This window comes from Oncorhynchus masou, chromosome 19, assembly GCF_036934945.1.
Source record: "Oncorhynchus masou masou isolate Uvic2021 chromosome 19, UVic_Omas_1.1, whole genome shotgun sequence".
NCBI classification, from domain to species: Eukaryota; Metazoa; Chordata; class Actinopteri; order Salmoniformes; family Salmonidae; genus Oncorhynchus; species Oncorhynchus masou.
This window is the reverse complement of record NC_088230.1, coordinates 21,099,626-22,253,058: the sequence shown is the minus strand read 5'-3', so window position 1 is coordinate 22,253,058 and position 1,153,433 is coordinate 21,099,626. Positions and strand designations below refer to the sequence as shown.

At 43.6% G+C, this 1,153,433-nt stretch overlaps 18 protein-coding genes, 1 long non-coding RNA gene, 1 other non-coding gene and 3 pseudogenes across 32 annotated transcripts in view; 8 read left to right on the top strand and 15 right to left on the bottom strand.

The window, feature by feature from the left end:
* The window catches only part of LOC135506008 (uncharacterized), a 4,543-nt gene extending 3,815 nt beyond the window's left edge, over nt 1–728 (top strand). Inside the window, exons 1-2 of one of the 2 annotated variants that reach the window (XR_010450328.1) lie at nt 1–276; nt 497–728. The exon at nt 1–276 is cut by the window's left edge and continues 1,604 nt beyond it. This is a non-coding gene — a long non-coding RNA (uncharacterized LOC135506008). The remainder of the gene's footprint in view (nt 277–496) is intronic. The other variant, XR_010450327.1, reaches the window with a different exon arrangement.
* Nucleotides 729–51,972: 51,244 nt separating this feature from the next.
* LOC135506007 (gap junction alpha-1 protein) lies at nt 51,973–57,647 on the bottom strand. Its single transcript, XM_064925334.1, has 2 exons — nt 57,514–57,647; nt 51,973–55,070 (listed from the first exon to the last, which is right to left on the bottom strand). Exon 2 carries the CDS (start codon nt 55,052–55,054, stop codon nt 53,903–53,905), a length of 1,152 nt encoding a protein of 383 aa, XP_064781406.1. The 5' UTR covers nt 55,055–55,070; nt 57,514–57,647; the 3' UTR covers nt 51,973–53,902.
* A 642-nt stretch (nt 57,648–58,289) lies between these two features.
* LOC135505567 (gap junction Cx32.2 protein-like) lies at nt 58,290–59,676 on the bottom strand. Its single transcript, XM_064924634.1, has 2 exons — nt 59,600–59,676; nt 58,290–59,380 (listed from the first exon to the last, which is right to left on the bottom strand). Exon 2 carries the CDS (start codon nt 59,360–59,362, stop codon nt 58,517–58,519), a length of 846 nt encoding a protein of 281 aa, XP_064780706.1. The 5' UTR covers nt 59,363–59,380; nt 59,600–59,676; the 3' UTR covers nt 58,290–58,516.
* A 662-nt stretch (nt 59,677–60,338) lies between these two features.
* LOC135506006 (gap junction Cx32.2 protein-like) lies at nt 60,339–62,715 on the top strand. The gene is made up of 2 exons (XM_064925333.1): nt 60,339–60,470; nt 60,947–62,715. Exon 2 carries the CDS (start codon nt 60,960–60,962, stop codon nt 61,713–61,715), a length of 756 nt encoding a protein of 251 aa, XP_064781405.1. The 5' UTR covers nt 60,339–60,470; nt 60,947–60,959; the 3' UTR covers nt 61,716–62,715.
* A 72-nt stretch (nt 62,716–62,787) lies between these two features.
* On the bottom strand, nt 62,788–65,822 carry LOC135506005 (gap junction Cx32.2 protein-like). Its single transcript, XM_064925332.1, has 2 exons — nt 65,700–65,822; nt 62,788–64,312 (listed from the first exon to the last, which is right to left on the bottom strand). Exon 2 carries the CDS (start codon nt 64,296–64,298, stop codon nt 63,510–63,512), a length of 789 nt encoding a protein of 262 aa, XP_064781404.1. The 5' UTR covers nt 64,299–64,312; nt 65,700–65,822; the 3' UTR covers nt 62,788–63,509.
* Nucleotides 65,823–66,757: 935 nt separating this feature from the next.
* LOC135506004 (gap junction Cx32.2 protein-like) lies at nt 66,758–68,608 on the bottom strand. Its single transcript, XM_064925331.1, has 2 exons — nt 68,519–68,608; nt 66,758–67,936 (listed from the first exon to the last, which is right to left on the bottom strand). The coding sequence occupies exon 2, from the start codon at nt 67,911–67,913 to the stop codon at nt 67,068–67,070; it is 846 nt and encodes a 281-aa protein (XP_064781403.1). The 5' UTR covers nt 67,914–67,936; nt 68,519–68,608; the 3' UTR covers nt 66,758–67,067.
* A 20,100-nt stretch (nt 68,609–88,708) lies between these two features.
* On the bottom strand, nt 88,709–91,674 carry LOC135506003 (inactive hydroxysteroid dehydrogenase-like protein 1; annotated as a pseudogene).
* Nucleotides 91,675–92,378: 704 nt separating this feature from the next.
* LOC135505627 (protein broad-minded-like) lies at nt 92,379–117,655 on the top strand (annotated as a pseudogene).
* A 146,524-nt stretch (nt 117,656–264,179) lies between these two features.
* LOC135506002 (mannosyl-oligosaccharide 1,2-alpha-mannosidase IA-like) lies at nt 264,180–433,924 on the top strand. Its single transcript, XM_064925330.1, has 12 exons — nt 264,180–264,909; nt 301,677–301,773; nt 327,348–327,463; nt 341,722–341,802; nt 382,990–383,084; nt 405,554–405,677; nt 405,994–406,087; nt 417,698–417,813; nt 419,636–419,855; nt 421,254–421,426; nt 424,520–424,635; nt 430,821–433,924. Exons 1-12 carry the CDS (start codon nt 264,406–264,408, stop codon nt 430,945–430,947), a joined length of 1,863 nt encoding a protein of 620 aa, XP_064781402.1. The 5' UTR covers nt 264,180–264,405; the 3' UTR covers nt 430,948–433,924.
* Nucleotides 433,925–451,364: 17,440 nt separating this feature from the next.
* Nucleotides 451,365–568,282, top strand: LOC135505999 (protein FAM184A-like). Of its 6 annotated transcripts, XM_064925323.1 has the most exons (20): nt 451,365–451,484; nt 451,884–452,070; nt 499,672–500,526; nt 503,979–504,114; nt 511,590–511,771; nt 515,628–515,813; nt 519,975–520,097; nt 520,608–520,769; nt 521,730–521,851; nt 530,175–530,325; nt 533,926–534,138; nt 537,733–537,886; nt 538,290–538,417; nt 554,193–554,377; nt 555,865–556,011; nt 558,571–558,694; nt 559,098–559,202; nt 560,052–560,263; nt 561,540–561,652; nt 567,755–568,282. In XM_064925323.1, the coding sequence occupies exons 2-20, from the start codon at nt 451,909–451,911 to the stop codon at nt 567,781–567,783; spliced, it is 3,489 nt and encodes a 1,162-aa protein (XP_064781395.1). In that variant the 5' UTR covers nt 451,365–451,484; nt 451,884–451,908; the 3' UTR covers nt 567,784–568,282. The 6 variants fall into 6 exon arrangements, with proteins under 6 accessions (XP_064781395.1, XP_064781396.1, XP_064781394.1 ...); XM_064925324.1 differs by having other exon boundaries at nt 451,365–452,070; nt 558,571–558,688; XM_064925322.1 differs by having other exon boundaries at nt 451,365–452,070.
* Nucleotides 568,283–569,568: 1,286 nt separating this feature from the next.
* LOC135505998 (DNA helicase MCM9-like) lies at nt 569,569–679,319 on the top strand. 4 transcript variants are annotated; one of them, XM_064925320.1, is made up of 24 exons: nt 569,569–569,643; nt 570,450–570,766; nt 578,508–578,821; nt 578,972–579,053; nt 579,461–579,661; nt 579,821–579,946; nt 580,057–580,176; nt 580,284–580,458; nt 580,591–580,793; nt 583,716–583,922; nt 584,097–584,179; nt 585,077–585,243; nt 589,944–590,010; nt 605,288–605,446; nt 662,762–662,847; nt 666,870–666,987; nt 667,497–667,694; nt 667,858–668,010; nt 668,842–668,996; nt 669,136–669,253; nt 669,582–669,632; nt 672,605–672,706; nt 674,308–674,491; nt 676,767–679,319. In XM_064925320.1, exons 2-24 carry the CDS (start codon nt 570,457–570,459, stop codon nt 676,928–676,930), a joined length of 3,543 nt encoding a protein of 1,180 aa, XP_064781392.1. In that variant the 5' UTR covers nt 569,569–569,643; nt 570,450–570,456; the 3' UTR covers nt 676,931–679,319. The 4 variants fall into 4 exon arrangements, with proteins under 4 accessions (XP_064781392.1, XP_064781391.1, XP_064781390.1 ...); XM_064925319.1 differs by lacking the exons at nt 589,944–590,010; nt 605,288–605,446; nt 662,762–662,847; ... (7 more) ...; nt 674,308–674,491; nt 676,767–679,319 and adding an exon at nt 585,486–587,269 and having other exon boundaries at nt 585,098–585,243; XM_064925318.1 differs by lacking the exons at nt 589,944–590,010; nt 605,288–605,446; nt 662,762–662,847; ... (7 more) ...; nt 674,308–674,491; nt 676,767–679,319 and adding an exon at nt 585,486–587,269.
* LOC135506001 (cardiac phospholamban-like) lies at nt 637,548–647,941 on the bottom strand. Of its 2 annotated transcripts, XM_064925328.1 has the most exons (3): nt 647,438–647,941; nt 639,796–640,146; nt 637,548–638,945 (listed from the first exon to the last, which is right to left on the bottom strand). In XM_064925328.1, exons 2-3 carry the CDS (start codon nt 639,951–639,953, stop codon nt 638,936–638,938), a joined length of 168 nt encoding a protein of 55 aa, XP_064781400.1. In that variant the 5' UTR covers nt 639,954–640,146; nt 647,438–647,941; the 3' UTR covers nt 637,548–638,935. The 2 variants fall into 2 exon arrangements, 1 of the variants encoding a protein (XP_064781400.1); XR_010450326.1 differs by lacking the exon at nt 639,796–640,146.
* A 1,165-nt stretch (nt 679,320–680,484) lies between the features above and the next one.
* Nucleotides 680,485–690,154, bottom strand: LOC135505566 (uncharacterized). Its single transcript, XM_064924632.1, has 8 exons — nt 689,895–690,154; nt 688,155–688,434; nt 687,639–687,761; nt 686,432–686,689; nt 685,929–686,020; nt 684,043–684,224; nt 682,718–682,887; nt 680,485–681,063 (listed from the first exon to the last, which is right to left on the bottom strand). Exons 1-8 carry the CDS (start codon nt 690,150–690,152, stop codon nt 680,882–680,884), a joined length of 1,545 nt encoding a protein of 514 aa, XP_064780704.1. The 5' UTR covers nt 690,153–690,154; the 3' UTR covers nt 680,485–680,881.
* A 2,336-nt stretch (nt 690,155–692,490) lies between these two features.
* LOC135505997 (solute carrier family 35 member F1-like) lies at nt 692,491–847,568 on the bottom strand. The gene is made up of 8 exons (XM_064925317.1): nt 847,390–847,568; nt 791,436–791,611; nt 760,989–761,116; nt 736,437–736,596; nt 735,182–735,338; nt 733,705–733,757; nt 726,238–726,392; nt 692,491–694,206 (listed from the first exon to the last, which is right to left on the bottom strand). Exons 1-8 carry the CDS (start codon nt 847,512–847,514, stop codon nt 693,982–693,984), a joined length of 1,179 nt encoding a protein of 392 aa, XP_064781389.1. The 5' UTR covers nt 847,515–847,568; the 3' UTR covers nt 692,491–693,981.
* A 6,830-nt stretch (nt 847,569–854,398) lies between these two features.
* Nucleotides 854,399–865,998, bottom strand: LOC135505996 (dehydrodolichyl diphosphate synthase complex subunit nus1-like). The gene is made up of 5 exons (XM_064925315.1): nt 865,438–865,998; nt 863,636–863,770; nt 858,365–858,517; nt 857,353–857,452; nt 854,399–855,552 (listed from the first exon to the last, which is right to left on the bottom strand). The coding sequence occupies exons 1-5, from the start codon at nt 865,802–865,804 to the stop codon at nt 855,462–855,464; spliced, it is 846 nt and encodes a 281-aa protein (XP_064781387.1). The 5' UTR covers nt 865,805–865,998; the 3' UTR covers nt 854,399–855,461.
* Nucleotides 865,999–867,136: 1,138 nt separating this feature from the next.
* LOC135505994 (nephrocan-like) lies at nt 867,137–870,868 on the bottom strand. The gene is made up of 3 exons (XM_064925313.1): nt 870,174–870,868; nt 869,046–869,947; nt 867,137–868,721 (listed from the first exon to the last, which is right to left on the bottom strand). Exons 1-3 carry the CDS (start codon nt 870,372–870,374, stop codon nt 868,316–868,318), a joined length of 1,509 nt encoding a protein of 502 aa, XP_064781385.1. The 5' UTR covers nt 870,375–870,868; the 3' UTR covers nt 867,137–868,315.
* A 434-nt stretch (nt 870,869–871,302) lies between these two features.
* LOC135505995 (Golgi-associated PDZ and coiled-coil motif-containing protein-like) lies at nt 871,303–891,370 on the top strand. Its single transcript, XM_064925314.1, is given in 10 exon segments — nt 871,303–871,841; nt 884,042–884,206; nt 884,410–884,433; nt 885,678–885,853; nt 885,936–886,101; nt 886,206–886,301; nt 886,439–886,511; nt 886,514–886,602; nt 887,255–887,429; nt 889,542–891,370. Coding segments are annotated over 10 exon segments (1,353 nt in total). The 5' UTR covers nt 871,303–871,571; the 3' UTR covers nt 889,661–891,370.
* Nucleotides 891,371–892,479: 1,109 nt separating this feature from the next.
* On the bottom strand, nt 892,480–934,995 carry LOC135505992 (discoidin, CUB and LCCL domain-containing protein 1-like). 2 transcript variants are annotated; one of them, XM_064925311.1, is made up of 15 exons: nt 934,719–934,995; nt 931,132–931,350; nt 924,881–925,024; nt 922,974–923,025; nt 921,124–921,196; nt 917,746–917,879; nt 915,548–915,588; nt 913,510–913,707; nt 906,424–906,545; nt 906,059–906,206; nt 904,158–904,253; nt 903,969–904,053; nt 896,553–896,602; nt 895,744–895,863; nt 892,480–895,011 (listed from the first exon to the last, which is right to left on the bottom strand). In XM_064925311.1, the coding sequence occupies exons 1-15, from the start codon at nt 934,789–934,791 to the stop codon at nt 894,443–894,445; spliced, it is 2,124 nt and encodes a 707-aa protein (XP_064781383.1). In that variant the 5' UTR covers nt 934,792–934,995; the 3' UTR covers nt 892,480–894,442. The 2 variants fall into 2 exon arrangements, with proteins under 2 accessions (XP_064781383.1, XP_064781384.1); XM_064925312.1 differs by lacking the exon at nt 924,881–925,024.
* A 27,844-nt stretch (nt 934,996–962,839) lies between these two features.
* LOC135505565 (transcription cofactor vestigial-like protein 2) lies at nt 962,840–966,628 on the bottom strand. 2 transcript variants are annotated; one of them, XM_064924630.1, is made up of 4 exons: nt 966,456–966,628; nt 964,765–965,062; nt 963,491–963,976; nt 962,840–962,880 (listed from the first exon to the last, which is right to left on the bottom strand). In XM_064924630.1, the coding sequence occupies exons 1-4, from the start codon at nt 966,540–966,542 to the stop codon at nt 962,840–962,842; spliced, it is 912 nt and encodes a 303-aa protein (XP_064780702.1). In that variant the 5' UTR covers nt 966,543–966,628. The 2 variants fall into 2 exon arrangements, with proteins under 2 accessions (XP_064780702.1, XP_064780703.1); XM_064924631.1 differs by lacking the exon at nt 963,491–963,976.
* A 34,040-nt stretch (nt 966,629–1,000,668) lies between these two features.
* Nucleotides 1,000,669–1,007,157, bottom strand: LOC135505563 (DNA-binding protein RFX6-like). The gene is made up of 19 exons (XM_064924629.1): nt 1,006,962–1,007,157; nt 1,006,201–1,006,354; nt 1,005,922–1,006,045; nt 1,005,751–1,005,812; nt 1,005,571–1,005,648; nt 1,005,373–1,005,400; nt 1,005,091–1,005,198; nt 1,004,647–1,004,724; nt 1,004,444–1,004,557; nt 1,004,301–1,004,350; nt 1,003,990–1,004,149; nt 1,003,679–1,003,820; nt 1,003,458–1,003,567; nt 1,003,257–1,003,374; nt 1,002,456–1,002,578; nt 1,002,043–1,002,240; nt 1,001,335–1,001,853; nt 1,001,012–1,001,218; nt 1,000,669–1,000,841 (listed from the first exon to the last, which is right to left on the bottom strand). Exons 1-19 carry the CDS (start codon nt 1,007,155–1,007,157, stop codon nt 1,000,669–1,000,671), a joined length of 2,742 nt encoding a protein of 913 aa, XP_064780701.1.
* Nucleotides 1,007,158–1,010,957: 3,800 nt separating this feature from the next.
* LOC135505626 (tudor domain-containing protein 15-like) lies at nt 1,010,958–1,013,225 on the top strand (annotated as a pseudogene).
* A 1,301-nt stretch (nt 1,013,226–1,014,526) lies between these two features.
* On the bottom strand, nt 1,014,527–1,014,609 carry trnal-cag (transfer RNA leucine (anticodon CAG)). The gene has a single exon. It is a non-coding gene; the product is annotated as a tRNA-Leu (tRNA).
* A 3,889-nt stretch (nt 1,014,610–1,018,498) lies between these two features.
* On the bottom strand, nt 1,018,499–1,153,091 carry LOC135505991 (afadin-like). Its single transcript, XM_064925310.1, is given in 35 exon segments — nt 1,018,499–1,020,124; nt 1,020,301–1,020,385; nt 1,023,976–1,024,285; nt 1,026,406–1,026,540; nt 1,029,303–1,030,121; nt 1,030,124–1,030,471; nt 1,030,668–1,030,856; nt 1,031,473–1,031,564; nt 1,032,246–1,032,446; nt 1,032,905–1,033,023; nt 1,033,911–1,033,984; nt 1,034,423–1,034,488; nt 1,051,932–1,052,012; nt 1,053,610–1,053,713; nt 1,054,017–1,054,215; nt 1,054,910–1,055,053; nt 1,055,318–1,055,583; nt 1,057,348–1,057,442; nt 1,058,610–1,058,755; nt 1,060,073–1,060,093; nt 1,061,329–1,061,534; nt 1,062,948–1,063,009; nt 1,063,637–1,063,728; nt 1,063,925–1,063,994; nt 1,070,154–1,070,407; nt 1,070,535–1,070,629; nt 1,071,434–1,071,478; nt 1,075,712–1,075,870; nt 1,078,524–1,078,611; nt 1,081,467–1,081,624; nt 1,083,321–1,083,481; nt 1,083,657–1,083,811; nt 1,086,428–1,086,537; nt 1,087,138–1,087,333; nt 1,152,765–1,153,091. Coding segments are annotated over 35 exon segments (5,607 nt in total). The 5' UTR covers nt 1,152,867–1,153,091; the 3' UTR covers nt 1,018,499–1,019,964.
* Between the last annotated feature and the right edge of the window lie 342 nt (nt 1,153,092–1,153,433).

Genomic DNA, 1,153,433 nt, shown 5'->3' with positions numbered 1-1,153,433 from the left:
CCTCCGGCGTATAGGAGAATTCATCCTACCTTTCATGTGTCTAAAATAAAACCTGTGTTTCAGGCACGCATTAACCCGCCGGTCCCGGTTCCCCCGCCGCCACGACTTGTTGATGGGGAACCCACCTTTTCTGTCAATCGTATTTTGGACTCTAGAAGGAGGGGACGCGGATTCCAGTACCTGGTGGACTGGGAGGGTTACGGCCCAGAGGAGAGAAGTTGGGTGCCTGCTAGGGACATTCTGGATCACTCCCTTATCGATGATTTCAATCGACAGGTAAATTCGCCTGGGAACACCAAGAGGCGTTCCTAGGGGGGGGGGGGTTGTCACGGTTCATGAATCCACTGCCTCCCTCTCTCTTTCTCTCTCTCTCTCTCTCTCTCTCTCTCCCGTGTTTGTGTGGGCGTGGTTCCCAATCTCGGCCTGATTGTCTGCGCCAGCTGGAACCACTTATCTTCCATTTATATGTTCTGTAACCAGTGTTTCTTGTTGTCAGATCGTTGTTTCTTCCCTGAGGTTGTGTCGTGTGTCCGTGCTCTTCTCTCGCCGCCCTTGTGTGGATTATCTGCTGTGCTCCTTCCTACCCATCCGGACACACTCCCCTGGATTTCTCAGCACGCTATCATCGGAAGATGCGCCCGAGTCCCTGGGTCGGATTCCGTCTGAGTACAGTCTGTCTGTCCTGTTGCTGCTGTAAACTGTATTCATTAAACCATCGTTGCTTGCATCTTGCATCCGCCTCTGTATAGTCACACTGTGAGCTGTTCTGACAGCTGATGCTTAAAGTTAGTGAGGGAGAAATTAGTCTCCAGCTTCAGTGATTTTTGCAGTTCGTTCCAGTCATTGGCAGCAGAGAACTGTAAGGAAAGACGGCCGAAGGAGGAATTGACTTTGGGGGTGACCAGTGAAATATACCTGCTGGAGTGCGTGCTGCGGGTGGGTGCTGCTATGGTGACCAGTGAGCTGAGATAAGGCTTTACCTAGCAACGACTTATAGATAACCTGGAGCCAGTGGGTTTGGCGGCGGATATGAAGAGAGGGCCAGCCAACGAGAGCATACAGGTCGCAGTGGTAGGTAGTATATTGGGCTTTGGTTACAAAACAGATGGCACTGTGATAGACTGCATCCAATTCGCTGAGTAGAGTGTTGGAGGCTATTTTGTAAATGAAATTGACAAAGTCAAGGATCGGTACTATAGTTAGTTTTACGGGGGTATGTTTGGCAGCATGAGTTATGGATGCTTTGTTGCGAAATAGGAAGCTGATTCTAGATTTAATTTTGGATTGGAGATGCTTAATGAGTCTGGAAGGAGCGTTTACAGTCTAACCAGACACCTAGGTATTTGTAGTTGTCCACATATTCTAAGTCAGAACCGTACAGAGTAGTGATGCTGGACGGGTGGGTAGGTGTGGGCAGTGATCGGCTGAAGAGCATACATTTAGTTTTGCTTGCATTTAAGGGCAGTTGGAGGCCACGGAAAGAGAGTTGTATGGCATTGAAGCTTGTCTGGAAGTTTGTTAACACAGTGTCCAAAGAAGGGCCAGAAGTATACAGAACAGTATCATCTGCGTAGAGGTGGATCAGAGAATCACCAGCAGCAAGAGCGACATCATTGATGTATACAGAGAAAAGAGTCGGCCTGAGGATTGAACCCTGTGGCACCCCCATAGAGACTGCCAGAAGTCCGGACAACAGGCCCCCCGATTTGACACACTGAACTCTGTTTGAGATGTAGTTGGTGAACCAGGCGAGGCAGTCATTTGAGAAACCAAGGCTGTTGAGTCTGCCAATAAGAATGTGGTGATTAACAGAGTCAAAAGATTTGGCCAGGTCGATGAATACAGCTGCACAGTACTGTCTCTTATTGATGGCGGTTATGATATCGTTTAGGATCTTGAGCGTGGCTGATGTTTTGTCTATTTCCCGGTTTGTCATGGGGATGTCCCTGAGAGCGTTTGTAGAATGTTCATGGGACGTTGTGTCATAGTCTCCTGAAGATCCCCTTAACTTTATTGGGACATTGTGTCATGGTCCCTTGGAGGTTTTATCTCGTTCCCAGTTTGCCCCGAGGACGTTCTTGGGACATTGTGTCATAGTCCCCTGAAGGTCTCCTGAACATTCTTGGGATGTTGTGTCATGGTCCCTGGACATTTTTGTCCCGTGATGTTCCCAGGTGTCCCAAACCATTATAAGTAAAGTAATGAAATGGTATGGGGGGTTTAAGGTAAGTGTTATGCTGTTCAGCTAAAGTAGTATAAATATATTTAATCCTAGTACTGATTTGAACTCCTAACCTCTGGATTTGGAGTATGCTGATCTTTCTGCTGAACTATAAAGTCTGTAGAATTTCCCTTACACATTCATTACCCATCTGCACTCAGCAAAATAGTACCACCTGCACAGCTATTTTAGTTATCAGATAATCTGATTATTATTCATTGATTTCATGTACTTATTTGAGCAACTTGAGTTTGGATTTTCAGTATACTGTAGTTGTCTAATGTTGGTGGGGCATAATATTCTGTTTTAACGTTGCTCCTGAATCACTATGATAAATATAATAGTTTTTCTTGAATGTATTTTTAACAGAGTTGAGATTTACTTTGAAGTGCAAAGAGTAGGAATAGGCCTACAGGTGAAATCAGTCATTGATACAGACATGGTGGTGTAGCAGGACGTTTGGAATGCCGTGAACTGAGAGATTGTGAGTTCAAATCCCAGGTGAGGACTGTAATCGTATATCAAAGTAAGTAAAAATATGTACGTTGAAAACACTATGTGTAAAGCACTGCTTGTGTGTGCCTAGCATTGCTAAAAGACAAAGAGCTGTGTGAATGGCTCAGTGGTTCACCAATCATGGCCTTGATGGGGTTGGCAACAGTTACAAGGGATGATGTGTAATGAAGTTTGTTTGCGACCATCAGGTGATGTCCATGGGACAACCTGGGAACTACACAAAAACTTCCAGGGGAATATGACACAATGTCCCAAGAACATCCTAAAAATGTCCTCGGAGATGTTCCGGGGGAGTCCTAATGACTCATTTTGGTTTTCAGGGTAGGTGCCATAATTCCTACTTTTTCCTGTAAATTGTCACAACACAAGGTACTGAAAATGGCCTTTCAGAAGGGTGTTGAAAGTTCTTGGTGACATGTCCCATGCTCAGGGTGTGTTTAAGCTGAGCTCTGTGTCTGTGTTTGTGTCTGGTAGCTGTCAGTAATAACACAGTTAAATCAGTTATGGGTGGCCGTGATACTCTCCAGAGAGCTAGTTTGATATGAATTACCTTCCTCAGACTCAAACCGACAATTACCACAATACCTGCACATGCCAAGTCATTTGAAATGTTAGTACAAAACACTTATTACTGTCATGAGTGTCACAATGATTATCATTATTCTCTGGCCCTCTAAGTGAGGTCTGAGAGTCAGAAAGGCTAAGACTATGGTATTTACCAAATCACTGAGACAAAACCCAGCTCCAAAATTGTATAAATAGCAAATCTAAAGCATGTGGACAATTTTGGACTTAAAAGAATAAATAAAGCTTTGCAAAGTCACCCATATCATGAGATGCAATTATCCTGCGGAAGATAGAAATGCCACAAATAACAGATCGGGAGACATTAAGAGGAGGGTGTGACAGATGCGGAGGCTTCATGTTCTCATTTGATGGGAGAGAAACGTGATTATGAAGTGGACAGCGCTTCTAAAAGAAGCAAACCATAAACCACGCAGATAAACAACAACAAAACAAGACCAACAGCAACTAGAAAATAACACAATAACACATTCATCCACGTTCAGCCAATGCCACTAATTGTCACTTTATAGTATCCAGAACTGAAAGAGTTCTTCCTGACCATGTGAGCTGACCAGAATGGGCATTAGCTATTGGCTGCACTCTTCGACAAAAAGGGTTCCAAAAGGGTTGTTCAACTGCCCTCATAGCAGAACCCTTTTAGGTTCCAGGTAGAACTCTTTTTGGTTCCAGGTAGAACCCTTTTGGGAAAGGGTTCTACATGTGTGCCAGCTGAAGAACCCTTTTAGGTTCTAGATAGCAGCTTGTTTTCGAAGTGCGTATGTCCTCAGGTTACATGTTACGTGGACAGCAAAACTCCTGGCCCTACTCATGACTGAACAATGGATGGTGTTCTAAAAGAAATATGTGGTTGAATAATATTGTTTCATATTTCTGGGCATGGCAGATCTGTCCCTCAGTATCCCTGCCCACTGGTGCTGCAGCCAACAGGCATCAGGGATATGAAATAACAGGGAGAAATGTGAATCAACATGATAACACTAACCCCAGTCATCCTGGTACGGCCTAAGAGAGGGTGGGATCCACCCGTCTGCTGTTAAATCACTGTGAAAACAGTTATCCTACAGCAGGGTAGTCTGTTTCATAAACATAGAATGATATTGCACATTTTTCTCTGCGTGTTGGGTGTCTTTGTTACAACGACTCTCCTTCGGTCTCTACCAGTCCAAAGCAGATCAGAATGAGATTCATCCCCTCATTTGGGCTGTAAATAATCAGATAAATTCAAATCATATGTGTTTACTGTGCCTGTAAAACTACTTTTGGCAGCCGGCGATGTGTTTTGTAGCAATTTTCTGTCATTTTATGATTGTAAAAACAATATACCACACTATGGGTATTAGAATTGAATTGTTATTATGTGTAATGGTGTTTACTAGTGACAACATCGTGCTTTTAATTAATTGCATTAATATCTAGCACAATACATGCCCCCACCATTGCAATTACTCTATGAGGGTTGAGACATTTTGTGCATTACCAAATTGGACAATGACATATTTCTGTTGAAAGTATACACTATTGATAACTAATTTCCATGAGATCTTATTAGGAGGGGAGAGCACCTTCTCACCCTTACTCTGTCTCGGCCATAACTCTCCCAACATTCCTGGCTTGCATAGTTCCCTGGGAGGCCATTCACAATGATACCTCTATGGAATAGAAGCATTATTACAGCAAAATGTAATATTAATGGGATTTGGGATGTTTCATGGCTTCACTGTGGCTCAACATATTCCAGCGCTGCTGCATATGTCACCGAAACGGTTACAATAGCACGCAGAGAGGATTGCTTTCTGATACACCAACTGTGGATGTACTTATACAATATACAGTGCCTTGCGAAAGTATTTGGCCCCCTTGAACTTTGCGACCTTTTGCCACATTTCAGGCTTCAAACATAAAGATATAAAACTGTATTTTTTTGTGAAGAATCAACAACAAGGGGGACACAATCATGAAGTGGAATGACATTTATTGGATATTTCAAACTTTTTTAACAAATCAAAAACTGAAAAATTGGGCGTGCAGAATTATTCAGCCCCCTTAAGTTAATACTTTGTAGCGCCACCTTTTGCTGAGATTACAGCTGTAAGTCGCTTGGGGTATGTCTCTATCAGTTTTGCACATCGAGAGACTGAATTTTTTTCCCATTCCTCCTTGCAAAACAGCTCGAGCTCAGAGGTTGGATGGAGAGCATTTGTGAACAGCAGTTTTCAGTTCTTTCCACAGATTCTCGATTGGATTCAGGTCTGGACTTTGACTTGGCCATTCTAACACCTGGATATGTTTATTTTTGAACCATTCCATTGTAGATTTTGCTTTATGTTTTGGATCATTGTCTTTATGGAAGACAAATCTCCGTCCCAGTCTCAGGTCTTTTGCAGACTCCATCAGGTTTTCTTACAGAATGGTCCTGTATTTGGCTCCATCCATCTTCCCATCAATTTTAACCATCTTCCCTGTCCCTGCTGAAGAAAAGCAGGCCCAAACCAGGATGCTGCCACCACCATGTTTGACAGTGGGGATGGTGTGGTCAGGGTGATGAGCTGTGTTGCTTTTACGCCAAACATAACGTTTTGCATTGTTGCCAAAAAGTTCAATTTTGGTTTCATCTGACCAGAGCACCTTCTTCCACATGTTTGGTGTGTCTCCCAGGTGGCTTGTGGCAAACTTTAAACAACACTTTTTATGGATATCTTTAAGAAATGGCTTTCTTCTTGCCACTCTTCCATAAAGGCCAGATTTGTGCAATTTACGACTGCTTGTTGTCCTATGGACAGAGTCTCCCACCTCAGCTGTAGATCTCTGCAGTTCATCCAGAGTGATCATGGGCCTCTTGGCTGCATCTCTGATCCGTCTTCTCCTTGTATGAGCTGAAAGTTTAGAGGGACAGCCAGGTCTTGGTAGATTTGCAGTGGTCTGATACTCCTTCCATTTCAATATTATCGCTTGCACAGTGCTCCTTGGGATGTTTAAACTTGAGAAATCTTTTTGTATCCAAATCCGGCTTTAAACTTCTTCACAACAGTATCTCGGATCTGCCTGGTGTGTTCCTTGTTCTTCATGATGCTCTCTGCGCTTTTAACGGACCTCTGAGACTATCACAGTGCAGGTGCATTTATACGGAGACTTGATTACACACAGGTGGATTGTATTTATCATCATTAGTCATTTAGGTCAACATTGGATCATTTAGAGATCCTCACTGAATTTCTGGAGAGAGTTTGCTGCACTGAAAGTAAAGGGGCTGAATAATTTTGCACGCCCAATTTTTCAGTTTTTGATTTGTTAAAAAAGTTTGAAATATCCAATAAATTTCGTTCCACTTCATGATTGTGTCCCACTTGTTGTTGATTCTTCACAAAAAAAATACTGTTTTATATCTTTATGTTTGAAGCCTGAAATGTGGCAAAAGGTCGCAAAGTTCAAGGGGGCCGAATACTTTCGCAAGGCACTGTATCATCTTGTGGGTTTTTTTCGTCTGTGAGATGCAAAGAAAAGAGAAAAGTGATGTGATATTTCAGAAAAGAGAAAAGTGAGGTGGTGTCACGAATATCACCGAAGGTGGCTCCCCTTCCTGTTCGGGTGGCGCTCGGCGGTCGTTGTCACCTGTCTACTAGCTGCTACCGATCCCTTTTTCCCCTTTTCGTTTTGTTTTGTCTATTTGGTTTCACCTGTTCCTTGTTGGGTTTTTGGGTTGGGGTTATTTAAGTTCTATTAGCCCGCCTGTGTTCGTGCGGGCTTGTTTGCTGTTTTATCAAAGAGTTTCCTGTTTTTGTTGGGATTATCGCTGTCCAGCGTATGTACCAGTTTTGTCTTGATTAGGTTGTTTTACGCCTGTGTTTCGGCGTTACCTGTTTGTGCCTGTTACTATACAGACAATAAAGCGTTTTCCCGAATCCTCTGCTCTCTGCTCCTGACTCCACACCCATCACTCTTCGAGCGTTACAGGTGGTATCTTTGCAGCCTGTGAACACACCAGACATGGCAATCATGTGTCTGATTTCCTGCGTCTCTGGTTGTGACTGAGTGCTGACGTACATAACGTGTCTGTGAAAGCCTTTGGGGAGTGTGCACTGTCCATCAGCAGTTCCTCAGCTGTGCGCTTCAGCACTGTCTTCTGGAGCTACTCCAGACAAGTTTCAATTGCAAGGTGGACGTTTGGGATCATAATTATCCGTCTGCTTCTTAGAGCCTTGTGTAGTAAGACAGAGATTAGCTCTGTGTCTGTGCTGTGCTGTGCTGTGCGTGTGTGTGTGTGTGTGTGTGTGTGTGTGTCAGTGGAGGCTCCTCGGAGAAGGAAGGGGAGGACCATCCTCCTCGGTTAAATTTCATAAAAATAAAAGCATTAGAAACATTAAAAAAGTTATCATTTTTCGATTAAACTATACTAAATATATTTGTTTGTCACCAAATAACTGATTGTTTTGCAATGAAGGTCTACAGTAACTTCTGGGGTAGCACCATGGTGTAGCAGGAGGACAGATAGCTTCCGTCCTCCTCCGGCTACATTGACTTCAATACAATACCTAAGAGGCTTGTAGGCCTCACCCCCTTCCATAGACATACATGGTAATTATGAACACTTCCAGAGGATGTCGTCCAATGAATCAAAGCTTTTGCAGTATGAACTAACATGTTGTTCATCTTTATTTCCTTTGTTTTGTCATTACTTAGTATGGTCAGGGCGTGAGTTGGGGTGGGCAGTCTGTTTGTTTTTCTATGATTTGGGGATTTCTATGTTTAGGCCTAGTATGGTTCTCAATCAGAGGCAGGTGTCATTACTTGTCTCTGATTGAGAATCATACTTAGGTAGCCTGGGTTTCACTGCGTGTTTGTGGGTGTTTGTTTCCGTGTCTGTGTTTTTCCATCACACGGTACTGTTTTGGGTTTCGTTCATTCCACGTTTATTGTTTTTGTATTCAGTTGTTCATGTGTACTATTTCTTATTAAAAGAACCATGGACACTTACCACGCCGCATATTGGTCCTCTTATCCTTTTCGCCTCTCCTCTTCGGAAGAAGAGGAGGAAATCCCTTACAGGATCAGAGAACGATCCTAGTGTGTTGTATTGGGACTGTGCCACAGAGCATTATGGGGGTTCTATCTGTTCGAGAAGATTGATGACATTGTTGGATTAAGAGTGAAGAGTGATAGTTGAGCATTTTTGGGATATTATTAAATTCAAATTTGTTTTTTCAAATTACAGGAGACGAAGTAGGTATATACCCTGGTTTTAGAATTACATGTTTGTATCCAGTAAGGGCAATTTATTTAAAATAAAAAAAGCCTTGCTGACTTTAGTAGCTAGCTAGCTACCAGCGTGAGTATGCAGTTTTCTCCTCCAGAATGGTTAGAACGGCCAATGCTGACAAATGTTGAGGACTTTTTGTTGAGGAACCACTTTCATTCTCTGAGGTACACGGAAAAGGTGCGACCTTGGCCTGACATCAGTTTCATGTAGAAGGATGAAAAGGCGAGGACGTTCAATACCAACTGATATTAAAAAAAGCATAGCTGGTTAACCTGTTGCGTCGCGCAATCCCGGATCCGGGATTCTATTTATAGCCTCAAGCTCATTAGCATAACGCAACGTTAACTATTCATGAAAATCGCAAATGAAATGAAATAAATATATTTGCTCTCAAGCTTAGACTTTTGTTAACAACACTGTCATCTCAGATTTTCAAAATATGCTTTTGAACCATCGCTATTCACTAATTTGTGTAAGAGTATGCTAAGCTAAATAAAATCATTTACCTTTGCTTAGCATTTTTAGATAGCAAATAGTTTTTCATTTATTTGTGTAGGACAAATCGCAACATTTTCCTCACAAAAATGTAACCAGATAACCAAATAAATAAAATCATTTACCTTTGAAGAGCATTTTCGGATGTTTTCAATGAGGAGACTCTCAGTTACATAGCAAATGTTCAGTTTTTCCTGAAAGCATCTTTGTGTAGGAGAAATCGCTCCGTTTTGTACATCACATTTGGCTACCGAAATGAACCGAAAATTCAGTCACCAACAACGTCAAACTTTTTCCGAATTAACTCCATAATATCGACCGAAACATGGCAAACGTTGTTTGGAATCAATCCTCAAGGTGTTTTTTCACATATCTCTTTATTGATATATCGTTCGTGGAAGCCTGCTTTCTTCTCTGAATTCCATGGAAAAATACTTGCAGCTGAGTTTTGCGCACCAATTTCGGCGCAGGACACCTGGTGGACACCTGGTAAATGTGGTCTCTTATGGTCAATCTTCCAATGATATGCCTACAAATACGTCACAATGCTGCAGACACCTTGGGGAAACGACAGAAAGGGCAGACTCATTCCTCTCGCATTCACAGCCATATAAGGAGACAATGGACAACGGAGCCTCAAAAATCCTGCTCATTTCCTGGATGCCGTTTCATCTTGGTTTTGCCTGTAGCTCACGTTCTAGGGCACGCACAGAAAATATATTTGCAGTTCTGGAAACGTCAGAGTTTTCTTTCCAAAGCTACCAATTATATGCATAGTCGAGCATCTTTTTGTGACAAAATATTGCGCTTAAAATGGGCACGTCTTTTTATCCAAAAATGATATAGCGCCCCTAGAGTTTCATTAACAGAGAGCCTTTCATCAAGCCGCCTGTATTGCTGGCCATGCCTGCCTTTTGGAAAGTCTGAGCCTTGGTGGGTACAGTGACCTGAAGAACATTGATCGTTCAGATAAACGGCAAAACAAAAGAAGGGAGCATATAAATGCCCACATCAGATTCAAGATTCTGGGAAAAAGCTGCATTGGTAGGACAAGTTGGTTTGGTAGGGAAAGTTCCGCCAACAAGGGCAACTGCAAGGAGCTTGCAGAGGTTATTGCACGTTACTATGCTTTACTTACTGAACATATCGAACTTTCAAATGTATTTTCTAGGATGTAGAAAACAATTCCGGATGATTTGATAACTTCCATCGCATCATCCATTAAATGTTTTATTAAAAGGAGAGGTTGACACAGCGCATTTCCTCCAGTATTTATTTAGCAATGATGACACAGTTACTCCAGACAGACACAAGCAACAACTCATTACATAAATGTTGTAGTAGCCTAGGTTACACCTAAACATTAGAAATCTGACATGCTGTGTGGGATGAAAATGAGACAATTTTTCTGTCTGATCAACTGAAGACTACTAACAAGAGCAGCTGCATACAGCCTATGTGCTCTGTCCATCTGGTCAGGGTAACTAATTGGTAATGTTATGTATTTATAGTCCATTTGTGTGTCAGGAGAGAATATGAACGTGATAAAATGTTGTTTATATTCAAGATTGGGCTGGCTAGGCTGCGTATATGTTTTTAATCCAAAATTATGAGCTGGAATTAATCAGTCAACATAATAGTGAGGACAGATGTGAGTACATTTTTATAAGGCCTACAGTTGCAAACATGCAAAAAACAAGCTCAGCCCTGTGAGCTCTATTGTCTATCAGTTGTTGTCTATGTGGCTGGGTAGAGGAAATCCCCTTACGATTCTAGTCTAAATATAATGAATATGAACAAATATAAGGTAGCTGCAGTTTGACAAGGTTTTCATCCCTCCAGGGCCAGGAGTTTTTTTAAACCATGTGACCTGATTAGGAAAAACTGGTCCCATCATAGCCCATATAAACCATTTTAACAACTGATCAATCACTGTCATACCTTATAGGGTCCAGAGTTTCCTGGTCAGGTTAACAGATAAGGGAAAACTCCAGGCACCTGGAGGTAAAAAATTCCCCACCACTTTGGGATCTATTATGCCACCAGACTGCTTGCATTGCAGGTGTTAGTTATCATCAGGTGTGTGGATGATCAGGGCTTTATTCAGGAATGTTCCTTGAGCTACTTTGATGTGTCAAGTGGGCGAGATGCGCAGTCTGTGTTTGACTTCATGAATTTTGAGATGTCTGAGTTTAACATCATGTTCAAACCTACAATGGTTCAGCTGTAATGGAATGTATCTGCTATCCTGTTCCCTGATTAAGAGGTGATGATCACTCCAATCCACTACCATTGTCAACTCTCTCCTGACATGAACTGAAGCCATGTCTCATGTGTCCTCTCATCCACTGGCACGTTGCATGTTTCAAATCAAATCAAATTTATTTGTCACATACACATGGTTAGCAGATGTTAATGCGAGTGTAGCGAAATGCTTGTGCTTCTAGTTCCGACAATGCAGTAATAACCAACAAGTAATCTAACTAACAATTCCTAAACTACTGTCTTATACACAGTGTAAGGGGATAAAGAATATGTACATAAGGATATATGAATGAGTGATGGTACAGAGCAGCATAGGCAAGATACAGTAGATGGTATCAAGTACAGTATATACATATGAGATGAGTATGTAAACAAAGTGGCATAGTTAAAGTGGCTAGTGATACATGTATTGCATAAGGATGCAGTCGATGATATAGAGTACAGTATATACGTATGCATATGAGATGAATAATGTAGGGTAAGTAACATTATATAAGGTAGCATTGTTTAAAGTGGCTAGTGATATATTTACATCATTTCCCATCAATTCCCATTATTAAAGTGGCTGGAGTTGAGTCAGTGTCAGTGTGTTGGCAGCAGCCACTCAATGTTAGTGGTGGCTGTTTAAGGCCTTGAGATAGAAGCTGTTTTTCAGTCTCTCGGTCCCAGCTTTGATGCACCTGTACTGACCTCGCCTTCTGGATGATAGCGGGGTGAATAGGCAGTGGCTCGGGTGGTTGATGTCCTTGATGATCTTTATGGCCTTCCTGTAACATCGGGTGGTGTAGGTGTCCTGGAGGGCAGGTAGTTTGCCCCAGGGATGCTGATTGTGCATCTGTAGAAGTTTGTGTCAGACCTCACCTGGGTCTCCGGAGTGAGAAACAGTCACTCTGGCAGAACCCAGAGATGAGGCCACAGCAGTTACGGTTGAAATCCAAAAGGTGGGGAAAAACGGAAACTCACCAAAAATAAACAAAAACAAAAAACAGAATACAGAACTTCACCGTACCACACAGAACACTAGCGGTGATACAAACACAGCACAGAACTGAGGGAAACAAAGGAAATGCAATCTGCAAATAATAATGGGGATCAAGGGAAAAACATAGTGGGGACATCTGTAAATCCTGAAGTTTGTGAGTGCTTTTGGTGACAAGCCGAATTTCTTCAGCCTCCTGAGGTTGAAGAGGCGCTGCTGCGCCTTCTTCACGATGCTGTCTGTGTGAGTGGACCAATTCAGTTTGTCTGTGATGTGTATGCCGAGGAACTTAAAACTTGCTACTCTCTCCACTACTGTTCCATCGATGTGGATAGGGGGTGTTCCCTCTGCTGTTTCCTGAAGTCCACAATCATCTCCTTAGTTTTGTTGACGTTGAGTGTGAGGTTATTTTCCTGACACCACACTCCGAGGGCCCTCACCTCCTCCCTGTAGGCCGTCTCGTCGTTGTTGGTAATCAAGCCTACCACTGTTGTGTCGTCCGCAAACTTGATGATTGAGTTGGAGGCGTGCGTGGCCACGCAGTCGTGGGTGAACAGGGAGTACAGGAGAGGGCTCAGAACGCACCCTTGTGGGGCCCCAGTGTTGAGGATCAGCGGGGAGGAGATGTTGTTACCTACCCTCACCACCTGGGGGCGGCCCGTCAGGAAGTCCAGTACCCAGTTGCACAGGACAGGGTCGAGACCCAGGGTCTCGAGCTTGATGACGATCTTGGAGGGTACTATGGTGTTGAATGCCGAGCTGTAGTCGATGAACAGCATTCTCACATAGGTATTCCTCTTGTCCAGATGGGTTAGGGCAGTGTGCAGTGTGGTTGAGATTGCATCGTCTGTGGACCTATTTGGGCGGTAAGCAAATTGGAGTGTGTCTAAGGTGTCAAGTAGGGTGGAGGTGATATGGTCCTTGACTTGTCTCTCAAAGCACTTCATGATGACGGAAGTGAGTGCTACGGGGCGGTAGTCGTTTAGCTCAGTTACCTTAGCTTTCTTGGGAACAGGAACAATGGTGGTCTCTTGGAGCATGTGGGAACAGCAGACTGATATAGGGATTGATTGAATATGTCCGTAAACACACCAGCCAGCTGGTCTGCGCATGCTCTGAGGGCGCGGCTGGGGATGCCGTCTGGGCCTGCAGCCTTGCGAGGGTTAACACGTTTAAATGTTTTACTCACTTCGGCTGCAGTGAAGGAGAGACCGCATTTTTCCGTTGCAGGCAGTGTCAGTGGCACCGTATTGTCCTCAAAGCGGGCAAAAAAGTTATTTAGTCTGCCTGGGAGCAAGACATCCTGGTCCGTGACTGGGCTGGATTTCTTCCTGTAGTCCGTGATTGACTGTAGACCCTGCCACATGCCTCTTGTGTCTGAGCCGTTGAATTGGGATTCTACTTTGTCTCTGTACTGATGCTTAGCTTGTTTGATAGCCTTACGGAGGGAATAGCTGCATTGTTTGTATTCAGTCATGTTACCAGACACCTTGCCCTGATTGAAAGCAGTGGTTCGCTGCCATCAATCCAAGGTTTCTGGTTAGGGAATGTTTTAATCGTTGCTATGGGAACGACATCTTCAACGCACGTTCTAATGAACTCGCACACCGAATCAGCGTATTCGTCAATGTTGTTATTTGACGCAATACGAAACATGTCCCAGTCCACGTGATGGAAGCAGTCTTGGAGTGTGGAGTCAGCTTGGTCGGACCAGCGTTGGACAGACCTCAGCGTGGGAGCTTCTTTTTTTAGCTTTTGTCTGTAGGCAGGTATCAGCAAAATGGAGTCGTGGTCAGCTTTTCCGAAAGGGGGGCGGGGCAGGGCCTTATATGCGTTGAGGAAGTTAGAGTAACAGTGATCCAAGGTTTTTCCGCCCCTGGTTGCGCAATCGATATGCTGATAAAATTTAGGGAGTCTTTTTTTCAGATTAGCCTTGTTAAAATCCCCAACAACGATGAATGCAGCCTCCGGATAAATGGTTTCCAGTTTGCAAAGAGTTAAATAAAGTTCGTTCAGAGCCATCGATGTGTCTGCTTGGGGGGGGATATATACGGCTGTGATTATAATCGAAGAGAATTCTCTTGGTAGATAATGCCTTCTACATTTGATTGTGAGGAATTCTAAATCAGGTGAACAGAAGGATTTGAGTTCCTGTATGTTTCTTTCATCGCACCATGCCTCGTTAGCCATAAGGCATACACCCCCACCCCTCTTCTTACCAGAAAGGTGTTTGTTTCTGTCGGCGCGATGTGTGGAGAAACCCGCTGGCTGCACCACATCCGAGAGCGTCTCTCCAGTGAGCCATGTTTCCGTGAAGCACAGAACGTTACAGTCTCTGATGTCCATCTGGAATGCTACCCTTGCTCGGATTTCATCAACCTTGTTGTCAAGAGACTGGACATTGGCAAGAAGAATGCTAGGAAGTGGGGCACGATGTGCCCGTCTCCGTAGCCTGACCAGAAGACCGCCACGTTTCCCTCTTTTTAGGAGTCGTTTTTTTGGGTCGCTGCATGCGATCCATTCCGTTGTCGTTTGCAAGGCAGAACACAGGATCCGCGTCGCGAAAAACATATTCTTGGTCGTACTGATGGTGAGTTGATGCTGATCTTATATACAGTAGTTCTTCTCGGCTGTATGTAATGAAACCTAAGATGACCTGGGGTACTAATGTAAGAAATAACACGTAAAAAAAACAAAAAACTGCATAGTTTCCTAGGAACGCGAAGCGAGGCGGCCATCTCTGTCGGCGCCGGAAGTTTCCTCTCCAAGCACTGTGAGTACCCCTATCAATTTTCTCTCATTACTGTATGTAGAGTCAATCACATACACAAAAACAATCATGTTATTATACATCATGATTGTTTTTTGTATTCTCAGTAAAAATCCTGTCCTCCACTGGTCAAGCCTCTGAACACCTCAACTCATGCCTCATACCCTCGTTCAATTACTGCTATGATCCCTTTCCTACACTGTTAGTAGCCCACTCATTCCGATTCGCCATACTATTGTACTATAAATGTCTTTATTAAATGCTTTAGGTTAAAATTATTTTTGACGATTTTTGAAACACACTTTGTCGTCTCCATGCGTTCTACGCCTATACCGCGGGTCTCCCATCCTCCTCAATTTTTCAAGTCACCAGTCTCCACTGGTGTGTGTGTGTTCATATTTCTTATTTCTCACGTGTTTTTTTCTAGTATTACATTATTGATTATTGCATTGTTGGGTTTTGGGTTTGCAAGAAAGGCATTTCCCTGTACTTGTGCATGTGACATTACAACGTGAACCATGAAATTGAAACTGTGTGTCTGTGTGCCTGTGTGTGAGTGACCGTGCATGTCCCCCTGTGTGTCTGTGTGCCTGTGTGTGAGTGACCGTGCATGTCCCCCTGTGTGTCTGTGTGCCTGTGTGTGAGTGACCGTGCATGTCCCCCTGTGTGTCTGTGTGCCTGTGTGTGAGTGACCGTGCATGTCCCCCTGTGTGTCTGTGTGCCTGTGTGTGAGTGACCGTGCATGTCCCCCTGTGTGTCTGTGTGCCTGTGTGTGAGTGACCGTGCATGTCCCCCTGTGTGTCTGTGTGCCTGTGTGTGAGTGACCGTGCATGTCCCCCTGTGTGTCTGTGTGCCTGTGTGTGAGTGACCGTGCATGTCCCCCTGTGTGTCTGTGTGCCTGTGTGTGAGTGACCGTGCATGTCCCCCTGTGTGTCTGTGTGCCTGTGTGTGAGTGACCGTGCATGTCCCCCTGTGTGTCTGTGTGCCTGTGTGTGAGTGACCGTGCATGTCCCACTGTGTGTCTGTGTGCCTGTGTGTGAGTGACCGTGCATGTCCCCCTGTGTGTCTGTGTGCCTGTGTGTGAGTGACCGTGCATGTCCCCCTGTGTGTCTGTGTGCCTGTGTGTGAGTGACCGTGCATGTCCCCCTGTGTGTCTGTGTGCCTGTGTGTGAGTGACCGTGCATGTCCCCCTGTGTGTCTGTGTGCCTGTGTGTGAGTGACCGTGCATGTCCCCCTGTGTGTCTGTGTGCCTGTGTGTGAGTGACCGTGCATGTCCCCCTGTGTGTCTGTGTGCCTGTGTGTGAGTGACCGTGCATGTCCCCCTGTGTGTCTGCGACATCTCCTTGAATCCCTGCATGTTGCTCCTTTGTCCCCAATGTCCTCAAATGGCTCCACTTCCATCAGTGGCATGGCTATGGGAAGAAAAATAGCTCTGGGCTGATCAAAGGCCATGGGAGAAGCTCCCTAACATTGAGGAATTAGAGGTCAGACCAGACTTTCTGGAGAAAAAAAATGTGTGTTTACTGTTTTACAGCCATCAAGGCCAAGCAAAGCGCATTCTAAACATTATGTTTCCCCACCAAAAAGTATTGTCTCTGTATTTGCCTTCTTTTACAAGCGATGGAACTGTAATTAAAATATTTGTTTGGCCGCTCCAGATTTAAATGAAAGTGACCAGTGCTTTTTATGACAACTTTTTCTCACCATAAAGTTTGGGAATCATAACTATTGCTTGTTGAGTGCTTGAAAACAAAAATACAGGCCAAATGTGCATGTCCTATGCAGTCTCTGTTTTCTTCTGTGTCACACAGATTAGTTACCAAAGTAACAGAGTACTTTTTCATATATTTTACTATTTAGATCACGTGAAGAAAGGCAGAATTTCACAGTGTAAGAACATGACATCCTGTAGGGCCCATAACAACTCAGTCATACTGTAGAATTGCACTACATGTGAATAGGGTGAGTCAGTTTATGAACAAGAACTTTAACTGTGTGGGTGAATGGGCAGTTCAGCACAAAATATTTCATGACTGGCTTTCTGCAACGTAAGCAAATGGAAAACACATTGAATGGATCCAGAAAAAAACTAAACATGCTTGGGAGTGGGGAACATCTCTTTTCAGACAGAAATGACAACATGCAGTCATTGCCTTTATATTCATCACAGTCTCGGTTATTAAATCAATGGTAAATACTGTACTTCAAAGTGCCAACGTATCAGTTCTGCCCACTAATTGCTGCAGTTTTCACACTCCTACCCCTCAGTAACTGTTGTCAACACTGTATTGCAAACCATGTGTTTTCCCTATGATCTTACTAGAGGTGGCTGCTGCTATGCTCAAAGACGTCACAATGGGAATGTCACACGCTGAAGCCAAGCAAGTCGTGGCAGGGGAGAGGCCAGCACTTTAAGCCGGCAGTCAAGTGTTAATGCATTGAAGGGATGTGTATAGGAGTCCCCCTTCCAGTGCCTGGCTGACTTTTATACTGGATGTGAAATGGGGTCCTACGTACGTGTTGACAAGCTGTAAACTGAGATCCAAATGAAATTATTCCCCCTATTCAGTTCCAGTCGCACTCAACTCTGTCTCAGTGTGGCTGTGGCTTTATTAACGTTCCACTCCAATTCTGTGACTGCGGTTTTATTAACAGCCACCCATTACTGCCGGAGGTGGGAGCCAAGCAGTTTGAGCAATAGAGTCAGTCACTCACTACGCATGCAACACAGCTAAGCATTTAACACAGGGCCGTATTTTGGGGTATTTCATTACTTTAACAGAACGTTTCCTAAAAGTTCAAACGGCTACATTGAATTTTACATGTTGGTAATGTTTTACGAACGTTCTCCAACTGATTTGACATTGGGAATAGACAACTTTTACTTGTATTGTCTTTTTTATTCTTGAATTAAATGGTATCAGTCAATATGGGGAGGGAGAAACCCTTTGTATCCTGCACCAGGATCAGGGAACTCCTGTTGTATATGGGACACCATAAAGGAAGGTATGACCACTCTGACATGTTTTCCAAGTTAGCCCCATTACCACCTGACAAAATTCCAATTTGTAGGAATGACAATGAAAATGAAAAGATGCACATTGTTATACTAGCAGAACACATCTTCTATGGTATTATGTAACATTTTTTTTATTCTACGTGGACCTGTTACTACATTTAAAAGTTATCAAAACGGCCTCCCGGGTGGCGCAGTGGTCTAAGGCACTGCATCGCAGTGCTAGCTGTGCCACCAGAGGCTCTGGGTTTGAGCCCAGGCTCTGTCGCAGCCGGCCGCGACCGGGAGGTCAATGGGGCGATGCACAATCAGCCTAGTGTCGTCCGAGTTAGGGAGGGTTTGGCCGGTAGGGATATCCTTGTCTGATCTCACACTAGCGACTCCTGTTGCGGGCCAGGCACAGTCCACGCTGACCAGGTTGCTAGGTGCACAGTGTTTCCTCTGACACATTGGTGCAGCTGGCTTCTGGGTTGGATGCGTGCTGTGTTAAGAAGCAGTGTGGCCTGGTTGGGTTGTGTTTCGGAGGACGCATGGCTCTCAACCTTTAGTTTAGAATATCTACATGAATTCAGCAATTGTATTCTCATATTACTCTGTAGGCTACTGACCTATTCAAAGCTTCCTCCAGCATCTCACCATACATCTGCATGTACAGTAGTGATTAAACTCAACCTGCAGGAGGTTTATTTGTTGTGATTGAGTGGGGGGAAGGTTCTGACAGATGGTGTCTCCGTTCACAGCATCAACAAAACTCTCTCTATCCTCTATCTTGTAAAGTGTATTCAGGTACCTTGGTCGCATCCACTAATTGGCCACACCTGATCTTATTGAGTGCTTGTTTCCATTGAAATGGGCTCTGTTTGAATAGACTGAAATTAACAGCTTCACAACCTACAAATAAATGTTCCCAGAACAGGCAAAAGGTTCACTTCTGTTCTCAGAATTTAAAAAAAAAACGGTCGAAAAATGTATGGCTTTGTTCACACAACCAATGTGAAACCAAGAACACACAATCCCACAACTTCCAATGAACCAAATGCACTAGCTGGGTGGTGTCCAGTGGGAACAAACGGGGACAGTATATGCTGCTACAATATGAGGTCACAGCCACACATAAGGGTGAACCCTGACCTCGCCTCCTCTTCTTGTTGATATGCCGCTGCACTCGACGAACCATCCGCTTCCCACAATGGCACAAATACACGTGACCCACATGGACGAAAGTGGAGTCTGCTGAGGGGAGGACCGCTTATAATAACAGCTGGAACGAAGCGAATGGAAACCATGTTTGATGTCTTTGATACAACTCCACCTATTCCGCTCCAGCCGTTTCCACGAGTCCTCCCCAATTAAGGTGCCAATAACCTCCGGTGACGGACACGTACTTCAACACATGGGAACGTGTGTCCAAGAACACGGTGCACTGGTGGTACACTTCTGACATCACTGGCCAGGTTTACTATCTAATACTGTAGCTCTATGCATTATATGGAGAGTTATTTCAGACCGGGGTGTGGAATCTGGATGTATATAATCACACAACTTCAGCTCATAAACAAATGCATGAACTCTAAGAGCTGAATTGTAAAGCGGTTTATACACTATGACTAAATTGAATGGCTCAATGAATAGTATTGTATGTGTGCCATATTTTAGCATCCTAATCAATACATGGCACCATTGGAGCTATTTTCAGGCCTCCATGAAATGCATCCTAGAGTAGATTATGTAACATTGTTTGGGAAAATGGCTGGGTCTGCTACGTCATGGTTATCATAAACCCCCTTAGAGCTGGTTACTGCATTGCGCAATCATCCAACAGTGTTTTCAATAACAGTGTTGAGCCTGAACAGTTATGGTTCGGCAGACATTAGTCTTTCTCCTAAGTAATTAACTATTTCTCCTAGACTTGCCAAGATAAGCAGGCTTATACTTGATTTGTTTATAGCGTTGGCTGACTTTTTTCTCTCTCAACTCTGCAGATTAAATGTCTTGGCAGGTCCTATGAAACTCTTAATGGTGTGGATGATTATCTTAAGGCAGGAACTAACTCGTGCGACCATTGACGTGAGGCAGTTTTATATGATTTCAGTCCTGCTACTAGCTGTTACTGGAACTCTGTTCAGATAAAAATTCACAATTTATTCAATTCAATTTCCCTTTCTTACTGTATGGGTTTTTTTTTCCAGCAGGGTGGGGATACTCTGGAGAGCATTCTGAAATACCCCTTTTCTGCATTTTATGTGGACTCTTCAAAATGTGTTTCTCCTACCTTTTTGATTAAAAAATGCATTACTTGTTAAACAAAATCACTTTCTCTGCGCAATTGTGGAGAATACAATATAGCTCAGTATTTGAGTTATTTTATACAGTCTTTATTGCTCATCTTTATCAAGGGTGTCAATCATTTCAGACCCCACAGTATGTTGTTGGAAATAAAGATTAGTCTGTTAGCACTGCTGAAACGTTAATGCACTTCCGCAAGGTCAAATCTGCAAAGCATTCATGCACACTTTACACACTTGCCTACTGACTTGCCTACTGACTTGCCTACTGACTTGCCTACTGACTTGCCTACTGACTTGCCTACTGACTTGCCTACTTAAAAAATGTTACAAAAAAGAAAAAGAAATGAAAAAACATGAAGTCGCTGAGCACTGCTATTTTTACGTTGGAGTTGTCAGATAATCTGACAATTATTGACTTGATTCTTAATCAACTTTTTCCATAGTGCAGAAATGTATTCTTGCCATTAAATCTGTGCCAATCTCTGTCATGCCCACAGACCTGGTGGTATAGCAGGACATTCAGGTCATTAGGTTGTGAGTCAAACCCCAAGTGAGGTACAGTCTCAAGTACCAGCATTCATCAGCATACTGTTCTTTTACAGCAATAATACCTTAATTCAGGAGTATAAATTAAGTCACTTGTTGTTGCGTACCATAAAATTACAGGAACTTTTTAACAGTGTAGCATTTCATGGCATAAAAGGAAAACATGGTGGAGAGGGAAATAACTATCACACCAGTAAATAACCTTTCCTGATGGCTGGTTACACATATCACCCTCACCTTCAGTGTATGCTGGTCCAGCTGGTCTGCAAAACCATGCTCATCATTATCATATTTCCCAGCATGCTCTATTGCAGTCTGATTTGTAGAGTTGTTTCAATATCTATATATTTGCATGTACATTGATTGATTAATTCATCACAAAGATAAATAACATACATTTTTCTAAACTAATCCAATCTGTTAGTTGGACTTATTGCTCCCGTTACTGAAATGGTTGTTCCAGTTGAGATGGTTTAGTCAGTTTTGTTCATTTTTCTTTTTAACCCTGGCAGTCATTCTGAATTTTGTGGCTGAATAAAAGTTCAAATTGTTGGATATCCCTAATTCCAATAGAAATTAGACATCACTTTGTAAACCAGCATAATGTGACTTATTGCTGGTTTTGCAGGTGACCAACATATGCTGGCAAAGTACGTTGCTGGTCACCAGTGCCCAAAACACAGCGAAGGCTGGTCCCCAGCGAAAACACAAGCTCATGGTTATTGATGGAGGTTTAGCACATGTGCAGAAAATGTTGTCTGCAACTGTTTACATTTATAAATTCCATGACATTTGTCAAAAACAAAAAATAAACTTTGGACTGACACGCTGCGTCCCATTCAGCATCCTGTTTGTTTACAGGCAGAGACATGCTTCTCCTTGTGTGAGTGACCGCGTTGCATACTAATTGTGCTAAATACCATATGTGACACATACTCTCTAACTGAATGTGTGTTGTTTTCCTAATTAAGGTCACAGTTAAGGTAACATGGATAGGGGATGGTGGGTAGTTGGAGGGGGCGCGGGTGGGGGTTTGGATGCTTTACCTCCTTTCCTCTGATTGGCCAAAAAGGGGGACTATACAGCTACTGTCTGTGGCCGGCCCAGTTTCTCCTTCACTGCACTGGGTCAGCACTTAGCATCTGTAACCATACATTCCCTCCAAATTAGACAAGACGCCACCAGTATGGGAACAATGCGCCCAAGCCATCAGCAGAATGGCCTTTGTGGAAATAATTGTTTAAGGCCACAATCCAGCAAGAAGCGTGGTTATGAGAGGGCTTAGCCCTGAGATCCCTATGGAAAAAACAGCTGTTCCCTCTCTTCTCTTTCTCCTCTCCATCTATTCTTCCCTCTATTCTCTATCAGACCAGTCAGCTGCTGCTTCTGCATGGTGTGACCACAGAATGTCAAAAGAGCCAACTTTGTCCAGAGGAATTCCAATTCAAACACACCAAGATAGTATGCTTATAGAGATGGAGCTGTTTGTTTGAATTTCTCCAAGTTTTAAACTTTCTATCATTCTATTGTTCGCTCTAGGTTTCCTTAAACATTCCTATATTTATGAGATTGATATATAGTTACAAACAGTACCTCAGTACCTCAGTACCTCATTATGCTCAGCATCAACATTTAGATTACAAATAAACAAACATCCTAGATTATTGACCTGCACCACAGTTCTATGTCTATCTTGTCTTTCTTCGTTTCTACCATCAAATAGTTTTCCAAATGACGGAACTACTTTGTCTGCCTGACGCTCCCTCACTGGCGAATCACGTGTTAATTAGAGGGGATTAGTTCAAAAACGGAGCGGCAGGCATTGACTTGTCTGACGGGAACTCTTTTCTCCAATTAAAATGGATGGGACAGTTTTTGGTGTGAAGTCGACCATTTCTCCTGTTTACAAAGGAGCTTTTAAAAATAAATGAATACAGTGAACAGTTCATGAAGTGTCCATTATAGCACGGGAGAGTTATTGCCAGTTTGTTTTAAAGAAGGATAAAGCTCTTTCGCCATCACTACCCACATCTCCCCTCCCCCTCCCCTCCTCCTCCCACCACTTGCTTTCATAATTGCTTAGTGTCTACCGTTTCTTTTAAGAGGGCGGCAGAGGCCTCTTCTGTTTTCATGAAAAACTTCAACATAACTGGGCCATTTATTGTGTAAAACTAATACAGTTTTATGGGAGTGAAATAACAATGTGTAATCTCAGTCGTGTGAGTTATATCCTTTGCTTAATAATGCAGTCACTGAGCTGTATTGTGTTCTGTTGTTCATTTGTTGACTCCTGGTAGCATTTTGGAATACTGTACATTTTCTCAAACATAACTGAATCAGTGGCTTGTGCTGAGCCACTGCCTGCTTCACATCACATCTTATCTACCAGCTCTCATAGCAGTTTTGCAAATTATATTTTCAGGGATGACACTTTTTACTTGTCCTTTTGGTGACAAAGAATGAATTGTTTATTCATGCGATAAATGTATTCTTATTGAAAACCTCATTCTCCAGTGTGTGTGTGTGTGTGTGTGTGTGTGTGTGTGTGTGCGTGTGTGTGCGTGTGTGTGCGTGTGTGTGTGCGTGTGTGTGCGTGTGTGTGTGTGTGTGTGTGTGTGTGTGTGTGTGTGTGTGTGTGTGTGTGTGTGTGTGTGTGTGTGTGTGTGTGTGTGCGTGCGTGCGTGCGTGCGTGCCTGTATGTGTGTATGTGTGTCTGTCTGCTGTCCACCTCAGCTGCTAGCAGAGGGGTGGGTGAGTGTAGTCTGCAGCTCTCCAAATCTCTCTGTATGAACCACAGCCTCCTTCTACAGAGGAGCACTAACACCATGCTTTCTGTACCCAGGCTAGCAGCCTTTTATGAGTTCCTCTCTTCACGCCGCCAGCTTGGCTCTGCTTGTGAGGAGCAAACGAACAAACACCACACTATGCTACACTATAAAAGCTGCACTATTGGAGGATGCTTCTAAGCAATGAAAAGAACAAAGCACTTTGCTTTCTGAAATCCTACACATCTTCTGAAGTCCATGCCAAATGAGAACAATGTAATGTGGGGTTCAAGAACACCTTAACTGCTGCAGCAGGACACTTATGAAGTAAAGACATGAACCAAACTCTCTTGAGCTATACTTGTTCTCTCAGAGAGCTAAAACTATAGTTGTGCTTATCATCTCAAAGACATGAATCCTTCCTTTCTCTGTCATGGATGACAAGGTCTTCATTTGGCATGTCAGGGTAAGCCTATGGTGTCTCTCTATTCTCTCTCAGTGGGTTAGCTGCATGATGTTTAACAACTACATACTGTTCACGGTATCAAGCTTTCTGCAGAGTCACTTTTTGTCTCCAGCACGTTATTGATTGTCCTGCAGCCGCGCAAGCCAAAGGCAGTTAAAAATACCCTAGTGAACCAAATGAGGTGCAATTTGTTTGTTTCTCCTCAAGCTTGTAAAGTGGAACCATGTGAAGCAGACGTATATCTCAAAAGAGTTTGCAAATAATTGGAAATCCCGATTTCTAGTTACCGCATTTCAAACATAATTACAAGTTGCAGGCATAGTTTGTTGTGTCTGATGTGGTCTCTGCCTTTTCTTTCCTCTGTTTAAGGCTTTGAAACCAGTATCAATAACTTTTTATTTTTATTTAGGCCAAACAATGCCCTGATATAAAATGAAGCCAGAGAAAGCTCCCCCCAACATCCACAGCTAAAATAATGTTTTGAAATATACCAATGTTTTCTGATTAATCTATTGCAACATTTAGTTACCTGTTCAGGTATTCTACACAAATCTTCAGTAAGCACGATAGGTAGGTGATAATAACATATTTTGAATTTAAACCATTTACTTTCTCAGAGGTCTGATGTTAACTTAGCTGAAATAGCACGGGAGTGTGGTCAGGTGGTCAGCTGTGGAGAGTGAAAGCCCAGTTCCATGCTATACTTACACGTTGGAGGGATGGAGGGGTGAATTATCTCCCCTGACATACTTCTCCTTCTGGCTCAGCTTCTTTCTTTCCTCCACAAGGGAGACCTAACAGAATTAGGATAACACCTTCAAGTTAAAGCTTTTTTAATGGCTGCGACAGAACACTTTACAAGACCCTGAGACGACTTGTTTATGGTCTGTGGGTGATAGAGTGCACTAGGTGGGGCTCTCTTGGAGCCATACACAGCCACAATTATGTCACATGGGCTTTCTGCCCCTGACCTGAAAGAAAGGCTGCTTTTCTGAGCTTATGTAAAACACTGTGACCATTCCTCAACTCATGAAGTTCGGCAAAATATAGTCATACGTTCTCCTCAAATCTTAATTTTCATGTAATTCAGTAACGCTTCTGAGGGGAACACTATCCAAATAGGACCTGTTTGAGCTTTTGTGTCGTTCACTGAGGAGAGCTGTCTGTGTAGTTTAGCTTTCAAAGTCTTTCCAGCATCAATTACAAAAGGTTCCGTAATGCCTGTGGTCTGTTCCCAAATGCTCTTTGAACTATTTATAAAATATCTATTTGCACTGGCAAGTTCAATGCAAGTCTAAATATTACTATTAAAGATGTAAAACAATCTAGGTCATCCTTGAAAGTATACTTTTTGACTTAATGGTAGATTAAATGTTAGAGAGTGCTTTCCTTCAGTAGGAATTAAGGTGGTGTGGTGGAGGTCTATGTACCAACCAAGAATGGGAGATGGAAGTTTCACACTGTCCCTTACTCCTCCAGCCTCCAGGTGAAGGCAAATATGTTAGTGCCATGCTAGAGATATTTCAGTGCTCCCATACTTAAAACAGTTCAGAAACTGCAATAAGCATCCATTTACAGTGTCTTCAACACTTGATTTCCCTTCACAAGACTTGTATGTCCCTCTATTCTGAGCAGTATGTGCAGAGCAACCATGCTAATGTAGCACCCTTCAGATAAGTGTCCTTCCTTAGGTGTGAAGATAAACCCTTCTGACAGAGTGATGGATGGTTTGTATGTCTTTAGAGGCAGCTCTTTGAAAACCAGTAACATTGGGAGAAAGCTTTATGGACACAACAGCCAAGAGCACTTAGTGTTAAAGGGATACTTTTTTTGTTTCAGCTTCATGCTGACTGCACTCAGTGGAAACAAAAAAACAAATATTTAAACATAATTCAGACTTCATCAGAGAGACCCAAGATGTGAACTGCACATAACCAGAGAGCATGAAGCATTCTGGGACATAGATGGGATTCACCCCAGTGAAAGTAACAAACTCAGTCGCAGACACTGTCTCGATAAGTGAAGTTGAGTCTGATTTCTCAGAAGCATTTACATTTTTTGAGGATTCAATTAGCTCAAATATAACAGATGACTTATGACGATAATCTGTTTTGTGTAGATCTGATATAAGCACTTGGCGAACCAGCATTGTAGTGTGGCGTAGTGCGTGTGAATGGGCCTTTACCATCACCCTCCTTAATGCCAGGTTGGAAAGGACAAAATGAAGACGTCAGATCTCTTGGTTGTCTGCAACATTACCAAAAGATTGCACATAATAAGAGCTCGGATGGCTTAGGCAATCAGGGCCTGATTGCTTTGGCCACTCATGAGAGTTACTGTGCTGTTTGATGTGCTAACCAAAAAGCCCATCTCCTCTGTGTGACCGCCTGCTTTCTCATGATAGTGGTATTAAACAATGCTAAACTGATGCAGCAGTCCCAAAACCAGCTGATGCATAAGTGGCTCGGACAAATGCTATGCAAGAACAGAAGACAAAGATCTCACAAGGCATACAGGGTGAATTTCAGAGCCACAGTATATAGGACCCCACAGTGCATTGTGACTTTTTTTACATCTTCAGTCACCAAATAATATAGCATTTGTTATGAACACAGGCTTTAGTTTTTGTGGTTTCATTTTTTTTTACATCAACAGGCTTTAATGACCATATAATTAACTATTCAATTCAAGGTATAAATCATTTATTGTGAAGTAAGCTTATACTTTATAAGGATTACATGGTAGTTGCAATCACTAAATTTACCCGTTGACATCACTAACTAAAAGGAACAGTGAAAAGCTAACATCTGCCCTTCATTGATGACCTGCCTACGAATGAGGAGGAAATAATATCTCTGGTTTCCTGGAAACATGTCCAAGGACCGAATAACAGATCTGTTCTTCTGTCTCAGAGAAAGACGTACTGGATACAAAATATAAAAAGATGCCTTCAGAGTACCAACTTTCTATTATAAAGTTTGTCAAATATACTTACAGTGAAGAATAGTTACTTAGTTAGCAGTATGCAGGGATGTTTAAATGTCACCTTTAGCTCTCTATGTATCTGTATATTGATGATGCAATCACAGATACACCTGCTAGGGTTTTCTTCCTTTCACAGAGACTTGATAACTCACTACATGAGGAGCAAACATGCATATACTGTAGGTTGAGCCCTAATTTAAAGCCATGTAAACTTTACACCAAAGACTATTTTAGTAAACTGAGCTCACTGACACACTCCTCTATAAGAGGCAGGAAGTGAACAAGTCCAACAGCTCTACAGTATATCACCCTTCTACAGCAGCTGAGTCATGTCATACAGGCATATTTTGGATGTGAGCTCTTTTTTGTATGGTGAAAATGGCTTAAACGTTACATTGTAGAGTAGAATGTCATTCAGAAGGAGTTCTGAGAGAGTAATCGTTGTGTCTGTTTGGTCAACCAAGAGACTGCAGAAGGAAAGGAATAGCCCAAATGTCAATCCCCTTTTTGTTCAATCAGAGATACTCCCCCTTAGGGGACACATCACTAAAAGTATTCAGGTAGCCAATACAACCCTCCTAAAATGAAGACTAACTTGAAAAAGCAAAACGGTTACTGGTGCTTACTCTACCTTATAAGCCATTTTGAATGGGAGGGACACAGTGCAAAGCACGCCTACTGTATTTTTAGTACATCCGTTTTACACAAAGTTCATAGTTTTCCACTAAATCTACTTCTAAATCATCACATCTTTCTTTCAAGTTGTTAATAATGGGTTATTAATACATTTGAGATTTTATTACAACTTTACAACCAGTCCATTTTGAAGAAAGTGACGCCTGCTGAGCCATAAACAATGTACCATCACCCAGGCGTATTGGTCCAATAAAAAGGTTGAAATGTGAGACTCATCTAGGGCCTGTGGTGATGGTGACGGGGGGTTGGAGGGGACCCACAGGGAGCTCCCCTTGTGGCGTAGCCACACTGCCCCTGGCTGGCCCCACTGTCCACGGGCCAAACACACCCAGCAGGTGATACTGGTAGCTACTGTTAATGAAGCTGTTTTGTGGGCAGTAAAACCCAAGAAGAGGGTTATTAGGCCCTGTCTATGTCTGAGAGACCCAGTCCAAACAGTTCAGCACGCCTAATTACAGCATATAAATGCTGAGCTGCTTTAATTTTCATTACTTCTCGCTGAGCCCAGCAAAAACGACAGATTGTTGGACAAACATATCTAGTATGCAAATTACTGTATGGTTGTCCTCCATCTTGCTCGACTCAACTGACTGTCTGATACAGCTCCAATGTTGGTGACAAGGATGCTAGAGGTTCAAAAAGGTTTTCCAAACCAATAATGTATAATACTGAACCAGGATACTGTGACTGGGTGACATTATTTCCCCCCAAAACATGACAGAATGTGTTTACAAGAGACTTGGCCAAGCCCACCTGACTGACTTCATCTGAAACACCATGGGAACATAATGGTGGGAACATTCAAACTGAAAAGGTGTAAATAATAATTTCCTCAATAATTATGTTTAGACAAAACAGACCGTAACCATACATAGAAACACATGATGTATTGGCAGCATAACGTATGATTTCATAATCATGGAGTAAACTCTTTGTCTGGGTAGCAAGTTCATGAACATAACATCATAGTTTAATGCCATACTCTTTTCATTAGAAACAAATGTTGTGGGCAAAAAAAATGGGCGTAGTCTCCTTGAAAAACAAAAGATCAGCAAATCTCAAGAATCCCTGAGGTTTCATGTGGGATTTGAATTTCAGATAATTACGCAAAGTGTGAGGAGAGTAATCCTATTTTCCAAGATAGTGTTTATTTTCTGATTAAGACCAGATCATATCATATTGCAATCCATTCTCATAATACTCTCTTATAAATGTATTATATTTGCTAAATATAAGCTATATCCTATTCTCACCCTCTGTGCACTTTCTTATTCACCAGTCTAACGAGAAATTGTATTTTTATGATCTGAAGTAAATCAGAAAAAGATGGACAGGAATTTCTCTAGGCTAAACCTAGAGGCTATCAGAACATTGGGAAGAGTGCTTGTACAGACAGGAAGGAAGGACATAACGTTTGGTGAAAGGGACAGAGAGCCAAATTAAACACTTGTCTGTTGCTGCTCAGCTTTGCTATGGTTACCATTCTTCACACTTTTCTATTGCATGTGGACTATATTGGTACAAAGAGGTGCAGACATCAGGAGCGTATTGCACTCCAGTATGTGGGGGAGATGAACCCACCCAGTCACCTGGGGTGAACTTTCAGTCCATTACCTGTTAGTTAAATAGTACTTAATCTCAGTGGTGTAAAGTACTTAAGTAAAAATACTTTAAAGTACTACTTAAGTAGTTTTTAGGGGTAACTGTACTTTACTATTTACATTTTTGACTATTTTTGACTTTTACTTCGCTACATTCCTTACGAAAATATTGTACTTTTTACTCCATACATTTTCCTTGACACCCAAAAGTACTTGTTACATTTTGAACGTGTAGCAGGACAGCAAAGAAGTCAAATTTACACACTTATCAACCGGACATCCCTATCCCTATCCTTATCCCGAAAACTCTGATCTGGCAGACTCACTAAACACACATGCTTCATTTGTAAATGATGTCTGACTGTTGGAATGTGCCAGTGGCTTTTTGTAAATAAAAAATAAAAAATGGTGCCGTCTAGTTTGCATAATATACAGAATTTTTGATGATTTATACTTTTACTTTTGATAAGTATATTTTAAACCAAAATGTTTAGACTTTTACTCAAGTAGAATTTTACTGGGTGACTTTTACTTTTACTTGAGGCATCTTCTATTAAGGTATCTTTACATTTACTCAAGGATGACAGTTGGGTACTTTTTCCACCACTGCTTAATCTTACTCTCACATAACCATATCCTAAATGATTTTTCCTTCTGAGAAAGTATTTGAAACTATACACTCTTAAAAAAAGGTGCTATCTAAAACCTTAAAGGGTTCTTCAGCTGTCCCCATAGAAAAAAGCTTTGAAGAAATCATTTTGGTTCCATGTAAAACCCCTTCCCCAGAGGGTTCTACATGGAACCAAAAATAGTTCTAACTGGAACCAAAAAGGGTTCTCCTATGGGGACAGACGAATAACCCGTTTGGAACCCTTTTTTCTAAGAGTGTATGTAATACTACAGCTGACGTAATTGTTGACCATAACAATGACTGAAGCATAAAGATATGGTCATGCTCTAATTATATCCACTTCTCTAGATGAGGTGAGATCATTGCTTCTGATGTGCATATCTTAAATCAACCCACAGAAATAGTAATTGCTGTACAAATAGGCAACACTGATTAAATACGTTCAGTACTTTTTTTTAAAGCTTCCAGAGCATGGCACTGCATTTAAGTATGTGTCGTAACTCTTTGTTGCCAATATCACCAAGACCGACAGCCAAGCACTCGGAGACGTGTGAAGCAGAGGCGGGGTTGCGTAGGACCTACATTCCTTAATTGGGCTCATGCAGTGAAATTAAAAAAAAGCCAAACACATTTAGTTGCATGTGTGGGAGGGTGTCTTTGCAGTTGTGTTTCTGTCAAAAACATTGAGACTAACTACTTGCATTTATATTATAAATTAGGTCTGTCACTTTACATGCTACTGTCAAAGGGCAATGAGAGCTCATGTAAGTGAGGTATAAATCCTGAGTGTGTGCCTGGATAAACAGTTAGTAAATAGACTTTGAATGGACCACCCCTTCACTAAGGACTTGGTTTTATTTGTCAGCATAATTTAGAATCTGTCAGCATTTTCAGTTGATTAGCTCTGGCAGTGGGATTGAGGTGGAACATAGAAATGTGCCAATACTCTTTGGATGAGAAAGTATCTCTCTCTGGCTGTACTCAAGTCTAAGTGAAGGATTTGAGGTCTCCGCTGAATCCTGTAATAGGAGTTAGGTGCATTGCTTCACATGAAGTAAAACGTCCAGTTTTCAAACAATAAAGAAACAGGAACAATTTATCGATGCTAATGATAGCCTAACCGTCTTCTGGTAGATGGAAAGTCTTCCCCAAACCATCTCTATTAAATGTTAACTAGCTACAAGTAGCCCATGCCTACCTGTCAGAACTATATCATGGTGATTATTTGCATCAGTCCAGTTATTTTACAAACTCCATCTCATGTGCTCAGAAACACTGCTAATCAAACAGTAGTACTAGGTGCCTGCACACTTGAATTAAAAGGTAACTACTCTCAAAAGTCAAGGTCTTATGTTTTTCCCAGGCCTCAAAAGTGGTCTTCTGATGTGGTTTAAGCATTGTTATGGACATAGAATATATATATATATATATATATATATATATATATATACGTATATATATAAAAAAGTGTGACTGAACTAGAACCTGAAAAGAAATCTCGAACATTTCTAACCCAGTTTTTCTGTTTCAATAGCAGACCTACTATTAACCTGCAGCTCGGGTTGGCCTGACTGTGAAGATGTCATTTTAGGTCATTCATTGTGTATGTCACTGTTTCTCATAGAATATTTCACATAAGGCACCTTTCTTTCTGCGGGCGGGCCATTTAGATTATTGTTTTGCAAAATTAAAGTATGCCTACTTCTTCAGGCACCAATACACCACTGAGGCAGGGTTAGGGCTGGTTATTCTCATGGAAAATACTGTCAGTCCAATGGAAATAGACCATTAAGTAACATAAGCATGTTTAGTGTCTCTAGGCCTCCACACATACAGGCCTCATACAAGCCTCATGCTCTGCTAATGCGCGCCTTTGGAACATCTAGCATACATTTAAAATAAGTCTAGCCTAATAAATCCATTTAATATACACCATCACAATAAATCCATTATTTATTTTATGAAGATATTTTCTTGAGCAGATGGTTGGGGGGCCAGATCATAATTACAAATAATTTGTAGACCGCAAATTGACCACAAGAAGCTCGACATTTATAATATTTGACAAAAAAAATAATAATTTCAAACCTATTATGCATGGAAATACTTGGGAACAGATTTTCAAAAGGAAAATCACTTGGAGCTGATTTCCTGGTGTTGTCTTTTGTGTCCAACAATGGGAGGGCGGGATACCTAGTCAGTTGTACAACTGAATGCCTTCAACTGAAATGTGTCTCCTGCATTTAACCCAACCCCTCTGAATCAGAGTGCGGGGGCTGCCTTACAGTTTTTCTCAGTCGCTTTGATGCATTTCTTAGATCAAAAGTGCAATTCTTGATACTACTTGTACAAATTCCAAATCATCTAGTCACTTGTGCACATCATTAAAGCAATTTCTTATTACTTTGACCAAATTGCAATTGATAATGTACAAGTGTCCACTTTTTTCCACATTATCAATTGCTCATGTCATGTTGATCAAAATATAGTAGATGGTTCTCTGTTGAAGTCTTACCCCTCAAAACATCTAGGCATTAGTTCCTTGCATAAGCCATTACATGCAAAATTGTTAAACTATTTGTCATAAACTGTCAAGCATAGTTTTACACATTTCTATTAGACCTTTTGTACAAAAACGTGAATTGATGAATCGTGCAGGTGAAATTGACCCTCACTCATGAAGGACTGTAAAGTGTTAGTTCAACCAACAATCAACCAGTTGTCTAAATTGCTCAAAGGTGCATCTCATGAATCAATTGGCAAGCATATATAGACAGACCACAATACAGAGTTGCAATGTTTTACAGTAAAATGTGTGTTCGCATAGTTTTTGTCTGTGAAAGTGTGCGATGCATCACTGCATTTTTCCCCACATAGGACTGCAAGATTACCTCAAACCGGTGGCAGAGGACGCCTTTTCACACCTCAACAGGAGGAGGCTATTTGCACCATGGTCCTAGCAAACAATGCCATGAGACTCAGGGAAATACAAAGGACCATTATAGAAGACAACGATGTCTTTGAAAACATCCATACGGTTAGCATCTCAACCATCGACAGGGTGCTGCATAGAAACCAGATGAGTATGAAACAGCTGTATCGTGTACCATTCCAAAGGAATGAGGACAGAGTTAAGGAGCTACGGTACCAGTATATACAGGTAAAACATATATCTATGTTACAGCGCTACTTTACAGCAACATTTTATAGTGATACATAGTACAGTAAGCATAAACTGCACACATTTCCATTGCTGTGGAAGGAACATGCAATATATGTGCATTTTATGCCACTCTTCCTTACCAAAACAAATTCAACTGTGTGTTCTGGGATATGCAGTGCCTTGCGAAAGTATTCGGCCCCCTTGAACTTTGCGACCTTTTGCCACATTTCAGGCTTCAAACATAAAGATATAAAACTGTATTTTTTTGTGAAGAATCAACAACAAGTGGGACACAATCATGAAGTGGAACGACATTTATTGGATATTTCAAACTTTTTTAACAAATCAAAAACTGAAAAATTGGGCGTGCAAAATTATTCAGCCCCCTTAAGTTAATACTTTGTGGCGCCACCTTTTGCTGAGATTACAGCTGTAAGTCGCTTGGGGTATGTCTCTATCAGTTTTGCACATCGAGAGACTGAATTTTTTTCCCATTCCTCCTTGCAAAACAGCTCGAGCTCAGTGAGGTTGAATGGAGAGCATTTGTGAACAGCAGTTTTCAGTTCTTTCCACAGATTCTCAATTGGATTCAGGTCTGGACTTTGACTTGGCCATTCTAACACCTGGATATGTTTATTTTTGAACTATTCCATTGTAGATTTTGCTTTATGTTTTGGATCATTGTCTTGTTGGAAGACAAATCTCCGTCCCAGTCTCAGGTCTTTTGCAGACTCCATCAGGTTTTCTTCCAGAATGGTCCTGTATTTGGCTCCATCCATCTTCCCATCAATTTTAACCATCTTCTCTGTCCCTGCTGAAGAAAAGCAGGCCCAAACCATGATGCTGCCATCACCATGTTTGACAGTGGGGATGGTGTGGTCAGGGTGATGAGCTGTGTTGCTTTTACGCCAAACATAACATTTTGCATTGTTGCCAAAAAGTTCAATTTTGGTTTCATCTGACCAGAGCACCTTCTTCCACATGTTTGGTGTGTCTCCCAGGTGGCTTGTGGCAAACTTTAAACAACACTTTTTATGGATATCTTTATGAAATGTCTTTCTTCTTGCCACTCTTCCATAAAGGCCAGATTTGTGCAATATACGACTGATTGTTGTCCTATGGACAGAGTCTCCCACCTCAGCTGTAGATCTCTGCAGTGATCATGGGCCTCTTGGCTGCATCTCTGATCAGTCTTCTCCTTGTATGAGCTAAAAGTTTAGGGGGACGGCCAGGTCTTGGTAGATTTGCAGTGGTCTGATACTCCTTCCATTTCAATATTATCGCTTGCACAGTGCTCCTTGGGATGTTTAAAGCTTGGGAAATCTTTTTGTATCCAAATCCGGCTTTAAACTTCTTCACAACAGTATCTCGGACCTGCCTGGTGTGTTCCTTGTTCTTCATGATGCTCTCTGCGTTTCTTACGGACCTCTGAGACTATCACAGTGCAGGTGCATTTATACGGAGACTTAATTACACACAGGTGGATTGTATTTATCATCATTATTCATTTAGGTCAACATTGGATCATTCAGAGATCCTCCACGAACTTCTGGAGAGAGTTTGCTGCACTGAAAGTAAAGAGGCTGAATAATTTTGCACGCCCAATTTTTCAGTTTTTGATTTGTTAAAAAAGTTTGAAATATCCAATAAATGTCGTTCCACTTCATGATTGTGTCCCACTTGTTGTTGATTCTTCACAAAAAAATACAGTTTTATATCTTTAAGTTTGAAGCCTGAAATGTGGCAAAAGGTCGCAAAGTTCAAGGGGGCCGAATACTTTCGCAAGGCACTGTAGCATTTAATGGAGTTGGAATCAAGTGAACCCTCTCAAAACTTTGTATATGTGGATGAGGCTGGCTTCAACCTGACCAAATGCAGAAGGAATATTGGAATATATCGGAATATCATCGGTCACAGAGCTACTGTGGATTTGCCAGGCCAACGGGGAGGAAATATCACCATGTGTGCTGCTATTTCGGAGCATGGTGTCCTAACCCATATCCCCCTTATAGGGCCATACAACACCCAGCATCTACTCAACTTTTTAGAGACTCTACAGGGCTCTCATCCCTGATGATGAGAGGGGTCTGTTTAGTGAGGATTTGCCAAAGTATGTGGTCATTTGTGATAATGTGAGTTTCCATCGATCAAACATCATAAGGCAATGGTTTGTGACCCACCCGAGGATGCTCATAGAATTCCTCCCACCTTATTCACCATTCCTTAACCCAATTGAGGAGTTCTTTTCAGCATGGAGGTGAAAGGTGTACGATCGTCAGCCACACACACAGATGACCCTGCTGGCTGCAATGGATGCAGCATGTGAGGACATCACAGTAGACGCCTGCAGAGGATGGATAAGGCATTCCAAAAGATTCTTTCCACATTGCATTGGAAGAGAAAATATCCGGTGTGATATGGATGAGAATATGTGGGCCGACAGACAGGAACGTCTGGATGTGTAGAGACAGCACAACAGTGCTGCGGGCAAAGTTGTGCCTTAGGGGTGGTTTCCTGTGTTTCTTTCTAATTTCCTTATTTTTCCTTTGTGCCCCTTGGGTTGTCCAGTCTCTTTCAATCAATAACCCACATACAGTAATATGTAAATAGTACTGTTGAAATTGATATATGCCATAGAAGTGCAGCCTTGTGCATTTGCAATACAGTAACTGTCATCCAAACTGTAGCCTAAGTTTACATCAGGTAATACTGTCAAAGTACACAGTTACATTGACAACATGCCTAAACATTTTGACGACCTTGTTCATGAACAATGACTCAATGACTTGTCATTCTGATGACACTGACATGATCATTGGCATGAATATTTACTTTTGAGAGATGTTCTAAGGATTTTTAGTGACTGACTAGCTTTAGAAACATATCTATTGTATATTGCAGATTGTACAAATTGTTCTGAGAAATGCACTTATTATTTTGCACATGTTAGGGATGATGTGAAAAATGCACCAAAGTGACTGAGAAAAACTGTAATTGACATCCACGGAACAGTGGGTTAATTGCCTTGCACAGAACAACATACTTTTACCTTGTCAGCTCAAGGATTCGATCCAGCAAGCTTTTGGTTACTGGCCCAACACTCTAACCACTAGGATACCTGCCGCCCCAATGAATTCTTCTTATTTTTTTTACATGTATTTATTTATGCTCAGTAAACTTGGGAGGCCAAATAAAACCACCCTTCGGTCTCCAGTTGGGAAACCTGCCATAGACTGTAGGTTTGTTCATTTAGCAGCCAATATGAGAATGTTTTAGAAATGATAACGTATATGGGCTGCATGATGCGACTATAGGCTATTGATGATTTGAGTATGCTACTCCAGCTCTTTCACTCCAAGCATCAACCATTGTTTGAGGAGCATGCAGCCTCTCTCTGCATGACAGGTGATATTCCACCAAAACTCTGTATGCCATGGGCTCTCCAACCCTTTTCCTGCAGCTACCCAGTACTCTGTATGCCATGGGCTCTCCAACCCTTTTCCTGCAGATACCCAGTACTCTGTATGCCATGGTCTCTCCAACCCTTTTCCTGCAGCTACCCAGTACTCTGTATGCCATGGGCTCTCCAACCCTTTTCCTGAAGCTACCCAGTACTCTGTATGCCATGGGCTCTCCAACCCTTTTCCTGCAGCTACCCAGTACTCTGTATGCCATGGGCTCTCCAACCCTTTTCCTGCAGCTACCCAGTACTCTTATTCCAACCATTTTCCTGCAGCTACCCAGTACTCTGTATGCCATGGGCTCTCCAACCATTTTCCTGCAGCTACCCAGTACTCTGTATGCCATGGGCTCTCCAACCCTTTTCCTGCAGCTACCAAGTGTTTCATTTGCAAAACCAGGAGAGATCTGTTCGAGAACATCAACGTTTTCACAACTAAACATATTTCATTAAACTGTTGACAGCCCCTCTCTCTGCGGGCTTGAAAGAAATGAAGGAGAGAGGGGAGGAGACGGAAACGCATCGTGGTGAGATATTCTGTAGCTAAAGAAATGAAGGAGAGAGGGGAGGAGACGGAAACGAGAAATGAAGGAGAGAGGGGAGGAGACGGAAACGAGAAATGAAGGAGAGAGGGGAGGAGACGGAAACGAGAAATGAAGGAGAGAGGGGAGGAGACGGAAACGAGAAATGAAGGAGAGAGGGGAGGAGACGGAAACGCATGGTGGTGTAGCTAAAGGTGATGTGTTATTACTAGGCTATTCAACATAATGTACAAATTCACTATAATTGTAAACTACTCTGTGCGCCACCCAGCACAGTCAGTGAACCAACACCATCGCCTAGGCCTATATGTTCTTTCCCAGACTCATGGATAGAACGTTTGGAGCATAGCATAAGGTAACCAGTCCGTCCAGTATGCATAATAATACAGTCCACAGTCAAAGGTGATTACTAGAAATAGTTTCATTTTGGAGTACAGACTAGACCAATTATGTACCAAAGACATTTTAAATCTGTTTTTTTGTCATGGTTTTCTGCCATGCGTAATATGCGGTAGGCTACATATTGTTTAAAGGCACAATCAATATTTTAATTTGTGGGTTTTTTCGGACTTGGTCTCATATATAGGCCTATGTGTATGCATAAAGTCTAGTATGAGTATGGGTGTTTTGAATTAATCATCACCTTAGAAAGCACTGTCCATTTTGTTGTGTTAGGGTTTGAAACAGCATCCTATTGTTGAATTTATTTCTTCAAAATGAGCAATCACAGTGAGGTGAGTTTAAAAATCAGACTGGTTTGATGTGATGTTCAACAGCATTTGCATTGATGTCAGAATGGTTAGAGGGACAATAGAGCCCTGAGTACCAGGCCATTAGTGACCTGATGATCATTAGCGTGTTTGCTACCACCAGCGCATGTCTAAAGTACATACTAAGTGTAGATTACCATGCACATGGAATTTTACTGCGGTCATGACACATGACTGCCGGTGTGGCGGTAATATGGTCACCGCAAAAACCCTAGGCATGGTACTGGGTGGAGGCCAGCTAGTGGTGATCTATTTAACAGCCTGATGGCCTGGAGATAGAAGCTGTTTTTCAGTCTCTCAGTCCCAGGTTTAATGCACCTGTAATGTATCTATCTTCTAGATATTAGCGGATGAACAGTCCGTTGCTCAAGTGTCTGAGGTCCTTGATGATTTGCATGGCTTTTCTGTGACACTGGGTGCTTTAGATGTTCTGGGGGGCAGGCAGTGTGCCCCCGGTAACATGTTGGGCTGAACGCACAATCCTCTGGAGAGCCCTGCGGTTGCTGTGGACATCTTGAAGCAACACCCACGTTCCAACTTAAGTTGCAGAACCACTTCTCTGCTCTCGCCCACAATATCCCTGCCAATCCAGAAGAGATCTGGACTGCCTTTAAGAACAACATCACTGAAGCAGCTGAAAAGACACAAAGAAGAAGGACTTCATCTCAGAGGCAACCTTTAATATAATCGGGGCCAGAAGAGCGGCCAGACTCAAAGGACTCAGGAGCAAGTTATGAAGGTTGAACTCCACAAGGACAAGCAGAAGTGGCATGACACCATTGCTGATAAAGCCAAGGCTACTTCTAAGGTAGGAACCATGGAGCCTTTTACAAAACCATCAGGACTCTCACTGTGAAGAATACACCCCGCACAGTGTCAGTATATGGCACTCAATCGGTCTGAGTAAGAGACCTCAGAACAGCAACTTGAGTGCTGGAGTAAACACTTGTCCAAACTCCTTAACCTCCCTCCTCTTCCTCCCTCTCTATTCCCAGATGAGCTGGCATCCTCCTCAGTGGAAGACTACCATCTTGTCAGAACCTCCCTCGGAGTCAGAGGTTGACGAGGCCATAGGGAAACTGAAGCTAGGCCGAACAACAGGTTCTGACTATAACCCTCCAAAGCTTCTGGGGAAAGGGGAGCCCCCCGTAGTCACCTGGCTGCACTGCTTTATCAACTCTATCTGGCAGACCATACCAATTCCCAAAGACTGGCTCCTGGGAGTCATTCTACCTTCCTGAAAGAAGGGTCCCAAGAACCAGTGGAACAACAACAGAGGCATCGCATTCCTCAGCGTCGCAGGAAAAGCACTCACCCACATACTCCTCAAATGCATATGCCCCCTACTTCTGCAAAAACAGAGCTGTGAACAAAGCGGATTCACCCCTAGTCTTTCCACCAGCGACCAGGTCTTCTCCCACAGACTTCTTGCAGAAAAGAGAGTTCAGGAAGCCACTATACGTTGTCTAAGTTGACCTAAAGCAGGCTTTTGGCAGGATGCACAGGGAAGCCCTCTGGAAATTTCTAAGGATCCTAGGAGTTTCAGGGAAGCTGACCGGTCTGCTTTCCTTGCTGTACAGGAACACCATCTCTTGAGTTCGGGTCAGCGGGCAAACCTCCCCCACCTTTAATAACAGTGGAGTTAGACTGCGCTGTGTTCTGGCACCTACCACCTGTAACACAACCATCAACTTCGTAATGGGAAGGACTGTTACCCGAAGCATGTGTGGTACCAGTTATAGCAGCCTCAGCTTCTCTGACCTGGAATATGCGGACGATGTGGCAATCCTTGCCGAGCTCTTGGACATCATACACCTTGCTGTTGAATGAGGAGACCCAGCCACTTGGCCTCATGATCAGCTGGGACAAAACTAAGATCCAGTCCTTCTGTCAAACCCTGATCTGTTTCACCTGTCTTTGTGATTGTCTCCACCCCCCATCCAGGTGTTGCCCATCTTCCCCATCCCCTCTGCATTTATACCTGTGTTCTCCGTTTGTCTGTTGCCAGTTCGTCTTGTTTGTTTGAGTCAACCAGCGTTTTGTGTCTAAGCTCCTGCTTTTTCCAGTCTCTCTTTTCTCACCCTCCTGGTTTTGACCCTTGCCTGTCCTGACTCCGAGCCCGCCTGCCTGACCACTCTGCCTGCCCCTGACCCTGAGCCTGCCTGCCGACCTGTACCTTTGCCCCCCTCTAGATTGGACCCTCACCCTGGACCTTACATGTCATCTGGACGCCTTTGACTCCCCGATACGGACCAACCTCCTGTCTCCTCCCTGGTCAAAGCCTCCTGACTCCAACTGTTTGGTTACCTGGTTAGATCAAACCCACCTTTGGAGCCTGCCCTTATCCTCAAGGAGCCATCCCCCAACTGGGCATGCACAGGAGGAGGTCTGAGAGCCAAATGGTCCAACCAGGCAGAGGACGACCTACACAACCTAGGTCTCAACACCGTGGAGATCCATTTGTTGAGGCGCTATGCTACAAGGATTGAGCGAAGATGCGTGAGAGTGATTTAGTACTTCCACCTCAAGATGCTGTGGAAAAGATTACAAATTATCTATTGAAACATTTGGTATTTGTATCTGTTTTAGTACACAAAACATGTGCAGTATATTGGAAAATGGCTTAGAGTTCGTTTAACTTCTTGAAACTCCCCATCCCGGATCCGGGTTTGTGACTAAAGCCTCAGGCTCATTAGCATAACGCAACGTTAACGATTTCTGAAAATCGCAAATAAAATGAAAATAATGCGTCTGCTCTCAAGCTTAGCCTTTTCTTAACAACACTGTCATCTCAGATTTTCAAAATATGCTTTTGAACCATAGAAATTGACTAATTTGTGTAAGAGTATGCAAAGCTAGCATAGCATTTTGAGTAGCATTTAGCACGCAACATTTTCACAAAAACCAGATAACCAAATAAATAAAATCATTTACCTTTGAAGAGCTTCTGATGTTTTCAATGAGGAGACTCTCAGTTACATACCAAATGCGCAGTTTTTCCTGAAAGCGTCTGTGTGTAGGAGAAATCGTTCCGTTTTCTACATTGCGTCTGGCTTCCGAAACTAACCGAAAATTCAGTCACCTACAACGTAAAACTTTTTCCGGATTAACTACATAATATCGACCGAAACATGGCAAACGTTGTTTGGAATCAATCCTCAAGGTGTTTTTTCACATATCTCTTCATTGATATGCAGTTCGTGGAAGCTTGCTTTCCTCTCTGTATCGCATGGAAAAATACTGGCAGGTGACTTTTGCGCACCAATTTCGGCGCAGGACACCGGGCGGACACCTGGTAAATGTGGTCTCTTATGGTCAATCTTCCAATGATCTGCCTACAAATACGTCACAATGCTGCAGACACCTTGGGGAAACGACAGAAAGGGCAGGCTCATTCCTCTCGCATTCACAGCCATATAAGGAGACAATGGAAAACAGAGCCTCAAAAATCCTTGTCATTTCCTGGATGCCATCTCATCTTGGTTTTGCCTGAAGCTCGCGTTCTAGGGCACGCACAGAGAATATCTTGGTATTTCTTTCGAATGCTATCAATTATATGCATAGTCGAGCATCTTTTTGTGACAAAATATCTTGTTTAAAACGGGAACGTTTTTCATCCAAAAATGAAATAGCGCCCCCATAGATGTAAGAGGTTAAGGACATAAACCAAATGGATTATGACATTAGTCCTGAGTTCAATTACCATTTGTCTGGGACAATGGAGAGGAAATATGTCAGTATCTCTGATGTTTGGATATCTCATCACCACCACTGGCCCAAAGTAGTGGCAACAGCACATTACCTTTTGTCCTTTATTATAAATGTCATTCAATCCTAGTCATTTGTGCAGCTACGTCCTTCCCTCCTTCCCTACCTCTTGAACATAATAGTTTGTTCCACACTGGGTATTTTTGTTCTGTCCAAAGAAACTTGTGATTGTCTCCTTTCTATCACAATGTGAACATTTTGAGAATGCCTTTTTACTGAACAAAGGGGGAAATTAATGTTGAGGGTCTGGATGGTATCCAGGAACAAGCAGGATCAACATCCTCAGTCTTCTTTCATGTTGCTTTGCAAAAACCTGTCCAGTACCTATTGTTGGTAAGCACACATACCTCCACTTCCTGTTCAATTTCCTCCGTGGCCTGTCTCCTTTTCTACATGAGCTGCATATGCTACTTTTCATTCTGCTTCATTCTGCTTTATCCAGCGAAACGCCCAAGCTCCCACTGCGCAGGTTTGTACACTAATGAGAAAAGCAGTACCCTCTAAGCATGCTAGACTCATTACCAGTAACCGTGACACTGCCCCCGATAAATCTACTACAACTCACAATATCTCTCTATGATCTCAAATGTCTCTTGAGAAGTATTCATCAGGCTAAGACAGTAGCCCTTCATCGTTACATTTCAATCTACCTATTCAGAGAGAAGAAGAAGTAGAGACTGCATCCCTCGTGTGTGTTTCAGATGCCCAGTAAGAGACGGGAGCCTAAAATTTTGAGGCAAAGTAATGAAACTTTAAGTATTTTTAACTTTAAACCAACCATTTGTTAGACAATGTTACTGTATATGTTTCGACATACGGAATAGTTTATATTGCGAAAATAGCTCACCAATGAAAACAGGCTATATTTTGACATTGGTGGATGTGTTCTTCAACTTGTTTGTTGAATAAGTCCACAGCTGTTAAAGGGGGTGCTATGTTATACCCAGAGTGTTGTAATGGCCTCTGAAAGTAATTTGTAGCCTACATTTCACACTAATCTACTGGATCTAGTAACTAACAACATGTTCTCTAAAATATTCAAAGCGTAATATGAAAACAAACATGTCAAGGGTTTAAGGGTTTGCATTCTGGTTGGCCCATATTGGTGTAATTTCTTGTGAATTGTATCTTGTGATCAAATCAAATCAAACTTTATTTGTCACATGCATTGAATACACCAGGTGTAGACCTTACTGTGAAATGCTTACAAGCCCTTAACCAACAGTGCAGTTCAAGAAGTGTTAAGAAAATATTTACCAAATAAACTCAAGTAAAAAACAATAAAATTAACACAATAACATAACAATAACGAGGCTATATACAGGGGGTACCGGTACTGAGTTAGCATGCGGGGTTACAGGTTAGTTGAGGTCATTTGTACATATAGGTAGGGCTGAAATGACTATGCATAGGTAATAAACAGTGAGTTGCAGCAGTGTACAAACAAATGGAAGGGGAGGGTTGTCAATGTAAATAGTCCAGTGTCCATTTGATTAATTGTTCAGCAGATATAGGCTACTGTGGTGATGGATACTGGGGCAAACTGAGGACTGTAGTCATTATGGTCAGGTAAGCTTTAGCTATTGCTACGAGTACAAATCCAGATCTAGCTTAAACACCAGATTTAACTGGTTCTGATCATCAATCACAACATACCCACTCGGCACAGAGGGTCAACTCAACATGTTTCTCACATTGGTTCAACGTAAATTAATTGAAATGACATGGAAACAACGTTGATTCAACTAGTGTGTGCCAAGTGGGTAATGATAATCAGAAGCCATTTTTTTCCTAAAGTAGATTTGAATCAGTTACCAGTGAGTAACAGTTTCCACTTGGCAGTCTGTTCTGCTCTGTCCTCCTCCTGTCTACACTACAGCCATCCAACTTATCACTTGCTTTGGGAATACACATAATATGTTATTATGATTTGGGGGGTCTTGTTTCTTTTCATTTGCACAAGAAGCCAGGTGGTGTATGTACAGGTGGATCTTGAACCAAATGGCTACATTCATTTTGTTACGCAAGAGAGAGGTTGACTTTGGGCCTTACCCAGTGACTGTCTGAGCCATTCATCACACATTACCTCTGGTTATTTCTCTCTGTTCCCTCTGCAAGAGCAAGTGTAGCTGCGTACAGACCTTTCCCGATGAAATTACTGCTATGGCAAATATGTACAGCATTGCTAAAATAATCTTGCGCAAGTGATTCAATCGCAAGCATATTAGGTATCTGAAAAATAATGTAGGACTCGCCATTCTTAGAACACTCCTGGCTTGATTTTCGAGATTTGGATCTTGTCATGGTAAACCAGGACCCAACTGGCCAAATAGAGACTAAACGGCATTGCCAACGCACCGACCAGGCTGCATTGTTAGTGGATGCTGATGTGGAAGAAGATACACAGAACATTATTTAGCCAGATGTGGAAATAATTAGTGTGCCAGTACAATTAGCTATTACATTTCTATGCCTGCTACGTAGTTTCTCTATTATGACCTTTCAGAGAATAAAAAGCTGTCAAACATTTTAGCCTCACCAGTTTTGTGACAACAGTTCCAGTCCCATCCATGTAAATCCAAGTGTCTTGTTTCATAGGCAGTGGCTTGAACTGTCTTATAATACTTAAATGAACTTGGACACCTTTCATATTGCAGAAACCACTGTACTGTAGTTACCTGCCCCTGCACTTTACCATAATCTGTTCTGAGACCCTGTTTTTCTGCTCAGTACTTCCTTCTCTGTGTCTCTCCCTGCCTCAGGCTCCAGTTGTTTGGGACAAGGAAGCTCATGAACCATATGCCTAATGTGCTGCTCACAGACTTCAAAAGCAAAAATGTCTGGGACACAGCTTTTTGCAATCAGTGGTTTATGTGCCTTGAAATAAAGGCACGTACAAATATGAATTGACTCTCTTTGTGTGAGTGTGTGTGTGTGTGTGTGTGTGTGTGTGTGTGTGTGTGTGTGTGTGTGTGTGTGTGTGTGTGTGTGTGTGTGTGTGTGTGTGTGTGTGTGTGTGTGTGTGTGTGTGTTTACGTGTGTGTGTGTGTGTGTGTGTGTGTGTGTGTGTGTGTGTGTGTGTGTGTGTGTGTGTGTGTGTGTGTGTGTGTGTGTGTGTGTGTATGTGTAATGAAAAGATAAAAAAAGTATGAGTTTAAGGACCAATTCAGTCATTTGAAAATGGTCAAAAGAAACTAAAATATCTTCTTAGCAAAGAGAAATTTCTCAAGCAAGAATTTAGCTAGGAGTGGTCTGAGTGGGGATGGGAATACTGAAAGCAAGCTGTTATTGGCAGAGAGGTTTGGTCTGTAATTATTATTGGTCTCTAATTTAATTTACCAACTGGTGATGTCACCAAGCAGGCCCAAGCATCCCACCAACACAGGCTGAAATTTCAGGCGCTCTTTTTTGAAAGCTCTTACACTAAAAGGGTATTATCATCATTTTCACAATTTCACAGTATTATTCCAACCTCATAGTGTGGAAATATATATATAAATATATAAAACACAGAAAAATCATGTTTTTTACTGCACTGGGCCTTTAAGTTTAATTAAGTGATGTTTTATGGCTGATACTATGGTAAGAACTCCCCAAGAATGCTTTTAGCTTTAAGTGATTGGAAATCTGGTTAAAAGTTTCAACAATAATTGAACTTTTCTTATTATGTCAGTTCATTAAACAATTTACCAATATTAACACATAGTTCAGATACATTTCTGTTTACCTTGTGTTTTTGTGTCCTTTTCCATGGGAGGAAACCCTGGGGTCATATGCTCCCATGCTCTGGCACCCCACATTTCAGCACAGACATCCTGCTATGGCTTCAGTTATGGTGGACACTTCCAGGGCACTTCCCTAATAGATTGGGCATAGTGCTGTGTGCTTGTCTAACTGACAGTAAAAGTACATTAGCACAAACCTACTATGACTCAGCGCAAGTCCTCATGTTCATTACACATGCTAAGAGGCACTTTCCCGTGTTTAATATAACCACAGTTCGACGGCCTCTGTCCAGCAGTGGCAAAATTAAAAGAAAATGGATTGGGTAGGAATCTAATTGTAACCGCAAAGAAAGCTGAGACACCTTTTGAAATCTTCTACTCTTTTTTTTAAAGATCTGCTACTCTTGCCATTTAAAATTGGAAGTATCCAATTGTTTTCCTTTACTTCTGCTTATATACACAGTTGGGAGCAGGTAGACAGCTCAGGAAACAAGACTGAGCATGATATCTGCACTCACTGTGGAGCTGCACGTTAAATAACAACTGTGGATACAATTCACATGTAGCACACATACTGACTTTAGTTTCCACTGAATCATATGAGATCTCCCACATGTTTTCCCACACACATGTGGAATGGCTGGGTTTACCCTTACTCTCTATGCTCTATTTGAGTCTGATCTGTTTGAAGGGATGAAATATGATGTTCTGTTTCACCAATAATCCTGGCCGCTGCCAGCTAGCAACAGGTGGGATATTTCCATGCAGTGATTTTGCCAGAACTGCTTGTCAAAGTTGGTTAGCTGCAGCAGCGATTTTAGCAGGTAAATCTTGGTGGGGCAAAGCCCAACATTTTTGGAGGGAATCATGCCAGCATAGCCACTGCACAACACAACACTAAACAATACATTAATTGTACTAAACAAATGGTGACAAATGGTTCCCATAAACTGTTAGGGCCTACATAAAGCTGTCCCAACACCTTACTACTGCTACACCTGGCTATCAGCGGAGCCTTGTCTGGCAGTGAAACAGTTCACTCAACCTCATTTACTGCCTTTAAAAAAACATAGCTGATATGGCTGACTTGCTTAAACAAATGTGGTTTCTACTGACAATTGAGATGTACAAACTATGGCATAAAGGGACGACAAGCGGATAAGAGACAATCCGTAATTTTGATTAAGACATTAATGAGCGAGCTCGGACGGATGTAGTCAATATAACTATTTGTTCAGCACTGTACAGCGGCAGAATTCAGAACATGGGCCAGAACATCTTACAGTATTCTCCCTGTGCATCAAGTCAGAACTGTAGGATTATTTAAAGGGGACATACAGTGCCTTGCGAAAGTATTCGGCCCCCTTGAACTTTGCGACCTTTTGCCACATTTCAGGCTTCAAACATAAAGATATAAAACTGTATTTTTTTGTGAAGAATCAACAAGTTGGACACAATCATGAAGTGGAACGACATTTATTGGATATTTCAAACTTTTTTAACAAATCAAAAACTGAAAAATTGGGCGTGCAGAATTATTCAGCCCCCTTAAGTTAATACTTTGTAGCGCCACCTTTTGCTGAGATTACAGCTGTAAGTCGCTTGGGGTATGTCTCTATCAGTTTTGCACATCGAGAGACTGAAATTTTTCCCATTCCTCCTTGCAAAACAGCTCGAGCTCAGTGAGGTTGGATGGAGAGCATTTGTGAACAGCAATTTTCAGTTCTTTCCACAGATTCTTGATTGGATTCAGGTCTGGACTTTGACTTGGCCTTCTAACACCTGGATATGTTTATTTTTGAACCATTCCATTGTAGATTTTGCTTTATGTTTTGGATCATTGTCTTGTTGGAAGACAAATCTCCGTCCCAGTCTCAGGTCTTTTGCAGACTCCATCAGGTTTTCTTCCAGAATGGTCCTGTATTTGGCTCCATCCATCTTCCCAACAATTTTAACCATCTTCCCTGTCCCTGCTGAAGAAAAGCAGGCCCAAACCATGATGCTGCCACCACCATGTTTGACAGTGAGGATAGTGTGTTCAGGGTGATGAGCTGTGTTGCTTTTACGCCAAACATAACGTTTTGCATTGTTGCCAAAAATTTCAATTTTGGTTTCATCTGACCAGAGCACCTTCTTCCACATGTTTGGTGTGTCTCCCAGGTGGCTTGTGGCAAACTTTAAACAACACTTTTTATGGATATCTTTAAGAAATGGCTTTCTTCTTGCCACTTCCATAAAGGCCAGATTTGTGCAATATACAACTGATTGTTGTCCTATGGACAGAGTCTCCCACCTCAGCTGTAGATCTCTGCAGTTCATCCAGAGTGATCATGGGCCTCTTGGCTGCATCTCTGATCAGTCTTCTCCTTGTATGAGCTGAAAGTTTAGAGGGACGGCCAGGTCTTGGTAGATTTGCAGTGGTCTGATACTCCTTCCATTTCAATATTATCGCTTGCACAGTGCTCCTTGGGATGTTTAAAGCTTGGGAAATCTTTTTGTATCCAAATCCGGCTTTAAACTTCTTCACAACAGTATCTCGGACCTGCCTGGTGTGTTCCTTGTTCTTCATGATGCTCTCTGCGTTTTTAACGGACCTCTGAGACTATCACAGTGCCGGTTTATACGGAGACTTGATTACACACAGGTGGATTGTATTTATCATCATTAGTCATTTAGGTCAACATTGGATCATTCAGAGATCCTCACTGAACTTCTGGAGAGAGTTTGCTGCACTGAAAGTAAAGGGGCTGAATAATTTTGCACGCCCAATTTTTCAGTTTTTGATTTGTTAAAAACGTTTGAAATATCCAATAAATGTCGTTCCACTTCATGATTGTGTCCCACTTGTTGATTATTCACAAAAAAATACAGTTTTATATCTTTATGTTTGAAGCCTGAAATGTGGCAAAAGGACGCAAAGTTCAAGGGGGCCGAATACTTTCGCAAGGCACTGTATAAGCAGACAATGAAAGCGCTTTCCATATTCAATGATTACATTTCTCTAAAACAGGTTATAGGCTACATGTGCACCACCAAGTCAGAACAGTAGGTGAAATGAAGAGGGGAAAATAGATCAAATTATTAGGGTTAGGCACATGGGCTTCTAACAGCTTAATACACAACATACAATTAGTATTACTTGCTTAGCTACAGTATACATATCTCCCTGGCATATTAAATAATTTATGCAGCAGCATACAAGACATTCTTGGACTCACCTTGTTGTTCTGTGCTCACTTGAACAGGAAGGTGGCCCGGCGGTCCTTCGTGGGCAAATTTTGTCATCAATCTTTCTCATCAAAGTCTGACATTCTCTGGATTTATGGTGCTTTCAAGACAACTGGGATCTCGGGAAAAAAACAAGATTGAATCATGATGACGTTAGTGATCTTCAAGTCAGAGCTCTAGAAAGAGGCTTGAGATCCCGACTTAGTTGGATGACCGTTCAAAATGTATTTTCCCAGTCGGTAAGGGTGAAGTGACTATGCATAGATAATAAACAGTGAGTAGCAGCAGTGTACCAAACAAATGGAGGGGGGGGGTTGTCAATGTAAATATTCCGGTGGCCATTTGATTAATTGTTCAGCAGATATAGGCTACTTCCGAGTTCCCAGTTGTGTTGAACTCAGTTGTTTTGAGCGTGGCAGAAATTATGCTGGATTGACAGCACGACCAATGTTGAATGTTTATCATTTTAAGCTTGGAAAAGAGACCCTTAAAACCAGACTTGGGACCACAGAGCCACTCCACTGAATATCAGACTAGTGCCTGCTTTGCAATGCTTGCAGTTAGCCACTGATTCCTTCCTGACCAATCATTGTTGAATTTGCAATTTCCAACTTGTTCTGTAATGTTTATGTCCGATGGCCGATGAGCACCGATACGTTTTATCTATAATTTCTCTTAATTATTTATCTACATATGACAAGGGTTTAAAATGATTTGCCAGTAGATTGTTGACTTGATTCATGATGATGACTGCTAGCTATTTTGGAAGTATGATGTTGACATGATCAGTCCAATCAAAGCTACAGTAGATATAACGTGATTTAACGTAATTTTATCTGTGGCCAATGACCTTGAGCCTTCTTGGATTGACACTTCTAATGTAACTCTATGGCAGCACCCAAGGGGCTTGAATTTCCTAGCTCTACCCTTAGATTTGGCGGTGACGTAGTGTCCCCATGAGTGACAGAACACTGAACCAATCACGGCGCAAATACATTACCAACCCCTACGCTCCGTATTTTCCGCTGGCTGCCCCACCACCACAGAGAGCACTGAGCTAGACTGAAATATCTGCAATTTGGAGCTGCCTTATTCAAGAAAGAAAAAAAGAGACCCTGTTTATATGCAGCTTCATTTATTTATTTTATTTAACTAGGCAGGTCACTTAGAAACAAATTCTTATTTCCAATGACAGGCTACAAGTGGGTTATCTGCCTTGTTCAGGGGCAGAATTACAGTTTATTTACCCTGTCAGCTGAGGGATTTGATCTAGCAACTTTTTGGTTACTGGCCCAACTCTCTAACCACTAGGCTACCTGCCATACATAGGATTTTTCATATATTTTTTACATTGTTTGCAAACTGATATGTGACATGTATTCATGCCAAAATAACATGCAAAACAGGCAACCCAGAATTTAAAAAAATATTTTTATTTAAAAAAATATAGCTAAAAATGTGCGTCTCTAAACAGTCAGGGCTCTGCCCTGAATGACGGGTCACCACTGGTTAGCTGCCCTGAATGACGGGTCACCACTGGTTAGCTGCCCTGAATGACGGGTCACCACTGGTTAGCTGACCTGAATGACGGGTCACCACTGGTTAGCTGACCCAGTAATGGTGACCACAAGGTAAATAGGGTCAAGTCTGTCTTATGAATCCACAGGTTTGCCCTAACAAGAGGTGGGAAACTGAAGAGCATAAAAAAATAAACATCAATTAGGTCCAAGTCAGTGACGCTAATGGTCTCGCTATAGACTCCATAGGACATTTCAGTTACTAATAAACTCTGCAGAGAGAGGTGAATGATATATCTACCATGTACAGTCGATAGTTTAATTCACTTTTGATGTGTTGTGCTACTCATTTATCTGTAGTTTTGCAAGCTGTCTTTCCTTTAGAGGACAGGGAATGGCTAATCTGCCAAAGATGCCTAATTAAACTATTTCCCACCCCACTGACATGATAAAAGGAATAAATAACTTAAAAGCTTATTCTGTGATGAGAAGTCTACTCCAAGCACCAGCTGTTTCTGTTAACTCTGTGTTGACGTCATGATGAAAAGATCATCTAGGATTTGTAGTTAGATTTACCAGATTTACCATGCATTGGTAGCACCACCCTGGCCTTGTGGTCTGAGTGGTTGTACAGACAGCGGAAATGTAACTCAGACATTGAGGTTTCCAGTAGTCTTCGGGAGAAATTAAAGCTGTACTCATTTGAATCCTCGTTGTCTAAAAATAAGGATGCACAAACACAGTAAAACTCTAACCTAACCACTGCACCAAGTACAGTTCCTTTATTTGACATTTATCAAGTATTCATGTGGTTAGCATCTGCACTAGAAAGACAGAAGTTGTAGTATCACATTTTGTTTTCCGTCACCTTCTGAATGCTTTAAAATGTACTAGGACTACCATTTTAAATTGGACAATTCTGTGATATAGTTTATAATTTCTACCATTTAGTATTCCACAGTATCAGGGGGTCATGTCTTTGATTCACTCACACAGAGAATCAACATTTAAAACATATTTAAGAAAACTTTATCTTAATTAGGTGAACTGCTGTGCTGTTAGTTTTCACACTCAGCACAGTTCTTAATTGTTATGATATCTTCTGTTATGTAAATACATTATGTAATACAGATTTTTTCGTAGAAATGGTATGTGTTTCAACCATTTTTGTGTTGACAGTTGTACTTACAGTAACGTCTTGTTTAAAAGTCCTGATAAAAACTCATCGTTAAATTAAAAATCTAGATGAATTAGCATTGGAACAAAGTATCGCTTTTTTCCATTCTGCTTCAGCCACATGTGGTCTAAAGATTGAGTCCAAACATGTGGTTTTATTTAGCTTTGTGGAAAGGTTAAATAGGAAACTTGGATAAGAGAAAAGCGCTGAGTCTTTTCATATTATGACATTTTCAAAGCCTCCGAGGCATTTTCAGTACATAATACTGAATAACTATTGTCATTCTGTCAATATCCCCAAGCTGACTTTAACATAAATGATTCATTGTTTAGGGTTCGTTTCCTATAAAAGAGGAAAGTGTGAGCTACTGTAGTCTCAAAACATGACAAATGTATCTTTTAACCATAACATTGATGGATTTGATACCTATTAAACAGTAGGTCCTTCACTGAGGAGGCTGGACTAGACACATAGCCTGCATCAAGACGGACAAAGGCAAAATGAGGTGCAAATGATAACAGACTTGTAAAGAAAACAATCTTAAGAAAGAAAAAAATCTTTATTGGGTTAAAATAGCTTTTCACAGATATGATTAATGAGGTTTTTTGCTATCATGCACTTACACACTGTACAACAGTGGATTTCCATGGAATGGCGTTATTTGATCACGTTATCAAACAAATGTACACCCAAGTTTGTCTTGTACTCTGTATGGAGGCCCTTTGCTTTAGCCTTGCAAGATCATTGAAACCAGTGGTCAAACAAAAGCACTGTCTGAATGTATGTACTGAAGTGATTTCTGCCTGGTGTTGTAAAATAAATTAGTAACATGCATATCCGAAAACACTTGCCACTTTTTTAATCCTATTAAACCCTAGTCAAGATCTCAGTGCAAACACCATCGTAGCTGAAAAACCCATGAAACTCTCTGTTTGAGTACCGAAATACTATAAATGCAAAATTGGAGAAAAAACCCGGAAAGAAAACATGAACATTTCCAATTGAAAATCCATTTACAAGTGTATGGTAGGTGTGGAGCTACATTGGCATATACCTTTTAATATATTTGACTAAATATTAGTCCGGCTCTATAAGCAGTCTTCTAAAAACTCACATTTGTGACACAGTTAGCTTGATTTACAGTACTAAATATCTATCTCTCAAGCAGCAATGATTACATTGAGTTTGGAAAAAAAAAATCATTCACTCAAAAGGCAAAACAAAAAAAAATATTCTATTGCCCTCCTCTACCATCCAACAGGAAACAACATTAAAAAACAAACACACACTTTAAAATGAGAAAAATATAAAGCCTTTCGTTCAAAGATGCTTCCGAGACACATTGCAATACAAAACTGTTGCTCTGTATTTCTCTTCCAGCAGCTTGAGTCCACCATCTGACAACAACCTCTTCCCCCCCAAAAAAAACAACAAACATAAAATAAATCAACTGACACCACATAAATTCAAAGTTTATCAGGAAATGACAGTCCACAATAATAAAAATCAACCTCTTATTTGTTGAACAAATTGTACTGCTGTAATTTGGATTATTATCAATAAATATGCAGTTGGGTGTATGGACATGACCTTGGATAGTAGTCAATCTTTTTCTAGTGGTGGATGTCCTGCATACTAATAAATAAATGTTTATTCATGAATTTGAGCATCCTTCTCACAACCCAGTTTGACAAGACATACTTGGAAGTCATACAGACAATGAGTGTGACGGAGACTTAAAAGCCAAGTGTTTTTCAAACTACTTCCAAGGCATGGAAAAAGACACATTGCTATTATATTGAAGAGTCATCTTTCTAGATGTAATGTCATTGTGTGTGGCCATATGGTGGAAGCAGGTTGAAGTTTATTGTCATAAATCTTGCACTGGAGGCAGAACTGAGCAATTTCTGCTAGATGGGCCAGCAGCTGCAAAGTTAAAATTGGTTATATCATAAAAATAAAAAATGTAAAAGTGCTTTTTGGTCTTAATGTAAGGTTAGGGTTAGACATTAGGGTTAGCAGGTAAGGTATGGTAAGAAGTTCAAAATTAAATTGTATGACTTTGTGGCTATACCAGCTAGTGACCACTCAGCAGAGCTGCCTCCAGGGCAAGATTCATGACAATAAATGCCATCCTGCGTAATGAAACCGACAGGTAAAAACATGATAACTAAACCAAACACATCACCAAGGCATATTCTTCTAAAGTGAAATGAGGGACTGTTGGGCACAGTTATCGGAACGCGGTCACATGTTCTTCACCAACTAGTTGTTTTCTTTTTAAAGCTTGTTAGCTCCACTAGTTTGAAAGTCATCAATAAATGTATAGTACCTCCAACAATGTAAGTATTTGAATGTCTCTTTATTGACTAGATTCTCTGGTGGGGACAGTGAATGGGCTATGCCCAGCCCACTTCAGCACTTTGAGAATACTTCCTGTTCTCTGTTCTCTGACACCAATGGTGGGGTGCTAGACATCTAGATCATCTGGCCTCGGCCGACTGCTCATGCGACTGCTGGCCCGACTGCAGGGCCTGGGGTCCATCAAGGCCAACGGCTGCAGCTCGTGCCCTGGGGTCAGTTTCTTACTCTCCTGGGTGTCATCAGGAAAGTCAAAGGCCTGTGCATGGGAGTTGGAGATGGTGCTGCCATTCTGGCCCAGGCGGTTCTGCTCCGTGCTATAGTTGGCCCAGTTTTGCTCATTGGCTTGCTTATTGTAGTTGCGAACGGAGTTGGTTCTCTCACCAGTGGCCAGCTTGTACCCCGGGGGTGACATGGGTGACAGGGGGGCAGTGGGAGAGGAACAGCCATTATAGTAGGCATACTTAGTGGTGGACAGATCCTTGGGAGTGGGGCTTAACGTCCCAGTGCCAGGGTAGTGGATGGGAGGTTGTTTCCCCTTCACGCGGTCCTTGATCCTCTTGAACATCACGTAGAAGAGCTCAATGACGTTCAGAAGCAGGGAGACCAGAGAGACCACCAGCATGAAGATGATGAAGACGGTTTTCTCCGTAGGTCGGGAGAGGAAACAGTCTACTCTGTGGGGGCAGGGGGACCTCTCACAGGTGTAGACAGCAGCCAAGCTGAAGCCGTAAATATACCACTGTATGACCAGGAAGCCCACCTCAAAAATGGACTTGAAAAAAATGCTGAATATGTAGGTTCTCAAGAGGGCTCCCTTCATCTTAACCTTCCCATGCTCCTCCAGCCCATGCTTGAGCTTTTTTAACTCAATCTTCTTCAGAGGTACGTCCACGTCGCCTCCGTCGTTCTGGATGGTTTTCAGCCCTTCCTCTTTGCGGTTAATCTTCTGCTCTATTCGCAACAGGTAGAACACATGGGCAAGGTAGAGAAGAGTCGGCGTCGAGACAAAGATAATCTGTAGCACCCAGAACCGTACATGTGATATAGGAAAAGATTTGTCATAACACACATTCTCACAACCAGGTTGCTGGGTGTTGCACTTGAAGGCGGACTGCTCGTCCCCCCAGGCAGACTCCACAGCCGTTCCCAACACCAGGATCCTGAAGATGAAGAGGACAGAGAGCCACACCTTCCCTCCAGCCGTGGAGTAAGCCTGTACCTTGTCCAGGAGCCTCCCCAATGCACTCCAGTCACCCATGATGAAGGAGCTTTAGCTGCAATAAGACAGAAAATAATTGAATGCAATATATAAATCAACACTCCTATATACAGTAAACATGCTTATATATCACTTTCTCAAGTAACATTTTTGATTATAGTCAAACACATCTCAAGGTTCTATGAAAAAGTGGAATGACCACAAGTCTTGTGATAGCTCTTTCATGGCTCTGGAGTGAAATCCACTTCCTGTATGGACTAGACCAATGTCTTATTGACCACAATATGTCAATCCCTTATGTTATGCTTAATGAATCTTCAATCCAGAAAGTGAATTTGATTGCTGTTGTCTTCCTATTGGAAGTGATGAGAGGAACGTCACTTTGTGTGGTCCTACAAGTGTTGATGGTACTTCTTAAAAAACTGAGTAAGTGAATAGTGTAATGGTAGATGATAGAGCCCAGGTTTTTGAAACACAAGCACAAACATTTGTTTCCCCTTCATCGGCAGGCTATAAAAACCTGTTTCTCATCAAACCATTGTTTGTTAATTTGGTCCGCATGCCTTATTTCTACTTTGTTTCATGTTTATTAGGGTTGTTAAAAATATGTTAAAAAGATGTCAAGTAGGGTGTGTGTGAGCATTTCTCAATGTTAACTTGTGTTGTACAGTGTAATTGAAGGATTGTTATGCAAATACCCACAAGTCTCAAATAAATGTCACACACAGTTTCAGACAAAGTTACTGTTCTTCACAAAATACATAAATTTACTAGTCAGCTGAGAATATAACTATAAGATCTTCAGAATGCAAGATCTATTTGCATTCTGACTATCCTGGATATATAATGTTATTCTTTTTAAGTATCATCTTCTGTAAATATTGTTCCTAAAAGCTGGAGATGGAATTGAACCAACTTCCACAACCAGATACAAACTTTACTTTACTAAGGCCTAATAGCTCTCAGAGCATGCCTCAGATTGGGGAACAATGGCTCTCCTGCTGGGGCCAATAGCAAGAGTGTCTGGAGCGCACTCAGACAGTCCGTCTGCGCTCTGAGACTACAGCACAGGGCCCGTTCATTGTGCGCTTATTAGTGACCTGCCTACTGTAGCTCCGCTACAGAGACCCAACTCTCACAGATACTAAACTCACACTGCATGTCATATTCAAGATTCAAGTTTGTAAACAGGAATACCATTTGAATAAAGGTTCTGAACGATGCCAGTACGCAAATAAAGTCCCGAGAATGACTGCACAATGAACAAACATGGATAAGTAGAAGCCATCTGTTAGGAGGGTGTACCGAAAGCATGTGTCTTCAATTAGCTAATAATGTACTGCATATACTGTAGACATACTGTACTAGAGTCTGCAACTTCACATCACAAACAACCTTTCACATGCAGGTTTCACATGCATGAGCCCTAATGCCTAACCCCAACCTTGAGGAGCATCAACATTGTCATTCAATATGTAATTGTCATTCAATTTTGATGTTTAGCATAAAGGAACATTTCTAAACTCCCGCCAAACCTCAAAATTATTCTCACTTGTGGACCCACTTCTCAAAGCACGGCAGTAAAGTGAAAAATAACACATCAATCTAAGGACTGCTTCTTACTCAACAATGATGGTACCAAGATAAAAGCCTTTTCAAATAAATAATTTGTAATCCAAGAAAAATTGGTTAATCAATTTCACTGGAAAATGTTTAGGCCTATTTAATATAACAGAATCATTTCGTGATTTGAGGAAAAAGAAAAACGTCCACAGGGACAATTCTGATCTAGAGTAAGAAACTCATTAAAGCTTCTCTGATCTTGTAATGATGTTATTACATCAATTAAATTAAACGTTGAGCGAATATCACAATGTATGAGATTGTAATAAGTACATCAGTTCAACCTCAATGTTTCCTTACAGGGGAAGCGTATTTTAAACTGCGCTTCCCAGATGTTAGGAAAAACTTCACAAATCTGAGGAGCAAAATTCGACAATATTTAATTTAAAAAAAGTATAAATAAGCATGTCAATATGCCTGGTTAGGATTAAGTTTAGAAAACAAATATATCTCCAGTCTACAGCTTATAAGCAGTTCCGTTGCAATTCTCTATAAGCTTGACATCACATGCTGCTTTTAGAGTAATTGGTCCCAGGTTACTCGTGTATCTCATAAGCAATGGTCACACCAAATTATAAAATGAAAACATCAAAAGTACAAAAGTAACAGAATGTCTCAATCTTTCCTGGAGGATCATTTACACTTCTCCGTGTTAAACACATGTATATTTTTTAAAGTATATATTATGGATCATACTATAGCGGATAGATAGCCTATATTAATACAATGCGTCTGTATTGGCACAGTGCATCTGGATTCTGAGCAAATTAGTTTCTCGGCAAATATATATATATATATCCATATATATCCAGATGCAGTGAATCCAGATACTTCTTCAGATCAATATTGGCACTGGAATTTAACGCAACGCTTACCTGGAAAGTTACTCAGAAGTAAGAAGAGAGCCCTTAGGGACTTTCCCTGTCACTTCTTGAAAATCCAAGTTTGGGACCAGGGAGAAACTTAGACTGACTTGTCAAACTTTGCTTGCCTTATAACAGTCCACATACAGGCTGGGGGGAGAGGGAAAAAAACGACGGAGAGAAAAGTTTGGAGTCACCTGACCCCTACGTCAAGCCTTAGACCTCCTTACGCTCGGTTTCTGTACTTTTTTTTTTTTTTACTTTTTCTTTAAATAACAAGATTAACCGCAACTTTTTCAGATCAATGTGAATTCAAAGCTTCACCGAGACCAAGTCTACACCATATGATAGGTTAGACCGTTCCGTTGATAGGTCCTGTGCGCCAATCCGTAATTGTTTAAGATAATATCCATTGTATGTAGATCAAAGCCCACAGATAGTTGCTTAACATGTGTGACAGTCACCTTTTCTTGTTAGTTGTAATGACAGACCAAAAGTGTCAAGCATTAATCATGATGAGAATAACTCATCAAGACAACTAACGATTTAATGTTGCACTGATAATATGAAGCTTTGACATAAAAGGTAACTTGTGTTGCATGTGTTAATAAGCATAGAGCGAGACATTTAGATAAAACTACAGCCTATTCTGCAGAACAAAGTCGGACCACTGGTGCTGGTAAAATGTGATTTCAATCACCAAGTTTATGCTGCCATCTAGTGTAAGCCCTGGGAATGTGCGGCCGTGAGTTATTTTTCACGTTTCTTTTTCCAGTACTTTTATTTTGAACAAAGATATGCATATCCTACAAAACATTAGTCATCACAGTGTCAGCATAGAAACAAACTGTAATATTTACAACATTCAGTAACAAGGTAGTCTATTTGACAAAAAAAACTCAATACACTCTGGAATGTTGTGTTTCCCTAATTTACTGGAAGTGTAGTCAACTAATTGGATATGATTACATCAATTCACATGTCAGAATATCATCACATGAAATCTATTGCAAACCTACGGAGTGTTTTTCTTTTCCTCCATTAGTTCAGCTTCTCTTTGGATGTTGTGAAGGGGTGAGCAATCTTCATGTCCATCCAGGTTACCTTTCCATTCTGATGCAGGAGAGTAAAGTGTGGTTGGGTTTTCAGTTGAGATGATATGCAGTGGGTATTGTTTCTTGTTTCCACATTTTACTCTGGTGCAAATCAAATAAAACACCTCGATCACATTCAAAAGCAGGGAAACACAGCCCACCACCAGCATGAAGATGATAAAGATGGTCTTCTCTGTGGGACGGGACATGAAGCACTCAGCACCCAGTCTGGAACAGGGCTGTTGTTGACAGAGGAACATGGGTTTCATGACAAACCCATATAAGTAGTACTGTCCCACAATAAAAGTGAGCTCCAACACTATCTTAAAGAACAACTGGGTCATGTAGCTACGTAGCAGAATTCCCTTGATTTTGATTTTCCCCCGGTCATCTGTGTATTTGGGCCTCTTCAACATGCCATTGTCAACCTGGCTCTGCAGTGCCTCCCTCATTTTATCCTCCTGTTGGATGACATGCATGGCATGGCCCAGATATAGAAGAGTTGGGGTGGAGACAAAGATGATCTGCATGACCCAGAAACGGATGTGTGAGATGGGGAAGGCCCAGTCATAGCACACGTTCTCACACCCAGGTTCTTTGTTGTTGCAGTAGAAATCAGACTGTTCGTCTCCCCACACGCTATCTGCTGCTGCACCCAAAACCAGGATTCTGAAGATAAACAGGACACTCATCCATGTCTTTCCGATGGCCGTTGAGTGGGACTGCACCTTGTCCAGTAACTTGGAAAGATATGACCAGTCCCCCATTGTCACTGATTATTATCTCTGTTGAAAACATAGGTCAGATTTCATTCATGAATACCATTTTAGATAAAAAATGACAACATACTGAGATAATTAATTGCCTTTGATAGTAGTGAGCTGTGAAAAGACTGGGAAAGTAAATTGGCTTCACGGCACTATTTCAAAATGAAATACTAGTTATTTCTACATATCCATGAGATATTATCTTCAGTTTGTACAAAAATAAACACATTCACTCACTTGTTATGTTGCTCAGATCAGAATTAGTTTTCATCAATAAGCCAGAGGCAAGGAATAGCGTTCGTGAACATGGGATTAGGATATTGAAATACTCAAAGAGTAGCCCATTCTTATAAACCTGATGGGTTTGGTCAGCCTGACTCACTGTTATACAAAGTGCTTGTAGTAACACTTATACACCAATCAGACTTCCATGCAACAATTTCATAATTTCACTTCATCTCTCTCTTCCTCTAAAGTGGGTTGACCTTTTGACATCCCACCCCCTCCTCCCGTTATTGTCAGCACAAAAGACGTGCTTGATCTCCCAATCTAAAACTGTGAACTATCACAAACACATTTTGCAGAGTCATTCAACCCTCTCTGACATATTTTCTGCAGAAAGTTTGTTTCTTACTGGATTTTTGTGTCCGTACTTTAAATGATTGTACACAGCTGAGATTCTCCATGAGCAAACTCATCTGTTAAAGTAAAGCATCTTTGGAAAGTCTCAAAGGAGACATCAACACAAACATAGAGATGAATAGTAGCCTACCCCTCTAGGTAGGGTCCAAATGCCATGGATGGTGTTTGATAACATCCCTGAATCCACCATGACCTTTTACAGTCATTTGATTGCTTCACAAGGATGAGGCATTGGGTGGTGACTGACCAATGATGACATATTGGGGGGGGGGGGGGGCAGTCATGAGTTTCTGCCTTCCTTGGTTTAAACATTTGTAAAGAGGAATGAACGACGTGCAAGTTGTCAGAGAGTATGGGGCTGGATGGGGTTGACCGGATGATTTAAGAGGGGAGAGTTCAATTCATTAAGAGAGAATTCCCCACAGTAGAGAAGAACTGGTGTGGGGAGATTGTGCTCACCTCTGAGGTAAGAAAGCTGCTTTATATACTCAACATTTCAGAAAACTACCATGTAATTTAGTTTACGCTGCAGCAAAACGTGTTACATGGAACATTGGCTGACTACTGTATCTTCATAGAGTATACAGATGTATGATCTTAATTTGACCTATGTTTTCAAAGCAAAACAATCCTGCAGCAAAGGGATTTTAACGTTTTGTCCATAACGTTGCTTGATCAGTGGTTAGGCTATTAGCTGTCCAAAAGTAGGCTATATGAAAAGCTGTGTTAATAATATAAAATAATGTGTTAGCATGGTTAGTTACTGCACCGTGTATCAGTGGATTTATGTCAATCACAAAGCTTATCTGCATATCCTTCGGTGCAGAATAATTCTCAGCAACAACAGAGTGATCAAACTAAGATTCATATGTAGTAGATACAGTACTAACAACACTAATCGTGTTGTATCTCCTATTATCCTATCTATCTTTGAACATCTAGCCGTACCTGAAAAATGGGGGACTGGTCCTTTCTTGCTTCCCTGTTGGACAAAGTACAATCCCACTCTACAGTTGTTGGGAAGGTTTGGCTGACAGTCCTGTTTGTGTTCAGACTGCTGGTTCTGGTGGCAGGGATAGAAAAAGTATGGGGGGATGAGCAATCACGTCTGGTCTGCAACACACTGTCACCAGGTTGTAAGAATCTGTGCTACGACCGGGCTTTCCCCATCTCCCACATCCGCTTCTGGGTCCTTCAGATCATCTTCGTCTCCGTCCCAACTCTGGTTTACCTGGCACACGTCATGCACGTCATCCACAAGGAGAACAAACTGAGAAGACAACAATCAAAAGGAAAGAATGGAATCGTGAAAGTGCCCAAATACACTGATGACAATGGCAAAGTTCACATAAAGGGGACCTTGCTTGTCAGTTACATGTCCAATGTGTTTTTTAAGATTCTATTTGAGGTTGGATTCATAGTGGGCCAGTATTACCTGTATGGCTTTGTGTTGCCCAGTAAGATTAAATGCAGTGGATACCCATGTAAGGGAGACCATGTAGAGTGCTTCATATCACGGCCCACTGAGAAGACTATCTTTATCATCTTCATGCTGGTGATGGCCTGTGTGTCTCTGCTGCTCAATGTGGTGGAGATGTTCCACCTGATTGGATCAAAGGTTAGGCAGGGGTGTAACAGACAACCTCCTGCAGCTGAGAGGTACGCACTCCATGATAAACACAAGCAGTTCGATAAAGAGTCATTCTGCTGAATATTCAGTTGAATCACTGTCTATCTTAATTTGTTTTCTCATGTACAGTGTGACGAGAGCCATTGACCTCACAATTACAACAAAAAATCCCCAATACAATATGTTGTTGTTTTTACTGCTGCTCTCTGACTCTGTTGTGTAAAATTGATTGAATGTACTGCCTATATGTTTAATGTGCAGTAAAAACTGGGATGTTCTAACCAATTCTAAGGCATTGCTGAGTTGTGACTAAAATATCTCTCAAGTCTGACGAATACTAGAGGAGACTAGATGCATAGGCACTACTGACAACCGAATTTGTTCTTTTTGTGCATTTTTTGTTTGGGATATGAATCATGAAATAGTGCTGTGCATTTGATAAGGACGTGCCTTTTCAACAAATACAACAAATCAAATCAAAGTCTATTTGTTGCATACACAGATTAGCTTGTCTGGATCCATGCAGTCATATATCAAGCATCAAATTTGAGTTCACTGAGTTTTATAATGTTACATCATTTCTCTTCACATATGCAGCTGTATACTAACACATTTTTTCATGATGTAGTAAAAGCAAACTTTCACTGATTGGTACATAGGTGATTAACCTTTGAAAATGCCACCTCATCGAAATCTAACTGATGAAATACTTATAATTGCATCTCCTACAATTCAACCATAATTGACTCAATATTATAGTACATTCCTGCAGATATAAATACAGTGTGTAGACTACAGCCACTGGGCACAGACATCAATTCAACGTAATTTAATTGAAACAATGTGGAAACAATGTTGATTCAACCAGTGTATGCCAAGTGGACAGCCTCATTGTACACATATTTGTTATGGTCAATTACCATGACAAGTTTGTTTGACCTCTTGACTCATGATGACTATGCTGTGTATATGTTTTATGTTTTGGTCTGAGTCAAATAAATCACTGATATAATATACAGTACACATAAAGTCCTGTTTTGCTGCACAATTTACTTTTTTATATATGATGTACATAGAGAAAAAACATCTCACCAGTCCCCTGTTTATATTATTTATCATCTTTCCTAATCTTATAACATAAAATACACACAAGTCAATGCTCACATTTATTTTATTTTATAAAAACATAAATAAATTACAAAATCAAATTGACATATTCACATGATGAAATTGACAAATATTTTCTGAAACCATTTTTTTGTGTCACTTTAGGACAGTGTGGGTTCAAATAACCAAAACAATGTATACAATTATAAAAATAATCTTAAAGGTCCAATGCATTTGTTTTTATCTAATTATTTATTTATATCAATAATTTCAATGAGGTACCTTACTGTGATTGTTTTCAATGTAAATGGTCAAAAATAAACAAAAATAACTTCTTAGCAAAGAACAATTTCTCAAGCAATAATTTTGCTAGGACTGTCTGGGTGTGGTCTGAGTAGGGAGGGAAAAACTGAAAATTAGCTGTTAGCGACATTTGGAACTCTCTTTCTTATTGGTCTATTTAACTAATTACCGCATGGTGATGTCACTGTGGAAGGTCAAAACTCCATCCGAACTCCAATTTCAGGCAGCCATTTCAAACAGCTCTTACACTGAAAGGGCATATCATTATTCTCACAAGTTCACTGCATTAGTCAAACCTCATAGTGTGAAAATACATATAAAACACAGGAAATTCACATTTTTTACTTTACTGGGCCTTTAAGACCCTGCATTATTGTAGGGCTGACAGTTTTAGTGGCATTCTTCCTCTGTATATCAACAGAAATGTCAATAGTGTTTACAATAGTTGATTGGTGATCAGTGACTTCAGGCTGTGCTGTGACCAGTTGCATGAAGACTCATCTTCTCGTTCTGCATCATACTGCCTCCATCCAGACAGCTGTGGACTGCGATGGCTGGAACTGCTTTGGCTCGTCTTCTTGAGCCAGAACCACACTTGGAGCAGATCAGATAGAATATCTCCACCACATTCAACAGCAGAGATGCGCACGCCACCACCAGCATGAAGATGATGAAGATGGTCTTCTCTGTTGGTCGTGACATGAAGCATTCTACAGTGAACGGACAGGGAGCTCTGCTGCATTCAATCTTGGGGTCCAGCACAAACCCATACAAGTAATACTGACCCACTATAAATGCTATCTCCAGCAAAATCCTGAAGAAGATATTGACCATGTAACTGGCCAACAAGTCACCTTTGATTTTGACATGACCCTTCTCATCAGAATACTTAGGCATTTTCCCCATCTCATTGCCTGCCTGACTTAGCCGTTGCCTCAGTTTGTTCTCCTTGTGGATGACGTGCATGACATGTCCCAGATACACCAAAGTTGGGGTGGAGACAAAGATGATCTGAAGGACCCAGAAGCGGATGTGGGAGATGGGGAAGGCGTGGTCGTAGCACACGGTCTTACAGCCGGGCTGTTTGGTATTGCATTTCATATTAGACTGCTCATCGCTCCACACCTTCTCTGCCCCGGCACCCAGGACCATGATCCTAAAGATAAACAGGACGGTCATCCAAACTTTACCCACGACCGTGGAGTGTGACTGCACCTTGTCCAGCAGTGATGACAGGAATCCCCACTCTCCCATGTTTGCGGATTTTTCTGGTTGGAAAGAAATACGAACATAGGAATGACAAATGTGATGCTGATGTTTGGGAAAACAAATGTACAAGTTGAGTACAAGTTGAAAAATCTATGATAACATTAAATGATGAAATATCAAATGACTAAAGCAGAATCACACACAGTAAGTAGCTCAACAGAGAACAGTCTGTGTTGTGGAGATAAGAACACAAGCTGTGTATGGGATAGTAACGTTATTTCCTAGAGCCAAGTGAGCTATAAAACATATCGCATAACAGGAGAGATATCCCATGCTGTCTCTTAACAACCAGATTATGTTTCTTCTTAGTCAAAATCTAATGTGTCATCTTCAGCATCTAACATTGGAATTCAGTATTTCGGGAGCAAAATACACCGAGTGTACAAAACATTAGGAACACCTTCCTATTGAGTTGCACCCCCATTTGCCCCTAGAACAGTCTCAATTCGTTGGGGCATGGACTCTACAAGGTGTTAAAAGCATTCCACAGGAATGCTGACCCATGTTGTGTCAAGTTGGCTGGATGTCCTTTGGGTGGTGGACCATTCTTAATACACACGGGAAACTTTTGAATGTGAAAAACCCAGCAGCGCTGCAGTTCTTGACACACTCAAACTGGTGAGCCTGGCACCTACTACTATGCCCCATTCAAAGGCACTCACATATTTTGTTTTTCCATTAACTCTCTGAACGGCACACATACACAATCCATGTCTCAATTGGTCAAGGCTTAAAAACCCTTCTTTAAACTGACTCCTCCCCTTCATCTACACTGATTGAAGTGCATTTAACAAGTGACGTCAATAAGGGATCATAGCTTCCACCTGGATTCACCTGGTCAGTCTATGTCATGGAAAGAGGTGTTCCTAATGTTTTTTTACACTCAGTGTATATCACTTATATATACCTACAGTATGTATTCTATTTCGATGTGATAACATTTTGTTACAAATTCTATTAATTTAGTTTTATGATATGCCCAAAAACATTGTGAAAGTGAGTAAATGTGATATTTTTTCCATGCTGTAAGCCTCACGCGGCTCGTATGAGGTCAGTATACCAGTATAGGTGGTCTGTGTGTTTAGACTGCATCAATGATTTACTTGCTTCAAGTAATGGACACAGACGGCACGAGGCTATCAAAGTAAAATGTCCCAAATACCACAAAATCAATATCTAAATAAAAACTATTACACTTGTTTCAGATAATAATTTGTAGGTTATGTTTCACTTAGGTTGTCCATCTTAGAATGGTTGAAGCTTATCAATGAATCATTTTTTGATGATATTAGATTTTCATTCTCATATCTATTCATGACATACAATTATTCATAATTATAGGCAACATAAAAAGAAGTAGAAAGATAAGTTTGAAAAATGCTTTACCTTTAAAGAGACTGTTTCTGGCCAGAACACAACAGCCACCAGCTGTAGAGACAAATTATACAATTCTGCGTAGGAGCCTACAACCGTCTACCTTGAAGTTGCACAATTAGCCTGTTGTGCAAGGTGGCACGTTGTGCATGACATCTTGAAATGAGAAGTCTGCTGATTAGAATTTGGCTGTACCTGGGGTGATTGTGAAGGTTAATAATTGGCAACACAATGATAAAGTTAATTATGTATCAGTATTTCCAATTGAATCAGTAATAACCATGAAAGAGCATTGTAGTCTAAGCCATGTTCTGTGCTAAGGATTTCTAATTGAAAAAGTGGGTGGTCCAGGTAGGTAGAAGGTAATATGAGATCTTGAAATCTGAAATATATATTTTTTAATACAATATACTCTTTCAGAATATGTGCCTGGGTTGGTACTGTAGGTAATCCAGTTCTGGCAAAACAATAAGGATATTTCTGTTATATTATACCTGTAAGCCTCTTTATTGTGAGGGGTTGGGAGACATACCACTCTTCTATGCCTCTTTATTGTGAGGGGTTTGGAGACATACCACTCTTCTATGCCTCTTTATTGTGAGGGGTTTGGAGACATACCACTCTTCTATGCCTCTTTATTGTGAGGGGTTGGGAGACATACCACTCTTCTATGCCTCTTTATTGTGAGGGGTTGGGAGACATACCACTCTTCTATGCCTCTTTATTGGGAGGGGTTGGAGGAACGGGGCGATCCTTATTTTCAAATGACGCTATAGACATATTTTCATACTCTCACTTCTAGAACATTTGTCTTGATTGGTAGTTTGACAAAGTTTTGGTAAAAAAAATGAGAGTTTATTTTCAAGCCCCTTTATTTTAGCATTTGGAGACCAGATGTCTTATGTTCAGTGATGTTAATTTGATAGACATATTTCCATAAATGGTGGCCTAAGATAATCAACTATTTCCTAATGTGTGTTATTTTGTTATGTTTCAGTGATTTTATTTATAAGGTTTTCAGTCTCTCATTTTCATTCAGGTACCATCGATACAAATAAAATACTACTAACTTTGGATTATTCTTTTTTTAATACACTTGTATGTCTTGACACATTTATTGTATCGCATGACAGAAAATATCTCAACTGTAGGCATTGAAGTGTGAGTTTACAACTCAATTCAAGACCCCAGCTGGTAGTTGCCATAACTTAAGGACAATTTTAGAAACGTAATACACACTACCAGTGCCTAAAACAAATACAAATAAAAAGATACAAAAGGTTCATTCACATTTTCAACAATACAAAAGATTAAGATACATTCAAGGAAAATGAACTTTCAAGTGTTTTAGTGGTTGTCACCCAGCAAATGTTTCTCTTCCTAAGCTCGATCCAGACTACCCCCTAAACTCTGGCCACTCTCAAACTCCAGATTCATCTTGTTCTGTCTCAGGGCGTCCATTTCAGTATCTTTGCGACCAGACCACCCAGGAGTCGGGAGGATGGCTGGGTTCGCTGTTGAGGTAGTGTGGTAATTGCGGCCTTTGGAGCCACCGCATCTTAATCTTGTGCAAAGCAGATAGAACACCTCAATCACATTCAGAGCCAGAGACACACAGGCCACCACCAGCATGAAGATGATGAAGATGGTCTTCTCTGTAGGACGGGACATGTAGCATTCGACAGTGAAGGGGCAGGGAGATCTTGAGCAGGGGATCATGGGGACCATGACAAACCCATACAGGTAGTACTGACCCACGATGAAAGTGATCTCTATAATGATCTTAAAGAACAGCTGGGTCATGTAACTACCTAGCAAATTCCCCTTAATTTTGATCTTCCCTGCCTCGTTGCTGTATTTGGGCTTCTTCAATGTGCCATTGTCAACTTGGCTCTGCAGTATGGCTCTCAGTTTGTTCTCCTGGCTGATGACATGCATGGCATGGCCCAGATATAGAAGAGTTGGGGTGGAGACAAAGACGATCTGCATGACCCAGAAGCGGATGTGTGAGATGGGGAAGATATGGTCGTAGCACACATTCTCACAACCAGGTTGTTGCGTATTGCATATGAAACCAGACTGTTCATCGCCCCACACGTTCTCTGCTCCGGCACCCAAGACCATGATTCTGAACAGGAACAAGACGCTCATCCATATCTTTCCGATGACTGTTGAGTGAGACTGCACCTTGTCCAGTAACTTGGAAAGAAAACCCCAGTCCCCCATGTTTGCTGAAGTTCAATGGCTATCTAGAGTAAAGAAGAAGACATGAAACAAGTTACTGTCGATGAATATGAGGGCAGAATGGGCACGAGGGGCTCAGTACACAAGGGCCATCTTATCAATGAGTCAGGTTTTCAATGTTTTTCACCCAGTTTTCAGCCTTAATCATTAATCTGACTATTGGGAAATGCACACAATCGCCTCAAGCCAAGTGCCTAAAACTGATATCCCTTCAATCGCTTTAATTTACCTTTAATAAGAAAATGATTGTTACAAAACATTGTCTTCTAATTCCGTGTGTATCCAAAAACTATTAAAACCAAAAATAAATCAAATGTAAGCAGTTTGTCAAATGTAGAGAAACCACTGATTGACAGTTTATTTGATAGTAAATGTATAGTATTAAATGTAAACGTAATTATTTTGAGATAAAATTTTGGTATAACTTTGGAATCATTTATATTTAAACATTTGATGATAATGCCTGTTATTCAGTAAACTTCAAAGACAATATCTACAGTGGAATCCTTATATCAAACATTATTACAAATTGAACTGCTGTTCTGTTCATTTTTCGTTAAATTTAAAAAGAAAATGTTGCCTCTTACCTTGTCCTGACCCTATGGAGACTGTGGCCAACTGATGTTAACATAAGTTGAACCTTGAGATTTTAGGGCTGGTGGTAAGAATTGCGTAACCCATCTGCAGGTTCACAGTCACAGTCATCATAGGGAAATGGGATTTTAAAAGTTAACCCTTGGGATTGACTGGAAGGTTCCGCGTAATGATTGACAGATAGATGCCAACAACAGATTAAACAGGAACACATCTACATTTACATTACATTTAAGTCATTTAGCAGACGCTCTTATCCAGAGCGACTTACAAATTGGTGAATTCACCTTCTGACATCCAGTGGAACAGCCACTTTACAATAGTGCATCTAAATCATTAAGGGGGGGTGGTGAGAAGGATTACTTATCCTATCCTAGGTATTCCTTGAAGAGGTGGGGTTTCAGGTGTCTCCGGAAGGTGGTGATTGACTCCGCTGTCCTGGCGTCGTGAGGGAGTTTGTTCCACCATTGGGGGCCAGAGCAGCGAATAGTTTTGACTGGGCTGAGCGGGAACTGTACTTCCTCAATGGTAGGGAGGCGAGCAGGCCAGAGGTGGATGAACGCAGTGCCCTTGCTTGGGTGTAGGGCCTGATCAGAGCCTGGAGGTACTGCGGTGCCGTTCCCCTCACAGCTCCGTAGGCAAGCACCATGGTCTTGTAGCGGATGCGAGCTTCAACTGGAAGCCAGTGGAGAGAGCGGAGGAGCGGGGTGACGTGAGAGAACTTGGGAAGGTTGAACACCAGACGGGCTGCGGCGTTCTGGATGAGTTGTAGGGGTTTAATGGCACAGGCAGGGAGCCCAGCCAACAGCGAGTTGCAGTATTCCAGACGGGAGATGACAAGTGCCTGGATTAGGACCTGCGCCGCTTCCTGTGTGAGGCAGGGTCGTACTCTGCGGATGTTGTAGAGCATGAACCTACAGGAACGGGCCACCGCCATGATGTTGGTTGAGAACGACAGGGTGTTGTCCAGGATCACGCCAAGGTTCTTAGCGCTCTGGGAGGAGGACACAATGGAGTTGTCAACCGTGATGGCGAGATCATGGAACGGGCAGTCCTTCCCCGGGAGGAAGAGCAGCTCCGTCTTGCCGAGGTTCAGCTTGAGGTGGTGATCCGTCATCCACACTGATATGTCTGCCAGACATGCAGAGATGCGATTCGCCACCTGGTCATCAGAAGGGGGAAAGGAGAAGATTAATTGTGTGTCGTCTGCATAGCAATGATAGGAGAGACCATGTGAGGTTATGACAGAGCCAAGTGACTTGGTGTATAGCGAGAATAGGAGAGGGCCTAGAACAGAGCCCTGGGGGACACCAGTGGTGAGAGCGCATCTACATAAATGATTTTATATTGCATTGAATTAATAACACAGAGCTCAGTGTTGTTCATGAAATAGGCATCATGGAGGCAGACATTCTGAGACTAATTTATAATAACAAAAGAGGAATCAAACCAAACACAATGATAACAGCCAGAAAAGATTCTTATAAAAGAGTCATTTATTAAATCCAGATTATGGTGATATATGAATTACATTACATCAACTCATACAAGCAATGGCACAACCAATAATACAAATCCCAAAGAAATACACACATTTATATTCTTTATCTGTGGGACAAGCTCAAAGAAATCCTCTATTCGATGAAAACATTTTTAAAAATGCAGTTAATATTTATAGAAATAGACTTCCTCCATATTAGCAATGTTGTCCTCAGAAGACAGACTTTTCGTCACCCCACTGCCCAGCTTCCTCCCATGCAGCTCCAACTCCAGATTTTTTACAGTTCTGGATCATCTGGTCCCTGTTCTCAAAGGCCTTTCTCTCCAGGACAGGGGTAACCAGGGTCACCGTGTAGTCCTGCTTCCTGTCCTCACTCTTTGACCGATTTGACCAACAAGTAGAAGAGCTCGATGAACATTAACTGGATGAAGACAGTCTCTTCTCTGTGGGTCTAGACAGAAAGCAGTTCACCTGGTGAGGCCAGGGGAAGCAGCTGCAGACAAAGCGAGCCTGGAGGGTGAATCCATACAGGTGGTATTGACCCACAAAGAACTCCAGCTCTAACCGGATCTTCACCAATATGTGCACAATATAACAGAAGGCCATGCAGGTTAATCATCTCATTGATGTTTGCACTTGGGGACTGTGTAGCCCTTCTTCAGGAAGTGAATGGCCTTCTCATACTGTACTTGTTAATTCTTCTCGCACTTTGTCCAGCAGCTGGCCCAGCAAGTCCCATTCACCCATTTCAATTGTCCAGTTGGACAGTTTACTGTGAAAAAATAATATATAGAGTTAAAGTCAGAAGTTAACATACACCTTAGCCAAATACATTTAAACTCAGTTTTTCACAATTCCTGACATTAAATCCAAGGAAAAATTCCCTGTTTTAGGTCAGTAAGGATCACCATTTTATTTTAAGAATGTGAAATGTCAGAATAATAGTAGACAGATGTCACGCCCTGTGTCACGCGCTGGCCATAGTTTACTTGTATGTTTCTATATTTTGGTTGGTCAGGGTGTGATCTGAGTGGGCATTCTATGTTGGATGTCTTGTTTGTCTATTTCTGTGTTTGGCCTGATATGGTTCTCAATCAGGGGCAGGTGTTAGTCATTGTCTCTGATTGGGAACCATATTTAGGAAGCCTGTGTTTCACTGTGTGTTTGTGGTTGATTGTTCCTGTCTCTGTGTTTTGCGCCAGATAGTGCTGGTTTCGGTTTTCGCACATTTGTTATTTTGTTAGGTTAATCGTGTATAGTCTCCTTATTAAAATAAAATGAATAACAATCACGCTGCATTTTGGTTCGCTCCTCCTTCACCAGACGAAAGCCGTGACAGAATCACCCACCACAACAGGACCAAGCGGCGTGGTAACAGGCAAAAGCAACAGCAGGAGCAACAAAAAAAGGAATGGACATGGGAGGACAAATTAGACGGAGAAGGGCCCTGGGCTCAGCCTGGAGAATATCGCCGCCACAAGGAAGAACTGGAGGCGAAGAAAGCGGAGAGGCGACGGTATGAGGAGGCAGCACGGCGAAGCGGATGGAAGCCCGAAAGTCAGCACCAAAAATTTCTTGGGGGGGGGGCTCAGGGAGAGTGTGGCAGAGTCAGGAGTCAGACCTGAGCCCACTCTCCCTGTTATCGTGAGGAGCCAAGGAGGAGACCAGAACCAGAGCCAGTGTTGGAGGTGAGCAAAACGGAGACTGTGAAGGAGTTAATGGGGAAATTGGAGGAGAGAGTAATGAGGGAGTTGCTATGTTGTTTCTATAAGTATGGAATTCGCCCGACGGAGCGTGTCGGGGATTTGATGGCACCTGGGTCAGCGCTCCATACTCGTCCTGAGGTGCGTGTTAGTCGGCTGGTGAAGTTGGTGCCAGCCTCCTGTGCACCTCCCCAGCCTTGCATGTCCTGTGCCAGCACTGCTCTCAAGATCTCCAGTACGCCTTCACGGTCTAGCCCATCCTGTGCCACCTCCACACACCTGCCCTCCGATGGCAGCTCCCCGCACCAGGCTTCCTGTGTGTGTCCTCGGCCCAGTACCACCAGTGCCAGCACCACGCATCAGGCCTACAGTGCGCCTCGCCTCTCCAGCGCTGCCAGAGCCTTTCACCTCTCCTGCGCTGCCGGAGTCTCCCGCCTGTTCAGCGCTGCCCGAGCCTTTCTCCTCTCCTGCGCTGCCGGAGTCTTCCGCCTGTTCAGCGCAGCCAGAGCCTTCCTCCTCTCCTGCGCTGCTGGAGTCTCCCGCCTGTTTAGCGCTGCCAGAGCCTTCTGCCTCTACAGCATTGCCGGAGTCTCCTGCCTGCATGGAGCAGCCAGAGCTGCCAGCCTGCATAGAGCTGCCAGCCTGCATGGAGCAGCCAGAGCTGCCAGCCTGCATGGAGCAGCCAGAGCTGCCAGCCTGCATGGAGCAGCCAGCCTGCATGGAGCAGCCAGAGCTGCCAGCCTGCATGGAGCAGCCAGAGCTGCCAGCCTGCATGGAGCAGCCAGCCTGCATGGAGCAGCCAGAGCTGTCAGTCTGCATGGAGCAGCCGGAGCTGCCAGTCTGCAAGGAGCTGCCAGTCTGCAAGGAGCTGCCAGTCTGCATGGAGCAGCCAGAGCTGTCAGTCTGCATGGAGCAGCCGGAGCTGCCAGTCTGCAAGGAGCTGCCAGTCTGCAAGGAGCTGCCAGTCTGCAAGGAGCCGCCAGAGCTGCCAGTCTGCAAGGAGCCGCCAGAGCTGCCAGTCAGCATGGAGCAGCCAGAGCCGCCAGTCAGCATGGAGCAGCCAGAGCCGTCAGTCTGCCAGGATCTGCCAGTCAGCCAGACTCTTCCAGATCTGCCAGATCCGCCAGACTCTTCCAGATCCGCCAGTCAGCCAGATTCTTCCAGATCCGCCAGTCAGCCAGGATCTGCCAGAGCCTTCCTCTCCTGTGCTGCCGGAGTCTCCCGCCTGTCCGGCGCTGCTGCCGGAGTCTCCCGCCTGTCCGGCGCTGCTGCCGGAGTCTCCCGCCTGTCCGGCGCTGCTGCCGGAGTCTGAAGAGCCCCTCTGTCCCGAGCTGCCCCTCTGTCCCAAGCTGCCCCTCTGTCCCGTGTTGTTAAGTAGGGTTGCCGTGGCTGGGAGGTCACGGAAGCGGACAAGGTGGGGGAAGACTGCGGTGAAGTGGGGGCCACGTCCAGCACCAGAGCCGCAACCGCGGACAGTTGCCCACCCAGACCCTCCCCGGAGTCCGCAGGGTGTGATCTGAGTGGGCATTCTATGTTGGATTCTATGTTGGATGTCTTGTTTGTCTATTTCTGTGTTTGGCCTGATATGGTTCTCAATCAGGGGCAGGTGTTAGTCATTGACTCTGATTGGGAACCATATTTAGGGAGCCTGGGTTTCACTGTGTGTTTGTGGTTGATTGTTCCTGTCTCTGTGTTTTGCACCAGATAGGGCTGATTTCGGTTTTCGCACGTTTTGTTATTTTGTTAGTTTAATCGTGTATAGTCTCCTTATTAACCTCTTACACCTATGGTGGCGCTATTTCATTTTTGGAAGAAAAACGTTCCCGTTTTAAACAAGATATTTTGTCACAAAAAGATGCTCGACTATGCATATAATTGCTACTGTTCGAAAGAAAACACTCTGACGTGTCCAGAAATACAAATATCTTCTCTGTGCGTGCCCTTTAACGTGAGCTTCAGGCAAAACCAAGATGACTTGGCATCCAGGAAATGACAAGGATTTTTGAGGCTCTGTCTTTCATGATCTCCTTATATGGCTGTGAACGCAAGAGGAATGAGTCTGCCCTTTCTGTCGTTTCCCCAAGGTGTCTGCAGCATTGTGACGTATTTGTAGGCAGATCATTGGAAGATTGACCATAAGAGACCACATTTACCACGTGTCCGCCCGGTGTCCTGCGCCGAAATTGGTGCGCAAAAGTCACCTGCCAGTATTTTTCCATGGGGCACAGAGAGAGAAGCAAGCTTCCACGAACTGCATGTCAATGAAGAGATATGTGAAAAAACACCTTGAGGATTGATTCCAAACAACGTTTGCCATGTTTCGGTCAATATTATGTAGTTAATCCGGAAAAAGTTTCACGTTGTAGGTGACTGCATTTTCGGTTCGTTTCGGTAGCCAGGCGCAATGTAGAAAACGGAACGATTTCTCCTACACACAGACGCTTTCAGGAAACACTGCGCATCTGGTATGTGGCTGGGAGTCTCCTCATTGAAAACATCAGAAGCTCTTCAAAGGTAAATGATTTTATTTATTTGGTTATCTGGCTTTTGTGAAAATGTTGCGTGCTACATGCTACACAAAATGCTATGCTAGCTTTGCATACTCTTACACAAATTAGTCCATTTCTATGGTTCAAAAGCATATTTTGAAAATCTGAGATGACAGTGTTGTTAAGAAAAGGCTAAGCTTGAGAGCAAACGCATTATTTTAATTTTATTTGCGATTTTCAGAAATCGTTAATGTTGCGTTATGCTAATGAGCCTGAGGCTTAGTCACAATCCCGGATCCGGGATGGGGAGTTTCAAGAGGTTAAAATAAAATGAATAACAATCACGCTGCATTTTGGTCCGCTCCTCCTTCACCAGATGAAAGCCGTGACACCCTGACCTTAGTCATCTTTGTTTTCTTTATTATTTTGGTTAGGTCAGGGTGTGACGAGGGTGGTATGTGTGTTTCACTTGTCTTGGGTTTTTTGTACATCTATGGGGTTTTGTCACGCCTTGGTCTTAGTATTTTTGTGTTTTAGTTTATTAGTTGGTCAGGCCAGGGTGTGACATGGGTTTATGTTGTATTTCGTATTGGGGTTTTGTTGGTATTGGGATTTGCAGCTGAGTAGGGGTGTTGCATAGGTTTGGCTGCCTGAGGCAGTTCTCAATCAGAGTCAGGTGATTCTCGTTGTCTCTGATTAGGAACCGTATTTAGGTAGCCTGGGTTTCACTTTGTATTTCATGGGTGATTGTTCCTGTCTCTGTGCAGTTTCACCAGATAGGCTGTAAATAGATTTCACGTTCCGTTTGTTATTTTGTATTAGTTATTTCATGTATCGCAATCCTTCATTAAAGATCATGAGTAACCACCACGCTGCATTTCGGTCCGACTTTCTACAAACGAAGAACGTCGTTACAGGTTTTGGTTTGTCTAGGTATATATTGGTTTATGGTGGCCTGAATTGGTTCCCAATCAGAGGCAGCTGTTTGTCGTCTCTGATTGGGGATCCTATTTAGGTTGCCATTTTCCATGTTGGTTTTGTGGGTTATTGTCTAAGTGTAGTTGCCTGTCAGCACTTGTGTTATTAGTGTCACGGTTGTTTTGGATAGTTTGTTCTGTTTATATTCTTCATTGAAAAGTATGTATTGTTATCACACTGTGCATTGATCTCCTTGTTATGATGAACGTGACAACAGAATTATTTATTTCAGCTTTTATTTCTTTAATCACATTCCCAGTGGGTCAGAAGTTTACATACACTCAATTAGTATTTGGTAGCATTGCCTTTAAATTGTTTAACTTGGGTCAAACGTTTCGGGTAGCCTTCCACACGCTTCCCACAATAAGTTGGGTGAATTTTGGCACATTCCTCTTGGCAGAGTTGGTGCAACTGAGTCAGGTTTGTAGGCTTCCTTGCTCTTGCGCCTCCTTTTTCAGTTCTGCCCACACAATCTGTCTGATTGACGTCAGGGCGTTGTGACGGCCACTCCAATACCTGGACTTTGTTGTCCTTGAGGCCATTTTGCCACAACTTTGGAAGTATGCTTGGGGTCATTGTCCATTTGGAAGACCCATTTGCGACTAAGCTTCTACTTCCTGACTTATGTCTTGATGTTGCTTCAATATACTCCTACCCTGGTCAACGGCACTGCACCCCCCCCCCCCACAGCAACTCGCCCAAGCCTTCCCCATTTCTCCTTCTCCCAAATCCAGTCAGCTGATGTTCTGAAAGAGCTGTAAAATCTGGACCCCTACAAATCAGCCGGGCTAGACAATCTGGACCCTTTCTTTCTAAAATTCTGCCGAAATTGTTGCCACCCCTTTTACTAGCCTGTTCAACCTCTCTTTTGTGTCGTCTGAGATTGCCAAAGATTGGAAAGCAACTGCGGTCATCCCCCTCTTCAAAGGGGGGACACTCTTGACCCAAACTGCTACAGACCTTTATCTGTCCTACCCTGCCTTTCTAAGGTCTTCGAAAGCCAAGTCAACAAACAGATTACCGACAATTTAGAATCTCACCATACCCTCTCACCATACCCTCATGCTATGCAATCTGGTTTCAGAGCTGGTCATGGGTCACCTCAGCCACGCTCAAGGTCCTAAAGGATATCTTAACCGCCATCAATAAGAAACATTACTGTGCAGCTGTATTCATTGATCTGGCCAAGGCTTTCGACTCTGTCAATCACTACATCCTCATCGGCAGACTCGACAGCCTTGGTTTCTCAAATGATTGCCTCGCCTGGTTCACCAACTACTTCTCTGATAGAGTTCAGTGTGTCAAATCGGAGGGTCTGTTGTCCGGACCTCTGGCAGTCTCTATGGGGGTGCCACAGGGTTCAATTCTTGGACCTACTCTCTTCTCTGTATACATCAATGATGTCGCTCTTGCTGCTGGTGAGCCTCTGATCCATCTCTACGCAGACGACACCATTCTGTATACTTCTGGCCCTTCTTTGGACACTGTGTTAACAACCCTCAAGGCAAGCTTCAATGCTATACAACTCTCCTTCCGTCGCCTCCAATTGCTCTTAAATACAAGTAAAACTAAATGCATACTCTACAACCGATCGCTGCCTGCACCTGCCCGCCTGTCCAACATCACTACTCTGGATGGCTCTGACTTAGAATACGTGGACAACTACAAATACCTAGGTGTCTGGTTAGACTGTAAACTCTCCTTCCAGACCCACATCAAACATCTCCAATCCAAAGTTAAATCTAGAATTGGCTTCCTATTTCGCAACAAAGCATCCTTCCCTCATGCTGCCAAACATACCCTTGTAAAACTGACCATCCTACCAATCCTCGACTTCGGCGATGTCATTTACAAAATAGCCTCCAATACCCTACTCAACAAATTGGATGCAGTCTATCACAGTGCCATCCGTTTTGTCACCAAAGCCCTATATACTACCCACCATTGCGGCCTGTACACTCTCGTTGGCTGGCCAACGCTTCATTCTCGTCGCCAAACCCACTGTCTCCATGTCATCTACGAGACCCTGCTAGGTAAAGTCCCCACTTATCTCAGCTCGCTGGTCACCATAGCATCACCCACCTGTAGCATGCGCTCCAGCAGGTATATCTCTCTGGTCAACCCCAAAACCAATTCTTTCTTTGGCCGCCTCTCCTTCCAGTTCTCTGCTGCCAATGACTGGAACAAACTACAAAAATCTCTGAAACTGGAAACACTTATGTCCCTCACTAGCTTTAAGCACCAGCTGTAAGAGCAGCTCACAGATTACTGCACCTGTACATAGCCAATTTGTAATTTAGCTCAAACAACTACCTCTTTCCCTACTTTCCCTACTATTTTGCTCCTTTGCACCCCATTATTTTTATTTCTACTTTGCACATTCTTCCACTGCAAATCTACCATTCCAGTGTTTTACTTGCTGTATTGTATTTACTTTGCCACCATGGTCTTTTTTTGCCTTTACCTCCCTTATCTCACATTGTATATAGTTTTACTCCATGTGTAACTCTGTGTTGTTCTATGTGTCGAACTGCTTTGCTTTATCTTGGCCAGGTCGCAATTGTAAATGAGAACTTGTTCTCAACTTGCCTACCTTGTTAAATAAAGGTGAAATAAAAACTAAACAAATATCCACATAATTTTCCTGCCACATGATGCCATCTATTTTGTGAAGTGCACCAGACCCTCCTGAAGAAATTAAAGGCTGACATTGTGTTTTTACAAGAAACACATCTTACAGCCAGTGAACACAAGAAATTGAAGAGGGAATGGGTAGGACAAGTTTTTGCATCCTCTTTTAACTCCAAAGCAAGAGGAACAGCAATTTTGATAAGTAGACACATCCCCTTCTGCGTCAACAACACCATCTCTGATCCCTCTGGCAGGTTTGTTTTGGTGCAGGGGCATATGTTTTCAGAGTCTTGGACCCTATTGAATATTTATGCTCCTAACTTTGATGACCATATGTTTATTCAGAATGTCTTCCTTCAGGTTGCTCAAGCACCACCAGGATGGCTACTGGTTGGAGGAGATTTTAATTTTTGCTTAGATACAGTTCTTGATAGGTCTTCTGATAAACCCTCACTTCTTACCAAGCTCACCATGCCATTCATGAAATATCTCAATTTACTAGACATCTGGAGACAGTTGCACCCACAGGATAGGGACTACTCTTTCTATTCACACCCACACAAGACACACACATGCATAGATAACTTTTTACTTTCGACACAACTGTTTCATAGAGTGTTAGATGTCGAGTATCTCCCCAGATTGCTTAGCGACCATTCTCCTCTGGTATTATCAATCTCCATTCCTTCCAAGGTAAATGGAGCATATAGATGGAGACTAAATCCTACACTTCTAAAGCAACCTGAATTTTGTGCATTCATCAAAGAGCAGATCAATATTTTTACTTTGACAAACAAACCCTCTGCTCCTGACAGCTTCATTCTTTGGGACACATTGAAGGCCTATATGAGGGGACAGATTGTTTCCTATACTAAAGGGCTGAAGAAAAAACACGGTGAGGAACTGAGTGCCCTTGAATCTGAAATCTCCGAGCTAGAGAAAACCTACCAAAGAGGCCCGACTAAAGATCTATACAGGCTTTTGGTAAATAAAAAACTTAAATATAATGTTCTGAACACATATCAAGCTGAGAGGGCCATCACTAAATGAAAACAGCGTTATTATGAGCTTGGAGAGAAAGCTCAAAGTATTGGCATGGCAACTGAAAGCAGAGGAAAGTAAGAGGACAATTAATGCCATAGAAACTCTTACTAAAGAGATATCCTTCGACCCTACTGAAATGAATAATACTTTTAAGAAATACTATGAAGACCTCTACACTTCCCAATGAAGCGATGATCTATCAGAGATAGACTCCTTTCTCTCCTCTCTCAACCTCTCATGCCTGACAGGGGAAGACAGCGAGCGCCTGAGTGAACACTTCTCAGTTCCTGAATTGTTGGGGGCCATTAAATCCCTACCTTCTAATAAATCTCCTGGGGAGGATGGCTTCCCTCCAGAGTTCTATAAAGAATTTAGGGAGCTGTTGGACCCCTACCTTATGGAGGTACTTAAAAAAGCCAGAGAAGACAACTGCTTTCCAGAGTCCTTCTCTCAAGCAGTGATTACTGTAATCCACAAGAAAGGGAAAAACCCACTAAAGTGCGCCTCCTATAGACCAATCTCTCTCCTTAACACAGATTGTAAACTGTTCACCAAGATGCTATCTAAGAGACTGGAGTCATGTCTTCCCCTGTTGGTCAACCCAGATCAGACTGGCTTCATAATTAATAGATTGTCCTCCAACAATCTCAGAAGGTTCTTTGATATAATTCACCTTGCTAACAAAAACAAAATACCTAGTGTCGCAGTCTCCCTCGATGCTGAAAAGGCCTTTGATAGGGTTGAATGGCCATACCTCTTTCGCGTCTTGGAAAAGTTTGGTTTAGGTACCGTGTTTGTAAATTTGATAAAATCACTCTACAAATCTCCTAAAGCTAGGATTGCTACCAATGGGATTACTTCCTCCTCTTTCCCTCTTTATAGGGGGAACAGACAAGGTTGCCCAATTAGCCCCCACCTCTTTGCCCTCGCCATCAAACCGTTGGCTGAGGCTATTAGAACGTGCCCTGACATACATGGCTTTGAGGTGGGCCCCCATACCCATAAATTATCACTCTTTGTGGACGACCTTGTCTTATTTCTAACAAACCCAGAACACTCCCTCTCTCACTTGCAGATCCTACTACAGTGTTATAGTTCTTTCTCTGGATATAAGGTCAATCTTGATAAAAGCGAAATCTTACCGTTGTCTGTCTTTGACCATCATACCATCAAGCACAAGTTTCCTTTCAGATGGTCGCCTATGGGCTTCACATATTTGGGCATAATGGTGGATGGTAATCTGAACAACCTCTATAAACTCAATCTGGCCAGTTTGTTGCAAAAGGTGGAGGTTGACCTTTGTAAATGGATGGACTTACCTCTCACTCTACTGGGTAGAATCAATGTAATTATAATGAATGTCCTGCCCAGGTTTCTATATCTGTTTCAATCTCTCCCTATCCCTGTTCCCGCAGCATTTTTTTCCTCTCTCGACAAGCTGACCAGACGGTTTATCTGGCACGGCAAAACCCCTAGGGTTGGCCTGGATAAACTGACCCTTGATTACAGTCAAGGGGTCTTAAACCTCCCCAATTTTAAAATGTACTACTGGGCTGCACAGTCTAGGTTTCTGGCTCAGAGGTTTGACAAGGGTCCCTCTCCCTCATGGTTGAACATTGAAAAGCTTGAGGTAAATGATGACACTGGGGCAGATTTGTTTTACAAATGGGACAGAAAATCTATAAAAACCATCACAGACAACCCTTTAATCATACATTCTGTCCTGGCATGGTGCAAACTGCATGAGCTGTTCGGACGAGGGGGATTCCTTTCCCCTAAAACCCCTTTATGGAACAATAGATTGATCCCTATGTTTTTCCAGAATAGTAACTTTAGACCATGGTCTGATAAGGGGATCACTCTTCTGGAACATTGTTACGAGGAGGGAGTTCTTATGTCTTTTGATCAGCTGAAACAGAAATTCCACTTGCCTAACAGGGACTTCTTTAGCTACCTACAACTACGAAACTTTATTAGGGTGACTCTCAAGGGACAATGGAACCTACCTAAGATGTCACCTATTGAACAACTCTGCCACGCATACCAACCACTGTTCAAGACCATTTCCCGTGTTTACAAATGCTCTTATGTCAGGACTAACACTGCCTGGGCTAGATAAACCCTGACTTAGATGGGAGAAAGATCTGGGTATTGATCTTGATGAGGATCTATGGAGTGACCTATGCAGGGATGGGGTTACATCCACATTGAACTCCAGATACAGACTGATCCAGTTTAATTTCCTCCATCAGCTCTATATCACCCCATCTAGACTGCACAAGTTCAACCCAGATATCTCCTCCCTATGTTTTAGATGTGGCTCAGATGAAGGAATATTCCTCCATTCCACTTGGCAGTGTTCAAAACAACACGGTTTCTGGCAGGGGGTATGCGATACCATATCCTCAATTCACGGGGTTGCATTCCCTTTAGACCCGGAGGTCTGTCTACTGGGTAACTTTACTAACACCAATCTTAGGCAAAGCCATACTATAAAGCTAACAGAAATATTGCTAGTGATTGCCAATAAATGTATTGCCTTTGTCAGGACCCGGTTTTGAACCTGGGTCTCCGGAGTGAGAAACAGTCACTTAACCAACTGAGCCACGAATAGACAGCAGAACCCAGAAGATGAGGCAGACACAGCAGTACTTAAGACGGTGTATTTAATAAAGAAAAAATCCTAAAATAAAAAATGGCAAATCCAAAAGGTGGAAGGAAAAAACACAAAAAGACCTAAAAAGAAACTCACCAAAACTAAACAAAAACAAAAAACAGAATACCACAAGAACGTTACCCGGAATCGACAAGAGCACACAGAACACTAGGGCAGGGTGCTAACATACAAACACAGAGCACAGAACTGAGGGAAACAAAGGGTTTAAATACAATCAGGGGAAACGAGACACAGGTGCAAACAATAATGGGGGTCAAGGGAAAAACACAGGGACAAAAAGCACAATGGGGACATCTACTGACAAACAACTGGAACAACCCTGGCCAAATCCTGACAGAATCCCCCCCCTAGGAACGGCTCCTGACGTTCCTACCAGCTCTCTCAGGGTGGAGGACCCTGAACTGACGAATGAGGTCAGGGTCCAGGATGTCTTTGGCAGGAACCCAGGAGCGCTCCTCAGGACCGTAGCCTTCCCAGTCCACCAGATACTGCCAGGACCGCTGCACCCGGCGGGAATCCAGTATCCGGTGGACGGTATAAGCCGGCTGGCCTCCAATGACACGAGGCGGAGGGGGAGGTCTGTCTGCCGGGACAAGGGGAGAAAAAACAGGTTTTAACAAAGACACATGAAATGTGGGATTAATCTTAAGGGATCTGGGTAAGTGTAGGCGATAAGAAACTGGGTTAACTCTCCTGGCAACCTTGAAGGGACCGATGTATTTTTGGGACAGCTTGCGAGACTCCACCCGTAGAGGTAAGTCTCTTGTGGAGAGCCAGACTCTCTGGCCGGGGCGCAGGGTAGGCCCGGGACGGCGACGTCTGTTGGCTTGTTGTTGATACCTCTGTGAGGAACGCATCAGATTAAGACGGGTCTTCCTCCACATAAGCCGACAGCGTCTGACGAATCTCAAGGCTGAAGGCACTCTGACTTCTGCCTCCTGGTCCGGGAACAATGGAGGAGCATAGCCAAACTGACACTCGTGCGGGGACATACCAGTGGAGGAGGAGCGCAAGGTGTTGTGCGCGTATTCGGCCCAAACAATAAAGGATGACCATGTGGACGGGTTGTCACGAGTCATACATCGGAGGGTGGTTTCCAGCTCTTGATTCATCCTCTCTGTTTGGCCGTTGGACTCCGGATGGTACCCTGAAGATAGACTGGCAGAAGCCCCCATGAGTTGGCAGAAGGCCTTCCAAAACCTTGAGGCGAACTGGGGACCTCTGTCAGAAACCACATCTTGAGGAATGCCGAAGACTCGGAACACATGATTAATTACCAACTCAGCCGTTTCCTTGGCAGAAGGTAACTTAGTCAGAGGGACGAACCTGGCCGCCTTTGAAAACCTGTCGATTATGACTAGGATAGTAGTATTGCCATGGGATGGAGGAAGTCCAGTAATAAAGTCCAATGAGATATGGGACCAGGGTCTGTGGGGAACAGGTAAAGGGTGAAGGAGTCCTTGAGGGCGGAGGTGAGAAGATTTGCCCTGGCAGCACACGGGGCAGGCATTGACGAAAGTGGCAACGTCTTCTCTTATGGTAGGCCACCAGAACTTACGCTGGATGAACTCCAAGGTGCGACCTACGCCCGGATGACAGGTGAGGCGAGAGGAGTGCCCCCACAGAAGGACCTGAGTCCTCACTGCCTTGGGGACAAACAACCGATTGGCAGGGCCTCCTTTAGGGTCCGGTTCGCTAGCTTGAGCACGTCTCACGGTATCCTCAACTTGCCACGAGATCGGAGCCACAATCTTAGCAGCAGGAAGGACAGGCATGTCCGTGTCATCTCGAATGGCAGGAGCGTAGACTCGGGACAGGGCATCCGGTTTGAGATTCTTCGACCCGGGTCGATAGGTGAGGATAAACTGGAATCGATTGAAGAAAAGAGACCATCTAGCTTGTCTAGAGTTCAATCGCTTCGCCTGCTGGATATACTCCAGATTTTTGTGGTCCGTAAGCACTTGAAACGGGTGAGAAGCCCCCTCGAGCCAGTGTCTCCATTCCTTCAATGCCATCTTAACCGCTAGGAGTTCACGATCCCCCACATCGTAGTTCCTCTCAGTCGGGGTAAGCCGGTGTGAGAAGAAAGCGCACGGATGAAGCTTCTTGTCTTCACCCCTCTGAGACAGGACAGCTCCAACACCAACCTCTGATGCGTCTACCTCCACCACAAATGGTTCATCCGTAGTCGGTAGTATCAGGATGGGAGCAGAGAGGATGCGCTGCTTGAGTCCTTGGAAGGCCGTCTCAGCTTCTCTTCCCCAAAAAACCTTGCATTGCCACCTTTGGTTAAAGCTGAGAGAGGAGCTGCCACCAAACTGAAGTTCTTGATGAACTTGCGGTAAAAGTTTGTGAAGCCCAGGAAACGCTGAACATCCTTAACGGATTTGGGGGTGGGCCAATCCGCTACCGCCCCTACCTTCCTAGGGTCCATTTGGATTCGACCGGGTTCCACTACAAATCCCAGGAATTGTACTCGGGATGAATGGAATTCACATTTTTCCGGCTTAACGTACAGATGGCTGTCCAGGAGGCGTTTGAGTACTTGTCTGACATGCTTAGTGTGTTCTTGAAGGGAGCTCGAAAAGATGAGGATGTCATCCAAGTAAACGAACACAAATATGTTAAGCATATCCCTAAGCACATCGTTTATGAGCGCTTGGAACACCGCTGGGGCGTTGGTCAGGCCGAAGGGCATCACCAAGTATTCATAGTGACCAGTAGGCGTGTTGAAAGCGGTCTTCCACTCGTCACCAGGTCTGATCCGCACAAGATGGTATGCGTTCCGCAGGTCAAGCTTAGTGAAAACAACTGCTTCCTGGAGCAGCTCGAAGGCTGTGGCCATAAGGGGTAGCGGGTAACGGTTACGGACGGTTATGTCATTGAGTCCCCGGTAGTCGATGCAAGGACGTAACCCACCGTCTTTCTTGGCCACAAAGAAAAACCCTGTTCCCGCCGGGGAGGTGGATGGACGCATGAGGCCTGCTTCCAGAGAGTCCTTGATGTAGGTATCCATAGCAGCTCGTTCGGGTGGAGATAGGGAAAAGATCCGACCCCTGGGGGGCAAGTGCCCGGAAACAGGTCGATGGGGCAATCGTAAGATCTATGGGGTGGTAGCATGGTGGCCCTCTGTTTGCTAAACACCAGTTTGAGGTCATGGTAACACTCGGGAACTCGGGTCAGGTCGATGGATTCTAAAGACTCGGGAGTAGAACTCGGGGAATTCTGGAAAATACAAGTAGCTTGGCACGTAGGACCCCACTGCTTGATAGTGCCCACAGACCAGTCGATGTGAGGGTTATGGCTGTGAAGCCAGGGGTATCCAAGGACGAGAGGGAACTCGGAACAGGAGATCAAATGAAAGTTCATCAATTCCTGGTGTTGTGAAACTGAAAGTCTCAAGGAGGTAGTGACATGAGTGACAAGTCCAGATCCCAAAGGGCTTCCATCCAATGTAGTAACCCTCATGGGGTCACTTAGAAGTTCAGAAGGAACGCCATTCTCCTTCGCCCAGACACCATCCATGAAGTTACCTGCGGCTCCAGAGTCTACCAAGGCTTGAAGGTGAAGCTTGTGGTTGTCCCAGGAGAGGGTGACTGGAATGAGCAGACGGGAGTTGGACGGATGGGAGGAGGTTATGTTTCCCGTTACAGTTCCCCCGGTCTGTACGGGACAGAGCGTTTCCCTGGAGCCCGGGACACGTGGAACGGAAATGGCCCGGTTTGCCGCAATATAGACAGCGTCGCTCCTCATCCGGCGGTCTCTCTCAGCCTGGGAGATGCGTCCAATCTGCATGGGTTCCGGTGGAGCCAGTGATGATAAAGGTGGGGACTCGGAGCTGGGACTGATAGGGGCTAGAGGTCTACGGTTGAGTTCTCTCTCTCTCAGACGCTGGTCAATGCGTGAGGCCAACTTGATCAGGGACTCGAGATTGTCCGGTGGTTCCCGAGTGGCCAGTTCATCTTGGATAGTGTCGGAAAGGCCTTTCAGAAAGCACACCGTGAGCGCCTCGTTGTTCCAGCCACTCGCTGCTGCCACCGTGCGGAACTGGATGGCATAGTCCGTCACGCTGCGCCAACCTTGATGGAGAGTCAGGAGCTGTTTGGCTGAGTCAGAACCACTGCTTGGGCCTTGAAACACTCGTTTGAATTCCTCAGCAAAGGCAGAGTAGCTGGCACAGCAGGAACTATGGGCATCCCACACAGCAGTAGCCCAGGCCAGGGCTTTTTCCGACAGCAGGGTGATGATATATGCGATCTTAGACCGGTCGGTGGGAAACGACGAGGTTTGCAGCTCAAAGGAGAGAGAACATTGAGTGAGAAACCCTTTACAAGCACTTGGATCACCTGAGAACCGTTGGGGAGGTGGAAGACGAGGTTCAGCCAGGGGGTTAACTGCCATGGGTACGTGAACTTGAGGTACTGGGACGGGAACTGTTGCCGGGGTAAGTCGATCAGATATTTGCTTAATGGAAGTCAGCATCTCCGACAGAAGATGAGAATGTCTAGCCATTAAGGCCTCTTGCTGAACCAGGGCGGCTTCGTGGCGTTGGACAGTCTCCTGGTGGTGGGACAGCGTGGCAAAAAGGTCCTGGGAACTGGCTGCCTCTGGGTTCATTTTTGGCTCTGTGTTTCTGTCAGGACCCGGTTTTGAACCTGGGTCTCCGGAGTGAGAAACAGTCACTTAACCAACTGAGCCACGAATAGACAGCAGAACCCAGAAGATGAGGCAGACACAGCAGTACTTAAGACGGTGTATTTAATAAAGAAAAAATCCTAAAATAAAAAATGGCAAATCCAAAAGGTGGAAGGAAAAAACACAAAAAGACCTAAAAAGAAACTCACCAAAACTAAACAAAAACAAAAAACAGAATACCACAAGAACGTTACCCGGAATCGACAAGAGCACACAGAACACTAGGGCAGGGTGCTAACATACAAACACAGAGCACAGAACTGAGGGAAACAAAGGGTTTAAATACAATCAGGGGAAACGAGACACAGGTGCAAACAATAATGGGGGTCAAGGGAAAAACACAGGGACAAAAAGCACAATGGGGACATCTACTGACAAACAACTGGAACAACCCTGGCCAAATCCTGACAGCCTTGAAATGGAAATTGGATTCCTCCCTGCCAGTTGCAATGTGGCTTTCGGAAGTTAATAGTTGTATCCCTTTGGAGAAAATCACTTACTGCTTGAGGAATAAGTTAAAGACATTTTACAGAAATTGGCAACCTTTTATTGACTATATGGAGAATCTCCCCCCACATCTCATTGATTGAATCTATATATAATCCTCACATAATGTTTCACACGTAATGTATAGTATGTAGCCTATGGCAGGTGATCCAATGTCTCGTTATTTTTTTTATTTTTTTATTTTTTATTATTGTATGTTTGTTTATATAATTATAATTATAATTTATTTTTGTTACGTTCGTCTGTTACTGTCACTTTGTCCTATCGTTGTCTATCTTTTCACTTTTGTTTTGAATGTTCTTAATTGGATAATGCAAAAATAAAATATTTTAAAAAAAATACAGATGAACATGGTACCTTCAGGCATTTGGAAATTGCTCCTACGGATGATCCAAACTTGTGGAGGTCTACACGTTTTTTTTTCTGAGGTCTTGGCAGATTTCTTTTGATTTTCCCATGATGTCAAGCAAAGAGGCACTGAGTTTGAAGAGAGGCCTTGAAATAGATCCACACATACACCTCCAATTGACTCAAATGATGTCAATTAGCCTATCAGAAGCTTCTAAAGCCATGACATCCTTTTCTGGACTTTTCCAAGCTGTTTAAAGGCACAGTCAACTTAGTGTATGTAAACTTCTGACCCACTGGAATTGTGATACGGTGAATTATAAGTGAAATAATCTGTAAACAATTGTTGGAAAAATTACTTGTGTCATGCACAAAGTAGAAGTCCTAACCGACATGCCAAAACTATAGTTTGTTTACAAGAAATTTGTGGAGTGGTTGAAAAACTAGTTTTAATGACTTCAACCTAAGTGTATGTAAACTTCTGACTTCAACGGTATATATTTATCACCTGGGGGATTATCACTTATGACAAGAACTGTATAAGATATTGCATTCTTTAAGCAAGCAAGGTTTTAGAGAATGAATAGATCTCATAACAGCATTATTAATATGTACTAATTGAAATGTACCAATGAGCGCTCAGTCAAAGACCCTCTTTATCTGTTCATTTGGACCAGTGAGTACATTGATACGTGAAGGCCCATGAGGCCCAGATATCAATAGCCATTCCAATAACAGACCTTTCCAATCTGGTGGGAACCAAGGAACTGACCTTGTTCAATCCCTAAACATTGATTGTTTTATTCAGAAGGCACATGAAGACATGAAGATTGTTTTCCTACCTTTTCATTACATTCAGTTTACTGTGCCACTATTTCATTCAGAAACATTTATTGAATACATACTCAAAATTAAATCTTTGCCTATCACAGTTTTCTTTAGGAAAAACCTCCCACTGCAGATAGTAGTCTACTTTTCATCAAGGCTGTATGCGTAGTCTATTGGTAAACTGGTATGGTCACATAATGTTATAATTATCTGCCATTACTTTTTGTCAACGTCAGCAATCCCATCCATCCTTACAAAGCAGGTGATATATCTCTAATGTAAAGCTCATTTGATTAACCTCACTGTTTATGCATTATGACTGTCTAATACCAACAACAAACCAGAGGCAATTAACGATTACATCTCACTTTCTAATGTCATGAATGCAATTTTCACAAATCTGGTATCTGATCATGTAATTATCATAAGTGAATTGTTTGCTTTTTCAACTTACCAAGGGACAGGCCTGAAGAAAGGTCCGAGCTCAGTCTCGCTGGATGTTGATGTCAGGGTGAAGATGAGAACCTTCTCAACCTTCCCCTCTTATGGACGAGGCACCATCCAAACCACAACAAAGACTACATATCCCACCTCTTAGGCATGACACCATTCAATGACCTGTGGTAGTGCTGTGGCCCAAGATGAAACCTTAAAGTGATCATTTAGGTTCCTATGATACCTAGTGTACAGCTATATCAAACATAGAGGCAGGGTATGTCAATATTCAAGAAATTCAAGAAGTTTGACAAATGATTTAAAAGTCAGAGACACTGCCAACCTGCAACATGATTTAATTGTCTATAGAGTATTGATTTTCATACACAACATGCATTTTATGTTACAGCAGACTTTGCTTCACATGTTTGCAATCTTCACAATAACAATGCCTGACCTAACTTTTCCAAAAGAATATGTCAAAAGTGTTGGTCCTTCTAAGTGTAAATGATTTACTAAACTAATCTTGTCTTTGTTGATTTAAAAACAGATTTTTGTTCAAAAATGAAATCCTCAAAGTACATCACCAAATAATTATTTAGTAAGGATTATCTTTATTGAGCTCCATTTTGTTTTGTGCTATGCATAACATATGTATATTCACCAAGCATAAACCAGATGAAATGTCATTCACAAGCACACAACTTATTTCTGCAATCATATAACCAATAATTAGAATCCCAGCACCATCAGTAAATAAAAAATAACTCATTTCAAAATGTATTCTCAAGTACACTGCAAATTGTTGTCAAAACAACTGGCTTTACATAGGATCGCCAGTTAAACAAATCAAAGACCACAGTTCCTCAAATAAACATCTCAAACCACTGCAAAAAAAGATCTCCATCACCTCACATATCTGTGCATTTCAAAGACGCCATAAACATAATTTGGGAGCAACACTCCTGGAGATTATTTAGTATTACATTCACTGAATAAATATAGATTTTTAAGATACAATTATTACACACACTCATTCACTCATCATCTGTTTGATGCCTGTATTAGCTAGGCATAACTTTGTTGTCATGAGTTTAGTGACTGGAGTTCAGTTTTCTGTATGAAGGAGACCTTTTAGCATGAGATTGTGAGCATACATGACTGAAAAACACAAATCCATTCTGGCATTGACTGCACAAGTCCAAACTAGAAAAGATAACACAAACAATGGTCATGGTTGGCCTAAAGTTTAAAATGGACTATGGACTACTCAATGTCTACCCGTCACCCCTTCCGTCACCCCATTTTAATCAGCACTGATCTGTGTACCTGCAGTTTATGGGGACAATAGCCTGTGGTCCTGTGTGAGATGCCCAGGGTGGAAATGGCATGACAGGCATAAACAACTGACTGTGGTACTAGCGAGCCACCTGCTGATGCTCCATGGGCGCCCCCTCAAAAGGTACCAGTCTTTGCACAAAGATTCCCTGATGACCATATTCATGGTGCAGAGTACAGGAAAAGTTATCAAGGTAAGCCTGAGAAAAAAAGAAAAAAAAGAATCACAGGCATTTATTACAACGAATCAGTAGGATGACAAGATCACAATGCATTTAACAACATGCACATCAAGGATGATCCGTGTGTGTTTGTATGTGAGTGACCGTAGAACATGAGAGAGGAGCTTTGCTTGGAGAAGGTCTATAACATACCCCAGAAGAGATGTTTACCACTGCTCCCCGTCTCCTCCCTACCATGCCAAGTAGAACCAGGCGCGTCATCAGTGTGGTGGCAGCAATGTGTGTTGGAGTACGTCCCACAACTGGTCTTCAGGCAGGCCAGTCAAGTTTGGTGAGTTGCCAAGGCAGTCACTCACAGTTAACCAGAAAGCCTATATTTTTGTCCCCTCAAGGTGTCTTTGACAGGCTTGCAACCTGTGTCGCTCTGACTGAAGTTAGCCACAAGCACCATTGTATCCACTCCAGGAGTCTCAGAGATGGCCTTGGCTGTGTCACTGACATTGTACCTTACTATAAATGACACCCCCTTCATCAAAACGGTGACCAAGGCGAGTGCTTTGCGTCAGTCGAGGAAGGAAATGCACCGTGACCAAGCTGTAGCAGTCACACACATTTGCTGGCTGTACACAGAGCACCCACAACGGCTAGGGTTTCCACAAATTAAGTGCATGACTGCGCAATTTCTCTGTACATCAGCTCAAAACTGTCAACACCAGCCATAGCAGTCACAGGTTGGTAATTAGCTAAACTGAAGCAAGCTACAAACAATGTTTCCTAATCTTAGCCAATCTGTACTACTTGGATACCTCAATAAAGGAGCTAACGGTTTTCCAATTATATACTTTACTTGATACTTAAAGCTTAAAGTTAAATTGTGCATAGTATTTTGTAATCTTGCTACACAGCAGTTCTGACAGGTGCAATATTGAGTTTGGTTGCCAAAGATGGTCGTTTACCATGCTTAATGGGGTGGCTCTCCCATAGACACCAATGCAATAGCAGTTGGGTCTAGTGTACTTAATTCATTGACTTTCATTGTACCAGAAAAAAACTGTGAGTTTTGTGTCTCGCTTCCTCTTCTGTCTCTGGATTGGCCACAGAGTTTCTAAACCCAGAGGCGCAACATCGCAAGCTTTCCAGGAATACTGAATACTTGTGATATAGACCAACAGACCCGGCTTGGGCTTCGGGTTTGAGAAGTCAATTTTATTTATTTAACTATTTAAGAATTTACAATGAAGGCCTACCATGACCAACCCCAGACAACGCTGGGCCAATTGTGCGCCGCCCTATGTGACCCATAATCATAAATCCAGTTGTGATACAGGGCCACCACCTCTAGCACACAGATGCACCACTCTGGAGCCCAAATTAGAGTCTAACAGAATTCCATAGTTGTTCATTTTCTCGAAATCAAAAATTTGTGCCAATGTCTTAAGTAGTTAAACGTTATTACAACAACCTCATAAAAGTGACAAACAGATACGTTGTCATTTTCGTCACCAACAACTTTATATCGAAGGAGCGCCTTTGATTTGACGGCTTACACATGGGCAGTTCGGCGCCAGATGACCGTTAGACCCGATGACGTGTTTGTACGTATGAGCTTAGCTAGCCAACGCCTTCATGGCCTCGCCTAGACGTATGGTAGGAGATTTCGATTAGAGAAGCTGTTTAAGACTGGCCTTTTTTTTTTGCCTGTCTTCATACTGTTCTATTTTTGATTTGGCTTTTGACAGACGTTCCTTTCCCGGAAGAGAGTGTAAACATGGGGGACCACGTGACATCTAACGGTCAGGGATTTAAAGGCACAGGAAAAAGCATAGTGCATGAACACTTTGGTTTAAAATAACAGGAGTAGCTGGAATTTATTGTATATCATAATTGTCAGTGTTAACAAACAAAAAAATATGGTGTTTGTTTGCAGCCCTTTTCCAAAGTACTGTTACATTTTTCCATGTTTCTGCAGGAGGTTGGAAATTGTTGCTAACTGCACAACTATATTGACGAAATGAGCAGTACGGTATGGAAGTCGTACACTGTTTATTACAATGTGATACATTTGCAATGGTTTTGCGAAAATGTTTAACCAAGGTCTGTCATTCAAATGACTTTATCTCCTTACCTTCGTTGCTAGCAAGCTAACGTTAGCTACCATGTCAACAAACATAACGTCAACTAGCTGCAGTAACGTTACATGGCAAGATAATGCATGCCCACGTTTTAATACAATGGCATCGTTGTCTAGCTATATTTGTTATATTTCTATTTGTTTTCTTCTTCAAACTGCACTGTTGGTTAAGGGCTTGTAAGTAAGCATTTCACTGTAAGGTCTACCTCCACCTGTTGTATTCGGCGCATGTGAGAAATACCATTTGATTTGATTTTAGTTGTTACATTAAAGTAGCACTGTAGCTAGCGAGCAAACTGAGTTGCCACTGGATAATCTCCATTCTGTGGATATTTCTGCAGAGAAGAGTGAATCCACATTAGGACCATGTCTCAGATCTCAGCTGAGGAGGAGTCTGAACTTCAGTCTGTTGAGGCAACTGCTAAAAAGCATCAAGACAGAATCTCAGGCGCATCTACCAATTTAATGTGCAGAGGAAATATTGCTTAATCTGGAGGAGATTGACAAGAACTTCCATAAATAAGCAGACTTTAATACCTTCTCATTTGCTACAATCAAATCTGTAGTAAATTATATCCATTATTATCTAACGCTTGTTGAATATCCGTCTCTTTGTCAGTTATGAATTTGTTAAGTACCTGCGACAGTATGTGGAAAGCTCTCTGAGAGCCGTTATCGAGGAGGTGACAGAGAGATGTAACAGGAGAGGGACATGCTGTTGGGTCCGGTCAGGACACCTTGGTTCATGCTGTTACAAGGAGGACTAGAGAATCTGGAGAGTATGTATGGTGTCTCTATAAAGCATTCTCAGTGAAAAGTTGTCACAAGTGACTTCTGATGAACTTCATCCTTTACTGTATTCCCAACATGGCTCGTCACTTACTTCACAGAATATGCCATTGCTTACAGGGAGTCTAAAGCCTATGTGCTTGTGTGCCTCAAAATGAATACGATCTTGAAGCAATAGCGGCAAGGTAAAGATCTGTCGTTCTGCCCTTGAGCAAGGCAGTTAACCCACTGTTCATGGCACCAAAGACGTGGAAGTGGATTATGATTCAGAGGGTTGGGTTAAATGCAGAAGACACATTTCAGTTGAATGCATTCAGTTGTACAACTAACAAGGTATCCCCCTTTCCCTTAGTGTAGACTAGATTTGTCATTGTATTTACCTGTCTCATTTACTTTGTGTAAAAGTTCATCAGGTAACAATAATGTAAAGAACATTTGTAATATGTGATGTAAATTATTGTGTCATTGTGGAATGACACTTAAATACATTTCTAACCTCTACTTTGTCATTTATAGATACAATAATCAGAAACACTGAAGAACACGATGATGGTAGTTGTTGAACCATTGATGAATACATTTGAAGAGGACCAACTGAGAAAGAAGGAGATGCACAGGGAGAGCCAACATCATCAGTTAAACAGCCATTACACTGACAACTGCTCCGACAGTCATTCTTCCTTCAATCAGGTAATACCATGTTAAAGAAATAGCCTACAAGTCACACTTGCAAAGTGAGGATCCACCTAACGATCCATTGAATGGCTTTTTATACACTTCCAGACCAGTATCATTATACCGTATAAACATATATTTTGTTGATCTGGATAAGTAATACTAATATACTTGTAAATCATTACATTATAGGCTTAAGTTGTTTGTGTTGCCTCTGAGTTGAGTTGGCAATCAGTGTCATTTATGCTGTCTAATTATAACTCACGAGCACAAAAAGTGAATGTACAGTAATTACACATTAACTACAGTTGCAAATGTTTCCTTAGGGTTATGTATTTATCAAACAATAGCAGCTGCAAGTACTTGCTGAAAGGTTGGACCCTAGTAGGCCTAAAGAATTAAAAGGATTTCAATATGATTTCTATTCTGCATAATTTGCTCGATTATTACTAGATTGGTAAATGTGTTATTAATTGCATCCAATGTTGTGTGGTCTCTGAGAGTGACAGTGATGTGGTGTGCAAGTGCACTGGGAGGCCATGCAGGGTCTGTGTGGTGCATAGACCTCGGATGTGCTGAGCTGTGGGAGTTGGAGCAGCCTGCATAGGAACCTCTCAGCTGCACTGGCTGACCCAGACCCTGACCTCAGTGTAAGTCACTGAAAAATGCTCACACAAAAGTTGGCACTTATGAGTGGAGATAACATGCTCTCAGCAAAATGCCTTTATTCTGTAACTTAGAAAGTAATATTAATGTACTACTCAAAGTCCTGGTTTTGCTTATACAACAAAATGTTAAAAGGTAAAGAGCTGGACAGCTTAGTTTGGCAACTGAAGATGTCTGACAGATTAACTCAAAGTAAAGTAGGCCATCTTCATACGCTATTAAACATTGACAACAACGCTTGTAGGCATTCTTAGAGTAGACATTTAAAATCTCTGTCTTTATACTAGGTCTTTAAAACCCCTTAGAGTCGATTTCCACACCCCGCGGAAATCGAATAAAAAAATTACCATAAAAATCTGTCTATTTAAGCTAAAGATATCTGTTTTTTGCGTTGGATTTACCGCATTTGCTGATGTCACACTTCCGCATCTGCGGTGAAAGGTTACAGAGCTAGGACGGTGTTGTCAGACAATGAGACATCCTGAAAATCAGTCTTCTCACAAAATCGTCTGTAGCATCCGAACAGTTTGGTTTACACAATAATATGGAAAGGTGAGACTCTCACGAACAAATACATGTCGGTTGTTTTGCTCTAGGATGCCCACAGGCTTCACAAGACTTGTCTGAAGGTCCCCTGGTACCATTTGAAAAAATGAATGGAAGTATGTATGGAGACTGTTAAGTGCCAAAAACAAGGGTTTAAATACACGTAAAAAATGTTTCCTGATCTTTCTTATATCTCTCAGATATTGGTCAGACACTTCAGAACAAACTTCCTTTTTTATTTAATTTTTGGGACTATCTGTTATTCCATGTAGTGAATCTGTTATTCAATGCGTTTGTATGGGCAAATAGTAGTAAGGCCAAATAAAATGTTAATTAAATACTTTTTAAATATTTTTTTTGATACTTCAAGGGGTCTTAAAATTGTAAATCAAATAGCAAAATTATTTTACGTATGGCCTTCTTAAACAATTCCATAAACCTTAGTAAAACCCCTTACCCCAGCTTAGACAGGGCTTAGAATGTAATGGACTAAATAGAATAGGATACTCTAATATGGGAATTCACCCCCTAGGGATTTTATGTTCTCTGTTTTGTAAACAACTTTCGTTTTTTTTTGGTCTGATGAACATTTGTCACACCTGCATGAGTCTTATAGTTTTGTTCATCCTTTATTCAGGATAAGGTCCGGGGCTTTTTTATCAAAAACATTCTCTTCTCCACTTGAATGTAATAAGAGAGATCTACAACAGTTTAGGTAATTCATTAGTTTTCTCCTATATGTTTCTGAAATGTCTTGTTTCTTTTTCTATTCAAAGTCTGATGGGAATAATGTATATTTTGCCTTCTGACAAATAGCTAAAAGTCTGGAGTCTGACTTCATGTACCTTAAACTGGGGCTCCTGAGTGGCGCAGCGGTCTAAGGCATTGGATCTGTGCTTGAGGCGTAAACAAACATTTGTTCTTAACTCACTTGCCTAGTTAAATAAAGGTAAAAAAAATCAAATAAACTGAGCCTTCTGACTGGATCGGTTGGGATTGATGTAAACAGACCGGACATTACCCTTCTTCTAAAACAAGAATGCACTCTGTAATGTGATACTTGCATGGCAGTTATACCCATATGAATATGATATAGTTTTTATTGACATTTATTCTTCCACCAGATGAGACTAATGAATGATTTTCAGAAGGAAGTGACAATATTTTGGATTCACCGCCCAGAAAAGTGAGATGTTCTATTTTACAGTATATTCAGTGATCAGCACTTGCAAAGTAATAGTTTGTAGTCTAAAGTGTAATTTGATATCTTATTTGACTCACTAGGTACATGGAGGAGATAATAGAGTACTTTCTCCCTCCTGTCCTTACACCCTGAACACGGGTTAGAGACACAAGGGTCAGAGAAAGCTTTGCACCTCATTACCTTACTGGATATCAAAGCCACCTGGTTTAATAGGTGGATGGTGAGCACAATATTAACCTAGCTTCTATTAACACTACAAGAAACCAACCCCCCCCCCGCACCCATAAGTAGGCTAACCAATTGTCAGTGCTGAGTGAAGATGATGTCAGTCCTGTCTCTTCCAGCATGGTTACTACAGCAGGACCATGGTCTACAGGCTTCTGGAGATGAAGTACAAGTCTCTGGTGAGTGAGTGATGACTAATCTTAATGGTTCTGTTCTGTGGTAGTGAGATTGGACTGGAAATGAGGGTGGTGGTGAGATTGATGATGAGCTGATGATTGACCACTCCAGGAATCTCAAGGGTCTGTCTCTGATTCTCCTCCTTCGTTATTAGAAATGAGTTCCCAGTTTGATTGATATTAAATTCCTTACCTTTATAGCTATTAAAACCTTGCCACATATGTAATGCTTGCCTTACAGTATGACATTGATGGATGATGAAGACATTACACTTGCTATTCATAGTTATATTCTGAGGTAGAGTTCTGGAAAATATATTAACTTAAAATGAATTAACTTAAAACAAAGTAATTTCCTGGTCTTCAGTTGTCTTTTTTTCAGTGTTTAAAACATCCCTTTGATTATTGTAATGAGTGCTGTTCTATCCCAGATTGTAGCAGCTCTTCAGCGGTGTATCTATTGAGTCCTGTGACCCATTCATAGACGAGACGGATGAGGTCATCCATTCTATCGAGAACCAGTACATCAGTGAGTTCAACTTTAATCTACACAAGTATTTCTCTATTCTATTTCAGTTACATTAAAACCAAGATTTACTGTAGCACAACACCAACAATTGACATGTAGGCCAATTTCATATCTAGATGTTGGAGGTGAAAATGTCTATTTATTTAACCTGTTCTATATCCATTGAGAACTCGATGCAGGCGCCAGAAGCCACCCCTCACAGCTTGCCTCCATCTCTCCCTATTGACCTAGTTCACACACCTCCTTATCCCACTCTGTGGTGGAGGGTGTTTAGATGCTGAATAGGTCAAGTCTTGTTTAGGCGGACCGTATCAGGAGTTATCAGGCTGGTTTGTTTTCCTCTGTGGTCTTGGTCTGTCCTCCTCCTCTCCAGGCCCAATGGCTCTGCTACTATCTATCGCCAGAGTCGAGGAGTGCACACATACACTGATAGAGATGCCCACTGTGTATACTGTATAGTCTGGGGAGGAGCTGCGTAGTGTTGGTGGGGATGGAGGGAATCACTGACTGGTCAAGCTCAGGTAGTACAGGGCTCATGAAAAGTCTTGAAAAGGCCAGATTGTCAATGACCATGCAATATGTATACATAATTTAGTCCACGATAAAACGAATGGCTTATGTGTGGACGAGAGCTCACTCTAATTTTGTTAAATAACTTGTGGTAGGCTATATCATTCTACGGGGTAATTAAGTAAAGGAGACTCTTGGTTATGGAAATGCAGAAAGTATTTAAGAATCCATTAGGTGTTTTGTCATTTGGTTAGGACGGAACATATTACCTATCCTACGCCTGTATTCTAATTCAGACTAGCTTCTCTATTCTCTCTCATGCTAAATCCATTGAGACACTATTTTTCTCCATACATTGTTTCTCCTGAATACAGTACAAATGTCCACAGCCTCATGTATGATATGGAAGGCCTAGTGAAAAAGAGATGCTTAATGCCTCACTATGCTGTATAGTTCTCCTTTAAACATAGGTGTTATTCCCTCCCTGCCTGTCTCCTGAGCCCAGATAGCTGTGTTATCGTCACAGAGGAGGGAGTATTTCTCCGAAACGTGCCTTGTGTTATCTGGCGTAGAGTGAGGTTGCGGTCTTGACCTTGCATTGGATGAGCACAGATAAACTGAACCCATTGTCAGTGATTGTACAAAGGCTTTTTGTCCCTTAAACATTCGTAACATATTGTACAAATTGTAACATCAAACACATTTTTTTGTTTTGCAGGACGAAAGATATATACAAAATAATTGATGTACACAACTGTACACAATTCTGAGCACCAGTTTTGGCCCGTGAGTGCTACTTTCAAAATTACTGGCTGAAATTATACAAAACCGTTGTCGTGTCAGAACTGCCCGTTGTGTGTTTTAATTGTTTTAGCATACACTAAAAGATAGGTTTGTGAAGAAATTGTATGAAATTACATCAGTATGCTATTTGTTATACATCAGTTTTACCTGATCAGATGTTAATTGGGTCTAGACAGCATTTTATATATTATGTTCCCTTTCCCACTGTTGAATTATAATCTTGTTTCTGTTCAGGCATTGCTAAAAGTACTCTACACTGCCAAAAAGCTGGAATACACTTATTTTGTTCACTCATTATGTGTGCTAGGAAGGGAGAATGGGAGAAAGCTCTTTCCCATCAAAGTGGGGGAAAGCGAAGGTATGAGCAGAAAAAAAAAAAAATGTTTTAAAGTCTTATCGTTTTAGATAGTTTGACAGTTATTTCACAGAAGTTACGTAGACCCCATCCTTGAGGTACAGCAGCTGCAATCCATTATTCTAGGTTGCCACCCTAACTGTCTGATCAATTTGTAATTTTCCTGTCTAACAGATCCAGTCAGTCTGACAGACCTGGTTGTCATTCTGATTAGCATCATGTACCAACACCCCAAGCCTCTGCACAGTGACTCGTTGCATGCAGGTGTGGTTCACGTTGCCTCTCCCATCCCTTGACTCACTACAAAGCCGTCATTTACACATGCTGCCCAGCTTCCGATTAAAATGATTAATTAACTATGAAAGAAGGTGTAATGGATACTGTTGTATGTGTCTTAGTTTTTATGACAGCCCTTTATCTCGATATAGTGTTCTAGAGTACACCCACTTTAATTCTGTCTGACCTTTTGTCTCGACTCTAGAGAACACTGTGATACTCACCGAGATGAGACGTAACAAAATCACTGAGATTCACTGGCGTGCCATAACCTTGTATTGAGCCATTAAACAATGTCTCAGTTGGTGACAGCAACACCTCTTTTATTTCCCCTTCACTTTCTTGACCAACACTACACTATCTTTATTCCAGTCAAAAGATCAATAATAATGTACCTTCCCTGTCCCACAGGATATCCTTTGTTTGTGCTTTGTCACTAACTAGTTTATAGCTAAAAACAGCCATATCGTTTGTTATCTATGTTCAGATAATGATAACTGTTACTTAGGAATTTACGCTGTAGAATTTATGCTGCAATTCTACACTGCAGAACCTGAACTGACCCCTGTGGATGTGTGTCTAATCTGTTGATGGTATGTCAAGAGTTACATATGCACTGTATGAGTTGTCTGTGTCATTTTGTATTCATTCCGCAATGTGCCCAAAGCCATTTCAATTCGTTTTGTGTGTCACAGGCCAGATTAAACTCCCCAGAAACTGCACTCATATAGCAGACACTCTCACAAAAATTGCCACCACGGAATGAGGATTGTCGCTTTTCTTATATGAAAGAAATCTAGTTTCTGCCGAGAGTGAAGGGTAAGTTAAAACTGACTTTATTCAGTACACGAGGTGCTTATTTATTATTGTGAATATTACATTTTCAGCATACTAAGTATACTAAGAAAGTATGTAGAAGTCCTTTCTCGTGTACTTACAGAGCACAAATAGGAAATTGGCTTGTTTAAGGTCAACTGCAGCTGGGTTTTTTTTATCTCAATACCAAATCATTTCTGGGTAACAATTAAGTACCTTACTGTGATTCTTAGCAAGAGCAATTTCTCAAGCAAGTGTTTTGATAGGACTGTCTGGGAGTGAGTGTGGAGTAGACAACTGAAATCTGGCTGTTATTGAAATGGATCACTAGCCACTTTAATAATGTTCCGTATCTAACATTACTCATCTCATATGTATAAACCGCACTCCACACTATTCTACGTTATCTTTGTCACTTTTAAATTGTGTTGACATATTGCATCTCCCATTTCATATGTATATACTGTATTGTATTCTAGACTACACCACTGACTGTTAAACAGCCATCTCCAGCACATCAGAGGCTGCTGCCTATAGAGATAGATTAGGAATCACTGGCCACTTTAAGGGAATGGACACACTAGCCACTTTAATAATATCTCTGTATCTTGCATTACTGTATGTGTAAACTGTACTCTATACTATTCTAAGGTATTCTAGGTATCTTAGTCATTTTAATTGTTTGTAAATATTGCATCACCCATCTCATATGTATATACTGTATTCTATACTCTGCCACTGTATCTTATTCCAATGCTGCTCTGATATATATGTATATATATTACAACCTGTTGATGTCTTCTAATTGTCTCACGTCAGATGATGTTACTCCTACGCAACGCTCGTCCCTTAACCGATTGGTCTTGTAGGATATGGAACTCCTCTCTAAAAATCGAGATTTTGCTCATCCATTTAACATTAGTTCCTTGTTTATTTAACTAGGCAAGTGTGATACAGCCCGGGATCGAACCCGAGTCTGTAGTGACTCCTCTAGCACTGATGCAGTGCCTTAGAATTTTGGGATCCAATCAGGATCCAGTTCAGAAAATCACACAAAAACATTTACAAATATTCTGAAAATCTGTGAAAATCCCTCCGCTCTTGGAAGCTATGATGTACTGGCTACTTGGAAAACCATGCTCGATCAGCTGAGCAAATTTGCTCCAGCTAGCAAGCTAGTGCAAGTTGGTTTGAATGGCCATACGGTAGCTAGTTTGCCAGCTTGTTGATGAAGTTGTACAGCACCAAAATTATGTGACTCAGAAATCAGCAAGTATTGTATCTGACCTTGACAGTGGGCACTGTGCCTCGCTATTTTGTAACATTTGGCCAACATGATAATGTCGCGGAGAGAAATCAGCTATGCTGTAGAACTCGGCGCACTAATCACGGCAGAACAGATATCATGAAAACTGATATGTGCATTAGCTAGAACTTCACTTAGCTAGCAAATTGTCTTGCCAATTTTTGATTTTCATCAATACCACCACAAAATACCTTACTAGCTAGATGTAGAAATAGGTAGTGAAGACTTGCTCATGAAAAAAAGAGTCAATATTAGCTACAGGTTTATAGTTTTTGGTAAGATTAACTCTGCATTTTTTTGAGGATGAACGGGGGTTCAGTGGCTGACATTTTCTAACGAAGGGACAGCATTTTGTAGCCAAACTTATTTTTCGCTATCCCATGAGGGTTTGCAAGTTATCAGTGCAGACGTCCGTTGATGTGAGTCAATGCAGCTTTTACACTAAAAGGGCATTGTCATAATTTTCACAGTATTATTTCAACCTCATAGTGTGGAAATATACACAGTACATTTGGAAATGATTCTGATTTGTTATTCTGATTTTCCACATTCCTTATTCTAAAATGCATCAAATAGTTTTTTTGCACCCTCATCAATCTACACACAATACCCAATAATGACAAAGCAAAAACAAGGTTTTAGAAATGTTTGCAAATAAAATAAACGGAAATATTTCATTTACATAAGTATTCAGACCCTTTACTCAGTACTTTGTTGAAGCACCTTTGGCAGCGATTACAGCCTTGAGTCTTCTTGCGTATGACGCTACAAGCTTGGCACACCTGTATTTGGGGAGTTTCTCCCATTCTTCTCTGCAGATCCTCTCGATCAGGTTAGATGGGAGCGTCGCTGCACAGCTATTTTCAGGTCTCTCTAGAGATGTTAGATTGGGTTGAAGTGCGGGCTCCGGCTGGGCCACTCAAGGACATTCAGAGACTTGTTCCGAAGCCACTCCTGCATTGTCTTGGCTGTATGCTTAGGGTCATTGTCCTGTTGGAAGGTGAGCTCTGGAGCAGGTTTTCATCAAGTATCTCTCTGTACTTTGCTCCGTTCATCTTTCCCTCTATCCTGACTAGTCTCTGAGTCCCTTCCACTGAAAAGCATCCCCACAGCATGATGCTGCCACCACCATGCTTCACTGTAGGGATGTGCCTTTTGGCAAACTCTGAAAGGGCGTTCGTGCCTTTTACTGGGGAGTGGCTCCCGTCTGGCAACTCTACTATAAAGGCCTGATTGGTGGAGTGTTGCAAAGATGGTTGTCCTTCTGGAAGGTTCTCCGTTCTGCACAGAGGAACTCTTGGGTTTTTGGTCACTTCCCTGACCAAGGCCATTTTCCACCGATTGCTTAGTTTGAGTCTTGGTGGTTCCAAACTTCTTCCATTTAAGAATGATAGAGGCCACTGTGTTCTTGAGGACCTTTAATGCTGCAGAAAAATGTTGGTACCCTTTCCCAGATCTGTGCCTCGACACAATCCTGTCTCGGAGCTCTACGGGCAATTCCTTCAACCTCATGGCTTGGTTTTTGCTCTGACATGCACTGTCAACTGTGGGACCTTATGTAGACAGGTGTGTGCCATCTCAAGCATAATCAAGGGAAACAGGATGCACCTGAGCTCAATTTTGAGTCTCATAACAAAGTGTCTAAATACTTATGTAAATAAGGTATTTCAGTTATTTTCTTTTTAATAAATTCAAAAAACCTGTTTTCGCTTTGTCATTATGGGGTATTGTGTGCAAATTGATGAGGGGAAAATGTATTTAATACATTTTTGTATAATGTTGTAACGTAACAAAATGTGGAAAAGTGAAGGGGTCTGAATACTCTCCAAATGCAATGTATAAAAAACAGTGAAATCATGTTTTTGACTGCACTGGGACTTTTAATTCTTGATTGTTGATACCAAAACATCATAGCTTGTTACTTAAAAGTAAACATTTGAGGTGGATCAGGTAATCATTCAGGCTATTTGATCTGTGATCTTCCAGTTCACCCAGAGGTTCCTGGCTAAAGAGCTGCCATTGTTACAGGAGGCAGAGACATCCCCTGGTGTGAACGGGGCCTTCATCTTTGTGTGTTGGCAGATGTACAATACATCTGAAGGACTGCAGGTGCTCAGGCCCTATGGCCTGCATGAGTGCATCGCTGCAGCCTTGAAAAAGGTAGTGTCTTCACTCTACCAAAAAGGGAGCAATATTTCCATCATATTACAGTTAAACTAAAGTACTTTGTTTTGTTGTGAGTATGGCAATACAAATTGCAGTTGTGGGCAGTTCTTTTAGCTAAATCAGACCCAGTAACTCAAAGCATCTGTTCATTGGCTTTGTCGTCAGTAAAAAAACAAATATATGCTACCAGTGGTGGAAAAAGTATCACATTTTCATACTTGAGTAAAAGTAATGATACCTTAATAGAAAATGACTCAAGTACAAGTTAAAGTCACCTAGTACAGTCTTAAGTAAAAGTAAAACAAGTATTTAGTTTTATTCAAAAGTATATGTAGTTGCTAAAATATACTTAAGTATCAAAAGTAGAAGCATAAATAATTTCAAATTCCTCATATTAAGCAAACCAAACGGCACAATTTTCTTGTCTTTTAAATTTACAGATAGCCAGGGGAACACTCCAACAAAACATTTGTGTTTAGTGAGTCCTTCAGATCAGATGCAGTAGGGATGACCAGGAATTTTATATTTTAAGTGTGTGAATTAGACCATTTTCCTGTCCTGCTAAGCATTTAAAATGTAATGAGTACTTTTGGGTGTCAGGGAAAATGTATGGAGTAGAAAGTACATTATTTTCTTTAGGAATGTAGTGGAGTAAAAGTAAAAGTTGCCAAAAATAGAAATATTGAAGTACAGATACCCTAAAAAACTACTTAAGTAGTACTTTAAAGTATTTTTTACTTAAGTACTTTACACCACTGTATACTACTATATCAAGTTATCAACCAATAAAAGGTTACATTAGCAAAACATGTTGGAAAGGAATATTTTAGGGTACGTTTATTAGCAGTTTTACTTTTTTGATTACTCTTTGCCAGCTAGCACTTATGATATGCTGTTGGCTGTCATGAATCATCGTCTATGCCTTTATCAATATTTACTTTTTATTTCACCTTTATTTAACCAGGGAGGCTAGTTGAGAACAAGTTCTCATTTACAACTGCGACCTGGCCAAGATAAAGCAAAGCAGTTCGACACATACAACACATAGTTACACATGGAATAAACAAACATACATTCAATACTACAGTAGAAAAAGTCTATATACAGTGTGTGCAAGTGAGATAAGATAAGGGAGTTAAGGCAATAAATAGGCCATGGTGGCAAGGTAATTACAATATACCAATTATACACTGGAGTGAAAGATGTGCAGAAGATGAATGTGCAAGTAGAGATACTGGGGTGCAAAGGAGCAAGATAAATAAATAAATACAGTATGGGGATGAGGTAGTTGGATGGGCTATTTACAGGTACAGTGATGTGAGCTGCTCTGACAGCTGGTGCTTAAAGCTAGTGAGGGAGATATGAGTTTCCAGCTTCAGTGATTTTTGCAGTTCGTTCCAGTCATTGGCAGCAGAGAACTGATATGAATTCAACGTAATCCTTAACCTAAGTTCACATATCAACCTCCACCTTACTAGTCTTCTCTCAAACATGTGAATGAAACATTAACTATTTCATTGGGTGTAGAAAAACATCTGAGCAATCCACTTCCTTTTACCTGAGTCGCCCTTCTAAAATATTCGGAATCATTTTTTGAGAGTTTACCAAAAACCGCTGGTAGGCTTGACAAGACAAACTGGCAACAGACAAGCAGAGAACACCGGTATAAATACACAGGAGATGGGGCAGATGGGCGACACCTGGAGGGGGGTGGAGACGAGCACAAAGACAGGTGAAACAGATCAGGGTGTGACATCAATGAGATGAAAACCTATATTCAATTTCTCCCACTCAAAATGAGGAAAAAGTTAGTTGAATTCGTAATGTGTTATCACGATGCTTTCAAACATCTAAAGCACAACCAAATTCCAATGTAACAACAATGTCAGATGTTTGGATTAGTTACCTAAAAGTCACCTAAAAGCGTTATCACTGTGATTTCAGCCATTTAGAAGGACAGCAAGGTTCAAATGGGAATACAAAGATATTTTGTATATTTATACAACAGATGAATGTGTTATCACTGTTGTTCATCTAATAGCAGAACCAAATGACCTGGATTGCAGTTGAACTTACATTAAAAGTACATGGTGCAAGTAATCAATGCTGTTCGTGATTCTGCACAGATTATTACAGCAATTGTGAAGATCTCCACAGACCCGCAACGACCTATGTATTCTGTCTTCAACATGCACGCTTTGTATGATTACATAAGAAGTGTATATTTACGGTAACCTCACAATATGGTCATGGATGTTTACCTCATGTTAAGGTTGAATTGAATGTTACATTAGTTTGTAAAATGGCCTTATCTGTAGGCTGTTTACTGGATTACAAAGGAATATTGATTTGTGTTTGGTTGTCAACGCAACCAAATATCAGAATTTGAAGGAGATTTATCTTCAATCTGTGCCACTGGTTGAGATGGAGGCGTGATTCCAACATATACGTTATTAATAATTAAAGCCAGATGGAACTATCCAAGCAGAAGATATCTCCTTCAAATGGTGATATTTGGTTGCATTGACAACGGAATACACTTTAATATTACTAAATATTACATTTTAATTCAACCAGAGCTTGAAACCCTAGGTCTATTGTATTGTCTATTCTTTGTTGAACCCTGTGTTGAATTGAAATAGTAGCTGTTGATGACTTTAGTATAATTTATGATACATGTGTGATAAGGTATGGATACGTTTGAGCTGCTCTGTTAAACTTACCCTTTGGAGTTTGATAGCAACATTGAATATATTTAGTTATGAAGAGCTCTCTCAATGTCATTTTCATAATAGCACATTGGTAATAGTCAGTGGCAATTATAAAAGCTAAACAGGGCTTGGTTAAAATCCTGGATGGGAGACCAAATAGATTCTCCAGTAGGAGGTGCTGCCAAGGCTATTTTTTTCTTCTTCTGATAGTGGATATAACATTTAAGATCTGACATGTTCAAGGTACAAATTCAAAATATTTTATACAAGGTTTGTCTGTTAAAAGTTGGTTACCATGATGACATAATCCTGTGGTTGAAATTTCACCCTCAAAACGACAGTTAATTACTTTTCTAAAATGTATTTTCCATGTAGATTCCAAATCACAATACGTTTACAAATTACTTTAAAACAACATTGATTTAACTTGTTTGTGCCCAGTGGGATATTGTCCAAGTTCATTATTGTGTGAGGGATGTAGTGTGTCAGGCAGGCAATGGAGGAGAACAGAAGAGAACTTTCTCCACTCTGCTAATAACTAATCCCTGTGAGCCCTGTGCTCCTATGGAGGAAGGTAAAAAGGCTGGAGGAGTGAGATTCAGAGCCCCTAATATCACTGCTGAACTCCTCATTATTGCTGTTCAGGTTACGGGTTCAGGGGAGAATTACAAAGGCTCTCTCTGAAGTTCTTTTCCCCCTATCATAGATGAGCTCCCTGTCAGAAAGGGATCCCACCCCGGTTCCCAGAGCCATCCTTGGCACATCCTCTCAGGAGCTGCAGAATATGTTCCTTTTGTTAGTGTCTCCCTCTGCAGCCAAAGGGTGCTTGTGGATCTATGATAATGATGTTGTGGTTTTATTTTCAGTCACCCTTCTGGCATGTTGTTAAGAAGGATAAATAAGATGGGGAAATCATGAGGATTCCCGTTATACTTTCGTTCTGCTGTCAATCCACACAGAGTGGTTTGGGAGGAGACTTTCCTGAACCTGAACCTTCTGAACTTTTCTGCCACTCTGCTCCTCCAGCATACTCCAGTTTCACCAAGAAACTACAGGTATTTTTATCATGTTATAGTCAACTCTTATTGCTTACTGGTGATGTGCATTGAGAATCAACACCATGGTAGGGATGAATAGGAAAAATTAAGTCTACTTCTGTACTTAGTATTTATGATGCCCAGCTATATACTGTATGTATATCATATGCTGGTACTATTACACTGAATGAGATGTATTAGTCTCTCATTAAGTACCCTTACTTCCCAGTGTATGCATCTTATACTGAAAACCTGGGCAGAAATCCCTGCTGCTTTAAATGACTAGAATTGTTTACATGCGCTTTTAATTACCCCCCTTGTTTTGCATACATTTTCCTCCGTATTCTAATTAAACTAATCTATTTTTAAATCACACCCTTGTTTTGTAATTAATTAAGGATCTTTACACATTAAATCAATCACTGTTTACATTTCTAAATGTTTTAAATCTTCCATTTCAGCTTGTAGTCCTATTTTTTTGTAAATTCCCATTACTTTGATTAATCCACAATAGTGGTGAAAATGTGCTTTGAATATTGTTTTACTTTTATCTTCATTTTCTATCAATTGTTTGAGCTAGAGATTTACATAAAGTCAATTAACATAAATATATGTATACACTTGAGTGCCATTTCAATATCCCAGAGTATAGAATAATGCCTCTGGCCTAACTAATGTGTTCCCATTTTAATAATAAACAAATATACTGCACACAAAGAATGAGGAATCACACACACACACACACACACTTTTGATTATGCAAGATAGTAAATTGCTTTTGGCTAATAACAATCATGGCCTACTTTTAATCTGTTATCACACTTTCCTCCAGGCAAGACCATGTGACAAGTTTGGCTACGGTGTGATGGTGACACAGGTAGCAGCAACAACCCCTGGTGTGGTGGCATTACACAGCTCAGGTACTAGCTACTACATGACAGTACTGATAGCAGTTTGAAAATACAATCATTGCACATTACACATGAATTACAGCTCAGTATGTTCTGGCAGGTTTCGTGCAGGCCTTAGTGGTGGAGCTGTGGTCGGTTCTGGAGTGTGGGAGAGAGGATGTGAGGGTCATCACCCCAAGTCCACCCGCATGGACTTCATTGACAGCAGCTGTGTGAATGTAAAATATCTTCTCAGTTTTTTACAGTTCTGTGTGCTTCCACACTCATGGTTTCCTTATGATTCCTCCTGAGGACAATCAGCAGGACAACTCAGCCTTGACATACACAATCAGCCTTCCTTATGAGGTCAGAGAGGACTTACTACAGAGACCAATAGAGTGCTCAAAACTGCATGAATGGCTGATCTGAGTTGGCAGATGTCAGTGAGCAGTGCTCTGATTGAAGTTGGCGTTATGAGTATTGCCCTTGTTGTGTTAGCTCTGCATGGTGGATGGTTAAAGGCTGTGTGTGAATGGTAGGTCTATACCAAGAATGGGCAACATACTGCCAATTCAATCTGGTTTGGGAAATTATTATTTGGGGATAAAAAACACCTCAGGCCACTCTTGAACGTCTAAAACTAGATACAAAAAGTATATAGAAATTCTAATGGACCTGCAGTATACGTTTTCAAATAACTGTCCTTTTTCTGGACCGCAAATATATTTGGGCTAACAAATCCGTCTGTGAAATTGTGAAATCCCGATGTGGCCCTCGAGATAAAATGATTGCCTAGCCCTGGTCTATACCATATTCAGACAAGATAGGAACCAGCCCAGCCATAGATAAAAACTACAGACACCAAACCTGCAAGAATGACAATGTGGGTTTTTAGATCTGCTTTGGTATGATTTATTCCCTAAATTAAATAATGGTGTCTGCCAGATAAATATCCTAGCTCTTCTTTTCTCATGTTTTATTTAAATCCAGTCTTTTGTATTCACTAATCTACAGGAAGTAATCTACTCATGTATTCACAGTTTGTATTTGTTTTTATTATGGATCCCCATTAGCTGCTGCCAAAGTAGCAGCTACTCTTCCTGGGTTCCATCAAAACTAAGGCAGTTTATACAATTTTAAAAACATTACAATACATTCACAGATGTCACAATATACTGTGTGCCCTCAGGCCCCTACTCCACCACTACCACATATCTACAGTACTAAATCCATGTGTATGTATAGTAGAGATTGACATGCATATTATTAATATTAGCTCTCTGTGTACATCCAAGGGCCAGCCGTGCTGCACTGTTCTGAGCGAATTGCAATTTTCCTAAGTCCTTACAGGCCCAATTTTCCTAGGGCCTATAGGACCTGTCTTGTTGATAGTGTTGTTAAGGCGGCAGAGGATCGCTTTATTATAGACAGACTTCTCCCCATCTTAGCTATTACTGCATCAATATGTTTTGACTATGACTGTTTACAATCTAGGGTTACTCCAACAGTTTAGTCATCTCAACTTGCTCAATTTCCACAAGATTTATTACAAGATTTAGTTGAGGTTTAGGGTTTAGTGAGTGTTTTGTTCCAAATACAATGTTTTTAGTTTTAGAAATATTTAGGGCTAACTTATTCCTTGCCACCCACTCTGAAACTAACTGCAGCTCTTTGTTGAGTGTTGCAATCATTTCAGTCACGGTAGTAGCTGATGTGTATAGTGTTGAGTCATCCACATACAAAAACACTGGCTTTACTCAAAGTCAGTGGCATGTTGTTAGTAAAAATGTTTTTTTTAAAGTAAGGGGCCTAAACAGCTACTAACTGATTCTAACTGGATTATATTTGAGAGAATTCCATTAAAAGGACACCCTCTGTGTTCTGTTAGACAAGTAACTCTTTATCCACATTATAGCAGGGGGGGTAAAGCCAGAACACATATGTTTTTCCAGCAGCAGACTATGATCGATAATGTCAAAAGCTGCACTGAAGTCTAACAGTTGGTGTTCTGTGCATCACTTTGAGTGTGATCTATCAATATGTCAGTCCTCTGATACCCCTACAGCAATACACACTGTCTGTAGCAGATGTGAATGTAATTGTCATCCTTTTGTTGAGAAGAAGTAGGTTATTTGCATGCAGAATAAATCTCTAGAGACTGATTGAGTAAATGTCTATAGTCCGAATTCCTTATTCCCACACTCAAAATTATTTTTAAGCCATTTGAATTGATAGAATGTGTTTCAGACATAAGGAAATGGATGGCTGCAAACTTTCTACTTTTAAACTCGGACAAAACAGAGATGCTTGTTCTAGGTCCCAAGAAACAAAGAGATCTTCTGTTGAATCTGACAATTAATCTTGATGGTTGTACAGTCGTCTCAAATAAAACTGTGAAGGACCTCAGCGTTACTCTGGACCCTGATCTCTCTTTTGACAAACATATCAAGACTGTTTCAAGGACAGCTTTTTTCCATTTACGTAACATTGCACAAATCTGACATTTTCTGTCCAAAAATGATGCAGAAAAATGTATGTAAAATGTATTCATGCTTTTGTCACTTCTAGGTTAGACTACTGCAATACTCTACTTTCCGGATACCCGGATAAAGCACTAAATAAGGTTCAGTTAGTGCTTAATACGACTGCTAGAATCCTGACTAGAACCTCAAAAATTGATCATATTATTCCAGTGCTAGCCTCCCTACACTGGCTTCCTGTTAAGGCAAGGGCTGATTTCAAGGTTTTACTGCTAACCTACAAAGCATTACATGGGCTTGCTCCTACCTATCTTTCCGATTTGGTCCTGCCGTGCATACCTACACGTACGCTACAGTCACAAGACGCAGGCCTCCTAATTGTCCCTAGAATTTCTAAGCAAACAGCTGGAGGCAGGGCTTTCTCCTATAGAGCTCCATTTTTATGGAATGGTCTGCCTACCCATGTGAGAGACGGAGACTCGGTCTCAACCTTTAAGTCTTTATTGAAGACTCATCTCTTCAGTAGGTCCTATGATTGAGTGTAGTCTGGCCCAGGAGTGTGAAGGTGAACGGAAAGGCACTGGAGCAACGAACTGCCCTTGCTGTCTCTGCCTGGACAGTTCCCCTCTCTCCACTGGGATTCTCTGCCTCTAACCCTATTACAGAGGCTGAGTCACTGGCTTACTGGTGCTCTTCCATGCCGTCCCTAGGAGGGGTGCGTTACTTGAGTGGGTTGAGTCACTGACGTGGTCTTCCTGTCTGGGTTGGCGCCCCCCCTTGGGTTGTGCCGTGGCGGAGAACTTTGTGGGCTATACTCGGCCTTGTCTCAGGGTGGTAAGTTGGTGGTTGAAGATATCCCTCTAGTGGTGTGGGGGCTGTGCTTTGGCAAAGTGGGTAGGGTTATATCCTGCCTGTTTGGCCCTGTCCGGGGGTATCATCAGATGGGGCCACAGTGTCTCCTGACCCCTCCTGTCTCAGCCTCCAGTATTTATGCTGCAGTAGTTTGTGTTGGGGGGCTAGGGTCAGTCTGTTATATCTGGAGTATTTCTCCTGTCTTATCCGGTGTCCTTTGTGAATTTAAGTATGCTCTCTCTAATTCTCTCTTTCTCTCTCTTTCTTTCTTTCTTTCTCTCTCTCGGAGGACCTGAGCCCTCGGACCATGCCTCAGGACTACCTGGCATGATGACTCTTTGTTGTCCCCAGTCCACCTGGCCGTGCTGCTGCTCCAGTTTCAACTGTTCTGCCTGCGGCTATGGAACCCTGACTTGTTCACTGTGATTACTATTATTTGAACATGCTGGTCATTTATGAACTTTTGAACATCTCGGCCATGTTCTGTTATAATCTCCACCCGGCACAGCCAGAAGAGGACTGGCCACCCCTCATAGCCTGGTTCCTCTCTAGGTTTCATCCTAGGTTTTGGCCTTTCTAAGGGAGTTTTTCCTAGCCAACGTGCTTCTACACCTGCATTGCTTGCTGTTTAGGGTTTTAGGCTGGGTTTCTGTACAGCACTTTGACATATCAGCTGATGTACGAAGGGCTATATAAATACATTTGATTTGATAGAATGTAGGAAAGAAACAAAAACAATTGCTGCACACAGACCTTGTCATAAAACCAAACTAACGTAATCTTGACCTTCGCTTTTCAGAACAATAAAATTATGTCTGACTGATTTGCCCTGACCCCTCCTGCTCCCCAGTCGTTCCTGTCCATGGTCAACCTGCTGTCCTCCCCCTATGCTGTGTGGGAGCTCTTGGGACAGCAGCCTCTGCCCAGTAAGGCTGAGTACAACCTAAGGGAGATGCCCATCTCCCCCACAGTGAGTCTTGACCTCAACACTGACCCTCACACACTATGAGGAGAATGCTTGACTTGTCATACACTTGTATGACTTCTAGGTTGGATACGGTTTCACATCAGTTTGTTCAGAGGATGCTCCCCATAAATAACATGGGTTGTTTAAAACTTTTAAAAATGTGAAAAAGAAGAATGTTTAGTTGAGATTATGCAGCCAATATGAAAGATAAGGTGTGGTTGCAGTCCCAGGTTCTACCATAGGAGGGCATACTTACACTGTGTGCAAAAAGGACGTGTGCTTCTTCAGACAGCCAAATCAATAACTACTGCACGTTATCAGTATTTAGGTAAGAATTCATTATCTACCTTTCACATCATCACAATCTTCCCATCCTTTTCACTCTGTTTTGTTCCTCTTTGCCACAGGATTTGATTGATAGGCTGATTGCCGTGAATTCAATGTGAAAATTCATTCACTGTTCAACTATGAGCAATCTCACACATTTGGCCTGAGTTAAGATGAATTCTGTTCTCCGATCTTCCTTTCAGAATGAATGGGGAGCAGGAGCACAAAGGCACAGCAGCGCATACATTGTGTGGTTTACCATCTGATTAGCCTGTTGTGTCGCATCCATACATCCTTCACCCATTGATCAATATGAGATTGACTCTTTGCTTTATGCTATGTTTAAACCACATGGACTGCCTGATATAATAATTCCGCTATATGAAAAGAGCTATTCTCAGAATTGAGTCATGTCTATTTTATTTTTCTTTGAAAAGCATTCTTAGTTGAATTAAGTATTGCTGTACTGAGTCCCTCTTTTAGACACAGAGAAGACTCATTAATATAACACTAATGCATTTACAACAGATAAGACCCCACCATGGCTATTTAAGCTACCACAAAGGGTGTTCTTATTTTTTTGTAATTTCTTCATTCTTAACATGATTTGATGTGAACATTTATTTTGCTTATATTGCTCACTTATTTTTTGTTCACTAAACCTCTTCGGAGAATACTTTTGGAAAGGGCAATGTATTCCACACACACTCCAAACAAACGCTAACTTTCCTCAGTGTAAACACAGCTCGTGCTTTCACTTTAACTAAACCACACTTCCAGTGGTTATAGACATGTCACTGGATGGCCTCTGCCTCTCTCTTGTCTCTCTGGGGAGAGGTCATCATTACTGAGCCACTGTCCTTTCTCACGTCCTCATTTCACCCAAAAACTGTCAAAGCTGTCAGTGTGTCGCTGGAGTGGCTGGCGGGACATCACAGGGAGAAGGACCGGCTTGAGTGGGTGTTAGTTCACAGTTTGTTAGGGTTTCTCTGCACTGATCTCCCGAAGTGAACACAACAGCTACATCTTCAAAAGGACTGTAGAATCTAGAGACAGTTCATTCCGGCTGAAACTAGTTGAAACCATAAAAGGTTAGATTTTGATCTGAATGGTTAACAGTGAAGGATGAGGTGGAAAATGGACAGCCTACAGAACTCACAAAGCCATTCTGTCTTCCAGTGGACATCAAATTGAATGACTGAAGGTGCCCATGACAATGGGGGCGTGATGACAGTTCACAGCATCACAGAAATGAATAATTTTGCTTTGACAGGATGCTCCATCACGGCAACAACTCGCACCTCTCCTTGCTTAACCAGATCACATTTCCATCTTCATGTCAAAGTCAAAGGGAATCCTTAGCGATGGCCGCCTCAGTCAAATGGAGCGCAAGTCAGTGTTGGTGTCTCGCGGAGGTTGGAGCGGTGGCGGAGACTGCAGATGAAAGAGCCTGAGCTACACTCTTGGGAGATACCTGCTCAGCTCCACCATATATGCTAAATAGATCAATTAAGAGACTGTTGTTTTGGAAGTGGAAGGTTTCCTGTTGACAAAACCATGCGGCTGTGTAATTTTCTTGAGCGGTTTTATTCAGTGTTCATTTCAGCAGCACGTTGGCTCCCAGTTGTCATGCTTAAAGTAATGATAATGAATTGCCCTCATGCTGCACTCCTAATCAGAGCCTTCTAATGGTATGAACAAATATGGAGCTCCTCACTCCCTGAATGCAGGACGAACATGTGTAATGTTTACTGGCTCCTGACTGGCTTCTACGGAATCTTTCACTTATAGTTAATGATTAGAATAGTTGAATTCTTTCTGTTCTAGGACTGGTATTTTTTCCTGTTTACAATAACTTGCATTCCTGCAGTTTGGTGTCTGTGTTGAAACAATGCTATCTTGAATTGCTTCCAGGTGTCCCAAGATTGCTTTGGTCCCAGCTGTGCAAATTTTGGTTGATTACAGCTTCAGTATGTTGTGTTGCTGCCCAAACCCTATAAAATGGGCTTGTGTTACTGTCACAGCAAAGAGACAAAGCTGATATGAACAGACTGCTCGGTAGTAAATCCCATCATTATTAGCCATTAGGGAGGGAAATATCTGTCACTTAACAATGACACGCAGGGTTGTCCTGTTTTACTGCTCACTTCCACCTGCCTGTTTTATGTCACCGTTGTTATGTCCCCGTCACATCCCGCCTGCATCCGCTTTCATGATGTATTACTCTCAACTGCTGCGTTAATGTTGAAATCTATTTCCACAATTCAGTTAGAGATTCTTTCTCCCTATTATGCAAAGCACTCTGGCTTGGCCCTCTGTGGAGTCTGCTGATATACAAGGCAATAAGGCAGGCGAGCGGAAACGAATAATAACTTTTATAAGACCTGGGAAAAAATACAACATACTGTCCATTACAGGTCTGAAGGCAGTAGGCAGCTAGACCCAATGGGTTTTCAGAGGAAGCACTCTAAATCAAATGGTTAACTAATTTTATACGTCTGTACGATCTGTAATTGTATGTCCTTGAGAAGTGACATTTGTTTATCTATGTATTTTCATGTACTTTCAGATTACTAAGTGTGTGATGCTGCAACCTAGACTCCCTCCTGTATCTTAAGTCACAGTACATCATTTACGACATGTTGTTGCAATGTCAGAAGGACAACATCACCGATACATTGTCTGGTGAAGTGTATTTGAAAAGCTGTTTGTTTTCCTGTGCCTCATAATGTTATGACAGGCTGTGGTTCCACCGGTAGTCTAATCACGACAAAATGAGAAATTGATAATTTGCCTTGTCACAGTAAAATGAAATATAGCGTAAACAAAAGGCCATTTCCAAAAGTGTCTTTTGAATGCCTCCATAATGGATATTGTGACTGGTCATGAATTGAAATTCTGTGAATTGTCTGGTCACGAAAAAATGTGCCTGCAATGCACGGCAGTTTTGTTTATGAATTAGAGATCACCTAATTTCTCCTCCCATTTTTGTATCCCCTCCCCCATCTTCATCATTGATGGTCTGTCTGTTGAGAGGAACCACATCCTGGTGCGTATGAGTGCAATTGGAGGACTATCGGAGAGGAGACTTCCCCCTAGGGCCCTCCAGAAGGTCAGTGATCTTCTACTCGCACCCCTTGGCTTAACATAAAGAAGAGGAAGTCCTGAAACTAGTTGCAGGTGTATAAAATCGAGCACACAGCCATGCGATCTTCATAGACAAACATTAGGAGTAGAATGGCCCATACTGAAGAGCTCAGTGACTTTCAACGTGGCACCGTCATAGGATGCCACCTTTCCTACAAGTCAGTTCATCAAATTTATGCCCTGCTAGAGCTTCCCCGGTCAACTGTATGTGCTGTTATTGTGAAGTGGAAATGTCTAGGAGCAACAACGACTCAGCCATGAAGTAGATCACACAAGCTCACAATGGTAAAAAGCGATTGTCCTCGGTTGCAACACTCACTACTGAGTTCCAAACTGCCTCTGAAAGCCACTTCAGCAATATAACTGTCAGGAGCTTTATGAATTGGGATTCTACGGCCGTGCAGCCGCACACAAGCCTAAGATCACCATGTGCAATGTCAAGTGTCGGCTGACTGCGAGCCAGGCCTAATCGCCTAACATCAGTGCCCGACCTCACTAATGCTCTTGTGGCTGAATGGAAGCAAGTCCCCTCAACAATGTTCCAACATCTACTGGAAAGCCTTCCCAGAAGAGTGGAGGCTGTTATAGCAGCAAAGGGGGGACCAACTCCTTATTAATGCCCATGATTTTGGAATGAGATGTTTGACAAGCAGGTGTCCACATACCTTTGGTTATGTAGTGTATTTCTGCCTGACTATGGTAAGGGTATTAGTTATGCAGCAATAATTTTCCGATAGGTGAATCAAGATTTTGTTGTTTGAAGTTCTCATATGAAGGGTTTGGGTGAGCATGACTGTCATTAGCTGTGGAGTTGGGGGCAAGGACAGGGTCTCTTGAACAATGCTGTTCATTCAGCCACAAGATCTCCACCTGGTGCCAAGGATCCTCCCCTGGTTAATTAATGCTTTAAAACCTTTCCTTTCATTACAGTTCTGCTTTGCCTGTCGTGTAAATATATAAACGTGGGCTATTCAAAGCACTCAATACAAACAATACCCCCTTAATCAGTAGAGGCCTTGAAAAAAAAGACATTTATAAATGTAATGCCTGAATGGGAACATCAAGCATTAGTTGACATTAGAGATTAAGGCTAGAGAGGCTAATTGAAATTCTAAACAAATGTCTGTGAGGTGAGGTGGTACTTTAGATTCAGACACAATGTCAATGTTGTTTAAAAGGTCAGGGCTTCTGAAATAAAAGATGGCTCTGATTGCATAATAGAGGCTATAGGCTCTCCTGAAAGTAAAGTAGGATATGAATGATTGCATTTGGTAGTCAGTGAGTGAGTGATGTCTTTTGGTTTTGTCTGTAGACTCTGAGATAAATGCCTTCCTGGCCTCCACTAAGGACACAGAGAAGGATGGGAGCTGGATGGATATCTGCAGGAGACAATACTGTAAAGTCATGACCACCAAGTCCAACATTGTCTCAGCAAATGGGGGTGATATATTATGATGTTATGTATATAAAACATTTTTAAAGATATTACTGGTCAGGTCACATGGTCAGAGCGAGATTTTTTGTGGATTTTGAATAGTTTATCAATAAAACCTGGGAATCCATATTTCAAATGTTCTTGCCATTCCAATATGCCACAATCCACACTGTATTTGAAAATTATAGCGCTGTTGGGTTATAACTCAGCTGTTTTATATTCAAACTACAGACAGGGACCAGAGTTTGTTAACATTTGATAGTCCATTACATTCCCATGAATAAATGGATGATAAATTTGTCAGTGGATGAAATGATAGGCCCATATTGGGTGTGCTGCTAGACTACTAGATAATGAAGAACCAATATCTCTCTGCCTACAACTGCAAATGTATAGATGATCACTTTACCGTTATTTACTGTTACTCAGGCAAAGATGACTAATTTACCCACGTAAGATTTTCATTTACTGTAACATGTACTGTACTGTTGCACTCTCTGAGGGTGTTTATGTCATTGATTGGTTGCTATTCATGTCATTGTGTGTTCAATTGCTTCCTCTGAATGTCACTTCAAAGAGTTCCATTCTGAGTTATTGGTTGTGAAGGGATTGCGGTGTACAGAGTAAGAGACTTCCTGATTGCTTATTTCATTCAGAGACAAATAACCACCCAGGACGAAGGCTTTTGATGTATCTTAGAAATAAGAAAAAATGTCTACACAGAGCTTCCTTTCTTTATATAATAGATAAACAAGATGCTTGATTACCTTACTATATTCCCTGCTGTGTGTATAATAAAGGCAGCACAATTTGTACTTGCCTGATGTAGCATTGAAGATAAATGGCTTTTCCAAGGCCTCTGTGATGTTCCTAAAACCCACTGTGTGTTTCCTGTCTCCGCCTCAGTCCTGGCTGATCCACTGTGTGTTTCCTGTCTCCGCCCCAGTCCTGGCTGATTTACTGTGTGTTTCCTGTCTCCGCCTCAGTCCTGGCTGATCCACTGTGTGTTTCCTGTCTCCACCTCAGTCCTGGCTGATCCACTGTGTGTTTCCTGTCTCCACCTCAGTCCTGGCTGATCCACTGTGTGTTTCCTGTCTCCGCCCCAGTCCTGGCTGATTTACTGTGTGTTTCCTGTCTCCGCCCCAGTCCTGGCTGATTTACTGTGTGTTTCCTGTCTCCGCCCCAGTCCTGGCGGATTTACTGTGTGTTTCCTGTCTCTGCCCCAGTCCTGGCTGATCTACTGTGTGTTTCCTGTCTCCTCACCAGTCCTGGCTGATTTACTGTGTGTTTCCTGTCTCCGCCCCAGTCCTGGCGGATTTACTGTGTGTTTCCTGTCTCTGCCCTAGTCCTGACTGATCCACTGTGTGTTTCCTGTCTCCGCCCCAGTCCTGGCGGATTTACTGTGTGTTTCCTGTCTCTGCCCCAGTCCTGGTTGATCCACTGTGTGTTTCCTGTCTCGTCCCCAGTCCTGGTTGATCCACTGTGTGTTTCCTGTCTCTGCCCCAGTCCTGGTTGATCCACTGTGTGTTTCCTGTCTCGTCCCCAGTCCTGGTTAATCCACTGTGTGTTTCCTGTCTCGTCCCCAGTCCTGGCTGATCTACTGGAGAAGGCTGTGTTGAACCTCTCTGCTTTGCTGTCAGAGCATTTCTTCCCCCTGCACAATACAAAGGATAGGGTGAGCTGAGGAGCTTACTGTCTCCCTCCCAGCCCCTCAGGGTCTACCTGGGTCTAGTGGGCAAGAGAGAGAGAGAGAGAGACTGTCTGCCATGGGGCATGTCTGTGGAACATAGAGGAAAGACAGGCCTGGCAGGAACATGCTGCAGCCCTATGACGTCGACATGCTTCCATACCATGTCAGAAAACGATCTCCCTCTGACCTTTACATTTAATTGATATGGAAAGGTGTGTGTCCTGCGCCGGGCCCTTTTATCTTGTAAAGGAATGACAATGGAGATATTACCCTGACAGCCACTCCCAGTCTCCCACCCAAAGTGCCTTACTGAAATGTCGGTAGACCTCCCAGTCCTTCATGCAGACTTCTTGTTCATTATTCATAAACTGCTTAAAAATTCATCACATCTTAAATTTGTATGAATTTTGTCTTGAAGTTATTCCAGTGGCGACACTTTTATTAATTACAAGTAAAGAGAAAATGATAGAACAAACGCTCCCATCCCCGTCACTTTCACAGCTTTGTTATCTATAATTAACTGTGTTTTAATTAGTGATGAGTCACTCATCTGTGTGGACATCTAATGACAGGACAAATCAGCATCCACCACTTAAATAGAACCAAACCTTTTAAATGCAACTCAAATATTGTTATTTTCCCCAGTGTTATAATCATTTTGCATGTATTATTTATCTTGTACAAAGTGCTCCATCATGACATCTGGCTCTTTGTCCAGAAATCCAAAGACAGGTTATTTACTGTTCAGTGGAGGCCTCACTCTGAAAAATTGTAAGCGCATTCTCTCCATCTCATCACTAGTTACAGTATTTAACTTTCCCTTGAAGCTCAAAGGATCCTCAGTGCCTTGGTGCTCTTTCATCCAAACTGGCCTCATAATGCTATCAACACACACTAATGTTTCCAGGGTCCACCGAGACCTCAATGTTGCCCATTATTTATTGATGGGAGCGAGCTTCAGTAACTTCAGTCCAGTCAATGATGGCCTGGCATTTCTAAGGCATTGGTGTTGATTTTTAAATCTTTGTTTTCATGTTTTTGTGGAGCTTAGTTTTATGGTTTCCCGGAAACCTAGAGGCTAATAGCATACCTTTATAACCTGTGAGACCCCTTCCCTTATGTGTGTTCCTTTATGTGTTCCTGTACAATTCTGTTAGTCAATGAGAAATAATACATGGTTGACTTGGTAACATACTGTAGGTGTAGAGGTCAGTCCGTGTTTAATTGAGACCTGTAGGTGTTTTAGTCCTGACGTCTGGATCAATACCATATATGTTCAGAATGTATTCTTTCCCCGCTTCGCTTGCTTAACTCAGGCCAAACGAACACTGGAGTCTCTGTGTGAGATATGCTCATCAGAACGGAGCTGTACTCTTGGGCTGTAGCTCACAATGGACGGTGAATCATAGAGAAAGGGAAAAAAACTCTCCATCTCCCCCTCAGTCACACACTCTCCCATGCCCTGTTTTCTCCTTTCCTCTGTCAAGTTATTCCTCTCACAAAATGGTCCATCAGGGGAGCAGCTGTCATAGCCAGTGTGGTTTGACACTCTTTCCCTCTCTTGTCATGGCTTGTGATTGACATCAACAATAGGCTCAGAGATTTGCTCAAGTTCAGGGGCTGCCATTGTGCAGAGCAGAGCCATTTTCTGGAGCCTTAACCCTGTGAGCTCCTCCACATCTCTCCCAGGCATTTCTCACAGGCTCATCTATCAAGAGGCAACAATGGCAGACAGAAGAGAGAAGTCATTCATCTCCATTAGATTGTAATTGCAATCAGGAAGTGGGGTTCGCTGACATTAATACGGAGGGGAGAGTAGTTTCCACAGAACTGCAGCAGTCAGTCTGGGTTTACTTCACTCTTATCAAGGTCATTTTCTCAATTAAAGCATGCATTGGTTTCTATGATGAATACAGATCGCTCGTCTGATCGTTTCTGCAGTGTATCACATAGAGGTGTGATTAGGGTTCGTGTCATTTCGCCAGATGAGCGAGCTTTGGCAAAGCCACGTTCTCTTTGCTTTGCCGCAGTCATTGAATTTAAATTTTTATTCATGGCTGGGGAGCACGATTGTGTAAACCCCTGGTAATTTCCCGTCCCTTTATTGCCTGTTTTATAGCATCGGAGAGCGGCGTAAAGGCTGGCAGCCTGTCATCTGTGGACCAGCTGGGGATTCAGGCCTCTCTCAGGTACGCCGTCTGCATCCTCAAAGTCTAACTGAACCTTGCAGCTTTGTTTCAATCCCCTCAGTAAGCACCAGCCATTTTCTCAGAGAGGGTACTCAGCGACCAATAAACATAACTAAAATGATTACAGAATTATACTGTGATCAGCGGTATTACAGAGACATTCTAGAACAATAGGTAAACTTTCTATGAACTCCTTTAAGATATGTCATACTGTCTTTGGGCAATATGCTAATGAACAGAAGAGCATTAAAACAAGGCTCATTTGTGCTAATTATATCCTTCCATTTTCCCTAATTGTTCTGATTGCACACCTCATAATTTGTTGAATAAATGAGTCAAAGTGTGATCTAGAACCCTGAATATTTTCTAACGTACTTTGTGATGTCTTTGTGACATCGGCCACCATAAGATCAGTAGAGCCCTGTTGAATTTGTGTCAGTTTGTGTTTGTTTGTAGGTATGGGAGATATCTGAAGTTATTGAGCAATGAATTCGAGCAGGAACTTGGTCTTTTGGTGAAGCTTTGCCAAGAGCTCCTCTCTCAACAGAGAGCTAAACTCACATCGGAGCTTTGTATCCTTATCAGCTATCTATGTTTGACACCCGCACGAATCACAAAGGGACTGACTTAGCCTCCACAGACAATTCCAGGGTCAGTAAAGTGATAACTCTATTATTCTCCCTCAGAGGTAGAAGAGATATGTCTTTTTTCAAGGACTCATCATGAACACTCAGGCTTTTAGAAACTGACCTTTTCCATAACAGAGTGACACCTGTAGTTCTGCCGAGACTCCTCACTTTATTCCCTGGTAAGAACCTCTCATGGTTATGCTCTGTTTTAAATTCTGATTCATACTTCTCTGTTTAGCATCATGACATGACTGGCCGCTTCCACTCCCCTGCAGTACGTGCCTGTCAATCACATTGAGAAGGCCCACTGGGTCCAGCCTCAGCCCCCTCAATCTGTAACCCCTCTCTCCTGCTGCCTACTGAGACTGACCTGTGGTGCGCTAGGTAAGATGCTGTGATTGTTGTAGTGGACCTCTCCCTAACATTAGAGGGGGGGGGGCAGTCAGACAGGCCCAGAAGTTGCACTTTGTTAGAGCTTCTCCTTGACACCCCCCACCAGACACTCTGCAGGGAGCCTAAACCTGCCACGACTGGTTTGACTCATGGCTGGAGAAATGGAAAGAGAGAGACACAATTTTCTGCATGTTTTTTCAAAAAGATAGATTTAGATGCAGGATACTACCCTCCACAACATAACCTTCACTCCAAATCAAAACTCCAAACCTACAACCTGATTTGACAAAATTACCTGGAAAGATTCCTACTACCAAAGATTCCTATTTCCAAGCTATACAGCATATACTCTGGCAAACAAGCAACATAAACCTGAAACACCATCCAACCTGGAACTGAGTGAGTAATGTTTAGTCTGAAGCTATTTTGAGAGCCAAGAAGAAAAATGCATTACAATGATATATTTTACTTTATAAGGACTGAATGCTAAGTTAAGGCTACCAAGCTTGCTACGACAGAACAGATACAACTTCAATTAGCACTGAGGTCTGAAGTGAGAGGTGTCAAATCCTTTGAGCCCAAAAATGTCAGGAGATTTTCACAGCCTACCCCACCTAAATCCAGAGGCCTTTGAAGCCCCCTCCTGCTGTTCAGAGACCATCCCCTGGCATTTTCTGCTTGTTGCCATCTAATGCACATTCAAATGTCATAAATCAACACTGCAGAGCTCTCCTTGTCCTCTGCCGTGCCCTGATTGTATTACTGCTGATGGTATCTGGAAATGTGCATGTGCACCCTGGCCCATCTACTGTTGCTAACCCCAATTTTGACTTGTCCTCTGATATCAGCTTCACTGATTTCTGCTCTCGTAAAAGCCTGATGTCTGGACATTAATACTAGAAGTTTATCACCTAAAATGGATCAGTTCAGATGTGTTGGTCATTACTGAGACATGGTTGAGGAAGAGTGTTTTTGAACCCTGATGTTAACCTTTCTGGTTATAACCTTTTTCTGCAAAACAGATCTTTCAAAGTTGGTGGATATTGCAATCTTTACCAAGGAAAACCTTCCGTGCTCGATTGTCTTCACCAAGTCTGTCCCCAAACAATTTGATTTGCTGGTTTTACGCATTAAACTTTCAAATAGCTCTTTTTTGACTGTTGCTGGGTGTTATCGTCCTCCATCTGCACCGGCCTGTACCGTACCTGCCCCAAGCTCTCTCCTGGCCCCTTACACTAAGTCTGAATTTGTCCTGCTAGGTGACCTAAACAGGGACATGCTTAAACCTCCTGACCAAGTCCTAAAGCAAGGGGACTCCCTAAATCTTTCTCAGATTATTACCTTTCCCACAAGGTATGACTCCAAACACCCACCAAAGGCTACTTGATGTCTCCTTGATGTTATTCTCACAAATAATCCTGATATGTTTCAGTCTGAGGTTTTCTGTAACGACCTTAGTGATCACTGTTAGTGATCACAGCCTGTGTTCGTAATGGCTGCTCAGTGAAATTACCTGTCCTGATTTGTAAGGGTGCTCTCGAGCGGCTAGATGTTCTTTACCATTCGGCCATCAGATTTGCTACCAATGCTCCTTATAGGACACATCACTGCACTCTATGCTCCTCTGTAAACTGTAAATCTGTATACCCGTCGCAAGACCCACCGGTTGATGCTTATTTATAAAACCCTCTTAGGCCTCACTCACCCCCTATCTGAGATATCTACTGCAGCCCTCATCCTCCACATCCAACACCGGTTCTGCCAGTCACATTCTGTTAAAGGTCCCCAAAGCGCACACATCCCTGGGTCGCTCCTCTTTTCAGTTCGCTGCAGCTAGCGACTGGAGCGAGCTGCAATAAACACTCAAACTGGACAGTTTCTCTCATTCAAAGACTCAATCATGGACACTCTTACAGACAGTTGTGGCTGCTTCACGTGATGTATTGTCGTCTCTACCTTCTTGCCCTTTGTGCTGTTGCCCAATAATGTTTGTACAATGATTTGTGCTGCTACCATGTTGTGCTACTGCCATGTTGTGTTGCTACCATGTTGTTGTCATGTTGTGTTGCTACCATGCTGCACTGTCATGTGTTGCTGCCATGCTATGTTGTCTTAGGTCTCTCTTTTTGTTTTGTCCTATATTTTTATTTCATTTAAATGTTTTATTCCCAGCCCCCGTCCCCGCAGGAGGCCTTTTGCCTTTTGGTAGACCGTCATTGTAAATAAGAATTTGTTCTTAACTGACTTGCCTAGTTGAATAAAAAATTATAACCCTGCTCACATCGGCCTTCCTCTGGCCCGCTAGGCTCCATGGATCGATGAGTCCAGCAGCTCACCCCTCGCTCTCCCAGGAAGGGACTGAATACCAAGAGGCCTCCAGTCTGACGAATAGAACTTAGTTGTCTCTGCTGTCTCTCCTCTGTCTCTCTCTGCCTTCCATTTGCATGCAGCTTAAGGAGTAATCAAGAAAGAGGATGTGAAAAGTATGTAAGGAGATAAACATTTCTTTTATTTGGTGGGACCTTCTACTGAATCCTGCTGCAATTGGATTATTATGAAATACTGTCGTTTGTATGGCTGTGCATTGGTAAGATGAGTTGCATTTTAATACTAAATATTCTCGCCCCAATTTATGCAACACGAGCCAAATCATACACGTTTTGAGTTATGTTATCGTTTCTATCTTTGCAGACTAGGGATTCTTAATGCCTCATGTTTTCTTGATGGAAATGGTGAATATGATGAGATTATGGTAGCATAGTCATTACCATTGTCCCAATAAAATGTGGAAACGGCAATCTCTCTCTCTGCAGATGCTGGTGAATACTCTGAAGTTAATAGAGTTTCAGGGGTAAGAATATGTCTTGAAAATGGTAATGCTACCGTGGACGAGTTTGCACAAATGATTATAGTTCTTCATAGCTCTGCCATCCGAGCAGCAGTGCATGCAAATCAGGATGTATGCAGACAGATGGGAGTATGCACACCATGTTGCCAATGAAGGAGAATTTCTAAACAGCGGTGGAATAAATCCTCTGTACATTTGATGCGATTGATCCTGTCAATACCTCAGAAAACAGGGACAAGTAATTAAGTAGTAGTAGCAAATTGACTGTGTTCCCAGTGAACATACACACACACACACACACACATACTGCATTCCTCGAAAGCATTCAGGCTCTGACAATTCTGTTGTTTTGAGGAAAATGAGGAGTGAAAATCAGACAAAGCAGCTGTCTGTCTGAATTTTCACACGTTTACCTATTAACCAACAGAGCTGGGCTTTTGGAGTTAAAGTTCTCTGCGCTGTACATTTTTTATTTAATTTGCCTTTTAGGTTCACCTCTACATGGAGATTGCTCAGTCTGGCATCTATCCAGTCTACTTATAACACACTATGTAGAGATGCTGCTGAAGCCTGAAATGCCACTGGTCTTCTCTACCTTCAGGATATCCGGTTTTAGCCCCTCCCAGGTACAATATCACCCTATGTCCTTTCACTTTCCACTGTTTTCACAGGATTATATTATAATCAAATGGATACCCTTAATTACTATTTTGACCTTGGTTTCAACCATTGAAATGGAATAGAAATGATTTTTCATGAAACTGTGTAATACGTTTTCTACAAGGTCACAGCCACACATATTCTCTATAAAGAAGCTCAGAACTGAGGTTGCAGAATCCCTCTGCTGTTCGGCTTGCCACACTTGATTCCCTTGACGTAAACGTTCATGTCCGAACAAAGAGTTCACCTTGAAAGTCTTGTTTTTGATCTCATCTTCTTTTGGCTCAGTCTTCCAGGCCGACTGTCATCTCGTATGTGTCAACAGGGACTGAGTATCTTAAGCTAAAGAGTTTACAGTATAGATTTAAAGTCCTTGGGTGCAAACTATTGCATCCACCTTCCCAATCACACCTCTATATATCAATCCAGTATGTTCTTGCCATGAATGAAATTATGACATAATACGTTTTGATAACATGACAAAGCAGGAATCACTAATGAAACTGACCTTCAGATGAGGTCACCTCCATCAAGAATGGCAATATATTATTGTGCACCTGCAGCTATGCCACATCATCTGGGGTTGCTAGGAGAGATATTCAGAGACTGTAAACATCACAGGCAGCTGGTGGCACCTTAATTCAGGAGGACAGGCTCATAGTAATGGCTGTAATGAAATAAATTGAATGGTCTCGACACATCAAACACATGGTTTCCTTGATTCAATTCACTTAATTCCAGTCATTACTATGAGCCATCCTCCCTTCACCAGCCTCCTGTGGTAAACATACAGAGTAAATTGCAGTGTGGAGTGAGTGGGTGGAGGAGCTAGCAGAACAGTCTGGGACTGGCCTTAGCTCTGTCTGACTGAATAGTTCAAGTTGAATGTCACTTCTTTCCCCTCAAAATACTGTTATTGAGAAGACCGTTAGACAGTTAGAAAGACCTATAAAGGGTGTCAAGTGTACTGTTGATTTTAAGGATGAATCTGTTCTTACAAAAACAACTTAGAAGTTGTCATTGTTTTAATTTAGGCAAGATAGGAGCTTGATTACAATACATTATGCATTGAAAATAATGATTGTCCTCTGTGTGGTTCAGTATCTTGGGTAGAGAAACAAGACAGTTAATTATGGTTAGAGTCAAGCTCTCCAGTTAATTTTGTAGCGTCAGTAGGTAAAGCACATGATAGACGCCATACAACCACTCAGCATGCTCCACAACACCACTGTCTCAAAGCCTCAGTACTTATTTATCCAAGTCATGTGGATTAGATTAAAACATTCATAACCCTTAATATCATCCCTTCATCTGTGTCATTTTCTGGTTTACATTCTTAGTGTGGGTAGGTGTTTTTCCAGATGTGTCTGCACTGGCTGTGCCAGTGTTTCTCAGACCAGTCCAGGTAGTTCCAGATCTGCCACTATGTGTCCACCTGTGTGATGATGCGGCTGAACTACCAGACCCAGGACCTTCGGGTCTTCCTTAAGGTGAGTCTGGCTGGCTGTCAGTCACACTACCTGCGGCACCGCAAAGCCCTGAAACACTGAGACACTCTCCATAGAGTACAGTCATATTCATGCAGCTAGAGCTAGTGAATTTGTCCACAAGAGATAACAACTGAGTCACAGCTCCATCAACAGATTATTAGTAGTTTGACTAAAATATTATATCATGGTCTTATCTGGAGATATTCTTGTGATGAATTGTAGCTTGCATTTTGCCTCAAATACAGCTAGACAGAAACATGCTTACGCAATTTCCTCATTGTCCTTGGTTCAAGTTGGACAGTGTGAAACATGCTACTTTGTAAATGTTCATTGAGGTTCACACTTTGAAAAATAGGGGATCCGTTTTAGACAGACAGTCAGATGGGTTTGTTGGGTTTTGGAAGTATCCGCAGCTGCTTAGTACATCTATATTTCATCTCAATTAAACATTTAAATGGAAATGATATGTTACAATTGTTCTGGATGTCAGTCTGCAGCTCGATGCGGTGGAAGACAGAGTGTAAAAAAAGCATTGCCGGTGACTCAAATGCTACCTGAATCAAATGGCAAGTAAAGCCTCTCTTTGTTACTCAAAATTCAAAAGACATTGCCTGTCACTACACAATGCTGCCATAGGTTCTCAGCAAACTATCTGCTCTGAGATATTTTTTAAAGTGCATTCCTAAATGTTTTCTCTCGTCCTGCTTCTCTCTATCAGTAACAATGGGAGCAAGGCTACAGTACAGTTGGTATACCTAACTTGTTGTATGAATTCTTATCTGTTCACTCTTCACTTTTTGCACATTTGATGGTGTTTACAGCTCTTTTCTGGGTGACAAGTGATGAAGACTCAGGAAAAATGACATTGGTCATTTGGGTGGCTTTTCATACAAAGATTGCCATTATCAACTTGGAACAGGAAGGAGCAGGAAGAAATGTCACTGCATTAAGTAGAATGTTATTCATGCTAATCCCACATTTATCACCACAGCACTCCCTTGTTTTGACAGGGCAAGTAAGTGAATGTGCTCGTGAGCATAGATAACAGGTCTGCCTTAGAGCAGGGTGCTGGGGGCGCTGGTTTGGAGATGACCTAACCCATTACAGATAGAAGCATGTCTGGTCTATGGAATTCCAAAATAAATGTATTCTCAAATATTTTATTTTCTCTTTTACGCTGTATGCACTGAACTGACATGCATGAGGGTTTCTGACACTCCGATGTTCAAATTAAAGGAATTAAATAGTCTATAATGCGCCGCAGCACTCAATTCAGACAGTGGTGTATTGCCTTTCGTAGCTGCTGGTAAAGTAATTCAAAGCATTTACTTCATCCCTCGGGACGTAACTTTCCAGAACTACTATTTTTTCCATGTAATGTTGTTATTAAAACAAACAACACCATGTTATAATGGTTTACCTATTTACCTAGTCGACTTGTTGTGTGTTCTGGTGGAGTCAAGTCTCAACTCTTTTAGGGCCAAGTCTCAAATCGCTTTTGGCAATGGCTTTCTGCCTGCTGTGGGTTAGGTCTATAAACCCTGTAAATTATTTGAAAAGACTCCCTTGTTCATTAGTCTATACTTGTATGAAAGAAAGCACATCAGGCACTATTTAAATCAAAATACATTTCCTTTAAAAATGTAGACAGTTTACGTTAATAAAAGTAATTGTACCGGACATGGAAAAAAGCAAACATAACATTTTAAAGTGCATGGTAGTTTGTGGCAGACAGTCTATATTTCACGTCATTCTGTCACACAAACAAAAAATCTGTAGGTGAGGGAAGATAAATGACAAGTATGAATGTAAACCAAAATGACTGACAACTGTTCAGTAATTGCACTACTAAAGTATACATTGAACATGAAAAAAAATATATTATTTGAATGCAAGTGACATAGAAAACATTGCATGTTGCAATGCATTGTACCTATCAACCTATCAATCAGAATCAATTGAGCTTTATCTTCATGTGGTACGAGGACATCATGATCAAGCCAGAACAGGCAGAGTGAAGAGTCCAGCAGTGCAGCCATTATGTATACATTCTTACCAAATGGAGGTTTTGTTGCCTGTTCATCCAAGTGCTCCATTCTGACATTCACAAACACCCCCTGGAATCAGCATTTGAGTGACTCCTGCAGTGCTTTTACTAGACTGACTAGGTGACGACTTGTGCTCAGTATACTTTGCAGATGATAGTTGAGTGACAGTACACAAGGAAGGGCAGCACTGAGTCACCACTTTCTCCCTCTAAGGGCAGTGGCCCGGACAAAAGGGTCCAAAATGTCCACTAGCTCCAATAGCTGTCTCCATTCCCCTGGTGATAAGCAGAGCTCCTTGTGTCCTTGGGCCTCAAGTAGAGTATTGAGGCTTTGTTGATTAAAATTGGTGACTGCTTTAACAAGCTGGAGGATGGAATTCCATCTGTTAGACACAGCAGCAGGGATACTACGATTGGCTCCGAACTCAGCTTCACATGCTTCTTTCAGACCACAGGTAGTATGTAGTAAGCTGCAAAGTTTAGTTACCTTAGCAATCACACTGTTTATGTTTTTGGTTTTATTTAGTCCATCTCTAATCACCAGTTGTAATGAATGGGCAAAGCACTGTAAGAGCTGTTGCCTAAAGTTGGCTTAGATAGACAGTTGCAACAGAACTTTTAAAGGGGCATTGTTGTTTTTAAAGGGCAATGACATACTTTGTAATGGAAAATGCAGATGGCCAAACCCCTGCTTCAGCCTAGGTATATTTTATAGCCACTATACTGCTTATTGCTAATAGCACATCTGATAATATAGACCACGCATAGGCTATAAACATGGTTCACAGTGATGTAGCGCTACCTCACTTTTTCAATTTGAGAATACACCTAGCTGCATGGTAAAATTATTTCTGGAAAATATATTCTGATGAATTGTAAATAAATTATATTTAATTGACCACTTTGAGCAGGCCAAATCCGATGAAACAAGAACAGCCACAGACCGAAAACTCTACCAGGGGTTGCTAAAACTTTTGTCCTCAAAACGGTCTTATACGACCCACTTGAACTCGCCCTACTGTCCGAGTGCTTAGCTTACAGAAACGTACCACCTCTATTGCATATGAAGACAAGCTGATCCACGCATGAACCTTATCATCACACCAATGAGATCTAGCATCCAAATTCACCCGGTGTCTGCCTTGATGTTCATAAAACTCCACGGACACCCTGCAGTGGAGCCCAGAACAATACGTGACCACTGCCGTCCTTTTAGCACCGCGATACGAAGGGCTCTCAAAACGCTTATAATCACCCTCATCAAGATGTTGCCTACGCCTAATAGTCCTACTCATCACTTATTATTATTATTATTATTATATTACAAATGTCACTTCTCACAATGGTGCTAGTTTAGTAAAGTTAGATAAAGCTGAGTAAATGTCTCGCAAGATCACATAATGATTCATTAGTATTTTACATAACAGATTGTAATATAATACCATATAAGTCTACTGTAGCATAGTAGACCTGTAATATGTTACACCAAAAACACCTCCTCAGTCATTTCTTATCTGAAGCTGAATAGTCCAAAAAAAATCCTCATGCGGCCAAAACTCAACGGCGCGCACCGCATGCTTTGGTTGAAACAAAATGGGCCTACAAGAACTGCTAATAGTTTGTTAACACCAGTTTTTATTCGCCCATGAAACAGTTATTCAAGAAGATCTAAATGCATGTTCCCATGAAACTGATTGAGATCAAATAATGGGGACGCAGTTTGGACATTTCACTGGTAAAACGTGAAGAATTATCATTCATTATTGACAGTGATAATGGCCTATTTTGAAATTAGGTATGCCTAACTTGGTGTTTGGGGGTATTAAAAATATGAATAATTCTTAAGACTAGCTGTGTGGGCATATAGGCAGACGTTGCAATTGGAGGATGCATTTTATGCACCTATTTTTTTATGATATTCAATCTGTCGGTACAAACCTTTAGTAGTTATGAAGTCAAAAAAATAAGATCCCTCACCTATAAAACATAGCACTACACTACTGATGGTCCAATCATTTTCACCAATATGTTATTGCGACCATTTCTGGAGGTGGAAATTATATTTTAGATGGCGTCAGCATAATTTGATTTTCATTATGTTTTTTTAGACTGTCCTTTTAAAAAGTAAACAACCTCCCGAGTGGCGCAGCGGTCTAAGGTATAGCATCGCATTGCTAGAGGCGACACTACAGATCCGGGTTTGATCCCTGTGTCGCAGCCTGCCGCGACCGGGAGACCCATGAGGTGGTGCACAATTGGCCCAGCGTCATCCGGGTTAGGGAAGGGTTTGGCCGGCTGGGATGTCCTTGTCCCATCACGCTCGAGTGAGTCCTTGTGGTGGGCCGGACACATGGACACTGACTTCGGTTGCCAGTTGTACAGTGTTTCCTCCGACACATTGGTACACCTGGCTTCCGAGTTAAGCAAGCAGTGTGTCAAGAAGCAGTGCAGCCTGGCAGAGTCATGTTTCAGAGGACGCATAGCTCTCGACCTTCGCCTCTCCCGAGTCCGTACGGGAGTTGTAGCGATGGGACAAGACTGTAACTACCAATTGAATACCACAAAATTGGGGAGAAAAAAAAGAACAGAAAAAAAAGAATGTACAAAGTCACCAGAACTCAGCCTTTCAGTCCTTCTACATAAAACTGATCCCAGGGAGGACCCGGACCCCCTAAGCAAGGGGACTGGAATTGGTCAAACTCACAGTTTAATACATGTACACAACTATCCTCTTTCCCTAAAAGCATGATGGTCATGACTTTCTTACATAAAAAGGAGGTTTACTTGGCCCCAGATAATTGATCTGAGATCGACTTAAGTTTCAATCATGTAATTTTTGGGGGCTTTAACCCCTGCCACTACATAATTTAAAGTGGGAATATAAGGGCATTTGCATTGCACTTGTTTGCTCAGGGTTGTTCTGTGTCATTGGCTAAGATATCGCCCCTTTGGGTGCTGTGTACTGTAGGTAGCAAACAGAATACGCTTGCACTGCACACATCGACTTTCCAATGAACCCATAAAAGTTTATTTCCTCTGTTTTTCATTTTGTATTGTCTGTGTACTTGAGAATCACCATAAAATATGTATCACTCCGAGAGTAATTATATCGCCTTAAATGAAATTGCTGACTGTACAAATTGCCCAAATTAAATTGTATTTTGTCCTTGCAATTTGGCCTCGATCCAATTGAAGTTGTTAAAATGTCATTGCACATTACGCCATCCCACACACTGGCTGTACTATTACAGGTTGTTAAAGTCCACGTTGTTGTTGGTTGTATATTGCTATGTCAACCCCCTCACCAAACACACACAACATGCCCATAGAGGGCTGGACTGGAAGACTAACCAGAGTTGTTGTGTTCTCTCCTCTCCTTTCTACAGAGTGAGTCATTACCTGGAGTACATGGAGGGTCTGGAGCACAGTTACAGAACAATGGTACTGACAGACATGAAAAATATCTCTTAGAGAATCAGCTAGCAGTGCTGACACACCACAGCCATCACTCCCCAGGCTGCACTGGGACTGGGACTGGTAATAACAAGGTAAATGCTTCTCGTGACAGGATTAACCCATGTGTGTACCTGGGGAGTCTCATACTACCTGTTGTTTGGATTGAGGAAAGGTTTGATACTGTGTATGCTCTCTGGAAATGTTGTTTATACCTCTAAGATCTGTCAGTATAGTTCTACATATTTAAAGATGTACAGTGGTAGAGATGTATGAAATATTAAATAGCAGATATGAATAATGTTATGAAATATACTGAACAAAAATATTAACACAACATACAAACATTTCAAAGATTTACATTTCATCTAAGGTAATCCGGCAATTGAAATAAATAAATTAGGCCCTAATCTATGGATTTCACGACTGAGAATGACTGTTGGTCACAGATACCTTTAAAAAAAGTTAGGGGTGTGGATCAGAAAACCAGTCAGTATCTGGTGTGACAATCATTTGCCTCATGCAGCGTGACACATCTTCTTCGCATAGAGTTGATCAGATTTTTGACTGTGGAATGTTGTCCCACTCCTCTTCAATGGCTGTGCGAAGTTGCTGCATATTGGTGGGAACTGGAACACGCTGTCATACACGTCGACCCAGAGCATCCCAAACATGCTCAATGGGTGACATGTCTGGTAAGTATGTGGACCATGGAAGAACTGGGACATTTTTAAGATTCCAGGAATTGTGTACAGATCCTTGTGACATGGGGCTGTGCATTATCATGCTGAAACATGAGGTGATGGAGGCGGATGAATGGCACGACAATGGGCCTCAGGACCTCGTCACCGTATCCCTGTGCATTCAAATTGCCATCGATAAGATGTAATTGTGTTCTTTGTCCGTAGCTTATGCCTACCCATACCATCACCCAACCGCCACCATGGGGCACTCTGTTTACAACGTTGACATCAGTAAACCGCTCGCCACAGGACACCATACACGTAGTCTGCAGTTAGGAGGCTGGTTGGACATACTGCCAAATCTTTAAAACAACATTGGAGTTGGCTTATGGTAGAGAAATTAACATTCACATTTCTGGCACCAGCTCTGATGGACATTCCTGCAGTCAGCATGCCAATTCCACAACCCCTCAAAGCATGAGACATATGTGGCATTGGGTTGTGTGACAAAACTGCACATTTTATCAGTTTCCTTTTATTGTCCCCAGCACAAGGTGCACCTGCGTAATGATCATGCTGTTTAATCAGCTTCTTGATATGCCACACGTCAGGTGGATGCATTTTTTTGGCAAAGGAGAAATGTTCACTAAGAGATGTAAACACAATTTGAGAGAAATAAGCTTTTTGTGTGTACAGTATGTAACAATTCTGGGATCTTTTATTTCAGCTCATAATACGTGGGTCCAACACTTTACATGTTGCGTTTATATTTTTGTTCAGTGTATATAATAATGAACTTGATGTACTGTCTTTTAAATCTTCATGGATCTTCTGTAGGGTTATGAGGATGCATTATAGTTATACAACTCTAAGGGCATATAATATTTACTTGTAAACCTACTGACCTCTCCTATCCGATACGACCACTACTAATACGTACACTAGACAATATGATGATTGTTTGGTAATGCCCTTTTAATTACAATTCTACTCAGCAATGTATTACACATCCTCTTCTTGAGATCAATGCTAAGCTCTAAATCGTTATGAGCAGTATAGGGTCTGTGTATGTGCCACCAGTGGAGCTTACCAAGTAGCTCTATCTTGCAGGACCACTCTCCTCATAGAGAGGGTTGATGATGACCATGGAGAGGCGGCTTTGTTGTTGTGAAAAACCTTCATTAATAAACATCCCCCTCTCTCCTTCAGCTGAACCATCTGATATGAAAACCTCTGAATAATTAATGAGATCATTAAAGCCTTTGGTTTCTCCAACACAACAGCTGTTAAATATTATATACTGTTTACCATCTACATAGGATGTGAGAGGTGGATAGAAATGATAGAAATCAGTGCCGCAAAATGTTTACCTGGTAAGCACTTCGAGCAAGGTTTAAAAGTCATTAGACTTGTATTTCTTTATCTTTGATCTCCATGTGTTAAATAAAATTGAACCTTCTCAGTTTGATTGTCTGACATTCCATTTTCTTTATTGGTATGACTCATGCAGTCATTGTACTAAACCATTACATTTTTGTCTAATGAGCTGTTTATTTCAATTACGTAAAAAATTGCATTATCAGCCAACACTGCTGCGTCTTCTGGAGATTGCTGTTAGATTGCATTTTAGAAATGACAACAGCAACCTTTACAGTAATGATCAATCTAATATTTCATATGAATGATAGACTTTAAATGACAGGAAGGAATTTCAATTGGCTAATCACTTATAATTACACTGATTATGTGGTAATAAAGCTACTGTGCAACGCTACATGATCCTTGCCAAGCGAGCAGATTCCCTATACTGTAGACGGTGTAGGCTTTCTATTATAAATATACAAAAAATATACACACTATATACAAAAGTATGTGGACACCCCTTAAAATTAGTGGATTTGGCTCTTTCAGCCACACCCATTGCTGACAGGTGTGTAAAATCGTCCACACAGCCATGCAATCGCCATAGACAAACATTTCAATGTGGTACCGATCCCACCTTTCCAGCAAGTCAGTTCGTCAAATATCTGCCTTACTAGAGCTGCCCTGGTCAACTGTAAGTGCTGTTATTGTAAAGTGGATATGTCTAGGAGCAACAATGGCTCAGCCACGAAGTGGTAGGCCACACAAGCTCACAGAACGGGACCACCGAGTGCTGAAGCGCATAGCACGTAAAAAAAAAAATGCTTGTCCTCAGTTGCAACACTCACTACCGAGTTCCAAGCAACTTCAGCACAAGAGCTGTTCACCAGGAGCTTTATGAAATGGGTTTCCATGACCGAGCAGCCACGCACAAGCTTAAGATCACCATGCACAATGCCAAACGTTGGCTGGAGTGGTGTAAAGCTTGCCGCCATTGGACTCTGGAGAACGATACCTGCCCCAATGCATAGTGCTAACTGTACAGTTTGGGGAAGGACCCTTACTATGTCAGCATGACAATGCCCCTGTGCACAATGCAAGGTCCATACAGAAATTGTTTGTCGAGATCGGTGTGAAGGAACTTGACTGGCCTGAACAGAGCCCTGACCTCAACCCCTTCGAACATCTTTGGGATGAATTGGAATGCCAACTGTGAGCCAGGCCTAATCGCCCAACATCAGTGCCCAACCTCACTAATTCTCTTGTGGCTGAATTGATGTCTTGTGGCTGAACTAATTCTCTTGTGGCTGAATTTCCTCCCGAGCATGTCAGTGGTCACTAATGTCCCTTTGGTGCTGTATAATGTTCACTTTGCATGCGTATGGAGCAGTGTGGTTTTGGAATAACGGCTCAATACCTCACACCAATACATCAATAAATATTGATGGCCAGCCAACTCACAGTATAGTCATTGGATACATCTCAGATGAAGAAGCGATCTGAACTTAGCATTTTACAACCACCTCTTTGCTGACTATAGAAATGACTATAGAAATGACTATGGACATGCCAAATTGTTTAATGATCCAAAAGCGCATCAAGCAGCAGTAGAAACTTCATAGCATGTCTCTCCATTCCATTGCTGCTTCTCCTTTAATTTGAAGTGGACTGATGTTGATTAAAATGCAAGAGGTAGACTCCCACAGTCACTCTGCCTAAACCCTGCTTGCTTTAACCCCTAGCTTGGCAGTTTTTTCTTCTGTCAGAGAATAGAATGATGGAGAGAATAATACAATCCATTCCCTTCGTTGGACAGAGGTGGAAGAAGGAATAGGATGTAAAGGACAATATAATAGGGAGATCAATTAGGTGGAAGGGAGGAAGTATTGAAGAAAGATTTTACGTTTCTAGATAGAGCTCTTTACATTCTTTTTCATGGGCACAGGCTCTGAATTGGTAGATACTCATGAGGCAACATTTTGCTTGGCCTTTTAAGATTGTAATGACATTGCTGTCCCCAACTTAGTGGCTAAATGGTTGGCTCTGGATGCTCTATGCTTTTCTCCACGTCTAATCTAATGCCTCCATGATCTAACCTTTCATGATTGTATTAGTCCACAGCCACTTCGATTTCATTACTGTTAATCCACATTTTTGTTTGTTGCCATTTGAAAGGCAGCTGTAGACATTTGTACAGAGATTTGCACAGAGAGCTCATGGGAGAGGAGAATGGTTTAAGAATAGAAGCTGATGACTGAACGTTAAATGAGAACCCAACCGAACACACCCCCTCTAAGTGTCTGTCAGAGTTGTAACCGATGCACGCTCCCACAGCGCTGGACCTATTCCACTCACAATTCCCAGGTCAGTGGAGGAGGACTGAAATAGATAGGACCAGAGGCGCAACTGTGGCCCCTGGCTGGCAGAGAAATAAGCTTTGCAAGGGGGTTTTCGTTCTGTGTGCAGCATGGCGTGTCATCCAAGCCGGTGCACTCTGAACCTTTGGGAGACCTTGTGGAGGAGAACTGTAAATTGACCTGTAGATTGCTTAGAGACTCCTTGCCTTTGGGCGGAGAGGTGAGTGGATCGATAGCACATTAATCGCCCATGCTACCTTGCTTTTATTACTCCCCTTCCACACACAAAACATGCTGCCACAGAACCTGCAATTTTTTAAAACTCTTAACGCACGATCCCAGATTCCACACCACCTTGTGTTGCACTCTGTTGTATCTGGAAGCATAGCCGCAGGAAGTAGGGGTGCTGAGGGTAAAAAATAAAATAAAAATCTTATTTGTAAAAAATATACTGTATATATACACTGGAACATTGCTGGGGGACTTGCTTCCATTCAGCCACAAGAGCCTTAATCAGTTTGGGAACTGATGTTGGGCGACTAGTCTTGGCTCGCAGTCGTTCCAATTCATCCCAAAGGTGTTCGATGGGGTTGAGGTCAGGGCTATGTGCAGGCCAGTCATGTTCTTCCACACCGATCTTGACAAACCATTACTGTACGGGCCTCGCTTTGTGCACGGGGGCATTGTCATGCTGACACAGGAAAGGGCCTGAGCTCTTCAGTAAGGCCATTCTACTTCCAATGTTTGTCTATGGAAATGACATGGCTGTGTGCTCGATTTTATACACCTGTCAGCAATGGGTGGGGCTAAAATAGCCGAATCCACTCAATTGAAGGGTGTCCACATACTTTTGTATATACAGTGTATACAGTATATACTGTATTTCCCACAAAAGTAGTGGACTGGGCCTTGACTAATCTTGTATTAGCGGACCGATATAGCCATCTGCAGCGCACGCAAAAACATTCTCAGTACCTATGGTTATATCCCCTGGAATACAACTCCTGCAGTTGAAGCACATCTTTTCAAAGAACACACAATGCGCACTGGTGTGTTGTCTGTCTGTGTGTCCTGTTAGAATACTGAACAAGAGCCCTGAGAGAATGGATGAGGAATGGCAAAGAAACACAGACCTGACTGCAATACAGAGAGGAACTCTCACTAATAAGAGCGCACACACATTCTCACTCTACTGCACGCACACACACACTCGCAAACACTAGGTCTCCAGTACACACTCAAGGAGCACTGATCCATACAAAACAATGAAACAGGAAATCAAGCTCCAAATCAGCCACACAAAGAGGGTGGCAGAGTTAGAGAAGCTAGAAAGGGTGTATTGTGCCAGGGGCATCCGTTAAATGAAGGGGCAGCACTTGACTATCTGGCACTGTGTTACATGAGTGAAGGGTAATAAGTCAGAGCAGCTCCCCACCATACATCACAGCAGCATGATAGCAGACGTCTCAGACATGCTTCCTGACGTCTCAAAGAGAAAGGTCACTTGAGACACATCATTAGAAGGGCCTTACAGCAGGCTGTTCCGCATATTGTGTGCATGGACTGGACTATAAGGATTAGATGCTCTCATTTTGACATGAGCTCTCAACACCTCATCCTTAATTTTAATGGTCAGTATTGAAGCCTGGTAAACTTCTACGGGATCGGTGTCCCTCCACCGGGACGGTTGAGCTAATGTGTGCTAATGTGATTAGCATGCCGTTGTAAGTAACAAGAGCAATTCCCCGGACACAGACATGTCTTATATGGACAGAAAGCTTCAATTCTTGTTGTAAGTAATGGTACTGTCCAATCTACAGTAGCTATTACGGTGAAAAAATACCATGCTATTGTTTGAGGAGAGTGCACAACAACAACACACCTTTCTCACGGCTACTGGTTTGATACATTCACCTCTGAAGGCAAATAATGTACTTACATTCAGTAATCTTGTTCTGATTTGTCATCCTGACAGTCCTGGAGATAAAATGTAGCATAGTTGTCTTTGATAAAATAAATGTTTATATTAAAATGTAGGAACTGGGTTCTAAAGTTTGAACCCCTGCTGTTTCGGGGCTTCTTCTATAGAAATAGATCATGTAGGGCCTCCTGAATGGTGAAGGCACTGCATCGCAGTGCTGGAGGCGTTACTACAGACCCGGGTTCATTCCCGAGCGGTGCCACAACCAGCCCTGGCCGGGTCTCCCATAGGACGGCGCACAATTGGTCCAACGTTGTCCCGATTAGGGGAGGGTTTGGCCGGTGGGGCTTTACTTGGCTCATTGCGCTCTAATGACTCCTTGTGGTGGGCGGGCCGATGTTGGTCTCCAGTTGAACGGTGTTTCCTCTGACACATTGTTGCGGCTGAGTTCCGAGTTAAGCTGGCGGGTGTTAAGGTGCGTGGCTAGGTGGGTCATGTTTTGGAGGACGCATGACTCCACCTTCACCTCTCCTGAGCCTGTTGGAGAGTTGCAGCGATGAGACGAGATAAAAAAAATGTATGTCATGCCTCTAGCTTAATAGTAGGAAGCAGATCAATACACGTCACTACACTCTGTATCAGAAAGAAGGTTGGCCCTTTGAAGTCTCGTAGATTGATGCATTGCTCTCTTTTTGTTTATAAAGCTATTTTACAAAAACTTCTGCTGTACCTAGCATCAAAATAACTTTTAGATGTACAAGGGATGTACAAGGGTCTCAGGGATGGATAACTCTGGAAATTCCTTCAGTGTACAGAGTTAAGTAAATCAGCTTTTATTCTTTTTGCACCTTTTTGCACCTTATACTCTAAAATTCGATGAATTGGTGCCTCTAGGACATTTCAGATAGCAGATTGAAGACCTTTTAAATGAAGAATGTGTTTGTTTTCTATGACTGTGTTTTGCACAGTATCTTTGTTTTGCTTTTCATATTGTATTGATGTGTATATTTTGGTAATTACAGGGCTTATCTGTAAAAAAAAAAGATCTAAGCATGACTCCCTGTTAAAATAAAGGTTAACTAACTCTGCAGAAAGCATAGTCTTAACTCTCTGTATTATGGACCTGTTGCTCCAGTGGTTTGAGTTCAAATGAGTGTACAGCTGAAAGCCCTGTCTCTGACAGCTTGTGCTGACGAGAGGAAATGTCATGCTAGTGTCAGAGTGTTCACAACAGTGATGTCTGCTCTGTGCTGTTGAATGTCACAACTCCAGAGACGCTGTTTGGAACGGAGCACTCTAGAACCAGTCAACGCCTGCTGTTAGGGGAGATGGCTAACAATGGCTCCACGTGTGCGTCCTTTAAAGGTCAGGGCCAGATGTCACTCATTGTTTAATAAAAACCAAACCTTTGTGTACACTGAACATTGTGTTATCCTCCAACAGGTGTGTCCATACAATAGCATTGTGATCACAGATAAACGTTTGCTTACTGGTCCCCATGACTCATGATTTATTCCAGTGAAATAAGGCAGTAGAAATAAACACAAGGTTTGATGGGGATGTAACAAACAACATCGGGTGAAAGAAATGAGACAAATTAAATGGCATACAACTCTGTTGTATAGACTTGACTGAGCAGATTAAACAAGCTGAATTTAGTGCTCTCCATTTATCAATACAGGCCCCTCAGGGCGTTGGAGACAATATACCAGTGGACAGTTCCAGTCAAATATTAATCATAATATGTCACGGGAGTGCACTCTGCAAGCTCCCAGTCAAAAGTGGTCCACTCTGCAAGTCATGCAAAGAGATTAGATTGATAATGACAAGCCTTTGCAGATTCACTAAAAATCTGAATTGAAAGCTCTTCGCCAGGCGATCTCTAAAGCTAAAGAAAAGCAGATAATTATGTAATCATATTAACAGCTATGAAGGCTAATCCATGGCGTTTTCCCATGGCATCTTGTACACTGGCTTGATAATTCACCTTTGGATATGAGCAGCGGCGAGGTTTGGCAGTTACTTTGAGTGTGTGGGTGTGATGAAACTACAGCAGTAAATTAGTTTGGCCTGGGGATGTGCAGAAGTTCTCCTTGTGGCAGAGAAGATGACAGGTTAGTGAGCGAGATGGGAGTCATCACATCAGCCGGGCTGGTGTGAGCCAGACAGCGATGCAATTAACATGAGTTTTATTAGCTAGACCTTACACCACAGACGGACGGCCAACAGCATCTCATCTGCTGATTACAAAAGAGATAACTCTATACCTGTAAAAGGAAGTCCTGCAATTACCCCTGGCACCATCCAGCAGACAATGCATTTGAACTAATATACAGCTCTGGAAAAAAATAAAGAGACCACTGCAAAATGATCAGTTTCTCTGGATTGACTATTTCTAGATATGTGTTTGGGTAATATTAACATGTTTGTTATATTCTATAAACTACTGACCACATTTCTCCCAAATTCCAACTAAAAATATTGTCATTTAGAGCATTTATTTGCAGAAAATGACAACTGCCGCAAAAATTTAAGGAGCTCGGCTTTGTTTTATGGCTTGTGACCATCCATCTTCCTCTTGATCCTCCACCAAATTTCACAGTGGTTGTGAGACACTGTGGCTTGTAGGCCTCTCCAGGTCTCGCACCCACTGTGGTGGAGGATCTGTGATGATCTGGATGCATGAATCAAGCCACGTACAAGGTTGTCCTGGAAGAAAACTTGCTTCCTTCTGCTCTGACAATGTTCCCCAACTCTGAGGATTGCTTTTTCCAGCAGGGCAATGCTCAATGCCACACAGCCAGGTCAATCAATGTGTGGATGGAGGAACACCAGACCCTGTCATGGCCAGCCCAATCTCCAGAACCCCATTGAAAACCTCTGGAATGTGATCAAGAGGAAGATAGATGGTCACAAGCCATCAAACAAAGCCGAGCTGCTTGAATTTTTGTGCCAAGAGTGGCATAAAGTCACCCAACATCAATGTGAAAGACTGGTGGAGAGTGTGCCAAGACGCATGAAAGCTGTGATTGAAAATCAGGGTTATTCCACCAAATATTGATTTCTGAACTCTTCCTAAGTTAAAACTTTAGCATTGTGTTGTTAAAAATGAATATTAACTTATTTTCTTTGCATTATTCAAGGTCTGACAGCACAGCATTATTTTTTGTTATTTTGACCAGTTGTTATTTTCTGCAAATAAATGCTCTAAATTACAATATTTTTATTTGGAATTTGGGAGAAATGTTGTCAGTAGTTTATAGAATAAAACAAACATTTTCATTTTACCCAAACACATACCTAGACATAGTAAAACCAGAGAAACGGATAATTCTGCAGTGGTCTCTTAATTTTTTCCAGAGCTGTATATTATAACATACTTTACCTAAATCATCCAATAATGTTGTGTGCAGAGGTCTCCTGGTCAGTCAGTCAGGATGACACGTGGGTTTGGAGTGAAAGAAGAGATAGAGGCGAGGAGATGGAGGGATTCATTATTTAGTGGAGATGCTGACATGCATGGTAATTGCAGCCTGTCCATTTCCTCATAATTAACTAGGCCCTGGAAAGTTCACACTCGTCCTGCCGCTATTGATCTCATCGGCATGACCAGCATTAACGAGACAGAAGAGGGGAGGTGTTGCCCTCACACAACACACAGAGGAGCTAGCTAGCATAAAGCTACATTTCCTCGACGGATTCATTAGCAGTAGGTAGACTTGTAACCCATCTGTTGTCATAGTAAAAGTATGTCCTTGTTTTTATACTGTATCAAATCAATAACCATAACCATATTCGTATGATGCTAAATCTATGCCTTGTGTACAGTGTGTTTCTACTTATGTAGTTACAAAGTATTTACATAGTTGTGCTATTGGTTACCCAATCAGTGTTGCTTTACTTCTTGAATAACCGTGAAATGAGCATGAGAGCCACTGCCATCTGTCAGAGCACTAGAAAAATAGAAGACCCTGTTTACATCCAAAGACTTTGACATTCATTTGGTGGCAGCTGCACTTGCCCTGGAATCCCTGCAAAGTTCAGAGTGGAGCACAGATTATACCAGCTCTAATTAATGATGTGTGTCACGACTTCTGCCGAAGTTGGTCCCTCTCCTTGTATGGGCGGCTTTCGGTGGTCGATGTCACTGGCTTTCTAGTCACCACCAATCCATGTTTCATTTTCGTTTTGTTTTGTCTTATTCATACACACCTGGTTTCCATTCTATTAATTGATGTTCCTTATTTAACCCTCTGGCTTCCCTCTCTTTTTTGTGCGTTATTGTTTGTCATGTGGATTTGTTCTTTTGTGCTCTGGAATATTGTGTTTTTTCTTTGTTGAAACATTACTTACATTTTGAGTAAATTCAGATTATTACTCATATCTGTGTCCTGCGCCTGACTCTGTTTATCCATTCACCAACAACCTCACAATGTGGACCTGGATCCTCCACAACCACTGAGCTCACATATCTACAGACAGAGCGCACATACAAGCACGCACACACACTGTATGTACACACACACACACACACTGTATGTACACACACACACACACACACCCTGTATGCACACACACACACACACACACACACACACACACACACACACACACACACACGCCTTCATTACCCCCATATAAACTTGGATAAGTGAAGCGGAATTCATGTTCATTATTGAGTGCAATCACACAAACGTAATGATTTTATATATCCTACCACCTGAGCTTTTTGTAGATAATAATTTGCATAACCTCAGCCACTACAATTTGAATATGATTCCTACCTTCCAGACAGATCACAGTAAATAGATACTGGAGAAGAATATAACAAAAGTGGCCTTTCAAGAGGGTTCGTCACCAAACTATGGATTGATTGCAACACATTATCATCGCAGAAAAAGACAGAAGGCCTCAACAAGCATCCTGTTGAGAACTGTGCAATTCATCTGACTTAAAGTCCATATTCATCACCCAAAATTTGCATCTGCACAATATCAGTAATTACAGAGAGAGCGAGTACGGCAAGCCAGTAATAATTTCAGCCTTTTCCATGCGGAATGACACATACAGTCAGAGATTCAGACTTCAAACCGAGCATCCTTTCAGCACATTCACAGAACCACTGTGTTTCTCTTTAGAAATATACAAGAGCAGAGATTAAATCCAAGCACACGTAGATTGAAAGTTTGATGAAACCCTGTAGAGCTAGTGAATTTCCCTGAGTCATGCTACTGTAGACATCTGTTTATGGTTAACAGTAGCTGTATTGTTAACAGAAATGAACTATATTATTTATTTATATTTAATTAGGCAAGTAATTTAAGAACAAGTTCTTATTTACAATGATGGCCTACCCCGGCCAAACCCTAACGACGCTGGGCCAATTGTGCACCGTCCAATGGGACTCTCATTTACAGCCAGCTGTGATACAGCCTGGAATCAAACCATGGTCTGTAGGTGACGCCTCTAGCACTGAGATGCTTTGCCTTAGACCACTGCGCCACTCGGGAGCCCATTAACAGCCAAGGATACTGTGTCTATTTATCTCATCCATTTACCTTCAGCTTTTCATCAACGCATCCTGTTCTTGAACTTTCATTGTCACTTCAGAAAGCCTTGTGCCCAAATGTAGAAAAAGCAGACAGGCACAGATGGTCTCCATGGTCTCGGAGCAATTAAACACGGTACCATGCTCATGATGACAATATGGTCGTCCTGAGAGAGGACAGTTGCTTTGTGTTTGTGGTTTATGGGCACAGTAAAGATCAGGAAGTTATGTTTTTTTCACACCCACAATTGATCTGCCTTGACTCCATCACTTGGGGTCATCATGAACAGCTCAGATGATGATATCCTCCCTCTCTCCTCTCTGTCTATCTCTCTCCTCTCTGTCTATCTTTCTCCTCTCTGTCTATCTTTCTCCTCTGGAGGTTCTGGAGGAGATAGATCACCTCAACACCTAATCTGACAGTGGTACTTGTCTTTGTAGATGGAGAGGCGATCTTGTGCACTCATGCCTGTCCATTGGATTAGATGGGCAGTTTGTGAAGGCTGAGCTGCTTCTGACCACCGCATGTATATCACCTTGAGGCTTTAATTTAGCTTACTGTGCCTATGGTCCTTCTGCGCAGCAGTAGAACAGTCATATCTGCCAAAGGATGTGTTTTTATTTCTGAACAATGGGTGTCATTTGAAAGGGTATCATTTAATGCGGTTAGAGCAAGAGTCAACTACCTTTGTTTCTGACATAGCTGTTGTCACACAAACCTCTATTTGGAAAGTTTTCCCCTCTCCCAATAAATGTGTATATAGCTGGGCGAAATAGAACAACTTTTTGATTGTCTGGGGCTTTCTGGACACCATATATATTCCTAGTGACAGTTATGGGGACACAGTGGTCCCTGTTCCTTGGTTATTGTGGCGGAGTAGAATATCTCCATTACTCCCATTTATCTGGGTGACAGTAATGGACCAATAAATGTGCCTGAGACCAGAGTCCAGTTACAGGCGGAAGACAGGGTCCCAGCCAGCCCAGGCTAAAACAGTCATTGAAGGGCCTCGGGCCCCTAGCACCACCACTCTGTCTCCTCTGATGTGTCTGGTACTCTGAGAGGGAAGGTGTGCGTGTGTGTGCGCGCGCGTCGGGCATTTGCACTGGCATAATTCCGACAGCTTTTGTCTTCGGCTGACAGCCCCGCTTGAACTTGTCTCATCACCGGTCTGAAATAGAGACCAATAATCACAAACACAACAGCTATTTCAGTATCCACAGAAAGCATAACAAACGCCATTATTTCCATTGGTGTGAGTCTTTTCACACAGAGTTCTCTGTAATACAAAAATGGCAGCTCAGAGCAGAGATTTGTGTATTCAGCTTAATAGGTTGTGGATTTGTTAGCTAACGATGGCCATCTAGACATAAAAATCCCTTCTCAACTACAAAAGCCCCTTCATACTGGAAGTGTGGCATGATTAAATTGTATGGCGTAAATGATAGATCATCAGGCGATTTTTGAAAATGTACCAGTAGACTGATTAGTCAACAAGCCTAGACATGGTTTATGTTTAAAAAATAGATATAATCCTCTGAAACAGAATTGAAGAGAGACATTATGTAATAATGAGAGGCCAGGTGTTTTACTATTCAAGCTTCCTGTCTTGAGCAGTTAATTATTCTTCTGTTCTCTTGTTGCTCGCCAGGTAAAGCAGAAAACATGAGGATTTGTAGGCTCAATCAGCCTCATAAGTCATATAAATGTCCTTCAAATCATTAGATGGAAGCAATCTCTGCCTCATTATTGTCAGAGAAATCTGAAATAGCACCTCCATAAAGACTTCAGTGTTTTCAAACGTCAACTGTCAAAGTGAGTGGATTAATTCACTGTTCAGGAAAAGGTTCATATTTAATTCACTCTATCAAGAATTAACAGGAAAGAAATGTGGCAGTAAACTGACTGTTGCTTGCTGTTTTTCCACTCTCCCCTCTTTTTCGTATTCCAGATACAGTCACACATAGCCAAGGTCCCCGCAAACCATATTCAGCATGAAAAGTGACACCCCAATTATTATACAATGGTCCTATTTGACTGATCAATAATAATGGTTCTAAATAAATCAGACCTTTCCAACGAGAGAGGCCATTTGAAAAAAGGTGTATCCATTTTGTTTGTCTGTTGTCTCTTTCATTTCTTTATGTCAGAGCGAGAGAGTGATGGCGGAAGGCTGTTGAAACAGTACACTCCCAGGAGGAATGTCTGTCCTGTTTTAATGGATTCCTTCAAACAGTCTGATAGGCTGGTGCCCACTGTTCGTTCAGCTCGTGCAGCCTATATCCACAGCTTAATCAACCAGATGAAATTCTGACACCACAGACTACCATGCCATTAAAAATATCAACAGTGGACAGCAGCATAATTGCCGCCTTCATTTACTGCTAGAGTCCCTTTGATTGTTTTCTTAACGTTTTCATTTAAAATACAAAGATTAGGACGAGAGGACAGGAAGCAGACAGCCCTAATAAAATGATAACGACGTGTTATAACCATCAGTTAAACTGCAGGATTTTGACTTTCAATGGAGTGCTGGAATCTGTCAAATAATCCTGTTCACAAAGGAGGATATGCCATTTTAGAAATCCTAACTTTAGAAACTTTGAGAAGCTACGTTTTAGGTGAGCATTGTTTTTCTACCAGTGAAGCTCATTAAAGAGGAGATTTTTCTACTCTCACAGTAGGGACCCATCTTAGTCAACACTTTCCCTTCAGTCAGGGGAACAAGGAAGTTCTAGATAAGCAGTGGAGTCCACAGTCACTGGTATGACATCAAGTATGATCAAGCAGTACTAAAATAATTTACAAAATAGTTTTTTAGGCATTTAAATTGCCTATTGAAGCATACAGCTTGTATGTATGTACTGAAACAGAATGCACAGGTATTATAAAAAGACTATGCTAAATAAATCTGGAAAATACCACCAATACTGCAATACTCTGTAATACTCATGATATGTGCAATATCATGATCCAAAAGTAGTAAACACTGGAGGGTAACTATTAAAGAATGTAGTAGTTTGTGGCATAGCAACAGTCTTATGAAGAAACCCTAGTTAACACAAAGCACAGAGTACCTTCCCGGCCTGAACGCATCACAAAGCATACTAAGGCCACCAGCTCATGTAAATCCCAGTGATCTACATCCTCAAGGGACAGAGAGAGAGGGAGGAGAGAGATATGGAGGGAGAGAGGGGGGGGGGCGAAGAGAGAGAGAGTTTTACTGAAGCCATCCTCTGACTCTTGGCTCTCCATGGGGAAATCCCACCCTCTGCATACTATAAACTGTAGAGGTATGCAATATAAACTAATGTAAAAGACACATAGCTACGTACATCAAATACTCACCTATACATGCTGACCCCAATCTAACCAACTTGCTCAAAGGACACTGACCCAATTTGTAATCTAAATATAGACATGGATTTCTTGTAACAGACATTCTAGAAAGTATGAGAATTCTCCAGAGGTCTATAAGATGACCAATACTAGGGAAACAACGTCTAAGGTAGATTTTCCCCAAAGGCTGTTTATGTAGGCATCAAAGGTACTGTTTAAAGGCAACAACAAAAAGTAATTGCAGCCCAATAGGTTTTAATGTCAAGATGTATATATGAAGTTGTGGGAATTGTTCAAATACAACATAAATGATTCATGTCTTATGATACAGATGTTTATGAGTAAGATTGTTGTCAATATTCTACTTTCAGTTAATATAATATCCCAATGCCTTTATAACAATCCCTTTGTGATGTCCTGCACTGATTTAGATTATGTGTATTATTGCACTTGTAGTGGCAAAGCGTATTCCTTGTAGCTACATTGTGTAACCTTAAGTCATTCATCCTCATGTCTAGCAAATTAATGTAATGCAGTATCAATAGGACTATTGCAGAGTTTTATTTCTTGCATCTCCTGTGAATTTGCCCACATTTTTTTTTTTTTTATCATTTACAAAAAATACAGGTAACAGACAAAATTATGGAAACACTTGAGTAAATGAGGGATACAAAGTATACTAAAAGCAGGTTAGTTAATTAAGCAATTCACATCCTCATCATGCTTAGGGTCATGTATAAAATGCCCAGTTGCCCATTATTTTGGCTACCACAGCTAGAAGAAGAGATCTCAGTGACTTTGAAAGGGTGGTCTCAAATGAGTATAATGGGGTTTTAAGAGTGTGTGTGTGTGTATGTGTGTGTGTCACCAGATCTCAACCCAATTAAACACTTATGTGAGATTCTGGAGCGGCGCCTGAGACAGCGTTTTCCACCACCATCGACAACCAAATAATTACATTTATTGTGGAAGAATGATGTCGCATCACTCCAATAAAGTTCCAGACACTTGTCAAATCTTTGCCAAGGCGCATTGAAGCTGTTCTGGCAGCTCATGGTGGCCCAATGCCATTTACTCTTTATGTTGGTGTTTCCTTCATTTTGTCAGTTACCTGTATTTACTTTGCCGTGGTTTCACCAGGTAAGTGTAGATATTCATCGGCAAGTTTATGTTTTATGAGTTCCATCAGTGAATCTGACAACATTCAAAAAGTGGTTACTGTGTGTCTATAAAAAATGTATCAAAACATTCCCAACTCATTTAAAATCATAGTAAGTAAAATAACCATGGGACATTCAGAATATGTTAAAGTGCCCTGATAACTAAGATCAAGCTCTCAAAACACAGCCTGCATCTTGGCAGCCCTCATCACCTGCAACAACACATTCGGGGAATGTAAAATTGTCCATCTCATATATCCAGTAATGTATGGTTCTGCAGTCAGGATGCAGGACAAGGAATATATTATGGACAGGCAAAGGATAGGAGAGTGAAGATGTGGCTGTCGGTTCCCCTTCCCTGGGTTCCATTGGATCATTTTCACAATGGTGTGTCTGATTTAAGAAGAGCTCTCCAGGGAAGAGTTAGAGGAGAGAGACAAACTTCAGGCCAGATTAAGTCAAAGCCACGGCCATAGAAGAAGTCTCATCCACTTCAACACTAGACTCCTGAGTGCACTCACCCTCGCCCAGTCACTAACTCATCTCTAACTCACTGAGGTAATGGAGACCTTACTGTCAGTCACAGAGATATGGACTACAGCACAGAATAACAAGGCCCAAGACCCACTGCAGCCTGCCCACTCTGCTCACTCCTCACTCCTACAAGTATAAGATCTGAGATCTTTCTGGATTCTGGACTTTTGGAAGCAATGAACACAAATACTCTACAAACTCTGTATGAACTTTGCTTGGGACATTGGAGAAAATTACCCGACAAAAAAAATAATACAAAAGAGATGAGGAGAAACATAGCATAAATCGTCAACGGGGGTTCTACCTGTGATCTTCACCACACTGACGCAGAGTAACCCTGCTGTGACCCACAGAGACTATAGAAGCATCCTAAGGGTTGGCATTTCTGATCCCAGACCAGTGGAGAAGGGCACCCTGTTGGAGCAGATACATTGTGGGATTCCTTTGAAAGTCATCCCAGGGGTACGCAGTCTAATCTGTTTTCCCCCTTTGAAGCATCTGCTCACAAATTAAATATTAATCCACGATGGCTCAAGTCATTGGACTATATGCTCAAGAGCAACATCGGATCTGATCGGTTGCCAAGAGCAGCAGAGTATTCATATTTTTATTGTGAAAATTAACTGGTTGTCGAGCAAAACACACAAAAGAGGCTGTCAACCTCTTGATTAATTCATCCTTATTGAGATGGAAAATTATGATAATTTCTATTACATGTCCATATCAGCTCTGAGAGCAGCTCTCAACTTTGGACAATCATTCTCGAAATATATATGCCACAATAACACTGTGTTATATAGTCCATAAGGGACAAAACAGTTATGAAAGACAGAAGAATGGTCAAAGGGTTTGAAATGTTTCTCAAATATATGTATTTAACTTCGCTAGGGTAGTGGGCAGCATTCAGAATTTTGGATGAAAAGCGTGCCCAAATTAAACTGCCTGCTACTCAGGCCCAGAAGATAGGATATACATATAATTAGTAGATTTGGATGGGAAACACTCTAAAGTTTCCAACTGTTAAAATAATGTCTGTGAGTATAACAGAACTGATATGGCAGGCGAAAACCCAAGGAAATGTCAACCAGGGGGTACTATTATTTTGAAAGGCTGCCTATCCACCATACAAAGACTTAGGACCCAGTTCACGAGCTCTATGGCTTCCTCTACATGTGGTCGTTAGGCATTGTTTCAGGCTTTTACTCTGAAAAATTAGGGAGATACAGCACTTTCAATCAGAGGACAGTGGAAATTTCAGCCATGCGCCTGATCGGGAAAGCGCCTTTCTTGTTTCTCCTTTCCTATTGACGAAGCTTTTGTCCGGTTGAAATATTATTTATTGTTTATGACAAAAACAACCAGAGGATTGATTTTAAACATCGTTTGACATGTTTCTACTAAATTGTATTGTACTTTTTAAAAACTTTTCATCTGGATTTAGTGCACGCGCCTTGTGCATTCAGATTACTGGACAAAACGCGTGAACAAAAAGGAGGTTTTTGGTCATAAAGAGGGACATTATCGAACAAATCAAACATTTATTGTCTAACATGGAGACCTGGGAATGCCACCAGATGAAGATCATCAAAGGTAAGTGATTAATTTTAATGCTATTTCTGACTTTTGTGACATCTCTACTTGTTTGGAAAATGTCTGTATAGGTTTCTGTGGCTAGGAGCTAACCTAACATAATCGCAAAGTGTGCTTTCGCCATAAAGGAAACTTTTTGAAACACAGTGGTTCCATTAAGGAGAAGTTTATCTTTATTCGTATGTTTAACACTTATCTTTTATCAATGTTTATGAAGAGTATTAATGTTAATTGATGTGGCTTTCTGCACTTTCACCGGATATTTGTTTGAGACAATGCATTTCTGAACATAACGCGCCAATGTAAACTGAGAATTTTGAATATAAATATGAACTTTATCGAACGAAACATACATGTATAGTGTAACATGAAGTCCTATGAGTGGCATCTGATGAAGATCATCAAAGGTTAGTGATTCATTTAATTGCTATTTCTGACTTTTGTGAGCCCTCTCCTTGGCTGGAAAATGGCTGTATTGTTTTCTGTGACTATGCACTGACCTAACATAATCGCATGGTGTGCTTTCGCAGTAAAGCCTTTTTGAAATTGGACACTGTGGTTGGATTTACAAGAAGTTTATCTTTAAAATGGTGTATAAATCTTGTATGTTTGAGGGATTTCTGTCGTTTTAAATTTGGCACCCTGCAATTTCGCTGGCTGTTGTCGAAGTGGGACGCTACCGTCCCACTTGTACCAGATAGAAGGTTCTACTTTTTTTCCTTAACCTATCTATTTAATCTCGTAAACATATTTAGGAAAAACAAATAAAAACCTCCTCAAAGCAGTTTATACACTTTGTTCCCGCCATTCCATGGGTTGTGCTTAATTTCCAGCACCCGGTGTGGGGATATGGATAGATCGGTACATGCTGCTGTTAACATTATCCTCACACCGGATGCACCAATCTAAATTAATCATAAAAAAATAAGGTACTCTTCATAGCTGGTACCCAATGTGAGGATACTTTTCTTACATAACGGGTGCCCCCTGTGAGGATACCTTTCTTACGTAACTGGTGCCCCCTGTGAGGATACTTTTCTTACATAACTGGTGCAGGGGGATAGAGGATAATCTTCTTACATATCTCGTGCCCGCTGTGAGTATACTTTTCATTAGACATCCATGAGGCTACTGCTGAGAAGAGGAATATGTACAAGAAATCCCGCTATGACCTCCGCAGAGTAATCAAATGAGCAAAAGGACAATATAGGAACAAGGGGGAATCATACTACACAGGCACCGCTGCCTGCCGCATTTGGCAGGGGCTACAGTCAATTACAGATTACAAAGGAAGACCCAGCCATGATCTGCTCAACGATGCCTCTTTACCAGATGAACTCAATTCATTTTGTGGACACTTTGACAATAACAACATCGCACCGGGTGTTAGGGCTGTCACCAACCCCGAGGATTGAGTGATCACGCTCTCCGAGGCTGACGTCAGAAAGGTCTTTAATCAGGTCAACACACGCAAAGCTGCGTGTTTACGACGGTATTCCTGGGCGCATTCTCAGAGAATGCGCAGAACAGCTGGCAGGCATATTCAAAGTAATTTTCAACCTGTCATTGTCCCCGTCTGTAATCCCCACTTGTTTTAAAATGACCACCATCATTCCTGTCCCGAAGAACTCTAAGGCTTCATGCCACAATGACTACCGCACTGTAGCACTCACTTCTGTAATCATGAAGTGCTTTGAGAGGCTGGCTATAGCACACATTAACTCCATCATCCCATATACCATAGACCTACTCCAATTTGCATACTGCCTCAACAGATCCATAGATGATGCAATCTCAATTGCTCTCCACACTGCCCTCCCCCATCTAGATAAGAAGAATACCTATGTGAATGCCTGTTCATTGACTACAGCTTAGCATTCAACATCATTGTTCCAACCAAGCTCATCACCAAGCTTAGGATTCTGGGTCTGAACAACTCCCTCTGCAACTTGGACTTCCTGATGGGCCAACTCCAGGTGGTGAGGGTAGTCAACATCACCTACGCCACACTGACCTTCAACACAGGGGCCCCACAGGGTTGTGTGCTTAGTCCCCTCCTGTACTCCGCATGACTCCAACACCATCATGAAGTTTGTTGACGACACAACATGATCATTGATGACAGTGAGTCAGCCTACATTGAGGAGGTCAGTGACCTGGTAGTGGGGTGCTAGAACAAGAACCTCTCCCTCAACGTCAGTAAGACCAAGGAGCTGATCATGGATTACAGGAAATGGGGGGGCACGCCCCAATCCACATCTCCACGGTTGCAGTGGAGCAGGTTGAGAGATGCAAATTCCTCTGTGTCCAAATCAGAAGACTTGAAATTGTCCAAACACAGGCGCACAGTCGTGAAGAAGGCGCTACATTGCCTCTTCATCCTCATGAGGTTGAAAAAGTTTGGTATGGGCCGTCAAATCCTCAAAAAGGTATACAGCTGTACCATTAAGAGCATTTTGACTGGCTGCATCACTGCCTGCTATGGCAACATAACCGCCCTCGATCGTATGGCGCTACAGAGGGTGATGCGGACAAACCAGTACATCACTGGGGCCGAGCTCCCTGCCATACAGGACATCTATATCAGGTGGTGTGTTGGGAAGGCCTAGACAATCAACTCCAACCACCCAAGCCATAGACTATTATCTCTGCTTCCGCACGGCAAGTGATACCGGTGCATCAAGTCTGGCACCAACAGGCTCTTGAACAGCTTCCATCCCCAAGCAATACGTGATAAATAGCTAACAAAATAGCTACACGGACTAGCTGAGTTAACCGGATATCTTTATTGACCTTTCATTTTTTGGCTCTATGCACACTCACTGGGTCCTACACACTCATACACAAAACACTCACTGGGTCCTACAGACTTATACACAAACACTCACTGGGTCCTAAACACTCATACACAAACATGCACTCTGCTCTCTCACAGATAATATGCACATACATTAATACTGAATCTACACACACGCACGCCCACTCACATACAAGCTGCTGCTTCTCTGTTTATCATACATCCTAATGCCTTGTCACCTAACCCCTATACATATCTACCTCCATCACTCCAGTATCTCTGCACATTGTAAATATGGTATTGGAACTAACCCTGTATATAGTATGCTTACTTACTTATGGTGTTCTTCATATTATTTCTGGTATTACATCATTATTGATTATTTAATTGTTTGGTTTGAGTTTGCAAGAACGGAATTTCACTGTACTTGTGCATGCGACATTAAACCTTTAGACTTGAAACTATCGACCATGAATCTTCTCAATCATTGGAACCTGGTGGTAGTACAAAATGAGTGAAGTGACTAATTATTTGCCATTGAGAACACAGTAGAGGGAGGTGATGGAGGAGGAGTGTATTTGATTCATTATTCTGTTTATTTCCTGCCAAGATAACTCTTCTGGCATGGGAGAGAGTCTTTAGATTCACCTCCAAAAGTTGAAGGTTCATGTTAGTTATAATATATGGAGATTATTTTATTTCTGTCTGAGTCTGCTACTAATTGGCCAGCCAGTATGAGTTTGTTAATGTGGCTAAAGAGACTGACAGGTAGCTATAGACCCCTGTTGTGCCTCATGATCACAGAGTTATCGTGGTGTCAGTCTGCATCTGGGTGAACTGAGCTGCTGCTTGTTAAATGGGCTCCACTTCATTCACTTACCTATTTTTCAAGGTCATTTACATGCACCTCCAGGAAAAACTAATCGACAGTAGCGGCCATCATGATGTGTTTAGTTACTTTGAACAAAATATCCCTATGAATGATGCAATCTCTGTTAAATGTGTTCATACATGAATTTATTTACATCAACTTCAGCAAATCCTACAGCACGGCATGCTTTGAAAACCTGTGCCTGTTGGCTGTAGCATTATTCTGCCTGCAGTGAGATGTGAGGAGCAAACATATTGCTGTTGTCAGGTAAAACGACATGTCCATGTCAGCCAGCTAGTTCTCCTTCATTACTGAGGCTAGCTCTCAGAGTGATAACCCAGCTCATTGGGTATTCATGTCCAGTCTCCTGCTTTGCTCCCACTTAACTCAGACCCACTTCCTGTACATTGGATCAGTGTCCCCAATCACTCATTAATTATTGAAGTAAACATGGGCCTCAACCCTGGCATATCCAGGGAGAGGGGGAGGAGAGGGGGGCATTGTGAAATTAAAAGCATGTTTCTTTTCCAAGCTAATGAGGTGTGTTTTTCAAGTAAAACATATCACAAACGCTGACCAAAACAATATAATACATCTATATACGCTCCTGGAGAGCTACAGTAATGGCCATGTTTAAATAGGAAGCGTAGCTTTGATGATTAAAGAATCGCATTCCACTTGTTGCATGTTACTTGATTAAAGTACATTTGAATCAACATGCAGTGGTGTAAAAAGTTAACACACAAATACATAATCACTATAAGCCTGGATTCAACGGTTTATATTGGTTCCTTTTTAAACCTCAGAAATATTTAATTAATTACTTCACCAATCAGTGTGGATAGAGCAGCTTGCTATGGAGCGGGCAAGGTATAGTTGTTTACATGCATTGGACAGACAAGTGTAGGGCGCGAGATGCAACTGAAATTTTGCAGGTAGGGAGAGAGCAAGAGAGAGTGAAGGAGGGGGCATGGCTTGAAGCACTGGGCATCTTGTTATGACATACATTATCTGAATTAGGCCCACAGGATTAAACCTATGGAGGAGCGGCTTCTATGAAGGAACTTTTAACCTGTTGCGACGAGCAATCCCGTATCCGGGAGCGTAATTATAGCCTCAAGCTCATTAGCATAACGCAACGTTAACTATTCATGAAAATCGCAAATTAAATGAAATAAATATAGTGCCTCACAAGCTTAGCCTTTTGTTAACAACACTGTCATCTCAGATTTTCAAAAAATGCTTTTCAACCATAGCTACACACGCATTTGTGTGGGAGTATTGATAGCTAGCATAGCATTAAGCCTAGCATTCAGCAGGCAACAAGAAAAGCATTCAAATAAAATCATTTACCTTTGAAGAACTTTGGATGTTTTCAATGAGGAGACTCTCAGTTAGATGGCAAATGTTCAGTTTTTCCAAAAATATTATTTGTGCTAAGAAAAACCCTTGAAAATTCAGTCATGACAACGGCAAACTTTTTTCCAAATTAACTCCATAATATTGACAGAAACATGGCAAACGTTGTTTAGAATCAATCCTCAAGGTGTTTTTCACATATCTATTAGATGATAAATCACTCGTGGCAGTTTGGTTTCTCCTCTGAACAAAATGGAAAAATGCACGCAACTGGAGATTACGCAATAGTTTCAACGGAGGACACCGAGCGGACACCTGGTAAATGTAGTCTCTTATGGTCAATTTTCCAATGATATGCCTACAAATACGTCACAATGCTGCAGACACCTTGGGGAAACGACAGAAAGTGTAGGCTCATTCCTTGTGCATTCACAGCCATATAAGGAGACATTGGAACACAGCGCATTCCAAATCTGGCTCACTTCCTGTATGAAATTTCATCTTGGTTTCGCCTGTAGCATTAGTTCTGTGGCACTCACAGACAATATCTTTGCAGTTTTGGAAACGTCAGAGTGTTTTCTTTCCAAAGCTGTCAATTATATGCATAGTCAAGCATCTTTTCATGACAAAACATCTTGTTTAAAACGGGAACGTTTTTCATCCAAAAATGAAATGCTGCCCCCAGAGGTTCAAGAGGTTAATATCTTTCAACTTCCCAAGAGTTGGCTTAACGTTGGACCAGAGCTATCTAGCTAGCTAACAAGCTTGTGTGTGCAGAGTGGCACCAGAATTCAAATAAAACATGTCTTACCTTTTTGTAGTTAATAAATCCAATGTGAAACATGATGACTATAGTATTATCCATTCGCATTGAAAAAGTGAATCCATTATTCTCTGATAAAAAAATCTCTCCCTAATTTCTGAATCACGCTTGTAACGTCAGTAAACTACAGTAGCCTATGCTTCAAAGGGGAGGGGCAGATAGTCTACACACGCACATACACTGGCAAAGATTTCCAGCTGTCGGACAGACACATTTCTAGGTGACAGAGTGAGGGCCTTTCATCGGCTCTTTGTTGCATTTTTTTGTGGGACCGGAAAAAAATGCCTGAAGTAAAAGAACGTTATTAACCTCTTCCCATGCATTTTAAATAACGGTTCTGTTCCAGAACAGTATAGATCCCTTTCGTTCCTGGTTCTGATTCTGTTTGGTTTTCGGTTCTGTTCACTGAAAACGGTTGCAACCCCTGGTGTAAAATCATTTATCCTGTAATTCGGGAACATTATTTATAGATGTTTCTACGAAAAAAATCTTAGAGGGAAAGCGAACCTTCCAGTCCTTGTTTACAGTATGTATTCAATTTTCCTCATTATATTGTCAATTAATAATTCAGCAATTGAGGCGGTGAGACTGATGATTTCAACCCACTGATGGAGTCATTGCAATAATCAGCCATGCACTGGGGATGTGCTGTCATCTGAATTCATTTTTTAATTTAATGGTTTTCAGTTGGGCTCCATGTTACTGTGTGCTCTGCTGCTTTCTATCAGTAAGCCCAGAGAATCTTTCACGCTTCCTCTGAGGCGGATGTAAGCCGTGAGCCATATACCAGCAGTCTCTCATCAGGGTGGGCCTGCTTGGGATCTCTCCCCACCGGGCTGCATCACTTAGAGGCTCAGGCTCAGCAAAGCAACATGGCCACAGTTAGATTTGCAAGGGATTCAGGCTCTGTTCAGGGTTCCCAGGCATGCTTGATATACAGGCTGTGCCGTGTCTGAATTAATCTGAGGGAAAATCTCCAAGGTAACTGCTGTAAGGCCTCATAACCTCTAACATAATTATCTGAAATGATCTGAAATGTGACTGTGGTGAAATGTGTAGCTATGTTAGCAGTGATGTGAAACAACAGTGAGACGTTAGCCTTACATATATAATGATTAGGATATTTTTTAAGTCAGCAGGTGTCAGGCAGGTATCAGAGCTCCAGATATGTACAGCTCTCATCATCCAGTGATTGTAAGGTGGCCCGTGTTACAGCATCCCTCAGGGTATCACTGACATCCAGAGACAGAGGGAGGAAGTCACACTCCAACAGTTCCTTTTGCAAGCACCTTTCAAATCTGAGCATTCCTATCATTTAGCTATTCATCAATACGTGGCTGCCAGAATGGCTGAATCGTAGAGAGAGAGGGAGAGGGGACGATGTGTCATTCTCCTGGGGAAAGGAGAGCACATGTTGTGATGTATCTTCATATAGAGAAATATTTTTCAGGTTCATGACTCCTAAGAGGACACTTATTTGGGAGCCATGTAGATCCGCTTTCCCTGGTCACATAGTTGAACACTGACATTCACAATACAGAGCCATATTGTCACCTTTACAGGTCACTGAGAGGACGCTGTTATGTGGGCTGTGTTTACATTTTAGATGTGCCACACTCTGAATTTCAAACCGGGTGTGCTCACTTAGCTATTGCTGTAGATGTACAGTGTATGTCTCAGACAAATGGGAACATCCCTGTGCCACAGTGGCTGACTCGCCCTTTGCCTCTGTGGATTATGGACTATTTAGCAAAACAACCAGTGACTGAAACTGGTGATGTTTTTCAGATGTTTCCTGATTTGCAGTTTATCACATATACTAATATACAGTACGTACAAAATTAATAGCTGTTTGATTGAAAGGGTACTTCTCCATAAAATCCCATTGCCGGTAATACTCTAAATCTGTGTGGAGCTGCAGCGTGAAATCACAATGGTGGGGAGTGGATTAGTTACAGTACCCCTCAATGAAAGAGAGAGAGAGGAGATCTGCTTGTCAATCATGATGTGTTGTTCAGCTAGCTAACCACTCTTTAGCCCACAATTAAAGCTAACCAGCACAGCAACCCTGTATAAATGTTGGAGAGAGAATAATGAAAGAATGAATGTGAGACCTGACTGATAATTAACACTCCTGGCTAGAAGTTTGATTATACACTGATGTTTATGTCTGAAATGTATCGTTTTTTATTGTAAAAAAAAATGATATACATATTATAGTTAGAAATAATTAGGACAGGTTGTCATCATGTCTGGCATTCAATATTACAGGCAATTTTCTCCACAAATAATAAGTACTGTATGTAAACAAAACATACATATATTGGAGGCTGCTGAGACAATTGTAGCAGTATTGCTGTTGGTTGGTTGTGCTTGTTTATTTGTTTGTTTGTACCAGCTCTGTATGGTGAAGTCACAGACTTGACTTGTTCTTAATTAGGAAGTGAGAGGTGATGAAAATGAGGGAAAAAATTAGCTGTCTCCTGGAAGAAGTGATTACATATTTAATGACAATACTGTCAATGTTGGAAAGAGAATGATTGGCAAGCCTGTTATTAAAAATATGTAAACACTTTCCTGAGACACCCATGGTGGCTGTATTCACACCAGTGTAATTAAATATTGTTGTCATTGACTTTAAATGTGAAATGTACCATTCTCTCATTCATGACTTCACTTAGAAACAAACTTTACTTAACCCCCTGGCTGGGGTAAACAACATCAGAAAGCTCAGTTTCCATAGTCACAGCAATTTTTAGCACATGTAATATGATGTATGAGGTGCTAGCCCACTAGCTTGCATAAAGAGATTCATTATAGATGGGATGGACATCATTTAACTTTGAAGAACTTTGGACGTTTTCAATGAGGAGACTCTCAGTTAGATGGCAAATGTTCAGTTTTTCCAAAAATATTATTTGTGCTAAGAAAAACCCTTGAAAATTCAGTCATGACAACGGCAAACTTTTTTCCAAATTAACTCCATAATATTGACAGAAACATGGCAAACGTTGTTTAGAATCAATCCTCAAGGTGTTTTTCACATATCTATTAGATGATAAATCACTCGTGGCAGTTTGGTTTCTCCTCTGAACAAAATGGAAAAATGCACGCACCTGGAGATTACGCAATAGTTTCAACGGAGGACACCGAGCGGACACCTGGTAAATGTAGTCTCTTATGGTCAATTTTCCAATGATATGCCTACAAATACGTCACAATGCTGCAGACACCTTGGGGAAATGACAGAAAGTGTAGGCTCATTCCTTGTGCATTCACAGCCATTCCTTGTGCATTCACAGCCAAGAAGTGATTACATATTTAATGACAATACTGTCAATGTTGTAAAGAGAATGATTGGCAAGCCTGTTATTAAAAATATGTAAACACTTTCCTGAGACACTGGTGTGAATACAGCCACCATGGGTGTAATTAAATATTGTTATTGACTTTAAAGGTGAAATGTACCGTTCTCTCATTCATGACTTCACTTAGAAACAAACTTTACTTAACCCCCTACCTGGGGTAAACAACATCAGAAAGCTCAGTTTCCATAGTCACAGCAATTTTTAGCACATGTAATATGATGTATGAGGCGCTAGCCCACTAGCTTGCATAAAGAGATTCATTATAGATGGGATGGACAGGGCTGGGGGCAGAATTAATCAGTTGGACAGGCATTTGATTTCCATAGAGGGGCACATTTGTTGTCACGGGACCTCCTAAATCAAATCAAATCCTATGTATGCGCCCGGTGTTATAGTAAAGACCATAGGCGGCATGTGAGTTTCAAGTTTGGAGAAGCTTACAATTTATCCTACCATTTCTACTGATCTGCGTGCCAGCTGTGATTTTCATATGCGCATTTTTGTTTCTCAAAATCATTTTCACACGGTTAAACATAATTAGAATAAAAATAATAAAAATGAATATTCAACTAATATGAGAGCAGCAGCCTCTGCCATATGGACACATTGTTACACCGTGATCCAATGGCGGCTAAAGAAATGAGAGCATAGCCTATAGGCTAATACAGCTGTAGGCCTATAAGTTCCATTGTCAACTAAGTAATATACACAAATTGAAAACAATAGAAAATAACCAGATGAAAATTCAGGTTCTTTCAATCACATTCATCTCTCTACTCCGCCTGTCTGACTGCCTTTCTATCGGTCTTGACTTGAGCTATCGCTAGTTAAGTGCAACGTATCAAATCAATCAACTGGGTCTGGCCTCAAGCTGTCTAGCGAGCTTGTAATGTATCAAGTAGCCTATTTCCTGCCCTCAGTTTGCCACACCAGTGAGCTTGGGACAGACAGCTGTTTTTGCACAAGGGAAAATGGTTCAGGTATTTGATGACGTGTCCACTGAATATATGGGATGATCAGATCATGATATTTAGCTCTTTCACACCGAGGCCGGTAGAATGTTGGAAAGATTTTTCAAATACTGTTAGGAACTATTATCATTCGCAATCAGATGTTTAAAAAAAACTGACCTTGTTGACTTACTGTGTGAGGTGAAGAAGAAATGACTGAGAAGCTCAGCCTATTAGTGGTGGACGTGCTTTGTTAAGACAATCAGAAATCGGACATCCCCAAATGGGCACTTTCCTACATATGCACGCAGCAGGCCAGGTTGTTCTATGTGTGCTCCCCCAACTTTATCAGTACAGAGAGACCAGACACATGCTCATTAGTCGCATGGAGCGCTCCAAGCAAAAGACAATGACAAAATTGACAAAACTCGTAAATGATGGTTATGAAATAAACCAAAACTTGATTCTCACAAGTGTAGCAGGTTGTGAACTCCGAGAATGAGAACTGTAAATGACTGGAAATAATACATGGCCCCCAAGTGGTGCAGCGGTCTAAGACACTGCATCTCAATGCTAGAGGCGTCACTACAGACACGCTGGTTTGAATCCAGGCTGTATCACAAAGTCTAAAGCACTGCATCTCAGTGCTAGAGGCGTCACAACAGACACCCTGGTTTGAATCCAGGCTGTATCATAACCGGCTGTGATTGGGCGGCGCACAATTGGCCCACCGTCGTCCGGGTTTGGCCGGTGTAGGTCGTCATTGTAAATAAGATTTTTTTTCTTAATGACTTGCTTAGTTAAATAAAGGTTCGATTTTAAAACAGAAATGAATGTAACCACATGACTGGATTAAGGGTATGTTTACTATTTTTTACATATGTAATGGAGAATTGATAAAAATGAACAATCAAATGGCAAATAATTCACAAAATGAAACAACAAATGTGTAAGAATTGGCAGGAGACAGCTGGTCGCATGGAGAGGCGAGTGCATGCATTCTGGAGAGTTACGCCCAATATCATGCAATACTCTTTTTGTCCAAACAGCATCAGATACAGTACATGGTCTACACGTACTGAGACTGTTATTTCACTCAGATACTTTCCCTGAGATTGATGAGTCTTTCTGTCTGCTAGCATCTGTCAAATAAATGATCAATATTTCTATATTTTATTTGGATGGTCAAGGAGGTACAGTAGGGTGGGCCAGACCCGCTAAGGCCCGCCAATAATGCCAGCCCTGTGGATGGAGGAGCATATTTTCCATGCAGTATACCCAAACAGGGAACAAGGAAGTCATTAATATGCTCACTAATCTCTCAAACACTGGTATTGCTTCAAGCTACAAAACAGCAAAATCAGTGGTGGAAAATGTACCCAATTGTTATACTTGAGTAAAAGTAAAGATACCTTAAACCCCCTAGAATCGATGTCTGTGCCCCTAAAAAAATCCCCATAAAAATCTGTCACTTTAAGCTAGAGATATCTGTTTGCATTTCGATCTACCGCATTTGCTGATGTCACACTTCTGCATCTGCGGTGAAAGGTTACAGAGCTAGGACGGTGTTTGTCAGACAATGAGACATCCCGAAAATCAGTCTTCTCACAAAATCGTCTGTAGTGTCCGAACAGTTTGGATACACACTAATATGACCCCTCTGTCGAAAGGTGAGACTCTCACAAACACGCACATGTTTTGCTCTAGGATACCCACAGTCTTCACAAGATTCCTCTGAAGGTCCCCCGGTACCAGTTGAAAACATTTATGGAAGTACTGTATATATGGAGACAGTTTAGTGCCAAAAATATGGGGCTAAATTCAAGTTAAAATATATGTATATAAAAACAAAAATCCTGATCTTTCTTATATCTCTCAGCTATTGGACAGACACTTCAAAACCTCATTTCTTTTTTGGTGGGGGAGGCACTCTATGTTGTTCCATGTTGTGAATCTGTTATTCAATGCATTTGTATGGGCTAATAGCAGTTAAAATGATTTTATCGTATTTTGTGGGGGATTCAAGGGGTTTTCAAATTCAAATATCTAAATTATCTTTGGTATGACCTTCTTAAAGGTCTTCTTAAAGACCTTTGGTATGACCTTCTTAAAACAATTCCATATAGCTAAGTAGAATCCCGCCTTCACGCCTTAGACATGGCTTTTTGGGTTAATAGAAAATTAAAAAGTAAAAAAGTGAAAGTCACCCAGTAAAGTAGTGCTTGAGTTAAAGTCAGAAGTATTTGGTTTTAAATATACTTTAGTATCAAAAGAAAAAGTACAAATATCATGTCAGATTGCTTACAGTGCATTCAGAAATTATTCAGACTCCTTCACTTTTTCTACATTTTGTTACGTTACAGCCTTATTTGAAAATGGATCAAATAAAATACAAATCCTCATTAACACCCCATAATGACAAAGCAAAAACAGGTTTTTAGAAATGTTTGCAAATGTATAAATTTTTTGGGGAAAAATCACATTTACATAAGTATTCAGAGCCTTTACTCAGTACTTTGTTGAAGCACTTTTGGCAGCGATTACAGCCTCGAATCTTCAAGGGTATGATTCTACAAGCTTGGCAGATCTGTATTTGGGGAGTTTCTCCCATTCTTCTCTGCAGATCCTCTCAAGCTCTGCCAGATTGAATGGGGAGAGTCGCTGCACAGCTATTTTCAGGTCTCTCCAGAGATGTTAGATCAGGTTCAAGTCTGGACTACCTGGGCCACTCTAGAACATTCAGAGACTTGTCCCAAAGTAACTCCTGCGTTGTCTTGGCTGTGTTCTTAGGGTCATTGTTCTATTGGAAGGTAAATCTATCAGTCTGAACCCCGGTCTGAGGTCCTGAATGCTCTGGAGCAGGTTTTCATTGAGGATCTCTCTGTACTTAACGCTGTTCATCTTTGCCTTGATCCTGACTTGTCGCCCAGTTTCTGCCGTTGAGAAACATCCTCACAACGTGATGCTGCCACTACCATGCTTCACTGTAGGGATGGTGCCAGGTTTCCTCCAGACGTGAAGCTTGGCATTCAGGCCAAAGGGTTCAATCTTGGTTTCATCAGACCAGAGAATTTTCTCCCGTCTCACAGAGGAACTCTGGAGCTCTGTCAGAGTGGCCATTGGATTCTTGGTCACTTCCCTGACCAAGACCATTCTCCCCTGACTGCTCAGTTTTTCCAGGTGGCCAGCTCTAGGAAGAGTCCTGGTGGTTCCAGACTTCTTTCGTATAAGAATGATGGAGGCCACTGTGTTCTTGAGGACCTACAATGCTGCAGAAATGATTGGTACCCTTCCCCTGATCTGTGCCTCGTTACCATCCTGTCTCGTAGCTCTACAGACAATTCCTTCGACCTCATGGCCTGGTTTTGGCTGTTACGTAACAAAATGTAGGAAAAGTGAAGAGGTCTGAATACTTTCTGAAAGCAAACCAGGGGGCACAATTTTTTAAATTGTTTTATTTACACTTCAACACGCAGACATCATTTACAAATGAAGCATTTGTGTCTAGTGAGTCCACCAGATCAAAGGCAGTAGGCAGTTCTCTTGATAAGTGCGTGAATTGGACAATTTTCCTCTCCTGCTAAGCATTCAAAATGTAACGAGTACTTTTGGGTGTATGGGAAAATGTATGGAGTAAAAAGTACATAATTGTCTTTAGGAATGTTGTGAAGTAAAAGTAAAAGTTGTCAAAAATAGAAATAGTACAGATACCACAAAAAAAACTTTAAAGTATTTTTACTTAAGTACATTACACCACTGAGCAAAAGTATAAAGGGTGCGTGTTGGTGGCAGGGAAGTCAGGCGCAGGAGAATGAACTTGGTAAAAACGAAGTTGAACAAAACCCCCGGATAAACCTCCGGTAGAAGTTGGAAAACCCTAAGAATCGCTGCACCTCCGGCTAAAATGCGGTCACTCTCCATCCCTGATGTGGAAATGCATATCCTAGGAAGGAGACAGATTTTTGGAATAACAGGCATTTCTCAGCCTTGACGTACAGGTCATGCTCCAACAGGCGACCAAGCACCCTGAGCACCAGGGACACATGCTCGGCGCGTGTAGCGGAGTATATCCAAATGTCATCAATATACACCACCACACCCTGCCCGTGCAGGTCCCTGAAAATCTAATTTACAAAGGCTTGGAAGACTGATGGTGCATTCATCAACCCGTACGGCATGACTAGGTACTCATAGTGCCCAGAGGTGGTACTGAAATGCGTTATCCACTCGTCTCCCTCTCAGAAAAGCACCAGATTGTAAGAGCTCCTGAGATCTAGTTTGGTGAAGAAGCGCGCCTCGTGCATAGACTCTATTGCTGTGGCTATGCGCTGTAGCCGGTAACTATACCTCACAGTGATCTGATTCAGACCCCTATAGTCAATACACATGCGCAAACCTCCATCCTTCTTCTTCACAAAAAAGAAACTTGAGGAGGCGGGTGAAGTGGAGGACCGAATGTACCCTGACTGCAGGGATTCAGAGACATATGTTTCCATAGCCTCCGTCTCCACCTGTGAGAGGGGATACACGTGACTCCTGGGAAGTGCAGCGTCTACCAAGAGATCTATCGCACAATCGCTCCGTCGATGAAGTAGTAATTGAGTCGCCTTCTTTTTGGAGAAGGGCGAGAACCAAATTGGCATATTCAGGGGGAATGTGCACGGTGGAGACCTGGTCTGGAATCTCCACCGTAGTAGCACCAACGGCAACCCCTAAACACCTACCTGAGCACTCTCGCGACCACCCCGTGAGAGTCCTATGTGGCCAAGAAACAGTGGGGTTATGACAAGCTAACCAGGGTAGGCCCAGCACAATGAGAAACACAGGACATTCAATATGGAAAATACTACTTTTCTCTGTGTGACCCCCCTGCGTCACCATGCCCAAAGGAGTGGTAGGAGTGGCAGGAACGGGGAAGGGCACATCCACGGGAACAATGGGGGTCCCTAAACTATGAGCTAATGCTCTATCAATAAAATTCCCAGCCACGCCTGAATCTACAAGCACCTTATGCTGGGAATGCGGGAAAACTCAGAAAGAGTGACAGACACAAGCATGTGCAACAGAGGACTCTGGGAATGGTGCCAGCTCACCTGGGGGGATGCCAGAGCGCCCTGCCTGCTGCCTTGATTCCCATAGGAACAAACCCGGCACTGACCAGCAGTGTGACCTCTGCGGCCACAGATGGTGCACAAGCGGAAACCCCCTCCGTTCTCCCTGCGTACCGCCCCTCCCAGCTCCATGGGTATCGGAGAGGGGGTGTGGGAGGATGGAACCACCAGACCCCGATCTGGACGTCCGCGAGTAGCCAGCAGGTTGTCCAGCTTGATCCACAGGTCCACCAGCTGGTCGATAGTGAGGGTGGTGTCTCTGCAGGCGAGCTCCCGACGCGCACACTGCAGCGGTAGTGGTCGATCAGGGCCCTGTTGTTCCATCCCGCGCAGGCAGCCAGGGCTCTAAACTCCAGGGCAAACTCCTGGGCGCTCATTTTGTAGGTGAACTCCACAAAATGGTCCAAAGCCGCATGTCCCTCTCTCCACACGGCGTTGGCCCACTCCAGGGCTTTCCCGGTGAGGCACGAGACAAGGGCGGACACCCTCTCATGGTCCGATGGAGCTGGGTGGACTGTGGCCAGATAGAGGTTAAGTTTAAGGAGGAACCACTGGCGGTTGGCAGCACTCCCGTCATACTCCTATAGCAAGGAGAGACGGATCCCACTGGGCTCAGGCGGGAAAGGGGCACTCAGGAGAGACGCCGGTTGTGCTGGTGGAGGCGCTGGAAGAACTCTCTGTCTCTCCCAGCGGTCCATTGTCTGGACAACGCGATCATCTGGACAGCGGCGCCCAGATGGTGAAGCATAACCGCATGCTCCCGGACATGCTCCTCCACCTCCATGGCCGGGGTACCTTCTCCTGCTGATTCCATAGGTGGTTGGAGATTCTGTAATGTGTGCGTGTTGGTGGCAGGGAAGTCAGGCGCAGGAGAACGAACTTGGTAAAAACGGAGTTGTTTAATAAATGCTTATAAACTCCAAAAACCAAAATGTACAAAATAACAAAAGTGGGTAAAAAGAAAAACGTCGCACACCAACATAATACATGCAGATCACATACAAGCAAACAAATTGGAACCAGGTGTGAAGGAAGACAAAACCAATGGACAAATGGACAAAACCCCCCCCCCCCCCCCTTGGGTTGTGCCGTGGCGGAGATCTTTGCGGGCTATACTCAGCTTTGTCTCAGGATGGTAAGTTGGTGGTTGAAGATATCCCTCCAGTGGTGTGGGGGCTGTGCTTTGGCATAGTGGGTGGGGTTATATCCTTCCTGTTTGGCCCTGTCCGGGGTGTCCTCGGGTGGGGCCACAGTGTCTCCTGACCCCTCCTGTCTCAGCCTTCAGTATTTATGCTGCAGTAGTTTATGTGTCGGGGGCTGGGGTCAGTTTGTTATATCTGGAGTACTTCTCCTGTCCAATTCGGTGTCCTGTGTGAATCTAAGTGTGCGTTCTCTAATTCTCTCCTTCTCTCTCTCGGAGGACCTGAGCCCTAGGACCATGCCCCAGGACTACCTGACATGATGACTCCTTGCTGTCCCCAGTCCACCTGGCCGTGCTGCTGCTCCAGTTTCAACTGAACCGCGGCCCTAGGACCATGCCCCAGGACTACTTGACATGATGACTCCTTGCTGTCCCCAGTCCACCTGGCCGTGCTGCTGCTCCAGTTTCAACTGTTCTGCCTTATTATTATTCGACCATGCTGGTCATTTATGAACATTTGAACATCTTGGCCATGTTCTGTTATAATCTCTACCCGGCACAGCCAGAAGAGGACTGGCCACCCCACATAGCCTGGTTCCTCTCTAGGTTTCTTCCTAGGTTTTGGCTTTTCTAGGGAGTTTTTCCTAGCCACCGTGCTTCTACACCTGCATTGCTTGCTGTTTGGGGTTTTAGGCTGGGTTTCTGTACAGCACTTTGAGATATCAGCTGATGTACGAAGGGCTATATAAATAAATTTGATTTGATTTTGATTTGATTTGAAAATGGATCAGTGATGGCTAGAAGGTCGGTGACGTCGACGGCCGAACACCGCCCGAACAAGGAGAGGGACCGACTTCGGCGGAAGTCGTGACAAAAAGGGCATGGGGAAGTCAGACTTCAGCTCCATACCAACACTTAAGCCACTTGAAACAAGCCATTCGGCAAGGAGGGAGAGAAAAAAAATACAGTCAGCCAATTATTACAGATAGTCCTCATTCATTTAGGGCAACCTCCTGCAAATCGCTCAGGGAACATACTTAGTGCAAAATCCCAACGTGCCCTTGTGCAAAATGAGGTGGAAAAGTGTTTTGCATCCTTGTAATCACAACATTGCTGCATCTCCTGGTGATTTATTCTCAAGGTTCCTGTTTGTGTGTGTTCTAAATCAGACTGCTTCTGGCTGCTGCTGATCGCTGGCTTTACAGCCTGCAGGCCCATAAGGAGACAGATTTATTGTATGTTTGCCTGCTTCTTTGAAATTAGAACCAGGCTAGCATTATTGTTCTGTTATTAGCACAGGCTGCGAAACAAGCTTTTTATATTTTACAGACACTGAAAAAGTCAGTCTCCCTCAGAGTGTTGTGCCTCAGTCTTAACAGGTGCTTGCACAACAGCTCTTGCTAGACCTTGAGTTTTAAGTTTAACCAAACAGTGTTTAACCAACCAAAATGTATTCAGCCTCATGTCAAATCAGAGTTGTTTTCTTTCTATCTACTTCCTAACTTATTTCCTCTAGTTGGGTGATGACTGACAAGTGAAGGAAGGCAGTGCTCAGAGCTTGAGATAATTGTATGTGCCACCGCTGGGTGGCAGGAATCCGATGGGGGTTGTGGTGTCATAGGAGTTGCTACACAAATCAGTCAGAAGTAATTACTGCAAGCAGCCACAGCACTGAGGAGAAATGCCACAAGGTAAGCAGGTCCCCAACACCCCACTTACTTCCTCAGTAGCGCCACACATCCCAACCTAATCTGACATAACACTACCACACTCACTACCGCAAACGTAGTGTCCTCTGTTCCTGATCAACTCACCCCACACCAGTGCCTCTCCACCCCACAGTCCATTAATCCACGGTAACATTCACATTAAAGTAGAAGAGTTTAGAAACATAAATTCTTATTTACAAGAAAATTGACTACAAAATGACACAATACATTATTTACCATTCATTTTTACTGGTCACAAAATAATCTGAAACACAACCAAAACAAAGCAAATGCATCCAACAAGTTAATTATCATTGCGTGCTAGGAATATGGGCCCAAATATTAAAACGTTTGACTACTTTAATACACATTTAAGTGAATTTGTGAGTTTTGGTCCCCAAAAATGTGGGGAATATGCACAAAAAGTGCTGTAATGTCTTAAACGGTTCACCAGATATGGATGAAAATGCTCTCAAAATAAAGCTGACAGTCTGCACTTTAACCTCATAGTCATTGTATCATTTCAAATCCAAAGTGCTGGAGTACAGAGGCAAAACAAACAAAGCATGGTCACGATCCCAATACTTTTTGAGCTCACTATTGTCTGATGTTCATTACAGAGATAGTCTAATGTTTATTAGAGAGATAGTCTAATGTTCATTAGAGAGATAGTCTGATGCTCATTAGAGAGGGGAAGTAGTGGCCTGTGATGTTAGTAAAGGTTTTGTGGACAGATTATGCAAACCTAAATAGTACTGCTGTAACGGATTTCCTCCTCTTCGTCTGAGGAGGTGTAGCAAGGATCTGACCAATACGCAGCATGTTTTAATTGAAAAGACTGAACATGACACAAATATACAATAACAAAGTGAAATGGAACCAAACCAGTGCCATGTGGCACTGACACAGGAAACAATCACCCACAAAATACCAAAGAATATGGCTGCCTAAATATGGTTCCCAATCAGAGACAACAATAAACACCTGCCTCTAATTGAGAACCAATCTAGGCAACCATAGACCTACAAAAACACGTAGATGGAAAGAACCCCATAAATCTACAAAAACCCCTAGATGAAACAAAAACACACATAATCACTCATGTCACACCCTGACCTAACCAAAATAAAGAAAACAAAGAAAACTAAGGTCTGGGCATGACAACTGTAGACCTGTCATGATGCAATGGGATGCATTAGTTCCTGTGCTTTAGACAAAAAAACAATTTTGCAGGTGTTGGCATCTTTCGAATTTCGGAATGGGAGGGGACATTTGGTCCATAGACTTGCCTGTAACTTGCAAAGAGAGTGGGTAGAGTTCTTCGTTCTCTTCTCTTAACACGTATGCAGTGGTGTAAAGTACTCAGGTAGAAACACTGTAATGTACTACTTAAGTCATTTTTGGGGGTATCTGTACTTTACTATTCATATTTTTTGACAACTTTTACTTCACTACATTCCTAAAGACAATTATGTACTTTTTACTCCCAAAAGTACTCGTTACATTTTGAATGCTTAGCAGGACAGGGAAATGGTCCAAATCACGCAATTCTTATGCCTACTGCCTCTGATTTGAAGGACTCACTAGACACAAATTCTTAGTTTGTAACTGATGTCTGTGTGTTGTAGTTCCCCTGGCTATCCATAAATTAAAAAACAAGAACATTGTTCTGTCTGGTTTGCTTAATATAAGCAATCGCAATGATTTCTATGATTTGATTTCATACTTAAGTATATTTCAAACCGAACTTTTACTCAAGTAGTATTTTACTGGGTGACTTTCACTTTTATTTGAGTCCTTTTCTATTAAGTTAGAAAGTATGACAATTGGGCACTTTTTCCACCACTGCAGGTATGGACCCAGAACTTAATTGAGCATTTGACTAATTACGCAATACTTTAGTTCTGGATTAGTAGTGATGTTGTTATTCCCCCTGATTCATTTTAAGTGTTGAGTATATACAAACTTGCTCTCTTACTATAGCCTTGATTAAAGGATCTTGTTTGCAGGAACTAATAGTCAAGTAAACCTACTGGTCAGCAAACAAATTAAGACTTCACATGAATGAGTCAGAGATTTGGCGGAGAGCTCTCTTTTCAGATTTCGTCTGTAGAATAGCTAGAAAGTACTGTATCTGTCAGGACCCGGTTTCGAACCTGGGTCTCCGGAGTGAGAAACAGTCACTTAACCAACTGAGCCACGAATAGTCAGCAGAACCCAGAAGATGAGGCAGACACAGCAGTACTTAAGACGGTGTATTTAATAAAGAAAAAATCCTTAAATACAAAAAATGGCAAATCCAAAAGGTGGTAGGAAAAGCACATAAAGGCCTCAAAAGAAACTCACAAAAAATAAACAAAAACAAAAAAACAGAATACCACAAGAGCGTCACCCGGAATCGACAAGAGTACACAGAACACTAGGGCAGGGTGCTAACATACAAACACAGAGCACAGAACTGAGGGAAACTAAGGGTTTAAATACAATTAGAGGAAACGAGGCACAGGTGCAAATAATTAATGGGGATCAAGGGAAAAACATAAGGACAAAAAGCACAATGGGGGCATCTACTGACCAAAACCCGGAACAACCCTGGCCAAATCCTGACAGTATCGAGAAAATGATTTCTGTCACGCTGCTTCGACTGACTACCTTTCTTGAAGTCATTAGCACCGTAAACTGGTTTCAGAGCTCTGAGAACCTAAAAGTGCATTTGGAGCAATTTCCTCAATCTGCTCAGATTTATAGCAATGCTTTGACCAATACGGGGTGAGATGCATGCGAGCACTCCTCCAGTCTCCATCTGCTGCAGCCTGTGCATGTCCTTGTTTTAAGACATTATAAGCCTTTCATTTCAAGCCCGTGAAAAGGTTTCACTTCAGGCATGAATGAAGGATGACTGAATGATGACCAAATGATGACTGAATGATGACTGAAAGATGACTGAATGAAGACTGAATTGGTACTTTTGAAAGGGGATCCAATCAAAACATTTCCCACATGATCACAGTGAGTATGGTTACATGCACACAATCGTGTGATTGTTATGGATAATCAGATTCATATAATAGTTTGATTAAAATGTTTACATGATTTGCAAGAAGAACGATTTCACTCATAATCCTGTTTACATGGACATCTGAAATCAGGCCACCTGCCACTGAAAAACGCAGAAAGTCGCCAGTCAAAATAAACATTCTACCACAGCGAACATATTATTTTTGGGAAGCATATTTGACTCTGAGTTCGGACATATAAAGTTTGTATGTGAAAACTACTTCTAAGAAGCATACATTCAGCTGCTCAGAAAGATTACTCAGAAAACCAAGTGTTTTAATCGCCGTATGCTTACTTCGATTTTTACCTTTCGCTGATTTAAAATAAACAGATGAAAGTGTTTACAAGATTATTGCATAATCTGCCTACTGCCATAATCAGTTTAAAATCAAATTATTAGTGTGCATGTAATGGTACTCACAGAAGTGGTTTCATGCACCAAAGGGCTGAATACCGCAGCATGGATGTAAGGTGTTGAATTCAGATTCACTGCTCGACTGAGAGACCTTACAGATAAGGGGGTACAGAGATGAGGTAGTCATTCAAAAATCATGTTAAACACTATTATTGCACACAGTGAGTCCCTACAACTTATTATGTGGCTTGTTAAGCAAATGTTTACTCTTGAACTGAGTTTGGCTTGCCATTAAAAAGGGGTTGAATACTTATTGACTCAAGACTCTAATGTGTCACCAAGATGGCATAGCAGTCAGACGTCTTTTGTCCTCGTCTTGTCCCGTATATATATATACACACACACACACACACAACATTCTTCGCATACCTATTTTTTCTTTTCCATAAACTCAACTTCAAAACACTCTCCTGCAACCCGCCTCACCAATTTATATATATATAAAAAGAAAGTATTATTTACCTCAAATCTGTAATCCTCCATAGAAGCTAACCAGAAGCTAGCCAGAAGCTAGCCAGAAGCTAGGCTGAAGCTAACCTGAAGCTAGTTATCTTCTTTACTGGCTAATTGTTAGTAATCACCAAACCACGGTTTGTGGTCATCAGCTATCCTTTAGCTCGAAAATCTATCGCCAGTTTTGTACGGCGCGGCTCGGACCGGAACATACCGGACCTATTTTTCTCTCCATGTCCCCGGATTTCAACCGCAAGCTCTGGACATTTATAACTGGATCTCGCAGCTCACTAGCTGCTATCCGTGTGACTATCGACTTACGTCGATCCCAGAGCAAACATCAATTATTCCGGAGTTAGCCAGCTGAAGAGTTCCATCAGCCACTTCTGGGCTACAATCACCTATCCGGACCCGTTTTACTGCCAACGCGGAGCCCCACCGGACCTTCACAACTGGACTACCGACGTTATCTGCCGAGGGAGTTATCCAGCTGGCTCCTCCGTCGTGACGTTACCTGAACGCCCATCTGCGGTCTGCTAATCGTTAGCTGTCTTATCGGATGCTATCTGAATAGATCTAACATTTTTTTTCTTTTTTTCTTTCTTTTTTCTGTTTCTTGGGCCTCTTTCACTATATCTATTTTTGGATTGGATTGATCCCCTCTACCACACGGAACCGACGGAAATTAAAAACAGACCTCCATCCTATGCTAGCTTGCTACAGATGGCCCGGCTAGCTGTCTGAATCGCAGTGATCCCAACCAACCTCACTACTCACTGGACCCGTTTGATCAATCGACTAAGCATGCCTCTCCTTAATGTCAATATGCCTTGTCCATTGCTGTTCTGGTTAGTGTTGATTGGCTTATTTCACTGTAGAGCCTCTAGTCCTGCTCACTATACCTTATCCAACCTATTAGTTCCACCACCCACACATGCGATGACATCTCCTGGTTTCAATGATGTTTCTAGAGACAATATCTCTATCATCATCACTCAATAACGAGGTTTACCTCCACTGTATTCACATCCTAACATACCTTTGTCTGTACATTATACCTTGAAGCTATTTCATTGCCCCCAGAAACCTCTTTTAACTCTCTGTTCCAGACGTTCTAGACAACCAATTCTCATTGCTTTTAGCCGTACCCTTATCCTACTCCTCCTCTTTTCCTCTGGTGATGTAGAGGTGAATCCAGGCCCTGCAGTGCCTAGCTCCATTCCTATTCCCCAGGCGCTCTCTTTTGATGACTTCTGTAACTGTAATAGCCTTGGTTTCATGCATGTTAACATTAGAAGCCTCCTCCCTAAGTTTGTTTTATTCACTGCTTTAGCACACTCTGCCTACCCGGATGTTTGAGCTGTGTCTGAATCCTGGCTTAGGAAGAAGACCACCAAAAATTCTGACATTTTCATCCCTAACTATAACATTTTCAGACAAGATAGAACTGCCAAAGGGGGCGGTGTTGCAATCTACTGCAAAGACAGCTTGCAGAGTTCTGTCCTACTATCCAGGTCTGTACCCAAACAATTTGAACTTCTACTTTTAAAAATCCACATCTCTAAAAACAAGTCTCTCACCGTTGCCGCCTGCTATAGACCACCCTCTGCCCCCAGCTGTGCTCTGGACACCATATGTGAACTGATTGCCCCCCATCTATCTTCAGAGCTTGTGCTGCTAGGCGACCTAAACTGGAACCTGCTTAACACCCCAGCCATCCTACAATCTAAGCTTGATGCCCTCAATCTCACACAAATGATCAATGAACCTACCAGGTACTTCCCCAAAGCCGTAAACATGGGCACCCTCATAGATATCATCCTAACCAACTTGCCCTCTAAATACACCTCTGCTGTCTTCAACCAAGATCTCAGCAATCACTGCCTCACTGTCTGCATCCGTAATGGGTCAGCGGTCAAACGACCCCCACTCATCACTGTAAAACGCTGCCTGAAACACTTCAGCGAGCAGGCCTTTCTAATCGACCTGGCCGGGTATCCTGGAAGGATATTGATCTCATCCTGTTAGTAGAGGATGCCTGTTTTTTTAAATGCCTTCCTAACCATCTTAAATAAGCATGCCCCATTCAAGAAATTTAGAACCAGGAACAGATATAGCCCTTGGTTCTCCCCAGACCTGACTGCCCTTATCCAACACAAAAACATCCTATGGCGTTCTGCATTAGCATCGAACAGCCCCCGTGATATGCAGCTGTTCAGGGAAGCTAGAAACCATTATACACAGGCAGTTAGAAAAGCCAAGGCTAGCTTTTTCAAGCAGAAATTTGCTTCCTGCAACACTAACTCAAAAAAGTTCTGGGACACTGTAAAATCCATGGAGAATAAGAACACCTCCTCCCAGCTGCCCACTGCACTGAAGATAGGAAACACTGTCACCACTGATAAATCAACTATAATTGAGAATTTCAATAAGAATTTTTCTACGGCTGGCCATGCTTTCCACCTGGCAACCCCTACCCCGGTAAACAGCACTGCACCCCCGACAGCCACACGCCCAAGCCTTCCCCGTTTCTCCTTCTCCCAAATCCAGTCAGCTGATGTTCTGAAAGAGCTGCAAAATCTGGACCCCTACAAATCAGCCAGGCTAGACAATCTGGACCCTTTCTTTCTAAAATTTCTTTGGACACTGTGTTAACAACCCTCCAGGCAAGCTTCAATGCCATACAACTCTCCTTCCGTGGCCTCCAATTGCTCTTAAATACAAGTAAAACTAAATGCATGTTCTTCAACCGATTGCTGCCTGCACCTGCCCGCCTGTGCAACATCACTACTACTCTGGACGGCTCTGACTTGGAATAAGTGGACAACTACTAATACCTAGCTGTCTAGTTAGACGGTAAACTCTCCTTCCAGACCCACATCAAACATCTCCAATCCAAAGTTAAATCTAGAATTGGCTTCGCAACAAAGCATCCTTCACTCATGCTGCCAAACATACCCTTGTAAAACTGACCATCATACCAATCCTCGACTTCGGCGATGTCATTTACAAAATAGCCTCCAATATCCTACTCAACAAATTGGATGCAGTCTATCACAGTGCCACCCGTTTTGTCACCAAAGCCCCATATACTACCCACCATTGCGACCTGTACGCTCTCGTTGGCTGGCCCTCGCTTCATACTCGTCGCCAAACCCACTGGCGCCATGTCATCTACAAGACCCTGCTAGGTAAAGTCCCCCCTTATCTCAGCTCGCTGGTCACCATAGCATCACCCACCTGTAGCTCACGCTCTAGCAGGTATATCTCTCTGGTCACCCCCAAAACCAATTCTTTCTTTGGCCGCCTCTCCTTCCAGTTGTCTGCTGCCAATGGCTGGAACGAACTACAAAACCTCTGAAGCTGGAAACACTTATCTCCCTCACTAGCTTTAAGCACCAGCTGTCAGAGCAGCTCACAGATTACGGCACCTGTACATAGCCAATTTGTAATTTAGCCCAAACAACTACCTCTTTCCCTACTGAATTTATTTGATTTATTTTGCTCCTTTGCACTCCATTATTTTTATTTCCACTTTGCACATTCTTCCACTGAAAATCTACCATTCCAGTGTTTTACTTGCTATATTGTATTTACTTTGCCACCATGGCCTTTTTTTGCCTTTACCTACCTTATCTCACCTCATTTGCTCACATCGTATATAGACATGTTTCTACTGTATTATTGACTGTATGTTTGTTTTATTCAATGTGTAACTCTGTGTCGTTGTATGTGTCGAACTGCTTTGCTTTATCTTGGCCAGGTCGCAATTGTAAATGAGAACTTGTTCTCAACTTGCCTACCTGGTTAAATAGAGGTAAAATAAAAAATAAATTAATAAAAAGACATTTCAGCTTTTAATTTGTAATTAATTTGTAAAAATTTTGAAAAACATAATTGCACTTTGACATTATGGGATATTGTGACAAAAAATCTTAATTTAATCAATTATAAATTCAGGCTGTGGCACAACAAAATATGGAAAAGGTCAAGGAGTGTATATACTTTCTGAGGGTCCTGTAGGTATAAACAATCTATGGAACATGATGTTGGATCTAGACCCAAATGTCCAAATGTCCTACTGTAGGTTATAGTTATAGAATAGTTATACCGATCATCTTAGATTAATTTCCATGGGGGGAAAAAGATATATTGGATGAGCCAATCAAAGGTCATGCTAAACTTATTTAGATATGTCATGCCCTGGTCTTGGTATTTTGTGTTTTCTTTATCTATTTGGTCAGGCCAGGGTGTGACATGGGTTTTTGTATGTGGTGTGTTTTGTCTTGGGTTTTTTTCACAGGTATTGGGATTGTAGCTTAGTGGGGTGTTCTAGTTAAGTCTATGGCTGTCTGAAGTGGTTCTCAATCAGAGGCAGGTGTTTATCGTTGTCTCTGATTGGGAACCATATTTAGGCAGCCATATTCTTTGAGTTTTTCGTGGGTGATATTCCTGTTTTGTGTTAGTTTGCACCAGTTTAGGCTGTTTCGGTTTTCACAGTACGTTTATTGTTTTTTTGTATTGATTCGTGTTTCCTTTGTTTCATTAAACATGAATCTCAATAGTCACGCTGCATTTTGGTCCAATTCTCTTTCACATAAAGAAAACGGTTACAAGATAGGAGCACATGATATAGGTTAGAGAAATAGGTTTTCTCCACTTAGCACATCCACACTCACTCGAACCCGTACACACACACACACACACACACACACACACACACACACACACACACACACACACACACACACACACACACACACACACACACACACACACACACAAACATTGTGCAGTGGCTAACAAACTGGAGCACTTTTGATACTGGGTACAGTGTGTATGGCTCCCTGACAGACCTGCATCATTCTCCCAGTGTGACTCTCTCTGTGGTCCCACTAATTCGGAGGAACAGCATGGTGATGACAGATGCCAGACAAGTTCGAGGAGCCTCAGCTTCAAATAAGCCCCCACATTAACATCACAGCCATTCTCCATGGGCTCCTTCACCACTCAATCTTACTTTGAGCTATGGGATAGGCACTACAGCTATATACATGAATGAGATCCCATATACTCTGGCCAATGATGGTGGACATCTGGAGACACATTCATGTTCTACAACACCAATTTAGATTCCATTGTTGCAGTCAGCAGACAGTAGCTATTTTCCTTCTTGTTTTCCATTGCTAAGTCCTGGCTAGTAGCTGCAGGGTGTTATGGAGTTAGTGTCTCTGTGGCCAGCTGTATTGATCGACCTGGAGTTTGGATGGATGGAGCCAGAGGGTCCAGTGAGCAGACATAACTGTCTATGCCTGAAAATCAGACTTGTTCTTCTCTCCTATCACACAGACAAATAACATCAAACCCCTGTCACCCTCCCTCACCGAGCAGCTTTGAACCGGCTGTCCAAAAATCTATTTTGTCTCGACAACTTGCTTGAATAATGCTGCTTGTACAAATGCTACACAAAAACGACATTGTTCTATAATCACAGCAGAAAATAAAGCATTCCTGGCAAATGCTATCCAGCCTTGGCCAAGAAGCACAAACATTCAAAAGACTTATTACAATCGGAGAGAGAGACAGAGAGAGAGAGCGAGAGAGAGGCAGAGAGGCAGAGAGAGAGAGAGAGCGAGAGAAGCAGAGAGAGAGACAGAGAGAGAGGTAGAGAGAGAGAGAGGCAGAGAGAGAGAGAGGGAGAGAGAGAGAGAGAGACAGAGAGAGACAGAGAGAGACAGAGAGAGAGAGAGAGAGAGAGAGAGAGACAGAGAGAGAGAGAGCAGAGAGAGAGAGAGAGCAGAGGGAGAGAGAGAGAGAGAGAGACTGGAGGACTGGAAAGTAAATACATGAACCATAGCACTTTCAAATATGGGGACAAAATCAACAAATGAATCTCACTGTGTAATCAATTTGGTGTTATCGGTTACAATGCATTAGCTGACATTAGTTAGAGAAAGGATGTCAATATCGAGGTACTCTTTCTCTCACGCTCACTCTCTTTTCTCCCTCTCCATCTGCCCCTCCCATACTCAAATTCTGTATTACTTAGGGATTGTAACACGTATACAGGTGTACAAGAGAAGCCACATCCCTGATTGGCAGATGACTGACAACCCTGATGAGAAGCACCTGCTCACCAGATGCTCACCTGGGTTTCCCTATAAATGCTGTTTCTGATAACTCTGTTACGCACTGAAGAAGCATGTTAAGCTGAAACTTCTGTGTATGCGATCCTGATGCAGTGAAAATAATAACAAGTTAAAAAAAGAAGATAAGCTTTATGCAACTCTATTTGATTGCAGACCCATCACACTTTTTAGTCTCTCCTCTCTCTCGGTAATAAAAGTGACTGAAAATAACAGCTGAGAGAAGGCCAGTGCAGGCATACTGTAGACGGTCTTGTGTAACATTCACATGGAGAGATGAGGAGAGGAGCCATACTGCCCCTGGGATCCATGCAAACTAATTCATCTCTATGCAAGCTTATCACCTTAGGCTACCCACTGCATGAAAGAAGACTGGAGAAAAGGTGCTACACTCCAGAGGAAGAAATGCACTAATTCTTGAGAATGCTGTTTTACCATGAACAATTTGTGGATTGCTCTCTGTGCATGATTTAATTCATGGCTGCGCCCACTGAGAATACCCATCTTGGGTAAATACAGGGACAGCATACATAATCAAGCTTGAGAGGCACTGTGAAAACTTTATCTTAAGAGTAATGCCATTCAGTAAACTGTGGCAGATGAGATTAGTGTCTTAAATAAGATTATTCCGTATTTTGACATTGATTTAAAGACGCTGTGATGATGTCTTGATGCCATTGGCAGGCTATGCACAATCCGTCAGTTTAGACTAATCACAGTCATTCATCAGGATTCATCATGCCAGGGCTTCAATCACAGTCCGTGATCATGGAGCGACGCAAAGGGATCAGTGTGATCTACACAACTTCAATCTAATTAGTGGTCTCATCCTTGGGGCTAGTCCTTCAGGATGCTGCTTTGAAGTTGCCTTTCCACCCATAACCTGGGACCACTCAACTGGTTGAAATGGTTTTGGAGATTGGTATGCAATTCATGAGAAAGGTGCAAGAGTGCATTGTCGGAGTGCTGAAGTCACTGAACAGGCTCTCCCTCTCAGCTTCCTCATTGTAGGAGAGATTCAACCTCAGTGGTACAAGAGCTGTCCATGTGCTGAGGATGAAAGCATTCTGGACAGGCCCGAATCATATATAATGTCAAGTTCTTTGGTGAGTCAATCACAATGTTTTGTAGTTCATTACTTTAAATCAGAGATCCGAGATGCTCTTTTCTGTGTTCTCTGGTTCGCTTGAAAGCCATATCCTAATTGGAGATGTTTGCCTTGATGTCAAATGCAATTTCCCGTGCACTTCCCCTGTCTTCTCACATGTAGAGGCTCCCAAATGCCTGTTCATTAGCATGTAGAGCACAGATACTCCCATATTATACATACTATACTGTGTCTAGTGAGACAGGGGGTCATGTGATATGTTTAGGAGTGATGGAGCAGCATAAACCATCTTCTTTAAACCCCTGACTTTGAGGAAGCCTATATTTGAAAGCATGCAGGACATAATCACAAAGTCGCAACACACTCACTCAGGTCCCTGACAGTCTCCTGAGATGGCATCTGTATTCTAATTGGGATATCTTCTTCCTTCCATCCCATTTCTAGGGGGGGGGGGTTGAGAACGGGGCCAGGCTGTCTGCGTTACTGGCCCTGCCTGTATGCAACGCAGGCTGTTTCTATATCAGCTCACATGGAGACAGAAGCCAGCTGTCAGACAGACCAAGAAGGAGATCAACTGTTCATGCTAAGTTGCTCAGCTCCTGTGCGAGGAGTTTGCAAATGGAGAAAATAATGAATTCCATTAGAATTTTGTAAATGGCTTTTCAACAGCAGTGTGTTCGTTGATGCAGATTCTCAGCTTTTAATTAAAGTCTGCGATTATGTTGTGGAAACGTGCAAAAGTTGAAACATTTAGACCCTATTTGGTATAAATAATGGTTTTAATGGAAATGGGGTTGCTCTAGGATAGAGTCAAGAGCTCTGATTAAATTCGGTCACACTTAGCTGACTCCAGCAGAGAACCTCTTTAAAAGAGAACCAGGCATTTCAATGAAGATGCTTTACATGCTCCAAATTGGCCCCAAGGCTCACTCTGCCCCTTCTCTCACATTGTGAAGGACACTTTTAGGGGATAAACAAAATGATTTTTTCAGGTCTATGCGAGGTTACAGGACAAAGCAGGGGACATATTGTAGTGAGGTGCGTACTGGCGGCAGAGAAGTCAGGCGCGGGAGAACAAAACTGATTTACAATGGTGTCGTTTAATATCCATAAACCACCGTCAACAGAACAATGCAATAAATGGGTCAAACAAAACGCGGTAAATACCAGCATACCGTTGCATGAGCACTACGAGAAACAACGAGAAACAATTACAGACAAGGACATGGGGGGGGGAACAAAGGGCAAAAGGAGGAGACGACAGGACTTAGAGGAATGACCCACAACGACCAGGATCGCGGTGTTACCCTGTGAGAGTGGAAGATCAGTCAGAAAATCCACCGACAGGTGCAACCAAGGCCACTGTGGAATAGGTAAGGGGTGTAGCTTACCTCTGGGCAGGTGCCTAGGAGCCTTACACTGGGCGCACACCGAGCAAGAGGAAGCATAAACCCTCACGTCCTTAGCCAAGTTGGCCACAAGTACCTCCCGCTCAAACAGTGCTCTGTCCGCCCGATCCCAGGATGACCAGAGGAGGGTGACGTGTGGGCCTAATAGATCAACCGGTCACGAACAGCAGACGGGACGTACAGACGCCCAGCGGGACACTGGACGGGAGCGGGCTCTGCACGTAACGCCTGCTCAATGTCCGTGTCCAGTTCCCACACTACCGGCACCAAAAGGAAGGAGGCGGGGAGTATGAGAGTGGGATCCATGGGCCGCTCCTCTGTGTCATACAGCCGGGACAATGCATCCGCCTTCACGTTCTGGGAGCCTGGTCTGTAGGAAAGGGTAAACACAAAACGGGTGAAAAACATGGCCCACCTGGCCTGGCGAGTGTTCAGTCTCCTCGCTGCCCGGATGTACTCCAGATTGCGGTGGTCAGTCCAGATGAGAAAAGGGTGTCTAGCCCCCTCAAGCCAATGTCTCCATGCCTTCAAGGCCTTGACGACAGCCAACAGCTCCCGGTCCCCACATCATAGATTTGCTCCGCTGGGCTGAGCTTCTTCGAGAAAAAGGCACAGGGGCGGAGCTTCGGTGGCGTACCCAAGCGCTGAGAGAGCACAGCTCCTATTCCAGCCTCGGACACGTCCACCTGACAAAGAGGGATCCAGATGGGCCAGCACGGGAGCCGAGGTAAACAGAGACCTCAGGTGACTAAAAGCCCTGTCCGCCTTGCAAAAGTACCGGGCCCCCCTTCAGCAGTGAGGAAATGGGAGCTGCTACCTGACCAAAACCCTGGATAAACCTCCGGTAGTAGTTGGCAAACCCTAAGAACCTCTGCACCTCCTTTACCGTGGTGGGAATCGGCCAATTACGCATGGCTGAAATGCGGTCACTCTCCATCTCCACCCCTGAGGTGGAAATGCGATACCCTAGGAAGGAGACGGACTGTTGAAAGAACAGGCATTTCTCAGCCTTGTCGTACAGGTCATGCTCCAACAGGCGACCAAGCACCATGCGCACCACTCAATATACACCACTACACCCTTCCCGTGCAGGTCCCTGAAAATCTTGTCTACAAAAGGCTTGGAAGACTGATGGATCATTCATCAACCCGTACGGCATTACGAGGTACTCATAGTGCCCAGAGGTGGTACTGAAAGCCTCTTCTCCCTCCCGGATACGCACCTGGTTGTAAGCGCTTCTGAGAACTAATGAATTGACGAGCGCCTTATTCTGGGAATGCGGGGAAAACTCAGGGAAAGTGACAGACACAAACATATGTGTAACAGAGGGCTCTGGGTGAGAATGGTGCCGGCTCACCTGTGTTGACATCTCTGGGAAACCTACAGTACCGAGAGGAACCAACCCGGCACTAACCGGCAGTGTGACCTCTGCGGCCACAGATGGTGCACGAGCTGGAACCCCCTCCGGTCTCCCTGCACACCGCCCCTCCCAACTCCATGGGTATTGGAGAGAGGGTTCGGGAGGATGGAACCACCAGACCCCGATCTGAACATCCGCGGGTAGCCAGCAGGTTGTCCAGCCGGATGGATAGGTTCACCAGCTGGTCGAAAGTGAAGGTGGTGTCTCTACAGGCCTTCTCCCGACGGACGTCCTCGCACAGACTGCAGCGGTAGTGGTCGATCAGGGCCCTGTTGTTCTATCCCGCGCCGGCAGCCAGGATCCTAAACTCCAGGATGAACTCCTGGGCGCTCCTCGCTCCTGCCTCAGATGGTAGAGGCGTTCACCCGCCGCTCTAACCTCGGGCTGGTGGTCAAACACTGCCCGGAAACGGCAGGTGAACTCCTCAAACTGGTCCAATGCCGCATCTCTCTCCACACGCCGTTGGCCCACTCCAGGGCTTTCCCAGTGAGGCACGAGACGAGGGCGGACACCCTCTCACGGCCCAATGGAGCTGGGTGGACGGTGTCCAGGTATAGGTCCAGTTGTAAAAGGAACCCCTGGCAGTTAGCAGCCTTTCCGTTGTATTCCTGGGGCAGGGAGAGACGAATCCCACTGGGACCAGGAGGAAGAGGGGCATTCAGGGGAGACCCCGGTTGTGCTGGTGGAGGCGCTGGAAGAACTCCCCGTCTCTCCCAGCGGTCCATTGTCTGGTGCCAAGACGCGCTCTTCCACCCTTATACCCGCGGTACCTGCTGACTCCATAGTTTTGGTCGTTAATTCTGTAGTGAGGTGCGTACTGGCGGCAGAAAAGTCAGGCGCAGGAGAACGAAAACGGATTTACAAAGGTGTCGTTTAATATCCATAAACCACCGTCAACAGAACAATGCAATAAATGGGACAAAGAAAACCTGGTAGTTACCAGCATACGGTGCATGAGCACTACAAGAAACAATTACTGACAAGGACATGGGGGGAACAAAGGGTTAAGTACACAACATGTATTTGATGGAATAGGAACCAGGTGTGATGGAAGACAAAACCAATGGAAAATGAAAAGTGGATCGGTGATGGCTAGAAAGTCGGGGGCTTCGACCGCCGAACGCCGCCCGAACAAGGAGAGGGACCAACTTTGGCAGAAGTCGTGACACACATACTCATTGTGAATCGAACACTTACTGTGTTGACATCTCTGGGAAACCTACAGTCGCATAATATCTTGTCACGCCGATTCAGTGTATCTGGTCTGTCCCTGTAGCAGCAAAAATGACGTAATGGCTCGGCCATAGCCATTATGGCTCACTAGGCACAGGTCTCAGTGGGGCTCCATACCTGCATGGCAGAAAAGGGGATTAAGTTGTTATACAAACTTACACAGCATCTCCCATTGAGGATCCTAAAAGCAGTGGGGAAGCAAAGGAACATTGTTTTCTATCTCTACTAAGCAGTGCTGAAGCAAAAGGAACATTGTTTTCTATCTCTGCTAAGCAGTGCTGAAGCAAAAGGAACATTGTTTTCTATCTCTGCTTAGCAGTGGTGAAGCAAAAGGAACATTGTTTTCTATCTCTGCTGAGCAGTGGTGAAGCAAAAGGAACATTGTTTTCTATCTCTGCTAAGCAGTGGTGAAGCAAAAGGAACATTGTTTTCTATCTCTGCTTAGCAGTGGTGAAGCAAAAGGAACATTGTTTTCTATCTCTGCTGAGCAGTGGTGAAGCAAAAGGAACATTGTTTTCTATCTCTGCTAAGCAGTGGTGAAGCAAAAGGAACATTGTTTTCTATCTCTGCTTAGCAGTGGTGAAGCAAAATGAACATTGTTTTCTATCTCTGCTAAGCAGTGGTGAAGCAAAGGAATAATTGAGGGAGCCATGTTAATATAATGTTTCTATCCATTACAGGGCTGAGAAGATGAGTCTTTTTGTATCCTCTTGTATTGGAGACATTGGACTGATATCAGTGTCAATACTCAAAGGACAATGTTGTTTGGGAGGGAGAGGGTTAGGCACATTTCATTTTCGTGCATCTTTATCTTCTACAGTCTGTCTCCCCACTGAATGAAGAGTGACTTAGAAATCAGTCGGCTGGAAACCAAAATATATATTACCTGGTTACCTTCCCTTGTGCAGATCTCTGGAGGAAAATGTTTCATAAAGTACAATGAGATTACTGAACTGGGAAGAAAATAGCCCTTTATGAAAGCAATTCATTAGATCGAGATTTACACTCTGTTGTGGTTGCCAGTTTTCCCCCCAAAGTACAAGTATAAATGCATTGTATAAATCTTGCCATTTAACATAATGTACTCTCTTTTCAGTTCCCAGTTGTTTGGGGTTATGAATCCACTCTGTTACAGAATTCCTCTCACTCTGAGGTGTGAAAGTAAGTGTCTTCCCTCCAATTTTCCACAGAAACCGTCTCTTCACACACGAACAGAGAGACATTGGTCTGCTCTAGATGCAATCAGCGTGTGCATTACAGTGGTGGTGATTGTTGAGGCCGTAAGAGGGAGATGCCGGCAGAAATGACATGTAAAACGGAGACTCGTTCCCATCTTCAGATCGAAATCAGAGGTGGAGGTTGGGAGCAGAGAGCTTCCTCTACAGTAGCTGTCAGGCTGACCTTGGTCACTCTGGCTGTGTACTCTTAGGACATGATATGTTGTTGAGATTTACTCTCTTTCCAGCTCTCGTATTTTCATTTACAGCCCCTCTGCAACGCGCAGTTGTTTGCTTCCTGTTTGATTGACCCTTCACAGCCCAACGTATATGATTGGTGAGAGATTGATTTATGTGCTTGTGCAAGATGACAATATCTAGTTTCTTACTCATAGCCATGCTGAATAACACACTCTCTAGTGTCTCTGACAATGTGTGATTTTTCCATTTTCTCTTCTTTGGCATCTGGCTTTGGGGAGATCTAGGGGGAAAAGAAAAGAGAGGGGTGAAACTAAGACAATCCCTAAATTTGTGGAGATGCGAATGACAATGGAGAACAGTTTTCTTTTTCATTTTATAGCCTTTGAGCAGTGTTTTTTCCAGAGGGAAATTAGCAGTGTCTTTATTGAATTCAGATACACAGACAAGGCAGGGCCACAGCTCTTCTTTTGTATTTTCATCAACATTTACAGAGTTGCATTATTATTCTTTGATTTTAGGCTTCATCCAACATAAGGTTCACTCTGTTCAGACAGTGGTATATTGGTACAACTGAATCAATAGGGAACTGATACCCTCTCACTTAGACATGAAGGCTGGAGAGAATAATAGAATTCAACAAGAGAAAAATAGGTCTGAGTTGTTAAAATGGTCACTAGGGAAATATTATGATTAATATTCCTGCTTATAAGAATGATTTGATATTCATATAATGCAGTAAAACCTACCAAAAACCTTTCCATATAGATTTCTCCCCTCATGAGCTCACAAATGGCTGCTCTTTGACCCGCTGTGTCAATGACATTTGGATTGGAAGGTGATTTTAGGCTGTCGTATGATAATTATTGAAATCTATTAAAAGCATTAAATGTCTCTGTAGCAGCTAATAACAGCCTGTCAGGTCCTGTAACATGGCTGCTATTATTCCTCTCCCTCACCATGTGCTCTACCAGAATCCCTCCACAGCACAACTAGAGCCATGGAACACCATGATGACAATAACCCAATAGCTCTTGACCCTTACTGGGGTAAAGCAATCAGATTTTACATCTGGAGTCACACTGTCACAAATAGGAGGATTTTCTTTCAATGTAATAGAATCATTTGAACTATTTCTCCTGTCTGTTTCTCTCAACATTGAAAGGAAGTTGGCAGTGACCCATTACTGTATTAAGGATGTATTTATTATACTTAATGTCCTATGTGATTGAATCACTTCATAGTAAACAACACTGTGTGATGGATAGATTTCACACTGGCTTAATTCTGCATCACGCCTGGGATAACTTGTCGCCATCCTCAAGGAATATTTGAAGGTCTATGTCTTTTGGGCTAATGAGGTGAAGAATACAGCAATCACTATGAGAGCCTGCCACTTCAACTAACATCACATTATTTCATATAATCACTGAACTGAATGCGTCTAAGATAGAATTAACTAGGTTGTTCGTAAGTGTGGCACAGTAGTCATCAAGGAATATACTGTACCACACAATTTATATTGAATGAGGACAATGCATGGCATGACCTCGTGAACTTGAGAAATGATAGATCTAGATATAGTAAATGACAGGATTGATCCAAAGTTTAAATCAGATGTAAAGCATCACTTTTAATATTGATTGAGTTCTGCTTCATTTGATCCTCATTCAAGAAGACTAATCAAAAAAGAAGTTTGGTGTCAACATAAACATGGATCATTATTAGTTTGAAGCAAATACTGCAGCAAACAGATATTCAACTGTCATCTACTAACATCACAAGCCTAAAGCTAAATTATCCAATCCATAGCCACCCCAGACTTCTCATAACTATTTAATGTCTATGTCGGGAAGGGAGGGGTGTCGTAAACCACTTAGCTCACTTACGTCTTCACACAAGACTAGAGTCAAACAGGAAAGAAGAGAATTAAACCGATTAAAATGATGAGATTCACCTAAAGTGCTTTGGTTCAATAGAGAAGAGCATGACAGGATATCATAACCATAGTCTAGGGAGTTATCTTTGCAAAAGTAATCTTTGTAAAAAACCTCCTATTGTTTCCTAACAGGCAGGGAAAGTTGTGTTGATGGGAAGTGGATGTAAACAGACTGAAGGAGGGTCGATCCATCCTTGAGGTGAGAAGAGCGCCTGGAGCGAAATTCACACCAGGGATATGAAGTGTACGGTCTCTGTCTGCTGAGTTGTGTTTGTTGGAATCTTGTGTTCCCTAAAGCAGGAAACAACTGAACATCCATCCCCATGGATGAAGGAGAAGATCTGTATTTAATGAAGACCTCAATCATTTATGACACATATAGTACCTCGCTATGATGATGTGGAATTCAACTACTCTCTCAGTAGGGTTACAACTGCTTAGGGAATGGCAAAACTTGTACATTTTCTTCAGAGCATTTATATTGACTTTCTGAAATGAGTTCCATGACGTCCTAATAATCTAGGTTTTTGCAGACAGGCCTAACCAAATGTAATTTGCCATTTGCTTCATAAAATGTTTCGTCTTTCAGTATAAATGTTAATTACCCCTTCAGCACACTGAAACTGTAATGCTGGAATTCAGAGCTATTTTTTGAATGTTGGTCTTCCAAGTTTAAATTTGATTCTGTAAATAGAAGTGAAATTTAAAAAACAATTGTTTATTGACGCACCTGTAATGCTGTATCTGATTCAATGCTGAGATTATTCCAATCTTCCACCATTTTATCAGCTTTCTCCATTCTAGCATACAGCTTCCTCTCCAACTGATTCCATGTCTATTCTCTCGCCTAACCACAGTGACAGGCAGTCTGTGTCATCCCCAGCCTGTCTCTTCCTGCCTGCCTGCCTCCCAGTAAATATGCAGGCTATCTCCCTTCTCATTCCCCATTCGTCAAAGTCACTAACTCTCCTTGTAACGGCTGAGTAAAAGGAGATACTGGGCCTGCGACAAAGCGATTAATTAATTCCCTCTGATTTAAATGCTGTCAGTCCATTAAAAATGTATGCAAGTTTACATTATCTCCTGCGCTCCGAATGTTTAAGCGCCATTTGAATTAAGTAAAAACGATAGTGAATGTATCAATGCCTCATTTGTACAATTCAGTATGTCTGCAGCCCCCCCCCCCCCCCCGCCGTGCCCCCAAATGAAGATAAGGCCTGCCTCTTATTTCTGCCCTTCAGTCATAATTCAATCATAAAATGACATTCACTGCTCACTCTGGTAGCTTATTTCTGACTGCACAGCGGTGCCATCAGTGTGCTGTCACAAAATGTGCAGATACAAAAAATGAATTGCGTATACAAAGCATGAAGTGCTTTCAAAATGTCTTCTCCTTTTTTAAGCAATATGATAAACGAGGATGTCAAGTGTTCTTAGATCTCCCGTGGCAATTTGTACATACTGTACGTGAATCTCTCTCTCTACGCCTGAAATTAATGGTACTCCCTTTTAATATCTCACATTTAGACTATTGCATCTGATTCTTCTCTCTCTAGTTCTGCATTCATTCAAATTGGATTCAGATTCAGATACATTCCGATTGTACCAATAATGTGATATACAGTATATTGTAGATACTGTATATATGATGTGTATGGATCTCAGATATTGCAAGTACAACATGTCACGGCTCCTCCTCTGCATTGCAGGGGCGGTTCCTCCTGCAGGCAGAGGAGGGTCGTTAGTGATTGGAGTCACCTGGGATCAGTTTTTAAACTGTTACTAATCACCTCTCTCTCTCTCTCTCCTCTCTCTCCTCTCTCTCTCCGCTCCTCCAGGTATGAACCTGTTTTGTTTGTAGTTTTTACTCAGTCATTCCCACACACAGATTCACGCATCCATGCACTTTACATACACCTTACATTATGATACTTCCACACCTCATTCCTTTTTCTTAGTTTAAAGTTAACAGTTTTGGTTACAATAAAGAACATCTTTTAATTGGCCTATACCTGTTGTTCGCGTCCCCTCATTTTTGCCACAGGCTATGACCCGGCCTGTGACAAACAGATCAAGTAATGTATGCCAGCACTAAACATTAAAGGCCACTGATATCTGTTGCTTTGTTTCCCTATTCTTGTTCAGCCCTAGTTTCAATGTAAACTCTGGATAAAATGGCCTCCAGAAGTGCAATTAGCTACAGGAACAAAGCAGCATTCTGTACTCCAGACATGAAACATATGCTAATGTTTTTAGCTTTTTGACAGTTTCCTTTTCACCACAAACACAGAACCAGATGGCTGAACGGGTGGTGAGGTTAATGTTGAGCATCTGTGTGTTTACACACTGCTGATTCATACATATGAATCAACTTGTTCAGCCTTACAATGGGTACATTTCCATAATCCATATGTTTGGCTAATGAAGAAAGCAAAAGGTAACAGTGTGTGTCAAAAGCAAAATGGATGGCACTGTAAGGGTGACTGATGAGATTGGGTTGCCCCGTGGGCACCTGTACTCCACCATGGAAATCAACAGGTTATTCTCAGAGTCCCAAACTTCATGGTTCTATCAACCTTCCATATCGCTCTTCTTAACCCTGACTTAACAGAGTAGAGAGCAACAAAACCCACTATTTTAGTAGGCCATCAGTATCTCACTGCTCTTCAATACCAGAGATACATTGAACTCTGTATGTCTGTGTGGTCGTCTCTAAGCAATGCATCGGTATTCTAACATGACATTCATGTTGCTATTCATGTTTCATTTATAGGGGCACCTTCAGGTTACAAAGGATAGTTTGTGTTTGTGTAGATTGAATTGCACACTTTCACAGGAGCATGTTGGTTTAACGGGGAAGACTGATGGCAAGTGGAAATGTAATTACTCTGTAGTTCAAGGACACTGCTTGGGGTCCAAAATCACTGACAGAAACACCACAAACTGAATAGCAAGGTTTTCCAGTGACCACTGTTCATGCTGTAGGATTCAATTAGAGATTTCTACCAAGGATAAGGAAAGCCAAGAGTACATCGCGCTGCATGACTGCTCTCTGGGTTTAAACCAATGTCCTTAGCATGATGACCAGTGATGATTATACTGTATGAGAATGTCAGGGTCAGAGAAGCCCAGAGCACAACATCCATTGGTATCCCCCATTAAAATGGGAGGGAGAGAGGAGCAATACAGAGGAATCTAGAGCTCCCAGCTCGTCTCCACATGTAAACAACCCTGGGGCCTCATTCTAACAATGGAGCTCCTCTATTCCTACAACACCTGCTCCAAACCTTTCTCTTGTTTGATCTGCTTAACAATACTCCATTCATATCGAAACAACAGTGTCTACTGTATGCTGTTTTTGCCCATTAATTAAGATGTCTAGGGTCCTCCTTACAGCCCACTGGGAACACACTGGTTGAATCAACATTGTTTCCATGTCATTTCAATGAAATTGCATTGAACCAACATGGAATAGACATTGAATTGAAGTCTGTGCCCAGTGGGAGAGTCTGTTCATACTGTGGCACCTCGTCTCAGGATGGGATGGAATTGAATCTGACAGCGATTTGACTTATTAATTGATAAACAAAACCATGGACCTGCCTGGAGGCTGGGTGCTTGGTCTTAGGGCCGACTTGTTCCCTCTCGGAGTGTGACCATCATGGGACTGAACCACCAGTGGGCAAGGCAGGGCCTGGAGGAAAACCTCCTCTGGGTTTGTAATTGATTTCACAGGGCTGTATAAAAAAATGTATAATGTTGGTGAATCATTCCATTAGGGGCACATATGCTGGGTGGATAATGGCACCATATGTTTTCCTGAGCAACACAAGACAACACAGTGGCAACATATTGTGCAAGTGGGGTTGTTTGATATCAATGTTGTTCTTTCTCGTTCTCTCTCTCTCTCTCTCTGTTTGTGTGACTGCATCATCACAGAGCTATAGATTTCAAAACAAGAAAAGCTAAGATTTTCGCAAAAATATAAAAAACTGAATATGAAGTTGGGTTCTCTGATACCAGCATGTTCTAACAATTCTAAGAGAAAGACAGTCACACACAGCAGCCTCTGTGTGAGCCTCCAGTCACTTCCTAAGATGGTGATCTTTATTCTGACAAACCTCTATCCAGTTCTTCCACGTCTGTGTTCTCATGAAAGCCTGTCTCTTGTCAGTGCCACAGACAGAGCCAATCAGAAACTCTCATCTCCCTGTGACAGGCCAAGTGTACACTCTGTGCTTAGCCAACTTTTCCTAAATTAAGAAGTATCTGCCTTGAAACAAACTTCAAGGAGCAACAGAAGTTAGTGAAACTGACAGACAGACCACACATCTCCACACTGTGCCACAGGGGAATGCTTGACAGGCCATCAGACATAGCTTGAATGGATGACACAACAACAAAAAGGTGCTTCCTAAAATGGAGGAATGCTATGACGAACACAGTTAATAAAGGATGCTTCAAACATTTTCAAATAGTCCTAGTTTGAATTAGCATGACTTAAACAGCTTGTTATGTTTGGACGCTGTCATCTCCAAAGAAAACATGCGGTGGGGTATTACTTGTTTCACAGCTGAAAGCTCTGTCCCAGATGGAATGACATTTCTCTGGCCTGGAAGCACTATAAATGTGCATAGCAACATGCTGGATCATATCCATGAGAGATTTAGGGTCCCTCCCTTCACCGATTTTACAGAGGGCTGGAGAGGTGAAGAAAACATAACTAGCTATTGCTTACAACCACCCAGTCATCTTAGATCTGCGGAGGGGTGTCAATGGGTGATAACTTTTTGGAAAGAAACACAGTCGAGTGAGTTGAGCCCACACAGAACACGGCTAGAGTGACGTCATCCTCGACACCATAAACAAGGCATGACTGTGTTGAAGAATTGAAGCTAGAGTGTTGAAACAGAGTGAAAACAAAACTGTAGGGGGCAGGGGTAAGTTGAGTCAAAGGGTTAGTTTAGCCACCTGTTGTTTCTAGGAAACCATACACAACTGTGTCATTTTAACAAATATTTAGGAAGAGGCCATCATTTAACGGAGTCTGTGAAGGACGAAACCACATGGAAAAGGGGTTAAGCAAATTAATGTATTGTGTTAAAGGTTTAATGATGCTTGTATCTAAACCAATGTAGATTGTTTTAAGATAGTTTCAAACATCAGTTCGGGTCACTATAAGCTACAATATGAGGTCCTAAACATAGCATGAAAGTGCATCCTTGTATCTGTGTGGGCTAATATAGTCAAAATGTTTGCCTTGGGGTAAGTTGTACAATATACCATGTGGTAAATTGAGCCCGTGGCCACCATACCCCATACAAATGATGACATTTTGTCAATTTTTCTGCAATTTTTCATGTCTGTGGACTGAAGATGTGCATTTTTTTGTGTGTATACAAACGTTAAACAAGCAGGGCTCCAGCCCACTTTGAGGTTCTTGAAAGAGCAGCCAATGAAGTGAGAGAAGGAAAGAAGTCCATTCGAGCTAATCATTTGTTTGTTCAACATGGTGGGATCTTTTAGGTTTATTGGATTAACAGAAAATGTGCAATATGCATCAAAATAAAATTAGACAGGTGCATAAATTTGGGCACCCCAATAGAAAAATCACATCAATATTTAGTAGAGCCTCCTTTTGCTAAAATAACAGACTCTTGACGCTTCCCATAGCCTCTAATGAGTATCTGGATTTTGGATGAAGGTATTTTGGACCATTCCTCCTTACAAAACATCTCCAGTTCAGTTAGGTTTGATGGTTGCCGAGCATGGACAGCCCGCTCAAATCATCCCACAGATTCTCAATGATATTCAGGTCTGGGGACTGGGATGGCCATTCCAGAACATTGTATTTGTTCCTCTGCATAAATGCCCGGGTAGATTTTGAGCAGTGTTTTGGGTCGTTGTCTTGTTAAAATATCCAGCCCAGGCGTAACTTCAATTTTGTGACTGATTCTTCAACATTATTCCCAAGAATCTGCTGATATTGAGTGGAATCCATGCAACCCTCAACTTTAACAAGATTCCCAGTACCGGCACTGGCCACACAGCCCCACAGCATGATGGAACCCCCACCAAATTTTACTGTGGGTAGCAAGTGTTTTTCTTGGAACGCTGTGTTCTTTTGCCGCCATGCATAATGTCCCTTGTTATGACCAAATAACTCAATCATTGTTTTGTCAGTCCACAGCACCTTATTCCAAAATTAAGCTGGCTTGTCCAACTGTGCGTTTGATTACCTCAAGCGACTCTGTTTGTGGCGTGTGTGCAGAAAAGGTTTCTTCCGCATCACTCTACCATACAGCTTCTCCTTGTGCAAAGTGCGCTGAATTGTTGAACGATGCACAGTGACACCATCTGCAGCAAGATGATGTTGTAGGTCTTTGGAGGTGGTCTGTGGGCTGTTTTTGACCGTTCTCACCATCCTTCGCCTTTGCCTCTCCAATATTTTACTTGGCCTGCCACTTCTGGCATTAACAAGAACTGTGCCTGTGGTCTTCTATTTCCTCACTATGTTCCTCACAGTGGACACTGACAGCTTAAATCTCTGCGATAGCTTTTTGTAGCCTTCCTCTAAACCATAATGTTGAACAATCTTTGTTTTCAGGTCATTTGAGAGTTGTTTTGAGGTCCCCATGTTGCCACTCTTCAGAGGAGAGTCAAAGAGAACAACAACTTGCTATTGGCCACCTTAAATACCTTTTCTCATGATTGGATGCACTTGTCTATAAAGTTCAAGGCTTAATGAGCTCACCAAACCAATTGTGTGTTCCAATTAATCAGCGCTAAGTAGTTACAGGTATTCAAATCAACAGAATGACAAGGGTGGCCACATTTTTGCATAGCCTATTTTTCACATCTGATTTAATTTCATACAACTTAATATTGCTACACTAAAATCTTTGTCTCGACAATACCCCAGTACTCAGCTTTTATTAGAAAATGAATGGCATGCCACTGTGATCATTTTCTGTGACGACAGAGTAAATTATTATGCAGCCTCAGAGGGATGCTCAAACTTGTTCATACGACTGTATATACACTGCTGAAAAAATAAAGGGAACACATAAAAAACACAATGTAACTCCAAGTCAATCACAATTCTGTGAAATCAAACTGTCCACTTAGGAAGCAACACTGATTGACAATAAATTTCACATGCTGTTGTGCAAATGGAATAGACAACAGGTGGAAATTATAGGCAATTAGCAAGACACCTCCAATAAAGGAGTGGTTCTGCAGGTGGTGACCACAGACCACTTCTCAGTTCCTATGCTTCCTGGCTGATGTTTTGGTCACTTTTGAATGCTGGCGGTGCTTTCACTCTAGTGGTAGCATGAGACGGAGTCTACAACATACACAAGTGGTTCAGGTAGTGCAGCTCATCCAGGATGGCACATCAATGCGAGCTGTGGCAAGAAGGTTTGCTGTGTCTGTCAGTGTAGTGTTTAGGGCATGGAGGCTCTACCAGGAGACAGGCCAGTACATCAGGAGACGTGGAGGAGGCCGTAGGAGGGCAACAACCCAGCAGCAGGACCGCTACCTCCGCCTTTGTGCAAGGAGGAGCAGGAGGAGCACTGCCAGAGCCCTGCAAAATGACCTCCAGCAGGCCACAAATGTGCATGTGTCTGCTCAAACGGTCAGAAACAGACTCCATGAGGGTGGTATGAGGGCCCGACGTCCACAGGTGGGGCCCAACACCGTGCAGGACGTTTGGCATTTGGCAGAGAACACCAAGATTGGCTAATTCGCCACTGGCGCCCTGTGCTCTTCACAGGTGAAAGCAGGTTCACACTGAGCACATGTGACAGACGTGACAGAGTCTGGAGATGCCATGGAGAACGTTCTGCTGTCTGCAACATCCTCCAGCATGACCAGTTTGGCGGTGGGTCAGTCATGGTGTGGGGTGGCCTTTCTTTGGGGGGCCGCACAGCCCTCCATGTGCTCGCCAGAGGTAGCCTGACTGCCATTAGGTACCGAGATGAGATCCTCAGACCCCTTGTGAGACCATATGCTGGTGCATATGCTGGGTTCCTCCCAATGCAAGACAATGCTAGACCTCATGTGGCTGGAGTGTGTCAGCAGTTCCTGCAAGAGTAAGGTATTGATGCTATGGACTGGCCCACCCGTTCCCCAGACCTGAATCCAATTGAGCACATCTTGGACATCATGTCTCGCTCCATCCATCAACGCCACGTTGCACCACAGACTGTCCAGGAGTTGGCGGATGCTTTAGTCCAGGTCTGGGAAGAGATCCCTCAGGAGACCATCCGCCACCTCATCAGGAGCATGCCCAGGCATTGTAGGGAGGTCATACAGGCACGTGGAGGCCACACACACTACTGAGCCTCATTTTGACTTGTTTTAAGGACATTACATCAAAGTTGGATCAGCCTGTAGTGTGGTTTTCCACTTTAATTTTGAGTGTGACTCCAAATCCAGACCTCTATGGGTTGATAAATTTGATTTCCATTGATAATTTGTGTGATTTTGTTGTCAGCACATTCAACTATGTAAAGAAAAAAGTATAATAAGAATATTTCATTCATTCAGATCTAGGATGTGTTATTTTAGTGTTCCCTTTATTTTTTTGAGCAGTGTATCTATATATATATTTTTTTTTAACTTGAAGTCACATGATGAAATGGTGTGTGGTCCTCCCACTAAGACTCAGGAAACCATGCAGTTTATTAGGCTACAGATGAAATAAGTTCTGAACTTCACAGGGTGGTGAAAGTGCACGGTGAGTAAGCTTGATGCCGCTTTCCAGTACATATTCTAGGGTCTTACTCTGTGTAATGGTTTTCTTCTGTGAACGAAGGATCGGACCAAAGCGCAGCGTAGTTAGAGTTCAACATGTTTAATAAAGACCATAAACGTGAACACTACAAAATACCAAAACAACACATTTGGAAAAAAAAAAAAAACTAAACAGTCCTATCTGGTGCATAGACAGGAAACAACCACCCACAAACCCCAACACAAAACAGGCTACCTAAATATGGTTCCCAATCAGAGACAATGACAAACACCTGCCTCTGATTGAGAACCATGTCAGGCCAAACATAGAAATGGGAAAACTAGACACACAACATAGAATGCCCACTCAGCTCATGTCCTGACCAACACTAAAACAAAGAAAACACAAAATAATTATGGTCAGAATGTGACACTCTGGTGACATGAATATCGATGCTTGACTGCCGTTTGACAAATAAAAATATTCTCGCTCTTATCCATAATAATCTCATATAGACTAGTGTCATGACGTTGGCCTCTTTGGGTAAAGCAAGCCCATCCCCCTCTTCCTGCCTCCCCCTTTCCTCCTTCAACTAGGCTGTTGTGGTCAGAGGTCGTAAATTCCTCGTGGACCTCAATGGACACACAGATATAGAGAGTAGTTTTTCATTGAGACAAAAGAAATCCTTCCAACTCACAGAACTTGAGGTACGAACACATTTCATGTTCCGGAGAAAGTGTAAAAGATCGGTGAACAATCCAGCTACAAACTGGTCCGTTTGTCACAACTTGGGAAGCTCATGGGAGATGGTGTGGCCACATTACCATAACGCTGTTTATATAATAGCCCCAGATATAAGGTTTATATCTAATTGTTGTATAAGATGAATGAGTGAGTATGATACTGTTTACACAATTTTACAATGTGATTTTGGACTGTTTAAGGAAGGAAAACCCAAAAAGGGAATTGGATTTGAACTTAATCAGAGGACTGCCCCTGAACCCAGTTAGGGTCAGACATCCTGGGACAGCCCTTTCCTGCCATTCTGAATAAAACCCAACTTTGAGAAATTATCACCAGACCATGTTTTTCTCCATTAGGAGGGGGACAAAGGTTGTAGACCGAGCTTACCTCAATTACGAGATGGCTAAAGGTTGCAGAATCTTTTAATCATACCACGTGGTTAAACTCTTAGATTATCGATACCGACAGAATGAGAACAAGTCTTTGATATTAATTACTAGTCTGCAGCTAGGAATTCGGTATCATTGAACGCGAAGATCGACAACCACTGAAACATCGAATGTCACTCTGAACAATCCCCTCTAACCACAACCGAGAGAGAGAGAGGAGAGAGACAGACAATTCTACAAAATAAATTAACTTTTCACCAGCGATCAAGACGACACACTGAGCGTAAATATATATATTGATTGTAATTGTTCCCGACTGAGTGAGCGTTCATCTGTAAGGATTAGCATTTCAATTGTTATAGTTATCACTTTGTAGTGACTTCTTAGTCAGCCCCGCTCCCCCTCTTGTCTAACAAGCCACCATGCCGGTTCAGCCCACGAGGGCACATTTTCCTATCATTTCATGTTACCACATTTACCATGTTCGTTTGTTTGTTTATGCATTTCTGTGAATTACTTAGTTAGTCATAAATAAATGATTTAAGACAATTGATGTATGGATGACTCGTAGTAAGACTGGGTTCGTACAGATAACCAACAATTTACGACGTTTGGAATGAGACTAACGTGAGGGAAAATAAATATTCCCATGAGAATCAGTTGCCAATTGGAAAGAAACCTAGCTTATGACACTGACAAAAATGAAACAAGCATATTTCTGTGTGAAAGAGAGGCTGTGACAGAGTAGCAGAGACACACAAGGTCTTATCTGATGACATGGAGTCTGAGCTGTATAAAGAGAGGCTGTGATAGAGTAGCAGAGACACACAAGGTCTTACCTGATGACATGGAGTCTGAGCTGTATAAAGAGAGGCTGTGACAGAGTAGCAGAGACACACAAGGTCTTATCTGATGACATGGAGTCTGAGCTGTATAAAGAGAGGCTGTGACAGAGTAGCAGAGACACAATGTCTTATCTGATGACATGGAGTCTGAGCTGTATAAAGAGAGGCTGTGATAGAGTAGCAGAGACACACAAGGTCTTATCTGATGACATGGAGTCTGAGCTCTATAAAGAGAGGTTGTGATAGAGTAGCAGAGACACACAAGGTCATATCTGATGACGTGGAGTCTGAACTTGCTAAACATATCAAGAATCTCACAGACCAGTTTCATGGGCTTAGCAGCCTCAAATGCAGAGAACTTGCCTACGAATTGCCACATCAAAACAACATCACTGTCCCAGACAACTGGTCAAGAAATGGAAGCGTAAGTGATATTGAACAGCGATATCTACAGTCGGAAGTTTACATACACCTCAGACAAATACATTTACACTCAGTTTTTCACAATTCTTGACATTTAATCCAACTAAAAAGTCCCTGTCTTAGGATCACCACTTTATTTTAAGAATGTGAAATGTCAGAATAATAGTTGAGAGAATGATTTATTTCAGGTTTAATTTCTTTCATCACATTCCCAGTGGGTCAGAAGTTACATGTACTCAATTAGTATTTGGTAGCATTGCCTTTAAATTGTTTAACTTGGGACAAACGTTTCGGGTAGCCTTCCACAAGCTTCCCACAATAAGTTGGGTGAATTTTGGCCCATTCCTCCTGACAGAGCTGGTGTAACTGAATCAGGTTTTCTGCCCACACATTTTCTATGGGATTGAGGTCATGCTTTGTGATGGCCACTCCAATACATTGACTTTGTTGTCCTTAAGCAATTCTGCCACAAATTATGGAAGTATGCTTGGGGTCATTGTCCATTTGGAAGACCCATTAGCGACCAAACTTTAACTTGCTGATTGATGTCTTGAGATATTGCTTCAATATATTCACAAAATGTTCCTCCCTCATGATGCCATTTATGTTGTGAAGTGCACCAGTCCCCCAAGCACGGTTGGGATGGTGTTCTTTGGCTTGCAAGCCTCCCCCTTTTTCCTCCAAAACATAACGATGGTCATTATGGCCAAACAGTTCTATTTTTGTTTCATCAGACCAGAGGCCAGTGGAGCAGTGGAGCAGTGGCTTCCTCCTTGCTGAGCTGCCTTTCAGGTTATGTCAATATAGGACTCGTTTTACTGTGGATATAGATACTTTTGTACCTGTTTCCTCCAGCATCTTCACAAGGTCATTTGCTGTTGTTCTGGGAATGATTTGCACTTTTCACACCAAAGTACGTTCATCTCTAGGAGACAGAATGCGTCTCCTTCCTGAGCGGTATGATGGCTCCATGGTCCCATGGTGTTTATACTTGCGTACTATTGTTTGGACAGATGAAGGTGGCACCTTCAGGCATTTGGAAATTGCTCCCAAGGATGAACCAGACTTGTGGAGGTCTACAATTTTTTTTCTGAGGTCTTGGCTGATTTCTTTTGATTTTCCCATGATGTCAAGCAAAGAGGCACTGAGTTTGAAGGTACGCCTTGAAATACATCCACAGATACACCTCCAATTGACTCAAAATATGTCAATTAGCCTATCCGAAGCTTCTAAAGCCATGACATCAGTTTATGTAAACTTCTGACCCACTGGAATTGTGATGCAATAAATTATAGGTTAAATAATGTCTGTAAACAATTGTTGGAAAAATGACATGTGTCATGCTCAAAGTAGATGTCCTAACTGACTTGTCAAAACTGTAGTTTGTTAACAAGATATGTGTGTAGTGGTTGAAAAATTTGTTTTAATGACTCCAACCTTAGTGTATGTAAACTTCCGATTTCAACTGTATATCTGAATGTAGGCAGACATTTAAGAAATGCAATATACCACAACCCCATTCCATGAATTAAACTTTGACCTATCAGCACCACTTCCACTTACCCCAAGGTGGCTCAACTTACCCTGCCCCTATACTGTTATGTGTACATACATTCTGATTATTTCCATGCATACACAAAATCCTGAAGTATATGTAGATATCTTTGTCAGAAATAATACTCTATTTCCACTATATTTCCCTTGAGGTAGTGATGCTGAATGTCAAAAATGGCTCATCTTACCCCACTCTCCCCTACAGGGAAAAATCCTGAAATATGCATTGGAGTGTCTACTTACTTTTACCTTGGTTGACTTGCTGGCTGAAGCTGCAGATAACATCTGGCAGGGTGAGAAAACCACCCAGAGCCCAGTGGAGGGAGGCAGAGTGGAAATATGACCTGATGTCAAGAGAGTACTGAGCTCCAGCCAAACCCCTTCACTGTGCCCCTGGCCTACCCTGCTTCTGGTACAGACATGGGTCTGTATGAGAGGTCGGAGTGGGTAGGTAGATGTTAGTGGTGGTGTAGTCCAGCTCCTTAGCATGGGGGAATGTTTGGGATGTTTTATGATTTTTAGGATATCACATAGCACAATGTTTGGCTATCTTCTGTCTGTATCTCCAAGGAGTGAACTAGAGAGGTGTTGATTTGGTAGAATAATATTACGCCTCTTTCTGTTCATAATGGCTTCACTTGAGAGAGGATGCTGGCAGTTAGAGGTAGTGGCAAGAGCTGAAAGGACCTATTTTCCAGACTCTTTGCATGTCTCCGTTTGTAAGAATAAACCCTCAATGTCAGATGATAATCACGATGTTCCATCAACAACAACAAAAATAGCCCAGAAGAGAATATCTTATGATTTCCAAGGACCTTTCAGAGGACCCTTTCCCATCTCATGAAAGGAAGGCCTCTCTCAATATAGTCATTTGCTGAACTACTGCAATAGGTGCAAAGTCATATTCTAAAGCCGCCACTTTGTCAGTTTTATTTCTGTTTTCCCAGCACAGGTAGATGTTGATCTGTACCTGAGCTCCACACCATTTGATACATGCACCAAGTGTGCATACTGTGGGATGCTATTTATATGGATTAATCCTCCAGCACTTTTTGAAAAGTTCAGAGTAGGTGCTTTTTTCCCGAGCTGTCAAACTCTTTTCATAATTTGTGTGTTGAAAGAAATAAAATCCCTAGTAATATCATGTTTTCTCACAGTTTTTCTATAGAGACAGTTTATTTAACAGTACCAGTCAAACTCACATAAAGATGCAGCAACACTTAGACAGTGACAGAACAAGACTAAGGTTGCCGCAAGAAGAGAAATGCCACTTCCAGCACGTTTCAGTGCCTCCATGACAAAGTCTCATTTCATGTCATTAACACATCATAGTGCAAGCCTTCCAATGCTCAACACCATGTGAAATAAATGAATACAAGTCATCTAAACCAGATTAGAACTACAAAGGGGAATATAGTTGGTAGTGAAGCAAGTGTCATCAAGATGTATCCTAACATTAACCATACTGCGAGCTTTGCCATATTTACCAGGACATTTGGGTGTTTTATTACCCCTTGTTCATGTTTTATCATTGCCCTGATACTGCAGAACGAGCCTCAGGCAGTCTATCTTTGGTGGCAACACAATTTCACACTCAATTCGTGCAAATACAGTACCGGTGAAAAGTCTGGGCACACCTACTCATTCAGGGGTTTTCTTTATTTTGGCAATTTTCTACTTTGTAGAATAATAGTGAAGACATCAAAACTATGAAATAACACATATGGAATCAGTAGTAAGCAAAAAAGTGTTAAACAAATCAAAATAGATTTTAGATTTTAGATTCTTCAAAGTAGTCACTCTTTGCCTTGATGACATCTTTGCACACTCTTGGAGAGTCTGACATACAGTGCCTTGCGAAAGTATTCGGCCCCCTTGAACTTTGCGACCTTTTGCCACATTTCAGGCTTCAAACATAAAGATATAAAACTGAATTTTTTTGTGAAGAATCAACAACAAGTGGGACACAATCATGAAGTGGAACAACATTTATTGGATATTTCAAACTTTTTTAACAAATCAAAAACTGAAAGATTGGGCGTGCAAAATTATTCAGCCCCTTTACTTTCAGTGCAGCAAACTCTCTCCAGAAGTTCAGTGAGGATCTCTGAATGATCCAATGTTGACCTAAATGACTAATGATGATAAATACAATCCATATGTGTGTAATCAAGTCTCCGTATAAATGCACCTGCACAATGATAGTCTCAGGGGTTCGTTAAAAGCGCAGAGAGCATCATGAAGAACAAGGAACACACCAGGCAGGTCCGAGATACTGTTGTGAAGAAGTTTAAAGCCGGATTTGGATACAAAAAGATTTCCCAAGCTTTAAACATCCCAAGGAGCACTATTGAAATGGAAAGAGTATCAGACCACTGCAAATCTACCAAGACCTGGCCGTCCCTCTAAACTTTCAGCTCATACAAGGAGAAGACTGATCAGAGATGCAGCCAAGAGGCCCATGATCACTCTGGATGAACTGCAGAGATCTACAGCTGAGGTGGGAGACTCTGTCCATAGGACAACAATCAGTCGTATATTGCACAAATCTGGCATTTATGGAAGAGTGGCAAGAAGAAAGCCATTTCTTAAAGATATCCATAAAAAGTGTTGTTTAAAGTTTGCCACAAGCCACCTGGGAGACACACCAAACATGTGGAAGAAGGTGCTCTGGTCAGATAAAACCAAAATTGAACTTTTCGGCAACAATGCAAAACGTTATGTTTGGCGTAAAAGCAACACAGCTCATCACCCTGAACACATCATCCCCACTGTCAAACATGGTGGTGGCAGCATCATGGTTTGGGCCTGCTTTTCTTCAGCAGGGACAGGGAAGATGGTTAAAATTGATGGGAAGATGGATGGAGCCAAATACAGGACCATTCTGGAAGAAAACCTGATGGAGTCTGCAAAAGACCTGAGACTGGGACGGAGATTTGTCTTCCAACAAGACAATGATCCAAAACATAAAGCAAAATCTACAATGGAATGGTTCAAAAATAAACATATCCAGGTGTTAGAATGGCCAAGTCAAAGTCCAGACCTGAATCCAATCGAGAATCTGTGGAAAGAACTGAAAACTGCTGCTCACAAATGCTCTCCATCCAACCTCACTGAGCTTGAGCTGTTTTGCAAGGAGGAATGGGAAAAAAATTCAGTCTCTCGATGTGCAAAACTGATAGAGACATACCCCAAGCGACTTACAGCTGTAATCGCAGCAAAAGGTGGTGCTACAAAGTATTAACTTAAGGGGGCTGAATAATTTTGCACGCCCAATTTTTCAGTTTTTGATTTGTTAACAAAGTTTGAAATGTCCAATAAATGTCGTTCCACTTCATGATTGTGTCCCACTTGTTGTTGATTCTTCACAAAAAATACAGTTTTATATCTTTATGTTTGAAGCCTGAAATGTGGCAAAAGGTCGAAAAGTTCAAGGGGGCCGAATACTTTCACAGGGCACTGTATAACCCTTAACTTGAGATCAGTCTTTACCAACGAGAACCAAGAGGGGCCTAGCTTCATCCTTCATGACTGAGAAAGGCCTCAATTTTAGGCCGTAGAAAATCCTACATCCATCTCATTAGATCAGAGCAGGATGGATCAACAGTGATTTATATTACTGGTTTGCATCCTAAAAAAAGGATAGTTGTGTTTTGCTTCATAACACACTGAGCTTATTAGTGTAGCCATATGATGTGGATCACAAAAGAACACCAACGGCTATAATAACCCTTCAAACAGGGAGTTTGTAAATAGGTAGAATGTGTTTTCTTGGGGGGTCCACACTGGTAAATTAACTTACGTAAATTAGACAGTCGCAGATGATTTTCTTCTGAATAACTGGTCAGGGCATAGCACTTTTCATTCAGCTTCTGTCAACATTGATATAAAGCTTGCTCACACCTGTAGTGGCTACTTCCATTTGTCACAGCCACTGCTGCTTATCCATTGTTCACTAGTTATATCAATGTAATTACACCCCAACACAATGTTGAAAAACAGAACGCTTCCCACCACTAGATCACATAACTAGATGTAGACTATGTAGATGTAGATGTAGATCTAGACTTGACCCCAACGCTGCCACCAATGTAGCGGAAGAAAGTTAAAGCTGAAACAGGGACACTAACCAGGGCTCATACGTGGCACAGTGTGCTCTAACAGCCGTTGCCATAGTAGGCCTTTGGGTAGAGGCAGTAGGCCTACAATGCTGGCATTTGGCTTGTTACAATAGTCTAAATATGCTTTTAACCATCTAAAGCACAACCAAATTCCAAGAGAAAAACAATGTCAGAGTTGTGGTTTAGTTGTCATCTAAACCAAATCTTTGAACCATTTAAAAGCACAACAAAGTTAAAATAGGAGTACAATGTCAGCTATTTTGTATTTATACAATTTAATGTGTTATCACTGTTGTTCATCTAATAGCACAACCAAATGATCTGAATTGCAGTTGAGATTATATTTAAAGTACATAGTGCAAGTGATCAATGCTATTCAAGAGTCTGCGCAGATTATTACAGCAATTGTGAAGAACTCCACAGAGCTGTGACCCTTGCATGCTATCTTGATTACTCATTGTTACTAATTTTAAGGTTGAATAAATACTGTTACATTAGTTTGTAAGACAGCCTTAAAGCTATTTACAGTATTACATAAAGATTATTGAATTTGGTTGACAATGCAACCAAATATCAACATGTAAAGGATATCTAATGCTTGGATAGTTTCATCTGAGCCCCTGGCTTAATCATAATCTTTAAATTGTATTTTTGCTTGAGTTGGAGATGTGAATCCAACATATCATTTGTTAACTCATTGACAAGTTAATAGGCTATTTACTGTATTGAAAAAAGTGATTTTGAATTGTGTTTGGTTGTCAACAAATTCCAGTTTGTATATTATATGTTGGATTTGCGTCTCCATCTCAACCAAGAATTAAAGTTGAATAATAGGACTAAATCAAATCAAACTTGATTTAAATTAATATAAATGATTCATTTGTAGACAAACTGGAATTAAAGCCAAACTAAGTCAGTGGCACAGATGGAACTATCCAAGCAGAGGATACATCTCCTTCAAATGTTGATATTTGGTTGTGTTGACATTTAAACATAACTCAATATCCAGTTTGTCTACAAATAATAATTTATATGTTGTATTCAAGTCTTTCTCTCTCAACCCAAAATGTAAGTTAAGAATAGGACTAAATCTATTCAAATCAAACTTTAAATACACTTTAAATAAAGTTCTATTTGATTAATATAGTCCTATTCTTTAAGTTAGATTTGTGGTTAAGATGGAGACGTGATTCCAACATATTAATGATTAACTTGAAGATAAATATGGAATCAACCAAAGCTTTAAAACCCTAGGCCTATTGTATTGTCAAGTTTTAGTTGAATCCTGGGTTGAATTGAAACAATAGCTGTTGATGGGTTTGTAAATCCTATATGGGCCTAAATCAGGCCTTTAAAAATGACTTTAAAAACATAAGCCTATGCAACATTAACCAATTAAAAACAGTTATGTAGTGATAAGGTTTGTACAGTAATAGACCCAATAGATTATCACTGCATGTTGGCTATGCTTGAATTGCCCTGCCAATGATGTTGTTCTCAGACCATTTTGAAATGATATTGAAAAGAAATTGGTATATGATCACACTAGTAATATATCATTTGTTGTGTTACTTGTGAGACACAGATGAGTGAGCATAATCATAATTTTTTTTAATGGCATCTGTTAGTCAGTCTGAGGGGAGGGAGGGAGCAGTGGTGAGGCTGCCTCTCACCTGACTCACCGTCCCTCCTCTCTCCCTTCCTCTGCTGAGAAAAGGGGACACAGTCTTCCAGCAGAAGGCGAAACTCAGGTCGCACTGCATTATTTCTGCCTCATATGCACCAATTCATGTTGTTCCTCCTACGCCCATAGAAAGTGAAGTATTCCTCGATATTAAAAGACATAATAATAACAATAGCACTTTGCTATACTCATTCATCACAGCTGCAGTGCTGGTTATAGCGTGAGTGGAAGTAGGAAGAACACATTTTTTTGTGGCTTATTAAAGTATTGAATAAAGTGTTGACAGTGCTGAATAACTTAAAGATGAACTTACTCGTAAAAACAGCAGTTCTCTCGCTAGTCCTGTTTTTAAACGTTTTGACAGTATCAACTTTGCTGTGCATTGGAGGCATCTTTTTATAGTCTATGGCTCTAGGAAACTGTGCATACATGGTGATCTGAGCTATCTGATTAGCCAGAGGTAGGCCTATAGGTGCACTTGATTTGCTTTCTGGGGCTGCCGGGTAGGCAGCGTTCTACTGTACCTTCAGACACATGAAATTGTTCAAAATGGGAAAATGTTGCCTTCCCAGCACTAGGGCTACTGCTAAAAGCGCAAAATGAAAGAAAAAAAATAGAAACGGAAGGCTTTCTCATTTGGTGATCAACTAGGAAAACCTTAGAGATCGACCGGTTGGTGACCACTGGCCTAAATAGTATAATTGATGATACATGAGTGATAAAGTATGGTTACATTTGATCTGCTCTGTTAAACCTACCCTTTGGCATGAGTTTGATAGCAACATTGAATATATTTAGTTATTAAGAGATCTTTCTATATAATTTTCATAATAGCACATTGGTAATAGTCAGTGGCAATTATAAAAGCAAAGCAGGGCTTGGTTAAAACCCTGGATGGGAAACCAAATGAATAGCAGTAGATCAACTATCCAGTACAAGGTGCTAACCAGACTACCTTTTTAATATAGGAGACATAACGTTGAAGATCTGACATGGTTTCAAAGGCACAAATTCAAGCATATTTTATAGGTTTGCCTATCTTGAAAACGTGTTACAATGATGACATAATCCTGTGGTTGAAATGTCACCCTCAAATGCATTTTCTATGTCGATTCCATGTCACAATGTCACAATCCAATAACGTTGATTCAACTAGTTTCTGCCCAGTGGGTTACTTAACTGCATTATGGTAGGGCTACTGTATGTCTGACCTCCATAGAAGGATTGCATTTAATAGCACTAAAACATGAGCCATAAAACACACAGAAACCATGACATCAGGGTTAGAAGCTATGTCAGAGATCAGAGATCATTGTCTGTCAATCACCCAGACACAATAACAACCTCCTAGATTACAAAAGCATCACATCAGACTGGAAATGGAATTCCAACAGTGAATTTGCAGATCAATAAGGAAATTATCGTATTATCCTATGGGCTCCATGGAGAGATAGGAAGCCACAGAGTTTAACTCTACACTCTCAAGTGAATATTGATATCTAACACTGCCGGAAAGCTAATTGGGCGCGTGGGGATTTGTTCACTGATTAATCGTGAAAACTAAGCCTCTATGCTAATGGCCTACCTAATGTGTGGGCAAGTTGTACTTGGCCGTCATTTACTGCTCTGTGTCTCATCCTCTACCAAATCCTCTCTCTTGGTTGCGTCCCTGCAGATTTCTTTACCAGAATCAGAATCTATTAAAAGACTTACAGCTTCATTAGCTTTATTGAAATTCCGCGGTGCCCCTCTACGACAGGTTTGTGGGGACTGGATTGCACATTGATGTCAATACTCTGAACCGTTCCAGATCCAGCGATAGCTCCCATTTAGACATGCGACACGACTGACTGCAGGTGGTGAATACATTCCAGTGCCTCTTGCTTTCCTGCTCCAGCTATGCAGAACAACTGCATTAGTGCGATTGCACTAAAAGGAGATATGGGTTAAAGAATGAAATGAATCATTCTTTTTTTGAGTTGTAATTACTAAAGTGTTTATCTACTGCCTGTCACTCCTGATTCCCTTGGGGTTGGAACTAGTATGCATTGCACCGATAAAAATGAAAATAGATAGTTTTAAAGATAGTCATTAATGTGCATATGTCACCAAGCAGACAAAGAGTACTCTAATGCTGGCTTTTGGAGAACAAATGGTAAGCATTTCTTTACATGGTCAATGGTAACCCTTCGTAACAATGTAAACTAACCATTAAAAACCATACTAATGAACTTGTTTTGTCTGATAAAAACTCTACATACGCATTGACGTTGAGGGTCATCATGGCTTCCTGTAGTGTCCCTCAGTGGAGCTGTCCTTACAGTAGCTGCCCAGGCCTGTTTTGAAGGAGCGGCTTTTGTCCCTCAATGAATATGGATGAGCCACTGCTGTTGGACTGGCTGGGAACTATTTAATCAATGCATATCAAAGCTGTCTTAGCTTGTTCGTCCAGCTAATTAGAGGAAAGCTGGGAACATATGGTGCACACGTGCATTGTTGAATGGGCTGAGTAATGACTTTGGCTACGTTTTGTGACGCCTGCAGAATGTATTTTTCATCCAACTATTTAGGCATGCAGCATAATGTGAGTTGTCTTGCCTTATGAGCCTTTTGGGTCTTGCACGACTTACAGTTGTTTGCAAATCGTTGTGGTGTATAAAGTTGACATCTGGTTAGAGAACTTAAGGATAAAGTGTGACAACATTGGCAGTGCTAATAGTTATGGTCATGAATGGAGGTGTGTTTCTGTCTGAAACACATTTATGGGACAAACTACTGTATACTACATAGCATATATTTGCTATTACAGGGGATACAATTGAAGTCGGATGCTTACATACACCTCACCATATATTTTAAAATTCAGTTTTTCTTAATTCCTAACATTTATTCTAAGTAAAAATTCCCTGTCTTAGGTCAGTTAGGATCACCACTTTATTTAAGAATGTGAAATGTTAGAATAATAGTAGAGAGAATGATTTAATTCAGATTTAATTTCTTTCATCACATTCCCAGTAGGTCAGAAGTTTACAAACACTCAATTAGTATTTGGTAACATTGCCTTTAAATTGATTAACTTGGGTCAAACGTTTCGGGTAGCCTTCCACAAGCTTCCCACAATAAGTTGGGTGAATTTTGGTCCATTCCTCCTGACAGAGCTGGTATAACTGAGTCAGATTTGTAGACCTCCTTGCTCGCACATGCTTTTTCAGTTCTGCCCACAAATTGTCTATGGGATTGAGGTCAGGGCTTTGTGATGGCCACTCCAATACCTTGACTTTGTTGTCCTTAAGCCATTTTGCAACAACTTTGGAAGTATGCTTGAGGTCATTGTCCATATGGAAGACCCATTTGAGACCAAGTTTTAACTTCCTGACTGATGAGATGTTGCTTCAATCCTCCCTCATCTCATGATGCCATCTATTTTGTGAAGTGCACCAGTCCCTCCTGCAGCAAAGCAGCCTCACAACATGATGCTGCCACCCCCGTGCTTCACGGTTGGGATGGTGTTCTTTGGCTTGCAAGCCTCCCCCTTTTTCCTCCAAACATAATGATGGTCATTATGGCCAAAAAGGAGGATATTTCTCCAAAAAGTACGATCTTTGTCCCCATGTGCAGTTGCAAACCGTTGCTTTTTTTATGGCGGTTTTGGAGCAGTGGTTTCTTCCAGGCTGAGCGGCCTTTCAGGTTATGTCGATATAGGACTCGTTTTACTGTGCGAAATTACGGCTGTGTGGTCTCATGGTGTTTATACTTGCGTACTATTGTTTGTCCAGATGAACATGATACCTTCAGGCATTTGGAAATTGCTCCCAAGGATAAACCAAACTTGTGGAGGTTGAAAACAAATCTGAGGTCTTGGCTGATTTCTTTTGATTTTCCCATGATGTCAACCAAAGAGGCACTGAGTTTGAATATAGGCCTTGAAATACATCCACAGATACACCTCCAATTGACTCAAATGATGTCAATTATTCTTTCAGAAGCTTCTAAAGCCATGACATCCTTTTCTGGACTTTTCAAGCTGTTTAAAGGCACAGTCAACTTAGTGTATATAAACTTCTGACCCACTGGAATTGAAATACAGTGAATTATAAGTGAAATAATCTGTCTTTAAACAATTGTTGGAAAAATTACTTGTGTCATACACAAAGTAGATGTTCTAACTGACTTGCCAAAACTATAGTTTGTTAACAAGAAATTTGTGGAGTGGTTGAAAAAATAGTTTTAATGATTACCAACCTAAGTGTATGTCAACTTCTGATTTCAACTGTAGTTTCCCTCCCATGTTAATTTTGGAAATTGGAAATTAAAGATGAAATGCTGAGGTACAGGAATACTTATTCTATAAATTAATGTGCATTGACACAGTCTATATGAAATACAGTCTGTTTACTATAGTAGGCTTACATTCCACACCCATCTGTTAGGGGAGCATCACAGTGATGAGACTTCCCCTGTGGTAAAGTGTAATTTTAGCAAACTTAGTTCAATGGTAAATCTAAGTGCTGGTGGTTGTGCTTTCGATTCTAGGTTCAGATGTGTCAGAATTTTTGTTGCTATTTTCTCTACCTGAATTATGGGTGCAGTAGCTGACTGTGGTGTGAAATGGCTGGGTTTTAATGAATAAACAAGTTGAAAGTGTGTCGAGGCTTGGCCCCTCACTGGCCAATCAGAACATGCTCCATGGCTTCAGAAAGTATTAATAACCACCAAAAAGTTGAATTATGTTTTTCAAATGTTTTTTTAAACAAATTAATTCAAAATTAAAAGCTGAAATGTCTTGAGTCATGGTCCCTCAGTCGAGTAAATTTTAAACACAGATTAAACCACAAAGACCAGGGAGGCTTTCCAATGCACCTGATGGTTGATGGGTAAAAGAATAAAGCAAACATTGAATATCCCTTTGAGCATGTTGAAGTCATTATTTACACGGCAGGGTAGCCTAGTGGTTAGAGCGTTGGACTGATAACCAAAACGTTGCAAGTTTGAATCCCTGAGCTGACAAGGTACAAATCTGTCGTTCTGCCACTGAACAGGCAGTTAACCCACTGTTCCTAGGCCGTCATTGAAAATAAGAATTTGTTCTTAACTGACTTGCCTAGTAAAATAAAGGTAAAATAAAAAAAAAAATAAAAAAAACTTTGAATAGTGTATCAATACACCCAGTCACTACTGAGAACAGGTGTCCTTCCTAACTCAGTTGCCAGAGAAGAAGGGAACCGCTCAGGGATTTCACCATGAGGACAATGGTGATTTGAAAACAGTTAGAGAGTTTAATGGCTGTGATAGGAGAAAACTGAAGATGGCTCAACAACATTGTAGTTACTCCACAGTTACTAACCTTAATGACAGAGTGAAAAGATTGAAGCCTGTACAGAATAAAAAATATTCCAAAGCCTGTGTCCTGTTTGCAACCTAAAGTAATAGTGCAAGAAATGTGGCAATGCAATTAACTTTTTGTCCTGAATACAAGGTGTTATGCTTGGGGCAAATCCAATAAAACACATTACTGAGAACCACTCTCCATATTTTCAAGCATTGTGGTGGCTGCATCATGTTATGGGTATGCTTGTAATAGTTAAGGACTGGGAGTTTTTCGGGATAAATTAAGAAATGGAATCTAGCTAAGCACAGGCAAAATCCTAGAAAACTTGGTTCAGGCTGATTTCCACCAGACACTGGGAGATTAATTTACCAAAAACACAAGGTCAAATCTACACTGAGTTGCGTTCCGAGAAGACAGTTAATGTTCCTGAGTGGCCGTTAGGGTTTTGACTTAAATGTCATGAAAATCTATGGCTGTCTAGCAATGATCAACAACCGATTTGACAGGGCTTGAATCATTTTGAAAATAACAATGGGCAAATGTTTCAAAATCCAGGTGAGTGTAACGGCTTTCGTCTGGTGGAAGAGAAGCGGACCAAAATGCAGCGTGGTATTTTTGAGACATGTTTAATGAAGATGAAAACAAACAATACAAAAACAACAAACGGAACGTGAAAACCTATACAGTCTATCTGGTGACAACAAACACAGAAACAGGAACAATCACCCACGAAATACTCAAAGAATATGGCTGCCTAAATATGGTTCCCAATCAGAGACAACGATAAACACCTGCCTCTGATTGAGAACCACTCCAGACAGCCATAGACTATGCTAGATACCCCCACTAAACCACACACCCAATACCTAACAAAACCCCAAGACAAAACACACCACAATAAACCGATGTCACACCCTGACCTGACCAAATAAATAAAGACAAACACAATATATTTCGACCAGGGCGTGACAGTGAGAGCTCTTAGAATCTGTGCCAAAGATACTTCTACAAAGTTTTGACTCAGGGGGGTGAATATTTATGTAAATTAAATATTTATGTACTTTCAATACATTTGCAAAAATGTCTAAAAACATGTTTTCACTGTCATCTGGGTGATTGTGTGTAGATGGATGAGAAAATGTGGGCTGTAACACAACAAAATGTGGAATAAGTCAAGGGGTATGAATACTTTCTGAAGCCGCTGTAAGTGGTTGCTTCAAGTTCTGTATTTAGGTATTTTATGTATTGAGTTGTAATCAACTTCTATTCAAATGATAGCATTTTTTGCTTTGTTATAACATTGTTAGCCTTGTCCATTATAGCTGAACCCTACATAACCTTTACCTTAACCATGCTACATTTAAATTGAAATGGTGGTAAAGACGTCCAAGGATACCAGATAGCAAGGACCTTTGTTAAATAGCCTACAGAAACAAAATAACAACATGTAGGCCTATCCCATATTTGCTAAATATGTTGGACAGTAACAGTAATTGCATGGCTTCAATAAAGAAATATATTGTTAACATAACATTCGCACTGATATTGGGCTAGTGTAAAAATGCATTATTTCTCAGTCATGGACAGACCTAAAAAGACAGTGAATAATTCGAATCAAATTCTAATAATTTATTTTTTATTTCACCTTTATTTAACCAGGTAGGCTAGTTGAGAACAAGTTCTCATTTACAACTGCGACCTGGCCAAGATAAAGCATAGCAGTGTGAACAGACAACACAGAGTTACACATGGAGTAAACAATTAACAAGTCAATAACACAGTAGAAAAAAAGGGAGTCTATATACAATGTGTGCAAAAGGCATGAGGAGGTAGGCGAATAATTACAATATTGCAGATTAACACTGGATTGATAAATTATCATGTACAGGTAGAGATATTGGTGTGCAAAAGAGCAGAAAAGTAAATAAATAAAATCTATGGGGATGAGGTAGGTGAAAATGGGTGGGCTATTTACCAATAGATTATGTACAGCTGCAGCGATCGGTTAGCTGCTCAGATAGCTGATGTTTGAAGTTGGTGAGGGAGATAAAGGTCTCCAACTTCAGCGATTTTTGCAATTCGTTCCAGTCACAGGCAGCAGAGTACTGGAACGAAAGGCGGCCGAATGAGGTGTTGGCTTTAGGGATGATCAGTGAGATACACCTGCTGGAGCGCGTGCTACGGATGGGTGTTGCCATCGTGACCAGTGAACTGAGATAAGGCGGAGCTTTACCTAGCATGGCCTTGTAGACAACCTGGAGCCAGTGGGTCTTGTGACGAATATGTAGCGAGGGCCAGTCGACTAGAGCATACAAGTCGCAGTGGTGGGTAGTATAAGGTGCTTTAGTGACAAAACGGATGGCACTGTGATAAACTGCATCCAGTTTGCTGAGAAGAGTGTTGGAAGCAATTTTGTAGATGACATCACCGAAGTCGAGGATCGGTAGGATAGTCAGTTTTACTAGGGTAAGCTTGGCAGCGTGAGTGAAGGAGGCTTTGTTACGGAATAGAAAGCCGACTCTTGATTTGATTTTCGATTGGAGATGTTTGATATGGGTCTGGAAGGAGAGTTTGCAGTCTAGCCAGACACCTAGGTACTTATAGGTGTCCACATATTCAAGGTCGGAACCATCCAGTGTGGTGATGCTAGTCGGGCATGCGGGTGCAGGCAGCGAAACAACAGTTACAGGCCACGTAATTGCTTCCTCTGGGCATATAATATTAGGCCTAAAATAATTTAAGATTATGGGGGGTTTTATGCACATTCAAACTTTTCACAGAAGCTGGAATAATAGACAATATTAAAAGAAACGGGGAATGTACACTCACCGTTACTGCTCCTGAATATATATAGCTATAGTCTACCATGGCCCTGATATGGACAGTAATGGTAAACAAACATACACATATAGCCTATGTTATGTTCCCCAGTTTGTGTTGTAGTTTGTGTATTTGCATGTGTTTATTTCAGGAAATGGCTTCCTGAAATCCCTCAAGCAGCTGATTGGTCGACTCCATGGTTAATTGGAGAGCTGACCCCGCCCCCTCGTCAAGACGCAGCTGTCTCCAATTACCCATTCATTCTGAAGTTATATAAATGCCAGTGTTCTGTTCAGGAGAGAGAGATTTTTGCTGGGAGGTCATTGCAGAGATTTTTGCTGGAAGGTCATTGCAGAGATTTTTGCTGGGAGGTCATTGCAGAGATTTTGCTTGAGAGATTTGCTGGGAGGTCATTGCAGAGATTTTGCTAGAGAGATTTTGCTAGAGATTTTGCTGGGCTGAGAGTTGGTATGTTTTGTGAGTTTGTTGCTCAGATAGAGCTTATTTGATGTCCTTTGTTTCTTAGTTTGTTTGTGAAATTGTTTAATATTCTGTTTCATTTGTTCCCGGGGGGAAGGGGAAGGCACCTAGGGAGTGCTTAGGCAAGAGGCCCGCGGGCATACATATACCCGTAGCATATTCGCTGTCTAGGCACACTAGGTAAGACCTGGGCGGACCACCCCCTTGTATTTTGGTTAGGGCACCAGGTGGTGCTAAATTAGGTAAGTAGTGGGTAGGCAGGTAAAATAGGAGAGGGGGGGCTTTCTTACTTTCTTTGCTTTGGTTCCATCCAGCCCCTTTTCCCCATATTACCGTGTGAAGGAATAAAGTTCTGGTAAACAGTACCACATTCTGCCTGTTGTCATTCTTTCTTGCACCTACAGTCCATACCTTTTTCACTTCACGGAGAGTTTAGTTGTAGCAGGGTGTTGCGTTCCCTCTTCATAGAGGCGTGCGTAACAGCCTACAAGCGGATTCAGCACCACGGACAGCAATAGGAATTCCCGCTGTTTGACAGTTGGGTCCAACAGAGGAAAGTAGCAGAAAACAAAAAGTCTTTTGAAATAACTTTGTTCCTAAACATGCTTCCTACAGTCACTGACACATTTTATGCAATGGGCATCACATATAACGAGTCCAAACATTTCACAGAAGCTGGACAAAAATAATGTCCAGTATAAATATAAAAAGGGGAATGTCTATTTTTCTGCTCGTGATATTTTAGTGAAGCATTGGTGATGTACAATAAAGCTCATGATTGCGCCTCCGCTGGCAAAATCAGTGCCACAACCAATTAAGTTACCGCTAAAACCAGCTTAAGGTTGGTCTTAAATATCCCTAGTTGCTCTCAATGAAATTGGCATATTTCCACCCCTCCCACCTCAGCGCAAGTGAGCTGATGTCAGACAGGTAAATTGCCGAACCTGGCGTAAGGGCTGGGCAATGCCAGTGCACCAGTTTGTACATGACGAAATTGCAAACTAACGTGCGTTTGACACTTGCGTCTCCTTACCGCCAGCCGAAAATAGAGCCCACCATCTCACTATGGCCACCTTAGGTTCAATCCCCAGGCTCATTGAGACCGGTTATAACAGAGCACATCTGGCTCCGATCTGTTGGACGAGACAGGCTTTACCCCCAGCCACCCCGTGGCTCTGCAGGTGCCCACCCCAGGTCCAGAGACACCACCTGGGAAAATACATTTCTCTGCTCCCCTAATTGGAGAGTTGACAGGGCCATTAGCGTGCTAGCGCTCCCCTCGGCTAAAGGTCAGTGCCTTTTTAAGAGGACCAGCACCAGACTGATGAGGAAGGTGGGCTAACCTCTGCCCTGCTTGTCTGGAGTGGCAGCTCCACTGTGCCACCTGCTCAATTTCTGCCCTGCTCTGTGGTATGACCTTTCCTTAAAAAAATGGCATAGTTTTCAAATGTGATAATGAAGGTACTGTTAATGTTCCCTCAACTTGTTATTATATATATATATTTATATATTTGACTTCTGACTCATTACAATATAGTGATGTTACAATCTATGTCCAGAGTTTCAGACTTCAGCAATTATATGGGTGAATTCAATTATACTGGGATAATTGGGTGGCTAGACTGCTAATGATAAGAAATGGATGCATATCACTACAAGGTGATTTAAGGATAATCAAACAATACATACATGAAAGGACAAGTTCGCTTTTTTTGAACCAAATCTTTTTTTTAAAAAATATGTAAATTGCATGTTATAGAAGTGTCCAGACATTTTTATTTTTTTGCAATTTCCCTTGGTTTTGAGAAATTTACCCAACCAGCAACACAATCTCACACTCAATTTGTGCAAATATGAACAAAACGTATTTCCGCAGATTTCCAGCTTCTTTGTGCGTTTTAGTCTGGCTTAATTAATGTGAAAATGCATTATTTGGTGACTTCATTCGTAGGAAAAAGTAAGTTAAGTAAGTTATCTCGTCAATATCTAACGGTAACAGGCAAACTAGCTAAATGAAATAATTGGGCTGGCTAATAAGATAGATAACAAGCAGCTCTTCCAAGTCAGCTTGGATTTCCGTTTTTTTAGCTAGCTATCTAAAGCTGAAGTCATCTGAGTTATTTTCCTGACGTTGTTATAGATTTTAATACCACTTCTCTTCTTTAGGTATAGGTATTCACGTATTCAGACGTTCCTGAGTACTGGACATACCATATTTTCCAGACTACATTGACAAGGTATGTCAATATTTTAAAATGTCTGTGTTTTCATTGTAACTCAAATAAGGGCTTGTAGGGCCCCACGATTTCCGCAATGCGAAATTTAATCATAATACAGGTACCCCTCAGGCAAGATACACAGGATGTTTTTATTACAGTAACACAACATTAGTGTGAATAATAGGTATTAGATATATACTGTAGTTTTAAATCAACCAAATGGATTGAGCATGTTAGACAACAAAAACACGGAATTCTGGAAAATAAAACAGCATTTGGGGGAAAAAATAACAATAATTTCATAGGGCCCTATTAGTGTTTTAATCAATGCATTGTTGCCCAGGCAGGTATTGACAATGTGTGTCTTCCTTATTTTAGAATGAGAATGCATACAGGTAGCCTAGTGGTTAGAGCATTGGGCCAGGAACCAAAAGGATGCTGGATTGAATCCCTGAGCTGACAAGGTAAAAATCTGTTGTGATGGGGCAACAAGGTGGTGAACCCACTGTTCCCCCATAGGCTGTCATTGTAAATAAGAATTTGTTCTTAACTGACTTGCCTAGTTAAATAAAGGTCAGTAGTAATATGTTAAAGCTACTGTATACACAAAAAATGAATAGATTTTTATCTTAATTCCATAGGGATCAGGCAGCACATGCAATGTAAGAACTCCAGTCTTGCTCCATTCAAGTATAAATACGTGACAACCACAACATTGTGAGTGCCAAAATGGCAAAAACCTTCTCATATCGAACACAAGATGTTGTTCAGGCCCTTCCTGTGAAGGACTTCAAATAAAGATGGCCAGCTCTGTTTGAGCCCTCTCAGGTACAAAATACAGCTGAATGAAAATAGTCAATGTAGGTCAAAAAAACTATATTCATTTAACTATTTTGTGTTGTCTTGACCTAATATTCTAATCTACAATTATATATGCATTAAAGATTAGTCTGAACATTCTCACTCTGCACATGCTTTGGGAGGGGTTCCCCAATAGCATTCTGGCTCCCAGATCATCTTTTGTCCTTATCTGTTCTGAAGATGTTTCCTCCCCCTTCTCTCTCGTTCTCTCAGATTAAAAACTTCTTAGGGATAGTGGGGCAGTATTTCAAAGTTTGGACGACTGAGGTGCCCAAAGTAAACTGCCTGTTACTCAGGACCAGAAGCTAGGATATGCATATAATTGGTAGTATTGGATATAAACACTCTAAAGTTTCCAAAACTGTTAAAATAATGTCTGTGAGTATAACAGAACTGATATGGCAGGCAAAAACCTGAGGAGAATCCATCCGGAAATAATTTTTTTTGAGCTCAGCATTCATTGAAATGGCTGTCTATGGGAAAATCAATGGAATGCATCCCATATTGCAGTTCATAGGGCTTCCAGTAGATGTCAACAGTCATTAGAAAGAGTTTCGGGCTTGTTTTTTGAAAAATTAGCTAGAATTTAGCGTTTTTCTAGGTGGCTCCCATTTTGGCTGTAGTATTGTGGTGCGCGTGGATGAGGGCGCACACTTCGTTATTTATCTCTGGTAATGAACATACTATTCTCTGTCTTATTTTATCATTTATTTACATATTAGGGTACATGAGGATTGATTAGAAATGTTGTTTGAGTTGTTTGGACAAAGTTTATTGGTAACTTTTGGGATTCATTTGTATGCATTTTGAACGAGGGAAACTGGTGGATTACTGAATCAAGCGCGCCAACTAAACTAACTTTTTTGGGATATAAAAAAGGACTTTATCGAACAAAACAACCTTTTGTTATGTAGCTGGGACCCTTGGGATTGCAAACAGAGGAAGATCTTCAACGGTAAGGGATTTATTTGATCACTTTCTGACTTTCGTGACACCTCTGCTTGTTTGGAAAATGTTTGTAATGCTTTTGTATGCGGGGCGCTGTCCTCAGATAATCGCATGGTATGCTTTAGGGCGAAAGCATACCCTTTTTGAAATCTGACAAAGCGGCTGGATTAACAAGAAGTTAAGCATTTAAAAAATGTAAGACACTTGTATTTTCATGAATGTTTAATATTACGAATTTTGTATTTTGAATTTCGCGCTCAGCAATTTCACCGGATGTTGGCTAGGTGGGACGCTAGAGTCCCAAAATAAGTTTTAAGGAAGAGTTCAGAAGAATTGTTGCTCTTGAGTCCACCTTTATCCAGAAGCTGGACGAATATACACCAAAACTTTTGGACTTGTTTAAGTAAAAAGGATGTGCTGTAATGGTGGGAATGCAGAAAATGTTGAAGTTCTGTACAGGGTATGCACAGTAACACTTTCACAATAGTATATAAGTTATACTGTATGTATTTAGTTGCCTTGTATTAAATGCAATTATTTGTAAAACATAATTTTACAGTGCAACACCATCCAGGAAAGAAGAGACAGTGTGATCCGTGGCCTGATCATATACCTTGGCGAGAGGGTTGAAGACCTTATTACAGAATACAAGTTAAAGGTTTTTATTTTGTATTTTTATCTCTAAAGTATCCTTATTTATCTCTAAAATTTTTTCACTCAGGATGCTGACAACACCATATCTTCATTTGTCATTCCCTCTTATCCTCCAAATCAACCTTCTGACATCAGTGGAACACCACTTTACAATAGTTAATCATTTAAGTAATTGCTTTATCCTATCCTAGTATTCTGTTATTTCTTGATTGACTTTTTTTTGTTCCACATTGGGGGCTTTTGACAGGATGCTTCCTCAGTGGTAGGGAGGCGAAGGCACCATGCCCTTGTTTGGGTGTATCCGAGCCTGGAGGACCGGTGCGTTCAGCATGTAATGAAGGTGGAGAGAGCGGAGGAGCGGGGTTCAACAAGGTTAACTAATGCAGGGGATGGGTCTGCTCCAGAAAAATATAGATGGGGGTTGCATGAAGGATCTGCTCCAGAATTATGGCACTTCCGGTTGGCACAGGAAGCATGGGATCTGAATCACCCAGAATTTATTGAATGCACTATGTCTATCAAACTGCAGGATCTTTTAGCACCAGAATATAGAGCATGGGATCTGCACAGGTTCATACAGAATATAGAGCATGGGATCTGCACCAGAATATAGAGCATGGGATCTGCACCAGAATATAGAGCATGGGATCTGCATCAGAATATAGAGCATGGGATTTGTACCATAATATAGAGCATGGGATCTGCACCAGAATATAGAGCATGGGATTTGCGCCATAATATAGAGCATGGGATCTGTATCGAAGGAGCAGAGGTCCTGGCTGGTATTCCCAGTGTTACAGTCATGTACCTTGCTTTTGGGCTTCATCTATGGCTTAAATCTAAGGTACCTCAAAGAACCGAAATATAACTTTGAGGTGTTCCAAAAAGTATTCTTGGAACTTGATGATCTCAGGACCTCCCCACTGGTCCAAGCTCTAAAGATGAGCTCACTGAGCTCGAGCTGTTTTGCAAGGTGGAATGGGAAAAAAAATTCAGTCTCTCAATGTGCAAAACTGATAGAGACATACCCCAAGCGACTTACAGCTGTAATCGCAGCAAAAGGTGGTGCTACAAAGTATTTACTTAAGGGGGCGGAAAAATTTAGCACGCCCAATTTTTCAGTTTTTGATTTGTTAAAAAAGTTTGAAATATCCAATAAATGTCGTTCCACTTCATGATTGTGTCCCACTTGTTGTTGATTCTTCACAAAAAAATACACTTTTATATCTTTATGTTTGAAGCCTGAAATGTGACAAAAGGTCGCAAAGTTCAAGGGGGCCGAATACTTTCGCAAGGCACTGTATCTATGAGAACTCTCAAAGGGCCACTCACAAACGGTGGTCTAAACCCTACTCAGTAAGCTGAAAAGCTATTTGGTTGGTGGTAAAGGAGCTACAGTTTACATTATGCTATTTTTCAGGTCATAAGAGACATGGTCAATTCCTGGTTCAAAAACAGCTTTGTTTTAAAACTGACTTTATATGCACTAGTGGATTTCTGAAATTATTTGTAGTCAGGTGCAACCTAAGGAGGAAAGCTGGAGTTATACCCAGAATGCTTACACCTGTCAAAATAATATGTCCATATGGGCTTCACTAGTACAAATGGAGTCAGGTTTAAGGGACAATTTGGCATATATTTTGTAAGTGCAACGTATGTTTTGAAAACCCATGTTTTGATTAATCTAAAACAGTTTGAATGACGTTGTATTTGAGCTAAAGTTCATATGGTGCTTTGTGTAAAGTCTATTAAGATAAATCGTTCGTTTAGGTTTCTGTTAAAATATTGCTTTGACTTTAAGGGGCACACAGACCACCAGAGAATTCTTGCCAAACTGCACAAGATGTGAGGTCAAAGTGCTAATCCCAAACTATCACCTAAACTTGATGCAGTTGTGAAGATCTGAAATTATTTGTAGTCCGATGCACGCTATCTGAATGTAACTTTACCTAAGGAGGTAATGTGGAGTTCTACCCAGAATGCTTACAGATTACAAAATAATGAGCTCTCTACAAATGCTTAAGGAGTAGGTTTTAAGGGACAAATTGAGACTGAAGTTTGAAAAAAACCTTTAATCAAAATAAAGGTGTTGAAGTTTGAAGTTGAACACTGTTTCTTTTTGCATATTCCCTTGTATAGAAATAGTATTTTTTTGTAAATTATCCCAAGTATATTGAGGTAACTATTTGCATCAGCTTTTTAAGTATAGTTGTGAGTTTATATTTGAGTAGTAGGAAGTGGAACCCAATTTAAATACATTTTACTAACCTGAGTATCATAAGTAACTGAGCAAAACACAGTTGTAGATTAAACATAGAATATCAATTACGATACTGAGTAAGTTCAGCAAATTAAATTTACAACATTAGTTCTGTAACTGATTACATGAAGTATATCAAACTTATAACATTAGTTCTGGGACTTGAAGGACTTAAGCAGGTCAAAGGAAACAAAACTGTTCTGAACCTGATAAAATTAAGTTGAATGAAAGGAATTTTTGAGATCCAGTTAGTTGTTTGCACTTAATATATTTGAGTTTGTAACGCACCAAAAGTGAAGTATATTGTACTTAAATGATCCTCCTTGTTGGATTTACTTAAAAGGTTGATGCAAATAGTACCTAGATTTTTTTGTAAGTAAAAGGGGCACAATATTATTTTACAGTGTGACTTCCTTCACAGGAACATTTATTTGGGGGGGATTTTGGAACAATCTTTTGAAAGTTATTGGAGCAATGGTGTTGTACACTGCCTTTTTTGTGTTCCACATGTATTTATATAAAAAACAAACGTTAACAACCCAATATTGTTAATAAACCAGGTTGTCACTGAAATACTTGTAATACAATAGTAGCCGTAAGGTTTTTATAATATTTTTTTATCAATGTCAATGCTGTTTTATTTGCTTGTTTTCATGTAATACTTTGGGATACTCTGTCGGATTTTATGAGGTTTGTCAGATTGGAGTAAAAAACTGTATTTGTCAGTTTATTTTGTGGAATCGATGAAAGTATTTGATTAGGGAATAGAGATACATTTTCATGATGGGAAATTAATGAATCAATAAATGTGAGGTAACGGAAGACCTGCAAATCAAATCTGTTTGATTAAATTCCCCTGGTCCAACTGCATGGTATTTGCAACTATAACGAGTCTGGGCTAGGATCAATTAAGGCATATCAATGCAGTTAAACAGGTTAATGTAAAATAATGAATTATTTTGGCTTGAAGTTGAAGTCGGAAGTTTACATACACCTCAGCCAAATACATTTAAACTCAGTTTTTCACAATTCCTGACATTTAATCCGAATAAAAATTCCCTATCTGAGGTCAGTTAGGTTCACCAGTTTGTTTTAAGAATGTGAAATGGCAGAATAATAGAGAGAATGATTGATTTATTTCAGCTTTTATTTCTTTTATCACATTCCCAGCGGTTCTGAAGTTTACATACACTCAATTAGTATTTGGCAGCATTGCCTTTAAATTGTTTAACTTGGGTCAAACATTTCAGGTAGCCTTCCACAAGCTTCCCACAATAAGTTGGGTGAATTTTGGCCCGTTACTCCTGACAGAACTGGTGTAACTGAGTCAGGATTGTAGGCCTCCTTGCTCGCACACGCTTTTTCAGTTCTGCCCCCAAATCCTCTATGGGATTGAGGTCAGGGCTTTGTGATGGCCACTCCAATACCTTGACGTTGTTGTCACAACTTTTTTGCCACAACTTTGGAAGTATGCTTGGGGTCATTGTCCATTTGGAAGAGCCATTTGCGACCAAGCTTTAACTTCCTGACTGATGTCTTGAGATGTTGCTTCAATATATCCACATCATTTTCCAACCCCATGATGTCATCTATTTTGTGAAGTGCACCAGTCTCTCCAGCAGCAAAACACCCCCACAACATGATATTGCCACCCCCGTGTTTCACGGTTGGGATGGTGCTCTTTGGCTTGCAAGCCTCCCCCTTTTTCCTCCAAACATAACGATGGCCAAACAGTTCTATTTTTGTTTCATCAGACCAGAGGACATTTCTCCAAAAAGTACGATCTTTGTCCCCATGTGCAGTTGCAAACCGTAGCCTGGCTTTTTTATGGCGGTTTTGGAGCAGTGGCTTCTTCCTTGCTGAGCGGCCTTTCAGGTTACTTCGATATAGGACGTGTTTTACTGTAGCTATAGATACTTTTGTACCTGTTTCCTCCAGCATCTTCACGAGGTCCTTTGCTGTTGTTCTGGGGGATTGATTTGCACTTTTCGCACCAAAGTAGGTGCATCTCTAGGAGACAGAATGCTTCTCCTTCCTGAGTGGTATGACGGCTGCGTGGTCCCATGGTGTTTATACTTGCGTACTATTGTTTGTACAGATGAACGTGGTACCTTCAGGCATTTGTAAATTACTCCCAAGGATGAACCAGACTTGTGGTGGTGGTTTTCTGAGTTCTTGGATGCCTTCTTTTGATTTTTCCCATGATGTCAACCAAAGAGGCACTAGGTTTGAAGGTAGGCCTTGAAATACATCCATAGGTACACCTCCAATTGACTCAAATGATGTCAATTAGCCTATCAGAAGCTTCTAAAGCCATGACATTTTCTGGAATTTTCCAAACTGTTTAAAGGCACAGTCAACTTAGTGTATGTAAACAATTGTTGGAAAAATTACTTGTGTCATGCATGAAGTAGATGTCCTAACTGACTTGCCAAAACTATAGTTTGTTAACAAGAAAAATTAGTTTTAATGACTACCGTATGTGAACTGTACACTTTATCAAGAAAAGGATCCTGAATGATCCTTTAGGAGTTAATCAAAATGAAACTGTGGGGGAACCAGTATAAGTTCGTCAAAGAATGCCTTTTAATGGATCCTCAAATAACCTTTTGGGGTTAATTTTTTAACTACCACCCCCCCCCCTCCCCTATTATTATTAATAATAATAATATGCATAACAATAACACCATATTTTAGTTGTCAGTTGATCATGATTTTAGTGGCAAAGCAGAATTAATAAAAATCCAAATTAGGTAAATTCCCAGTAGAGCCCCAAGTCCAATGGGCGTGTTGATGTTCATGTGTGTTTCACCGTATCCATAGCCAGAATGATTTTACAGTGCATGTTGGATCAAACGGGTTTCCTGTTGAATATCAGAGGTGTAAGGCGGGTGAAGTCTGTGAATCCACATTTCTTTCAATTATACAGATGTTTAATCAAATCACATTTTATTAGTCACATACACGTGTTTAGCAGATGTTATTGTGGGTGTAGCAAAATGCTTGTGTTTCTAGCTCCGACACTGCAGTAATATCTAACAATTAATATTTAACAGTTTCACAACATATACCCAATATACACAAATTTAAGTAAAGGAATTAAGAATATAGAAATATATGAATGAGCAATGTCAGAGCGACATAGACGAAGATACAGTAGACTAGAACAGAATACAGTATATACATATGAGATGAGTAATGAAAAATATGTAAACATTATTAAAGTGACTAGAGTTCCATTTATTAAAGTGGCCAGTGATTTAAAGTTGATGTACAGTATATAGGCAGCAGCCTCTAATGTGCTAGTGACGGCTATTTAACAGTCTGATAGCATCGAGATAGAAGCTGTTTTTCAGTCTCTCGGTCCCAGCTTTGATGTACCTGTACGGTACTGACCTCGCCTTCTGGATGATAGCGGGATGAACAGGCAGTGGCTCGGGTGGTTGTTGTTCTTGATTATCATTTTGGTCTTCCTGTGACATCGGGTGCTGTAGGTGTCCTGGAGGGCAGGTAGTTTGCCCCTGGTGATGCGTTGGGCAGACTGTACCACCCTCTGGAGAACTCTGCGGGTGCGGGCGGTGCAGTTGCTGTACCAGGCGGTGATACAGCCCGACAGGATGCTCTCAATTGTGCATCTGTAAATGTTTGTGAGGGTTTTGGGTGCCAAGCCTCCTGAAGTTGAAGAGGTGCTGTTGCGCCTTCAGTGATGTGTACGCTGAGAAACTTGAAGCTTTCCACCTTCTCCACTGCGGTCCTGTCGATGTGGATAGGGGTGTGCTCCCTCTGCTGTTTCCTGAAGTCTATGATCATCTCCTTTGTTTTGTTGACATTGAGTGAGAGGTTATTTTCCTGGCACCACACTCCCAGAGCCCTCCTCTCTGCTCCCTCGTCATTGTTGGTAATCAAGCCTACTCCTGTTGTGTGCAAACCTGATGATTGAATTGGAGGCGTGCATGGCCACGCAGTCATGGGTGAACAGGGTGTACAGGACAGGGACGCACACGCACCCTTGTGGGGCACCAGTGTTGAGGATCAGCGAAGTGGAGGTTTTGTTCCTACCTTCACCACCTGCGGACGGCCCTTCAGAAAGTCTAGGAACCAGTTGCACAGGGCGGGGTTCAGATCCAGGGTCAAAAGCTTAATAATGAGCTTGGAGGGTACTATGCTGTTGAATGCTGAGCTATAGTCAATGAACATCATTCTTACATAGGTATTCCTCTTGTCCAGATGGGATAGGGCAGTGTGCAGTGCAATGGCGATTGCATCGTCTGTGGATCTATTGGGGCCAGTGGCGGTTTGAGCTTGTATGACTCCCTGGGTGAACCCACCCTACAGCCCCCTGCCAAAAAAGCACCATTCCCTCACTGTCTGTAATTTTTATTCAGACATTTGGAATAAAACAAATAATTATAACATTAAAAACTATATGAATATAAAGATATATACGAAAATAATACTCAAACGCCTCCCGGGTGGCCCAGTGGTTAAGGGTGCTGTACTGCAGCGCCAGCTGTGCCATCAGAGACTCTAGGTTTGCGCCCAGGCTCTGTCGTTACCGGCCTCGACCCGGGAGGTCCGTGGGGCAATGCACAATTGGCCTAGCGTTGTCTGGATTAGGGAGGGCTTGGCCGGTAGGGATGTCCTTGTCTCATCGCGCACTAGCGACTCCTGTGGCGGCCTGGGCGCAGTGCACGCTAACCAAGGTCGCCAGGTGCACGCAAGGTGCACATTGGTGTGGCTGGCTTCCAGGTTGGATGTGTGCTGTGTTAAGAAGCAGTGCGGCTTGGTTGGGTTGTGTTTTGGAGGACGCTTGGCTTCCGACCTTCGTCTCTCCCGAGCCCGTACGGGAGTTGTAGCGATGAGACAAGATAGTAATTACTAACAATTGGGGAGAAAAAGGGGGTACATTTTTAAATAAATAAATAAAAAGTGCCTGCACCTGCTGTCCTTTCAAATTCAAATCTTAATGTATCAGTTGGGCAGTTAGGTTCCTGCAAGAACTCTCACCAACTAAAGAGGTTGCTCGTTGAACCACATCTCCTATGGGGTTCTTGGAAAAAACCTTTTGGGGGCCATTTTCAGTGCCAAGAGCCCGAAGGTTCTTTGAAGAACTTTTAGGATCTTAGGAGAACCTACATTTTTTTTAGAGTGTAGTGATAACCTATTAGAAATTCAACAAACTTTTTGAGTGGACGAATGGTTAAAATGTCCTTGATCAATGTTTCAACAAAAATAATACCCCATTTCCACATTGAAATGATGTGGTGTGCCCTGTGGGAAGGTACAGTAGCACACAGCAGTCATTCTGTGAATCTTTACAGTAAGAAATTCCTTATACAGCTATGTAGGCTACATTTTCAAATGTTATTTGTTTTTCTATTCCTTTAAAATGTGTTTTTGTTGTTTGCGGTTGTTTAAGAGATCATTTGTAACCTGATGTTTATGTTTTTCTCCTTTTACGCTAAGATGTCCTCAGCTTCACTCTGATTACCCTTTATGTGTTCCCAAAGGTACTAAAATTCATAAAGAATGCAACAGCACAAAGATGTTGTCGTCTTTACCACTTCTACACGACAAAGGAGATGCACTGAATATGAATACTATACACAGGGAGCAAGTGAGCGGAAACCTAAACTAGCATGTATGAATAAAAAGCTTCTCCCCACAGACAAAAGTAAATATCTTACTGTTGTTTGATTTTTAACACACAAAATGAGGTTGCCCAAAAAACATTTTCAAGTGTTTCCCTTAGCAGTGGCACAGCATTGATTTCTACTAAAACGTAAACATCAACTCAAATGAGTTGGTGCTTGTTATGCGTGATAAAGTTGCAAACACAGTATTTGTTTTAGTAATGAGCTGTTGTCTTCACGGCTTCTGTTCCAGGTTTAAAGTTCGGCACCAATACAAGTGCCTATTTGAACATTGATTTGTTCCATATTCCAAAAGCGGAGTTCTTCTCAACTGAAACTCACAAATACAGTAGGCCTAGTCTACAGTAGGCATTCTACAGTAGGCCTAGCCTACATTCGAATATATGTGTTGGAATGGGTTGATATGTTTATGAAGTAAATACTTGATCCAGCTGCTGAATAAACACCATATTGGCCTAATCCCTCTTTCTATTTCTCAGTAATAAACTCGACAGTCATGTTATCCCTAAACACTTTCGATGTCTTCTGTTTGTTCCTGTTCATTCCTCTCAAATGCAAAACTGTGCACGCCAGTGTGTGTATATTTCATAACAAGAATGATCCGTGGCTTTTTGTATTTATTCTGAACATCTGCCACATCACATGTTAGAAGACACAGGTTGGCGGCCATTTTGGTACATGTGACAGAATAGGAGATCCATCCCACAAAGAAACTGAGCCAAACAAGGGCTTTAAAAATGTATCATACAGTTAACACCTCTCTACTGAACCGAACACCGTGTAGACTTCCCCTCACGGCAAGCAGCATGTTGTTTGTCTCAGACAGTGGAGATGCTGTTTCATCTAAATGTTTCTCAAGGTTACAAGCAGACCATATAACTCCATGGCACTGCATTCCAGAAAGGAGCCAGGGGAGGCAATAACAGTAATGCAGCCCAGAGGAGTAGCTGGAAATGCCAGAGTAATCCAAAGAAATAAAAAGGGACCGGTGGGGTGCATAAAAATGACTGATGTGTGTAGCAGATGGGTGTATTTTACGACCTGTACCAGCCCTCGATTAAGTGCACATAAAATGTATAGGTGGATATAATTGACCCCTGTAACAACCACAGTATTCAAAGCCGTTCATCCACATTGCGGAGAGGAGGTTTATGAGAAAGAGAGAATACAGACGATGACTGTTTGATTTACACCTGTGGAAACTGGAGCGCTGTTCAAAAAGTTTGAACCCTTCCCTCTGATGGAATCCTGAGGGTTGTTGACGATGATGGATCTGACATTCTAGAAAGACAATATCTCTCATGGTTCCATCTTATACAATATGTATCAGGTATCCCCATACAGCCAGCAGGCCTCCATTCCTCAACACTATCCTCTACTTTTCCTCAGTTGGGTGAATAATAATCACCACATTTGTTCCATTATGCGCCAGAGATAAAGACATGTGCTCCTCCAGGCCTGATGCTCCTCCGGTGACAGTTCATGATGTTTGTGAATTATATTTTTTTATTTAGCAGACGCTATTATCCAGAGCAATTTAAAGTTAGTGCATTCATCTTAAGATATGTTTTTGTCCCACCAAGCTATCACAGGCATAGAAAGTACATTTTTCCTCAATGTAGCTATCAGTAGAGTCAGAGCTAGAAGGGGGTTGGAGGGGGTCAAGTGCAAGTGCTGGTTAAGTTACAAATCAAAAAAAGTTGAAGTGAGGAGGAGGATTATTTAAGATAATGTTTCAGATATTTTTCAGAAGATGGGCAGGGTCTCTGCTGTCCTAACTTCAGGGGGAAGCTAATTCCACCATTGGGGTGCCAGGACAGAGAAGAGCTTGGACTGGGCTGAGCAGGAGCTGCCATCCTGTGGGGGTGGGAGGGCCAAGAGAGCTGGTGTGGCAGAACGGAGTCCCCTTGATGGGGTGTAAGGTTTGAGCATAGCTTGAAGGTAGGGAGGGGCAGTTCCTCTTGCTGCTCTGTAGGCAAGCACCATGATCTTGTAGTGGATGCAAGCTTCAACTGGAAGCCAGTGGAGTGTGTTGTGGAGCAGGGTGATATGAGAACTTGGGAAGGTCAAAACAAGACGGGCTGCAACATTCTGGATAATTTGCAGGGGTTTGATGGCACAAACGGGGAGCCCAGCCAACAACGAGTTGCAGTAGTCCAGACGGGAGGGGACAAGTGCCTAGATTGGGACCTGCACCACTTCCTGTGTGAGTTAAGGTCGTACTCTATGGATGAGGTAGAGCATGAACCTGCAGGAGCGGGTCACTGCTTTGATGTTTGCAGAGAACGACAGCGTTCTTTGCACTCTAGGAAGGAGGCACTGTGGAGTTGTCAACCATGATGGAGAGGTATTTTAGAGGACAGGCCTTCCCCAGGAAGAAGAGCAGGTCGGTCGTGTCGAGGTTGGGCTTCAGGTGGTGGGCCGGCATCCAAGTTGAGATATCTGCCAGGCACCCAGAGATGCGTGTCACCACCTGGGTGTCAGAAGGAGGGGGAGGAGAAAAGTAGTTAAATGTCATCCATGTAGCAATGATAGGAGAGACCATGTGAGGATATAACAGCAGAGTGACTGGGTGTATAGAGAGAAGAGGAGAGGGCCAAGAACTGAGCCCTGGGGGACAGCAGTAGTGCGAGTACATGGTGCGGACACAGATCCTCTCCATGTCACCTGGTAGGAGAGGCCTGCCAGGTAGGATACAATCCAAGAGTATGCAGTGCCTGAGATGCCCAGCCCTGAGAGGGTGGAGAGGAGGATCTGATGGTTCATGGTGTTGAAGGCAACGGAGAGCTTTAGGAGGATGAGAACAGAGGAGAGAGAGTCAGCTTTGTGAGTGTGGAGAGCCTCCATGACACAGAAGAGCAGTCTCGATTGAGTGACCCGTCTTGAAGCCTGACTGGTTAGGGTCAAAAAGATTGTTCTGAGAGAAATAACCAGAAAGTTGATCATATACAGCACGCTCAAGTGTTTTCTTGAGGAGTGAGCAACTCGGGCCATTATGAAGTCAGAGGGGATGCAGCCAGTGGTCAGGGATGAGTTGATGAGGGAAGTGAGAAAAGTGACAGAAAAGGAAACAAAGTAGTGATCAGAGACCTGGAGGGGGGTTGCAGTGAGATTGGTAGGCATGGAATTTAAATGAGGACATAGACAGGTGAGAGAGGGAGAAAACCTCCACTTAGGAGAGGTGAGTAGACCTGTGACACCAACACAATGAGACAATGAGAGAAAACATAGTCAGATGAAGAAAGAGTAGCAGTGTTCTCTGGGATGATCCATGTCTACGTCAGGGCCAAAAGGTCAAGGGACTGAAGGGCAGCATAGGCTGAGATGAACTCGGCGTTCTTGACCGCAGAGCAGCAGTTCCAAACGCTGCAGGGACCTGGAATTCTACATGGGTTGCGAGCACAGGGTACACTAAATTAGAAGGGTTGCAGCCAAAAGGAGTGGGGAGCAGATAAGTATAGAAAACACACACACATACAGTTGAAGTCAGAAGTTTACATACACTTAGGTTGGAGTCATTAAAACTCATTTTTCAACTACTCCACAAATTTCTTGTTAACAAAATATAGTTTTGGCAAGTCGGTTAAGACATCCACTTTGTGCATGACACAAGTAATTTTTCCAACAATTGTTTACAGACAGATTATTTCACTTATAATTGACTGTATCTCAATTCCTGTGGGTCAGTAGTTTACATATGCTAAGTTGACTGTGCTTTTAAACAGCTTGGAAAATTCCAGAAAATTATGTCATGGCTTCGGAAGCTTCTGATAGGCTAATTGACATAATTTGAGTCAATTGGAGGTGTACCTGTGGATGTATTTCAAGGCCATACCTTCAAACTCAGTGCCTCTTTGCTTGACATCATGGGAAAATCAAAAGAAATCAGCCAAGACCTCTGAAAAAAGTCTTGGTTCATCCTTGGGAGCAATTTCCAAACATCTGAAGGTACCACGTTCATCTGTACAAACAATAGTACGCAAGTATAAACACCATGGGACTACGCAGCCGTCATACCGCTCAGGAAGGAGACGCGTTCCAAAACCACTTCCCCAAAACCATAAAAAATCCAGACTACTGTTTGCAACTGCACATTGGGATAAAGATTGTACTTTTTGGAGAAATGTCCTCTGGTCTGATGAAACAAAAATACAACTGTTTGGCCATAATGACTATCGTTATGTTTGGAGGAAAAAGGGGAACGCTTGCAAGCTGAAGAACACCATCCCAACCGTGAAGCACGGGGGTGGCAGCATCATGTTGTTGGGGTGCTTTGCTGCAGGAGGGACTGGTGCACTTCACAAAATAGATGGCAACATGAGGTAGGAAATTGATGTGGATATATTGCAGCAACATCTCAAGACATCAGTCAGGAATTTAAAGCTTGGCTGCAAATGGCTCTTCAAAATGCACAATGACCCCAAGCATACTTCCAAAGTTGTGGCAAATGGCTTAAGGACAACAAAGTAAAGGTATTGGAGTGACCATCACAAAGCCCTGACCTCAATCCCATAGAGGATTTGTGGACAGAACTGAAAAAGCTTGTGCGAGCAAGGAGGCCTACAAACCTGATTCAGTTACACCAGCTCTGTCAGGAGGAATGGGCCAAAATTCACCCAACTTATTGTGGGAAGCTTGTGGAAGGCTACCCAAAATGTTTGACCCAAGTTAAACAATTTAAAGGCACTGCTACCAAATACTTATTGAGTGTATGTAAACTTCTGACCCACTGGGAATGTGATGAAAGAAATACAAATCTGAAATAATCACTCTACTATTATTCTGACATTTCACATTCTTGAAATAAAGTGGTGATCCTAACTGACCTCAGACAGGGAATTGTTACTTGGATTAAATGTCAGGAATTGTGAAAAACTGAGTTTAAATGTATTTGGCTTCAACTGTAGCTGACAAAGCTACAAAAGAGCAAAATGAGAATCTGTAATTAACTAGGTAAGATACTGTGAGAGAGGGGTGTGGAGCTTTCCCCTCTTTCGTTCCTCGAACATCTTGGCGGAACAGTCTTTGTTTCGGGCGACTGTCTTAGTTTTGTGACAAAACCGCCTACAGCTCCCGCTGGTAACCCAAGGGAGACTGAAGAACTAACACTAATTGGTAATTACCTAACAGAGGTTGAGAGCGCACCTTCCGGTACTAATTTCTGATTGCATAGGAGAGGTGAAACCACTCCCCATCCAACACAGCCACTGATTACCAAAACAAGTCACAAATTGCCCTGCCCCTTGATCCTGGTTGATGTGTCAACAGCTATCTGCAAATTATGAGCAGTCACCAGTTCACACACCAAGAAGTCCACTGGGAAGACAGGACATCACTTAGTAGTAGTACTAGACCTCCAAAATTATACTTCTCACTCCTGCAGATATCAGGGGTCCTCTAGCTATAGAATGAAGGCGTGTGATTCCCTGTGCTTGTCTGTGAGCTGTGTTTAACACAGCCTCATTAATAAAATATCAGGGCAGATGCATTACTGCACGGTGACAGCACCGCATGTATCTATTGATCTATGTTTAGGTTGACTGATATTTCTCCAGGATTCCTGTCTCTGCCTTCCTGCGACATGAAAAGCCTGGGCCATATTTGCTGCGTGCCAACTAACGCTCTGTCTCTATCACTCTTCTCTCTCTCACTATCTTGCGCTACTCCTGCTCTCTCATCCGCTTGATCAGCGCGCTGTAATTAGCCGCCAATGGAAGGGCAGGGGTGAGCGGTGGAAAATAGATCCCTCTCTGAAGCACATTACTTTTTCTTGAGAGGAAAAAAACACTGAGTGGAGTTTTAATGAGGGCGTTGGTTTGCAGTGGAGGCTGCAGTATACTTATCATGGTGACTCCACTGCATCCTATAATACTGAATCCTGTCCCCTCGACAGAGTTACCCCTGGGAATGTACATGATATTCTGAAAATAAGTGTATGAAATCTGAATATTGTGAATATAATTATATAATATATAATTATATGTCACAAAATGTACAACAGTTTCAAGGTATCTCATTATATTGTTTCCAACGTTGTCTAACTATTGTGTGTGACCTGTGATGTTTGTGTCACCTGTGTTTTATGACGCACACAGGTGACATGTGGGTGATAACGTTATTTCCAGCAGAGGGCAATGTTGCCGGAGAACATGAGGATTTCACTGTATGAAGAACTACTAGACACTAGAAGAGTGTCAAGGTGTATGATCTATCATGTCTATCTTGTCTATGTTCTCCCCTTTGCTTTGCCTTAACACAAAACAAGTCAACTAGAAATGGTGAGAGAGATATACAACTGCTTCTTGTCTGACTCACTGCTGATTTTGTAACATTTTCTGAAGACACTATGTTACAGTCACAAAATGACAATGGAATTAAGCTCGCAGGTGTTTTTATTTGCCCGCTCAAGTTTTTAAAAAGCCTTTTGAGAAAATTATGAAACACAGAGGAAGGAAAGATAAATTATTTTGTGTTTTTTTCCTTGGTCAATGAAAGGAAGTTAGGCTCGTAAGCAAGCATTTTTAGCCAGGTAGCCTAGGACAACAAAAACAAAAATTGTCTACTCTATGACAGAGTCAAATACCGTTTAGGCAACATGAAAAAGGAGGTTTGGCCGGCTGGGATATCCCATCACACTCTAGCGACTCCTTGTGGCGGCCTGGCGCATGGACACTAACTTCGGTGGCCAGCTGTACGGTGTTTCCTTCCGGGTTAAGCATGCAGTGTGTCAACAAGCAGTGCGGGTTGGCTGTCGTGTTTCAGACGACGCATGGCTCTCGACCTTTGCCTCTTCTGAGTCTGTTCGGGAGTTGCAGCGATGGGACAAGAATGTAACTACCAATTGAATATCAAGTAAATGGGGAGATAAAAATAGGGCGAGTCTACATGTTTTTTCTACTTGCACACACACTACACATAAACAGGAATCAGTACCATGGACAGGCATATCATATTTAGCTTACGTTGATTGGACTAAATTGTTTTGGTATCTCTTAGATGTCACTGTATTAGACTAAGCAGAGGCGATTAGATGAATGTTGAAATGTTAAAGTCTAAATCTATTGTTGTTTAGTAGTCCGGTAATGTCGGCAACATTACCTTGCTTGACCATGATGTTGGTCATGTAACGAACTGTTTGTTACATGCAATATGTTTTGTGAACATCCATCTGCACAGCCCTGACTGCAACTGTGCAGATGGTTGTTTAGTGGACAGATGTTTGCTCTCCGGTTATGTGATGAAAGAAATGTATATTTGAAAATTATTCTGCCACTGTGTCTTCTTATTGTCTCGGCTTTAAGCCTATATATCACGGTGGCAAAGCATATAATCTAACAGGTTATAGAGAAAATAATGCAATTATCACAACACATAGGTTGTGTCTTTTTTGGGGGGGGCTTGGCTTCCCCAGTGATTTTACCCACGCACTACTACTGGTCTTCAGTGTATGCTCCATAGATGATGATTCATGGTTTGCTGTATGGACTTTTAGTTGAGAATCATAACTCAGAGACAATGTTTCATTTTCTTGCTCTCTGGGTGGTTGTAAATGGAGAGCATTCATTTAGCCACCGATGGACGGCTCAGTTCGATCATCACGATGGTACAGCTTCACAAAGAGACCATCTCTTCTGCAAGCTCAGCCCTACGTTGATTCGTTGACTCTTCAATTGATAATATCAATGTCATGTTCATTGACAAAGACTTATGAATCACTTTCAGTTATACAGAGATATGTTGACAATGTTTGCCGGTCACAAACCCACCTGACCTAAAATCTAACTGGATTTCTGTCACAAAAACAAACCAGTTCAATTTGGTCTGATGTGTTGGGCAGGCGGGTTAGACTTTGAGATGAAATGCCAAGTCATTCTTCTCCTATTTGTTCTCTGTTTAATTCCTCTGTACTTTTCCTAATTATCCTGCTGAGAAAAATGCAAATGCCTTTCCCAGCTCAATCTAATAGCAGTCCACAATGTCCTAAATGAGAGTTTAATCAGAGCCATCGCGGGTTAAATCAGCATTGGTCATCACACATCCAATTTCTCCATTCCATTCCAATACATGGACAAATTGTATGTTTTTTTGTTTGTTTGGAACTTGCCTGCCAACACAATCCGTCAGCTGCTGCCATCATCAAGGCAGTGAGCTGGCCAGAGATGGGCTACTTCAGTGCCCGGCTGGAGAGAGCAATCATGCTGAATAACGTGGCATTTACCCAGGTCAGGACTGGACTACACACCCAGCTGGGGGGAGGGGGAGGAGAGAGGCCAGGAGGAGGAAGGTAGAGGGGGAGGGTCGAGGAGGGAAAAGGAGAGTGGCTAGGAGGAGGGTAAAGGACCAGATACTGAGTGACCAGACAGCCAACATCAGTTCACCAGGCATGGAACAGACTGACTGCAGCCCTGACTGTGCAGCTGTGCAGATGGAATAGAACCCTCTGGACTGGACAGCAGTCTGATCCAGCCAACTCTCCACTGGTCGCTAGTTGGCTACACCATCTGGTCCTGTGGTAATGTGGGACACCTTAACCCTGCTTCCAAACACATCATCGACCTGGCTAGTTAGGGGGTAGGGTAGGGTGGAGTGGGCAGTTGACTTTGTCCTCCCTGGCTCTGATCGCACCCATTTGGATCCCCCAGATCCAACCACAACCAAATAACCAACCCGGACAGAGGCTTCTGCCTCCTCCCTGGGCAGCCAAACCTGAGCTGATGTGTTCTATTGAACCTGTCCTGCCAATTGATTTATGCTTCAATTCACTTAAGCCTTTCTCAGTTCATCAGCCAATAACTCCTCCTGAGATCCAAAACCACTGTCATTCAGCTGCCTCCCTCTCAGGATTGACACTGTCATTTCAGTGAAAAGTACTCCCAAGTCTGGCCATGTTTCAGCACCTGTCTCAGTCTCAATACACATCAGAGATATAAAAACCTCTCCACTCCATGAAGTCACTAATGAATAAAGAAAAAAAGCCCCCAAAAATCTACCAATCAATGAGGAGCTTTGCTTTAAAATGCCTATACTCTTCCCTACTGCATACTCCTTGTGTGTAACACAATACCATCAATCTACATGTTTGTTAACTCAAAGAATGTCGGTGACAAGGACAAACAACACAGTGAAGCCTGGTGTGTCTGGCTGGGTGACAGTGATGTATGACCCTGCTGGAGCCAGCTGTCCCCAGTCCAACCTCATGATGAAGGGAGGGCTGAGTTAATGATAACCTGGTTCTATCCGACTCTATGGGCCTTGAGACCTAGGGCTCATCTCCTGCTCCCCCAGGATGGGACAGATCCCCCTGTGATGATCTGAGCAGGGGAGACCTCTTCATCAATCCCTGATAAATCAGCTGTGACTGACAGACGGGGAGCAGACAGACTACTCTTTCAGGCCCCAGTCTTCCCAGATACCAGCCAATCACCTGATTGCTGGGTGTGTTTGTTCCCTCTGAGAGCTAGACTTCTGGGAGAGCTATACTTCCCTGTAAAATGTGGACCAAACACAGGGAATGGAGATTATTCTTATGCAGGGCACATGGTGTTTATTCTTTGACTTCCCATTTCTCTGAATATTACTTTTTCATCAACCTTGAAAGAAAAATAACCTGGGTCCTAATCTATGTCTACCAGCCATTTTAGGCAGTGTTAACATTCACTATCCTGGAAATGGAGACTGCACTGTTTAGTATTCGACTTCATTTTCAAGCTATTATAAAGTTTTCCACATTGTTCTGTCTGTTACATGACGGAAATAAATATATCCAACAAGATAATGTATCTGCAGTACATTGGGGGTCCAAATCCAGCATAGATGCTCCTACCTTTTTAATGGAAAAAAAACCCTGTTTTGTACTGGAGAGAGGGATTGAGACTGTGATTACTCACCTTTTAAAACTCCATTAACAAAAACAGACGTGTGAAGCAATAAGAAAATCAAATGAACGCGGGATAGAAGGGGCTTTTCTTCAGAGGAACCATAACCCTGTATGAAGGAAAATAGACTATGCTGGTCATCCAGAAAATCGAAACTGAAAGATGTGTTAAAGAAGGACAAGATAAAAGGGGATCCTTTTATGAAACCCCCAGTTGCTCGCGGTGCTGAAATAGCAAGTTGAGTGGTGAGTTAGGAATATTAGAGCAACAGCACACAAAGCAGGCAATGTTGGACAAAGTCCACAGCAAAAAAAATCTAATTTAATTCACTTTCAATGAAGCCTGACCGCTGTCTAAACTACCTATTCGGTCCCCTTTTTTCAGTGCTGCTGTCCATGGTGCTGAATAAACTATTTTACATATCAGGGGGGAGTATTAACTATTCATCACTGCAGATGATCAGTATGAGAGGTAGTAGGTGCATGGTTCTCATTCATAAGCCCATAGATGTTTCCTCACCTTTCTAATTTGTATTACTGTATGATAAAGTGGGGCAAAAAAGTATTTAGTCAGCCACCAATTGTGCAAGTTCTCCCACTTAAAAAGATGAGAGAGGCCTGTAATTTTCATCATAGGTACACTTCAACTATGACAGTCAAAATGAGAAAAAAAATCCAGAAAATCACATTGTAGGATTTTTAATGAATTTATTTGCAAATTATGGTGGAAAATAAGTATTTGGTCACCTACAAACAAGCAAGATTTCTGGCTCTCACAGACCTGTAACTTCTTCTTTAAGAGGCTCCTCTGTCCTCCACTCCACTCCTACCTGTATTAATGGCACCTGTTTGAACTTGTTATTAGTATAAAAGACACCTGTCCACAACCTCAAACAGTCACACTCCAAACTCCACTATGGACAAGACCAAAGAGCTGTCAAAGGACACAAGAAACCACATTTGTGGGCAGAACTGAAAAAGTGTGCGATCAAGGAGGCCTACAAACCTGACTCAGTTACACCAGCTCTGTCAGGAGGAATGGGCCAAAATTCACCCAAATTATCGTGGAAGGCTACCCAAAACATTTGACCCAGGTTAAAGGCAATGCTACCAAATACTAATTGAGTGTATGTAAACTTTTGACCCACTGGGAATGTGATCTGAAATAAATCATTCTCTACTATTATTCTGACATTTCACATTTTTTTTGTTTTGTTTTTTTGAATTTTACCCCTTTTTTCTCCCCAATTTTGTGGTATCCAATTGTTGTAGTAGCTACTATCTTGTCTCATCGCTACAACTCCCATACGGGCTCCGGAGAGACGAAGGTTGAAAGTCATGCGTCTTCCAATACACAACCCAGCCAGCCGTACTGCTTCTTAACACAGAGCACATCCAACCCAGAAGCCAGCCGCACCAATGTGTCGGAGGGTACACCGTGCACCCGGCAACCTTGGTTAGCGCGCACTGCGCCCAACCCACCACAGGAGTCGCTGGTGCGCGATGAGACAAGGACATCCCTACTGAACAAGCCCTCCCTAACCCGGATGACGCTAGGCCAATTGTGCGTCGCCCCACGGACCTCCCGGTCGCGGCCGGTTACGACAGAGCCTGGGCACGAACCCAGGGACTCTGATGGCACAGCTGGCGCTGCAGTACAGCACCCTTAAACACTGCGCCACCCGGGAGGCTCATTTCACATTCTTAAATAAAGTGGTGATCCTAACTGACCTAAGACAGGACATTTTTACTAGGATTAAATGTCAGGAACCCATCTGGACAAGAGGAATACCTATGTGAGAATGCTGTTCATCGACTACAGCTCAGCATTTAACACCATAATACCCTCCAAACTCATCATTAAGCTTGAGACCCTGGGTAATTTTGCACGCCCAATTTTTCAGTTTTTGATTTGTTAAAAAAGTTTGAAATATCCAATAAATGTTGTTCCACTTCATGATTGTGTCCCACTTGTTGTTGATTCTTCACAAAAAAATACAGTTTTATATCTTTATGTTTGAAGCCTGAAATGTGGCAAAAGGTCGCAAAGTTCAAGGGGGGGCGAATACTTTCGCAAGGCACTGTATATATAGTAATGATATACTGATATATAAAATATTACTCGACTACAATGTCATACCACTATGTTCTCACTCAAGGTAACACAAAAGCAACACAGTACATTGGATGGGTGAGTGATTATGTGAAAGCATTCTTTATATTATGTTCCTTTTGATTGTAATTGTGTTGTTTCTGTTCTGGTGGCATTAGAAGAAGCCGACTGAGAAGATGTACATCAAGAGATTAAAAACAGACACCACACTGAGCAGATTGGAAAGTGATATAAACTATGGATTATAATATCTGTGATAACAAACCACCGGACCTTCAGAAGTACTCCCATCAAATCCTAATGATCTAGGTCATAAACATAAAACCGGATAACAACCCTGCAAAGTCAGGATTAGTCTACTAAGGATCCACACTATATAAGCAACACACCTATGGTTTTTTCTATTCCTTCTTGAAACAAAAAGTAAATCAGTTAGTTAAAATAACTTTTCATTCAAATCTGATTTGAATGAAACACGTCCAATTTTATGATGAAATAAGCCATAAACTTTGGAAAGCAGCCACCATGACTTAGGGAAATTGAAAGGGAGCAAAAGTGTCTACAGGGGGATTGAAATAATAAAAGCATTATTTCGGTACTTGATGTCATTAAAAGAAATGGATATCTGCTATGTTCGTGATGTAAGGGCATATTAGGTTGTGTTATTATGTGAATTCGCATGGCTTTACATTAGTGATTGCATATGGGTCTGTTGCAACTGTACAGAATATATTTCATCAGAACAGAACGTCTTTAAGCTTAGATTTAATAATGAATTATTAACAGTAATGTATATCCCTTGGAGATGATTCATCAACACAGGAACAGCTGTGGATTATAGCTGTAGGGATAAATGGAGGCATAATACTGTACAAATTCACCTCTGAAGCACCCAGAGTTGCTATTCAAAAACATGTACTGTGCCTCTATTATCCCCCTTTTGTGTTCATTTGACTACAAAGAACTGTATAATGACAATGAGAAGGTTTTAAACACCAGGGCTGCACATCTGCAAATGAATCCTGCCGATATCGAGATTAAGCAGACCTCATGTTTCCACACACCACTGGACCTCATGTGGAAGCAATAACAGCTGCAAGATCACTTTCCTCTGATTGCAAACCAGAAAAGGTGTATTCCAAGTCCCACCCCACTAGACTGCGGCTCACACACACACACAGAGTGTTTGAAAAGGTGGATAAAGAGCACATAGAAGGGGCCAGATAGAACAGATTAGGCTCCACTGTAAACCCAGATACAAACACTGCAATCTATTTAATGGACTTCCTATTATTCTAAACCCCAGCCAATCTACTTTTTACTTGGTCAATAGTAAACAAATACACAATGAGATAACATGAGGAAGGGGTCGATGCTGTACTTCATAACATGATGTTGCAGTATGACTTTTGAGGAGAGGGGATGATATGACAGTCCTATCTGTACAGCGTCAAGTGTCATCAGTTTCCAGTGTTCCTCCATGGCCACCCTTCCACTGCACAGGAGAGCTGTTTTCCAGCTGAAGACGTCCGGTTCTCCCCTTATCCTGATGTGACAGTCATGACAGAGAATATTGCACCAGCCCAACACTGTAATCGAATTGAGCACAGGGAAGGGTGCTCTCTCCCGCCCTCTCATGTTAAATGCATTTGTATACGATAGGCTGTGTAGACTCAGCTGGATGTGTCTAGATCATGCAGAGCCCTATTTTCTTCTGGGATGACAACCACTGGCAGGGTACAAGAAGAAGGGTTTATGGACTTGTCTGGTCACATACATACAGTACAGTAGACAGCTGCTGATCTGCCATGCTATAGAGGGCTATATGGCTGTGCATGTGTATAATACACCAAGAGACAAGTGCAGTATATCACCTGTACTGATTGCCTTCCCTGCATAGCTTCACTGGGACCAAATGACACATTCACACAGCATCACTAAAAGCCCAAACCATTCATCAATTTATTGTGCATCCTTCATTAAAGGTGTATACACAGTATATATTGAGTTATGTGATGAGCATGTACACCTTTGAAAATTCAAAAATAGTTTGTGATCGTGATGTAGCTCGTGATTTTTTTACAAGCAGACAAGTAATGAGTTGTAACCCACTGAGAGACAGGTTACAGGAGAGATGAGACAAATTATTATAATTATGATACAAATAGGTACAGGGAGTTCTCTCTCCTACATGGAAGTGTCAAGTTGGCTGAACATAACATTAGTGAGTACTGTTACATGCACACAATAATGCGGTTATTGTGGATAGGCAGATTAATATAAAAGTTCGATTAAAGCGTTTACATGCTTAGCCAGAACGATTTCCCTAATAAACCTGTTACATGTACACATCAGAAATCAGACTCCCTAATAGTAGCCAATCAGAATAAACATTCTACCACAGCGACCATATTCATTTTGGGAAGCATATTTTATTTTGAGTTCAGACATGTAAATTTGTACTGGTATGTGAAAACTACTTATTCATTCAGTTGTTCCGAACTCACTTCACCTGCGCTAAAGAGGGAGGCTTGCTCCGCTGGTGCTAGCACATGCGGAGATCAAAATAACAGTACTGGAAACGCAGATTAAGGTGTTTACATGTCATAGTAATTCGAAAGATTACTCAGAAAACCAGTTGTTTTAATCGGGGTATGCTTACTTAGATGTTGACCTTACGTCGATTAAGATAAGCATCGTAAAGTGCTTACATGACTATTGCATAATCGGCCTACTGCCAAAATCAGTTTAATATCGAATTATTAGTGTGCATGTAAACGTACTCTGATTTAAGAGTGAAACGCAGGAATCATAACTCATAATCCCTATTTAATACCACACATGGTTGTTATGTAGGCCCTAAAACTAAGATTAAATTACCTCAGATGAGGCGCATCCAAAGCCCCATCTATCTGCATGTTCCTCTCCAAATTAATCCTGAAAGCAGTGTCCTAACTGAATATGCTTGTTGGCATATCACTTCAGGCATTTCAAACATTTATTAATCGAGGTGTCAAATTAGATTCATGATTTACTGAGATTCTGAATGCAAGTAGATGCGGGGCATCGAACTGAAAAAGCAGTCTATGCTAAAATACCCTCTTAAATTATTTAGTTTGATATCATATTTACTCAACATTCCCATCAGGGGAGGCTGTGGCTTTCTAGAGTAAACACAGTTCTGAATACTCTAGATACCAAATGCAGCTCAGGAGTTTAGGCCTGCATTATGTTCTCTATCATTGAAATGGGATGTTCTGGTGCGGCTCGGGCCATTTAGGGTATTGATTGAAAACCTGGTAGCTGAGAGATATAGATTTTATATTTGATTGTATATTTTGTGTATTTTAACTGTTGCTTGTATTTTATAAAGTGTGTAAATTGTAAGATGCAGGGTCTCCCTGTTGAAATAAAGGTACAATCAAAATAGCAAGAATGGCATACAGAACCAATCCTACTATACAGTTTCCAAAATATCAAATCAAATTTTATTTGTCACATACACATGGTTAGCAGATGTTAATGCGAGAGGAGCGAAATACTTGTGCTTCTTGTTCCGACAATGCAGTAATAACCAACAAGTAATCTAACTAACAATTCCAAAACTACTGTCTTATACACACAAGTGTAAGGGGATAAAGAATATGTACATAAAAATATATGAATGAGTGATGGTACAGAGCAGCATAGGCATATGAGATGAGTATGTAAACAAAGTGGCATAGTTAAAGTGGCTAGTGATACATGTATTACATAAAGATGCAGTAGATGATATAGAGTACAGTATATACGTATACATATGAGATGAATAATGTAGGGTATGTAAACATTATATTTGGTAGCATTGTTTAAAGTGGCTAGTGATATATTTTACATCATTAAAGTGGCTGGAGTTGAGTCAGTGTGTTGACAGCAGCCACTCAATGTTAGTGGTTGCTGTTTAACAGTCTGATGGCCTTGAGATAGAAGCTGTTTTTCAGTCTCTCGGTCCCAGCTTTGATGCACCTGTACTGACCTCGCCTTCTGGATGATAGCGGGGTGAACAGGCAGTGGCTCGGGTGGTTGTTGTCCTTGATGATCTTTATGGCCTTGCTGTAACAGCGGGTAGTGTAGGTGTCCTGGAGGGCAGGTAGTTTGCCCCCGGTGATGCGTTGTGCAGACCTCACTACCCTCTAGAGAGCCTTACGGTTGTGGGCGGAGCAGTTGCCGTACCAGGCGGTGATACGGCCCGCCCGGATGCTCTCGATTGTGCAACTATAGAAGTTTGTGAGTGCTTTTGGTGACAAGCCAAACTTCTTCAGCCTCCTGAGGTTGAAGAGGCGCTGCTGCGCATCTTTACGATGCTGTCTCTGTGTGTGGGCCAATTCAGTTTGTCTGTGATGTGTATGCCGAGGGACTTAAAACTTACTACCCTCTCCACTACTGTTCCATCGATGTGGATAGGGGGGTGTTCCCTCTGCTGTTTCCTGAAGTCCACAATCATCTCCTTAGTTTTGTTGACGTTGAGTGTGAGGTTATTTTCCTGACACCACACTCCAAGGGCCCTCACCTTCTCCCTGTAGGCCGTCTCGTCGTTGTTGGTAATCAAGCCTACCACTGATGTGTCGTCCGCAAACTTGATGATTGAGTTGGAGGCGTGCGTGGCCACGCAGTCGTGGGTGAACAGGGAGTACAGGAGAGGGCTCAGAATGCACCCTTGTGGGGCCCCAGTGTTGAGGATCAGCGTGGTGGAGATGTTGTTGACTACCCTCACCACCTGGGGGCGGCCCGTCAGGAAGTCCAGTACCCAGTTGCACAGGGCGGGGTCGAGACCCAGGGTCTCGAGCTTGATGACGAGCTTGGAGGGTACTATGGTGTTAAATGCCGAGCTGTAGTCGATGAACAGCATTCTCACATAGGTATTCCTCTTGTCCAGATGGGTTAGGGCAGTGTGCAGTGTGGTTGAGATTGCATCGTCTGTGGACCTATTTGGGCGGTAAGCAAATTGGAGTGGGTCTAAGGTGTCAAGTAGGGTGGAGGTGATATGGTCCTTGACTTGTCTCTCAAAGCACTTCATGATGACGGAAGTGAGTGCTACGGGGCGGTAGTCGTTTAGCTCAGTTACCTTAGCTTTCTTGGGAACAGGAACAATGGTGGTCTCTTGAAGCATGTGGGAACAGCAGACTGAGATAGGGATTGATTGAATATGTCCGTAAACACACCAGCCAGCTGGTCTGCGCATGCTCTTGAGGGCGTGGCTGGGGATGCCGTCTGGGCCTGCAGCCTTGCGAGGGTTAACACGTTTAAATGTTTTACTCACCTCGGCTGCAGTGAAGGAGAGTCTGCATGTATATGAATTGACGTGGCCCAAACACATCTCACATCAAATCACATCAAATCTTTCAAGAACACTTAATATAATATTCCATCAAAACCAAACGTTGGCAAGTCTCCAAGTCTTGGTGTAAATTATTCCTCGAGAATGAAAACAAAAATATAAATGTTTCTTAATCATATAACAAAAACTACTTCAAAAAGGGTCAGTCACATTCCTTCTAAAGATGTACAACAGTGGAGGCTGGTGGGAGGAGGTATAGGAGGATGGGCTCATTGTAATGGCTGGAATGGAATGAATGGCACGGTAGCAAACACAAAGTGTATGGAAACCACATTTGACTCCGTTCCATTGATTCCATTCCAGCGATTACAATGAGCGCATCCTCCTAAAGCTCCTCCCATCCAGCCTCCTCAGATGTACAACATATGGTCCCATAACCGATTCATGCTGTCGAAATGGTCAGTGAGGGCTTGAAACTGATGTCCGTGAATAGGATCTCGGGCAATAAATCCAGATTGGTCTTGAGTCGACGTTTCCTCTGCCAAGCCGTGGATGTGTGGCATATGTAAATAGCCTGCCACTATGCTATCTATCAAGGTCTAGCTCACAGGTCAGAGGCTTAGTCACATGCCAAGTCCCCTCAGGCCTGGAGGAAGGGGAACTAGGGGGATCTCAAGGGAACACTTAGTAGACACTACACAAAATAAATATCTTGGTCCCAAGCCATCACATATCACTTTGTGTATAATTTAATGTTTTTAATGTTCTGGGCAGTCCTTTCAACCCAAAGAATGCTCAGACAGAATTTTTTAACATAATTGACTCATTCATCAGTTATGGTAAGGCATGTCAGCCAATTGTTCTAAATAAAACCAAACTGAGTTCAAGGTTGCAGTGTTTAAATTGATGTGTGGGTGGTATTCTATCATTATACACATGAGATAAATGTACCATTTATACTTATGTTAGATTTTTGGGGCCTGGTTTAACCAGGAAACAACAAATTATTAACTCACGAATCAGGCTCACCTGTTGGCACATTCAGCAGTCTATGGCCATCAAAACACATTTTTGTCGTCTTTGTTTCTCCCGGACATTCCATAACTGGTTTGGTCAAGTTCCATAGTCAACACAAACATACTCAGAAACAGTTTATCCCATGGCCTCTTCCTCATACTGTATACATATTTCACCCTCTGCATTGTTGCTGTTGACAACCAATGTTAGCAGTCAAAACAGGCAAAACTCTTCCCGGAAACGATTCAGAGGCACAACACGTCACGGAAACGATTCAGAGGCACACCACGTCACGGAAACGATTCAGAGGCACAACACGTCACAGTTGCACTCGAGACATAATAAGAGCTGACTGCACATTTATGATCTTCCCAAGAGTTTAATGCAGCAGTAAAATTATTGTGATTGCCACATTAACTTTGCGGAGCCGCAATGGAGGTCTTGTAATATTTCACTCAAAGAAAAACCAAAATGGCTGAACTTGATGTTAAGATGACAGGTAATTGATGGCAATGTGTGTTAAGCTTTGTCTTACATGGATGTCCTCTATAAACCCCCATTCATCACATTATATTAATGCAGCCATCAAGATATGATGGTTTGATATGATGGGTGAGATATGGAGCAGGTTTTTACTGTTACAGTTTACTGGACACCCTCATAAAGAATGCATTGACATGTCATCTATCGCACAGCTAGTGTAAATAGCTGCATACGCATAGCTATACAACATTTCTGGTACAGGGAGAACGGTACAGTTGTGAGACAGAGCAGTGCAGAGTGTGTGTGATACAAACGTATGGAGGATAAGTGAACCATCCTTGATTAATACTGCACCAAAACACTGACCTGCTAATGAATGCTTAGAGACACTCCCACACTGGACTCTTTCAGTCACTTTCTAATCCAGTCCTGGGAAGGTACTGTAGGCCCAGTGTAATGAGCACTGTAGTTTTATTCACCAAGTATCCCAACACAGACAATTGTTAATCCCCCAAATTCATCAATGAGATTTGCTTTTCAGAGTAGATCCGAGAGCTTAGAATGGGTCATTTCATAGCTAGATCCCAGCATGATGTAAAGGGCCTCAATTTGACCTTGAGAAAAGTGGGTTGAAAACCACCAAGTACACTGCTGGTCTGTATTGGCTGTTTAATTTGTCAGCATCTTGTCCATATTCTGAAATATCAAACAGTCCTGTTGTCTTGTCCTTATCTGGGATCATGGTGTGGAATGTCAATGCGCACTCTGCTAAACCCAACAAATTCTGATGAGCTGAGCAGAATCTATTACGCTGGCTAATATGACTTAAAATGTCAGAGTCCATCTAAACCTGACTATACTATTTGGCTTTGGAAAGCACTGATAGGCCAATGTGCTGGTAAGTGATTTGATTTGGATTAATATAGTCATCTAATAATCTCATTGGAATAATATAACAAAGGATGTCAGGATTGGTTAGAATTTCCAGTGGGAAAGTGTACTGCTGTCATGTCTACCTCTGATGCAATGGGAAATTGTTAAAAATTAACCCTCAATTCATTTTTAAAGTTGTTTTATAAACAGGTATAATATTTGGTTCTGTACAAAATATTACAAATGTCACTCTGGCCAAAATTGGTGCACAATATGGGGAATGGGGTGTTATTTAAGAATTGTCCAGAAATCATAAATGTGAAAACATTAAACTTACATAGGCTGCCTGCAGGGTGTGATTTTGTCCTTGGTGTTAGAAGTTATAAATGAAACAATACTTTTCAGGGAAACTTTACCACAGCTGTTAAAAACATGCAAAGGTAACGTTCACGGTGAAAGCCTGCCTAAGAAGAATCTCATTAAAGAAGGTAATGAAAATGTGATGGAAGCATTTTGTTTTTCCCTGCAGCTTTGGGGTTGTGAACTGTCACAATATGGCCATATCATATTCATTAATTCTTCCGAAAAGTCATATAAAACTGATGCACTGCATCAGCCTGACAATTACACCTCCCGGCTTTCTATTCATTCCCTCTCATATTGAATGTTTATTTTCTAGAAACTAGAGCGCAGTCGGAATAACAAAGTACCTATGACCTCCGATGAAGTGGAATCTCTCACTCGGATTGAAGAGTATATTCATTTCAGATGTGACAGGGACTAAAAACTCCAGCTAAATCATTTGTATATTGACAGGTCACAGTTATCAGCCCACGTATATGGTAACGCTGGTAGTGCCGCTTATTCATCATCACACAGCGCTGCTGAGAACATTTGACATGTTACATGAAGTGAGAGAATCAAATGGTATGTGCAGCGGGAGAGCACATGCTTATGGCAATCTTGTGCGAGCATAATTACACTTTCCTCTCTCAACTTCTGAACACTGGCTGCTGCTAAGTGCTGCTTGTGGTGATACTAATTCATATTAATTATCACTTCAGGCATGTTTCAATGCCAAAGTCCCTCAGGTGGCCTGACTCTGTCACCCCTCTGTCTGCACCATCCTAAGAGAGAAGCCCAGAGTTTCAGTGGAAGGGAGGGGAGAGGTCAGTGGTTTGTCCCACACCATGGAATTCTCCAGGCTGCCTGGGTTGAGGGGCGTCCCAGTCACCTGCGGGGGAAGAGGGCAATGTAATCTCAAAGTCACGAGAGAGCCCCAGAGTGAATTGGTTATTGGTTATTATTGCATTGGTTATTATTACATCATGTGACACAGTTTACTGACCCCGCTGGTCAAGTAGAGATGTTTCTCTCATCCCCTTGACAACACAGTAACTTCAAGAGAAGCAGCATGCCTGAAAACCCCAGTGTTTCATTATGGATAATCAAAGTCTTTCAAAATAAATATAGTGGTTTACTTGCAGTCAGTGAGACTGTTATAGTGGTACTAAGCAGGAATCCAGATGTAATAATAAAGTCAGCCAGTTTCCTTGTGTTGTAGGCTATCCTCCCGCCCACAGAAATCGATGATAAGGCCAATGGAGAAATAAGGAAGGGTTATGTTTTCATCTCCAAACTGCGGCAAATGGTGATATTGATATTTTCCTCTTATCAATTGCGAGGACAGAGATCTATTGAAGCCAAGCGTTTAGTTCAATTTGTTTGGTTTTGTCTGCAACAGGGAGAGTAGAGGGGGAGGAAGAGTGTGTTCAGTTTGTCTGCAACAGGGAGAGTAGAGGGGGAGGAAGAGTGTGTTCAGTTTGTTTGGTTTTGTCTGCAACAGGGAGAGTAGAGGGGGAGGAAGAGTGTGTTCAGTTTGCCTGCAACAGGGAGAGTAGAGGGGGAGGAAGAGTTTGGGATAAATTAATATTCAAGGATGATGAGCAACACACTGGCAAAAAGGTGGAAAGGTACTTACAGCAAGGTAGTAGATGAGATCAATAACAACATAAAACATAATACATTACTTTGTAGGACATAGGCTTATTTTCAGAGGAAGCCTGAATATGTAGCCAGCCTTTAAGCATAGGCTTAGTTGATTGGTGATTACATAGTAGGATCCCTCACAGTGAGCAGAGGACCATGACCTCAAAATCTCATGGTGGCATAATCTCTGACTCCTTATTGTGGTGCAAAGTTATGTAATTCCTAAATTCATTCAAACTCCACATAAATACATTGTTACTGTCTCCAAACGCTTCAAGGATTATGCTTACACTTTTTAGGGTAGTGGATGTGAACACTGGAATAGTAATCTTGGTTGCCCAAATTGCTTTTCACCATTACATCCTTATATGAAACATTGTGTTTTTACTCCTGGAAAGGCAGGATATACACTTTTATAGATTGCCATATTTGAGGTATTGTCTTTCTCTCTTGCTGGTTAAAAAAACACAACAAATTCAATCTCCTCCCTGATCAATATTTTGCATATGGAAATACCTTCCCATATGAAAATCACCCAATGTCTCAGGGGCCGCACAGAGACGAGGAGGGCTGGGCCTCCTGGATAAAACAGTGACACCTCCACAGAAGGGAAAGAGCCACAACATCAGCCGCTGCACTGAGTCTCTCAGGAGGGTGGCAACATGCCACTATGGCGTCCCAGCTCCAACGAGTCTATAATGCAGTCCTCAAAGTCAAAGAGGGTGCAGGAAAGGACTTGGTTGTTTAGGTTGGCAAAGAATGACTGAGCAAAAGGTAGGGCTAGGATTTGGCTTAGTTTCAGGCAATGACTTGGGTTAACACCATGACCGTTGATACACCTCAATCATCAGGCAAACAAACAACCAGTGGTAAACCAAAAGCTCTTTGAGTGGAAACATTTCACTCCCTGAAGGATTTCACTCTGCTCCCTGAAGGATTTCACTCTGCTCCCTGAAGGATTTCACTCTGCTCCCTGAAGGATTTCACTCTGCTCCCCGAGGTTTCTTGAAGGTTACAATAACAAACAAAACACTTCAGACCTGCGAAATTAGAACTCAAAACACTTGTCTGGGGCTTCATGACCTTTTGGTTACAAAGGCTGTTCCAGAGGGTACCAACATGCTGCTCTACATGGGAATCAGCATACATTATGCTATTAATAGGGGACTGTCCTCTGAGGAGAAAATGCACTAATAGGATTTCAGATGATCTTCCCTGTAAAACCAGAATATGTTACATTGGAAATATCTGGTTCTCTCTAGCTAACATAAAAATAATCATAATTAAAAGAGCTTGCACAATTTTGGCTCCAGTCAACCTACATGGGTCAATGTAAGTCAATAGGTAGAAAGAAACAGAGACATTTGTGGTAAAGGTGCCGTCTAAGATGCTTCTGGGTATTTTTTACTGGGTGAATATTGAGTAAACCCCTGCGCCTGAGTCTGCGTTATTGAGCAATATTGCAATGGAAGCACACACATGAAAACAGACCGCAATTAAAATAGCTTACATAAACTGATAGGATCAGCCAACAATCGTATCACCACAGCTTACACACAAAACCGGGGTAGAGTAATGATTGATTCCGTCACTGGAGCACATACAGAGATGGAGAAATACTGCCATTGTGCAACTGGTTGCTATGGAAAAACACTTGCTTGCATGTTAAATTCCCTTAACTTTGAAGTTCACACTTAAACACCAGAGTATAAAAGCAATGGGTAATTAATATTTAATGTACATCAGTTAGGAATTATACAGCGGCCTTCTCACAGAGCCTTCGATTCTGCCACATGAATGGTCAAGCCTCCAGCGAGAGGAGCTTGGATGCGTAATGCATGGGGCTAAAAGTGATGGAGCAAAAATCCACTTGAGTCAACATGGCCAATTCCTTGAAGCTGGTAGCTACTGTATCCTAATTTACAAAGGTAGTAGGATTTGTTTTAGCTCACACAAAAATGGTCCTGTGTTCAAATAATCAGGACAAAATAACAGTATGTACCATTTCTTTTGCATTCTAATTCATTCAGGTAACATTTGTCTTTCTTGGAACTTCCTGTCCAGTTATAGGAAGTCTAGATTACCGTAAAGGTTGTGTAAATTTTATTTAATCGAGGGCCTGAGCCTGCCAGCCTTCTGAAAGAAGTAATTATTACTGAATTATTCTTAAGGAAACAAACAATAAGGAAACAAACAATCAGAATTGCATCCTCAAACCCATCAAAAGGCAAGCCAAGCATGTTGTTCAATTTACCTCATGTGCCTCCTGTTCCAAGTAGAACCTTTGTATGCAATTTCCTATTACAGTAACAATTTACATTTCAATGTTTACATTTTAGTCATTTAAAAGATGCTCTTCAACTCAACTGTGTTTTCTGGGCTGCACTCCCTACAAGCCCTCATAATGATGTGTGAAAGGAAAATGGAATATGATCACAGTGTATTATCCATGATGAATTACCTGTAGCAGAGCTCTGAACTCGGCAGGTGGGTTGTTGCTGCAGGTGTTGAGTGGGTGGCGCATGTTTCCCTGCATGAAGCTCCCGACTGAAAGGCTGCTGCTGACAATCCAGCAGTGTGTGTAGAGAAGACACACGGATTCTTCTGGGACTGGTGCAGTGCTAACAGGATAGTAAACAAGGAAGAGATTGGAGACAGGGTCAACAAGTTCAGTCAAGTCTTTTGCTATGTCATTTCAAACACGTAGTCTAATCAAATATTGTTTAATCGTTTTTCACACGAGGCATTGGTTAGGTATATACAGGGAATACAGAGTGAGAGTGTGCAACACAGCAATAAAGGGTATGCTGTATGAAAGATACCGTCATATTCAAACATTGCTTTATGAATGTGTAGTTCTACAGTAGTCATCATTGATGGATGTAATCATGTCAAACCTCTTACATCATAGTCTGTACAATGTCTCCCATTCAACTCCATAGTATTCAGACGGATTCAAATGGATTAAATTGTCCCCCCCCTCCTCAATTTACACACAATACCTCATAATGACAAAGTAAAAATAGTTTCGAAAATTTCACAAATGTATAACCGTCAGGTTCTTGGTCACCTCCCTGACCAAGGCCCTTCTCCCCCGATTGCTCAGTTTGGCTGGGCTGCCAGCTCTAGGAAAAGTTATGGTGGTTCAAAACTTCTTCCATTTAAGAATGATGGAGGCCACTGTGTTCTTGGGGACCTTCAAAGCTGCAGGCATTTTTTGGTACCCTTCCCTAGATTTGTGCCACGACACAATCCTGTCTGGGTGCTCTACGTGCAATTCCTTCAACTTCATGGCTAGTTTTTTGCTCTGACATGCAATGTCAACTGTGGGACCTTATATAGACAGGTGTGTTCCTTTCCAAATCATGTCCAATCTATTTAATTTACCACAGGTGGACTTCAAACAAGTTGTAGAAATATCTCTATGATGATCAATGGAAACAGGATGCACCTGAGCTCAATTTCGCATCTCATAGCAAAGGGTCTGTAAACTTATGTAAATAAGGTATTTCTGTTTTTAATTTGTAAATAACAAAAATAGCTAAAATGTTTAAATACCTGTTTTCGCCTTGTCATTATGGTGTGTTGTGTGTAGATTGATGAGGAATTGTATTTATTTAATGCATTTCAGAATAAGTCTGGAAAATGTGGAAAATGTCATGCGGTCTGAATACTTTCCGAATGGCACTGTATATACTTCCTTTCAGGAAAAGACTTCACAGCCTCCATTTCTCCTCAACAGGAAGCCCCGTTAACTCCATTGAGGGGAAATAACAATGATAAGTTAATGCTTGCTAGTGCAGAGAAAAAGATGCATGGAAGCCTCTGGTGTAGAATTAGATAATACAGACCTCACATGCCTTAGTGTGCTTTGATATGATCATTTCTGCTCTGCTTTTTATTTTACAATGAATGCCCCCTTCCTCCAAAAACTCGGCTGGCACATTCTTTGTTTGAGCCTCACTGCATGCAAAGCAAACAGTCCAGTAGGCCTACAAATTAGAATATGTTCTAGTCTTATTAAAACATTTCAAAATAATTTGTTTGATTTCTGTCAGGGAGGAACAAAATGGAATGTGAGGGAGTTTAAACTCCCACTCCAATTAGTGACCCTTTTCACTGAATATTTCCAGCCTCTCTCTTCAGCTACACAAATGAGTCCATCTTGCCTGGGGGACAAGGTGGCGATGGTGGTTGAATCCGTGGTTATATTTGGACTATATCGCTAAAGAGGGAGCAAGGAGAAATTACACAGCTGGGTGACATGGCCTACTTAACATCTGATTGGATGCAAAGCTTAACTGGGTACACAACCAACACTAGTAACTGATTCTGCCTCTCAAAACTCTCTGGAAGTGTCAATCAAACACAGGATCTTTTCAGGAAATATTGATATTGACGTTAGATTGCATTGAAAGGAAACAGAAAATAATATCCAGGATGATTGGTTGTCAGCAGATTGCTGCAACAAGCATCTAACGTCAGAGCAACCATGTTTTGTCATTTCAATTTTCTTTTGAATTCCTGCATAGACAAATAGTATTGTGAATGTGTCAATGTCATCATATTGCAGCAGTACTGTAAAGATGAAATGACTTGTAAGCAACCAATCTGGACAAAAGTACAAGTTAGAGCAACGTTTCCCAAACTCTGTCCTTGGGACCCAAGGGGTGGATGTAATGGTTTTTGCTTGATGATTAGGCGATAATATGAATCAGTGCAAGGGCAAAAACCAAAATGTGCACCACTTGGGGTCCCGAGGACTGAGTTGAGTAAATCCTGGCTTAGGGCAATCCCCTGAATGTGAGTGAAAAACATGTCAAAGCAGGGCTACTCTTTTCTAGGGAATGTTGCTTGTTCCAATACAAATCATCACATAACAGAATCATGAGATGAAGGACTATTGTAAGTGATTGGCATGTGGTGGGATAAGGCGGGCCTCATTTTACATAAGGGTCGTTCTTGAATTTCCGTGCCATTTGGGCATGGCATTTGGGGAGGGGGGGATTACTTCCTTTTTCTAGGTTATTTATTTAAATGATTTGGGTATTTTACCATTCTAAATCAACTACTATGACAGCTTAATTACTTAATGTACCATTGCGACAACATTGTGCCACCAGTAAGAGTAGTAACACCAATGACAGTAACACAAATGACAAATTTTAAGTAATTGGGGATTTTCCTCTCAAAATAATTAACTGAAGTGAATTGATTAATCGTTTTGCACACAATGTCATTTCCCTTAATTGAAATTGAGTAACACCAATGACCCTTTTAAATCAAATCAAATCAAATTTTATTTGTCACATACACATGGTTAGCAGATGTTAATGTGAGTGTAGCGAAATGCTTGTGCTTCTAGTTCCGACAATGCAGTAATAACCAACAAGTAATCTAACTAACAATTCCTAAACTACTGTCTTATACACCGTGTAAGGGGATAAAGAATATGTACATAAGGATATATGAATGAGTGATGGTACAGAGCAGCATAGGCAAGATACAGTAGATGGTATCGAGTACAGTATATACATATGAGATGAGTATGTAAACAAAGTGGCATAGTTAAAGTGGCTAGTGATACATGTATTACATAAGGATGCAGTCGATGATATAGAGTACAGTATATACGTATGCATATGAGATGAATAATGTAGGGTAAGTAACATTATTTAAGGTAGCATTGTTTAAAGTGGCTAGTGATATATATACATAATTTCCCATCAATTCCCATTATTAAAGTGGCTGGAGTTGAGTCAGTGTCAGTGTGTTGGCAGCAGCCACTCAATGTTAGTGGTGGCTGTTTAACAGTCTGATGGCCTTGAGATAGAAGCTGTTTTTCAGTCTCTCGGTCCCAGCTTTGATGCACCTGTACTGACCTCGCCTTCTGGATGATAGCGGGGTGAACAGGCAGTGGCTCGGGTGGTTGATGTCCTTGATGATCTTTATGGCCTTCCTGTAACATCGGGTGGTGTAGGTGTCCTGGAGGGCAGGTAGTTTGTCCCCGGTGATGCGTTGTGCAGACCTCACTACCCTCTGGAGAGCCTTACGGTTGAGGGCGGAGCAGTTGTGAGGTTATTTTCCTGACACCACACTCCAAGGGCCCTCACCTTCTCCCTGTAGGCCGTCTCGTCGTTGTTGGTAATCAAGCCTACCACTGATGTGTCGTCCGCAAACTTGATGATTGAGTTGCAGGCGTGCGTGGCCACGCAGTCGTGGGTGAACAGGGAGTACAGGAGAGGGCTCAAAATGCACCCTTGTGGGGCCCCAGTGTTGAGGATCAGCGGGGAGGAGATGTTGTTACCTACCCTCACCACCTGGGGGCGGCCCGTCAGGAAGTCCAGTACCCAGTTGCACAGGACGGGGTCGAGACCCAGGGTCTCGAGCTTGATGACGAGCTTGGAGGGTACTATGGTGTTGAATGCCGAGCTGTAGTCGATGAACAGCATTCTCACATAGGTATTCCTCTTGTCCAGATGGGTTAGGGCAGTGTGCAGTGTGTTTGAGATTGCATCGTCTGTGGACCTATTTGGGTGGTAAGCAAATTGGAGTGGGTCTAGGGTGTCAGGTAGGGTGGAGGTGATATGGTCCTTGAATAGTCTGTCAAAGCACTTCATGATGACGGAAGTGAGTGCTACGGGGCGGTAGTCGTTTAGCTCAGTTACCTTAGCTTTCTTGGGAACAGGAACAATGGTGGCCCTCTTGAAGTATGTGGGAACAGCAGACTGGTATAGGGATTGATTGAATATGTCCGTAAACACACCAGCCAGCTGGTCTGCGCATGCTCTGAGGGCGCGGCTGGGGATGCCGTCTGGGCCTGCAGCCTTGCGAGGGTTAACACGTTTAAATGTTTTTACTCACCTCGGCTGCAGTGAAGGTGAGACCGCATGTTTCCGTTGCAGGCCGTGTCAGTGGCACTGTATTGTCCTCAAAGCGGGCAAAAAAGTTATTTAGTCTGCCTGGGAGCAAGACATCCTGGTCCGTGACTGGGCTGGATTTCTTCCTGTAGTCCGTGATTGACTGTAGACCCTGCCACATGCCTCTTGTGTCTGAGCCATACTTTTTCTCTGTACTAACGCTTAGCTTGTTTGATAGCCTTACGGAGGGAATAGCTGCACTGTTTGTATTCAGTCATGTTACCAGACACCTTGCCCTGATTGAAAGCAGTGGTTCTCACTTTCAGTTTCATGCGAATGCTGCCATCAATCCACGGTTTCTGGTTAGGGAATGTTTTAATTGTTGCTATGGGAACGACATCTTCAACGCACGTTCTAATGAACTCGCACACCGAATCAGCGTATTCGTCAATGTTGTTATCTGACGCAATACGAAACATGTCCCAGTCCACGTGATGGAAGCAGTCTTGGAGTGTGGAGTCAGCTTGGTCGGACCAGCGTTGGACAGACCTCAGCGTGGAAGTTAGAGTAACAGTGATCCAAGGTTTTTCCGCCCCTGGTTGCGCAATCGATATGCTGATAAAATTCAGGGAGTCTTGTTTTCAGATTAGCCTTGTTAAAATCCCCAGCAACAATGAATGCAGCCTCCGGATAAATGGTTTCCAGTTTGCAAAGAGTTAAATAAAGTTCGTTCAGAGCCATCGATGTGTCTCTGCTTGGGGGGATATATACGGCTGTGATTATAATCGAAGAGAATTCTCTTGGTAGATAATGCGGTCTACATTTGATTGTGAGGAATTCTAAATCAGGTGAACAGAAGGATTTGAGTTCCTGTATGTTTCTTTCATCGCAACATGCCTCGTTAGCCATAAGGCATACACCCCCACCCCTCTTCTTACCAGAAAGGTGTTTGTTTCTGTCGGCGCGATGCGTGGAGAAACCCGTTGGCTGCACCGCTTCGGATAGCGTCTCTCGAGTGAGCCATGTTTCCGTGAAGCACAGAACATTACAGTCTCTGATGTCCCTCTGGAATGCTACCCTTGCTCGGATTTCATCAACCTTGTTGTCAAGAGACTGGACATTGGCAAGAAGAATGCTAGGAAGTGGGGCACGATGTGCCCGTCTCCGTAGTCTGACCAGAAGACCAGTAAACCGGCACCGACAGAATTTATACACACCAAATTATCAATTGAATCGTAAAATGTATACTAAAGGAGTCTGATTAGCTAATTATTACATTTTATAAACTGGGTGGTTCGACCCCTGAATGCTGATTGGCTGACAGCCGTGGTATCAGACAGCATACCACAGGTATGACAAAACATTTATTTTTTCTGCTCTAATTACATTGGTAATCAGTTTCTAACAGCAATAAGGCATGTCGAGGTTGTTCCTAAGAACATCCCTTAGCTGTGGTATATTGGCCATATACAGTACCACATCTCCTCGTGCCTTATTGCTTAATTATATAGACCTCTCCCTCAATAACAGTTTGCCACTAGAGGGAATGTTTAAAGAGATTGCTAAACGCTACATGGGATTTGTGCCACAAATGCATTTGGAAACAGTGCCCGGGAAATAAAACCAAAACATGGATTGCTGTCATACCTTGTCCATAGACTGCTTATAGGGTAAGGAACCAAATGTGTCATTTTGTAATTTGAATTATCCCTTTAAGTTCCTAGTATCTCTTCCAACATAACTAAGGGAAAACTATTATATTTGTAAAAAATATATATATTTAAGAGCATTCTTTGGGTTTTATCTAGTGGTTAGGCATTGGACTTGTAATCGGAAGGTTGCAAGATCGAATCCCTGAGCTGACAAGGAAAAAAACTGTCGATCTGCCCCTGAACAAGGCAGTTAACCCACTGTTAGCCTTAGGCCGTCATTGAAAATAAGAATTTGTTCTTAACTGACTTGCCTAGTTAAATAAAGGTAAAATAAAAATATATTAAATACTTCACTTCACTTTCTAGCATTCAACATTTATTTATTTATTTATTTCACCTTTATTTAACCAGGTAGGCAAGTTGAGAACAAGTTCTCATTTACAATTGCGACCTGGCCAAGATAAAGCAAAGCAGTTCGACACATACAACGACACAGTGTTACACATGGAGCAAAACAAACATACAGTCAATAATACAGTATAAACAAGTCTATATACGATGTGAGCAAATGAGGTGAGATAAGGGAGGTAAAGGCAAAAAAAGGCCATGGTGGCAAAGTAAATACAATATAGCAAGTAAAACACTGGAATGGTAGATTTGCAATGGAAGAATGTGCAAAGTAGAAATAAAAATAATGGGGTGCAAAGGAGCAAAATAAATAAATTAAATACAGTAGGGAAAGAGGTAGTTGTTTGGGCTAAAATATAGGTGGGCTATGTACAGGTGCAGTAATCTGTGAGCTGCTCTGACAGTTGGTGCTTAAAGGTAGTGAGGGAGATAAGTGTTTCCAGTTTCAGTGCTTTTTGTAGTTCGTTCCAGTCATTGGCAGCAGAGAACTGGAAGGAGAGGCGGCCAAAGAAAGAATTGGTTTTGGGGGTGACTAGAGAGATATACCTGCTGGAGCGTGTGCTACAGGTGGGAGATGCTATGGTGACCAGCGAGCTGAGATAAGGGGGGACTTTACCTAGCAGGGTCTTGTAGATGACATGGAGCCAGTGGGTTTGGCGACGAGTATGAAGCGAGGGCCAGCCAATGAGAGCGTACAGGCCGCAATGGTGGGTAGTATATGGGGCTTTGGTGACAAAACGGATTGCACTATGATAGACTGCATCCAATTTGTTGAGTAGGGTATTGGAGGCTATTTTGTAAATGACATTGCCAAAGTCGAGGATTGGTAGGATGGTCAGTTTTACAAGGGTATGTTTGGCAGCATGAGTGAAGGATGCTTTGTTGCGAAATAGGAAGCCAATTCTAGATTTAACTTTGGATTGGAGATATTTGATATGGGTCTGGAAGGAGAGTTTATAGTCTAACCAGACACCTAAGTATTTGTAGTTGTCCACGTGTTCTAAATCAGAGCCGTCCAGAGTAGTGATGTTGGACAGGCGGGTAGGAGCAGGTAGCGATCGGTTGAAGAGCATGCATTTAGTTTTACTTGTATTTAAGAGCAATTGGAGGCCACAGAAGGAGAGTTGTATGGCATTGAAGCTTGCCTGGAGGGTTGTTAACACAGTGTCCAAAGAAGGGCCAGAAGTATACAGAATGGTGTCGTCTGCGTAGAGGTGGATCAGAGACTCACCAGCAGCAAGAGCGACCTCATTGATGTATACAGAGAAGAGAGTCGGTCCAAGAATTGAACCTTGTGGCACCCCCATAGAGACTGCCAGAGGTCCGGACAGCAGACCCTCCGATTTGACACACTGAACTCTATCAGAGAAGTAGTTGGTGAACCAGGCGAGGCAATCATTTGAGGAACCAAGGCTGTCGAGTCTGCCGATGAGGATGTGGTGATTGACAGAGTCGAAAGCCTTGGCCAGATCAATGAACACGGCTGCACAGTAATGTTTCTTAACGATGGCGGTTAAGATATCGTTTAGGACCTTGAGTGTGGCTGAGGTGCACCCATGACCAGCTCTGAAACCAGATTGCATAGCAGAGAAGGTATGGTGAGATTCGAAATGGTCGGTAACCTGTTTGTTGACTTGGCTTTCGAAGACCTTAGAAAGTTATGGTAGGATAGATATAGGTCTGTAGCAGTTTGGGTCAAGAGTGTCCCCCCCTTTGAAGAGGGGGATGACCGCAGCTGCTTTCCAATCTTTGGGGATCTCAGACGACACGAAAGAGAGGTTGAACAGCCTAGTAATAGGGGTGGCAACAATTTTGGCAGATAATTTTAGAAAGAAAGGGTCCAGATTGTCTAGCCCGGCTGATTTGTAGGGGTCCAGATTTTGCAGCTCTTTCAGAACATCAGCTGAACGGATTTGGGAGAAGGAGAAATGGGGAAGGCTTGGGCGAGTTGCTGTGGGGGGTGCAGTGCAGTTGACCGGGGTAGGAGTAGCCAGGTGGAAAGCATGGCCAGCCGTAGAAAAATGCTTATTGAAATTCTCAATTATGGTGGATTTATCAGTGGTGACAGTGTTTCCTATCTTCAGTCCAGTGGGCAGCTGGGAGGAGGTGTTCTTATTCTCCATGGACTTTACAGTGTCCCAGAACTTTTTTGAGTTAGTGTTGCAGGAAGCAAATTTCTGCTTGAAAAAGCAAGCCTTGGCTTTTCTAACTGCCTGTGTATAATGGTTTCTTGCTTCCCTGAACAGCTGCATATCACGGGGGCTGTTCGATGCTAATGCAGAACGCCATAGGATGTTTTTGTGTTGGTTAAGGGCAGTCAGGTCTGGGGAGAACCAAGAGCTATATCTGTTCCTGGTTCTAAATTTCTTGAATGGAGCATTTTTATTTAAGATGGTTAGGAAGGCACTTAAAAAACATATCTAGGCATCCTCTACTGACGGGATGATATCAATATCCTTCCAGGATACCCCAGCCAGGCCGATTAGAAAGGCCTGCTCGCTGAAGTGTTTCAGGCAGCGTTTTACAGTGATGAGTGGGGGTCGTTTGACTGCTGACCCATTACGGATGCAGGCAATGAGGCAGTGATCGCTGAGATCTTGGTTGAAGACAGCAGAGGTGTATTTAGAGGGCAAGTTGGTTAGGATGATATCTATGAGGGTGCCCGTGTTTAAGGCTTTGGGGAGGTACCTGGTAGGTTCATTGATAATTTGTGTGAGATTGAGGGCATCAAGTTTAGATTGTAGGATGGCTGGGGTGTTAAGCATGTTCCAGTTTAGGTCGCCTAGCAGCACGAGCTCTGAAGATAAATGGGGGGCAATCAGTTCACATATGGTGTCCAGAGCACAACTGGGGGCAGAGGGTGGTCTATAGCAGACTGCAACGGTGAGAGACTTGTTTTTAGAGAGGTGGATTTTTAAAAGTAGAATTTCAAATTGTTTGGGTACAGACCTGGATAGTAGGACAGGACTGGACTGGATAGTAGGACTCCCTTTGGCAGTTCTATCTTGTCTGAAAAGGTTTGGAATTAAAATTTCAGAATTTTTGGTAGTCTTCCTAAGCCAGGATTCAGACACAGCTAGAACATCCGGGTTGGCAGAGTGTGCTAAAGCAGTGAATAGAACAAACTTAGGGAGGAGGCTTCTAATGTTAACATGCATGAAACCAAGGCTATTACGGTTACAGAAGTCATCAAAAGAGAGCGCCTGGGGAATAGGAGTGGAGCAAGGCACTGTAGGGCCTGGATTCACCTCTACATCGCCAGAGGAACAGAGGAGGAGTAGAATAAGGGTGCGGCTGAAAGCAATAAGAATTGGTCGTCTCGAACTTCTGGAACAGAGTAAAAGAAGGTTTCTGGGGGCGATAAAATAGCATCAAGGTATAATGTACAGACAAAGGTATGGTAGGATGTGAATACAGTGGAGGTAAACCTAGGTATTGAGTGATGAAGAGAGATATTGTCTCTAGAAACATCATTGAAACCAGGAGATGTCATTGCATGTGTGGGTGGTGGAACTAATAGGTTGGATAAGGTATGGTGAGCAGGACTAGAGGCTCTACAGTGAAATAAGCCAATAAACACTAACCAGAACAGCAATGGACAAGGCATATTGACATTAAGGAGAGGCATGCTTAGTCGAGTGATCAAAAGGGTCCAGAGTGGAGAGGTTGGTTGGGGGTCACGGCGATCCAGACAGCCAGCCAGGCCATCGATAGCAAGCTAGCATAGGATGGACGTCTGTTATTAGCCACCTCTTGCGCTCCGTCAGTAGATTAGTGGGGTTCCGTGTGGTAGAGGGGACCAATCCAAATCACACAACAACAACAAAAATAAAAACAATAGATTTTGCTAGAGGCCCAGAAGAAGAAAAAAATAACAATAACAATAAAAATAAATAAATAAATTGTCAGATTATCTATTCAGATAGCAGCCGATATGACAGCTTATGGGACGGCAGGGTAGCCTGTTCTTAACTGACTTGCCTGGTTAAATAAAGGTTAAAAAAATGGCTAGCAGGCCGCAGATGGGCGCCCAGGCAACGTCGCGACGGAGGAACCAGACGGATAACTCCCTCGGGTAGACAACGTCGGCAGTTCAGCCGTGAAGGCCCGGCGGGGCTCCGCGCAGGCAGCAAAACGGGTCCGTACAGGTGACCGCAGCCCAGGAGCGATTGATGGAACTCCTCAGCTGGCTAGCTCCGGAACAACCGATGCTCGCTCCGGAATCGACGAAAACTCCAACTAGCTTCCGATTAGCTTCTGGGTTAGCTTCTGGCTAGCTCTTGGCTAGCTCCTGGCTAGCTTCTGGCCAGTTTCCGGCCAGCTCCTGACCCAGCTTGTGATTAGCTTCTGGATTAGCTCCTGGCTAGCTTCTGGCTAGCTCCTGGCTTGCTTCTGACTAGTTTCTGGCTAGCTTCTTGGATGATTTCAGACTTGAGGTAAATAATACTTTTTTATACTTTTTTATAAATATAAATTGGTGAGGCGGGTTGTAGGAGAGTGTTTTGAGGATGAGTTTATGGAAAATTTAAATAAAAAAATGTATGAAAAAAGTTGTAAATATATATATATATACGGGACACGACAAGACGAGGACAAATGACGTCTGAACTGCTATGCCATCTTGGTAAGAATGGATAATAACATAATGAATAGATATCGCTAAATCCCCCAAACATCTCACTACAACTCCATTGTATTGATTATTTTTATTTCATTATACTGTATATACAGTGCATTCAGAAAGTATTCAGACCCCCCCACATTTTATTACATCACAGCCTAATTATAAAATGGATTAAATAGTCCCCCCCCCCAATCTACACAAAAATAAAGGTAGAACAAATAAAATACCCCATAATGACAAAGCAAAAACGTTTTGAAATATTTGCAAAGGTATTCAAAATAAAAACAACTGAAATATTACATTTACATAAGCATTCAGACCCTTTACTCAGTACTTTGTTGTTGTCCTGTTGGTCCTGAGCACTCTGGAGCAGGTTTTCATCAAGGATCTCTCTGTACTTTGGCTCCGTTCATCTTTCCCTCGATCCTGACTAGTCTTCCAGTCCCTGCCACTGAAAAACATCCCCACAGTTTCCTCCAGACGTGACTGGAAGGTTCTCCCATCTCCACAGAGGAAGTCTAGAGCTCTGTCAGAGTGAACATTGGGTTCTTGGTCACCTCCCTGACCAAGGTCCTTCTCCCCGATTGCTCAGTTTGGTCGGGCGGTCATCTCTAGGAAGTGTGTTGGTGGTTCTTCTTCCATTTAACAATGATGGTGGCCACTGTGTTCTTGGGGACCTTTGAAGCTGCAGACGTTTGTTGGTACCATTCCCCAGGTCTGGGTGCTCTACGGACAATTCCTTTAACCTCATGGCTTGGATTTTGCTCTGACATGCCATGTCACCTGCGGGACCTTATATAGACAGGTGTGTGCCTTTCCAAATCATATCCAATCAATTTAATTTACCACAAGTGGTTTCCAAAAGTTGTGGAAACACCTCAAGGATGATCAATGGAAACAGGATGTACCTGAGCTCAATTTCGAGTCTCATAGCAAAGGGTCTCTATACTTATGTAAATAAGGTATCTGTTTTTTTATTTTTAATACATTTAAAATGTCTAAAAACCTGTTCTCGTTTTGTCATTATCGGGTATTGTGTGTAGAATGACCAGGAAAAACATTTATTTAATCAATTTTAGAATAAGGTTGTAACGTTACAAAATGTGGAAAAAGTTAAGGGGTTTGAATACTTTCTGAGTGCACTGTAAGTCCAACCAATGCAAAATCTTGGCTTACTAAAGTAGCCTCGGGAGTGGACACAAGGTTTTTGGTTCGAATCGGACACCCCCCCTCTTTCACAAATCACCCAGAATATGTCCTCTGACAATCCTCAGCCAATCGCAGCCACAAAGTCAAAATTGGCTATATTTCAAAAATATATATTTCAAGGTTAGGGTTAGGCATATGGTTAATATTGTGGTTAAGGTTAAGTTTAAAATCAGAATTTAGAGTAATTGTAGAAATAGGCGGGGTTTATTACTTTGTGGCTGTGGTATCTAGTGACGAATCCCGCAAAGGCACATAATAAATTCAAGAGACGATGTGGAATGTCAAAGCTCTACTGACTGACGGAAGACATACATCTAGAAACGTTTTATATTACCACTTTATTTTATCGTTTTGATCACTACATGTGTCTTTATTTGTGAGTGAACAATTCCGTTTGTACAAGACATTAAAACAAGTGTGTCACCTTCGGATCCGGAAAACACGCCCACAATTGCTAACTGTACGCGCAGAGAAGAGCCATTGGACAATTAGGGCTGTCAATAGCGCATAGCTGCCATTCTTTCCGTTCTGTTCTGAGCTTGGCGAAGAGTTTGCAGATGTGTTTCAGCATGGGCAGTTGAAACAGCAGGACACTGCTCAATAGTGTAACTTTTACAGAATACTAAATTATTAATTTCTTATATACATATGGGAAATTGATATCTAATATTGTTGTACGGAATCTAAGACTGTGCCGATTTTAGAATTTAATTCATTTGTTTTGTCTTGAACGACAAGGAAAATGCCAGTAGCAACTCTATTGCCTTTTACAGCTACCCCGAGTAGGAAGTCTGCCAGCCCGACCTCCTTTAGATTGACAGAGAAATTCATTTTGCTATTAGTTTTTAGCGCTTTTATTACGCTTTGTTTCGGGGCAATTTTTTTCCTGCCGGATTCATCGAAGCTACTGAGCGGAGTTTTCTTCCACTCGTCTGCGGTAGAAACCAACACGCGAACAGGTACGGATAGTGATTCAAACGTTGCAGTTGGGACGGAAGAAAAGATATTAACCAAGATTAGAAAGGACCACGAAAAGGCTTTGGTTGAAGCAAAAGACACTCTCCAGAAACGACCAGACGAGATAAAGCAAGATATACAAGACGAGAAGGACAAAGTTTTGAAGGAAGGTAAAGGTGGGAAAGATTACAATAACCTGCCAATCATTGAATATGTTCGGCCACCCGGAGCAACAGGGCACGAGCCCTCCGATCCGGAAACCAAAGAGAGACGAGCAAAAATTAAAGAGGTGAGTGATAAAAAAAACAATAAAAATATATAAAGACAACCAGAATGGCAACATTTGGTGTGTGTGGTTAGCTAGTTTCGCTTCCAATACTGCCTGCGTTTGCTATACTGTGTAGCCTAATCGGCAAGTTCCTTGTAGACAACACACATAAATACAGTTTTACGACTCTAGTCTGTACACAGCACAGGCATAATGTTGTCAGCTGAAACTTTGAACTAATGAATTTACTCTGTATCCAGATACACTGTAGAAATCCATCCTGTATTGATATGTTCTCAATATCATGCTTTTCATTCTCACCAGATTGACCAGAGTACATCCTGTGTATTCCTTGTCCTGTAGACAAACCACAACATAGTCCATTTTATATAATTTGGGGCAACACTTTTACAGTGTACTGTGTAGCTCAGGGCAATGTATTGTTTCAAAATATATGCTAAGCCATTTTTTTTTCTAAGTATATAATGCCTGTGGTGTACCCTATTTAAGTGGTACACTATTAGACTATACTCACAGCAGTGTCCCTAACCCTAAGGACAGTGTAACAATAAGCAGGCTTGCGCATTGCTTATTACACTTATGGTAATACACAATATCAACACTGAAGTAAAATGTAACCTAGCTCGGTGAGTCTAACAACTGAGATTTGTGGAAACGAACAGTCTATTGTATTGTACATAAGTTAGGCCTAGTTATTTGCCAATGTGCAATGTCAGGATACAGACACTACAATGTAGTAGGAGACATAAATCACACTACCTTTATATCTGGTGAGATGGGGCAAGCAGGTCGAAGGGCTCAGACACACCAGTAATGTTTGCTGGCCCAGACTACTTAGCACCTCTGAATTTGCGAACAGTGTGCACTGATTTTACTTGAAAAATCAACCGTGTGTGTGGTCCCTAAAACACAATCAGCAGACGAACGTTAGATCCACATTCAGTGCAATGTGTGTGAACCTTTATCCTCCTGACAGACCTGTTTTTAAACAATGAATGAGCCAACCATTTCAGAGACACTCCCATTAGAACTGTGTATTGCCAGGGACCTCACAATACAATATTATCACGATACTTGGGTGCCGATACGATATCTATTGGAATTCAATATCATATCTCTACAGTGCCTTCGGAAAGTATTAATATCCCTTGACCTTTTCCATATTTTGTTACGTTACAGCCGTATTCTAAAATTGATTAAATTGTTATTTTTCCTCATCAATCTACATACAATACCCCATAATGACAAAGCAAAAAGAGGTTTTTAGAAATGTTAGCAAATTTATTGCAAATAAAAAAAACTTAAATATAACATTTCATAAGTATTCAGACCCTTTACTCAGTACTTTCTGGAAGTTCCCCCATTTCCACAGAGGAACTCTAGAGCTTTGTCAGAGTGACCATTGGGCTCTTGGTCATCTCCCTGACCAAGGCCCTTCTCCTCCGATTGCTCAGTTTGTCTGGGCGACCAGCTCTAGGAAGAGTCTTGGTGGTTTTAAACTAATTCCATTTAAGAATTATGGAGGTCACTGTGTTCTTGGGGACCTTCAATGCTGCACACATTTGTTGGTACCCTTCTCAGAATCTGTGCCTCGACACAATCCTGTCTCGTTGCGCTATGGACAATTCTTTCGACCTCATGGCTTGGTTTTTGCTCTGACATGCAATGTCAACTGTGGGACCTTATATAGACCGGTGTGTGCCTTTCCAAATCATGTCCATTCAATTGGATTTACCACAGGTGGAATCCAATAAAGTTGTAGAAACAGCTCAAAGAAGATCAATGGAAACAGGATGCACCTGAGCTCAATTTTGAGTCTCATAGTAAAGGGTCTGAATACTTATGTAAATAAGATATTTCTGTTTATTTTTAATACATTTGCTAAAATAAAAAATGGTTTTCGCTTTATCATTATAGAGTATTGTGTGACGATTGCTGAGGATTTTTAATTTGTTTTTGTTTATTTACGTAAAAAACGTAAAAAATATATTGCTGTTTGTTGTTCCAAATATATTGCTCACTATATTATATGTCTGCAGTACAGGGACAAGAGAGCCATAAGAATGCAAGTTTTAATCAGTTATGAAAGTGCTGAAAACATGTGGACTCACTATCTAAGAGAAGATTGATGTCAAGCTATAGGAGGAGAAAAACAAAAGTTTTGACGCAGGTACAGCCGACAAGTGCTAGCTAAGTTCCCAGCAAAAAAGGTCATATAATCAATCAAATATAGTCAAAAATAATATTGCGATGCTCTAATGTATTAATCCCCCCCACCCCTAACCCCCATACTTTGATAGAAGTGTAAATAATGTATGAGTAGTGAAGGGGTCAGAATCACTCCAATTCAGTGGGCAAATGTCTGTTTTTGTACATCACCATACTTGATCCAAAAATATTTTGAATGCAGAACAACTCACCACTTGTAAGAAACTTTGCTGATTTGTCACTCCAGCATAGGGTTGGGTGATATGGCCTAAATATTGTGTGTGTGTGTGTGTATATATGTGTGTGTGTGTATATACAGTGCCTTGCGAAAGTATTCGGCCCCCTTGAACTTTGCGACCTTTTGCCACATTTCAGGCTTCAAACACAAAGATATAAAACTGTATTTTTTTGTGAAGAATCAACAACAAGTGGGACACAATCATGAAGTGGAACGACATTTATTGGATATTTCAAACTTTTTTAACAAATCAAAACTGAAAAATTGGGCGTGCAAAAGTATTCAGCCCCTTTACTTTCAGTGCAGCAAACTCTCTCCAGAAGTTCAGTGAGGATCTCTGAATGATCCAATGTTGACCTAAATGACTAATGCCTACCTTCAAACTCAGTGCCTCTTTGCTTGACATCGTGGGAAAATCAAAAGAAATCAGCCAAGACTTCATAAAATAAATTGTAGACCTCCACAAGTCTGTTCATCCTTGGGAGCAATTTCCAAACGCTTGAAGGACCACGTTCATCTGTATAAAGAATAGTATGCAAGTATAAACACCATGGGACCACGCAGCCATCATAACGCTCAGAAAGGATACGCGTTCTGTTTCCTAGAGATGAACGTACTTTTGGTGCGAAAAGTGCAAATCAATCCAAGAACAACAGCAAAGGACCTTGTGAAGATGCTGGAGTAAACAGGTATAAAAGTATCTATATCCATAGTAAAACGAGTCCTATATTGACATAACCTGAAAGGTGGGTAAACCCCACTCCCCCAAAAAGAGCAGGTAAAGATAAAACCCAAAATGGTCCATGCATCACCACCAGTATATCGTAAAATATGGTACACCGTCCAGCCCGACTTCAGCATGACATATCTCTGGCTTCTGTGCATTTGGTTTTGGCTTCTCGTGTCAACTATCAACTTACTTTGATAGTTGATACAGCTCTTCTGCTGAGTTGATACAGCCCTTCTGCTGACAAAATACACATCTCGAAGAGATCAAATTTATTCAGGAGGCATAAGGTGATTTAGAGGAAACTGCAGTGGTGGCAAATTTTTCAGCAGTCAATCAACATTTGTCATGTTTATGGGTGCAAAGCTGCCTGTGAGACTGAGTCCTCGGCTCAGGTCCCAGCATCGGGCTTAGAATCGCATCATTTATCTCCTCGTTTGTATAGGGGTAGGGATATGCTGATTTAGGCCTGCTATGGAAACATTGCTCAACCAAATAACCAGCAGTGATGTTTTGTGTGGTTTGTTTTAGACAAGCTGGGTTATTTTTATTTTTTAATAGTACTGAAATATATTCCCATTCTTTTGAAAGGAGTTTTGTAGTTGAGATGGGCCTAGTTCCCTTGCACAACCACCTGCCTGTCCTGCTTTCAAGGTTCCACTGTAAATTATTGTACAAATTAGAAAAAGGAACTGCATTGGCCATCTTTCTCTGTATGGGTATATCAGAGATGGTAGATGAACCATAAAATTGAATGATTAGAACAGGCATTCCAATAGATGTGTTAGAGGTCAATGGAACTCAACCCAAACAATGGAAATGCATGGAAACGTGTGGGGGAAAGATGCCATGGGGTTAAGATCCCGAATCTTCTCGTTGCCCCCCCCCCATTAAAATGTGTCTATATTTAGGCTATTGTTTATGTGTATTTCACACTATGTTGAGGTAAAAATCTGAATATAATTCTTGTAAACTTAGCAAAAAAAGATACGTCCTCTCACTGTCAACTGCGTTTATTTTCAGCAATCTTAACATGTGTAAATATTTGTATGAACATAAGATTTAACAACTGAGGCAAACTGAACAAGTTCCACAGACATGTGACTAACAGAAATGGAATAATGTGTCTCTGAACAAAGGGGGGGGGGGGGTCAAAATTAAAAGTAATAGTCAGTATCTGGTGTGGCCACTAGCTGCATTAAGTACTGCAGTGCATCTCCTCCTCATGAACTGCACCAGATTTGCACACTCTTCTACCAAGGCACCTGCAAGTTCCCAGACATTTCAGGGGGGAATGGCTTTAGCCCTCACCCTCTGATCCAACAGATACCAGATGTGCGGGATTGAGATCCGAGCTCTTCACTGGCCTTGGCAGAACACTGACATTCCTGTCTTGCAGAAAATCACGCACAGAACGAGCAGTATGGCTGGTGGCATTGTCATGCTGGAGGGTCATATCAGGATGAGCCTGCAGGAAGGGTCCCACATGAGGGAGGAGGATGTCTTCCCTGTAATGCACAGCATTGGGATTGCCTGCAATGACAACAAGCTCAGTCCGATGATGCTGTGACACACCGCCCCAGACCATGACGGACCCTCTACCTCCAAATCGCCCCCGCTCCAGAGTACCGGCCTCGGTGTAACGCTCATTCCTTCGACGATAAACACAAATCCGACCATCACCCCTGGTGAGACAACCACAACTCGTCAGTGAAGAACACTTTTTGCCAGTCCTGTCTGGTCCAGCAACGGTGGGCTTGTGCCCATAGGCGACGCTGTTTCTGCCTTACAACAGGCCTACAAGCCCTCAGCCTCTCTGCGCCTATTGTGGACAGCCTGAGCACTGATAGAGGGATTGTGCGTTCCTGGTGTAACTTGGGCAGTTGTTGCCATCCTGTACCTGTACCGCAGGTGTGATGATCAGATGTACCGATCCTGTGCAGGTGTTGTTACACGTGGTCTGCCACTGTGAGGACGATCAGCTGTCTGTCCTGTCTCCCTGTAGCGCTGTCTTAGGCGTCTCACAGTATGGACACTGCAATTTATTGCCCTGGCCACATCTGCAGACCTGCCTCCTTGCAGCATGCCTAAGGCAAGTTCATGCAGATGAGCAAGGACCCTGGGCATCTTTCTTTTGGGGTTTTTCAGAGTCAGTGGAAAGCCCTCTTTAGTGTCCTAAGTTATCATTACTGTGACCTTAATTGCCTACCGTCTGTAAGCTGTTAGTGTCTTAACGACCGTTCCTCAGGTTCATGTTCATTAAGTGTTTAAACCCTTTACAATGAAGATCTGTGTGAAGTTATTTTGATTTTTACAAATTATCTTTGAAAGACAGGGTCCTGAAAAAGGGACGTTTCTTTTTTGTTGTTGCTGAGTTTATGTTCATGTCATCGTCATTTTAACTGCAGTTAAAAACTAGCAGAAACTCCTAAACGTGAAAAGGAAGAACTTATAAATGTTATGCAGTGAAAACTTCCAAATATATACTTTAGTAACCACATTGTGGGCCTTTTACAATACATCAATCATGACGAATATCCAGATATTTTATTTTTAATTTTTTAATTTTTAACCCCTTTTTCTCCCCAATTTCGTGGTATCCAATTGTTGTAGTAGCTACTATCTTATCTCATTGCTACAACTCCCGTACGTGCACGGGAGAGACGAAGGTTGAAAGTCATGCATCCTCTGATACACAACCCAACCAAGCCGCACTGCTTCTTAACACAGCGTGCATCCAACCCGGAAGCCAGCCGCACCAATGCGCTGGAGGAAACACCAAGCCCGCCACAGGAGTCGCTGGTGCGCGATGAGACAAGGACACCCCTACCGACCAAGCCCTCACTAACCCGGGCGACCCACGGACCTCCCGGTCACGGCCGGTTACGACAGAGCCTGGGCGCAAACCCAGGGACTCTGATGGCACAGCTGGCGCTGCAGTACAGCACCATTAACCACTGCGCCACCCGGGAGGCCGAATATCCAGATTTTTAGGTCAGCTTTGAATGTGCACCAATCTTGCGTCCTTCTTCTATCCCCCAACATCTGTGTTCCATTGACCTCTTTACCGGATCTATTCAAGTCAATGATGGCATAATGGGTTCACTGGCGGCCATTGCGAGGAGCAAAGCAGGAAGTGTACCCATCAATATGTGCTCTGATTTGTTGATTGAACTCAACTGACATTACAAAAAATACATTCCATTGCATGAGCCACATCAGTTAAGATCATTTGAATGAACATTCTACATAACCATGGAAATTTTTGCATCACAATACCAGGCAGCCATTGCAAGGTACCCATGATTTTACCAGTCAATTTGACAGGGTTCAAGGTTAACATTCTCTGTTTATTTTCCCGGTCTTTACTGTAGTTCAGTAGTAGCCTACACACATCCCATCTAACAAACCTCCACAGGTACAGGGTAGAAACAAAACATTGCCATAGGAAAAAGCCTGTTTGTCAAAGACCCTTACTGGGTAAACGATTTACCCGTATCTTTGCCGTTGCAACCATTGGCTAATTACAACACAGTACATAGGCACCACACGCAACATACTATTGTTGATGATTCGCTGCCTGATGTTTCCCCAGGCTACCGGGCAAGTTTTATATGTCACGTGCACATGTCAGCGAAATGCTTTTCTTGCAAACTTAAAACCCAACAATGCAATAATCAATAACAATGTACAGTATTACTAGAAAAAAACGTCAGCTCTCTGGAAAAATAAGAATAGGAAATATCCAAGTAAGTAAGCATACTATATACAGGAAATATTTAAAATGTCAGTAATACCATATTTAAATATGCAGGGATACTGGAGTGATGGAGGTGGATATGTATAGGGGTAAGGTGACTAGGCAACAGGATATAAGAAACAGAGTAGCTGCAGTAGGTTGTATGCATGTGAGTGGGTGTGCGGGTGTGTAGAGTCAGTATAAATGTATCTGCATATTATGTCTTAGTGAGCAAGTGTGTGTGTGTGTGTGTGTGTTGGAGTGACTGCGTGTGAGTGTGTAGGGCCCAGTGAGTGTGCATAGAGATAATGCAAAAATTGAAATTAAAGGTAAATAAAGATAGTCTGTGTAGCTATTTTGTTAGATATTTATCAGTCGTATTTCTTGGGGATAGAAGCTGTTCAAGAGCCTGTTGGTGTCAGCCTTGATGCACTGGTACCTCTTGCTGTGCGGCAGCAGAGAAAATAGTCTATGGCTTGGGTGGTTGGAGTCTGGCGATTTTCGTGCCTTCTTTTTATTCCGCCTGATATCAGAGGTCCTGGATGGCAGGGAGATCGGCCCCAGTGATGTACTGGGCTGTCCGCACAACCCTCTGTAGCGCCATGCGATCGAGGGTAGTGCTCTCGCCATACCAAGCAGTATTGCAGCCAGTTTATACGCTCTCAATGGTACAGTTGTAGAACCTTTTGAGGGTTTGAGGGCCCATGACACTTTTTAAACCTCCTGAGGGGGAAGGGGTGCTGTCGTGCATTTTTCACAACTGTGCTTGTGTATTTATACAATTTTAAGTCTAGTGATTTGGAAATCGAGGACCCCCCCCTCCGTTTCCTGTAGTACACGATCAGCTCATTGGTCTTTCTGACTTTGGTGGGGACAATGGTGATGATAGCTGAGCTGTAGTCAATGAACAGCATTCTCAACATGGTGTTTAGAAATAAGATGCAAATGATTGCCTGGGCTGCAGCTCTGTAGGGTTGACCTGTTTTATCAGTATGCATTCTGTATCTTAAAGGACAAACGGTTAATACCCTGTCAGGCTTTCCGCCACTCTGCAGGCGGAGAGGACAGCGCCAGCCGGCTCAGCAGCCAAGGATTAGAAGCTGTGGGTTTGTTAAAGGTCTAGAGTCACCTTGGCTGTCTAGAAAGGAAGGAAGATGCGTTCCTCTCTCTCTTTCCACTTCACTTAAGATCCAGTTGAGTTATTTTTGCTCACTCAAGACAATGGATTGTTTTTTTGTAACCATGGACGACAGCCAAATGGCATTCCCCTTCCTGACCTACCCATGGAGCATTCTGATAAACCCACTAGTAGCCTCTATTCCTCACTTTGACAACTTCCTCACTACGTTGTCTACTGCCTCAATAGCTTTTCAATCAGATAACTGCCTGGCTTACAGTACATTATGTCATTAACTAATTGTAACGTATTGTTCTATACTGTGCTACTAGCCTGTCTTTTGTTAATTTACCTCTTTAAATGGATTCCAGGTGCCCAGTCTAAATATCTAATGGCTTTAATATAGCGGTCCCTTTCAGCCTGCCAATCCTGCTGCATCTCACAGAGGGGCACGGTGGTGTTTGTCGGTGGATAAAGTCTATTGTACACTGATGAAGCCTGATGCCTCTTTACAGGAGCATACTATATTAGTGGCCACTTGAGTATCGCAGTTGTATGCTAGTGCTATTTTATGCTGTGTTGCCTTACTGAGGAAGAATGTAGGCTTGTCCTCTAACTAGTCAATAGTAATTGTAGTTAGACCACTGCGCCACTCGGGAGGCCTAAGGCACCGCATCCAGTGCTTGAGGCGTCACTACAGACCCGGGTTGCAGCTGGCTGCGACCGGGAGACCCATGAGGCAGTGCACAATTGGTCCAGCGTCCTCTGGGTTAGGGGATGGTTTGGCCCTGCCCGGGATGTCCTTGTCCCATTGCGCCCTAGCGACTCCTTGTGGCTGGCTGAGCACATGCATGCTGACTTCGGTCGCCAGCTGTATGGTGTTTCCTCCGACACATTGGTGCTGCTGGCTTCCGTTTTAAGCGAGCAATGTGTTAAGAAGCATTGGCAGGGTCGTGTTTCGGAGGACGCGTGGCTCTCGACCTTCGCCTCTCCCGAGTCCGTACTGGAGTTGCAGCAATGGGACAAGACTGTAACTACAATTGGAGATCACAAAATTGGGGCAATGGGGTCAAAAGTACCAAAAAAAGTAACTGTAATTATTTTGTGTTTCATAATAAGTGAGAGTTAGGCCACCTGATCATCATCTTGTCATCTTATATCTTAGCCCCAGGAACAAGCCTTCCTAGAGCTAGGATATAGGCCTATTTTTCTCTAAGAGGAAAAAGCTATCGAAAAGGCAGTATTGGCAGCCATTATGCTTTTTGGGGGGTTTTATCGGGCCCTCATGTACTGTCTGTACTCTAGAACTATGTGCAGAGGACTGTGTCACTCAGGGTAATCATATACTGTGAACCCATCGCCCTCCCTGTGTGTGTTTGTGTGTGCGTGTGTGTACAATATGTTCCTATACTTCAGTGAACACGGGCCTTAGGAGCCCCGGGCGCTCCGTCCTGTCGCTGACCACCAGTCCAGTAGCCCAGTGATCCCATGCCTCTGAGTGATTGAAGGACTGATTTATAATGAGGCCAGGGCTGGTGGGCCACTGTGGCTCCACAACACACTACTACGTCTCAGAGTTCCAGGCAAACTCCAAGCTACCAGCCCCCTCCACCTGACTGACTGACACACACTAATAATCACTTGGACTCTGGTACGTAAAGTAGAACAGGCCTAATCCAATTGATCAGCGCCAAGGGAGAGACAAACAGTCCCAGTGGGGAAGTATTGGGAACCACTTTCTGAGGGGCCCTTCCTTTTGAATGGGCTTTGTGTGAGGCATCCTGACCTTCAGTCTTAATTTCTTTTTAAAAGGGAAATTGATGTCTCCTAGCTGGTGTACGTCTGGAGGTAAAGGTTTCTTTGTACAGTAGCTTTCATTTATTGAATGCCAATAAACACCTACTGCGACACTGACTCAGTGCCCTCTTGAAAATAATCTTGATTCACAGTATACAGGTGCAGTCTTGATAACAGACAGGTTTTTCTTCTTCCCTGCTGTAGGTCATATTGAGTGATACCGTTGGATCCACTTGAGTGCTGTGATGTTTATTCGTTTTTTTAAAGCCAATATAGGCGTGCACCTTCAATTCTAGGTAAGCTAATTTGTAGTCTGAAGTTCATAATGTTTGCTTTCTTGCATCTTCCCTTTGTATACCCTTTCATATTGCCTCAGGTAAACCATAATTTATGGGTCCAATGACCAGTTAGTATGAATTACTTTTCTAATTTCCCCCTGTTCGGAGGGCCCCACTCTGTTTCGCTCACACCTAGAGAGGCAGGGCTAAGGATCAGTGATGAGATTCAGCTCCAATTAATCTTCTAGTGTCCTGTTTCCTTTCTTCAACATACCTGCCTTCCTGCCTGTGTGATTAGAATTCTGTGCGATTGTCTTTGCTTCACAGCAATTCATCAGCAGAATCACGGCTGTTTGTTTGCTTTAAATAACTCTAGACTAGACTACAATAAATAGCTTAATATTTAATTATTACGAGCTAGATATAATACTGTGTTATAGGTAGAGGTCGACCGATTATGATTTTTCAACGGCGATACCGATTATTGGAGGACCAAAAAAGTCGATACCGATTTAAGTCGCCGGTTTTTGTCTTTTTTTAACACAAAAAAACAACGTATTTTAACTTAATGTCAATAAAAATACATTTAGCCTCAAATAAATAATGAAACATGTTCAATTTGGTTTAAATAATGCATTAACAAAGTGTTGGAGAAGAAAGTAAAAGTGCAATATGTGCCATGTAAGAAAGCTAACGTTTAAGTTCCTTGCTCAGAACATATGAAAGCTGGTGGTTTCTTTTAAAATAAGTCTTTAATATTCTCAGGTAAGAAGTTTTAGGTTGTAGTTATTATAGGAATTATAGGACTATTTATCTATACGATTTGTATTTCATTAACCTTTGACTATTGGATGTTCTTATAGTCACTTTAGTTTAGCCAGTATAACAGTATAGCTTCCGTCCCTCTCCTCGCTCCTACCTGGGCTCAAACCAGGAACACATCGACAACAGCCACCCACGAAGCAGCGTTACCCATGCAGAGCAAGGGGAACAACCACTCCAAGTCTCAGAGCGAGTGACGTTTGTAACGCTATTAGCGCGCACCTCGCTAACTAGCTAGCCATTTCACATCGGTTAAACCAGCCTAATATCGGGAGTTGATGGGCTTGAAGTCATAAACAGCGCAATGCTTGAAGCATTGCGAAGAGCTGCTGGCAAACGCACAAAAGTAACCTTCAATGTTATGTCATAATTACATAAAATTCTGGAAAATTAGTTCGCAATGAGCCAAGCTGCCAAAACTGTTGCATATACCCTGACTCCGCGTGCAATGTACGCAAGAGAAGTGACACAATTTCACCTGGTTAATATTGCCTGCTAACCTGGATTTCTTTTAGCTAAATATGCAGGTTTAAAAATATGTACTTCTGTGTATAGATTTTAAGAAAGGCATTGATGTTTATGGTTAGGTACATTCGTGCAACGATTGTGCTTTTTTCGCAAATGCGCTTTTGTTAAATCATCCCCCGTTTGGCGAAGTTGACTGTCTTTGTTAGGAAGAAATAGTCTTCACACAGTTCTCAACGAGCCAGGCAGCCCAAACTGCTGCATATACCCTGACTCTGTTAAAATAAATTAATGTTAACTAAATATGCAGGTTTAAAAATATATACTTGTGTATTGATTTAAAAAAAGGCATGGATGTTTATGGTTAGGTACACGTTGGAGCACCGACAGTCCTTTATCGCGAATGCCCACCGCATCGATTATATGGAACGCAGAACACGCTAGATAAACTAGTAATATCATCAACCATGTGTAGTTAACTAGTAATTATGATTGATTGATTGTTTTTTATAAGATAAGTTTAATGCTAGCTAGCAACTTACCTTGGCTTCTTACTGCATTCGCGTAACAGGCAGGCTCCTCGTGGAGTGCAATGTAAGGCAGGTGGTTAGAGCATTGGACTAGTTAACTGTAAGGTTGCAAGATTGAATCCCGAGCTGACAAGGTAAAAATCTGTCGTTCTTCCCCTGAACAAGTCAATTAACTCACCGTTCCTGGGCCGTCATTGAAAATAAGAATGTATTCTTAACTGACTTGCCTAAATAAAGGTGTTAAATGTTTTTTTTGTTGTTGCCAAATTAGGTGTCTAAAAATACCTATTTCTGATTTGTTTTTTCCCGAAACTTGAAATCGGCCCTAATTAATGGGCCATTCCGATTAATCGGTCGACCTCTAGTTATAGGACAACAAATCTCTGACTTCAGACCCTCTAGGGTTCAGTATCATAGCTGGCAGCCTGGTACTCAGATTCTCAATCACACAGATCATTTATTTTCAATTTGCACAAAGGTTTGGGATTTCACAAAAATATATTTAATTTTGCATTACTTCTGAAAAGATAGATGGAGTACTGACCCGCAGGTCAATCCAGGAGCATATCCTCTCATGCACTGCCTGTCAGTGGGATTAAAAATTGAATTGTTTTTGAGGCGGAGGATTGCTCACAGGATGGTCAATACTGTCAAGCCAAAGCACAGATGGAAGATGGAAGAGAAAGTCATTTTCACGGTACAAATGTCACCTGATTGAATATATCTCTCCAGCAGCCTTCATATATCTCACTTCCCATGCATAAGGGCAGACCAGTCTGACTGACTGCTGTATGTCTGCATGAAGATTGCATTGGGCCGCCAGACAGACAAACTGGCTGAAAAAGTGCACCCCTCTGACCGTACCACTCATTCATTATATGTTTTATTTTCAGACACCATCCCACTCACCATTAATTTTGCAGCACTAAATGAGGAAATGCATTTCAATAAGGACCTGTGGTTAACATATTAGTCCTTCCAGCCTGGCAGTGTGGTAGACTCTCCACTACCCCATCCACTGCTGCACTGAATCCTATTATGATGACCAACTTTGCCCAATGTGAATGCGATCAATCGGCCCTGCTGAAGCAGGAGCCATCAATCCTCTGCTTTTGGCCACAGGCTGGGTTTTTCACTCTGTCAGCTATACTTTTGAATACAGACTAGAGCAGAGGCAGAGTACAAGGGGCTGGAGTACCCGGGCAGCTCTAACCCTTCTATCTGCCAGACTGCCACCATGTGATTACTACCATTAAACCCTGTTTATTGTAAGGCCTGTCCTTTTTTAACACCGTTATGGTAAAGGACAAGCTCACAGCGTTTTTCCTCTTCCAGACTGTTTATCTTTGGGGATTTCAGTAACCAGGCATATCTGAATTATGGCTGTTTCATTTTGAGAGGTCCCGTTTTGTGAAATTATGTCTTAAATCCAGTGTGCCAAGCAATGGGCAGTTCTGCCTCTGGGCCATTTAGTGTTGCTTTGGACGACACCGCTTACAGCTGAGAATGTTGTTAGGGGTTTGGATTGATGCTCTTTGTAAAGTCAAGTGGACAACAAATGTGTTATTGACAGAGCGGGCCCATGCTGTCCAGCTGTTGGCTCTTTACAGAGTTGCTTCTATTTCGCAGTATCCACTCTTTTGTGTCTCAGATTGAATAGTGTTTTTTTGTGTGTTTTTAAGGACCTTTATGGGCCCTGCCCAGGTTGGTTTTGGCAGTGTACGTGGCACAACACACCAGATTTAATTTACTGGAAAAGGAAAGCAGAGGCTACAAACTAAATAATTCAGCCAGCATCCTCTTATTTTCTACTTGTAAATAAGGGAGGTAGGTAGCACAGAGGAGAGAAGAGATAGAAGAGAGGGCAGGTCTCCGATGAGGTTCTCTCTCTGCCTGGCCCTAACCCTCTAGGTGCCTGCTTTATCTATAAAAGCTCTTCCTTCGTTCCTGTCCCCCTAACCCCATACAATCTCACCTTCTCATGTCAGACCACAGCCCGGCCCAGAGTCAAGCCCTGGCCTCATTCAAACTCAGCTGGACTGGACTGGGCTGACCTGAGCCAGGCCTATGCCAAAGGCCCCCTGTTGACCCGCGGCACCATAAAGGCAGTAATTGAAGCCCTCGAGCATCTGCAGGCACCTGCCTAGTTTTATTTTTCATCACCCCCCCTGCTAACTTTTTATGCTCAGAATGAACATTTAATTTTTATTCTTGCTATAAAAGAGTGGAGAGGGGTATACAGCAGGAGGCTGGCAGCACTCTCACGTGGACAGAGGAGAACCAAAAGCCTCGTGGATGGAATCTCAAAGACTGGCTGAGGAAACAAGCAGCCAAAAGGAGGGGAGAGTACTGTGTTCTGAAGGAAAAAGGACTGAGCTACTGCACACTAATGGTTACAAATTAAAACTTTTAACTATTTACGTGGTTAAGGAAGATCCATGGCACTGTCTCTCTTCTGTTAGAGAGTGAGCCAACATCCTGGTCTAATGTCCATAGTTACCGCCAGTGCTAAGGTACAATCCTAGATCCTCGACATCCATGCATTAACCCCTCTGTTTGGGAGTCATAATGTCGGCCTAGTGAGGTCATCAAGCAGGCAAATCAATGCTGACACCTACAGTATGTGCTGTAGAGCATGGACCCTATTGATTACTTGCCAATCCCCTGTGTGAGGCACTGATTGGACACATCAATATTAAACAAACCCTAGAATCATATGATTAATGGTCCCTAGGAGCTGTTCCAGGTTGACCTCTGCACCTAAACCGTTACACCGGAGAGCTAAAGGTGGAATATGGCAGAGCGGCCAGTCATAGTGCCCGAGAAATGTTATATGGCGCGTGGAAGAAGTTGTCCATGTGAGCAAGACCTAGGCTATATAGCTTATGTGAGGGTTCGCTGAAGCAAAACTCAAACACCACATTTGTGTTCTTTGAAGACCTTGCAGTAAGACTTTTGGATCGATCCCATCCGATCTGACAGTGCAGAATGGATCACCTTCGCAGACAGTGCTGTGCTGTGGCTATTCCTCCAACAAACCTCTCTTACGTGCCAACAGATTTGAATAGTTGGGCCTCTGCTCTTTAATTGTGATCTCCAGCCTGTTAAACAAATGATTGATGGCTTGGCTTAACTGAGGGAAGAAAATCAATTTGCCTATCACAAGGTCTTCATTAGTTTGCCTTGAGCCTTTTTCCAATAATGAATAAAAAGGTCAAGCCAACAAATAAATGTGTCTGCTGAGTTTGAACAGAACACTCCCTCTTCAATTATAGTGCTTTCCGGACCTCATTCTAAAGATGCGTGTAAGTAACACCTTTCAATTCAAATTTCTCTGCCACATTACTAGTGGTTTTTGCCAGGACACTCAGATAATAATTTTAGTTCGATAGCATGTTTATGTTGCCAATATCTATACTCCAGCGGCTGTTTGACCCAATTAAGAACAGGCGCTTACTGAGGTGCGAGTTTATGGATTTTCCTTTTCAATTTCATCTTTCCCTGTACACAATTAGTTTCTATTGATTGGTTTAATATGGTGTTCCTCTGTAGCCTAGTTAACTGTGTTAAACAACCCTATCTACCTATCACACTGTTGGTGGTCTAATGGATTTACCCCTGTGATTCTTTACCCTCGATTTTGTAGTGATCACAGGATGTGTGAGATAAGCAAGATAGATTTTCATCTTCATAGCAAATGCTTTAAGCCTACACACGACATTGTTGCTGCTCTGCTTTGAGGGTGACAAGACAACATATTGCAGTGATATCCACACCCTCAGGTCACTGGCTACAGCTGCATGAGGTAATGGGTGTAATGAGTCAAACTATTAAGAGAAAGGAATTATTCGCTACGACAATGTAGTCTACTATGCTCTGCAGATGAGAAAAATCTCCATGACCCTCTGAAAGCTGTGGCCACAGTTTAATAGCTACTGAGGGCAGACAATCATCAGTGTGGTTTACCTGTTGTGGAATAATGGTCGGAGAAGGTGAATACTTGATCTGTCAGTCAATCATAGTGGCCCAATGATTCCTCTTCGCCTACCTCGTCTCAAGCATCTCTCAGGCCACACTTCACAGAGATAGATCACACTTAAAGGAACAATGGCTCATTGATTTCCTGACCAATTTGTCTCATGTAAAGCCGGTTGGGAGAAGCCTGAGATTTACTGAAAAGCCATTGAGATGCCAGGGAGGAGAAGCTCACAGATTTGCACCACGTTTGGTCACGCCAACAATGGTGCCACTTTACGGAAGTGGGACTTAATGGCGCATAAACAGAAGCAACAATGAATTCACCTTAATGCCTTAAAAATTAGTTATTGTAATATCATAGTTGCTTGAATATTGCAAAATATCGTTTGGGTCTTTGCATAACCGGCCGTCATTGGGAGTCGCATAGGGCGTCGCACAATTGGCCCAGTGTCGTCCGGATTAGGGGAGTGTTTAGCTGGGGGGGTCTTTTCTTGGCTCACTGTGCTCTAGCAACTCCTTGTGGCGGGCTGGACGCCTGCAGGCTGGTCATCAGGTGAACGGTGTTTCCTCCGACCCATTGGTGCGGCTGGCTTCTGGTTTAAGAGAGTGGTTGCCACCACTGTGCACTGTCAAAGCTGTTAAATTAAAGGTCTGCAAACAAGCACACACACACACGGCCGCAATGTGTTTACAATAGCACATTGTTAATAAGCCATTATTTGTTAGGCCGACTGGAAAAACGTCTGTGGGAGCATTTGAAATAAGATCGGGATCAAACAAGCAGGATCCAACATTCTCCTCGACATGCATCCATCCCAGAGGCAGGGAAGAAAGGATGATAACCCTGCTGCTTCTGTCTGCCAACTAGCCACATCGAAGAGTTTGCTCCTGATTCATTGTAGCTAGTCAAAATACAAAATAATAATCAAGCATTTTGTCTACATTAATGCCAGTTTGGAAACTGGAAGAAGGCTGTCTCCCTACTACATTAACTTCGGTTTGCGTCTTTGATACACATGTTATTAGAAACTTCTGGGGTAGCTAGCTAGCTAGCTTTAGCTTGGTACCAAGCTGGCACCATTGCAAACAGCCTGAAAACAATAACAAGAAACTGCAATTATTTTCAATGATTTAGGAATCCGTGTGACTATATTAGCTAGGCAGCCACTTGTTTTCTTCCTATTGAAATCGAACCTCAGTTCGTGGAAATAACTAGCTAGATAGATAACAAGCTAGCCAGCTACCTAGCCCTGTTGCCCAAAGCTAACATTATAAGCAGCTAGCTAGCTTCATCTGGGGTGGCAGGTAGCTTTGGGCCAGTAACCGAAAGGTTGCTGGATCGAATCTCCGAGCTGACAAGGTAAAAATCTGTTGTCCTGCCGCTGAACAAGGCCCCTGAACAACAAGACTGTTCCCCTGTAGGCCATCATTATAAATAAGAATTTGACTTATCTAGTTAAATTAAAGAAAATAAAAAATGTAATCTTGCTAGTGAGCTTGAACAAGGCCCCTGAACAACAAGACTGTTCCCCTGTAGGCCATCATTATAAATAAGAATTTGACTTACCTAGTTAAATTTAAAGAAAATAAAAAATGTAATCTAGCTAGTGAGCTTGACTGGGTCCAACCAAATACGAAAACTGTTTTTATAAATTAGGGGTATTTTAGATGATGACACCTAGCTAGATAGGTCGCTAGCTAATATAGATACTGAAACAGATTGTCGTTTTGCTATGTTTTGGGGGAGAACATTGTTCGCGTCCATCAGCAAGTCCCTGAGCTTGGGAAAGTGTGTGTCTGCCTCATGTGGCAGCGGCAGGTGCGCGAGACAACTTCACCAGCATCATTGCATACGTATCATCATTGCATACACCATCATTTTTTCATTATGTTTCGTGGGTTAATGCGCACACTGTTTTGCGAATCTTATTAGACTTTGGAGTAAAAACATATTTCCTCATTACAGGAAACCAGTGTTTTTTAAGTGTCTTGTTTTGCAGGATCGATCATCGTATATGTTAACTGTATTATTTTCCTGTGATACTTTTGAGAAATGAGAGCTACAGTAATTTGGAGTAGGGGAATCAGAGATATTAGTTGGCCCTTACATTTATGCACATGCAGTTTTGTATCTTATTTGGGGATTGCTCAATATCACAACATTGAAAATAATTGTTTTGGAGGAGTAAAAATACCCAATATTTTGGATTGTATTAGAATAAAGGCTTAGACGGGAGCTTAATTACCACTGTTAAGTGCATTATGCAAATAGAGATATGTTTATTTATGATGATGAGAGAAAACCAAATTATGGTTTTAGTGTGCAGATAGCATCTGACTAGGCGTGCACCTGAGTAACTCAATACAGCCAGTCCAGGACTTTACCATGTGTGAAAGATGCCATCATCGACCACAGCCAATTTACCCCACTGGCATGCAGCCACCCCTCTGCTTTCTTTCAGACCGCACGGCAAACATCCGTAACCCAACTCTGCCTCCCACTTTCAGCTGTGTGCCCATGATGTCCCAAGGGAGGCCACATTGGCAGCAGATGTGCAGTGTGTGTGTGTGTACGTGTTTGCGTGTGCCGGTTGGCCGTCTTGTGCCAAAGACCCACTTTAACTCCAGTACCAAGTGTTCCACCCACCCTTCACCCATCAATACCCCCGCTGAGCTGCACCTGTTAGTTTCCCCGGAGACCCACCAGGGAGGATTTCTTTTCAGCTTCTGTTTCACTACTGGATTTGTTGTCCTGTAATTTCCCAGTTCTCCCTGGGGACTTCGGCACTACATGCCTCCAGTTACAAATTACTCAATAGGATGCAAACAGGGTAATTAACTCGCAGATCTTTACACAGCAGTCAATGATTTGCCATCATCTGTATGTGGAAGGAAGGAAGGGGGACTCATTGCTTGCCTCTCCAGTGAACACGTTGGCGTAATGACAAGCCGCTGTAACAGTGGCTACGTCCGTGGGGAATGCTGAAATGGATACAGTGGCTCATTGTGCTGCGTTGGGTCTACGCCACTGCCATTGATGTCAGCCATTGATAAGCTTGTATGCCACTTCAATCATTTCACAATATATTGCAGTGAAACCCTAGACAACTTCTCTTTAGCTTTGTGTCCATGTCTACCTTCGATTATGGAAAACAATAAAAATGTCCTATTCACCCCGAAATCTAACTAAAACACAGACTCTGAGTTCGAGTCTGGTTCCCCATCTCTTTGTCAGTCAGATGAGACAGCCTATTTGATCAGTGCTGGGGATAATCTAGGACAGGTATTTGATCTGTGCTGGGAGATGATGTAGGTTACTGCCCCCCTCTGTTCTCATTTTAATGTAATGGAACATTTTAAGGGTGGCAAAGGTAGTAATCATGTTAGATAAAGGATATCATCCTCCCCCTGTCCTCTGCATTGATTTCTGATAGTGGTTTAGTGAGAGAGCTATAATAATGATAAGACTGAGCTTGCTGTGATGTCACACCTCATTGTAAGGAGGAGGACATCCAATAGGCCCTTACTGTACATATTGTGGAGGTTTTCTCAGTTTCTCAGTATTATGTATGACACACAGACAGACACCTGTGTAGACAGAGTGATGCATCTCTTTGTGTAATGTGCGAAATGGGTGGACTAGCCTACATTCTTGTAAATACCTGGCTATGAATAGCCTCTGACTTTTTGAACGGAGTTGTTACAGTAGCATTCCTCTGCAGAGTTGGACCTGGGATGGACTGTGTGTATGAGACCGTCTGCTCAGAGCTCATGGAGCGATCTGAGCAGCACACCAAAGAGGAAGGCTGAGAGAGAGAGATAATTAGAGCTCCTTACAGAGCCCCCTGCCAGCCAGTCCCTTTGGAGATCCCTCCGGTTTTCATTTGCACAAAACGAGGAGCTGATTTAAAAAATATATTTGTGTTCTAATTAGTTCTCTCCCATTGTACAAACCTCTCATTTCGTCCCACATCGAAGATAAAAGAAAAAATGTGGGATGAAACAATACGGAGCATTTTAGTCTCTGTGTTGGACACTGAATTGTCCTGATGGGCTGATGCCAGATTGCGTCATTGGTTGGAGCTTATTTAAAATGGTAATCTGGTTGACAGTGGAGAGCAGATCAAAGAGAGGTCTCTCCAGTGACTGCTGTTACCCTCGCATAACATTTTCTAATTGATTTGCTTCATGGTTAGGCCTCTAGCCCTTTTATGGACTAGATGCATAGTCTCTAATTTAAGATACTCTTTGAAGAGGTAGGCTTTCGGATGTTTTCGGGAGATGGGCAGGTCCTAGTTTCAGGGAGAAGCTGGTTCCACCATTGGGGTGCAGGGCAGAGAGGAGCTTTGACTGGGCTGAGCGGGAGTTGCCCTCCCATCGGGGTGGGAGGGCCAAGAGACCAGAGGTGGAAGAACGGAGTCCTCGGGTTGGGGTATAGGGTTTGAGCCATAGCTTAATGGTAGGGAGGGGCACTCCCTGTTGGTGTACTCTGTAGGCAAGTACCATGGTCTTGTAGTAAATGCGAGCTTCGACTGGAAGCCAGAGGGAAGAAAAGTAGTTGAGTGTCATCCGCATAGCAATGATAGGAGAGGATGTGAGGATATGACAGAGCCAAGTGACTTGGTGTATAGAGAGATGAGGAGAGGGCCTAGAACCAAACCCTGAGGGACACCAGTAGTGATGTGGTGCAGACACAGATCCTCTCCACATCTTCTGGTAGGAGCGACCTGTCAGGTAGGATGCAACCCAAGAGTGTGTAGACCCTGAGAGGGTGGAGAGGAGGATCTGATCGTGTCAAAGGCAGCAGATGGATCTAAGAGGATGAGTGCACACACAGACACAGTCACTGAAAACACACAGACATGCATACTCAACACTGAGCTGATGTACAGGTGGGTGAGGTGTGTTGGTTTTCTGCAGGTCAGATTTGTTGATGTCCTACACCTGTATGGCTTTGTTCACTACCTCCTTAAATTAGAGTAGGCGTTACTGTTAGTTATAGTGGACGGGTTGTTTTCCCATCTTTCAGTGTTCCGCTCTCTCTGAACGTTCTTGAATTTACTGTAAACACAGCGGAAACTCTTTCAGCACAATTGATCTTCCTCTAGTTTCCAGGTACAGTCGTTCAACCATTGTGTTTTTTTCCGCAAATGCGCTTTTGTTAAATCATCCCCCAGTGTTGCATCAATTATATGCAACGCTAGATAAACTAGTAATATCATCAACCATGTGTAGTTATAACTAGTGATTTATGATTGATTGATTGTTTTTTATAAGATAAGTTTGGCTTACTGCATTCACGTAACAGGCAGGCTCCTCGTGGAGTGCAATGAGAGGCAGGTGATTAGAGCATTGGACTAGTTAACTGTAAGGTTGCAAGATTGGATCCCCCGAGCTGACAAGGTGAAAATCTGTCGTTCGGCCCCTGAACAAGGTAGTTAACCCACCGTTCCTAGGCCGTCATTGAAAATAAGAATGTGTTCTTAACTGACTTGCCGAGTTAAATAAAGGTATAAAAAATAATATACCCCCATAAATAAAAAATATTTTTTTCTTCCCCGATTGTTATGAAAACTTGAAATCGGCCCTAATTAATCGGCCATTCCAATTAATGGGTCAACCTCTATTGTCCAGTCATGTGATCCAGTGCTGCAAGGAAAGACCTAGTTAAGCTGCAGTTTTGCTCTTCATTGTAATCAGAGGGCTGAAATAAATACTATGCTGCCAGTCTCTCTTGGCTAAGATTTGAGGAGAGACTGACTGCATCACTTCTTCTTTTTATAAGAAACAATGTGTTGAAAATCCCAAATTGTTTGCATAGTCAACTTACACACAGCTCTGACATACACACACTTATCCAACCAGACATGCCATCAGGGGTCTTTTCATAGTCCCCAAATCCAGAACAAATTCAAGAAAACCTATAGTATTATATAGAGCCCTTATTACATGGAACTTCCTTCCATCTCATATTGCTCAAATAAACATCAAACCTGTTTTGTTTTTTAAACAACTCGCGGCACAACGCCTCTCCCCTATTTGACCTAGATAGTTTGTGTGTATGCATTGATATGTAGGCTACGTGTGCCTTTTTAAAAATGTATGTATTTCTGTCCTTGAGCTGTTCTTGCCTAATGATGTTCTGTATTATGTCATTCTGTATGTTCCATGGTTTGTGTGGACCCCAGGAAGAGGAGCTGCTGCTTTTGCAACAGCTATTGGGGATCCTAATAAAAATTATGTTTTCCGTGCTGTGCTTTTCTTTCCCACCAACACTAGGCCTCAGTGTCTTATTTGCTTGTCGATGTGGGTGCATCAGGGAGTCGCCACCTTGACCAGTGTGACAGGCGATGCATGAGGGATAACTGCAATATGTCGTGTACACATCCCTCCACGTCCCTCTTTTTTGTGTTTGTTTTTCTCCAGTGGCCAGTAGAGAGAGTTTGTGCTACTCTGCAGAATAATAAACGGATGTGTGGCGTATTTGTGTGCTGTATCTGTATTTATCATTTGTCATGTTCTACAAAGGGCTTTTTTTGTTTGTTTTTCCTGTTTATTCCTTCAGTGCATTCTGCTGTCTTGCTGTGGGTCAGTAGTGTTGACGGGCTATAAAGAGATCATGGCAGAGAGATGATGGATGTAGAACAGAGAGAGAACAGGTCATTTCCGTGTAAAAGGACCAATGAGCACCAACGTGAATTTCATAGGAGCATATCAAATTGGGAGTGAAATGTATATATTTGTTTAATTAAGGCATGTATACATTTGAACCATTTCTACTCAAAAAAATTGGAATAATCAAAGGCTTTGATTTCTTGTCAAACAGATGGAAACATTAGAAAACATCTACCAGAAAGTCTTAAATGTTATTAAAAATACATCAAAAAACAAGGATGTTGAAGTAAAGCCCCCTGCCAACTAATATCAATACTTCTATTTATAGTAGTTTTGGAGAGAAAAGTTTAAGAAACAATGCCTTGTGCTTTAATTTCTCTCCCCCGTGAGGAGGGAGGACAATGAAAGTTCACAGAAGTAAAGGTAGACCTATCAATTGGTTATAAGGTTTTTACTGATATCATTTTTTAAAATGAATTATTTAGTGATTTAAAACTCAATTCCGTTACCAAATCGTCTACAAAGAGAAATCATAGTAGTCTCACCACTGTTGGGTTCACAAGTTTGGACATCACTCCACAGTAAAGAAAGTAGAGTATAGTTCAGTACTGTACAGTAGGGTTTAGTACAGCAGTGTACAGTGACATTTTTGCCAAACAAGCTCTAGTTTGGTGGACTCTGGTACATTCTAATGCTAGATAGTATTTTCAACCAGCAACTATCAGGAAATATCACTGATCAAATTTTCACACTTTCATCAGCTGTTGTACAATATGATATAAAACACAGACAAAACTTAATTTTGATTGGACTGAGCCTTTAAAGAATACTTTGAGTCTTCTGACTTCCACGTGCTTCAAACTTTCTTTTAAGAGGCATTTTCTCAGCTATCTGCAATACAGGTATGATTGAAGAATGAAGCAGGTGTTAAACATGTACTTTGCTACACAAAAAGCAACAGTTGATTACTCCATTGGCTACACTTTGATTAAATCAGTAGACCTATAGGAATATATTTGAAAATACCACATACTTATCATTAGCTTTTAAAACAATTCAATCTGTTTTCTTTTATCTTATTTTGGACAAGAGTGAGGCTCTCTCTCCACTAGTCAACCCGTTCCTTCTGTGAGGGGGATTCACCATCTTCGTTGAATGTTTATATCATTTATCTGCTGACATTCACTGAAAGCCTACCATTGTGCAAGTAAGGAAGCCAAATGAACAACTCTTAATGATGCAATTCAGTAGGCTCCTGACATATCACTCACTTTAACATCACTCTCTGGCATATCCTGATGGACTTCATATCGAAAATACAAATGAGATCTTTAGCTTACTTGTCCCGATGCGATACCATGGACATATAACTACATTGTATGATTTATGAATGGCAAGGATATATGAGATACATTATTCAGTCAGTTCGACACCTTTTTTAAACTAGTCAAGCTTTTGTACCTAAAGGGTTCATAAAATGCTAAATAATCATTGGTATGACCATCTTAAAACAATGCCCGTGTTATATAATTTAGCAATGCAAATCATTTTCTATTCTATATTTTGCTTGTAACATTTGCATTCATTTTATGTCGTTTTTTGAGAAGATTAGAAAATAGGACGCTGCCCCTTTAAGACAGACGTTCCCAAAGAGATATCGACATGGCTACAGTAGACTGGCCAAGATGAACTCTAGATGTCTTTTTGTAGCTTTCTTTGTGTTGACTATAAACCATAGCCAGCATATTGCTAGCATGTTCACTATTGAACGTTTACATTTGCAAATCACTTTACCTAAAATAAATAAGCTCAGCGAGTAGATTGATGGGTGATGATTGATGCCAGCTTGCGTGTGATGTGTGACGGCATCAGCTCATGTAATGCTCGAGAAGAGAGTGGCCAATCATATTGCTCAAATACAAATAGCATGAAATGTGCACGTTTAGTCTTCATTGATTTTCAATGGTAGACTGCGACAGAGCAGGTAAATCTGGAACTGGAATGCAAAAATGGGGTGAAAGTTACGAGATCCACAGGCCGGACTGACATGTTTTTACTGGCCCCTTAATGTCAGACCCTGCATGCCAAAGAAAATAAATGAACACAATAGATGGATTTCAACTCATCATTACCAGATTATATGGGACATATGCACATTCATTCTCTCTCCCTCAGCGCAAGTACATTTGACACAAGATACCACACCCAGGCACCAAGAGACGGGACAGACGGCAGTGTTTCCCTGTCATCGCTCACTCTGTGACTGACAGGCGACTGTCCTATCAATAGATGCTAGAAGATGCATAGCATTCATTTTAGCGGAAGAGGGCTCAGCAGACTCTTTTCTGACGGGCAAATTGAAAAGTAGCCTAGTTAATTTAAGTGGAAAACATACCCAGCTGAAAATGAGTCTTACAGCCGGCGCTAGTGGAAAACACTGATACAGTAAAGGATAGTAGAGTACAGTACACAATAGAGCACACTAGAGTTGAGTACTCTATAATGTACTCTACTGTACCTAAATATATTGAATCGAACTCTATTGTACTGAGCTCTACTGTGCTCTACTTTGAGATTCAAACTTGTGAAACACAGATGTCTATGATTGGTTCAGATTTGGTCTGGACCAACCAAATTTGGTCTTGTTTGAAGGCAGAGCTCATTTAAAATAATAGCCAGTGTGTAGAATAATTCTCAAATATGCAAATGTATACCTTTTTGTGTACCCATTTAGGATACATCACCATGAAGAGAATGACATTCATATCCTTAATTATGCATTTCTGTGTAGTACAGATCAGGGACAAGAGGTCGACCGATTAACCGGAATGGCCGATTAATTGGGGACGATTTCAAGTTTCAAGTTAACAATCGGAAATTGGTATTTTTGGACAACGATTTGGCCCCCCAAAATGTTTTGTTTTATTTTTTTCAACACATTTATTTAATTAGGCAAGTCAGTTAAGAACACATTCTTATATTCAATGATGGCCTAGGAACGGTGGGTTAACTGCCTTGTTCAGGGGCAGATGACAGAATTTTACCTTGTCAGTTCGGGATTCAATTTTGCAACCTTACAGTTAACTAGTCCAACGCTCTAACTATATTGCACTCCACGAGGAGCCTGCCTGTTACGCGAATGCAGTAAGAAGCCAAGGTAAGTTGCTAGCTAGCATTAAACTTATCTTATAAAAAAACAATCAATTGATCAATCATAATCACTAGTTAACTACACATGGTTGATGATATTACTAGTTTATCTAGCGTGTCCTGCGTTGCATATAATCGATGCGGTGGGCATTCACGCTAAAGGATTGTCGTTGCTCCAACGTGTACCTAACCATAAATATCCAAGCCTTTCTTAAAAGCAATACACTGAAGTATATATTTTTAAACCTGCATATTTAGCTAAAATAAAACCAGGTTAGCAGGCAATATTAACCAGGTGAAATTGTGTCACTTCTCTTGCATTCATTGCACGCAGAGTCAGGGTATATGCAACAGTTTGGGCCGCCTGGCTCGTTGCTGTCACGGCCTGGTCTAAGTATTTTGTGTCTTCTTTATCTATTTAGTCAGGCCAGGGTGTGACATGGTTTTTGTATGTGGTGTGTTTTGTCTTGGGGTTTTTTCATGTGTATTGGGATGGTAGTTTAGTGGGGTGTTCTAGGTGAATCTATGGCTGTCTGAAGTGGTTCTCAATCAGAGGCAGGTGTTGATCGTTTGTCTCTGATTGGGAACCATATTTAGGCAGCCATATTCTTTGAATGTTTGGTGGGTGATTGTCCTTATTGTCCTTATGTCCTTTTGTCCTTGTTCTGTGTTAGTTTACACCAGTATAGGCTGTTTCGGTTTTCGTTACGTTTTGTTGTTTTTGTAATTGATTCGTGTTTACTTTTGTTTATTAAACATGGATCGCAATCTACACGTCGCATTTTGGTCCGACTCTCCTTTGCACATAGAAAACCCTAACAGAATCACCCACCACAACAGGACCAAGCGGCGTGGTGACAGGCAGCGGCAGCAGGAGCAACAAAGTTTGGAGTATACGACTTGGGAGGAAATAGACAGGTGGGCGGTCGATCCAGGGAGAGTGCCGGAGCCCGCCTGGGATTCGCTGGAGCAGTGCGAAAAGGGTTATAGGAGAATGGAGTTGGAGAGACAAGCACGGCGGCGCGGAAGGAAGCCGGAGAGTCAGCCCAAAAATTTCTTGGGGGGGGGGGGCTCAGGGAGAGTGTGGCAGAGTCAGGAATCAGACATGAACTCCCCCTGTTTATCGTGAGGAGCCAAGGAGGAGACCAGAACCAGAGCCGGTGTTGGAGGTGAGCGAAGCAGAGACTGTGAAGGAGTTAATGGGGAAATTGGAGGAGAGAGTTATGAGGGAGTTGCTGTGTTGGTGCTTTAAGCATGGAATTCGCCCGACGGAGCGTGTTGGGGATTTGATGGCACCTGGGTCAGCGCTCCATACTCGTCCTGAGGTGCGTGTTAGTCGGCTGGTGAAGATGGTGCCAGCCTCACGCACCAGGCCTCCTGTGCACCTCCCTAGCATTGCACGTCCTGTGCCAGCCCTGCTCTCAAGATCTCCAGTACGCCTTCACGGTCTAGCCCATCCTGTGCCACCTCCACACACCAGCCCTCCGGTGGCAGCTCCCCGCACCAGGCTTCCTGTGCGTGTCCTCGGCCCAGTACCACCAGTGCCAGCACCACGCACCAGGCCTTCAGTGCACTTCGCCTCTTCAGCGCTATCAGAGCCTTCCTCCTCTCCTGCGCTGCCGGCGTCTCCCGCCTGTTTAGCGCTGCCAGAGCCTTCCTCCTCTCCAGCGCTGCCGGAGTCCCTCGCCCCCCCAGCGCTGCCGGAGTCCCTCGCCCCCCAGCACTGCCAGAGCCTTCCTCCTCTCCTGCGCTGCTGGAGTCTCCTGCCTCTTCAGCGCAGCCAGAGCTGCCAGCCTGCATGGAGCAGCCAGAGCTGCCAGTCTGCAAGAAGCCGCCAGAGCTGCCAGTCTGCAAGAAGCCGCCAGAGCTGCCAGTCTGCAAGCATCTGAGCAGCCAGAGCCGCCAGTCTGCATGGAGCAGCCAGAGCCGCCAGTCAGCATGGAGCAGCCAGAGCCGCCAGTCAGCATGGAGCAGCCAGAGCCGCCAGTCAGCATGGAGCAGCCAGAGCCGCCAGTCAGCATGGAGCAGCCAGAGCCGCCAGTCAGCATGGAGCAGCCAGAGCCGCCAGTCAGCATGGAGCAGCCAGAGCCGCCAGTCAGCATGGAGCAGCCAGAGCCGCCAGTCAGCATGGAGCAGCCAGAGCCGCCAGTCAGCATGGAGCAGCCAGATCCGCCAGTCAGCATGGAGCAGCCAGAGCCGCTCTTCAGCATGGAGCAGCCAGAGCCGCCAGTCAGCATGGAGCAGCCAGAGCCGCTAGTCAGCATGCAGCCAGAGCCGCTCAGTCAGCATGGAGCAGCCAGAGCCGCCAGTCAGCATGGAGCAGCCAGAGCCGCCAGTCAGCATGGAGCAGCCAGAGCCGCCAGTCAGCATGGAGCAGCCAGAGCCGCTCAGTCAGCATGGAGCAGCCAGAGCCGCCAGTCAGCATGGAGCAGCCAGTGGAGCAGCCAGAGCCGCCAGTCAGCATGGAGCAGCCAGAGCCGCCAGTCTGCCAGGATCCGCCAGTCAGCCAGACTCTTCCAGATCCGCCAGTCAGCCAGACTCTTCCAGATAAGCCAGTCAGCCAGACACTTCCAGATCCGCCAGTCAGCCAGGATCTTCCAGATCCGCCAGTCAGCCAGGATCTTCCAGATCCGCCAGTCAGCCAGTCTCTTCCAGATCCGCCAGTCTGCCAGGATCTGCCAGAGTCTAACTACCTGCCTGAGCTTTCTTTCAGTGCTAGCTTCCCCTCAGTCCCGAGCTGTCCCATCAGTCCCGAGCTTCCCCTTTGTCCCGGGCTTCCCCTCAGTCCCGAGCTTCCCCTTGTTTAGCTTCCCATCAGTCCCGAGCTTCCCCTTTTGTCCCGAGCTTCCCCTCAGTCCAGTGGGGTCCTGGGTGAGGACTACTTTGCCAGAATTTTATGTAAGGGTGACATATCTAAGGACGAGAGGAAAATGGACAAAGACTTATAGTGGGGTCTATGATTTGATATTTGATAGAGCCGCCACCGTGGACAGACGCACCCGGACCCTCCCCTATGGGTTTTGGTTGCGGCTGGGAACGCACCTTGGGGGGGGGGGTGATTCTGTCACGCCCTGGTCTAAGTATTTTGTGTTTTCTTTATCTATTTAGTCAGGCCAGGGTGTGACATGAGTTTTTGTATGTGGTGTGTTTTGTCTTGGGGTTTTTTCACATTTTACTTTTGTTTATTTAACATGGATCGCAATCTACACGCCGCATTTTGGTCCGACTCTCCTTTGCACATAGAAAACCGTAACAGTTGCAAACTAATTTGCCAGAATTTTACGTAAGTATGACATAACATTGAAGGTTGTACAATGTAACAACAATATTTAGACTTATAATTAAGTCTATGATTTGATATTTGATAGAGCAGTCTGACTGAGCGATGGTAGGCAGCATCAGGCTCGTAAGCATTCATTCAAACAGCACTTTCGTGCATTTTGCCTGCAGCTCTTCACAATGTTAGTGTGTGATGTCATAGCTGACACCCTATTCTTTCTGCAGACGTAGTTGAATCTTCATTGGGAGCAGATATTTTAGAGTTTTGGGAAAACGTGGACGCATAACTGAGGGAGATTTGACCAAAATGGTGTTGCCAAACTTTGCATCTGCACAGTTCTTCCAGTGTTTTTGTAACGTTTTCAGTGTAAATTGTTAAAAGTGGACCTTGTGCATAGAGTTGTATGGTTTATTAAACTTTGAAATCAGTCTTTTGTTTGGCACACATTTTAAGTGAAAAATCTGAGTCTCAGTGCCATTCCTTTATCGTGCAATTGCCCAGCACACACAGCAATGAAACACGGAATGCAATAAAATAGAGGGGAATAGCAGGTATAATTACATCAAAAGGATACCTGTACCATTCTGATCCACCACACTGGTGTGAATCCATCTCCATTGGGACACCATGCTTCATCTGAGGGCTTCTCTGAGACTCTCCTACAGGACACTTTCTGTTCTGTGTTTGATCAATTCTTCCACAATTAGATTATGTTTCCTTCAATTAGCCCGCATCTGTTGTTCCATAACAGCCTTGAATCAGTGTGTGCTTGAATGTGTGTCAAGGGAAAAACATGTTCATGCAGGGACTCTCTCACATTACAGCTTGCATAATGTAGCATATACAACACACACACAGAGCAGTGAAAGTGCCTACTCTTCATGATGTGAACAGATTGTGTGGTCTGTGTGTGGAGCAGGTGGGAGGCAGCAGAAGCAGTGCCATGCTGGGAATTGATTGAGGAATGGGATGAACAGCTTACTGCCTTCTAATCTGGTGAAGACTCTGGAAGGCTGTACAACCTGGCTAACTGGGATACATGATGATCCTGACAAGAGGCTGCAGTCTTGTTTACTAGACCCCAGAGTGAAAACAATGACACAGATATTGTTATTGTCTGTTGCTGAAGACTTGTGCTCCTGCAGACTGGTTTTAACTACACTAAGAGCATAGCTGACTATCAGGAGCTGTTGCTTCTTGGGCTAGTGAGTGAGAGAGACAAGCACAATGTTACGGCCAAGATGGCTGTCTTTGACTGCTATTTGTTCACTTAGTCTTATTACAGATGATAAGGACATTGATGGAAATGTGGCATTTTGTTTTAAAGGTGTTTATCTACCTGTGCAAGGTGCGCAAACAAAGAATGGATTTAATGGGGAGTGGTGCTAGGCTATGCTAATGCTATTCTCTACAACAATTCAGTTCCCAGCAGCCCCTAACATCATACACTGTGTAGTTGGGACTCCTTGTAGTTGTGGGCCACATTCTGCATGGCTCCCTGTGGTTGTGGGCCACATACTGCATGGCTCCCTGTGGTTGTGGGCCACATTCTGCATGGCTCCGTGTGGTTGTGGGCCACATACTGCATGGCTCCGTGTGGTTGTGGGCCACATTCTGCATGGCTCCGTGTGGTTGTGGGCCACATTCTGCATGGCTCCGTGTGGTTGTGGGCCACATACTGCATTGCTCCGTGTGGTTGTGGGCCACATTCTGCATGGCTCCCTGTGGTTGTGGGCCACATACGGCGTGGCTCCCTGTGGTTGTGGGCCACATTCTGCATGGCTCCCTGTGGTTGTGGGCCACATACTGCATGGCTCCCTGTGGTTGTGGGCCACATTCTGCATGGCTCCCTGTGGATGTGGGCCACATACGGCGTGGCTCCCTGTGGTTGTGGGCCACATTCTGCATGGCTCCCTGTGGTTGTGGGCCACATTCTGCATGGCTCCCTGTGGTTGTGGGCCACATTCTGCATGGCTCCCTGTGGTTGTGGGCCACATTCTGCATGGCTCCCTGTGGTTGTGGGCCACATACGGCATGGCTCCCTGTGAAGTTGTCAGGGGCTGGTGGGAATATTATGAATTAGTGATGCTGAGCGTAGTTGGTCCTGTGAGGCTCCTTGTGGGAATAGGTGATTCGTGCCAGGCTGATAGGATAAGGTACTGAATGTGCATGAGACGCTTGATATGAGGAAAATAGATTTTAGGGTGTGCTGCAGAAGTGCAGATCCATCATGAAACAGCAGTGAGACTTCCCTCCCTTTTAAAGTTTCACTAACCTGATCCTCCAGAGAAAATAGCCAGCTACAGTCATGTTGCCGATGATTTAGATTTCTATGCTTTGCTGCATTTACATAATGATGGCAGTGATTTCATCATATGCACGTTTAATGTTCAAAGAATAGGCTACACGTCCAGTGCTCTCAAGCAAGCAGTTCTTTGTGCTGTACTCCCATTAGCTATATCGCCTATCAGCAGCGCTCTCTGGACTGACTATATTGGCTTCCAAGTTGTATTCAAGTAGTCAAAGAAACAAAGGTCTACATTTGTCAACTCCAATAGTTCATATTAGCTTCAGCCAGGCAAAAAAAAGTTCTGCTAAGAGGATCTTCTCCAACTCGCCTGTCCTACAGCTGCTTGTCCTGAGCCCTGTGTTCTGTGCCTGCTGCCGGCACTGTCTGTCTCTGTCTATCTGGCTCTCGTCTCCTTCAGAAACATCCAAGGCACTGAGCCCCTACACTATAGAAATAGAATGAATAGAGTGGCTGTAGATTATTTTCAAAACGTCTAAATGAATAGAATGACAGTAAAGCAGTTATGCTATGTGTTCACTGAATAGTTATCTGAAATTCACTACAATTGTGTTTGATTTTTCACTTTGATGGCAAACTTTCTGTGCTGCTACCATTCACTCCCAGTCATTCCAACTGCAGAAGCTGGTCACTTGTTGAATAATGGCGGAAAGAGATATAGGATATTAGAATCCTGTATATTTTTAACCTGAACTCATGCCAGGAAGTAAAAGCAGGAAGTGTACCCTTCAATTTTTTGCTCTGATTTGTTGATTGAACTCAACTAACATTACAAAACATACATTCCATTGCATGAGCCACATCATTTGAATGAACATTCTACATTACCATGGCAATCCAGCATACCCCGACTTGATATTCACATAATAATAACACATTTCCCTCGACCTCTTTCCTATTGACCCCCATTGTAAAAGCTAGCTAGCACTCGCTTACTCACATGGCTGCTAGCACCATCATGAAAAGTGGCATGAGCCCTACAATGTTAAGCGTTTCTAAGTAGTGAGAACACTCAGGTGCAGGCAATGTTGAAAAGAAATGTTTAGACGTTGTACTTTTTTTAATGTAGTTTTGTCATTTACTAAAGCAAGCAGACAACAAGAAAATAGTGTTTGAAAAAGGCCAAGTATTTGCTGTAAGCCAATGGGGTAACCACAGGTTGTTTTCCCCACAGGCCTTGGCCGTGACGTTCTATCTAATACCGACTGGGACTATCAGTTGATAGAACACTCCAGAATACAATGGAAATTATTGCATCACAATACCAGGCAACTATTGTGAGTGTACCCGTGAGTTTACTAGTCAAATTGCCAGAGTTAGAGCTTCCAAGCCTGTTTTTAATTAATTATATTTGTTCGTTCTCCACATCATAGTTCTGCTTTCCTTCACACACTGCTCTGAGAGTCCTCAATATGGGATGAGGGGGGTGGTCTGACAGCAGGGAATAAGGGAAATGGAAATTTGGCAAACAGATGATTATTTCCCAGGTTCCCCAAACTAGCTGAATGTTCCAGGCTGGTCAGCAGAGAGAATAGAGCAGGGAAACGATGAGAGGAATGAGAGGAACATGATGATGAGAGGAACATGGAGGCTGCTAGGGGATGGAAACGGACATGAGGGCAGGAATAGTTTTTAATGATTAGGCTGAGCCCTTTGATTCCTTTGCCTTTTTGAATAGCCAGTTATGAGTCATGTGATTCACAGACTTTGTGGTTCTGTTGGTAGTTTCACTCTGCCCCATCCCTGTTTTGTCCTCACATGACCCCCTTGACTCTCCAACCAACCCTACAGTATGTAGGCCTATAGAAAATAAAGCACTCCCTTGGGGCTGTTTATGAATCAATAGACATCTGCCCTTGATCTGCTCTGCCCCCTCCCTACCGTCTTAGAAGGACAACACACTGAGGGAGGTTAATCCTCTTAACACACAGAAAAGCACACTATTCCCAGCTCCACTTTCAGGTCCCTTCTGACGGACTCTCCTGCATAGATCTAGCCTGGCTCAGTAGGTCAAAGAGTTGTCTCTGCTGCGTAAACACCCTCTGATCTGTGAGACCAAACACAGTCATTCAGAAGTCTCTCTGTCTCTTATCTCCTCAGAGCCCTGTATTTGAGCACAGGCATGTGTTACCTGACGACAAAGCTCTGCAATAGGGGTGGGCATTTGAAATGATTTCACTATTCCAATAATGTCATGCCATTTTTTTGGGATATCAGGTGAGTCGAAATTCAAAAGAATATAACAAATTGCTCTCGACTCTCTTGACCAATCAGATTGACGCAAATGCCGAGGGCAGTACAACAGCGGGCAGGCTGCTTTTCCCCGGGAGTTTTTGGCTAACGGCAACAGTGAAGCAGAATTTTGATTTAAGTTACAAAAACTTTTTCTGGTCAGAGTTTGGCATTGATCTGTGTCAGGTCCTCCTCTTGGTATGTGCCTGTAATAGCTATTTGAAGGGGGGGAAATGGCATACTGTTTGTTGGCAGGACTGACTGGAGGGCTAAATACTCAGCAGTAGCTCAACACACCTTTCATGTAACTATGTCACAAGGATCATTTAATTTAATTAAGACCAATGCTTTTTCATTGATAAAATAGGCCAAGAAAGAATACACTCACACACGTGTTTGAATACTAACGTCCGTTTGGATATTCAAATATTTTAATAACCGTGCCCATCCCCTACTCTGCACCCCCAGGGCACCTGTAGATGCCATATAGGAGAGCCCTAGTGATATGCCAGCATGATCTCTGCTGCACTGAGTTTGTTTGTTTCTCACTGCAAAAGATACATGTTCTCCCTCAACTCCAACACCCCCCCCTGAACACCCGCTGTCGCTGCGGTAATCACATCTGGGCTGTCACCTCATTCCAGTATTGCCGTGACGTCTTTGGACTAGACAATGCCGGCAGTAAACAATGGGAGAGCTTCTGCCACTGATCCGCCCGCCAACAGACAGCATGCAGAGAGCACGAGAGAGCCACGAATGACGAGATTACATTTTGACTCAAACGCTTGCATTAAACCCTGACTGGAAAAGCAATTACAGCCTTGTAAATCAGGGAGGCTGGCGCTCCTTCTGAGCAGGAGCAGAACTCTCTTGGCTGTGCCGGTTCCTGTGCCTCCAGTCAGACCACGCTGCGGGAAGACGAGGCTTTGTGCAGGAGGCTGAAAATAGAGCTGTCTGGATGGAGACAGGTAACCCACAGTGAACAAAACCTTTCCCATTAGGGAATAGTCCACCAGAACAGCCTGCTGCTTTCTATTGCAAACAAATCCTAGCACTACTGAATGAGAATCAATACAGCCCTGTGTTCAATGCCTCCCATCTCTCCACAGCTTCTAATTCAGTGGCTCTGACAAATGGCTCCGGCTCCCAGTCGCCTAGCTACTAGCTACACCAACCAACAGAACCGCTGGCTTGTTGCTGGCGTCCCCTCAGCAGGACCACTGTTGTCTAAGAGTAAGGTGCGAGCGCCGAGAGGCTACGAGGTAGTGGAGCCCAGAGTTTCGGGGTAAACTAAACCCCGGACTCATTGAGCCAAGATCTCTCTCTCTTCCTCTCTATGTGGGAGTCGATAAACTAATCTAATTTCCGAAGGAGACTGCTGGCTGGTATGGGGAGTCCACGCTGTGCTGTAAATTACTTCCTACCAGCATTCTCTACAGGCGGGCCCTTTGACAGAGGGATGAGAAGTTGTTCTGGGGCTGTTTGTTTAGGCCCAGGCGTAGTGGAGCTGGGTACATTTTATCAAGGGGAAAAAGGGTGAGAGGTGCCTTTCCATAAACAACACTATGAGCCCCTCAAAGTTTCTCCCACAATCTTAAGCCTATACAGTGGACTTTCCATGATGGACTGAGCCAAACACAGACTCACACTTAGGCTAAACTATTCTGACTGTGAAGGGTAGGTCCTCCTAATTCATGTCTTCTATCTGGCACGAACAATTTACTTTTTAACACTCAATTTCATTCCAATCTTTCCATCTTGGAGACTATAGCTTGTGCATTATCATCTCATCATTAGAAATGCCGGAGGTAACTGAGAGAGAACGCAGTGGTTGCTATGGTGTTCACATTGCAGGAAGAGCAGACATCATTAATAAACACTTCTGCCGTTGTGTTTGGTGTTCTTGTTATTCTTCGCTTGATTAAGTATCGCAGAAAGAAGTGTCAATCTCACAAAACTCTCCAGAAAATACTCATCTGTAGACCAATGAGTAATATCTCACGGCCCACTGCTCCGCTTACAAGGGACTGTATTGTTTCTGTCCCTTGCTTCTCTAAAGATTTGTCTCATAGGATATGGGGATAACAGGGATATCGTGGCTACCCTCATCCACTTAGATGGTTTTGCTAGTGATTTTCAATAGACAGCGTGCAGTTGATCCCATCTCCCTATGTGGATCTGAGCGGCTGAGATTCCTGGAGAAAACATTATTTTAATCTCTGTCTGGTCTCATCTTTTGCTCGAGGGGGATTTCCGCTTCAATCTGTCTCTCTGTATCAACTGGAGAGAATGGCAGCATATTTCTCTTTTTCTCCCTTCCAGCCTAATCCTCCCAACAACAAACTAGAGGACACACTGGTAGTCGCTACCATGCAGAGGAGAACTGAGATATGACTGTGCAGAGAGAGAATTAGGCACTAGCACTGTGTTGGGATGCATTGTTAGTGCAGCCGGGAAGCCCATTCCCTTCCAATTTATCACTTCAATAGCCCTAATTATTTCTGGCCTGTTATTTTCCCATATGCTATGCTAACTTCAAAAACTTAGTTGGACTGTGCTATAGCCAAATGCAGTAGTGTTGCGATTTAAAATGGTAAGCGTAATCTCAGACACTCAACAAAGTCAACTTTTATAGATTTAAGTGAGTAATATACCTTTTCATTCAGATTTGAAAACTTTGAAAAGCTGTCCTTGTTTTTAACAGCTTATCTGACTCCATCTGGGTTGAGTCACCAGGGAGAGAGAAGGAAAGGATTTATCCTGTAATCTCCAGGGTTTCTCGGCTATGATTCCATTGATTTTTAAGGAGGATTCGGCTTCTGTTATAGTGTCTGGGACCAAAATAGAAACTGTCAAAGTCACTGATTTGAAGAACAGCCTTGTGACGCATAAAGCTTGGCGTCATTATTCGTTTTGGAAATGTCAGAATTAATGTTGGATGCGCTATCTCTCGGGTTACACCAGGGTCACTGAAGACATCAAACTGAGACGTCTTATAGATGTTTCCTGTTTTAATGTCAAGGTTTATTAAATGATTGACAGACTTCGCTGCACAGTTAATATCTGTAGGCTAATCAACATGTTGTCCAACATAAAATAGCCTAAAGTCTCTTTAATCTCACAAATTGGCCTACACTCTTTATTTAACAAAACTGTCATACTTTGCTGGAAACCTGCCCACAATGACCAAAACACCCATAGGAAGTGAATCACCCTTCACAGATCTGCTTAGACCTCAACCTATTTCTCACCCTTGTCCCCCTTCCTCTCCCTTTGCCCACAGATGATGACATTTGCCTGGGACAGTTACAAGCGCTACGCCTGGGGATCTAATGAGCTGAGGCCTGTTTCCAAGCAAGGCCACTCCAGCAATCTGTTTGGTGAGTATCTGTCCCCAGGTCCCCTTCAATCCCCCAGAAGGCTGATTCATGCCCAACCCCACTGCCATTGACCTTGCCCCACAGATTAGGACCAAACTGGCAATTAGTCAAAGCTATCAATCAATAATCCTGTGGTGCCAGCCAGGCCAGGGAGAGGAGAGGGTACCTGGAGCATCGCTGAGTCTGTCTGGAGTCTTTACCAGTAGGGCTGGGAGGCTCCGATAAATAGATGATTTGTATTGTCTTCTCAAATTGTAATCTTGTTTTGTTAGTGGATGGTATCGCTGCTGCTGTAGACTTCTATTGAAGGTGTATCGCTGCTGCTGTAGACTTCTATTGAAGGTGTATCGCTGCTGCTGTAGACTTCTATTGAAGGTGTATCGCTGCTGCTGTAGACTTCTATTGAAGGTGTATCGCTGCTGCTGTAGACTTCTATTGAAGGTGTATCGCTGCTGCTGTAGACTTCTATTGAAGGTGTATCGCTGCTGCTGTAGACTTCTATTGAAGGTGTATCGCTGCTGCTGTAGACTTCTATTGAAGGTGTATCGCTGCTGCTGTAGACTTCTATTGAAGGTGTATCGCTGCTGCTGTAGACTTCTATTGAAGATGTATCGCTGCTGCTGTAGACTTCTATTGAAGATGTATCGTTGCTGCTGTAGACTTCTATTGAAGATGTATCGCTGCTGCTGTAGACTTCTATTGAAGATGTATCGCTGCTGCTGTAGACTTCTATTGAAGATGTGTTGCTGTAGACTTCTATTGAAGATGTATGGTTGATGGAAGAATTTCTCTCTACTTTTTCTGGCTGGTACAGAGGATTTCATCCTAAACACTTTGAGTAATAAACCCTTTGCTTTTACACATGAGAAACTTTTAGTAAACACCATCCTCTGTACTGGAGAAAGCTCTTAATACTCCCTATGCTTTGATATGTTTGCTAGAAGTATCTCTTGACTGATAGATCCAGATAGATGCACATTGTTCGGTAGTCTCTCTGTAGTCTCTGAGATTTGGTGTAGACAAAGGGGTGTGTGGGTGTGTGTGTTAATAAGTGTTGCTGCTTCCTGTCCCATGTGGGACATACTAGACTGTATCCCTCTGCATGACTCCTGGGGAAATGGAACGGTTGCAGTGTTCTTGTTTCTACACAAACATAAATAAACAACCCCCTCCTGTGTGGTTGGTATTACACTGCTTGGCTTGGACTACATAACGACCCCCCCCCCATATTGGGTTTTGTTAAAATGCTGTATTTGCTGAATGGAAGTAGAACAATGACAGGTATTTTTCCAAACCACTCAGCACAGCTGGTTCCTCTTACAGGTATTACAACCCCTTTGTTATAGCCATCACTATCGTTGATTTTCATTTGTGGAGTTAAATGAATACTCCATGTTCAAATGACCTCGCTTCCATTTTCAGTTTAAGGATAAATTATGCTTATCGTTCCACCACCCAGGTCTGTATGCAGTTGGTTGAGGTGGCCCATTCTGGATGGTATTTAACACCATTTCTGTTTAATTCACAAAGGTTAAACATAGTTAAACTTCAGCTTTAATATTTGACTTGAATTAAACGTGATCCATATCTAGTGTGTGCATTATGAACATTGATTTTTCCAGAAGAATTCAAAAAGTCAATAGGAAGGGAAAATGCACTTTAAGACCTATACTATCATTGCACTTTCTCTCCCCTCCCTCTCTTTGTGTGGTTTAATTCAACTTGAACAATGAGGATATTTGGTTGGGCTGTTGATAAAACGTCTTCACGGCTGTAAATGAGCTCTGGTGTGTGATTGGCTGTATGTGGGTGAGCTGTGCTGTGACAGTTGGGAGTAGAGTGATTACAGGATTTCAGATGGGCCAGAAAACCAGGCTGTCTCACAGAGGTGCTAAATAAGGTGTGGAGTCTGGTGTGGTGGAGAAGGAGAGCTCTCTGTCTCTCTGTCTGTCTCTGTGTTTGTGATGAACAGCTCTCCTCTCCCCCATCGATAACACCAGTCATTTCAGACACGGGCTACAATCTCACACAGAGTTTGCATTCTAATTAAAATGTCTCCCTAATACGCCATGAATGTTCTCCTTCCTCACTCATAACTTTCCATTAGGGACAGGAGTGTCATATAACCTTTTGCAAGCACTCACTTCTGGAAGTATGGTACCTCATTTAAAGGCCTAATACAAATTCCTCCTACTTCATCTTTTACTCTCTTGAAATATCTTTCAAACACTTTCATATTTAACTTAGAATTTCAATCACCCTTGTATAAATTCTATTTCATTATCAGGGATTTAAGATATGCAAATGCCTGTATGAGCGAAAGCTCTCTGAATCCAGAATGGCAGATTGCTTTCTCTGTTTTGGAGTATTTTTCAGGCCTTTCTCTTGCTAATCTAAAGCAAATATGTTTTACCTGAATGTTAGTTTATGTCTATCACGTTCTACAGGAGTACTGTACATTGCTTGCTCTCAAGAACCTGTCATTGGTATATTTTGATGCTAATGTATGATTTACGCACATTCAACATAGCATACCGCATGGAATTTAAAATGGAGTATGTCACACACTGAGTTTTGACGGCGATGTAAAGTCATTGCCATGGCATAATGCTTTTTCTGTACTCTATCATTGTATTTTGGGTCATCAGATCCATTGCTCTCTGCTTTTCAGAAAAGTAAACTTATTTGCAAGATTTCAGCTGAGAATGCTAATTTGTTTAGAAGGAAGCCTCATTAGCTTACTTCCACAGAACTGGAGTAGACGAAGGCAATTAGGTTGTGTTTTCAACCTCGCTTGCCAAGCCTATTGGTTTTTTCTTGGATATAAAGGAGAAGGCTACAACCCCTTTAAGGTGCCATTGATTGCCGCACCTTGAGCCCCAAAGCTTGACAACAGTACTCTTCTTCAAGCTGTTTATCACTAGGAAGAAAAAAGGTTTCCAACTATGGTCAAAGGTGACTGGAGAACCTGTGCCTGATGAAACATTCATGGCTTTGCAGCAATAAACTCTGCTTTCCCGTCATCACTTCTCTCCTCCTGCTGCCACTACAAGGCTTCAGGACAGGCAGAGAATTTATGTACCACGTTTGATTAACGCCCTTAATTTAGCCAGGGAAGCTGGAGTAATATATACTGACACTGGCATTTATTCCTGTCACCCACTCTCATAACGGTACACAGACGCTAGCGAAGGGGCGTCCCATGGTTCATAGCACAACACGGCCCAGCGGTGTTCCTTCTCTCCCCTGTCTGCTGCACTGCAGTCCTCTTGGCATCTGCAGCAGTGTGAGAGATCACACACGACAATCGTCGACCCTGACAGCCACCCAGCGCAAAGGCTATTATATCCAGGGGCCACGGTGAGAGGGAGCCATTTGTGACCCACAACCTTGGATTCGGTCCTATGTAGCAAAATGTGAAATGGTGTTTTTCATATTTGGATGAAAGTAGAGACTCGCTAGAAAATGGTATATGATACACTGCAGTTGAGGAACAGTGGAAATTCTGCTTTGAAAGTTGATAAACTAACCCCACTTTTGAGAAAATGACCTGTGAATGTTTTGGTATACCTACTGGTCAGCTCGTCTTTGTCCACACCCATGCAGTATCGTTCACACCCTCTTAAGCCTTCGCCTCAAATCAAATATCATTTTTCACAAAAGCCAAATACAACAGTAGACCTTACAGTGAAATGCTTACTTACAAGCCCTAACCAACAATGCAGTTAAAAAAAAAAAATGCCACAAAATAAGAATAGGAAATAAAAGTAGCAAATAATTAAAGAGCAGCAGTAAAATAACAATAGCTAGGCTATATACGGGGGGTACCGGTACAGAGTCAATGTGTGGGGGTACCGGTTAGTCGAGGTAATTGAGTAAATATGTACATGTAGGTAGGAGTTATTAAAGTCACTATACATCGATAATAACCGAGAGTAGCAGCAGCCATTCGATTAGATGTTCAGGAGTCTTATGGCTTGGGGGTAGAAGTTGTTTAAAAGCCTCTTGGAGTTAGACTTTGCGCTCCCGTACCACTTGCCATGCAGTAGCAGAGAGAACATGGCTCGGGTGGCTGGAGTCTTCGACAATTTTTAGGGCCTTCCTCTGACACCACCTGGTATAGAGGTCCTGGATGGCAGGAAGCTTGGCCCCAGTGATGTACTGAGCCGTACGCATTACCCTTTGTAGTGCCATGCGGTCAGAGGCCGAGCAGTTGCCATACCAGGTGGTGATGCAACCGGTATGTAATCAATGGTGCAGCCATAGAACCTTTTGTTGTTCTGAGTACCCATGCCAAATCTTTTCAGTCTCCTGAGGGGGAATAGGTTTTGTTGTGGCTGCTTCACGGCTGCCTTGGTGTGCTTAGACCATGTTAGTTTGTTGGTGATGTGGACACCAAGGAACGTGAAGCTCTCCACCTGCTCCACTACAGCCCCGTTGATGAGAATGGGGACGTGCTCGGTTCTCCTTTCCCTGTAGTCCACAATCATCTCATTTGTCTTTATCACGTTGAGGGAGAAGTTGTTGTCCTGGTACCACACAGCCAGGTCTCTGACCTCCATATAGGCTGTCTCGTTGTTGTTGGTGATTAGGCTTACCGCTATTGTCATTGGCACACTTAATGATGGTGTTGGAGTCGTGCCTGGCCGTGCAGTCATGAATGAACAGTGAGTATAGGAGGGGACAGAGCACACACCCCTGTGGGGCCCCTGTGTTGAGCATCAGCATGGCGGATGTGTTGTTACCTACCCTTACCACCTGGGGGGGGTGGTCCATCAGGAAGTCCAGGATCCAGTTGCAGAGGGAGGTGTTTAGTCCAAGGGTCCTTAGCTTATTGATGAGCTTTGAGGGCACTATGATGTTGAACCCTGAGCTGTAGTCAAATGAATAGCATTCTCACATAGGTGTTCCTTTTGTCCAGGTGGGAAAGGGCTGTGTGGAGTGCAATAGAGATTGCATCATCTGTGGATCTGTTTGGGCGGTATGCAAATTGGAGTGGGTCTAGGGTTTCTGGGATAATGGTGTGGATGTGAGCCATGACCAGCCTTTCAAAGCTTCATGGCTACAGACGTGAGTGCTACGGGTCGGTAATCATGTAGGAAGGTTACCTTAGTGTTCTTGGGCACAGGAACTATGGTGGTCTGCTTGAAACATGTTGGTTTTACAGACTCAGACAGGGAGAGGTTGAAAATGTCAGTGAAGACACTTGTCAGTTGGTCAGCACATGCTCGGGAGACACGTCCTGGTAATCCGTCTGCGGCCTTGTGAATGTTGACCTGTTTAAAGGTCTTACTCACAGCGGCTGCGGAGAGCCCACACATCTCTTTAAGGATTCACATGTGAGGTCATGTGCTCAACAGAGTGAATAAGGTAGTGTAGAAAACAATCAAAGATTTCAAGACTAAAAGTGGTGACCGTAGTAGTTGGCCTATATCCTAATCTGACTTTGGTGCAGGTCATGTTGTTCTTCACATTACTGTCTCTTGTAAACACACACTATATCAAATAAAATATTTTTTTTATTTGTCACATGCACAGGATGCAGAAGGTGTAAACGGTACTGTGAAATGGATACTTGCGTAGTTGAGTCTTTTTGTTTAGCCATGTAGCTATATAGCTCGCTAGCTAGCTAAACAATGAACCAAAATCCCAACTTTAATGCCACGTTCAAAACAACTGGGAAATCTCCTACTAGGGAAAATGGATTTGTATGGTCATCCAACTCTTTCTAGAGCTCCAACTTTCCGACCTGAAGATCAACTAGGTTCAATGTTAGCTAGTTAGCAATGCAAATGGTTTCTGAGATACAAATAATATTACTACACAGATCATACACGTAATGTTACCTAGTGAGCCAGCCAGTTAACGTTAGCTTGCTTTAACTCACAATGAGAATGACTTTCTGACATAGGGCCTCCAGAGTGGCGCAGCAGTCTACGGCACTGCATCGCAGTGTTTGAGGCATCAGTACGGCCCTGGGTTTATGTTTCCCCCAACACATTGATGCTTCTGGGTTAAGCAAGCAGTGTGTCAAGAAGCAGTGCGGCTTGGCAGGGTCGTGTTTCAGAGGATGCATGGCTCTCGACCTTCACCTCTCCCGAGTCCGTAGGAGAGTTGCAGCAATGGGACAAGACTGTAACTACCAATTTGATATCACGATAAAGGGGTAAAAGTACAAAAACTATATAATATCGGAAAATATAGCTAGGCTCTTACCCATATACATGGATGAACGCTTCTCCCTCTGTCATGGATGCTATATAATATATAATAAATAATTCATTGCTGCACAGTATAGGTACCGTTGTCAAAAACTGACTGCACATGCGAGCGGTTTCATGTGACAGAGATGAAAATATCTGTAAAAAATGTTTGAAGGAGAGGAGATCTAAAGATGCAACAACTAGCATGGGTTGCTAATATGACTAGGATGCTGCCTTTGGCTACTGGACAATGAAAGAAAGTTGATTTGAAAACCAATAGAACATGAGAGAAATAGGCTACTGGTTTCAATGGCATATGGAAGTCTATATAAAAGAATTGCCTCTACGTTTCAGATAGTCATACTTTACTTTAAAGCGAGGTAAGACATGCCTCATAATAAGAAGTAAAATTTCAGGTTTCAAACAAGTATATTTTCAAAATTAATACAGTCTCCAGCTCATTGCAAAGTGGTATATGACCCGCTGTAGCTTGCTTACCATTGCCTGTATGTTCTTGAATGGAGAATGGGAAGCACGCTTCAATTTTCCAGGACATCAACACTTTTTAACACACAATTGTATTTAGAATCGTTATGCAATGATTGGGTTTCTAAAAGCACGTTTCACTCACAGGAGGTTAGTGGCACCTTAATTGGGATAACAGGCTCCTGGTAATGGCCTGAGTGTAATGGGTGGAATGCTATCAAATACATCAAACACATGGTTTGCATCTGTTTGATGTCATTCCATTTCCTCGGTTCCAGACATTATTGTGAGCCGTTTTCCCCTCAGCAGCCTCCACTGATTTCACTCCAGCAGAAATGAAGGAGCAGTTTGAGAAGCTGTAGCAGCAGCTCTCGTGCTGCCTGACAGATTTCCCTCTTATATTCGTTGTATCTGTATGCTGTGCACGTGTGATAAACATAACGACTAACAAAAATACACACGCGCCAATTTAATTCCACTAAATTACACAAATGGACCTATTGACTGATAATCATCAGCAGTCAAATGTATTTCTAAAAACCATTATTTTGCAATGGGATTTTATTTCTTATCCCGGACAATTGGCCACGGCAGTTTTATCGGCTTTAAAAATGAATATCGGGCAAAAGTCAGCTATTTCCGGTTAACAGAAGCCCTGACACACAAAAATACATGCACACAGATACTACCAACACCATCCCGAGCCAAGGATAAATTCAGTCGGCCTCCTATTAATCAAGAAATGACAGAGCTTTGCATTATTAATCTATGGGAGTGCTTGGTTAATGGAACCTGAGGTATGCATAAGACATGGCCAGACATCTGCTCTGTGTCTGGCTCTGTTACTGGGGAAGATGGAGACAAGGCCGCGGCATTGATCAGTCCGATGCATGGCTTATGGCTGCTCCGCCAGCTGGAGACGGGGACAGGAACCAGGTGAGCAGACACACCCCCTGCCCCGACCTGCAGGATGTCAGCCTGGTCACAGAGGAAGCCAACCCACCCTAGCTCAGTAAGTAGGCCTAGACTCTGGGCTGTGGGATGCCACTTATCTATTGAGATGCTGCTTGGAAAGCAACGCTTTTTAGAGACCCTTCCTAGCAATTAGAAGCTTCAGAATGTTCCAGACGTTTGGCACACTTAGCTAATGTATTTCACTTGATATTTTTTCTTCCGTTTTTGAGTTTTCTGTCCAACCTTCTAGTTCATCCTCAACTGTAATCATACTTGCTGCCTGACTCTGTGTTTTGACGGGTTTTTAGTCGAGGTCTCCTGTCTCCCAGAGTTGGGAAATGAATATCAGAGTCAGGAAATGTTGTCCTAATTTGATTGCCGTTATTTGGTCTGATCAATTAATTCAGCATAGTCCTGCTGATGTCTCTGTTCCCTCATGGCTAGACTTATTAATACCTACCCTTCGCATGTCTGTTGATGAGTAAAGTCAATCAAATGGGTTATTTATCTTGTATCTTGTGGAGTGAATACAGGGATTCATCCACAGTTTAGAATTGATTTGTAAGTCATTTCTCCCTCACAACATCAGCATTAAGCCTCTACCAAGATACAGCCAGAAAAAAAGAGCTACGGTTGATTGTTTAAACAAAATCTAATTATATCTAGAATTGACATGGATGAGAGAACCAATCATGGTTTTGTATCTCAGTTTTGTGTGGAAATGGGACTCCTGTTGATGTTCTATTGTAAACTTTAGGAACACCATGACAGACTGACCAGGTGAATCTAGGCAAAAGCCATGATCCCTTACATCCCTTTTTAAGCCTTAAGACAATTGAGACATGGATTGCGTATTTGTGCCATTCAGAGGGTGAGTGGGCAAGACAAAATATTTAAGTGCATTTGAACGGGCTATGGTAGTAGGTGTCAGGTTCACCAGTTTGAGTGTGTTATGAACTGCAACGCTGCTGGATTTTTCACGCTCAACAGTTTCCTGTGTGTATTAAGAATGGTCCACCACCCAAAGGACACTTGACACAACTTTGCGACGCATTAGAGTCAACATGGGCCAGCATCCCTGTGGAACGCATTCAACACCTTGTAGAGTCCATGCCCCGATGAATTGAGGCTGTTCTGAGGGCAAACGGGGGTGCAACTCAATATTAGGAAGGTGTGTCAGTCTATATGCACGTCAATTAGTGTTTTTATTAGTTGTTAGCTAAAATGTGATCCATAATATTGAGTAATTTGACTTGTCTGTGAGTAGTTTCAGTACCCATGTAGTTTGGCAGGAAAATAAAAGGAGATTTAGCTATATTTCCTCGGGCTAGTCATAAACTATATTCGGAAGTCTCTCCTCTCCTACTGCTTCTATGTGAATGGCCAGATGTAATAAGGGACCTCCCTGTGTTTTTATGTTACCCCTTCACCCCCCCTACAGGGGTTGGTAGGTCCGTCAGTAGGCAAGTCAGTGTGCGGCTGGCTCTGATAGTGTGTGATATCAATGCTGTGATGTCACAATGCAATTGATATCTCAGTCATGAGGATGAGTCCATGGCTTTAGCAGTGACAGACACACGTTTAGGATTAAAAGGTCTCATTGCCCTGAACCAGATACCAGATCCAATACACCTGTAGTCATAGGGGCTAAAAGCATCGCTGCCTCTGTGGTTTGATACATAATTCATTATACAACTCCTCACACGTGTGCTTGCCAAAGAAGGTGTAACACTGGGGGCACTCTAGTTACTTTCAATGTGAGTTTTTTTTAAAGCATAGTGGTGGCACGCCCAGGTGGGAGCAGAGATGCCTCAACAGTATCATGGCTAATAAACCCACAAGGACACAGCATGTGTGGACAATGCTCCATCCATTAACATCAAGCGCAGTAGAAACACAATGGGGAAAACCAAATATTCTCATTATCTCCGTCTTGCAGTATGATGGGGGAGTTCAAAGTTGTCAAACCGCTCTGGCTGATTATGATGTTACGCTTTCGTCCAGGTTCTTAGTTGCTGAAAGTTACAAATTCATCAGGCCTCTGAAAGGAGAAGAACAGTGGAGCTGAGCAAGCCTTAGGAGAGTGCATTTCAGCTCTGTGCCCCTGTGAGCTAATTTACCGCGATGACTACCGAACCGTGACGCGCCGTCCGGATCTGGGGCTGCGCTCACATTAATTACCCAACAAAACAAGTGGAGCGCTGTGCTGTGAGTGTGTGAGCATTATCGTTTTGCAGGGCCTCCCGTGTGTGGCTTGGCTTGGTGGTGATTAAGTGTCTGCTCCCCACAGAGCTCAGGCCTATTTCTTGAATAGAAATTTCCAAAGTCTTTGCCAATGAAGGAAGAGGCAGCGATAGCAGCTAGATGCGAGTTTTTTTCTTTCTATTTGTCTTTGAGACTGTTTGTCTTTTGAGTTTCTGCAGAGGCGTGTTTGATGAAGCGAGCCTGACCATTTGAAGCGATTGTTCATGAATGAGAGCTAACACCATCTCAATGTTTGTCAGTTTGATTTGTTTTCTCTGATCTGCTCATTTTTCTCTGAGCTGATGGATGAGTTGTTACAGCTTACAAACAGATCCATTAGGCGCTGCACGGAATAAGAAGCCATTGCTTCTCAGCCAGAATTGCTCATCAAGCTTGTTTTGACATGGCTATTGGTTAGCTTCCTGTTCTGCTTTTGGGGATGGCATGGTGAAAACACTCACACACACTTACAGTCCCTGGAGGGTTGCCAGTGTGTCTGATGGGACTGGAGGGCTCTCTTGTCTCCCAGCAGAGGACCCTCGTCATCCCTCCGCCTGGCTGATCTGAGATGCCTTTACCAGCAGCTTCTCGCTGAGCAAGACAAGGGTATCTGCTTCAGCTGTAATCACCAGTGTAATCTCCTCTGATGGAAGCTGCACTCGTTTCCTGAAGAAAAGGCCGCAGTGAGAGGACACCGCTAGTAGGAAGAAGGGAGAATAAGGTGAGGAAAAGGTGAACAAGTCTCTGCATTAATCGGGATGATAAGAGCTCCAGTGTGATTATGACGTGGAGCAACATTGAGGATGACATATCTTCGATATGCTCGATTGTGCTGCCATGTTTTATCCTTCCCCATTTACTGTCCGATGTAGATGTACAGTTAATGATGAAGACGATGATGATGGGTAGGATTTACAAGATAATGCCTTTCTCCAAATGCTCAAAGCACATCACTTTGCATTGCATTGCTAGTGACAAACACTCCTGAGAGTATGTCAAGACTCCTGAGTGGCCAGGGTTTTCCTTTCAGATGACTGGTCTCGGATGGAAGCAGACAGACGGACCCAGAGCACTGTGGTGTGAGCTGTAGTACGCTCCACCCTCTGGTTACACTACCTTTCTCTCTCTCTCTCTCTCTCTCTCTCTCTCTCTATCACATCCATCAATGCGTCATTCCCACTGGCCCAGAGGCTGGAGAAGAAGCTCCCAGGAGACTTGACTTCCTGCTGATTTACACATGGCTGTCATCACAAAGGAAGTGATAAGGCACTCTGTCTGTCAGTGGCTGTGAAGAGAGCATATCCGCGGGAAGTAAGGGTGCTGGAAAAATATATATATATTTTTACTTCACCAAAGTTGTGCGCTGGGCCTTTATTAGTCCTGTATTAGCTGTTTGATATAGCCTTCTGTAGCGTGCCCCCCCCCCCCAAAATACAGCTCCACGTCCATCCTCCCCAACAGCGGCATCATATGGATAGGCAACAACAACAAAAAAGTAGACTAAAATCATTCCAATCCCAATTAAAATGCAATGGCTGTTTACCTTATGGCTGGCTTTAGGACCATGCAGCTCATTGCTCGGAGAACAGCTGCCAGCCTGTTTGCCTTTTATGTCACTTCTAGAAAACAGGGCCATTTGCTTTGCCAGTCAGCTGTTTAGGCAGTGCGCCGATAGCTTTAATTTGATGTCGGCATTTGAACTTTACATTGTAAGCCTTGTTGTAATCTAATAGCCAGGGGTTATTTTAATTGGGAGGTGGGGGCCCCCTTTTTGGTGATCATTCAAAACCAAAAGCTGTTTTATTGCTATTAAAATATAGGTTGTCATAGTTGTAAGACTAATTGTCATTTTTATTTATTCGCCCACTAGGCTAGTGCAATTTTTGTTTCATGTACAGTGATTCATCCTTTAAAAGTTGCAGCATACTGCGGCGCTGATTGCCTGGAGCCGCAGAATTCATTGGACATTATATGTGTGAAAACTGGTGCCATTTAATGCTAGTGAGTGCTAGTTTGAGAAGCATTCGATAGCCTTCAATAGTGGCTGTACTAGAGAATTTAAAACCTATTTTTGTAAGAACATAGTATATGGGACTAATTTTAAGAAATGTTGCTTAATTAATTTGATATTATGGTGTTTCTATTCCAAGAAACTAAAAACCCTCTGGGGAGGTCTAACCAATACACAAACAGAGATACAGTGACAATAAAAATCTCAATGATTTATCAAGACCAGACCATGTTTGTCTCAGCGCAGTGCAAAACAGTGCTAAAATAGTTGTAGACTATTGCTTCAAATCCTTTTGTTTCTAACTTCAATATGCTTTTTAAATAAATAAGACCTACGCCACTTTTAACAGCACATTACTCAACACTAGCGACTTATTTAACCTTTATTTAATTAGCGATTTTATTACACAGTATGCCTACACATTGATAGGCTATATACAAAAAATGAAAGAAAATGCACTGAAACCAAAATACCTTTTTAGTTTTGGTGATCCTCTCAGCTCCTGCTCATTTTCAAGTCCTCTCATGGTTATGGTCCTATCTCTGGAACGGGTAGCACCATAGAAAGAAGCTGGCTTGATGAAAACGATGTCCATTCCATCTGTTCTCTTTGGTCACAATGTCATTTTTTGCAGGTAAGGGGTTGTTCACACCTACAGTATCCAGACTATTAAGAGTCTATTGTCCTTACTAATCGGGCTACAAGTGTTTGAAAACCTGTTTTCAAAATGCCACCAGCTGTCCATCACTACTGTAAATAAAAACACAGCATCTTGTTTACATTCTTTATTGAAACCACAATGTCACAAATAATTTGTATCTACCTTTCCAATTACTTTTAGAGTTTGGGATTTACAAATGTGTGCTTTTCATGTCATTTTTCGTTAAATCCAGTTCAAATTTAAGTATAACTTTTGAGTGACGCCTTTAGTGAGAGGTCTAATGCTTTAATATTTAATAATAACTGCCCTCTGAATTCATATCTAAGGGGCATTTTTCACAACATTATTAATTACATTTGTTTAGGTTTGAACGTGCAGACGGGCACTAAGACCAGCAGGAACGTTTCCCTAGTCAGCGCAATTATTAGTGCAATGCCCCTGAAAGTGTTGCTCTGTGCTACCCAGTGGGGCGGGGTCCACCGCTGTTTCAGTGGATACAGCTGGGGAACTGCAAGGCAATCCCATTGCGCGCCACTCGGGAGCCATGAGCGATATATATTGTCCCCTGCTAATAACAGGGTTAATAATATATCTGTGAGAATATCCAAGGGGCTTTTGTATAATTCTAAATAATAATGGGGCGGCAGCGTAGCCTAGTGGTTAGAGCATTGGACTAGTAACCGGAAGGTTGCGAGTTCAAACCCCCGAGCTGACAAGGTACAAATCTGTCGTTCTGCCCCTGAACAGGCAGTTAACCCACTGTTCCCAGGCCGTCATTGAAAATAAGAATTTGTTCTTAACTGACTTGCCTGGTTAAATAAAGGTAAAAAAAAAAATATATATATATAATCCCTTTGTTTAAAAAATAACAATATTTTGGAGATTTAGTTTTCAAATAATGTAAAATGAGCGAGGAAAAAGGCTGTAGTTTGTAAATAAAGCCAGTTTGTTATTTAGAATAATTTATTTCTGTTTTTAGAGGGAGCGAAACCAAAAACGTACAGTCTAAATTAAAACCAAAAGCCGGGTCTCCCAGTCAAGGTCAGCACAGGTATTGAACCAGCATCTATATCAACACAGCTTGCACTGCTATGAAGTGTCTTAAACGGTTGAGCCACTCAGGCACTGTACAACGGGATCGGTTGGGAGTGGCCTATAGTACTACAGTAAGATCCAAATAATCCTAATAAAAAAATAATAATCTTAGTGTAACAGTTTTAGTAAGTAATACTGAAGTCGTGCACAATTATCCTTTTATATTTAGGTTTAGCATTGGCTACTGTGTTGCAATATTAACATTCCCAGAGCAGTCTTGTTGATTTAAAAAAAAAAAAAAGAATATTCTTTTGCCTTGTTCGTTGATACAATGCTTCAATATTCTCAGAAACACCTTGTCGATTCAATGCTTCAATATTCGCAGAATGTTTCCCTTCCCTGGCGAATAATGCAGACAGGCAAATACAAACAATTAGTTGGGCGCACACATTATAAGGAACATCTCCTGAATTCAGAGCAACAATTTTGGTGGGAAGCGCATGAGATGATGACAGTGTCTTAGTACACTGTATGTGCCATTCCGCACGGGTGACTTCATATAGCCTACAGCAGGTGGTCTGCAACCTTTTTCATGTGAGTGACAATTTACCATCTCTAAAGATCTGCGTGCCAGTTATGATTTTCATATAAGCATTGAATGCTACTCAACTGCCCACAAACTGAATAGCCTCATTCTAGCAGGCTACTAGACAGAGACATTATTCAGCCACACCCCACGGCGCTCCACTATGTATACCGAGGTGCTGTCCACTCAGCAGTGCTGAATTACAGGTGTGGCCTTAATGTGTAGATTTGTCTTCATTCCTTCCTTGAGTTTTTGTCTTTATGCATCCTTGTCTTTTGTAGGCCTAAGTAATTCCCTTTGATGTATTTATTTATTTTTATTTAACCTTTATTTAACTAGGCAAGTCAGATAAGAACAAATTCTTATTTACAATGACGGCCTACCAAAAGGCCTCCTGCGGGGACTGGGGCCTGGGATTTAAACAATTATTAAATAAATACAATATAAATATAGGACAAAACACACTTCACAACAAGAGAGACACAACACTACATAAAGAGAGACCTAAGACGACAACATAACAAGGCAGAAACACATGACAACACAACGTGGTAGCAGCAAAACATGGTAGCAGCACAGAAACATGTTACAAACATTATTGGGCAAAGTCAACAACACAAATGTCAAGACGATAGAGACAACAATACATCACACAAAGCAGCCACAATCGCCAGTAGGAGTGTCCATGATTGAGTCTTTGAATGATGAGATTGAGAACTGTCCAGTTTGAGTGTTTGTTGCAGCTCGTTCCAGTCGCTGAAAAGAGGAGCGACCCAGAATGTGACTGGCAGAACGGGTGTTGAATGGGGAGGATGAGGGCTGCAGGAGGTATCTCAGATAGGGGGGAGTGAGGCCTAAGAGGGTTTATAAATAAGCATCAACCAGTGGGTCTTACGATGGGTATACAAAGATGACCAGTTTACAGAGGAGTATAGAATGCAGTGTTGTGTCCTATAAGGAGCATTGGTAGCAAATCTGATGGACGAATGGTAAAGAACATCTAGCTGCTCGAGAGCGCCCTTACCTGCCGATCTAAATTATGTCTCTGTAATCTAGCATGGGTAGAATGGGCATCTGAATCAGGGTAAGTTTGGCATCTGGGGTGAAAGAGGAGCGATTACGATAGAGAAAACCAAGTCTAGATTTAACTTTAGCCTGCAGCGTTGATATGTGCTGAGAGAAGGACAGTGTACCATCTAGCCATACTCCCAAGTACTTGTATACATACGGTGACTACCTCAAGCTCTAACCCCTCAGAGGTAGTAATAACCCCTGTGCGAAGAGGGGCATTCTTCTTACCAAACCACATGACCTTTGTTTTGGAGGTGTTCAGAACTAGCTTAAGGGTAGAGAAAGCTTGTTGGACACTAAGAAAGCTTTGTTGTAGAGCATTTAACACAAAATCCGGGGAGGGGCCAGCTGAGGATAAGACTGTATCATCTGCATATAAATGGATGAGAGAGCTTCCAACTGCCTGAGCTATGTTGTTGATGTAAATTGAGAAGAGTGTGGGGGTTAGGATCGAGCTTTGTTGTACACCCTTGGTGACAGGCAGTGGCTGAGACAGCAGATGTTCTGACTTTATACACTTCACTCTTTGAGAGAGGTAGTTAGGTAGTTAGTTGTTGTTGTTGTAATTTATCTGGCATAGTCTGCATTCGCAGTCAAATGTTTTATGCTCCGGTTACTTTCACATTGATGTCGGCATTTGAAGTCGGCCTTGATAGTGTATTATGCATCTATACAACATTGTCAAAATTATCTGGACAGCTGCTCGTCGAACATCTCATTCCAAAATCATGGGCATTAATATAGAGGACAGACAATTTTTATACGCTACACACTTCAGCACATGGCAGTCCCGATCTGTGAGTTTGTGTGGCCTACCACTTCACAGCTCAGCAGTTGTTGGTCCTAGATGTTTCCACTTCACAATAACAGCACTTACAGTTGACCGGGGCAGGGCAGAAATGTGACAAACTGACTTGTTGGAAAGCTGGCATCCTGTGACGGTGCTGCATTTAAAGTCACTGAGCTCTTAAGTACTGGCCATTCTACTGCAATGTCTGTCTATGGAGATTGCATGGCTGTGTGCTCGATTTTTATACAACTGTCAGCAAGAGGTGTGGCTGAAATGGCTGCATCCACTCATTTGAAGGAGGGTGTCCACATACTTTTTGTGTTTTTCATGTTACACTGTTCCACATGTAGGCTAAATGAGTCAATGTAGCCTATGTATGATTATGTTGTACATTGTACACACTATTTCACAGACCAGATGATAATGTCTGGGGGATATCTTTATTATTATGTTATTTATTATTTAAAACATTTCTCCCAAATTTTGTGAGATCCTAACCCGAACGACGCTGGGCCAATTGTGCGCCACCTCATGGGTGTCCCGGTCACAGCCGAATGTGACACAGCCTTACTGCAGCACATCGCTATGTGAATTATGGATAAGGCCACTTGTATTGCCAGCCATAACCTCATTGGTATCTATAATTCCTCACCTTTTCTCTTTCTGAAGGCCCACTTCAACACAATCACAGAATGTATTCCTTGAAGAGGTGGGGTTTCAGGTGTCTCCGGAAGGTGGTGATTGACTCCGCTGTCCTGGCGTCGTGAGGGAGTTTGTTCCACCATTGGGGGGCCAGAGCAGCGAACAGTTTTGACTGGGCTGAGCGGGAACTGTACTTCCTCAGTGGTAGGGAGGCGAGCAGGCCAGAGGTGGATGAACGCAGTGCCCTTGCTTGCCTACGGAGCTGTGAGGGGAACGGCACCGCAGTACCTCCAGGCTCTGATCAGGCCCTACACCCAAACAAGGGCACTGCGTTCATCCACCTCTGGCCTGCTCGCCTCCCTACCACTGAGGAAGTACAGTTCCCGCTCAGCCCAGTCAAAACTGTTCGCTGCTCTGGCCCCCCAATGGTGGAACAAACTCCCTCACGACGCCAGGACAGCGGAGTCAATCACCACCTTCCGGAGACACCTGAAACCCCACCTCTTCAAGGAATACCTAGGATAGGATAAAGCAATCCTTCTCACCCCCCCCCTTAAATGATTTAGATGCACTATTGTAAAGTGGCTGTTCCACTGATGTCAGAAGGTGAATTCACCAATTTGTAAGTCGCTCTGGATAAGAGCGTCTGCTAAATGACTTAAATGTAAATGTAAATGTAATGTGACATGGTGTTAAAATGGAAAATGACAAGAACTTGACAGAACGACATTGTTTTCACTGGGTGGTGAGTGTGAGGACTTGTAGGCACATTGACCTGGAAAATCCTTGCAGGCGTAAGTCAGCCTGCATCTGACAAAAAATAAACGCGCTGAACTGGGCCACTGCGGTGACATTGCCAATGACATTTTCTTGCCAAATGGATTTGAAGGTTGACTTGCTTATTGAGTGTTGTAAATTCCAGAAGGTTCTCTGTTCGTGGCAGCTAGCCCTCCGAGCTGAAATCATCTACCATCTGTCACATTGGCCTTGCTGTCCCCGTGGAGAAGGGCTCCATATTACACAGAGGCCACCTTCAAACACCACCTTGTCCATTCAGACAACTTTTTCTTAAAGAGAAAATGCACCAGTATTAAGCATTAAAGTTTCATCCAAGCTGAACCTGACCCTGGCATCACCGCACGCAAACACCTGGCTATAAGACTTACCACCTTTATCTGTTTTTCTGGGATCAAATTTCAAACGTTAAGGTCAACCCTTTTCATTCTGTTGATCAATAATCTTGAACATCCTCTCCCAGGGCACTTCAATTTTATCCATTACTTTACTGCTGCATCTTTACAAGAACAGCATATTCTCCTCATTTGATCAACTCAATGTTACTTCAGTGTTAGCATTGTGTAACGTCATAGGTGGAAGACGGAGAGGACCAAGGTGCAGCGTGGTACGCGGTCATGATATTTTAATTACACTGAACACAAGAACAAAAAATAACAAAATGGAACAAACGAAACAGTCCTGTCTAGGACAGAGACAGAAAACAACTACCCACATCTCAAGGTCGAAAACAGGCTGCCTAAGTATGGTTCTCAGAGACAACGATTGACAGCTGCCTCTGATTGGGAACCATACCCGGCCAAAAGCAGAAATACAAAACATAGAACAAAAACATAGAATGCCCACCCCAACTCACGACCTGACCAAACTAAAATAGAGACATAATAAAGGAACTATGGTCAGAATGTGACACATTGTAAGGTTTGTCACCTTTCACGGAAAGAGGTTGTCCTTTTTGTATTCCTTTTGTTGTGACATACTCATAGGATTACAAGCATATTACTGATGTACACGGGTTTGTCCAAGGTACACTATGTTGGGGAGACTCCATTATGCCTTCTTTCCAAATCCATTCCGTGTGCGCATCAGGTATTCCATCTCCGTAATTGGAATGGCTGGTGTAATTCAGCCTGGGCCTCCCCTGGGCCTCCCCTGGGCTTCACCGTGTGTGTGTGTGTGTGTGTGTGTGTGTGTGTGTGTGTGTGGTCCCCACAGTGACTGGGCCGATGCAGATTATGCTGCAACAGAGCGGGGGAATTCATCTTCCACAGAGGTGGGATCTGGGGACCTGCATGTCCCTGCGTCAGACCCCCTGTCACAACCAGGCCTTCGTAAGAGCACTATGGAGCACTGTGTATCCTAACAGGCTGATTTATGATCTGCTCTGTCCTCACCTGGGCTTTCAGCCACAGACCCAGGAAAAAACACTTTAATAGTAGATAGTTTACGTAGCCTCAGTTTACCATTAGTTTTCTCAGACACACCCACCCACAGTCTGATTTCTTGCAGTTCCACCCTCCCACCTCCCATGCCCGAGTAAACAAAACAATCAAATATGTGTTATGTCTTGCCCCTTGTTTTCGCTGCTTGTATTTTTGGACATAGTATTGTCTTAATATGGAAACACAACACTAGAGCTTACATTAACATAAAACACTGGTGTCAGGCTGGTGTCAGTGCTGGTGTCAGTGCTGGTCATTGGAACAGCACCATTTGTTTTCTAAAATGGGCCTCAATGAAGTGACAAGATAATGTCCTCCCTCAGTACACTGAGTAGTGTCACTGTCTGTATGGGTTTGATATTCTGAGCACACCTTTGTTTTGAGAGGCAATGTGCTGCGCTTCTCTGTTTCTCCGGGAAATTACAGCGTGACTTTGTCACCTTTTACGTGAAGGTTGTTTTTGTCCGAACATTGCATAATTCTCTGTCAAGCCTCAAAGGCTCTCAGCCCAGTGAAATTCAGTTGTCCACCATTTTCCACCGGTAACGATGTGAGAACTCTTATTGGCAAGTGTCATCTGTCAATAAAATGCGCAGGAGTCTCTGCTCCTCTAAAGTATGAGATATGAAGGGAGAGAGCAGGTGATGAATGAAGGCTCTGACACACAAGAGCTGCCGTCCCATGAATGCTGCTCGCACATCCATCACCAGGCTCTTTTGAACTGGGGAAATATATTTTGCCTGTTCATGGGATGGCCATCGGACTTAATTGATTTCCCCCAGAGAAATTAAAAGTGATGTCCTCCTTCAGAAGTCAATTCAAGATGTCTTAATGGGAACTTGATAAAGGTCTGCTCCATTGTTCTTATCATTAAAACACTGGGATTCTATATAAGAACTTATCCAGGTCATATTCTTATTTCCACAAATCTGTCATCTTACATTCACAATTGACCAAGCTTTCAAGATCTCTTTGTCATGACCATAAAGGTGGTACATGCCGTGCCATAGGAATGCATTTTAATTGGAATCTCAGAGATCAGAGAAATGTGGCTTTGTATTCAAGTCACTCCATGGCTTGTGTACATTTATGCATTTATCGCATGCAAATACAAACGCACACATGAGCACTCACGCAAACACACACCTTTTCACACAGCGTGCTCTCTGCTGTGCGGTCCTGGAGGCTTGTCCCAGTAATGGGATGAGGATGACCCTTCTCCACTCCTCCTTTCAACTGTGTTTTATAATTGGGCAGGCACGCTTTGCAGGAGCCAAGCCTGCCGGGCTGGTAGACAATAGGTGGAAGGCACGAAATGTCACCCCCCTCATCTCTCACAGAGCCCAGGCTGCCTATTGTTAAGCATTGGGGGTGTTCAATCTATCTGTAAATAAAATCAATAATAAATCAAAACAACTTCAGTGTACCACCACATTGTATTTAATCTATTGAAGAAACCTGTATAGGTGTAAGTGAATGGGAACGTGCCATAGACACATTATTGAGTTTACTTTAGATAATTCTGTGGACTAAAAGCTTTGTTGAGCATTAGTCTCTTCGTCTACCTGCCTGATTGGTGCCTGTCCTTTCATCCTCCTCTCCGTGTGGCATAAAAGAGAAGAAATATCGGCCCGCCAAACGAGTGTTATAGAGTTGGCAGTAGGGCTGGGCGATATGGCCAAAATATAATATCATATATGGTGGTTAAAAAATAAAATTAGACAGTATGACTATTTGACAGTATTTTGTTTTTGAATAATACAAGTTCAAAGTTTGCTTTTTGACTAGTGCATGACCCTGGGGTGGCAACACATACAGTTAAAGTCAGAAGTTTACATACACCTTAGCCAAATACATTTAAACTCAGTTTTTCACAATTCCAGACATTTAATCAGGATTTGTTTTTTAGGTCAGTTAGGATCACCACTTAATAATGTTAATAATGTTAAATGTCAGAATAATAGTAGAGAGTGATTTATTTCAGCTTTTATTTCTTTCATCACATTCCCAGTGGGTCAGAAGTTTACATACACTCAATTAGTATTTGGTAGCATTGCCTTTAAATTGTTTAACTTGGGTCAAATGTTTCAGGTAGCCTTCCACAAACTTCCCACAATAAGTTGGGGGAATTTTGGCCCATTCCTCCTGGCAGAGCTGGTGTAACTGAGTCAGGTTTATAGGCCTCCTTGCTCACACGATTTTTCAGTTCTGCCCACAATTTTTCTATAGAATTGAGGTCAGGGCTTTGTGATGGCCACTCCAATACCTTGACTTTGTTGTCGTTAAGAAATTTTGCCACAACTTTGGAAGTATATTTGGGATTATTGTCCATTTGGAAGACTCATTTGCGACCAAGCTTTAACTTCCTGACTGATGTCTTGAGATGTTGCTTCAATATATCCACATCATTTTCCTCCCTTATGAAGCCATCTATTTTGTGAATTGCACCAGTCCCTCCTGCAGCAGAGCACCCCCACAACTTGATGCTGCCACCCCCGTGCTTCACGCTTGGGATGGTGTTCTTCAGCTTGCAAGCCTCCCCCTTTTTCCTCCAAACATAACGATGGTCATCATTACAGTTCTATTTTTGTTTCATCAGACCAGAGGACATTTCTCCAAAAAGTACGATCTTTGTCCCCATGTGCAGTTGCAAACTGTAGTCTGGCTTTTTTATGGCGGTTTTGAAGCAGTGGCTTCTTCCTTGCTGAGTGACCTTTCAGGTTATGTCAATATAGGACCCATTTTACTGTGGATATTGTACCTGTCTCCTCCAGCATCTTCACAAGGTCCTGCTGTTGTTCTGGGATTGATTTCCACTTTTCGACACCAAAGTATGTTCATCTCTAAGAGACAGATTGTATGTCCTTCCTGAGCAGTATGACTGCTGCGTGGTCCCATGGTGTTTATACTTCCGTACTATTGTTTTGTACAGATGAACTTGGTGCCTTCAGGCATTTTGGAAATTGCTCCCAAGTATGAACCGGACTTGTGGAGGTCTACAATTTTTTTCCGAGGTCGTAGATGATTTCTTTTGATTTTTCCCATGATGTCAATCAATGAGGCACTGAGTTTGAAGGTAGGCCTTGAAATACATCCACAGGTACACCTCCAATTGACTCAAATGATGTCAATTAGCCTATCAGAAGTTTCTAAAGCCATGACATCATTTTCTGGAATTATCCAAGCTTTTTAAAGGCACAGTCAACTTAGTGTATGTAAACTTCTGACCCACTGGAATTGTGATACAGTGAATTATAAGTGAAATAATCTGTCTGTCAACAATTTTTGGAAAAATGACTTGTCATGCACAAAGTAGATGTCATAAATGACTTGCCAAACTACAGTTTGTTAACAAAAAGTTTGCGGAGTGGTTGAAAAACGAGATTTAATGACTCCAACGTATGTTAACTTCCGACTTCAACTGTATGTGATTTCAATGGGTCTTTCTCCATTCTGATTTTGTTTTTTACTGTTCAATTCAACTTCAACCAAAAATTATTTTCTGCATTTTCATTATTTTCTGCATTAACTGCACTCATTTGAGATCATTTCCACACTGTCACGTAGGGCTGCACGATATGGACAAACAATATAGGCCTTATTTCTACCCAAATTTTGAAATTGTGATTTGACTTGCAATTTAGAGCAAAACACTTGGGTGAACTGTTGGAATCATGGAAATGGAATGAGTATTCTAATTCTATAGTTAGAATATAATAGTGGGCACTTTTATACAGTGTTAGACATGAAAATTCCAGGGAGGAGTTATTGTGACACGGTAGGAACCAAGGTGTTGATAAGTGTTTCCTAGGGGAACTTTGGCTATATTTATTGCAGCTAACAACTTCATGTAGCTATCATAGTCTTACTTCACATATTCCTTTTTGATTTACAAGATATTGTTGCACAAAAAAACATGCAGATTTAGGTCTCCACCATCACTGGTATAATCAGTCTGTATAGCTAATTAAGTTTGCTCTGACTCAGTTGTTAAATGTACTAGCTAGTGATTAGCATTAGCGACTAACCAGATTTAGGCCCAACTTGCTAAGAAAAGACGAACCTGCTGTTTGCAGATGTTAGAAGAACAAACTAATAGTGTAATTATAAAATGCTAGTAGATTTATATTGAGCAAAGTAAAAACAGCATTGTTGCCATCAACATTGTTGCATGTGCTGCATTGACCATGCAGAGACTGAACGCAGTCCTTGATTGACGGGGCGGGGCTAGGTCTGTGTGAAATGCAGCATCGAGAGAGAGAGAGAGAGAGAGAGCGGAGAGAGATGACTCAAGTAGCAAAGTAATCTATAAAAATGGACATTACAAACGGCGTATCACATGTAACAAAACCCAAACCAGTCTGTGTATCAGTACTGGTACATCATAAAATACGGTATACCGCCCAGCCCTAGACGGCAGGGGATGGGTTCTATGCTAAGCGCTTGGCAAGCCGAGCAGGGTTTGATAATTAAAGCCAAGCAGGATTTTATAATTAAAGCATAAAAAGGACCTAAGCCCTCCTGCTGTCAGTCCTCACTGTACTCCTCTCTCTTTATTGTGGCTAATAAATGTTTCCTCTGTCACCATCTGTTGAATGAAAGGTTTACCCCCGAACACAGCACACAACATCTGCACTTCCATTAGCTGCTCTTGTGTTACTAGAAGTGATTCTGACACCTGCTATTGTGCGTATTGGATGTTGTTTAGCTGGGATCCAACACTGGGAGGTTGTATGGGTCTGATTAGCCAAGTAAAACGTAACTCCAAGATGTCTCCGCTCAACTCCGTTGATGTGAAGTAGTACGAGAGTGGGCGGACTGGAGCCCTGACGTCACATATATATTGGAGTTGAGTTTTAGTTGACTTAACCAGACAACGTCAGTATAGGCTTAGTGTCTTCGGTCACTGCCATAAAGCTGAATACAAGGCTTTAACCCTCCAGAGATTTGTTTGATGTATGAATTGGTTTATGGATCTAACAAACACAGCAACAATATAACTTGTCATGCAATACGTGATCACCACATGTTTGGATGGAATAACCATCCGTACCCCACCACCACTTAGCCCAATAAAGTGAGGTGGAAAACAGAACCTTCAATGGAGAATACATTGCATACAGGCTCCTTGTATTTACAGCACAGTCATTCCATTTAGCTTGTTGCTCTTATCTTAATGAAGCAGAAGCAGTTTTAGCTGCACAATACCAGATGAATGAACACGGTGCTCTGTCAGGATGGTATAATGTCATCTAGTTAGTGAAGTAAGGTCTGGTGGCCAAGAGCCTTCCCAAAGCATCAGCCCAGTGTGAAAAGACTTAGAAACCCTTGCTAATGTACTCTCTCGCTCTGTTTCCACTCTCTCTGCCACAGACATCCTCCTCGACCAGGTAAAAACCTGACAGAATAGCCAAAGGTGCTCTGTGAGACTTGCATTTGTTCATATGCCTGACGTTGCACAGAGATAAACAGAGGTTGCCTGAAGCGATATTCCAACGCAGCAGGAGATATGCTCCGCTCTTTGAATAAAACAGCACACTTCCAGTTCCAACACCCGGCTGCCCTGGACCTTTCAAATAACATTTTATTTGTCACATGCTTCGTAAACAACAGGTGAAATGCTTACTTACTACGGCCCTTTCCAACTATACAGAGCGAAAGAAAAAAAAAATGATAGAAAAGTAAAACTCTTAATAAGATACACGATGAGTAATGATAACTTTGCTATATACAAGGGTTACCAGGACCGACTCCATGTGCAGGGGAACGAGGTCATTGAGGTAGATGTGTACATTTAACTAGGAATAAGATGACTGATAGTAAACAGTAGCAGCAGCGTATGTGATGAGTCAAAAAAGTTAGTGCAAAAAGGGTCAATGCAGATAGTCCGGGTAGCTATTTGGTTGACTATTTAACTAGCTATTTAGCAGTCTTATGGCTTGGGGGTAGAAGCTGTTCAGAGTCCTGTCGGTTCCAAACTTGGTGCATCGGTACCGCTTGCCGTGCGATAGCAGAGAGAACTGTCTATGACTTGGGTGGCTGGGGTCTTGGAAAATTTTTAGAGCCTTCCTTTGACACCGCCTGGTATAAAGGTCCTGGATGACAGGGAGCTCAGCCCCGGTAATGTACTTGGCCGTACGCACTACCCTCTGTAGCGCCTTGTGGTCGGATGCTAAGCAGTTGCCAAATCAAGAGCTGATGCAGCAAGTCAAGATGCTCTCAATGGTGCAGCTGTAGAACTTTTTGCGGATCAGAGGACCCGTGCCAAATCTGTTCAGCCTCCTGGGGAGGAAGAGGTGTTCTAGTGCCCTCTTCACAAATGTGTTGGTGTGTTTGGACTGTGATAGATCCTTAGTGATGTGGACACCGAGGAACTTGAATCTCTCGACCCATTCCACTTCAGTGAATGGGGGAGCCTAGACCCTCTGTTTCCTGTAGTCCACGACCAGCTCCTTTGTCTTGCTGACGTTGAGGGAGAGGTTGTTGTCCTGGCACCACACTGCCAGATCTGACCTCCTCCCTATAGGCTTTACCTCTGGTCTTAATCACAGAACCATGACTTTGACTGTGCTGTTGTTCCACCAATACAATATGTTGCTATGAGAGGAAAATATGATGTTAGTCCTTAAAGCTTTGTTTTGTTTGCCTTCCCAGGGAGCATAAAGGGAGCCACCATCGTGGATGCTCTGGATACCCTGTACATCATGGAGATGTTTGAGGACTTTGACATGGCCACAGAGTGGGTGGAGAAGAACCTAGACTTCAACGTGGTGAGTATAACCATTATACATAAAACACCCATTGTCTGCAAGCTAGTAGGACCATAGAACACCCATTGTCTGCTAGCTAATAGGATCATAGAACACCCATTGTCTGCTAGCTAGTAGGACCATAGAACACCCATTGTCTGCTAGCTAATAGGATCATAGAACACCCATTGTCTGCTAGCTAGTAGGACCATAGAACACCCATTGTCTGCTAGCTAGTAGGACCATAGAACACCCATTGTCTGCTAGCTAGTAGGACCATAGAACACCCATTGTCTGCTAGCTAGTAGGACCATAGAACACCCATTGTCTGCTAGCTAGTAGGACCATAGAACACCCATTGTCTGCTTGCTAGTAGGACCATAGAACACCCATTGTCTGCTAGCTAGTAGGACCATAGAACACCCATTGTCTGCTAGCTAGTAGGACCATAGAACACCCATTGTCTGCTAGCTAGTAGGACCATAGAACACCCATTGTCTGCTAGCTAGTAGGACCATAGAACACCCATTGTCTGCTAGCTAGTAGGACCATAGAACACCCATTGTCTGCTAGCTAGTAGGACCATAGAACACCCATTGTCTGCTAGCTAGTAGGACCATAGAACACCCATTGTCTTTTTACTTTGATTAATTGATCCTTTATTTAACCAAGGAGGTCACATTGAGTTGTACATCTCTTTTCCAGGTGAGCCCTGGCCAAGCAGCATTCATACAGTTCCATATGAGACAGAACACAACATAAAACACAACAATGAATGGAAGTTAAAACAAAGAGCTTAAAAGAGCAGGATTATAAACGTGCAATTTGTGATCAGCAGCCCTCCGATCTGTGATTTTAAAATGTATCAATCGGAATATAATGATTTAGTTCCAGGTCCTTCTGCAAAATTTCCAAAATTATGGGCCAGCAAAACTGAAAGCACTCTTACCAAACTCTGCTAGTAAGTCACCCACTGACATTCACAAGGACAGGAGATCTACAATCTGATTGGTTAGGCGGACCCCACTGTAATCAGCATGGAGAGAATACAGGGACACTCAAGGTGACTCCAGGTAATTGGGCCTTGATGAAGTGCTCTGTTTCAGACAGAACAGTTAAAGTACTCGCCTGGAAGAAACCACTGTTTAGAGTGGCATATGTCTGTAGAAGTGGACTGAATGCAGTAACCTTGATTCCACTGTGTGGGAGAAGGAGAGAGCACTTAACTCTGATACCTTCTAATCAGTCAATATAGACCTGACTCATCAGTCTGAAGGTAATGTGCTTTAGGAGCTAAGACTTTGTGGGTCTGTCAGGTAGAACACATTGCCTTTCTCAAGCCATTCGCTGTATCTTCCTGTCTCTAATATTCAAGAATACTGTTTTCCCTTCAGACAACTCCCACACATGGAAATGAAAGAGATGTCTAAAACTATTTGAAAAGTCTGTCTCTGACATTGACACACTAATTAGAAAAACTTTGCAATCCACCATTATTTATATACCTATGAAATGATGATATTGACAATGGTGCTCACTTGTGCTTCTGGACCAAAAGGTTTCAATAATGCCCAAATAACCCTGTAAATCAACTCCCTAGTCTATTGGAATGCAATCATTTGTATTTGCATTATGCCTTGCACCACTCTCAATTGCATTTGATCAACTCTAATGCAACTCTAATCTAGTGTAAACTCAGCATGTTCCAACCCATTGGTCATGCCTCAACAATTTGTGATTTCTTAGCAAGTTATTTTCTTGGTTTATTTTACATCAATAAAAGGAATGGCCCCACTTGAGATATGTCAAACTGCAATTTGTGCAATTTTAGTATGTGAACAACTGAACCACCCCATATCCCTATAATGCAATGTTGCGATAAATTGAATACCAGAGATTATAGGGAAGGTTATAGCACAAGGAAATGTGATGACTCATCAAATTAAAAGTTGTTGACAAACTTTTCCACTTTTACCGTTATTAAGCCTAGTCTCTGTGTGAAATGAATGTTCAATACTAGCATGGATTAAGGAGGGGTGGTGATGGCGCTGCAGAACTTGAGGTTAAAAAAAAACACCTTCAGTCCTTTTACTTTGATGTCTCCTCAGCCTTCTTAGATCTTGCCCATGTTGGGGAACCAGATTCATTATTTATTCCCCTTGGAGAACCCTTTCGTTAAGAAGCACTAAATTCTTGTCCACCCTTATGCTTTTCTAACGGAGGGAGAGAGAGAAAATAGCATAAGTGATCAGAAGCTTTCATAAAGAGTGTTAACAAACTTTTAATTGAAAGGCTTTGGCTTCACTGCCCTCCAGCAATTCCAACAATAAAGGAGCCTACAAAAGCCCTGGTGGACCAGGCATTAATATTCACTTTGTCTCCTGAATACAGAATCATCTAAATCAAAGATTGATACAACCCCCTCCTCTCCAGCTCCTCCCCTTGCAATATTGTCTTAACATGGATGGAGTGGTCTGGTTTTCCATTTGGCCCTCCATCCCGCCTGACTGTGGTATTAGTGAGGAGCCATGACTGGAATACTGAAAGACAGGAGCTAACCACTGCATCTCCTGATGCCTCTGTTCAATACAGATTCACTGGAACAGGGGAGATGTCTCAGAGTTTAATGTTCAGGTTTCAAGACAGGGTCGTGGGGATCCCTGAATGACACTTGTCTTGATTATCTAGCCAATTGACATTGACAAGCAAGGCATTGGTAATTCAAGTATTGCTGAGCTCCCCCAGTCTTTGATTCATGTCATGCCCTGTAAATTGATTTTTAAAAGTATTTTATTAAACGAAAAGCCCATCCGTTGTAGGCTAGCCACTGCCTTGCCCTCTGAACCAGGGTCCCTCTCCTGCCATCGCTCCTCTTTGTGTGTTACACTTTAATAGGCTCTGCCCCAGCGCACCCACTCACTCTGACTCTGACAGACGAGCACGACGGATAGACAGACACACAAGGTCAGAATATAAAGCGGGTCTGGTCAAACACAACACGCTAACCAGCTCAGACTATAATGGCCAGGGACGACTTTTCTTTTACTCTCCCATCAGTCCTGCGGGGAAGAGATGAAGAGCGAGAAAGCAAGCAAGCTCCTGGTGCCCATCTTTATTTGCCTCTGCCTTGTGCCTAGATGCTTTGTGTTGTGGGCTGCTGTGAAAGGCTAGGCCAGTGCAGGAACAAAGGCAGACGTTATGTATTATGGAAGGGCCCTGGCACCACTTTCAGCCTGAAGGCAGGAGCTGTGTAATGACTGCACAGCTTTGCTGGACATTGGCCTGCATGCTAACAAAAGGGAGACATTTGCTAGCCAGAGGTTTGAGGTAGATGCAGCGCAGGTAGATCCTGTAGCTCTCACACACACGCACACAGGCACAGCATCAGAGGATGAGTATTACTAAGAGTCTTCTGACAGCTGATCCACAGACCTGGCAGCATGTTATTTGTGTAGCAGTGTTGCCAGGCTTAGTAAGTGCATTTGTGCATCATCTCTAGTAGTCGGTTTTCACTGCTGCTCTTTGTGACCTCGCAAGGGCTTCCTTGAGGGGATTTTACTGTCAGAGTATTACTGTTGTTATCATTCTTCAATGCCATACAACACTCCTTCCGTGGCCTCCAACTGCTCTTAAACGTTAGTAAAACCAAATGCATGCTTTTCAACCGATCGCTGCCTGCACCCGCATGCCCAACGAGCATCACCACCCTGGATGGTTCCGACCTTGAATATGTGGACACCTATAAGTACCTAGGTGTCTGGCTAGACTGTAAACTCTCCTTCCAGACTCATATCAAACATCTCCAATCGAAAATCAAATCAAGAGTCGGCTTTCTATTCCGCAACAAAGCCTCCTTCACTCACGCCGCCAAACTTAGCCTAGTAAAACCGACTATCCTACCGATCCTTGACTTCGGCGATGTCATCTACAAAATTGCCTCCAACACTCTACTCAGCAAACTGGATGCAGTTTATCACAGTGCCATCCGTTTTGTCACTAAAGCACCTTATACCACCCACCACTGCGACTTGTATGCTCTAGTCGGCTGGCCCTCGCTACATATTCGTCGCCAGACCCACTGGCTCCAGGTCATCTACAAGTCCATGCTAGGTAAAGCTCTGCCTTATCTCAGTTCACTGGTCACGATGGCACACACTGGTCACGATGTAGCACGCGCTCCAGCAGGTGTATCTCACTGATCATCCCTAAAGCCAACACCTCATTTGGCCACCTTTCGTTCCAGTACTCTGCTGCCTGTGACTGGAACGAATTGCAAAAATCCCTGAAGTTGGAGACTTTTATCTCCCTCACCAACTTCAAACATGTGCTATCTGAGCAGCTAACCGATCGCTGCAGCTGTACATAGTCTATTGGTAAATAGCCCACCCATTTTCACCTACCTCATCCCCATACTGTTTTTATTTATTTACTTTTCTGCTCTTTTGCACACCAATATCTCTACCTGTACATGACCATCTGATCATTTATCACTCCAGTGCTAATCTGCAAAATTGTAATTATTCGCCTACCTCCTCATGCCTTTTGCACACAATGTATATAGACTCCCCTTTTTTGTACTGTGTTATTGACTTGTTAACTGTTTACTCCATGTGTAACTCTGTGTTGTCTGTTCACACTGCTAAGCTTTATCTTGGCCAGGTCGCAGTTGCAAATGAAAACTTGTTCTCAACTAGCCTACCTGGTTAAATAAAGGTGAAATAAAAAAATAAAAAATAAAAAAAATTCACTGCCATTGCTCTCAGCATTGTGATAAGAAGGAGCTCAGCTATACAGTACCTCAGCTCTAGAACCTCTTCACTAGGTTCTATCAGAGAGTAAGATGTTGCCTACAGCTCTGCTTCTAGCTCCTAAGCAACTTTGCAGTATTTTGATTTTGTGTTATTTCTTACATTATTAGTCCAGAATTGTTTTTGTGTTATTACATACTGTAATACAGCAGGATATAAGAGTGGCGGTAACTCACCAGCATTGCCGACTTTCCAGAATTGGATCCTTTTGTTTGTACCCCCCAGGGCAATTTAACTTAATCCAGAAGCTGCTCCAAAACACTACCGGTGGAGAAGAAGCATTCGGAGTGAACTTCTAGTCCAACTCAGGAGGAGTGCACACCATCCACAGTTTCTGAGCATATTTCTCACTAATGTTCATTCTCTGGATAATAAAGTAGACGAGCTCAGGCTGAGGATCTCCTTCCCGAGAGACATCAGGGATTGTAACATACTCTTGTTTCATAGAAACATGGCTCTCTCTGGATATACTGTCCCCATCCATACAGCCAGCTGGATTCTCAGTACATCACGCAGACAGGAATAAAGAACTCTATGGGAAGAGGAAAGGCGGGGGTGTATGTTTCATGATTAACTACTCATGGTGTGATTGTGATAACATACATAAACTCAAGTCCTTTTGTTCACCCGACCTAGAATACCTCACAATCAAATGCTGACCGTATTACCTCCCAAGAAAATTATCTTTGGTTATAGTCACAGATGTGTATATCCCCCCTCAAGCAGATACCATGACAGCCCTCAAAGAACTACACTGGACTTTATGCGAACTGGAAATCACATATCCTGAGGCCGCATTTATTGTAGCTGGAGATTTTAACAAAGCACATTTGAGGAAAACGCTACCGAAGTTCTAGCAACACATTGACTGTAGTACTCACGCTGGTAAAACATTGGACCACTGCTACTCAACTTTTCGAAATACCTACAAGGCCCTCCCCCGCCCACCCTTTGGCAAATCTGATCACGACTCCATTTTGCGCCTCCCTTTCTATAGTCAAAAACTCAAACAGGAAATACATGTGTTAATGTCTATTCAATGCTGGTCTGACCTATCGGAATCCATGCTTCAGGATTGTTTTGATCAAGCAGACTGGGATATGTTCCAGGTAGCTTCTGAGAATAACACTGACAAATACACGGATACGGTGACTGAGTTCATCAGGAAGTGTATAGGAATTGTTGTAGCCACTGTGACTATTTAAACCTACCAAAACCAGAAACCGTAGGGGGCAGCCTTCGCGCAAAACTGAAAGCGCAAACAACTACATTTAACCATGGCAAAGTGACTGGGAATATGGCTGAATACAAACAGTGTAGTTATTCCTTCCGTAAGGCAATCAAACAGGCAAAATGACTGTACAGAGACAAAATGGAGTCGCAATTCAACGGCTCAGACACGATACGTACACTGCCGTTCAAAAGTTTGGGGTCACTTAGAAACGTCCATGTTTTTGAAAGAAAAGCAAAAATATTTGTCCATTTTAAAATAACATCATATTGATCAGAAATACAGTGTAGACATTGTTAATGTTGTAAATGGCTATTGTAGCTGGAAACTGTTGATTTTTTTATGGAATATCAACATAGGAGGCCTATTATCAGCAACAATTACTCCTGTGTTCCAATGGCATGTTGTGTTAGCTGATCCAAATGTATTATTGATCATTAGAAAACCCTTTTGCCTTTATGTTAGCACAGCTGTCAACTGTTCTGATTAAGGAAGCAATAAAACTGGCCTGCTTTAGACTAGTTGAGTATCTGGAGCATCAGCATTTGTGGGTTTGATTACAGGCTCAAAATGTCCAGAAACAAAGGACTTTCTTATGAAACTTGTCAGTCTATTCTTGTTTTGAGAAATGAAGGCTATTCCATGCAAGAAATTGCCAAGAAACTGAAGATCTGGTACGATGCTGTGTACTACTCCCTTCACAGAACAGCTCAAACTGGCTCTAACCAGAATAGCAAGAGTAGTGGGAGGCCCTAGTGCACAACTGAGCAAGAGGACAATAACATTAGTGTCTAGTTTGAGAAACAGACGGCTCATAAGTCCTCAACTGCCAGCTTCATTAAATAGTGCTCGCAAAACACCAGTCTCAACGTCAACAGTGAAGAGGCAACTCCGGGATGCTGGCCTTCTAGGCAGAGTTGCAAAGAAAAAGCCATATATCAGACTGGCCAATAAAAAGAAAATATTAATATGGGCAAAAGAACACAGACACTGGACAGAGGAAGATTGGAAAAAAGTGTTATAGACAGACAAATCTAAGTTAGAGGTGTTCGAATCACAAAGAAGAATATTCGTGAGATGCAGAAAAAATAAAAAGATGCTCGAGGAGTGCTTGATGCCATCTGGGGACTGCATTTAGAGGGAGAAAATGCCTGAGTCAGTCTGAGCCCAGGCTGACATGGCAGTCAAATTCCACACGGTCGTTCCACATGACCGCTCTGATGCTGCTGTTGGTCATTACTAGCCTACCAAACTTGCTAACTGCCTGGTACTCAGCACTCCATTGTCCATCTAATCACTCTGACATCAATGCAAATGTGATCAAAAAAGTAATCAAACACTTCATGAGAGCTCATGTTGATCTTGTTGTCTTTAGACTCATTTTGTAACACCATGACATTATTATTTCAATTAAAAACCATTATTTATAACCTTGTCAATGTCTTGAAAATATTTCCTATTCATTTTGCAACTAATTTCATGTTTGTTTTCATGAAAAACAAGGACATTTCTAAGTGACCCCAAACTTTTGAACGGTAGTGTATATGGCAGGGTCTACAGACAATCACGGACTACGAAGGGAAAACCATCCACGTCCACTAAACACCTATGCTCGCTTTGAGGATAACACAGTGCCGCCTACGCGGCCCGCTACCAAGGACTGTGGGCTCTCCTTCTCCTTGGCCGGGGAAGACGCGAGTAAGATATTTAAGTGTGTTTACGGAAATATTCGATCTCTCCCTATCCCAGTCTGCTATCTCCACTTGCTTCAAGATGTTCACCATTGTTCCTGTACCCAAGAAAGCAAAGGTAACTTAAGTAAATGACTTAACGCCCCATAGCACTCACTTCTGTCATCATGAAATGCTTTTAGAGGCTATTTAAGGATCATATCACCTCTACCTTACACCCTAGACCCACTTCAATTTGCTTTACGCCCCAATATTTACACAGATAATCGCACTGCACACTGCCCTATCCCATCTGGACAAGAGGAATACCTATGTAAGAATGCTGTTCATTGACTATAGCTCAGCATTCAACAGCATAGTACCCTCCAAGCTCATCATTAAGCTCGGGGCCATGGGTCTGAACCCCGCCCTGTGCAACTGGGTCCTGAACTTCCTGAACACAGGGATCCCACAAGGGTGCGTGTTCATTCCCCTCCTGTACTCTCTCTTCACCCATGACTGCGTGGCCACGCACGCCTCCAACTCAATCATCAAGTTTGCAGACAACGCGACAGTAGTAGGCCTGATTACCAACAATGACGAGACAGCCAACAGGGAGGAGATGAGGGCCCTGGGAGAGTGGTGCCAGGAAAGTAACCTCTCACTCAACGTCAACAAAAAACAGGAGCTGATCGTGGACTTCAGGAAACAGCAGGGGGAGCACTCCCCTATCCACATCGATGGTACCGCAATGGAGAAGGTGGAAGGTTTCAAGTTCCTCGGCGTACACATCACTAACTGTCCACCCACACAGACAGTGTAGTGAAGACACCTAAAACCCTCACAAACTTTTACAGATGCACAATTGAGAGCATCCTGTCAGGCTGTATCACTGCCTGGTATGGCAACTGTACCACCCGCAATAGCAGGGCTCTCCAGAGGGTGGTGCGGTCAAACCAACGCATCACCTGGGTCAAACTACCTGCCCTCCAGGACACCTACAGCACCCGATGTCATCATGGACATCAACCACCCGAGCCATGGCCTGTTCACCCCACTACCATCCAGAAGGTGAGGTCAGTACAGGTGCATCAAAGCTGGGACAGAGAAACTGAAAAACAGCTTCTATCTCAAGGCCATTAGACTGTATAGGCTGCTGCCCTATATACATAAACTTGAAATCACTGGCCACAATAATAATGGAACACTAGTCAGTTTAAGAATGTTTAAATAATGTTTACACACTGCTTTAATCATCTCATATGTGTCACGAATATTACCGAAGTTGACTCCCCTTCTTGTTCGGGTGGCGCTCGGCGGTCGTCGTCGCCGGTCTACTAGCTATCACCGATCTGTTGTTCTGTGTTCCTTTGGTTTTGTCTGACTGGTATCAGCTATTTCTTGTTTGGTTGTTAGGGTAGGGTTATATATAGTTTGTTCAGCCCGCTTCTGTTTCGTGCGGGCTTGTTCGTCTGTTCGATGTTTGAGTGTATTTTGTTTGTATTTTGGGTTTCACGCTGTCCGTTAATATTTCTGATCATTTGTTTTCCTACTTTTGTTCATGTTATTTTTCCGGGACATTAAAGCGTGTTTTTCCCCACATCTTTTGCTCTCTGCGCCTGACTCCACACCTCCTCACTCATTTGCCGTAACAATATGTATATACAGTATTCTATTCTAATGTATTTTAGTCAATGCCACTCCAACATTGCTCAATCTAATATTTCTGTATTTCTTAATTCCATTATTTTACTTTTAGATTTGTGTGTATTGTTGTGAATTGTTTTTAGATACTTCTGCACTGTTAGATACTACTGCACTGTTGGAGCTAGGAACACAAGCATTTCGCTACACCTGCGATAACATCTGCTAGATATGTGTATGGGACCAAAACAATTGATTTGATTTCATCATTCCATCCTTCCATTCCCTCAACCCATCTCAGTTATTTTCCCTCGTGTCTTTTGTAATTTTTCAGTGGAAGAGGAGCTCATTCATTTAACATAGACAGGGAGTATAATTGATAAGATTATAACATCACATCTGATTCAGGTTGAAGTTAGGCCTGACTAGAGTTTTCAGTAGATGGTCATGATACGGAGGGATGTGGGTTGTCACACGGCTGAAGAATGAATGGTGTTCAGTCAGACACTCAACCTACTTTACCACCCTATTAACAGTGAGGTTTTAATGAACCACGGTTCAGTACAGCCGAGTTTGGCCCCAGTGTTTATGAAGTCTTCCATGAAGACATTGCATATTTACACAAACAGCAGCAGGACCTCTTCAGACATTGGAGAATTCAACAATGACTCGTGCCAAGATACCGTGTGTGAGACTGCTTTGGTTTCACTGTAATAGATGTAAATGCAAATTGTGCAACCCGTAACATCTGGTCTGAATACGTTGAGGTTGTCAGTTTAAGTTATTTTGGTGGTCTAGATTTTATCCCTTTTTACGGAGTTCACACGTTTTGTACAATACAGTACAATCACATTTTGATGTTCTTCATGTATTATTTTTTTTACCTCATCAGTATCCTTAACTTTCCATTTTGTGGAATTGAACCCTGGGTGCAGTGCAGCAGACTGTCATGAAATCCTTTTGATTCTTTGGCCTCACTGAAGTCCTTGACTGAGGGCCAGAATAGCTCTCTAAGGTCTCTTAGAGTGGAAAGCACCCCAGCTACATAGAGCAGTGTCCTCAGGAGAGTTCAACCCCTCCTCAACAGTTCTTATTTCCACTGAGGTGTGCCAAGTCATTCGGTCCATAGTCAGGGGAAAAAACACTTAATTCCAGCAATGAAAAATGCCTTCTCCATTTAAACAACTGCCACCTGTCAAAATGTTAAGTCATTAACACACCATTGATAATGCGAACAGAAATATGACGAATTTGGGTTTCACAGTCCACAGGTTTGGACTAAACACATTAAATGTAATTATAAGGTTGTCTGCTGGCCTGCTGTTAAACTAACTGCCTGCCTGTCACACGTTCTCTACTATTGAAGAACATAAGTTACAGAATCTCTCCGGACCAGATTAGTTTACTCATGTAAAAACTGTAATTGAAATACAGAGTCATGCTACGCAGAAGCCTTTGTATGGGAAAATCTAAGAGATAAAGCTTTACAATTCAACATAAAAAAAGACATGTTTACAAATGTTCTGTTGTTTGTCCCAAAACAAATAGTCTGCAGGAAACAAATAACCCATGGTAAAATGAGGACAAAAAGTCTTAGCTACTGATATTTAGTTGTTATTTGGTATAATTACCATGCGTGGTCACTGAGCCCCCCCCCCATTAGGAACGCAAGTTTCTCATATTGTGGAAAGATAAAGTTTAGTCCAATGTAAAAAAGCACCATTTTTATTGAAAAATGTTTTATGTGGTACACTCAAAGTGGAGGCAATAACATGAACATTTCCTCTCAGTAAAACCTCAAGGAATAAGCACATAATAATATGATTAACTTAAGTATTTGATGGCCACTCTACATGATCTATCATATGAAGCAAAGGGCTGGAAGTTAGAATGAGGTTATGAAAACCATCATTTCTCAGTATTAAAAGAATAGCAATTTATCCTGGATAGACAGGCTCCACATGCTTCTTTTCAGAGTAATGACAATCTACATGAGGAATGGGTAATAAGCCTGCCTATTCCAATGGAGAAAACCAAGCCTTGGGCCCTTCGAAGGGAAATGGGCTGAGTGCATGTCTGTGTTTGGGCAAGACGGTGTTCCATACCAGGAAGGCATCTCATCACCTCTTCATATTGCTTAAATTTGTTGGTGGCAACTCATGCTTCCCAGCTTGACCTTGAGATGAAATAACACACATAAATTCAACCCAGTGTGGGTAGTTTCTGAATTATAGAGAACTTTTCCCAGTGTTGTTTAGCCTGTGCTCAGTGTGAGCTCTGTGGAAGTCTGTTCTCTGACAGACACTCCTCTTTGTGTTCTATTTTAACTATGGGCATAGTGGACCACACTATTGTATCGATACAGTTGGTTAAATGTTTGTTGTTGTAACATTAGGTAGTTGACTCTAAAATGACACTTTTTGATCACTTCTCTGATGTACTGTACAGAGTCCTCTGTAAAGTCATGGTATAAGGATGTTGATACCTCAGTGTGTCCTCAGCTATGGCCCACATCTATATACATTTTATTATTTAAAAAATTGGTGGGACCCAATCATTCTGCTGGTGCCACCAACTGAAAGAGTTAGTGTATGTCTGCAGTGTTTACATTCAGTGTGTGTGATGCGAGGATATTCCTACTAGAGGTCGACCGATTATAATTTTTCAACGCCGATACAGATTTATTGGAGGACCAAAAAAAGCTGTGAAATGTATTTTTATTTTTATATATATTTTTTATATTTATTTATTTGTAATAATGACAATTACAACAATACTGAATGAACATTTATTTTAACTTAATATAATACATTAATAAAATCAATTTAGCCTCAAATAAATAATGAAACATGTTCAATTTGGTTTAAATAATGCAAAAACAACGTGTTGGAGAAGAAAGTAAAAGTGCAATATGTGCCATGTAAGAAAGTTAACGTTTAAGTTCCTTGTTCAGAACATGAGAACATATGGTGGTTCCTTTTAACATGAGTCTTCAATTTTCCCAGGTAAGAAGTTTTAGGTTGTAGTTATTATAGGAATTATAGGACTATTTCTCTCTATACCATTTGTATTTCATATACCTTTGACTATTGGATGTTCTTATAGGCACTTTAGTATTGCCAGTGTAACAGTATAGCTTCCGTCCCTCTCCTCACCCCTACTTGGGCTCGAACCAGGAACACATCGACAACAGCCACCCTCGAAGCAGGGTTACCCATGTAGAGCAAGGGGAATAACTACTCCAAGTCTCAGAGCGAGTGACGTTTGAAACACTATTAGCGTGCACCCCGCTAACTAGCTAGCCATTTCACATCGGTTACACCAGCCTAATCTCAGGAGGTGATAGGCTTGAAGCACAGCAACGAACTGCTGGCAAACGCACAAAAGTGCTGTTTGAATGAATGTTTACGAGCCTGCTGGTGCCTACCATCGCTCAGTCAGACTGCTCTATCAAATCATAGACTTAGTTATAACATGATAACACACAGAAATACGAGCCTTAGGTCATTAATATGGTCGAATCTGGAAACTATCATCTCGAAAACAAGATGTTTATTCTTTCAGTGAAATACGGAACCGTTCCGTATTTTATCTAATGGGTGGCATCCATAAGTCTAAATATTCCTGTTACATTGCACAACCTTCAGTGTTATGTCATAATTACGTAAAATTCTGGCAAATTAGGCGGCCCAAACTGTTGCATATACCCTGACTCTGCGTGCAATGAACGCAAGAGAAGTGACACAATTTCACCTGGTTAATATTGCCTGCTAACCTGGATTTCTTTTAGCTGAATATGCATGTACATAATATTACGAACTCTAGCAGCCAAGTAGATTGGTCACGAAAGTCAGAAAAGCAATAGATTAAATCGCTTAGCTTTGATGATCTTCGGATGTTTGCACTCATGAGACTCCCAGTTACACAATAAATGTTCCTTTTGTTCCATAAAGATTATTTTTATATCCAAAATACCTCCATTTGTTTGGTGCGTTATGTTCAGAAATCCACAGGCTCGAGCGGTCACGACATCTCAGACGAAAATTTCAAATAGTATCCGTAATGTCCACAGAAACATGTCAAACGTTTTTTATAATCAACCCTCAGGGTGTTTTTAAAATATATCATCGATAATATATCAAACGGGACTGTCACATTTTCAATAGGAGAGGGAGAGACAATGGCTGCCCCACTCTGTTGCGCAAGCAAAACTCTGCGAACACCCAGCTATCCACTGACGCGATGTTATCTTTAATTTTTCCTGAAACTATGTCTAAAGGCTGACACCTTGAGGAAGCCATAGGAAAAGGAATCTGGTTGATATCCCTTTAAATGGAGGCAAGGCATCCAATGGAACAGAGAGCTTTCAGGAAAAACAGCACTTCCTGACTTGATTTTCCTCAGGTTTGTTCCTACAATATCAGTTCTGTTATACTCACAGACAATATTTTGACAGTTTTGGAAACTTTAGAGTGTTTCCTATCCTAATCTGACAATATGCATATGCATATGCATATTCTAGTTTCTGGGCTTGAGAAATAGGCAGTTTCAAATGGGTACGTTTTTTTTTTTTTTGCCAAAAACTAAAATCCTGCCTCCTACACTCAAGAAGTTAACTGACTTGCCGAGTTTAATAAAGATTAATTAAAGGTGTAAAAAAAAAAATTGCCAAATTGGTGTCCAAAAATACCGATTTCCGATTGTTATGAAAACTTTAAATCGGCCCTAATTAATCGGCCATTCAGTTTAATCGGTCGACCTCTAATTCATACCCTGTGTACCGCCTGCCAGCTGCTGCCTGGTGACTCAGCAGGTTGAATACTCCTAATCATGTAACCTTTGTCTCTCTCCTCCCCCCCTGTCTCTCTCTCCATTCCTCTGTATCTCTATCTCTCCATCTCTCTCCTTTGTTTGTTCTCTCTGCAGAATGCTGAGGTCTCTGTCTTTGAAGTGAACATCCGGTTTGTCGGAGGCCTGCTCTCTGCCTATTACCTTTCTGGCAAAGAGGTATGTACCTAACTGTGAAAACTGCTGGTGCTGCCCAGAACTACTGCTGTAACTCAATGAGATCTGATACATGTCACATGGAAAAGAGGACATCATTTATTCCATCTGCCACAGTTTGATAGACACCATGTTAGTGGAGACAATTACATAGAGATAGCTGCCAATAGTTGAACAACCATTGCCCCTAGAAAAGAGTGACGTGAGGCTTCAGAGAATTGTATTGAAGCAATGTTGGAACAGTGTTATTCCAAAGTTTCTGTACCGTCAAAGAGAGGTGAGAGCTTTGCTGCCTGCCAATCTCTTGAGTGCAGGACAGTCCTTCAACGAGATGTAAAGCTGTGAAATATATCAGGGGTTTAGCCAATCTCGTCTGAGAGGAGATCTGCTAACTCTGGGATTTGTGTGGGGACTGCAGTTCACTCACATGGTCAGGAAACAATCTCTTAGGAACCATACACCTTTTTCCATTCAGCTGTTGTGACTCATTATCAAATCTCTATTTGTCTTCATGCAGTCAGAGTTTTTTAAATTACTTTCTCTAATGTATGGTTGGAAAATAAGGTCAAGTCATAGATCCCACCAAATAGACTCCTCCAGTTGAATTCCAGCAGACATGAGGACTTTTCCAACCAGAAAATCTATGCTTTTTCTCTCCCCATTTCAAAAGGTTTTTAGGGAGCTACTGAACCTTGGTTCCAAGCTAAGTGGCTCTCATAAACAGAACAGCAGTCGCAACACCAGAGTGGGAGAAAGACACTTAGAAGTTGAATGAGCTCAGCAAAAGTATATGAAGAGGCCCAATCTAAAGAGAAGCATAAAAAGAAGCTGATCTTTGTATCCCCTCTTTTTGTATTCTGTGGATGCTCACTGTGGATGCTCACTGTGGATGCTCACTGTGGATGACTTATTATCAAATATTTATAGAATTACCAAGGCTGGAAACTCATGAGTTCTGAACGGAAATAATTTCTGTCTTTTACACATTTTTGTCTGCAAGAGGTTTTTAATAAAATGGAGAGCATACTGCAATTATTCCCCCCCCCCCCCACACGCCGCATAACAGCGTTTTAGGTTATGAAGCCATGCATCATTCTGAAGGATGCTGTTTATCAAATATTGCCAATTATTTCAGAGCAATTATCTAATTTAATATAATTTCCCTCCAATTAAGGTAAAATGGTATGAAATAGGTCCCTCTTGAGGGTTTATGCAAGTCATACTACTGGAGAGTGAGGTTGACAGTAATTCTTTACCTTTTAACACCAGGCTTCTCCAAATAGCCCTCTGTTGACAGACACCAGAAGCAGCCAGGGTTTTGAGTGTATTAGTTCCCTACAGGAATTCTCAAGAGTTCATTGTGCTTCCCATCATTTTGTTCTGACTGATAGACATTGGGGGAATGTTTCATCAGTTTACAGCATGCACTGTAAAACAGCTTGCATATTGGCTTGCTATTGAAATTCCCTGTACTAATGAATATACAAAGAACATGGCAATGTGTTATGTCCAGGACTTGCACACAAAGCTGCATTGTAATTCATTGTAATGAGACCTCGTATTTTCGCTTCCATTCATATTAATGTGATTTCTGAACTGTAAAATGTAGATGAGAGGAGCATGAGGAGAGGCAAGTCACACCGTTAAGCACAAGCAGCAATGGCAGTAACAACGAAGCGTGCTTCACAGAAGCAACTACAATGAACCACCTTTGCTGGTTCTTTTTTTTTACTCTTTGGAGAGTGGGGAATAAGTATTTCTGTACCTGGTGTATGTATTATGTTAAAGTCCTCTCTGTAAGAGCGACTATATCCTGAGACAGAAATCCACAGGACTAAAAGGGCTTACAGTAGGTAGATGTACCAGCTAGTTCATTGCATATTGTTTTCAGATGAGTGATTGCCAGGGGAATACTAGTACAGTAGTAACGCATTATGCGGTAAGACTATAGGTTCTAGAGGTTTGTGGTTAAAAGCAATGCTTTTTTTTGTTCTGCTTGGATTGGCAAGCCTGTCCCACACAGTTTTTCATCATAACAACGTGATAAGCGTGTCGTAATGCTGCTTTCTAGTGCTCTGCAGCTTAACCTGGGCAGAACCTAGTCTTGATTTACACAGGGAATAGGGTGTTTACCACCATAGAAAATAATGTCCTGGTATGCAGAGCTTGGAAATAGTGTTATTGACAGACATAACAAGTGTACCAGGTGTGTTTATAGTATTCTCCTTTGTTGTATTCCAACACCTGTACAGTGAGGCTGTGCCACCTCCCAGCAGATTGGATCCATTTCCTCCTCTCTAAAACTGAGTGTACTGAGCTCTGCTCACCCTTTCATCCTCTATGAGAGGCGGACCCATTGATGTGAGACTTAGAACCTGAGTCCAGGGAGCTCCTCAGAGTCCTGCAGGAGAAAGGAGAGGGAGTTCTGTACGCCCAACCTGCTTTAAGCTGCTTTGAGCAAGACAATGGAGGCTGAGACACGTGCAGGAAGCCGGGGGCAGGTGGTAGGGGAGATGGGGCCTGGTAGGCAGCCTCTGAGATCTCTCCCTGGCTTCAGTGACGGCCCCTGCCCCTTTCGCTTGGGTGGAAGTCAAAGTGGGCCGGACCCTTTGATAAAGAATGAATCAGTGAAAATAAACAGATGCTTGGCAGTATAGCCACAGCCCTGCATACTGGTCAGGCCCGTCCCTGTCGGTCAGCCAGCCCTGAGACGACGGATTGGAGAGCTGAACAGACACTTGTTCATCATCATGCATCATGACGAAGGGATGAGGGAGGAGCCATAAAGAGGCTCCCCTCCTGATGTGCTCATTGCGGCCGTTGTCCGCACCGCATACCGCTTAATGTACTGCGAGATCAGTTATACCAGGACCTTCTGGAAAAAAAAGCTATTGATGCAGGGAAGTTGTTTACCATTCGTAAGTTGTACTGAAGTGAAGGCCACCTGGCCCCCGGTCACCTCTGATTTAGACCATGGCTGTTTTTCTTCCTATGAGTAATGGATGGGGATTAATACAGGGCTGACTTAGACCTGCTGTTATTTACAGCTGTACAGTTTTCCATCACCTGACGTGTTGCTGAATGGGATTGGCTGATCTGTCAGAGCAAAGCACTTAACTCCTCAATGGATCAGATATTGATTTCTGGAGCCATAGGTAATTTTACATAACCGACCGAAGCTATTTGGGAATCAGAAATGAATGGCCTGGATGGACCCCAGAGTTTTAAAAATCCATTCAGAGATTAGGGACAGCACAAACACTCATACACGCTCATACCTGATTACTGTGACAATCTTACGCTGGGGACATTTCATTATCTGGGATCTTACGTCAATCAGAGTCAGGAGAAGGTTATTGAGGTGTAATCCTCTTCTCTCCCTCCCTCTTACTAGTGAAGCTTACATATACCTCTATACACCATGGGTATTCAGGCTCTAATGGCTGAAGTGAGCACTGAGTACCCCACAATGTGAACATTTGACCATGTCAGAAGGAGGAAGAAATATAATGTAAGACTAAATATTTCAGAGATCTGGGGGAACCAAGTTAAATACCTCTGCGAAACCCGCCTACATTTTTGGGCCTGTCATTAATGGCGGGCGGTGCGTTTGGCTGTGCTCTGTCTGAGGCTTTAGAATGATCTTGTTTGGAGATGTGTTGTAGTGCCAGCAGTGCTATTTAAACAGTGTGATTCTCAGTGGGGTGAGAGAGTGGAGGAGCTGCTGTTGAAATAGGCTCATGTCTGTCTGTCTGCCGGTCAATGATACGATCAGGGCCTGGTCTGCAGGGAGTCTGGCTGGGCTTGCCTGGAACACAGACAGCCTTGGCAGTGGAGTCTCTCCCAGGCACATGGAAGCTGCTTGTTAGATCTCTCCCTCTCCATTATCGATGCAGTTTAACCTGGATCTAATATGCTGCCTACCTTTACGATTAAGAAACCTGGAACCAGTTAACAAACCTGCCTCTTTTCTCGCCTTAGCCAAGGATTTAGCTCGTAAGCCGGGCTTCTGCAGTCTTTTTGATCTGTTCTCCGTTCAGTTACATTGTGTGACTGGCAGTAGTCCTGTTTTGACTCTCTGTAATGAGTCATTTTTTACAGCCAATGGTGTATCCAGGGCCCAATGGCACAAGCTCCACAGGCACTGTGTAAAAAAACACTGTTGGTGGAGTTTGGAAAATTGTATTTCCCCATCAAACACACACGTCAAGGTTTTGAGGAATTGAACCTCTCCTTTTCTCATGTTTTGTTATTAGGTTATTACACCGTTTAGGGTCGGGTCCAGCTGAAGATAACAGCCTCCGCTTTGCTGTGTGTGGAAATGATTCATATAAATGGTGGGGTGGGGGGGATACTTCAAAGTGTATAGCCTAGTCTTCAGAGAGTGTTGCATTGTCAAAGGGATAAGCACACAGAGACGGACTCGGTTAGTCACTCCTACTCAGCCACTGAGTAAAATGTACTCTGTCGCTGCTGCACCCTCTCATTCCAGACAGACAGGCTTTTATTTTTTGACATAAGTTGGAAAATAAAATCCATTGATTTAATTTCTTTCCAGCTCTTGGTTATACTCTTGTCTGTGTGTCTCCTGGGTTTGTGTGAGTGACATCAGTCCGGAAGAACAAAGCTTCCCAGCAGCTCGAACCCAAGGTCACCTTTGGAGTTGGCCTTTTCCCTCCGTCCGAACACAAGGTCTTAGGTTTTCCGCGGGTGACGAGGCCCGCTCCTATTTTTAGCCTCCTCCAACGGGCTGTAGGCGAACGCAAGCAAGCGTGGCCAGGAACACAGCTAGCTACCATTTAGAGCTGGCATGAAACCGCACCGCACGCCTGTAGACTCCACTCCACTCTTCTTAAGCCTGTTTCCTCTGTCATCAAGTAGCTAATCCTGTTTATGGTTGTGAAACAAGAAAACATGCATTTTTCACTGCACCTGCCACATCCTGTATTCTCTCTTGTCAGTGTTGGGGTTAGTCAAACTGAAAACACAGTCAGCCATTGTGATTTTGTTATACAACTGTGATCTTTACTTCATTCACTGTATACAGATGTTTCTATTGTGTTATTGGTTGTACGTTTGTTTATTCCATGTGTAACTCTGTTGTTGTTTTTGTCGCACTGCTTTGCTTTATCTTGGCCATCTTCGCAGTTGTAAATGAGAACTTGTTCTCAACTGGCCTACCTGGTTAAATATAGGTGAAATCAAAAAAACTATAGGATCGAAACATAGTGTTGCCAACTCTTTGAGCACAGTCAGGGAAACTAGATGAGTACTCAAAGGCCATCTTTTGGCTAGGACGTACAAAGTCATGAACATTTCAGTCGAGGCAATATCTTTCCCTCTGTATGTTGTTAGGACTACTTCTCTCCCCACTGAAATGCGAATGCAGTCTGAATGCAATCTCTGTTTCTCAGAATGTCCTGAAAGTTTTAGTAACAGACAGGTTGTGCGTGTACATTTTTTTTCTAGAGCCCATCTGACGAGATGAGAGAAGCCCTCCTTATTACGAGCGAACAAATCAGTGAATCATTTCACACTAGCAATTTTCAAGTGACTGACTATCACAAGATCACAAGGATTGTTTGCTCTGTCTACATTCCTGTATTTACAGGTAAATCACGACTCATTTAGCAAACAGTGGGCTGAAGGCTCGTTACCACTGTTTATTGCTATTTTGGCTGGTATGATTATAAAGTGCATCTTTCCTGTTTACGGCAGGCAGAGGGTCGCGACATGGAGGATATTAATCATAGCCCAGGGCCCACAGCCGCTTTTATCTGTTACAGGACACCCGCTTTTACAGTGAACAATCTGTTTACCCTCATCCCTAATTAAGCCACAACATTCATGAGAGAGCGCGCTAATAATGATCTGCTTAGTGATGGATGGGTTTTAGAGTGCCATCTTGGATAGGATATTTGTTTAGCCTTTTGGAGTTGGTGACTGACAACGTTTTGAACCAAAATAAAGTCGTAGCTTGGAGGGTAAGCACTGCACTGTCACTCAGTCCTCTCCTCTGGCTTCTTGCCTCAGAGAAGTGTGTCTGTTTGCCTTTGTTTTCCTCCACTTTCCTTTCTTTCTGCTCTGTTATCCAGAGCTCCTCTTTACTCTGAAGTGAGAGTTGATTTCTAGCATTGTTTATAGATCTTCTCTCTGACCTGAAGGACTTTGTTACTGTAGAACACACTGCACACTAATCTTTCGAGAGACAACACAAGCCTACATGGGGAACATGTTGTGTGATATGCTTCTAATATGCCAAGTTAGGAGCAGCTGTATATAAAATAGTATGATTAAACACTATTAAAAGACATGAGTAATGGATGATGTGTTCTTTGCGGTAATGAAGATTGCTTGTTTGATACTTGTTTGCACTAATGAGAATAGCTCTGTTGCAGCTTGTCCTGTGGGGCGCAATGCCCCTTTCTACCCCTACGAACATGACAGTCAAACTTACATTTGCCATATGTGACTATGCATCTCAATGAACGTACATCCCCTGCTGGGATGCCTGGAGGTTCCTTGCAATCTGTTGGAACGGCATTCAAGGTGGCACTAATGAATATCTTCATTGGAACCAATGAAACTTTCCACTGGGAAGGTTTTTTACCGTGAGGCATCACACAACAGAACAACCACCATATGGACATGACATCATTTAGAACCCACCACACTATGAAGGTGGGTTTTGCGTTATGTTCTGTGCTTACCTGACAATAACTCCTGGAATGGTGTGTCCCATTTGTGTAGTAATCTCACACCTGGTAGATCTCGGCAGACTTAGTTGAACACTCAGGGATCATAAGTTGTGCTGTATCGGAGTGAGAGAGTAGAAGCACTACATTTGTCTACCGTTGATAACCATAACCATAACCCCCCATATGTTCCTGTCCATTGGAGTGTGAGCATACCTGGGAGTTGAATCAAGATGCACTCATTACTCCTGCTCACATTTTACCTCCATGCTTAACATGACATTTTTATATGCTATGGGGTATGATGACCCTGCAAGAAATGGCTGCATCATTGCCATTTGAATAGGACAGTTTTGCCCTCGGTGTGTGGAGTCATTTGGCTTTGCTGCCTGCTGTGCTGGCAGTGACACTGCCTGGCCTTAAAACCGTTTTAACTTCCTGGCCTTTTCTCTCCGATACTCTATTCCTCCTGTCTGCCTACTCTGGCTCCCTCTTCTCTCCCTAGGAGATGTGCTGCCTGCCTGGTGCCCACCTGCGTGGTCTGCCAGTCAGGGAGATTGGATTGGAGATTGGATCTAGACTGCGGTCGCAGCATTCATCTTTCCACTAGAAAGAGTTTTACACAAGCCTCATTAGATGAGGTCTTTTTAGTTTACAGTTGCTCTGGGTCCTGTGGTTCAACGCCCACCCCCTACACCTACGTGTCTCTCAAACTGATCTCTCTACACACACACACACACACACACACACACACACACACACACACACACACACACACACACACACACACACACACACACACACACACACACACACACACACACACACACACACACACACACACACACACACACACACACTCGGAATGCCTGACTGCTGTCCTCCTGAATGTCAAAAAGAAAAACAGTCTAAGTGAATCTTGCTGTCACCAAATTCCTTCAGCATGTCACCCTCCGTGTGCAGTGAGCTCGCTGTAGCCAAACATTGCGCCCCAGCCTGCACCTCCTCATGTGTATGAAATGGTACAATGACATCCCCCATTTACACATTCTGTTATGCATTCAGAGCCATAGACTGTCCCTGGCCCCTGAGGCTTCCCTGTGTCCCTTTTACTGGGTTTTATGAAATATGCCATCAGGATAACAGTCAAGAGGCTGAGACAGATAAGTGAGGGCCTCTCTAGAAGCCAGTCTCTCCCTCATGTTCTCTAAAGAGACTCATCCATCTGAGCACGTACCTTGCACCCCCCCTTTAAGTGCTGTCAGTTCTGTCCTGTCTGGACAGGGCACAGAGCTGAGGAGAATAGCAGAGCAGTGAGGCTGTGTCTGAACTGTGAAGTGATCGACTTAACCAGTAACCTTGTCCAGGACAGGGAATGTAGGAGCTCTGGGTTTCAACCAGAACTCGATAGCAGGTCCATGTGTTAACTCGGCCAGCCAGCTGTGGCAGTCTCTAATGAGGCGATTTGAAGCATCGTGGCTCCCTTCTGGAGAAAGTCGAAATAGAGAGGCTTAGAGTGTCAGAGCCTTTACTCAAATCCATAGACTAGTCAAACGTATTTTCTCATTGTTAGAAGTGAGAGGGGACCCAATGGAGTGGTTTTTCATCCAACATTTTCTTGACATGACTGTTATCTGCCTTTATAGCCCCGCTGTTTCACAAGCTCAATTCACCACAAGTCCCATAAACACTCTAAATCCGGATGAGTCCTGTATGCTGATGTGCTGTGTTCAAGCGCATAGCCTTAAGTCGCCTTGCTGTGCATTTAATCACAGATAACTTTTACTGCCTGTAGTTCACTGAGCTCAGATCATATCCGGTTTCCACTGAACATTTTACAAAAACACATTTACTTGAAGAACTTTGCATCTGCGCTGGTCTTGAAGTAAATGTGTTTTTCAAAAATGTTCAGTGGAAACCGGATATGATCTGAGCTGAGAGACTACAGGTTGTCCTTGTGCTTAGAGTTGTATGGTTTGCTTAAATTTGCGATCGTTGGTTTTTGTTTGGCATACATTATTATTTTTCAAATTTGACCTTTTCTCCCCAATTTCATGGTATCCAATTGTTAGTAGTTACTATCTTGTCTCATCGCTACAACTCCCGTACAGGCTCGGGAGAGATGAAGGTCGAAAGCCTTGCGTTCATCGAAACACAACCCAATCAAGCTGCACTGCTTCTTAACACAGCACGCATCCAACCAGGAAGCCAGCCGCACCAATGTGTTGGAGGAAACACTGTGGACCTGGCAACCTGGTTAGCGTGCACTGCGCCCGGCCCGCCACAGGAGTCGCTAGTGCGTGATGAGACGAGGATATCCCTACCGGCCAAACCCTCCCTAACCCGGACGACACTAGGCTGATTGTGCGCTGCACCATGGACCTCCCGGTCGCGGCCAGCTGCGACAGAGCCTGGGCTCGAACCCAGAGTCTCTGAAGGCACAGCTATGGCATACATTTTAAATTGAAAATGTTTCAGCATCATTCTGTTCACGTGGAATTGCCCATAAGTTTGACCTTGTGAAGGCAATTGTCCTACTGACAGTTTCTCTTTAATACCTCCGATACATGAATATTTCTCTATAATTAAAGACTTTTCCAGATCATATGATGGAATGAATTAATAGGAATTGCCCATATTCAAAGTGGCTTCTTGCGAGCTGTTGTTGAAGGTTAAGTGACAGTGAAGAGGTTTGACGTGGAGAGCACAGGGCAGATGAAGAGGTTTGACGTGGAGAGCACAGGGCAGATTAAGTGGTTTGACGTGGAGAGCACAGGGCAGATGAAGATGTTTGACGTGGAGAGCACAGGGCAGATTAAAGTAGTTTGACGTGGAGAGCACAGGGCAGATTAAGTGGTTTGACGTGGAGAGCACAGGGCAGATTGTAGATCATGTTTGATGAGACGAGCACGTTACAGCCACAGCCTCTTGTTACAGCAAGGGAGAGGATGAAAAAACAAAACTGTCAGGACGGAGCTTAGCGCTCGATAATGGCTTTCCATTGAAGTCGAGCAGGTAATAATGAACACGGTTGCGACATGTGGAAGACAGCTTGACTCCAACCCCAAATATTGATCTCACCATCGCCTCTCCTGGGCTTATTAGGCTGTGTCTGTCTGAGTGGCTCCAACTGAAACCTCCCTCTTTAGGAGATGAAACAGGTGCTTATGAAGTGTTCATTACTCCACACTACCAAGTAATTAGAGAAAGGGAAAGAGATGGCTCCGCTTCATTGAGCATCGGATATTATTACATGAGCTGCTGTTAGTCAGGAGACGTCATCTGTTATTATGACCAATGATATGCCAAAGTTCTCTGAGGAGAAATTATAATGGCTATAATCATTATTGTGGGATAACACTTTCTATGAGCCGCTGGTGATTAAAGCATTATTCATTTATTACGTCTTGTCACCACATGATGCATGGGATGATATGATAACTATTCATAACAGCTCAACGTTCCTTGGGATAGGTCTAGCCTATACCTAGATGCATGCTTTAATCAAGGAGTCTGCCCAAGTGCTAGATATGAAGGAAGTATTGTCTCTGGTTCTCATTCCAAGTTGTTTTATTAAACACCTCTAAGAGGTCTCTCCCCTCCTCTCCCTGGAGGACCGTCCATCAAGCCCATTGACCTCTGTAGAACATTAATGAGTTCTCATCATGATAAGGGCAACATTTACATTAGCAGATTATACTGTACATTTACATGTGGCTTCTATTTGACTGTAATGAGACATTTTGGGACACAGCCAAATTCTACAAGCTATATGAATGACCCAGTTACTGTATGTGTGTCTGCTGACGTGGACCCCTCATATTCGAGAGTGTAACATGTTTTCTGACACCGGTGCTGTATACCGTCGTCTTTGGGCTGTGCCACACTGTATTGTTATGGTGCTCCAGCAGTGTGTTAACGGTAATGCCAGGCAACAGGGTCAGGTCCTGGAGCCAGGGAGGAGATGAGGGAGGACAGAAACTCATTTCAGGCTGTCGCCTCGCGCCTCGATGGGTTTCAGGACACCCAGGATCCACTTCACATATCACAGGCACCAGCAACACTTTCCACTGAGCCGATTAGTTTGGGGAAAGGGGATTAAGAAGGATATCTTCAAGTTTAGCAGTATGTTTAGTAATATGCTTTATTGGTAGGTAAAAAGAGAGGGATAAAAGTTTGTTTTCTTGCTCCCCCTGCAAACCCAATTTTCTCCCTTAACAAAATGTTATTTACCTCACATGCTGGAATAAGCCTCTCCAGAGTGTTATTCCCAAGCTATAACCTGTAAGCCAGTGACATCGTTTCTCCTCACCAGTGTATGTGTGGAGGTATGGTATGTACATAAGTCTGCCACTGCTGTTTCTGGTCAGTGTAAATGTTATGATGACCTTTGCTTTGAGGAGTCACGGTGGGATTACTCAGATGTTATTGTAGGTTTCTCCAGTGCATTTGTCAATTCACATGGAGGCTTTGCACCATGTTATCTCCTAAGTGTCAGAAATACTATTATTATTACATTTTCCGCAGATGGTTTAAGGGTTTAAACATGTTCCACGGTCGGGGTGCCTCCTCCACCCTCCTGTCTCTCTGGTTTTGTTTGCTGTGGTTGGATCGGTGAAGTCTACAGCCCACACCCACTCAGAACACAAGCCCTCCATGGTGTTGATGGCTAAAGGAACATTTGAGTGAGGCTGAGCTCCTTGACCAGAGGCTGCACACTGAAGTGGAAGTGGAGTTAAACAAGGATGGGGGTGTGAGGCCCGACACGCTCAGCGGGTGTCTGATTAGATATCTGCGTTTACGGATGCGGCCAACCACAGATTCACATCACTCCCAGCTTGGGGCATTTCATCCAGACTGCAAGCGACCATTTTCAATTCACACAGGCGATCCCGGGTCGCTATTTGTTTTTCCCCCTTCTGAGTATATTCGTCTAGCATTGGGCATTTTTTAAGATTGTCTCGCCACACTTTACATCGCTGTGTCAGGAATGGAATTAAAGTGTTTGTTTTGTTGTCTTTAAGTGAAGTGTTTTGCTCAGGCCCATTTCCATAGCAACTTGTTCAGCTTCAGAGGTAAGTGCGCACTAGACCACCCATTCTAAACCCGTGTGGGAGGGTAAGTGCGCACTAGACCACCCGTTCTAAACCAGTGTGGGAGGGTAAGTGCATGCCTCGTGAAAATACCTTTCATTAGGTATATTAATGTGAAACTCCACACTGGTCTCTGTATTCTGCTTTTCCGGATTGTTTCAAAGCGATTTCTCTCCTCTATTTCTCTCTCCTCTATAGTATGGTATGTAGTTATAACAATATTGTCGATGTTGCTTCCAGAGATCAGCAGACCTCTTCAGAGGGACCTTGGTGTTTGAGGGGTTATTGAATCTGTTTTATAATGTGGTGGTGACTGGCTGGTGGAAGATTTCTAGTGGCTCAGACTAGGCCTGTGGCGGTCACAAAATCTCGTCAGCCGGTGATTGTCAAGCAAATAACTGTCGGACTCAAGGTAATTGACCGTTAATGAACATAAACACATTTAGCATCTCCTGGCTTCCACACATAGTCTACAAGCCATTTTTAAAAGTCTAATAAATCCATGTAATATAGCCTACACATTCACAATAAATCTATTAATGATTTTAGACTGGTCTAAAGAAGCATGATATGACGAAAATGTATAACAGAATAGCATACTCTGAGTTGTCCTTATGTTAAGTTGTCCTTATGGCTGTGGTCTACACTAGTTCATTTAACAGACAAGATTTGTTTATAATTCCGCGGGCATTGTTTTATATTATTTTATAGAATGAAAAATACAATTGAAAAAAGCTGAATAAAATATTAATATTTTCTCCAAACGATTTGAGTGCTCACATGCGCTATTCTGTTTTGAACAGTTAACCAAGAAATGAGTACTCCTAAATGCTTAATTTAGAGTTATTTATGTAACTTTAGTTGTTTGACAAACATGGGCTATATGTTTTGATTTTTAATACATTGTAAGGCTGCATGATGAGACTAGTGATGATTTGGAAAAAGTCTCTTGACTGTACACACTCCAATAGTCTATCATTCACATTTTGACAAGCACTTGATAATGCCTCAAATTTCAAGGCAGCATCCCCTTTGTGCACCCTAAAAAAATCCATGCTTTTTGTTGCCTTGAGTTCAGAGTTGTGCCCTTCTCCCTGAGTGTGCTGCGAAATCCGAAGTGTCTCTCACTCACACGGCTCTTCATCAGGTGATCGATCGGGTCTTTTCACAGGCTACAAGTGAAGACAGACACATCAGGGACACAACTGCGTGCGTCCCAATTCCAAGGTGCGTATTGAAGATACTGGAAGAACATTCCACATTTACTTTTCATCAGCCAACAAGATGAGAAGGCTTAAAACCTCTACCAATCCCGGATCCGGTATATTTGTCATCAGCAATGCTGAATAGCAGGACAAAAATTCCAAATTATATCCATAATGTCGACAGAAACATGGCAAACGTTTTTTATAATCAATCCTCAAGGTGTTTTTCAAATATCTATTCGATAATATATCAACCGGGACAGTTGGCTTTTCACTAGGGCCGGGAGGAACAATGGCTGACTCTCTTTTGCGCAAAAATCACTCTGAGAGCCCACACCTGACCACTTACGTAATGTGGTCGTTCACGCTCATTCTTCAAAATAAAGGCCTGAAACTATGTCTAAAGGCTTTAGACACCTTAGGGAAGCCATAGAAAAAGGAATATGGTTGATATCCCTTTCAATGGTCAATAGGGATGCATAGGAACACAGAGCTTTCAAAATAAGAGTCACTTCCTGATTGGATTTTTCTCAGGCTTTCGCCTGCAATATCAGTTCTGTTATACTCACAGTTCTGTTATACTTTACAGTTTTGGAAACTTTAGAGTGTTTTCTATCCTAAGCTGTCAATTATATGCATATTATAGCATCTGGTCCTGAGAAATCGGCCGTTTACATTGGGAACGTTATTTTCCCCCCCAAAAAAATATTGCCCCCTAGCTTCAAGAGGTTTTAACGAACAGCAAAAGCACTAGCCTATGTCAATCTACTATCCCCCATAGTACAAAAGTTGAACTATTCTATGCAAGAAATAAATACTCCAAACAGTCTGAAGTGATACATCCAAAATTAATACAACCACTAGCATCAAAAAAACTTTGGCTGACGCAACAGGTCAAAACGTTTAGCTTAAAATGTTAAGAAACTGTTAGGCTATTTCTTCATTATAAGCACAGAAATGTGCACATGGTAGTAAGCTATAAGCGCAAATATTCCATTCGCGGAAAACACCATTATCAAAAGTGACCGCAAATGCAATTATGATTGTAATGCTTTTATTATAAATGATCTTCCTCAAACTTGATTGCGCTGCTTATAAACTCAGCAACAAAAGAAACATCCTTTCACTGTCAACTGCGTTTATTTTCAGAAAACTTAACATGTGTAAATATTTGTATGAACATAGCAAGATTCAACAACTGAGATATAAACTGAAGAAGTTCCACAAGCATGTGACTAACAGAAATAATGGAATAATGTGTCCCTGAAATAGTGGGGGTCAAAATCAAAAGTAACAGTCAGTATCTGGTGTGGCCACCAGCTGCATTAAGTACTGCAGTGCATCTCCTCCTTATGGACTGCACCACATTTGCCAGTTCTTGCTTTGAGATGTTACCCCACTCTTCCACCAAGGCACCTGCAAGTTCTGAGGGGAATGGCCGTAGGGAATGGCCATCAGGTCTCAGACGTGCTCAATGGGATGGAAATCCGGGCTCTTCGCTGGCCTTGGCAGAACACTGACATTCCTGACTTGCAGGCAATCACATACAGAACGAGCAGTATGGCTGGTGGCATTGTCATGCTGGAGGGTCATGTCAGGATGAGCCTGCAGGATGGGTACCACATGAGTGGAGGAGGATGTCTTCCCTGTAATGCACAGCGTTGAGATTGTCTGCAATGACAACAAGCTCAGTCCAATGATTCTGTGGCACACCGCCCCTGACGTTCACGCAGATGAGCAGGGACCCTGAGCATCTTTCTTTTGGTGTTTTTCTGAGTCAGTAGAAAGGACTCTTTACTGTCCTAAGTTTTCATAACTGTGACCTTAATTGCCTACCGTCTGTAAGCTGTTAGTGTCTTAACGACCGTTCCTCAGGTGCATGTTCATTAATTGTTTATGGTTTATTGAGCAAGCATGGGAAACAGTGTTTAAACCCTTTACAATGAAGATCTGTGAAGTTATTTGGATTTTTATGAATTATCATTGAAAGACACGGTCCTAAAAAAGGGACCTTTTTTGCTGTGTTTATATGCCAGTTAGGCTCTAAACCCCTTGAAAAGCAGATTCATGTGCTTCATTTAAAAAGTCATTTGGCCAATTTAGTTATGATACAAACCTTATTAAAACATATACTCTACCGTTAAAAAGTTTGGGGTCACTTAGAAATGTTTTTTGAAAGAAAGGCACATTTTTTTGTCCATTAAAATGACATCAAATTGATCAGAAATACAGTTGTTAATGTTCTAAATGACTATTGTTTTTTATGGAATATCTACAGTTGAAGTTAGAAGTTTACATACACTTAGGTTGGAGTCATTAAACTTGTTTTTCAACCACTCGACAAATTTCTTGTTAACAAACTATAGTTTTGGCAAGTTGGTTAGGACATCTACTTTTTGCATGACACAAGTAATTTTTCCAACAATTGTTTACAGACAGATTATTTAACTTATAATTCATTGTATCTATAATTCCAGTGGGTCAGAAGTTTACATACGCTACATTGACTGTGCCTTTAAACAGCTTGGTAAATTCTAGAAAATGATGTCATGACTTTAGAAGCTTCTGATAGACTAATTGACATAATTTGAGTCAATTGGAGGTGTTCCTGTGGGTGTATTTCAAGGCCTCCCTTCAAACTCAGTGCCTCTTTGATTGTCATCATGGGAAAATCAAAAGAAATCAGCCACAACCTCAGAAAAAATATTGTAGACCTCCACAAGTCTGGTTCATCCCTGGGAGCAATTTCCAAATATCTGAAGGTACCACGTTCATCTGTACAAACAATAGCACGCAAGTATAAACACCATGGGACCACACAGCCGTCATACCGCTAAGAAAGGAGACACGTTCTGTCTCCTAGAGGTGAACATACTTTGGTGTGAAAAGTAGAAATCAATCCCAGATCAACAGCAAAGGACCTTGTGAAGATGCTGGAGGAAACGGGTACAAAAGTATCTATATCCACGGTAAAACGAGTCCTATATCAACATAACCTGAAAGGCCGCTCAGCAAGGAAGAAGCCACTTCTCCAAAACCGCCATAAAAAAGCCAGACTAGGGTTTGCAACTGCACATGGGTGCAAAGATCGTACTTTTTGGAGAAATGTTCTCTGGTCTGATGAAACATAAATAGAACTGTTTGGCCATAATGACCATTGTTATGTTTGGAGGGAAAAGGGGGAGGCTTGCAAGCCAAAGAACACCATCCCAACCGTGAAGCATGGGGGTGGCAGCATCATGTTGTGTGGTGCTTTGCTGCAGGAGGGACTGGTGCACTTCACAAAATAGATGGCATCATGAAGGTGGAAAAGTACGTGGATATATTGAAGCAACATCAAGACATCAGTCAGGAAGTTAAAGCTTGGTCGCAAATGGGTCTTCCAAATGGACAATGACCCCAAGCATACTTCCAAAGTTGTGGCAAAATGGTTTAAGGACAACAATGTCAAGGTATTGGAGTGGCCATCACAAAGCCCTGACCCCAGTCCTATAGAAAATTTGTGAGCAATCTGAAAAAGCGTGTGCGAGCAAGGAGGCCGACAAACCTGACTCAGTTACACCAGCTCTATCAGGAGAAATGGGCCAATATTCACCCAACTTATTATGGGAAGCTTGTGGAAGGCTACCCGAAACGTTTGACCCAAGTTAAACATTTTAAAGGCAATGTTGCCAAATACTAATTGGGTGTATGAAAACTTCAGAATCGCTGAGAATGTCACGAAATAAATAAATGCTGAAATAAGTCATTCTCTCTACTATTATTATGACATTTCACGTTCTTAAAATGAGATGGTGATCCTGACTGACCTAAGACAGGGAATTCTTCCTAGGATTAAATGTCAGGAATTGTGAAAAACTGAGTTTAAATGTATTTTGATAAGGTGTATGTAATCTTCCGGCATACAGAGGCCCATTATCAGCAACCATCACTTCTGTGTTCCAATGGCACGTTGTTACCTAATACAAATGTATCATTTGAAATGGCTAATTGATCATTAGAAAACCCCTTTGCAAGTATGCTAGCACAGCTGAAAACTGGTGTGCTGATTTAAAGAAGCATTAAAACTGGCCTTCTTTAGAATAGTTGAGTATCTGGAGCATCAGTATTTGTGGGTTCGATTACAGGCTCATAATGGCCAGAAACAACAGACTTTCTTCTGAAACTCGTCAGTCTATTGTTGTTTTGGGAAATGAAGGCTATTCCATGCGAGAAATTGCCAAGAAACTGAAGGTCTTGTATAACAATGTGTACTACTCCCTTCACAGAACAGCACAAACTGGTTCCAACCAGAATAGAAAGAGGAGTGGGAGGCCCCGGTGCACAACTGAGCAAGAGGACAAGTACATTAGTGTCTCGTTTGAGAAACGGACGCCTCACAAGTCCTCAACTGGCAGCTTCATTAAATAGTACCCGCAAAACACCAGTCTCAATGTCAACAGTGAAGAGGCGACTCCGGGATGCTGGCCTTCTTGGCAGAGTATGGGTATGGCGTTACAAAATGGAGTGATAGCCTTCCTTCCTTCAAGATCCCTTTTACCCTGTACCAGTCTCCCACTTTATCACCAAAGCACCCCCAGACCATCACATTGCCTCCACCGTGCTTGACTAGGCCATTCTAAGACATGTAAATGTATTCCCACCACCACCAAAGCACCCCCAGACCATCACATTGCCTCCACCATGCTTGAGAAATGGTGTCAAGCACTCCTCCAGCATCTTTTCATTTTTTTCTGCGTCTCACAAATGTTCTTCTTTGTGATTCAAACACCTCAAACTTAGATTTGTCTGTCCATAACACTTTTTTCCAATCTTCCTCTGTCCAGTGTCTGTGTTCTTTTGCCCATATAACATGTTATTTTTATTGGCCAGTCTGAGATATGGCTTTTTCTTTGCAACTCTGCCTAGAAGGCCAGCATCCCGGAGTTGCCTCTTCACTGTTGACATTGAGACTGATGTTTTGCGAGCACTATTTAATGAAGCTGGCAGTTGAGGACTGTTTCTCAAACTAGATACTCTAATGTACTTGTCCATGTGGAATTTGATTGCCTTCCTGACTCGCGACCGCCGGTGTGGTCACCGCAACAGCCCTAGTTCAGACTGACTCAGGCATTTTCTCTAAAAATTCTCTAAATGCAGTCCCCAGAAACAGGAGTCTTGATTCTATCTCCTCCAGCTTAGGGATTTAGAGCTGAGTTTTGTCTAGCGAAGGATCCCTCCATTTTTTAAACGACACAGCCATGCAGGAAGAATAATTTCTGTGAGCGACTACTCTTTCTGTTCCCCCACAATAACATCATCAAGTCTACGAGACCTTCTACAGTATATTAAGTGTGAACTGTTCAGCCTCCTTCCGTCTGGATCATCTCTGTCTCTGAACAAACTGTCCTAATTGGATTACTATGGCAGAGCAATGACAAGCCACACCCATAACCGTCAGGGCTATCAGGCTCTCTCTAGTCCTCAGCAACAGTGGCACTCTCCCTCCCTCTACAGTATTTAGGTTAAGCACAATTAGCAATCTGTGTAATCCAAACCCCAGAGAGCCAGTGACGGAAAGAAAGTGTCTCGTATCTACTAGCTGTCGGCTGTGTTCTCATCGTTCTCATCATTCAACTTCTCCCAAACTTGATATAATAACCCTGTCCCCCACCCCCACTACCATAAGAAGAGGATGAACCAACTGCCTGCGTTCTAGCCTACATTTCAGCATATGTTACTGAACACACACACCACCACAGTGGTTTGGCAAGGGGAAAATTGGTTTTGGCGACAAGGTCACACATTGGATTACGACGGCTTGATCAACGAAGAAACTGAGATGCTTTTTAGTGTGTGTACAAGCCCTTGGCTACACTGGTTTTGTTTACTACCCCTCCACCCAGTTTAAAAGGGAAACAAGTGTTACTTCTTGCCCATAGTGTTCCTGACAGAGGATATAATTGCAACACACTCACTACGGTTTATTTTTCTCCACCCCATCTCCTCTGTGCTCTATACTGTATATACCTACTATATTCCTCTACAGCTCATTCATGCTGTGCAACAAATCAATCGCGTCTCGTACAAAACTGTGCACAGCATTTATTTGAAGACGTGCTGAGACCCCCCGCCTATCATTTCTAACCCTCGGTCTCTCCCGTTTGTCTTCTCAGTTTGAAGAGCCTATTCCCATTCTCCTCCCTCTCCCTCCAGCCATAGCATATGGATATAAGCTATCTGGCAGACAGCCAAAGGGCCTGCCGGTTTCAGGACCCCCTACAGTGCTCCCCCAGTCAGTACTGTTGCCTAACTGCCCTGTACAGTTCATTGTAAGTTAAACATACCTCCACTGCCAGACAGTTTCAGTGGGTCTCTGACACACAGACGCTGCTGTGCCTTCCGGAAGGTTAAGCGTGTTGTCAATGTCTCTTATCTCTCCATTTGGGGAGGCTGATAAGGCTAATAAGCCATCTGCAATGTTAATATGTGTCGCTCCACACAGGAAGCTACAGAGGGAGGAATTAAACAACGAAGGGTTCCCTCGACGTCGTCACCATATTGTGAGAGATGCTATCTTATCTGGGCTGAAAGGGATCCTATTACACTGCCCCGTTGTTCTCTACTCTATTATACGCTCAAGTGTATGAGTGTTGCCTTGTTTTACACTGTATCAACTGATGACAGCAAGCAAATTAGCCCAGGGGAGTTACACACAGTTAGAGCCAGGATCCCTTGGGCAGTTCAAAGTCTCACTGTTTTACCACTCCCTGCGTGCTTAGTAGAGCCCTACCGATATGGGATTTTTGAATACGATTCCGATTTTAGAGTGGAAATATTCACCCATAACCGATATATGTATATGCCAATATTTTTATTATTATAGCTGGGATAAAATAAAATAAATTGTGAGGATTGTGCTTAAAACAGCCCTACAAAGATACTCAGAGTCCTCCTGTTTAGCAGGAGAAAAAACAATATATATATAAATATATATCGTTTTGTATGTTATTTTGGCATTAATATGGGTCACATATAAGTTTCCAAACAATTAAAAAATAAATAATAATAACCCTTGATTAATTAATTAACCACATACAAACATGGTCTCTTTTTTGTTTTCTTGAGTAAGACAGCTCCAAAATGCAAGGTGACATTATGTCACCTCAAAATGTAAGTGCATAGCTCCGAAATTCAAGCTCCCTGTGTGCTGCCATAGACTTACAGTGCCTTGCGAAAGTATTCGGCCCCCTTGAACTTTGCGACCTTTTGCCACATTTCAGGCTTCAAACATGAAGATATAAAACTGTATTTTTTGTGAAGAATCAACAACAAGTGAGACACAATCATGAAGTGGAACAACATTTATTGGATATTTCAAACTTTTTTAACAAATCAAAAACTGAAAAATTGGGCGTGCAAAATTATTCAGCCCCCTTAAGTTAATACTTTGTAGCGCCACCTTTTGCTGCGATTACAGCTGTAAGTCGCTTGGGGTATGTCTCTATCAGTTTTGCACATCGAGAGACTGAAATTTTTTCCCATTCCTCCTTGCAGAACAGCTCGAGCTCAGTGAGGTTGGATGGAGAGCATTTGTGAACAGCAGTTTTCAGTTCTTTCCAGAGTGATCATGGGCCTCTTGGCTGCATCTCTGATCAGTCTTCTCCTTGTATGAGCTGAAAGTTTAGAGGGACAGCCAGGTCTTGGTAGATTTGTAGTGGTGGGATACTCCTTCCATTTCAATATTATCGCTTGCACAGTGCTCCTTGGGATGTTTAAAGCTTGGGAAATCTTTTTGTATCCAAATCCGGCTTTAAACTTCTTCACAACAGTATCTCGGACCTGTCTGGTGTGTTCCTTGTTCTTCATGATGCTCTCTGCGCTTTTATCGGACCTCTGAGACTATCACAGTGCAGGTGCATTTATACGGAGACTTGATTACACACAGGTGGATTGTATTTATCATCATTAGTCATTTAGGTCAACATTGGATCATTCAGAGATCCTCACTGAACTTCTGGAGAGAGTTTGCTGCACTGAAAGTAAAGGGGCTGAATAATTTTGCACGCCCAATTTTTCAGTTTTTGATTTGTTAAAAAAGTTTGAAATATCCAATAAATGTCGTTCCACTTCATGATTGTGTCCCACTTGTTGTTGATTCTTCACAAAAAAAGACAGTTTTATATCTTTATGTTTGAAGCCTGAAATGTGGCAAAAGGTTGCAAAGTTCAAGGGGGGCGAATACTTTCGCAAGGCACTGTACATTAGAAGTTCCCATCCAAGAAGGCTCAAGGTCATTGGCCACAGATAAAAATTATGTTAAATCACGGTATATCTGCCTTAGCTTTGATTGGACTGATGTCAACATCATACTTTCAAAATCTTAGCTAGCAAGCTAGACAAGCAGTCATTTTGCATCAAGTCGGCAATATACTTGCAAATCCTTTTCAATCCTTGTCATATGAAGAGAAAGTATAGATAAAAACGTATAGGTGCTCATTGGCCATTGGACATTAACATTACACAACAAGTGGGAAATTGTAAATTCAACAATGAGTGCTGTTTTACAGCCGGCTGTGACCGGGAGACCCATGGCACCAGCGCACAATTGTTCCAGCATCGCCTGGGTTAGGGGACAGTTTGGCCAGCCGGATGTCCCTGTCTCATCGTGCTCTAGCGACTCCTAATGGCGTGCTGGTCGGTCAACCAGTGTTTCCTCCGACATATTGGTGAGGCTGGCTTCCAGGTTAAGCGAGCAGTGTTTCAAGAAGCAGTGCGGCTTGGCTCTCAACCTTCGCCGAGTCCGTAGAGGAATTGCAGCGATGAGACAAGATCGTAACTACCAATTGGATATCACTTAAAAGGGGGTAACGCCATGGGCCAGAAAATCTTCAGTGAGTTCAAGACAACTGGAAATAAAACTAGCTCCAACTGGGGAGAATACTGAAAAGAAAATGTGAACTGTCATCCAACTCTGAATTCCAAGTCTGGATTTTGGGCCTCTTTCTAGAGCCCACAATAAGGACCAACACCTTCCTGTTCAAGTGAGCACAGCACAGGATGGTGAGTCCAAACATGTATTGTATGCTGCTACATAAATAATGGAATATGCCAGAGAGATACTGTATGTATACTGTAGCTAAGGAAGTAATACTAAGCTTATTTTGTGTAGTAAGCTCTTTATTAGCCCATGTGCCTCACCCTAATAATTGCGTCTATTTCCCCCTCATAACTTAGCCTACTCCTCTGACTTGGTGGTGAACATGTAGCCTGTTTTAGAGAAATATCATTATTGAAAATTGTAAGAGTCTTCTTATATGCCCCCTTTATTTATCCTACAGTTCTGAGTTGGTGTACAGGGAGAATACTGTAAGAACGGCCCATGTTCTGATTTCTGTAGCCATACATTTCAAAAGTGATGAACAAATAGTTATTGACGACGTCCGTCTTAGCTCGGTCATTAATGTTTTCATCTAAATTACGGATTGCCTCTTATCCGCTCGTTGTCCCCTTATGCCATAGTTTGTACATCTCAATTGTCAGTAGAAACCACATTTGTTTAAGTAAGTCAGCAATATCAGCTATGTTTTTTTAAAAGGCAGTAAATGAGGCTGAATGAACTGTTTCACTGCCAGACAAGGATCCACTGATAGCCAGCTGTAGCAGTGGTAAAGTGTTGGGACAGCTTTATGTAGGCCCTAGCAGTTTGTCAGCTCTGCTTGTCACCATTATAATGCAATTAATGTATTGTTTAGTGCTGTGTAGTGGCTTTTCTGGCATTCATCCAACATTTTGGGGGGGGGGTTGCTCCACCAAGATTTACATGCTAAAATCGCTACTGCAACCCATGCATCAAAATGTAGCTACGAAGCGCTGTTTTGTAACCTACTAGGTTTTTTTGTGTGCATCTGAAAACATTTGAATGAAAGAACTTGAGGAATAATATACTTCGCAAAGAGCAAATATAACACACCAGATTTCACAGGCTTCACTAAAGGTTAACGTTACCACAGAGTTGAACATTCTTAGCAGGGCACTTGCTTTACATTTGGGCATAGCATCCATTGTTTTTCACGACACCCAACACCCTACCATGACACTCTTTGTAACAGTATGTGGCCAGTGCGCGTTATTGAGCTGACAAACTTCTATCTACTCTGCACTCACCATAGAACCATAAGCAGTTAGTTCAAAGTATTTCACTCTCCTCTCCGTCTGATGTAGTTGCGTTGGGTGATAGTGTCCAGTCTTGCTGTAGCGCGCCAAGGCAAGATAGGCTTGTAAAGAGCGCCCTCTTTTCACACTATAAAACACTGATACAAATACATCCATAAAAGGCTAATATCGGATTTTTCTTCTATATTTTACTATACCTGGTTGAGTACCACCAGTACAGTGCATTCGGAAATTATTCAGACCCCTTGACTTGATCCACATTTTGTTACATTACAGCCTTATTCTAAAATGGATGAAACTTTTTTTAAATCATCAATCTACACACAATACCCCATATTGACAAAGCGAAACTAGGTTTTTAGACATTTTTGCAAATTACCAGATTGCATCGAGGCACAGATCTGCGGAAGGGTAGCAAAAATGTCTGCAGCGTTGAAGGTCCACAAGAACACAGTGGCCTCCATCATTCTTAAATGGAAGAAGTTATGAACCACCAAGACTCTTCCTAGAGCTGGCCGCCCGGCCAAACTGAGCAATTGGGGGAGAAGTGCCTTGGTCAGGGAAGTGACCAAACACCTGATGGTCACTCTGACAGAGCTCCATCTGTGGAGATGGGAGAAACTCTGCAGCATTCCACCAATCAGGTCTTTATGGTAGAGTGGCCACTCCTCAGTAAAGGGCACATGGCAGCCTGCTTGGAGTTTGCCAAAAAGCACCTAAAGGACTTTCAGACCATGAGAAACAAGATTCTCTGGCCTGATGAAACCAAGATTGAACACTTTGGCCTCTGAATGCCAAGCGCCACGTCTGGAGGAAACCTGGCACCATCCATATGGTCAAGCATGGTGGTGGCAGCATCATAATGTGGGGGAGGTTTTTCAGTGGCAGGAACTGGGATACTAGGATCGAGGGAAGATGAAAGGAGCAGGGTACAGAGATCTTTTGAAACCTGTTCCAGAGCGTTCAGGACCTCAGACTGGGGCGAAGGTTCACCTTCCAACAGGACAACGACCCTAACCGCACAGCCAAGACAACGTGGCCAGCCAGATTGCACGCTTGAACCCAATAAAACATCTCTGGAGAGACCTGAAAATAGCTGTGCAGCGATGCTCCCCATTCAACCTGATAGAGCTTGAGAGAATCTGCAGAGAAGAATGGGAGAAACTCCCCAAATACAAGTGTGCCAAGCTTGTAGCGTTATACCCAAGAAGACTCGAGACTGTAAGGTGCTTCAACAAAGTACTGAGTAAAGGGTCTGAATACCTTTGTAAATGGGATATTTCAGCAAACATTTATAAATCTGATTTTACTTTGCCATTATGTAGTATTGTGTGTCGATTTGATTAGGGGGAAAAACAACTTAAACCATTTTAGAATAAGGCTGTAACGTAACAAAATGAGGATTTAGTCAAGGGGTCTGAATATTTTCCGACTGTATTGTATACCAAAACATCAGCGCAAATCCCCAGTTGTCCTTTGGATGTGATGAGATTTTTATTTTGAAAGGTTATACCATCTCTTTGAGGATCTTGAAAAGAAAAGCTTGGGCCATGGAGATCTGAGGGATGGCGGGCTGGCTGCGTTGTTTTGCACTCCGCTCATTTATGGGCCCTGCCTGAAGAAGAAATCCATCAGCCTTTGTTCTGTGTCAGCCTGTTGCAAAGATCACACTGGATAATCATCAAAGCTAAAAACACTACTCACTGCTCTATTGTCTCTGGTCTGACCCATCATTGCATGCTAATGTAGGCTAAGGGGCAAGCACACAACAAAACCCGGTAACCAGCCTTGTTTTTCTGCATGCTGCAAATTCACTCCCTGAAGCTGGTGGGGTGACTGGTCTTTGTTTGCAAACAACTGTAAAAACAATAGCATTTTTTTGCAAAGATCCCACCTTGCTGTTATGGATACCTCTGATTATGGGGATGCCCACAGGGAACCTTGAGAATGAATGTCCTTAGGCTATTCATCACATGTCATTCACTTGACTTGTGCCTTCAGTTGTGTTGTTCTAGTATGCAAAGTATTTGCATCTGGTGGATAGTTTAGATATTTCTACATTGTGTGTTTGAATGGAACTCTGCTACTGACTGGGCATTTACAATCTCCCTACATACTACTGTTGTGTCTTTGGCTATGCCGGATTAAGTGAAATGATATGCTATAAAAAAAATATATATTACCTGATTGATCTAATCATGTAAATGTAATTAACTAGAGTCGGGGCACCACAAAAATAATATTTATAGAGCTGTTATCTTCCGAATAAACTCTTAAAGACCTAGTAATATTTTACATCAATAGCAGTCAATATTAATATTCACCTTAATTCAGTCTCATCTGAAAGTTGTAAATTCCTGGTTATCTGCACGAACCCTGGCTAACAAGTTGAACTAGCAATACAAAATTGGGTTTAATTATGTATTTGCTAAACACCTAACTAATCACACAGAATTACACACACACATAATTAAATCATAACTTGATTACAAATTACGTCATAAAGGAAAACATCCCTAGCAGGCGGAACAGATATGACAGCTTGTTACACAAAAGAAAAGGGATGGGTTTGAGTGAAAGAGCGGGAAGACTGAGGAACAAAGGGAAGAAGCTGTGCTATCATAAATACAGTATCTTATGCATTATAAATTACCGCCCATTTGGAAAAGGAAAATGCAATAAATATTTACTCTGAGCTACGCTTCGGTAGGTTGGTCGTAGATGGAAGGCCATGTTGCCAAACCGAGTCCTTTGTCATTTGAAGAATGTCTCTGGTTGTCAATTGGATACGTTGTAGTAACGTTGTTGTGTGGTAGACGGGATACTCTGTCTGTTCCTTCCTAACCTGCGTTTGCAGCTGCTGTTGCTAACTCAACGGCTAGGAGGTAACACTTCTGTAGTAAATAAGAGTTCAAAGTTCATACCATTCGCAACCAAAGCTCACGCTGATGTTGGCTTCATTCTGTAGTTATTATCTGAACCAGTCTGACATCGGACTGTCGTCCTCACATCCTCGGAACAGGAGGTTATATTGTCGTCAAGGCTTTATATAGGAAGGGAGAAAAGGGGTGTGTTTCATAGTTTACAACCTATGTATCTTCACGTGGGCGGGCCACTGAGTCGGGCCTGATTCACTCATGAAAACCCAATTCTCACATTTTAGAAGCTAAAATCACATTTTATTCCATCACAAATAATTTCATATTCAAACATTTAAATTGAACAACAATTCCATGTGAATCCGATAACTCTGATGTGTAGACTTTACACTGTCGAGTTTATGTCATCTTATCATTGATGAGAATGTCTCAGATGACAACCGAACTGACATCATATTCATTAAGTACCACTGCATATGTTCAATTGGTCGGATTACCAGAATATAGTTCATTTCCCCCCACCTTCTGAAATTCCCAGAATCTCTATGTTAACCAAGGGTTTTGCAAATGTAACATCAGTAGGGTAGAGAGAGAGGAAAAGGGGGGAAAGAGGTATTTATGACTGTTATAAACCTACCCCCAGGGCAACGTCATGACACTACGTAACCTACATTCCAAACAGTGATGATGCACGAAGAAGGGTTGTCACTTGATGGGTTTAGAGGAGTACTATTGAGTCCAGGAACCACATACTACATCAGACTTCTATTGTGGTCGTCCACTCTAGTGCATTTAATTTATGAACATGGTAATCAATCTCAACCAACATTTCCCTCAATTGAGTTGCATTACAAAGAGAGAACAGGCAGGAATGTATGCTATTTCATTGGAAGTACATGGACTATAAAACTATTTCAAGGTCATGTACTGTACAGTATGATCCTAGTGTTGACTTTAAATTATGGTACATCTGTGCTTGAGTTGAGCCTGACTAGCCAATATTGTGCTCTACTATGCTGTGCATGTGTGCTCCCCTCTCCCCACTGACAGCAGGTAATGAATGTGTGCACTCTCAGAGCAGGGAGCTGTGCTGTGTTCATTAGATGTTTCATCTGTTTGAGGGTGGGTGAGGCAGGGGAAGTGAGTGCCCTGTAAATTAAGTGTAAGAGCTGACAGTTGTCCACCCACTGCCGTGTCTCTCTGGGGGCATTTCTCTAAATGCATACTACGGTTCTCCGAGCACAGGAGGGTCGGTGTAGGAGTCCAAATCAAAATATGCAAAACGGAGGAAGGTGGGCCTTTCTCAAATGCGTACTCCGTTTGTACATATTTTGAAGCAAGCTTGAACGGCAAATATACAAAGAAATATGACCCAACCACAAAAAATACGACGCAACATTTCTTGAAATCAATGGCGGCCATTATTTGAGCGAAAAAGAAAATACACTCCGACTTCAGAATGAAATGTTGCCTTTTCATATGTAATATGTTGCCTGACTACAACATTTGATCTTGATACGTTAATAAATACATGCTGTGTTAATTTTGGCATGTTTACCTGATCACAAGCCCATAATAAGTCAATAGGGCTAACTGGATGACCACAAATAATTGCTATCTACCTTGCATAATATTCGTTTTAGGTCATTTTTGCCTGTTTAACCTATCTGGTTAGCTACATTATTATGATTCACATATAGCTAGCTGATAGTTATGAAGTAAAATGTTTGCTTTGTATATCTTGTTTGGCCTATTGTTGCTTTTGTCCTGGCGGAAAGACAGTGCAGTGCATGGGTAGCTAAGTCCATAGTAAGTCAATCGGGCTAGCTAGCCAAGAAAAATGTGTAGCTACCCAAGAATAATTGACATCTACCTTGCATAACATTAGTTTTAGGTCATTTTTGCCTGTTTAACTCGCTGGCTAATGAGATTATTAAGATTCACATCTATCTGATAATTCTAAATTAAAATGTTTTCTTTGTATGTCTTGTTTTGTCTATTGTTGTCATTGTCCTGGCTGGAAGAAGGTTCAGTGAATGGGGAGGTGCAGTGTGAGGTAATAGAGTAGGGGGAGTGCAAGTGCTTCTCAAATGTAATGTTTTATGCATTCTCTACACTCTTGTCCTCACAAGAACATACTCAGGAGAACATCGTTGGAGAATGCACTTGGAGCATGAGTGTGGAGCACGGTAGTATGCATATTGAGAAACAACCTGGGTGTCTGAGCGCTAGCGAGCGGTGGTGTGGTGACCTCCCAGACTAGCGTCTCTGCTGTAACCTAGCACAGTCTGCAGCATCGCAATCCCCCAGCCTGCCATTTGTGCTCGCTCCGTAAGCTGCTGCGTTGACACCCATCTTCTCATCTCCACTAAGGGTATTGGAGGAAGGTTTTATCCCGTCCGTTTTGTCGTGGTGCTGGTGTTGTAAGTCTCTTTGTATGAGGTCCTGTATGTTGTGAGGATGCTGTAAGACAAGCTTACAGGAGGGAAGGATTGAAGGCTATTTGTTTTATTTTCTCTCCTAGAGCCTATCTAGCTGAGAGAGAGGCTGGCTGGCTGACATATCCTCTGGGAGTGTAGTGATCAGCGAGGGAGAGTACCAGGGCCAGAGCCCTCGTGTCCATGTGGTGGAGAGGGCTTTCAGCAGCACATGTGCGTCTGATCCCCAACACAATGCCATAATCAAGGTTCCAAGGCTGGTAGTGAGAGGGGCCAACAGGAGCTGTCCCACTGGCTCCTCTGCCTGCCTGCCTGCCTGCCTGCCTGACGCCCACATGCTGGTTTGGTGGAGCCCCGCCAAGATGGCCAAACAACAGCCAGCCATGATGCTGCCCCTCCCCTCTTCTCCTCTTCATCTTTCTCCCCCATCTAGCTCTCTTACTCTTTCTTTCTATCTCTTTCCCCTCTTCCTCTCCTCCTCTCCCTCTCCTCTCCTCCCATCTGCAGGAACTGTGTGTCTGTCTGTCTGCCCAGTTCCTCTGATCCAACCTGCTTTATCGCTCCTGACAGGTGCTCCCTGGTGGGACACAGAACATTCACGCCACAAGAGCTAAGAGGTCTATCTCTTGTTCTCTATCTGGCTCTCTAGCTCCCTTTCTCTCGCTCTCTTTCTGTCTCTGTATCTCCCTCCATCAGGCAGTGTGCCCTCTCTGTCACTCATTTCCATCTGAATAGCAGCACAGGCAGACATGACCCAGCTCATGTTGAGGTACTCCCTACATACAGACACACACAATATACTCATTTTCATTAGGGCTGGGAATTAACAGGGACCTCGCGATATGATATTATCACGGTACTTAGGTGCCGATACAATGTTTTGCAATTCTCATGATTCAAATGTTGCGATTTGATACTGTGATTTTATTGTGATTCAGTGTTCCAAACATATTGCTCACCATATGTCGACTGCAGAGGGACAAGAGAGAGCCATGAGAAAAGTTTTTGATCAGTCAAGGAAATAAAAGTTCTGAAAACAAATTGGCTCCCAAGTTAAAAAAAATAGAATGGAGAACAAGCTATGCTATATTGTCAAAATGATACGATACTATATATTGTCAAAAATAATATTGATCCCCCTCCCCCATCACTTATTTTCATTTCATTTTCAATAATGTTTAGTGTGGTCAATGGTGCAGTGAAAGCCATGATGGACGACTAGATCAGTTTTTATAGCTTACCCTACAATCTCTTCCTCTCATTTTCTATTTCTTCCCTCAGTTTATCATGTGTGTGCCTTTGTACTGTATCTGTCAGGTGTGTGTGTGGATGCCTGAGTTAATGCCCGAGTTAATGCAGCAGCTCTCGTGCCCCAGCAAGAGTTGTTCAATGGGATCATGCACAGATAAAATCACCTAGCATCTGCTCACTCATCTCACATCACCACCGCCGCCTTAGCCAACACAATGGAGCCAGCCTATCTGGGACAATAAAGACATCCGCTAGCTCGGCTCCTGAATAAATCTCTTATTTCCGGGCTGCATGCCATGTTATATTGCGTGCCTCTCAGAGTCACCCCGCCATTAACAGAGAGAATGAATGAATTAAAGAAAACGCACTGACGACTGAAACATAATTATCTTGGAAAGTCACGGCAGCACTTTGCCAGGCACAAACTCCAATCAATACAAGCTAGCAATTCACGGACGGTAATGAGCTTGGTGTTTTCTCCCCCGTTCTCTTGCCTATTTTGTGACTGAGGTGTAATTGATAAGGAACACACAGGGAAGGGATATGTGTCGTGACTGGTGTAACAGACCCTGTGTCCGACTCTCTCGTATAGGGCAGATCTCCCCAGCACATGCCTTTCATTAGCTGGAGAGCCAGGGCCCGGGGAATATCAGTGTCCTCTCCTCCATGGATCGGTATCAATCCAGGCTTTTAGAGGATCTCTCCTCACTGCTGTTTTCAATTTATGGACTATGTTCTTGTGTGCGAGTGATGCCTCGCATTGAGCAGATTTGAGCCAGTTCCACCCCTGAAGGATTAGGCTCCAGAAAACACCAGGGCTTTTTTCTCCTCTTCTCTTCCGTTTGGTTGTTTACCATCATCTACCCCCTCAGGGAGAGCCTTCTGTTTGTTTTTTACAAGAGAGAAGATCTTAGTACTGTGGCTAGTTTGTTCAGGCATATAGACACAACTATTTCTCTCCTTCCTCTCAGACATCAGGAAGATCCCAGCTCATCCCTGCCTTACGTAGGCCTAAATTACTTTGGGAATGGGGCTGCTGGGAGCAGCTTATCACTCTAGTCGGCCACAACCCTCCTCCTCTTCTTCCTCCATCTCCTCCTCCCAGCTCAGTGGGTTCAGCTCTGAGGCTCTCAGGCACAATAATCCGTATTGAAGAGGACTGCTGAGGAGCTGATGAGAAACCGTTGTTTAAAGCAGTCCAGGGTTCCCAAGTGTGAGCTGAAAGAGGCAGCCAGGCAGAGCCCGTCAGCTCAGCCTTTCCCTCCTGTCTGTCCGGTCCTGATTGCTCTCAGCACTAAGCCCTCCTGCTCCTGTGTGAATGGACGTCCTTGTCTGCCTCTACGCGCTTTTCGTCCATTCTCAGCGGAGGTCCCTCTTCATCTAAGGCCTCTTTCAACACATATCACATCCCTCCCTCCTTTCCTCTATCTCTATCTCTCTCTCTCGCTCCTCTCGCTCTCTCTCTCAAACTGCTTGAAGTGTGCTTATAGACCAGAGTGTGAAAACCAAGTCGGATGGCACTGAGCTTAAGCCACACATCTGGGCCCTGGTCAGTTGATAGGCTGTGTCAGAGCTTGATGTGCCCTCTTGGTCTTTAGAGTAGATTGGGGAAATGGTTGCTCCTCGGCTAAGTAGGCCATGGCTATCCGCTCCAGTACCAGATAGTCCCATTCCACTGCCTATATGTTAGCTCTGCCAAAGAATCTTGCTTGTGGCAGAGAAGTCAGTTTTCCTGCACCTGGTCTGGCCTCTGAGGCTATTCTCATTGACAAACGTTTGAGAGGCAGCACGAAGAGGTTTTGAATTTGATTAATATGTAAATAAACATTTAAATGTACATGCCATCCTTGCCTTACCTTTCTTTCTGGTTGGCAATGTGGCATTCTTGCTCTGCAGCTAAAAATGTACCTTAAATATCAGTATTAAAGTAGCCACTGACTAGCCAGTAGGATTGTAAGCTATTCAACAATGTAAGCAACTTTTCTTCTAAAACATATTAGCTAGCTACACTCTTGAATAATGCAAGCCAACCATATTTCACTCTTGAATAATGCAACGATTCACAAGCATGTGCAGGCAATTAAAGGGTTTATTTTGTTGTTCGTACACACATTAGCTAAATGTAGCTTGCAAGACAATATTGATAGCTGGTAATGTTAGCATATCAGACATACTGTAACGTTTTACCCATCTCATTTGAATATAAAAGTACAGTTTCATCATATTAAAGCTACCTTTGAACGAACCAGGCTTCATTTAATCAATGTCATGGATGTCATTATTTGAGTTAAATGCAACAAATGTTTTTCAGTAGATCGACAGAAGGACACAAGATCTCGGTCACCTCATTTACTGCTGCCCCTCAGAATCTCTCTCTACTTTTCTAATGTCGCCTCTCCCTCTCACTCACTCCCTCTCCCTAGGGCATTTTCTCTTTCTCAAACTTTCCCTCCCACAAAATACCCTTCTCTCACTAACCCACTCTCCCTCTTTCCCTCAGCCTCTCTCTCTGCTGTGTATTCTTAGTTGTAATGAGTAGCTAGGGGAGAAGTAGAGGGGCCTTACAGCCCCTCATATAGCAGGCACACAGTGCTGACTTAAGATAAATCCCTACAAATGAGTGTGGTAATTGCCTTGAAGTGTCCTTTCAAAAATGTCTCCCCCTGCACCCGGGGCGTGATCTGCTGTGGTTAGCCTCATTAATGGTGGCATAACAGAGAGGCACAAACTACAAATGGCACCTAGTAATCTTAAAGCATAGGAACGCCATTCCTCAAAGAAATACTTATTGGGGTGAAATAGGGAATGGGGTTCTATCTAGCTGCTTAATCGTTCGCTAAGGAGAGGAGAAAGGACTGAGACGTCATTTAAGATGTGAGGTGAGTGATGCCCAGTGGGCAGTTTGAAGCCCCTCCCGAGAGGCCAGAGGAGCCCCTCAAGTCACACCTCAGGCTCTTTGCTGAATTAAAAAGCTGCACCTCAGCAGTACAGTAAAGCAAGGATGCCCAACCCTTGATCTTAAAGACTTCAGTCTTGTTACTTTCAATCAGGTGGATCATTCATGTCAGGGGACACCAGGTGAGTTCTTTCACTGACACTGCCCAATCGATGGCTGAATCAATCTTTTCAGTGCTTAGGCTCAGCAAAAAGTGCCAGAGGACTCCTTTTTGACTTTCTGAATTTTGCCATTTTTGAAAGCCCCAGTTCTGTCCAGAGACCTGTTTTGAATGTTGTTCCCCTCAGTCCTTAGGGAGGACAGCACTGCTATGAGTCACTCCATCAGGGGGAAGTTAACTGGCAGTGCACTCTGGTTAACAGCCTGCTGGGTTTCATTTCGTAATGCAATTTGACCTCCTCTTTCCTGTGTGTGCAGCTTACCACAATTAGATCGGACAAAGCTGCTCTTTCCCAGCAATTAGTTTTTCAGGCCCTGTTTGAGGCTTTAGCCTGCTGAGCACAAGATGGCATCTTAAGACGGACAGACCACTCTGTCTGATAAAAGATCCAGTCTGGAAACATTGCTATTGTCTAGGCATCGACATCCTTAGCTCTGATATCATGGGCAGAAAACTCATTCCTCTCCATCGTTCATTGAAATTGATGGGTCATTTATAACAAAACCTTTCGATATTGGCAATCATTTCAATATTTCACAAGTAAAGTGGAAAAACTTAAGTGAAATGACAGCATTGTACCATTTTTTTTGTATAAAATATCTAATAGTTAAAGACAAGTATTGTTGTTTTGAATTTGGTCAAATTGTTGTGGAAGAGGTGGGGAAAACTCTTGAGTGTCTGGTCTGTTTTCCCTGTCCTGATGATGTTGAGGGATAATGTTGAGGGAGGGTGTGTGCCTGAGCATGTGTCTGTTTCCCCTGTCCTGATAATGTTGAGGGAGGGTGTGTGCCTGAGCATGTGTCTGTTTCCCCTGTCCTGATGATGTTGAGGGAGGGTGTGTGCCTGAGCATGTATAGAAGTACCTGGCCTGCTGCGTGAACACTTAGGGAAGTGTTTTTTTAACATCCTTTGTGAATTATAAAATATTGAAGCTATAGTTGCTTACAGTAAGCTATTTAAAAAATCTTTCCAACAATCTCAATAATACCTAATACTCGGTGTGAAATAGCAGGGAAGTTATAGGCCTTCTGCTGCATAGGCCTATAGGCTATGAGCTTCCCCAAACTGGAAACTCACGCGCCGCTTATGAAGTCTTTATAAAATAATTGCCTCTACGTTTCCATAGTCAGATTTTTCCTATTAAGTATGTTTTCAAAATGCATTCTATGTCCAGCTCACATTGTTATGTGATGGGTGACACACTGATAGCCTTTTGCCTGCACTTGAATGGTGAATGGGAGGCGCGCTTTCAATTACCAGTTGAGAAATACAAATATTATCTCGTTTTAATCGTGCACCAAAACTGTTTTACACACACGACTGCATTTAGAATTGTTGCACAATGAATGGGATAATAGAGGCACATGTTTTATTCCAGCAGCAACCAGCTGAGGAGCTGCAGGCGACGTTCTCAAAATAGGCTCTGTATGCTGGGTGTGTGATAGTTGTGTTGGATAAATATGACACAAGACTAGCAACACACAAAAGGCCAATTTAATTTCACTAAATCATGCAAATTAACCCATAGACAAATAAGCATGACGGTCAAAAGTATTTACGTCGACTGATATTTCCATAAATGAATGAAAACCATTATTTTGCAATGGGATTTTTTTTCACCCAGTCATTTTGTCGGCAACAATTTTAGTTATCTGCTTTAAAAATATATATTTTGTGGCCAACAGCCAGCAGTTACCGGCTAATGGAAACCTTGAGCCAGATGATTCCACACTCTACTTGTCAGAACCCAAAGCCAGTGAGCTTCCAGTCAGTATCAGAATGAGTGCTTAATAATATACTGGTAATATACTGCTTAAATACATCTAAAACTGAAACATTGTGTTTGGTTCAAAACATTCTCTAAGACCTAAACCTTGACTTGAGTTGTACATAAATGGTGTAAGCAAGTTGAGGAAGCTAAACTCCTAGGTATAACATTGGATGATCAATTATCATGGTCAAGTCATATTGTAAAAGTTATGAAGATGGGGAGGGGTATGTCTATTATAAAAATGTATATTTTATTTTTCAACTTTACTATTTTTTCAGGTTGTGGTCTTGTCCCATCTTGATTACTGTCCAGTGGCCCTACATACAGTAGGGCCATGTCTACATGGAACTCTATTCCACATCAGGCAACTAATGCAAGGAGTAGATTCAGATTAAAAAAATCAGATATAAAAATACACCTTATGGCGCAGTGGGGACTGGGAAGAAACACAAACATAGACACAGACACACACATGATAACATACTCACTATACACACACTATAGCGTACTGTGGATTTTGTGTTGTAGATAAATGTACTAAATATTTCAAAAACTAAAAGCATTGTATTTGGTTTAAATCATTCAATAAACCCAAAACCTCACCTAAATCGTGTAATAAATAATGTCTAAATTGAGCAAGTTGAGGTGACTAAACTGTCATGGTCAAAACATATTAAAAAAACAGTAAGATGGGGAGAAGTTGTCCATAAATCTGTTATCAACAAGGCAGGTCCTACAGTATTATAATGTTACTGAAAAACTGTCATAAATGCTTTAATTTTGTTTAAACCCACAGGAAGAGTAGCAAAGACAGCAGCCACCAGAGGTCTGTCCCCAAGTCAGAACAGACTAATGGAGATCCATACTAAATACAAATACTATTCAAAACAGCCTAAAAAATGATCTTTAAAAATGGATTAAACAACAACTCATGGATTTTGTGTTGTAGATATGTGGTAGGGGACTGAGGGCACACACTTAGTGTGTTGTGAAATCTGTTACGAATGTATTATAATGTTAGAAAAATGTCATAAATGCTTTAATTTTGCCGGACCCCAGGAAGAGTAGCAAGAGCCTTGGCAGCAGCTAATGGAGATCCATAATAAATACAAATACTCAAACAGCCTAAATGATCTTTAAAAATGGATTAAACAACAACTCATGGAACGGTGGGAACTGTGAGGGGACGCGTGCGCACACACATTTTTGCTGTTGTATTGTTTGTATTTATTTTTATTTTTTGTAAATCGTTGCTTCCTGCCATCCAGTACCACTACACCAGGCGGTGTCAGATGAAGGCCCTAATATTTGTCAGACTCCAGCCACCCCAGTCATAGACTCTTCTCTCTGCTACCGCACGGCAAGCGGTACCGGCGCGCCAAGTCCAGGTTCAAAAGGCTTCTTTTAACAGCTTCTACCCTGAACCATAAGACTCCTGAACATCTAATTAAATGGCTACCGGGATAATTTGCATTGTCGTCAATGTCCCCCTCTTTTACGCTGCTGCTACTGTCTGTTTATTATCCATGCATAGTTACTACCTCTACCTACATGTACATATTACCTCAATTACCTCGACTAACCTGTGCCACCGCACATTGACTCTGTACTGGTGCCCCCTGTATGTAGTCTCGTTACTTTTATTTTACTGCTGCTCTTTAATAATAGATTTTTCTTCACTTATTTTTCTTAAAACTGCATTGTTGGTTAAGGACTTAACGACTTGTAAGTAAGCATTTCACTAATGTCTACACCTGTTGTATTCAGTGCATGTGACAAATAACATTAGATTTGTATTTAACATTTGTGTGACTGTACTTGTCTATCAGTGTTTTGTTACTTGTCATGTTTTTGGTGGACCCCAGAAAAAGTAGCTGCTCCTTCTGAGGAAGCTGATGGGTTCCAAATAAACAAACAGCTAAACCCTGTGCTTACATCTGCAGGACTGAGCTCATACCAATGGAGATTGGAGATCTCATGGGGGTTTAAAAGCCATCCTAATATCACCACATTCTTCGGAATATCTATCGGTATTCCATATTGTATTATACAGTGCATTCGGAAAGTGTTCAGACCCCTTGACTTTTTCCACATTTTGTTACGTTGCAGCCTTAGCCTAAAATTGATTAAATATATACAGTATTATAACAATCTACACACAATACCCCATAATGTCAAAGCGTAAACAGATTTTTTTCTATTTAGATCCTTTCTTATGAAACTCAAAATTGTGCTCCGGTGCATCCTGTTTCCATTGATCATCCTTGATGTTTCTACAACTTGAATGGAGTCCACCTGTGGTCAATTCAATTGATTGGACATGATTGGGAAAGGCACCGCACCTGTCTATATAAGGTGCCACAGTTGACAATGCATGTCAGAGCAAAAACCAAGCCATGAGGTCGAAGGAATTGTCCGTAGAGCTCTGAGACAGGATTGTGTCGAGGCACAGATCTGAGGAAGAGTACCAAAAAAAATGTGTGCAGCATTGAAGGTCCCCAAGAACACAGTGGCCTCCATCATTCTTAAATGGAAGAAGTTTGGAACCACCAAGACTCTTCCTAGAGCTGGCCGCCCGACCAAACTCAGCATTCGGGGGAGAAAGGCCTTGGTCAGGGAGGTGACCAAGAACCCAATGGTCACTCTGACAGAGCCCCAGAATTCCTCTGTGGAGATGGAATAACCTTCCAGAAGGACAGCCATCTCTGCAGCACTCCACCAATCAGGCCTTTCTGGTAGAGTGGTCAGACAGAAGGTTAAAAGGCACATGACAGCCTGCTTGGAGTTTGCCAAAAGGCACCTAAAGGACTCTCAGACCATGAGAAACAAGTTTCTCTGGTCTGATGAAAACAAGATTGAACTCTTTGGCCTGAATGCCAAGCGTCACGTCTGGAGTGCACCTGGCCAATACCACCCTTACGGTGAAGCATGGTGGTGGCAGCATCATGCTGTTGGGATGTTTTTCAGCGGCAGGGGCTGAGAGACTAGTCAGAATCGAGGAAAGATGAAAGGAGGTCTCGGACCTCAGACTGGGGCGAAGGTTCACCTTCCAACAGGACAACGACCCTAAGCACACATCCAAGACAATGACAGTGGTTTCTGGACAAGTCTCTGAATGTCCTTGACTGGCCCAGCCAGAGTCCGGACTTGTACCGGACCTGAAAATAGCTGTTCAGCGACACTCCCTATCCAACCTGACAGAGCTTGAAAGGATTTTCAGAGAAGAATGGGATAAACTCCCCAAGTACAGCTGTGCCAAGCTTGTAGCGTCATACCCAAGAAGACTCGAGACCATAATCGCTGCCAAAGGTGCTTCAACAAAGTACTGAGTAAATGGTCTGAAAACTTATGTGCTATTTCAGTTTTTTTATATACATTTGGGAAAACAATCTAAAAAAAACAGTTTTTGTCAGTCATTATGGGAAATTGTGTGTACATTGATGGGGGGGACAATTGAAACAATTTTAGAATAAGGCTGAAACGTGGAAAAAGGTGAAGGGGTCTGAATACTTTTCAAATACAATGTATATGAATCCACAATGACTACAGTAGAAAGCACGTACAGCAAGTTCTCAGATTTAACCTAAATATTATGGTATGGTAGCCAGGGTGAAGTGAATTTTCATAGTGCCATTTTCCATCCTGTTGGTGACCTGTGATATGTGTTCCCTGGAGCTTCATGTCAAGGGATTGGAGTTCCAACTACTGGGCCTATATCCCCCAGTCCCTCCCTGCCAGGCTTCATCCAGGGACAGCTAGGCCATGGGGGAACGCTGGGTGTGGGTTGATCTATTGGAGGAGCCAGAGCCCTGTCTTGTTCTTCCCCACAGACGCATGGAGTAATTTGGGCTGTGTCCCGCAAGGCGGCCCAGTCACCCCCGGCCCAGCAAAGTAATTCATCTTATTTAGTGGCATGTCCAGCCCTCTTCCCCACAGCCACAAAGCACAGGAGCCGTTAGCCTGGCTCCCAGTGACGGGCACATAGTCCTGTAGTACAAACTACACCCTCTCTGTCTTTGTGTCACTGTCTCTGTCTTGCTTTGTCCTTATTGCCTAAATGACTTTGTAGAGGACAAATATGGCCCCTATTGCACTAATATGGTGTGTGCAAGTTGTATTTTTACTACTTTCATCTCCCATCTTCAGAACTGCATCCTTCTTTGTTTCCTTTGACCTGAATTGTCCAAATGAGTGTTTACCTTATTCCTACTCAGTGTCAGGAAACCTGCAAAAATAACTGTTGCTGTATTTGTCTTCTGTATAACATCTGTTCTACTTCAAAGCTGATTTTCTCATATCAGTGATAAGTCATTCTTCAAACTCACTGGAGTGAGGAATATGATTATCATGATCAATATTTACTAATATTATCTGCCACCCAGCCTGGCCCGGTTGTTTGGGGTTGCAGATCATTTGATTGCTTATTAGACCTTGTTGACAGTTTGCTTGATGACTCTAGGTGGGGCTCTGGTTTATTTATTCTCCAGCGTCCTGGCGTCATTAAAAGCATTAATCACACAAATTGGATGAGATGTAGGTACACAGGATATCTCCAGTCTCGGCCTGTCTGTATGTGCTAACCCTGGTGGGATGGGATGATTTGTGGATGTCCTCTACTTACGGCATGGGAGCTCCAGATTACTTTCATAACCTCCTCAGAATTGAGCCATAAAATTCCAATGTAATAAAGGACAGAGTGGCGAGAGAGAGGTAGACAGACAACCAACACCTCATCACAAAGCAGAGGGAGGAGTGGCGGGCAGAAGGAACAGCGCTGTGAATTTTGTAGAACAGGTTAACTGGTGACCTTGTCCAGAGGCTTCAAGGACACAGCGGGAGACATTGTGATGATTAGTAGAACAGGTTAACAGGTGACCTTGTCCAGAGGCTTCAAGGACACAGCGGGAGACATTGTGATTATTAGTAGAGCAGGTTAACAGGTGACCTTGTCCAGAGACTCCAAGGACACAGCGGGAGACATTGTGATTATTAGTAGAGCAGGGTAACTGGTGACCTTGTCCAGAGACTCCAAGGGCACAGCAGGAGATTATTTGGTGGCCGACGCACACTGCCCTCGCCGTGTTTTTTTGAGTAGGGCACTAGTCTCAGCGGGTGTCCAGTGAATGAAACGATGGGTGAAAGCACCGCCCTGTACCTACGCAGCTCCTGAATGCCTCTTTTGAAAGGCCACCAGCTCCTGCCTTTGAGATTGTACTCCTTATACATCATCTACATCTGCTTTTTGAAAAGACCCCATTAAATGACTTTCAACAGACCGACTCTGTTGCTGTTTTACCTTATTCATTCGTGCCCTCTCTTCTTTGTGCAGGCGTTTTGGTACTAGTGAGACATTCCCCACTATTGAGAGGCTGGACATACGCCATTTTAATACTTCATAGAGGAGAGAATATCTTTTCACAACAATTGGATTAGCATGAAGCCATTTGGCACAAGTCCCTCGGAAGGCAGCGACACACCGGATTGTTGCTGCTTGGAGACGTCTCCGCGCATATCCAAGACCAACACTCCCTGTTCTTCACAGCGTCTTACGGCCTCCTCTGACAGCTCCATGTCACTTCAGAACTAGTACAGGAACGTGATGATGGAACACACAGATGCGATCATGTGTACAGCTTTGTTATCTCAGTTAGTTACAGTAGATCCCAATAATCAGAATTTCATTCAGACACTCATACGCTGCATTTAGCTGCACACAGAGCACTTTTCCTGAGAGCCAAAATGTCTGAATGAAATTCAGATTATTGACTGGGGCATCTCCCCGAGAGTGAGTGCATTCACAAACTTCTGGATACTTCATAGGGAATGTATTTATTCTGCATGAGTATTCCTATTTCCTACAGTACAGAATCCTCTCAGGACTCAACATAGACGGGAAGATGCACAAGTGCCTTTGATGCCTTACCTGTCATTGTATATTGGTGTCATTGTATATGAGTTAATGTAAAGCTCTCGTGACATGGTGACATTTTCCTGTCCCTGATCTGAAGTGGTTGATAGCTGTATATCCAGGGCTGTGATGGTGGGAAGAAAGGAGGCATAGAGAGGGAGGTGGTGTGAGGCAGCTCAGCGTTGAAGAGCAGAGTGCAGTGCAGTGCAGGATGGGAAGGAAGGCCTCAGAGCCTCCACGCTCTGCTCTGCTCTTATCTGATTAGTTCTTATCAGCCTGGTGCAGGAAGCGGGCCTAAACACTCTCTCTCTGTTTCACTCTTCCGGTCTCTGTCTCTTTCCCTGTCTGTCTTTTCCTCTCACTCTCTCTGTTCCTCTCTGCCTTGCGCTCTCACTCTCTCCGTCTCTCTCTCTCTCTCACACACACACACACACACACACACACACACACACACACACACACACACACACACACACACACACACACCAGGAAACAGCCTCTTCTTTCCCTACTCTCTAACAGGAAGCAGGGCCATGCTGCATGTGAGAATAAAGGCCCATGTGACAGGAAGAGCTTTATGGCCATTGTCCAAGGATCCCTGTCACCACCTCTTAGACATTGACGGAATGACATGAAGAGATTGTTTTTGCTGATGAGTCTCTCTCTGTTTTTTTGGCAGGTGTTCAGGAGGAAGGCCATAGAACTGGGAGAGAAGCTGTTGCCTGCATTCAAAACCCCCACAGGCATCCCCTGGGCCCTCCTAAACCTGAAGAGGTGAGTCCTCATACATGTCTGTCTGTTTATATACACACTGTACAGTCTGCCCACTCTACTACAAGTAAATCACTATTCCCAATAGTGGAACATCACTCATTATACATTTAGAAGAGGACAATACCTAGAACCTGTACCTCTATAGACATGACACACACCCACTGAGCAGCTTGAAACAGCTCACTCTTCCCTTGCATCACTCGTCCTTGTACTCCATTCACAGGAGTAAAGACCAAAAGCCTTCAATTAGGGCTGGGCAATCATATCTGGTTCATTTTTTTTCCTAAATTATGGCCACTTCACGACATATCTCTAAATATGCTTTGTTGCACAATTAAAGGTCAACACACTGCATTTCAAACAGTCAGGAATAATATACTGAATTCGGGGACTTGTGAAGTTATACCTAGGCTAAATATAAGCCTTCCACAACCATAAGACGCACTAATAATTTAAATATTTGATCATAGTTTAACCTGCTTTTTTTGTTGTTGCAATAATCACTGATCTAGCTTTCAAGTATGTTTATGAAAATGCCCTTTTTGTTACAAAAAACTAGAACCATGCAAATCCACTAATAATGAACAACCTCTTCTTGTAGCAGGCATTCTATATAATGAACACAGGTCTCATAAACAATCTCTCAAGCACAAATGCACGTGCTAGTAAGTAGCAAGCTAAAGTCTATTCAACTTGGATCTATTTGCTTGCTAACAAGGTGGAACAGTTGAACTGTTAAGCATACACCATCCTGTCTGTCTCTAATTGTTTGAACAACACCGCCTGTTCACTTTGTTTAGATAATAAAATCTACTGGCCTATCTGGATAAGACGATGCTCATTTCTCAGAATGAGAACGAGTTGCCAGTTCTTTATTTAAATGCGTCTTTTAATGCTCATTGCACATTTATAAAACTCAGACTAGACAGCTAGTACAAAACAGTCTGTGGCTAAAATGCTTCTAGCAGTGTGTGGTACTGCAATGCCGTGCATAACAGTAACTGAGCATGAATTTTTCCACAATCATTAATACTCTTGTTTTAGTAGGGTCTGCTCTGTTTATATTTTGGTAGTTGAGACATAAAGGGTATGGTTGGAAAGGTTAAGTTGTCTATTACTGTAAAATAATGTCTTGAAGCGTTTTGGTGTCCATATGACCCATGCTGTAGCGTGTTTAAACTGCTTGTTGTCAGAGAGGAAGAAGTTATCTTTCTCCTTCTGTTGTTGTGAGTGGCAGGGGGAGGGGCTTGGTGTCTGTGGGAAGGTGCACACTCTACACAGCACAGAAGCAGCAAAGAAGACTAGACCAAAAAGACAGAACGTTAATACATTTTTATTTTTTTCATGATTCTAGCGATACAGGCATGTGGAACATTAATTTAATATAGCACCCTACCATCAATAGTTTCACTCTCCCTCCCTCTGTTTCCCTCGGTTACATTAACTGCACAGACTATTGCAAATACTTGTCTTTCTCCCCGGCTTTAAAGTATTCTCCACTCTGGTTTGATAGCATAGTGTTTGGCACATAAAAGCACAGTTGTTTTGCGAAGTGCGGTCTCTGCTTCCTTTATTCCATCCCCCAAACCACAGAAGTGAGGAATGTTGTCTGTGTATCGATGTTCTGGGCTCTGCCATTGATAAGTCAGTGTTTTGACTACACCTTGTCTGGACCAAGTTTTTTGTTATGATGCTCTCTTGTAAATGGAGCCTGCCTCTAGATTGTTATCCTGCCTGCACCTTACTCTGAATGGCCCCCGCTCAGCGTCTCGACTACAGTGTCCATAGCTGCCATGGCTCCCTCTCTCCTGCTCTACACAGAAACCGCTTCAAAACAATGCAGCCCTGTCAAGGTCATGTGTTGTCCCGGCTAACAAATCCATAGACTGCCCTCCCTGGACCTCCTTGTTCCCCTCCCTCCATCACTACCCTCGCTCTTACCGTATCCCCCTGAAGGGACCAACCTATCCGCCCACCTCCCTCAGAAAAGAGAGAGGGAGACGGGATGGAGTCTGGAGGATAGAGGGTCAGCTGCAAGTCTCCAGGGGCAAACCTGTTGGAGGATTTTTATTGGGTTTGGAAATAGTTTTTCCAGAGATGCTGCCTGGTGGGTAAAAGGGGGATGAAGCAGGGAGGGAGAGGAAGAACAGGGGGGCGTGTGACGCCAGCGGCTAGTCTCAGCTATGAGAATAAACATCCTCTCTGTTATGTCCCATCTGTCCTGTCTGCTCCAGTCCTGCAGCTAGTGTAGCGTGCTCAACCCCGGCAGTCCAATGGCTGAGAGAGGCCTTATATGCATACCATACGCACTCTTAACAATTCCTGCTCACTACACAACCCTCAGCACAGCAAAGAACAGGGAGGGGATTTTATCAATATCACAGCAACTGAACATGTGTGTGGTTTGTCACTGCTACTGCACTGAATTAAATAAATGTCTTCAGCTTAATATGTTGTATGTTATTGTTATATTTTCTCAGATACCTACACACTGTCTGTTGGCTGTTTTTATTAGCCAGGAGGGAGGAGAAAACCTGTCTCAAAGCTCTCCCCCTGTAATCGCAGGATTCATCTGAATGCATTCTTTTCATTTTTCTCGCCAGTGAGTGCTCGGCCCAGTTCGTCAGATATGAATTAAAACCCAGGTCGTCTTGGAGATGGCCATGCGGGTCGGTGTAACAAATTAATTTCCCCCGCTTATGGCGAATGAAGGGCTTTCTTCACGTATCATCACCTGGTGGTTGAAGCTACTAGTCTACTGGAGTTAGATCTGAGGCCCCAGAGGACTGCCGCCCGCCCAGGCATGGTCCTCACCCCACCACAGGCCCCCAACAGATAGGTGGTAATGATGCATTTACCCACGTCACTGAACCATAACTGGGTTAGCTTATATGGAGCCCACCAGACCTCAACCACAGATGTAATTTCTGATATGGAGATGCTAAGGCATATGAGTGAATAAACTGGATATGGGAAAGGGGAATAGGTTTCACAAAGTATATACACGTTAATGCAGAGCTGGCATATGTCTACTTGCTGTCTAGAAACAGATGTGTATCAGTAGGCAGAACCTACATTCACTTACAGTGAGCTGTGTTATGTTTGTTAGGAAACACAGCAGCTCTCATACTCATTCTCTCTCGTTAACGTGAGGACGAACGAGGCAAACTCTGTGGCTGTCAAAAGCCTCTTTGTGTGCAACTAATTTTCTTGTTGGAGGTTATGCCTGGCCAGCCCTCTTCCCTGTGTTTTTCATTTTGTGGATGCTTGTTGCTATAAAATCTCAGTGGTCCCTTTGGGGAATTCTGAGTCTGAACTCAAAGAGAGGATTGAAATGTATCAACAACTTGTATTTTTTGTTGCATCTTTGTGTGTGTGCGGATGGTTCTGTATATTCGGGGTTGTGTTTTTACAGATGATGGTTCTTCACCTTTTAAAGTACAAAGGCTCCTAACCTGGCTACTGCTGTAACCTGGTAAATAATGTATTTGACTCGCTAAATGTTGACAGCAACACCGTAACCCAATTTAAAAGATGACACTTACCCTGTAATAGAAGGAGGAACGTTTGGGCTATTTTGGCGTTTGTACTTTGTCCCACTTTAAATTGAGGGACATGTTCTCAGATGTGTTAGAACCAGTAACCCAATTGCAGACAGCCACGGGCAGTTTTCCCTCTCTTTTTCCACACTCCTCAGAAAACAGTTAAGTGAAGCCAAGTGATTTTTAATGTTGTAGAAGACCATTCCCAACATTTTCAACACTGAAAGTACAGTTATAGTCGATAATATGTATTCAACATGTAGACAGTTTTGTAGAGTATCTGCAGAGGGAAATTCCTACACCTACAGTATAAACCTGTCCAGCCCTCCAGCCCTTTCTAACGAGGATGACAGCTACAGTACCTTCGGAAAGTATTCTTGACTTATTCCGCATTTTGTTGTGTTACAGCCTGAATTCAAAATTGATTGAATGTTTTTTTCTCACCCATCTACCCACAATGCCCCATAATGACAAAGTAAACACTTTTTTAAAATATATTTTTGCAAATGTGTTGAAAATTAATTATCTAATTTACACATGTATTCACACCTTTAAGTCAAACCTTTCTAGAAGCACCTTTGGCGCCGATTACAGTTGTGAGTCTTTTGGGTAAGCTTTGCGCACCTGGATTGTACAATATTTGCCCATTATTCTTTAAAGAATTATTCAACCATATCAACCATTCTCATATCAAAACCATGAAACTCTAACTGTTTTAAAATCACCTTTGGCCTCATGGTGAAATCCCTTAGCAATTTTCTTCCTCTCCGGCAACTGAGTTAGGAAGGACACCTGTATCTTTGTAGTGACTGGATGTATTGATACACCACCCAAAGCCTAACTAACAACTTCACCAAAGGGATAATTGCTTTTTTTACACATCTACGAATCGGTGACCTTCTTTGCGAGTCATTGAAAAACCTGAACAAGGAATGAGACCATGCAAGAATGGGAGAAACTCCCCAAATACAAGTGTGCCAAGCTTGTAGCGTCATACCCAAGAAGACTCAAGGCTGAAATCGCTGCAAAATGTGCTTCAAATCAAATCAAATGTATTTGTCACATACACATGGTTAGCAAGTGTTAATGCGAGTGTAGCTAAATGCTTGTGCTTCTAGTTCCGACAATGCAGTATTAACCAATGAGTAATCTAACCTAACAATTCCAAAACGACTACCTTATACACACAGGGATAAAGAATATGTACATAAAGATATATGAATGAGTGATGGTACAGAACGGCATAGGCAAGATGCAGTAGATGGTATTGAGTACAGTATATACATATGAGATGAGTAATGTAGGGTATGTAAACAAAGTGGCATAGTTTAAAGTGGCTAGTGATACATGTATTATATAAAGATGCAGTAGATGATATAGAGTACAGTAAACAAAGTGGCATAGTGATACATATTATATAAAGATGCATATACATATGAGATGGATAATGTAGGGTATGTAAACATTATATTAAGTAGCATTGTTTAAAGTGACTAGTGATATATTTTACATCAATTTCCATCAATTCCCATTATTAAAGTGGCTGGAGTTGAGTCAGTGTGTTGGCAGCAGCCACTCAATGTTAGTGGTGGCTGTTTAACAGTCTGATGGCCTTGAGATAGAAGCTGTTTTTCAGTCTCTCGGTCCCTGCTTTGATGCACCTGTACTGACCTCGCCTTCTGGATGATAGCGGGGTGAACAGGCAGTGGCTCAGGTGGTTGTTGTCCTTGATGATCTTTATGGCCTTCCTGTGACATCGGGTGGTGTAGGTGTCCTGGAGGGCAGGTAGTTTGCCCCCGGTGATGCGTTGTGCAGACCTCACTACCCTCTGGAGAGCCTTACGGTTGTGGGCGGAGCAGTTTCCGTACCAAGTGGTGATATAGCCCGACAGGATGCTCTCAATTGTGCATCTGTAGAAGTTTGTGAGTGCTTTTGGTGACAAGCCGAATTTCTTCAGCCTCCTGAGGTTGAAGAGGGCTGCTGCGCCTTCTTCACGATGCTGTCTGTGTGGGTGGACCAATTCAGTTTGTCCGTGATGTGTACGCCGACAAACTTAAAACTTACTACCCTCTCCACTACTGTCCCATCGATGTGGATAGGGGGGTGCTCCCTCTGCTGTTTCCTGAAGTCCACAATAATCTCCCTAGTTTTGTTGACGTTGAGTGTGAGGTTATTTTCCTGACACCACACGAGGGCCCTCACCTCCTCCCTGTAGGCCGTCTAGTCGTTGTTGGTAAGCAAGCCTACCACTGTAGTGTCGTCCGCAAACTTGATGATTGAGTTGTAGGTGTGCATGGCCACGCAGTCGTGGGTGAACAGGGAGTACAGGAGAGGGCTCAGAACGCACCCTTGTGGGGCCCCAGTGTTGAGGATCTGCGGGGTGGAGATGTTGTTACCTACCCTCACCACCTGGGGGCGGCCTGTCAGGAAGTCCAGTACCCAGTTGCACAGGATGGGGTCGAGACCCAGGGTCTTGAGCTTGATGACGAGTTTGGAGGGTACTACGGTGTTAAATGCTGAGCTGTAGTCGATGAACAGCATTCTCACATAGGTATTCCTCTTGTCCAGATGGGTTAGGGCAGTGTGGTTGAGATTGCATCGTCTGTGGAACTATTTGGGCGGTAAGCAAATTGGAGTGGGTCTAGGGTGTCAGGTAGGGTGGAGGTGATATGGTCCTTGACTAGTCTCTCAAAGCACTTCATGATGACGGAAGTGAGTGCTACGGGGCGGTAGTCGTTTAGCTCAGTTACCTTAGCTTTCTTGGGAACAGGGACAGTGGTGGCCCTCTTGAAGCATGTGGGAACAGCAGACTGGGATAACGGTTGATTGAATATGTTCGTAAACACACCAGCCAGCTGGTCTGCGCACTATGAGGGCGCGGCTGGGGATGCCGTCTGGGCCTGCAGCCTTGCGAGGGTTAACACGTTTAAATGTTTTACTCACGTCGGCTGCAGTGAAGGAGAGTCCGCATGTTTTGGTTGCGGGCCGTGTCAGTGGCACTGTATTGTCCTCAAAGCGGGCAAAAAAGTTATTTAGTCTGCCTGGGAGCAAGACATCCTGGTCCGTGACTGGGCTGGTTTTCTTTTTGTCATCCGCGATTGACTGTAGACCCTGCCACATACCTCTTGTGTCTGAGCCGTTGAATTACGACTCTACTTTGTCTCTATACAGACGCTTAGCTTGTTTGATTGCCTTGCGGAGGGAATAGCTGTTTGTATTAGGTCATGTTTCGGTCACCTTCCCCTGGTTAAAAGCAGTGGTTCTCGCTTTTAGTTTCATGCAAATGCTGCCATCAATCCACGGTTTTTGGTTTGGGAATGTTTTAATCGTTGCTATGGGAATGACATCTTCAATGCACTTTCTAATGAACTCGCTCACCGAATCAGCGTATTCGTCAACGTTGTTGTTGGACGCAGTGCGGAGCATATCCCAGTCCACGTGATGGAAGCAGTCTTGGAGCGTGGAATCAGATTGGTCAAGACCAGCGTTGAACAGACCTGAGTGCGGGAGCTTCTTGTTTTAGCTTCTGTCTGTAGGCAGGGAGCAACAAAATGGAGTCGTGGTCAGCTTTTCCCGAAAGGAGGGTGGGGGAGGGCCTTATATGCGTCACGGAAGTTAGAATAGCAATGATCCAAGGTTTTACCAGCCCTGGTTACGCAATTGATATGCTGATACAATTTAGGGAGTCTTGTTTTCAGATAAGCCTTGTTATAATCCCCAGCTACAATGAATGCAGCCTCAGGATATGTGGTTTCCTGTTTACATAGAGTCAAATAAAGTTCGTTCAGAGCCATCAATGTGTCTGCTTGGGGGGGAATATATACGGCTGTGATTATAACCGAAGAGAATTCCCTTGGTAGATAATGCGGTCGACATTTGATTGTGAGGAATTCTAAATCAGGTGAACAGAAGGACTTGAGTTCCTGCATGTTGTTGTGACCACACCACGTCTCGTTAACCATAAGGCATACGCCCCCGCCCCTCTTCTTACCAGAAAGATGTTTGTTTCTGTCGGCGCGATGCGTGAAGAAACCAGCTGGCTGCACCGATTCCGTTAGCGTCTCTCGAGTGAGCCATGTTTCCGTGAAGCAAAGAACGTTAGTGTCTCTGATGTCCATCTGGAATGCTACCCTTGCTCGGATTTCATCAACCTTGTTGTCAAGAGACTGGACATTGGCGAGTAGAATGCTAGGGAGTGGTGCGTGTTGTGCCCGTCTCCGGAGCCTGACCAGAAGACCGCTTCTTTTGCCTCTTTTACGACGTCGTTGTTTTGGGTCGCAGGCTGGGATCCATTCCGTTGTCCTGGGTGAAAGGCTGAACACAGGATCCGCTTCGGGAAAGTCATATTCCTGGTCGTACTGATGGTGAGTTGATGTTGCTCTTATATTCAGTAGTTCTTCCCGACTGTGTGTAATGAAACCTAAGATGACCTGGGGTACCAATGTAAGAAATAACACGTAAAAAAAAACAAAAAACTGCATAGTTTCCCAGGAACGCGAAGCGAGGCGGCCATCTCTGTCGGCGCCGGAAGTAAAGTACTGAAAGTACTTCAACCAAGTACTTCAACAAAGTAATGAGTAAAGGGTCTGGATAATTATGTAAATGTCATATTTCCGTTTTGTTTTTAATACATTTGAAAAGATGACAACCTGTTTTTGCTTTGTCATTAAAACAACTATTTAATCAATTTTAGAATAAGGCTGTTAAGTACCAAAATGTTGAAAAAGTCGAGTGATCTGAATATTTTCCGAATGCACTGTATATAGTGTAATGGTTGTTTATTGATGTGTTCATGCAGGGCTCATCTGGGAAATATACATGGGTCTCAGCATGACTCCCTGCTTAAATAAAGGTGAAATAAAAAAATAAACATAAGAGAGAGAACTTCACCTCCACTAACAGTCATTAACTGCTGGAAGCTGCTAGTAGATTGACACATCAGGTGGGTTGCATACAGAGGCTTTTAAAGGCTACTTCTTCCAGTACATGCACATCCAGCATAGAAGGAAGGATGGAAAGAACCAGGGCTGGGTGAACAAGAAAACTATTGATTTTACTCTTAGCGCCGTGCCACAACCTTGACCCAGATTGAGCTAGAACGTCCTGTGGCATTGGGTGTACCCGAAGGGAGCGTGGTCAAATCACGCCCCCTCTTTCACTCTCACTCTCTCTCTGGGTCCATAGTCCCTTACCTCTATCCTTTCCTCCTCATCCTCCCTTCTATGGACTTCCAGATGATCCTAGCCTTGCAAATCACTGTGAGCATGGACTGGGCCAGAGCGCATTCATTGAGGCCATTGATGGTTGGTAATTGAGCAGAAAAGGCAATGTGATTCTGCTTCATCCTAGTGTGTCTTCATCGCTATCCAGGTGAGAGAGGTCCTCTCAGGTCACAGATGGATGGTTCTCCTATGAACACCGAGGTAGAGAGTTCCTGGCATACAGGCTTGCTACCGCTAGGCTTGCTAGGCTTGCTACCGCTAGGCTTGCTACCACTAATTGTTGTTCCTGGGTCACGTAATCAATCTGACTGGCTTCATCTCTTTTGTTCTCTGCTTGTTTGTTTGTCCCCCTTTTCATCCTCCCATGGAGTGGAGGTGATGTCTTTGTTCTTGAACAAATTATTTTCATCTCGTGGTTTACATTAAACAACAAGAATCATACCTCTAGAATAATCAAGCAAATCTACACCAGAGGGATTGGATTATTTAATTAGCTGATTCTGTTTTAACGTAAATATTAATTCAACCTTTCATCAAAGAGGCAATGGTAAAATATTTGTGCTAGCTACATGACTAGATTCCTTTATGTGAAATCAAACACTATCACAATTCTTCCCTTAACTTTTGTGTTTGCTATTTTCTCCTTTCTGAAAGTCAAATGGAACAGACATTACTTTCATGATACATGATACAGTTTCAAAACCACTGAAGCAGTTTGTTTGAAACGCGGGAGCAATTACAAATGTATTCAAGCCGCGGTAATAATTGCCTATATTTAGGTGGGTGGGTTTGTTCTAGGGGAAAAAATACTGTACTCTGTGACAGCCAGCTAATGTTTAGGGAGATGAGGATAAGTAATGGAGCGAAAGGACATTTCCAGTCCTATTGAGGAGTTGACAGTTATGTGAGTGTCTGCTGCAGGTGTACCAGACATACACAGACACCATCTCAGCTTGTCTGAATATGGTCAGAAGAAGCCTTGCGATATACTGAGACAGTAGCAGCCCCTCACAGTAGCCCCCTCTCACCCTCAGCAGCTCTCCAATAGACTCTAAGCTTCATCCCTCCAAATTCCCAAAACCCTTTGGACTGTCCATTTCTTTAACCTCACATAAAAGTGTCATAGTGTGACCCTATCAGGAGTCTCTGAAGTGAGCTTACAAATTCAAAAGCGTTCTACGGACGACTTTCTTCAGAGGTTATAGAAAGTATCTCTAGTCAAAATTTCTACAGAAGAAATGCTTTTCATTAACAAACATCCAACCATTTCTTTGTTAATGCTAGCCCTCAGATGGGACGGAAGTGTGTGCTCTTAAAGGGATCATTTGGGATTTTGGCAATGAGGCCCTTTATCTACTTTCCCAGGGTCAGATGAACTTGTGTTAGAGGTAGCATTGGTTCACAAAACTAACTACCATTGCATACTAGCTGGTCCCATAGACATCCAGTCATTACGCTAATGCTAGTTGGAAACTTCCCCCTGGACTGTCAAAGTGTGCTGGCCAATGAACCCTCCCCCTCTGTTCAACACACACAAATATTTTCTTTGACCCCATTACCTTGGGTTTATCTATGTTCCACACCTTCTCCCATTTACTTTTATTAGGACCATAAGCAAGATAAAGGATTCTCAAATCAAATTTCCCTGCCGCCAAAGCCTGACATCAGTTTAACTTGACTTAACCTGCCTAAATTCCATTAAATGGGAAATTATTAGAGGGTGCTTGGTCAGGGGCACACGGCGATGCGTGTGTGTGAGTGTATGCGAGTGCGTGTGTGGGTCTGCATTCTCACACATGGCACGGTGTCAACTATATGATTTTCTTGTTTGTTTTTTTTAATCTTTAATAATAATAATATATGTAATTTAAACACCCCCAAAAAAGGACACTGTACAGCAAAGAATATAAAAAAAATAAGAACCAAGTTCTATTTTAGCGCCTGGCTACGCAGATGCTCGCAAGCAGTGTGGTCAGCTAAGCTGAGAGGAATGCCAGACTGAATAGGTGTTTTTAATTGTATTGTTTTTGAAGGTGGTGAGTCAGAGTTGCGGGTGGCTGGGACGAGAGTGTTCCAGAGTTTTAGGGGCAGCTGTGCTGATCTTTCCTTTGGCCAGAGGCAAACCAGGCCTATATTTTATTCTAGATAAGCCATTGCAAGATCACATGTGTATATATATAGCATGTATAAGAAGCTAGTGGAACAATGCCAAGAAAACCATAGCAATGTCACACAAAAATGTAGTAATTATTTATTTGATTGACAAATGATAGTATGGTGACATAACGACAAGTACTAAGACTCCAGTGACAAATGTCCACGTTGTGTCGTGAGAAACTAGCATTCTTGCTGTTATTATTGCTTTCCCCGGTTAGGAAAATAATTAAAGGCCACTGCTGTGAGTAATCTTTTTATCCATTCAAGCCAGTGGGGGTGGTGAAAACCAGCACAGCAAGGGTAACAGCCTACCACCTCCTTACCCCACTGCTTATGAAGCTAATTGCTGCAATGTTATTTTTGTATATTGACTGTATCTTGCTGTGCAGTGTGGAATTGAAGCATACACTAGCATTCAGAACAGGTTGCTTTTGTTTTACTCAAAGACTAATCATGATTGAATATCTGGCTTTAAATTGCAGTCATTATTTAATGTGGTCAAATAACCTCATGGGTAATATTTCTGTCTTTGGCAGTGGTGTAAAATACTTTAAGTAACAAATACATTAAAGTATTACTTAAATTGTTTTTTGGGTTATCTTTACTTTACTATTTATATTTTGGACTACTTTGACTTTTACGCCACTACATTCCTAAAGAAAATGATGTACTTTTTACTCCCATACATGTTCCCTGACCCAAAAGTACTCGTTACATTTTGAATGCTGAACAGGACAGGAAAATGGTTGAGTTCACACACTTACCAAGAGAACATCCCTGGTCATCCCTACTGCCTCTGATCTGGCGGACTCACTAAACAGAGAACATCCCTGGTCATCCCTACTGCCTCTGATCTGGCGGACTCACTAAACAGAGAAACATCCCTGGTCATCCCTACTGCCTCTGATCTGGCGGACTCACTAAACAGAGAACATCCCTGGTCATCCCTACTGCCATCTAATTCTGATGGCGGACTCACTAAACAGAGAACATCCCTGGTCATCCCTACTGCCTCTGATCTGGCGGACTCACTAAACAGAGAACATCCCTGGTCATCCCTACTGCCTCTGATCTGGCGGACTCACTAAACAGAGAACATCCCTGGTCATCCCTACTGCCTCTGATCTGGCGGACTCACTAAACAGAGAACATCCCTGGTCATCCCTACTGCCTCTGACCTGGCGGACTCGCTAAACAGAGAACATTCCTGGTCATCCCTACTGCCTCTGATCTGGCGGACTCACTAAACAGAGAACATCCCTGGTCATCCCTACTGCCTCTGATCTGGCTGACTCACTAAACAAAGAACATCCCTGGTCATCCCTACTGCCTCTGATCTGGCGGACTCACTAAACAGAGAACATCCCAGGTCATCCTCTGCCTCTGATCTGGAGGACTCACTAAACAGAGAACATCCCTGGTCAGACCTACTGCCTCTGATCTGGCGGACTCACTAAACAAGAGAACATCCCTGGTCATCCCTACTGCCTCTGATCTGGCGGACTCACTAAACAGAGAACATCCCAGGTCATCCCTACTGCCTCTGATCTGGAGGACTCACTAAACAGAGAACATCCCTGGTCATCCCTACTGCCTCTGATCTGGCGGACTCACTAAACAGAGAACATCCCTGGTCATCCCTACTGCCTCTGATCTGGCGGACTCACTAAACAGAGAACAACCCAGGTCATCCCTACTGCCTCTGATCTGGCGGACTCACTAAACACACATGCTGCATCTGTCTCCAGTGTTGGAGTGTGCCCCTGGCTATCCGTAAATTAAAATGACAATCATGCCGTCTGGTTTGCATAATATAAGGAATTTGAGATTATTTAAACTATTACTTTTGATACTTAAGTATATTTTTGCAATTACATGTACTTTTGATACTTAAGTATATTTAAAACCAAATACCTTTTGACTTCTACTTAACTAGTATTTCACTGGGTGACTGACTTTTACTTGAGTCATTTTTTATAAGGTATCTTTACATTTACTCAAGTATGACAATTGGGTACTTTTTCCACCACTGGTCTTTGGAGCCTAGGTAATTGTTCATTATAAACTGGGTCGTGCCTAAGAACAGCCCTTAGCCATTGTATATTGGCCATATACCACACCTCCGCATGCCTTATTGGTTAAATACGCTCCAGGAGCATAGCGATCTGATCTGGTGGTGTTCACATTTGACATGAATATAAGCTAATTTTACATGTCCAAGAAAATTTTTGTTTCAAACAGAAGTACTCTTTGTACCATATCCTATTTCAGAAGAAAACTGTCTCCTCACTAGTCCCATTTACCCATCAAGCCCTTCCATTCTCCAGGTCCTGAGCAGAGAGCAGTGGACGGCGTGGCAATATCACCCAGCAATGAAGGGCTTTACCCCTGGTACTTACTGATGCTAGCAACAACCTGAAAAATGGCACTCTTAGAAAGAGGACAAAAGAATAATAGAGAGCAACAAAAAACATTCACCGACGCCATAACAACAGTGCTGTCAGCAGCATCCATGCTTATGCTTGGCAAATTGTATATTTATTTCACCAAACAACATGTTGGACAGGTGAAGATAAGTTATCATGCAAAGTATGAAATCAAGTATCAGTAATTGCAAGTGGAGAAAATAAAAGCCATGAGTAGGTTTAACGTATTGAAGGCTTCTTGATTTCTAACATGCGAGGAGACGTTGATTTCTGTTGAACCGGTTAAACTGAAGTGTCTGCCTCCCGTAAATGTAATACACTGTCAACAGTTCACAATGCCTTGGTGTAGATTTGCTCTCCTCAGTAGGTGGTGATTCAATAAAACAGGTTCTATATTCGTACCTCGGTGTAGACGCAATGTCGTTAGCCACACTGCGCCGTTTTTTAATGGAGCGTTTGTTCTGGGGACAGAGAGCAAGGCCAGGAAGGCCAGACTCCAGGCCTGATGTATTAGCGCTCCTAATTAAACATTAGTCTCCCTCCTCAGGGAACAATGGCTCCATTTTGATGTATGTCTTTCTGAATTCCCCTTTTTCCCCCCTGATAAAATGTCAAGCAGGAAATTACTCTCCAATCTAATTGACTTTAAGGTGGATGTCATCACACACAAAGTTAAAGCTAACTCTCTTTTTTTTCCTCCGTGTTGGCATGAAATACGCCAGCATCACACAAAGTTAACGCTAACTCTCTTTTTTTCCCTCCGTGTTGGCATGAAATACGCCAGCTGTAGCAGATTTCCTCATTGCGGTTCACTCTCAGGCTGTGCAATCAATCCCGGGAATCTGGGGAAAGTGGTTTGATTAATAAGCCTGGATTCCGAGTGGCTCAATTAGAAAAGCCCTTGAGGTTTTCCACACTGTGACACAGGGGCACCGCTTCATCTGCTGTTATTCAAATATGAATTACATCAGCCGTTTTTAGCTCTGGCCTGGTGAAACCAGGTTAGCCTGAAGTTGATAGTTGATGGTGAGAGGATTGGTTGAGAATTACCGGAATCTTCTGTCGTTTTGGTAATCAAGAGGTCATCAATGGCAATCTATGTTAACTTTCGTAATTTATAATTGAATAACTTTTTAAAAAATGATTCATATAAATAGTATAATTTTTTTTTATATCTGTGTCATGTTGTCTGAGTTTCTAGTAGATAGACCATATTGTTCAAGAGAAAATAGCCTAATTGATGTAAATAACATTAATCAACAATGGCATTATTTTAAATTAACTCTGCAACTCTTCCAACTATTGACTTTTCACAACTGATACCAGTTTGGCGACTAAACATTTACAACAAAGACATATTGACATAGTAAAATAAATGAAAGTGTGTAAAAAAAAATATATATATATATATAAAGGATATTTCATGCTGAAACCCTCACATTAAACACCAATGGTATTCACTAAGTTGATGGTTTATATTTAGGATAATGTTTTACAGCAATGATATATTTCATTTATATTTTAAAATATTATTTGATATTTTACATGAGATAAGGCAACACAGAGGGCCAGATATGATTACAGACACCTGTGATTTTCTGAAGTATACAAAAAGGCCAATAGTGTTACACCTGCTGGAGGTAGTCTCCCACTAGGATCCCCAAATACTCCACCCAGCCTCCTTAGCACCCACAAATATGGCTGGTGTGATTTAAAGAATGAATCCCTTAATTAAGCCCTTAACTCTGGATCTATAGCTCCCCTTTCGCCCGGAGGGAGGAAGAGATATGGAGGAGAGATCCAGTTTGGATCTAAGAGCTAACATCAGGAAGCAGTGAGCCAAAGCTTCAGTATCCATTCTGTATAGACGCTACCCAGACATAAAAACATTGGCACCTGACTGGAGTGAAGTGGACTTTACCACAGTGCCACTGTTAGTTCATTGTCCAGCAGGCTGTTTGTGTTCTCTCAAGGTCCTGTCAGCCACTCCATTATGTACTCAGAGCTGCAGATTTGTCAGTGCCAGCCTGCATCTCTCTTTCTTTCCCTTAAGAGGAATGGCTAAATACCACCGAACTTGGACTGAAGCCTACCCAGTGCCCACACACTTCAGACCTTAGGCAGTCATTAGCATTCTGTATTAAACAGAGATAGGGAGGAGAGGAAGAGGGATAGTTTCAAGTTGATTCAAGTTTCAACTTGGAGAGTGAGCAGTAAGGTGAGGTAGAGGGAGAGAGGACATCCAGCTTAAACGGTATGTTTCAGTAGGGGTCCCTCCCTGTACTACACTGTACTGTAAATGTGCCATTTCAACCCCACTCCTCCCCCTCCCTCAGCCCTGTCCCTTTAGGTTTAGCCATGTGCTGGTTTTAGGCTCCCTCTTGTTATTCCTCCTGGAGATTTAGCTCTCATCAGAGATTTAGCTCTCATCAGATGGATGGTGATATCTCCAGGTGTCTTCCGTGAGGGGAAGTAGGGAGACAGTCAGAGAGACAGCGATATAGAAGGAGGGAAAAAGACTCAGAGAAGGAGATATAGAGAGGGAGAGAGTGAAAGGGATGGAGGCTCAATTGCAGGGACTCCGTGGGAGAGCACAGAGCAGTCCACATGATTGTTCAGGTTTAATGCAGCTCTTCGAGTCTGGAAAGAGAGGACATGGCAGTGCTGTGCCACAATACAGGCAAGAGCCCCACTGTTTTGTAATGGAGCATTATGGAGATGAAGGAGAGATGGCAGGTCTACCTGTATCCAGCTCCCTCGGCCTCTTGGCCGGCTGCTGCACCAGGTGCACAATTGTCGTCTGATCCTCCTCGGAGCACATACGCTTTTGACAAATAAACACACATGCACGACTCACCATCATTAACATGCTTATCAACTCCATCCCAGGCTGTGGCAATCTGATTAAGTCTCAATCATAAACACCAATTAGGTTTTCTGACCCAAGAACAGGCGCTTTCTCTCCATTTTCTTTCCTCTCTGATACAGTATTTGTGTGATTTTCCAGTAACATTATTTAATCAGCTGTGTAATGAAAAACAAATAGTTTTGGCACAGCATGTGGGTGAGGGGGTAATTACTATGCACAGCCATGCTACTGTCCTTAACACTAGAACCGCTGGGCCTCGACGGGCCCCTTCAAGCTCATGAGCAGTCATTCTGACTGCAGCATTCTAACTGTGGAATTAATACATTTCATATATGCTATCATGATTTGGTTGTGTTTATGAAGGCCTTGGGTAACATTAGAATATATATATAAGATATATTTATACACTGCTCAAAAAAATAAAGGGAACACTTAAACAACACAATGTAACTCCAAGTCAATCACACTTCTGTGAAATCAATCTGTCCACTTAGGAAGCAACACTGATTGACAATACATTTCACATGCTGTTGTGCAAATAGAATAGACAACAGTTGGAAATTATAGGCAATTAGCAAGACACCCCCAATAAAGGAGTGGTTCTGCAGGTGGGGACCACAGACCACTTCTCAGTTCCTATGCTTCCTGGCTGATGTTTTGGTCACTTTTGAATGCTGGCGGTGCTTTCACTCTAGTGGTAGCATGAGACGGAGTCTACAACCCACACAATTGGCTCAGGTAGTGCAGCTCATCCAGGATGGCACATCAATGCGAGCTGTGGCAAGAAGGTTTGCTGTGTCTGTCCGCGTAGTGTCCAGAGCATGGAGGCGCTACCAGGAGACAGGCCAGTACATCAGGAGACGTGGAGGAGGCCGTAGGAGGGCAACAACCCAGTAGCAGGACAGCTACCTCCGCCTTTGTGCAAGGAGGAGCAGGAGGAGCACTGCCAGAGCCCTGCAAAATGACCTCCAGCAAGCCACAAATGTGCATGTGTCTGCTCAAACGGTCAGAAACAGACTCCATGAGGGTGGTGTGAATGCCCGACGTCCACAGGTGGGAGTTGTGCTTACAGACCAACACCGTGCAGGACGTTTTTCATTTGCCAGAGAACACCAAGATTGGCAAATTCGCCACTGGTGCCCTGTGTTCATCACAGATGAAAGCAGGTTCACACTGAGCACATGTGACAGACGTGACAGTCTGGAGACGCCGTGGAGAACTTTCTGCTGCCTGCAACATCCTCCAGCATGACCGGTTTAGTGGTTGGTCAGTCATGGTGTGGGGTGGCATTTCTTTGGGGGGCCGCACAGCTCTCCATGTGCTCGCCAGAGTTAGCCTGACTGCCATTTGGTACCGAGATGAGATCCTCAGACCCCTTGTGAGACCATATGCTGGTGTGGTTGGCCCTGGGTTTCTCCTAATGAAAGACAATGCTAGACCTCATGTGGCTGGAGTGTGTCAGCAGTTCCTGCAAGAGGAAGGCATTGATGCTATGGACTGGCCCGCCCGTTCCCCAGACCTGAATCCAATTGAGCACATCTGGGACATCATGTCTCGCTCCCTCCACCAACGCCACGTTGCTCCACAGACTGTCCAGGAGTTGGCAGATGCTTTAGTCCAGGTCTGGGAGGAGATCCCTCAGGAGACCGCCCGCCACCTCATCAGGAGCATGCCCAGGCGTTGTAGGGAGGTAATACAGGAACGTGGAGGCCACACACACTACTGAGCCTCATTTTGACTTGTTTTAAGGACATTACATCAAAGTTGGATCAGCCTGTAGTGTGGTTTTCCACTTTAATTTTGAGTGTGACTCCAAATCCAGACCTCCATGGGTTGATAAATTTGATTTCCATTTATCATTTTTGTGTGAGTTTCTTGTCAGCACATTCAACTATGTAAAGAAAAAAGTATTTAATAAGAATATTTCATTCATTCAGATCTAGGATGTGTTATTTTAGTGTTGCCTTTATTTTTTTGAATAGTGTATATACAGTGGGGCAAAAAAGTATTTAGTCAGCCACCAATTGTGCAAGTTCTCCCACTTAAAAAAATGAGAGAGGCCTGTAACTTTCATCATAGGTACACTTCAACTATGACAGACAAAATGAGAAACAAAATCCAGAAAATCACATTGTAGGATTTTTAATGAATTTATTTGCAAATTATGGTGGAAAATAAGTATTTGGTCACCTACAAACAAGCAAGATTTCTGGCTCTCACAGACCTGTAACTTCTTCTTTAAGAGGCTCCTCTGTCCTCTACTCGTTACCTGTATTAAAATGGCACCTGTTTGAACTTGTTATCAGTATAAAAGACACCTGTCCACAACCTCAAACAGTCACACACATCCACTATGGCCAAGACCAAAGAGCTGTCAAAGGACACCAGAAACAAAATTGTAGACCTGCACCAGGCTGGGAAGACTGAATCTACAATAGGTAAGCAGCTTGGTTTGAAGAAATCAACTGTGGGAGCAATTATTAGGAAATGGAAGACATACACGACCACTGATAATCTCCCTTGATCTGGAGCTCTACGCAAGATCTCACCCCGTGGGGTCAAAATTATCACAAGAACCCAGAACCGCACGGGGGGACCTAGTGAATGACCTGCAGAGAGCTGGGACCAAAGTAACAAAGCCTACCATCAGTAAAACACTACGCCGCCAGGGACTCAAATCCTGCAGTGCCAGACGTGTCCCCCTATTTATGCCAGTATATGTCCAGGCCCGTCTGTAGTTTGTTAGAGAGCATTTGGATGATCCAGAAGAAGATTAGGAGAATGTCATATGGTCAGATGAAACCAAAATAGAACTTTTTGGTAAAAACTCAACTCGTCGTGTTTGGAGGACAAAGAATGCTGAGTTGCATCTAAAGAACACCATACCTACTGTGATGCATGGTGGTGGAAACATCATGCTTTGGGGATGTTGTTCTGCAAAGGTGCCGAGGACGACTGATCCGTGTAAAGGAAAGAATGAATGGGGCCATGTATCGTGAGATTTTGAGTGAAAACCTCCTTCCATCAGCAAGGGCATTGAAGATGAAACGTGGCTGGGTCTTTCAGTATGACGATGATTCCAAACACACCGCCCGGGCAACGAAGGAGTGGCTTCGTAAGAAGCATTTCAAGGTCCTGGAGTGGCCTAGGCAGTCTCCAGATCTCAACCCCATAGAAAATCTCTGGAGGGAGTTGAAAGTCTGTGTTGCCTAGCAACAGCCCCAAAACATCACTGCTCTAGAGGAGATCTGCATGGAGGAATGGGCCAAAATACCAGCAACAGTGTGTGAAAACCTTGTGAAGACTTACAGAAAATGTTTGACCTTTGTCATTGCCAACAAAGGGTATATAACAAAGTATTGAGATAAGCCTTTGTTATTGACCAAATACTTATTTTCCACCGTAATTTGCAAATAAATTCATTAAAAATCCTACAATCCTGTTATTTTCTGGAATTTTTTTTTACTAATTCTGTCTGATGTTGTTGAAGTGTACCTATGATGAAAATTACAGGCCTCTCTTATATTTTTAAGTTGGAGAACTTGCACAATTGGTGGCTGACTAAATACTTTTTTGCCCCACTGTATATATATATAGATCATATTTTTATTTATTGACATTTTTTATATATAACACAATAGCCTATGAAAGAGAATACACGTGTTAGAACATGGTAACAGATTGTACACAGCCTAAACACCATTAGAAGCACCAGTGAGAGTGAGGGAGCTCCCGACTCACTATGTTCATGGTGCCGGCCAGACTTGTTTTCTTTGCAAACAACTTGACAGTGAAGTGAAGAAATTGTCTTTGATTCCACAAGCCTCATCACCACATTCACTCACCTGCTGCCCGATGTGGATATTCTTTTTTACTGAAAGTTGTTCAGCATACATTTTGTACTGGTCCTCTGTGGGAATCAAACCTACAACCTTGGCGTTGCAAGCACCATGCTGTACCAGCTGAGCTACACGGGACTCATACAGTTACGCACGCGCGCACTGTGTAGGCTACTCCAAGTAGGTCAGAGTGGACTGAAGACTGCTTTGATTCAGTGGACTGATATAGGGTACATACCATTTTAAGATTAGAATTAGAATGGATGAATACAATAGAATGGCCTGCCCTGTTCTTTATTCACAATTGGTGATGACATAATTCTGCATTGTTTGCTTCTCCTCGCTCATCAGCTCACCCATTCTCCCCATCATACTTTACTTCATTTTTCTAAATCTGTTTTATGTGCAAAATTAGTTTCGGTACCGGTTCGGTTTCGAGACAGTTACCAGATAGGGCACTGCACTTTCAACTGTTGGAAGAAGGAGCGAGCAGGCTGTCCTGTTGGGAGGAGGAGGGGCAACGGGGGAAACTCAATTTCTGTTTGTGATATTAAGATTCTAATACCAGTGTGTTTATTTGTTTTTATATATATATATAAAAACAAATAAAGTCTAAATGACTGCTTTAAGGGTTGTAGTGTTCGAGGCTGAGCAGCATGCTCCTGGCTGCTTCTACTTCTCTCCCCCTCTCCCTTTCCCTATGGCCCATACCACAGGAACTGATGGATGAAAGCTCACGTTCCAAGGCCCTGTGTGTGTGTGTGTACATATGTGCTTGAGGGTGTGTGTGTGTGTGTGTGTAGAGAGATGTACCTGTGTGTGAGGGTACCTGTGTTTGTGAGCCAAGAGCAAGATCATTAGCAATAGTGGCAGATCATTTCAGCATTAGGAATGATGACATTGTGGCAATACTAAGACCTTATTAATACACATTGCCAATGACTGGAGGCTTCTGCATTGCCTGCCTGCCTGTAACGGATTTCCTCCTCTTCGTCTGAGGAGGAGTAAGGACCAAAGCGCAGCCTGGTAGGTGTTCATGATGATATTTAATTGAAAGGAACTGAACACTGAAATACAAAACAATAAAAGATGTGAACAAAATGAAAACCGAAACAGTACAGTGTGGCCCAAACACTCACACGGAAACAAACTCCCACAAACCAACAGTGAAACCCAGGCTACCTAAGTATGATTCTCAATCAGAGACAACTAACGACACCTGCCTCTGATTGAGAACCATACTCGGCCGAACACAAAAACCAACAGAAAAACAAACACAGAATGCCCACCCCAACTCACTGACCATAATAAAACAAATAATAAAATAACAGAACTATGGTCAGAATGTGACAGCCTGTATTTTTTCTTGAAATAATTCAGAGCTGTAGGCTGTTGGGATTTATCAGCCCTTTTCTAAAATACAGAAAACAGCTTCAGCTCGATTCTTGGCACGGAGGAAGGTCAAATTAGTTATACTAATGTTTACAAACAAGTCTGATTTCATAATGAAGTCATTGGGATGCCAGTTCAATTTCGGTGTCTGATGAAAGTACACTTTCCGCAACACACACACACACACACACACACAAACACACACACACAGGGGATGTGTTTTTGGCTCTTACACTCTGATCCCTCCAGCCCCCTGTAATAGCCAGCCTGACTAATGTGGTGTTAATGACAGAAATCTGCCTGTGCTCTAATAACAATAGTGACACTCGCCATTATTTGTGGAGTCAATGATTATGCACCATTAGCAAGCTGACACGTAGCTATTAGTCCTGTTAGTGGTCACTGACATGCGGGTATGATCAGGGTGACTCAGGAGAGATATAGAAAGAAGTCAGGGCAGCTCTGACCAGGGCCTGCTGTTTAGAACGTTATCAGACACCTACAGACACACACTGTGGACAGATAGTACAGGATGTTGTAAAGACACACACACACACACACTGTCAATTTAGTATGATGTTAAACAGATGTATTGTATGTGACATTCATAAGAGGAGAGGAAGGTTTGACCCCATGAATCAGTGGTTTACTTGTGGAGGAGGGAGCTCTCTTGGGAATGTTTGTGTGTGTGGGGTGGGGGGTGGTTGACTGAGTAAATTTGCAATATCCTGTTCCTCTGCAGTGATGTTTGGAGTACCTGAGATTTCGTAGAGCTCTGTTTTGTGTTCTATATTTTACATTTAAGTAATTTATCAGATGCTCTTATCCAGAGCGACTTACAGAAGAAATTAGAGTTACGTGCCTTGCTCAAGGGCACATCATTTTTCACCTGATGGATGTCGGCTCTGGGATTCGGCCCAGCAACCTTTTTGCTCTAAACCGCTAGGCTACCTGCCTCCCCTATGCTGCAACGGGGTTGTTTGGAGTACCTGAGTTAACTGTGTTGTCTTCTGTGTCTACAGTGGCATCGGGAGGAACTGGCCTTGGGCGTCTGGAGGCAGCAGCATCCTGGCGGAGTACGGCACCCTGCACCTGGAGTTCATGCACCTCTCCAAGCTGTCAGGGAACCCAGCCTTTGCAGAGAAGGTGAGAGCTAGGGAGCCACAGCACCGTCGTTTCCATTCCAGTGCATTAACACCAGTCTAAACTGAGCACTCAGCCAGCCTGACAATGTTATTCATAGCCGCAACCTTCATTACTATTCTTGTTAACGCCTGTTTTGCAGATAAATGCCTTCTTTCTGCTATGATTCAGAGGCGTCTCTCTCTTATACCTCCCTTAACTGCCGTCCCTGCAGCAAGGCCATTTAAAGTGCATTACTGTGCCCTGCTGCTGGAAGATGAGGAGGCAATGAGGTTGCAGGAAGAAAGTAGAAACTCATTTCTCTGGTTCCGCCTCCTAGGTCATGAACATCCGGAAGGTTCTGAATCGCCTTGATAAGCCCCAGGGACTGTACCCCAACTACCTGAACCCTAACAGCGGACAGTGGGGACAACGTAAGTCCCCCTATCTCTCATCTGACCCTTCTCTCTCTCATCTCACCCCTCTCCTGTCTCATTCCTTTCTCCCTCTCACCATCTCTCACCCTTCTCATGTCTCATTCCTATCTCCCTCTCACCATCTCTCACCCCTCTCCTGTCTCATTCCTTTCTCCCTCTCACCATCTCTCACCCTTCTCATGTCTCATTCCTATCTCCCTCTCACCATCTCTCACCCTTCTCATGTCTCATTCCTTTCTCCCTCTCACCATCTCTCACCCTTCTCATGTCTCATGTCTCATTCCTATCTCCCTCTCACCATCTCTCACCCTCTCCTGTCTCATTCCTTTCTCCCTCTCACCATCGCTTCTCATGTCTCATTCCTATCTCCCTCTCACCATCTCTCACCCCTCTCCTGTCTCATTCCTTTCTCCCTCTCACCATCTCTCACCCTTCTCATGTCTCATTCCTATCTCCCTCTCACCATCTCTCACCCCTCTCCTGTCTCATTCCTTTCTCCCTCTCACCCTTCTCATGTCTCATTCCTATCTCCCTCTCACCATCTCTCACCCCTCCTGTCTCATTCCTTTCTCCCTCTCACCATCTCTCACCCTTCTCATGTCTCATTCCTTTCTCCCTCTCACCATCTCTCACCCTTCTCATGTCTCATTCCTATCTCCCTCTCACCATCTCTCACCCTTCTCATGTCTCATTCCTATCTCCCTCTCACCATCTCTCACCCCTCTCCTGTCTCATTCCTTTCTCCCTCTCACCATCTCTCACCCTTCTCATGTCTCATTCCTATCTCCCTCTCATCTCCCCTTCTCATGTCTCATTCCATCTCCCTCTCACCATCCCACCCCTCTCCTGTCTCATTCCTTTCTCCCTCTCACCATCTCTCACCCTTCTCATGTCTCATTCCTATCTCCCTCTCACCATCTCTCACCCTCTCCTGTCTCATTCCTTTCTCCCTCTCACCATCTCTCACCCTTCTCATGTCTCATTCCTATCTCCCTCTCACCATCTCTCACCCTTCTCATGTCTCATTCCTCTCTCCCTCTCACCATCTCACCCTTCTCATGTCTCATTCCTATCTCCCTCTCACCATCTCTCACCCCTCTCTGTCTCATTCCTTTCTCCCTCTCTCCTCCCTCTACATCACTCATTAACTGTCTCACTTCTATCTTCCATATGGCCCGTTCTTCTCTCTTTTCACCACTATCGTCCCTCTCTCCCATCTCACCACATTCCATTTCCATTAGTGGTACACCAGTGGCTGTCAACTGCGGTTCCGCAGCCTGTAATTATCAAGCCATTTACAGCCAGGAAAGCCACGTCAGTCCAGTGGTACACATGACCTCTGGTGGCGTGGGCTGTGCATTAGAATATTATGTAACTTAATGTCACACAGTGACATCAGGGAGAAAGAAGTGCCTGTGGCTAATGACAGTGGTTAAAAATGACTGTGGCATTCAGGTGTCTGAATGCTGCCAGTAAAGTAGTTAGTCCTCCAAAGCTACAGTTAATTCCTGATACCTCCACACAACACTACACTCTCACTCAAACACCTGCTCCTTTGACTTGGTAAATGAGTGTCATGCCACTCAGGCACCACAACAGTTCAGTACCCCTATCCCTGACTGGTATGGAGCCCCACTGCCACTGTGGTATTACCCAGCTCCAGCCAGGCCTACTCTTGACAAAACAAGCTTCAGCCCCAAGGATGGCCTGATCTATGCCAAAGTGAGGTGGCTAGGGAGAGGCGGAGGTGGTGGTGGGGGTGACAATGGAGGAACCCTGAAGTGTGTCCGTGCTCAGACAGCCCTGTGCCCAGCAGTTGCCATGGATCCCCTTATTAATGAGTGTGTTTGTCTCTGAGCCCCTCAAAAGGTCAATGAGATGCATAGTACAGATCAGACCTGACCAGTCACTAACTCAGACATACACTTCTGGCTGTAGCATAATGATGGACCCACTGCACCTCTCTCTCACACACACACCACACACACTCATTTGAATGCATATCTTAGCCTTGTTGTTTGTTTTGCTATTCTATGTGGTACTACCTCCCCTCCCCAGCCCCGTAGACAGACAGACAGACACACACATACTCTCACACAGTCATTGTTCCTTCCCCTGATCAGTTTGGCCAGTCTCTCCCCAGTCTCCATGAACCAGCAGTCTATCTTTGTGTGTCTAATAACTCTGTCATGCTAATGATCTATGATCATCCCAGTGTGAGGTCTGTGTGTGTGTGGTTGTGACTCCTATGATTGAATGCCCCGCCCCCTCTACGCCCTTGCTGAAATGTCATGTCTGATGAATACGTGTACAGAGGGGCCTTGTTCACCCCTAATGACTGACTGCTGTGTGTCCAGCCTATCTCCTGTCACTGGGTGGATCTGTAGAAGGGGAGGAAGAGGAGGGCAGCCGTCCTGCTTGTCTCTCATTCTCTCTGACATCTTGATTCATCCCATCTACAGAGTGATTTTCTTTATTTATATATTTTTCTCCCCATTTTTGTGGTATCCAATTGGTAGTTAGTCTTGTTCCATCGCAGCAACTCCCGTATTGGACTCGGGAGAGGCGTAGGTTGGGAGCCGTGCGTCCTCTGAAACACAACCGAGCCAAGCCACGCTGCTTCTTGACACAATGCCCGATTAACCCGGAAGCCAGCCGCACAAATGTGTCGGAGGAAACACCATACACCTGGCAATCGTGTCAGCGTGCACTGCGTCCAACCCACCACAGGAATCGCTAGTGTGCGATGGGCCAAGAACATCCCTGTCGGCCAAACTCTCCCCTAACCTGGACGACTTTGGGCCAATTGTGCGCTGCCCCATGGGTCTCTCGGTCGTGGCAGGCGGCGACCGAGCCTGGACTTGAACCAGGATCTCTAGTGGCACAGCTAGCACTGTGATGCAGTGTCTTAACACTGTACAACTCGAGAGGCACTCAGAGGGATTTTCTGCATGGATTAATCTGGGTGTTGTTTGCAACTCCGTAATATAATGGACAACTGAGTCTCTCTGGATGACTCTACATATTTGGGTCTTTGAAATGTAGTATTATTATTGTAATTACATGTAGCTAGCCAGGTTAGGAGGAAAGTGGCTCTGTGATTTGCTGACTGCTTAGGGGAAGGTAGATGTACTACGCCAGTAATGCGGCAGGTAGCTTAGTGGTTAGAGTGTTGAACTAGTAACCGAAAGGTTGCAAGATCAAATACCCGAACTGACAAGGTAAAAATCTGTCGTTCTGCCCTTGAACAAGGCAGTTAACCCACTTTCCTAGGCGGTCATTGAAAATAAGAATTTGTTCTGAACTGATTTGCCGAGTTAAAAAAGGTCAAACAAAAAACAATAATGCCAAACCAAGCTTTTCTCAAACATAGAGAAAGTTCCAAGACAAACATTGCATAAACCACCTCTAAAAGTTTGTATTTTTCAACGTATTAATGTGGTCTATATGGTCAGTGTTAGCTGGAAGAAGAATTTCCATGTAAAGAAAAACAACTAAAGTGACAAATATCTAGAGGGTATAGGGATGGTAATGTTGGATGTGATTTCCAAAAATAGAAAGGTTCACAGCGGACCATTTGCCACCTGAGGATATTTTACATATAGGTCACTTGTGATCGGTGTTTACTTGTACATTAGACAGGAACCACCTGAGGGTGATCTCATAGAAATGGTCTTGCCGTTTCTCAGTGTCTCTGCGTTTTGCAGTCACTGTACAGTATAGAAAGTCTATCAAAGCTTTGGTGTTGCTGTTGTTGTTATTGATGGGATGTTTGAATTTAGTCAGTGTAGTACAGTTTCTCTCTGAGCCAAGTAGCTGCTTGACTTTCATATCTTCCTATGTGGAGCTGCCAATAACATGGCCCACAGTCATGACGGACATTCTATCACACCAATAACATGGCCCACAGTCATGACGGACATTCTATCACACCAATAACATGGCCCACAGTCATGACGGACATTCTATCACACCAATGACATGGCCCACAGACACATCGGACGTCTTATCACACCAATAACATGGCCCACAGTCATGAAGGACATTCTATCACACCAATAACATGGCCCACAGTCATGACGGACATTCTATCACACCAATGACATGTCCCACAGTCATGAAAGACATTATATCACACCAATGACATGGCCCACAGACATCCTATCACACCAATGACATGTCCCATTCATCACACCAATAACATGGCCCACAGTCATGACGGACATTCTATCACACCAATAACATGGCCCACAGACATCCTATCACACCAATGACTTGGCCCACAGTCATGACGGACATTCTATCACACCAATAACATGGCCCACAGTCATGACGGACATTCTATCACACCAATAACATGGCCCACAGTCATGACGGACATTCTATCACACCAATGACATGGCCCACAGACACATCGGACGTCTTATCACACCAATGACATGTCCCACAGTCGTGAAGGACATTATATCACACCAATGACATGGCCCACAGTCATGATGGAGACAGTACTGGTGATTCAAAGACTAGGAGACAAAAAAATAGTTTATATTACCAGGCCATCAGACTGTTGAACAGCTTCTATTACCAATCAGACTGTTGAACAGCTTCTATTACGATCAGACTGTTGAACAGCTTCTATTACGATCAGACTGTTGAACAGCTTCTATTACCATCAGACTGTTGAACAGCTTCTATTACGATCAGACTGTTGAACAGCTTCTATTACGATCAGACTGTTGAACAGCTTCTATTACGATCAGACTGTTGAACAGCTTCTATTACCATCAGACTGTTGAACAGCTTCTATTACGATCAGACTGTTGAACAGCTTCTATTACCTTCAGACTGTTGAACAGCTTCTATTACCTTCAGACTGTTGAACAGCTTCTATTACCTTCAGACTGTTGAACAGCTTCTATTACCACCAGACTGTTGAACAGCTTGTATTACCTTCAGACTGTTGAACAGCTTCTATTACCTTCAGACTGTTGAACAGCTTGTATTACCATCAGACTGTTGAACAGATTCTATTACCATCGGACTGTTGAACAGCTTCTATTACCATCGGACTGTTGAACAGCTTCTATTACCATCAGACTGTTGAACAGTATCTATTACCATCGGACTGTTGAACAGCTTGTATTACCATCGGACTGTTGAACAGCTTCTATTACCATCGGACTGTTGAACAGCTTCTATTACCATCGGACTGTTGAACAGCTTCTATTACGATCAGACTGTTGAACAGCTTCTATTACGATCAGACTGTTGAACAGCTTCTATTACGATCAGACTGTTGAACAGCTTCTATTACGATCAGACTGTTGAACAGCTTCTATTACCTTCAGACTGTTGAACAGCTTGTATTACCTTCAGACTGTTGAACAGCTTCTATTACCTTCAGACTGTTGAACAGCTTGTATTACCATCAGACTGTTGAACAGATTCTATTACCATCGGACTGTTGAACAGCTTCTATTACCATCGGACTGTTGAACAGCTTCTATTACCATCGGACTGTTGAACAGTATCTATTACCATCGGACTGTTGAACAGCTTGTATTACCATCGGACTGTTGAACAGCTTCTATTACCATCGGACTGTTGAACAGCTTCTATTACCATCGGACTGTTGAACAGCTTCTATTACCATCGGACTGTTGAACAGATTCTATTACCATCAGACTGTTGAACAGCTTCTATTACCATCGGACAGTTGAACAGCTTCTATTACCATCGGACTGTTGAACAGCTTCATTACCATCGGACAGTTGAACAGCTTCATTACCATCGGACAGTTGAACAGCCATTACCATCGACTGTTGAACAGTCGGACTGTTGAACTGACTGTTGAACACTTCATTACCATCGGACTGTTGAACAGCTTCATTACCATCGGACTGTTGAACAGCTTCTATTACCATCGGACTGTTGAACAGATTCTATTACCATCAGACTGTTGAACAGCTTCCATTACCATCAGACTGTTGAACAGATTCTATTACCATCAGACTGTTGAACAGCTTCTATTACCATCAGACTGTTGAACAGCTTCTATTATCAGACCATCAGACTGTTGAACCCATCAGACTGTTGAACATTATATTACCATCAGACTTCATTACCATCAGACTGAACAGCTTCTATTACCATCAGACTGTTGAACAGATTACCATCAGACTGTTGAACCATTACCATCAGACTGTCAGCTTCTATTACCATCAGACTGTTGAACAGCTTCTATTACCATCAGACTGTTGAACAGCTTCATTACCATCAGACTGTTGAACAGCTTCTATCAGACCATCAGACTGTTGAACAGCTTCTATCCACAGACTGTTGAACAGCTTCATTACCATCAGACTGTTGAACAGCTTATATTACCATCAGACTGTTGAACAGCTTCTATTACCATCAGACCATGACTGTGAACAGTTGAACAGACTGTTGAACAGATTCTATTACCATCAGACCATCAGACTGTTGAACAGATTATTACCATCAGACTGTTGAACAGATTCTATTACCATCAGACTGTTGAACAGCTTCTATTACCAGACCATCAGACTGTTGAACAGCTTCTATCACCATCAGACTGTTGAACAGATTCTATTACCATCAGACTGTTGAACAGATTCTATTACCATCAGACTGTTGAACAGCTTCTATTACCATCAGACTGTTGAACAGATTATATTACCATCAGACTGTTGAACAGATTCTATTACCATCAGACTGTTGAACAGCTTCTATTACCAGACCATCAGACTGTTGAACAGCTTCTATCACCATCAGACTGTTGAACAGATTCTATTACCATCAGACTCAGATTCTATTATCAACAGATTCTATTACCATCAGACTGTTGAACAGATTCTATTACCATCAGACTGTTGAACAGCTTCTATTACCATCAGACTGTTGAACAGCTTTTATTACCAGACCATCAGACTGTTGAACAGCTTCTATTACCATCAGACTGTTGAACAGCTTCTATTACCATCAGACTTTTGAACAGCTTCTATTATCATCGGACTGTTGAACAGATTCTATCACCATCAGACTGTTGAACAGCTTCTATCCACCAGACCATCAGACTGTTGAACATCATCAGACTGTTGAACATCACCAGACCATCAGACTGTTGAACAGCTTCTATCACCATCAGACTGTTGAACAGCTTCTATTACCATCAGACTGTTGAACATCAGACTGTTGGACAGCTTCTATTACCATCAGACTGTTGAACAGCTTCTATTACCAGACTTCATCAGACTGTTGAACAGCTTCTATCACCAGACCATCAGACTGTTGAACACACTTCTATCACCAGACCATCAGACTGTTGACAGCTTACAACAGCTTCTATCACCAGACCATCAGACTGTTGAACAGCTTCTATCACCAGACCATCAGACTTTGAACAGCTTCTATCACCAGACCATCAGACTGTTGAACAGCTTCTATCACCAGACCATCAGACTGTTGAACAGCTTCTATCACCAGACCATCAGACTGTTGAACAGATTCTATTACCATCAGACTGTTGAACAGATTCTATTACCTTCAGACTGTTGAACAGCTTCTATTACCATCAGACTGTTGAACAGCTTCTATTACCATCAGACTCTTGAACAGCTTCTATTACCTTCAGACTGTTGAACAGCTTCTATTACCAGACCATCAGACTGTTGAACGGCTTCTATTACCATCAGACTGTTGAACAGCTTCTATTACCATCAGACTCTTGAACAGCTTCTATTACCTTCAGACTTTTGAACAGCTTCTATTACCATCAGACTGTTGAACAGCTTCTATTATGATCAGACTGTTGAACAGCTTCTAGACTGACTGTTGAACACAGCCATCAGACTGTTACAGCATTACCATCAGACTGTTAAACAGCTTCTATTACCATCAGACTGTTGAACAGCTTCCATTACCATCAGACTGTTGAACAGCTTCTATCACCAGACCATCAGACTGATGAACAGCTTCTATCACCAGACCATCAGACTGTTGAACAGCTTCTATCACCAGACCATCAGACTGTTGAACAGAATCAGACTGTTGAACAGCTTCTATCACCATACCATCAGACTGTTGAACAGCTTCTATCACCAGACCATCAGACTGTTGAACAGCTTCTATTACCATCAGACTGTTGAACAGATTCTATTATCAGACTGTTGAACAGATTCCCATCAGACTGTTGAACAGATTCTATTACCATCAGACTGTTGAACAGCTTGACCACAGACTGTTGAACAGCTTCTATTACCAGACCATCAGACTGTTGAACAGCTTCTATCACCATCAGACTGTTGAACAGCTTCTATCACCATCACCATCAGACTGTTGAACAGCTTCTATTACCAGACCATCCTGTTGAACAGCAGACTGTTGAACAGATTCTATTACCATCAGACTGTTGAACTTCTATTACCATCAGACTGTTGAACCGCTTCTATTACCATCAGACTGTTGAACAGCTTCTATTACCATCAGACTGTTGAAAAGCTTCTATTACCTGACCGCCAGACTGTTGAACAGCTTCTATCACCAGACCATCAGACTGCTGAACAGCTTCTATTACCATCAGACTATTGAACAGCTTCTATTACCATCAGACTGTTGAACAGATTCTATTACCATCAGACTGTTGGACAGCTTCTATTACCATCAGACTGTTGAACAGCTTCTATCACCAGATCATCAGACTGTTGAACAGCTTCTATCACCAGACCATCAGACTGTTGAACAGCTTCTATCACCAGACCATCAGACTGTTGAACAACTTCTATCACCAGACCATCAGACTGTTGAACAGCTTCTATCACCAGACCATCAGACTGTTGAACAGCTTCTATCACCAGACCATCAGACTGTTGAACAGCTTCTATTACCAGACCATCAGACTGTTGAACAGCTTCTATCACCAGACCATCAGACTGTTGGACAGCTTATATTACCATCAGACTGTTGAACAGCTTCTATTACCAGACCATCAGACTGTTGAACAGCTTCTATCACCAGACCATCAGACTGTTGAACAGCTTCTATCACCAGACCATCAGACTGTTGGACAGCTTATATTACCATCAGACTGTTGAACAGCTTCTATCACCAGACCATCAGACTGTTGAACAGCTTCTATCACCAGACCATCAGACTGTTGAACAACTTCTATCACCAGACCATCAGACTGTTGAACAACTTCTATCACCAGACCATCAGACTGTTGAACAGCTTCTATCACCAGACCATCAGACTGTTGAACAGCTTCTATCACCAGACCATCAGACTGTTGAACAGATTCTATTACCATCAGACTGTTGAACAGATTCTATTACCTTCAGACTGTTGAACAGCTTCTATTACCATCAGACTGTTGAACAGCTTCTATTACCATCAGACTGTTGAACAGCTTCTATTACCTTCAGACTCTTGAACAGCTTCTATTACCTTCAGACTGTTGAACAGCTTCTATTACCAGACCATCAGACTGTTGAACGGCTTCTATTACCATCAGACTGTTGAACAGCTTCTATTACCATCAGACTGTTGAACAGATTCTATTACCATCAGACTGTTGAACAGATTCTATTACCATCAGACTGTTGAACAGCTTCTATTACCATCAGACTGTTGAACAGCTTCTATTACCATCAGACTGTTGAACAGCTTCTATTACCATCAGACTATTGAACAGCTTCTATTACCATCAGACTGTTGAACAGCTTCTATAACCATCAGACTGTTGAACAGCTTCTATTACCATCAGACTGTTGAACAGCTTCTATTACCATCAGACTGTTGAACAGCTTCTATCACCATCAGATTGTTGAACAGCTTCTATCACCATCAGACTGTTGAACAGCTTCTATCACCATCAGACTGTTGAACAGCTTCTATTACCATCAGACTGTTGAGCAGTTTCTATCAACAGACCATCAGACTATTGAACAGCTTCTATTACCATCAGACTGTTGAACAGCTTCTATTACCATCAGACTATTGAACAGCTTCTATTACCATCAGACTGTTGAACAGCTTCTATAACCATCAGACTGTTGAACAGTTTCTATCAACAGACCATCAGACTATTGAACAGCTTCTATTACCATCAGACTGTTGAAGAGCTTCTGTCACCATCAGACTGTTGAACAGCTTCTATTACCATCGGACTGTTGAACAGCTTCTATTACCATCGGACTGTTGAACAGCTTCTATTACCATCGGACTGTTGAACAGCTTCTATTACCATCGGACTGTTGAACAGCCATCACTAGCCATCTACCAGGTGATGCACACTTACTCACATCACACACACACACACACAAGCTATCACACACACCTCATACTCATGATGTGATAACGTCCCCAAGTCACCTACACAGGGGTGTCAGTCTGCAGCCTGGAGAGGACCTGCCACCACCATGTCTCTCCCAGCAATCTCAGTCAGACACACACAATCAACCTGTTATCCAGGTCCACAGCCTCTCCCGCTCATATGTTTTATGTTAGTGTGTGTTGTCATCAGATAGGGCCATGATCAGATCCTTGACCTTGTGTTCCCTCTCTGACCTGTTTACCCTTATGGCAGGGAGTCACAGACCCAAAACGACCCCAGTCAGCCAGAAAGTACAGCCCCTTTAAGGCCTACGGCAACCTTCTATACCCCTACCTCTGGTGCTCTGTCCTGTCGCCTTTATTCCTGCTGGAGTCGAATCTCCATCTCCCAAACAACTCTGTGGCTGTTAATGACATATACATATGTATGAGGGGCATGACAATCACTATGACAAACAGAGTGGCTTGGCTGGGGCTCTCTCCCAGACCCAGGAGACTCATTCCTCAGATAGTGAAGTGGTGAAGTGGACAGGAGAGTACAACCCCATCACCGGGCGCAGCACAAAGCACAGCCCCTCACCGCACTGAATGTCTCTGTGTGCACAGACCCTCGGTCTTTTTATCATGTTGTGGTATTGCTCGATACACACACACACACACACACATTATCTGTCATATAAATGCACAGACTATATCAGTCACAGACAGATGTGCACACATTCACGTTCTCCCTCGTTTACACACGCTCACAGGTGTACACACACACACACACACACACACACACACACACACACACACACACACACACACACACACACACACACACAGTGACAGGGACATGCCTGGGGGAGCTGATAAACTCATCAGAAGGACAATCTCTCCTCTGCATACATCTTCAATACATCAGCCATCAAAGGAGTCTAATCACATTACTGTTGTAGCTTTGTTGGGTTTTGTCCCCATTCCCGTCCCCTCGACCTGGCCTATGCCAGACACGTCCCTCTATCGTTGAGGCTGAGCAGGCATTTAGGGGTCACCTTCCTGTGTAATCAGCCTCGAGGGTGGTGAGATTATGGCCAGCATCATTGGGCCATACATCATCCTGAGGTGAAGCAGGCCACAGGAGGAAGAAGGAAGGAAGGAGGGAGGGAAGGGAAGGAAGGAGGTGGGGGGGGTGCTAACTGGATGAGAGTAGATCTATTAGCCAGACCCCAGCGTGATCCTCTACTCTTTTGTTTTGTGTCTGTCCTGTAGATCATGTGTCAGTGGGCGGCCTGGGAGACAGCTTCTATGAGTACCTCCTCAAGGCCTGGCTGATGTCGGACAAGACAGACGAGGAGGGCAAGAAGCTCTACTACGAAGCTCTGCAGGTAAACCCCTCCAGAAACCTAGCCTACACTCTTTTTTTCTCTCCTCTCCCCCCTACTTTCTACTCCCCCTCCGCTCCTCCCAACTTGTCTTCTCTACTCAGCTTTTCTCCTTTCTTACTGAGATTAATGGCTACAGTACCAGCACTATCTGAAGCACTGACTATACCTTGTCAAGAGGCTCTTTCGACCTCGATTGAAAGCGCTTGTCTGTGTGTCAACAACAGTTACATTTCTTCCATTACTGTGAACAGTCAGAGTCAGAAATCAATAAAAGTATGGGTTGGAGTCTGAATTCGAAGCATGCTATGCCAGGTAGGAGTTGTCTATTTCTGAGTGTGGAGTACAAACTGCACTCCACAGGAGATAGTTCAAGTAGGGTTGAAGGCTGTCAGTGGATGGGGGGCAGCCAGACTCAGAGCTCTGTCTGGTGAGATGGGCTCTGACTGCTGCTCGCCCAATTCTATGTTTCATTAGAGCCAAGCAGCCTGTCCTGTGGGAGATAAAGATGTTTCTCTCTGTGCAGAGGTCCACAAGGACCCGGACTGCTCCAGGATATTACCCTCCCTCCTCAAGTCCCCTCCCAGACAGCCTCGTTTCCCCACCACACCTGTGTATCTACCCGCCCGCCCGTCCGCCTGCCTGCCATCACCACAAGCAGGTCACCCACAGCGAGAGGGTCCCCATGGCCACGCCATGCCATCCTCTATTTGGGTCAGGCAGACTGTGAGGCATGTTGAGAGGCAGGCGATTACGACAGACTCTGTTCTCTTATTAATGGCTCCTTGGCATCCTCGCCTCAGTGCCGGCCTGGCCTACATTCTCTCTCTGTCTCTTTGTCTCTCTGTCTCTTTGTCCCCCCCCCCAATGAGAAGAGAAGCTGAACAAGATGCACTGCTGTCTGCCTCTGTCTATCTGCTCCTGTTCTGGCCCAGCCCAGGTCTATTTGTCTGTCAGGCTTGCTGTTGCTAAACAGAATATAGGCTGCCTTTAAAGAGACCAAAGGAAATGAAATAGCCAGTTTAGAGGAATATTAATCAGCTGGTTTTCTGAGGCGTATCGCGGCGTATAAAGCCCAGCCGCCTATATACACGGCCCATTGATGTGTCACTGCAAAAGCCCAGATCTGAATCATCTTTTGAAAATGTCATTACTTTCAGGAGAGTTGCCATATTTATTTTTCTTAGGTCTTCCCCTAGCAGGAGAAAAGCAAACCCAATGAATATGAAAAGAAATATGCCAAATGACGTGATGATCAATTAGGAGTATCAGAGAATGCACCTGTAATAGTGTAGCGTTTCAGCATGCCGTCGACTCGTCTTAGCTGCGGTTATTTATTCCCTATGTTAAAAAATAGGTTTATATCTCTTTCTACATCAATAATGGCCCATTATTTCTGTAATAACTATGTTTTGTCTGTCAGTCATGGGATGGTACCATATTGGACACCTGCTGTGTGGCTAGTGGGGGAGAGGGGCCACCCTTTGTTCTGAATGACACCTGGTGTCATGTCTCGCTGTGGGTGGGACACGCCCGCCATTTGAGAATATATCTGGGTAAAGTGGCCCTTGTGTGTATGTGTAAATGTCAGGGACAAATAGGAACTTCGAGTCCACGCCGCCCCAGAAAATAGATAACAGTGGCTGGTGACCAGGACCCCTAGTTTTCCTGCAAAAGCAGCTTCATCAAGCTTAACGATGCTATTTTGGCAGTAGTTATTCATGTTCCGGAAGGTTCTACTCCATTTGCAGGGGAATGGCTCTTGTCTGGGACTGGGAGTGGATAGAGTGCTCATCTGTCTTCCGTTCTTGTCATTGTCATCCAGGCCATTGAGACCAGTTTGATAAGAAAGTCCAGCGGGGGACTGACGTATATCGCTGAGTGGAAGGGCGGCCTGCTGGAGCACAAGATGGGTCACCTGACGTGCTTCGCCGGGGGCATGATCGCCCTGGGGGCGGACGGAGCGCCCGAGGACAAGACGGGTCACCAGATGGAGCAGGCCTCAGAGATTGCCCGCACCTGCCACGAGTCCTACGCCCGCACAAGTGAGTCTGACTGACTGACCCCGTCGTCTGGGGAACATCAGTCTCTGTGTCTCCCTCTACACAGCAGTGGTAGGCAACGGGGGCCAAGTGTGTACAGGCTTTTGTTTTGTATTCTGCTTGAACACACCTGATTCAACTAGTCCAGCTAATCTTCAGATTAGGCTGTGATTAGTTGAATCAGGTGAGTTAATGCTGAATCAGGTGAGTTAACCGCAGCACACTCACTGTCTCTCACTCACCCTCTCTCACTCTCTCACTCACTCACTCTCTCACTCACTGACTTTCCAGGACACTATTGATGTTTTCCGACAGATGAATGAGACTTTTAAGTCAACGTCTAAAGAACCCACCCTCCCACCCACTCTCACTCACTCACTCACTCACTCACTCACTCACTCACTCCTCTTCAGGAGCTGTTGAGCCTGGTTTCTCTCTGAGGCCAGAAGGGCTGCTGGGTAGACAGAGCATAGTGCCAGCCAGGTTAGTCTGAGTCAGAGGGTCTCTCCTCTCTCACTTCCTCTGGTCCGGATTGACCATCAGGAAATCTATTAGGGCTGGGAATTGCCAGGGACCTCACAATACAATAATATCACGATACTTACGTACCGATACTATATGTATTGTGATTTGATGTTGCTCACATATTGCTCACCATGTGTTTGATGCAGAAGACAAGAGAGCTATGAGAAAGTGAATTTTGATCAGTCATAAATTTAAGTTCTGAAAATGAATTGGCTCCTTATTTCAAAAGAAGATGGAGAACAAGCTATGAAGGGAAATACTGGGGGTTTTGGTGCAGTTACAGCCAACTAGTGCAAAAATAATATTGCAATATTGTCAAAACGATACGCTATATCGTAAAAGAGTATATGCCGATATGCAACTATCAATTTTTTTTCCTCCATCACTACAAACTATCTATCCATCTAACTATCTATATATTTACTATCAACAGAACTGGCTGAGGACATCACTAGATTAGATTAAAATACCGTTCTATGAAGCAGCGTAATCCCCTGGCCCTCCCTAACTCCACAGCACCCCTGTGCCCCCATTCAACCTCCAACCCACCTCCATCCTCTCCCCCTACCCCCGCTGAGTCACTGCCTGCTGTGTGCATAGTTGCTAGTTCTCATCAAACAGGGATTACAGGAAATAACAATATTGCTAAACCCTTAATTCACACAAAATCACGTGACAAACTCCCTTTACCTTTTGAACTTTGCTTTACTCATAATCTGGTTTCTTGGCTCTGAAATGTCGTCATATGGGTTCATGCTCCATCCAGGAACTGAAGTTGATTTTTTTTGTTCTCTTGACATTCTGTGTCCTTTACTTTCCCCTAGAGCTGGGTTTTTTGTTGACATGTTGTCTTCTTCCTTTGTTCCCATGTCATAGCCCTGAAGCTGGGCCCAGAGGCGTTCAGGTTTGACGGAGGCGTGGAGGCCATCGCCACGCGGCAGAACGAGAAGTACTTCATCCTGAGGCCAGAGGTCATAGAGACCTACATGTACATGTGGAGGTTCACCCACGACCCTAAGTACAGGGAGTGGGGCTGGGAGGCCGTGCAGGTGAGAACTACAGTAGGGTTGGGCAGTATCCTGATTTTCATATCCTCATACCGTCCTTCTCTCACCCCGGGACTTACTATATTATCGGCTTAGTACACAAGGGGTCGCCAAAAAAAGCAACAAAAAAAAGCCCTTTGGCCGTCTATTACCAAAATGCTAACAAAATTAGCACTGGTAATAGTGAATTTGCATAGCGGCTTCTAGCTAAATATGCAACCAAAAATAAACAAATTGCAAAGATAGTCCATCCAGATCATAAAGTTATACACTACCGTTTAAAAGTTTGGGGTCACTTTTTTTTTGTCCGTTAAAATAACATCAAATTGATCAGAAATACAGTGTAGACATTGTTAATATTGTAACTGACTAATGTAGCTGGAAACGGCAGCTTTTTTTATGGAATATCGACATAGGCGTACAGGGGCCCATTATCAGCAACCATCACTCCTGTGTTCCAATGGAACGTTGTGTTAGCTAATCCAAGTTTATCATTTTAAAAGTCTAATTGATAATTAGAAAACTCTTTTGCAATTAGGTTAGCACAGCTGAAAGCTTTTGTTCTGATTAAAGAAGCAATAAAACTGTCCTTCTTTAGACTAGTTGAGTATCTGGAGCATCAGCATTTGTGGGTTCGATTACGTGCTCAAAATGTCCAGAAACAAAGGACTTTCTTCCGAAACTCGTCAGTCTATTCTTGATCTGAGAAATTAAGGAAATGAAGGCCATAAGAGAAATTGCCAAGAAACTGAAAATCTCGTACAACGCTGTGTATTACTCCCTTCACAGAGCAGCTCAAACTGGCTCTAACCAGAATAGAAAGAGGAGTGGGAGGCCCCGGTGCACAACTGAGCAAGAGGACAAGTACTTTAGAGTGTCTAGTTTGAGAAGCAGATGCCTCACAAGTCCTCAACTGGCAGCTTCATTAAATAGTACCCGCAAAGGGCCTCCCGGGTGGCGCAGTGGTCTAGGGCAGGTTAGGGAGGGTTTGGCCGGTAGGGATATCCTTGTCTCATCGCGCACTAGCGACTCCTGTGGCGGGCCGGGCGCAGTGCACGCTAACCAGGTTGCCAGGTGCACGGTGTTTCCTCAGACACATTGGTGCGGCTGGCTTCCGGGTTGGATGCGCGCTGTGTTAAGAAGCAGTGCGGCTTGGTTGGGTTGTGTTTCGGAGGACGCTTGGCTTTCGACCTTCGTCTCTCCTGAGCCCCGTACGGGAGTTGTAGCGATGAGACAAGATAGTAACTACTAACAATTGGATACCACAAAATTGGGGAGAAAAGGGGGTAGAAAAAGAATTGTACCCGCAAAACACCAGTCTCCACGTCAACAGTGAAGAGGCGACTCCGGGATGCTGGCCTTCAAAGGCAGAGTTGCAAAGAATAAGCCATATCTCACACTGGCCAATAAAAAGAGAAGATTAAGATGGGCAAAAGAACAGACACTGGACAGAGGAACTCATCCAAAAGACTGACTTCTCAAACACGTCAGAAAGCTGACTTAGATGCCAAGTTAAACTAGGCTTTGTGTGAACACACAATTCTGCGTTTTTCACTCAGGAAAAAATAAATAAAACGTATATAAGAAATATCTTGCTGCGTTTTGTAAACACATATCTAAAAGGCTTCTCATTGTAATTTCTGCTCGGTTTCAGACTCATTTGTGCTTCAGTTGCACTTCTGAACTCGGATGAGAATTCACTAAAGGGCATTTTATCAGCAGACAGCGCTCCCACTGACGTGGAGCTTCTTTTCTCCAGTACTTTTCTCAGTGTAGCCAGCCTATTTTTCTTTGTTGAAATGCAGGATTACCTTAAGCAAAACATTATGAAATGTATCTGGCTACATTCTTTCTGTGATAGGCCTGAACAGTTGAATATGATGCCCATGCATTGTTTTTTCTACAATGACCTTGCTTTGTCATTGTAAGCCTATTTTCCTGTGTGGCTTCGAGCCAAATAGTGTTGCGCTTCTATTGTCATCTGATGAAAATGAAGTTATTTTCTATCAAATGTGTTGCTCTAATGTAATTCCTGTGTAGGAAAACTATAGTTGCACGTCCTTGATCACTCTATTGAAGCAAAAAAACCACTGTTTAATTTAAAACAATGCACAGCTGGACTCACCTTCTCCCGCTTTCTCCTGTTGTGCTGTTTACAAACAAACACGCGACTGACTCGACGGTGTTGGGGAACAAAGTAATAACGCGATCTGTTTTATCTCCTAACGCATTGCATGAGTTGACTGCATTTATTTCAAATGTATTGAAAATTGCCTGGTATTAAAAAAATCATGCCATGGTTATATACAAATAACCCGATATACGGTATACCACCCAAGCCTAAACTACAGTACCCATCATCCATCATAACTATCCCACCACAGTCCTTCCTGTCATGTTTGTGCCACTCTGTCCCTTCTTAACCTCCACTGAGAAGAGACTTCCCCTGAAATCACAGTGATAAGGCATTCCAATAGACCCCTGTTCACTGTGATCTGTAGACTCATTCAGGTCTACGCATGGCTAGTTCTGAGTGCAGGAGTCTCCAAAACCTCTTAGACTCTTCCTTTCTCTCTCTCGTGCTTTCTTTTGCTCTCCCTCTCTCTCTCACTCTCTCTCTCTCTCTCTCACTCTCCCCTGTCTGCTGTATCATTGCCATGCTGCAACAGAACAGTGACAATGCTGATTGCCCAGATCCCAGAGCTGTGTAATTGTATCCACTAATGACATGAGATTACCTATGATGGGCCTTGTGTTAGCCATAAATCAGCCTGCCTCTCTACCTGCCTGCAGATATTGTACCTCAACCTTGTTCAGCCAGACTGGATGTGTGAGCGCTACAGCAGCCCCTTCCTCATCAGCCCTGTTTTCTCCCTGAGTCATTGAGCCTAAGGCAGCCTCCCCTCCTCTCCTCTCCTCTTCCCCCCCTACCCCCAGGCAGAGCAGCCACACTGAATTGAAATGTGCCTACTCAGCAACTAGCTAGCACCGTGCATACATCTCCAACACACTGACATAAGAGTCAGCTCAACACTTCTCCCTCCTCTCTCACATTCTTGTCCCCCGTCTACTGTCTGTTCTCTCTGTGTCTCTCAGGCTCTGGAGAAGCACTGTCGTGTGGAGGGGGGCTACAGTGGAGTGCGGGACGTCTACGCCTCCAGCCCCAACCATGATGACGTCCAGCAGAGCTTCTACCTGGCCGAGACACTCAAGTAAGACCCTCTAGTCACACACTGTCATTCTGCATAGAGGCATCTGGATACCGAGCATTACAACTTTCACCTTGCCTTTACATTTGAGTCATTTAGCAGATGCTCTTATCCAGAGTGACTTACAGTTAGTGCATTCATCTTAAGATGGCTGGGTGGAAGACCCACATATCACAGCGGTACCGGAGCGCCAAGTCCAGGTCCAAAAGGCTTCTTAACTACCAGCTTCTATCCCCATAAGACTCCTGAACAGCTAATCAAATGGCTACCCAGACTATTTGCAGCGTCTTCCCCCCCAACCCAAATCTTTTAGCTGCTACTACTCTCTTTTTATTAGCTATGCGTAGTCACTACCTTTACCTACATGTACATATTACCTCAATTACCTCGACTAACCTGTACCCCCGCATATTGACTCTGTACCAGTAACCCCTGTATATAGCCTCGTTACTGTTATTTTACTGCAGCACTTTAATTATTTGTTACTTTTCTATTTTCTTCTTTTTTTACTATTTCAGTTTATTTTAGTAAATACTTTCATGACTTATTTTTCTAAAACTGTATTGTTGGTTAAGGGCTTGTAAGTAAGAATTTCACTGTAAGGTCTACACCTGTTGTATTTGGCACATGTGACAAATAAACTTTGATTTGATTTGAAGTAGGTACAGTTTTCCTCAATAAAGTAGCTTGAGGGGGAAAAAGTCAAGTGCGATTGTAAGTCTATTCGATAAAAATACATCAGGTTTGTTGGCATGATTTTGTTATCCTACATCCTCCCCCAGAACATACCCTTGAATAACTACAGTATTCGATTTTCTTAAATATAATGGGACAGTTGGGGTCATGAATATTCCTCCCCATCATGCCAACTAGACGGTTATCTTCATCTTATCGTGTGTGGATGAGTTTGACACCCACACCGTTTCATGACATCTAAGATCTGCTCTAGAATTTCATCACACCCTGAAAAACAGACGTCTCTTTATGTTGTATTCCTGACATTCAGTTTGTTTGAACACTTCAAAACAGATCAGAAGTAGAATAATGTCCTTCCCCCACTGTGTACTCTACCTCTGTCTGTGCTGTGCCTGCGGGCCTCTGAGGAGAAACTACTGACGTCCTGGGTGTATTGTATTGTCACGGCCGGCTCAGACAGGCAGGCAGGCAGTCTGCTGTGGTCTACAGGGACCTCAGCAGTCTTCTCAGAGATAGCAGCAGTCACACACAGAGATAGATAAGAGGAGGCGGCGGCAGGCAGGCAGGCAGTGTGCTGTGGACTACAGGGACCTCAGCAGTCTTCTCGGAGATAGCAGCAGTCACACACAGAGATAGATAAGAGGAGGCGGCGGCAGGCAGGCAGGCAGTGTGCTGTGGACTACAGGGACCTCAGCAGTCTTCTCGGAGATAGCAGCAGTCACACACAGAGATAGATAAGAGGAGGCGGCGGCAGTCAGGCAGGCAGTGTGCTGTGGACTACAGGGACCTCAGCAGTCTTCTCAGAGATAGCAGCAGTCACACACAGAGATAGATAAGAGGAAGCGGCGGCAGGTAGGCAGGCAGTGTGCTGTGGACTACAGGGACCTCAGCAGTCTTCTCGGAGATAGCAGCAGTCACACACAGAGATAGATAAGAGGAGGCGGCGGCAGGCAGGCAGGCAGTGTGCTGTGGACTACAGGGACCTCAGCAGTCTTCTCGGAGATAGCAGCAGTCACACACAGAGATAGATAAGAGGAGGCGGCGGCAGGTAGGCAGGCAGTGTGCTGTGGACTACAGGGATCTCAGCAGTCTTCTCAGAGATAGCAGCAGTCACACACAGAGATAGATAAGAGGAGGCGGCGGCAGACAGGCAGGCAGTGTGCTGTGGACTACAGGGACCTAAGCAGTCTTCTCAGAGATAGCAGCAGTCACACACAGAGATAGATAAGAGGAGGCGGTGGCAGGCAGACAGACAGAGCGCTTTTACTGAGCCCATTATACCCCCACCCTCTCAATTCAATTTCTCTCTGTCTCCTCTCCACTTTCACCATTGATAAGAGCAGAATGCCTGAGGTGTAGATGGACTATAGAATGGTGTATAGATGGATCTCTGTCTTTTTTACAGTCTAATCCTGGTCTGAGAGAGCATTAACCCCCCTCTCTATGGGTTCTGTTAAGTGTCATTGGTGTTGTTTTGTTTTGTTTCTATTGAGGGTCAGTGGTGTTGTTTTGTTTCTATTGAGGATCAGTGGTGTTGTTTTGTTTCTATTGCGGGTCAGTGGTGGTGTTTTGTTTCTATTGAGGGTCAGTGGTGTTTTCTTTCTGTTGCGGGTCAGTGGTGTTGTTTTGTTTCTATTGAGGGTCAGTGGTGTTGTTTTGTTTCTATTGAGGGTCAGTGGTGTTGTTTTGTTTCTATTGAGGGTCAGTGGTGTTGTTTTGTTTCTATTGAGGATCAGTGGTGTTTTGTTTCTGTTTTGTTTTTGTTTCTATTGAGGGTCAGTGGTGTTGTTTTGTTTCTATTGAGGGTCAGTGGTGTTGTTTTGTTTCTATTGAGGGTCAGTGGTGTTTTGTTTCTATTGAGGATCAGTGGTGTTGTTTTGTTTCTATTGAGGATGTTTTGTTTCTATTGAGGGTCAGTTGTGTGTTTTGTTTCTATTGAGGGTCAGTGGTGTTGTTTTTTTGTTTCTATTGAGGGTCAGTGGTGTTGTTTTGTTTCTATTGAGGGTCAGTGGTGTTGTTTTGTTTCTATTGAGGGTCAGTGGTGTTGTTTTGTTTCTATTGAGGGTCAGTGGTGTTTTGTTTCTATTGAGGGTCAGTGGTGTTGTTTTGTTTCTATTGAGGGTCAGTGGTGTTTTGTTTCTATTGAGGGTCAGTGGTGTTGTTTTGTTTCTATTGAGGATCAGTGGTGTTTTGTTTCTATTGAGGGTCAGTTGTGTTGTTTTGTTTCTATTGAGGGTCAGTGGTGTTGTTTTGTTTCTATTGAGGGTCAGTGGTGTTGTTTTGTTTCTATTGAGGGTCAGTGGTGTTGTTTTGTTTCTATTGAGGGTCAGTGGTGTTGTTTTGATTCTATTGAGGGTCAGTGGTGTTGTTTTGTTTCTATTGAGAGTCAGTGGTGTTGTTTTGCTCCCCTCTTGTTGGAACCTTGTCACAGCACTCTGGTGTGACCTTATAGAGAGGTCATGGGCTCTGTGTCCCTGCTCTTCTTTGTGTCCCCGCTCTGCTCTGTGTCCCTCCCCTGCTTGGCACTGCTCTGCCCCGGGGCTAGGTACGGTAGCCACAGCCACATCACCATGACTCAGTGAGATAACAACAAGCTCCATGCAGGAGAGAGGGAGAGAAAGAAAGGGAAAGAGGGGTAGGAAGATGAAGAGAGAGATGGAAAGGGGGGGCCCGGGGAGAGAGGAAAAGTAGATAGGTTCAAGGTTGGGCTAGAGTAAGGATAAGAGGCTAAGTGAGGGAGGGAGACTTGCTTGACAGAAAAGTTAAATAAGTTTTCACCCTCCTGTGCATTTAATAACTGTGCAGCACTTTGATGTTGGTGTTTATTTTCCTTTTGTGGTCAAACCCTTGGGCTAATCTGCCTCTCTGACTGATGCTGCTATGAAACGCTGTGTGAGTCCCACCGCTTAATAGAGCCGTTCAAACGTCTGTAGTATTTAATGGTGGTGGAAAGTGATGCAATTTGGCGAATAAGGTCTCCAGATCCCAGGCCTCCCCAAATGTCTCTTTTACTGATGCTTGCAAAATCCATCTATTAGACACTGGCTCTCCCTCACTCCCTACTTTCTTCCACTCCATCTTTTTCTGCTTCTCTTTCTCCTCTCACCCTCTCTTCCTGTCTCCCCTCTCCTTTCTCCTCTCTCTCCTCCCTTTCTCCATTTCTTTCTGCTTCTCTTTCCCTCTCTCACCCTCTCTTCCTGTCTCCCCTCTCCTTTCTCCTCTCTCACCCTCTCTTCCTGTCTCCCCTCTCCTTTCTCCTCTCTCTCCTCCCTTTCTCCATTTCTTTCTGCCTCTTTCCCTCTCTCACCCTCTCTTCCTGTCTCCCCTCTCTTTTCTCCTCTCTCACCCTCTCTTCCTGTCTCCCCTCTCCTTTCTCCTCTCTCACCCTCTCTTCCTGTCTCCCCTCTCCTTTCTCCTCTCTCTCCTTCCTTTCTCCATTTCTTTCTGCCTCTCTTTCCCTCTCTCACCCTCTCTTCCTGTCTCCCCTCTCCTTTCTCCTCTCTCTCCTCCCTTTCTCCATTTCTTTCTGCCTCATAGCCAGGGTCCTCCTCCTTCCTCTCTTAGAGTGAGGTCACATTAGTAATGATGACTCTGAAAACAGTGTATATCTGGCTGTTTGCTTTGCTGTCTCCTCCCGTTCCTTCCCAGGGAGATGGACTGTGCTGTGGGCTTGTTGCTGTGGTCTACTGCATTAACATGTTCCCCCAGATCAAAAGCTAAGCACTTGTCAACATGAAGGGGCCCAAAAGCCCTCCCGATGTTCACTTTGTTCCCAGTATTAGGACACGAGACACTGTTAAAGAGGGATGCTATGCTGTGACTTAATGAGTTATTTTACTTTTATTCATCATTCCTAGTGTAGTGCAATGGGGCTTTGAGTTTTGAGTAATCACTTGAGTTCTGAGAACACTGGGGGCTCACTGACTGTGATGGACTCAATGTTCCTGCCCCTAGCTGTTTCTTGATCTGGTAGGTCAGGTGTGGTTTAACTGTTGGGAGGGGTGCCTGGACTCTCCCACCCATGGCCTTTAATCATCCCTCTCTGTAACAGCTGGAGCCACCTCTCCTTTCGCTCTCACTCTGTCTCATTCTCCATCTTTATTTATTGTGATTTCATCTTTATTTAACCAGGCAAGTCAGTTAAGAACAAATTCTTATTTACAATGACGGCCCACCAAAAGGCAAAAGGCCTCAATTAATTAAATAAATAAATATAGGACAAAACACACATCACGACAAGAGACACCACAACACTACATAAAGAGAGACTTAAAACAACAACATAGCATGGTAGCAATGCATGACAACATAGCATGGTAGCAATGCATGACAACACAGCATGGTAGCAGCGCATGACAACACAGCATGGTAGCAGCGCATGACAACACAGCATGGTAGCAGCGCATGACAACACAGCATGGTAGCAGCGCATGACAACACAGCATGGTAGCAGCGCATGACAACACAGCATGGTAGCAGCGCATGACAACACAGCATGGTAGCATGACAACACAGCATGGTAGCAGCGCATGACAACACAGCATGGTAGCAGCGCATGACAACACAGCATGGTACAATGACAACACAGCATGGTAGCAACGCATGACAACACAGCATGGTAGCAACGCATGACAACACAGCATGGTAGCAACGCATGACAACACAGCATGGTAGCAACGCATGACAACACAGCATGGTAGCAACGCATGACAACACAGCATGGTAGCGACACAACATGGCAGCAGCACAAAACATGGTACAACATTATTGGCACAGACAACAGCATGAAGGCAAGAAGGTAGAGACAACAAACATCATGTGAAGCAGACACAACTGTCACGAGTGTCCATGATTGAGTCTTTGAATCTCTCTCTCTGAACATGGAGTGGTGTCCGCAAGGTCACTGCGGGGACTCGGGGTGGGCATGGCGTCCAACAGGTGTCACCTCTGTATCTGATTAAGGACGTGTAGGGTATAGATCCACCTCCACTCGTCCCCCAACCGTTGGTTCTGGAATCAACTTTTGATTTGCGACCGGTTCACTCGCAAAAACTTACTGCCGAGTGCGATAGCTTTTGGCATGCGGTGTCCAAGCTGCTGTTTTCTGCCAAAGGAAACAGAAATTGTTTAGTCTTTTGTCATTTTTATTTATTCATTGATTTGCATTGTTGGCTTGGCTCTCCCCAAGCTTGGCAGGGAAATATTGGCATGGGAGAGCTCCTGAACTGGTTGTTCCCTGAGTTGGTTTTGGGACGTGTCTTTGTGAGACCACCCCCGGCCCACCACCGTCTCTGACACTCAGACATCTAGTAGATGTTGTCCATGATTGCATCAGTCAGAACTCAACTAGGACTTGAGGTTGTTGGTTTAAATAAGTGGTCGGTCTGAGGTCCTCATGTTTTGTTGATCACATATGAGTGTTTGAGCTAAGTTGAGTCTCTCCCTCTCTCTCTCTCTCTCTCTCTCTCTCTCTCTCTCTCTCTCTCTCTCAGATACCTGTACCTGCTCTTCTCTGATGATGACCATCTTCCCTTGGAGCACTGGGTGTTCAACACCGAGGCCCACCCCCTCCCTGTCATTAGGAAGGAGATGACAGACAAGCCCAGCCAGCTGGAGTAGAGTGGTCCTCCTGGATCACCCCCTGACCCTCCCACCACCAAACTCCTCTACCCCCTCCCCTTCTGAGCAGTGGGCGGAGCTGTCTCTTACTCCTCCCCCACCATGGGTGGAGCTCACCCAGGCAGGCCGCTTCCCTGGCAGACTGGACTCTCCTGTTTTGGAGTCCCTGACCAGAACAGATGGAACCGGACCGGCTGCCTGCCTCTCCAGATCCAGACTGCCCCCTACTGGGGACTGGGAGGAACCACCTCATCCAAGAGTTCTCCTCTTGTCATCTTGTAAAGATAGTCTGCATGCTCCCCCCTCCCAGTGCTGTAAATCTACCCTCCTCTGTGAGGAGAACAGGACACTGCGCTGTAAGATTTGCCGCCACTCCAAAAAAAGCCATACTGATTTGAAGAAAGCTTTGTCATTTATTTTCTTTCGTTCTTTCCACCATTTGAGGTATGTGTTTGTGGGTGTGACTGACAATAGATCAATGTCAATCAACATATCACATTTGTGTCGTTCTTATCGTAAGTATGATTTTAGTCAGACTTTAACAATGGACCATTTAGGTGGATTTCTGTTTAAGACCCAGAGCTTGGTTCTCACCTGCTTGATAGTCAAATCTTAACTAGTGCCTTTCAGTCTAATATGGTCTATCAAATAAGCAGTTCAGGCAAATGGCAAGGTTTTTAATTTAAACCGGTAGGTAGGTCATCATTGTTCAGATGGCATGGTTGATTGAGAGCTTTGTCTCCTCCTCTACCACACTGACATCTGGTGTTGAACACCAGTAATACACCAGTCCAGTCAGATGAGTGTAGCAGGTCAACATAGAGTATTAAAGGAGACGAAGTACCTTGATGGGAAAAGACCTGCACTGAGAATAACCTCTGTTTTTAAACAAGTAGAAATGTTGACTATCTATCTGTTCCATCAATTCATTCAGCCTAGTCACCCACCCCCATCATCATGTTCCTTTATTTTTTAATTGACAAAGTTGACATGTGCTTTGTTTGTTTGTTTGTTCCTTTATTACAGGTGGTAGAGACATTAATCCATGTGATGTAAAATAGTTGCTTTGCTGTTAATTTATTCCATAGTACATAGTTAGGACGGTTTGGCATCAGGCACATTGGTGGCACTGTGGAGAGAATGGGCCCTGTGTTGTTGTTTAGGTGCATTATTTGGGAGATGGGAGGGAGACCGTGTTGGGGAGACAAGGGCAGAATCAGACCAAGAATTTGGGAGTCAATCATATGTAACGAATGCATCGTATGAATGTACCATCAAATGTGAACTGAAGATTGTTTTACCTTTTGTTGTTCTAAATGTGTTTGTTGAGATTTATTTTTTGTTCCTTTCTTCTGGACAGCACACAATGCTGAAACAATGTGTCGTGGTACCCAGAGCAATCTATTTAAAGAGGTGGGACATTGAGGTTCCTGCATTATGAGGCATTTACATGACACCTCAACATTCTATGGCAGCCATGTTAGTTCCCCATTTATGTTACATAGGGAATATTTATACATTTAATAATGATGATAAGAGCGTCTGCTAAATGACTTAAATGTAAATGTAAATGTAAACGGAATGTCTAGGATAAGAAATATTCCAAATTCGTAGTTTGCCCAACTCTCTAAAATATATGGCTCTGTTGGTACCGATTAGAGGAAGCTGTTAGTCAGTTCAGAAGAAGAGGAAGCACTAAGAAGAGTTGTTTAGTTGTGTTGAAATGCAATGAGAAGATGCAAGGAAGGCTGTATACATATGAACATACATACATACATACATACATGCTGAATACTGTATAAAGACAAGATGATGAATACATCGAAGTGGTCACACTGTACATGCATATCGTATTCAGAAGTACACACTACACACTCACACCCTCCAACACACTTATTGACATGGAAGTTTATGGACACTCAGAAATGGATTTTCAGGTGACCACAGGACCCATCAAACCACTCTGTTGTCTCATCATAAAGGCAAAGTTAAAGGGGAGCGGATTTGGTCTCGTGGTCCTGTTCTTCTGTAGTGTACATCTTTCACAGTCAGGGGCCACTGATGTCCACATACAGTACATCTTATTGGGAAATAAACGGGGTAGGATCAAGAGGTCTTGAAGAAGGGCCTTCGTCATGGTTGAAGTCATTTTCTTACATTAGAGGATAGACCAGACAAGAGGTTTGAGAAGCTGATATCAGCCCACTACTGGAGCCTAACTCTGCTTTCTACAGCATTCTTTAAGACATAATAATAATACCTGTTTACCTTACTGGAGGAAGCAATGTTAATGAGAGAAACTGTGATGTCCATGTAGGCTGACATCCCTACTACCTAGTTCAGTTCGGTAGCCATTCCGGCTCCAGGGAAGAGCGTCACTATACACTGTGATACACTGTAGATATGAAATTGCTGCATTCACCATCTCTGCACTGCCGGAGAGCCTAAGTGGTTCTCCTGACTGTTGCAGCTTTAGGGAGCAGCAGAGATTACTCGTAGTGATACTGAGAAACTTCAAGTCGCTGTAAAATGCTAACACATGACATATGAACCATTTCCTTTCATCTTTGTTTCAGATATGCAGACTAGAAGACGTGCTGTTCATTTCAAATTGACTTTGTGGTTGAATATTGTGTTGATGATCTCTCACATTACAATGCCTTTATTTGTGAATCTCTTGTTAATGGTTTTGTGAAACAACCTCAAATGTAAATGGTACAATAATGCTGATAATCATTCCATTGCACATAGTTTATTTTGGTTTATATGCAAGTTTAATTTTGTGAGGAATTGTTCTGTTCTGTTTTTTTGTGTGTGGTTTGTTATTGAAATGTAAATATTCCATTCTGGCAAATATGCCATTATACATTTATATAAATCTTATGAGCTTAAATCATATTAAATGAGCAGCAAAATGTTTCATAAACTATATTTGTTACACTTCTATTGTGAATAAAACAATCTTTAATATCAAGCATTTTTGGTGTTTTCATTCTGAAATGACCTCGACATCATTTATATTAGTGCTTCCAGACCAGGTCAAATGTGTCTGACGGTCATTATGTGATTATCAGAGGAAATTCAGAACTCTCTCACACTCAGAATTCATTGAAAATCTTAGATTTGACTGCCTCCCTGGCTTCATTTTCTATCTGTAATTTTGTAATGATTGGGATCCAAACCTCTTCCAAGTGAAACTGTGTGTATAGCTATTATCCACTAGGTGGCAGAAGAGTATCAAAACCCTTTCAGTGTTTTTTTTTTTGTGCCAACAAAAGCTATCTGTTTGGATAGTTCCATCTGTGCCACTGACTTAGTCGGGCTTTAATTCCAGTTTGTCTACAAATTAATAATTGATATGTTGGCTTCACATCTCCATCTCAATCAAAAAGATCAGTTAAAGAATAGGACTAAATCAAATCAAACTTTAAATTACGTTTGATTTGATTTTTGGTTGAGATTGAGATGTGAATAAACATAAATTATTAATTTGTAATCAATCAGAGCTTGAAACCCTAGAACTAGGTATTGTCTATTTTAGTTGAATTAAAACAATAGCTGTTGATGACTTTACAAATCCTATATAGGCCTAAATAGCATTATTGGCGATATATGGGTGATCTGTATGATCACGTTTCACTTGCTCTGTTAAACCTACCTGTTGGAATAGAGCCCCGCAGTGGAGGTGTCATAACACCCATAAAACCTAGTGGTCAAAAAGAGAAATGGTTCCAGTATTTTTCCACCACAAATTTTTCCCATTGGGAATTTTATAAACACTTAAAATAAGGGCTGTGTTTTGTGTAGGCTTACCCTGGCGTGAGGTTTTAAAAATCTCTCTCAGACAAGGTGACTTTTATCAATATAGTCCAAATGTAAGTTGTGAGCATTGTTCTTAGGAGGCTAATGAATGTTAATTGTTCAGGGACATGTAGACCAATAATAGAAATGGTCGCTATTTCTCAAATAATCACTTAATAAACTGAATTGAGGTCCATCTAAAGCTAGGTAATGTACTGTATACAGTTGTGAACTAAGGACACAGGGTGGCAGCACAACCAAGAAATACACAGTAATAGCTATGAGGGACTTTGTCTATCTCTACACTGAACAAAAATATTAAACATGCCATATAAAGTGTTGGTCCCATGTTTCATGAGCTGAAATAAAACATCACAGAAATGTTCCATACACACAAAAAGCTTATTTCTCTCAAATTTTGTGCACAAATGTGTTTACATCCATGTAAGTGAGCATTTCTCTTTTGCCAAGATAATCCATCCACCTGACAGGTGTGGCATATCAAGAAGCTGATTAAACAGCATGGCCATTACACAGGTGCACTTTGTGCTGGGGACAATAAAAGGCCACTCTAAAATGTGCAGAGTTTTGTCACACAACACAATGCCACAGATGTCTCAAGTTTTGAGGGAGCGTGCAATTGGCATGCTGACTGCAGGAATGTCCACCAGAGCTAGAATATTGAATGTTCATTTCTCTACCATAAGCTGCATCCAACTTCATTTTAGATAATTTGGCAGTATGTCCAACTGCCCTCACAACCACAGATCACGTGTATGCCGTCTTGTGGGCGAGCAGTTTGCTGATGTCAACGTTGTGAAAATAGTGGCCCATGGGGGCGGTGGGGTTATGGTATAAGCTACAGACAATGAACATAATTGCATTTTATCAATGGCAACTTGTCATGGTGTCTCTGTGCATTCGAGTTCCTGAGGCCCATTGTCGTGCCATTCATCCACCGCCATCATCTCATGTTTCAGAATGACAATGCACAGCCCCATGTTGCAAGGATCTGTACACAAATACTGGAAGCTGCATACTCACCTGCATACTCTGCATACTCACCTGCATACTCTGCATACTCACCAGACATGTCACCCATTGAGCATGTTTGGGATGCTCTGGATCGACGTGTACAACATCGTGTTCCAGTTCCCGTCAATATCCAGCAACTTCACACAGCCATTGAAGAGGAGGGGGACAACATTCCACAGACCACAATCTGATCAACTCTATGCGAAGGAGATGTCACACCAGATACTGAATGGTTTTCTGATTCATTTGATCCACTTTTTTTTAAGGTATCTATATTCCCAGTCATGTGAAATCCATAGATTAACGCCTAATTTATTTATTTCTCGTGACTGATTTCCTGATATGAACTGTAACTCAGTAAAACCTTTGAAATTGTTGCATGTTGCATTTATATTTTTCACTAAAGTTAACTATTTCCAACCTAGACCAACTAAATGTCTCTTTGGCCATATACTTGATATTTATAGCTGATTATGTATGTATATTAGTCCTTAGTCATTGTTTAATACTCATCCTCTGTACCGTACCTCTAAAGACTTGTCTACCTCGATGTCTGTTGTTCTACACATTTTCTATTATTTGTTGTTTGTTTTTGTGTGTTTTCTGGAGAGGTGAACCTCTGAATTGAAATACTCATTAAACATTCGCCCAGGAGGGAAAAATATGTTTATGCAGTATCACTGACACCGCGGGGCTGCTATGAACTGTGCTCCAGCAGGGGCTGCTATGCATCAGTGTGCTGCTGCTCCATGGGTAGTGCTCTAATCTGGCAGCCACAGTCACACAGCTGTTGGAGCTACGGGGATTGACCGGGATTGCAGGCATTAGAGAGGATTAACCAGCATCCAGCAAAACTACTACTGATACAGTATATTGGAAATGAATTATTTTAGGCCTGATGTGAGCAATCAAAAGGTTATGAAAACAAACTAAGACACGTCAGACATTCACGCCTGTGCTTGACTAGACAATTCATTTGTATTGTTTATTTTTACGAATTGATGTTAAGTGAATACCTAAAAGTGAATTTTGAGACTTTCTTCAGTTTATTGATGATGTCCAGTTCTCCTTTTTCAGATACCCATTCTCCTTTCTCTCCTCTGCAGTCTAAATGTTGACTTGATTTATAACTGTCTAACTGTTCTACAGATCAGAGCTACCAGGGAAGCCACTCTCTTTAATGTTCTCCATGTTCTGAATATTGGTTAAAAAAAAAATTATTCAAGACACTGCTGGTAATGAAATAGCTACGCGGAGAGACATTCAGTATATCATCTGCTGAATGTGTATCTTATTTGCAAATTGCTTTTTGAAGAAGTCAATTTAATGTGTTTTTCCTTTATGCAAATCAGCATGGAGCTTATTCTGTGCTTGCTGTCAGGTTACAGCATGTGTCCCACTGAGTCTGGGATGAAGCCGAGGATGCTTTCCTGTGGCGTTCCCATTGGATGAGGCTCCGAGAAGGAGTGGGGAGGAACAGGGAGGGAGGTTGCTTTTTGAGGGAGGAGTGTGTACTGTGTGGTATCTAGACCAGAGTGGCTAAGGCTCAGTTCACACCATGACACAGTAGCGATCTGAGAGAGCTAATAGAGTTCAGCAGATTATTGGGACGACTTGGGGGAAATGAAAAGATTATGCACATTGAGATGACTCATGCTGCCTGGCAGGCAGCTCTCATGTAGGTAGGGGATTTGTGTGTTGGGACTTGGGGATACGTGTGAAGTAACTGTCAGTGTTTTATTAGAGGTCTGTGCTTTACTGTCTCTGTTGTTGTCTATGAATATTACAGTTTTCATCTTTGTCCTGTGTTCTGAGCGCCTAATATAATCCGTCACAGCCTTCCAGTCTCTGCAGGACACACACACATGCATGCACACACACGCACGCCCTCCAGGGCACACGATCCATCCTAAACAGCATCCTGGGTACTAAAACACCCCAGGGCTCTCTCCATCTGTTTTAGCTTCAGTGCTTTTTTGAACCTCTGCCCTGTGCTCTAGAGGACAGCATACTAAGATTATCGAAGGGACCAGGAAGAGAAAAGATAAATAAACAGGGAACAGTGACATTTGATGAGACCTTGGTGCCTGACAGATTAATTAAATGCCTATTAATGTCTTAATATTTGATGACTGTTCTGCTATAATGTGCTGAGAAATGAGAGGCAGGGAGACCTTATGTTTTATTAGGACCAAAGCAGAAAATTCTGCTGGAAGATGTTCTGAGCACAACTTTCATTGGACCATGTCCGCCCAAGGGCTGTTTCAGCCCAATCCATTATTGGAGTGATGTGTTAATTGGATGAGTTGAGTCTGCAGCTCTATCATGGCATCAATTAGCAATGACCTCATCTATGTCGACAAGGGGCCATAGACAGGGTGCGTCGCAATGTACATTCAAAATGAGTGGAGTCACGAGCTCAGATCACAACTCACAATCAGTCCTCCTCTGACTGCCAATGAGAACAGGGTACTGAGAGACAGACAGAAGTATGTTTCCTTACAATACCACCTTAACCAATATTAAAAGTTCCACTCTAACTCTTAAGGTTGGGGACAAACCACCAGCTGAGTAATGGACACAGTTCTCCAGTTAAGGAGATAGATGGTGGTGCCAGTAGTAATTAGATGATCACCAGATTCACCAGACTTCAGCTAATTGTCCCCCCTGAATGTGATGAGTGGGGAGAGAGCTGTGTGTCAGGGCACCGTGTGAGCTGTTCTGTCCATGGAAGAGATGGAGGAATGAGACCGGCACACTTGTCTTGCTGACAGACCCCAGATAGTGTGCCAGCTATAAGGGTGGGCTATGCCTGTGGTTGTGTGTCCTAGATACTGAAGCATTATTGTGGCATTCTGCTCTGACCATAGTGTTGGAATGGCATGCATCATGGGCCAACGGCACTGCTGTCTGTCTGTCTGTCTCTCTCTCTCTCTCTCTCTCTCTCTCCCTCTCTCCCCTCTCTCTCTCTCTCTATCTATATAAACTCAGCAGAAAAAGAAATGTCCCTTTTCAAGGCAGTGTCTTTCGATGATAATTCATAATAATTCAAATAACTTCACAGATCTTCATTGTAAATGGTTTAAAACACTGTTTCCCATGCTTGTTCAATGAACCATAAACAATTAATGAACATGTTCCTGTGGAACGGTCGTTAAGACACGAACAGCTTACAGACGGTAGTCAATTAAAGTCACAGTTATGAAAACTTAGGACACCAAAGAGGTCTTTCTACTGACTCAGAAAAACACCAAAAGAAAGATGCCCAGGGTCCCTGCTCATCTGCGTGAACGTGCCTTAGGCATGATGCAAGGAGTCATGAGGACTGCAGATGTGGCCAGGGCAATAAATGGCAATGTCCATACTGTGAGACACCTAAGACAGCGCTACAGGAAGACAGGACAGGAAGATCGTCCTCGCAGTGGCAGACTACGTGTAACAACACCTGCACAGAATCGGTACATTCGAACATCACACCCGCGGGACAGGTACAGGATGGCAACATCTGCCCGAGTTACACCAGGAATGCACAATCCCTCCATCAGTGCTCAGACTGTCCGCAATAGGCTGAGAGAGGCAGGACTGAGGGCTTGTAGGCCTGTGGTAAGGCAGGTCCTCACCAAACATCACCGGCAACAACGTTGCCTATGGGCACAAACCCACCATCGCTGGACCAGATACAAAAAGTGTCCTTCACTGACGAGTCGCGGTTTTGTCTCATCAGGGGTGATGGTCGGATTCGCCTTTATCATCAAAGGAATGAACGTTACATAGAGGCCTGTACTCTGGAGCGGGATCCAATTTGGAGGTGGAGGGTCCATCTTGGTCTGGGGCGGTGTGTCACAGCATCATCAAACTGAGCTTGTTGTCATTGCAGACAATCTCAACGCTGTGCGTTACAGGGAAGACATCTTCCTCCCTCATGTGGGACCCTTCCTGCAGGCTCATCCGACATAACCCTCCAGCATGACAATGCAACCAGACATACTGCTCATTCTGTGTGTGATTTCCTGCAAGACAGGAATGTCAGTGTTCTGCCATGGCCAGCGAAGAGCACGGATCTCAATCCCATTGAGCACATCTAGGACCTGTTGGATCAGAGGGTGAGGGCTCGGGCCATTCCCCCTAGAAATGCCCGGGAACTTGCAGGTGCCTTGGTTGAAGAGTGGGGTAACATCTCACAGCAAGAACTGGCAAATCTGGTGCAGTCCATGAGGAGGAGATGCACTGCAGTACTTAATGCAGCTGGTGGCCACACCAGATACTGACTGTTACTTTTGATTTTGACCCCCCCCCCCCCCTTTGTTCAGGGACACATTATTCCATTTCTGTTAGTCCCATGTCTGTGGAACTTGTTCAGTTTATATCTCAGTTGTTGAATCTTGTTATGTTCATACAAACATTTACACATGTTAAGTTTGCTAAAAATAAACGCAGTTGACAGTGAGAGGATGTTTCTTTTTTGTTTATATGTGATTATATATCCTTTTATTTTGCTCTCTCTCTCTCTCTCTCTCTCTCTCTCTCTCTCTGCATGTTTCATGTCATCCCCTAAGGAGACCCAGTGACAGACTCTCAGAGAACATAGAGTGGAAGAGGAGAATTAATATGCATGCAGTTGTCCATAGAGGGTGTGTGTTTGTTTGCAGTGGTTAAATTGAGCAGGAGCTACCTGGAAGCAGGTTCCTGCACCATGAGTCAAATATTTCTCCAATATTCCCTTATATAATCCTAACCCTACTTTCATGTCCACATCCATGCTCAACCCTCACCCTAACCATAACCTAACCCAGGCGTGTTTGTGTGTGTTAGTGTTAGTGTGTGCGTGAGCGTATGTGCGTCCATCTGCTTCATAATGTAGCAGATTTGGTGAAAGCTAAGAATGGCAATGTTTTACACCAGGGACCTGACACTGGAACAGAGCATCCTGACCTGTTGGCAGCGTCACACAGTGCTGAGTAATGCTACATGGTCCCATCATCTTGACATTTGCCCAAAGTGCAGAGAGCTGTACACATGCATTATTCATCGCTGTGTAAGTGTCCCTTGTAGCACAGGAGGCTGGTGAGCGGAGGACGGCTCATAATAATGACTGTAATGGAGTATTATTTGATGCGTTTGATACCATTCAATTAATTCCATTTCAGCCATTTACTATTAAGGTGCCACCTGTGCCTAATGGTGACATGACATACGACCAAATATTTCAGCGAGGTGTGAGCACACTGCCATATTATCATGAAAATATATTTTTGGCACTTAATTCTTAATTAATATGATGCTCCCTTCATATTTAAGTGTGCATTTTAAATGAAAAAATGTGGTAGTCATACTGAGGGTGTCTCCTCATCCCCGTCAGGAGACCATGATATGGGGAGTTGGACCCTGTGACGGTTGCTTTGAAGTTTGACGTCGTCCCCTGGTGTGTCACAGGAGAGCCTCCTCTGCTCACACAGACCTACAACAGCTTTAGTGCTGAGAGGACTGGGGCTGTGTAAGGAAGTACCACAGACAACAGTTTGGGACTGCTCTAGCTACTATTTTGATTATATTTATTCTGTAATTAGGTGGGGGAATCCCCCATGTTCCACTCCCAGCAACATAGATATTGTTAACCTGTACGTACACATGTAGGAATGCATTGGCTGTGTTATGGTGAATCTTCATTAGAGGAGTAGTGTGTTTCATTGCAAGTACATTTTCCCCCAAAATAATTGTATCTCCCAAGATGATTTTCATGACTAGACAATCTATTGTTATTATGGGGACATGTGTCATATTGTACGTTAGGCCAGAAGAAACGCTTAATTCCATTTATGGCCAAAAATGCTGCGATCATAAAAACTATTTTGTCAATGCACTGTATGCCCTCTCTATCATTCCATAGATAAAAGCAATCAAACTGCATCTATATAAATCTCTAAGAGTTCCCAGGAGCCTTGTAATCGGGCAGGGTGTGCATTATATTGAGTATGCCCTTCTCTTCAGAAAGCCCCAACTCGCTCTTCCATAGAATTTCCTTTTTCAGCAATCCTCTAATTAACCGTACAATACCCTCTCCAGGCAGGCACCATTAGTAATGGAATAGGAGATTCCATCTCTCTGGTACTGGCCATGGACAATTCCTCCCCCATGGATAGTATAATCAATCCGACGTAGTTTGCTGTTGCATTGTAGTTTTGTACCACCCTTGAATAAATTCACTGCAGATCACAATCCTGATGTGATGGGATGCTTATTAACTGAGTGATGTTAGGAAACACATTTTCTTCATGCTTTCCTGCTATTACATAACGGTTAGTGCTATCCGGGATGTTTGGGACTTCCCTACCCTTAACTCTATCCCTAACCGTAACCCCTACCTTTAATCATAACCCTTTCCTAACCCTTACCTTAACCTTTTACATTTCAACTTCAATGACGTGACGTCAGAGTAAGGACGTCCCAAGGATGCCATTTAGGCTGTTCCATCACATAACCTCTCCCTTGCAAATGAATGTCACAGAGCCATCTGGAGAAAATCAAAGGCAACCTGCCCAGACATGACCAGTGGAATCCTGATTACCTCTGTGTTCAGGCCTGGCCCGAGAGAAATGAGCTCTCTCCATCACTGGAGTGGCTGTGCTGCTGACCAAGGTGAGGTGAGATGATTGCTCAGTTCGATGAGTATCACTGGTTCATGCAGGCAGATGAGGAAGGTGGATAAGTAGCATTGATGCAACTCTCTAAAGGCTCATAGCAGCAGCTGTACAGCAGCAGTATATCATCTTCAGTACAGGGCCTTTTCAGTCAGGCACTGGGAGAGCAGCCATCGTCTTGGCAATCCTTCCACACCCTCTGTGTGCTGCCTCACCCAAGAGGTTGATCACTTGCATTTAACCAGAGGGCAGTGGGGTCAGTTGTTGGAGTATGCTGAGGTTGGTCTGTGGGTGCTGTAAATGTCAGCACCGGGACAATGATGACAGATGTCACACCTGTCTGGTGAAAACCACTAGAACACACATCCGGAGGGAACTATCACAGCACACAGCACACAGCACAGACTAACTGATGAGTCCACAAGGTTGAAGCAGGGACACCATGAATCGTCTAGAGGTCCTGGAGAAAATGTACAGTGTACAAGACTGGAAAGGCTGGAAAAATGTCTGCCACTTACTTGTTATGTTAACACCGTGACCTTTCAGGGCCAGCTGTCACATGAGTTGACGCTGGAGAGACGAAGCAGGTACAGGGAGTCAAACATTTAATGAGGAAGGGACATGGAACCAGACAGGAACAGCGTCAGCAAACTAGTAATACAGACAAAAAACAATTCATGCAGAAACGGGGAACAGAGCTGGGGAACTGACAAATATAGGGGAGGCAATAACAGATGATGAGTGAGTCCAGGTGAGTCCAATATTGCTGATGCGTGTGACAAGGGAAGGCAGGTGTGCGTAATGGAGGAAAGGAGATGATAGGCAGTCTGGCACCCTCAAGCGCCCGGGGGGGGGGCAGACATGACACCAGCTGCAGTACATTCACAAGCTATTGGCTACCAACGGATCAGTGCAGTACCAATCAGACTGTCCTATTATCCAAGGACAGAGCCAGGTTCCTCCTATAGAGAGAAATCTTGTAGTAATGGTGTCTTTTTGTAGGCACTAACTTCACCATGGCTCGTCGGTCAAAGCCTATTTGTTTTTGGAGGGTTTTTGGATATATGCAGAAAATAAGGTCTGCGGTAAACAAAGACTTAGGAGATCTCATACGTTACATTCTATGAGATTATCAGCTAATGTCACTTTTTGTGAATTTTGAAGCATTTACATAGTCACATTAAGAAAATAAAGGCTTCATAATTCATAAAGGCCATGTTAACTGTGATATTATCTCATAAGCTTGTAGTCTATTAACCTCAGACCTTATTTTCAGTGTTTATCCCAAATACCATTCATTCCCCCAAAGGAATGGCTGAACGAACCAGAACTAACTAATTTCCTTTTTAAGGACTACAAGCTGGTGAGCTCTATGGGGAAATAAATGCAGAAAATAAGGCCTGTGGTTAACACAGGCTTAAGAGATCTTATACGTTATGTTCTGTGAGATAATCTTTATCAGCTAAGATCACTTTTTGTGAATTTTGATGAATTTTTGTAATCAAAATAAGCACATAAAGGCTTCATATTTCATTAAAGTCATGTTAAATGACTTATATTATCTCAATGAACAATTGTATAAGCTCTCCTAAGCCTGTGTTAACCTCAGACCTTATTTCAGCATTTATCATAGAAATCACATTTCTGTTTTTTAGGACTACAAGCTAGCAAACTCTAACTCTGTCCCATTGTAACAACAACACTGGCTAGGGTGCATGACTGTTTCTACAATTGGGAACGCTAACATGACAGAAGGCAATGAATCATTATGTCTGAATAGTTGCATTATTCCTTATTTCTGGCAAATCCTACTGCTAGTGAAGACTCCCTGATGTTTCTGCTCTAATGTGATGAATAAGACTGAATCATTGTGACTACTGAATGGGCAGTGAGTGATGTCTGACATGCACGGGATGCATGTCCCAGAGGCAACGCGTTCTCTATGGAAACCATCACTACACTTCCATCAGTTGATTGAAGCCCCTTATCTCCCACAGTTTTCTTATAGATATACTGTAGATTAAAGTGGTTGGCCATAATGCAGTATATTCAGCCCAATATCATGTATACTGTACTGTGTTGCTGTATCAAAGCTTAGTGGGCCTAGTGTTTCGCGGTTATGGCCTTCATTATGTTTGATTGCCAATCCACACATTAAATGAATATGAAAGGAAGAGTCTTTGAAAGTAATCTAGTTCATCACGAGGAAGCAGCAAGTTAACCCATGACTAGCTTTAAATCCATCTAAATCATAGGGCTACATGGATAGAGCACTGCACTGTCTATCTGTGTGTGTGTGTGTGTGTGTGTGTGTGTGTGTGTGTGTGTGTGTGTGTGTGTGTGTGTGTGTGTGTGTGTGTGTGTGTGTGTGTGGAACCCTCCTTTTAGAGAATAACAATGAAGTGCAGTTCATCATTCCCTTTTCTGCTCTAGACAGAATCCATACTCCCCGGTACGTCTCTCTACTGCACCAGAATCCATACTCCCCAGTGTGTCTCTCTACTGCACCAGAATCCATACTCCCCGGTGTCTCTCTACTGCACCAGAATCCATACTCCCCAGTGTGTCTCTCTACTGCACCAGAATCCATACTCACCCGGTGCATCTCTCTACTGCACCAGAATCCATACTCCCCAGTGTGTCTCTCTACTGCACCAGAATGCATACTTCCCGGTGTGTCTCTCTACTGCACCAGAATCCTTACTCCCCAGTGCCACTGACACAGCCCGCTACAAAATCCTGTGGGCTCTCCTTCTCCGTGGCCAACGTGAGTAAAACACTTAAACATGTTAACCCTCGCAAGGCTGCCGGCCCAGACGGCATCCCCAGCCGCGCCCTCAGAGCATGAGCAGACCAGCTGGCTGGTGTGTTTACAGACATATTCAACCAATCCCTATCCCAGTCCGTTGTCCCCACATGCTTCAAGATGGTCACCATTGTTCCTGTTCCCAAGAAAGCTAAGGTAACCGAACTAAATGACCATCGCCCCATTGCACTCACTTCCATTATCATGAAGTGCTTTAAGAGACTAATCAAGGATCATATCACCTCCACCCTACCTGAAACCCAAGACCCACTCCAATTTTCTTACCGCCCCAATAGGTCAACTGACAATGCAAACGCCATCACACTGCACACTGCCCTATCCCATCTGGAGAAGAGGAAACCTATGTAAGAAAGCTGTTCATTGACTACAGCTCAACATTTAACCCCATAGTACCTTCCAAACCCTCCCTGGGTATCGACCCCGCCCTGTGCAACTGGGTCTTGGACATTCTGATGGGCCACCCCAGGTGGTGAAGTTAGGAAACAACATCTCCATCCCGCTGATCCTCAACACTGGGGTCCCACAAGGGTGTGTTCTCAGCCCTCTCCTGTACTCCCTGTTCACCCATGAGTGCATCTCTCTACTGCACCAGAATCCAAAATCCCGGTGCATCTCTCTCCTGCACCAGAATCCATACTGCCCGGTGCATCTCTCTACTGCACCAGAATCCAAAATCCCTACTGCACCAGAATCCATCATCCCTGGTGCATCTCTCTCCTGCTCCAGAATCCATACTGCCCGGTGCATCTCTCTCCTGCTCCAGAATCCATAATCCCTGGTGCATCTCTCTACTGCACCAGAATCCATAATCCCTGGTGCATCTCTCTACTGCACCAGAATCCATAATCCCTGGTGCATCTCTCTACTGCACCAGAATCCATAATCCCTGGTGCATCTCTCTACTGCACCAGAATCCATACTGCCCGGTGCATCTCTCTACTGCACCAGAATCCATACTGCCCGGTGCATCTCTCTCCTGCTCCAGAATCCATAATCCCTGGTGCATCTCTCTCCTGCTCCAGAATCCATAATCCCTGGTGCATCTCTCTCCTGCTCCAGAATCCATACTGCCCGGTGTATCTCTCTCCTGCTCCAGAATCCATAATCCCTGGTGCATCTCTCTCCTGCTCCAGAATCCATAATCCCTGGTGCATCTCTCTCCTGCTCCAGAATCCATACTGCCCGGTGCATCTCTCTCCTGCACCAGATTTCTCATCTGTCTTCACAGTGCCAGTGATTTTGGTCGGCCCACATTTTTAGCAGTCCCCATGCCTCTCCTAATGTGCCAACAAAACAGCACAACTCTGAAAAAAATTCCACAAGAGATGCCTCAGTCAGAGCAGACTGTTAAATTATGAATCAACAGAAAGTTAAATGAGAATGTGGCCTATTTACAAATCACCAGAATCAACACGGCTCCAAGTGGCTGCTCGGGGCTCCAAACCACAAGGCCTACAGTATGTCTGATTCCTATTCCAAGATCACGAAGTAACAAGCCATCCGAACCCTGGATCAAATGCTTTCATCTCACATTGTACTCTAAAAGACCGTTTCATTCTCTACAACTAGAGTATTCATGTTTTTCCATGTCATGGTTTTTGTGCCAGCCATGTCTCTATGCCTCTTAAGGACAATCTACCCGATTCCCCCATGATGTTTCTCCCAGTTCTTTTAGCTGTTTCACTCCACAGACAGGAGGCACAGAGACAGTGGATAAAGAGCCAGGGAGAATTCCACTGTGAGCTTTTAGGCTGTATTGATTTGAAGGAACCTACCCAGGTGTCTCAAATATCCTAGGGCTGTGCTGTTAACCTTTATGACATAACATGATAATGTTGTAGTAAAGCAGCAAAGTGACTTTTAAAACCTCTTCGATGTAAAGTCCCCTCTTTTGGAGACCTGCGTGGTCTTGATATCGGTTTTACCTATAAATCGATATGTGGACACCGTAGATCAAAATGGATTGCATTGAGTGGTAGCCCTGATTCTCACGGACACAGGAAGATGTCTCTTCTGCCTGTGTGAAATATGATTTGGAATCTGACTCCACTTGAAGCTGGGATGTCCTTCCGACTGTCCATCAACCCCTTGCTGAACCCTATGTCACAGCCACGAACAATTCATATGCCTGGAATCCTTCTCATAGTGCAGCAGGAGAGAGTGGGTTCGTCGCTGTAGCACATTCAGGAGATCGATTTACAGCCAGTAATCAAACATATTTAATTGATTTTAAACAGAAAACACTTTCTGTTTGTCATAGATGGACAATATTAATATGAGATGAAAGGCTGGTTCCTAATGAGGAGGAGGAGGCCAAGCTAGAGCTCTGTGAGACATTCACAGGAATGGGGTCAGACGTTTTGATCAACAGAGACCTTAAGAAAATATACACGTTTTCTCTAACACTAAATATATAAATATGTATTTTACAGTTATAAGCAGAGGTGAAAGTAGATTTGATTTCTTATCAATACTTAACACCCAACGCACAAGCATTTCTTTTCATACTACAAAAATGACAGGGTAGCCTACTCTGCTGACACTGACAAACAAACATATCAATAAAAACAATATTTTCTGATCCATTTAATCGGCCTACGAAAAGGGGAGACACAAATACAATATGAAGTCCATCTAACCTGGAGGAGGAAATTACTGTCCAAAAACAAACAAATTGGGACTGACCCAATGAAGAAGAAAGTGAATATGCACCTCACCTTGGCCAATGGTCTCTGCTGGTGACAATTAAGTTAATAATGTTGATGACTAAAAGTATTTTCATTGTCATCTCTTTACAGCAATAGCCATTTGCTTTTCAAACAGTTTTTCCTTGATTGTATTTAAAATAATTGCAATATGCCTGGCTGGGTCTCTCTTTTTTCACTGACAGTTGCAATTTAACAATCTTATTTGGTATGATTGCCCTTCTGACTGTAGGCTATGTGACTGTAGGTTTAGTGATTTAAAACAATCAACATATATTTTTTTAAGAAGCTAATGAACCTCTCTGACCAAACCATGCTTTCTGGCATAGTAAACCAATGATGTTTTATTTATTTCTGTAGTCTATAGAAAGGAGAACGCTGATTTGGGTATATAATTTTGGCAATTTAATAAAATGTACTTTATGGAAAGCTTAGCTTCCCCTATCCTTATGGACACGCCGTCTAAGGCTTTTAATGTGGAATAAACACAACCAGTCATGATGTTTTAATGTTATTGTTAAGCAATCACTTAACAAAGGCGCTCCTGTAGGCTACCCGCGAACATTCGTTCACTCACAAAATAATTTCAGCATCCAAACCCCAACAATGAACTGTGCACCCGCAATTTGATGACTGCAAAGAGACATCGGTTACAAAACACCTACGTGTAGTGTAATGAAGTTCTGCGATTGTCATTAATTCTACACTTGTAGCCTGAATTGATGCCTCCGCTGTTTTCCACGCGCGCCTCGGTCTCGGCCACTCATCTCTGCCTTGACAAAATGTAAGTGTTCTCCTCAAACCACAACTTAATTTGGAGCGTTTACCACCTGGTTTCCAGTCAATTCACTGTTTCATGCGGCTGACATGCAGTAATAGCCTATAGTTTTTGGTCATGTTGTATTAACTGTGATAGGCTAAATCTTATTGTTAGTCGTTTTATTGTACTATATATATAATCATTTCAAGACTTATTCATGCAGTTTTGATCAATAGGAAATACATAATATACAATATTTCATATTTTCATATTTTTATCAAATTTGTACTGTGTACTTGAGCTTGCGTCCTCAAAAGTCACTACAACTCAGCAATGTATAGCTATTTGTAAGGTGAGATTTGAACCTTTCTTGGAGTATGCAGCATTACTAGTTAGCCTATTGTATAAGGCCCTCTCATGATAAGGACCTTACTGGGGGTTACATAGATTACATTTTTTGATTACATTTAATTACATTTAAGAGGTTGTAGCCCTTTCCTGTAGTAAAATGACCAAATCACCCTTTTGTGGCCTCAAGGGTGGAACTGTATTCATATTTTTCATAATCAACAATATTTCACAAAATCTGCAGAAAATCCGGTGTTTATGTCAAACGGTTTTGTTATATTTCAAACTTCTGTGATGTATATAAAGTCTAATATTGGGATGCAAACTCAACATTTTACATTTCAACTCTATATCTGACAAGGTGTCTTGTTTTTTTAAAGCCCATAACCATGGGTGTGAGTTGTATACTTTTAGTTCAAAGTAGATTTGTTAAAGACTACCAAGACAACACACTCTATGTGACCCACTGCAGTAAAAGGTTAAATGACAATTTAGGGAATGCTAACATGTGTCTTCTCCCTGTTTTCATCCCAAGCATAAGTGAAATGGGAAACTAAAACTGTGTGCCAAATAGGCAGCCACTGTGAGAGTGAATGAAATCAGACAGAATAATCAGAATAAGAGGAAGGACTATGAATTGGAATATGGTTTGAGTGGGATATTCTGTTTTAGGATTCTCTTCCTATATGGGGTTACTAGTAGAGGTTGACCGATTATGATTTTTCAACACCGATATCGATTATTGGAGGCCCAAAAAAAGCCGATATGATTAATCATCCATTTTTTGTTGTTGTAATAATGACAATTACAACAATACTGAATTAACACTTATTTTAACTTAATATAATACCCCAATAAAATCAATTTAGCCTCAAATAAATAATGAAACATGTTCAATTTGGTTTAAATAATGCAAAAACAAAGTGCTAGAGGAGAAAGTAAACGTGCAATATGTGCCATGTAAGAAAGCTAACGTTTAAGTTGCTTGCTCAAACATGAGAACATATGAAAGCTGGTGGTTCCTTTTAACATGAGTCTTCCATATTCCCAGGTAATAAGTTTTAGGTTGTAGTTATTATAGGAATTATAGGACTATTTCTCTCTATACCATTTGTATTTCATTAACCTTTGACTATTGGATGTTCTTATAGGCACTTTAGTATTGCCAGTGTAACAGTATAGCTTCCGTCCCTCTCCTCTCTCCTCCCTGGGCTCAAACCAGGAACACAACGACAACAGCCACACTCGAAGCATCGTTACCCATGCAGAGCAAGGGGAACAACCACTCCAAGTCTCAGAGCGAGTGACGTTTGAAACGCTATTAGCACGCACCCCGCTAACTAGCTAGCCATTTCACATCGGTTACACACCTCATCGATTATATGCAAAGTAGGACACGCTAGATAAACTAGTATCAACCATGTGTAGTTAACTAGTGATTTCGATTGATTGTTTTTTATAAGATAAGTTTAATGCTAGCTAGCAACTTACCTTGGCTTACTGCAATCGCGTAACAGGCAGGCTCCTTGTGGAGTGCAATGAGAGGCAGGTGGTTAGAGCTTTGGACTAGTTGACTGTAAGGTTGCAAGATTGAATCCCCGAGCTGACAAGGTGAAAATCTGTTGTTCTGCCCCTGAACGAGGCAGTTAACCCACTGTTCCTAAGCCGTCATTGAAAATAAGAATGTGTTCTTAACTGACTTGACAAGTTAAATATTTTAAAAAGGTGTAAAAAAATAAAAAATAATAAAACCAGCCAATTAATCAGCCATTCCGATTAATCGGTTGACCGCTAGTTACTAGCCTACTATATTCAGCAGCGATTTAAGACTAGCTCCGTGGAAATGTTCCTATGTATAGGTGCTCCAGGCATGCAGGCAGCAAGTTTGATCAATGAACAGCTTTGTCTTCCTCACACATCTCCTAAAATGTGTGATCTGGCCACACACACACGCACGAGCACACCCGCCATGAACCATATCCCCAAAATATGCAGCTTTGTCCTTCTCACACACCTCCTAAAATGTGTGATCTGGCTACACAGACACAGACACACGCGCGCGCGCGCACACACACACACACACACACACACACACACACACACACTCTCTCGCTCCTTGAACCATATCACCAAAATATGCAAAAATTACAATGTTTTGATTAATACTATTGAAATGTGGTGAAGGTTTCCGCTGACTCTGATCCCCATCGTAGCAGTACCAATAGTATTTAATCGTATCAATGAAACTGAGTGGAGAGCGTGAAAACGAACGGAACTGACGTCAGTCATGTAAACTGTTGAAGTGATCCATGGTAACCGAGTCCTTAGCAGTGCAGCAACCACTCAGCCTGTCAAAGCTAGTTATGCATTGAAGAAACCACTCTTCGGACCGGCTCTCTCCGGTGCAAAATATCGGGTTCAACGTGAGTAACATCAATTCACCAAGCTCTTTCATTCGTGCAAATACAAATCGACGAATTTCCGGAATTTGAGTATGGTCAAACCAATGCTGTTGCTACACCTAACGATAGCTATCTAACGTTAGCTAATGCTGAAGACCTCTTCATGAAACTGCAACATTTATGTGATGTTGATGGTAGGCAGTGTTAATTGGTTCAGCAAATAAGGGCAAATATTACAACGTTATGCTATCAGCTATTGCATTAGTTTTTTTCCTGCGCAAAATGAGAGATTGATATCCAGCAGTTGAAAGATTGATGTCTTGATGTTGTTTTATTTTACGGTTTCGAGGAGAAAGATCCCGTTGCAGGAGAACCTGCTTTGACCATTGTGCCATTGATCGCTACATCACATTCTTATAGTAACAACATTTGAAGGATCGTGAAGATGGCGACTGGAGCGGGTTGGCAGCAGTACTACAGTCCTGCTGTTGGCAATCCATCGACCGGAGCAGGGAAATATAATTCTGGCTCATCATCAACAATCACCATGGAATATACCCAAGATCTGCACCTCAAAATGAGCAAGAAAATAGCACAGCTGACAAAGGTAAGGATTGTAACTGTTATATTTAGATATTCGGGTATCAAGGGTCCTTGTATCAGGTGCTGTGACCCTGCTACTGCACCTGTCAAGGCTCGGGTGCTGAGGAGGTAACTGACCCCGATCCTATAGTCCATCAGCGAATCGATGCTCTGACTGTACAGAACGCCAATGTAACAATTATGTTGGTAGCTAATGTAGTCATTAAGTTTGTAGAAAATGAAATGCCTAGTGTGGTCATGGGTATTATTCAATCATACAATTGAACACGAGACGCCATTACTGTATTACTCAGTGTCTTATACTGCTCAATAATAATAACTTTTAACCCGAGGTGCTAACAGCTGTTTATACCACCAGCTGGAATGAAATGATTTTGTGTGTGTGTGTGTGTGTGTGTGTGTGTGTGTGTGTGTGTGTGTGTGTGTGTGTGTGTGTGTGTGTGTGTGTGTGTGTGTGTGTGTGTGTGTGTGCGCTGATCACAACCTAAAGCCATTTTCAAATTGAGAACATGTAATTGTTACCCCTTTTAATAAAACCTATGTTTTGCTACAAGGTAATTTCGGAGGCAAGTATCCCATCCACACTAGGAGCAAGATCCATTGAAGTAAAGAAGAGATAGTGGTTCCACATGATCCTAGAACCTGACCTTGTATGGGCTATTAACCCTTTAAAGTGGGCACAGCTTTTGCTCATGGCAAGGTTTCACATTTCAGTACATTTTATATGTGAGTTGGCTAAAGTACAAGACAGACTAGGACACCAGACTAGTATTTTACCTACTCTAGCCTTGCGGTTTTCCATTTGATAACCAATCCAAAAGGATGGTCCTGCGAACTAACCCAAAGTGTGTGTGACCATGTTGTTTGTACACCCCAGCAGCCCCTCTCCTCTGTCTGTGCTTCATCTTTTAAGACATTTCTTTTTCTTTTTCCGCCCTGTCAAACAGACACAGACAGACTTCAACTGATTTAAAGACTAGTGGCAAGTGTCCTCTTGTCCAGGTCATAACTCAGTCAAAACATTGCAGTAGTGGACATGTGTCTGAAAGGGGATACATGTAACCTGCCCTAAAGAAGCATTAGAAGGCAGCTCCATTGTCTGTTTCTGAAGCTCGAGTTTGGTCAAACCACTGTCTCCTACTCACTGCAGTAAGGTCCTGATTCATAACGTTTGCAGTGTCATTCCGAGTAGGTTGACACTACAGTATTTTGAAGCTCATTGGGATGCAATACTTTCATATTTCTCAGCTTTACAGCACAGCATTAGATGTTTGTTTCAATCTCATAGTCACCTGAATGAGTGATGCAGAAAAAAAAAGTTTGGATGTAAAGGCATTTCAAACTGATGGGCCATATTTTAGCCTACTGTAATCATCTTTTTGAACGGAAGCCTAATATCAATGTGATTTATATTTCCTTTATTGGTCTTTTTAAATCAGATCTTGTGTCACACCATTTGCACAAAATCCTTTCTGTAAAATGTTTATTTTTCTTGTACCACTGCCTGCGCGAGAGCAGTATTTTATTGTCCGTTGAATTTTATATAGGTTGGCTGTGAAGACTGTAAGTTGGCCATAGCAACCAGCTCCATATAGTTCAAGGCAATATCATGCCGATATTAAGATGCATGTTTTTCTGAAGCAACTGGCCTTGACCAGTCTTTTGTCCTTAGCTTCGGCTATGAGTAAGGTTATGGGTTTCTAGATAAAAGCACCTAAAAACAGAATATTATGCACCCTTAATATTGTTCCAAGGACAAACAGGTGCAAGGCAGTCTAATTTTATAGCCTATTTTAAGTACAGAGCTGGATCTAGCTGTAGGCTTTAAAAGCTTTCCACCTGAATAGTCAAACTACAACACTATTATACACAACAGGGCTACAGACTTTGACCATTTTAGTCACATTTTTGCGACCCTTTGATATGGCTGTGTGAGTTATATTTTTAATTGGTAGCATCTGTGCGAGTTGCACATTCTACCTGGACAACGCAATCAAAACTGCCTATTTCTTGCCTGGATAAGACCATGATATGGTCGAACAGTAAAGTGCATTATCCTCATTATTCCTGAAATGATCGTGTCTGCCCTGCAGCTGTGCCTGTTTCGTTAGGGACGGCTGCTGTGATGAGCGAGCTCACTCCCTTTCCCCTTATGTGGGCACTGAAACATGCATTCTCTATGTATAAAATGCAATTTGGAAGCAACTACTGTTGTACTTGTTGAAAAGCCCATCTCCACTTTCTGTACTGTAGGTATACTTTTTATTTTTCAACTCTCAATATTGAGCTAGAACCCCACTGTTTTATAATACTTAATTTCACAAAACAACAAACCTTTGAATGTAGTTTTTATAGCCGTGTGTTGAGCTACTTCTGCACACATTTAGCCCTTCAGTCATCCCTGACGTCAGTATACTATTCTTCATTGACAATTACAGGCTCTCATTGAACAGTTTCCACAAGACCCAAAAGAGATCAATGCAAAACACTCAGTTCTATCATGGTGAAAATCCTGTGTTCCAACGGCACGTTGTCTTAGCTAATCCAAGTTTATCATTTTAAAAGGCTGATTGATCATTAGAAAACCCTTTTGCAATTATGTTAGCACAGCTGAAAACTGTTGTTCTGATTTTAAAGACACAATAAAACTGTCCTTCTTTAGATTAGTTGAGTATCTGGAGAATTAGCATGTGTGGGTTCGATTACAGGCTCAAAATGGCCAGAAACAAAGATATTTCTCCTGAAACTCGTCAGTCTATTCTTGTTCTGAGAAATTAAGGCTATTCCATGCAAGAAATTGCCAAGAAACTGAAGATCTCGTACAACGCTGTGTACCACTCCCTTCACAGAACAGTGCAAACTGTCTCTAACCAGAATAGAAAGAGGAGTGGGAGGCCCCGGTGCACAACTAAGCAAGAGGACATGTACATTAGAGTGTCTAGTTTGAGAAACAAATGTCTCACAAGTCCTCAACTGGCAACATCATTAAATAGTACCCGCAAAACACCAGTCTCAACGTCAACAGTGAAGAGGCAACTCCGGGATGCTTTTATTCTAGGCAGAGTTGCAAAGAAAAAGCCATATCTCAGACTGGCCAATAAAAAGAAAAGATTAAGATGGGCAAAAGAACAGACACTGGACAAATTTAAGTTTTTGAGGTGTTAGGATCATAAAGAAGAACATTCGTGAGATGCAGAAAAAAATGAAAAGATGCTGGAGGAGTGCTTGACACCATATGTCAAGCATGGTGGAGGCAATGTGATGATTTGGGGGTGCTTTGGTGGTGGTGGGAATACATTTACATGTCTAAGAATGGCCTAGTCAAAGCCCAGACCTCAATCCAATTAAGAATCTGTGGTATGACTTAAAGATTGCTGTACATCAGCGGAACCCATCCAACTTGATGGAGCTGGAGGAGTTTTGCCATGAAGAATGGAGCTGGAGGAGTTTTGCCATGAAGAATGGGCAAAACTCCCAGTGGCTAGATGTGCCAAGCTTATGGAGACACCCCAAGAGACTTGCAGCTGTAATTGCTGCAAAAGATGGCTCTTCAAAGTATTGACTTTGGGGGGGTGAATAGTTACGCACGCTCAAGTTAATTTTTTGTGTGTCTTATTTCTTGTTTGTTTCACAATAGAAACTATTTAGCATCTTCAAAGTGGTAGGCATGTGTAAATCAAATGACACAAACATCCCAAAAATGTAATTAAATTCCAGGTTGTAAGGCAACAAAATAGGAAAATGCCAAGGGGGGTGAAGACTTTACAAGCCACTGTGTGTGTATATGTGTGTGTACAGTTGAAGTTTACCTACACTTTGGGGTCATTAAATCTCATTTTCCAACAACTCCACAAGTTTCCTATTAACAAACTATAGTTTTGGCAAGTTGGTTAGCACATCTACTTTGTGCATGACACAGTAATTTTTCCAACTATTGTTTACAGACAGATTATTTCACTTATAATTCACTGTATCACAATTCCAGTGGGTCAGAAGTTTACATACACTAAGTTGACTGTGCCTTTAAACAGCTTGGAAAATTCCAGAAAATAATGTAATGGCTTTAGAAGCTTCTGATAGGCCAATTGACATCATTTTAGTCAATTGGAGGTGTACCTGTGGATGTATTTCAAGGCCTACCTTCAAACTCAGTGCCTCTTTGCATGAAAATCAAAACGAAATCAGCCAAGACCTCAGAAACAAAATGGTAGACCTCCACAAGTCTGGTTCATCCTTTGGAGCAATTTCCAAATGCCTGAAGGTACCACGTTCATCTGTACAAACAATAGCACGCAAGTATAAACACCATGTGACCACGCAGCCGTCATACCGCTCAGGAAGGAGACGCGTTCTGTCTCCTAGAGATGAACGTACTTTGGTGCGAAAAGTGCAAATCAATCCCAGAACAACAGCAACGGACCTTGTGAAGATGCTGGAGGAAACCGGTACAAAAGTATCTATATCTACAGTAAAACGAGTCCTATATCGACAACCTGAAAGGCCGTTGAGCAAGGAAGAAGCCACTGCTCCAGAACCGCCATAAAAAAGCCAGACTACGGTTTGCAACTGCACATGGGGACAAAGACCGTACTTTTTGTCCTCTGGTCTGATGAAACAAAAATAGAACTGTTTGGCCATAATGACCATCTTTATGTTTGGAGGAAAAAGGGGGAGACTTGCAAGCCGAAAAACACCATCCCAACCGTGAAGCACGGGGGTGGCAGCATCATGTTGTGGGGATGCTTTGCTGCAGGAGGGACTGGTGCACTTCACAAAATGGATGGCGTCATGAGGGAGGAAAATTATGTAGATATATTGAAGCAACATCTCAAGACCTCAGTCAGGAAGTTAAAGCTTGGTCGGAAATGGGCCTTCCAAATGGACAATGACCCCAAGCATACTTCCAAAGTTGTGGCAAAATGGTTTAAGGACAACAAAGTCAAGGTATTTGAGTGGCCATCACAAAGCCCTGACCTCAATCCTATAGAAAATTTGTGGGCAAAACTGAAAAAGCGTGTGTGAGCAAGGAGGCCTACAAACCTGACTCAGTTACACCAGCTCTGTCAGGAGGAATGGGCCAAAATTCACCCAACTAAATGTGGGAAGCTTATGGAGGGCTACCCAAAAGGTTTGACCCAAGTTGGGGCGGCAGGGTAGCCTAGTGGTTAGAGCGTTGGACTAGTAACCGAAAGGTTGCAAGTTCGAATCCCCGAGCTGACAAGGTTCTGCCCCTGAACAGGCAGTTAACCCACTGTTCCTAGGCCGTCATTGAAAATAAGAATTTGTTCTTAACTGACTTGCCTAGTAAAATAAAGGTTAAAAAAAAAAAGTTAAACCAATTTAAAGGCAATTCTACCAAATACTAATTGAGTGTATGTAAACTTCTGACCCACTGGGAATGTGATGAAAGAAATAAAAGCTGAAATAAATATATCATTCTCTCTACTATTATTCTGACATTTCACATTCTTAAATAAAGTGGTGATCCTAACTGACCTAAGACAGGAATTGTGGAATTGTGAAAAACGGAGTTTAAATGTATTTGGCTATGGTGTATGTAAACTTCAACTGTGTGTGTGTGATATCAATTTGATCAGAAATACAGTGTAGACATTGTTAATGTTGTAAATGACTATTGTAGCTGGAAACGGCTAATTTTTAATGGAATATGTACATAGGCGTACGGAGACCCATTATCAGCAACCATCACTTTCAATGGCAGATTGTGTTCTATACACTGCTCAAAAAAAATAAAGGGAACACTAAAATAACACATCCTAGATCTGAATGAATGAAATATTCTTATTAAATACTTTTTTCTTTACGTAGTTGAATGTGCTGACAACAAAATCACACAAAAATTATCAATGGACGGAGGTCTGAACCGGAGGTCAATGGACGGAGGTCTGAACACACGGAGGTCTGGATTTGGAGTCACACTCAAAATTATTGTGGAAAACCACACTACAGGCTGATCCAAGTTTTATGTAATGTCCTTAAAACAAGTCAAAATGAGGCTCAGTAGTGTGTGTGTGGCCTCCACGTGCCTGTATGACCTCCCTACAACACCTGGGCATGTTCCTGATGAGGTGGTAGATGGTCTCGTGAGGGATCTCCTTCCAGACCTGGACTAAAGCATCCGCCAACTCCTGGACAGTCTGTGGTACAACGTGGCGTTGGTGGATGGAGCGAGACATGATGTCCCAGATGTGCTCAACTGGATTCAGGTCTGGGGAACGGGCGGACCAGTCCATAGCATCAATGCCTTCCTCTTGCAGGAACTGCTGACACACTCCAGCCACATGAGGTCTAGCATTGTCTTGCATTAGGAGGAACCCAGGGCCAACCGCACCAGCATATGGTCTCACAAGGGGTCTGAGGATCTCCTCTCGGTACCTAACGGCAGTCAGGCTACCTCTGGCGAACACATGGAGGGCTGTGCGGCCCCTCAAAGAAATGCCACCCCACACCATGACTGACCCACCGCCAAACCGGTCATGTTGGAGGATGTTGCAGGCAGCAGAACGTTTTCCACGGCGTCTCCAGACTCTATCACGTTTGTCACATGTGCTCAGTGTGAACCTTCTTTCATCTGTGAAGAGCACAGGGCGCCAGTGGCGAATTTGCCAATCTTGGTGTTCTCTGGCAAATGCCAAAGTCCTGCACGGTGTTGGGCTGTAAGCACAACCCCCCCACCTGTGGACGTCGGTCCCTCATACCACCCTCATGGAGTCTGTTTCTGACCATTTGAGCAGACACATGCACATTTGTGGCCTGCTGGAGGTCATTTTGCAGGCCTCTGGCAGTGCTCCTCCTGCTCCTCCTTGCACAAAGGTGGAGGTAGAGGTCCTGCTGCTGGGTTGTTGCCCACCTACGGCCTCCTCCACGTCTCCTGATGTACTGGCCTGTCTCCTGGTAGCGCCTCCATGCTCTGGACACTACACTGACAGACACCGCAAAACTTCTTGCCACAGCTCGCATTGATGTGCCATCCTGGGTGAGCTGCACTACCTGAGCCACTTGTGTGGGTTGAAGACTCCATCTCATGCTACCACTAGAGTGAAAGCACCACCAGCATTCAAAAGTGACCAAAACATCAGCCAGGAAGCATAGAAACTGAGAAGTGGTCCCCACCTGCAGAACCACTCCTTTATTGGGGGTGTCTTGCTAATTGCTTATAATTTCCACCTGTTGTCTATTCCATTTGCACAACAGCATGTGACATTTATAGTCAATCACTGTTGCTTCCTAAGTGGACAGTTTGATTTCACAGAAGTGTGATTGACTTGGAGTTACATTGTGTTGTTTAAGTGTTCCCATTTATGTTTTTGAGCAGTGTATAACAGTGTATAATGTGTATTGTGTGTGTGTGTGTGTGTGTGTGTGTGTGTGTGTGTGCACACTTGGCCTCTGACGTCACGGTATTTCTGTCCAATCAAATTGCCATCGATAAAATTCAATTGTTGTTCATTGTCCGTAGCTTTTTCCTGCCCACAACATAACTCCACCGCCACCATGGTGCACTCTGTTCACAACGCTGACATCAGTAAACCGCTCACCCACACAATGGCATACACATGGTCTGCGATTGTGGGGCCGGTTGGACATACTGCCAAATTCTCTAAAACAATGTTGGAGGCGGCTTATGGAAGTGAAATTAGCATTAGAATATATGGCAACAGCTCTGGTGGAGATTCCTGCAGTCAGCATGGCAATTGCACGCTCCCTCAAAACTTGACCTTTGTGACATTGTGTTGTGTGACGATACTGCACATTTTAGTGGCATTATATTGTCCCCAGCACAAGGGGCACCTGTGTAAAAATCATGCTGTTTAATCAGCTTCTTGATATGCCACACCTGTCAGGTGGATGGGTTATCTTGGCAAAGGAGAAATGCTCACTAACAGGGATGTAAACAAATTTGTGAACGCAATTTGAGACAGACAAGCTTTTGTGCGTATGGAATTTCTGGGCACTTTTTATTTCAACTCACGAAACCATGGGACCAACACTTTACATGTTGTGTTTAATATTTTAGTTTAGTATGTATACATTTTTGGGGACAATTTGGATATCTGAAAAAATGTCATGCCTCGCCTACGAGATATCTCATATGGTTTTGAGATACAGATTGTGCAAAATGCGCATCGGCCATTGCGAGTGTTTACATAGACCTCATTGGTGAAAAGTATTTTAGGACATTGCATTAAAAATACATGGCTTCTAGAGTGGGTTTTATATTTAGAGTTAGCGATCAGGCTCATGTTATTAGTTCCCACTTCCTCAGGTCAATTAGCCCCAAATCATGAATCAGGCCTGTGTGATATTAGTGCACATAAAGATGTAGGGAAATTCATCTCTGTTGGAACAATTCTGGAACCCTATTTTGACAGTAAAATATAACAACAATAGCCTAATGTCATGCATTTTGGTTTGACAAATCACTGGATTAGGTTGCACATCAAATTATCTTGTATCATGCATTCCTGCTTGGACATGTTAGATAAAAAAAACTTACAGTATTTATTGAATTCCATCTCAGTAGTCTATGACACTTCTGAATAAAGAACTGTGAAGGACTTTAAAGACTGTATAAGATGGTTACATTTTGTTTTATTGCGTGGCGCTGCAGAATGTTTTTGTGCTACCAAATCATGGGCTGGTGTCACCAACTGCAAAAGTTACAGTAGTGGAAAAATTAGTCGCAAGCCTTGCAGCACAGTTAAAACATGTTTCCTCATTTACATAGAATAAACCCATTAGTTACATAGTTATATTATCTTAATGATGCTTATTCCCATTGGTAATGGAATATTGCCTTTAAAGAGTGAGTTGGAGCCAGAGAGTCAACCTTCTCAGCGCTCCTGTTCTCCAAGCACTGCCCTGTTAACCTTTCTTGTGGAGCATGTTTCACATAGAATGAAACCAATCTAGCTCCAGCTAGCTCCCAGCACCCTGTATTTACTTCTGAAATGGAGAGGATTGCTCTCTGTAAAGTGATGACAACCACACTTGAAGGAATGTGTTTCTCCCTTTTAGCCCAGCCGTGCCAAGTGGTCCCGTCCATCCCATCTCCCCAGTGGATTTCTCTCTGTAGTGAGATCACACAAGAGGGTGGGCTCAGGCTGCGTTAATACCTCTGCCAGAGAGAGGAATGTAGTGCAATGCACTGTCTGCATGTGTCGTGACATAATCCCAGGGGTTAAAAGTGATTTGATTTCTTTGTCTTATCAGGTGGCAGGATTGCCTGGGCTGTGCTACAGAGCAGATGGCTGTGGCCCAGGGCTTAGTTCCAATAGGTATTGCTGGGAGGAACTGTAACAATATGTTATTTTAGGAAACAGCTTCAGCGTTATCCGGTTGACCTCAGAATGAAATGGCACTGCAGGCTTAACAGAAAACGCTTATTCTGCGTAAGCATGTTAACGCTACAGTACCTATGAGTGGGTAGGAAATGTACTGCAAGATTGCAACCAAAGATGTGCTCCAGAGGGATGGCAAGAAAGAAAGTCTGACAACTCAATCTTTCTCAGGAAATATGCCATTTATGGAGAGAGAAAAAATTGCACATTTTATAGTCAATAGTATTTTGTGGTGAAGAAAAAAGCTTGCTATTTGAAAACACATTGTCCATGACTTTACCTGCAGGCACTGGGGATATTGAACATTATTTCAATTACTCTCTGGAAGGATTCAGAGAGGGGTCAAAATCAAATGAGAACTGTCAAAATCAAACCCTCCTGTAGATAAGGCAGGGTTGTTATTCACCTTGGCAGGATGCTTTGGGATGAATCCCATGTCAGATTTCATTAAGATACGCTCTCATACCCCATGGCTACCTTGTCACAGGATACATGTGGAAACTTGTCTCCGATTTACCACCGACTGTCAAATCAAACTTTATTTGTCACATGCAACGAATACAACAAGTGTAGACCTTACTGTGAAATGCTTACAAGCCCTTAACCAACAGTGCAGTTCAAGAAGAGTTAAGAAAATATTTACCAAATAAACTAAAGTAAAAAATAATTAACAGTAACACAATAACACGGCTATATACAGGGGGTACAGGTTAGAGGTAAGTTGTACATGTAGGTAGGGTGAAGTGACTATGCATAGATAATGAACAGTGAGTAGCAGCAGTGTACAAAACAAATGGATAGGGGGAGGGGGGGGGTTGTCAATGCAATGGTCCAGTGACCATTTGATTAATTGTTCAGCAGTCTTATGGCTTGGGGGAGAAGCTGTTATTGAGCCTTTTGGTCCTAGAGTTGTCGCTCTGGTACTGCTTGCCGTGCGGTAGCAGAGAGAACAGTCCATGACTTGGGTGATTGGAGTCTCTGACAATTTTTTGGGGTTTCCTCTGACATCGCCTATTATATAGGTCCTGAATTGCAGGAAGCTTGGCCCCAGTGATGTACTGGGCCGTACGCACTACCCTCTGTAGCGCCTTCCGGTCGAATGCAGAGCAGTTGCCATACCAGGCGGTGACGCAACCGGTCAGGATGCTCTCGATGGTGCAGCTGTAGAACTTTTTGAGGATCTGGGGACCCATGTCAAATCAAGTCTCCTGAAGGGGAAAAAGTTTTGTCTTGCCCTTTTCACGACTATCTTGATGTGTTTGGACCATGATAGATTGTTGGTGATGTGGACACCAAGGAACTTGAAACTCTTCACTCGCTCCACTACAGCCCCCTTGATGTTAATGGGAGCCTGTTTGGCCCGCCCTTTCCTGTAGTCCACGATCAGCTCCTTTGTCTTGCTCACATTGAGGGAGAGGTTGTTGTCCTGGCACCACACTGCCAGTTCTCTGACCACCTCCCTATAGGCTGTCTCATCGTTGTTGGTGATCAGGCCTACCACTTGTGTTTTCAGCAAACTTAATGATGGTGTTGGATTCGTGTTTGGCCACGCAGTCGTGGGTGAACAGGGAGTACAGAAGGGGACTAAGTACACACCCCTGATGGGCCCCAGTGTTGAGGATCAGCGTGGCAGACGTGTTGTTGCCTACCCTTACCACCTGGGGGCGGTTGCAGAGTGAGGTGTTTAGTCCCAGGGTCCTTCGCTTAGTGATGAGCTTTGAGGGTACTATGATGTTGAACGCTGAACTGTAGTCAATGAACAGCATTCTCACATAGGTGTTCCTTTTGTCCAAGTGGGAAAGGGCAGTGTGGAGTGCGTTTGAGATTGCATCATCAGTGGATCTGTTGGGGCGGTATGCGAATTGGAGTGGGTCTATGGTATCCGGGAGGATGCTGATGATGTGAGCAAAGAACAGCCTTTCAAAGCACTTCATGGCTACCGACATGAGTGCTACTGAACAGTAATCATTTAGGCAGGTTATCTTTGCTTCCTTGGGAACCGGGACTATGGTGATCTTCTTGAAACATGTAGGTATTACAGACTCCTTCAGGGAGAGATTGAATATGTCAGTGAAGACATTTGCCAGTTGGTCCACGCATGATTTTTTTTGGGGTGTTTTTGTGTGTGAATTTTACCCCTTTTTCTCCCCAATTTTGTGGTATCCAATTGTTTAGTAGTGATGAGACAAGATAGTAGCTACAACTCCCGTACGGGCTCGGGAGAGACAAAGGTTGAAAGTCATGCGTCCTCCGATGCACAACCCAACCAAGCCGCACTGCTTCTTTGTTTCAAATATTTTTTATTAAACACACACAAGAATGGTGTATAGGTATACAAGACAGGTATACAATTCTTATCTAAACATAAAAGAGCATACAGGAACAACAAGACCCAGAGTTCTGGGTGCAAAACAAATAATACAAAACACGACATACAAAACAAGGACATGTAGAAAAGCCGCACTGCTTCTTAACACAGCGCGCATCCAACCCGGAAGCCAGCCGCACCAATGTGTCGGAGGAAACACTGTGCACCTGGCAACCTTGGTTAGCGCGCACTGCGCCCAGTCCGCCACAGGAGTCGCTGGTGCGCGATGAGACAATGATTTCCCTACCGGCCAAACCCTCCCTAACCCGGACGACGCTAGGCCAATTGTGCGTCACCCCATGGACCTCCCGGTCGCGGTTTAAAGGTCTACCGAGAGCGTTATCACACAGTCATCCAGAACAGCTGGTGCTCTCGTGCATGCCTCAGTGTTGCTTGCCTCGAAGCGAGCATAAAAGGCATTTAGCTCGTCTGGTAGGCACGCGTCACTGGGCAGCTCGCGTCTGGGTTTCCCTTTGTAGTCCATAATAGTTTTAAAGCCCTACCACAACTGACGAGCATCAGAGCCGGTGTAATATGGAGTTGGTCCCCCCTTTGCTGCTATAAGGCTTTCCACTAGATGTTGGAATATTGCTGAGGGTACTTGCTTCCATTCAGCCACGAGCTGTGTGATGCAACCCGTGGTAAACAGTCATTGCCATACTTACTGCTCATCTGTCATCTGCTAGAACACAGCACTGTGGTGACAATAATGCAGGATTTAGCCTGTAAAGTTCTGGAAAGTGGCTTTGAAGGTGAATATATAGCTCTAATTATTTCACCAAGTGTCTATGACAGACTCCAGGCAGCAATGGATCCTGGGAAACAGTACCCTGACCAATGAGTTTGAAAGTAACCCATAAATTTCTAATGTGATAGGCCCAAGCATTTACCAAGGCTATTTGAGTCGGCTGGCTGTTTGTTGTTAGGGGGACCATATTGTACTGCAGTGGTTCCCAATCAGGATTACTAGGACCCCTGAGGGTACTTGGCCTATCCACAGGGGTACTTGAGAAGACTTGTGACCATATGCTTACTGGTAAAATGCTAATTGGGGGGGTACTTCAGGCGTACTCTGGGCAGAGTAATTCAGTTGGTGGTGCAGTAACCAAACAAAGTTGGGAACCACTGCTGTCCTGTACTGAGTTTCAACAGGGCTGTGAGGAATTGAGGAGCCCCAGAACAATAACAGGTGAAGAAGATTAGAGAGTGCAGGTTGGAGGTGTCAGGTGGGGAACTGATGACAAATCAGGTAGGACACGATCCTGAATGTCAGCACAGGTCAGAACACGAACACACGGACTGACTGTTGGACTAAATAATAACTGTTATTTACATCCGTTTGGAATCTTGCGTCATTCTTATAATGTTTTGAAATTGAAATGCATCCACTGTCATAATCAATGTCAACCCTCGTCATTTACATTATATGGCCGAAAGTCTGTGGACACATGCTTGTCAAACATCTCATTCCAAAATCATGGGCATTAATATGGAGTTGGTCCCCCCTTTGCTGCTATAACAGCCTCCACTCTTCTTGGAAGACTTTTCACTAGATGTTGGAACATTGCTGCGGGTACTTGCTTCCATTCAGCCACGAGCGCATTAGTGAGGTCAGGAGCTGATTTTGGGCAATTTGGCCTGGTTCGCAGTCGGCGTTCAAATTCATCGCAATGGTGTTTGAGGTTGAGGTCAGGGCTCTGTTCAGGCCAGTCAAGTTCTTCCACACCGATCTTGACAAATAATTTCTGTATGTACCTCACTTTGTGCACGGGGGCTTTGTCAAGCTGAAACAGGAAAGGACCTTCCCCAAACTGTTGCCACAAAGTTGGAAGCACAGAATCGTCTAGAATGTCATTGTATGCTGTAGCGTTAAGATTTTTCTTCACTGGAACTAAGGGGCCTAGCCCCTACCATGAAAAACAGCCCCAGACCATTATTCATCCACCAAACATTACAGTTGGCACTATGCATCCGGGCAGGTAGCGTTCTCCTGGCATCCGTCAAACTCGGATTAGTCCGTTGGACTGCCAGGTTGTGAAGCGTGATTCATCACTCCAGAGAACATGTTTCTACTGCCCTAGAGTCCAATGGCGGCGAGCTTTACACCACTCTAGCCGACACTTGGTATTGCGCATGGTGATCTTAGGCTTGTGTGCGGCTGCTCGGAAATTGAAACACGTTTCATGAAGCTCCCGATGAACAGTTCTTGTGCAGATGTTGCTTCCAGAGGGAGTTTAGAACTCGGGAGTGAGTGTTGCAACTGAAGCACACTCGAAGGTTCTGTTCTTTGAGCTTGTGTGGCCTACCACTTTGCGGCCTAGCCGCTGTTCCTCCAAGTAGTTTAGACTTCACAATAACAGCATTTATAGTTGACCGGGGCAGCTCTAGCCAGGCAGAAATTTGACAAATTGACTTGTTGGAAAGGTGTCATCCTATGACGGTGCTACGTTGAAAGTCACTGAGCTCTTCAGTAAGGCCATTCTACTGCCAATGTTTCTCTATGTAGATTGCATGGCTGTGTGCTCGATTTTATACACCTGTCAGCGACTAGTGTGGCTGAAATAGCCGAATCCACAAATATAAAGGGGTGTCCACATATTTTTGTATATACAGTGTATGAAACATAGCTAGCTAGTAAAATTATTTACAGTTGCCGATGTTACACGTTTTCTAACAAGTTGTGAACGCGAGGCGTGGTGCATTGCAAATTAGGAAGCACCAGGCTAACTAGCTAGCCAACTGAAGTCATGTGCTAACGTTTGCTGTTAGGTGGCTGTAGGCGTCTGGTTGTAACGTTAATGCTTGCTGTTTAATGTCCATATCTATATAAAATATATCCCTGATTTGTAAAACTATCTTTTTAGTCGTAGATATGGCTACAGATAGTTTTTCAGCTAACTTAGCCCAAAACATATTTTCCCCCCACTGTATGTTTGCCAACAATACCAATAGGGGTTTCATTATATAAACTAAGCTAGCCACCGTATTTGCCACCTGCCCTCTTGGTTCTGTCATCGGCAATAGCTGAGCTTCTGTTCTAGCTAAATCCAACTCTTTGTTTCAAAATCTGTTCGCTATATTCAGGTTGAAACATGTATGGTTGAATGTCACCATGTACTGTCGCTAATAGAAAATCAAAAAATGCTCCATAGTCGTGCAAGTGAGAGGAATCTCTTGAAGCCATTGCATTCTGGTCAGTGCTTTCAGTTGTGCCCAAACAGTATTTCCAATTTTTCAGTGAGATCCCTATTGGCTCCTTGATTTGTCGATAGAAGTTGCTAGATAACGTTTTGCTACGATGACGTCACAGCACCAATTTGCCTTGCTGCGGCAAGGTTTTCATCAAGGATCTCTCTGTACTTTGCTCTGTTCATCTTTCCCTCAATCCTGACTAGTCTCCCAGTCCCTGCCTCTGAAACGCTTCACCATAAGGATGGTTTCATGTTTCCTCCAGACATGTCACTTGGCATTCAGGCATTCAGACCAAAGAGGTCAAACTTGGTTTCATCAGACCAGAGAATCTTATGTCTCATGGTCTGAGTGTCCTTTAGGTGCCTTTTGGCAAACTCCAAGCGGGCTGTCGTACCTTTTACTGAGGAGTGTCTTCCGTCCGACCACTCTACCATAAAGGCCTAATTGGTGGAGTGTTGCAGAGATGGGATAATCTTCCAAAAGGACAACCATCTCCACAGAGGAACTCTGGAGCACTGTCAGTGTGACCATCGGGTTCTTGGTCACCTCCCTGACCAAGGCCCTTCCCTTCCTCCCGGCGGACAACTCTAGGAAGAATTGTGGTGGTTCCAAACTTCTTCCATTTAAGAATGATGGAGGCCATTGGGTTTTTGAGGATCTTCAATGCTAGACATTTTTTGGTATCCTTCCCCAGATCTTTGCCTCAACACAATCCTGTTTCGGAACAATTCCTTCAAATGGCTTGGTTTTTGCTCTGACATGCACTGTCAACTGTGAGACCTTATATAGACTGGTGTGTGCTTTTCCAAATCATGTCCAATCAATTGAATTTACCACAGGTGGAATAAAATTGTATAAATTATTCAAGGATGATCAATGGAAATAGGATGCACTTGAGCTCAATTTCAAGTCTCATAGCAAAGGTCTTATGTAGCATGTATTGTGTACATTGTATAAAAGTAAAGACTCACAGCTAGACAATGGTAGATCATACATTGCAGTTGAGGAGCAATGGGAAAGTCATTCTGCTTCGAAAGTTGATAAATGGCCCTTGAATATTTTGGTACACCTACTGGAGTGCTCTCCTTTCAGCATCGTTCACACCCTCTTAAAACTTAGTCCCACCCATCTCTAAGGATTCACATGTGAGGCCATGTGGTAAACACACACTATTTGTCACATGCACAGGATACAGAAGGTGTAAACACTAGAGTGATAGTACTTGCATAGTAGCAATATTATTATTATTATTAGATTATGTTTACCCAACACACTTGTCTAAACGGATGGGTCATGTGAAGGAAATGCTATAACCACCCCCCAGCCACATTTAGCTAAGTGGACCGGTCACTATGGTCTAGACATGTACTCATGTTCATTAAATACTATTGATGGCTCTAATCACCCCCAGACACACCTGCTAATTTCATGAGTCATGTAATAATCTGCCTGAAGTGGTGTTTTTTTATTTAGACATGTAGCTAGCTAACTAGCTAACTAAACAATGAACCAGAATAACCCCAACTCATACTACCAATACAAACATTGTCATAGCTGTAGTATGAATCTACAGGTAGCTCAAGCTAACAAACTAGGTCCAATGTTAGCTAGCTAACATTAGGCTATAATTAGCAATGCAAATTGATTTCTGATTAGAATAATATTACTACACAGATCATACATGTAATGTTAGCTAGCAAGCCAGCCAGCTAACCTTTGCTAGATAACTAACAGTAACGTAAACTCACCCCATTCCATACAAATGTGCGCAACCGCGACATTCAAACGAGGCTACAAAGAAAATTAATGGGACTGTAGCGACTGTGTTGACTTCAAAATCTGGGGAGTGAACTACGTTTCTATTCAAGCGTTGGTCGACATGGTACTGGCTCTATAGTATTGGAGAAAAGTTAAAAAAACGGACCCTCCGTTACATCTTGACGTGTCATGCCGTAACGTACAGCAGGCATAAAGCAACTATTTCTGTCTTACAATCTCCACCAGGTGTAGCACTTCTCTCATCTTTTAAAAACAAGAAATTGACAGTGACTGGATTAAGGGGGGGATACCTAGTCATATTTTGTGTCGTCACCGCAAGTGATCACGACTCTCAAAAAAACTGACTTCTGAAGATCACTTTAGCACCGTCCTAAAAACCAGATTCAAATTCGACACAAACCTTCAAATATTTATGTAATCACACATTATATAAACTCTTTATAGCGTTTTATTTACATTTTAGAGGCGATAAGGTGATAAGTTGGACAGATCGAGTGAAAAAAAAGCACTTTTCCCACACGACATCTCCTTCTCACTATCACGAATTAGTTTCGCTTCCTCACCCGCCAATTTTAAAAAGACCCGACGGGGCTCATTGCCTGCTTGAATTATGCAGAAACGGGCAGCGTTTAGGTCATGTCATTTATTTTGTTGGCAAGGGGAGAAATTGTGCTTTACAATGGTATTGACATTACAGTTGATCTGGAAGTATTACGTTTTTGGGGGTGATAAAATAAGGTACGGACCAAGGCGATGTCCAAAAGTGAGTGAGTTTACATTATGCTTTAACTTGTAATAAAAACTACTTTATGACAAAATTAGAAACTTTTTTTTTTATCAGAAAATGTAGCTAGACTCTTACCTGTATATGTGAATGAATGCTTCACGGCAGACTAGAACCTTTTAACTACGTTTTCCTTGTTTGGCCAGCTTTGTGTCAAGTCACTCCGGTTCACACTGACGGTGGTGTGTACAGAAAGTAGCCCATCACTTTTTCCTACTGATCCGTCGATGGCGCCTGCTAAATTCAGGGCATCAATGTTGAGAAAGTAGCAAAACGTTTGTAGTTCTCAATGGCTAACATTATATCTTTCAAAAATGGCACGGTAACAAGGACTGTCAACACATATTGAACAGCTCACGTTATAGACAGGAGCGTGCTACATGGCAGACCAATCCAAACTCATCTCCCTGCATGTCCAGGCCATACATTTTCTGCATGGCTAAACCAACTAGGCTCATTATGGGGTATTGTGTATAGTTTTAGGGATTTGTTTTATTTAATCAATTTTAGAATAAGGCTGTAACCTAACAATGTGGAAAAAGTCCATGGTCTGAATACTGAATGCACTGTACATTGTGAGTTCAGACTGATGGCCTCTCCAACACTGAAGTGCCATTTTCTTCTATTGTAAGATGATACATTTTGTGGTAATTTGCATCCTTGCAGCATGTTGTGAATTCTCAATGTGGCCTAGTTCATATTTAATTCTGCACTTCATGCCTGTCTGTCCTTCTGGGTTGGGAGGGACTTAGAGAAACGTGACACCCTATCCTCTCACAAAACAATGCTCATTGTTTTTGTATCGGCCTCACACGTTGTACCATATGATGGAGTCATTTGGTTTATTGTCTCTCGCACATTGTCTCCCCACGGTATTGTCAGCTATTCCGCTGCATGTTGGCTTCTCCAGCGCTCTGCTTTTGTGTTCTCTCTTCTCTCTGACACACATATTGGTGTCAAGCTTCTCGGATGGTTTCGACACATTGGTCTCTGGCTCATGCACACACACTCGCATACACACAGATTATAACACCACATGCAACCAGAAACATCCTGCTCCTACAGGGAGGGTAGGGAGAGCACGAGCGTGTGAAACAAGATAACATAAACAAATCAATATTCTAACTGGCTGAGGGGCTACAGGTGAGAGTGTACAGCTCCTGCTGTGTCATGGTTACAGAGAGATGATGGAAGGGGACAGGGGCTTTCCCCAGGGACATCCGGAAGGCCCTCTGCTACTACAGCCCAGTCGCCCCCTCTCTCTGCTGCCTCACCCCCCTCCATCAACCCCCAATTAAGATTAGAGGGAGCCGATATGACTTGGCCTTTCTCATCAGACGGCGGAAAGTTAATAGATGTTGACTCAAGAACCCCTCCACCTGCGGCCTGTAAGCGGGAGGCGTGGGGTGATGAAAGAGGCTAAGTAAGTCGAGGACTGCTCGCTCTGGCTGGCTTTGAGGCAGCCATTTACCGCCTGGTAAATGGCTGCCACATCAACATGCCGAGTCGGTGTAGTCTGGGGGACCGGGCTGCCGAGGTGTCTGCCGAGGTGGCCGGCTCAGTCATCCAGGCGCTGTAAAACGACTCGTATCAGTGAAAACGGACTGGCTTGGGTCAGGAGCTGTCCTACCACGCGTACTGGAAGACACTGCTGCAGGCGCTGCGTCTGAGTGTAGCTGTCTCGTACTCTGTCTCCGACTTGTCAGTTTCTCTGTTCTGCAAGCTTAGCTCTCCCCCTCCTGCTCTTTTTCTCTCTGCTTCTTACTATCACACATCATCCTAGCCTCCAAGGTAAATACACAATGAATGGTAAAATGCTTCCACCTCAACCACCCCTCCCATTCCTCGCTCACGGAGCCACGGAGGGATGCATCGCGCTGCCGTCAGCTCTGTTTAACACTGAAGTAAAGTCAGTGGTATTAAACTAGCTTTGAGTTGCGGACCTCCCCAAGACCTTTGAAGTTGAATGGTTATACATCTCTTGGCTTGGTGTTGGGCTTGTTTGTGTGCCCGACAACAGGTGTGATTGTGAGTGTGTAGTGTGTAGAGTGCTACTCTCTCCTCCCCCCTTATAATCACAGCTCCGCCACAAATCTGTTTTACTGGCCTCGTTGACATCGTACTTGGTTTTTAACACCCAACGTGGTGCTGACAACTCTACATAAACGCTCACCATACTACAGACGATAGATCAGATTGGAATTAGCTCACAGTAAAACCCTCAATGGGAATAACTTAGCAGAGGAGTCAAACCCCAGAAAGTTGATTTAAATACGTGGCCTAATTGTAGTGTTTCGTTGTCTTACTGTATTACTGTTCCAGTGTCAAATCTCAGGATTTTATGGTGCATGTGCTAGTTGTGCTAGTTGTGGTCACTTGGCTTTTAGGGCCTATCTCTGTGTGAGACATTTAAACAGGTGAGCTGTGTCAGCCCACTACCTCTCCTCCTTTACTCTACTATAAAGCCAGTTTTAGAGAAGTCTGATCTAGAATTCTCCCCCAGGACTGACTGACTGGCCTCTCCCACAGCCTTCATCACCCTTTCATGATGCTCCTCTCACCTCATGATGTGCCTCTCAGACAGGCCTAATGAGGGAGAGTGGTGGCACAGGCTCTCTCTCTCTCTCTCTCTCTCACACACACAGACACCAGACTAATGTGCAACACGGTGGCAGCGGCGCTTTTAAATAAACATCCATTGTTTCTTGAAGTAGAGATGAGAGGGATATACATGTTTTTGAAATGCTGGGGGCCAGCTGTGCAGATCCTAATGCTGCTTTGATCTATCGCCATGCTAATAGCGGTGTGTGTGTGTGTGTGTGTGTGTGTGTGTGTGTGTGTGTGTGTGTGTGTGTGTACAGCTGCCCTCTGTGTGATGTGTGTTCTTTAAGTCTACATCTGACTCTTTGCTGTGGTAAATGGCAACCCTTGGCTTGGGGATGATTTTCATTGCACGGAGTCTGATGGAGAACGTATTGTTATGTGACCTTGCAGTGAGGGAACCAAGGTCATGGCTGTCATTTTCTGCAAATATTAAAGGGCTCCAATTTGATCAGCTCTGTATATTCACCTCATTGTGAGTCATGAGTGACGTATGCTCACTAGTCGGATTGTGCTTCAGCTATAGCTGGGCAATTCCAATGTTAGAGTGATGCTGAGACACTGAAGATGCCAAGTTTCTTAACAGAATGGCAAACTTTGCGTCTGCACTGGTCTTTAAGGAAACTTGTTTTTGTCAAATGTTCAGGGGAAAGAAAGTCGTCCTTGTGCATAGAGTTGCATGGTTTGTTTGACATACATTCTCTGCATCACAGCTTCACTGCCCAGCTTCTGTCTCTTTTTTTCTTTATGCCGTTTTAAAAGGCGAGGCCTTTCTTACCTGAAGAATGCCCCTGAATACAGGAACCTGTCCAGTCTGCTCGATCCAGCCTATCCTTCTCTCTGGTAAATAGCCACACCGGCTCTGGGCTCGACAATAGACGATAAAATCCAATGAAGCCAATCTGTCCACATGTCTTTGTGTCTGTGCCTATAGCAGCTCTATTGATTAGACTCTTTTGTAAGACAGAAGTGAATGGGGTAAGCGATATAGTTCCACCACAGAGGTGATGGCGTGTGTGAGCGAGCCAAAGCATTGGACGTGCATGGACTCGAGAGCACTGTGCACTGTGTGTCTGGACAGGAGAGGAGGGCAGAGTTAAAAGGCCTAGCACACTGGTGTTTCTGGGGGCAGTTTCTGTTCTGTGCCACTGCCCATGAGAGGCTTTCAGGATGCTCTTCTCTCTTCTGTTTTGACCAGCTCCAAGAGGAGACTCGGCAGTAATCTCCAAAGCTTTGATTCTCTGGCTTCAAGCATCACTCCGCAGGATACAATTCTACTAGAATGAATGTGGTCTATTGAGCTGTCGATGCTGGTGCCTAGTACTGGAATGGGATGCAAGGGAAAGAGGGAGTTACTGGGTCTCAGCTTAGCTGGGTCTTGTTCTCTCTCTCTCTCTCTCTCACCCTCTTTCGCTCTCTTATTATATTAGTTTCCTCTCCTGCCAACTGACTCAACGAATCGCTCAGGTGTCCATGAATACACAGGTTCACTGGAATGTTCTTTGTCATAGACTGAAGTACCCACAGTGATGGAAACCTATGTTCCAAAGCATGAAAAGAAACAACTTTACAAGAAATATGTTTACTGTTTTTATTTTTGTTTTTGCTTTGGGGCTAGAAAAAAGAGAAGGTATTCCCCACACCTCAGTGGGGGACTTTGAAACATTACTTTTGATGTGCTCGAGCACACTTCTATTGCAGAGACAAAGCACCCTGAAGGGGTAGGAAACAATCAGCTTCGTATTCACGCAGTAGTGCTTTTGCGATAGCGAGGGAGGCTGAGGGAGGATGCTGTGCGTTAGGCAGCCTAGCCACAGAACACTGGCAGGACGTGGGCTTTCGGTGTGTGTGTGTGTGTGCCCATCCATCTTCCTCTGTCAGAAAGCAGCTCCCAAATCCTCCTCTTCCCCCATCCTTCTCCTCATCTTCCTACTCCGACATGTCACTGGATGTTTCATTATGTCCTCCTGTGTGTAATCTTACGGCGTATTCTCTCTCTCTTCTGTCTGTCTGTCCCTTAGAATGCATCCCCTGTGTGAAGACTTCTCTCTCTGTCTCTGTGTCTGTGTGTGTGTGACCCTGTAGGGTGTACATCCTGTTATGGGCAGGAGGTCTGTCTCTGCATCCAACCTGGACCATAGCTGATACACCATTTCACAGCTGGCCTATCCATCAGCCACGCAGGGCCACGCAGTCAGGGCACTGGGCCGCCTCAGGGCGCGACCTCACCTAGTGGGCAGACAGACTCCCTGGGCTCAGTTGTGTGTGTCTACCAGACAAGACCAGGTCGGGTCTGTTTAGGTGGCATATGGTGAAGGGGACAGCTAGAAGAAAGGGATGGTTAAATGGACAAGTAGCTAGGCTTTACAGATGAATATGAAGTCAGAAAGGACCCAACATTTATTCATGGACTTAGGTTGAATTGCTGTTGCATAAGCATGTTGGCACTTTTCTCTCCCTCTATGTGTCTGCCTCTGTCATAATTAAAGCTGAATTTCACATTTGGATGGCAGTACATTCCCTGGTTGGACAAGTGCAGAGCATTCCTAGTGTGCATACTCTGGCTACAGGTGTGTGAGGCTGTGAGTGTGGCTGTGTGTTTGTGACAGTGTAGACAGACAGGCTGGATGAAAATGATGTGGAGGTATTAAAACAGCAGCTGTGGAATACAACCAGCAAGTCAACAGAAACAAGTAAGACTGTGTGGTAAACAGCTAATCAAAATGATAGCACAGATTGTAGTCAAGTAGAGGGTTTACAAGTTAAAGACCTGCCTTAAAAGCTTACAGGCAATTGATTTTGTGTTTTTTTTTTTTTTTGGCGTGCAGTGGGTGTTCATTTAGTGTGCTGTTATGCTGGATGCTAAGGTGAAACAGAATGTTAATGATTTAGAATTGAAGGTTGGTGCTCCTGAAGTGTGGGTAGCGTGAGAGCCGGACTAGATGCTCCTCTCGAACATCAAGGCACTGCTATGGACTGGTGACTCATCCAGCTTGATTCTCTCTCTGCTGCAGAACATCAGCAGCTAGCTACCTTTATCTCTCTGGCACTGGCTCTGTAGAATCTATAACACACACACACGTATCAAAAGTAAAAGTATAAATAATTTCAAATGTCTTATTAAGCAAACCAGATGGCACAATTTTTTATTTGTTTTAAATGTACGAATAGCCAGGGCATTCTCCAACACTCAAACTTAATTTACAAACAAAGCATTTGTGTTTTGTGAGTCTGCCAGATAAGAGGTAGTAGGGATAACCAGGGTTGTTTTCTTGATTAGCGTGTGAATTGGGCCATTTTCCTGTCATGCTAAGCATTCAAAATGTAAGTACTTTTGGGTGTCAAGGAAAATGTATGGAGTAAAAAGTACATTTCTTTCAGAATGTAGTGAAGTAAAAGTTGTCAAATATAAATAGTAAAGTACATACCCCAAAAAAACGACTTAAGTAGTACTTACACCACTGTGTACAGTATATAGTTATATTACATAAGAACAATGGTGCAACCCTAATAAAAATACTACTATTTTATAACAAATGCGCTTTTTCCCGCTTTGGATAGTGGTCGCGGTTCATGTTGCTATATGCATAATAGCAAAGTTAACCAGCATATTGGTGTTGAGAGCAATGTGGTGGAGGCAGCAGCAGAATGAGGAGACGAGAAAACAGCCCGAGCCTTATTGTCTAAGAAAAGTGAGGAGAGAGGAAACCCCAACTAAATGATGTTTAGAATCAATATCCTAACTGTTAAATGTGCCTGGCTTTATAAATCATCAATATATCTAGAGAAATAAGACAGATCCTACTTTTGTTGCCTGTTTGAGTGTTTAACAGTTTACTGATTCCGTGAGCACCAAGCCTGTCAAGTAAAGAATTTCACAAATTTGTCTTTTCATCTTTGCTTTGCTGTGACAAAGAGCTTAGCACTATACCAAAGATGGTTTGGTACGGTTTACAAACTTGGGAACCAAACTCGAGTTATCAGTGGTCATCACCTGGACATTGAAATACTGTATTATCACACCTAGAATAAAAAAACTCCAGGCTTCCATCATAATTGTCCATTTCTAAAAATAAAAAACTAATCCCGTCTGAATTGGCCTCTTGAATAAAGGACATTCTGGAGTAATTGTTACATAACCAACATTTTCTAGTAATATTAGTCCCGTGCGACTAGATCTTTCATGAATGCGTGTCACGTAAAGAGAGCAAGGGTTGAGGAATAGGGAATGTTTTTCCTAAATAAATGAGGGGTTTTTGCAACAACTTTTCAGTGGCTGTAAACATGTTGCAGCTTTAGCAACATGGACAGCGAGCTTAAACACGTTGATGTTCTGTGGTGGTCGCTACTGCAGGGAGGAGGGATAGACGACGAGTGCTAGTCACACAGTCACTTGCTGTCTTTTTTTTTAACACCGCAGGAAGTCTGGTTGGACACCCTCTAATCATTAAGTGTGTCTTAATTATTTAATCAAACTGTGTGCTTAAAGCATCAGACAAGCTCAGTAAATATAGTTTATTAATATCCAGAAGGGGCCAGTTCACGGGCCTACGGTTGAATGGCCCTGATGTAGCTAGACATGGCATTTATAAATTAACACGTGCAAAATGTTGATGGTAATGATTCCACTGTAGCCTATGGCCTGTCTGACTTTGCTGGTCTGACCAACAAACACGTCTTTTTTTGTCCTTGATACACTTCTCACATAGGATTCACGGTATGTTGCCTGTAAAAATAATTGGGCAATGTTTTTATATGATCCCCTTTCAAATAGACCCATTTTTACCTCTTTCTTGTCAGCATTCACCTTTTTATATAGCCGTTGCTTAGCCGGCAAGGAGCAAGAGACATTCAACTCTGACCCTGTTGTTGTGATCGTTGTCCTGGTAACCTGATGTGACAACAGCAAGGTCTAAATTCCTCCTACAGAATGCACTGCATTCATTTCTTTGCATTCACAACAGTAAGTTAGCAGCTACTCGTGCTTGTAAATAATTACCTTGTAATGTGTTAATTTTCCTGTTAGGGTGAATAAAAAGTTGTCAAACTCCAAAAGTTAGTTAGATATGTTCTGGTAATTATATGAGCTGGCTAGCCAGCTAACGTAAACTCACCCCATTCCGTACAAATGTCCGCAACCGCAACATTCAAACGAGGCTATAAAGGAAACTAACGGGACAGTAGCGACTGTGTTCACTTAAATCGGGGGTGTGAACTCTGTTTCTATTCAAGCGTTGATCGACATGGTAATGGCTCTATAGTATTGGAGAAAAGTTGAAAAAAACGGACCCTCCGTTACATCTTGACGTGTCATGTCGTAACATACGGCACGCATAAAGCAACAATTTCTGTCTTACAATCTCTCTCCACCAGGTGTAGCACTAAGAGGGGATACGATCATCATTGCATGCGATCCTCATTCTCAAAGCCGCTGTTTACTTCTAAGATCACTTTAGCACCGCCCTAAAAATCCGATTCAAATTCGACACAAACCTTCAAATAGGTATGTAATGACACATTATATAAACTCTTTATAGTGTTTTATTTACATTTTAGAGGCGTTAAGTTGGACAAATCGAGTGAAAAAAAGCACTTTTCCCACACATTTCCCTCCTTCTCACTATCACGCATTAGTTTCGCTTCCCCACCCGCCAATTTTAAAAAGACCCTACGGGCTCATTGCCTGCTTGAATTATGTAGAAACGGGCAGAGTTTAGGTCATGTAATTGATTCTGTTGGAAAGGGGAGAAATTGTGCTTTACAATGGTATTGACATTACAGTTGATCTGGAAGGATTACGTTTTGGGAGCGCTAAAATAAGGGCAATTGTACAGACCAAGGCGATGTACGAGTTTATGTGAGTTTACATTAGATAGCTAGCTCACATCGAACCAAAAGATTGTCTAGAAAGTTGCCTGGCTTGTTAGATTCACCTATCCTAAATACATTTTTAAACGCATAGTTTTTTTTTTGTGTAAAAATAGAACAGGGAACGTTGCTATTTGGACAAGGCTGCTGCGATGTCATGCCGTTTGTGTTTATACTTTTTCATAATGACAAGGACAAGTTTGATTTTGGACAACAATAGAATGTTCATGATTTAATGGCGTTAAAGACGCTAAGATGAAAGGGGACGTTTATACTAAGGGGTTGGCAGGACTTTTTCAACATATTACTAAATCATAACTACCACGGTTGGCGGAATAAAAGTGTGAGCTTTTTTTTACAGGCATTACCTTTCAGATATAAAGAAAAGGTGGAAAAAGGTTGGCAGCTTTTCGTCTTGTTTTGAAGGGGTTTTTAGAGACAGAAGCATGCGATTTGTCTTTTTTTTAATCAGCCTGGAACTTAATGGCCTTGATAACAGCAGTTAGTCCAATCAACTGATTTCTGCATAATGTCTAAATATTGCATGTACGTATGAATATCTTAACTCAATCACATCTTTATGTTTAGTGCGTCAACCGCTAAAGTAAATTACAGCGAGGAAAATGACCCGACGGCTCGGCTCTCGCCTCCACCTCTCTCTGCGGAGGCAGCTGTTGCCACGGCAACTCTCTTTCTTTATGTTAGATTTGCTGTGTCAATCAGGAAGGCAACAATGTGCTTCAATTCCCTGATTCTCTGCCGTGGTGTGCAATTATAGTCCTCCCACACAATGCTAACTATAGCACACCACCATATAAGGCTTAATATTAACTTTCTGCATGAAACTGCTCTTTGTTCTGCTCTCAATACCATTAAAATGCTGTAGGCATCTAGTCACTTTTTTATGCATAATGTTACATTGTGGATTTATGAGTCATTAAAACATTATAAACAATCAACGTAAAGTTGCTCAGCATGGGATATGAGGCAAAAGTAAAACTCATGACTGATGCAAGCTTTTCATTGTGCCTCAATCCCATTGCCTTTACTATGCTAATTAAAACTGGGCTGATTTATTTTTTCATTTGGTTTCTCTGGGTTCCATTTAGGGCCTTTGTTAAACACCGTGAACTGTAACAAGTGGTGTAATTAGGAGAGGGACCCTCTCATTATAGTTCTGGTGATGGTCAACCTGCCGCAGGGTACAGATAACACAGGCACCAGTTCAGAGGTAACTATGTTACGATAGTTCCCCACTGTGTGGTCTTGAAACTGACTGCCATGACCCTTAACCTTCACTGTGAGTTATCGGCGAGCCTACTTCCGCTCCTAATCATCTTGTTCTCTGGGAGTCTTTGGCCAGGGACACATTTGTTTGTGCAGGTCACCTCTGCTATAACAAAGATAGACATTCTGGAACAATCCCAACTGACAAAGCAGTGATTTGTGAAGTTCCTTATACAAATTGTCCCTCTGATTGGCTGCTGGCCAGCTCTCCTGTTCAGATCTCTAACCCTCATATCAGAGAGAAAGATTAGCGACCCCCCCCATTGTTTTTACCTGGGCTTTCAAATGGCACCTGCAATGTCTCATAGTGAGGATATAATTTGACACTCCCAGCCAGCCATACTGTAGTAAGGTCTTTCTAAAAAGCTATCTGCTTCATCTCTATTTTCCGTATCTAGGCTACATCATTAATGTGGTAATGTGTGTCTTTGCTTGATCAGAGAATTGAAAATAATAATTAGTAATTGATTGAAGAAGTCAAATAGCTTTCAATCCATGAAGGAAATATGCCTGGCCTGAAGGAATAGAGCTGTCTCTTCCCAATCCTCTGGCCTAAAGCCTGAAACCTGTGTCGTCAGCACTGTATAACATCATTACCAGATGTTGATATCAGTCAGAGATCATTTTTGAAACAATTATTTAGTTGGACTTCAACCACACAGGAAAAACTATTTGAAGAGTGAAACAGAGGAAGGAAAGGTTGTCTTTTGTACAGGTTTTCTTTATACAGTGCATTTGGAAAGTATTCAAACACCTGGACTTTTTACAGCCTTATTCTAAAATTGATTAAAATGTTTTTTATTTTTAATCTGCACACAATAGCCTATAATGAAAAGCAACAATCTTTGCAATTTGTTTTACAAATCAAAAACTGAAATATAAAATTGACATAAGTATTCAGACCCTTTACTCAGTACTTTGTTAAAGCACCTTTGGCAGTGATTACAGCCTCAAGTCTTCTTGGGTATGATGCTACAAGCTTGGCACACCTGTATTTGGGGAGTTTGTTCCTTTCTTCTCTGCAGCTCCTCTCAAGCCCTGTCAGGTTGGATGGGGAGCATTGCTGCACAGCCATTTTCAGGTCTCTCCATGTGTGGTTAGGGTTGTTGTCCTGTTGGAAGGTGAACCTTCGACCCAGTCTGAGGTCCTGAGCGCCATGGTTTTCATCAAGGATCTCTCTGTACTTTGCTCCATTTATCTTTGCCTTGATCCTGACTAGTCTCCCAGTCCCTGCCGCTGATAAACATCCCCACAGCATGATGCTGCCACCACCATGCTTCACCATAGGGATGGTGCCAGGTTTCCTCCAGACGTGACATTGGCATTCAGGCTAAAGAGTTAATTATTGGTTTCATCAGACCAGAGAATCTTGTTTCTCATAGTCTTTAGCCTGAATGAGTCTTTAGATGCCTTTTGACAAACTCCAAGTGGGCTGTCAAGTGCCTTTTACTGAGGAGTGGCTTCCGTCTGGCCACTCTAACATAAAGGCCTGATTGGTGGAGCGCTGCAGAGATGGTTGTCCTTCTGGAAGATTCTCCCATCTCTACAGAGGAACTCTAGAGCTCTGTCAGTGTGACCATCTGGTTCTTAGTCACCTCCCTGACCAAGGCCCTTCTCCCCCGATTGCTCAGTTTGGCCGGGTGGCCAGCTATAGGAGAGTCTTGGTGGTTCCATACTTATTCCATTTAAGAATGATGGCGGCCTCTGTGTTTTTGGGGACCTTCAATGCTGCAGAAATGTTTTGGTACCCTTCCCCAGGTCTGTGCCTCGACACAATCCTGTCTCTGAGTTCCACAAATAATTCCTTTGACCTAATGCATTGACTTTTGCTCTCACATAACACTGTCATCTGTGGGACCTTTTGTGTAGACAGGTGTGTGCCTTTCCAAATCATGTCCAATGATGACGTAGAAACATCTCAAGGATAATCAATTGAAACAGCTCAATTCCGAATCTCATAGCAAAGGGTCTGTTTTCACTTTGTCATTATGGGGTATTGTGTGTAGATTGCTGAGGATTAATCCATTTTAGAATACGGCTGTAATGTAACAAAATGTGGAAAAGGTCAAGGGGTCTGAATACTTTCCGAAGGCACTGTATGGATTCAAAGACACCCCTCGCAGACAGCATACAAAGCTTCGTGGACTGAAGGTTGTTCATCATAGAGATCCAGTGCCCACGTCTGATGTAGGAAGAGTAGAATGGGACTGTGTGGGATAGATGCTGCTGATGTGGGGTGGTTAGGTGCTGCTGGTATCTACAGTCTTTAGTGATAATTGTAAGTCCAAGCGTCATTCCTGCGTCACCTCAGTGGGTTGGAGGAGAGATGAAATAGACAAAAGAGGTATGCATTGGAGGGATGAGCCAGCATATGTGTGTGTGTGTGTGTGTGTGTGTGTGTGTGTGTGTGTGTGTGTCTCTCCACAGGGACTCTCAAGCTGTCCGTGTCAACAGACAGGTGGGAGACCAGGTTGTGGTTTGTATTAAACTACATAGATAGTCTTTCTAGTGTTGAGTCAACAACACCAATGTCAGCATCTGATGGTCGACACTGCGGGAGGGACCGTAGTCTCAGATAAAACATTTAGCACAGTGACCTGACAGTGGCATCACTGCTGAATGTTGATCTCTGGGTGTCATAGATTTTACAATAATGTTGCCTGTTCGCAAAGTGAAAGGAGCTAATCAATTTTCCAGCTCGGCATGTTTTCTGTCACATCGTCTTTAAACAGTGCAGACAGATGAGCGAATAAACTGTCAAGCGAAGCAACGTGGTTTCTAAATGACATCGTTGAATCCATTCACACCATTTTGCACTCCGAAGCATGATTTTTGTCAGAGTCCTGTGAAGTTTGGGAGACTGTTTTAGCCTCAGATTAGCCAGGACAAACATATTTTCCCAATGTCACTAATATAATCAAAATCAGTAAAATCATAGCATGTTATTGGGCTCATTAAATAGTTTTTACCATATAATTGTGTTAATTTATATTCCTAAAACATGCATTAAATGATACTGTTGCTGCTTCCTGTTGTAATCGCTTTTTGATTCATGGCAGAGTGTTTAAAACACTGGTTTTAGATTCATAATCAATATGCTGAAATAAGTTGTGATATTTTGAAGACCAATACACAAAAGTGACTCCCTACACACACGTGTCACACTTGTCTTCAGCTTTTTTGTATTTTGCTAAACTATAACCTGATAAACTGCACACGGAAACATTATTGACCAAGCGGTCACTCTAGACTGGAATTGATTAGCTTGTTCTACTGTAATCAATAGTGTGTACAAATGAATCACTTGCACCAATATTGTATTGAAATCATTGGAACTGGGACAATAACCATGGCGATGTACTTTCTGCGCTCTTCTAACAGACAAACCTCAGTGAACTTGGATATGCTGCATATATCTGTTGATAGATGAAACCTGTCATAGCAATTTATCAATGTATTTTTCTGAGAATCTGATTTTGGGAGATGGCCAATGCGAAAAGGAAACGCAGCACTTTTTTGATTGGATTTATTCAACGAATAACCACCTCACATTGGTTTCTAAATAGCAACAGGAGTTGGGTTTCATTGAAATGATAGATTAACCCTCAAATCCATGAATTGTGAGGCCAGAAATGTTGATGGGAGGAGCGCCCAATTTTCTGGCCATCGTGGTCTGAAAATGACAGTTACAGTTGAAGTCGGGAAGTTTACATACACCTTAGCCAAATACATTTAAACTTTTTTTATTTAATCCTTGTAAAAATTCCCTGTTTTAGGTCAGTTAGGATCACCACTTTATTTTAAGAATGTGAAATGTCAGAATAATAGTAGACCGAATGATTTATTTATTTCAGCTTTTATTTATTTCATCACATTCCAAGTGGGTCAGAAGTTTACATACACTCAATTAGTATTTCTTAGCATTGCCTTTAAATTGTTTAACTTAGGTCAAACATTTTGGGTAGCCTTCCACAAGCTTCCCACAATAAGTTGGGTGAATTTTGGCCCATTCCTCATGACAGCTGGTGTAACTGAGTCAGGTTTGTAGGCCTCCTTGGTTGCACACGCTTTTTCAGTTCTGCCCACATATTTTCTATAGGATTGAGGTCAGGGCTTTGTGATGGAAACTCCAATACCTTAACTTTTTGTTGTCCTTAAGACATTTTGCCACAACTTTGGAAGTATGCTTGGGGTCATTGTCCATTTGGAAGACCCATTTGCAATCAAGCTTTAACCTCCTGACTGAGGTCTTGTGGATATATTGAAGCAACATCTCATCATTTTACTCCCTCATGATGCCATCTATTTTGTGAAGTGCACCAGTCCCTCCTGCAGCAAAGAACCCCAACAACAGGATGCTGCCACCCCCGTGCTTCACGGTTGGGTTGGTGTTCTTTGGCTGGCAAGCCTCCCCCTTTTTCCTCCAAACATAAAGATGGTTTTGGAGCAGTGGCATCTTCCTTGATGAGCGGCCTTTCAGGTTATGTCAATATAGGACTCGTTTTACTGTGGATATAGATACTTTTGTACCTGTTTCCTCCAGCATCTTCACAAGGTCCTTTGCTGTTGTTCTTGGATTGATTTGCACTTTTAGCACCAAAGTACATGCATCTCTAGGAGACAGAACGTGTTTCCTTCCTGAGCGGTATGACGGCTGCATGGTCCCATGGCGTTTATACGGGGTCCCATGGTGTTTATACTTGTGTACTATTGTTCATACAGATGAATGTGGTACCTTCCAGCGTTTGGAAATTGCTCCCAAGGATGAACCAAGACCTTTTTCTGAGATCTTGGCTGATTTCTTTTGATTTTCCCATGACGTCAATCAAAGAGGCACTGAGTTTGAAGGTATGGCCTTGAAATACATCCACAGGTACACCTCCAATTGACTCAAATTATGTCAATTAGCGTATCAGAAGCTTCTATAGCCATGACATAATTTTCTGGAATTTTCCTAGCTGTATAAAGGCACAGTCGACTTAGTGTATGTAAACTTCTGACCCACTGAACATGTGATACAGTGAATTATAAGTGAAATAATCTGTCTGTAAACAATTGTTGGAAAAATAACTTGTCATGCACGAAGTAGATGTCCTATCCAACTTGCCAAAACTATAGTTTGTTAACAAGAAATTTGTGGAGTGGTTGAAAAACGAGTTTTAAAGACTCCAACCTAAGTGTATTTACATTTCCGACTTCAACTGTATGTCCCACTATGGACTGGCGAGTATGACAAAAATACCAGTACTAAACCAAAGATATTGATCTGTTTTAAGCAATTGATTTTGTGAGATCTTGATGACAAACTTTAAGCATCACAAATATAAGGTAAAAGGATGTGCCTTTCATGTCTTCAAATCACATTTATTTATATAGCCCTTCGTACATCAGCTGATATCTCCAAGTGCTGTACAGAAACCCAGCCTAAAACCCCAAACGGCAAGCAATGCAGGTGTTGAAGCACATTGGCTAGGAAAAAGTCCCTAGAAAGGCCAAAACCTAGGAAGAAACCTAGAGAGGAACCAGGCTATGAGGGGTGGCAGTCCTCTTCTGGCTGTGCCGGGTGGCGATTATAACAGAACATGGCCAAGATGTTCAAATGTTCATAAATTACCAGCATGGTCAAATAATAGTTCTTGGACAGGTAGCACGTCCGGTGAACAGACGCAGACAAATGTTCTGCCTCCATAGTCGCAGGCAGAACAGTTGAAACTGGAGCAGCAGCCAAGTGGACTGGGGACAGCAAGGAGTCATCATGTCAGGTAGTCCTGAGGCATGGTCCTAGGGCTCAGGTCCTCCGAGAGAGAGAAAGAAAGAGAGAATTAGAGAGAGCATACTTAAATTCACACAGGACACCGGATAAGACAGGAGAAGATCTCCAGATATAACAAACTGACCCTAGCCCCCCCGACACACAAACTACTGCAGCATAAATACTGGAGGCTGAGACAGGAGGGGTCAGGAGACACTGTGGCCCCATCCGATGATACCCCCAGACAGGGCCAAACAGGAAGGATATAACCCCACCCACTTTTCCAAAGCACAGCCCCTACACCACTAGAGGAATATCTTCAACCACCAACTTACCATCCTGAGACAAGGCTGAGTATAGCCTACAAAGATCTCCGCCACGGCACAACCCAAGGGGGGGCGCCAACCCGGACAGGAAGATCACATCAGTGACTCAACCCACTCAAGTGAAGCATCCCTCCTAGGGACGGCATGGAAGAGCACCAGTAAGCCAGTGACTCCGCCTCTGTAATAGTGTTAGAGGCAGAGAATCCCAGTGGAAAGAGGGGAACCAGCCAGGCAGAGACAGCAAGGGCGGTTTGTTGCTCCAGATCCTCTCTGTTCACCTTCACACTCCTGGGCCAGACTACACTCAATCATATGACCCACTGAAGAGATGAGTCTTCAGTAAAGACTTGAGGCCGAGTTTGCGTCTCTCACATGGGTAGGCAGACCATTCCATAAAAATGGAGCTCTATAGGAGAAAGCCCTGCCTCCAGCTGTTTGCTTAGAAATTCTAGGGACAATTAGGAGACCTACGTCTTGTGACCGTAGTGTACGTGTAGTTTATGTACGGCAGGACCAAATCAGAGAGATAGGTAGGAGCAAGCCCATGTAATGCTTTGTAGGTTAGCAGTAAAACCTTGAAATCAGCCCTTACCTTGACAGGAAGCCAGTGTAGGGAGGCTAGCAGTGGAGTAAAAAAAAATATTTTGGTTCTAGTCAGGATTCTAGCAGCCATATTTAACACTAACTGAAGTTTATTCAGTGCTTTATCCGGGTAGCCGGAAAGTAGAGCATTGCCGTAGTCTAACCTAGAAGTAACAAAAGCATGGATTAATTTTTCTGCATCATTTTTGGACAAAGTTTCTGATTTTTGCAATGTTACGTAGATGGAAAAAAGCTGTCCTTGAAACAGTCTTGATATGTTCGTCAAAAGAGAGATCAGGTTCCAGAGTAACGCCGAGCTCCTTCGCAGTTTTATTTTAGACGACTGTACAACCATTAAGATTAATTGTCAGATTCAACAGAAGATCTCTTTGTTTCTTGGGACCTAGAACAAGCATCTCTGTTTTGTCCGAGTTTAAAAGTAGAAAGTCAGCAGCCATCCACTTCCTTATGTCTAAAACACAGGCTTCTAGCGAGGGCTATTTTGGGGCTTCACCATGTTTCATTGAAATGTACAGCTGTGTGTCATCTGCATAGCAGTGAAAGTTAACATTGTGTTTTCGAATGACATCCCCAAGAGGTAAAATATATAGTAAAAACAATAGTGGTCCTAAAACGGAACCTTGAGGAACACCGAAATTGACAGTTTATTTGTCAGAGGACAAACCATTCACAGAGACAAACTGATATCTTTCCAACAGATAAGATCTAAACCAGGCCAGAACTTGTCCGTGTAGACCAATTTGGGTTTCCAATCCCTCCAAAAGAATGTGGTGATCGACGGTATCAAAAGCAGCACTAAGGTCTAGGAGCACGAGGACATATGCAGAGCCTCGGTCTGATGCCATTTAAAGGTAATTTACCACCTTCACAAGTGCAGTCTCAGTGCTATGATGGAGTCTAAAACCAGACTGAAGCATTTTGCATACATTGTTTGTCTTCAGGAAGGCAGGGAGTTGCTGCACAACAGCCTTTTCTAAAAATGTTGAGAGGAATGGAAGATTCGAAATAGGCCGATTTAGTTTTTTATATTTAATGGGTCAAGGTTTGGCTTTCTCAAGAGAGGCTTTAATTCTGCCACTTTTAGTGAGTTTGGTACATATCCGGTGGACAGAGAGACGTTTACTATGTTCAACATAGGAGGGCCAAGCACAGGAAGCAGCTCTTTCAGTAGTTTAGTTGGAATAGGGTCCAGTATGCAGCTTGAAGGTTTAGATCCTAGGTCCTGGCAGAGTTGTGCAGACTCAGGACAACTGAGCTGTGGAGGAATATGCAGATTTAAAGAGTAGTCCGTAATTTGCTTTCTTTTTTTGTAACAGTATTTTTATTGGAATTTCACAATTTTCACCCATATTAAGAGATACCAACAACAGAGACAAAGCACACAGAAAAAAAAACAAGAAAAACAGCACCCACTTACACATATCTATGCGCACATATACACACATACATATACCCATGCATATACACACACATACGCATACATACGCGCACGCACACACACACACACATACACACACATACATACATATACCATTTTCCTCTTCCCGCTCGGTGCTTCTCTCACCCCATCACCATCATTGCGTCTCTCAATACATACATTTTAAACAAACTTACAAACAGAAATTAAACAAAAAAGCTCAGTTTAAATCAAGAGGTTAGGTTCCACACATGGAACGTACAGTGTAGTTCTGAAATACATAGATCCCCGCCATTCTAAGAGAATCCTTGCAGCATAATAGCTGATACCTAAGGTTCTCTGTAATTTAGATAAGGTTCCCATACTTTGTAGAACTGGTCTGTTTTAGAATGCAATGTACATGTCAGATATTCCAGAGGCACCCATTCAAATAGTATCTTATGCAAATCTTTAATAGAAGGAACCTTATCACTAATCCAATGTAAAAGGATGTTTTTCCTCGCTGCGAAGGTAAGGATGTTGTAAAGCCTCCTTTTACCCACAGAAGTAACATGCCTACTAGGGAGACCTAACAGTAAAGAAACTGGGTCCAATTCTAGATCAACCCCTAGGATCTTTTCAATTTCTTGCAGAACACCCGACCAGTATCTTTGTATTTTGGTACATGACCATAAACAATGTGTTAGGGTGCTTGTATCAGTTTTGCATTTAAGACACTGAGGGGAAGAGGAAGTGGGGCTAAAAGCATGTCTGCAATTTGGGGATACAGTGCCTTGCGAAAGTATTCGGCCCCCTTGAACTTTGCGACCTTTTGCCACATTTCAGGCTTCAAACATGAAGATATAAAACTGTATTTTTTTGTGAAGAATCAACAACAAGTGGGACACAATCATGAAGTGGAACGACATTTATTGGATATTTCAAACTTTTTTAACAAATCAAAAACTGAAAAATTGGGCGTGCAAAATTATTCAGCCCCCTTAAGTTAATACTTTGTAGCGCCACCTTTTGCTGCGATTACAGCTGTAAGTCGCTTGGGGTATGTCTCTATCAGTTTTGCACATCGAGAGACTGAAATTTTTTCCCATTCCTCCTTGCAAAACAGCTCGAGCTCAGTGAGGTTGGATGGAGAGCATTTGTGAGCAGCAGTTTTCAGTTCTTTCCACAAATTCTCGATTGGATTCAGGTCTGGACTTTGACTTGGCCATTCTAACACCTGGATATGTTTATTTTTGAACCATTCCATTGTAGATTTTGCTTTATGTTTTGGATCATTGTCTTGTTGGAAGACAAATCTCTGTCCCAGTCTCAGGTCTTTTGCAGACTCCATCAGGTTTTCTTCCAGAATGGTCCTGTATTTGGCTCCATCCATATTCCCATCAATTTTAACCATCTTCCCTGTCCCTGCTGAAGAAAAGCAGGCCCAAACCATGATGCTGCCACCACCATGTTTGACAGTGGGTATGGTGTGTACAGGGTGATGAGCTGTGTTGCTTTTACGCCAAACATAACGTTTTGCATTGTTGCCAAAAAGTTCAATTTTGGTTTCATCTGACCAGAGCACCTAATTCCACATGTTTGGTGTGTCTCCCAGGTGGCTTGTGGCAAACTTTAAACAACACTTTTTATGGATATCTTTAAGAAATGGCTTTCTTCTTGCCACTCTTCCATAAAGGCCAGATTTGTGCAATATACGACTGATTGTTGTCCTATGGACAGAGTCTCCCACCTCAGCTGTAGATCTCTGCAGTTCATCCAGAGTGATCATGGACCTCTTGGCTGCATCTCTGATCAGTCTTCTCCTTGTATGAGCTGAAAGTTTAGAGGGACGGCCAGGTCTTGGTAGATTTGCAGTGGTCTGATACTCCTTCCATTTCAATATTATCGCTTGCACAGTGCTCCTTGGGATGTTTAAAGCTTGGGAAATCTTTTTGTATCCAAATCCGGCTTTAAACTTCTTCACAACCGTATCTCGGACCTGCCTGGTGTGTTCCTTGTTCTTCATGATGCTCTCTGAGCTTTTAACGGACCTCTGAGACTATCACAGTGCAGGTGCATTTATACGGAGACTTGATTACACACAGGTGGATTGTATTTATCATCATTAGTCATTTAGGTCAACATTGGATCATTCAGAGATTCCACTGAACTTCTGGAGAGAGTTTGCTGCACTGAAAGTAAAGGGGCTGAATAATTTTGCACGCCCAATTTTTCAGTTTTTGATTTGTTAAAAAAGTTTGAAATATCCAATAAATGTCGTTCCACTTCATGATTGTGCCCCACTTGTTGTTGATTCTTCACAAAAAAATCAATTTTTATATCTTTATGTTTGATGCCTGAAATGTGGCAAAAGGTCGCAAAGTTCAAGGGGGCCGAATACTTTTGCAAGGCACTGTATCTCAGCCTGAGCTATAGCGGCTATTTCTTAAGCAAGAAAAATAATAAAGATATGAATATTACTGAGCCTAGGTACGTGAGGACTCACACCACTGTTTCATGATCAGATTCAACCAAAAATAAACAAAGTTATCCAATGCTGTGGAGGTACAGCTTAAAGTTATTTACCCGGGAGAGTCAATAAACGCAGCAGCCTCTTCAGGTGTGTAGAGCTTTTTAGGTGATCCGTTGACCATAATCTTCAATGTGGCCGGATAGAACAGTGCGTAGTCCATCTTCATTCTCCTGATTCGAGCCTTCGCCTCATCAAACACTTTGCGTCTTCGTACAACCGCAGTGGAATAATCATTGAAGAATGAGACCTTTAGACCTTTACGTTGACTACCATCAGAGCCGATGTTTCTAGCCGCGTCCATGACGCGCTGCTTGTCGTTGAAGTTGTGGAACTTTATAACCACCGGCCTTGGGCGCTGATTGGGACCGGGTATCGGTGCTTGAGAGCGATGGGCTCTGTCCAGCTTCACACGACCAGCCTTAGTGTCCATTTGTAGGTAGCCAGGGATCCATTCCTCAAAGAATTTTACTGAATGTGTCCCTTCAGAATTTTCCGGGACTCCCACAACACATCTGCGTCCTCGATTATCCAAGTCGTCAATGTGCTCCGCCATTTCGCGCACTTTTATCTTAGCGTCCATAGATGTAGTTGAAGTTTCCACTGCAGCAATTCTTCCTTCCGCCTCAACAACACGTTTCACAAACCTCTGTAGTTCAGCTGAATGGCCTGCTATTGCTTCCAAGACCGTTCTTATCTTAGCATCGATCATTTTAGTAATGTTATCAGTCATCTTTTGAATCACCAGGTCCATTGTGCCTGCATCCGCAATGGTAACATTAGCTCGCTCCTCATGCACATCCACAGGGGTGGTGGTTTTGGTCGACTTCTTAGTAGTTCTATTGGGCATGTTGTCGGAGATTTTTGCGAAATAGCCATCAAGACTCATTATATGGTAACTTATTTAGCCAATTATACCACATTTTCAAGCTAGGAGATTAATGTAAAAATATAAATTTACGAATGCCACGAGAGCTCGCTAAAAACACTGTGTTCTCTCTACGGTGCCATTTTGTCCCCTCCGTAATTTGCTTTCTAATAATCATGATCTTTTCCTGAAAGAAGTTCATGAATTTATTACTGCTGAAGTGAAAGCCATCCTCACTTGGGGAATGCTGCTTTTTAGTTAGCTCTGCGACAGTATCAAAAATACATTTCGGATTGTTCTTATTTTCCTCAATTAAGTTGGAAAAATAGGATGATCGAGCAGCTTTAAGGGCTCTTCGATACTGCACTTCCAAGCTAGTTGGAAGACTTCCAGTTTGGTGTGGCACCATATCCGTTCCAATTTTCTGGAAGTAATTATTGTGCACATTACATAATTATTGTATGTCATGAAGTAACGGGTTCTGTCCAATATGGGGAAATGTACTTATAATACAGTAATTTATCATGTAAAAATAATTTGTAGTAAATGAAAGATACTCACAGATTTTTACAATAAATTCATCTTTCTCACTACTTTTACCATGGAGAATAAAAATAGCTCTTAAACACAATTTCGCCATGTGTTTTAGACCTAGAGCTTCCTTACTGACTGCAGCAGCCTGAACATTTTGACATCCCTACTCAGATTCCTTGGGAGTCTAGCCAGGCGAGGTCAACAGTAGACAGTTGAGCTCTGAAAGGTCTGGAGTCACACCTGTAGCTCCTCAGTGGAGCTGACCTATACGCTCCCCACATCCCATATTTGTTTGGGCCACAGATGGCACCAGAGCAAATGTTTTCCAACATTTTGTCTCATCTGTATGCAAAGTTCAGAGTAAAAAGTTATGTACAAAGTTATCACGGACACTGTGTTGAGTAAGAGGCTATGATTTTGACTCCAGATATTGTATTGTACATCTTCTGCTTGCTATATTCGTGCATTTCTTATTGGTCAATAAAATGTCTCGCTCACTGTCGTTTCACTGCCGAAAGGCACAGTAAAGTCTTCTTTAATCAATACTGGAGCTAACGTGGTCAGCTGTACAAAAGGCAAAAGTGTTGTGGTCCCAGTAAATCTAGATATGTCTATTGATCAGACCCAGTTCTAACATCCAGTTAAAGGCTCTATTCAGGTGTAGCCAAACGCTTTCCTCTGTTCAACTCTTTTAATCAGCTCTGAGAACCACATTCAGTACCGTTTCATTTTACAGGCTCATCCAAGCCAAGCATTGGTCAGATTCGTAAAACATGTCTGTAAAGTGGTTATTGCTGTGTGGTAAACAAGTGTGGCTTGTAACAGACTCCTTATTTGAGTTGATTAGACCAGGTGGTGCTTAGCCAGTTTAGTGAGGTTACAGGAATCCCTCTGAGAATTCTTTAAGGGATTCTTTACGACACGGATGTAGTGAGTGGGTTTATGAATGGGAATGCAGCGGTGAGTAGTATGTGAGGGCTTTGATCTCATCAGGACGGAATTGAATAAATGAGATGTGGGAAGACTGTGCAGCTATGTGAAACAGACCGGCGGTCTCCAATGAGTAGGAAACATTCCCTCATCCCCACGTCTTTCCAGCCAAATAACCTTCTGTAAGAAGCCATAAATTACACCTAAATGGATAGCTAGCAGTTTGAATAGTAGGGATTTCTGCTTCTTTTCTCCTAATTTCTCATCAAATCGTAGTGTTCTTTGGATTTTCCATGCTGCTCAAGGGTAGAGCTGATATTTAATTAACTTGGCCCACATCCTGAAACTCGAAGCCTGTCTGCGACTACCTTCCCAGAGGCTGCTTTGAGTTACCATCAGATAGTAGCTGGGTATTGAGCTGAAATTACAGCACACTCTCTTAAATACACATCACTTTGTCCAATTTCTTCCCATTCGCCACAGGTAAAGGTGAGAATGGATGGATTCAGCTGATTTAGGTTTAATTTTAGGTGTAATTTATTTGCACCAAGGAAAGTAAGTGATAAAGAACAATACAGATCAAATAAAAGAAATGATGTGTGGTTGGTAGTCCATGGGATTCTATAAAAAAACACACCATTAAAAAAAAACAATATACAATATATAGGTACAAAAATAAATAAGGTTTGTAAAAGCCTGGTGCTATTGGCTGCTGACCTACTTAATGCAACTTTGTTCTTTGTGCAAAATCGCCTAGCCTGAACTTAAAATCACTCTCCTATACCTTTTATGGTCAGAAAGCTACAGATATCTGTTAAGTGTCTTTTGCCCAGAGGAGAAAAGTAGAGTCCAGAGAATCTAGAAAGGGGACAATGGGGCTGTGGACCAAAAAACACCTCACTGAACCAGCTGATAGAAACGGCAGTCGTGCTGTTAAGGCCGTTTCTGCGGTAAACATGGGCTCTTAACAACATGATGAAACTTTGTTGCACCTTGCTGAAAAAGCAAGGGGTGGGTCAAATGAGTCTTCGGTTGCCAAGGAAATGCCCCCCTCCCTGCAAAAGCAGCACACATAGAAATAGAATGAATGAACATGCTTAGAACCTCTAACCCTGGCAATTTCTATTTTATTTTTTACAATATATTTGTCAACCCTGGCAATTTGACTGGTACTCTTGCAATAACTGCCTGCAATTGTGATGCAATAATTTCCATGGTAATGTAGAATGTTCATTGAAATGATCTTAACTGATGTGGCTCATGCAATGGAATGTTTGAAAAAAAAAAATATATATATATATATGTAATTTCAGTTGCGTTGACAAATCACAGCCCATATTGATGGATGCAGTACACTTCCTGTGTTGCTCCTATTGGTACACTTGCAGTGGCCGCCAGTCCACCCATTATGTCATGACTTAAATGGGGACGCCCGTTCTAGTCATTCTATTTCTATGGAAGCACATGCGGTCAGGAGAAGAGGAGAAGATGTGCGTCTCTGAACGGTTATTACTTTGACTGTGGTCATTTGGCTGGCACATTACCGTCATCTAAAATTCACTGCCCTATCTGTAAGTGCACTGAAGAATGTGCATAGTGTGAGATCAGAAGAACCAGTTATTGTAGGGAACAGCCCCTACCCAGCTTCCTCTCTTCGATCACTAGAACTCCAACTCAACAATGGCACTGTGAGCTTTCAAAGACTGAGCTTTCTCCTGGCTTACACTTCTCCAGTGGAGTTATGCATTCACGATGTGACAAGCCCTGTTGACAGGTCTGAGATCAAGGTGGTGATTTGGGAGGGGCCCATGGGCCATGGTTGCGACGATAATAGGCTGCGGGATGGAGGCTGACAGGGATTGAACCCCCCGCCCCCTGCACCCCCCGTGCTTACTCTCACATGGGTTTTTCTCCAGACAGCAGAAGGCCTAAAGTCTTGCGTCAGATGCTCGATTTAAGTTCTGGGTCCATACAGTGCTAAGAGAAGAGGGAGAACGAAGATCAGAACCGGAAACAAAGAGCTCCACCCTCTCTCTTTGCAAATTACGGGCAAGTCTATGGCTAAATGTCCCCTCCCATTTCGAAATTCGAAAGATGCTAACACCTGCACAATTGTGATTTGCCCAAATAATCAGTGAGGAAAAACCCAAGCGATGCTGCTTTATCTCACTCATCTTGTTGTGTCATGACAGCTCTACAAAATAATTTTATGTCTACATTACCCAGTCCTGTTGGGCTCTGGAGATGGTGAGGAGAGACAGCCAAGAGACAAGCAGACCGACTGACCCCCCCCCCCCAGACAGACTGTCATATCAGGGTCACTGACACCGTGGGATCTCATAGTCTGGCCCATATCCCTCCCTGTTTCAGCCCCCCAACAGAGATGCCCACTGAACCCAAGTAACTGAGGAGTGGAAGAACACTTACCTCCTTGGCAGACAATCTGATTCCATATTGCCTCGCAAGGAGCATCATGTAACCTGGACAGCTCTTTTGAAGTAAACATAAAACACTGTTGAGATGATGGCGTGACTATTAGAATTGGGATTGAGCATATCAGACTTGGCAGCGTGTGGAATGTATCTCTGTAATACCCCCCTCAACTCCACCACCGTCCAGGGCCTGGTTTCCAAGGCGGTGCTTTAGAAAGTTGTTCTTTGCTGTGCTGATGGAGCTCTATGTACACGGCCAGTCAAAGTCCTCTAGTACTCCACTCCCTCTGCCTCATTTCTCCAGCTAGTCCCTGGGATGAGGGGGAGAAAGGAGGCCAACAGAAGTGCTTTTTCTTCCCCGGCTGATCAGCCTTTTCCCCCTAAGGGCGATGGATCACATAACAAATTCTCCACAGCAGCGTTGCCTGCGATGCGCTCTGAAAAGGATGCTCCGAACCCCACTAGGAGATGCCTTGTCTGTCGCCTCACTCAAAAAATAGGCTCCAAAATACTGTTGTTATTTTGATGTGAAGATGTTGATCTATAAAGAGCTTTTCTGTCATTTCCAGATCTTTAAACCATTTTGTCCTCTTGCATTGTTTGAGGTGTCATCCAGTCATGTGTGGAGACATGATCACATGCACATTTATACAGCTAGCTTCTCCAGCAACGCCACAGTCTGTTCTCAAATAGCTACAGAACAAAGCAAGTCATACATACTGATATTTTGACCAATAATGTCTGTCTCTCTACTCAAAGTTATCTGAATTGAAATGCTATAAAATGACCTCAAAGTAAGAAATGTATTTGAGTGGCTGGTAAGACGTAGTAGGTCCAGTCCTGGACACATTCTCAGACAGACGTTTACACTGTTCCTTTCCAGCAGATAATTACAGATGTGTTCTGCTTTCTGTGTTCTGCCCTGCTGACAGCCTCCACCTCCTAGAGAGGGTGCTGCCCAAGTTGGATGACATCAGGGGCCTGGCAACCGTGCCTTCCAGCAGCAAGCACTAAATCCCCTTGGTAAAACAGACTAAACCTGTCAAGGCCGGCTAAGGAAATGGGAACCACTGTAATCAAGGCTTTTCTCACCACCCAGTGCTGCAGTCTAGTACACAGTATTAGAGATTGATCAGGCAGTATCCCAAAAGTTGGCATGAGTCCTCTGCATTAGTATCTGAGTCCTCTGGTTTCATCTGCTTCAGTATCTGAGGAAGATCAGGGACCTTAGACAATGCTGTTGGAAGGAAGCATATTTACAATATTAAAATGAGAGGCATGTGATTTAATTATCTTAATCAACCATTACATTTCTGAAGGAGGAGATTGCAGTGCTTTAGAATTAGATCTCATTCAGTTAGGCTTGCAGGGTAGTTAGATGAATCAGAGACAAATTGGGGCATGACTCATTTGTTTTGCACCCACACACTAAAGGTAACCACTCCACCATCCATTAACACAGGCACTTCCTGTCTGAAGGCAAGTGGACACTTTCTGTGACCTTCGCCATGTGTCTCGGTTGTAATTTAAATGTGTTAAATCTCAATGGAAGACCGATAGGGAAGTCAACGTTTCTAATCTCAGCCTACAGTACAGCGCATCATGATTAGACCAAGAGTTGTAAATGAATATTGCAGATTATATATAGAGCGTGTGAAATATTCATCACTGTAATGAAGCTGTGGAAAAAAAAACATCTATCCCAATAACTAAGAACGCACCAATACAGTTACGCAACAGAACAGAGAGAGGAACGCCAACACAACATCAGTGAGTGAGTGTCTGCAGTTTCTCTATGAAGAAACACCATATAGGGCATTCAGAGCAGTGACTCTCAGAGCAATGACACTGCAATCAATCAAACCTGCCTTAGATAAGATGACGCAATGACTTGTGTAAAGACTATTTACACAACTACTGCCTATGTAACGCAAACCATAATCTTGTGTCTGAGAGGCTTAAAAATGAGAGCGGGAAAAATAATACATTAATATGTGGACTGCTGCTAAGTCAGGCTTTTAAAACAAACATATTCACAATCAGGCCATGTAAATGCTGCAGTGGGGGTGTCACACGGCTGGAGAAGCTCATCATAGTGTTCCCTCTGTATGAAACCAAGTAGCGTTTACAGAACCAGCCCAGTCCTACCCCATCATCTGCCTTAATTACCTTCTGGATTAAGGTGCACCTTGCAGTTTAGTGGAAAATGTGCATGTAATTACTATAATTAGCACTAGGCTATCTTTCGACTTCATTCTATCCTTTTCCACACTTAATGCATATTCAGTAGCTTAGCGAATCAGCATCTCACTTCTTTAAGGGGCCTCGAAGGTGGTTGATGTGCTGCAGTATATTTGTACGTTACTTAGTCCAACTGATACTGAATACGAGTCAGGAATTAGGTTTACAAAACTGGAAACGTAAGCAAGATTGCCTTTATGTTGGCCTCAACTGAATACTGATGCAGACAGTCAATGGCAAAGCAGCTGAACATTAATGACCGCCCGGGCATTGAGATGGCAGTCAGTCATTCTGCAGGGCTGTCCGTTAAGGCCGAAAATACATAACATTTTGATCTCCAGCACAGAGCAGAATGTGATTGCAACCTCACCAAGGCAGTTACCACCGCTCAAAGCTAATTTGGCCCCGTTTACCGAGTTCCCCATTGTACTGAACAATGTGTTACCCTTCCGCACTGCTCTGCGAAAGGCGGTAATAATATCTATCATCAAGGTCCCATTTTCAGATGTAAAAACATTAGTAATGACCCCTGCACTGGGCAATAGGAGTGATTTTAAAGCCCAAGTGCCAGGAGAAGAGGAGAAGTAGTGGATTTGTCAGAACTGAGCCCTCTCCTGTTGAGGCAGATGATGCCTCATGCTGACTTCAGCCTAGATGTGAACACCCACAACCAGAGAGCTTTGAGTTGACCATCCCGGTTCATTTCTATGTCTCAATCTTGTCACCTGGAATCCTTGATCATCATTCATTTATGGCAATAAGTCCGATTTCATACTCGTTTGTGTATCAGTATTCTGTATGACAGAGTCGGATGGGGAATATTGAGTAGTTCACTCTGAAACCTTAGCCCAGAACCATCTCCAGTGTAGCCCTGAGGTGTCTTTGCCTTTTGTGATCTAATGGATCACTCTTTCTTCTCTATCTTCAGCATCTTCAAACCATTCTGGGAACATGAATGAGGCTTAACTCTCTGCAGGTGTTGTAGCTTAGTGTTATGACTGAGACCACACATTCCTAGCTTCAGTAGCACTAAGTAGGTCCAGGCCTACTCTTGGGGCTTTTGGCTCATGTTTCAGATTGACTACATCCCATCAGTGATGAATGTATCCATCTAGAATCACTGATTCAGCTTTCACATTTTTCTGGCGCAAAGCGCACAAGGCTGGGATTTCAACCACTCAAAGTTTGCCTTAGTGGGATTGACCATATAATTCTATTGGAGTCAGCCAGCAGTTCCACACATTGATCAGTGGAGGTGGGAACGGCTGATTTTAATAACACATGGAGACCTTCTCCGCTCACTTATCCAGGCGTTTGTGATCAATACATAACTATGATGTCGATATTTTTGAGAGAAAGAGAGCGAGAGAGGAAGGCAGGCAGCAGGCCAACAGGGTTCCTCTCAGGTCAAATGGAGGAGAGAATCATTATGGGATGATGACATCACTGCACACTTCTCTGCCAAAGCCATTGTCTCTCAGTCCACTGCTTTCACCCGCTGAGCCTATGGGACTGCAGACCGCACTCTCTTTATCATCTCTCTCTCTCTTTATCTCACTCTTTATCACTCCCTCTCTATCTCTCTCTTCATATGTGGCTGGCTAGATTGCCGCGCCAACACCAGATAGGCCCAGAACTTTTAGCTCTTTCCCCTAGTCATTTGTCAAAACAATTATGGAAATGAATTCTGACTCAGCCCTCATCGCTCGTGAGAAACTTCACAAGCTGGGGCCCTTTCATTCCCATAGAATGCCTTTCATTGAGGGTATTAAAAGATTAATATTATGTTTATAATGGGAATTGAGCTGGGATCCTGCTGCATAGGCCTTTTATCTCCTTTGAAAGCTTGCCATGCGATTGAGATATGGCACAGCAGTAGAGGTCACAATAGCAAACAAGAAATGCCTGTTGGTTTAGTATTTTCTTGAATAAACCTTTGATTAAAATGTTGTCCTACCTGGCTGGGAACAATGTATTGCATCTGCTCTTATTTGATGGAGAGCTGTAACGGACAGTCGTACGAGTGATGCCAATAGGAGTCGGTTTAAAAATGAACATTTTCTGAACATTTGAACATATTAAAAACACAGGCAAGTTGGCAACACGTTTAAGAGATGCACAGTCCTCCCCCGGTTATTCACCCTGGTATATAAAATATGGATACAATTCTCTGAAAAGGGCATTTTATTTTCCATTTCTACTCTATCTTCTTATGACAGGCGTTTTCAGAAGTATTAAAGTGATGAATTATTGACTAGGTTTATCTGGTGACAAAACAAATAGCCTTATTCCGTAGGGCAGCAGCCTGGAGCCAGCACCCTGGATCAGTAGAGGGGAGGGAGGATTAAGATTAGGGGGAATTTCTCATGGCTTTTGAACTGTAAATGTAAAACGTATTTCCCCCCCTAAATTCTGTGTGACCAGAAAATCACTTTGTATTCAGATTATCCAGGCTTTCAGTTGGAAGTCATTTTTGGGATTTAAAGGTCAGCCACTCACTTAACTGTCAATCATCTGTCTCATAAGTTTTTTTTTTTTTTATTGTTGCAGGAAGTCAAAGTAATGATAAACCTTCAAGGTATCCCTTTTAGTTTGAGGACAATGCTAACACATCCCCACACAGTTTTAACTTTCTTACTGGTGAACATTTACTTTGATCTCCAGCACCCGCTCAAACAATCCATTGGATGTGTGTTTGTTCTATGCTGTCCTTTCTCAACCGTCATACTGATGCTCTCTTTGCCTCCCCAAGGTGATCTACGCTCTGAACACCAAGAACGACGAGCACGAGGCGGCCATCCAGACACTGAAGGAGGCTCACGAGGAGGAGGTGCAGCAGATCCTGTCCGAGACACGGGAAAAGATCATGCAGTACAAGAGTAAGATCAGCGATGAGATGGACCTTAAGCAGCGCATCCAGTCGCTCGAGGAGTCCATGGAGCTGCACGAGCGCATGAAGCGCCAGGCCCTCGCCGAGTTCGAGACCTACCGGCAGCGTGTGGAGGACATGCAGCTCTGCACTGAGGCCCAGCACACACAGCGTGTTGTCACCATGTCCCGCGAGGTGGAGGAGATGCGGCACTCGTTCGAGGAGAAGCTGCGCTCTTTCGGCACGGCGCAGGCCCAGTTTGAGCAGGAGAAGAAGCTGGCCCTGGAGGAGCTAAAGGCCAACCATCGGCAGGAGGTGTCGGAGCTGCTTCGCAGCCACCAAAGCCAGAACCAGAACCACAGCAAGGACCAGGAGAAACTGGGCCAGCTGCACAAGGTGGAGGTGGAGTCCCTGTCAGAGCGTGTGGAGGAGGTGAAGGGGGACAAGAAGAGGCTGGTGGAGGAGTACGAGGCCAAGCTCAACAAGGCCCAAGCCTTCTACGAGCGCGAGCTGGAGGCCATGAAGCGTACGCAGCAGCTCACCGCAGATAACCTGCAGGCCTGGAAGAAGACTGAGGCGGAGCTGCGGAGGGAGTTCCACATGCAGGAGGCAGCGCTGCAGAAGACCCTGGGGAAGCTGCGCTCCGAGCTGCAGAGGGTGCAGGAGGAGGCCCGGGAACATAGGGAGAAGTCCCACAAACTGCAGGCCTCGCTCACTGCAGCCGAGAGCAATATCAAGGTAAGAGAGCCTGTGGAGATACCCAACTGTGGCTTAAACATCCTAATGAAAGAGCCCAAAGCTATTAGTCTTAAAGAGATACATGAGTGAACTTCATAGTAGAGCATATGTAGCATTGATGTTAAATTATCACTGTAATCTTTAAACCCTGTAATCCTTAAACCCAGAAAGCAGTTAATATCTTAATCCTGAAAATCCCATTGTGGTTTAATAGTCATTTAATGAAATGATTAGAAGTTAAAATCAAACTTTGAAGTGCGCAGGATTAAAAAAGTGTAATCCACAGTTTGATCTAAATTTAAGGGTCCATTTAAATTGCCATAATTAGACCTCTTCATCATTCACACTCTCCTAATGTTTAATCATTTTGATTTTACCAAAAATGCCCCTACCTAGAATGCTCCTCCTACCTAGGGTTACACGATATGGGAAATGTTTTTATCAAATATTGCTGTTGCGATTTGATGTGCGATATAGATTTAAAACAGTTGGAATCATATAATTAAGCAATAAGGCATGAGAACCCAGGGGATTATTGTGTGAAAACTCCCAACTAAGGGCTGTTTTTAGGATGAGGTTATCACACGATAATCCTGGGTTCGAGGGCCGTATTGCTTTTATAAAATGTTTGGTAATATATTTAAAATATTAACACGTTTTCATTTCATTTTAATGAGTACATTTGTTTTATTTCATCCTTCCAGCAGACTATATAGTCCGGGCAAAAAAAACAGTTCTTAGTTCTGAAGTTGCTAACCAAACAGGCTGGTCGTTAATTCTATTCTCATGTTTTCATCTGTTGTTCATTCTATTCATTCCATGTTGCTATGCTACACAAATCATTGGCATGTAGCTAACTGGCAGAGGTTCAATGATGATGAGAGACAACGATGACGAGATAAATAATTTATAAATAAGCAACAGCCAGCTGATTGTTCAATAAAATATTGCTCGGCTAACGTTACTTCTCCTTTGCTAGCTAGCTAGCCAACTAAAGCTAACACACTATGCACATCAAGCAGCTGAAATAGCAGCAAACTATGTGCACTTTGTTTTACCTTTGGATATATCCAAAGGAATTGCAAAAGAAACTTTCTCATGATTCTGATGAATGAATTCGCCTGGCTCAGAGAAGCTGTCAGTCTCGTCACATTCATATGTGTGGCACGGTGGAGATTACAAAAATAACTTTGCTTTGACTCAGGGAGGAATGTACCCTATAACACTGGTTATTACAGATATTCCCTTTCAGTTAGCCAAAGGCCTAGTCTCTGTAACATGTATTGCTGGATCTTTGTTAGCTACTTTCTCTGAATGTATTTTAATGGATAGCTCCCAGGAGCTCTTCCAGTCAGTTTAGTATGGGACGGGTGCTCAGGTGTGACACGATGATATCAGTCATGCCGCCACAATTTGATTTTTCATTAAGGGAAACAAAACAAACTGTGAGGGTGATTAAAGCGTGTCCTCTCCACCTAAACAGCTCATCACACACACACACCAGCAACTGCTCATCAGGGAAATCATACCACACGGACCAATCAGAATGCATCCCCTCTCTTACTCCTGACAAGATGTTTATTTTACTTTAGCTAGCATGGTTAGTCTCTCTACAAAACATGCAGATGTTATTTAAAATCAAATGCTTACTTACAAGCCCTTAACCAACAATGAAGTTCAAGAACTAAAGTTAAGAAAAGATTTACGAAATAATATACTAAAGTAAAAAATGTATTAAAAAGTAACACAAAATTACATAATAATAAAAAGGCTATATACAGGGGGTACCGGTACCGAGTCAATGTCCATGGGTACAGGTTAGTCGAGGTAATTTGTAGGGGGGGGGGGGGGTCTGAATATAAATAGTCCTTGTGGCTATTTGATTAAATGTTCAGCAGTCTTATGGCTTGGGGGTAGAAGCTGTTAAGGAGCCTTTTGGACCTAGACTTGGCGCTCCAGTACCGCTTGCCGTGCGGTAGCAGAGAAAACAGTCTATGACTTGCGTGACTGGAGTCTTTGATCATTTTTGGGGTCTTCCTCTGACACCACCTAGTATATAGGTCCTGGATGTCAGGAAGCTTGGCCCCAGTGATTGGGCCGTACGTGCTCCCCTCTGTAGCGCCTTCTGGTTGGATGCTGAGGAGTTACCATACCAGGCGGTGATGCAACCGGTCATGATCAGTCCATGATCAACTCTCTTGTCTTGCTCATGTTGAGGGAGAGGTTGTTGTCCAGGCATCACACTGCCAGGTCTCATCGTTGTCGGTGATCACTGTTGTGACGTCAGCACACTTGTGTTGGAGTCGTGCTTGGCCACTCAGTCGTGGGTGAACAGGGAGTACAGGAGGGGACTAAGCACACACCCCTGAGGGGCCCCGGTATCTGTAAGGATAGATATAAACCGGGCCTTATGAGGGAATGTGGCACCTAAGGCCTAAGATACTTTGCAACTCCAAATTGATATTTGGCAAGATTTCTGTGAGTTGCACCGAGGCATTCTTAAATTGAATATCATATTTCAGCTTGAGGACATATAGTCCCAAAATCAAAAACAAGTACTCCCCACACCGATCCTCCAGAAAAAGGTTTACATTTTAAATTGACATCTTAGTTATTTAGCAGATGCTCTTATCCAGAGCGACTTACAGGAGCCATTAGGGTTAAGTGCCTTGTTTAAAGGGATACTATGGGTTTTTGGCAATGAGGCCTTTTATCTACTTCCCCAAAGTCAGATATACAAATGGTATCCATGAGTTCGTGTCTTTCTCCAGTATGAAGTAAGTAAAAAGTAGTTTTGCGAGCCAATGCTAACTAACTTTAGCACAATAAATGGAAGTTTATGGGTATCTATTAGCATGCTACGTTAGTCTACTACCTTAGCTCCCTTCATACTGAATACAGAGACATATAAAATGGCGAATTACATAAAAGGCCTCAATGCCAAAATATTCCTTTTAAGGGCACATCAACGGATTGTTTTTCATCTAGTTGGTTTAAGGATTCAAACCAGCGACCTTTCGGTTACTGGCCTAATTCTCTTAACCTCTAGGCTACAATACCTCCCTGCTTCCTACTGCCCCACCAGACAAGTCAATATATGTACATATGCATTAGAACTCCACTTCCATATGGACTATATTCCCATGGGAAATGTAAATCTAAGTGACTATTTCATGGCCAGTCCTTGAGAACAGTAGAGTGAAGTGGCTAGTTTCTCGAGCACTACATCTCTACAGAGAGAGTGAAAATGCAGGAAAGAAAAAAAGAGAGCGATGGAGAGAAAGTTAAATGATTATTAGAGCATATGAGTGAGTGAGTCGTGTATATATACTGTTTCATTGTTCTGGCAGAGAGAATGAACACAGGTCAGGAAGTTGACCCTGTGTTATGCGAGTCTGTGCCTCAGGAGGGTAGGCTAACCTGTGCTCTGTGTGTCTCTGTCTATGCTCCAGGAGTTGAGCAAACAGCTGGACGAGGTGACGCAGGATGCCGAGATCGTGGAGATTCGACAGAAGGAGGCGGAGTGTGAGCTGGAGGCCACCAGAGATCGTGTGCAGCAGCAGGCCACAGAGATCCTCCTCAAAGCCAGTGAGTTAGCATGCCACCCTCCTCCCAAGCCTTTTTATCCTACACTCTACGCTATCCTTCTCTTCCCCTCTTCTTCCCTCCTTTCTCTGTTACAACATGAACAACACTAATTAACCACAATTTGAATAATGACCCACACCATTCTTAGTCCAAACTTGATTTCCCCCAACGTTTAAGTCTATGTACAGTTGAAGTCGGAAGTTTACATACACCTAAGTCAAATACATTTACATTTAAACAGTTTTTCACAATTCCTGACATTTATTCCTAGTAAATATTCCCTGTCTTAGGTCAGTTAGGATCACCACTTTATTTTAAGAATGTGAAATGTCAAAATAATAGTAGAGAGAATGATTTATTTCAGCTTTTATTTCTTTCATCACATTCCCAATGGGTCAGAAGTTTACATACACTCAATTAGTATTTGGTAGCATTGCCTTTAAATGGTTTAACCTCTAGCGTCGAGCAATCCCCTATCCGGGAGCGTAATCATAGCCTCAAGCTCATTAGCATAACGCAACGTTAACTATTCATGAAAATCGCAAATGAAATTAAATAAATATATTGGCTCACAAGCTTAGCCTTTTGTTAACAACACTGTCATCTCAGATTTTCAAAATATGCTTTTCAACCATAGCTACACAAGCATTTGTGTAAGAGTATTGATAGCGAGCATAGCATTAAGCCTAGCATTCAGCAGGAAACATTTTCACAAAAACAAGAAAAGCATTCAAATAAAATAATTTACCTTTGAAGAACTTCGGATGTTTTCAATGAGGAGACTCTCAGTTCGATAGCAAATGTTCAGTTTTTCAAAAATATTATTTGTGTAGGAGAAATCGCTCTGTTTTGTTCACGTTTGGCTAAGAAAACCCCCGAAAATTCAGTCATTACAACGCCGAACTTTTTTCCAAATTAACTCTATAATATCGACAGAAACATAGCAAATGTTGTTTTGAATCAATCCTCAAGGTGTTTTTCACATATCTATTCGATGATAAATCATTCATGGCAGTTGCCCTTCTCCTCTGAACCTAATGGAAAAGTGGACGCAGCTGGAGATTGCGCAATAATTTCGACGGAGGACACCAATCGGACACCTGGTAAATGTAGTCTCTTATGGTCAATCTTCCAATGATATGCCTACAAATACGTCACAATGCTGCAGACACCTTGGCGAAACCTGTAGCATTAGTTCTGGGGCACTCACAGACAATATCTTTGCAGTTTTGGAAACGTCAGAGTGTTTTCTTTCCAAAGCTGTCAATTATATGCATAGTCGAGCATCTTTTCGTGAGAAAATATCTTGTTTAAAACGGGAACGTTTTTTTATCCAAAAATTAAAAGAGCGCCCCCTACATCGAAGAAGTTAACTTGGGTCAACCGTTTCGGGTAGCCTTCCACAAGCTTCCCACAATAGGGTGAATTTTGGTCCATTCCTCCTGACAGAGCTGGTGTAACTGAATCAGGTTTGTAGGCCTCTTTGCTCACACACACTTTTTCAGTTCTGCTCACACATTTTCTATAGGATTGAGGTCAGGGCTTTGTGATGGGCACTCCAATACCATGACTTTGTTGTCCTTAAGCCATTTTGCCACAACTTTGGAAGTATGCTTGGGGTCATTGTCCATTGGGAAGACCCATTTGCGACCAAGCTTTAACTTCCTGACTGATGTCTTGAGATGTTTCTTCAATATATCCACATAATTTTACTCCCTCTTGATGCCATCCATTTTGTGAAGTACTGCACCAAAGCACCCCAACAACATGATGCTGCCACCACATGGTGTTTTTCAGCTTTCCATCCAGCTTCCCATCTCATCAGACATTTCTCCTAAAAGTACGATCTTTGTCCCCATGTGCAGTTGAATACCGTAGTCTGTTTTTGTTGTTGTTTTACCCCCTTTTTTCTCCCAATTTCATTGTATCCAATAAAAAAAATATTTAAAAAATCTCATTTATTTATATAGCCCTTCGTACATCAGCTAATATCTCAAATTGCTGTACAGAATCCCAGCCTAAAACCCCAAACTGCAAGCAATGCAGGAGTAGAAACACGATGGCTAGGAAAAAGTCCCTAGAAAGGCTAAAAGCTAGGAAGAAACCTAGAGAGGAACCAGGCTATGTGGGTTGGCCAGTCCTCTTCTGGCTGTGCCGGGTGGAGATTATAACAGAACATGGCCAAGATGTTCAAATGTTCATAAATGACCAGCAATCATCGCTGGAACTCCCATACGGACTCGGGAGAGGCAAAGGTCGAGAGCCACGAGTCCTCCGAAACACATCACAAGACACCCCAACCAAACCGCACTGCTTCTTGACACAATGCACATCCAACCCGGAAGCCAGCCGCACCAATGTGTCAGAGGAAACACCGTACACCAGGCGACCTGGTCAGCGTGCACTGCGCCCCGCCCGCCACAGGAGTTGCTTGTGCGCAAAGATATCCCTGCCGGCCAAACTCTCCATAACCTGGACGACGCTGGGCCAATTGTGCGCAGCCCCATGGGCCTCCCGGTCGCGGCCGGCTGCGACAGAGCCTGGGCTCGAACCCAGAATCTCTGGTGGCACCCAGGAGGCCCAGTCTTTTTTTATGGTGGTTTTGGAGCAGTGGCTTCTTCCTTGCTTAGCGGCTTTCAGGTTGTGTTTATATAGGACTTGTTTTACTGTGGATATAGATACTTTTGTACCGGTTTCCTCCAGCATCTTCACAAGGTTCTTTGCTCTTGTTCTGGATTTGATTTGCACTTTTTGCACCAAAGTACATTCATCTCTAGGAGACAGAACCCTTCTCCTTCCTGAGCGGTATGAGGGCTGCATGGTCCCATGGTGTTTATACTTGCGTACTATTGTTTATACAGATGAAAGTGGTAACTTCAGGCGTTTGGAAATTGCTCCCAAGGATGAACCAAGACCTTTTTCTGAGGTCTTGGCTGATATCTTTTGATTTGTCCGTGATGTCAAGCAAACAGGCACTGAGTTTGAAGGTAGGCCTTGAAATACATCCACAGGTACACCTCCAATTGACTCAAATGATGTCAATTAGCCTATCAGAAGCTTCTGAAGCCATGACATAATTTTCTGGAATTTTCCACGCTGTTTAAAGGCACAGTAAAGTTCCACTGGATTTGTGATCCAGTAAATTATAAGTGAAATAATCTGTCTGTCAACAGTTGTTGGAAAAATGACTTGTCATGCACGGAGTAGATGTCCGACTTGCCAAAACTATAGTTTGTTAACAAGAAATTTGTGGAGTGGTTGAAAAACAAGTTTTATTGACTCCAACCTACGTGTATGTACATTTTTGACTTCAAATGTATATATCAACAACTTCAAGTCATGAAATATTAAAATAATGTTGGTTAAAAAAGTCTTTGCACCAGTTTGCATCAGATATTTTCACAGGTTCACAGGCTCAAACATTTACATTACATTTAAGTCATTTAGCAGACGCTCTTATCCAGAGCGACTTACAAATTGGTGAATTCACCTTCTGACATCCAGTGGAACAGCCACTTTACAATAGTGCATCTAAATCATTAAGGGGGAGGGGGGTGGTGAGAAGGATTACTTATCCTATCCTAGGTATTCCTTGAAGAGGTGGGGTTTCAGGCGGAAAGTGGTGATTGACTCCGCTGTCCTGGCGTGTGAGGGAGTTTTTTCCACCATTGGGGGGCCAGAAAACAGTTTTGACTGGGCTGAGCGGGAACTGTACTTCCTCAATGGTAGGGAGGCGAGCAGGCCAGAGGTGGATGAACGCAGTGCCCTTGCTTGGGTGTAGGGCCTGATCAGAGCCTGGAGGTACTGCGGTGCTGTTCCCCTCACAGCTCCGTAAAGCACCATGGTCTTGTAGCGGATGCGAAACTGGAAGCCAGTGGAGAGAGCGGAGGAGCGGGGTGACGTGAGAGAACTTGGGAAGGTTGAACACCAGACGGGCTGCGGCGTTCTGGATGAGTTGTAGGGGTTTAATGGCACAGGCAGGGAGCCCAGCCAACAGCGAGTTGCAGTAATCCAGACGGGAGATGACAAGTGCCTGGATTAGGACCTAGGCAGGGTTTCTCGGATGTTGTAGAGCATGAACCTACAGGAACGGGCCAGCCATGATGTTGGTTGAGAACGACAGGGTGTTGTCCAGGATCACGCCAAGGTTCTTAGCGCTCTGGGAGGAGGACACAATGGAGTTGTCAACCGTGATGGCGAGATCATGGAACGGGCAGTCCTTCCCCGGGAGGAAGAGCAGCTTTCTTGCCGAGGTTCAGCTTGAGGTGGTGATCCGTCATCCACACTGATATGTCTGTCAGACATGCAGAGATGCGAGCCACCTGGTCATCAGAAGGGGGAAAGGAGAAGATTAATTGTGTGTCTCTGCATAGCAATGATAGGAGAGACCATGTGAGGTTATGACAGAGCCAAGTGACTTGGTGTATAGCGAGAATAGGAGAGGGCCTAGAACAGAGCCCTGGGGACACCAGTGGTGAGAGCGCGTGGCGAGGAGACAGATTCTCGCCACGCCACCTGGTAGGAGCGACCTGTCAGGTAGGACGCAATCCAAGCGTGGGCCGCGCCGTATGCCCAACTCGGAGAGGGTGGAGAGGAGGATCTGATGGTTCACAGTATCGAAGGCAGCCGATAGGTCTAGAAGGATGAGAGCAGAGGAGAGAGAGTTAGCTTTAGCAGTGCGGAGCGCCTCCGTGATGCAGAGAAGAGCAGTCTCAGTTGAATGACTAGTCTTGAAACCTGACTGATTTGGATCAAGAAGGTCATTCTGAGAGAGATAGCGGGAGAGCTGGCCAAGGACGGCATTCAAGAGTTTTGGAGAGAAAAGAAAGAAGGGATACTGGTCTGTAGTTGTTGACATCGGAGGGATCGAGTGTAGGTTTTTTCAGAAGGGGTGCAACTCTCGCTTCGGAAGGGACGTAGCCAGCGGTCAGGGATGAGTTGATGAGCGAGGTGAGGTACCCCGGAAATGGTCTGGAGAAGAGAGGAGGGGATAGGGTCGAGCGGGCAGGTTGTTGGGCGGCCGGCCGTCACAAGAAGCGAGATTTCATCTGGAGAGAGAGGGGAGAAAGAGGTCAGAGCACAGGGTAGGGCAGTGTGAGCAGAACCAGCGGTGTCGTTTGACTTAGCAAACGAGGATCGGATGTCGTCGACCTTCTTTTCAAAATGGTTGACGAAGTCATCTGCAGAGAGGGAGGAGGGGGGGAGGAGGATTCAGGAGGGAGGAGAAGGTGGCAAAGAGCTTCCTAGGGTTAGAGGCAGATGCTTGGAATTTAGAGTGGTAGAAAGTGGCTTTAGCAGCAGAGACAGAGGAGGAAAATGTAGAGAGGAGGGAGTGAAAGGATGCCAGGTCCGCAGGGAGGCGAGTTTTCCTCCATTTCCGCTATGCCCGGAGCTCTGTTCTGTGAGCTTGAGTCATCGAGCCACGGAGCGGGAGGGGAGGACCGAGCCGGCCTGGAGGATAGGGGACATAGAGAGTCAAAGGATGCAGAAAGGGAAGAGAGGAGGGTTGAGGAGGCAGAATCAGGAGAAAGGTTGGAGAAGGTATGAGCAGAGGGAAGAGATGATAGGATGGAAGAGGAAAGAGTAGCGGGGGAGAGAGAGCGAAGGTTGGGACGGCGCGATACCATCCGAGTAGGGGCAGTGTGGGAAGTGTTGGATGAGAGCGAGAGGGAAAAGGATACAAGGTAGTGGTCGGAGACTTGGAGGGAGTTGCAGTGAGGTTAGTGGAAGAACAGCATCTAGTAAAGATGAGGTCGAGCGTATTGCCTGCCTTGTGAGTAGGGGGAAGGTGAGAGGGTGAGGTCAAAAGAGGAGAGGAGTGGAAAGAAGGAGGCAGAGAGGAATGAGTCAAAGGTAGACAGGTTAAAGTCCCCAGGACTGTGAGAGGTGAGCCGTCCTCAGGAAAGGAGCTTATCAAGGCATCAAGCTCATTGATGAACTCTCCGAGGGAACCTGGAGGGCGATAAATGATAAGGATGTTAAGCTTGAAAGGGCTGGTAACTGTGACAGCATGGAATTCAAAGGAGGCGATAGATAGATGGGTAAGGGGAGAGAGAGAGAATGACCAAGAGATGAGGATCCCACCACCCCGCTGACCAGAAGCTCTCGGGGTGTGCGAGAACACGTGGGCGGACGAAGAGAGAGCAGTAGGAGTAGCAGTGTTATCTGTGGTGATCCATGTTTCCGTCAGTGCCAGGAAGTCGAGGGACTGGAGGGAGGCATAGGCTGAGATGAACTCTGCCTTGTTGGCCGCAGATCGGCACCAGAGGCTACCGGAGACCAGGAACTCCACGTGGGTCGTGCGCGCTGGGACCACCAGATTAGGGTGGCCGCGGCCACGCTTTGTATGGTCTGCGGACCGAAGTGTAGATGCGAGCTGCTTTGGAACCGGAATCATGCTATTCCAAACCTTAGGCTTCCAGCTATTCTCAATTATGTGTCAAACCTACTGTATATAGGCTTCCAGCTATTCTCAATTATGTGTCACGCAACTCTTTCCTTTTCACTGGTATGATACATTCCCAGTGGATGGCAGAATGAACCAAAACCCAGATAGACGTTTTTAATTCATTCTGGAGGTAGGTAGCTCCAGCTTCAGCTAGTGTACCTGTTGACAGGAGATTGTGCTGTGACAAGTGACTGTTGCCGGTATCCTGGCAACAGAGGTCCAGTGTGCTCTGCAGCCTAGCCCCAGCTCTGCTCCGAGACCTCTTCACCCCCCCCCCCCCACGGCTCTGGATGTACCCTGATGGGGAGAGGGCTTACATAGACCTCCTCACCTAGCTCTTACCTAGCCCTGCAACATCTGTTGTGGTTCAAATGCCTGTCATACCGTGGTCAAGGTATACATCAAGGACAGAGAGAAAAAAACTTGTTTGCCTTTGTGTCTGGAATTTTCTGTGGTGCCTGTTGTGTAGCTGTGTAGTACTGTATATATCTGCAGCCCCATGTTTGGCATCAGACACAGAGAGGCTGCTGCTGCTGCTGAAAACACTCACCTCTTAGCTGTTGGAGAAACACTTAGAATATTAGCATCACGGCTACTTGGGCTAATCTGAACTGCTGTAACATAACTGTTTAATGGTGAAATGGTGTATCCCTGCATTGATGGTAGTCATGAGCCCAAGGAGGTGAAAGCCGTGTTCAAATTAATTACGCCTAGTTTAAGGCGTGCTGCACTTTTCACGGTCTATACTGCAGCCAGCCCTGCTGTATACACACAGCCATGCCTGTGTGACCTCATTTGATTATTAGTGATGCCTTGCTGCATCAATATTTCATCTGGCAATGAAATACTGGCTCACCGAAACGTCAATGTTTAAACAGTACATTGACCCAGGGCAACTCTCTATGGTGTTACAGGTAATGTCATTCTAATAGCCCTATCTGGCTGGACTGTTTGTCACTGTGTTCTCTCTCTTCATCTCTCTATTCATCTCTCTCTTTATCTCTCTCTCTCTTCCTCTCCTCTGCAGGTCACATTGGCAGCCTGCAAGCCACTCAGATGAACCACGAGGCAGCCATCCGGGACCTGGAGTCTGAGAAGTCTCGTCTGAAGGACAAAGTGGTACGTCTAGATGAGGAACGCGGGGCCCTGCAGAACAAGTCCCAAGCACTGGACGACAGGCAGAGGCAACAGATTCTCTCCCTGGAGAAGGTGAGCCTTCAGGGGTGTGGAGGGAACTATCTTTCTGCCACTGGAGCCTGGAGTTGTCTGAGGACAGACTCTTATTCTGTACCAGCTCCTCTAAACACTCCTCACTGCTTTACTGGCCATCAGCTGCTGCAGGGCCTAAATCCACCCCTCCATGTTTAATTCACTACTAGTGCTGAGCTATTAGTGTTTTGTGAGGTTGGTTTGACTATTAATAAATAATCACGGTTTTCGATTTGTGTTTCAATAAAAAACAAACATTAAATGCGTTATTAAATAATGACATTAAAATTATTTTAGAGGTTCCCTCAACCATCACCTGCCTTCTTCCTGACAGTGGGTTGAATGCTGTAACAACACAGAATTAAACTACACTGCTCAAAAAAATAAAGGGAACACTAAAATAACACATCCTAGATCAGAATTAATTAAATATTCTTATTAAATACTTTTTTCTTTACATAGTTGAATGTGCTGACAACAAAATCACACAAAAATGATCAATGGAAATCAAATTTATCAACCCATGGAGGTCTGGATTTGGAGTCACACTCAAAATGAAAGTGGAAAACCACACTACAGGCTGATCCAACTTTGATGTGATGTCCTTAAAACAAGTCAAAATGAGGCTCAGTAGTGTGTGTGGCCTCCACGTGCCTGTATGACCTCCCTACAACACCTGGGCATGCTCCTGATGAGGTGGTGGATGGTTTTCTGAGGGATCTCCTCCCAGACCTGGACTAAAGCATCCACCAACTTCTGGACAGTCTGTGGTGCAACGTGGCGTTGGTGGATGGAGCGAGACATGATGTTCCAGATGTGCTCAATTGGATTAAGGTCTGGGGAACGGGTGGGTCAGTCCATAGCATCAATGCCTTCCTCTTGCAGGAACTGCTGACACACTCCAGCCACATGAGGGCCAACCGCACCAGCATATGGTCTCACAAGGGGTCTGGGGATCTCATCTCGGTACCTAATGGCAGTCAGGCTACCTCTGGCGAGCACATGGAGGGCTATGCGGCCCCCCAAAGAAATGCCACCCCACACCATGACTGACCCACCGCCAAACCGGTCATGCTGGAGGATGTTGCAGGCAGCAGAACGTTCTCCACGGCGTCTCCAGACTGTCACGTGTGTCACATGTGCTCAGTGTGAAGATGCTTTCATCTGTGAAGAGCACAGGGCGCCAGTGGCGAATTTGCCAATCTTCGTGTTCTCTGGAAAATGCCAAACGTCCTGCACGGTGTTGGTCTGTAAGCACAACCCCCACCTGTGGACATCGGGCCCTCATACCACCTTCATGGAGTCTGTTTCTGACCTCCAGCAGACACATGCATATTTGTGGCCTGCTGGAGGTCATTTTGCAGGGCTCTGGCAGTGCTCCTCCTTGCACAAAGGCGGAGGTAGCGGTCCTGCTGCTGGGTTGTTGCCCTCCTACGGCCTCCTCCACGTCTCCTGATGTACTGGCCTGTCTCCTGGTAGCGCCTCCATGCTCTGGACGCTACGCTGACAGACACAGCAAACCTTCTTGCCACAGCTCACATTGATGTGCCATCCTGGATGAGCTGCACTACCTGAGCCACTTGTGTGGGTTGTAGACTCCGTCTCATGCTACCACTAGAGTGAAAGCACCGCCAGCATTCAAAAGTGACCAAAACATCAGCCAGGAAGCATAGGAACTGAGAAGTGGTCTGTGGTCCCCACCTGCAGAACCACTCCTTTATTGGGTGTGTCTTGCTAATTGCCTATAATTTCCACCTGTTGTCTATTCCATTTGCACAACAGCATGTGAAATGTATTGTCAATCAGTGTTGCTTCCTAAGTGGACAGTTTGATTTCACAGAAGTGTGATTGACCTGGAGTTACATTGTGTTGTTTAAGTGTTCCCTTTTATTTTTTTGAGCAGTGTATATAAGCCCCATGATGGAATGCCCATTACTGCTGGACACGTATTAAACCATCATTTATTCACTTACTTTACTTACTTTAATAAAATATGACAGTTGTGTATATTACTTAGTTTTTTTGTTGTCTTTTCTTATTTTTCATTCCGTCATCATCTGATCTCTGCTCAGACAGTAGCAGCCAGCCAGTCAACCATCTAACGTTATCTCACGTTTCTGTGGTGAACTAGGTTGATTATTTGCCTAATGAAAACTTCCAATCAGCCCAACGTCCCACATAGTTCTTGACAAATTCTCTCGTAAATAGTTTGATTTCTCCCTGGAGAAGACGGCGCGTTGAGCTCACTAACTAAATGGAATTCAAGTAATTGAACCAACGTCGGTCAATTAGTTGTTAAATAACCGAAAGGAAGCTCAACATTTTAATTAATGGCTTAGCGCTATTCACAAAACTCAACATCTTGGAAAGAGAAGTTACTGGACAAAACCATTTTTTGTTGACGTTTAGCTGATTTATGTCGATTTAGGAGACTACACTTTAGCTGTAAATAGACATCCATTTTGTGTCACAATTCGCTTCATATATCTTAACTATTAGCCATGTCTGCTACTTCCACTATAGTCAGCATTTTTCTTTCAGCCATGCTTTCTGGTTGTAAAATAGCATTTAACTTCAATTATTAATGTCAGATTACACATATAAACTCAGATTTTACGACTAAGCATTTAGATGGCTCCTTGGAAAGTCCTCCGTGCTCTCAGGAGTTACGGAGCCCTGAAATATGCATGGCTTCTGAACACACAACTGCAGATGGTCATGCTCCTTATTTACCAACAGTAGAGCCGAAGACAAACTGCACTTCCCCCGTAAATGAATGTCAAGTATAATGTATTTTTCATTCATTGTTTAAATTATGGTAAAATGTACAGTTGAAGCTTTCGCAACATGCCGTTCTGCATGACGATGTCAGTGGAGGCTGCTGAGGGGAGGACGCATCATAATAAGGGCTGGAACGGAGAGAATGGAATGACATCAAACCATGTGTTTGCCGTATTTGATATCATTCCACTTACTCTCCTGCCATTACCACGAGCCCATCCTCCCCAATGGAGGTGCCACCAACCTCCTGTTATCCATACACTCTCAAGACAGGGAGCGTGTTCTGTTGACAGTGACCCACACCCCTCAATGCTATGTCCCCTGTCTCTCAATGACACATTTTTTATTTATTTAACCTTTATTTAACTAGGCAAGTCAGTTAAGAACAAATTCTTATTTGCAATGACGGCCTACCCCGGCAAAAACCGGACGACGCTGGGCGAATTGTGCGCCGCCCTATGGGACTCCCAATCACGGCCGGATGTGATACAGCCTGGGTTCGAACCAGGGACTGTAATGAAGCCTCTTGCACTGAGATGCAGTGCCTTAGACCGCTGCGCCACTCGGGAGCCCAAGTCACTTTTACCGCAATGCTGTAGCCTGAGAACCTGACCTCATCTCTCCAGTTTCCAGGAAATCTTCTGTTCTGTTTGCCATTACCATAGCCTTGAGTTAGGTGTTACTATGGCAACCTGCTGTGAACGGAGGTGTGAGTGAATTGTGCAGTAATCCACTGGGCCACTGGCATTCTGAGAAACGCTGCTCTCTCTCTCTTGTCTGGTAATAGAGGCCTCTCTCTCCGTTCGTTTTGGCTTGCTGCTTGAGCCTCATCTCTGAATGGGAATAATGTGTCAGAGGGGATTTGAAGCATCTTCAGGCTGTCACTTTCCTCCGTTACAAGACACCAACCAGCCGTTCACATGTTACCTGTATGTGACTTACTCAAGCACACTCAAATGACAGTAATGAGTTTAACATTCTGTTCACAGCTGGGTTTTAATAAAACTAGAATCAAACATATTTTGATTAACACAGGGCATACTGTCATGGTGTTGTGTCTGTGTTGTTCCGTCAGACTCTACGGGAGGAGAAGCAGATGTATGAGAAGGAGATGGTAAACATGCGTGCCAAATACGAGGACGACGCCGCCCACTTCAAAGAGTCACAGACCCGGGCGCTGGAGGAGCTGTCGAAAAAACACCGGACCACCCTGGAGAACACACAGACTACTGCCGAGACGGAGAGGAGCTGGCTACTGGCCGTAAGAAGAGTGTATACACACACACACACACACACACACACACACACACCTTAGGTAACACTGCACTGAATCTATGCAACACACACACACACACACAGCAGTGAAACTGAACCTACACACCTCAGCAATGGGATGGGATTGGGATTTCCACTGTAGAAACGATCACTTCACCTCCAAGATATGATTTGCTATGATTTGGCTATTGTTATAAATAGCAAATGGCCTTTGCTTACGGGGTAATATATTAACTAATTGCATTATTGTGCATATCTATACCAAACTACACTCATCTGCTTGTGCAGTGCACAGTGCCATTACAACCACCCTAATGAACCAAGTCACACAGGATCCAACAGCAAGACTACAACAGTTGAAACAATGATTCTCTTCTACTAATTGAATGTGGGGATAAGAGAAAAGGTCAATGCTGAGTCTGAACCTTATTATTATGAAAGCCCAATGATTACCAGTTTGAAATGGGTTTTTAATTAATCACGGACTACAAACAGCTGGTGGAACCACTCTGTAAAGACCGAGAAAGAGAGCCGTGGAGAGCCAGAAAGAGGGAGAGGAGAAGGGAGAGCGAGAGAGACTCATTACCATGGGCAGAACAGCTTATCTTTCCTCCAAGTCCCTCCATGTCATTTGCATGCATGAATTCCAGGCTTTTCTGTGCTGGTTTGGCTCTACAGCTTGTCAGAGCTACTTGTCAAGGCAGTCCCATGAGTGTTGAGAACAGCTCTATGCTGGTATAGCTTTGACTACCCGCAAGTGCTGCCTTCCATTCCACACAGAACACATAAGTGCTGCCACTATGGATGTCTAGTGGTTTAAAATCATACAGAAAGAGATTGGTTATATTGGTTGACAACAGACCCATCCAAAAGAAAATCTAGTTTCCTTGCTGTAATGTGGTTTGTCACCAGTCTCCCTCAGCTTTTAGGGCCCTGTTTTGCTCAGTTCTTGATTAGGTATTTCTCTCTGTTCAGCCTTCTCTGTATGAGAGCCCACTGCAATGTACCTCCACCATGTCTGTGTCTCTCAGGTTGTCTCTGTGTCTCTCAGGTTGTCTCTGTGTCTCTCAGGTTGTCTCTGTGTCACTCAGGTTGTCTCTGTGTCACTCAGGTTGTCTCTGTGTCACTCAGGTTGTCTCTGTGTCACTCAGGTTGTCTCTGTGTCACTCAGGTTGTGTCTGTGTGTCCCAGGTTGTGTCTGTGTGTCCCAGGTTGTGTCTGTGTCTCTCAGGTTGTGTCTGTGTGTCCCAAGCCTGTGCCTGCCTCTTTCCCAGTGTGTTCTCTGTGTGTGTCAGGGCCCAGAGCTCTGCTGCCTCAGCTCCAGTCCTGCAGGCAGTAGAGCAGTGCCGAGCACCCACGCCTCGTTAAAAACTACCATGACAATTCTCCCCACCCCACTGTTCCAGGACCTGCTCTGATCAGCCCAACCACTCAAACACACACACTGTTCCAGGACCTGCCTATGCCGAGGTATTGGAGATGCTGACAGAACCTGGCTCTCACTCTATTAAATAATTACTTTTTTTCTTCTTTTTTTTTCTATCTGCTTGAAAACATCTGCTGCAGTGACATGACTAAACTGTCTGTTTTGATATCCCTAACTGATAACATATTCAATTAAAGTACTTAAAAGACATGCACGATTGACTCAGCCAAAATGCAATTAGTCATCTTTTTATTTCTCAGCTCGGTAGCTGCCAAAGGCTCCTGTCAACTCGTCCCTCTCCAACATGGTTGCAGGATTTACTCTTTATGTAACAAAATACCGGCCAAATGACAGATGTTGGGTTAAGCCGATGTAATTAGCCAGTCCCTTGTTTATATCAGGGCCGGCCAACCTAACACCATTGTGGCCTCTACTCTCTGGCAATTTGAAGGATGACAGTGGCTTTCCTCATGGGCTTTGGAATGTGTGTACGTGCGCGGGTGTCTCTGACACACAATGACCCTGTTAATTCTTCATAGTCGACACATTTTCCACTGTTTCTCCTTCTTGTTTTAAATGGGAGGAAATGGAGGTAACGACCCCTCTTGTTCTTCCACCAGGATGCTATTTGAGCTCCGGAGTCTCATCGGCAGAGGAAGACTGTGATTACACCTGTCTGCACCTCACCAGCTGCTTTCAGGAACCTTATCGCAGGCAGACAAACGTTGGTTGATCCCGTGTGTGTGTGTGTGTGTGTGTGTGTGTGTGTGTGTGTGTGTGTGTGTGTGTGTGTGTGTGTGTGTGTGTGTGTGTGTGTGTGAGAGAGAGAAATTCTCCATCTATCATCTCTGCTCCTTGCTCTCTCAAATGGGAATGGAGAGAGCGGAGAAAGGAGAGCATAATGAAATGGGTCTATGTTTGTGCGGCGGTGAGTCATTGTAGTTGCAAAGAGCAGCTTGACAAGGCCATGTGGCGGCAGCTGACATCATATTTTGGGCCAACTCCCCCAGGCTCTTCCTCCGCGTACAGCAGAGAGTCATTTTGTCGTCAGCACCAAGGTGCGGGATGGACTTTTAGTTTGGACACTGAGATAGAACTAGTGACTAGTCAAACTACCGTGGCCCGGCTGACAGACTTTGTGTGGCACACTAAACGTTTAGAAGCTTTGAAGATTTTGCACTATTCAAGAAGCGTGGGAAATGGGAACTCAACGTCTTCGCACACACATCCCTTAACTTGACACCCAGTGTAAAAAAGATACATAGGGGAAGACTCTTAACAAGATTAAATGCATAATGTCATACACTCTTGTTGGGATGGGATCACGAAACATATATGAGCTCCTATTTGTATATGTGAGTGCAGAGAAGGATGAAAGCGCTAAACGATGTATCCTTAACCTACCAGACACGTACCTACAGTGTGCAGCGCAGTACTCAGCCTCACTTAGGCCATCGCGCTGACCAGTCTTCTGCTCATATATAGACCTTTTGAGATTGCACTTTGAAGTGTCTGTTGGACATTCCATTTTGGGTCATTGGAAAGCATGAACTGAAGTTACAGAGGGAAAGGACCATGCTGCAGTGTCAATCCCCTTCTGTATCAGAGGAACCTTTAATATTGGAGTGGACATGGTTCACATAGTAGTCTGTCACTAGTCAGCTCAATGGATTTAGAGTTTGGCGGTCATTGATTTAGCTCCAAGGCGTCCTTTCAGAGTTTATTTTATTTTACCTTTATTTAACTAGGCAAGTCAGTTAAGAGCAAACTCTTAAGAGTAAAATACTAGTCATAGTGTTTTTATGAAAGTGGTCAAGACTTCTGTTTTCGTAGAAGATGTAGGCCTATATGAAGGGGTTTGAACAATGTCCTGTCCACAGTTGAATCAGCGCTGACGTTAAGAGATGCAGAGCTGTTGAGAATTTCATGAGAAAAATCATCTTTTTGGCATTTCCATGCCTGGTGCTAAAAATGCCACTCATTCCCTCCATCTCATTGGCCGGTCCCTGCGATGGTGATGTCTACTGATTTATATTGTCACTTTGGTGTCGTCTACTGGCACAAATATCCTGCAATGAGAGTGAAATGGTACACTAGCGATCTATGCCATACGAGAAATGTCTGAAGGCTGCATTTGATCTGTGATATCGCACCGTCACAGCGAAAGATCCTTCCTCCCTGCAAATGGAATTCCATAATGTGACATGACTTTTATCAGTAAACGCTGCATCATTTATTTGCTTTGCAGACATCCTTGTCTTGAGTGGCCTGACGTTGCTTAAATAATGAACTCACTCATGTCATCTGTTTTCCCAGCAGGATATTAACCACCTGCCCAGGGGTACCACATTTAATGTGTCACTCGTGATTTAAACACACACACACACACACACACAACCTCCTAAATATAACAGCTCTCACTACAAGCCCTCCTCCAAAGCGCTCCACTGAATCCATATTACCGGATTTTGTAACAACGATGCTGACAAAACTCTTTTTATTAGTTTATTCATGTGAATAATGCCAGCTATTGTCCTTTCATGTACTATTCATTCCCTTTAAACTGGAATTGATTTTCCTCATTGATTTTCCTCTAAAAGCACAATTATTGCACCCATATCTACAAAGTATTTTCAATTCATAAAAAGCCTATAATATTGTAAGCCCTGTAATGGTTATTGTGCTGGTATTATTATAACAGTCTTTGTGGTTTGTCTACAGGAAATGGAGCAGCAGTTTGAGAGGGAGAGGCTCTCATTGGTGGAGCAGAAGAACCATCTCAGACAACAACTGGACAGCCTGAGGGAGGAGCTCGCCGCCAAACTTGAACAAGTCAATCAGGAGGTCAGTCATGAGTCACTCTACCTATCAGATCTCTCCTCTTTCTCAATTCATTTTGACCATGTGGTCAGACACAGAATTAGAATTACTGGTGCTAATTGGTGATCTTAGAATTTTGATGCTTTCGATTCTCAGAAAACAAACCTGGTTTGAAAGGAAAATAACAGCAGGAATGTATGTCTTGGCTCATTTGAAGTGCAGTTTCCCAACTCTACTGAAGAGAATGTCTAGGAGTTCATTACAGCTGGTTAAGATGTTAAGGCCTCTCTGAGCACTGAGATAGACTTCTAGAGAACAGCTGCTGATGTGTCGAGTGTGTCTTGACTATTTTCAAAAGCAGATTCCCAATTGTAATTTATTACAAAAGGGAATATATTTGACTCTACTTTATTACAGCTGTTTTTAAAGCCTGTCTGGGTACTGTGGTGTATGATAGACTTCTAGCCTTTATTCTTGTTCTGTGCTGAGTGTGGGTCTGTTCTCCCTCCCTCCCTGTCCCTCCCCTGTGTGCAGGTGTTGCGCCTGCAGGAGCTGGTGAAGGAGGGTGAGCAGGGCATGGGTTCAGCAGAGGGACACATCTCCAACCTGAAGGAGGCCCAGGACAAACTAGTGGAGGAGTTGGACGCTACCAGGGCCAGACTGAGAGAGACCAGCAACCTGCTGACCGCCCTGCAGGTGAGAGCACTGTTACAGCACACACACGCACGCACGCAGGCAGGCAGGCAGGCAGGCACACGCAAACACACACAAATAGATTGTTATGGGTCCTTGGTGGGTTTACCTCATCAGGGAGCCATTGGATTCTCCAACAGGAACCCTAATGATTTTCCTTCCTCATTCCCTCTTCTGACCAGGTATTTATTGATTGTGTATTAAGCTTATTTACGGGGGTAATAAAGTTTATCTGTACTGAATTGCCTTGAGTTTATTCCCTTCTATCACGTCCACCCGCTTTGTCCCAGAATCCAATTCTTCATATGCCGAGCAGGCTTTCCAGCCGCTTTGTCCCAGATTCCAATTCTCCATATGCCGAGCAGGCTTTCCAGCAGCTTTGTCCCAGATTCCAATTCTTCATATGCCAAGCAGGCTTTCCAGCAGCTTTGTCCCAGATTCCAATTCTTCATATGCCAAGCAGGCTTTCCAGCAGCTTTGTCCCAGATTCCAATTCTTCATATGCCAAGCAGGCTTTCCAGCAGCTTTGGGTTGACATACCTAATCAGGCTCAGATTGTACATTTTGTTCTCCTCTTTAAGGAGCCCATGTGGCATTAGCACTTCATTATGCCATTGACCTTCTGAGGCTCCCCTCTCTCCTCTTCCCTCTCTCGCTCCCTCGCTCTGGTCCTGCGTAATGAAGCAGGCTGTAGTCTGAATTAGTGTCAGGGGAAGTTTTGGAGCGTCATTGATGGTAGTAGGTCCAGGCTGTTTTTCCTCTCCTCTGACTGATCACACAGAGCACAGAGCACCCATGTTCACACAGGCCGACAAGATCCTCATTGGTAGTAATGTGTGTTGACTCCTGTCCATACAGGGTTAGATCTCATGCTCAATTTTGTTGTTTATCATGAGAGTTAATATCATTCACCCTTTCTCTCTTTATTCCTGTCTTTCTGTCTTTCTCCTAACCTCGTCTCAGGGAGAGATGGAGGCCCAGAAGAAGCAGCACGAGGCTAAAGTCATCACTATTAAAGAGGACGAGAAGCTCAAGATGGACAAGATGGCGCTGGAACTGGAGCTCAAGTGGACCGAGACGTTAAGGTGTGTGTGGTGTGTGTGCGTACATGCATTTCTTGTTTTTGGGTCTGCCTTGGCCCTGGGGTTAATTTGGTTGAGATGTGCCAAGGATGGCGATGGAGAAGTTAAGTGAAAGAGTGAATCCAGCTTCATACTAATAATAGCAGTCCAGGGCTGGTCTCTCCCCAGCAGGAGGTCCTTCTCTCCCTGGCTCAGAGGATTATGAATGGACAGCTTCATTTAAAAAGAGCCAGTGCTGCAACACAGATTATGACCACTGAAAAGGCCATTGGAATTATCTTTAGAGGGCTCCGCGTCCACACAGATCATTAGAGTAATAATAACACTAATAATGCTGTACTTGTAAGTACTGTAGCGAGCTAGGTCACACATTGAGTTTGTGTGCAAGTGAAAGAGGAGGAGATGAAGATGATGAGAAATTATACTGCCCCAAAATATGGTCCTTCATTTTTCACAACATTTGTTCAGCCGTTGCCCTCGTCTACCTCTAAATGTGTTTTTCGTCTGAAGCAAAAGCGGTTGTTTTACCAAGGGATTTGAGCCCGAGTGACAACAAGGCTGTGACAAGCCACTGCTTATGAATGTCAAGTGTAAAAACATTTTGTTGGCACAATAAAGGGCCATTTGAATCTCAATGTCGACCACAGCGCATCAGGGACATGTGAATCACGGTGTGAACAGAACTGCAGCTCAGAGATGTGACACTGGAGATGAGGAGGAGGAGGAGGAAGTTCATCCTAGCTCATCAGTCCAATTAGTGTCTCTCTCCTTTGCTGGGGTCAATGTTAATACAGCATTAGGGATGCCTGATTACCAGGAAGGCTCTGCTACACATGGACTTCTACAATAACACCATCCAGATCAGCTCAGTTTCCTCCTGTCCTCCTCTTTATCTGGTGTACTGTAATTAGGTTTCATTTACCCTCCTCTCTCACAATGTTCATATTTCACAGTTGCATTCCCCTTCAGCTCCTTTTCATTTTGTAATTTGTAAGTTATGCATTTTACATGCTCTTTAGTTCTGACAGCATTTTATTAAGTGAGATAGTAATTAAAACTAAATTGAAGACTGCTTTTTCTCTAGTAAAGCATAATGCAAAACACAACCCCCGGGGGTTCTGATTGTACTTGCATGTCGAACTCGAGCCAACATGCCACTCAGGGAGAGCGAGAGAGAGAAAGAGAGAGGTGAATGCAGAGGGAGAGATATTCCCATTTTCCTCCTCCCTCCTCTGTTCTAGGCCCTTCTCAGTAGGAGGAGGTGCTAAGGAGCACCTCTCTTTCATGTCCTGTGACGGACTGTCAGACACATCTCTCCTCCTGCTGGTGATGTGGAGCGAGATACAGCAGCAGAAATACCCACATTTAAAGTCTCCTCTCTCTGTTTACCTTATGTAATAGTGGGCTTGACCATGAACGGCATTAGCAAGAGGGACAATGCAGATGGGCGGCACCACCCGACCGCACCGCAGCGTCTATGACAGCCGCCACGCACACCTGCACAGAGAACACATGGAGAATACACACACACAGAAAATGATTGAACACAGCTGGTCTGGCTCTGTGTATGTTCTGAGAGAGAGAGTCCTTTAAGGTCCACCATTCCAGACGGTTAGAATAGAACAGGGAGCTTCGCTACTGTGTGTTTCATTGCGGTGATGTCAGAACTGGGTATAATGAACATCCACAGTCAGTTTCTATTTGAGATTTACCTCAGTCAAATGAAAGCTTTGTGAGAGATGCAGTTATTGGTGTTGGTGTTCCCCAGATGTGGGGGAAGAAATGATATTGCTGTTTAGACAGTCAGTTGATAGAGTCACTGACGTAGCACACATCCCCGTAGACCCTGCAAGGCGGGGGGGCTCACGAGCTTTGTTGTTGGGTTAGGGTCCCCCTGAAGGTCAGGCCACCCAGAGAGCTAATGAACATGTCATAAGCCATGCATTTTTGGGGTGGAATTACAGGAAATTAGCTTGAAAACTGCAACAATGTCTCTTAGCCTCATGGCAAAATATGTAGAATTACAGGAAATTAGCTCAGGGATTCTTGAAAGTCAGGCTAATCCTTGTCCAGCAGGGAAACAACATTTTTATAGTTGAAAAAAAAAATGTTGCATTATTTGAGCTTGTGTATGTACATTTAAGGGAATTTTTATAGTAAAATATAAATGTGGAGAATTTTCTAAATACTTTCAATTACTAGTAATTTCATATCGCCTCTATGCCTGGAAATTCCCTTGTCCTGTCACGATCGTCGTAAGAAGGGTACCAAAGCGCAGGGTGGTGTGAATGCATCATTTTAATGGATGACGAAAACACGAAGTAAACTGAACAAAACAATAAATGAACAACGATCGTGAAGCTATATACCAAATGTGCTGACACAAGCAACTAACATAGACAATCATCCACAACCCACAATGACAAAACAGGCTACCTAAATATGGTTCCCAATCAGAGACAATGACTAACACCTGCCTCTGATTGAGAACCATATCAGGCCAAACACAGAAACAGACAAACTAGACATCCAACATAGAATGCCCACTCAAATCACACTCTGACCAAACAAAACCTAAAAACATACAAAGCAAACTATGGTCAGGGCGTGACATGTCCAGAGCAAAGGATCCCAATTTCAAACTTTAAAAAAACAACTGCCAATCATGGATATTAATGAGAGGTCGACCAATTATGATTTTTCAATGCCGATACCGATTATTGAAGGACCAAAAAAAACAATACCGATTTAATCGGCCATTTTTAACATTTAAATTGATTTTTTTTTAAACATTTTTTGTGTGAATTTAAGAAAAATAAATCTTTATATATATATTTTTTTGCATTTTTTTATAAATATATATTTGTAATAATAACAATTACAACAATACTGAATGAACACTTTTATTTTACCTTAATATAATACATCAATAAAATAAATGTAGTCTCAAATAAATAATGAAACATGTTTAAATAATGCAATAACAAAGTGTTGGAGAAGAAAGTAAAAGTGCAATATGTGCCATGTAAAAAAGCTAACATTTAACTTCCTTGCTCAGAACATGAGAACATATGAAATCTGGTGGTTCCTTTTAACATGAGACTTCAATATTCCCAGGTAAGAAGTTTTAGGTTGTAGTTAGTTATTATAGGACTATTTCTCTCCATAACATTAGTATTTTATATACCTTTGACTATTGGATGTTCTAATAGGTACTTTAGTATTGCCAGCCTAATCTCAGGAGTTGATAGGCTTGAAGTCATAAACAGCTGCTGGTAAATGCAGTAAAGCGCTGTTTGAATGAATGCTTACGAGCCTGCTGCTTACCACCGCTCAGTCAGACTGCTCTATCAAATCATAGACTTAATTATAATATTATAACACACAGAAATACGATCCTTAGGTCATTAATATGGTAAAATCCGGAAACTATCATTTCGAAAACAAAATGTTTATTTCTTTCAGTGAAATGCGGAACCGTTCCGTATTTTATCTAACGGGTGGCATCCATAAGTCTAAATATTCCTGTTACATTGCACAACCTTCAATGTTATGTCATAATTGCGTAAAATTCTGGCAAATTAGTTCACAACTAGCCAGGCGGCCCAAACTGTTGCCTATACTCTGACTCTGCGTGCAATGAACGCAAGAGAAGTGACACAATTTCCCTAGTTTAATATTGCCTGCTAACATGAATTTCTTTTAACTAAATATGCAGGTTTAAAAATATATACTTCTGTATATTGATTTTAAGAAAGGCATTGATGTTTATGGTTAGGTACAGTGGGGCAAAAAAGTATTTAGTCAGCCACCAATTGTGCAAGTTCTCCCACTTAAAAAGATGAGAGAGGCCTGCCATTTTCATCATAGGTACACTTCAACGATGACAGACAAAATGAGAGAAAACATCCAGAAAATCACATTGTAGGATTTTTTATGAATTTATTTACAAATTATTGTGGAAAATAAGTATTTGGTCAATAACAAAAGTTTATCTCAATACTTTGTTATATACCCTTTTTTGGCAATGACAGAGGTCAAATGTTTTCTGTAAGTCTTCACAAGGTTTTCACACACTGTTGCTGGTACTTTGGCCCATTCCTCCATGCCAACCAATGGTTTTCACAGCATTTCTCTGTTATTTTGAGATTAGCTAAAGCTGCAGTATGAGGGGAGAGATGGTCTACAATGCTGTTCATATCAATATTTTATATTTTGATGTTTCTGAAGTGATATTTTGCTGAAAAGGCTAGCATGAGGGACAAGTAGCTATCCACAATGAGATGCGTTTTGACAAAAGTCACCCAACCTTGTAAGTTACCTAGGTATAATCAATCAATCAAATGTATTTATGATGCCCTTTTTACATCAGATGATGTCACAAAGTGCTTATACAGAAACCCAGTCTAAAACCCCAAACAGCAAGCAATGCAGATGTAGAAGCACTGTGGCTAGGAAAAATTCCTTTGAAAGGCAGGAACCTAGTGAAAAACCTAGAGAGGAACCAGGCTCTGAGGGGTGGCCAGTCCTTTTCTGACTGTGCCAAGTGGAGATTATAAGAGTACATGGCCATTAAGACAGATCAAACGTTCATAGATTACCAGCACCTCAGGAGTAAATGTCAGTTGGCTTTCATAGCTGAGCATTCAAAGGCCGAGACAGCAGGTGCAGTAGAGGGGGAGAGAGAGGGATGAAAACAGCCGGTCCGGGACAAGGTAGCATGTTCGGTGAACAGGTCAGTGTGTATAACTAACAGGTCATGGTGTATAACTAACTAGCTAGCAACTAACTAGTTCAATTTCTCTTACGATTATAAAGGATGATGATGCTGAATGAACATGGTAGCCTCGCCGCGAGCTCCTAGAAAACTTTGCAGGTTTCTACTTTTTCTAGTGTGTTCTCTCATTTTCTTGCTCTGTTTGTTTAATGCATTACTTCATACACCCAGGTAGAACTATTGGAATATGAATTGCTTGGTACTCACCATCCACCCGATCTTCCTGAATTCCCAGAGACAGCGGAAACAATGTTCTAGCCTCGTCAGTGAGGTACCGGGTAGCCTGGGAGTCCTACCGGATAGAAGAAAACAAAGACGCTGATGGAGAGGCAGACGTGGAGGGGTCTTAGTGCGATTGAGACGCCGGGCGACCGTCCTCCATTACATTGTATACTACTCATTAGTGAATTAGCTTGACAAACTCAGAACGAGGATCTCCTTCCAGACGGACATCAGATTCTGCAACATATTTTTCAGTTTTTCTGAGACTTGGCTTTCCTCCGACATTCAAATGGATTATATTCAACTAGCGAGTTTTACAGTTCATCGAGCAGATAGGAAGTGGGCTCTCTCTGGCAAGAACAAAGGCGGTGGTGTCTGCTTCATGACCAGTAACAAGTATTGCGATTGGCGCAATGTACAGGAACTTCAAAGGTTCTGCTCTCCAGACTTTGAATAGTTGGTCATCAAATGTTGCTCTTTTTATCTTCCCGAGAGAGTTCTCGGGGATTATCACCATGGCTGTGCACATCCTGCCCAAAAGCAGACACCAATCGCATTGCACTGGATACTACCCTCACGCACCTGGACAAAAGGAATGCATACTTTGAGGATGATTTTTGACGGGCCGTCCCCAGGTGTTGAAGGTAGGCAGCAACACCTCCTCCAGACTGGTCCTTAACACAGGGGCCCTACAAGGGTGCGTCCTCAGTCCCCTCCTGTACTCCTTGTATACCCAGAGATGCATGGCCTTACACAGTTCCAACTCAATTATATATTTCACTGACAACACGAGAGCAGTATGCCTGATTACCGACAATGACGAGGAGGTCTGCACTCTGACGGCGTGGTGCCAGGTAAACAACCTCTCCCTCAACGTCAGCAAAACAAACGAGCTGATTGTGGACTTCAGGAGGAACCAGGCTGGGCATGCCCCCATCCTCGTCAACGGAGCTACCGTGGACACGGTCAAAAACGTCCCTGGCCAACTGCACTACGCCACTGGATGGAGTCCATTTGTGACTGACTGCTTGTCATCACTCTGGTGTTCAGAGTGAAAGCTTGGATCTCAATAGGAATGTCACACTGACGTAATTCCTCCATTCTCGCTATACCCTCCCATTCTCCTCCCTCTACATGCTCCACTGTCCTTCTTCCATTATCCCCTACTGCCTACACTCCTCCATCCTCTCTGTCTTCTCTACATTCTCACCACTTCTTCCTTCCCATCTCCTCTGCACACCAGGTGCTGAGTGCCCTCCTAGGTAATTAGCCAGATTGGGGATTCGGGCATGGGTTATGAATATGAATGTGAGGCTCTTTACAATATAAAGGCCCTGAGAGCTGCGTGTCTGTGTTTTTTCTGAAGCGATGAGGATCAACACATGTCCTTGCAGAAGTGTCAGCAGGCTAAACCGGTGTGGTGCGTCATAGCACTCACTCACCCTGATGCTCATCTGGTGTTAGGAGGGACAAAAACACTGGTGGCGTCCTGCCCTTAACAACGTCATTCTCTGATAAATAACGATTAACATGCAGTCCACACTCCTACTAAAAGGTATTTGCAGCGCCGTTAAACATGTGGGCATTGGATAGCACTGAGATGGTGAGGTGGGAGATGTCTGCATGACGCCATGGGGAATTCTACACAGACGTACGCTCTGCTCTGTTCCCAAGGATGTGGACTCGGAACACCTCCAGAACTCCGACAGCCAGCGGCGTGCTGGAAATGTTCAGCAAATACAGGACATAATGTTGAGCTGTTAAAACTTCATAAGGCTAGGGGCCCCGCTAGCGGGACAAATTCCGGTGAAACTGGAGGGCGCACAATTCAAATAAATAATAATTAAAATTATGCATATTAAACATTTAGGAACATACAAGTGTCTTATATCATTTTTAAGCTTAAATTCTTGTTAATCTAACCGCACTGTCTGATTACAATAGGCTTTACAGCAAAAGCATGCCATGCGATTGTTTGAGGACGGCGATCCACATCAAAATATTTTTCCACCAGCACAAGTTTCATAAATTCACAAATAGCGATTTAAATATTCACTTACTTTTTGAAAATCTTCCTCTGATTTGTCATCCAAAGGGTCCCAGCTACACCTTGTAGTGTCGTTTTGTTAGATGAAAATCCGTCCTTATATCCCAAAAAGTGTTTAGTTGGCGCCATCGATTTGATTAATCCACTCCGTTCAACATGCAGAGAAAAGAATCTAAAAAGCTTCCGCTAAATTTTGTTAAATCAAGTCAAAATACGTTTCTATTTAATCCTCAGATACCCTAAATGTAATTAAACTATAATATTTCATACGGAAAGAAGTATGTTCAATAGGAAAAGAATATTAGCAGGTGCGCGTCCTCTTTGTCGCGTGCGCATAGACTGATTTCCAAGTCTGTATCCCAATACTAAAACTCATAATTCTTCCTCTTTTGGGAAGAAACAAGCCTGAAACCTTGAACAAAGATTACTGACATCCAGTAGAAGCCATAGGGATTGCATACTGGGAGCTAGATTGAATTATTTCCCTATACGTTCCAATGGTACCAATTATATGCATATCCTGGCTTCAGGGCCTGAGCAACAGGCAGTTTACTTTGGGCATGTCAGTCAGGCAGAAATGGAGTAAAATAGACCCTGTCCTGAAGTTAAAACCTCTTAGAGACCCTCTGTGTCCCAGGTGCATGCATTAACATCTTCGCTGTTATTCGGCCCCCGTCTCTCTCCTCTCTAATGTTCACTGTTAGTCGGCCCCCGTCTCTCTTCTATCTAATGTTCACTGTTAGTCGGCCCCCGTCTCTCTTCTCTCTAATGTTCACTGTACGCACAGTGTGCTCTGGAGATGAGTGCAAATGTATTATGTTTATTAAATATGCACGTAGTAGCAGATTTTTCTCTATTTTCTTTTTGCTGCTAACAATTGTCTTGGCTGTGCTGCGACGCTCATTCCAATGAGAAGTGGAGTTTGTGAAAGGGTCTTAAAACATGCCACAGATGAAATATTTACAGAGGGGGCTTTTCAAGCATGTGCTCTTGCACGCATGACTTGCATGATGTTCACCGGAATACGTCGACCTCACGTTACTGTAAACAGACCGCTGTTCTATATGATTTGCAGCAGCTTCAATTTTTGGGAATATATTACTACTATATTACTACTCCATGAAGTTATTTCCAGAAGGTTTTGCTTTCGGAGTCAAACTGACATTATTTCGATCTGCTGAGCCCTGGATAGTCATCATTATCTTGTGTTTATTTAATTTAATGGAAATTGTATGCATTTGTGTGTGTATGTGTGTGTGTGTGTGTGTGTGTGTCCACAGACAGGAGTGTAAGAAGCTGCGTGAGGAGCTAAGGGAGGATCATGAGGATGACAAGAGGGCAGCCCTCATCCAGCTGGCCCAGAACAAGGAGCAGGAGCTGGGCAGTGCCCGCGAGAGCTGGCACAGGAAGGTGGAGGACCTACTGGAGCAGGTAAGAGACAGTCCACCCACACCCTGCTGCACCAACTGGGTGTTGTGATATACACACTGGGCTGGGCTCCTGGTTAACTGGACAGTAAGAGGACTCTATCATTTCTACATCTGTCCACTATTATCATCAGTGCTAAGGTTTGGCTGAGATTTCTATAGGGATTTAATATACCTTAATGTCAATAACATAGGTCGTAAATGTTCACCACTTAACCCATCACATCATGAAACATCCATTTGGAAGTGTATGTCATACAATATTAAATCATCCACTTCCTTAATGTCCATGAATAGGCGGGTGGAGAGTGCTCAGGGCCTTGCCCTATGCAGGTAGCCATCACAATGAAAGACAGCTGAGGAACCTGTTCTGTTACCTTAGCTGTAACTCCCACTGCAGTTTTAGCCTGCACTGTCACTTACACTACAGTCTCTCCTCTCCTCTTGTGTATGAAGACACAACATGGTGAGTTTGAGCTTGTCATTTTAACCCCCTCTATTGGATATCTATTCAAATGATTGCGTTTTAAATCTTCCCAAACTGACACTGGCAGCCCTGTGAAGGGGACTGAATGGACCAAATATAATTCAAACTGAAACGTTTAAAGTACTTGAACTTGCTAATTGCATTAATATTCTACTTTACCCTCTTTATTTCCCCCTCACTGTACTGTATTTACAAACAAATACCAGTATATTTAACTGGTGGGAGTGGCTTGCATGATGCTGCTGTGTGTACTCGCTCTGGCTTGCAAGATGCTGGTTTCACTTCAGAGCGTCCATTTTCCTTTTGTTACAGTGTGCTGTACGCAGGTCAGGGTTTATTGTGGGCAACACTTGCAGTGTTGTGTTTTTTTCAGGATGAATAGAGTATTTTACCTTGGCTATATACCTTTATATACCTATATACCTGGGCTATTTACCTGGGCTATATTTTGGTTTGAAATCTCTGTTCTTTCTGAATGTACCGAAGTGTGTTTGGCTTCTCTCTTCACTCCTTGTCTCGAAACAGAGAGAGTTGTTGTAGAACCACTGTGACTGGTTGCTACAGCAGTGAAGCAACGCCATCCAGTTCACAGGCAACACGCATGAAACACTCATGACCTGAGTCTGCCCTCTTCTGAGCATGTATATTCTGTATATGCTCTGGAACTGATTCCTGGTGCACTTCCCACTGGACTGTTTTCATCTTCCTGACCCTGTGAAAGGTGTGTATTTCTGTTATTTTGATGAGACAGAATGACAGCCTCTCTGAGTGGCATGTGATTTTACTGTACCTCCTGCTCGGCTCTCTCTGCTGTGCCATAATAACTACAGTGCCTTCAGAAAGGATTCACGCTCTGTTACTTTTTCCATATTGTGTTGTGTTACAGCCTGAATTTTAATCCATTTGAAATGGATTAAATGTGTATATTCTTTCCCCCACTGGCCTACACACAATACCCCATAATGTCAAAGTGGAATTTTTGTTTTTTTAATGTTTTTACAAATTAATAAAAAATGTAAACCTGAAGTGTCTTGAGTCAATTAGTATTTATCCCCTTTGTTATGGCAAGCCTAACTATGTTTCGGAGTAAAAATGTGCTTAACAAGTCTCACTCTGTGTGCAATGATAGTGTTTAACATGATTTTGAATGAGTACCTCATCTCCGTATCCCGCACATACAATTATCTATAAGTTCCCTCAGTCGAGCAGTGAATTTCGAACACAGATTCAACCTCAAAGACCAGAGAGGTTTTCCAATGCCTCGCAAAGAAGGGCAACTATTGTTAAATGGGTAAAAAAAAAGCAGACATTGAATATCCATTTGAGCAAGCTATTAATTACACTTTGGATTCTGTATCAATACACCATGTCACTACAAAGATACAGGTGCCCTTCCTACCTCAGTTGCCGGGGAGAAAGGAAACCGCTCAGGGATTTCACCATGAGGCCAATGGTAAATTTAAAACAGTTCCAGAGATTATAGGAGAAAACTGAGGATGGAACATTGTAGTTTGTTACTCCACAATACTAACCTTATTGACAGAGTGAAAAGAAGGAAGCCTGTACAGAATAAAAATAATCCAAAACATGCAACCCGTTTGCAATAAGGCACTAAAGTAAAACTGCCAAAAAGGAGGCAAAGAAATTAACTTTATGTCCTGAATTTAAAGCTTATGTTTTGGGCAAATCCAACAGAACACATCATTGATTACCACTGATTATTTTCAAGCATGGTGGTGGCTGCATCATGTTATGGGTATGCTTGTCATCAGCAAGGATTGGGGAGGGTTTTTTTTATTATAAAAAGAAACAGAATAGAGCTAAGCACAAGCAAAATTGTATAGGAAAACCTGGGTTCACTCTTGGCATTCCAGGTGAAGCTGGTTGAGAGAATGCCAAGAGTGTGCAAAGCTGTCATCAAGTCTCCGGCTTGATGCTGTTTGCGCTCAGGTCCCAATGGAAGGCATAAAGTAACCTCTTATCCCTCTTCACAAGGAGTTGTGATTTTATCAGGGATGACGAGGGGTGCCATTTAGATAGCAGTCAAACATTTTGCCCAGCAGGAGATGACTTTGATAATGACTCTGTGCACACCAGTGAGTGAGCATTACAGCCTTACAGGCGCGCTTGTTCACTCCAAGGCAGTGTGGGTATTGATTCTATGAGAGGTGTGAATATCTTCTGTCAATGGCCCGACTTTGCACTGTCAACAGCAACCCACGGCTTGATCACCACTAAAACCCACTAGTCCCTCTCTGACATGAACCCACAGACACGTCCACTGACTCCACTTAGATCACTGCAGCCTGTCTGCCACATGCCCACCGTATCACTGTGTCCTCTGCTGCCCAGAGGCAAACTAATACACTCTCTGCATTATAACAGTTTGTCTTTGATCTGCCTCTGGCTTGATAATGTACTATGCACTTCGTACTGTTTGTTGTCCAAATGTTTCATTACGCAGATGCTGGAAATCAATGCATGTGGGGAGAAGGAGGGCATTCAGACAGAGATTCCGTTCTCAAAGACTTTGCTCCAGATTCTTCCTGGTAGCTAGCAGCAGAGTCATGGTGACTTATGGAGGTGTCACCACCATGGTTCTCTTCTTCCCATAAACTCCTCTCTTGCTCTGGGCCCAGTCAGTCTCATTATTCACAGTAATAATACTAAGTACTAATGAAGCCATGGCTGATTCATGTGGGATGACTGAGCTGTCATGTTGATCACACGTCCAATCAGTGCTGTATTGTACGTTACCAAAGGTTGCAAAGCAGCCAAAGTTGCTCCAGGACTACCATTTTGAAAGAACGATTTTCAGGGCGTAATGGAAAATGTCATTTTGTTGTAACATGTAACAAAAATGTAATGTTGTGTTGCTTCAGGTCATAACTGCCGTTAAAAATTGATATCTGTTTTTGTTGTTAACAAAGTAGGCATATGTTAATGAAGTATACAGACAAACAGCTATCTGTAAGAGAGATTATAATAACACACAGACAATCTGATCTAAACTCTGTTCTTCTCTATTTCCTCTCTTTCTCTCCCTCCCATCACTTTATCTCTCTCTCTCGTCCTCTCTCTCGCTCTCTCTCCCTTTACTTCCCTCCCTCTCATCAGATCTCGTTGCTGAAGCAGAGTCTGGAGATGCAGCTGTCTCAGTCGCAGAGCTCCCTGCAGCAGCTCCAGGCCCAGTTCAGCCAGGAGCGGGAGCACTTGAGCCAGCAGCTCCAGGAGCTGCAGCTGGAACACCAGCGCAGGGAGCACAGCCTACAGGAGGCCCACTGCTGCGCCATGCAGGACCTGGAGGAGACCCGCCAGCACGACCTCAAGGTGAGGCTCCTACCGGTCTGTCTACAAAGTCTCCGGTCATAGTAAATGTCCTGACCATCAGACCAACCCGATCACCACCAAGCCCAACCCCTTCTGTCTACTGGGGGATCTAGCCATGACATTCCCTCTGTCCCTGTGACATCACTACCTCTTATCTGTATCATTTGTACTTTATGCCCATTGACATGCACATTGCGACTCTGCTCTACAGGGTGCCCAACCCTCTTCCCTTTTACATATGAACTCTTTCAGCTTACAAGTGGTTAGAATCACTGCCAGTGTGAAAGCTCCCATCTGGTGACTTTAGAGCACTAGATTAGATATGAGGCATTATGGGCCAGTATAGGCTCTGATGTGTCAGTAAGACTGGATATCAGTCAGGTACACAGAATGAGGAGAGACAGTGAAGATTTACTGGTGACGTGGCCAAATGAAGTTTTGCAACAGTGAGTCCATCAACATTACCAGAGACGTGAAGGGGTTGACTCCTGAGCGGATCAGTGATTTGGACCTGACCCTGATTGCTGTCTGGGACACACACTATTTTTCAATTCTTCACCCTTCAAAACGAAAAGGCTACATCAGCATAGTATCTGATGGAATTACGATGCAACACATCTAATATTGTCCCAGGGTGTTAAATATGAGTAATGTGGTGCAGTAATGTAATAATATGGGAATGTTTTGGGAATCTGGCGTGGCATCTGTGTAATAGTAATTCAGATGGTGATGAGTTTGTTGTCAGCACAGCCGGGGGAAATACACTTGGGTCCATAAGCCAGTAACTTCATGCTCAGAGCCAACTCTTTTTTTAAAATCAGCCCCTCTGCTCATAGAGCTCTTTATAGGACATGAGAGTCATGAAGCAAGATGGAGCTATATCGATCAGCACGGGTCATGAATGTACTTCTATGGGTTCATGCTTGAAAGGCAGATTGTCAGTCAGACTCATGCATGGGTTAACTGTGTAGGTCTTTGTCAGGAAGACGATTGGCTCTGTTTAATTTATTCACTGGCGTTTACTAAGGAAATGCATCTGGGTGCAGGGTTCACTGTGGCACGATCTCAGCTGGAGCAAGCTGCATTTCCTCCTCGCAAAACAATTAATACTGGATAGCCAAAGAGTGGGTACCATTTTGTGGCAGAACAGATATGCCCAGCTCTCCGTCTTTACATATAAGACTTACTGACTGTACCCTAAAACACTGACATTTCAGTACTGATCTGGGCATTTCATAATCAAGGTTAAAGTATGAATCAGAACTTATTTATCAATCCAGAAAATACCCAGTACGTGAAAATAGACTTCTGAAAAATATAACGACATTCACATTTTCAAACACTGAATCTTTTCTTTCCAAAGAAAAGGGAACAAATGGGTTTTTCTGCACTCAACACACCATTATACAGTCAAGGCTGTTTTGAAATGCATTTAACCTTACTCAGAGGCTTCGTTTGAGATTCTAAAACCCTCGGTTGAAGTTTATGTTAAGGGGTCATGCAGGCGTTATGCAAAGCTGACACATTGTCCTTGAGCATTCTGTCTCACCTCTCCAGCCACAGATTGGATTAGAAGTATAAGACCTATGAGTCATCGGAGATTGAATGGGCCGAAAAGTCTTTCCTGTCTGCTAATGAAAGAACATAGCTCAAAAACCTTCCCTAGGAACACATTTATCTCAAGCTGTTCTCTCTGAAAAAGACGCTAGGTTGACTCAAAGTTGTTTCTTATAACCTTTTGCGGGGATAAATGTATTTGGGTTTAGTTTGTTCGAGACATGTTTTATGAGGAGAAAGTCATTTAGAGTGTCGTAAAGCAAACAGAACTGTCTTGTTTGAGGCATTAGGGACAAATTCAGTTTCTCCTTGCCTGCAGGAGGAACACACATCCCCTGATTGTATCTATTTGCATCACAAACTCTGTTATTGTTATAGAATAACTAATAAAATGCTAATTTTAACATCCAATCTAGATCTCTACTTTTTCACAGTAAAACATTTCCTGTAAATCCCCTAGTTCTAGATATGAACACACAATACAGTGTCTCTTGGGATTCTCGCAAACTATCGTTTTTTTCTCCGTTCAATCTTATTTTTAATTTGTGCACAGGCTGCAGACAGTATCAACTGCATGAATGAGACTGCGCACAGATCTAACAGACCCAGGGCTTTGGACCTGAGAGAAAATATATAGATCATTTACTAGCCTTGTCCCATACCATTGCCAACCAATACATGAATAAACACACTTAGGAATTAGCTCAAACACAAACACGACCTAAGGACCACCAGACTAACAATTAACATCTAGATACTACACTACGACTCTGACAAATAGGCATTGAAATAAGCCTTGTTACTGAGATACCAACAGCCATTCCCTCTAACTCCCATGTTTCTACAGTACATGGTTTGATATGGAACTTTGTTTGTGTGCGATGGGAGACTTTAGCTTGTTATCTATTCTAAAAGGGCTGCTGTCGCTACGGGGTTCTTCCCCCACTGAGGTTAGGAACATTGCTTTCTACTGAACTCTCCCAGCAGTAGCCTATTAGAGGCCTTGCTGCCTAGCCACAGAATGTCCCCCCTGACGGCCATTAGAATGATACTGACCTGACCTAACCTTTTACTTCTCCACAAGGACACTGTGCCGACACACACACACAGTGATGTGGCTCAACCACTAACTGTTGGATACAGTATTCAACAAACATAATTGCTAAGAACATCATGCCTCAGCTGATTTATTCTTGTTTACTTTGTAAGGCCTACCTATTTGATTTAATATTATACAAGTCATATGTTGATTGAAAGGCCCTGTTATCTTTCTATTTCCATCTAAATTGTGTTTTATCCCTATCAATCTGGTGTTGTGGCTCCTGTCTCTCTGTCTCTCTCTTCTCTCTCTCTACTCTCTATCTTTGTCTCTTTCTTTGTCTACCCCCTCCCTTCCTCTCTCCCTCCCCTGATTGGTGATTGTAGTGTGATATGAAAGGTGTATTCATGAGGTTTGACAAGTACCAGGTGTCTAGTGTTACTTTATGGAGCTGTGACCTTATCCTTGCCATGTTAACGGCTCTGTGTCTACTTAATTGAGTTTAGAGTGGCGTATTGTGTGCTGTTTTGCTTGCTGTTGCTGGAAAACCTTCCAAAAGCCCCAACAAGCTGCTGATGATATGCTTAAGTGCTAATTAATTGTAATATAATTCCATAGTGATCAGGAATAATGTTTAGAACACGTCTTTTGGCTCCATGGTACTATGCCACAGTCTGAGTACCTTTCAGCCTTTTTGTTACTGAACTGCACTTTGTCCAACAGCAACATACAGGTTGAGTTGAACTGATGCTGTTGCAAGATTCTCCCCAACTGACCTTTCTCTTTACCATCTGAACTCTTCATATATGTTTCAGACTTTCCCTACTAGCGATGAAAATAATGTTGTTGTTTTTTTCATTAACCAGCGCTGTCAACAAGATGAAAACCAGTTATCCGTGCCAAAACATTATATACAATGATTTGTATGTCATTAGTTTGTCCTTGTCCTAACCTGTGTGTGTCCCTCCTGACCTCTGAACTCGCGTGTGTGTGTGTAGAAGCTGGAGCATCGTCTGCGGCAGCAGCACCACATAGAGCTCCAGTCTGTGAGAGAGGCTCACAGACACAGCATTGAGACACTCAAACAGCAGTCAGAGCAGGAGCTGCAGACTCTACGCTTCGAGCTGGAGGACGAGGGCAAGGCCATGCTGGGTAAGAGCCATGCTGGGTTAGGGTCTGATGGGGGAATGGTTCTCCGGGTCTCACACTGGGTTAAGGGCCCAGTCAGGGAGGGGGCCACATCGGGTTGAAGCCCTAACAACGAAGGCCATGTTGGGTAAGGACCTTGAGAGAGAGAAAAGGCCATATGTAGTGATAGAGGACCATTCTAGGTAAATACTAGACTTGGTTGTAGCCTTTATAAAAAGCCATTGGAAGCTAGTGTTGCTAAACACAGCCTGACACTCCTCCCTTTAGGAATCAAGGCAATGCTGGAACATTCCATCACATAGCTCATTAGAAGCAGGAGATGTACTGTGTGATGAATGTGTTTTAATTAGCTAGAGGCGAGCTCCCTAAGGACCCTGTCTGTCTCTCTTATCTCTTTGGTTCCTAGCCTCTCTGCGCTCTGAGCTGAACCACCTCCATGCCTCGGCCATAGAACATCTACGGCAGACCCACCAACAGGAGACGGCTGCAGCTAAACTGGAGCTGGAGAACGCCCTGGAGGACAGCCGGACACAGGTCAGAGTCACCGGGACTTACTGGCATTCCACATATCACTTAGTTAACAGAGATAATGGAAACAATATGGATGGGCCAGCATTAGTTTGTACTACAGTATGATTGGATATTGACCATGAACAACATCATTGTAAAAAAATATGTTGGTATTGTAATCGCCTTTAACAGCAGGCAATTTTGTATAGTGGCTTAATGATGAGGTTAGACATTAGCTCAATGAATGAGGATGGATAATGATCTTAAAAAAGGGAGAAATAGTTTTAAAAAATCTAGATAATCCTTCTGTGCATTTTATTGTGCAGACTGAAATGCTTTTGCAAAAATGGCCATAGAAGAGAAATATCTCCCTTGGCAACAGCCCTTTTTTCTCTTCTCCACTCTGGCTTCTGTTGCTTGTATATTCACACATCTGAATAGCTGTGTGGCTTGTTGGATACAGCTTGAGCAAGAGTAATCAGTGGGTTGGAACCTGGGGTTCTGGCCTCCTAGAGAGAGAACAAGTGACGGCCTCCCTCCCTCCCACACACAGACAAACACACACACTCCACAGAAAGTGTATTTTAAAATGCTCAATACATCCTCCATTTGCTCCCGATTCCTCGACTTTCTGCAACATATCTGGGTGCTTTATAACACGAACACATGCGCTATTCACAGAAACAAAGATCTTAACTATTGCCTATTGTACATAACCAATAGCTTTGCCACACCCAGATTACAGTATGTGCAGTTTAAAAGATGGCAATGCGCACGGGGGAAGGCTGATGTGTCTGTTAGAGCGCAGTAGGTTTACCTCCCATAATACCAGCACTCTGAGCCGGTCCAACTCCTGTCAACGGGCTCTTCATCTCAGGCATAAATCACACTAATTAAGTCTAATGCCCTGGGTCCTCTCTCATCGCCATGGCAGAGCCAGATGTTCAGGACCAGGCACACAGCTGTTTCTGAGGGGACCTACCCCTACGCTAGTCAGCCTACAGCAAGGTCACAAGGCAAATACAAGTTCTACCTGCCAAATAAAAGAAGATACGAGCCAGGGTACCTACTGCAGTGCGAGCAGGTTCACTTTCCACAGTGACACATAAATCATCTAAGCCTCTTACAGCAGACAGGCCCCTATCACAACAGAAGCAGGCTACTATGTCAGTTATGACAGGGTTTTATTTTGTTTTTGTTTGTCTGACGATGAGGAAAATGGCCGTGGCAGCAAAGCAGAAATGTGTCCCAGCAAGCAATTTCAATGTGTGATCCATCTCCTGTTGTAATTTGAGGATACCTGGGGGAAAAACAGGGAATATATTGAGGTCTTTTGAGGTGGGATTCTAGCGCTGGTTTGACAGAATCAAATCAAATTTTATTTGTCACATGCGCCCAATACAACAGGTATTCATTCACCTTATCCACCTTACAGTGAAATGCTTACTTACAAGCCCTTAACCTACGATGAAGATTTAAGAAACATTCCTAATAAACAGGAAATAATAATAACAAATAATTAAAGAGCAACAGTAAAATAACAATAGTGAGGCTATATACAGGGGGTACTGGTACAGAGGCAATGTGTGGGGGCACCGGTTAGTTGAGGTAATTGAGGTAATATGTACATCTAGGTAGAGTTATTAAAGTGACTATGCATAGATAATAACAGAGAGTAGCAGCAGTGTAATGGGTGGGTGGGGGGGGGCAATGCAAATAGTCTGGGTAGCCATTTAATTAGATATTCAGGAGTCTTACGGCTTGGGGGTAGAAGCTGTTAAGAAGCCTTTTGGACCTAGACTTGGTGCTCCAGTACCGCTTGCCCTGCAGTAGCGGAGAGAACTGTCTATGACTAGGGTGGCTGGAGTCTTTGACCATTTTTAGGGCCTTCCTCTGACACCGCCTGGTATAGAGGTCCTGGATGGCAGGATGCTTGGCCCCAGTGATGTACTGGGCCGTATGCACTACCCTCTGTAGTGCCTTGCGGTCGGAGGCCGAGCAGTTACCATACCTGGTGGTGATGCTCTCAATGGTGCAACTGTATAAACTTTTGAAGATCTGAGGACCCATTCCAAATCTTTTCAGTCTCCTGAGGGGGAATAGGTTTTGTTGTGCCTGCTTCACGACTGTCTTGGTGTGCTTGGACCATGTTAGTTTTTTGGTGATGTGGACACCAAGGAACTTGAAGCTCTCAACCTGCTCCATTGCAGCCCCATCGATGAGAATGGGGGCGTGCTCGGTCCTCAATTTCCTGTAGTCCAAAATTATCTCCTTTGTCTTGATCACGCTGAAGGAGAGGTTGTTGTCCTGGCCAGGTCTCTGACCTTCTCCCTATAGGCTGTCTCGTCGTTGTCGGTGATAAGGCCGTTGTGTCATCGGCAAACTTAATAATGGTGTTGGAGTCGTGCCCTGGCCATGCAGTGATGGTTGAACAAGGAATACAGGAGGGGACTGAGCACGCACCCCTGAGGGGCCCCGTATTGAGGATCAGCGTGGCGGATGTGTTGTTACCTACCCTTACCACCTGGGGGAGTGGCCCGTCCAGGATCCAGTTGCAGAGGGAGGTGTTTAGTCCCAGGGTCCTTAGCTTAGTGATGAGCTTTGAGGGCACTATGGTGTTGAACATTGAGCTTTAGTCAATGAATAGCATTCTCACATAGGTGTTCATTTTGTCCAGGTGTGAAAGGGCAGTGTGGAGTACAGTAGAGATTGCATCATTTGTGGATCTGTTGGGGCAGTATGCAAATTGGATCTAGGGTTTCTGGGATGATGATGTTGATGTGAGCCATGACCAGACTTTCAAAGCACTTCATGGCTACAGACGTGAGTGCTATGGGTCAGTAGACATTTAGGCAGGTTACCTTAATGTTATTGGGCACAGAGACTATGGTGGTCTGCTTGAAACATGTTTCTATTACAGACTCAGACAGGAAGAGGTTGAATATGTCAGTGAAGACACTTGCCATTTGATAAGCGCATGCTCGGAGTACACGCCCTGGTAATCCGTCTGGCCCTGCGGTCTTGTGAATGTTGACCTGCTTAAAGGACTTACTCACATTGGCTGCGGAGAGCATGATCACACAGTCGTCTGGAACAGCTGATGCTCCCATGTACGTTTCAGTGTTATTTGCCTCGAAGTGAGCATAGAAGTAATTTAGCTCGACTGGTAAGCTCGTGTCACTGGGCAGCTCGCGGCTGTGGTTCCTTTTGCAGTCTGTAATAGTTTGCAAGCACTGCAACATCCGACGAGTGTCGGAGCTGGTGTAGTACGATTCAATCTTAGTCCTGTATTGATGCTTTGCCTGTTTGATGGTTCGTCGTCACTTTTATTTAACCAGGTAGGTAAGTTGAGAACAAGTTCTCATTTACAATTGCGACCTGGCTAAGATAAAGCAAAGCAGTTCGACACATACAACGACACAGAGTTACACATGGAGTAAACCAAACATACAGTCAATAATACAGTATAAACAAGTCTATATACGATGTGAGCAAATGAGGTGAGATAAGGGAGGTAAAGGCAAAAAAGGCCATGGTGGCAAAGTAAGTACAAAATAGCAAGTAAAACACTGGAATGGTAGATTTGCAGTGGAAGAATGTGCAAAGTGGAAATAAAAATAATGGGGTGCAAAGGAGCAAAATAATAAAAATAAAATAAATACAGTAGGGAAAGAGGTAGTTGTTTGGGCTAAATTATAGGTGGGCTATGTACAGGTGCAGGAATCTGTGAGCTGCTCTGACAGTTGGTGCTTAAAGCTAGTGAGGGAGATAAGTGTTTCCAGTGTGAGATTTTTGTAGTTCGTTCCAGTCATTGGCAGCACAGAACTTGAAGGAGAGGCGGCCAAAGAAAGAATTGGTTTTGGGGGTGACCAGAGGGATATACCTGCTGGAGCGCGTGCTACAGGTGGGTGATGCTATGGTGACCAGCGAGCTGAGATAAGGGGGGACTTTACCTAGCAGGGGGGATTTTACCTAGCAGCGTCTTGTAGATGACATGGAGCCAGTGGGTTTGGCGACGAGTATGAAGCAAGGGCCAGCCAATGAGAGCATACAGGTCGCAATGGTGGGTAGTATATGGGGCTTTGGTGACAAAACGGATTGCACTGTGATAGACTGCATCCAATTGGTTGAGTAGGGTATTGGATGCTATTTTGTAAATGACATTGCCGAAGTCGAGGATTGGTAGGATGGTCAGTTTTACAAGGGTATGTTTGGCAGCATGAGTGAAGGATGCTTTGTTGCGAAATAGGAAGCCAATTAGAGATTTAACTTTGGATTGGAGATGCTTAATGTGAGTCTGGATGGAGAGTTTACAGTCTAACCAGACACCTAGGTATTTGTAGTTGTCCACGTATTCTAAGTCAGAGCCGTCCAGAGTAGTGATGTTGGACAGGCGGGCAGGTGCAGGCAGCGATCGGTTGAAGAGCATGCATTTAGTTTTACTTGTATTTAAGAGCAATTGGAGGCCACGGAAGGAGAGTTGTATGGCATTGAAGCTTGCCTGGGGGGTTGTTAACACAGTGTCCAAAGAAGGGCCAGAAGTATACAGAATGGTGTCGTCTGCAGCAAGAGCGACATCATTGATGTATACAGAGAAGAGAGTCAGTCCAAGAATTGAACCCTGTGGCACCCCCATAGAGACTGCCAGAGGTCCGGACAGCAGACCCTCCGATTTGACACACTGAACTCTATCAGAGAAGTAGTTGGTGAACCAGGCGAGGCAATCGTTTGAGAAACCAAGGCTGTCGAGTCTGCCGATGAGGATGTGGTGATCGACAGTCGAAAGCCTTGGCCAGATCAATGAATACGGCTGCACAGTAATGTTTCTTATCGATGGCGGTTAAGATATCGTTTAGGACCTTGAGCGTTGCTGAGGTGCACCCATGACCAGCTCTGAAACCAGATTGCATAGCAGAGAAGGTATGGTGAAATTCGAAATGGTCGGTAATCTGTTTGTTGACTTGGCTTTCGAAGACCTTAGAAAGGCAGGGTAGGATAGATATAGGTCTGTAGGAGTTTGGGTCAAGAGTGTCCCCCCCTTTGAAGGGGGATGACCGCAGCTGCTTTCCAGTCTTTGGGAATCTCAGACAACACGTAAGAGAGGTTGAACAGGCTAGTAATAGGGGTGGCAACAATTTCGGCAGATAATTTTAGAAAGAAAGGGTCCAGATTGTCTAGCCCGGCTGATTTGTTGGGGTCCAGATTTTGCAGCTCTTTCAGAACATCAGCTTACTGGATTTGGGAGAAGGAGAAATGGGGAAGGCTTGGGCGAGTTGCTGTGGGGGGTGCAGTGCTGTTGACCGGGGTAGGAGTAGCCAGGTGGAAAGCATGGCCAGCCGTGGAAAAATGCTTATAGAAATTCTCAATTATAGTGGATTTATCAGTGGTGACAGTGTTTCCTATCTTCAGTGCAGTGGGCAGCTGGGAGGAGGTGTTCTTATTCTCCATGGACTTTACAGTGTCCCAGAACTTTTTTGAGTTAGTGAAGCAAAGGAAGCAAATTTCTGCTTGAAAAAGCTAGCCTTGGCTTTTCTAACTGCCTGCGTATAATGGTTTCATCTGACCACTTTTTTTATTGACAGAGTCACTGGTGCTTTCTGCTTTAGTTTTTGCTTGTAAGCAAGAATCAGGAGGATAGAATTATGGTCAGATTTGCCAAATGGAGGGCGAGGGAGAGCTTTGTACCCGTTTCTATGGGTGGAGTAAAGGTGGTCTAGAGTTTGTTTTTTTTTCCCCTCTGGTTGCTTATTTAACATGCTGGTATAAGTTAGGTAAAACAGATTTAAGTTTCCCTGCATTAATGTCCCCATTCACTAGGAGCCGCGCCTCTGGATGAGCGTTTTCCTGTTGGTTTATGGCCATATACAGCTCTTTGAATGCGGTCTTAGTGCCAACATTGGTTTGTGGTGGTAAATAGACAGTTATGAAGAATATAGATGGAAGCTCTCTTGGTAGCTAGTGTGGTCTACAGCTTATCATGAGATACTCTACCTCAGGTGAGCAAAACCTCGACCACGTTTCCGAGAGATATTGATTGATTCATTCATTCATTTGAGGGAGCATACTTAAGTTCACACAGGACACCAGATAGGAAAGACTCACCCTAGCTGCCCGGCACATAGACTATTGCAGCATAGATACTGGAGACTTGACAGGGGGGGTCGGAGGACACTGTGGCCCCATCCAATGATATGCCAGGACAGGGCCAACCAGGCAAGATATAACCCCACACCGCTAGAGGGATATCAAGAGACTACCAACTTACTACCCTCAGACAAAGGCTGAGTTTAGCCCACGAAGATCTCCTCCACCGCACAAGCCTGAGCGGGGGTGCAAAACCGGACAGGAAGATCACGTCAATGACACACCCATCTTAGGGACTGCATGGGAGAGCGCTAGTAAGCCAGTGACTCAGCCTCCGTAATGGGGTCAGAGGCAGAGAATCCCGGTGGAGAGAGGGGAGCCAGCCAGGCAGAGACAGCAAGGGTGGTTCGTCACTCCAGTGCCTTGCCGTTCACCGTTGCACCCATGGGCCAGACTACACTCAATCGTAGGACCAACTGAAGAGATGAGTCTTCAGTAAAGACTTATATCGAGAACGAGTCTGCGTCTCTCACATGGATAGGCAGACCATTCTATAAAAATTGAGCTCAATCGGAGAAAGCCCTGCCTCCAGCTGTTTGCTTAGAAATTCTAGGGACAATAAGGAGGCTTGCATCTTGTGACCGTAGCGTACGTGTAGGTATGTACGGCAGGACCTAATCGGAGAGATGGGTAGGAGCAAGTCCATGTAATGCTTTGTAGGTTAGCAGTAAAACCTTGAAATCAGATCTAGCCTTAACAGGAAGCCAGAGGCTGGCACTGGAGTAATATGATCACATTTTGGGATTCTAGTCAAGATTCTAGCAGCTGTATTTAGCACTATTTTAAGTTTATTTAGTGCTTTATCCGGGTAGCTGGAGAGTAAGAGCATTGCAGTAATTCATCATCATGCAGTGTTCAATATGGAATAAAATTCCAAAGAACAGGCAAAATAAACTAAATTGAACGTTTGTATATATCAAAAGATGACCGATTTTGGTTTGTAACCCTGAAAATGTCTGCTAAATTAAAAAACAAGGCTTTGCCATTGCACAACCATACTTCTACAAGCAAGTGCAACTGCTGAGGTTTCTACCTTTTTGAGGATTGTGTTCCACGGGATAACATAACCAGTTGATGTTACGGTTGGCACTTAATTTTTATTGACTGAATATATATATATATATACACAGTGCCTTGCGAAAGTATTCGGCCCCCTTGAACTTTGCGACCTTTTGCCACATTTCAGGCTTCAAACATAAAGATATAAAACTGTATTTTTTTGTGAAGAATCAACAACAAGTGGGACACAATCATGAAGTGGAACGACATTTATTGGATATTTCAAACTTTTTTAACAAATCAAAAACTGAAAAATTGGGCGTGCAAAATTATTCAGCCCCTTTACTTTCAGTGCAGCAAACTAACTCTCTCCAGAAGTTCAGTGAGGATCTCTGAATGATCCAATGTTGACCTAAATGACTAATGATGATAAATACAATCCACGTGTGTAATCAAGTCTCCGTATCAATGCACCTGCACTGTGATAGTCTCAGAGGTCCGTTAAAAGCGCAGAGAGCATCATGAAGAACACGGAACACACTAGGCAGGTCCGAGATACTGTTGTGAAGAAGTTTAAAGCCGGATTTGGCTACAAAAAGATTTCCCAAGCTTTAAACATCCCAAGGAGCACTGTGCAAGCGATAATATTGAAATGAAAGGAGTATCAGACCACTGCAAATCTACCAAGACCTGGCCGTCCCTCTAAACTTTCAGCTCATACAAGGAGAAGACTGATCAGAGATGCAGCCAAGAGGCCCATGATCACTCTGGATGAACTGCAGAGATCTACAGCTGAGGTGGGAGACTCTGTCCATAGGACAACAATCAGTCGTATATTGCACAAATCTGGCCTTTATGGAAGAGTGGCAAGAAGAAAGCCATTTCTTAAAGATATCCATAAAAAGTGTTGTTTAAAGTTTGCCACAAGCCACCTGGGAGACACACCAAACATGTGAAAGAAGTTGCTCTGGTCAGATGAAACCAAAATTGAACTTTTTGGCAACAATGCAAAACGTTATGTTTGGCATAACAGCAACACAGCTCATCACCCTGACCACACCATCCCCACTGTCAAACATGGTGGTGGCAGCATCCATGCTTTTCTTCAGCAGGGACAGGGAAGATGGTTAAAATTGATGGGAAGATGGATGGAGCCAAATACAGGACCATTCTGGAAGAAAACATGATGGAGTCTGCAAAAGACCTGAGACTGGGACGGAGATTTGTCTTCCAACAAGACAATAATCCAAAACATAAAGCAAAATCTACAATGGAATGGTTCAAAAATAAACATATCCAGGTGTTAGAATGGCCAAGTCAAAGTCCAGACCTGAATCCAATCGAGAATCTGTGGAAAGAACTGAAAACTGCTGTTCACAAATGCTCTCCATCCAACCTCTGAGCTCGAGCTGTTTTGCAAGGAGGAATGGGAAAAAAATTCAGTCTCTCAATGTGCAAAACTGATAGAGACATACCCCAAGCGACTTACAGCTGTAATTACAGCAAAAGGTGGCGCTACAAAGTATTAACTTAAGGGGGCTGAATAATTTTGCACGCCCAATTTTTCAGTTTTTGATTTGTTTAAAAAAGTTTGAAATATCCAATAAATGTCGTTCCACTTCATGATTGTGTCCCACTTGTTGTTGATTCTTCACAAAATTATGTTTGTCTTTATTATGTCTTTATGTTTGAAGCCTGAAATGTGGCAAAAGTTCGCAAAGTTCAAGGGGGCCGAATACTTTCTCAAGGCACTGTATATATATATATACAGATAACAAATCCACACTAACAAATCCACACTCAAAAAACATATGTGCGCATTTATCGATAGGTCTATGCCAACAGTTCGAAACAATGCCTAAGTTACCATAACCATTACAGATAACAAATCCTAATATCTTAATATATATTAGGATTTGTTATCTGTAATGGTTATGGTAACTTAGGCATTGTTTCGAACTGTTGGCATAGACCTATCGATAAATGCGCACATATGTTTTTTTGAGTGTGGGCCTGTTGTAAAATTTGATTTTTTTATCTCTTGATTCGAGTCCTCTAACAGTAAAACAATGTCAAATACCCATCCCTACCATGGGACGTGTACGACCTGCTTTGTGGTCTGTTCCCATCTCCTATATACTGTAACTGCCATATCCAGTCACCACAGTACACACAATACCTCAGACAACTCACATGGGATAAACAGGCTTCCTGGTGGATTCTCAACCAAAACAACAACCTTCCCCTAAGACCCCTCGCTCCCTCTGCTTCGACTGTGTGTGTGTTTAGTAGTCAGATATGTCAGGACACACCCCTGTCTCTCTCTCTATGTCCCATATGACTGTTTGATTTACTAGCCGCTGAGCCATCCCTCCCTCCTGGGTGGGTGGGACTCTTAATCATTTAAATGCATTATGCCTATACTAACCGTACATCGACTTATCTTTAATTATACAGATTTCCTAATCACAGCAGCCAGTTGTCTCCCAGACTGTACGGCTGTTGTTACTTTTTATGGACATGTGTTTTTACCCAGTAAATGGTAAAGCTCTGATCTTTAGAATGAACATGTACCTTCAGCGCTTTAATCAAAGAGCCTTAGCAACACCGAGCATGTTGTTTTCCTTTGAACAGCCCCACTAGCCCAGCAGCCCTGGCAGACAGTAAAGAGATGGGGCCATCTGAAGAGAGGTACAAAGTGTTGCTCGTCCTCTTTCTGGGAGACAGAATGGTTTCTAAGAAAGAACTCCCTGTGCTGAGCCGTGGAACGTTTGGCGCGGCCGCAGGGCCCGCGTTGAGCGCTGTGTTGCCTTAGCTTTAATTGTGGACCCCTGAGAGATGGACGGTGCTGGCTCGTTTAATGAGATTAGCAGGACTGGTCTGCGGTGTGGATAATTACATTTGCTGGGGATAGTGATCAGCTGTCCCCACAGATGAAAGCTCAGCTTCTGACAGACAAATGTCTCTGAAGAATGTTTATTTTCTATACTCCCCTGGTACATCTTGTCTCTCTCTCTGTGTGTGTGTGTGTGTGTGTGTGTGTGTGTGTGTGTGTGTGTGTGTGTGTGTGTGTGTGTGTGTGTGTGCATGCGAACGTGTGTGTGTGTGTGTGTGCGTGTGTGCATGCAAACGTGCGAACATGTGTATGTGCATGCGAACATGTGTATGTGCGTGCGTGCATTCGAACATGTGTATGTGCGTGCGTGCATACGAACATGTGTATGTGCGTGCGAACATGTGTATGTGTGTGCGAACATGTGTATGTGTGTGCGTGCATGCGAACATGTGTATGTGTGTGCGTGCGTACTAACATGTGTGTGTGTGTGTGTGTGTGTGCGTGTTTGCGAACATGTGTATGTGTGTTCGTGCATACGAACATGTGTATGTGTGTGCGTGCATGCGAACATGTGTATGTGTGTGCGTGCATGCGAACATGTGTGTGCGTGCATGTGAACGTGTGTGTGTGTGCTTGCATGCGAACGTGTGTGTGTGCGAACATGATTATGGAGAGGTCTGTGCCATATTTCCTAATGTTTTTTGTATCTGATGTCTAATCTCCTCACACTGATTCCTCAAAACAATGAGACCCGTCTCAATGAAAACCCACACAGCTGTTTATGCTCAGTGAATCTCCAACAATTGAAGCATTGCTAATGGCTACTCATCCGCAGCGAACCTATTTTTCACAGAGAAGATGGGCCGTGGCCTGTTGGCAAACTGTGATAAATGCCTCTATTTTCCCAGATGAATGGGCAGATGGTAAGGATTGGGGGAGGTGCGCTCCTGTCATCACTAATATAGGGATCAATAGAACTGCTACAGATTTGGGATCTTAATTTGACCTATATCGTCACAGCAAAATAATCCTGCAGCAACATAATTTGAACATTTTAGTCCATAATGTTGCTTGATCAGTGGTTAGGCTATTAGCTGGCCAAAAGTAGGCTACATGAGAAGCGCAATACTATTCATATAAAGTTGGGTTGGGTTTTCAGTGAATTTCTGGAAATCAAGATGGTCATCTGCCTTCTCAGTGATCAAATGAAGCTCTGTATATAGCAGTATTGAGAATGATTTTAATTCAAACTAAAGGTACTGTATACTTGATCTCCTCATTTCTGAAGGCTGACGGAAACATTTTGTCTGGTCCTAGGGCTTGTGATCACCTTCCTCTGGCCTTTTGATCACCCTGCTCTGAAACTATAGAGACAGACAGTCCTGTGGAAGCAGGGAGAGAAGAGAGAGAGAGAAAGGGGAGCTGGGGCTCAGAGAGTAGACTTGTCTTCTAATCAGCTCCTCGCTGAGACCTGTCTATTCCCAGACCACTGTACTGTGCCCTCTAAATCAAATCAAATCAAATGTATTTATATAGCCCTTCGTACATCAGCTGATATCTCCAAGTGCTGTACAGAAACCCAGCCTAAAACCCCAAACAGCAAGCAATGCAGGTGTTGAAGCACGTTGGCTAGGAAAAACTCCCTAGAAAGGCCAAAACCTAGGAAGACAGGGAGATCACATCAGTGACTGAACCTGGTCATTCCATAGCCGTAGGCAGAACAGTTGAAACTGAGCAGCAGCACAGCCAGGTGGACAACCCACTCAAGTGACGCACCGCTCCTAGGGACGGCATGAAAGAGTACCAGTAAGCCAGTGACTCGGCCCTTGTAATAGGGTTAGCGACAGAGAATCCCAGTGGAAAGAGGGGAACCGGCCAGGCAGAGACAGCAAGGGCGGTTCGTTGCTTCAGAGCCTTTCCGTGCACCTTCACACTCCTGGGCCAGACTACACTCAAGATTACACTCAAGCGTACGTGTAGGTATGTACGGCAGGACCAAATCAGAGAGATAGGTAGGAGCAAGCCCATGTAATGCTTTGTAGGTTAGCAGTAAAACCTTGAAATCAGCCCTTGCCTTGACAGGAAGCCAGTGTAGGGAGGCTAGGAGTGGAGTAATATGATATAAAATACCAAACATATTTGGTTCTAGTCAGGATTCTAGCAGCCGTATTTAGTACTAACTGAAGTTTATTTAGTGCTTAATCTGGGTAGCCGGAAAGTAGAGCATTGCAGTAGTCTAACCTAGAAGTAACAAAAGCGTGGATGAATTTTTCGGTATCATTTTTGGACAGAAAGTTTCTGATTTTTGCAATGTTACGTAGATGGAAAAAAGCGTAGATGGAAAAAAGCTGTCCTTGAAACAGTCTTGATATGTTCGTCAAAAGAGAGATCAGGGTTCAGAGTAACGCCGAGCTCCTTCACAGTTTTAATTGAGACGACTGTACAACCATTAAGATTAATTGTTAGATTCAACAGAAGATATCTTTGTTTCTTGGGACCTAGAACAAGCATCTCTGTTTTGTCCGAGTTTAAAAGTAGAAAGTTAGCAGCCATCCACTTCCTTATGTCTGAAACACAGGCTTCTAGCGAGGGCAATTTTGGGGCTTCACCATGTTTCATTGAAATGTAGAGCTGTGTGTCATCCGCATAGCAGTGAAAGTTAACATTATGTTTTCGAATGACATCCCCAAGAGGTAAAATATATAGTGAAAACAATAGTGGTCCTAAAACGGAACCTTGAGGGACACCAACATTTACAGTTGATTTGTCAGAGGACAAACCATTCACAGAAACGAACTGATATCTTTCCGACAGATAAGATAAACCAGGCCAGAACTTGTCCGTGTAGACCAATTTGGGTTTCCAATCTCTCCAAAAGAATGTGGTGATCGATGGTATCAAAAGCAGCACTAAGGTCTAGGAGCACGAGGACAGATGCAGAGCCTCGGTCTGATGCCACTAAAAGGTAATTTACCACCTTCACAAGTGCAATCTCAGTGCTATGATGGGGTCTAAAACCAGACTGAAGCATTTTGTATTCATTGTTTGTCTTCAGGAAAGCAGTGAGTTGCTGCGCAACAGCCTTTTCTAAAAATGTTGAGAAGATTGTAAGATTCGATTTTCTGGGTCAAGGTTTGGCTTTTTCAAGAGAGGCTTTATTACTGCCACTTTTAGTGAGTTTGGTACACATCCGGTGGATAGAGAGCCGTTTATTATGTTCAACATAGGAGGGCCAAGCACAGGAAGCAGCTTTTTCAGTAGTTTAGTTGGAATAGGGTCCAGTATGCAGCTTGAAGGTTTAGAGGCCATGATTATTTTCATCATTGTGTCAAGAGATATAATACTAAAACACTTGAGTGTCTCTCTTGATCCTAGGTCCTGGCAGAGTTGTGCAGACTCAGGACAACTGAGCTTTGAAGGAATACGCAGATTTAAAGAGGAGTCCGTAATTTGCTTTCAAATAATCATCATGTTTTCCTCAAATAAGTTCATGAATTTATTACTGCTGAAGTGAAAGCCATCCTCACTTGGGGAATGCTGCTTCCCTCTACCCATCTCCATTCACAATACTGTCAAAATAACTATCAGCCAGCCACAGAAATGACATTTTTCATGTATATTTTGTCAAAGATAAGAGATCAAATGTGGTGATTACTGGAGGTGGGAACTCCATCTACCAACTTGCCACCAGTCCCTCAGAAGAAGCTTTTAAAAACGTATATTTTGTTCCTGTGATATTTTATCCAAAGGCTTTGATGCTTCCTTTGACCTGGAATAGTTCCACCCACAGAAGGGGCTGATTTTGAGGAGTGCTGCTCAGGATGGTTACACCATAGAATTTGCTCTCTAACAGAATTCCCATCTATGTATGGACAATGAATATTGCTATTCTATAGTGTCATCTTGACAGAGTCTGTGGTTTTTAGACTGGCCCTCAGGCAGCGTGAGTGTCCTCACTGTGAGTCTCAGTGCTGATAATAGAGCTGTCACCACTGTCTCACTCCAAAGCCCACACACACACATGGATGCGCACACGCCTGCATGCACACACATTCACATGAATGGACACAAACGCACACACACTTTCCTAACCAGCCGCAGCCTACACAAATATAGGGTCAAGCGCCAATTACAACCTAGCTACAAACGTTCTTCTCCCACACTGATGTTTAGCCGTTTGACTCTGTTCTCCACTGCTGGCAATGTCTGCCTCTATACCTGTCCTTGTGGAAATCCACAAACCAACCATGCAGAGACATGTCAATCATGTTTGCCTCCAAGCCAAACAGGTATCCACTGGGGAGATTGGAAGGCAGCAGAAATGTCACAGTGAATGTCTGTTAAGCAGAGGATGGAGAAACCATCTTCTATGGAGGAGAGGGAGCCAGTCCCCTTAAACCTGCCCCCTGCAGTGGCCCACACACGAATAACTAGATTACTGTTTTCACAATAATCCGCTGGCATGAGATTATATTTGCAGGAATTCAAAGTTAATACATGCAGATTGCAATATGATTACACAAGAGCCGTTAACTTTATAATACCAGTGTTTGGCTTGGCGGTATGCTGAGTGAACTGTTAGCTAGATGTCTCTTTTGGAGAGGGAGAGACTTCTAAAAGAGGTGCCTTTGCCGAAGTGGAAAATGACCCTTGAGCCAAGCAAAGCATGATACATCTACACCATGGCTTTACTTCTAGCTCCAGTAAAATCAGGTAGTTACATGTATTTCTGCCTGGGCAAAAGGAGATTATATATTTGATATATCAGCCTGGTGAGTTAACTGTTACTTAACTTTGGGAAAGAGAGTGATAATAGCCTAGAGTTGTCTAGATTCAGATGGCAGCGTTGTCCCTATTACATACTGAACAATTGACATGTATTCTAGGGAATGTTTTCCGATATGTTTTCAGTACAATTGACTGGCCCAGACCGGAGCAGCCGTGTTTGAGCTAATAGTCAGGAGATGACTCCAGAGTTGCTCGGTGGTCTAAGACACTGCATCTCAGTGCAAGAAGCGTCACTACAGTCCCTGGTTCGAATCCAGGCTGCATCACATCCGGCCCGTGATTGGGAGTCCCATAGGACGGCGCACAATTGGCCCAGCGTTGTCCAGGTTTGGCCGGGGTAGGCCGCCATTGTAAATAAGAACTTGTTCTTAACTGACTTGCCTAGTTAAATAAAGGTTAAATAAACAAATGTAATGACCTTTTCCAGGCGATCTAACTGTCCTCTAACACGTTGTTGTAACTCGTACTAACTATAAACAAACACAAGCAGCACAATCAGCACTTTATTTATCAGTATATCTATTCAGCTATCAATATTATCAACCTCCCAACAGACGTGTTCAGTGAAGCCCACATTTATTTCTGAGAGAGGCAGAGGAATGCCATGGCATGTGAGTGTGCTCACGTATTATGATGTAGCAGCCATGGCAAAGCTGTAGCAGCCATGGCAAAGCTGTAGCATCCACGGCAAAGCTGTAGCATCCACGGCAAAGCTGTAGCATCCACGGCAAAGCTGTAGCATTCACGGCAAAGCTGTAGCATCTACGGCAAAGCTGTAGCATTCACGGCAAAGCTGTAGCATTCACGGCAAAGCTGTAGCATTCACGGCAAAGCTGTAGCATCCATGGAAAAGCTGTAGCATCCATGGCACTGTAAACATGATGTCAGAATGTATCACAGTGCCCCCTGGGAATACAAGGGGACAGCACAGCAGCACACGCCTGTGGGATCAAATGCTAACTCAAACTTGTGTTTTTTCTTGTTTTTGTCTGTTCTTTTGTGCCGTTGTATGTCTGCCTTTTCCCCATTCAGGAGAGGGAGTTGCTGGGCCGGATCTCGGACCTGCAGGAGGAGGTGGTAAGGAGGAAGAACCACATTGCTCAGCTGGACCACGAGATTCACACACTGAACGAGAACATCAACACACTCACCAAGGAGCTGGAGCTCAAGGGCAAGGAGGTGCTGAAGATCCGCAGCGAGGCCAACCAGCAGATCAGGTGGGCTGGCGGAGAGTGCAGGAGGGGAGGGCAGGGTTGTGATCCTACCACAGGGCATTATGGGGTGACACACAGGAGGGTTGACACAATAACAGGTCATCTACAGTAAAGCTGTTCTGGTGCGTTGCCAAACTTAATTAGGTGAATCTCTGTACACCATCTCTGCAGGCGAATGCCTGTACCTCGTTTTAATATGGCCACGATGAAGGTTTTTAACACGTTTAGTTCAGATGACTGGTGAATCACAACACGACTAGTTCAGTTGTGTGAATTCCTCTTGTTTAGACGTGACAGTCGGTGGCCATTGGCAGTGCTGGCATCGTTTTTGAGTTGGATTACATTTGAAGGATACTGGAAAGAGAAAGAGAGGAGGCCAATTTGCCTCACCCTTCTGGAAGTCGTGTTTTATGCACTGTTATTCCCTTTGATGACTTGGTCTCTCTGACTTTTGTTTTTCTCCTGTAGTTTAATGGTCAAATAAATGTATAAGAAAATATGAAAGTCAGGGTTATTTGGGGCAAGGCCTGAATATAATCTATCATGCTTTTCCCACAGGCTGATATGAATAATTCACTCTTATATTAATTAATAATGTGGTCTGAGGCCTGGATGGAACGAACAGCAGGCTCTCTCATTAGAATTGAAGGCCTGTTTGGTGATGAATCAAAAATGGAGGCTGATGCTTTTCTAGAGCTAGAGATAACCAAGCACATGGGGTGTGTGTGTGTGTGTGTGTGTGTGTGTGTGTGTGTGTGTGTGTGTGTGTGTGTGTGTGTGTGTGTGTGTGTGTGTGTGTGTGTGTGTGTGTGTGTGTGTGTGTGTGTGTGTGTGTGTTTGTGCATATGTGGCGTCAACAACACATATCACTGGTAGGATTCCAGGCCCCTTGTGGAGCACCTTTCACTTCCAATTATGTAACACGCTGGCGAATCCTAGTTTCCTGAGATAAAAATAAATAAATTGGAAAAGATTTGTGTCCCTCAGGGAGCATTACTCAGGGAGAGGCGAACGTATTCCTCTGCACTCGTGCTCTGCCTCTCTCTCTGACTGCAGTAGCTCTGCGTGAGCAACACTGCCATATAGTCTACTGAGGGGAGAGAGGGAGTCGCCGCTACAAGGCAGGGAATTTCAATCAGCTGGTGTAATGCCTTGGAAGAGTCCTGTCTATCTGTCCCACATCAAAATAAATCAATAAGTAAATAGAAAAGAGTGTTTTCCACTTATGGTGAAACAGTGATATCTCTCCTCCAGAGCCTCCTGCTATAAATTATATATGTCTTTCTTGGCAACAAAAAAAAAGAAGGAAAGTCAAAGATGAATGAAATTGTAAAGGTGCCAGCAGGATCAAAATAAATGTGTCTGTGGTAATTGTGCCAAGTTAGGATACTGAGTTAGGATACTGTAACAACTCTACACAGTACCTCAGAGCTGGAGAGGTGTATAAAGACGTGATCTGAAAGGGTTTTAATGATCTGGTCTCTTCTCAGGGCTCATGAACAGGACCTGTCGAAGAAACACGAGCGAGAGATGGCTGAGATGAACGCCATGCACAACAGAGAGACTCAGAACATGCTGTGTGACTTCAACAAGGCCCAGGAGCTTCTCAAAGACAAGATCTCTGCTCTGCAAGTCCTGTACGTACAGTACATCCAGTATGTAGTTGATATAGCACTCACTGTGAGAGCATATGTGATACTGTGATTATATAAAGCCCTGGCAGATGATGAAAGGCCACAGTCCCTGGCAGAGCACAGGCTGAAGAGGTGAGTATCCCACACAGATACAAAAATGGATGGAAGGAGGAAGGAAGTATTGGATGGAAGAGAGGGAGGGAGGGAGGGAGGGAGGGAGGGTGGGTGGGTGGGTGGGAGGGAGGGAGGGGGTGGCTGCACATGATCTCCAGAGGTGAATATGGCCCATTGGGAAGGTCCTTCCCTTTTATGAGAGATCTGACAGACCTGTTTTGTTTTCCACTGTGCTGCATGGAGGTGACTGTGTCCTCTGCACCCACACACACTGTCTATCACCAGCAGTGTCCTACTTGGGATAAACCTCCAGCTGGGTGTGCAGGTCCCCTAGCTTTCATGACACCACAGTACTGTACACACCAGAAAATACGACCATAGACATAGAAGTCCCCTGTAATCTACTCTGAATAGACCAGGGACATGTACTGTAATGAAATATGTTTGGGATACGTGAGAGTGTGAGAGAGAGAGTCTGTCTCTGTCGAGACACTGAGAGAGAGAGTTAGATGGATATACAGGATCCTGGGACTGGGGAGTGACCTCATTTAGTTTCATGTGAATGAGAGCACCATCTAGACAAAAAGCTAGCTACTGCAGAGAGAGCATCTGTGATGCCGTCCACCAAATCTTCTCATGGCTCAATCACACCTTTCAAAATGAAATGCTAGTGAAGCGTACGTCATTATTTGTGCATGTTTCTCAAGTAAATTTGACTGACAAACAGAATCAAGTACAGTCCTGTAAAAATGGTTCACATTAGCCTTACACAGATTTGTCTGTTGCTAACCTTTCCAAAACCAACAAGGTCCAAGCCCCTGTCATTTTCAAGTTTCTAGTTTCCAAGGCCTTACCTCGAGGTTGACAATTTACTGCCTGCTAATTAAGCACATAACAAATATATTTTAACAACAGCTCTTGTCCCCTCCCCAATTAATCACCTTGGCAGCCTCGTTCCCCAAAGCCGGTCCCTGGCCACCTCTAAATATTATGCCATTCAAGCTCTATGGATATTTTATCTCAATACATCGCTTGGTTAAACCCATGGGAACCAACACAAGTTTGTTGTCTGATTGGTTTGTTTTAGTTTGTTTTAGTGCTTCCTAGCCATTAGTTACATCTGTTTTGAGTGATGTCGCTGGAGTGTTGACTGAGGTGTGATGATGAGCAGTGTTAGGGAATAGTGAACTACATGTAGTTCAACTAGTAATTTAACTCCATTTTGCAGTAGCTTGGTGGTAGTTGAACTAAATTCTAATCTAGGTAGTGTTTTCAGTAGTAAATACGTAGTTTCTTTTACCATGTGTAGATAACTACTGGAACGGCACACTACTTTTGTCTAAAATCAAATGTGGGTAAAGTAAGCCATACTTTCCTTTCTTTTTCGGCATCAGCCCTAATTCTCACTTAAAACATTGTTTTGGTGTTAAATCAGCTAAATTACACATTCTGTTAACAACTGACTCCAGAGTGATCTGTTCTTGCAATTTATAGTCTATGACATCAGATTTAGATATGATAGTTTATCACTCAATAGTTTGGATGTAGTGAACAACTTTTAGTGAGTAACTTTAGTTAAGTCAACTATATTTTCTTAAGGGTAGCTTTAGTGTAGCTAACTTCTTTCAGTGTGAAGTAATTGGTAGCTTGGTAAACTATATTTTCAGAATAGCTTCCCCAACACTGTTAGTTTCACATTGTTTATGTTTGGAGCATGTATAGGGATGCAGATGAGTCTGTGGTGAAACGTCACACTGAAGTAAAGTATAGTAGATGCTGTTTCTGTCAATTAAGCAACAAATGAACGGATGGCTGATGCATAGCAGCGTGACAGAAGCCATTATCATTATATCCAATATGCTCCCTGTCTAATTCAAGCGTGTTCCTGTCTCTGTCTTGCGTCTGAGTTTGATGGAGAGTTTGGTATCACTTGTCATTCCACATCTGTAGTGCTGAAGACGTCATGCCAAACTGGACATGATGGATGCTTGTTTCGAGCACGAGGAATATCTCAGTGTATTAAAGTCATCAATCTCAAATTAGAGGCATCACAAAACTGTGGAGAGGCAGATGGCTTTGATCACTGATAAGAACTCTTCTAAAGAGCGCTTGTTATTTGTTGAGAAGTTTAATTGGAATTCAGAACAACATGTAATGTTTCTTGTGTTTTGATCATAGTAATACACAAGCACTAATAGGCTTTCTGATTATGAGATTAAAGGTAGGAGAGTTAAAAGCTAATGCTTTAGTATTGATCTGCAGATGATGGAAGGGAAGCTTTCAAAACATGCTCCCTCAGTGTATGCTCATATCCCCATGCTGATCCAAGGCACTTTGATCATCATGTTACACAAACAAAACGTTGTTTCCACAATGTTACCTGATTCACACTGTGTTGTGAGGAAACTGTGATATGTCAGAGCCCTAATGGCCCCCTCCTCTCCCCAGGCTGGAGGGCACGGAGGATAAGTTCCGGAACAGGGAGAGCCGGCCTGAGGACCTGCAGGTGATCGCTGAGCTAAAGGAAATGGTGACTGAGAGGGAGTCTCTCGTCAAGAAGCTGGTGGTAAGTGTATGTACACAGTACAAGATGGCTTACAGGATGCCCTTGTGTGGTTTTACCCAACAATCCTAGACATGGAGCCTGCATGCCTGTCTACCTCCAATCAATAGTAGTATGGAGTGCTGTTGCCTTGCGTGATTAAGATTTGTCATTCAGCTGCAATAGACTCCGATATGTTACAGCCATTGAGTCCCAACAATGTATTGTAGACCGCTATTCAGTATACTGTATCTTATACTGTATCTATAGCACTAGAGCTTGGCTAGAAACCCTGTGACTTTTGCGAGTTGTATCACACGGTACTGGTATTTAAGCCCACGAATGACGTTTAATTAGAGTGTGAGGTGTGAGATGCTCCATCAATAACCCAGAGCACCATGACCTAACTGAAGGTCTCTCTGTTGACGTGCAGGACGACAAAAAGTTCTACCAGCTGGAATTGGTGAACAGAGAGACCAACTTCAACAAGGTGTTCAACACCAGTCCCAACGTGGGAGTAATAAATCCCCTCATCAAGGTGAGCTGACCGCTGCACACTAACGCACCACACACAGACAGACACACAGGGGTCTAACACTGACCATGTACATTACCTCGTCTTATAGTATATACTCTGCCAGTTGATTAGAGCCATGTAGCTTATCTGAACTAGTCTTTGACTCTTTGTGAAGACCAAAAGCGTCAGGTGACAATTTGAAACCCTTAGGGAACCATCCCGATCATTACAAGCCTAAACCACTAGCCTGTACCTCAATGTAGAAAATTGTTGAAGTGGAGATTTTAAGTTGCCTTTCCACATATCCTTAGTCTCATTTCCATTGGGACCATTCCATCCCTTAGTGGAGAGAAGTTGTGTCCCATTCCAATGTAAATGCATCAACCCCCTGTCTCACAGTTGAATGGATCACTCTGCATGGTCAATATGTAACTGTTGACTCCATTTCAAGTTCTATAACTTCTGATATTTTGGTTTAGTGTTACATATAGTTTGTGTGTGTGTGTGTGTACATTTGTTTGTGTGTGTGTGTGGGTGGGGGTTAGTCAGTGTGTGTGTCTGTCATCTCTCTGTTCAAACATCTAGTTCTCCTTTGCTTTCCAAGCCATTCTTTGTTAGTGTGAACTTTCTGTAGCCTCTTCATGTGATACTTTTTTCTCATCTTAATTCACATATTATAGCTGAGAGCGACTGTTCCTTCTCTAGTTGAGTGGTACGAGCCTGACCTTCAGAAAGCCTCCATCTACATAAATCCTCTGAGAATGAGAAATATATAGATGTATAAATATACAGTATATACACAAGTTTTTTTTTGTCATTGGACTAGTTCTCCCTATTTCCGTTTCTTTGTGTTTTTGTCCCTCTGTGTAGCAAAAGAGAAAGAATGACAAATCAGCAAACCGATTCAGCAGCTCTCCAAACCTCAGGGCTCTGGAGGCAGCAGGAACAGGGATGGGGAGCGGGCAGCCCCAGCCCAACCGCTTAGAGCCTATCCCCAACTCCCCCATTCACCACCTTGACTTCAACACTAGCAAACCTCTGCCCCCACCGACCCCTCCGACAGAGCCCAAGAAATTCATGAGGTGAGCGCCGCCCCTCCCTCGCCGCTGACGCCTCGGTCTGGGCAGGCCAAGGGTCAAGCACACTAACACACAGACATTGCCCTGACCCTCGGCCCATACAGCTGCAGATAGGCGGCTTTCATTCAAACCTCTCCAGTCAGCTGCCATATCCCTTTCTGATGGGCTTCAGTCTTTGAAAGAAACTTCTCAATGTGACCCTCACTGGAGGATGTTGATGTTCTTCCCCCCATTTTCTGACTTCGCTCTGATGAAACAGAACAGCGTCAAATCAGGAATTACGGCTTTAAAAAACCAAAAAGACACTCCAGTCTGAAAGTGTAATTAACTTGAATAATAGATTAAGTTTCCTGCTGCCTGTTGACAACAGGCTGAGGGTTCATCCCAGGATTCCCTCTTGATTGCTATTCTATTTGAAGGACATGATGGATTTTTTCTTTGCCTGCAGTTTTTGCGAGGCTTTGATTGTGTCCCAAGAGATTTGGCTTTCGGCGAGAGGGAGAGCTCCCACAATTACTCCCCCCACTTCTCTGTCAACTTATCTTTACTGTATACCAGGAAGTCATTGGCTTTACTTGACGGTTTCTTTTCAAACACACAAAGGGATATTCCATCTGAACCTACACACACTCCAGGAGATGAATGAACTCTTTACTATATTATTTGAAAGCCCCATGCAATACATGAGACTTTGAAAATGGCATTGGAATGCAAAAGGAGCATGTGTACACCCCACCGTCACTCTTAACATGTTGGCATAAGTGCTCCTGCTTGCAGTTGCGTCTCTTTGTGTCTTTGTATTTTTCTCATTGGGTGATGTGCTGTTGTTCTGTTAAACCACCTCATCCTCATCGGCCTCCAGGCATGCTGCACTTACTGCACTTTGTTGTCCACATTGATGTGCAATTGTTTGATTTGTATATGAGGAAAATCTGATTGTGTAATATAGATTGTTGATGTTATTTTCTTCACCATGTACAGTTCTGTGTGGTGATGTGTGAAACCTTCGAAAACAACAACACTCTTCTCATCAACAAACCCCTCTCTCTCTCTCTTGTGCCTTGGCATTGCTTTGCTTGTTGTTGTGTTTCATTCTGCACATGTGTAACAAGCACACATGTGAATGTGATACTCTCTTGTGCATGTGTTGTACTAGCTTGTGTGTCTGCACTCATCCGGTGCTTAGGTTTCTGCCTATTGATGCACTTGTTATCCATCTGTGTGCCTCTCTGTGCTTTGGGTTCCTCTTGTCCTTGCTGCATGCTGCTCTGTATGTAAGTAAGTTGCAGATGAGTCAGCGTGGTGGATTTGTGCGGGGCTGCCCTCCATTGTCATGGGACTCTCCCATCACTGCATCTCACACATGGCCTGTCTGTCTCAACCCCTGTCAAGGTGACCCTGTTTCCACTAAGAAACAAATGCACCCCCACATACAGAACCTCTCTACTGCAGCATATACCACACTTATGATGCTCTGGATTATACACCTGTTTTCAGATGATATAAAGCTGCTTCTATCTCTGTGCATGCAGTGTCCTTTAAATGCTGCCCTATTTCGATTCAGGAGGCCTATACCAGAATACAAATGTTGTTTTAGTACTTGGAGAAGAGGCCTAGATCAATAAGACTTCTTAATTCAGCTCACCAGCAAATTTGTACCAATAGAAATTGCATACAGTGGGGCAAAAAAGTATTTAGTCAGTCACCAATTGTGCATGTTCTCCCACTTAAAAAGATGAGAGAGGCCTGTAATTGTCATTATAGGTACACTTCAACTATGACAGACAAAATGAGAGAAAAAAATCCAGAAAATCACATTGTAGGATTTTTAATGAATTTATTTGCAAATTATGGTGGAAAATAAGTATTTGGTCACATACAAACAAGCAAGATTTCTGGCTCTCACAGACCTGTAACTTCTTCTTTAAGAGGCTCCTCTGTCCTCCACTTGTTATCAGTATAAAAGACACCTGTCCACAACCTCAAACAGTCACACTCCAAACTCCACTATGGCCAAGACCAAAGAGCTGTCAAAGGACACCAGAAACAAAATTGTAGACCTGCACCAGGCTGGGAAGACTGAATCTGCAATAGGTAAGCAGCTTGGTTTGAAGAAATCAACTGTGGGAGCAATTATTAGGAAATGGAAGACATACAAGACCACTGATAATCTCCCTCGATCTGGGGCTCCACGCAAGATCTCACCCCGTGGGGTCAAAATGATCACAAGAACGGTGAGCAAAAATCCCAGAACAACACGGGGGGACCTAGTGAAGGACCTGCAGAGAGCTGGGACCAAAGTAACAAAGCCTACCATCAGTAACACATTACGCCGCCAGGGACTCAAATCCTGCAGTGCCAGACGTGTCCCCCTGCTTAAGCCAGTACATGTCCAGGCCCGTATGAAGTTTGCTAGAGAGCATTTGGATGATCCAGAAGAAGATTGGGAGAATGTCATAGGGTCAGATGAAACCAAAATATAACTTTTTGGTAAAAACTCAACTCGTCGTGTTTGGAGGACAAAGAATGCGTAGTTGCATCCAAAGAACACCATACCTACTGTGAAGCATGGGGGTGGAAAAATCATGCTTTGGGGTTGTTTTTCTGCAAAGGGACCAAGACGACTGATCCGTGTAAAGGAAAGAATGAATGGGGCCATGTATCGTGAGATTTTGAGTGAAAACCTCCTTCCATCAGCAAGGGCATTGAAGATGAAACGTGGCTGGGTCTTTCAGCATGACAATGATCCCAAACACACAGCCCGGGCAACGAAGGAGTGGCTTCGTAAGAAGCATTTCAAGGTCCTGGAGTGGCCTAGCCAGTCTCCAAATCTCAACCCCATAGAACATTTTTGGAGGGAGTTGAAAGTCCGTGTTGCCCAGCAACAGCCCCAAAACATCACTGCTCTAGAGGAGATCTGCATGGAGGAATGGGCCAAAATACCAGCAACAGTGTGTGAAAACCTTGTGAAGACTTACAGAAAACGGTTGACCTCTGTCATTGCCAACAAAGGGTATATAACAAAGTATTGAGATAAACTTTTGTTATTGACCAAATACTTATTTTCCACCATAATTTGCAAATAAATTCATTAAAAATCCTACAATGTGATTTCTGGATTTTTTTTCCATTTTGTCTGTCATAGTTTAAGTGTACCTATGATGAAATTTACAGGCCTCTCTCATCTTTTTAAGTGGGAGAACTTGCACAATTGGTGGCTGACTAAATACTTTTTTGCCCCACTGTACATATACATTTGCATACCTAATTTAGTTTTCTCTATGGAAAACACTAGTATGCATGCGTATGCTATTTCTCTGCTTTTAGCTTCTGATGTTGTTGAAGTCAGCCCTGTCTGTCTCAGCCCAGATGTTCCCTAGATCGGGAGTTGGTGATTAACAGACCAGAATGCATGTTCAATTCAGCATTACATTGGATTTGCTGCAATGGAGACTACTGAGACCGAGGAGAGAATGACTGCAGAGGAGATATTTTAGGATAGTTTTCAGAGACATAAACAGTTCTGCACAGGATGAAGAAGCCACCTGTCGTTAATTGAAAACTTCCGACATGTTTAGCTCAATCAGAGCAGTACAGTTTGTGCAGTGCAGAATGAGTACCAAGTGCAGACTGTGTTTAATCATTTGTCTTGTATCATCTGGTCATGATAATATACTGAACAAAAATATAAATGCAACATTCAACAATTTTAATAATTTTACAGTTCATATAACGAAATCAAAATCTAATCAAATTGTATTGGTCACATACACATGGTTAACAGATGTTAATGCGAGTGTAGCGAAATGCTTGTGCTTCTAGTTCCGACAGTGCAGTAAAATCTAAGTGATCTAACAATTCCCAACAACTACCTAATACACACAAATCTAAAGGGGTGAATAAGAATATGTACATATGTGGATGAGCGATGGCCGAGCGTCATAGGCAAGGTTCAATAGATGTTATAAGGTACAGTATATAAACTCAGCAAAAAAAGAAAAGTGATCTCACAGTCAACTGCGTGTATTTTCAGCAAACTTTACATGTGTAAAATATTTGTATGAACATAAGATTCAACAACTGAGACATAAACTGAACAAGTTCCACAGACATGTGAATAACAGAAATGGAATAATGTTTCCCTGAACAAACGGGGGTCAAAATCAAAAGTAAGTCCGTATCTGGTGTGGCCACCAGCTGCAATAAGTACTGCAGTGCATCTCCTCCTCGTGGACTGCACCAGATCTGCCAGTTCTTGCTGTGAGATGTTACCCTACTCTTCCGCCAAGGCACTTGCAAGTTTCCGGACATTTCTGGGGGGAATAGCCCTAGCCCTAGCCCTTACCCTCCGATCCAACAGGTCCTAGACGTACTCAATGGGATTGAGATCCGGGCTCTTCTCTGGTCATGGCAGAACACTGACATTCCTGTCTTGCAGGAAATCACGCACAGAATGAGCAGTATGGCTGGTGGCATTGTTATGCTGGAGGTCATGTCAGGATGAGTCTGCAGGAAGGGTACCACATGAGGGAGGAGGATGTCTTCCCTGTAACACAGATTAGAGATTGCCTGCAATGACAACAAGCTCAGTACGATGATGCTGTGACACACCGCACCAGACCATGACAGACCCTCCACCTCCAAATCGATCCCACTCCAGAGTACAGGCCTCGGTGCAACACTCATTCCTTCAACGATAAACAAGAATCCGACCATCACCCCTGGTGAGATAAAACCTTGACTCGTCAGAGAATAGCATTTTTGCCAGTATTCTCTGGTCCAGCGACGGTGGGCTTGTGCCCATAGGCAACGTTGTTGCCGGTGATGTCTGGTGAGGACCTGTCTTTCAACAGGCCTACAAGCCCTCAGTCCAGCCTCTCTCAGCCTATTGCGGACAGTCTGAGCGCTGATGGAGGGATTGTGCATTCCTGGTGTGACTCAGACAGTTGTTGTTGCCATCCTGTAACTGTCCCGCGGGTGTGATGTTTGGATGTACCGATCCTGTGCAGGTGTTGTAACACGTGGTCTGCCACTGCGAGTACAATCAGCTGTCCGTCCTGTCTCCCTATAACGCTGTCTTAGGCATCTCACAGTACGGACATTGCAATTTATTGCCTTGGCCACATCTGCAGTCCTCATGCCTATATGCAGCATGCCTAAGGCATGTTCACGCAGATGAGCAGGGACCCTGGGCATCTTTCTTTTGGTGTTTTTCTGAGTTAGTAGAAAGGCCTCTTTGGTGTCCTAGGTTTTCATAACTGTGACCTTAATTGACTACCGTCTGTAAGCTGTTCGTGTCTTAACGACCGTTCCACAGGAACATGTTCATTAATTGTTTATGGTTCATTGAGCAAGCATGGGAAAAGGTGTTTAAACTGTTTTACGAATTATCTTTGAAAGACAGGGTCCTGAAAAAGGGCCGTTTCTTTTTTTATTGAGTTTACATATGAGATGGGTAGTGTAATATATGTTAACATTATTAAAGTGGCATTGTTTAAGGTGACTAGTGATCCGAAGTGACTAGTGATCCATTGAAATGAATTCATTAGGCCCTAATTTATGGATTTCCCATGACTGGGCAGGGGTGCAGCCATGAGTGGGCCTGGGAGGGCATAGGCCCAACCACTTGGGAGCAAGGCTCACTCACTGGGGAGCAAGGCCCAGCCAATCAGAATTTTTTTTTTTCCAACAAAAGGGCTTTATTACAGACAGAAATATTGATTAGTTTCATCAGCTGTCTGGGTGGCTGGTCTCAGATGATCCTGCAGGTGAAAAGCCGGATGTGGAGGTCGTGGGCTGGCGTGGTTAAACGTGGTCTGCGGTTGTGAGGCTGGTTGGGAGTACTGCCATTATCTCTTAAACTATGTTAGAGGTGTTTTATAGTAGAACAAGTAAATGAAATGCTCTGGCAACAGCTCTGGTGGACATTCCTGCAGTCAGCATGTCAATTGCACGCTCCCTCAACTTGAGACATCTGTGGTATTGTGTTGTGACAAAACTTCACATTTTAGAGTGGCCTTTTATTGTTCCTAGCACAAGGTGCACCTGTGCAATGATCATGCTGTTTAATCAGCTTCTTGATATGCCACACCAGTCAGTTGGATGGATTCTCTTGGCAAAGGAGAAAAACTCACTAAAAGGGATGTAAAGATTTTGGGGATCTTTTATTTCAGCTCATGAAACATGGGACCACCACTTTACATGTTGCATTTATATTTTTGTTCAGTAAAATCCAACCTTTTAAGGTTAGAGGTTGTTATTTGACATGACAACTGTGGAAATTGCCATTGTAGGAAATTAAAACTTGAAATTGTCTTAAGTTACATAGTTCTTTATCAGATCCAATATTGCAATTTCCTTGCCTTTTGTGTTTCTCAAATATTAACTGCAATATGAAGTTATGAGTCATATATCACAGAGATGTTAATCTTGAACTCTTTGTGCACTGTCGTTGTTGAGAAGAGAGGCCTTCTCATTATTACTGTATGTTCTGACATTTCATTGAGAGTTCTCCTCCCACTCATCCTCTCCTCTCCTTTGGCTCTCCAGACCCTCGGATGTCAAGCCCTTCTTAGATAAGAGGCATCTGGTGCCCGTCAACAGGTTAAGACCCCTGGACAGGAACTGAGGAAGGGGCCTAAACACCAGACAACCAACCAGTCAGTCAGTCAGCAAGTCATCCAGACAGACAGTCAGCCAGGCAAACACCAGAAGGATATCCAGTGCTATAAGCAAAGAGCAAAGGTTATTTTATGTGAAATAAAGCTGTAACGTTACAATACAGTGAGGTTTGTTGGTGTTTATTGTGAATTTCCAATGCCAAGGCTATGGTCAAGCTAGCAACCCAGTGAAATGCATTAGGTTGAATAGGTTACATCTTGGGTAAACTGCATAGAACAAACCACAATAGGCAAGTTTGGGGTCTTTCAATACATTTTCCCTCTAACATTCTTTCCTTGGATTTATCATTGGATTTGCTTTTCAGAAACTACAGTGTATGAGGAGAACAAACGCTATTTGGTATTCAGGATTTTTAATAGATGCATTCACATTGTATAACCAAGAGAGCATAATCCCCTAAGGACCTGAGTCAAGGATTAACAACTACATGGTCTTGTTGTAATTCAATCTCACAAAACCCCATGGTTGGATGATCATGTAGAACGGAAATGGTTGTGTTACTACAACCACAGGCTCTCTTAAAAATGAGCAAACTTAACACGGTTAAAGGCTGATTTAGTGCAACAGAAATGTTATTGTCTTCGAGGAAGCATTTACACTTGAGAGCAGATAATCAAATCTATAGGTATACTGCCTCAATAAAATGCTCTGAACTGGATGAATGACTACACTGACTTCAAACACAGAACATAAGCATAAAAACCCAGCCTTTAAATACAACTACTCTCAACTCTGAGGTGCAATAAGGATTTCTTAGTCAATAATGTCCTGTATAACTGTTTGCTGCTGTTGTGGTGTGTGCCCCCTGTGTAGCCCTCCTGAGACAGAGGAGTCACCCGTAGGATCCCCCGACCACCAACGCCAGGAATGGTTCGCCCAGTACTTCACCTTCTGATTTTTGCAACTCGAGAGCATGTCAACCATACGAAACGAAAAAGACTTTAAAAAAAGATATATATATATATTATTTAATGATCAACCACTACATTGCATTCTGTTGATTACTTCACTGTGAATGGGTTCCTAGTTTGTACAGTGCCGATGAGTATGTTTGACGTTTTTCTTTTTTTGCAGTTTGTAATGAGTGGTACATATGCTGCTATCATTTGTTAAATACAGTATACAGTAAATTGTCCTCTCTCTGTACCTTATTTTAGGATGGCACTGTAATGATAGTTTGTTACAGCCGCATCAGACATTTTGGTAGAACTAAACTGTTTGTATGGTTGTCTCAACACAGATATAATGATGTCTCACCAATTTTAAAAATAAATTGCATATTTTATATTTATATTATACTGTGTATGCTTAACTAATAAATACTGATTATTGTGACATTTACTCATGTGTGTGCTGTCAATTATGTGGGCCTCTCAATGTATGTATGATTTGTACAAAACTGTACTATGTGCCATAGAATCCCAACTTCAGCAGAAAATATTTATGGATTTTTAAAAAAGAAGAAGGAAAAAAAAGAGATTGTTTCACAATGTTTTAGGTCATAGTATGTACAGGTATTACTGTGTTCAGGTGATGCATGAGTTTTACCTCTGTGGGCAGAGCCGGTAGAGGGCACTGAATGGCTCTGGTCCTGTTGTGGTGGTTTTGACCAGTGGTGGAAAAAGTACTCAATTGTCATTCTTGAGTGAAAGTAAAGATACCTTAATAGAAAATTACTCAAGTAAAAGTCACCCAGTAAAATTCTACTTGAGTAAGTCAAAGTATTTGGTTTTAAATATACCTAAGTATTAAAAGTAAATATAATTGATAAAATGTACTTCAGTATCAAAAGTAAAAGTATAAATCATTTCAATTTCCTTATTAAGCAAACCAGATGGGACAATAAAAAGTACAAATATATTTCAAAATATATATATTGCTAGCAGCACACTCCAACACTCATAATTTACAAACGAAGATGTGTTTAGTGAGTCCACCAGATCAGAGGCAGTTGGGATGACCAGGGATGTTCTATTGATAAGTGTGTGAATTTGAAGATTTTCCTGTCAAAATATAGAGTACTTTTGGATGTCAGTGAAAATGTTTGGAATAAAAAGTACATTATTTTCTTTCGGAATGTAGTGTAGTAAAAGTTGCCAAAAATGTTAATAGTGAAGTACAGATACCTCCCAAAAATACATAAGTAGGCCTTTTTACTTAAGTACTTTACACCACTGGTTTTTGACTAAACAGGATGCAGCTAATGTCAGAAGTGACTTTCTCACTGGAATTTGCGTAGCAGATTATGATAATTCGGTTAAGGTTATACCATCTAAAATGCTAAATTCTCCGACGCGACTTCAATATGCAAGTTTTGACGTCACTTTTGACGTTAGGTGCCCGAGACATTCCCTACTCTGGCATGTGAATCTGAAGACCTTGCGGCTGCGCACTTTATTTTGCGAGACACTACCAAGTGAGAGAAGATAGGGGGTTCCTTCCATAAAAGCCTTTTCACATTTTGTGAAAGACACCCACGTGTTTTCCATTCTATTATTGTTGATTTTATTTAATTCATTGTATTTAATTCATGGTGACTATTTTAAGACATTGCTATGATATTTATTTAAAATTATAGTTTGAACACCCCCCGTGGAAGTAGTGTATGAATCCAGCGGGAAGTACCAAAGTGCTTCATGTGTGCGTGGGACTTGTGTTGATATCGCTAGTTGTAGAGAAACTCAAACACTCAATAAAATAGGGTATGTATAAAGTTATATTTTTTGCTAATACATATTACACGTTGAAGATTACATTTAGATTTTGGAATCATGTTTAGCTGTTGTCAAACGTGCCTCCCTGTTAGCTAGTTGACTTTAGCCAAACAACCAGATCTGGGACATCGCGTTATGGCATAGAGCAATTATTTTCCAACTTTGTTTAGTGTCTGGCTTCAATATAATTTTATTATTTACAAAAGTAAGAATGTTGTTAGTGTTGACAAACATTTTTCCATAAATGCTAGGTGTTTCTCCAAAATAGGCCACACGAGGTCTTGTCCATACGCGTGCGTCTGATATGAAGCGAATGTATCTCGTAAATCTTTGTCTTAGTACAGATCCGATGCATACGCGTGGACCGCAGCTACTATTAATAAAGGAAATGCATTCAACTGAAATATGTCTTCCGCATTTAACCCTACCCCTCTGAATGTGAGAGGTGCGGGGGGCAGCCTTATTGACATCCACGTATTCGGTGCCAGGGAAACAGGGTAACCCCCTTGCTCAGGGGCAGAACGACAGATTTTTACATTGTCAGCTCAGAGATTCGATCCAGCAACCTTTCGGTTACTGGTCCGACGCTCTAATAACTTCACCAGACCGAGTTATCAAAAATTGTGTCAGCACCACTTAACCCCTGCAACTAAATTGCCATTCTTTGTTTAACCCCTGCAACTAAATTGCCATTCTTTGTTTTTCAATTGCTCTGATGCGCCACTACTATTAATGTCACCTTCAGTTTACAAGCCTGACACTATAGATGAGCTAAACCATATTCACCCCTCCAGATCCAGGATGTTGATAAGCCCAGAGCAGGTAGCTCTGATAGGGCAGGTGTTTGAGGCGTATGTGACAGAGCACCACAGGAGTGACATTCTGCAGATCCTTCAGGAGCCTGATGAGGATGCCCACTACCCGGTGGTTATCAACGCCATGACACTGTTTGAAGCCAACATGGAGGTGGGCGACTACTTCAACGCCTACCCCAGCGAAGTCATCAACATCTTTGACAACACCCTTCACCGAGCTGCTAAGACAGTGTTAGAGAACTCTACACAGCAAAGGTGGCACAAGGTCAAACACCACCTGCATGCCCGAATCACAGGTAAGAGGCTCTTACCCACTTCCAAATCGACGCCTAGCCCCTACGTCCTAGGCACTTGTATAGATCTGAAAAGATAAGCAGTATGTTGTAAATTTGTTCCACCTAGCCTATCATAGATCAAATTGGAGTTATTGCTATAATTATTTCTAATTAGTCATCCAATCTCTTTATTTACATGAAGACAAGTGCATAGAGAGTTCAATAATATGAGAGACTAGAGAGCTCTTTCTGCTCCCTTCTATGAATGAATTGTCCTCGTACATAGTTATAGCCCTCTGCTGATGTAGCTTTATGGTACGTCTGAGATCTACAGTACCAGACAAAAGTTTGGACACACATACTCATTCAAGGGTTTTCCTTTATTTTCCCTATATTTTACTATATTGTAGAATAATAGTGAATACATCAAAACTATGAAATAACACATGGAATCATGCAGTAACCAAAAAAGTGTTTAACAAATCAAAATATATTTTATATTTCAAATCAAATTTTATTGGTCACATACACATCTTTAGCAGATGTTATTGTGGGTGTAGAGAAATGCTTGTGTTCCTAGCTCCAACAGTGCAGTAGTATCTAACAGAGCAAGAAGAGTGGAATTAAGAAATATATACATATTAGATTGAACAATGTCGAAGTGGCATTGAATAAAAAAAACAGTAGAATAGAATACAGTATATACATATGAGATGAGTAAAGCAGTATGTAAACATGATTAAAGTGACTAGAGTTCCATTATTAAAGTGGCCAGTGATTCCATGTCTATAGGTTAGCAGCCTCTATGGTGCAGGGATGCATAACTGGGTGGAAGTCGGTTAGTGATAGCTATTTAACAGTCTGATGGCCTTAATATAGAAGCTGTTTTTCAGTCTCTCAGTTCCAGCTTTGATGCACCTATTCTGACCTCGCATTCTGGAAGATGGCGAGGTGAACAGGCCGTGAGATTCTTCAAAGTAGCCAGCCTTTGCCTTGATGACAGCTTTGCCCACTCTTTGCATTCTCCCAAACAATTAACAGGTGTGCCTTGTTAATTTGTGGAATTTATTTCCTTAATGCGTTTGAGCCAGTCAGTTGTGTATACCACCCCTACAAGGTATGTATTTCTTTATTTATATTTATTTGGTAAAAGACCAAGTCCATATTATGGCAAGAACAGCTCAAATAAGCAAAGAGAAACCATTATTACTTTAAGACATGAAGGTCAGTCAGTCCGTCCCAGAAGGTTTTTGTAAGTTTCTCCAAGTGCAGTCGCACAAACCATCAAGCACTATGATGAAACTGGCTCTCATGAGGATCGCCACAGGAAAGGAAGGCCCAGAGTTCCCTCTGCTGCAGAGGATAAGTTCATTAGAGTTATCAGCCTCAGAAATTGCAGCCAAAATAAATGCTTCACGGAGTTCAAGTAACAGACACATCTCAACATCAACTGTTCAGAGGAGACTGCGTGAATCAGGCCTTCATGGTCAAATGGCTGCAACGGAAACCACTTCTAAAGGACACCAATAAGAAGTAGAGACTTGCTTTGGCCAAGAAACACAAACAATGGACATTAGACCGGTGGAGATCTCTCCTTTGGTCTAATGAGTCCACATTTGAGATTTTTGGTTCCAACCGTTGTCTCTTTGTGAGACGCAGAGTAGGTGAACGGATGATCTCTGCATGTGTGGTTCCTACTGTGAAGTGTGATGGTGTGGGGTGCTTTGCTGGTGACACTGTCTGTGATTTATTTAGAATTCAAGGCACACTTAACCAGCAGCCATCCCACCTGGTTTGCGCTTAGTGGGACTATCATTTGTTTTTCATCAGGACAGTGGCCCAACACACCTCCAGGCTGTGTAAGGGCTGTTTGACCAAGAAGGAGAGTGGTGGAGTGTGGCATCAGATGACCTGGTCTCCACAATCACCTGACCTCAACCCAATTGAGATGGACCGCAGAGTAAAGGAAAAGCAGCCACCAAGTGCTGAGTATATGTGGGAACTCCTTCAAGACTGTTGGAAAAGCATTCCAGGTGAAGCTGGTTTGTCATCAAGGCAAAGGTTGGCTACTTTGAATAATCGCAAATGTGAAATATATTTTGATTTGTTTAACACTTTTTTTAACACATGATACCATGTGTTATTTCATAGTTTTGATGTTGAAAATGTAGAAAATAGTCAAAAATGAAGAAAATAGAAAAACCCTTGAATGAGTACATGTGTCCAAACCTTTGACAGATACTGTATATTTGTGAGTTAGTGGGTGGTTGTCCTCCCTGTCTAATTGCAATGCTTGAAAAGCTCCATTGAAAGCAGTGTCTGGAGGGGTTTGGCCGAAGTGTTAATTTTTTGTTCATTTCACTTGTTCTGCTGGAGGCTCACCTCATCAGTCTGCTCTCTGCAACAGAAGTCATTTAAATCGAAACAGACACCATTAGAGTTCCTCATCATAGATAGCTGAATCACTTGTCCAGTGGAAAACATTAGCATCCTTTTGATGCAGCTTGATAATGACAATAATCACAATAGGAAGTACAGTATACCCATCACTGGCCAGCAGGATTTAATGAGAACATTATGAACATCTTGTCTCCGTGTAGGTATCTGTCTGGTTGTTAACTTGGGATGAATGTCTGCCTGAAATGCAGGAGAACAGTAGGCAGTAAGAGACTGAAACAGGAGACTCAGCATGATGTAACAACAACAACAACAAGCCATTCCATATATCACTCTCAGCAGGCCCAGTATTGACTTCCTGAGATGACACATGGTTACCTGAGATGGGGCCCAGAAAAACTGTAGCTACTCAATGAGGGTTTCTTGTAAAGGTCGACCGATTAATCGGAATGGCCGATTTCAAGTTTTCATAACAATCGGAAATCAATTGCAATTGCAAAAAATCAATATATATATTTTATTTTTGTTATACCTTTATTTAAATAGGCAAGTCAGTTAAGAACACATTCTTATTTTCAATGACGGCCTTGGAACGGTGGGTTAACTGCCTTGTTCAGGGGCAGAACGACAGATGTTCACCTTGTCAGCTCAGGGGATCCAATCTTGCAACCGTACAGTTAACTAGTCCAACGCTCTAACCATTGCACTCCACTAGGAGCCTGCCTGTTTCGCGAATGCAGTAGAAGCCAAGGTAAATTGCTAGCTAGCATTAAACTTATTTTATAAAAAACAATCAATCATAATCACTAATCCAGTTTAGCAGGCAATATTAACCAGGTGAAATTGTGTCATTTCTCTTGCGTTCATTGCACTCAGAGTCGGGGTATATGCAACAGTTTGGGCTGCCTGGCTCATTGCGAACTAATTTGCCAGAATTTTACGTAATTATGACATAACATTGAAGGTTGTGCAATGGAACAAGAATATTTAGATAAAATACCGAACGGTTCCGTATTTCACTGAAATAATAAACGTTTTGTTTTCGAAATGATAGTTTCTGGATTCGACCATATTAATGACCAAAGGCTCGTATTTCTGTGTGTTATTATGTTATAATTAAGTCTGATTTGATAGAGCAGTCTGACTGAGCAGCAGCAGGCCCGTAATCATTAATTCAAACAGCACTTTCGTGCGTTTTGCCAGCAGCTCTTCGCAAGCACGGCGCTGTTTATGATTTCAAGCCTATCAGCCTAATAATGGCTGGTGTAACCAATGTGAAATGGCTTGCTAGTTATCTGGGTGTGCGCTTATACCGTTTCAAACGTCACTTGCTTTTAGATTTGGAGTAGTTATTCCCCTTGCGCTGCAAGGGCCGCGGCTTTTGTGGGGCGATGGGTAACGCTGCTTCGAGTGTGGCTGTTGTTGATGTGTTCCTGGTTCGAGCCCAGGTTGGGGCGAGGAGAGGGACAGAAGCTATACTGTTACACTGGCAATACAATGGTGCCTATAAGAACATCCAATAGTCAAAGGTTAATGAAATACAAATGGTATAGAGAGAAATAGTCCTATAATAACTACAACCTAAAACCTCTTACCTTGGAATATTGAAGTCTCATGTTAAAAGGAACCACCAACTTTCATATGTTCTCATATTCTGAGCAAGGAACTTAAACGTTAGCTTTTTTACATGGCACACATTTTACATGGCACATATTGCATATTGCCACACAATTACTTTCTTCTCCAACACTTTGTTTTTGTATTATTTAAACCAAATTGAACATGTTTCATTATTTATTTGAGGATAAATTGATTTAATTGATGTAATATATTAAGTTAAAATAAGTGTCCATTCAGTATTGTTGTAATTGTCATTATTACAAATAAATAAATCAGCCGATTAATCGGTATCGGCATTTTTGGTCCTCCAAGTATCGGCATCGGCGTTGACAAATCATAATCGGTCGACCTCTAGTTTCTTATGTACACTGTCTCGAGCAATAAGGCTGCGTTTACACAGACAGCCCGATTCTGATTTCTTTTGTTGGACTGATTGGTATTTTAACCAAACAGATCAGTTCTTTTGCCAATAATTGGGCTAAAGATCATAATTGGTCTGTCTGTGTAAAGGCTGCCAAAACTCAGCCGCACTATGGGTTCCGACATCTGCCAGGCTGCCACAGTTTTACCGACACCATTAGTTTAACACCTGGAGCGGGTTGACATGGATTGGCCGGATTTGATTTTAATATGCAGATGATAAAAAAAAAGAGCACAGACATATAGTCAGATGGGAATAATCTGTAATGATTGACCTTGTCTGTCTTCCAGCCTTGCAAAGTAGCTCAACCTTCACATCTAATTACTTTAGCCAATGCGTACTGCAGTCTGGGGTCTCACCAGTGCAGAGAGCAGTGTTATAAATAGCCAGATGATGTGCTCGACTCGTATGCTGTTCCTTGGTTGGTTACATGGCGTGAATGTAGAAGGCATAGCAAATAGCAACAGGGCTCTTGGTGATGCAGCTGTGTGTGTTCAGGTGTGGAATGTTACTGCTACAAGGCCATGTTTAAGATCAGACCAGTATAAGCTTCAATACTTTCAACAGGTTGCTCGCTCGAAATTCAGAATGTCTCTCTGTGGAGAGGACCACTGTATGTGGGCTGCATCTTAAAACTCAGTTGTCTACTCTCATGAGAAAATGGAAAGTGCTTCACATAAACCACTCTGAAGATGTGGACGGAAAATGTCAATGTTGTTTGAGATGCCAGATGGAGAGAGAGGATAATACACTATATATACAAAAGTTTGTGGACACACCTTCAAATTAGTGAATTCGGCTATTTTAGCCACACCCATTGCTGACAGGTGTATAAAATCAAGCACACAGACATGCAATCTCCATTGGCAGTAAAATGGCCGTACTAAAGAGCTCAATGACTTTCAATGTGGCACCGTCATAGGATGCCATCTTTTCAACAAGTCAGTTCGTCAAATTTCTACCATGCTAGAGCTGCTCCGGTCAATTGTTAGTGCTGTTATTGTGAAGTGGCAACGTCTAGGAGCAACAACGGCTCAGCCGCGAAGTGGTAGGCCACACAAGCTCACAGAACGGGACCGCCAAGTGCTGAATCGTAATAGCGTGTATAAATCATATGTCCTCAGTTGCAACACTCACTACCGAGTTCCAAACTGCCTCTGGAAGCAATGTCAGCACAATAACTGTTCGTCGGAGGCTTCATGAAATGGGTTTCCATGGCTGAGCAGCCACACACAAGCCTTAGGTCAACATTCACAATACCAAGCGTCGGCAGGAGTGGTGTAAAGCTCGCCGCCATTGGACTCTGGAGCAGTGGAAACATGTTCTGTGGAGTGATAATGTTCTCTGGAACACTACCTGCCCCAATGCATTGTGCCAACTGTCAAGTTGGGTGGAGGAGGAATAATGGTCTAGGGCTGTTTTTCATGGTTCGGTCTAGGCCCCTTAGTTCCAATGAAGGGAAATCTTAACGCTACAGAATACAATAACATTCTAGACGATTCGGTGCTTCCAACTTGGCAACAGTTTGGGGAAGGCCCTTTCCTGTTTCAGCATGACAATGCCCTCGTGCACAAAGCGAGGAAATGGTTTGTTGAGATTGGGTGTGGAACAACTTGACTGGCCTGCACAAAGCCCTGACCTCAATTCACCTTTGGAATGAATTTGAACGCCGACTGCGAGCCAGGCCTATTGTTCGACGAGCATCTGGTCCTACTGGACACCAAGATGTCCACATACTTTTGGCCATGTCGTGTATGTGCTTTTTTTTTTTTTTTTTAACTAGGGAAGTCCATTAAGAACACATTCTTATTTACAATGACGGCCTACATTGGCCAAACCTGGACGACGCTGGGCCAATTGTGTGCCTCCCTATGGGACTCCCAATCATGGCAGATGTGATACAGCTTGGATTCGAACCAAGGATTGTCGTGATGCCTTTTGCGCTGAGTGCCTTAGACTGCTGCACCACCTGGGAGCCCCTATTAATCCATGATAACATTGGTGGGCTGGAGTATTGCATTTTATCCATAAACGCCTATTTTCCTTTTATATTCTATCAGTGCATGGAATTAAATTTTACACTGACAGTGTCTGCAAGTCCACAGATTTATCAGGGAAAAAGACTTCACAAGTCTGCTATGGATTCTCAGTGGTCACTGCTTAGGCCTAAAGCTAACTTTTACCAAAGAAGGCTTCTCCCATAAATCAAATCAAATGTTATTTGTCACATGCGCCGAATACAAAAGGTGGAGACCAAACTGTGAAATGCTTACTTACAAGCCCTTAACCAACAATGCCGTTTTTAGAAAAATAAGAGATAAGAAAAATGTAAAAAATAAACTAAAGTAAAAAATAAAACCGCAACAATAAAATAACAATAACGAGGCTATATACAGGGGGTACCAGTACCGAGTCAATGTGCGGAGGTACAGGTTAGTTGAGATAATTGAGGTAATATGTACATCTAGGTAGAGGTTAAGTGGCTATGCATAGATAATAAACAGTGAGTAGCAGCAGTGTAAAAAATAAAAAAAAAAATGGGGGGCTCAATGCAAATAGACTGGGTAGCCATTTGATTAGCTGTTCAGGAGTCTCATGGCTTGGGGGTAGAAGCTGTTAAGATGCCTTTGGACAGACTTGGTGCTATGGTACCGCTTGCCATGCGGTAGCAGAGAGAACAGTCTATGACTAGGGTGGCTGGAGTCTTTGGCAATTTGTAGGGCTTTCCTCTGACACCGCCTGGAATAGAGATCCTGGATGGCAGGAAGCTTGGCCCCACAGTGATGCACTGGGCCGTACGCACTACCCTCTGTAGCACCTTGCGGTCGAAGACCAAGCAGTTGCCAGACTATGTGGTGATGCAACCAGTCTGAATGCTCTCAATGGTGTAGCTGCTGAACTGATTGAGGATTTGAGGACCCAGGCCAAATCTTCTCTGTCTCCTGAGGGGGAATAGGTTTTGTCGTGCCCTCTTAGAGTTCTCTGCGTTAGGTACTTTTATCCAATAAAATACTGTTGGCTACTTGACAGATGTACAGTAAGGCTATGTAATGGGCTACACATCACATTACACACACAAAATTATTTTGTGCAAGATTCATGCGATACATCTCTCTTCAATAAAATAGTGGGTAGAGAGCCCCATCTGGTGGTTAATATTGAGCATGACAAGGAATGCTGAACTTTGTTTGAGTTCCAGGAAAGATGGTACAGCGTGTTGTCAGTTCTGATCATTGTTTTGATGTCTAGTCCAGTGCTCCTTGGTCTGTTTGATGTCCATAAACCTAGCCTCCCTCTTCATTTCTGTATGTCGTCACGCCTCAGGTCTTCCTGTGTGTCCTGAGCTCACCAGGGAGAACATCCCCAAGTCTCGGGACGCTGGTCACTTCCTCTCCGTCACGGGCACGGTCATCCGCACCAGTGTGGCCAAGGTTCTGGAGTACGAGAGGGACTACATGTGCTCTAAGTGCCGTCACGTGTTCTCCCTACAAGCTGACTTTGAGCAGTACTATAGTTTCGTTCCCCCTACCAGCTGCCCCAACCAGGACCTCTGTAACTCCAACAAGTTCACCTGCCTGTCAGCCAGCTCCACCCCGGCAGCATGCAGGGACTACCAGGAAATTAAGATCCAGGAGCAGGTGACTTGGGGCTAAGGGGCTCTAGTACTGTTTGTTTTAATTATAGTCTACACATTGTTTAACCCTGTTGAATAACATCTGCAAACGCAAATTGTAAGCCTATATTTGATCAAACTGCACCCCTCTTTCCCTGCTGTTCTGTGTGCTCAGGCCCAGAGGTTGTCTGTGGGCAGTATTCCTCGCTCCATGGTGGTCATTTTGGAGGATGATCTGGTAGACAGCTGTAAATCAGGTAACATTGGTCACTATGATGTCATTTGTCACTATGATATCACAGTTGACATTTGTATTGGAAATTACATCACTGTGGGATTGTTACATAAAGGATATTGCCATACTGTATTATGGGAATTTGTTTTGCAGAGGGCGACATCATTGTGTTAGGTAGATTGTGACATCACTGAGTTTTGGAATTCCACATTGTGATGTATTACCAATGATGTCGTAATACTGTATGATGTACTGATGTTACATTGTGGTGTCATGTGTGTGATAACATCACAATACCATATGATTGTCTTTCACCCAAGATGAAGCCGCAGTAGATGAACATGAATGTTTTTAAGGGATTAGTGTCATCACATTGAATGTTGGGACTGAATTTCTAGGATATCACCATTTGTGATGACATTTTTCCAGGTGATGATGTTACAGTGTATGGAGTAGTTCGTCAGCGATGGAAGCCCCTGTACGAGGACGCACGCTGTGAATTGGATCTGGTGTTGAAAGCCAATTTCATTGAAGTGAACAATGAGCAGAACATGGCAGCTCTGGTCCTAGAGGACATGCAGCAGGAGTTTGAGGAGTTCTGGGACAATTACAAACATGACCCTATAACTGGTACATAATAACGCGACTGTAATACTTCCCCAATCCCCATAATTAAAACCGTTGCCATACAGATTTAGATTATTACATGATAAATACTATATGAGATGAGATGGACATGAAATGTGTATGGAATTTGATTGGTGTTCTTCTTCCATGTTCTCTCTGAAGGCAGGAACCAGATTCTCATGAGCCTGTGCCCACAAGTGTTTGGAATGTATGTAGTTAAGTTAGCTGTTGCCATGGTGTTAGCAGGTGGGGTGCAAAGAATAGATCCTTCTGGAACGAAAGTAAGAGGTATGTATCCTTGTTCAAAATGTGGACCAATTTCTCTTACATGCCTCACAAACTGCAACTCGATTGATGTTAATATCTGATTCTAGATTTGTAATACATTTCTGGTTTAGGCGAGTCTCATCTTCTGCTGGTGGGAGACCCAGGCACAGGGAAGTCTCAGTTTCTGAAGTACGCTGCTAAGATCACTCCCCGGTCAGTCCTCACTGCTGGGATCGGCTCCACTACCGCAGGTCTGTCTACCCTCTGCTGGTTCATCTGAAACAGTTCACTTTGCTTAAAGGAATCTCTGAAATAACCACTTATGTTAGTCAAAAAAGGAATATGTGTTGTGTGTCAGGGTTGACGGTGGCAGCAGTGAAGGACTCCGGGGAGTGGCATCTAGAGGCAGGAGCACTGGTGCTGTCTGACGGAGGCCTGTGTTGTATCGACGAGTTCAACAGCATCAAAGAGCACGACCGCACCAGCATCCACGAAGCCATGGAGCAGCAAACCATCAGTGTGGCCAAGGCAGGGTAAGGGAAAATCTTATCTTGCACTCACTTCTGTTATGGGCTGAAGCAGGGTCATAATGACTGACATGCATAAAGCATCTTTCTATTTCCTCCATTGACTTTGTGGGGTCTATTTCCCTCTGTCCCACCCAGCATGGTGTGTAAACTGAACACCAGGACCACCATCTTGGCTGCCACCAACCCTAAGGGCCAGTACGACCCGAACGTGCCTGTGTCGGTCAACGTGGCCCTGGCCAGCCCCCTGCTCAGCCGCTTTGACCTGGTCCTGGTCCTACTGGACACCAAGAACCCTGAGTGGGACCGCATCATCTCCTCCTTCATACTGCACAACAAAGGTGTTTATACAGGGTCCTTATATATATATAGAGAGAGAGCAGTCTCTATAGAACTAGTGTGTTCACATCCACCAGTTTTTAGACCACACTGCATAATGATAGAAACTGGTCCAGACCCTGGAGAAACAGGACTCTGGTCAATTAATGACATGAATGAATCTGTATGTTGCTATGGATAAAAGCATCTGCTAAATGGCATATTATATATACACTGCTCAAAAAAATAAAGGGAACACTTAAACAACACAATGTAACTCCAAGTCAATCACACTTCTGAAAAAATCAAACTGTCCACTTAGGAAGCAACACTGATTGACAATACATTTCACATGCTGTTGTGCAAATGGAATAGACAACAGGTGGAAATTATAGGCAATGAGCAAGACACCCCCAATAAAGGAGTGGTTCTGCAGGTGGGGACCACAGACCACTTCTCAGTTCCTATGCTTCCTGGCTGATGTTTTGGTCACTTTTGAATGCTGGCGGTGCTTTCACTCTAGTGGTAGCATGAGACGGAGTCTACAACCCACACAAGTGGCTCAGTTAGTGCAGCTCATTCAGGATGGCACATCAATGCGAGCTGTGGCAAGAAGGTTTGCTGTGTCTGTCAGTGTAGTGTCCAGAGCATGGAGGCGCTACCAGGAGACATGCCAGTACATCGGGAGACGTGGAGGAGGCCGTAGGAGGGCAACAACCCAGCAGCAGGACCTCTACCTCCGCCTTTGTGCAAGGAGGAGCACTGCCAGAGCCCTGCAAAATGACCTCCAGCAGGCCACAAATGTGCATGTCTGCTCAAAGGGTCAGAAACACTCCATGAGGGTGGTGTGAGGGCACAACGACCACAGGTGGGGGTTGTGCTTACAGCCCAACACCGTGCAGGACGTTTGGCATTTGCCAGAGAACACCAAGATTGGCAAATTCGCCACTTGCGCCCTGTGCTCTTCACAGATGAAAGCAGGTTCACACTGAGCACATGTGACAGTCTGGAGACGCCGTGGAGAACGTTCTGCTGCCTGCAACATCCTCCAGCATGACCGGTTTGGCAGTGAGTCGGTCATGGTGTGGGGTGGCATTTCTTTGGGGGGCCGCACAGCCCTCCATGTGCTCACCAGAGGTAGCCTGACTGCCACTAGGTACCGAGATGAGATCCTCAGACCCCTTGTGAGACCATATGCTGGTGCGTTTGGCCCTGGGTTCCTCCTAATGCAAAGACAATGCTAGACCTCATGTGGCTGGAGTGTGTCAGCAGTCCCTGCAAGAGGAAGGCATTGATGCTATGGACTGGCCCGCCCGTTCCCCAGACCTGAATCCAATTGAGCACATCTGGGACATCATGTCTCACTCCATCCACCAAATGTACAATGCAAAGGTGGTGAAAAACATCAGAGCAATGTGCTATTTCCCCACAATGGGAGATAGAGAGAGGAATAGAAAGAGAGAGGCTTTTATAAGTCTTAATATTGGTTGCACCACAGACTGTCCAGGAGTTGGCGGATGCTTTAGTCCAGGTCTGGGAGGAGATCCCTCAGGAGACCATCCGCCACCTCATCAGGAGCATGCCAAGGCGTTGCAGGGAGGTCATACAGGCACGTGGAGGCCACACACACTACTGAGCCTCATTTTGACTTGTTTTAAGGACATTACATCAAAGTTGGATCAGTCTGTAGTGTGGTTTTCCACTTTCATTTTGAGTGTGACTCTAAATCCAGACCTCCATGGGTTGATAAATTTGATTGCCATTGATAATTTTTGTGTGATTTTGTTGTCAGCACATTCAACTATGTAAAGAAAAAAGTAGTTAATAAGAATATTTCATTCATTCAGATCTAGGATGTGTTATTTTAGTGTTCCCTTTTTGAGCAGTGTATGATCAGTTGAAGTACAGAACAGTCATTAAAGAAGCCAGTCCTCTAGAAGTGGAGTGGAATAATCCTGCGCTTAGTGCCTGAGATATCCACCAATTACATAGGTCATCTGAGGAATCAGTGGGATATCATATTGCTGAGTTAAGCTACACTGCAAATTAGAGTTGAGACCTCCTCTGGGCTCTTCATTAGAAAAGACAATCTCTCTCCCCAGAAAACAGCATTTGATCATTTACATAACATAATTCCCACAGTATTTGCATAAGGAAAAGAGCTATGTTGAATGAAAATGCCAATGATGTAAAGTCTCTCTGGCATCGCCCCAGTTTAATTAGTGCTCTAGGTCGTTATCAAGACGATCACTCAGGGAGTTGTGGTTACGGAAGCCTGGGTCCTATTCATTATGACAAAACGTTTTGCAACAAAAACTAATCTTATTGGACAAGTTTAGGTAGTCCCATCCTGTTTCATTTAGTTTTCTTCTGTCTGGTAAATAATAAATACAACCCTGCATCTTGCTCATTACTTTAATCAGAAGGCTAATGCCAATATGCATGCCAGTCTCTCTTGGCTAAAAGTAGAGGAGAGACTGACTGCATCACTTCTTGTTTTTATAAGAAACATTGATGTGTTGTAAATTCCAAATGGTTTGCATGGTCAACTTACACTCAACTTACCCCAGCAGACATGCCACCAGGGTGTCTTTTCACAGTACCCAAATCCAGAACAAATTCAAGAAAACATACAGTATTTATAGAGCCATGATTGCATGGAACTCCCTTCCATCAAAGATTGATCAAGTGAACAGCAAACCTGGTTTTAAAAACCAGATAAAGCAACACCTCACAACACCTCCCCTGTTTGACTTAAGACATTGTGTGTATGTACTGATTAGTGATGTTTTAAATGTATGTAATTCTGTCCTTGAGTGGTTTTTGTCTATTAATGTTCTGTATTATTGAATGTTTTCTGTGGACCCCAGGAAGAGTAGCTGCTACTATCGCAACCGCTAATTGGGATCCTAATAAAATACCAAATACCTTCATCTGCCCATCAGGAGCTCCCTGCCAGTCGGAGGATTCTTTGTGGAGCATGGAGAAGATGAAGGCCTACTTCTGCCTGATCAAGGGGCTGCAGCCGCATGTGTCTGAGGAGGCCAACTCCATCCTGTCCCGCTACTACCAGCGGCAGAGGCAGAGCGACAGCAGGAACGCAGCCCGCACCACTATCCGCATGCTGGAGAGCCTCAGCCGCCTTGCTGAGGGTGGGCCAGCATTTTACATTACACATCTGTCTTTCCTTCTGAATTCCTTTGCGTTTGGTTTAATAGTTACTGAAAGTGTTCAAACTCATGTTTATTATGTGAATGCTTAATGCTATAGTTGTTATTGATATGATGTGGTCATGAAGCTCATGATCTTTGTCTTGATCCTGGCAGCACACGCCAGGTTGATGTTTCGAGACACTGTCACTGTGGAGGATGCTGTTGTTGTTGTCTCTGTCATGGAGTGCTCTATGCAGGTAGGAAGCTACACTTTGTTACATTCTAACATGAAATAAGCAGTAAGGCCCAAGGGGATGTGGTATATTTAAGCAATGAGGCCCAAGGGGATGTGGTATATTTAAGCAATGAGGCCCAAGGGGATGTGGTATATTTAAGCAATGAGGCCCAAGGGGATGTGGTATATTTAAGCAATGAGGCCCAAGGGGATGTGGTATATTTAAGCAATGAGGCCCAAGGGGATGTGGTATATTTAAGCAATGAGGCCCAAGGGGATGTGGTATATTTAAGCAATAAGGCCCAAGGGGATGTGGTATATTTAAGCAATAAGGCCCAAGGGGATGTGGTATATTTAAGCAATAAGGCCCAAGGGGATGTGGTATATATTCCACAAACCCCCAAGATGCCTTATTGCTATTATAATAAACTGGTTACCAACGTAGTTAGAAGAGTAAACATAAATGTTTCGTCATACTCATGGTATACGGTCTGATATACCACGGCTTTCAGCCAAACACTATTCGGGGCTCGAACCACCCAGTTTGTAATGGCCAATATATCACGACTATGGGCTGTTCTTATGCACGACATGAGGCTGAGTACCTGGATACAGCCCTTAGCCGTGGTATATTTGACATATACCACAAACCTCTGAGGTTCCTTATTGATATAATAAGAAGGTTACCAACATAAATAGAACAGTAAACAAGTATTTTTGCATCATAACCATGGTATATTGTCTCAGACACACACACACATACACAGCTGAAATGCTTTTTCAGCCAATCAGAATCCAACACCCAAACTACCCAATTTATAACATGTTACATTTTACAGTTACATTGAATGTAAACTGTAATGCCTTCAGCATGACTTGAAACACATGACATAATACAAAATTTAAGGTGAAGTTTCAGTGCGGTGTGTGTGTGCCTCAGGGGGGCGCTCTCCTGGGAGATGTGAACGCTCTTCACACGTCATTCCCTGACAACCCCAGTCAGCAGTACCAGACACAGTGTCAAATTGTTCTGGAGGGCCTCCAGATGCCTCACCTTCTCTACAAGGAGATGGACAGGCTCTCAAGGTGAGACATTATACTTGTGAAAACTTAAAAGAACAAGGTTTGTGAAGATTCAACTTTGTAGAACAGGACAAAAAGTAAATATAGCTTATAAATAATGCATTCTCTAACTTATAGTCTTCTACACCATCAGAATAAATCTCACTTATAACAACTCCCCCTCCAACATATTACCTCTAAACCCTAGACCAGTGAAAATACTGAGTACAACACCCTTTATGTATGAATCATTGTGTTTTCTTTAGACTGCAGAATAATGGGCCAGGCTCCCCTAAAGGAACAGAAAAAGGTTCTCCTCTGCCTGCAAAGCAGCACAGTGATCTGAGCAGCAGTTATCAACACAAGGGTTCTACATTCCAGACAAGCGGTCCAGGGCTCTCTGACATCACCACAGACTCAGAGAGTGGACTGGACTGGTTCCACTCACTGGCTGGCCCAGTGGGGAGAGGACATGCCAACTTGCCGATCATCACTTCACCCATCACAACATCCACACAACACAACCACAACTCTTTCTCAAAGCAGGCCCGAACCCTGTCAAAACACCCCGCTGTGTCGTTGCTGGGCAACAGCGGTGCTGCACACAAGGAGAGTGGGAGAGCGCCTGTGTGTGATAAGACACCCAGTATAACTGCGGAGGAGGAGGTGGTAGAGAGCTGTAAGGAGAGCAGTAAAAGCACAGCAGCAGCGGAAGACAGATCCTGTTCTGTGGTACAGAAGGTGTCCAAGAAACTTCGAGACAAACGGCTCAGAGCGATGACTCATGTCCCCCTTCAGGGAGACAAAGCTGTGGGAGGAGGCAGCACCAGCAGAGACCTCATAGACCATCTGGATGTGGAGCAGGCCTTCTCTACAGACTCCCTGCCCTCCCACAGCATACCTGTAGCAGGGAAGAAACGCAACTCAAAAAAGAACAATGTCCCTTGTAACCTCCCGTCTGGAGACCAGGAGCTCTCTGGTACTGTGGGGGCAGGGAGAGAAGAACTGCACTCTAAGTTCACAGGGTTCACATTTAAACCCAGAGAGAAGATGACCCACACTGAACCTCTCTGCCCAGATACTGACAGCTCAGACTTTCACACAGAGAATAGAGGTCCACCTAGCAAAGCAAAGACGCATAACAGAGAGAACCATAACACAGTTTCTTCAGCTAGAGAGAAAGAGAAAACAGAAAAGAAAAATAATGAGAACCAGTGTTACAAAGACAAGCCAGCAGAGGGCAGCAGTTCTGTGAAGACGCTGAGGCTGAGGGTTCAGTCTAAGGAGAAAGAGTTTCCCATTGAGGTGTCACGTGACCTGAACCCAGAGGTCAGTGGTCCCACGGCGGAGGGAGGTGATGGGGGGGATCATGGAACAGAGCAGAAACGCCAGCAGTTGCTGAGCAGAATTGCTCCAGGTGAGAACAGAACTACATTAACAGACCCTCCACCACTACAGCCAGACCACCCAATGCCCACTGTGGCGGCCTCTACCCTGGCCAAACTCTCCAGGTTCTCCTTCACAACTACAAAGGACAAGGAAGTTACAAATCTAATAACAACTCTTACATCAGGGGCTCAGGTTACCTCGTCCATAGAGCTTAAAGCAGGGCAGCAGGACACATGGACACAAGCTATCACCAGCATACAGCAGAGGACATGGGTGCAAGCTAAAGCCTCTACAGAGGATAGGACTGAGGCGAGAGTTAGTGGAGACAAAGACTTCCAGACATTTAACAGTAAGGGCCAAAACCCTGCTATAGATTCTGCTGTCAACCCTAAAAAGAGAAAGTGTTTTGAGCTGGGCTCTAAAGGCCTCTTCTCTGGCCTGTCTATGTTCAGCTCCTCCAACTTTGATGAAGATGATCTGAGTGTAGACTGGGATGAGGAGTCGGTGAAAAAAACAAATGTAACAGGGAAATGATGTTTGAAACATTGTAGTGTACTGAATATTATTTGTGACTTCTCACCGTGTGTGTGCATGTGCGTTTGTTGTTGTATTGTCAATAATTGGTATAAATTTGCAGATCAGTGTTTGATCATGAGATTCACTATCGACTTGTCATGCTGTTGGATATTGAACACACATTATGCCATAGAAACAATCTTGTAAATCTGTTTCTTCTGTAAATGAAACCTCATTTACAAAGCCTATGGTCTTGTGTCACAATAGCTGAAATAATGCTGTTATATGAGGTAGTCAAAGGGCACATTTTCATCATGGACTGGGCAATATTACACGCTCTGTGAAAACACGCAATGTTGCTGTAGGCAAACGTTATGTTCATTCAAAGTAAAAAATCAGAGGCACAAATCAATATGGGTGATGATTGACTGGGCCCTACATTTGCCTAAGGCTGTGTATTATGATGTGGTATATAATGGTTTCATCCTCTGAGCCAATGCCAGAAAGCACCACACCAAAGGGAGTATGGCTGTTGTCATGACTGTGTGGATGGCATTCCACAAGGAAGCTGCATGAAAGCTCCTTGTCACGTTGTATAAGGATCAGAGACAGGCGCAGGAATACGTAATGTTTTTTTTTATTACTCCACCCAAAATACCATGAACATGACATGGGGACGAAGCCCAAAACAAACACACATAAAATACACAGGGATGTAATCCCAAAAAAACACGTATATAAAATACATGTAAAGATTACATGGGACAAGACCCATAATAACACTCCACAGGATGAGACCCGAAATAACAAGTGCACGAAAGCCAAAACAACAAAGCACAACTCACAAGACCAACAGACATGGGAACAGAGGGCACAGGGAATGGGAACCAGGTGTGCATAATGAGACAAAACAGTCTGGGGTTAGTGGTTATGAATCCAGTTCAGTGATGCCTAGAAAGCCGGTGACGTAGACCTCCGGAGCTGGTGCACGGAATGAGCAGCAGTACCAAGGGGATCCATGACTACTCAGCAATAGCTAATGGCATCAGAGGAAGTCTGGAAGATGTGTTGGCTCGGTCAGGCAAGGCCACTAACAATATCAACCCCACTACTTATATAATTATACAGAACAATAATATAAATGCAACATGCAACAATTTCAATGATTTTACTGAGTTCCAGTTCATATAAGGAAATCAGTCAATTTAAATAAATCCATTAGGCCCTAATCTATGGATTTCAAATGACTTGGCAGGGGCGCAGCCAATCAGAATGAGTTTTCCCCCACAAAATGGCTTTATTACAGGCAGAAATACTCCTCAGTTTCATCAGCTGTCTGGGTGGCTGGTCTCAAAGGATCCCGCAATTAACGAAGACTGATGTGGAGGTCCTCGGCTGGCATGGTTACGTGTCGTCTGCGGTTGTGAAGCCATTTGGACGTACTGCCAAATTCTCAAAACCAGGTTGGAGGTGGCTTATGGTAGAGAAATTTAACATTCAATTCTCTGGCAACAGCTCTGTTGGACATTCCAGCAGTCAGCATGCCAATTGTACGCTCCCTCAAAACTTGAGACATAGGTGGCATTGTGTGACAAAATTACATATTTTAGTGGCATTTTATTGTCCCCAGCACAAGGTGCACCTCTGTAATGATCATGCTGTTTAATCAGCTTCTTGATATGCCACACATGTCAGGTGGATGGGTTATCTTGGTAAAGCAGAAATGCTCACTAAAAGGGATGTAAACAAATTTGTGAACAACATTTTAGAGAAATAAGCTTTGTGCTTATGGACAATTTCTGGGATCTTTTATTTCAGCTCATGAAACATGGGACTTTACATGTTGTGTTTATATTTTTGTTCAGTGTAACATTTAAGAAGGTGGAAACAAATCAATCAAATCTCCCTAGGAACAACAGTTTTACTTTTCAAACTCAAACCAGTGACGCATTCTGCAATAAAAAAATTAGGATCAGCCACCTTGCATAAAGGGAACATATCGAGATGTGTTTTACACGTTACAATTCTATCATCCAAACATGCTGAAGCATCTCTTTTGTTCTCGTTGGTGAAGGTCAGACTGCTCAATGTCAGCCAGATAGTCCCCAGTGAGATGATGTGATGTTGATATTAATGGAGGTGGGTGACAAAAGGAGGTAAGATGAGGAGTTAATGGATACTAACTTCCCGCAGATGAAACGGCAGCCTCATCAATAAGGAAGACATATTGATTAGCCATCTGCCAGACTGTCTCACTACACTAGCACATACAATACCTAACCCAACCACTACATGATGTCATCCCTCTGGTATGCCTTCGCTTTTACAAAGATTTTCAGGGGCATATTGTATTTCTAATTTGTCCTCTGTCCAAGGTGTGTGTCTGAGGCTCTTCTGATCTCCCTGTTCAAAGGATTGAATATGTTCTTGCCACAATAATCTTGGCACAGTAATAATGTCAAGTGAAATGTATGCTCTCATAATAATTTTAGAAAAGGTGCTGTACTTTGGAAAATTTCAGTTTGAGCTAGAATACTTTTACAATAAAATGAGCTATACTTATTAAAAGTAGGAGAGGTAAAACAACTGAATAATATGCATTCCTTATTGAAATGTAGAATATATTGCATAATTCCACAGTTCACATACTGCTAATTAAGGACTCTTTAGCCATAGTGGTAGTTTATCTCAGCAGGTTTAGGCAGTCTGAACAGCTGACGGTTGCTTTGTGCCAAATGCACATGTCTGGGTACTCACATGAAGTGGTCTTTGTTTGTTGTTCGTGGATTTAACAGAGTCTGTTTGGTTTTTGTCCTCAGCTTACTCCTCGTGGCTGTTTGGAGTTATTCCTCAGGGTTTGTCTTTTCAGTTGGAGCATCTTTTATGGTAAGTCTGTTCTACGTTTTGTATTATCATTTCTCAACTGCTTGGGAAAATTGTCTTTAAATCTTTTTTTACCACATCGGCCTACATAACTAAATTACTCTAAAACTTGTCTTTGTGTTGTTTCCTTAGCACTACAAAGCTTATTCAAATAATCAGAGCTTGATGAGTTGATTATGTGAATATGTTGTGTTGTGCTAGGGCAAAAAAACTTGCACACAGGAGAGGCCCCAGGAGCGAGTTTGGAAAAACATGCTCCTAATCTAACTGTCTTGCTCGATTCCTCTCCTATTCCCTCTCAGGCCATCCCTATCTGTTACAAGGTAAAAACATTTCAGGTTCCTAGTGTACTCCAATGTGCCCCTGAAACCTGTGGTACTAGATCTGCGGGTTCCATAGGAATGAGCAGCAGTGAAAGGTTGCCTGCGTGCCTCTGGAAGGCTGCACACTGTTACACAAACAGACTGGAGATATTTCACAGGCTTGTTTTTGCTATGGTGCTGCAGGAACAGAGAGGAGAGCTGAGTGGAGAACACTGACTGATAGATACCTCCTGTCAGCAGAGCTGGAGGCCTGAGGTATGAACTCATGCAGTCTCACGTGACTGACAACCTCCAAGCCAGTACACTTCACCTAAACTCACCTTGTCCGAGTTTGAAAACAACATGCATTAGATTCAATATTTTTGAAACTCACTTCTACTGTAAAGGTTGGGATTCAATCTTACACTTTAGATACATTCATAACTCTCTCACTGAGATGTATTCAACTGTGTATGAGAACATTGTTGGGCAACACAACACCACTGTTGCACTGACAGGGTGGACACGAACACACTGAACATAATATAACTGCTGACTAAGGAACACTTACTGTGTAGAAAGACACTACTACCAGCTTTCAGCGTCCTCTGAGTTTCACACGGAACTTCCCAAAACTGCACCTAAATGATCTTATCTTAGAGTAAGAGGGGGAAGAGAGGGGCATAGAGATCTATTGCAGAAGTTTCGTTGGCCTCTGGTTCAACTTGAAGGTGGAGCTCAAAGCTTCTGGAATGACCATGAGGAGATTGTGGAAGCTGGAGTAGAGACCATGGGCCTGTCCTGACACTTCATAAAATGTAGACGAACAATATTGATCTATGCGGTTAATGACAGAGGGTCAGATAAAAGGCCAAGAGGAAGCAGGCTTCTTGTTCAGCCATAAAGCTGCACTAAGTCTAATGGTGATCACAGGCAGATTTACTAGAGGCCTAGAGGAAGCAGGCTTCTTGTTCAGCCATAAAGCTGTAACTTGATTGTGTTCCCGCTGCATGTTTCACAGTCGAAAGATTGTATGATATTGTTTTGTTTTGTTTGACTCCTTTGATGTTTTGAATGTTTCTTCAAAAGTAGGCCAAATCCACAAAGCGAAGTGTGACATGAGTCATCCACGTTGCTCATGTGCACGTCTTGTATTCAAAATGTAACTTTGCTCTGTTTGGTGAAAGTGATTGGCTGATCAAGTTCCTGTGTTAAGTTTCATGTCAAGACATTCTGAACCCTTTACCGCTTCCTCACTCTGCTCCTGCATTGTGTGCTGAAGTGCTCATGAAGAAGAACGTGTGTAAGTGATCATTTGTTTCTCATGCCATGTCATTATACATGTTTTCCTTTCTCATGTTTGTTCATGTCGGTGTATAGTTGCTCACAATCAAACTGAATTCATTCAATCTGGTTATGTGGTTTGAACCGATGGAAATATGTGAAGTCGAGGATACAACCAAAATAGATGTCTTTGGATTAAGGTTACTTAAAATAGAATTTGACTTGTTTTTTAAAATCTAGATTCCATTCTAGAGGCCCTTTGGATCTTGTTGATATATTCTCAAGTTCCATTAGCACCTCTGCCACCCATTGCACCATTCAGAGAAACTATTTCTGGCAGAAATGTGTTAAAGTTGAGGCATGTGAACAGCTAATGCTCTGTAAACATGTAGTGGTCATGCTAGTGTAATGGTATTTTAGTGTCACACATGGTCTGGCCAGGGTTTTCTGTTGACGTGTGTGTGCTGTGGGCTGTGCAGGTTGGCTTTAGTAGTGTGTTCAGGCCAAGTCATTGGTTTCCTGGCTGAGAAACAGGAAGTGGGCGCAGGTAGCAGTCTGCAGTGAGCTGATAACATGCACAAAAACACTGATTCTGACACTGCTCCATTTGTCCTCCAAGTCCCTCTTGATTGATATTGCTACAGCGATGTGGAGATTCTACATGTAATCCACCTCTGCTGATCCAATATCTGAGGTAGAGGGAGAGAAAACAACAAGGAAACAGCGGGTCACTGCTGTCCTCAGTGGAACAGAAATATTCTTTGAGAAGAAATGTTATGTACTGGATAGCGACTGTGTTCATTACTCTAATAAGGGATGGGTGCCAGACTTCAGCTTTGATACTAAAACATGTGGTCTTTGCTTTGAAAAATAAGGCCTTCTTTGAGCAGTCTTGTAGTAATGCATTCCAGTATTAGCTAGTTGTATTGGAATTCTCCCTGACTTAGTCACATTCCAGGTGTGGTTTTGTAATGGGCCGAGTTACAAGCCACTTCATGTTAAATGTTTACTCAAGTTATTTTTGCTGCTCATAAAAGGTGCATCTGAAAATAACCAGACATGAGTTTAATCACACTTAAATGTGTGCTGATAGCAGCCCAAGGATTGTTTGGTAAATGTGAAGTGCTCTTTGTTCTGTGCTGAAGAGTGTTGTCCACTGTTCAGAGAGGGAGTGGGCCATGGTGTTTGACTGAAAGAACCACTGTTGTCGTGGAGATGGTACGTTGTGTCTTGCAGTGCCAGGGTTCCATACAGAACTACATGTCTGCACTGTGTCTAGAGATATATGCACAACTTAGTTCCTCTTATACGCAGGTGTTATTTTTCAGGCCTCACCCAAACATTTTCCAAAATCACCAGAAGACAGTTACAATTGTGCTAGCTTTGACAGTAGAATGATTATTAGATGTGGTGATTTACGAATTGAATCCTAGTTATTTTTGGAGTGCTGCCAAAGTACTAACTTGTCAAGTATGTGACTGAACGGTAGAGTGTTTTCAGTAACTCACGTTGATGATGGAAATGGGTGATTATGTAATACGCTGTTGCAATACCATTCATGTTCTATCCTGTTGAGAGACCCAGTTTTGTGTTTGGTTCATTGTACAGTTTGCTATCTGGAATTTCTTGGACCTGCAAATTCTGTCATTTTTTTACACTTCTCTTTTCTTTATATCGTTATTATGTATTTAGATGATGGATTTAGACCCCATTTCTGACGTTTACTGTGTTGTATAACACTGCAACCCTTGGGGGATGAAATTCCTAAACAAAACACTATATTTGTCTTACCTCAGGAACACTACCATCATACTAGGCACATGTTTTATGCAATAACAGGGGGAGTGTGCAACCATCATGTGCTCTCACTTTGTGGTAGTAAGTCTTCAATGACATGACACTTTATTGAAAAACACATTTAATGATTTAGAACACACACTTCCCCATGTGTCCTATGTCTTTTGGCAGCTCTGTTTAACTCTTCTATTGAGACAATTGCATTTTTATGCAGACACACAAAGGATGGCATTTGTTTAATTGAGAGGGTATGGGTAATTGAACCAGGACAATACTGTACACAAATAATTATGCAAGGGGGCTGTTCCCCTTGGCCTGAAACAGTCTCATTCTGCATGATTGCCATTGTAGCAATGGAACTGAAGTGCAACGGTCCTCCTGTGTCATGTCTGGTCAATTTGACAGTCTGGTAGTGATGCAAAAGTGCGGCTCACGTTGAAATATTACACAAGCTTTGTCTGTGATGTTTTAGATGGTTATTGTCATTGTTGTGCTCCTTCCAACTATTCTTCACTAGGTTTAAACCTGTTAATGGCCAGGGAATGATCTCTGTCATATTGAGATCTTACTGTGTAATGAACAATAACATATTTATTTATCACAATTTGTCCATTTGTTGACACCATTGTATGTTGCTAAGGAAGCTCCTTTGTTCAAACTTAAAGCTGCAATGTGTAACCTTTTGGGTGACCAGACCTTAGTGTTATAGATCTGTCATTCTTATTGAAAGCAGAAGTGGTATATCTGTTCTGTGTGCGCTATTTTTATGCATCCAGGTTTTAAGCTTTGTTTTCGTACACCAGCTTCAAACAGATGAAAATACAATGTTTTTGGTTATGGAAAATATATTTCACAGAAGTTTAGATGCTACAATGATTCTTTACACTATAGTTGCTTGTTTTGTACCATAAACTGAAATTAGGCAAACTATTATAATTTTAGCAACCAGGAAATGGCAGAGTGATTTCTGCATAGTGCATTAAATCAAATCGAATCAAGCTTTATTTATACAGCACATTTCAGACATGGAATAAACAAAAACAAATAAATAAAATAAAAACTGGAAATAGTTACTACACAACAAAAATAAGAGGATAAAAACTAAATAATAACAAAAACTGAACAAAGCTAAGCAAAGCTAAAAGGTGTGTAATCTCTTTTTAATATGTCCACAGTTTTGTCCCCCTCAGGTTCTCTGGCAGGCTATTCCAGAGTCTGGGAGCATAATAACTAAAGGCTGTTTCTTCATGCCTCTTGGTCCTAGGCTTTGGGATAGTTAAAAGGCCAGTGCCAGAGGACCTGAGGGACCTACTGGGTATTAAAATCATGTCTGACTTAAAAACCAATAGAAGATTCTTAAAATGAATTCTAAAACTCCCAGGCAGCCAGTGCAGTGACCTTAAAACCGGTGTAATGTGTGCTCTCCATCTGGTCTTGGTCAGGACCTGTGCTGTAGGATGAGTCTCTTTGTATCAACCTGGGAGAGAAACGGACGCACCGTGGCAATGTTCCTCAGGTGGTAAAAAGCTATTTGGTCACATTCATAATGTGGGATTCGAAAATGAGTTCAGAATCTAAAATAACACAGAGATTTTTTTTACTTGACGTTTTATCTTTATTGCCCGTGAATTAAAATGTGCGACAAGATTTTCTCTCTGTGCTTTGGCTTCAATAATAAATACCTCGTCTTGATTTAGCTGGAGAAAGTTGAGCAATCCAAGTATTTAAATCACTAATACAGACTAATAATTTATCCGTGGAGCTAAAATCCTCTGGTGACACAGAAATGTAAAGTTGTGTATCGTCTGCGTAGCAGTGAAAACCAATGCTGTGCTTGCTGAAAACGCTGCCAAGGGGTAACATATATAAACTGAACCGGTTAAATAGGTCCTAAACCAATTTAGAACTGGACCGGAAGGACATCATGGTCAACAGTGTCAAATGCAGCACTTAAATCCAAGAGTAAGACAGGACAGAGAGCTGTTTGGCATCTGTGTTGGCTCATTTACCACTGTAACTAAGGCTGTCTCTGTGCTGTGGTGGGCACGAAAACCAGATTGGAATTTTTCTAAAATACAGTTGGCACTTAAAAAATTATTCTGCTGTTTGAAACCCAATTTCTCCAGAATTTTGCTGAAGAATTGAAGTTTGGCAAAATGTTTAAGAGCTAAATAATCTAGATTACTTTTCTTAAGAAGGGGTTTCACCATAGCAATTTTTAGTGCAGTTTGGAAAGTGCCAGCAAACAGGGAGTAATTTATCAATAGCTTGAACTTCTTCAGATATGCAATTAAATACTATTTTGAAGAAGGTGGTAGGAATAGAATCGAGAAGGCAGATAGAAGGCTTAAGTTGTGATATAATTTTCCTGAGCATGTCTGTGTTAACCAGGGGAAATCAATCTATAGTGCCTTTGCCTGGTAGGCTTGGTCTCTCAGAATATCATAATGGACCTGCAACTTTGACTTTCTCTCCACTTCTGCTCTGCTTTTCTGCAATTTCTCTTTAATTGATTAGTTTCCTAACTCATCCATTTGGCTCTCTGTTTGGATGTGGCCTTTTTCAACTTTACTGGCACCATGGCATCAATGGTTACCCTTAATTTGCTATTAAAGTTATCAACTAAATCATCACAAGAGGAAGGCAGAATTGTTGATGGAGTATTGTTCATACACTAAATAAAATCTGTAGCATCTTCAGAGTTAAGATAGCATTTCTTAATAATGTGTTCAGTATTACCCTGTGCTATTGGCAACAAGGTAGCAGTGGTGGAATAAGTACCCAATTGTCATACTTGAGTAAAAGTAAAGATACCTTAATAGAAAATGACTCAAGTAAAAGTGAAAGTCACCCAGTAAAATACTACCTGAGTAAAAGTATAAAAGTATTTGGTTTCAAATATACTTAAGTATCAAAAGTACATTTCATTTCAATTAAAAGTAAAAGTTTTAAATTCCTTACATAAAGTTAACCATTTTCAGTTTATATTTAGCCAGGGGCACACTCCAGCACTCAGACATCATTTACATATAGCCAGGGGCACACTCCAACTCACAATATTTACATATAGTCACATCATTTACATATAGTCAGGGGCACACTCCAGCACTCAGACATCATTTACATATAGTCAGGGGAACACTCCAGCACTCAGACATCATTTACATATAGTCAGGGGCACACTCCAGCACTCAGACATCATTTACATATAGTCAGGGGCACACTCCAGCACTCAGACATCATTTACATATAGTCAGGGGCACACTCCAACACTCAGACATCATTTACATATAGTCAGGGGTACACTCCAACACTCAGACATCATTTACATATAGTCAGGGGCACACTCCAGCACTCAGACAATATTTACATATAGTCAGGGGCACACTCCAGCACTCAGACATCATTTACATATAGCCAGGGGCACACTCCAACACTCAGACATCATTTACATATAGTCAGGGGCACACTCCAACACTCAGACATCATTTACATATAGTCAGGGGCACACTCCAGCACTCAGACATCATTTACATATAGTCAGGGGCACACTCCAACACTCAGACAATATTTACATATAGTCAGGGGCACACTCCAACACTCAGACATCATTTACATATAGTCAGGGGCACACTCCAGCACTCAGACATCATTTACATATAGTCATTTACATATAGTCAGGGCACACTCCAACACTCAGACATCATTTACATATAGTCAGGGGCACACTCCAGCACTCAGACATCATTTACATATAGTCAGGGGCACACTCCAGCACTCAGACATCATTTACATATAGTCAGGGGCACACTCCAACACTCAGACATCATTTACAAACGAAGCATGTGTTTAGTGAGTCCACCAGGTCAGAGGAAGTAGGGATGACCAGGGATGTTCGCTTGATAAGCATTTAAAATGTAATGAGTACTTTTGGTTGTCAGGGATAATGTATGGAGTAAAAATAACATTATTCTCTTTAGGAATGTAGTGAAGTAACAATAAAAGTTGTCAAAAATATAAATAGTATAGTAAAATACAGATATCCCCCAAAACTACTTAAGTAGTACTTTAAAGTATTTTTACTTAAGTACTTTACACCACTGCAAGGTAGTACAAAATACACAGTGTTGATCAGATAAAGCAACATCAACAATAGAGGATATGTCAGTAGAAAGCCCCTTGGTAATAACTAGGTCCAGAGTATGGCCACGGTTATAGGTGGGCTTAGTAACATGTTGGATAAAGCCCATAGATCTAAAAATATTCATATATTCAATGGCCTTGGAGACTGTCTGTTTGTCAACATGAATATTAAAATTGCCCAACACAATGATTTTATCATAGTTCTCAGTAAAGAAAGTGGGGCTACCCTTTGGTGGTCTATATAGGGGTTATAGACAGCACTGGTGGCTGACATTTAAACAGTATAGCATGATACTCAAAAGACCCAAAGTGGCCAAATGAAATATCCTTACAGCTGGGAGCATTAGTCAAAATAGAAGATGACAGTTTGTATAAACTCACTAGAAGGTGGAGTTAAAGGAACATAAATTAGGTTACTCAGAATAACCATAGTGCCATTTCTATAGGAGTTGATATGCTTCCCAAGTCCTCTGTTGGTTATTCTGACAGGGAGAACTGGAGCACTACCAGACTTCGTCCGTCAGTCGCTAAAACAGTTTGATGTTGCTTGAACCAACAGAGGATGTTGCTTGGAACCCCTGCAGTTAGAGGGAAGTATCTGTTTGAATTTAGCAGGAGGATGTGTTTTGAAATGGTGTTTGCCGAAATGTTGCTTATTGCCACATTATTATGTTTTTGCCAAGCAAATATTGTGTAAAAATAAACATTTGATGACAAGGTTTGTAATGGATTTGAAGTAGATTACTGAGGTTTATTTATTTTTCAAGGGAGGAACAAAGCTGGACAGTGAAGTAGTGTTGCATGGTATACCGATACCATGGTAATATCACGGTACCAAAACGTCATGATACTTATGATACCAATATTTTAGAATACCGTAGTCCTATTTCATATGATACTACTGACTTTTTCAGCCCTACCGATCTAAAGAACCTACTGGCTTCTGTTATAATAAAATGTTTAGAAAGTCAGGTTGGTTTATACATTCAGTTGAATTTAATCAACAGCTACTAGTTTCTTGTATGCACAGGTCCAATAATATCTACTTCACTTTCATGGCATATCATCTGTGGCAGCTGTAATCATCCAGCCACATCGCCTACCAGCCCTCAATCATCTGCTTCTCTGTCCGCTCTTCATGCACATCTATTCCTCCATCACTTTTTAAAATATAATTTAACTGTGATGGCAAACAGGGATGAAGACCCTGATGAGTTTTCTGTTGTTAGATTTCTAAATTTGTTACATTGGAGCATTCCATCACCTGTTGTAACCAATGATGGGTTTATATAGTGGTTATAACCAAGCGCACAGGCCAGTCTGAGTAGACCTTGCAAGTTAACTGTCATACAGCCTCTGAGTGCCAGAGAGGGAAAATGATTGCAGCATTACAGCCAAGAAAATGTATTTTCTCTTGCCTAAACACTACCTTTTTTTTAACGCATATTACCCAAGATTACTTTTTTTCTTTCTAAAGGGATTTGAAAGCATTTTAGATAATTTCACAAACCATGTCAACGAATGTTTTAATCTAATCCCGGGCTGTGGGGCGAACAGGATGCTAGGCCACAGATTTATTTTCCCGGTGGTATTGTGATACTACTTGGTATCTTGATACCTGACCTGGTATCATATCGTTAGTACATTTTTGGCCTCGTGACAACACTACAGTGAAGCACATAACTAGCTAGAAATTAAACAGAGCAAAGCCAGGTCTAATATTTCATGGACAGACTGCAGAACCTAATCAAGCATCTGACCTATTACAAAAACTTTAGTTCTGGGTTAACCAACATTAGACAAGGCCTAAAATAATATTTGCTGCCAGCAAAAACACACACCCTGTTTTCAGCTTAATGTTAGCCTACAAGGTGCTCTTTATCATTTCAGGATGTGAGTACAAAAGTATCAATAGCCTCATAGAATGCAGCAGGTATGTGTAGGCTTTCATTAGGAATGTTACATTAGGAATGCTACATTAGGAATGATTCAGACTGGTTGGGTTAAATGTGGAAGACATACAATTCGGTTGAATGCATTCAGTGGTGCAACTGACTAGGTATCCCCTTTCCCTTAGCCCTGCTTTTGGTAACTGGCATCAATATAGGCGACTAGAGCTCATCTCACTTTGTTGACTGCTGTTGTTGTCTGACAGCTTTAACCAGGTGCCTTTTACAGGGCCCCAAGCACAACTGTGAATATACTACTCTACTGAGTCTCCCTGTGAAGAGCCAGCTGATTAGAGGTGTGAAGACTTTAGTTGGAGAAGATTCCACATCACTGAGGCTTCTGGGGTAACCTTGGTAACCTATTCATGGCAATACTGTCTTGGTGTGAAACTTGTATTATTGTGTATTATATATTACACATTACTTACACAGTGCCTTCAGAAAGTATTCACACCCCTTGACATTTTCCACATTTTGTTGTGTTACAGCCTGAATATAAAATGTATTACATTACAATTTTTTTGTTGTCACTGGCCTACACACAATATCCCATAATGTCAAAGTGGAATTATGTTTCAACACATTTTTACAAATGACATAAAAAATGTAAACTTGAAATGTATTGAGTCAATAAGTATTCAACCCCTTTGTTATGGCAAGCCTAAATACGTTCAGGAGTAAAATAATTCTTAACAAGTTACATAATAAGTTGCATGGACTGAGTCTGTGCGCAATAATAGTGTTTAACAGGATTTTTTTAATGACGACCTCATCTCTGTACCCCACATATAGAATTATCTGTAAGGTCCCTCTGTTGAGCAGTGAATTTCAAACACAGATTCAGCCACAAAGACTAGGGAGATTTTCCAATGTCTCGCAAAGAATGGCACCTATTGATAGATGGGTAAAAAAAGCAGACATTGAATAGCCCTTTGAGCATGGTGAAGTTATTAATTACACTTTGGACTGTGTATCCAAAGTTAACATTAGCCTACTACAACTAGCTACATATTGAACTTCCATTCTCTCAGGCCAGGGGCACAATGTATGTATTTATGGTTGTTTCGGAATCGCCGTTATAATCATTGGCCAGTACGGAGAATTAAGTAAAACCACATGTCCAAATCGCGATCTCCATCCATAGCTAGTTTAGGAAAGGGACAATTTTTGCTAGCTAGCTATGACATTTGGCTTGATGTGATGTGATTGGTGTGAAGCCAAATCCAAACTGGCTTCCCTTGACAGTTTTTTTTTTTTTTTTTTGGTGCTCCAGGATTATTCACAGTGGAACTCAGATTAGCTCAACACTTATTGGCTATTACTGTTATTTATTTATTTTATCAAGGGAGGCCACATGCTTGCTGTCTTCCCTTGCATTCAATGCTACGGTCAGCCACAATATCATACTATTTTAGACCAGACAGCATCAGAAAATGGGCTTTACATGCAGACAGAGGGGCGCTGTTTTGCGCGATCAAATGTTCACACGACGCGCACCACTGAGATTATTTCAGCCAATTATGAAACACAGAGAGATGGGAGTCAAATGATTTTATATTTTATATCTTAGTCATTTTTTGGGGAACCCTGGCTTCCCTTTGCAGCCATGAATACACGCCACCTTGATAAATAAAGAAGACACAAGTGACAGCGGGCCAAGAAACGTCACAATTTATGCATGATGCTTACCTATGAGCTGAAACTTCACGAAGACTGCTGAATGTCAGGCGGTGGCATTTTTCCTTTGACTGCATACAGCAGCTCAAAAACAAAAGGCCAAAAAGCTACACAATGAAACGTTTCTCAGAATGTGAGAAAACTATATGATGCCCGGTTGGCTATGTTTAAGGTCGCCAATGCAGTGCACTCAAACCACTGAGGTATAGCACCCAACCATTGCCGAGCTGCAGTGGTCTCAGCACTGTTTGAGGGGGAGGAGACTAAACTCAGATTGAGCCTTTCGCAAGGAGCTGTGGCACGCATTCAGTGAGATCACATCCTTCCATGCATTGCTGTTGCCATCGATTTAATAGTTAGTTATTCAGTCAACTTTACACAGATTTTCGATTTATGGAGCTCGTTTTGGGCAGAAGACATGTTATAAATAACCGTTAAATTTCAGTTTTAAAGCTATGAATGTCCTTTCGCGCAATGTAATCATGGCAAGTTCTTGAGGAATTCTCTCCACCTTTTGTTTGATCACGTTTTGCTCTACCCTCGGAGTTTCACTGCGAACGGGCGCATACAATCAGTCATAATGTGGGGGAGAAACGAATTTGAGGATGGATTTGATACTTTTAAAACAGGTAAGATCTTATTATTGAGATTTTATTGAAGAATAAAACCCATGTGTTTATATTTTCATAGCAATAATGTCTGAATAGACTAGAGCCTTGCTCATGCTCATATCTGTGAACGTCTTCACAAGCTTCTAGCTAGCTGATGCTAAACTGATGGATACAGAAGGGTTTCTGCTAGCTCTCTAGCTAGCAGTAGTAGCCCTCTCCCGGGGCATCTGGTGTTTCTTGATAATGCTATGATGAAGCCTCGTTGTTGATGCGACATTGTAACGGAAATTCCTGAATAGATTAATTGTTCATGACAAAATAATGCAGGTTGTAGAGAGAGCGGAGTTTTTTCCTTATCGGTTGATTTAGCGTTCTGCTCGTCCTGATAGCGATTTCTGTTTCTGGACTGAGATTCGAAAGATGTCCACATTGTAACATTTTGATATAGCTTGCTACATTATGTCGCTAGAATTATATTATGATGAATGGACCACTGCGTTGTCAGTTATTATAGCTAAGCATGTCATGTGGCCAGATTTATAGTTAGCTATATCCTCTAAAGCGGGCCAACATACCCCCCCCCCCCCTCCCATTGTCTCTTACAACTATGTAATAACACTACACGTCGTTAACAAAAACTACTCAGCCCAAGTTCAAAGCAATTAGCCTACTAACGTGTTGTTATGAGGGCCTCCTGAGTGGCGCAGCGGTCTAAGGCACTGTATCTCAGTGCTTGAGGCACCGCTACAGACCCGGGTTCGATCCCAGGCTGTTGGTGTGGCTGGCTTCCTGGTTAAGCGAGCAGTGTCAAGAAGCAGTGAGGCATGTCAGGGTCGTGTTTCAGATAAGGCATGGCTCTCGACCTTTGCCTGTCCCGAGTCCGTAGGGGAGTTTCAGTGATGGAACAAGACTAAATACCAACTGGGGAGAAAAAGGGGTAGCAACATTTTTTTGTTACCTAACAACAATTTGATATAAAGTTTTACCGATCATCAAAAGTATTCTGCCACCTGAACTGCAGGACAGGGCAGTGTAGGTCAGTCCATGGCTTGACATTCACTTTTTTTTGCCACTTGTTCTTCTTACAAGTAGGACAGATTTTTGACTTATCCCAAAGCTCAAGTCACTTGTCGTCGTCCCCACTTGTCGTCGTCCCCACCCCAAAAAATGGTCTGTAACACCATGGGCCAAAAAGGTGACTGAAAAGTGGGATTCAAAGAACCACTTCACAATATAACAGTCATTATTATCACTGGTTTTGACAATGGATGGATGCTGGTCTCTAATCCCATGTATTATATCTCCTGTCATTATGGCCTTGAACAAGGCACTTAACCCCCCACAAAGTAAAACACTGCATTGATAGGCTACTGTATAAAACACATGGTCTGTCAACCCTCCATCTGGAGAACTACTGGGTGTGCAGGCTTTTGTCCCAACCCTGCTCAAACACACCAGGGTCCGCTTATCAAGGTCATCTGGACATTTTTCACAATGTGGTGTGTTTGAGCAGGCCTGGAGCAAAAGCATGCACACACAGTATCTCTCCTGGACTCTCCTGGAGGATTGTTGGCCACCCTGCAACATTACAATTACCACCAAATCATCTTTGTCTTTATAAAATAATAATAACGTATCAAATAAAATAGATGAGAATCCTAGACAATTTTGAGCGTTTGTACAACCGGAGTTTAACTAAACAGCTAACTAGCGAGATAACCGGCCAAACAATATGTGTTGAATTTGCTATCTGGTTAGTCAGTTGTAGGCTATACCATTATTCTACAAGCTGAGCAATGTATTTCGCTCTCTCTGTCCTCTGGAAAGACCCACTGGCACACACCCAGGTGCAGAAACGTCTTTTCCACGATTGCCATTGCTGACCAAAAATGAGCTATAACTGGGCAAGTAACTGACTTAACTTGCAATGAATATCAATAAATGTGCACACGTAGCAAGGCTCACTTTGATCTAAAAAAAAAAGTAATATCAAGACTGCATGATTGAAAGACAGTTCGTGCCTGTCAATGCAGGCCTAAATAATTATATTCTTAGGTGCTGTGAGATCTGTCAATGCAGGCCTAAATAATGATACTCCAATGCACTCTGCAGAGATTGGGGGGACTGTGTATAACACATCGCATTCAGAAGACACTTCGATGCACTTCTGATCGGAGTAGCCTAATTGTTTGATATTGTGATTTTTGCGTGATTTTATTTACTTGTCCATTCACACAACTTAATCTATAATCTGCTAGTCCATCAATTACTTGTACTTGCCCTGGGCAGGTGGACAAGCGTTAATGTCAAGCCCTGCAGTCTGGTCTGAAATATTATTTCTGCTCTTCTGAAGCACAATTTCGATAGATGTTTTGAAAGTGTATTTTGGAGTGCCTCAGCCCGGTGTCTTTGTGATGGTCACAGTAGAGCAGGGGGACAGTAGGACGGTCACCTCTCCATGTTGTGGAGCAACATTACATATCACATCTAGGCTGCACCCCCTTCAACCTGCTGCCTCCTTCTGGCACAAGATAGGACAGCTTTAATGACTCATGTCTTAGCGGATTACACAGTCAGAATAGAATTTGCAGATAGAGGACATATGGCCCCACAGTGTGTAGAGACAGAGATGGATTGATGGGATGCACCACAATGTGTTTGAGACTCACCTGGTCCTCACCTTGTCCAACCTGAGTCATTACCCATGCACACATTACTGTTGCTGAATGTGGCAAGGGCAAATGCCTGAATGAACCCGAGGAGTCTGAAACCAAAAATCCCTCCTGCCATCTGAAATTATTCAGGAAATATTGTGTAGGCTCTGCTTTCATTTCCATGCGCCTGGGAGAGGGCTTGTTTTCACTAGAGGAGGACTGTTATTATAATGGGCGAGTGACTGGTTTTCACAGTTATGGATTGGTGTAGTTTAGCACTAGACTAGGGCCAAGCACACTATCTGTAAAAGCTGAATATTGCAGGAGGCAAAAAGTATTTCCATATCTGACTGTGTAACACAATTACATTGACTGTAATTAAGAGAAATGTAGATCTATCCTAGTTGTAACGTACAACCGGGCTTCAGACAGGGTCTGTTTTTTGCCATCTAGTTAGCAGTTGTGTGTTTACTAGATTGGGGAAGGTGTGTAGAGCAACAGTAATGTAGTCTGTAACCAAAACATATGCCAGCAGAGCTAAGCAGCTGTTATTAGGGTCTCCAGCTGTGCAGATTCTGTTTTCTCTAATAATCATCAAGCAATCCCGATCTGCTAGAGATAAGGTAACCCACCAAGACAACATTTATTGGCTAAATATTCTCCCAGTAACCAGGAAGAGTTAGCTGTTATGTTACCCTGGGTGGTAGGCTAATTCCTTTTATCTGTTATGAAAACACAGGATTGTTAAGGTAGAATGTTTGACAGTTTGACCTTTGTTGGGACTGAAACAGACTTACAGCGTAGTAAACAGTGTGTGTTACTAAGAAATGCATTCCTCCCTGACCGGGGGTCATGCCTTTTAGGTTCCAGCACCAGCTCTCCTGGATGGGTCCCGGGGTGTGAGTCGCCATGGCAGGGTACCTCCTCGGCTCCCGGTAACAGTAACCGAGGACGACGCCACAGCACGGCCTCCGACAGTGGTGACACGGGCATCGGCACGTCCTGCTCCGACAGTGCGGAAGGTAAGGACTGGCACAGAAAGGAGGTTCACCCTCCACAACACTCCAAAAAACATATCATTATTATTTTTTAAATTCTGATTATTTTTTATTTTATTTTACCCCCTTTTCTCCCCAATTTCGTGGTATCCAAATCTAATTACTATCTTGTCTCATCGCTACAACTCCCGGGAGAGACGAAGGTCGAAAGCCATGCGTCCCCCGAAACATAACCCAACCAAGCCACACTGCTTCTTAACACAGCGCGCCTCCAACCCGGAAGTGTCGGAGGAAACACCTGGCTACCTTGGTTAGCGCGCACTGCGCCCGGCCCGCCACAGGAGTTGCTGGTGTGCGATGAGACAAGGATATGCCTACCGGCCAAACCCTGCCTAACCCGGACGACGGTAGACTGATTGTGCGTCGCCCCACGGACCTCCCAGTCGCGGCCGGCTGCGACAGAGCCTGGAGCGCGAACCCAGAGTGTCTGGTGGCACAGCTAGCGCTGCGATGTAGTGCCCTAGACCACTGCGCCACTCATTATTAGCAACACAGAGAGAGAGAGAAAATCTTACTTCACTTCATCCTCTTGCTAAGATTCTGCTGTTATATAGATGAATAGTTCTGAAGCTATGGATGAGGGGTTTCTGAAGGAAAGTAGTGATAACAGAAATGGAAACCAAAGTAATGTCCTTTTGGCAGTAATGTGGCTAAACTGTCTGGATAACTGGAAGGAATTAAACAGAGATTTAGGGGAGACTCCTAAACCACCACAAATTGAATGGTTTGGGACACACTTTCTTAACTATCCCTGTCTCTCATCCTAGTTTCTAGCTACTGTGGAAGATATGTATTCTTTCCAATAGTCAAGACTACAGCTCTTACATTTGGATGGATTACTCCCTGTCTTACTGCGTCCTAGATCCTAGTCCTTACAGTCCAACTTGAACATACAAGAGGACTGTGGAAAACGTTTGCCTATAAACAAGTCCATCTTGGACTACTAGTTTCTAGTAGCCAAACTTCAAAGCCCTACCCAGTTTGGTGTTGTGGCTTGGCCAGATCAGAGGGTGTTGTCGGCTCTCCACTCTCGTAAACTTCACAGGGCCAGATGTCAGGACCCAGGCAGACCCTTCTACCATCACCCTTCCCTTGGGAGCTGGGACTGGAGCTCTCTGGTCCGGCCATCAAGCCCCTATAACCACTATAACCATTAACAGCTGGCCAGCCACAGTCTGCCTCAGGCCCAGGGCTGATCAAACAGATGCTCTACGTTCAGGTCACTGAGACATTTTGTGGGCTGCGTTGGGGAGATCAGTTTCAGGCCTTGCTTTGTTAGGGTCATTTAAACAAGCTCACAGAATAGTTTTGTATTTCTTTAGGAGCTCACACACTTAGAGCTTCAGACACTGGTGAATGTCACTGCTTTGTGAGAGATGTGGATAAAAGTGAATAGGAGAGTGACTCTCCCAATAGCAGAGCAGAGTCTTCGATTTAGAGACCTCTGTGTCCCACTCGACTGTACACAGACAGCACACACCCAAAGGATGTGCCGTTACCGTGGGAACCCTCCTAGTTAATTAAGACACGAGCAGTCAACAGTTCCTAATTGGTGCCCTTGGCGATGATTGTTGCCCGTGGCGATGATTGGTGCCCCTGGCGCCAACGTTCTGTGTGTCCTTACCTGCGGAAACACCCAGCTGGCCTACTATTTCAGCACCCAGCAGTTGGCACCCCGTCCTTCTCCATCCTCCCCCCATGCCAGAGGCACTGGGCCGGGCTAGGGCACACAGTCAGTCACTCCCTGGAGCCTGGCTGGATATGGAGCTGCTCTGATGCCCCTGCCTGCCAGCCTGCCTGTCTGTGTGTGTGTGTGGGGAGCTAACTAATACTGAGCCCCCCCTCCCTCCGTCTGATGAGCACCGGACCTGTCAGACTCCCATTGATTGCAGCAGCTCTGCTTTTAATTTATCTCAATATCTTCAGTTCAGGAGCCTATCAGGCACCGCAGATGCCCAGAAACAAGGTCAGACACAGTTCTTCTCTCACTTTTCCATCTCTGCTGCTACTCTTTCATTCTCCCAGACTGACGTGTTAGGATCACGTGGGATAACATCGACTTGACTTCCAGGATGACCTGTACTGGCTCTTGTATCCTGCCTATTTTAAACCATAAATAGTGAATTGTTTTCTTTGTTGTATTTTCGTAAACCCTCCTTACTGAATGCCGTAACAACTGGGGATGTGAGTCGTTACAGGCAGAGAGAGTGCTGGAATCAGAATTAGGGCGACTCTGCCATGACAATGGCTGTAATGTCTAAGTGGATAGATCAGGAGCTCTGCTATCGCCACCTCATTGGGAGGAGACTGAGACCACCCTATAGCATGACTACATACTGTAGCTAGGCTAACTACAGACAGACAGAGGCAAGATAAGGTGAGATTATGTTCACGTTGTAGGCTCAAGTGGCTAATCCACTGGGCTCTGTGTGCCTGTAAAAGATTAATGTAAAACAAAGGTCTAGCCATTAAGGGATGATTGAATTCTCTGTTTTTCCTGTTTGTTTTGTTAGGACATTGGACTCAACATTTTGAAAGATACCTTTTCGCTATTAAACCCTCTCTTTTCTGGATCTCCTGCAGTGTACACATTTCCACCTCATGTCAGTGCGCTGGCATTTGAGCTTCTGGTAAATCGGTCTTTCTCTCCATCCAGTTCAAGCAGGGACACAACTAATCTCCTTGTTCTAATATCAATGTATAGCTGCGGTTCAAATGTGGTATTTATGCAACGTTGGTGTTTTTACTCCAAACACTTGGTTTCTGGAGGAGATATTCTGTGCAGACTATGGCTGTAATCCACACAAAGGGAGGATTCTATTCCGGGAGCCACTGCATAATCACTGCATCAAGCCTACCGTTTACAATTGGCTTATCATCTCTTCCTCCCCATATGACGGGACAATCTGGTTTTACACAAATCCAATCAAAACGTACTGACAGTATACCCCCTCAGTACCCCCTATCAAGAGATTGCTATCTTGTGCACTCCTCAGCTCTTTCTGTCTCCCTCGGTTTTCTTCTGACACAAACGGCTCTATTTCCATCCCCTTTTTAACCCAATGCGTCCCACCGTAACCCTGGCTCGTTTTGGACTTCTGACCCCTTTTAAACATTGTGTGTTTGAGCTACAGACTAATGGGTTGTACCATTGTATTGGTCTATTTCTTCTGCATCCGTAGATACATTAGTCTGTGTGATAGACGGGGGCTGAGCTAGAGGGGTGCTTGTGCACGGGGCCAGGCCTTTTTACAAACATGTCTCTAGAGTCCAAATGATTTGAGCTATAAACTATTAAAAGCGATCTATGGAAAGCTGGGACTCTCACGAAACACGCACATGTTTAGCTCTGTCATGCTCACCAGCTACATTAGTCATTAGAAGGAAAGGGGTTCTTCTACACAGGAAATCCCAGGACAGAGCGTCTATAATACAGTAATAAGCTCGCATACTGTAGTTGCTGTCACAAACTCCACACAGTTTTCACTGACTAGTTGGATATTAATTTCCCAGTGGGCAAACTATTTCTGTACTTACAGCGTTCATATGAATTCATTTTGATCAGGGTTTTGCTTTGGCAGAACTTTTTTGTTGCTATTGACATTTGTCAATAAAACTCATGAATGCAAAGCACATTGTTTTGTGTTCTACTTGTCGCCCTTGTTGTCCTGAAAAGAAAACACTCTGGTGTGAGGCTAAATATAAGGGGCTGAACATGCAGATAAATGAAAAGTCGATTTTTGCTTGGGTCTCGGGACTGATAGGGTTAATAACATCATCATCGCAACACATGCTTATATAACACGCCTGCTTTTTTTGTGTGTGTTTAAATGTTGTGCCTATAGTAACTATTCTCGGCCTGATTCCGGTTCATTAGGAGGTAGGATACAGTGGATGGGTGGCCTTCGGCTGGGGGACATTGCTGCATCCAGGTCACTGCTTTTTCCCTGGTTTCTGTCCCATATCCCAACACCAGTGACCTCTGATGGCGAGACACCGATGCCATCGACCAATGGGTCTAGATTAGTAGCCAAAACACAGGCTCAGCGGAAAGGGGCCAGTGAACTCTGTCCAGCCTCAGAATTCCAGACATAATATTAATGTAAATATAGGTCATCCATCCCAGCCAGCATGCTAGGCTGTCTGTCTACAGCAGCCCGCTTGGAGCCATCAGATTGGTGCATGAAGTCAGCTGTAGCTAGTTCTGTATTCAGGGTTGCACATACTGTTACAAGCGCACATCTGAGCCCTGAAAAGTTTAGAATTACATTTAGTGTGTTCTCGACTTCTAGTATTAGCGCTGGCAGGCTTGGATATTTGCATCCATGATTCAATGCCTCCCAGTATAAGTGCAGAGATGGAACGTGTTCACACTGGGGTAATGTAAGAGAACTCTGATGAAAGACCCTGTCTGGTGAGTTACTAGGCACATTGGACATTGGTGTAATGGTGCGCTCTCTTTCCTGATTGTGTGAAGTCATCACGTTTTTGAGACCTGCATTTGTATGCAAGATATATCGGTTATGGTTGTGTCTTCCTGTCCCTAGATGTAATCTCTGTATCCGGGTGGGTGTCGGATAACCCTCTCTCAAACTCTCTGGGGGACCTGGTTTTCCACAAAACGATCCAATCCGGATTTTTTTTATCTTGCTGTCTTTGCTCTTCAGTTATATTGCATTGAGCTAAGTATTTGATGCATCGTCTTTCTGAGTCAACCAACCTGTAACGAACGACACAGTTTTCCAGACCTATGGAGAATCCAAGAGCCCTTCTATAGAATCTCCCCGTTTCTAAATTAGCTCTCCTCCGCGTGTGACCTAGAACAAGGAGGAAATTCCTCCAGTTTGGAACCATGCCGCCCCATGACCCTCCTCTCTAATTATACATGGCAATGACAGCACCAAGCCTCCACATAATTACCTCTGGGGTGTCTTATGACTTCACCATGGTGGTTTTGGGTAAAACAGGCCCGTCAGACGTTTGGAGTAGCAGGCTGTAAAGCTTTTGATTGGGGGGCTTTGGTGGAGATGTGGGGGGATGGTGAGAGGAGAACATATCTGTTCAACAGAGTGATTTTTGATTCATGTCTACAGTCTGTTTCCTGTTGACGTCTCCAATGACAATGAATGTCTAGCGAAATGTTCAGTCAGGGTTTACTGCTCCATGCAGGGTTAACATCTTAGTCAAGACCAAGTGAAGGTCCTCCTGATATCAGACCAGGAGTTGTTTGTGGCATTATGACATGGACAGTGTAGTAGAGTACACATATAAACCCCTAAAGGAGTTGTTTGTGGCATGACATGGACAGTGTAGTAGAGTACACATATAAACCCCTAAAGGAGTTGTTTGTGGCATTATGACATGGACAGTGTAGTAGAGTACACATATAAACCCCTAAAGGAGTTGTTTGTGGCATTATGACATGGACAGTGTAGTAGAGTACACATATAAACCCCTAAAGGAGTTGTTTGTGGCATTATGACATGGACAGTGTAGTAGAGTACACATATAAACCCCTAAAGGAGTTGTTTGTGGCATGACATGGACAGTGTAGTAGAGTACACATATAAACCCCTAAAGGAGTTGTTTGTGGCATTATGACATGGACAGTGTAGTAGAGTACACATATAAACCCCTAAAGGAGTTGTTTGTGGCATTATGACATGGACAGTGTAGTAGGATTTCATGCTGCAGTTCCAGCTACAGTCCTTCTCCAGAGTCCCGAGGTCACTATAGACTGTGTGTACACCACCAGGCTCTCAGATTCTGATTTTGGCCCTGCGGAGACATCGAGATCAATGGAGTGCTTTACGTAATGCAGGTCAAGCCCAGGCCATTATCGGGGTGTTGGGTTACCATGGAGGAGACAGCGGTTTGGAGAGGCAACCTGAGCTGAGCCCAGTAACTTATGGGCCTGCAATAAACACAGATGTGGCTCAAGACATGCAGGAAGGATGCTTGTCATTCCATTAATACTATAGAGCTTTCATACGTATTGATGAAGCGCTCAGCACTTCCTCCATCACGAAGGCTTTACACTCAACACTCAACCCTTTGTATCAATAGTGGGTGTCAGGTCTATAGCTCAACGTGTCTATGTTCCATTCTTCATAGTCCCCCACTCTTGCAGGCCCTTGTATGACCAATTCCATTTCTGTAGAAGGTAAGCTCACATTTTGGAGGGAATTCTGGAACCATTGTCCCCTGTTCCCTCTGTGCTTTTAATGGTGTCTAATGCATTTAGGCGGCTCAACCATCCATGTAGATTAGCTGTCTAGAATCCCAGTTTCTAGCAGGTTGGAGCCATTTTGGAGCAAATCTCCTGCTGATCCGAGCCTAGTTTCCACCTCCCAGGAGGGACTTAAGTGGTAAAATTGGTTTTAGTGTAGATTTGCACCATCCCAGGCACGCTCGGCCAGTTGGGGCTCATCTCATTAATGTTTGACTGTGAGGGGGTAATTGTGTTAGGCTGGGCCCCCAGATCCTTGCCCCTGTCAACCCTCTAGTCCCTAACACGGCCGCTAAACCAGCTGCTCTTATCCCATCTCACTTAATGATGGGTTGAGGCAGGGCAGGCCACACAAAGCCTTGGCAAGGACAGTCCTTCACTCAAGTTAGCAAGGTTAGAAATCAAGTTAGCACGGTTAGAAATCAATAAGCTAAGGACCCTGGGACTATACACCTCCCTCTGCAACTGGATCCTGGACTTCCTGACGGGCCGCCCCCAGGTGGTGAGTGTAGGTAACACAGGGGATCCTCAACACAGGGACCCCTCAGGGGAGCGTGCTCAGCCCCCTCTTGTACTCCCTGTTCACTCATGACTGCACGGCCAGGCACGACTCCAACATTGTCATTAAATTTGCCGATGACACAACAGTGATAGGCCTGATCATCGACTTCAACGAGACAGCCTATAGGGAGGAGGTCAGAGACTTGGCTGTGTGGTGCCAGGACAGCAACCTCTCCCTCAACGTGATTAAGACTGAGGGAGATGATTGTGGACTACAGGAATAAGAGGACCGAGCACGCCCCCATCGATGGGGCTGCAGTGGAGCAGGTTGAGAGCTTCAAGTTCCTTGGTGTCCACATCACCAACAAACTAACATGGTCTAAGCACACCAAGACAGTCGTGAAGCAGGGCACGACAAAACCTATTCCCCCTCAGGAGACTGAAAAGATTTGGCATGGGTCCTCATATCCTCAAAAGGTTCTACAGCTGCGCCATCGAGAGCATCTTGACTGGCTGCAACACTGCTTGGTATCACAACCACTCGGCCTTCGACCGCAAGGCACTACAGAGGGTAGTGCGAATGGCCCAGTACATCACTGGGGCCAACCTTCCTGCCATCCAGGACCTCTATACAAGGTGGTGTCAGAGGAAGGCCCTAAAAATTGTCAAAGACTCCAGCCACCCTAGTCATAGACAGTTCTCTCTGTTACCGCATGGCAAGCGGTACCGGAGGCTTCTAAACAGCTTCTACCCCCAAGCCATAAGTCTCCTGAACATCTAATCAAAAGGCTACCCAGACTATTTGCACTGACACACTCTGTTGTCATCTATGCGTAGTCACTTTAAAAACTCTACCTACATGTACATACTACCTCAACTAACCAGTGTCCCCCCACATTGACTGTACTGGCACCCCCCTGTATATATTGTTATTTTTTTACTGCTGCTTTTTAATTACTTGCTACTTTTATCTCTTATTCTTATCTGTATTTTTTTGAAACTGCACTGTTGGTTAGGGGCTCGTAAGTAAACATTTCACTGTAAGGTCTACTACACCTGTTGTATTCGGCGCATGTGACTAATGAAATTTGATTTGAGTTGTTTGTTTTTCAATCAGCCCTGCTTTCATATGGTAATCCCGCTGTGAGGTTAGGGCTGCATGCTAAATGGTAGCTAGCATATCAGCCATTCCGGTAGCAGTGCGCTAACACACAGTAGCTAGCTAGTGCGGTTAGCTTTAATAGTGTAATAAATAAGCAGCGTTCCTTTGTCCCCTGTCTCTTCCCTGCCTCTTCTGCTCAATAGCTCACTCTCTCTGAGCCTCTGTCTTAGATATGGATGAATTGGAGCGAGTTAGTTTCTCCACTGGGACCAGGGCTCAGTGCCTGATTTGGCATGGGCCTTCGGATCCTCAAAAAGTTCTATAGCTGCACCATTGAGAGCATCTTGACTGGCTTCATCACTGCTTGGTTTGGCAATTGCACCTCCCTCGACCACAAAGTGCTACAGAGGGTGATGTAGACAGCCCAGCACATCACGGGGGCCGAGCTCCCTGCCATCCATGATCTCTATATCAGGCAGTCAGAGGAAGGCCCCAAAAATTTCCAAAGACTCCAACCACCCGAGCCATAGACTGTTCTCTCTGCTCCTGACCAAACCAACAGTCTCTGAGACAGCTTCTACCCCCAAGCCTTAAGACTTCTAAATAGCCATAAGACTGCTAAATAGTTCATTAAATGGTTACCCGGAATATCTGCATTGACCCTATCTTGCACTGACTCTATGCACATTCACAAGACTATATATACATGTACACACTGTATGCACACTCACACTCACACACACTACACTGACACTGACACTGTCACACACAACCCACACACATCCACATATACACACACACGCATACCGACACAACACCCACGCACACACACCCACATACACACACACTAATCATATGCTGCTGCTACTCCATTCTTTATTTTACTCTTATTTTTATCTATTCTAGTCACTTTACCCTGCCTTGATGTATATATCTCCCTAAAATACCTCGTAACCTTGCACATTGACCTGGTACTGCTACTACCTGTATGTAGCTTCATTCGTGTGTATTTTATTCCTCTTGTGTTACTATTTTTCTTTTGATTATTTTTTAACTAATAAGCAGGAGTCTCACAGTAAAGTCTACACCCGTTTTATTCGGAGCATGTGACAAATTTTAATTTGATTTGATTTGCCTGTCGGCTTGTGAGTGAGTCTCTAATCACTGTCACCTTTCCAGTGAGTCACAGCCGGGCTGAACCCAGCTCCGTCTTCCTCCCCCGTCTTCACAGAGAAACAGCTTTGGCGACGTGGCTTTTATGCACCACATGTGACCCGACGATGACTTGGGCAGCGTTAACAAAGGGAAAGGTGTCCCTAATGCTTTCCAGTCTGGGACTGCTCTTATGGTACCACTGTGGAGGGAATCGAACAGACCTGTTGTTAAGGTGGCTCTGTAGAGTTTAGAATAGTTTGTGTCTTTCTTTGTCTTTCAGGCGAAGTGAGTGAGACATTGTCATGTGTTATAGGTGTTTGTTGGCTCCTATCTCTGCACTGCTGGCATTAACACGTATTCTTCTGACTAAATATGCAGTTGTCGGAGAGAATGCATAAATTACCACCTTAAGGAACTGTAACTCAGGTCAACCAACAAAAATTGCGAAGGACATTAAGATAGTGTACTAACTTGCATGCCAACCTGCTATTCCACCGTGCATGTTAGCATTCTGTTACATTCTGTTATTTACATGGTGCTGTTACCGCAAAACACTGTTTCCCATAAATAATCCTTCAATCAAAACAGAACCCTCTTACACCAATCCTGGACCCAAGGAACATAATCCCAATTTCATTAACACCTCATTTAATGGCTCTTGTAAAACTGCTCTTTGTACATAATCTCATGTTATTAGTAGGATTTATGAAATAAACCGGAGGCCCCCAACTGTTCTGAATCTGTTCTGTAGTTTAGGGGAGCTTGACAGGGCTGGGGGTGTCAGACGGGAAGAGGTCCAGTTCATGTATGGATTAGTCAGTCGACTTGGAGGTGAGCCTTTCTGCAGCCTCCAGCACTGCCCTTTGTAATTAGTGGACCCCCCTAATCTAGAGGCGATGAAATGACCGAACGCAGCTTGTCTGTCTGACTGTCAGTCCATGCCTGGTACACACACTGTCCATCGTCACCGCCCTTACACAGGCTAGTGTGGGTGGCGGGGAAGAGGAATGTGTGTCTGTGACTGGTTGTGTATGGTTTGTTTCCCCTTCCAGCAGTGTAAAGGGGATGGCTCTAAACACTGTCTTCTAAAAGAAGGCTTGATTGATATTCACCCAACACCCAGCTCCTCCCACCTCCTTTAGGTTTCCCAGGGAAACTATACTTTCCCCTTAGCACTTCTCTGTGAGTTTTGTCCATTCTCCACTGTGTGCACTTTCACATCAGCTCTTCATCTCTTCATTCCCTGGATGCATCTCAAGTACATTTTCCAGTCAGTGTTTCTCTAGCTAACTGAAAACAATCAGGGACTTCCACGGTGACACAGTGTTTCAAGGTACTGCTGCTAATGTAGGCTACATTGTTCCTGTGGATATTTTGGTAACATTCAAGAGAAGTCAGTGGATTCGCCACCCGTTTAGATAAAAGACGCCATCCATGCATTTCTAATAGGATATTCTTCCATCCTGAACCGATCTGAGATTTGATTCATTTTGAAGAGTTGGGAGACTGTAGTGTGTGCAAAGCTGATTATGATGAGTGGAGACACAACCAGGTTGGCACCTCTCAATGGATTACACACACTTCATATTCCTCTTTAAATGGATTGTCTTGTCCTTCAGTGTCACATCTTTTCTGAATTATTCCCTGATTTGAACACATGACTGAGATGACACACAGGAAGTGTCCGGGCCAGTCTCCATGCCAGCTTAATTTTCTCCAGACACACAGCCTGCTTTTCACTGTGTTAAATTTGACCCCTCTGAGGAGGAAGGACGCTTAGGAAGAATAATCTATTGCAGCAGGACACTCGCTGGGTTAGGGTCCAGCTGAATGTTTGATAATACACTGAACAAAAATATGAAAGCAACATTTAAGGTGTTGGTCCCATGTTTCATGAGCTGAAATACAAGGTCATATGAACTTTCCATACTCACAAAAGGCTTATTTCGCTCCAATTTTGTGCACACATTTGTTTACATCCCTGTTATTGAGCATTTCTCCTTTGCCAAGATAATCCATCCACCTGACAGGTGTGGTAATCAAGAAACTGATTCAACAGCATGATCATTACACAGGTGCCCCTTGTGCTGGGGACAATAAATGGCCACTCTAAAATGTACAGTTTTGTCACACAACACAATGCCACAGATGTCTCAAGTTTTGAGGGAGTGTGCAATTGACATGCTGACTGCAGGAGTTTCCACCAGAGCTGTTGGCAGATCATTTCATGTTATTTTTTTCTACCATAAGCCGCGAGAGAGTTTGGCAGTGCGTCCAACCGGCCTCACAACCACAGACCACTTGTATGACGTCATGTGGGCGTGCGGTTTGCTGATGTCAGTGTTGTCAGGCCGCACAGAGTGCCCCATGGTGGCGGTGGGGTTATGGTATGGGCAGGCATAAGCTACGGACAATGAACACAATTGCATTTTATCAATGGCAATTTGAATGCACAGAGATACCGTGACGAGAACCTGAGGCCCATTGTCGTGCCATTCATCCAACGCCTTCACCCCATGTTTCAGCATGATAATGCATGGCCCCACATCGCAAGGATCTGTACACAATTCCTGGAAGTTGAAAATGGCCCAGGTCTTACATGGCCTGCATACTCACCAGACATGTCACCCATTGATCATATTTGGGATGCTCTGGATTGACGTGTACGACATCATATTCCAGTTCCCAACAATATCTAGCAATTTTGCACAGCCATTGAAGAGGAGTGGAACAACATTCCACAGGGCACAATCAACAGCCTGTTCAGCTCTATGCGAAGGAGATGTGTTGCGCTGCATGAGGCAAATGGTGGCCCACCAGATACTGGTTTTCTAATCCACGCCCCAACCAGTTTTTTTTAAGACATCTGTGAACAACAGATGCATATCTGTATTCCCAGTCATGTGAAATCCATAGATTAGGGCCTTATGAATTTATTTAAATTGACTGATTTCCTTATATGAACTGTAACTCAGTCAAATCTTTGAAATTGTTGCATGTTTCCTTTATATGTTTGTTCAGTGTAGAAGACTAAGGGGAAAAAGTCAGGGAGCAAGGTATCAGATTTTCTCCAAACGTCTCTGTGCGGGACGTTATCGGGCTACATGAATTTAGTTCTTTGGGGGTTTGTAGGCATCACCATTGTCATGGTCTCTTTCAGTGACATCTCTTGGAGAAAGGCATGACGTATTATTGCAAAAGCTAGACTCTGAAAATAGGGTGACCAGTACCCAGCTGGAGATGAAGTGGGAAAAGATGGCGCTGGTATTTGGTTAGTATGCTTCTGCATGTTGGCAAAAAAGAGTGGTTTTCAGAGCACAAGATGCACGCCCTCATTTTGTTTCACTTTCTAAGATTTAGGTCCTCCATGTGGCTTCTCAAAGAATTCAAGAAATGTTGAATATTATTTTAATTAATAATATAGTTGAAGTCGGAAGGTTACACACACTTAGGGTCATTAAAACCCATTTTTCAACCACTCCACAAAGTTCTTGTTAACAAACTATATCTTTGGCAAGTCGCTTAGGACATCTACTTTGTGCAGGACACAAGTCATTTTTTTATTGTTTACAGACAGATTATTTCACATATGATTCACTGTATCACAATTCCAGTGGGTGGTTTACAGAGGTTTACATACACTAAGTTGACTGTGCCTTTAGCTTGGAAAATTCCAGAAAATGGCGTCATGGCTTTAGACGCTTCTGATAGGCTAATTGACATAATTTGAGTCAATTGGAGGTGTACCTGTGGATGTATTTCAAGGCCTACCTTCAAACTCAGTGCCTCTTTGCTTGACATCATGGGAACATTTTTAAAAATCAAGCAAGCCCTCAGAAAATAAATTGTAGACCTCCACAAGTCTGGTTTATCCTTGGGAGCAATTTCCAAAGGCCTGAAGGTACCACGTTCATCTGTGCAAATAATAGTACGCAAGTATAAACACCATGGGACCATGCAGCCGTCATACCGCTCAGGAAGGAGACGCATTCTGTCTGCTAGAGATGAACGTACTTTGGTGCGAAAAGTGCAAATCAATCCCAGAACTACAACAAAGAACCTTGTGAAGATGCTTGAGGAAACAGGTACAAAGCACCTATCCGAAGTAAAATAAGTCCTATATCAACATAACCTGAAAGGTCGCTCAGCAAGGAAGAAGCCACTGCTCCAAATCAGCCATAAAAATTACAGACTACCGTTTGCAACTGCATATGGGGACAATATTGTACTTTTTGGAGAAATGTCCTCTGGTCTGATGAAACAAATTTAGAACTGTTTGGCCATAATGACCATCGTTATGTTTGGAGGGAAAAGGGTGAGGCTTGCAAACCGAAGAACACCATCCCAACCGTGAAGAACGGGGGTGGCAGCATCATGTTGTGGGGGGTGCTTCTCCGCAGGAGGGACTGGCATCATGAGGCAGGAAAAGTTTGTGAATATATTGAAGCAACACCTCAAGATATCAGTCAGGAAGTTAAAGCTTGGTCTGAGCACAAATAAAATTAAAATAATGCGTTTGCTCTCAAGCAAATTGGTCTTCCAAATGGACAATGACCCCAAGCATACTTCCAAAGTTGTGGCAAAATGGCATAAGGACAACAGAGTCAAGGTAGTGGAGTGGCCATCACAAAGCCCTGACCTCAATCCTATTGAAAATGTGTGGGCAGAACTGAAAAAGCATGTGCAAGCAAGGAGGCCTACAAACCTGACTCAGTTACACCAGCTCTGTCAGGAGGAATGGGCCAACATTCACCCAACTTATTGTGGGAAGCTTGTGGAAGGCTACCCGAAACGTTTGACCCAAGTTAAACAATTTAATGGCAATTCTACCAAATACTAATTGAGTGTATGTAAGCCTCTGACCCCCTGGAAATGTGATGAAAGAAATGAAAGCTGAAATAAATAATTATCTCTACTATTATTCTTACATTTCACATTCTTAAAATAAAGTGGTGGTCCTACCTGACCTAAGACAGGGAATTTTTACTTGGATTAAATGTCAGGAAATGTGAAAAACTGAGTTTAAATGTATTTGGCTAAGGTGTATGTAAACTTCCGACTTCAACTGTATATAATGCTCTTGAAAATGTTCACGTCTCAAATGACAGAGATGAACAAGCTTTGCTGGTCTCAGTCTATGAATAAATCATTTCTGAAATGTAATTGTCTCCAACTGACGTAATTCAACAGAACCAAAGACCTCGTGGACAACAAAAGAGTCTCCTTCTGAAAATGAATGGCTCTGAATGACGTCACTCCGCTAATCTCCTCATTTCGAAAACACAGAAAGTTGTTTTTTCTGAGCTTTCTCAAGGTTTTCAGCAACAGCCCTGCTCTGAGATTGTAGGGTTTAGCCTAGTGATGAGTCATTTCTGGTGTCAGTATGGCATCTTCCTTTTGCTGTAGGCTAACAAAAATGATTGTGACCGACTGCCTCAATTCGGTTTTATGTAGCAACATTTGAATTTGTATTTTATTTTTTACATAAAAGATAAAAGTAGAGACTCAGAGTGACAAAATGGTATATCATACACTGCAGTTGAGGAACAATGGGGGGGGGAATTCTGTTTTGAAAGTTGATAAACTTGTAACCCTACTTTTGATCAAATGGACCTTGAATGTTTTGGCACACCTACTGGAGATCTCTTGTTTATCTACACCTATTCAGCATCGTTCACACCCTCTTAAACCCCACTAATTTCTTTAAGGATTCACATGTGAGGCCATGTGCTAAACAGAGTGAGGTAGTGTAGTAAACAACCAAAGATTTCAAGACTAAAAGCAGTGAAAGTAGTAGCCTACAATAAGTAGAAACTCAAGATAAAAATACACATTGTCTCGTGCAGGTCATGTTGTTCTTCACATTACCATCTCTGGTAAACACACACTATATCAAATAAAATCTATGTTTATTTGTCACATGCACAGGATACAGAAGGTATAAACAGTACAGTGAAATGGTTGCTTGCATATTTGTCTATTTACATAAGTATTCAGACCTTTTACTCAGTACTTTGTTTTTACACCTTTGGCAGCGATTACAGCCTCAAGTCTTCTTGGGTATGACGCTACAAGCTTGGCACACCTGTATTTGGGGAGTTTCTCCCATTCTTCACTGCAGATCCTCTCAAGCTCTGTCAGGTTGGACGGTGAGCGTTGCTGCGCAGCTATTTACGGGTCTACTCCAGAGATGTTTGATTTACATTTACATTTAAGTCATTTAGCAGACGCTCTTATCCAGAGCGACTTACAAATTGGTGAATTCACCTTCTGACCAGGTTTAAGTCCGGGCTCTGGCTGTGCTGAAGCCACTCCTGTGTTGTCTTGGCTGTGTGCTTAGAAGGTGAACCTTCTCCCTAGTCTGAGGTCCTTTGAGCCATGGAGCAGGTTTTTTTTATCATGGATCCCTCTGCTCCCTCAGGAATACACACAGAGACAGTCAACTCATGCATCACCTCTCACCGTCTTCGCCGTCTGACCTTTTTCCGTTAGGCAAAACTTCCACTTTGCCCTTCTCCCTCTCTGCTCTCCTTTCCCCCTTTTGTCACTAGCTACACAGCAGGAAAATGGATCCCTCTCCCCTCCTCTCTCTCTGAGTATGGTCATATAGCCTCTCTGTCTTTCTCTCTGTCAGTTAAAGCTGATGCCTATGCCATCACATAGAGATGAAGTGAGACACCCTGGATTTAATGAATGAAAGAAGCAGGGATGAGGGGACAGCTAATAGTTCTGATTCATTAGAGGCAACATGAACATGGCAGGAGTTTATTGCACAGCTAACAGGGTATTACAGTCTCCACCCAGGCTCTATGGTATACACCACCTTGTCCTCTTATTGTTAAAGGCAGGGCTCTAATTAAAATGTGTGTTTAATGAGTTAAGGGAAGGATACAGCCGCAAGGCTGTAGTAAGACTACAGATCCATGTGCACTGATACTCCAGTCCGGTGTAATGCATATTGTTGGCCTGCAATGTGCTGCTGGTTTTGCGTTCCTGTGGGCTGCTGACAGAACGATGTGAATCGCTACAGGAAGGAGAGAACACTGTGGGAGATCTGACTAAGCTCAACTGAAGTAATCGATGGATCGGCTAGGTGCATGGCATTCTAGGAATGACAGGGAATTGTTGGAGAGCAGAGCCCAGTCATTCGTCTCCTCTCTGTCTTTATGAAGTCCATCACTCAGCTCTGACAGACCTGATGGCTCAGCACTTCTCTTCAGCGTCACGCAGCCAGCCAGCCAGCTTCCTCTCCTGTTCAGGCTTGTTTTATCTAGTCAACCGTTTCCATGAAGGATATGCTGACTGCTGAGCCCTGTGTTTGTGCTTCAGGTTGGTTAGTCTGCTGAGAGAGATTGAGAGAGAGAGGCTGTAGCTCCATCCATCCAGCTAGTCTCTCCCACAGTGGCCCTCCGTCAAGAGGCCTACATTAAACCACTCTGGGAGATTACAGAGGGACATACAGTATAAACACACACACACTGGGCCATAGGACCATCTGTCCCCTCGTGTGCATGTGCACAAACGCACAGACACACACACAGCGCTTTCGCCTGGTTGGGACTATTGACTTGTGGTGCCGTGATCCAGCCATGCGGACACACTGCTCTCACTAGATATTAATCTGGGCACATGCATGTAGGATTTTAATTTGAGCCAGTTTGCTACAGCAGGAAAATAATCCTGCAGCAACAGGAAATGTGGATTATAATTCATGGACATTTTTGTGGGCATTGGTGAATTTTTCATAAGAGAAAGTAAAGGCTCAAATTTTCAAGTGGAAACTTCAGAAGCCTTTTTAAACTTACATACACAACAAGTTTAGCATTTCCTGCAGTGCAGGAAAGTTGTCCTGCGACAGAGTGATCAAATGAAGATCCTACATCTGTACACATACTGTGCAGAGTTACAGTTTACTGCACACACTTGTTACACGTTGCAGGTTGTGCCTGAGGATTCTCACACGACCGTTGTGTTGGAGAACTATTCCATAAACAAAGACTGGGCCAACACAAACACACCATCAAAGCTGCTGCTCGCCCACTGGAAGGTCCTATGCAACCCCTTTAAGAGCACCGGATCGGGCACCGCTGCTCTCTTCTTGTCACTCAGAATTAGTCTCGATCTTGTTATTACTGTTGATGGGCGCAGTGCATAACTGGTAGGCTATTTAGAGTTGAGATCAACAGCCATATCACTATCTCCCATCTCTGTTTATGGCCACTAAACTGTGATTCTCTTTGACCAATGCTTAGATAGCACATCCCACCCTCTCTCCTCTTCTGTCCGATGCGCTGACTCGTATTTCAGCTGGTGCCCTTGCCTCCGTCTCCCCGTCTGCCTAGCTCGCGTCCTATCTACCTCTCTCTGGTTACGCCAGCACATCTCGTCCATGAAGCCTGCCGTTGTGTCCAGGACATGAGCAAGTTGGCAGGGTTAGCTAACTGCTGTCGGTGGTGATGTAACATCAGCGGGGAGAGATTTCCAGTGCTGCTCAGATGACAGCTAGCAGGTCAGGCATGTCATGTCACAAGGAGCGCCTGCTACCAGGAAGTCAACGCTACTGCTTTCCCCTTTTTGGATTCCCTCACACTACAGAAATAGATGAGATTGGTGTGCTTTGAATTACCTTCCTGATGTTGAGATATAAACCACATGGCTGTCTTTGCAGATTGAATGACATCATTGTGAGCGGGTCTGTCAACAAACATCAAAAGTCTGATGAATGATGATGTTGACTGACATGAAAGCATGTTTGGATCAGAAGAACTGAAAGGTGTTGGAACAGTGAGCTGTCCATGGTACTGCTGCTGATAAGGGAGTATTACTCAAAGGTGTTGGAACAGTGAGCTGTCCATGGTGCTGCTGCTGATAAGGAAGTATTACTCAAAGGTGTAAACAAATCCTGAGTCATATGATGACACATGGTGTGTGTGACTGATGACATTTTAAGCCTACCATGTGGCTGTCCAGTCACCTTATTCTTCCTGTGTTTGTGACCGGCAGGACAGAGGCTACCTACCTTAACCCAGGGGTCCTTCCTTACATCACATCCCTGAGTGGCTGGACCATAGGATGTTTACCCATCCCAAATGAAACCTGAATCAAAACATCCTATTTATATCTCTCCCTCCGCAGTACACCAAGCAACAGGCCAATATAGCCCCCTCGCCCCCTCCGGTTCCCCCTACTCTGGCCCCTGTCGGACCCCATCTGTAAAAACAACTGTGTTTTTATAGCAACCTCCTTCTTGGCCCCTGGCCGGGCCCTTGGTTACGAGAATGCAACATCCAGAGCTCCTGAGTCGCGTGTCCTTCCCCGGTGACCCGTCTCCTTGGCGCCAGCGCTGCAGTAACATCCCGGTGAAACCAGATAGCAGTGGCTAAATATGTGCTAATATGGACCACACCTTTCAGGGAGCATGGCTGTCTGTAAAATGGGAGAAAAACATGTCCAGTCATGTTAGCATTTTGTCTGACACATACAGTTCACACACACTCTGAACTCTATACTGTATGCACAAATTGGCAACCACACATACCATCTTTCACTCATATGTTCTCGTATATTCATCCACTTACACATATCCTCTTACACACACACACACACACACACACACTACACACAGAGCTGTTGATTGGCTAGTAGACGTGTGTGGTTGCTCAACAGGGCCTGGCTGGTGGAACACTACAGCAGGGTTCTATTTACAGTGATGACAACATAACCCTCTCTTTCAGAATCACTCTTCATCATCACCACCCAACTGTTATATCAGTTGTCATTTTTGTCTCATTGTTATCCACACCTGGACTGTCCTGGTCTGTCCTGTACCGAGTATACCATCTAGGATAACTTCATGATTTGACTCATTGGGTGTTGGGCTGCGCGCTTGGATGCTGTTCAAGACTCTGACGTATGATTTAAGAAGGACCTCATCTCCTCCTCAGTCTAATTTGTACTAGATACTGTTCGGCCTAGAGGAATGCTGTGACCAGCCACCATACCCCACTGTACAGCCACCATACCCCCACTGTACAGCCACCATACCCCACTGTACAGCCACCATACCCCCACTGTACAGCCACCATACCCCACTGTACAGCCACCATACCCCACTGTACAGCCACCGTACCCCACTGTACAGCCACCATACCCCACTGTACAGCCACCAGCCCCACTGTAGCCACCATACCCCCAGCCACCATACCCCCACTGTACAGCCACTGTACAGCCACCATACCCCACTGTACAGCCACCATACCCCACTGTACAGCCACCATACCCCCACTGTACAGCCACCATACCCCACTGTACAGCCACCATACCCCACTGTACAGCCACCATACCCCACTGTAGCACCATACCCCACTGCAGCACCATACCCCACTGTACAGCCACCATACCCCACTGTACAGCCACCATACCCCACTGTACAGCCACCATACCCCACTGTACAGCCACCATACCCCCACTGTACAGCCACCATACCCCACTGTACAGCCACCATACCCCCACTGTACAGCCACCATACCCCACTGTACAGCCACCATACCCCACTGTACAGCCACCATACCCCCACTGTACAGCCACCATACCCCACTGTACAGCCACCATACCCCACTGTACAGCCACCATACCCCACTGTACAGCCACCATACCCCACTGTACAGCCACCATACCCACTGTACAGCCACCATACCCCACTGTACAGCCACCATACCCCACTGTACAGCCACCATACCCCACTGTACAGCCACCATACCCCACTGTACAGCCACCATACCCCACTGTACAGCCACCATACCCCACTGTACAGCCACCATACCCCACTGTACAGCCACCATACCCCACTGTACAGCCACCATACCCCACTGTACAGCCACCATACCCCACTGTACAGCCACCATACCCCACTGTACAGCCACCATACCCCACTGTACAGCCACCATACCCCCACTGTACAGCCACCATACCCCACTGTACAGCCACCATACCCCACTGTATAGCCACCATACCCCACTGTACAGCCACCATAGACTGTACAGCCACCAGTCTGTACAGCCACCATACCCCACTGTACAGCCACCATACCCCACTGTACAGCCACCATACCCCACTGTACAGCCACCATACCCCACTGTACAGCCACCATACCCCACTGTACAGCCACCATACCCCTGTACAGCCACCATACCCCACTGTACAGCCACCATACCCCACTGTGACAGCCACCATACCCATTACAGCCACCATCCCAACAGCCACCATGTACAGCCATCATTCCCTACTGTACAGCCACCATACCCCACTGTACAGCCACCATACCCCACTGTACAGCCACCATCTGTTCTACCATCTACAGCCACCATGTTCCCCACTGTACAGCCACCATACCTCTATCTGTACACTGTACAGCCACCATACCCCACTGTACAGCCACCATGTTCCACTGTACAGCCACCATACCCCACTGTACAGCCACCATACCCCACTGTACAGCTGTACAGCCACCATACCCCACTGTACAGCCACCATACCCCACTGTACAGCCACCATACCCCACTGTACAGCCACCATACCCCACTGTACAGCCACCATACCCGTTACTGTACAGCCACCATACCCCACTGTACAGCCACCATACCCCACTGTACAGCCACCATACCCCACTGTACAGCCACCATACCCCCACTGTACAGCCACCATACCCCACTGTACAGCCACCATACCCCCACTGTACAGCCACCATACTGTTGTGTTGGCTAGATCACAGTGTGGGATCGTTGCTGCCCCCAGAGACTGTCACAGTCTGTCGGACAGCAGTGAGCAGGGTTGCTGGGAAAGGCCACTGACCTGGGTGGGTGGCTCGCTGTGACCCTGCTGGGGCACGAGAGGCAGGGGGGGTGAGTCCTGTACCTTTCTGCCTGTACAGAGAGGGAAAGGGAAGAGGATACCAAGTCAGGTGCACAGCTGAATGCATTCAACCAACATTACATTTGTTTCCTCCTTCCCAAACCTCATCATCCTCTAAGATGGAGGAGGCAGTACTCCTGTTTTACTCTATCAAGCTCTATCTAGCTCTATCACGTTCTATCTAGCTCTATCTAGCTCTATCACGTTCTATCAAGCTCTATCTAGCTCTATCACGTTCTATCAAGCTCTATCTAGCTCTATCACGTTCTATCAAGCTCTATCTAGCTCTATCACGTTCTATCTAGCTCTATCACGTTCTATCAAGCTCTATCACGTTCTATCAAGCTCTATCTAGCTCTATCTAGCTCTATCACGTTCTATCTAGCTCTATCACGTTCTATCTAGCTCTATCACGTTCTATCAAGCTCTATCACGTTCTATCACGTTCTATCTAGCTCTATCACGTTCTATCTAGCTCTATCACGTTCTATCAAGCTCTATCACGTTCTATCACGTTCTATCTAGCTCTATCACGTTCTATCACGTTCTATCTAGCTCTATCACGTTCTATCAAGCTCTATCTAGCTCTATCACGTTCTATCAAGCTCTATCTAGCTCTATCACGTTCTATCAAGCTCTATCTAGCTCTATCACGTTCTATCAAGCTCTATCTAGCTCTATCACGTTCTATCAAGCTCTATCTAGCTCTATCACGTTCTATCTAGCTCTATCACGTTCTATCAAGCTCTATCACGTTCTATCAAGCTCTATCTAGCTCTATCACGTTCTATCTAGCTCTATCACGTTCTATCTAGCTCTATCACGTTCTATCTAGCTCTATCAAGTTCTATCAAGCTCTATCACGTTCTATCAAGCTCTATCACGTTCTATCAAGCTATATCTAGCTCTACATTCTACAGCTGACTGTTACTGACTGTAACTGGGCGTGGAACAAGAAAGAGCCGTCCTGGCCGTGTGTACAGGGACCCGTATCTGGGACACCATGACTGTTATTGTGATTATTAGAAGCAAGATCACTGTAAGGAAGCTCTCCCCAAATCTGTGAGTTGTGGGGGGTTGGGGGAGCGGAATACTACCAGTCCCAGGCTTCTGCAGGCCTAGTTCCCCATCACTTTCTGTCTCTCTCTGTCTCTGTCTCTCGCCAAAGCAGTACTGCACAGCGCTATATTTTTGCGTGAATACTGCAGCCAAAGCCAAATCCACTGCAGTGCACTCTTACACACTCTTTGTCTGTCTGTCTGTCTGTCTGTCTGTCTGTCTGTCTGTCTCTCTCTGTCTTTCTCTCCCTCTCTTTCTCTCCCTCTCTCTGTCTAACTCTCTAATCTCTCTCTCTCTGTCTTTCTCTCTCTCTCTTTCTGTCTGTCTTTCTCTACAATCTCTCTGTCTCTGTCTTTCTCTCCAATCTCTCTCTCCCTCTCTCTGTCCAACTCTCTAATCTCTCGCTCTCTCTGTCTTTCTATCCATCTCTCTGTCCAACTCTCTAATCTCTCCCTCTCTCTTGCCCCTCTTTGATTTCATACAGTAAATAACATCTGAAATCACTCTTGATGAGGCCCAGGTATTTCATCAAGTTTTATTCAAGCCTGCTTGGCCTCAGAACTCCGTGTAGTCTTTCACAATCCTTTTCTTTGGTGATTTTGCTCCAGTAACAAGCTTATTGGCAGCGTTTAAAAATATAATGCCACTCCCAAACTTGTAAAAGCCAAATCCTCTCCTTTATTTTTCCTCCCTTTGTCCTGAACACATCCTCCCGGCCACCGGTCCTGTCACCACTAGGTGGTGTTTTCTCTTTGTGGTTGCTCCCGGGTAGCCCACTATCATATCAGTTACCATCAACTACTGTACATGGCAGCATCATCAGGCTGTCTGAGATGGTTGTCAGTGTTAACATACTGAATGCCTTTTCCAGGTTGTTAGACTTGTGTCTTCTTCACTTTGAGCCATCACGCCTTCCAGACTGCCTGTAGGGGGCTGGGTTAGTGGTCTGGTTTAGAATAACCGCGTCCAGACCAGGTTATTGCACACAGCCGGCTAGGGGAGGAAGTGTTGTGTGAGACTTGGAGAAAGGGATTTGAGTGGCAGCCGGTCCTGTGTGGAATGTGCTGTCTCATAACCAGAATGACTTGTTTTGGCTACATCACTCCTCAACCCCCAGCCCCTCCAGCTGCTCTGGCTACATCACTCCTCAACCCCCAGCCCCTCCAGCTGCTCTGGCTACATCACTCCTCAACCCCCAGCCCCTCCAGCTTCTCTGGCTACATCACTCCTCAACCCCCAGCCCCTCTAGCTTCTCTGGCTACATCACTACTCCTCAACCCCCAGCCCCTCTAGCTGCTCTGGCTACATCACTCCTCAACCCTCAACCCCCAGCCCCTGGCTAGCTAGCTGCTCTACATCACTCCTCAACCCCCAGGCTACATCACTCCTCAACCCCCAGCCCCTCTAGCTGCTCTGGCTACATCACTCCTCAACCCCCAGCCCCTCTAGCTGCTCTGGCTACATCACCCCCAGCCCCTCCTCAACCCCCAGCCCCTCTAGCTGCTCTGGCTACATCTCCTCACCCCCAGCCCCTCTAGCTCTCTGGCTACATCCCCCAGCCCCTCTAGCTGCTCTGGCTACATCACTCCTCAACCCCCAGCCCCTCTAGCTGCTCTGGCTACATCACTCCTCAACCCCCAGCCCCTCTAGCTGCTCTGGCTACATCACTCCTCAACCCCCAGCCCCTCTAGCTGCTCTGGCTACATCACTCCTCAACCCCCAGCCCCATCTCCTCAGCCCCTCCAGCTTCTCTGGCTACATCACTCCTCAACCCCCAGCCCCTCTAGCTTCTCTGGCTACATCACTCCTCAACCCCCAGCCCCTCTAGCTTCTCTGGCTACATCACTCCTCAACCCCCAGCCCCTCTAGCTTCTCTGGCTACATCACTCCTCAACCCCCAGCCCCTCCAGCTGTTCTGGCTACATAACTCCTCAACCCCCAGCCCCTCTAGCTTCTCTGGCTACATCACTCCTCAACCCCCAGCCCCTCTAGCTTCTCTGGCTACATCACTCCTCAACCCCCAGCCGCTCCAGCTGTTCTGGCTACATAACTCCTCAACCCCCAGCCCCTCCAGCCCAGCTCCAGCTCAACCCCCAGCCCCTCCAGCTTCTCTGGCTACATCACTCCTCAACCCCCAGCCCCTCCAGCTGCTCTGTTTACCCCTCTCCTCAACCCCCAGCCCTCCAGCTGTTCTGTTTACCCCTCTCCTCAACCCCCAGCCCTCCAGCTGTTCTGTTTACCCCTCTCCTCACCCTCCAGCTGTCTGTTTACCCCTCTCCTCAACCCCCAGCCCTCCAGCTGCTCTGTTTACCCCTCTCCTCAACCCCCAGCCCCTCCAGCTACTCTGTTTACCCCTCTCCTCAACCCCCAGCCCTCCAGCTGCTCTGTTTACCCCTCTCCTCAACCCCCAGCCCCTCCAGCTACTCTGTTTACCCCTCTCCTCCCCCCCAGCCCTCCAACCCCTCCTCAGCCCCTCCAGCTACTCTGTTTACCCCTCTCCTCAACCCCCAGCCCTCCAGCCTGTTTACCCCTGTCCTCAACCCCCAGCCCCTCCAGCTACTCTGTTTACCCCTCTCCTCAACCCCCAGCCCTCCAGCTGCTCTGTTTACCCCTCTCCTCAACCCCCAGCCCTCCAGCTGTTCTGGCATTTGCTCTGATACACACTAACAAAGGAGCACTTTGTCAGAACCTCAACTAGCCGCGTGCCTGTATCTGTATTTGCTCCCTGACCTTAAGGTTTCCCGGGGCTCAAGGTGAGCAGGAACTGAACCCATAAGAACTGAAAACCCACCAATGGAATCTGGGTGGCATGACAACAGGGTCTTTGTCTCAGTACAAATCAGTCCAAGTAGGCTACTTCAGTACAGCTTGTAAACCAGTGCAATTGACCTCCATTCTGAACTAACGTTGCTTTCAAAATATTGCTGAATCTTTTAAGTTGATTGACCTTATAACTCGACAAAGGATAAAATCATAATCGATCATTTAATGCATCTCCCAGTGCCATTTTCACATATTTGACAACATTGCGGTCGTTAGGCATATGCATTTGGGGGATGTCATGTGAATGGCACTAATGAATAATTTGACATGAGGAGGGCTGACTGAAGGACTGCTCTGTCACTGCCCTGCCTGGCTGGCTCCTTCTCCATAGCATCTCTGTCACTGCCCTGCCTGGCTGGCTCCTCCTCCATAGCATCTCTGTCACTGCCCTGCCTGGCTGGCTCCTCCTCCATAGCATCTCTGTCACTGCCCTGCCTGGCTGGCTCCTCCTCCATAGCATCTCTGTCACTGCCCTGCCTGGCTGGCTCCTCCTCCATAGCATCTCTGTCACTGCCCTGCCTGGCTGGCTCCTCCTCCATAGCATCTCTGTCACTGCCCTGCCTGGCTGGCTCCTCCTCCATAGCATCACTGTCACTGCCCTGCCTGGCTGGCTCCTCCTCCATAGCATCTCTGCCACTGCCCTGCCTGGCTGGCTCCTCCTCCATAGCATCTCTGTCACTGCCCTGCCTGGCTGGCTGGCTCCTCCTCCATAGCATCTCTGTCACTGCCCTGCCTGGCTGGCTCCTCCTCCATAGCATCTCTGTCACTGCCCTGCCTGGCTGGCTCCTCCTCCATAGCATCTCTGTCACTGCCCTGCCTGGCTGGCTCCTCCTCCATAGTATCACTGTCACTGCCCTGCCTGGCTGGCTCCTCCTCCATAGCATCTCTGTCACTGCCCTGCCTGGCTGGCTCCTCCTCCATAGCATCTCTGTCACTGCCCTGCCTGGCTGGCTCCTCCTCCATAGCATCTCTGTCACTGCCCTGCCTGGCTGGCTCCTCCTCCATAGCATCACTGTCACTGCCCTGCCTGGCTGGCTCCTCCTCCATAGCATCTCTGTCACTGCCCTGCCTGGCTGGCTCCTCCTCCATAGCATCTCTGTCACTGCCCTGCCTGGCTGGCTCCTCCTCCATAGCATCTCTGTCACTGCCCTGCCTGGCTGGCTCCTCCTCCATAGTATCACTGTCACTGCCCTGCCTGGCTGGCTCCTCCTCCATAGCATCTCTGTCACTGCCCTGCCTGGCTGGCTCCTCCTCCATAGCATCTCTGTTACTGCCCTGCCTGGCTGGCTCCTCCTCCATAGTATCACTGTCACTGCCCTGCCTGGCTGGCTCCTCCTCCATAGCATCTCTGTCACTGCCCTGCCTGGCTGGCTCCTCCTCCATAGCATCTCTGTCACTGCCCTGCCTGGCTGGCTCCTCCTCCATAGCATCTCTGTCACTGCCCTGCCTGGCTGGCTCCTCCTCCATAGCATCTCTGTCAGGGTACAGAACAGTCAGCATCCTTCCCTGCAATGCTCTTTTTTTGGCAGAGGTTCTTTGGACTCTCTGTTTTTCTGGTCATCAATCATTGAGATTCATTTGAAGGGAAATTACACAGGGGTCTGTGTTGGCCAGGAGCAGTTCTTTGCTGCCTGTACTGGAGGACTGTGGGGATGTTGGAGGACTGCCCTGACCTGTCACCATCAGACAGGTCCTCTGTCCTCCTCATCTGGTGGCAGATCAATGTGCTTTAGTTTAACCAACTGCTCAGTCCTCTGTGGTGTATGTTACCATGACAACTGTATTTCTCTATATAAAGGCATGACAAGGAATGACAAAGAAGTTGGCCCGAAGCTGAGACCAAGCTACTGTCCACCCACTCTGCCCCAGCTTCCAGACTTTCCCTGTCTCTGTGGCTTACTCTCCTCTCCCTTTCCCCCCCAAACAAAGCCCGGCTACTTACAGTACTTCTGCAACAGTACATCCTGCTCTGCTGCATTGCAGAGTCCTCTAGTTTTAATAAGATGCACAGAAGCCCTGCTGAAGGCTTTGCTGTCTTTATATTTGTCTATTTCTGTACATGATGAAAGATGGATATGGGCCACTGGTTGTTGCATGGTTCCCATGATGTGCTGATGTAATGGGCTGAAAGGATTGTTGGTTTGGAGTCCACTCCTCCCGGCGTACTCATGACTAAGTAGTGGCTGTATTTTGGTGCTAAGGTCTACAGTAGTACTAGTCCATAGGGTTCTTCCTATTCATTACAGAATGAGGCTTTAAGATATTATACTGTCATCCATTTTCAGACGTGAACTGTGGAGCTAATATGTCTTGTTTTGGTAGTTTACAATGGCTCAGCCAGGCTGCCACAGACACAACCTTTCGTTTCCCCACGGTGTTTCTAAGTGTGTGTGACTGGCCGTGTGTGTGTGTGTGTGTCCTATGAATCAAATGGTGTTTGTCAAATGCTTTGTAAACAACAGGTGTAGACTACCAGTGAAATGCTTACTGACGGGCCCTTCCCAACAAGGCAGAGAGAAACGAAGAGAAATGTAGAAATAATAACACTAGGAATAAATGCACAATGAGGGACAATAACTCTGCTGTATTCACGGGTACCAGCACAGAGCCCATGTGCAGAGTACGAGGTCCTGGAGGTAGACATGTACATATAGGATGAAGTGACTAGGCAACAGGGTAGATAACAGATAGTACCAGCACAGAGCCCATGTGCAGAGTACGAGGTCCTGGAGGTAGACATGTACATATAGGATGAGGTGACTAGGCAACAGGGTAGGCAAGCACAGGGTAGATAACAGATAGTACCAGCACAGAGCCCATGTGCAGAGTACGAGGTCCTGGAGGTAGACATGTACATATAGGATGAGGTGACGAGGCAACAGGGTAGATAACAGATAGTACCAGCACAGAGTCCATGTGCAGAGTACGAGGTCCTGGAGGTAGACATGTACATATAGGATGAAGTGACTAGGCAACAGGGTAGATAACAGATAGTACCAGCACAGAGCCCATGTGCAGAGTACGAGGTCCTGGAGGTAGACATGTACATATAGGATGAGGTGACGAGGCAACAGGGTAGATAACAGATAGTACCAGCACAGAGCCCATGTGCAGAGTACGAGGTCCTGGAGGTAGACATGTACATATAGGATGAAGTGACTAGGCAACAGGGTAGATAACAGATAGTAGCAGAGGCAGTCCATGTGCAGAGTACGAGGTCCTGGAGGTAGACATGTACATATAGGATGAAGTGACTAGGCAACAGGGTAGATAACAGATAGTAGCAGAGGCAGTCCATGTGCAGAGTACGAGGTACTGGAGGTAGACATGTACATATAGGATGAAGTGACTAGGCAACAGGGTAGATAACAGATAGTTAGCAGAGGCAGTCCATGTGCAGAGTACGAGGTCCTGGAGGTAGACATGTACATATAGGATGAAGTGACTAGGCAACAGGGTAGATAACAGATAGTTAGCAGAGGCAGTCCATGTGCAGAGTACGAGGTACTGGAGGTAGATATGTACATATAGGATGAAGTGACGAGGCAACAGGGTAGATAACAGATAGTTAGCAGAGGCAGTCCATGTGCAGGGTACGAGGTACTGGAGGTAGATATGTACATATAGGATGAAGTGACTAGGCAACAGGGTAGATAACAGATAGTAGCAGCACAGAGTCCATGTGCAGAGTACGAGGTCCTGGAGGTAGACATGTACATATAGGATGAAGTGACTAGGCAACAGGGTAGATAACAGATAGTAGCAGAGGCAGTCCATGTGCAGAGTACGAGGTCCTGGAGGTAGACATGTACATATAGGATGAAGTGACTAGGCAACAGGGTAGATAACAGATAGTTAGCAGAGGCAGTCCATGTGCAGAGTACGAGGTCCTGGAGGTAGACATGTACATATAGGATGAAGTGACTAGGCAACAGGGTAGATAACAGATAGTTAGCAGAGGCAGTCCATGTGCAGAGTACGAGGTACTGGAGGTAGATATGTACATATAGGATGAAGTGACGAGGCAACAGGGTAGATAACAGATAGTTAGCAGAGGCAGTCCATGTGCAGGGTACGAGGTACTGGAGGTAGATATGTACATATAGGATGAAGTGACTAGGCAACAGGGTAGATAACAGATAGTAGCAGCACAGAGTCCATGTGCAGAGTACGAGGTCCTGGAGGTAGACATGTACATATAGGATGAAGTGACTAGGCAACAGGGTAGATAACAGATAGTAGCAGCACAGAGTCCATGTGCAGGGTACGAGGTACTGGAGGTAGATATGTACATATAGGATAAAGTGAGCAGAGGCAGTCCATGTGCAGGCAACAGGGTAGATAACAGATAGTAGCAGAGAGGCAGTCCATGTGCAGGTACTGCAGATATGTACATATAGAATGAGTACTGGAGGGTAGATATGTACATATAGGATAAAGTGACTAGGCAAACAGGGTAGATAACAGATAGTTAGGAGAGGCAGTCCATGTGCAGGGTACGAGGTACTGGAGGTAGATATGTACATATAGGATAAAATGACTAGGCAACAGGGTAGATAACAGATAGTAGCAGAGGCAGTCCATGTGCAGGGTACGAGGTCCTGGAGGTAGATATGTACATATAGGATGAAGTGACTAGGCAACAGGGTAGATAACAGATAGTAGCAGAGGCAGTCCATGTGCAGGGTACGAGGTACTGGAGGTAGATATGTACATATAGGATGAAGTGACTAGGCAACAGGGTAGATAACAGATAGTTAGCAGAGGCAGTCCATATGCAGGGTACGAGGTACTGGAGGTAGATATGTACATATAGGATGAAGTGACTAGGCAACAGTGTAGATAACAGATAGTAGCAGAAGCAGTCCATGTGCAGGGTACGAGGTACTGGAGGTAGATATGTACATATAGGATAAAGTGACTAGGCAACAGGGTAGATAACAGATAGTAGCAGAGGCAGTCCATGTGCAGGGCACGAGGTACTGGAGGTAGATATGTACATATAGGATAAAGTGACGAGGCAACAGGGTAGATAACAGATAGTAGCAGAGGCAGTCCATGTGCAGGGTACGAGATACTGGAGGTAGATATGTACATATAGGATAAAGTGACGAGGCAACAGGGTAGATAAAAGATAGTAGCAGAGGCAGCGTATGTGAAAAAAACTTGTTAGTGTAAAATTGGTTATTTGGTAACTTGGTAACTTTAACTAACTATTTATCAGTCTTATGGCTTGGGGATAGAAGCTGTTCAGGGTGCTGTTGGTTCCAGACCTGGTGTACCACTTGCCCTGCAGTAGCAGAGAGAACAGAATATGTTTTAGACCGACTGCAGCCTTTTATGAACCAGGGCGCCTTTCAGAAAACATCATGTCCAGTAAGATGTATGAAATGGTTCTTGGAACACACTGTGCAGTACAATGTTTCAAAGAATCACTCTGAAGCACTTCCTTTGTTCCCACTTCCTTTGTCTGCAATTCCAATAAAGTTGTGGTCATTTTGTTGTAGAAATGTATGTAGTTTGAATAAGTAAGATAGTCCACACATACTCTTCTGCTTCTCTAAGTGTCTTTCTCGTTCCCTCTCTCCTGTCCTTCAGACCAATCTGGCTCCAGCACCACACTGTCCTTCCAGCCACTGCGCTCCCAGGGTGCCCTCCCCACGGCCCACGTCATGCCCTCGCCCTCTTCCGGCTCCAAGCTCAGCACAGCACTCTCCCCTGGGGGCAGCCCCTGGTCCTCCTGCCAGCTGCCCTCGCCCCTCGACAGCCCCCTGGATATGAAGGACCCCCGGCCCGTCAGCCCCTGGTCCTCCTGCCAGCTGCCCTCGCCCCTCGACAGCCCCCTGGATATGAAGGACCCCCGGCCCGTCAGCCCCTGGTCCTCCTGCCAGCTGCCCTCGCCCCTCGAAAGCCCCCTGGATATGAAGGACCCCAGGCCCGTCCGACGCTGGTCCTCCCTCACCCGCCTCAGCGCCCAGGAGAAGTCCAGCCCCGTGGGACGGGCAGCATACCGCCCTGACCCCCACGGCTCCCTGGACAGAGGCATGCTCTACGGTTACAGGCAGGACCCTCTGCACCCCACAGAACCCTACCTATCCCAAGGGCTCCACCTGCGCTCCCCAGGGGCTGAGGCCCGGTACAAATACCCCCTAAGTACTAAGACAGACTCTCACTCGGCCTGCTCATCCCCGCTCAAACCCAACACCTTAGACCTGACCTACAGTGCCTTACCGGAGACCAAGCACCCTGGCGTCGGGCTGACGGTACCCAGCCAGAGGGGCCTGCCACTGGGCCACCAGGCAGTAGGAGGGTCCCCCATCCAGCCGGCGGTGAGAACCCAGATGTGGCTGAGTGAGCAGATGGAGTACCGGCCTCCCGGACCTGGGACAGAGCTATGTGGGGGCTTGTCGGCCTGGCAACAGGAGCAGCAGCAGAGAGAGAGGTTGCGTCAGGAGGCCGAGCTCAACCAGGTGAGAGGAGGGGATGAGGAAATACATTTCACCATTATTTAACCAGGTAGGCCAGTTGAGAACAAGTTCTCATTTACAACTGGGGCCAAGATAAAGCAAAGCAGTGCGACAAAAACAACAACACGCTGTTACACAAACAAACTTAGTCAATAACACGATAGAAACATCTATGTACAGTGTGTGCAAATGTAGAAGAGTAGGGAGGTAGGCAATAAATAGGCAATGGAGGCGAAATATTTACAATTTAGCATAAACACCGGAGTGATAGATGTGCAGGTGATGTTTTCCAAGTAGAGATACTGGGATGCAAAAGAGCAAGAAAATACATAACAATATGGGGATGAGGTAGTTGGGTGTGCTATTTACAGATGGGCTGTGTACAGGTACAGTGATCGGTAAGCTGTCTGACAGCTGATGCTTAAAGTTAGAGAGGGAGATATAAGTCTCCAGCTTCAATACATTTTTGCAGTTCGTTCCAGTCATTGGCAACAGAGAACTGGCAGGAAGTAGACCACAGTATCTGTTAGATACCTAGTCAGGGGACTCTGTCAAGGGAACTGAAGGCTGTTAGTTTGTTGTTGTGGGTGTTAACCTGACAGATTTTCAGCACAATATGTGATGAGTCTGTATTCAAAGCTGGTCAGTATTTCCCTCCCAATTGTGCACGTTCATGTCGGACTAAATTTGAGGGCATGGCGCCCTCTGGTGGGCGTCTGAGGCGTTGACGTTTTTCCAATAGACCGAATATAAAAGTTGCACCTGCATTCCATAATTTTAATGAAGTCCTTACAATTTTCAATGAAGACAGACAAATGCTTTATAGTTTGTGTATTTTATCTTTATTGTTAAACATTCTTTAGAAAACGCCGTGCGACATAAGAAAGTGTAAAGTGGAGCCAGCGCCTGACAGACAGACAACACTACAACAGTTCTGCAGTAGTCATGCATGTTTCTTCACACTGTACAGAGCTTCACTGTGTTTAGCTGGAGGTGTTTGCTCTATTTACTCTGTAGCTATTCATTACTCTACCAAAACAAATCAACTACTACTACTGAACACGAAAACATTTTCACTCCAGCACACAGTTATGTTCGGATATTGTAGTAACAATATTACATATTTCACTGAAAGGTTTACATGCTTAGGCTGTACATACCCATGTTTATTGAGCCAAGTATCTGTTGTACTTATCAGCTACTAGTTCAAGAGCAACCTGAGTCTCCAAAGGGAAGGACCCTAGGCTTCACTCAACAGTTACATAAAGAACTCATATCACACGGAAAAGGACGGTCGCTGTATGGCTTTAATCATTTTCAGTTACATTTCAGTTGTCATTTGTAACATGTGCTTTGGTCCTAATAGCTTAGAATAGTCGGTGACTGTGAGCGTTAAAGCTTTGAAAATGATTGTTCTCTATGGCTCATATCAACCGCAACTCTAGAATGAGGATCAGAGAGCATTGATTTATCTCTGTGCTCAGTGCCCTGGCCAGAAGTAGATGTGGTGCAGTTTGGTGATTCTACCACTAGAGGGAGGTAAAACTAAACGTAAAGGAGGGCGTTCTATTGATCATGCCATGTCAACGTTATTTCATTTCTTTACCATCGGTGGGTGGAGTTTCTTCCTCCTGTTAATTGATATTTTGAATCTTGCCATCCCATGTAACGATCTCATGGAATCCCAAACTCTGTTCTACTCTCCAAAAGCTCACAATGTTTAGTTCTACTCCCAACAGGTTCAATGGCCTTTATTCAGTGATTTTTGATGTGAACTGTTGAATAATAATTATTTGAAGCCATGGTGTATTTATATGATCAAATCAGAGGTAGAGGGACTCCCATCAGACCCTGTGGCCCTTGGGGACTGGAATTGCTCAACCTATGCCATGAGGTCATACTGTATGTCAGAGGTTACATGAGTTTGACCAGGACAAGCATGAGGAGCAGCATGATGACGATGAGGAGGAAGTTGAGCATCAGGTTGAGGCCGCGGTTGTTGACCAGGTCCATGGTTTCACTCGACATGGAGAGGCTGGGTTGAGGCTGCAAATGCCCCAGGCAGAGTGATCAATTCTGGGCAAAGCTCTTCAGTTAAGAGGGTAATTCTGGAGGTGTCCTCAGGAAGACCAGTGATGGAGATGGCTTGATGGATCGTTACACCCCCCTGCTTAGCCCTCGCTGTGCTGTGGTGGTTGTTGGTTCAGCTACATAGGTCTGGGAGGGAAAACAGGGGCCCAGTGAGAGGCTGGAACACTTACACAGACATGATCATCACCCACATACAATTCCCCTGGGTTAATATTGTCAGTAAGTTTATTTTGTCTGTCTGTGCGTGTCTCTTTGTGTGTGCTTGTGTGAGTGTCTGTGCTTGTGTGTGTGTGTGTGTGTGTTTTGTCTGTGCTTGTGTGAGTGTCTGTGCTTGTGTGTGTGTGTGTGTGTGTGTGTGTGTGTGTGTGTGTGTGTGTGTGTGTGTGTGTGTGTGTGTGTGTGTGTGTGTGTGTGTGTGTGTGTGTGTGTGTTTTTGTCTGTGCTTGTGTGTGTGTGTGCGTGTGTGTGCACTTTTGTGCGTGCGTGTGTGCGTGCGTGCGTGCGTGTGTGTGTGTGTGTGTGTGTGTGTGTGTGACTAGCCCAGTGTAGCCAGGTGGCTGCAGGCGTTGAGTTCTAGTGAGAGGTAGCAGAGACACTGTGGTGGTGACATGATGTGGAGCACGGATGACAGACCTACAGGAGGGTGGCATGTGTGACACACAACTGACATAAACTGCATCTGAGACCAACAACCTTCTACTGCAACTCACACACGGCACCTTTATAGTGTTATAATGAGTGATTATAGTTGTGCCGTTAACATCAGGCAGATTTTATTAAACTACAAAAACAGAATCTGATCTTATTCTACACAAATTCCTTTCAAATTAAAACCAGTTTACAAAATAATAGGATAATCTCCATGTTTGCCACCCAATCCCCTCCTCCCCTTCCCTTCCATTGTTTGGCCCTCTTGAGAGGTCATGGCCCTGTTGGGCTGTAGCCTGGCCCCTCCCGGCCCCTCTGAGGCCCTCACATCAACAACACGATGATGTAGATGAGCAGCAGGCAGATGAGGATCAGGCTGAAGTTGACAAAGAGCTCCTGCAAGTTCTGCTTGGCCTGGGGGGGCACGTCCACCACCATGGAGGCCCTGCGGATGGCCGAGCGCATCGTGTGCTGCACCTTCTCCATGCTGGGGCTCGGTGCTGGGCAGTGAGAGGGAGTGAAGGGGCGAGAGTGCACTCTAGTGGTGGCCGCAGGTTAGTGCAGGACAGATGTACAGAGAGGTGGTGCAGATGATAGTGTAGTGGTGGGGTGGGTGATGGAGGGAGGTGGTGGAGGTGACAGGAGTGGTCCCGGTGCCCAGGGGCCTGATGGAGCTGAGCTGGGGGTTGGGGGCAGCAGAGAAGGTTGAGTCAGTGAGCATGCAGAAGACACAAACAGAAACACACTGTGGAACGGAGTCAGGAGGAAATGATCAGTCACATACTGTTCATTACTTAAAGGTTTAAACTGAAGTACACATGTTTCTCCAGCCATCATGGCCAACGACAGGAATAATAATCAAATACCACTCACTTTGGGGGCCTCATAACCTCAGGCTTTATAATCTATCACAGATCTCCTATCTCCAGTGATTCTGCTCTCGGGTCCGGCGTGTTTGTACGGTTCTGCCATTACTCTCAGACGATACAGAGGGGAGGATAATAGATCGATGATAAAATGGACTCCAGTCTTCTCATAATTCATTCCTCTCTATAAAGGATATTTTCCGTCTGGTGGGATATGGCCAATCTTATTTGAAATTATGAAGGATGCACCACTATTTTTTCTGAAAAGGTGAACGGCTTTGTACTTTTCTCTCTAAGAGGTTTACACGTTGCTTATCGAGTCAGGAGGTTTGAAGTGATGTTTGTAGCCCAGGATGTTTCCGTTTGGTATTCAGGGTGTATTTGGCTTGTTTTTAAATGTGCCTTTGTGTATTTTGGTATATTTGAATACTTTCAGGGTTCTTGAAGGTGGTGATGCTGTAGGTGGATGGTTCGATGATGATTATATGTGGAATATGTGTTTCATGTACTGCACCCGCTTTAGACAGACAAATGAACTCCCCACTTCTCTGCTGTGTCTCTGACAACTATACAATGGAGAGAGCAGGAGTTGTATACGGTCTTATTGATCTGGCCCTCTGCGTTATCTCAGGCAGTGCATAATATGGAAGGATGAAACCTGCTGGAGATCACACCCCTTATTTGAACGCACACTTCTGATGTGACCATTCAAACATCTCAGTGGCTGAGGGGGTGCTGTTAAGGACATTACTGTGGGTAAAACTCTCCGGCATTTTGTGCCGAGAATATGTGCACTGCATTGTGATTGTCAGAGCAGCCCCACTTCTCTCTACTCCATCCAGACAGGCATTATCCCTCCTTCCAGACTCCTCGTTCCCCACAGGGTCTCCTCAGTGACGGGCATGCCCATGGAAGGTGAGGGTCTGTGAGTCACTCTCCCAGCTCTTCCCCTGGGCCCTGCTGGTTCCCTGAAGGGAGGGAGTTATTTGGTGAGGCGGTGGCCTTGCCCGCTGACAGCAGTTATCTGCCCGGCTCCAGCTATGTACCAGCGGGTATTCTTAGGGCTGACCTTTGGCTATCTCACAGGGGTGGAGTCCATTTCAACACTAGCCAAACCTAAACCCCTCTTAAACATGCTTCTGACCTGACCCTGTGGACACCAACAGTGAGGAGGGATGAGGAACTGGGAGAGGGGGCCAAGCATGGGCAGGGAGCAGGAGAGTGTGGATTTAATGTGTCAGAATGTTGAATCTGAGTCATCTCTAGAGTCCTGGTAATAAATATGTGATGACTAAGGCCCCTTTCCTCTATCCACTATAGCACCTGGCTTATCACTGTGATCACTAGCTCTGTGATCTCCTATAGATCTCTGCTACAGAGCCAAAAACACTAAGAAAGCAGTCTGTCGCATAGCAGACAACGAAATCTCAGCTCGTAGAATGCTACATAGAACCTTATTTTCGTACATTTCTCATTTTTCGGAGTTGTTGTTTACATTCCATTGTGGTTGAGAGGAATGCTGGGCTATTTCCTGCTGTTCTAAGGAGATCACTAGTGGCCACTTCACTGGAGCTTCCAGCTCTGGAGTGGTCATGAGAGTTTCCCCCCTTCATGTCAAGACAAGGGGGCATAATAAGTTAATTCATAATAACATCTCCCTTGGCACTACTAAACATGTCACCATCTACTCATTCACTGCGACCTGGGTTTACAAGGGCCTTCTGAAGGGGAGGCCCAGAACCCAGCATGATGAAATGCTGAACTAATAGAGGCTGTTATTGAAACTAGGGGTGTGCAAGCACACAAGTACATGGACGAAACTAGTATTTTACAGCTGCCAGCACGCATATCTCTTTCACTTAAACAGTGTGAAGCACTGTGTGCTCTGAACAACTATTGGCTAGTTCTTCTGTCTGTCAAAAAACGGTGCAGGGTATCGGTTGAGTCTGCTGCAACGATTGAATTAGATTAGATTGGATTGGGCTCCCGAGTGGCGCAGCGGTCTAAAGCACTGCATCTCGGTGCTAGAGGCGTCACTACAGACCCTGGTTCGCTTCCAGGCGGTCTCACAATCGGCCGTGATTGGGAGTCCCATAGGGCGGAGCACAATTGGCCCAGCGTCGTTAGGGTTTGGCCGGTGGTAGGCCGTCATAGTAAATAAGAATTTGTTCTTAACTGACTTGCCTAATTAAATAAAGGTTAAATATTATTTTTATTTTTTTACAAGCCTCTCTCCCTCAGCTCTCATTTCCCCAGACAAAACACCCGGTCACTCATCTCAGAGCACACGTCTCCACTTCTCCAAGCTTCATGTATGAATCAGAATCCGTAGTCATTAAATCTAGACTTTGCTGAGGCCGTATAGTTGTTTTTGTCTGTCAACTTGGCAGTAGGCCTACCTTGTCTGTCAACTTGGCAGTAGGCCTACTTTGTCTGTCAACTTGGCAGTAGGCCTACTTTGTCTGTCAACTTGGCAGTAGGCCTACCTTGTCTGTCAACTTGGCAGTAGGCCTACCTTGTCTGTCAACTTGGCAGTAGGCCTACTTTGTCTGTCAACTTGGCAGTAGGCCTACTTTGTCTGTCAACTTGGCAGTAGGCCTACTTTGTCTGTCAACTTGGCAGTAGGCCTACTTTGTCTGTCAACTTGGCAGTAGGCCTACCTTGTCTGTCAACTTGGCAGTAGGCCTACTTTGTCTGTCAACTTGGCAGTAGGCCTACTTTGTCTGTCAACTTGGCAGTAGGCCTACTTTGTCTGTCAACTTGGCAGTAGGCCTACTTTGTCTGTCAACTTGGCAGTAGGCCTACCTTGTCTGTCAACTTGGCAGTAGGCCTACTTTGTCTGTCAACTTGGCAGTAGGCCTACTTTGTCTGTCAACTTGGCAGTAGGCCTACCTTGTCTGTCAACTTGGCAGTAGGCCTACTTTGTCTGTCAACTTGGCAGTAGGCCTACTTTGTCTGTCAACTTGGCAGTAGGCCTACTTTGTCTGTCAACTTGGCAGTAGGCCTACCTTGTCTGTCAACTTGGCAGTAGGCCTACTTTGTCTGTCAACTTGGCAGTAGGCCTACTTTGTCTGTCAACTTGGCAGTATGCCTACTTTGTCTGTCAACTTGGCAGTAGGTCTACTTTGTCTGTCAACTTGGCAGTAGGCCTACCTTGTCTGTCAACTTGGCAGTAGGCCTACCTTGTCTGTCAACTTGGCAGTAGGCCTACTTTGTCTGTCAACTTGGCAGTAGGCCTACTTTGTCTGTCAACTTGGCAGTAGGCCTACTTTGTCTGTCAACTTGGCAGTAGGCCTACTTTGTCTGTCAACTTGGCAGTAGGCCTACTTTGTCTGTCAACTTGGCAGTAGGCCTACTTTGTCTGTCAACTTGGCAGTAGGCCTATTTTGTCTGTCCATATAATTATTCCATTGCTGACGTCGTTATGTGGTGATCCAAGCCCATGCTGTCTATTATTATTTATTATAACCCAGGTACGTTTACTGGGCGTCAGTTCATTAGATAATACAATGACAAATGTCGATAGTTTATTTTAATTGTAGAAATGTTAGGCACCGAGATTATCCCAATGGCCGAGGCCAAGTGTCCCTCTCGAAAGTGAAAGTAATTACGAATACGAGTATGATAAGATCAGCACAGCCATAATTGAAACCCTACGGGGTCGTTGTTTTGATTTAAAACCCAAACCCACCATTCTTCTTCATAAAAATGTTGGTATGGTTCTAAGGAGCCAGTGGGTGAAAAACAAAGACGGACATTAAATTGAATCAAACCTAAGAAGGAAATCCTTCTGAAGCCTGGCAGAAGCATTCCCATGCCAATAATGCTGGTGTTTTTAAAATGTTCTGCTCTCTTGGCATAGCTGAGGTGATAATAAGTCATGTTACAGGCAGGGAGAGGAAGGCTTCCAATAGGCCGTTAAACTGAACATTCCACGATGACATCACACAGCAATGTAGAGGGAACTGGACATCACTGTGGTTGTGTGGCCCAGGAGAGGGCATGAGTTAGTGCCCTCCACAGGCAACAGTGACCGCCAATGTTAAACAGACCCAATTCCAGTACATGCAGCAGTGTGAACTGTGGTCAATGAATGGACAACTAAAAAATGTATGTTCTATTCAAACAAGAATCCTCTTCATATCAGCCTCTTCCACCAGGTAATATTGAAATATAGATTACAATGAAATGAGAAGTGATTATCGGCAGGCTTGGGTTAGGAGATACGTTAGGAGATAAAGCAGATTGCCTTCTTCATTTCACCGGTCACATTATTTTACATGATGAAGTTTACCGTTTACCCAGAACAGTTGAGCCAGTCACGTGTTTGTTTGTAAATAGCACAACGGGAGAACGCGGGAGCTGGGGGTCAATGCACAACTGGACCATCATATTGTGTTAGCTTTCTGCCGTGTTTGAGAAGTCAAAGCCCTTTGGATGAGATATCTGTACAGCTGCTACTGCAGCTTGATTTCCTTGTGTTTTTTCTCCTCTCTTCCGTTTTCCTAGATAAATGTTGCTATATGCATAATAGCAAAGTTAACCAGCATATTGGTGTTGAGAGCAATGTGGTGGAGGCAGCAGCAGAATGAGGAGACGAGAAAACAGCCCTTGCCTTATTGTCTAAGAAAAGTGAGGAGAGAGGAAACCCCAACTAAATGATGTCTATAATCAATATCCTAACTGTTAAATGTGCCTGGCTTTATAAATCATCCATATATATATATATATAAATACAGAAATAAGGCAGATCCTACTTCCGTTGCCTGTTTGAGTGTTGGTTTAATAGCCTACTGGTTCCGTGAGCACCATGCCTCACACAACCACAACAAGTCGGATAAACAATTTCACAAATCCGTCTGTTTTTAATCTTTGTTATGCTGTAATTAAGGCTTTACACTTAGTTTTTTGTGAGAACAGCCTCTGGCATTATTATTTAGTGTTGTTTACACTGTTCCAAATGGCCAGGAAATGTATATTCATCATCATAATAACCCTTCTTATTGTTATTATTACCATTATTATTATTATTATTATAATAACAAGTAATGTCATTATCATTAGCAGGCTTAGTACAGCAGCATTGTATAACCACCGTAGGCCTCAGAGAGCATCCTGTTTAGTCTTAATACCGTAATTTACTAAGGCCTATATTTCATTACTTTTATAGGCTACTGTATGAATCAATCATTAATTTGTTCATGTCATCACACAGCATTAGTCATTCATGATTTGAAATGCAATAAAGTATTTTAGTTTCAAAATAAAATAACAAAGCGAACCTTGAATAATTAGCATAAACAGTAAATAAGCCGTTCTATTCCGTAAATTGCATTCACAAATTAATGTGACTGTTTTTGCTGTAATAAAGGCTTTACAAAAAAGTGTTACAACAGAATGTATTTAGTGTTGTTTACATTGTTCCATTGTTCTAACAGCATCTGTTTGGCAGAGACATAATATGCACTTAGCATTTTCTCCTTAACATCTTATTCTTTATCTCCAGTATATTTTCACAACTAGTCATATTTATTCCACACATCTGACTTCCCCTTTACCTCCTGAGCAACCAGTAAACTTTGTCACGTCCTCGGCATCCATTTTGTTTGTTATAACCAATTTTTTGATGAGATTATGATATGCTGTCAGACCCTATTGGTCACGTGCATGCGATGCATACATGTGTCAGGTAAAGAGAGCAAGGGTTGAAGAATAAGGAATGTTTTCCTAAACAAATGAGGGATTTCAGTAACAGAACTTTTCAAATGGCTGTAACTATGTTGCAGCCTAAGCAACACGGACAGCGCGATAAACACGTTGATGTTATGTTTTGGTTGCTGCAGCAGGAGAAGAGAGAGACAATGGGTGCTAGTCACAGTCACTCACTGTCATGTTTTTTAACACAGCGCAGCAAGTCTGAGCCCGGCCCGGCACAATCAAATCAATTGCGTTTGACCCCCTCTAGTCATTTGTGTCTTAATTATTTAATCAAACAGTGAGCTTAAAGCGTCAGACAAGCTCAGTGCATATGGTTGATTTGATTAAAATACATAGGATGTGTCTATATATGGAAAAAATACACGTAAAATTTCAACCAATCGATTGATCAAAAGAACAGACGACTCGGTTGACCAAGATTTTTTGTTGTTGTCAGGGACAGCCTTAGCACACAGTACTGTTGTTCCTTCAGACAAGCATGCATCAAAACTTTGTTCATTTGCACAATGTCTCTCGTTCACATGTAAATGTCCAAACTCACCAAAATTACATTCGGTAGCTCCTACCTATATATGTATAACTTTGTGAGCCAGATTGGCCTATTTAGCAGCCTCAATGGAAATTCACTATTACTTGTGCTACTTTTTAGCATTGTGGTAATAGATGCCCAATGGGCATTTTTGTGTGTTTTTGGCACCCCCTTGTGTACTAAGCCGGTTATACAGTAAATCCCAGTGTGAGAGAAGGACAGTATGACGATATGAACATCTGGATACTGCCCAACTCTACACTGAGGCATGCCAGAATGGGTCATTTCATTCCTGTTCTTTCCTCCAGTGTATGGTTTGTTGGTTGGTGGTAACCCTTTCCTGTCCACAGACTACCCTCATTTCAATAAATGCACATTTCAGACCTTTGCTAGGTGCAAATGTGTGTGTTGTGGATAGGTCATGGCTGGCCTCTGATTCGTGTGTGTGTCTCGTGCTGTGAACTACTTTGTATGTTTTTAGACAGGAGGACAGTTATGTTCGATACTGTTTTGTCCCAGACTGCAGTTCAACCGTTGTCTCGGGATTTAGCCTTGATAACAACACTATTGCGTATCAGAAAACCATCATTACTCTCGAGACAAGTATAACTTTTCATGTATTTTTGTGAGTTTCTTTATCTATTTGAACTCCTGTTAGAGCTGGACCCAGTGATTACATTTTAGAGACTTTTTGGAGCCCTCCAAAAATGCATTGTTATTAGTTTCAAATGAATGTACATAATATCATTTTAGCCCAAGTTTAGCTGGAGCTATATTACCTTTTTTCCCCTCTTCTCCTTGCTACAGAGAAAGTTGGCATTCCCACAGACAAATCGTCATCAGGATTGTGTTCTTACCTGCTCCAGAGGGGTGGATGGATTAATGGATAGATGGATGGGTAGATTCTGCTCTGGAGGTCACAGACAGTCTGGCGAGGAGGCTGGGAGAAAGGCTGTGAGTCCAACAGACGAGAAGGTTCTCTGGCAGCTCTCTACGCTATGTCATCTAGTTTATGGGAGGAAAATCAGATGGGCGGAGAGTAGAGAATAGAGAGGGGGAGAGAGGGATGTAGCTGCCTGGGGGGAGTGGCATCCCTGTTATGGGGTCTGTTTATCCTTCTATTGTGGAAGAGGAGGCATGGATGGGCCAACCCCCTCACCTGGCATATATAGATTAGTACCACTGGGTTTGATGTTATCAGGACTGCTGCTGGAGGACCTAAACCATCTGAAACCCCTGAGGAGTTGTGCCTCTTCACAGTCTTGTCTGCTAATTAGGTTACACCGGGTCATTCTGAAAGGACAAATGTAGGCTGATTATCACTCATGAAAGTCATGAGCAGCCACAATTGAAAGGCACAATGTCGTGGTGGTTGTTGGTTTCTCAGGAGAATGTCCATGAACGGCTGGCTATATTCTGTTGCTTAATTCCCTGCTGAAATGACTGTTGCTGTCGATGTTCTTTGTCTCTCTCACGAGAATGAATCTGTGTTCTAGGAAAGTCTCCTTGGAAAAGAAGCATCAACAACATTTGCTTTACTGGTTTCTTATTGAGAATTCATTTTGCCAGATGCAGTTTGTTCTCCATCAGTGTTTCTGGCTTCCAGTCAAGCAGGTTTGGATAGCTTGTCTCATAGCTGCAGCTCCAGTGTGAGCATGCTTCCTAACCCACATAGACCCTGTTTGTGTTTGAAGGATTGTCTAGTGCTGTTTCATGCAGTCAGTCCTCTATGCCATGTATGAGAGAAAACACAGTGGTCATCAATCTCTCCAGGGACTCTGGATCTGGGAACTTTCCTGCACCGTTTTCAGCCCCAAAACATAAACAATATCCTGCCTTTTTGGCTCTTCTGTCTTCCTTAAAAGGAGATTTGAGCTGGGTCTTGACTCAATCAAAGCCAGCTCCAAAATGCCTGTTGCTTTGGACAATGAGGAAGGGCTTTAGGGCGACATGCTTCGCCCCTGTTTCCTGTGCATCAGGGGGGGTACTGTTCTTGGCACCCCCTCCTGCGGTGGCACAGGTATGCCCTCACATGCTGGATGCCAGCGGTCGGTGCCCTTCATTAGAGGTTTAGTGAAGCATGTCATCCAAGCTGTGGCTTACTGATTGTACTCTCCACACATACCCACTGCAGCAGAGACACAAAAACACGCACGCACACATGCACACACACCCACTGGAGCAGAGAAACAAAAACACGCACACACGCACACACACCCACTGGAGCAGAGAAACAAAAACACGCACGCACACATGCACACACACCCACTGGAGCAGAGAAACAAAAACACGCACGCACACATGCACGCACACACGCACACACACCCACTGGAGCAGAGAAACAAAAACACGCACGCACACACGCACACACACCCACTGGAGCAGAGAAACAAAAACACGCACGCACACATGCACGCACACACACCCACTAGAGCAGAGAAACAAAAACACGCACGCACACACGCACACACACCCACTGGAGCAGAGAAACAAAAACACGCACGCACACATGCACGCACACCCACTAGAGCAGAGAAACAAAAACACGCACGCACACATGCACGCACACACGCACACACACCCACTAGAGCAGAGAAACAAAAACACGCACGCACACACGCACACACACCCAATGGAGCAGAGAAACAAAAACACGCACGCACACATGCACGCACACCCACTAGAGCAGAGAAACAAAAACACGCACGCACACACGCACACACACCCACTGGAGCAGAGAAACAAAAACACGCACGCACACACGCACACACACCCACTGGAGCAGAGAAACAAAAACACGCACGCACACATGCACGCACACACGCACACACACCCACTAGAGCAGAGAAACAAAAACACGCACGCACACATGCACGCACACACGCACACACACCCACTGGAGCTGAGAAACAAAAACACGCACGCACACACGCACGCACACACGCACACACACCCACTGCAGCAGAGAAACAAAAACACGCACGCACACACGCACACACACCCACTGGAGCAGAGAAACAAAAACACACACGCACACACGCACACACACCCACTGCAGCAGAGAAACAAAAACACGCACGCACACACGCACACACACCCACTGGAGCAGAGAAACAAAAACACGCACACACACACACATACATACACCATTCATACCTATCTATGCAGGGCTTTGTCCCAAAGCTTGCTATCCCTGTCCCTCAAATCCTCTCATCTTGTGGGGGATTGAGAGAGAGAGAAAGAGAGAGAGAGAGACACACAGACACAGAGAGAGAGTGGTGTATATCAGAACCTGTTGTTTAGCTAGTTCATTAAAGTCCAAGCACGAGTGTGGGTCTCGTTAACTGTGACCTGCGGTCTTTGGGTTGGTTTGCAGCCTGTGTTTAGTGCATGTAACAGCCGTGTGTATGCGTAAACACAGAGCGGAGGGTAATAAGCAGGTCAGAGTGTGTTGCACCTGGCATGGCAGTGCCCTCTGGCTGTGTGTGAAGGCCAAGGCCATGCTTTAGGAGCAGAACATCCACATCTCTCGGCTCCGTGTCCCAGACCACAGCGCTCTATCCCTCACCTGTCAACACACGGACTCCTCCCAGCCTGGTGCCTTGTTGTTCCTTCGGGCTCTCTGTTTGTGTGTGTGTGCGTGTTCGTACGCCTTCACACACACTTTGAACCCTTTATACTCGTGACAATTAGCCTATATTGATAGGGCTAAATTGACATTTGTATTACAGAAGAAATATGAAGTGCATTTTGACTCCCGAGTGGCGCAGCGGTCTAAAGCACTGCATCACAGCGCTACAGACCCTGGTTTGATTCCAGGCTGTCTCACAACCGGCCGTGATTGGGAGTCCCATAGGGCTGCTCACAATTGGCCCAGCGTCGTCCGGGTTAGGGTTTGGCCGGGAGGGTTTGGCCGTTAGGGTTTGGCCGGGGTAGGCCGTTAGGGTTTGGCCGTTAGGGTTTGGCCGGGGTAGGCCGTTAGGGTTTGGCCGGGGTAGACCGTTAGGGTTTGGCCGGGGTAGGCCGTTAGGGTTTGGCCGGGGTAGGCCGTTAGGGTTTGGCCGGGGTAGGCCGTTAGGGTTTGGCCGTTAGGGTTTGGCCGGGGTAGGCCGTTAGGGTTTGGCCGGGGTAGGCCGTTAGGGTTTGGCCGGGGTAGGCCGTTACTGTAAATAAGAATTTGTTCTTAACAGACTTGCCTAGTTAAATAAAATAAGCGTGGTAGCAATTTAAAGGGACCAGTTTGGATATTATGGGAATATTATTAGACCTGTGAGGACACAACAAGTGAAGACACAACAATTCACCTGACGACACAAGACTGAATCCAAACATTACTCTGTGCATTTTACTTTCATGTCATTTTCAGGTGATTTGTTGATAACAAAATCTGAACATATTCTGGATACATTCAGTAAGATGATAAGACAGTTCCTGGAAAATGTGGGATAGGTGCAACATAAGACCAAAAAATGACAAGGGTTTGAGTGAAAGGACAAACTGGTGTCTCTATGTGGCCTCTCCACAGTGTGCACAGTTCCTAAGTCATGTCAATGCATTTTATGACTCAACGAAGAGTCTTGACCTGTAAGATACTTTATTGAGCTCTGTGCCGTTGAGGAACTAGAGCAAGCAGACTTGTAGTTGTTTTGTTTGGTACACAACCCTGCATCCCCGCCATCACACTGGTGTTGTTCACGCAATCCAAAAACGCTCCATTAGAAATCGCAATCTGGGTCAGGTTTGCATGATTTGAAAGCTTGCTATATTGCCAACATGACTAGCTAAGTTTTAAAACACAATCTTACAGTGGTAGGCTTTCACAAGGCAATTCAGAGAAAGAGGTCATCATGTTGGTGTGTATAGAAAGGAGGCAGGTGTGACAGCCTCAGCAGAGCATGTGGTCAGCGATTACACCACAGACTACTAGGTTTTGTGGTCACTACTAGGTTTTGTGGTCATATGATGCAGCCCAGCTGGCACCATTTTGAGCCGTTTAGGTCATGTGGGTCAGTTATGCTTGACCATTGTAACTACATTATATGGTGGAGTTGGCTCTGAATCAGGGCAGTCAGATCAGGGCAGTCCCTGTCCTGATGTTTCAATGCTCGGGGGTGGCGTGTCAGTGGAGGGGGAGGTGTGTCAGTGGAGGGGGAGGCGTGTCAGTGGAAGGGGAGGCGTGTCAGTGGAGGGGGAGGTGTGTCAGTGGAGGGGGAGGTGTGTCAGTGGAGGGGGAGGTGTGTCAGTGGAGGGGGAGGTGTGTCAGTGGAGGGGGAGGTGTGTCAGTGGAGGGGGAGGCGTGTCAGTGGAGGGGGAGGTGTGTCAGTGGAGGGGGAGGTGTCAGTGGAGGGGAGGTGTGTCAGTGGAGGGGGGAGGTGTGTCAGTGGAGGGGGAGGTGTGTCAGTGGAGGGGGAGGTGTGTCAGTGGAGGGGGAGGTGTGTCAGTGGAGGGGGAGGCGTGTCAGTGGAGGGGGAGGTGTGTCAGTGGAGGGGGAGGTGTGTCAGTGGAGGGGGAGGTGTGTCAGTGGAGGGGGAGGTGTGTCAGTGGAGGGGGAGGTGTGTCAGTGGAGGGGGAGGTGTGTCAGTGGAGGGGAGGTGTCAGTGGAGGGGAGGTGTGTCAGTGGAGGGGGAGGTGTGTCAGTGGAGGGGGAGGTGTGTCAGTGGAGGGGAGGTGTGTCAGTGGAGGGGGAGGTGTGTCAGTGGAGGGGGAGGTGTGTCAGTGGAGGGGGGGAGGCGTGTCAGTGGAGGGGGAGGCGTGTCAGTGGAGGGGGAGGCGTGTCAGTGGAGGGGGAGGCGTGTCAGTGGAGGGGAGGCGTGTCAGTGGAGGGGAGCGTGTCAGTGGAGGGGGAGGCGTGTCAGTGGAGGGGGAGGCGTGTCAGTGGAGGGGGAGGGGGAGGCGTGTCAGTGGAGGGGGAGGCGTGTGGAGGGGGAGGCGTGTCAGTGGAGGGGGAGGCGTGTCAGTGGAGGGGGAGGCGTGTCAGTGGAGGGGGAGGCGTGTCAGTGGAGGGGAGGCGTGTCAGTGGAGGGGAGGCGTGTCAGTGGAGGGGGAGGCGTGTCAGTGGAGGGGGAGGCGTGTCAGTGGAGGGGGAGGCGTGTCAGTGGAGGGGGAGGCGTCAGTGGAGGGGGAGGCGTGTCAGTGGAGGGGGAGGCGTGTCAGTGGAGGGGGAGGCGTGTCAGTGGAGGGGGAGGCGTGTCAGTGGAGGGGGAGGCGTGTCAGTGGAGGGGGAGGCGTGTCAGTGGAGGGGGAGGTGTGTCAGTGGAGGGGGAGGTGTGTGTGCAAGGCTGGGAGAGAGTGCTGAACTCCGGGGTGTCTGGACTGGAGAGCCCTGGGAGGAGGGCGGCGGGGGGCGATAACGTTCTGAGAATTGGCAGCAGATTAGCTGTGCTACTTGACAAAGTGGAGCTCACTTTGCCTTGCCACGACAGTAGCCAGGGGTAAATGGAGGAAAGGAAAGAGAGATTCAGGCTTTTCTCTCCTCCATACTGCCCCACCATATGAAAGTATAGTGAGTTTGCCTGCCAGGTCTCCAGGGCTCTCCTAGACATCCCCTCCAGCAGAGAGCAAAAGAGAGAGACAATAATTAGCCTGCTTGGCTCTCAGGTGTCATTTAATGTAAGCCATCTCCACAGGAAGTCATGGAAGTTGTGTTGTGCCGAATGTGCCAGGTTCATTTTAAATGCTAACATATCGATGCAGCTTCAATCTGCCCCAAAGCCAAATGCTGACCTCAACTGGATGGTCCAAGATAGACTTGGTGAAACATGCAATTTCTGTTGGAAATAGAAATATGAGGAAGCTGATACAACTGCACTCTTTCATCTTGTAACTCTAGCTGGTGAGATGTAGTAGCAGTAGGTGCTAACAAGCTAGCAATGTTCACTTCTCTTAGTGGAACCTGAGTCATAGCTGTGCTGTGTTACTTGTAACTCAAGCCACACTAACTAGCCAGCAGCACTTTGAACAGTAGGCCTAACATAATTAGAGTATGCTGCTGTAATCTGATCTGATCTTTAAGTAACAAGCTCTGCCAGGAAGATAGTCATTTGACATGGTGAAAGACCTCCCAGTTATAATGCCTTTAACTATAAATATACAGACATACACTGAGTATAACAAACATTAGGAACACCCCCTTTTTCCTTCTGAACAGATTCAATTCGCTGGGACATGGACTCTACGAAGTGTCGAAAGTGTTCCACAGGGATGCTGGCCCATGTTGACCCCAATGCTTCCCACAGTTGTGTCAAGTTGGCTAGATGTCTTTTGGGTGGTTTTTATACACGGGAAACTGTTGAGCATGGAAAACCCAGCAGCGTTGCAGTTCTTGACACAAACTGGTGCGCCTGGCACCTACTACCATACCCTGTTCAGAGGCACTTAAGTATTTTTGTCTTGTCCACTCACCCTCTGAATGGCACACACACACAATCCATGTTTCAGTTTTCTCAAGGTTTAAAAATCCTTCTTTAACATGTCTCTTCTCCTTCATCTACACTGATTGAAGTGGATTTAACAAGTGACATCAATAAGGGATCATAGCTTTCACCTGAATCCACCTGGCCAGCCTATGTCATGGAAAGAGCAGGAGTTCTTAATGTGTTGTATAGGCTGTCCCCGACCACAACAAATCTTGGTTGACCGAGAGACGTCCTGTTCTTTCGACCATTCTATGTGTTTTAATAAAACCAACTACATATGCACTGAGCTTCTCTGATGCTTGAAGCACACGGTTTGATTAAATAATTAAGACACACAAATGACTCAAGTAAGAGCCCGATGGTGACACTGTGTTCAAAAAATGACTGTGTGACTGGTGGGCGTTGTCTCGCTCTCCTCCCTACTGCAGTGAAAAGGCACCACAGCACAGTAAGTGTTTATTGTGCTGTCTGTGCCCAAGCTGCTACATAATTTCATGCATTTAGTTTCTTACTTGTTTCTGACTGAAAAGTTCTGTTACCAAAATCACTAATTTGTTTAAAAAAATATTCCCGATTCCCTCAACCCCTGCTCTCTTTACGTGAAACATGTAAGCATCGTATGCATGTGGCCTTAAGTCTGACCTATAGCCTATCATAATCACATCAACACATTGGTTATAACAAACTCTGAACACAGTAATGTCGACAGCAAAATGGATGCGAAGGACATGAAAAAGCAACTCGAAACGGGCTAATATTTACAGGTTGCTCAGGAGGGAAAGGGGAAGTCAGATCTGTGGAAGACATTTGACTTAGTGGTGGAAACTACTGGAGATACAGAAAAAGGAGGGTATAGGAGCAAGTGTTGCGTGAGTATTATGTGCCAAACAGTTGCTGTTAGATTACAATGTTATAATTTATTCTGACCATTTGGGACAGAGCTAACAACACTAAACACATATGTTTACCAGAGAGTCTGTACTAATGGAAAAAATATAGATAAACCTTTATTATAGCTGACTGAAAATAGTTGCATGCATTCGTGAATTGAGGTTTATTTATTGCTTAGGCTAATTATTCAAAGCTCCCTTTGTTATGTAATTTTAAAACTAAAATGCTTGATTGCGTTTCAAAGTATGATTGTCTCGTATGCTTTGTGATGGCAGGAACGAATGGATGATTGATTGATGCAGTAGCCTATAGAAGTATTGAAATATAAATGCGACTGCTCGACTAAAGAGATCTCGGTCGAGCAACAGCCTATCAACCAAACAATCGACCAGTCAACTAAATGGGGTCAGCCCTAACACTCAGTGTATGTGGGACATGTTATACAAGATGATTTGGTTCCTGGTTCTTTAAGCTCGTTGTGTGTGTGTTTCGTTGTCTCCCTGTATGGTGCAGATAAATAAACCTAAATGAAACTTGACGTTTGGCATTTCCAGCGTTCAGCCCAGTGTAATGACTTGAGCCGGTAGCAGCTGTTACTGTTGGTACTGTAATTGGTTGAAACGACTATGTGGAGAAAGAGAACAACAATGATCTTTAGATGGAAGCCTGTTGCCGGAGAGACAGATATATACAGTATGGTCTTGGACCAGTGACAATGAGAGGTAACCGGAACCTGGGTCTAGGGGTGGCTGCTGGGGTTAGGCTAAGGTCTCTCTGCGTTTGATGCATGAAATGAAACCATTGCAGTATAAAAACATGGGTGTGTTGTGAGGTTAGCAGTCCCGCGATGACACACTCAGCCAAAGGGTGGTGGGTGTATTGTGTTGGGTGCTATCAGCTGGTAGGGAATAACAGCTATGCCTTAGACCAGGCATTCACCCCTAATCTTAAAGTAAACCCTCCCAGGCCCGACCCAAGAGCCTCCGACTGAATGGTGACACACAAGCTCACCCCTCCACTCATCCCGTCTCTTAACATACTCTCTCACTTTCTGTGTGTCTCTCCCTCTCTTTCTCTCTCAATTGAACAGGCTGATCTCTTTCATTGATTCCCAGAGAAAGTGGTATCCAGCATACAATGCCATTTAGTTTTTAGTTCCATGTTCAAAATCGACCATCATCCATCAATGTTGTTTCAGCGGCAGTAGAGCCACACTCCAGTGGGTTTCTTCCTGTTAACTGAGATTATCAAAGAGGGACATGTCAATGAAGTAAAGTGGGCTGTTAAGAGTTAGATAGTGGACTCTTTTATCAGTATTGGTGCCTTAGTGACTCGTGTGACCTACTAAGGGTGATGGAGAATCTACTGAATAGGGAATTTCCTTGTGCTGGATGGATCCTCAGTTCATTCCCTTGTGTCCTCATTCTCTCACAGCAATGTCACTGAGAGAGGCAGGACGGGACAGAAACCACCAGTCCGAATTTAGACCTTGGTCTGTTTGGACAGTGACTTCCGCTCCTGTGGGTTGTTCCTGCTTCCAGAGACACACATAGTTTCCTGTACACGGGGACATCTCGTCAGCTTGCCATACTTGGTATTTACGCTCTATTTAGACCAGCCTGAAACGAAAGGGAGTTGGGGCTTTCCTCTGTTTCCTTTGCAGCAAAAGACGTAAACACTAATGCTTGCCGATATTGTCAGAACTAACGAGCATTGACGTATATTTTTAGCCTTGTCCCAGGCCGGCTGTGTGTCTGTGTTGTGATGAGAGGGCCAAAGCCAGCAGTGGGACCCAGAGTTCAGGCCAGTCCCTGTGGGCCCCACTGACCTGTCTTACCCCGGCCTGGCCTGTCTTATCCTAACCTGACTTACCCTGTCCTGCCCTGGCTACTTCACACAGCTGCTCAGTGTTGTGGAAACTCCCCACCTCTTGTTTGTTGTCACTACAGAAAAGCCTCATGGGGGGGGGATAGAGAGACAGAGACAAGAGCTCTGCAGCTGATTCCCAGCAAACCAAAATTGGTTCTGTGAATGTTCCCAGAACATTCATTAGGTTAACATAAATGTTCTAATAACACAAACACTGTCTAGTTATGCTCATGATTATACAATGTTTGTTTAAATCTTTCACCTGATCTTGCAAGAATGTCCCAGAAGACATTTTGTCTGTACTTTAAAGGTTGCCAGAATGTTTCATTAGTTTGTGGGAACAGAATGGGGACATCACAAGAGATATGTTCCCCACATTTTGTCCCACATAATGTTATAAAAACATTACTGGGACATTGTGTTATTACATTACCAGGAAACCTAACAAGAACATTCAGGGAATGTTCTGTGGTGATTGTGCACAACATTTTAGTGAGTTTTAGGAGAACAGTCAATTTAAAACATTTTGTTATCAAAAACATTCTTTGAATGTTTTGGGGATGTTGTCAATGTAATCCTAGATAGAATCCTAACTAGAACTTAAAGGTGCACTATGTAGTGATTGTATGATTTAATAATAAATTATTGTATTTTTGTAATACTTTGTATAAAAAATGTTTTTAATAATTAGCCTAATTGTCAGTTTGTGACAATAAAAAGCAAGTATAGTGTAGACAATCATTGTACCATCTTACCTGCTTTGAAATATATTTTCCATCACCAAACATATTTTATTTTCAGCTGTTTGAAGCTGGTGTACGAAACCAAAGTAAAAGATGCGAAAACAAAACTTAAGAACAGGAAGCATAGAAATAGCGCACATATAACTGATCTACCGCTTCTTTGACTTGCTTTCAATGCGAATGACAGATCTATAACGCACATTTCTACGTGAATTATGTCGGTTCGCCCAAAAATTGCAGCTTTAATGGGAATAGCCAATGTCCTGGTAATGTTCCCGGTTTGCTGGGGAGGGCATTAATAACAGAGGTATTTATAACCTGGTGGCAGGCAGGTTCTGGTTTGCTGGGGAGGGCATTAATAACAGAGGTATTTATAACCTGGTGGCAGGCAGGTCCTGGTTTGCTGGGGAGGGCATTAATAACAGAGGTATTTATAACCTGGTGGCAGGCAGGTCCTGGTTTGCTGGGGAGGGCATTAATAACAGAGGTATTTATAACCTGGTGGCAGGCAGGTCCTGGTTTGCTGGGGAGGGCATTAATAACAGAGGTATTTATAACCTGGTGGGAGGCAGGTCCTGGTTTGCTGGGGAGGGCATTAATAACAGAGGTATTTATAACCTGGTGGCAGGCAGGTTCTGGTTTGCTGGGGAGGGCATTAATAACAGAGGTATTTATAACCTGGTGGCAGGCAGGTTCTGGTTTGCTGGGGAGGGCATTAATAACAGAGGTATTTATAACCTGGTGGCAGGCAGGTTCTGGTTTGCTGGGGAGGGCATTAATAACAGAGGTATTTATAACCTGGTGGGAGGCAGGTCCTGGTTTGCTGGGGAGGGCATTAATAACAGAGGTATTTATAACCTGGTGGCAGGCAGGTCCTGGTTTGCTGGGGAGGGCATTAATAACAGAGGTATTTATAACCTGGTGGCAGGCAGGTCCTGGTTTGCTGGGGAGGGCATTAATAACAGAGGTATTTATAACCTGGTGGCAGGCAGGTCCTGGTTTGCTGGGGAGGGCATTAATAACAGAGGTATTTATAACCTGGTGGCAGGCAGGTCCTGGTTTGCTGGGGAGGGCATTAATAACAGAGGTATTTATAACCTGGTGGCAGGCAGGTCCTGGTTTGCTGGGGAGGGCATTAATAACAGAGGTATTTATAACCTGGTGGCAGGCAGGTCCTGGTTTGCTGGGGAGGGCATTAATAACAGGTATTTATAACCTGGTGGCAGGCAGGTTAACTCAAAGTCTGACCGTCACTGGAACTATTTTAAAGAGAGGATTACTGAGGGGTTACACACATCTGATAAGAGGTGCTGTAAAATGAAGAATGTGGTTATGTGTCCAGGATCCATGTTATTGGTGCACATGTTTTGTGCACAAAGCACCGATGGCTACTAAGGCTGAAGTGGATGATGCCTGCCAGGCCACCACAGTTGTCAGAAGGAGATCCTAGTGTTGTAGACACAACGTCCAGTCCACCACATCAGGATACCTACGGGATTTTCCAGGGTTTTAAATGTTTCTGTTGAGCGGTACCCTGAATGTACAAAACATTAGGAACACCTTGCTAATATTGAGTTTGCACCCACTTTTGCCCTCAGAACAGCCTCAATAGTGTCGGGGAAGGGACTCTACAAGGTGTTGAATGCGTTCCGCAGGGATGCTGGTCCAATGCTTCCCACAGTTGTGTCAAGTTGGCTGGATGTCCTTTGGGTGGTGCACCATTCTTGATACACACGGAAACTGTTGAGTGTGAAAACCCCAGAAACATTGCAGTTCTTGACCCACTCAAACCGGTGCGCCTGGTACCTACTACCATACCCTGTTCAAAGGCACTTACATATTTTGTCTTGTCCATTAACTCTCCGAATAGCAAACATACACAATCCTCAATGCTTAAAAATCTCCTTCCCTTCATCTACACCAGGTTTCCCCAACTGGCAGCCCGTGGTAGTTTTCAGAGCAAAAATAAATAAATTTTTTAGGGATGCACGATATATCAGTGAACATATCGGAATCGGACGATATTAGCTAAAAACGCGGCGCCAATTGTGCGCCGCCCTATGGGACTCCCAATCACAGCCCGATGTGATACAGCCTGGATTCAAACCAGGGACGGTTGTTTCTTGTTGGACCTAAAAGTGTAGCTCCAAGAGATTGTAATGATGAAAATCTGTTCCAAAGTATTTCCACGCATAATAGAGAGACATCTGATCATATACAAATGTAAGCAAGGTTTGAAATGATTATGTTTAATCAAATATAATATCTGTTTGGGATTCTTGTGATCAGTTTGCAGTCTACAAATGATTTGTAATTATGTTCCTGGCCCCCCGACCATCCGGTCAAGAAACAATCAATAAGGGATCATAGCTTTCACCTGGATTCACCTGGCCAGTCTGTGTCATGGAACGAGCAGGTGTCCTTAATGTTTTGTACACTGAGTGTATGTTGCAGCTTAGATGTCGCAGCCTCCCATACAATCCATTCATCCCTTTATGGAGACTGAGACCAGCTTATAATATAAAGGATCACCATCAGCAGGCAGAAAACTGCAGAAACCCAAACCAACTGAATTGAATTTAACTGAATTTAACTGAATTTCTCCGGAAGAAAACTCATTTTTGTCTTTCCGTTTAAAAAGACGTTCATGCCTACTGAACATGACTCGGGTCTCTGAAGAATCAATCTATCTTTTTTGACTGTTAGAATATTTATCTGGTCAATATGTCAATGTATTATGTCTGTTTGTTTATATTATACATTGTATGGGAGGCTGCAACATCTAAGCTGCAACATACACTCAGTTTGGGACTCTTGGGAGATTAGTCCAAATGAGGACTAAAAGAGATCCTAATAAAATGAAACACAATCAAATCTCTGCCCTGTGCTCCTGCAGTAGCTGGTAGCGAGGACATACCTGACCTTATAATGGGACCTTTTCAGCACCCTGTTAGAGGGGCATAGCGTGATCTCTGTGACAGCTCCTCACCAGGGCCCTGCTTCAGCCCAGCCTTCTGGAACATATACCTTGTTATGCTATATAGTCTTGTTATTTTTTTATTTATTTAACCTTTATTTAACTAGGCAAGTCAGTTTAAGAACAAATTCTTATTTACAATGACGGCCTACCAAAAGGCAAGAGGCCTCCTGTGGGGACGGGGGCTGGGATTAAAAATAAAATGTAAAATATAGGACAAAACACACATCACGACAAGAGACAACACAACACTACATAAAGAGAGACCTAAGACAACAACATAGCAAGGCAGAAACACATGACAACACAGCATGGTAGCAACACAACATGGCAGCACAAAACAGGATACAAACATTACTGGGCACAGACAACAGCACAAAGAGAAAGAAGGTAGAGACAACAATACATCACGCAAAGCAGCCACAACTTATTACCCCATAATGACAAAGGCAAAACAGGTTTTTAGATATTTTTGCAAATTAGTAAAAAAAATAAAACACTGAAATATCACATTTACATAAGTATTATACCCTTTACTCAATTCTTTGTTGAAGCACCTTTGGCAGTGATTGCTGGGCCAGGTGTGCCTGGGGAGTTTCTCCCATTCTTCTCTACAGATCCTCTCGAGCTCTGTCAGGTTGGATGGGGAGTGTCGCTGCAGAGATGTTCGATCACGGTTCAAGTCCGGGCTGTGGCTGGGCCACTCAGGGACATTCAGAGACTTGTCCCGAAGCCACTCCTGCATTGTCTTGGCTGTTTGCTTAGGGTCATTGTCCTGTTGGAAGGTGTACCTTCACCCAGTCTGAGGTCCTGAGCGCCCTGGAGCAGATCTCTCTGTACTTTGCTCCGTTCATCTTTCCCTCGGTCCTGACTAGTCTCCCAGTTCTTGCCACTTGATAACATCCCCACAGCTTGATGCTGCCACCACCATGCTTCACCGGAGCGATGATGCCAGGTTTCCTCTAGACGTGACGCTTGGCATTCATGCCAAAAAGTTCAATCTTGGTTTCGTCAGACCGGAGAATCTTGTTTCTCAGTGTCTGAGAGTCCTTTAGGTGCCTGATGGCAAACTTCAAGTGGGCTGTCATTTGCCTTTTACTGAGGTGTGGCTTACGTCTGGCCACTCTACCATAAAGGTCTGATTGGTGGAGTGCTGCAGAGATGGTTGTCCTTTTGGAAGGTTCTCCCATCTCTACAGAGGAACTCTAGAGCTCTGTCAGAGTGACCTTTGGGATCTTGGTCACCTCCCTGACCAAGGCCCTTCTCCCCCGATTGCATAGTTTGGCTGGGCTGCCAGCTCTAGGAAGTCTTCGTAGATTCAAACTTCTTCCATTTAGGAATGGAGGCCACTGTGTTCTTGGGGACCTTCAATGCTGCAGCCTTTTTTTGGTACCCTTCCCCAGATCTGTGCCTCGACACAATCCTGTCTCGGAGCTCTATGGAAAATTCATTGGACTTCATTGCTGGGTTTTTGCTCTGACATGCACTGCCAACTGTGGGACCTTTATATAGACAGGTGTGTGCCTTTCCAAATCATGTCCAATCAATTGCATTTACCACTGATGGAGTCTAATCAAGTTGTAGAAATATCTCAAGGATGATCAATGGAAACAGGATGAATCTGAGCTCAATTTCAAGTCTCATAGCAAAGGGTCTGAATACTTATGTAAATAAGATATTGTTTTTTTTTTATTTTGAATACATTTGCAAACATTTCAAAAAAAAAAAATCCCTTTGTCATTATGGGGTATTGTGTGTAGATTGATGAGGGAAAAACATTTATTTAATACATTTTAGAATGAGGCTGTAACGTAAGAAAACGTGGGAAAAATCAAGGCGTCTGAATACCTTCTGAATGCACTGTAGTCTTGTGCTATATAGCCTTGTTATGCGACAAGAGATTAGTCACCCACTGATGCAATGTTCAAGAGACGCCCGCCTACCTGCCTGGCCGCAACACCCTCTCCCACATGCCTGCATAGAGGAGGGCTAGGTTATACCTCATATACTGTAGGAATGTGTGAAGGCACAGTGTGTGGAGTTGTACGTGGGCTTTGAAGACAGATGGAACATTTTAATTAAGCTGTGGCTCATGTGTTCGGATAGGGACTACAGTAGATCAGGGACTACGTTAAGTTCATTTATGCAAAATGGCTTTTGGCTAGTTGAGTCGCTTGCTTGGGTGTCTCTTAGTTAAACCTTTATATTGTTGAGGCTGATGTGGATTGGCCTGTTTACTAGATGTTATTGTAAATGTGCTGATCGACTTGTATGTTTCTTGTGCAGAAGCTGGGCGGAGCCTCCCTTCCAGTGAACACTCTGGTGAAGATCAAAGAGGGCCTGCTGCGACAGAGAGAGCTGGAGATTGACAGGTCAGTAATACAGAGGAGGGCCATTTCAACAAGCAGGGCTGCACTGAATCATTGGGAAAAGCAGGGGAATTAATTAAGGCTGGAGAAAAACACACCAGAACAATTCTAGGAGGACCACACACTTATTGTGTTGGGGCTGCAAACATGTCTGACTGAGTCTCTATGCACCTCATTATATTTCACCACTGTGCCTGACTGTTCGTCGCAGTAGGAAAAGCATTGTGAGAGAAAGTGTCTCTTCCCTTCGGGGTGTCATTGCCCAGGGGAAGGTTAGTGCACTGTCGTCTCTGATATGATGGGGCAGTACTGCATTCATTTTTCTATGGGCCACACACTGTCACTGTCACCCCTTTGAGGCACACAGACACACATTTTTTCAATGACCTTGAGCAGATGTCTGTGTGGCGGCATGCGGCCACACACGTCCGAGGTGTCCCCTTTCAGAGTGGCAGGCTGGCGCTGACAGGTCAGGCTGGGCAGTGCCAGGGGAGGGGAGCGGACAGGACAGGGTCACCTATCACCACCCACCCATAGATTACTGTAGGAAATACAGGCAGAGACACAGCAGACACACAGCACAGAGACTTACCCTGCCGCACCGAAACATAGACAGGCCTTAACATGAAAGGTTGGGCCGGGCTTTGAATTGGAGGGATCAGTGTGTAACCCAGCCATTAATTTATATATACACTAGATGACTGATTCGGGGCACTGTTTTGAAGTCACCGTGCCACCATCTTGGAACTCCCCCACCAGTGTAAAAAAATATTTTGGAAGCTATAGACATGCATTTATTAATGTCTACATTCATTTTTGCCACAATTCTTATATTACAGACACATTAATGCTTAACTTGAAAATTATATTCTGAACAAGAATATAAATGCAACATGCAACAATTTCATTGATTGTACTGAGTTACAGTTCATATGAGGTAATCAGTCAATTGAAATAAATTCATCAGGCCCTAATCTATGGATTTCACATGACTAAGAATACAGATATGCATATGTTGGTCACAGATACTATGCTGCCATCCTTTAAAAAAAATGGGCCTCAGGATTTCGGCAAAATATTTTTGTGCAATCCAATTTCCATTGATAAAATGAAATTGTGTATGTAGCTTATGCCTGCCCATACCATAACCCCACCGCCACCATGGGCCACTCTTTTCACAACGTTTACATCAACAAACTGCTCACCCACATGACGCCATACATGTGGTCCGTGGTTGTGAGGTCGGTTGGACTTACTGCCAAATTCTCTAGAACCATGTTAAAGGCGGCTTGTGTTAGTGAAATAAAAATTAAATTCTTTGGCAACAGCTCTGGGGGACATTCCTGCAGTCAGCATGCCAATTGCACACTCCTTCAACTTGACACCTGTGGCATTTAGTGTTCTTTTATTGTCCCCAACACAAGAGGCACCTGTGTAATGATCATGCTGTTTAATTAGCTTATTGAAATACCATACCTGTCAGGTGGATGGATTATCTTGTTAAAGGTCAAATGCTCACTAACAGGGATGTAAACAAATTTGTGCGAAGAATTTGTTAGAAATACACTTTTTGTGGATCTGGAAAATGTCTGGGATATCCTATTTCAGCTCATGAAACATGGGACCAACACTTTACATGTTGCATTTATATTTTTTCAGATTATTATGTGAGCTAAACAGACAAATGAATATATATATACAGTACCAGTCAAAAGTTTGGACACATCTACTCATTCAACAAGTGCTCAGCATATGTGGGAACTCCTTCAAGAGTGTTGGAAAAGTGTTCCAGGTGAAGCTGTTTGAGAGAATGCCAAGTGTACAAAGCAATCATCAAGGCATAGGGTGTCTACAAGGCAAAGGGGGGCTACTTTGAAGAATCTCAAATATAAAATATAGTTTGATTTGTTTAACATTTTTTGGGTTATTACATGATTCCATATGTGTCATTTCATAGTTTTGATGTGTTCACTATTATTATACAATGTAGAAAATAGTAAAAATAAAGAAAAACCCTGAAATAAGTAGGTGTGTCTAAACTTTTGACTGGTACTGTATATATATATAAAAAAAAATCCTTAAAGTATAATTACCCTAATGTTACTGGCCCCGCTACAACAAAATACTTAAATACATATAATTCTGTCCCTAAAACATTAAATTGAAATTCTGTAGAATTCCATTCATTCCTATGGAGGACTGCTCCTACTGGGTAGTGCCAATATGGCCGACCGGTGGCTTCAAAGCCCCTCAATTGCCAACATATACCATCAGCAATCCAGGGTTTATATACATATTTGAACGCAGCCCAGCCTGCTCATTCTTGAGACTAGTCAATTGTTGGTACCTAGGCGTTATAGTGAATTAGACGAGATGCTATGTGCATTAGATATGGTATTAACGGTTTCTTACCATTATGTTTCTAGCCATGAGTTGGGTTAACAGTAGGCTGTTCAGGGTGTTCAAATTCGACTTTCTCAAGTGTATGCCTCCTGATTCAGAGGGGTTGAGTTAAATGCGCAAGACACATTTCAGTTGAATGCAGTCAGTTCACTTTCCCTTTTATTGATAATCTCCCTCGATGTGATGCAAATTAATGAGGAAAAAAGCTAATTTCACCACCAGGTGGCATTCTTAACCAAACCTACATACACGGAGTATACCAAACATTAGGAACACCTTCCTAATATTGAATTGCACCCCCCTTTTGCCTTCAGAATTGCCTCAATAGTGTCGGAGAAGGGACTCTACAGGGTGTTGAAAGCATTCCGCAGGGATGCTGGCCCATGTTGACTCAAGTTGGCTGGATGTCCTTTGGGTGGTGGACCATTCTTGATACACAAAGGAAACTGTTCAGCGTGAAAAACCCAGCAGCCTTGCAGTTCTTGACACAAACCGGTGCGCCTGGCACCTACTACCATACCCTGTTCAAAGGCACTTAAATCTTTTGTCTTCCCGTTCACTCTCTGAATGGCACACATACCCAATCCATGTCTCATTTGTCTCAAGGCTTAAAAATCCTTCTTTAACCAGTCTCCTTCCCTTCATCTACACTGATTGAAGTGGATTTAACAGGTGACATCAATAAGGGATCATGGATTCACCTATGTCATGTGAAGAGCCGGTGTTCCTAATGTTTTGTAAACTCAGTGTACATGTGTAGTATCTTAATTCGACCAGTTTCTTACAGCAGGAAAAAATACCTACAGGAAATGTGAATTATTATGTGGATTATAATGAATACACAGTGTTGTAGAGGTTGATACATTTTTAGCCACGATAAATCTGACATTTTGAAGTGTTAATTACAAACGTTAGAAGGTTTGTTTTTTAATCCTTAAATACACTACAATTTATTGAATATAGTATATCGGTACACAACATTTAGTATTCCTATCTTGATCCAATAGCATTAATCAACAAACACTCCCCTTTTATTTAGCTGAAAGGCAGAAAATGTCAAGGTAAGAGCATTAGGAGCTGATTATAAATATGACATTCTTTCAGGGCGGGGGGTTTAGGGGAGTGAAATTGTGCTTGCCTCATCAGGAGAGCATGCAGGCAGCTGGCCCACCCTCCACTAGAGAGAAATATTAGACAAGTGATTTATACTGAGTGGAGATTCTGTCACACAGCCTTAATCTTCATGTTTTACTGGCCAACCAGGGCCCAGTGCAAAGCACCGTATATTACCACCTGTCCACAACGCTGACTCAGAAGTACCCAGGGCTACATATGTATGCTGTACGCTATATGCTATAAACTCTAGTGGCATTAAGATGGATGTTATTATTTATTGTTATTATATATCGTCCTACATGATCCGCACAGAGTGGGCATTCATTGGCCTGTTGCCTGTGTAATATAGATAATGGAGAGAGCTGGCACTGTGTGTGACCATTGCTTATTTTACTGTGTACCTTATAAGATGTTTTCCTATGTTAGTATGACTTGGATATCAGTATACCTGCTTCTGTAATCAATAGTGATGTGTCACTGACATGTTATTCTGATGTGTTTTACAGACAAAAGCAGCAGATCCTACAGCTCCATGCCCGGATCAGGGACAATGAGCTGAGAGCGCAACAGGTCCTCCAGAGCCAGAAGGGGCGCTGTGACGACCCCTATCTACTTAACGCTAAGGTAATAAAATCTCATCTAGTGTATCAGTTATCACTTATCGTAAGAGTAGGTGCCCTGGCTAAATTCCCAATCTGGCCCTCAAACCATCATGGCTACCTACCCCCTCCTCTCCCCTGTAACTATTCCCCAGGTCATTGCTGTAAATGAGAATGTGTTCTCAGTCAACTTACCTGGTAAAATAACAGATTTTTTTTAAAGTAACAACCGAACTGTCTTACCTACTATACTGTTATTCCCAACTGTCTTACCTACTATACTGTTATTCCCAACTGTCTTACCTACTATACTGTTATTCCCAACTGTGTTACCTACTATACTGTTATTCCCAACTGTTTTACCTACTATACTGTTATTCCCAACTGTCTTACCTACTATAATGTTATTCCCAACTGTGTTACCTACTATACTGTTATTCCCAACTGGCAGAAGGTTTTAACATTCCAAGCGTTGACATATCTGGAACTTTTTAAAAGAATGACAACTAATGTATCTCCTTGTCTCTTTCCCAGGAGTCTCCATATGACAGTCCTGTAGCACAGCCACACCCCCAGCTGCAGGTCCCAGATAGGGTGAGTCCTCTGTGCTGTGACAACGGGGCGCTGGGCCATAAGCTGGCCGCTGCAGAGCTGGAGGTCATCCACCTCAACGAGTTCCTCAAACAGAACACCCAGAAATACACAGAGGACATCAAGAAGCTGGAGGAGAAGGTGACCAACGGGCACAGTACACAGATCAACCTTAACACTTAACCACAAACACCAGCCTCACCACAACCCTAATCCTAACCCTAACTCTAATGTAGTTCATGTCCACACCCCGGATCAACCCCAGTCAAAATTCTAACCCTAATGAATGTAATCAACCTTTCAGATGAAGACGCGCGACCGCTACATCAGCAGCCTGAAGAAGAAGTGTCTGAGGGAGAGTGAGCAGAACAAGGAAAAGCAGCAGAGGATAGAGACCCTGGAGAAGTACCTAGCTGACCTGCCCTCCCTCGATGAGGTCCAGACCCAAGCCCAGCAGGTAGTTTGTCTCCCCAGCCACAGGACCACCTCAGGGGGTCCCGTCTGGCTGGCTGACCACAGGGGTTCTGCTCGCATCTCTATTGACATCTCTGCTAGTATCTCTGCTAAGCTTCTTAGTTATTTGATGGCCATGTTAGAATACCTTTTATTTTATTATTATTATGAGAAAGTACACGAGCTAGCCTGTATGATCTTGATTTAGTTTTAGGGTTAAGATTAAAGTCACGGTTCTGGTGAGGGATAAAGTTTAAGGTTAGTGGTCCATTGGATTTCTCGTCACTGGTCAGAAAGCTCCTTATTTCTGCCCTCTCTAGCGTTGCCAGAGAGTCAGACCCTGCTAACGTATCTGCTAGTTAGCGTCTCAGTGCTAAGCTAACACCTGGTAATGGAGCGGGGGCGTCTCTTCATTACAGCTCTGTAATCCCATTAGCCCTGATTAGATCAGCCATTTAAGGCTGCATTAGTGGTAGAGTGGGATGGGAGTTCAGAGTGGCTATTAACGGTCAACCTTAAGATAATATGTCTCCTATTGTGTTTGCCCTGTCTATCTTTACTGTAATGATAATTAAATCATTGTCAAATGTATTGTTGTTTAATGGTAATCATGCAATACACCACCTTGCCACCAGAGGTCAATAAGAACCAAACAGTGTCAACTTTATTTAGTGGTTTGTGTGAATTGGGTACTGATATTCCTTTGGCCAGGTCAGTCTTAGTTACTGGTCTTTGAAGAAGAAGTGTTCCTGTGGTGTTCTCTGAGATGTGGTTGGGATAGTCACAGATAGTGTGTGTATAGTCCAAATTTTATTTTCCTGTATGTGTTCATCAGCTGGAAGACGGTCAGGGGAAGGCCCAGGGTCTGCAGGACACAGTGGCTTGTCTGGAGAAGAGTCTGGAGGAGGGCTGCGCCGTGCTGCAGGCGAAGGAGGACCTGATTGAGACCCAGTGCAAGCGGGAGAAGGAGCTGGTGGCTGCTGTACAGAGGTGTGTCGAAAATACAATCTTCCTCTGCAACTCCTCCTCCTAGTTGTAACAGTGTGTTAAAGCAGTCAGAGCTGGTAAGTTGGGGTTGTGTTGATGACAGACGGTTCCCTAATGCTGTGTCTCTCCCTGGCTCCCCCAGCCTGCAGGAGAAGGTGGAGCAGTGTCTTGAGGACGGGGTCCGGCTCCCCATGCTGGACCTGAAGGAACTTGAGGTAGAGAACGCACGGTTACAGGAGCAGCAAGCCACCACCACCGAGGTGAGACACAGAATGCATACAAATGCAGGGATGCATGCAGACACACACACACTTAACGCTAAGGTAAAGCCTAATCTAGTGTATCAGCAACAACCCTTGTCAACCCTTGTCTACTATACCGTTATTCCCAACTGGCAGAAGGTTTTAACATTCTCAAGCGTTGACATTTGTTGACATATCTGGAACTTTTTAAAAGACTGACAACTAAATGTATCTCCTTGTCTACACCATAACACACAAACACACACAACACAAACACACAGGGTCACTCAGAGAGATGAGCCAGGCTGCTACCAGACATTTACAATGCCCCTCTGCTCTTTTTCAGCTGATAGACAATCAGAAGAACCAGATTGAAAAACTCACCCTTGAGCTGACGGTAAGACCCTGCTATTAGGGGTGTAACAGTTCACCAAACCCCACAGTTCAGTACGTGTTGTGGTTTCGGAGTCACGGTTCCATTTCTGATTCATAATATTTGATGAGGTCATCATCTGGAATAACAACAACTTTTCTGAAATGAAAACGCCCGATTACTCATCGACAACACTAAAATAAAGTGCAATATGTGTGTAACCATGGCTCAGACATTGTATAGGTCTATGCTATAGTGTTTTCTTACAAAGACAAAAATATGTGCACTTGTGTGACTCTCATAAAGGGGGCGTGTCTGTAGTACGGTACACTTCGGGGTAATGTGATGGGCTGTCACTGTTAAGTAGCTCTCTGCAGCCTTGGAGGTCCATCCATCTGTACGAAGCACACCACAGGGTGCGTTGACCAATTCATTGACAACTACAGCTTTAGCTTGCTAGTATAGAGCGAGGGGGAAAAGTTGTTAACGTCGCTCGAGGACGTTCACGAGGTGCTGAAACCCCCTATTCTTCTTAACCACAGAGAGTAGGTTCATATCCACGGCTGCGGCTGTAAACATACCTATCGCTCGTCATGTCTTTGGCCTGGTCAAAATCAGCTGCCAAGGGCTGTTTGAATGCAGAGGGGAGACTGAAGTTGTGTTCTTTTTTTGCGTTTCCATCTTGCTCCGGTGGTAGGAATACTGGTGGGATGTCGGTAAATGTATCAACATGTCTGAGGTGTTGGCAGCTGCATAGACTATTCTCATTGGGCAGTGGAGACATACTCTCTCTGTCCGTCGTCGTTGTAGCCTACTGGGAAAACCAACTGTTCCCAAACTGGAGGTTTAAACGGTGATGGAGAATCCTCCTAGTTCATCGACCTCACCACCTTACAGAACTAGTTCATCGACCCCACAACTCACCGTCGTACAGAACTAGTTCATCGACCCCACCACTCACCACCTTACAGAACTAGTTCATCGACCCCACCACTCACCATTATACGGAACTAGTTCATCGACCCCACCACTCACCATCGTACAGAACTAGTTCATCGACCCCACCACTCACCATTATACGGAACTAGTTCATCGACCCCACCACTCACCATCGTACAGAACTAGTTCATCGACCCCACCACTCACCATCGTACAGAACTAGTTCATCGACCCCAACACTCACCATGATACGGAACTAGTTCATCGACCCCACCACTCACCACCGTACAGAACTAGTTCATTGACCCCACCACTCACCATCGTACAGAACTAGTTCATCGACCCCACCACTCGCCATGATACGGAACTAGTTCATTGACCCCACAACTCACCATCGTACAGAACTAGTCCATCGACCCCACCACTCACCATCGTACAGAACTAGTTCATCGACCCCACAACTCACCATCGTACAGAACTAGTCCATCGACCCCACCACTCACCATCGTACAGAACTAGTCCATCGACCCCACAACTCACCATGATACGGAACTAGTTCATCGACCCCACCACTCACCATCGTACAGAACTAGTCCATCGATTCACAACTCACCATGATACGGAACTAGTTCATCGACCCCACAACTCACCATCGTACAGAACTAGTCCATCGACCCCACCACTCACCATCGTACAGAACTAGTCCATCGACCCCACAACTCACCATGATACAGAACTAGTTCATCGACCCCACCACTCACCATGATACGGAACTAGTTCATCGACCCCACAACTTACCATCGTACAGAACTAGTCCATCGACCCCACCACTCACCATCGTACAGAACTAGTTCATCGACCCCACAACTCACCATCGTACAGAACTAGTCCATCGACCCCACAACTCACCATCGTACAGAACTAGTCCATCGACCCCACCACTCACCATCGTACAGAACTAGTCCATCGACCCCACCACTCACCACCGTACGGTACTAGTTCATCGACCCCACCACTCACCATGATACGGTACTAGTTCATCGACCCCACCACTCACCATCGTACAGAACTCACATTCCCGGCTGCGCCCCACAAAAGGACCGTTTGAAATGCACCAATTAAGATTTGAATTTTGATTACAAGGGGCGCATAGGATCTTGTTTTAACGGAATAGTTTGAAAGAAATTCAGCTCAGATTTATACATACAACGCAGTGTAGGCATAACCTAGAGGTGTTATGAGAATTTTGTTATCAATGTTCATTAACGTCAATTAATCTACTCAGTCTGCAACCCAGAGTTTGTAAGATTCTGGTTGAATGATACAGGCAAGAGTCCCAACTTACAAAAATCAAAGTGTTTATTCGCGAGAACGTTCCAACATCAAAAATGCAAACCCAGTCTTTATAACACACACAAACAAGTTCAAATCTTAAGCTACGCATTGCTTAGATAGTCTGTGTTTTTCCACTACATAGATACCTTGTTTAATCTGCAACATGTTTCATGATTTTCTGCCAGCCTAACAGTATCTCCCCTCCACGGGTGGAGACAGAATGTAAGGAACACAGTAGTCCAGCTTGTCTGTCGATAGCTCCTCTTATCATTTGTTTCCCACTTGCACCCTGCTTACATACTAAAAAGGAACAAAAGGTCCTTGTTCTAATTCTGACTGAAACTACACACATCAGATTATAGTTTTATGATTCTAATGCATTTCATACAATTATATGGTTTCAGAGTGAAATTATTTAATCATTATCTTTAGACATAAATTATTTTATCAATAGGCCTAGTGCTTTTATTTTTGGGTTCACAGTGCGGACCGAATCGAGGTCCCGGTACCGAACGGTTTCGGTACAAATATAAGGACCGTTACACCCTTAACTGGTATTAGACTTAATTTGGGTCAACAGTATGCTTCAATCAGCCGCTGTTGTAGTAGTTGTCATGTTGTGTGTGTGTCTTTATGTCTGTCAGTGGTGGGGATGATGATGAGTCATCACTGTCATCAGAGCATTATACAGTATGTGATGCTGTCTTATTGTTCTGCTGCAGGCTGTAGAGCGGAGGCTGCAGAAGGAGCGATGTCTCTCCCAAGAGCTCCAGCAACAGCTGCAGGGCGAGGACCCGGCGCCACTCGCTGACACCCTCCATCAGGTAACCAGCCCCACGCTGCCTCTTCAAACATGTTGAAATAACGAAGGCTACCCAGGACTACTACCACAGAAAGTAGGACTATTCTTGGGAGCAGACATGTTGTTTTATTTCTCCGATTTTCCAAGGCTAGAGTGGTGTAGCTAGCTAGTATCCACTGTAGCTGGGAGCTTCCTCTCTCTCTCTCTCTCCACCCTACATCCTGACAGACAGTTTTCTCTGTCCCAGGTTTAGCTGGTGATGAAGTCCATTCACCACCATTCTGTTCCTCTACAGGCCCTTTTTGTCCTCAGATCTTTTCATAGCAGCAGAGTCATGAATAACCCAATATGGCCCCTTCAGCACCCCCACTACCACACGGACCCAATTAGAATTCATGGTGTCATTTTTCAACTCTCCCGCCCGTCTCAAGGTGAGGATGAGCCTGGTGATAAAAGGTTTGAATTCATGCAGGCGGTAATGTGTGTGTCCTGTACATAGGAGAGGTGGAGTACACACACACACACAGAAGGCTGACACCCCAGCACCATACATTATCCCTCTGACAGGGAAACAAAAGGCAATTATCAGCTGGAAGATTCCCCCGCCTGGCTCCCACAAGGGAAGGTCGCTGGTTTGGAGAGAGGGATGGGGGAGTGCTTGTTGGCTGACCTTGCCTGGCTCTGCAGTGACTCCCAGGAAGCTCGTGTCTGAAGGGACAGAGAGATATGACGAGATAGTCTACACAGCGCCCTGTCTAGGATCACTGGTTTTAATTTGACCGTGCTCTCCACTGCTCTGTGTGGCTCGTGAATGTTGGAGGTTGGGTATTTATCTGCACACATACTATACTCCATCCAGCACCGTGTAGAGCGATTGAGAGGGGAGGAGAGATTTGACCCCCAGCGTTACATTCATGTAATTTAGCAGACGCTCTTATCCAGAGCGACTTACAGTAGTGAGTGCATACATTTTCATTCTACTCCCCAATGGGAATCGAAGCCACAACCCTGGCATTACGAGCACCATGCTCTGCCAACTGAGCCACATGGGTGGGTGCCTTTAGTTACATAGAGATGATACTGAGGTGAAATGGCCTCCATTTTGGGAGAGCAGGAAGTTGGATAATCCGCCCGAAAAGGACTTTGCAGCAACTTTGACTTTTCTGCCACCTCTGTGAGTGTTAGTGTTGCTATGATACCTTGTTATCCTATTGAGTTATGATGGTGATTATTATTCTAATTTTCTCCTTGGTATTCTATGAGACATTTAGAAGGGTATATTTTAACTCTTGTGTTTCAAAGCCCAGCCATGGAGAGGGTGTTGATGATCCACACAGGGAGACATACTGAGCTTTAGATGCCAGCGGCAGCTCTGCAGCACTTCTCCCTCAAGTTCAGTTTTAATGTAAAAAGAAATATACACTCCAAGCCCTAATGGACAAATCCACTTCTGTTCAGAAATAATTGTATGGCTGTCATGTTATAACACAAAATAGTTTGAGTGTGGCTACACTTCATGTTTGGGGGATTGTGTTTTACTGAACACTCCTGAGCTCTGCTGCATTAGTGTTTTGTTTGATAATAAACCCAGTGTTGGTCTCTAAGCTGTGTTTGTTTCAACAGAACCAAAGGCAGGTGGAGGATGGTGTGGTGATCCAGCAGGGCTGCGGGGGCCAGGAGCCAGAGGCAGGGCCCCTGCTGAAGGAGATGTCCTATTGTCTGCTTGACCTCAAGGCCCTCTGTAGTATCCTTACCCAGAGGGCCCAGGGCAAGGAACCCAACCTGGCACTGCTACTGGGCATCAAATGTAAGTAGATACATCTGATTTAATCCTCTTAAGCTGGGATTCAAATCCGATCGCAGCTTTGGACAATGCGCCATTTCAAAGGTCATTTTCAATTGAGCCGACAATGCAGCATTTTACAGTGAATGTGGTCTCCGCAAACACAGAAATATTGCCTTTAAAACCCGCATTGCCAACAGAGTCTCTCCAACCTGCACACACACACCGTGAACTACTGCCATATGTAAACCCAACATTAGCTCCTCGGACTAGCCTATCTACTTAGTTATAGGCTTCTGAATAGCTACTTTATAGTTTTTGGGCATCAACAGTAATTCCACTGAGGAAGACATTACTTCTCTACCTACCTTCCAGTTAAGACTTCCCAACCATCTTTGTGATGTCAAATTACTTGAACTCCTTTTGAATTTGATGTTTGGTCCCACCCATTCTTAAAAATTGTTTTCCTTATTCTATTCTTGCATTTTCTGTCCACCTCAGTCGGCAGTAGGATGCACTTCTTTTTCCTAAGAAACAGAGGGGGAATTAGGCTGTCAGCTCACAACAAGCTCCTCTGAATACATTTACAGTCGTGGCCAAAAGTTGAGAATGACACAAATATACATTTTCAAAGTCTGCTGCATCAGTTTGTATGATGGCAAGATGCATATACTCCAGAATGTTATGAAGAGTGATCGGATGAATTGCAAAGTCCCTCTTTGCCATGCAAATGAACTGAATCCCCAAAAAACATTTCCACTGCATTTCAGCCCTACCACAAAAGGACCAGCTGACATGATGTCAGTGATTCTCTCGTTAACACAGGTGTGAGTGTTGACGAGGACAAGGCTGGAGATCACTCTGTCATGATGATTGAGTTCAAATAACAGACTGGAAGCTTCAAAAGGAGGGTGGTGCTTGGAATCATTGTTGTTCCTCTGTCAACCATGGTTACCTGCAAGGAAACACGTGCCGTCATCATTGCTTTGCACAAAAAGGGCTTCACAGGCAAGGATATTGCTTCCAGTAAGATTGCACCTAAATCAACCATTTATCAGATCATCAAAAACTTCAATTGTTGTGAAGAATGCTTCAGGGCGCCCAAGAAAGTCCAGCAAGTCTCCTTCAGTCTCCTAAAGTTGATTCAGCTGCGGGATCTGGGCACCACCAGTGTAGAGCTTGCTCAGGAATGGCAGCAGGCAGGTGTGAGTGCATCTGCACGCACAGTGAGGCAAAGACTTTGAGGATGGCCTGGTATCAAGAAGGGCAGCAAAGAAGCCACTTCTCTCCAGGAAAAACATCAGGGACAGACTGATATTCTGCAAAAGGTACAGGGATTGGACTGCTGAAAATTAATTCTCTGAATCCCCTTTCCGATTTTTTGAGGCATCTGGAAAAAAGCTTGTCCGGAGAAGACAAGGTGAAAGCTACCGTCAGTCCTGTGTCATGCCAACAGTAAAGCATCCTGAGACCATTCATGTGTGGGGTTTCTTCTCAGCCAAGGGAGTGGATAAAGAATGGTACTAACACATCCTCCAAGAGCAATTTCTCCCAACCATCCAGGAACAGTTTGGTGACGAACAATGCCTTTTCCAGCATGATGGCGCACATTGCCATAAGGCAAAAGTGATAACTTAGTGGCTTGGGGAACAAAACATCGATATTTTGGATCCATGGCCAGGAAACTCTCCAGACCTTAATCCCATTGAGAACTTGTGGCCAATCCTCAAGAGGCGGGTGGACAAACAAAAACCCACAAAATCCAAGTATTGATTATGCAAGAATGGGCTGCCATCAGGATGTGGCTCAGAAGTTAATTGACAGCATGCCAGGACAGATTGCAAAGGTCTTGAAAAAGAAGGGTCAACACTGCAAATATCGACTTTGTGCATCAACTTCTTGTAATTGTCAATAAAATCCTTTGACACTTATGAAATGCTTGTAATTGTACTTCAGTATTCCATAGATATTTTTGTCAGATGTTAGACACTGGAGGCAGCAGACTTTGAAAATGAATGTGTAATTCAACTGTTGGCCACGACTGTACACTTCTTTCACTCTGAACTAGATAAGAGCGGTCACTTTCCCCCCCTTCAACCTCACTGGAGTACCCCCCACCCCCCCGACAGGACCTGTCGTACAGCATGAAAAAAAAACATCTGACAGAAGATACACACACATCTCAAAACCTAGCATATTTCACACGATGCTCATTGACAGAATTCAAAGTCTTGCCATGGTAGATTTGAGCAAAAGCCCCATCAGATTGACAGTGTATTTCTCTCTCTGACCCCCATAGCGATGAGCATGTCAGGGGAGGAGAAGGACAACTCTCTGGTGGAGGACAGCTTGCGGGCCAAGCTGCTGGAGGTTGGCCAGCTTAGGAAGGACATTGAGGACCTGCGCACCGCCATCTCTGACCGCTACGCACAGGACATGGGCGAAAACTGTGTGACGCAATGACACACCCGCCATGAGGGGGCACTGATGCCCAGCGACGGCGTGTCCACTCACCAAGGCTTCTGTGTCACAGCCAGCGAGGGTAGGAACAAAAGCCTGCTTGGAGGAAAACCAGGAAGAACAGTGTTAAAAATGGAATAAGAAACTAGGTACTGTCAATGCTGTATTTTATATACAGTTTTACATGATGGAGGTATCTAGCTCCAGCTTTCTGAATGTAGGATCAAGCTGTGAATCAAGTTTACAAGGAAGTCTTAAAATAGGATGTTTTGATTTTTTCAAATGTCAATTGCACTTCCTGTATAATAGAATGAATTCCTGCATGATCATGTACATTGCTTCATGCACAGAGACTTATACCTGGAGGCCCTGCCCTCACAGAAGGGAGTATAAGTGTTTGGCCCCTCCCACACAATCTCACCGGCCAGTAGGAAACTGACTCACTGCTGCTCTGTCAAGTGCCTCTGTGTGTGACAGCTTCTCCACGAATCTGCTGTCCTCTTCCTAAGTTGTCTCCGATGGCAACCCATAGTGCTCCTCTCACGTCGCCCCGTGTGTTATCCAAAGACAAACCCCATCGAACTCTCAGCAGCTGCCCATAGTAGAGACTGCAGAGTGGCACTTCTTCCTTCAGCTCCACAACATGCCACACAAACTGGCCAAACAAGAGGCTGCTTCTGTTCCTTTTCAGCATTTCCGGTTCCTTGTTATGGGTGTTTCTTCTGTGTGCAAGTCGTTCGCTATTTGGGGTATGAATGGTTTTCAATAGAAGATTTCAGTGATGTGGATCACCCCAAACTGGTTATTTGGATAGATAGTTAATGAGAAAGCATGGCAATAACCCCTTTCATATTATTTGCTGTTGTGTTCAACATAATAGCATCAGGTAATATTCAGGTGTTTTTCTAACAATTAAATTCAGGAATTGTTTTTACAAGTTCAGATTGACTAGTAAGATCAGGGCTTAATACTGCCCCATTATTTTAATAGGTGAGCAGATTAGTCAAAAGATATTATTGAAAAAAAAAAAAAAAAATTAGGCTGCTTGTGTAAACACAGCCATAGACACCATTTGATTGAGACTGAAACTAATGCAAAACCACCACAGCAGCACTTCTACAGTACAGGCCCATATTACCTACTGGGACTTGACTGTCAATAGGCAACAGTTACACATTGAGTTGACTGAGGAACATTCCTCCAACCTCAACCACAGAGGGGTCTCTAGATTAATGCATCCATGGAGTAATCGTTGGTTCACATTCTTCTGTTTTACTTTAATTGCTGTTCCCACTATGTCACAGGAACACTCTTGCTTCATCTCAAACTATTTGGAATGTGAATTTTAGCGAGCCGGTCATGACAACCAACACATTACTGTTTGCTATAAGGCGGGGTTTCAAACTGTCCCCCCCCCCCGGTTTGTTTTCACCTAACGCGACACAGCTGATTCAAATGATCAAGCTTGATTTGAATCAGCTGGTGCAAAACAAAACCTGCTATAAAGTGTTATACATTTTTACAGATATTGTAATTTATCCTGGTGACAAGATTTTAAAAAACGGTAATCAGTTTAGAGCCAAGTATATTTTGCATGTCTCAATTTAGACTAATGTAGGTTGTAGAGTATTATATTATACCATTGTATTACCAATCTTAGAAAGGAAACATTGGCTATGTAAAATGTTTTGGCAGGTTACGATAAAGAACAAAGGTCGACTCGGGCCTAGATTCAAACCATACCACTGAAGAGCGGCATTGTAAGGTCATTCGATTGGGCTGACATGCAACTTTTAAAAATTGCACAGGTCTTCAGCAATATAGATTGAATCTAGTCCTAAGCCTTACATGGAAACTAATATGCAATGACACATGCACCAGCTAACACCTCCCATTCAGTAGCAGATCTGAAATGTTATTGTTCTGTGCCTTTTCATCTATGCAGCAGATAAGAGTTCCTGTTTCTACCTATTGACAGGGTCTGGAGACAACTATTCTGCATCTTGTAAATAAGAGGCTACCCCTCACAATTATGCTAAGCCATAGCCACAAAATAAATATAGCCACTCAGGTAAATTAAGGCCATAGCAGGCTCTTGTAAACCTGAAGAATGTACTCTGATGCACAGCATCCATTGTGAGGTGTAGGTCTGTGGAAGTATAGTGCTCATGTAGAGGGAAACATGTGTGGTTGTCATGGCTGTCTGCACTGGACTAGGAGCCACTGGTTGGCTTTCCTGTACATAGGAATTTCTGTTTATGTTACACTTCATTTTGCAGCTAGATTTTATGAATGCCAAAAAGTTTATTTATATATGTTCCTAAAAGTATTTTTCCATTTAAGGCTTGATTGTCATTTGTACAGACGGCAAATAAAATATTTTTCTATAACAGTTTGTTCTCTAGGCCAATCTCTGCTATTACACTAGAGGTCGACCAATTACTATGGTTATAGCCGATTAATCATAACAATCGGTAATCAACATATTTGGACACCAATTAGGACTGCGTGGCAGGCTGACTACCTGTTACGTGAGTGCAGCAAGGAGCCAAGGTAAGTTGCTAGCATTAAACATCTTAAAACAAACCTTAACATAATCACTAGTTAACTACACATGGTTGATGATATTACTAGTTTATCCTGCGTTGCATATAAGCGATGCGGTGCCTGTTAAATTTATCATTGAATCACAGCCTACGCTGCCAAACGGGTGATTTAACATAATTTCCCAAGTTAAAAGAAATTGTCACTTCTCTTGTGATCTATGCAAACAGAGTCAGGGTATATACAGCAGTTTGGGCCCGCCTGGCTCGTTAAGAACTGTGTGAAGACCATTTCTTCCTAACAAAGACCGTAATTAATTTGGCGGAATTGTACATTATGACATAACATTGAAGGTTGTGCAAAGTAAGAGCAATATTTAGACTTAGGGATGCCACCCGTTAGATAATGCAGAACCGTTCTGCATCTCACTGAAAGAATAAAACGTTTTGACCATATTAATAACCAAAGGCTTGTTTCTGTGTGTTATTATAATTAAGTCTATGAATTGATAGAGCAGTCTGACTGAGCTGTAGTATAAGCAGCAGGCTCGTAAGCATTCATTCAAACAGCACTTTACTGCAGTTACCAGCAGCTCTTCAAGCATTGTGCTGTTTATGACCTCAAGCCTATCAACTCCCGAGATTAGGCTGCCGATACTATAAGAACATCCACTAGTCAGAGGTATATGAAATACAAAATGGTAGAGCGAGAATTAGTCCTATATTAACTACAACCTAAAACCTTACCTGGAAATATTGAAGACTCATGTTAAGGAACCACAAACTTTCATGTTCTGAGCAAGGAACTTAAATGTTAGCTTTCTTACATGGCACATATTGCACTTTTACTTTCTCCTCCACTTTGTTTTTGCATTATTTAAACCAAATTGAACATGTTTCATTTATTTGAGACTAAATTCATTTTATTGATGTATTATATTTAGTTAAAATAAGTTTCATTCAGTATAATCAGTACTTAGAGTCGACAAAGCAGAAGTAAGTTTGTCAGAGTTGTTTATTCATTATACAGCAACCCAGCACTGTTAAGTTTCTAGCCTGTTAATTGGCCAAGAATTGTTAGGCTTTGAATAGGAATACATTTACCATTTGAGAATGATTGAGCAATGTCATCACTTCAATGGCTTGCCCCAAATGTTGGCTGTAGAGTAATTACATAACCGCAAACAAGGTTTCTACATCAATAGCCTACATTTCATTAACTATTGATAAAGATTCAAGTTTAAAAAGTAATTTAAAATCTAGATTAATTCCAGCTCACCAGCTAAAATCTGAGCTGTGATAAAATACAGTAAAAAGTGATAAAAGCACTGGACACCGGATCCAGTAAAGAACGTGGTACTGTACATCTCGTAGAGGCTCGAAAACGGAGTGGTCAATCTGCGTTAGCCAGCTAGCTGACATGGGGCTGAATAGAGGCACTAGGGGAGAGGTTGCAGAAGTGCCCCAGACTGGCCTGAGCACACTGCAGCACCAGGCCTTTCACTGCCTCCAGGTAGAGTGTCTGTCCTGAGTGGAGGTACAGCCACATCACCCTGCTCAGCTGGGCTGGCATGGAGTCTCCATGCAGGCTGTCTGTAAAGAGACACCGTATCAGACAATAGCCCTGCAGTCAGTAAGCATGAAAGCATTTGTGCAGCCATCCACTACAGGAAACCCTCCTAGGAACACGAATACAGTGAGTACCGGTAGTGTAAAAACAAAGGTTAGCTGCTGTGTGTATTTGAAGAACTACAGGTGTAGCATAAGGAACAGACCTGCAAAGCCATTATTTGAAGCTTGTAAACAAGACAAATGGCCCCTTTGGGTGTGTCTATCTATGATCAGGCCCATGGGTCACATAGCTGTTGGCAGGCACAGGTACTAAATCCTAATTAAGGCTTTTTACAGTGTTTTGACAACATGTCATGGCCAGGGCCAGTGATGGATGGCTGTAGCACAGCCCAGGTTAAATGTCAAACCATTTGCAGTCAATACCTCCCACCCTGAATGCCTGGAGGGGGATTTCCCCCGATGTACAGGAGAAACGCATGCCAACCAAGAACATTTGTTTTGTCACTATCAAATACTGATTACGATCAATATCGTCATGTACAGCTCTATTCAGTCTAAAGCGTTACAGATTGAGCTGACATGCAGTGTTTAACATTAATGTGGTCCAAAGCAGGAACATTGAAATTGAAAGGCAATGAGGCTGTAATCCTGAACTTCTGTAATGCAGAAAGAAAGTCCTTCAAGGTTGAAAAAACCTGCCTCAACGCTACAAGTTAAACTATACTGAACTAAATAAAATGTTGGTCCCATGTTTCAACTAGGCAAATCAGTTAAGAACAAATTCTTATTTACAATGGCAGCCTACCAAAGGCAAAAGTCCTCCTGCGGGGACAGGGATTAAAAATAGACAAATCACAATACTACACAAGAGACCTAAGACAACATAGCAGCAACACATTACATTCAATACACAAAATGCTTATTTCTCAAATTGTCACAAATCATTTAAAATACCTGTTAGTGAATATTTCTCCTTTGCCAAGATAATACAGCCACCTGACAGTTGTGACATATCAAGGAACTGATTATTTATGTCTAAAGCCCTTTTGTTGTAAAATAACTTAATCTGATTAGGTGGGCCTATGCCCTCCCAGGCACATCCATGGCTACACCACTGCCCAGTCATGTGAAATCCATAGATTAGGCCCCATTAAGGGAGGGGGGGGGGTTTAAAGTGTACAAAACATAACACCTGCAATGACAGACTGACAGATATGACCTCATTGATGTCGCTTGTTAAATTCACTTCAGATCAGTGTAGATGAAGGGGAGGACAGGTTAAAGGAGGATCTAAGCCTAGAGAAATGTTTGTGAATGTGGGCCATTCAGTGTATATGGGCAAGACAACAAATATTTAAGTGTCTTTGGACGGTTATGTAGGTGCCAGGCACACCAGTTTGTCTCAAGAACTGCAATGCTGCTGGGTTTTCCACACTCAGTTTCCTGTCTATCAAGACTGGTCCACCACCCAAAGGACATCCAGACAACTTGACAAAATTGTAGGAAGTATTGAGTCAACGTGGGTTAGCATTCCTGTGGAACGCTTTTGGCAAAAGGGGGTGCCGCTCAATATTAGTAAGGTGTTCCTAATGTTTTGTACACTCAGTGTATACTGGAGAACAACCTTGTGGCTGATCGGATGGATATGTACAGGGGAATAGAGGTTCTACTATACCTTGGGAGATCTTGGTGTCAAACTCCAGCAGAGGGTAGAGGTCCCCAGGCAGCAGCTGTCTGACCCAGGTGTTCTCCTTCATGAAGAACCAGTCATGGACCAGCCTCTTCCTGTGGAGGAAGCCCTGCACGTGGTCTAGGTAAACCCTGTTGCCTGACACCATGTATAGCCTGAGGGATGGCCAGAGTTCAACACGTCAGTCATTTATAATGGGCATATCGCTAAAATTAAATTCATATTAATAAATGACAGAATGCATGGAACTCCTAATGTCCTGATATCAATTGAACAAGATGAAGAGAGAAGGCAGCTACTAATAGGTGGGTGGCCCTGAATTGAGACCCCTAAAAGTAACAAGGAAAGAGTATTCAGTTTCTTTGAGCAACATTCTTTTAGAAGCAGGGACACATTTTACATGATCAAACCACAGAGGCTGGAAAATAGCATGTGCAAGAAAACAGTGAAGTGCTATGAAGGCAATTTCTCATCTTAGAACAATGAACTGTTCATTATATTCAACACCCAAATCACTAGGGACGTCTACTTTCAGAGAAGTGCTGTGGCCAAAGTAACTTTCAGAGAACGCAAGTAATGCTAACAACCCATTCTCTCCAAAGCCTTATATTTGGGAGCAGATTATCAGAATATTAAATGACTCACCCAGCCAGGCTCTGAATACTAAGGGCATTTTAAATATTACTTTGATACCATTGTGAAAGGCTTTTTATTCTCAAGCAGTCATTAAATTGTCCTGCAGCCAGTCAGGGCTTTTTCAGCTCCTCATCCCTTAGGGCAGGGGAAAAACACCATTTGGAAAAATGTCATTCATCTCTGGGGTAAAGACTCTAGCTCTGGGTTTGAGTGCTTCTGATTAACTTCACTGTATAGGTCGAGGGGATGAGCGGTCTTCAAGTTCAAACAGATCTACTGACAGTGGATAGCGCTGGGTGCTGCGCTGCAGGCACTGTGTTTGAAGCTACCAGCAGTGCCCCAATACTCACTGCTTTCCTCCCCAGCTTCAAAGCCCTGTCAAAGAGCATACCAGCAGCACACCCCTCAAGTAGTCAAACTCACTTTTAATAGAGTAGAATCACTTTCTAGCTAATCACAACCTCACAAGCCAAATTCACATCAGGTAGCCCAGAATCAGCCAAACACAATGAGTCTTAAAACTGGGAAGGTTATTGAAGTCAAGCAGTGACTGCGAAGAGGTCAAGAGGCTTTTCTAGTTAACAATTTTCTTCCAACCCCAACCAGTAATCCCATATTCCCGCAAGAATCTGAAATCACAATTATGCAGCCCAAACTTTAGAACAGACACATACTTGTAATAGGGCAGTGTTTCAATCATCTTCCAGTTGACATAGTTTACAGCAGTCTCCTCCAGGGTGCACACTCGGGTCATCTGGACCTTGGCCACCTGCCAGAACCTCTCGTGCTCCACCAGGGTCTCCTGCATCTCCCTCCTCAGCAGCAGGTACACACCCTCCAGCGTGTCCTCGTACACCTGCACTTAGTCAACACATAGTAACACTTAACATGTAGTGTTGGCTGCTTAAGTTTTATTTCAGCCAGAAGCTGAAATACAAAAACACATGAGCAAACTGAAAGTTTGTGGACAAACTTAAACATCTTATTCCAAAATCATGGGCATTAATATGGAATTGGTCCCCCCCTTGCTGCTATAACAGCCTCCACTCTTCTGGGAAGACTTTCCACTAGACGTTGGAACATTGCTGCAGGGATTGCTTCCATTCAGCCACAAGAGCATTAGTGAGGTCAGGGCGAATAGGCCTGGCTCGTAGTCGGCATTTCAATTCATCCCAAAGGTGTTTGATTCAGTTGAGGTCAGGGCTCTGTGCAGAAGCACAGAATCATCTAGAAAGTCATTGTATGCTGTAGAGTTAGTTTCCCTTCACTGGAACTAAGGGGCCTAGCTCAAACCATAAAAAACAGCCCCATACCATTATTCTACCAAATGTTAATTGGCACTATGCATTGGGGCAGGTAGCGTTCCCCTGGCATCCACCAAACCCAGATTAGTCCATCACACTCTGATGGGGGAGTGAGTCATCACTCCAGAGTCTTATGGCGGTGAGCTGTAAGCCACTCCTATGACAGTGCCATGTTGAAAATCACTGAGCTCTTGAGTATGGCCAGTCTACTGCCAAAGTTTGTCTATGGAGATTGTGCTCAATTTTATACACCGTTTAGCAACAGGTGTGACTGAAATAGCCAAATACAATCATTTGAATAGGTGTCCACATATCCCCCTTTATTTTACCAGGTTAGTCTCAGAGATTAAATATCTATTTTTCAAGAGAAAAGTCAAACATTTCATAGAAACACTGAAGTTTCAACATAAACACTAAGCAGGCAACAATTCAATACAACAGGCTAATAAGTGATCACATCATGAAGGGATTATGGACCAGGGGAGTTGAAACCAGGTTTGAAAGGATAATGTCATTGAGGCAACAGTCATACATAAATTACAGTATACTCTGCAATATGACAGAGAAGGTGGAGAGCATTGTGTCAATTTTCACTACTAAGAGTAGTTGAAGCGTGGGGCTCAACTTCCCGTGGCTACCATCCTGTAACAGTGAAGCGAATCTGTGCATATGAGCAGATACTGTGTGACAGAGTCTTGCATCACGCTCATCTCAATAGAAGGTGCTGCTCATAGCAACATGTCACTGAGTACCTTTCTCAAGTGCGTTTCCATTTCTATGGGTTAATTCAACCAGATGAGAAAATAATCTGTCATAATTGGTTACATAAGCAGTTTGTACCAATCTGATGTTACCAATTCTCTTGGTAACACAGTCCTCGACTATTGCTATGGAGTGCATTGTAGCAGCTTAGTTGGCATCACACATGAAGTGTAATTGAGCAGGACATCACTGATATGTCTATAATATATTTAGCAGCCCATTACATAAGACTGCGAGCTTCCTGCTGCCTGTTCAATCTGGGACTTGTGAAACCACCAGCACAGAGCTAATGCTCTGGAGATGCACACTGATGGAATACTAACGACTACTGTATAGATGCCAAAATGTCATTTGTATAGAAGCAGTCTTAAGGCATCTCATTTTTTCAGCATGGTGTTAAAATCAGTGTGGGCAAAAACATCTCAGTAGGTACACTACTCACTTTCCCTGACACCAAGTCATTAACGGGCAGAATAGAAAGTCCTTTACCATACCTTTCTGCTTTTCAATCTGCCCCAGTCACGCCCTAAAATCCAGGCCACCAGGGATTTGCACATGGAGAAATAGTTTTCCACTGTCTGAATTCCTGGGAGGAAGGAGAATGGATACTTGACTAAAGCCAGCAGCCCTGAGAGCTCCATGCTGAGCCATTTGATCACAGGAGGCCTTGCACAAGACTCGTCAGTACAGAGCACCACAGGGTAACATTGCATGGAGAGGCTTATTCATTGACCTATACTCACTGGTCCAATTAATAATTTAAAGAAATTACACCGTTAGATATCAAGATGGTATGATATTCTTGAGGCATAGAAAATAAATATAAATACACTTCAGTCATTATGGTTATGACCTGAGGGGGCACTGTTCTAAAACAAATCCAGAACTAAAGATTTAATCCACTCCAAATAAGAGTGTGTGCCATGAATGTGCATAACATTAACACGAAGCAGAATTAAAAGTGGGGCGAGGAGCAATATCTGAAAGCGCTACTTACCCACAGTCTCGTCACCCTGGGCCAGCTTGCCCCGCCAGTAGTCGGTGGTGATGTGATGCAATGAGGCCAGGTACCTGATGTCACACAACGTGCCTCCCCAGGACACCACCTTCCTCTTGCTGTGCTTCTGCCACTGCAGGTAGATGGCCCTGAGCTGCCTGTCGAAGGGCGCTGGCTGGCGGAACAACCAGTAGGTGAAGAGCCATTGGAACCGACACTGGCTGTACTGACTGAACATGGCCTCCAGCTCACAGTGGTCTGGTAGGGTAGAAGTCCACATCAGGGTACAAACCTTTAGCTCAAGTGATGCTCTGTGTCAAGGGGTAAAGTTGCATTTATGTACCAATACATCTAAAGCCAGCTGAGCCCAAAAACATGACTAATTTATCGATGGACATATCAATGCCCATCTACCACTTAGATTGTAACTACTTTGGTATCATAAGATACAAGGGAGGCCTGAAGGCCATTAGCTGCCCTACCTATAGGCTTAGGCTGTTAGTTTAAGAAGGCATACGAAGGAAGGGCAGGGATTCAGTCCGGAGAGTAGAAAATGATTTATAATCCAGAGGGAGACAGCTCAGACTGAAACCATGCGTCTAGTTTCTGCTCCCCATATCAGCTGAACCACTTTGAAGCAGCTCAGCAGAGCAAAAAGATACTTGTTTTACCTTGATGTCTTCCATCATAAACCAAAACCCAGCAAGGGGGATATGGCTCAAAAAGGTATTCGAGTAAAATCGCAATGTCGTGCTTCCCAGTACAACATTCAATAGATTGGGTACGATGAGTAAGATCAGAGCTGTGTTTTGAAGATGAAATAAAGTCATTGCTTATAGGTGTGGTGTCAACTTCTAAAAAAAAAAAAAAAACAGAACATTCTCTTTACCCATTGGGAACAGCCATATTTCTGGCCAGAATTCACAAGTAAGTTGGCCAGATACAGCACAATCAGAAGCCTTCGTCTGCACTGCCAAAAAGTCCATCTGAATAACAATATGGCAGCAGGCTCATAGCTGGCAATAAAGGACAGAACCACCTTGAGTCCCATTGCAGTCACCATAAAGAGATTGCAATTCATAACTGGTTGTAGAAAGCAGACACATCTTAATTATTCCAGCAACAACCCACCTTTAGCAAATTAACAGAGTATTGACTGAACAAAGAGTAATGAAAAGCTAAAGGTGTTATGGCCCATACAACCTACCATTGCTCTGTTGGTTGAGAACATGCTGGAAAACCTTGGCAATGCTTCCATGGTGCTCAAGGGCCAAGGAATACAGCTCCTTCCATTCGAATTTCAGCATTCTGCCCTCGTCCTCATCTTTCTCTGCCAAAGAACAAAACACTGTTGCAATATTAACGCGACCAACATTCCTCCACTACCTGACAAACTTTATTTAGATTCAGGGAGTTTAGTCACATGCACAGGGTTGCAGATGTGCATGCAGGCTACAGTGAAGAGCCTAAGCGCCGAGCTCCAACAATGCAGGTCACAGGGAAGAACACAAATATACATATATTCATCTGCAACGTGTTAAATTACCATTGGGGTGGTGCAGGAAGGGGGACAGGGGAGCAGGTAGCTAACTAGTAGCAGCTATTCAGAAGCCTGATGATCTGGGGGGGCAATTTTAATATCAAGACAAGGGCTGGCAATTCCTAGGAGCCAAACTGCTAATATGAATACGGCTTTACATCTTTCTAAAATAAATTAACTTACCTTGGACTTTACCTTCCAACACTTCCTTCTCAATTCCCCATAAGCTCTCTATGTCGGTGCAAGGCAGTCTCACGGAGGGCAGAGGAACAGTCTCTTCCAGAACCAGCCACTGGACCCAGTACTTGTGTGGCGGGAATGGGATCTCTGCAAAGAGCTTCTCCTGAAGAGACCGGTTACAATGCAGGTTTCTAAAGAGAGTTCGCCACATGAAGATCAAACGGAAAGCACTCTTGGCAGAGACGGAGCAGGTGGCGGTGGCAAACGGGACTCCAAATGAGGTCTGCGTAGAGAGAAGAAAAAGCCTAGTGAACATGCAATGCTAGCTAGATTGGTTGACTCATATCTGGTCTAACAAAGACTTGGTATCCATTTACAGAACTCTTACTGTTTGGTGTAGCACAGAATTTGACTAGCCTTAGCGACAGTCCTCATTCTCAATTCACAGAAACAGGAATCTTTAAATGTCCATGTCGCATTGAGAAAATGCAAACATTATTTTGCACGAAGTAATCCAAAAAGGTGTAAATCTTCTCTCATGACATGCAGCACATCGGGTGGACACCCACAAGCCCTTGATCATGGCTCAGTTCCATTAAACATAAGTCATTGGACAATAGTGTCTTCTGTACAGGGGATTTTTGTTAAAGACGCACTATGCAAAATTCACACTGCCATTTCCTGGCTGCTGAAACTAATGTTTGCAACAAAACAAGCAAGATGGTCCAATGACTCTCCACTAAACCACTGAAATATTTCTCTACTCAGAACTAAGCCAAACTAAATTTAATGGAAAGCATAGAAGTAGCACAGAACAGATCTACCACGTATACTTAATAAGACCGAGCTTTAACATTTATCAATTTGGTCAGTCACCCAAAAAGTAACAAATTGCAGCTTTAAGACCCCTGACGCTGGGCCTGAACATTAACAGACATTGCATGCAGTAAGGTTTGTAAAACATAACCTTATTTCATAGAGAGAATTACTATTCCCAAAACGGTTCAACTGACGCACCTTTACAGGGTTAGGGCTCCCACACGGTCATATTTTCATGTTTACAACACTTCACAGAAAACAGACTACCTGTGCTAATTAGCCTTCTGCCTATCCAAAAGGACGCAGATGGATAATTACTACGATCCCACAAACGTGTTGTCACTGAATGCTACTGTACGCTGCAACTTAAATTGTGAAATTATTTTAATGTGATCGAAAAGTAGAAAGGATGTATGTTATTAAAACTGTACAGAGATGATCGATTGAAGTATTTGTATTGGCTTCGAGCCAATTCGCCGTTAAACGGAATATGTAAGGAGCTTGGACAATAAGGAGTAACGTTAAGGCCTTTAGTCCGATATTGGGCTAGACACTCAGTCTCTTTCAATGAGAGAAGACTTGAAATAAACATCGCAACATACATTCATTGTTAGATTACTTAATGGAGAAAAGAAATGTACGGAGCATTTTCCTCATTCAAAACAGATCCACTGCAAGTGGCCAGACATTGACTCTTTCTGCGAATCGAGGGCAAAGACAGTAACGCTAAAGTTAATGTACTACACCATATAGTACCTATCCTTTAACTAGTAGTAATATATACAAATGTTGGTTAAATTACATTACCTTGTGTAAGTCTGTAGTTGGGGCAATGCATAGCCTACCAACTTCATTCAAAAGAGGATCAGCAAATTTCAGGCCTACATAAAAGAAAAAACTAAAGTCTAATTCAATTTACATTACCTGGAAGTGTTTTGTCCACAGTGAGTTGCAGGAACAAACTCGAAACAGGGTTCGGCAGGTGCTCCCAACTCTCAAGAGAGACGTGGGATCCAGCCGTCGTAAGATGAGAATAAAGACTTCGTCACTTAAGTCTAGTATCCCCGTGTTGGAGCTTCCATGTGTGTCCTCACTTTCTTCTTTGACCTCGAATGAAGTAGCGGATAAAAGCGAGAACTGTCCCTGCAACTCATCCTCCCAACTATCCTCACGGAGTGCCATATTTGCCACCTGCCAAAGTCGGCCATGCTTGAGAGAAATTTAAACGTTTAGGAACGTACCATTGTTGCAGTCAAACGGGAAATCACCAGGGAGTTTAATACCTGGGCACGAGCTTGCCTGGAGCGCCGAATAAGTGGGGTCCGCCTAGTGAGCTACCAAATGATGAATAGGCTTTTCCAAAGGGCAAACTAACCCGGTGCGATCTAAATCAAGCGCACCTATTCAGGTTGTACCATTCAATTATGTATATAGGTAGCCTACCATACCATTAGGTAAATTGGACTTTCCATCTAATTGCGTGGTGATCATCAGGATTTTACAGTTAATACATTACCACAACCAATCCATTTAGAAAATGCAAATATCAAATGGTAATTTAACTCCTTCCCAGTGGTGACCTGTTTTGAGCCCCACATTTTTAAGTAGAAAATAAGAGGATGTTGCATGTTTTGCATGTTATTTTGGCATGAATGTGTGCCACATATCAGTTTGCAAACAATAAAAAAAAAATCATAAATAATTGAGTTCATAAAGCTGCAAACAAACATGGCCTCTTTTTTGCTTTTTGGAATAAGGCAGCTCGAAAATGCAGGTGTTTCAGCCTAGCTCAGTGCTTTCCGAGTGGGACAGCAGTCTAAGGCACTGCATCTCAGCGCTAAGAGGTGTCACTGCAGTCCCTGGTTCAAATCCAGGCTGCATCACATCCGGCCATAATTGGGAGATCCATAGGGTGGTGCACAGTTGGCCCAGAGTCGCTGTGGTAGACTGTCATTGTAAATAAGAATTTGTTCTTAACTGACTTGCCAAGTTAAATAAAGGTTAAATTAAAAAAGAAATAAAAAAAATTGAATAATGTCAGTGGTGTGGCAGCCAGCGGAAAATACAGAGCGTAGGGGTTGGTAATGTTCTCTAGCTGTGCCGTGATTGGCTCAGTGTTCTGTCACAGAATATTAATAGCACTTTATAGACCTAACATAAGACAGAAAATGTTCCTTTAAACTTTTGGCAATGTTATGATTGTGTATTGTATTTGAAGTGCAATGCAATATGCAAAGTAAGAGATAAATGATGTGGTTTCTCTGATATTCCATATACAGGTAAGTGCCAAAATAAAGGAAACACAAGTAAATTAGAGTTATAAAGTATATTGAAAGCAGGTTCTTCCACACAGGTGTGGTTTTCTGAGTTAATTAAGCAATTAACATACCATCATACTTAGAGTCGTGTATAAAAATGCCCAGTTGCCCATTATTTTGGCTGCATCTCAGTGACTTTGAAAAATGTGTCTCGAAGGAGCATAGGGTTTTTAAAGGGTGTGTGTCTGTTTGTCTGTCTGTCTTTCTGTCACCAGATCTCAACCCAATTAAACACTTGTGGGAGATTCTGGAGCAGTGCCTGAGACAAGGGTTTTCCACCGCTATCAACCAAACGCCAAATAATAGAGTTCCAGATACTTGTAGAATATATGCCAAGGCACATTGAAGCTGTTCTGGCGGCTCAACTCCCTATTATGACACTATGAGGGTGTTTCCTTTATTTTGTCAGTTACCTGTAGACTGATATTGTTTTAATATCTTGCTGCATATGTGTGGACCCACTTAAGCATATCATATAACGTTTTGAAAAACCTACAGTACCAGTCAAAAGTTTGAACACACCTACTCATTCAATGGTTTTTGCGGATATGTGGGAACTCCTTCTTCATGAAGCTGGTTGAGAGAATGCCAAGTGTGTGCAAAGCTGTCATCAAGGCAAAGGGTGGCTACTTTGAAGAATCTAAAATCTAAAATATATTTTGATTTAACACTTGTTTTTTACTACATGATTCCATGTGTTATTTCATAGTTTTGATGACTTCACTATTATTCTCCAATGTAGAAAATAGTAAAAATAAAGAAAAACCCTTGAATGAGTAGGTGTCTAAACTTTTGACTGGTACTGTATATAAATAAATATTGCAATCTGAAGTCCCTATGATCAAGGCGCATTTGCTCGGACTGCCAAAATGAATGTTACAATGTTCTACAAACTGTATCCCAGAATATAATAAAAATGAACAACTAAATGAACAGTTGACTGTTTCAACATGACCTGCTCTTCTGCTGTTTTAGTTGTGGACCTGCACAGTGATGAGCTCCATCATGAATTGTGGATGATGTTATCTGTATATGCCCAACCATTCACTCAACAATATTCAGTTGCAAATAGTGCTCATGTTTCTCTGTTTCTTTGCGCGAATCTTCACCGAAACCCCAAATTGCTATGAAAATACTTTGAATAATGTTCCTGGTAACATGTTTTGAGTTGTGTGATTTTTCTTAAAACCGAAATCTCAGCGTTTCAGACAAAGATACTTTATTTTAGGTAACGTTTCTGACAGCAAGTGCTCCAATACACCAAAATAAATCAAATATAATACAAAAAACAGGGAATAATAATACTTTGAAAGAAATCTGTTCCAAATAATTTGATTCATGTGCTTTGGATAAAATCCAGCAAGGAATAAAAAAGCAACACACTTAAAATGCAGTCCAACAGCTGGACAATCAATAAATGAGAACAGCACAATTCTGGAATGACAAGTGCATTGTAATCATCACATTTTTACAATTAGTTCTTATTTTTCTATCAACCAGAGTTCAGTGTACAGTACATATGAACAATGAACCAAATGTACAATAATCACTTCACTCCATTAGCAATCCTGATATATTTGTCTTTATATCCATTTGCCTCAAGAGATAATGGTTCCAACATGGAAAGTTGTCATATCTGCGGGTAAGTAGTTGTAAGGTCAGACTAAATGTACTGCAGAGAAGCAATCCTCAGTGTTCTAAGTATAGTTTATTTAAGCAATTTTATTTATATATTTTTTTTAACTCGGCAAGTCAGTTAAGAACAAGGTCTTATTTACAATGACGGCCTACCCCAGCCAAACCCTAACCCGGACAACGCTGGGCTAATTGTGCGCCACCCTATGCAATAAGGCACAAGGAGGTATGGTATATGGCCAATACACTACAGCTAAGGACTGTTCTTAAGCACGACACAACGTGGAGTGCCTGGATACCGCCCTTAGCCGTGGTATATTGGCCATATACCACAAACCCCCAAGATGCCTTATTACAAATTATAAACTGGTTACTAACATAATTAGAGCAGTAAAAATAAGAGTTTTGTCATACCCATGGTATATGGTCTGATATACCACGGCTGTCAGCCAATCAGCATTCAGGGCTCGAACCACCCAGTTTATAAATGAATATAACTGTAGGGGCTGCATCAGTATCCAATGTCCTCAGACAATGCTGGACAGGGAAGGGGCTATTTATAATGTGCAGCTCTAACACACAACAGTAATACATAGTAAGGCACTGACTCATGTTAAGTGTGTATATTACTTTATCGTACCTCTGGACATGATACTTTAACGGGGTAGTTTTACAAAAAGAGATCGATTTGAAGGAACAATTAAACACTGAAATAACCCACAGCGCAAACTCAAAGCTTAAAATGCAATAACGTTTTGTGCTCATGTAAAAAAAGAAACAGTCACAATTAAGCATTTACACAAGTCTTAAGCACAAAACCTTCTAAACATGTCAAATGTACAGTACGAGGGAACGTGATGGGGTAACAGTATATTTCTATATATGAAACAAATCTTCAAAATCAGAAATAGCCACTGCTATCTTTTCACAGTTTGCGATCACAGTGTACTTTTGCGTGTTTGCTACATATTTTCGATAATTTTTTTAATCATTCAGTGATCCTTCTCTCTGTACAGAATCTGGGGAGGTGGGGCAGTGGATGATAAGGCCCCACCCTCTCAGGCCACCCTGATGCGAGGCTCCTCCTCTATCTCTTGCCTTAGGCTGGTATAGGTCACCGAGGGTTCCAGGGACCCCAGAGTGGGCGTGTCCGTGGTGGGGTGGCCGGCGTTGCGGAAATGCTTGTAGACGCGCGGGTCCTGTGCCACATAGGTGGAGGAGGAGGTGTAGAACACCAGACCCAGGATGATGATGACGAAGGACAGGAGGTAGAGCCCTGAAAACTGGAACAGACACACAAACACTCTCAGTAAACTAAGAAATAGTGAAAAATCTCTGTCTGATGAGATGTAACACAGAGGGCATTGTAATAGCAGACCAAGCAGAGATTCCAAGAGGCTGCCTTGTGGGCTACTCATGGCACAATTCTAGAAAATGCATCAAGTTGAAGCAGTGAGTTTGCATAGTGATGACTATGTCTAGAAACTGAAGTTAGGAAATAGGAAAGTAATGAAATGAAATGCACGAGGTAATGAGCATTTTTAGAACAGAATGTCTACATTTGTCTTTCTATTTTTAATGAACATCTATTACGAGTCACACTGATGTCACATCCTTGGCAAAGCGGGAACCTATCATGTGACAAGTAAAAACTAGAATCCCGAAAGACAGGGTGATAATCCAAATCCAATGCGCCGAATACAACAGGTGTAGACTCTACAGTGAAACGCTTACTTACGAGACCTGTCCCAACAATTCAGAGTTAAAAAGTTCTAAAAAAATAAAATAAAAACAATTAGCAAAAAGGGAAAAAAGGAAATAGTAACACAATAACAATTAGGAGGCTATATACAAGGAGTACCAGTACCCAGTCAATGTGCAGGGGTACGAGGTAATACCATCTTGTGATTGAGTTGATTGAATGAGCACAAACGACCATATTTCGAAATAGCCATTTTTTTTGAGAGATACACGGTAAAAATATCTTCCTAGACAGGATTGATGGGGTAAATAAGCATAAATGTTTTTTCTGCGCTAAGTATGAGAGTAAAACAGATATTCTGGAATAATCCCTGTTATGATCCATACAAAACCAAGCAAGGTGCTACAAACATGGCTTGACAGACATGGATTTACAGACAAACATGGGTATTGACCCTAGAACTTGTGAGAGACGGAAAGTGTCACTCAAGTACCAACCAGTCGTGTGTTGACACAGCAAATAGGAAAATCGGCCAAATGCACACAGTACATCTAAGAATGTAAAGGCCCAAGGCTCCAATGAGAATGTTACATTACTCAGTCTGCATGTCAATGGAGCTTTGTGTGATTCATACGTTCTATTCACACATATCAGTATGACAACACGACACATCAGGTCATATAGTACAGTGTTTCAATGAGAATTAAACAGAATTAGTGGCACAAGCTCAAAAAAGGCCCCTGACGGTGTGTTCTGATTGGTGTAATGAAGGGGGCTGTTGTTGAAATTAACTAATAACTCAACTGTAACTTTGAACGGACAATGTTTTGAGGTATTATAATGAGACATGGTCTACTGTAGTAGTCTCCTTGATTATATGCCACTCACTCTGTGGACTGTTGCAAGGGTACTCAAATACTAGTCTTGAAGATTGCACCACAGTACAGCTGGTTCTCTTTACTTTTTCCTTGGAAGTTAATTGATTGATTACTGGTAATGTATTGTAACCTCTAATGTAATGATTGACCAATGATTCTATTGGCCTGTTTCCCAGGTCTAAATGCCTGATTAGAGATTAAAGTTAGAGCTACTTTAAGATTGCTGCAGTGCAATAATAAACAATAGTATGACGCAACTGTCAGGATTTGGCCAGGGTTGTTCCGGGTTTTGGTCAGTAGATGCCCCCATTGTGCTTTTTGTCCCTATGTTTTTCCCTTGATCCCCATTATTATTTGCACCTGTGTCTCGTTTCCCCTGATTGTATTTAAACCCTTTGTTTCCCTCAGTTCTGTGCTCTGTGTTTGTATGTTAGCACCCTGCCCTAGTGTTCTGTGTGCTCTTGTCGATTCCGGGTGACGTTCTTGTGGTATTCTGTTTTTTGTTTTTGTTTATTTTTTGGTGAGTTTCTTTTGAGGTCTTTTTGTGTTTTACCTACCACCTTTTGGATTTGCCATTTTTGTATTTTAGGATTTTTTCTTTATTAAATACACCGTCTTAAGTACTGCTGTGTCTGCCTCATCTTCTGGGTTCTGCTGTCTATTCGTGGCTCAGTTGGTTAAGTGACTGTTTCTCACTCCGGAGACCCAGGTTCGAAACCAGGTCCTGACAGAAACACAGAGCCAAAAATGAACCCAGAGGCAGCCAGTTCCCAGGACCTTTTTGCCACGCTGTCCCACCACCAGGAGACTGTCCAACGCCACGAAGCCGCCCTGGTTCAGCAAGAGGCCTTAATGGCTAGACATTCTCATCTTCTGTCGGAGATGCTGACTTCCATTAAGCAAATATCTGATCGACTTACCCCGGCAACAGTTCCCGTCCCAGTACCTCAAGTTCACGTACCCATGGCAGTTAACCCCCTGGCTGAACCTCGTCTTCCACCTCCCCAACGGTTCTCAGGTGATCCAAGTGCTTGTAAGGGTTTCTCACTCAATGTTCTCTCTCCTTTGAGCTGCAACCCTCGTCGTTTCCCACCGACCGGTCTAAGATCGCATATATCATCACCCTGCTGTCGGAAAAAGCCCTGGCCTGGGCTACTGCTGTGTGGGATGCCCATAGTTCCTGCTGTGCCAGCTACTCTGCTTTTGCTGAGGAATTCAAACGAGTGTTTCAAGGCCCAAGCAGTGGTTCTGACTCAGCCAAACAGCTCCTGACTCTCCATCAAGGTTGGCGCAGCGTGACGGACTATGCCATCCAGTTCCGCACGGTGGCAGCAGCGAGTGGCTGGAACAACGAGGCGCTCACGGTGTGCTTTCTGAAAGGCCTTTCCGACACTATCCAAGATGAACTGGCCACTTTCGGGAACCACCGGACAATCTCGAGTCCCTGATCAAGTTGGCCTCACGCATTGACCAGCGTCTGAGAGAGAGAGAACTCAACCGTAGACCTCTAGCCCCTATCAGTCCCAGCTCCGAGTCCCCACCTTTATCATCGCTGGCTCCACCGGAACCCATGCAGATTGGACGCATCTCCCAGGCTGAGAGAGACCGCCGGATGAGGGAGCGACGCTGTCTATATTGCGGCAAACCGGGCCATTTCCGTTCCACGTGTCCCGGGCTCCAGGGAAACGCTCTGTCCCGTACAGACCGGGGGAACTGTAACGGGAAACATAACCTCCTCCCATCCGTCCAACTCCCGTCTGCTCATTCCAGTCACCCTCTCCTGGGACAACCACAAGCTTCACCTTCAAGCCTTGGTAGACTCTGGAGCCGCAGGTAACTTCATGGATGGTGTCTGGGCGAAGGAGAATGGCGTTCCCTCTGAACCTCTAAGTGACCCCATGAGGGTTACTACATTGGATGGAAGCCCTTTGGGATCTGGACTTGTCACTCATGTCACTACCTCCTTGAGACTTTCAGTTTCACAACACCAGGAATTGATGAACTTTCATTTGATCTCCTGTTCCGAGTTCCCTCTCGTCCTTGGATACCCCTGGCTTCACAGCCATAACCCTCACATCGACTGGTCTGTGGGCACTATCAAGCAGTGGGGTCCTACGTGCCAAGCTACTTGTATTTTCCAGAATTCCCCGAGTTCTACTCCCGAGTCTTTGGAATCCATCAACCTGACCCGAGTTCCCGAGTGTTACCATGACCTCAAACTGGTGTTTAGCAAACAGAGGGCCACCATGCTACCACCCCATAGACCTTACGATTGCCCCATCGACCTGTTTCCGGGCACTTGCCCCCCAGGGGTCGGATCTTTTCCCTATCTCCACCCGAACGAGCTGCTATGGATACCTACATCAAGGACGCTCTGGAAGCAGGCCTCATGCGTCCATCCACCTCCCGGCGGGAGCAGGGTTTTTTCTTTGTGGCCAAGAAAGACGGTGGGTTACGTCCTTGCATCGACTACCGGGGACTCAATGACATAACCGTCCGTAACCGTTACCCGCTACCCCTTATGGCCACAGCCTTCGAGCTGCTCCAGGAAGCAGTTGTTTTCACTAAGCTTGACCTGCGGAACGCATACCATCTTGTGCGGATCAGACCTGGTGGCGAGTGGAAGACCGCTTTCAACACGCCTACTGGTCACTATGAATACTTGGTGATGCCCTTCGGCCTGACCAACGCCCCAGCGGTGTTCCAAGCGCTCATAAACGATGTGCTTAGGGATATGCTTAACATATTTGTGTTCGTTTACTTGGATGACATCCTCATCTTTTCGAGCTCCCTTCAAGAACACACTAAGCATGTCAGACAAGTACTCAAACGCCTCCTGGACAGCCATCTGTACGTTAAGCCGGAAAAATGTGAATTCCATTCATCCCGAGTACAATTCCTGGGATTTGTAGTGGAACCCGGTCGAATCCAAATGGACCCTAGGAAGGTAGGGGCGGTAGCGGATTGGCCCACCCCCAAATCCGTTAAGGATGTTCAGCGTTTCCTGGGCTTCACAAACTTTTACCGCAAGTTCATCAAGAACTTCAGTTTGGTGGCAGCTCCTCTCTCAGCTTTAACCAAAGGTGGCAATGCAAGGTTTTTTTGGGGAAGAGAAGCTGAGACGGCCTTCCAAGGACTCAAGCAGCGCATCCTCTCTGCTCCCATCCTGATACTACCGACTACGGATGAACCATTTGTGGTGGAGGTAGACGCATCAGAGGTTGGTGTTGGAGCTGTCCTGTCTCAGAGGGGTGAAGACAAGAAGCTTCATCCGTGCGCTTTCTTCTCACACCGGCTTACCCCGACTGAGAGGAACTATGATGTGGGGATCGTGAACTCCTAGCGGTTAAGATGGCATTGAAGGAATGGAGACACTGGCTCGAGGGGGCTTCTCACCCGTTTCAAGTGCTTACGGACCACAAAAATCTGGAGGATATCCAGCAGGCGAAGCGATTGAACTCTAGACAAGCTAGATGGTCTCTTTTCTTCAATCGATTCCAGTTTATCCTCACCTATCGGCCCGGGTCGAAGAATCTCAAACCGGATGCCCTGTCCCGAGTCTACGCTCCTGCCATTCGAGATGACACGGACATGCCTGTCCTTCCTGCTGCTAAGATTGTGGCTCCGATCTCGTGGCAAGTTGAGGATACCGTGAGACGTGCTCAAGCTAGCGAACCGGACCCTAAAGGAGGCCCTGCCAATCGGTTGTTTGTCCCCAAGGCAGTGAGGACTCAGGTCCTTCTGTGGGGGCACTCCTCTCGCCTCACCTGTCATCCGGGCGTAGGTCGCACCTTGGAGTTCATCCAGCGTAAGTTCTGGTGGCCTACCATAAGAGAAGACGTTGCCACTTTCGTCAATGCCTGCCCCGTGTGCTGCCAGGGCAAATCTTCTCACCTCCGCCCTCAAGGACTCCTTCACCCTTTACCTGTTCCCCACAGACCCTGGTCCCATATCTCATTGGACTTTATTACTGGACTTCCTCCATCCCATGGCAATACTACTATCCTAGTCATAATCGACAGGTTTTCAAAGGCGGCCAGGTTCGTCCCTCTGACTAAGTTACCTTCTGCCAAGGAAACGGCTGAGTTGGTAATTAATCATGTGTTCCGAGTCTTCGGCATTCCTCAAGATGTGGTTTCTGACAGAGGTCCCCAGTTCGCCTCAAGGTTTTGGAAGGCCTTCTGCCAACTCATGGGGGCTTCTGCCAGTCTATCTTCAGGGTACCATCCGGAGTCCAACGGCCAAACAGAGAGGATGAATCAAGAGCTGGAAACCACCCTCCGATGTATGACTCGTGACAACCCGTCCACATGGTCATCCTTTATTGTTTGGGCCGAATACGCGCACAACACCTTGCGCTCCTCCTCCACTGGTATGTCTCCGCACGAGTGTCAGTTTGGCTATGCTCCTCCATTGTTCCCGGACCAGGAGGCAGAAGTCAGAGTGCCTTCAGCCTTGAGGTTCGTCAGACGCTGTCGGCTTATGTGGAGGAAGACCCGTCTTAATCTGATGCGTTCCTCACAGAGGTATCAACAACAAGCCAACAGACGTCGCCGTCCCGGGCCTACCCTGCGCCCCGGCCAAAGAGTCTGGCTCTCCACAAGAGACTTACCTCTACGGGTGGAGTCTCGCAAGCTGTCCCAAAAATACATCGGTCCCTTCAAGGTTGCCAGGAGAGTTAACCCAGTTTCTTATCGCCTACACTTACCCAGATCCCTTAAGATTAATCCCACATTTCATGTGTCATTGTTAAAACCTGTTGTTTTTCTCCCCTTGTCCCGGCAGACAGACCTCCCCCTCCGCCTCGTGTCATTGGAGGCCAGCCGGCTTATACCGTCCACCGGATACTGGATTCCCGCCGGGTGCAGCGGTCCTGGCAGTATCTGGTGGACTGGGAAGGCTACGGTCCTGAGGAGCGCTCCTGGGTTCCTGCCAAAGACATCCTGGACCCTGACCTCATTCGTCAGTTCAGGGTCCTCCACCCTGAGAGAGCTGGTAGGAACGTCAGGAGCCGTTCCTAGGGGGGATTCTGTCAGGATTTGGCCAGGGTTGTTCCGGGTTTTGGTCAGTAGATGCCCCCATTGTGCTTTTTGTCCCTATGTTTTTCCCTTGATCCCCATTATTATTTGCACCTGTGTCTCGTTTCCCCTGATTGTATTTAAACCCTTTGTTTCCCTCAGTTCTGTGCTCTGTGTTTGTATGTTAGCACCCTGCCCTAGTGTTCTGTGTGCTCTTGTCGATTCCGGGTGACGTTCTTGTGGTATTCTGTTTTTTGTTTTTGTTTATTTTTTGGTGAGTTTCTTTTGAGGTCTTTTTGTGTTTTACCTACCACCTTTTGGATTTGCCATTTTTGTATTTTAGGATTTTTTCTTTATTAAATACACCGTCTTAAGTACTGCTGTGTCTGCCTCATCTTTTGGGTTCTGCTGTCTATTCGTGGCTCAGTTGGTTAAGTGACTGTTTCTCACTCCGGAGACCCAGGTTCGAAACCAAGTCCTGACAGCAACATCCCAAATCTAAAGCTTCCCAGCTGTAAACATTATTTGTTTAAAATCATAAGAAGAATCTGCTAACATCAAAAGGTAAGGCACTAGTTGTTCATGATGCCCATGTCGGTCCCCTATCGCTGGGCAGCGTGCAGTGGGTGGCATCTCCTCCCCTGGGTTAACATGATTACCACACCGTTACCAAATTACACATGTCCCTGGGTTCTGAAGCTAGCATCCATCAGGGATGTGGGACGGCAGGGATGTTGTAAGACGGAGCAGGGAGACATGGTGTTATGGGATGTTAATTATTTCTGCTCCCCTTATTGGTGGGCTGAGCTACAGGTGGACACGCCCTGAGACTGTGTCTCTGTGACTGTCTATCTGACAATGTCCTAGCTGTAGCAGAGGCAGGCCATTCAGAGAGAGAGAGAGAGACAGATGGAAAGAGATGCAGAGAAAGAAATAGTGAGTGAGGGAGGGAGGGAGAGAGGTGCAAGAGCGAGACAAGCAGGGAGAGGAGTGAGAGAGAGACAAGCAGGGAGAGAGGAGCATGAGAGAGTCAAGCAGGGAGAGAGGAGTGAGAGAGACAAGCAGGGAGAGAGGAGCAAGAGAAACAAGCAGGGAGAGAGGAGCAGAGACAAGCAGGGAGAGAGGAGCAAGAGTGACAAGCAGGGAGAGAGGAGCGAGAGAGACAATCAGGGAGAGAGGAGCAAGAGAGACAAGCTTGGAGAGAGGAGCGAGAGAGACAAGCAGGGAGAGAGGAGCGAGAGAGACAAGCAGGGAGAGAGGAGCGAGAGAAGGAGTGAGGAGCAGGGAGAGAGGAGAGAGAAGCAGGGAGAGAGGAGGAAAAATGAGTTTGAGAAGTAGGGAGAGAGACGCAGAGAGGAGAGAGAGAAGCAGAGAGAGGAGAGAGAGAAGCAGGGAGAGGAGAGAGAGAAACAGGGAGAGGAGAGAGAGAAGCAGGGGAGAGAGAGAAGCAGGGAAAGAAGAGAGAGAGGGAGAATCAGGGAGAGTGAGGGAGCCCTCTATGTGTATTAATTAGTAAAGCCCATGCAGGTTTTATTAAGCCTTTTGCTGCAGCAATACGGCGCAATAGGTCCAGTGACCATAAAATAAAACAACTAGAAAAGATTGTACTTTGACTGTCAATCAAGGAACAAAACCGTTTCTGTCTCTGCACACTAACAGGATGACACAGAGAACATATCAAGAATAGAGCTTGAATTTTGACCACGCATTTACAGAAACAACAGAAAATACCTGCAGGTAACACCAACATAAATTGTCTTAATAGGGCATTGGGCCACCACGAGCCTCCAGAACAGCTTCAATGTGCCTTGGCATAGATTCTACAAGTGTTAGGAACTCTATTGTAGGGATGTGACACTATTCTTCCACGAGAAATTCCATAATTTGGTGTTTTGTTGAGGGTGGAAAACGCCATCTCAGGCATCACTCCAGAATCTCCCATACGTTTTCATTTGGGTTGAGATCTGGTGACTGACACACACACACACACACACACACACACACACACACACACACACACACACACCTTTAAACCCCCTATGCTCATTTGAGACCTACAGTATCTTTCAAAGTCACTGACATCTCCTCCTCTAGCCATGGTAGCTAAAATAATAGCGGGTCAAGAGCTTCAGGTTCCTCGGTGTCCACATCACTAAGGAACTACCATGGTCCACACACACAGTTGTGAAGAGGGCACGACTGTGCCTCTTCCCCCTCAGGAGGCTGAAAAGCTTTGTCATGGGCCCTCAGATCCGCAACAAGTTCTACAGCTGCACCATTGAGAGCATCTTGAATGGCTGCATCACCGCTCGATACGGCAACTGCAAGGCATTTTTCAAAGACTCCAGCCACCTAAATCATAGACTGTTCTCTCTGCTACTGCACAGCAAGCAGTACCATTGCACAAAGTCTGGAACCAGCGGACCCTGAACAGCTTCTACACCCAAGCCAGAAGACTGCACAACAAGACTGCTAAATAGCTAATCAAATGGCTACCCGCTCCTGCTACGGTCTATTATATATCCTGTTGCCTAGTCACTGTAATCCTACATACAGTATACAGTGGGGCAAAAAAGTATTTAGTCAGCCACCAATTGTGCAAGTTCTCCCACTTAAAAAGATGAGAGAGGCCTGTAATTTTCATCATAGGTACACTTCAACTATGACAGACAAAATGAGAAAAAAAAATCCAGAAAATCACATTGTTGGATTTTTTATGAATTTATTTGCAAATTATGGTGGAAAATAAGTATTTGGTCAATAACAAAAGTTTATCTCAATACTTTGTTATATACCCTTTGTTGGCAATGACAGAGGTCAAACGTTTTCTGTAAGTCTTCACAAGGTTTTCACACACTGTTGCTGGTATTTTGGCCCATTCCTCCATGCAGATCTCCTCCAGAGCAGAGATGTTTTGGGGCTGTTGCTGGGCAACTGACTAACTTTCAACTCCCTCCAAAGATTTTCTATGGGGATGAGATCTGGAGACTGGCTAGGCCATTCCAGGACCTTGAAATGCTTCTTATGAAGCAACTCCTTCGTTGCCCGGGCGGTGTGTTTGGGATCATTGTCATGCTGAAAGACCCAGCCACGTTTTATTTTCAATGCCCTTTTTCTATTTTTTTTTTTTACCTTTATTTTACTAGGCAAGTCAGTTAAGAAACAAATTCTTATTTTCAATGACGGCCTAGGAACAGTGGGTTAACTGCCTGTTCAGGGGCAGAACGACAGATTTTGGGGATTTGAACTTGCAACCTTTCGGTTACTAGTCCAATGCTCTAACCACTAGGCTACAATGCCCTTGCTGATGGAAGGAGGTTTTCACTCAAAATCTCACGATACATGGCCCCATTCATTCTTTCCTTTACATGGATCAGTCGTCCTGGTCCCTTTGCAGAAAAACAGCCCCAAAGCATGATGTTTCCACCCCCATGCTTCACAGTAGGTATGGTGTTCTTTGGATGCAACTCAGCATTCTTTGTCCTCCAAACACGACGAGTTGAGTTTTTACCAAAAAGTTCTATTTTGGTTTCATCTGACCATATGACATTCTCCCAATCTTCTTCTGGATCATCCAAATGCCCTCTAGCAAACTTCAGATGGGCCTGGACATGTACTGGCTTAAGCAGGGGGACACGTCTGGCACTGCAGGATTTGAGTCCCTGGTGGCGTAGTGTGTTACTGATGGTAGGCTTTGTTACTTTGGTCCCAGCTATCTGCAGGTCATTCACTAGGTCCCCCCGTGTGGTTCTGGGATTTTTGCTCACCGTTCTTGTGATCATTTTGACCCCACGGCGTGAGATCTTGCATGGAGTGGAGGACAGAGGAGCCTCTTAAAATGAAGTTACAGGTCTGTGAGAGCCAGAAATCTTGCTTGTTTGTAGGTGACCAAATACTTATTTTCCACCATAATTTGCAAATAAATTCATTAAAATCCTACAATGTGATTTTCTGGATTTTTTTTTCTCATTTTGTCTGTCATGGTTGAAGTGTACCTATGATGAAAATTACAGGCCTCTCTCATATTTTTAAGTGGCAGAACTTGCACAATTGGTGGCTGACTAAATACTTTTTTGCCCCACTGTATATACATAGCTACCTCATTTACCTAGTACACATGCATATCGACTCAGTACTGCTACTCCCTGTATCTAGCCATGTTATTTTTACTCATCATTGTTATTCGTTATTCACTGTGTATTTATTTCTCGTATCACTATTTCTATTTGATTTTTGTTATCGTCTTTCCCTGCGCATTGACAAAGGATCCATAAGTAAACATTTCACTGTTAGTCTACACCTGTTTACGAAGTACCGTAATTTCCGGAATTTAAGCCGCTACTTTATTCCCATACTTTGAACCTCGCGGTTTATACAATGACGCGGCTAATTTATGGATTTTTCCCACTTTCACAAGATTCATGCCACCAAAAAACTGAGCACCGTCACATAATGTGACGTAAATCGAGCGCGCTCAAACTTCCCATCATTGTGATTACGGTAGTAATTGCACAGGAGGAGGAAGATAGTGACCAATGACTTTCTTGGTAGGCTACTGTTTTAATTTTTGTGACAAGCAGTGTTTCATTAAAGCCTATTTATTTTTGTTACAAGCCGTGTTTCGTTTAAAGGCTGTGTAAAGTTAATTTGTTTCAATGTACCGGTAGGCACCTGCAGCTTATAGACATGTGCGGATTATTTATGTACAAAATACATATTTTTTAATAATTCAGTGGGTGTGGTTTATATTCAGGTGCGCTTAATAGTCCAGCAATTACGGTATGTGACAAATACAACTGTATCTTAACATTTGATTTGACTCAATGTTTCCTTTTATTTTTTAGCAGTTACCTGTGCATCACATAACACATAAATGTCACATGGATATCACAGTCACAGGGATAAAGGGATTACAAAAAGAATACTGGACATAAATGAAACTTCGCAATTCGTCTCACTGAAATATGAATCATTGCCCTGACAACTGGGTATTCTCGCTCTCTGGAGGCACATACACATGCCCCTATTGTAGAGTTGCAATACCTCACTCGCAGTGTTTCAATTTAGCGTTTGCTAAAGTAAACACTCCTGAGAGCAATATCAAGAAGACTTTTATTAACATGTGGAGTAATGGGCCGAAGAAAGTGCTATTGCAGCGAGGGAGAATATATGAGAGGAAAAAGCAATAACTGAGAAACTGAGAGGAATACATTCTACTTAGCATGGTGACATCTCCACATACTCATTGCCATTCTCTACAGGAGCCATGGCTAGAGCCCTGCAAACTGGTGATAGAATGTCGGCCGCCTCAGAAGGAGACTTTCACCACCACTGTTCCTAATCTACTGTAGGAAAACCTTTGAGGAGAATGAAAATGTAGCCATTTTCTTTTAAGCAGATGGTGTGCTATGGCTAGGTGCTCTGTTCTGATTAGATTCCTATCAGGTCATGGATTCCTCCTACTGTGGTCATGGCAGGTAGAGATAGCATTCCATTACATCAGCTACAGCTCATTTGAATGAGCTATAATGGCACCGGAGAGGATGGCTGCCGTTTCATCGGCTCTTAACCAACCATACTATTTTATTTGTTTTTTCGCATTTTTTTTGTACAAGCTAAATGCACGTATATCCTACCAACGGGACATTATAAACTGTCATATCTTATGCTTCACCAGTCGTGGCTTAACGACGACATGATTAACATACAGCTGGTGGGTTCCACACTGCATTGGCAGGATATAACAGCCTGCTCTGGTAAGACTAGGGGTGGGGGTCTATGTATATTTATAAACAACTGCTGGTGCACAATATCTAAGGAAGTCTCTAGGTTTTGCTCACCTGAGGTAGAGTATTTCATGATAAGCTGTAGACCACACTATATACCTAGAGAGTTTTCACCTGTATTTTTCGTAGCTGTCTACATACCACAACAGTGGCCGGGGACTTTAATGCAGGGAAATGTAATTATGTTTTACCTCATTTACAGTGCCTTGCGAAAGTATTCAGCCCCCTTGAACTTTGCGACCTTTTGCCACATTTCAGGCTTCAAACATAAAGATATAAAACTGTATTTTTTGTGAAGAATCAACAACAAGTGGGACACAATCATGAAGTGGAACGACATTTATTGGATATTTCAAACTTTTTAACAAAATTATTCAGCTGCTTTACTTTCAGTGCAGCAAAACTCTCTCCAGAAGTTCAGTGAGGATCTCTGAATGATCCAATGTTGACCTAAATGACTAATGATGATAAATACAATCCACCTGTGTGTAATCAAGTCTCCGTATAAATGCACATGCACTGTGATAGTCTCAGAGGTCCGTTAAAAGCGCAGAGAGCATCATGAAGAACAAGGAACACACCAGGCAGGTCCGAGATACTGTTGTGAAGAAGTTTAAAGCCTGATTTGGATACAAAAAGATTTCCCAAGCTTTAAACATCCCAAGGAGCACTGTGCAAGCGATAATATTGAAATGGAAGGAGTATCAGACCACTGCAAATCTACCAAGACCTGGCCGTCCCTCTAAACTTTCAGCTCATACAAGGAGAAGACTGATCAGAGATGCAGCCAAGAGGCCCATGATCACTCTGGATGAACTGCAAAGATCTACAGCTGAGGTGGGAGACTCTGTCCATAGGACAACAATCAGTCGTATATTGCACAAATCTGGCCTTTATGGATGAGTGGCAAGAAGAAAGACATTTCTTAAAGATATCCATAAAAAGTGTTGTTTAAAGTTTGCCACAAGCCACCTGGGAGACACACCAAACATGTGGAAGAAGGTGCTCTGGTCAGATGAAACCAAAATTGAACTTTTTGGCAACAATGCAAAACGTTATGTTTGGCGTAAAAGCAACACAGCTCATCACCCTGACCACACCATCCCCACTGTCAAACATGGTGGTGGCAGCATCATGGTTTGGGCCTGCTTTTCTTCAGCAGGGACAGGGAAGATGGTTAAAATGGGAAGATGGATGGAGCCAAATACAGGACCATTCTGGAAGAAAACCTGATGGAGTCTGCAAAAGACCTGAGACTGGGACGGAGATTTGTCTTCCAACAAGACAATGATCCAAAACATAAAGCAAAATCTACAATGGAATGGTTCAAAAATAAACATATCCAGGTGTTAGAATGGCCAAGTCAAAGTCCAGACCTGAATCCAATCGAGAATCTGTGGAAAAATGCTGTTCACAAATGCTCTCCATCCAACCTCACTGAGCTCGAGCTGTTTTGCAAGGAGGAATGGGAAAAAAATTCAGTCTCTCGATGTGCAAAACTGATAGAGACATACCCCAAGCGACTTACAGCTGTAATCGCAGCAAAAGGTGGAGCTACAAAGTATTAACTTAAGGGGGCTGAATAATTTTGCACGCCCAATTTTTGATTTGTTAAAAAAGTTTTAAATATCCAATAAATGTCGTTCCACTTCATGATTGTGTCCCACTTGTTGTTGATTCTTCACAAAAAAAATACAGTTTTATATCTTTATGTTTGAAGCCTGAAATGTGGCAAAAGGTCGCAAAGTTCAAGGGGGCCGAATACTTTCGCAAGGCACTGTATATCAGCATGTTAAACGTGCAACCAAAGGGAAAACAAAACTCAAGACCACCTTTACTCCACACACAGAGACGCGTAAAAAATCTCTCCCTCACCCTCCATTTGGCAAATCTGACCATAATTCTATCCTCCTGATTCCTGCTTACAAGCAAAAATGAAAGCAGGAAGCACCAGTGACTCGGTCAATAAAAAAAGTGGTCAAATGAAGCAGATGCTAAGCTACAGGACTGTTTTGCTATCACAGACTGGAATATGTTCCGGGATTCTTCCGATGGCATTGAGGAGTACACCACATTGTCACTGGCTTTATCAATAAGTGGTCGATGGTTTCGTCCCGACAGTGACTGTACGTACATACCCCAACCAGAAGCCATGGATTACAGGCAACTGAGCTAAAGGGTAGAGCTGCCGCTTTCAAGGAGCAGGAAATCCTGCTATGCCCACCGACGACCCATCAAACAGACAATACAGGACTAAGATTGAATCATACTACACCGGCTCAGACGCTCGTCAGATGTGGCAGGGATGGCAAACTATTACAGACTACAAATGGAAGCACAGCAGAGAGCTGCCCAGTGACACAAGCCTACCAGATGAGCTAAATTACTTCTATGCTCGCTTTGAGGCAAGTAACACTGAAACATGCATGAGAGCACCAGGTGTTCTGGACGACTGTGTGATCACGCTCTCCGCAGCCGATGTGAGTAAGATCTTTAAACAGGTCAACATTCACAAGACTGCAGGGCCAGATGGATTACCAGGACGTGTACTCCGAGCATGCGCTGACCAACTGGCAAGTGTCTTCACTGACCTTTTACAACATCTCCTTGTCTGAGTCTGTACCAACATGTTTCAAGCAGACCACCATAGTCTCTGTGCCCAAGAACATTAAGGTAACCTGCCTAAATGACTACCGACCCGTAGCACTCACGTCTGTAGCCATAAAGTGCATTGAAAGGCTGGTCATGGCTCACATCAACACCATTATCACAGAAACCTTAGACCCACTCCAACTTGCATACCACCCCAACAGATCCACAGATGATGCAATCTCTATTGCACTCCACACTGCCCTTTCACACCTGAACAAAAGGAACACTTATGTGAGAATGCTATTTATTGACTACAGTTTTCAACACCATAGTACCCTGGCCATGTGGTGCCAGGACAACAACCTCTCCTTCAACGTGATCAAGATTAAGGAGAAGATTGTGGACTACAGGAAAAGGAGGACCGAGCATGCCCCCATTCTCATCGACAGGGCTGTAGTGGAGCAGGTTGAGAGCTTCATGTTCCTTGGTGTCCAAATCACCAACTAACATGGTCCAAGCACACCAAGACAGTCGTGAAGAGGGCACAACAAAACATATTCCCCATCAGGAAACTGAAAAGATTTGGAATGGGTCCTCAGATCCTCAAAAGGTTCTACAGCTGCACCATTGAGAGCATCGTGACTGGTTGCATCACTGCCTGGTATGGCAACTGCTCGGCTTCCGAGCGCAAGGCACTACAGAGGGTTGTGTGTATGGTCCAGTACATCACTGGGGCCAAGCTTCCTGCCATCCAGGACCTCTGTACCAGACGGTGTCAGAGGAAGGGGCCAAAAATTGTCAAAGATTCCAGCCACCCTAGTCATAGACTGTTCTCTCTGCTACCGCACGTCAAGCAGTACCGGAGCACCAAGTCTAGGTTCAAAAGGCTTCTTAACAGCTTCTACACCCAAGACATAAGACTCCTGAACATCTAGTCAATGGCTACCCAGACTACTTGGATTTCCCTCTTTTAAGTTGCTGCTACTCTGTTATTATCTATGCATAAGTCACTTTAATAACTCTACCCACATGTATATATTACCTAAATTACCTTGATGAACCAGTGCCCCCTCACATTGACTCTGTACCGGTACACCCTGTATATAGCCTCACTATTGTTATTTTACTGCTGCTCTTTAATTATTTGTTACTTTATTTAAATTTTCTTTGGTATTTTTCTTAAAACTGCATCGTTGGTTAAGGGCTTTTAAGGGGTTTTAAGTAAGCATTTCACTGTTGTATTCGGAGCATGTGACAAATAACATTTGATTTGATTTGATTTTATAATGTGAGGACAGGAGCCATTTAGAGAATAGGAATCAAATATGACTGTCTGATGATAGAGGTAGAGGATCTGGGTTTTATGCTCCTTCTGCTCAGAGCCCGGTTAAACCAAATCATTAGCACCACATGCTTAGTATTAGGACTTTGTCATGATTGATGATTTTAACCCAAGACAAATCACTGATCACTTAGGAAAGATCATTTAAGGTGTGGGGTTGGTACTATTGATGTGATTTGTTCTGAGGACAAACATAGCTTTTCTAAAAGTAATTCCAGGATACCACTATCGTTTCAACATTGAAATGTGCTACTGAGAATGGCATTGTAAGCACATGTACCATAAAGTACATACTGTGTTGTGAACTGCTGACACAGGCATTCAGATGCCTTCCTCATGCTGGTCTGATGGAGGCAAAGAGTAGTGTTGTGGTAATAGTGGTCAGGGAGCTAAGACTGAGTACAAAACCAACAACTTCCCTGTTCCCTCACCTTTCCTGGGAGTCAATTTAAAACTACAGCATTGATAAACTAACCAACCTTTAGATATACAGTATTGCTGTTGTTAGTATCTGGAAGGAGAATAATATGACATATTTATTCAAAGTGGCTCAGCTAAATGCTGCAAAGGTTTTAGCCAAAATACCAGCCAAGGCATTGTGAAACATCTTATTTCAGAATATTCCATCAATACTAAAACTAATTGGAGACCTTTGTAATATCCACTCCCCTCTTGATGCTCTCTAGTTTACAGTTTAATGCTATTATTAGTAATTCATCCGCAACTGTCAATAATAGTACACAACTCCCTACATCTCCCCTTAGGAGTTCAAAAGCAATTAGTTCTAGTGAGGAAAATAAATGTTTGTGTTGTTCTTAGGCAGTGGCGACCCATCATTCAGGGCAGGTGGTGCAGAACTGTTTTGAGCCCCCCCTGTTTAGCAAAAAATAAAATGTTATTTTGGCATTCATTCGTGTTACTTCAATTTGCAAATAAATCCTTAAGTTAATAAAGCTGCATACAAACATGGTCTCTTTCTTGAGTAAGGCAGTTCCAGAATGCAGATATTTCAGTCTAGCTCAGTGCTTTCTGTGGTGGTGGGGCAGCCAGCGCAAATACAGAGCGTAAGCGTTGGTAATCTTCTCTAGTTGAGCCGTGATCTGCTCAGTGCTCTGTCACTCATGGGGACACTATGTCACCGCAAAATGTACAGGGAGAGCTAGGCAGTTCAATCCCCATTGGGTGCTGCCATATATTTACATTAGAAGTATCGGCCACATATAAAATTACATCAAATCATGTCATATCTACCGTAGCTTTGATTGGACTGATCATGCCAATATCATACTTTCAAAGTCTAGCAAGTTAGCTAACTAGACAAGCAGTCATCATCATGGATCACATCAACAATATACTTGCAAATCCTTTTCAATCCTTGAAAGTGCCATACATCCAGAGAATGCCAGACCTTGATGGCAAAGATTTATGACAAAGTTTGCCCACAAAACGGACTGCCGAGCCACCTTCCTGTTCAAGTGAACACAGCACAACAGCGAGTCTAAAAATATGTATTGTATGCTGCTGCATAAATGATGTAATTGACCCGGTTGGAGCGAGCGGTCGCATCTACACTTCGGTCCGCAGGTAGTATAACTAGTATAACTTTTTATTACATTTCGTTATAGTACAACGGTTTGATTTGTCTAATCTTAGCAATTTCTTCTTAGCTAGCTACATAGCCGTCTTTGTATCAACGATAATTGCATAATTATCGTATTTCGTCGTCCTAACGTATCTGCCCAGCAGCTAGCTAAGCAGCTAGCTAACATCCACTGTCCACCAGCACTGTAGAAACTATTACACTCAACTGAACGACTCGATTAGCGTAGTGTCAGCTAGCTACATAGTTGTCTTCGCTGTCTTCGTATCCAAGATAATTGTGCAGTTTAGAGTGTGTAGACTTAGAGTGATTATCTTAATTTACCGAGGTTAGCTAGCCAGCTATTTGTCGTCCTTAACGTAGGAAATGCTGCTAGCTAGCTAGCCAACAGCTAGCCAACCTCTACCGAATTGAACTCCAACTACCCGGTCAACATTCCGCGTCGCTCCACAGGTAGTATCACATTTTCATTTCACTTCATTACAGTACAACGGTTTGATTTGTTTGATCGTAGCTAGCCAGCTACATAGCCGTCTTTGTATCTAAGACAATTGTGTAGTCTAGAGCGATTTTCTAGGTTAGCTGGCCAGCTAGTGTCGTTCTTTAACGTAGCTAGCCAGCTAGCCCCGAATAGCAGCACTGTGGTAACTATTACAGTACAACGGTTTGTTTTGTTTGATCGTAGCTAGCTAGCTACATAGCCGTCTTTGTATCTAAGACAATTGTGTAGCCTAGAGCGATTTTCTAGGTTAGCTGGCCAGCTATTGTCGTTCTTTTAACGTAGCTAGCCAGCTAGCCCCCGAATAGCAGCACTGTAGTAACTATTACAGTACAACGGTTTGTTTTGTTTGATCGTAGCTAGCTAGCTACATAGCCGTCTTTGTATCTAAGACAATTGTGTAGCCTAGAGCGATTTTCTAGGTTAGCTAGCCAGCTATTGTCGTTCTTCTAAGGTAACGTAACGCAATCAACCTGCTAGCTAGCCAGCTAGCCCCCGAATAGCAGCACTGTAGAAACTATTACACTCGACGGAACGACTTGATTAGTGTAGTGTCAACATCGCAGCCACTACCAGCTAGCCTACTCCAGCAGTACTGTATCATTTCAATCATTTTAGTCAATAAGATTCTTGCTACGTAAGCTTAACTTTCTGAACATTCGAGACGTGTAGTCCACTTGTCATTCCAATCTCCTTTGCATTAGCGTAGCCTCTTCTGTACCCTGTCAACTATGTGTCTATCTATCCCTGTTCTCTCCTCTCTGCACAGACCATACAAACGCTCCACACCGCGTGGCCGCGGCCACCCTAATCTGGTGGTCCCAGCGCGCACGACCCACGTGGAGTTCCTGGTCTCCGGTAGCCTCTGGAACTGCCGATCTGCGGCCAACAAGGCAGAGTTCATCTCAGCCTATGCCTCCCTCCAGTCCCTCGACTTCCTGGCACTGACGGAAACATGGATCACCACAGATAACACTGCTACTCCTACTGCTCTCTCTTCGTCCGCCCACGTGTTCTCGCACACCCCGAGAGCTTCTGGTCAGCGGGGTGGTGGCACCGGGATCCTCATCTCTCCCAAGTGGTCATTCTCTCTCTCCCCCTTACCCATCTATCTATCGCCTCCTTTGAATTCCATGCTGTCACAGTTACCAGCCCTTTCAAGCTTAACATCCTTATCATTTATCGCCCTCCAGGTCCCCTCGGAGAGTTCATCAATGAGCTTGATGCCTTGATAAGCTCCTTTCCTGAGGACGGCTCACCTCTCACAGTCCTGGGCGACTTTAACCTCCCCACGTCTACCTTTGACTCATTCCTCTCTGCCTCCTTCTTTCCACTCATTTACATTACATTTACATTTAAGTCATTTAGCAGACGCTCTTATCCAGAGCGACTTACAAATTGGTGAATTCACCTTCTGACATCAGTGGAAGAGCCACTTTACAATAGTGCATCTAAATCATTTAAGGGGGGGTGAGAAGGATTGCTTTATCCTATCCTAGGTATTCCTTGAAGAGGTGGGGTTTCAGGTGTCTCCGGAAGGTGGTGATTGACTCCGCTGTCCTGGCGTGTCGTGAGGGCAGTTTGTTCCACCATTGGGGGCCAGAGCAGCAAACAGTTTTGACTGGGCTGAGCGGGAACTGTACTTCCTCAGTGGTAGGGAGGCGAGCAGGCCAGAGGTGGATGAACGCAGTGCCCTTGTTTGGGTGTAGGGCCTGATCAGAGCCTGGAGGTACTGCGGTGCTGTTCCCCTCACAGCTCCGTAGGCAAGCACCATGGTCTTGTAGCGGATGCGAGCTTCAACTGGAAGCCAGTGGAGAGAGCGGAGGAAAGCTGTCACGTGAGAGAACTTTAGGCTGGAGTCCACTCCGCGGATGAAAATTGACAACTGGGCAATGTCAGGCAAATGTCGGTGCTCCATCCACAGCCAAGGAATATGCAGTAATCTTTTCCCTTGACAAGCTGCTCTTTTAGATTGATGGACAACTGGTCTTCCTGTGTGAGGCAATGACGTGAAAAATTTTAAATGACCTATATTAGTGAACTAAGAAACTTGGGAAGGTTGAACACCAGACGGGCTGCGGCGTTCTGGATGAGTTGTAGGGGTTTAATGGCACAGTTTTTGCAGTAATGTTCACTTGTTTGAGCCCAGCCAACAGGTTTTCCAGCGAGGAAATCCTCAGCAGTAATCCATTTTTGATGGGTTCGGGAGATGACAAGTGCCTGGATTAGGACCTGCGCCGCTTTTTGCCTGCGGTGCTGTGTGAGGCAGGGGTCAAAAAACCTTCTCGCTGTATGTGGCTTTTTTGTGCCGCGGATGTTGTAGAGCATGAACCTACAGGAACGGGCCACCGCCTTGATGTTAGTTGAGAACGACAGGGTGTTGTCCAGGATCACGCCAAGGTTCTTAGCGCTCTGGGAGGAGGAAACAATGGAGTTGTCAACCGTGATGGCGAGATCATGGAACGGGCAGTCCTTCCCCGGGAGGAAGAGCAGCTCCGTCTTGCCGAGGTTCAGCTTGAGGTGGTGATCCGTCATCCACACTGATATGTCTGCCAGACATGCAGAGATGCGATTCGCCACCTGGTCATCAGAAGGGGGAAAGGAGAAGATTAATTGTGTGTCATTTAAAACAGAGTCAGTCTGCATAGCAATGATAGGAGAGACCATGTGAGGTTATGACAGAGCCAAGTGACTTGGTGTATAGCGAGAATAGGAGAGGGCCTAGAACAGAGCCCTGGGGGACACCAGTGGTGAGAGCGCGTGGCGAGGAGACAGATTCTCGCCACGCCACCTGGTAGGAGCGACCTGTCAGGTAGGACGCAATCCAAGCGTGGGCCGCACCGGAGATGCCCAACTCGGAGAGGGTGGAGAGGAGGATCTGATGGTTCACAGTGTCGAAGGCAGCCGATAGGTCTAGAAGGATGAGAGCAGAGGAGAGAGAGTTAGCTTTAGCAGTGCGGAGCGCCTCCGTGATACAGAGAAGAGCAGTCTCAGTTGAATGACTAGTCTTGAAACCTGACTGATTTGGATCAAGAAGGTCATTCTGAGAGAGATAGCGGGAGAGCTGGCCAAGGACGGCACGTTCAAGAGTTTTGGAGAGAAAAGAAAGAAGGGATACTGGTCTGTAGTTGTTGACATCGGAGGGATCGAGTGTAGGTTTTTTCAGAAGGGGTGCAACTCTCGCTCTCTTGAAGACGGAAGGGACGTAGCCAGCGGTCAGGGATGAGTTGATGAGCGAGGTGAGGTAAGGGAGAAGGTCTCCGGAAATGGTCTGGAGAAGAGAGGAGGGGATAGGGTCAAGCGGGCAGGTTGTTGGGCGGCCGGCCGTCACAAGAAGCGAGATTTCATCTGGAGAGAGAGGGAGAAAGAGGTCAGAGCACAGGGTAGGGCAGTGTGAGCAGAACCAGCGGTGTCGTTTGACTTAGCAAACGAGGATCGGATGTCGTCGACCTTCTTTTCAAAATGGTTGACGAAGTCATCTGCAGAGAGGGAGGAGGGGGGGAGGGGGAGGAGGATTCAGAAGGGAGGAGAAGGTGGCAAAGAGCTTCCTAGGGTTAGAGGCAGATGCTTGGAATTTAGAGTGGAAGAAAGTGGCTTTAGCAGCAGAGACAGAGGAGGAAAATGTAGAGAGGAGGGAGTGAAAGGATGCCAGGTCCGCAGGGAGGCGAGTTTTCCTCCATTTCCGCCGGCTGCCCGGAGCACTGTTCTGTGAGCTCGCAATGAGTCGTCGAGCCACGGAGCGGGAGGGGAGGACCGAGCCGGCCTGGAGGATAGGGGACATAGAGAGTCAAAGGATGCAGAAAGGGAAGAGAGGAGGGTTGAGGAGGCAGAATCAGGAGATAGGTTGGAGAAGGTATGAGCAGAGGGAAGAGATGATAGGATGGAAGAGGAGAGAGTAGCGGGGGAGAGAGAGCGAAGGTTGGGACGGCGCGATACCATCCGAGTAGGGGCAGTGTGGGAAGTGTTGGATGAGAGCGAGAGGGAAAAGGATACAAGGTAGTGGTCGGAGACTTGGAGGGGAGTTGCAATGAGGTTAGTGGAAGAACAGCATCTAGTAAAGATGAGGTCGAGCGTATTGCCTGCCTTGTGAGTAGGGGGGGAAGGTGAGAGGGTGAGGTCAAAAGAGGAGAGGAGTGGAAAGAAGGAGGCAGAGAGGAATGAGTCAAAGGTAGACGTGGGGTTAAAGTCGCCCAGGACTGTGAGAGGTGAGCCGTCCTCAGGAAAGGAGCTTATCAAGGCATCAAGCTCATTGATGAACTCTCCGAGGGAACCTGGAGGGCGATAAATGATAAGGATGTTAAGCTTGAAAGGGCTGGTAACTGTGACAGCATGGAATTCAAAGGAGGCGATAGACAGATGGGTAAGGGGAGAGAGAGAATGACCACTTGGGAGAGATGAGGATCCCGGTGCCACCACCCCGCTGACCAGAAGCTCTCGGGGTGTGCGAGAACACGTGGGCGGACGAAGAGAGAGCAGTAGGAGTAGCAGTGTTGTCTGTGGTGATCCATGTTTCCGTCAGTGCCAAGAAGTCGAGGGACTGGAGGGAGGCATAGGCTGAGATGAACTCTGCCTTGTTGGCCGCAGATCGGCAGTTCCAGAGGCTACCGGAGACCTGGAACTCCACGTGGGTCGTGCGCGCTGGGACCACCAGATTAGGGTGGCCTTGGCCACGCGGTGTGGAGCGTTTGGATGGTCTGTGCAGAGAGGAGAGAACAGGGATAGATAGACACATAGTTGACAGGCTACAGAAGAGGCTACGCTAATGCAAAGGAGATTGGAATGACAAGTGGACTACACTTATCGAATGTTCAGAACGTTAAGCTTACGTAGCAAGAATCTTATTGACTAAAATGATTGAAATGATACAGTACTGCTGGAGTAGGCTAGCTGGCAGTGGCTACGTTGTTGACACTACACTAATCAAGTCCTCTCCTCTTTTGACCTCACCCTCTCACCTTCCCCCCCTACTCACAAGGCAGGCAATACGCTCGACCTCATCTTTACTAGATGCTGTTCTTCCACTAACCTCATTGCAACTCCCCTCCAAGTCTCCGACCACTACCTTGTATCCTTTTCCCTCTCGCTCTCATCCAACACTTCCCACACTGCCCCTACTCGGATGGTATCGCGCCGTCCCAACCTTCGCTCTCTCTCCCCCGCTACTCTCTCCTCTTCCATCCTATCATCTCTTCCCTCTGCTCATACCTTCTCCAACCTTTCTCCTGATTCTGCCTCCTCAACCCTCCTCTCTTCCCTTTCTGCATCCTTTGACTCTCTATGTCCCCTATCCTCCAGGCCGGCTCGGTCCTCCCCTCCCGCTCCGTGGCTCGATGACTCATTGCGAGCTCACAGAACAGAGCTCCGGGCAGCCGAGCGGAAATGGAGGAAAACTCGCCTCCCTGCGGACCTGGCATCCTTTCACTCCCTCCTCTCTACATTTTCCTCCTCTGTCTCTGCTGCTAAAGCCACTTTCTACCACTCTAAATTCCAAGCATCTGCCTCTAACCCTAGGAAGCTCTTTGCCACCTTCTCCTCCCTCCTGAATCCTCCTCCCCCTCCCCCTCCTCCCTCTCTGCAGATGACTTCGTCAACCATTTTGAAAAGAAGGTCGACGACATCCGATCCTCGTTTGCTAAGTCAAACGACACCGCTGGTTCTGCTCACACTGCCCTACCCTGTGCTCTGACCTCTTTCTCCCCTCTCTCTCCAGATGAAATCTCGCTTCTTGTGACGGCCGGCCGCCCAACAACCTGCCCGCTTGACCCTATCCCCTCCTCTCTTCTCCAGACCATTTCCGGGGACCTTCTCCCTTACCTCACCTCGCTCATCAACTCATCCCTGACCGCTGGCTACGTCCCTTCCGTCTTCAAGAGAGCGAGAGTTGCACCCCTTCTGAAAAAACCTACACTCGATCCCTCCGATGTCAACAACTACAGACCAGTATCCCTTCTTTCTTTTCTCTCCAAAACTCTTGAACGTGCCGTCCTTGGCCAGCTCTCCCGCTATCTCTCTCAGAATGACCTTCTTGATCCAAATCAGTCAGGTTTCAAGACTAGTCATTCAACTGAGACTGCTCTTCTCTGTATCACGGAGGCGCTCCGCACTGCTAAAGCTAACTCTCTCTCCTCTGCTCTCATCCTTCTAGACCTATCGGCTGCCTTCGATACTGTGAACCATCAGATCCTCCTCTCCACCCTCTCCGAGTTGGGCATCTCCGGCGCGGCCCACGCTTGGATTGCGTCCTACCTGACAGGTCGCTCCTACCAGGTGGCGTGGCGAGAATCTGTCTCCTCGCCACGCGCTCTCACCACCGGTGTCCCCAGGGCTCTGTTCTAGGCCCTCTCCTATTCTCGCTATACACCAAGTCACTTGGCTCTGTCATAACCTCACATGGTCTCTCCTATCATTGCTATGCAGACGACACACAATTAATCTTCTCCTTTCCCCCTTCTGATGACCAGGTGGCGAATCGCATCTCTGCATGTCTGGCAGACATATCAGTGTGGATGACGGATCACCACCTCAAGCTGAACCTCGGCAAGACGGAGCTGCTCTTCCTCCCGGGGAAGGACTGCCCGTTCCGTGATCTCGCCATCACGGTTGACAACTCCATTGTGTCCTCCTCCCAGAGCGCTAAGAACCTTGGCGTGATCCTGGACAACACCCTGTCGTTCTCAACCAACATCATGGCGGTGGCCCGTTCCTGTAGGTTCATGCTCTACAACATCCGCAGAGTACGACCCTGCCTCACACAGGAAGCGGCGCAGGTCCTAATCCAGGCACTTGTCATCTCCCGTCTGGATTACTGCAACTCGCTGTTGGCTGGGCTCCCTGCCTGTGCCATTAAACCCCTACAACTCATCCAGAACGCCGCAGCCCGTCTGGTGTTCAACCTTCCCAAGTTCTCTCATGTCACCCCGCTCCTCCGCTCTCTCCACTGGCTTCCAGTTGAAGCTCGCATCCGCTACAAGACCATGGTGCTTGCCTACGGAGCTGTGAGGGGAACGGCACCGCAGTACCTCCAGGCTCTGATCAGGCCCTACACCCAAGCAAGGGCACTGCGTTCATCCACCTCTGGCCTGCTCGCCTCCCTACCATTGAGGAAGTACAGTTCCCGCTCAGCCCAGTCAAAACTGTTCGCTGCTCTGGCCCCCCAATGGTGGAACAAACTCCCTCACGACGCCAGGACAGCGGAGTCAATCACCACCTTCCGGAGACACCTGAAACCCCACCTCTTCAAGGAATACCTAGGATAGGATAAGTAATCCTTCTCACCCCCCCTTAATGATTTAGATGCACTATTGTAAAGTGGCTGTTCCACTGGATGTCAGAAGGTGAATTCACCAATTTGTAAGTCGCTCTGGATAAGAGCGTCTGCTAAATGACTTAAATGTAAATGTAAAATGTAATATGCCAGGGAGATACAGTGCATTCAGAAAGTATTCAGACCCCTTCACGTTTTTCCACATTTTGCTACATTACTGACTTATTCTCAAACGGATTCATTAAAAAATGTTCCTCAATCTACACACAATACCCCATAATGACAAAGCGAAAACAGGTTTCGAGAAACTATTCAGACCCTTTGCTTTGAGACTCGAAAGTGAGCTCAGGTGTATCCTGTTTCCATTGGCCATCCCTGTTTCTACAACTTGATTGGACTCCACCTGTGGTAAATTCAATTGATTGGACATGATTTGGAACTGCACACACGTCTATATAAGGTCCCACAGTTGACTGTGTATTTCAGAGAAAAAAAACAAGCCATGAGGTCAAAGTAATTGTCCGTAGAGTTCCGAGACAGGATTGTGTCGAGACACAGATCTGGGGAAGGGTACTAAAAAATGTCTGAGGCCCTGAAGATCCTCAAGAACACAGTGGCCTCCATCATTCCTAAATTGAAGAAGTTTGTAATTATCAAGACTCTTCCTAGAGCTGGCCGTCCGGCCAAACTGAGCAATCGGGGGAGAAGAGAAGGGCCTTGGTCAGGGAGGTGACCAAGAACCCAATGGTCTCGTTGACAGAGCTCCAGAGTTCCTCTGTGGAGATTGAATAACCTTCCAGAAGGACAACCATCTCTGCAGCACTCCACCAATCAGGCCTTTATGGTGGAGTGGCCAGACGGAAGCCACTCCTCAGTAAAAGGCCCATGACAGCCCGCTCGGAGTTTGCTAAAAGGCACGTAAAGGCTCTCACACCATGAGAAAAAAGATTCTCTGGTCTGATGAAACCAAGATTGAACGCTTTGGCCTGAATGCCAAGTGTCACGTCTGGAGGAAACCTGGCACCATCCCTAAAGTGAAGCATGGTGGTGGCATGTGGGGATGTTTTTCAGCGGCAGGGACTGGGAGACTAGTCAGGACCGAGGGAAAGATGAACGTAGCAAAGTACAGAGAGATCCTTAATGAAAATCTGCTCCAGAGCGTGGTAGGACCTCAGACTGGGGTGAAGGTTCATCTTCAACAGGACAATGACCCTAAGTACACAGCCAAGACGATGCAGGAATGTCTTTGAGACAAGTCTCTGAATGTCCTTGAGTGACCCAGCCAGAGCCTGGACTTGAACCCGATCAAACATATCTGGAGAGACCTGAAAATAGCTGTGCAGCGACGCTCCCCTTCCAACCTGACAGAGCTTGAGAGGATCTGCAGAGAAGAATGGGAGAAACTCCCCAAATACATGTGTGCCAAGCTTGTAGCGTCAAACCCAAGAAGACTCGAGGCTGTAATGGCAACTAAAAGTGTGTCAACAAAGTACTGAGTAAAGGGTCTGAATACTTATGTAAACGTAACCTTTCTATTTTTTTTAAAACTGTTTTTGCTTTGTCATTGTGGGGTATTGTGTGTAGATTGATGAAGAAAAAAAACAATTCAATCAATTTTAGAATAGAATTGTAGAAGCTGTTAAGAAGCCTTTTGGACCTGGACTTGGTGCTCCGGTACTGCTTGCCCTGCGGTGGCAGAGAGAACAGTCTCTGACTAGGGTGGCTGGAGTCTTTGACCATTTTTAGGGCCTTCCTCTGACACCGCCTGGTATAGAGGTCCTGGATGGCAGGATGCTTGGCCTCAGTGATGTACTGGGCCGTATGCACTACCCTCTGTAGTGCCTTGAGGTCGGAGGCCGAGCAGTTTCCATACCAGGCGGTGACGCAACCAGTTAGGACGCTCTCAATGGTGCAGCTGTAGAACTTTTTGAGGATCTGAGCCCCCTACGCCAAATCTTTTCAGTCTCCTGAGGGGGAATAGGCTTTGTCGTGCCCTCTTCACGACTGTCTTGGTGTACATATTTGTCTATTTTAGCTTAATTTCTTAATCGAAATTATGGCTTGCCTCTTATCCGTTCATCGATTCCATTATGCCATAGTTTGTACATCTCAATTGTTATATTGCTTATATAGGTCTCTCTCATTCGTATCTTATTCATCATTTTAGGCAATGTTGGAATGATACACAAATTAATCGAAAATATTAAATGTATTATAGCTCATGTGGCTTTCTTCTCGAGGAGAGGATACTATATAATATTGATGGGTCTGTAACCATGTTTTATTTCAACAAAAAGTTCAGTAGACCCATGTACACTGAACAAAATATAAATGTGACATGTAGTGTCGTGTGTTGGTCCCATGTTTCATGAGCTGAAATAAAAAATCCCAGAAATTGTCCATATGCACAAAAAGCGTATTTTTTCTAAAATGTTGTGTACCAATTTTTTTTTACATCACTGTTAGTGAGAATGTCTCCTTTGCCAAGATAATCCACCCACCTGACATGCATGGCATATCAAGAAGCTGATTAAACAGCATGATCATTACACAGGCGCTCCATGTGCTGGGGACAATAAAAGGCCACTAAAATGTACAGTTTTGTCACACAACATAATGCCACAGGTGTCAAGTTGAGGGACTGTGCAATTGGCATGCTGACTGCAGGGATGTCCACCAGAGCCGTTTCCAGATTATTTCATGTTAATTCTCTACTATAAATTGCCTCCGACGTCATTTTAGAGAATTTGTCAGTATGTCCAACCGCCCTCACAACCAGACTACATGTAACCACGCCAGTCCAGGACCTCCACATCAGGCTTCTTCACCTGTGGGATCGTCAGAGGCGATGTAGAGGAGTATTTCTGTATGTAATAAACCCCTTTGTGGGGAAAAAACTCATTCTGATTGGCTGGGACAGCTTTATGTAGGCCCTAACAGGTTATGGGCACCGCTTCTCACCGTTTGTCACACCCTGACCATAGTTTGCTTTGTATGTTTATATGTTTTGTTTGGTCAGGGTGTGATCTGAGTGGGCATTCTATGTTGTGTGTCTAGTTTGTCTGTTTCTGTGTTTGGCCTGATATGGTTCTCAGAGGCAGGTGTTAGTCATTGTCTCTGATTGGGAACCATATTTAGGTAGCCTGTTTGGTGTTGGGTTTTGTGGGTGATTGTTCCTTTTCCTGTCCTTATGTCTGTCGTGTGCTAGTTTGCACCAGTATTAGGCTGTTTCGGTTTTCGTTTATTGTTTTTTCGTATTGATTCGTGTTTACTTCTGTTTCATTAAACATGGATCGTAATAGACACGCTGCATTTTGGTCTGACTCTCTTTCACCTACAGAAAACCATAATTAATGTATTGTTTACTGTTGTGTTGTGGCTTTGCTGGCGTGCATCTTGCCCACCAAGATTTACATGCTAAAATCGCCACTGTTCCTAGGCAATTTCATTTGAACAAGTATTAATGCTGACTGTCACGTGTGCTCCCTCTCCGGCCTCGAGGTCACCACGCTGCTCATTATGGCACACACCTGTCACCTTCGTTATGCGCACCTGCGCGTCAGGCTCACCTGGACTCCACCACTTCCCTGATTACCTTCCCTATATATGTCACTTCCCTTGGTTCCTTCCCCAGGCGTTATTGTTTCTGTTTCAGTTTCATGTCTGTGCTTTGTCCATGTTTTGTATTATGTTGCATTTATTTATTAAAACACTCCCTGAACTTGCTTCCCGATTCTATGCGCACCTCGTTACACTGACTCACTGCAGCTACAATAAGGACATCAGATGAGTGTGAATCTGTGTTTCAATCAAATTATGAAAACTGCAGTGTAGCCTGGTGGTTAGAGCATTGGACTAGTAACCGAAAGGTTGCAAGTTCAAATCCCTGAGCTGACAAGGTACAAAATCTGTCGTTCTGCCCCCGAACAGGCAGTTAACCAACTGTTCCTAGGCCGTCATTGAAAATAAGAATTTGTTCTTAACTGACTTGCCTAGTAAAATAAAGGTTAAAAAAAAAAAATAATAATAATAATAATGGCCATATACATTGGGTTAGTTCAGGTGCTGAATGGAATGCTTTCTTCTCTACAAAGACAAGGCTACCTTGAGATATTTATTCTTTCAGTGCAGCCAGGACAGACATATTGTACAACTCAATCACTTTCTTATTCTTTGTAGATTGGTTCTGTCTGGTCTGTAATAGCTCTTGCCTTCAAAGCAGCACAGACATTGTAAAAATGCAGGAGGCCAAGACAATCTGAAGTTCACTTCTCTTTCTTTCCACAATAACTGCCTGCAGGGCCAGATTACCCGAACAGGCACGCATGGCACGTGCCCTGGGGTCCATGACCTCCAGGGGGACACCAGCCCCCCCAGAATAAAAACATATTTTTAGGTCAGCATATTAACACGTTATAAGCAATAGCCAAATGTGTAGAATAGCAGGAATTTAGCTATAAAACTGCCACATTTTCTCTCTGCCTTATGACAAAATGTGTAGAATAGCGTTATAAAATTGCTAATTTTTCTCTCTGAAATGCAATGGATTACAGGTGCAGAAGAAGTCCTCCATGCACAGTGAGTAGAGAAACATGGATTATAGAGAGGGATCACAATGGGCTGATTGGGGTGGTGGTCTGCAGTAGACATGGCTATTTGTCAACGCAGGACCAACATGGGGATGCTTACAGAGAGAGGGGGGGGGGAAAGCTAGAGAGAAAAATAGAGACAGAGAGGTGGTGAGCGACAGAAAAAGAGAGGGAGAGATTTGAAAAAGAGTCCTGTGTATCTGTTCTCTCACGCTGCATGTCGCCACAAAGATAAAGTACAATGGGTGTGTGGACTGCTTATACTTCTCCTCTGCACTGTCTGCTGCTGGCCCAACATGACATATAGGACCAGGCAGGGAGAAGGCCTAATCATACTAGGAATGGTTTAAGCATTAATTTCATGTACAGACCATAATGGATACTTCCTGAATTCTGCTACCACTCATAGCATTTGGTAATAATCTTTCCGGCCTTTCTGAGCACGGCACAATGAAGCTGTTTTACCCAAAACATGGACAAGAATATAATAAATTATTCTCAGGGTCAGTAATACCCCATAGAATCCGGCATGGGGGCGAGTTAACACAAAGGAACTCACAACAGAACAGACAACAGGTTTAAACTCCAGTTGTACAATTAAAATGATCGGAGTGAATGATTTAGCCAAGTACACCACAGAACGTTCCATTGAATACTCCGTTTTCCTCTTGGACTGGTAACCTACATTAGACAATAGCCCACAATACCTGTTTTATCACAACTTTCCCAATAAATTGCTAGAACAAAACAAAAGCCTCTCTCTGCCCTGTGATTTCATAGATAAATATTGCAAGGTCGACTCCCTCGTCTTACCCCATCAGAGTGATGATACAAGAACCTTTACCAACGTCATCTGCTCATCTCAGAGCTACCCTGGTCATGTCCAACTGTGTGAGTTGGCCACCCGATCAGCAGACAGCATCTCTTGAGTGTGATTGGGGCAAAGTGATTGTGGGGAGGATGGAAACGAGGCCCCTTAGTGACAGCACAAGGGCCTGATTAAAACAGCGGACAGGGAACAGCCTTGAGCTGCTGAGAGTGCTAGCTACTATAGACCCTGCGCTCCACTTCACATTCTCCAATCACAGGGCAGGCTGGATACCGTGCCACAGACCCTAGGGCTTAATGGCATTTCTGGGCTGAAGGAGGCTGTCTCACACCCAGCCATGCTCATTGTACTGTATTTATTCAGGGGATTTCCACCTGGAGGAGCACAGTAGAAATAAAAGCAGTGGTGGGTTTCCTTTGAAGAAAGGACCTTATTCATGGTGGTATCTCACTCCCTTCCAGATTACTTACAGACCTAACATGGACATATACAGTAGTAACCTTCAAAATAAAGTGTGATCTGCCAGCGTTGTTGACTGCAATCTGCCAGCCATTGTCGATGGCATTATAAGCCATGATTCACTTTGAAAAAGCTGCATTTTAAAAGGTAACAAAGACAGGGGTGACTAAGACATACCAGTAAAATATTAGCAATGCCCAAATGCCCTCCTCAATTAGAGTCAACACAGTCAAGGTTTGCTGGGGTGGGAGAGAGAATGCAGAGGTTTGCAGATGGGCAGTTACAAGATTACACGGCATAAAGTCATCCAATTGAATATCTCTCTCTTTCTTTCTTTTGCAGCAGGCGGTAATCTGCACTACGTGAGTCAAATCTGGGTAAGTGATTAGAGGGCTTTATTTATTGTAAGGCGTGACTATTGGCCAGTGTTTGGTGGTCTAGCTGCTTTAACTTGCCCACCCGCCCAGTCGGGACGGAGGAAGATGAAGGCCCGCATGGTGTCTGTGGCCTGCAGATATGCAGCCTGCTCCGCTCCGAGGTAACTGAAGAGCCTTTCGGGACAGCGTGAAAGCTGAGATCGATCACTACCACGCAGCATGCAGGAAGAAAACACCAAATAATAGGCAGAACAACTCAAAGGCAATATGTGGAATAGGATTGTCTGAGGTAATGGCAATGTACAATCGCTTACAATCTGAATCATCATGATAGATGAAAGAGCGTAAGGAGGAGGGTGTGTGTGTGTGTGGTACTCACCTTGTACTGGAACAGAAAGAGGCCGCAGAACAGGCTGTAGAGGTCAGCGGTCAGCAGAGAGAGATTGACCGACGTGGCGCTGGTCCTTCTAATGACCACGGGCATGAAGCTGTACAAGCCAAACATGCAGGCACTGAAGCCGATATACAGCAACCCTGGTGAAAGACATATACACACACGTAGAGGACACACACACACAATGAGTGACAGAGCTGCAGGGGCAGACTGGAGCTAATTAACAGCAGACTGCTCACCAGAATACCAACTAGCCAGCAAAAGAAATCATTCACCTGCCTTTCTATCAATGCTTATATAGGATCATTTTCTTAGTCTTCTTGTGTCCATATAAAGATAGAAGGACCTTGATGACATCTTGAGGACATCTTCTCCATTTATCAACACATTTGCCTATTACAGGTGGTGGATCTTAATTTGATCACCTTGTTGCAGGAGAACTTTCCACTTAGAAATTTCAGACTTGATTTTCACTTTTGAAAATGTTTTCAAATGTCCATTACTTATAATCCACATTTCCTGTTGCTGCAAGATTATTTTCCTGCAGTAGCAGGACTCAAATGAATATCCTACATCTGTACATGTGCAGTGATTTGTCCAATGACCTAATATTTTGTTGGATCCTGTGACATTCTTTCTGCACACCAAACTGATAGAAATGGGAACATAGTCATGGCAGCATTTCCTCCTTCACCTTTAACCAAAAAAGGTAGAGGAGGAGGAGGATGCAAATATCATTAAATATATGCCATATAAGGTCACTGTAAAGGTCAATGACTGTCAAACAACAAACATTGAGGAGAAAGTGGGCGACTGAGACAGAAAATCATGACAGAAGGATGGGCATTTCAGAGAGATAGTTGTCATGTAGGGACTACGGACATTCTGATTATATTTTGTCATGCAGGAACACAGTAATGGGATTTAGTGTTACTATGAAATTAAATTACCTGCTCATCTAGTTTCAGGTTCATTTAAAAAAAAAATGTATTTATGAAGGACACGACTTTTACGGCCTCAGATGAAATGACAACACAGACAGATAATGGTCATTTGTCTACAAAACAAAACGTAAACAGCACTTATCTGGCAGATTCTGCTCTCAGAGATGTTATGAATGCTGCCAGGGCCATTTCCCTCTCCCTCATTCCACTAAAAGCAATCAGGATCCTCTTCAATCGCTTTTCATTGTCATAGATACATTACATCTCAGGGGAATTGTCCTCAGGAGAGAATGCAAAAATATCCACCTGCTTCTCTGCAGTGAGAAAGTACTGAAGGACAGCTGACAAGTGATAGGTGGATAAGTCCAAACACAGTTTAAATACAGTGTAAATAACCCAATTCATAGTAGTCTCTTCACTGCTCCAGTTCACTGCTCCAGTTCACTGCTCCAGTTCACTGCTCCAGTTCACTGCTCCAGTTCACTGCTCCAGTTCACTGCTCCAGTTCACTGCTCCAGTTCACTGCTCCAGCTATCGCTGAGCAACTATCGTCAATTACTCCCGTTACAGCCGGTATGTACTTCCAAAAACGTTATAAATTAAAATGTACAAGCATTTATAACACAGCATAAAATAAAACAAACAAATAAAACCCAGAAGAAATGATTCATTACTGTCATGGACAGGGTCAGAAGTCAACAACAGCGCAATACATTGGCTTGCCGGAGAGTAATTTTTCCGGAAGTACATACCGGCCTTAACGGGAGCAAATGAATATAGTTGCTCAGTGAAATTCCATATTTGGTGAGTAATTAACGCATTTTGACATTATGATGCTTGCAGAGCTGTCTAAAGGGAGTTTGAATCATCATAGATAATGAGGCAGCACCCACCATAACAGTCCCAAGCCATTGCATATATCAGAATCTGACTACCGAATATGTACTACGCAATATTAAAACCTCAAATATTGAAGATCTAAGCCCTACACTATAAATCAGGTTTGAGGAGTTAGCGATGTAACTTGGTCAACTCTGACTTCAACTCGGGGTAACTAGTACCATGAAAGTGGTACTCAGCCTGAAGGTGTGTTGGGTCATTGACCAAGAAGGAGAGTGATGGAGTGCTGCATCAGATGACCTGGCCTCCACAATCACCCAACCTCAACCCAACTGAGATGGTTTGGGATGAGTTGGACCACAGAGTGAAGGAAAAGCAGCCAACAAGTGATCAGCATATGTGGGAACTCCTTCAAGACTGTTGGAAAAGCATTCCAGGTGAAGCTGGTTGAGAGAATGCCAAGAGTGTGCAAAGCTGTCATCAAGGCAAAGGGTGGCTACTTTGAAGAATCTCAAATATACAATTATTTTGATTTGTTTAACACTTGTTTGGTTACTACATGGTTCCATGTGTTATTTCATAGTTTTGATGTCTTCACTATTATTCTACAAAGTAGAAAATAGTAAAAATTAAAGAAAAACCCTGAAATGAGTAGGTGTGTCCAAACTTTTGACTGGTACTTTATGTGTAATATTAGTTTGATTTAGAATGGACCATTATCATGCACCGTCATCTATGCACTTAAATAGCTAATGGAGGATGCTTTTCCCATGGTTCCTTTTCATGCCAGCCAGGTAGGCTGTACTGCTGTTGTAAAGAGAAGCAATGTGCTTAATATTAGAAAGTTCATAAATAAATAGAGTAGACCTAGCCTATAGAAAGCTGATGGGATCCTCCTCTTTTTAACTTTTTAAATAGAGGACATTAAATCTCTGTTTTATCACACAGTTGCATAGCATATAGAAATGTTGCGCAACATGAGCTCCTGGGCTCTCGAAGTGTTTTCGATCACATTTGTATTGATGTCAGAGTGATTAGAGGGACAATAGAGTGCTGAGTACCAGGCAGTTAGCAAGTTTGGTAGACTACTAATGACCATCAGCAGCATCAGAGCATGGAGAAGCCAAGTTACGGTGACTAAACGGTCACGTGCAATTGAACTGCTGACCATGACTCGTGACCGCTGGTGTGGCGGTAATACGGTCACTGTAACAGCCCTAAGCACAGCGCTACATTCTGGCGGTTGGTTGCAATGCACTCACTGTATTCAGTATGCTTTTTTGAATCCGATCCACCCAAGCAAACATAGTACATTTTCTGCAATGGGCAAGCACACAGACTTCCTAACCCTTGAAGTTTCACTTGACTTCCTCACATGGTTTTCTCCAGACACTGTTGGTAGTCGGTTGAATAGCTGAACAGAGGGCCTCATGCGTTATTCAAATGCCTTGTTTACTATGTCTGGCAGCATACACACCAGAGAGAAATATGGCCATCACCTGCTTTCCTTAAGTAAGTTGAAGTGTATCTCCAGGCTAAGTTTTAATGGTGTAGTAGGATGATGATTTTAGAAACACATCAGCAATCTGGACCCATGAATATTGAAATCTCTGTTATTTGGAAGGTATTTGTAGTCAATGATTACCACCCCAAGAGCATTATTCCAAGATACAGTACAGTGCCTTCACAAAGTATTCACAACCCTTGACTTTTTCCACATTTTTTTGTTACTGCATGATTTTAAAATAATTAAATTAAGATTCTGTCATTAACCTACACTATATTACCAATAATGTCAAAGTGGAATGATGTTTTTCTAAACTTTTACAAATTAATACAAATGAAAAGCTGCAATGTCTTGAGTCAATAAATATTCAAGCCCTTTGTTATGGCAAGTCTAAATAAGTTCAGGAGTAGAAATGTGCTTAACAAGTCAGATAATAAGTTGCATGGACTAACTCTGTGTTCAATAGTAGTGTTTAACATGATTATTGAATGACTACCTCATCTCTGTACCCCACACATACAGATAATTGTAAGGTCCCTCAGTCGAGCAGTGAATTTCAAACACAGATTCAACCACAAACACTTTCCAATGCCTCACAAAGAAGGCCACCTATTGGTAGCTGGGTAAAAAAAAGCAGACATTAAATATCCCTTTGAGTATGGTGAAGGTATTAATTACACTTTGGATGGTGTATCAAAACACCCAGTCACTACAAAGATACAGGCATCCTTCCTAACTCAGTTGCCGGTGAGGAAGGAGACTGCTAAGGGATTTCACCATGAGGCCAATAGTGACTTCAAAACAGTTATAGAATTTAATGGCTGTGATAGGAGGAAACTGAGGATAGATCAACAACATTGTAGTTACTCCACAATACTAACCTATTTGACCGAGTGAAAAGAAGGAAGCCTGTACAGAATAAAAATATTCCAAAACCTGAATCCTGTTTGCAACAAGACACTAACGTAATACTGCAACACATGTGGCAAAGCAATTCACTTGTTGTCCTGAATACAAAGTGTTATGTTAGGGACAAATCCAATACAACACATTACCGAGTACCACTCTCCATATTTTGAAGTATAGTGGAGGCTGTATCATGTTATGCGTATGCTTGTAATCGTTAAGGACTGGGGAGTTTCAGGATAAAAAAAGAAAGAGAATGGAGCTAAGCACAGGCAAAATCTACCTTTCAGCAGGACTATAACCTAAAACAAGGCCAAATCTACACTGGAGTTGCTTAAATCTACTTGAAAATCTATGGCAAAACCTGAAAATGGGTGTCTAGCAATGATCAACAACCAACTTGACAGAGCTTGAAACATTTTTTAAAGAATAAATGGGAAAATGATGCACAATCCAGGTGTGGAAAAGTCTTAGAGACTTACCCAGAAAGACTCACAGTTGTAATCACTGCCAAAAGGTTATTCTACAAAGAATTGACTCAGGGGTTGTGAATACTTATATATATTAGATATTTCTGGATTTCATTTTCAACAAATTTGCTACACTTTCTAAAAACATGTTTGCCATTATGTGATATTTAATCAATTTTGAATTCATGCTGTAACACAACATGGGGAATAAGTCAAGGAGTATGAAGGCACATTCTGAAGGCACATTCTGAAGGCACATTCTGAAGGTACTTCTGAAGGCACATTCTGAAGGCACATTCTGAAGGCACATTCTGAAGGCACATTCTGAAGGCACATTCTGAAGGCACTTCTGAAGGCACATTCTGAAGGCACATTCTGAAGGCACATTCTGAAGGCACATTCTGAAGGCACATTCTGAAGGCACATTCTGAAGGCACATTCTGAAGGCACATTCTGAAGGCACTGTAAATGAACCTTTGACCAATAACTGATTATTACAACACACAACTCTCCATGTGGTAAGCTTGAGGATGGACGAAACAATCTGATCACACCAAGTCGTTGGAGGACGCACACATTCCTCCAATACATTTTATATGACCAAGTCCTCATCATTTTTCTAGGGTAGCACAATCTTGGCTGAGTAGATCTCTCTCCTTCTGGCACCTGCTGTGTTGCCCACCATGGCAGTGACAGTTAATGACGTGCCCCACAAGCCACCACAGACTGGCTAATGCCTCTGTGACAAGGCAGCATCTCCTGGGACGCTACCCAAACCCCACTATTGGCATCAGTACACACGCCCTCGCTTGCTCAATCAAAATAAATGGGTGAATTGCAATGAATTAAGGACCTAGTCACTTGCATTGCTTTTGGAGAGTGGCAAATTGCAAGTCATAGATTTGGTTCCTAAGAAACAAATTGTAAATTGGGCATCTTCATGGGCTACTATATATCATGTTGTCATGATAGTTTATTGTATTTGAAATATTCTTTAACCAATTAACTGAAACTTAGACAACTTCAAGGGAAGATTCTAGAATTAGGTTGCTGATAAATATTCTGATTTGTGTCTGAACTAAAAGTCCCAAAACGACATATCACTTTGACAGAAGTCATGTCAGAAAAGCATTTGGAAAAAGTGACGCACAGAGGAGCACTACAGGAGTGAAGCCACTGTCCACATAAGACCGAACAGACCCACATCATACCGAGTCCTATTGTTTTTGAAAAAATATGTTGGCACTCTGAATAAAGTCAACTTATCATCTGACCATATCTTGTGATTTCTTTAGTCTTTATCAGCCCCAAATGTTTTAATCACTTCTACAGCGGGCAGACTTTTAGCATAGCCCCTTCTACACCCCACAGGCTTACTCCTACTAGTTAACCAACAGCTGCTATATGCTGTACAATAGCACCCTGTCTGGCTTACTCCTACTAGTTAACCAACAGCTGCTATATGCTCTTTACAATAGCACCCTGTCTGGCTTACTCCTACTAGTTAACCAACAGCTGCTATATGCTGTACAATAGCTCCCTGTCTGGCTTACTCCTACTAGCTAACCACCAGCTGCTATATGCTGTACAATAGCACCCTGTCTGGCTTACTGTTACTAGCTAACCACCAGCTGCTATATGCTGTACAATAGCACCCTGTCTGGCTTACTCCTACTAGCTAACCACCAGCTGCTATATGCTGTACAATAGCACCCTGTCTGGCTTACTCCTACTCGCTAACCAACAGCTGCTATATGCTTGGTACAATAGCACCCTGTCTGGCTTACTCCTACTAGCTAACCACCAGCTGCTATATGCTGTACAATAGCACCCTGCTATATGCTGTACAATAGCACCCTGTCTGGCTTACTCCTACTAGCTAACCACCAGCTGCTATATGCTGTACAATAGCACCCTGTCTGGCTTACTGTTACTAGCTAACCACCAGCTGCTATATGCTGTACAATAGCACCCTGTCTGGCTTACTCCTACTAGCTAACCACCAGCTGCTATATGCTGTACAATAGCACCCTGTCTGGCTTACTCCTACTCGCTAACCAACAGCTGCTATATGCTTGGTACAATAGCACCCTGTCTGGCTTACTCCTACTAGCTAACCACCAGCTGCTATATGCTGTACAATAGCACCCTGTCTGGCTTACTCCTACTCGCTAACCAACAGCTGCTATATGCTGTACAATAGCACCCTGTCTGGCTTACTCCTACTAGCTAACCACCAGCTGCTATATGCTGTACAATAGCACCCTGTCTGGCTTACTCCTACTAGCTAACCACCAGCTGCTATATGCTGTACAATAGCACCCTGTCTGGCTTGTTTGTAGCAAATCAACCGTTGATGTTATAAGTAAATAAAGTGCATCCATATATCAGTTTGACACCTTCATCTCCTACCTGTAATTCATGCAGCACAACAAGACCTTCGTAAAGGTTGACACCACCCCTTAGCCGGCCTGTACACTTTTACTGTACAGCAGTGGCCCATCCATCTTAGCTCAGGGCCCCATCTCTTTGTCACCCCCACTTCATTAGCAGAGTGATCTTCCAGTGACACCCCTTACAGCCTAACTGATTGTGTGAGGAGGATCTGACACCGCAGTGGAGGGGAGGAGGAGGTGTGGGAGGGCATCTCCGCTGACAGGATAATCAATTCCCCCTTTGCCAATGTTTAATCATCCCTGTATCACCCACCACCACTTACTTCCTTCCCCCATGCACGCACTTCCCTTCCTCACACAAATAAACACACACAGTAACAGTAGCTTACCAATCTGCCAGTCCCACTGCACCTTTAACAGCTCCTTGTGTTCCATGATGGCCCTGAAACAGAAAGAAAATGACACAATTCCTGTCAGGCACAGGTGAGATTTGAGAGATTGGGGGATAAAACAGTGTGAGTGATGGAGAGAGGAAAGTAAGACAGGAGGATCAAAAGTCTCTTGACAGGAAGCTCAGTTTTGACAACTCAGCAACGGTGATTCTGACGAGGGACAAGTCCGTCCCTTCAGAGCGAGGTGGGGGTACAACCCTCTGACCCTACGGAATGGATCTTGGGAATTCTATTGAAGGAATCATCTGACTCCAGAGGGACAATAGAAACAACATGGCGGACCATTCACCCCCCCGGTCTAAAAACAACACCAGCAAGAGACAGAGACGGGTTCCCATGGACCCACTGGCATGGGCGATGTATCATAACCAGGGGGTTTCATCGTTCCCCTTTAAGCCTCATAATGAGCTTATTAAAAAGTTAAAGAGTCACAATCTGATCTGGAGAGAGAGAAGCGTAATACTATAGAACCTGCTGGTGGGAGTATATGTTGAATATGGGGCATGTCTGTATGTAGCTGGCATCAACGGCTGTATAAGATCAGATGGCACATGCTACAGAACGTATACACTAAGTATTCAAAACATTAGGAACACCTGCTCTTTCCATGACAGACTGACCAGGTGAATCCATGTGAAAGTTATCATCCCTTATTGATGTCACTTGTTAAATCAAATTCAATCAGTGTAGATAAAGGGGAGGAGAAAGGTTAAAGAATGATTTTCAAGCCTTGAGACAATTGAGACATGAATTGTGTATGTGTGCCATTCAGATGGTAAATGGGCAAGACAAACGATTTAAGTGCCTTTGAACAGGGTATGGTAGTAGGTGCGAGGCGCACCGGTTTGTGTCAAGACCTGCAATGCTGCTGAGTTTCTCACACTCAACAGTTTCCTTTGTGTATCAAGAATGACATCCAGCCAACTTTACACAACTGTGGGAAGCTTTGGGGTCAACATGGCCAGCATCCCTATGGAATGCCTTCGACACCTTGTAGAGTGCAAAGCCCCAGCGAACTTAAGCTGTTCTGTAGGCAAACTCTGAAGGTGTTCCTAATGTTTAGTATACTCAGTGTAGATGAGGTTAACTTAAGGGTTCCAGCTTGATAATGTTAGTGTTGGAGTGTAAAAGTTATAGCACTAGAGTTCTGAGTTTCTACTGCCTGCTCTTGTGGTATTGGTGAAGAGGGATGCTCTGTCCAGCATCAGTGAGGAATGTCACACTAGACCTGAGTTCAAATACAGTTTGAAATCTTTGAAACACTTTGACCGTTTGCGTGACAGATTTTCAGAGTTTACCATTTTGGGACTATTCTGTTGGTTCCACTGTACCAGACAAGCTCAAACAAGCTAAATATATTTGAAATGATTTCAAACAGTATTTGAAGCCAGGTCTGACACACAAACACACTCACAGCTGAATGCCGCTGAAGAAAGAGCCAAACAGTCCCATCATGCCTAGGAACTCCACCCTGCTCAGGTTCTTAACGATGAACTCCTCACACACGTTAGAGATTCCATAGAGCATGGCACCTCCCAGAACCAGCAGGTCCCCCAGGAGCTTATGGTCCCCTAGGCAGACAGAGTGAGAGAGCGAGGAGGAAATGACTAGAGCACAACATTACAATAGCCTATCATATGAAATAGCTATCCCTGAGTTATCCATGACAAATAGGTTATCATATGAAACGCTCTTCAGTAATATCAGACTAAGTGGCTAGCCTATAAAAACCCATTAGTAATGCATGACAACAAGGCAGTGAAAGACATTGGCTGATGAGAGAGGCACAGACAGCAACTGGGTTGCAGCAACTTTTCTTAATTGGAGTTAATAAACTAAGCAAATTTAAGATACTGTACACTTGATTGGGTTTGAAATAACGCTGTTCTCCGTAACACTCCCGTGTAGCTGGTAAGACAAATGGCCATTATCGATTGGAACCTGATACCAAAGTATTGCATTATCCCTTTGTCCCTGCATGTTTCGTGCATACTGAACGCAGCAATGGGTTTCAGTCCCTGCATGTTTCGTGCATACTGAACGCAGCAATGGGTTTCAGTCCCTGCATGTTTCGTGCATACTGAACGCAGCAATGGGTTTCAGTCATGTAGGGATCAACCGTGCCCAATCAAACAAAGATCTTACAGATACTCAGCACACATTTGAGATAGAATATAACTATTCTGTCAATTCTGAGACAGAAATGAAACTCTAGCAGTTTGTTTTTATAGAAACTCTAAACTCCTTGGATCCAGAACATGTAATATGATTTGGATTGGAACATTTATTATTCATAGTGAACCAACATTCTATCTACTGGAAATCCAGGGGGTAATTAATGCAATAATGAGAGAGGGAGGCTGCCCATAGATGTGAAAGGCACACCGCACCAGGGATAACGCCGGGGAGCTGACTGTGTTATTGCTAAAGGTACTGAGGTTTAAACACAATGAGACAGTGATGGTGAACTGCTCAGTGAGGACCCTGAGTGTTGGGGTGATCGGGGTATTTGCGTGAAGGACACAGCAGACTGAAGGCCTTCAATGAGTCAGAGCAGTACACATTTATTATGGGTCTTTGTAAATGCTTAATTAAATGGTTATTCAATAACACTGTGATATTGGCCCTTGGGGCAGGAAGGGTATTGTTTGTGTGTGCATGTGTCTTACCTAGGCCCTGCTGTCTTCCCACCAGGACATCTGCCCCCACCATGCAGCCGATGCCCAGCAGACACACCCCAACGCCCACAAAATGCACGGCCTTGTACCTCACCAGCAGGAAGAACCAGGACAGCAGCAGCACCACGGGGATGGTGAAACAGTCTAAGAGCTGAGAGGCAGAGGAGAGACATGCAGAGTTAGAACAGACACAATGAACTGTGGTTAGTAAAGACACAACAGAGAGGACATGGTTTACAATCAGGGACGGGAAACTAGCCGCCATTTGTAGGCCCCCGGATCAATGTCCCCCTCCCCCAATATAGGAACTAAGTGGGGGTCTCAACTTAATGATGAGAGTTACAATATACAAGGTGCAATTTTGAAATTTGGTTGTGCATCATCAGATTCTTTCTTGTTATGTCACTCACAGTCAGTCACTCAATTACCTCATGTCAGCGAACATGTTTTAGATTGGTAAGTAAGTCTAGACAGTCTAGACAACTTGCAGTAATCATGGTAGAATTACTGACCAGATATCACCCCAATCAAAGTTGCCCATTCCTGGTTTAAATGGAGTTCCAAGATACTGTATGCCACATAGACAAGAGAGACACACCTAGGGAGATGGTATCACATTAGAGCTAAAAACCAGCCCCACACAGAGGCAAGGGGCTGACACATAGGACACACACTGTACTAGAGGACAAGGTCAGAGACAGTCCAACACTAATGGTGATGAGAAAGAATGAGGATGGTGATTTTTAGGGGTAGAGGATTTTGTGTCAGGCAGGAGGAGGGGTCATACGGGAGGGAGGAGAGGTAAGGTTTACGATTGCCTTGGGGACCATCAGGCCTCCATTCCGGGAAGCCTTTCTGGCACTTAGTGGTAGCAGTATGGGCTCACCCTAGTGCACAGGAGAACAAAGTGCTAAATTGAATCGTAGGACAGCAAAATGCCCCCCCCCTCATCACAGTCAGAGTACACAGAGGAGAAGAGAAGAGGTGGTGGAGTGGCTCTCCTGACAGCTCACAACAATTAATGTTTTGACACCTACGACAACCCTGGCACAATAATGTGTGGTTTAATCGATTTGTCTAAACACCAGCCCAGTATGTCTCAGTCTCTCTCCTCAGACCAGTATGTCTCAGTCTCTCCTCAGACCAGTATGTCTCAGTCTCTCCTCAGATCAGTATGTCTCTCCTCAGACCAGTATGTCTCAGTGTCTCTCCTCAGATCAGCATGTCTCAGTCACTCCTCTCTCTTCAAACCAGTATGTCTCAGTCTCTCTTCAAACCAGTATGTCTCAGTCTCTCCTCAGACCAGTATGTCTCAGTCACTCCTCTCTCTTCAAACCAGTATGTCTCAGTCTCTCTTCAAACCAGTATGTCTCAGTCTCTCCTCAGACCAGTATGTCTCAGTGTCTCTCATCAGACCAGTATGTCTCAGTGTCTCCTCAGACCAGTATGTCTCAGTCTCTCTCATCAGACCAGTATGTCTCAGTCTCTCTCAGACCAGTATGTCTCAGTCTCTCTCATCAGATGTCCAGTATGTCTCAAACCAGTGTCTCTCTTCAAACCAGTATGTCTCAGTCTCTCCTCAGACCAGAATGTCTCAGTCTCTCCTCAGACCAGTATGTCTCAGTCTCTCTCATCAGACCAGTATGTCTCAGTCTCTCTCATCAGACCAGTATGTCTCAGTGTCTCTCATCAGACCAGTATGTCTCAGTGTCTCTCATCAGACCAGTATGTCTCAGTCTCTCTCATCAGACCAGTATGTCTCAGTCTCTCACCAGACCAGTATGTCTCAGTCTCTCTCATCAGACCAGTATGTCTCAGTCTCTCTCCTCAGACCAGTATGTATCAGTCTCTCCTCAGACCAGTATGTCTCAGTCTCTCCTCTCTCCTCAGACCAGTATGTCTCAGTCTCTCTCATCAGACCAGTATGTCTCAGTCTCTCATCAGACCAGTATGTCTCAGTCTCTCTCATCAGACCAGTATGTCTCATTCTCTCCTCAGCCCAGTATGTCTCAGACTCTCCTCTCTCATCAGACCAGTATGTCTCATTCTCTCCTCAGCCCAGTATGTCTCAGACCAGTATGTCTCAGTCTCTCCTCCATCAGGCCAGCATGTCTCAGTCTCAGACCAGTATGTCTCAGTCTCTCCTCTCCTCAGACCAGTATGTCTCAGTCTCCTCTCTCATCAGACCAGTATGTCTCATCTCTCCTCTCTCATCAGTCTCTCTCTCTCAGCTCCAGTATGTCTCATTCTCTCCTCAGCCCAGTATGTCTCAGACTCTCCTCTCTCCTCAGACCAGTATGTCTCAGTCTCTCTCATCAGACCAGTATGTCTCAGTCTCTCTCATCAGACCAGTATATCTAATTCTCTCCTCAGCCCAGTATGTTTCAGACTCTCCTCAGACCAGTATGTCTCAGTCTCTCCTCTATCATCAGGCCAGCATGTCTCAGTCTCTCCTCTCTCATCAGACCAGTATGTCTCAGTCTCTCCTCTCTCCTCAGCCCAGTATGTCTCAGACTCTCCTCTCTCATCAGACCAGTATGTCTCATTCTCTCCTCTCTCATCAGTCTAGTATGTCTCAATCTCTCTCATCAAACCAGTATGTCTCAGTCTCTCTCTTCAGGCCAGTATGTCTCAGTCTCTCCTCTCTCATGAGGCCATCATGTCTCAGTCTATCCTCTCTCATCAGACCAGGTCTGTTCCTGTAGCATGCCCTTGAGAGAGAGGGAGAGAAGAAAAGGAAGATAGAAGTAACAGAGCAGGAGAGAGAAAAATATAGAAAAAGAAAAAGAGGGAACAAGAGAGAGAGGAAAAGGAGCACAGGGGAGAGGGAGCGAGAAAGAGAAGGAGAGAAAGGGAAAAGTGACAGGAAGCAAGAGATGGAGAGAGATAAACAGTGTAGGCCAGGGATTTTTCTTGAGCGGATGGTCGGGTGGACTGGCATGCAAACTGACCGCAAGAAGCCCAAAGATTTGACTAAAACAATCATTTCAAACCTTGCTTATATTTGTATACGACCACGTGTCTCTCTACTATGTGTGGGAAAACTTGGTAACAGATTCCCCAAATAAAAATCAATTGGAGCTGATTTCCTTGTGTTTTTACAGCCTTTTATGTTCAACAATAAAAAATAAAACTGTTTCTCAGAAAACTTGGGGTCAAATTTGGGCCACAGGCCACCGCTTGGGGAACCCTGATGTAGGGTAACAATAACCATGAGAGAACCCTGAAAGTGAGTGAATGATTGAGGTTGAGTTCTGTGTTACTCTCATCTGTTCTCTCAGTGCTATCTGTGTAACAGCTATGGCAGGAAACTGACAATTTATACAGTGAGTTATTGGCAAAATAATAGACATGACTTGGTAATGAAATCCTCTTTACAAATACCAGCAAACAAATGAAACCCCTGGCGATTTAGTCAGCCCTAATAAGACTCTCTGCTTAACTCTACCAAATACATCTTAATTTAATACCTCAGTGTGTTATGTCGCCAGGCTGGCTACCTGCATATCTCTAACTGGAAGAGTGTGAATAGCAGTGAAGATAATGTCCCTAGCCAGCTGTAATAATGAGTTGATGAAGAGGAGTTTTCTCCAGATGTACCCACTGATCTCCTCATACTGGAGCCTAGCCAGACTCTACGACCATTCATAACAACTAATCATTTCCCCCTTAATGGGAAAGTCCTTAATAGCACTGTTTTATTCCTCGTTCTCTTCATGACGGAAATACTCATATTGATGAGGCATTGTCTAACCTCGTTATAGTTTATTTAAAAAACTATTGAGAATTGTTGTGCCTATTTCTTTGCTCCACCCTCCCTAAAGAATCAGTGGGAGAGCCAGTTAAATAAATGTATTTTATTTATTTATTTCACATTTATTTAACCAGGTAGGCAAGTTGAGAACAAGTTCTCATTTACAATTGCGACCTGGCCAAAAAGCAGTTCGACACATACAACGACACAGAGTTACACATGGAGCAAAACAAACATACAGTCAATAATACAGTATAAACAAGTCTATATACGATGTGAGCAAATGAGGTGAGATAAGGGAGGTAAAGGCAAAAAAAGGCCATGGTGGCAAAGTAAATACAATATAGCAAGTAAAACACTGGAATGGTAGATTTGCAATGGAAGAATGTGCAAAGTAGAAATAAAATTAATGGGGTGCAAAGGAGCAAAATAAATAAATTAAATACAGTAGGGAAAGAGGTAGTTGTTTGGGCTAAAATATAGGTGGGCTATGTACAGGTGCAGTAATCTGTGAGCTGCTCTGACAGTTGGTGCTTAAAGCTAGTGAGGGAGATAAGTGTTTCCAGTTTCAGTGCTTTTTGTAGTTCGTTCCAGTCATTGGTAACAGAGAACTGGAAGGAGAGGCGGCCAAAGAAAGAATTGCTTTTGGGGGTGATTAGAGAGATATACCTGTTGGAGCGTGTGCTACAGGTGGGAGATGCTATGGTGACCAGCGAGCTGAGATAAGGGGGGACTTTACCTAGCAGGGTTTTGTAGATGACATGGAGCCAGTGGGTTTGGCGACGAGTATGAAGCGAGGGCCAGCCAACGAGAGCGTACAGGTCGCAATGGTGGGTAGTATATGGGGCTTTGGTGACAAAACGGATTGCACTGTGATAGACTGCATCCAATTTGTTGAGTAGGGTATTGGAGGCTATTTTGTAAATGACATCGCCAAAGTCGAGGATTGGTAGGATGGTCAGTTTTACAAGGGTATGTTTGGCAGCATGAGTGAAGGATGCTTTGTTGCGAAATAGGAAGCCAATTCTAGATTTAACTTTGGATTGGAGATATTTGATATGGGTCTGGAAGGAGAGTTTACAGTCTAACCAGACACCTAAGTATTTGTAGTTGTCCACGTATTCTAAATCAGAGCCGTCCAGAGTAGTGATGTTGGACAGGCGGGTAGGAGCGGGTAGCGATCGGTTGAAGAGCATGCATTTAGTTTTACTTGTATTTAAGAGCAATTGGAGGCCACGGAAGGAGAGTTGTATGGCATTGAAGCTTGCCTGGAGGGTTGTTAACACAGTGTCCAAAGAAGGGCCAGAAATATACAGAATGGTGTCGTCTGCGTAGAGGTGGATCAGAGACTCACCAGCAGCAAGAGCGACCTCATTGATGTATACAGAGAAGAGAGTCGGTCCAAGAATTGAACCCTGTGGCACCCCCATAGAGACTGCCAGAGGTCCGGACAGCAGACCCTCCGATTTGACACACTGAACTCTATCAGAGAAGTAGTTGGTGAACCAGGCAAGGCAATCATTTGAGAAACCAAGGCTGTCGAGTCTGCCGATGTGGTGATTGACAGAGTCGAAAGCCTTGGCCAGATCAATGAACACGGCTACACAGTAATGTTTCTTATTGATGGCGGTTAAGATATCGTTTAGGACCTTGAGTGTGGCTGAGGTGAACCCATGACCAGCTCTGAAACCAGATTGCATAGCAGAGAAGGTAGGGTGAGATTCAAAATGGTCGGTAATCTGTTTGTTGACTTGGCTTTCGAAGACCTTAGAAAGGCATGGTAGGATAGATATAGGTCTGTAGCAGTTTGGGTCAAGAGTGTCCCCCCCTTTGAAGAGGTGGATGACCGCAGCTGCTTTCCAATCTTTGGGGATCTCAGACGACACGAAAGAGAGGTTGAACAGGCTAGTAATAGGGGTGGCAACAATTTCGGCAGATAATTTTAGAAAGAAAGGGTCCAGATTGTCTAGCCCGGCTGATTTGTAGGGGTCAAGATTTTGCAGCTCTTTCAGAACATCAGCTGAACGGATTTGGGAGAAGGAGAAATGGGGAAGGCTTGGGCAAGTTGCTGTGGGGGGTGCAGTGCTGTTGACCGGGGTAGGAGTAGCCAGGTGGAAAGCATGGCCAGCCGTAGAAAAATGCTTATTGAAATTCTCAATTATGGTGGATTTATCAGTGGTGACAGTGTTTCCTATCTTCAGTGCAGTGGGCAGCTGGGAGGAGGTGTTCTTATTCTCCATGGACTTTACAGTGTCCCAGAACTTTTTGAGTTAGTGTTGCAGGAAGCAAATTTCTGCTTGAAAAAGCTAGCCTTGGCTTTTCTAACTGCCTGTGTATAATGGTTTCTAGCTTCCCTGAACAGCTGCATATCACGGGGGCTGTTCGATGCTAATGCAGAACGCCATAGGATGTTTTTGTGTTGGTTAAGGGCAGTCAGGTCTGGGGAGAACCAAGGGCTATATCTGTTCCTGGTTCTAAATTTCTTGAATGGGGTATGTTTATTTAAGATGGTTAGGAAGGCATTTTTTTTAAATATCCAGGCATCCACTACTGACGGGATGAGATCAATATCCTTCCAGGATACCCCGGCCAGGTCGATTAGAAAGGCCTGCTCGCTGAAGTGTTTCAGGGAGCATTTTACAGTGATGAGTGGGGGTCGTTTGACCGCTGACCCATTACGGATGCAGGCAATGAGGCAGTGATCGCTGAGATCTTGGTTGAAGACAGCAGAGGTGTATTTAGAGGGCAAGTTGGTTAGGATGATATCTATGAGGGTGCCCGTGTTTAAGACTTTGGGGAGGTGCCTGGTAGGTTCATTGATAATTTGTGTGAGATTGAGGGCATCAAGTATAGATTGTAGGATGGCTGGGGTGTTAAGCATGTTCCAGCTTAGGTCGTCTAGCAGCACGAGCTCTGAAGATAGATGGGGGGCAATCAGTTCACATATGGTGTCCAGAGCACAACTGGGGGCAGAGGGTGGTCTATAGCAGACTGCAACGGTGAGAGACTTGTTTTTAGAGAGGTGGATTTTTAAAAGTAGAAGTTCAAATTGTTTGGGTACAGACCTGGATAGTAGGACAGAACTCTGCAGGCTATCTTTGCAGTAGATTGCAACACCGCCCCTTTGGCAGTTCTATCTTGTCTGAAAAGGTTGTAGTTTGGAATTAAAATTTCAGAATTTTTGGTAGTCTTCCTAAGCCAGGATTCAGACACAGCTAGAACATCCGGGTTGGCAGAGTGTGCTAAAGCAGTGAATAGAACAAACTTAGGGAGGAGGCTTCTAATGTTAACATGCATGAAACCAAGGCTATTACGGTTACAGAAGTCGTCAAAAGAGAGCGCCTGGGGAATAGGAGTGGAGCAAGGCACTGTAGGGCCTGGATTCACCTCTACATCGCCAGAGGAACAGAGGAGGAGTAGAATAAGGGTGCGGCTGAAAGCAATAAGAATTGGTCGTCTAGAACGTCTGGAACAGAGAGTAAAAGAAGGTTTCTGGGGCGATAAAATAGCATCAAGGTATAATGTACAGACAAAGGTATGGTAGGATGTGAATACAGTGGAGGTAAACCTTGGTATTGAGTGATGAAGAGAGAGATATTGTCTCTCGAAACATCATTGAAACCAGGAGATGTCATTGCATGCGTGTGGTGGAACTAATAGGTTGGATAAGGTATGGTGAGCAGGACTAGAGGCTCTACAGTGAAATAAGCCAATAAACACTAACCAGAACAGCAATGGACAAGGCATATTGACATTAAGGAGAGGCATGCTTAGTCGAGTGATCAAAATGGTCCAGAGTGGAGAGGTTGGTTGGGGGTCACGGCGATCCAGACAGCCAGCCAGGCCATCGGTAGCAAGCTAGCATAGGATGGATAATCTGTTATTAGCCACCTCTTGCGCTCCGTCAGTAGATTAGTGGGGTTCCGTGTGGTAGAGGGGACCAATCCAAATCACACAACAGCAAAAATAAAAACAATAGATATAGCTAGAGGCCCAGAAGAAGAAAAAAATAACAATAACAATACAAATGAATAAATAAATTGTCAGATTATCTATTCAGATAGCAGCCGATAAGACAGCTAATGGCTAGCAGGCCGCAGATGGGCGCCCAGGCAACGTCGCGACGGAGGAACCAGACGGATAACTCCCTCGGGTAGACAACGTCGGCAGTTCAGCCGTGAAGGCCCGGCGGGGCTCCGCGCAGGCAGCAAAACGGGTCCGTACAGGTGACCGCAGCCCAGGAGCGATTGATGGAACTCCTCAGCTGGCCAGCTCTGGAACAACCGATGCTCGCTCCGGAATCGACGAAAACTCCAACTCGCTTCCGATTAGCTTCTGGATTAGCTTCTGGCCAGTTTCCGGCCAGCTCCTGACCCAGCTCCTGGCTAGCTCCTGGCTAGCTTCTGGCTAGTTTCTGGCTAGCTTCTGGCTAGTTTCTGGCTAGCTTCTGGCTAGTTTCTGGCTATCTTCTTGGAGTTTGGAGTTTCTGGCTAGCTTCTTGGATGATTTCAGACTTGAGGTAAATAATACTTTTTTATACTTTTTATAAATATATATATATATATATATACCAACAAATAAATACCAACATCCCCTAAACAGAGGACTTGGCCTTAAAGTGAGACGGTCCATTGATCAAGTCTCTTACTAACACCAAACTACCTTAATTTGAGTTCACTTGACCTGAGCTGCTCTCCTTTTCAGTGTTTACCCTATATTCATTTAGCCTCTGCTTAACTCCATTTTATTTATTATATTACAATATATATATTACTTATTATAGTTGCCGCCACTCCCCCCCCAAAATAACAAATATAACTTAAATGACTAAAACCAGTTATAAAGCATGTATAAATGATAATGAAGCTATACACTCAGTGTTCAGTTTATTAGGTACACCCATCTAGTACTGGGTTGGACCTCCCTTTGCCTCCAGAACAATCTGAATTCTTCGGGGCATGGACACGTTGCTCAATTGGTAACATGTGCCAGGAAAACATTCCCCACAACATTACACCACCACCAACCAGTACCGTTGACACCAGGCAGGATGGGCCATGGACTGCTTGGACTGGTGCGGTGTGCCTTTCACATCTATGGTCAGCCTCCCCATGGACTGCCAAATCCAGACTTTGCCATCAGCATGATGCAACCGGAACTGGGATTTGTCAGACCAGGCTATATTTTTTGCCCACTGGAGCCACTTCCTGTTTTTAGTTGATAGGAGTGGAACCCGGTGTGGTCGTCTGCTGCAATAGCGTATCTGTGACAAGGACCGACAAGTTGTGCGTTCTGCACACCACTGTTGTACTGTGCTGATGTTTGCCTGTTTGTGGCCCGCCTGCTAGCTTGCAAGATTCTTGCCATTCTCCTTAGACCTCTCATCATCAAGCTGTCATGGGGCCCTCATTGATTTTGTTATAATGTTTGAGTCATTCAGATGGCTTATGTCGTGTTCATATGCTATGACAAAAGATGTAGAATAGAAGAAAACGTTTATACTGTTCTCTCCACCAATTTGTAGAATTACAGGAAATTTGCTTTAAAACAAAGATACTGTCTCTGCGACAAAGACGAGGTCCTCAAAAATGTTCGGGTCAGAGACTGCGCCAATAGCCCCGCCCACTACCAGGCAACCCCCCCCACGCTGACTTTGCCACCACTGCGGAAGAAAATTGTAGGGGAAACACTGCTCATTATCAAACCAACTTGCACAGCAGATCTGGAAAAAATCTATTTATTTCAAAATATTTGTACCAGTTTGAATTATAGCTGTTTACTGAGTCAATATTTACAGTGATTCCTTGAGCGCACCTTCCTCTGAACATTTAATCACCTTCACAATATCCTCAGACTGGGTTTACTTTGAAGAGAGAGCTACTGCTGTAGTCTGCTGCTCTCAATTATCAGTCTCTTCACAGTGGAAGAGTCACCCTATCACTCTCCTCACCTTCCGGCCTAGTCACTCAGTGACAGTCACACCATGCGGATAGATAGATCCTCCCTGTGTGAACAGTTGCTGCAGACCACCCGTGTGCTTGTCACATCATTATGTTGGGCTGCTTCTGGGTCAGCAAGGCATGGAGCTACTGATCAACTCGTCCATGCATCATCCAGTCTGTCTGCCTGTCTGTCACAGGGCCAGACCACCAATGAGGGGATTCTGTTACCTTTTACACTCGACTTCCACCACTTCACTTCAGCAGAACAATCAGCGCTCCACACCACTGGCCCTGACACTCTGTGAGACCGAGGTTCCATGCTTGTCATCGATTGCCCTTCTAGAAACAACGATGAGGCGGAGTGGTCTCGAGTGGCGGACGGGGGATGATGTAAGCGGAGCGGTATCTGATGGAGATAGACCCTGACACTCCATCTGTTTTCTGTCTGGCTGAGTAGAGGCGGGGGCAGTGACAGAGGAAGAGACAAAGACAGAATCCCACGATGTCACAGATCCCTCTGGAACTTCCATTATGCACATGTGGCCTCTATTCCCACAGATTGTATTTGTATATATGTGCCCTTTGTTCACCATGCTGCTGTCGATTATTGTTACAATGTCCATTGGTGCGTGTGAATACCCGTGCTGTGTTTTTGGGCTTTCGTGCCTTTGTGGATCGCGCAGATGATTACGGGTCTGGTCCCATGTGATAATCATTGTGCGCTAGTGTTATTTATTCAAGGTACTCCTTGGTCTTTTGTTTGGGTTTCAACTCTGTTTTTGTTACACATTTGTTTGGTCTTTGTCCCCGTGCCCTTACATGTTACGCCGTAATTTGAGGTATAATAAAAAAACTATTCCTGTACCTGTCTCCTGAATCATTCATGCTAACGTGACACACGAGCCGATAATAGACACATTTAAATGTGTTTTTCTTCCAACTTCTTTCCACATGGCTCAAAATGCTGGATCTGCACTTCTAGGATCTGAAGAAAGAATCAATCTATATTTATTCAGATTGTTGCTGATACCTTATATTCTCAGGCTATCGTAGACTTTAGGGTAAATCTATTTGAGATAAACGGTTGAGATTGATATAATTTTAAATCTTAACAGGGTTGTCAAACTATTTAATAATTTCTTTAAAACATTTTTTTTAAATAAAACGTTTTTTTGTGTGTTTTTTTTACCTTAAAAGTCCATTCTAAACACATAAGTTGTAGCTTCGACATATTTGACATTATCTGAGTTTTTGTGTTGTACCTGCCATCGGCTGAGACACAACCTGCTCTTGAATATATATGAAAAAGATGAATAACATTCCAGCCATGAGGCCAAATAGGGGGCTTTTGGTCATTGACTGCAGGGAGGGACTACTGAATGACAATGACACCACCACACGTTGTATAGCCTATTTGACTGATATGGCTGAATACACAAGTTATACCCATTATCACAACTTTGCAGCACTCTCATCTCAAATCAAATTGTATTAGTCACATGCGCAGAATACAACAGGTGTAGACCTTATCACCGTGAAATGCTTACTTACAAGCCCTTAAGTGCAGTTCAAGAAATAGAGTTAAGAAAATATTTACTAAATAAAATAAAGTAAAAATAAAAAGTAACACAGTAGAATTACATAACAATAACAAGGCTAAATACAGAGTAAATGTGCGGGGGTACAGGTTAGTCGAGGTAATTTGTACATGTAGGTAGTGGTAAAGTGATAGTCTGGGTGTCCATTTGATTAATTGTTCAGCAGTCTTATGACTTGGGGGTAGAAGCTGTTAAGGAGCCTTTTGGACCTAGACTTGGCACTCTGGTACCGCTTGCCGTGCGGTAGCAGAGAGAACAGTCTATGACTTGGATGACTGGAGTCTGACAATTTTGTGGGTCTTCCTCTAAGTGTCAGGACTACTAATAAAAAACAAATTGAAATAAAAACGAACATAAAAAGCAAAACTATAATAACCTGGGTGAGCAGGAAGTACCATAAAAGTCCAGGTAAGCCAGTGAATTACTAATAGTAGTGTCTGTTCTCGTTCAGCCCTGACTACTGAGAGAGGAGAGTGTTTAGGTGCCTGATTTAAGACTACCTAGGGGATACCAACACACTCCTCACTGTCTGTCTCCACAAATCGCCCAGCCCTGGGGCCCCTGGATGGATCTTGAGTTCTGGCTGGGCTCCAGAGGGTGGAGGGAAATGCCAGATTTAGCTGAGATCCTGCTCTCAGCAGGACTCTCCTATAATCTTCCCTCTCTCCATCCCTCCCTCCACTAGCAAACTGATGCCTTTCGGGTGGATATGAGTAAGACTCCTTTGGCACAAACCACATTTTAATGAAGATAAACTGACACACGGAACGAGAGTCAGCAAGTGCACCTTTAATTAGCCCCCTTATCATGCAGTCTCAACCAGAAGTGGATTCACAGCAGGGCCAGGCCAGGCAGAGGGCCAGCCAATCAAGATGGTTTTATTTATATACACTGCTCAAAAAAATAAAGGGAACACTAAAATAACACATCCTAGATCTGAATGAATGAAATATTCTTATTAAATACTTTTTTCTTTACATAGTTGAATGTGCTGACAACAAAATCACACAAAAATTATCAATGGCAATCAAATTTATCAACCCATGGAGGTCTGGATTTGGAGTCACACTCAAAATTAAAGTGGAAAACCACACTACAGGCTGATCCAACTTTGATGTAATGTCCTTAAAACAAGTCAAAATGAGGCTCAGTAGTGTATGTGGCCTCCACGTGCCTGTATGACCTCCCTACAAAGCCTGGGCATGCTCCTGGTGAGGTGGCGGATTGTCTCCTGAGGGATCTCCTCCCAGACCTGGACTAAAGCATCCGCCAACTCCTGGACAGTCTGTGGTGCAACGTGGCGTTGGTGGATAGAGCGAGACATGATGTCCCAGATGTGCTCAATTGGATTCAGGTCTAGGGAACGGGCGGGCCAGTCCATAGCATCAGTGCCTTCCTCTTGCAGGAACTGCTGACACACTCCAGCCACATGAGGTCTAGCATTGTCTTGCATTAGGAGGAACCCAGGGCCAACCGCACCAGCATGTAGTGTCACAAGGGGTCTGAGGATCTCATCTCGGTACCTAATCGCAGTCAGGCTACCTCTGGCAAGCACATGGAGGGCTGTGCGGCCCCCCCAAAAAATGCCACCCAACACCATGACTGACCCACCGCCAAACCGGTCATGCTGGAGGATGTTGCAGGCAGCAGAACGTTCTCCACGGCGTCTCCAGACTCTGTCACGTCTGTCACATGTGCTCATTATGAACCTGCTTTCATCTGTGAAGAGCACAGGGCGCCAGTGGCGAATTTGCCAATCTTGGTGGTCTCTGGCAAATGCCAAACGTCCTGCACGGTGTTGGGCTGTAAGCACAACCCCCACCTGTGGACGGCGGGCCCTCATACCACCCTCATGGAGTCTGTTTCTGACCGTTTGAGCAGACACATGCACATTTGTGGCCTGCTGGAGGTCATTTTGCAGGGCTCTGGCAGTGCTCCTCCTGCTCCTCTTTGCACAAAGGCTGAGGTAGCAGTCCTGCTGCTGGGTTGTTGCCCTTCTACGGACTCCTCCACGTCTCCTGATGTACTGGTAGCGCCTCCATGCTCTGAACACTACGCTGACAGACACAGCAAACCTTCTTGCCACAGCTCGTATTGATGTGCCATCCTCGATGAGCTGCACTACCTGAGCCACTTGTGTGGGTTGTAGACTCCGTCTCATGCTACCACTAGAGTGAAAGCACCGCCAGCATTCAAAAGTGACCAAAACATCAGCCAGGAAGCATAGGAACTGAGAAGTGGTCTGTGGTCACCACCTGCAGAACCACTCATGTAATGGGGGTGTCTTGCTAATTGCCTATAATTTCCACCAGTTATCTATTCCATTTGCACAACAGCATTTGAAATTTATTGTCAATCAGTGTTGCTTCCAAAGTGGACAGTTTGATTTCACAGAAGTGTGATTGACTTGGAGTTACATTGTGTTGTTCAAGTGTTCCCTTTATTTTGTTGAGCAATGTATATTACAAACAACAAATCAAATTCATTTATTTCATTTTATATATATGCATATCATTAAGTACATGAATTAGATTTGTAGTTTGTATTGTCTCCTGACTAAACAGAAATGTTGAAAAATGCAGTAGGAGGCTAATTTGTTTTATCGCAATCATATGGTACCACTACACCCCCCACCCCACAACACCTGCTCCACTACCTCCATTGGTTAAACCAAATCTGTCAGAGTCATCGTCAGCCCATGAGGTTAACTACTGCTTTGACTTCCACAGCCCAGCTCAACATCGCCCAGCCCGGCCTTGTCATGGTGAGCATGTCATCACGAGGCCACCTGCACATTTGTCTGAACTGTAGTTGACGAACCACCCACACAACCAAAAATATGAGTCATCCTCGTTTTGGAATACATTTTTTTTAACCTTTATTTAAGTAGGCAAGTCAGTTGAGAACAAATTCTTATTTACAATGACGGCCTACCCCGGCCAAGCCCAAACGCGGACGACGCTGGGGCAATTGTGCGGTGCCCTACGGGACTCCCAATCACGGCCGGTTGTGATACAGTCTGGAATCTAACCAGGTCTGTAGTGATGCCTCAAGCACTGAGATGCATTGTCTTAGACCGCTGCACCACTCAATATGGACAGTTTTTTTTAGCTGGCATACAGTTTGACAAAGCACGCTCTTTTCTGTAAAACTGTGTACACATTTCTCCGAGGCCACTATGGAAGGCTCATTTGTTAGAGATATATATACTCCATTTATAGACAATTGGTCTTACCGTGGACTGATGAACATCAAGGCTTTTAGAGATATCTTTGTAACCCTTTCCGACATCATGCAAGTCAACAATTCTTAATCTTAGGTCTTCTGAGATCTCTTTTGTCCGAGGAATGGTTCACATCAGGCAATGCTTCTTGTGAATAGCAAACACACATTTTGTGAATGTTTTTTTTTATAGGGCAAGGCAGCTCTAACCAGCATCTCCAATCTGGACTCATTGATTAGACTCCAGGTTAGCTGACTTCTGACACTAATTTGCTTTAGGAGTAGTCATTAGTCTAGAGGTTCACATACTTTTTCCAACTTACACTGTGAATGTTTAAATTATGTTTTCAATATAGACAGGAATATTCTATAATTTGTGCGTTATTAGTTTAACTTCTTCAATATAGGGGGCGCACATTTAATTTTTGGATCAAAAAAACGTTCCCGTTTTAAACAAGACACGAAAAGATGCTCGACTATGCATATAATTGACAGCTTTGGAAAGAAAACACTCTGACATTTCCAAAACTGCAAAGATATTATCTTTGAGTGCCACAGAACTAATGCTACAGGCGAAACCAAGATGAAATTTCATACAGGAAATGCCCCAGATTTTGAATGCGCTGTGTCCAATGTCTCCTTATATGGCTGTGAATGCGCCAGGAATGAGCCTACACTTTCTGTCGTTTCCCCAAGGTGTCTGCAGCATTGTGACGTATTTGTAGGCATATCATTGGAAGATTGACCATAAGAGACTACATTTACCAGGTGTCCGCTTGGTGTCCTCCGTCAAAATTATTGCGCAATCTCCAGCTGCGTCCACTTTTCCATTTGGTTCAGAAGAGAAAGGCCACTGCCACGAATGATTTATCATCGAATAGATATGTGAAAAACACCTTGAGGATTGATTCTAAACAACGTTTGCCATGTTTCTGTCGATATTATGGAGTTAATTTGGAAAAAGGTTTGGCGTTGTAATGACTGAATTTTCGTTTTTTTTTCTTAGCCAAACGTGATGAACAAAACGGAGCGATTTCTCCTACACAAATCATCTTTTTGGAAAAACTGAACATTTGCTATCTAACTGAGAGTCTCCTCATTGAAAACATCCAAAGTTCTTCAAAGGTAAATGATTTTATTTGAATGCTTTTCTTGTTTTTGTGAAAATGTTGCCTGCTGAATGCTAGGCTTAATGCTATGCTAGCTATCAATACTCTTACACAAATGCTTGTGTAGCTATGGTTGAAAAGCATATTTTGAAAATCTGAGATGACAGTGTTGTTAACAAAAGGCTAAGCTTGTGAGCCAATATATTTATTTAATTTCATTTGCGATTTTCATGAATAGTTAACGTTGCGTTATGCTAATGAGCTTGAGGCTATGATAACGCTCCCGGATACGGGATTGCGCGACGCTAGAGGTTAAGCACACTATGTTTGTCTATTGTTGTGATCTGATGAAGATCAGATCAAATTTGATGAGCAATTTATGCAGAAATCCAGGTAATTCAAAAAGGGTTCACATACTTTTTCCTACCACTGTATGCATTGAGCTTGTCTGATGCTTAAAGCTTACGGTTTGATGAAATAAGACAAATGCCTCAAGAGGGCGCCAGAGATCTACATAACTAGAATAAAAAAACCTGACCTAACTATTCACCTCTCGCAGATTCTGCCATTAATCTCCTGAAGTTGCCAATAATAGGCTACACGAGGAGTCTGCAACCTTTCTCATGTGGAATGCCAATTTATCTTCCCATTTCTACTGATCTGCATGACAGTTTTTATATGTACATTTTCATGAAATGGTTCCATTTAATTTATAATAATGTCTTCATATCTCAAAAATTGTGTTGTGGTTAATCAAAATTTTATCCAAATCTAAATGAAAATTATACAAACCTAAAAAGTAACTTCTATTGCCAACTACGTAAAATTAGCCTACATAAAGCCAACACATAACATTGCAGCCTGCAGGTAGAAAATATCAAAATAAAAATAACGATGTCAGTCCCTCTCCTTGTTCTGGTGGCGTTCGGCGGTCGACGTCACCGGCCTTCTAGCCATCGCCAATCCACTTTTCATTTACCATTTGTTTTGTCTTCGTCTTACACACCTGCTTTCAATTCCCAAATTACTTGTTCATTATTTAACCCTTTGTTCCCCCTTTGTTTGTTTGTATGTAAATCGGTCCGTTATGTGGGCTTGCTTTATTGTATTATATTTGTCTATTTTGAGTAAATTACGTTTATTTACTCATATCTGCTGTCCTACGCCTAACTCCTCTACACAAGCTACACACAGACCACATTACAGAATTACTCATCAAGAATGGAGTCAGCAGGAGCAGATGCCCTCCCTGTGGCGATAGAGGAGCGCATCCAGCAGCAAGCGACCATATTGCAACATCTGGGCACCGCCATGGATCGCGTGCTGCAGACGATGGATCGTTGGGAGAGAGGAGGAGGTCGTCCAGCACCTCCACTAGCCCCAATACAGCAGGCTCCACTGTCCACCCCTCCTTCACCAGGTCCCAGCAGGATTCGGCTCGCGCTCCCAAGGGAGTATGACGGTACGGCTGTTGGATGCTAGGGGTTCCTACTCCAGCTTGAGCTCTACCTGGCGACCGTCCACCCGGCTCCTTCGGGACGTGAAATCGTGCCCACCCTCGTCTCCTGCCTCTCAGGCAAAGTCCTGGGGTGGGCCAACTCCGTATGGAGTGAAGGAGACGCGTTGGACCATTACGCAGAGTCTGTTCCATCTGAGGCAGGGGACGAGGAGCGTGCAGGATTTTGCTTTGGACTTCCGGACCCTGGTCGCCAGCACGTGATGGAACTACAGGGCCCCGATGCAGTCTGCGAGAGGATGTCCGTTGGTAGTTGGCCTGCTGAGACACCACCCTCACGTTGGACCAGCTGGTGGACCTGTCCATCCGGCTGGACATCCTGCTGGCTACCCGCGGACGTCCAGAGCGGGGCCTGTCAATTCCATCCCCCAGCATCTCCGCTCCGACACCCATGGACCTGGGAGGTGCTACACGATCGGAGGAGGGGCCATTCCCTGCACCTTCTGTGGCTGCAGAGGGCACAATGCTGGTCAGTGCTGGGGGGGTTCCTCAGGGATTCGAGGCAGCAGGCAGGGCACTATCGTGTCACCCCAGGTGAGTCGGCACCAGGCTCACCCAGAGCCCCCTGTTACTCACATGTATGTGTTTATAAAATTTCCTGACTTTTCCCCGCATAAGGCACTCGTAGATTCAGGCGCAGCTGGGAATTTTATTGACCGTTCATTTGCCCATAGTTTAGCGATTCCCCTTGTTCCTGTGGATATGCCCTTCCCTGTGCACGCCCTAGATAGTCAACCATTAGGGTCAGGGTTGACTAGGGAGGTCACCGCTCCACTAAGTATGGTTACGCAAGAGGGTCATAAGGAGAGAATCAGTCACTTCCATATTGATTCTCCAGCGTTTTGTGTGGTGCTGGGCCTACCCTGGTTGGCCTGTCATGACCCCACAATTTGGTGGCAACAGAGGGCTGTCAAGGGGTGGTCACGAGAGTGCTCAGGGAGGTGTGTAGGGGTTTCCATCGGTGCGACTACGGTGGAAAGTCCAGACCAGGTCTCCCTCGTGCGTATCCCATCAGAATATGCCGATTTGGCTCTCGCCTTCTGTAAGAAGAAGGTGACTCAATTACCACCCCATCGATGGGGGGGATTGTGCGATAAATCTCCTGGTAGACGCTGCACTTCCCAGGAGTCACGTGTATCCTTTGTCACAGGAGGAGACAGCAGCTATGGAAACATATGGGGCAGGGATACATTCGACCCTCCACTTCACCTGCCTCCTCAAGTTTATTGTTTGTGAAGAAGAAGGATGTAGGTCTGCGCCCGTGTATTGACTATCGGGTTATCAGTCAGATCACTGTGAGGTACAGCTACCCGCTGCCTCTCATCGCCAGTGCGATCGAGTCAATGCACGGGGCGCGCTTCATCACAAAATTGAATCTCAGGAACACTTACAACCTGGTGCGTATCCGGGAGGGGGACGAGTGGAAGACGGCATTTAGTACCACCTCAGGGCACTATGAGTACCTCGTCATGCCGTACGGTTTGACGAATGCTCCATCAGTCTTCCAGGCCTTTGTTGACGAGATTTTCCGGGACCTGCACGAGCAGGGTGTAGTTCGACGACATTCTGATATACTCCGCTACACACGCCGAGCATGTGTCCCTGGTGCGCAGGGTGCTTGGTCGAATGTTGGAGCATGACCTGTGTGTCAAGGCTGACAAATGTCTGTTCTTCTAACAGTCCGTCTCCTTCCTAGGGTACCACATTTCCACTTCATGGGTGGAGATGGAGAGTGACCGCATTTCAGCCGTGCGTAATTGGCCAACCAAAGAAGTGCAGCGGTTTCTCGGGTTTGCCAACTACTACCGGAGGTTTATCCGTGGTTTTGGTCAGGTATCAGCTTCCATGACCTCACTGCTGAAGGACATCCGGGCAGCGAGGAGACTGAACCCTTGCCAGGCAAGGTGGGCCATGTTCTTTACCCGTTTTGTTTTCACTCTGTCCTACAGACCAGGTTCCCAGAACGCTAAGGCAGACGCACTGTCCCGGATGTATGACACAGAGGAGCGGTCCATGAATCACACTCCCATACTTCCGGCCTCTTGCCTGGTGGCACCGGTGGTGTGGGAGCTGGACACAGACATCGAGCGGGCGTTACGCACAGAGCCCACTCCCCCCCCAGTGTCCAGCTGGGCGCCTGTACGTTCCGTCTGCTGTCGCCGTTTGATCTATTGGGCCCACACGTCACCCCCATCTGGTCATCCTGGCATCGGTCGGACGGTGTGTGGGAAGTACTGGTGGACACGGACGTGAGGGTTTATGTTTCCTCCTGCTCGGTGTGCGCCCAATGCAAGGCTCCCTGGCACCTGCCCAGAGGGAAGTTACAACCCCTACCCGTCCTGACGGATCTTCCTCCCTCACAGGGCAACACCACGATCCTGGACGTTGTGGATTGGTTTTCTAAGTCCTGCCGTCTCCTCCCTTTGCCCGGTCTCCCTACGGCCCTACAGACTGCGGAGGCCCTGTTTACTCACGTCTTCCGGCACTATGGGGTGCCTGAGGACATAGTCTCTGATCAGGGTCCCCAGTTCACGTCCAGGTCAGCCTTACTTCAGGTTTTCACCCCGAGAGTAACGGGCAGGTGGAAAGAGTAAACCAGGATGTGGGTAGGTTTCTGTGGTCATATTGCCAGGACCGGCCGGGGGAGTGGGCGGAGTTCATCCCCTGGGCAGAGATGGCGCAAAACGCACTCTGCCACTCCTCCACTAACCTCTCTCCCTTCCAGTGCATACTGGGGTATCAGCCGGTTCTAGCACCTTGGCATCAGAGCCAGACCGAAGCTCCTGCGGTGGACGAATGATTTAAGCGCTCGGAGGAGACCTGGGACGCCGCCCATGCGCACCTGCAACGGGCCGTGAGGCGGCAGAAGGCGAGCACCGACCGCCACCGCAGTGAGGCCCCGGTCTTCGCACCGGGGGACTGGATCTGGCTCTCTTTTTTATTTTTTTTACCCCTTTTTATCCCCAATTTGGTGGTGTCCAATCTTGTCTCATCGCTACAACTCCCGTACGGGCTCGGGAGAGACGAAGGTTGAAAGTCATGCTTCCTCCGATACACAACCCAACTTAGCCGCACTGCTTCTTAACACAGCGCATACAACCCAACTTAGCCGCACCAATGTGTCGGAGGAAACCTTGGTTAGCGCACACTGCGCCCAGCCTGCCACAGGAGTCGCTGGTGCGCGATGAGACAAGGACATCCCTACCGACCAAGCCCTCCTTAACCCGGACGACGCTAGGCCAATTGTGCGTCGCCCCATGGACCTCCCGGTCGCGGCCGGTTACAACAGAGCCTGGGCACGAACCCAGAGTCTCTGATGGCACAGATGGCGCTACAGTACAGTTCCCTTAACCACTGCGCCACCCGGGAGGCCTGGATCTGGCTCTTGACCCAAAACCTGCCCCTCCTACTGCCCTGCCAGAAGCTGGGTCCGAGGTTTGTGGGGCCATTTAAAGTCCTGAGAAGACTGAACGAGGTATATTACAGGTTACAGCTTCCCCCAGATTACCATATTAATCCCTGTGAGTAATTGTTTGTATGTAAATCGGTCCGTTATGTGGGCTAGCTTCATTGTATTATATTTGTATATTTTGAGTAAATTACGTTTATTTACTCATATCTGCTATCCTGCGCCTGACTCCACTACACAAGCTACACACAGACCACATTACAGCTACACATGACCTGTCTGCAACAAACTTGAAACATTGCATCAACTATTAACTTGGGCCCAGCCCAAAGCTTGCGCGAGCATTGTATAAAATATTCTGGCCATTAGAATTTCCAGCGCCAGTGAGCTCAGGACAGACACAGTTGTAGGCTATTTGCGCAAGAGATAAGAAACACACCGGAGCTGAGTACCAGCACCTCAAATGTTCTACTGCTTGAGCTCATGTACCTCTTATAGAATATTAGCTTAACAGTATTGTGGAGCTCCTGCACCTAAATATAAACAGTACCAGCACCCAAAATGAGTATATATTTCAGTCCAAGTCAAGCACTGATAAGAGTTTATGAGGTAGGCCTATTTTATGACGTTTCCACTGGATCAGAGCATGACATGTTTCCCTTTCACGCTGAGTGGTTATCGAAAGGGAGAGAGCTGGAAAGATTGTTATTCTGAATGGATGTAAAACCAGACTTTGCTTGCTGTTTGAGGTGAAGAAAATATGACTTTGAGAAGCTCCATAGGTCACTAGTGGTGGTGCATTAAGCCAATCAGAAATACTATCAGATCCCCAAATTAGCACATTTATATGCCTACATTTGTGCGCAGGCCAGGTAGCCTATAGGCCTACTTCTATGCATGTGTGTCCTTACTCAACATTGACAGGAGGCTCCAAACAATAGACCAAGACTAAATTGACACCTCGTAAATGGAATGAAATAAACCAAAACTTGTTTCTCACAAATGTAGCATTGGTTTTGCATTCTGCAACAACAACAAAAAAGTGTCCACTCACACAATGAGAATGGGAATACTTGAATAATAATATTGAATGCATTAAAATAAATGACCATAACCAAATTAACAACATTATAGATGAGAAATTATGGGAATTAACGGTAAATGTACTAATGGCGATGTATGTAATGGGGAATTGATCTACACTAACAAGCAAAGCAAACAATTCACACAATGAAGTTATGAAACAATGAATGTGCACATGATCAATCCCATATCTGCTTGGCCATGCAGCAGTTATGGTGATATGGGACCTCAGCAGAAGTCAATGCATTCATACTTATTGAGCTTCGCTGAGCAGTGCAGAGCTGTTTTCAAGGTAGTGAGTTTGTTTATATGCAGGAGCTACTGCCCCAATCTACCGTTAACTAATTATGCTAATGCAGAGCTATACAGAGCCCTCCGCATTGTTACAAAATTTGGGAGGCGCAAGAACATGCGGTACGGTGCTTGATTTGGCCTCTGCATGCCTCTGGAGGCTCTGCATTAGTGTCACACCATCCCTATGGAGCGTCCGATTACATTTTTTTCGGATCAAACATAAATGGGCTTTTAGTCTAGGCCTCCACAATGGACTAGTTCACTGAGATGGGCGCAAATATATATATATATATATATTTGTTACTGCACGACGACAACAATCAAGGTCGACCAACAGCCTTATGACCAAACAATTTGCCAGTCACCTAATTGGGGTCAGAACTAAATGAAAGCAGCAGCTCCCTGTCTGCCAGGGTCTAGGACTTTTCCACTGAAATAATCACTGCTGGCCCCATGTGGTCACCATCATATCTCTGCTGAAGATGCAGAATGAAGCGTGTTTATGAGGTCAGGAATTCCCATCCCTTATTGAAGGTTTAGACAGCTGTAGCCCTGACATTTCTCCTAATATCAATAGACAACTAAGGAACATCATCACACTTCCTATAACTTACTGTTGAGAGAGACTTCTCCACTTGCCTGGCTACGCAGACTCCTTGCTCTGGCCAAACGCCACACAAACAAACGTTAGTTTCTTCTCCACAATGAGTCTGGATCTGAGTACCGAATGTGAACACGGGGCAGTCTGATTGGTCCAGAAACCGATGGGTTGGGCCAGAGCCAGAACACATGTGGGTAAAGTGGCAGTTTAAAAATATGTCATTAGCTTTGATATTCTGATTGGTTAGAGACAATCCAATCACTGATGATTTTGTTTTGTACAACCCCCCTTCCCGCCCCTCTTCACCACAAATTACTTCAATGATGGCAGTCTCAGACTAAAGTATGTAGCAAACGACAGAGCAGTGGAAGAATTTAGTGCAACTGGTCAGGCCATTTTTTTCACTACAGGCCGTATCAAAACATCCATCAGATCTTGCATGCTGACTGCACATCTCAACAATTGTAGCCTGGTTGTCCTTCGAAACGGAACTCGGGGACTTTTTGGACTATGGTGATATAATCTCCACCTTCAACACCATGCCTAGGCATCTACACTTGTGCTGTAAAATGTGAAAGTTAAGTCTGGATACTGTTTATTTTCAAATTAGCATAATGTTTTCATGCCTGCCTTGGAAGGTCAGGCCTATGTGTTTGATTCAAAGTGAGCTACTGTATTCATACCCACCGTGATATTAGGCTATGTATGATGAGTTCATGTTTTCATGCCTGCCTTGGTAGGCCAGGTTTATGGTTGTCTATGGCTGTTGTACTCATACCCGCTGTGGTATTATGCATAATGATTTCATGTCTGAATGTCTATAGAGTAGCGTTTGCTTATTCAAAGTGAGCTATTAATTTCATACCCATAAGTTTCATAGCCGAACAGTTCATGATATAGGCCTAGTGTTTGTATTGTGTTGTGCGTGGCTGTTTTCACATGGCAAAAAGTGGGCACTTTTGGGCATTTGAGTACCATACGGGCAGGTAATGCTGAGCCCGCGAAAGTCTAATCAAATATTTCAGCACCAGACAGCTCCGCCCACCACTCTGTTCTCTGACTCCTGATATTCTCATTCACAATGAGAATGAGTCACATTCACAATGAGAATTATTCACATTCACAATGAGAATTATTCACATTCACAATGAGAATGATTCGCAGTCACAATGAGAATGAGTCACATTCACAATGAGAATTGGGCATTTTTTCATGTCTCATAAATTCTTCAGATTAGCCTCTTTATTTTGGTTCTCGATAGAAGAACTTTAGAGACAGGTTATGAGGTTCAGGCCAGAGGACCAGACTCAATCCGGTTGCGATCATCAGTTCCCCTGTACACGAAATAGCCTTGGCCTACAGAAATCAAGTGGCAAGACTAAAGCATAAAAAAGTTATACAAAAATAGTAATATTAGGGTAGGAATATGTTGAAACCATGGTGTATGGAATTTAATGTAGCCTAAGCCTTTTTTTGTAATCCATAAATGTCCTCTAGCAAAACACAATACAGAGATGAATCAGTAACGACTAGCTTATCTGGCCCAAAAGCCTAACATATCAGCCATAAGGGCTAAGCCTTTTATTTCATTCGGGATATCATGGTGGATGTATTTTGCATTGCCATGATTGTAGGTCTTTAAGAGTAGCCTACATCTGTTTTTCATAGAATTATTTTCCACAGGATGCCTATTCATTAACCAGGCAGGCCGTTTGGGAAATGTTTTCCATGCACCACGACTACGCCATTGATGTCTATGTATTTCTGCTAGAAAATGTTTGCCCAGTCACTTTTACTCAGGCCCAGCCACACAGCAATTTCTGCATACGCCTCTGGACTCAAAGGCCATTGCTGTCTTACCGTCTTATGGCTGACCAGTCAGGGGGATGTCTGGGGACCGGCAGAATAATATAGTAGACACACAAACACCTACACACACGTTTGTACCCACGCACCCATTGCGCACACACACACACACCTATGGGTTCAGATGTGATAGACGTAAACAGACTCACCTGTACGCTTGTTAGTGTGGTGTATTGGTAGGCTTTGATAACCAGGTAGTTAGCCTCAATGTCTATTAGTCCCAGAATCATGTACTTCCACCATCGCCTCTTCAGTATTGCCAGCAGATTCTCCTCACCTGTGAAGAGAATAAGAGCGACATGTTATAACAACGTCTGTTCCCACAGGGAATATAACTGTAAGCTCATGAGATATTGTGGGTGGATATACACTATATATTCCAAAAGTATGTGGACACCCCTTCAAATTAGTGGATTTGGCTATTTCAGGCACACCCGTTGCTGACAGGTGTATAAAATCGAGCACACAGCCATGCAATCTCCATAGACAAACATTGGCAGTAGAATGGCTTTACTGAAAAGCTAATTGACTCTCAACGTAGCACCGTCATAGGATGACTCCTTTCCAACAAGTTAGTTCGTCAAATAAGTAAGTGCTATTGTAAGTGCTATTATTGTAAAGTGGAAATTTCTAAGAGCAACAAAAATTGTCTGTCCTGATTTGCTAAACACTCACTACCAAGTTCAAAATTGCCTCTGGAAGCAAGTCAGCACAAAAACTGTTAGTCGGGAGCTTTATGAAATGGGTTTCCTTGGCCGAGCAGCCGCACACAAGCCTAAGATCACCATGTGCAATGCCAAGTGTCAGCTGGAGTGGTAATAAGATCGCCACCATTGAACTTTGAAGCAGTGGAAACACGTTCACTGGAGTGATGAATCACGCTTCACCATCTGGCAGTCCGACGAGTCTGAGTTTGGCGACTGCCAAGAGAACGCTACCTCATTGAACTATCGTATATAAGATTTCCCTTTCAGCTTCAGTGCATGGCTAACATTTCAAAATTAATTACAAGACAGATACAACAAAGGAAGCAATTAGCATGACAAAACAAACAGATAAACGAAAACCACCCTTGAGAGAAGTCAGCCTCTTTCCAAGGATCATGGGAGGGGAAAAAAACCTCCCCTGCAATCTCAATAGAACAATGCGGTTAACTAGTTATTTGTTTTCAGTTATTATAGCTAGCACTGTGTGCAGTAATCTCTTAGCACAACAAGCCCAACATGAGAGCATTCTAAAATGTCTGCTTTTTTTAATGATCATAATTGGCAAAAGAAAGCTCACTGGGATCAGAGTGTGGGTAGAGTGAGAGAAAAAGAGAGTCAGGCCGGAGAGGAGGAATAATTGGAGACAACAAAGAAGCGAGTTCAGACCTTCAGCACAACATTATTTACAGAGGAGCAGGTAGGAGGCATCCAAAAGCTAATTATTCATTCATGCTCAAAAACATCAAACAGGTCGTTGGGGTTATTACTACGGTAGCTACAGTATAGTCTTGTACACTGATACCGTTAGAGCACTGATAAATGTGCTGGAACTTTATGCGAAATCTAAGCTAATACTGTGCTTGAATAATTATATGAACTTGTAACAGATGCACTGAATTTAATTGTCAAATTACTATGCATTACTATGCAATCTTTCTAAGCACACAGAGATATGCCACCAGTTGTACAGATTCCTGGAGTTAAACATCTGTAGGGAAAAGGTTCAAAATGGCTTCCTTTCCTTGCCTGGCAGGATTGCAGAGTGCAGTGCTGTGATGGGGAGCTGTTTCCTTTCCCAGACTCTGGATGGTTCTGTGCTCTACTATAGGCCACTACAATCACCAGGTAACGGTCACACAGCACAAAAAACAGCCAGCCTGCCACTGTTCACGGAGAAATGTTGTTTCCTAAAAGTGCAGGTGTATTTACCTAGTTTTATGTCCATAGCTTAGCGTTCAGCTTCAAGAGCAGGTTATCTGTTAAACAAGGATGTCACTGTGTTCTTTCTCTATACATACGTCTAAGGACCAGGGAAGTCACCAGGATCTGGCTTTCGGGGGTTTAGTCCTACATGATTTTGGGTCATTCCCGAATCTTTTGTCCAGCTGCGATGGTGTAAAGTGGTTTGAGATAAAACTCCCAAAGTCATCCAACCGTTATAAATCAGGGGTGCAGTGCCACCTCCATGCTCCACCACTTCCAGAATGGTGCCATGTCTTAGAAGATCACGTTATGATTCATTAGTATTCTACATAACAAACCAAATATAATAGCATAGATAATTTTAGGCTACTGTCATACCAAAAACACCACATCATTTCTGATGAAAATTTAGGATGATTGTGCTGAAATGTTGTTGTTTTTTCTCATGTGGACAGACCTCAACAGCAGGTGACATAGGCTAAAATATGCTTTGATTATGCTTTGTCATTTAAGATGATCAAAATACATATTTCCATGAACCTGAAATTGGGATCAAATGGTTGGCATGCATGTAGCATGGACATTTCACCAGTAAAACGTGACTAATTATCAATCACAATTGACAGTGATGATGGCCTAATTTATAATAAGGTAGGCCCAATTTATAATAAAGGTAGGCCTAATTTATAACAAGGCAGGTCTAATTTGATGTTTTAGAATTTTAAACATAGAACATTTTCATTGAGACACTTATGTGTAAGCATAGGCAATCATGCAACTTGGATGATATAGGCCTATTGTATGTAAAGTGGCAAGAAGTATGTGAACCCTTTGGAAATACCTGGATTTCTGCATAAATCGGTCATAACATTTGATCTGATCTTCATCTGGGAATACATTTTTCCATCGATGATAGCAAGCTGTCCATGCCCCGAGGCAGCAAAGCAGTCCCAAACCATAATGCTCCATCCACCATACTTTACAGTTGGGATGAGGTTTTGATGATAGTGCGCTGTGCCTTTTTTTCTCCAAACATAGTGTTGTGTGTTCCTTCCAAACTACTCAACTGTAGTTTCATCTGTCCACCGAATATTTTTCCAGTAGCGCTGTGGAACATCCAGGTGCACTTTTGCCTACTACAGATGTGCTGCAATGGTTTTTTTGGACAGCAGTAGCTTCTTCTGTGGTGTCCTCCCATGAGCACCATTCTTGTTTAGTGTTTTATGTATTGTAGTCTCATCAACAGAGATATTAGCATGTTCCAGAGATTTCTGTAAATCTTTAGCTGACACTCTTGGATTCTTCTTAATTAACCTCATTGAGCATTCTGCGCTGTGCTCTTGCAGTCATCTTTGCAGGACGGCCACTCCTAGGGAGAGTAGCCACAGTGCTGAACTTTCTCCATTTATATACAATTTGTCTTACCTTGGACTGATGAAAATGAAGTCTTTTAGAGATACTTTTGTAACCCTTTCCAGCTTTATGCAGTCAACAATTCTTTAATCTTAGGTCTTCTGAGATCTTTTGTTCGAGATATGGTTCACATCAGGCAATGCTTCTTGTGAATATCAAACTTAAATTTTGTGAGTGTTTTTTTATAGGGCAAGGCAGCTCTAACCAACATCTCCAATCTCGTCTCATTGTTTGGACTCTAGGTTGGAGAAGTCATTAGACTAGGAGTTCACATACTTTTTCCAACCTACACTGTGAATATTCAAATCATGTATTCAATATAGACAAGAAAATTACAATAATTTGTGTTATTAGTTTAAGCACACTATGTTTGTCTATTGTTGTGACTTAGATGAAGATCAGATCAAATTTGATGACCAATTTATGCAGAAATCCAGGTAATTCCAAAAGGTTCAAACACTTTTTCTTGCCACTGTATATTCTAACCTATTGCCTTCAATAGGCTACATGTAGGTACCAACTTTCATTCAGAAATTATGATGTAATTATATAAAATGTGTGGTCAACTGATAATTCCAGCTCCCTTTTGATTGGGACAGAGTCATTGCTGCTTTGACAAAAGCATTGGAACCTCTCTTGATAAATCAATGTCAAATCTTTCTTTTTACTGAATCTCCGTTTGAATATTAGGTTACAATTATGCTGGGAAATGTTAGCTGTGTGCAGGTGAGTGCTCATGATCATTAGTCTAGCAATTGAAAGCAATGCACATCTTCTCTACACACACATTTGGCCTCGAGCCTACCTGATGAGCTTCCCTGGTGTTTGCATGAACCTTCCAATACTTACCTGATGCATTTCAGTCACTTAGCTTACTGATGCGAATACACATTTTTTCACTTTTTCCATAGGCTATTCAAGTAATTTGACATATTCTCTTATTGGTTAAAAAGGTCATAAGGCCTACATCGTTTCAACAACAATATAGCTGAAACCACTAGCCTATTGGCTTCATTCATTTATTGAATTTATTATCTTGTAATTGTAGGCTAGGCTACTTGCAGATAGATTATTTTAAAATGTTATTTTAACATTATACCCTCTCTGTGTGTTAGTTCAGCCTGGGCGTGACATTATACCCTCTCTGTGTGTTAGTTCAGCCTGGGTGTGACATTATACCCTCTCTGTGTGTTAGTTCAGCCTGGGTGTGACATTATACCCTCTCTGTGTGTTAGTTCAGCCTGGGCGTGACATTATACCCTCTCTGTGTGTTAGTTCAGCCTGGGACATTATACCCTCTCTGTGTGTTAGTTCGTGACATTATACCCTCTCTGTGTGTTAGTTCAGCCTGGGCGTGACATTATACCCTCTCTGTGTGTTAGTTCAGCCTGGGCGTGACATTATACCCTCTCTGTGTGTTAGTTCAGCCTGGGTGTGACAGCCTTATACCCTCTCTGTGTGTTAGTTCAGCCTGGGTGTTATACCCTCTCTGTGTGTTACGTTATACCCTCTCTGTGTGTTAGTTCAGCCTGGGTGTGACATTATACCCTCTCTGTGTGTTAGTTCAGCCTGGGTGTGACATTATACCCTCTCTGTGTGTTAGTTCAGCCTGGGCGTGACATTATACCCTCTCTGTGTGTTAGTTCAGCCTGGGTGTGACATTATACCCTCTCTGTGTGTTAGTTCAGCCTGGGCGTGACATTATACCCTCTCTGTGTGTTAGTTCAGCCTGGGTGTGTGTGTGTGAATCACCACTAGGCCATATATTAATCTTAGAGGTGTGGGGGTACAGCGGCGGGGTGTCACATTCAGATTGTTTATTATCTTGGCCGACACGTCTGTTTGACTTTCACGGGATTGTCTCACATACTGAGTGACTGTGTGTTGCAACTGAGGTAGTTCTGGTGAAATGGGAATCCTCAAGGGCACTGTGTGTGTCCCAGCCTTCTTCCTCCATTTACCTTCTGATCTGTGTCTGTTAGACTAGAGAAAACAAACATCACATCAGACACAATGCAAACAGAAGGCCAGGTGATTGGAAGCCAATGATCTGTGTGACTTTGATGGGCTCTCTCCCTCCTATGGCTCTGTGCGTAAGCAATGAGAGTTTATTTGCACACCTCGGGCAAAGAGCAGCGCCTTCATTAAGTGGGACTTCCAGTGTTTGAAATGACAGCATGGGCGGCCCAATCTCTCCTCCGTTTTGAGACACTAATCACACTAACACTAAGCAGAAAGACACCTCTCTAATCTTGGATGATGTCGAAGTGTTTGAGTTTGCAAGGCGAGATTCGTTCGTTTTCTTCAACACTTGAGCTAGTACTAGAAGTTCCTTCTATTCTAAGTACCCTTGGCAGATGCAGGGGGGAGGGGCCTGAATGAAACATTAACGTCCAATGGTCTCGTTATTCCTCATCCAATTATAGGACTGGCAGTACTTTAAGTGGTAGAGTAAGTTAAATGCAGAGCACTGCAGGATCTATTCCTATAGTAGCATTATTCATTGTTTTTACATGGCCAATCAGTGTGTGCGTACCCAGAGAAGCTCCAGGGGACCTGAGCTAGCTAGCTTCATTTGCACTCCGTCACTACCCAGACAGGCTAATGTTCTCTTATTCTGGCCTTGTTAAAAGCTGCTGACTGCTACATATCCTGCCTCATATACTCATCTCCTCTGCATCTCTAATCAGGTCTGGAGATGTTTTCTGATTTCCCCGGATACATTTAAATTGCTTTTCGGTGTCTGAAATGGGGAAAGGGGGATACCTAGTCAGTTGTACAACTGAATGCATTCAACCCAACTCCTCTAAATCAGAGAGGTGTGGAGGTTAACTGCCTCGCTCAGGGGCAGGACGACATATTTTTTACCTTGTCATCCCTAATCAATACCACTTGATCCAGACTTAATGGAATCATTGATTTCATTGGTGTAGGGCTTTCTTCATTGGCCTAAATCTAAATCAAGACGACTATTTTCGTTATAACCTCATAGCTCTCAAAACTCTCTCAATATAGCCACGTGTGTGGTTAGATAGGCGAAATTAGGCTAGTTGCTCTCTGCCTCCCCTACTTCCTCCCTCAACCCTAGTACAGACATGCCTTATTACATTATTGATTATGTGCCTATTGGGACAGAAGCACAATCCAATGCATGTACATCAGCGGTAAGAATTCTGTTGTGACCATAGCTGTAGCTCAGTGAGTCTCCTCTGCTGTCAATAGGCTGGGATGAGCAGAGCCTCCCTCCCTTCTAAAAAACAATAAAAGAGCTCTCAGAGGCAATCACCAACGGGGAGGACAAAGGTATTGACCTGACCAAGTACCTGCAGGCTCCTGAAGGAAAATACCACAGGAGATATTGAAGAGCACTGACTCGAGACAACTTCACCAAACTGTCACCAAAACACACACGCACACAGCACCAGTCAAACGTTTGCACACACCTACTCATTCAAGGGTTTATCATACCCAAGAAGACTTGAGGATGTAATAGCTGCCAAAGGTTATTCAACAAAGTACTGAGTAAAGGGTCTGAATACTTTTATAAATGTGATATTTCATACATTTTTTTTGTAAATTAGCAACATTTCTAAAATCCTGTTTTTGCTTTGTCATTATCGTGTGCAGATCGTTTTTTCCCCTCATCAATTTTAGAATAAGACTGTAACGTAACAAAATGTGTGAATACAACTAAAAGCACTATTGTACAATGCCTGATAAAGTGACTGACAAAAACCAAAGTCAGAGTCGACAGTCAAGGACATTCGGGGGAGATAAGGAGATGTTGATGAAGGCTATTTGTCCAATTGATTGCTTGAATATTCCATAGAGAAATAAAGTTAAAACCTTGATGAAGAGGTAGGCTGTGGGTATTGCCACATTGTAATAGAAGGGAATTAAGTCATTGCAGGTGTATTGCATCATTCAGCCTGCAAAGTCCGTTTTTTTCCCTTCGAACACTTTATTATGGTACACACAGAGTGAATAATGCTGTGTTAAGGCTATTTCTGAAGAGAGCTAACATCTCTACCCTAGCAGCCATGTCATTAATGTCCCTCTATGTCTGTGAAAATGTGGCAACTGGATAGCTGTTAGAGAATAGCCTACCCCACAGATAACACGTACTATCACCTGGTCGGTCACCAAACAGTATGCAGTATATTAGTGAATCCATTACGACCTTGACATTTCATCTCTGTCTGTTTCTATAGAAGAGACCATTAGTGGAGGCTTTCCCAGCTTTTTAGCCTTCATGGTAAATACATATATTTCAATTAAAAATGTACGCATTGAATTTCACTTAGAGGTGATTAATTAGGTAAAGGTCCACATGAATTTAAAAAATGAATACAAAAAAATGAATATTCTTGGTTTCCATCATGAATATATCTGTGAACTATTAACAGAGAAGAGGATTATGCTTATGGTTCCCTGACTGCTTATTTTCTGGGCACAAGTTCAACCAGTTCAGCACAGATGGACGAGACAGGGCAAACAAATAGAAATAATGTTTCTGCACATTTCTTCCCCCACCCCAACCCAGTCCTCAGGTTCTCCGCTCTGCAACGGTTTTGAGAGTTTCAGTGATTCTAACCATTATGGCTGTTCAGTCATTTCTTTTGGACAGGCTCCACCTGGCAAAGCCTGTCTCGCTCTCTCTGCTCTGACAGATTGGTACAGACGAATGCTGGCAGCCATTCCCACTAATCTGTGAATCCTGAAAGACAATGGCTTAACCTGCTGGGCCATATGCTTGGGAGACATTATTGTGTTAGAGAAGAGAGAGAGAGAGCCTTCCAGGCATGTTGGTCCCCATGGTGGCAGATGGGAGATTCTGACACAAGGTGGTATTTGCTGTGCTGGGTCTCTGTGTAAACATAGGAGAAATTGGCGTGCTTAGCTCACATGTTTGTAGTGACAAAAGGACTTCGGGTGCCAGGTTCAAAAAGCATATACTTGAAGAAAGGAAAACACTCACCCACTGAAATATTATTTATGTTAAGGTATTTTTTTGCCTCAGAGGTCAAAAACAGACAATAGGCATTCACCCATATTTATAGATGATGTCACATTGCAGTACTGCAGCTTTCTTTCTTCACAATGATTCTTTACATACATTATTTACAGACATTTTCTACTATTTTCCACAAGAGCTTCAAAATAAAAATGACAATAAACAAAGAAAGGCACCTTGTTGCTCACAGGAAGCAACGTAACAGAAGTTCTTCATTCAGGACTCGAGGGCTCTCTGTAAGACATGGATTTAAAATCTCCCTCTGTAACAGCAATTTATCACCTACTATCGAACATGCTGACCACACCGCTCGCGTCCTGTGCATTGCAAAATAAATGTACACATACAGTTGAAGTCGGAAGTTTACATACACCTCTCTGCCTTAGGTCAGTTAGGATCAGTTAGGATCACCACTTTATTTTAAGAATGTGAAATGTCAGAATAATAGTTGAGAGAATGATTTATTTCAGCATTTATTTATTTCATCACATTCCCAGTGGGTCAGACGTTTACATACACTCAATTAGTATTTGGTAGCATTGCCTTTAAATTGTTAACTTGGGTCAAATGTTTCGGGTAGCCTTCCACAAGCTTCCCACAAGTTGGGTGAATTGGTGAATTTTGTAGGCCTCCTTGCTCCCACACACTTTTTCAGTTCTACCCACACATTTTCTATAGGATTGAGGTCAGGGCTTTGTGATGGCCACTCCAATACCTTGACTTTGTTGTCCTTAAGCCATTATGCCACAACTTTGGAAGTCTGCTTGGGGCCATTGTCCATTTGGAAGACCCATTTGCAACAAGCTTTAACCTCCTGACTGATGTCTTGAGATGTTGCTTCAATACATCCACATAAATTTCCTACCTCATGATGCAATCTATTTTGTGAAGTTCACCAGTCCCTCCTGCAGCAAAGCACCCCCACAACATGATGCTGCCACCCCCGATGTTTCACAGTTGGGATGGTGTTCTTCGGCTTGCTAGCCTCCCCCTTTTTCCTCCAGCCATAACGATGGTCATTATGACCAAACAGTTCTATTTTTGTTTCATCAGACCAGAGTACATTTCTCCAAAAAGTACGATCTTTGTCCCCATGTGCAGTTGCAAACCGTAGTCTGTCTTTTTTAATGGCGGTTTTGAAGCAGTGGCTTCTTCCTTGTTGATCGGCCTTTCAGGTTATGTCAATATAGGACTCGTTTTAATGTGGATATAGATACTTTTGTACCTGTTTCCTCCAGCATCTTCACAAGGTCCTTTGCTGTTGTTCTGGGATTGATTTTGCACTTTTCGCACCTAAGTACGTTCATCTTTAGGAGACATGCATGGTCCCATAGTGTTTATACTTGTGTACTATTGTTTGTACAGATGAACGTGGTCCTTCAAGCATTTGGAAATTGCTCCCAAGGATGAACAGACTTGTGGAGGTCTACAATTTATTTTCTGAGGTCTTGGCTGATTATTTTAGATTTTCCCATGATGTCGAGCAAAGAGGCACTGAGTTTAAAGGTAGGCCTTGAAATACATCAACAGGTATACCTCCAATTGACTCAAATGATGTCAATTAGCCTATCAGAAGCTTCTACCTGACATCATTTTCTGCAATTTTACAAGCTGTTTAAAGGCACAGTCACCTTAATGTATGTAAACTTCTGACCCACTGGAATTGTGATACAGTGAATTATAAGTGAAATAATCTGCCTGACAATTGTTGGAAAAATGACTTGCGTCATGCACAAAGTAGATGTCCTAACCGACTTACCAAATCTATAGTTTGTTAACAAGAAATTTGTGGAGGAGTTGAAAAACTAGTTTTAATGACTTCGACCTAAGTGTATGTAAACTTCCGACGTCAACTGTACATGTTATTCAATCATTGCACCCACACTGCTCACGCATGTCAACAAGCGTCTGCGTAGCCAGGCACTAAAATAGAACATGGTTCTATTTGTGATGTTCAACTAGCTGCAAGTCCTGCCACTCCCATCTCCTCATTGGTTTTTAGTAGCAAATACCCACGTGTGTGATTGAAAGATGAACTGAGGTCGACACTCCAATCCAGTTGGTTGTGGTAGCCTCCCGGGTGGCCATCAGAGACTCTGGGTTCGCGCCCAGGCTCTGTCGTAACCGGCCGCGACCGGGAGGTCCGTGGGGCGACGCACAATTGGCCTAGCGTCGTCCGGGTTAGGGAGGGCTTGGTCGGTAGGGATGTCCTCGTCTCATCGCGCATCAGTGACTCCTGTGGCAGGACGGGTGCAGTGCGCGCTAACCAAGGTTGCCAGGTACATGGTGTTTCCTCCGGCACATTGGTGCGGCTGGCTTCCGGGTTGGATGTGCGCTGTGTTAAGAAGCAGTGCGGCTGGTTGGGTTGTGTATCGGAGGATGCATGACTTTCAACCTTCATCTATCCCGAGCCCGTACGGGAGTTGTAGCGATGAGACAAGATACTAGCTACTACAACAATTGGATACCATGAAATTGGGGAGAAAAAGGGGTAAATTTTTGAAAATTAAATTTAAAAAACAATTGGTTGTGGTAATGCACCTTAAAGTTGGTTGCCAACCTCCATATAAAGTCAGAAGAAGAAGAAGCCCGAAGGAGGAGAGATTACTAGAAAAAACCTCTGTTTACAATTTTACCTGTGGAATAATTGTCGGATTAGAGGACCTTGTGCATTTCAGGTAAAATAACAAACCAATGTTTATATACCATGACAAATTAGCTAGTAACAGCAAGCTAACTTGATAAATTGCCATAAATGTTTAATGCACTTCGACCTGTCGCCAAATTAATATAATTGGTACAGTGTTTGTTTTGATATTTCAACCTGCGTGTGCTGATCACATCTGGTGTGGGTGGACAAAATCAACTTGTGCGCGGTCTGGTCAGCATGTAATACCTGTTAGGTGGCTGTACAACTTCTATGCCCTGGAACCTCAGTTGGCACACATTATGTGTCTGGACACAGGGGACTTATCATCACCAGTTCTGATGTTGCTCTGTAATTAAAACTTTGAATTCTCTCTCAGACTTTCCAACATAATAATTGCCACCTGGACACTTAAGCAAAATAAACAACACATTTAATTTGACAAGAAAGGTCTTTGTGTAAGTCACATTAGCACCCATGGAGTCAGTGGAGGGATGGTTTCAGTCCTTCAGATATTAGATAATTCGCCCGCTAGCTGCTAGCCGTAGCCTGCTAGCTGTCTAGAGCATATTGGACTTTTAGCTGAATAGATCCATCGGCCAATTTCTTGGGCCACTATACCTATTTTGCCAATTGGACTTGGACCCCTCTGCCACTAGGAACCCTACTAATCCATCACGACTGGTCAATCGAGGTCTCCGCACGCGGAGGTTAAAAACAGTCTTTCCTCCGTCGAGACGTCCCTCTAAGGCCCTTCTGCTAGCTTTCTGAATCGCCGTGTCTCCAGCCAGCCCAACCACTCACTGGACCCCTATGATCACCCGGCTCCGCATGCCTCTCCCTAATGTCAATATGCCTTGTCCATTACTGTTCTGGTGAGTGATTATTGTCTTATTTCACTGTAGAGCCTCTAGCCCTGCTCAATATGCCTTAACCAACCATTTAGTTACACCTCCCACATATGCAGTGACATCACCTGGTTTAAACGTCTCTAGAAACAATATCTCTCTCATCATTACTCAATACCTAGGTTTACCATACCTTTGTCTGTACATTATGCATTGAATCTATTATATCGCTCTGAAAAACCTGCTCCATTTACTCTCTGTTCCGAACGTACTAGACGACCAGTTCTGATAGCCTTTAGCCTTACCCTTATCCTACTCCTCCTCTGGTGATGTAGAGGTTAACTTGCCCAAGCCTCCCCATTTCTCCCTCACCCAAATCCGTAAAGCTGATGTTCTGAAAGAGCTGCAAAATCGGGACCCCTACAATTCAGCGGGGCTAGACAATCTGGACCCTCTCTTTCTAAAATTATCAGCTGAAATTGTTGCAACCCCTATTACTAGCCTGTTCAACCTCTCTTTTGTATCGTCTGTGATTCCCAAAGATGGGAAAGCTGCCGCGGTCATCCCCCTCTTCAAAGGGGGAGACACTCTAGACCGAAACTGCTACAGACCTATATCTATCCTACCCTGCCATTCTAAGGTCTTCAAAAGCCAAGTTAACAAATAGATTACTGACCGTTTCGATTCCAACCGTACCTTCTCCGCTATGCAATCTGGTTTCAGAGCTGGTCATGGATGCACCTCAGCCATGCTCAAGGTCCTAAATGATATCCTAACCGCCATCGATAAGAGACATTACTGTGCAGCTGTATTCATCGACCTGGCCAAGGCTTTCGACTCTGTCAATCACCACATTCTTATCGGCAGACTCAGTTTCTCAACAGTGTTGGTTCCAACAGCCTTGGTTTCTCTAATGATTGCCTCGCCTGGTTCACCAACTACTTCTCAGACAGAGTTCAGTGTGTCAAATCGGAGGGCCTGTTGTCCGAACCTCTGGCAGTCTCTATGGGGGTGCCACAGGGTTCAATTCTCGGGCTGACTCTCTTCTCTGTATACATCAATGATGTCGCTCTCGCTGCTGATGATTCTCTGATCCACCTCTACGCAGACGACATCATTCTGTATACCTCTGGCCCTTCTTTGGACACGGTGTTAACTAACCTCCAGACGAGCTTCAATGCCATACTACAACTCTCCTTCCGTGGCCTCCAACTGCTCTTCAATGTAAGTAAAGCTAAATGCATGCTCTTCAACTGATCGCTGCCCGTACCTGCCCATCCAGCATCACTACTCTGGACGGTTCTGACTTAGAATATGTAGACAACTACAAATATCTAGGTGTCTGACTAGACTGTAAACTCTCCTTCCACACTCACATTAAGCATCTCCAATCCAGAATTAAATCTAGAATCGGCTTCCTATTTCGCAACAAAGCATCCTTCACTCATGCTGCCAAACACACTCTCATAAAACTGACAATCCTACCGATCCTCGACTTCGACAATGTCATTTACAAAATAGCCTCCAACACTCTACTCAACAAATTGGATGCAGTCTATCACAGTGCCATCCGTTTTGTCACCGAAGCCACATATACTACCCACCACTGCGACCTGTACGCTCTCATGGGCTGGCCCTCGCTTCATACTCGTCGTCAAACCCACTGGCTCCAGGTCATCTACAAGTCTCTGCTAGGTAAAGCCCTGCCTTATCTCAGCTCACTGGTCACCATCGCAGCACCCACCCATAGCACGTGCTCCAGCAGGTATATCTCACTGGTCACCCCCAAAGCCCATTCCTCCTTTGGCCGCCTCTCCTTCCAGTTCTCTGCTGCCAATGACTGGAACGAACTGCAAAAATCACTGGAGCTGGAGACCCATATCTCCCTCATTAGCTTTAAGCACCAGCTTTCAAAGCAGCTCAAAGATCACTGCACCTGTACATAGCCCATCTGTAAATAGCCAATCCAACTACCTCATCCCCATACTGTATTTATTTATTTATCGTGCTCTGTTGCACCCCAGAATCTCTACTTGCACATTCATCTTCTGCACATCTACCATTCCTGTGTTTAATTGCTATATTGTAATTACTTTGTGATAGGTGAGAATTGTCTGTTAATTGAATTATTAGAATATTCCCGCCCTGAAACATATAATTGTATGGAATTGATTAGAATGTATAAAATCATAATCAATGTGTAGTCCTAGTCAGAATTAGGGTAAAGACAATGTGTCTTTATGGTATTATAAACACAGACTGTCTGAGCTTGTTGCCGACCAGACTAGAGATTGGGAGAGAACAAGGAGTACGTGTCAAGAACAAGGTCACAAAGCTCTGCCTGCTGGGTAGCAGGACATGTGTCAAACATGTCTGTTTGTGTGTGTGTGCGTATGGCTGTGTGGGCGTGAGAAGTCAGTATAAAATGAATTGTTTTGTTTTCTTGACTTTAGAACATTCTCTGAATAAATGGTACTAACCTTTTGTATAAGCTGAGTCTTTGACTAATTATTATTATACCCATGGTCTTACAAACCTCGGGAATTGGTCAGAGCTATTGATTGATTGTTATTATCATTGGGATTGGAAATTCTCTTATCACTTTGCCACCATGGCCTATTTATTGCCTTGCTTCCCTTATCCTACCTCATTTGCACTCACTGTATATAGACTTTTTCTACTGTATTATTGACTGTATGTCTGTTTATTCCATGTGTAACTCTGTGTTGTTGTATGTGTCAAATTGCTTTGCTTTATCTTGACCAGGTCGCAGTTGCAAATGAGAACTTGTTCTCAACTAGCCTACCTGGTTAAATAAAGGTGAAATAATTTATTTAAAAAAATCTAATTTAAAATTTGGTTACTTACTGTGCTCACCAAGACCTGTTCTGTTTTCATCTACAGTGAGCACAAAACATCTCTCTGCAACAATAAAATCTCATTGTAAAATCAATTTGACATTGGATGACATTTAAAGAAAAACTTCTGCTCTAGATCGTCATCAGTTACTCGAGTTAATAAAATGCTAAACGCATTCTTTGGCACATTAGAGCTAGCTCTGTCTGTGTGTATTTAATATCCTTCCCAATCAGTGGGGTTCAGTTCTGGGTAATTGCTGTAAAATGAAGAGGCAGCCACCACTGATGGTGCAGCCTGAGAAAAAACCTGCTATCAACCATCAGCATTAACTCAATGTAATTAATAACCAGCTCAGCGTATTAATATGAATAATCACCTCGCCTCACTTCCTGTGATAAGTGATGCACTTGAGAGTGGGGTGGAGGAGAGAGAGAGGGAAGCCTTGGGGGAGTGGGGTGGAGGAGAGCGAGTGGGAAGCCTTGGGGGAGAGGGTGGAGGAGAGAGAGAGGGAAGCCTTGGGGGAGTGCCAGCTCGGCCTTCCTGCTGACCCCAATTTAGCTAGGCCACAGCGTAAATCGAATTTGAGTGGGGACGAGGGGGCCAGGAAGCCTCATTGGGAGCAGGGATGAAGGACAGTGAAAAGCTACCTAGCTGCCGGCGGAGAGGAGCTGAGCAACAATTCATTTCACAAGTCAGGAATAATAGAGTAGAGGCGCTGCTGCTGCTTACCCTTACACTTACAGTAGGAGGTGGTCAGAGCCAAAGGTTAGGAGGAAACCTGTGGACTAGTGGATGGGATGGTGGGTTGTAAAAGCACTATGAGGTCAAAGCTGTTGCAGTTTAAGCACTGTTGGTTAGGCTATGCGTTTGTTGTCGATGTTTTGTTTTTCAGCGCAGCTCAGAATAAACTGGTGGCTTGATCAAAAATCAGTGTTGGTTATGAGAGGGTTATTCATTTATTCATATTACTGATCTGTTACTCTAATAACTTTAGTTACAAGTGAGTGAGACAACAGAACTGTTGGGCTGTTGGCTGCAGAGCCGGGGTAGGCAGCTGCTCCTGTTGTAGTCTCCCTTCCAGTAAAGCACTCAACCATCACTATTCATTCTGTGCATGGTCATGCTTACCGCTGCTCCCTATTACAGCCAGACTCTGTCTATGGCCTTACACAACAAAGAACGGGAGCAATTTGGCAGAGGTGCCTCTTGGAAAAGTAGCCACACTATCTAACAGTGAGCAACTTGCTCGGAAATAATATGTTTTTTATATTTATAATTACGTATATTATAACTACTGACAATGTCACACCCTGATCTGTTTCACTTGTCCTTTTCTCCACCCCCCTCCAGGTGTCCCCCATCTTCCCCACTTATCCTCTGGGTATTTATACCTGTGTTTTCTGTCTGTCTGTGCCAGTTCGTCTTGTTTGTTCAAGTCAACCAGCGTTTTTATCTCAGCTCCTGTTTTTCCACAGTCTCTCATTTTCTCATCCTCCTGGTTTTGACTCTTGCCTGTTCTATCTTGTAGAATAATAGTGAAGACATCAAAACTATGAAACAACACATATGGAATCATGTATTAACCAAAAAAACTGTTCAAAATATATTTTAGATTCTTCAAAGTAGCCATCCTTTGCCTTGATGACAGCTTTGCACACTCTTGGCATGCGCGAGCAGTGTGGGAGCAGTGTGGGTGCGCGAGCGGTGCAGTCAGCCTGTTATAGGAACGCGCTCACCGGCCAAGAACACGCACTGTCGTGGATGCAAGGTCCGATCACTTCTGAAACCAATGTAATGAAACAGGCAGGGAGCAGGTCTCGAACCCTCGACCTTCTAGCCTGAAGTCCAGCGCACTATCGACTGTGCCGCAAAAGCATGCTCCAGCTGCACAGTCGATAGCATGCTGGACTTCGGGCTAGAAGGTCGAGGGTGTCTGTTGTTACAATAACACACATACATTAATTATTAATTTCGGTTGCCTATCCTGACAAAGTATTTGACTCTGAACTTGCAAACTTCCGACCGGATTACATAATGAACCGAAGCGTCCGTTGCTATGCTGGTTGCTTGGCTCTATTTTACCGGGTAGCAGCTGCAAAGGAAAGAGGACGCGGGCAGTTCTAGTACTATTTAACTAATGAACGCTCGCTCAGTCTGAGCAAAATTATTACCATAGAATTACTCTCCAAGGACTGTGTTTTTGACAGTGACTACCTGCTGCTTCAGAGGACCGAAAAGACTGGAAAAATAACACTCTTTACCATATATAAGTAAATATTGTTAAATAGGAATAAATCATTTAAGTATTTTTAGATTGAAGCTGTTAGCTACTTACTGCCTAGTCAGCTAACTAGCTAGCCAACCAGACAGTTTAATTTAGGTAACGTTAGCTAGCTAACTAGTTACTGTAACTGTTATTGTAGCTTTCTGTTTGTATTGTAATGAAACAGGAAGGGAGCAGGTCTCGAAACATTGACCTTCTAGCCCGAAGTCCAGCACGCTATCAACTGTGCCGCAAAAGCATGCTTGAGCATAGTCAATATCCGCGCTTATAAACCCAGGGTTGTTACACTACTCCCTCCTTTCAAAGAGCGCGTTCAAAGAGCGCGTCTTTGTTACACTACTCCCTCCGTGTAAGACTCAACGTCTTACACGGAACCCAAACCGGCTGCCAGCGTGTGCCATCTTGCATACATTTATTTTGTCCCCCTACACCAAACGCGATTACGACACGCAGGTTAAAATGTCATAACAAACTCTGAACCAATTACATTCATTTGGGGACAGGTCGAAAAGCATTAAAAGGCAAGTTAGCTAGTTAGCTTGCACTTGTTAGCTAATTTGTCATATTTAGCTAGCTTGCTGTTGCTCGTTAATTTGTCCTGGGATATAAACATTAAGTTGTTATTTTACCTGAAACATACAAGGTCCTCTACTCCGACAATTAATCCACACATAAAACGGTCAACCGAATCGTTTCTAGTCATCTCTCCTCCTTCCAGGCTTTTTCTTCTTTGAACTTATGTGGTGATTGGCATCTAAACTTTCATAGTATTACCACGAAGAACGGCAACACAGTTCGTCTTTCAATCACCCACGTGGGTATAACCAATGATGAGATGGTACGTGGGTACCTGCTTCTATAAACTAATGAGGAGATGGGAGAGGCAGGACTTGCAGCTCGATCTACGTCAGAAATATAAAGGACTTTTATTTTAGTCCTTGGCAACGCAGACGCTCGTTGACACGCGCGAGCAGTGTGGGTGCAATAATTGAATAACATAGATTTCTACATTTATTTTGCAATGCTCGCGCACTTTCCAACCAGGCGAAGCACTATGAAAGCACCACTGATCTCAACAAGAGGTGCAACATTCAGAGAAATTCACAATTCAGGGTAACGTTAAGCAGTTAACTTCTATTAGATATCTGGACGGATATAACTTTGTACAACCATTTTTCATCTAGCTAGTTGGTAATCTACAGTACATGTTGCTAGTTATACATATAGTTCAGTGGAGGCTGCTGAGGGGAGGATGGCTCATAATGTATGGAATGGTATCATACACGTGGTTTCCATGTGGTGGATACCATTCAATTGACTCCATTCCAGCCATCCCCTCAGCAGCCTCCACTGATGTAGTTGTATGTCTGTCATATTGAGGTATCGAGCTATAAGTTAAACCTGATCAATCAAATGGATAGGTGTAAGCAAGTATGGTAATTCCAAATGTCCTTAACTTGGTGTCTTCACTAGACAGAGAGAGATGGGAGGGGGAAGAACATTTTTTGTTAAAGGATGAAAGTGAGAGAGAGGGAGAGAGGTGGGAAGAGAGTAGAAGACAGAGAGAGAGATTGAGAGAGAGAGAAAGACAGCAGTTCAAATTTATTTGATTTAACTAGGCAAGTCAGTTAAGAACAAATTATTATTTACAATGATGGCCTATGTACTTAGACTTAAGTATTTCACCAACTCTTCTCTTACAACTTGTTAGGCAATCATAGGTACCTACAGGGGAAGGATGGTCAGCCACATTGGAGGGTGATTTTTACTATTGAGAAGGAGGCCGTGCTGACCGAGATCCATGCTGGTCATTTTGGAGTGAAGCACGACTGCCAATATCAACATGCACTTCTTCTGATGGGGAATTGTCAAGGAGGTGGACAGCTGGGCAAGTTAAATAACCTTTTGTTTATCAATCACATTCTGCTTGTCACACCCTGATATGTTTCACCTGTCTTTGTGCTTGTTTCCACCCCCCTCCAGGTGTCGCCCATCTTCCCCATCATCCCTAGTGTATTTATACCTATGTTCTCCGTTTGTCTGTTGCCTGTTCGTTTTGCTTGTGAAACCTACCATTGTTTGTTCCCTTGCGCCCGTCTGTTTCTTGCTCCTGTATCCTAGTCCTTTTGACCCCTCCTTTTGACCCTTCAGCCTGCCTTGAGCCTGCCTGCCATTTCATACCTTGGCCCACCTCACTGTATAATTGACCCCTGCCTGCCCTGACCCTGAAACTGCCTGCCGTTCTGGACCCTTTACCCCTGCCTGCCTTTGACATGTCGTTTGCCTGCTCCTGTATTAGAAATAAACTGTTTTGTTTCTTCGACACTGTCTGCATCTGGGTCATACCTGAAACGTGATACTATTATGTCTGAAATTATTATGATTTCAATCAATGTCATCTCAAAGAGCATACAATGTTTCAATTTGTCACTTTTTACTTAAAAGGTCAGTACCCTGTCTCGCCTGCCAGGGCAAAGACTGTGGCGCCGGTGTTGAAGCCTATCAAAGTTGTTTCAACATGGCACATGATCGGTAAGTGTCCCAATTCCAATTTTAAAATGATAAGTTGCTTTGTAATGGTTGCTTTATTTGACCACAGCAGAGTTCAATATTATATATGTGTGTGTGTCAATATCCTTACAAATATAAAAATCTGCATACTTGTCACGTTCTGACCATAGTTCTGTTATTTTATTCTTTGTTTTAGTATGGTCAGGGCGTGAGTTGGGGTGGGCAGTCTGTTTTTCTATGTTGGTTTTTGTGTTCGGCCTAGCATGGTTCACAATCAGAGGCAGGTGTCGTTAGTTGTCTCTGATTGAGAATCATACTTAGGTAGCCTGGGTTTCACTTTTGGTTTGTGGGTGTTTGTTTCTGTTTGAGTGTTTGGGCCACACGGTACTGTTTAGGTTTTGTATATTTCACGTTTATTATTTTATCAATATTTACACTTACCACGCTGCGTTTTGGTCTGATCCTTACTCCTCCTCAGACGAAGAGGAGGAAATCCGTTACAATACTGTATGACAGATACGGGTAAGAATAAAGTCATCTTCTCTAACACTAAGTGTTAGGGGTGGACCTCATCGGACCATTCACTAAATCCAGGAATGGCAACAGCTGGTGTCTGACGGCGACCCATCACTTTACCAAGTGGGTGGAGGCAAAACCCATTAAGGTCAGTAAAGGAAGAGTATGTGCTTAACTCTAAATTCCCTTCTGTAACCCATTTAAAAAGGGTGCTTGGAACCAAATGTAGATTTTAGTTTTGTATGATACCCATCAAGGACCAGACTGGTGAGTCAACACCTACGGTTCTCCTGAGGACATCTTGAGTGAACGAGCTCATGAACGCTAGAACAAGGTATGGATGTTATTAGGTTATATTCTGTCACCAATGGTTTGTTTAATTTATTTTTTTACAATTTATTTTTCCATGGTACATAATCAGACATTTTAATATCTTACATTGTCAATCGCTTTCCTACCCTCTCCTCCAGGTTTGGTGATTGGACCAACCAGACCCTCGATATTGCAATGGGCAAGTCCTTTGATTGGTACCAGGAAGGGTGGGAGAACAACCTGAAGGTAATTCTCTTTGCACACAACAGCAGGTCTTCACCGAGTACGAACAGGAGCCACAGCTGTTGACTGAGGTAAACAATGCCATTGTATATACAATTATTGTATATACTGTAGTCTTTCAAATGTGTGATCGACTTAGTGTTGTTGTTTGTCTATTGCTATTTTTGCATAACATACTTTCAGATCACTGAAACCCCACCTGATGTGGTGGAAGTTGTCGAACCAGATCAGAAGGCCTTCGAGTACTACCTTCAGGCACAGACTGAGAAGGATGTGGAGGTTTTAGACCAGGTAAAAATGATTGTCTGCTGTTAATTTATTTTCTGGACCTCCACGAGATATGTAAGAAATGTATTTGTAATATGAATTATAATTGCATTTATTCCTGTTATCAATCAAGTTGAGACAACATCGACAAGGCGCAGGAGAATCCGAAGGAGAACAACCGGAGCAGAATCAAGAAGGGGACTAAGTGCTACGACATCCGGGCAAATTACTTGGTTTGGAAGAAGGACAAAAGGAAGGCCAGACCTGGGAAACCTCGCTGCTCTTTCGCTCCTTGCTGAGGTCACCATCTGTTAAAGTGAATCTACAAAATATCATAACTATTTGCATTTGCACACAAAATAACCTGAAGCTAGTTTTAGTTTTCCTAACACTGATATATTTTATGACGCCCTACACTTTAGTGAAGCCCAATAGATAAAGTTAGTTAAGCTTTGGTTGCCATTTGAGAAGGCAAGAAATGATAGTTATGCTGAGCTTGTAAAAATGTACCTCTTCATTTTACCTCTCCAAGTTACTTTAGGACCATCAACTGTCTGAGCCACCCAGGAGGTATCCCATCCACCAGAAGCAGTGAGTTTGGATCAGTCTGATTCTCTGGTCTTCTTGGTCGGAAGCTTGAGGTAGGCTATACCTTCCTTAAGTGTTGAAAAGTACATATCTCCCATTTATAACACTGCACTAATCAAATCAAATCTTCTCACCGTAAACCTGTGTTTACTTGTTTACGTCTGTCTTCTACCCTGTTCTCTTTAACTCTGCTGCTGTTCTCCAGGACCCAGGGGTTCTGCCCAACACCTGGACATGGATGTCCTCCATTACCAAATCACACCCTCCAACTTTTCATTATATCATCTACAGCTACTGTTATTGTCATGTTGTCATCTGCCAAGAAAGTTTATGCTCTATCATAGTGGGCATATCATGTGACATACGTATATAAACACTGAGGTCTCCCTCTTCAAATCCCCCTTCTGAGACTGGCTGCCTGTTGAGAACAGGTGACAGGCAGAACCTCCCACCCACACAACAACCACCTGCTCTATATTCAACACACCAGAATTTTAGTCTGATTGCCATGTGAGTGTAGAAAAAAATTTAATGAAAATAAATTAAATTACACACCTTATGTATTAAAATCTTAAATATTGCCAGGTTGGTTTTCACAGCTGTTTCACAAGGTGTTCATTATTGTAAGTTATCCTTTGATTGTATTTATTTGCTCCACATTATTCATTGTTGTGTCCTAGGACCTACTAGACATGTATATTCAACCACAAGGGTATATTAATGTGTTATGTGAGATTGAAAAAATATAACATAAGAGAGGACTACTGAAATGATATTATTTCAGTGTAGATGAGAGACTGGGCAGGTAATATAAAAACATGACAGCCAGACAAGCCAGCGTATGAATCAAACGGATTTGCATAGGAATGGAGTGGAAATGAGCTGACTTTGTGTTCTGTAAGTTAAAGTAACTTTAAAGTGTCAAGCAGATTACACATTTTCTTTGCCATTTCAAATCAAATGTATTGGTCACATACACATATTTAGCAGATGTTATTGCGGGTGTAGCGAAATGTTTGGAACACTGCACTCATCTGTCAAATTTACAAACCGTAACATTTAAAGACATGGATTTCATGTTATAATTGTCAACAAGGTACCCAAAAGTAGTTTGAAGTAATGTTTTCATTTTATTAGCTAAACAAAACTTGTTAAAACAGTAAAATTATCACAGAAATCAGCCTTGTTTGCATAGCGATGATGAAAGTCAGATAACACAAACCCCAGCTGCAAACTGTCTCCAGTTTATACAAGTCCTTTCCTGTCCAATTCATCTCCAGCTCGTATCCCATTAAGCATAGATTAAGCATAGCAAATATATAATGTAATCTAGTTTGATTAGATGCACCGAGAGGACAGTTTTTTTTTTACAATAAACAGCCTTCAGAAAGTATTCACCACCCTTGAATTTTTCCACATTTTGTTGTGTTACAGCCAAGATTTTGTCACTGGCCTACACAATAAATACCCCATAATGTCAAAGTGGAATTATGTTTTGACAAATTACATAAAAAATGTAGACCTGAAATGTCTCGAGTCAATAAGTATTCAACCCCTTTGTTATGGCAAGCCTAAATAAGTTCAGGAGTAAAATAATGACTTTAATGGCTGTGATAGGAGGAAACTGAGAAAGCAATCCTGTACAGATGAAAAAAATATTCCAAAACAGAAAAAGAAAAACTAAAAAACAACCTCACCCGAGCATCCTCCTCAAACTCCTGCTGACTTTCAAAGATTCTGCCTTTAATTTCCTGCCGGTAATAGGCTACAATTGCAGTCTGCAACCTTTCTCATGTGGAATGCCAATTTATTTGACCATTTCTACTGATCTGCATGCCAGTTATGGTTTTCATATGCACATTTTCATGGAACAGTTTAATTTCATTTATAATAATGTCTTCGTATCTCAAAAGCATTGTCATGTGATTAATCAAAATTCTATTGAAATCTAAGAGGTCTGTCCATGACATCTACAGTGCCTTCAGAAAGTATTCATACCCCTAGATTTATTCCACATTTTGTTGTGTTACAGACAGAATTCAAAATGGATTAAATATACATTTTTATACATTTTTCCCCTCACCCATCCACACACAATACCCCATAAAGATAAAGTGTAAACATGTCGTTCTTTTAAGTAACGGAACGCAATCAACCTTGCTAGCTAGCCAGCTAGCCCCCGAATAGCAGCACTGTAGAAACTATTACACTCGACGGAACGACTTGATTAGTGTAGTGTCAACATCGCAGCCACTACCAGCTAGCCTACTCCAGCAGTACTGTTTCATTTCAATCATTTTAGTCAATAAGATTCTTGCTACGTAAGCTTAACTTTCTGAACATTCGAGACGTGTAGTCCACTTGCCATTCCAATCTCCTTTGCATTAGCGTAGCCTCTTCTGTACCCTGTTAACTATGTGTCTATCTATCCCTGTTCTCTCCTCTCTGCACAGACCATCCACACCGCGTGGCCGCGGCCACCTAATCTGGTGGTCCCAGCGCGCACGACCCACGTGGAGTTCCTGGTCTCCGGTAGCCTCTGGAACTGCCGATCTGCGGCCAACAAGGCAGAGTTCATCTCAGCCTATGCCTCCCTCCAGTCCAGTTCCTGGCACTGACGACAGCCTAGTCCTCATCTTTTTCCCAAACATGGATGGTCTCCTATTCTCTCTTCGTCCACCCACGTGTTCCCACCCCGAGAGCTTCTGGTCACCCATCTCATCTCTCCCAAGTGGTCATTCTCTCTCTCCTCCTTACCCATCTATCTATCGCCTCCTTTGAATTCCATGCTGTCACAGTTACCAGCCCTTTCAAGCTTAACATTCTTATCATTTATCGCCCTCCAGGTTCCCTCGGAGAGTTCATCAATGAGCTTGATGCCTTGATAAGCTCCTTTCCTGAGGACGGCTCATCTCACAGTCCTGGGCGACTTTAATCCCCACGTCTACCTTTGACTCATTCCTCTCTGCCTCCTTCTTTCCACTCCTCTCCTCTTTTGACCTCACCCTCTCACCTTCCCCCCTACTCACAAGGCAGGCAATGTCGACCTCATCTTTACTAGATGCTGTTCTTCCACTAACCTCACTGCAACTCCCCTCCAAGTCTCCGACCACTACCTTGTATCCTTTTCCCTCTCGCTCTCATCCAACACTTCCCACACTGCCCCTACTCGGATGGTATCGCGCAACCTTCGCTCTCTCCCGCTTCTCTTTCCTCTTCCATCCTTTCATCTCTTCCCTCTGCTCATACCTTCTCCAACCTTTCTCCTGACTCTGCCTCCTCAACCCTCCTCTCTTCCCTTTCTGCATCCTTTGACTCTCTATGTCCCCTATCCTCCAGGCCGGCTCGGTCCTCCCCTCCCGCTCCGTGGCTCGATGACTCATTAATGAGCTCACAGAACAGAGCTCCGGGCAGCCGAAATGGAGGAAAACCCGCCTCCCTGCGGACCTGGCATCCTTTCACTCCCTCCTCTCTACATTTTCCTCCTCTGTCTCTGCTGCTAAAGCCACTTTCTACCACTCTAAATTCCAAGCATCTGCCTCTAACCCTAGGAAGCTCTTTGCCACCTTCTCCTCCCTTCTGAATCCTCCTCCCCCTCCCCCCCCTCCTCCCTCTCTGCAGATGACTTCGTCAACCATTTTGAAAAGAAGGTCGACGACATCCGATCCTCGTTTGCTAAGTCAAACGACACGCTGGTTCTGCTCACACTGCCCTACCCTGTGCTCTGACCTCTTTCTCCCCTCTCTCTCCAGATGAAATCTCGCTTCTTGTGAAACAACCTGCCCGCTTATCCCCTCCTCTCTCCTCCAGACCATTTCCGGGGACCTTCTCCCTTACCTCACCTCGCTCATCAACTCATCCCTGACCGCTGGCTACGTCCCTTCCGTCTTCAAGAGAGCGAGAGTTGCACCCCTTCTGAAGAAACCTACACTCGATCCCTCCGATGTCAACAACTACAGACCAGTATCCCTTCTTTCTTTTCTCTCCAAAACTCTTGAACGTGCTCTCCCTCTATCTCTCTCAGAATGACCTTCTTGATCCAAATCAGTCAGGTTTCAAGACTAGTCATTCAACTGAGACTGCTCTTCTCTGCATCACGGAGGCGCTCCGCACTGCTAAAGCTAACTCTCTCTCCTCTGCTCTCATCCTTCTAGACCTATCGGCTGCCTTCGATACTGTGAACCATCAGATCCTCCTCTCCACCCTCTCCGAGTTGGGCATCTCCGGCGCGGCCCACGCTTGGAACCTGACAACCTACCAGGTTGGCGAGAATCTGTCTCCTCGCCACGCGCTCTCACCACTGGTGTCCCCCAGGGCTCTGTTCTAGGCCCTCTCCTATTCTCGCTATACCCAAGTCACTTGGCTCTGTCATAACCTCACATGGTCTCTCCTATCATTGCTATGCAGACGACACACAATTAATCTTCTCCTTTCCCCCTTCTGATGACCAGGTGGCGGTAATGCATCTCTGCATGTCTGGCAGACATATCAGTGTGGATGACGGATCACCACCTCAGCTGAACCTCGGCAAGAAGGACTGCCCGTTCCATGATCTCGCCATCACGGTTGACAACTCCATTGTGTCCTCCTCCCAGAGCGCTAAGAACCTTGGCGTGATCCTGGACAACACCCTGTCGTTCTCAACCAACATCATGGCGGTGGCCCGTTCCTGTTTCATGCTCTACAACATCCGCAGAGTACGACCCTGCCTCACCCAGGAAGCGGCGCAGGTCCTAATCCAGGCACTGGTCATCTATTACTGCAACTCGCTGTTGGCTGGGCTCCCTGCCTGTGCCATTAAACCCCTACAACTCATCCAGAACGCCGCAGCCCGTCTGGTGTTCAACCTTCCCAAGTTCTCTCCATCACCCCGCTCCTCCGCTCTCTCCACTGGCTTCCATTGATTCCGCTACAAGACCATGGTGCTTGCCTACGGAGCTGTGAGGGGAACGGCACCGCAGTACCTCCAGGCTCTGATCAGGCCCTACACCCAAGCAAGGGCACTGCGTTCATCCTCCTCTGGCCTGCTCGCCTCCCTACCATTGAGGAAGTACAGTTCCCGCTCAGCCCAGTCAAAACTGTTCGCTGCTCTGCCAATGGTGGAACAAACTCCCTCACGACGCCAGGACAGCGGAGTCAATCACCACCTTCCGGAGACACCTGAAACCCCACCTCTTCAAGGAATACCTAGGATAGGATTAATCCTTCTCACCCCCCTCCCTTAATGACTTAGATGCACTATTGTAAAGTGGCTGTTCCATGGATGTCAGAAGGTGAATTCACCAATTTGTAAGTCGCTCTGGATAAGAGCGTCTGCTAAATGACTTAAATGTAAATGTAATGTTTTTAGACATTTATTAAAAATGAAATCCAGTTTCCTCCATCAGCTCTACATCACCCCATCTAGATTGCACAAGTTCAACCCTGATGTTTTAGATGTGGCTCAGATGAAGGAACATTCCCCCAATCCACTTGGCAGTGTTCAAAACTACACAGGGGGTATGCAATACCATATTCTCAATTCATGGGGTTCCATTCCCTTTAGTCCCTGAGGTCTGTCTACTGGGTAACTTTACTAATTCCAATCTTAGGCAAAGCCATAATATAAAGCTAACAGAAATATTGCTAGCGATTGCCAAGAAATGTATAGCCTTGAAATGGAAATCGGATTCCCCCCTGCCAGTTGCAATGTGGCTATCAGAAGTAAAAAGTTGTGTCCCACTGGAGAAAATCACTTACTGCTTGAAGAATAAGTTAGACACTTGACAGAATTTGGCAACCTTTTGACTATATGGAGAATCTCCCCTCACATAACATTGATTGTATCTCTAAATAATCCTCACGTAATGTTTCCCATGTAGCCTACGGCAGGTGACCGACCATATGATAATGATATATATATATATATATAAGGTTATTGTAAGATTATTGTCACTGTTATATTGTCTAATATCTTTTTATTTTTGTTTTGAATGTTCTTAATTGGAAAATGCTAAAATAAAAAATACAAATTACTGAATGAAATGCAGAATTATCATTTACACGAGTGTTCACACCCCTGAGTCAATACATGTTAGAATCACCTTCGGCAGCGATTACTTCTGTGAGTCTTTCTGGGTAACTTTGTATTCAGTGCATAACGTTAATTTCTTTGCAATTTTTTTTTGCAGCTTTACTTTAGTGCTTTAATGCACAAAGGATGCGCATGTTTTGGAATAGTTGTATTCTGTACAGGCTTCCTTCTTTTCACTCTGTAAATTTGGTTAGTTTTGTGAAGTAACTACCTACAATGCTGTTGATCTATTCAGTTTTCCCCTATCACAGTCAATAAACTCTGTAATTGTTTTAAAGTCACCATTGGCTTCATGGTGAAATCCCTGAGAAGATTACGCCTGTATCTTTGTTGTGACTGGGTGCATTGATACACCATGCAAACTGTAACTAATAACTTACTTCACCATGCTCAAAGGAATATTCAATGTCTGCTTTTTTTATATTCCCATCTACCAATCGGTGTCCTTCTTTGCTAGGCATTGGAAAACCTCCTGGTCTTTGTAATTGTTTGAAATTCAATGCTTGACTGAGGGACCTTTCAGCTAATTGTATGTGTGGGGTACAGAGATGAGGTAGTCATTCAAAAATCATGTTAAACAGTATTATTGCATACAGAGTGAGTCCATGCAACACATTATGTGACTTGTTAAGCACATTTCCACTCCTGAACTTATTTAGGCTTGCAATAACAAAGGGGTTGAATACTTTTTGACTCAAAGCTTTTCATTTTGTATTAATTTGTACAAATTTCGAAAAACATAATTCCACTTTAACAATATAGCTTATTGTGTGCAGGCCAGTGACAAAAAAACAACATTTAATCCATTTTAAATTCAGGCTGCAACAAAGTCCAGGCGTGTGAATACTTTTAGAAGGCACTGTAAATCAACCAGACAGGTCCTACAGGCCCTTTTGTCACACCTGGACTACTGCCCAGTTGTGTGGTCATGTATGGTAAAGAAGGACACACAGTTGAAGTCGGAAGTTTACATACACTTATGTTGGAGTCATTAAAAGTCACTTTTCAACCATTCCATACATTTCTTGTTAACAAACTATAGTTTTGGCAAGTCGATTAGGACATCTACTTTGTGCATGACAAGTCATTTTTCCAACAATTGTTTACAGACAGATTATTTCACTGTATCACAATTGTAGTGGGTCAGAAGTTTACATACACTAAGTTGACTGTGCCTTTTAACAGATTGGAAAATGTCATGGCTTAGAAGCTTCTGATAGGCTAATTGACATCATTTTAGTCAATTGAAGGTGCACCTGTGGGTGTATTTCAAGGCCGACCTTCAAACTCAGTGCCTCTGTGTTTGACATCATGGGAAAATCAAAAGAAATCAGCCAAGACCTCAGATTTTTTTTTTTTTTTTTTTTTACATAATTCCACAAGTCTGGTTCATCCTTGGGAGCAATTTCCAAACGCCTGAAGGTACCACGTTTATCTGTACAAACAATAGTACGCAAATATAAACACCATGGGACCACACAGCCGTCATTCTGCTCAGGAACGAGGCGTGTTCTGTCTCCTAGAGATGAATGTACTTTGGCGCGAAAGTGAAACTCAATCCCAGAACAACAGCAAAGGACCTTGTGAAGATGCTGGAGGAAACAGGTACAAAAGTATCTATATCCACAGTAAAATGAGTCCTATAACGACATAACCTGAAAGGCCACTCAGCAAGGAAGAAGCCACTTCTCCAAAACCGCCATTAAAAAGCCAGACTACGGTTTGCAACTGCACATGGGGACAATATTGTACATCTTGGAGAAATGTCCTCTGGTCTGATGAAACAAAAATAGAACTGTTTGGCCATAATGACCATCTTTATGTTTGGAGGAAAAAGGGGGAGGCTTGCATGCCGAAGTACACCATCCCAACCGTGAAGCATGGGGGTGGCAGCATCATGTTGTGGGGGTGCTTTGCTGCAGGAGGGACTGGTGCACTTCACAAAATAGATGGCATCATGAGGGAGAAAAACTATGTGGATATATTGAATCTCAAGACACCAGTCAGGAAGTTAAAGCTTGGTCGCAAATGGGTCTTCCAAATGGATAATGACCCCAAGCATACTTCCAAAGTTGTGGCAAAATGGCTTAAGGACAACAAAGTCAAGGTGTGGAGTGGCCATCACAAAGCCCTGACTTCAATCCTATAGAAAATGTGTGGGCAGAACTGAAAAAGTGTGTGTGAGCAAGGAGGCCTGCAAACCTGACTCAGTTACACCAGCTCTGTCAGGAGGAATGGGCCAAAATTCACCAAACTTATTGTGGGAAGCTTGTGGAAGGCTACCCGAAACGTTTGACCCAAGTTAAACCATTTAAAGGCAATGCTGCCAAATACTAATTGAGTGGATGTACTGCTGGGAATGTGATGTGATGTGGGAATGTGATGAAAGAAATAAAAGCTGAAATAAATCATTCTCTCTACTATTATTCTGACATTTCACATTCTTAATATAAAGTGGTGATCCTAACTGACCTAAAACAGGGGATTTTTCTTTGGATTAAATGTCAGGAATTGTGAAAAACTGAGTTTAAATGTATTTGGCGTAAGGTGTAAGTAAACTTCCAACTTCAACAGGAAGATTAAAGTTTGACCAGAACAGAGCAGCACGTATTGCACTTAGATTTACATGGAGGGCAAATGTCAGTGGGATGCGTGTCAATTTCTCCTGGCTCAAAGTTGAGGAGAGACTGACTGGTCTTTGTCCGAGGTGTTGATGGGTTAAAGGTATCAAACTGTCTATTCAAGTTCAGACACTCATCGGTACCACACAAGACTTGTAGCCAGAGGTCTCGTCACAGTCCCCAGGTCCAGCACAGAGGCTTGGAAACGCACAGTATTAAATAGAGCCATGACTACATGAAACTCTGCCAGCCCAGGTAACTCAAGCTAGCATTAAAACCAGTTTTTAAAAAACTGATAAAAGAACACCTTGCTGGGTACTGTGAAGAGATAGACATTTTTTTATATTTTGTATTGTATTTTGCATTATATTATGTAGTGTTATGTATATTATTATTTGTGTTTTGTTTCCTGTTTGGACCCCAGAAAGAATTGGGGAACATAATAAAATATTGTGTCTGTGTGTGCCTGCATGCGTGTCCAGTGTCGTACCTTGCCTGACGGCGAGCGTGGTGGTGTAGACTAGGAACAGCAGGATGTAGTTGAGAAAGCTCTGGAACACGGGCGTGTTGGCGTGGTATTCATGAGCCAGGTACTTGCTGGTCAGCCCGATGCCACAGACGAGCAGAGACAGGACCTGGCCCAGAGCCAGAGTTACCAGAAGTTCCCTGGAGAGGAGAGGCAGGATAGAAGACAGTGTTACTACACACTGGCATTACAGTACAGCGACTAAACCATAGACTGGAAAGGGCATTGGAACGCAGCTTGTGTACTACAGTACATTCACATAGAGTGCATTCGGAAAGTATTCAGACCCCTTGACTTTTTCCACATTTTGTTACGTTACAGCCTTATTCGAAAATGTATGAAATTGTTTTCTTACTTCATTCCACACAATACCACATAACGACAAATCAAAAACAGGGTTTTAGAAGTGTTAACAAATTAATAAAAACAAAACAATATCACATTTACATAAGTATTCAGACCCTTACTCAGTACTTTGTTGAAGCACCTTTGGCAGCGATAACAGCCTTGAGTCTTCTTGGGTATGACGCTTGTGGTGGTAATTATTCTAATCAAAGGAGAGACTTTTAGATTTCTTCAAAACTAGCAAACTTTATTAATAATTACTGCAGTAATGGAGCGTTAACGTTCACCCAATGTTGTAAAGTTCAAGCCCAAATAAGCAGGGTTAGGTTACAACATATGTAGAAATATGTAGAAATTATACAAAGAAGGTACATTGTCCTCTCATTCAACAGACATCAATATTTAAATTACACCAAATGTTCTGTGTCTAGTTCATTTACTGCTTGTTTATACAGAAATACTAATGTAACATAGGATACTAGGCCCTTCCCTCAGAATAATGGAGTCCAGTATTCATCTGCCATGTGAGAGAAATAAACTGGAGGGAGGGTCTGCCTGGCACTGGCAGACAGGCACACAGACACTAATCATAGAATGGAATGCATTCTTCAGCTTATCACCAAGCCATCATAAAACTACTTTCAGCGTTAAACCTCAGAGGCTCCCCTCAGAAAAACAGACCGTGAATGTACTAATATAGGAATACATTCTAATATAAAAGTAATGTGATTAACATAATGTTGTAATTCTACAACACGCTACAACCTTGGCACACCTATATTTGGAGAGTTTCTCCCATTCTTCTCTGCAGATCTTCTCAAGCTCTGTCAGGTTGGATGGGGAGCATCGCTGCACAGTTATTTTCAGGTCTCTCCAGAGATGCGCGATCGGGTTAAAGCTGGGCCACTCAAGGACATTCAGAGACTTGTCTTGAAGCCACTACTGTGTTGTCTTGGCTGTGTGCTTAGGATCGTTGTCCTTCTGGAAGGTTCTCTCATCTCCACAGAGGAATGCAAAAAAATGTTGGTACCCTTCCCCAGATCTGTGCCTCGACACAATCCTGTCTCGGTGTTCCTGGGACAATTCCTTCAACCTCATGGCTTGGTTTTTCTCTGACATGCACTGTCAACTGTGGGACCTTATATAGACAGGTTTGTGCCTTTCCACATCATGTCCAATCATTTGAATGTACCACCGGTGGCCTCCTATCAAGTTGTAGAAACATCTCAAGGATGATCAATGGAAACAGGATGCACCTGAGCTCAATTTTAAGGGTCTGAATACTTCTGTAAATAAGGTAAATAAGCTATTTAAAAACCTGATTTCACTTTGTCATTATGGGGTATTGTGTGTATATTGAAAAGGAACATTTTTTATTTAATAAATTTTAGTATAAGGCAAAAACGTAACAAAATGTGGAAACAGTCAAGGGGTCTGAATACTTTCCGAATGCACTGTAACCGCATGGCCAGTGAACAGAAGGTTCTTGTCTTTAATTTAAAATATTTGAAAGTGGGTATTCAAGTGTGTATTCTTCCTTATGCCTGTGTATTTAGGCTTCCATGGTCAGGTGACATGGTCTGGTAAAAACTCATGGCCCTAGCTACAACAGCAGATCAACATGTGTCCATATCAACCACAGACCCATCTCTCCATCCCATTGTCTCCCACAGAGTTGTCACCTTCTGAACTCATTACAACCTCGCGTCTCCAGCTGTGTGAGGCACATCCAGGTCTTCCAGTCTGATTTATATTAGGACAGGATTTCCAAACACCCTCCATCTGTTTCACCTGTTCTTATGATTGCTTCACCTTCTCCAGGTGTCACTTATTTTCCCCAGTGTATTTATCCCTGTTTCCTGTCTCTCTGTGCCAGTTCGTCTTGTATGTTTTCAAGTCAACCAGCGTGTTTTCCCGTGTTCCTGTTTTCTATTATTTTTTTCTAGTCTTCCCGGTTTTGACTCTTGCCTGTTTTTTCTGGACTCCGTACCCGCCTGCCTGACCCTTCTGCCTGCCCTGACATCGAGCCTGTCTGCCACTCTTTACCTCTTGGACTCTGAATCTGGTTTTGACCTTTTGCCTGTCCACGACCATTCTCTTGCCTTCTCCTTTTGGATTATAATTAAACTACAAAGACTCTAACCATCTGCCTCCTGTGTCTACATCTGGGTCTCGCCTTCTGCCCTTATACCATCAGCCATTGTGACACTTAGCCTGGCTTCCTCTCCTTCTTCAACAGGTGGTTCGGGACACTGAGCTTCCTCACTGGGCTTACTGTACAGTGCGGTCTCAAATGAATCCCCATTCTCCATAAAATGTAGTACTTCTGGCCAATGACATCCTCCTTTATTCCCATATGGTGCTCTACTATTGGCTATAACACTCTATTCCCTTGTTTTGGCCCAAGCCTGAACACACACCACCTCTCAGGCCACCTGTGGAGTCTTTGATTGTGTATGTGGTGAAATACAGTAGTGGGACCTGTCAGTCCTGGCTGGAGATGAACGGGATTAAGAAAGAGCTGTCAATCAAGTCTAATCACACACACACACACACAACCCTCTCCCCCCGTAGACAGACCACAGTGCACAAATCAGCCCCTTCACTGCTCCCTCTACACCTACACACAGGCACAGGGACCAAGGAGAACACGCATGGGCACACACACCCACTGGAAGAGACATGTGCAAATGTAAAGCAGCTCCAATGTAATATCTGCATATCCAGTACAGAGCTGTAGTAAAGGACCAAAAACAGGCATACACGCAATCCAGTCAATATACATTAATACTTGTTCCGTTGACTCAGTTAATTTAAAATCTCATTAGGAATGACTGGGAAATAATAGGAAGTGTATGCGTCCTTATAGAGGAAAAGGACAAAGAAACGAGGTATACAATAATATGATACAAACATGAAGAGGTAAACCAGACAGATGCACAGTCAACTCAGGGAAACCAATTAGATCCACTGCTACCCCTGGAGCCTGGACTGCATTTCAGCAGGAGGGAATTAGCATGCAACATTTTCAGTGTCACAGACAAGTTATGATATTAAAAAAGGACAAGCACCAACAGTGAACTGATCTGAGTGTTTCATCTTAGTAAATATTCAGAGGTACTGCTTATGAGACACACTACAGGTGGTGTTGATATCATTGACTATACTTATTTTTTGTATACCCCCTTTTCTCCCCAATTTTGTGGTATCCAATTGGTAGTTACAGTCTTGTCCCATTGCTGCAACGCCGTATGGACTCGGGAGAGGCAAAGGTCGAGAGCCGTGCGTCCTCCGAAACACAACCCAGCCAAGCCACACTGCTTCTTGACCCTCTGCTTGCTTAACCTGGAAGCCAGCCGCACCAATGTGTCAGAGGCAACACTGTACACCGCCACAGGAGTCGTTAGCGTGCGATGGGACAGGAACATCCCTGCCATCCCTGCCAGCCCCCCCCCCACCCCCCCCAGTTGTCTTGAACTCACCGAAGTCAGATTTCCCAGTTAGCAGTGTTTTGAGCGCAGCAGAAATCATGCTGGATTGACAGCATGGCCATGTTTGCACTTAGCCACTAATTCCTTCCAAACCATTCATTGTTGAATTTGCGATTTCCAACTTGTCCACTGGCCAATGAGCACCGATACGTTTTACCTATAATTTCTCTTCATTATTCATTTTCATAATGACAAAGATTAAAAAGCATTTGCCAGTAGATTGTCAACTTGATTCATGATGATGACTGCTAGCTTGCTAGCTGAGATTTTGAAAGTATGGTGTTGACATGATCAGTCCAATCAACGCTATTGTACTTATAACATGATTTGACGTCATTTGATCTGTTGCCAATGACCTTGAGCCTTCTTGGATGGGCACTTCTAAAGTAACTCTATGGCAGCACCCAAGGGGCTTGAATTTTCAAGGACTACCCTTAGATTTGACGGTGACGTAGAGTAACAGAACACAGCCAATCACGGCACAACTAGAGAACATTACCCAATCATGACGCAACTAGAGAACAACTGAAGCACCTGCATTTTGGAGCTGCACTCACTCAAGAAAGAAACTCAAGAAAGAAAAGACCATGTTTGTATGCGGCTTTATTAACTCAATTATTTTTTATATTCTTTGCAAGCTGATATGTGACACTGATATGTGCATTAATGCCAAAATAACATGCAAAACAGGCAACCCCCCACAACAACAACAAAAGGTGTTTTTATTTTACATTTCTAATAGAAATGTGGGGATCAAAACACCTGCCTGGAATGACGGGTCACCACTGCATACACTTTACTCAGTCGATATACATTAATATTGGTTCCCTTGACTCAGTTAATTTAAAATGACTGGGAAATAATAGGAAGTATGTGCGTCCTTATAGAGGAAAAGGTCAAATGCCAGCGTTTGAAATTAGGTACACAATAATAAGATACAAACATGAAGAGGTAAACCAGACAGACGCACAGTCAACTCAGGGAAACCAGTTTGATCCACTGCTACTCCTGGAGCTTGGACTGATAATTTCAGCAGGAGGGAATTAACATGCAACGCTTCCAGCTCCACAGACAAGTTGATATTAAAAAACTGAGACGCTAAGGACAAGCCACAACAGTAACCTGACCTGAGTGTTTCAACTTAGATAATATTCAGAGGTGCTGCTTATGAGACACACTACTTAAGGTGTTGATATCATTGACTATACTTGCTCTGCTAATGTTAAATATGACCAAAAACCTTAAACATCAAATACTTCATGCTCATCTCTCTGTGCTGAAATGCAAAGCAGTCTCACCACTCCCACATTTGGTTTACTATCAATTGATGTGTAATGTAGAGTTTCTCAACTCTTCACGGGTTCCACCAAGGCTGTGTTGGTGGGTAATTCTGAGATAACGACATTATCTGATGGAGCAGAGATATCCAACTGCTCCAAGCCTCTCTTTCTTCCTCTGCAGCTACTGAAGCCTATTGTGGAGAGTTTATTTTCCAATTTTTTCCCAGACACCTTTAATTACAGCTGTAGGCTGTAAGCATTTCTGTGTGGAGCCAGATTTATAACACTAGGAGAAGCAGAGATGAGAGTCTGGGAGGGCAATGTAATGTTTGTTAGTTTGCATTATCTAGCTGAGCGTCAAAGGGCTTTAGTGTATATAAACTGCTGTGCTGATCACACTGTACTGCTAGCCCATTAGCAGCTGCTGATGATGGGATTTCAAGTCACATTGGCTTAAATCTGCAAATGCACAGGTAGGCCTACACAGGCCCTGAGAGTTACACTCTGAACACCTAAACCAGGGGTAATCAACACTTACCCTACGAGGTCTGGAGCCTGCTCGTTTTCCGTTCTACCTAATAATTAATTGCAGACACCCTAAATCAGTCCCTGATGGGAACAATGAAAAAGGGTCCAGAGTTGAGTTTAAGGGACCTAAACGTACAGTATTCACTTTAAAGAGCAAATTGAGAAGTTCATACTACGGATGCATGAGATAGGTGAACATATCAGAATCGGATGATATTAGCTAAAAGTGCCAACATCGGTATCGGCCAATGTGCAAAACCGATGTCAAAGCTGATGTGCGTACCTATATAATGTTGGTACATGATGTGCAACACAGCATTCCTAAACTAGCCCACAATGTCTGCTGTGTGAATCGAGCAGTCAACAAGTCGAGCAGTCATTTGAAAGAGTAGCAAAATGTCAGCGAGACAACTCAAAAGGCGAAATCCATTTAAGCCAAGATCATGGAATTCATTGCCATTGAAAATCAAATCATTCTCTGTTGTGGGTGATGTTGGCTTTCACCGACTGGTCAAGCACCGGTACACACTACCAAGTGCATTATTTTTCAGATGTTGCCCTACCGGAGTTACACAGTAATAGCATCACTGCTATTAGCTTCACGACATACATACTATGGAATGCTGTTTGGGTCTTTGCGTGTCAAAAAAGATACAGTAGCACTGTCAAAGCTGTACAAAAAAGTCTGTAAACACCTGCCACGAACAATGTGTTTACAATACCGCGTTGTAATAAATAATCATTTGATCGACTGTAACTTCTGGTGTAGCTAGCTTTAGCTTGGTACCTAGCTAGCACCAATACAACCAGCCTGAAAACAATGACCAGTACAACCTGCAGTAATGTTCATTATTCTTAGCAATGATTTAGGAATCCTTGTGAGTAAGTATTAGCTAGGTTGCCACTTGTTGTTTGCTTATTGAAATTGAACTTCAGTTCATGAAGATAAATAGCTAGTCAGCAGCAGCTTAACCTTGTTGACCAAAGATGACATTATAAGCAGCCAAGCCAGCTAGCTTCATCTGGCTCGTGAGGCTCGACCGCACCGAGTTATGTGTTGTGAAGCTAGCCACAATAAGGATTAGGCACAATAGTGGAATTTGCGGTTTGCCTTCAAAATAAAATTCTGTCATTGACAGTGATGCAAATGTATACAAATAGTAGAATAATGCCATACTTTTATTTTGAAGGCAAACCTCAAACTCCACTATTGTGGCTAATCCTTATTGTGGCTAGGTTCACATAGATGGATCCGACCACCATTAATCAAATAAGAACTGTCTTATAAATGAGGGTTACTTTAGATGATGACACCTAGCTAAATAGTTAGCTGCTACTGAAACAGATGTTGTGTATCTTTTTTGATACACAAAGACCCAAACGGCGTTTCATAGAAATCCTGGTTGAGAATGAAACGACTGAACAAATGAACAACAAAACAGCAAAGCAAGTAAGTGAAAGAAATAGGTTTTGATTATGTTTTACTGGTAATGGGGACATACGTAAATGCCAAAAAAATAACTTTTTGGTCAGTGTGGTGTTTGTGTAACCTTTATTTAACTAGGCAAGAGAGTTAAGAACAATTCGTATTTACAATGATGGCCCGGACGACACTGGGCAAATTGTGCGCCACACTATGGGGACTCCCAATCACGTCCGGGTGTGGTACAGCCTGGGTTCAAACCAGGGACTGTAGTGACGCCTCTTGCACGGAGATGCAGTGCCTTAGATCACTGCGTCCATGTGTGTGTGTTAACTATTTAACTGTACAAGTAGCTTAAAAGGCCACTAAAAATGTAAATATCGGTATCGACCAAAAATGTATTATCCGTGCATCACTAGTTCAAATTATAGCATATGATGGTACACCATAACACACATACACACACAGTTACTGGCAGCAGTCAAACATAAATCATCTCTCTATCAAAACCTAGCTATGATATGACCAGAAAACAGCGTATTCCCATAGGTGCACATTTATGCATGGTTTCATTGCACTAAAGAAATAGAGATTTGCAGTTGAAGTCGGAAGTTTACATACACCTTAGCCAAATACATTTAAACTCAGTTTTCACAATTCCTGACATTTAATACTAGTAAAAATTCTCTGTCTTAAGTCAGTTAGGATCACCACTTTATTTATAATAGTAGAGAGAATGATTTATTTCAGCTTTTATTTCTTTCATCAAATTCCCAGTGAGTCAGAAGTTGACATACACTCAATTAGTATTTGGTAACATTGCCTTTAAATTGTTTAACTTGGGTCAAACGTTTCGGGTCGCCTTCCACAAGCTTCTCAAAATAAGTTGGGTGAATTTTGGCCCATTCCTCCTGACAGAGTTGATGAAACTGAGTCAGGTTTGTAGGCCTCCTTGCTCACACACGCTCGCACAGGGCTTTGCGATGGCCACTCCAATACCTTGACTTTGTTGTCCTTAAGCCATTTTGCCACAACTTTGGAAGTATGCTTGGAGTCATTTTCCATTTGGAAGACCCATTTGCGACCAAGCTTTAACTTCCTGACTGATGGCTTGAGATGTTGCTTCAATATATCCACATAATTTTCCTTCCTCATGATGCAATCTATTTTGTGAAGTGCACCAGTCCCTCCTGCAGCAAAGCACCCCCACAACATGATGCTGCCACCCCCGTGCTTCACGGTTGGGATGGTGTTCCTCGGCATGCAAGCCTCCCCCTTTTTCCTCCAAACATAACGATGGTCATTATGGCCAAACAGTTATATTTTTGTTTCATCAGACCAGAGGACATTTCTCCAAAATGTACGATCTTTGTCCCCATGTGCAGTTGCAAACCGTAGCATGGCTATTTTTGTGGCTTCTTCCTTGCTGAGCAGCCTTTCAGGTTATGTCGATATCGGACTCACTTACTGTGGATATAGATACTTTTGTACTTGTTTCCTCCAGCATCTTCACAAGGTCCTTTGCTGTTGTTCTGGGATTGATTTGCATTTTTTGCACCAAAGTACATTCATCTCTAGGAGACAGAACGCGTCTCCTTCCTGAGCAGTATGATGGCTGCGTGGTCCCATGGTGTTTATATTTGCGTACTATTGTTTGTACAGATGGACGTGGTACCTTCAGGCGTTTGGAAATTGCTCCCAAGGATGAACCAGACTTGTGGAATTATGTAACATTTTTTTCTGAGGTCTTGGCTGATTTCTTTTGATTTTCCCATGATGTCAAACACAGAGGCACTGAGTTTGAAGGTCAGCCTTGAAATACACCCACAGGTGCACCTTCAATTGACTCAAATGATGTCAATTAGCCTATCAGAAGCTTCAAAAGCCATGACATCATATTCTGTAATTTTCCAAGCTGTTTAAAGGCAGTCAACTTAGTGTATGTAAACTTCTGACCCACTGGAATTATGATACAGTGAATTATAAGTGAAATAATCTGTTTGCAAACAATTGTTGGAAAAATTACTTGTGTCATGCACAAAGTAGATGTCCTAACTGACTTGCCAAAACTATAGTTTGTTAACAAGATATTTGTGAAAATGGTTGAAAAACGAGTTTTAATCACTGCAACCTAAGTGTATGTAAACTTCCAACTTCAACTGTAGATAGCAACCAATTTAATTTCCTGTAAAGAAATTATATTCAATATGAATATATTTTTATTTTTGTCCAATGACTTCTTCTCCAAGTAGTATTACCTTAGTTGATGCCTAAATTAATTAGGGTTGCATCTCTCTGAGTTCTCCCTTATAGAAGAGGCATCAATCTACCAAGTCCATCTTCCGCTCTACATATTCTCTAGGAGACCCTTGTTTTCCTTTGACTTCCTCTCCACAAACAAAGTCCCTACAGAAGCAAAATCATCCTTCAGCATCGCTGTCCTTGGACAAAAAAAACAACACACTGTGGTCAATCCCCTTATGATCACACAGAGACAAAATCAGGTAGAATAAGAATATGGACAACAGAGAGGACACACTTCATCAGCTGAATCACTCAGAGTGGGAGACATGGGATTAGATTCAGATTGTTTAATAGGCACATGTACAGGATTAAGGATAGACAAGAGAAAACTCAGGAAGCTACTGCTGCTTCAACACCCAAAAGCAGTGTTAGAGAGTATAAGGACTATCCCAGACTTACTGTCGAGTTCTAAAACCTACATTATAACTTCATTATGTAGTCAGCGTTGGAGCGGCGACGAGGCAGAATGCCTGTAACTGAACATCTAACAATATACTGAAATGAATTGTGTCAACTATGATGATGTGTATGTCAAACATATTCATAAATCACTACAAGCATATCTTGAGTGCCCTGTAATTCACATATCTATGATTAACAACATTTTCCAGCAAAGCTCTGATTCTAGAGAGAGAGAGGGGAGAAAGAGAGATAGAATTGTTTATAAGACCATTTTTTACGGATTTAACAAGGGAAATAACTGACATTTCTCCTGAGAAAATTACCCAGTCTGCATTTCAAAGATGAGTCGAAGAGCATATGAAATCATGCTTCAAGGTGGATTTGATGAGCCGGTATAAGACTATAAAAGAAGGGAGGTCAGGGGCATTTGAAAATGATTGCTTTGAGATATTTTACCACAGATATTTTACCACTTTGAGAGGTTATTGCGAGAGGGTGCATGTAAATAAGAAAATAGCGACGGCTTCAACACCAAAAAAAAAAAGACCAATTAAAGTTCAAACTCAGGGGTAAATCAAGGGATAATGTACATTCAAGTGATTCACCCCGGCCATTAATTTCCCTGAATCATATCTAGAAGCAACAAAGACTCATTACATTTCAGCTCCATCCCCAGAGTAGCCCCCCTAGCTCCAGCCCCAGAGTAGCCCCCCGAGCTCTAGCCCCAGATTAGCCCCCCTAGCTCCAGCCTCAGAGTAGCCCCCCGAGCTCCAGCCCCAGAGTAGCCCCCCCAGATACCGCCCCAGAGTAGCCCCCCCAGCTACCGCCCCAGAGTAGCCCCCCAGCTACCGCAGCAGAGTAGCCTCCCCAGCAAGGGCTGGGCGATATGGCCAGAAAATCATAACAATATTTTTCTTGTTTTTTTTTTTCATAAAAAAAGTTTACACAACCATTGATTTTCCTCTCACCATCCCTCCCTTACTCCCTCTCCTCCATATCCAGACCTCTCACCATCATGTGTGTGCACCACCCTCCCTCTCTCCCACTCCCTTCTTAAAGCCCAATCAAACACCATTTTACCCCAAATGACTTGAGTCCGTTTCGATCGGAATCGGCGGGATGACCTATAAATGGCTCCATCTTCTTCCAGGAGTAAATATACAATTTAATTCTCCTGTTTGAGACGGGCAGAAAGGCTCCTTTTCAATAGACACTCTGCCTTGCTCTGCAGAATACTGAGAGACACCTCCACCTCCACAGCAGGAGAGAGAGATTGAGAAAGAGATACTGCAGGAAAGCTAGAGGAGCAATGAAATGACTGAGCGAGACAGAGCCATCCTCCTGGAAATGAAAGGAGGAAGTGTGGTACACCACCACAACCTACGGTACACCTCCAGCTTACTCTCTACTCCAGCTCTGGTACCCTGGTAGGCCTTCTCGGAGTGGGGTACCTCACATCCACCATAGTGGCTACACCATGGGTGTCACCGTAGGCGCATCTAAAATGTAGAAGGGGAATGGGGGCAGGGGGGTTGTGTGAAGGATTGTTTAATCCAAACTAGGTCACCTCCCACTGGAGACAGCCGGCTCAATTGAACAGATAAATGTTTTCTGGGAACAAAACCGTGTTCAATGGGCTTGTAGAATGGATGGGTCATCACCATATAAAGCAGATTACATTTCCGTGCTACAGTAGCAGCAGCTCCCCTATGGCTGCTCTCCCTTTCTCTGCCTGGCTGTCCAGGGTGGGGCTGGGGAGCAGAGTAGATACAGCTGGGATAGGGGTGGAGCTAGGAAGCAAAGCAGACAGGGCTGGGGTGGGGTACGGATGGGGAGCAGAGCAGACCAGGCTGGGGTATGGCTGGGGAGCAGAGCAGACCGGGCTGGGTTGGGGTAGAGATGGGGCTGGGGAGCAGAGCATAGCAGACAGGGCTGGGGGTGGCAGTGGAGGGCACCAGGGGGCCCTGGGCACCATCTGGCCACTTATTGATGAAGCTGGTGACTGAGTTGGTCACCAGCTTGGTCACCAACGTCATCCCCACTGTGACTTGTACGTATATTTCCCAACCAGAAGCCATGGATTACAGTGGCCATGGATTACAGCTGCCCAGTGACGCGAGCCTACCGGACGAGCATAAAATACATTTTATGCTCGCTTCGAGGCAAGCAACACTGAAGCATGTATGAGAGCACCAGCTGTTCCGGATGACTGTGTGATCACACTCTCCATAGCCAATGTGAGCAAGACCATTAAACAAGTCAACATTCAAAAAGCTGCGGGGTCAGACAGATTACCAGGACATGTCCTCAAAGCATGCGTGGACCAACTGGCAAGTGTCTTCACTGACATTTTCAACCTCTCCCTGACCGAGTCTGTAATATCTACATGTTTCAAACAGCACCATTTTCCCTGTGCCAAAGAAAGCGGAGCGAACTTGCCTAAATGATTACCGCCCCGTAGCACTCACGTCAGCAGCCATGAACTGCTTTGAAAGGCTGGTCATGGCTCACATCAACACCATCATGCCGGTAAACCTAGACCCACTCCAATTCACATACCGCCCCAACAGAACCACATATGACGTAATCTCAATCCACTTTGCCCTTTCCCACATGGACAAAAGGAACACCTACAGTGCCTTGCGAAAGTATTCGGCCCCCTTGAACTTTGCTACCTTTTGCCACATTTCAGGCTTCAAACATAAAGATATAAAACTGTATTTTTTTGTGAAGAATCAACAACAAGTGGGACACAATCATGAAGTGGAACGACATTTATTGGATATTTCAAACTTTTTAACAAATCAAAAACTGAAAAATTGGGCGTGCAAAATTATTCAGCCCCTTTACTTTCAGTGCAGCAAACTCTCTCCAGAAGTTCAGTGAGGATCTCTGAATGATCCAATGTTGACCTAAATGACTAATGATGATAAATACAATCCACCTGTGTGTAATCAAGTCTCCGTATAAATGCACCTGCACTGTGATAGTCTCAGAGGTCCGTTAAAAGCTCAGAGAGCATCATGAAGAACAAGGAACACACCAGGCAGGTCCGAGATACTGTTGTGAAGAAGTTTAATGCCGGATTTGGATACAAAAAGATTTCCCAAGCTTTAAACATCCCAAGGAGCACTGTGCAAGCGATAATATTGAAATGGAAGGAGTATCAGACCACTGTAAATCTACCAAGACCTGGCCGCCCCTCTAAACTTTCAGCTCATACAAGGAGAAGACTGATCAGAGATGCAGCCAAGAGACCCATGATCACTCTGGATGAACTGCAGAGATCTACAGCTGAGGTGGGAGACTCTGTCCATAGGACAACAATCAGTCGTATATTGCACAAATCTGGCCTTTATGGAAGAGTGGCAAGAAGAAAGCCATTTCTTAAAGATATCCATAAAAAGTGTTGTTTAAAGTTTGCCACAAGCCACCTGGGAGACACACCAAACATGTGGAAGAAGGTGCTCTGGTCAGATGAAACCAAAATTGAACTTTTTGGCAACAATGCAAAACGTTATGTTTGGTGTAAAAGCAACACAGCTCATCACCCTGACCACACCATCCCCACTGTCAAACATGGTGGTGGCAGCATCATGGTTTGGGCCTGCTTTTCTTCAGCAGGGACAGGGAAGATGGTTAAAATTGATGGGAAGATGGATGGAGCCAAATACAGGACCATTCTGGAAGAAAACATGATGGAGTCTGCAAAAGACCTGAGACTGGGACGGAGATTTGTCTTCCAACAAGACAATGATCCAAAACATAAAGCAAAATCTACAATGGAATGGTTCAAAAATAAACATATCCTGGTGTTAGAATGGCCAAGTCAAAGTCCAGACCTGAATCCAATCGAGAATCTGTGGAAAGAACTGAAAACGGCTGTTCACAAATGCTCTCCATCTCACTGAGCTCGAGCTGTTTTGCAAGGAGGAATGGGAAAATATTTCAGTCTCTCGATGTGCAAAACTGATAGACATACCCCAAGCGACTTACAGCTGTAATCGCAGCAAAAGGTGGCGCTACAAAGTATTAACTTAAGGGGGCTGAATAATTTTGCACGCCCAATTTTTCAGTTTTTGATTTGTTAAAAAAGTTTCAAATATCCAATAAATGTCGTTCCACTTCATGATTGTGTCCCACTTGTTGTTGATTCTTCACAAAAAAATACAGTTTTATGTCTTTATGTTTGAAGCATGAAATGTGGCAAAAGGTCGCAAAGTTCACGGGGGCCGAATACTTTCGCAAGGCTCTGTATGTGAGAATGGTGTTCATTGACTACAGCTCAGCGTTCAACACCATGGTCCCCACAAAGCTCATCACTAAGCTAAGGACCCTGGGACTAAATACTTCCCTCTGTAACTGGATCCTGGACTTCCTGAAGGGCTGCCCCCAGGTGGTAAGGGTAGGCAACAACACATCTACCACGCTGATCCTCAACACTGGGGCCCCTCAGGGGTGCATACGTAGTCCCCTCCTTTACTCCCTGTTCACCCTCAAGGGCCAAACACGACTCCAACACCATAATTAAGTTTGCTGACGACACAACAGTGGTAGGCCTCATCACCGACAAAGGTGAGACAGCCTAAAGGGAGGTCAGAGACCTGGCAGTGTGATTATAGGAGAACAACCTCTCCTTCAATGTGAGCGAGACAAAGAAACTGATCGCAGACTATAGGAAAAGGAGGGCCGAACAGGTCCCAATTAACATCGAGTGGGTTGAGAGTTTTGAATTCCTTGGTGTCCAACAAACTATCATGGTCCAAACACACAAACAGTTGTGAAGAGGGCACGACAACACCTTTTCTCCCTCAGGAGACTAAAAAGATTTGGCATGGTACCCTAGATCCTCAAAAATTTCTACAGCTGCACCATCAAGAGCATCCTGAACAGTTGCATTACCGCCTGGTATGGCAACTGCTCGGCATCTGACCGTAAGACGCCACAGAGGGTAGTGCGTACGGCCCAGTACATCACTGTAGCCAAGCTTCCTGACATCCAGGACCTATTTACTAGGGGGTGTCAGAGGAAGACCTCAAGAAATGTTCAAAAACTCCAGTCACCAAAGTCATAGACTGTTCTCTCTGCTACTGCACGGCAAGCGGTACCGGAGCAGCAAGTCTAGGACCAAAAAAGCTCCTTAACAGGTTCTACCCCCAAGCCATAAGACTGCTGAACAATTCATCAAATGGCCACCCGGACTATTTACATTGACACCCCCCCTTTGTTTTTACACTGCTGCTACTCGCTGTTTATTATCTATGCATAGTCACTTTACAAATTACCTCGACTAACCTGTATCCCCGCACATACCTATTGTATATAGCCTCGTTATTGTTGTCATTTTAATTTCATTAATTTTTTCCATTTATTTAGTAAATATTTTCTCAACTATTTCTTGAACTGCATTGTTGGTTAAAGGCTTGTAAGTAAGCATTTCACAGTAAGTACAGCACCTGTTGTAGTCAGCACACCAAATTTGATTGACATTTTGAAACAGCTCGCTAAAGTGGTGTTATTGGAATGTCGACACATGCTGAAAAACGTATTCAAGCCTAATGCGGTATTCACAGAGGGCCACATTGACTAGCAAACAAACAGCAAGTCCTCCCGAATCGCCCCACTAAGATATGGATAAACACGTAAATCTGGAGGACATATTTGACCAAATGGGAAAGATGAACACGATTTTGTTGGATGTTGCATCTGATTTCTCCACGATAAAAACAACAACAACTACCGAGCTAAAGGAAAAATTTGATGCGATACAAGAAAGGATGGGGCAGAGGGATGGATTTTGACAGTGGAGGATGCCATCTCACATCTGAAGAAGTGTAATGAGAATCACGAGAAAAAACTGGACATATTGAGGAATCGTGGCGAAGAACTTGAGAACAGAGGTAGGAGAAACACGGTGAGATTGGTTAATCTGAAAGAGGGAAGTAAGACTGGTAATAATCTTGTTTGTACAGAAAATCATTGCAGAAGGATTTGGATTTGACGACAGTCACGAATTAGAAATTGAACGAACCAATCGCAGTTTAACCATGCCTGGGCCACCGAGAACAGTTCTCATCCGCTTCCTAAGATCTACAGCCCGGGAGAAGGTGGGAAGGCTGCTGGCTGTCTTTTTCCCGGACCTGTCCAAGGACCTGGCAATGAAGAGAAAGAAGTTTGCAACAGCGAATAAATCACTACACAAGAAGAACATCAGGCACACACTGGCATTCCCAGCAACCCTGCTCTTTACTTGGAAGGGAAAGAAAATGATTTTCAAGGACAACGTGGAGGCGTAGAGATTCTCGCTAGAGCAAGCTGTTTAGCCAAGATAAGAAGACGAGACAAGGTAAAATACAAAGTTGAATTGTGTGGTGTTCACTAAACAAATGAATGTAGCCTATGTGTTTGCAGGACTCTGGGTAAGTGTTGCTAATTTAACAAAAGCTTTCAAGGGCCTCACAGACCATAAGGAATTTTGAGTTGAGACTGCAGGTTATCTTCTGCAGCACCAAAGACAGTTCTGTGATGATTGACTCATCGAGAAGCAACGTTACGTTCCTAGTTGCTTTGTTTTATTTTGGAATTGGTTTTCTCAGTTTATTTACACAGTTTTATTGTACATTTGGAGCATATACTGTGAAACGTTATATAAATGTTAATTTGAGTTTATGTGTTCACGCTCACAGGCTATAACTACTCAGCGCAAATATGGCTAATGGTTATGTTAACATAATCCCTTGGAACATAAATGGTTGTGGTAACCTCCAAGATGGCGTAGCAGTCAGGCGTCTTTTGTCTTCGTCTTGTCATGTCCTGTGTATGTGTGTATGTACAGTGGGGCAAAAAAGTATTTAGTCAGCCACCAATTGTGCAAATTCTCCCACTTAAAAAGATCCCAAACACACCGCCCGGACAACGAAGGAGTGGCTTCGTAAGAAGCATTTCAAGGTCCTGGAATGGCCTAGCCAGTCTCCAGATCTCAACCCCATAGAAAATCTTTGGAGGGAGTTGAAAGTCCGTGTTGCCCAGCAACAGCCCCAAAACATCACTGCTCTAGAGGAGATCTGCATGGAGGAATGGGCCAAAATACCAGCAACAGTGATTACTGATGTTGTGATTGGGAGGTGATTACTGATGCGTGTGATTGGGAGGTGATTACTGATGCTTGTGATAGGGAGGTGATTACTAATACTTGTGATAGGGAGGTGATTACTGATGCTTGTGATAGGGAGGTGATTACTGATGCTTGTGATTGGGAGGTGATTACTGCTGCTTGTGATTGGGAGGTGATTACTGATGCTTGTGATTGGGAGGTGATTACTGCTGCTTGTGATTGGGAGGTGATTACTGCTGCTTGTGATTGGGAGGTGATTACTGATGCTTGTGATTGGGAGGTGATTACTGCTGCTTGTGATTGGGAGGTGATTACTGATGCTTGTGATTGGGAGGTGATTACTGATGCTTGTGATTGGGAGGTGATTACTGCTGCTTGTGATTGGGAGGTGATTACTGCTGCTTGTGATTGAGAGGTGATTACTGATGCCCATTTAGTTCTGTATTGTTGCTTGTGAGATACTAGTTGACTGTACTTTTTATTTGTTAGTTTGTTTGTGGAAAAAAGGAAAATACCCCCCCCCCCCCATCACTACTACACCGATGACTCACTGTCTGTCCCTTTCTAGCTCTCTCACTCTCTCTTTCTAACTCTCTCTGGCATTAATCTGGGCAGACTGGTGCAGAACAGGTCATTAGAAAAGTCAAAGACAGAACAATTACATTTTCATTAAATTTTAATTTAAATTGACAAACCCATGTGTTTCTTCCAATTGCTAACCCTTCCAAAAAGCCTTTCTGGACATCATGGCTTTGTGTTTCGTGTCTGCTTGACATAAATACCACGTACTCAATAGATTTCATTCAAATCTTCAATGCATGGTGAGAATAATGTGTGGTTCAAGAATGGACTGTGAGCCGGTGTCTGATATCTTTGATAAGAATCCGATTTTTTTACTTTAAAGGCTCAGTGGATTCAACAACACGATTTCCCTGTGTTTTATATACACTGAGTATACAAAACATTAAGAACATATATAACAGACTGACCAAGTGAATCCAGGTGAAAGCTATGATCCCTTATTGATGTCACTAAATCCATTTCAATCAGTGTAGATGAAGGAAGGAGACAGGTTAAAGAAGGATTTTTAAGCCTTGAGACAACTGAGACAGGGATTGTGTATGTGTGCCATTTAGAGGATGAATGGGCAAGACAAAAGATTGAACGGGGTATGGTAGTAGATGCCAGGAGCACCGGTTTATGTTTAGAACTGCAACGTTGTTGGGTTTTTCCCGTGTGTATCAAGAATGGTCCACCACCCAACTCAATATTAGGAAGGTATTCCTAATGTTTGGTATACTCAGCGTAATACTGTGAAATTGGGAAAATTATGATAATGCCCTTTTAGTGTAAGAAGTGTTTGAAAAGGCCACTTGAAATTTGGTAATAGACCAATAAGGGAGTTCCAAACCTCTCTGCCAACTTTGCTTATTTTTGACCATTTTAATTGAAAACAATCATAGTAGCTACAACTCTACTGATAGTTTTGTCACAAAAACTGGAGTGTTAAATAGCAAATGTGCCTGGTCTGGGCTTGACACGTGTGCTCAGGCCAACAGCTTGCAGATACAGTGTGCCGGGTCTGGGCTTGACACGTGTGCTCAGGCCAACAGCTTGCAGATACAGTGTGCCGGGTCTGGGCTTGACACGTGTGCTCAGGCCAACAGCTTGCAGATACAGTGTGCCGGGTCTGGGCTTGACACGTGTGCTCAGGCCAACAGCTTGCAGATACAGTGTGCCTGGTCTGGGCTTGACACGTGTGCTCAGGCCAACAGCTTGCAGATACAGTGTGCCTGGTCTGGGCTTGACACGTGTGCTCAGGCCAACAGCTTGCAGATACAGTGTGCCTGGTCTGGGCTTGACACGTGTGCTCAGGCCAACAGCTTGCAGATACCGTGTGCGTAGGCTGTCTACATTATGAGATTATTATGGATAAGAATATTTTTGTTTATCAAACGGCAGTCAAGCATCGATCACCATGTCACCAGAATAACACCCTCGATATTCATTGGAAAGGTGCATCAAGCTCATCACCATGCACTTTCACCACCCTGTGAAGTTCATAACTTATGTCATCTGTAGCCTAATAAACGAGTCGTAGTGGGAGGACCACACACACCATATATTCGTGTGACTCCAAGTTTACTTTGATATGATGGTTATTATATCAATATTTGAGCATAAAGGCATTTCCACCGCCATGTCATCACATAATACATTTCAGACACAAAAGATCCCACCATGTCGAACGAACAAATGATCTGTCAGCAGTTTAAAGAAATTGTACCGAACCCTTCTGTTTCATCACAGCTTTAGATGGTATGACTTTACTTGCATAAAAACTGGGGATGGAAACGTGGTTAGTAAGGTACTTAATTGTTAGCCAGAAATGATTTGATATTGAGATAAGAATGGTTGCATTGGACCTTTAAAATTGATACTAAACAAAAACCTTTGATTTAAAGGTTTAACAAACCATACAACTCTATTCACAATGACTATTTTGAACAATTTACACAGGAAATAAAACATTTTAAACATTTACTGGAAAAACTGTGCAGATGCAAAGTTTGGTAAGAGAATTATGGTAACATCTTCAGTTTTATTCAATTACCAAACTTTATATCTGCACAGTTCTTCCTGTTAAAGTGTTTATGTAAACACTTTTTGTTTTTAAGTTGTCCTTGTGCATAGAGTTGAAAATCAATGGTTTTTGTTTAGCATACATTTTTGAGTCTCAATGTAATTATCATGAAATTGCCCAGGGTTATACTGTAGCATGTAGTCAAAGAGAAAGTCTTTACTGTGATATACTGTGATATGGATATTCTTAGCTAGGCTATATCCTCTCGAGAAGCTACAGAAAAACAGGACTGGAAGAGCAGCACAGCATATAAACCCCAAGTAGCGTGTCGTCGACAGCTTGTCACACTTCAATGTCTTCTTCCTGTTTTGACAATGCTAACATATAGGTGCTGCTCATCAGTCGCCAATTAAGCTTTGCAGAGATACATTTGTTATTGGCTGTTATCTTTAATTGGTAGCTGTTCCAGTTAATTGCTTTAATGAACCCCCTGAGGGCACATTAATAGAGTTGATTTGTAATGACCTTGTCAACAAGACAGGTGAAAAGTAGCAGTCTGAGCGGCAGGCTGGGATGAAGTGATGGAGAGAGACAGACAAACATCCACGGACAGACGCGCTCTCCCAGCAGCATACTGATGCTGTGACAGTATAAGGCACCATCAAACCAAATGAATGAGCGTCAAAAAAAGACATGGTTGTCATTAAAATACATTGAGCATATCTAAAAACAGAATGAAGACAAAGAGAAAGAGAGAGAGAGAGGGGAAGGTGATCTAAGGTATCACAAGCATGGTCAGTTATTCCCCTAAAATGAACATGTACCCTTTAAAGTGGGAATCGGCAGTTGAAACAATAGCAAAACCTCCCCCTGACGAATAGTGTATAAAGCTAAGGGATGGGGATAGAGAAATTTAACCACTCCCAAATTCATAGACAGAGCTATGGATGCAAGGACTGACCATCCATGATATCACAATTATAGTTTTAACCATGTTTTCAGGCTATATAGTGTTTGTTTACATTTACTTTGCTTACAGTCATTGAAGTAAACCATGCTTATATTTTGGGGTTCTGATGGGGTACGACAGTTGAACTAAGCTCACAAGGCATTTATACGTTTTATTATTGAAGAATCAATGAGTACATATCATATATATAAAGTTGAAGTCGGAATTTTACATACACCTTAGCCAAATACAATTAAACTCAGTTTTCACAATTCCTGACATTTAATCCTAGTAAAAATTCCCTGTCTTAGGTCAGTTAGGATCACCACTTTATTTTAAGAATGTGAAATGTCAGAATAATAGTAGAGAGAATGATTTATTTCAGCTTTTATTTCTTTCATCAAATTCCCAGTGAGTCAAAAGTTTACATACACTCAATTAGTATTTGGTAGCATTGTCTTTAAACAATTTAAACTTGGGTCAAACGTTTCGGGTAGCCTTCCACAAACTTCCCACAAAGAGTTGGGTGAATTTTGGCCCATTCCTTCTGACAGAGCTGGTGTAACTGAGTCAGGTGTGTAGGCCTCCTTGCTCGCACAATGCCTTGACTTTATTGTCTTTAAGCCATTTTGCCACAACTTTGGAAGTATGCTTGGGGTCATTGTCCATTTGGAAGACCCATTTGCAACCAAGCTTTAACTTCCTGACTGATGTCTTGAGATGTTGCTTCAATATATCCACATAATTTTGCTACCTCATGATGCCATCCATTTTGTGAAGTGCACCAGTCCCTCTTGCGTGCTTCACGGTTGGGATGGTGTTCTTCAGCTTGCAAGCCTCCCCATTTTTCCTCCAAACATAACGATGGTCATTATGGCCAAACAGTTCTATTTTTGTTTCATCAGACCAGAGGACATTTCTCCAAAAAGTACAATCTGTGTCCCCATGTGCAGTTGCAAACCATAGTCTGGCTTTTTTACGGCGGTTTTGGAGCAGTGGCTTCTTCCTTGCTGAGCGGCCTTTCCGGGGAAGTCGATATAGGGCTCATTTTACTGTGGATATAGATACTTCTGTACATGTTTCCTCCAGCATCTTCACAAGGTCTTTGCTGTTGTTCTGGGATTGATTTGCACTTTTCACACCAATCTATGTTCATCTCTAGGAGACAGAATGTGTCTCCTTCCTGAGCGGTATGACGGCTGCAGGGTTTGGAAATTGCTCCCAAGGATAAACCAGACATGTGGAGGTCTACAATACTTTTTGGGCTTGGTTGATATTTTTTTATTTTCCCATGATGTCAAGCAAAGAGGCACTGAGTTTGAAGGTAAGCCTTGAAATACATCCTCAGATTCACCTCCAATTGACTCAAATTATGTCAACCGACAGAGATGGCCGCCTCGTTTCGCGTTCCTAGGAAACTATGCAGTTTTTTTTTTTACGTGTTATTTCTTACATTAGTACCCCAGGTCATCTTAGGTTTCATAACTATTGAATATAAGAGCAGCGTCAACTCACCATCAGTACGACCAAGAATATGACTTTCGCGAAGCGGATCCTGTGTTCTGCCTTTCACCCAGGACAACGGAATGGATCCCAGCCGGCGACCCCAAAAAACGACTTCGAAAAAGAGGGAAACGAGGCGGTCTTCTGGTCAGACTCCGGAGACGGGCACATCGTGCACCACTCCCTAGCATTCTTCTCGCCAATGTCCAGTCTCTTGACAACAAGGTTGATGAAATCCGAGCAAGGGTTGCATTCCAGAGGGACATCAGAGACTGTAACGTTCTTTGCTTCACGGAAACATGGCTCACTGGAGAGACGCTATCGGAGTCGGTGCAGCCAGCTGGTTTCTCCACGTATCGCGCCGACAGAAACAAACATCTTTCTGGTAAGAAGAGGGGCGGGGGCGTATGCCTTATGGCTAACGAGACATGGTGTGATCACAAAAACATACAGGAACTCAAATCCTTCTGTTCACCTGATTTAGAATTCCTCACAATCACATTTCGACCGCATTATCTACCAAGAGAATTCTCTTCGATTATAATCACAGCCGTATATATTCCCCCCCAAGCAGACACATATATGGCTCTGAACAAACTTTATTTGACTCTTTGCAAACTAGAATCCATACATCCTGAGGCTGCATTCATTGTAACTGGGGATTTTAACAAGGCTAATCTGAAAACAAGACTCCCTAAATTGTATCAGCATATCGATTGCGCTACCAGGGCTGGCAAAACCTTGGATCATTGCTATTCTAATTTCGGCGATGCATATAAGGCCCTGCCCCGCCCTCCTTTCGGAAAAGCTGACCACGACTCCATTTTGTTGATCCCTGCCTACAGACAGAAACTAAAACAAGAAGCTCCCACGCTGAGATCTGTCCAACGATGGTCCGACCAATCTGATTCCACACTCCAAGACTGCTTCCATCACGTGGACTGGGATATGTTTCGTATTGCGTCAGACAACAACATTGACAATTACGCTGATTCGGTGTGTGAGTTCATTAGAACGTGCATTGAAGATGTCGTTCCCATAGCAACGATTAAAACATTCCCAAACCAGAAACCGTTGATTGATGGCAGCATTCGCGTGAAACTGAAAGCGCAAACCACTGCTTTTAATCAGGGCAAGGTGACCGGAAACATGACCGAATACAAACAGTGCAACTATTCCCTCCGCAAGGCAATCAAACAAGCTAAGCGTCAGTATAGAGACAAAGTAGAATCTCAATTCAACAGCTCAGACACAAGAGGTATGTGGCAGGGTCTACAGTCAATCACGGATTACAAAAAGAAAACCAGCCCAGTCACGGACCAGGATGTCTTGCTCCCAGGCAGACTAAATAACTTTTTTGCCCGCTTTGAGGACAATACAGTGCCACTGACACGGCCTGCAACGAAAACATGCGGACTCTCCTTCACTGCAGCCGAGGTGAGTAAAACATTTAAACGTGTTAACCCTCGCAAGGCTGCAGGCCCAGACGGCATCCCCAGCCGCGCCCTCAGAGCATGCGCAGACCAGCTGGCTGGTGTGTTTACGGACATATTCAATCAATCCCTATCCCAGTCTGCTGTTCCCACATGCTTCAAGAGGGCCACCATTGTTCCTGTTCCCAAGAAAGCTAAGGTAACTAAGCTAAACGACTACCGCCCCGTAGCACTCACTTCCGTCATCATGAAGTGCTTTGAGAGACTAATCAAGGACCATATCACCTCCACCCTACCTAACACCCTAGACCCACTCTAATTTGCTTACTGCCCAAATAGGTCCACAGACTATGCAATCTCAACCACACTGCCCTAACCCATCTGGACAAGAGGAATACCTGTGTGAGAATGCTGTTCATCGACTACAGCTCGGCATTTAACACCATAGTACCCTCCAAGCTCGTCATCAAGTTCGAGACCCTGGGTCTCGACCCCGCCCTGTGCAACTGGGTACTGGAATTCCTGACGGGCCGCCCCCAGGTGGTGAGGGTAGGCAACAACATCTCCACCCCGCTGATCCTCAACACTGGGGCCCCACAGGGGTGCGTTCTGAGCCCTCTCCTGTACTCCCTGTTCACCCACGACTGCGTGGCCACGCACGCCTCCAACTCAATCATCAAGTTTGCGGACGACACAACAGTGTTAGGCTTGATTACCAACATCGACGAGACGGCCTACAGGGAGGAGGTGAGGGCCCTCGGAGTGTGGTGTCAGGAAAATAACCTCACACTCAACGTCAACAAAACTAAGGAGATGATTGTGGACTTCAGGAAACAGCAGAGGGAACACCCCCCTATCCACAACATCGATGGAACAGTAGTGGGGAGGGTAGTAAGTTTTAAGTCCCTCGGCATACACATCACAGACAAACTGAATTGGTCCACCCACACAGACAGCATCGTGAAGAAGGCGCAGCAGCGCCTCTTCAACCTCAGGAGGCTGAAGAAATTTGGCTTGTCACCAAAAGCACTCACAAACTTCTACAGATGTACAATCGAGAGCATCCTGGCGGGCTGTATCACCGCCTGGTACGGCAACTGCTCCGCCCACAACCGTAAGGCTCTCCAGAGGGTAGTGAGGTCTGCACAACGCATCACCGGGGGCAAACTACCTGCCCTCCAGGACACCTACACCACCCGATGTTACAGGAAGGCCATAAAGATCATCAAGGACAACAACCACCCGAGCCACTGCCTGTTCACCCCGCTATCATCCAGAAGGCGAGGTCAGTACAGGTGCATCAAACCTGGGACCGAGAGACTGAAAAATAGCTTCTATCTCAAGGCCATTAGGCTGTTAAACAGCCACCACTAACATTGAGTGGCTGCTGCAAACACACTGACTCAACTCCAGCCACTTTAATAATGGGAATTGATGGGAAATTATGTAAAATATACCACTCGCCACTTTAAACAATGCTACCTAATATAATGTTTACATACCCTACATTATTCATCTCATATGTATACGTATATACTGTACTCTATCATCTACTGCATCTTTATGTAATACATGTATCACTAGCCACTTTAACTATGCCACTTTGTTTACATACTCATCTCATATGTATATACTGTACTCGATACCATCTACTGTATCTTGCCTATGCTGCTCTGTACCATCACTCATTCATATATCTTTATGTACATATTCTTTATCCCCTTACACTTGTGTGTATAAGACAGTAGTTTTGGAATTGTTAGTTAGATTACTTGTTGGTTATTACTGCATTGTCGGAACTAGAAGCACAAGCATTTCGCTACACTCGCATTAACATCTGCTAACCATGTGTATGTGACAAATAAAATTTGATTTGATGTGTCTAAAGCCATGACATAATTTTCTTGAATTTTCCAAGCTGTTTAAAGGCACAGTCAACTTATTGTATGTAAACTTCTGACCCACTGGAATTATGAAACAGTGAATTATACGTGAAATAACATGTCCGTCAACAATTGTTGGGAAAATTACTTGTGTCATGCACAAAGTAGATGTCCTAACCGACTTGCCAAAACTATAGTTTGTTAACAAGAAATTTGTAGAATGGTTGAAAAACAAGTGTTAATGACTGCAACATAAGTGTATATAAACTTCCGACTTCAACTGTATATATTTTTTAATGGATGTAGCATCTGCTGATTGCCCCGATGAACTGACCCCACTCCCTGAGGAGGATGCCACACAGTGCATAACACTGGACCAGAAAATCCCCATTGTTCTGTTTCAGTGTCAATGTCTGGCAATTGGGGGACTGTGACTATAACACATGTAGAATTCCACTTGGCACTATAGTAATAATTAGGTCAATCACATTCAGCAATCATGCCACACAAGACATTTCCCCTGGAGGCATAATAGAGGTCTGATAAACATAGTACCTCGTGTCGACATAATCACACTGTCTCTATAGAAAACGAAAGTATAAAAGCTGAGAAGAGTGGTGCAACATAACAATGACTGAAGTAACGAGGCAGTTATTATGTAGCTGCAATATGAACAGAACAGCAGGACAACCGGGTGAGAAGGGGTTGGGACATGTCATTTCTTCAGATAAATGAACATCTCTCAGCAACAGTATGGTATTCAGCCTCGAGCTAAAAGCAGTTTGATTAAAGCTTATGGTGTTAATGACTGTGAAAAGTGTGCCACTAGAAGCCCCCATCAGATCAATAGCTGTCAATGCAATCAAAAGGGCTACTGCCTGTGGAGTGTTTTTCTCAAACATGTCTCTTCTCTCAAACACAGGTAACTACCACATAACCGCAGACGCCCAGGACCAGACCAGGGCCATATTTCATTGAATTGATTGCCCAAACAGGGAATGAGAACACAGCCTTAGATGGAACTCTGAGAGGAGAGGGTCTGGCTGTCAGGGGAGGATCAAGTGTCTCTGGCCTAAGGTGACCTCATACTATCCTGTTCTTTGTCCAGGTCCGGAGCATCAAGGACAGAGGAGACAGGAAGCCTGTTTCAGTCTTCTCCAGGAATCTGTGTTTCTCATAATTTCCCTGTGGTTCAATTTTCAGAGGTTTTCTTCCAGACACGATATATCAGAAACTTCACTCCATCGGTTGGTGGATACAATCTGAAACTCTCAATGAATAATTAATGTGCTCCCACAGTGTAATCAAAGGGTACTCAGGTGAACTACTGTCATGAATATTTGAACCCGATAATAGCGTACCTATGTGAATACCCTACCTATCTGGATAGCGTACCTAAATTCTGAAGCCTGGCAATTACTCTCGTATTGAGTACTCTGGTATGAGAGTAGAGCATGACAAGAACATCTGGGGTTTGATGTGAGAATGTAAACTTGAACAAGGAAAGTTAAGTGTCATATTTTTATCAGGGAGAAGTTAGGCCTGAATCATGAATGGACTACTGGTCGTGGGATGTCAAGAGCCAGGTCCATTTCAATAACTCAGTCTCTGCCTCTCTCCCTCGCATTACATTTCTTTCTCCATTGCCTCTGTTTTTCTCAGAAGAACACACTCTTTCCCTGCGAGGGCAGAGGGAGCGGGCTGGAGTGTCTCTCACACTCTCAAACCAGCTCCCCTCGGCTGCGGCTGACTGCTTGTCTCACTTCCACTTCTCTTACACCCCACACACATACACTGACACACTCCCTCCTGACTGGTCTGGGAAGTGGCAGCAACTAAGCTCGTTTAATTTCTGTGTACCTGTAGGGAATCAACAAAATTGTAATACTGTGTTGAAGGTATTTGCAACTGCAGTATTGTCCCTTTATTGAATCAGATGCACTGGTCAGTGGGTCTGAGCTTCACAAGTGGCGTCCACTGATGTCCTTGTAAGGATAGGGTAGTATTGGGGTGTCTGTCTCCGTGATCATGCTACCTAATTCGCACGGGTTCCATAGTGATGAAGGACTTCCTTAAGGTTAAGGAAGCTAGATAGCTAGCTGTTATACAACATTTTTGTATACAAGTGGACTTGCTACTTCCGGGGTGGGGGCGAAGAACACTGTGTACCAGTGTCCTAGCAAGCTAGCTACTTCCCTTGTCGTAACATTAACAGAAGTTCAAATTCTTGTGGAAGCAACCCATAGTTGATGCTAATGTAGCCACATGGAGCAACGTACCTATCAAAACAACCCCATTCGTCACTATGGGTCCAACGGAACCTTGCAACAACGGACCCTGTGCATGTAGCATTATTGGGAAGCCACACTACCAGCCTGGTTAGCTGGCTTTCGCAAGCCTATAAAATAAAATACCCTGGCAAATATTGTTGTACTTTCCGGTGTAACCTCAAACATTGTCCCAGTTCTTTTTTTTGTGATCAATATTTTATTTTGATTTCACATTATACAATACACATAACGCAGGACCTCGTTACACATATTAACTGGTATGACAACACTAACAATCTTTTGTACAAACAAACTATTTACATACTGCCAGGAGTCAATTAATTGAGAACATAAAACTTACAGGAAGAAAGTAGAGTTTACAATATTCAATATTTTTTTCAGAAAAGAAAATGCCGTCCTCCCTCTCCTTTACCATGTGATAGAGTTTTGCATTATTCAGTTGAAGTCTGAGGTTTACATACACCTTAGCCAAATACATTTAAACTCAATTTTCACAATTCCTGACATTTAATCCTAGTAAAAATTCCCTGTCTTAGGTCAGTTAGGATTACCACTTCATTTTAAGAATGTGAAATGTCAGAAAAATAGTAGATAGGATTATTTCAGCTTTTATTTATTTCATCACATTTCCAGTGGGTCAGAAGTTTACATACACTCAATTAGTATTTGGTAGCATTGCCTTTAAATTCTTTAACTTGGGTTAAACGTTTCGTGGAGCCTTCCACAAGAGTTCCACAATAGGTTGGGTGAATTTTGGCCCATTCCTCCTGACAGAGCTGGTGTAACTCAGGTTTGTAGGCTTCCTTGCTCGCACACGCTATTTCAGTTCTGCCCACAAAATGTTCTATGGGATTGAGGTCAGGGCTTTGTGATGGCCACTTCAATACCTTGACTTTGTTGTCCTTAAGCCATTTTGCCACAACTTTGGAAGTATGCTTGGGGTCATTGTCCATTTGGAAGACCCATTTGTGACCAAGCTTTAACTTCCTGACTGATGTCCTGAGACATTGCTTCAATATATCCACATAATTTTCCTACCTCATGATGCCATCTATTTTGTGAAGTGCACCAGTCCCTCCTGCAGCAAAGCATCCCCACAACATGATGCTGCCACCACCGTGCTTCATGGTTGGGATGGTGTTCTTCGGCTTGCAAGCCTCCTCATTTTTCCTCCAAACATAACGATGGTTATTATGGCCAAAAAGTTATATTTTTGTTTCATCAGACCAAAGGACATTTCTCCAAAAAGTACGATCTTTGTCCCCATGTGCAGTTGCAAACTGTAGTCTACGCTTTTTTATGGTGGTTTTGGAGCAGTGGCTTCTTCCTTGCTGAGCGGCCTTTCAGGTTATGTCGATATAGGACTTGTTTTTACTGTGGATAGAGATACTTTTGTACCTGTTTCCTCCAGCATCTTCACAAGGTCCTTTGCTGTTGTTCTGGGATTGATTTGCACTTTTCACACCAAAGTACCTTCATCTCTAGGAGACAGAATGCATCTCCTTCCTGAGCAGTATGATGGCTGCGTGGTGCTATGGTGTTTATACTTGCGTACTATTGTTTGTACAGATGAACGTGGTACCTTCAGGCATTTGGAAATTGCTCCCAAGCATGAACCAGACTTGTGGAGGTCTACAATTTTTGTTCTGAGGTCGTGGCTGATATCTTTTGATTTTCCCATGACGTCAAGCAAAGAGGCACTGAGTTTGAAGTTAGACCTCAAAATACATCCACAGATACACCTCCAATTGACTCAAATTATGTCAATTAGCCTTTCAGAAGCTTCTAAAGCCATGACATCATTTTCTGAAATTTTCCAAGCTGTTTAAAGGCAGTCAACTTAGTGTATGTAAACTTCTACCCACTGGAATTGTGATACAGTGCATAAGTGAAATAATCTCACTCTAAACAATTATTGGAAAAATGACTTGTGTCATGCACAAAGTAGATGTTCTAACTGACTTGCCAAAACTATAGTTTGTTAACGAGAAATTTGTGGAGTGGTTGAAAAACAATCTAAGTGTATGTAAACACTTCCGACTTCAACTGTACATCTCATGCCTCAACTGGATTTGCCCGAGCTTTGTCTATCACGGCCACTGATCGCTCTATACAAACAATATCTTGAAAATATGATAACCATGTTTGAGGTGAGAGGATTGTAGGAGTATTCCAAGCACTAAGGACGACCTTTTTTGCTGCCGTTAACCCCGCATAAATTATTATTTTCTGAACCAGTTGCAGTACAAACGAAGAGTCATCATTCAACAAAAATACAGGTGGATCTTAGTTCACAGGGAAACCCATCATGTTTTGTGAGGAAATCTGAAACATGTGACCAGAACTGCACATTCATTATCCCAGTTTGATATGCTGCTTGTGTGTTCCCATATCAGCCAAAAAGAGAACAACATCATGTTTTGGTCAGGCAGAAAAAAACACATGGCTGGCTAGTTGGCTACAGCAGGTTCTACCATGCTGGTGTTTTGACCCCTCTGCTGCTAGTGTCCCCACTAAAGCTTACCCTATTACAAGCTCTACACAGACGCAAGATTCGGAGAGTTGCAATGTCATTTTTCTCCACAAAAGGGGTGGCTCCTTGTAATATGCTCCGGCATTCTACATATTTTTTTCTACCTGAAAATGTAGACACGCTGTATCATTCCTTCCACAGCCGTGTTGTTGCTTATTTCCTTCAAATCAAACCATATTTTATTTGTCACATGCTTCGTAGACAACAGATTTAGATTAACAGTGAAATGCTTACTTACGGGTCCTTTTAAAGACATTTTTTTTTTAAATCCACTTGAAATCAGTGTAGAAGCCTCAAGACAATTGAGACATGGATTGTGTATGTGTACCATTCAGAGGGTGACTGGGAAAGTCAAAATATGTAAGTGCCTTTGAACAGTGTAGGGTACTTACATTTTTTTATTTAACCTTTATTTGAACAGGCTATGGTAGTAGGTTCCATCCCCTGACACCAGCAGGCAGAAAGGGATGAATCTCAGAGAGCTCAGTCTCACCCATTGCTTCTGCTCTAGTATGCACTTATCAATTCAGAGCAGAAGGTAGTGTAAGATAAAAAAAAGAGTTAACATGCAGAGTTCCCCGGTGCTCTCTGAGCCCCATCCAGATGAACCTGAACTGTCCTGCTAAGGCCCGGAAGGCAAGAACACCAGTTTCCATTTCAATTGACTCCCTTTCTCTTTCTCTCCCATTCCACTTTCAACTGTTCACCCAACTGTCTGCGGACATAAAACGAACGATGGCTGCCGAACCTGAAATATTTATCCCAAAAATACATAAAACTACAAACAAAAACCCATAGCCTTGGCGTCAGAGGTGTAGCCAAGATAGTTCAAATGGAAATTATTTTGGCTCCAGGACACTTTCGCTGAGAAGAGCAAACACTGAAAGGCACTGGAGAGCTGTGCTTAGACAGGAGACGTGTGCAGTTTGCTAGTTTGACAGCCATCTTTTTCTTTCAAAGATGAACTGTGTCTTGCGCTGACAAATGTATAGACACCTGAAGCAATGAATGTTCTGATTTAAATATGTCAAAAGGAGTAACACATTCACTTGGGATAAGACTGACAAAAGCACCAGAGACTGTTGTACACATCGTCTAGCATGCAAGCAGAATGAAACCATGCATTTTTTCTTGTCATGAAAGAAGCTACCAAAAAGCTATTTTTTTGTCTTCCTTCAACATCTCTACTCATAGTGATATAGGCACCATCAAGCAGGACTGTCTAGATAAAAAAGCAGATTCTAAAAAAAGAACACACACAAGTGTTTCATCAGTCTGCAAGCAGATGAATCAGTCATTAGTTCAAACAAGCTACTGCTGAGACAAGCTGTTTTTAAAAGCACAAAGCCATATGCGGTGGAGAAAACATGACTAGAACAAAGGAATAAAAAATGGTCCGTGCACAATGTCTATGTATGCAGTCTCTCCCCTCAGAGGGTTTTACAGACAGCGCCACTAGGCCTTTGGACCTCTGACTAGTAGGACTATGGCAGCTTCTCAAATAGAAAGTTTGCAGCCATCAGCACTTCTCCACTGTCCCATCAGTCTGGCCTCCTGTCTAACATGGGCAGGCGAGTGAAGCCAGTGTTGAGCAGAGCCCTTCATCTTTCTACCTGCTTTAAGAGATGCATATTTAATCCATGCACTGGCAGCTCCATGATTTCTGAACAGAACAGTTCATCACTGTTCCAACAGCAGACACAGCAGCCAGACACAGCAGGTGGACAGGCCTATGATGGTGCATATTTCTAACATATTCAACTGCCAGGCTTGTTCTTTTCCATCCATCACCTATTGTAGGTTAGTAGGCTACTTGAGTAAATGGTAGTTACGATACATGGTTCAGTATGTGGTACAGGTCATGTAAACCTAACATGCAACTATTCTGAACAATAACATGCAACAATCTCAAAGATTTTATTGAGTTACAGTTCATATAAGGAAATCAGTCAATTGAAATCAATGAATAAGGCTCTAATCTATGGACTTCACATGACTGGGCAGTGGTGCAGCCAACGGTGTGCCTGGGAGGGCATAGGCCCACCCACTTGGGAGCCAGGCCCACACACTGGCGATCCAGGCCCAGACAATCAGTTTTTCTCCACAAAAGAGCTTTATTACAGACAGAAACACTCCTCAGTTTCATCAGCTGTCGGGGTGGCTGGTCTCAGAAAAATGCGGAGGTCCTGGGCTGGCATTGTTACACCTGGTCTGTAGTTGTTAGGCCGGTTGGACGTACTGCCAAATTCTCTAAAACATTGTTGGAGGCGGCTTATGGTAGAGAAAGAAACACAAAATGATCTGGCAACTGCTCTGGTGTACATTCCTTGGGTCAGCATGCCAATTGCACGGTCCCTCAAAACTTGGGACATCTGTGGCATTGTGTTGTGGCCTTTTATTTCAAATCAAAATCAAATCAAATTTTATTTGTCACATACACATGGTTAGCAGATGTTAATGCGAGGGTAGCGAATTGCTTGTGCTTCTAGTTCCGACAATGCAGTAATAACCAACAAGTAATCTAACTAACAATTCCAAAACTACTGTCTTATACACACAAGTGTAAGGGGATAAAGAATATGTATTTCCTCCCAGCACTGGGTGGAACTGTGTAATGATCATGCTGTGTAATTAGCTTCTTGATATGCCACACTTACACAGGTGGATTGATTATCTGGGCAAAGGAGAAATGCTCACAAGCAGGGATGAAACACATTTGTGCACAAAATTGGGGAGATCAAAGCTTTTTGTGAGCATTGAACATTTCTGGGATATTTTATTTAAGCTCATGAAACATGGGACCGACACTTTACATGTTGCATTCATATTTTTGTATAGTATGGATTACATTTTTTAAAATAAATTCTTAGTCTACAAATTCTGTGCAACGCACGTTTACACAGTACTTCAACCGGTTCAATGTGATGGGATGAAAATGAAAAGTACAAAAAAATACAACCAAATAGACGGAATGGATCAATAATGTATGTCTTGTAGCTTTTTCCAGAACAAGACACTTTAGGCTAACAGCTGCTTACAGTGACAACACAAGCAGCTTTGTTGGGAGAAAAGCACCTTCCATGTTCCCCCCTCACATCTCTAGACCCATCTGGTGATCAAAATGCATCTCCCGCATGTTGATTTCCAAAAGCGACACACCAACAGTAACACCCCCGGCTGCAGAGTAAGTGAAAAGCCTTTGATGTCAACCTCTGACAATCTACACTGAATAAAAAAATAAATGCAACATGCAACAATTTCAAAGATTTTACTGAGTTACAGTTCATATAAGGAGGCCCTAATCTATGACTGGGAATACAGAAATGCATTTGTTGATCAAATATACATAAAAAAAGATAGGGGAATAGTTCAGAAAACCAGTCAGTATCTGGTGTGACCACCATTAGCCTTATGCAGCGCGATCTCTTTCGCATTAAGTTGATCAGGCTGTTGATTGTGGCCTGTAGAATGTTGTCCCACTCCTCTTCAATGGCTGTGTGAAGTTGCTGGATATCTTTTTATTTCACCTTTATTTATCCAAGTAGGCCAGTTGAGAAGAAGTTCTCATTTACAACTGCAACCTGGCCAAGATAAAGCAAAGCAGTGTGACAAAAACAACAACAGAGTTACATATAAACAAACGTACAGTAGATAACACAAAAGAAAAATAGATTTTACGATGTACAGTGTGTGCAGATGTAGAGTAGGGATGTAAGCAATAAATAGGCCATAGAGGCGAAAATAATTACAGTTTAGCATTAATACTGGAGTGATAAATGTGCAGATGATGATGTGCAAGTAGAGTTACTGGGATGCAAAATAGCAAGAGGGTAAGTAATATTATGGGGATGAGGTAGTCAGGTGTGCTATTTACAGATTGGCTATGTACAGGTACAGTCATCGGTAAGCTGCTCTGACAGCTGACGCTTAAAGTTAGAGAGGGAGATATAAGACTCCTGCTTCAGAGCTTTTTGCAAATCGTTCAATGTTATTGGCAGCAGAGAACTGGAAGGAAAGGCAGCCAAAGGAAGTGTTGGCTTTGGGGATGACCAGTGCAATATACCTGCTGCAGCGAGTGCTAATGGTGGGTGTTGTTATGGTGACCAGTGAGCCGAGGTAAGGTGGGGCTTTATCTAGCAAAGACTTATAGATGACCTGGAGCCAGTGGGTTTGGCGACGGATATGTAAGTGAGGGCCAGCCAACGGGAGCATACAGGTCGCAGTTGTGGGTAGTATATGGGGCTTTGGTGATAAAACGGATGGCACTGTGATAGACTACATCAGTTTGCTGAGTAGAGTGTTGGGTGCTATTTTGTAAATGACATCGCCGAAGTCAAGGATTGGTAAGATGGTCAGTTTTACGAGGGTACGTTTGGTGGCATGAGTGAAAGAGGCTTTGTTGCGAAATTGGAAGCCGGTTCTAGATTTAATTTTGGATTGGAGATGCTTAATATGAGTGTGGAAGGAGAGTTTACGGTCTAACCGTAAACAACCTAGGTACAGTTGAAGTCGGAAGTATACATAGATTTAGGTTGGAGTCATTAAAACATGTTTTTCAACCACTCCACAAATTTCTTGTTTACAAACTATAGTTTTGACAAGTCGGTTAGGACATCTACTCTGTGGATGACGCAAGTAATTTTCCCAAAAATTGTTTACAGACAGATTTTCACTTATAATTCACTCTATCACAATTCCAGTGGGTCAGGAGTTTACATACACTAACTTGACTGTGCCTTTAAACAGCTTGGAAAATTCCAGAAAATGACATGGCTTTAGAAGCTTCTGATAGGCTAATTGACATAATTTGAGTCAACTGGTGGTGTACCTGAGGATGTATTTCAAGGCCTACCTTCAAACTCAGTGCCTCTTTGCTTGACATTAATGGGAAAATCAAAAGAAATCAGTCAAGACCTTTTTTTTGTAGACCTCCACAAGTCTGGTTCATCTGTGGGGGCAATATACAAATGCCTCAAGGTACCACGTTCATCTGTACAAACAATAGTATGCAAGTATAAACACCATGGGACCACGTAGCCGTCATACTGCTCAGGAAGGAGATGCGTTCTGTCTCCTGGAGATGAACGTACTTTGGTGCGAAAAGTGCAAATCAATCCCAGAACAACAGGAAGGACCTTGTGAAGATGCTGGAGGAAACAGGTACAAAAGTATCTATATCCACAGTAAAACAAGTCATATATTGACATAACCTGAAAGGCCGCTCAGCAAGGAAGAATCCACTGCTCCAAAACCGCCATAAAAAAAGCCAGACTACAGTTTGCAACTGCACATGGGGACAAAGATCGTACTTCTGAGAAATGTCCTCTGGTCTGATGAAAAATAATGACCATCGTTATGTTTGGAGGAAAAATGGGGTGGCTTGCCAGCTGAAGGACACCATCCCAAACCGTGAAGCACGGGGGTGGCAGCATCATGTTGTGGGGGTGCTTTGCTGCAGGGGAGACTGGTGCACTTCACAAAATAGATAGCATCATGAGGGAAGGAATATTATGTGGATATATTGAAGCAACGTCTCAAGACATCAGTCAGGAAGTTAAAGATTGGTCACAAATGCGTCTTCCAAATGTTAAATGACCCCAAGCATACTTCCAAAGTTGTGGCAAAATGGCTTAAGGACAACAAAGTCAAGGTATTGGAGTGGCCGTCACAAACCCCTGACCTCAATCCTATAGACAATTTGTGGGCATAACTGAAAAAGCGTGTGCGAGCAAAGAGGCCTACAAACCTGAATCATCAACTCTGTCAGGAGGAATGGAACGTTTGACCCAAGTCAAACAATTTAAAAGGGAATGCTACCAAATACTAATTAAGTGTAGGTAAACTTCTGACCCACTGTGAATGTGATAAAAAAAAAATGCTGAAATAAATCATTCTCTCAACTTTTATTTTGACATTTCACATTCTTAACATATAGTGGTGATCCTAACTGACATAAGACTGGCAATTTTTTTTTTTACTAGGATTAAATGTCAGGAATTGTGAAAATTGAGTTTACATGTATTTGGCTAAGGTGTATGTAAACTTCCGACTTCAACTGTATTTGTAGTTGTCCACATATTCAGAACCGGCCAGAGTGATAATAGTCGGGTCGGGAGGGTGCATTTAAAAGCAGTTGGAGGCCACGGAAGGAGTGTTGTATGGCATTGAAGCTCGTTTGGAGGTTTGTTAGCACAGTGTCCAAAGGGCCAGATGTATACAGAATGGTGTTGTCTGCGTAGAGGTGGATCACAGAATCACCAGCAGCAAGAGTTATATCATTGAGTCGTCCCGAGAATTGAACCCTGTGGCACTGCCATAGACTGCCAGAGGTCCAGAAAACAGGCCCTCCGATTTGACACACTTAACTCAATCAGAGAAGTAGTTGGTGAACCATTCGAGGCAGTCATTTGATAAACCACGGCTATTGAGTCTGCCGATAAGAATGTGGTGATTGACAGAGTCGAAAGCCTTGGCCAGGTCGATGAAGATGGCTGTGCAGTATTGTCTTTTATCGATGGCGGTTATGATATCGTTTAGGAAATTGAGCGAGGCTTAGGTGCACCCATGACCAGCTCGGAAACCAGATTGTACGGTGAGATTTGAAATGGTCGGTAATCTGTTTGTTAACTTGGCTTCCGAAGATTTTAGAAAAGCAGGGCAGGATGGATTTAGGTCTATAACAGTTTGGGCTAGAGTGTCTCCCCCTTTGAAGAGGGGGATGGCCGCGGCAGCATTCCAATCTTTCGGGATCTCAGACGATACGAAAGAGAGGTTGAATAGGCTAGTCATAGGAGTTGCAACAATTTCGGGCGGATCATTTTAGATAGAGAGGGTCCAGATTGTCTAGCCCAGCTGATTTGTAGGGATCCAGATTTTGCAGTTCTTTCAGAATATTGGCTGTCTGGATTTGGGTGAAGGAGAAGCAGGTGGGGTTTGGGTAAATTGCTGCATGGGGTGCTGAGATGTTGGCCAGGGTAGGGGTAGCCAGGTGGAAAGCATGGCCAGCCGTGGAAAAATGCTTATTGAAATGATAAATTATCGTAGATTTATCAGTGGTGAGTGTTTCCTATCCTCTGTTCAGTGGGCAGCTGGGAGGAGGTGCTCTTATTCTCCATGGACCTTAGTGTCCCAAACCTTTTGGAATTAGTGCTACAGGAAGAACATTTCTGTTTGAAAAAGCTAGCCTCAGCTTTCCTAACTGACTGAGTTTATTGGTTACTGACTTCCCTGAAAAGTTGCATATCGCAAGGGATATTTGATGCTAATGCAGAACGCCACAGGATGTTTTTGTGTTGGTCAAGGGCAGTCAGGTCTGGGGTGAAACAAGGGCTATATCTGTTCTTAGTTCTACATTTTTTTAATAGGGCTTGCTTATTTAAGATGGAGAGGAAAGCACTTTTGAAGAACAACCAGGCATCCTCTACTGACGGGATGAGGTCAATACCCGGGCCAGGTCGATTAGAAAGGCCTGCTCGCTGAAGTGTTTTAGGGAGTGTTTGACAGTGATGAGGGGTGGTCGTTTGACCGCAGACCCATTACGCACACAGGCAATGAAGCAGTGATCGCTGAGATCCTAAGACAGCAGAGGTATATTTAGAGGGCAAGTTGGTCAGGATAATATCTAAGAGGGGGCCCATGGTTACGGATTTGGGGTTGTACCTGGTAGGTTCATTGATAATTTGTGTGAGATTGAGGGCATCAAGCTTAGATTGTAGGACGGGCGGGGTGTCCCAGTTTAGGTAACATAACAGTACAAACTCCCAAGATAGATGGGGGCAATCAATTCACATAGTGTCCAGGGCACAGCTGGGGGCTGAAGGGGGTCTATAACAAGTGGCAATGGTCAGATATTTGTTTCTGAAAAGGTGGATTTTTAAAAGTAGAAGCTCGAATTGTTTGGGCACAGACCTGGATAGTATGACAGAACTCTGCAGGCTATCTCTGCAGTAGATTGCAACTCCACCCCCTTCCGCAGTTCTATCTTGTCGGAAAATGTTAAAGTTAGGGATGGAAATGTTATGGTTTTGGTGGCCTTCATAAGCCAGGATTCAGACACGGCTCGGACATACGGGTTGGCGGAGAGTGCAAAAGCAGTGAAAAATATTTTAGGGAGGAGGCTTCTAATGTTAACATGCATGAAACCAATGCTTTTATGGTTACAGAAGTCAACAAATGACTTGGGGAATAGCAGTGTAACTGGGGGCTACAAGGTCTGGTTTAACCTCTACATTGCCAGAGGAACAAAGGAGGAGTAGGATAAGAGTACGGCTAAAGGCTAAAAGAACTGGTCGTCTAGTGCGTTCGGAAACAAAGAGTCAAAAGAGCAGGTTTCTGGGTGCGGAAGAATTGATTCAAGGCATAATGTTCAAACAAGGGTATGGTAGGATGTCAGTACAGTGGAGGTAAGCCTAGGCATTGAGTGACGATAAGAGAGGTTTTGTCTTTTGGCACCAGCCAGGTGCGGTCACCGCATATGTGAGGGGTGGAACATAAGGGCTAACTAAGGCATGTTGAGCAAGGCTGGAAGCTCTACAGTGAAATAAGACAAAAAAATATTAACTAAAACAGCAATAGACAAGGCATATTGACATCAGGGAGAGGCATGTGTAGCCGAGTGATCATAGGGTCCAGTGAGTAGCTAGGCGAGCTGGAGGCAAGGGGATCAGACAGCTGGCAGGCCAGGGCTATCAGCAGGTTAGCAGATGGGCCTCAGGGGGACGTCGCAACAGGAGAGCCTGTTGAAACCCCCTCGGACGGTTACGTGATGGATCGGCGGGGCTCTGTGTCGGCAGCAAAGGGTCCAGGCCAATTAGCAAAAGAGGTATTGAATCCCAGGAATTATCTGATGGATTTAGCGGGAACTAGAACACGCTTTCGTACACGTTGATCCAGAGCATCCCAAACAGGCTCAATGGGTGACATGTCTGGTGAGTATTCAGGCGATGGAAGAACTGGGACAATTTCAGCTTCCAAGATTTGTCTACAGATCCTTGCGACATGAGGCCATGCATCATCATGCTGAAACATGAGCTGATGTCATGCCATTTATCCGCTGCCAGTGGGCCTCAGGATCTCGTCATGGTATCTCTATGCATTCAAATCACCATCGATAAAATGCAACTGTGTTCATTGTCCATAGCTTAAGCCTGTCCAAACCATAACCCCACCGCCACCATGGCACTCTGTTCACAATGATAACATCAGCAAACCGCTCACCCACACGACGCCATATGCCGTCTGCCACCTGCCCGGTACAGTTCAACAGCATGTACACTTCTCACAGTACACTTCTCCAGCGTGCAAGTGGCCATTGAATGTGAGCATTTGCTCACTAAAGTCGATTACGACAACAAACTGCAGTCAGGTCAAGACCCTGGTGAGGACGACAAGCATGCAGATGAGCTTCCCTAAGACGCTTCTGATAGTTTGTGCAGAAATTCTTTGGTTGTGCAATCCCAGTTTCATCAGCTGTCCGCGTGGCTGGTCTCAGACGATCCCGCAGGGGAAGAGGCCGGATGTGGAGGTCCTGGGCTGGCGTGGTTACACGTGGTCTGTGGTTGTGAGGCAGGTTGGGTAAAAAAATACGTAGGAGGCGGCTTAGGTAGAGAAATGAACATTCAATTATCTGGCAACAACTCCGGTGGACATTCCTGCAGTCAGCATGCCAATTGCATGCTCCCTCAAATCTTGAGACATCTGTGGCATTGTGTTATGTGACAAAACTTCCCATTTTACAGTGGCCATTTATTGTCCCCAGCACAAGGTACACCTGTATAATGATCATGCTGTTTAATCAGCTTCTTGATATACCAAAAGAGAAATGCTCAATAACAGGGATGTAAACAAATTTGTGCACTAAATAATATTTTTGTGCATATGGAACATTTCTGGGACTAGTTATTTCAGCTCATGAAACCAACACTTCACATGATGTGTTTATATTTTTGTTCAGTGTAATATGGTAATGAATTGGGTATTGACTAGACACCTTCGATAACTTCAAGTCCCCTCAGAAACCTTCACACTCAAAAGGGAATGAATAAAGAGCCCAAGGCAGTAATCAATAGACTCTGCCACACAAACAGCACTCCCAGTTCCAGGAAAGAATGCATGCCACAAACATACTGTGAGTCCTTCCTAATGCATTGCATTGTCATCAACTGAGCAGTGAATTTGTGAGATACTAGCAGAAATAAATAAGTAATTAGGATGTCCTTCCTAATGCAATGCATTGTCATCAACCGGGCTGTGATTGCAATCAAGTTTTGTGTTGATGTGTATAAGCATGCAAACATCCGAAATAATCAAGGCAATGTTCCCTTCCAAAAATGTGTTACCCTAAAATAGCCAGAATAATGGCTCCCATAGGATGACATTATAGGAAGACATTCACATAACACAGCAGGGCTTTCCACATCTCAGTGGTATGTGAGAGAGGGTCTGATAATTGTGATAATGGTAAAAATAACCCACAGTTATGATTTAGTCTTTAACACAATGCTGTTTCGAATTTTGAAGCTATGCACAGTATGATAAATTACCTCAGTTAATAGCTTTGAATCCACCTATATTTCAAACATAAAACATATCAATTCTTACTGGATACTGGAAGAGATCTCTTTCTTTTTTATATCACACTGAACATAAGGTAAAACACTAGTGGCCTGCAGTATTCAAGCACAGAGCGATCACTGCTCAGTGATTTACTTGAATACAGAGGTTTCTTATCAGTGTAGAGAATCCTTCCATTTGTAGTCTCTCCTCATTGCGCTTTTGCCAATGGTATCTCAATCAGCTATCAGCCAGGGGAAGGATAGCTACCTTCTCTCCTACCTGACTGACAGACGGATACAGTGACAGAAAAACACAGAGTGACGGCTTAATAGACCAACCGACAGACGGACAGAATTAGGCTACACTGCCCCCTGTATTGCTGCAGGTTATACTCTAGGCCTGAGGCCCTGTGACTCAGTCGCCTCACTGCTTGGTGCCTTAAGAATAACAGAGGGACAGAGCTGGTGTGTCCTGTGTGTGATCTCATCATTGCGGTCCACAGAATCCCTCTTTGTTCCCCCTTATCCCAAATTCATGACCCTTGGAGGAGTAAACCAGTATTTTTGTGTGTGTGTGGGGGGGGGGGGGACACTTCACACACATGGCCATTATTTGCCTCTGTGTGAGGAAGCATGCATGGAAAAAGTCCTTATTGAGACATGGAAGAAAGATAATGTCGTGTCCTCTCTGTTTCTTCTCAAAATTCAAAGTATTTTTTCTCTCTCTGCATCTCTCTCTCCCTCTTCCTCTTGCTCTCTCATCATCCTTCATCATCTCACCATGTCTGGTCAAATGAAGGCTGTTCCACCAGTATCACAGGGGATGGACTTGCTGGGTCCATGGTGGTTGACGGCTTGTTTCACAGCGCTGACCTACTTCACCAAGCCTGGCCTCAATAGTTGGGGAGCACTGTGGTGTGCCGGGATAGACCTGGCTAGCACCACTAGCTAATTAGTTACATCCAGACAGTCACATTCAGGGATTATACCCAGCACTCTCTGCTCTCTCGCCCACAGATCCCTATTCATTCGTGGGGCTGTGTTTTCGGAGCCTGCTCAACTCCCTGGGTCCTGGGGGAATGTCGGTGGCCTGGTGTGGTTGTCTGAGTGAGTGGTCACTCTGCATGTAAAAAAACTGTCAGGCAGGATGGGAATATCAAGCATGGAGGTGTAATTAATAAACTTAAGCGCGGCAGGGAGCCTAGTGGTTAAGAGCGTTGGGCCAGTAACCGAAAGGAAGCTGGTTTGAATCACAGAGACGACTCAAGAGAAAAATATGCCCATGTGCCCTTGAGCAAGTCACTTAACACTAATTGTTGCTCTGTCTGCTTAGTAATGTTTTAATGTAAACTTCCTCAGCAGTTAATCGACAGTTGTTCTCCACCATTAGATAACAGTGTGTTTACACAATTCGGTCAATGAGGTTTGATAGTATAAAACTACATCTACTATCTTCTAGAAATGAATGTCTGTTCTCTGTTGTTAGTGCCACTGATTGTAAATATGGAGAGGTCCTAGTTATTATCCCTCAACACTTCCCCCACTATTCCTCAGGAGTCACTGTGACACTGCTGAGAGAATGGTCCTACTCAATCCTCCGGCAGCAGCACTTCCTAAAGCATTTTCCTCAAAGTTCAGAATGTTCCTGATCCGAGATTGAATTTGCTGCATAAGTTCCTTAATGCTACAAGCTGAAGCACTCGCACAGTGGTGCCCTCATATTTTCTTCACTGGAAACAGTGTTCTCTAGCAACATCCTGTACTGTACCAACACACGTTAGTACAACACAGGAACTGACAGAAGACCTCCATGAAGGTAAGATAATGCCTTTACCACCACCTCATCATACTCACACTGTGTTGATTTCCATGTCCAGCCTGAGAATATATGTAGCACGTGTCTTGTGGAATGACTCATGGCCCTGAAATGTCCCTGCCATCTAAGCTACGCCACATTATCACAGGCTGGTGTGGAAGCAGGAAATAGAAAATCACTGCCATGCCGAGCGTGCGCTACAGTAGTAAGGTCCTGAAAGTCAAACCCCAGCAAGACAGGCACAGTGATCCTGCCATTTTAATTAACCCCAGAGCTGTAATAAGTTGTCGTCGTCCCCCCCCCCATCTTTCTAATCTTCCCTTGTTGCAGTTTGAGAGTGGCTGAATACACCAGGGAGGACTGTATCTCTCAAATTCAGGTGACAGCAGCCAACAAAAAAAGCCCATTTAATTTCTCTTAGTCTTGCTGATCTCCTTCACGTTCAAACATGATGAGAAAACGCTGTGTTTTGGTAAGATCCTCTAGAACCCTCAAACTAAGAATCGAATATGTTTCTAAACACTTCTACATCGATGTGGATGCTACCATGATTACGGATAATACTGAATGAATCATGAATAATGATGAGTGAGAAAGTTAGAAGCACAAATATCATACCCCAAAGACATGCTAACCCCTCACCATTACAATAACAGGGGATGTTAGCAAAAAATTTTGGGGGGCTATGATATTTATGCATCTGTAACTTTCTCAATACTTTTGTAATGCACTGCATCTGTAAGGTCCCTCAGTCGAGCAGTGAATTTTAAACACAGATTCAACCACTAAGAACAGGGAGGTTTTCCAATGTCTTGCAAAGAAGGGCACCTATTGGTAGATGGGTCAAAATAAAATAAAAAGCAGACACTGAACATCCCTTTGAGCAAGTTATTACACTTGGGATGGTGTATCAATACACCCAGTCACTACAAAGTTACAGGTGTCCTTCCGAACTTAGTTTCCGGAGAAGAATTAAACCGCTTAGGGATTTGACCATGAGGCCAATGGTGACTTTAAAACTGTTACAGTTAATGGATATGATTAGAGAAAACTGAGGATGGATCAACACATTGTAGTTACTGCACAATACGAACCTACACTGAACAAAAATATAAAACGCTGCGTGTAAAGTTTGGTCCCATGTTTCAAGAGCTAAAATAAAATATACCAGATATGTTCCATTCCCACAAAAAGCTTATTTCTCTCAAATTGTGTGAACAAATGTGTTTACATCCCTGCTAGTGAGCATTTTTCCTTTGCCAAGATAATCCATCCACCTGACAGGTGCGGCATAAAAAGAAGCTGATTAAACAGCATTATCATTACACTGGTGCACCTTGTGCTGAGGACAGTATAAAAGGCCACTTTAAAATGTGCAGTTTTGTCACACAACACAATGCTACAGATGTCTCGAGTTTTGAGGGATCGTGCAATTGGCATGCTGACTGCAGGAACATCCACCAGAGCTGTTGCCAGAGAATTTAATGTTCATTTCTCTACCACAAATCACCAACATCATTTTTGAGAATTTGGCAGTACGTTCAACTGGCCTCACAACCGCAGACCCCATGTAACCATGCCAGCCCAGGACCTCCACATTCGGCTTCTTCACCTGTGGGATTGTCTGAGACCAGCCACACAGATGGTCACAGGTACCTTAACAAAAGTGGATCAGAAAACTAGTCAGTATCTGGTGTGACCCAACAGATGCATATCTGTATTCCCAGTCATGTGAAATCCATAGATTAGGGCCTAATACAAAGTGTTATATTTAGGGCAAATCCAACACAATACATCACTGACTACCACTCTTCATATTTCCAAGCATGGTGGTGGATGCATCATGTTATGGGTATGCTTGTCATCGGCAAGAACTAGGGAGTTTTTTTAGGATAAAAATAAACGGAATAGCGCTAAGCAAAGGAAAAATCCTGCAGGAAAACCTGGGTCAGTCTGCTTTCCAACAGATATTTGGAGAAAAATGTACCTTTCAGCATGACAATAACCTAAAACACAAGGCCAAATCTACACTGGAGTTTCTTACGAAGACGTGGCCTAGTTACATTTTTGATTTAAATCTGCCTGGAAACTAGACTTGAATGGCTGTCAACAACTAACTTGACAGAGATTTAAAGAAAATATTGTACAATCCAGGTGTGCAAAGCTCTTAGAGACTTACCGTGAAAGACTTATAGCTGTAATCGCTGCTAAAGGTGATTCTAACATGTATTGACTCAGGCTTGTGAAAACTTATGCAAAATTAAATATTAATTTTTCATTTTCAATAAATTTGCAACAATTTCTAAAAACATCTTTTCACTTTGCCATCATGGATTATTATGTGTAGATCAATTTAATTTATTTTGAATTCAGGCTGTAACAACAAAATGTGGAATAAGGGGTATGTCAAGGGGTATGAGTACTTTCTGAAGGCACTGCAGGTCCCTCTCCTCACAAGGAAAACATTTTTCAAGGACCCATAAAGTCCGCCATGATGGATTTTCCCGCCATCTTTAATTTAGCAAAAAACACTTAAATCGCTAGTTCTCTGCAACCAAATGACCAAAACTTGATATGTAGCATCTATGGACAAAGGTCTCAATGCAATATTTTCCAGACTAGTACCCAAAACACGGCATCCATGACCAATAAACATTCACGTGGTCTGGCATATACATGCATATAAGTCAGTTACAGATTGTAACAACATTTGGTATACATGTTGCAAACACTGTAAAAACTCAACATGCAAGAACATTCATATCGGGGGCGCTGCAACGGGCACATTTTGTTACTGTCAGTACAGTCGAGTTTGAATTGTTGTCACTGCATCATTCATGGGGACTAAATGTTTACTGTTGCCTTGTTTAAGGGTAGTTTTAAAAGAGTTGCCTGCAGGAATGCTTTTTAAATGTGCAGGGGCTGAAATTCCAAACAGAAAATATCTCCTGATTCCATTGGTGCGAAACAGAACAAAAGCAGAATTACCCCACTTGGGAAAAAAAGCACCAGTTCACTGAGCCAAAGCCCCAAGCTATTTGCAAGGCATCCGATACAGCAGTGTTGAAATGCACTGCAATGTCTGATTAGCAGAATATTACCACATCAAAACAATCTTGGATTCATTTTTTACTTGTTTTGTTATATAACTGCCTTAGTTTCCTACCATCAAGTTTCTCAGGGGGTCACTTAGAAGCTTCTTAAGTGAACAGTGAAGAGGCAACACTCTTCACATTAGGCTCTGAATGCTGGCATTCTAGGCAGAGTTGCAAAGAAAAAAAACATATCTCAGACTGGCCAACGAAAAGAAAAGATTAACATGGGCAAAAGAACAGACACTCGACAGACGAACTCTGCCTTGAAGGCCAGCACCCCGGAGTCACCTCTTCACTGTTGACGTTGAGACTGGTATTTTGCGGCTACTATTTAATGAAGCTGTCAGTTGAGGACTTGTGAGGCTTCCGTTTTTCAAACTAGACACTCTAATGTACTCATCCTCTTGCTCTGTTGTGTCCCAGTGCCTCCCACTCTTTCTATTCTGGTTAGAGACAGTTTGCGCTGTTTTGTGAAGGGAGAAGTACACAGCGTTGTACGGGATCTTCAGTTTATTGGCAATTTCTTGCATGGGGTAGCCTTCATTTCTCAGAACAAGAATAAAGGGGACGAGACTCAGAATAAAGTTCTTTGTTTCTGGCCATTTTGAGCCTGTAATCGAACCCACAAATGCTGATGCTCCAGATACTCAACTAGTCAAAAGAAGGCCAGTTTTATTGCTTCTTTAATCAGCACAACTGTTTTCAGCTGTGCTAACATAATGGCAAAAGGGTTTTCTAATGATCAATTGTCCTTTTAAAATGACAAACTTGGATTCGCTAACACAACGTGCCATTGGAACACAGGAGTGATGGTTGCTGATAATGGGCCTCTTTATGCCTATGTAGGTATTCCATTAAAAAATCTGCCGTTTCTAGCTACAATAGTCATTTACATCATTAACAATGTCTACACTGTATTTCTGATCAATTTGATGTAATTTTAATGGACAAAAAATGTGCTTTTCTTTCAAAAACAAGGACATTTCTAGCTGACCCCAAACTTTTGAACGGTAGTGTATGTAAATGTAACATTTTGTTTTTCAATTTTTAATACATTTTCAAAACTTTCTAAAAATCTGTTTTTGCTTTGTCATTATGGGGTATTGTGTGTGGATTGATGAGGGGGGGAAACTATTTAATCCATTTTAGAAAAAGGCTGTAATGTAACAACTTTCTTTAAAGTCAAGGGGTCTGAATACTTTACGAATGCACTGTACGGTCAATTAATTCTTGTAAAGGGGCATGGCTGACAACAAGATTATTGTCAGAGACAAATGCAGATGTAAATGGCAGACATCATCCTTCATTTTTTAACAAACTGACAATGTTGTGACCATTGTTACATCGGTAAATGCTACAAAGAAAACATAGAATTTTGATTTCAATATCCATTTTCTTACATTCATTTATAAATATTGAAAAATATTAACATTAATATTTTAAATATGTAAAAACATATTTGGCTAATGTTTCCATATATTATTGAACATAATCTACTCTACGGGCATATATTAAAGTTCCAGAGTGGCCCATTTTATACATAGACATTGGTTACATTGTCTACTATGACAATCACAGCCCTCCTTTCACTTACTGCATATCATTGCAAATCCAGCAAATCACCATTAGAGGGCAACCATTTTGAATCCATTTCACCTTCACTCTGTTGGTAATGTTTACAAATTGGATCTTAACGCTAAAAAGTAGCAGAGATCCCACTCTGGAACTTTGATATGCCCGTAGAGTATATTATGTTCAACTGAAATATTAGCCAAATCAAAAATGGTATATTTTCAATATTCAGGTTTATCTTTTCAATATTAGTAAATTAAATGTCCGAAAATGATTATTGACATCAAAATACTATTCATAGGCCTACAGAGCAAGCGGTAAGTCTTTATATGACACCAAGTTTTGCTTTGTAGCACCTACAGATAAAACATGGCATCTTAAAGAAATGCTTCCGAACTTTGGTGACTAGTAAGTATTTTTTAAACCTCTGGCTTTGGCCTGGTTGTGTCAATATCCACATTTCCATCCACAGTTTTCATGTGAGTAAAGTCATACAGTAAAAAAAATCACAACAGCTGTCATAGGAAGATAGAAACAGGAAGACAGATCATTTGTTCGTTCAACATGGTGAGATCTTTTTGTGTCTGTAAAATGAATTATGCGAGAAATGGCAGTGGAAATATCGATATAATATCCATCATATCAAAGTAAACTTGGAGTCACACATTGATATGGTGTGGTCCTCCCACTACGATAAATTATGATGAACTTCACAGGGAAGTAAACGTGCACAGTAATGAGCTTGATGCTCCTTTCCAATAAATAGAGGGTCTTATCCTGTTGACATGATGATCAATGCTTGACTGACATTTGACAAATAAAAATATTATCCATAATGATCTCATCATATAGACTAGCCTACCTAGCCGAGAGTGGAAAATGTGTCATCACGCACCGATTTTTAACAGCAACAAGTCAGTTTGGTGGAAACGGAGCATTTCAGTTCTTTATGCATATTTTTGAATATTTGCATTGAAAATCTGTCGCCAATTGGATGGATACCTAGATAAAGTGTAGTTCATACATGCATAATCTACGGTCTTACCTCAAATTAACCATGAAATCCCTAGTTTGAAAGCAGCTTTTTACTGCAAGCTGTGCTGCGCCATTTTCCCTCATGTGGGCCAGCCCCCTAGCAATTCAAGTTCTAGCTTCAGCCCCTTGCCATTTGAGTGACAGCTTGCAAGACACCCACAGAGCATAGCGAGAGAGAGAGCAATGACGTGGTGCACATATTGGCGCATGTGACTTAATAAACAATTTTCACATCACATCAGATTGTGAGCCATGATCTGGGCCAAAAACACCATCCCACCTGAACAGGCTGAAATTACACAAAAATAGCATTATTATCATTTTTAAGTTTCAGTGTTATTGGAAATATCATTAAAAAAAACAGGAAGTCACATTTTGAAACTGCACTGCCCCTTTAACAAGGACCCTTTAATTACATTTTGTGAAAATCTCCAAAATCACCCTAATGCAGCATTTGCCAGTATTAAACTAAACACAAACAGGACATTGTCCATCTGAGACTTGCCAAAGGTTAACCCTGCTTGGACTGGATACCCCATTTTCAGTTTCAACTTTTGCTCAGAGTGAACTTTTTGTCTGACTCTCTATGGTTCCATTTGACGTCAGAGTGACTCATGAGCCATGTAAGGCTCTTTGACCTCACTCACATTGAAATTACACTCCGAAATGAAACTCCAAAACTGCAAGTGACATTCAACCATGGCTCAGCAAAGAGCTTTAGTATTGATTATCTGCTTGCAGAGACAGTGACTAGGATTGCTTGTTAGACCAAGCTCTGTATGACTATCTATATCATGCTGAGTTAAGTATTTCAAATATTTCACAAAATGTTATCAATTTATATTTGAAAGTATTTGATTCAAACAAGCACCAGTCTTCACATTCCATCTTAAAGGGCCAGATCGATTCTGGGGTTCCCTTTAATAGTTCCAGACATTCTAACCATTTTATCTTCAGCTGTTCAGTGCCTAGTCATGCTGCCATAGGAAAGAGGAACAAAGTTGCGCTGTGAGACCCAGGAAGTGTTGCCTAGCCATGTGAATGGCTGGATGCACCAGAACAATGCTCGCCGCCTGCCGTTTCCTCAGACAGCCACCCAAATTCCATGTATTATACCCCAGGTTGCCTGGCAATGGAACCCTCCTATTGGAGCCTCAATCACACATTACCACCTGCCAAAAAACATTGGTTTAAAAGCCATGAAAATAACCACTACATTTTCAAAGTTTCTATCAAACAGCCTTTTCTTTTGCAATACAGAAACCGGGGGAAAAAATGTTTTGCTTCAGCAAACACATTTCTTGATCCATGTTTAATTATTGTTGTGTGAAGAGGTGGAGCAAGTTTGTATTTCCAGCTGCAGAATTTTAGCCATTGCCTAAAATTTGCTCAGGAGCTCTTTTCAGGATTTGAAACGATGAACCTCCCTATTCAAGTGCTCCATCTGCTTGACTTTCACTAGGTTGAATGACAACAACTAATGAGTAAAAGAGATCCTATGCCTGGCAGAATCTGTCCTTACTACTATATTATAACTGATTAGATCACTCTTAATCCTGTGTGTTATCAATCTTAGCCTAAAGTACTGTCATTACAGATATACACTGAGTGTACAAAACATTAAGGAAACCTGCTCTTTCCATGACAGACTGACTAGGTGAATCAAGGTGAAAGCTATGATCCCTTATTGATGTCACTTGTTAAATCCACTTCAGTGTAGATAAAGGAGAGGAGACTGGTTAAAGGATTTTTAAGCCTTGGATTTTGTATGTATGTCTTTCAGAAGTTGATTGGGCAAGACTAAAGATTTAAGTGCCTTTGAGCGGTGTATGATAGTAGGTGCCAGTTGCACCGGTTTGTGTCAAGAACTGCAACACTGCTGGGTTTTTGACTCATAACAGTTTCCTGTGTGTATCAAGAATGGTCCACGACCCTAAGGATATCCAGACAACTTGGCACAACTGTGGGAAGCATTTGACTCAACATGGGCTTTCGACACATTGTAGAGTCCATGCCCTGATGAACTGAGGCTGTTCTTAGGGCAAAAGGGGGCTTGCAACTCAATATTAGGGAGGTGGCCCTAATGCTTGGTATACTCAGTGTACATTGCCCAGTTGCACCATTGCAAGATAGTCAAAGAAATACATCTTATGGAGGTGAGAGAACGCAACAAGGTTGGTAATTGAAATAAAAGAGCTCCATTGAAGGAGACGGAGCCTCCATTTTCTACAGTGAAGCATAAAATGTGTCTTGTTTATGCCCTGAGGCCAGGCGGGACAAAAATGACCCATAAGATAATGGATTCAGAAGACATGTCTCTTTTCATTCATCTACAACCCACCATGCAAGCAATGAATGTTATTACAGTTCTTGTAATATTTAATAAAAAATAGAAAGTGTGTCAGGCAGCCAAGAAAAGCTCAAAAGCTGTGAAAAAAGATGGATTATTGCAGTAAACGCATTGTTGTGGGAAATTACCACAGAGCCAAAGATCTGCTTCGACTGAATAAAGTGGAGGGACAGAAATCAAGTTTGGTGCAATGGTGCTACTCTGTTGTTCTGTTGATGAATTCCCTCAAGTTAGTCTGTGACAGGCTGCAAAACAATAAAACTACACAGTCCCTAAAGGGAAAAGCAGTTCCGAAACCTGTACTGCTTGTAATTGTCCACCATTCCTCTTTAGGATAGAGTACATCTTTACATACTTTATATAATGCAGTTTACAAAGCTATTGTTTACCTGCTCACTACATTACACTACCTGATGAATGTTTTTGTTTCAAATATTGATTTGCATGTATTTCAAAAAAAATAGATCCTGAAGCTGCCATTAGCCTATAGCTAAAAGGTGATGGGGAAAACAGGAGTAGTTGATAGACTCACTGATGAGTCTATCTAGTGGTGTAGCAGACTCCCTTTTCTGATAATCCGTCATGGCATCAGCTAATCCAAGCTTCCGCAAACACAACACTTCACAACCCTGATACAAGGATGCTCCATTCCATCAGAAGCACATTCATCTGCATCCATCCAGCCATTTCAGATATGGCCTTTTTCATATCTCTTGGCATAGAAAGAGTATTATTGTATTCTTGGACAATTCAGTACAGTAACTTCCAGCTGGTCACAGAAACCTTGAAGCCTGATTCTTTGAGGCAGCCCTTAGCAACATCCTGATAACAAAAACAACAGCGAGTCACTTTCACAGTGAAGAGTGGAATTTTCTCCCTTCAGGACAACAACAGCCCCAAAGCAGCCGAGTGGGCAGCCCGATCTGGGCCTGCACAGACTACACCTCGCAGGACATTGTACTCTGGCTATATGGGAGTTCTAGGGATGAAGAGGAGCAGCAGATGGCAAGGACAAAGTAGAGAGTAGGCAGACCAAGGCAAGACCACCAACTGTCATCCTCCACTGTGCCCTCTCACTGTCGCAGCTGGACATCCATTACCCCTGTCTGAGGCTCAGAGGCACACACAGTAAGCAGATACACAAGCACATGCCACAGACATTCCACAAGAGAGGAACCAACACAAAGCACCACTTGCTCGAGTATAGAGTGTACACACAAAACACACTTCTTAAGGTGATATGGCACTGGCAAGCAAACACACACACACACACACACACACACACACACTGTTGATCCAAAATAAATCTTAGCAGAGAGAGGAATAAAAAAAAGCAACAGAGTATTAATTTAACAACTCTGATCCTGGGGTTTGGATGACTCAAGTAAACCCTTGTTTTCAATTAATGAGTCTCCAACTGGTTTGGATAGGCTTTGCTGTAAGACCCATATAGGTGCTCAAGTGGCGCAGCGGTCTAAGGTACTGCATCTCAGTGCTAGAGGCATCACTACAGACACCCTGGTTTGAATCCAGGCTGTATCACAACCGGCCGTGATTGGGAGTACAATAGGGCGGCGCACAATTGGCCCAGCATGATCCGGGTTTGGCCGGTCTAGGCCGTCATTGTAAATACTGGCCTTCTAGGCAGAGTTCCAGTGTCTGTGTTCTTTTTACCATATTTTATTTGTATTAGCCAGTCTGAGATATGGCTTTTGCTTTGCAACTCTACCTAGAAGGCCAGCATCCCGGAGTCACATCTTCACTGTTGATGTTGAGACTGGTGTTTTGCGGCTACTATTTAATGAAGCTGCCAGTTGAGTACTTGTGAGAGGTATGTTTCTCAAACTAGACACTAATTTTCTTGTCCTCTTGAACAGATGTGCACCGGGGTCTCCCACTCCTCTTTCTATTCTGGTTAGAGCCAGTTTGCTCTGTTCTGTGAAGGGAGAAGTACACCGCGTTGTACGAGATCTTAAGTTTCTTGGCAATTTCTCACCTTCATTTCTCAGAACAAGAATTAGACTGACAAGTTTCAGAAGAAAGTTCTTTGTTTCTAGCCTTTTGAGCCTGTAATCGAACCCAGATACTCAACTAGTCTAAAGAAGGCCAGTTTTATTGCTTCTTTACTCAGCACAACCATTTTCAGCTGTGCTAACATAATTGCAAAAGGGTTTTCTAATGATCAATTAGCCTTTTAAAATTATAAACTTGGATTAGCTAAAACAACAATTGGAACACAGAAGTGATGGTTGCTGATAATGGGCCTCTGTATGCCTATGTAGGTATGCCATTAAAAAAATCTGCATTTCCAGGTATAATAGTCATTTACAACATAAACAATGTCTACACTGTATTTCTGATCAATTTGATGTTATTTTAATGGAACAAAAAGTGTAATTTCTTTTAAAAACAAGGAAATTTGTGACCCGAAAAAAAAAACAAGGAAAGTGACCCGAAAACTTTTCAACTAGAGGTCGACCGATTAATCGGAATGGCGATTAATTAGGGCCGATTTCAAGTTTTCATAACAATCGGAAATCAGTATTTTAAGACACCAAATTGTGCCATTTTTTTATATATTTTTTTACAACTTTATTCAATCTTTATTTAACTAGGCACGTCAGTTAAGAACACATTCTTATTTTCAATGACGGCCTAGGAACGGTGGGTTAACTGCCTCGTTCAGGGGCAGAACGACAGATTTTCACATTGTCAGTTTGGGGGATCCAATCTTGCAACCTTACAGTTAACTACTCCAACGCAATAACGACCGTTGCACTCCATAAGGAGACTGCCTGTTACGCGAATGCAGTAAGCCAAGGTAAGTTGCTAGCTAGCATGAAACTTATCTTATAAAAAACAAATCAATCATAATCCCTAGTTAACTACACATGGTTGATGATATTACTAGATATTATCTGACTGAGCATACAAGTATCTAAGTATCTTATCTGACTGAGCGGTGGTAGGCAGAAGCAGGCGCGTAAACATTCATTCAAACAGCACTTTCGTGCGTTTTGCCAGCAGTTCTTCATTGTGCTCAAGCATTGCGCTGATTATGACTTCAAGCCTATCAACTCCCAAGATGAGGCTGGTGTAACCGAAGTGAAATGGCTGGCTAGTTAGCGTGCGCTAATAACGTTTCAAACGTCACTCGCTCTGGGCCTTGGGGTGGTTGTTTCCCTTGCTCTGTATGGGTAACACTGCTTTGAGGGCGGCTTTTGTCGTTGTGTTCCTGGTTCGAGCCCAGGGAGGAGCGAGGAGAGGGACGGACGCTACACTGTGACACTGGCAATACTAAAGTGCCTATAAGAACGTCCAATAGTCAAAGGTTAAATGAAATACAAATGGTATAGAGGGAAATAGTCCTATAATTCCTATAATAACTACAACCTAAAACTTCTTACCTGGGAATATTGAAGACTCATGTTAAAAGGAACCACCAGCTTTCATATGTTCTCATGTTCTGAGCAAGGAACTGAAACATTAGTAAAAGTTGCACATATTGCACTTTTACTATCTTCTCCAACACTTTGTTTTTGCATTATTTAAACCAAATTGAACATGTTTCATTATTTATTTGAGGCTAAATTGATTTTATTGATGTATTTTGTTAAGTTCAAGTATTCATTCAGTATTGTTGTAACTGTCATTATTACAAATACCAATTTTTCACCCAGACTCTCCACTTGACATTATGCTGATGACCACTGTCACAGAATTTGCAGAGACCAGTAATTACTTATTTTCTGACCAGTGAATAGCATACACTACAATTGCTCATTTGAACCCTGAAGAGAGTCTTAAGATGCTGGTTTTGGGCTTTGGATATAATGAGAGAAAAGTAACACCTTTTAAAAGCAGAACACAAGCAGGATGAAAATCAAAACATTACTCGTTACGTTCGTCGTCGAAATGAGACCAAAGCGCAGCGTGGAAAGTGTACATCTTTCTTTATTTTAGATGAACACCCCAAAACAACAAAAGATAAATGAACGTAACGTTCTGCAGGCTACAAAGTAACAAGATCCCACAAACTCAGGTGGAAAACAGGCTGCCTAAGTATGATTCCCAATCAGAGACAACAATAGACAGCTGCCTCTGATTGGGAACCATACCCGGCCAACAAAGAAATAGAAAACTAGAATGCCCACCCAAATCACACCCTGACCTAACCAAATAGAGAAATAAACAGCTCTCTAAGGTCAGGGTGTGACAGTACCACCCCCCCCCCCCAAAGGTGCGGACTCCGGCTGCAAAACCTGACTAAGAGGGAGGGTCCTGGTGGGCATCTAGCCTCGGTGCGTCGCCGGTTCGAGGCGTAGACCCCGCTACACTTGCTGATCCCTCCGCTTCCGTGAAACCGGACCGTGGATCATCGCAGGAGGAACCGGACCGTGGATCTTCGCCGGAGGAACCGGACCGTGGATCATCGCAGGAGGCTCCGGACCGTGGATCGTCACCGGAGGAACCGGACCGTGGATCGTCGCTGGAGGAACCGGACCGTGGATCGTCGCTGGAGGAACCGGAGCGTGGATCGTCACCGGAGGCTCCGGGCCGTGGACCGTCTCAGGAGGTTAAGTTTATGCTGAAAGTGTTGTTTTTTTCATCTCGAAAATGTATACAAATTATTATTTAAAGTTTTGGTTGCAAATGCAAAAAAAATACAACGGACCAAGGCATTAACAAGGCATTCTGCATTATAAGATTATCAGCTATACAGGTGGGACCATGTGAACGACAATCCCAATGTCCGTTTTAACCCTATAATGGTGTGCAGTAATTTAACCTTTAGATTTTTGAAAATTATTTCTTGCTGATGTGAAATATAGGTGTGTTTCCAAAACCTACCCCCAAGTAATGCTTAAAGTTCAGTCCAAGCCTCCCGGCAAAAATATGCGTCCCCTGCCCAAAAGAAAACAGTACTCCCAAGGGCAGAAGACAGCGCCTATGAATGGACTACCCGCGCGACCCAACTGGAAATCACAATTTGGGAACCACTAGGCTACTACTTTAGGTAATTGTGATTTATGCAGGTGGTTGATGATTGCTGAATCTTCATGCTACAACACTATTGTTTCCATACAAATATCAAAAACACATAACCAAAAACAGCATTTCAATATTTATTGAAATACGACAATGTAGGCTAATGTAAAATTGCATTCACACACTGCTGAAATATGTTTTTCTTGCTCTGACCAATTGCTCCGCTGTTTCAGAAAATGACGTTTTGATAAACGTGCACTGAATTTAAACTTGGCAAGTGGTGCTTTAGAAAAAGAAACGAATGAAGCAACAATAATACGCTATGTCAAGTGTTTGATGTAAAATCAAAAACGAATAATTATACATAGCCTATGCTCGAATTGTATGCATTTTATCACATTTGGTCCAGTTAAGTTGGGAGTAGCCTAACATTTCTCATTCTTACCTTCTAAACACTTTTCTTATCCTTTGAACCAGGGTCGGTGATGCCGTGATGGTTTCAGGAGGCATGGTCTCAATGGTGTTGACAACATGATTCTGCTGCGAGGATATCATCTCTGAACTAAACATTTAACGACCAGAAACCAGGGTGCATTCTGCTCCGTGCAAGGAGAGGACGTAGGTCTCGGATACTCCACGAGGGACTTGATCCGATTATCGGTGCGCGCGATGGACAACCTCAGCATTCATTCCATGGTTCACACAGGTGAAGATAATGACGCTGCTATATTTACAAAAAGTGAAGAATGTGTGTTGGCCACACACGCGGGGAGTTCATGAAAGATGCACCTGTACCTTAATGAAATGTTTGCAGAGGTACCCCGGTTCGTCAGTGTGCATTTTCTGAATGCCTACTTCAGACTGTGCGGTGATTATGAGAGGCGACTGGTTTTGGAATGGACGTGAGCTACCTTTATTAGCCAGCAGGGAGAGTGCATTCACCACAGTTAGTGCTGTTGAACCCGAGGGAAAAAAACACTGATTTCGGTCTACTGTTGGAATACAGCAATGTAAATAGCCTACAGATAAAGCGGATAGTTGTGCTCTATATACATAGTCCCTACAAATAGTCTGGTGTGGGGTTATAACAGATAAGCAATGCAGGTGTTCATTGGTGAAAATAAGCATTATGGAAATGTAAACCTATTTCTACTTTTTCAGTTTCAAAACTGACTGAATATTCCATATGGATATAACCTATTCTATTTTAATGGATAAAAGGAAATATTTGTATATTCATTAAAATAAATGTCATGTCATCCATATCAGTTGAATCACAGCAATGTTTCCGGTGCCTTTGAATGTGTCTACTTTATTCACCAAACCTTAAAATCTCTACCTTGAAGTCAAGTTAGCTGTTGCATAGTCTCGTGTTGCCCGCCCTCCCTAACTCTGTACCGAAGCTAGCTGTCACAAGATCAGATGTCAAGGAAAGCTGTCACAAACAAAAGATGGGTTAGTGGTGATGAGACTTAAGCACAACTAAAAACAGTGAGCTGAGCTTTGCTTCCTCTAGTCAGAAAGACACTTCAACATAACCTAGTAAAAAAAAATTCTCTCTCTGCTTCTCTGCCCACACAGGGACATTTTCACAGACAGTTAAGACGGCCTTGTTTTGGAGCTGTCAATCTTCTGGTGGAAACCACGAGTCACTCAGAGCGACAATCACAATGTTTACAGGGAGAAAAACAGCATGTTCCATGAATAATGAAATTATGAATGATGAAATGTAATTGAGCAGCAATGGCAGGAAAGGGCCTCTTCTCTCTGATGTAATTCTACAGCAGCACAGTGTATGAGAATCTAGATACTGTTGAATCAACGGGGGTCATTATTGTCATTCAAATGGCCATGTTACACCGTGTCAGAGGGCTTACTACAGCCTCTATTTAAGCCTTTTTAATGGCCCAGCACAGCAGTCCCTATGTTCTGGAGAACTGTGGGGGGGTTTCTAGCCTGGAACACCATGTGGATCCATCAGCCTGTCACACACACATCATTATGAGGCCATGAACGATGACAGGTGAACAACACATTATGTTAATATAAAGGCTTTGGTTTGGGGTACATTGGTGGTGGTGTTTACCTTGTGATCTTCTTTGGTCAGCACTACTTTACGAATTGGACTGTCTCCTTGGGTCTTCTTCAGTACATGTGTTTCCTGAGGGAGAGATCAAACGTGCAAATAAATAATCAGTGATAATCAAACAGTGAAAAAATACCTTAACTACAATGAATATCAATGAATATATTATCCCTAGTGTTGACTCCAACAGACCACTCACATGCCCACTGGAGATGGGCATGTGGTCGTTGTGGCCCACATCAATTGCCTCCACAACCTTTAACAGTTTGAGGAAGTCTCTCTACTACCTGTGCATCTGGAAAGCAACTGCACTTTCCTGTCAACCTGCTGGCTGCTGCACAAATCACAATGACTCATTCTCACCCCTCTTGTTAATTAGGCAGAATGAAACACATAATTAAAGGGTAATTGACAGGGAAATTGATGAAGTAAATTGTTTCACCCAGGCAGAGTTTTAAGCAGGGTTGGGGTAAATTCCATTTAAATTCCAGTCTATTCAGAAAGTGAACCAAATTCAAATTTCAAATGTCCCTCATTGAAAAGCGTTGAAGAGAATTGGAATTGGAATGTCAGATTACTTCCTGAATTGACTGAAATTCAACTTGACCTCAACCCAGGATTTAAGTATAAAGTATTCTGCCAAATTCACCTGGAATTCCAGATGTAGAGGATTAGTTCGATATTAGTTGCTGAGTCTGTCAGCAGAACCACAGCCATGATAGGAGAGTATTGCATGTATGTATAAATATTTCTGAGTAACAATACGGACATTCTGCTGTGGAAGTTGTAAATGGCCATTAAATCTCTGTCGCAATAGCATTTTGCAGTAGCCTATTTTTTGTGTGCTGGAGTCACAGAATTTGCTGAGGACATATCTCTTTTCACTGGAACAGAGGAAAACGCTCAGGGTAGCTGATAGCAGCTATGGATTTAGTCCATCCTAGACCTCTAATACTTGTGAGAGGCTGGTTTTAGTCCGTCTGTAAGATGTAGTCTGTCCTAGACCACTGATTTTCATCCTATTCGGACTTAGAGACAATGGAACAGCTTTGGCCTTGTATTCCTGATATGGGGGGTACTCCCGGGGCCATATGTGTACAAATGGACGTACTTTACTTTATAAATATCCGACTATATTTAACTATGCTGGATGTTCTTCTTCCTCCATTTTGGTCGCAGCATGAAATGCAGAAGAAAACAGTAATTACTCAGAATGTAAGCAATTTATGTTTATTTCTGTTTCATGATGTGATTTGTGAAATGAATGCAGTCATTTTATTGGGATGGGTCCTACACAGGCAGTCCAATTCTGATATTTTTCCCAATTATTGGCAAAAGAGCTGACCTAATTGGTCAAAATACCAATTAGTGGAAAATATCAGAATTAGGCTGCGTGTGTAAACATAGCCATAGTCTTTTTCATGGGCTGAATTGATGACACACACTTCCACTGTCCGTCTCAGCCCCTCAGAACCTTAGCAGGTTGTTAGTACACTGAGAGACGGGTGCGGTCAAGGATGTACCTCGTCAATGTATTGACCTGTGTTGCTCCGAATAATATACCTGTGGAGCTAATAAATCCATACAACTGTTTGTTAAACGGACCGATGCCAGTTAGAACGCTCTAGATATTATCTGCTAACACACACTTTAATTGGGCTACATATTACATTATTATGTAGTCATTCAGATGTGGTTTATTTACGTTTGTTGGTACATGTTTGGAATGGCTGCTTCCTACAATTACATGTTCCCAGACAGCACAAATCACCCATCCGCTGGAGGTTGAAAAGGCGCTGCGAAACATTGTCATGCACCAATACTCCAGCTATCACCTATCAGAGTTGTCATGGAAACATACAACGATCTGGGGGAGTTGTAGTATTTCTGCCACACACACACAACACCTCCAGACGCACAGGCACACACTCTCTCTCTCTGATCTCTGTGTGTCTACTCCACTCAAGGACCACTTTCAATACAGGAAGGAATCCTCAAAGATACAGTAGCTGGTACCTTCCCAGTCCACGTCTGTGGTTATTTTATGGCACGTACTCTACACACGTGCAGCATTGTGCATGTTCAAGGACTGATAATTTCTTTCAACGTGTTGTTGTGGTACTATGCTGTTTGTCTGTTCATATTCAGTACAATCCTTTCAAGCAGCAGTCTTTCTTTCGCATTCCTCGAGGCAGCCCTCAAGGTACTCATAGATTATTCATGATAACTAGGCATTAATAAAACAGCAACAAATCAGCCAGTGTGGCAGTTAGCAGGATCTGTTTTTGTTGTCGTTGTCGATTTCGATTTCGTAAACTGAGATGCATTATTAGAGGAATAAGCACACAGAGGAATCAGTCACTGCAAGATAATTGTGGTGCTGTCTGAAAGGCTATCAGTAGCCAAACCCTATTTCCAATTTCAAACACTGTGTAGTGATCCATCAGGGGCTATTCATCTTATCTGGTGTGTTAGTGGAGCATGACAGACGTCCTGTGAAGGCATAGAAATAACGACCCAACTGTGTAGGCACAAAATATAGTAGGCTAAATCATTCAAATGAATAAAACAGAGGCCACTAGCAGGTCTTAATAAAACCTAATAGTCCTTGGATGTATTTATGTCTTCCCTAATGTGTCCTGACTGGGCTTGTGTGTATATAAAGGGACCTGAAATGATGATTTAGCCTTGGACTAATCCACCAAGATATTATTCTGAATCAATGTGCTGTGAATAATTCATGTAGATTTACCAACACTGGCGTTGGGCTTTGCTCTTTCCATAGATTGATCTGATACTATTCATAGTACCAACATACTGTGATACCTCTCAACTTAAACCCAATGGATATTCACTGCAGTTTTACTGTTAATCCTGAATCAAGTCAAAATGGGGACTGCCACAGGTTATGACTGATAAAGACAAGGAGTGCTGTTTATTGTAGTAGTAGACCAAGGTCTATTAATGTTGCCTTTAAGTATTGTGTCATTTATCTTAAAAGGATGAAACTACAGAGATGAACAAAAAAGACAGCAGGATCCCACCTCATAAATTAGTAGTTTATAACCAGTTTTCCATTTCAATTCATTTAAAATGGGTACACGTGTAATTGGTTTCTATATCGTTTTTCTAAATCAATAAGAAATGTTTGACATATTATTTACAATCATTCACAGATGAACAACATAGTTGCCATGGTTACTTCAGCGCTACACAGGAAACATTATTCACAATACGAAAACCCCTACCAGGCCCTATCCCAGTTCACAGTGGCGTTGGCACTGTTTACAACTAGAAGCCCATGTCTGTGAATGTGTTTATTTCCCCACCAGACTGAACATGAAGATTAAAATAAACATTCACAAATGAAGTACAAGCCTCCTACAAGGTCACATGTTCATAATTGTTAATTAATGCACTCACTACCCTATTTATAATTAGCTGCTTATAGCCAGCATACTGGAAACTGACGGTGCTTTCTGCCATCCCCTTGTTGATCAATCAGCAGGGAGAACAGTCAACTGAAAGGAAGGAGTAATTAAAATAGGCTTTAGTCGTTCTACATCAGCTGTAAAAACTATGTTAATATCTCATATAAGGCTCATGAGCACCGCTTTCAAAACTACTGAAATTATAGAAATGTTCGGAGCATCATTTTAAGACCATTTTTTACAGCTAAATTCTCATGGATAGGAAGGAATCTTTTAAGACAATAAACCTCTACAAAATAACCAATTTATTGTATAGAGAAAGAGAAGCTCAGTCTGTCACCTTTTCTCATGTTACACTGGATCAAATCTAATCTCCTAAAGGCATCGCTCGGGTTGTTAGAGAAGTAAATATGGCATTTTGGATAAATGAGACGCCAAAATTTCAGTGTTGAAAAATTCCTAAGCTTACTAGAGGAAAATATTCTCCCTTGCGAGGATGCGTTATGAACATAACGCAATTTCACTTTGTTCTCAATGACTGGCGTTTTCAACATTTAAATGTTTTGGGTTGGCCAATAAGGGGACGATAGCATCGTATATCAATGTTGTATGGGTACATAATTGCGCAAGGACAAAGGTTGACATCGCCCAACGTAATTTCATGTAGTTCTCCATTTCTGCAGCCCACATGCCTTCACTTGGTCTAAAAGACTGACATGAAGAGTGGATTTAAAGCAAATCTGCCTCAATGTTTACACGCAGCTGCCACATCACAAAACACTACACTCAACCATCTTCCATTTGAGGGGGATGTTAAGACCTATGTAAAGTGCTGCATCAGAGAGTAGAGTAGCAGTACAGTGGTTTGAGCTGCAGGTGTGTAAGCCTGCCTTGTATCGAGAACAGAACACACATTAGTATTTAAAACGAAGCGTTTAAAAATAAGTGTTTGAAGACGCTTTCCCTTTGAATGATGGTGCAGTCCACCATGCATTTGAATGACTGCTGCATATCAATTCAGAATGACTAGCATCCTGCATCCGAGTGCCTCTCCCTAGGCACAGCTTTCAGATGGTGAAACACATCCTTAGTTATATGGGTTGGGACGCAATGATCAGAGAACGGCAAACCACCGGTGTCAGTGCAAATAAAACATTCAATTAATATCTAACACATCCAAGGTTACGACAGCTTCACACTCAGTCCATTGTTCAATAGCTGATCATTTGAGGTGAAATCCAGCAGGCCTTTCAGTGCATACATTACAGGGAGTAAAACACTTGTTCACCTTACCATAGACCACATTACATGTGAGGGGACACGCAGAGAACAAGATCAGACAACTCCATAAATCAACCTTTTACATCGGTTCAATTTAGCTCGCAGGAAGATATTATCAGCTGTTCAGTCTACCTTTAGAAGACGCTGAGGGAATCCAACCCAAACAAAGCATATAGGTGTACTGCATATGGGGTTTTCAGTAACATTTATTGATTAACCTTCCTATGACAACCCAACCACTGGCTAGTGAGGAATTGGGAGTTTCAGTCCCACAGGTAATTAGTTAGCATTATGGTGGAAATGCATACGGCCATCTGGAGTGTTTGAACAGGTAAAAAAGCCCAGGTTGGTGATTTACTGCCACCTGCAGTTATGGAATGTTTGTGTACAAGTATAATTAATTGGCAGATCCCTCCTGAAGTCCAAAATGGTATCATGTGATCCTTCCTTAACCAATAGGAAGTCCCACCCAGTTGACTACTTCAAAAATGGTTGAAGTCCTCAATGGCACTGCCCATGCTAAAATTGGCATTTGGGCACTAGAGTCCTCTATCTAGGATATCCCTACAGTGTAAATACTCCTGTATGCCATCTAACCAGAGAGAAAGGAAAATAAAATACTGAATCTGGGTTTTAAACAAGTTCATGAGATGAAAGAAATAGCAAAACACTTTAATACAAGAGTTAGTCAATCTTCACATGGATTAACAACAACAGACAGCAGCATTGAGGATTAAGAGGCTCAACATGCAGAAATCTTAATATTATGGAGAACGGGGTGAGAACCTAGTAATACAACACCAAATAAAATAGTGTTGGTCATGGGGGAAATTGTATACAGACAACTGCTTTATTTTTCATCCTGATTGATTGCAAAGATTGGACTTTGTGTAGGTTTAGTGTAACTTGCTGGCTGAGTTTCACACATGTACAAAAGCAGACACACAGTCCACCAATAGTAACTCTGAATGAAGACACAGTACAACCATGTAGTCAGACATCCTTAACATGCAGAGTATATTCACGTATCACAGAGCTCTCGTTCCACATCCTCCCATACCATATTGATAAAGCGCTACATTTGAAGCACACTTATATGAAGTATAATTTCCAGAAAAGCCCCAAGGTCCTCCATGCAGTCCTTTACAGAGATGGAGAGACCTGAAGAGCAATGTTGTTTAGCATGAAACTTTCTGCCTGGCACATTCCTCACAACACACCGCTCCCTTCCAGAGCAGCAGAAAGCTTGATCCATTATCCTCATTCATACCTCAGGGGCACAACAGGATCTACAGCAAACAGAGAGAGAGCGAGAGAGAAGCAAAGCAACACTAGATTTACACCATACGGCTAACAATGTCCTTCTGGTAATGTTGGTTCCTCGTTAATACAGCTGATGCGGGGGCATTGGCCGATCTCTTCCAAGCCCGCTGATGTTCAGTGCGTGCCATTACCTTGTCAGGGTCCGTACTACCCAGCATGCCTCACGGAGGCAGCCTGGTGACCCTTTCACGTTGTGGAGGAGCAGTGAGTCCGAGTAGTGAGTCCGAGTGAGCGGGGGTGGAGGTGAGATGTGATGCGGCAGTACACTGTCTGGCTGGCTGCTTGTTCTCTAGTGCCTGTACTGCAAACAGAGACCCGGGAGGAAGAGGGGCTAGGGCGGACCCCTACCCCACACCCTTGTCTTTCCCCTTCCTCTGGAGGGGCGGGGCCAATCACTCACTTCCCCAGCCGCTGCTCACAGGAGGCGTAGCGCTGCAAGGCGCTGAATAAGTCCTCATAGGAGACTCCTACATGGGAGGGTAAGGAGCTGCAGGAGAGAGGGAGGATGTTACAGAAATATACTACAGAGACACTTCTAGCCTACCTCAGATGGCAGTAGCTATGGGCAGTAGAGTAAAACCTATGAATATAAAATAATGTTGGTAAAATAGATACCAAGCAATAAGTGATTAACAGAAATGTCACCATGTTACATTAGTTAAAAGGCGTACTCCAAATACAATTATATACTTTATTGCTGCTTAAAAAAAAAATCTCCTGTGATTCCCAAAAGCTGCTGCTTGAGTTAATGTCTAAAGCAGTTACAGCACTATATGGCCATCTAGTGTTTGATGGCGGTCAAGGCCCAAAATGCCCTTGCAAATCATTGACAATGATTAGGACTCTAGTGCCCAAAAGCCTGTTTAAGCATGGGTAGGGCCATTGACTACTTAAAAATAGCAAAAGTCCTCAACTGGGTGGGACTTTCTACAGGTTAAGGAAGGTGCACATAATTACATCCAGGTCATCAGAAGGGCTCAGCCAATGATTTAAACTTGTGAGCAAACATTCCATAACTGTAGGTGGCAGTACGCACCCTTTCAGTTTGTTAACCAATTCTTTGGGCGGCAGGTAGCCTAGTGGTTAGAGCGTTGGGCCAGTAACCGAAAGGTTGCTATATCGAATTCCCAAGCTGACAAGGTAAGAAAAATCGATCGTTCCCCCCTGAACAAGGCCGTTAACTCACTGTTCCTAGGCGGTCATTGTAAATAAGAATCCTCTTAACTGATTTGCTTAGTTAAATAAAAGGTTTTTAAAAATGTACATTTTAAAAAAAATGGAAAAAGTGGAAATAGCAGAAGAAAATTGACAACTTCAAAATGGAGCCTGTGTGCTCACAAATGCCATAATGTGACAGATACAAAGAAGAGTCCTCTCTCATGTTGCAAATAAAAGTCTTTGTGAAAAATAAATGTTGCTTTGTAAAGATCCACATTCAATAATGTGGGCCATTCTGACTGAACTTCACGACTGCCAAATAACAATACATTTAGAGTCAGGTTTCCATTGATCCAGTTTTACTCGACAAAAGCAATATCCAGTAAATATTAGTCAATTATTACATTCTATCGTCTACATGCTGGCTTTCCTGGGCTCTATGCCTACCTGAGACATCAGATAGGTGGGAGGGCATACAGAAGGTCACCAACTTATTAATACAGAATTTGCCTACATGGGTTAAGGTAACACTTAAACCACTACATTTTTATTCACTCGTTTTTTCCCCCGGTATGATGCCATCACATCCAGCTATCTTTATCAACACAAGATAGTGAAATGGAAACGTAGCCTAGCAAGCAATTGTCGATTTTCTATTTTTATTGTTGTTATTTTAAATCACTGGAACAGTTAATGGAAATATAGCTAATGTCCAGAAATAGGATTTCTGCAATTGTTAGTGATGCATCATCTGTCAACGTCGCATCTTATGAAGGCTGAACTGCATCATTTCCTCTCTGTTTCCATTAAAACATCACTGCGATTTATACTGGATTCACAGCAGCGTTTTAAAAAGCCTTGTCAATCTGTCAAGACAGGAGACAAATTAGGCAGCAGGCAGGTTTACCAGTTAATCTGCACAGATAAGCACAGAAGGCCCATATCAATTCTACTCAGGAGGCAAAGCAAAGGCACGCACACACACACAGAGTGGTTATGAGGAATAAGAAAGGAACCTCTGTCATTCGTGTCCAGCTCTTCAGAGCAGCGGCTATCCCAGCAGCCTTCCACACGAGTGAGGTCACCTTATCGAACGTGTGCACACAGACAGACACTGTACAATACTCACATGAACTCTGTCAGTCTGATGTGCCAGGGCAGGAATCCCAGGGTGCTTTCTACTGGGCCGAACTTCAGAACCAGGTCTGGATCTGGTGTACTCTTCGACTCTGCACATACAGACAGAGCAATGGAACAACCAATCACTGGAAGTGCACCGTTTAGAGCATTTCAGAGGCTAGTTTGCATAAGGACGGTGGAAAAGATTAAGAGATAACCATCTGAAGTGCCTTTTCTTTTTTTGGGGGGGGGGTTAGAGAGCTACAGCAGCAGCTTATATACACTGACTGTGCTGATGAACAGCTGCTCTCACTGGCCCAGAGAAGTAAACACACAATAACTTCACTGTACACTACACTGGATTTGATTGGATTCAACTCAACTGCACTGAAGTGAACTCAGCTATCCTCTGTAGTTTATATTCTGTCTGGAGACCATCTTTCTCATCAGTTTGTTCACATTTCTGCCTTTGGTCTCATCCATCACCTTCTACAAGAGCTTTGATTTGTGAGTGTTCCACTAAAGTAATGGTGATGTGATTTACAGCTGGTGAGGGTGATCAGTCTTAGCCAGGGGCTAACGATGGGCAGAGCCTGGGCGGGCAGAGGGCTCAGGTCAAAAAACCCACATTGAGAGAGGAGCTCTGGCTCAGAGTGCTTCAACTTTTGATCAAACACTGTTGGAGCTGCTTTAACAGGGGGCTCCTTGACCTTCACCCAATTTCTGTCCTCCATCATTCCTGAGCTTCAAATCGAGTGAAATTGCTACTCTGAACATCATGCCAAAGGAGAGCTGGTGAGCTAAGCTTCACTGACTGTACTCCAGCTTGTAATAGTGCAGCACAGATTAATATCAGATGATTTACAGTATATGATAACTACAGTTATGATCAAGAGAATGTCTATGGGTGTTATCCTGACGATTAAGCAATTAAATAAAGGTCCCAGTCAATGAATAACAATACACTAAAGACCAGGAAGAACCAACGGCATGTCCTCCTGCTGATCTTGGGGCCTCCTCACCTCTGAGTAGGGAGTCCAACACAGTGACATTAATGTCTTTGGATGTCTTTTCCCTCTGCTCCACATCTCTACACAGCTGCTGTGCTGCCTGCACGATCCTCAGCTTCCCGTCGTCTGGAGACAGCACCTTCAATACAGACTGACACGACAGCACTGTGGAAACAGAGGAATACAGTCATAATGCGCCCCACAAACACACATACCGGTACTCAGGCACGCACGCACACACTAATCAATGGTAAACGTGTATGGTAGCTGTTTGACTGAAGCTTAGTGGGTGGGTATGCCTGCTTTATAAACCTGCTGTTATAATATATGGAACGCCGCTTGGGTCTTTGGGTGTCAAACTATACACGTCAAATAACACTATTTGACATGTCAAATAAAACAATTCTATTATAGAAAGTTGTGTGTGCTGAATTTGCATGAGCAAGCCAAGCTCCACCACTACGATCAGTAGCACTGTCAAAGCTGCACTGTCAAAGCTGCACTGTCAAAGCTGCACTGTCAAAGCTGTACAAAAAAATAAAGTCTGCAAACAAGCACACACCACGAACAACGTGTTCACAATACCGCGTTGGTAATAAGGCATTATGTGTTCAACCAAATAGGAAAACGTTTGTGTGAGCATTTGAAATAAGATCAGGATCAAAAATGCTTGCGAATATCTTTGATACAGATTTTATTAGCAACTTCTGCGGTAGCTAGCTAGCTTTAGCAGTCTACTCCGTACCCCCACAACGTCCTCCTCGGAGTTATCAGACTCCAAAACAACCACGTTGTATTGTTTTTCCTCTGGAAGCCTGTTCAATAAACATAGTAGAATGACTGATACAATAAATGTAGCTCAATTCAGACTCCCACAATAAGAGCTACAACGCAAATGTTCTCTGGGTGTCACCGAGTAGACTAATACCCAATGTCATTGATCCACAATCCATAGGTAAGGCTGTATAGTGAAATAAGTATGCCCCCAATGCAAACTCATTCAGAAGGCGAGGTCAGAACAGGTGCATCAAAGCTGGGACCGAGAGAGTGAAAAACAGCTTCTATCTCAAGGCCATCAGACTGTTTTTTTTCTTCTCTCACCTTTATTTAACCAGGTAGGCAAGTTGAGAACAAGTTCTCATTTACAATTGCGACCTGGTAAAAAAAGGCCATGGTGGCGAAGTAAATACAATATAGCAAGTAAAACACTGGAATGGTTGATTTGCAGTGGAAGAATGTGCAAAGTAGAGATAGAAATAATGGGGTGCAAAGGAGCAAAATAAATAAAAACAGTAGGGAAAGGGGTAGTTGTTTGGGTTAAATTATAGATGGGCTATGTACAGGTGCAGTATCTGTGAGCTGCTCTGACAGTTGGTGCTTAAAGCTAGTGAGAGAGATAAGTGTTTCCAGTTTCAGAGATTTTTGTAGTTTGTTCCAGTCATTGGCAGCAGAGAACTGGAAGGAGAGGCAGCCAAAGAAAGAATTGGTTTTGGGGGTGACCAGAGATATATACCTGCTGGAGCGCGTGCTACAGGTGGGTGCTGCTAAGGTGACCAGCGAGCTGAGATAAGGGGAGACTTTACCTAGCAGGGTCTTGTAGATGACATGGAGCCAGTGGGTTTGGCGACGAGTATGAAGCGAGAGCCAGCCAACGAGAGCGTACAGGTCGCAGTGGTGGGTAGTATATGGGGCTTTGGTGACAAAACGGATGGCACTGTGATAGACTGCATCCAATTTATTGAGTAGGGTATTGGAGGATTGGTAGGATGGTCAGTTTTACAAGGGTATGTTTGGCAGCATGAGTGAAGGATGCTTTGTTGCGAAATAAGAAGCCAGTTCTAGATTTAACTTTGGATTGGATATGTTTGATGCGAGTCTGGAAGGAGAGTTTACAGTCTAACCAGACACCTAGGTATTTGTAGTTGTCCACATATTCTAAAACAGAACCGTCCAGAGTAGTGATGTTGGACAGGAGGGCAGGCAGCGATCGGTTGAAGATCATGCATTTAGTTTTACTTGTATTTAAGAGCAATTGGAGGCCACGGAAGGAGAGTTGTATGGCATTGAAGCTCGCCTGGAGGGTTGTTAACACAGTTTCCAAAGAAGGGCCAGAAGTATACAGAATGGTGTCGTCTGCGTAAAGGTGGATCAGAGGCTCACCAGCAGCAAGAGCGACATCATTGATGTATACAGAGAAGAGAGTTGGTCCAAGAATTGAACCCTGTGGCACCCCCATAGAGGCTGCCAGAGGCCCGGACAACAGACCCTCCGATTAGACACACTGAACTCTGAGAAGTAGTTGGTGAACCAGCGAGGCAATCATTTGAGAAACCAAGGCTGTCGAGTCTGCCGATGAGGATGTGGTGATTGACAGAGTCGAAACCTTGGCCAGGTCAATGAATACGGCTGCACAGTATAGTTTCTTATCGATGGTGGTTAAGATATCGTTTAGGACCTTGACCGTGGCTGAGGTGCACCCATGACCAGCTCTGAAACCAGATTGCATAGCGGAGAAGGTATGGTGGGATTCGAAATGGTCGGTAATCTGTTTGTTGACGTGGCTTTCAAAGACCTTAGAAAGACCGTGTAATATAGATATAGGTCTGTAGCAGTTTGGGTCAAGAGTGTCCCCCCCTTTGAAGAAGGGGATGACCTCAGCTGCTTTCCAATCTTTGGGAATCTCAGACGACACGAAAGAGAGGTTGAACAGGCTAGTAATAGGGGTGGCAACAATTTCGGCCCGGCTGATTTGTAGGGGTCCAGATTTTGCAGCTCTTTCAGAACATCCGCTGACTGGATTTGGGAGAAGGAGAAATGGGGAAGGCTTGGGCGAGTTGCTGTGGGGGGGTGCAGTGCTGTTGGCCGGGGTAGGGGTAGCCAGGTGGAAAACATGGCCAGCCGTAGAAAAATGCTTATTGAAATTCTCAATTATAGTGGATTGTTAAACAATCGTCACTAGCACAGAGACTTGAAATCATTGCCCACTTTAATAAATGTTTACATATCTTGCATTACTCATCTCATATGTAAATACTGTATTCTATACTATCTATTGCATCTTAGCCTATCCGCACTGACATTGCTCATCCATATATTTATATATTCTTATTTCATCACTTTACTTAGATGTGTGTATTAGGTATTTGTTGTGGAATTGTTAGATATTGCTGCACGGTTGGAACTAGAAGCACAAGCCCTCGCAATAACATCTCGAACTGGTTTTTAGGAGCATATACCCACGTGCCATCTTCTCATTGGTTTTAAGGAGCATATACCCATGTGGGTGATTGAATGATGATCCAGTCGGTAGTGGTAATGCACCTTAAAGTTGGTTGGCAAACAACATATCAAGTCCAAAGAAGAAGAAGCCTGAAGGAGGAGAGATTACTCCAACAATTAATCCACAGATCAAAGGGTAAACCGAGTCCGTTTCTAGTAGAGGGCCTTGTGCATTTCAGGTAAAATAACAAGTCAATGTTTATATCCCAGGACAAATTAGCTAAATTGCCATAAATGTTTAATGCTTTTCGACCTGTCGTTTCAGAGTTCGTTTTGATATTTCAACCTGCGTGTCTTGAGTGGACGGACAAAAATCAACATGGTCTGGTCAGCATATAAGAATTGTCTTATATATTATTATTATTATATTATGGGTATTTTAGATGACACCTAGCCTAGATAGTTAGCTAGCTAACAATAGCTACTGAAACAGATTGTCATTTTGTTATGTTTTTGGGAAAGAACATTGTTTGCATCCATCAGCTAGCTAGCTTTTCTTTTTTTTTATGACCAGCACTGTCCAGAACTTGGGGAAGTGTGTCTGCGCACGTGTGGCAGCAGAAGGTGCGCGTGACAACTTTACCAGCGTCATACGATATGAAACAGGTGAATCGTTGTGACATATGAAATACGAGTGATAGTGTAATCAATGTGTCATAACTACCCAAAAAATGCTTGAATGTGCTTACTGATTACGTGACGTGCAGTCATATTGAGACCCTGATTGGTCAACAAGCTTATTTGACACGATAGTGTTATATGACATGTATCTTTTTTGACACGCAAAGACCCAAACGGCGTCCATAGTAATATGACATTTATGGGTTACAAAACAATTTAATAACAAGAGAACAGAGATCCTATAATTCGTAAGTTATACAAGTGAATTATAGTTTCTATGAACAGGAAAAACAAGAATTCCTTGAAGAGAATTGTTCTGGGTTGTGTTCCTTTACTACTCTATACGGTCTGTGTGTGTGTGACCGTGTGTAATAACAGATCGACTTGCTCAAGAGATAATGTAGTTGCCAACAGCAGACTGCCAGTAAGACTACACAATAGAATTTATCTTAATCAGTCAATACAGGCTGGCTGCAGTCCACATGCTCTTCAATAAACAAATGCCACAGATGATGCAATCATGCTTTCAAGCCTGGTGTAATTGGAATCCATCTAAAAAATAGTTAACTATAATTTTCATAATCCGTTTCAAAATTCATTCAATAAGTTATGATGAATTGTGAATATTACTCCAATTAAGCCTTGCAATCTAAATTGCCCTAAAGGGTTTCATATATTATTTAGTATCCAATAGAATTGAATTGATTATTCATACTACATGTGGCAGAATTCTGAATGCCTCTTCTCTTCTTGGTTGTAGCCCATCAAGTTCTTCTGGTTTAACCCGATTATGGCATAGTACAGGAGTAAGGACGGAGAATAGCAGAGAAACCACAGGGCATGTCCCATTGTTGCAGATGTCTGTTGAGGGGCCATATGTATCAAGCGTTGAGTTAGGTGTAGGAGTGCTGATTTAAGATCAGTTTTGTGCAGTGTTTGTCAATCCTAGTCCCGGGGACCGAAAGGGGTGGACATTTTAGTTTTTGCTCTGGCGCTCGGGGCTCTAAATGAATATGTTTTATTGGTAGTACTGGTGCTCCTAATTTTGAAAAGTTAGGAGCACCACATAACATTTCAGCGCACCAGAAAAATAGATTATTAAATTGATGGATATAGCTTATATTAGGCCTATATGAATCCTACTGCTCAGTTGATTCAGAATATTCCCTTGAACAAACATTCTGATCTACACCACCACTGGTAGCAACCTGTATTAGAGTTAACGTTTGGCATTTAGCTCGCGATTAGCATTATGCCAGCTTCCTTAGACTGGGGGGTTGTTTGTGTGTATTTTTTTATTTTTTTTGTGGAATGCCGATTTAGACCAGCACTCCTAATCGGAGATGCATACAGCCCCTGCTGTTCAGTGTTCAAGTGTCTCACCTTGTTGGTCCTGTTTATCAGTGCCATTGTTAAGGAACTCCACACAGAGCTGCTTGGAGCCTTCTAGATCTAGGAGCTCCTGCTGCTGCTTCAGGATCTCATCCATCAGTCTTGAGTTGTTCCTCCTGAAGACACCTGGGAACCAAAAGGGTCATGGCTAGAAGGGGTCCATCTTTAGTCAAATTAATGTCAGATGTTACTTTTTGTAGCAGGTTAGGAAAACTTATGCAGCAGTTTAGGAGAATTAACATAGCAGGTTAGGATAATTAGGTAAAGGTTTGCTAAAATAAATAAAAGAAAATCTACTTTTGACATTAATTTCACAAAAGCTGGATCCCTTCTAGCCATGACCAACCAAAATGGAAATGTTATCTGTTGGGAGGAGGTGGGAGTTTCAACCTCTCACTGGGGGTTAGGAACATTGGGCACATCCATACTTAACTGAAAGACGAAAAAACAAGGAGATTTGCAACCTTTCAAAACTGATACCTAAAATGAACATAATATTATAATAAGTCTAGTAATTAGGGGGGAATAATGAATCATGTGCCAGATTTGGCTGTGAGAGACTGATGACACAAGTCAGCAGACATTGAGGAACCACACCACTGAGAAGGCACTCAAGGCGTAAACAATATTTTCAAACTAGCATGACCCAGTAAGAGTGGCTGTGTGGTTTTTATTTAAATAGGCAAGTCAGTTAAGAACAAATTCTTATTTACCATGACGACCTACATCGGCCAAACCCGGACGACGCTGGGCCAATTGAGCGCCGCCCTATGGGACTCCCAATCACAGCCGGATGTGATTCAGCCTGGATTCGAACCAGGGACTGTAGTGACACCTCTTGCACTGCGATGCGATGCAGTGCCTTAGACCGCTGCGCCACTCAGGAAGCAAGAACAGAAATACTGTGTGTGTGTAACCTTCAGTTAAGCCAATTCCCTCTAGGCTCAGAGAATAGGTGAAAATGCCACAGGTCAAATCTTGAAAGCCTATTGAGAGTCGGGACTCCACTAGTTGAAATCATATCCTCTAATCTAGCTATACAACAATGTTACAGTTGATAGTTTATTTTCTATCACACTCTAGCGGTTTCTTTAACGGCAAGACATGCCATTTGGGAATGAGGGCAGGGCCCAAAGAACTTCTATTTCTTTTACCTTTATTTAACCAGGCAAGTCAGTTAAGAACAAATTCTTATTTTCAATGACGGCCTGGGAACAGTGGGTTAACTGCCTGTTCAGGGAGAACGACAGATGTGTACCTTGTCAGCTCGGGGGTTTGAACTCGCAACCTTCCGGTTACTAGTCCAACGCTCTAACCACTAGGCTACCCTGCCGCCCCAATAAAAAAACTGGGTGGTTGGAGCCCTGAATGCTGATTGGCCGACAACCGTTGTAGATCAGACCATATACAACAGTGTGACAAAACATTATTTTATTTACTGGTAATAACAAAACATTAAATTGTACTGCTGTAATTATGTGGGTAACCTGTTTATAATAGCAACAAGGCACTTGAGGCCTAAGCAGATATGGCACAAATTATGGAAGGCTGGGTAAAGATATTTGACTATCAGAATTGATAATAGATAGCTAGGTAACAGTTATCCAAGGCAACTAACAAAGTACCATGAATAGGAAAGTTCAACAATCGCTGAGTACAAGCCAATCTAAATATGGCTGGCTGGCAAGGGTCTGCACTGCAGCGCACGTGACTGTCTGGTGGTGCTGTATTTAGCAACAATTCCTGGTGTCATTTAATATAAATAAAATAACGAAGAAATTAAATTATCTTACCGTAATTATCGTACACACTGACATAAGATATGCCGACTGCCATGCACCACACCACAAGGTTGGCTATATCTGTGTACCGTGGCTCCTCTTCCGCTATCAATAAACCGATATGGTAAGGCAGCTTCTCCAGAGATTTCCCATCCGCCCCCCAGCGATACCGACGACCAACGCGTTTACCGGGTGCTGGGACAATATTTTTTTGGTTAGGAAATGAGAGAGCCATCGGCACAATAAGCGCTGTTAAGGCTCGTGACCACAGTCGCCCATTCCAATTCCGAAGTCGGATTCGGAACCAAGTGATAAGCGTTCTATGAATGTGGAGAAGGACATGTAGAACCTGCCACACGAACTCGTACACTATTGCCATTATGCCGCCCTCCTTGACAAAATCTCGAAATTGAATAATTATCAGGTATCTATCGAGCTCTGCATTTCATGTCTAAATATGGATGCACACTAATCTACTCCTGTGAGCCATTTAGTTTACTGCCAACACCTCAGTTTACACGGCTGCCATCTTCATACAACCTTTACCCTCTGAACCCGAAGGATACACGTAGCTCACTGATTGGACGATTCATCAAATATGAAATCACGCGAGATCTACGTAGGGTTGTTTTTTTTCTTCTATGTAAATGAGACAGGCAGAGAGCAGGTCTCGATCCCTCGACCTTCCAGCCCGAAGTCCAGCGCGCTATCGACTGTGCGGCAAAAGCATGCTCAAGCCGCAGAGTCGATATCCGCGCTTATAAACCCAGGGTCGATCACACAATTTAATGTGCATCCCGCCACCTATTATGCGGGATGGAAACAGGATCCCCCCCCCAAACTGAACAAATTACCCAAAAAATAATAATAAATCAAACAAACTTTATGTTAAAAAAATAAACCAGATCGGATCCCTATGTAACCGGTGTGAAATGGCTAGCTAGTTAGCCGGGAGCGCGCTTATAGCGTTACAATCAATGACGTCACTCGCTCTGAGACGTTGAAGTAGTTGTTTCCCTTGCTCTGCAAGGGCCGCGGCTTTTATGGAACGATAGGTAATGATGTTTCGTGGGGGGCCGTTGTTGATGTGTGCAGAGGGTCCCTGTTTCGGGGCAAGGAGAGGGAGGGAAGCTAAATCTGTTACACCTACACAGGCTCAAGGCGAATCTGGAAGGGCGGGTCTTCTGGCGCCAATAGCCCTTGCAAGTCTTCAGATGTAAAATCCTTAAATCCCCCAAACTTTTCTGCCGCAGCCACAATAATGTCCAGTTTCATAGACTTCTTTGAGACTTGTGCTGTACAGTTTATAAATGTGTTAATGAACACAACAAAATCCACATTTTTAACACACAGTAATATTTTGTCTGGCAGCAAACATTTACTACAGGCTGTGGTGTATCCACTACCATATATGTACTAGCATCACTAGTCACTCAATGATTTTAATCGCCTCCGCATAGGAGATGTGATTGACCGCTCTAGCTTTTGCCACCTCATTCTCCTTTCACCCTTAAAGGGCACTCCAGTAACTCAGGATCATGATCCCCACCACAATTGCAACACTGTCGTACTTCTACACACATTTTTTTCAGTATCCTGTTCTGTCTGCATACACTTGAAACATGGCCAAATCCTTTACAATTCTTACACTGCAGTGGTTTGGAGACGAAAGCTCGTACAGCCTATCTTACATAACCAAGCTTCACATGCGTAGGTATTTGCTCTTTATCAAAAAACAACAGGACCGACAGACGTTCTTCCAGTGGGTGAGACGCAGGGCACCAACCACACCAGGAATGATCTTCATCGCCCCTGAGATGACTCCTTTGACAGGTGCTCTACTCAAATTCAAACACAACACTTCTGTTGTCTGGATTCTCTTGAGGCCCACTGCAATCTTCCCCTGTTCTTCAGAAATACAATTAATAAGACCACTCTGACAGACTCCACTTTTCCAAGCCCTTGCATTAAAATCTTCGACCCCTCAAATGGGTTTCCCACATATGCATCCTTACTCAAAGTTATCCCAATAAGAAGAGATTCATTATCGTTCACACATATTATCCACTGACATTTTTGACATTTTCATTTTTTGTTCTAGTTGTTGATACTACTGTGGTCCATGCAGAACATTCGTCTTCACCAAATTTGCTCGAAGCACTACTGGATTCAAACTCAGCATCCACTTCCGCCATCACCCCACTTCCCGTCCGCCCGTCCCCTCAAACGCATGCAGAGATACTCTGGTTGTTCTTTTTGTCAGAACCTAGAGGTGTCCACTAGTTACCACATCCACAATGTCACAATTGGCTATATTGTAAACATTCATTAACAAACATGAAAGCAAAACATTTGCTGTTTGTGCTTAATTTAAGGTTAGAGTTAGGAATAAGGCTAGCAGTGTGGTTAAAGTTAGGCTTAAGGTTAGGGTTAGGTTTAAACTGATTTGGAAACCGTGCAGGTCATAGCTAGTATTTATTTGTCTTTTGTTTTTGCAAAGTGTGCATAACACTTTTTTACAGTATCAACTAAGATGGCAATTAAATTCAGAACAAAACAAACACACACAAAAGTAATTACATGGTTTATCCTATAGCAGATTATTTGCAACTGTTTGTGCCAAGTAAATTAAAACTGTAATGAAACTTGTTTATTTATTATTATGTTATTATACATTAGGTATTTAAGGTATATTCTACATATACCTATTTACCAATGTATATTGCAATAGCTGTTTGTTAATACAGTAGTTTAATGTTTTTCTATTGACTATACAGCTAAAGGTAACTTCCTTAGTATTAATTGCCAAACTACAGTAAAATGTTAAAACATTCAAAATACCCAGTATGTTCAGATAAACATGAAATTCCCCTGCTACATTTATCTCCATCTACGAATCATAGTCATAATACTCCTCAGTGTCTGTCTGCTCCACTTGGTCCTCAGGGGCGGTTTCCATGAAGTACTCCTCACATCTGTCCTGGGCCATCAGGTACGCTCTCCAGCTGTCCCCCGGCGCACTCACATCGTTACACAGCTCTTTAGGGATCTCCACCCTCCTGGCCAGCAGGGTCCTCTTGACCCCCAGGAGCTCACAGCTGCAGTTCCAGGGGTTCCCATCTAGGTAGACGGTCCTCAGCCGTGGAAGCAGATCCAGGGTGATCTGGGGGAGGGAGGTCAGCTTGTTTCTCCTCAAGTTCAACACCTGCAGGCGCTTCAGGGATCTCAGCTCCTGCTCCTGGACGGCCTCGATGCGGTTCCCTTTCAAGTCCAGGCGGATCAGACTCTCTGGAAGCCTGCCAGAGAGACATGTTAACAGAACAGTGGACAGTGGTGTCTGCTCTTACCAAAAGGCCAAAGGAGTCACCTGGATCTACAGTTAAGATGTGTTTATCTATCATCTTGTGGTTTTATACTCAAATATGTTTAACCAAAGACCTACAATGTGGTTAGGCCGCTATTCTACCGATGTATTGTACAAAGATTATTGTACAAATGAGTAATACTCAATTGAATGTACAACACATCTATAATGTATGTCATGAATTCATCAATATGATCCCAAATGTTAGTCTAAAACATGCTAATAAAGCACCATATCAAAGGGATGAAATACATACCCGTCTGGAATAGAGGAGAGGAGATTCTGTTCCAGAGCCAGGTTGGTTATGTGAACGCTGTTCCTCAGAGCATTAGCTTCAAAGTTCCAGATGGTGTTATTCTCTAGGAAGAGATGCTTCAGCTGTTTCATCCCAGACAGGTGCTGGAAGGTGACTTCCTGAATGGAGTTCTGTCTGCAGTCCAGTTTTTCCAGTTTGGGGCTCAGTCTACTGGGCAGCACCCTCAGCTGGTTTCCTGGCAGTTCCAGCACTGTGAGGTTGGGCAAGCGAAGGCCACCATCCACAGAAACCAACCTATTGTAGGACGCAGACAGAGACGTGAGGTTGCGGAGTTGGCCCATCTCGCGGTTTCTCAGTGCTCGTATTTGGTTCCTGTCCAAGTTCAGGTAGGACAGGGCGTGAGGGAGATCGAGTGGGACTCTTGATAGGAGGTTCCCTGGTAAACGCAGTGTCGTCAAGGACTGTAGTGGTGTGAAAAAGGATGAGGGAAAACAGGGGATCTTGTTGTTCCCCAAGCTCAACAGATTCAGTTGGGGGAGTCTCAGAGCACCTTGAACTGTCTCAATTTGATTTCCATCCAGGTAAAGGCACTCCAACTTCTTCAGGGTGGAGAGGGTGTTGGAACGCAGGTTGGTGATCTGGTTGTTCTGAAGATCAAGCAGGCGTAGTTTCTTCAGCCCCTCAAAGACAGACTCCTGGAGGCCTGTGATCCTGTTGTGGCCCACGTTGAGGGTCTCCAGGCTGGGTGGGAGACCACGGGGGATCTGATGCAGTTTATTCTTCTGTAGATCCAGGCTTCTTAGTAGCCCCTGAGCCCTGAGAGCATTGGCCTCCACCACCTCTACTCCACAGGATGAAATGATCACTTCCTCCAGCTCTGTCAGGCCAGATATGTCTCTACCCTGGAAAAGACAAACATATCAGGAGAAGATATGAACTAATGTGTACCATTATACAAACAATCAGAAGTAAATCATCACTCAGTAGTGCTTAAATCAAACTGATTTCTAAGGATTAATTACAAGATTGCTAAGATGAAAGGTCTGAAAATGGTTTGATAGTGAATATATTGTTACCAATGTCACTGATTATCAATGGTTATTATCAAATAAGCAATTCCACTCTTACCTTTAGTTGCTTGATGTGGTTGTATCCCAGGTTTAGTTTCCTCACATCTTTAGTGATTCCAGTGGGAAAAGACTGCAACCTGAAACACTGCACTGACTTTGCACTATCACACACACACTTCTTTGGACAGACATTGCTACAGATGCACACGAGAGTATGCAATGTAATACTTGCCAGCAAGATCATGAGAAACCACATCATGAACACTCAGCCTAGTTGGGCATCTCAGTAAAAAAGAACAGCACTCCCTCTTGCTCTGGGGTTTAAATACCTCAGCAAGGATTATGTGGGAGAGAGTAGGTGCTCTGTTTCATTTGGAACAATGGCAGAGATGTTTATCTTGGTTAAAAAACAACATTTGACACCGACAAGGAACTGACACAAACAGTAATAGATAGCCCTTCTGTTTGCGGACGTGAGAAACTTGCTGATAAACCATTTACAACCCATTCAGTTAAACAAATACAATTTCCTCCTCTGTCTATTTGAATACTCTGTCTGCCACTGTCTTGAAGGAGTTGCCATATATTTACATGTTATGTTTTAAGATATGTTAGATGAACTACCTTAACCCTGATTACTGCATGCACTTGTGACTAAGTCGCTTTGGATAAAAGTGAAGGCTAAATGGCATATATTATTAGTAACATTTAATACAGATTAATGAACAACGACCGCTTGTCTTTTAACTGAAGGATTGCCTTCTGTAGTGCCACACGGGGAATGTATATTTATCTCTCATGAACGTTAAATAAATAAAATATTTGTCTGATTATCCCAACAACAATGGTGTGAGATAAGAGGTTAGCAAATACAATTAAAATTAATTTATTTAATGCAAAAAGTAGCTATGTAAAATATGTAATACTGTCTGCATAGCCACTCACACCATGCCTACAATGACATAAGAAATGTTTACACTCTCCAACAAGATAGTTTAGACACAGGGAGTGGCCAACAAAAACAAGAGTGAAAAGCAAAGCATTCAACTGCAATTGTCAACGACAAAGGTACAATAATATATGCTACTGTCTGCCAGTATAAGGAGCGGCAGGAAACTGCCCCCAAGAACTCGACACAGATTGACTAGATATGCTATCGATTGCTTTTTTTCTGTTGTGTGGCAGACAGTTGTAGTCGATTCATAGCTATGATCCGTATCCGATTTCGGATTTCCTGGTAGGATTAGGGTTTTGGGAAAGAACCAAATACATTTATTTTAGCTAGTCTTTTCCGAAAATAATCATTTTCGTATGATTAGGGCATTTAGAGTACAGTGTGACTCTGGTATTACGACTCAGTTAACTTATACAGGGTGGCGGAAACAAAGCGCTGATTTTATTTGTGAAGGGAATCGGTTAGTCAGCTAGCTTTAGCTTTTAGCCTGCACTGTTGGACATGTCTGCCTCGGCCGGTGCCTCTCCGTCAGCCCAGGGCACGGCCCTGGTCAGTCCAGGCACGGGGATGTCCATGTTTCGTTGGCTTGAGGTTCTGGAGAAGGAGTTTGATAAGGCGTTTGTTGACGTCGATTTACTACTTGGAGAAATCGACCCAGATCAAGCTGACATCACATACGAGGGTCGTCAAAAGATGACAAGTCTCAGCTCCTGTTTTGCTCAGCTTTGCCACAAAGCCCAGACGATTTTTCAACTTAATCACAAAGTAGAGGTGAGCGCAAACTTGTCTTGTATAAATGCTAAAAAGGATGCGCATGATCATTTGATATGTCAATGGCATACTTATGCTGTGTAGGCCCACAAGCTAGTTCCTAGTTAGCTGTCAGAATTCGAATGTCCTTCATAGCTCTCTCCATGCATGACCGTGCGTCTCTGGGCATCCAGTTGAGTGACAGGTCGAGGGTAGATTGCTCGACATGATCCCAAACAACAACTTCCGTACATTGTCCCTTCCTAAAAGTTTGAAATTGACCACCCAGTATCTATATCTGTTTAACTTGTGTTGACAATCTGCATTTCTGCTCTGGCAATTGACAGAATAAGAATTAGGTGAGAGTACACACACAATATTTGACAGCCACTTCGTTGTAAAATCTATTGATGAGAGAAACAGAAACAAGGATCATCCTGACCCTTACTCCACCATGTATGACCTCACCATGCTCAATAGCCATTGTTTGGTCAGTGGTGTAGTTGACTCTGTCAACACCTTCCCAGCAATTCTTATGACTACCGTAGAGCTCCTATTACTGCCTGTATGTAAATTGATACTGCATTTCAGCCTCTACCTTCAGTGCAGTATAGTGCTGAGATCAGGAATTCTGGCTTTACACAACCAGTTGACACCCAACAACACCTACTACAAAGTCATGTCCTAAGGGTATATGACATGGCTAAAGTAAACCAAATCTGTGGAAAATCAGCTATGATTGGATTTGTGAAATGCCTGTTTTCTGTCCACTGGTTACAGCCATTGGTGTGTGACCAATTAGATGTATGTTAAGATCTATTTAGAGAAAGGTTGTTAGATCTGTATTGTTACATTTTTAACTAGGCCTACATGGTTTCCACCTACCTAAGGTAGCTTTGAGCTAAAGACAGGTTGACACAATGGTCATATTACAGAAGGAAGGGCAGGTCAGAAGCACATGATAAACACATCAAAGGCACCAAGGTAAGGGCATAGAAATGTCAAATACTGGAGGATGGGAAGTTCACTAATAATTGTAAGATTCCACATCAGCAGAAGCAGAAAATATTTTTGATATTGCAGATTGTTCTGGCAATTCTCAAACTTCAATGGGAGGAAGGATGTTTGAAATGCTTTTTTCACAAACCATTGAGAATATCATGAAAGTACATGCCCATTTTAGGCCTGTACATGCCTCCTGTGAGACCCTTTGATCGGTGAACAGTCGGCCTACATGATAGACATCTTGGTATTATTCTCCTCTAAATATAAAAGTTTCTTGATTCTTAATACAATTTTAAATTTATTCAATGTCAAAAATATGAATCAACTACTGCAGCAGAGCATTGGGAGGGGCCACAGACCAGAACTAGAAGGGGTCTCAGGGTAGAGGAAAAGTAAACTGTTAACATTTCAGATGTATTACATTTTACAAAGATTAAGTTACTTAACATATAACTTCAGTAACTAAGGTCTCTCAGTATTTCAGCTCCCAACCTGTCTGCTATTGTCTCCAGTCCTTTCTCCCCCTGAATGTGAGCAGCGGCAGCCTACTCAACTGTTTTGTCTGATTGGCTGAACAATCACACACATGATTGACTAATGAACCTCAGCTGGGGTCTATTAGCCTCCTAACTGGGAAGGTGCTGGAAGGGCATGGTAAGAGGGTTTGCTGTTTACAGCACCACGACTACCCTTGTTGATTTTAAGACATATTATTTGGAACAATATATTCTACAAGTACATCACATTTCCAGAGTGGGCTTTCTGCTAATTCTGAAGGTGTGATCAATTTTATGAGCACCACCAACACTGTGAATGGGAAAATGGATTCAAAGGGTTCTCCCACTGCTGGGGACTTTCTGAATGTGCAAGGCTAAAGGAGAACTGTGATTGGTTAATTACCTGTGATGTCTATTTCTATGAAGAAGAACAAAAAATGGGTCATATCTTTAAAAGTAGCAGAGAGCCCACTCTGGAAATGTGATGTGTTTGAAGAGTATATTGTTGCAAACACAGGGCTCTATGCTGACCTTAGTTGACAAGGAGCATGTCTGTGCCTCATTGAAAAATGTAGGTGCACACAAAGACATTTAGGAGCGCAATGAAAACTATGAGGTATTAAAGCTAAAATCCTTCATTCTTCTAGGCGCCCCGGTGCTCCTAAATTAAAAATCCAGGTCGCACAGCAAAATATTTAGGCGCATATGCAAGTCAAATGGTCGCACTGTAGAGCCTTCAAACAATATGTCTAAAAATAGGCAAAATCAAAAAGGGTCATTTTGAGATTTTTTTAATGTTGAATAAATGAATGTGAAAATGTCTTTCAAGAACTGGACATAGGCTACTCCATATTTGATGGAGCACTATAAGGAATATAATGACACCAAGATGTTGTCTGTATCATGTACGGTTCACAGTACATAGGGTTTTACAGGAGGCCTGTATAAGTCTAAAAAGGGCCTAAAATCGACAATTTCATCATGATAAAAAAGAAATGTAAAAAGCATGTTATTTAAACATCAAGTTCCTATGTGAGAATTGCCAGAACAGATCTGAGATGCCCAAAATATTTTCAGCTGTCGTGGAATCGCCCAATATTAATCTAGGTTCTCACACAGAAGACCATACATAACCAATGTTCTTTAGGAATTCTAGTCCTGTGTGAATATGTCTCAAGACGAGTTTTAGGTTGCCTAAAACCTTATTCGGACTGGATTAGTTTTACTGGGGAGGTTGGGTAGTGTAAAAATGTGCATGAGCACAAAACACGACGTCTTTGTAATTTTAGTCCTGTCCGAATCTGCCATGTCGGTAATTTCTACATGGCAGGAGAGTAACAATTCCAGCCAGAAAAACCTACTGTTTTTTTTTGCAAACTCCAAAATTATCTGATAATACATGTCCCGTGTGAATCGACATTCCTGTGTTATGAGAGAAATGTCTGAGTTTGACAGGTGTTGCTTGCACTTTGAGCAAAGAAACGAACTGACTCAATAAATTGAACAGTGCTGTGCATAGCCTATATATGAAGGGCCTAGATGTATCAACTTTCACAGTGAATGCTTTTGTTTATACGTTATGTGCGAATGAGTTGAACATTGCCAAATGCATCAATAAAAAAAATGTGCCTATTTAATGCAACCCTTGGTTTTAATAGATTGCAAAGCAGCATACAACAGAGCTAAATGTTTGGAAATGACAAGTTCACTTCCTCATTCATAGCCTAAAAACGCATATCAAGTGCAAATGCATTGTTTAGCTCACATCTGAAGGCTAGGGGCTATTTAGGACGTCTTATATTGCGGATTGCTAAAATATCCTAATGATTATGAACACACTTTCTAAATTAAAATATTATGGTGACGCTATACCAAAGGTGGTTTTGTATGGTTTAGAAATTTGGGAACCAAGATCCTAACTGTTATAGGCCTATTTCTATTTTACCATGTTTATCAAAAGTGTTGCAAAAACTTGTCAATAATGAACTGACTGGTTTCTTGATGTCTATAGTATTCTCTCGGGTATGCAATCTGGTTTCCTCTCAGGTCATGGATGTGTCACTCCAACCTTAAAGGTCCTCAATGATGTCACCATTGCCCTTGATTCTAAGCAATATTGTGCGGCTATTTCTATTGACTTGGCCAAAGCTTTTGATATGGTAGACGGCAGGGTAGCCTAGTGGTTAGAGCGTTGGACTAGTAACCGGAAGGTTGCGAGTTCAAACCCCCGAGCTGACAAGCTACAAATCTGTCGTTCTGCCCCTGAACATGCAGTTAACCCACTGTTCCCAGGCCGTCATTGAAAATAAGAATTTGTTCTTAACTGACTTGCCTGGTTAAATAAAGGTAAAATAAAATAAAATCAAAATCAAAATTTTGTGGGCCGGCACACTGGAGGGGTATTTGGGCTGGTTTGCTAACTACCTCTCTCAAAGAGTGCAGTGTATACACTCAGAAAATCTGCTATCTCAGCCACTGCCTGTCACCAAGGGAGTACCCCAAGGCTCGATCCTAACCCCCACACTCTTCTCAATTTACATCAACAACATAGTTCAGGGAGTAGGAAGCTCTCTCATCCATTTATTTGCTGATGATACAGTCTTATACTCAGCTGGCCCCTCCCTGGATTTTATGTTAAGTGCTCTACAACAAATGTGGTTTGGTAAGAATAATGCCCCTCCTCCTACAGGTGTTATTACTACCTCTGAGGGGTTAGAGCTTGAGCTAGTCACGTCATACAAGTACTTGGGAGTATGGCTAGACAGTGCACTGTCCTTCTCTCAGCACATATCAAAGCTGCAGGCTAAAGTTAAATCTTGACTTGGTTTCCTCTATCGTAATCACTCCTCTTTCACCCCAGCTGCTTAAAACTTCTTGAGGCTATGGGTTCCCCTACAGGAACTCCACCCCCCTCCCCCCAGCGTGTCAGATTTTTCAAATGTTTTATGGCGAAAACACAACATATATTTATGTTAGACCACCACCAAAGAAAAAACGTAGCCATTTTTTCCAGCAAAAGATAAAATGACAAAAGAAGGATTTAAAAAAAATCAATCACAAACCTCTTGAAAATCTTCATCAGATGACAGTCATATGACATGTTACACAGTACATTTATGTTTTGTTCGATAATATGCATTTTATATCCATAAATCTCGGTTTACATTGAAGCCATGTTCAGAAAATTCTCCAAAATATCCAGAGGAATTATAGAAAGCTACGCCAGATAACAGAAATACTCATCATAAACTTTGACTAAAGATACATATTCTACATATAATTAAAAATATACACTGGTTCTTAATGCAACCGCTGTGTCACATTTTTAAAAATTAATAATTAATAATCTAATATTTCTCCGCCATGTTGGAGTCAACAGAAATACAAAATTACAACATAAATATTCCCTTACCTTTGATGATCTTTCATCAGAATGTAGTGCAAGGAGTCCTAGTTCAACAATAAATCGTTTTGTTTCATAATGTTCAATTCTAGTGTAGCAGCATTTGCTATCACTTTCAGCTCAAATGCCCAAAAAAATGACTTCTGGTCCAGGATAACTTTGCATCAAAACTTCCAAATGACATATTACAGGTCGACGAAACTGGTCAAACTAAGTGCAGAATCAATCTTCAGGATGTTATTACATTTACATTTAAGTCATTTAGCAGACGCTCTTATCCAGAGCGACTTACAAATTGGTGAATTCACCTTCTGACATCATAATCATATATATCCAATAGCATTCCAACCGGATCATTCGTTTTCATCTGGGGCTGATTGGAACAGCCGAAGCACTCAAACGCAAACGCGCCTCAACAAAATGGAAATCTTTTGCGACACCTACTACTTTCCTTCCCATTAGGTCAAAGTTCACAGCAAATGCTCCATTACACTTTCTACTGAATGAGGACATCTAGTGGAAGACGTAGGAAGTGTTTCCAGATCCATAACTTGTTGGGAAGGGAGGGGGCGATGACGTCAAAGTTGCCCCAATTTTCAGGATTTCAAAACCTGTTTGGAAGATTGCCTGCCCTGTGAGTTCTGTTATAATCACAGACATAATTCAAACGATTTTAGAAACTTCAGAGTGTTTTCTATCCAATATTAATATGCATATAATAGCAATTTAGGACACATTTTGATGCAGTTCACTATGGGCACGCAATTCATCCAAAGGGGAAATACTGCCCCCTATCTCTAACAGGTTTTAACTAACCCTGATTCAGATGACCATCCTACCCATGCTAGATTAAGGAGACCTCATTTATAGATCGGCAGATAAGGGTGCTCTCGAGCGGCTAGATGTTCTTTACCATTCGGCCACCAATGTTCCTTATAGGACACATCACTGCACTCCTCTGTTAACATTTTATTTAACTAGTCAAGTCCATTAAGAACAAATTCTTATTTACAATTACGGCTACCGGGGAACAGTGGGTTAACTGCCTTGTTCAAGGGTAGAACTACAGATGTTTTTATCTTGTCAGCTCGGGGATTCGATCCAGCATCCTTTCGGTTTCTGGACCAATGCTCTAACCACTAGGCTACCTGCCGCCCCTAGTCTGTAAACTGGTCATCTCTGTATACCCGTCGCAAGACCCACTGGTTGATGCTTATTTATAAAACCCTTTTAGGCCTCACTCCCCCCTGTCTGAGATATCTACTGCAGCCCTCATCCTCCACATATAACACCCGTTCTGCCAGTCACATTCTGTTAAAGGTCCCCAAAGCACACACATCCCTGGGCCGCTCCTCTTTTCAGTTTGATGCAGCTAGCGACTGGAACGAGCTGCAACAAACACTCAAACTGGACAGTTTTATCTCAATCTCTTCATTCAAATACTAAATCAGAGAAACTCTTCCTGACAGTTGTGGCTGCTTTGTGTGATGTATTGTTGTCTCTACCTTCTTGCCCTTGTGCTGTTGTCTGAGCCCAATAATGTTTGTAACATGTTTTGTGCTGCTACCATGTTGTGTTGCTACCATGTTAACTCAGTTTTCACAATTCCTGACATTTAATCCAAGTAACAATTCCTTGTCTTAGGTCAGTTAGGATCACCACTTTATTTTAAGAATGTGAAATGTAAGAATAATTGTAGAGTGATTTATTTCAGCTTTTATTTCTTTCATCACATTCCCAGTGGGTCAGAAGTTTACATACACTCAATTAGTATTTGGTAACATTTAAACTGTTTAACTTTGGTCAAACATTTTGGGTAGCCTTCCACAAGCTTCCCACAATAAGTTGGGGGAATTTTGGCCCATTCCTCCTTACAGAGCTGGTGCAACTGAGTCAGGTTTGTCGGCCTCCTTGCTCACACACACTTTTTCAGTTCTGCCCACAAATGTTCTATAGGATTGAGGTCAAGGCTTTGTGATGGGCACTTTGTTGTCTTTAAGCCATTTTGCCACAACTTTGGAAGTATGCTTGGGGTCATTGTCCATTTGGAAGACCCATTTGCGACCAAGCTTTAACTTTCTGACAGATGTCTTGAGATGTTGCTTCAATATATCCACATAATTTTCCTACCCCATGATGTCATCTATTTTGTGAAGTGTGCCAGTCCCTCCTGCAGCAAAGCACCCCCACAACATGATGCTGCCACCCCTGTGCTTCCCAGTTGGGATGGTGTTCTTCGGCTTGCAAGCTTCCCCCTTTTTCCTCCAAACATAACGATGGTCATTATGACCAAAAAGTTAAATTTTTGTTTCATCAGACCAGAGGATATTTCTCCAAAAAGCACTATCTTTGTCCCTATGTGCAGTTGCAAACCGTAGTCTGTCTTTTTTATGGTGGTTTTGGAGCAGTGGCTTCTTCCTTGCTGAGCTGCCTTTCAGGTTATGTCGATATAGGACTTGTTTTACTGTGGATATAGATACTTTTGTACCTGTTTCCTCAAGCATCTTCACAAGGTCCTTTGTTGTTGTTCTGGGATTGATTTCCACTTTTCGCACCAAAGTACGTTCATCTCTAGGAGACGCATCTCCTTCCTGAGCGGTATGACGGGTGCGTGGTCCCATGGTGTTTATACTTGCGTGCTATTGCTTGTACAGATGAGTGTGGTACCTTCAGGCATTTGGAAATTGCTCCCAATGATGAACTAGACTTGGGGAGGTCTACAATTTCTTTCTGATGTCTTGGTTGATTTCTTTTGATTTTCCCATGATGTCAAGCAAAGAGGCACTGAGTTTGAAGGGAAGGCCTTGAAATACATCTACAGGTTTACCTCCAATTGACTCAAATGATGGCAGTTAGCCTATCAGAAGCTTCTAAAGCCATGACATCATTTTCTGGAATTTTCCAAGCTGTCAACTTATTGTTTGTGAACTTCTGACCCACTGGAATTGTGATACAGTGTAAACAATTGTTGTAAGAATTACTTGTGTCATGCACAAAGTAGATGACCTCACCGACTTGCCAAAACTATAGTTTGTTAACAAATATCTTGTGGAGTAGTTGAAAAACGAGTTTTAATGACTCCAACCTAAGTGCATGTAAACTTCCGACTTCAACTGTATGTTGTGTTGCTACCATACTGTGTTGTGATGTGTTGCTGCCTTGCTATGTTGTCGTCTTAGGTCTCTCTTTATGTAGTGTTGTGTTGTTCTGTTGTTGTGATGTGTATTTTGTCTTATATTTATATAGTATTCTTTAAAAAAATATATCCCAGGCCCCCGTCCCCGCAGGAGGCCTTTTGGTAGGCTGTCATTGTAAATAATAATTTGTTCTTAACTGACTTGCCTAGTTAAATAAAGGTCAAATAAAAAACCTCTAGGTTTCTGTTGTAACTGTCAATTTGTTGAATAAAAAGTAATATTCCTGTCTAAATACATAACCACGTTCTCTACTAATACTATTCCCATGCAAATAGGGTTTTATATCACGTGTCAAACTCATTCCACGGAGGGCTGTGTCACTGAGTTTTCTTGCTTCCCTTGTACTTGATTGATGAATTAAGGTCACCGGGGCTGCGGTTCAAACTCATAAAAGACACACCCATGTCCACTTGGGGATTTCCCATCTTGGAGGGTGGTCCAAATGATTAGCCAAGCAAGGGAAGTTTGCAAAGTAAGCCCCTCAGCCCTCGTTTTTAGTCTAGTTGTACATTTATGTTCACTCCGGGGCCTAAAACACCCCATAATTCAATTCGTGATGATTGTACATCCGCTAACAAAAGTCCGGCAAAACTTAAAATCCCAATATCAATATGGAGTCAACATACAAGTGTAAGTAAAAAAAAAAGTGAAAACAAATGTAAAGAAGTTAGAAATTGTACTACTAATGCACAAGCATGTCTCGTAAAAGTAAGATGTTTTTGCTTGATTAGCTTTTGGAAATTCTATGGAAGTATAAATATTTTTTATCCTTCAGAAGTAGCTAGGCAGGCTAACGTTAGTTAGCAAATGAATTTGCTAACTAACGTACAGTAGGCATATTAATAATGATATAGTTAATATAAGTAGTCTTGCAATCATAATTGACTGTAGCGCATATAAAGCACCTACAAGCCACCAGTGGCTGAAAACACAATCATCCGGGCAAGAGCAGTCCATTTTAAAAGGCATTCCTTCCTCCCTCGCCCTGGAAGTGTATACTCGTCAGACGTCATGATACGTCATCGGAAGTGTCCACTTAATTTGAGGGCTGAGGGGATAGGGTGCGTCTTTTACGTGTTTGGACCACAGCCTAAGTAGTAAGGAACTCCCCTCACCTGGTTGTCTTGATCTTTAATTGAAAGGAAAAACCAAAGCCAGCAAGACCCTAGACCATCAAAGGCTTGAGTTTGACACCCCTGCTTTCTACTCATTGGGACCTTACTTAAGAAATAAGGCCGGGGGGGTGTGGTACATGGCCAATATACCATGGCTAAGGGCTGTTCTTAAGCACGGCGCAAAGTGGAGTGCCTGGACTCAGCCCTTAGCTGTGGTGTATTGGCCATATATCACAAACCTTTGAGGTGCCTTATTGCTTTTATAAACTGGTTACCAACGTAATTAGAGCACTAAAAACAAAGTTTTGTCATACCTGTGGTATACGGTCTGATATACCACAATTGTCAGCCAATCAGCAATCAGCATTCAGGGCTCGAACCACCCGGCTTATAACAGCATATAAACTAGTGTTGGCTAAAAATGATCTAGAGTAGTTGCACCTTAACCCATTTTATGTGGTCTGTTGGTATTTTATTCTTATCAATGCTGCTGTGTTGTCAGAATAGCTAGTAAACACTCATGAAAGTAGAGTAGAAGGTTTTCTAGACCTTGAAGGCTCAGATTGGTGAGTCAAGCAGGTTTTTCCTGCCCAGCCATTGGAACCCATTGCGGGCTTCCATTCCTAGATTCAGAATTTTGGCTAACTCAGAATTCCAGATGAATATGAGTGTAAATTGGCTAGATTTATGTTTGGATCTATATTTGCTGAAGACCGTAAGACTGAAGAGGAAGAGTATCTTCAGGTCCAGGGCCTCTCTCTGGTACCCAGATGTTCAGTGCCTTAGTATTTCTACAGGTAAGGACATTTGGTGCCTTGGCTGGTGCCTGTTTCAGACCCCATGAGGATGGGGTCCGTTGGTGTGATCTACTTTACCCCCTCCGTTAAAAATCTATTAAAACTATTCTTTATTTCTACTGAGACTTCAATGGGGGATTTATCCCCTTATGTGAGATGAATCAGTTTTGCATGTGTGTGAATGACTTAAAAAGCTTAACTGTGGAAGATGTCTGCCGGGGAAGCCAAGCTTCAGGGAATTGCTTTCTGTCATTATGTGGCCGACACTTGAGCAAAAAGCTAAACTGTGTCTCTTGTCGAGGGAGCAAGGTTTTTTTATGTAGAATAATAACCAAACATAAAGTGATCGCTCAGCTATTAATAATTCCTATGTTACTCTGGCATAGTTTATCAGGAAAAGGACAGGTCAGCAGGACTCATGTCTAACCTTTCTGATTAGATTAGAGAGCACAGATATAGACACAAGAAAACAGAGCAAACTAGAATGCTATTTGGCCCTAAACAGAAAGTACACAGTGGCACAATACCTGACCACTGTGACTGACCCAAAATGAAGGAAATCTTTGACTATGTACAGACTCCGTGAGCATAGCCTTGCTATTGAGGAAGGCAGCCGTAGCAGACCTGGCTCTCAAGAGAAGACAGGCTTATGTGCACACTGCCCACAAAATTAGGTTGAAACTGAGCTGCACTTCCTAACCTCCTGCCAAATTGATGACCACATTAAAGAGACATATTTCCCTCAGATTACACAGACCCACAAATAATTTGAAAACAAATCCAATTTTGATAAACTCCCATATTTATTGGGTGAAATACCACAGTGTGTCATCACAGCAGCACAATTTGTGATCTGTTGCCACAAGAAAAGGGCAACCAGTGAAGAACAAACACCATTGTAAATACTACCTATGTTTGTTTATTTATTTTCCCTTTGTACTTTAAGTATTTGCACATCATTATGACACTGTATATAGACATAATATGACATTTGAAATGTCTTTATTCTTTTGGAACTTTTGTGAGTGTAATGTTTACTGTTGATTTTTTGTTTTGTATATTTCACATGCTTTGACATTGATTGGGGCTCCCAAGTGGTGCAGCGGTCTAAGGCACTGCATCTCAGTGCTAGAGGCGTCATGACAAACACCCTGGTTCAAATGGACTGTATCACAACCTGCCGTGATCGGGAGTCCCATAGGGCGGCACAGAGTTAACCCAGCGTCGTCCGGGTTTGGCCGGTGTAGGCCTTCATTGTAAATAAGTAGTAGTTCTTAACTGGCTTGCCTAGTTAAATAAATAAAAATGTATCCCATGCCAATAAAGCCCCTTAAATTGAATACAGAGATCACTCTCAGTGACTCAGCCTCCAGCCATGAGATGCCCATGTTCCACACCGCCCAAACCCTCTGTCACAATCAGGATGTCCTGCACTTTTTGGTGCGTGTGTGTGTGTGTGTGTGTGTGTGTGTGTGTGTGTGTGTGTGTGTGTGTCACTGTTTCCCCTACCTATCTTACATTTGAGAAGCTATAGAATATTCGTACTATAGATGATTCTATTTGATTTAGACTTTATAATGTCTTTATAATGAAGGCCTGACTATAACAGTGATAGATGAGTCTCTGTCTGAGGATGATGATAAATCATTTAGGAGACAGAGGCTGTTTTAGTATTCAGTCAGATTCACATGATAAGCACACTCCTCTTTCATCGTTGTAGGTGGAGTGAATTCTAAAATATGAACCTCATTCATACCAAGATTAATTCATTCCCACAGCTGTGACAGGCAGGTGGCCCCAGTTCAATGGCATAAATAAATGAATTATTTGTCTCTGAACCTAAGTCTGCTTCCCATGTTGCCAAGCTCAATAGGCTCCAGAGACTAGCACAATTTTTTTTGTATGTTTTTTTTTTTTCAGGGTTTTGTTTGCATACAATAGACAACCTCGAGCGCAGGATTTGTAGGCCTATTCATTTTGGCAAAATTCATTCAGGCTTGAATAAAAAGTAGCCTGCATTCTAAGAAAAAACTTGTTGAAAAATCTGAGAACAGAGAGAGAATGTAAAACAGACCAATCCAAAATCTGTGCTGGGATAATGGCATGGGCATGGCACACTGATTGCACTATATATAAATGATGAGGGTTCCTAAGAATCTTGGAAGTCAGAAGAAGTGTACACTTATGTAACTCTCTCCCTCCTCCAGGCTCAGCTGGTGGACCTGCGTTCGGAGCTGACTGACGTGCAGGCGGAGAAGGTGGTGGTGGAGAGGGAGGTCCACGACCAGCTGCTCCACCTTCATGCCATGCAGCTGCAGCTTCATGCCAAGGCTGGACAGACTGTGGACTCTGACGCCATCAAAGACAGGATGGTAGGGCACCACACACACACACACACACAAGCACAGACACACACACACACACGACTACTAATATATTTTTGGGGGGGTATACCTGCTGAGGTTCCAGTGGGTCTGTAAAGTGGTAAATGGTGGTATGCTTCCCCACTGCTTGGCTGTGATTTTAACTCTGCCTTTCTAACCGTTGACCCCTTCTCTGTTCTTCTCACCTTAAGCCTGTTCCCTCAGTGGAGGAGATGGTAAGTGTGTGCATGTCGTCTGTGTGTCTGGTTTTTTGGTTAGTGATAGCTGTGCGTCTGTGTCTTGCATGTGTCTGTGCCTTGGTCTGTGTACTCATCCTAACCTCAAGTTTGGTCTTTTCCTGCTCTTGCTGAAAACAGTTGCTCATTAATAAGTCCAACAGGCCCTCTATGGGGCTTGTGCTAGCAATGTCAGTGATATCAGATATGGAATTACTGTAGCTTTGTTGTTTGTTATTGCCTATTCATGTATATTCGTGTTGCCCGATTTGATAGGAAAATGCATGTTTTGATACTTGGAAAGAGTTTTGTCTGAATAGTCAACAAAGCGCAAAGGGGAAATAAATGACTACAAGACAAAAAAGCTCATTCAATCAAGCCAGATGGTCTCATAAAAGCAAAGCTTACTTTCATATCATTTAAAAAGTTTGAAAAAGTAGTAGAATGGGATAATGTCTTGGTGTGAGGTGAAAAGCATTCAATAGTTTATTTTGTAAGTTTGTGGTACGAATCACATTACTGTGGGAGCACCTCCGGCTAGGGGGCTGTTTGAGAAGTTTTGAATCCTAAGCAACCTGCCTACACATTGTTTGAATTACAATAGACCAACTTAGCTACTGTAGTAAGTCAAAGCTGTGTGCTCTAAAACCTTGGTTATAGCATGGGTGGAGTAGGCATTGTGGTGCTCGAGTGACATGAATTTCCTTGTCTGGCTTCAGACGAATGCCTTTTTCTCACTTAAAACAGTTTTTGTGCTTAATTGATATGTGATTGTGGTCATGCTTTCATCATAACAAATCAGAAAATGTAAGCACATTTTCTCCAAAAGGAAATGACCAATTGTTCTGGTTGTCAATTTGATGCCAAGTTCTGGATGAACCAACTGGCTGTACCTGTGTTCTAAAGATTAAGTTCAAATCTTTGACCCTTTGTTCAATCTCTAACTTAACCACTATGGACAACTTGCTCATCATGGTCATCATAAGGGTTAGTGCATTGAACTTATAATAGCCAAATCCACAGTTACATATCTTGTGTCGTGTGTGTGTCTTGTCCTCAAGTAGATATTTAATTTAACTTTCATCTATACTGTATACTGTATCCATGTTTGTCTTTGACATGGTATTTGTGGATGTAGCACAGCACTCGCTCTCTCTGTAGAGTTTAACTCAACTATTTATCTTCGTGTTTGCGTGTGCTCGTGTGTGTGTGTGTGTGCCCTCCCGCCTGCCTGTGTGTGACAGGAGAGGGAGCTGCAGGCCAACAAGAAGGAGAAGGTGAAGGAGGTGAAGCTGGAGGCAGAGGTCAAGCTGCATAAGAAGGAGAATGAGGCCCTCCGTAGGCACGTCGCTGTACTGCAGGCTGAGGTCTATGGGGCAAGATTGGCAGCCAAGTACCTGGACAAGGAGCTGGCTGGAAGGTAACCCTAACCCGAGCTTAGACTGAAATAACCAATAATGCTGACTGTAGTAACTAGTTGTCTTTGGATTCATCGTCTCCAGAGTACAGCAGATCCAGCTGCTGGGTCGGGACATGAAGGGGCCCGCTCACGACAAGCTGTGGAACCAGCTGGAGGCTGAGATCCACCTCCACCGCCACAAAACAGTTATCCGGGCCTGCAGGGGGCGCAACGACCCCAAGAAACCCCTAGAGTCTCCAGTGGGGCATGTGAGTGGACATCAGAGTAGAGGGGTTTGATTCTCATTGTAGTGAAGACATTTGTTTCCTCTTTGTGTATCGCTAATTGTTTGCTTGTTTGATCTCTCCCTCAGGAAACAGATATACTGAAGAAGACTCAAGGAGTTGGTCCTATTCGTAAGGTAGTGCTGGCCAAAGAAGATCACGAGGGACTTGGAATTTCAATCACGGTAAACTCCACCACCAATTTTTGCTCAAACCAGAAAATGTGAAATGCCATGTCTCAACCCATAGTGTGTTGCTCATCTGTAATGGTCCATGCCCTAATATTTATGTGTATGTCTGTGTGTTATTTCTGGATGGACAGGGTGGTAAGGAACACGGGGTGCCCATCCTGATCTCAGAGATCCATCCTACCCAGCCTGCGGAGCGCTGTGGGGGCTCCATGTGGGCGATGCCATCCTGGCTGTCAACAGCATCAACCTGAGGGACGCCAAACACAAGGAGGCTGTCACCATCCTCTCACAACAGGTCAGACTCAGTCCCAGGAAGAGAGAAGTTATGATTGTATGTATTATGACCTGACTAGCTACAGTGGAAGAGTTGACTACAGCATATACAGCTTAGGACCAGGTTAAGTAAAACCATAGTAAAAAGCGAATACGTTCCTTTTGTGATCCACATCTCAAAAGCCTTTTGTCACCCACTCTGTGACACCCAGTTAGTGTTTAGCCCGGGGGTTCCAACTTTTACTGAGACAGTCATGTCTTTCCTTAACTTTAGTCAGCCCACACTCTCGAGCGTAATTGAATGGAGGTTCATGCTGGGGTTGGTTCATTTAGCCTGTGGGACTGCTTCTGTGGATTGGGGAAAAACAGTTAATCATGCCTCAGCAAACAAACAAACCAACTAAGCTTTTGGGTAACCTATTGTTAAGTTTTCTCTCACACTGCTCTGTGTGTCTGTGTGTGTGCGCGTGTCTGTGTGTGTGCGCGTGTCTGTGTGTGTGCGCATGTCTGTGTGTGTGCGCATGTCTGTGTGTGTGCGCGCGTGTCTGTGTGTGTGCGCATGTCTGTGTGTGTGTTTGTGTTTGTCCGTGTGCCTGCCAGTGTGTGCGTGCGTGCGTGCGTATGTGTGTGTGCGTGCGTGTGTGCGTGTGTGTGTCTGCCTCTGTGTCCCCCAGAGGGGAGAGATAGAGTTTGAGGTGGTGTACGTGGCCCCGGAGGTGGACTCTGACGATGAGAACGTGGAGTATGAGGATGACAGCGGCCATCGCTACCGCCTCTACCTGGATGAGCTGGAGGAGGGGTCAGCCGCCAGCAGGAACAACGGCACAGCAGACTTAGCATCACTACAAGGCAAGTTATCTCTACTGTACCTCAGTCCTGGGCTTTCATTGATCATAAAAAGCGCACATGTAGTTTTCACAGTAGTAGGGCTTTATTTTCATGTACTTGCATTTTAAACAGTGCTTTTACTTCACATTCACTTGCATTATACAAATGGGGGTCTTTGTGTTAATGTGTAAATGGTAGGCTTGGGCTGTATCCAGATTGTCATACTCGTACTGACCTTGTGCCATACCCGGATATTCGGTAGTACCTGCACTGAGCACATGGGGTGCCATTTTGAAACCCCACTGAGCCTTTGAGTACGGAACAAAAATATAAATGCAACATGCAACAACTTCAACGATTACTGAGTTACAGTTTATATGATAAAATCAGTCAATTTAAATAAATGAATTAGGGCCTAATCTATGGATTTCACATGACTGGGCAGGGGCACAGTCCCAGCCAATCAGAATGAGTTTTTCCCCACAAAAGGGTTTATTACAGACAGAAATACTCCTCAGTTTCATCAGCTGTCAGGGTGGCTGGTCTCAGATGATCCCGCAGGTGAAGAAGCCGGATGTTGAGGTCCTGGGCTGACATGGTTGCACGTGGTCTGTGGTTGTGAGGCCGGTTGGATTTACTGCCAAGTTCTCTAAAACAACGTTGGATGCGGCTTATGGTAGAGAAATGAACATTAAATTATCTGGCAACAGCTCTGGTGGACATTCCTGCAGTCAGCATGCCCATTGCACGCTCCCTCAAAACTTGAGACACCTGTGTTGTATGACCAAACTGCACGTGCCACAACTGTCATGTGGATGGATTATGTTGGCAAAGGAGAAATGCTTACTGACAGGGATGTAAACAAATGTGTGCACAACATTGGAGAGAAATAAGCTTTTTGTGTGTATGAAAACATTTCTGGATTTATTTTTTTTCAGCTCATGAAACATTTATATTTTTGCTCAATAGAGAATGCTAACAAGTGCATTGCAAACATTTTATACAGTCTCTGACCTAAAGTATTTGCAGGACAGACATCGCAGCTCATAAAGTTATACAAGTAACTCAAATGTTACTCACAGTTGGCTGCACGCGCAAAACAAATATTAGACATTAAGGCTCTTGATCCAGGAAGGGATTCTCTGCTGTTACCAAGCGCTACTTGATTTTGGAAGACGCTAACCACTTAGCACAACCGAGTACCATTTAGACAGTTAACTGGCTGGCAAACATTTAGTTGTAACTAGATCAACTGGCGTATGCTGCACAACAGTGAGTGACTCACAAGTCTCCAGATCCTCATCATTGTGTGCTTGTAAACAAACACTGGTAAGCTTCAGAATGAAAAATAATGTGACAGGTGAAATGAACGCAACCTTTTTTGTCACCGAACATATTGCGCAAGTTGACTACTGGTGTTTACTTCAAAAGCAGGAAAAAAATATTCAGTGTATGAAACAAATTCAAAGAAATTTCAACGGTATTGACGGTGTTAAAAAAACATAAAATCGATTTTTATCTGTCACATAGGCCGAATGCAACAGAATATACCTTGTAGTGAAATGCTTACTTACAAGCCCTTAACCAACAATGCAGTTAAGAAAAATAAATGTTAAGTATTTACAAAAATAAATTGAAGTAAAAAATTATTTTTTTACAAATATAGAAGGAAAAATAACAAATAATTAAAAAGCAACAGTAAAATAACAGTAGTGAGGCGATATACGGGGTACAGGTACAGAGTCAATATGCGCGGGCACAGGTTAGTCGAGGTAATTGAGGTAATATTTACATTGACTATGCATGGATAATAAACAGAGTAGCAGCAGTGTAAAATCGATGGTGGGGGGGAGACGATGCAAATCGCCCGGGTAGCCATTTGATTAACTGTTCAGGAGTCTTATGGCTTGGGAGTAGTAGAAGCTGATAAGAAGCCTCCTGTGGCTATTTCCAAATACCCTGATATACGGTATACCGCCCAAGCCTAGCAAATGGACCTTAGACTGCCACAATACCATATGAGCATATGTGAATGAACAGAAAATATGGCATATCAGCTGGTACAAGAGTGATAGATGCTACAGGAAGGAGAGAAAGTGTATTCATGTTTGTCTCTCTATGTGCTTGCTGCAGCCCTGGAAAAGATGTCCGTGGGTGACGGCCCAGAGAACGGAGACACAGGGATCTTCAGTGAGACGCCATCGGAGGAGACCCCGTCGAAGACTGCTGGGTCCGGAAAGAGCACCTCCTAGAGCGGCGGGGAGGATCTGGAGGAATGGGGAGGGGTGATGGGGGGGGGGGGTGCAGAGGAGGTTGGAGAAGAGCTGAAAGAGTGGACTGCACATGTATTTTTGTACTATACTCTATGAGATTTGAGAGACTGGACTGCATCTGAGTCCACTGGAGGATGTATGAGGGGAGAAATGGGGATAAAGTCGACTCCTCATTAAGTCGTCATGGAAACGCACTCATAGCTCTTTTGAATTCATGTTACTATCTTTCTGCAACGGTGAGGAGCCAATGAGAGAAGACCACAGATTGAGGAGAAGATGTGGGTCTAGATGATTGAATGGATGGACTAAGTGGTATTTTTCTGTGTGTATAGTTACTGATCCTATTTTCCCCCACATTAAAATGACACTTCCTTACTGTGAGACTGCCCTGCTGGTAATGAATACTGTTTTACTAGGCTGAGGAAATCTTCTCCCTTCATAAATGTTGGCTTTTATTTATCTCTTGCACATGTAGCTTGTGTAGAGGGGTTTCCCTCAACTGTAATGTTCATCTTCTACCACTGATTATGATCTCAATGTTTACTCCCATGTCAAACCTGCACCGCTCTAAGTTCCACCTACAAGTAGGCTTAGCCCTCAAGTGTTCAGAATATAGAACAGCCACATTCACCTATTGGATGTCAAAACAGAATGTACAGAAAGACGTGTCAGATTTCAAAGGATTTCAACTATTAGGGCGTGCCCTCTGTGTTTGATAAATGGTATCACAGAATGTTACCATAGTCCTCATTTCACAACATTTTCATTTAAAGATGGGGCACTCTGAGCAATGCATCTTGTGTGCTACCTCGTTGTCTTCATACTGTTCAAAGTCCTTGCCGTTTACTCTGAGGTGCACACACACTGGCTAATGTTCTCTGAAAACAAGTTGTGTATGACAAAGTTACTGATAACTCTGGAAGTATTTCTTTCACAAATATATATATATATATATTACCACAAGGTCCGTTGCCAGAAATTAGAAGTGCAATATCTTTAAACTCAACTAGGATTTCTCCTTTACCTCCTTTGTTGTCCCTTTTCATGTAAAGTACATATCTTGCTTGTCCCTGAAGTTCCTTCGCTGTATTGTTTTCCCACCCTTCTCTATTACTGGTGTGCTGTGATCTTGTATCAGTGGTTGTGTTTTCAGACTCGTTAGGACCCAAAAGATGACTGACGGCCGTGTCGGCTGCACCGTATTCTGATATTAAGAGCTGTCAGAGGGATGGGAGTTTCCAGCTTTAATCTATGAATTTCACACAACCAAAAGGTTTGTGTGCATACAGACAGGTTTTTATGCACTGAAGATCAATTTCAAAGTAAAATCCATAAACTATCATCTTTGAGACTAGAAAGTTCTGTGTATACTATATAAATGTATTAGCTGTTTTAAACTTGAAGTCAGTGCATTTCTGAAGATCATATTGGAATTTAGCTACTGTAGTAGCTAGCATCTCTCTACTGTACTCATTACAAATGTACCCCCATACTGAGGGCTGAGGGGTTGAGGTGGTCATGATGACAACCTGCAGCTTTGTGTTCCAATCTTGACATCATTCATAGCTAATCTGCAGTTACTGTTTATTTAATTTTTTATCTACACTAAACAAAAATGTAAATGCAATATGTTAAGTGTTGGTCTCATGTTTCATGAGCTGAAATAAAAGATCCTAGAATTTTTCCATATGCACAAAAAGCTTATTTCTCTAAAAATGATTTGCATCCCTATTAGTGAACATTTCTCCTTTGCCAGGATAATCCATCCACCTGACAGGTATGGCATATCAAGAAGCGGCAGGAATGTCCACCAGAGCTGATGCCAGGGACTTGAATGTTAATTTCTCTACCATAAGCCGCCTTCAATGTCATATTTGAGAATTTCGCAGTACATACAAGCAGCCTCACAACCACAGACCACGTGTAACCACACCAGCCCAGGACCTCCACATCCGGTTTCTTCACCTGCGGGATCATCTGAGGCCAGCCACCTGGACAGCTGATGAAACTGAGGAGTATTTATTTCTGTAATAAAGTCATTTTTGGGTGAAAAAATAATTCTGATTGGTTGGGCCTGGCTCCCAAATGGGTGGACCTATCCCCACTCAGGCCCACCCATGGCTGTGCCACTGCCCAGTCATGTGAAATCCATAGATTAGGGCCTCATTTATTTCAAATGACTGATTTCCTTATATGAACTGCAACTCAGTAAAATCAGTTAAAATGTTGCATGTTGGGTTTATATTTTTGGTCAGTATAAATTGCGCTTTGATCAAACTCAAATGCTCTTCCTGAAGGACGTGTCCAAGCCAAGGACAGTTCCCTGCTTAACGTTAGTGAAATGACACAGAGTGGCACTAGACAGCAGCATGTCATAGAGGATGTTCACATCGCTTGTTGCCAGTGCTTCTGACTGAAGAAACAAAGGTTCCCTTTTTAGACACAGGTTTTACCTGACCTTGTTTTCTTTGCTTTTGAGGAATAAAATTATTTATTTTGTCATAAAATGGATTTCTGAAATCTTGGACGATTTGGTATAAATGTCTTATCTGTGGTTAATGTATAACATGAAACCTTTGAATAAACTTCAATGTATTTGCCCAATCTGGTCTGTACAGTGTGTGTGTATAGCCTGCCTTCCTTCAATATATGAAAGAGATATCATCTTCACTCGGTTGAAATGTGAAGATCCACATTTGACAATGAGAAGCAGACTGATTATACTGGAAGTTATTTTTCTGATGTGTACTGTTACTAATACTATTGCTTTTTTCAGTGAACTACAATGAACACCAGGGGGAGATGTAAACGCTAGAACCACTGGTAGTGCATTCTGAGGTTTATCAATACAGCACATAGAAACAGCAGTCGTCAATTATTCACAGTGAATAGACACATACTGAACATTTATCAAATGAAAAAACATACAGTTACGATTCATATCAAACTACTAAGGACTTCATACAGACAATTATGGTAAGAAGAAGAACTATGTATCCAAATACTTGTAAACGCGCTCTAGTTTTAGGTTAATGTTTTTCCTGCCATTTAGAATTTACCAATGGGACACAGTACAAAACTGATACTCTTGAAGCTCACGTGAACAAAGCTAAAATCAAAGTCAGCAGTCCGCAAGAAGCAGTGTAGTCACAGAAAGGGCTGCTCTGAATCTGAGCTTTCAGGTAGCTTTGGGTTGGAGGTGTAAACGGTGCCCCACACCCCTGTGTGAACCGCTGGACTAGGCCCAGCCCACTGGCAGACATGACCTCACACACAGCCACTCTCATCACACACTAAGGATCATAGCCACAGTCTCTTCTCAGACTCGGGTTATCTCCACCAGACCACCACTCTAACCCCCGCTTATGGAGAGACCAGTAATGTGTTATCAGGGCCCTCAGTGAGGCTGTCATACCCCCAAATCAGCCTTCTCCCCTCTTCTCTTCAGCTGGGCCCAGAGCTGAGAGGACTGGGCAGCAGCTGCTGCTCCCAGTCTGACACCAAACTACCACATTCCTTCACAGACAGAAACAGGCGGAGTGCTGGTGGAGGTGGGGTGTTCCTGTGACTTCCCGCTTCTCTGGGCGCTGGGACTGGAAAGCCGGTTGTCCCAGGGCCGAGGCTAGGCTGCTGAGACACATTTTCACATAGTAAAGAGACCTTGACATGTGGCGGTCAACTGCTGGTGTTTTTATTCAGGGCTCAGTTTACAGCCAACAGTCAGTAGACACTCTGAATGAGAGTGACAAACCTTTTGCAACGATCAGACGGAGTACTGCACTTACATGCAACCCCGCTCAAAAGATCTCCACTAAATATTTCACAGAAATTAAAGAGTTCTTAGTTACATCCTAAGGTCTTTCGTACACAGCAGCAACACCACACTCACTGGTGCTTTTAATATAGTCGACAGCAATTCTATTTTTTTTTTCTTTACTCTTGGCAATAAACATGTTCAAACTATGCACATGTATGTATAAACTGTAGGAATGGTACCATTTAACATGGCTTTGTGTTCAACATCCATTTAAAAAAGAACAGGCCTTTACAGTAGTTCTTGATCAAGTTCAGTTTAACAGATCATATAAAAACAGCTCTGTGATGTGTTGTAGTCCATTTGTACTCCCCTAAATCCCCAGCTGGGTGTTTCTAAATATGCCAGACTAACTGTACACTCTCTCCCATTGCCTATTCATGGGCTCTCTGCCTCCAGACTTTGATACAGAGCAGCGATGCAGCCACTCGGCTTTAGAGCATAGAGCCACCTGCAACATGGTAACAGAACCCCCATTGTGGGGGACCCCATGCTGTGACACCAGTCCTTTCAGTCACAGTGTGTCCTTACAGTTCTCTGTTAAGAGCCAACTCCACTGACTGCATAAATCGCCCTATAGTAGGACCCGCTGGCGACACACAAATCTGCCACTTTAAACTGGGTGCTGCTTTACTTAACAAGCACTCTGCTTCCTCTATGTCTCCCTGCTGAAAACAGCTTCACCATGACCTCATAATATACTGTACAGTCAAGGAACCGAGTCACATTATCTCAATCTTATGTTACAGTCACAAACATCAGTCACAGTTGAATGAGGGGAGGTATTTTCCCATTTTTAGGGACATGTCCTGTCTCATCACTATTTTCTTTTTAATAAATCACCTCATAAAGAGGAAAATAAAAGTAACCATCTGTATTTTGATGTCTGCTTGCACAGCCTCAGAGATGCAGCCAGTTCATCCTGTAGTCCCATAGATGTTCCATCATCAGGTTCCTCCAGAGCTGCCCTCAGGGTCTGGTCGATGGTCCGGCCTGTGGCCAATGGCGGGGGCCACCCTCACACAGTCCCTGGGGGTGGAGTAGCTCTCCAGCGCTGCTGGCTTGGCCTGGGGTCTCTGGTAGTCTGAGCAGCCACAGCTCTTGCTCTGGGCCACAGGCTTGTTCACCTTGGGGCTGTCGTAGACCCCCTCAGAGTTACTGTGTCCCCGGTCTGTTTTGACCTGGGGGGTTTGGTAGCCCCCGGAGGAGCCCACCCCTGCTTTCCTGTCCATGGTTTTAAAGGAGGGGGTCTTGCTGAGGACAACACCTGGAACGCAGTAGTTGGCCGGGTCTGGCAGGAAGCCATCCTTGTGGAAGGTGTGGCGCTCGATGATGGGTGTGGCGTACTCTGGCTCCTGGTTGGTGAGGGGCAGGGCGTACTGGTTGGCTGTGTGCAGGTAGTTGTAGTGGGTGGACGGGTCGCTAGGGTCCTCCTTGGTCTCGGTGTCCATGGGCCTGAATGTAGAGCCCTTCCTGGTCACTGTGCCCATCCCAATCATCAGAGGCTGCTGGTACTCTGGAGGACACAAATACACGGGTCACTTAAGAGCAGAACTTTATTACCAGTGCCATGGTGTTCAAACGTGACTGTTTTGGAATGAGCATATTCAAAATTCAAAAGGCACTTGCACATCTGAGTTATCTTTTTTGCAGGTGCATGGTAACAGCTGAACAAAATGAGAAAAAAGAAGAAACCCGCACACCGCTCTTGATAGTATCACTGCTCTTTATCAATCCCTACGTACCGGCCTCACGGCCTTCATCAGAGCTTTTAAAACACCAACCTCATTGTTTTCACTCAGTTATAATGAATAATATGACTCCTTTACATATCAAAATGACACAATTTTCTCCTCTCTAGCTCACCCAGAATTACATTGAATTAATGATACGAGCCAAAGAAGAGAGGATTGTCACTGAAGTCTTAGTATGGTTCGTTCAGACACTGAAACAGGAGCTTACAATGAATTCTAGATTACTTTGGCCATGGACTGAGCAGGGAACTGTAAACTAATCACCACAGAGTGTTTCACGGTTACTGTGAGTGGGGTTATGTCTGTCAAGAATGGAGAGCTTCACCACACACTGCCTGGGCTGTGGAGTTATGAATCAATACAAGTAACTCAGAAACTCATGGAGGAAAATAGAAGTTCAACAGGTGGCGGTGACTCCATAGGCTCTTGAGCTGGGATGACAGGAGGCGTGTGGGTGTATGGACATACACCTCTGTGTGTGCATGTGTCCTCACCTGCCATGGTGCTGGTGACCAGGTCTAGTTTCTGTATGGGGTCCTTCTCTGAGCTGTAGCTGATGGTGAACTCTGTGGACTGGTGCCTGGCAAACGGCTGCTTGATCTGCTTCCAGCAACCTGAGCGCCGAGGGCAGGCAGGCAGGCAGAGACAGTAAAAAGACAATGGTTAACTCCACAGACAGACAGACATAATGACAGGAATCTAGCAGGGACAGCACAGAGGTAAGCACCAAATTACAGCTGACTGGCTGGCACAAACTGCTGAGGCTTCCATATGTGAGCCATTCTTTTAGAGACGCCAGGAACGAGAGTCATACTCTACAATAGATATGGTTCTGTTTCAAATTCTCTGTCTGCTTTAGTCATGTGGAGGATAGAAGTGGATGAGGGTAGGGCAAGGGGGGTGAGAAGCTGGCAGTTGGACCTATGCTTATGGATGTGGCCCGGTGTGCTTGCTGGAGCTCGTCTGTCTGCTCTCAGAGACAAGCCCTGACCGGCTTTTACTACCCACAACCCCCCACCACACAGACTGACAGACATGTTGTCACAGATCAATAAAGCTGGCATCTGTCAGTTTCATTAAAGCAGTAATATACAACCTGTTAGCTGACTGGGCATTAGCATAACAACATGGATTTTTTCTATTGCTTATAGTTTCCTGCCTATAGCTTATTTCTAAGGCTCATCTTCAACATTCAAATGATTACATTTGATGTACAGTACATATGACATCTTTGACAAAGTAAAGACTAACATTAGGCTTCATTGCTATGACAAAGAGATGAGTTGAGAAATTGTTCGCTGACCTGTTTTCTGGGTATCAGAGGATCCGTATGAGTTCTCCTTTGTCTTCTTCCTGTGACAGAAAGACAAATGCTGGGGTAAACTCCAGTGACAGGGATGCCCCCTCGCCCTTTCCCATGATAACCTCCTGGGAGTGGAGGTGACGCTGAGACAGGGGGATGTAGGGTCACCTTTATCCCCTATACACACACACACACACAACTGCCTGGCTCTGCTGAGCACCCTTTTCTCGTTTATCTTCGTTTCACCCTTTCTCTCTCTCTCTAGGGACTCATGCAGTGGCCACATGTTCTGACCCATGACCCCTTAAGCCCCTCTCCCTACCACCTCTAATAATGATGTGTCTCTGACTGGTTCTAATTTTTACAGATTGGACAGAATAGGCAGAGGTGGGGGTGTTGCCACATACAGTGCCTTGCGAAAGTATTCAACACTTTAAACGACACTTTTTATGGATATCTTTAAGAAATGGCTTTCTTCTTGCCACTCTTCCATAAAGGCCAGATTTGTGCAATATACGACTGATTGTTGTCCTATGGACAGAGTCTCCCACCTCAGCTGTAGATCTCTGCAGTTCATCCAGAGTGATCATGGGCCTCTTGGCTGCATCTCTGATCAGTCTTCTCCTTGTATGAGCTGAAAGTTTAGAGGGACGGCCAGGTCTTGGTAGATTTGAAGTGGTCTGATACTCCTTCCGTTTCAATATTATTGCTTGCACAGTGCTGCTTGAGATGTTTAAAGCTTGGGAAATCTTTTTGTATCCAAATCCGGCTTTAAACTTCTTCACAACAGTATCTCGGACCTGCCTGGTGTGTTCCTTGTTCTTCATGATGCTCTCTGCGCTTTTAACGGACCTCTGAGACTATCACAGTGCAGTTGCATTTATACGGAGGCTTGGTTACACACAGGTGGATTGTATTTATCATCATTAGTCATTTAGGTCAACATTGGATCATTCAGAGATCCTCACTGAACTTCTGGAGAGAGTTTGCTGCACTGAAAGTAAAGGGGCTGAATAATTTTGCACGCCCAATTTTTCAGTTTTTGATTTGTTAAAAAAGTTTGAAATATCCAATAAATGTCGTTCCACTTAATGATTGTGTCCCACTTGTTGTTGATTCTTCACAAAAAAATACAGTTTTATATCGTTATGTTTGAAGCCTGAAATGTGGCAAAAGGTTGCAAAGTTCAAGGGGGCCGAATACTTTCGCAAGGCACTGTATATAGTACCAGTCAAAAGTTTGGACACACCTACTCATTCAAGGGTTTTTCTTTATTTTTACCATTTTCTACATTATAGAATAATAGTGAAGACATCAAAACTATGAAATAACACATATGGAATCATGTAGAAACCAAAAAAAAAGTGTTAAACAAATCCAAAAAGATGTTATATTTGAGATTCTCCAAAGTAGCCACCGTTTGCCTTGATGACAGCTTTGCACACTCTTGGCATTCTCTCAACCAGCTTCATGACGTAGTCACCTGGAATGCATTTCAATTAACAGGTGTGCCAAGAACTGCAGTCGCAAAAACCATCAAGCACTATGATGAAACTGGCTCTCATGAGGACCACCACAGTAAAGGAAGACCCAGAGTTACCTCTGCTGCAGAGGATAAGTTCATTAGATTTACCAGCCTCAGAAATTGCAGCTCAAATAAATGCTTCACAGAGTTCAAGTAACAGACACATCTCAACATCAACTGTTCAGAGGAGACTGCATGAATCATGCCTTTGTGGTCAAATTGCTGCAAAGAAACCACTACTAAAGGACACCAATAAGAATAAGAGACTTAATTGGGCCAAGAAACACGAGCAATGGACATTAGACCGGTGGAAATCTGTCCACTTGGTAGTGTGTACAGGTGCTCGACCAGTCAGTGAAAGCCAACATCACCCATGACAGAGAACGGTTGATTGTCAAGGGCAATGAATTCTATTATCTTTGCGTTAATGGATTTCGCCTTTGAGTTGTCTCGCTGAAATGTTCTTACTCTTTCAAATGACTGCTCGACTTGATGACTGCTCGATTCACACAGCAGACATTGTGGGCTCGGTTAGGAATGCTGTGTTGCACGTGTAGCGCTAAATTTTATATGGCGTCATTATGTCATGTACCTACGTTATATAGGTATGCACGTCAGCGTTAAACTAGACGTCGGGCCTATATCGATGTTGGCATTTTTATGTTCACCGATATATTGTGCAGCCCTAGGGACTATCATTTGTTTTTCAACAGGACAATGACCCAAAACACTTCTCCAGGCTGTGTAAGGGCTATTTGACCATGAAGGAGAGTGATGGTGCTGCATCAGATTACCTGGCCTCAACAATCACCCAACCTCAACCCAATTGAGATGGTTTGGGATGATTTGGACCTCAGAGAGAAGGAAAAGCAGCCAGCAAGTGCTCAGCATATGTGGGAACTCCTTCAAGATTGTTTTGCACACTCCTTCAAGAGTCCTTCAAAAGCATTTTCCTTTTCTCCCCAATTTTGTGATCGAACCCCAGGCTGTAGTGACGCCGCAACACTCAGTGCCTTAGATGCAGTGCCTTAGACTGCTGCACCACGATTATCTCGTTCTTAATGTGGGCCTTGGTTATAATAACCAGCTGACACTAGAAGGAGTGTATCGCCCTCCCTCATGTTCTCTTAACAATTTTTTCCAATTTTTTTATTTTTTTTATTTCGCCTTTATTTAACCAGGTAGGCTAGTTGAGAACATGTTCTCATTTGCAACTGCGACCTTGCCAAGATAAAACAAAGCAGTTCGACAGATACAACAACGCAGAGTTACACATGGAATAAACAAACATACAATCAATAATACAGTAGAAAAATCTATATACAGCATGTGCAAATGAGGTAGGATAAGAGAGGTATAAGGCAATAAATTGGCCATGGTGGCAAAGTAATTACAATATAGACACTGGAATAGACACTGCAAGTTGAGATACTGGGGTGCAAAGGAAAAATATATAGACACTGGAATACAATATAGACACTGCAAGTTGAGATACTGGGGTGCAAAGGAAAAATAAATAAATAAATACAGTATGGGGATGAGGTAGATTGGATGGGCTATTTACAAATGAGCTATGTACAGGTGTAGTGATCTGTGAGCTGCTCTGACAGCTGGTGCTTAAAGCTAGTGAGGGAGGTAAGAGTCTCCAGCTTTAGAGATTTTTGCAGTTCATTCCAGTCATTGGCAGCAGAGAACTGGAAGGACAGGCGGCCAAAGGAGGAATTGGCTTTGGGGGTGACCAGTGAGATTTCTCTGCTGGAGCGCGTGCTACAGGTGGGTGCTGCTATGGTGACCAGTGAGCTGAGATAAGGCAGGGCTTTACCTAGCAGAGACTTGTAGATGACCTGGAGCCAGTGGGGTTGGCGACGAGTACGAAGCGAGGGCCAGCCAACGAGATCATACAGGTCGCAGTGGTGAGTAGTATATGGCGCTTTGGTGACAAAACGGATGGCACAGTGATAGACTGCATCCAATTTGTTGAGTAGAGTGTTGGAGGCTATTTTGTAAATGACATTGTCGAAGTCTAGGATCGGTAGGATGGTCAGTTTTATGAGGGTATGTTTGGCAGCATGAGTGAAGGATGCTTTGTTGCAAAATAGGAAGCCGATTCCGATTTAATTTTGGATTGGAGATGCTTAATGTGAGTCTGGAAGGAGAGTTTACAGTCTAACCAGACACCTAGGCATTTGTAGTTATTTGTCCACATATTCTAAGTCAGAACCGTCCAGAGTAGTGATGCTGGACGGGCGGGCAAGTGCAGGCAGCGATCGGTTGAAGAGCATGCATTTAGTTTTACTTGCATTTAAGAGCAGTTGGAGGCCACGCAAGGAGAGTTGTATAGCATTGAAGCTCATCTGGAGGTTAGTTAACACAGTGCCCAACGAAGATGTATACAGAATGGTGTCGTCTGCGTAGAAGTGGATCAGAGAATCACCAGCAGCGAGAGCGACATCATTGATGTATACAGAGAAGAGAGTCAGCCCGAGAATTGAACCCTGTGGCACCCCCATAGAGACTGCCAGAGCTCTGGACAACAGGCCCTCCGATTTGACATACTGAACTCTATCGGAGAAGTAGTTGGTGAACCAAGCGAGGCAACCATTTGAGAAACCAAGAATGTTGAGTCTGCCAATAAGAATGCTGTGCCACTCCATAAGAGCAGGGATAGTGATCTTGATAATTATCAGCCCATCTCCAGGCTTCCATATCTAGCTATGATTCTTGAATCTTTGGTAAATAAGCAACTTCGCTCTTTTTTATCTGAGCATGGTATTTTGAACATAAATCAATCTGGGTTTAGCCCAGGGCAGAGCACTATCACAGCAACCACATTAGTTAATGATATTCTCAATGCTTTAGATGCTAAAATGAATTGTGCTGCCTTGTTTGTGGACCCCTCAAAATCATTTGATACTGTTGATCATGCTATTTTATTTAACAAGTTGTCCTCGATTGGCATGGCCTCTGATGCCTGCTCATTGTTTCATGATTATCTTAGTGACAGAATTTCCTAATTTCTTGAAATATATAAAGAGGTTCAGCTGGGGTTGACACTAGGACCTGCTATTTTCACTATTTATATCAATGCTATTGGTCAATCTGTAAATATTTTTTTTAAGTAATCTATATGCTGATGATACTATTTTGTATTCAATTGCCACAACAGCTGACCTGGCTGTGACATGGCTACAGTCCTATTTTGCAGCTGTGCAGGTAGCCCTTACTGATATAAAACGTGTGCTTAACAGGGGGAAAACTAAATAGACGTTGTTATTGAGTTCTTATAAGATTGAAGATGTAATCCATCTGAGACACTCATCGGATGGTTCTAGTTCTATAATCGAACGAGTCCCTGACAATGATTTAACATTTAATAAACATACGATTGAGCTGGTAAAGAAGCTAAGATTTAAACTGGGCTATTTTACAGGACAGATATAGCCTCTCTCTAGTCAACAAGAAGCAGATGTTCTTATTTACAATGACAGCCTACCAAAAGGCCTCCTGCTGGGATGGGGGCTTGGATTATATATATATATATTATTATATATAATAAATAAATAAATAAATAAATAAATATATATATACTACATAAAGAGAGACCTAAGGACATGAACATAGCATGGCAGCAGCACAACATGGTAGCAGCACAAAACATGGTACAAACATTTTTGGCACAGACAACAACACAAAGGGCAAGAAGGTAGAGACAACAATACATCACGCAAAGCAGACACAACTATCAGTAAGAGTGTCTATGTTTGAGTCTCTGATTGAAGAGATTGAGATAAAACTGTCCAGTTTGAGTGTTTGTTGTAGCTCGTTCCAGTCGCTAGCTGCAATGAACCCAGGGATGGATGTGCTTTCGGGACCTTTAACAGAATGTGACTGGCAGAATGGGTGTTGTATGTGGAGGATGAGGGCTGCAGTAAATATCTCAGATATGGGGGAGCGAGGCCTAAGAGTGTTTTATAAATAAGCATCAACCAGCAGCTTCGATTAGATGCTTTGGTGTCCCTAGGGCAATTTTTTTTATAATGAAGAATGTTTTTGGCCTCCCGGGTGGCGAAGTGGGCGCTGTATTGCAGCGCCAGCTTTGCCATCAGAGACTCCGGCCGCGACCGGGAGGTCCGGCCACGACCGGGAGGTCAGTGGGGCGATGCACAATTGGCCTAGCGTCGCCCGGGTTAGGGAGGGGTTGGCCAGTAGGGATGTCCTTGTCTCATCGCGCACCAGCGACTCCTGTGGTGGGCCGGGCGCAGTGCACGCTAACCAAGGTTGCCAGGTGCACGGTGTTTCCTCCGACACATTGGTGCGGCTGGCTTCCGGGTTGGATGCGTGCTGTGTTAAAAAGCAGTGCAGCTTGGTTGGGTTGTGTATCAGAGGACGCATGACTTTCAATCTTCATCTCTCCTGAGCCCGTACAGGAGTTGTAGCGATGAGGCAAGATAGTAGCTACTAAAAACAATTGGATACCATAAAATTGGGGAGAAAACGGAGTAAAATAAATAAATAAATACAAAAAAATAATGTTTTTGTTTTAATTGACGTGTTCATTTTTGTATTGTGCAGGGCTCAATATGACTTCCCTGTTGAAATAAAGGTAGATAATAACCAAAGACAATGAAGGCCGATAGTAAAGAGATTAATGGTATATGTGGTGTATCATCCTCCTCCTTGGGCGGCAGGTAGTCTAGCGGTCAGAACGTTGGACTAGTAACCGAAAGGTCGAATCCCCGAGCTGACAAGGTAAGAATCTGTCGTTCTGTCCCTTAACTGTTCTTTAACTGACTTGCCTAGTTAAATGAAGTTAAAATAAAAACAATAGTGTTCTGACACTGACGACAGTGGTTGCGTTGGTAGTCAGGTCAGGCTCGACAGCGGTTGCGTTGGTAGTCAGGTCAGGCTCGACAGCGGTTGCGTTGGTAGTCAGGTCAGGCTCGACAGCGGTTGCGTTGGTAGTCAGGTCAGGCTCGACAGCGGTGCGTTGGTAGTCAGGTCAGGCTCGACAGCGGTTGCGGGCTCGACAGCGGTTGCGTTGGTAGTCAGGTCAGGCTCGACAGCGGTTGCGTTGGTAGTCAGGTCAGGCTCGACAGCGGTTGCGTTGGTAGTCAGGTCAGGCTCGACAGCGGTTGCGTTGGTAGTCAGGTCAGGCTCGACAGCGGTTGCGTTGGTAGTCAGGTCAGGCTCGACAGCGGTTGCGTTGGTAGTCAGGTCAGGCTCGACAGCGGTTGTGTTGGTAGTCAGGCTCGACAGCGGTTGCGTTGGTAGTCAGGTCAGGCTCAGCGGTCAGGCTCGACAGCGGTTGCGTTGGTAGTCCGGTCAGGCTCGACAGCGGTTGCGTTGGTAGTCCGGTCAGGCTCGACAGCGGTTGCGTTGGTAGTCCGGTCAGGCTCGACAGCGGTTGTGTTGGTAGTCAGGCTCGACAGCGGTTGCGTTGGTAGTCAGGCTCGACTGTGGTTGCGTTGGTAGTCAGGTCAGGCTCGTTATGCTATCTGAGCAACAGACAGGCAGCCATTCCAAAGGATCGTTCTAGGAATCTCCCTGACCCTCATTGTCCTACAGTATATCTTCCCTCACTCTAATCTATTTCTTCTCTTCCACTCTCCCTTTTCCTGAAAACATCTCCCTCTCACGCATACTGAGAGGCAGACAGACAACATCTACCACACATACGTAACAGACATACTTTAGGGAGTAGGCACACGGTAGAGATAACTCGCTGCTATGGGGACGTATAAGGTCAGGCTAATCTGAGTTTGTGAGTCATGTTGTCATGGGGACAGGAAATGCACAAGTTATGAAGGTGCAAGCTCTCCTTACACAACCTTACATTACGGTCTCTAAAAGCATTACATTATCGATTCAAATGACATGAACAAGTCGCTTACTTCTGCAGCATCTTGAATACACAAATCCCAACCAGCAGGAGCACCACAGATAAGACTATGGGTACAATGATGATGGCCAGCTTCCCTGAGAATAGAGTTGAAAGGAGCGAGCATGTTAGCCAGCTAATACATAAACAAACACAAGGCATCTGGTGGATGGTTAATGCAGTGTTTTAATGAGATGGGTACCGCGGTCTGCCTGGGAGGGCACTGGCTCAGTGATCTCTTCGTCCCCCACCGGAGGCTTGGGTTTGGTGGGTAATGTGACCTGGGACGACATGTTCACTAAGGAGCGAGAGGGAGCGAAGAGGAAGAGAGAGAGCGGGGGGTTAGATGTGAGCAGGTTTGACAAAAACTTGATACAGTCCAAAACCAAAATAACAGAACTAACTTACTTCCCCACTTCATTGTAATGTAACTGTAAAACAACAGATCAGTAGTTATCTAATATGAAACTGTTTCATAATTGTCCTCTCAGAAGGATTATCTACAGTTGAAGTTGGAAGTTTACATACACCTTATCCAAATACATTTAAATCCAGTTTTCACAATTCCTGACATTTAATCATAGTAAAAATTCCCTGTCTTAGGTCAGTTTGGATCACCACTATATTTTAAGAATGTGAAATGTCAGAATAATAGTAGAGAGAATGATTAATTACAGCTTTTATTTCTTTCATCACATTCCTAGTGGGTCAGAAGTTTACATACACTCAACTAGTATTTGGTAGCATTGCCTTTAAATTGTTTAACTTGGGTCAAACGTTTCAGGTAGCCTTCCACAAGCTTCCCACAATAAGTTGGGTGAATTTTGGCCCATTCCTCCTGACAGAGCTGGTGTAACTGAGTCAGGTTTGTAGGCCTCCTTGCTCGCACACGCTTTTTCAGTTCTGCCCACATATTTTCTATAGGACTGAGCTCAGGGCGTTGTGATGGACACTCCAATACCTTGACTTTGTTGTCCTTAAGCCATGTTGCCACAACTTTGGAAGCCTCCCCCTTTTTCCTCCAAACATAACGATGGTCATTATGGCCAAACAGTTCTATTTTTGTTTCATCAGACCAGAGGACATTTCTCCAAAAAGTACAATCTTTGTCCCCATGTGCAGTTGCAAACTGTAGTCTGGCTTTTTAATGGCGGTTTTGGAGAAGTGGCTTCTTCCTTGTTGAGAAGCCTTTCAGGTTATGTCGATATAGGACTTGTTTTACTGTGGATATAGATACTTTTGTACCCGTTTCCTCCAGCATCTTCACAAGGTCCTTTGCTGTTGTTCTGGGATTGATTTTCACTTTTCACACCAAAGTACATTCATCTCTAGGAGACAGAACATGTTTCCTTCCTGAGCGGTATGATGGCTGCGTGGTCCCATGGTGTTTATACTTGAACACTATTGTTTGTACAGATGAACGTGGTACCTTCAAGCATTTGGAAAATGCTCCCAAGGAACATCAGACTTGTGGAGGTCTACAATTTATTTCTGAGATCTTGGGTGATTTCTTTTGATTTTCCCATGATGTCAAGCAGAGAAGCACCGAGTTTGAAGGTAGGCCTTGAAATACATCCACATGTACACCTCCAATTGACTCAAATGGTGTGAATTAGCCTATCAGAAGCTTCTGAAGCCATAACATAATTTTCTGGAATTTTCCAAGATGTTTAAAGGCACAGTCAACTTAGTGAATGTAAAGTTCTGGAATTGTGATACAGTGAATTATAAGTGAAATAATATGTCTGTAAACAATTTTTTGAAAAATGACTTGTGTCATGCACATGTCAAAGTAGATGTCCTAACCGACTTGCCAAAACTATAGTTCGTTAATAAGAAATTTGTGGAGTGGTTGAAAAACGAGTTTTAATGACTCCAACCTAAGTGTTCGTAAACTTCCGACTTCAACTATACATGTAGCCATCAATCACTATCTACCAACTCACTGATAATACTATCTGGTATTGTAGCCAGACCCACACACTCAGTACTGTGGTCTGGACATGGGGTTAGGATGAGTACCTCTGACATGGGGGTTAGGGTGTGTAGCTCTGACATGGGGGTTAGGGTGTGTAGCTCTGACATGGGGGTTAGGGTGTGTACCTCTGAGATGGGTACAGCCCAGCAGCTCTACCCTCATGACGATCCTCTGGTGCCAGGTTTGAGGGATGATCCGCAGATAGCGGGCTATGATTGGATTGTGGAAGGTGTTCCTGGTCTGATGCAGACTGTCCTGGTTCCCCTCAAATATCTGACAGGGAGGAAGGGAGAGACGGAGGGAGCGAGGGGGAGGTGGTCGCAAGGTTTAATGGAAGGCATGCATTCTTGTGATTCATCGGCAACATAACACATTGATTACATATAAAGAAATTGTTGCCCAATAACACATACCGAAATGTATATTGTTCCATGATCAGGCAATTCGACATTGGAGTCAGATATTAGATCATTGAATCTGGATTACTCACCATGTATTGTGTGCTGTTGTTCTGTGTGTACGTCCTCCACCGACTCCTCTCCTTGTGAACTATCTTGAAGCTCCTCACATAGTAGTGGTAGTCCAACATAGTAGAGCCAGTCGTGATAATCCCTGGAAAACAAAAAATAGAGAAGGTAAAAACTCTAAATCTCACTTTCTATTGTTCAACATTTTTCCATCCCCTTTTCTCTGTCTGTCTCCAGGGCAGTGATGTCACCCATTGGTCAGCCCTGGAATGTGCTGGAACAGGGAAAGGAGACATCACCTCAGAGAGCAGAACAGTCACTGCAACACCAAGGGGAAACCCTCCCAGACATTTGCAGCTCCCAGACAGCCATGATGAGCGTTTTTGTGGCAGATGAGCGCCTGACACAGGGCCAGAACAATATGGCGGCAGACGGGTGACCCACAACATGTCATTACACAGGGCATTGTGGTTCATATGGAGACGCAGTGCAACCTATCATTATAGGAAATTACTGTCATATTTCAAATACAGAATCGCAGACTCTGAAGGTATTTGTTGTTTTCACAGCTAAAATGTACTTTTGTTGCATAAAGAGCAACAGGGGTTTCCAATGCACGACAACAACAGAAATCCAATCTGTCAAAATATAAAGTATCAGAAAGGCAGGATCCTTAAGGAAAGAAAGGGTTGTATTCTTCAGGCTATAGAGTCTTACGATGGTTGCACAACATCAATTCTACGACAACAGTGCTTCCATTTTCAAGGAACCGCATTCCAATCCAAACAACGTTCCCCTTAGCTCTGGATTTCTGAACCGTCAGACAAAGCTAGACATTCTTCCTTGACTGGAACCCAATGTGTTGTAAAATAGCATGAAATTAACTTGGGACTTGCTGACTACACACACACCACACTCAAAATAAACTATTGCATTGTGCTACACTTAAACAGGCCTTTGAAGGTCACTTTCTTGTTTGTGGAGGAGCAGCAGCACAGAGGGGCATTCTCTCCCTTCATGCGTTACTGAGAACTGGTCTAATACATTAGATTACTGGTCTAATGCTGTGTGTGTGTGTGTGTGTGTGTCTGCGTGTGTGTGTGTGTGTGTGTGTGTGTGTGTGCGTGTGTGTGTGTGTCTGCGTGTGTGTGTGTGTCTGCGTGTGTGTGTGTGTCTGCGTGTGTCTGCGTGTGTGTGTGTGCGTCTGCATGTGTACACATGTGCTACAGTTTTGCAGTGGTGAGCCATCCAGAGTTAAATCAAAAGAAAGGCCCATTTATAAGAGAAATTACCCCCTTTAAACAACCCCCTGGATCAGATCTCATTCTATCCCTTCTCAGCTTTTTCCGACAGATGTGTGTGTGTGTGTGTGTGCGTGTGCGTGTATGTGTGTCTGCGTGCGTGTGTGTGTGTGTCTGCGTGTGTGTGTGTTGAGCCTTAATCCTATTACCATCCTCTACAGAGGGCTACGAATGGGGGGAAACAGCCAGGCAGGAGAGGGTTAAACCTAAACGCCTGTTTTTAATTGATGCCACGGGGGGAGGAAATTGCCATTGATCCTATAAGACTTGGCCAAGAACACCAAGGCTCCTACTTTATTACAGTTAACTGTAATGTTAACAGTACGCTGAGCATTGAGCCGGCCCAGTAACAAGGGATTGACATTCATCAGGAGAGAGAGATTGGCAACGGTGGAAATCTGTACCAGTAGGCTACAACCAAATCTCGAAATTCCAGATGTGAAAAAACCTTAAAATAAGCTTAGCCTGGTAAACTAAAAGGTACAGTGCCTTCAGAAACTATTAATTCACATAAAGGTCTTTCCATAGAATTTCAAGCAGATTTAAGTAAAAACTATAACTTGGCCACTCAGGAACATTCCCTGTCATCTTGGTAAGGAACTCCAGAGTATAATTATTTTTGTTTACACACTGCTAAGAATGGTTGGAACAAATGGACTTCTTCTCCTCCTCTTTGTCCGTCCGTCCGCGGGGTAAAGAATAGACACAGTGCCGGACTTCCCTTAAGGCACCCTATTCCCTATTTAGTGCGCCATGGGGATCTGGTCAAAAGTGAATTAGGAATAGGGTGCCATTTCAGACAGACAGTATTTATCTGAGATGTCAGGACCTGGAGGAAAGGCACTAAGAGGTAATGCCCCTCCCCCCTTTCAATTTCCAGATTTGTTGCCGTGCTGTTGAGCAGTATGTTGGTACTTGGCTATCTGCCAAACTCTTCGGTTTTTACTTTTAATATATTTATCAACGTCTTAGTTTTTTCCCCGCTCAACTAAGCTCCGGTATGCTTTCGTAGTAAAGCTTTTTTTGAAATCGGACACTGTGGTTTGATTAACAACATGTTCATCTTTAAAAATGGTGTATACTTGTATGTTTGAGGAATTTTAATTATGGAGATTTCTGTTGTTTGAATTTGGCGCCCTGCACTTTCACTGGCTGTTGTCAAATCGATCCCGTTAATGGGATTTCATCCGTAAGAAGTTAACCACCTAACCAAGGATCTTTATTTAACCTTGCGTAACACCCTAAAACAAAAAACATTTGTCACAAGAAATTTGCTCCCTGGTATACAGAAAATACCCGAGCCCTGAAGGAAACTTCCAGAATATTGGAACGGAAATGGCGCTCCACCAAATTGGAAATTTTCTGACTGTGAGTCTGCACAGAACTGTCAGGACCTAGGATCAATGGAGACACTCAAGTTTTTTAATCATGTATCTCTTGAGACATTCATGAAAATAGTCATGGCCTCTAAACCGTCAAGCTGCTTTCTGGACCCTATTCCAACGAAACTACTGAATAGCTGCTTCTTGTGCTTGGCCCTCCTATGTTGAACATAATAAATGGCTCCCTATCCACCGGATGTGGACCAAACTCACTAAAAGTGGAAGTAATAAAGTGTCATGACTCTCCTATGAGGATCCGAAGGATCAGGTTACAGTGGGTCAGCTCTACAGCGCCCTCTTCCGCAGAGGGGGAGAGGGATGAATTTGGCCTGGTTTTATGACTTAACAACTGGATCATGAATACCTTGCAGAAACTGTCTTTGGGCTCTGCAGTATTGAGAATGGAATGTCTGAGTGTTACAACAGATAGACACTTGTCCAAAGCTTTAACATCAAAAGGTTCGACATTGAAACAATATTTGTAACATAAATAATGTGGGAAATGGTTGGTGGGGCTCTAAACAATAATCATGTCAAATAAGTTGTTGTTTTGTGATATCATTAAGGACGGTTGAACCGAATAACGGTAACTCTATAAATGTATACGTCCCAGTTATCAGATTTACAACTAAATGTTGTGGAACTTATATGATTAAATTTTAAACTATTTGTGAGAAGACTAAATGACTAAATGTGAGACTAAATGTGAATTGTTTTTCCTGCAAAGTTTTACCCAGTCAGTAACCATGCCCACGTGAGCACAGACATTATGCCAAAATAGGGAATGCCCCTTTTCCCCCAGAGTGTTTATACAAGGACTCCTAATGAAATTTACATTAGAATGTGAGGATCATCCACAGGTTGAATTGGTTGGAATCTTTAGAGACCAGACAGCGTTGAGCGGTGGCTACATAGCTGGGAAATGGTTTAAAACTAAAGACCAGTATATGTGCAGCGTGAGCTGAATATGTTACAAACTGGTTTATATCGTAATACCGTCTGAAACTCTCTCTTGGAGAAGACTACACAGCAGCATTCAGTCTGCAGCTGTTTATGCACTGTTAGCCTCGGAAACTTTACCAAAGACAAGAGACAAAGAACAATTTCCTCTCACCACTATAGGTGGTGATACCACTACGGGTGGTATTTATTCTAAACAAACTGAGTGAAGGACAAGGCCCGATGAACACCGCGCAGTACACCCAAGGAAGATCCGTTCTAACAGACACTCAACTACAAAGGATATGGTTACCTCTGGTGGACAACCAGAGACTTACACAACCAGAGACTTTCTGTCGACTGACTCCCCAGAAAATGGACCCGGGCGGTTTTAAGAGAGAGAGACGACAAAGACATACAAGCATAAATATGTACATTGCTTTTATAAATCTGAATGAGTTTGTTAGGGTGCTAAATATCCATATTTACGATGAGCGTATTATTCAACTGTATGTACAATAGTTGAATTCCTTTGTCTCTCCTTCTACCGCTCTTTCGTTCCCCACCCCCTTTCATTGTGTAACCAGCCGTCATATTGAGTTAGTCCACTAGGGACTTTTCATTACATCATGTTAATAATCAGTGTATAATCTATCCTGTGTGTGTGTATTTATTTCTGTGGGATTATTTCATTAGTTAGTAAATAAATAATTAAGCCAATTTATGTAAACTGATTCATCATGGAGACTCGGGTTCGTGCAGATTTACAGGATATTACGACGTTCAGAATGAGACTTTAATAGGAGCAAATGATTGATGGATGACGGATAGTACTTCTCGTTTAGACTACTGCAATGCTCTACTCTCCGGCTATCCGGATAAAGCACTAAATAAACTTCAGTTAGTGCTGAACATGGCTGCTAGAATCCTGACTAAAACCCCAAAATTTGATCATATTACTCCAGTACTAGCCTCTCTATATTGGCTTCCTGTTAAGGCTAGGGCTGATTTCAAGGTTTTACAGCTAACCTAAAAAGCATTACATGTTCTTGCTCCTACCTATCTCTCGGATTTAGTCCTGCCGTACATACCTACACGTACGATACGATCACAAGATGCAAGCCTTATTATTGTCCCTAGAATTTCTAAGCAAACAGCTGGAGGCAGGGCTTTCTCCTATAGATTTACATTTTAATGGAATGATCTGCCTATCCATGTGAGAGATGCAGACTCGGTCTCAACCTTCAAGTTTGTATTGAAGACTCATCTCTTCAGTAGGTCATATGATTGAGTGTAGTCTGGCCCAGAGGTGCGAAGGTAAGCGGCAAGACACTGGAGCAAAGAACTGCCCTTGCTGTCTCTGCCTGGCCGGTTCCCCTCTCTCCACTGGGATTCTCTGCCTCTGACCCTACTACGGGGGCTGAGTCACTGGCTTACTAGTGCTCTTCCATGCCCTTCCTAAGAGGGGTGCGTCACTTGAGTGGGTTGAGTCACAGACGTGCTCTTCCTGTCTGGTTTTGCCCCCGCCCCCTGTGCTGTGGAGGAGATCTTCGTGGGCTATACTCAGTCTTGTCTCAGGGTAGTAAGTTGGTGGTCTGTTGATATCCCTCTAGCGGTGTGGGGGCTGTGCTTTTGCAAAGTGGGTGGGGTTTTATCCTGCCTGGTTGGCCCTGTCCAGGGGTATCGTCGGATGGGGCCACAGTGTCCCCCGACCCACCCCTGTCTCAGTCTCCAGTGTCTATGCTGGAATAATCTATGTGCCGGGGGCTAGGGTCAGTCTGTTATGTGGTGTAATTCTACTGTCCTATCTGGTGTCTTGTGTGAATACACTCCCCCTTATTCGCTCACTCTACATCCCCTTCCGGAGACCTAAGGACTACCTGGCCTGAAGACTCCTGGCTGTCCCCAGTCCACCTGGTTGTGCTGCTGCTCCAGTTTCAACTGTTCTGCCTGCGGATAGGAAACCCTGACCTGTTCACTGGATGTGCTACCATGCAACGGGCCTGCTGTTTTCGACTCTCTCTCTCTACCGCACCTGTTGTCTCGACCTCTGAATGCTCGGCTATGAAAATCCAAATGACATTTACATTTACTGAGGTACTGACCTGTTGCACCCTCTACCACCACTGTGATTATTATTTGACCCTGTTGGTCATCTATGAATGTTTGAACCTCTTGAAGAACAATCTGGCCTTAAATGGCCATGTACTCTTATAATCGCTTGCTGTTTGAGGTTTTAGGCTGCGTTTCTGTATAGCACTTTGTGACATCTGCTGATATAAAAAGGACTTCATAAATACATTTGATTGAAAATTTGATAGATTTGGCCGTGTGTTTTAGGTGAATTCATCTCCCAATGTCTGATGGAAAGCAGGCTGAGCCAGGTTTTCCTCTAGGATTTTTTCCTGTGCTTAGCTCCATTCCATTTCTTTTATATCCAGAAAAAAACTCCCCAGTCTTTAACGATTACATGCATACCTATAACATGAGAAAGCCACCACTATGCTTGAAAATATAGAGAGTGGTACTCAGTAATGTGTTGTATTGGATTTGCCCCTAACATGACACTTTGTATTCAGGACAAGTGAATTGCTTTGCCATATTTGATGCACTTTTACTTTAGTGCCTTGTTGCAAACAGGATTCATGTTTTGAAATATTTTATTCTTTACAGGCTTCCTTCTTTTCACTCTGTCAATTAGGTTAGTATTGTGGAGTAACTACAATGTTGTTGATCCATCCTCAGTTTCCTCGTATCACAACCTTTTAACTCTAAGTTCTTTAAAGTCACCATTGGCCTCATGGTGAAATCCTTAAGCGGTTTCCTTCCTCTCTGGCAACTGACTAAGGAAGGATGCCCATATCTTTGTAGTGACTGGCTGTATTGATACACCATCCAAAGTGTAATTAATAACTTCACCATGATCAAAGGGATATTCAATGTCTGCTTTTTTATTTTTACTCATCTAACAATAGGTGCCGTTCTTTGCGAGGCATTGGAAAACCTCCCTGGTCTTGGTGGTTCAATCTATGTTTGGAATTCATTGTTCGACTGAGGGAACTTTCAATTATCTGAAAGTGGCACACAGAGTGAGTACATGTAACTTAATATGTGACTTGTTAAGCATATTTTTACTCTTGAATTTATTTAGGCTTGCCATTACAAAGGGGTTGAATACATTTCAGCTTTTAATTTGTAATTCATTTGTAAACATTTCGAAAAACATAATTCCACTTTGACATTACAGGGTTGTGTGTGGGCCAGTGGCCCAACAAATCTCAATTTAATCAATGTGGAAAATGTCAAGGGGTGTGAATACTTTCTGAAGGCACTGTAAGTACAGCAATATGGGGATCCAAATAAATGAATAAGCCCTGAGGAAAAAGTCAGAGTGCTACTTAGCTTCTATTTGTAGAGTCAGGTAGAGAGGAGTTTTGGAAGCTTTATGTTTGAGAGCATGTTCCCCTGAGTAGGGCTCTTATCTCACCTGTGATCCTTTTCTTCTCCCCCAGGTCCAGCTGGAGCCACTGCAGGCTGTCGTTCTGATCTGCAGCCCAGGTGCATCCCCTTGATCCTGGGTCAGCCTGGGAGCTGTTGGGCGCCCAATCAGACTGACAACCCATCGCTTCTCCCCACGAACTGGCACTAACAGACACATGCTGCAACACTGACTGGTTCTTACAGTCTAGAAAACAACAGCAGAAGAAAAAGTCAATAACAACAATTCTGCTGCTCTAACTGAATAAGATTTTACCCAAATATGCCCACTACTTCCTCTGCCCTCTGTTCTATTGGCAAATGTATAAATCACTGGAGAACAAACGGGAAGAGGTCTGTTCGAGACTCCTATCAACGGGATCTGAAGAACTGTAATATACTATGTTTCTCGGAAACTTGGCTGAACAAGAACATGGATAATATTCTAGCTCTTTTTTTCTATGCACCAGCAGAACAGAACGGCAGCGTTGGGTAAGCTCAAAGGGGGTGGAGTGTGTTTCTTTGTCAACAACAGCTGGTGTTCAATCTCTAATATTAAGGAAGTCTCAATGTTCTGCTCACCTGAGTTAGAATACCTCATGCTAGGCTGTAAACCATACTATTCACCAAGAGAGTTTTCATCCAGATTTTTCGTAGTTGTTTATTTACCACCACAAACCGTTGTTGGCACTAAGACCACACTCAACAAGCTGTATAGGGCCATAGGCAAACAAGAAAATCGCTCCTAGTGGCCAGTGATTTAATGCAGGAAAACTAAAATCCGTTTCCCCTCATTTCTGTCACCTGTGCAACTAGAGGCAAAAAAAAACCTCTAGATCACCTTTACTCCACACAGAGACGCATACAAAGCTCTCGCTCGCCCTCCATTTGGTAAATCTGACCATAACTTTATTCTCCCCATTCCTGCTTTCAAACAAAAACCCAAACAGGAAGTATCAGCGAATGCTATGCTGCAGGATTGATGTGCTACTAGCACAGACTGGAATATATTCCAGGACTCATCTGATGGCATTGATGAGTTTACCACATCAGTCACCGGCTTCATTAATAAGTGCAGACGACATCATCCCCACAGGAGACATCCTGTCAGAACAGTCCCAGGAGCAACTAGTCTGACTAAACCCGTTAACTCTGCAACCAACTAAAACCCTATGTAAAGAAGATATGACCCTTGGTCCTCCTCACCATTCCAACATAATGAGAGAGTGAAGCTTTGAGGAAAGTCAATAAGGAGCTAGTCTTAATTAAAGTGCGGGACATCGACAGTGTTGATGAGGTCCTGAAAAGTCCAGACTAGGGAACATACAGTATATGTCAGACATGTCATGGCATCATTTGTCAATTTGTCATGTGAGCATTGATGCTGTCTGAGTTGATCGGAGAGCAAAGAGAGTGAGAGTGTCTACAAGAAACATGGCAATTGTAAATTCGGAATGAGACACATTTTACATCACAACTTACAATATTTGAAAATGTGTATTGTTGTCCAGAGTAACATAGTAAATAAGCCTAATAAGTGCAGTCTGTCTTCTGACACAGCTGTTGTACCGTCAAGTGTCTGAACACATCTGTACTGTGACACCAACAGTTGATTTGTGAGCTTTCCCAGGCCTGCCTGCCTGTGATATAGATAGCCAGAACCTCCACAGTTATAGCCGACTGACTGGATGAAACTGTGCCAGAATGCAAACAGCTGTATGAAAATATCACACAGACAAGAGATACAGGGTTCCCACGCTTCACACCAAGATAAGGTGTGACTACACCAGCTTTCATTTTCCAAACCAGATCTTTTACCCCATTTGACTGTCAATTACTTACTTTTTCAACAACTATCAGTAAGTCATCAGAAATCCTGGCATAAAATGTTTAATTTAGTAAGTGGTAGGCTTTGATACATTCCTTCCTGGTGAAAATGCAGCACATTTTATTACGTGATAAAAACAATGGCCTAAGAAACTGTAGTTTGATAAACAACAATTTAAGAGCATAAAAACAGTAGAGAAAGAGAACAAAACAAATGTTACCATTAATGAGGAACGTGAAGAGCGCTTCGGACAAAGAGCCGCTGGAAGAAGAAAAATAATATCCATCAATGGCGGACCGTTAGCTTCAATGATTACAATTACAGTGATAGATTGAGGGCCTGCCATTGTGGGGAGCCTGCCATTGTGGAGGATCACCCATTGTGGCCACAAAGAAGCATCACCAGATTGTGCCCCCCCCCTATTTCTCTTCCCAAAATCAGCCTTCACCAAGAACCCTGTGCTTTGTTTCCCCTGCCCTTCCCTGTGTAGTCTCTTCTCTCCTAGTGCCCTATAGCTGGGGGATAAACCTGAACACATTAAGACACCACGATTGGTGTTAATTACAGTGGCTAGTTGGGAGAATGTTGAGTGATGGTGGAGAAATGTAACAATCTATCATTTTCACCAGCTTCCTGGATCAGATTTGTTTTTCTTTGAACAGTTCAGAAAAGCAGGTGGTGGTTAAATTGTATTTATGGGCGATAAGAGGTGTGTCAAAGTACAAAAGATCAAACACTTTAACGTGGGTACTGACTTTCACCTGCACCTGAGAGTGTCGAAATGATCTATTATCTAACTGTCAAAAAGAAACGGTTCCTACTACAACATGAATAAAAACATACACAGGTATCCATCTTGGTTTGAGCTGATCCATTTCCAATAACAGAGTCATTATCAAACCAGATATTGATCCTTTCTTCCAAATTGGACAGAGACTGGGTCAGGGGACTGTTACATCATCAAGGTGAGCCATCCTGGGTAGTGGGAAGCATGGTGCATTGTCAGAGTAAATATTGTTCATATCTTAATCCAGCAGAATCCAATGAGGAAGTCAAGTTAAATCAAACTTGTATTATCACAACGGCTTAACAGCATCCAATCCTTGCTGCATTTTATACATACTGTTGGAGTGTTAGTTAACTTCATGTTCTAACACAACCCAAGTATTCATCCCCTTCAGCAAAGGCCAAGTCTTTGGAGAATTAGACTTGTATTAGGCTGGGGTTGTCCATTTATAACACAGATCTTTTTCAAAAGAAACTTCTTTCAGGAGGCAGAGAACAACACTGAACATATTCAATTCAGCAGTGCATGTTCAGCCAGTGAATGCAATGAAGAAAATGTGAAGACCCCATGCACGTTTCCTTTGTATAGAATATGTTTCAAAGCTCATGCAATGTTGTTACATGGCTATAAAGAAAATATGAGTGTACAATATGTTAATACACAGGTTCAGTAGGACAAAATGTTTATGTACTGCTACAATTAAGATTTATTTGCTACACATAATAAGAGTTCACATTTACACATTTAGAAAGTGATTGATTGATGTGCAGTACTCGATATGTGTAGAGGGCAAATCAATACAGGGTCATATTTGAAAACCGAACCTATATATTTCAAAATGTCACAATTTGATTTGCCATCACTGCACCAATGCATTCACATAGCTAGGCTGAGGGGCTCTGAAGCCTATTTGATATGAATGACTTATCACATTGGGTTTGCATGCATTACTTCAAATGACAAAATCCTCCTCCCCCACTGAACATTAAGGACAGCTTGAGTGATGGCCATTTCTTTAAGAATCAAATCAAATTATTTCAAGCCCCTTCGCCTTCACTCTGCTGTCATAATACTAGTGATGCATCACTGTGTTACATGTATAAAAACTGACTATACAACTACAAGCTTTAGTCAATTATGACTGATGGACACTATTATTCTCTCTCCCCCCACCTCAGAACTCCATCATAAATCTCTATGAATGCCATAGGCTAGACTGACTGTCTCTGACATTTGTGAGAAGCCAGCTAATCTATCATTGAAACAGTGCAGGAATGCTAGCAAGCTATCCCTGCCTGATTAATCCGGTTTCTACCTAGGTAAACCTGGCCAAGGTCTGGGGCAGCAGACATTTATTTAGGACTCGAAGCAGAGATGACAAAAAAAATAAGAGTTGTCCCATCATGCAGGTTTATGCTCCTCTTAGGAGAGTTATTATCAACAACTTCCATCAGACTGTTAAAAAGATAAATCCCAAACCAGTGGCTAATGTTTGTGGACACCAATTGGTACCTCTGCTTACAGAAACCTATAGTGCTGTGAAGGGCAACATGTGAGGCCTAACATTCAAGTCTACTGCTGTTGTACTGCCCATCCTCTGAATCATGGCCTGTAAATTCCCCAGTACTCACTCTTTGGATTGGATCCCATTGGCTCTGGTGGCGTGGTAGTGACTCAGGCCTTTGTGGGTCTCCACGGATACCCAGCCTCCTAACTCATCCAGGATAACCCCTGCATGGACGGCAGCCTTACACAGCACAGACGTCTGAAACAACAGAGACCACAGGTGTGATATAGAGACAGACAAACACATCATAGAGGTCTGGAACAAGAGACAGATATGCTATAACAGACAATCACAGCTCAGATAACAACCAGGGCTAAACACAGAGAAGGTGGGAGACGTGTAAAACTCCAGACACCATCTCATGACATGGAGCCACAGTTGACGCTAATCTAAAATAAGCCCCATGCATTCTCAATCACTTCACACTTAATTTACATGTGGGAAAAAAAGGCACATTGTGATTGCATTCAGGGTCAATATTTACAGTAATTGCAGCTGCAGGAGGAATGTCAAACATACTTCTCTGTCGTGCGTTATTTAGGAAAGCAGTACTTTGTCACATAACATTCAGTACCTTTGGAATAGCTAGATGCCTACCTCTCAGAGATTGCCCCACCCTGCTGCTGAAATGAAGGGCTGGGACAGGTTAAAAGGAGCTCTTTGATGGATAAAAACAGGCATTTCCTCCACAAGACAACGTGAAATGCCTTACAATTAACATGGCAATCACTGGAGTGCTGTAAAAATGAACCGTAGCTCTGCCGATAAAATTCTCCATAAAGTCCATCAAGGATCTATTGAAACAAGCACTCAAACACTAATATAGGTGAAAAATGAATTTCTGAAAAAGTATTGTTGTTCAAACATGATGAAAAAGACTGAAAGAAATATAAATATATAATCTAACTTCAACATGGAGACAAGGTAAAAGCTCAGTGTTAAAATCAGTTATGGCTCATTTCAGCCTACAGCTATTTCCTCCCTTTCCCTGTAAAAAGCCATTACAGACTGGCTGGTCTGGTGACTAGGTGAGCACTATTCTCCTCTGAGTGGGGGAGAGGCTGCTCGACAGCTCCATGGTACAGATCGGGGGCCAGTGGCTGGGGCCCTGAGGAGCTGCTTTACAGAGGCCTGGCTGCCGCTTATCTGGACTAACAGCTGCTCTTGGGTCAGATTTAACTGTCTCATTATTATTACTCTGATCATTTATACACTGCCGGGTGGGCCGACTACCACACCGTAAATACATTGAACTCTTCCCTGCCTGTCTGTCAGCCGGTGGAGCAGATGGATAGGCTCTGGTAGTTTGTATATGATATCATGGCCCCAGTCAGAGTTATGGCTAGAGACTAATCATGGACTGTTGCTGGAGCAGGGCTGGGTTCAAGGCTGGTGCTACTGCTACTAGTAGGAGCGTAATAGACTAGATAATGGCTTGACTACATCAGCCAAAGACCGTCTGGTTCTAACTGAGATTGCCCATGTGTCCTGCCTCTGTTAACCTCCTTGTCTAAACCTCTGCGGACTATTTCATCTTAGCAGCAAGGGGTGAAATACTACAGAGTAGGAGAGGAACTATCAAAATGTCACTTACTTCCCTGCTCTCACTTACTTCCCTGCTGTCACTTACTTCCCTGCTGTCACTTACTTCCCTGCTGTTATTTCCCAAGGGTCAAAAGCACTAACTAAGTAGACCTTTCAACCAACAAAATATGTTGCTAAATTATTAATTCACTTAGTGCTTATGAACACTGAATGATGACATATGGTATGATAACCACATTAATTACAGATATACAGTGTATCAAATACATAGCCACAATGTGTAGGTCTTGTATGGTTATAATAAATACACTCTGAGGAACCATTAATGCCATACTACAAACCGCCCAGAACTCATTCAGACTGTTGTGTTGGTCTAAATGCTAATGAGTGTGTCTATTGAATGGGTGCAGTGGACAGATAAACACCTTCTGTTCCAAAGGCATCATCTCCTCATTATCTAGGCCCTCCACCAAACCCTCCCTATACAATAGCCTTCGCGGACTAATCAATCGCTCTGGCCCAGTCTCTCCCAAATGGCACCATATTCCCTATATAGTGCACTACATTTAACCAGATCCCTATGGGTCCTGTTTAAAAGTAGTGCACTATAAAGGGAATAGGGTGCCATTTGGGATGCACCCCAAGCCCTCGGCACACGCCAAGCCCTCGATGCTCATCCTTCTTCCCAGCAGACGGTGGAGCGTTTAGGGGTTCTCTGTTGTTGTGCTCCTCCAGGCCTATTGTTGTGGGGCTGGGGCTCCCTGCTGTGCTTCCTAAGCCTGGAGCTGTCTGTCACACTGACCGCCTGGCCGGTGGGCGGCCGCTCAATAGCCCTGATTGAACCCCAGAGAGAGCAAAACCTCAGGAGGCCCTGGTCTGGAAAGACCCTCTCTTTTTAGATACTGAACCCCATGCAGGGCTGGCCAGGGTAGCAGAGCCAGAGGACCACTGGGATTGACCCATCCAGGTGACCCACATGAAATGCATCCTGAGCCCCATAGAGAGGAGGACTAGCATAACTACAGTTCTGGAGTATTTTGGTGAATACAGTGACCAGAATCTTCTCACAGAGCTTAGTCTATATGCGCGTTTGGCTGTTCACCTCAGTGTTAGACATCTTATGGTATTACACATTAGCTACTATTTCCAGGTATTACAATGAAACAGCCTTACAAAGAGAGGTAGACATCTCTAGCTCTAACTGTGTGTAATGAGCCCAAAGCATTCTACAGTACACAAGCCCTAAGACAAAGCAGACAGAGTTACACACAAACACTCCCACAGCCCAACTGGACCAGGTTTTACAGTTGCCTTGCCCCTGTGGTTTGGCTGCCCTGTGATGCAACCTAACAGCAAATCCTAGCTCTGCTGCTGAATAAAAATGCACCACAGTTACATAAACAGATGATATCCAATATACCTCCACAACCACTTTATGTGTGTTCCACAACAGCAGCCAGACAAAAGCACCAGCAACGACTGGTTAGCCCGGGGACAACTTCTCACGTCCAGCTTCTGCTGTGTCTGTTTCTGCGCCTAACAAGGGCCCATTCAGACCTACTACTACTTGAAGCACCTATGGGCTGAGGTGCTCCAAGTGGTGCCTCAGAACAGTGGTGTTCCTCTGACAGAAGACAGGACAATGTAATCAAGGGTAAACAAACAAGTGCTTGGCTGGCTGCTTCAGGGGACTAGAACCTGTTAGGACAGAACTGCTGCCAAGGCTTCCAACAACACAACGATGCCTCGTAAATACCTACTCTGCAAACCAACATCTGTGGTTAAAAGCTTTCCCCAGGGGGGAGGCAGAGACCAAACAGCATTTCTGTCCTCTTTATAAACCTGGAAAAAAGACAGAGAATAGGCTACCTTTAAGAAGGACTAGACTTTTACTTACATGCCTGTAACCCTGGGAAATGTCCCCGGATATGTCACCTGCCACTGCTTTGCATCCTGCCGGACAGTACTTCCTGTGAGGGTAGACAACAATAGAACACACTTGTTGACAACGCATTGGCCCCATCCTGTCAATTTCCCCAGATGGACACGGTTCAGTAGAGTGGTAAGTAATCACTTCAAACCAGAAACGGTCTCTGCTTACACCAACATTACTACACTCTAATGGGACAAAAATGGACTTAATGGAGACGTATAAGATACTTGAATCTAAATTGTATATATACAGTTGAAGTCAGATGTTTACATACACTTAAACTCAGTTTTTCACAATTCCTGACATTTAATTTAAGTAAAATGCCCTGTCTTAGGTCAGTTAGGATCACCACTTTATTTAAGAATGTGAAATGTCAGAATAATAAGAGAGAGAATTATTTATTTCAGCTTTTATTTCTTTCATCACATTCCCAGTGGGTCAGAAGTTTACCTACACTCAATTAGTATTTGGTAACATTGCCTTTAAATTGTTTAACTTGAGTCAAACATTTCGGGTAGCCTTCCACAAGCTTCCCTCAATAAGTTAGGTGAATTTTGGCCCATTCCCCCTGACAGAGCTGGTGGAACTGAGTCAGGTTTGTAGGCCTCCTTGCTCGTACACGCATTTTCAGTTCTGCCCACAAATTGTCTGTAGGATTGGGGTCAGGGCTTTGTGATGACCACTCCAATACCAACTTTGGAAGTATGCTTGGGGTCGTTGTAGATGGGATGGTGTTCTTCGGCTTGCAAGCCCATTTTCCCTCCAAACATAATGATGTTCATTATAGCCAAACAGTTCTATTTTTGTTTCATCAGACCAGAGGACATTTCTCCAAAATGTACGACCTTTGTCCCCATGTGCAGTTGCAAACCATAATCTGGATTTTTTTTACGGCGGTTTTGGAGCAGTGGCTTCTTCCTTGCTGAGTGGCCATTCAGGTTATGTCGATATATGACTCGTTTTACTGTGGATATAGATACTTTTGTACCAGTTTCCTCCAGCATCTGCACAAGGTCCTTACTGTTGTTCTGGGATTGATTTGCACTTTTCGCACCAAAGTATGTTAATCTCTAGGAGACAGAACTCGTCTTCTTCCTGAGCGGTATGACGGCTGCGTGGTCCCACGGTGTTTACACTTGCATACTACTGTTTGTACAGATGAACGTGGTACCTTCAGGCATTTGGAAATTGCTCCCAAGGATGAACCAGAGTTGTGGAGGTCGACAACAAAAACAATTGGAGGTCTTGGTGGATTTCTATTGATTTTCCCATGATGTCAAGCAGAGAGGCACTGAGTTTGAAGGTAGGCCTTGAAATACATCCACAGATCACCTCCAATTGGCTCAAATGATGTCAATTAGCCTATCAGAAGCGTCTAAAGCCATTACACCATTTTCTGGAATTTTACAAGCTGTTTAAAGGCACAGTCAACTTAGTGTATGTAAACTTCTGACCCACTGGAATAGTGATACAGTGAACTATAAGTGAAATAAACTGTCTGAAAACAATGGAAAATTTAAAAGTCCTAACCGACTTGCCAAAACTATAGTTTGTTAACAAGAAATTTGTGGAGTGGTTGAAAAACAAGTTTTAATAACTCCAACCTAAGTGTATGTAAACTTCCGACTTCAACTATATATATCAGAATATTGAGGAAATTAGATAATTGTCTAGCTGAGGGATAACAAGGGGTAATATTTTTCATTAAGGCCCATAATCAAGCTAGGAATCTATTGCCATTACAGTTAACCAAGGACTCAAAGCAAGACATTTGACTTGTCTCAGACACACAGCCACATATGAAACAACCTTACCTGTATTTTAAATCTGAAAAATGGCTGCCTTTATCCAAACATGTGAGCAGATCTGAGGGGAGAAAACAGGGGAGGAGCCGAGAGACAATGAGGGGAGAAAATACCATGTGATCAGTAGTAGAGCAGACAGAGGAAACCAGCCCTGTGGAGCAGAAAGGACCACAACAACAGGATGTAGACCCTGCTTCCTTCACTCCCTCTGGGATGAGCATTCATGTCACACTCGCACAGACACACACACACCCGCACCGCACACAGTCATTGCTCTTAGTGATCAACTACATGATATTTTGGTCAACAACATAATAATGGTGGAAACTGGCATAACCACCAAAACCAGTTTGTAAACTCCTGGAATCTCCTGGATCATCACATACACAGCGTGACTGTGTGTCATTCAATATGGTCTGACTTACGGCAGTCTATGCTGTGTCTGATAATGCTGCATGTAGAAACTAGAGGTCGACCAATTATGATTTTTTTCAACGCCGATACCGATTATAGGAGGACCAAAAAAGCTGATACCGATTAAATCGGCCGATTTAAAAAAAATGTATTTGTAATAATGACAATTACAACAATACTGAATGAACACTTATTTCAACCAAATATAATACATCAATAAAAATCTATTTAGCCTCAAATAAATAATGAACCATGTTCAATTTGGTTTAAATAATGCAAAAACAAAGTGTTGGAGAAGTAAAAGTGCAATATGTGCCATGTAAGAAAGCTAATGTTTAAGTTCCTTGCTCAGAACATATGAAAGTTGGTGGTTCCTTTTTTTTATATACTTCTGTGTATTGATTTTAAGAAAGTCATTGGTGTTTATGGTTAGGTACAGTCGTCCAACGATTGTGCTTTTTTCGCAAATGCGCTTTTGTTAAATCATCCCCCAGCGTTGCGTCGATGATATGCAAAGCAGGACACGCTAGATAAACGAGTAATATCATCAACCATGTGTAGTTATAACTAGTGATTATGATTGGTTGTTTTTTATTAGGGGCGGCATGTTTAAAAATATATACTTCTGTTAATTTTAAGAAAGTCATTGGTGTTTATGGTTAGGTACTAGTGGTTAGGTTAACCTAGTGGTTAGAGCGTTGGACTAGTAACCGACAGGTTGCAAGTTCGAATCCTCAAGCTGACAAGCTACAAATCTATCGTTCCGCCCCTGAACAGGCAGTTAACCCACTGTTCCTAGGCCGTCATTGAAAATAAGAATTAGTTCTTAACTGACTTGCCAAGGTAAAAAATAATAATAATAAAATAAGTTTAATGCTAGCTAGCAACTTACCCTGGCTTCTACTGCATTCACGTAACAGGCAGGCTCCTCGTGGAGTGCAATGAGAGGCAGGTGGATAGAGTGTTGGACTAGTTAACTGTAAGGTTTCAAGATTGGATCCCCGAGCTGACAAGGTGAAAATCTGTCGTTCTGCCCCTGAACAAGGCAGCTAACCCACCGTTCCTAGGTTGTCATTGAAAATAAGAATGTGTTCTTAACTGACTTGACAAGTTAAATAATGGTATAAAAAAGCAACATTTTTTTTTTTAAATTGGCAAAATTGGCGCCCAAAAATACCGATTGTTATGAAAACTTGAAATCGTCCCTAATTAATCGGCCATTCTGATTAAAATCGGTCGACCTCTAGTAGAAACAGCCCCAACCCTTCTGGGTTCACCCTAAGGAGAGGACAGGACAGGCAAGTGGTGGCACGTGGCACAGCTGATTAACCAGTAGCACTGACTGTCCTTAGTGGAAAAAGAAGGCCAACCAAAGGACCGCACAGAAAAACACACATGTAGAATTCAGACCACGGTGTATTCTTATCAATATCACTGTTTTGGCATGAAACAGCATTGAATCATTAGTTTAGGTGTAGATCGAGAGAGGGAGAGTCTCAAACCTCTGTGGTCCCCTGAGGAGTAGGAGAACAGGAACCCTCGGCCCGAGATGTGGCGCCCGCTGCGGAACTGGACGATGACCTCATTGGAGTCCGTGTGTACCTCTCTTGGGTAGGACTTCAGGCTGCCACAGAATGTCCCATACACTGCAACAGGAAAGATGGACATAGGTCTTTCATAACCACCATTCATCTGCATTTTGACAGCAATGTGACCTTATTTCATATTCCAAATGACCAACACAAGATGGTGCGACCATATCTGAGGTCAGAGAGGTGGGAGAGGCAGACAGGTTCTGACCTGCCATCTACACGGTCCCCCCTACCCACCACCCCACAGGGGCTGTTTGTCCCTCCAGGTCTCCCTAACAGGCTCTCTATTTTCAGCCCCAACAACCCAAATCACATGTCATCTGAACAGCTCTTCCTCTCTATCACTCACAGGAGGAAAAAAATGCTTCCCTTTTGTCAGCGACAGGAATCTCACTGTAAATCATTTCCAGTGCAGATAAAGGGAGGGGGAGAGAGAGAGAGAGACACCCAAACCCAGCACAGTGCCCAGGGCCCTTTCCAAAGACTGGGTCTCAGCCAGGCAGCCAGTGCTGGTTGTTTGGTCTCAATGGCCTGTGTGGTTTTGCTTCACCTGACGACCATGATGAAACATGAGGCCTCCACCAGTCAGCTCCATGGCAACCACATCCTATATCCACTCCCTCACTGAACTACACGTCAACAACCCTGAGGGATTTCATGATGAAAAAAAAATATTACATTCCCCAGTCCTATAGCCCTACGGAACATTTGAAGGGTCATATAAGGAGTTTCAAAGAAGTGTGAAAATACAACTTTCAAGGTATGACCGGGAATGGGATACTGTAAATATCACTAATTCCTAAGGATATTTATGAGCAAAGCTTGTTGTGAAACCTGGTCAGTGATGGAATACTTTCACCAGGAAGCTGTTGAGGAGAGAAGCCAAGGCATGCCGTGTTTCAGCACTGAGGTTTCAAAGGGCCTCTGACACCCTGGCCTCTGTATTGGTAACATCAGCTGTGGGTGGGTTGCAAAGTGGGCATGATGATCATTCACCACAGCATGATGGATATAGCAGCTCAACACTACCCTCAGCTCATATCCTGCTCTTCACACCAGCCTCCCTCCAGCCCAGTAATTCTTACTCAGAGTAGTAGTGGCAGGCTGGAGGAGAGACATCCTGCTATAGTGTGGTACTACGCGCTGCTAACATGGAGAAAACCCAAGAAGTCTAAATACTTGTCAGAAATACTATGACTAAGGGGGGTCAGAACTAAAGGTCGACCGATTATGATTTTTCCAACACCGATACCGATTATTGGAGGACCAAAAAAAACTGATACCGATGAATAGGCCAATTTTTTAAAATGTATTTATATGTAATAATGACAATTACAACACTGAATGAACACTTTTATTTTAACTTAATATAATGCATCAATAAAATCAATTTAGCCTCAAATAAATAATGAAACATGTTCAATTTGGTTTAAATAATGCAAAAACAAAGTGCTGGAGAAGAAAGTAAAAGTGAAATATGTGCCATGTAAGAAAGCTAACATTTAAGTTCCTTGCTCAGAACATGAGAACACATGAAAGCTGGTGGTTCCTTTTAACATGAGTCTTCAATATTCCAAGGTAAGAAGTTTTAGGTTATTATAGGAATTATAGGACTATTTCTCTCTATACCATTTGTATTTCATATACCTTTGACTATTGGATGTTCTTATAGGCACTTTAGTATTGCCAGTGTAACAGTATAGCTTCCGTCCCTCTCCTTGCCCCTACCTGGACTTGAACCAGGAACACATCAACAACAGCCACCCTCGAAGCATCGTTACCCATCGCTCCACAAAAGCCTTGCAGAGCAAGGGGAATAACTACTCCAAGTCTCAGAGCGAGTGACGTTTGAAATGCCATTAGCGCGCACCCCGCTAACTAGCTAGCCATTTCACATCGGTTACACCAGCCTAATCTCGGGAGTTGATAGGCTTGAAGTCATAAACAGAGAAATGCTTGAGGCACAGCGAAGAGCACGAAAGTGCTGTTTGAATGAATGCTTACGAGCATGCTGCTGCCTACCACCGCTCGATCAAATATCAAATCATAGACTTAATTATAACATAATAACACACAGAAATACGAGCCTTAGGGCATTAATATGGCCAAATCCGGAAGCAAGACGTTTAATCTTTCAGTGAAATACGGAACCGTTCCATATTTTATCTAACGGGTGGCATCCATAAGTCAAAATATTCCTGTTACATTGCACAACCTTCAATGTTATGTCATAATTACGTAAAATTCTGGCAAAGAGCCAGGCGGCCCAAACTGTTGCATATACCCTGACTCTGAGTGCAATGAACGCAAGAAAAGTAACAATTTCCCTAGCTTAATATTGCCTGCTAACATGAATTTCTTTTAACTAAATATGCAGGATTAAAAATGATATACTTCTGTGTAGTGATTTTAAGAAAGGCAATGATGTTTATGGTTAGGTACATTCGTGCAACGATTATGCTTTTTTCGCAAATGCGCTTTTGTTAAATCATCCCCCGTTTGACGAAGTTGGCTGTCTTTGTTAGGAAGAAATAGTCTTTACAGTTCACAACGAGCCAGGCAGCCCAAACTGCTGCATATACCCAGACTCCGTTGCACAGAACGCAAGAGAAGTGACACAATTTCCCTAGTTAAAAGAAATTCATGTTAGCAGGCAATATTAATTAAATATGCAGGATTAAAAATATATACTTGTGTATTGATTTTAAGAAAGGCATTGATGTTTATGGTTAGGTACACATTGGTGCAACGACAGTGCTTTTTTGTGAATGGGCTTGTTAAAGCACCCGTTTGGTGAAGTAGGCTATGATTTAATGATAAATTAACAGGCACCGCATCGACTATATGCAACGCAGGACAAGCTAGATAAACTAGTAATATCATCAACCATGTGTAGTTAACTAGTGATTATGTTAAGATTGATTGTTTTTTATAAGATACGTTTAATGCTAGCTAGCACCTTACCTTGGCTCCTTGCTGCACTCACATAACATAACATAACAGGTAGTCAGCCTGCCACGCAGTCTCCTTGTTGAGTGCAATGTAATCGGCCATGATCGGTGTCCAAAAATGCAGATTACCGATTGTTATGAAAACTTGAAATCGGCCCTAATTAAATCAGCCATTCCAATTAATCAGTCGACCTCTAGTCAGAACCTAGTAATATCAGGATGTAGGATGGGACATAAACCTAACACATTCAATGACTCATTTCTCTGAAAGGGGGAAAAATGTCACCAAATTCACTGGGAATACATTTCATAGGATGAAGAAACAATACTCCAAGCCGCAGGTCCATACTACTTGTCAGACACAGAGAACCGATACTATATACTCGTTAGGTGGGATTGGCGTGCGGCGTCTGTAGGTGGCTTTTGACCATTCCTTTGGATTTCTCAGGTCTAACTCATTGTTAGAAAAAGGTTTGGTCCAAATCGAATGCTAGGTACTATATTTTTGTAACATTATATGAATCCTATACATTTAAATGGCCAATTTAGATGCAATCAATTAGCTTAATTTCTCAAAGATAAAATAATATTAGAAACAAAATGATGTTGCAGGAATGCTAATCTTATCTGTTTCTAACAACAGAAAAGATTTCAGAACAATCTGATATGGTTGGTGTCGAAACACTTCTTGTGCTTTTTGAGGTGGAACTACCCAACAGCACTTGACAAACCCAACAACAAATATGGTCAAAAGACTTATTTATTTTTTACTAGGCAAGTCAGTTAAGAACAAATTCTTATTTTCAATGATGGCCTAGGAACAGTGGGTTAACTGCCTGTTCAGGGGCAGAATGACAGATTTTGTACCTTGTCAGCTCGGGGATTTGAACTTGCAACCTTTTGGTTACTAGTCCAATGCTCTAACCACTAAGCTACACTGCCGCCCTGGCAGATAAAAGGAGAGCCTATAATGAAATACAGTGAGCTCCAAAAGTATTGGGACAGTGACACATTTTTGATTGTTTTGACCCTGTACTCCAGCACTTTGGATTTGAAATGATACAATGGCAGAGGTTAAAGTGCATACTGGCAGCTTTAATTTGGGGAAATTTTCATCCATATCAGGAGAACTGTTTACAAATTACAGCATTCTTTGTACATATTCCCCCTATTTTAGATGAATAAAGGTATTAGGACAAATCCACATATATGTGTATTAAAGTAGCAAAACATTACATATTTGGTACCATATTCATAGCACACAACATGTAAAGTGTTGGTCCCAAGAGCTGAAATAAAAAATCCCTGAAATGTTCCAGAAGCTCAAAAAGCTTATTTCTCTCACGTTGTGCACATTTCTTTACATTGGTTAGTGAGCAATTCTCCTTTGCCAAGATAATCCATCCACCTGACACCTGGCAAATGCTCACCTTCGATGGCGACTTGCATGCTGGAGAAGTGTGCTCTTCACGGATGAACCCTGGTTTCAACTGTACCGGGCAGGTGGGCGAGCGGTTTGCTGATGTCAATTTTTTTAAAGAATGTCCCATGGTGTCGGTGGGGTTATGGACAACAAACACAATAGCATTTTATTGATGGCAATTTTAATGCACAGAGACCCCATGACATCCTGAGGCACATTGTCATGCAATTCATCTGCCGCCATCACCTCATGTTTCAGCATGACAATGCACAAGGATCTGTACACAATTCCTGGAAGATGAAAACGTCCCAGTTCTTACATTGCCTGCATACTCACCAGACATGTCACCCATTGAGCATGTCTGGGATGCTCTGGATCGACGTGTACGAAAGCATATTCCAGTTCCCGCCAATATGCAGCAACTACACACAGTCATTGAAGAGGAGTTGGACCACATTATACAGACCGGGCCTCCCGAGTGGCGCAGTGGTCTAAGGCACTGCATTGCAATGCTAGCTGTGCCACTAGAGATTCTGTGTTCGAGTCCAGGCTCTGTTGCAGCCGGCTGTGACTGGGAGACCAATCGGGCGGTGCACAATTGTCCCAGTGTCATGCAGTTTAGGGGAGGGTCTGGCCACCAGGGATGTCCATGTCCCATCGTGCACGAGCAACTCCTGTGGCGGGCCGGGCGCAGTGCACTCTGACACGGTCGCCAGGTGTACGGTGTTTCCACTGACACATTGGTGCGGCTGGCCTCCGGGTTAAGTGGGCATTGTGTCAAGAAGCAGTGCGGCTTGGTTGGGTTGTGTTTCAGAATACGCACGGCTCTCAACCTTCGCCTCTCCCGAGTCTGTACGGGAGTTGCAGCGATGAGACAACACTGTAACTACCAATTGGAAACCATGAATTTGGGGAGAGGGGAGAGAGCAAATAAATAAATAATGAAAAAAATACAACAAAAAATACATTACACAGGTCACAATCAGCACCCTGATCAACTTTATGCAAAGGAGATGTGTTGCGCTGTATGAGGCATATGGTAGTCACACCAGATACGGACTGGTTTTCTGATCCACGCCCATATTCTTTTTACGGTATCTGTGACCAACAGATGCATATCTGTATTCCCAGTCATGTGAAATCCATAGATTAGGGCCTAATTAATTTATTACAATTGACTGGTTTCCTTATATAAACTGTAACTCAGTAAAATCTTTGACATTTTTACATTTATATTTTTGTTCAGTATACAACAAGCAAACTTTGTTGTATGCTATGAATATGGGACCAAATACTAAAATTTTACAGCTAGTGAATCTGTCCCAATACTTTTGGTCCCCTAAAATACTATGTACAAAAACTTCTGTAAACGGTTTACCCAATATGGATGAAAATACCAAAGTTCTGGAGTACAGAGACAAAACAACAACAACAAAATGTCACTGTCCCAATACTTTTGGAGCTCAATGTCCTTCTGTTGGCTTGGATGTCCTCGGACCATCAGGATCACCCACAACTTCCTCCTTGTGTGAAGTTATTCTCAAGTACAACAAAAACATCCGCCCTCTCCTCCGGATCTTTATATATAGAAAAATCCCCCAGAAGAAACTCTTTCCTTGACTCAGTGAATAGGGAAGCTCAGTCTGACATGTGCTTTTCATCTGTGGAGAAGGAATGTTATGAAGACTGTGGTCTGTGCAGCACCACCGCTAGCTAGGTCACACTTTCATCACCACATAGAACCAGAGAGACAATAGCCATGGCCAAGATGGCTGACTCAGACTCACCATGCTCGCCTCCGTAGACACCCTTGAGGACCTTGACGTAGTCCGACTGGCAGTCCCGTGCCTCCACGTCCAGGTCTCCGAACCTGAGGACCAGGCTGTTGCCCTCTGGCACGCGGATCTTCCATTCGCACCAGGTGTTGTTGGGGTAGGTTCCCGGGTAGTTCTTAGAGGAGAGGACACCGCTCTCTGGGCCCAGCATGGAGTGGCCACAACCGTCATCTGGAGAAAACCATAGGAGAGAAGTCAAGTTAGATCAGAAGAAGTTCCGTCTCCATTTTGGTGTTGTATTTCTGTTAAATTGTTTAAGACTAGTTAAACCATGATATGAGGAACACACGTGATGGTGGAGTTTGGTGGAGAAAAACACTAACTCTCTCGAACTGGAAGGCAAATAAGAACATTCACCATTCAAGGCTCAACTTTCACTCCACAAACACACCAAACAACCTCACCAGTAAATGAGACATTTTGTTCAGTTTTGCTAGCTAGTCAACATGACTAATTTTACCAAGCTAACAGTTTGAAATTAATCAAGGAAAGCAGCAGGTCTAGATAGAGAATGTGCCAGTACATATGAAAGGAATAACTTATGTTAAGTAGACATTGAGGGAGGGAGACAAGTCAAGACAAGCAACAACAAAAAAGACACTGTACATATTGCATTGTGTCAGACAAATACAAGCTCTGATGACAGCTATTGGAAGGCAGTCTTAATTACATCAATCAAAGTGAGTTAAAATTTGCCAATGTCTCAATGATCGAACGTCTTCTCAAACAGACAAGTCAAAACAAATAGGAGTTACTTCACAGAAATACCTGGCTGATGCACTTCTGCTTAAGAATGCAGACACAGCAAAGCAACAAAAAAACACAACCTCCAAGAAAGGCAATGCTCTCTCTTCTAGAGATTCCCTTTGGGTGGCACAAGAGGTGGGGTGTCTATCTGAGATGCTCAGCTGCTTGGGCTAGGCCAACTCCAGGCTCTTTCAGAAGGTGTGGGGCTTCCCTTTCGTGTGTGTGTGTGTGTGTGTGTGTGTGTCAGTGGCTCCCACGCCTCGGGCCTAGCTCAGCACCCTGGTGGCACAGTGGACACTGTTTACAGATAGGTTAATCCACTGTCCCCCTGGGTGTGGCATTAACACTTGTGACAGCACTAACAGGCCTGCAAGGGCTTCATGGCAGCTGTGGCCCACAGAGACCAGTCACCGGACTGCTTCCCACAGACCTAGGCCCTGTCCCTCTAATCCCTAGAGACTTCATGTAGATGTGAAATTATTAGCAATATTTATTAACAATATGGTGAAAATTCTACCTAGCTTATCATAGGGAAAGGTTGCGCTACTATCACATGTATTATGCTTACACCTATCCCCAATACATCATACATATTCAATTTACTTTAGATCTAGCCTACATGAAGTGCCTATAAGGTTGGGACTTGGGGGTAGGGGCTAGTGTTTGGACTGGGCCCTTGAATTTAGATGTATGTAGAACAGAAACACATAGTCCAGACATCAATGGCAGGATCTGTGCAGTGCTGGATCATTTCACATAGGCCTAAAATGAAATAACACTGGTTTCTGGATAAGGATCTCTAAAGGATCTCTCTTCTTTCCAAGGAAGGTAAACTCACATTTAATGGAAAAACATTTAAAGAAAATTAGTTGGCCTGTGGACAAATGAATGAGGCTATTAAAAAACACATGACGGCTGCTTTGACTTGACTGGCCAGTCCACAGCCATGCAGCGATGGTTACGTCAGCATCACACACTGCGCAGGCACACACAGTGGCCTTTATGGTCCAAGGCTGGACTCATTCCAGATGTGAGGCTAGGCGGACACCACAGCGGGACGGAAAAATGTAAACAAGATGCAGCTACCCACCTGGGGGCAAGCGCAGGGGTGGTGGTATCGTCACACAACAGTAAAGTAGGAGAAGGTCAGAGTGGGCCCTTTAAGATCCCCTCAAGAGCCTTTTCGGGTAGTGGTTTGTTTGGAACAATAAAAATCAAGGTTCAGCCCACATGCACTTTAAATACCTACTGTACAACAAAACGTTTACATGACAGCGTCCCCAGCAGATAGACCTACTAAGACATTGTTTTGTTTATATAGATCTTCAATGACCTAGACATTTATCTGATCCTCTCAGATATGGGCTCATGTGTTGGAAGTTTCAGTCAGATTTCACTTATTGCGTTTTTTTTGTTCCTTGAGATTCCTCATTCATAGCAAGGTTGCATTTCTCTCTATGCAGTGCACATAGTTCACTAGAGTAAAACCTTTACGCATCTTTTTTCACTTCAGTCATACTGATATACACCAGCAAACTCATGCATTTATTTTTACTAACAGAGAATATAATTATGCTATTTACATGTTAAATGCCAGTGCATCTCTCATCGTCTCTCCTGAACACCTGGCTGACTCCTGCCCTCAGGACAAACATGAAATATTCACTTCACACACTCAGAGGGGGAGCTGTGGAAGCAGATGCAATGTGACAGGCAGGGAGGCTCAACATACAGTAATACCAGGTAGAGGGGGAAAACACCATCAAATAATGACAGGAATCAATTCTTCCCAGCTCTGTCAGACGACAATGTGCATCGGACTAAAACTGTTCACTGCATGGATCCACACAAGGATCCCAAAGGCAGCCAGTAGGAGAGCTTTGGCTGAGTCTCCTAAACTGAGTGCTAAGGCATGCGTGGCGCTGTAGGGCATTGTTCAGCAGCCAGTGGTGACTCCTTGGTACGGAGAGACAATACCACAGGAGCACAGACACAAAAGGATGACCCTGCTCCATTGTCATTATAATGCACGTAGGCTATCAGGCTAAATACTACAGAATCGAGAGCCATGCCGTCCATTAGTGTGGTGATACAGGAGGATGATCAAACACACAACTATTGTGGTTTCAGCTCCAGTACCTCCTATTTGGCTGTTTTATCACTGGTGAAAGTCACCTATCTTCTTAGGGATTGTTAAATTACATTTGGCATGTAGCCTATGTAAGCCTACAGGCTGAATGGTTAACCATTGAACTAAGTACTACTATACTTACCTTCAATATTCCCCTTCTAAGATAAAACAGCTCAGAGAGTTAAGGAGTAATGTTTGAAAGAGAACTGAAAAAAAATGACTGGTTCTATTTTCTCACAACGTCCTGCATGTTTGATCTCAACTCAATATAGCCTAACAGTAGTTCAATGTAACAAATACATGATTCATTGTAATTACACGACACACACGATTGTTGTTACATTTGATTATTGGCAAACCAGTTATGACAAGTACTTAACATTCGAGGCTTATTGAACAAGCCACACACAATGTGTTATTAACCCTTCATGTGCCATGTGTTTAAGGCACATAAAAACCGCCTGGTGTGCTTTCAACACATGGCACACCAAAGTCTAGTAAAATGTCAACTTATCGGTGCCATGCTGAATCAAGGAATATTCCGTTTCCATTGAATATAAAGTAGCGAGACCTGTTACCAACAATCTGTTGTAGTCCAAAAAAATAAATCATGGGTAAACGTGTAAATCGCTGTTGCTTTAACGACGGTTAGTTTACTTACCGAGTTTTTCGCCAAACGCGGAAAGTATAGTCCAAACGACAAAGAATCCATTAAGTTTCACCTTTCCCAACATCTCAGATTTTATCCAAAGTAACGCAACGAAATCGCATATGAAGACACATTTGTCTCGTCTTCATGGGATAATTTTCTTCAGGAAGGTTTTTTGCTGTAAATCAAAGGATCCCGATGCGCTCCGTGTGCTTCTATCCTGCCTGTATCTCCACAGTAGATTCCTTGAATGAACTCTTCCGTGTTTCATCCACAGGCGGCACCCAGTGCTCAGGTCGACCAACCAGTCTGACAGCCACGGTGTCGTTGGGAAGAGGAGTATATTTGTTGAGCAGCCAAGACAAGCAAGAGGCAACACTTGATCAAAATAATTGTTGAGTTCAACTGCACACCCCTGCTTAAAGATAGGCCTATGACCTTTTATACTAACTCAAATCAGCCATATAGGAGGTACTGAGAACTAAGACTAAAAGAGAACCAGTTTTCTTTCAAACATTACTCCTAGAAACTCTCTGAGCTGTTTTATCTTTCATCAGTGATAAAACAGCCAAATAGAAGGTACTTGTAGGCCTACTTCATACAGGCCTACTATTCTGTAATAAATTGCAATGCTATTGGTCATTGGCTATACTAGCTATTTATTTAATGACATAAAAAGTGACTCAGGTGGTGTGTTTTTAGGCTAGCTGATTAATTGATGATGTTTGTTTTCATTAACATTTAAGGTGATCATAGGGCAGTGAGGCGTGGAAGACCTCCGTTAATGGGTTGATTAGATCAAATTTATATACACTGAACACAAATATAAATGCAACATGAAACAATTTCTAAGATTTTACTGAATTACAGTTCATATGAGGAAATAAGTCATTAGGCCCTAGTCTATGGATTTCACATGACTGGGATTACAGATATGCATCTGTTGGTCACAGATACCTTAAACGTAGGAGCGTGGATCGGAAAACCATTCAGTGTCTGGTGTGATCACAATTTACCTCATGCAGCGTGACACATCTCCTTAGCATAGAGTTGATCAGGCTGTTGATTGTGGCCTGTGCGAAGTTGTTGTATATTTGGCAGGTTTTTTATTTCATTTAACTAGGCAAGTCAACCTCTTAAGGATCCACCCCTTTTTTCAATTTACTCCTAAAATGACATACCCAAATCTAATTACCTGAAGATCAGGCCCTCAAGCAAGGACATGCATATTCTTGGTACCATTTGAAAGGAAACACGTTGAAGGTTGTGGAAATGTGAAAGGAATGTAGGAGAATATAACACAATAGAGCTGGTAAAAGATAATACAAAGAAATAAACAACTGTTCTGTTGTGTTTTTTTTGTACCATCTTCTTTGAAATGAAAGAGAACGGCCATGTTGTATTATTCCAGCCCAGATGCAATGTAGATTTTGGCCACTAGATGGCAGCAGTGTATAGGTAAAGTTTTAGACTGATCCAATGAACCATTGCATATCTGTTCAAAATGTGCTTAGTTTGTTTATTAATAACTTCATGTTCAAAATTGTGCACTCTCCTCAAGCAATAGTATGGTATTCTTTCACTGTAATAGCTACTGTAAATTGGACAGTGCAGTTAGCTTAACAAGAATTTAAGCTTTCTTAAATACCAGATATGTCTATGTCCTGGGAAATGTTATTGTTACTTAAAACCTCATGCTAATCACATTAGCCTACATTTGCTTAACCGTCCCGTGGACAGGACACTGATCCCGAATATGTTTTTTTAAGAACAAATTGTTATTTACAATGATGGCCTACCCCGGCCAAACCCTAACCCGGATGATGCTGGGCCAATTGTGTGCTGCCCTATGGGACTCCCAATCACAGCCGGTTGTGATACAGCCTGAAATCGAACCAGGGTATGTAGCGATGCCTCTAGCACTGAGATACGGTGCCTTACATGCTGACCACACTGCTCGCACGCGCCAACGATCGCTCGCATGCATTGCCAAGCGCTGAAATAGAAGTCAGTTCTATTTGTGAAGCTGAGCGCGGTGCAAATCCTGCCTCTCCTATCTCCTCATTGGTTTATGGAAGCAGATACCCACGTGCCATCTCCTCATTGGTTATACCCACATGGGTAATTGAAAGGTGAACTTCTTTCGGCCATTCGTGGCAATACACCTATGAAAGTTAGATGCCAATCGCCATACAAAGTCCAAAGAAGAAAAAGTCTGGAAGGAGGAGAGATAACTAGAAACGATTCGATTGACCATTTTATGTGTGGATTCATTGTCGGAGTAGAGGACCTTGTGCATTTCAGGTAAAATAACAACTCAACGTTTATATCCCAGAACAAATTAGCAAGCAACAGAAATCTAGCTAAATAGGACAAATTAGCTATCAGGTGCAAGCTAGCTAGCTAAATTGCCATAAATGTTTCATGCTTTTCGACCTGTCCCCAAATTAATATAATTGGTTCAGTGTTTGTTTTGATATTTCAACCTGCGTGTCGTGATTGCATTTGGTGTTGTGGGACAAAAGCAATTTGCGCACAATGGGGCATGCATGCGGCCGGTTTGGGTACGTATTAGACCACTGCACCACTCGGGAGCCCCGGTGGTGTACAGTACTTAAGTAAAAAATACTACCTAAGCTGTTCTTTTGGCAATCTGTCTTTACTTTACTATCCATATTTTTACCTTTACTTCACTACATTCCTGAAGAAAATTCTATACTTTTTACTTCATACATTTTCACTAACAGCTAAAAGTACTCGTTACGTTTTGAATGTTTAGCAGGACAGGGAAATTGTCAAATTCACACACTTATCAAGAGAATATCCCTGGTTATCCCTACTGCCTCTGATCTGATGGACTCACTAAACACATGCTTCGTTTGTAAATTATGTCTGAGTTTTGGAGCGTGCCTCTGGCTAACCATAAATTGAAATAAAAAACAAGTATCAGGTTTGATACATAAGTATATTTTAGCAATTACATTTACTTTTGATACTGTATATACAGTACCAGTCAAAAGTTTGGACACCTACTCATTCAAGGGTTTTTCTTTATTTTGACTATTTTCTACATTGTAGGATAATAGTGAAGACATCAAAACTATTAAATAACTTTTATGGAATCATGTTATAACCAAAAAAGTATTAATCAAATCAAAATATATTTTATATTTGAGATTCTTCAAAGTAGCCACCCTTTGCCTTGATGACAGCTTTGCACACGCTTGGCATTCTCTCATCCAGCTTCATGAGGTAGTCACCTGGAATGCTTTCAATTAACAGGTGTGCCTTGTTAAAAGTTCATTTGTGGACTTTCCTGCCTTCTTAATGCGTTTGAGCCAATCAGTTGTGTTGTGACAAGGTAGGGGTGGTATACAGAAGATAGCCCTATTTGGTAAAAGACCAAGTACATATCATGGCAAGAACAGCTTAAATAAGTAAAGAGAAACGACAGTCCATCATTACTTTAAGACATGAAAGAAGGTCAGTCAATGCTTTTCCTTCGCTCTGCGGTCCAACTTATCCCACACCACCTCAATTGGGTTGAGGTCGGGTGATTGTGGAAGCCAGGTCATTTGATGCAGTACTCCATCATTCTCCATCTTGGTCAAATAGCCCTTACACAGCTTGGAAGTGTGTTGGGTTGTTGTCCCGTTGAAAAATAAATGATAGTCCCATTAAGCGCAAACCATACGGGATGGTGTATTGCTGCAGAATGCTGTGGTAGCCATGATGGTTAATTAATTGTGCCTTTAATTCTAAATAAATCACAGACAGTGTCACTAGCAAAGCACCATCATACCTCCTCCTCCATGCTTCGTGGTGGGAACCACACATGCAGAGATCATCCATTCACCTACTCTGCATCTCACAAAGACACAGCGTTTGGAACCAGTAATCTCCCCTAACCCAGACGCCGCCGCCCTATGGGACTCCCAGTCACAACCAATTGTGAGTGACGCCTGCAGTGACACCTCAAGTGTGTAGTCTGTAGTGACGCCTCAAGCACTGCGATGCAGTGCCTTAGACCGCTACGCCTCTCGGGAGGCCCACTGAGGTATATTTCAAACCAAATGCAAAATCTTTTAGTCAAGTAGTATTTTACTGGGTGACTTTTACTTTAGTTATTTTCTATTAAGGTACCTTTACTTTTACTCAAGTATTGCAATTGAGTACTTTTTCAACCACTGCTAATGCCTGCCCATACCATAACCCTACCGCCACCATGGGGCACTCTGTTCAAAACACTGACATCAGCAAACCGTTCAGCCACATGATGTCATACATGCTGTCTGCCATCTGCCCAGTACAGTTGAAAGCAGGATTCATCCATGAAGAGCACACTTCTCCAGTGTGCCAGTGGTTATTGAAGGTGAGCATTTGCCCACTGAAGTTGGTTACAACGCCGAGCTGCATTCAGGTCAAGACACTGGTGAGGACTACGAGCATACAGAGGAACATCCCTGAGATGGTTTCTGACAGTTTTTGCAGAGGTTCTACGGTTGTGTAAACCCACAGTTTCATCAGCTGCCTGGGTGGCTGGTCTCAGACGATCCCGCAGGTGAAGAAGCGTGATGTGGAGGTCCTGGGCTGGGGTGGTTACACATGGTCTGCACATGGTCTGCGTTTTTGAGACTGGTTGGATGTACTAACAAATTCTCTAAAACAACATTGGAGGTGGCTTATGGTAGAGAAATTAACATTAAATTATCTGGCAACAGCTGTGGTGGACATTCCTGCAGTCAGCATGCCAATTGCACGCTCCATCAACTAGAGACATCTGTGGCATTGTGTTGTGTGACAAAACTCCTCATTTTGTGGCCTTTTATTGTCCCCAGCACAAGGTGCACCTGTGTAATGAGGATGCTGTTTAATCAGCTTCTTAATATGCCACACCTGTCACATGGGTTATCTTGGCAACGGAGAAATGCTCACTAACAGTGCGTATTAAACATTTATGGGTACCTTTATGTCAATGAATTATGGGACCAACACAACATGTTACTTTAATATTTTTGTGCAGTATATGTGAAAGACATGCACTGAGTGTACAAAACATTAAAAACACCTGCTCTTTCATGCCTTAGATTGACAAGGTAAAGCTGTGATCCCTCATTGATGTCACTTGTTAAATCCATTTCAATCAGTGTAGATGAAGGGGAGGAGAACGGTTAAAGAAGGATATTTGAGCCTTAAGACAATTTAGACATGGTTTGTGTATGTGTGCCGTTCAGAGGGTGAATGTGGTAAGATCATAAAATGGAAGTGCCTTTGAACGGTGCATGGCAGTAGGTGCCAGGCGCACCAGTTTGAGTGTGTCAAGAACTGCAACTAGTTTTTTACACTCAACAGTTTCCTGTGTGTATCTAGAATGGTCCACCACCCAAAGGTAATCCAGCCAACTTGACACAACTGTGGGAAGCATTGGGGTCAACATGGGCCAGCATCCCTGTAAAATTCTTTCGACACACTTTCGCAGGGGGATTGCAACTCAGTATTAGGAAGGTGTTCTTAATGTTTTGTATATAATGGGTTGATTAGATCATGTTTATATGAAGTTTAACTTTTCAAATAATGCCACACATTGTTTTCTCTCACACTCATGGAGTTCAAATACCCTTATGCCTGCTTCTCTTTTGCCCTGTCTCTGTACGTCTTTATCCAGACATTCAAATGCCGTTTTAATTGACTGTTGTTGGGGCCGTTTTAGGGAAATCCATTTTTTTTAAATTCCTTGTTTATAGAATAATGTGACTAGAACATTTGATATTGGTGGATATACAGTGTAGCTGACGGTTATTGATAATGATAATTAAACAAAGATCTACTTTACTGTAAGGGCCATCTCCAAATTGTCCCCCTGCTGCTCTCTTAACAAAGACAGAGCAATTATACACTGTCAAACAGTCACAGTGCTGTCCTCTCAGGGGAGATGATGAATGACTGTGGGAGCTCCCCTATCCTTGTTACAGGGCCTGCTGCTAGCTGCAACAAATCCGTCGACACGTCTACATCTGAGCTCCATTAGACACTGCCTATAGTACATGGCCTCCTATCACATATCACATCACAATAAATTATGAGACAAAACACTTCTGCCATAGATTGACCAGGGAATCCATAAACTTTTATGGTTTTGATAATGGCACATAAAGTGGTATAGTGACAGGATTATGCAGTAATGAGTTAAAACGGGAGGAAGTATCCAGACAGGCAGAATCATAAGGCTCTGGACAGACTGTCTTAATGCTGTGGACCATCGTTTGTTAGTCATATATTTAATCCCCTTGATGTATCTTTTTCTCTATTTTTATCCTTTTTTACTTTGATTATTAAACAGCAAGGAATCTTACAGATTGTGCTTTAACGTTTATCTTTGGTCCATAAATTGAATAGTGGAACTATATCTCATCCTAGTGGAGTTTCTGTGCACTACATGTTAGAGAAACTTCAACAATTGTAGGCACAGGAGAGACATGGGAGGTTAGTTATATTTGGGAGAGATGCAGAGTGATCTACAGCAAATATTTCATTCTGTTAATGTTCCTATTGCAGAACTGAGTCTGAAAATGGTTTGAGGTTATTTTGAGGTCACTCTGAAGTATGTGACTTTCTGTACTGAAGGCAGAGAAAGCATCGACTTCCTTTTTTAAAACAACTATTTCACGTGTCACCCATTACACTTGCTGTGTAGAGCAAACACACTTCTGAAAGCACTCTGGAAATTCACTATCTGTAATTGATTGAATCACTGACTTTGGATAAAATAATTGGCTTAAATGGCCCACTATGTTGAAACAAATATGGATAGAATATAGCAGCCTGCAGATGGCGATGTTGATTGGGAAGGGATCTCTTCCTCTTTTCTATACAGGGAATAACACCCATTTCAATGGCGACTACACTTGTCTCAGTGCTTATTACCTACACATTATATTGAACCTAAATGAGGTATGACCCCAAGGTGTGAAACAATTTTCAATAAAAGAAAAGGGAGTAGCCTGAACAAATAGCACAGTCGTTGGTTGCCACTGGAACAGACTCAATAGATTATGGCTGTAATGTACAGTAGCCTACATTTAATGAAAGTCCAGAAGGCTGGTTACTCTCCTTTGTCCTCAAAAAGTTTACATTTTATTTTCAAATGACATTGACCTACAGTATTCAGTAAATGTGTTCACAGGGGACAGGCAAGATCTTGTCTGGATTATTTTCAATTATTTGTCAGTAGTGTAACTTGGTGAAAACTATAGTACGAGCCAAATAAGGTAAACATCAAGGCACAAGGCGAGACCCAGATGCATACACTAAAAGCAGATGGTTGGAGTCTTACAATGTTTATTAATCCAAAGGGGTCGGCAAGAGAATGGTCGGGGACAGGCATAAGGTCAAAACCAGATCAGAGTCCAGGAGGTACAGAGTGGCAGACAGGCTCGTGGTCAAGGCCGGCAGGTACAGAGTGACAGACAGGCTCGTGGTCAAGGCCGGCAGGTACAGAGTGACAGACATGCTCGTGGTCAAGGCCGGCAGGTACAGAGTGACAGACAGGCTCGTGGTCAAGGCCGGCAGGTACAGAGTGACAGACAGGCTCGTGGTCAAGGCCGGCAGGTACAGAGTGACAGACAGGCTCGTGGTCAAGGCCGGCAGGTACAGAGTGACAGACAGGCTCGTGGTCAAGGCCGGCAGGTACAGAGTGACAGACAGGCTCGTGGTCAAGGCCGGCAGAATGGTCAGGCAGGCGGGGCAGACAGGCTCGTGGTCAAGGCCGGCAGAATGGTCAGGCAGGCAGGTACAAAGTCCAGAAACAGGTAAGGACTAGAAAAAGGAGAATGCAAAAAGCAGGAGAACGGGAAAACCGCTGGTTGACTTGGAAACATACAAGACGAACTGGCACAGAGAGACAGGAAACACAGGGATAAATACACTGTGGAAAATCAGCGACACCTGGAGGGGGTGGAGACAATCGCAAGGACAAGTGAAACAGATCATGGCATGACAGTAAAAGGGTTGACCTTAACAGGGTTAACGCTTTCACCTTAATTCACTTTAAATTAGCCATAATATGTTCCAAATGGAGCATCATATGGGGATGATGTCTGTATTTTGAAAGTTACATATCTTAAAAACTTGAGTGCTGACAAGGAAAACATTTTTGGGACTATGTCAACAATGGACTAATGAAACAAATAACAAAATGTAGTTTTTAGGTGGAGTTTTCCGACTCATTTCCCTGACCTATCTTAACCCAGCTAGCACATATCGTTCTGAGAACCATATGCTTCTTAGAGCTTGATGAGAGTGTGGTTGTCCTATGGTTATTTTGCATACAACCTTCCCACAACATTCAGGGAATGGGGCACAATACCCAGCTAGCACATAATGTTCTGAGACCATATGTTTCAATACTATGGGAATTTCAGTACTTCAGTATAACGTTTTCTACAGGTTTCCTCAATGTTTCATTCAAAGTCATGTTCACAGAACGTTCCGAGAATGTTAAGAAACAACGTAAAAATGCACAGCTTTGAGTAAAAAAATAAACACTCCATGCTAGCTCCATCCTAGTGGCGCAGTGGACTAATTCCATGGATAGAGAACAGAAGACCATTGCTTTGAATCTCCCTGACGCCATGCCTAAATAAAACAATACATGCATTTCCAGGATTAATCCCAGGATTAATAATGCTAATCAGACAGTATGCTGTAGAGCCAATGTCGATAGGTGAAGGCAATGATTTCCATTACTGGTGATCTATACAGTGTATTTCCATGTACAAGGAGAAAACTAAGAGGAACTCAAAGATGATTTACTAGATTATATCCCTGCAATTATAACTGAATTGTTCTCAATATGCACCAAGCTTGCAGCATATTCACCATTATCCCAAAACTATTGCCAGCTGAAAGCAGATTGCAATAACTAAATCAAATGACCATCAATAAAATAAAAAGAATTCCGATAATAATGTCTAGATGGTTATGGTTATCTTTCATGCACCAACAGCTTTGGTGAAGATTTATCTTATGGTCCTTGTCATACTGTGCCTGTTTTCTCTTTCGTTAGATTGAATCAAGGCTGGTTATCTTTCCACATGTGAGATTTTTTTTACACATCTTGCGCATTCTATCATGCATTCTTAATGTTATGACTCTGAGAGCTGAAATGGTGGGTGAAATGAAGCACTATGAATGAATAAATTGCATTTGATTTCGCTATTCTAACTCTAGATTTAGGGGTGTTCATATGCCTTGTTAAAACTGAATAGAATTTGAGAGAATACACACGTCCATGTTGTTGTAGTTTTTAAAGTTCAAGGGCACCAATGTCTGTCCTATAACGACAAAAGTACAATAGTACTTTTTCCAAGGTTTCAGTAGAGAGGTGAGGGCACTTCGCTATTCAAGGCTTGTGCTAAATCAATATCCCATTTTCAGACCACAATTTAAAGTGTCTCTCTTTTAATGAAAAGAAGGGTTGAGGCTTTCTTTGCAATGGTCTCGCTCAAGGTTCCATTTCATTTTTACGATACAAAAGCCAAAACGCTTTTTAATGTTAATACCACAACACAATTATAATTGTGTCCAATGGTCCGCTATTTTATTTGTTTGGAGAGGAGTTTTAATTTTGTTTTTATATCCACCAGTTAAGAAAATGGTTAACCTGTTCAGTTGTTTTTCAGCTGTGAAGTTGTTTGCAAATCTAATTTCTTCACCCACATTTTGACCCTAAGATTTCAGAGGTTCTTGTTACTGTGCATACTCTCCATGCATTATTTTATGTCATATTTTTGACATTCACAATTTTCCCACATGAAAAACATGAGGCCTACATTCAATTAAAAAAATCACGGATTGACTTTTCAATATCATAATACACTTGAAACTGTTACAGCGTCTGCTTTCCATACAATTCATGTAGGAATGATGAAACGTTGAGAACCTACAGTATAGTTTACTGAATGTCCTTGACTTGCTGGTACCATTAAAAATGTGTGTCCTCCATATTGTTACACAAGACTGCGCTGTTTCCTACCCACGGCTGCAGTCCACGGCCATAGATCACAAAGCAGTGCTTCGTAAGTGAAATAGATTTTTTAAATTATTTTAAAGAAATCTAAAAGACACCATCTGACTAGTTTCTGAACTCTATGAAGAAATATCCTCAAATCTAATTTCAATATAATTTATTTCATACCGGTAAACCACCTAAAGCATTAAGCCCACCCATCTTGGGACAACTGCATAAGCTTCCCTTAAAGGGACAATCTGCAGTTCAAACTACAACAAGCGGTTGCCCAGCCAGTGTTTAGGTAAATAGCTGAAGCATGGGGCTGGAGAAATGGATGAATAGTGTTGTTGTTGTTGTTGTTGAGTGAACTACAGATGGCTATATCGGTCTGCTAATACAGAACTAGTAAAGGTCCAGTGTACAACTTTTTGTGTTGATTTTTTTTTGTAATCATTTTTATTCTGATTTTTTCAGCGGGTGCTGCAGAACCCTCAGCACCCCTGCTTCCCGCGACTGTAAGGTACAGTGTATATCAATGGGTATGTATCATTAAAATTAGAGTCCAGAAATGGATGCAGCAACTGCAGATTGCCCCTATGAATCACAAACCCAAACAATTGGATAGTAAACAGTTTATTTTAAATTCAATTTGGGAATAGCTCTGTTGGTTATATATGCTAAGCCATGGAAAATAGAATGGCACAAAACTTGCAAGGCACAAAAATGCATGGACAAATGCCATATCATATCAACAAATGAACTGTCCAGCATCTCTGAATTCTACTTTTTTAAATGTTGTTTGTACGTTGGTATATTGAGCACATTTTCCCATTAATTAGCAAGACGATTGCAGACCAAGCTGCAATATATCAGTTCTCTTAAAACTAAGATAGAATGCTGTTGAGACCTTGGTTGTTATGTCTCTTTCTGTTTGACTGGCAGTAGTTAAAACACGAAAGCTGGCCATGGTATGAAACAGCTTCTAGACAAGAAGATTTGTGTCGTGACTCGCTGGTTTTGGGCTATACAGAGTCATTTCAGTCATTGCTGGAGGTGGCTGAGTGGGGCTCACTTCTCTGATAGGGGAATCAGGGGTTATTTATTTTTAGCCTTGTCACTATTCTTGCTGACAGTCCTCTCATTAACTTAATTCCTACAGTATCTCTGTTTTAGACAGAGACTAGATGATTGGGCATGAAAAAGGAGGGTGGCAGAGTGAGTATTTTATCTGGTAGGGTCCCCACTTTATCGTACAAAATGATTTACTTACACCTAATTCATCTCGTAGTCTTGAAGCCATTACACACTCACATTTGTTCAAAATCGGCAGAAAAATTGACAACTGCAGCCATTGTACCAGATCATAGCAGGGATCTGTAAACAATCTCACACTAAGTCCTCTTAACTGGCAATGAAAATATCTCCACTCGATAAGTGCTTGTTACACAAACCACCACGTGGTGGAATGCAAGTCAAGGCTGTAAGCTACATTTTTCATAAAGACTTCGACTACCGTTATCATTAAGACAGTGCTTGTTTGTTGTCTTGTGTTTTGTTAGGTTTGGAAACCGGATAGTGAAGGCATAACGATAAAGGAAGGTCCATACACAATACAAGAGGGATGTAAGTGAAACACAAACCACATGTTATCACATGGCCGATTAGGAATGAGGCACTGATTGGTGCTGTTCTGTCGTACAACTCTCCTGTCTGTTTGGACTTTCAGATGAGGCTTTTTAAAAACCAACAGAAGGAGAAGGGTCTCCCAGGGATGAAAGGGATGCAATGAACAATGCTATATGCTTTCATCCACATCCGCTTCCATCTTTGAACTCAGCCCTATACTGCAGCGATATATTTTACACGATTTCTATAGTTGAATATGGAAAAGATTGAAGGACAGAAGGATTTTGTGTTAACCAATGAAAGCCTTGAGATGGAGGAAGCATGAGCTGACAGAGGACAGGTAGTCTAAAGGTGCGCGGTCCCATTGTTAGCAGCAGCAGTTCAGGAATAATGATGCCATGTTGTAGCCTGTAAACCAGTGTTCCAACAAAGCCACATTGGTTGGTGAGATCTGGATTTGAGATATGAGTAGTAAACTGTGATGCACTTTTATCATTACAAGTTACAAGATCAATGCAAAGATAGAATAGCTAAGAAATATGTGTGGGGGAAGGGTTCATGTAGAATTGTAGTTCACTGAACTCTTCAGAAATTCTTCCTCTGTTCATTTTCAGTATTCATTTTTGTAGAGACTGCCAGAGGCTCCATCCCAGATGGCATCGTATTCTCTATGTAGTGTACTACTTTTGACCAGGGCCCTAGGGCTCTGATCAAAAGTAGTGCACTATATAGGGAATAGGGTGCCATTTGGGACTGAACCAGAGCGAGGCACCACTGCAGCCGAATACGGCTCAGGGTTTAGAATTCTTGAATTCTTAATTTCAGACTGAAAACGGGTGAAGGCCTCAACTGGCAACAAAGACATTCCATACCATAGAGAAGCTGTTACTTGTGTAATTACTGTGATGCTGGCGTCTCTTACAGGTGTTCATATATGTTCCTATAGGTTCCATTGACAAAAATAAGTGGATTATTTATTTATCCCAGACCTGTGTATTGCCTCACTCTGTGTGCAACAATCAAGTGCATCCTCTTTTGAGATTGTTGTTGAGATGGGACAACACCAAAGGAGAGTTTAAATACAGCTGTGCCCAGCACACCTTCATCTCTGCAGTAGAGACAGGAGGCAACAAGCTACTATAAACGTTTGAGGGATATGTAATTTTAATTCAGCCAAGCTTGCAAACCCACAAACTGGACATGAAAGCATGTTGATCATTACCGGTCAGCCACACAAATTCACTTGCTCAGGTTTCTTCATTACAAAGCTTTGATAGAAGAAACTCAAAAGAACCTATTTTCACTTATTTAGGACTGAACACGAAATGGGGTTCCTGTCAAATAAGACAAGTAATTCTAAGAATGTAGCACTCCCAATAAACAAAATCAATTATATTCTTGTTATTCATTGTAGCACATGAAGGTAGAAGGGCAGAGCAGACAGACCATGTTGTTTCCAGATCATAGAAGGAAAGAAAATCGTCAAAGAAAGAAAATAATGTAAGCCAAAGCAAGTATGTGATTACATAGAACTTACTTCGGCTAATTTGGTTTAACAAGTAAACACAAACAACTGAAAGCAAAAATGCTCTGTATAACATATTTAAAAAAATGCAATAGGTATTCTGTAACTACATGCTTTATTCCTGTAATATAACACAGTAATTACATAGGATATTATTTTGCTGTACCTCGGGCACAAGGCCTGTGTACTGCAAAGTGTGACCAAATTATTCTATAATGCTAGTTTGATTTAGTGTAGAAACATAGGCCCAGTTTATTGGGTACAACACATGTTGAAATTAATCTTCATGCGAATAATGAGGACTATTATTGTATGACTCCTTTATTATAGAAATGGCTGTCTCTCAATGGCAACTATCCACTTCACACTGTATATCAACCTTCAGACAATCAAATAAACTATGAGAGAGAGGGTTCAACAATCTGCCCCTGACTCAGAAGGCCCTCAGAGTTCAACTGGCCCATTACCCAAGGCTCCAGAGTGTCCCGTTGTGGTAAAAGACAACACATCGAGACAGAGACCAGCACAGCTGTCTACGCTGTAAGAGAATACCCGGCCTCGCTCTAACCCACAGCATCAATCTCCAGCAGGCTGACAGGCGCTATGCCCACCTGTTCATCAGAACCGGCCGCGGCCCGGCTGTGTCCTGGCCAACACTGGGCCTACGTGTGTCACAACCAGTAGCATTTCGGCATCAATCCTTGCCCCTGTGTTATCTTACTCCTCAAATCAAATCAAATTTTATTTGTCACATACACATGGTTAGCAGATGTTAATGCGAGTGTAGCGAAATGCTTGTGCTTCTAGTTCCGACAATGCAGTAATAACCAACAAGTAATCTAACAAACAATTACAAAACTACTGTCTTATACACACACAAGTGTAGGGAGATAAAGAATATGTACATAAAGATATATGAATGAGTGATGGTACAGAGCGGCATAGGCAAGATACAGTAGATGGTATCGAGTACAGTATAGTATATACATATGAGATGAGTATGTAAACAAAGTGGCATAGTTAAAGTGGCTAGTGATACATGTATTACATAAAGATGCAGTAGATGATATAGAGTACAGTATATACATATACATATGAGATGAATAATGTAGGGTATGTAAACATTATATTAGGTAGCATTGTTTAAAGTGGCGAGTGATATATTTTACATCATTTCACTTTGCACCACGTGTTCTTGCTTTCAACCGTGTTGCTATAATTCCAACCTGCATAACTTCAGCACAGAAAGGTTGTACATAACAGGCGACGTAGCTCACAAAATGCCCTTTGTCTTACATGAGATATGGCCCAATCGGATCATGTTTTTGATATTTGGCCAGTCAGTTATAAATGTTCATGTATAAATCATACCATTGAATTAAACGTTTAGCAGGCTGTTGTTACAGTCCCTGAACTTGAAAGACACAGAAAACAGAGTCCCATGTTTGCTGCTAAGATCATAAGGTGATTCTCCTGAATGAGGCCAACCACGAGACTTGAAATCCCAATGTATGAATGAAGACTGCAAATCCAATTCCATACAGTTACAGTACCAGGGAACTGCCTAGTAACAGACAGAGTGGGGTGTGACTGTGTTGCGTGGTTTGGGTTGACATTAAAAACACATTTAATCAGCGTCCCTGACCCCCCCCCCCCACCCCTTTCCATAAACCATCAACTCTGTGTGAACTATGTAACATCACTTATACACTTATAAAATTCAGTTTCACCCCCTTTTGCCCTCAGAACAGCCTGCAATTCATTGGGACATGGACTCTACAAGGTGTCGAAAGCGTTCCATAGGGATGCTGGCCCATGTTCGCTCCAATGCTTCCCAAAGTTGTGTCAAGTTGGCTGGATGTCCATTGGGTGTTGGACCATTCTTGATACACATGGGAAACTGTCGAGTGTGACAAACCCAGAATCGTTGCAGTTCTTGACACACTCAAACTGGTGCACCTGGCACCTACTACCATACCCTGTTCAAAGGCACTTAAATCTTTTGTCTTGCCCATTCACCCTCTGAATGCACACATACACAATACATGTCTCAATTGTCTCAAGGCTTTAAAATGATTATTTAACCTTTCTCCTTCCCTGATTTGAAGAGGATTAAACAAGTGCCATCAATAAGGGATCATAGCTTTCACCTGGATACACCTGGTCAGTCTGTCATGGAAAGAGCACGTGTTCTTAGTGTTTTGTACACTCAGTGTATGTTGATATTGGATTAATTCAAAATAACTGTCAGACACTATTATACATGATTTCAAAAGAAAATGTGAGGTCTCAAGATTGTACTGACATGTAGGACTAAATAATATTTGAAGTTGGATGGACCTGAGTACGTAGACAGAGGAAGGGTCTCAAGTTAAATGTGCTCCTTATTGCCAGTTATATGATCATTTTAGTTGTTGTTTTGTTGTTGTTGTTTGTAATAAAACATCTAATAAAAGCCTTCTTGCTCTACATACTTAAATAAAGCCTTCAGCAAACAAGTATGTCACTTGTTTATGCTCTTTGCTCTACGTATGAAGCCTTTGAAATCTTTGGCTCCTCTGACATTTAACACTGCTCCCATATTGAGGACAATCATTCAAATCTCTATGTTCTTATCAAACAACGCCCTCACAAAGAAAGACAAAATCCTCTATGCACTTCCTCCTCTCGGTCTACCCTCTTAGTCTAACCTCCCAAGACCCTCTCTGTTCTTCTTGTTTCTATCGATCACCTGTCAGGCTCTACTATTTTCTTGAGCTTGTGGAGGATCCTCGCAGGCGAAGTGCTCTCAGCATACCTCACCTTCACACCTCACCAATCTCTTCTCATCCCCTACTCTTTCTTTCCTCTGTCTCTGCTCTCTTCTGTTGTTTCCTCCCCTCTTTGCCGTTCTGACTGTTGAGCTCCATTATGCCTCCCCCAGGCACCCTCTCATTTCTTCACAAAGCCCCCCCCCCTCCCCCACTCACGGGGAACAACCCTAATGGTAGGGGGTCTTGGACCTGGGCTCTACGGGGTGCCAGAGCAGGAAGGTTTTATGTTACCTGGCCAGGTAAGACCATGTTTGTTTACCATTATCACAGCAAGTCCGGAGGTCATGGGACATGAAAAAGTGCTGTGGCTTTGGAGAGTGAAGAATTGTTGACATTTGGAATAGTTGATACTTAATCCTAGCATTGTGTGGGATCCAGCACTCTAGCTCCCCAGCTCTCAACATTCCTCACCCACCATGGACAGACAGCGCAGGTCTAAAGGTGTGAGAGAGAGGCCCTTCTTTCTCTCTGTGTTCCCCTATGATCCTCACACCTACACCAACATGCACACATGCAAACACATTGTTTGATTCTTGTGCATTATCAATTACAGAAACAAACAGAAAACAACATGTTGTTCCTCAAATACAGTATCTATGTCAGAGAGTTCCTGTGCTATGGCAACTTTCCACTCCCCTCATGTATTCAGGTCAAAGTAAATTTTTGCACATGCAGTTTATCACCAAAGATTTTTTAAAGAAATCAGTCGGGGTCACAACTTACTGTTGAGAGTTAGAATAGTAGAATACAAGGTGCAATTTTGAAATGTGATTGTGCATCAGCAGTTTTTCTCTTATGTCAGCCACTGACAGTCCCTCGATTAGCCCATGTCAGCTAAATGTCTTTGGATTGGTAGCTTGTAGTAATCAAGGTCGAATTACCGACCGAGTGCCCCTATTGATTTTGTTAGTCACTCTCACTCAAATACCATATTAAAAACTGCTAACATTTCTACCCTCTTGCAATATGTGTAGAGTTGCAGGAAATTAGCTGTCAAATTGCACATTTTGCTCTCCGCGCCATGGCAAAATGAGCAGAATTTAATGACATTTCCTATACAATTGCAAAATCTTTTTTCCACCTCATGGCAAAATGTGTAGAATTGCAGCCAACTTGCTTTAAAACTACAACATTTTCTCTACGCCCCATGGCAAAATGTGCAGAATTGCATGAAATTAACAACAACAAAAAAATGATTGTTTAAAAAAAAAAGATTTAAAAATTCAAACTAAGGTAAAACATCAAGAACCTTTACCAAAAAAAACGATTTCAAAAATCAAACTACAACAAAATATAACGTTTTTTTAATCAAACAAAGACTACAGTAAAATATAAAGAATCTTTGACAAAAAACCTCTTTAAAAAATCAAACAAGGACCATAGTTATATACACAGTCAAAACATGTCTGTCAGACAGGGTCTGCCTCTTTTAGAAGGTAGATATACTACTAATCACAAACCGCACAGTTCAAAGAATCTGGCGGCCGATGCAGACGCAGTGTCCATCATCTTAAAAATAAAGTGATTACAATTGATGGGAACAATTTATCCTGCAGATGCGATATGACACTGACATTTTGGCAGAGGGAGCTTGTCCAGAGGGCAAACTTTCACTGCCTCTGAGAGCTTCTGAAACAGCTGGTCCGGAGGACCCGATGGCCACGCTGCTGTTCCCCTGTAGCACGGCACACTGTACGGATGGAGGCACCGAGTCTCGTAAACCAGGCACAGGAACTCTCCGACTTACAGTGCCTTCAGAAAGTATTCACACCCCTTGACATTTTACACATTTTGTTGTGTTACAGCCTGAATTTAAAATGGATTAACATTTTGATTTTGTGTCACTGGCCTACACACAATACCCCATAATGTCAAAGTGGAACTATGTTCTTAAATTTTTTTACAAATTAATTAAAATTAAAAAGCTTAAATGTCTTGAGTCAATATGTCCAGGAGTAGAAATGTGCTTCACTAAGTCACATAGTAAATTGCATAGACTCTCTGTGTTCAATAATAGTGTTTAACATGATTTTGAATGAAAACCTTATCTCTCTGTACCCCACAGATATAATTACCTGTAAGGTCCCTCAGCCGAGCAATGAATTTCAAACACAGATTCAACCACAAAAACCAGGGAGGTTTTCCAATGCCTTGCAAAGAAGGGCACCTAATGTTAAATGGGTAAAAAAATCTTTTAAAAAGTGAGTGCCTCCCGAGCTGCGCTGTGGTCTAAGGCACTGCATCGCAGTACTAGCTGTGCCACTAGAGATTCCAGGCTCTGTCGCAGCCGGCCGCAACCGGGAGACCCATGGGGCGGAGCACAATTGGCCCAGCGTTGTCCGGGTTAAGGGAGAGTGTGGCCGGCAGGGATGTTCTTGTCCCATCGCGCTCTAGCGACTCCTGTGGCGGGACGTGCGCAGTGCACGCTGATATGGTCGCCAGGTGTACGGTGTTTCCTCCGACACATTGGTGCGGCTGACTCCCGGGTTAAGTGGGCATTTGTGTCAAGAAGCAGTGCGGCTTTTTTGGGTTGTGTTTTGGAGGACGCACGGCTCTCGACCTTTGCCTATCCCAAGTCCGTACAGGGAGTTGCAGTGATGAGACAAGACTGTAACTACTAATTGGATACCACGAAATTGGGACCAATGGTGACTTTAAAACAGTTACAGAGAATAATGGCTGTGATAACAGAAAACTGAGGATGGATCAACAACATTGTAATTACTCGACAAAATTAACCTACATTACCAAGTGAAAGGAAGGAAGGCTGTACAGAAAGATAATATTCCAAAACATGCATCCTGTTTGCGATAAGGCACTAAAGTAAAAGTGCTATAAATATGGCAAAGAAATTAACTTCATGTCCTGAATACAAAGCGTTATGTTTAAGGCAAATCCAACACAACACATGAGTACTTCTCTTCATATCTTAAGCATGGTTGTGGATGCATCACGTTATGGGTATGCTTGTCATCGGCAAGGACTAGGGAGTTTTTTTTTAATAAAAAGAAACAGAATAAAGCTAAGCACAGGCAAAATCCTATAGGAAAAACCCTTCAGCAGGACAACAACCTAAAACACAAGTCCAAATCTACACTGGAGTTGCTTACCAAGACGACATTGAATGTTTTTGAGTGGCCAAGTTACAGTTTTGACTTAAATCGGCTTGAAAATCTACGGAAAGACTTGAAAATGGCTGTCTGGCAATGATCAACATCCAATTCGACAGAGCATGAATCATTTTAAAAGAATAACGTGCATATGAAAATGGTATCCACAAGTTCATCTGACTCTGGGGAAGTAAATAAAGGGCCTCATTCTAAAAATACCGAACTATCCATTTAAGTACGGTGGTGGAAAAAGTACTCAATTGTCATACTTGAGTAAAAGTAAAAAGTACTTTATTTAAAAAAGTACTTTTAAAAATTACTTTTAAAAAGTAAATTCCTTATATTATGCAAACCAGACAACATGATTTTCTAGTTTTTTGAAATGTATTTACAGACAGACGGGCACACTCCAACACTTGGGCATCATTTACAAACGCAGTATTTGTGTTTAGGGAGTCCACCAGATCAGAGGCAGTAGGGATTACAACGTGTTATATTGATATTGTCCTGCCTGAGCAATCGAAATGTAACAAGTACTTTTGGGTGTCAGGGAAAATATATGGGTGTAAAAAGTACATATTTTCTTTAGGAATATAGTGAAGTAAAATCAAAGTTGTCAAAAATACTTAAGTAGTACTTAAATATTTGTACTTAATTACTTAAGGCCACTGTAAATTACATTATTTCTGTATTTAATTTTCAATAGATTTGCTAAAATGTCTAAAAACATGTTTTCACTTTATCATTATGGTGTATTGTGTGTAAATGGGTGAGAGAAAATCAATACATTTATAATCAATTTTTAATTCAGGCTGTAACATAACTAAATTGTATAAGTCAAGGGGTGTGAATACTTTCTGAAGGCACTGTAGATCCTTTCACGCCATCTGAACTGCTGCCCTGCTTGTGCTTCATGGCACTTACAGAGCGACTCGGGTACATGTGTGTTAGTTTGGTTGTGTGTGATTCTCTGTCCTTGGAGGCAATGAGTGTAAGTAGAGGTGGTCAGAATGCACTGAGGGGGTGTATGAAATAGGAGCAGCAAACTGTTTAAGCTCACCTCCGCTCATATGAGTATGATTTATGTAACCAGCTGCTACCCTCTGAAAATCAGAGTTTTCCATCTCAATCTGCCGTCTTAATTTGCAGGAATGAAGTGGTCCTTTAATCCTGGAGCTCAATGTGTGGCACATCACTTTAAATGCTGCCTCAAATTATATCCCACTGGGAGGTGGTCCTCTGTATACATATCATTTAAAAGGGAAGTAATCACACCAAGCAGGGGAATTCAATCTGAGCTCTAGAAGAAGTATATGAAAATAAATAATGCATTTACTTTTTTTGGAATAAATTTTTTATGCAAGGCCTGATCCATAACAGCTAACTATGGAATATTCAGTGAACTGAAAATGTATTTACTCTCTCGAGCCCTCAAACTCGAATCTGGTCCTAGAAGCCAGTTCCACTGCTTTTTTTCTTTGTTCCCCTCTAATCAGGGGCTGATTTAGACCTGCGACACCAGGCGTGTGCAATTACTGATTAGGTAGAACAGAAAACCAGCAGGCTCCGGACCCTCTGCTCTAGGGGATTCTGATAGAGAATGGCTCTTCTATCTGTTCTAATACTGTAAATCAGACTCTCTAGATGGGTTCACCTAAAAGCCTGCTGAACATGTTTACTAAAAATGTAAAGCATGTAATGGATCTAAATTAACTTCATTTTGGCATGTATTTTGTATACATTGTTGGCATTTTCAAGTTCACAGATGACCGTGTTGTGAATTACCCCAAATAGGCATAAACAAACCTCAATAAAAATCACCTACTGTATTTTTTCCAAAAATAATTGTTTTATTCAGCGACGGACAGTTTTGACAGTGGAGTTTTGGCCGGCGACCACCACAGCTGTTTTTCCATACTACCTCCTTTTTCATCTCTCTTTTAATGTCCCACATTTCTGGTCAGTAATTGCAGATTCTGACAACAAGATCATACAATTTGTGATTTGTTAATGTGGGTTGTCAATGACTTTGTTGATGCATGTATTTCACCAAGGGGCTCCAGTTCCAGAGAAACTCTGTGTTTGTGTGGAAACTCACATTCGGTTACGGTCTCTCTCACTGTACACACTCCAGGGGGGAAGGTGACAGTTGTTGTTGGATAAAGTGGCAGGCTATGGAGAGGAAAAAGCTAAATGCAGCTATGGAATAAAACCAGTGATTTCTCAGGCTGCAGGTGGAAAGTCAATCATTTTGTGGCTGAAGTTCAAGACTCTGAAGCTTTTACTTTGCTTTGATTGTTGGATGTGAAATTGTGTTTTTCTACGATTTCGTTGTCTGTCCCCCATCCATTGTTTTAGACGGCTCTTGTGTGCATCACAGCTCCACACAAAATTGCTTAAAAATACTCCCATGTCAACTATTTGTCTTTGCGGCCTCTTTCATGGCACACGATTTTTAACCTTCCAGTGTCATTTTGTCAGTCATTTGTAACCACTGACTTTGTTTCTCCCATCCAGAGGACTGTAGCAAAGCGTATTAGATATGTGAGGCATTCTTAGAACAAGACATGAGGATTCATTTCCATTATTAAGAGTGTTCCAGCCCAGTTAACATGCCAACAGTGAGCGCTGCAGTGAAATAGGATATTGTGCTGAGATGGATGTGCACTGGTGCAAAGTAAAAGTAGTACAATTAGACATTTAAGTAAAAGTAGACATTTCTTCCCCACAGATTCTGCCCCACAGATTTTGATTTATCTAGTCTGTGTGTGTGTTAATATTTATTTCATGTTATTAGTGATTTTAGGTTAAGGTTAAAAAAACCTGTCCCTCGTTTTAAGGTCAACTCTGTTGCATTCACTGAACACTTGTTTTAATATGGTGAAAACGAATCCTTTTTAAATAATTTGAACATCTAACCATCAATCATAGTGTAAAAGCAGGAGAGCTGATCCTACTCTTTTTGGCCTTTTTCTGGTGTTTTGTGGTGGAAAACTTAATGCGTCAATCCCTATGGCTGATTTAAGACGACTTCTTCAACCCTGTTACGGTCAACCCTGTTACGGTCAACCCTGTTACAGTCAACCCTATTCCTTTATTTTGCACTTAATGGGTGAAAGAAAACATACATTTTTCATCAAGTTACACTACCCAAAATACTGATCACATTCCTCATGTATGCTCATATATTTTGAGACATTGAATGCTGATGTTGAGAACCTATGTTATATATTTGTACGTCCTGTTTTAGGGAGTGATGTCACTGAGTACTGCCCCTATATATAGGACCTTCCACCCCCATCTGGGATATGGAGCCTGATGGAGATCTAGCGGGGGAAATGTTGCAATAATAAAATCACCTGGGAGCATGAGCAGCAGTGTGCAGTGTTTCTTGATTTTTTTACTACCCGAAGGGAACTCATTTCGTGGAATGACCCTTGTATGTTTTACATGATTAACGACATGCCTTCAGATCTTTGTGAGTTCAAAATGGTATCAGTGCCTATCACCATGTGTTGTCATAAACCATTCTAAAGTAGACCCTCGAGGAGAATACACGTTCCCATCAGATCAGTTGACTAAAATGCTTTGGATGGTCTTATATCAGCTGTTAGTTCAGGAACATCCTATGTCCATCCTGAGACCTGGAATGTCAGTCTGAGGTCAAACTTAAAGAAATACAGACACTCTTGGTGGATGTTGAGTCACTCTAGCTATGTAGTATGTAGATGGGTATTCTGTTTTTCTGGCTTTGAAATAAATTCAAATCAATAGCATCCTTGGATAAATGATCCACTTAAGAACACATTTTAAAAACAGTTTGCTCCAAATCACCAGCAGGATGCTCCTGTGTGGACAGGGTTCCAAGTACGCATTTGTAGTGCTTATGTTGACTAATGTGAAAAATGCCAATGGCCATGGTGTGAGAATCGGCAGCCATGTGGCACACGTGCATGGTCTGAATGTCATATAGAGCTGCTCTACAACTTCAGCATTAGCGTGGTTGACATTCCTCTACAACCAGGGAGAGGCATTATCACACAAACTCCCACATCCAATTCCTATGTTCAATGGTGGTGAGAGGGCCAAGTAGCAGGCATTACAACAGTGATACTATCACAGAGCCCCGCCAGGAGGTTTTATGTGGCCCTCGACGTTAATTCATTTCATGAGCAAATAACGTTCTACAATATAATCCGTAGGAATTTGTATTATCAAAGTGTTTAAATACAAAGGCAAGCTCATTGACACAGATGATTGTATACTGTACTAATCATTTTAAAAGATCCTGCCTTCATTGTTGGAAAGATTATTGGGCATACCTTATGAATTATTGACATACTGTATGCTGTAGGAGTTGCTCATGTTGTCTTTTCAAACTATTGACCTGTGACCTTTTTAATGGCCCACTAATTTATATAGTTTACTGTCAGTGCATAACAAGGGCCCACCATTGATGTTTCATTTCTTTCATAAACAGCCTCCATCCATTCATCTGAATTCAAGGGTGGATTCCTGAGCCATAAAGAAAGAGACAAATAAAGAAACAGAGGCTAAAGAGATGACATGATATAGTGGGGGTCATGAGGGGTCATGAGGGCTCCTCTCAAATCAAGATGAACAGAGTTGGAAAATTACTGCAACACGGCTGCACGTAGCACACTAACAGTCTCTCAGGTGGTTCATGTAAGTGATCCTGTCTTACGTTTACGTAGCAATAGACCCACCACAAGCCCTATACTCTGTATGACTATGATGGAGAAAAGGCTGAATGCTAAACTGAGAGGTGGCACGCTGCCCAGAGAGAACAGACTGTGGCAATGAGAGCAGAGCAAGCCAGTGTTTGGGATGGTGAAGCTGAGGGTGTGAGAGAGATCAGACTGTTATTAATTAATGGACGAAATTAAAAAACACAATGCTTTCTGCCATTTAGCCTGGCCTGTGTTAACAATCATATTTCAACTCTCTAAGGTTATATTATAATGCAGGCCTCGTTCCAGGGTGGAATATATCAGACGCACATTTTAATTCTGAGCATACTGATAGGGGTAATGATATTCTAACCAAACAAATTGAAATAGTGCCAATGGTTTACAGAAGTGGAGAATGTTTTTGCATGGTTGAGACAAACTATACAGAGGGAAATGTAATGTTAAGCACACTAAAATTATATAGTATGTGTTGATGGATATCTTCTATCTAGGCAAACACAAATAACCTGTTCCCAGTGTGGTTTCCACTTTTATGAGGCCATAGCGAGAAGGCCAATTTAAGAACTTTTTCTTCTTGGAGAATGCATGCTGAAATATGATAGCCTGTCTATCCATATACAAAAATCAATTTACATAGAGCTTAGGCCTATAGCATAGCCTATTGGTGCAATGAATCCTAAAGTATCACAGTTAAAAATATATGGCAAATAGAAATCAAACTGGATGGTCTTCAGAGATAGATGGGAGGGGTTGGGGGTAGCTGAAGGATGAGACTAAAGACAAACAAAAGAGAACTATTGTAAAATAGATTGTGTCCGTAAAATATGTATAGTGTGTATAAGCCGAAAGTAGAAGCCTAAGTGTTGTTGTCCATTAGTTTACGCCAGTTAGGGGAGGGGTGGTAGGGTTAGGGGAACATAATAAAGGAAAATATATTGAAAATATATATATATATACATATTATATATTTATATTATATTACTTTCCCCTAACCCTACCACCCCTCCCCTAACTGGCGTAAACTAATATATATATATATGGGCGATTGTAGATTATGCAGACAATTACATTGATGGAAGCCACAATCAATCTGCAATATTAAAACTAATCTACCACCTAAAAACACATAAAGAAGAAGCCTAAAGTAATTTATACACACGGTAATCAAAACGTCTTGTGATAGGCTGTCTGCTGTACTGGACCTGACTGATCTGGTGTAGATCATTGTCCCGCCACTGCTGAAGGTCACACATAGGGATAACTGGACCCAGTCTGGGGTCTGTGGGTTTTTAGGATAATATGAATGACAGCTCCTCTCTATCTCTAATTAGCAAACAAGACTTTATGAGTTCCTGCTTTTAGAATATATGCTAACCTCACAAATATTCCTAATAGCGACACGAAAGGCTATCGTGTGTCCCATCGCATGTTCCAGAGGACCAGCTGGTCAGAGTTACCCACGTGGTGACGACGGCTTGGAAACAAGACTTCTGACCGTTCTGGGTGGCACAGTCAAACTGCTACTGGTCTGTTTTTGCCTACACACCATAGCCGTGGGAAGATGTTTTGTGGTGGTGGGGAGGGGGGGGGGGGCAGATTTCTCCCGCTGCAGATGGCTGTATCAGTCTGCTAATTACATATATTTATATATTTTAATTTTTTACATTTGATTTTGCAGGGGTGCTGCAGCAACCTCAGCACCCGTACTTCCCGTGGCTCTGCTACACACCAATCTATTATGCAATGTTATTTTTTGCCTACATGCCACCTAGACAAGTTGATGATAGTAGGCTATAGCCCAGATGACGCTGAATAGCCCACACTTTGATGGTAGGCTACCAATAACAATTATGTTATAAGAACACATAGCCTACATACTGATAGTTTTAAATCTCATCAATCATTTTTCACTTAGCCTACATGCAGCAGACTAATTCATTGACCCAAACACTGCATGTAGCCTATTTTATCCCATTAACTGCTAAAACGCTTCCATGATTACTGAAAAATAATCTCTCTGAAAAGAGTCCTTTGTTAGTGGCTCTCTGGGAAGGGAGAGAGACCCACCACCCCTCGCTTGTCTTTCATCACTTTTGTCAGAAGCTGATATCAATCTACAGCTGTCCAGTGCTAAACTGAAACACAATCAAAATCACCATCTGAGAGAGGAAACATATGGCGGCATCATCACACTTTTATTTGGACTTTTGTTGTAGATTTTCTTTCTCAACCCCTATTTTTTTTCTCCGTCTGATATGTAAGTTACGTGTTATTTGTGGCCTGTTTGCATGTAGCCTATTGTATGACCTCATGGAGAAAAATAAAGAAAATAGTAGTGGTGTTGAGTATAGTGTAAGAAATATCCATGGTCTCTTCTCAAGAACATCTCAGTTGAATGTGCATAGCTGCTATCTCCCTGTAAAGAACTTTCTGAATACTACTCTGTACAAATACTTCATACACCTTTGCTGGTGTACAGTATTGAATTCCCTTTAGACATACAGTATGTCTTCACACTGAAAAGTTGAAGCATTAGCATTGACAATATCTACAAGAGAATGATGTAGCCCTTTCCCGCAGTCAATGGCCAAAAGCGCACTCTTTGGCCTCATGGGTGGAACGTTATTGATATTTGTTATAATGTTCTCATTAATAAAGGTTGTTTTTTTTACTATGAAAATCTTGTGTTTTTATGTCAGACCGTTTCGTTATATTTCAGTCTTCTCTGATGTATATAAAGTGAATAAGGATCAGGATACAAACTCAAATTGAATACATTTCAACTCTAGATCTGACATGGTACAGGTGTCTTCTTTTTTTAAGCTCATAACCGTGTGTGTGAGGTGTGTACTTTTGTTTCAGAGTAGATTTGTTGAAGACTACCAAGAAACACTCTGTGTGACCCTGATGTAGCCCACTGCAGTTAAAGGTTAAGAGGGGAGAGAGAAAATGAGATGAATGTGAACCCCAGTACACTGACAATGCGTTAGTGGAGGGTAAACATGTAACACTTAAGTTGTGCTTACAGATGACTGGAAGATATGGATGTTGTACAATATAATATCATTGAAGAAATTAACCAGAATAATAGACTGACACATCATCAAACATAATAGTTTTCAATCGGACTGTCTATGAAATTGTATTTTCTAAAGATCACCCATATCTGCCCTGTACATGTTCGCCTAAACAATCAGAGGCTATAGTTGCGTTTTAATCACATTGTGCCGTTGCTTTATAGTTACAGGCAACACATTGACATTACATCCGAACTGTATCAAGAAAAAATACTTTAAAAGGCAATATATTAATATATTCACAATACAATATTCAATGGGTAATCGTTTGACTTTGCAATATACCTGGGATGACTGAAAAACAATGAGGAATAAGTTTATAAAGATCCAAATCTTAAATACAACATTATCACAGATGTAGGATCTTAATTTGAGCCAGAATTGGTAAAGCAGGAAAATAATCCTGCAGCAACACGAAATGTGAATTATTATGTGGATTATAATTAATGGACATTAGTGTAGGGATTGATACATTTTTCATAAGGGAAAATCAACTCTGAAATTTCAAAGTTGAAATTCAGAAGCCTTTTTAAACTTCAAATACGCTACAAGTTAGAAAAAAGTTATCCTGCAACAGGGTGATCAAATTAAGATCCTACACATGTATAGAGCTGCCCATAGATCGCACACAGACATACATACATAGCACAGTTGTGTGTGTCCACTTCTGCTACCACCTGTCCACCCTTCCCCCTCAAAATCACCAGTCAAACCAGTTGTTCCCTGTGGGTCGGGGTCCAGATTTGACAAAATGCTCCTTTTATGAAGTCCGGAGCCCCCGTCAAATACTGTGCAGTGACACTACCATTGTGTGTGTCCGTTGAGTTCTGAAACAGTTGTCGTTGACAGCTGCTGGGGAGCAATATAGATAGAGTCAAGTGGCTTCAAATAGCCAGTGCTCACTTCAGTCATGTTAGAGAATGCTCCACTCTCTTGCTCCTCTCCTTTCACAGATAGAAAAATAACAATGGCAAATAGTGTTTGTCCAGTCTCTGACTATGCTCTTGTCAAATCTGATTTTTGATGTTCCAGTTTCACACATTCACCATATTTGTTTTATTTTTCAACAACTGTCCTCTTTGGAGGAGTTGAATGCGTTCAGTCTTGGCCAGATAAAAGTTGTCAGTCACACCACTTAGTATTTCTGGCATGCTGTCGAGCAAGTCCTGCCCTCCTTTCTCTTAAGTAAGAGAGACTCAGTTTTAGATTCTCTCCCTTGTCCACTGCATTTCCAGCAGATGGTATCCACAATGGCGTAATTTCAGCTGAGGATGTTTCCGCCACAGAGGGTGTAGCGTCGAGCTGCAAGTGAGATTAGAATCTGTTACAGAAAATGTCTGTCAATATCACACAGTGCAGAGAAACACAGAGGCCAGCTCGGGCCTGGAGGGCAGCAGAGCTTTAAAACCAGTACAAGTCCTTGCTCTTATCCTGGGCCTGCAGACCTGAGAGGACAGGAAAGAGAAAAAAGAGAGAAGAGAAGGGAGGGCAAGAGAAGACGATTAGGAAGAGGGAGATCAAATGGCTTAAAGGTAGAAGCAGGAAGCCTTGAAGCAGAAAAGTGTAAAAAAAAACAAAAAAAAACATTTTGCCTCTCAGGAGAAAGCAGAGACAGAGAACTCAACCTGTTAAAACACAGAGACATGGTCTTTCTTAGTGTTGGAGAGTGGCCTTGAAAAGACAACAGTTTTCCCAGGCAGAAAGAAACCCTAGATTGTGTTATGAATGTAAGGATAACCCTGGTGTAAGGCGGCGCAACGTTTCTTAACTTCTATCTTAAATGAATTGTAGAGCCCGCAATAGTAGTTACGCATGTTTGGGGACAATCAAATAATGAAGGCTATTCTGAAGTGCCCTTGGAACCACTACTCCTTTACGAAGAGTGTGTTTTTGTTGTTATTGCTATTATTACCTGTGTCTACATTGAGGCCGATGCTCTGGCTGATGTCTGTCCCCCCTGCCCCGGTGAAGGTCCCGGTCCAGGCCGAGCTGGTTGGCTCACTCTTCCCAATGTCACATGTTGAGGCGCTCGGCCCTTGGACAGTGGATGGAGGGAGCCGGTGCGGCCGGACGGAGGGCACCAGCAGAGAACTGTAGCGGGGGTCAAAGTGCGTGCCATACACCTCATGCATGCTGGGTCGAGGGTAGGTGGAGCCCTGGGTGCCGATGGCCCCGCCAAGTGAGTAGGGGTGGTGGTGGTGGTGGTGGTGTGAGTGGTGCCAGGGCTCTGGGGTAGCATGGTGAAGGTGACTATGTAGGGAGGCAGAGGAGTAAGGGTCCCCAGTGAAGGGTATCTCTGAGTGGGACGCTCCTAAGGCACTGCTCATGGAGGAGGGCTGGTACGCACTGTTCCAGAAGGATGGAGGGAAACTCCTCTGGCTCATCGGGAATGGTCCATCTAGGAAACCACAGACACACTGAAATGCTCAATCACCGATCAATTAAGTGGTAAAGACTATGAATGTATCTGTGGATGAGGATCGATAAGCCTGTTCTGAGGATGTGGTAGAATAGCAGAGCTTAAAGACTGATCACTCAATGATCAGTTCAGTTGTAGGGATGAAAGAAAGGAGAACATGATGGGAAAAAGATGCATGGATGAATATCGTTGTTGTTGTCCATAATTTCTGATGGTTGATCAAAATTGAAGAATGTTTGGCTGTGTAATATTGGTCATAGAATTACATGTTTGTTGATTAAGGAAGTAACATGCAACAGAAAAATGATACCAAACTCTCACTACAGGTTCCCCTACAATATAGTGAACAAGTCTGAGCCTTAAATTCCCCAGAACCCACATTATTATATTGTCAACTGCTTTATTTACAGCAATTCATCATGCCCATCAATTTTGTTTGACTTTCTGATTCCTTTGTAACTTTGATCAAACACAAATGAGAGTGAATGACTGCCAACTGAAACAATGGGAGCAAAACATGGGATTCATTGATTTGTTATAAAATCCAAACTTTTAAAATGCAGTTTATTTTAGTAGGATGTGAACACAATGATATACCAAAAACCAAGAACTCACTTGCATGCAAGACCTAGGCCTACTTGCCAAATGAATGCAAATATTTATGAAAACGTTTCCTTTATCTTCTATGTAGCCTAAATACACCGTTTTTGAGGTGAAATGAAACCCTGTGCGCGAACAGGTGTTTGGAGTGGTTCTGTGATCGGCACCTCTCCGAGAGGTGGATGTAGGTCTACCTCGTGCGGACTTGTTGCTGACCGTCCCGGGGACGTAGCTGGTGGGCTGGTTGAGGGCCCGGCTGAAGTGCTCGTCCACCACTGAGCTGATGTCCCCCTGGAAGTAGGTGAAGAGCACGCACCGCGAGTTCAGGTACTCGGCCTCCGGAGGGTGATCTTTCTCGCGCGCGCAGTCCTCCTCCTTTATCGTCGGACCCGCGAGGTTCGAGAACGAGCTGCCCCCGCTGATGCTCTCTTGCGCTTCTTGCATTTTGGAATAAAATGCCAATTTCTGAAACATCCGATAAAAAACGTCAGAATGTAATAGCCTTGACATGTATTAGATATGAATTCCTATCAAGGCATCAAGTTACAAATGATCTACTTGAATTTCATCTGCCCATTTGGGTGACCACGTGTGACATTTTTGCGTTTTTCATTATTGTCCAACAGTTGCGCATTATATTGTGGCCTCTGTGTGTGGTATATTAAAAATAAACGCATGGTCCTCTCCTCCTTCATAGGCCTACTCAAACTTGTTTTAGAGGAGGCAGTGGTTGGATTCTAGAACAAAGTTATTGCATTTAAATTCCTGAACATATCGCAACTCAGTTAATTGGTTAATTATGGACATTGGAGAGTTTTTAATTAATGCCATTATTCCATTCTCTCTGTGCATACTCACTCAATTTAAAGAAAACGTTAGACCTATTTGAAATATGAAAACCAACTCTCCGTGCAAACGAAGATCTGCATTTGTGTATTGACTATGAGAGGTTTTAAGAAAGTTACAAACATGTAAAGGGCCGTAGCACCAATGCACGTCTGGAAAACGAATAGTCCATACATGCCGAACTGGTTCTTGTGCATGCACAAGCAATATCTTAACTTACAGTAATCACCGGATAAGCTTCAACGAAATCGTTACCAGAGCACCGTTTATTCAATTGTCAACTGCACTTGCTCATTTGCAAGTTATGAAAAATGTTACGCGGTAACAAAACAATTGTTGTGAATGTAGTGAAGAATCCTAAATTGCATCCAACTTCGACTTGACGAACGGTTAATAAAAGTGTTAACGAAGCCCACAATCTATTAATGACCCATCATCATTTTGCTTTGATTGGTTAATAAAGGCCTTGGCTATTTCAATGTAGCCGACATTACGAATAGTCCTAATTTACACATAGCAAAATATCCTACATAGCAATAGAATATAGACACAACAAATTCAGTAGCCTAGCCTGAGCGATTCGATTTAGCAAGACAGAGAACATTTCTATAAACACTTGAAAAATAAGTTGGTTTAAAACACCTATAAATACTTACATCAACTAAAAATATTATCACGCAGATTCGATATAGTCAACAACAATATAAGGAGGTATGGCTATCATTATTCATTAATGAATCATCAATAACAATCAAAAGTTGGCCTAGCATTGTCAATAGGCTAATACATTATTATTAAATAGATAACTGTCAGAAGGGACTATTGGTTCCCAATTGACCGACGGCTGTCATGCAGAATAATTTTTAAAGTGACCATTGCCAAAACACAGTTGCCTAGAGAGACCTAATGATGCGCCATAATGCGCGATGAAAGTTTTATTCCACACAAGTTTTACAAAAGTTTCCGTGCACTAAATATGCCAAGAAGCGAAACAACACAAGAAATAACATACCTGGTGATGATATGGGCTATACGCTGCGGAAAAATAAGGCTGAGGTGGTGGACCATACACTTGATACATAACATCCAAGCAGCTCATGGCGAAAAAAGCGAATTCTTACGGATAATAACTTGACAGAATAAGCAGATTGTAGGGATGTAATTTCCTAAACGGAGAGAGATTAACCTGGGACGTTGGAGAGCTGCATTTCTATCCCAATCGCGCTGCGCGTCCTGCCTTCTTAACGCTACGTCAGTGCGAAAGGGAACGCGTGGCGGGGAAAGTAAAGACGTTCCACAGCCAGCGGTTTTCAAGTGTCTCTGGACGAGCCTGCATCTGACCAATGAGGGAGCAAAAGCACTTCACGAGCTGGTGTATTATGTCTTCTGAAAGTCTGCAATGAACATTTCATTACTGTCATGAGATGCGAGATGCTAAATGAAATACAATGGAGCTCTGCCAAAGAGGGTAGGCCACTTAGTGGAGAGCTTAGTAACAAGTTAAATGTTTACTGATATCGACTGTTACCTGGAATGAATTCCTTTGATGCGCACCTGCTTGTTACTTGCATTTAATCTATATTACATACCAACACGCTAATTTCACACAATATGTGTATTATATTTGTAGCTCATTTATATTGTCTTTACATAAGGCCAGTCACTGGTTGCCACAAATGAGAGAGTATGATACAAAATATTGTGAATAAAACTTTTTTTAAATGATATTCTGATACTTTTATAGTTTGATGGGCCAGGATAGAAACCCATGGATCTGTCGCATAACGTTCATGGCTCTGTGGTAAGACCTATTAATAAGCCTGTGTTATATTCTTTGCAATGGAGGCTTTTAAAATAATCCCTCAGTGTAAGTTATATCAGGCAGTACATGCAGCCTGTACGGCTGTCAAAATAATCTATTCATTGGAACAATACATTTATTCATACAAATTTCCCCCAAATGAGTACAATACGAGTCAGAAATTTCAACATAAGGAATGTAACATAGTTACAACGTTGTTGGTGTTAATTGTCTATGTAAACAGTTCAAATAAATGAATGAGAGGAATGCAGGTCTCCAGCCCCACACAGTACAGAGTGTCACAATCCTTCAGTGGCCTGTCAGATTCCAAGGTCAGAGGTTAAATAGTTTGTCGGGGTCAGAACGGATTACCTAGAGTTTGAATGATAATAATAATCATTTCACAGCAAACAATAATGGAACTGGAAGGAAGGTATTAACATCACAAAAATGTTGCTCTAGTCTATTGTGAACAAAGTGAGACAGGTAATGTCTATTCATATCCAAAGACTCTCTCTGCTTTCATGGTCATTGTGGGCTTAGACAAATGGTTTTTCCACCATAAATATAGTGAGCTCCAGTTTGTTTGTTTTGTCTCTGTACTCCAGAACTTTGGATTTGAAACCATGACTATGAGGTTAAAGTGCAGACTGTCAGCTTTAATTTGAGGGTATTTTCATTCACAGTGAACCGTTGAGAAATTATAGCACTTTTTTTTACATAGTTTTAGTGGACCATAAGTATTGGGACAAATCTGTGTATTAAATTAGTCCAACGTTTAGCATCTGATCCCATATTCCTAGCATGCAATGATTACATCAAGCTTTTGACTCTACAAACTTATTGGATGCATTTGCTATTTGTTTTTGTTGTGTTTCAAATGATTTTGTGCCCAATAGAAATGAATGGTCACTTATGGTAAATAATTATAGAATATGTTTCTAATACATGTGGATGCGACCATGATTATGGGTAGTCCTGAATGAATCGTAAATAATGATGAGTTATAGATGCACAAATATCAACCCCCCCCCCCCCCCCAAATGCTAACATCCCTTGTTAATGTAATGGTGAGAGGTTAGCATGTCTTGGGCGTATGATATTTGTGCATCTGTAACTTTCTCTCTCATAATTATTCAAGATTAATTCAGGACTATCTGTAATTATGGTAGCATCCACATTAATGTAGAAGTGTTTAGAAACATATTTTATTCTTATTTACAATAAAAATTACTCCAAAATGACACAATAAAAATTGGGGGATTATGTACAAAAAGTGTTGTAATTTCTAAACGGTTCAAATCCAAAGTTCTGGAATACAGGCCCAACACAATAACAACAAATTGTCACTGTCCCAATACTTTTAGAGCTCACTGTATTTCTTTAAATGTTTCAACAATTGAAGGGAGACAAACCTTTTAACATATCCTACAAAATATGTCTGATGCTGGATAAATCATATAAAGGAAATCCAAGGTAAAGATGATTCTAGCCCTCTGATGGCGAGTTGGATAAGAGAGTGTCTTTGCACTCAATTAACCTTGTTGGCTGTGGCAGAAACAGGACCATGGAGGAAACCACCACCCGCTCTGCTCTGCCAGCCCTGCGCTGTGTCGGGGAGAACCAGACCCCTCACACATCAGCCCTCTTAAACTCATAATTAAACAGCTCTGGATTTTCAGATGAAAACTGACTCCCAGCACCACTGCATGGTTGGAAGTAACACTTTGGGCACATCAGTGGAATACATGCAACACATACTGACTTTATCCTCCTGTTTTGTCTACAGTCTACTGAGCACATTGCCTCAGGTCTACAAACAACGTACTCTACCTTTTTAGAATGGCTGTGTATTCTAGCACTTATTCAACTTATTCATACACTTATCATCTTATATTTCAAAGTTGTAACAGTTCATCAGTGGCCTATATCATTTTTAGTTAGCCAAATAATTGACATGAGAATCCACTGCAGGTGGTAGTGAAATGGTCAGTAGGGTTATTGTTGAGGGATACTGCGTGATAAGGGACTATGATAATTGTATTTCCTTTCCTGCGCGTTATACATTAGACTCGGTCAGAGCTCAACTTTCAGTCAGTCAGATAATATTGCCATTTGCAATTACATTTCCATTTCTGATGTCAGTGTAACGCAACGTGTTTCTCTTTCTTCACAACAGCTTAAAGACAAGAAATGGGTGGTGAGGGTTAACACCGCGCTAATAGGAGCTAACTCGCCGAGACAACAGCACATTTAACACGTCTAATGAAAGGTAGTGGATAGGGGTCTGGAAAGGACGGGAGGGGGAGTGCACCTCACAGACTGCTTTTATTTATTGTTATGTTCAACACGGGGCTGCCTAGACCAAGACTCAAGTCTAAAACCATTGTTTGGTCCCCTGATGGAGAGGGACCCTTGGCCCTGACCTTCCATTTACAGGTAATGTGCCTGGCTCCTCCCAAGGCTACCGACTAGGAGAGAAGGTGGGGGTGTGGGTGGAGGGGTGAGGGGGTGGGGGGATAGATGAGGGGATGAAATGAGCGGCACACAAAGGTATTGCCAGAGAAAGCCTGAAGTGAACGAGGAATGCAAACATGTACTTTACATAGTAGCTGAAGGACGGTAGGGTAGGAGGGGACTGCAAAATGAGGACTGAAAATATTAGTAGGATATGTTTTTTTGTTTTTTTTGCAGCGCTAATCATTGTCTTGTGTGTCCGGTGTTTTAGTTCCAGCATTTAAAAATTCATTATGAATTAAAATTATTATTATCACTCTCTAGTTATTTCAGGATCTCTACAAAAACATTAAAATACTTACATCTAGATTAAAACTCTTCAAACTGCTTGAATAACTCTTTTATTATATTACAACTGACTCCTCAAATAAATTAAGCTGAAGGTCATTGGTGACAAATCCTTGTCGTATGAAATGACTTCCATGTTGTGTATGAGGAATGATCATTGATCCTCATTGGGTTTGAGGTGTTCTGGTAGTGTGACATAGGTGTTAACACCTACACTCCATGTGACCGCAGCAACCGTTTTAGATATGGGACTTCCAGTGTGAAATGTGAAACAGAGAGTTTCTGTTTCAGGAGGGATATTGTGACACCTGTCCCAGACACACAGCCTCACTGCCACACAAGGCCCAGCAGCATATGAGGAAACCATGAAAGAGCACAGAACAGGCACATACAGCCCAGGACCAGGGGGAAAGTTCGAGGGTCATAGGTCAAATCCTAGGCGGTACACAGCTTTTTTGTTTGAGCCAATGATCATTTAAAATGCATGTAATGAACACAAAGAAAAAAATAAACCCACACTCGTTTCTAATCAAAGTACTTCATCTTCTGAATATGAGGCCTGCTACATCGGGACCGGTAATATTATGACACAATTAGGACGCAGTGGGCCTGCAGTGTGTCCAATTGATTCGCCAGAGCTCTGACTACATAGCACGACATGGCATAAGAGAAGCTTGATACGTACAGTAGAGTCCCAGCAAACCCTTCTCGTGGCAGAGACACCTGTCGCTAGTATTAGGTGGCGATGAAGTCGTGGTCTGGCCTGGGGAGGAAATGTGGAAATCCAAAGACACTGGGGTGACTCTTGAATGGAGCGAGTAGGAACCGTCAGCTGTGGACCTGCTGCTAGGCCGCTTCCAGGCTTATGCATTCACACTGACTCCATTCATCCACCCATTCATTCCTTTGGACACGCCTGACATTAGTCTAATATAATTTATTGAAAAACTACCAGTGTGACTGTAAGTTGCATATGTGCTTAACCAGGACAATGTACAGTAGCACTGCGCATTAGGGAAAACACAGCAAGAGAACTGTATGTAGAAAGTCAAAATGAAGTCATGTAAAACATCACCAGCCCTTCCCTAGACTTTCACTAGATTGCTAATGATTATTTTAAATAGGTTGATCAACTAATGATAGTTTCCCTGTTATTTCATGTTGGTCTTGGTCCTCATGTAAATGTCCAAGACGACCAATGTACCTTTTTTTCCCTTCCTTTTTTAAATCAGTGTTATTTGAACTTAGAAAGATTTCATTTAGAATTCAAACCAAGAAGAGCAAGGCCAACCATTTCAAATAATATTTGAATGACTGTCCTGGACAGTGATTTTTTGTTCTCTGTGCAGAAGCTGAAAAGACCATGTCCACAGCTCTGTAACAGAAAACCTTGACAGTACAGGGACTGGTTTCTTACCGGTTTAGTCTTCAAATGTGTCTCTTATTTGAGGCATAATGACAATACACCATCATAGACACATGATTGAAAAGGCATTGAAAGTCTGAGAATAAATTGAATCTGAGATTCGGGTGATTCATATAATATGATGACTGATTCTCCATCTTAGAGAACACACTGAGGCAAATCAATGCTGGTTGTTGGTGATGTATTCTGCCGACAAGGTCTAACCCTAACTTTAACTTGAAAATGTTGTAAAGCTTGAATGAGATGATTCAACACAAGCAAACTTATTCAAGCCTGGTCATTGTTATTTGTTCTACGCAGTTTGTTTGTTCTACGTTGTAGCCCTGGCAACTGTAGTGTACCCTGGATGAGAGGTTAGGGTGAAAAAGAGAGATCTTGCTAGATGTGCTTCAGCTTCTCATTACGTGCAATACTGTCTACACAAAACCCCTATAGTATTATGTCAATTGTAGGAAATACATTTGTTCCATAACTTCACAAATGTTTCATAAAGTAAAGGTAAAGGGTGTGTTACTATTAACTCTCTGTAGAGTGTGTGTGTCTGCAGTGAGTGTGTTTCTTCCTCGTGTATGAGGAAATATTACTGAAAGGTGACGAGCATAAAAATATTTCCTTTCCATTCAAGTGGTGCCATGCTAAGTTGGCATGGGTTTGCCTTGCCCCCTCCACAGAGTGCGTGTGATAAACGTGCACTACTGCCCCCTCCACAGAGTGCGTGTGATAAACGTGCACTACTGCCCCCTCCACAGAGTGCGTGTGATAAACGTGCACTACTGCCCCCTCCACAGAGTGCGTGTGATAAACGTGCACTCCACAGACAGTGCGTGTGATAAACGTGCACCCTCCACAGAGTGCCCCCACTCCACAGAGTGCGTGTGATAAACGTGCCCCTCCACAGAGTGCCCCACTCCCCCTCCACAGAGTGCGTGTGATAAACGTGCACAGAGTATAAACTGCCCCCCACAGAGTCCACAGAGTGCGTGTGATAAACGTGCACTACTGCCCCCTCCACAGAGTGCGTGTGAAAAACGTGCACTACTGCCCCCTCCACAGAGACCCGCATAACAACAACCACATGTTACGTCACCAGGCTCCTGTTGCATATTGAAGTCATATCTTTTCCTGCCAGTTTTATGGGTGAGGGTGGAGTTGAAGGATGTGGTGTGTGGGTGACGAGCAAGCATTTGGGGACTAGTCAGGAAAAAATTGAGGAGAAATATATTAGTGCCACATTTTTACAGGGGCAAGAAATTCCATCCGGCTCAAATGTGTTTTGGCCCCTTGTCAAACCCATGACTGTCACTGCGCCTCCTATTTCTGGAGGGGACCTGGATCCAGAGAGGGGCAAGCCCATTAGCAGTTAAAATTAGGGCGGCTCGGTTGTAACAACACACGCTTACTTCCAACAAAGGCGACGTGAGTGTCATGGTCATGTGCCATCCATCAGTACTGAGTCCTGTGATTCAGGAGACAGCTGGAGGGACAGGGCTGGTGATGTGGGGGACGGACGAGGTGTGGGGTGCAGTGTGTATATGTGTCTGTATGTGTGTGTGTGCGGGGTAGGGGTGTGTAGGGAATGTGTGTGGGTGTGTGAGGGGTAGCGGGGTATAGTGAGTGTGGGTCTCGGATGCAACAGGGTGTTTGTGTGTCTAGTAAATACAGGTAATTTGTAATTGTCTGGCTATGGCCCCTGGCCTCCCAAGTGGCACAGTGTACCCCTGGACCCCACATCACTGACTGATTACATCCTGACTGCTTATATCAGTGTCTCACAGTGGATAAAGTTCTGCGTGTGTCAATCTTTACATGCTTTGCCTTGTCTCTCCTATGACAGATTTCATTACAAAATCATTAGGAATGACGGCTGCCGTTCATACCATCATAAGTGGGAGTTAGAAAAAATCCATTAATTTTGAGTGCACATCAAACTCAAAGTCGTAACAATGTCACACCTACAACTTTCGCTTCTGTACTGTATCTGTCCTCTGCATAGTACAGCTACCAGTGAATGGTACTGTTTTTGTGAGGAAAATATCTGCAAGGACGAGGAGAGATGGAGAGATATTTCCTCATTGGCTGCAACAAGGCGGTAGAAATATATACAATTAAACACAATGCAAGCAGACTGATTTGATTGAGTTTAAAAGGTTGTGCAGACCGAATGGGCAGGCTTGTCCTTGCACTCTGAATCCCCCATTGTGGCCCTCATTTCAACACCTCTTTTATCCCGGGCCATTAGGAGCAGAAGACAGGATACCTTGAGAAGAGAATCTCTCTCTGTTCAACACTGTTATGTCCCTAGGTTAGCATCCAGTGGTAACTTTAAGAAAGCACTTATTGGTAAATGGAATCTAACTTGAGTTGAAAAACCTTTATAAAACTGTTCTTTACCAGTTGAAGAGAAAGTCCTCGGACACAAGGTTATAATGATGATGGATCTGGGAAGTACACGTTTTCAGATATTAATGCAAAACACTACAAAAGTGGTTAATTCAATTAAAAATCTGCATGACTTTACCTGCTTAGTAAATATATATATATATATATATATATATATATATATATATATATATATATATTAAACAACTGATCAAAAAACATAATATCTATAAAATATATATTGTACTTTTTAAAAACTTTTGTTTTGATTCTGTACATGTTCACATGATATGGTATTGCATGGTACGACAACAGATTTCTATGCTGAACAAAAACAAAAATGCAACATGCAACAATTTGAGATATTTTACTGAGTAACAGTTCATTTAAGGAAAATTCAATAGGCCCTAATCTATGGATTTCACCTGACTGAGCAGGGGCGCAGCCATGGGTGGGCCTGGGACGGCATAGGCCCACCCACTGGGGAACCAGGCCCAGACAATCAGAATTCGTTTTTCCTCACAAAAGGGCTTTATTACAGACAGAAATACTCCTCAGTTTCATCAGCTGTCCGGGGGGCTGGTCTCAGACGATCCAGCAGTTAAAGAAGACGGATGTGGAGGTCCTCGGCTGCCGTGGTTACACGTGGTCTGGGGTTATGAGGCCGATTGGAGGTACTGACAGATTCTCTAAAATGGCATTGGAGGCAACTTATGGTAGAGAAATTAACATTAAATTCTTTGACAACAGATCTGGTGGAAATTCCTGCCATCAACATGCCAATTGCACGCTCTCTCAAAACTTAAGACTTCTTTGATAATGTGTTGTGTGACAAAACTTCACATTTTGGAGTGGCCTTTTATTGTCCCCAGCACAAGGTGCACCTTTGTTATGATCATGCTGTTTAATCATCTTCTTGATATTCCACACCTGTCAGGTGGATGGATTATCTTGGCAAAGGATAAATGCACACTAACAGGGATGTAAACAAATGTGTGCACAACATTTGTGAGAAATAAGCTTTTTGTGCATATGGAATATTTCTGGGATCTTTTATTTCAGCTCATGAAAGATGGTACCAACACTTTACATGTTGCATTTATATATATTTGTTCAGTATAAATGGGTGTCTCAATGCCCATAGAATTGAAGAAGCCCACTGAAGGCCACTGGCAAACCATGTGCTGGAATCTGGGCTTGGCTACATCAGTTCGGTCACACTTGTGGCTTATTTATAGGGGCCACTGCGGACTGATGAGGCAAACACACTGCTGTCTGTCCACTCTCCTTGTTTTCGTATGTCTTAGTTTGCAGACATGGCCAACTGAACGTGAATGCAAGTTGGGCAGACCACAATACCCCCTTGGACAAACCAAATGTCTTACCTTACACACCATGTGACATATCTCTCTAGAGAGCTAAAGGACTGAAGAGACATTATTTTACTCTTATGTTAAGATTCCAGGATATACAATAAGTGAAACATGGAACATTCTGTATGCAGGACTGGGGTTTGAGTTGAACCCAGTTAGGATCCAGGCTAGAAAGCTCGGAATCTATAATATATGATACATACATATTATAGCTTCCGAGCTTTCTAGCCTGGATCCTAACTGGGTTCAACTCAAACCCCAGTCCTGCATGGGATAAACAGGGGTGATAATGCACACAGCCCAAGAACATTTGAAAATATGAAAGACAACTGCTGACAGCAAAATCTGATGAACCGAAAAGCATTTCTGAGGGACGTTGCACCAGAGCGTTGCACAGTGGGCCCTTTTCACAGCCATCCTGTCTGGGTGGTGATAGAGGCAGCTGTCCCATCTTTTTTGCCCTTCTCTGTTGGCCATTAATTTCCCACAAAGGCCCGAAGTGACAGCTCCCTCATAGTGACCATACTTGGAAACAAGGTGCATGACAGACATGGGGAGAATGGAATACACAACTTGGGTGCACAACAACATGTGCATGACAGCTACCCCCTTGTACAAGTAGGTCACCCTTGACCTGCTTGTAAAAACATTAAATGATGTTATATTTTGTATGTGAATGGTGAGGGGAATTTATGTAGTACAGAGTGTAACGGTGTCAATCATCAAGCATATTGCCTTTACATTTGAACAGGTTAAGGGGCTTTTTTGTAGGCCTGCATGTTCACTGAAATGTATTCTCAATTTATTTAGTCATTTATTTTATTATTTGAATTGTGAGTTTAATATGAATAACTTTCATGGTGTGTACAATAATGTACTGAATTTGAATACTCAAGGTTGGACTTTCACCATGAACATATATTTTTTGGCATATTCCATTTATTTATTATAATTTAACATCTACATTTCAGTTTAAATGCATATTTAATATAGGTCTACTAACAGTTGAAAAGATATTGCACTGAACTAATATTGAGAATATTCTGAGTTGGGGGGGGGCTCTCTACATAATGGTAATTTAACCATTATCCTATTTGTTTAAAATGCCATATTTTGTCAGCAAGACACATCAATTAATTATTCAGGCTACAATAGTGTAGACCCAATGACAATCGTCGAATGTCATTAAACATTTTGGTGTTTTGTAACAGATGTCACTTTCCATTCATCGAATGGTGCCAGTGCACAGTGCACTGTTTGGATGCTGGAATTATTTTGGAGTGGACCAACATGCGCAGGTGGCCTATTTTTTGGAGTGATTTGTTTGACAATAAGATGAAAACGTCATGATTGTTCATGCCAAATTAAAAGGTAATTCATTTTTTGTTGTTAAATTTCCACAGAGATCCTGTGAAAAAAATATAGACCTATGATTGTCAAAGGTATAATTCGCACTCCGCATATTTCTATTAATTTCTAGGAATATTCATCATAGCAGTTGGGTTTTTAACTACTCTCCCAGCTATGTAAATGAGATATGTTAATTAATGGTTTCTTTCATCACATGAAGTGCAAACCAAGTATGCCATCTATGTCTACCTAGGCCTCTGTTTATGATGAGAGTGTGCCAAGAATTCAGACTAAATGAAAATATACACTACAAGAACCATCCCAGGCATCTCCCATAACAAGCTGCAGAAACTCTCTAAAGCATTGCTGCTATGTTGTGGGGAATCTTGAGAATCTTAAGCTTAAACCACCATGCTTCCCAGCCTTCAGCAGGACCTACGGGGTTACGGGGATCAGATCAGCGTAGCAGTCCACTCTCACGATTATACTTTTTCCGGGATCTAGATTCTTGCCCACAACCACCGACATGGCACAGAGAGCGAGACAGGCACCGGAGGCTGGAAAGTGATTTGCTGTAATTAGTCATGAGGGAGAATATTCTATCTATCTATCTATCTATCTATCTATCTATCTATCTCGATCTATCTATCTATCTATCTATCTATCTATCTGTCTGTCTGTCTGTCTGTCTGTCTGTCTGTCTGTCTGTCTGTCTGTCTGTCTGTCTGTCTGTCTGTACAGTAGGTGTTTTTGTGTGGTCTCTCTCCCCCTGTAGAGTGGCAAATCTCCCCTGTCTCCCCTGTTCCACTTAACACTCCCCATATGTGTCCTGAAGGGTGGACGGGTGGCTTAAGATTCACTGAAATGATGGTTTGGAGGAATGAGGTAACAAAACGGTAATGATTGTCAAATCTGTGGGAAATACTTCAGAATAATGGTCTGGTCTGGCGCTCTCCTCTCAGAAATGTTACAGTTATGCCTTTAGTGTTAAACAGTGTTGCATTTGCAAGATCATATTCTGCATGACACAAATTCCTGATTCCTGTGGTGTCTCAATAAAACTGGACACATCTTGTAAACAAGGAATTTGGCTGTTTAAAGGATGGGAGGGAAACATGTAGGATATATTTTAGTGGTGCTGAGAAATGTGAATAACCTAAAGAATCATTGGATCTATGCTGCTACTGCTATACTTTATGTAAACCACTTTATGTTACCACATCATTTCCTACAGCACGTTGTAAATAAATAAGCCACATCCATACTTATGGAAAACGAATCACCAAACCACCAGGGCTTATCATCCATGACCTTTGAGTGCTAAAGCGCCGGGAAATCAGAGAGAAATGTGGCCAAAAACTATCACCCCTATCTGTCACAATGTCAAGTCATAACTTTTGGACTTGTCTCCTTGGACTTGATCACATTTCATTTCAATATTTAGAAAAGCCCTTTTATGTCAGTACCTTGGGTCCTGTGACCAGCAGGGCCATCATATTGCAGTATTTCAGGATGAGGTCAGAGTCTTTTTCATTGCACAGCGGTCTGCCAATTTCTCGACACCTGCCTTAAAAGTGACAGCTCTATGGGCGTCCCCATGAATCAACGGTCATGTGGCCACATCTCAACGGTCCAGGACAGGCACCAAGTTAGAAACGTCCCTGTAACCCTAGTAGGACAGCTGAAAAAGAGAACGAAGAAACGGGCTAAGGGCTGGAGGAGGGTGGGGGGTGGACGGTTATTTGGAGGTTGAGGTCAGCAAAGGGTTTTGAGGGGCGCATGGAGATTGTGAAATGAGAACAAGGGATGTGCTGACTTTTTGGGAACAAATGTATGGAAGCGCCGATTTCTGCCACCAGATTTTAAAAAAAAATATAGAGATACTATCTGGACATTTTTTGATAGTATCGACATCGAAATGATTAGATACTATCTCCAAATATCGAGATACTGTGTTTCTTTATTTGTATCATTGTGTGGTGACTTCAGAGGTCCCAAAGTGGTGTTAGTGGTAAAACTCTGGACCCTAGTAATTAACATAGTTCACAGGAAATAGTAACAAATCAGCCGTAAAATAGATTTATATTGGCTATGATGGGGTCAGATTTTTTTCTAATCAGGTCATGTAGTTACAAAAGACTAGACAGCAACTGCAATTGGACAATAGAACTAACAACGCTGAGCTTGTTTTATGCAGGGTTGCATCGTGTAGACCTTTGCATCTGTAATTACGTAAAAAGTTACTCAAACACTATGTCATCACCATTGATTGATTCATTTCAGTCAATCATTCTGGATTGAGAAGGTCTAGGTATATGTACTCGATGTATTTACTAAAATATTGGCACTACACTCCACAGAATATAAACAATATTTGTCTTAACAAAATAAATAGGCATATTTCAGGCTATAAATACATAGCTTAGGCTATAAATACATGACGTTAGCGCTTCACTTCCACTGGCAAGACGGGATCAGAGAGCACAGGCTCCTCAAGGCTGCCTGCAGCTGTGGTTGTTATCAGTAGGCTACAGTTGATCAGACTGATGCACAGATTAATTGTGCTAGAGTTGACAAGTCATGAAGCAAATCAGTTCAAACAACAATACTTTGTCCCTCTTTTCAACGCTTTTGTGGCAATATTTGTTATTAAACCAGCTCACCACACGTTTGCCGGCAGCCCTACTGTGCTGATCTCTGCTACGTGGATAAATGGAAATCGCCACTTAACGCTACAAATGGAAAAACATTTCCTATATGTATGTTCTAATAACTCAAATTTCGAATTAGTATCTAACAATTTCAACTTAGTATTTCAAAAATGTTTGGATAGTATCTCAACATATAGTATCTCAACACTCCCTAGTCCTTGCCGATGACAAGCATACCCATAACATGATGCACCCACCACCATGCTTGAAAATATGGAAAGTAGTTGCTGTGTTGGATTTGCCCCAAACATAGCACATTCAGGACAAAAAGTTAATTCCTTTGGCAATTATTTTTGCAGTATTACTTGTTAAGTGCCTTGTTGTACACAGGCTGCATGTTTAGGATATTTAAAAAATATATATATATTTATTTTTTTAAATGTTTTTTATTCAGGCTTCCTTCTTTTCACTCTGTCTTTTAGGTTAGTACTGTGCAGTAACTACAATGCTGTCTCCATAGGGGAACCCTTTTTGGTTAAAGGTAGATCTCTTTTGGGTTCCATGTAGAACCATCTGTGTAAAGGGTTCTACATGGAACTTAAAAGGGTTCTACCTGAATCCAAAATCGTTCTACCTGGAAGCAAAAAGGGTTATTCAAAGGGTTCTCCTATGGGGATAGCCAAATAACACTTTTATGTTCTAGATAGCACCTTTTTTTCCAGGAATGTAGTGACTGGGTGTATTGATACACCATTTGATACACCATTTAAAGCCTATTTAATTTTTTTATTTAACTAGGCAAGTCAGTTAAGAACAAATTGTTATTTACAATGACGGCCTACCAAAAGGCAAAAGGCCTCCTGTGGGGAAGGGGGCCTGGGATGAAAAAAATAAGCAAATAAATGCAATATAAATATAGGACAATTAATACCTTTACCATGCTCAAAGTGTCAGATTTTTAATTTTTTATCTACCAATCGGTGCCCTTCTTTGCATAGCATTGGAAAAGCCCCCTGGTCTCTGTGGTTGAATCTGGTGCTTGAAATATACTACTCGACTGAGGGACCTAACAGATAATTGTGTGTGGTACAAAGACGAGGTAATCATTACAAAATAATTTAAACACAGTGTGAATCAGTGCAACTAATTATATGATTTGTTAAACAAATTTAGATTTCTGAAAATATTTAGGCTTACCATAACAAAGGGGCTGAATAATTATATAGCCAAGTCATTTTAGTTATTATTCTTTTTAATTCGTTTGTAAAAATGAATAGAATTTTCTATTAACTTTGACAGTACGAGGTATTTTGTGTCACAATTATATCCATTTCAATCACACTTTTTAACACAACAAAATGTGAAAAAATAAAAGGTGAACACTGTAGGTTACTGTAATTCTAGTTAAATATTATTACAGATATTAACATAAAATAATGAGAACGACCCTTAATTACATACAGAGATGTTTTTATTATCGAGCTCCACCATCATTCCATTTACAGTGGCCCAAACTGTCCTTGATTAGCAGAACAGTTACCTCAGATAAAGAGATAAAGAGAGATGGGCCAATACATTCCAGTTGCCTGGACACTTGTTAAAGAATATATTACAGTTGCTCAGGGGGCAGTCTGGAGTATTCATCTGTTAGAAGTCACACAGGTCATTTATCCTGTCGCTATAACACATGTAATTATGCAGGCCAAAATACAGCATATGAAAAACATTGTTCACATTTTAGCTTTGCTCCTTTTTGGATGGCTAAAGTTTTTTGCTATTAGCCAGCGTCTCAGTATCGTTGGCCCAGCATCTCCTTAATTAAACACCTCTTCATATCTGCTAATTAAGAATCATTCAGCCTCTTTCAGTGTCCAGCTGGAAAGAAAAGGACTGTCTTCCTATTTCTTTTGCAGCGCTACATTTTTCCACCATCTCTAAAGACTTTAATTGAATGCTCATATAATGCTAGCGCCTTAAGGTGACACAAGGGCCCGGGGAGGGAAGGCATGCTTGGTGATGAAAAGATCCACACAGGTCCTAGGAGACATAAATTGGCTCGTTAAGAGGAGAAAGATCAGTATGCAACATATTCCTCTTATTCACATTGAAAATAGACAGGTGCAAATAGAAAACAATTAAATCCCTCTGGGGTTTGTACACAGACCAGCCACACAATGGATTTCTATCATTTTCTTTTTGTTTTTAGATTTGTTTAATTGTAGCTGAGGAGGATGCTTGCCATGGATGGTGAAAAAATATGTACTCCTCAGTCTCCAAGGCCATTGTCTCATATTCTCTGAATGGGGGAGGAGAGGTGAGGTGCCAGACAATGCTGACACAAACTGAAAAAAATGGGTTGTTTTTGAATTTGAAGGACCAATAAAAAGGGATAAAAAATGTAGGTGCTGGATTTTAGGCCGGTAGTAACCATGGGGTGTCCGTTCATAACACGAGGAAGCAGTAGTTCCATTTCAAGGGGTTAATGAAGATCCACACACACACATACAACACCACTCTCTCTGATACTAATTGTGGTTCTGTAAAGAAAAGAGGAGAACTTAGGCTATGGCACAGTTGGGAAAATATATGCCTATTTGCATGTCAACAACTAAACAGGCTATGTGGACCCAAACACATGCTAGGTGCACGAATAACAATAGAGCAATGTAGAAATATCTATACACTATAAGCATGAGCAATCTACAACCGAAAATAGCACCACAGACAAATGCTAACAAATGCCAATCGCTATTAAGCATGCGAAATAGTAATGCATTCTGGATGACAATGCTAATGCTAACGCTAGCGGGAGTACACAAGCAAGCTAGCTAGCAAGTTTAACACAAATGGTACCTATTTACAACAGTCACTATTTAGCTCCAAACAACAAAACATCAGGATTTGGCACTTACATTGAGCTGTACGCACAATAAAGAATAGCAATTTCTTCTGATGAGGTAGAATAAGCTGGAGAGAAAAACAGTTTGGTCATCAGAATGGAAACTACAAACTGCCTGAGGACCTGCCTGGTCGGGTATTACGCTAAGTATCCCCGGGAATATCAAAATAATGGAAAACCAAAATAAAGTTTGGGTCTCGGAAAGGAGATGAGCTGGCTGTTTTTACAGCCACCCCCAAATGTGTTGTTAGGGTTAGTAGCTTCTTGAGGAAGAGCGGGTAGCTGGATAAGTTGAGCAACAGGCCTGACGTAGATTTGTCCTTGACTTGGATCTCTGCTGTCCTCACTTTCCTGTCTGCTCCAGGGATAACTGACTTGACAGTTCCAACTTGCCAGAGTGCCCTAGGAGACTGATCATCCACGATCATCACAACGGTCCCAACTACAAGGTCTTCCTTATCCTTGTGCCACTTATGGCAGCCATGAAGTGCAGGTAAGTAGTTATGTGTAAAGCAGTGCCAAAGATGGTTGTGTAGAACCTAGCTGTGTCGCCATCTTTTGTGACTAAGCAGTTAAGTCTCTGGGTAGGCCACCTAGGAGTGATTGGATCCGGATCTGCGATGTCTGGCTACACATATCCCAAAGGCTTGGAGTTCAAGATCCCTTCTATTTTGATTTGGACAGTCCTCAGCACCTCTTCGGAGATGGTCTGCGCACCAAGGGTGGTTTGCAGGTTAGTCTTGATGGATTTGATCTCCCTGACATCCTCCAAAGTGTTGTGCACTTGGTGGGTTGAAGGCGAAGCAAATCTTCTGACTGGCTAAATGTTCCTGGAGCTCTGGGTGGAGAGTCAGGAAGGCCTTCTGTAGCTCTCGCTCCCCTCCCTTGAAATTTGTTCCTCAATCAGACATGATCTCAAATGGCTTTCCTCTTCGAGCGATAAAGCGTCTCAACACCATTAGGAATGAATCGGAATCCATGTTTGTCAGTAGATCCACTTCTACAGCCCGGGTGGTCATGCACTTAAAGATGAAGCCCCATCTCTTTAATGTTTTTTTGGCCAATCTTGATGATATACAGTCTAAAGCAGCCCATGCCCTTAGAATCAAATGTGGGCTTGTGGAGCCTCAGTCGGACTGGAGGCAGGTCAGCCATCCTAGGTTGGCCTCACCACTTCCTGCATTTGGTGCCATTCGGTGCCAAGCTGAAAATGGCGAATGGCTGCCCTCCCTCTCAGTATCCAGAACCTTGAACATAACTCAGCAAACACCTTCTTTGGGCTCGGGTGCCTCAGCTGCTAATCCTATTTCTTGATCAGCAACCTGGTGAGAGGATGGCCTGGGTCCAGAACTACTGGGTGAAGAACGTCAAGGCACAGCTGTTCACACCTTCAAAGGCGACCTTCAACACGAATCAGTCCGGTGTCGTTGTCAAACTCTGGGGCCAGCGTCGCCAGACGGCTGCTCAGTGGGATTGGCTTGCCTGCTTCTAGTAGGGAGAGGTCTTCTGGGAAGCTCTCAGACTGAGCATGGCTGAATATTTTGAGTTCTGCTTGCTTGCAATTGTCGGCTGAAGGGCTGTCAGCCCCATGTAGCAACTGCACTGTGGCTTCCACGAGCTTATGGAAAGTGTTGAACTGGGCAACATCAGGAAGAAACGACTTGGTGTCCGCTGACATGGGTTCCACTGAAGATAGACTTCCGCAGCTCCTCTGTTTCATCAGGAGGTACATGGTCTGGTCTTCTCGGCCAGGATGACTGGGCCTACCACAGGAAAGGAGGAACTTTACTCCAACGGTTGTGTTCTGAAAGCTGAGACAGTTTCTTGTCGCTTGTGATATTGTCAGCCGGATTTCTATCCGTGTCCACGTAACGCCAGGCCTGGGGTTCCTGTATTTAAGTGTCTCTTGTGCCTGACTGGAGCCAGGTTAAGACTGTTGTAGAATCCGACCAGTACGTGACCTCATGGATTTCCAGGGTGAGTTCTTTTCTTAAGGCCACAGCCAGCTGGCCACCGGTGAGTGCAGTGCAGAGCTTGAGTCTTGGCATCAACTGTTGTCGTTCCGGGGTCACTCTTGATCTTGCTGCAAGGAATGCCACTTGGATCTGTCAATTAGTGTCTTCAGTATGGAGGTACGCGACGGCACTGTATGCACGTTCTGAGGCATCACTGAAGATGTGAATACTTCTTGTGCTGGTTGGGAGATCCATGTCAGGGCTGACATAATACCTTGGCAGTATGACCTGAGATAGCTGTGGAAGTTTGTTATTGCACATAAGCTAACTTGGAGAAGATCTTCGGGTAGGTCTGGGTCATCCCACCCTCTATTCCTATTCCAAAGCCTCTGGACCACAACCTTGGCCCGAGTGGTGTATGGGACGATGAAGCCGAGTGGATCGCACTGGCTGTCAAGGATGCAATATATGTTGCGTGTGGTGGGTTCAACTTTCTCCATGTGACCTTCCTTGTAGCCAAGAGTGTCAGACAGACATTGCCATCGTAATCCAAGGGTGTGCTCTTCGGGTTCCATGCCATCCTGGGTGAACCACAGCTCACTGCTCTCTGAACTAAACTATTGAGGTAGGTGTTCGATGCTGTAAGGTTGCTGACCCACTTTCCTAGATCGAATCCTCCCTCAGTAAGAAGGTGCTTCAGCTTGTCCACCAGTTTCTTGGCTTCATCCGCAGAGGGGAGGCTTTGTAGACAGTTGTATACATAGAAACAGCTTTCTACAGAAAAGCGAACATCTTCTTCGGGCTCAACTGTGGTCGAACACATGCTTCTGAAGGGTAAACGTGGCACACCCATCACTAGCTGGCTACCACCCGGTTACTCAAACCTGCACCTTAGAGGCTGCTGCTCTATATACACTGACTTGGAATCACTGGTCACTTTAATAATGTAACACTAGTCACTTTAAACATACTGCTTGTGAAGGTGTGTGAAGGTGAACGGAAAGGCTCTGGAGCAACGAACCGCCCTTGCTGTCTCTGCCTGGCCGGTTCCCCTGTTTCCACCGGGATTCTCTGCCTCTAACCCTATTACAGGGGCTGAGTCACTGGCTTACTAGGGCTCTTTCATACCGTCCCTAGGAGGGGTGCGTCACTTGAGTGGGTTGAGTCACTGATGTAATCTTCCTGTCTGGGTTGGCGCCCCCCCTTGGGTTGTGTCGTGGCGGAGATCTTTGTGGGCTATACTCGCCTTGTCTCAGGATGGTAAGTTGGTGGTTGAAGATATCCCTCTAGGGGTGTGGGGGCTGTGCTTTGGCAAAGTGGGTGGGGTTATATCCTTCCTGTTTGGCCCTGTCCGGGGGTGTCATCGGATGGGGCCACAGTGTCTCCTGACCCCTCCTGTTTCAGCCTCCAGTATTTATGCTGCAGTAGTTTATGTGTTGGGGGGCTAGGGTCAGTTTGTTATATCTGGAGTACTTCTCCTGTCCTATCAGTTGTCCTGTGTGAATTTAAGTATGCTCTCTCTAATTCTCTCTTTCTCTCTTTCTTTCTCTCTCTCGGAGGACCTGAGCCCTAGGACCATGCCTCAGGACTACCTGACATGATGACTCCTTGCTGTCCCCAGTCCACCTGGCCGTGCTGCTGCTCCAGTTTCAACTGTACTGCCTGTGATTATTAATATTTGACCATGCTGGTCATTTATGAACAGTTGAACATCTTGGCCATGTTCTGTTATAATCTCCACCCAGCACAGCCAGAAGAGGACTGGCCACCCCACATAGCCTGGTTCCTCTCTAGATTTCTTCCTAGGTTTCGGCCTTTCTAGGGAGTTTTTCCTAGTCACCGTGCTTCTACACCTGCATTGCTTGCTGTTTGGGGTTTTAGGCTGGGTTTCTGTGCAGCACTTTGAGATATCAGCTGATGTACGAAGGGCTATATAAATAAATTTGATTGTATATTGTACAGCAATGTCATTAGGTAACATGAATACAAAGCCAGCGAGAGGTGGTTAGAATAGGATGGGAGGCCAAGAGCCTGTGTAACCAATAGAGAGAGTCCCGAGTGTGGGAACAAACATAGACTGTCCCACAGTTGGGTAAACAAGAACGTTCATAGTCAACCGAGCATGCAGGAGTCAAGAGGCAAATAGCATAAAGCACAAGAAAAAAATATAACAACTTGGGGCTAGCCATTGTAAGTTCAGAGTCACTCGTTCCAACAGTTTGTGTGTACTGGAGGCGAGCGAAAGCTCGGAGCGAGGGGGGAGTGTGGTGGGGGTACCTGTACCAGACAGGGGGAGACAGACCAGGGCAGACGGTGAACAGATCGCCAGGTGGAATTCAAGCAGCAGTGCAGCAGGCAACGAGAGTAGGTGTCACACCCACTTGGGAGATGCTTTTTTTTGGAGGCCTCTGGATTTGGGAGGGGTAGGCTGTGAGAGACTCCTGCCATTGTAGAGCTCAAAGGCTTTGACACCTCTCACTTCACACCTCAGTGCTAATTGAAGTTGTATATGTTCTGTCCTTGCAAGCCTGGCAGACTTAACTTAAATTAAAATATATCATTGTAATGTACTTCTTGGCTTTCAAAATAGCATCAGACCAAACATTACTAACTCAGTTCCAGGTTGGATGGTGTTCTCAGGTCTCTGCTGTTTGTTTCCCAGAGCACCCGCTGTATAGTTTGGAAAAATGGTTTGGAGTTTTGATCTGGGGTGAAGGTTACGGTGTAGAGGGTAGCATCCTGTATATGTTTCCGCCCTAAAAAAATCCAAGTTTATCTAACTCCAATATACAGTATGTCCCTATGGAACAAGGCCTTACAGTGCATGGGAGATGGCCTTGGATTCCAGGTACCTAGGTCCCCAAGACTGTGTTTGTTGAGTGACAATTCTGAAATAAGAGGGATTAACCAGACAGAATTTCAAACATAATATTTAAGTATTGTGTCAGTGTTAAGGCTGAAAAAGCTCTTAATGAGCCAATATTCCTGGAAGGGATGAATATGTTGATAAAAACAACATCATATCAAATTATGTTAGCAAAGAGGCTGGACAAAAATAATATACTCTAAAAAGATATTGGAACGATTGTGTTTTCTTAACGGTACATAAAACAATCATGGCCATGAAATAGCATATAATTTATCAGTAGAAATATCCCTATGTTTTAGTGTTTTGTATTTGTATTTTTTCTTTTGTTTGGTGCGTTAGTTGCTTTCTATTGAAGACAAGATAAATGAAATAAATTGTCTATATAAAATAAATACAGTAAATTCAATTCAATTCAGGACACTAATAAAGAAAACAAACACATACAAACACATTCAACATAGCATGAATCACATGCACTGGATAATGTCATTTTTTTGTTCTGTGAATTACAGTATTTTCTCAACAGATGTAGGAGAACCGTAATTCTTTAAGGTACAACTAATGAGTTAATGTGCTGCACATGGCTCAACCCGAGCCTCCTGGCTGGCCATGAGTGTCATTGAACTGATTTACCTATTTGAAGAGGCTGCATAAAGGAGTTTGTTGGTAGAAAGCAGGTATTTTTCTACATGTATTTATTTGAACTCAAAGGGGCTGTTTTTCTGTAAGAGAAGTGCAGGGTCCTTTTTCTATGCGGATGTTGTATATAAATGTGTATTGTTTGCTCAAGGCCAAATAACAACAAATTGTATTGTCTAGCGAATGAGTGCACAGAGAATGGGCCAGACTTTTAGTCTGGTTACAGTTCGACAACCATTTGTTCAGCTGGTTGAAATGAATTTCAGATACATTAAGTGGCTTTGAAAAAAAAAACATGAAATAATGAAGAAACTGTTATTTTATTATATGATCAATGTATCGTTTACCCATCTGGCAGCATGTAGCCTAGTGGTTAGAATGATGAACGAAGTAACTGAAAAGTCGCTGGTTCGAATCCCCAAGCTGACTAGGTGAAAAATCTGTCCATTAACCCTAATCGCTCTGGATAAGAGTGTCTGTTAAATGATGTAAATGTACTGTATATTCAGCTAAAAATAAAGCTACACAAATGGTGTTCTCCTATTTTATCATTCAGATTCGTATGAGCTTTCATTGAACATTAATGTTAGCATTACATTGACTGTCTGTTGTGGTGGGGAAGATGTCTGAATACATTATCCCAGTGAGTACAACAGGTCTCCTCCCTCATCTCCTCAACAAAGCCAGTCCACACCTGGCCATTTCTCCAGACATCACATGTCCTAAAGCCACTGAACCTCATCTGGGCTGCCATAGAGACTGGGGGTGTCCTCACAAAAGCATCACATTGAAATGGATCAGTCATGCTCTAAGCCTGTGTGAGAGAAGAGGAGCATAAAGGAAGCAAATGATTCATTGGACTTCAATGACGTCTCGGACAGTCATAGACAAATAGGCTACAGGCAGACACTGAATATAAAACACAGGTCTGAAGGGGTACATCAGAATTATTTTCTAATATCAAGTGGATTTATTAAATGGTTTGTAATAATTTATAGTATAGTAACGGTTGCAGATTTATAGTAAAACGATCTAATTTACTGTTTCCTCGATGGGAATAAAAATACTAAACTGCTGACAAGAAAGTTGCTTAAATAGAAATATCATTTGTCCCTAAAATGTCTTTCAAAGGCTGAAATTTATCAGGAAAGAAAACTGTAAAAAAAATTAAAATAAATAAATAATCTGAATAGCTTTTATTCAACAAGTTTCCCTAAATACAGGAGTCCGCTTACAGTCTAATTAATATAGAATAGGCCGCTATCACCTCATACTGATAACAGAAAAAAACACACAGACTTCATGCACAACAATCACACCCAGGGAAATTAACACATAGGCCATCACATAAGACAGAGTGTACATACACTCATTAAAACTCATATTTCCTTTCTAATCGCCCCAGTAATGCCTTAAAAGCCACAATCTGTCAAATGTAAGTACCATCCTAGTGGGCCAACTACAAAAACAACGGAGGAAATGCATGAAATGTAGATGTTGTAGGTGTCCTCAGAAAGTCAAGGAAATTCAGTGCATCAATGGAGAACACTTTCACACAGAAAGTGCATAGTACAATTATCAAAAGCATCCTTTATTAGGTGCACATCAAAATTGGCACGGGTGAAACGTTGGCCGTTCACAATACGAGAAAAATACTTTCTTGATTTACTCCATCCTTGTTAAAGTGAAAGAAAAGAGTGAGAGAAGAGAGAAGAGGGAGGAGGGGAATAAGTGGAAAACCCAAGGCTGTGAAGTACAGTACAGAATGTGGTGAGGAAAAGGTTTTTAAGCCATCTTTGCCAGCTGGAATAAACCATTTTGATCCCAACCCTGGTTTGACATCCACTTGATCAACACATTTCGAGCACTCTCTCTTTAGTTAAGTCTCAATACTTTGCACAGTGAGTTTCTTTACTTCAGAAACTTCCCTTGACCCATAGAGTTTTGAATGTGATGAATCTGTGTAATGTACAATATGTAATAAAGCCACTTGTAACCTGTGGCCCATGTATTAGGTGCACATATTTTTGTATTTCACATGTTATTCTGAAATTAAAAAACTAAACAACTTTTAAAAGCTTGTAGCCATAGTAATATAACACATTTCATTCTGAAGTGGTAAAAGGTACTTAGCAATGCTGTCTTACAACAGATTCCCTGAACATGGTACAAGCTCAGCCGGTAGATTAATTGAAGCGCAGTGATGTTTGCTTAGTCCATGGCATTGTTGAATACTCATTTTTTGATTGGCTTGAATGGAATTCTGGAGTGTGCATTATTTCCCTTCATACAACGGGTGAGTCTCATCCTGAATGCTGATTGGTTAAAAGCACATTCCAGTGGGTGTCTATTCCACAAGTTACCAATAAATCTACTTTTAAATGCCTTTTTACTCCGCTCCATCTGACTGTGCAATCCACTGTCTCATTAGCCAAGCCAGGCAAATTATAAACTTCATGTCCACTATAAAATGCATCTAGACATTATCTCAAATTTCATTTAGACAGACATTTAGTTTTCAACAGTGGTGATTTGTATAAACCTTGCTGTCTATCTCGTCGACATTTGTAACAATGTCTCCAGCTGTCCCATAGTAATGAACATGTAGGGGTTGGGAGTCGGGATGAGACAGACAGGCAGGAAGCATTTCTCAGCCAGTTGAAATCATGGCATCATTTTTATGGATATACACAAAGATATGTAAATTGGAAAAAGGTCAAACAAAACAAAGTGCGGCTAGTTTGCAGTCTTTTTAAAACCTTTATTTAACTAGGCAAGTCAGTTAAGAACAAAATCATATTTTCTATGACGGCCTAGGAACAGTGGGTTAACTGCCTGATCAGGGGCAGAATGATAGATTTGTACCTTGTCAGTTCAGGGGTTTGAACTTGCAACCTTCTGGTTACTAGTCCAATGCTCTTAACACTAGGCTACCCTGCCGCCCCAAACTTCAGTGTTTGAAGTAACTGTATTAGCTGCGTTGTTGGCTAGCTCCTCTGAACAACAGTGTCCAGACGAGAGAGTACATTTTCTATGCCAGGCGAAATCGTGCCTCATTAGCTCATTGTTATGGATGTATCCAAATAAATGTCACTAGAAAACAGCTTAAACAAATACAAATGCAGCTACTGTTGTTATTATTTTTGACATTTTACGTGACTGTAAATTAGCCCTAGTTGGCTAGCTAGCAAGCAAGGGATAAGATCGTTGGCATTGAGTATGGAAATGGAACATTTAGAATGAACGACTGGGTTGCGTCCATAGATACAGAACAAAAGTCTGAACGAACGACCAGCTGGCTTGGGTAGCAACCCTAGATTAGTGTCAGGACCATATCTCGTGGAAGGATGAAATAGGATGAATAAATGAATTTAAAAAAAATAAAAATATGAATATATGACAATCATTGTTTGAATATGTTGGTAACCCGTTGTATAAAAGTGATAATGCTCTGGAAGCTGGTGTTTGGAGGATATATTAACAACACCCATGCCAATATCCTCCAAAGACCAGTTTATCGGGCATTATCACTTAATATAATTCAATGGCTATAGTTCATTCTTACGTGTTCTATGTTTGAGCTGATTTTGAAACCAAAAGTTGAATTGAAAACATTGATATTGTTGAATATGATTTTCATAATGGGGTGGCAGGGAGGCAGGGTAGCCTAGTGGTTAGTGTTGGACTTGTGACCGGAAGCTTACAAGCTCAAACCCCCAAGCTGACAAGGTACAAATCTGTCGTTCTGCCCCTGAACAGGCAGTTAACCCACTGTTCCCAGGCCGTCATTGAAAATAAGAATTTGTTCTTAACTGACTTGCCTGGTTAAATAAAGGTAAAAAATAAAATAAATAAATAATAATAGCAAGCTTGGCTTGGTTAGCTAAACTAGCAAGTCTGTTTGCTTAGTTACCAATGCAACTACTGTTGTTATCTAGTAAACTTGCTAGCTACCTCAGTGGATGTTGAACACATTTATAGCAGCAAATGTGTTAAATTATAGCCATGGTATAAAAGGGATAATCAACTCGGTGCTCTATGCGTTCTCTGGAAAATAATGCAACTCTGTGGAAGGTTAGTTCCACTCCAGCACCATCCATCGTTCATTATTTTCCATAAAACGCATAGTCTCCTGTTGACTGTCCCTTACTTAACATGCAACAGAAGAGTAAGAGAGCAGTGTGTCTTTTTCTTCATTTTGAGTCTAGTGATATTGTATGAGCTGATCCCCAATAAGCTAGTGATCATTTACTGATTAAGCTCTCCAACACACACACACCAGATCCAGTACCACTTGCAGCAGCCAATGCAAAACACAAGGCACAACTTCAGACCTATTCTAAAATGTAAAAAATGTTGGTTACAAACATTATTGCATTCCTGTAACATTGCATTTATTTGATCTGCAAATTGGATCGGTTGTACAATATGATACAATACAATAGTTCAATAGAGTAATTCAAACCATATTACTACACTTTTAGGTTCCAAAAGCCTTCTTCAGGTGTCCCCATAGGACAACCCTTTTTGGTTCCATGTAGAACCCCTCATGTAGAACCCTCTGTGGAAAGGGTTCTACATGGAACCGAAAAGGGTTCTACCTGGAACCAAAAATAGTTATTCAAAGGGTTCTCCCATGGAGACAGCCAAGGAACCCTTTTAGGTTCTAGATAGCACCTTTATTTTCTACAGGTGTAGGTAAGGCAAAGAACTAAAGAGGAAGGTTTTAAAGAACCAAAACTGTGTTTGCGTTTCTAATAGACAATTTACCTTGAAGTTCTGCTACAGATATGCGTACAATGTAAAATGTTTCAATGTAAGCGTGTGCATACAGTACATTTTGCCCCTGCCTTTGACTGACAAACCCCTCCGCTATTCAGTTCAAACTGAGACTTGTTTTCCCCAGATGGCATTCAAGCACCCTCTGCTTTGAAATATACAAGAGAATGAGTGAATAAAGCCACTATTCAATCAAAGATGGCACAAAGTGGAAACCATTCACATGATTGGAAACCATTCACATGATTGGAAACAATTCACATTATAGGCTATACACCTCGAGTTCTTGACAATGTCGAAGACGTTCAATAGAGTTGGTAAGAAAATGAGTCATGTTTAATTAGTGCCTCTGCAGTTAACCTGTGTTTACAGCATCAAGATCACATTTAAATGTAAATAGAAACATCAGTTTACTCTCAGCATTTTACAGTTAAATAATTCAACGATGATTAACATTTGAATTATGTCTGGGTGACAGGAAGGTGTAAAGACATGCTTGGAAGATAACTGTTAAGGAGAGATGAGCATACAGATGTAAGGTCTTAATTTGAGCTAGTTTGCTACAGCAGGAAAATAATCCTGCAGCAACAGGAAATGTGAATTATTACGTGGATTTTTTCGTTATGGCAAACCAAGTCTGAAAATTCCAAACTTTCCAAACTCAAACTCATTTCAAACTCAAATTGTCACGTCCTGACCTTAGTTCCTTTTTATGTCTCTATTTTAGTTTGGTCAGGGCGTGAGTTGGGGTGGGCATTCAATGTTTTTGTTCTATGTGTTATAGTTCTATGTGTTTGGCCTGGTATGGTTCCCAATCAGAGGCAGCTGTCAATCGTTGTGTCTTATTGAGAACCATACTTAGGCAGCCTGTTTTCCCACTATGGTTTGTGGGTAGTTGTTTTCTGTTTTGTGTATTGCACCTTGCAGAACTGTTTGTTTGTCGTTTTGTTGTTTTTTGTTCAAGTATTCGTATTGATTAAAAGGTATTATGAATACTTACCACGCTGCAACTTGGTCTTCTCCTTCTCCCAACAACAGACGTTACAGAACTACCCACCACCAAGCAGCGTGGTGAAAGGGACTCCTGGACAGGTGAGCAGCGCTATCTGGAGTATGAGACAACCTGGGAGGAGATAGAGAGGTGGTCGGTCGACCCAGGGAGAGTGCCGGAGCCAGCCTGGGATTCTCTAGAACAGTGCGAGGAGGGGTACCGGAGAATGGAGTTGGCGACACAAACACGGCTGGCAAGGAAGCCCGAGGGCAGCCCCAAAACAATTTGGGGGGAGGCACACGGAGAGTGTGGCATAGTCAGGTTGGAGACCTGAGCCAACTCCCCGTGCTTACCGTGGTGGGCGTCGTACTGGTCAGGCACCGTGTTATGCGGTGGAGTGCACGGTGTCTCCAGTACGTGTTCTTAGCCCGGTGCGCTACATCCCAGCTCCCTGCATCTGCCGGGCTAGGGTGAGGATCCAGCCAGGGCAGATGGTGCCAGCCCTGCTCTCCAGACAGCCAGTGCATCTCCTCAGGCCAGGATATCCTGCGTCGGCTCTGCGCACTGGGCCTCCCGTGTGTCTGCACAGCCCAGTGCGTCCTGTACCTTTCGCCCCGCACGTGCTGGGCTAAAATCACCATCCAGCCAGGATGGGTTGTGCAAGCCCTTAGTTCAAGACCTCCACTGCGCCTCCACGGCCCGGTCTATGCTGGGCCTCCTCAAAGGACCAGGCTGTCTTTCTGTCTCCTCCCTCCAGGTTCTCCCACTGTCCGGAGCCGCCAGAGCCGCCCGTCATTCGGGAGCTGCCAGAGCCGCCCGTCAGTCGGGAGCTGCCAGAGCCGTCCGTCAGTCGGGAGCTGCCAGAGCCGCCCGTCAGTCGGGAGCTGCCAGAGCCGCCCGTCAGTCGGTAGCTGCCAGAGACTCCCGTCAGTCGGGAGCTGCCAGAGACTCCCGTCGGTCGGGAGCTGCCAGGACGGCCCGTCAGTCGGGAGCTGCCATAGCCGCCCGTCAGTCGGGAGCTGCCAGAGTCTCCCGTCAGTCGGGAGCTGCCAGAGCCGCCCGTCAGTCGGGAGCTGCCAGAGCCGCCCGTCAGTCGGGAGCTGCCAGAACCGTCCGTCAGTCGGGAGCTGCCAGAGCCGCCCGTCAGTCAGGAGCTGCCAGAGCCGCCCGTCAGTCGGGAGCTGCCAGAGACTCCCGTCGGTCGGGAGCTGCCAGGACGGCCCGTCAGTCGGGAGCTGCCATAGCCGCCCGTCGGTCGGGAGCTGCCAGGACGGCCCGTCAGTCGGGAGCTGCCATAGCAGCCTGTCAGTCGGGAGCTGCCAGAGTCTCCCGCCTGTCCAGCGCTGCCAGAGTCTCCCGCCTGTCCGGCGCTGTCAGAGTCTCCCGTCTATTCGGGGCCCGCTCTAAGGGCCCCCAGTCCGGAGTCGGCGCCACCTAAGTGGGCCAAGACTAAGGTGGAGTGGGGTCCACGTCCCGCGCCGGAGCCGCCACCGCGGACAGATGCTCACCCAGACCCTCCCCTATGGGTTTAGGTTTTGCGGCCGGAGTCCGCACCTTTGGGGGGGGTACTGTCACGTCCTGACCGTAGTTCCTTTTTTATGTCTCTAGTTTAGTTTGGTCAGGGCATGAGTTGGGGTGGGCATTCTATGTTTTTGTTCTATGTGTTATAGTTCTATGTGTTTGGCCTGGTATGGTTCTCAATCAGAGGCAGCTGTCAATCGTTGTCTCTGATTGAGAACCATACTTAGGCAGCCTGTTTTCCCACTATGGTTTGTGGGTAGTTGTTTTGTGTATTGCACCTTGCAGAACTGTTCATTTGTCGTTTTGTTGTTTTTTTGTTTAAGTATTCGTATTGATTAAAAGGTATTATGAATACCTACCACGCTGCAACTTGGTCTTCTCCTTCTCCCGACAACAGACATTACACAAATACACTACAGGTTTGCATTTCTGAGCAACAAAAGAGTGATCAAATTAAGACCTTACATCTGTAGAACAAAAATACAACAAATGGTAAGGCTAGCCTACATCATGACAACAAAAGAACATGCAAAAGAATATGCAAGGAGTATATGGAAACCTACAGTTATCACGAAGTCCCAATGTATATTTTGTCAGATGTTATCCTCTTCACTGGTTTGCATTCCCACACATAGCAACTACAATCAGGACCTACTCCACAGCATCATAATGGACTGTCATAGCTTAGTTAATTAAAGTCTATTGCACTTAGCAAGGAAAACATAACAAGTAATTATATTACAAGACAGAGTCAATGTGAGGCTAACAATAACAATGACACTCCACTGTCTTTCACATTGTATTTTCAATGAGGGGTAGGAGTCTGTGGTGAATTGAATGGTCTTTCCTTTCATGTGACTGACTGAATATAGGCAAAAAAAGTGTGTGTGTGTGTGTGTGTGTGTGTGTCAGTGACAGAGAGAGAGGGATTGTGCTTCCTTTAAGATTGTCTGGGTTAGTTAGAAAAGTAGCTCTCATATATACAGTTCTTTAATATGTTGTGGTTAGGCATTTTGCCAGTCACATAGCTGCTTGTATAAACACTGTACTGGATAGACAAATCATGTATGTCTGTGGTTGCCAAACTTCATCATGCACTTCATCTATCAATCCATTTCAGAAAAAAACAAGCATCCTTTTTAATCATGTCACTATTGAGCCAAATTGGCAAGCACTTAGTCGACGGTCACGGCCTTCAATGTTTGTCCTCTTGTTGTTGGAAGTTTTGCCTCTCACTATTTCATCGGTGATGATCTGCAATGATTCAGAGTTTCTGTGCCAGAATATGCAGTGAGATTCCCCCAGATATTTACCACCAATGAGAGAAATGCCTACCATGTCTGATGCTGCTCTTCAAATACAGCCACACTGACCTGCTGCTCGCTCCGGGTTAAGACGCACACAGTTGTGGAATTCTTGGACCTCGCGTTAGTCAAAACCCATAAACTGATCGACAACCTCTCACAGGAGGACTGTGGGCAACAGTGAACAGAGAAAATGCAGCTAGTATTCATTCACATTCACTATGATGCACTTTCCAATCAAAGGAATTCCTCTTCATAAACACATGAACTTAAAAATGCCTGGGTAGGAAAATGGACAGGCAAATACAGGCTCCACAAACGGCAGAATAGGAGCTTACTCATGACAATATATACCACTAAACCATGCATTAACCAATGTTTCCTCAAAAGGTACTAATGCCATAAGGGGTTAGGGTGAAACAAATAGCTTCTCCCCTTTCTGTCACCCTATCAATCCATTTCAAGCTGCAGGTTGATCTTTCTAAGGTTATTTCTCTGTAATCTTAGATCCCAGTCGTTTCCAGAGGTTAAATTCCAACATGGACCTGGAAGACCAGTGTGTGGCTAATAGAGTAGGAGAGGAGACAGAGTTGCTTTCCATAACGACTTAAACTAACAGCAGGCCGGGACTTTAGGAGGAAGGCTCTAAGAAGGGTGTGACGGGAGGTTTAGACATCAAATCCCAGGCTTATCTCGACACTGGTCAGGTTTTTAACTGACAACTTTGAAGTCCAGTTTCTCTCCCTGAGGATCAATATCACTGATGGTGTCTTTCTTTAGTATTCAGCATAATCTGAGACATCAAGATAGAACAACATAACTGTTTTGGATTTTTAGAATGTGTGTTTTATTTATTTGCTTTAGGATTTCTAGTGATAGTATCAATATTGATAAGATATTGGAGGAAATCAATATTTTCACATGTCAAAAAGAAAATATGTTTCCTATCTGAAAAGTGATCATATTCAACAGTTCAACAGAGGTCAATTGTTTGCTGTACGTTAAATCTCTAAAATACATCAGATACTGTTCCACCTATTATTTAGTAACATGTTAACAAAGCTATTGGTTGGAATGTGTATTTGACCTCTGTTTCTCCAAATACAGCACACAGTTTAGTCATAACAGATTTACCATGGGGCCAACCAAAACAGAAATGGATGTGATAATTGTATTTTGCACACTATACTGCCATCATATGGACACTTTCAGACCTACACATAACTCATGGAGATTCATCATTCAAGACAAACCCCAACCACATCATCATTTTCCAGCTGAATAAGACAGAGTGGCAGAGATCTTGTCGGATAAAAGATCATTTTGTTTTTACTAATACAAAAAAAAAGAAGTAGCAGTTTGACATTTAGCTGCAAATGTATATATGTGAATGATCCCATTCAATAAAAGCTTAATCATTGACAGTACAGGACACCTCTGAATATTGTCCTACCAGAGGCTCCAACCGGCAGTTGTGTGCAATGCACTCATTATAGACACACACTCATTAAGACAACACAAAGAGAAGATGTCAGAGGCTCATAGTGGGCTCTACTCTAACCTCTGACAGAGCTCCTACATTACAGTGTTGCTAAAGGTGTCCGCTCACTGCTCTTCCCAACACTGACATCTCGAGTGGCTTGGACATATTAATGCAACCTGTACAGTTGATATTGTGATAAAAAGGCAGCTTCTAGCACGTAGAGAGCTTTCTATATGGCCATTGTTGATCCTGTAGTGCTGATAACGTGGTCTCCAACCCTCACTTTACTGAACTTGTGTGTTTGATGTATGAGTAAAAAGTACATAATAACCACTCTCCTGCATTGAAGGCTTCAGTGGATATAGAGGTGAACTGGACAAGGATGGAGATTATGTTTAAATATGTCCTCTTCAGATCCCTTTTTAAATGAATATCCTGTAGAAATACACTTGTTTAGTTTTACCATGATAAAATACGAAATGTCCTGCTAAAGTCAGCTAAACGGAAATGTAATTTCACAGTATGACTATACAAATAGCAAAAACCCTTCAAGGTATAAAATGAAGGATATATTTTTGCATATGAAATGATATCTGAGGTGTCTAAGGGTGGTTTTTAGTCGGCCTGAGAGACCCGTGAGGTTAAAGCAGTGTTGTGGTTTGATTCTCTGACATACAACAGTAAAACTATCAGTCGTAAACATCACTGGATCTCTTGATCTTTGGCCCGCCTGGCCTACATATGGAGTCTCACTGACAAACGCAAAGTTCTGGTTAAACATTGTCCCAACGTTTGCGTTCAGCCTGCTGTTGTTTTTACACTAAAGGTCCCGCAATTGTTGGAGGCATTATTGACTTTGTAATTAAACTATTTTAACGTCAGGATTTGGTCATCATTAGATTTCAAGCCATCTGTTCCCCTCCATGGGCTGAAATGGATTTTCCCCTTGAGTAGATAAAGGATAACACTGATGGGGAATATCATTCATTTTGCTTTATTTATTCATGTTGTGGAGACAAATGCTGAATCCTCTACTTTTATACATAGCCTGTGCACGTACGTATCAACTCAATACATTTAAATAGTGTATCGCTTCGAAATGATATCATTTCGGCACACAAATGCCCTGGTCAATCTAATGTTACTGATTATGGTTTTATTGGCTTCCATCTGCTCAAAGGCTAACAAAGCTCCATTTAGACAACTCCCCGGAAGTTTCTCTAAAGGGTCACAATGTATAAACAGCTTGATCCCGCTGTGGGTCAAACACCTCTATTGGTTCTAGTTTCTGGTAAACACCTTTATCTGACCATATCTCCCTCTATTGTACAACGAAGAAATCAAATAATAACAGACAAAGCTCAACTTTGATCCACTGCTTCTTCCATTGTCATTCCGGACAGTAATCTTTCTTTCCTCACCTGGTGTAGGTCCAGTTGAGCCATTAAAGGGATGTGTATTCAGAGTTTTGACACTGGGGCTTTTCAATTGAGAGATTAGAGATTGTTATTTTGGATGTACTGACAACCAGACAAATGGCTGAAGAAGCACATGAACGCAAACTAACAAAGTCTCTCTCTCTCTCTCTCTCTCTCTCTCTCTCTCTCTCTCTCTCTCTCTCTCTCTCTCTCTCTCTCTCTCTCTCTCTAATGAATGAAGCCTTACAGTATTATTTAATAAATGTTCATCTGTATTGCAAACAACAGTAATTTCTAAGCTCCTACCTCTCATTCGGTCATATACAGGTCAAACACCTCTATTGGTGTATAAGTTCATTTTCTCCTAATTTTACATTTATCAAAACCTAAGATACAAAAATGTTTTGCTTACAGTTTAGTTTCAACACCGTCTGGCCTAACTCAGATAGAAAGTATATATTTCCAGCATTAATATTACATTGTAACAGGCTATAAAGGCAACTAAAATAAATAACATGCTGTTTTAAAACTTGTATAATCAATCAAACCTGTCATACATGAGACTATATATTTTACATTTCAAATGTTTACATTCCTGGTATTATTCTACAGGTATTTATTTACATGTTGACTCAGAAAATACACAAAGTCGCCTTTGACCACATGAAGATGAACAGATTGAATTATATTAAAATGGTTCAATTGCAAATGATTCATTAATTAAATTCATCAAAACATTTGACTGCACATTGACTGAACAGCTGAAGGCTTCATAAATGGACAAAATATATATAGGCTACATAAGAGATACTTTAAGCATATTTCTGTCTGTGATCTGAGTCATTGAGGAACGGTGTGGGAGGGAACGGAGGACCTTGAGGAGTGGTGTGAGAGGGAACGGAGGACTTTGAGGAACGGTGTGGAAGGGAACGGAGGACCTTGAGGAGTGGTGTGGGAGGGAACGGAGGCCCTTGAGGAGTGGTGTGGGAGGGAACGGAGGACCTTGAGGAGTGGTGTGGGAGGGAACGGAGGACCTTGAGGAACGGTGTGGGAGGGAACGGAGGACCTTGAGGAACGGTGTGGGAGAAAACGGAGGACCTTGAGGAGTGGTGTGAGAGGGAATGGAGGACTTTGAGGAACGGTGTGGGAGGGAACGGAGGACCTTGAGGAACGGTGTGGGGGGAACGGAAGACCTTGAGTAGTGGTGTGGGAGGGAACGGAAGACCTTGAGGAGTGGTGTGGGAGAGAACGGAGGACCTTGAGGAGTGGTGTGAGAGGGAACGGAGGACCTCGATGAGTGGTGTGAGAGGGAACGGAAGACCTTGAGGAGTGGTGTGAGAGGGAACGGAGGACCTTGAGGAGTGGTGTGAGAGGGAACGGAGGACCATAAGGAGCAGTGTGAGAGGGAACGGAAGACCTTGAGGAGTGGTGTGAGAGGGAACGGAGGACCTTGAGGAGTGGTGTGAGAGGGAACGGAGGACCTTGAGGAGCGGTGTGAGAGGGAACGGAGGACCATAAGGAGCAGTGTGAGAGGGAACGGAGGACCTTGAGGAGTGGTGGTGGTTGGAGGTTCTGTCACAGCTCACGGTCCTCCTCCACTAGACCCCATAAACACAGTGTTGATGGGTGGTAGCGATGACACCATGTCACGTACCTCAGATGATTCCTGGTGAGGAAGCGGTGCATCCTGGGAGTGGAACTGGGCAGGACCTCCATACATGCAGGGTGCGGAGATCGAGGAGGGGAGGGGAGGAGCTAGAGACAAAAACAAGACTATCTTGAATGGGAAACTTACTAGAACAATTATACAAAGCACTCATCGTTTCACCCAGGCCATTGCTACACATTGGTAGTGAAACAATGCCGTTCCCTATTACAATGTAAAGTGCCTTGAACACTAAATATAAATTAAATCCATCACTGACCTCCAGGTGTGCCCAGTGAGTCAGACTCAGGGTAGTAAGGGCCTGCCGGCTTTCTGCCTGTGTCATCCAGGATGTTGAGTGGGTCGTGTACATCAGCGTATGTTGGGACGGAACGGATACTGCTCACACTGCTGATAACTGACACATGCTGGTCTATCATGGAACCCAGCCTCTGGCTATCCAGGTAGCCACTGTTTCCATAGTACCCTGAAAAACAGAGAGGTTCCTCTATGAGCAGAACTTATTGTTAGGTGGCGTGACCACATGATCTAACCAGGAAAAACAGACTACTCAGGGCCTATTTCAATATAATTCATCCTTACCACTGTGTCCTGCTGTTGAGTAGGCAGACTCCTGACAGCCACTACTGTTTAACCCACTCATGACAAAGTTGTATCCTCCAGAGTCCAGTAGCTGAACCCCCTGAGTCTCCATCCCAGGATCAGGGACTGTGCTGTAATTGGAGGTGGGTCTGGAGCTGTAGGGGGACACAGCACAGCTGCTGTTGAAGTAGTCTTTGGCCAGGTGCTGCTCACTGAAGGACTGGTAGTGGCTGCTATCGGAGTGGGTGTGGTAGGCAGGGGCCTGAGCGTGTGTCTGGGGCCTGAACACAGCCTGGTAGTTGGAAGTGGTTGGGTAGTAGCTGGGGCTACTGGAAGGCAGGCTCTGGTACATGGTGTCTGGGAAGGCTTGGCAGGAGATGTGGGGCTGGATGGTGGTGCAGGCGATCTGGGGTATGACGGCCATGGGGCCCTGGTTGATAACACTGCCCCTGTTCACCATGGCTGGGGAGATGGGAGGGGTCATCAGAGGGCCACTGTTCTGGGAAAAGTCCATTTGTCCTTGGAGTATAGAGGAAAGTGACTAAGATTTTAGACAATACAATAGGAACATTTATTATTAAATTAGCAATTGTCACGCAAACTTATTTATGTTAAACCAATGAAAGTTTCAATAAAGATCACATACAATCGGGCAAATTCAATTCAGGAACTGACTGAGAAAAGGTCACCCTAAAAATGCATTTGCACCTGACAGAGAGAATCCATCTGTTTCAGAGCCTTGGTAGACAGTCATGTTTGCCTGCTGATTAGCTGACAGGGTCATGTATGTGTGTTCTGAGAGGGACTCGTTTTTCACAGACAGATCACTGGACACCGCGCTGGGCTTGTTACGGTTGGCCAGGAAACAGGAGCTAGGGGAGGCAGTGAATGCCGCCTTGCTGCCATCTGAAAATAATCACAAAAATGTACCCCAGTGATCCTACATCCTCTACAATTACTCCATACTGCTTCATAAAAACGGATAGTATTAAGATGAATTTCAATAACAACTTAATGAAAAAAAACAATCAGAGTTCTACATAATATAATTAGATACTCTATGTATGACATGTAATTTTATATTTTCGATCAAAAGTAAAAACAGTCACGCTTGCGTGTACCTGCATTTCTCATGTATTTATCTAGGATATTCTGGAGGTCTTGTTCTTTGTCATTGTTGAATTGTGTCTCAATAGCCAGAAGGATATACTCATCCAGCAGCATGCGGATTAGGTGGAACGAACCTGGGATGGAAAAAACACACATCTTAGTTTGCTACTAGCATAACAACCTCTTACTGTCCTAGTTTTTCCCACCAGAAATCAACCTATTATCTTATCACATTTTTCTGAATCTCAGATGTGCACTATCATGACAGAATATCCAAATATTCTCTAACAACCTTCACCTTACAAATTGTGAAACTGCTCCAAGGGCTGTTCTGTGCACCAATCACCAGGTGCAGAGGGTTTGACCCAACCAGCCCCAGAGGTCTGCCTTCACCTGGGCTTTCATCTCCCCAGGCCTGCTGTTTGACCTGTTGGGTCATGTGATTGTTCTCCAGTCTGTTTGACTTTTGTTTGGTGATAGACCCGTCATGGCCAGGAGGTGAGGAAAGTGCATGGAAGTCTGTCTCCAAACACAGTGCACGCGACCGAGAGATAATGCTTTGTTTACCTGGGGCTAGGCCATTATAATTTATGGCTCATTGTAGCATTCTGTTCAGAGCCAGCCGACCTAACAAAATGATAAGTGTGTTTGTGTGTCGTAGTGCCCGACCGGGTATCATTTAGGCTATGACAGTAGTAATGAAATGACATAGAAATAAGCTAGTGTACAGCATTTCCTGAATGTTCTAGATGTTCCATGGATATACACACTATCAGGAGGAACTGTTATAGAGGGATGTAGTCATTTCTTACCAAAACTTGTGGCGTTGTTCAATGTGAGGTTGTGCATAACACGTGCTCCAAAGAAACTCCACTTGAGGAGGAAGTCCTGAGCTCGCTTCTTTATGGACCGTCCGTTCTGCTTCCCAGGCTGGAGAGAAAGGAACAAACAGATTGGATGTCAACATCCAATCTGACAACCCCAATCTTAGATTGGAAATGGGGACAACGTACCTTAATGACCTTCTGCTCCACAACAGTGTCCAGCCACTCAATAAAGGATTCCACAGTGGCATTCTTCTTCAGTAGGTCTTTCAGCTCTTGGAACGCTGTTATAGAGTCATCTAGCAACACAAGGAGAAAGCTAATTGACATTGTTTACAGGAATTAACCTGGCAGTGTTTCCCATGTACAATGTAAATGTTCGATGAGGGAAAATGATTCAAGTCTCTCACATTCAGAGTAGAGGTCAGAGTCTTGGTCACCACTTGAGATGGTGAAAAGGGCTTGTGACCCTATGCTGTTCAAATCCACTTGATCTATATCCACCACCATGGAGTTCACCACATTCTGGTCAAAAAGAGCTGGTCTTGCGATCTGTTGTAAAAACAGAAAATGACCAAAAATGACATGCAAATTCTATATCTTAGAGTCATAATAAAATGAATGATATATAGATATACTTCAAATACTTTTAAATATGTATTTGTAAAGTTAAACATGAACAAAATATGTATATTATTCTGTGCTGTTATCAGTGCTTTACCTGGGCAAGGTGTAAGAAGGAGGTCTGACGTTTTAGAGAGGACACAAATCTGCGTGCGATCGGGAGCTTCTTTTCTGAGAGGCATTCTGGGAGGTTTTCCAGAGAAGACACCATCCAGTCTTCCCAGTGCTTGGCCAAGTTACGGATGTCTGCCAGGAGACTGCAAACAAGATACTCTTTACACACAACAGCACGTGACCTGGACCGACTGCCATATCTTATGACTAGTAATTCCACATAGCATAAACCTTACAATACATCTGGTGTCCAGGTGAGCAAAACACAAATGTCGAAAGACAAAAATACTCTACCTTTCAGGCATCTCCTGCATCGTAGCAGGGATCAGGACATCTGTCAGAACCTGAAAAATGGATAGCACAGCCTGTCCAGTTGAGGTAGGAGTCCTTCAACAACTAATGAGGATGCTGCTCTATGATTCTGGAGAAACACCTACCTTATATAGTATAGAGTCACACACACAGAAGATGTCCACGATTATGGAGTTATCCAGCAGTGGTAAAAGATGGTCGGGCATTCCTTGCCAGAAATGTAGCAGAAAATTCTGTATCTGAAACATAGTAAATATAAATAGTGAGTCATGAGAAAATTCGTCAGAAAAGGCTACAAAATCTTTTGTTTGTATTTTGTATAGAATACCTCTTCAAAGTTGACATTGATGGCATTGTCCAGGATGCACTGACAATGTGTTTTGTACATCATGATGAGCGTGTCCACCTATGGGACATAGCGTTTTGCATTTACATTTGAGTCATTTAGCAAATGCTCTTATCCAGAGCGAGTGCATACATTTCACACTAACATAGTGTGAAGATAATTCACAACGGTTACAGTCTTGTTGCTACTGAATACCATATGCGATCAGCAATCTGAATCTTAATAATCTTCCTAGGTTTCGGCCTTTCTCTGGAGTTTTTCCTAGCCAACGTGCTTCAACACCTGCATTGTTTGCTGTTTGGGGTTTTAGCCTGGGTTTCTGTACAGCACTTTGAGATATCAGCTGATGTACGAAGGGCTATATAAATACATTTGATTTGATTTGAATGGCACAGAACGTTGAAGTGTTGACGAAAAAACACAAACCTTCTCTTTAGAGACAGAACCTTGAAGCACTAGATGCTGTACACTTGGGAATTCTGGGAGCAAAGTTCCTGTTTTGGAGCTGAGGGAGTACTTTCGAGTATATCCTCCCTGTTAAATAGAGGAACATCAAACAGTTTGACGTCGTAGTCTTGTAACAGATAGAATGTATTAGAAAACATGATTCACGTCACTAAAATCTTACAAGAAGATATGAAAATGAAAATAAACTGTTATTTGTCCATTATATATTTGCTAGAGACTGTTCATTCATAACAATCTTACCTCATTCTTGAGTTTGCTCCCTGAAAATCTATAATCAAATAAAATCAGACTGAGATTCAATTCCAGAATGTCATTGCAATTTCAATTCCATAGTTGAATAAGTAGCCTCAGACCTGGCTGATCACTTCCTATAACAAACATTACAGATTGATGTGTATTATGACAATGCTCCAGAGCAAATTCTGTGAATGATCTTACCTCGTCAAGCCCTTTCCTGAGTACACCAAGTGATAATAGGCACTGCTCTCTTTGATGCCAATGCCGTAATAATGATATCTGTTGAATATCAACAACATCAATACATGTTATATTGAGGCATATCATATCACTACAAGAACAATTCTGTTTGAAAAGCAAATATTCCTTGCTACATCTTACTTTGAATGACCTCGGGTCCCAAGTCTTCTTGTTGTAAGAAGTGGAAATTTCTGACGAATTGTCTAATGTGCACAGAAAACAATACAAAAAAAACAACATAATTTACATTTTCCACCACCATAAGTTGCGTTTATCTATAACATCACACCACAAACTCAAGACTCATATCACCTTGCCAAATGTAGCAGCACAGGCTGGATCCAGTTTCTCCTTCCTACAGAAGTCTAGGTAGTGAGCGTACAGGATGCAACGTGGCAGACAAACCCCTTCACAAACAATATAGTTTTCCTCCAGCCTAGGGAACAAACAGTCACACAAATCAAATGTATAATCAATCATCAACAACAAAAAAATTAACATTCACATTTGTAAGAAGGATTGTTACTATACAAATGCATTACAACACAATAAATATTATAGTTGTAAAATGTTGTGACTTTGGAACACTACCATTGAAGGGTGAGCTGAGTCTGTTTCTTCTTGTCTTTTATGATCTGAGTGATGCTTTTCCTCGGGGTCGTCTGTTTGAAAGCCAAATCTTTGGAATACTCAACAAAATCCTGGTCCTCCTCAGAAGACGGGGTTTCATTAGTGTCCTCTGCTTCTGACAGTGTTGCGGGGGAGAAAACAGTCATGAGGTGAAAAATATGTTTCAGTTGTACAGGGCCATGGCAAGGTAGGTGGCTAAATGAACCATACAATTAGAAGTATTCCCTAGACAGGATTTCCAAGAGTCATGAAAATTAACATAATAGAGAAAAATTGGTCCCATGTGACTCAGTTTGAAGAGCATAGTGCCTGCAACGCCAGGGATGTGGGCTCTATTCCCAAGTGGGACCGGTACATGGTACGAAAAAATGTATGCCCTCACTACTATATAATTCACTCTGGCTAAGAGCGTCTGCTATGACTTAATTCTGGTCAGATTGAGTAGAATGTTTAGGCTACAAATGGTAAGAGAGAGGGAGAAAACATGGGATTTGGAATACATGGATTTCTTTTAGCCTACCCAACAAACAATTAAAAAGTATACTTTGGTGCAGGCATATTTCAACAAAAAACGATCCTCAATTTAATACAGCACAAACTACTGCTTGACATCAACAAGCGGTCAATTTTTAATTGCGTTTATAATTTGATGACTCTTGGGGGAAGTGGGCCTCTCAGCAATCAATTATGTGTAGGCCTATTAATCCGAATTTATTCATCACCTGATTTAATTCCCGAATCATCTTCCTCGTCAAACTTTGAGAGTGAATGTCCATGGAAATCACGGGGTAATTTCTCGTCAGATAAAGCGGTGTGCATAAACTCCTCAGAGGCATCGCAGAATTTCTTGGTTGAAGGTGGATGAACATGAAGAAATGGGCCATCCCGGATCGGGCTTGTATTCCGTTTCATAGGCATGTTCAATGAAAATATTATGAGGTAAAAAGTAAAACAAAACAAATACAAAATAACTGAAATAGAACATTTAAATGCATGTGTAAGAACATGTACACATATTGTCTTCATGAGGCAAGTATCCTATCCGCACAAATACAATTCTCCAAATAAATATACTTATATATACTTTTCCGCCAATTTCATCATCTCATCTCATAATTAGATATCCATTTTCAGTAGCCTAATAGAAAAAAAAACAAAGCGCAGTTCTCAAGTCTCTCCCCACACCTTACAATGAAACTCTGATAACGACCTTTTTGGAGTCAATGCTGTGGTTAAAGAACGACGTCACATTGGTAATTGCCTAGGGATTCATTTATCATATTTGCAGAGGACGGGGCGCTGATTCAGTCTATCAATGATTAACCAAAAAGCCAACATCTATCCTTGGTCTGCTGTAGTCCTGCACTGCCTCGCACCTTATGCCGTTAGCAGACAAATAAGTGTTTGCTATTTTAATCTAAAATTGAATCATCTATGCAATAAAGCTGTGTATTTGTTTACGCATAATTATTTCCTGTGTGTTTGTGCGAAATACCTAAATGAAACAGTATTTCAGCAACAAGGATATAGGCCTTGTATCAAATGCTACTCGGGGTGTCCCCCTCCAGTGTAGTCAAGCCAATACGTTTTTTTTGCTCTAAAGTTGCATCTGAACACAACAAATCCGTTTCAAACCTGACATTTAATTAAATACTGTGTTATTTTATCGAATATTTAGTTTGCTGGGCAAATTCTCACATAATTTTCCATACATTTCTTTAAGGAGGGGGGGGGGGGGGTGATACCTTGTGCTATTCTTACCGATGCAGCAGGTACAGTTGAAGTCGGAAGTTTGCATACACCTTAGCCAAATACATTTAAACTCAGTTTTTCACAACTCCTGACATTTAATCCTAGTAAAAATTATCAGTCTTATGTCAATTAGGATCACCACTTTATTTAAGAATGTGAAATGTCAGAATAATAGTAGAGAGAATGATTTATTTCAGCTTTTATTTCTTTCATCACATTCCCAGTGGGTCAGAAGTTTACATACACTCAATTAGTATTTGGTAGCATTGCCTTTAAATTGTTTAACTTGGGTCAAACATTTTGGGTAGCCTTTCACAAGCTTCCCACAATAAGTTGGGTGAATTTTGGCCCATTCCTCCTGACAGAGCTGGTGTAACTGAGTCAGGTTTGTAGGCCTTCTTGCTCGCACACGCTTTTTACAGTTCTGACCACAAATTTTCTCTAGGATTGAGGTCAGGGCTTTGTGATGGCCACTCCAATACCTTGACTTTGTTGTCCTTAAGACATTTTGCCACAACTTTGGTAGTATAGTCATTGTCCATTTGGAAGACCCATTTGCGACCAAGCTTTAACTTCCTGACTGATGTCTTGAGATGTTGCTTCAATATATCCACGTCATTTTTCACCCTTATGATGTAATCTATTTTGTGAAGTCCACCAGTCCCTCCTGCAGCAAAGCACCCCCACAACATGATGCTGCCACCCCGTGCTTCACGGTTGGGATGGTGTTCTTCGTCTTGCAAGCCTCCCCCTTTTTCTCCAAACATAACGATGGTCAGCTGTTTAAAGGCACAGTCAACTTAGTGTATGTAAACCTCTGACCCACTGGAATTGTGATACAGTGAGTTATAAGTGAAATAATCTGTATGTAAACAATTGTTGGAAAAATGACTTGTGTGATGCACAAAGTAGATGTCCTAACTGACTTGCCAAAACTATAGTTTGTTAACAAGATATTTGTGGAGTGATTGAAAAACGAGTTTTAATGACTCCAACCTAAGTGTATGTAAACGTCCGACATCAACTGTATAGGGAGGAAGTTCGATTTTTCTCCGTCCTTTTCAAGGTCACAGCTGTTGACTGCTGATCCGAAGTTGGATGGGTCTTCAATTAAATTAAGGTAGCCTACAGTCATTTCTAACAACAAAAATGTAACAGCCAACATGCTATTTGTCACAGAATTATTGTGTTTATTGTAGCTGCCTGTCAGATTCCATTTGTGGTAGTTGTGTAATTTAGCTACCTTGCAACGCAACCAGCTACATGTAGCTAGCTCGCTAATTTCCATGCGGAGAATAGTTAGCACCAATGGTATTGAGTTGTGGCTCGAGTACTGCCTGAACCATAATCTGGGTTTACAGGAGCCATTCTCCTTTATGCCCAGGAAACAGCCATTCAATTTGCCATTCACCTTTAAAGCTTAATCATGTGAAAATATTCAGGCCAATTTACCAAAGAATAGGGCATGCGCACTTGCTCTAAAACAATGTTTAGGTTCTTCCAAGATGAGGCATTTTTTTAGTTCCATGCAACTTTTTACTTAAACCTTTTTTGGAAGTAAATACTGGCAGGGACGGCAGTAATGCCGATAGATTCCTTTCTAAACGCCATTCTTTGGTAAAGTACCCAGCATGTTTTTATATTAAGATTGAAACGCTGGTGAATGGCAAGTTGAATTGCTGCTTCCTGGGTTTAAAAGATAACGCTTTCTGTAAACCCAGATTCCAGTTCATAGCTACCCATGCTGTACTGTAAATATTGTCCAAACTTCTAATAGTATTTTCATAGCCATATCTAATTTAATGTTTGACTTAGGGAATTAATTTGATATGTCAGTTGGATAGCTAGTCTGTTATACTTCTCATGTGTAATGATGTGCGCTGAGAGTCGGGAAGCTAGTTCAGGGAGTGAGTATTTTAATTAATAAATGAAACATAATACAAAACAAGTAACACGAACAGACAGGAAACAGAACAATGACACCTGGGGAAGGAACCAAAGGGAGTGACATATCTAGGGCAGGTAATCAAGGAGGTGATGGAGTCCAGGTGAGTGTCATTATGCGCAGATGCGGGTAACGATGGTGACAGGTGTGCACCATAATGAGCTGCCTGGTGACCTGGAGGCCGGAGAGAGAGCACACGTGACATCATGACACGTGTGAGTTCACTATGTAGCCATGCACCAGCTAACGTTTGTCTATGATCATTTGCTGTTATGCATACATCTTCACATATTCTAATCTAGGGCAGTAGGTGCGTGGGTAAAATGACCAGGGAAGCTAATCCAGGAAAAAAGCCATATTACAACCTATGTGTTGTGATAATTGAATTGTTTTCTGTGAGACTAGTCAAGATCGAGAGGAAGATAAATGGAGCAAAGTACAGAGAGATACTTGATGAAAACCTGCTCCAGAGCTCTCAGGACCTCAGACTGGGGCGAAGATTCTCCTTCCAACAGGACAACGACTATAAGCACACAGCCAAGACATCGCAGGAATGGCTTCGGGACAAGTCTCCGAATGTCCTTGAGTGGCCCAGGCAGAGCCCAGGCTTGAACCCGATCTAACATATTTGGAGTGACCTGAAAATAGCTGTGCAGCAACGCTCCCCATCCAACCTGACAGAGCTTGAATGGATCTGCAGAGAAGATTGGGAGAAAATCCCCAAATACAGGTGTGTCAAGCTTGTAGCATCATACCCAAGAAGACTCAAGGCTGTAATCGCTGCCAGAGGTGCTTCAACAAGGTACTAAGTATAGGGTCTGAATACTTACATACATGTGATATTTACGTTTTTATTTTATTTTAAATAAATGTGCAAAAATGTCTAAAAACCTGTTTTTACTTTGTCAGTATTGTGTGTAGATTGATGAGTGGGGGAAATCATACATGTTAGAATAAGGCTGTAACGTAACAAAATGTGGAAAAAGTCAAGGGGTCTGAATACTTTCCAAATGCACTATATATGCATCAAGAAGATCAATTTGTCCTCAGTTGTTCTCTCGTGAATGTCAAGCCTTTTGCCGACGATGATGTATGGAGAATCTTTGCCACAGAATACTTCAGACGAGCAGTCTCCAACAAAGCTCGCTTTGTGCATGTTGTCCACATAAGGAAAGATGGATATGTGGTTGATTTGTATGAGAGGGAAAACAACACATCACAGAGCTCCTGACCACAACCAAGCATGTATAATTCTGGAAATACACTCCCTCTGAGCCTGTGATACTTAAGAGCGAGATGGAGAAGAAAATGATGAAACAGAAGTTCTGTAGAAAAGGACAAGTTAGTGGAAATGGATTAAGCACGAGTGGAGTCACCAGGAACTCTCCCAAAGATATGTGGGACATTTCTGAATCGGATGGCTGTGAAAAGAAACCTGAAAGCCCAAAGTCAAGAACCCCAAAAGACAAGAATCCGACTGTGAAATTCAAAGCACTGACATTCGGAGGTGAGATAGCTGTGCAATGCGCTCACATCAACACACCCTCAGATTTTTGGTGCCAGCTGAAAAGCAAGATCCCCAACGTGAAGGAAATGATGGAAGCGATCCAGGAGCATTACCATACACACACTATTCCCATGCAGGCAGGTGTTTCAAGTTGTTGCCAAGTCTGAAGATGCCGGCAGATGGTACAGAGCCTGCATTGTCGGAGCACAGCAAGACGAAGTCGAAGTGATATTTGTGGACAACGGGATAGTAGCAAAAGAGTGTGCACGATCTTCAAGCAATAGTGCCAGAATTCCTTGATCTTGAGGGGCAAGCGTTTAGATGAAGCCTTTACAACTTGATTGAACCTGCAAAAGGCAGCGGTGGTGATTGATGCACAGAGGCATGAGATTTACTGAAGGACATCACTCAAAGCCATTCAGTGAATTTGACACGCAGTGCACACTTTCAACTGTATGTAAAAAAACAATGTTGTTGACCTCCAGAACACTCCACAGAATGCAACAAAGAAGCTTGCGGAAAAAGGTCTCGCAAGAGAAGGGCAAACCTCTATGCAGCTTATGCCATCAGAATGCCCTGACTCTTTTGTCCATTCCTCCTTCAACTTGAGATGCAGAAGTGAAGAGCAAGTCTGTGTCACTCATGTGTGCAGGCCATGGGAGATGTATTGCCAGTTGGACAGAAATACTGAAATGATTGAAGACTTGATGTAGAAAGTCATCATGAAAAGTGAAGAAATTCTGCGTGCCAACTCTGGTCCTGGTATTGGAAAACTTTGCCTGGCATAATATTACGGTAAAGGCAAATGGTACAGGGATGTGGCTTGCCCTGTTCAGTCTAATCTGCTTCTAAACATGTTTTGGCTGTGGACTATGGAAACATGTATATCGTTGAAAAAACGAAAACTATTTAATGTCTATTCCCAGACATTAAGCAGATTTACTGTTCACTCCCATCCAGGCATTGAGATGCAGTTGAACAAATCCTGAAAAAGGACAACTTTGCAGAGGTCAACAAATGGCTGGAGAAATCCATTCTCCACTAGCCACTTCAAGCTGTTGTTGCAAGAAAGAATGAGGATGGGACTGTCTCTTTCAATCTGTTTGATGTTGACATAAACAACAATGAGAAACGTCAAAACCGCTCATTGCTAATCAAAAACACAAGGAGAAGAAAAGCAACAGTGGACCTGTGAGGGGTCATGAAGGACACAAAGAGCAATTGAAGAACAAAACTTGATAAAAAAACTAGACAGACTTCATTCTGAAAGTGTGTTACTGGCCACAACAAGCACCAACATCAAAAGAAGCAGTCTTTAAATGCTCAAAAAGCAAACCCACCAAAGTGTCCTGATGCCCAGTAAGATTAGAAAGAGCACAGTGAAAATAATCACATAGTTCAAATGTGAGGAAAGGACAGAAGGAAAAATAGATCAAAGTGATGTAGACAGTTCCTCCAAACTCCAAGAAATAGTTTGCTCCATCCAATTGCCAAAACTTGCACAACTCCCCCCTGATCCCAAAATAAAATCAGGGTTCCGAGGTCTGGGGTTTGTCTCCCAAATCAATACCATAAACAGATTTTTAAAAATCCAAATTGAAAATGATGAACAATCCATTCTGTTAATGGATTGAGCTGTTTAACGCTGAGCTGTTTAAAGAAACCATGGAGAACCATGTTGCTGCTGAATATGAAGAGGATGGTGTACTCTACTGTGCAGTTGTAACAGATAATGCTTCAAATGGCCATTTCACGGTGGAGGTTGTTGACTATGGAAATTAAGACAAAACGTACACTCTGACAAGTGAGGAGAATGTCAAAGGACTTCCACGCTTGGCAAAATGAACAAAAGTCGACCAGTGCCACAGGGCAGTTGTACGGCATGCATCTATTTACCTACAGAGGACATCTCAATGGGTTGATGAATGGAGTGTTCATTCAGCAAATGGAGCCTGCAATTTCTGATTGGCACAGTTTAGTCTTGATATTCATGTATCATAAAAACTGAAGTGAAATGTCCTTTTGTTTGAATGATATTGTGCCTCTTGCTTATCGAACAAAAATACTATTGGGATATTCAGGCAAACTGCAAAAATGTTATGACTATACTGATATTCAAGTTAGTAATTTGATAGGCCTACTTTTTTCTTTGGTTTTGATGCCATAATGTACTGTAATTGATTATGGTTATTTTCAGTGGTGTAAAGTACTTAAGTAGTACTTTAAAGTATTTTTACTTAAGTGTTTTTTTGGGTATCTGTACTTTACTTTATATATTTTTGACAACTTTTCTTTTACTTCACTACATTCCTTAAGAAAACATTGTACTTTTTACTCCATACATTTTCCTTGACACCCAAAAAGTACTTATTTTGAATGCTTAGCATGACAGGAAAATAATCAAATTCCCACACTTATCAACCAAACATCCCTGGACATCCCTACTGCCTCTGATCTGGTGGACTCACTAAACACATGCTTTGTTTGTAAATTATGTCTGAATGTTGGACTGTGCCCCTGGCTTTCCATAAATACATTTTAAAAAAAACAAGAAAATGGTGCCATCTGGTTTGTTTAATATAAGGAATTTGAAAGGATTTATACTTTTACTTTTGATACTTAAGTATATTTTAGCAATTACATTTAATTGTGATATTTAAGTATATTTTAAACCAAATACTTTTAGAATTTTACATAAGTAGAATTTTGCTGGGTGACTTTTACTTGAGTCATTTTCTATTAAGGTATCTTTACTTATACTCAAGTATGACCGTTTTTCCACCACTGGCCACAAATAACCAGTGGTGGGAAAAGCACCCAACCGTCAAATTGAGTAAAAGTAAAAATATCTTAATAGACAATTACTCAAGTATGCCTTTAACAAAATAATCGGACTCATTTCAGTAATTGAAACGCAATTTCCACTTTTATAATGCTGTTATTTGTTACAGATTGGTTGTGAATGGATTGTCAATAATCGATGTGTAACAATCGTTTGTTATGTAAAATAATAACAATTAAAGCCGTCGAGAGTGGATTCAGGTCACAACGCTGTACCATACTGTTTATGTAGAAAAATATACTGTCAGAAGTGGGATTCGAACCCACGCCTCCAGGGGAGACTGCGACCTGAACGCAGCGCCTTAGACCGCTCGGCCATCCTGACTCACATTAAGCATGACATCAGTTGGCTATTAGTATAGCTATTTGAACTAGATACGTTTTTTTTTTTAGATTGAGGCATCGAATCTGTAAAATGTAAGTGTTACAGATTCCGTGATAAACTATACAAATAAAGAGTCGCACACTCCATATATCATCTTCCAGTAATTTATTGGGTATACCCAATAATCATCCGGGAGTTGATATATGGATTGTGCGACTATTTTTTTTGAGTTTATAGTTAGTCCCTTGTTTGTCAGCACCTTCACACAAAATAATGTGTCTGGGTGTGCGCCAGTTTTTTATTCTACAGATTCCGCGATAGAAATATAAAGGTAATTTCAGATTGGGCCGACATATGCAGCGTTTACTGTGAATGCAGTCTCCGTTTATTTTTTAAATTGAACCTTTATTTAACTGTGCAAGTCAGATAATTTATTTTTATTTTTCCAATGACAGCCTACCAAAAGGCAAAAAAACATCATGTGGGGACTGGGGCTGGGATTAAAAATAAACATATTGGACAAAACACACATCATGACAAGAGAGACACCACAACACTACATAAAGAGAGACTTAAAACAAAACATAGCATGGTAGCAGCATGCTATGGTACATGGTACAAACAGTATTGGGCACAGACAACAAGGTATAATTGAAGCAGGAACATTGCCTTTACATTCCATTCACGCTGTAAAATTGCATTTCCGCGATGCGGACTGAATGTAGCACTAAATTGCTGTCTAGAAATCACGTGCTTTTGCAAGATGTTCTCGTGCTCACTTCCTTGTTAGCATTACATTAGCACACAAAATCTGATAATCATGTTAGTGGGTTGTGGTATATATCATCGCAGTTAACCTCATTTAAGCAGGTTTTCTATGCATTTTGTAGCCAATTCATTTCAACCAAAGTGTTTAATATTATGTTATGTGGTTGCAACGTTGCATCTCGTGCAAGGCTGCTAACACATTCTAGACTGCTACATTGTTTCTTCACTGCTGTCCGACAGCGTCGTCTTTGCCGTTGGACCATCTAATGGTATAGCATTCTCTACAAATTGACCTACACTTGCCTAAAGGGTATAAACATTGCGCTTGCACTAGTAGCTACTGCAGTGCCTGTTTTGCGTGTTATTTTGGCATTAATATGTCACATATCAGTTTGCAAACAATGTAAAAAAAATATATCACTGAGTTAATAAAGTCTTATACAAACATGGTATCTTTTTTTGTTTTCTTGAGTAAAGGAGCTCCAAAATGCATGTTTCAGCCGAGCTCGGTGCTTTCTGTGGTGGGGCAAACCAGCAGAAAATCCAGAACGTTGCACCATGATTGGCTCAGTGTTCTGTCCCTCAAGGGGATACTACGTCACCGCCAAGTCTAAGGTTAGAGCTTGAAAATTCAAGCCTCTTGGGTGCTGCCATAGAGTTACATTAGAAGTGCCCATCCAAGAAGGCTCAAGGTCATTGGGGGGCTCCCGAGTGGCGCAGCAGCCTAAGGTACTGTATCTTAGTGATAGACACATCACTACAAACCCTGGTTCAATCCGGAGCTGTATTACAACTGGATGTGATTGGGAGTCTCATAGGGTGGCACACAATTGATCCAGCATCATCTGGGTTAAGGTTTGGCTGGGGTCGGCAGTCATTATAAATAAGAAATTGTTCTTTATGGACTTGCCTAGTTAAATAAAATTGGCTTTTGAAGTAGCTTTGATACTTTCAAAATCTTAACTAGCAGTCATCATCATGAGTCAAGACAATCTACTGGCAAATCCTTTTTAAGCCTTGTCATATGAAAATAAATTATAGATAAAACGTATTGGTGCTCATTGGCCATAAACAGTGGCAATTTCAACATGTAAATCTTGGTGAGGCGGGGGAAAAAAGTGGGATGCATACCAGCAAAGCGACAACACAACACTAAACAATACATTAATTGCACTAACGGTGACAAACGGTGCCCACAAACTGTTAGGGCCTACATAAAGCTGTCCTAACATCTTACCATTGCTACACCTGGCTATCAGTGAAGCCTTGTCTGGCAGCGAAACAGTTCATTCAGCTAGGGAGATATGTACAGCTGAAGTTGGAAGTTCACATACACCTTAGCCAAATACATTTAACCTCAGCTTTTCACAATTCCTGACATTTAATCCTAGTAAAAATTCCCTGTCTTAGGTCAGTTAGGATCACCACTTTATTTTAAGAATGTGAAATGTCAGAATAATAGTAGAGAGAATTATTTATTTAAGCTTTTATTTCTTTCATCACATTCCAGTGGGTCAGAAGTTTACATACACTCAATTAGTATTCGGTAGCATTGCCTTAAAACTGTTTAACTAAGTCAAACGATTTAGGTAGCCTTCCACAAGCTTCCCATAACAAGTTGCGTGAATGTTGTCCCATTGGAAATTGCTCTCAAGGATAAACCAGACTTGTGGAGGTCTACAATTTTTTTCTGAGGGCTTGGCTGATTTCTTTGATTTTCCCATGATGTCAAGCCAAGAGGCACTGGGTTTGAAGGTACACCTCCAATTGACTCAAATGATGTCAATTAGTCTATCAGAAGTCATTACATAATTTTCTGGAATTTTCCAAGCTGTTTAAAGGCACAATCAACTTAGTGTACAGTGGGGCAAAAAATATTTAGTTAGCCACCAATTGTGCAAGTTCTCCCACTTAAAAAGATGAGGCCTGTAATTTTCATCATAGGTACACTTCAACTATGACAGACACAATGAGAAAAAAAATCCCCAAAATCCCATTGTAGGATTTGTAATGAATATATTTGTAAACTATGATGAAAATTACAGGCCTCTCTCATCTGTATACTGTAGCTAAGAAAGTAATACAGTGTGTGTGTTGTGTCGTAAGCTGTTAGTAGCCCATGTGCATCACCCTAATAATTTGGTGCACATGCAGCCTATAACCTGTTTTTGAGAAATGTATTTGAATATTGTAAGAGCTTTCATTGTCTGCTTATATGCCCCCTTTATTTATCCTACGGTTCTGAGTTGGTGTACAGGGAGAACACTAACGGCCCATGTTCTGAATTCTGTCTCCGTACAAAAAGCTATATTGACTACGTCTGTCATAGCTCGCTTGGCTTAATCGAAATTACAGATGGCCTCTTATCCACTTGTTGTCCCCTTGTGCCATAGTTTGAACATCTCAATTGTCAGTAGAACCCACATTTGTTTAAGCAAGTCAGCCATATCAGAATTTTTTTAAAGGCAGTAAATGAGGCTGAATGAACTGTTTCATTGCCAGAGAAGGCTCCGCTGATAGCCAAAAAATGGTTGCAAGTGAGAGTAGAATTTGGCCAGTTTCTGTGCTCCCAGCTGCAGCAGAACGTGCCATTTTCAAAATGCTTTGTGGTCCCATCATGATCAGACCTATACATTGTCATCAACCCTAACAGTTCAATACCACACCTAACATAGACTTCAATGTTTTCCTTCTGATAGGAAAATAGTGTTGCACAAAAGGATAATCGGTGATGTGAAAATAGGCTGCCCAGTTCCACAGTTTAGGATTGATGCTGCAGATCTTAATACCTCAAGCCACCCACTGTATGGAGTTTCTTCAGTCACTGAGGAATGTCTTTCTAGGGAACATTACATAATTGACTATAATAATGTAAAAAAACAACCTTAGTCCAAAGACAGACATACCAAGGTTAGGCCTACTACTCACGTCAGTAATCATATGTTCCTCTCAAATCCATAGTTCCTTGGAGGAGTCTTCAAGATGTGCATGTACACAAGATACATACACCAGTACACACTGCAAAGAGGTGCATTATCACTATCACAAAGAAACTATAGGTAAAGTATGTAAAGAAAACAATTGTAAATATTTCTATACAAATTTGTACAGAGTTCCAGCATTTTGTAAAATCTGTATTTATTAATGATTTACAAAAGGCTATCATGAAACAATTTAAATGATTCAAATGTGTTACCTAAAATGAGAAACATGAATACATTTGTATACATGTCGGTTAACATCTTTAAAGCTGAAACAGGATATTGATACCATTACTTTATGGATGATGAACATTTACATAGTCAAATCTGGCCCACGTTCTGAAAAAAAAAAATCATATTTACACACAAGATGGAGTCTCTCAAACAGCTGTGAATGAAGAGATGTACTTCATGTAAATAGCATTCTGCCCAAATCCTTAAAACAGCATTTACCTACAGTAGCCTATAGGTCCCAAATGTATTCCATGTTTGTATCGATTTAACCGAATGCTCAAGCATTTTAAATAAACAAAATCTGTGCAAGTACATTACATAAGGTTCAAATAAATACCTGTTAAACAAAACAAGGTTTTTACTTTGGATTTTTATTATCATCACTTGAACTGAAAATGTAGTAATTTTCCATCATGGTACGCTTCCACCTTCCGCATACTGGCAATGTATATAACTGGTCAAATTTCACAACCCTGCAAATTACTGTTAAATTCAAACAAAGAAAATCAATACTAAAAAGTGGGGGGGGAATAGAAAACACAAGATACCCCCCCCCCAATTTACAGTGAGAACCAAAAGGTAGGAGTTCCTGATCTCAATTTCCTACGTCACACTTGTATAAAATGCCCTGTTGGATAAACTCTGAACCGTCCATTTCTGAAGATGAAAACCAAATGAGAGCTGTTACTATTAAGAATTGAGAGTTATGTTTGGAAGGAGAGAGATATTTACAGTGTGGGCGTGCACTCAGGTGGACCCCCAGTAAACCAGTTTATATATGTGGAAGTCATCCTCTTCCAGTAATGCCTGGATCAAAACTAAAGCCACATTCTAAGGAATGAAGAATACAGTGTATCGCAAACCAGAATGGACAACATTACTCCATTTGAATCAATGAGTATAGAAAGAAGTTAAACTTAAAAGATTGGTCTGGTACGCCTGGGCATTTATTTAAAAGTGTGAAAATATGTAATGCAGAAAGAGCATAAAATAACATAAAATATTCCACATTACATTAAGCTATTAAAATTGTTTAAATGAACAAAACTTTTCATCCCTAACCCAAGAACCATTTTACAAACAAAAATATATTCCCCTTCATGTGATTTCAAATTTGTCTTAGTAGTATAAGTAATTTTTGTTATTTATTATTATTTTTTTACAGTGCTTTATTATAATATCTGATAGTTTAAGAGGGAAATTAAGCAAATAAATGTCTCACCTATTGCAACGATACATCTAAATTGTATGTAATGGGTCCAGTTGTTCAATAAAAACAAAAAAAAGGAGTCCCTGGGAAACAAAAGCTGCCTCTCTTTCCCATTGCTCAGTCGGGGCCTGGCGGTCAATTCCTCTTGCTAAGGCTACTTGTCTACTGCTTTGTATTGAGTTCATTTTCCAGCTCCATGAGTTTTCGTGAGGCCTTGACTTTGTTGGATACTTCCTTCCCTTGGGAAAAGAGCCTCTGGCGCTCCTTGAATGTCATACTCTCCGGGGCTCCTTCAGTTAAAGTGTTCTCCTGTTCTTGACCACTGCAATGAGAAAAGCAACCACAATACGACTTAAAACATATACTGTACAAGGTTGTGTGTTCTGAGAATTCCTACATACGTCTCAGTTTCTTATAGTCCTCATTCGGTCTGAGAGTATTTCCTCTGACCCAGTTGAATTGTCTGTTTATGGAGAGAGAGAGCATGGCAGGCCTCACCCTTTCGTCCACTTCTCTCGCGGGTCCTTGTAAACTTCTCCTGATCCTACAACCCCGGTTGTGTTTCCAGTGTATGAATTAAATCCTATGTTCATTCATTAAATTGGGGAAACAGAGCACATTAGTTAATGAATATGCTTTGTACCATGTTGGGAGGTTAAACCCATAGCGTTTATTTTTTAAATATTTTTTAAAAAGCTGCTGGGTACATAACTTCTGTGTATAACATATCTTTACTAAATGTATTCCCTGGGATAACATTTACCTGCTTCAGTACACAAAGAGTATCGCACACCAATGCAAAGTTATTGTGACATAACACCGTGTCAACTGTAAATTGTTGCCAAGTCACAGTCCAGGCTACATATGATCGTTATCTGTACCCAGCAACTTTTCAGTCACGTTCAAATTATACAACGGTGCCTTTTCCACAGACCAAAACAAGCCACAGAGACTAGATTAGCTGAGGGAATAGCGTTAGTACAGTCCAAGGCACACCTGAAGCAACAGGGTCTGCAAAACAAGTTTGTGGGATCAAAAGTGGAGGTCAACCACTAAGTCATGTAGCACCCAAGATAAACTGTCATCAAGCCTGTTATGACAAAACTTTACTTAATGACAACTGGATGTTGGCTAGGAGCTCATCAACGCCACAGGTGGCTGAATGAGGACTGATTCGGGTAGCTTAACTGGCATTCTAACTTCTAACCCAACACCATTGACCCCCAGGTGACCTCTATCTCTGACCCACAGAAGGCATTAATCAGTAAGTTCACGTGTCCGTGTGTGCCCGGGCCAGGCAAACGCAGTTGCTGCTGTCTCTCACACTAACCCAGAATTCCCACTAATAGAATCTTACTGGTTGTGTTCCAACATGCTGTGTCTGAATGGAAACACAACCATCATTCAAATGCATGTGGATTTTTCTTTGTTTAAAATGAATGAAACTAGGGATAGCAGGGCAGACACAAACACATTGATGTGTGAACCGAGGCAGGACTCCACTGGCAGGGTCAAGTTCTTCTGGCACAGAACAGGCTCTCGGAGTCTACAGACTGGTTGACACGTTGGTACCTATCCAAGATCCGTTTGTCCCCTGAGATAAAACTACACCTCCTGAATCCTCCAGTAACTAAGTCACCACAGAAACACAGTTTTTCATGGTTTGTTGATTTCATTCTTTCGGAAGCCAAATTTAAGCTCATACAGAACAGTACTTGGGTTCAGATGTAATTGTAAAAATGCATAAAAGTCAACCAAAGGTCTTTCTACATTCGTGTGCCATGGATAATGTTTTCCTTTCCTTACACCTGGTTCCAAATATTCACATTAGTCAGATTTAGCTGATATTCTTTTAAGATAAAGTGGAGCAGAAGAAGGAATCTGAGCCTTGTCAAAACCTTTGGCTAGACATCTAGACGTCTTCTCTACCAGAGAGCTGGGTTGCCCTTCTTGATGCTGCCAGTGGATTCGTCTGCCTGAATGTATTATTGTTAACAGAGGGAGCCAATGATTCAGGTGGAGACGGGTCACCTGAACCATGGCATGGCCCTCAGAGGAGGCGGTGGTGGCAAGCAGCAGCATTAGACAATGTCACTGACACAGACAGACTGACGGGACAGCCAGAGACACAGAAGGCACAGACAGACAGACAGGGCATACCAGATGAAATTCACAAAAACAGAGACATGGCAGACAGACGGCAGAGACTGGAACAGTCATAGAAGACACAAAAAGGAGTGAACAGAACACTTGAGCGCTGAAAGGAGGAGTGCAAAGCAGCAGAGGCAGTAGATAGCAATGGATATCAGGTCGATTGGATTGAGTATAGATTCAGCGCAGGGAGGCGTGTGACGGAGAGAGGCGGGTTATGTTGATGTGGGGTTATAGCAAGGTTAGTGATTGGTCTCTCAATTTGAGTGAGGAATGCAACACAATAACAAAAGGCCCAGACATCATCATCATTCATACTGGGTAGGGGAAGGGCACTGGTGCTGTGTGCAGATGTTACATGCATGGTGACAGTCACTGAACATCTTGACACTGTTAGACTGTGTTGCATTAGTGACATCTTTTCTCCATGGCTGTTTAAAGTGTTCATATCCGGGGGGGGGGGGTCACTTTCATATTTTCTTTTAGAACATGTACCAACAAACTCATCTGTCTGGAAAATTAAGGCACAATCCTGTGGTTCCGGACGATGTGAATATTAAGTTATTTACTACAGTAGACTATGCTACGGCTTCCAATGGAACACTGAACATGTATTGTGTTTAAAGTAACATTAGATAGAGATATTAAGGGAAAGGGTGATACCTAGTCAGTTGTACAACTGAATGTATTCAACTGAAATGTGTCTTTCGCATTTATCCCAACCACTCTGCACCAGAGGTGCGGGGGGCTGCCTTAATTGACATCCACGTTACACTTGAATTCTGTTCTCACCAAGAGGCTTTAAATATTGTGGTTTGTTGAGCAAAAATATACAGACTATTCCTAAAATGTAAAACAAAGCTAATCTTTAAACATTTTATGAAAGCATAAATACCGTTTTAATAACTTATAAAATAGAATATCATTGGTTTCAGCTGTTGATGAAAATAATAGAACGTTTCTACTTTTGTCAGTAGGGGTCACTAAAGGCTTAAATAGAAAACATTGTGCCACAGATGAAGACCATATAACTAGATTCAAGTGAATTAGTACTGCTCAGTAATCTAATCAGTGATTGGTTGGGAGCCCTGACAGAGCTTTAAACAGCCACAGACAAAGACAATGCCTCACTCAACAGATCTTTCCCCTTTGCCAGGTGTGCAAGTGAGCCTAAAGAGAGCTGCTCCTCTCAGGTCCCACCACAGTGTCTGTGTGATAGATAAGTCAGTGTCTCAGTGTTCCTTAAAGCCAACACCAAGCAGCCGTGGGGCCCGCAGGCGGGAGGCCACCCCCTCAGCAAAAACAAACACACATGGGTGGGTGGGCGTTGAGCGGCAACACCAACAGTACTATGATTGGATATCTGGAGTGCTTTCACAGGGAATCACGGGTTGGTAGGTTTACCGATTGCTTTTACTCACTAGAAAGATGATTGGAGGAAGAGGAATGGGTGAGGACAGAGGACATTTTCTGACAGAAGGATTGGGAAAATTAAACAAAAATGGAACCGGATTTGCTAGTGGTTGGGTGGAAATTCCAAAAAAAGAGGACAACAAACTATAACACAAACTGATGGGAGAAAAAACGAATTACAAGTGGATTGGCAACTACAATACAGATCTATTGGATTGTCGATAGAGAAATAGAGTGGGAGAAAGGGACAAGGGGAAATGGAAGCCAGAACGCCTCTGTACTGGAAAAACAGGAACACAAAAATATAACACAAAAAACATGAACGACTGAATGAGAGATATGGAGTGAGAGGTATACGGGAGGCGTGTCCTCTCTCCTTTCTGTGTCTACCTTTAAAGTTGCCTGTCGGGATGAAGCCGAGGCTGGGTTTGATGGGAGGGGGAGGGGGCTGCCCTGCAGTACTGTTGGCATTGACAGCCGGCGGCTGGAATGAGCTGGACAGAAAGATCCCATCAGACAGGGGGCGGGGCTTGCGCGCAGGCGGCTGCGGCTTGTGCGCTGGCGGGAGGTCGCCATAGGACCTCCTGGTGGAGGAGAGCTTAACCTGACCTGCTAGGCCTGAAGTGTCCTCATCCTCCTCGTCATTGTACGAGACAAACTTGGCAGTGTACAAGGCGTCAGGGGAGACGACCTGGGTTTTGAGGTAGGAAGTGTTTCTCTGAGGCGGGGGTGGTGGAGCGTTAGTGGCAGTGGTTGCGGGGGATGCAGTGGGAGGGGGGGGCTGAGGCTGGTAGTCCCTGGGGAGGGGAGGTCTGTACAGACCAGGCTCGTCAGGCGTCAGCAGCTTGCGCTCGGCCTCCTCGTGCTGCCGGCGCCGCCCTTCCTCCAGACGTGTGTAGTACTCCTCCTCCTGCCTCCTCTAAGGGAATGGGAAGAGCCTGTTAGTGTGGCCTACTCTCACCAAGGCATGGCTGGCTGGACCTGACTCACTCTGCCTCTGCTGGAGGGAGACTACCCATGGCCACAAGACACCCAGACAAGTCCTCCACCTTATCTGTCCACTATGTGTCTGTATGTCTGTGTGTGTGTGTGTGTGTGAGGTGGGGGAGACTGCTCTGTGTGTACTGGGTTCTGTAATACTTTAGTAGAGAAGCCTAGTGGTAAAGAGCGTTGGGCCAGTAACAAAGGTCGCTGGTTTGAATCCATGAGCCGACTAGTTGAAAACTGTCGATGTGCCCTCGAACAAGGCACTTATCCCTAATTGCTCATGTAAGTCACTCTGTATCAGATCATCTGCTAAATGACTCAAATGTAAATGTGCTGTTTTTCCTCTCCTTCCCTCCATGCTGTGTTGAGAACCACCAGAGGTGAAGATGGATAAAGAGACTTCTCTGACAGCTGGGGCCAACAGTTTGAAGTGGTTTGGGATAGACTACAGTCAAGTGATCCGATAGGCTTGAAGACTCCAATTCAGGGATTTTTGGAGGGATTCTATGGTTTTAGCTCTGGAAAGGTACCAGCTAGTAATAGAGATTGGTCAGCTCTGGATTCTGTACATGGATCCCCTGGGTTAGTGTGTGCGTAGTGGGTGGTATGGTGGGTAGGTATATGTCATCGATGAGAGGATGGTGGGGGAACAGATATGTATTGTACTCTGGTATGACCACCACAAACCACAGCGAGGGTGGGGCATTCCAGCAGCGGTTCCAAGCAGTGCCTGATGAAATGACTATGGCTTCCCAGCAAATGTAAAATATCGTAAAAAGTGACTTCCATGCTTTTTGGGGGTAGGAGGGTTACATGCATACATCCATACATAACATTACATAACACAGAGGAAGGGGACCATCATGAGTCCATGCAGTTGGACATCATTGCCATTATTACAGGGCTTCAATTACCAGTGGTGTGAGGATGACTCACAGAAAGACAACAGCTGAATCAATGGTCACACAGTAAAACAAAATGGCACTGGGATGTTGTAACAATGTCACACAAGGCAAGATGAAGGGGTGCTGCTGCTCTCAGACCACTGGTAATTCAATGTCCCTGTAACTAACTGGGACTGAGGACACAAAAGACTAGTGCTCCAAAAACATGCTTAGCCTCTGACAGACCAAACACCACCAGGTTTCATTAAGATAAGTCAGCATCCTGTCTGTCTGCAGACTCCCTGTCCACACGCCCTTTGCTCTCTGGCCCAATAACACTTCCCCTGAACACAGGGTACTACTTCCATCACTAATCACTGTCTACTGGCTTCTTCTTATGTTCCTAAAACCCAGTCAGACAGAGTTCCCTTCACAGTTCTGTGACTGGATCAATGTAGAGGGGCGTGCTCACAACTCCTCCCACAGGATCACTTAGAGCTCTGTGGGAGACTGACCAACTGGGAACAGAACAGTAAAAACCTTGAAAAAGCTGATCATGTTAGCAGATTTCACACAAAAAAAAACGACCACCGCAGTTGACCCTTTCCACCCCCTGAAGAGAAGTGGTCCAACGGATCGGTCTTTGTTTTTCACTGTGTATTCTGCTGCTGGGCTGTTTTGTTGAGGCACAACTCCTGTTTCATGAGGTAAACTACAATTAGCTGGGCAGATCCCCACAGGGTAATACTATAATTACCATGCAGGTAAGACTCTCTCTGGGTTTTCACTTTGATGTCCTCTGTTAATAGATCTGACTGGGGCATTCTGCTTTAATCTGCTCTGCTGGCAGTGACATCAATCCGTTCACATAACTAGCTTTAATAAAATGTAACGAATAATAATACGGAAAGACAGCTGTGGGCAATGCAAGCATCTGGATTTAATTGCGGTCGATTGCATTCATATTATTTTATAATCGTATTGAAGTCTGACTGAACAGAAATCACAGATAGAAACGTATGATAGAATATTTTGCCTGTATGAACATAAATGAGAAATCATATTTTGACAGCACCTGTCTAACCAGCTGTGTGTTAGCTAGCTAGCTATGTGAGAACTGTGTAGCGTCGATATACGTGGTTCTGTGGGTCCTGTCAGGGAGGTGTACCTTCTCATCGACCTCTCGTCTGGCCCTCTCCTCCTCTCTCCAGCGTCTCTCCTCCTCCTGTTTGGCCCGGTCCTCCGCTTCGCGCTTACGGATCTCCTCCAGCTGTTGTTTCCTCCGCCGCTCCTCGTCCTGCAACTACACACGGACACTTCAGCACCATGTACACGGCCCAGGAGCGTCATACAGTCTAGTGGTCTCAGGAGTCCTTCAAAATTGTGTGCTTGGAGATGAATCCTTGGAATATCCTTTTAAATCAACTGTTTCATCTACTATTCAAATGCATTGTACATTAATGTTGTGAGGCCATACTTCCTAACGTGAAAAGGTGGAAATATAATTTAGTAACAAACTATCCTCGGCTCTGTAACTAGAACAGCGCCTACTGCTGTGCTAGTCTGTCTGTGGTCTCAACGCATAGTGCAGGTCAGGTTAGTTCACACAGAACCTCCTGTCATGGGCTCATATCACTATATTTGGTGTGTTTACTCACTCAGTCACAGCTCCACAGTAAATCCTCTAAGCCCTAAGGACCCCTATCAGGTCTGCATCTACACAAAGGCTAATTCAGTAGATTGGCCCCCCTGTGAGGTACCTCACACTGGCATCGAGTTTCCAGACAAGGGCTTGTTGTGTTGAAAACTTCTAGGTGTAGATATGCTGATGGGATGCTCTGTATGCTGTGTAGAAATCGAGAGGTTCTTTTCTCTCTGCCACAGGATAGGTCGTCTGTGGTGAGAGTAAAACGGTCTGCACTGCAGACAGGCATATGGCGACAGCTGGACATGCAGAATGAATGGCAACGTGCAGCGAGAACAAACAGCAGCATGGCGAGGCAGAGCAGAGGAGCGTCCAGTTCAAGCCTTAGTTACGTCACTGATGTCATGGTGACCAAACACAACAGACTGGAAGTCAATCACCGGATGAAACATGATTACAGATGGACAGTAGAAACATTTGCTACACGGTGCAACTTCCCCAATGAGAGGGGAGTTGAGGAGAGCGATGCTATATTGGCTGAGCACCGGTGTTGTTCACACAGAGCTAGATGAGTTGAATGAAGTGGACTGACAATGACACAATGATGGTTACACCCCACATGCAGATGACCACTGCTGGGGGAGGGTCTCAAATCATGCAGACAGACCCCCACTGCAGGCCAGGCAGCTCCCTGTACTGAAACAGCTGCATAGTACTGAGTTGTCTGGAACAAATACAGTATTTAACCATGCCCCAGGTAGTTCTTCAGTTCTTTATTTCTAACCTTCTTTAAGGTTAGATGAGTTATCATACTGATTTTCTTATTATTTTTTCAGGGATGATTATTTATGTTATGAGGCATTATTATGTGGTATTGTCTTTAAATGAGCCCTGACCAAATTACTAAGTGTGACTGTCTGTTAGATCACCGTTCCACAGCAGCAGTTATCTAGTGGAGACAGACAGGGTTCCACAGCATCGCAGGGTGACTTCCCCGTAACCCGCCCCCGTCGCCCCACGAGAACAGCAGCCCGCCTGCCCCCCCAGGCCAGATGACAGAGAGGGGACAGAATGAACGAGAAGAGAAATACAGGTGGAACCGAAGACAAGAAAGGAGGATAAGGAGGAGTGCGTAAAGAGAGAACGTACCAAGTCTAGAACAGAGATTGCTGGGACAGCAGTCTGCTGCGGGAGAAGAGAAAAAACAAATAGAAAGAAAACAGGAAGAACGAGGGAGAAATAGAGTAAATAAATATAAATTAAAAGGAGGGCATAGAAGAAGATAAAAGTAAAAACATTTTTAGGGGTTTTGGAGGCAGCAGTGATGTGGTGCCAGGAACATTTCTCCACAGAATGGGGCTTATTACTGCCAGCGGCCGAATGAGTGGCCCACTTCCCCTCAGACAGACAACGCTCCGCTCAGTCCCATCCCTCGCATGGAGCTCCAAAGTGCCCCGTTTACAGGAGGAATTTACACATCGTTCCACCACCAACCCCCTGGCCGAAACTAAGACCATCTTTCTCCCTCAGAGACAGACAAGAAGGGGATGTGAGCCTTGGCCTTGCTGGCAGGGACTGCTCATACATCCCAGAATCATTGTCTCACTAGACAGTATGGATACAAGGTCACAGCAGACTGAAGACAGTACTGTTGTAACAGTTACAAATGACAAGCAATACACTGTAGAGGGGTTTATGTTGATCTGTGGTGTCGTCTGAGGGGACTAGCAACATTAGCCCAGGTTAGATGGCATTTGATTCTGTCCAAGGAAGGGTGTTTTTTTGCATGTACAATGGTACAACACTTTTTGATGGGCAAAAATATGCTACTCTAGCCATCTTGTTAGACCAGGAAAATGAGATGAATCATTTCCAAATGGCCATAATACATTTGTTAAAAAGAACCAATTTGTACTTTGCCATGTTTCCATGTAAGTTTGTTGTGTGTCCGGCACCCACCCTCCCTCCCTCCCTCCGCAGCCAGTCGAGTACAGCAGCTCAGCATGGCAAAGCAATGACGTAAGGATGTTGAATGTTTTGCAATGTGCACCTGCATTGTAGCTTGCTACTTCATGGGGTTCCTCATGGGAATTCCATTTCCTATTCTGTAACCATTAAGCCCAGTTCCATTTCCTCTTTTCTCAGTGTTTTACTTCCCATGGCTCGCCCTTCCTTGGCATGAGAAACTTCAGTAGAGGCTAAAAACCGTTCAGAGCTCATAACATTTATCATGGGTGTGCTGTAACCAATGATGGGTTCATGTGCATCTAATAGCACTATGAAGATCTTGGGCCACTGGTCTTCCTCCATACACCTTACCTCTGATGTCCGGTATGATTCCCTATACTGTAGCCTACCTTCTCCACATCCTCCTGTTCTCCACTATGCACACTAGACCTCTGCTCTCCAGGGCAGCTCACCCTTGCTCTCTTCTCTGCTTCCAGCCGCTGCATGATCATCATGGTGTCCACGTCCTCGTCGTCATCCTCCTCATCTTCCTCATCACTCTGCTTGGACTCCTGCAGTCTCTTCTGGAACTGCCACTCCAGCATCAGCTTCCTGAGCCGGTCGCTCTCCTCGGCCGTACGCTCCGGCTTGGCCTGCAGGTCCTGGATCTCCCTGTCCAGCAGATCTACGATGTGCAGCTGCTGCTGCTTCTCCAGCTTCTCCCGGGCGTCCCTCTTCCAGGGGTCTGGGGACAGGCTGTCGCTGGAAGACAGCTCCTCCTTGCTGATGGTGATGTACTGTAGGTCCCGGCGCTCGATGGTGCGGGGCTGCTGCTGGGGGAGCAGCTCTCTGATCACTGTGTCCATTGGGTTACCCTGAGGGGGCAGGGTGCCCGCTCTGGGCAGAGTGGACAGTTTCTCTGGCCTGGGGGGTTGCTGCTGCTGGGCCTGCTGTTGGCCCTGGGGGGGGAGGTAGGGATGGGGCACCTGCTGCATGGGGGACCGGGGAGGGGGCATCTGCTGGTGCTGTGTGGGAGGGGGGAGTGTGCCCCCTTGTTGGTTGTTGTTGTGGGCTACAGGCACAGCTGGGTTACGGACCTGTCCCAGCTTCCTCTCCTGCTCCCTCCTCTTCCTCTCCCTCTCCTCCTCTAACCGGGCCTTCTCCTTCTCATACCAGCGCTGCTGCTCCTCGCGCTTCTTGCGGTCGGCAGCTGCGGCCTGCTGCTGGGTGGCCGAGGGAGGAGGGGGCAGGGGCAGGTCGGGCTGGAGCTCAAAGTCCTGGTAGTGTACGGGGGAGGGGGCGGTGGAGGGGGAGGGAGGTCCGTGCGTGTGGACTGGGCCACGGGGCCTGGGTGGGGAGAGATGGGGCCGGGGGTCTTCCAGCGTCCCGGGCCACTCTTGTGGTTACTCTGGGTCTTGTTGGAGGAGGACGAGGAGTAGTTGAGGTGCTCCTGGCTGGAGGTGGAGGACTCCACAGAGGAGGAGACCTGGTGGTGGTTGACCCAGTGTTCCCCACTGCCCCGCTGGTAGTCAGCCTCTCTCTGCTGCTGCTGGTGCAGGTGGACCAAGTCCTCAGGACGCAGGCCGGTTGGAGGGTAGCCCCCTGGGAGGTCACACAGCTCCTCCTGAGAGTGGTCCACCCGCTGAGAGGACAGACACGGCAGTCACACACACATTAACACAGTGCAAGAGCAGCACAACACTTTTTCCCAACTGTATACACCTAATTCCTTTATAAATTAACACGCTTTTCATAGTATATACTCTGAGGGAGGCTATTCAGCAAAAACATTTCTGCATGATTCCTTTGCTCCTGGAGTGATGTCACTGTGTGCACACCTGCATAGCTATGCTGTTGTGGTGGTGGTCTTCCATGGGGCCGGGAGGACCCCTGTCGTCAGCGTATATCTGTCCTGGGGCCGAGTCCATCCGGTTCGTAGACTTGGAGGCTGGGATGGTGAAGTATTCCCTGGGGTAGGTCTGAGTGGGAATAGGATAGGCCTCCGGATGGGGAGGAGAGGGCTCGTCCTATAGACAAGGAAAAAGGGACTACTATTTAACCAGACATTACGGTTGTCTAAGAGATCAAGACAATTGTTCTTGTGGTCGCATAGAGAAGGAATTGTGTGTTAGTTCAAACCATACATTAAGGTTGGCTACCAGACACCTGATAAACTAGACAATTGTTCTTGTGGTCTTGGATTTCTGGAATCAGTGTTGTTAACGGTAGATGGCGTTGGGGTGCCGTAGTCAGGAAGACCATTGTTTGTTGGTGAGGCAGCACATGAACACAGCACCACAGCTGGGTAGCTAATCAGTAAGTGGTTAGAGAACTGATTAGGATTCATTAAAGGGGAACATGAAAAACAAGAGGTAAAGCTATTTTCAGTAACGCTGCTTTCGGTTTTTACCACCAATGACTCATGACTCATTACAGTTTTGAGTGCTGAGAAAAACGGGTTTAAAAACAGGAAATAACGCAATACTGTACGGTCTCTGCATGATGGACTTCAGCTCTGTCCTACTCTGACCTGTCCAGTGGTGTGACTGGTAATGTCCTGGTGTGGTCTCATAACTCGGGCAGAGTAAAATTTCTCCTCAGAGAGACATTCCTCTGGCTGCTGTTGCTGCTGTGTTTACTCACGTCAACACACAGGTTGCCCGTGGAGACAGAGGTGATCTTGGTCCCAGGTCCTCGTGTGTAGACGGCCTTCCCTCCCGGACTCTGGCTCTGGTCTGGAGAAGGAAAACGCCATGGAGTCAGAGCTGAGCAGAGGCAAACTCAGTGGTCACACACACCATACTGTACCCCAGTGGTCACACACACCATACTGTACCCCAGTGGTCACACACACACACACACACACACACACACACACACACACACACACACACACCATACTGTACCCCAGTGGTCACACACACACCATACTGTACCCCAGTGGTCACACACACCATACTGTACCCCAGTGGTCACACACACCATACTGTACCCCAGTGGTCACACACACCATACTGTACCCCAGTGGTCACACACACCATACTGTACCCCAGTGGTCACACACACCATACTGTACCCCAGTGGTCACACACACCATACTGTACCCCAGTGAGCACACACACCATACTGTACCCCAGTGGTCACACACACCATACTGTACCCCAGTGGTCACACACACCATACTGTACCCCAGTGGTCACACACACCATACTGTACCCCAGTGAGCACCGTTCACCATCTCTTGCTATGGGGTTTGGAGGCTTTTGTTCCAGCCCGACACTAAAAGAATCTCCTAATCAAGACACACTGGCACAAGTCCCCAGGAACAGGGTTGGGTAGCACTGCCCTCCGGACATGTACAGTATGTCACAACAAGCCTAATAAATGTCCCTCCATCACCCCTTCGATCTACTCACTGGCCACGTTGGGGCTGGAGCGGTGGTCGGCCCGGTTCTTCAGTAGCCTCTCCTCCCCGCTTATCTTCTTTGGTTCTGGGTAGGCCTGCCAGTCGGCCTGGGGGCTCTCTGGAGAGCCGTTCTGGACCGAGTTGTTGTACAGTTCAAAGCCTTCGCTCTTTGGTCTCAGTTTACCATTCTTGTCACGCCCTCCTTGTGATGCTGAGAGGGAGAGAGAGATTAAGGATTAATGAGCCAACCACAGCAGACAGTTCATGCACAATGGACATTTTTAACTATCTGCAGTCATGTTCACAGCACACACTAACAGCCAGCACCTCAAACTACAACCGTCTCTCTAATACCACAGAAGTCTATAGGCTGGATGTTGAAAACAAAACAACTCAGACTTTGGCTTCTGACATTTCAATGGAATTTTGAGCCCTAATGACAACTGCTAAGTTTAATTGTGTGTGACTGATTTTTTTTTGGGGGGGGGGGGGGGGCCAGAGCCAAGCCACAAACCCTGATTATGCGGTAACACTGACTCTAGACCATGACAACAAGAAGGGACATTGTCTGCATCTGGAATGGTACTCTGTGGGCCAGTAGTACACTATATAGGGGACAACAGGGACATTTTCAGACACCACCATTGCCCTAGCAGAGCAGACCCGTACCTCTGGGCATCATAGGAGAAGGCTGGTTGAGGAGCGTGGCCAGGCCGTGGTAGATGGCTCCCTGTTTGGCCACCTCCAGTGTCACCACAGAGCCTGTCCTCGTCATCAACTCCGCAGCCCTGACAAGAGAACGAGGACATCACATATATTCCTGGGACTCAATCAGAATAGATTGGAATGGAGAGATGATTGAATGTAACAGATCAAAACAAATATGCCAAAATTGTTGTTTTTCATCGTGGTAGTACCAAGTACAGATGTTTATGAGACTTTCATTGGCAGACAAGGAGTTGACATAACTTGATCAGGAATGGCTTTAAAACATTCCCCATATGCAATAGCATTTAGAAATTCATTTCCCCACAGTTTTAGAGAGTCTGTTTGGAGCTCAAGGCCTTGTGGTTAATCATTGGCAAACACATACACACAAGAACTTCTCAAAGCAACCAACATATCCAAGAGTTGGAACAGATTCTCAGCTGAAGAGCAGATAGAGTGTAATGCTTTTATTTCAACATGGCTATTAGATTTTAAAAGTTCAAATCAACTCTTTGAAAACAGAATGTTAGCGATTGAGCACTGAGTTTCAACTGTTTGGGCATTTGGAAACCAAAGGCACACAGACAAAAAGGTTGTGAGTGTTTGAAAGGGTAAAAAGGATTAATCTGTGAGGCGTGGACCAAGGATAAGCTATTCATTACTATTAGACCCAGCATAAACATTGTGGAGGTCATTGTAAGTCAGTGCACTGTAGATAAGTCTCTGCTCGTTCAACATGATTGAGCCAATTTAGTTCCATGGTGTGACTGGCTTCTATTGAAATGGCTCTTTGTATCAACTTGGCCTTGATGTTCTCCATCTTGTGTTCTCTTCAGTGCGTTATCAGGACAACAGCAGGACATTACATGTCTTGCTTCAATCCTAAACCCAATCTGTACACAAGGGCCAAGTAGTGTTGCAGAGCGACCCGGGGCAAAGCAGGCCAGAAATATTTCTGAGGCATTACCTCTCCTGGGAGAGGCCCACCAGGCTGCGGCCGTCCACACTCAGCAGCTGGTCCCCTGCAGCCAGACGCCCGTCCTACACACACACGCAGACACGGACATGCGCACACGAGGACACGGACACGCACACACACGGACACGCAGACGAGGACATGCGCACACACGGACACGCACACACGGACACGCACACACGGACACGCACACACGGACACGCACACACGGACACGCACACACGGACACGCACACACTCAGAGAAAGAGGGTGAGGGAAGAAGAGACAGGTTGTATAATAGCAGCAGTACACACATTGAAAGTCATTGTTGTGAGTCAGTCTAGATTTTTGATTTGAGTAGATTTATTAGGACACCCATTAGCCAACGCCAATGGAGACAGCTAGTCTGAATGAGGTCCAACATATAACAAAAAAAGACATTACAGCCAAAATACTTCACAATTGACATACTAGATGAGGTCATTCTGAATACAGGATGTAGTCGTTGATCTAAAACACTCACCATGTCAGCCGCGCCTCCCTTCACAACAGACTTGATGTAGATCCCGAGCTTGTCCTGCCCAGCACCCTGGAGGAAGACCGAGGAGAACATTCAGTACACAGGCCAAGGAGACAGACAGAACACTTGGACATAAAGAAGGTCTGGCTGGGACACTTGGCCCCAGTTGTCTATTGTGACACATGCTACTGTGGCGCAGCTGCTGATCAGCTGGCTTACTGGACTGGTGAAACATTGTTAACAGCATCACAGACCATTTAGGGTTATAGCACATCACTCAAATCACACAGCTACTGTAGCACTGTCTGGAGGCATCTGTCTGCAGTGAACTGACAGCTAAATTAAACTATTCATCTGGAATCTAGAGAGCCTGAGAGCAGGACAACATAGATTCAATCAGCATCGTTGACAGAAGTATCAACAAAACACGGTGTTAATAATGACGCTACATGATACGTGCCATCTGCTGTTTTGACATGATACGTGCCATCTGCTGTTTTGACATGATACGTGCCATCTGCTGTTTTGACATGATACGTGCCATCTGCTGTTTTGACATGATACGTGCCATCTGCTGTTTTGACATGATACGTGCCATCTGCTGTTTTGACATGATACGTGCCATCTGCTGTTTTGACATGATACGTGCCATCTGCTGTTTTGACATGATACGTGCCATCTGCTGTTTTGACATGATACGTGCCATCTGCTGTTTTGACATGATACGTGCCATCTGCTGTTTTGACATGATACGTGCCATCTGCTGTTTTGACATGATACGTGCCATCTGCTGTTTTGACATGATACGTGCCATCTGCTGTTTTGACATGATACGTGCCATCTGCTGTTTTGACATGATACGTGCCATCTGCTGTTTTGACATGATACGTGCCATCTGCTGTTTTGACATGATACGTGCCATCTGCTGTTTTGACATGATACGTGCCATCTGCTGTTTTGACATGATACGTGCCATCTGCTGTTTTGACATGATACGTGCCATCTGCTGTTTTGACATGATACGTGCCATCTGCTGTTTTGACATGATACGTGCCATCTGCTGTTTTGACATGATACGTGCCATCTGCTGTTTTGACATGATACGTGCCATCTGCTGTTTTGACATGATACGTGCCATCTGCTGTTTTGACATGATACGTGCCATCTGCTGTTTTGACATGATACGTGCCATCTGCTGTTTTGACATGATACGTGCCATCTGCTGTTTTGACATGATACGTGCCATCTGCTGTTTTGACATGATACGTGCCATCTGCTGTTTTGACATGATACGTGCCATCTGCTGTTTTGACATGATACGTGCCATCTGCTGTTTTGACATGATACGTGCCATCTGCTGTTTTGACATGATACGTGCCATCTGCTGTTTTGACATGATACGTGCCATCTGCTGTTTTGACATGATATCGTGCCATCTGCTGTTTTGACATGATACGTGCCATCTGCTGTTTTGACATGATACGTGCCATCTGCTGTTTTGACATGATACGTGCCATCTGCTGTTTTGACATGATACGTGCCATCTGCTGTTTTGACATGATACGTGCCATCTGCTGTTTTGACATGATACGTGCCATCTGCTGTTTTGACATGATACGTGGCATCTGCTGTTTTGACATGATACGTGCCATCTGCTGTTTTGACTAGCCCCTTCAGCCAGTTTAGGTTTCCTTTAAGCGTCACCACATTTGGAAGACCGGGAAACCCTATAATGAGTGGTTCCCCCATCCCTCTGGCCTAACTAAAACTCCAACAAGGCCTCACCATACCAGATAATAGCGCTTAAATCATTCCACAAACTATTCAAATACAATCCTAGAGTAGTGTGGGAGAATCCCTGAGCGTCAGCGTTTTAGAAAGAGTGGACTAAAAATGTTATTTTGATGAAAAAGTATTTTCCCATTGCTGATGGCCTGGCCAGAGCCAGCTGTAATATTTAGGGAAGATCAGGTAGAGATCACATTGAGCTGCCTGGGATAGTACTCGTTCTGTTCCGTTTAATATCATTCCATTTCAAAATAACATGAGAGAACAGTTTACATGGGGCTATGGCCCAATAATACCAGAACACACTAAGAAGAGCTTTCACCTGTACAAACATAGCAGGCTAGATAGTAGATACAGACTTTACTCCTACTTTGTAACTCCAGAACTCCACTGAACAATTGCTCCTTAGCCCACTCAAGATCGACAATTCAACATCATGCTTGCCTGAAGGAACCCATGGAACAGCATCAAATGAACTTGACAGAGAACTTGGCCACCAGACACTATGTGTTACTGAGCACAAACGGTTCATCTCTGAAGTTGAACATGGCCTCCTTCATGAATTCAAGGGAACCTAGTACAGCTTCCGTTAAAGCAATGAAACTGCTTTACACTGTCACCTGCTTCCGCATGTAGGCCTATAACACACAGTCCTGACCTCTTCTGATGAGCCACCAGTACAGTACAAAACCTTTAGAAACATGTAGGCCTATAACACACAGTCCTGACCTCTTCTGATGAGCCACCAGTACAGTACAAAACCTTTAGAAACATGTAGGCCTACAACACACAGTCCTGACCTCTTCTGATGAGCCACCAGTACAGTACAAAACCTTTAGAAACATGTAGGCCTATAACACACAGTCCTGACCTCTTCTGATGAGCCACCAGTACAGTACAAAACCTTTAGAAACATGTAGGCCTGTAACACACAGTCCTGACCTCTTCTGATGAGCCACCAGTACAGTACAAAACCTTTAGAAACATGCTGGTCTCCCGAGTGGCGCAGCAGTCTCAGGCACTGCATCTCAGTGCTAGAGATGTCACTACAGATCCTGGTTCGATTGCAAGCTGTGTCACAACCAGCCGTGATTGGGAGTCCCATAGGGCTGCAGATAATTGGCCCAGCGTCGTCCAGGTTAGGGTTTGGCCGGGGTAGGCAGTCATTGTAAGCAAGAATTTGTTCTAAACTGACTTACCTTGTTAAATAAAGGTTAAATAAAAAAATAACATGTTTTTGTGAGAATGTGTGTTGAGAAGCAAAGGGAGAGAGAAAACAGAACAGGTGTTTTCCTCTAGACAAACCATAGCATCTTGGAGCAGAGGAATATGACAAGCCAGAGAGACAGCAGCCAGAGGAGAGGGAGATCCCAGCCCTCCTCCTCAACGGTCAACACCACATTCCACTGTGCAGCAGATAGATACCGCCAGCCTGGTGGTCCTTCTCCTCCACAGCACCAGTTCAACACCTCACCACCACACCAACTTATGCTCCTACTCAAGTGTAGTGACTCACGATAAGACCCTGTATTTACAGTATCAACATTCCAGTCTGAGCACTAATACCTCTTGACGCTGGGCCACGAGTCTTTGGAAGCGACATTAAAGGAGGGGTGTGTGGCTCTGGTGACCCTTAACAGAGATCAGCAGGGGGTTGTGGGTAGAGACTGACTCCAGCTGGAGGTGCCAATAATATACAAGTCAAACACGAGAACAGGGATTGGACGGCTTTACCAGTAACAGCCACCCATGTGTGGGCCCATTGCACGTCTCACACGAGGGCTGCCGTGGATGCAACACACTGTTGTCTTAAGGCTAGTGTGTGGTGATCGGCTGAGAAAGGCTGGCGGTCGACACTAAAGCTATGGGAGAGGTTTGGACGGTCGCCTGCTGACATTATTCCTCAAAGTGTTTGATGATCTGTTGTGAAGATCTGCCAAAACAACCACTGAAATATAAACCGTTGAGGAGTCAACTACCACACTCCTTATATGTGATGCTTTACGTTTGATGCCAACGAAAACAATGTAAAGACAGAGGATCTGAAGACTAAAGAGGGCGAGACAGAGAGAGAGGATGGACAGAGAGAGACCGAGGGGATCTGTGGGTATGGGAGCCCAGAGTAGGGTTCAGCCACAGTAGCGGAGAGGCAGACACAGAATCTGCCTGAGAAAGCCGAGCCATTTACTCTACATTAAAGCCTCCTCTCCTCCCCACCTTGATGTCCATGTCACTTTATATCCATTGCACCATACAATTGTTCTAATATAGCACAACCACCACCACAAAGCATCAGATAAACAAGAATGAGCCAAGAATATGAAAACCACCAGACCTAAAACCCTTGAATAGGGGGAAGAGTCAACTAAACCAGCAACAGACACTGAAGACATCACTATGTTTAGTCTGGCACTGTTGCGGTAGTCACTATGTTCAGTCTGGCACTGTTGTGGTAGTCACTATGTTCAGTCTGGCACTGTTGTGGTAGTCACTATGTTCAGTCTGGCACTGTTGTGGTAGTCACTATGTTCAGTCTGGCACTGTTGTGGTAGTCACTATGTTCAGTCTGGCACTGTTGTGGTAGTCACTATGTTCAGTCTGGCACTGTTGTGGTAGTCACTATGTTCAGTCTGGCACTGTTGTGGTAGTCACTATGTTCAGTCTGGCACTGTTGTGGTAGTCACTATGTTCAGTCTGGCACTGTTGTGGTAGTCACTATGTTCAGTCTGGCACTGTTGTGGTAGTCACTATGTTCAGTCTGGCACTGTTGTGGTAGTCACTATGTTCAGTCTGGCACTGTTGTGGTAGTCACTATGTTCAGTCTGGCACTGTTGTGGTAGTCACTATGTTCAGTCTGGCACTGTTGTGGTAGTCACTATGTTCAGTCTGGCACTGTTGTGGTAGTCACTATGTTCAGTCCGGCACTGTTGTGGTAGTCACTATGTTCAGTCCGGCACTGTTGTGGTAGTCACTATGTTCAGTCCGGCACTGTTGTGGTAGTCACTAATCTGTGTCTTATCACCAGGTCTGTCACTTGGTGCTGGGTGACAGACTCCTCCAACATGAGGACTACTGGCCCTCTACCAGGCTGATACAGATTCAGGTTTATTGTCCTACAAGACGGAAATCTTATCATAGCTCACATTTGGGCAAGTGAGAAACCCAGGCTGTCAGTTTCATCTATACTGCCAGGGGGAAGAAACAAACCTGGAAATGCGTGTGTGTGTGAGATGCAACGCCACTTGGGTTGTTGTTACCGACACGACGACATCATTAAGTCACCAAAAACCCCAATGGTCCTTGTTCTTTCAGGTGTCCAATCTAAAGCCATAACTCGGTGCTACCTGATCTCCCCAAAACATGTCAGAGCTTCTGTTACCACAGAAACATGTAGACTAGTAGAATATGAGTAATGTTCTAGATGAAGGCGAGATGTGAGGGAAATAGGAGCTCTAACCCAAAAACAGAGAGGGAGGCGGTGTTTCATGGAACCCACAACCCTGTAAGGTAAGAGTCATAGACCGACACAGCAGGAGGGCTACTGTACCCCGCCTCGGCCGCTCAGCCCAAAACACACACACCAAGTTCATAGGCTCAGTTAGCACAGCATGAAACAAAGAAGGTCTATAAAGCCCATTAATACAACTCTGCAGTGCTTTAACGAGAGCTCTAATTGCTACTGTTTTTTAGTATGACGGCTGGCTAGTGTAGCAGAATACATGGTAGTATTCATGCCTGCCTAAAGGTGGTATAATCCCCATTCATCCAACACGTATCTCACCTGTCACTAAAACCCCTTCCTTCGGACTTAAAACACATATAGACCCAACTTGATTTATTCTAGTAAAGGAGAGGAAGTTGACACTAATGGCTGAGTTCACAGAAAGCTTGAAAAGGGAGAGCCACACATCCTCGGAGGTCAGATATCATTTAATATTCTAATAACCAGCGTTATTCAATTATTACATCTGAGCTCCTAGAGCGTGTGGCTTTCCATTTCTTTTACAAATGTTCTACTCCGCCAGCCAGCACTTCGCCTAGCCAGGTGTTCTACTCCACCAGCCAGCACCTCACCGAGTCAGGTGTTCTACTCCGCCAGCCAGCACCTCGCCTAGCCAGGTGTTCTACACCGCCAGCCAGCACCTCACCTAGCAAGGTGTTCTACTCCGCCAGCCGGCACATCGCTTAGCCAGGTGTTCTACACCGCCAGCCACCACCTCGCTTAGCCAGGTGTTCTACTCCGCCAGCCAGCACCTCGCCGAGCCAGGTGTTCTACTCCACCAGCCAGCACCTCGCCTAGCCAGGTGTTCTACTCCGCCAGCTGGCACATCGCTTAGCCAGGTGTTCTACTACGCCAGCCAGGTGTTCTACTCCGCCAGCCGGCACATCGCTTAGCCAGGTGTTCTACTCCGCCAGCCAGCACCTCGCCTAGCCAGGTGTTCTACTACGCCAGCCAGGTGTTCTACTACGCCAGCCAGGTGTTCTACTACGCCAGCCAGGTGTTCTACTCCGCCGGCCAGCACCTCGCCTAGCCAGGTGTTCTACTCCGCCGGCCAGCACCTCGCTTAGCCAGGTGTTCTACTCCGCCAGCCAGCACCTCACCTAGCCAGGTGTTCTACTCCGCCAGCCAGGTGTTCTACTCCGCCAGCCAGGTGTTCTACTCCGCCAGCCAGCACCTCGCCTAGCCAGGTGTTCTACTCCGCCAGCCAGCACCTCGCCTAGCCAGGTGTTCTACACCGCCAGCCAGCACCTCTCCTAACCTGGTGTTTCTTTCGCCTCCTGACAGAATGAACATGTGTAGCTAGCTACAACACTCTTTTTAATGAACACATTGTCGGAGGAGGGTGTTAAACGTGTCGATTCGCAGTCATGCTGCACGCCTCGCCCGATGCCAAGAGGAAATGGACGACACAACAGTGGTAGGCTTGATTACCAACAACGACGAGACGGCCTACAGGGAGGAGGTGAGGGCCCTCGGAGTGTGGTGTCAGGAAAATAACTTCACACTCAACGTCAACAAAACTAAGGAGATGATTGTGGAGTTCAGGAAACAGCAGAGGGAACACCCCCCTATCCACATCGATGGAACAGTAGTGGAGAGGGTAGTAAGTTTTATGTTCCTCGACATACACATCACAGACAAACTGAATTGGTCCACTCACACAGACAGCATCGTGAAGAAGGCGCAGCAGCACCTCTTCAACCTCAGGAGGCCGAAGAAATTCGGCTTGTCACCAAAAGCACTCACAAACTTCTACAGATGCACAATCGAGAGCATCCTGGCGGGCTGTATCACCGCCTGGTACGGCAACTGCTCCGCCCACAACCGTAAGGCTCTCCAGAGGGTAGTGAGGTCTGCACAACGCATCACCGGGGGCAAACTACCTGCCCTCCAGGACACCTACACCACCCGATGTTACAGGAAGGCCATAAAGATCATCAAGGACAACAACCACCTGAGCCACTGCCTGTTCACCCCGCTATCATCCAGAAGGCGAGGGCAGTACAGGTGCATCAAAGCTGGGACCGAGAGACTGAAAAACAGCTTCTATCTCAAGGCCATCAGACTGTTAAACAGCAACCACTAACATTGAGTGGCTGCTGCCAACACACTGACTCAACTCCAGCCACTTTAATGTAAAATATTTCACTAGCCACTTTAAACAATGCTACCTAATATAATGTTTACATACCCTACATTATTCTTCTCATATGTATATGTATATACTGTACTCTATATCATCTACTGCATCCTTATGTAATACATGTATCACTAGCCACTTTAACTATGCCACTTTGTTTACATACTCATCTCATATGTATATACTGTACTCGATACCATCTACTGTACCTTGCCTATTCTGCTCTGTACCATCACTCATTCATATATCTTTATGTACATATTCTTTATCCTCTTACACTTGTGTATAAGACAGTAGTTTTGGAATTGTTAGTTAGATTACTTGTTGGTTATTATTGCATTGTCGGAACTAGAAGCACAAGCATTTTGCTACACTCGCATTAACATCTGCTAACCATGTGTATGTGACAAATAAAATTTGATTTGAAATGTGTGTCTGTTGTGGACTAAGTGTGGCACACATCACACCTGTGATTGGAGCCAGACAGCTGGGGGGCTGAATGCCTCAAAGGAGACAATTACATAGTATTATATAGCTGTAACATGTCTAGTCAAGTCTCAGCCTCGGCGCATGTGGCTCCAGAACAACACTGTAGACAGCATGTTCAACCTCGGCGCATGTGGCTCCAGAACAACACTGTAGACAGCACGTTCAGCCTCCGCGCATGTGGCTCCAGAACAACACTGTAGACAGCACGTTCAGCCTCCGCGCATGTGGCTCCAGAACAACACTGTAGACAGCATGTTCAACCTCGGCGCATGTGGCTCCAGAACAACACTGTAGACAGCATGTTCAACCTCGGCGCATGTGGCTCCAGAACAACACTGTAGACAGCATATTCAGAGGAAAGATCAATGCCCAAAAACATCTGATAGAAACTATCATGCACTTAATTTCTATGAAGAACTTTAATAGGGAGCTGCAGTATCACAAAGTTTTCAAACGCTTTTTGGATGAAGTGCCTTGCTGTCCATTTCAATGTTACGCTTCTGTTAACTTTTTACTCCACAATATTACTTACGACAACAGCTGTAACGGACAGACACTGACGCCTTTAAATGTGTGGACCAACAAGTGACCGCATCACTCTTAAGTAACTGGTCAACAACACAGGGTGAGCAGGGGAAATGACCCTCTCCTTTGTAGTTTGTGATTAGTTTACCAGGTGTTATGATCTGAGGCTGAGCACACTGAGGTGGTAGGGTCCAGTAAGGACAGAGAGTACTTCATCTCACACACCCTGCGCAGCCGCCACCACACACTTTCACAAAGCTAGCACTGCCCAGACACACACACACACACAAAGCTAGCACTGCCCAGACACACACACACAAAGCTAGCACTGCCCAGACACACACACACACACAAAGCTAGCACTGCCCACACACACACACACAAAGCTAGCACTGCCCACACACACACACACAAAGCTAGCACTGCCCACACACACACACACACACACACACACACACACACACAAAGCTAGCACAGCCCAGACACACACACACAAAGCTAGCACAGCCCAGACACATATCACACAAAGCTAGCACAGCCCAGACACATCACACAAAGCTAGCACAGCCCAGACACATATCACACAAAGCTAGCACAGCCCAGACACATATCACACAAAGCTAGCACAGCCCAGACACATATCACACAAAGCTAGCACTGCCCAGACACACACACACACACACAAAGCTAGCACTGCCCAGACACACACACACACACAAAGCTAGCACTGCCCACACACACACACACAAAGCTAGCACTGCCCACACACACACACACAAAGCTAGCACTGCCCACACACACACACACAAAGCTAGCACTGCCCACACACACACACACAAAGCTAGCACTGCCCACACACACACACACACACACACACACACACACACACACACACACACACACACACACACACACACACACACACACACAAAGCTAGCACAGCCCAGACACATATCACACAAAGCTAGCACAGCCCGGACACATATCACAAAAAGCTAGCACAGCCCAGACACATCACACAAAGCTAGCACAGCCCAGACACATATCACACAAAGCTAGCACAGCCCAGACACATATCACACAAAGCTAGCACAGCCCAGACACATATCACACAAAGCTAGCACAGCCCAGACACATATCACACAAAGCTAGCACTGCCCAGACACTCACACAAAGCTAGCACTGCCCAGACACTCACACAAAGCTAGCACTGCACAGACACTCACACAAAGCTAGCACTGCCCAGACACACACACAAAGCTAGCACTGCCCAGACACACACACAAAGCTAGCACTGCCCAGACACTCACACACAGCTAGCACAGCCCAGACACATATCACACAAAGCTAGCACAGCCCAGACACATATCACACAAAGCTAGCACTGCCCAGACACTCACACAAAGCTAGCACTGCCCAGACACTCACACACAGCTAGCACTGCCCAGACACTCACACACAGCTAGCACAGCCCAGACACACACACAGCTAGCACAGCCCAGACACACACACAGCTAGCACAGCCCAGACACACACACACAGCTAGCACAGCCCAGACACACACACAGCTAGCACAGCCCAGACACACACACAGCTAGCACAGCCCAGACACACACACAGCTAGCACAGCCCAGACACACACAGCTAGCACAGCCCAAACACACACAGCTAGCACAGCCCAGACACACACAAGCTAGCACAGCCCAGACACAATTTTTTTAATTTTAAATTGTATAAATCGGTCGACCTCTACCAGACACACACACACAGCTAGCACAGCCCAGACACACACACACAGCTAGCACAGCCCAGACACACACACAAAGCTAGCACGGCCCAGACACACACACACAGCTAGCACAGCCCAGACACACACACACAAAGCTAGCACAGCCCAGACACTCACACAAAGCTAGCACTGCCCAGACACTCACACAAAGCTAGCACTGCCCAGACACTCACACAAAGCTAGCACTGCCCAGACACTCACACAAAGCTAGCACAGCCCAGACACAATTTTTTTTATTTTAAATTGTATAATCGGTTGACCTCTACCAGACACACACACACAGCTAGCACTGCCCAGACACTCACACAAAGCTAGCACAGCCCAGGCACAAAAGGCTAGCACAGCCCAGAAACACACAAGCTGGCACAGCCCAGAAACAATCTTTTTTTTTTATCGTAAAATCGGCCGACCTCTACCAGACACACACAAAGCTAGCACAGCCCAGACACTCACACAAAGCTAGCACTGCCCAGGCACATATCACACAAAGCTAGCACTGCCCAGGCACATATCACACAAAGCTAGCACTGCCCAGACACATATCACACAAAGCTAGCACTGCCCAGACACACACACACAAAGCTAGCACTGCCCAGACACACACACACAAAGCTAGCACTGCCCAGACACACACACACAGCTAGCACTGCCCAGACACACACACACACAGCTAGCACTGCCCAGACACACACACAGCTAGCACTGCCCAGACACACACACAGCTAGCACTGCCCAGACACACACACAAAGCTAGCACTGCCCAGACACTCACACAAAGCTAGCACTGCCCAGACACACACACAAAGCTAGCACAGCCCAGACACAATTTATTTTATTTTAAATTGTATAATCGGTTGACCTCTACCAGACACACACACACAGCTAGCACAGCCCAGAAACACACAAGCTGGCACAGCCCAGAAACAATCTTTTTTTTTTATCGTAAAATCGGCCGACCTCTACCAGACACACACAAAGCTAGCACAGCCCAGACACTCACACAAAGCTAGCACTGCCCAGACACATATCACACAAAGCTAGCACTGCCCAGACACATATCACACAAAGCTAGCACTGCCCAGACACATATCACACAAAGCTAGCACTGCCCAGACACACACACACAAAGCTAGCACTGCCCAGACACACACACACAGCTAGCACTGCCCAGACACACACACACACAGCTAGCACTGCCCAGACACACACACAGCTAGCACTGCCCAGACACACACACAGCTAGCACTGCCCAGACACACACACAAAGCTAGCACTGCCCAGACACTCACACAAAGCTAGCACTGCCCAGGCACATATCACACAAAGCTAGCACTGCCCAGACACATATCACACAAAGCTAGCACTGCCCAGACACACACACACAAAGCTAGCACTGCCCAGACACACACACACAGCTAGCACTGCCCAGACACACACACACACAGCTAGCACTGCCCAGACACACACACAGCTAGCACTGCCCAGACACACACACAGCTAGCACTGCCCAGACACACACACAAAGCTAGCACTGCCCAGACACTCACACAAAGCTAGCACTGCCCAGACACACACACAAAGCTAGCACTGTCCAGACACACACACAAAGCTAGCACTGCCCAGACACACACACAAAGCTAGCACTGCCCAGACACTCACACAAAGCTAGCACTGCCCAGACACATATCACACAAAGCTAGCACTGCCCAGACACACACACAGCTAGCACTGCCCAGACACATATCACACAAAGCTAGCACAGCCCAGACACTCACACACAGCTAGCACTGCCCAGACACTCACACAAAGCTAGCACTGCCCAGACACACACACAAAGCTAGCACTGCCCAGACACACACACACAGCTAGCACTGCCCAGACACACACACACAGCTAGCACTGCCCAGACACATATCACACCTCACTGTAAACTCACAGTTTAACTTTAGTTAATTTATTGTTTTAACCAATTAGAAGAGAGGACACACTGCCACAAAATATAGATCTGCTTTATCGCAATGTGTGCTTTTACAAAATCTAAATTAAGTTTTATTACTTTAATTGAGAACTGTTAAGTTTTTCACAAACTAGCTGACTGAGGAAACATGTAGATTCAGGAAGGGAGCCCACTAAAGCAGTCCAAATGTATTTTATGTTTATTTTTTACTTCAGTCAAATGTACTGTGTCACAAACAAACAGCTCTCATGACCTGACCTGCCCTGCCTTGCAATGGGTCTTCCTGCCCAGGGAATTGCCCTGTAACCCAGATCTGCTTTATAGGAAATTAGAGCAAAGACATCCTGTCACACAACTACTGTCTGTCTGTCCCTTCACACTGAGGCGGCATTCATACTGTATGTGAGTGTGCATATCTTAAACTAGACTCCTAGAGGACATAAAATCATACTATGATATGCAGTTTCCTGCCTTTGGGTTTAGCACAGGAAAGAACAGTTAATCACACCAAGTCGAGTGCAGTGGACTGGAGTCCTGAGGAAGTTTACTATAATACACACACAAGTCAATTTGTCCACAGCTCTTTGGTATTTAAGCTGAGCTCCATAGTGAGACGTGAACAGCCCCATCCATCCATACACTCATTATTTCAGGCTACGCTACACAATCTGACTGGAGAAAGAAGGAGCAAGGAACTAGCAGCATAATATCATCTCACAAAACACTTCTTTTTCTCTCTCATCTCTGTTCTTATCTTTATTTCTCAAGATGGAACATTCTGTCTGTGATGACAGCGAATCAAGCAAAGAGAATGTGTCCTTGAATCTGATAAGAAGTGTGTCAGACAGTGCGATCGTCACACTGGACCAACTCTATGCAACTCCAGATGAACAGGATACAGACACACTTAGGCACCACACTAATCTGACGTCTTGACATCTGCCTGCGGTCTAAATAATTCCAGTATGCTTCCCTCTGTTGTGTGTGTGTGTGTGTGTGTGTGTGTGTGTGTGTGTGTGTGTGTGTGTGTGTGTGTGTGTGTGTGCAGGGCTTGCTTGGTTTAGTGGAGACCACACAGATCGGTGTCTTCGCCCCTCTGTCTGAGGGTGTGTGATGGTTACAGGAGGCTGCTAGGCTCTTCATGTGGTTTTCTATTAAACAGGCTCTTCAGTCTTGACAGAGGCAGACGGGGCTCTGGTTTAGAAGGGGGGATTTGGATATTTCCCTGGAGAGTACAATCCATCTCTCGCTCATTCCTCATCTGCTATTCAAGTCTTTCATTTTGTTGTTTAATAACTTCTGCCTCTGTCTGACAGTCTGTCTAAAAGCTGCAAGGCTGTAGACAAGGACACACACACGGCAGGCTCACTGCTCTAACGAAGTCATAAAAACAGTAGTTGACAGAGCGGCGGGAACGAGGGACCTTTCAGGGGCTAACTCAAACCAGATGTGCTATATGTCAGTCTGATAAGAACCACGTCCAACATGGTCAAACGCACGTGCACACACACTCACAAACCATTGGAACCAAACGCTCCACAGATTGAAGAGGGACAATTATGGAGAGGGAGACTAGATGTCTGGTCCCCTGGACACACTACTAACTGCATGGAGAGGAGAATACCTAGAGAACAGCATGTTTAAACCTCGAGCAGCTTTTCCTTCCATTCCTCCAACACTACGTGGGGGTCATATATCTGTTGCCTTAAATTAGACACTCCAGTTCTATATGGGCAAATGAGAGTGCTGTCAAATTCTACTAGGCGCCAGGATTCAAAGTGGCAAACTGTCCGACACGAGCATGGCTCCCATAGAGGTCAGATGATTAGATCTTTGGTTAGGGAGGCAACAAGGCCAAGTGTTAAATTGCCCGTGATAATGTGTGCGTCACCGTGGACAACTTCACCCCAAACAACGTGCGATTGACAGAAGGGCAATTGGAACAGTGAACTCCCTGGGCATTGAACTAAACATTCCATTTGTCACAGAGAAAGAATGGCAAAGGAAAAAGGGGAGTGATCATTAGCTGGGAACCCACAGCTGGGTTTTGCCATGTTCTTAGTAACCACTGTCATTCAGTTGAGTACATGCTGTAGAACCCACCCAGGAAATATAGACGACTGTAGGGCTACATGTTGTAGCTCTAGCTGTGCCCCAGGGCAGGACTGGCAGGCAGTGAGTGACCAGTGCAACCACATTCTGAGAAGCACACACACACAATTGTAAGCTAACGCTCAGAGTCCCGTCTCACACACAGCCAGCCAGCGAGCTAACCAGCAGCAGGAAACACAGCCCCGCGAGCTCAGAGCACATCCTCCCATTGTTACTGCTGCTACAGCGCACTACTGGAGGGAGACCATAGAGTTTGTACTCTACCAGCTAATCGTTGTATAGCTGCATCTACACTACTGCTCCACCACTATCGTCTCAACATAAAAAAAAACAGACTAGCAAACAGACAAACAAGCCAACTTCTATAATATTTAAAAAGCACCGAAATGAATGAGAACGTCTGTTGAGTTGGAGGGCCAGTCTGTCTACCTCCAGATTGGGGAAAGATTCATGAGAATAGCTTCCCCAGGCCTTGGGTTGTCATCAGTGTGGGGAAATGCTGGACAATGAGCAGCAGGACTCCCCTGTGAGGTGGAGTGGAGAGAGAGGGTCAGGATATCCCCCGGTTCTTCCTCATTTGGAACCCAACACTCTGTCCCCACGAAACCCTTTAGGTGAACATCTGCAGCATAACAGCCTGGAGTAAACAAAACTAGGCCTGTCAGAGCAGAATCAAGGGGACAAAAGTTAAGCAAATCAAGCTCTTGTCCCAGAGATGAAGTTCTGGCCTGTGTGCCTGCATCGCCTTGACAATCATTAACTGTGTGGTCCTGAGATAGCAGCAGTAGAGCAGCTGGATAGCCCAAAATAGCTCAGTAGAGAACCGTCCTAGGTTCCTTACATAGTGGGTCACAGCAATATGATGAACTGGTGTGAGCTGGAGGCTTATTTGGTCTGAGTTTCTGGCAAAAAAGAAATCATACATTTTGAATGAGCAACCCTGCAAAAGATGGAATTTAAACCCAAAAGAATACTTGATTAGAGAAAACTCTACAGGTGTGAAATTTGAAAGACGGTGTGAAGCTTACAGCAGTAGAGAACACTGAGCAAGTGGAACAGCAGCACATACTGGAGGTCTATTACCTGTCTTCCAATCCTCAACCCCCTCTTCTGACAAAACGGCTACACACTCCCCTCCACCCACCACACATACACAGTCACACCTGTATTTAACACAGAGAGAGACAGACAGAGAGAGAGACAGAGAGAGAGCGTCTCACCGACTCGTCCTTCTTTCCGACCACAGAGAACCACATGGTGTAGGTAGATAGTTCCCGCTCGGCTAGAACTGGCTCGTGCTCAGGCTCAATTAAAAGTCCACAAGGAGGGGCAGATCACAGCCCAGATGTACTGGTGTAATAATCACAGAGACCAGTCAGAGACCAAAACAAAACAGCTAGCGAAGGAGGAGTTACTAAGTGCGGCGCAGTGGGAGAAAGAAAGAGGTCCACACTACATTCTACTGTAGGACGCCATATGACAAATAATCAGCAGCTCGCCAGAGTAGGAAATACCATTTACAGACTTAAGTAAACAGTCCGCCAGCGTTAGCCACTCACGACTCTGCAACAGTTTGGGTAAACTTTCAGAGCACTACCCAGCTGTGTTCTGCACTGGGCAAATTACTCTCCTCTCGCTCTCCCCCTCTCTCTCTCATTCCTTCGCTTCTCCAGTCTGCCTCGGACTCATGCCTCCCTTCTGTCTCCTGTCCTCCCCTCCCATTTTCCCCTCCCTCTGCTCTTTCTCCCCACCTCTCTCGGTCTTTCTTCCTCCCTTCCTCACACCACCTCAGGTTGAAAATAGCAGTAAAAACAGAGGGTGTGGCCCCCACCTCCTCAAATACAAAAACTATGCTTTGAAAATAAACAGTTCAGGGAGGCCACTCTATTCGCCCCCCTACTCATCCTCCATCTGCCCCCCCCCACCATCCATCCGCCTCCCAATCGTCCTCCATCCCCCCCCCCCACACCAACTATCAGCCCCCCCACCAACTCCCCCCACCAACCATCAGCCCCCCCCCCCACACCATCCACCCCCCACACCAACCATCAGACCCCCCCACACACCAACCACCCCCCACCATCCATCAGCCCCCCCACACACCAACCACCCCCCACCAACCCCCCCCCACACCATCCACCCCCCACACCAACCCCCCCCCCCCCCCACCAACCATCAGACCCCCCCACCATCCACCCCCCCCACACACCAACCATCCACTCCACCCCCCCCACCAACCAACCCCCCCCACCATCCATCCGCCCTCTCTTCTTCTCAGACTCTCATTCCTCTGTCAGTAACAGTCTAAAGCCTCATGTCCACCAGACGCGTCAAAATCATTGCCAATGGACTAGTCTGCAACGCGGCGTTGGGGATGTTGCACTAGGCTGTGTTGTGCTTTACCGCATGGCGGTACAAACTACACAGCTAACCACTTGGCTAGTGAGCCTAGCTTCCCCTTTCCAGCTAATTATTTCACATTCAACTGACCAACAACATTTTTTGCATGGAGGCCCCGGTAGCAATCAGTGCTTTGGTGGAACAGGGCAGAGAGCCCAGCGACAGGCAAAATGACCTTCTCCATGCTGCAAACCTTTTTGCAGCCTTGCGAAGCACATGTGCATCAAGTAGTGAAAATGCGGACTAGACATCCGGCAAAACGTATACGCATCTGGTAGACATACAGCATAAGCCCCCGGAAACACACTCCAATTAACCCACACAGACCAACCCGGGTCAGACCTGGGCTATAATGGTGCCAGCTGAAAAATGACAGTCACTTTTACACACACACACAAAAATGATCCGGAGTTACGGCAGACTAATGCAGTAAACAACCACAGAAGAGAACCCAGTACAACCTAAGGCTCTTATATCAATCCACACCAACACTGTTAGAAACAGCATGTTCCACCGGCAATGTTGTTGAACTGAAAATGAGGACATCTTCAGGCAGGTTCTTGACAACGATTGAGAGAAGGGCTTATTTTGGATTATTTATGTGTTCACCAGGCAGTAGTCATCAAGTCTGCTTGAGCATGGACGCAACAAATGTTTCTGGGTTATTTCTTAATTCAATCTGTGTATTTCACATCACTCACATAACACTTCCCTTCCAGCCAGGAAGTCACAAACCTCTTCCAGGGGCACTAGTGGGTATCGACAAAAACCTTATCAATAATGAAAGTAAAGGATTGAAAGATGTCTTACCTTGGCAGCCACAATGCTGAGGCCCATGCCATTGTGCTTCTTCAGGGTGACCGTCACAACTTCCGGTTCCTTCCGCATTTGCTGCAACGAGAGGACACAGCTTAGAGAGTGTTAGCTTAGAGAAAATGTGCTTCTACAGGGCTCTCAGAGCTGGGAGCGCTCTCCTGGACGTTTCTCAGGCAGAATGAGGCGCTGGATGAGGGAGCAGAGGGATAGGCGCAGAGCAGGGTCGTCATACAGAGAGAGAGCTGGGTTGGGGCGACCGCAATGAGAAATGGCGGGGGCTGGAGAGGAGTCAAGAATGAAAGCCACATGCGCTTGGCTCCAGAGGATCTCAGTGGGATCGTTTAAAAAGAGGGCTGCCTGGGAGCAGGGTGGGGAGAGAAGGAGAGGGCAGGGCTTTCCACACAGACTGCCTCTCGTCCCTATGGCACTGAACACATTGAGACTCAACAGCCCCAAAGACACAAACAACTCTTCGCTCATCTGCTGAGCTATGCTGTACAGCCACATAGTTCAGAGACAGAGAGTGGATACAAAGCCACATTAAGTAACAGGGATCTAGTGGCATTTCTCATCGTGTGATGTGGTGTAGAACAAGTCTTTCTGAATGCCATTGGAGTGATTTCACCAAGTGCTAGAGGGCAGGGCAATGGTGATGCAGGGTTCAGCTGGCTACAATGAGTAAAGAAAACATTCATTCAGACAACAGATATTCTGCAGTAAGAGACTAACTCTTAACTCAAACAACACCTGCCAGCGAGAGCATCTTCTCCAGAGAGAAATAGTTTTTAAGATGACAAAAGTCTGACTGCACTAGGCTAGCTACAGTAACACCTCCTGTCTGGACTAGTGATCAGGGAAACCTACCCGTTGTTGTCCTCGGGGATCCCCTGTTTGTCTCTGTGTGTCTTATTAACCCTGTCATGGCTGCTAACAGCGGGACTCTATGGAACACTAGAGTAGTGATTCTGGAGCAATGCGGTGGAAACATGAGGCGGGGTGCCGGGGTCGCTCTGCCTGGCACACGACCAAGAGGCCATTAATCAAAACCTCAGCGGTGCTTAAACGGTTTGGGCGCTCTCCTCCTCTCCCCGGTCCCTTTACTAGTGTGGGGGCTGGGGCTAATGCCAACCCTGAGCTGAGGTTTGAAGCATGAAAAAGGAGAGCTGGGGGGGGGAAAACAGGGCAATTATACAGGAAGCAGTGTAATTTCATTTTTTGTGTGATTAGGGTGAGAAGGGTATAATTTACTGCTGTTCCAGAGCTCTCTGGTCACTTATTGGCCTCTGTGGTGTAATTGGTGTTGATTGAAATCGAGCAGGAGGAAGTGTGTGTGTGTGTGTGTGTGTGTTAGTGTAGAGTAGGGCAGAACGGTGATTGCATGACAGCAGCATGGGACATTAACGTTTTCCATACGATCGTTGGAAACAAGTGATGCCAAAACATTAAGCCACAAACAGAGAATTTGAGTAATTGAAATATTCAAGTGTTCTAAACAGCTAAAAGCAGCAGCCTATTCATTCCTCTGTGCTTCTCCGTTACTTAGTAATATGGTGGCTAATGTATAAGGACATGTCTGTGTCATGACTAACAGGCACTGATGTACATGATCATGCAGCTCAATGTAATGGTGTCCTGCATAGTCCTAAGCTGTAACGGTTGGAGGGACACCTACCAGGTCTGAGTTGTCTGCAGAGAAGTGGCTGTCGCAGTCGACTCCTTCAAAGTGGATGGTCCAGGTCCCAGGGGAGTGGGGGTGAGGGGTTAGCCGACAGAATCCTGCACAGGACACGAGAGGAAATCACAGTTATCTTCTCCTACTTAGTACAGATCTGAGACTACATTTACACGGCAGCAGGAACAGCTCTTGGAATCTCTCTCAAACACTCTGATGAGGACAGGAGCAAACAGCTCTCCAGTCTCCTCTTACATAGCTATTACATTCCACTGCCTACGCGTCAACAAAACAAACACAGGCCAGCCCAGCCTCTGATTGGTTCACAACTTTAGGTTTAGACAGAACACAACCGGTGTGACATTCCGAAATAGAGTGTATTTTTGTATCCTCCTCCACACAAGTACCTCTCTGACAAAGGGGGTCCAGGAACTCCTGGAATCCGTTGGGAATGTTCCTCACGACGTCACAGGAGTAGCCATCCTCGGGCAGCAGGAAGGGCAGCTGCAGGTCGGGGTCCTCCTCTAGCTGGACCTCTCGGCCGTCGCTACGAGCCAGCTCATCTGCTGTGTTCTCCGCCACGGCAACCACGTGGTCTATAAGCTCCTATAGGGGGAGACACCAGACGGGCCAATGGGGGTTTAGTTACATCAGGGGAGAGGGATGTGTGTAATAGTCCCTTTTTCCTCAATATTCCACAAAGTAGAAACTGCAACCTGGACTGGAAAAGGGAGCTAGGAAGATCAGTCAAGCGGTGAGCTTAGCTAATGTTTACCCCAAAATAACAGCTCAAACTCCAACACATTACAACTATGGGAGGAGACTTGTGTTAAGCAATACTTCAAACTGCAAACCCCCATTTCTCCACTTCAGAGTCATTCATTGTATCTCTAGTGTGTGACTGCGCACGTGAATAGAGGAGCGCGCCCGTGAATAGAGGAGCGCGCCCGTGAATAGAGGAGCACGCCCGTGAATAGAGGAGCACGCCCGTGAATAGAGGAGCACGCCCGTGAATAGAGGAGCACGCCCGTGAATAGAGGAGCACGCCCGTGAATAGAGGAGCACGCACGTGAATAGAGGAGCACGCACGTGAATAGAGGAGCACGCACGTGAATAGAGGAGCACGCACGTGAATAGAGGAGCACGCACGTGAATAGAGGAGCACGCACGTGAATAGAGGAGCACGCACGTGAATAGAGGAGCACGCACGTGAATAGAGGAGCGCGCACGTGAATAGAGGAGCGCGCACGTGAATAGAGGAGCGCGCACGTGAATAGAGGAGCATGCAGTCATGTCTTACTGGGGGGATGTAAGGCTCGTCGGGAGCACAGTGGTAGTTGGTCATGAGGGCGTTGAGCTGCAGGGAGTTCAGCTTGAAGCAGGTGTTGTGGATGTTCTGCACGTCCTGCATGGAGTACTTGTCCATGGTGAGGAGAGTCGTAGCCTGGGGAGGAACAGAACAGAGTACAATTAATGACAGAGAAGGACTTGATTTAAAGTGACCTTTTGTCCACGCTGAAGTCCTTCCCCTACAACTTTCCATAGGAACAACGGCTCCTAAAGCATCACCCAGAGCTGCTGACAAGTATTCAATAAAAACCATTGTTCTGAGGTTGAAGAGCCTGCCCTGCCTACAGTAAGTCACCATATGGAAAACAGTGGGTAGCTAACAGGTGTGCCATGCTGGACAAAGATAGGTAGATCATACCTGTACGATGCGACTGAGGTGGCAGTCAGCAGCCAGCTCCAGGCCCTGTTTCTCTGCCCAGGCCTCGATGTGGCTGAGCTGCTGCCGGAGGATGGCGCCCCAGTAGTGTGAACACAGTCCAGAGTCAGCCTCCATCACCAGCTTGTTGAACAGCCACATGTTGATGAAGTGGAAGAGCTGGGAGAACAGCTGGATGGTCAGCGCCGCGTTGACACGGCAACGACGCAGCAGCGACATGGCGCCCGTCAGTGTGTGCAAAACATCCTCTACGTGGGGAGAGAGAGATGGATGAGGAAGAGGGGAAGGAAGAGGAATGTCTTTTTACATTTCCACTACTGCTGGAGTACTTAGTGAATAACCAGTCCACCAAGGTTTCAGTTGATTTCTATACACTATGTCCCCACTAGAGGGCTCACTTTAAAAAACAAGCCGAGTGACATACGGTGTTAGCTGTGAATGTAAATAAACTCAGCAAAAAAAGAAACATGACGTTTTCAGGACCCAGTCTTTCAAAGATAATTCGTAAAAATCCAAATAACTTCACAGATCTTCATTGTAAAGGGTTTAAACACCGTTTCCCATGCTTGATCAATGACCCATAAACAATTAATGAACATGCACCTGTGGAACGGTCGTTAAGACACTAACAGCTTACAGACAGTAGGCAATTAAGGTCACAGTTATGAAAACTTAGGACACTGAAGAGGCCTTTCTACTGACTCTAAAAAAAAAGAAAGATGCCCAGGGTCCTTGCTCATCTGCATGAATGTGCCTTAGGCATGCTGCAAGGAGGCATGAGGAATGCAGATGTGGCCAGGGCAATAAATTGCAATATCCGTACTGTGAGACACCTAAGACAGCGCTACAGGGAGACAGGAAAGACAGCTGATCGTCCTCGCAGTGGCAGACCACATGTAACAACACCTGCACAGGAAGGGTACATCTGAACATCACACCTGTGGGACAGGTACAGGATGGCAACAACAACTGTCCGATTTACACCAGGAACGCACAATCCCTCCATCAGTGCTCAGACTGTCCGCAATAGGCTGAGAGAGTCTGGACAGAGAGCTTGTAAGGCCTGTTGTAAGGCAGGTCCTCAACACACATCACCGACAACAACGTCGCCTATGGGCACAAACCCACCATCGCTGGGCCAGACAGGACTGGCAAAAAGTGCTCTTCACTGACAAGTCGCGGTTTTGTCTCACCAACGGTGATGGTCGGATTCACATGATGGAAGGAATGAGCGTTACATAGAGGCCTGTACTCTGGAGCGGTATCGATTTGGAGGTGGAGGGTTCATCATGGTCTGTGGCGGTGTGTCACAGCATCATTCAGACTGAGCTTGTTGTCATTGCAGGCAATCTCAACGCTGTGCGTTACAGGGAAGACATCCTCCTCCCTCATGTGGTACCCTTCCTGCAGGCTCATCCTTACATGACCCCCCATACTGCAAGTTCTGTGCATGATTTCCTGCAAGACAGGAATGTCAGTGTTCTGCCATGGCCAGCAAAGAGCCCGGATCTCAATCCCATTGAGCACGTCTGGGACCTGTTGGATTGGAGGGTGAGGGCTAGGGCCATTCCCCCCAGAAATGCCCGGGAACTTGCAGGTGCCTTGGTGGAAGACTGGGGTAACATCTCACAGCAAGAACTGGCAAATCTGGTGCAGTCCATGAGGAGGAGATGCACTGCAGTACTTAATGCAGCTGGTGGCCACACCAGATACTGACTGTTACTTGTGATTTTGACCCCCCCCCCCCCTTTTGTTCAGGGAAACATTACTCAATTTCTGTTAGTCACATGTCTGTGGAACTTGTTCAGTTTATGTCTCAGTTGTTGAATCTTGTTATGTTCATACAAATATTTACATGTTAAGTTTGCTGAAAATAAACAGTTGACAGCAAGAGGACTTTTTTTGTTGTTGCTGAGTTTCCAAATGTAACAGTATCCCCCCACTGTGGCCTGGATGAGTTTAATATATACACAGTAAGAGTGTCACACCGTGTATGAACAGAGGTGAGTCACCTATTTTGGGCCTTTGAGGGTTCTGTTCCTCTGGGTCGTCCAGGAAGGCAGGCATGTAGTTACTCAGGTCAGACTGTAGACACTGGACCAGGTACCTGAGATAACACAACAACACATTGGTTCTGTACGGTCCACACGGATATGGATAAACAAAAAGACACATACAATGCATATACGTCCACCTACATGAAGTCAAACACACATATGTTCCCTTGTCCTGAGAGCAACACTTGTCCTGAGAGCAACACACACACATAAAAGACAGATATACAGAAGAATGCAGAAACGTGCACACACACACAGCCCTAACGGGACTTCCTCTGGAATCCCACAGTAAACCAGTGGTCTGGCCTGGGCGGCACGGCCACCGCTCTGCTCCGGGAAAAAGACAAAGCACCAGTTGTTTCAGCGAGCCATTCCAGGGAGCAGCGAGCAGAACAGGGGAACGGGAAAGACGTGGAGATGGTTTTTACTGGGACCTTCCCCCTCCTCAGGCCCATACAGCCCTGCTCCAGCCTGGCCAACAAGCCAGGCCCAAGACATTCCACATATTCACAGCTCCCCTTTGTGTTCCTGCATCCACACACAGACTCCAGAAACAGTACGGACAAGGGCTAGATTTACTTCCTCCAGATCCTTACATGGTCTGAGCTGAAGCAACACAATTATCTTGCTTAACCCCCTGTCCCTCGGCTACTTTTATTGCTCATGGGACAGCTCAGGCAGAAGTTAGCATGGGCCGCTAACCACTAGCTAGGACATTGTGAACGAGGGCCATTTTTCCATGGGCAGCCGACATCTATATTTTGTTTTCTCACTCAGGAGAATCAATGCCAGCAATGGCAGGGTACTTCACATTTTGATCTAGAATTAGCATAATAATTGTCCAATCATACTATTACTCACATGTGGTTTGAGTTAGCCCTGATGGCGTACATGCAGACATGACATACACAGGATTGACAGGGTAGTGTGGGCTGCTGCACCGTGTGACTAGCACACAAACAGAGCTGGGAGCAGGATAAGGTAAAGCCTGGTCTCCAGGTCATGGGTGAGAAAGTGGGGGGCAGAGAAGTGATCAGAAGAGGGACAGGAACAAGAAGTGGGAATGATGGGGCAAAGAGGAGTGGAAAGAATACAAACCGGGGCAGTTAGAGAGGCTGGCCAAGAAGACGGAGGAGCATCGAACTACAGAGAGGAGAGGACCAGGCGTTAGGAAAGAGACGGGGCCAGAGGGTAGGGAGGAAGTCGGGGCCACTCACTTGAAGGCCATCTGGACGAGGTGCGCCAGCACGTCCTGGGCGTCCAGTGTGATGCGCGACAGATCCTTGTCCTGCTTGATGAAGTTGAGCAGCTCTGAGGCATTGGCCATCCAGAAAGCCAGGGCCCCCGCAATGTTCTTCTGCTTCTGGAATACACCAATCACAGAGCAGGACAGACCGAGAGAGAGAGCGAGAGAGAGAGAGAGCAGGGGGTCAGAGAGGAGGTATAGACAGACACAGGGTGAAGGGGGGACTTTCTCAGACTCACAGCCATGAGCAGTAGCAGCACTCAAGGGATAGACTCGTGCACCTGCCACCCTACCCCACCCAAATCCAAGACGTCCAGAACCAGACACTGGCCCCCAGTTATAGCCTCTTACAGAGGGTCAGTTTTGAAGGGGGGGGCTGTGCAGAGTAGACTACTGGATTAACAGGCTCTTTGTCATATCAAATAATATATTGAATAAACATATTGTACAGCTAATAGGCACAGATCTAAGATCAGTTGACCCTCCCCCAATCCGAACCGTAACCATTTAGGGAAACCTGACGTTAGAACAGTGCCTACAGGAAATGTAATTCCACTTGTATTATCTTGCTAGCTTCTGTGTGGAGCAGTTCCCTGCATGTCCTGATATAAATGCGGTCTACTTCCTCTAGCAGTAGCTACTGCGTCTCTGCAAGGGGACCACATTCCACATCAACCAGTATACAAACAAATACTGGTCTGGGATGGACATTCAGCTCAGTTCTCATGTATTTTAGCCTGTGAAGCGGTTCTTGAACACCTCTAGCATGTAGCAGAAATAAACAGGAGTAAACTGAACAGGCTGCTAAAGCTTTAGAGCCCAGTGTCTGGTCTGTGTGATGAGCTAATGTCAATGTCCCCTTAACACAAAGAATAAGGGATACACAAGGTCCTCCCCGACTTGTCTCGGCCGGCGCTGGTCCGTGTGTATTCCGCACTCGTCTATCCCCACAAAGAAACGACAACACCCCCACTTCAGAACGGCCACAGGACAGAACGCATCCAAAAGAACAACCATGTCAAACCACAGACAAAATTAAAAATGGAGAAGGGAAAAATTCAACAAAAGCAAAAGAACTTTGGGGTTTGTCTCTCATCCACACTGAAGTGCAGTAAAGCATGAGGTCACATGGAAATTACAATTATTTCAATGTTGCCACAATCAGAGATTTGTTGTTGGTTTTAGTACCACATGTTCCAGGTTGAAGGCTGAATGAGGGTTATTATGTTGGTGTTTTAGAGTCCAGCTGTTGGAGAAGGGATTATTTGGCTGTTGGAAAAGGGATTGTTTGGTTGAGGGGTTTTTGGTTTCTGTTATGGAGAAAAGAAGCATGGAGGACTGAGCGAAGCTTGACTGAGACGATAAGAGGGCGAGACTGAGTGAGAGATGAGAGAGAGAGCGCTCTCTCCCCGAGCAACGTGTTAGGTGTCCTACCTGGTCCACTTCAGGAATCTCCTGTCACAGAGGTGAGGGGGGGGGGGGGGACAGACAGACATCCCACAGGACAGAGAAAGACTGTCAACAAAAGCCATGGCATGGACAGATTCACACACAGGTATGTCAACAGAACAACACACAGCACTCACACACACAAATGGTCATGTGAAATACACATGAACTCCACTTTGGTAGTGTATGGGAAATGGCTTTTCCTTTAAATATAGCAAGAGAAGGCACTGACTCTACTGGCAGAAACTAGTTTTGAATGTACCCACAATTCTGTTCCCTGTAGGAGGCAGGGACATTGCTGTGTGCAGATTGATTAAGGAACACAGATTACATTTCCAATGTCCCTCATGAAGGTTTAAGACTGATTTCCAAAATCATCAGGATGATTTCTATTAGACACACACAGAGCAACGCAGACAGATATCCCCAATGCCCCTGCACTGTGTGTGTCTAGTATGTGTCTGTGACAGACAACGTCAGTGTGTAGACAGATAATCATCTATCTATTAACAGACTCCAAACGGTATGTAAATTGAGTGTCTTTAAGGTTGTATATTGAGAGGATGAGGAATCCCATGAGAACTGACCTGACAAACAGGTCTAAACTCACACCATATTAGAGTGCTGTGAGGAGTCTGTCACACTCTGCTAGGTTTGATTGTTTTGGACTATTTGGGCCATTTCGGTTTTTCACACACAACTCAGGGTTGGTGTCCCAGAGTATGGGTATTACTGCTACACTAGTACAAAATGCCATTTGGGTTTTGTGCTGGCTGAGAGTGCTTTTGGAACACCACAATGATCCTGTATTTCAGCGTGTTTCAGTGAATACATTAGGGAGGGGGACACAGAGACGCTGGACACACAGACATAACATGGGCTTCACGCCTCTACAAATTATTCCGTGGAAATGACCTGGTTGAATAAACCAAGAGAAATACTACGACTACCGGGACGGGACGACTACCGGGACGACTACCTAGTCAGCTACAGGGTTTGGGGTTTTGTTTCGGTCCTGGGTCACCTGCATCTCTAGAGGGAAGTGAAATGAACTAATCAAAAGAAAAACATGAAAGTGCAGAGAAGAAAAGTATTTTTGTCAGAGTGTCCTTTTTCCAGGCAACTGGCTGAGGATATAACGTGGTCATATACACACCAAACCCAGGCCATAAACCTTGAATGTCCCCCTAATTAGAATGAGGAGGAGAAAAAGACGGCGAGGAGGCAGGATGGACACTCACCTGGATGACTCCTTCCATCATGCTCACCATCTTGTTGACGATGGCTATGACTTTGTGAGTGCGCTCCGAGGGGCCGATGTCGGGCCGGTAGTGGCTGGACATGACGTAGCGACAGGTCATGTACAACACGTAGGTGGGGGACAGCTTGAAGTGCACCGTGGAGCTGTTGGTGTAGTTGATGATGGCCGTCAGGAAGGTATCTTCGGCTGGAGGGTGCATGGGGGGGGCAAGGAGGGTGACAACGGTGCGGTGTGAGTTCACGTGACACAGGCAGATGGGTCAGTCCTGATTTTGCTACAGGAGTGACTGTGTGCATGTTTGTGTGTTTACAGAAGGGCCTTGTGATAACATTGTCCCCAACCCTGGCTTCCTGGTTCCCCAGCAGGGGCTGTTTATAGTGCATTGTGAGAGAGTTGTGAGAGAGCAACCCCCCCCCGATATTAGAAATCAAAGGCCTCTGCTCTCTCTGCTCCACGGCCAAACACATAAGCTCACACAACTTCAAATACACAGAGACTGATTTCAGCCGGGCCCAAGACTAGAGTCCACAAACAAGGTTCTGCATATAATAGGGCTTGAAAGGCAAGTAAAATGGCTTAAACCAATAAAGCTATGCCAAAGGGGGAGCGGGAGAGCCATCACATCAGAAGTAGCAGTACATTCGTTCATTGGAGAATCATTGCATGTCATTCACAGAACGGACTGGTGGGTTTGGCTCCCTATTGATTAGATGGTAATCAACCAATTGCTCGATCAAGAAAGAGAGAGGGAGAGAAAGAGAGAGAAAGAGAGAGAAAGAGGGAGAAAGAGGGAGAAAGAGGGAGAAAGAGGGAGAAAGAGGGAGAAAGAGGGAGCGAGAAAGAGCCCTGCATGCTACCACCTGCTATTTTCACAGCTTGACTAATTAATGTTGACAGTCATACAGATATGACCTCTATGGTACTAAGGTCTAACAATGTGCGTATTTACATAATAACATTTCAGTTAATGTCAACATGACCGTGTTCAATAAAACCACTAGAGGCAGTGGACAACATTAAAAGCCAGTAGGCGGCAGCTTGCAGACAATGAGTCAATACCTGTCAGACACCAGCTTAATGAACTGTAGCAAGATGGTGTGGATGGCCTTTATCTAGTTATCATTAAGTCACACTATTACTGAACTACACAGCAGGTACAGAGAGAGATGTTACTAAACTACACAGCAGGTATAGAGAGAGATATTAATAAACTACACAACAGGTACAGAGAGAGATGTTACTAAACTACACAGCAGGTATAGAGAGAGATGTTACTAAACTACACAACAGGTACAGAGAGAGATGTTACTAAACTACACAGCAGGTATAGAGAGAGATGTTACTAAACTACACAACAGGTACAGAGAGAGATGTTACTAAACTACACAGCAGGTATAGAGAGAGATGTTACTAAACTACACAACAGGTACAAAGAGAGATGTTAATAAACTACACAGCAGGTATAGAGAGAGATGTTACTAAACTACACAGCAGGTATAGAGAGAGATGGTAAGAGAAGAGAAAAAGCTAGAAACAAAGAAAGAGTGAGAAAGAAGGGCAAAGTGAGCCAGTACTCAGCTCCAGCAGAGAAGGACTCACAGTTGTCCCTGAACTCGATGCTGGCCGGCAGCGTCACTTCTGGGATCAGGCTGTCCTGGGACCTGCGGGGAGGACAGAGGATCTCAGTAAACCAGCACACATAGGACCCATCCACACCCGTTTTCACCACGCCCGTTCACCTCTCCAAAGGCAGGGCCTGCACACGCTGGTACAGCATGGCTCCAGTCTGCTCCAATGTGTGAGTGCATGAGCTTCCCTGTGCGTCAGAGTGAGCAGGCGTGTGTGTATACCATGCACGTGTGTATGTGTGTGCCCTGCGATCTGTATTATTGATGAGGGGCCCCAGTGCAGCTCAGTGAGGCTCGGGTTTCCCCTGGTTCACAAGGCATGGCTGGAGATGGTGTGTCCGACAGAGCAGGGGACTGTAGCGTGACAGAGTTATGACGTAAGCTACTGTACCACTGCTCTCTAGGCAGCACCACTGTAAACACAGATGCTGTCTCGAGTAGCAGTTGACCGAGCTTCAACTGAGTTAACTAGAGTGGAGATTTCATTTACATTTAGCAGACACTCTTATCCAAAGGGACTTACAGTAGTAAGTGCATTCATTTTCATACTGGTCCCCGTGGGAATCGAAGCCACAACCCTGGCGTTGCAAACGCCATGCTCTACCAACTGAGCTACGAATGTCCCCATTAATTCATTGATTCCAGGTGTGTGTGTGTCACCTGCTGTCCTGCTGCTCCCCGCGGATCATGGGTTTGACCATGCCTCTCTCGCTGCCGTTGGATGAACGCTCCATTTCCAGCTTCCCTGAGCTCTGCAGTAACACAGCAATACACTTCATGGTGGAATGTTCTGCTGCCCAACGATGGCACTAAAATCCCTCAAACACAGCAACTACACACACACACACACATATGAAACACTCTGACCGCAATCACATACAACCACCACACACGTAGTGCTGAGAACACCAAGGGACACACATTGACATGGAGGGGGAGCTACTGTACCTTGCTGGTGGAGAGGGCCGTCCCACTGTGGAGGTCCCCTTGCAGGTCAAAGGTCGTCTCAGGAACACTTCTGCTTGACAGATGGGCCAGAAAGAGAGAGGTGGCCAGAAAGAGAGAGACAATAAGCTCAAGGACAGAACATCTCCCAGGCAGAGCAGGAGGGACTTTCATTACTGGGACAGAATGACAGGAGCTCAGACATAATCCACAGTACCACACACACACACACCCACACACACACACACCCACCAGGCGCACGTACGCAGACACACACACACACACCCACCAGGCGCACGTACGCAGACACACACACACACCAGACGCAAAGACAGAGCGGTCTGTTCTAAAGAAAAGGACTTACTATTTCATATGCTGACCCATGACAAGAGGACGCACGCATCCTGATCTCTACAGTACAGCCATACAGTCTGCCCTGAGGGGAACATGTTGCCTCTCTTACTGAAAGCTGTGTAATTGACCAGAGAGGACTGGTTCAGGCCAATCACAACACAGTCCCTTACTTAGAGCAAAACCCATTGTCTGAGTTTGAACTAAATTGGTGTCATTTGATTGCCATTGCTGTTCAAAGCCATGGAGGTTTTGGAGGTCATGGAGCATGTAGGTCCCATAGCAAACATACGTGTCCCAATGTACAAGTAGCAAGAAATGCACCAGAACTGTGCCAAAAGTCCTCTGATCTATTCTCTTTTCCACTCCCTCGTTCCCTCTCTCACCCAGATGTCATCCTCTCGAACATCAGGCCACAGCATTAACGGTGGATTAGGGTTTATCACTACATCCACAAACATTAATAAATTAACCAGCCCAGCTAGCCAGCCCAAATGTTATACATCAAGTCAACGTGGCTGGTCAAATTAACATCATGGGAATTCTGTCCTTAGTCTAAAGCCCAGATATACACAGACTTAATGACTCTCTAATTAGTGGATCAACATCAACAGTCAGTCTCCGCTCACCAAACGCACTCCAGAAGCCTAATGACTGATAACATGCAAATATAGTCATCTTCTTGAATCCTCATAAATCTACTGTCAATGAGAGCCTAGGTCATTCTCCAGTCATCTACGATAGCGTCCTCGCCCATGTGGTGGAGATGTCCTATCCAGCCATAGTCCACAAATGCAACACATTCTCCTCTGTGAGAAGTAGAAACTCTGCCCTACCACTGTCTAACCATAGGAAGACATTACTCTGTCTCACCTGGCAGTGTCCCCGTCCTGTTCTCTCTCTGATTGGAGTAGTGTTTGTAGTGAGCAGAGGAGGCTGCAGCAGTGATCTGAGTGTGTGAGCGTGTGGGGCGCCAGGGTCCTGGTCCTCTCTGCCTCGTTAATGACACAGCACTGCAGGCCACACCCCAGCCAGCCAGCCAGCCCGGACTGATCAGATTAGAGTGTCCTTACAACAGCCCAAGCCTGGCAGGCAACCCAACTTTACCTCTTTACCCTCTTTCTCCCCATTCTGGCACTTCCGCTCCCTCTCTCTCCCCCACTCTGTCCCACCCTCCTCTCCCTACCTCCTCTCTTTCCCCCACCCTCCTCTCTCCCTACCTCCTCTCTTTCCCCCACTCTCTCCCTACCTCCTCTCTTTCCCCCACTCTCTCCCTACCTCCTCTCTTTCCCCCACTCTCTCCCTACCTCCTCTCTTTCCCCCACTCTCTCCCACCCTCCTGTCTTTCCCCCCCACTCTCCCACCCTCCTCTCTTTTCCCCCACTCCCCCACCCTCCTCTCTTTTTCCCCCACTCCTCTCCCCCACTTCCTCCACTCTCCCACCCTCCTCTTTTCCACCACCCTCTCTCCCCCCACCCTACCTCCTCTCTTTCCCCCACCCTCATCTCTTTCCCCCACCCTCATCTCTTTCCCCCCACCCTCATCTCTTTCCCCCACCCTCTCCCACCCACTCCCTAACTCCTCTCTTTCCCCCACCATCTCCCACCCCTCCTCTCTTTCCCCCACTCTCTCCCTACCTCCTCTCTTTCCCCCACTCTCTCCCACCCTCTCCCTACTTCCTCTCTTTCCCCCACCCTCCTCTTTCCCCCACTCTCCCACCCTCCACTCTTTCCCCCACTCTTTCCCCCACCCCTCCCTTTCCCCCACTCTTTCCCCCCTCTCCCTCCACCCTCTCCTTCCTCCACTCTCCTCTCTTTCCCCCACTCTCCCACCCTCCACTCTCTCCCACCCTCCTCTCCCACTCTTTCCCCCACTCTCTCCCCCCACTCTCTCATTTTCCCCCACCTCCTCCACTCTCTTTCCCCCACTCTCTCCCCTCCTCTACCTCCTCTCTTTCCCCCACTCTCCCTACCTCCTCTCTTTCCCCCACTCTCTCCCACCCTCTCCCCCCCACTCTCCCACCCTCCTCTCTTTCCCCCACTCTCTCCCACCCTCCTCTCTTTCCCCCACTCCCACCCCTCCTCTCTTTCCCCCACTCTTTCTCCCACCCTCCCATCCCTCTTTCCCCCACTCCTCTCCCCATCCCCCACTCCTTCCTCCACTCTCCCATCCCCCTCTTTCCCCCACTCTCTCCCACCCCTCCTGTCTTTCCCCCACTCTCCCACCCTCCTCTCTTTTCCCCCACCCTCCTCCACTTTCCCCCACTCCTCTCCTTCCTCCACTCTCCCACCCTCCTCTTTCCACCACTCTCTCACACCCCACTCTCCCTACCTCCTCTCTTTCCCCCACCCTCATCTCTTTCCCCCACCCTCATCTCTTTCCCCCACCATCTCCCACCCCCCTCTCTTTCCCCCACTCTCCCACCCTCCTCTTTCCCCCACTCCTCTCCTTCCTCCACTCTCCTCTCTTTCCCCCCACTCTCCTCTCTTTCCCCCACTCTCTCCCACCCTCCTGTCTTTCCCCCACTCCCACCCTCCTCTCTTTCCCCCACCCTCCTCTCTTTCCCCCACTCCTCTCCTTCCTCCACTCTCCCACCCTCCTCTTTCCACCACTCTCTCACACCCCACTCTCCCTACCCCCACTCTCTTTCCCCCCACTCCACTCCCCCACTCCCTCATCTCTTTCCCCCACCCTCATCTCTTTCCCCCACCCTCATCTCTTTCCCCCACTCTCTCCCACCCTCCTCTCTTTCCCCCACTCTCTCCCTACCTCCTCTCCCCTCTTCCCCCACTCTCTCCCTACCTCCTCTCTTTTTCCCCCACTCTCTCCCACCCTCTCCCCCCACTTCCCCCCACTCTCTCTTTCCCCCACCCTCCTCTTTCCCCCACTCTCCCACCCTCCTCTCTTTCCCCCACTCTTTCCCCCCTCCTCTCCCCCCACTCTCCTTCCTCCACTCTCCTCTCTTTCCCCCACTCTCCCTACCTCCTCTCTTTCCCCCACTCTCTCCCACCCTCTCCCTCTCCCACCCTCCTCTCTTTTCCCCCACTCTCTCCCACCCTCCTCTCTTTCCCCCCCACCCTCCTCTCTTTCTCCCCCCACTCTCCCCCCTCTCTCCTCTCTTTCCCCCCACTCTCCTCTCTTTCCCCCACTCTCCTCTCTTTCCCCCACTCTCCTCTCTTTCCCCCACTCTCTCCCTACCTCCTCTCTTTCCCCCACCCTCCTCTCTTTCCCCCACTCTCTCCCCCACCCTCATCTCTTTCCCCCACCCTCTTTCCCCCACCCTCTTCCCCCACCTCTCCTCTCTTTCCCCCACTCTCTTTCCCCCCACCCTCTCTTCCCCCACTCTCTCCCACCCTCCTCTCTTTCCCCCACTCTTTCCCCCACCCTCCTCTCTTTCCCCCACTCTCTCCCACCCTCCACTCTTTCCCCCACTCTCTCCCACCCTCCACTCTTTCCCCCACTCTCTCCCACCCTCCACTCTTTCCCCCACTCTCTCCCACCCTCCACTCTCTCCCACCCTCCACTCTTTCCCCCACTCTCTCCCACCCTCCACTCTTTCCCCCACTCTCTCCCACCCTCCTCTCTCTCCCCACCCTCCACCCTCCACTCCCCCCCACCCTCCACTCTTTCCCCCACCCTCTCCCACCCCCCACTCTCTCCCACCCTCCACTCTTTCCCCCACTCTCCCCCCTCCACCCACCCTCCACTCTTTCCCCCCTCCACTCTCCACTCTCTCCCATCCTCCACTCTTTCCCCCACTCTCTCCCACCCTCCACTCTTTCCCCCACTCTCTCCCACCCTCCACTCTTTCCCCCACTCTCTCCCACCCTCCACTCTTTCCCCCACTCTCTCCCACCCTCCACTCTTTCCCCCACTCTCTCCCACCCTCCACTCTTTCCCCCACTCTCTCCCACCCTCCACTCTTTCCCCCACTCTCTCCCACCCTCCACTCTTTCCCCCACTCTTTCCCCCACCCTCCACTCTTTCCCCCACCCTCCACTCTCTCCCCCCACCCTCCACTCCACTTTCCCCCACTCTCTCCCACCCTCCACTCTTTCCCCCACTCTCCCCCCACCCTCCACTCTCTCCCCCCACCCTCCACTCTTTCCCCCACTCCTCCCACTCTTTCCCCCACTCTCTCCCACCCTCCACTCTTTCCCCCCCCCACTCTCCCCACTCTTTCCCCACTCTCCCCCACCCTCCTCTCTTTCCCCCCTCCACTCTCCCCCACCCTCCACTCTCTCCCACCCTCCACTCTTTCCCCCTCTCTCCCCACCCTCCACTCTTTCCCCCACTCTCTCCCACCCTCCACTCTTTCCCCCACCCTCCACTCTTTCCCCCACTCTCTCCCACCCTCCACTCCACTCTTTCCCCACTTTCCCCCACTCTCTCCCACCCTCCACTCCACTTTCCCCCACTCTCTCCCACCCTCCACTCCTCTCTTTCCCCCCACTCTCTCCCACCCTCCTCTCTTTCCCCCACTCTCTCCCACCCTCCTCTCTTTCCCCCACTCTCTCCCACCCTCCTCTCTTTCCCCCACTCTCCCCCACCCTCCTCTCTTTACCCCACCCTCCTCTCTTTACCCCACCCTCCCCTCTGTCCCCCACCCTCCTCTCTGTCCCCCACCCTCCTCTCTGTCCCCCACCCTCCTCTGTCTACATCTCTTTTCGGCTCCCTCTCTCTGCAGCCAGAGTTAAATTAGAGCTAAACCTGCTGCACCCAGATGGCTCCTCCCCCTCCAGCCCACGTGGCATCTGTTTCCACGGCAGCGATGTGGTCAACTACGGGCTTAGAGTCACATCCCAACCCCAGGGAACGAATCTCTCTCTCTCACACACACACACACACACACACACACACACACACACACAACAAACAAACAAACTAATACACCTTTGAGAAGGTCAGAATCCTGCAAAATGGAATTCAGCAGCACTGACTGAGCTGTAGAGGTGGGTAGGATACCTGACAGGATATAGGTTTTGACTAAAGATTCAACTATCAGAAGTTAGTTTGGTGTACTACGGCCACAGGGTTCTAGACCAGAATGACTATCAGGTAGGCCATGGCTGGGTAAAATGACACTCTATACATTTGTTTTCACCAGGACCCAGAGGGCTCTAGTTAAAAGCAGTGCACCATATAAGGCTCCAAAAGGATGCAAATGTCATCTCTGGTGGCTGGCAACTATGTGTAAACAGGAGGCTATGCTGTCATGGCCTGTTCAGAACACACCATCGTGCTGCTCAGTCAGGCAGCTGAGAGATGCATCCTGGGACTGATGACACTGGTTTCAGCCGGTCTCCGCTGCTTCCTGTCCCATTCCTGTCATCACCACTGGGATGAGCGAGCTAGCTTTCCAAATGTGTCTACATTTGTAGTGTACTGCAAGTGTGTGTGTGTCAAAGCCAAGGGGGGGGGGGGTTGAGGGTGCCGCACCCCCTAAAAATAAATAACCCCCCCCAGACCCATCTTGGTTGTAAAGATGGGGAGAGGTCTGTACGTAATAAAGAGATGCTCTGATGTTTTGACACCCCACTCCACAAAGCAGGTCCTACAGGCTCTAGTTTTATCTTATCGTGATTATTGTCCAGTCATATGGTCAAGTGCTGCAAAGAAAGACCTAGTTAAGCTGCATCTGGCCCAGAACAGAGCGGCACGACTTACTATTCATTGTACATCGGCTAATATTAATACTATACATGCCAGTCTGTCTTGGCTAAGAGTTGAGGAAAGACTGACTGTCGCCATAGGTGTCGGCTAACAGGGCTCTTTAGAAATGAAAACTATTCTCGCGGCCACGGTGTGTGTGGGTGGGCGCGTGCGCCGGTGAGTGTGTTTGAGTGTATATGCTGGCGCCAACACCCCTCACCCCACCTACCCTGACTTGTGCCTGCCTCTCATCATTGGTCCAGGCCCTCCCTTGCCCATGCTGTGGTCGTAGCTGGGGTCCACAAACTTGAACACGTGGGAGGCGCCAAACTGCAGTGTGGCTCCGCTTCGCAGCACGGTGGTCTCGGTGACACGCTGGCCATCCACGTAAGTCTCAGCCTCCAGACTGTGTGGTGTCACTGTCACCAAACCCTCCGTATGCATCAGTTTACAGTGGTGGGGCAGGATACCTGGACCAAACAGCTGGAGGAGAGGAGACACTCAGTATTACTAGACCTTTAGCTCAGATAACTAGCTGTCCAGTCTGCCGTGGTAATTTACAGCTACATCAATGTAGCATGAGACAGACAGACAAAGGGCAGGTCCTTACCTGGATGGAGCCGTCGTCTGTAGTGTCTGAGCCCACCTCAGTAACACTGTGCTGCAGGCGGTAGAGTTTCGGTTTGTCCCTGGAGTCTGAGCCGTCTATGGTGGAGACCAGGAGACAGTCAGTACTCACAATATGGAGGGACACACTCACTCACTCACTACATCACAGAGGGAGATTCTTACCAACACATGACAGAGGCATACACTTCACACACAACATGCATAAGAGGGGAAACAGACATACAAAACCCTGTTGTCATAACAACTTCCAGTAGACCAGATAATCTGTGTATTTTGATTAGTAAAAACAGATTTTAGTAAAAGCAAAGCAGCAAATTAGTTAACAAGGGTGGGAAAAACATGTATCTTCTGAAAATCCTATGGGTTTTGCGAAAATCCTCATTTGCAAAAAGCACTTGCTATTGCTAAGCTCAATAATGTCTGGCAGCGGCCCTAAACGTGGCTTAGTGCAGTGGAGTTGACTTAAGGTCCCGTCCTAGATAGTGAGGCCCTTCTCTGATTGGCTGAGCCACTGATCAACAAAGCATTCAGGCCAGTAGCATTCAGTTGCCCACAGACACTGATCAAAGGTTTCCTTTCACGGAATTGTTATGGCGAGCATTTGGGGTGGAGAACCTGATCCTAGATCAATGCCAAAGGGAAACTTAGGAGATCGGGTAGGAGTTGACCCTAACAACTAACCACTGATACAAGGTCAGATAGCAAAAGATCTATCACAATAATGGTCAAAACTAGAATAACCAATAATCTTCAGGGTAGTCTGATCCTAGATCTGTACTTAAGGGCAGGTTCTACCACAAGTCAACTTCTATCCAGAGAAACACAGCAGTAGATGGGTGTGGTGGTGGAGAGGAGGAGAGGCGTGGGTGGTAGGTTTACCTTCGTGGTGCCGATAGGTGTAGTAGCCATAGTGATTCCCCCTCCCTAGGTGAGCAGACATGCAGAGGCGGCAGCAGTAAGACACAGCAGTAAGACACAGCAGTAGGTAGTAGCGACAGACAGAACACGCCACAGGAAGCCAGGAGAGAGAAGACACAGCATGGGGTGTAAATGTTGCACCAAGGAGAAAACACAGAGCCCTTCTTCGCCTCACACACTCACAGTAATAATCACCAATCATTTTTTTTTTTTTTTTTAATCGCAGAATCCACACTAACACACACAGCCTTCACCTAAACCCTCCACACACCTTGAATCACTTTCCTGCAGATAGAGCAGATAACCATTGCCTGGGAGACACACTTTTGTGGCAAAGTAAGCAAACAGATTGCAAAATTTCAAATATTTTAAGTACTAATCAAATCCATGAGGTTAAAAATGGTTCTGAGAGACAGGGTTAGTGCACTGCATGGTTGGTCAGGGGAGCAGAGAGAGAGAGCGAGAGAGAAAGAGAGGGTAAGTGGAAACAGGCAGCTGTTAGGGCCAGCCTAGCAGTGAGGACTGACCATCGTACTGGACCCAACACCTAGGCCAGGGATGGGCAACTGGTTGCCCGCGCCTTTTGTAGGGGGAGCGGGACTCAGCCAGGGTCTCAACACTGGTGCAACTTTGAAATTTGGTTGTGCATCAGCAGTCAGTCAATTAGCCCATGTCAGCTATTTTTGGGGGGTGATTGGTAAGTTAGTCTATCGTCCAGCTATCTAAACTTGTAGTAAGCATGGTTAAATTACCTTGCCTCGTGATCATTAGTTATATTAAAAGCTGCAAGCATTCACCTCCACCCTAATTCGGGGGTACCCAGACCCGAGCCACAGCGACTCCTAATGATGAGTTCCATGTTTTTTGTGGCCCCCACCAACATCAAACCACTCCCATTCCTGACCAAGGAAGAACACGAGCAGCAGCTACTGTGGTCCTGAAAGCATTCTCTTGGTGGGGAAGGGAAGATACCTAGTCAGTTGTACAACAATGCATTCAACTGAAATGTGTCTTCAGCGAGTGGGAGAGAGAGAGTACAGTTAGGCTTGGGAAGTATACCGCATACTGGAGCATTTGAAAAAGCAACGGGATGGTTTTTCAATACTATCAAAACTATTTCTTTGAAGTCGAGGTCGACCGATTATGATTTTTCAACGCCGATACCGATTATTGGAGGACCAAAAAAAGCTGATACATTTTTTTGTAAATCGGTATCTGTATTTGTAATAATGACAATTACAACAATACTGAATTAACACTTATTTTAACTTAATATAATACACCAATAACATCAATTTAGTCTAAAAAAAATTAATGAAACATGTTCAATTTGGTTTAAATAATTCAAAGTGTTGGAGAAGAAAGTAAAAGTGCAATATGTGCCATGTAAGAAAGCTAACGTTTAAGTTCCTTGCTCAGAACATGAGAACATATGAAAGCTGGTGGTTCCTTTTAACATGAGTCTTCAATATTCTCAGGTAATGTTTTAGGTTGTAGTTACTATAGGACAATTTCTCTCTATACGATTTGTATTTCATATACCTTTGACTATTGGATGTTCTTATAGGCACTTTAGTATTGCCAGTGTAACAGTATAGCTTCCATCCCTCTCCTGGTCTCGAACCAGGAACACATCGACAATAGCCACCCTCGAAGCAGCGTTACCCATCACTCCACAAAGGTCCCTCTGCAAGGGGTACAACCACTCCAAGTCTCAGAGCGAGTGACGTTTGGAACGCTATTAGCGCACACCCCGCTAACGAGCTAGCCATTTCACATCGGTTACACCAGCCTAATCTCAGGAGTTGATGGGCTTGAAGTCATAAACAGCTCAACGCTTGATGCACAGCGACGAGCTGCTGGCAAAACGTACGAAAGTGCGCTTTGAATGAATGCTTATGAGCCTGCTGGTGCCTACCATCGCTCAGTCAGACTGCTCTATCAAATCATAGACTTAATTATAACATAACACAGAAATACGAGCCTTAGGGCATTAATATGGTCGAATCAGGAAACTATCATCTCAAAAACAAGACATTTATTCTTTCAGTGAAATACGGAAATGTTCCGTATTTTATCTAAAGGGTGGCATCCATAAGTCTAAATATTCCTGTTACATTGCACAACCTTCAATGTTCTGTCATAATTACGTAAAATTCTGGCAAATTAGGCAGCCCAAACTGTTGCATAAACCCTGAGTCTGCGTGCAATGAACGCAAGAGAAGTGACACAATTTCACCTGGTTAATTTTGCCTGCTAACCTGGACTTCTTTTAGCAAAATACGCAGGTTTAAAAATATAGTCTTTGTGTATTAATTTTAAGAAAGGCATTGATGTTTATGGTTAGGAACAGTCGTGCAACGATTCTGCTTTTTTCGCAAATGCGCTTTTGTTAAATCATCCACCGTTTGGCGAAGTTGGCAGTCTTTGTTAGGAAGAAATAGTCTTCAAAGAGTTCGCAACAAGCCAGGTTAGTAGGCAATATTAACTAAATATGCAGGTTTAAAAATATATACTTGTGTATTGATTTTAAGAAAGGTGTGGATGTTTATGGTTAGGGACACATTGGACAAGACAGTCCTTTTTAGCGAATATGCACCCACATCGATTATATGCAACGCAGGACACGCTAGATAAACTAGTAATATCATCAACCATGTGTAGTTAACTAGTGATTATGATTGATTGTTTTTTATAAGATAAGTTTAATGCTAGCAACTTACCCTGGCTTCTTACTGCATTCATGTAACAGGCAGTCTCCTCGTGGAGTGCAATGTAATCAGGTGGTTAGAGAGTTGGACTAGTTAACTGTAAGGTTGCAAGATTGAATCCCCGAGCTGACAAGGTAAAAATCTGTCATTCTGCCCCTGAACAAGGCAGGTAACCCACCGTTCCTAGGGCGTCATTGAAAATAAGAATGTGTTCTTAACTGACCTGCCTAGTTAAAATAAAATGATAAAGGTGTTAAAAAAATAAAAATTAATACGGCCAAATCGGTGTCCAAAAATACCTATTTCCGATTGTTAGGAAAACTTGAAATCGGCCCTAATTAATTGGCAAATCCGATTAATCGGTCGACCTCTAATTTGAAGTTTTCAATAAATGTGAATATTTGTAGCCTTCTTAAGTTAATACCTGCAGTGAACTTGTGCAACTTCATTTCACCGGTCACATTATTTGACATGATGAAGTTTACCGTTTACCCAGAACAGTTGAGCCAGTCACGTGTTCGTTTGTAAATAGCACAACGGGAGAAAGCGGGAGCTAGTCAGTCCATAGCGTTCTCTATCGGTGAGTCTCTGCTGTGCAGCTATGGATAATTTATCACTACAGCCGCCATTTTTTCCAGTGCTTCATAGTGTTTTTTTCCCTCTGTTCTTCGGTGTACATATGCTGCTCTTCCCTCAGAAAAGCATTTACATTACATTTACATTTAAGTCATTTAGCAGACGCTCTTATCCAGAGCGACTTACAAATTGGTGAATTCACCTTCTGACATCCAGTGGAACAGCCACTTTACAATAGTGCATCTAAATCATTAAGGGGGGGGGGGGGTGAGAAGGATTACTTGCATCACAACTTTGTTCTTTTGCACAATTTGCCTTGTTCACTTTTGCTTGTAAATGTCCACACTCACCGAAAGTGATTCGGTAGCTACACTAGCTATGCTTGTAAAATTTTATGAGCTGGATTTGCCCATCTTGCAATTTGTTGAAGTTCGTTTTCGCTCATTAGCATTTAGCTAACAGCTTCTATGTGAGTTCACTATCAGTTGGGGCTAATTTTATTAGCATTCTGGTAATAGAGGCCCAAAAGGGATTTTCTTGCATTTTTAGCGCCCCTTGTGTGCCGGTAATACCGTAATTCCCGGGATTAGAGAAGGACGGTATGACAATATGAAAACCTGGATACCGCCCAAGCCTAGGTACAGTCGACTTGGCAGGAGATGCTTCTCGCGCCCACCTCACTCACCTTGTTATAAGACTAGAAAGTTCAGGGTATCAGGTTTGGTCCATATTGCCTACCATGCCTCTACTGGTGTGTGAATGTCATTGCGCAATTACAGTGATTATACTGTTCTGTTTGCTATGTGAGTAGAATTAACTGTCGTTTTACATCCTGCATTTCTGTACACGCCAGCATTTGGCGTCGGCTGGGAATGTGTGTGTGTGTTCTTGTTCAAGAGTGTGTATATGTGTCAAAAATATGTGATCTGCAGTGCGTGTGTGTATGACGCACCTGGGCTGAGCTCCACCAGGTAAGGCAGTTTCTCTGGGGGTAGAGACCCATGCAGGGGCACGTCCATGCCCTTCCCCCTGGGGCCCTTGTCCTCTGGCTTGCGGCCCTTCTTTGGCACAAAGTCTGGAGGTCTCTTCTTCAGCTGGAATACTAGGTCTCCTGAAACAACACATGCATTATGACCCAGAGCTACCAGGAGAGGGCAGTATAGACAGGGGATTTCAGATAAAAACAATAGAATCCTTACAGACAACGGACTATCCTCAACGCAACATGGCTTCTGGAGGGAAATGCTGGAGGAATGCTCAACAGGTGTCGCTCATTCAGCCGACAAATTCATTAGGTCCAAATCTATGGATTTCACATGACTGGAAATACAGATAACATCTGCTGGGCACAGATGTCATTTCCGGTCACAACTAGCAGACATGTTTACGTGCTGCTGTGTGTTTTGTTGCTAACCTTACTTTGCTACCTGACAACTTAACGGTTTTTACTTTTTAATTACCATTTATATTTTGTAGTTTTTTTCAGAGTAGGAAAGGATGAAACAGCGTCTGTGCCACCAGTAAGTACAGATCGTAGTATAAATCCCCTGGCACAGTCCCCGCAGCCGGACAACCTTCTCATGGCTTCTGGAAGGAAATGCTGGAGGAATGTAGTATAAATCCCCTCGCACGGTCCCCGCAGCCGGACAACCTTCTCATGGCTTCTGGAGGGAAATGCTGGAGGAATGTAGTATAAATACCCTCGCACGGTCCCCGCAACCGGACAACCTTCTCATGGCTTCTGGAAGGAAATGCTGGAAATGCTGGTCCCCGCAGCCGGACAACCTTCTCATGGCTTCTGGAGGGAAATGCTGGAATTCTCATGGCTTCTTCAGGGAAATGCTGGAGGAATGCTCAACCGGTGTCGCTCATTCAGCCGACAAACTTTCAAATGGCTCTCCCCATTAAGCAGCAAGTTGGAGTCAGAGGACGAGCCTTTTCTGGTCTCTACTCCTCCCGTTACGGGGTCTGAGACGCCAAAGCTTCCCACCATTAAATCTGGCAAATTGAAAACCCTAGTCATTGGCGACTCCATTACCCGCAGTATTAGACTTAAAACAAATTATCCAGTGATCATACACTGTTTACAAGGGGGCAGGGCTACCGACGTTAAGGCTCATCTGAAGATAGTACTGGCTAAAGCTAAAACTGGCGAGTGTAGAGAGTATAAGTGTATGAGAATGGGTATAGTCTGGCCCAGGAGTGTGAAGGTGAACGGAAAGGCACTGGAGCAACGAACCAACCTTGCTGTCTCTGCCTGGCCGGTTCCCCTCTCTTCACTGGGATTCTCTGCCTCTAACCCTATTACAGGGGCTGAGTCACTGGCTTAATGGTGCTCTTCCATTCTGTCTCTAGGAGGGGTGCGACACTTGAGTGGGTTGAGTCACTGACGTGGTCTTCCTGTCTGGGTTGACACCCCCCCCCTTGGGTTGTGCCGTGGAGGAGATCTTTGTGGGCTATACTTGGCCTTGTCTCAGGATGGTAAGTTGGTGGTTGAAGATATCCCTCTAGTGGTGTGGGGGCTATGCTTTGGCAAAGTGGGTGGGGTTATATCCTGCCTGTTTGGCCCTGTCCGGGGGTATCATCGGATGGGGCCACAGTGTCTCCTGATCCCTCCTGTCTCAGCCTCCAGTATTTATGCTGCAATAGTTTGTGTCGGGGTGCTAGGGTCCGTCTGTTATATCTGGAGTATTTCTCCTGTCTTATCCAGTGTCCTGTGTGAATTTAAATATGCTCTCTCTAATTCTCTCTTTCTTTCTCTCTCTCGAAGGACCTGAGCCCTAGGACCATGCCTCAGGACTACATGGCATGATTACTCCTTGCTGTCCCCAGTCCACCTGGCCGTGCTGCTGCTCCAGCTTCAACTGTTCTGCCTGTGGCTATGGAACCCTGACCTGTTCACCGGACGTGCTACCTGTCACAGAACTGCTGTTTTCAACTCTCTAGAGACAGCAGGAGCATTAGAGGTGCTGACTTGTTGCACCCTCAACAACTACTGTGATAATTATTATTTGACCATGCCCGTCATTTATGAACATTTTAACATCATCTCCACCCGGCACAGCCAGAAGAGGACTGGCCACTCCTCTCGGTTTATTCCTAGGTTTTGGCCTTTCTAGGGAGTTTTTCCTAGCCACCGTGCTTCTACACCTGCATTGCTTGCGGTTTGGAGTTTTAGGCTGGGTTTCTGTACAGCACTTTGAGATAGCAGCTGATCTAAGAAGGGCTATATAAATAAATTTGATTTGAGATAACGTTTATTGTTTTTGAAATGGGCGTCACAATGGGCCTCAGGATCTCAATGTTATTTTTGTGCATTCAAATTGTCAATCAATCAAATGCAATGTTGTTGTCCGTAGCTTACGACCTTCTATTGTCCCCAACACAAGGTGCAACTGTGTAACAATCATGATGTTTAATCAGCCACTTGATATGCCACACCTGTCAGGTGGATGGATTAGCTTGTCAAAGGAAAAATGCTCACTAACAGGAATGTAAACAAATTTGTACACAAAATTTAACAAAAATAAAGTTTTTGCTTATGGAAAATTTCTGGGATCTTTTATTTCAGCTCATGAAACATGGAACCAACACTTTACATGTTGGGCTTCTATTTTTGTTCAGTGTAGATTCACTATTAGTTCAAATGAGCTTTTAGCTGTGTATAAATCATGCAATGCTGTCAATGGAAGAGGTGCTGTAAAACTTTAGATACAAGCAGGATCTGAATGTATGATTGGGCCTGTAGTGCTATGGTGTCCTACCTCTGTCGTTGGGCCAGTCTCTGAAGATCTGAAGAGGACACTCTGTATCATCCAGGATGATCTCCTTCCCAGACTTGTCATCTGTGTGCTGCAGAACCACAAAACCACACCCATGAAACAACCACACATTCCACAGCAAATTCAACCAAACAATAATTCACATAGAATACCTCAATTATAATGTATATAGGGGTCATAAAAGATGTGTACCAAACCAGCCTTTATAACATGATTACTGCACATTAGCATGTTCATCAAAAGCTGGCTGCTCTCCCTTTCCTGGCTGCTCCAGACATAACCTCTCTCCCCCCTACTCTCCACTCACTCTGGCTGTAGTGATGACCTGTCCAACACAAGACGCTGACGAGGCAAATGTCCATGTCTGATTGGAACATTTGAAAATGTTTCCTTTTTTAATGACTCTTACGTATAAATGAGAGGCGGATGGTGGAGGGACTGAAGGGGGAGGGACTGCTTTAATGTGATTGGCTGTGACCGAGGCGGTCAGGCAGCAGGGATGTGAGGTGGCGAAGGTTGGCGCTGAAGCATGGAGATGTTTGTCACACGATGACAGGCGATATTAGGCCAGCCATGGTGCTGCTGCTCTGCTATCCCTACCCTGCAACCACACACACACACACACAGCATCACATCTGCTGGCCTGGCACTTTGGAGAAATGCAATTCAATTACTATCAAACAAAGGCCTGTGCCAACAGACCCCTTCATGCTTTAATCTGTCAGACCACAGGGAGGAGTGTGGCCGGCCAGATGGGAGATACGGAGAGAGACGGATGAAGGGAAGGAGAGGGGAGTGACACACACACAGTGCAGCCGGCTGATGAAATACTGTATGTAGGGTTTAAATAGGACCTAGGCCAGTTACCGCTGAAACATTAAATCAGCTTAAAATGTGGCCCGGCAACACCCACCCTGTCCTCTAGTTCACCCCGGAGACAAATGGAGGGGAAATCGAGCAAACATTCACTCCTTACTCACACCTCCATTTTCTAAATAGGACAGCATGGCGGCTCGGGGGTGTGTATTACACAAGGGTGACCTCAGCTCCTTTTGTGAGGCATATATACAGTGCCTCACAATCCTACCCATAACATGATGCAGCCATGACTATGCTTGAAAATATAGAGAGTGGTACTCAGTAATGTGTTGTATTGGATTTGCCTCAAACACACCACTTTGTATTCAGGACAAAAAGTTAATTGCTTTGCAGTATTACTTTAGTGCCTTGCTGCAAACAGAATGCATATTTTGATTTTTTTTTGCTGTACAGGCTTCCTTCTTTTTACTGTAAAATTAGGTTAGTATTGTGGAGTGACTACAATGTTGTTTATCAATCCTCAGTTTTCTTCTATCACAGCCATTCAATTCTGTAACTGTTTTAAAGTCACCATTGGCTTCATGTTTCCTTCCTTTCCGGCAACTGAGATGGAAGCACACCTGTATCTTTGTAGTGACAGGGTGTATTGATACACCATCCAAAGTGTAATTAATAACTTCACCATGCTCAAAAGGGATATTCAATGTCAGCTTTTTTCCCCATTTCTACCCATCTACCAATAGGTGCCCTTCTTTGCAAGGCATTGGAAAACCTCCTTGGTCTTCGTGGTTGAATCTGTGTTTGAAATTCACTGCTCGACTGAGGCACCTTACAGATAATTGTATGTGTGGGGTACAGAGATGAGGTAGTAATTCATGCAACTTATTAAGTGACTTTACCACGTTGTCACTCCTGAACTGGCTTGCCATGACAAAGGGGTTGAATACTAATTGACGGAAGATATTTTAGCTTTTCATTTTTTATTAATTTGTAAAAAACATAATTACACATTGACATTATGGGGTTTAGTTTGTAGGCCAGTGACAAACAACCCCATTTAATCCATTTTAAATTCAGATCATAACACAAGAAAATGTGGGAAAGGTCAAGGGGTGGGAACACTTTCTGAAGACACTATACAAACGTTTCACTTTTGTGAACTGTGCTCCCAAACTAAGAGTGTTCCCTGTAAAACTCTGACCACAAGTGGGTGCGTGATTTGACGATGCTATAAAACTAGAGATACAAGGTGAGAAAGGTGAGTGTCATATTGTATAACTGGAAAGCAGTTGTATTCCAATTTAAGCTGGTACACCATTTTTTCTTTCTGAATTCCTGAGGACCCCATCCCACCCCCAAGCTAACGACACAACCTTAAAAAGCACTATATCTCAATTTTAAGTCAACAAATAACCTTCTTTACATTTAAATCTTGTATCAAAAGTAAAAGAAACTCAAAAAATACATTTAATAAAATTTTATTTTTCACATTATCTTACTCAAAAAGATTTGTATATTGTCCTATACAATAATCGGCAGGGTAATGTGATAATCGCCACAATAATGTGTACTCACTGTTCTGTTCAATTTCTTTTTTTCCACTGCAGATCCCCAACGACCCCGACTTTGAATACCTCTGGTGTATAGTAATATCTAGAGCAGGGTATTGACCTCTGACCCAACGAGGTCCGGAGCCTGCTGGTTTTCTGTTCTACCTAATAAATAATTGCCCACACCTGGTGTCCCAGGTCTAAATCAGCCCCTGATTAGAGGGAAACAATGAACAAAAATACAGTGGAACTGGCTTCGAGGTCCAGTGTTTAGTTTGACGGATCTAGAAGCTTGGTTGGTGAGGCTAATATGGAGGAGTGATCACCAACCCTGGTCCTGGTGAGTTCCATGGTGTGCAAGGATTTTGTCCCAACACTAACAACCCTGATTTAACTAATAAACTGCTCATCTAGGGTGTGAAGAGCTGGATCAGGTTGGTGCTGGGTTGGAATAAAGGCCCAAACCCGCTGTAACTCTCCAGGCCCAAGGTTGGCTTCTAATGGGGCAGAGTAACGTCTAGTTGTGTTTGGAATGGAGTGGTGTGCTGACTCTTACCCTGGCGATGCAGTACTCCCGGGGGTTCTCCTTCTCCAGGCCGTACTTCTCCAGGGCCTCCACCACAGCAAAGTCTGCCATGTCTGTCGTGGACAGCAAGATGGTCTTATAGGGGATATTGGGTTTCAGACTGTCTGCGTAGATCCTCAACGTCCCCCCTAAGAGACAGAGACAGGACACTCACACGTGTGAGCATATTCCTTGGATTATGCTTATCTATTAGAGATATTTTACTTTCCATTGTGGGAATATTCCATATAGCCGTATTTCTCCCAATCAGCACTCTGACACACACACTTTATTTTTTATCTTTCCCTCTCAGACTAAGCACTGGCTCTGAGTTGAGTTAAAAGACAGGGCTGTAGGCCTAAACTGCTGGCCTATTTTACACAGGGATTTTACTCCTCTGGACTGGGACGAGATAGAGAGGAAATATGAGAAGAAACTGGGATAAAGGTTTATATCTGTGACAGAGAGGGGTATTTAGCTGGGTGTGAAGAGGCTGACCAGACCAGAGGGCTAAGGCCTCCAGATTACATAACCTCGGAGGCCTGGGCAACATAACCTCGGAGGCCTGGGCAACATAACCTCGGAGGCCTGGGCAACATAACCTCGGAGGCCTGGGCAACATAACCTCGGAGCCCTGGGCAACATAACCTCGGAGGCCTGGGCAACATAACCTCGGAGGTCTGGGCAACATAACCTCAGAGGCCTGGGCAACATAACCTCGGAGGCCTGGGCAACATAACTAAACACTACGGAGAATGCCTTTTTAACAACAGGGCCTGGGCCATAACCTCGGAGCCCTGGGCAACATAACCTCGGAGGTCTGGGCAACATAACCTCGGAGGTCTGGGCAACATAACCTCGGAGGTCTGGGCAACATAACCTCGGAGGTCTGGGCAACATAACCTCGGAGGCCTGGGTAACATAACCTCAGAGGCCTGGGCAACATAACCTCAGAGGTCTGGGCAACATAACCTCAGAGGTCTGGGCAACATAACCTCGGAGGTCTGGGCAACATAACCTCGGAGGTCTGGGCAACATAACCTCGGAGGCCTGGGTAACATAACCTCAGAGGCCTGGGCAACATAACCTCGGAGGTCTGGGCAACATAACCTCGGAGGCCTGGGTAACATAACCTCAGAGGCCTGGGCAACATAACCATCGGAGGTCTTTAATTGCAACATAACCTCGGAGGTCTGGGCAACATAACCTCGGAGGTCTGGGCAACATAACCTCGGAGGCCTGGGTAAAGAAGTGTCAGGAGGTAGAACGTTGCCCCGAACCACAGATCTAGGATTAGATTACCCTAGATTCAAGACAATGTTTTTACTTATTCTAAACACTACGAGATGAATGCCTTTTTAACAACAGTAATGCCACCATAACCACTTGACCCAAAAAGTTTTGGGATGCAGAGGTCAGGCGGACCAATCTTTTTTTACACGTCACTAACTATGGGAGAAGGAAAAAAAACCTCCTAGGCCATTTTTGGTGTTGCAGCTTGCAGTTCCTGCATTGGTTGGCAGAGGGCTGTAAGCCACAGGGAACAAGATGTGAGGACTGGCAGTACCAGGCAGTGTGTGGTGTTCACAGAGGACATTGGCTAAAGCGGGTTAGAGTGGACCTCTGCTCTGACTGATCCAGGACTTATGTAATTACAGTATGGTGACAGGGTGTTCTCGACTGGTCATAGACGGGACACGACAAGAACCAGAGACAATGGCTTTTGGACTTCACTCTGACACACACGCTCGGCTCTCACACTCGTGTCCTCACACCGCTAGTCTGTTCAAATATAAGATGAATAACACATTGTAGGTTTTTAATTGACAGACAGGGTGAGTGTACCAGAGTCTGGCCTGCCGTCGCTGCTACGGAACTCCTGCATCCTCTTCTCCAGTTTCTGCTGCCGCCTCCTCTTCATCACCACCTCAGGGTTGGAGATGGTCCGGGTGAAGCTGTTCTCCGGCATGTCCTTGTACACCTCCGCCGCCAGTCTGGAGTTCTCACTGGAGGAGCAGGAGAAATGCATTCAGAAGTGCTCCTTGGCTCCATTTGCTTTACCATGCATGTTAATATACTATCAGGTGGATGTGGGGACGTTCTTCGTCAATTATATAATTTTCAACCAGCACGACTAAGTAAGTAAACATTATATAAAGCGTGTGACATTGCCCTCCTTACCCATCTTCTCTGCTCAGTGCTTGCTCATCTCCGTCAGAAATGTGAGCCTCCTTCTCTCGCTTCTTCTCCTTCTTCTTCTCTTTCTTGGACAGTGTCCTTTTGAAGTTCTGGATTACTCCCTCCTTCTCCCTCTCCGGCCCGTTGCTCTGCGCCTTCTATGGTGAGAAAGGGCATGAAATAAAGAGAAAGAGTGAAAGAGTGAGAGCAAGAGAGCGCAAGCAGTTACGATGGGAGAGGGTGTGAGGTTTGTTATTAAGGAAGTTCACTTAGTCTAAGTGTGTCATTTCGGTGATCTGTGGTATTAGGAACTGGCTGGCTGGCAGGTTGGCTGAGGGCTATGTAGGATTCAGTGACCCAGGGCCTCCACACAGAGGGAAGTACTGGGGCCTACCTAACACCTAGAGTCTGAGGCCTGGGTACCACTCTGCCAGCTAGTCGATTCAGCTGACAGACAGAAAATAACATGGCCAGAGTTCAATCAAACTGGCAGTCCCACACATACTTAAGACTGGCGTTTATAATGCTGCATATGTAAACAGAATAATAACCAGCTGACAAAGGATTTCATTGCTTTGGCGGCAGTAGTTTCGTTTGGCCATTTCACAAAAAGCAGGCTGAAAAGTCAAAGCCTAATGTGAACTGACAGAGGCATAGACTTGGCCATAGAAAGCAGAGAGAGAGCACGAGAGAGTGGGCCTTTTCAGAAGGGATCAGTCAGAGACTAAATCCCCATAAAGCATTAGATGTGTTAAAGCAATCCAGTGTTCCAGGCCTGCCCTGTCAAACAGCTGAGCAGGGGACTCGCCTGATAGGACTGCCTCTCTTTCCACTTCCCAGAAGCACTCCAGATGTCCTAGTGTGGTTAAAACACTCCAGATGTCCTAGTGTGGTTAAAACACTCCAGATGTCCTAGTGTGGTTAAAACACTCCAGATGTCCTAGTGTGGTTAAAACACTCCAGATGTCCTAGTGCGGTTAAAACACTCCAGATGTCCTAGTGCGGTTAAAACACTCCAGATGTCCTAGTGTGGTTAAAACACTCCAGACACTTCTGATGTCCTAGTGCGGTTAAAACACTCCAGACACTTCTGATGTCCTAGTGTGGTTAAAACACTCCAGATGTCCTAGTGTGGTTAAAACACTCCAGATGTCCTAGTGTGGTTAAAACACTCCAGATGTCCTAGTGTGGTTAAAACACTCCAGATGTCCTAGTGTGGTTAAAACACTCCAGATGTCCTAGTGTGGTTAAAACACTCCAGATGTCCTAGTGTGGTTAAAACACTCCAGATGTCCTAGTGTGGTTAAAACACTCCAGATGTCCTACTGTGGTTAAAACACTCCAGATGTCCTAGTGTGGTTAAAACACTCCAGATGTCCTAGTGTGGTTAAAACACTCCAGATGTCCTAGTGTGGTTAAAACACTCCAGATGTCCTAGTGTGGTTAAAACACTCCAGATGTCCTAGTGTGGTTAAAACACTCCAGATGTCCTAGTGTGGTTAAAACACTCCAGATGTCCTAGTGTGGTTAAAACACTCCAGATGTCCTAGTGTGGTTAAAACACTCCAGACACTCCAGATGTCCAAGTGTGGTAAAACACTCCAGCCACTTCTGATGTCCTAGTGTGGTTAAAACACTCCAGATGTCCTAGTGTGGTTAAAACACTCCAGATGTCCTAGTGTGGTTAAAACACTCCAGACACTCCAGATGTCCAAGTGTGGTAAAACACTCCAGACACTTCTGATGTCCTAGTGTGGTTAAAACACTCCAGCCTAACAACACTTTAGGGAGTCCTCCTAGTAGCAGATACTTTTAGGAGAGGGTGTGGTTTCAGATCTGGTCCTCCTGCTATGACTGGACTTACACACCATTTCAGTCTGGGTAAGATAATCAAGCTTGTGTGTGTGTGTGTGTGTGTGTGTGTGTGTGAGAGAGACTGAGTGTGTGTACACAAACATGTGTATATTTTAGAGCTCTTTACTGCTCTTCTGGGCAGGGGCGGTTAGACTCACTGGTCAGTGTAGCCACCTGTACCAGAAGATTACACACATAACGCAATCATACATCTCAAACACACCCAGACACTACTGCCTTTTAACACATCTCAAAACACACCCAGACACTACTGCCTTTTAACACACATCTCAAACACAACCACACACTACTGCCTTTTAACACATCTCAAAACACACCCAGACACTACTGCCTTTTAACACACATCTCAAAACACACCCAGACACTACTGCCTTTTAACTAGAGCCAGGGGGAGAAGCATTTATTTGTCTGAGGAAATGGAAGCGAGGCTTGGGGCGCTGAGGTACTTGAAGTCAAGTGCTCCACTATAAAAACAACATTTGCATCTCCCTGGGGTGCTAAAGAGCACTAAAGAGGTCTCGGAGCAGGAGGCACTTCATTGCATCAGAGCCAAGATGGACATAAACACACTGAACAGTCAGTCCCATTGAACAGCCTCTAATGAAATATAGACTAAAAAGATCATAGCGGTGAACTTGATGGTTGGGTATTTAGTTACAGTACTACAGAGTAATGTGATAGTGTTATCATGACAGAGGTCCTGCTGTGCAGCAGTTGGAGTAGTTTTACTGAGGGCCACATCTAAGACTTGCTTGGATCCACCTTTTTTCAAAACTGTTACGCAAATTCACAGGAATCCAAAAACCTCGGCATATAGCGCACTCCTTGGTTTAGCTGAAGCAGAAACAGACTGGAAGCCAGGCTAGCCTAAGGCTGATCTGCCTCTTGATGACACTCACCTTGGGGATGATGTCGTTCTCATTCTTGAGGACGAAACGTCCCTCGCGGTCGTCTTTGTTCCAGTTGAGCTGCACAACCAGTGGCTTCTCATCCAGGTCCAGCTTCCGCTCTTCTGCCAGAGAGGGTGGAGTCTACCACTTAACACACTGTTAACCCACACCAGTTTACCTATACCCCTATACAGCCAGCTAGCTAGCTAGCTAGCTCTGGGCTATATTTTAACATAGATAAACATGGATTAGGATAAGCTTAAGATAAAGTGTTAATGATTTACATAGACAATGTGGTAGGACTGCAGTTTATAAATATTACTATATAAGAAGCTGGTCTAAATTAGCTTTCATGACCGCTGCTAGTGGAAAACCACACGACTGTGCTATGCAGGCACACACGTACATGCTCTGCCTATCTCTCAGTATGAAGAGTGTTCAAAGCCTGAACTGCAGGCTGTTGATCTCAAGTTCACATTAAGCACCATGGGAGTTGGATACCGCTCTCCTGTTTTTGCCCTACTGCAGGCTAACAGTGTTTGTCTAGTAACCCCAACAGAGTAGCTAACGCAAAGCAGATTGTCAAACCACATACCCAAACAACCCTCTTCAAAACCCTTGGTCTAAGCTACTTACTACAGACCCACCCTACAAAATCCACACCCATCCATCCACATATCCAACCATCGACCCCCCCCCCCACACACACACACACTCACCCCCGCTGACATGGACCTCGTAGAGGGAGTATTTGGGCGAGGAAAGCATCCTCATGTCGGGCCGGAACTTCTCGGCCAGCGTCTCGATGACATCCTGAGTGGTGGCAGTGGAGGACACGCGGATACACTTGGTGGCAAAGTTCCCCGCTACGCGGTCCTGGAAATAGAAACGCATCACGCCGTGGAACTCCAAGTCCTGGGGAGAGGGAAGAGGAGAGAAAGGGCGAGGTGAGGGTCTGCCCTTTACTTCAGAACCTGTGATGACCTAAGGGTCAAGTTTGGCATTTTCCTTTCCTTCTCTCAAACACTCCATGCAACACTGCCTTCGTATGTTGAAACCCCCCCCAGGTTTAGCCAATCACAAACGTACAGCCTACTTCGCTCTCACTTGCTGTCCAACAGAAAAGTATGAACAAACAACACTGCAGCAACTGTAGGAGGCATCAACTCAACTTCCTGGTTAGGAGAGTAACCCTAAACCCCTGCTCTCATCTTCTCCTTGCACTGTGAAGTCTGGAGCAGCAGTCTTGTTTTAACATAGCCTTACTTTGACAGCAGTAAGCTGTGGATGATATTTGAGCGAGGAGAATACATTTCTCTGGGACAAGAGGAAAGAGGACAGTAGCCCCGGGATAACTGTTCCTGTTCCTAACCCCATGGGGAGCCAACGCTACAGTGCGTTAGGAAAGTATTCAGACCCCATTCACTGATTCCACATTGTTACCTTACAGCCGTATAATGAAATGTATAAAATGAAAGAAATCCCCTTCAATCAAACACAATACCTCAGTGACAAAGCAAAAACACATTTTTTTTCATGCAAATGTATGAAAAATGTACAACTGAAATAACACAGTTACATAAGTCTTCAGACCATTTCATCAAATCAAATGTTATTTGTCACGTGTCAAATACAGTGGAGAGAACAAGTATTTGATAACCTACAAAAATCAACAGTGTTTCCTACTTACAAAGCATGTAGAGATCTGTAATTTGTATCATAGGTACACTTCAACTGTGAGAGACTGAATCTAAAACAAAAATCCAGAAAAAAAAAATCATACAATGTGATTAAGTAATTAATTTGCATTTTATTGCATGACATAAGTATTTGATCACCAACCAACCAATAAGAATTCCGGCTCTCACAGACCTGTTAGTTTTTCTCTCACTGTTGAAGTGTACCTATGATAAAAAAATACAGCCCTCTACATATTTTGTAAGTAGGAAAACCTGCAAAATCAGCAGTGTATCAAATACTTCTTCTCCCCACAGTACAACAGGTGACCTTAATGAAATGCTTACTTACAAGCCCCTTAACAAACAATGCAGTTTGTTTTAATGTGTAAAAAATAAAAACAAAACAAATAATTAAAGAGCAGCAGTAAAATAAGAATAGCGAGGCTATATACAGGGGGTGTCAGCACTTTGTTGAAGCACCTTTGACAGCCTCAAGTCTTTTTGGGTATGACGCTACAAGCTTGACACACCTGTATTTGGAGAGTTTCTCACATTCTCTGCAGATCCTCTCAATCTCCGTCAGGTTGGATGGGGAGTGTCACTGCACAGCTATTTTCAGGTCTCTCCAGAGATTTTTGATCGGGTTCAAGTCAATCTCTGGCGGGGGCCACTCAAGGACATTCAGAGACTTGTCTCGTCTTGGCTGTTTGCTTAGGGACGTTGTAATGTCGGAAGTTGAACCTTCACCCCAGTTGGAGGTCCTGAGCGCTCTGGAGCAGGGTTTCATCATGGATCTCTGTACTTTTCTCTGTTCATCTTTCCCTCGATCCTGACTAGTCTCCCAGTCCCTGCCGCTGAATAACATCCCCACAGCATGATGCTGCCACCAACATGCATCACCGTAGGGATGGTGCCAGGTGACCTCAATCCTAACCTGTGACTTTGGGGGGGGGTCATCTATGGTTCATTTACAGAATCAGACTAGTCCAACTAGACACCTGGGAGAGCTCAGCTCACACACATCCTCCTATTTCAGGAAACCTGCCTCCTGAGTCATGAAGAATCCCATCCACACACACACTTACCATGCAGACAAACATGTACCCAGAGGCTATTTCTTTGAAGGTAGTGGACATGACAAAGAGAAGGGTGAGAAGACAGATGAGGTAAGACACTACTCTGTGTGTGTGTCTGTAGTCTGCATGGTTACCGTGTACAGCTATGGACAGGACCTTGGAACTATGAGATACCCAGCAAGCTCACATCCACCCCAGGACTGCCTCCACAGACAGTCTCCAACTCTTTGCTCATCTGACTAGTCTCCCTCTGACAGAGGCCTGGCCTGAGCCGCTTAGAGGTGATAAATCAGCATCACTCCAATACAGCTCCTTTCATCCCTATACCCGCTTCACATTCCCAAATTCCTCCCTGCCAGTGTCAGTCTGATGATATATATCCCCCACACCCCCCTGTCCTGGGGCAGAAATATTGCTGCTGTCATCCCCACCCAGCCTTGTGAAAATTCATGTGGAGGAGAGAGATATTATTAAAGAGTGGAATGGGGGATATTAGAGGGGAACTTAAACCATAGCTGATATGGCCAGGGAGGCTCTCTGGACATGGATGGTGGTAAAATCAGAGCCCTGTGTATAGTCCAGGAAAACATGGACGGACAGCAGAACAGACTGATGGGTTTGAGAGACCGTGCTGAAGTTATTATCGTGATGGGCCAGTCTACTTCACATACAGTCTGACTGACATCAATCTACTAGCATCAATGCAGTCAATATGCTAGAGCCTGAATGAAAAGCTCCATTCACCTCAGTAAAGCCTCTTTAAATAAATAATTGGAAGGCTTTTCAAAAGTTGTATGAGAATTCCAACAAGCAAAATAAGTTACACTCCTATTCTTGTAATAGTAAATAACTTTTCACAACGTGACAGTTTTCTATCCAATTCAAGTATACAACATGCAGTTGCCCATCAGCCCAGCAGGTGGCACTGCCATGTCACAGTACACGAACTGTAACAAAGCAGTACTCTAAAGCTCATCACTCCATGATGATATCGTGATGTAAACAATTACATTTACATTTAAGTCATTTAGCAGACGCTCTTATCCAGAGCGACTTACAAATTGGTGAATTCACCTTCTGACATCCATATATTTATATATTCTTAATTCCATTCCTTTACTTAGATTTGTGTGTATTGGGTATATAATCCCATAACGAATTCAGTCAACCCTGACTCCACCTGCTTATAACGTTCAGTACCCCTGAGATGAGAGCAGAGGAGTAAAGGCACTTCCATCAGCACTGGTTCAAGTAAAACATCTCTCCCTCTGTCTACCTCTGGACCAGATGCAGGCTTACTAGTGGGCCAATGAATGTACATCTTTATAAAGACCAGCTTTATAAAGGCTATATGATCATCACTAGTTAAACAGTGTAGACAGAGACCAGCTTTATAAAGGCTATATGGTCATCTCTAGTTAAACAGTGTAGACAGAGACCAGCTTTATAAAGGCTATATGATCATCTCTAGTTAAACAGTGTAGACAGAGACCAGCTTTATAAAGGCTATATGGTCATCTCTAGTTAAACAGTGTAGACAGAGACCAGCTTTATAAAGGCTATATGATCATCTCTAGTTAAACAGTGTAGACAGAGACCAGCTTTATAAAGGCTATATGATCATCTCTAGTTAAACAGTGTAGACAGAGACCAGCTTTATAAAGGCTATATGGTCATCTCTAGTTAAACAGTGTAGACAGAGACCAGCTTTATAAAGGCTATATGATCATCTCTAGTTAAACAGTGTAGACAGAGACCAGCTTTATAAAGGCTATATGATCATCTCTAGTTAAACAGTGTAGACAGACCAGCTTTATAAAGGCTATATGATCATCTCTAGTTAAACAGTGTAGACAGAGACCAGCTTTATAAAGGCTATATGATCATCTCTAGTTAAACAGTGTAGACAAAGACCAGCTTTATAAAGGCTATATTACTTCACTTGCTTAAATTGAATTGACTGATTAGTTGTCGTACTTTCGAGAACACAAACACTCGCATCTTTCATAGCGAGCTAGCGAGGGACGGGGAGAGGGGAGGCTCACATGATAGGCAGGTCCGCCGCCAGACAGCCAGTCAGAACCGTGCACTAGGACTATATGCAATCAAAAGTTGTATATCACAATTTCTTGGCTTGCAATGTCTCGCAACTTCAGTAAAGCAGGACCTATCATCAATGAATAGGCTACGCTATTCTACACGCAACTGACCAAAGACTGAACACACACTGGCATCATTAGCGAAGATAAAGAGCAGTCGAGCCAGCGCGAGGCTGTATTGCATTAGTGGAAACCAAGACTGTTCTCAGGGCAGGTATGCCTGTTTTGACTAGCAGAAGTGACTTTTCGTAGCAGGTTAGGAGAATTAGAGGTTAATGTAAGGGTTTGCTAAAATTGTCCCAGATTACACGACAACCAGGCCTGCCCTGAGAACTGTCTTGGTTTCCACTAATGCAACGCTGCCAGTGCAAGAGAGAGGGGAGGGGGCAGGCAGAGAGAGAGAACCGTGGTGCACATGTCCTGGTAATCTGTATCCTTTTTGAGCGCCTCGCAAATTCACTAAAAGTAGCCTAAAGTTCGCCTCTGGTTTTATTTAAATTTCACACTTTTCCCGAGGCCTTTATATCCAATCGTCTAGATCGTCTATAAGAAGGAAAATTATGTTATGATAACTGCACTGTGATTTTAACTTTGAGGACGGGAGGGAAAAAATATTACGTTCACACCCCTAACGACCAGCCTATCACGTCTGTCAGGCTAACTGATGAACAAACAAACAAAACAACAACCTGCCTAGGCAAAGCACTGGCCCTGGTCACGTGACCAGAGCTCAAAGGACTACAGAGGAGGGAGTGGAGAGAGAAGGGAGTGGTTGACATGGTAACAGGGTTAAACCAATGCCCCTGCTAAACCTGAATTTGGCATAGTAACAGCCAGCGGTCAGGTCAACCTTTGTCAAGACCAATATTCAGGGGGTGAAGAGAGACACAGTCATCTATTTTCAGTAGCACCTTCCACCTCAGCATGAAGTATGCCGGGAGAAATCACCGTCTTTCCTCCTCAGCATGAAGTATGCCGGGAGAAATCACCCGTCTTTCCTCCTCAGCATGAAGTATGCCGGGAGAAATCACCCGTCTTTCCTCCTCAGCATGAAGTATGCCGGGAGAAATCACCCGTCTTTCCTCCTCAGCATGAAGTATGCCGGGAGAAATCACCCATCTTTCCTCCTCAGCATGAAGTATGCCGGGAGAAATCACCGTCTTTCCACCTCAGCATGAAGTATGCCGGGAGAAATCACCGTCTTTCCTCCTCAGCATGAAGTATGCCAGGAGAAATCACCGTCTTTCCTCCTCAGCATGAAGTATGCCAGGAGAAATCACCGTCTTTCCTCCTCAGCATGAAGTATGCCGGGAGAAATCACCGTCTTTCCTCCTCAGCATGAAGTATGCCAGGAGAAATCACCGTCTTTCCTCCTCAGCATGAAGTATGCCGGGAGAAATCACCGCCTTTCCTCCTCAGCATGAAGTATGCCGGGAGAAATCACCGTCTTTCCTCCTCAGCATGAAGTATGCCGGGAGAAATCACCGTCTTTCCTCCTCAGCATGAAGTATGCCAGGAGAAATCACTGTCTTTCCTCATCCAGCAGAGTTATGTCAGTGTCCTGGATTAACACGACTGACTGACTGACTGTGTGTGTTTGTGTGTGTGTCAAACCTCTCACACACACAAACACACACACTGACCCTGTCAGCAGAGAAATGGAGGGGTTCGGGAAAGCCACGTTACCACAGACCTAGAATCAGCTGAGGCAACCTGATCCATCTACTGCTGTTAATCATCCACCATCACCACAGCAACATCAACCCTGCACACATAGCATGGATGCTGTCCCTCTTCCTCTCTCCTTTCTCTCTCGCTTCCTCTCCTCCACTTATCTCCCTTTCTCATGTAAGACCATGTCTGCCAAGCAGCTGGTTGGAAGGAGAGCACTTAGCAGGCAGGTGATTGGCTGGGTGGGGGGAGAGCAGCCAGGTTAATGGCTGGGGGGGGGGGGGGGGGCCAGACAGGTTATTGGCTGGGTGGGAGGAGAACAGGCAGGTTATTGGCTGGGTGGGAGGGCATGTAGGGTATTGGCTGGGTGGAGGGAGGGGAGGGGGGGGGCAGGGAAAAGTATCACAGGTTCTCTCTCTGCTCTGCATGAGAGGGAAATAAAGCATTACATCATCCTCCCCAAGGCTCTGACTGGACAGACTGGAGAATCTGCACAGCTACTGTAGGGACAGGGACAGGCCTGGAGAATCTACACAGCTACTGTAGACACAGGCTGGAGAATCTACACAGCTACTGTAGGGACAGGGACAGGCCTGGAGAATCTACACAGCTACTGTAGGGACAGGGACAGGCCTGGAGAATCTACACAGCTACTGTAGACACAGGCTGGAGAATCTACACAGCTACTGTAGGGACAGGGACAGGCTGGAGAATCTACACAGCTACTGTAGGAACAGGCTGGAGAATCTACACAGCTACTGTAGGGACAGGGACAGGGACAGGCTGGAGAATCTACACAGCTGCTGTAGGGACAGGGACAGGCTGGAGAATCTACACAGCTGCTGTAGGGACAGGGACAGGCTGGAGAATCTACACAGCTGCTGTAGGGACAGGGACAGGCTGAATAATCTACACAGCTACTGTAGGGACAGGCTGGATAATCTACACAGCTACTGTAGGGACAGGGACAGGCTGGAGAATCTACACAGCTGCTGTAGGGACAGGCTGGAGAATCTACACAGCTGCTGTAGGGACAGGGACAGGCTGGAGAATCTACACAGCTGCTGTAGGGACAGGGACAGGCTGGATAATCTACACAGCTACTGTAGGGACAGGGACAGGCCTGGAGAATCTACACAGCTACTGTAGGGACAGGGACAGGCCTGGAGAATCTACACAGCTACTGTAGACACAGGCTGGAGAATCTACACAGCTACTGTAGGGACAGGGACAGGCTGGAGAATCTACACAGCTACTGTAGGAACAGGCTGGAGAATCTACACAGCTACTGTAGGGACAGGGACAGGGACAGGCTGGAGAATCTACACAGCTGCTGTAGGGACAGGGACAGGCTGGAGAATCTACACAGCTGCTGTAGGGACAGGGACAGGCTGGAGAATCTACACAGCTGCTGTAGGGACAGGGACAGGCTGAATAATCTACACAGCTGCTGTAGGGACAGGGACAGGCTGGAGAATCTACACAGCTACTGTAGGGACAGGCTGGAGAATCTACACAGCTACTGTAGGAACAGGCTGGAGAATCTACACAGCTACTGTAGGGACAGGGACAGAATGGAGAATCTACACAGCTACTATAGGAACAGGCTGGAGAATCTACACAGCTACTATAGGAACAGGCTGGAGAATCTACACAGCTACTGTAGGAACAGGCTGGAGAATCTACACAGCTACTGTAGGAACAGGCTGGATAATCTACACAGCTACTGTAGGGACAGGGACAGGCTGGATAATCTACACAGCTGCTGTAGGGACAGGGACAGGCTGGATAATCTACACAGCTACTGTAGGGACAGGGACAGGCTGGAGAATCTACACAGCTACTGTAGGGACAGGGACAGGCTGGAGAATCTACACAGCTGCTGTAGGGACAGGGACAGGCTGGAGAATCTACACAGCTGCTGTAGGGACAGGGACAGGCTGGAGAACCTACACAGCTACTGTAGGGACAGGCTGGAGAATCTACACAGCTACTGTAGGGACAGGCTGGATAATCTACACAGCTACTGTAGGGACAGGGACAGGCTGGATAATCTACACAGCTACTGTAGGGACAGGGACAGGCTGGAATATCTACACAGCTACTGTAGGGACAGGGACACACGTGGAGAAATAAGCTACTTTGCATACAACACAGTGACCGTGCTGCTTAACTAACAGGCATCATGGTATTAATGCATTTTGAGTCCTGCTGTGACGTGGCTGAGAATGAGAGCAATATGCAGCAGCAGATTTGACTCCGGCAATGAGAGGCTAGATTGGGTCTTAACTGAGCCCAGCACATGAAAGGGCAGAGGCTCAGTCAGTCAGTGAGCTGGCTGAGGTTTAAAGGAGAGAATGAAGATTCCTCTCTGTTATCGCTTCTCTACAGCGAGGCCAGATTAGGCATTTCCCAGGTGTTCTTTATCAGATAGTGACTGAGGGGAGAGAAGTGCCTGTGAAATGTAATTGGGTCAGTTTACATAGAGGGCCAGAGAAATGCCCTGTATCAACACACTAACAACCAGTAAACACAGGCTGAGATATAGAGGAGAGATACAACATGGGGCAGTGATCCTGCCAGGGACAGACCTATAGGATATCTAATGATTTCTATAGTTCATAGCAACTTCTTTTTGAGTACCGTAGTCTGATTTACATATCAATTATGAACTCACCTATAAAACATGTCAATGATTATCAGGTACTCCCTTTCCAACGCCACTGTATTTGTTTATTAACAATGCCTTGGTTTTGCCCACAAAGAGATAGATGTGACCTGTCATAGTAGTTGCCAGGCAGATGATGCCATGGGGAGAAACATCCAAAACATATGATCTCATATGGCACAGACAGGTGAGGGGGATAGAATTCCTGATGAAAACAGGCCTGGGGCCTCAGACAGAAAGTTAGAACGCCTCAATAGAGTCCCCACAACAACCCTTCAACTCTTAATTCCAGACCAGCATTGAAAAGTAGTAAAATTGCAGAGGATCAACCCTATATTTGTCTCTCTTTAAATCACTGGACTTGTCCTTTATATAGAACAGTCTTTTGAAGAGGGAAAACAGGAAGAGGATCACAGCTGATGCAGGGGCAAAGCACTACGGTCAACCCTCCTCCTCTTCTTTCTAGCTGTGGAGACAGAAGTGTGTGTCGGCGGGAGTGGCCTGAACACGCACACAGAGCGGAGAGTGAGCGAGTGTTTATCGCAGACCTACATTAAACGTGACAGGACAGGCCGCAGAACGGACAGTGTGGTGGAGTGGAGAGACTCACAGCCTTTCCAGTCAGTCCATCAGCAGTGCAGTCAGAGCACCTCTGTATGAACCTCTTAGTGAGCATGCTGTCAATCCCCCAAACATTCTCCACACATTCTCCTGTGTCGTTACTTGGCCATTAGGATTGTTCTGATTTATGCTCAACTCTGGGTGAACCCAATTCTCTAGGAGTGGAGTCTTTTTCTGCTCCATCTCCCCCACTGAGATAAAATAGCAGTCAGTTGTTGAAAACGCTTCTGTTCTGCTTGTTGACAACACACTGCTGGACAGGTGGAGCAAAATTACATCAATCCAACGTCGCCTATTTCCAGTGCCCAAAATACCAGTCTTGCTCATGATCCATGACAGCCAGCTCAATGTACCTTCCTTCATGCAATGTCATTTGGGGCCAGGCAAATCACTAAGTTCCAATCAATTAGGCTTCACTGACTTCTATAGATTCTAAATGGCTTAATCTGTTATGAAACCACAAGTCTGCATTTTCCCTAATGTGTCCACTGGGCCCAAGGAGAGCAGCACATTATGCTTGGGGCAGTAGTAGCACCTAATTCACCCGGAGCAGAATTCCCAGTGTGACACTCGGACACAGTCCCATGCCCGTGAAGGGGAGGAGGGCTAGGGGATAGGATGAAGAGGCCCCAGGAGGACTGTGGCCGTGGGGCCACTGGACCAGGCATGGATGAAAAGTCAGTTCTCTGGGCCAGAAGGAGCTATAGGACCAGTGATTTAACACCCTACACAGCTGCTGCTGCTGCATGCTGACACAGCAGCTGTTAAGATCCCACTGGATCCCACTTCAACACCAACTGTCATTTGGACAGGAAGGAACTAGTCTTAACCAGCATATCAACAGCGATGAGGAACAAACTTGTCATTACAATTGAGAAGGCAGAGCATAGGACAGCGAAGGTAGTCAATAGAAGTCAAACCGCCCTGACGCTCTTGATGATGGTTTGGTGTGGTGATGGAAACAGACAGACCAGTCAGATTAGTCCGTCTCCCTCACAGGCAGCGGACCAGAATAACACGGCAGACCCAACCCAGAATCTGTAGCCCTGGCCTGTTGGCAGCTGTCAGCACAGCGTGGGAGACTTCTGCAAAGACAAGTCTACCACACACCCATTCACACCACTTGGTAGCACATCTCTGGGCTCAGCTGATGTCAAAGTGCAGTGTTTGTGACAAGGCTAGTGACACGGAGGACAGTAGCAGGTGAGAAACGGGGTGCAGGTCAATCTTCCCTCTAAGCTGTGTGAGGGAGTGCAACAGTCCTGAGAAGCTGCCCCGGGACTAGAGCTCAGCCCACAGAGAGAAGCACGAGATTAAACTTCGCTCAACATTCTGGAAATGGTCACCAACCGGCATTCCTAGTCGATCGGCCAACACTTCTGTAAAATAGTCAAAGATAAGGCCTTGTGTTCTTACTCAACACTGTCAACACTTTGTATTCAACATGTTTATAAGCCATAAAATGCGTGTTTTTCTTATTTCCACTCAGTGCTACAACAAGCAGTGAAGCAGTAATGAATGAGGTGAAAAGCATCTATAGGCTGGCATTGTTGTTGTTAGCGGCTTGGGTCTTTTTTAATGTCGAGGAATATTTCACTTTGTTTATAGGAGTAACAACATGAACTTGTGCAATAATGCGGTTCGACTCGAGTTTCACCATCAGCTGGAAGACAGTTTCCTTTTTGGTCAGTGTCACTGGAGGGAAGGGAGAGAGGAGGGACGTTGAGAGACGGTCGGCCTCAGCGGAGGGAGAGATCAGCAGACTGAGGGGTCCATCAGATGCAGGCACCATCAGCCCAGTCAAATAAAAAGCTGATTAATTAAACGTATGCGCACTCAGTTGTGCCTCATAAGTAATACAACAACGTATTTATTACCAGCGTGATCGTATAGCATACCTCAAAATGTTGTCATTTAAAACAAATGCCTGATATACAAGCAAAGCCAATATGGGGTGATAATGTATTGGGCCTATAGCTTACTGCAAACATTGTTGCTACAGGAGTGTTTTTAATTGGTTAATGTTGCATAGGCTTAAGCTCTACGTAATGTTTAAAAAACAAATCTGAGCATCTCATGGAATGTAGCCCTACATTGAACACCACACATTGGCTGCTACTGTAGGCTGAATGATCCATGTTAAAATACTATTGGATGCATTTTCTCCCTTGTTTTTAAATGGTAGGCCACTCTGGTAGGTCTATGATCAAATAGCCACAGTAGTCTACTTAGCTTGGAGAACAACAGCGGGAACAGTCTCAGTGTTCACAGTAAGCACGTGCTGGAAGTTGCACAGAATTTTCATAACATTCAAGTTTGCGCTCAGCAGACCAGAAATTCTCAGTGCCATTTGTTTTAAAGGAATATTGGTGCAGGGTAACATGAAGCCATCTTCTTCAGGCGTAGTCATTTTGCATTATGTACTGCCTCCTGCCTTATACTCTGCTCAATTTAGAATGAGCAGTTGGAAACTGCATGTACCAATAAACTGTTACACCCCTACTTCATCAGAATCTGTATCCGTTCATTCAATGAAGCTGGCCGTGGGTAGTAGTAGTAGATAGGCCAGAGCTGAGGTAGCTGAGGAGGAGTCACGTGGGAGGGGGAGGTGTCTGCCTGGCATGGCCTTAGCGTAGCGGTCTAGCCTAGCGCCAGAGTCACACTGGGACGGGCCTAAGGAGAGGCAGGCAGGCTAATCCTCATGTCTGAGCTGCAGTCTGCATGAGAGGCGGAGGGAGTTCGCCCCCTCTCTTTCCTTCTCTCTCTGTAGTAAAGACCCAGGCTGGGCCCCAGCTCAAACGCACTAGCTACGTAATAAACAAGCTCGTTTTCTCCAGCCGTGTGTATGTTAGGCTGGTGGCTTAATTCATTTTACTTAATCTTAGAGCCCCCCCAGCCTGACAATACTCTGGACCACATGCTATTCTCATAAGATCCATCTAAAAACATTGCTCAGACTGTGTGTTTGTTTGGCTATTTGTCTCAATTTTGTCTGGGCAGAACAGCTGTACGGCTACCACATCTGGGTCCCCATCTGTCAGAACCACAGTCATCACGTGCAGCTTGGCCTTGTCACTTCATCATAGGAGGGAGCAGCTAATCAAATACAGTACAACCACAAGCAAGAGGACCAATCCCAAAGCGTTGCTTAAATCAGGGGTCAAGCGTTTGAGGAGTAGCTTGCTACTAGCTGGTCTCAGGATGGGGAACATTGGAACTAAGCCAGCTTTGAGCCGACTGTTGTCCTACTAGCGTGACCTGAAGAAACTACAGTAGTGTGTTCAGTGCAGTGACCCCCCTTACCTCCATAAGCCCTGGGCTTATCACACACATGACATGCGAGGTTACCGTGTGTACAGCAGAGCACAGAGCACACTTCCCCCTCGTCCTGTTAACCCTCCAATCAGGTCACAGGGTTGGGTGTGGCGCTATTAACGCCCCTGCTCTCAGCAGAGCGGAGGGACTGCCAGAAACATCTAGGCTCAACCTCCACACACCCTAACCTACGCATTAAAAGGAATAACACAAAACAGACAGTGATTCTTCCTTCTGCAGCTGAGGCCTGTAGTGTGCAGGGCCCTGGTTATTGGAAATCACAAAATCTGATTAGAAGCCCTGTCTGTGTACCTGCGCAGATTAGAGTCCCTGGAGTCTGGCTGGCTTGGCCTGTGCTCTGCTGTGGCTGGCTGACTCTGGGTCTGACGTGGCAGAAGGTGCTGCTGGCTCACCACCCGGCCCAGGGGGAAAAATACATGACATGACGGTCGGCCGTCCAGCACCAAGGGTTGATAACCAGAATAATCATTCCCCGGGAAACACAGCCCTGTTACTACTGGTTGCTGGCCTGGCCTGTGTCCAACCACCTATTCCTCTGTTTTTCTCTTCCCATCTCACTCTCCTTCAGTCTCTTTTCTTCCTCATTCTCCATCTCGCTCTCAGTGAAGGGGCCAGGCGAAGGGTTGTGTGCAGTAAGTAGGAGAGGCATTCCTCTCTCTCTTGCACGCTCTCCACTGTGCTGCTCATTGCTCGTTAGGACAAAACTCTCCCATCGTGCACCACTGCACACTCATCTCTGCACACTGCCCACAAAATAACCAATAGTTATGTTTTATTGTCCGGAGAGAGCGAAAGGGGAGAGCGAGAGAGAGCGCGAGCGAGACAGAGCAAAAGGGGAAAGCGAGAGAAAGAGGTGGAGGGAAAGAGAGTGGAGGAGGGAAGTAGAGAGAAGCCCCCAGGGCAGCATCTTTAATCAGTGGCTTTAGGAAGACATTCACTTTAAGGGGGCGATACGTCGTGGAGGGTGACAAGAATCCAATAATGGCCCTATGCCCTCGTGTTAGACACAAGAGCAGCACTTGCACAGCAATAACACAGAACCTATCCAACAGGAACTGCTTGCCCTGACCCCAGGACTCATTAACAAGGCCTGGAGAGGAAACACAAATAGGAATGTGGGAAAGAGATGGTAGAGGAGAAGTGGTGGGGACATAGAAAGACACTGGCAGAGAAAGGGTGAATCAGAGACAGATAGCACAGCAGACACTTCTCTTCCAACCCTACATCTAACAAGGCTGTGTGGTTTATTACACACACTGCTATTAAGGCTAAGGTGAAACAGGCCCCAGAGAGGCCAATGTTCTCAACAGGCTCGGCCCGGTGACCACTGAGAACATACACTGCTACTGCTAACACACACACACCCCACCCACCCACTGCAAACACACACCCATTTTTATTAGGTGGTAGATCAGCTTAAATAAATATATAAAAATAAAATAAATAAATATATATACACACTTAGACTTCTACATTCAGTTTATACATACTACACACATTTTACAGACAATCTATTTTACAATAGTTATTTTTTTGTTTGTTTTTAGTCCTTCCTCTATTTCTTATGTCCATGCAGTTTGATTTCTATTTGTAACTGTGCTATTTCAAAAGTTCTGAACCTTTACACATTTTACAGATCCCGTATGTTTTACATTGGTTCTCTTGTTATTAGTCCCACCCTTCAGCTCCATTCAACCCCTCCCATCTATCTCTCAACATCATCCATTTTGGATTTCTATTTGCCATATATTTTTCAACTGTGCTGTGATGCTTCACAAAAGTACTGAACCTTTCTATTCTCAGTTTCTACAGATTGTAAATTAAAGACAAACATTTTTTGCTAAAATAATGATTATATTATTGATCGATTGACTATGACTTTCCAAATGACCCAGTACTGCTATCTGCAGCATTAGTTCTAGGTAAATGTTGTAATTCTTCAGCCATTCCTGGACCTGTGACCAAAAACAAGCTAAATATGGACAATACCAAAATAAATGATCTAATGACTGCCTCGTCACAGCAAAATCTGCAGAGCTGGGAAGGTATAGGTATATCGAAAATCTTTTCACAACTATTTTGCGATTTATAAATGGCACAGCTATACATTTTTTGGTCCTTAAATGAAACTGGTATATATTTTGATTTATCACACACACACAGCTAACATTTAGAAGCTAACATGTAAAACTGACCCTCCCTCCCTCGCTCCAGGGAGAACAACATGCTTCGTTACAGTCAACAGTAGTAAGACACGCTTAGTCAGCCCAAAGCATGGCACAGCTACCAGAGACACACCGAAGACCCCCGGCTACACCCCCACTTGCCCGTCATTATCAGCTGTGTGTCAGACTGACTGGGAATCAGTGTGTGGCCGTGAGCTGGCACACTGAGCTGACTGGATCTGACCTGGGTCCTGCCATGGAGGGAGCAGACCTGGGGAGGGGGAGAGAACAAAGACCCTTTTCACTGAACACTTGTTGCCTCCCCTCGGCAAATCTCCCCCTCCCTGACTCACGAAAGAGGTTTAGAGCAGTTTCGGTAGCTTCTCTCTGGAAGAATGATCAGGCTGCACGTACAGTTTGCACACACAGACTAACCTGTGGGACACACGCACACACAGACTAACCTGTGGGACAGACACACACACACACACAGACAAACCTGAGGGACACACACACAGACAGACAAATCTGAGGGACACACACACACAGACAGACAAATCTGAGGGACACACACACACAGACAGACAAATCTGAGGGACACACACACACAGACAGACAAATCTGAGGGACACACACACACAGACAGACAAATCTGAGGGACACACACACACACAGACAGACAAATCTGAGGGACACACACACACACAGACAGACAAATCTGAGGGACACACACACACACAGACAGACAAATCTGAGGGACACACACACACAGACAGACAAATCTGAGGGACACACACACACAGACAGACAAATCTGAGGGACACACACACACAGACAGACAAATCTGAGGGACACACACACACAGACAGACAAATCTGAGGGACACACACACAGACAAATCTGAGGGACACACACACAGACAAATCTGAGGGACACACACACAGACAAATCTGAGGGACACACACACAGACAAATCTGAGGGACACACACACAGACAAATCTGAGGGACACACACACAGACAAATCTGAGGGACACACACACACAGACAAATCTGAGGGACACACACACACACACAAATCTGAGGGACACACACACACACACAAATCTGAGGGACACACACACACACACACACACAGACAAATCTGAGGGACACACACACACACAGACAAACCTGAGGGACACACACACACACACACACACAGACAAATCTGAGGGACACACACACACACAGACAAACCTGAGGGACACACACACACACACACACACACACACAGACAAACCTGAGGGACACACACACACACACAGACAAACCTGAGGGACACACACACAGACTAACCTGAGGGACACACACACACAGACTAACCTGAGGGACACACACACACAGACAAACCTGAGGGACACACACACACAGACAAACCTGAGGGACACACACACACACACACAGACTAACCTGAGGGACACACACACACACACAGACTAACCTGAGGGACACACACACACACACACAGACTAACCTGAGGGACACACACACACACAGACTAACCTGAGGGACACACACACACAGACTAACCTGAGGGACACACACACACAGACTAACCTGAGGGACACACACACACAGACTAACCTGAGGGACACACACACACAGACTAACCTGAGGGACACACACACACAGACTAACCTGAGGGACACACACACACAGACTAACCTGAGGGACACACACACACAGACTAACCTGAGGGACACACACACACAGACTAACCTGAGGGACACACACAGACTGACCTGAGGGACACACACACAGACTGACCTGAGGGACACACACACACAGACTGACCTGAGGGACACACACACACAGACTAACCTGAGGGACACACACAGACTGACCTGAGGGACACACACACACAGACTGACCTGAGGGACACAGACTATCCTGAGGGGGACACACAGAGGAGTGTTATTATCAGTGAGTTGTACACTGTAGCGCTACAAAGGGAGGAGTTACAGCAGTGCAGGCTGATTTATTTGCTGGAATGTGGGTGACCAAGGGCTGTCAGGCCTGTCTGATCACAGCAGTAACTGTCTCCTAGGTGACGAACGCAGCTACGGCGAATGAAAACATCCAAACCAACACGGATGGGACAGTACACGGTGAGGGGGAGCAACAACGGATACATACAACACTGTGTTGAACTCACCCTGTTGACCTTTTCATCAAACCAACAGAGTCCTGCAGGCGGACAGGACTGAAACATGACAGTGAGGAGAGAGTACCGTGTAGCAGCTCATTCCTCATCCGTGACAGAGGGAGCGCGGAGGGGAGAGGAAATGGAGATGACAGCTCACCACATGGTTGTTTCTTGGTTGGAGGGCCTACACTCTCTCCAACCTGCTCTCTTTCTGAGTGACTGTACACACACACACACACACACACACACACACACACACACAGCAGGGCCTCGGTCTGTACTGCAGACTGGAAATCACTCCCTCCAAGATCTCATTTCCTCTTCTCCTCTCCTCCATTTCCTGTCCATTCCATGACGTCTCGAGTTCTTCAAAGTGTCTATTTAAACCAGATATCAGAATCCATTTGGAAAAGCAGCAAAGCGAGACTAAAAGACAGACGGGGAGAGCATTCCCCCCACCTCTTTATCCCCACCCCCTCCCCTCACAGCCCAGTGCTACATTCTCCAGTCTCTTTACTGTTGCTATAATCCCCTAAGGCAGAAGACTAAGGTTGTTTTCCTTCTCCAAAGCCTCCCTTTCATACCTGGCCAGGGTTAGCACACAGAGACTTCAGCTCCATAGGCTGTGATAAATATGCTAATAGCAGCGTCTCCCAATTCCCACACACAGAGTAGTGCTTCAGATAAGGCCTGCCTCCCAGCTCCCGCTCACAACGGGTTGTTTTGAAATGTTCACTAGCCTTGGGGGGGGGGGGGAGGGGGCCCTCAAACCTTTCAACGCAGGTTCAGGGGATTTATATTTATATAGCTCTATTTAATTCTGGATGGTGTTTGTGTACGTGTGTGAGAGAGAAAGCAGAACAGTCAAAAGCAAACCCTAACTGTATGCCAGTCCTCCCCAGTAGGCAGAGAACACAGAGAAGCAGTTAACACTGACCAGTCACTTCCTGTAGTGCTCACACTCCCGCTTCCCCTCATTCAACCCCACCTAAACAATGGTAAACCTGCCCAGTACAATGCAGAGCTGGAGGGGCAGCTAAACCACAGTGCGCTAACAAAGTGAAAACTCATTCCCTTTCACACATGCTGTGTATCAAGGCTTGAGGTCAACCGATTAAATCGGAATGGCCGATTAATTAGGGCCGATTTCAAGTTTTCATAACAATCGGAAATAGGTATTTTTAGACACCGATTTGGCCGTTTAAAAAAAAAAAAAAATTACACCTTTATTTAATCTTTATTTAACTAGGCAAGTCAGTTAAGAACACATTCTTATTTTCAATGATGGCCTAGGAACAGTGGGTTAACTGCCTTGTTCAGGGGCAGAACGACAGATTTTCACCTTGTCAGCTCGGGATTCAATCTTGCAACCTTACAGTTGACTAGTCCAACTCTCTAACCACCTGATTACATTGCACTCCACGAGGAGACTCCCTGTTACACGAATGCAGTAAGAAGCCAGGGTAAGTTGCTAGCTAGCATTAAACTTATCTTATAAAAAACAATGAATCATAACTTAACTACACATGGTTGATGATATTACTAGTTTATCTAGCGTGTCCTGCGTTGCATATAATCGCTGCGGTGCGTATCGTTGATCCAATGTGTCCCTAACCATGAACATCAATGCCTTTCTTAAAATCAATACACAGAAGTATATCTTTTTAAACCTGCATATTTAGCTAAAAGAAATCCAGGTTAGCAGGCAATATTAACTAGGTGAAATTGTGTCACTTCTCTTGCGTTCATTGCACGCAGAGTCAGTGTATATGCAACAGTTTGGGTCACCTAATTTGCCAGAATTTTACGTAATTATGACATAACATTGAAGGTTGTGCAATGTAACAGGAATATTTAGACTAATGGATGCCACCTGTTAAGATAAAATACAGAACGGCTCCGTATTTTCACTGAAAGAATAAACGTCTTGATTGCGAGATGATAGGTCATTAATATGGTCGAATCTGGAAACTAAGGCTCATATTTCTGTGTGTTATTATGTTATAACTAAGTCTATGATTTGATAGAGCAGTCTGACTGAGCGATGGTAGGCACCAGCAGGCTCATAAACATTCATTCAAACAGCATTTTCGTGTGTTTTGCCAGCAGCTGTTTATGACTTCAAGCCTATCAACTCCTGAGATTAGGCTGGTGTAACCGATGTGAAATGGCTAGCTAGTTAGCGGGGTGCGCGCTAATAGCTTTTCAAACGTCACTCGCTCTGAAACTTGGAGTAGTTGTTCCCCTTGCTCTGCATGGGTAACGCTGCTTCGAGGGTGGCTGTTGTCGTTGTGTTCCTGGTTCGAGCCCAGGAAGGAGCGAGGAGAGGGACGGAAGCTATACTGTTACACTGGCAATACTAAAGTGCCTATAAGAACATCTAACAGTCAAAGGTTAATGAAATACAAATGGTGTAGAGAGAAAAGTCCTAAAATTCCTATAATAACTACAACCTAAAACTTCTTATGTGGGAATATTAAAAACTCGTGTTAAAAGGAACCAGCTTTGATATGTTCTCATGTTCTGAGCAAGGAACTGAAATGTTAGCTTTCTTACATGGCACATATTGCACTTAAATTGAACATGTTTCATTATTTATTTGAGGCTAAATTGATTTTACTGATGTATTATATTAAGTTAAAAGTGTTCATTCAGTATGGTTGTAATTGTCATTATTATATTATATATATATTTTTAAATCGGCCGATTAATCGGTATCGGCTTTTTTTTTTAGCTCCTCCAATAATCGGTAACGGAATCATAATCGGTCGACCTCTAATTGAGAGACCACACACTATAGGCTAGCAGTGTCTTCATCTACATGGGAGTTCTTGTCAGTGTGCTGCGTTGTCATGGAAACATGTTGCACCCCTGTCCCCGTCCCATCCCCCTAGAGCTGACAACATGATAGATGGGTGCCCTCCCGCACAACCAAACCCATGATGCCCTTGTCTGGTGAGGGGTGCAATGTGACCAGTCTCCTCCCCCCTCTAATCATCTCACAACCTCATCACCCCATCCCACTGTCACGGAGAGAAAGGCCTTCAAGCTTGCCCTGTCAAACACAGGCCTGTTTTTAGATTGGAAGGACCTTCCTCCACCATTCATCAGACAGGGAAGTGGGAGGAGAGGGTCTCTCCATCCCACAGGGATGAACGCCGTCGGCTGTGGTGTGTGTTGTCGCTGGCGTCAGCGTTCTTCCAGGAGGGCAGCTCTAGGGGCTGCTAAGCCCCTCCGTGCCCCAGGCAGACCCTAGTAGAGAAGGGGGAGGGGGGACAGCAACCCTTCCTCACTGGCCTGTTGTCCGTCAGCACCACTACTGGAGGGGAATTACAATGAGTCAGGCCCCTGGGAAGCACAGTCAGTGCCCAGGAGCTCAGAACATGGGCTGTGTGTCAGATATGTTGGCCTATGTCTTTGAACATACAAGTATACACTTTTACTTGACATACTTGATTTGATGCCTTGGCCAGTGGACACAATTTTTTCCACAGAACATAGTCATAGAAAACCAACTGTCTCAGAGATTCAGCTCTGCTGGCCTCAGTAAAAGGTGTGGTAGAGAGGGAGGGAGAGATGGACACGTCTAGGCCTGTAGAAGGTCCAGGAGGAAAGACCTTTTGACCTAAATGATTACCTGACAGGAAACATCCACTTCCCCTGCAGCTCGTTAAAGGGGAGTATGGGAATGAGAAACCACCCTCACCTCAGACTACATACCCCCCCTCCTCTCCACAAGAGCTCCCCGAGGGCCAGCCTTCCTGAGGTTGAGAAAACATTGACCTAACTCACCACCTCAGAGGAGTCTGGGTACAGAGCCACACCCTGCTAGCCCTGCTACACCCAGCCTACAGCCCCACACAGAGACCCTCACACACCCTGCTAGCCCTGCTACACCCAGCCTACAGCCCCACACAGAGACCCTCACACACCCTGCTAGCCCTGCTACACCCAGCCTACAGCCCCACACAAAGACCCTCACACAGCCCCACAAAGCCAGCCAAAGTTAATATACACCCAGCCCACAGCCCCACACAGAGACCCTCACACAGCCAAAGTTAATATACACCCAGCCCACAGCCCCACACAGAGACCCTCACACAGCCAAAGTTAATATACACCCAGCCCACAGCCCCACACAGAGACCCTCACACAGCCAAAGTTAATATACACCCAGCCCACAGCCCCAAACAGAGACCCTCACACAGCCAAAGTTAATATACACCCAGCCCATAGAGACAGACCTAACCTGAGGGAAACCAGCCCCTTAAAACATCACACAGCAAACATTCATTTCCAACACAAATACACAGTTGGTTAGCCAGAGGAACGACATCAGAATCCATTTCCGCCCCAGTCAGCCAACGAAAACTGCTCAAGTGCACCAGTTTTATCAAACCTTGATCTGTCAGAAACTAACCCTGTGTAAACAACAGATTGGAACAGGAGCCAGGCCTGGTAGTAATGGGGAGAGTGTTGTGGGTGTTTTGGCATGTGTGTGTGTGTGTGTAGATACTGCATGAAGGATCAGGGAGGTACATTGAGTTAGCTGCTGGCCTGAGTCTCACTGTGGCCCAGAGTTGTCAGTCAGACACGGCCTGTGGTATTTTCCCACCCAGTGAGAAGGGCAACACCGCCATGGGGAATGTGGCTGTGCTGTTTCATTATAAAGCTGTCAGTCTACCTCACTGGTTAGAATGGTTAAACCTGCTTCACATATGTAATATCACATTGATTAAAAAACGTCCATATCTAAATGTCCCTAATGAAATGAGGAAAAGGCCAAACTCAGCGGGACCACATGTGGCTTCAGAACACTGACACAGAACTGCTATTGGCAAGTGTTGATGTGGGTTAGGCCAAGACAGATAGCTGCAAACCAGCGTTGTTGTCACTACAAGCCAACGTACACAATGGCACTCTCTCCAATACTCACACAAACACAGAGTGTGCGGAAAAAAAGGAAGCACTTATTCTGTGGCAATTAGTGAGTGGATATCTAGAGGGAATAGACAGCCCATACAGCGACGTTACTATTGACTAGTGACCACAGACCCGCTCCTCTTACAGCTGCAGCGTGCATTTCCTCCTGACCCTACAGACACCAGGCCTTATGAGTGCATCATGAGCACACACACACACACACACACAGACACACGTAAGAGCAAACAAATAAAAACACACACACCTGGATAACACTTATCTCATCCAGAGTCCTACAGCCCTGTCTTTCATTTCCTGCCCCGAACTCCATACTGACTGATAGGAGCCAGTGGGTTAAGACACAAGGCCAGGTTTTGTTAGGATACAAAGATGGGACAGCGAGCGAGTAAGACCCTGTCCTTTGAGGTAACGGTCAGTCTGGTTAGTCTGGTCAGGCTGGTCAGGCTGGTCAGGCTGGTCAGTCTGGAGTGCCTGCGAGTCTTCCTGCTGTACCGACGACACAACAGGTTACACATGGATTGAACTGAAATTGTGAGAGAGGGAGAGGGTCAAAGAAAGAGAGAAGAAGAAGAAAAGAGGGAGAGAAATGGAGTGAGACACTCAGCTGTCTGAGCACGGTAGGGAAAAGGGGTAATCAGACTGTCACTGAGGGAGTTCCACGAAGACAGACATGAATAGTTGATGTGGGCTTCTCAGAGACAGACAGTGTCAGACTCAGGCCACTGCTAAGTGGATGTGTATTGTGCTGCTGGACACAAGCCACAGAATAGAGCAGTCAAAAACACGCAGGCAGCATTCACATGAAATAGCTGGGACTGCAGAATTCTGCCGACAAAGACGATCAACAACCGAGAAAACAACAATACGGTCAGTCTCGTCTGTGAGACTACAGGAAGGGCCGTGTGAATGCGGATGACTGCGTTGCAAGTGTGTGTGTGTGTGTGTGTGTTGTCTTGGGGTTTCCCCTTGCAATGCAAAAAGGCAGACGGACGGACCACTCAAGCACTGTTCAGTAAGTAGCTGGTCTGTCATACATACAGATGTAACACAGTGAGGACCGTTAAGCTAAACGAGTCGACAGGCCTTCAGATCCCCAGGCTGGCCGAACTGCCCAGGTCACAGACAACAGGAAATTACTACTCCCACAGAGCAGAGCTGAGAGAAACAATCTAGCAACAGCTGGCATGGAATCCAACAATCAATCTTTTTTTATACCCAAAACTCTAGTATTATATCCTGATTGCTTGAAGTGTCCTGCTATAAGCTAGTCAAATCAGCTTAATTACAATTACACCAAGTCCATAGCCCACCCTGTAATACCTTACTGTGAAGAAACTGTCACCTGATAAACTGAGTCAACCACCCAGGCCATTGAATTGAATGATTTATTCTAGGACCACACACACCCCTCCCCAACTGCTTTTCCATGCATGCACACACAGAGCTTTATCACATTGGTAAAACAAGTCTGCAGGCACCTTTGTGCCTCTGCGTGTAATATTCCCATCTACATGACCAAATGTGAGCAAAAATAAATAGGCGTTTTCGTTTAGCAACAGCACCACAGCACCAGCACCACAGCACCTGCACCACAGCACCAGCACCAGAGCAACAGCACCACAGCAACAGCACAGTCCTCGAAAAGGTCATAAGAGAGATGCTGTGCATCCACCCAAGTTACAGGAAGAGATGGACGGCTGGGTGATGGCTGTCTGTCAGTCAGCTGCAGGCTAGTTCATTAATCAGAGATGGAGAGAAAGCATATAACCAAGAGAGAGCTAGAAAGCGAGAAAGAGAGAGCTAGAAAGCGAGAAAGAGAGAGCTAGAAAGCGAGAAAGAGAGAGCTAGAAAGCGAGAAAGAGAGAGCTAGAAAGCGAGAAAGAGAGAGCTAGGCAAAAGGCCTAAGGTGTTGCCTGACTGAGTCAGCAGCAGCACCATGAGAAGCTGTCCTGCCCTGCCCATCAATAGTCTATCAAAGGAGATGCTGGGCCTGGCGGAGGAGGCACAGTGTGCCTTGTGTTATGAACCACAGAGCATCAAAGAGAGGAACTCTTTCATTCACTCCCTCTCTCCGACACACAGAGACACGCGCACGATGAATCACCAGTTTCACAGAGCAATGGGGTTCTCTCTCAGGAATAAAATTGTTTTTTAGATTTTGAAACCCCCATACACCCATAGGCCTGCCTTTGACTTTTAATACACTGCAGAGCGGGGTTTTTTTGTTGCTAGGCAGCATTAGCTAGTGCTGGTTGGCTGTACCTGCGTCAAAACTCAGGTATTTATCATCCTATACCTTCTTTATAAATAGTGAGCCAACATGTTTTCATATCAAATCAAAATAAAATTGCAGTAGCGAATTACAATACATACAGAATCATGAAATGTGTTGCAATTCTCATATCAGCACCAAAGCAGCGTTCACCCCATGATTTTTAACAAAATGGTACTGCTGAATATGGCGGGATAACACATTTTTCACAGTGGCACAGCCAGTACACAAGGTGGCGCAGCGCCCCATATACATTATATTGGGAGAACACCCTAATAAGTATCGTGATAATATGGTATTGTGACGTCCCTCGCAATTCCCAGACCCACTAGCCGGCTAGTTAGCACCTGGAAACACTTAGCTTCAAACAGCTAGCAACGGCGGCTATGCTAGGAAAACAAAATCATTTCATTTCCTGCTTACAATTCCCCCAAAACACCTGACCCTTCCAGAAACCTCTGGAGACCAAGCAAGCACGACACTTTCAAATCAGGCTACTGGAGAGAGGAGATGGAGGAAGTGGAGGAGAGGGGAGGTGGAGGTGTAGGAGAGGAAGAGAGGGGAGGTGGAGGAGAGGAGGAAGGGGAGGTGGAGGAGAGGGGTGGTGGAACGGAGAGCTGGAGGAGAGGGGAGGTGGAGGAAGGGGGTGGAGGAGAGGGGAGGTGGAGGAGGAAGTGGGAGGTGGAGGAGAGGGGAGGTGGAGGGGGTGGAGGAGAGGGGAGGAGGAAGTGGGAGGGGTGGAGGAGAGGGGAGGAGGAAGTGGGAGTTAGAGGAGAGGTGTAGGTGGGGGGAGAGGGGAGGTGGAGGAAGGGGGAGGTGGAGGAAGGGGGAGGTGGAGGAAGGGGGAGGTGTAGGTGGGGGGGGAGAGAGGAGGTGGAAGAGAGGAAGGGGGAGGTGGAGGAGAGGAGGAAGTGGGAGGTGGAGGAGAGGGGAGGTGGAGGGGAGGGGAGGTGGAGGAGAGGGGAGGTGGAGGGAAGGGGGAGGAGAGGGGGGAGGTGGAGGAGGTGGAGGAAGGGGAGGTGGAGGTGGAGGTGGAGGAAGGGGGAGGGGGTGGAGGTGGAGGAAGGGGGAGGTGGAGGAGAGGAAGGGAGAGGTGGAGGAGAGGTGGAGGAGGGTGGAGGAGAGGTGGAGGAGAGGTGGAGGAGGGGTGGAGAGGTGGAGAGGAGGAGGGTGGAGGAGAGGAGGGGAGGTGGAGGAGAGGTGGAGGAGAGGTGGAGGAGAGGTGGAGGAGAGGTGGAGGAGAGGTGGAGGAAGGTGGAGGAGAGGTGGAGGTGGGGGAGGTGGGGGAGGAGAGGGGAGGTGGAGGAGAGGAAGGGGGAGGTGGAGGTGGAGGAGAGGGAAGGGGGAGGAGAGGAAGGGGGAGGAGAGGAAGGGGGAGGGGGAGGGGGGGAGGGAGGGGGGAGGAGGGGGAGGTGGAGGAGGGGGAGGTGGAGGAGGGGGGGGGAGGTGGAGGTGGAGGGGGAGGTGGAGGAGGGGGGAGGTGGAGGAAGGGGGAGGAGGAGGAAGGGGGAGGAGAGGGGAGGGGGAGGTGGAGGAGAGGAAGGGGGAGGAGAGGGGGAGGTGGAGGAGAGGGGAGGTGGAGGAGAGGGGAGCTGGAGGAGAGGTGGAAAGGGCGGTTGGAGGAGAGGTGGAGGAAGGGGGAGGTGGAGGAGAGGGGAGGTGGAGGAGAGGTGAAGGAAGGGGGAGGTGGAGGACAGGGGATGTGGAGGAGAGGTGGAGACTCGAGACAGGGGTAAAGTGAGGGAGACGGAGAAGGGGGAAATAGATGTGGAGAATTGAGGCAGCTCAGGCTGTGTCTGACAGTGAGCACGTAGTAGAGCGTAGTGAAGGTAAGCACATGACTCCAATCACCAGAGCTCGGCTAAATCAGCAAACCATCAAAGCAGAAAACAATCTGGCTTCCCTCAATCACAATAATGAATGATGTAATAAAGCAGTCAAACGTGATTAACACATTTTAGGCTCGAACTTGACACACAGAGAGAGAGAGCGAGAGAGAGAGAGCGCAACACACAAACACTTCCTTCTATAGGGAGATCAGAGACCTGGCAGTGTGGTGCGAGGAAAACAACCTCCCCCTCAACATCAGCAAGACAAAGGGGCTGATCGTGGACAAAGGGAAACGGAGGGGTGAGCCCGCCCCCCATCCACATTGACGGGGCTGTGGTGGAGCTTCAAGTTCCTGGTGTCCACATCACATCACTGGGGCCGAGCTGCCAGGATCTATAAGCAAGGCGGTGTCAGAGGAAGGCCCTCAAAATTGTCAAAGACTCCAACCACCCAAGCCGTAGACTGTTCTCTGCTACAGCACAGCAAGCGGTACCAACAGAACCCTGAACAGCTTTTACACCAATGACATAAAACTGCTAAATAGCTAATCAAAAGGATACCCGGATGTCCTGCATTTACCCTTTTCTGAGCCTCTTGCACTGACTAAAACACACACACTTTCACCACATACGCTGCTGCTACTGTCTATTATCTATCCTACTATATGTACATAGCTACCTCAATTACCACGAACCCCAGCACGTCGAATCGGTACACTGGAAAGAGAGAACACACACCCAAACCCTTGCCCTGTTCAGTGTGTTGTTAGGGACAGAGAACAGTGTGTCAGCTCTGATCCCACTATGGATTCTGACCTCACCGTTAGCTCTTCACCAATGGCATGACAGTTATGTGGCAATACATAACGCCATGCTGCCAATGGTAGCTGCTAACCACGCTTCTTACTGGAACACCAGGCAGCCATAAGAGAGCAGAACACACTAACCAAGGCATCAACTACAGAACCCTGTTCTCCATACACTCTTTTGTAACAGTAAGAGTTGTTGCACTGTGGCAATGTACTCTGGCCCCCAAGAACCACTTGTTCATGAAATAAGGCCCCAGCAGAGCAGCAAGGGTTTTGACCTCATCTCACCTTTACCTGGGTGAACCCCAGTGCTGAGCCTCAGCTGTGGCCCTGGACAATCCTAGACTAGCTCTATCCATCTACTGCAACTTTTGATACACGCAGCAGCAACAAATGAGGGCCATTGATACACCAGATGAGGCTATGCACATTAGATTAACACAGAGCACATCCACAGGGCTGGCAGTGGAGTCAACTTAGCCTGGTAGCCAGAGGTGTTGGCTCCAAAGAACGTAGAAACACATCAGGCTACAGTTAACTCAATGAAACCACTGGTAGATGACTAAGTTCTTAGCTCAGCCAGGCTGTAATGACATCAGTGCCAAATGCTTGATGACTACAGCCGTAGTACAGAGAATGCTTGTGTAGATTTCTCTGGAAGTAAAGCCAGTCTGTCCACAGCAATAGCAGCTGGGTCAGAGTCGTACCACCCAGAGGATCAATGGCTGGCATGCTGTTCAGGGGGATCCAGTGGACAACGGGTTTCAGTCAACTGCCAGCCAATTATTTCTCACCCTGTGGAAACACTGATCTGGATTAGTCATTGTTGATGGGTATTGAGATTATTGGGTGTATAATTTGTCACTGGATAAACACAGGGATTAAGTGACACCCAATGCTGGTGTGCTGATTTCCAGTGGCTCAGGTTAAACAGAGGGGCTGAGAAAGGCATAGTGGGGTATAGATTGGTCTCTGAGCAGAGCCTGGGAGCCTAAGGCTGGAGGCTGGTGAAGAAGGAAGGAATGTTCTCCTTCAGTGTGTGTGTACTATTAAGGCATCCACCCACGGTGCTCAGAATGACAGACATTTTACATTACCATTTTGATGATGGTAATGCATCTTAACAGAACATGTAACTTGTGTAATTTTCAAATATTTGCCAAAATGCAATTTGTGGGAAACCACCATTCTAAACAGCCCACCTGGGAAACCACCATTCTGAACAGCCCACCTGGGAAACCACCATTCTGAACAGCCCACCTGGGAAACCACCATTCTGAACAGCCCACCTGGGAAACCACCATTCTAAACAGCCCACCTGGGAAACCACCATTCTGAACAGCCCACCTGGGAAACCACCATTCTAAACAGCCCACCTGGGAAACCACCATTCTAAACAGCCCACCTGGGAAACCACCATTCTAAACAGCCCACCTGGGAAACCACCATTCTAAACAGCCCACCTGGGAAACCACCATTCTGAACAGCCCACCTGGGAAACCACCATTCTGAACAGCCCACCTGGGAAACCACCATTCTAAACAGCCCACCTGGGAAACCACCATTCTAAACAGCCCACCTGGGAAACCACCATTCTGAACAGCCCACCTGGGAAACCACCATTCTAAACAGCCCACCTGAGAAACCACCATTCTAAACAGCCCACCTGAGAAACCACCATTCTAAACAGCCCACCTGGGAAACCACCATTCTAAACAGCCCACCTGGGAAACCACCATTCTAAACAGCCCACCTGGGAAACCACCATTCTGAACAGCCCACCTGGGAAACCACCATTCTAAACAGCCCACCTGGGAAACCACCATTCTAAACAGCCCACCTGGGAAACCACCATTCTGAACAGCCCACCTGGGAAACCACCATTCTAAACAGCCCACCTGGGAAACCACCATTCTAAACAGCCCACCTGGGAAACCACCATTCTGAACAGCCCACCTGGGAAACCACCATTCTAAACAGCCCACCTGGGAAACCACCATTCTAAACAGCCCACCTGGGAAACCACCATTCTAAACAGCCCACCTGGGAAACCACCATTCTAAACAGCCCACCTGGGAAACCACCATTCTAAACAGCCCACCTGGGAAACCACCATTCTAAACAGCCCACCTGGGAAACCACCATTCTGAACAGCCCACCTGAGTGGTTCCATATGTGACAGAGTTGAAAATCTCTGTTAGAAATTTTGTAAGACTCTGAAGATGCAACAACTAGGATGGTTTGCCAACAGGAGAGAAATGTCATGGCTGTGTCCAATAGGGAAGTACATTTGCCAAAATTATAGAATTAATCCTGTCTATACAGAAATAAAATAATTAAAAACACTTTACCAGAAAGCATGAGCTAGCCACAGAGGAATCATTTCATTTCAAATCACAAGCTTGTAGGCCTATGTCTATTCAGGAAGCCTGCGTAGCAATAGGCCTATGTCTATTCAGGAAGCCTGCGTGGCAATAGGCCCATGTCTATTCAGGAAGCCTGCGTGGCAATAGGCCCATGTCTATTCAGGAAGCCTGCGTAGCAATAGGCCTATGTCTATTCAGGAAGCCTGCGTGGCAGTAGGCCTATGTCTATTCAGGAAGTCTGCGTGGCAATAGGCCCATGTCTATTCAGGAAGCCTGCGTGGCAATAGGCCTATGTCTATTCAGGAAGCCTGCGTGGCAGTAGGCCCATGTCTATTCAGGAAGCCTGCGTGGCAGTAGGCTAATGTCTATTCAGGAAGCCTGCGTGGCAATAGGCCCATGTCTATTCAGGAAGCCTGCGTGGCAATAGGCCCATGTCTATTCAGGAAGCCTGCGTGGCAGTAGGCCTATGTCTATTCAGGAAGCCTGCGTGGCAGTAGGCTAATGTCTATTCAGGAAGCCTGCGTGGCAATAGGCCCATGTCTATTCAGGAAGCCTGCGTGGCAATAGGCCCATGTCTATTCAGGAAGCCTGCGTGGCAATAGGCCTATGTCTATTCAGGAAGCCTGCGTGGCAATAGGCCTAGCTGATTATTGAGTTGCGGCCGTCAGTGAAAAGCATCTAAAATATGTTTGAAGATGACGGGTCTCGAGTAGAATTTAAATCGTTTTTAATCGTGCAGCAAAAAACAACATATGATTGTGTTTAGAATTGTTGCGCAACGAATGGGCTTCTAAAAGCAGGTTTTAAATTTGCAGCGAGCCAAGTAGCTACAGGAGAAACCCGCACAAAGCAGGCTCTGTATACAGGGCAATTTAATTATAATAAATGATGCAAATTAACCTATAGACCAATAAGCAATGAAATGAATAAAAAGCATGAATTTGCAAAAGGATGTTTTTTCCTCCTGGTCATTTTGGCTGACTTCCATTTATACATTTTTCATCCAAAAGCCCAATTGCTGGCTAATGGAAACCCTGGTGTGAGTGATAGGCTGAGCTAATCCCTCTGCTCAATTCGTACCAGGCCGAGACAGCAGAACAGGAATGCACAGGCCTGCCCACTGAAAACATGAAACGCCAACCCTAATTACTATAGCAGAGCGAGAGCGGAGAGGGGGGAGAGAGAGAGCGGCGGAGAGAGAGAGCGGCGGAGAGAGAGCGGCGGAGAGAGAGCGGGGGAGAGAGAGCGGGGGAGAGAGAGCGGGGGAGAGAGAGCGGGGAGAGAGAGCGGCGGAGAGAGAGCGGAGAGAGAGAGCGGAGAGAGAGCGGGAGAGAGAGCGGGGAGAGAGAGCGGAGAGAGAGAGCGGAGAGAGAGCGGGGAGAGAGAGCGGGGGAGAGAGAGCGGGGAGAAGAGCGGGGAGAGAGAGCGGGGAGAGAGAGCGGGGGAGAGAGAGCGGAGAGAGAGCGGGGAGAGAGAGCGGAGAGAGAGCGGGGAGAGAGAGCGGCGGAGAGAGAGCGGGGGAGAGAGAGCGGGGGAGAGAGAGGGAGGAGAGAGCGGAGGAGAGAGAGCGGGGAGAGAGAGCGGAGAGAGAGAGCGGGGGAGAGAAGAGCGGAGAGAGAGCGGGGGAGAGAGAGCGCGGAGAGAGAGCGGGGAGAGAGAGAGAGAGCGGAGAGAGAGGAGAGCGAGAGAGAGAGAGGAGAGAGCGGGGAGAGAGAGGGAGCGGGGAGAGAGAGGGAGCGGGGAGAGAGCGGGCGGAGAGGGAGCGGGAGAGAGAGCGGGGGAGAGAGAGCGGGGGAGAGAGAGCGGGGAGAGAGAGCGGGGGAGAGAGAGCGGGGGAGAGAGAGCGGGGGAGAGAGAGCGGGGAGAGAGAGCGGAGGAGAGAGAGCGGGAGGAGAGAGAGCGGGAGGAGAGAGAGCGGGGGAGAGAGAGCGGAGAGAGAGAGCGGGGGAGAGAAGCGGGGAGAGAGAGCGGGGGGAGAGAGAGCGGGGAGAGAGAGCGGGGGAGAGAGAGGGAGAGAGAGCGGGGGAGAGAGAGAGAGAGCGGGGAGAGAGAGCGGAGAGAGAGAGCGGGGAGAGAGAGAGCGGAGGAGAGAGAGCGGGGGAGGAGAAGAGCGGAGAGAGAGAGAGGGAGGAAGAGCGGAGAGAGAGAGCGGGGGAGGAGAGAGCGGAGAGAGAGAGCGGGGAGGAGAGAGAGCGGGAGAGAGAGCGGGGAGAGAGAGCGGCGGAGAGAGAGCGGGGGAGAGAGAGGGGAGAGAGAGCGGGGGAGGAAGAGCGGAGAGAGAGAGAGAGAGGGGGAGAGAGCGGAGAGAGCGGCGGAGAGAGAGCGGGGAGAGAGAGCGGGGAGAGAGAGCGGGGAGAGAGAGGGGGAGAGAGGGGGAGAGAGAGGGGGGAGAGAGAGCGGGGGAGAGAGCGGAGAGAGAGAGCGGGGGAGAGAGCGGGGAGAGAGAGAGCGGGGAGAGAGAGCGGGGAGAGAGAGCGGGGAGAAGAGCGGGGAGAGAGAGCGGGGAGAGAGAGCGGGGAGAGGCGGGGAGAGAGCGGGGGAGAGAGAGCGGGGAAAGAGAGAGAGCGGGAGAGAAGCGAGAGAGAGAGAACGGGGGAGAAGAGGGGAGAGAGAGCGGGGAGAGAGAGCGGGAGAGAGAGAGAGAGAGCGGGGAGAAGAGCGGGGGAGGAGAGAGAGAGCGGGGAGAGAGAGCGGGGAGAGAGAGCGGGAGAGAGAGCGGGAGAGAGAGAGCGGGAGAGAGAAGAGAGAGAGAGAGAACAGAGAGAGAGAGAGAGAGAGCGGAGAGAGAGAACGGAGAGAGAGAGCGGAGAGAGAGAGAGCGGGGAGAGAGAGCGGGGAGAGAGCGGAGAGAGAACGGGAGAGGAAGAGCGGAGAGAGAAGAGCGGGAGAGGAAGAGCGGAGAGAGAGAGCGGGAGAGAAGAGCGGAGAGAGAGAGCGGGGAGGAAGAGCGAGAGAGAGCGGGGAGGAAGAGCGGAGAGAGAGAGCGGGGGAGGAAGAGCGGAGAGAGAGAGCGGGGGAGGAAGAGCGGAGAGAGAGAAACGGAGGAAGAGGGAGAGAGGAGAGAGAGGAGGAGGGGGAGGAAGAGCGGGAGAGAGAGAGCGGGGGAGGAAGAGCGAGAGAGAGAGCGGGGGAGGAAGAGCGGAGAGAGAGAGCGGGGGAGGAAGAGCGGAGAGAGAGAGCGGGGAGGAAGAGCGGAGAGAGAGAGCGGGGAGGAAGAGCGGAGAGAGAGAGCGGGGAGGAAGAGCGGAGAGAGAGAGCGGGGGAGGAAGAGCGGAGAGAGAGAGCGGGAAGAGAGGAAGAGAGAAACGGGGAGAAGCGAGGAGAACGAGAAAACGGAGAGAGAGAAGCGGGAGAAAGCGGAGAGAGAGCGGGGGAGGAAGAGCGGAGAGAGAGAGCGAAGGGAGGAAGAGCGAGAGAGAGAGGGAGAGAGCGGAGAGAGAGAGCGGGGGGAGAGAGAGAGAGAAGGGGGGAGAGAACGAGAGAGAGAGAGAAGAACGAGAGAGAGAGGGGAGAGAGAGAGAGAGAGAGAGAAGGGAGAGAACGAGAGAGAGAAGCGGAGAGAGAGAGAACGAGAGAGAGAACGGGGAGAGAAGCGAGAGAGAGAGAACGGGAGAGAGAGAAACGAGAGAGAGAAACGGGAGAGAACGAAACAGAGAGAGAGAAGGGGAGAGAACGAGAGAGAGAGAACGGGAGAGAACGAGAGAGAGAACGGGAGAGAACGAGAGAGAGAGAACGGGAGAGAACGAGAGAGAGAGAGAACGGGAGAGAACGGGAGAGAGAGAACGGGAGAGAACGGGAGAGAGAGAACGGGAGAGAGAACGAAGAAGAGAAGAGAGAACGGGAGAGAGAACGAGAAAAGCGGAGAGAGAACGAAACGAGAGAGAAACGGGAGAGAACGAGAGAACGGGAGAGAGAACGAGAGAGAGAGAACGGAGAGAAAGAGAGAGAGAGAACGGGAGAGAACGAGAGAGAGAGAACGGGAGAGAACGAGAGAGAGAGAACGGGAGAGAGAGAGAACGGGAGAGAAGAAACGGGAGAGAGAGAGAACGGGAGAGAGAGAGAGAGAGAGAGAAACGAGAGAAGAACGAGAGAGAGAGAACGAGAGAGAGAACGGGAGAGAACGGAGAGAGAACGGGAGAGAGAGAAACGGGAGAGAGAGAACGGGAGAGAGAGAACGGGAGAGAGAGAAAACGGGAGAGAGAGAACGGGAGAGAGAACGGGAGAGAGAGAACGGGAGAGAGAGAACGAGAGAGAGAACGGGAGAGAGAGAGAGAACGGGAGAGAGAGAGAGAAACGGGAGAGAGAGAGAGAAACGGGAGAGAGAGAGAGAACGGGAGAGAGAGAGAGAACGGGAGAGAGAGAGAGAACGGGAGAGAGAGAGAGAGACGGGAGAGAGAGAGAGAACGGGAGAGAGAGAGAGAACGGGAGAGAGAGAGAACGGGAGAACGGGAGAGAACGGGAGAACGGGAGAGAGCGCGGGGGGGGGGAAGGAGGAGAGCGGAGAGCGGGGGGAGAGAGAGAGGTGGAGGGGAAAGCCCTGGCTGACATCTACTAGAGCTGGAACTGCACACACACCATCATCCTCCGATTAATGGAAGCAGCCGTTTGAACCCACTGGAATCTCTTCATGATGGAGTAGCACAGTTCAACTAAAAGATTGGCTGCTGGAACAGGTCTCTCACTCTCATGGTCTCTCACGGTCTTTCTGCAGGAGCGCTGGGAGGTTGTGAGAGCGCAAGTTGCTCAAGCCCAGTTTCTCCCCTTTGTGATGGCCTGTACAAGTGTTCTAAGAGACCAAACACCACTTGCACCTTTTGCTAATAACAACAGGCACTATACTATGCCCATGCTCCTTTGAAGAGGGCTTTTGTGATGTGTAGCAGCACAAGCAGGGAGATGGGGAGGCAGGGAGACTCCCCCTGACAGTGTCTATGGCATCAGAGTTCTCCTTCCCTTCTCCAAATCTCCCGACAGATGAGATGTCAAAACAGGTTCTTTAAAGCATCCCAAATTCCCTTTTACACCAGCAATGCTTTCATCTCCCCAGTTTGACAGGCCAGCATTTCTGAGGCTTAGAGGCGTAAAAATATGACCACATATGCACAAATCATCACTTCACTTTACTGTTGCTGGGTGGATACTGTGTTGAGAGAAAACCCACCAGATCACCTACAACGCAGACCACAATAAAACGCTTCCATCTATCTTCACAGGATCTGGTAGCCACTAACCACAGATACAGGGTCAGATTGTCATAACCCAAAATGGTTATGGTAACCTGATCCTAGATCTAAGGTTAGGGGGTAACTTCTACCTACTGCTGGGTCTGTTGGCCCAAATAATTCTGTCTCAGTTAGCCTTTCCTCTTTCCCAGAGGGCAGCAGGGAGAGAGTGTCCAGTAGAGAGAGGAAGGGGGATCTCTGTGACAAACACACTGACAGAACCAGGTGATTTACCACACACACACACACACACACCTCTTATCAGTGTAACAGACAGGGACAGGTGGGGACTATACAGGCTGTCTGCAGTGTGGAAGTGAAAGTGACAGCACACTCCAAGGCTAGGTCTCTGCTGGGGTCACCTCTGACCCCAAGGCCTTGGGGTGTCCCGTGGGAACTCACACAAGGTCAAGTTCTATCAGTCGTATGTACCGTCCAACGAAACACTTACTTGCAGGTTCTTCCTCAACAATGCAACCGCAATAAGAAATAATAAGATACTAACAAAGTAAATGGTCCAGTAAAATATTTATATTTTAGTGTAAGTATAATACAGGAAAGCACAATTTCTAGTCCAATATTTACCTGTGTTTTGGGGAAGGGTGGGATTGGTCAACCCCCAGAGGGTCAGCTAGAGAGAAACACAGTCTTGGGAGAATCATCACTTCAAATACACAAGCATAAGCCAGAAACCAAAACCATGAATGGATCTCAATGGACTATTTGAATGGTGATTTTGTTCACAGATCTCAAGTTAGGATTTGGCTCTCTGAGAACTTCAACTACTCAAAAGATAGTTAACTTTTAGATATTTTAAGTCAAATATCAATGCCATCTCTGTCTAGGCTCAGTAGGCTGGTCTTTAGTCCAATGCTATCTAATAGCAGCCTTGGCCTTGTTTCCACTTCACCTCACTTCAACCCATCAAGAATCCTCTCCAGTCACAGCCAGCACTATCTATGTTCCACTTTGAAACAGAACACACTGAGGCAATAAGTCCCAATTTGGAACTTGACAGAAAGAAACAGCACCACATTTACAAGGCGAGACAGTTCTATTTAAATCCTTGGGAGTGGCGGTGTTAGAACCGCCTGGCGAAGCCATTGTGAGCCTGTTGTTTGAGGCGGATAACTAATAATCCTGCATGCAGGCAGCCATAGTGCCGGCCATCTGCAGAGCCTGTTCCTAGGCAGACAGACACGCAGGCAGGCAGACAGGCTGACAGTAATGCCTTCTCCCCGTGTGGGCTGCAGGGGTGCAGGCTGATGCTAATGCGCTCCGTCAGATTTAACATTCTCCCAGCACTAATGCTTTTAATGAGAAGCTACCCCCCCCCCCCACCCTCAACATTCTCACCCCCGACTCACCCATGCCAGCCCAGAAATATTATCACACCCCCTACAGGTAGGTAGAGCCCCATGATGACAGGAGATGAGAGGATTAAGGGAGGGCAGGGGGGCCAACATGTTTTAATAGAGCTCTGGCTGACAGGCAGTCTGGGTCAGATGCAGCACCATGGGTGGATGAATGGATCCAGCTGTGGAAAGACGATGGATTTCAGCAGAACTAACTGTTTAATGAAGTACTGAACAAAGCTCCTAAAAAGCAAGGCCATCTTTACAGCGCAAAGTATATCTAGGATAATGTCCCCCTCGGCCCTCTGCACAGCATCATGACATTTAGGTCAATAATCATCCCGTTTCTCCACTACGCCAGCCAGCCATAAAGCACAAGCTATGTCCATGTGTATGTTCCTGTCACTAGTTATATGTAACTAGGCAAGTCAGTAAGGCCCATCAATCAAATGCATTTATAAAGCCCTTTTCACATCAGCCGATGTCAAAGTGCTGTACAGAAACCCAACCTAAAACCCCAAACAGGAAGCAATGCAGGTGTAGAAGCATGGTGGCTAGGAAAAACTCTAGAAAGGCAGGAACCTAGGAAGAAACCTAGAGAGGAACCAGGCTGAGAGGTGGCCAGTCCTCTTCTGGCTGTACCGGGTGGAGATTATAACAGAACATGGCCAAGATGTTAAACGTTCATAGATGACCAGCAGGGTCAAATAACAATAATAATAATCCCAGTGGTTGTAGAGGGATAACAGGTCAGCACCTCAGGAGTAAATGCCAGTTGGCTTTTCATAGCCGAGCATTCAGAGTTATTTACAATGACGGCCTACCCTGGCCAAACCCTAACGACGCTGGGCCAATTGTGCGCCGCCCTATATGACTCCCAATCACAGCCTAATACAGCCTGGTTTCTCCAGCATTACAATGAAAAGGGGGCGCACGGTCCCAAAACGCAAGGTTTCTGGAGACTTGCGGGAGGAGTGCTGATTAAGTCGCTCACTGTATGCGCTTTCGGTAGCCTGATCGTGTCCAGACTGTGTGCGTACTTCTCAACACATCCCTGACCACCTCCTGAAGTGGTCAGACAGAGGAGAAGTACGCACACAACACATCCCTGACCACCTCCTGAAGTGGTCAGACAGAGGAGAAGTACGCACACAACACATCCCTGACCACCTCCTGAAGTGGTCAGACAGAGGAGAACAACACATCCCTGACCACCTCCTGAAGTGGTCAGACAGAGGAGAAGTACAACACATCCCTGACCACCTCCTGAAGTGGTCAGACAGAGGAGAAGTACGCACACAACACATCCCTGACCACCTCCTGAAGTGGTCAGACAGAGGAGAAGTACGCACACAACACATCCCTGACCACCTCCTGAAGTGGTCAGACAGAGGAGAAGTACGCACACAACACATCCTTGACCACCTTCTGAAGTGGTCAGACAGATCTGAACACAATCAGACCACAAAGCGCCTTTTCAATATGATCTTCGTATTCTGATAGCAGACGTTGCATGTAAGTGTCAAGTGTAGACACGACCTGATACATGGAGTGTGCGTACAGAACTTCCTCCCCATCTGTTCACGGCAGCCTATATCCGCACACTTAAACTAAATAGTGCCGCAGCAAACTGCACACACACAGTCCCACACAGGTACACAGCTGAGGACATACTGTACACACAGTACAGAAGGGAGGGAGAGATAGAGATGGCTGGGCCACAGCCAGAACTTACATTATGCAGTTCCAACACCTGTGACTAGACATTCAAGCTACAGTGTTGTCTGTGTATGTGAGTGTTCTCAATCAAAACAGAAATAGGCCGACCAGATTTTTTGACAAGAGGAAACATCAAGGGAGTAACTTACTGTATTATATGAGTGAACAATCAGCAGAGAGAGAGAGAGAGTCTTCTAGTTCATTTGAGACTTCTGCTGCAATTCACATAACAGCGTTCCAACAGGGGAGCACAGCAGGAAGTCACAGGTTCCCAGCCTGACCCCAATCAACACAATGGGCCTTTTCCCATCAACACCTGCCTGCTGAAGTCAAACTGGGGCCAGACATGGGGTGTATTCATTAGTCGGATTCCGTTGCAAAAGTTGCCTGTTGCAAAACATTTTGCAACAAAAAACGTCAACTCCAACCGCTCTTCAACGGGACGTAAAAGCCATTGTGCTCTTAAAAACGGATTTCATAGTTATTTACATTTAAACATTTTACAACAGACAAAACAATTTACAACATAATCCGACTAATGATTACACCCCATGTTCAGCAGGGTGGTATGTTGGGCAACGATCAGATAAGTCTTTTCTGTAGAATAAGGAATTCAGTATATCAGTTCCATTCGTGATCTTTCTATCTGCAACCTTCCACAACATTTGTGTGGAGACTGAACGAGGCCCATCAGCATCTCCATAGCATGTCCTACACCAGGACAAGGCAGCCCAGAGGGCATCCAGTCAACATCTCCCCAGGCAGGGCCTAGTGATAAGAGCACACACTCATTCAGGGCCCAAGGTTAGGCTAAAGGCAATCAGTACATGGTCCACCCATTCACAGCCAGCCAGCCCCCCCCCCTGTCAGCACCATAAAAGGCACTGTTGACTGGCATGGCAAGGCACTCTCACTCTGCAACACTTCACAAAACTAAGTGGCTGTGATGGACTTTGACCCAGTGACGCTCCTACTACAACAATATGAATCAGTGGTTGAACTAATCCCACTCTACAAAGGCTTTATCTGCTTATTTACACCCAGCGGATAAGAGCTGCCAAGATGAACTAACGGTTTAACCAACGACCTGTGGACATTCAAACATGGCGCCATCTTAGGGGTTGTGACAAAGGGATTTGAAAAGTAATGAGTCAAGTGACTCACTATCGTTGATCTGGTTTTGTTGCCGTCTAATTTTAGGCCCTAATATGCCTCACAGTAAGTGTAATCAAAGCATTATAGATGATCATCGACCACCTTTAACCATAAGGGGGGAAACTGTAAGCTGCTCTAGAATCAGAATGTAGGGCAGTGGTATTCAAAGTCGGGGTCACGAGCCCTACTGGGGTTGCGGGGGAATTGCAGTGCGGTCGGCATCTCAAATAATAATACAAGTACAGATCATTGTACCGGCATGGCAAGGCAAACATTTTTGCCAAAGATCATTTGAATAATACAATTTTATTGAGTAAATCTATTTATTGGTTTCTTTTCCCTTTGATAAGAGATGAAAATGTAATGAATTTAAGTTGATTTGTTAATGTAAAAATAGAAATGTACTGATTTGAAGGTTGTGACATTAGATTTGGGGTGGGGTCAGCAGAAATTCTGACAGAACAAAAAGGGGTCCCCAAAGAAAATAACTGAATACCGCTGATCTACGCTCAACGTCATTGAAGTGAACTTAATTCTAATCATTCAAGATAACAGATCAGGCATATCAGGCCCACTCTCCACACTGAGTCTTAACACAGGGGTCCCCGAGGGGTGTGTCCTCAGCTGTACTCTCTGTTCACCCACGACTGCATGGCTTGGCACGACACCAACTCCAAGTTTGCTGACGACACCACAATTGTAGACCTGATAACCAACAAAAGACGAGTCAGCCTATAGGGAGGAGGTAAGTGAACTGTCATTGTGGTGCCAGGACAACAACCTCTCCCTCAACGTCAGCAAAACAAAAGAGTTGATTGTTGACTTCAGGAAGCAGAGGAGGGAACATGCCCGATCCACATCAACAGGACTGCAGTAGAGAGAAGAGGTTTTATGGTCCTCCTGCTGCATCATCAAGAGCATCCTGACCGGTTGAGTCACGGGAATTGCTCCGTCCAGCGGGTGGTGAAGACGGCCCAGTACATCAATGGGACTGTGCACCCAGCCATCCACTCACAACAGTGCCGGAGCAAGGCCCTCAGCATCAAGGACCCCACACACCCCAGCCACGAGCTGTTCTCTCCCTTACCGTTGGGCGGACGATATCGGAGCATGACGCCTGATACCAACAGGCTCAGAGACAGTTTCTATCGAAGAGCCATCAGACAGCTGAACACTTGAAATGGACTGACCACCTGCTCGGATTCTCCGCACCTTGGCGTGCGTGCGCGCGCACACACACACACACACACACACACACACAACTGCTGCTATCAGACTCCTATTATGATAGCTAAATACAGCACAATTTAAACACTGGCCCATCAAATGTTTATTCTACTGAGCCATATACTTTAAGGTGGTATTCTTAACTTGTATTATTTGTTACTGTTGTTACGTTGTGGAGAAGGAACGTGCAAGTAATCATTTCATTGGGACGGTGTATACCATGTGTATCCCGTACATACGACTAATAAACCTTGAAACATCTAATCCCATGAAGAGCAAGATACATGAAGCCTGCCAGTCTCTGACATAACTTATATCCTCCCTTACAGCCATGGTCTTAATCCAGCAAACAGGGCCAGTGGGGTGGATGATTAAGGCCTATGGTTAGAGAGAGGGGAGGTGGATGGCTGAGTAAAGCCCTCCCCCAGGCCACATGTCCGTCATAGGGAGGAGGAGAGGGAGAGGTTACTGGTTGATCAGGAGTCCAGGACAGTCGACAAGCCTGATGGTTGGGATGACGTCACCTCAGTCCCACCTCCTACTCTTGCTAATTCTCTCACTATATCCAACTCTACTTTCCGGTCTCCTTCCCACTACTCCGGTCCCGCTCTCCTCCATCTGTGTTATCCCTGGTTGGAGGATGTGCTCTCTCTTGGTGCAGCACCTTATGAAGTCAGCCCAGTCAGATGCACTGATCTCTCCCTTGGTGCAGCACCTTATGAAGTCAGCCCAGTCAGATGCACTGATCTCTCCCTTGGTGCAGCACCTTATGAAGTCAGCCCAGGTCAGATCAGATGCACTGATCTCAGATCCCTTGGTGCAGCACCTTATGAAGTCAGCCCAGTCAGATGCACTGATCTCTCCCTTGGTGCAGCACCTTATGAAGTCAGCCCAGTCAGATGCACTGATCTCTCCCTTGGTGCAGCACCTTATGAAGTCAGCCCAGTCAGATGCACTGATCTCTCCCTTGGTGCAGCACCTTATGAAGTCAGCCCAGTCAGATGCACTGATCTCCCTCTGCAGCAACAGTACAAAGGGGATTTGGGAAACACGTTTACAGGGGATTTCACCGTCTCAGGATTTACTGCACTTTCCTCGGTCTCACAAGGCCTGGTTCGAAGAAAATCTTGACTTTAACAAGAAAAGAATAGACTAAAATACTGAAGTTGGGCATATTCAACAACATTCAAGCAATGGCTCCAAAAGGCCTGAAGCAATGGCTCCAAAATGCCAGGTCTCAATCCTAAAATACAGCAAAATGGGCCCATTTCTGTGGCCTTTTGCTCTAGTGCATTTGCACCAAGTGCGTGAAAAGCATAAGTTCACACAAATGGGCCCTATAAATCCTGGAGGGTAGGTCAACCCTGCAATTCTAGTGTTTGACAAGCCGTCCTCCCACGACAAACTGATCTGAGAACAGTAATTAGTGTTGTGCAGGGCTTTTAACTACCTAGTGAGCAGGCAGCCACCTCCCCCAGACATACAGTGTAGTTTATATGGGAACTATTTGACAGGGTCTGACAGACACAGCAAAGTAGTGACAGGGGGCGGGGGTGGGAAAATCAATGGTTAAATATAGGGAAATTATTTTTACTGTTTATGGTATCGTTTTGACAATATCGTAATATTTTTGTGCTCGTTGGCTGTACCTGCACCAAAACTCCAGTATTGTCTTAACTTGTTCTACATCTGTTTAAATTTTTTTAATAGTCAGACATTTGTTTTTCAGCACTTTCAATTACATGACTGATTAAAAAACGTGTTCTCTCAAGGTCAACGTCCCTCTGCAGCAGACATATGGAGAGCAATATGACTGGAACATCGAATCGTAATAAAATCACAGTATCGAATCACAATCCATATCGGTATCAAAGTATCATGACAATATTGTATTGTGAGGTCCCCTATATGTCAAATTTATGTTAAAGATACTTTATGCTTGAAAGCCCATTCTGTTGACTTCTGTGCAGACAGTCAGAACAACTGACCATTCTGTTGACTTCTGTGCAGACAGTCAGAACAACTGACCATTCTGTTGACTTCTGTGCAGACAGCAGAACAACTGACCATTCTGTTGACTTCTGTGCAGACAGCAGAACAACTGACCATTCTGTTGACTTCTGTGCAGACAGTCAGAACAACTGACCATTCTGTTGACTTCTGTGCAGACAGTCAGAACAACTGACCATTCTGTTGACTTCTGTGCAGACACTCAGAACAACTGACCATTCTGTTGACTTCTGTGCAGACACTCAGAACAACTGACCATTCTGTTGACTTCTGTGCAGACAGTCAGAACAACTGACCATTCTGTTGACTTCTGTGCAGACACTCAGAACAACTGACCATTCTGTTGACTTCTGTGCAGACAGTCAGAACAACTGACCATTCTGTTGACTTCTGTGCAGACACTCAGAACAACTGACCATTCTGTTGACTTCTGTGCAGACAGTCAGAACAACTGACCATTCTGTTGACTTCTGTGCAGACAGTCAGAACAACAAGAACTGCAGGGTCAGTCAGAAAGAAGATGGTGCTGACAACACGCCAGATACAACAACATGTCACCACGTGTTTGAGAACAGCCTTGCACAACGACGTCTGACAAAACATTGCGTTAATATCACTCAACGGGTTCAGTTCATATCGGAGCTTACGCAGTTCTGAGAGAACCGAAGCAGAACAGTGAAAAGCACCAACCGCTCCAAATCATGGTCAGGAGAATCACAATCAGGAGAGCTAGATTAGATTTCTAAAAGGGAGTTAAAACAAATTTGAAACGTCCAATCTAATAAACACTAACGTATCTAACAAAACTTCCAGGCAGCTTGGGGACAGACACGGCTGTTAGTGCAGGTCTGGAGGCTACGACTACAACACTCAATGGAGATACTATCAACACAGGAGCCAAGACCTCAGGGTAGATTTTATCAGTCTGAGAACAGACACTGTCCTCCAGACAGCAATTACATCACCCTCCACTACCAGCTCTATGGACAACCAGGTCTCCTGAAAGCAGCCCCTCTCCTATACAACTCAAAGAGCCCAACTCACACTTTGCCTAGGCAAAGATAATGTATTGTAATGGAGGACTGATTGGCTTGTCAGGTTCTCTCTGAAGGCCTTCCCAGTGACTGGTGCATTTCCAGCTTCATACGCAGCCAGACAGGAGGGGTCCTACTAAGTAGCATCTCCTCTGGGAGGCTAGTGGTGGTGAGACACACACGAAGACCCATCGTAACCATAGCAGCTACTGTGGTGGTGGTGGTGGTTGTGAAAAGCCAAGAGTGGAGAGCTGAAAGCCACCCAGCCAGTCAGTCCATCACCCGGTTTATGTTAAGACGCAGCATTACAATCTATCCCTCCTTAACCTTCGCTCTCCATTCCATCGCTCCCTCCACGCACCGTGAAGTCTGAAGGGGACATACTTCCGCCGGCGTTAAGAGCGAGTCGTCCCATTATGGGGAGAGCGTCACATAGCTGAAATGCCATTAGGTCCCTCGCAGTGCTTAGTTCAACGAAGAGGCTCTCCCTCTCCAGTAATAAAAGACAGATGTACAGCTGCAGCTTCCGCTGGACCACTGCCCCTGAAGGGCCTTAGAGAGAAGACACAAGGCGGGGCGAGAGAGGCCAGAATCCACATCCTCCTCTACAGCTGGAGGGTCATACCAGAAAGAGTGAGAGAAGAGAGAGTCATTGAAAGCAGCCTTTATCACTTCTCCCTAATTCCATCTCTAGAGCTGTGTGTGGTGCAACATTGAGTAAACATCCAGACAGTCCAGCATGGCTAATAAAACCATGGTAAGCATGTTAAATTAGCTACATGGCACATTTCTAAGAAAAGTCTCAAAGTGCACTGAGTGGGGTCAGCTGATACATGCACATCTGCACTAACTCTCTCCACTTAGCTAAACAGCTAGATACACAGCTAGAGACCCATGGAGCTAGACTGACATTATAGACATGTTGCAACAGCAAAAACACAAAACATGTTTACTACAGAGAGGAATTCGCACTAGTACCGTATTCCCATTAGAAAACCTGGATACAAGTGTGAGAAGCCAAAAATGTATTTTCTTTTTTTAAATGGCTTTCGTTTAATTTTAATTGAATAGAGGAAAGACTCAACTTTAAATTATTTTTAATGCTTACACCTCAAAGTCAATGTTGACAGTTCTATCGTCTCAATTTTAAAGCTAAAAACCACACGTTCTCTCAAGGTCATGAGAGGACCGGCATTAAACACTGCATCTTCTGAAGAGTGAAAAGGTCAACAACAGCTCTGTATAGCAGACTCAGCCTGAGGATATGGAGCTCTGGCAGGGATGACATCAGTCTCAGACCTCCACCACAGGGGAGTCTCTGCAGGAGATCTTCCCCCAGGAACGAAGCCCTGTTCTGGGACACGACTCAAAGGAGACCTGGATCTGCATCTTTGCTGGCCCCATGAAACAAACTTGGCAGGTGTCACCAACGTCAGTCACCCCGTCAGACGAAAGTCAGAGGGGACGGTTCAGTAGGATAGGCAACTAGGAGCTGGAGGTATTTAAAGGTGCTTTGTGGCTGATGACAGTAGTGATGTGCAGTTCAAGAACGAGTAATGATTTGTTTTTCTGAGTGACATTTTGGCGTTCGTTTGACCTGCTGGCCGCAATGACTACAGCAGGATTAATAGGCACTCTTCCAGGTCATCGGCGCTGGAGATGCTCTTCGACCAACAACTAAAATAAATCATGCTGCTGGCAGAAATAACAGCTTAGAGAAGGAAAAGACATGTTTGGAACTGGTAATTGATCACATGGTGCAAGAATTAACGCAATTAATTGATTATTAAATTCTGTTCAACAAACTAGCTGCTGCAGTTCGAACGATATTGTGCTTATCACCCTCACGGCAGTCAAGAAATGCATTTCGCCAAGAGACATTCATTGTAAATAGAATTTGTTCTTAACAGACTTGCCTAGGTAAATAAAAATCTAGTCCGTTGCAGCCACAACTAGACCTCGTTTCAAATGTATCAAGAAAATCGTAATCTATGTATAGCAATCAACAAATGAACATTGTTTAACTTTTACAAGTCTGTCACAAATGACAGCTCCAATAAGCCCCTTAAGGTGAACAATGTGAACGAGAGGCATATAGAATTATGACTCTTTCGAGTTGTCAGTTCATCGTTCACCAGTAGGGGGTCCTGCGAGCATTACTGACCAAAATGAACGACATTAGTCGAAAGATGTTCTTTTTACTGAACGAGTCAAAAAGATCAGAACTTCCCATGACTAGATGACAGCCCGTCTGATAACAGAGCCTGTTCCAGGTCGTTGTTCAAAATGAATTCCAGCTGCATGTAGTCATCTCCCCAGGAATCTGGGTTATTAATCTGACCTTCCTTAAACATGCTGTGAGGCGTGACCGCCTTATGGGAACAGCTCAGCCGAGGGGGGGGGGGGGGGTCCTCTACTTTCTAAGTAAATATTTTTGGACTTAAGCAAGACTTCAGAGGAATGGGGGGGGGGGGGGGGGCTCACACTACTCCCAGTTAATGTTTGTGGGCTTCTTCACATTCTCCTCCTAATGTCACACCCAGACGACCCCTCAAGGTCGATGAATACACTGTTAATCAGAGCTTTAATAGCTTTCATTACACTCGAAACAAACCTCCTCCTACACCAGTCTATATTTCCATCTTCTCATCTGCTAAGCATGTGGTATATCATAACCTGCAAGTCTACCTCCCTCTATGGAGAGTCTCTTGTTGGTTGGCCCTCCCTCAGTACATACAGCAGCAGAATCCTGTGTTAGTGCTGGAATGGAACAAATGTCTGCTGCACATCCCGAAGCGCCCCAGGTCTGAAGAACACGGCTCTATAGCAAATCTCTCCGAAGTGCTCCAGATGAGTGCATCTCCTGTGTCCCAGGTGTGAGTTGTGCCCAGTCTGTTCTGTGTTGAGCAGTGGCATAGGATGGAGTGAGTGAGGACCAGGGGCGTGTTTTAAATTGGCTGATGCCATGCAACACTGCAAATTAACTGTGGCAAACACTTCACTGTGCCCGCCTGCCGACCAGGCTGGGCCTTGATAAACAGACAGATCAAGGTTACTCGATAAACCAACAGTGGCCGATTGTTACCAGGGGATGGCGCAGTATTTACTGTGCCCACAAGGAGGAGGGGTAACTTCCTTCCTGGTTCTGAGATCTTTACACAAGGCCCGGCATGATGAGAAGCTCCGCCGTGTACAGAGACAGCAGTAAATCCCAGGGGGAAATGGGAGATGGGCCGGTCTGCTTGCCGCTTCAGTAACACAGACCATTTAGGGGAGGTACAGCGTCTTAAATTACCCTTCAACTCAGGCCGTTTGCCTGGCTGACACTTGACATACAGCCGTTGTTCGACATGGTCCTGGCTGAGCAGACAGGAGAACAGCATTCCCTCTGTTACACAGCAACAGCCTCTCTGAAGGCATCACTGTTTAAGCAGAGCTGGAAAGTATGGGTGGTGAAAGAGACCCCTATACACTGTGTACTTGCCAATAATATCCATTGATTAGGTTTTATGGATAAAATAGCTGGATGAATGGGGACATAGTTCTGAGCTGAACCTGGCAGGTCACATGGTTGGTTGAGTGGTTATGTGGGTTATCCCATCACTGGGAGCTCAGACCAGGTCATGAACCATTACAGCACAGGGAAAACAAACACAAAGGATGAGCTGAAGTTGGTTCTTTTTTTTCTCCCTTGATAAATAGCGTTGTTTCTGCCAAAGAAAAGTTCCTGTCTCTCCTAATGGAGCCCAGTGAGAATTGCAATCCCAGTCCCCGCACAGGCCTCCGATTGTTCTTCATTGGGACGTTATTCAGTCTTACTCGACAGCTCACGCACTGACAGGCTAGAGCACACAAACTCCCTTTTGACCAAACTGTGGGCAGCCAGAGCACACAATGTTTTTATTTTATTTATTTTTTTAACTGCGGTTCTACACATGCAGCCCCATGCTTCCCTATAAATGGAAGCTTCCATTTACTGTTGCTTTTTCCCCCACTGCCTGCCAGTATCACAGGAATAACAATAAGAAAGAGGAGAGACTTGTTCTAGAAGAACCAGTCCATATTCTCCTGGTCGCGTCAGTAAGAGGGCCTGCTGTGTGCTGTGCTGCTGTGGTTGAACATCACATGGGATCGGGCTGACTCCACACAGCACTGTTGTTTTAACAATAACTGCATTTTTGCACTACTGTCACTCTGTCTCCGGACAAACCAAAGAACTTTGTTCCGTTTGAGGAATCAATCGATGTTCAAAGCTGGTTAATGGCTTTACGTAAGCCCTCGCTGTGAAATATTGGGTTGTGGTGCAACACGGTAATGTGTGATTACAATGTATAGATTTTCTCACACACGCAGGTTGCATGTCAGTGCGCTATCGACCCAGCCTGTGTGTGACCTTAGTGTGATCTGTATGGTCCTACTTTGTGTGGAGAAGAGATGTGACACACAAGCAAACACTGAATTATGCAACAGGGCACCCGCACCGTCCACTTCTAGCAGCTTGGAGAGGTGACTTTGGTCCAAAGAAGAAATGTAAAAAAGTGCTGACGAACATGAGCCAATTATCGGAGAATGGGAGACAGCAAAGCTCTACAAAATTGACCGCAACCTCGCACTATCGAGTCAAAGGCCGGTCAGCCCTTAGTAAGTCTGGTCACCTTAGGACACCTGTGTTAGCAACAGTAACCAGGTGTAGTGTAACCATAGAACCCTGCCCGGGACACTGATGCCAACCACTTCTCTGGTTACAATGGTGTCTGCAGATGAGACAAGCCATGACAGGCCTGTGTTGTTTTCACCCTGGAAGGAAGACTTCACACCACAGGTATGGCAGCTGTTCTAAATATTACCGATTCATGATGTTGCTAAGTACTTATGCATTTTGTCTTCAGGAACTGATGCCTGATAACTGCAGAAGACTGAAATGGGCCAGAAATGAGCCCAACATTAAGAATAACTGTTCCGTGAAACTGTGCCCATTACTCCAACAAAGACATATTGGGATTTGACAAAACAGATAATTGCCTTCTTTCCTCCCACCTAAATCATTTGCAGGCCCATTCCCAGGTTTCAAATCACATTCAACATAGCTATGAAAGCACATCACACACTGTGCCAAATGCTATCAATCCAGTCAACTGCCTCTCCTCTCCAAGTGTGAGCCAGACTGCCTGCCTCATATGGAACATCTTCTGTCAGATTACTGTGTGTGTGTGTGTGTGTGTGTGTGTGTGTGTGTGTGTGTGTGTGTGTGTGTGTGTGTGTGTGTGTGTGTGTGGGGGGGGGGGGGGACACCACACAGGAGCCCACCACTAAACACATGGGCCTGAGGGGAGACTTCTGGGAGCTGACCACATCCTTACACAAAACTGTTCCCACACAGGGTCCTCATACCCACCCCCCAACCCACATCAGCTAGACCACACATCTGGGCCCAACCTGAGTCAGAGCACTCGGTCACTCAACGCCATGTACAGCCCAGCACCAGACTACTGCTAGCTAGGACGTTCCAGTTCCACTGTTTAGAATGAAACCAGCAAGTCAACCAAAGGAAAAAGAAAAACATGAGTGCAAAGGAGAAACCAACTCGTTTGAAGGGATTTTTCTGACAGTTAAGATTAACAAACATGTGAGTGTGGAGCTGTGTTTAGGGAAGCCTCGGTCACAGCGGTCATCTTTCAGACAGCCATTGTCTGCTTGGCAACAGTATTATTTGTGTGGACAGGCCCCGCCGGCGGTGGTCCACTGCCCTAGGTCTACACGGGTGTGGGTTGGGTCGGTGGGCCAAAGTGAAAGAGCTGCGGAAGGAGACCCTAAAAGGCCTCCCTCAGCCCCACCACACATCAAGGTGGGGTCAGGTTCAGTCCCGGAATTAAAACAAATAAAAAGGAGACCCATATGAGAAGCAGCAGATGTTCCCAGTCTAACTTTTGGCATTTCAGGCGAGGCTGCCTCAGGCACGGTATTCCCCACACACACACACACACAAACACACACCCTCGCAAAGAATACAAATACCAACCGGCCAAGTCTACTGAAAAGGACATAAGCCTTTGAGTTATTGCATCCATACTATCCTTGTCAATCATATATTACACACATACATACTGTACTTTAAGGGGCTCACCTAACTTTTACAAGACAAACCTGACTTGTCTAAAGGATCCTACAGTGCTTGCTCCTACCCGATCATTCAACCGCGACTCCCCCTCAACCCCAGCATGTGATCTAACAGGCATTTATCAGCCACAGAGGAGCTGACCAATCCCCAGTCATCTGAGCAGGGAGGGAGGGTTGGTCTGGTCCCCCGGGGACCACAGGGGAGAGAGGGGCTCTCATTCCAGCATTATCTCCAACCTAGCTCCCTGTCCACCCACAAACACCCCCCCATTCCCCTCTCTGACCCACCACAACCCCCCTCCCACCGGATGGCTACGCTTATCTTTCCTGCTCAAACCAAACAGAGGGCCGACTCAGCACACCCCAACCCCCCTCCAACAGTGTGACAGAACGGTGCCTTTCCTGTGTAAAGAGATTAGGCCTAGGCTTGTAGGGCCGGGGGCCCATTCTCAGGTATTTCCTACTTACAACAGTAAAGATGCTCACTACCCTGGGCTGGCCAAACATTATTTAAACGAATCTCTACATTTATGTTATTACATTTTAGTCATTTAGTAGAAACTCTTGTCCAGAGTGACTTACAGTAGGGCATTCAACTCAAGATGGCTGGGTGGGACAACCAGTACATTTTTCCTCAAAGTAGCGATCAGCTAAATCAGAGCTGGTAAATGGGAAGAGTGTCAAGCGCGAGTGTTAGTTTACGAAAGGTGTGGGGGGGGGGGGGGGGGGGGGGACTCTGCCGTTTTCAGGGAGAAGCTAGTTTCACCATTGGAGTGCTAGGACAAAGAAGAGCTTGGACTGGGCTGAGCAGGAGCTGCCCACCCATAGGGGTGGGAGGGCCAAGGTTGGGGTGTAGGGTTTGAGCATAGCCTAAAGGTAGGGAGGGGCAGTTCCTCTTGCTGCTCTGTAGGCAAGCACCATGGTATTGTAGTGGATGCGAGCTTCGACTGGAAGCCAGTGGAGTGCGTTGAGGAGCTGGGTGACATGAGAACCTGGGAAGGTTGAACACCAGACGGGCTGCAGCATTCTGGATATGTTGCAGGGGTTTGAACGCACAAGCAGGAAGCCCAGCCAACAGCGAGTTGCAGTTGTCCAGACAGAAGAGGACAAGTGCCTGGATTAGGGCCTTCACCGTTCCATCTACTAGGATATGATGCCACGCACCATCATTCATTAACTTGAGTAGAGGCATTTGAGGGGGCTGGCTTGATCTCACAGGGTCAAAGATGAGTCGCCAGCACTGCCGAAAGCAGGATCAAGGAGTTTGAGCAGGACAAACAGTACCATCAGGCATACAAAAGAGATCTGTCATACACAAAGCGGAGCTCTGAAATACAGGCATGTTGCTGTCCTAAAGTAAGTGAAACAACCTGACATGCAATAGAACATCGTTCAAGAGAAAAGCTATTCAGGAAAGAGGATGAGGACAAAGACCGCACACCACCATGAGAACATTGACTCATCGGTTGTCAATACAGAGAGAAAATGGTTCTCTGGTACACAAGCACAACAAGGCCAATGTATAGGCTACATAGTACTGTATGCACAAGGGCCATTCAACTCTAGTTAAATGAGCAAACTCCAATTGGACATCAGAAAGCCAGCAGTAGGTCCATTAGACTGGATCTGCCAGGAGGAGCTCTCTCAGCAGGTAGAAAATGAGAAGAGGATGTCCTGCCGTCTCTAATCTCTCTCCTACTGCATTCTGTTCCTCATCATAAGAGAACATTGAGGTTTAATGAGTCTTTACCTTTCACAGTTCTAGAGATTTAGATGTGCTTTCAAACTTTAGGCTGGTCCCAAATGTGGCCATCACTCAAACTAAATGGGAGGGCTGCCAACTGTCCCCATAAAACAGTAGTCATCTGGACAATGTGGACTGGAGTATTAGATCTAGCCCTGAAGATTAAACATGGTTCTAATAGTTACATTATTCTCCAGAAGTATTAAAGGGGAATCCTGTATAAGGGATTTGTATGTGATGTTCACTCAAATACGCAACAATCACCAGACACCATAAAGGAAGTAGGCGAGGCACGAGTCTTAGCATCTCAGGTTTCAATTCAGACTACACGTTCAGGCCAGCATCATTCTTGAGCTAAGCCAACTCCCATACCAGTCTAGCCTCTTGAGACTTGTTGTTGTTCATAAACATGCGTGACACTCAGTCACAGCCCTCTCAACACAAACCCAGAGACATTCCACACACCATCCCCGCCCACTGACAGACTGTACTAAATTAAAAAAAGACACCATTCCGTAATGTGAAGGACGACCACAAACTATTTAACAGACAAAAACATTTATTTATTTTTTTTTTTGCAAATGGAAGGAGACATTTCCAGCAACTAAAGCACAAAGGGTGGCTGAGAGAGGTTTGAATTTCCCCTGGCTAAGCAGACTCAACACAATGGTTTTTTCCCACATGAGGAAAGTCCTGTAACAATAAGCCCAATATCAGACATTGGGCCTGCAAATATCAAATTTCCTCCAGTCAGAATAAGGAGTGGAATATAACACCGGGTTGTGTGATCTCTATTGGTTTGTCAAATAGGCAACATGGGAGCTGAGGAGGGTGACAGACAAGTCATCAGCCCACAATGCCTGTCTGATCCTGTGAGGTCACACTGAGTGACAGAGTGTCTGGCTCTGAATGACAGAAGGAACAGCCAAGCAGAGGACAGAGCAGAGGTGTGTTGTGTGGACCAGTAAGGGGGACAAGGGCTGACCGGAGTGACTGTCAGGCCTCCGAGGTTGAATGGGGTCTGACAAGCCAAGGCCAGGGAATAGAACATAACATTTTTGTTGATCAATCAGGAGACCACTTCTAATCTAAGCCATTTTGAATTTGGGGTGTTACCGTTTAATGCAATGTGCACCAGGCACCAGCCAGAGATGTTTGGTTAGTGGTGTTTCTCTAACGCTCATGCGATTGCAAGGTTTGCAAAAAAATGGCCAATGGATTGATGCAAATAATCATAACAGCCTTCTGTCAGGTAGGCTTCTTTGTAGTTAGCATTTCATTGAGAAGGTTTTTTGGGAAGCATTTCCATCTACCAGCAGACCGTTATAATTAGCATTATTGCTAACGGCTAGACAAATTGTAGATCCGACACACAAGGGCACCACACTACGCACAGAGACGGCAATTCCTGTGCCGTTTCAGAAACGTTCCGGAAAAAATAATCACTGATTCTTTTTATTCATGTCTTATGATTAACATGGGTAAATTCATGAACTTCCCAATAAGTTCAATACATTTAGTTGATTTTCTACTAAGTGCAATGCATTTATTCAAGTTTCATATGTCACGTGCACAAGTACATTGAAATGCCTTTCTTACAAGCTCTAAACCCAACAATGCAGTACAAAAAAAAAAGAACAAAAACAAGAAATAAAAATAAGAACAGGAGAAAGAAAGAAGCTATATACACAAGATCAGTTCCAATACCCTATTTGCAATGTGCAGGGACACGAGTGATGGAGGTAGATATGTAAAGGGATAAGGTGACTAGGCAACAGGATGTATGATAATTTATGCTGCTGCTCCTCTGTTTAAAAAAAAAAAAATATATGTTTAAGAGTGTGTGTGTGTGTGTGTGTGAGATCCACATCAGAATAACAGGATCAGGCAGAGACGCATTCACATGAAAGCACCTGTGGTAAATAGGAAAAATAAAGTCACCGTCCTTTACCATATCATGTGACCAATTAGCCAAAGTGCAACATTTGTTCATGGAAATGTGTTCCGCTTTGGATCACTCAACATAATACAGCATCAGGCATAGATTAGACAGACCAGGAAGTGTAATAGCCAGTCTGGCCATGAGATAAGGGCCATAATTCCGTTTGAAGCCAGTAAGACAAGTTGTGTTCGTGATCTTTGGGCCACTTCCTAATGAACTGAGAGCCATTAAGCTAACAGAGCTTTCTCAGCTAAATACAGTCACACACAGGCAGCCAGCCTTGAGCAGTGACATAGAACTCATTTACAGCTTTATCTCCCAGTAGAGGAGACGGAGGAGAGCGGGATGTACAGATTTATTAAGAGAAGAGAGGAGGAGACACAGGTAGACACACGCTCAGTAGGATGTATGAGGCGAGACAGCCCAACTCTCAGCATCCCCTTCAGGTCAAGTCCCTCCGATAGTTCAGCCAATACTAGGCGAGTCATCTTGTGAACTGTACAACACCAGAAGCAGTAACCATATTTTACAATGAATGTCTCAAACTTTAAGCAGGTAATAATTTGGCCCATTGAAGAGTAGCCAAGTGTTGGCCAGTATTTTATTTATTTGACCTTTATTTAACTAGGCATTTTCAATGACGGCCTTGGAACAGTGGGTTAACTACCTTGTTCAGGGGCAGAACGACAGATTTTTACCTTGTCAGCTGGGGGATTCGATCCTGCAACCTTTCGGTTATTAGCACAACACTCTAACCACTAGGCTACCTGCCGCACCAGTATGAGCCACAACAAACAGTCACAGAGGGAATGATGGATCCAAATACAGTCAGGATGTGCAAATCCCAGGCAGCCAACTCCCAGGTTCCCACATATAACCACTCTCTGGATTATAAACTCACAAATTACAGCTGTTGGACCTGTGGGTAACTGTGACTATTCTGTGTAAAGTATAACTACAGTACACAGCGAGCACACACACAAGGATGCTTCAGTGTGTGTGTACATTTCCTGAACAATTTTTTTTTTTTTACAACGCTACAAGTTTTGGTTCCATGTTTCATGAGCTGAAATAAGAGATCCCAGAAATGTTCCATACGCACAAAAAGCTTATTTCTCTCAATTTGTGCACAAATTTGTTACATCCCTGATTGTGAACATTTCTCCTTTGTCAAGATAATCCATCCACCTGACAGGTGTGGGTGTGGCATATCAAGAAGCTGATTAAACAGCATGATCATCACAGGTCAACCTTGTGCTGGGGACAATAAAAGACCACTCTAAAATGTGCAGTTTTGTCACACAACAGAATGTTGATACGGACTGGTTCTGATCTACGAGCCTATTTATTTTTATGTATCTGTGACCAACAGATGCCTAACTGTATTCCCAGTCATATGACATTCATAGATTAGGGCCTAATTTGTTTATTTTAATTGACCGATTTCCTTATATGAACTGTAACTCAGTAATATGACTTGCCTAGTTAAAAATAGGTTATTAAAATGTTTGAAATTGTTGCATGCTGCATTTATATTTTTGTTCAGTGTATTTCAATGCAGGGGAAACATCTCCATGGAGATGGTAAACAGGAAATGAAAGTGTAAAGAAAATAGGTGTGACAAATCTAACAATGGCTTTGTCAATTGAAATCTTAAGACTTGATGAAGCAAGACCAGTGGTTGAGATTCTGCTCGTGTATTTATGGTGATAGGTTCTTTACCTCAAAACGACATCAAGTCACATACACATGGTTAGCAGATGTTAATGCAAGTGTAGCGAAATGCTTGTGCTTCTAGTTCCGACCGTGCAGTAATACCTAACAAGTAATCTAACAATTTCACAACAACTACCTTATACACACACAAGTGTAAAGGAATGAATATGAATATGTACATATAAATACATAGATGAATGATGGCCGTGCAGCATAGACAAGATGCAGTAGATGGTATAGAGTACAGTATATACATATGAGATGAGTAATATAGGAAGCGGCATTGTTAAAGTGACAAGTGATACATTTATTACATCCAATTTTTAATTATTAAAGTGGCTAGAGATTTGAGTCAGTATGTTGGCAGCAGCCCCTCAATGTTAGTGATGACTGTTTAACAGTCTGATGGCCTTGAGATAGAAGCTGTTTTTCAGTCTCTCGGTCCCAGCTTTGATGCACCTGTAATGACTTCACCTTCTGGATGATAGTGGATTGAACAGGCAGTGGCTCGGGTGGTTGTTGTCCTTGATGATCTTTATGGCCTTCCTGTGACATCGGGTGGTGTAGGTGTCCTGGAGGGCAGGTAGTTTGCCCCCGGTGATGCGTTGTGCAGACCTCACTACCCTCTAGAGAGCCTTACGGTTATGGGTGGAGCAGTTGCCGTACCAGGCAGTGATACAGCCCGACAGAATGCTCTCGATTGTGCATCTGTAAAAGCTTGAGTGTTTTCGGTGACATGCCAAATATCTTCAGCCTCCTGAGGTTGAAGAGGCACTGCTGCACCTTCTTCACCACACTGTCTGTGTGTGTTGGCCAACTCAGTTTGTCCGTGATGTGTACGCCTAGGAACTTAAACTTTCCACCTTCTCCACTAATGTCCTGTCGATGTGGACAGAGGAGTGCTCCCTCTGCTGTTTCCTGAAGTCCACGATTATCGCCTTTGTTTTCTTGACGTTGAGTGGGAGGTTATTTTCCTGATACCACACTCCGAGGGCCCTCAACTCCTCCCTGTAGGCCGTCTCGTCGTTGTTGGTAATCAAGCCTACCACTATAGTGTCGTCTGTAGACTTGAAGACTTAGTTGGAGGCGCGCATGGCGATGCAGTCATGGGGGAACAGGGAGTACAGGAGAAGGCTGAGAACGCACCATTGTGGGCCCCCAGTGTTGAGGATCAGCAGGGTTGTTTCCTATCCTCACCACCTGGTGGGCGGCCTGTCAGGAAGTCCAGGACACTGTTGCACAGGGCGGGGTTGAGACCCAGGGTCTTGAGCTTAATGTTGAGTATGGAGGGTACTACGGTGTTAAATGCTGAGCTGTAATTAATTAACAGAATTCTTACATGGGTATTCCTCTTGTCCAGATGGGTTAGGGCAGTGCGATTGCGTCATCTGTGGACCTATTGGGGCGGTACGCAAATGGGCGTGGGTCTAGGGTGTCAGGTAGGGTGGAGGTGATATGATCCTTGACTAGTCTCTCAAAGCACTTCATGATGACAGAAGTGAGTGCTATGGGTCGATAGTCGTTTAGCTCAGTTACCTTAGCTTCCTTGGGAACAGGAACAATGGTGGCCCTCTTGAAGCATGTGGGAACAGCAGCCTCGGATTGATTGAATATGTCAGTAAACACACCAGCCAGCTGGTCTGCGCATACTCAGAGGACACGGCTAGGGATGCCGTCTGGACCGGCAGCCTTGAGGGTTAACACATTTAAATGTTTTACTCACGTTGGCCACAGTGAAGGAGACGCCGCAGACGTCCGTGTCTGCGACGGGGCTGGTTTTCTTTTTGTAATTTGTGATTGACTGTAGAACCTGCCACATACGTCTAGTGTCTGAGCAGTTGAATTGCAACTCTACTTGGTCTCTATACTGACGTTTAGCTTGTTTGATTGCCTTGTGGAGGGAATAGCTACACTGTTTGTATTTGGTCATGTTTCCAGTCGTCTTGCCATGATTAAAAGCAGTGGTTCGCACTTTCAGTTTTGCGAATGCTGCAATCAATCCACAGTTTCTGGTTGGGGAAGGTTTTAATAGTCACTGTGGTTACAACATCACCGATGCACTTGCTAATAAACTCGCTCACCGAATCAGCGTATACAACAATGTTGTTGTCTGAGGCTGTCCAGAACATATCCCAGTCCATGTGATCTTGAAGCGTGGAATCAGATTGGTCGGACCAGCGTTGAACAGACCTGAGCACGGGAATTTCCTGTTTTAGTTTCCATCTATAGGCTGGGGGCAACAAAATGGAGTCGGGGTCAGATTTTCCGAAAGAAGAGCGAGGGAGGGCTTTGTATGCGTTGCAGAAGTTAGAGTAGCAATGATCCAGAATACTGCCAGCCCGGGTTGCGCATTTGATACCCTGATAAAACAAAGCTCCCTAAATTCTCAAATTACCTTCGTTAAAATCCCCAGCTACAATAAATGCAGACCTCAACATATGTGGTTTACAGTTTATATAGAGTCCAATGAAGTTCTTTCAGGGCCATGGCTGTGTTTGCTTGGGGAGGGATATACACGGCTGTGATTATAATCGAAGAGAATTCTCTTGGTAGATAATGCGGTCGGCATTTGATTGTAAGGAATTCTAGGTCAGGTGAACAAAAGGACTAGGGTTCCTGTATGTTGTTATGATCACAACAACTTGTTAATCATGACACGGAACCCAAACCGGCTGCACGTGTGCGCCATCGTGCATAAATGTATTTTGTCCCCCCACACCAAACGCGATCACGACACGCAGATTAAAATGTCAAAACAAACTCTGAACCAATTACATTCATTTGGGGACAGGTTGAAAAATATTAAACATGTATGGCAATTTAGCTAGCTAGCTTGCACCTGATAGCTAATTTCTCCTATTTAGCTAGCTTGCTGTTGCTAGCTAATTTGTCCTGGGATATAAACATTGAGTTGTTATTTTACCTGAAATGCACAAGATCCTCTACCCCGACAATTAATCCACACATAAAACGGTCAACCGAATTGTTTCTAGTCATCTCTCCTCCTTCCAGGTTTTTACATCTTTGAACTTATATGGTGATTGGCATCTAAAACTTTCATAGCATTACCACAACAACCGACAACAAAGTTCATCTTTCAATCACCCACGTGGGTATAACCAATGAGGAGATGGCAACCTGCTTCTATAAACCAATTAGGAGATGGGAGAGGCAGGACTTGCAGCGCGATCTGTGTCAGAAATAGGAATAACTTGTATTTTAGCCCTTGGCAACGCTTGTTAATGCTTGCAGGCAGTGTGGGTGCAATAATTGAATAACAGACTCCTAAATTGATTTTGCGACACGAGCGGTGTAGTCTGGGTATAAGGCATACACCCCCTACCTTCTTACCAGAGAGATGTTTGTTCCTGTCGGCGCGATGCATGAAGAATCCGGGAGGCTGTACTGACTCTGATAACGTATTCCAAGAGAGCCATGTTTCCGTGAAACAGAGAATGTCACCATCTCTGATGTCTCTCTGGAAGGCAACCCTTGCTCGAATTTCATCTACCTTGTTGTCAAGAGACTGGACATTGGCGAGTAGTATACTCGGGAGCGATGTGCCCGTCTCTGGAGCCTGACCAGAAGACCGCTCCGTCTGCCCCTTCTGTGGAGACGCTGTTTTGGGACGCCTACTTGGATCCGATCCATTGTCCTGGGTGGTGGTCCAAACAGAGGATTCACTTCGGGAAAGTCGTATTCCTGGTCGTAATGTTGGTAAATTGTTGGTAAGTTGCTCTTCTATCCAATAGTTCTTCCCGGCTGTATGTAATAACACTTGAGATTTTCTGAGCTAACAATGTAAGAAATAATACATAAAAAAAAATCTAAATACTGCATAGTTTCCTAAGATCGCAAAGCGAGGCGACAATCTATTAATGTTCAGTGCACTCAGAAGGTATTCAGACCTCTTGAATTTTTCCAAATGTTATTACGTTATAGCCTTATTTGAAAATTGTTTAAATAAAAAAAAAAATCCACAATCTACACACACTTCCCCATAATGACAAATCAGAAACAGGTTTTGAGAAATGTTTTAACATTTCTGCAGCATTGAAGATCCAAGAACACAGTGGACTCCATCACTCTTAAATGGAAGAAATGTGGAACCACCAAGACTCTTCTTAGAGCTGGCCGCCATGCCAAACTGAGCAATCGGGGGAGAAGGGCCTTGGTCAGGTAGGTGACCAACAACCCAATGGTCACTGACAGAGCTCCTATGTGGAGATGGGAGAACCTTCCAGAAAGACAACCATCTCTCCAATCAGGCCTTGATGGTAGAGTGGCCAGACAAAAGCCACTCCTCAGTAAAAAAGGCACATGACAGTCCGCTTGGAGTTTTCCCAAAAGGCACCGAAACAAGATTCTCTGGTCTGATGAAACTAAGATTGAACTCCTGGCCTGAATGCCAACCGTCACGTCTGAAGGAAACCAGGCACCGCTCATAACCTGGCCAATACCATCCATACGGTGAAGCATGGTGGTGGCAGCATCATGCTGTGGGGATGTTTTTCAGCGGCAGGGAATGGGAGACAAGTCAGGATTGAGGGAAAGATGAACGGAGCAAAATACAGAGAGAGAGATCCTTGATGAAAACCACTTCTAGAGCGCTCAGGACCTCAGACTGGGGCGAAGGTTCAACTTCCAACAGGGCAACGACCCTAAGCACACAACCAAGGAGTGCAAATGTAAAACTTCAGTTGTGTGTGTGTGTGTGTGTGTATAATTAATATACATACATATATATACGTATATATACGTATACATATACATATATATGTATATATACGTATACATATACATATACACACACATATGTATATATATGTATATATATATATATACACGTATACACATATACATACGTATACACATATACACACATACATACGTATACACATATACACACATACATACGTATATACACACACACACACGTATACACACATACGTATACACACACACACACACACACACACACACACACACACACACACACACGTATACATATATATATATACAAAAAAATAAAACCTGTTTTTGATTTGTCATTATGGGGTAGTGTGTGGGAAAGTGAAGGTGTCTGAATAGATTCTGCACTGTATATCCAATACACTTCAAAACAACACATATCATGGGGCTTTCTATGAAACCACAATCCTTCACACAACCTCCAATGTATGAGTTAATATAACAGTTTGTGGTGAATTGGCACAGAGATTAATGTATAATGTTCTATTGGTATCGATTTTGTCCACTTTGCCGAAAAGGCACAAAGAAAACTGTCCGGTGCTGTGCTCATCACTAGTATGATGCTGCCATGGCGATAGTGAGCCAGCAAAAAGCAGGGTTGGGGAGTAACGGATTACATGTAAGGGATTACAAAGAAAACTAACCAATACGTTATGTTAGCAGCAAAAATATTGTAATCAGATTAAAGATACTATTGAAAACCCAGATGCTTAAATTGATGACTACTTTTAAATTCAGAAACAATGTTTATGCAGGAAAAAATTGTTTTTCAATGACATTCAAATCAGCATTGAAAAAAGGCACAAGTTTACATTTGTTTAAGTCTGACCATAAATCAGAGACTACTATGATGACACACCAAATGTGCTTGATGGATCATGGGAAAAGAACAAGAACAGGCTTTTGTAGGCTACAGCCCAAGCCATGTCTTCCAATGGTGAGACTGCCTTCAGCATCAAAAGATGATCCAACTTGATTAAACGCTTGGAGGTAAGGATAACAGCGGTGGTGTAGTCTATGGCGATACGGATATCACTTATTATTGATATCTACATTGCATATTGATGTGAATCACACTGCTGCTCTGTCATTTTTCTATTTGCGCCTTACGGATTGTGGATGGCTGTTCAAATCTAAATGTGTATTTGAACCCAATAATTGTTAAATTCAAGAAGTCTAAGCTGCCTATCAATCATTGTTTTTGAAACCAGTTAACAGCCAGTAAAAAATGCACTCTTGCAACAGCTGCATAACGCAGATCCCAGCCTATGGAATAAAAGTGAGGCATTTATTGCTCAATCTAATTCATGCTAAAGGACACATGCTCAAACTCGCACACTTTTGATTTCTCCTTTAAGTCTCTAGTTCCTACATCCATTTTTAGACTTTGTGATGGAATATCTACATAGGCGTACAGAGGCCCATTATCACAAACCATTACTCCTGTGTTCCAATGGCACGTTGTGTTAGCTTATCCAAGGTTATCATTTTAAAAGGCTAATTGATCATTAGAATGAAGAAGCCTACATAACCAACCTATTAAGTAAAATATAACATCCATATATGGCCAGCAATGTAAACTTTAACATGGATTTATCCTGCAATAGATGCCGTTCAATTGGTAACATACATTTCTGTCTTCTTCTAATGCCTCAAACGCTATGGGATCGGTGAATTTCTCTTGAATTTCAAAGATGATGGATCTAATGTGTTATTTTCTCCTACATTAATTTCACATTTCCGCAAACTTCAAAGTGTTTCCTTTCAAATGCTATCGAGAATATGCATACCCTTGCTTCAGGTCCTGAGTTACAGGCAGTTAGATTTGGGTATGTCATTTTAGGCAAAAATTGGAGAAAAAAAGGTGTCCAATCCTTAAGAGGCTGTTAAGGGGGAAGTAATCTAAAAGTAACAGAATGTAATCAGATTATGTTACTGAGTTTGGGTAATCCAAAAGTTACATTACCGATTACAATTTGACAGGTAACTAGTAATGGATTACATTTAGAAAGTAACCTACCCAACCCTGGCAACAAGTCACATGCTAGAGAGGGCTGCAGGACAAGAACCTCTCATGTTATACATGACCTGGAGAAATAACACCCCCCTTCTCAAGGCCACCTGACATCAGTCTTTTGCTAGTGGATGTTGAAAGCAGATAAATTAACAAGGTATTTCACGTTGTCCTTGTTTAAGGCAGAACACAACAACAGCATGGTTAAAAACAAACTGGAAATAAACGTTATCTATCAAAGGGTCAGATATTCCGTTTGAATATACATTTTGTTGCTCTGATCACTAACTCAGTCCTCTTTCCATTCAACATATAGCAAAAACTAGCTGTGCTTTAATTTGGTTAGTAGCAGTAGCACACAAAAGAGATGGGCGCTTAATTTCTGGCAAATCCAACCCATAGTCAACATACGCTGCATTGCCAGTCAGAGGGCGGATATGATAGGTTCTAAAAGGTGAACCGTTCCACTGACACCAACAATCAAATCACTGGCTTCCACATGGATGGAATGGAAACCCGGATTACGACAAAACTGTTTTCTGACAAACAGACCCAACCTTCTGACAGGATGCAGTGCTCCACAGGGCTTTGATTTGGGCCAGTCAAAAGTTTCCATCCACCCTCTCTCAAGCCATGCAGCTAATGAGGATCAATACGAAGTTGGTGAGGAAAATGCTGTTTTGTTGGTTTTAAAATGTAAGCCTTTAAGACTGCTGGTACTGTATTTTGGCCCTACTCCAAAGGATAGAGACTTAGTCAGCAGTTACAACTAGTTGAATATCTTATAGCATTGATCAAGACTATTAAGGTGAGTGGAAAAAAGGGAAGTGAATTCTACAGGACATAGAGGAAAGAGATACACTGACCCACCTGCTTTAAAATAACCAGCCATGGGGTCATGCTATAAAACCATGTCAGTAACATCTTGCAAGAAATGTATACTTTTTTGGCTTAAGGAGCGGTGGTCACACATGGGCTAAAAATTACATAGAAGCGTTGATTAGAGGTCGACCGATTATGATTTTTAAACACTGATACCGATTGGAGGACCAAAAAAAGCTGATACATTTATTGGACAATAATTTTTTTTATGTATTTGTAATAATGACAATTACAACAATACTGAATGAACACTTATTTTAACATAATATAATACATCAATAAAATCAATTTAGCCTCAAATAAAATGAAACATGATCAATTTGGTTTAAATAATGCAAAAACAAAGTGTTGGAGAACAAAGTAAAAGAGCATTATGTGCCATGTAAAAAAGCTAACATTTAAGTTCCTTGCTCAGAACATGAGAACATATGAAAGCTGGTGGTTCCTTTTAACAGGAGTCTTCAATATTCCCAGGTAAGAAGTTTTAGGTTGTAGTTATTATAGGAATTATAGGACAATTTCTCTCTATACAATTTGTATTTCATATACCTTTGACTATTGGATGTTCTTATAGGCACTTTAGTATTGCCAGTGTAACAGTATAGCTTCCGTCCCTCTCCCCTACCTGGGCTCGAACCAGGAACACATCGAGAACAGCCACTCTCGAAGCAGCGTTATCCATCGCACCACAAAAGCCCCTCTACAAGGGGAACAACCACTCCAAGTCTCAGAGCAAGTGACGTTTGAAACGCCATTAGTGCGCACCCCGCTAACTAGCTAACCATTTCACATCGGTTACACCAGCCAAATCTCGGGAGTTAATAGGCTTGATGTCATAAACAGCTCAATGCTTGAAACACAGCGACGAGCTGCTGGCAAAACGTGCGAAAGTGCTGGTTGAATGAATGCTTACGAGCCTGCTGGTGCCTAACATCGCTCAGTCAGACTGCTCTATCAAATCATAGACTTAATTATAACATAATAACACACAGAAATACGAGCCTTAGGGCATTAATATGGTCGAATCCGGAAACAAGACGTTTATTCTTTCAGTGAAATACAGAACCGTTCTGTATTTTATCTAAGGGGTGGCATCCATTAGTCTAAATATTCCTGTTACGTTGCACAACCTTCAATGTTATGTCATAATTGCGTAAATTCTGGCAAATTAGGCGGCCCAAACTGTTGCATATACACTGACTCTGCGTGCAATGAACGCAAGAGAAGTGACAATTTCACCTGGTTAATTTTGCCTGCTAACCTGGATTTCTTTTAGCAAAATATGCAGGTTTAAAAATATATACTTTTGTGTATTGATATTAAGAAAGGCATTGATATTTATGGTTAGGTACAGTCGTGCAACGATTGTGCTTTTTTCGCAAATGCGCTTTTGTTAAATCATCCACCGTTTGGCGAAGTTGGCTGTCTTTGGTTAGGAAGAAATAGTCTTCAAAGAGTTCGCAACGAGCCAGGTTAGTAGGCAATATTAACTAAATATGCAGGTTTAAAAATATATACTTGTGTATTGATTTTAAGAAAGGTGTGGATGTTTATGGTTAGGTACACTTTGGAGCAAGACAGTCCATTTTCGCGAATATGCACCGCATCGATTATATGCAACGCAGGACACGCTAGATAAACTAGTAATATCATCAACCATGTGTAGTTAACTAGTGATTATGATTGCTTGATTGTTTTTTATAAGATAAGTTTAATGCTAGCTAGCAACTTACCCTGGCTTCTTACTGCATTCATGTAACAGGCAGTCTCCTCGTGGAGTGCAATGTAATCAGGTGGTTAGAGAGTTGGACTAGTTAACTGTAAGGTGCAAGATTGAATCCCCGAGCTGACAAGGTAAAAATCTGTCATTCTGCCTCTGAACAAGACAGTTAACCCACTGTTCCTACGACATCATTGAAAATAAGAATGTGTTCTTAACTGACTTGCCTAGTTAAATAAAATTATAAATAAAGGTGTGTAAAAAAAAATTGGTGGCCAAAAATACCTATTTCCGATTGTTATGAAAACTTGAAATCGGCCCTAATTAATCGGCGATTCCGATTAATCAGTCAACCTCAAGCCTTGATGCAGAAAGTTATTTTGTTAAATGACATCCAACAATCTCTAACATTTTGTTGGCAAATTCATAAGCAATGGAGGAGATACAAAATTGACATAGGGTTGTGGGTGTGGAGAGCAATGACTATAGTGGGGAGGGGGGTGTGTGTTGCATGTGAGACATGTTAACCAAACCATCACAAAAGCAAATTATCTTTAAGCAATTTAAATAAGAGCAGGGGAATACTGACTCAGGACTACAGGAACAAAGCAGCAACAGTTAGGCCTAGCTGACAGTGAGGCTGTCCTTCTGTCCAAAGCTAATTAATCGGATCAGAGGGGACCCCCATCACCCCCAATGCTTTGACTTGTCTTGCAACTCGGAGCAAGGAGGTGGGGTAAGCTGGCTGCTGCCTGCGTGCCTAAAAAACACTTTACCCCATGTAGCAAACTGTACACACACACTAACAAATATTAGCTAGATATGAAACCCATCAGACAAAAACAACAACCACGTGCGTGTTGGATGCAATAAATATAAACACGACAGGAGACGCAAGAACACGACTCATTTTAGTAGCTAGTAGAGATTAGAAAAGCGATAACTAGCTAGCCAACCATCATCATAAATGGTCAGTGTCAGACCATTTAACGATAGCCTAGCTAGCTAGCCAGCCATCTGGCTATATTGAGACACTCAGCAACAGGTTAAACACTTAACATTGTCTTAGCAAATACTTATTTGATATAGTAGAAGTAATGCTTATTGACACCAACTAGCTACCTTACGGCCTAGTGACATAGCTACATGATGAGTGGCAAAGAACATGGCTTTAATGAGTAACGTTATGTTCCTTTAGTTCATTACTGACTGGGCTCGTCATCATCCCAACTCAACACTCTCGATAACGTTAGAATGATATCTAAGCTAGCTAACTAAAGAAGCCGGTGTTTAAATTTGCTGCTATCCATAATCATGGTGCTGAAATACAAAATGACCAAACGACGATCTAGCGACATGAGCTTACTACTGTTAGCTAATGTGTGCTTCACTTGTTTACAATGTGAACGTAGCTATTTTTTTTAACCAGCAAAAGAAATGCAATACAATTGTTTGTATATCTGTAAATAGCGAGATTTGGAGTCGTGATTTTCCAGGTAAACGTCCACGTTGGATTGCATCTGTGTGTGTTGAGATGCTAGCTAGCTTGGTAGCGAATAGTCAAGTGTGACTGCAAGTTTACAATCTATTGCATCAATTACTGTATTCACCTCGTCCGCCATTGCATGCACTTGTCACAGCTATAAACCGAAGCGTGCTGCTGGTGGTGAGCAAGAAAACAGCCTCGTACTGTCTTTCCAGCTAGTTCTCAAACATTACGTTAGCTGGCGCCAATGATCCTGTTGTCAGGTTGGTTAGCTCAGTAGCTAGTTTGATTTGCGATTAAGGTGTGGGTAATTTGTTTTTAGAGTTTGAGACAGTGTTGTGGTTATTTGACCATTTCAATAATACTATACAGGTATTTGTTAACAAATGTGTTTGGTTGACAGTGTTTCATAATTCATTATCAGACTAGAGAATCCGCACGCGTATCCTCTGGTCTTCTTCCCACTTAGGAATGATTGCCTCTCTCCCGACGGGTGCGGCCTGTGCTCAGGGAAGGTCCACGGACTCACCTCGGTGGGTTGGCTGATCTCGAACAGGTCAAGCCGGTTGGCGTTCCAGTGGTTAATGATATCGGCTAGTTTCCGCCGTTCCTCCTCCCTGCTCCCCGACATTCTGAATCCCGAATGACTCTCTACTGAAGAAAAATCCCCTTACAGCGATAAAAACAAGCCTCTGATCCGATAACTTCACGAAAAAAATGCACCCAGTATCTGGGCTCTATACCGTTCGAGTGTTTCGCTGTCACCGGTAGCTGTACCTCTTGCGGACCGCTCCTGCTGTTTCCGCGTTCTCCTCTCTCGCTTACCGCACCCGATTCTCTCTCCCCGGGAAGCAAATGGGACTATTTCAGCGCGCGCTCACGCCCTTACAATTTGCCCTGCACGAGCACAACAGTGATGTGTGCCTTTCCCTGCGTTAACTAGTTCGACTCCAGTACAGTGTCCAGTCAATACAATAAATATATAAACATTTCAATTGTCATTTGGGTGACCATAAGAATGGTCAATGAAACTTTGTAAATTCACAGACAGGTCATTGTATTTTACTGTAATTTAATGACTACTGAATCTTTTCAGGAAAATATGACGTATTTGTGTAAATTGTCATCTAATTCTATGTAATCTAATATGACAGTTGGCCTATGTGTTTTATCAAGTAAACAAGCATTGAAGGGAACC

Coding starts and splice junctions, on each gene's coding strand:
- LOC135506005 (XM_064925332.1), bottom strand. CDS start 64,298: ATGGGAGAGTGGGGATTCCTGTCATCACTGCTGGACAAGGTGCAGTCA.
- LOC135505997 (XM_064925317.1), bottom strand. CDS start 847,514: ATGTTTAGTTCAGAGATGATATCCTCGCAGCAGAATCATGTTGTCAAC. Junction 736,597..760,988: donor CCACACTAACAAGCGTACAG/GTGAGTCTGTTT, acceptor TCTGCCTCTCAG/CTCTTAGACTGTTTCACCAT. Junction 694,207..726,237: donor TCTTTCTGTTCCAGTACAAG/GTGAGTACCACA, acceptor TGTCTGTTCCAG/TTTTCAGGGCTCTACCTCCT.
- LOC135506002 (XM_064925330.1), top strand. CDS start 264,406: ATGCCAGTAGCAACTCTATTGCCTTTTACAGCTACCCCGAGTAGGAAG. Junction 419,856..421,253: donor CGAGTCCTACGCCCGCACAA/GTGAGTCTGACT, acceptor CCCATGTCATAG/CCCTGAAGCTGGGCCCAGAG. Junction 421,427..424,519: donor GGGGCTGGGAGGCCGTGCAG/GTGAGAACTACA, acceptor TGTGTCTCTCAG/GCTCTGGAGAAGCACTGTCG.
- LOC135505567 (XM_064924634.1), bottom strand. CDS start 59,362: ATGGGGGACTGGTCATATCTTTCCAAGTTACTGGACAAGGTGCAGTCC.
- LOC135506006 (XM_064925333.1), top strand. CDS start 60,960: ATGGGGGACTGGTCCTTTCTTGCTTCCCTGTTGGACAAAGTACAATCC.
- LOC135505992 (XM_064925311.1), bottom strand. CDS start 934,791: ATGTTGGGAAAGGTGAAACTTAATGGATTCTTTGTCGTTTGGACTATA. Junction 923,026..924,880: donor CTCCTCAGGGGACCACAGAG/GTTTGAGACTCT, acceptor TTCTCCCCTCAG/ATCTGCTCACATGTTTGGAT. Junction 895,864..896,552: donor CTCTGATACCCAGAAAACAG/GTCAGCGAACAA, acceptor CTCGGCGCTCAG/GTTGCTGGAAGCAGATCAAG.
- LOC135505994 (XM_064925313.1), bottom strand. CDS start 870,374: ATGATGTGGTTTCTCATGATCTTGCTGGCAAGTATTACATTGCATACT. Junction 869,948..870,173: donor ACCACATCAAGCAACTAAAG/GTAAGAGTGGAA, acceptor TGTCTTTTCCAG/GGTAGAGACATATCTGGCCT. Junction 868,722..869,045: donor CTCTCCTCTATTCCAGACGG/GTATGTATTTCA, acceptor TCTCTCTGGCAG/GCTTCCAGAGAGTCTGATCC.
- LOC135505565 (XM_064924630.1), bottom strand. CDS start 966,542: ATGAGCTGCTTGGATGTTATGTATCAAGTGTATGGTCCACCACCTCAG. Junction 963,977..964,764: donor TACATCCACCTCTCGGAGAG/GTGCCGATCACA, acceptor GTGGTTTCCTAG/ATGGACCATTCCCGATGAGC. Junction 962,881..963,490: donor CGGCCTCAATGTAGACACAG/GTAATAATAGCA, acceptor TCTCACTTGCAG/CTCGACGCTACACCCTCTGT.
- LOC135505566 (XM_064924632.1), bottom strand. CDS start 690,152: ATGGCACTCCGTGAGGATAGTTGGGAGGATGAGTTGCAGGGACAGTTC. Junction 687,762..688,154: donor GTTGGAAGGTAAAGTCCAAG/GTAAGTTAATTT, acceptor GTTCTTTGGCAG/AGAAAGATGAGGACGAGGGC. Junction 686,021..686,431: donor CCAGGGTGACGAGACTGTGG/GTAAGTAGCGCT, acceptor CCTTCCTCCCAG/GAATTCAGACAGTGGAAAAC.
- LOC135506007 (XM_064925334.1), bottom strand. CDS start 55,054: ATGGGTGACTGGAGTGCATTGGGGAGGCTCCTGGACAAGGTACAGGCT.
- LOC135505999 (XM_064925323.1), top strand. CDS start 451,909: ATGGCGACTGGAGCGGGTTGGCAGCAGTACTACAGTCCTGCTGTTGGC. Junction 511,772..515,627: donor AGATTCTCTCCCTGGAGAAG/GTGAGCCTTCAG, acceptor TTGTTCCGTCAG/ACTCTACGGGAGGAGAAGCA. Junction 534,139..537,732: donor CCCGCCAGCACGACCTCAAG/GTGAGGCTCCTA, acceptor GTGTGTGTGTAG/AAGCTGGAGCATCGTCTGCG.
- LOC135505563 (XM_064924629.1), bottom strand. CDS start 1,007,157: ATGCCTATGAAACGGAATACAAGCCCGATCCGGGATGGCCCATTTCTT. Junction 1,004,725..1,005,090: donor GTTCTGTCTCTAAAGAGAAG/GTTTGTGTTTTT, acceptor TATGTCCCATAG/GTGGACACGCTCATCATGAT. Junction 1,003,375..1,003,457: donor TGGAGCAGAAGGTCATTAAG/GTACGTTGTCCC, acceptor CTTTCTCTCCAG/CCTGGGAAGCAGAACGGACG.
- LOC135506004 (XM_064925331.1), bottom strand. CDS start 67,913: ATGGGGGACTGGGGTTTTCTTTCCAAGTTACTGGACAAGGTGCAGTCT.
- LOC135506001 (XM_064925328.1), bottom strand. CDS start 639,953: ATGGAGAAGGTGCAGCACACGATGCGCTCGGCCATCCGCAGGGCCTCC.
- LOC135505996 (XM_064925315.1), bottom strand. CDS start 865,804: ATGGCAATAGTGTACGAGTTCGTGTGGCAGGTTCTACATGTCCTTCTC. Junction 863,771..865,437: donor CAGTGTGTACGATAATTACG/GTAAGATAATTT, acceptor TTTGGTTCCCAG/GTGTCTTCAGGAGGAACAAC. Junction 858,518..863,635: donor TGATAAACAGGACCAACAAG/GTGAGACACTTG, acceptor CTGTTTCCACAG/TGCTGTCGTGTCAGTCTGTA.
- LOC135505998 (XM_064925318.1), top strand. CDS start 570,457: ATGTTGATAAGCCCAGAGCAGGTAGCTCTGATAGGGCAGGTGTTTGAG. Junction 579,947..580,056: donor TTCTGGAACGAAAGTAAGAG/GTATGTATCCTT, acceptor TTTCTGGTTTAG/GCGAGTCTCATCTTCTGCTG. Junction 580,794..583,715: donor CTTCATACTGCACAACAAAG/GTGTTTATACAG, acceptor TCTGCCCATCAG/GAGCTCCCTGCCAGTCGGAG.